Here is a 1,136,457-nt window from a genome sequence, read left to right on the forward strand (position 1 = left end):
ATGTGCTAATCATTAGCATATGATAACTCCATTAGCATGCCTTAGTATAAGGACCCCTTAATTTAATAATTGGTGTTAATGAGCAATAACAGGCTACAATTGATCACAAATTGGTGGTAATTGGCACCAATTAGCAATTATGTGCATAACTGCCTTTAGGATTTTATAAGTTGCACTCTCAAATTCCAGAGCCCTTAACTTTGAGGGGGCATGGACCTGGGAAGGGTTTGGGAAGATTAGAAGATTGTCAGGCAGTTGCATGGGCTATAGCAGGGGTAGGGAACTCCAGTCCTCGAGAGCCGTATTCCAGTCGGGTTTTCAGAATTTCCCCAATGAATATGCATGCAATCTGTTTGCATGCACTGCTTTCAATGCATATTCATTGGGGAAATCCTGAAAACCCGACTGGAATACGGCTCTCGAGGACCGGAGTTCCCTACCCCTGGGCTATAGATTACTAGCATTTACGCACCTAACAGCCTACTGCCATCTTTGGACACCCACAAACATTGAGGAGCATTACAGTAAACATGGTATCAAGCAAAGTACTAATGCATAGTTACAGTAATGCCTGGTACTAATGACTGAGGATTCTCTACTTCAGTGAATCGCAAACTGTGTGCGGTGGCGAGATCCAAGGTATGCCGCAGCAAGCCCTCCCCCCTCACCTTGTGATGGAAGAATTTCCAAAACCCAGCAGCTTGTTCTGTTTTGGAAGGCACCCGAGCTCAGGGTCGTGTCTGGAGGGCCTCTGAGCATGCGTCGATGTCACTGTGATGATGTCACACACATGCATGTGATGTCACTGGTTGACAAAATCCAAGAAAAAGAGCAGAGCATGCCTGGTCTTCAAACCCCTCTTTGTTGATTTGGTTTTATTGTTTGGGTTTGTCATTCATTTAGAGTAATATGTGATTTTTGTATGTTGTGATATCCATGTTATGTGGCATTTTACACTATTGTATGTTTCAGAACTCCTGATGTATGCCATAAGTCTGTGTGACTGATTAAGACTACTGTACTTTGCATGTGGATTTGCATATGGATTTGTTTCTAATAAAGAGGGGTTTGAAGACCAGGTACGCTCTGCTCTTTTTCTTGGATTTTTCTGCTCTGTGTGCAGAGGTGACTGCCTCCTTTGTGGCCATTGGTCGACATCCATGCAACACTCAGAGGCCCTGTAGACGCGATCCCAAGTTTAGTGTGCCACCGCGGAAAAATGTTGTGACACACTGCTCTAATTCCAAACATTCTGTGCTCTTAGATAGTAACATAGTAACATAGTAGATGACGGCATCCAGTCTGCCCAACCTGATTCAATTTAAATTTTTCTGTTTTTTTTTTTTCTTCTTAGCTATTTCTGGGCAATATTTTAAGGTGTGATTCAGTGGGTCATATGTTGTTTATTTCAGAGAGATTTTGTATGGTATACAGTTAGGCATGAGCATTTACACCAACCATTGAGCTAGAATTAAATGCTTGCATCTAAAGTTCGGCGCATCAGTACAAACTTATGCTAGTATTCTATAACATGAATTGCATGCATGACTGCTGTTACTGAATTTGCACTAAGTGCACATCTTCCCAGCACCTAAATTTAGCCAACGTCTTAATAGTATATAAACTGGCATTTTGTTGAAAACAACTCTCCATTCCTGATAAATACAGCAAAGCTGCTTTTACAGGGCCTCCCATAAAGACTGAATTCAACAGACACTTATTAAGAAGCAGGAAGATATGGAAATTCATTTGGTGCAAGAAATAAGAGTGAAGAACTAAAATGCAATGCATTCTCTTATACCAGAGGCAAATAGGGCTCCCTGATTGTAAGAAGTAAGCACTCCCAGAGCACCTTGCAATTAATTCCCAGGGACTTTTCTACTGCAACTTAGGTTGTTTTCAATGTAAGCTCTCAGGTTTAGTCAGAATAGGCAACTGATTTCTGTTAAAATGTTTTTTTATTATTATTATTATTTCGACTCCATCCGCGGCAGAGTCGCCAAAAATTCCATTTGCAATTTAACTAGTAAAAAAAAATGGTTTAATTTAGACTGTGCTCTGGAGTGCTAGTGTCTCCCAGAACAGCACCCATGTAACTTCTCAGATTCAAACAGAACTGGGTTTTCAGGCCTGTAGGCAGGAGAACCATTTTGGTGAGACCTATCTTACCTAAGGTGACCATACGTCCCATTTTGAACAGGACAGTCCCGTTTTCAGACCCCCTGTCCTGTTGTCCCCCCACACAGCTTCAGGCTGCCAAAATGTCCCGTTTTCGGGGACAGTGTCCCAAAGCTGTGCGCAGGGACAACGGGACAGGCGATCGCTTCCTGTCCCTCCCTACCGCACCAAAAAAAAAGCCTCCCTCCAGGCCCGATTTAAACCTCCCCCCGGCCCACCACCGCTGCTCCTCTGCTTACCTCCCTGCTGCTAATGGCGCCCAGAAGCCTTCTTCCCGACGTCAGTTCTGACGTCGGAGAGGACGTTCCGGGCCAGCCAATCGCTGGGGAATAGAAAGGGACAATTGTTGGGCCTGAGTGCAGAAAGAAAGGATGCACAGTCAGAAGGAAACGTAACTAGAGACTCATGAAATCACCAGACAGCAAAGGTAGGAAAAATGATTTTATTTTCAATTTAGTGATCAAAATGTGTCAGTTTTGAGACTTTATATCTGCTATCTATATTTGTCTATATTTCTATAGCTACTGAGGTGACATCTTTGAAACCCCCCAAATATAAATGATAATTAACATTTTCTCTGCGTATAGGGTGCCTTGTTTTTTTTTTAAAAAAAAATTTATGGTTTACCATTATGAAATAATAAGATATTGTGTGTACATGAAAAATGAATGGAAGAAATTGGGGGTGGGGCTAGGGGGGGCTAGGATGGGATTGGGACTGAATATTAATAGATGTCCCGTTTTGTTGAAAAAATTAATGGTCACCTTAATCTTACCGCAAAGGACGACAGTGTAGGAGGGGGATGCTGAAAAGTTCATTTGCAGAGACGAAATTCTATGTTTTCTGACATTGCTTCCAAATCATTGATTGCACCTTTATCCACGTCATTCTCTTCTTGGCTGGGTTGAGAACTTTTCAGCACCCCTTGGTATTGAAAGGGTATCGGACAGCTCCCAGGAACCCAGCTGCTTTGAATCTGGCGTTATTTTCTAGCTGTACCAGTAGCCACCTTCAGTCACCGCTGACATGGGAGGGGGAAAAAAAAAGAAACGTGCTGAAACCTCCCTTTCCAGGTTCTGGGTGGTAACACTCTCAGGGCTGATCTGCAGTGACTGTAATTCTTGCATTAGCTTTCATTGCTGAGTCTCTGCTGGCAGGCAGCCACCGCCTGGGATTTTTACGCGGAATCAGCTCGAGTTTTTGCAAAGACCTGCCCTGCGATTTCCTTCTAAAACATTCATCTGATTCAGATTTAAGCCTTCTTTATTTATGCACTTTTGCAGACCTTGATGGTATTTTAATTTTTTTTTTTTTGCACTGCTTGCCTTTTACATTGGTAGTGTGAAGAAGCGGTGACGAAAAGAGATCAAGCCCGGGCCCTCCTCCCACCGTAAATCTCCCAGCCTTCCGCAGAAGGAGGGGGGAGGATCGCTCTTTCGATTTTGCAATAAGTAAAAAGGTTTCTGGGGAGGAGGGGGGTGGCAGGCAGGTGCTGTATATTGATGATCCTCCTCCGTCCCCGCGCTGTATGTTGGGCAAGATCATGTGGTCTCTGTGTGTGATCAAGAAACCGAGATCAGCAAGAAAGGATCCTTAGAACAAACGGGAACGACCCCCCCCCCCCCGGGAAAGGGGGAGGGGAGAATCGGGAGCTGCTTTCCACCAAGCAGGTAGGTGACAAATGCTCCCACAACCCCCTTTCGTGGTTTACTTTCAGAATGCAAGCCAGGGGGTTCCCTTATTTTGTTATTCCCCCCCCCAAAAAAAAAAAAAAAATCCCAAATTGCAGATTTTCCTTATTCGACATACTTATTTCTGGAGGAAGTTTTACATTCTGTGTTTTATTTCCTTCCTATATGTAGCATAATCTCCAGGGACATTGTGTTTAGGGTAGGGATAGGGTGCTTTCACATATAGAAAGCGAATTCTGTGGAGAACAGGAGGAGAAAAAACACCTTTTTCTTTTTCAAAAGCAAAGAAAAACAGCAATAGGATTATGGATAGTAGTTGCTGACATCCTAAAACGGGCATCTGCGACACATGCCTAAAGGGTTAAAAGATGTGCACGGCGCACAACTGATTAGTTCCAGTCAGTTTTGGGAGGAGATGTAGGCCTATCTCTCTCCGAGCACGTTTATGACCGAGCTCTAATTGTTGGCAGTACAGTGGATCTTCTAATGTTATTTTATGAAGGATCTGTATGTGTGTGAACAGTAAGAGGCACACTTTAGTCTCTAAGATACTGTTTGCTGGACTGACTCGCCTGAATGAGAAACTCCACAGAAGCTGTTCTGAAGGGAATAAATATGTGCGGGGTTTTTTCCCCCCTCATGTTCTTTGTTTATACACTGAACAGGGTGGATTATTTGAAGGGATAATGGAAAACCCACTTTTATTTTATGATATTGAATCAGTAGATTCCTCTTATTTCTTCAGGCTTCCATTACACAGAACTAGGGCTGCAATTTCGAACCTGTGAGTGGGGTGAGTCACATCATAGATTTGATATACCACCTTTTTATGGTTCATTTATTATATACAGGTGCTCTCTCTGTCCTTAGTGGACTCACAATCTAACCCCCCACCCCATTTTACTGAGCTGTGCTAGAGGTTTTTAGCACAGGCCAGCAAGGTAAGTGCTCCGACACTCATAGAAATTCTATGAGCGTTGGAACATATATCGCGCCAGCTTACATTAAAATCCTCTAGCGCAGCTTGATAAAGTTTTTTTTTGTTCCCGGGGTAATGGAGGCAGGTTAAGTGACTTGCCTAGAGTCATAAGAAGCTGTGGTGGGATTCAGTCCCAGTTTCCCAGGTTCTTAGGCTACTCCTATACTCTACTGCAGTGTTTTTCAACCTTTTTTGGGCAAAGGCACACTTGTTTCATGAAAAAAATCACGAGGCACACCACCATTAGAAAATGTTAAAAAATTTAACTCTGTGCCTATATTGACTATATATAAAGTAATTCTCTTGAATAGGAATCAAATAAACACTAAGAAAGTATTTTATAATTACTTTATTATGAAATATTAAGTAAACAGAATAGTGAAAAATTATAAAATACTTTATTCAGTGCGAAACCTGGGCCTGTTTGGCTGAACACAAAGCTGATATTCTGGCTGGAATCGAAGAAAGACACACACGTAGCTCTTCGTCAACAGCTCTCAGTCTCTCTCTGTATTTGATTTTTATAGCATACAAAAATAGACAAATATACCCTCCATCCTTTTTATTAAACCACAATAGCAGTTTTTAGCGCAGGGAGCTGCGCTGAATGCCCAGCGCTGCTCTTGACGCTCATAGACTCCCTGCGCTAAAAACCACTATTGCTGTTTAGTAAAAGGTGACCATATTGTAAAAAATAGACAGCAGATATAAATTCAGAACTGTGCATAGTAAGTGAAGGGAAGTTTTCATCTCTGGGAATTTACCCAGTTAACTATTAAGTTATTTGGGCAAATTCCTTTGAAAACTGTAGTAATACTGCCTCCACTTTGCTAAATTTAAAATAAAATCATTTTTCCTACCTTGTCTGGTGATTTCTGGTTGCACTTTCTTCTTCTGACTGTGCATCCAATCTTTCTTCCCTTCTATCAGCCTGTATGCTTTCTCTCCTCCACACCTCATTCCCTCCCCCAACTTTTTCTTCCTCTCTTCCTGACCTTTCTTTCTTTTTTTCTGTTTCTCTTCTTTCCTTCTGTTTCCCTGCCTGCCCCCTTTCTTTCTTTCTCCCTGCCGTTCCCCAAGCCACTGCCACTGCCGCTGCCATCGGGGAACAGGACCCACCAATGGATAACAGGCCCCAAAGCCGACGCCGACGCATGCTCTCCCTGACGTCAATTCTGCAATCGGAGAGGAAGTTCCGCCCAGCCAGGCAGCGATTGGCTGGCCCGAACTTCCTCTCCGACTGCAGAATTGACGTCGGGGAGAAGAAGACTTATCGGCTCGATAGATTAGATCACCAAGACAAAGTGAGTCCTGGGTGATCGACTCGCTTTGCCTTGGCGAGCTACTGGCGCCCCTGCCTCGGGGGCCTGTCAGCTCCGGGCCCCTGAATGCAGGACTGGTAGTACTGCCCTGATGGCGGCCCTGCGGCACACCAGGCAACATCTCGCGGCACACAAACACTGCTCTACTGGTGCTTTTGACAGACTAGTGTTTTACCCAGCACAACATGAGCGGCTAGCTACTTTGTGGCAGGGCTGGAGATTGGTTTGTTTTTGCATTTCCAACCAAAAAGGTCTGCCACTGCCCAAGGGCCAGCCTGGGAAGGGGTAAAACGCGGACCTGACGGACCTCGCGGATCTAAACCCGCACGTCCTTAAAAATCTGAGGTCCGTGCAGTTTGTAGTTAGTTTCTGGCTCTGACAGACCTCGGTGACAATTTAGTGCTGACGGATCCGTCTCAGCATAGGGAGGGAAAAGTATTAGGATCCGTCAGCGCTAAAATGTCACCGAGGTCTGTCGGAGCCAGAGACTAGTGCTGGAGCAGCTCTAAAATGAATCCTTTAAACCGGTTTCCTGCAGCCCCAGTAAATTAAAAAATCTGAGGTCTGCGGCTCTGACAGACCTCGATGACATTGTAGCGCTGACGGATCCTAATACTTTTCCCTCCCTATGCTGAGACGGATCCGTCAGCGCTAAATTGTCACCGAGGACTGTCAGAGCCAGAAACTTAACTACAAGCGGCATGGACCTCAGATTTTTAAGGACATGCGAGTTTAGATCCACGAGGTCCGTGAGGTCTGCATTTTACCCCTTCCCGCCAGCCCTCCCATTGAGCAATTGTGTTTAGCACTCATAAGCCTGCTTTTCAGCCCCACTGAATTATGTGGACAAGGTTCTGCAGTGAATTTTGTGCACATGACCTTCATCTTCCAGAGGTCACCCCATTTGCAATCTTATATCCCGTCGAATCCTCATTAATAAGAATTCTAGGTGGGTTACAAGCAGCATTTTGCTACATAGAATTCTGTATAGAGTTAAACGTGTTACATAGAACTATACATGCTATAAAAAATTATGGCCCCCTTTTATCAAACCGCGGTAGAGCTTTTTTACCACAGGCCAGTGAAGTAAATGCTTCTAAGCTCATAGGAATTGAATGAGCGCCAGAGCATTTACCATGCCAGCCTGTGGTAAGCTCTACCATGGTTTCATCAAAAGGGACCTATACTGTATATGGTACATAAAGTTACCAATTGTGCATATACAGTAGTCTACTACTGCTACTATTACTTATCACTTATATAGCGCTGAAAGGTGTACACAGCGCTGCACATTTTGACATCTATAGACGGTCCCTGCTTGGAAGAGCTTACAATCTAACTTGGCAGACAGACATGACATATAGGGTTGGGGATGCAGAACCCAAGGTGAGAAGAGTTAGGAGTCAAAAGCACTTTCAAAGAGGTGGGCTTTAACTGGGCCTTGAACATTGCCAGAGATGGAGCCCGCCCTAGGGATTCGGGTAGCTTGGTCCAAGCATATGGCGCAGCAAGGCAGAAGAGATGGAGTTGGCACCCGAAGAGAAGGGCACAGAAAGGAGGGACTTGCCAGCTAAGTAGAGCTCACGGAGGGGGGGGGGTGTCATAGGGGCAGATAACTGAAGAGAGATAGTGAGGGGCAGCTGAGTGAGTGCATTTGTAGGTAAGTAAGAGGAGTTTAAATTGTATTCAGAAATGGATGGGAATATATCAAAGATAGCAGCTGAGCATTAACATTTGCTAGTTCTGCTGCTTTAAGCAGTAGCTGGGGAGCAGGTTAAATCTTCTGGGTGTAGCCCTGTGGGTCCTGGCACTTCTTATGCACAGTTATGTAAGAAAAAGTGGAATTTGGCATGGTGCTGAAAACCTGAACTCCTTCCACCACACCCTTTCTCTCCAAACCACTTATTTCTCAATTATAATGGGGAGTGTTATGACTTTCCCTTTCAAGGACTTGTCCGGAGCCCTTGATCAGCTGTGCAAAACGGAACTATCAAGACGATACCTCAGAGACTGACTTCAAACAATACTGAGTCAGCGCAATTCGCTTTTCGACTTGGCAGCATCTCCTGCTCCTTCATGCTTTTTTCACAGTAATATTTCTGTTTATAGTATTTGATTAACCTTCGTAATCCATACCAGGCGGTGTGCAATACATTTATGTTGGAACCGGTGCTGGGATTGTGGAGCCATGAGCTTCCATTTGCAACTACTTAAGGATTTTTTCTCTTTATTTTATATTCTTCTTTCCCAAACAGACTAAGCCTGCTCAGGCAGGGGTCATGACCCAGAGCTCATTCTAGAACCATGCAATCTTGGGCCTTCAATCCAGGGCCACCCCACCTAAGGCAGCAGGCTTACAGAGAGTGGCAATGCAGCACTGGCACAGTGGGCAATGGCATCCCTTTAAAGCCAATGAAATGGAAGTAGAGAAGGACCAACAAAAAGTAAAACAAAGGAAACCTTGACTTCGAAAAATGACAAAGTTTTAATTATAATAAAAAAAGAATAATAAAAATAGGCCAGCAGGTCTCTTTATGAGCAGCATATATTGATTCACCCTTTGTCCTGTGTGTCTGTCATAAGTAGATTGTAAGCTCTTTCAAACAGGGATCATCACTTGCATGTTTAAACCTTTAATTAGCAGATGGTGAAACGGCTGCTTTACGTAACCTGATGCTGAATGAGAGCATCATTGCCAGATAACACACATTTAGACATGCAGATCTCCCATAAGAGCCATAGAAGACACATGTTGCTTCTGAGCAACAATGCCAAATGTACAGTGCTGCGTGCGTTTGGTAGTGCGTTTGCCTACACTCTCCTAACCTCATGCTTAGATTACTGCAATCTAATTCTAACTGGTCTCCTGCAGTGTCGCTTATCTCTCTTGCAATCTGTGCAAAACTCTGCTGCACGACTCATCTTCTACCAACCAGGCTATGCTCATGTTATCCCCTCTCCTTAAGTCACTTCACTGGCTCCCTATCCTCCTTCACATACTGTTCAAGCTTCTATTGCTGACCTATAAGTGTGTTCATTCTGCTGCCCCTCAATATCTCCTCTCTTCTCTCTCCTTATACACCTCCCTAAGAACTCCATTCTTCAGATAAGCCACTCTTAGCTTTACTCATCTCCTCCACTGCCAATTCCAGACTTTATTACTTTCATCTAGCTGTCCCCTGTGCCTGGAATAAATTATTTGAGTTTGTCCGCCAAGCCCCTTCCCTTACCTTGTTTAAAAGCAGACTGAAAACCTACCTTTTTGATATAACCTTCAATCTATAACTCCCCACTGTCCATCAACCTTGCTAGCAGATTAACTGTTCCCCTTAACTGTATCCATGACATCTTGTTTGTTTGTCTTGTCTGTTTAGATTGTAAGCTCTTTTGAGCAGGAACTTGTTTCTTCTTCTTTGTGACTCTGTACAGAGCTGCGTACGTCTGGTAGTGCTATAGAAATAATTAATAGTAGTAATAGTAGTACTATGTCTATGTCAAATATATTCCCCCCAAAAAACAGTAGGGGGGTCAGAAGGACTCGACACAGTGCTATGTTTAGATGCAGTCGCCTGCATTAGGAGACCCAACAATTTGAGTGGTTCTAAACACAAATGTCCATTGTTGAGGGTTAAATAATCCTCAGAAGGAAATTAGTATACTTGTGTTTTCCTTGCTAAAAGCTCCAAAGAAATTATTTAATCCCTAACAGCAGATGTTTGTGTTTAGAATCAGATTGTTGTGACTCCTGATGCAAACAGTTGTGCCAAAACACAGCACCGTGTCGAGTCCTTCTTCTGAACTCCTGCTGTTTTGGGGAGATTTATTTTACGTAGACCTGTTGACCTTTTTTATTATAATAAACTTTGTTTTTGTTATTCTTTGACTCCAAGTCCAAGGTTCCCTTTTTTTCACTTTTTGTTGGCCCTCTCCAACTTCCTTTTTTTCTGTATTTTTTCATAGGGGATTTTTTTTTCTCTTTCTTTTGATGTTTGATTCCTTGAAAGCTGCTGTCAGTGGTGGACTTTTCAGCATCCATGCATATGGATGACATATGGGATGATGGTTAACGGAGAATAGGGGAAGCCTTGATAAAGGCGAAACATGTTGGCTGCATATACTCCCGACGTATGAAACCACAAAGCTAAGTAACATAGAAAATAAGATGGAATAATAAATATAAAGTATAAAGTATTTTGAATTAACAAGTTAGAACGGTGAGGACAAATTTGTAATTTAATAAAGAAATGATGAAGAGTGGGCACGTGAAGCTTAAAGCTATGAAAAACTTGAGCTTTGAGTGGTGTCGCTGAGAGTTGGAAAATAAACTTGACAGTAGGGATAAATATCAAATATGCACTGTTAAAGAATACATTTGCATATTTACACTGAGGTGTGAATGAGATATCCTGAGTAAACTATATAGCCTAAGTTGAATAATTGAATTATGCTTATGGCTGGCCATGTTCTGTCTTCTCCATCAGGGATGTGAGACACAGCTGGCTATAAACACTTTGGAAAGGGTGAAGTATGGCCAGCCTTAAAGGCATACAGTAAGTGCAGTTGCTGAAAGGTCTACTGCTGCAGGCTAGGCTTCTAGTTCTTCTGCTCAGTAACAATGTTAGGGGAAGGAGAAGAGGATTGGGTGGTGGATACTTTGAGGGAAGGAAAAAGAAAGGAGATAGATGCTGGAATGGAGATGGGGAAGGGGATGGATGCTGGGCACCAGAAGAAGGTTAAGGGAAGTGAGATTCTGGGTTCTGGACAGTGCAGGGTAGCAGTGAATTGCTGCTGGTTCACTTAGTCACATATCCTTGGGCCGCCCCTACTTGAAGGGTGTTTATGAGCAACTTGAAAAACTGAAGGTGGACAAAGCGATGGGACCAGATGGGATCCATCCCAGGATACTAAGGGAGCTCAGAGAGGTTCTGGCGAGTCCTATTAAAGACTTGTTCAACAAATCTCTGGAGACGGGAGTGATTCCTGGGGATTGGAGGAGAGCGGATGTGGTCCCTATTCATAAAAGTGGTCACAGGGATGAAGCAGGAAACTACAGGCCGGTGAGCCTCACTTCAGTTGTTGGAAAAATAATGGAAGTGTTGCTGAAAGAAAGGATAGTGTATGATTTGTAACAGAGTAGACACCGAAGAGGGAGTGGAAAATATGAAAAAGGATCTGCAAAAGTTAGAGGAATGGTCTAATGCCTGGCAACTAAAATTCAATGCAAAGAAATGCAGAGTAATGCATTTGGGGATTAATAATAGGAAGGAACCGTATATGCTGGGAGGAGAGAAGCTGATATGCACGGACGGGGAGAGGGACCTTGGGGTGATAGTGTCCGAAGATCTAAAGGCGAAAAAACAGTGTGACAAGGCAGTGGCTGCTGCCAGAAGGATTCTGGGCTGTATAAAGAGAGGCGTAGTCAGTAGAAGGAAGAAGGTGTTGATGCCCCTGTACAGGTCATTGGTGAGGCCCCACTTGGAGTATTGTGTTCAGTTTTGGAGACCGTACCTGGCGAAAGACGTAAGAAGACTTAAGGCGGTCCAGAGGAGGGCGACGAAAATGATAGGAGGCTTGCGCCAGAAGACGTATGAGGAGAGACTGGAAGCCCTGAATATGTATACCCTAGAGGAAAGGAGAGACAGGGGAGATTTGATTCAGACGTTCAAATACTTAAAGGGTATTAACGTAGAACAAAATCTTTTCCAGAGAAAGGAAAATGGTAAAACCAGAGGACATAATTTGAGGTTGAGGGGTGGTAGATTCAGGGGCAATGTTAGGAAATTCTACTTTACGGAGAGGGTGGTGGATGCCTGGAATGCGCTCCCGAGAGAGGTGGTGGAGAGTAAAACTGTGACTGTGACTGGAGAGTAAAACTGTGACTGTGGTGAGGTGGTGGAGAGTAAAACTGTGACTGTGACTGTGACTGAGCGTGGGATGAACACAGAAGATTTAGAATCAGAAAATAATATTAAAGATTGAACTAGGCCAGTTACTGGGCAGACTTGTACGGTCTGCGTCTATGTATGGCCGTTTGGAGGAGGATGGGCAGGGGAGGGCTTCAATGGCTGGGAGGGTGTAGATGGGCTGGAGTAAGTCTTAACAGAGATTTCGGCAGTTGGAACCCAAGCACAGTACCGGGTAAAGCTTTGGATTCTCGCCCAGAAATAGCTAAGAAGAAAAAAAAAAAAAAAATTTAAATTGAATCAGGTTGGGCAGACTGGATGGACCATTCGGGTCTTTATCTGATGTCATCTACTATGTTACTATGAATCTGTGCACCAGGTTTCCTTCTTAAGCAGTGACCATGATATCTTCCCCCTCTGATGGACTCTAATTCTGTCTCTACAGAAAACCTTACTTAGATTGTACTGGTGCCTTATTTCCTAATGTAAATTGAGTCAATGTAATGGAACAGCACTTTGGACAGAGACTTACCAGTGCACAGCTGGAACTCATGTCCAATAAAATGAGTCTTAAAGGCGATCCTTCATGAACAAAATAAGATGAATAGGAAAATGTGTTCTTTATAGAGTGCTGTAGAAAGTCAGTTGTTTTTAGTTTAGTCCAGTGGTCTCAAACTCATGGCCCAGGGGCCACATGTGGCCCGCCAGGTACTATTTTGAGGCTCTCGGTATGTTTATCATAATCACAAAAGTAAAATAAAACAGTTTCTTGATCATATGTCTCTTTAGCTATAAATGACAATATTATTATTAAGACTTAGCCAAAAGGAAAGATTTATAAACTATAAAGAGTTTTAGCTCATGCAAAATTGTCATTTCTTTACTAAGACATCAACTATTTTTTCCGAAGCCCTCCAAGTACCTACAAGTCCAAAATGTGGCCCTGCAAAGGGTTTGAGTTTGAGACCACTGGTTTAGTCCTACATAGATTAAGTCCTATATTTTTAATGCTGACTATTCATGTTATTGCTATTTATACAGTATACAGAATATAGACACTTGAATGAACATAACGTGAAGGGCGATGAATAAGACTCAACTTTTTAGGGTATACTCTCCACCCCCATTATGTAATGCTTTTTCTGACTTCTGCATTCCTCCAGTACCCCCAGATCAAATAAGGGAAGGGGGGATGTGTAGAACAGTTTCTTTTAATATATAGGCCAGATGAAGACTGCAGTAGAATTTTTTTGACTAACGATTGGAGAAGCTCCTATATATAAAATATATTCAGTCTTATGAAGTTGGAACTCGGAGCAAGGTATCCAAGGTCTTTTCCCTCCAATATTTGAAACTTGTGCAGTCTCTATTGATATAATTTCTAATGTGCTTAGCCTGTTTTCTGGTTCTCACATATTTTTTAGGCTTTACTAGTAAGATTATATAGTTTATTCCTCTTTATAACTTTTATGTGATATTAATATACCATAATTGCTTGTAAATTATTTATGGATCAATAGTAAACATATTTTCAAAGAAATAAACCATACAATCACTGAATTTGGCTGACTGCAGAATAGTGTATGTTAATTGAGAGGCAATGTGAGCTGCAGTTTTGTCTTGGTATGCTAGTCTAAAGTATCAGGATTCACATTTCACAGCATTTCTAAGACATGTGAATGCATAACTATTAAGACATTCTCATTTTGTGGCTTTTCTTTTGTATAAAATATATTTGGCTGACTTTGGGGTAGGTATTTGATTCTATCTTTTAGCACTGAGCTTAATATTTTTCCCCCCGTTCATCTCTTGAATTCCACAAAATGAAGGCATAAAATCACAAATTTCATACTTCTTTCTCTGGATGTCAACCCCATCTATCAAAGCTGTATGTAATATAATATGCCAGCCATTATGCAGCCCTGTTACCAGTAGGCCATTGATTTTATAGTGATCTGTTAAATATTTACTAAGGCTATCAGATTTAGGTTTCAAATGAAGACTGTTTTAAATTTTTAAGTTACCTGGTCAGGTTCCTAGATAGAGCAGTACTAATAAATATGTAAGCTGTGCACATTAGGCATAGTTATTGCTTATATATTTGCATACAGACATTTGAGTAAATGTACTAAGCAGTTTTCCTGTTGGCAGAGAATGGAAGAACCTGAAAGAACATTTGCCCAAATTGCAACCTGTCTATTATATAACAGTAATAATAAAAACACCTGAAGCCTCAGTAGTGGGTTATGATGCCCAGCACTTTGCTAAGTATCCATTTCTTCTTGCTCATTGGGCTTCTGACCCAGTTGGAGTTCGCCTCTTTGGGTTAGAGCAGCGCTTCTCAACACCTTGCCAGTTGGATTTTCCAGATTACTACAACGAATATGCATGGGAGAGATTTCCACGCAACAGCAGGTATCAAATATTTGCAAATTATCTCATGCATGTTCATTCATTGTGGTAATGCTGAAAACCTGACTGTCTAAGTGAGCCCCCAGGCAAGTGTTGAAAAGCATTTGGCTGTGGTGCCCGGAGCCCTTAATTCACAACTGTCTGGGATGTTTCCCTACCCCCCCCCCTTATATCCTCCCCTTCCTACTCAATTGCTGTGATGGTCCTGGTCCTTTCTCAGCTGTTAGACACCATGGCTCCTCCCCGAGAATCAGGGGATTGGCGGTCCCTGCATGATATGACTCTCCTTTTTCCCAAGCCCCAGATGGCTGGGGATGCAGCACAACCATGAGCTACTGGGCCGGTCCCTACTATGTCTCTTGACTGACACATACCCATTAGATTTCAGATGACTGCATCTGAGTATTGAAGAAATATAATTCAGGGTAGCAGTAAAAATGTCTACCAACCAACTACTTGCCCTACAGGGTTCAGTGCCTCACAGAGAAATTATCTAAAATAAATTAGATGCAGAACAAAAGAAGATGCCCAGTAATGAGCTCCGGAGAGGAAACAACATGGCCATGAAATTGACAAGTTGACATTTTGAACATTTAACCGCTCCTGCTGCTATAAGGCCCATAAATTACATCTTCTGCGGTAACAACTCAATGAATTAGAGAAATAAAAGATAGCTAGAAAAAGAGAAAAGCATTTAGATTTTATGTGGTTAGCTACAGGAGGAAAATGTATTGCTTTGTGGTGGAATATTGAAAGTGGTTTGTGCATATAGTTCTGTAAACCTGTTACATGGTTTAGAGCTGGGCTGAATGGGTCAAGAAAATAAGTGTTTACATTTGAAATCAAATCACTGAATAACTTTATATAGTCTACTATTTCGGCATAATACTCTTAATTGCACTTATAGTCAAAACTGTTATTACCAAAATACATGCAATTATTCTCAGTTCGTTTTACTACTATTCAAGGATCATCGGAGTCCAATGCAGTAATCCTTCATTCATTTAAAAATGAATGAAGGATTACTGCATTGGACTTTGATGATCCTTAAACAGTAGTAAAACAAACTGAGAACAATGGTGACTCATCATTACCGTGTGGGACAAACGTGCGCCGACAATGGCGTGTAGGACTTATGCGTGCCAGATTACAACAGTTACTGTAAGCGCTCTGAGGAGAGGTGTGGGAGGGAACCCTCCCACTAAACTTAGAAGTGTTCGCGCTCCTGTTGGGGGATGTGTGTGTGTGGGACCCCCTCCATTACAGGGGAAACTGCCGATTACCCCCCAAAATGTAAAACGGTGGCTTCCTCTGTAATGGGCGGGTTCACCCCTCCATCTCCCCAAAGGGAGTGCAAACATTTCTCAGTTTAATGGGAGGGTTCCCCCTCACACCCCCCTCGGAGCGCTTACTGTAACTGTTTTAATCCGGCACGCCATTGTCTGCGCGCATTTGTCCTGGGTGTTTTAGTTAGCGTACCGAGGACAATTGCATGTATTTTGGTAATAATCGTTTAAACTTTATATACTAACATAATGGGAGATGATTGTAGATAACGACCTGTACGGTCCATCCAGTCTGCCCAACAAGATAAACCCTTAAGGTATGTGATTTATCCTTGCCATTTGCAGGGCACAAATGGTAGAGGTCTGCCCAGCTCTAGCCTCGTCCTCAAACCACTGAAGCTGTCATTGAAACCTAATCCAGCCCTTCCAAATCCCTCCAACCACAATCATAAGAACATAAGAAGTTGCCTCCACTGGGTCAGACCGAGGTCCATCTCGCCCAGCGGTCCGCTCCCGCGGCGGCCCATCAGGTCTGCGACCTGTGAAGTGGTTTCTGACCACTTCTATAACCTACCTCAAGTTCTATCTGTACCCCTCTATCCCTTTATCCTCCAGGAACCTATCCAAACCCTTCAGGGTACAGACTGTAGAAGTCTTCCCAGCACTGTCCTTGTTCTCAAACTACTGAAGCTGAATCTGTTCAGTCATGATCAGAGCACAGACCATAGAAGTCAACCCAGCACAAAACTTAAACGCCAGCCAAACATTTCTAGGAGACGAAGGCATTGTTTTTTTTACATTTTGTTGCTTCTTTTTTCCTTAATTTTCTTTTCCTATTCTTCTTCTCTCCATTCCCTACTTCCAAGCACTCTTCACCTTCCTTCTAGCTTCTCCCCTCCAAGGCTTTTCATCTCCCTTCCTTACAGTCATTCTACGTTTGATTCAAGAAAGGGCGCCAAAAGTTAGGCAGTAAAAAATTGAGCACTAAGCAAGCATTATAAAATGGCAAAGTTGGACACTAAGGGCTAGATTCACTAAACTTTGCGAGCCTTCTCTGACCAGTTTACGAGCCTTCTTCGACTCCGACCCGATTCACTAACCTTCTGCCCGATCCGATCCACACTCGATCCGATCTGCACATGCAAATGAGGGGAAATGGCACGTAAAGTATGAAGGCAGCGATTCACTAAACTGAAGAAGGAACACCAATTGGGCTGGCCGATACAAAAAGAAGCGACTGCTGAGGACCAGTCGCTACTGTCCTTGCCGACTCTCCTGCTCTTTGCTGCCCTGAAATTTCATGCTTTTGTTGGGGGGGAGGCGTTTTTTTGACAGATCTGCCTGTCTTTTCTTTTTTTTTTTTTTTCCACGGCACAGATATTTTGCGTGTGTTACACATGCAAAATATCTGCCCCATAAAAAAATCAGGACCTTAAGCTCCTCCCCGTGCATCACATGATGCACCGGGGCAGGGCCTAAGGCCCACATTTTGCTTTGTGTCAGGATGAGGAGCAGGAGGACTTTGCTGTTCCTCCTGCTCCCGAAGACTGCGCTGGAGACCTAAGGAGCAGGATGAACTGAGCACCCCTCCTGCTCCCAACTTATAGGTATGGGGTGTGTCGGGTCGGTCTGGTCAGTTGCTGGCAGGAGGGAGTCGGCATCCCTCCTGCCATTTTCATGCGTGTGAGGGGTTTTATTGCACGGGGGCGCTTTGTTGGGTGGGGGAGGCCTTTTTTTTCATTTTTTTATAGGCCTGATATTTTTCAGCCCATTTAAAAAAATGGGAAGACAAAAAAAAAAAAAAAAAAAAGCAGAAGTCCTGACTGCAGTGACAGGAGGCTGCTTCTCCTATCACCACTGTCAGGGCTCTCCCGACTCAATTGCTCAATCAGCGATCCGTGCAGTCTGTTGAGGGTGTGATTCCGATCGCCCTCATTTGCATGAGGACATGTCGTGAATCGGGTGGCCGGCAACCTCACGGATCAGATCGCTGATGGATCGGATCCGTGAGGTTAATGAATCTAGCCCTAAAACCACTATAGAATACTAGCTTAAGTTGGTTTTTGAGCGCCAGACTTTAGGCACAAGCATTTGCACCATATGAAAGGCTGGTGTCAACGATTGCACCTAAATACTATCAGTAGTGTGCATAACTGACTGTATTCTGTAAACTTAGTACATAAGTTCCTTATACACTCCTGACCTGCCCATGTCTCTCCGATCTCAATACCCCCTTTGCAGTTATGAGCTATAGAACTTAGGTGCTTAATTTATAGAATAGCACCTAAGTACAGTTATGTGTGTAACTGCAAATTGGTGACCATTAATTTTAGATTGTGTTAGTTCGGTTTTATGTGTTTTTTGAATAGAAGGGTTTTTATTTCTTTTTGAAGGTTTTGCAGTCTGTGGTCGATGTCAATTGATTGTAGAGTTGGGGGTCTAGTGTTGCAGCTCGAATGGCTAAGAGGTTGTCGAACAGTTTTTTCCTTTTGACGTTTTTGGTTGGAGGGTGTGTGAATGGTGCGTATGTCTGGTTGAGGTGGATTGAATTATTTAGCTGAAGAAATTAGTTACCCCCCCCATTCCACACACATTAATTCTCTTCCATTTGTGTTCCCATTATAAAAAACACTGATAAGTTCTCAGAAAAAAAATACATTAAAATAAGAAGTGAAAACAAAGGCCCCTACATAAGTTCTCCTATGTCTGTTTGAAGTGGATTGAATTATTTAGCTGAAGAAATTAGTTACCCCCTCATCCCACACACATTAATTCTCTTCCATTTTTGTTCCCATTATAAAAAACACTGATAAGTTCCCAGAAAAAAAATACATTAAAATAAGAAGTGAAAACAAAGGCCCCTACAGATGAGAACATAACATAAGAATAGCCTAACTGGGTCAGACCAATGGTCCATCATGCCCAGTAGCCCATTCTCATGGTAGCCAATCCAGGACACTAATACCTGGTCAAAACCCAAAGAGTAGCAACATTCCATGCTACTGATCCAGGGCAAGCAGACACTTCCCCCATGTCTTAATAACAGATTATGGACTTTTCCTCCAGGAATTTGTCCAAATCTTTCTTAAAACCAGCTACACTATCTGCTTTTACCATAACTTCTGGCCACTTCATTTTTAAGTTTAGATCTTTCCTTTCAAACAGAGACCTTGCTAGATATCAAATACAGCACAAGGTAACTTCACATGGACTTAGCTGTGCAGGAAATGTGAATCTCCTCATACACCCACCATATAGTGCAAAAATGTGCAAAGGTCTGTTTTTTTCTTTCGATAACTACATAGCCTAATGCCACACAAGCAGCGCTGTTACAAACATATTCTGTAGGTCAATGCTAAGGATAACAAAGTTTCCTTCCTTGGACCAGAAGGAGATAAACCACTGGAAGAGATCCCAAAACAACACCCAAAGACCCACTCAGTGTGTGAACCAGTTGAGTGGAGTGGACTAACTGGGGGGTGGAAATGGGCCCGGAGTTTGCTCAGCAGAATTTCCCAGACCACCTCTTCCTCTCAACACATTGACACGCTGCCACCATCACCACTAGGAACACCTCACTGGGTAGGCCAGCTATGCTATAAACTTTATAAAACACATTATTATATTTTCTTATAAAGCACATATTTTAACTGAACTCTCTGACATCCTCAGCCTTTCCATTCACAAAAATAGAAGGAAGAATACTTCCCATTTCCTGCTGTCTCATGTCCCCGGCCTATACAATATTTTTTTTCTGCAGACCCTTCAAAAGTCTGACCAAATCCTCGTTTCACTTGCATTATAAAGTACTGAGGATGCCATCTCTCCCCAATCCCAGGTCCTAAAGTCTAAGACAGTAGCGCAAACTAATGCTGCCAGATACAGGAAAAAATTTTTTGATTCGATTCAGCCCTATTGAATTGGTTTTTCAATTCGATTTTCCTGCCCAGTTGGGTGATTTTTTTCAAAACTCCTGGTGGGTTTTATAGCTTTTTCACTCCCTTTGGCTTCTCCTAACCACACTGGCGCTGTGGTGTAAATAAAATAAAGAAACAAAAAGGACTTTTCCTCTCTCTGTTAAATCCTAGCTCACGTTTGCAGTCCAACACCAGCTCTGGCAGGATACACATTTCAAATCTGACATAATCACAAAACAGAAAATAAAATTAATTTTTCTACCTTTTGTTGTCTGGTTATATTTCAAATCTTGTTGGTCCAAGGCTCTGGTTTTCTTCTGATAACTTGCTTGCCAGGGTCTCCTTCTTTCTGCATGCTAACCATCCATCTGCCAACTCTGTCCTCCCTTTCCATTTCCCTTCCCTTCCCAGGAAGTCTGGTATCTTTCATTTTTTTCATCTCCCTCCACAGATCCACCTTTTCTTAAATATCCTTTCATCCGGCATCTCTCCCTCCTTCCCCACCACCCCAGAGTCCACCATCTCTCCCTTTCTTTTCCTAATTACCCTCCTATCCAGTATCTCTATCCCTCCTCCACACCATCCCTTGTGTCCAATTTCTCTCCCTTTCTGTTCCTTTCCTCCCTAAATCATATGGTCCATCATCTCTCTCCCTCTCCTCTATTTTCAGACCCATTATTTCTTCCCCCCCCAAAGTTTGGCATATGCACGTCTCTTTGAACACTCCCTTCCCTCCGTGTACTTCTAAATCATGGTCCCCCCCCAAAGGCCTGTCCCCCCTTAAAGGTCTGCCTGTCCCCCCTTGAAGGCCTGCACCCCCCCGAAGGCCTGTCCCCCACTTGAAGGCCTGTCCCACCCCCTTGTAGCTTCTCCCCCCCTTGTAGGCCTGTCCCCCCTTGAAGGCCTGCCTGCCTTTCCCCCCCTTGAAGGCCTGTCCCCCCTTGAAGGCCTGCACCCCCTTAAAGGCCTGCACCCCCCCCGAAGGCCTGCACTCCCTTGAAGGTCTGCACCCCCCGAAGGCCTGTCCCCCCTTGAAGGCATGTCCCACCCCCTTGTAGGCCTGTCCCCCCCTTGTAGGCCTGTCCCCCCCTTGAAGGCCTGCCTGCCTTTCCCCCCTTGAAGGCCTGTCCCTCCCCCTTGAAGGCCTGCACCCCCTTGAAGGTCTGCACCCCCCCGAAAGCCTGCACCCCCCCTGAAGGCCTGCCTGCCCCCCCTTGAAGGCCTGCACCCCTTGAAGGTCTGCACCCCCCCCGAAGGCCTGTCCCCCCTTGAAGGCCTGCCTGCCTGCCTGTCACCCCCTCCCCCTTGAAAGCCTGCCTGCCTGCCCGCCCGCCCCACCCTGAAGGCCTGATGCCCCGACCCACCCCGAAGGACCGCTCGCCCCCCTGGCCTCCCCGCACCACCTATGAAGCAGCCGCAGCAGGATCGCGAAGTCAGCGTCAGCGATCCCTGCGCTGCTTCCTGCGCCACGGTCCCGCCCCTCCTCTGACGTCAGAGGAGGGGCGAGATCGCGGCGCAGGAAGCAGCGCCTAAGCAGCGCAGGGATCGCTGACGCTGACTTCGCGATCCTGCTGCGGGCTGCTTCACAGGTGGTGCAGGAAGGTCAGTGGGGCGAGCGGTCCTTCGGGGGTGGGGGGGACTGAACGGCAAGGCCGGGAGCACCCCCTTAGGGCTGGCACCCGGGGCGCATCGCCCCCCCTTGGTACGCCACTGGCTGGGTCAGACCTGAGGTCCATCCTGCCCAGCAGTCCGCTCACACGGCGGCCCAACAGGTCCAGGACCTGAGCAGTAATCCTCTATTTATACCCTTCTATTCCCTTTTCCAGCAGAAAAATGTCCAATCCTCTCTTAAATCCCAGTACTGTATTCTGCCCTATAACGTCCTCTGGAAGCGCATTCCAATTATTGCCAAACTTGATTATTGCTAGACTTTATTATTGTAACTCATTACTAATAAATATTACACAAAAGGAAAAGAAACGATTACAAATCATCCAAAACACTGCCGTTAAACTTATTCATAATAAATAAGTAAAAAATATGATCACGTTACTCCTTTTCTGATCAAATCTCACTTTTCATTAACCACCACATTACTTTCAAAATTCTATTATTAGTATTCAAAACCCTTGATACTAATGAACCCCAATTTATCAATAATGCACTTATTTCGTATAGTACGTCGCGTTCCCTTCGATCCACCAACCTAAAACTCTTAGTGGTTCCTTCCCTGAAAATTATTGGAACTCATCGACAAGATATGTTTTCGGTAATAGTACCACAAATTTGGAACACTTTACCTCTGCAATTGAGAGAGGAAAACAACCTAACTCATTTTAAAAGTAATTTAAAAAGCTTTCTTTTTAAAGATGCTTTTAATTTATAAATTATATTTAAAAGATTTTACTTCACCCTTTACATCTTTGCCTTCCCCCTCCTAATGTTTTTCTCCTCGTTTATGGTTCTTTTCTATACCCTGGAAAATACTGAATTGTAGTTTTGCCCTTTTTTTGCCTAGTGTTTCGGTTGGTCTGTATGTCTGTCGGTTCTAACTACTGTTTTAAAAATAATTTTTTTTATTTTTTAAAAAACATTATGTTTAAATAAATGTTATCTTTTTATGCTGTAACTCGCTTAGTAATAATTAAGTTAAGCGATTCATCAAATTAAAATAAAGCCAATTAGCGCCCACTTTAAGGGGGGAAATTCCTCAAGGGGTGTTATTGTTTTAGTGCATGCTAACAATTAGCATGCACTAAATGCTAGACACCCATTATATTCCTATGGGCGTCTTTAGCATTTAGCAGCTAATTGTTAGCGCATACTAACACAATTTGCACACACTAACATGATAGCACCTCTTGATGAATTCCCCCCCAAATCAGGTGCTATTCTATAACTTGCACATGCAGTTTTGTGTGCTAGTCGCAAAATTGTGTACCCACGGTTATAGAATTAGAGGGGCTGCTGCAAAACTTTTGTCTCCAACTCAAGCCTGCTGTAGTGTTTTTTCCAGAGTGCCAGGCACAAAATTTTTACTCTTCTGTTCCCTATATCAGAGGAAGGATACTAAAATGGTATGTGGTCTTTATGATAAGGCATATGGGTACTTAAAGATCTCAATCTGTATACTTTGGAGGAAAGGCGGGAGAGGGGAGATATGATAGAGATGTTTAAATAACTACGTAATATAAATGTGCATAAATTGAGTCTCTTTCATTTGAAAGGATACTCTGCAATGAGAGGGCATCGGATAAAGTTTAGAGGTGATAGGCTCCGGAGTAATCTGAGGAAATACTTTTTTACGGAAAGGGTGGTAGATGCGTGGAACAGTCTCCTGGAAGAGGTGGTGGAAACAGAGACTGTGTCTGAATTCAAGAGGGCCTTGGATAGGCACGTGGGATCTCTCAGAGAGAGAAAGAGATAATGGTTACTGTGGATGAGCAGACTAGATGAGCCATTTGGCCTTTATTTGCCGTCATGTTTCTATTTTTCTAGTCTGCGTTATGTATGCAAAAATGCTGTTAAAATTCTTCTTGATCCAGCAGTTTTATTCTCCTCTTGTGGGTTTCTGACTCACTAAGAGCTAGGTCTGGGATCTAGTACCATATGCCTTCATTTACCCCAACTTCCCAGCCTGCCCATGCACCTGAACTGGCCATTAGGTGTTGCCTTTGTTGCCCTAATGCCATAAACAATCTCTCCCCTTCCCAGTATCGCCATGCAACCCAGGGTGTAGAAGGCCTGACTTATGGATCAAACTTGAGTCCTTTCACATGTGGCTTGCTATCATTGAGCTGGCCCTGATATGAATTCTAATGAATTTGGAATAGTAAAATGAAGTGTTTATCAAAATAGATTGATATGATCGTTATTATAATGAATGATGTACCATAAATCAGATTGATTGGGCATTTAAACTAATTCAATACAATTGAGTGAAACAATACACCAAGAAATGCATTCTAGCATGCTTTGTGTTAAAAGCAACAGTGCTAACTAGAGTTCTGAAAATATGAATTTGTGCATCACTCAGGTTTATACTTTTCTTTTTGGTTGTTCTTAATAGTCATAAGAACATTAGAATAGCCTTACTGGGCCAGACTAATGGTCCATCTAGCCCAGTAGCCCATCCTCACGGTTGCTAATCCATATCATTAGTACCTGGCAAAAATCCAAAGGGTGCATGTCTCAAGCAATTGGTGTTGGAGCCCACCAGGGACCAGGCGTTACTAGACCTAGTCCTCACCAACGGAGATAGCGTCACGGAAGTCTCAGTAGGAGACACACTGGCCTCCAGCGACCATAATATGGTATGGCTCAACCTCAAGAAAGGTTTCCCTAAGACAAACACAGCAACAAGGGTTCTCAACTTTAGAGGTACAGACTTCAACCGCATGGGAGATTTTGTCCATCAGGAGCTACATAAACAAGCAAAATCTGACAATGTGGAGGATATGTGGTCGTCTCTGAAATCCATACTACACGAAGCAATAGACCGATACATAAAGACAGTAAGTAAACGCAGGAGAAACAAAAGACCCCAATGGTTCAGTAAAGAAATTTCAGACCTAGTTAAACAGAAAAAAGACACATTTATCACTTACAAACATTTAGGCAGAGAGGGGGCAAAAGAGAACTATCTAGACAGATCTAAAGCTGTCAAAACAGCAGTCAGAGAGGCCAAACTCCGAATGGAGGAAGAGTTAGCACGGAAAATTAAGAAAGGGGATAAATCTTTCTTCAGCTATATTAGTGACAGGAAAAGAAACAAAGATGGGATAGTACACCTGAAGCAATCGGACGGTAACTTTGCGGAATCAGATTCTGAGAAGGCAGAACTACTAAACCAATACTTCTGTTCAGTATTCACCCGAGAAGCGCCGGGAGTTGGTCCACAGCTGCAGACAGGAGATAACCAGAAAGACCTGTTTCAAGATTTTGAATTTACGCCCAGTAGCGTCTATGACGAACTATCAAGATTCAAAGTAAACAAAGCCATGGGACCAGATAACCTACATCCCAGAATGCTCAGGGAGTTAAGGGAAGTCCTGGCAGAACCATTATCTGTTCTTTTCAATCTTTTCCTAAGCACAGGAAGGGTCCCCTTGGACTGGAAAACCGCCAACGTAATCCCACTCCACAAAAAGGGCTGCAGGACAGAGACAGCAAACTACAGACCAGTGAGTCTCACGTCTATAGTGTGTAAACTCATGGAAACACTGATCAAACAGAATATTGACACAATCCTAGACGAAGAAAAACTGTGTGATCCACACCAACACGGGTTCATCCAGGGTAGATCCTGCCAATCTAATCTGATTAGCTTTTTTGACTGGGTTACTAGACAACTGGACGCCGGAGAGTCACTGGATGTAATGTATTTGGACTTCAGTAAAGCATTTGATAGCGTCCCTCATCGAAGATTACTGAACAAGCTGAAATCGATAGGATTAGGAGACACTCTAACTACATGGGTTGGGGATTGGCTGAGCGGCAGACATCAGAGGGTGGTGGTGAACGGTACCCCATCCGAAGCATCGGACGTGATAAGTGGAGTGCCGCAGGGCTCGGTCCTGGGTCCGATTCTATTCAACTTATTCATAAGAGATATGACGCAAGGACTTAGAGGAAGGGTATCACTGTTCGCCGACGACGCCAAACTTTGCAAAATAGTAGGCAGAAGCTTATTACCTGATAATATGACACACGATCTACTGCTGCTGGAACAATGGTCAACTACTTGGCAGTTAGGCTTCAATGCTAAAAAATGCAAGATAATGCACCTGGGAAAGAGAAACCCGCGTAGAACTTATGTACTAAATGGTGAGACCTTGGTTAGGACCACAGCGGAACGCGATCTAGGAGTGATCATTAGCGAGGACATGAAGGTTGCCAATCAAGTGGAGAAGGCTTCCTCCAGGGCAAGACAAATGATGGGGTTATCCGCAGAGGTTTCATCAGCAGGAGACCTGAAGTTATTATGCCGTTGTACAGAGCCATGGTGAGGCCTCACTTAGAGTACTGCGTTCAGTTTTGGAGACCACACTACCGAAAGGACGTGCTGAGGATCGAGTCGGTACAGCGAACGGCCACCAGGATGGTCTTGGGGCTCAAGGATCTCACGTATGAAGAAAGACTAAAGAAATTGCGGCTGTACTCACTTGAGGAAAGAAGAGAACGGGGAGATATGATTGAAACGTATAAGTATATCATGGGACGCATCGAGTCAGAAGATGATATCTTCCGGCTCATGGGACCCTCGACCACCAGAGGGCATCCGCTGAAAATCAGGGGAGGGAAGTTTCATGGTGACTTCAGGAAGTATTTCTTCACCGAGAGAGTTGTGGATCATTGGAACAGACTCCCACTCCAGGTGATAAAGGCCAGCAGCGTGACGGATTTTAAGAGAAAATGGGATACTCACGTGGGATCTTTAAGGGAGTAAACTCAGGGGGGGGGGGATACTTGGAATGGGTAGACTTGGTGGGCTATAGCCCTTTTCTGCCGCTTTTTTCTATGTTTCTATGTTTCTAGCAACATTCCATGCTACTGATCCAGGGCAAGCAGTGGCTTCCCCCATGTCTTTCTCAATAACAGACTATGGACTTTTCCTCCAGGAAAATGTCCAAACGTTTCTTAAAAACAGCTACACTATCCACTCTTACCACAACCTCTGGCGATGCATTCCAGAGCTTAACTATTCTCTGAGTGAAAAATATTTCCTCCTATTGGTTTTAAAAGTATTTCCCTGTAACTTCATCGAGTGTCCCCTAGTTTTTGTAATTTCTGATAGAGTGAAAAATTGATCCACTTGTACCTGTTCTACTCCACGCATGATTTTGTAGACTTCAATTATATCTCCCCTCAACCATTTTTTTTCCAAACTGAAGAGCCCTAACCTTTTTAGTCTTTTCTCATACGAGAGGAGTTCCATTCTCTTTATCATCTTGGTCACTCTTCTTTGAACCTTTTCCAGTGCCACTATATCTTTCTTGAGATAAGAAAACTAGAATTGAATACAGGTTAGGTCAGACCAAAGTCAATCAGGGTCATCATACTATCTCCAATATTAACCAGTCTGTTTCCAAATGTAGATTGCCCATCCTTGGAAATGAGCTACAGTATAAGAAATAGATGGATTTCTCAAGTTTACAAGGGTTGTAAGTTTACGGACTTTCGCTTCAAGAACTTATTCAAACCTCTTTTGAATCTTGCTATCTTATATATCCAGACCACATACTTTGACAACAGATTGTACCTCTTAATTGTGTACTGCATGAAATAATACTTTCTTGGTTTGTAAACAATATTGTGGAAGGGCCATCTGGTACAGTCACCTCTTTTTGGATGATACCAAACTCTGTAATAGGGTAGGCATCCCTGATGGACCGTGGTCTGATTTATCACAGTTTATGGGATAGGCATAGGGAATACCTAAACAGAAAACTGATGGTAACACAACATGGCTGTTGAGGTGTTACCATGGTCAAGAGTAGTGAGAACTGAGGCCAATGCTGGAAAGTCTTCTATGGTCTGTGTCTTGCAAAACACTGAAAGAAGATTAGCCAAATTCAACATGGGGAAATTGAGCCAAACCTGGACAGACTTCTATGGTCTGTATCCCACAAATTGCAAAAGACTGGTGAAGCTTCAACTCCAGTGTTGTAGATCATTTTGTTGCTACATACTGCTAGTGGGGATGCTGTGCAGTAGAGAATGACACGGGGAAAAATTTGCTCCCTTCACTGCCCCGTCCCCGCGACCATCGTCCCTATCGTTGCCCCGTCCCCGTGACCACTGTCCCTGCCCCGTCCCCGCAACCACTGTCCCCGCAGCATCCATACAAGCCTCAGTACTGCAATATTTAGTTTATTCCTTCCTTATAAATCAAAGTTCTGGCTGCAGAACTAGAGAAAGAGATGTTCAGCTGGCAGGGCTTTATTTATAAATTTTTATCAACACAACTAATATACTACTTTATCCTAAAGAAAAAAAAAAAAAATACATTTTTTTTCTACCTTTGATGTCTGGTTTCTGCTTTCCTCATCTTCTCATTCAGTTCCTTCCATCCACTGTCTGCCTTCTCTCTGCGTTTTCCATTTGCTCTGTTACTGTGACTCTCCCTTCCATCTCTCCCTTCACACACACACCCCCAATTGGTCTGGCACCCTTCTTCCTTCCTCTCCCCCCATAGTCTGGCATCTCTGTCTTCTTCCCTTACAGCATCTTCTCCCAACTGTCTGTTCTCCATTTCCCTTTAGCGTCTTCTCCCCACTCTCTCTTCCCCATTTCCCTTCAGTGTCTTCTCCCCACTCTATCTTCCATATTTCTCTTCAGCGTCTTCTCCTCACTCTCTCTTCCACATTTCCCTTTAGCGTCTTCTCCCCACTCTCTGTTCCCCATTTCCCTTCAGTGTCTTCTCCTCACTTTCTCTTCCATATTTCCCTTCAGCATCTTCTCCCCACTCTCTGTTCCTCATTTCCCTTTAGCGTCTTCTCCCCACTCTGTCTTCCTCATTTCCCTTCAGCATCTGTTCCTCTCCACCTCTCTTCAGCATCTGTTCCATTCATTTCCACCACCACCCTTCTCTCTCACCACCCCCTTCAGTATCTGTTCCTTTCTACCATCCTTCAGCACCCCTTGCGCGGTCCGACCATATCCCTCCCTCTATGTTACCTTCATGTCATGTTACAGTGTAATTTGTTCAAGCTGCCGGAGCCTGCCTGAAGTTGCGTGCATCTGTGGGCGGAAGCTTCTCCTCTGATGCAACTTCCACACTATATTTGCCTTACTACGTCTGCCATGCTACAATCTCTCATACCATGTTTACTCCATATCTCCCATGCCATGTTTCATCATGTACAGTTGCCTTACATTTTTGCCAAATCGTGTCATACTATGTCAAACTTTTTTGCAGCTTCGCCACACCCACTTGACACTAAAACATCACTGTGCATCAATAAACTTAGTTATCCCATTCAACCCACTATGAAGGTATTGGGTGTAACATTGGACCAGAGTCTAACCATGAAAGACCAGGTGGATTCTTTAGTTAGAAAGGGTTTTTTTTTACTCTCTGGAAGCTTCGGTCCATTAGAGCATATTTTGATGGGCCATAACAGTCTTTATTTACTTTCATTTTTCAGATTCTTTGATTTGTTTTTAATTTGCTAGTTGTTAGTTGTTGTGGTTTTATTTATTTTTTTTTTTTGAGAAGTTAAACGATTGTGTCTATTTAGCTGTTCTAGCCCAATTGTGATTTGATAGACTTCCATCATACCCCTCACAGTTGTTGGCCTTTTTCATAAAGGGAATGTTCCATCCCCTTTATTTTTGTTCTCTGAACCTTTCCTTTTTTTGAAATGGGATGACTGGAATTGCTGAAAATACTCTAGGTGCTGTCACACCCTGGAACTTTACAGGAGCATAATGATATTCTCAGTTTTGTTCTATTTTCCTTTATGAAGATTTCCTAGCATTTTTTTGTATCGTTTTTGGCAACTGCAGCACATCATTGGAAACTTGAATCTTATTACCTCAGTAATGCCAAGATCCCTTTCTTAAGTTGTGACAGAACCCAGCATTTTCAACCTGTAACTGAGATTTATTTTTCTGTATATGCATCATTTTCCATTTGTCTATATTAAACTTCATTGGCCATTTAGATACCCAATTTTGTAGTCTCACAAGCAGTGGTGTAGTAAGGGGGCGGGGTGGGGGGTCAGACCGCCCCAGGCGCCGGCACCTTCTCCTCTCCGCCTACCCTTCTCCTTCTCCTTCCCACCCCCTCCCCCACCACATGCACGCCTTCCCATCTCCCTCCCATGCCTCTAGTTCTGCCTGCGCCAGCAACAGCTCCAGTCTGCTGTTGCTGCCAGCCTCAACCCTTCCTCTGACATGACTTCCTGGTAATGGGATCAGGAAGTGACATTAGAGGGAGAGACAAGGCCGGCACGGGCAGCAAGTTGGAGATGTTGCCTATAACTAGTCGGTTTTACAAAAAAACAAGTCATAGAAAAAAAAACATACAACACATGTTATACAAACAATAAATACAGCAATTCCTTCATATCAGCCATAAATAAATGGGGTAAATATTCATCTGGCAGCAGTCAGGATCTTTTTTTGGTGACCACCAGGGTTATACACAGATGCTGCAGTGATGTCCAAGCACTGACATTGATGACCTGGTTACAGTATTTGTGGTCGGCTATCTGCGGTGCAATTAAGTTCAATATTTAGCCTGTAGCCACCTAAGTGAAATCAGAGTAAGTTAAGACTGATTTTTTTTGTTTGTGGTCTGATTAACTTAGGCAGCTAAGTGCTGAATAACTTAGGCAGCAAAGTGAGTTATATTCAGGCACACTAGGAATTTTCCTGTCCCTGGTTTGCTTACTATTTCAGCTTGTACCTGAGGCAAAGAAGGCTTGCCCAAGATCACAAGGAACAGCAGTGGGATTTAAACCACGCTTCCCTTATTGTTAGGCTGGCACTCTAACAACTAAGCTATTCCACAATACAGTAGAACTGTGGCTTAAGTGATTCCCTCTCTTGCCAACTCCCCCCCCCACCCCACCCCACACACACTGATAATCACATCAATAGGAGGAGAGTAGCTGCAAGAAGGACACATTCTTCTCTTCCATCTTGGCCTAACTTTGAACCATGTGGCATACCATACAAAATACCACTAGGACATAAGAATTGCCATACTCGGTCAGATTAAAACTTCATCCATCCTAGTATCCTAGACAAAACCCCTTCGATAACTGAACTAGATATAAAAACCACCAAATATCCTATACAGACCACTCTCAAACTCCTTGGAGTAACAGTAGATAGATGCTGCACTCTTCAGGTGCAAATCAACAAAATCACACAAAAAGCATTCTTTACCATGCGCAACCTTCGCAAAATTAGAAAATTCTTCGGCAAAGAACAATACAGACTCATAGTTCAATCCCTAGTCCTAAGTCTACTGGACTATTGCAATATCCTCTACCTTCCTTGTCCCACCTACCTAATAAAACAACTACAGACTGTCCAGAACACTGCCCTCAGACTGATCTATTCCCTTCGAAAATTTGACCACATCACCAACGCCTTCCTAGATTCACACTGGCTTCCAATACAAGCCCGCATCCAATTTAAGCTATATTGCATATTATTCAAAACATTAAACGGAACGGCACCCTCTCACTTAAACAACCGCCTAAATAGGAACCTCTATTCCAGACAAAGGAGAACCCAGTCCCCTTTCTCCTACCCCCCTTATAAAGGAACTAAGCGCAAAAAGATGTACGACAACCTACTAGCAACACATGCAGCTAAATTGGACCCCTCCATCACCAACCTACTGACAGCTTCAACTGACCTCAAAGCTTTTCGAAAAGAAATCAAAACCATACTATTCAAGAAATTTATCCCAATTTCCTAACCCCACTCTTCTCCCCTCTCTCCCCTTCTTAGGATCCTCCCTTCAAAATGTGATTTAGACCTAACGCCTTTAACTGTATTCCTCTTCCTGAAAACGTCCAGCTATCGTTTAGATGTATTAGGCCCAACGCCGTTAATTGTATTCCTATTCCTGGAAATGTCCAGTTATCTTTTTGTTGTAATCCGCTTAGAACTGCAAGGTACAGGCGGAATAGAAGTCATTAATGTAATGTAATGTAATATCCTGGTTCTAAGAGTCGCCAATCCAGGTCACAAGTAGCCTGTAGGAACCCAAAAGATTAACACGAAAAACTGCAGAACGGAATGTACAAGGTGCAGGAATCTTTATTGAAAGTCTGTACAAAATTGTGATCCATAAAAATAGTTCTCATGTGCGTTAGCCCAGAAGGAGAATTTCTTGCCTCCGAATCAAAAATTTTGATTATTTTATATCACAACGTTGTTCTCCGCATGACTCTCTATACATCGGACATCCCGGACCCCTGAGGAAGGAATGTTACTCTGAAACACGGACTGTGTTGGGTCCGAACTCCACATATATGAGAGCCATTTTTATGGATTACAATTTTGTATAGACTTTCAATAAAGATTCCTGCACCTTGTACATTCCGCTCTGCAGTTTTTTCCTTGTTTTTGGTGTTTGCCTTTTACTGCAGACCTGTTGGATTTTTCTTTGTTTTGCTTTGGTGAATTCAAAAGGTTACAAAACTCCATGCAGTGGTTTTCCTCTAGTCCACCTTAATAGTCTTTATAGTTGTTTCCTCCAGGAATGTATCCAAACCTTCATTAAACCTAACTACGCTCATAGCTGCTCTTACCACATCTTCCAGCAACGAATTCCAGAGTTTAGGAGTGATACTTTTCTGGGGAAAGCTCCATCAAAAGAGCTGCAGGAGCTGTATCATCTCGTAACTTGATTTTGCCTCCAAACAGGCTGTCTTGTGCTTTAGGCACCGAAGCACTAGATTTCAGTTTGTAAATGTGAAACGATAAGTGAATCTAGCCAAAGAGCACCTTTTAATATGACGGCTATTATTTTGACTGTTTTCTGCCTTGAAGCAGAATACTTAGGACCAAAATGACTCCCATTGGGTTTGTGTGTGTTTTGCTTCCTTTCTGCAGTAAAGACACTTTCTGCTGTAGTGAGATGTAATTTATTTTTTCTACTTATTGCAACTAAACTGTGGACTTCAATGATGAAAGCTGATGCTTTGAAAAGTTGTTTTTGGAAAGTTGTTTTTTTTGGGTTTTTTTAAAAATCATTTTTATTTGAAATCTACATGTCCAGAAAAAATATACAAAACAGTTTAAACTTTTGGCCATACACCCTATTTTCTTTACATTTTATATTTTTTTTACTGCTTTCAGCATGTCTAATTGTGGTTGTTCAGTCTGTCTATCTTTCCAAGAAGTACAACTTTTGCTACATCAAATCAACCTGGTTCACACTTTACATGAATTTCAGCTGTGGTTCTGGAATTTATTCTCTTGAAATTTACCAGAACCTAATGCACAAAAAAGTTAAAATTGCCACAAAAGCCAAGTAAAGACATCAACAAACTGCATGGAAGCCAGCCAGTATTAAGAACATAAGAAGTTGCCCCTGCTGAGTCAGACCAGAGGTCCATCTTGCTCAGCGGTCCGCTCCCGCGGCGGCCCATCAGGCCTAGTGCCTGAACAGTGGTCCCTGATTAATTTTGTAACTTACCTCTAATCCCATCCCTATAATCTACCCCTCAATCCCTTTGTCTTCCAAGTACCTATCCAAAGCTTCTTTGAACCTCTGTCTTCAGCATTTCTCTCCAAGGCCCCATCCTTCATTGACAGACTTCTGATACTCTATACTCCTATTCGAATGCTCAGATCAATTGATCAACATTTATTAACAGTCCCCTCTCTTAAAATCATTAACAAGACGGCAATATATTTTTTTCAGTTACTGCATCTCAAACATGGAACTCCCTTCCCAATTATTTAAGAGAGGAACGTTTTCTTGATAGGTTTAAGAGCAATCTAAAATGTTTTCTTTTTAAGGATGCATTTGGTCTTTGACTCTTTAAGTTAGGATAAGCTTAAAACCCTTGATCTCTGATTCCTTAAGCAAGGATAAGTTTCCATCGAATCTTATCTCCATTCTATATAACCTTTTTCTTCTTCTTTTTTGTTTCTCCTCTTCTTTTCTCAAAACCCTACCTTATGTTTTTCCCATATTCATTTCTTTCCTATCTCATATTGTATTTATCACCTCCCTTCCCCATTGGCACTGTAAGTCTTGGATGTTGAATCCATGTCTTATATATTGTACCTCTCTGAATGTTTTAAACTTTTATTTTTTGTACATCACTTAGAAGTAAGATTAAGCGATTAATCAAATTTTAAATAAAACTTGAAATTTGAAAAACTTAGGGCTCCTTTTACAAAGGTGCGTTAAGCATTTTAGCGCGCACTAACCATGCACTAAACGCTAACATGTGCATGTTAGTCTGTGGACGTGTTAGCGGTTAGCGCGCGTGTATATTTAGCACACGCTAAAACGCATAGTGCACCTTCGTAAAACCTTGTACCAAGGAATTTCTAAGATTGGCTATGAGTTCTTTTCAGGAACAGGGCTGGGACAGAAAGTCTAACCCCCTCTTCTATGAACTGCGCTGCTCCCGACGCTCATAGGAACTCAATGAGCATCGGGAGCAGCACGGGCCATTCAGTGTGGCTCTATGAGCTAAAAAACGCTATCGCGGTTTTGTAGAAAAGGGGGTAAGATCCTCCTCCTCCACCCCTTTTGGCATAGGAAAGGTCTTGCTGTAAGTCTGACTACATAAAATTGTTTAAAAGCAAAAGAGGAAGGTGAAAACAATGTCAAAAGGGTGAAGAGTAGTTTGACTGTAAATGTAGCTCCTTTAGTTAGTTCACCAATGCTTATGCAGCCCTGGCTGTAGAGGTTGAAGATTTCAATTGTTAACTTAGTTTCAAGTGTCAGGTTTGTTATAGCAATGAGAAGCCTCTCAGAGTGGTTTACAATAATACAATTAGAAGCAAATAGAAAATGGAAAGGAAATGCTGATGTCTGAATCCATTCACCAAGTAGGTGGTGAAATGACAAGTCAAGAGCCATAGGCTGGCTAGAGCAGAGTTTCTCAACTTCTTCAAGCCAAGTACTCCCTAAGCCTAACAAATATCAACTGAGTACCCCCCCCCCCAAACGGAAAGCCTGAGAGTAGCAAGTTGCAGTAGTCTACACGTGAGGTAATGAGGGCGTGGATAAGTGTTATGGTAGTGTGCTCAAAGAGGAAAGGTTGGATTTTGGTAATATTATAGTGGAAGAAGCGGCAGGTTTTAGTGATATGTTGTATCTGGGAGATGAAGGATAGAGAGGAGTCAAAGATGATCCCAAGATTACGACAGACAAAGCAGGAAGGATGAAAGTGTTACTACATTTATTCATTTGCTTCAATGTATTTTTGGCATCTTGTATTTTTCCCTCTCTTCCTTTTTCTTAACTTTCCCCCCATCCTTTTTACAAAGCTGTTCTAGCGGCTGCCGCTGCAGTAACTGTCCCAAAGCCCATAGAGATTGAAAGGGCTTTGGGGCTTTTGACGTGTGGCTTTGTAAAAAGAGAGGGGTGGGGTGGATTTGATTGTACACCACATAGGCGATTGTTGTATTTGCAGTATATGTAGTAAACGCATTTGGACTTAATTGTAAGCGCTTATCAGATTAGTTCAGTTTTTCAGTGTGGCTGAACCATCACAATTCCTTTTTTATGTCTTTGTGCCTATTCTTAAGTGTGGGCACAGTGTGTGACTGATGTCTGGCTCTTAAGAGGACTATTAATCAAGTAAATACCAACAGGCACCAAGGTGCTTAAGGGTAGCTGCCTGAAGTGTTGCCTGCCCTTCCAGACTCTCGACTCCCCCACCTGTATTTTAGTCCTGTCTGTCCTGGGCTATCAAGTCCTCTTCCTTTCCTGGCTACAAAATTAGTGCTTTTGAAGACTACGAGAAGGGAAGCTAGAGATTAGCTGGAGAGAAAAGGCATGCTTGTTCAAGAGTCTGACTGTTAGCACTTGATGTTTTCCAGGATAGTCTAAAAATGACTGAATTGATTTAGTAAAAATTCTGTCACTCGTAACTCTCTTCTTTGTCAGTGACAAACACATCAAAAGTGCTGCTTTGTTAAAAAGATGCATTTCAAAATAAAGGGAAAATAAAGATAGTGGCCATCTTTTACGAAGCCATGGTAGAGGTTTATACCGTGGCCTGGGGCACAGTGGTTAAAACTACAGCCTCAGTACCCTGAGCTGGTGGGTTCAAACCCATACTGCTCCTTGTGACTCTAGGCAAGTCACTTAATCCCCCCATTGCCCCAGGTATATTAGATAGACTGTGAGGCCACAGGGAGAAATTCTTGAGTACCTGAATAAATTCATCTAAAACATTCTGAGCTCCCCTGGAAGAACAGTATAGAAAATTGAATAAATAAATAGGCGCTTCGACACTCATAGGAATTCCATGAATGTCGGAACATTTAGCGCTCCGGGCCGCAGTAGAAATCTCTACTGTGGTTTAGTAAAAAGGGGGAGGGGAGTTGTATTAGGTAGATTATTAAATACATCAAGTTGGCTGTTTGTCTCTAATCCATTCTTTCTTAAGTAGGTATGTTTACTTAAGGTTAGTGTATAGTAAAAACGTTAGCATGCTGAGTGCTCTAGTAACCTATTTTAATACCATGACCATGGTGACAGTTAGCATGCACTAAAATGTGTTACTGTGTGCTGATAGTACACATGCCTCTTTTTGGTCACATATTTTTCATGGTTTATTTTATTTTTCAAAGTATTTGTACTTTGGTTGAGAATGAGAGCACGCCTTCATTTTTTGTAAACTCTTTCTTAGTAAGCCCACTTTTTCTTCTTTGTGATTGAAGAGTAGACACACTGAAGTAGAGAATGACATGGGAACAAAGTTTGTCCCCACAGGCTCTATCCCTGTCCCCGTTGCATACTCTACACAGAGGATATTGATAGATAAAGACCACATGGGCTTCTATGCTCTCACAAGTTGTATTCCATCTCTGGTCTTTTCCCTTCATCTGCTCACTGTTGAGGTCCCCTTTTCTGTTCATCCCATGCGTATCTGAGATTTGTCACTATTTTGACTCCTACCACTATCTTAAGTTTTATGGGTCTTTTAAAAGTTTTTACCCCTGTTGGCAGGACTGAATTAACCCTTTGCCTAAGCAAACAAGTAGAGAATGACATGGGGACAAATTTATTCCCGTCCCCGCAGGAACTCAATTTCCCCATCCCATCCCCAGACATTTCCTCTTTCATGAGGACTTGCTGGGTGTCTGGATGGATTTTTTTTTAAATGGGGGAGACTGTCTTAGCTGGATATCCTGACTCCCCCCTCTAGAGAGCTGCAAGGGAACAGGGGGCAACAGGAATCACGCAGGGATCTCCTCCGGGTCCAGTCAGATCCTCTTCGCACTTGCTCTCCGGCAGCGTTCCTTCCCACATGCTGCCAGCGGCTGACCTGGAAGTCTTCCCTCTGACTCATTTTGTGTTTTATGTCAGAGGGAGGGCTTGCCTCTGATGCAAAATGCATCAGAGGAAAGGCTTTCGGGTCAGCTGCAAGTGGCCTGAAGAGAAATGCCTGCTATCAGGGCTGAGGGTGGGTGAGAAGGGAGGGAAAGTGATGCTGTATGGGCTAGGGGTATGTGGGAAGGGAGGGAAATAGATGCTGCACATCCTGGGAGGGTGTGGGAAATGAGGGAAAAAGATGCTGCCAGTAGGGGAGGGAAGAGAAAGGGAGATGGTTCACATGGGGAAAGGAAGAAAGAGAGAGAATTGTTGGACATGGTGTTGGAGACGAGGGAAGGAAGGAGAAATATTGGATGTTGTGGTTGAGAGTGAAGGGTGGGATAGATAGAAAGGGATGCAAGAGGGATGAATGTTGGGCATGGTGGTGGAGGGAATGGAGGAGGAAATGTGGCATGGTGCTGGAGAGGAGTGATAGAAAGAGAAATGTCGGGTATGGGGCTGGTAGGGAGAGCAAAATATACTGCACAGGGGCCGGGGGATGAGAGAGGGAGAAATGTTGGATGGGGCTGTAGAAAGGGTGAGTGAGATGCACCCTGGATCCCTCTCTCTCTCTTTTCTCACTCCCTTTGCAGCAAGGGAGGCAATAAGAGGGAGAGAGATGGTGGTCAGTGAGAGAGAGGGAGACATGTTGCACATGGGGGTGGAGGAGAGCAGAGAGGAAGAAATGCTGTGCAGGAGGGGGGAGGGGTAAAGAGGGAGATGGATTCAGGAGCAGAGGACAGTGAGGATGCTGTACAGCGGGAGGGAAGGAAGAGAGAAGGAGAAATGCTGGGTCATGGTAGGAGGAACCAATGGATAGCAACAGATTGAAGAAGAATTTGCAGAAGGCAGGAAACCAGAAAAAAGAGAAACTGGAACCAACGTGATGGAAAAATAAATCTCAGACAACAAAGGTAAATAAGGAATTTATTGACTGAAATACTTTAGCTTTGGGGTTGGGATCGGGGTGTGGGTGGGTAGGTGGGTGAGGCTGGGGTCATGTGTCCTCTTTTTTGTTCTCACAAATATGGTAATCCTATCTGTTAGCACATGCTAAGCTGTAATAAAAGGCCCCTTAAGTATGTATGTGAGACAATGGACAGTTCAGTGACTTTCTCAAACCCACAAGGAGTATCACCAGGATTTTAACCCTGGCTTCCCTAGTTCTCAGCCCACAGCTAAAACCATTAGGCCAGTGGTTCCCAAATCAAGTCCTGGAAGCACCCAAGCCAGTCACGTTTTTAGGATATACACAGTGAATATTCATGAGAGATATTTTGCATACACTACCACCTCTACTTGCAAATTTTTCTACTACTACTACTACTAATCATTTCTATAGTGCTGCCATGCCTCTCATGAATATAATTCAGTGTTCCCGCTAAGCTGCGCTGGCCTGCGCTCGCGCACAAAATAATACATCGCAGCGCACAAGTTTCTCTTCACAGCGCACACACGCGTCGCAAAGGTAAGGGGAGGTAAGGTAAGGGGACGCATTGGGGGGATTGCACTTCCCCACAATTGCCATGCTTCGGTTCCTCTTCTTCCTTCCTTCCTCCCCCCCCGCGGGACCCTGCGGCACCATCAACTCTTACTCCCTCTAATGTCGGCCCTGCAGCTCCAGACTTCCTCGCACCTTCTCCCCTCCCCCTTTGGATCGCTATTATTTTAAATGTTATAGCCGCGGAGCTGTATCCATCAGTGAAGATGTCTAACCTCGGCCTGCCCCGGAACTCTTACTGCAACAGTGACTTCCTGTTCCTGCCTAGACGGGCGGCTGCTGCAGTAAGAGTTCCGGGGCAGGCCGAGGTTAGACATCTCCACTGATGGATACAGCTCCGCGGCTATAACAGCTCCTGCAGCTCTGCACTTCCCCACAATTGCCATGCTTCGGTTCCTCTTCTTCCTTCCTTCCTCCCCCCCCCCCCGCGGGACCCTGCGGCACCATCAACTCTTACTCCCTCTAATGTCGGCCCTGCAGCTCCAGACTTCCTCGCACCTTCTCCCCTCCCCCTTTGGATCGCTATTATTTTAAATGTTATAGCCGCGGAGCTGTATCCATCAGTGGAGATGTCTAACCTCGGCCTGCCCCGGAACTCTTACTGCAGCAGCCGCCCGTCTAGGCAGGAACAGGAAGTCACTGTTGCAGTAAGAGTTCCGGGGCAGGCCGAGGTTAGACATCTCCACTGATGGATACAGCTCCGCGGCTATAACATTTAAAATAATAGCGATCCAAAGGGGGAGGGGAGAAGGTGCGAGGAAGTCTGGAGCTGCAGGGCCGACATTAGAGGGAGTAAGAGTTGATGGTGCCGCAGGGTCCCGCGGGGGGGGGGGGGAGGAAGGAAGGAAGAAGAGGAACCGAAGCATGGCAATTGTGGGGAAGTGCAGAGCTGCAGGGAAGAGTGTTGCGGTACCCAGCTGGAGGGAGAAGGAAGATGAGGGAGGGAATTAAAGGAGATGCCAGGGCTTGGAGCGTAGGAGGAAGGTATGCCAGTCTAAGGGAAAAGGAAGGGGGAGATGTGAGAGCATGGAGGGGGAGCGAAAGATGGAAGAAAAGGAAAGGAGAGAGATGCCAGAGAATCAGGGAAGGGGAGATACCAGACTATGAGGAGAGGTGTGGGAGAGGGAAGGCGAGGAGAGAGATGCCAGACCAATGGGGTGAAAGGAGAGATGGAAGGGGGAGGCATACAGTTTCTGGAAGGGGCATAGAAGGAGAGAAGATGCCATATAGGGGAAGAGAGACGGCAGACAGTGGATGGAAGGAAGAGAGTTACAAGAAGATGAGGAAAGGAGAAACCACAGAAGACAAAGGTAGAAAAAAATTTCTATTTATTTATTGCTTTAGGAGACATGTGTCACTGTTTCTGTGAAGCATTGTATGCAGAGTCCAGCTTCTTGCTGGTTCAATTTAACCTTTGTCTATGTATTTTTATTTTATCCCCCCTTTTACAAAACTGTGAAGCGTTTTTAGCACCAGCCTTGGTGGTAGCAGCTCTGATGCTCAGAATTTTATGAGCATCAGAGCTGTTACCTCCGTAGCTAAAATCCACACTACAGTTTTGTAAAAGAGGGAGGGGTTAGTTTGTGATTACATATTCCTTACTAGGCGAAGGTGTTTTCTGTGTTCTGTGTGTTTTCTGTTAGGATTGACGGTGTAGGATTGATCTGTGCTGGTCTGGCTTGTTTAGTTTTACAATGGGTGTATTGATGTACTGCTCACTGCAATATGTAAGATGCTGCCTTTTCCTAGGTACTCATGTGTGACGTGTGGTTTGTTACTAAAAATCATGTTTTTCTTACAGATGGGGGGGGTGCCAAAAAATGATGGGCCCCGGATGTTACATATGCTAGGTACGCCACTGTATGTAAAGATACCAGAAAGCTGGCGTAGCAAAAACTTCTAAGTTTTGAGTATTTAACCCTCCCACAATCTCACGGGCACTCGTTTCAAGTTTATTGAGATTTTGATTTAAACGCAATATCAAATATTTTCAATGCGTATAACAAAAATAAATTTGGGGAAATAAATAAAACCATTTGAACCAGTGTTCCCGCTAAGCTGCGCTGGCGCACAAAATATTACATCGCAGCGCACACGTTTCTCGTCACAGCGCACAATCGGAAGAGGCGTACGGCAAATGGCAGGGCGGCGAGAGGAGAATCGGGCGAGTTGGCTCATAACTTGCTGGCGCCCGATATTTTTGGCTCACGGTGAAAAAAGTTTGCTCACAACACCCGCCCGCTTAGAGGGAACACTGATTGGGAACCACAGCATTTGGCTGAACCACTCTTGCATGGCTCATGTCTGACTCCTTCCTACCTGACTCACATCAGAAATTCACTGTTCTGTAATGTCAGCCTAGAAAATATTTTTTCTTGATTGCACTTTAGGGAGGCTTATGGAAAATCTATCAAAAAGACCTAATATTCATAAAGCCGCTTCAAAATCTATAGCTTGGCTTGTGATCAGCTCTGCTCTTCATTTTATATTTTATGACTTGCCAACAGTGTACGTTCTAACAAGGAAATCTACACTTTGCACAGAGTAATCCTGCTTTAGCACCTTCCCGCTGGTCTATCAGTCTCTTCAGACAGAAGATGCTAATAGCTGTACAGTATATCAGGAATCCTAAGAATTAAAGAGCAGTCCTCTGTCATCTTTTACTGTATTCACAATGGTGGGGGCAGGAGCCTGGGGTGGAGCATCATCCTTCAGGCAGTGGGAAGGTGTGTGGATTGGTCACGGGATTGCGAGCTGCCTGCATGCGGCCGTCGGCTCTGCTGGTCCCCTGCCCCAGAACAGGAAGTTGACGTCAGAGGGGGTGGGGCCGGCGGAACTGATGGCTGTGAGTAGGTGAACCGCAGACAAGCAACTGCCCCCTTCACCCGTGGTATGCCACTGTGTATTCATGCTTTACAGCAATGTTCTTCAACTGCCGGTCCGCGGTAACAGTCCGCAGAAATTTCCTGCTTGTCCACAGGGCAATGTTATCTTCGGGACGGCTCCCTCTTCTTCACTGCTGCAGTGCACAAAGCCATGAGCAGCGGCTCCTGTGGGCATCCTGCCCCTGAACCAGAAGCTCTTCTCTCTGATGTCGCAACGTTAGAGGGAAGGCATCCAAATCAGGCGCGGGACCGCATGTCCCGCACCTCATCTGGAAGCCTTCCCTCTGATGTTGCAACGTCAGAGAGAAGAGCTTCTGGCTTTGTGCCCTGCAGCTTTGTGCACTGCAGCAGTAAAAAAGAGGGAGCCGGCCCGAAGATAACACCGGGGGCGGCATAAAACGGCCAGGCGGGAGCAGGCCAGAAGGTAAGTCACAGCATGGAGGGAGGGAGACAACAAATTTCCCTAGTATACACATCATAAAGTAGGTGCTCGTACAAGGCTGTGCCTATTTTTTTGTAATACTTGTATACAGTACAGAGACGCATATTCTAAAGTGATCTAAATTTGTGCCAAACTGAATTTAGAAGCTTAAAAGTTATCCTCATAAACTGAGACCTAACATCCATTTGTCTAGATTTATGAATTTAGTGATTGAATTGTGTCAGTTTTGAGAATTTATATCTGCTGTCTGTATTTTGTACTGTTCAGGAAGAAATGCGTTTGCTTCTATTTCTCTGGGGTTGTACTTCATGTAGAGTCTTGCATCTTAGGGTTTGTTTTTATATATTTAGTATTTTTAGGGCTCCTTCTACCAAGGCGCGCTATGGGGGTTAGCACGTCAGACATTTTATCACGCGCTAACCCCTGTGGCAAGCCTAAAAACTAACGCCTCGTCAATGGAGGCATTAGCGACTAGCGTAGCAGGAGGTTGAAAGCGCAGTATTCCGCGCATTAACCGCCTACCGCACCTTGATAAAAGGAGCCCTTAGTTTTTGGTCCCATATTTGCATAGGGGTTATCTGTGTTTTGGTAGGAATGAATGTTGAGAAGCATACGTACAGTGTGCTTTGTGTAGTTTAATTTTGTGGTTAACCATTATGTGTTGTTAATAAGATTATATTGTGTGTATATATGAAATTGAATGGAAAAAATAGTGTTACAATTAGTACTATTATGGGGGCAGGGTCTGGCCCACGACTTAGTCCAGTGTTCTTCAACCACTGGTCCACGAACCGGTGCCGGTCTACAAAATAATTATTTTATTTCCGCCGGTCCATAGGTGTAAAAAGGTTGAAGAGCACTGCTTTACAGCATTCGGCGAAGCACCTTTTAAGGCTAATTCATTCAGTGATCACACTGATATCTATAATAACTACTTCAGTGTGTGTGTGATCGTGAGAAACACTTTACAGTTTCCTATTTTATTACTTTGGATCATCAGAAGTAACGCAGTAACCCTTCATAATCTTTCCTATAGAAGAACTGCTTAAATCGTCATTGATCTTTTGTTGTTGGGTTGTTTTTTTTTTGCTTTATTATTTACTTTATTTATTTATTTAACTTAGTTATTAAAAACTACTTTGCTTTAAGCACTTATCTTTCTTTATCTGGAACTCTGTTGGCTGGGGACTCCTGCTGACATGTTTCGCCTCTTCGGCTGTATCAAGGCTGTCCCTTATATATAAAAGAGTATCGTTATTTTTCTTACCTATCAGGCTGTGACTAAACTTTACTTCTTATACAAAAGCGGAGTATTGTTACTGTGTTCCCCTCATAAAAATCACCAATAATGTTATGGTTATTAAAAAAAAAAAGTTATTATTCAAAAATGTTTCACTTACCATTTAGTACCGCAATTCACCATCCAGTCAGTAATGTTCTTTTCACAAGATGGCGGTGGCGTTTTTTTTGCGTAATTTATTACAACTCCCTAGTGACATCAGATTGTTCTTGCTACCTAATTGGTTCTTAGATTTTTTTTTCAAATCCTGCTTTATTTTTTTAGTTTATAATATTCCTCATTTTCTGTGGAACTGACCTACAGCTACCTCACATTACGCTCATTTATGTATTCTGCTGTATATAGGCTTTGTTGTCTTGTCAAATGAACTATTTCAGTGCATGTCGCCATGAAGTATTCTGTTTAATGCATCTCTAGAAAATTTACAGTGGGTTTAAAACATTGCTCTTAGCTGCCTTTCTCCCAAAGAATGATTTCAACTGATTAATTCTAAAGATTCTGCGTTTGCTGTGTTAACTTGTTCTTCTGTAGGCTCTGGCACATGGTCCAAATTAAAATAACTGCTAGCTTCTTTTGTTGTTGTCAGTTTAAGATATTGGTATAGAAAATTGATGTCTTCTTTATCTGTCAGAATAATTTATATAAATGCATATAAGTGCCTATATTGTCTAACTATTCTAGATGTATTATTGTGAAATATACTTAGAAATGGAGAAAACGATGGCAGGAAAAGACTATATGGCTGAACCATACCACCAGCCAGTCTCCCTCTGAGAATCTTGACTTGCCCCATAATTTCCTGAATTCTGATCCTTTCCTTGCCTCCACTTGCTACACTGGAAAGCTGCTCCTTTACAGAAAAGGTACTGGATGCATGAAATATTGCCTTAGATTACTCCTGAGCCATTTGCATCTGCTTGTGCCACTCAAGGCTCAAATTGATGGTCATGAACTCTAGCAATAGCTTTCAGGAGGAGGTGAATGTGCTTGGTGGCTCTTGGAAGGGGATTTTCTTCGGAGAGCGGAGGAGGGGGGGTGTTTGGGTATGGATGCTCAATGCATCCCAGCATCCTGTGGTGGTAGGTGTTTAAAGAATAGCACACCACCATGAACTACATGCATTAATGCGTTAATTTTTTAAACATCGTTAACGTCCATGCACTAATTGCATGCATTAATCAACAGCATTACTTTTTATATATGGCGTTAAATATTAGTTGCCTTACTAAGTTTCACTTGGTCCTTCCTGATGCTTTCTACACCTCTCAGATTTTAGTATCCTCCACAAAAATTCACTCTTTTCCTGGCAGCCCCCTCTGCAATGTAACAACAGCAACAAAAAGTATTGAAAATGACTAGATTAAGGACCATGGCCTAGATTAATTAAACTCACTGATCTGGAGGATCCGTGGGCGATTCGTGGCTGAGTCTTGCCGGGCGACCGGATCACTAAAGAGTCCCCATGCAAATTATCTGATCGGATGCATGCCCCATGCACACCCCACGGATCGCTGCACATAGACCATCCTGGTTGGCTCTAGATGCAATTCGCGCATGTGTTTGCTCTTCGAAGTCAAAACAAAGGGGGAAGGGTGGCTGCAGTATTACGGAGCACCAATACTGAAAGCATAATAGAGAACAGAGCAGGGAAAGCGGCCAGACTGGAACAGAACATGCCGTAGTACAGCCCCGCTTTAAACCCGTGGGTTAAAACTGCGGGCTCGCAAAGAGGCAGGACAGCAGAGAGTATGGAGGCAGAGAGCAGGGCACTTTTTACACAAAGGAGATGTTTTATTTCAGGGCTGCAGGGCTGAGTTTTCAGGGTGGCAGAGAGCAGGACAGTCGGAAAGGACGTGAACGACTGGTTCTCAGCAGTCGCTTCTTTTTGGATCGGCCAGCCCAATCGGTGTTCCTTCTTCTATTTAGCGAATCGCAGGCAATTTCCCCTCATTTGCATGTGCGGATCGGATCAGAGATTGATCGCACAGCTGTTTAGTGAATCGGGGCAGGGAACAAACGGGTCGGGAAACGCTTGAAAACTATCGGTACACCAACGGTAAGTTTTGTGAATCTAACCCCAAGTCTTGTGGCATAGTACTGGTAACGCCCCTTTTCTTTAACTCCAACAGTTTGCAGATCAAGGAGAGATATCTACAGTATCTTCCTGACTGACAGAGTTGAAAGATTCATCCTTTGAAGAAAAAACAGGGCTCTTCAAATACCCAGCCTAGGGGGAGGATCATTGTTATTGCACTACAATCATGCTAGGGTACTAATCATAATTATTAACCTCCAAGATGCAGTAGCCTCTTTATTGGGAACCTGCCTCAAAACCTAACAAGCTGCAGAACCTCTTTCACGGAGTACAGGTATAGAGACTCTGGGTCAGAGTCTCAAAACTAAAATCTGCCTTTAATGTGCTCGCTAAACTGGTTCCAGCCAGTTTAGCGTGCATGTATTTTAGCAACAGATTATCAAAACGGCTTACTGAGGTCTTTTACGAGTTTTCTAGCAGTCTCCGATACTGTCATGCAAATGTAGTACAACGAGGTCATTAATATTAAAATGATCACTCCGAGCGATTCTGTATAATCGCCAAGTATTCCTCTAACCTCATTGTGCAACATTTGCGGCCAAAATTTGCCGACAGCTATGAGCTGTTGTTGCCTTACTTTCTGATCAGTGCCTGAGCGCTGATTGGCTCAAGCACTGACAGGAAAGTAAAGCTTGACAGCTCAGCCCCCCCCACGCAAAGTAAATTATAATAATAAAAAAATTGAAGATCGTCAGGAGGGATGTCCACTCTCTCCTGCTGCGTTGCACAATTACCCGACACTGCTAACTTCTCCCCCCACCCTTAAAGCAGCAGGAGAGATGCCACTCCCTCCTGCAGCCAATATCAAGCCTCCCCTCCTCGGCAGAAAGAGAGATGCCCACTCCCTCTCGCTGCTGAAGACGTCCAAAAAGTCACATAAAGTAGCACTTAGATATTTTAATCACCAAAACGTCCAAGTGTCGATTTTCGAAAGTGACTTTTTAGACATCTTGCAGCTTCAGTGGCAAAATAATGTTCAGAATTTAGGAAGTTGGTTGGTTGGGTTGAGAACTTTTCAGCTCCCCCTCATATATATGTAATTTATAGACGACTATAAGCTATGCACATATCTCCCTAAGCTAGGCATGACCATTTATGCCATCTCTATGGCTGGTGTTAAGTGCTTGCATCTAAAAAAATATGCAGTGTTGTGTTAGTTACTGTTCAAAAGTAATTACTTAGCTACTATTTACTTCTCAGCTTAAAGTAATTAGTTACAGTAATTAAGGGCCCCTTTATAAAGCCGTTGTAGCGAGTTCCAATGCAGCAAATGCAACATAGCCCATAGGAATTGAATGGATTGTGTTGCATTTGCCTTGAGGGAATTGTTACCACAGCTTTGTAAGAGGAGCCCTAAATTACTCATTTAGGAAAGTAATTGATTACTGCTTACAGTTACCTGCTTAGAGTAATTAATTGCATTTCCTTTACCGATTCAACATCCAAAAATACATATGATAAAAGCCTTATGGCACCTGATGAAGTAAAATATCCATCTTGTACACCAGTTGGTCCTGGAGCACCCCCTTGCCAGTCAGGTTTGCAGGATACTACAATGAATATACAAGAAAGAGATTTGTATATAATGGAGGCAGTGTATGCAAATCAAGCTCATGCATATTCATTGTGGATATCCTAGTAACCTGACTGGCAAAGAGGTACTTCAGCACGGACTTTGGGAAATACTGCTATAAATGACACCAGTATGAATATTTCATAACTTCATCTCAATGCTTATTTCAAGGAGGTCTGACCAACTCATGCCAACCACATCCTCTGTCATGTCAGTGTCATATTGTGCTAGTTACACTCTAAAAGTAATTAATTGCAGTTACTCGGATAGGGAGAAAGTAGTTAACTACTCTATTGAATTGCTGCAAGAAAGTAATTAACTACAGTGACTAATTGCTAGTAACTCAATGTCTCACAATACTGCAAATATGTGCGTATATATCTGATTATACTACTTTGCAATAAAGGAATGTAGGCACTTACTTGGCTTAGCTGTTTATCCTTTTCACTGTGAATATACATATGCTATTTTTAACCATATTTTTAAATTACCTTGCCACTAAGTTGTGTTAGAGGTTTCTACCGTGGCTCAGGACGCTAAATGCTCTGACACTGCTCCGACGCGCATAGGAATTCTGTGAGCATCAGAGCAGCATTAAAGCATTTAGCACTCCGGGCCGCGGTAGAAACCTCTACCATGGCTTAGTAAAAGGGATGGGGGTGTAATTTTTTATTAATTTCTCAGCATACGGTAAGTAACTGTGCTATCCAGTCAGATAACTGTAATACAATAAAGTGGAGAAACAAGAACCAAAGTAGCAAATAGAACTGACTCCTGGCCAGTGAAATTACTTGTTCAGGGTTGGCCGCTGATATTCAGCGGCACTTAACTGGTTAAGACTGTGCACACGTCTCGCTGTAACATCGATCGACGTGTGTACGCAGTATATCCTTGTTGGTTTTGAATCACATATCGCATGCGCTAGCTCTTTAAGACTTCACTGCGTAGAAATGGGGCGGGGTTTAATCGTGGACGTAATTGGCGGGCTCTGAATGCGCCTACCACAAAGCATTGTTGTCGTAAAAAATGCAATATAAGAACTATTTTTTTACCAACCGCTGTTTTTCTTAAGTGCTGTTGCAAGCTGTATAAGCTGTGACCGTAGCTTTTTGAAAAATTTGTTGGAGAGATTTAAGGAGAAATAGCATTGGAGGTTTGTGAGCGAGCTGTGGAATTCTTCGAGTTCATCCTTTTTTTACAGATCGATCTCAAAGTTTATTGCGCCCTTCCAAACAGCTTAACATTTCTCTCAGGAAAAGAACTGTTAAGTTGCTAGACAACAGTTAACAGCAGTTAAATGTGCTAGGATCATGCGCTGTTATATACAGCCTACGAATCCCAGGAGGCTGTGCGGCTCTTTCTGCCGTGAAGCACGAAGCAACCAAAGGTGACCCCGTGACGTCAGATGCATGGAACAATCTAGCTGGAAGGAAGGGGGGGGGAGGGATAGCTGGCCCTTAAAAGTTATTTTTGATTTTTTTTTAAATTTGGCACGGGGTTAATCTGGCACGGGGTTAATCTGTGATTTTCTCGCCATGCGCATTACAAATCCGAAATTCACTCCTGCGCTCGCTATGCGCATTCCAAAAAAAATATTTCTAATGCTTATGTGCATGAAAGTTTACATATATTTAAAGTTTAGATATATTTTGAATTTTTTGCGGGATAGATATATATTTTTTATGGGGTTCTTAACATGCATGCGGCAGTTGCTAGGCAGGAATAGTCGGCAAGGATGTAAAGCGACTGGTCCTCAGCAGTCAAAACTTTTTGGAACAGAAAAGTCCGTCGGTTTGGATGAAATAGTTTCATGAATACAGGCCTTAAGAAATTTACATGCCTTTTTACTCATTTGGATGCGCAGATCGGATAGGGTGCGGATGGGGTCTGGAGGAAGGTTAGTGAATCGAGCCGTAGTAAGAAAGTGAGCGCAAAATGAGCGGTCGGTTTGCTTAGTGAATTTAGCCCTTTATGCGCTGGCGTTTAAATGCTGAATATCACACTTAACCGCATAAAAGATAGCCAGCAGCATAAACATGGATATTCAATGCTGGTGACGGCTAAAATAAATACTCACCACAGCCGGCTGAATACTGACCTCTAAATGCATGCAGAAGTGGAAGTTGTTAATTAGGGAAATGTTAATTATAGCATAGCAGTTAATCACATTATTGCATTCAGAGCTCTATGCAGTGATGGAATTTAACGAGATGCATCTGTAGAACCATGGTAACTAGCATGCCAGTACATAGCTCCATTAAAAAACTCAAGTAGGCTGATTAATACAAACTGCACATTGTTTTGGTGTACCTAAAATCAAAAAATGTGTGCTTTGTTGTGTGTCAAGCCGAGAGGGTATCTATCTAGGTCACAATGTGGATGTTTGAAAGTTTCACTGTGGAAAACTGATAGAACTTTCATTCCTGAGATATTTCATTAAGCTCTTTTCAAAGGGCTGATCTAATTAACTGTGCAAATTGATTGATTTGCATTTGATTGTGCTTATGCTAATTTAGCTGGCAAGGGATTTTCTGGGACACAGCTCTCAGGGGACACCCCTAAGCACTTTCATTACTTTCTTTAAAAGACTCCAGATCAGATTTTACTGGTTTGTCAACGACATAAAGAAATCTTAAAGGGGTGCTGTGTCTATCTGCAATCCAGAGCAATGGGAAGGAACTAGTATAATTCGAAAGAACAGTTCTGCTGAAAGAGAGAGCAGGTTGGATAGAAACAGAGAAGCATGACAGGCGATAAAGGCGAAATGGACTATCCAGTCTGCAGCACCCATTATCTCCTCCTCTCCCTGAGAGATTCCACACGCCTTTCCCAAGCTTTCTTGAATTCAGACACAGTCTTTGTCTTCACTGCCTCTACAGAGAAACTATCGATACATCTAGTAGTACCCTTTCTGTAAAAAAGTATTTCTTAGATTACTCCTGAGCCTATCACCTCTTAACATCGTTCCATGCCCTCTCACTCTGGAGTTTCCTTTCAATTGAAAGAGACTAGCCTCATGTGTATTTATGTATGCCAAATAGGTATTTGAACATCTCTATCATATATTCCTTCTCCCACCTTTCCTCCAAAGTAGAGAATGACACGGTGACAAAATTAATCACCGCCCCCGCCCCCGCGGATAACCGTGGGAAACCATCTTCATGTCATTCTTTAAGGAGAGAGGGAAGAATCAGAGTATGAATGGCCACAACCACTGACCCGCAAGCTTTGCTTTGAAGAATGCTGGTGTAGAAGGACTGAGGTTGAGATAGACACTACAGAATGACAGTCTCTGGTATCCAGAGCAGATATTGTGATGCCATAATGCATCATTCCACCAGTGCCTAAGAACCAATCACATCAGTGATATCACAATGGCTTCATTATCCTTGGCTCACATAATCAGAGTATGAATGGCCACAACCACTGACCCGCAAGCTTTGCTTTGAAGAATGCTGGTGTAGAAGGACTGAGGTTGAAATAGACACTAGAAAATGACATGGGATTATTTCCCACGGTTATCCGCGGGGATGGGAACGGTGATGAATTTTGTCACCGTGTCATTCTCTACTCCAAAGCATACGTATTGAAACCTTTAAGTCTGTCCCTGTACGCCTTATGTCGTAGACCACCAACCATTTTAGTAGCCTTCCTCTGGACCGACTCCACAGTAAGGAGTATTTGCTGAGGTCTGTGCCTCTCTGTGAACTTTTTTGTGTTATGCGATGAGACCTTGTCAATAGTACAACTAGCATTTCATTAAAAATTTGAATGGGCTTCCAAAGGTATTATTTTATTTTTATTTTCAATTTTTCTATACCGCTCTCCCAGGGGAGTTCAGAACGGTTTACATGAATTTATTCAGGTACTCAATCATTTTTCCCTGTCTGTCCCGGCGGGCTCACAATCTACCTAATGTACCTGGGGCAATGGGGGGATTAAGTGTCTTGCCCAGGGTCACAAGGAGCAGCGTGGGTTTGAACCCACAACCCCAGGGTGCTGAGGCTGTAGCTTTAATCACTGCGCCACACACTCCCCCCTGCATGCTAGTCCAATCTGGGGAAAAATTTGTGAAAACTTGGGGTAAAAAGTGGTAAAAAGTGGCCTTAGCACTCCCTTAAGTGGGTCTTTTCCACACGCAAAGGCCATTTTTACTACTGGGGGTAAAATGGCCTATTTTCTGAATCTTTCAATAATAGCCACATACTAATATTCACATTAGTGATTAGTCATTAGCACGTGAGCCCCTACCGCCACTTATTTTGTAGGCAATAGGGACTCATTAACGTGCAGCGACTCAGCGTGTAGCAGTGTAGAAGCGCTAACCAATTATCGCAGAGGATAAGGTCCTGCCCCCCAAAATAAAAAAATAATTTTAGCGGCTAGGTTGTGTGCCCCGTAGAACGTCATTTTATACTGTGATTGGCACATGTTAGTGCACACCGTAGCTTTGCAAAATTGCCCCTTTGTTTTCTTTAAAGGCTTTTTTGGCTCATTTTTATGAGTCACCAACATAGATGTGATTTTCATTCAACATTTCTTATCATCTCTAGCTATAAGATACTGTATGAAAATTGTTTTGTAAAAGTGGTCTTGTTGTGATAGATTATCCTGCTTACAGAATATTGGTTACAAGCATAAGAACATAAGAATTTCCATACAGGGACATACTGAAGGTCCATCGAGCCCAGTATCCTGTTTCCAACAGTGGCCAACCCAAGTTGAGGAGGGATGGGATTGTATTTTGAATGTGAAAATTGATGACACATTTAAAGTGTAATTTGTCTTGAGGGTAATGTCTCCAAATGTGTTATTTTTTCGCATACCGTGAAACACTCCTAAGGCAGACTATGTGGAGTATGATCTTAGGCTCTCAAATTTACCATTAATGCTCGTCTTGGTACTTGCATTGTGCAAAAGAGAGCTTCCTTCTTGAGTTCATAAGATATAACATGTATAGGCCATATACAGGGTGTCCACAAAGTCTCTTTACAATTTCAAGATTTTGTTAAAAAAAAAACAAATGAATAGACAAATCTGTGGAAATTATTACAAAATGAGGAGTAGATATTGAAGGGGTTTTTTTTGCCTCATTTAATACACCTCTATACGGATGGATTTTGAAGGAGAATGAGCAAAGGATTGTCTTACAAGATAGACGTTTTCCTCCGATATTCTTTGTCGTCCACTCCTTTCTTTATCCAATACTGTCTCTGTCTCCATAAATTTCTTGTGCCATGCACGAATTGATGAATTTGACGGTGGATGTTTTCCATACTTAGTCCTGTAGTTTTGCTAAGTCTGCATATCTAATTTTGTTTCAATAAACCATAATACACATTGTGCCTTTTCTTGAGGAGTAGCCATTTTTTTAGGGGTTTATTCAACAACCTCTCTTTCATCAACAGGGTACCTGTAATACCCAAATGCAATCTGATTACAAACTTTGATAACGACTAAGTACATAGGACAAATTTTATTAACATATCTCATCAATTACCTTTTTAGTAATTTTTTGAAATTGTAAAGAGACTTTGTAGACACCCTGTATATGCTGTCAATAGTACTAATTCACTGGCGACCTTGAGCAAACTTCAAGCTTTATCTTTTTTTCTCTTTTCTACTGAAATGTGAATAATTCATGCAAGTTGTGTCCATGCTGTCTTGGAACCACAGCAGCACAATGGGATTTGGTTTGTATGCAAAAATGCTTTCTGCAATGAAGCAACTCTTCTCAGCTCTTCCATTGTTGATATGCAAATGACCATTCTCTTCCTCTTGGAATCTGTTACTCAGAAGTAGACTCCAGTTTTCTTTACTTTCATTGTTAAGAATGTAGAGTGATATGTGTTGAATGAAAGATCAGGTCACATGGTCAGGATAAATATTTGGGGCTGGATTCAGTAAATGGCATTCAAAATTTGGCGCTGAAATAAAACTGACACTGAAAGGGCAGTCCGGGATGGGCACCGTTTGTACTGTAGAACAAAGCATAGCAAACAACAAAAAGGACTGCAGAGTAAAATGTACAAGTCGCAGGAATTTTACTAAAAGTCAATAAAATATAATCCAAAGAATGGCTGCCATATGCATGGGGACCGGACCCAACATGGTCTGCGTTTCAGAGAAACACTCCTTCCTCAGGGGTCCGGGTAATACTATGGTGCACTATTTGAGAACCTTGACTTCTGCAGACTCATTGGATTTTCCTTTGTTTTTGCTTGAACAGAGCATAGCGCCAGGATCTGTGCTCAACTTTAGGTATGAGGATTTACACCAACTTATACCAGGTTTAAATCCTGGTATGCAAAATGGGTGCAGAGCCACACTATTTTATAATACTGCACACATATTAAGGGAATGCTCTGACCTGCCCATTCCCTCCCGTCATTATGCCCTCTTTGCAGATCTGCATGAAAATACTTAGACACTGTTCTATAAATGGGTGTGTAAGTGTGTTTTTGCACGGATCTGCCATTTCTGCCTTGTATATGTTAAAACCCTTTTCTGTGCCAAATTTATAGAATTTCAGGGTTGATGTAGGTTTTTGTTAGAGAGCATTGTGCCCACCTTCCCACAGTTTATTGGAATAGAGAATGCATTTAGGTGCTACTGCAGTTCCTTTTCTAAATATTTTTCTGTAGTGTAATAATGTTCTGGGCGCTAGGTGCAATTCTATAAATGGTGCTTAGCGTATGATTGACAATTGTACTCCTCAGTGCCTAGAAGTTAGGCGCCATTTATAGAATCAGGACCCTAATGCATTTTATAATACAGTGGGAGGGGGACGGTCCGCCCCGGATATTGTCTTCCTAAGGGGGCAACACCCTCCTCCTCTCTACTCCCCCCCACTCCTCTCCTTGCTGTGCTCATGTGCCCCATGCCTTCCCCCATATATTTTTTTAGTTCCCTAGTGCAAGGTTGCTGCCTGTGTCAGCATCAGAGCTCTCTCTGATGTCACTTCCAGGACCCATGTCTAGGAAGTGATGTCAAAGGGCAAGCGGACACTGACGTGGGCAAGCTGCTCATGCTGGAAAAGTTAAAACGATACAAGGAAATGGAAGGGGTTGCATTCACGGCAAGCAGGGGGGGTAGAGAGGGTGAGATGGGGGTGCCACCACCCCGGATGCCGCTTACCCTTACTATGCCAATGACAGAATTCAAGCACAAGCCTGCAATTAGGCGCCACTACTTAAGCTTCATCTATGACAGGTGTAAATGGGTGTGTCTTAATGCAGTAGTTATTTATTTATTCTATTTATTATCCACTTAAATAAAAAAAGCCTAAGCACCTTGCAATAAAACATAAATAAAATTCACATACAAATTGACAAACTTCAAAATTGCCTATCGGTTTTGATCCTCCTATCGCTGTCTATAAATCCAGTTCTAACAACATATCCTATCGTACTTCCTTAGAAAACACATTCTTATATAACAGGGGTAGGGAACTCTGGTTCTCGAGAGCCATATTCCAGTCGGGTTTTCAGGATTTCCCCAATGAATATGCATTGAAAGCAATGCATGCAAATAGATCTCATGCATATTGGGGAAATCCTGAAAACCCGACTGGAATATGGCTCTCAAGGACTGGAGTTCCCTATCCCTGTTATATAATATTACATATAACTCATGAAAGCTTGTACAAAAAAAATGAGTTTTCAACAGCTTTCTAAATTGCAACATATTTTCGCACAAACGTATTGATCCTGGATTCCATAATCCAGGCCCAATAGCAGAAAAAGCAGCTTTTACAGTATTTATGTATCTCAGTGGTTCCCAACCTTGTCCTGGAGGACCACCAGGCCAGTCGGGTTTTTGGGATAGCCCTAATGAATATGCATGGGGCAGATTTGCATGTCTGTCACCTCCATTATATGTAAATCTCTCTCATGCATATTCATTAGGACTATCCCAAAAACCCGACTGGCCTGGTGGTCCTCCAGGACAGGGTTGGGAACCACTGATGTATCTAATTTCCCACTACTACTATTAATTATTTCTATAGTGATACCAGATGTACGCAGTGCTGTACAGAGTTACAAAGAAGACAGTCCCTGCTCGAAAGAGCTTACAATCTAAACAGACAAAACAGCCAAACAAGATGTCATGGATACAGAGAGAGAAAGAGATAATGGTTACTGTGGATGGGCAGACTAGATGGGCCATTTGGCCTTTAGCTGCTGTCATATTTCTATGTTTCTAAGTATCACTTGCATGGGGGATGGTACAGACTGGGAAAAATGTGACCTTTTAAATCCCCACAGTTTGTAGAACAGGGGAGTTCTGATTTGCTTTAAAAAATACTCTAGGAATTATTTAAGATGATTTACATACCCTTTGCACATAAAACTGTAGAAGTTGGCAAAGGATGGGATGAGACCTTTATATTTTGCCAGTGGTTCCTACTTACATATTACAGAATCTCACATCTTACTTACTCTCTGGTTTTACCCTCATTTTGCTGTGCTATTTTTCTGAATTGTGCTAACATTATTAGGAGTTCAGAGAGAGTTAACATCACTTTATCAAAAGCTAATATGTGTTGATAATTGTGGTTTTTGGGCTGGCAAAGCAACAGACGAGAGGCATCGGACAGCAGCATATCTGTTAACCTTTCTGCTAAAAAAACCTGCTCCTTCGTTCCATTAAAAACTCTCCTGGTTTCCTTAAGCTAGTTACTACTGGTACAAGATCCTTTAAGCAAAACTCCGAAAACCGAAAAGCTCAGAAAACTGAAATTTAACACTTTATTTATGTTTGAAGGTATTGTTCCAGTCTCATAGTTTGGAACATGTTTGTGTTTGAAGTACTTGAAGTTTTGAAGTGATTGAAGTGTTTAATGTTTGCCTTATTTTGAAATTTAAAAAAAAGTCTGGTATTATAACTATGGCAAATCCAACCTATAAACTTATCTGTGTGTCAATTAAGATAAATCTTGTACTGGAAAACTTGTACTGTAGGAATAACCTGGGTAAATTATAACCGGTAAACTGTATATTATTTAAATTGGTATTAGACCCTAAATATGTGTCTAGCTAGGAAAAACTTGTATCAGAAACTTGTACTGAAATGATGGCAAATCTAGGGGTCCTTTTACTAAGGCGTGCTAGCCGTTTTAGCGTGCGCTAAACGCTAACATGTCCATTATATTCTGTGGACGCGTTAGCATTTAGCTGTGCTAAATCGGCTACGGAGCCTTAGTAAAAGGACCCCCTGGTGTAAATTGTAACCTGTTAACCATATACTATGGGGCTCATAATCGAAAGAGAAAAAAGTCCAAAAACTGGCCTAAGTCGGGCACTTGGATGATCATAAGTCAAAAAACGTCCAAGTACTGATAATAAAACCGGGTTTTGGACATATTTAAAAATGATCTAGGCCTTCACAGTGCCACTGAACGACCATAGCTAAACAGGGAGTTTCAGGAGGAGTGTCGAGGGCGGGATTTGGGCAGGACGTGGACAGGCTTAGACTTAGTTGTACTGCATGTATAACATAAGAACATAAGAAGTTGCCTCCGCTGGGTCAGACCAGAGGTCCATCGCGCCCAGCAGTCCGCACCCGTGGCGGCCCATCAGGTCCATGATCTGTCAGTGGTCCCTGAACTCATCCTATAACCTATCACTACTTCTATCTTATCACTACCCCTTAATCCCCTTCTCCTTCAGGAATTTATCCAAACCCACTTTGAATCCCTGTATTGTGTTCTGTTCGATCACAGCTTCCGGGAGTGCGTTCCATGTGTCCACCACTCTCTGGGTGAAGAAGAACTTCCTGGCATTGGTTTTAAACCTGTCCCCTTTCAGTTTCTCCGAGTGCCCCCTTGTACTTGTTGTTCCCCACAGTCTGAAGAATCTATCCCTATCAGCCTTATCTATGCCTTTCTGTCCGACTCCTTCGGCGGCTTTCTTTACCTCCCCTCCGGTCCTCTGAGCCTCTCCTGCTCTCCTAGAACCAAAAGTTATACAGCACAGCATAGACGGAACTTGAACATTGTGACTTAGACCATTTAAAAGATGGTCTAAGTCACAAAAATCCACCTAAAGTCACCAGATAAACACTGCAGATACAAACTACAGACCCCCACACACTACCCCAGTGATCACCGACCCCCCTCCCAACCCCATAAAAATCATAATAACACCTTTAAAATTCAGCCTTCAGACCATCATCACCTGGCAGCCTGGCATAGGAAAGCCTAGTCGACCTGGACAGAGGCGGCTTAAGTCATCTTGAGGGTGGGTTAGGGACCCATGGAGAGGCGGACCCATGCCCATAAACCACTGTAATCACTGCATTGCTGGTTAAACATGTGTACTCCCCTAAAAAAAAAACCAAACCCTTTTGTACTGCCCTATAAGTGGCTTCTGCAGCCATAAGGGCTATTAGGGTGCTAGATAGGTGGGTATAGGGGATTTTGGAGGTGGTTTGGGGGGCTCACCATTATCTATAAGGGAGCTGTAGTGAGATGAAGACATGGCACCCTTTTTGTGAAGTTCACAGCAATGCCCTGTAAGGTACCCCACTGGTTGGCCAGTCCATCACTTTGTAGACCCCTCCCACATCCAAAAGGTCTGTTTGTAGGCGTTTTTGCCTTGGACAAAAAGTTGGACGAAAATGTGTTATAAAGATGGATGATTTAGCAGCTTGGACGATCAGATCGGCAGGACGTATAGTTAGACGATTTTCGAAACTGAAAATAATTTGGACGTATTTTTTGAAAATGTGTCCTAAGCTGTTTTTTTACTTTGGACGACTTGCGACTTGGATGAAAACAGACTTAGACGTTCCTTTCGATTATGCCCCGCCACGTATGTTTAACCTGTAACCCGTTCTGAGTTCTTTGGGGACAACAGGATAGAAATCAAAATAAATAAATAAATTTTATCGTCTGTCTCTTTCTAACTTAACATTACCATTTCATAGTTTGAAAAGGTCCAAAAACCGAAAGTATTTTAGATAAAAGATCTTGCACCTGTATATTTTTTCTTCTTTCAGGGCTTCCCAGCGACCCCTTTGATTTAGAAATAGTGTGTATTTGGTAATTTCATTTGCCAGCTATTCACAAATAAAGTAGCTTGCAATCTCAAGTAGAAAACAGTCTGTCACTAAGGCAGGTTGCTTTTCAAGTTATAAATGTTGAAGGGTTGTTTTTTTTGTCTGTGCTTCTAAAATAATGGGCCGAAAAAAAAAGACAGTTTAATATTGTTTTGACAGTATATTTAACCCACTGAAATGTGATGCAAGCCTAAATAAAGAGCCTATTTTCTGTCTTTTTAGGTCTGGCAAGGCTTCATATGGAGCAGGTAGGGGGGACGACGACACATTTTTGCTTGTCTGCCTTGGAAAGGTACAAAGAGAGCATGCAAGTCAGAACAGTGAAAGAATGCATTCTCTTCATTTTATTCTCTGTGCTGCTTAGATGGCCTGTCTGGGGGCAGGAAAATGCCTGTTTCTACCTGGGTAGCATTCCAAGGCTTGGTTCTCAGGGTTTTTAACTATTTTATTCCCCCCCAAAAGTCATATAGCATAAGAAAGGAGGAGGGGAACTTGCCACAAAAGAAAGACTTATTGCGGGGCACATTCAGGTGTTCCGTGGTAATTTTGGGATCAAAACATGCTAGCCCCACACAGGCTAAAAACTGTGCATGCATATGTGTGTGTGTGTCTGGAGAGTGGATGTGTTCTGCGCTAATGGGTTAGTACCACTACATTGCTGTGTGCTAACTGATTAGTGTGTGGTTGTCACATGAGCCCTTATTACATACAAAATAGATGGCGTCACCATGCTGATATGCTGCGGGGTGCTCTTACATTTTCAGCTTGACCCTCTCAGGTTAAGGCTCCTTGCAAGCAAGGGCCAGTGGATCAGTTCTTTTTTATCTTGCCCAACTTCTGTGACTTTGGAGGCAATCTGGGAGGTGATTGTTGAATTAAGGAAGGCTCTTGTGTCCTGGGTGCTATCTTGGTGGGGGCGCTAGCACTTCTCCTCCTCTCCAAACCCCCCTCCCTGCTCCTTCCCCATCACACACACGCCTTCAGTTTCCCCTCACTGTACTTCTAGCTCTTCGGGGGACGCGAGCAGCAGCTTTAACCTGCTCCTCGCACTGGCCTTGGCGCTTCCCTCTGATGTCACTTCTGGGTTCCACGACTAGGAAGTGACATCAGAAAGAGGCACAGGCAGCAAAGCTAAACAGATACAGGGCATGACTGGTCAGAACAAAAAGGTGGGGGGGTTGGGTGGGGAAGGGGTATTTGGGGGGGAGGTGCAGAGAAGAAGGCGAGGTGGGGCACCTCCTACCCTCGCTGTGCCACTGCATGTAAGCATGTGTGTTAACTACATTCTCTATTAGTGTGAGGGAATGAGTGGTTTCCCTTGGAATACTCCCTCACTGAGGTTGCAGTTTAGCCACCTTTTGGCAGATGGCGCTAGCCTGCAATGTCAGCGGCTGAGTCAGAAGGCAGGGCTCAGGTCAAGAGATGGTTAAATGTCCTGGAGCATAGTGTTTCAGAAAAGCTCCCAGGGAAGATCTCTAGGAGGAGTCCAGAGAAAGGATCCTCCCAAGGAGTTCTGGCTTGGCTTCAGTACCTGAGGTAAGTTCTAAGGTAAAGGAGTGGCCATAGCTTGGTCCTTTGCATTACTGTGTGATAAGAAGTCTTTTAAGGCTATGCTTCCAGGGATTCTATGGTTATATAATGACAAGTGAGGTAACTTAAGACTGGCAAGGCAGGCTAATTATCCCTTGGCTATTGGAACTGTAGTTATGATAAAGGAAGTTATTGCATATTGAAGAGTGCAGCCAAGCCTGCACCAGTACTTATGCATGTGTGCCACATTTGTGTGAAGTCCTGCAGCTAGCTGTGAGCAATACTATCACAGTTAGATTATTTGTCTTAAAGTCTTTGTTATTCAGATTAAATATTTTTTTAGGAAGGCTGACAATCTAGGTTATATTTTTTAGGAAGGCTGACAATCTAGGATAGGTGGGGATGTCGAGATTTCTACAATGAATATACATGAGATCTATATATGCGTATTTAACCCTGGTCTCACTCACATGGCCTTCGGGCTCCAGCTAGCTCTTTGGATCAGGTACCCTTCCTGTGTTCCCGCTAAGGTGCGCTGGCCTGCGCTCGCGCACAAAATATTACATCGCAGCGCAAAGTTTCTCTTCACAGCGCACACACGCGTCGCAAAGGTAAGGGGAGGTAAGGTAAGGGGACGCATTGGGGGGATTGCACTTCCCCACAATTGCCATGCTTCAGTTCCTCTTCTTCCTTCCTTCCTCCCCCCCCCCCCCCGCGGGACCCTGCGGCACCATCAACTCTTACTCCCTCTAATGTCGGCCCTGCAGCTCCAGACTTCCTCGCACCTTCTCCCCTCCCCCTTTGGATCGCTATTATTTTAAATGTTATAGCCGCGGAGCTGTATCCATCAGTGGAGATGTCTAACCTCGGCCTGCCCCGGAACTCTTACTGCAACAGTGACTTCCTGTTCCTGCCTAGACGGGCGGCTGCTGCAGTAAGAGTTCCGGGGCAGGCCGAGGTTAGACATCTCCACTGATGGATACAGCTCCGCGGCTATAACATTTAAAATAATAGCGATCCAAAGGGGGAGGGGAGAAGGTGCGAGGAAGTCTGGAGCTGCAGGGCCGACATTAGAGGGAGTAAGAGTTGATGGTGCCGCAGGGTCCCGCGGGGGGGGGGGAGGAAGGAAGGAAGAAGAGGAACCGAAGCATGGCAATTGTGGGGAAGTGCAGAGCTGCAGGGAAGAGTGTTGCGGTACCCAGCTGGAGGGAGAAGGAAGATGAGGGAGGGAATTAAAGGAGATGCCAGGGCTTGGAGCATAGGAGGAAGGTATGCCAGTCTAAGGGAAAAGGAAGGGGGAGATGTGAGAGCATGGAGGGGGAGCGAAAGATGGAAGAAAAGGAAAGGAGAGAGATGCCAGAGAATCAGGGAAGGGGAGATACCAGACTATGAGGAGAGGTGTGGGAGAGGGAAGGCGAGGAGAGAGATGCCAGACCAATGGGGTGAAAGGAGAGAAGGAAGGGGGAGGCATACAGTTTCTGGAAGGGGCATAGAAGGAGAGAAGATGCCATATAGGGGAAGAGAGACGGCAGACAGTGAATGGAAGGAAGAGAGTTACAAGAAGATGAGGAAAGGAGAAACCACAGAAGACAAAGGTAGAAAAAAATTTCTATTTATTTATTGCTTTAGGAGACATGTGTCACTGTTTCTGTGAAGCATTGTATGCAGAGTCCAGCTTCTTGCTGGTTCAATTTAACCTTTGTCTATGTATTTTTATTTTATCCCCCCTTTTACAAAACTGTGAAGCGTTTTTAGCACCAGCCTTGGTGGTAGCAGCTCTGATGCTCAGAATTTTATGAGCATCAGAGCTGTTACCTCCGTAGCTAAAATCCACACTACAGTTTTGTAAAAGAGGGAGGGGTTAGTTTGTGATTACATATTCCTTACTAGGCGAAGGTGTTTTCTGTGTTCTGTGTGTTCGAAAGACATGGTTTTCTGTTAGGATTGACGGTGTAGGATTGATCTGTGCTGGTCTGGCTTGTTTAGTTTTACAATGGGTGTATTGATGTACTGCTCACTGCAATATGTAAGATGCTGCCTTTTCCTAGGTACTCATGTGTGACGTGTGGTTTGTTACTAAAAATCATGTTTTTCTTACAGATGGGGGGGGGTGCCAAAAAATGATGGGCCCCGGATGTTACATATGCTAGGTACGCCACTGTATGTAAAGATACCAGAAAGCTGGCGTAGCAAAAACTTCTAAGTTTTGAGTATTTAACCCTCCCACAATCTCACGGGCACTCGTTTCAAGTTTATTGAGATTTTGATTTAAACGCAATATCAAATATTTTCAATGCGTATAACAAAAATAAATTTGGGGAAATAAATAAAACCATTTGAACCAGTGTTCCCGCTAAGCTGCGCTGGCGTGCGCTGGCGCACAAAATATTACATCGCAGCGCACACGTTTCTCGTCACAGCGCACGATCGGAAGAGGCGTACGGCAGATGGCAGGGCGGCGAGAGGAGAATCGGGCGAGTTGGCTCATAACTTGCTGGCGCCCGATATTTTTGGCTCACGGTGAAAAAAGTTTGCTCACAACACCCGCCCGCTTAGAGGGAACACTGCCCTTGACCAGGATCTACATAACAAGTCTGTCTTTTCCAGCTGGGTGTAGGCTGGGGCTGGGCTTTCTTCAGTAAACCAAAGGGTGCTCTAGCCTAGCCATACTTTTTTTTTTTAACTTTCAGCATATAAACAGTCTGCAGTCTCAGTGATTAACTTCAACTTGCTTTATTGAACAGGAACTCAACAAACACAGTTCATTAGTAACTTGATATTTACAGTTCTAGTGCAATATGTCTAGTGGTCCTGAATGCTAGGGTCTTGTATCAGAACTAACAAATTGCTTGCAAAAAACTGTCAGTCATGTTTTCAAATCCATTTCCCTCCAATGGTGTTGTAAGTGGGGGGGGGGAGGGGCAGTCTTCTTTGGGGCGCTGGCACCCCTCCTGATCTCTGCCCCCTACCCACGCTGCGTGCACCCCCCCTTCCCTTCCACCACTCTGACGTCAGAGGAGGGGCGGGAACGCGGCGAAGGAAGCAGCGCCTAAGCAGCGCAGGGATAGCTGACGTCGCGACCCTGCTGCGGCTGCTTCATAGGTGGTGTAGGAAGGTCAGTGGGGCGAGCGGTCCTTCGGGGGTGGTGGTGGTGGTGGGGACTGAACGGCAAGGCCGGGAGCATAGGTAGTGCTGCTTCATAGGTGGTGCGGGGAGGCCAGGGGGGCGAGCGATCCTTCGGGGTGGGGCGGGTGGGCAGGCAGGCATTCAAGGGGGAGGGGGGTGACGGGCAGGCAGGCCTTCAAGGGTGGGGGACAGGCCTTCGGGGGGGGTGCAGACCTTCAAGGGGAAGGGACAGGCCTTCAAGGGGGGGGCAGGCAGGCCTTCAAGGGGGGACAGGTCTACAAGGGGGGACAGGTCTACAAGGGGGTGGGACAGGCCTTCAGGGGGGGTGCAGGCCTTCAAGGGAGGGACAGGCAGGCAGGCCTTCAAGGGGGGACAGGCCTACAAGGGGGGGGACAGGCCTACAAGGGGGTGGGACAGGCCTTCAGGGGGGTGCAGACCTTCAAGGGGGGGACAAGCCTTCAAGGGGGGGACAGGCAAGCAGGTCTTCAAGGTGGGGAGGGACAGGCCTTCAAGGGGGGGACAGGCTTACAAGGGGGGACAGGCAGACCTTTAAGGGGGGACAGGCCTTTGGGGGGGACCCTGGTTTAGAAGTACACAGAGGGAAGGGGGTGTTCAAAGAGACGTGCATATGCCAAACTTTGGGGGGGGGATGAAGAAATAATGGGTCTGAAAATAGAGGAGAGGGAGAGAAATGATGGACCATGGGATTTAGGGAGGGAAGGAACTGAAAGGGAGAGAAATTGGACACAAGGGATGGTGTGGAGGAGGGATAGAGATACTGGATAGGAGGGTAATTGGGAAAAGAAAGGGAGAGATGATGGACTCTGGGGTGGTGGGGAAGGAGGGAGAGATGCCGGATGAAAGGGTAGTTAAGAAAAGGTGGATCTGTGGAGGGAGATGAAAAAAAGGAAAGATACCAGACTTCCTGGGGAGGGAAGGGAAATGGAAAGGGAGGACAGAGTTGGCAGATGGATGGTTAGCACGCAGAAAGAAGAAAGAAGGAGACCCTGGCAAGCAAGTTATCAGAAGAAAACCAGAGCCTTGGACCAACAAGATTTGAAATATAACCAGACAACAAAAGGTAGAAAAATTAATTTTATTTTCTGTTTTGTGATTATATGTCAGATTTGAAATGTGTATCCTGACAGAGCTGGTGTTGGACTGCAAACGTGAGCTAGGATTTAACAGAGAGAGGAAAAGTCCTTTTTGTTTCTTTATTTTATTTACACCACAGCGCCAGTGTGGTTAGGAGAAGCGAAAGGGGGTGAAAAAGCTATAAAACCCACCAGGAGTTTTGAAAAAAAATCACCCAACTGGGCAGGAAAATCGAATTGAAAAACCAATTCAATAGGCTGAATCGAATCGAAATTTTTTTTCCTGAATCTGGCAGCATTAATTTGCGCTACTGTCTTAGACTTTAGGACCTGGGATTGGGGAGAGATGGCATCCTCAGTACTTTATAATGCAAGTGAAACGAGGATTTGGTCAGACTTTTGAAGGGTCTGCAGAAAAAAAATATTGTATAGGCCGGGGACATGAAACAGCAGGAAATGGGAACTTTTCTTCCTTCTATTTTTGTGAATGGAAAGGCTGAGGATGTCAGAGAGTTCAGTTAAAATATGTGCTTTATAAGAAAATATAATAATGTGTTTTATAAAGTTTATGGCATAGCTGGCCTACCCAGTGAGGTGTTTCTAGTGGTGGTGGTGGCAGCGTGTCAATGTGTTAAGAGGAAGAGGTGGTCTGGGAAATTCTGCTGAGCAAACTTCGGGCCCATTTCCACCCCCCAGTTAGTCCACTCCACTCAACTGGTTCACACACTGAGTGGGTCTTTGGGTGTTGTGTTGGGATCTCTTCCAGTGGTTTATCAGTATCTCCTTCTGGTCCAAGGAAGGAAACTTTGTTATCCTTAGCATTGACCTACAGAATATGTTTGTAACAGCGCTGCTTGTGTGGCATTAGGCTATGTAGTGATCGAAAGAAAAAAACAGACCTTTGCACATTTTTGTACTATATGGTGGGTGTATGAGGAGATTCACATTTCCTGCACAGCTAAGTCCATGTGAAGTTACCTTGTGCTGTATTTGACATCTAGCAAGGTCTCTGTTTGAAAGGAAAGATCTAAACTTAAAAATGAAGTGGCCAGAAGTTATGGTAAAAGCAGATAGTGTAGCTGGTTTTAAGAAAGATTTGGACAAATTCCTGGAGGAAAAGTCCATAATCTGTTATTAAGACATGGGGGAAGTGTCTGCTTGCCCTGGATCGGTAGCATGGAATGTTGCTACTCTTTGGGTTTTGACCAGGTATTAGTGTCCTGGATTGGCTACCATGAGAATGGGCTACTGGGCATGATGGACCATTGGTCTGACCCAGTTAGGCTATTCTTATGTTATGTTCTCATCTGTAGGGGCCTTTGTTTTCACTTCTTATTTTAATGTATTTTTTTTCTGGGAACTTATCAGTGTTTTTTATAATGGGAACAAAAATGGAAGAGAATTAATGTGTGTGGGATGAGGGGGTAACTAATTTCTTCAGCTAAATAATTCAATCCACTTCAAACAGACATAGGAGAACTCATGCACCATTCACACACCCTCCAACCAAAAACGTCAAAAGAAAAAAACTGTTCGACAACCTCCTAGCCATTCGAGCTGCAACACTCGACCCCCAACTCTACAACCAATTGACATCGACCACATACTGCAAAACCTTCAAAAAGAAATAAAAACCCTTCTATTCAAAAAACACATAAAACCGAACTAACACAATCAGAACTGTCCCAAGCATCACCTGCAACTACTCCATATGTACTTCTGATGTCATGACAATTCAGACATAATTTATGTTATGTTATGTTTGGAATATAAGAAAATTTTCACTGCCTGTTTCTATTCTGACCATTTATTCCGTTTTATGGTCATTACAAAAAAATATTTTTTTACATGGGGGGGGTGTCAAAAAATGATGGGCCCCGGGTGCCACATACCCTAGGTACGCCACTGGTTACATGTTCTATCCTTCGTACCTTTACCAGGTTCTATAGGGTGGATGTAGCAGTCAGGAAAGACACTGCTTTTGGGTCTTCCGTTTAGAAGGCAGGCTCAGTGGGACAGGGGATTTTCCACTTACACAATGAAAGTCCTGACAGAAGTGAGGCATTCCTGCTCCCACTTCTCCTACCTGGGGTGTCTTTTTCCCCCCAAGTTTTCCTTCTTGTTCCTAAGCTGGGAAAACTCCACAGGCACCTGCTGCCATGTGGCAGGGGCTTCAGACACCATGCGTGCACATTTTTCCTGTCTTCCAGGACTTCTCGCTCAGTGCTAGGGTCTCTGAGGATGAGCAACAAAAGACCATGTGCTTACAAACACAGTCCCTTTTATTACTTTCTGGCATTGCCCACATGGGCTGGCTCATTTGAAAACCACCCATAAGGCTGAACATCTCAGCCTTCCTTGCTTAGTGACTGCCCTGAAAATCCTTTTCCTCATCACTCATGGCAGGGACATTTTCAGGGGGTCACACATAAAATGGAAGCAGTAAATGCAAATCAGTCTCATGCATATTCATTGTGGAAATCTTGAAAACCTGACTGGGTTGTGCCCTCCCCCCAAAAAACTAGGGTAAATGAAATCCCTGTATTCTACTTTTTTCAAGATTCCTACAAGCGAAAGAGGCCTAGTGCTTTAAAGGAGGAAATTCTGGTAGCATTTTCATCTACCACTGGCATACAAGGCCTGGAAAGTGAAAAGAGAATAGAAGGGAGAGGGAGGGTTAAGAAGGAGGCAAATGCTAGGAAACTTGCCTATATGTAAGACCTGTAGCATGCTCGCTTCAACAAGTGCGCAACAAGGATTGATTTTTTGGTATCCTTCTGGGTATTTTTGACATGGATTGACCACTTTTGGACACAGGATTCTAGGCTTGATGGCTCTTTGGTATGACACAGTGCAACATTTATAACTTGTTCTACTTGGCGTTTGGTCTGTTTAGCTCATTTACTGCAAAATGCTTGATTGCTTTTCAAGAAAGTCCCCAGGGTAATGATCATAATTTGCTATTTCATTTTGCTCTACAGATAGCAGGAAAATTTTCCATGACTGGAAGCAGCAGCGGTACATCTCAACTTGGCAAACAGCTACAACTATCCATATATTGCTTTTGAATTATGGCCCCAATATAATTTGTCCTTTTTTTTACCTCTCATTGACATTCATTTATGCCACATCTGGGTCCACAGGGAAAGCTTCTACTACCTGTAATTTATCATAGGCATTTGAGGCTCTGGAAACTCAATTGGTCATATTTCTGATCCAGAGCCATTGCTTGTTTAAAATGCTTTGTCAGATGTAATTTTGGGCAAATCACTTAACCCTTCATTTTCTCAGGTACAGACTTTATATAAGGCCTCCTGGGCCAGGGAAAAACCTGCTGTACCTGAATTTACCCTGAACCACTGCTGAAAAGATGTGAGCTCAATCCCAAATAAGTGAATGAGATTTCCAAAACTTATTTGGTCACTTGTACACCTGTAATCAAAGCCTGACTAATTAAAGCACACTGGCTCCCTATCGAACACAGAATCACTTATCAAATTATTTTACTTACATTCAAAACTAGAACTTGTAACCAGCAGGAATTCATAAACAGACTTCTAATACCCTATACCCCCCGCTCTGCTACACAACATCTTCTTAATATCCCCTCTCTGACAAATATCAACACCATGCGCTTAAACATCTTTTCGGTCACTGCACCCTCCCTCTGGAACTCTATACCCAATCACATAAGAGGGGAAACAAACTTAAACCAGGTTAAATCCAAATTAAAAACCTTCTTATTGAAAGACGCCTTTGAGTAGCCCCTACTCTTTTAAAGATGCTGTTTAATAGCAACTGCCCTTCTAAGGACAATCTAAGGACAATTTGAGTTCCTTTGTTTCAGCCTTTCCCCCTACCTTTTGTTCTCTCCTTCAGTGTTTCTTTCCTATAACATTGTAGTTCGACCCCTTCTTTCCTTTTGTACAATTCTGTCTGTTTAGTTAATTGTCCCCCCCAAATATGTTTGTTAACTTGAATGTTTTTACTGATTAATGTACACCACCTAGAAGCCTGATTAAGTGGTATAACAAATTTTTAAATAAACTTGAAACTTGGTTAGTGTACTGAATATTTCTGCTAACAAAGTAACCTGTCTCAGTCCAGACTCTGCATCATACCGCCACACCATTACTTAGATATGATTTTCAGCTGCACTGTCTAGGTAAATGTCACTGAAAATCCAAGAATCCTGGTAAGTGGGAATTATCTAAGTCCTGCTGAATATTGGGCCTTATACAGGGTCGGCCATGGAAAAGTAGCTCGCCTCTAATACCGGTGCCATAAAGATGGTGTTCTCCCTGGAACAGCGAATAATGATTGTGGAAGGTTATGTGTAAAGCGTTTTAATTTAAAAAATGCAAAGGGCATTTGCAAACAAGTACCTAGGAATAAAACCACCAGCTAAACATTGTATTTAGATTTTGGTTCGGAAATGGTGTCAAATCGTCTCTGTCGCAAACATGAAGAAATCGAGGCCTCCTTCAGTCCGGACGCCCGAAGTCGTCCATGACATTCAACAGTGGATTGCAATTAGCTCCCGAAAATCAGCTCGAAGACTCTCTCAGCAAGTTGGTGTTGCTCGTTCATCTTATCATACTTTTCCGTGGCCTACCCTGTATATGGTATGTGTATACAGTATACATAATCCCTCAAATTCTATAAATGGAATCTAAAGTTAGGCGCATAACTGGGCATAAAAGGGGGTGCTGAAAAGTTCTCAGCCCAACCGACTTCCAAAATTCTGAGCATTATTTTGCCACTGTAGCTGAAAGAGTGTGATTTTATTTTGCAAAGTTCCAATTTGCAGAATCGTAATGCTATGTTTTGACATTGTTTCAGATCATTGATTGAACCATATCAATGAAAAGTATGGAATAGAGGTCTGCACGGGAACGGGGATCGCGGTAATCCCGCGAGTCCTGCGGGGGGGGGTCCTGCGGGAATCCCCCCTAACCCACGGGACTCCCACGGGGACCCTCTTCTGGCCAATGGGACTCCCACGGGGATGGAAGGCTTTGGAAGCAGGGTTCATCCATATAATATAATGGACACGTCAGCCTTAGTAAAAGAGGGGGTTTATAAGTTAATTACCTGAACAGAAAACAAAAAAAGGGTTCCACCAAAGAGATTCCACAAGGAAAACAGCAGTGCAAACACAAAAGAAACTGGAATTGATGATCCTGTCGGAAGTAATTGCTGCTTTTTATGGGGACGAGCGGAGATGGAGGTAATTCCTTGCTGAGATGGGTGGGGACGGAGAGGATCCTGACGGGGACGGAGAGGATCCTGGAGGGGACGGGCGGGTATGGGTGGGATTTCTGTCCCCGTGCAACTCTCTAGTATGGAATTTTCAAGTGTGGAACTCTGAGCTGACATGAAGGTCCTATTCCTGCAGAAGAAAACTCCAAAGGAAATCCATGAATGGTATGATGCAAACATTGAGTGACAAATGCCCATCATACTCCACAGTGAAGAAGTAGTATGCAAACATTTAGCATTGAGATTTTGAGACTGAAGATGCAGCAAGGTCTGGGAGACCTCAAACAGTGGCAACTCCTGAAACTGTTGACGGTGTCCATGACCTGATTTGGGCAGATTGTCGAATATCGGCTGAAACAATTGCTGAGACACTACAGATATCCAGAATCCCTTCGTAAGCTGGAGTGCAGAAAGCAATCTTAACTAATCAGCTCTTTTTAGTGCAGATTAGTAAAAAGGCCCCGTAAAATAGGCCCCGTAAAATCAGATTCTTTGAATTAACATTTTTTTTAAAAAATTAAAGGTTGAAAGGATCAGAAGGAGCGTCTGAAAACTAGGTAAAAAAGCGGTGTGAAAACCAACCCAAAATATTTTCCGTGCCCATCCCTGTGATCTATTGAGTAAAGAGGATCCTGATTTGAGGCCAAGCAAAGCTGGAGCACAGATCATCAAAACAATGCACTTAATCTTCAGCTGTCAGGAAAATAATGGTACAGAGTGAATAGGATTGTTCTTGCAGGAGAGTCGAGACTATCATAGAGGTGCAGAGAGGTGAGGGATATACCAAATGATGGCCAACATTTTGTGAGAATTGTGTTACGAGCATTGCATACAGCCGGCCCCCATTGTGCATGTGGCTGTTTTTGATATAAGTACTCGAGGGCACGGTTATTAATTTCTGCAGTGCAGGAAAAGAATGACGCTGATGGCTGTTGATGGTGCTTTTATAGCATAGGAGAAAAGAATGTGCTGAGGGATGACACAGTAGCATATGAAAAACTGTTAAATAAGAGCCTGTTTGATAGAATAATTTGTTGTGGTGCTACTGGATGTTATTAATTTGACATTTCGGGAAGGTAATGTTAGCTATGACTCTATATGAATTATGTTGCATGAGGCTATAGGGAATGGTGGTGTTGTATTAAATTAACAACTATTGTGGCGGGATCAGTAGTTGTAAGATTCGTCTCAAATCTTCATGAATTTTAATTCCGCAGCTTCCCAGGGACTGGATTTATAGGAACTGGAGTTGAAAATACTCCAAATGAAAGCAAGTTGATGATTATGTATATGGCCGTATGGGAGAGGATGGGCTGGGGGAGGGCTTCAATGGCTGGGAGGGTGTAGATGGGCTGGAGTAGGTTTTAATGGAGATTTCGGCAGTTGGAACCCAAGCACAGTACCGGGTAGAACTTTGGATTCTTGCCCAGAAATAGCTAAGAAGAAAAAAATTTAAATTGAATCAGGTTGGGCAGACTGGATGGACCATTCGGGTCTTTATCTGCCATCATCTACTATGTTACTGTATGTTACTATGTTAGCTTACATGATCATAATCATTCCTCATCCATGTATATCTAAGGAAAGAACTTTAATATTCCAAATTTTGAAGAGTTAAGATAACTTAAAAAAAAAAAAAAAATCACAGAGAAATTCAGACTTCAACCCTGAGGTTGTGAGTTCAATCCCAGCCTGCTCCCTGTGACTCTGGGCGAGTCACTTAACCCTCAATTGCCCAGGTACCACAGCCAGATTGTGAGCCTGCCAGGACAGATATGGCAAATACTTGAGAGTACATGATTATGATTACTATTCAATGTATTGTAAACTGCTTTGGGTGAATCTGCATTTAATATGGCATTGAAATCCTTTATTTTTAAAGGAAATTATTATTTCAGTTAACCGTATTACATCAGAAGCCTTTAATGGAAGGTCACAAGGTCTAGTGTTGACTGCAGCAGACCTTGCTTACCACACAATGACTGGAGCTGACATCAGCTGCAGGCACCTTTTCTGACTCCATGTGTAATTTTTCTTTGTTAGCCAGTCTTATTTTCTAACTTTAATTACTCTATCTTACCTATTTATTCTCCACCTTTTATGAAGCCACATTAGGCTTTTTTATCACCGGCTGCGGTGGTATTAGCTCTGACGCTCATAGAATTCATATGAGCGTTGGAGCTAATACTGCCATGACTAACAAATATCTTGTTAAAATAACTTTTTTTGTAACCCACCAGCCAGCTGGCCCGCCTCTTCCAAAATGGGCCTTCCCCTCCCTGGTGCATCCGGGGATGCACTGGGGAGGGGCCTGGGGCTCTGATTGGCCCATGTTGTTAAAGCCCCTCCCATGGGCCAATCAGAGCCTCAGGCCCCTCCCCAGTGCATCCCAGGATGCACCGGGAAGGAGAAAGCCCATTTTGGAAGAGGCAGGCCAGCTGATCGGAGGAAGTAGGCATCCCTCCAGTCAGCCATCTAATTAATGGCACAGGAAGAGGGGTTGGAAGCAGGGTGTGTGTGTGATGCAGTGGGAGAGAATGGGCATCTCTTCCATTGCTGGGGGGGGGGGGGGTTGCTTGTCAGTGGGAGAGAGTTGTCATCTCTTCTGCTGCGGGAGAGGGGTGTCGCTTGGCAGTGGGAGAGACTGGGCATCTCTTGCTGCTGGGGGGGTTGCTTATCAGCGGGAGAGAGTGGGCATCTCTCCCCCTGCAGGGGGGGTGTCGCTTGTCATCAGCAATGCGGCAGAAGAACAGCCAGGCGATAGAAGGCTGTGAAGCAGCCTGTCTGGATTGCTGCCGACGCTTCTGGTTTGTTATAAGGTATTTATTTCTGTCTCGCAGTTCGGATGGGAGGGAGAGATGGGTTGGCGGAGGGAGGGAGGGGGTGAGGGGGTACGCAGCGGTGGCGGGGGGATAGAAAGATGCTACACAGGGGGATGGGAGGAAGGGAGGGATAGAAAGATACTTCATAAGGGGATGGGTGAGAAGGGAGGAAAGATGCTGCACATCTGGGGGAGAGAAAGGAAATAGGAAGAATTGGGGTGGAGGAAAGGAAGGGAGAAATGATCATTGTATATGAAAAAAATAAGACATCCCCGAAAATAAGACACTGTCATATTAATTTTGAGCCCGAAAAAGGCACTAGGTCTTATTTTTGGGGAAACACAGTAGAAAAGAATGTCTATCATTTTATGCTTGCTTTTAGTCCCACTAGTGATTTATGACACAGTCATCATTAAGTAAGCCAACAGGATTTTCTGCCTTTCGTTGATCTGTTTTATGTCTTCCTGAATTTATTGACATTTACTTGTTTTAGTCTGCTTTGTTTTACTTGCCCCCAACCCCCTTTTAAAAACCGTAGCATAGTTTTTAGCGCCGGCTGCAGTGGTAATGGCTCCAACGCTCATAGAATTCCTATGAGTTTTGGAGCTGTTACCGCCGTGGCCGGTGCTAAAAAACACTTGCTCCAGTTTTGTAAAAGGGGGGGTTGGTCTTGATGTTTCTTTGTGCCTTGTGTAGGATGAAATGGAAAAAGGGTGGGTATGAAGAAGTAAGGGGACCTACAGAGATCAAGTGAAATTAATGTACTGCACGAGCAATAAAATTTGGCAGACCAAATGAGTCTTTTAATCTACCATGTAAATTAGCCAAAATTACAGATCCTTTTGCAAGCAGTAGTTTTCACCTAAAAGATAGTCTATTAATGAGATTTTAATGCATAGAAGGAAAATTGCTTTTCTGTATACACAGGCCTTTGTTTTCATGGTGTTCTGCCCCTGCATCAGGTTGATGCTTTAAAGTTGTCTGCCTAATTTAGCAAAATTGTTTTTCCCATTCAGTGTCTAGAGGGGCAGACTTTAGCTCTATCAAGCCTTACATCTAGATTTACTCTCATCACTCTGTGCTTAATGTACCAGGGGTGAGGAAGGAAGTGCTATTGTAAATTTTTTGCTGTTTGTTTTTTTTAATGGAGTGAAACTAGTTTAATGCAGTAACACAGCGATTTGCCTGGATAAGATATTTTTTATTCTTTAACTTTTTTAAATTATTACAGAGCAAATGGCATTATCTGTACGCAGTGCCAAATGTATCAAAGGATTTTTTCCCACTTTGTGTCTGTGGATGAAAAACAGGGTATATCTGTTCCCCCGTTTTTGTAGTGTGAATGTTATAGTGGAATTGGAACGTGAACCTGCAATGAGTATTAAAGCAAATGGGGAAAGCATGCAGAGCCAGGTTGTGGAATTATTTCCAACCCTGTGCTTTACCTGGACTGGAGGAGAAAGAGGAGGGGTGGCTTGAATGGAGTGATACCCAAAGATTCTGTTGGTTGACAAACAATAAACTAATGAAATAACATGTCTGAATGACTAAAAGGCAGCTTGTCTGAGAATAACTGATGAAAAGACACGTTAGCACTGAAAATGGGCTGGATAAGACTGGAGATTCCAGTGAAATAAGCTCCTCCCAAAAATGGCCCAATTTCTTTCTTGTACAAAATGCTTATTGAATAATTCCAAATTACTTAATGGAAGATGTCAAATATCCAAAAAATGGCCAACAAAGGTGAATCGATGACGGATATGACAAAAATGCTTGCGATTGTATATCTGCCGCTAAGCCTACTGGGGAGAAACATAGTAACATAGTAGTAGAGACCTCAAACGTCCAAGTGTTTGAACACTTAACTGGGGCTTTGAACATCACCTACAATAATGTGCATTTAATACCTATATTTTATATGATCGATTGTTGACAGATTCCAGGGTGTTCTATTTTACATACTTTTCGGTTTTTTTTTTCTTTTTTAAGTATAACCTGTAACATATTGCATTTAAGAATCAATTGGTCAACGTAAATAGCACTTAGCTTGTTCCAGACAGAACCTTGGGCTGTCCGTTTCACTGTTAAACGGCTTCTTCAGAGGGATATAGCACTATCCCTGAAGAAGTCGTTTAACAGTGAAACACCCTGGAAACTGCCAACAATCGATCATATAAAATATAGGTATTAAATGCACATTATTGTAGGTGATGTTGAAAGCCCCATTTAAGTGTTTTTGCTTTTAGCACTTTCAAACACTTGGGCGTTTGAGGTCTCCCCCCAGTAGGCTTAGCGGTAGATATACAATCGCAAGTATTAGTAACACATTTTTGTCATATCCGTCATTGATTCACCTTTCTTGTACAAAAGCAATCAAGTAGTATAACAAGAAGGATGTAAACAGGGGAAAAATCGCCAACACCCCAGGGCCCCTCCCCTGTCCTCCGCCATGCGCCAGCCCAATTCCCTTGCCTCTTACCTTTTTAACTTCTCTGGCGTGAGCAGCATGTCCACGTCAGTGTCAGATGCCCTTTGACGTCACTTCCCAGGTGCGGGTCCCGGAAGTGACGGCACAGAGAGCGCTGATGCCGATGTGGGCTTTATGCGGGTGAAATAAAAAAGGTACAGGGAAGGTAAGGGGCATGCGCTCGGCGGCAAGGAGAGGAGCAGGGGGTGGGGGCAGAGAGAAGGAGGGGTGCCGCGCCCTTAGGAAGACCGGACCCAGGCCTGATTTAAACCAACTGAAATCTTTCTATCTGTAATAGCCTAGCTTCAGGAGCCCAAAAATATTATACCCTGTGGATTTTGAAATCATTAGTATATAATTGATTTAATAAGCACATGATTTATAGCAGTGGGCACTTGACGGAAGACATGTGTCTCTGGGAGCTGATTTTACTTTGTGCTTTTAACCTTTATATTGATCAATATTTTACATCTTTATTTAATCTGGAGCTCCTTTAAATGGAAACCTTCGGCAATCAAGATTGACAACCAGTCATGAATTATTTTAAATGGAAGGAATTTAATTTGTATATACAGTGTGCGGTGTCATTCATGACATATTAGATATAATGGGGTCAATGCTAGAACAGCTAAAAGGCATCTATATGGCACCTATTCTATAAAGGAAAGTACCTGTGCCTACTTTCCTTTATAGAAAACTAATGTGATAGGTGAAATACATGCCTGTAATTTAGGTGTGTGCACTGGTCCGTCTAAGCTGTATGGGAGTCCTCCATCTGGATTGCTGCTAGTAGGAACTGGCAGCTTCAATATTGTACTTCAGTATTGCCCGATTCAGGGAAAAAATTTTCAGTTCGATGCGATTCACTTTTCCTGCCCAATTGAGTGTTTTTTTTTCAAATGCCCTGGCGGGTTTATCTTGTAGCCTCTTCACCCACCCCACCCCACCCTTTGCCCTTTCTGACCCCATGCCGGCGCTGTGGTGTAAACAAATTAAAAAAGACTTTTCCTTTCTCTGTTAGGTCCCAGTTCACACTCGCTGTCTAACACCAGCTCTGGCACGACACACATTTCAAATATGACATACTGTAATTACAAAATAGAAAATAAAATAATTTTTTCTACCTTTGTTGCCTGGTCATTTTATTATTCAAATTATATTGGTCCCTGGCTCTGGTTTCTTTGTGTCTTCTGTTAACTCACTTGTCTGGCTCACCTACCAATTTGATGTTTCCTTCTTTCTCCATTCTCACCATCCATCTACCATCTCTGTACCTTCCCTTCCACTGCCATATCCAAAATGTCTGTTTCTTTCCAACTATCTACCATCTCTGTCTATCTCCCTGCCTTGTGCCCTGGGTCAAACCTCTCTATTCCCCTCCATGCAACACCACACTCTCGTCCTCCCCGCTATTATCATGTGCAACATTTCTTTCTCTCCCCAAGCACCATCTCTCCCTGTCTTCCACCCTATGTCCAACATTTCTCCCTCTCTCTTCACCATGCATGTCTCCCTCCCCTCCCCTTTCTATCTTTTTGTTGCTTATCTCCCTTCCTCTCCTCCACCCCATGTCTAATAATTCTTCCTCTCCTCCTATGCACAGTAGCTTTCTATCCCTCCCATCCCCCTGTGTAGCAGCTTTCCATCCATCTCTCCCATCCTCCTGTGCAGTAGCTTTCCATCCCTCCCTCCTATCCCCCTGTGCATCACCTCCTCACTGACCCCCTCCACCAAGAGATCTGACATATGAGCTTCCTAAAGCAGCAGAAGCAGCAGTGGAAGTGGCCAAAGGCAAGAGGCAGCACTCTGAACAGGCTGCATCTGGACTGCCCCACCAAGGCTTTCCTCTGCTGTGTCATCTGTGATGTCATCAGTGACATGGCAGAGGGAAGGCCCTGGCAGGGCAGACTAGGATCAGCCTGTTCCAAGCACTGCCTCTTTCTGCTAGCCACCAGCACTCTTCTGCTGCTTTAGGAGACCCAGAGGTGTCAGGACTCAGTGAAATGGTGAGTCTGATTTTTTTTTTTTTTTAGAAAGCAAATCAATTCGAATTGGTGAATCGGGCAGCACTACTAGAGACAAGCAGGTTGCCTGAAATTGGAAGAGCTTGCCAGTTGCTAGTCCATCACTATTGAAAATGTGATAGAAAAACAGCACCCCCTACTGGCTGGGCTGTAGGTGGCGATATACACATAGATATACACATTCTGTAAACGGTGCTCAAAAATACATGCCGAAAAAAATTGGCACACAATGCTTTTCCATAATGGGCACTCAAGAGATGAATGTCCATTTTAAAATTTATCATTGAGTGCCAATTTCGGTAGCCAAATCTGGGCGTCAAAACTTGCATCTGCTGAAGCAAGGCATAATTCCCAGCACCAAATTTGGCCTCATATCCCTGGTATTCTATAACAATGCACACACATTTTAGGAATGTCCCTGTTCCTCTCATGAGCTCACAAATCCTTCTGAGTTGTACATCATGGAATTTGGTCACACATTGTCGTAGAAGAGCACATAGCAAGATGTATGCGCAAATCCAAATCGGTGCCAATCAATACCAATTGGCATAAAATTATTGGCATTAATTGGCCCCTAAGTCAATTTAGTTGGGTGCACATCTTGGATTATCACCCAAATATTGGTGCCCAATTTTTGGGCACAATATATACTCGTAGAATCTGGGAAATAACTTAATAGTATTCTATAGGTTAAATGTTTTAATGTGTATCTCATCTATTTGTACAATCTACGGTGCTATGTAAGATTTGTGCGCATTTACAGAATAGTGATTAGGATGAATTTTGGTATTTACGTGTGTATCTGCATACCTGTGTATATGCCGTTATTCTAATCATCTATGCACATATTTGGAGGATAATTGTTAGCACCCACTTTATATCTCCGAAAGGGTATAAGATGAGGTTCAAAAGGCTTAGACTCAGGAACAGCATTACAAAGTGGCATTTGCATAGAGTAACAAGTTTCAAGACCTAAGATAAGGCCAAAGGATCTTTAAGAGCTTTATTTGATTGAGGCTTAAAAAGTAATTATAGTCTAAAGAAAAATAATATTCAGATTAAGGAAATACCAGTATAGAGTAAATATCATAGAAGAAGAATCTGTGATTTTTTTTTCCCAAATGTTTTTCTTTAAAATAAAGAGATGCATGAGGACATAAATTTCACCCATCCTCTCATCCCCACTGGAATCTAATCCATTCCCACCTGTACCCGCTAAGATCCATTTCATCTCTACCCATCCCCATAATTAATCTGCTCCATCCCTATCATATCCGCAGGTACTTCCTTTAATAACCAACCCTAACTTTCCTTCCTTTACTTACTTGCAGGTGTTCATTTCCTCCTGACCAATAAGTGTTCCAATTGGAAAACTAGAAAATAATGAATGCTGTCCAAATTTGATTTTCGTCTTGCATATTCCTAGAGAAGGTGGGAGGAACTGGGAGAAAATGAATGACACTAGCTCATTGAGGGGGGTGGGGGAGGTAAGTTGAAGTATGCAATTCAGAAATAGGAAGATGCCGGTCATCTGGGCAAAAGACATGAGATGTGCATTTGTGGCACAAACCCATCTCTCCAACATGGGTGGGGATAAGTTAGAGATGAAGAGGTGAAAGGATGAGAATAGGCAAAATGGTGAAAAATGAAGAATTATTGGAGCAGAAAAGTAGAGAAGAAAAAAGAAAAAATGATGCGAGTTGAGAGAGAGAGAGAGGAATGTTGCCAAGTAATCTGAAAAGAAAAGGGTGGGGTGGAAGGAAAATTGGCAAAAGGAGAAGATGCACAAAGACAAATCAAAAATGGATGGAAGATTAGAAAAAGAACAAATAGGGCAGCAAGAGAAAAGATTGCAAGCATGCTGATTAAAGAAATCCCTGCCAAAGCAAAAGAAGAAAACCAAGTCGATGAAGCAGTCTGTGTAATGTGCGACGACGGCGAAAAGGGCAAACAGAATGCTAGGAATGATTAAGAAGGGGATCACGAACAGATCGGAGAAGGTTATCATGCCGCAGTACCGGGCCATGGTGCGCCCTCACCTGGAGTATTGCGTCCAGCACTGGTCACCATACATGAAGAAGGACACGGTACTACTCGAGAGGGTCCAGAGAAGAGCGACTAAAATGGTTAAGGGACTGGAGGAGTTGCCGTACAGTGAGAGATTAGAGAAACTGGGCCTCTTCTCCCTTGAAAAGAGGAGACTGAGAGGGGACATGATCAAAACATTCAAAATACTGAAGGGAATAGACTTAGCAGATAAAGACAGATTGTTCACCCTCTCCAAGATAGGAAGAATGAGAGGGCACTCTCTAAAGTTAAAAGGAGATAAATTCCGTACAAACGTAAGGAAGTTCTTCACCCAGAGAGTGGTAGAAAACTGGAACACTCTTCCGGAGGCTGTCATAGGGGAAAACACCCTCCAGTGATTCAAGACAAAGTTGGACAAGCCAATAGGAAATGGCTGCTGTAAGTTTCCGTAGTCTCTCAAGACTACGGCGGGAGCTCACGGCAGCCATTTCCTATTGGCGATCTACATGGGGCAGGAGCGTAGGAAGATCGCTCCTGCCCCGAAAGCCTGCTAGACTACCAGGTGAGTCTAGGAAGCTGGGGGGAAGGCTAAACTATGGGGGGGGGGTTGCTTTTTTTCCCCCTCCCCACAAAAATTTCATATATGTGAAATCGCGTTTCCAAAACTGCGAATGGGGAGGGGGAAGTGTAACATCTTACCTAATTTTTGAGAAGGTCCCTGACCTGCTCAAGCCCAAATTTAGGTGCACATGTTATAGAGTAGGACACAGGGCGTATCCGCATGTAACTTCTAATTACTGACAATTTAAATGCTTGTTAATCCATGAATTGTTAGCATCCAAATGACTAATTAGTTTACGTATGGATCTGGGATCTGCACTCGGATTTGAGGGACATATGCAGGTGAATGCATTTCAGGTCTTTATTTTTCCTCTGTTGCCTGTGTATTTTTGAGGATCCCTGGGTTTCCAGTTTTCAGCATCATTTCATAGTCAAGATACCCAAACGGGGTTGGGAGAAAAATAAGCACTGAAGGAGGGACAGGGTTATCGGACATCTGGATTTACCCAGACATCCTCTTTTTAGAGGACTGCCCAGGTGTCCGGACAGCTTGCTAACTTATAGAGGAGTTTGTCCAGGAATGGCTCAGCTATCCCTCAGCTACCTCCTCTGCTGAAATTTTTGGCCTCTCCTGGAAGCTTTCATTCTGCAGTTGTCCCGCCTAAGTGGGAAAAGGAAGTCGCTAAAGAATGGAGCAGGCTGACGGCAGCAGGCTTACCTCACTGACGCTGCTGGCCTGCCCGAAGATTAAAAAATTCAGCAGAGGTGGTAGGTGGGGGGACAGAGGAGAGCTGTGGCTGGAGTGAGAGAGTGCCATAGATCCTGCTGGTGAAGAGGGGTTGGAGGGGGGTTGAGAGAAAAGCACCCATGGGAGGGGGTATTGGAGGGAGGGAAGGGAGAGAGAGAGAAGCACCTGTGGGGGAAGGGGTTTGGAGAGAGAAACAGAACATTAAAAGGGTACAGACTACAGAGGGTGGGAAGGGGGACTAAGGAAATGGATGAAGAATGGGGGTGGGTGGGGGGTGGAATGGGGCAAGTGTTAGACTGGTGGGAGGGAGAGGTGGGGCCTGGGACAGGGCAGGGGCAAGATTGTTGGGAGGCGGGTGTGGTGGGGCCATGTGTCCTCTCTTTTGACTTCTTAAATATGGTAACCCTAAGTAGTAGACCCACTCCCCAGGACTGCCCAATTTCACCCATCCCTGCGCTGTTACACCCCAGCTCTGCCCTCAGCTCCGCCTCCCGCTGCCTGTTCTTCGGTCAGGAAGGCATGCGCTGATGCCCCCTCCCGACACAAATTCTTTTCAAAACCCAGACAAAATGCCAGGTTTTGAAAAGCCAGCCGGACCCCTGGACATGTCCTCAAAAGGATGACATGTCTGGGGAAATCCCGATGTCTGATAACCATAACCCTAAGGAGGGAGGATGTTAATTTTAGGCAATTAGGCAATAGCTATTTACCAGGACATCCAAAGACAGCTAATACTAGTTGTATGTGTTCTTTTGTGTAGGGCACATTCACAAGAACACTGACAGCAGCTAGAGCAGACTTATTTCGTGGGTTCTATTTTTGCTGTGTTGCTTAGCAACATGACGCTGTATGTGGGAAAGCATTTGCTGCTGCTGCTTCATTTGTAAGCCCTAAGAATGATTTTCAACTTGTGAAATGGTCATTAATGCCTTCCCGAGGTGTGTTCTCTAGTAAATTGATTTGAACCTAAAAATGCTTTCTGGTCCTTTCACTAAGCTGTGCTAAAAAGTGGCCAGAGTGTGGGGCTTTCCTGCATGCTAAGGTCACTTTTAGCACAGCAGTAAAATGGCCCCATTTTCCCTATTAATGGCCACAGGCTAATTCCTCCATTAGCATGTGGCTATTAATGCATGAGCACCTATTTTCTAGGCGGTAAGGAGTCACAAGTAGAGAGTTGCACGGGGACAGAAATCCCATCCATCCCCGCCCGTCCCCGCCAGGATCCTCTCCGTCCCCACCCATCCCCGTCAGGATCCTCTCCGTCCCCACTCATCCCCGCAAGGAATTACCTCCATCCCCGCCCGTCCCCATAAAAAGCAGCAATTACTTCTGACAGGATCATCAATTCCACAGTTTCTTTTGTGTTGCGCTGCTGTTTTCCTTGTGGAATCTCTTTGGTGGAACCCTTTTTTTGTTTTCTGTTCAGGTAATTAACTTATAAACCCCCTCTTTTACTAAGGCTGACGTGTCCTTTATATTATATGGACAAACCCTGTTTCCAAAGCCTTCCATCCCTGTGGGAGTCCCGTTGGCTAGAGGGGGTTCCCCATGGGAGTCCCGTGGGTTAGGGGGGGATTCCCGCGATCCCCGTTCCCTTGCAGACCTCTAGTCACAAGGTAATCGATTATTACACAGCGATGTAGCTGCACTAACTGATTAGCATAATATATGCCTTCTCTTTGCCGATCCTGAAACTACTGTAGGATGTCTGAGTGTACCCTGCAGTCATGTTTTATACTCTTCAGTAAGCACATGTTAGTGCATACTGGAGCTTAGTAAAAGGGCCCCTTAATTTGATGATTTTACACTTTCTTTGGTGCATTCTGAAGGTCACTTTCTTATTTCTTTATCTTATCAATATATAGGAATATGTTTTCCTAGGCATCGCACTTCACCAGAACCTACTAGTTGGAGTAAATGATGGTAGATATGAAGCCCAGTTCTTTTATGTGTTTTCCAGGCCAGAAAAGAGTCATCCACAAGTTGTTTTAAATATGTGCTGTATTCTACAAAAGGCTTGCTTAATGTAGAATTTTGGGAAAAATACAGATATAGTGCGTTCTCGATATCCACGCATTCTGTATTCATGAATTCACTTATTTGCGCAAAATGAAATGTAACCCTTTTCGCTATTCACGGGGCATTTTTGCTTATTCGCACAAAAAAGAGTAACCCATTTTCACTTAATCTCGGCCATCCAGAGTGTGTTCCCATGAGGATGAAGCTATTCATAGAGCTGTGCGTGAGTATTGTTACACCAAAATACTGTTTTTACAAACAAAAAGTGTATATAAAATACGCTAAAATTAAATGGGATTACTTATCCCATTATTCTGGAAGTATACATAAAATACTGTTGTAAAATGTGGAATAAATGTGTACTTTTAAGGTCCTCCCAAACCACGTCTTTAAATCTGTTTGTTCTATGGGCATATCAGCAATTTTAAAGAAAATCTGATATTACTTACACATTTATGCGTAGTTACACAAGCAAATCAGCTTTTTAAACATGCAAAACTGTTTCCCAACCTTTCTAAGTCGTCACGTAATACCATTAGGCCTATATTACATTATAAATTTAATTTAATAGCCTGATGTAACCATGACAGTTCTATGCAGTACATAAAAGAGAAAACTGAGCATACTCAGAAATTAATTAACAAATAAAATCATCATAAAATCAATGATCACATAATTATGGTAACTCAGATCACACAAATTTCTGAAATGAAAAATGTTTTCAAGGATTTGTGGAGCTGTCTGTAATTGGTCATACGTGTCAAAGTTCTTGGTGGTAGATTCCATAATGTAACTGGCTGGAAATAAAGGGGTTCTCATTAAGATGCGCCAACTGATTTAATGCGTGCTAAAGATTAGTGTGCACTAAGGGCTCCTTTTACTAAACTGCGATAGCGTTTTTAGTGCGTGCAGAATTGCCATGCGTGCTAAACCCGTGCTAAGCGGCTATTACTAATGCCAGCTTAATGCTGGCGTTAGCGTCTAGCATGCATGACAATTAAGCACGCGCTAAAACCGCTATCGCAGCTTAGTAAAAGGAGCCCTAAATGCTAAGGTGCCCATAGAATATAATGGATGCCTTAGCATGTAACGCGCGCAAATCTTTTGCGCGTGCTAAGTTGGTTATCGCGCCTTAATAAAAGGACCCCAAAAATTGTTAAAAAAAATCTTCTTATATCTAACTTTGGACACACTTAGATATAGTGAGGAGATATAAAATGTTTGGAGGAAGGATTACAATTTTTTTAAAATAAAATTTTAATGAAATTTATCATATATGTCGGAACCTGACCATACAATATCAGGCTTACCTAAGTTATGTAGAAGTGTAGAAAGAATATTTTTATATTTCTTTTTTATTTTTCACTTACTTTTTATTAAGAGATCTTTTTTTTATGTGGGGTGGGGACTTGGTGTATGTAGCTAAGGTTTGCAAACATGTTATTGAAGAGCCTGGAAACACAAGGCCAATTGAAAGGGGCTGGTTTGTGGCACACAACTCTGAGAGGCTGCTCTTGCTGGTGCATTCATTAGTCTTGAGAAGAACTTCAAGTAAGTAACTGAGTGTTCTTTCTTTTAATGCCAACTGTAGTTTGTGCGCTCTGAGCACAAACCCCTGCTTTCTCAGCTCATCCTGTTCCTTCCCTAATTTTGTGAGAGGTCACCATTGAGCGTGAGAAAAAATAAGTTCATTGAAATGCAAACCAGCATGAGTGCCCTAAATGACAGACTCAAGAGAAAACATGCATACTTAATGATTGTGTGCAATGGCCTGCAAATTTTAAATAGATTACCACAGTAGTTCATTTGGCAAGACTAATATTGTAGTACCTTCAAAAAGAGTAACAAAAAAGCCTAACATTAGGAAATGTCTCTTGTGTCGCACAAAAAAGCTTAACTTTCTCTCTGTACCCAAGTTGTCGTTCCCAGAAGACAGTGGAGACCCTGTTTTAGAGGGGCAACTCTGAAACACATTTGTGCTGTAAAATGCGATGGGGGTTCTTTTTACTAAGCTGTGGAACTTGAAGCTACAACTCTGGCAGTGTTCAAATCCCAGGCTAAAATCCCACTTTTTCGAGGCTGCTTTTAACTCCTAACTCTGACCCACTTGTAAATTACCCGTGTCCATTTTGTCACTCCCTCTGTATTTCCCTACCCCAATTGTCCTGTTGGTCTGTCTGTTTAGATTGTAAGCTCTGTCGAGCAGGGATTGTCTCTTGCATGGTTAATGCAGTGTAGAGCACTGCCTGCATCTGGCAGTGCTATAGAAATAAGTAGTATTAAGTGCTAGTGCGTACTTAGCTTAAATGGGCTTACCGCAGGACTTGCTGAGGCATTTCATAATAATTTTGCAGTGTGTATGCCCAAACCATATGTTAAAAAATTATCTTAAAACACTGGAAGAATGTATTGAGGGTTGAATATATAACCTGGTGGAATACTGTGTGCATAACTGCTAAGTGTGAGCATGTTGCTGCTAAAAGATTGTATGCGTTAAAAAAGTTTAATAAAGTTTGGGAGCCTTTGGATTATTATAATTTTGCACCTGCTAAAATGTGAGGATTTGTTTTGCGAGATGTACATCCACACAGTCTTTACTCTAGTATTCATTTTTTAAATTTTTAAATTTTAATTTATTCAATTTTCTATACTGTTCTCCCAGGGGAGCTCAGAACGGTTTACATGCATTTATTTATTCAGTTTTCCCTCTCTGTCCCGGCGGGCTCACAATCTATCTGACGTACCTGGGGCAATGGGGGGATTAAGTGACTTGCCCAGGGTCACAAGGAACAGTGTGGGTTTGAACCCACAACCTCAGGATGCTGAGGCTGTAGCTTTAACCACTGCGCCACACTCTCCCCCTGACAGTATTAATACTATCTTTATTATCTTTTTTGTATTTACATAAGAAATTTAAGTTTTGATGCATCGTATTGTATTTTATGGAAATTTTAATAAAAATTATTGAACTAAAAAATTTTATTTTATTTTTTCAAAGGAGGTATGTATGGGAGGATGGAGAGTGTGTGTTTGTGTGCTAATCAGCGCAGCCACATAACTACACATTTAACTGATTGACACAGGATTAGTGAGTGAGGCCTAGATGTACTAAACCACGTGCACAGTGAACAGTAGATCCTGTTGGGAAAATAGGGTTAAGTTCCTACATGGGACAGCGCTTGAAATACCTGCAATTCACTTCACGTTTGAGGGCCATATCTGGAAGCAAAGCTGGTCCGCAAATACACGAAGACAGCAGCGCGAATGGGGAATATAAGTTGTAATAGGTTCAACCATGGATAGGGAAAATTGTACATCGTGAGTGCATGAATAACGAGAACAGACTATAATAGAGACTGAGCGGTTTCTTGCCTGCTCTGTTTTGTAGCTGTGAATCTGTGATTTCAAATTTCTATGAAAAGAGGTTGTTAGGCTCATAGGCGTCAGAACGGGGGGGGGGGAACCACAGGGGCCGTGGCCTCCCCAAACATTGCCACTTTCATCATCCCTGGTGGTCCAGAGGTGCAGCGGGCAGGAGCGAGCTTTCTGGCTCCTGTCCCACTGCTAACCCGGCCGGTCGTGGCTGGTTTCTTCTGCCACTGAGCTGCAATGAGCGGGAGCACGCTTTGACGCTCTTGCTCGGCGCTGTGACCACCACTGGGGTCCGCACGGGACTCCCCAGCACCTCTAGTGGTCACAAGAAAAATTGCACTAGCGTGTGACCCGACCTGGAGTCACCCTGCAGGCCTGGATTGACACCTGAAACATCAAAACAACACAATCCTTCCAAAAGGTAATAAATGCAAATGCTTCACTTTTATTCTTGGGGTAAAGCATAAAAGTCAGGTAATTATAGGTCCAAGCAAATCAGGAAAGTTGATCACAAAGTTTAAACAGTCCAAACTCAAAAGAAAAAAAACAAACAGTGCAATATAAAGTCCACACTGTTTTTCTTCCTCTTTCTTCTCCCCTGAAGATTGGGGCTCACCTCAGAGCTTAAATCAGCCTGCTCCTGAGCAGGATATTTAGTTCAAAAAAAACAAAACAAAACACAAGTTTCAAGTTTATTAGGATTTTATATACCGCCTATCAAGGTTATCTAAGCGGTTTTTACAATCAGGTACTCAAGCATTTCCCCTCTCTGTCCCGGTGGGCTCACAATCTATCTAACGTACCTAGGATTTTTTGCAATGGCCATTATGGTTAGGCAATTGGGGGTACTGTTGCAGAAAACTAGATTCTGACTGAATTGTCCTGTTGCCCACTGACAGATTTCACAGTGCAGTTATGAATTTTAACCAAAAAAGTAAGCGTGACTTTTGTAGACCACCCCCAAAGTGGTCATGAATATGTTTTAGTTTTAGTTCTGGAAACCCTTTCAATGAAATGCTTCTATGCTGTTTATGAGCTGTTACTGCATTCAGTCCAATTGAGAATTCCAGTCACTATGATTACCCTGTCATGATGTTGCAAATGCAGGGAGATATTTACTAAGGACTGGATTCTCAAACGGAGCTGTTCGTAAGGCAATTAATGGCGCAGTAATTGACTGCGGCATTAAAAACTCATTAGGAAAAAAAATTAGGCGCTGTGAGGTGCCTACTAAAAAAAGTGCCTGAATTACATTTACGCAGGTGCTTACCAGCGCTGAATGTCAAAAGAGGTGTGCTTAATGGCAGGATCAAAGTTCGACACCACTATGTATGATTCTGCGTCAGAGATAGGCACCAGAAATGTAAGCTTGTAAAACCTTGGCTTACATTTCTGGCACCTATCTTCGATGCAGATTGCGTTTCTCAAAACGGCGCCGTAGTTTGAGTAACATGTGACCAGTGCCATTTTTTCAGGCGACGTCCGATTCCGGCACTGTTTTGAGAATCCAGGCCTAAATGCTTTCTTCCATTGCATGCCTATATAATAATGCTTGGCAGGTGTAGTGCATGTTTTAATGTTTCAGAATTGCTGGTGTATTAAAACAAACCAGTTTCCTCAAATTTTGCTGGGTCAGCCCAATCTGTGAAAAGAAGTCATTTTATTTAGAACCTAAATCGGTGCATTGTCTTAGCCTTCTGCATCCCAAATTTGTTGTTTTAGGTAACAATGAGGGTGTAATTTGAATTTTAAATCAGCGTGAAGGCAATTTGTTTAGGTTGTTCAGTTCCTTGCATGTGCAACTGAACACTTGTAAACTATATTATCTGTTGCTCTTGTAATTAAGGTTGCTGGCTGCATTCAGATTCCATGATCTGAGGGTGGTGTGAGGTTAGCCCTAGAAGAACAAAGGGCTAGATTCACTAAGCCCACTGATTCACTAAGTCCCAACCACTTAGCGACCCCAATCCGATTCACTAACCTTACTCCAGATCCGATACGCGCTCGATGTGATCCGCACATGCAAATGAGGGGGAGCAGCATGCAAATATAGGCAGGTAGCGATTCACTAAAAAAAAATGAGGGACACAGACTGGACTGGCCGATAAAAAAATAAGCGACTGTTGAGGACCAGTCGCTCAGACCCTTTCCGACTGCCCTGCTCTCTACCCCGACTGTCCTTTCCTGCTCTCTGCCGCCCTGAAATCCTGCCTCTGCCTCTCCCCAGAGTCTGTCTCCCTTGTAGGATACTTCTAAAGTTTAATGTCCTTTTCTGAAATGTTCTTCTGCCCCGATAGCCACTCTGCTTCTGCCCCAACTCTCTTTGCCTTCTCCGCAGTGCGTGCCCGTGGTTTTAACCTTCGGGTTTAAACCATGGGCTTTTTAAAAAGTAAAAAACAACTCGTGAAAAAATGTAAAAAAAAAAAAAAAAAAAGGAAAATGTTTTCTTTCCAGCAGCTCTGCCGGGCATGGAGGGCCAGCACATGCGCAGACCATCAACAGATGGAGAGCGATCCGTGCGGTCGGTTGGAGGCGTGAGGGCAATTTGTGAATCAGACCCCCCCAGCCACAGATCGGATTGGATCGCTCACGGATCGGATTCGATCTGTGGCGTTAGTGAATCTAACCCAAAGTGTCTCTAGCTCATAGGATCCAGCTCTCTGGGTGTTTGAGTACCTCCCTTCCCAATTTTGAGCAAATGTTTTAGCTGTGTCCAGGGAGGGGTTATTTCCATTGTGTTTAGCACCCCCAATCGCTCTTACCCTGGTCTTCTTCAGTATGCCTTGTTTAATGTCATTTGTTTTCATCTGTATCTGCCTCACACCGGTTATCTCCTGAAATACTTTTTTGCTTGCACATGGAAGCATAAAGATTTACGTAAAGCCTGCGTAGCATAAACAATTGTTTTCCAAGGACTAGGTTGCAGATACCAAATGCATTCCATTTCAGATCCAAGACTAGATAGTTTCCAGGAGTGAATATGCTTGCAGTATGCTGATCACAAGAAAAATGTTTTGCTCTATAATTTGGGATCTTTTAATCAATTTACCTTTCTATTTCTTAGCCTTCAAGCACCAGAAAAGCTATGAAGAGCGGGCAGTATTGACAATACAATCAAACCTGGGTGAGTGCCAACATATTTAATAGGGCAGCTTAGTTTTATTGTCCCTGCTGCATCAACACTGACTAAACTAATAAGTTTATTTATGATGCTTCTAAACATTTCCTGCAGAGCACCATGAAGTCTTTATTATAATGCAGATAAAGTAGGTAGTATGAAAACTGATGTAGGTAGACAATTTATAAAACCACGTCACAAAAAGTCATACTTAATAATTCCTTTAGTGTTTTCCAAGAAGTTGGCTGTTTTAAAAGCTAGATTGCTAACAGTTGGTTATAAGTGGGTTTTTAAAAAAAAATTCTTTATTGATTTTTAAATAATAACAGTGCACTACAATGAATTATCAAGAGCAAATCTCTTTACACATACAAACATTTTAAAACAAATCATTTTCTCCCCCCTTCCCTTAACTAGCAGTAATTAGAAATATATACTTATAACCAGTGGTCTCAAACTCAAACCCTATGCGGGGCCACATTTTGGATTTGTAGGTACTTGGAGGGCCGCAGAAAAAATAGTTAATGTCTTATTAAATAAATGACAATTTTGCATGAGGTAAAACTCTTTATAGTTTATAAAACTTTCCTTTAACAGTTTTATCTTATTCAAAATTGTCATTTCTTTAATAAGACATTAACTATTTTTTCTGCGGCCCTCCAAGTACTCAATTTTTTCTGCAGCACTCACATTTAAAGTTTAATATCTTTTCTTTCTCAAAACTGGCACATTTCAATCACTATATTGAAAATAAAATCATTTTCCCTACCTTTGTTGTCTGGTGACTTTATTTTTCTGTGCTTTCAACTATGTTTCCAGGGCCTTATTGTCCTTTGACTGTTTTTCTCTCCGTCTTCACTTTCTGCCTTGCATCCATCTTTGGTATTAACTTAATGTTCAATTTTTCTGCTTTCTTTTCAAAATCTATGTTTCCATGTCTTACCTTCCCTTCCTATCTCTCTCTTCTTCTGTCCTATTTCCATGGTCTGGCATCTCTTTCCTTCCTTTCTCTCCCTCCCTCCTTCCTTCCTTTCCCCTGGTCTGGCATCTGTCTCCTTCCCTTCCCCCATGCCCTGGCATCTCTCCCTCCCCCTCCATGGTCTGATATCTCCTTTCCTTCCCTCCCTCCCATGAACTTGGCTTCTTCTCTTGTTCCTCTCCTCTCCCTTCTCCTTCCTTCCCTCTCTTTCCCCAATTGAGTGCAGCAGCAACAGAAGCAGCATTCCCCCCCACCCCACTTTCCTGTACAGCAGCAGCATTCCCTCCCCCTCCATTTCCCTGTGCAGCAGCATTTCCCTCCCCCCACCCCACTTCCCTGTGCAGCAGCATCACCATTTCCCCCCAATTCCCCCTTCCCTTCACGCGGTCTGACACAGAAAAATAAAAAAAAAACAACCAACAACCATCAAGGGAATTTAAAAAAAAAAATACCCCATACCTTTTAAAATCTCTCCTGTCCCCGCTAGACAGCTCTCATACTCAGATTAGGAGTATGGATGCTAGGAGAAAGCGACGGACCGAAGCAGGAGCGCATAAGCTTGCTCCTCACATCTTCGCTCCTGACCTGAGCGAGAGCCTTCTAGCGAGGGAGGGATACCGCTGGACCACCAGTCTTTTTTTTTTAAAAAGTACCAATGATTTTTCATTCAGGGTGAAGTTTGTGTGCCTTGCTCCTGAGCAGGGGTTACTATTTATTTTGCTTGAGGGAGAATGCATTTTTGAAGTGCAAAGGAGGGCTGTGCAAGAGAGAAAGGAGAGGGGAAGAGATCTGTGTCTTTCTCACGATTTCCAGATGATGTTGCTGGATTTCCTTCAGTGGTTTAAATTTGTCGCGGCGGCTGCTATCTTGATCCCCGCCTTCGTAAACTTCGGCCGTGTTTAAAAAAAGTACCAACGATGGCAGCAGTGTTGAGGGGAGGATTTAGAAAGGTGCATTTCTCTTTCCCCTCCCCTTCTCTTCCTTTTGGAGCAGCAGCGTGTCTGGCCGGCCTGTTCCGTTCAAAGCCGCGGGTGGCGGTTCCTTGTGAGATCTGCGCCTGCGTCTGAAGCCTCTCTGATGTTGTGACGTCAGAGAGGCTTCCGATGCAGGAGTGGATAGCGTGAGGAGCTGCCAACCCGCGGCTTTGAATGGAACGAGCCGGCCAGACATGCTGCTGCTCCAAAAGGAAGAGAATAATCGCGTCCAGACTGCGGGCGGCAAATAAAACTTGGAGAGCCACATACGGCCCGCGGGCCGCGTGTTTGAGATCGCTGCTTATAACTATAGTTTCCATAAACTATATACCATACATAATATTACTATCCTCCCTCCCTCCCACCCTGGATGTGCAAGGAAGTAATCTAATAAGAAAAAGTACATGTCAGCCACTAAGGGCTCCTTTAACAAAGGCGCGCTAGCAGTTTTAGCATGTGCTAAAATGCCACTCGCGCTAGCTGCTACCGCCTCCTTTTAAGCAGGCGGTAGTTTTTCGGCTAGTGTGCGCTAATCTTGTGTGTGTGCTAAAAATGCCAATGCACCTTAGTAAAAGGAGCCCTAAATGTGATTCTGTAAACTGCGCCATGCGGTTGATTGACCACTGCACGGAGCAGCACCTACAATGTAGTAGTGCTTAGACGCTGGTCCTTATTTTATGGAAATTCATTGTATCTCATAGAAAACCACACCAAGCAAGTGAACTTTGGGTTAGGAAACTGAACTGGAATCAGATGGTTAGTAGACAAGAAAATATACAGCTTTATCCCAGGACAAGCAGGCATGATATTCTCACATGTGGGTGACGTCATCTACGGAGCCCCGATGCGGAAGCATTTTCAAGCAAACTTGATTGAAGATTTAAGTTTGCTCTGCTGCTCCACGCATGCGTGCCTTCCTGCTCCACTAGGGGGTGCATCCCCTCGTGGTCTCCAGTTCAAAATTTTCCGCGAGCCTAGAAGCCGTGTTTTTCAGGCTCTGCCCCAACTGCCTTCTAGCACCGCAATTTTTTCTTGTTTTTTAACGATTAAGTCGCTGTGCGCGAATTCCTTACCTTTTTACTTGATTCCTGCTTCGTTTTCAACGACCCGGAGGCTTCCGGGTCCCCGTGGCCGCGTGGCTAATCGAGCCGCGGCTACTTTCGATTTAATGTCCCGGCCTTTGACCGGCTTTAAAAAGTGCACCCGGTGCAAGCGGCTTCTTTCTCTCACAGATCCGCATCGCCGGTGCATCCTCTGTCTGGGGGCGGCTCATCCAACCGACTCCTGCCCCCAGTGCGCTATTTTCCAAAACCGGGCCCTCCGCCGAAGAAAAGCCCGCATGGCGGATCTCTTCACCCCGGACCAACCCTCCACCTCGGCCTCGAGGTCGGCCCCGGCCTCGGCCCTGGCCTTGACCTCGGCCCCGGACACCTCGGCATCGCCTCGAGACTCGACCCCGAAGTCCTCGGGACAACAGAAAGCCTCGGCTCCGGGTAAGTCCCCTCTTCCCTCTTCAGGTTCTGTAACAGCGAAGAAGCCAGCCTCAGGGACAACGGCGACGCATGGCGGAAGCCCCATGCTTACAGCCCCGTCTAAGCCCTCCAAGCCTTCGGGCCGTGCCTCCACCACACGGGAATACTCTAATACGAGGTCGCCCCCGGTGGAGCGCACCGAGGCAGTGGACATGCCTTCGATGCTGTCCGTGCCCGTCTTCCAGGACCTACTCCGAGCGATGATCACGTCGGAGCTGTCCACTGCAATGGCCCAGTTTCAATCGGCCTCGACCTCGAATGTGCCAGACCAGCCTGAGCCTCACACCGAACAACCTCGAGGAAAGGTGCGCAATCCTCGCCGCATCCCATCCTCCTCGGACTCCTCGCCGAGACGCCCGAGACGTTCCCCCTCCGCAGACCGCCGAGGGGCAAAATGTCGGGCTAGAACGACAGAAACCTCGAACCGCCGTACCTCCAAGAGGGCACGAGGTTCACCAACTCTACGAGGCCGTTCTCCCACACCTCGTACGGGACCACTAAGGGTGGCTGAGTTATCACTCTCCAACCCGCGCATCCTCCGAACTCCCCCTCGGACGTATTCTCCGAGGGAGTCCGGATCGAGGTCACCAATCCGACATCGATCGGTACCCCTAACCCCGGCATCGTCTCCGAGGGGCTCCTCGAGACGCCGAAGATCGACAACCCCGGAACACTCTCACAGTGCTTCCCCAGTCTCGGAGCATGGATCAGAGCATGAACCTCGATACTCGAGGGAAGCCTCCTTATCCTTCTCCACCCGACGAAGGTCTCGTTCCCCAACCCCGCACGGGGCCCCGGGGACATCTCGCCCATCCTTCACTCGCTTTGTCCAAGACATGGGCCACGCATTGGACTTAGACCTCCAGTCCAACTCCAGATACTCTAAGGAGTACCTGGCGGAGCTGGATATGCCATCACTGCCCAGAGAGTCCCTTCGCTTACCACCTAACCCGGTACTCCAACAGGCCTTCTTCAGGAACCTGGAGACCCCCTACATGGTCACGGCCGTACCCTCCAAAATGGAGGCCAAGTACCGCACAGTACCTTACCCGGGATTCGAACAACCACAGCTCTCCCACCAATCGCTGCTAGTGGAATCCTCCTTGAAAAAGGCTCACCCGTCCCGGGTCTCAGCAGCGGTCCCCCCAGGCCGAGAAGGCCGAACCCTGGACAAGTTCGGCAGGAGACTATACCAAAACGCAATGATGGCCTCTAGGGTGCAAAGCTACACTTTCACCTTCACATCATACCTCAAACACCTCATTGGACTATTGAGAGCCTTTGAGACTGACTTACCGGCCTCCCGGCAGGGAACGTTCGGCCTGCTTTTAGAGTCCCTCTCCAACCTGCGCCTTCATCTATTCCACGCGGCCTACGATGGCTTCGAACTCTCCTCCAGAGAAGCAGCCTTCGCTATCGCCATGCGCCAACTAGCTTGGCTGCGCCTGGTCGACATGGACCCCAACTTACAGGACCGGTTGGCTAACCTCCCCTGCGTGGGAAAGGAATTGTTCGATGACACTATCGAGGCGGCGACAAAACGCCTCTCCGAGCACGAACGCTCGTTTGCCTCCCTTGTCCGGCAAAAGCCCAAACTGCCAGCGTCCAGGCCATACAGGGCCCCTCCGCGCCGCTACCCACAAAAGTCCACCCCTGCTTTCTCGCGGCCCCCACCCAGACGTCCGCAAGCCCACCACAGGGCCATGCCCAAGTCTCAACCGCCCGCGACCACCAAACCATCCCCGTCCTTTTGACGGGACACGCGGAAGGGGGCGGGCCCCCTCCGCCATAGTCCCAGGCCGCCTTCCCATCGGGGGTCGACTCAAAGCCTTTTACCCTCGCTGGGAACAACTCACGTCGGACGCATGGGTCCTTGGCGTGATCTCATCAGGGTACTCTCTCAACTTTCGGGCCATTCCCCCGAACAATCCCCCAAGGAATTGCCCTCCCAACCGGACTCAGCTACCCCTACTCCTCTCCGAAGCTCGAGACCTGCTTCGCCTGAGAGCAGTGGAGAAGGTCCCCCCCGACCAACGGGGGAAGGGCTTCTACTCCCCTTACTTCCTGGTACCGAAAAAAACGGGAGACCTACGCCCAATACTAGACTTGAGACGCCTCAACAAATTCCTGGTACGGGAAAAGTTTCGGATGCTCTCACTACCAACACTCTACCCCCTGATCGACGAGGGCGACTGGCTCTGCTCCCTCGATCTCAAGGAGGCGTACACACACGTCCCAGTGCACCCCACTCACCGCAAGTTTTTGCGTTTCCAAGTAGGGGACTGGCACCTACAATACCGAGTCCTCCCCTTCGGACTAGCATCATCACCTCGGGTCTTCACCAAGTGCCTCGTGGTGGTAGCAGCAACCTTACGTTCCCAGGGCCTCCAGGTATTCCCCTACCTGGACGACTGGCTAATCAAAGCCCCGTCCAAGGAAGGGGTTATCTCAGCGACCCAACAGACTATTACCTACCTACAAAGTCTGGGGTTCGAAATAAACTTCCCAAAATCTCAACTACGCCCCTCGCAGTCCCTACAGTTCATCGGGGCCACGCTGGACACGGTTCGCCTCCGTTCCTTCCTCCCCCCTCCGCGCCTGGAGGCGTTAGTAAGTCTGAGCCGAAGGATCTTTCTGCTGACCACAGTATCAGCTCGACAGATGATGACCCTCCTGGGCCACATGGCCTCCACCGTCCATGTCACACCCTTCGCCCGCCTCCATCTGAGAATCCCTCAATGGACCCTGGCATCTCAATGGCGTCAAGACCGGGACTCGATCGACCACTCCGTGACAGTGACTCCTTCATTGCAACGATCGCTCCGCTGGTGGGCCGACTCTTCAAATCTTTCCAAAGGTTTGCTCTTCCTCACCCCACCCCACAGCAAGGTACTCACCACGGACTCGTCGGAGTACGCTTGGGGAGCCCATCTGGACGGCCTACGCACCCAAGGAATGTGGTCAGCACAAGACTGTCGCTGCCACATCAACGTGCTAGAACTTCGGGCCATCTACCTCGCAGCTGTAGCCTTCCAACATCTGCTCCGCGACCGAGTGGTTCTCATCCGAACCGACAACCAGGTAGCGATGTACTACGTAAACAAACAAGGGGGCACAGGGTCTTGACCCCTTTGTCGGGAAGCCCTGCGCCTCTGGAAATGGGCAATCTCCAACAACACCTTCCTTCGGGCGGTGTACATACAAGGAGAACAAAACTGCCTGGCAGACAGACTCAGCCGCCTCCTCCAGCCACACGAGTGGTCACTACACTCTCAGATCCTACGAGGAGTGTTCGAACGGTGGGGGACGCCTCAAATAGACCTGTTCGCGTCCCCTCACAATCACAAGCTGCCTCTCTTCTGCTCCCGGATATACTCCCCGGACCGGCTCGAGGCCGACGCCTTCCTCCTCAACTGGGAGGGAAGGTTCTTGTATGCGTTCCCGCCGTTCCCTCTGATACTGCGGACGCTCGTCCACCTGAAAACAGTACAAGCCACCCTGATCCTGATTGCCCCTCGCTGGCCACGCCAGCCGTGGTTTTCCCTGCTACTTCAACTCAGTGTCAGAGATCCACTGCCTCTGTTTCCCTCTCTACTGTCACAGGGTCAGGGTTCACTGTTACATACCAATCTTCAGTCTCTTCATCTGAATGCTTGGTTTCTCTCCCCCTGACTGCTCTCCCCGTGTCTCAATCAGTCAAGGAGATATTGGAGGCCTCTAGAAATACCTCGACGAGAACCTGCTACTCACAAAAGTGGACCAGATTCTCAACCTGGTGCTCCTCCCACAGCCAGGACCCGGTGTCGGTCCCCGTCCCCCTGGTCCTTGACTATCTACTTCAACTATCTCATTCCGGCCTAAAGACCAACTCCATTCGAGTACACCTCAGTGCAATTGCGGCCTTTCATCAGCCCCTGGAAGGGAAAGCCCTCTCGCTCCATCCCTTAGTCACTCGCTTCATGAAGGGTCTGCTAAACGTCCACCCCCCTCTCAAACCTCCCCGGGTGGTTTGGGACCTTAACGTGGTTCTGGCTCAATTAATGAAACCTCCTTTTGAGCCACTAGACAAATGCCATCCAAAATTCCTCACTTGGAAGGTAATTTTCTTACTCGCGCTCACGTCCGCACGGCGGGTTAGTGAGCTGCAAGCGCTGGTAGCGGACCCACCCTTCACGGTATTCCATCACGACAAGGTGGTACTCCGCACCCATCCAAAGTTCCTTCCTAAAGTAGTGTCTGATTTCCATCTAAATCAGTCCATCGTCTTACCCGTGTTTTTTCCCAAGCCCCACTCTCACCCCGGAGAAGTGGCGCTCCACACTCTTGACTGCAAAAGAGCGTTGGCCTTCTACCTCCAACGCACTCAGCCACACCGGAAAGTCCCACAACTGTTTCTGTCCTTCGACCCAAACCGTTTAGGCCACCCAGTTTCCAAACGCACCTTGTCCAACTGGTTGGCCGACTGCATCTCCTTTTGCTACGCTCAGGCTGGTCTCGCGCTGCATGGTCGAATAACGGGACACAAAGTCCGAGCGATGGCAGCCTCCGTAGCGTTCCTCAGGTCCACACCTATTGAGGAAATCTGCAAGGCTGCCACGTGGTCTTCGGTTCATATCTTCACCTCCCACTACTGTCTGGACTCCCTGTCCAGAAGCGATGGCCGGTTCGGCCAATCGGTATTGCGAAATCTATTTGCTTAAATTGCCAACTTCCCTCCATCCCTCTTCAGTAAGCTTGGAGGTCACCCACATGTGAGAATATCATGCCTGCTTGTCCTGGGATAAAGCACAGTTACTTACCGTAACAGGTGTTATCCAGGGACAGCAGGCATATATTCTCACAACCCGCCCACCTCCCCGAGGTTGGCTTCTTGGCTAGTTAAGTGAACTGGAGACCACGAGGGGATGCACCCCCTAGTGGAGCAGGAAGGCACGCATGCGTGGAGCAGCAGAGCAAACTTAAATCTTCAATCAAGTTTGCTTGAAAATGCTTCCGCATCGGGGCTCCGTAGATGACGTCACCCACATGTGAGAATATATGCCTTCTGTCCCTGGATAACACCTGTTACGGTAAGTAACTGTGCTTTATTGACAGACTACATTTGTTTAACTTGCCCAAAATTTTCCTTGATGACTTTTTGGTCATTTTCCCAGAAAGTCTGTGTCTGTCTGATTCATGCATGGCAACCCTAAAAGATTTATGACCTCAGCAATGACCTTGTGAAGACCCTTGTTTTCACTATCTCCTGACTCCCATAGAGGAGTACTGGCAGGACACAAATCATACATCTTCTTGGAGTTTTTATACACTATTTCTTTGTCTTCCTTGATTTGCGATGGTTTGAATGGAACATGTAGGGAGATCTCTGTACCCTACAACTGGACGATCCCTCCTAATTTGCATGTGTGGAGCGAGGAAGTTTATTCTCTAGGGATCACATGTCTCCAAAGTATATCAAAGACCATTTTAGTAGCCTTCCCAGCCAATTGAAAGGAAACTCTAGAGTGAGAGGGCATAGAATGAGGTTAAGCGGTGATAGGCTGAGGAGTAATCTAAGAAAATATTTTTTTACAGAAAGGCTGGTAGATGCGTGGAATGGTTTCTCAGTAAGAACATAAGAACATAAGAAGTTGCCTCCACTGGGTCAGACCGAGGTCCATCTCGCCCAGCGGTCCGCTCCCGCGGCGGCCCATCAGGTCTGCGACCTGTGAAGTGGTTTCTGACCACTTTTATAACCTACCTCAAGTTCTATCTGTACCCCTCTATCCCTTTATCCTCCAGGAACCTATCCAAACCCTTCTTGAACCCCTGTACAGAGTTTTGGCCTATCACTTCCTCCGGAAGCGCGTTCCATGTGTCCACCACCCTCTGCGTAAAAAAGAATTTTCTAGCATTTGTTCTAAACCTGTCCCCTTTCAATTTCTCCGAGTGACCCCTAGTGCTTGTGGCTCCCCTCAGTTTGAAGAATCTGTCCTTATTTACTCTCTCTATGCCCTTAAGGATTTTGAAGGTTTCTATCATGTCCCCTCTAAGTCTCCTCTTCTCCAGGGAGAACAGCCCCAGCATTTTTAACCTGTCAGCGTATGAAAAATTTTCCATACCATTTATTAGTTTAGTCGCCCTCCTCTGCACTCCCTCGAGTACCGCCATGTCCTTCTTGAGGTACGGTGACCAGTATTGAACACAGTACTCCAGGTGCGGGCGCACCATTGCGCGATACAGCGGCATGATGACTTCCTTCGTCCTGGTTGTAATACCTTTTTTGATGATGCCCAGCATTCTGTTTGCTTTCTTTGAGGCTGTCGCACATTGCGCCGATGGTTTCAGTGATGTGTCGACCATCACCCCCAGGTCCCTTTCAAGGTTACTCACCCCTAGCAGTGTTCCCCCCATTTTGTAGCTGAACATCGGGTTCTTTTTCCCTACATGCATGACCTTGCATTTTTCTACGTTAAAACTCATTTGCCACTTTTTTGCCCAGTCTTCCAGTTTCGTTAGGTCCCTTTGCAGGTCTTCACAGTCTTCCGTGTTTCTAACCCTGCTGCAGAGTTTGGTGTCGTCAGCAAATTTGATAACCTCACATTTTGTCCCTGCCTCCAGATCGTTAATAAATATATTGAACAGTAGAGGTCCCAGCACTGACCCCTGAGGAACTCCGCTCGTGACCCATTGCCAGTCTGAGTATTGGCCTTTTACTCCAACCCTCTGCTTCCTGCCCGCCAACCAGTGTTTGATCCATCGGTAGATATCCCCTTGTACCCCGTGGTACCACAGCTTTTTAAGTAGCCGTTCGTGAGGTACCTTGTCGAAGGCTTTTTGGAAGTCAAGGTAAATGATGTCTATGGATTCCCCCTTATCCATCTGGCTGTTTATTCCCTCAAAGAAGTACAGCAAGTTCGTGAGGCACGACCTTCCCTTGCAGAAGCCATGTTGGCTCGCCTTCAGTTGTCCATTGTTTTCTATGTATTCGCATATTGCGTCCTTTACCATTGCTTCCATCATCTTCCCTGGAACCGAGGTCAAGCTCACAGGCCTGTAGTTTCCCGGGTTACCCCTTGATCCCTTCTTAAAGATAGGCGTGACATTCGCTATTTTCCAGTCCTCTGGGATCTCCCCTGTTTTTAGGGAGAGGTTACATATTTGGTGAAGTGTCTCTGCTATTTCATTTCTCAGTTCTTTTAGTACCCTTGGGTGGATGCCGTCCGGGCCTGGTGATTTGTCGCTCTTTAGTCTGTCTATCTGCCTGAGGACTTCCTCTTTGCTCACCTCTAGTTTTACCAGCCTTTCATCTTGTTCTCCGTTTATAATCTCCTCGGGTTCTGGAATATTGGTTGTGTCCTCTCTGGTGAAGACTGACGAGAAGAATTTGTTTAACCTGTCAGCTATCTCTTTTTCCTCCTTTATCGCTCCTTTCCTATCTCCGTCATCCAGTGGTCCCACTTCCTCTCTGGCTGGTTGTTTCCCTTTCACATACCTGAAGAAGGGTTTGAAGTTTCTTGCTTCTCCTGCCAGTCTTTCCTCATATTCTCTCTTTGCTTTCCTGACCTCTCGATGACATTCTTTCTGGTGTCTTTTGTGCTCTTCCTGGTAGAGGTGGTGGAGACAAAGACTGTGTCTGAATTCAAGAAAGCATGGGACAGGCACGTGTGATCTCATAGGGAGAGGAGGAAATAGTGGAAGCTGTGGATGGGTAGACTGGATGGGCCATTTGGTCTTTATCTGCCATCATGTTTCTACGTTTCTATAATATTCTGTCACATTTGCTATATACACACCAGCCTAAAATAATAATACATACCATCTGATATTCAGGCTGAAGGTGATAGCTGGCTTTCTCCTGCAGTCTGTGTCAAACCTGGAATTTCAGTTGGTTTTTTAAAAAAATACACTTTACTGGCGTTGGAAGAACGCAAACAGTAACATTACACACTTCGTCTACAAGAACCAGGCTGTCAGCATCAAAGAATCGGGATACGAAATACTGGTGCTGTATCTGGTAACCGTCATTGAATTTCCAAATTATTTTTGGCTAGCCAAGACATAGCCTGCTAAGGCAATATTCATCAACTGGCCAGCTAAATCATAGCTGCCAAAGATAGACCTACTTTTAACGCAGGTCTTAACTGGCTGCTGAACTTAGCTGGCCAGCCACTGAATATTGGCTATCTGCCAAATGGGATATGGAGTGGGAGATAGCCGGTGATCTCCTGCTGAATATTGGTGGATAGCCAACTGGGAAAGGATAAATAACGCTAAATTATCAGGCCCATAATTTATTTTATTTAAAAAAATATTTATTCCACTTATCCCTAAGCAGATTACAGATAAAACAAACATATCAAAAGTTCCCAATATTAAACAATATTAACAAACTGTTAGCTGCAGTTATCTTACTTTAGCAAGATACATGATTCATCACACCCATTACAAGCTGTTAGCTGCTAAACCTCAATTCAATCTTTAAAAGCATTTCACTAAAAGCCTTAAAAGCGACTAATAAAAGTCTTTGACAAATAAGTAGGTCTTCGGCAATTTTTTAAATGTCGTCTTACTGTTAACACAACCTCAAAGAACCTGGCAAGGTGGTCTATATCTGTGGACCGGCTATAGAAATAGCCACAAACCATGTTTTCAAGTGACTTATCCAACTTACCGATTCCAGGGATAATCTCATTACTGACTTTGACCGTAAGGTTCGTGTTGGAATATATTTCTTCAAAACTTGTACCAAATACCATGGTGCTTCCCCATAGACCACCTGGTGGATTATAATCCAAAATTTATATTCAGTATGTTGTGATACTGGTGACTAATGTAATTGTTTCAACACAGGAGAAATTCGTTCATACTGCGATATTCCTCCAATCAATCTCGCTGCTGTATCCTATGTTTTGCAATGCCTTACAACAATGCATTGTAAAAATCTATTCTTCAAATCAAAAGACTCTGTACTACTGTTCGAAAATCAGGGCCAGATAGCATAGATTTTATCCGTGTTAGGGTCTGTAATTGAAAAAAAGGTTCCCTTAACCTGAAGCAGATGCTCTTGCATAGTAAGATGAGAGTCAAGAAAGACTCCCAAAAATCTCATACTCGTGTGTGTCAAAACCGAAAGTTTCACATTAAGCAACTTCACCTCCTGGGCTTATAATAACAGATACTTATTTTGTACCTGGGGCAATGAAGTGTTGGCTTGCCCAGAGTCATAAGGAGCTTCACTGGGAATCAAACTCATAATTTCAGGGGGCTGAGGCAGCTGCTCTAACTACTAGGCTACTCCTCCACTCATTTATTTCTCCTACACAGATCATATTACAATATACATTCCTTTCTACAAGAAAGAAATTCAGTGCCACTAAATAGCATAATTTTGCTGCTCCGATTGCCGTGGTGGTCTGGAGAATGGAGTAGGGGCAGAGCTGAAAGTTCTTTAGGCATCGCTGATAATTTGGTGCAGATGCCTGGATAACCACGGGGTTGAAGACCTAACTTGCCTGGGTAGCTTTCTGGGTACCGACACTGAATATCAAATATTCAGACCCTGAAAACTTCCAGCACCTGCAAGAGCCCCGGATATACAGTACTAGTATCCAAATTAGACTAGCACTGAATATCGGGAATCAGCTCAGTGCGTAGCATAGAGAGTTGCGTGGGGACAGAAATCCCACCCATCCCCGCCAGGATCCTCTCCGTCCCCGCCAGTATCCTCTCCGTTCCCAACCGTCCCCGTCAGGATCCTCTCCGTCCCTACCCATCCCTTCAAGAAATCCCCTCCATCCCTGCCCGTCCCCATAAAAAGCTGCAATTACTTCTGACAGGATCATCAATTCCACAGTTTCTTTTCTGGTTGCATTGCTGTTTTCCTTGTGGAATCTCTTTGGTGGAACCCTTTTTTTGTTTTCTGTTCAGGTAATTAACTTATAAATTCCCTCTTTTACTAAGGCTGACGTATCCATTATATTATATGGACGAACCCTGATTCCAAAGCCTTCCATCCCCGTGGGAGTCCCGTTGGCCAGAGGGGGTCCCCGTGGGAGTCCCGTGGGCCAGAGGAGGGTCCCCGTGGGAGTCCCGTGGGTTAGGGGGGGATTCCCGTGGGACCCCCATGGGACCTGCAGGATTCCTGTGATCCCCGTTCCTGTGCAGACCTCTAGCACAACGCTCAATACTATAAAAACGCTGAATATTGCTCCCTCAGTTATCAGAATATTCAATGGGTGGTTCTTTATGTTGGACCCCATATATAAAGTGTGATTGAGGAAGATGACACAAATTAATAATGAAGCTAAGAGCATAGCACATTAGGAATATATTTTTTTTGTGTTTGTGTGTGTGTGTATGTATGTGTTGCATGTATAAAGGAAAGGAGGAATGATCTGAAGAACCCTTGCTGTAATGTTGTGAACTTTGCTTGATTACTTTAAACAAAATCACTGGAACCGATCCAAATGTTTTGATTCTTGGTAGTTTATTGATACTACTTTCCCTATGGGCCAACAGAGGATAATTTGATGACCTTTCAAACACGGTGGCCCTGTGGGGGGTATATAAGAATTTCAAAAATAAACAAATTGAAAAGAACATTTAAAACTGATAACATTCTATGGCAAGTCCTTGCCATAGTGCTTCACTAACCCATTTTTTCCTGGGCGATCCGTGGCCGATCCTAGCAGGCCCGACAAATTCACAAATGAGAAAAATTCAAATGAGGGCGTTCGGAGGCATGCGTCAAGACCCCTCCGAGATGCGACTTTTAAAAAAATTAGTTTTACTTTTTTGTGGCCCAGCGAGCCCGTGGTTTTAACCTGCTTTAAGCCCATGGGTTAAAACTACGGGCTTGCAGTGCAGGGAAGTGCAGGAGAGATTCAGGGTGGCATGGAGGAGAAAACTGGGAATGAGCAGGGCGGCGATTCAGGGCAGAGCAGGCAGGAGAGATGGGGATGAGCATCGGGGCAGCAGAGAGCAGGGCTTCTATGGAGCTGGAGAGTTGGAAAGACATGTTCGACTGGTCCCCAGCAGTCACTTCTTGGGTTGATCGGCCAGCCCAGTCGGTTTAAAAAATTTGGTTGGTGAATCGCGTCCTTGTCTACTTTGCATGCGTTTCTCCTCATTTGCATGCACGGATTCAAAGCGGATCTCAGGAGAGGTTAGTGAATAATGCAGGAGGGAAATCTGGTCGCAAAGGGGGCGCAAACCGATCGGTGCTTTGTGAATCTAGCCCATAGTGCTGTTCTTGCCAAATGACCTTTTAGTATAGTCCACAGCACTGTTTGGGGAATGTTACCGCCTTTGAAGATCAATGCTTTATTGTTATTTGGTAGCTGTTATACACGTAGATTCTCTTTCTAATTTGCTTTGCAACATTCTAGAATACTAGTTCTCTTTGCCATGCAAAATTCGTAGACACCTATTCAAAAGCCCTTGAACATTATCTAACTTATACTAGGAAACTTTTCTTTGAAGCAGTCATTAGCTGAAAGGCACGTAGTTAAGATTTGACATCTGATTGACAGTTGATCTGAATGAGGGTTTTTTTTTTTTTAGATTGGCATTTCAATTTAGTGAATACCTTTTGTATTTTAAACTCCTTGAAACTCTTTTTTTATCATTAAAGCATGCCTGTAATTTCCATCCTCCAGTAAAACCACATCTGTTGTCCTGTGTATACAGATCTTGTGTTGGTGTGTTGTATTGCCCTCTGCAGGTTGTATTAAATATTAGCACTTTGCTTGTCGTACCAATTTCCAGGTCATTTATAAATATGTTGAAGAGCAAGAAAGTCCTCGATCCTTCTGTAACACAGTTCAGAGACAGTTCTAGTTCTTCTTGTCTTCATCTCATCTTCCATCAGGATCTACAGTATTTCAAGAAATGTTTTGGAGTTTGAGAATCAGCCTGTTTTTGTGTGTGAAGATGAATGAGAATTTTTAGCACTCGGTCCCATGACAAGGACAGAATATCCATAATTGCACTTGAAGGTACTTGGTGTGCCGTTAAAGACATTAAATATTCCATTGGAGTCTTGCAGTCAATGGGGTTCTGTTCTGTGCAGTCATGTGTACGGTAACCTGCTGACATGAATGGTGCCTTCCGAACTGAAAGTCTCATTTGACAGGACAGTCATAACTGTACATTGGTAAAAAGAAAAGAATGTCCTTGCAGTGAAGCACTTTATGTCTGATATGTGGTTGGTTTTGTACCTCTTGAATCTCACAAGATAGAGCAGTGTTTGACTTCTGTAATAAGGTTCTTGTGAGGGATTTGGATTGAGCTCATGCGTTCTTGGTGGTAGCTCAAGGTTAGTAAGATCCAGATATGGCAGGTATCTACAGTCTTAATAGGTTGTGGCTGTAAGGTTTGCCAAGAAGTCTGAGAAGGTAGGTTCGGGGCTGGATCAACCATTAGGCAGATGAAGAGGTTGTCTAGAAGGGCACTTTCTCAGGGATGGGGTGGCAAAGAGAAACTGCAGTCAATGCAAAACAATGAGCCTTAAAGAACCATCTTCAAGGAGGGTGTGCTGCTTTCAAATAGCTCATTTATCTGGATAAATGTCTTTTGAAAATTTCTGGTGTTATTGAGAGAGAGAGAGTTTAGAAACATAGAACATGACGGCAGAAAAGGGCCACGGCCCATCTAGTCTGCCACACTAATGGCCCACCCCCTAACTACCTCCATGAAGAAATCCTACATGTCAATCCCATCTTTTCTTAAAATCTGGCACGCTGCTTGCCTCAATTACCTGTTATGGAAGATTATTCCAGCGATCAACCACCCTTTCGGTGAAGAAATATTTTCTGGTGTCGCCATGAAATTTCCAACCCCTGATTTTGAACGGATGTCCTCTTGTTGCCGTGGGTCCTTTAAGGAAAAAGAGATCCTCGTCCACCTCGATACGGCCTGTGACATATTTGAACTTATCCCAGGACAAGCAGGCAGGTATTCTCACTAGTGGGTGATGTCATCAGACAGAGCCCCGGTACGGACGTCTCACAAGCACGTGTTGCTTGTAGAAACTTAAAGTTTCTAGATGCCCGCACCGCGCATGCGCCGGTGCCTTCCCGCCCGGAGATCCGGGCGTGTCTCCTCAGTTCTTTCTTTTCCGCGGAGCTGAGAAGTTCAACTTCATCATGCGCTAGCTGAATTCAGTTAAATTTGCCTTCCTTGTCCGCGTTTTCGCTTTCTTTTAATTACAGTTAACAGTACTTTTCTATTTCAGTAAAAAAAAAAAAAAAAAAGAAGATTATTTCCTCCGGCGGGTCGAACGGGCCGGCCACGTGGCTCAGGCCCACTGGCTTCGACCTCGCGGCGGAGATTTTCCGGCCTATGTCCCGGCCAATCACCGGGTTTAAAAAGTGCAGCAAGTGCCAACGCGCGATTTCACTCACGGACCCTCACCGGCGCTGTTTGCAGTGTTTGGGCCCTGACCACATCCCGAAATCGTGCAGGCCTTGCTCTACCCTTACGGCACGCTCATTCAAGCGGCGTTGCCTATTGTGGGAATCGATGTTCAAGATGGACGCAGCTAAGGATCCCTCAGCCTCCACTTCATCTGATACCTCCCCGGTTCGGGCGAAACCGGTATCGACCCCTCCTGCATCGAGTGTGGTGAAACCGGCATCGTTCATCCCGACACCATCCACGAGCTCGATGTCGGTGCCTGCCCCGGTCTCCTCGGTTCAGGTACCTCTTCCTTCCACAGTGCCACCAGTGGTCATCAAAGTGCCGAAAGCTACTAAGCAGAAGCACTCGGCCTCGAAGGAGCGCGATGACCGTGCAGGAGGACCCCCTTTCGGTGCGGATCCCTCCTTATCGGCTTCGCTACGGTCCGTGCTGGAAGCTCAATTCGTTGAGCTCATGCAGACCATCGGACCCGGGCTCATCGCTGCCATACAGGGTGACCTCCCGGTACCGGTCCAAAGGGGCGGTCCGCCCCCTCCCCCTCCTCCCCGTTCGACCTCGAAAACCGACGAGGACGAACGGGGGAGGGCGGCGATGCCCACGCGGCAAGCCTCGCTTACCGATATGCCGCCATTAGAACCCATTACGCCTCCGCGCCAACATGGGACCAGACCTCCGATCGATACTCAAAGCCCTGGGCATAGTCAGGAAGAGTTCTTCCGTACTCCTTACCAGACTTGGGTAGCATCGCAAGAACCCGCATCGCAACCCCAGTTGCGATCCACCGCTTCCAGCCCTATCCACCACTTGGGGGCCTCGGGAGACCATGCGATGCACAGACGATCCCGATCCCCGTCCCGCCACCGAGACGGGCACCGATCGAGACACTCATCCTGGCACTCTTCACGCCATTCGGAGGTGTCACCGCAGAAAAAACTGCAACGTAGGGGATACTCCTCATCAGAGGTGTCCCCTCCGGGGGGCCCGGAGTTCGAGGAGACACCGGTGCCCGATTCTCCTTGCCACTCCCCGATGTCCATGGACCTGGAGGCCTCCTCCTCCTCCAGCCCGTCCCACAGGCCGACGCTGGCGGATCAATTGTCCTTCTCATCATTCCTCCGATAAATGGCGGATGATCTGGATGTGACCCTTGACACGGGCTCCCGATACTCCAAAGAGTATCTGGACACCATGCATTTACCTAACCCTCCAACGGAGTCGCTTCGGCTCCCCCTGCATAAATTGCTGGATCAGACCTTCATGCAGTGTTTCGAAACACCGTACTCCATACCGGCGATCCCCAGCAAACTCGATGCTTGATACCGCATCGTGCACCATAAAGGGTTTGAGGGCCCTCAACTCTCCCACCAATCCCTACTGGTCGAGTCCTCTCTTAAACGCTCTCATCCCTCCCAGGTCTACGCCTCTGTACCGCCGGGCCGAGAGGGGAGAACGATGGACAAATTTGGTAGAAAATTCTATCAAAACTCCATGATGGCGTCACGGGTGCTGAACTACAATTTCTTTTTCTCTTCCTATCTGGAGTTCTTCTTGCCGGTGCTCCGCAAGTTCACTCCGTTCATAGACAACCAAGCTCGATTCGAGTTCGAGGAAGTGGTAGCCTCCCTCTCCCAATTACGCCTCCAGCTGATGCAATCCTCCTTCGATGCATTCGAACTCTCGGCACGTGCTGCCGCAAGCGCGGTAGCCATGCGTCGCCTGGCATGGCTCCGTACAATCGATATGGATCCCAACCTCCAGGACAGACTCGCCAACGTACCATGTGCTGGAGCTGACCTGTTCGATGAGTCTATCGAAACTGTTACCAAGAAGCTGTCGGATCATGAAAAATCTTTTCAATCCATCCTGCGGCCCAAACCCAAACCTCAACAGTCTCGACCCTCCAGGCCACCCCTGATTTACCAGCGGCGTTACATGCCCAGACAAACGCCTGCTGCGAGACAACCTGCGAAGAGACAACCTCCCCAGAAGTCTCTCAGCAAAAACCTCAGCCACCGGCTGCACCTAAGGCTCCCCAGCCCTTTTGACTCCCCTCCCGGGAGCATAACCGACACCGTTCTGCACTCAGCCTCTCCCATAGGGGGCCGCCTCCATCTTTTTTACCATCGATGGGAGGCCATAACCACGGACCTATGGGTCCTTACCATCATAAGAGAAGGATACTCTCTTCAATTCCATCGGGTCCCCCCGGACCATCCTCCAAGAGAGTATCCTTCAAGCTCGACGCAGACCGCCCTTCTTCTTCAGGAAGTCCAAACCTTACTTCAGCTTCGGGCTGTCGAGCCGGTCCCGTCAGACCAATTGAACCGAGGGTTTTACTCCCGGTACTTCCTCGTCCCGAAGAAAACGGGCGACCTGCGACCCATTTTAGACCTTCGGGCCCTCAACAAGTTTCTGGTCAAAGAGAAGTTTCGCATGTTGACTTTGGCTTCTCTATACCCCCTCCTCGAGCAGAACGACTGGTTATGCTCCCTGGATCTCAAGGAGGCCTACACTCACATCCCCATTCACCCGGCCTCCCGAAAGTTCCTCAGATTTCGGGTGGGAAATCTGCACCTACAGTATCGAGTGCTACCATTCGGCCTATCTTCATCCCCCAGAGTCTTCACAAAGTGCCTGGTGGTAGTGGCCACAGCACTCCGGGACAGGGGTCTACAGGTGTTCCCATACCTCGACGACTGGCTCATCAAGGCCCCGTCAGCCCCAGAGGTCACTTCGGCGGCCTTGGCTACAACCTACTTCCTCCAAAATTTGGGCTTCGAGATCAACTTTTCCAAGTCTCATCTACAACCCACCCAGTCCCTCCCCTTCATCGGAGCGGTCCTGGACACCACCCGACTCCGAGCATTCCTGCCTCTGCAACGCATGGAGTCTCTTCTTCATCTCTGCCAGTCGGTGTCTACTCGCCAAACCCTACCGGCGAGACAACTGATGGTGCTCCTGGGCCATATGGCCTCCACAGTACATGTGACACCCTTTGCCAGACTCCACCTCAGGATCCCCCAGTGGACCCTGGCATCACAGTGGAATCAGACGTCCGATCCACTATCCAAACACATCTTAGTCACACCTGCTCTTCGGCAGTCTCTACTTTGGTGGATGACCTCTTCGAATCTATCCAGAGGTTTGCTGATGCACTCTCCCCCCCATCAGAAAGTTCTCACAACCGATTCGTCGAATTATGCATGGGGGGCCCACCTGGATGGTCTCCGCACCCAAGGATTCTGGACCAGTGCGGAAAGACTACACCAAATCAATCTACTGGAACTCAGAGCCATCTTCAATGCGCTCCAAGCTTTCCAACACCTACTTCACGACATGGTAATCCTCATTCGCACAGACAATCAGGCCGCCATGTATTATATCAACAAGCAAGGAGGCACGGGCTCGGCCCTCCTTTGCCAGGAAGCTCTACGAGTCTGGGACTGGGCGGTGCGCCACAACGCCCTACTCAGAGCAGTCTACATTCAGGGGGAGAACAACGTCTTAGCAGACAAACTAAGCCGTCTGCTACAACCGCACGAATGGACTCTCCATTCCAGCCCCCTTCACCAAATCTTCACGCAATGGGGGACGCCTCAGATAGACCTCTTTGCGGCTCCCCACAACTCCAAACTGCCTCAGTTTTGCTCCAGGATCTACACTCCTCATCGCCTCGAGGCAGATGCCTTTCTACTGAACTGGGGGAAACGATTTCTATATGCGTTCCCTCCATTCCCGCTGATCCAGAAGACTCTGGTCAAGCTGAAACTCGAACGGGCTACCATGATTCTAATAGCCCCTCGGTGGCCCAGACAACCTTGGTTCTCCCTCCTACTTCAACTCAGCAGCAGGGAACCAGTACCACTTCCAGTGTTTCCTTCACTACTTACTCAACATCAAGGATCACTGCTTCATCCCAACCTGCAGTCTCTCCACCTGACAGCTTGGTTCCTCTCAACGTAACCCCTCACCAATTCTCACAAGAAGTGAGGGAGGTCTTGGAAGCTTCCAGGAAGCCCGCCACTCGACAATGCTACTCCCAGAAATGGACCAGATTCTCCTCATGGTGTGTTTCTAAATCAAAGGAACCTCAGCGAGCTTCCTTATCCTCCGTGCTGGACTATCTCCTACACCTATCTCAATCTGGGCTCAAGTCCACATCCATACGAGTCCACCTGAGCGCTATTGCGGCGTTCCACCAGCCCCTACAAGGGAAACCCCTCTCGGCCCATCCGGTGGTCGCCAGATTTATGAAAGGACTCTTCCATGTTAACCCTCCTCTCAAACCACCCCCAGTAGTTTGGGACCTCAACGTAGTCCTTTCCCGTCTCATGAAGCCCCCGTTTGAACCACTCAACAGGGCCCCTCTTAAGTATCTCACCTGGAAAGTGCTTTTTCTTGTAGCCCTTACGTCCGCTCGCAGAGTCAGCGAACTCCAGGCATTGATGGCGGATCCACCATTCACAGTATTCCATCATGACAAGGTGGTCCTCCGCACTCACCCGAAATTCCTGCCTAAGGTGGTCTCCGAATTTCATCTCAACCAATCCATTGTACTTCCAGTATTCTTCCCTAAGCCCCATTCTCACCACGGAGAATCGGCCCTTCACACTCTAGACTGTAAACGTGCCTTGGCTTTCTACCTGGATCGCACCAAGCCACACAGAACCACTCCTCAACTTTTTGTCTCCTTCGATCCTAACAAGTTGGGAAGACCCGTATCAAAGCGCACCATCTCTAATTGGATGGCGGCTTGTATCTCTTTCTGCTATGCCCAGGCTGGATTATCACTTCCTTGTAAGGTCACAGCCCATAAGGTCAGAGCAATGGCAGCCTCAGTAGCATTCCTCAGATCAACACCAATCGAGGAAATTTGTAAGGCTGCCACCTGGTCCTCGGTTCACACATTCACCTCACATTATTGTCTGGATACTCTCTCCAGACGGGATGGACAGTTTGGCCAAACAGTATTGAAAAATTTATTCTCTTAAGTCGCCAACTCCCCCTCCATCCCACTGAGGTTAGCTTGGAGGTCACCCACTAGTGAGAATACCTGCCTGCTTGTCCTGGGATAATGTTACTTACCGTAACAGTTGTTATCCAGGGACAGCAGGCAGCTATTCTCACGTCCCACCCACCTCCCCTGGGTTGGCTTCTCAGGCTAGCTATCTGAACTGAGGAGACACGCCCGGATCTCCGGGCGGGAAGGCACCGGCGCATGCGCGGTGCGGGCATCTAGAAACTTTAAGTTTCTACAAGCAACACGTGCTTGTGAGACGTCCGTACCGGGGCTCTGTCTGATGACATCACCCACTAGTGAGAATAGCTGCCTGCTGTCCCTGGATAACAACTGTTACGGTAAGTAACATTGCTATCTTGATCATGTCTCCCCTTTTTCTGCGTTCCTGAGAGAGGGGAGACTTGATCGAGACGTTCAAATATGTTACAGGCTGTATCGAGGTGGAAGTTTGGTGTAAGCACTGGCGTAGCAAGGGTGGGAGGTGCCTGGGACAAGGGATCTCCCTGCTGCAATAAGTTTAGCGGCAACCTGTCCCCACCTCCTGTGAAGACCAGCAGGAGGGATGCCCAATCGCTCCTGCCGGGACCCCCCACCCCTCCAAACATTGCGTGGCAGGAGGGATGCCTAATCCCTCCTGCTGACATCCGCCGTGAACCCCCCCTACCCGAATGATCATGGCAGGAGGGATGCCCAGTCCCTCCTGCCCAGCACTCCCGAACACACCCCAATATTCCTTGGTAGGAGAGATGCGCAATCTCTCCTGCTGGAACACCCCCACCCCCAGCCCGAATGATCATGGCAGGAGGAATGCCCAGTCCCTCCTGCTGACACTCCTGCCCCCCATACATTGCTGGCAGGAGGGATGCCCAATCTCTCCTGCCAGATCCCTCCACCCCCACCAGGACCTCCCCTAGCCCCACCTGGACCCCCCAACCTTGAATCGATGGCCGGCACGGTGGGGGTCCTGGTTGGGGGGTCCTGGGGGGGAATAAAACCTTTCATGGAGGGTGGGGTCTGGAAGGAGGGAATGGGCATTCCTCCTGCTACGATCATTTGGGGGAGGGGGGAGGGGGTTCCCAGCAGGAGAGATTGGGGGGGTTCCCAGCAGGAGAGATTGGGCCTGCCAGGGAACATTGGGGTGAGTTCGGGGGTGTCGAGCAGGAATTACTGGGCATCCCTCCTGCTACGATCATTCAGGGGAGGGGTGTTGTTGACGGTGTTTGCAGGAGGGACTGTGCATCCCTCCTGCTGTGATCGTTCGAGGGGGGAGGGGGGTTCACGGAGGGTTTCGACAGGAGGGACTGGGTATCCCTCTTACTGTGATTGGATGTGGGAGAGTTTTGGCAGGATGGATTGAGCTTCCCTCCTGCTGGCGATGTATTGGGGGGAGGAGCAGCCAGGGGCCGCAACTGCTTATAGTGTAGGTCAGCATTTTGATGGCCTACATTGTACACATCTACCGCTGGCCTAGGGAGACACGTATAGCTGCCTAGGTCCTCCTACGGCTACTGCTGGGCCAAGCCACGCCCACACCTAACCTTAGGCTTGCTTAGGCGGGCTTGCATGCCTTCCTATGCTCCCAGAGGCACCTCCAATGTAGGCGGCCTGCCTCAGGAGGTTTTTTTTTAAGAAAACGTGCATCCTAATTGGCTGGTTAGGCATCAGTTGGCCGCCTACAATCAAGATGCCATTTATAGAATCTGGGCCTGAATGTGCACTTTTTCTAACAACATTGTAAACATATGTGCCTGATAGATTTATTTTTAAATTGCATAAATTTCCTAGCAGTTTGTGTGTGAATATTTGTTTCTCTGATTGTCCTTTGCATACAACAAATACTGCAGAGAAGTAGAATGATACAGGTACAAGAACCTTTATTTGAAATTCCAAAAACTGAAAAGCTTCAAATCAAAATTTGACATAAACCAGAAGTAGTAAATTTCCTTGACATGACACACACTAAAACCAATGCAGGTGCATGCGTTTCGCCTGATTTTTGTGTAATTCAAGTTTCAAATTTATTTAAAATTTCTTATACCGCCCAATCAGCCTTCTAGGCGGTGTTCAAATTCATGAAAACAGAAAACAAACTTTAACTAAAATACAAGTTTAAGCTGACATTACGTCACCAAACTGTAACTTTTAATAACGTTTAAAAACTTTTAAAAACAAAGACAAACGGGAACAAAAGGTAAAAGGCAAGAACTACAATAGTCAAAGTCAAAGAGAACAATTAAGGAAAAAACAATAGGAGGGGCTGCTATAAATAATGTTAAACTCAATAGTATTTTTGCTCAATTGACCTTAAAAGGACAGTTAGGTCTCAAAGGCATCAAGGAAGAGAAATGTCTTTAGCTTCGTCTTAAAGTTATTAAGAATTGATTCTTCGCGTAAATAATTTGGAATACTATTCCAAAGAGAGGGGGCAGTGGCAGAGAAGATAGTAGACCTCATTGTATATATAGAGAAAAGGTTATTAGCTGTTGATCTTAGGGTAAGAAGATTATTAATAAAATTACATTACATTACATTACATTAGGGATTTCTATTCCGCCATTACCTTGCGGTTCAAGGCGGATTACAAAAGGTTAATTTAAAAAGACAGAATTACAATGATTAGCTAGAGAGGTAAGTTGTAGATCTTAAGAGCATTTAGAGGTCGTGTTGTTATTGCTGTTTCAGGAATTTCTTGAAAAGTGTGGTCGATTGTTTTGTCTGGTCTTAAATGTTAACAGAATAATTTTGTAAGTGATTCTGTATTCCACTGGCAACCAGTGGGCTTCTTGCAAAAGGGGGGGGGGGTAACATGGTTGGATTTCTTTGCATTGAGGTCAGAGGTCAGAGGGCTGGAAAGTGGAGAGCTTTAAATTCCAGGGTGGCAGAGAGAAGCAGAAATTGTTGGAAGGCTAGAAAGGGTCCTACATGAAAATCTGAGGCAGGGACATATCAGCCGAGGCAGGCAAGTTTGTGTTTGAAGTGTTTGTTTGCCTTATTTTGAAATAAGGAAGTTTGGTGGCAATTTTATGGTCTCGTGGTCTGTCTTTTTCTGACTTAACATTATCATTCTGAAAACCGAAAAATTCCAAAAAATGAAATATGCCTGGTCCCAAGGATTTGGGATAAAGGATCTTGTACCTGTATATGAAAAGCAAGTCCAGAATTTGAAATGAAACCTCTAAAACAGTTGGACAAAGGGCTCCTTTTATCAAGGCGTGCTATGTGGGTTAGTGCGTCGGACATTTCATCACGCGCTAACCTCTGCGGCAGCCTAAAATCCTAATGCCTTGTCAGTGGAGGCGTTGGGTACTAGCGCGGCAGGCGGTTTAACGCGCGGTATTCTGCGCATTAAACCGCTACCGCGCCTTTGTAAAAGGACCCCAAAGAGTTTGCTATTATGCCAGTGATATACTTATCTAAGTGCATTACCTGCCTGAATGATGTGGGATCAGTGATCACAAGCCTCAGTTTCTATCTGCGTCTGGCAACTTTTTATGTTGATATTTCCGTCCTTCAAGTTCCTTTTCAAAAGATCCTTAAAATGCACATTGTCGCCTTTTCTCTGATGTTTCCTCCCTCCTTTTCTTCACCTTTGGGAGCTTATTCTCGGGTATACAAACAAAATGACCTGTCCATTTCAGCTGTGCAGCTGTTACAAGTATAAGTACCTCAAAACTGGATATGCCAGCTCTTCTCATACTTCAGTGTTTGGAACTTGCTCTTACCCAGGGGTCTCAAAGTCCCTCCTTGAGGGCCGCAATCCAGTCAGGTTTTCAGGATTTCCTCAATGAATATGCAGGAAATCTATGCGCATGCACTGCTTTCAATGCATATTCATTGGGGAAATCCTGAAAACCCAACTGGATTGCGGCCCTCAAGGAGGGACTTTGAGATCCCTGCTCTTACCACTTGGGGGTCCTTTTATTAAGGTGTGCTAAGCGATTTAGTACGTGCTAAATGGTACGGCATCCATTATATCCTATGGGCACCTTAGCAATTAGCACGCTGATCTTTAACAGACGCTAAATCGGTTAGCACTCCTTAATAAAAGGACCCCTTAATTCAGGGGTGTCCAACCTGCGGCCCAGTGAAGTATTTTGTGCGGCCCCGGTCGAGGGCGATGCAGTGTTTTCTTCTACTGCCCCCAGATGTTTACCATCTTGCCGGCTCCCTCCTCTGTCTTGTTGCAGCATTTGCGCATTTGTGCGGCCCCAGAAACATTTTTTTCGGCCAATGCGGCCCAGGGAAGCCAAAAGGTTGGACACCCCTGCCTTAATTAAAAAAAAAAAAAAAAAAAAGCTTCCAAAGGTATCTGAGTACTGTTCCACAGAAACATTAAAAAGCTTGCAAAAATACAGTCAGACCCACAGTTTCCTAGACCTTTCTCAGTTGCTGTATTGATGTTTGTGATACTAGAACTATTTTGATCAGCTAATAAATACTTTGGATACTGATTGAATGCAATTTATACCCTCTGCATTAGAAGTGTTATGAATAAACCTTTGCTTCTCAAATGTTTGAAATATTGACACTTCAGAGATGCTCTGCACCCCCAAAACTGCAAATTTGCCTATTAAAGGCTAATAAATATGTCCCAAACAAATATTTACCATTTAATATTAATATATTTAATGTTTAATATTTAACATTTGAGGGAGAGTGTGGCACAGTGGTTAAAGCTACAGCCTCAGCACACTGAGGTTGTGGGTTCAAACCCATGCTGCTCTTTGTTGAGTGACTTTTCATTGGTTCTGATATGAATATAATTTCCTAAACCAAGGTTTCATGACAGTGCAGGAAGAACAGCTAAGAACACGAAAAAAGTATGAGAGCAAGGACCATGGCCTTGTCTCACTTCGTAAACTATGTCAAATGAGTCAATAACACTTTCTGCTGTTGACCAGTCTTCCCATCATAAAATTCTTGTATTACTTTGACAGATTGCTATGGACAGCCATAAAGTTTGAGTAGCATTCATGTCTTGACTATCCAGTGTATCAAAGGCTTTAAAAAAGTCAACAGACACTAGAGAGAAGTTGTGAAGATAAATGGCTTTTTCTTGCAATTGCCTCATAGAAAAACAGTAATACGGTAATGTGCTGATCTCACAACTTATATCCATGCATTGTTTAAACCAGTGGTCCCCAACCCTATCCTGGAGGACCACCAGGCCAATCGGGTTTTCAGGCTAGCCCTAATGAATATGCATGAAGCAGATTTGCATGCCTGTCACTTCCATTATATGCAAATCATACATATTCATTAGGGCTAGCCTGAAAACCCGATTGGCCTAGTGGTCCTCCAGGACAGGATTGGGGACCACTGGTTTAAACAGCCAGCTAAACCTAGTCGATATCCAAAGGAAGACTTGCTTTCTTAATTTTCAACTATTTATTGCAAGTAAGTGAACAAATAACTTAATGCTTGCAGATAATTGAAAAATAAGAGTTTAGCCACGGCAGGAAGAGTCCTTGAAAACCGGATGCTGATTAGTTGGATGACAGACTGCCAGAGTGAAGGAGTGGATGTCGAGTGACTGGAGGGAGAGATTCTGAATTATTGCAGAGGTGGAAGATAAACTTTAATGGAGAAGGGATGTCTGCCTTTTGACTAGATAGATGCAGGGTCCAATGCAGAAAGGTACTAAGCTTGTAAAAATATATGTTCGTCTTTGGTGAGACTGAGCTCTTGAGCTCAGGATGGAGAATTCTGCTCAGCATGGAGGGGTGCAGAGAATACCATAAAACCAGGGGGCTGAGGGAATGACCAATAGGATCAGAGTTTATGCTTGAGGAAATGAAGCAAGAACCTGGCAGGTTTCTTAGTTGCTGGAGGAAATATGCAAATGGTGACCTATGAAAACAGAGATTTCAGGTGCAATCAGGAAGTCAATGCTAGCTTGATTTATAATACATGAATGCAATAAATGGTAACATACACACACAACTGTGGGGATAGAACTGTTAAGTTGATCTTTTTGCACAAAAATCATATTGGATTTCTGGGACTCGAATTGTCCCTTCTTCAGGGACCCATTGCCAATCAGAGAAGTAAAAATCAAAAACGCCGCTGCTAAAGGCAGGCAGTTAACATCACGGAGCAGGCTGAGGGGGGCGGAGCTACTCGAATGAAGCGCAGGAAGATGACGTCAAACAGAAAAGTTAACCAACCAGAAGCAGCTCAGATTCAAAACCAGAGGGGCAGGGGACGGCTGGGGGTTTCTTTCAGCGGGACTTCCTGCTTTACCTTTTATGAATAGCAATCCAAAAAATCCAATCAGAAAAGATGAAAGTTTATGACCAAAAAGTAATCTTTTCCTTTTTGTAGTTCTAAATAGAGCAGCAGCAGGAAGGCCCACCGTTTCTAACAATATAAACAAAAATAATTTGTAAAGGGAGGGTCATCAGTCTTCACAACTCGTAACCTGGGGAAGAGGAAAAACCACCCTCCGAAAAGAGTTGTCACTCTAACAAACCCACAAGGGTAAGTGCTTGTGAAACATCCCCGGATCACTCCTGTAGTGAAATAAATCAAAAGTGCATGAATTCTTAGTGCCAAAGTGAAGTGTTTTCAACAAATCAGAGTGGGGCTAAACTGTTGCTGTTCTAGAATAGACCAATACTGTAGCGTCCACAATCTGAAGGCATAATAATTACAGTCACAAGAATGCCGGAACAAATCGAAAATCAACATAAATTCACATAGACATTTTCACTGGCTTTTACAAAGCTGCGGTAGAGGTTTTGACCACTGGCCGGAAAGGTAAATGCTCTGATGCTCATAGAATTCCTATGTTCCAACTGAAACTGGTTTGAATATTACCTTAGACCAATCAATGCTCAATATGTAAATAAATGGTTTCTAAGGTGCTCAGTGAACGTCTTATGTCACCTTAATAAATGTTTTCAATAATTTTATAGTCTGTTTAAAAGACCTCAGAACCACCACTCCTACGTCCCACCGAAGTGTAATCACGGGGAGATGCAAGTGGTGCACTCCTCTCCGGTCTATTTAATTTAAATTTTATATCATTCCTCCAATTCTTATGCTTAAATTTACTTATCTTAGTAATGGCGAACTATCAGTTCTCACGGTAGACTGGCGGTAAGACCCGACATGTTTCACAATTGTTTCTTCAGGGGTCTGTCAAATGCCGCCGCCATCCAACTCTAATCAATCTTTGTTTGATCTTACAAACAATTGTGAAACATGTCGGGTCTTACCGCCAGTCTACCGTGAGAACTGATAGTTCGCCATTACTAAGATAAGTAAATTTAAGCATAAGAATTGGAGGAATGATATAAAATTTAAATTAAATAGACCGGAGAGGAGTGCACCACTTGCATCTCCCCGTGATTACACATCGGTGGGACGGAGGAGTGGTGGTTCTGAGGTCTATTAAACAGACTATAAAATTATTGAAAACATTTATTAAGGTGACATAAGACGTTTACTGAGCACCTTAGAAACCATTTATTTACATATTGAGCATAGAATTCCTATGAGCATCGGAGCATTTACCTCGCCAGCCCACGGAATAAACCTCTACCGCAGCATTTTCAAAAGAGCCCTTTATTAGCTGCAATGTAGTATTTATGGCAATCTAAAATTCTAGTGACGGGACTAAAGTGCTGGATAATTGCACGCCAATAAACCCACTAAGACAAATGCGCACAGGACGTTAGCACGCCGGATTAAAAGGTAAGTTTAAAGTGCTCCAAGGGGTGTTACCGCTGCTGTTGGGGGGGACCCACTTGCAGAAGAAACTAATTTTTCACTAAAACAGTGGGAAAAATTACACTTTCCTCTGTAATGGGGGAGGGGCAAACCCCCCAAAGACAACGGCAAACCCCTCCCTCAGAGCGCTTTAAACTTACCTTTTAATCCGGCGTGCTGATGTCTTGTGCGCATTTGTCTTAGCGGGTTTGTCTGTGCGTTTTCATCTATCAACCCAAATTCAAAGACTGAATAACCAGCAGACAAACTAGGCAAAAAAAAAAAAATTATCTGAAATCAACTTTTTTGATGAACTCTTTCTAATGTGTGGCTTATTTTTAAGGAGCAGCGCGGGCCATTCAGCACGACTCACTGCGCTAAAAGTTGCTAATGGACGTGTTGGCGTTTATTAGCGTGCACTAAATCGGCCACTGCACCTTAGAAAAAGAACTAGTAAGTAAATAGCCTTCGAAAGAGCGCCACGAGCGGGGGGATGGTGGATCACATGAAGGGGGGGGGCAACATGAGCGGGGAGGATGGCGGATCACGCGGGGGGGCCTTCATGAGCGGGGGGGAGCAATGCCGGTTCTTGGGGGGGGGGGTAGAGCAGCGCCTCTGGCCTCCGGGGGGGGAGGGTGGGAACAAATCAAGCGAGTTTCTCTTAGTTCCTATGGGGAAACTCACTTTGATATATGAGTATTTTGGTTTACGAGCATGCCAAGGTTCCACTGTACTTTCAAACAAATGTATTTATTTATATACGAGGGTAAATCAAGCCTCTAACACTTTAAAATCATAAGTTGCAACATTCTAGAGCTCAGATTGTGATGTCATAATGCCTCATTCCACCAATGCCTAAGCTCCATCCTCATCTACACAAGCCTCTAACACTTTAAAATCATAAGTAGCAACATTCTAGAGCTCAGATTGTGATGTCATAATGCCTCATTCCACCAATGCCTAAGCTCCATCCTCATCTACACAAGCCTCTAACACTTTAAAATCATAAGTAGCAACATTCTAGAGCTCAGATTGTGATGTCATAATGCCTCATTCCACCAATGCCTAAGCTCCATCCTCATCTACACAAGCCTCTAACACTTTAAAATCATAAGTAGCAACATTCTAGAGCTCAAATTGTGATGTCATAATGCCTCATTCCACCAATGCCTAAGCTCTGTCCTCATCTGCACAAGCCTCAAACATTTTAAAATCATGTGTCCAAAGCTTGTGCGGTTAAGGCAGAGCTTACAGGAAAGGGATAGGGACAGCGACAAAAGTCACGTGGACGGGGAAATTGAGTTCCTGTGGAGACGGGGACAAAGTTATCCCCATGTCATTCTCTAATTGTAACCACAGAAAACAAATCCTATCCTTTCCCCTTCTACTTAAAGCTGGGAGCCGAAGTTAGCCCTTTCTCCTTGATATTTTATGACTGCAATATTCTTGCTGGACTGGTAGTATCCAAAAGTTTGTTTTGAGGTTGCCTTGGGACATACAGAGGACAGTGGTAAAGCAAGGCAAGGAGGTCTCTGGTGAGATTGGTTGGATATTTTTAGGAGGTTGTGAATGAGAGGCAAAAGGGATGAAGAGGGATGGAAATTTGTGATTGTTAGCACACTGGCAGTTTTCATCTTTTTAATTTTGTAATGCAATCAACACTTATTAATTTTAAAAGACATGAAATATGTTGTTATACAGAACACGTTACTTGAGCACATGTTTTAGGCAGAAGGTGGTTGAGTCAGTTGATTATATCTATGATTTAGTGACAAGTTGATGAATACAAGGTCAATTCTATATTAAACCCAGTAATTATTTTGTAGTTACTGCGGAAATTGTAATTGGGATATTCAAATAGATCATGTAATTGTTATGTAATTACATGGTATAATTTTCAAGTACAATCTGAGGCCTTGCCATGTATGGAGATTAAGTAGTGATACTTTGTTGCTGGTCAAACTAAAGAGTTTCAGATGAGAGTGAAAGAAGGTTCTTTATGGTTTCTAGGGTGTGAACTCCATTTGGTTACTTTGGAAGGACCATTGTGGTATGAAGGTAGAATTGTCAAAATAAGATTTTAGGTTGGACTCTGATTTTAGGTCTTCCATGAGGGCACAATAGAAGGTCAAATTGGAAGAACTGGGATAGGTTAAATTACACTTTCTGGTGGGAATCCCTTTGTTATAATTTTAAAATGGAACGTCTGATGGCTATACAGCAGGGAAGCTACAGGAAATTTATGGATGTTTGGGAGCCGTTGACTAAATTTTATAAGGAATGATAACTGACTTTATTTTACTGATCTTTAAACATACACATCCAGGGTGGGAGGAAGGGGGGAGGTGTTTGTGTTGGAATTGTTTTGGGGAATTTTTAGATAGTTTCTTGCGAGTATTTATTTTCTTGATTAATAAGTGGGAGGGTGGGGGAAAATAATTGCTTATTACTATATGTAAGTTTATTGTGCTTTTCTTGTAATATTATATGTACATGAATTATTTGTATGCACAAAAGAAACATAGAAAATGACTGCAGAAAAGGGCCACGGCCCATCTAGTCTGCCCACACTAATACCCACCCCCTAACTTCCTCGATGAAGAGATCCCACATGCCAATCCCATCTTTTCTTAAAATCTGGCACGCTGCTAGCCTCAATTACCAGCGATCAACCACCCTTTTGGTGAAGAAATATTTTCTGGTGTCGCCATGAAATTTCCCTCCCTTGATTTTCAACGGATGCCCTTTTGTTGCCGTGGGTCCTTTAAGAAAAAAGAGATCTTCTTCCACCTCGATACGGCCCGTGACATATTTGAACGTCTCTATCATGTCTCCCCTCTCTCTGCGTTCCTCGAGTGAGTATAGCTGCAACTTACCCAGCCGTTCCTCATACGGGAGATCCTTGAGTCCTGAGACCATCCTGGTGGCCATTCGCTGAACCGACAACTCTCAGCACGTCTTTTAGATAATGTGGCCTCCAGAATTGTACACAATATTTCAGATGGGGTCTCACCATGGATCTGTACAACGGCATTATGACCTTGGACTTACGGCTGACGAAGCTTCTACGAATACAACCCATGATTTGTCTGGCCTTGGATGAAGCTTTCTCCACTTGATTGGCAGTCTTCATGTCTTCACTAATGATCACCCCAAAGTCACGTTCTGCTACAGTCCTTGCTAGGATCTCACCATTTAGGGTGTAAGTCCTGCATGGATTTTTGCCGCCAAGGTGCATGACCTTGCATTTTTTGGCAATTGTAGTTGGAAAATTTAATAAATATATATATAGATATAGATATATAGATAGATATATAGATATATAGTTATAAATATCTTTATTAAATTTTCCAACTACAATTGCGTTGCCCGGATATTTATTTATCCCAAAATGTCCAACCCCCTACATGTCCCACCCCCCACGTTACCCCCCCACATGTCCCATATGACCCACCCCCATGTCCCAACCCCCTACCCTCCACATGTCCCAAAGGAATGTCCCTCTCTATGGGGCTGAACTTAGACTTAAACGGCATCGGGAGTGTCGGTATTCATCTCTGCGAGCCCGAAAACTATGGGTTGGACATTAATATCTGTCGCTTTTGATAATTTTAACATATCACCCCCTTCCCACCCCCACAGTATTTTACCCCGTCCCACCTGCACAATATTTTTCCCCAGATAGTAAGTCATATGTGTACCAAGTTTGGTTGAAATCTCGGGCCGCGAGACCCCCAGAACATATCACCCCAGGTAGTGAGGGATCTGCATACCAAGTTTCGTTCAAATCGGTAAAGCCGTTTTTGAATTACTGTGAGAATGGCAGCTTTTTACATTTTTTCCATTGACATGAATGGGTGAAATCTGATATTCTGTTTGTAGCTCCACCCACGTGTGCAGGTGGGCCGCGATACCCTCAGAACATATCACCCCAGGTAGTGAGAGATCTGCATACCAAGTTTCGTTCAAATCGGTTAAGCCGTTTTTGAATTACTGTGAGAATGGCAGCTTTTTAAATTTTTTCCATTGACATGAATGGGTGAAATCTGATTTTCTGTTTGTAGCTCCGCCCACGTGTGCAGGAGGGCCGCGAGACCCCCAGAACATATCACCCCAGGTATTGAGGGATCTGCATACCAAGTTTAGTTCAAATCGGTCAAGCCGTTTTTGAATTACTGTGAGAATGGCAGCTTTTTACATTTTTTCCATTGACATGAATGGGTGAAATCTGATTTTCTGTTTGTAGCTCCGCCCATGTGTGCAGGTGGGCCGCAAGACCCCCAGAACATATCACCCCAGGTAGTGAGGGATCTGCATACCAAGTTTAAGAAGAAAAAAAAACAAAAATTTAAATTGAATCAGGTTGGGCAGACTGGATGGACCATTCGGGTCTTTATCTGCCGTCATCTACTATGTTACTATGTTTCGTTCAAATCGGTCAAGCCGTTTTTGCGTGATCGCGGTACATACATACACACATACATACATACACACATACATACCTCCGATTTTATATATATAGATATATATATAAGTCAAATTAACTATACATATATATATAAATATATATATATATATATATATTTATATATTTAGATCATATTAAAGCCTCATTAAAGTAGGAGGGGATCCACTGAAAAAAATATGGGATTGATTATAAGTAGGAGTTCACCCCTTTTCCTAGACCCCTTGTACTATAGGAAATTCTTTGATGGAATTTACAGCACTGTAGGCCATATTTGCTTTATCCTTTGCTCAGTTGGTTCTTGCATTTATTGGTATCAATGGATATCATCTTATGAAATTGATACAGCAAAGAACTTCTCTTGAGGTTTTGTTTTCACTTTATTGCATTAAGAAGGAAATTCATAAATTAACCAGATATTACCCAAACTCATAGGCCTATTGTTATAGAGAAATCCTTCATTGTTTTCTAAATGAAAACTGTTGGAAACTTTGCAGTGAAATTTTAAAACTTAAAAACTGGGAGAATATGAAAAATGTATTTTTGAACTCACTGCACAAGTGAACATAGCCAAAAGCGTACATTTTTCAGGTTTGATATTTTAAGAACATAAGAATAGCCATACTGTGTCGGATCGATGGTCCATCTAGCCCAATATCCTGCTTCCAACGGTGGCCAGTCTAGGTCACAAGAACCTGGCAGAAGCCTAAATAGTAGTAACATTCCACACTACTGATCCCAGGGTAATCGGTGGCTTCCCCTGTCTCAATAGCAGACTATAAACTTTCACTCCAGAAAACTTATCTAGATCTTTTTTTAAACCCAGCTATGCTAACTGCTGTTATCACATCCTCTGACGAGTTCATTTTCCTTAATATAACTAGCTCTGGGCATAGATAGCTATCATCAGTTCTACATGTGGAGGGGCATAATCAAAAGAAACGTCTAAGTCTGTTTTTGGCCTAAGTTGCTAGTCGCCCAAAGTCGGCTAAAGAAAATGTCCATTCCCGAAAAATTCGTCCAAAATATTTCCCCCCCCTAAAAAATCATTTAGTTGAACAACTAGCCGTTTGATAATCCAGACCGCTAAGTCGTCTATCGTTATAACCCATTCTCGTCCAAAAATTCATCCGTCAAAAACGCCCAGAACAAGACCTTTTGGACGTGAGTGGGGTCAGTAAAGTGATGGACTAGACACCCAAACATTGCACCAGATTAATGGGGTACCTTACAAGGCACTGCTGTGAACTTCACAAAAAGCGTACCACATAAACATCTCACCACAACTCCCTTATAGGTCATGGTGAGCCCCCCAAAACATCCCCAGAACCTACTAGACCCATCTGTCTACTACCCCAATAGCCCTAATGGCTGCAGGTGCCACTTATATGGCAGTAAAAAAAGTTGTTGTTTTTTTATTGGGGGGGGTTGAGGGATGCACGTGTTTCACCGTGAATGCAGTGATTAGAGTAGCTTATGGGCCTGGGTCTTTCTCTCCAAGACCACTTAAACCACCTCTGTGCAGCTCTACTAGGCTTTCCTATGCCAGGCTGCCAGTTGCTGATGTTTTGGAGGCAGATATGTATGTTTTTATTATGATTTTTATGTTGTTGTGGGGTGGGGGCAGTGATCACTGGGGCAGTGTGTGGGGGTCTGTACTTTGTGTCTGTAGTGCTTATCTGGTCACTTTGGATACCTTTTTGCCACTTAGACCTGTTTTTACATGACCTAAGTCACAACGTACAACTTCCGTCCAGGCAGAATCGATAAAGTTTCGGTTATACTTGCAGTACGACTACGTTTAGGCCATTTGGCCATCATGTTTCTATGTTTTATAAATACTGTACAGTTTTCTTTTAGGCTAATAAATTGTTACATTTTGGTGGACCTGGTGGTTTTCTCTTGCTCCTGCTGAGTTGGAACCAGGGCTGAGCTCTGTCACTGTGGGCTTTGATTTGATGTTACCTGGGAATTTGTTCCCTAACATAGAAACATAGAAAAAGCGGCAGAAAAGGGCTATAGCCCACCAAGTCTGCCCATTCCAAGTATCCCTCCCCTGAATTTACTCCCTTAAAGATCCCACGTGAGTATCCCATTTTTTCTTAAAATCCGTTACGCTGCTGGCCTTTATCACCTGGGGTGGGAGTCTGTTCCAATGATCCACCACTCTTTCGGTGAAGAAGTACTTCCTGGGATCGCCATGAAACTTCCCTCCCCTGATTTTCAGTGGATGCCCTCTAGTGGTTGAGGGTCCCATGAGCCAGAAGATATCATCTTCTGACTCGATGCGTCCCGTGATGTACTTATACGTTTCAATCATATCTCCCCGTTCTCTTCTTTCCTCAAGTGAGTACAGCCGCAACTTCTTTAGTCTTTCTTCATACGTGAGATCCTTGAGCCCCATGACCAGCCTGGTGGCCGTTCGCTGAACCGACTCGATCCTCAGCACGTCCTTTCGGTAGTGTGGGCTCCAAAACTGAACACAGAACTCCAAGTGAGGCCTCACCATGGCTTTGTACAACGGCATCATAACCTCAGGTCTCCTGCTGACGAAACCTCTACGGATACACCCCATCATTTGTCTTGCCCTGGAGGAAGCCTTCTCCACTTGATTGGCAACCTTCATATCCTCGCTAATGATTACTCCTAGATCGCGTTCCGCCGTAGTTCTAACCAAGGTCTCACCATTTAGTACATATGTTCTCCGTGGGTTTCTCCTGCCCAAGTGCATTATCTTGCATTTTTTAGCATTGAAGCCTAGCTGCCAAGTTTTTGACCATTGTTCCAGCAGCAGTAGGTCGTGTGTCATATTATCAGGTGATAAGCCACTGCCTACTATGTTACAAAGTTTGGCATCGTTGGCGAACAGTGATACCCTTTCTCTAAGTCCTTGCGTCATATCTCTTATGAATAAGTTAAATAGAATCGGGCCCAGGACAGAGCCCTGCGGCACTCCACTGATCACGTCTGATGCTTTGGATGGGGTACCGTTTACCACCACCTTCTGAAGTCTACCGCTCAGCCAATCCCCAACCCATGTAGTTAGAATGTCTCCTAATCCCATCGATTTCAGCTTGTTCAGTAATCTTCGATGAGGGACGCTATCAAATGCTTTACTGAAGTCCAAGTATACCACGTCCAGTGACTCTCCGGCGTCCAGTTGTCTGGTAACCCAGTCAAAAAAGCCAATCAGATTAGATTGGCAGGATCTACCCCGGGTGAACCCGTGTTGGTGTGGATCACGCAGTTTTTCTTTGTCTAGGATTGTGTCAATATTCTGTTTGATCAGTGTTTCCATGAGTTTACATACTATAGACGTGAGACTCACTGGTCTGTAGTTTGCTGTCTCTGTCCTGCAGCCCTTTTTGTGGAGTGGGATTACGTTGGCTGTTTTCCAGTCTAAGGGGACCCTTCCTGTGCTTAGGGAAAGATTGAAAAGAACAGATAATGGTTCTGCCAGGACTTCCCTTAACTCCCTGAGCATTCTGGGGTGTAAGTTATCCAGCCCCATGGCTTTGTTTACTTTGAGTCTTGAAAGTTCGCCGTAGACACTACTGGGCGTAAATTCGAAATCTTGAAACGGGTCTATTCGGTTATCTGCCGTCTGCAGCTGTGGACCAGCTCCCGGCGCTTCGCGGGTGAACACTGAACAGAAGTATTGGTTTAATAATTCTGCCTTCACAGAGTCTGATTCTGCAAAGTTACCGTCCGATTGCTTCAGGCGTACTATCCCATCTTTGTTTCTTTTCCTGTCACTAATATAGCTGAAGAAAGATTTATCCCCTTTCTTAATTTTCCGTGCTAGCTCTTCCTCCATACGGAGTTTGGCCTCTCTGACTGCTGTTTTGACAGCTTTGGATATGTATAGATAGTCCTCTTTCGCCCCCTCTCTGCCTAAATGTTTGCAGGCGATAAAAGCATCTCTTTTCTGTTTAACTAGGTCTGAAATTTCTTTACTGAACCATTGGGGTCTTTTGTTTCTCCTGTGTTTACTTACTGTCTTTATGTATCGGTCTGTTGCTACGTGTAGTATGGACTTCAGAGACGACCACATATCCTCTACATTGTCAGTTTTTGCTTGTTTATGTAGCTCTTGATGGACGAAATCTCCCATGCGGTTGAAGTCTGTGCCTCTAAAGTTGAGAACCCTTGTTGCTGTGTTTGTTTTTGGGAAACCTTTCTTGAGGTTGAGCCAAACCATATTATGGACGCTGGAGGCCAGTGTGTCTCCTACTGAGACTTCCGTGACGCTATCTCCGTTGTTGAGAATCAGGTCTAGTAACGCCTGGTCCCTGGTGGGCTCCAATACCAATTGCTTGAGACGTGCACCCTTTATGGAGTTTAATATTCTGGTGCTACTCGTAGTCGCGGAGAGTGTGTTCCAATCTGCATCTGGCATATTGAAGTCTCCTAGTATTACTGAGTCCCCGCGCAGTGTGATGTTCTCTATGTCCTCGATTAATTCCATGTCTTTGTCCTCCTGTTGCCTGGGAGGTCTATATATGACACCAAGGTATAGGCATTTTTCATTCCCTCTGGCCAGGTTCACCCAGAGGGATTCCCCAGTGTATCTAACATCTGTGATTCTGGTGGTTTTGATGCTTTCCTTAGTGTATAGCGCTACTCCTCCTCCCAATTTACCCACTCGGTCACAACGAAGTAGGTTGTACCCTGGTATAACCATATCCCACCCATGCGATTCCGTGAACCAGGTTTCGGATATCGCTATCACGTCAAGATCGGCGTTTGTTATCTCAGTCTCTAATTCTAGAATTTTATTGCCCAAACTGTGTGCATTAAAATACATGGCCCTCCATATCTGTGAAGAGTTTACTTTATGAGTTAATGTGGCTCCTAAATTATCAGTGATATTTCTCCCTGAATTATTGTGGATAGCATTGGTACTTACCTTAGACTTGGTAGTGCGACTTGCCTCCTCAGGGTGGTTTCTTACTGCTCTGGAATATAAGTATGTACCCTCCCCCAACTTACCTAGTTTAAAGCCCTATGGAGTAGGTGGGCCAATCGATGTCCAAATACGTTTCTACCTCTTCTGGTTAGGTGGAGTCCGTCTGGTCCTTGTAGTCCCTGGAGCGTCTCGCCGTGGTTTAGGAATCCAAAGTTCATTTCCATGCACCATTCTCGGAGCCATTCGTTAGTCCGTTGAATACGCTCTTCTCTAGCTCTGCCTTTGTTTCTTACTGGAAGGATTGACGAAAAGACCACCTGTGCTCCTATCTGCTTCAGCTTCTTTCCCAGTGCTCCAAAATCTCTGGAGATGTTCTCTGTGGCATTCCTAGCAGTGTCGTGTATAATCCCTCTGACATACCTGATCTGGCTACTTTAGGAATGGTCATGGCCCCATAAAGGAGTGGAGGAGGGGTCTGAAAACCTGGTGAACTGGGTTCAGGTCCCATTGAGGCTCTGGGCAAGCCAGTTAACCCTTCATTGCCCCAGATACAAAATAGTTACCTGTAATATGGAATCTATTTTGACTGTAACCCCTGTAAGGCAGTATATCAAATCCCATCCTTTCTACCTCTACACTAGTCCTATTCTGACTTCAAGATTGAACCAGGGACTTTCTGTATATACACTGCCAGTGAACCACCACGAAAGCTTACATTAATGCTGGCTTTTGATAGTGTTTGACAGAGACACATCTTTCATCTGGAAATGGAGGTGCATGATACACAGATCCTCTGAGAGGTGAGCTCTAAATCAATATGTCTGTGGGTCTCTTATCTGAATTGATTTGATGTTCCTTGGGGAAAAGAGAAACGGATATGATTAGTTTTTTCTGTGGGCAACTGTGATCTGGAAATTTAATTTGATACCTATGAAAAGTTTCTCGCTGCTAGTCTCCAGGAAGTCCTTTTGGTGTCAGATCATTACCGCTGACAGCCCTTAGTAGGGCACTTTCAGTGTCTGGCATTAATGGTACTGCTTCACTGGTGAGTGGCTGCTATGGTAACAGATGAGAGATGAAATGAATGGCACAGGCATAAAAAATAGTAACATAGTAAATGACGGCAGATAAAGACCTGAACGGTCCATCCAGTTTGCCCATTAGTTATTCTTATTAAAAATACATAATTAAATTAACTTGTCTCTTCTTTGATATTTCTGGGCCATAGACTAAAGTCCATCTGGTATTGTTCTAGGTTCTAGTGCTGAAGTTGCCATCTAAGCTCATTCCAGTTTATCCAACCATCCCGTGGTTTGCAGGATATCTACTGCAAAGTCTGTCCAGTAACGTCTTCATGTTCCAAGTTAGTGGAGTTCCCACTGATGCCCTCCCCAGACCATCCTACACAGAACCACCAAATATGGACACAAACCGTACAAGTCTGTCCAATACCGGACTTAGGGCTCCTTTTACGAAGCCACGTTAGCGGTGTAATGCGCATAATAGTGCGCGCTAATTTGCCGGCTGCGCTAGTCGCTACCGCCTCCTCTTGAGCAGGCGGTAGTTTTTCGGCTAGCGCGCGCTAAAAAGGTGCGTGTGATAAAGCCGCTAATGCAACTTTGTAAAGGGGGCCCTTAGTTATTTAATTAATTCATTCATTAAATGTGCTTAGTCACTTAATTTTATCATCATCCTTCTCTTTTCCACGCTGTTTCTGTGTAGAGTTGTCCGGCAACCAGTGAACAGAGAATGCTTGGACTGGGGCATTTTCTTGATTCAGTGCTGGTGAAAAATATGAGGCTGAAATGTGAACTGTACGCTGGACATCACAGGTGGAGCAGACCAGTCTGCTAAGGGGTTATTGGCCCTTTTCTGAAAGCTTCTCAAGCACTCCAGCAATCAAAGGGAAAAGGATGAATGCATTAAAATAAATACTTTCAAATGAATATACGAGGCAGAATCAAAAATTAAAAGCAATTGTTAAATTTTGAGGTGATGAAACATGGGTACATCACTGCAACCCGGAAAGCAAAAGACAAAGCGTGTTGCATTAAAGGAAGCAGTACTCACCTGGCTTTGGAAGCAGCCGAAAAACTTCTTCTCTGCAGAAATGCAGAAGCTAGTTGAACGATACAAGTGCATCATCTTGCTTGGAGACTATGTGGAAAAGTGATATGTTCAGTTGCTCACAGATACTTCTATTAAAGCTGTTAAATGTATTTTGCCTTTACTTTTGATTTACCCTCGTATATAAATAAATACATTTGTTTGAAAGTACAGTGGAACCTTGGTTTACGAGCATAATTCGTTCCATAAGCATGCTCGTAAACCAAAATACTCATATATCAAAGTGAGTTTCCCCATAGGAACTAAGAGAAACTCGCTTGATTTGTTCCCCCCCTCCCCCCCCGGAGGCCAGAGGCGCTGCTCTACCCCCCCCAAGAACCGGCATTGCTCCCCCCCGCTCATGAAGGCCCCCCCGCGTGATCCGCCATCCTCCCCGCTCATGTTGCCCCCCCTTCATGTGATCCACCATCCCCCCGCTCGTGGCGCTCCCCCCGTGATCCAGCCCCTCTCCCCCCGCGTCATACCCCCCCCCCCCCGCCGTGATCCGGCATCCCCCAGGCACCCACCCACCCACCCACCCGATCACATTCCTTACCCCCATTTGGCACCGGCACCGGCACCAACGCACAAAATATGCCGGTGCCCAAAGATCTGCCTTCTTCTTTGTGCTGGGAGAGAATGGGAACCCGAAGGCCTTGAGCATGCGCAGATGCTCAAGGCCCAGCACAAAGAAGAAGGCAGATCTTCAGGCACCGGCACCGGCATGTCCTGTGTGTTGGTCCCGGTGCCAAATAGGGGTAAGGAATGTGATCGGGTGGGTGGGTGGGTGCCTGGGGGATGCCGGATCGCGGCGGGGGGGGGGGGGTGACGCAAGTGGAGGGTGCCAGATTGTGGGGGTGCTCATAAATCGAGGCACGCTCGGTTTCTGAGGCGCTGATTTTGCGAATGTTTTGCTTGTCTTGTAAGACACTCGCAAACTGGTGCACTCGTAAACCGAGGTACCACTGTATTTATTTTAATGTATTCATTTAATGTATGTTATTTTTATGTTACAGTCCCTGATGAAGGCACTTTCCTAAACATAGTCATGTTGAGTCATCAGTAAATTATTAACTTGAGTGTGGCCATCTCTGCTTTTTACCTCTCCTGTTTCTGTGGAATGTTGATGTTCTTCTGTTTTGTTTTTATAACCTTGCAAGCATACCCCCCTGTACAAAGCTTGGACGCTCATAAGAATTCTCTGAGTGTTGGAGCTGTTATCACAATGGTCGGCGCTAAAAACGCTAGCGCGGCTTTGTAAAGGAGAAGGATAATGTTGCTTTTGTTTTATTTGTGTGTAAAAAGTATAGGATTATATTGTCTCCAGTATTTTGATAGGAAATTGTTTGCATATTTTGTTGGAATTTCCTTTATGTATCAAATTTATAAACTTTCAATAATTGCAGGCATTCAATTACAAAGCAAAAAAGCAAGAGGCAGGATGGAAGAGTAGCCTAGTAGTTAGAGCAACTAACTGATAATGAGGGAAGCCAGGGTTCAAACACCACTGATTCTCTTTGTTTCCTTGGCCAAGTCATGGAACCCTCTACTGAGTCAGATATAATAGAGGAGAAGCTAAAGAGGTTAGAGCTCTTCAGCTTGGAGCACAAATGTCTATGATAGAGAAGTGGGATAGGTGAAAAGTTCAAAGATTAGGGGACATATCATGAAGATATTAAGTAGTACATTTTTAAAACAAACCACAGAAAATTGTTTTTTTTCCACTCACTAAGCTCTGGAATTTGTTGCCACAGGATATGGTAAAAGCGGTTATCATAGCTGTGTTTAAAAATGGTTTGGACAGGTTCCTGGAGGAAAAGCTTCTGCATTTTTATTGAGGTAACCCTGGGGATAAGCAGCATGGAATCTTACTTCATTTTGGGACACTGTCAGGTATTTGTGACCTGGCTTGGTCACTGTTGGAAACAAGATACTAGGTTTGATGGACCTTCGGTCTGACTCAGTATAGCAGTTCTTATATTCAAACACAAGTCCCATACCTGTGAACACCCAGTGGGAGAGTACACTTTCTACATATTAACCAAGTACAGTATTACTAAACTCTTTTATTAATGTTATAGCTGCAGAATAGGAAGAAAGTGTTAGTACATCAGGAACTGTATTTGCAAACATTTGCATGGCTATACACTGAGCCATCAAGGAACCTAAGGCCATTTATATAATGCAGGAAATAGTTAGAAGCAGTTGGAGATAGTGCCATCAGTCCTCGTGGCAGTACTACTTGGGTGTCTGAAAACATACAGGCAGACTTTATAAGCATGAATTCCTTAGATCTAGCAGTTATGCTTGGAATAAAGCACTTTGTTCTCCCCTCTGGATGATTCCTTCAGACCCCCAACCTCCCCTGGAGGGACCTTAAACTGTTCTTCAGTGTTGGGGTGAGGGTTCATCTTTTGAGCCTCTAAAACAGGCTTCCATGAAGGATCTTACCCTGAAGACTGTGCTCCTGGATGCTGCAGCAGATTCTCAAAACTACAGGCCTTATCCTGCAAGAGACCCCTACCTGTCATTTCTGCTGCATGAGGCCTCAGTCAAAATGGTTTTGTTCTTTATCCCATTTGGACCAGGTGATTATTCTTCCCACCTTTGCAGGGCGAGATTTTGAGCTGTCTAGGATCTACAAGTTGGATGTCAGGCGGGTACTCTTACATTAACTTGAAGGTTACAAACTCATTCACAAATCTGATAGGATTGTTCTGTTTTAGTGGCTGCACAAGGATGAGGCAACTTCTAGGACTTTGATTGCGAGCTAGATCAAGTTGACCATTAAGATGGCTTGCATTAACTGGAGAAAGTTTTTCTGAGAGCGACTGCATGCTTGAGCAATCTTGCAGGAGGATTTCTGTGAACTGATCATCACTGCATTCATTTGTTGAACACTATGAAACTGACATTTGTGCTAAAGCCAATTCTACCTTCAACACAGCGATTATTCAGGAGGCCTTATCTTCCCTTTCCTTTAAGGCACAGCTTTTATACATCCTTTTGGTCTGGACTGTTAAGTTCCTTACCTTAAAGTTCTACTTAACCAATCCAGTGCCAGCCTTGGAAGACTGCAGTGACATGTTGTTCTTGGATTCAGTATGGCTCCCAGGTTCCTAATAATGGGCATAGTCTGTTCCCTCAGAATTAAGAAAAAAAACCAACCACCAAACACCCACAAAGATATTTTAAGCTTTGAATTGGTTATATAATGAAGAGGGTTGTACCTGTTATGCTTTGGCATTTGCAGTCTGAAGACTTCAGCCTGCAGCAGTCCTTATACCAGAAATGTCATTGGAACACCGAATACATAATACAATTTAAAATCTTAACTTTGACTAAGGATCTTCACACTGGCTTATCAGCCTATTTGGCCAGGCTCACAATCCCTTACTCTCCTTCCTGGTTGTTAAAGTCAATAAGCAAACATAGACTTCCTGGTCCCTCCCAAGCATACCAAGAATCTACTAGGTATACCTTGAATCTACTAGAGGGAGTGTTTTAAAAAAATTTTTGTGGAACAAGCTACCCCTTTACTGAGATCTGAAAGGTCATTCATCAATTTTAAATGTAGTTTAAAGACTTATATGTTCTCCTTAGTCTTAGACTGACACTGTCAGCATTTGGAGATAATTGTTTAACTTATCTTCTCTCTCTGAATCAAAAAAATTAAAGGCAATTGTTACACAATAACCAGAATAGAGCTAGAGAAATGCAAATATGTACTTGTACATTTCAGGTTGGATAGTTCATCCATGAACAGTGCAGCGCTCAGCCTTTAGTCATGTGGCAGCCATGAGGTCAGAAACTTGGATGCTCCAATGCAAGATTGCACCATTGAAGAACAACGTGCAGTAGTGCGCTTTCTTTGGGCAGAGGGAGTGAAACCTGTGAAAATTCACCTTCGGATATTGACTCAGTATGAATGTAGCACCATGAATCAATGAAAGGTTTATGAGTGGGTAAAAAGGTTTAAAGTGGGAGGAACAGGTGTAACTTACAAAGGTTATTCTGGTCACCCATCAACAATGCATTCTCTTAAAGGGTGAAGGGGCAGGACGGCATGAGTAAAGTTTGTGTCTCGTGCTCCTAGAAATCCTGGTTTTACCTTGTTCCTTCTACTGTACCGTTTGTGCGCAAGACCTGGAATGGTAGCGAGAGAAAGAGAGAAAATCTAAGTCGGCGGTAGCTACAAAAGCACGGGCACGCTATCACTTTCAGCTTATTAACCAACAATCGCGGAGTCCGTTTTGAGTCTATCCGGGTCTCGGGAGCTCTTCCCGTTTCTAAGCTCATCCCCACTTTCTCACCTTGTTGGTCCCCCTTCACCACCACCATTGAGTATCTTACGACGTTCATTGGCAAGAGCGGCTACTTGCCACGCGGTACAGCCAGACTATGGGGCGGGTTCCGCAAAGTCCACTTCAGGATCTGCTACAGGAGAGCGCCCTGCACGGTGCAGATGCGGCTAAAAAAGCATTCACAGTTCTGCAGCTCTTTCTGTCCCCAGGGGTTAAAGGTGGTGGTGGTCATACGCTCGCTCTAGCGCTTCTGCGATAGCTAGTTTCCATGCTGTCTGTGCTGTAGAGTGGGAGGACAGGGGAGAAGACGCTGCAGCACTTCCCGATTGACCCTCCCCCTCACCCCCTAAAGCAGCAGCGGCCGGCCAGCAAGAGGCAGTGCTGCCACTTCTGCTTTAGGGGCCGAGGGGGGAGGTTCAATCACTGAATTGGGAAACCGATTTTTTTAAATTTTTTTATTAAACGAATCGATTCAAATCGATTCACCCGAAGTGAATCGATGAATCGATTCGAATCGGAAATCGGGCAGCACTAGTATGTACTATTTGTAGGGGCGTAGTTTTAAGATAGGTGATGATATTGGTTGTGTGTTTTTACAAGGGAAAAGCATTGTTTTTGATTTAGATGTATTAAGTGACAGCATATTATCATTTAGCCAATTGCTGATTTGTTGAAGGTTTTAGTTTACCATATATATTTTAATCTGAACCTGTTCTATTAAAATACAGGATACCACAAGGATCCATTCTTTCTCCTCTCCTCTTCAATCTTTTCATAGCCCCATTATTAACCTTAGGACAATTCATCGGTTTCACAATCTACGCCTATGCAGATGATATACAGATCCTACATCCCATTGATCCGAAAGATGCAAATGTAAAGTTTTGTCTATTGTTATCTTAGATGTACGTTAGGAGAAATATGAGGTGAACCAGTCTAGGGCTAGATCTTTTACGCCTATGGATTTGTCTTGCATGAAGACTATGTGGGAAAGTAATATGTTCAATTGTTCACAGTTACTTCTATTAAAGCCTTTAAGGGCTCCTTTTACTAAGGTGTGCTAGCATTTTTAGCACACGCAGGAAATTACTACGTGCTACACGGCGCACTACGCTTCTAGAACTAATGCCAGCTCAATTAAGGTCTAGCGCGTGTGACAATGTAGTGCTTGCTATTCCGCGTGTTAAAGCCCTAGTGCACCTTAATAAAAGGAGCCCTACTCAGGGGTATCCAACCTTTTGGCTTCCCTGGGCCGCATTGTCCGAAAAAAATGTTTCTGGGGCCGCACAAATGCACAAACACTGCAGCAAGACAGAGGAGGAAGCTGGCAAGACGGTAAACACCCGGGGCAGCAGAGGAAAACACTGCATTGCCCTCGACCAGGACCGCACAAAATACTTCACGGGACCGTATGCGGCCCTTGGGCCGCAGGTTGGACACCCGTGCCCTAAATGTATTTTGCCTTTACTTTTTTTGATTTACCCTTATATGATTGTTGATCTCTGTCCTATATTTCACGGAGTTCCTTTTCAAGTTTAATTTTTTAAATTTGTTCATTGTTTGAGTTATCTTGTAAAAGTGGTGATTTTATCAAATCTAATAAGAAGTCTCCATTTCTCTACCTCCATCTGCTGGTTGAGAAGGGACACAACCAGTTGTTGTGGAAGGTTTGGAATTCAAGGAAAGGAAATGAATAGGTGTGAATAAATTCCACTACTTAAAAAGTAAATATTAACTAAACATTGGGAAAACACTGCGTCTCTGGTGCTCTCTTTCCCTTCCACTAACTTGTCTAGTATCCTCCATACTATTTTACTGTGCGACTTCTAAATGACACAAACATAAATATTCGACTCCACTGGGAAAAGTGCCGATTAATAGTATCTATGGCAGGAAAACACTAACAAACATCAAATAACCCCTAATTAGCTGGCAAATAAACACCTACATTTGTGATTTATAAACATAAAGCCCTTATACATAATTTGCAGGACCAAACCAACTTAATATCTTCATGATTCTGCTTGTCAAAATCCCCTTCCCAGCTCTTTCCACTGTGTTCATGGAAAAAATACAGCGGCCACAAATCTGAAATTATACTTCAGCATTTGGTAGATGGCAATGACTAACTAGGAACATTGCGCAGAAACATTAAACACCAAGGGGTCCTTTTACAAAACCATAGTGTGATTTTTAGCGCCAGCTGTGGCGGTAACAGCTCCAATACTCATAGAATTCCTATGAGCGTTGGAACTGTTACCACCATGACCGGTGCTAAAAAAAAACATGCTACAGTTTTGTAAAGGGGGGGAGGGGGTTAATGTGCGCTAACGAATTAGTGTACTTTAAGTGCCATACAGCTCAAAGATATATTTATCACATTCTTTTAAGGCTTGAATGTGCCTCTAGATGTGCATATTCTTGCTCTCTGGTTTTTCTGTGGAATAGTATTTCTTCATAAATTAGGAAAACTGATAATCTCCTAAATTTTGTAGATGTATTAAAATTTTCTTGTTTAGTTTTAGATAGACTGTTTTATGTATGGGATTTGATTATATCTTATGATTTATGTATTATTTTGTTTGTATCTTTTGAGATTTTATTATTTTATGTTTTATTTCATTTGTATGGTTATTGATTTTGTATTATATTGATATTATGTATGTAACTTTTGTAAACCGTTCAGGGCATTATTAGTCGAGTGGGCTGAATATATGACTAATTAACTAACTAACTACAGTAGAATCTCAGTTATCTGGCATCCATGGGGATTGGTGGATGCCGGATAACTGTTTTTCTGGTTGATTGAGTGTGTTAGAAAGTTTGTCTAACCCAGATCTCAATTACCCCCTCTCCCTCCCACTCCGAAGCATCAGCACGACAGTGGTCCTGAGCCTCAAAGCCCTCCTCCCTCCCTCAAATCCTGAAGCACTTGAGCCGCAAAGTCCCCCCTCTCTCCGTCCCTCAAGTTCCGAAGCAGCAGAAGCAGGTGGAGAGCTCGAGCCATGAACACCCTCCCTCCCTTCCTTCCTTACCTGAAGTGGCAGCCAGTCAGCAGGAGGCAGCGCTCAAAACAGGCTGCTCGCAGCTAGCTAGCCCCATTGGAATGATGCATCAGAGGAAAGGTCCTGCCGGGGCTGGCAGCAAGCAGCCTGTTTTGAGCGCTGTCTCCTGCTGACCAGCTGCCACTTCAGGTAAGGAAGGGAGGAAGAGAGCAAGGGGCTTCACAGCTCAGGACTGCCACCTGCTTCTGCTGCTTTGGGGCTTCAGGGAGGAGGGAAGGGGGCTTTGAGTCTCAGCACCACTGTCGCACTGTTGCTTCAGAGTGGAAGAGAGTGGGGTTCGCATCTCAGCTTCTTTGGGGCTTGGGAGCTTAAGGGAGTAGGGGGGGATTTGTAGCTCAGGACCGCTGCTGTGCTGGTACTTCAGGTCAGGAGGGAGGTGGGGTTCGTGGTTCAGGACTGCCGCCGCTTTTAGTGCTTTGGAGCTTGAGGGAGGGAGAGGGGTTTGCAGTTTAGGAATGCTGGTGCTTTGGAGGACTGTTTTTTTTCCTGGTGATTTTTTGCCAGTCGGGTGAGAGTGCCAGTTAACTGAGGGCCAGTTAACTGAGATTCTACTGTATATTATAACTCATTTTAAAGGCCTCGCCTAAAGCGATTTCTACCTCTTCCTGGGGACAAATATAGCAGCTACACCACATTCAAAACTGTAGTTGAGAGAACTCTGCACATTCATTTTTTATACTCTTATAATGAAATATACGACAACTTGCTTTAAGGGATCGTTATAGGCTTAAGTGAATTTTGACTGGCAGTTTCCCACGCAGACTTGGAAAGAAAAACAATTTTGTAGGCTCTGAAAACATGTTTGAATTGTTACGCTACAATAATAAAATTCTATTGAGATTTGGGAAAGAACGACCATCTGGGTGTGCTGAAAGTATCAGTCAAATGGTAGCTGAAAGAAATTTTTCTGGAATTAGGATTCTGCAACGCTTGTTTATTTAAAATCAGGGGGGGAGTCAAAAAGCCCTGTTGAAAGCATTACCACCCTTTGAAAACTGAGGAATGTTTAATAATTTAGGTGCCCCACTTGTCTCCAAACTGGGATCTCTTATTATTGAGAATGTTGTCGGACATGAATCAGTGATGTACAACTTTTAGGACGGGTTGAAAATTTCTAAGAAATATGCTGAATGCTAAACTTGGGGAGTAAATATAAGAACAGGAAATAAACTAGTACCGTATTTTTCGCTCTATAAGACACACTTTTTCCATCCCCTAAAAGGAGCGAATACACCTTCCCCCCCTCAATGAGAACTGACCTCAGCCAATCACTGAGCGGCACAGGACCAGGCAAGAAGCGCAAAGGTCGCGCTCCTGTGTCACGCCACTCTGCTAACAAAGCTAGTCATCCAGCAGGAGAGCGCACTGGACCACCACAATTTTAAAAAGGTACCGGGGAGCTGCAAGTGGCTTTGGGCTGTGGGCTGCTTTGGGCTTCCAAGCACCAGACTACCAGAGGAGGAAATATTTTTTCCTTGGTTTTTCCTCCTCTACAGGGGGGTGCATCTTATGGACAGGTGCGTCTTATAAACGAAAAATACGGTACATTTTATAGTTTTTCCTATGTCCGATTCTTATGTACATTTCTACTGTGGCACTGTGTCTTCTTTCTTCTGATGGCTTTAATGTCTGAAATGTACACTGAAAGGCTTCCCACAGGAAGGATATTTAAGTGTGATTCTTTCAAATGAAGCTGTATACAGAAGTCCAGTAGAATTCAGCTACCTTGTCTTGTGTGCATGGGAATATGTTTGACCTTGATGAATGGCAAATCCAGCTTCATTACGTTCCTGCTTTCCTTAATTTCTCTAAGATTCCAAGGATCTGAAATATATTTCCATTTTTTAAAATTGTAAATGGTGGATGAGAGCATTCTTGTTATGCCTCTTTCAAAAGTGAATTTAAATGAAGTGCACCTGGAATATGATTTCTGTATACATGAAGTAAGTAGACGGAAACAATCAAGCTGTTTGTTCATGGAGGCAGTCTGGCAGCAGTAGAAGACAAGCCTGAAACTTATGAGAAACGTTCTAGCTGGATACACTTTATTTTTTATTGCACAATGAAACGTGTCAGTACATGCACTCAGTGTTAAAAATACCTTGCAGTCTCTTTTCTGACTACTGAAATGTATTCTGAGACTTCAGAGTTTAATTCATTAACCTCCTCCTTTACTAACGTGTAGCATGGAATTCTATGAGCATCAGAGCATTTACCACCGCTGCCGGCGCTAAAACCCGCACCACGTGTTAGTAATGGAGGGGGTAAGGAATTAATGTACAAAGATCAATACAGTTAAAATCTTCTTTTAATATCATAACTGTAATTTAAAATTCCCTCTCTTTCCCCCTCCCCCCATTAAAATCTGTCCCACTAAAAGAAGAGGGAGGCAGAATGATGGAAAGACTTAGCAATAGATATCAGAGGAAGACTATAAGAGGTGGAGTGATGGGAGCTGATGAAAGCTGACTACAGGGTATGTGAACTAGTGCTGCCCGATTCAGAAAAAAAAATTTCGATTCGATTCAGCCTATTGAATTGGTTTTCGATTTGATTTTCCTGCCCAATTGGGTGTTTTTTTCAAACATCTTGGTGGTTTATTTTATAGCCTCTTCACCCCCTTTGCCTTCTCCTAACCACACTGGCGCTGTGGTGTAAACAAAATAAACAAAAAAGACTTCCTCTCTCTGTTAAATCCTAACTCATGTTTGCAGTCTAACATCAGCTCTGGCAGGATACACGTTTCAAATCTGACATATTGTAATCACAAAACAGAAAATATAATTAGTTTTTTTACCTTTGTTCTCTGATCATTATTCAAATCTTGTTGGTCCCAGGCTCTGGTTGTCTTCCGATAACTTGCTTGCCAAGGTCTCCTTCTTTCTTCTTTCTCCGTGCTACTCATATATCTGCCATCTCCGTCCTCCCCTTCCGTTTCCCTTCCCTCCTCCGGAGGTCTGACATCTTTCTTTTTTTTCGTCTCCATCCAAAGATCCACCTTTTCTTAACTACCCTTTTATCCAGCATCTCTCCCTCCTTCTCCACCACCCCAGGGTCCACCATCTTTCCCTTTCTTTTCCCAACTACCTTCCTTTCCAGTATCTCTATCCCCCCTCCACACCATCCCTTGTGTCCAACTTCTCTCCCTTTCTGTTCCTTCCCTCCCTAAATCCCATTGTCCATCATCTCTCTCCCTCTCCTCTATTTTTAGACCCATTATTTCTTCCCCCCCAAAGTCCGGCATATGCACGTCTCTTTGAAACCCCCTTCCCTCCCTCCCTCCGTGTACTTCTACACCATGGCCCCCCTCCCACGAAGGTCTGTCCCCTCCGAAGGCCTGCACCCCACCCCTGAAGGCCTGTCCCCCCCTTGAAGGCCTGTCCCCCCTTGAAGGCTTGTCCCCCCCCTTAAAGGCTTGTCCCCCCTGAAGTCTTATGCCACCATCCCTGGCCTGTCCCCCCTTTGAAGGTATATCCCCCCCTTAAAGGCCTGTCGCCCCCCCCTTGAAGGTCTGTCCTCCCCTTGAAGGCTTGTCCCCCCCTTAAAGGCTTGTCCCCCCCCGAAGGCCTGCCTGTCCCCCCTGAAGGCCTATACCACCATCCCTAGCCTGTCCCCCCCCTTAAAGGCCTGTCCCCCCTTGAAGGCCTGCAGCCCCTAAGGCCTGTCCCCCGAAGGCCTGTCCTACCCCAAAGGACTGCGCACCCACCCCCCACCACCAGGAAGGCTTCCGTGTTCCCCCTGGCCTCGCTACTCCGTTTACCTTATAGGTGAAGCCAGCAGAGCAGATTGCGGTACTAGCGTCTTTGCAAACTGCTTCAAGGCTGTTTCCTCTGCTGCGGTCCCACCCCTCCTCTGACATCAGAGGCAGGATTGCAGCAGAGGAAACAGCCTCGAAGCAGTTTGCAAAGGCGCTAGTACCACGGTCTGCTCTGCAGGCTTCACCTATAAGGTAAACGGTGCGGGGAGGCCAGGGGGGAAGCCGGACACCAGGATGGGAAATTGGACACCGGGGGGGGCGGGGAATTGGACACCGGGGGGGGAACCGGACACCAGGGGGGGGAAGCCGACAGCAGTACTTCCCGACTGACCCTCCCTCCTCGCAGGTGTGGCAGTGGCCGGCCAGCAAGAGCAGCACTGCCGTTCCTGCTTTAGGGGGCGAGGGGGGAGTGTCCGAATCGGGAAGCTGATTTTTTGGTGTTTTAAATCGATTCGAATTGATTCACCCGAAGTGAATCGGTGAACCAATTCGAATCGTGAATCGGGCAGCACTAGTGTGAACTGACCATGGTGGAAGAAATTGGGAGGGGGGAGGTGCTTATCGGGGGATTTTGTTTAATTTCAAACACAATTTGGGCAAGGCAATGAATAGTGTTTAAAAAATATATTTGCTAGGTTCAACAATATAGGTATAACTGAAAAAAGAACCCATTACAAAAATTTCCCTATTGATTTATATAATCACACTTTGGCATATCCTTACTATGTAAGGCAAAATAGAGGGCAGAGGTTTTGTTAGCTCATAAATCATTATGGGAACAACAGCCTTTTTATCTGAGCGAATGGACAGTTTTATATACACCAGTTAGGTGCCTGAGATCTTTGCAAGATTTTAGGCTGTCAACGCCCCATTTGTCTAAGGTGCACTGTGCAGCCACAAGGGATAGGATATTTTTCTGCAACAACCTACCCCAAGAGGTCTAGGGCATTGCTGAAAATGCATCTCTTCAGGCCCTCAGATAGTCTACGACACGACTCGCAAAACAATCTTCTCAGTAATAGCACCCATATTGTGGAACTCCCTTCCTTTGAATATGCAACAAGAAACTAACACTGCAAAATTTAAAGCAAGCCTCAAAGCCTTTCTTTACAAAGACACCTTTGGGGGTATAATTCTGGATCTTGTTTTCAGCTCTCTCGCACCCCTTTTGTTTTTTCCTTTCCCCATCCATTTTTAATTTTTTTTTAATTTTATGAATTGATGTAACCCTTGTTGTTTTCCCTTCATATTCTATGTTGTTTCCCCTTGTTATTTTTAATGTCCATATTAGTTCTCCATGTTTTGGATTAATTTTTAGACTGTATTTTTATGTAATCGCTTAGGATTGGTTTTAAGTGGTATATCAAATCGAAATAAAACTTCAAACTTGAATGTGTGATTATCAGTATACAGAGAGGTCTATCTGTCCTTCTAGATAAATATCTTACCCCCCCTTCTTTTTATAAAGCTTCGTTAGACTTTTTATCACCAGCCGTGGTGGTATTAGCTCCAACCCTCATAGAATTCCTATGAGTGTCGGAGCTAATACTGCCGCGGCTGGTGATAAAAAAGCCTAACTTGGCTTCATAAAAGGAGGGAGGGAGGATTAGAATGTGTGTTCGAGTGGATGTGACCTTGGGCTGGATGAATAGGTCTTTCCTCTTTTTTGGATGGAGTTCTTTTCTGTTTTAAAAATTATTGGATATTTTAGAACTGTACAGCAGACCCTCAATATTCACGGGGGTTGGGGGCAGAGACAGCCTGCAAATAGGGAAAATCGTGAATTATTTTTTTGGGCTGGCCCTGACCCACCCTTGCCTCCCTCCTGAGTCCTTGACCTAACCTGGTGGTCTAGCGGCGACGTGGGGCAGGAGCGATCTTCGTACGCTCCTGCCCTGTGCAGAGCCGTAATCAAAATGACTGCTGTGAGTTCCCGTTGTAGTCTCGAGACTACAACAGGAACTCACGGCAGCCATTTTGATGATGGCTGTGCATGGGGCAGGAGCGTAGGAAGATCGCTCCTGCCCCTCGTCGCCGCTAGATCATCAGGTAAAGTCTGGGGGGATGTCCGGGGCAGCATTTCTCAATTAAAAATCAAGGAGTAAAAAAATTGCGAGCGAATCGGGAGGGGTAGCTGTTTGGCCTGATAAAGATGAGCGGTATATCAAGTTTTAAATAAAACATAAAACTTCACACTTATGTACAACATGATTTTTACTTGTAGAAAAGGACTCATAACACAAGACTACCTCTACTTCAGGAAGCAAATAATTTTCAGGTAAGCGCCTAACTCTGTAGGTGTCCTACCTGCACCTATCTGAAAAGCAAGCATGGTTAGGGACGGAGTTTGGTAGGTGCTGGTAAAATAGGTTAAGAAAACCCTGGCCTAATATACCAATTCCTAACATTATGACACTTACTAGCACCTAAGTTGAGTTAAGTGCCGCTAGATGCAATTCTACAAACAGTGCCTATCAGTTGATTGACAACCGTGGCGAGTGGCGCCTAGCTGCTAAGCGCTGTTTATGGAATCAGGCCGTCTGTGTAAATCCAGTTGCACTATAAAAATAAGCAGCAGTATGACATTTTAGGTGCCATTGACTCGTGTTCGAGTCCTATTAACTTGATTAACATAATCAAGTTTTCGCAACAAAATATTCCATTACATTAGTGATTTTTATTCCACCATTACCTTGCGGTTCAAGGCGGCTTATACAAGAGGATTTCTGGACATGTCCAGAGGTGTTACAGAGTAGAGCGGGTTGCTTAAAAGGATTGAAATGTTTCATACGGTGTTAGCTAGTCTTCATGGATTTCTTGAATAGCAGGGTTTTTATTTCTTTTCTGAAAGTTTTGTACTCTGGGCTCGTGATTAGTAGATTGGAGAGTTGGTGGTCTAGTTTTGCTGCCTGTGTGGCTAGAAGGCCATTGTACAGTTTTTTCCGTTTGACGTCTCTGATTGGAGGGTATGTGAATGGTGTCTGGGATCTTTTGTGTCTGGTTGTGGTAGTTTGGATTAGGCGATTGTTCAAATAGGCTGGGCTGTCACCATTTATGGATTTAAATAATAGACAGTAGAATTTAAATAGTATTCTTGCTTGAATTGGGAGCCAGTGTGAGTCGAGGTATGCCTCGGTGATGTAGTCGTGTTTTCTTAGTGAATAGATTAGTCTCGGGGCTGTGTTTTGTACTGTTTGTAGTTGTTTTATCATTGTTGCGGGACAGGGGAGATAGAGAATGTTGCAGTAGTCAAGGAGACCTAGGACTAGGTACTGGACCATGAGCTGAAATTGTTTTCTGTCGTAGAATTTTTGAACTTGCCTTAGGTTTCTCATGACCGCAAATGATTTCTGTATTGTTTTGTTGATTTGTGGTTGCATGGTGCAGCATTTGTCTATCATCATTCCCAGAAGTTTTAGAGTGGGCTGAATGGGATATGTGATTGAGTTTATTACTAGGTTTGTTATGGTTGGGGTTTTATTTTTTTGAGAAGTATGAATTTTGTTTTGTCTGGGTTCAGTTTTAGTTTATGGTCTTTCATCCATGTTGCCACTGTTTCTAGAGTTCTGTGTAGTGTCCGAGGCGGCCATGGCCCCCGTGGGAGAGAGCCCGAAGCCCACGTAGCCCCGAGTCTGCACCTCCAGCAGGAAGGCGATGCCGTCCTCCCGGGGGCCCCAGCGCAGCCGGTACCTGCCGCCGCCGTCCAGGAGGGCGTCGTGCGGGTAGTGCCGCTCCAGGGGGCCGGCGGCCAGGCTGAGCCCCGCGGCCAGCGAAAGCACGAGCAGCGCCCTGCACATCCTGCCCGGGCACCAGGAGCTCTAGGCTGCGGCTTTCAAAGGATCCGCCAAGCCAGCTCTCTCCACCCTCCTCCCCCTCCCGAGGAGAGGGGGGGGGGCGAGGCGGGTCCCAACCCTGCAGCTGCTCGCCGATGCCTGCCACCCCGTCCCCGCCAAATGGCTTGATTGCATTATTTGCACCATTCAGTAAGAAGGGTTGTGCAATCTCCGGTTGCTGCGACTGTTGATCCTTCTTATGCCCTTCTTGTCGGATTTGTTTTGTAAAGAAAAGCGACTTGAAGGGAATGGAGAACCTTCCTAACTTTAGAAAAGCTGTAAAAAAAAAAAAACTACCTTTTTGCCTAGTCACTCCCTCAACCCTTCACTGGCATCAGTAAGTAATCCTATATGAAGATAGACCACCGAGACCAGCAGCAGTATCGGGAGCCCCTCTCCAGCAAGGCACCTGATCAGTTACACCCCTCCCCCGATCCAGCAGGGAAGAACACTTTAAATATATATTTTTATTTCTCTTGATACTTATTTTTTATCTCTATTTTTTAATTTATTTTACTTATTTATTTTTAATTCTATCTTCAAATTTATTTATTCATTACTTGGTGGAATATTCATTTCTATCTCTATCTTTATATTTTATCTTTATTTTTCATAAATTGTCTCTTCAGGTACTTTAGTTAGATTGTGAGCCTTTGGGACAGTTAGGGAATTTCTAAGTACCTATCTTATTTATTTTTATTTATTGTATTTTTTAAAGCATTCATTTTTGTAAACCGCTTAGAAACCTCACGGTTATTAGCGTTATATAAGAATTAAAAATTAGTGTGTCTGTCATGGTAGGCATTGGGTGATCAAAAGGAAGGAGAATGGTGATGTTGTCTGCATAGCTATAAGAGGTTAAGCCTATATTGTCTAGGCAGGTGCCAAGGGATGCAATGGAGAGATTGAAGAGTGTTGGGGATAATGGTGATCCTTGGGGTATGCCATAGGGGTTGGACCATGGTTCTGAGAATACAGGAGTAGATTGCCGGGCCCTTCTGTGCAGTATAAATTCAATGTTGTCACCATTGTCACATCAAATGCGATCCTCTGCCTCCAATACTGCCCATCTGCTGCTGTCCGGATGAGTGGTACATTGTTAGTCTTACATCTCTGCTGAAACCTGTCTGCCGATGGTAGTGAAACTACCGATGGCATAGCTTTCAGCTTCTCAGATGCGCACAAGCCCCAGTAGTTTGACAAGCCCATGTACCATGACACAGGTACTCTCATAAAATTAGGAAGTAGAAAGGAGTGACCTAATGGTTAGCGCTAAAGCCTCAGCACCCTGAGGTTGTGGGTTCAAATTCTGCGCTTGTCCTTGTGAACCTAGGCAAGTCACTCAATCTTCCATTGCCCCAGGTATACTAGATAGATTGTGAGCCCACTGGGATAGATAGGGAATGTCCTTGAGTACCTGATTATAAACTGCTTAGATAACCTTGATTGGCAGTATATAAATACCTAAAATAAATAAATACAGTGGAACCTCGGTTTGCGAGTGTTTTGCAAGACGAGCAGAACACTCGGCAAACTTTCGTCTCGCAAAACGAGTGTTGATTCACTACATGAGCTCTCACTATGGTGGCCCAGGGGTGGGTACCTGCCCGTGGGTGCTGCAGCCCTTGTAGCATGGTGGCTTCCTTTCCCAGGCGTCCCCGTGCGGCTCTCCTCCCTCTTCAGCCGATGCCTCCGCTGTTCACCAGCGCCTCCCGGCTTCCGATTCAAGCCGGCCATCCTCCGGACGCATGCGCAGGACCTCAGAACTCCCCCTTCAAGCCGGCGCTGCTCCAACAACACGCGCACCACGTACAAGCACGCAGGACGTCCTGCGTGTTTGTATGTGGTGCGCGTGTTGTTGGAGCGGTGCCAGCTTGACGGGGGAGTTCACAGGTCCTGCGCATGGGATGGCGGCCGGCTTGAATCAGAAGCCGGGAGGCGCTGGTGAATGGAAAAGGCATCGGCCGAAGAGGGAGGAGAGCCGCACAGGGACCCCGGGGAAAGGAAGTCACCACGCTACAAGGGCTGCAGGACCCACAGGCAGGTACCCACCCCTGGGCCACCATAGTAAACCTTGATTGTGGAACAAATTGTTTCAGTTTACATTGTGGCCCATGGGGACATGTACTTTGATATACGAGTACTTTGAATTATGAGCATGCTTCTGGAACGAATTATGCTCGTAAACCAAGGTACCACTGTACTAGTTAGAGAAGGGCATGTATATAAGACAGATAATGCCACGATTTCTTCCTGTATTAGAGTAAAAGGCATACATTGTGATGTAAAGCAGTGACCTTCCTCTAGATCAGGGGTGTCCAACCTGCGGCCCGAGGGCCACCTGCGGCCCCGTGAAGTATTTTGTGCAGCCCTGGTCAAGGGCGATGCAGTGTTTTCCTCCGGGGGTTTACTATCTTGCCGGCTCTCTCCTGTGTCTTGCTGCAGCGTTTGAAAGTTTGTGCGGCCCCAGAAACATTTTTTTGGGCCAATGCGGCCCAGTGAAGCCAAACGGTGACAAGTCTGTGAGCTATACCGATAGAAAGTCAACTTTATATTCTGTTGCCTGTGTAAGTGATTCTGTGAACATCTACCACTATGACCCTTCATTTCTACTGTCTTAAAAAACATTTTATAAGTGGTTACAAATTGATTCATTTAGGATCTCTAACAGAAGGTTAGCTTACTGTTTGTCCCAAGGGATGGTCGCAGGCATGGAAAAAGGGCTTTAATAATTAATAACTTCTATCAATTATATATTGCGCAGATGACTGTTACAGAGTAGCTCATTTCTTTACTCAGACATGAGAAATGATGCAGGCATGGTACTGTAAGGCAAACGTGATAGAATTAATCAAGTGAGCGGAAAAGTAGCCTAATGGTTAATGATCCTGGTAAGCTGGGTTTGATTCTTTAGGCAGATCGCTTACTCCCCCTTTTACAAAACCGTAGCACATTTTTTTTTTAGCGCTGGTTGCGGCAGTAACAGCTCCGACGCTCCTAGGAATTCTATGAGCGTCGGAGCTGTTACCGCTGTGGTCGGTGCTGAAAACCGTGCTATGGTTTTGTAAAAAGGGGGGGAGAGGTTAATCCTCCATTGCCAAGATATTAAAAAAAAAGCTTAGATTGGGCACCCACTAGGGGCGGATACCTGTATGGGGAAAAATTGTATAAAAGGAACCTAAATAAATAGGCACCCAACTTAATTAGTAAATTAGCTTTAATAATGAGCTTTAACAAGCTCATAATTGAAAAAATAAAATTTCATTGGGAGATAGGCACATCTTCTTAGGCACGATCCTACAAAAGATAGGTGCATGGTGCAAAGCAGCACCTAACACAAAAGTAGGCGTGTTTAGAAGTGGAGAAAGACTTAGGCGCCGCTAGGTGGGATTCTCTGAAGGTCTTAGGCACCTATTTTGTAGGTCTTTAAAACCCTGGCCTACATTAGAGATTTTAAGTTAGGTGCCACTAAGCATGATTCTGTAATGGAGCTTAAGTGTGATTAACATTCACCAATTTAGGTGCCAATTACAGAATCTGGCCCATGATGTGTATAGCACTGCATATGTCTAGTAGCACTAAGGAAATGAGGAGTACGGTGTATCTTAATCTGTGTGCTCCCTCTCCTCCTCTCTGCTCCCCCCCCCCCAGCAATAGAGGTTTTCCTAAACCTAGCAGTTTGTCTGGGTTTTGGAAGGCCCCCAAGCTCAGGGCCGCATCTACAAGGCCTCTGAGCATGTGCGAACGTCAGTGTGATGATGTCACACATGTGCATGTGATGTCACTGGTCAACGCCCACAGATGCTCAGAGGCCCTGTAGACATGGCCCCAAGTTTAGTGTGTCACAACAGAAAATGTTTATGAGACACTGGAGTAGTAGAATGTATATCCAAATCTGTATGCAATCGGTGGCTACTTCTTAGGCGGTTGCTGAGATCAGCCTCCTTTAGAGAATCAGGCCCTAAATGTGCATTTGCTGTTTTTGAAGGGGAATAGTACATTTGTGTCCAAGAAGGTTGACGTTGGGATGGCTAGGTTTCAGGAAAGTGCTAGTATTAATCAGTGTTCCACTGGAGAGGTTGGAGAAGTTGCCTCTTTATATCCCTAGTGCCTGATGTCCCCCCACCCCTATCCCACCAAAAATGAAAATGGCAAGGTATACCAGGCTCTGTGACAGCTTCAGAAGAAATATACATCTATATTTCTAAACTGGCCTTCTTGGGTGTTCCAGCACATTGAATGTTTATGTGTCCATGTTGACCAATACATATTTCATATTTTAATGATTCTAAAATGGATGCTGTTCCCACACATAACTGGTGCATTATTGTCCCTTTCATCATGTATGTTAGAATAGGCTGTATGTCAGCAGATCCTGTTCCAAAATATTGGCAGAACCTGAGATGTCGTTATGTGAATCTCTTGATTCCAGTTTATATGTCCTTTATAAAATGCCGCTCTGTATTCATACTGAAATCCAAAATACGTGATCCTAAACGCTCAGAGCTATGCACCATCAATAAAACATTTATACAAATAGGATGTGAAAAGGATTTAGGTCCCAATTCCTGCCCCATACTTTCTCTGTCTCGGTCATTTGGAAGTCAGGTACCTGGGGACATATCTTAAAGACCAGAAATCATCTTCCAAAACATGTCCAAATTTTATTATGAGTTTCACATCTTTATATGAATCAGGTTTGTCAGCATGTGACGTAAACACAAACCATATATGGACACAGGTCACATGAAACTTTAAAGACATCAGCATTTTTTCTATCTGGAGACTGAAGTCCACAGAGGGTCAAAAAAAGCCTTAACCAGCAGAGCTTCTAATCTAAATCTGTCTGTAAATACGGCTTAACAAAACAATTGAATTCACTTCACAACATCTCTGTTTAAACATACATGTCCTTGTAGTATTTTCAAAAAGGGAAAGACAAACAGGGCCTGGCTTTTACAGCTTGAAAACAAGGCCTAAGGACTTGATACGTGTCCCTTCAATCCCCTCTTACGTCATGAAAATGACATCATAAATACACAGCATGAGCTGGAAGGGAGTGATACTCTAGATATGTCTCTCGAGGAGGGGTTTTTTAGGAGCTGTAATACGAATAACACAGTACATGAGCAGTCAAGACAAGAGTGCAAATAATAAGAGATTATAACAATAAAAAGGTCTTTTACCCAACCCTGCATTCAACTAAAGTGCTGATCCCAAGAATTAGATAGATCAGAGTTACATTTGAACTCAGCAAAGAGGTCTGCTAATTTCTGAATGTCCATAGGAGGACCTATATTGCCAGAAAGAAAAGTACAACAGCTTAAAGTACTGAGGAGAATTTAACAGAATTCTCAGCTAGAATCATATCTAGGGCCATATGATTTTGAGAACCATCTGAGAAGTGGAGCCTAATTGATCAGTAATACCTTGCAAGGCGTCCCTAGAATAATTCACAAAGCGTTGCTGATTATAATAATTTTAATTAATCCGATCAACATTCTTATTAATAGTAATAAAGGGAATAAGGAACTCAAACCCAGCCTTAACCTGAGCTCGGGCCTTAAATTCATCTGGGACCCCTCTTGGGACCCCTATGGCATCTATGTATACATGTGATCAGATTTATATCAAGACAGAAAAGAGGAAAAATCATGTGAAGGATGCCTTTCAGAAAGAATATGCAGAAGCATAGTAACCTTAACTAAAGTGCACTGGCCTATCCACTGGCTGGGTAGCTTAACACAGAGCCAAAAGTCTCCATAAAGCCAGTAAATATCAAATCTGATGCAGCAACAATGGGGCATACCTATGAGCCAAGACAGAACAATAACCTGGGGGTAAATTACCTACAAAACTACCCTGTGTCAGATTAGAAACATGACATGTGTAATTGCCCTTATAGATGGTAACGGCAATATCAAGCTTTTGCTGTCCTGCAACAAAGGGTATTTAGAACACTACAGTGCACAAAGGGGATAGGTAAAATTAGAGGAGGTAGATAGATCCCATGAGAAAACTGATGGGTCGGATAGCTAGACCCACCCTTAAACCACATGTCCATAATGTACATACCTTCATCAGTAGGTCTAGGGTTGTCAATAGTAAGAGAAAGCTTAATAATTTGTGCAGGAACACTTTTCCTATAACAGTGTCCAACCTTATGAAGGGTCATACAAGTAAGCAGTGATTTACCATTTTGGTCCACTGTTTTTCAGAATATTTTCTAGTTTATAAACCCAGTCAGTATCAATATTCCACCCTACCGTTCCCCAGAATGCACACTTATCCCCCCAACGTGAGTCAGTAACATATATATATATATGTCCTTAGTTTTAGGAATTTCTGAGGACCAATGGCACAGCCTTGGGATATCAATTGATGAACAGTCCACAATGTCAAAGGAGAAGGTGGCAACTTGCACACTGCTGGAATTATACCAAAGGGTAGCATACTATCGGTCTTTTCTGGATTCCAATTGAAGGACAGCCTTTGCGAGGGAGTAGTCCAGCCTGACATCGTGTTCGCAAAGAGGTGTCGGGGGTGCTGTTTACAGCAGGAGTGTCATTTACAGATGGGTATGGGCAGAAAGTGTCGTGGACCCAGAACACATCATCCCTGTAGACCCAGTTAGAAATGATCCATACAGGGAGAAAAACTAGCAGCAGCGGTGCCAGTAAGAGAATGATAAAGTTGGTAGAATGCTGTAATGAGATCATCATGTTGTTCCACTGGAGGAGGTGAAATCTGCGCAGGGAAGACTTGCTTCTGGGGTTTTAGGTTAACCCTCTTCAAGCGACTTGCGTGGATCCAAACAGGAAACTCCTCAGTGAGTGCAGCGGGCCTGGTCACAGCGATCACAGTAGTGGGAAGGCCAAAGGGGAAATCAGTCTGCTTCCGATCCTTGGAAAGCTGCTGGATAATCACCAGGCTGGAAAAAATGGGTAGGAATCTGTGGAGAGAAAGGAGAAGTGCAAGACACGTTTCTTTGAACAAGCCCTAATATTTCAATTAGCTTTTGGACGTATTCCTCCTGTATCAAGGGAAAATCACTACTCAACTATTGAGGGTTTTTCCACCCATGGGGCGGGGAAAGGTCATCCCGTGAGAATCTCAAAGGGAGAGCAGCCAGATGTCTGTGCATACAGAAAGAGATACTTGAAAAGAGATGCTTGAAAAGCATTCCAAATATCATTCAGCAGCTGTACTCCAATGTGATCCAAATAAGAGATAGAAAACGAGAAAGAAACCATGTTGCCTGTACTGAATGTGGCAACATGTAACAATACCAATTCATTTACTTAGCATAGCTATGGCAAAAGAGAGACAATACTCAGTTACTTAAGGTTCTTAATTGAACAATCCAAAAAGATATGTTTTTATCGTGCTGCATATAACTATTATGCACCTCAGAGAGACCATACTGATGTACTGAATGTATTCAGAAATGTATACTGAATGGATCATATGTAGAGAACACCACGAAATAAACGCTGTATAAAGTAAAACTTTTTTCTTAAACATATAACCCTTAACTAAACTATATTCAGAATATAAAAGCTATAAGTAAAAGAACATTGCGCAGTTAGGCTAGTAAGAAGTGGAAAAAGAGCTCTAGAAGTGGCCAATATTATGTATCCTGGGGTACCCACTAAACTAAAACAAGTAGACATGACACAGACAAAACATAAAGTTTTAAGCGTGGAGCTATTACTCCATCTGTCAAGTGTGCAGGGCTGAATTTAACTCTGCAAATAAACACATTGATATAAAAAAACCAAAACAACAAATAATGTATATCATAACCATCTCATATTTAGAAAAAGGGCATAAAGCTAATGTCTCTTTGGAGCGTCTCTATCTCTGCAGTGATAAAGAGGACCCGTGGAAAACATTAGAAATATCTGTGCCAAAACGGATCTGGGATGGCTATGTATAAATCCAGAAAAAACATTTTAAATTAGCAACATCCTAATTTCAGCTAAAACAATAGAAAGGAATTGTATTTTCTAATTTATTTTCAATTCACAATCGTGCCAGCTGTAATTATCGAACTATATATCTCTGTATCAAGGAGCAAAAGGTCAATAATGAAAATATCACTAGCAAGAAGTTAAAATGTCGAGCGAGCACTACGATAACCAATACCATGATATTGGGCAATGAATAAGGGAGAGCTAGCAGCTGGTATCCAGGGTTTCCCCTCTTTGCACCAAAGTCCGTCCAAAAGGGCGGCTTTGGGCACCTGCCAAACGCCAGGCATCAAATTCAGAGGGGGGGGGGGGGGTAACAAAGGACTGAAGCTGTGAAAAAAGAGAGGAAGAGAATCCTGTTCACCTGTGAGACCCAGAAGCCCATTTAAAAGAAGGGCTTGTACATCGTGAAAAGTATGAAGGGTAATGGGGTGACCTAGGGTCAGAAGAGTAACCATCTCTACCACCATAGCACATGCAGCCAGGGAACTTGAACAGGAGTGACTATAAAAAAAAGGCAACAGAGCGTAACTTACCGCCATGTTCTCCCTTCATGGTGTTACAATAGTCCCAAACAAAAAGGTAAAACATGTGGGCATAAGCAGGAGAACCCAAACTTGAGCTAGAAACCAAAGCACATCTTAAATGTCAAACATTTCATAAGTCCATCTGATAAGAGCAGTCATTTCAGAAACCAGGGTCTGTCTCAAAATCTGGTCATAGAAGGAACAAGCAGAGATCCATTGGCGGCAGTGACCAATCATAGCAAGAAAAGTAAGCATGTCTTTCTTGGTAGCTGGGTGGGGCAGACCCAGAACAGCAGCAATGCAGAAAGTGCAGATTTTCCTCTAACCATGAGACAGGACAAAACCCAGGTATTTCACTTCAGATGTACACCAGTGCAGTTTATTTCGTGACACCTTGTGACCACACACAGACAACCATTATAAAAGGTGCAAACTATCAGCCTCCTGAATTATGGAACACAAAAAGTTGTACAAAATGAGAATAAGACCATGAGGGGCAGTGCATGACTGTAGAATAGCCCGAAGGACATTCCACACTAGGTATACTGTTGCTTAAAGGTGAAGGCAAAAAAAAAGAGAGCTGAAAAGCCTTACCAACAGGGACTAAAATAAAACATTCTTTAGGACAATGACAGAAAAAAAAATCATTGGCTGCCGGTGGAATGGTGGAAGAAACATAAGTGCAATGAGAATTACCAAAACATTATCAGCCCTAAAATCTAGGACGAAACGGGGAATGCCATCAGCTTTGACAACAAGAGCGATGGGCGTATTATAAGAAGAGATGGTGGTTTTGATAATGCCGGAGAAAAGTCAAGAGACAAGCAGTGGAATCTCACCTTACTGCTTGATAAAAACAAGAATGAATAACTTCAAAGAAACACTATAGGGGGTCAGTGGAAGCCCAAACAGAGAAGTCTGGGGGAAGGAGCAAAAGCATTCATACACGGATCCTGATAATGAAAGCTGCTTGTATACAAGCTGCGAAGGAAAGATCTTAGACTGATTCAAACAGCGCTTTCACTTCATTCCACATAACAGCATGTCCTACCTCATTATTAAACATAGGTGACACAGAAAGATGTGAGCTGAAGGAAAAGATGTCATACACACACAGCCATACAAGTCTTATTTGTCTAGGAGAATCCTAAGTGCCTTTATGACTCATTACAAAACCAATATAACAATGCAAAAATATTCGCTTATCTTACCTTATAAGCGAGGTACAGTAATAAGAGACAATAAAATCTTATACTCTATAAAAGTTTTAACCTTACAAATGACAGAGTGGGCAGGGGGGTTCTATAAATAATTTCATTCTTCCCGAAAGAATGGCAGCTGCTTATATTCACGAGGGGCGCTTACCGAAAGTACCCCGAGATTTTTCCCAAAAAAACCTCCATAATAGAACCCAAAGCTTGAACTTAAAATAAAGGGTGGGTACAGGTCACCACTACCTGGTGAGTATTAAAGAACAGAAAAAATTCAGAAATACTCACAAAATATTGGTGATATCATCTGCCCATCCCGGACGAGCCCCCAACTGAAAAGGATTTAGGTCCCAATTCCTGCCCCATACTTTCTCTGTCTCGGTCATTTGGAAGTCAGGTACCTGGGGACATATCTTAAAGACCAGAAATCATCTTCCAAAACATGTCCAAATTTTATTATGAGTTTCACATCTTTATATGAATCAGGTTTGTCAGCATGTGTCAGCATGTGACGTAAGCACAAACCATATATGGACACAGGTCACATGAAACTTTAAAGACATCAGCATTTTTTCTATCTGGAGACTGAAGTCCACAGAGGGTCAAAAAAAGCCTTAACCAGCAGAGCTTCTAATCTAAATCTGTCTGTAAATACGGCTTAACAAAACAATTGAATTCACTTCACAACATCTCTGTTTAAACATACATGTCTTTGTAGTATTTTCAAAAAGGGAAAGACAAACAGGGCCTGGCTTTTACAGCTTGAAAACAAGGCCTAAGGACTTGATACGTGTCCCTTCAGGATGGTACAGTCTTTACAAAAATTGAATAGGACCATCAGATGGCATGAAGTAGAACAAGATCCAGTCACAATGAACATTGGGTCAAATTTGCATCGGCATCGATCCCAAGCCATTTTTTATATAAACATTTTTTTTTTCAAAACACCTTCAGTGCACTCTTTTCTTTTCATATACAGGCAGTCCCCGAGTTACAGACGCCCAATTTAAGTACAACTCGTACTTAGGAACACGGTTGTGCCTCCATTTGATTTCACTGAGCAGTATTTCCAGTGGCAAAGACTCCCAAACTTTTCCTGTAACAGATTCAGGAATGATAAATGGCCACATTAAGAACAGTGTGTGGTTGTGCATGCTGTACCTTAGAGGGAACACTGGTAGGGACATTTGGCTTTTTTGTCAGCTGGGAGCAGAGGTAAGCAGCAAGAATCTTAACAGCAAATTTGCAACCTATCCCTGAAAACAGGCATGATCCCAGAGGATTGGAAGATAGCCAACGTCACGCCCATCTTTAAAAAGGGATCAAGAGGTGACTCGGGAAACTGACCTCGGTTCTGGGGAAAATGGCGGAAGCACTGATAAAAGAAAACATCGATGAACATTTTGAAAGAAACGAACTTCTGGTCTCCATACCTTAAGAAGGATAAAATTCTGCTGGAGAGGGTGCAGAGGCGAGCCACGAAACTGGTCAAAGGCATGGAGAATTTAAGCTACAAGGAACGCCTCGGGAAACTGGGACTGTTCACCCTTGAAAAGAGAAGATTGCGTGGGGATCTGATAGAGACTTTTAAAATATTAAAAAGATTTGACCAAATTGACCAGGAAGCAGCATTACTGACATTTTCAGATGTGACAAGGACAAGAGGTCATAGCCTGAAACTGAGTGGTAGCAGGTTCAGGACAAATGTCAGGAAGTTCTGTTTCACACAACGAGTGGTGGGCACTTGGAATGCTCTCCCGGAGGAGGTGGTGGCAGAGGCTACTGTTCTGGGTTTCAAACGCAAGTTGGATGCACACCTTCTTGCAAAACATATTAAGGGATACGGGAAATCCGGGTCTCCAACAAGGATCACCTAAATGGGCCTCCGCGTGTGCGGATCGCCGGACTAGATGGACCTCGGTCTGTTCCGGTGAAGGCGTTTCTTATGTTCTTATGTTCTTAACCAGCCAACATGGTTTCTGCAGGGGGAGATCGTGCCTTACTAACTTATTGCACTTCTTTGAAGGAATTAACAAACGGATGGACAGAGGAGACCCCATAGACATCATATACCTTGATTTCCAAAAAACCTTTGATAAGGTGCCTCACGAGCGTCTACTCCGGAAACTGAAGAACCATGGGGTGGATCCATGGGGTAGATCAGAAACTGGTTGGCGGGTAGGAAACAGAGGGTAGGGGTGAAGGGCCACTACTCGGACTGGAAGAGGGTCACGAGTGGTGTTCCGCAGGGTTCGGTACTCGGGCTGCTGCTATTTAATATATTCATAAATGATATAGAAACAGGGACGAAGTGTGAGATAATAAAATTTGCGGACGACACCAAACTATTTAGTGGAGCTCGGACTAAAGAGGACTGCAAAGAATTGCAAAGGGACTTGAACAAACTAGGGGAATAGGCGACGAGATGGCAGATGAAGTTCAACGTTGAGAAATGTAAAGTATTGCATGTGAGAAGCAAAAACCCGAGGTACAACTATACGATGGGAGGGATGTTATTGAATGAGAGTACCCAAGAAAGGGACTTGAGGGTAATGGTGGACATGACAATGAAGCCAATGGCACAGTGCGCAGCGGCCGCTAAGAGAGCGAATAGAATGCTAGGTGTAATCAAGAAGGTTATTACAACCAGGACGAAAGAAGTTATCCTGCCGTTGTATCGGGCGATAGTGCGCCCGCATCTGGAATACTGCGTCCAATATTGGTCGCCGTACCTTAAGAAGGATATGGCGTTACTCGAGAGGATTCAGAGGGATAAAAGGGATGGAAAACCTTTCATACGCTGAGAGATTGGAGAAACTGGGTCTCTTTTCCATGGAGAAGAGGAGACTTAGAGGGGATATGATAGAGACTTATAAGATCATGAGGGGCATAGAGAGAGTAGAGAGGGACAGATTCTTCAAACTTTCAAAAAATAAAAGAACAAGAGGGCATTCGGAAAAGTTGAAAGGGAACAGATTCAAAACAAATGCTAGAAGTTCTTCTTTACCCAACGTGTGGTGGACACCTGGAATGTGCTTCCAGAGGACGTAATAGGGCAGAGTATGGTTTTAGAAAGGATTTTTTGGGGTTAAAGAAAGGATTGGACAATTTCCTGCTGGAAAAGGGGATAGAAGGGTATAAATAGAGGATTACTGTACAGGTCCTGTGAAAAGGATTCAGGTCCCAATTCCTGCCCCATACTTTCTCTGTCTCTGTCATTTGTAAGTCAGGTACCTGGGGACACATCTTAAAGACCAGAAACCATCTTTCAAATATGTCCGTCTTTTATTATGAGTTTCACATATTTATACGAATCAGGTTTGCCAGCATGTGTCAGCATGTGACGTAAATGCAAACCATATATGGACACAGGTCACATGAAACTTTAAACACATCAGCATTTTTCCTATCTAGAGATTGAAGTCCACAGAGGGTCAGAAAAAGCCTTGACCAGCAGAGCTTCTTAACTAAAGCTGTCTGTAAATACGGCTTAACAAAACAATTGAATTCACTTCACATTATCTCTGTTTAAACATTATCTGTCCTTGTATTCTCTTCAAGGAAGGGAAAGATAAACAGGGCCTACCTTTGCATCTTTAAACAACATATGCCTAAGGACACTTACTAAAGTTCTGATACGTGTCCCTTCAAATCCCCTCTTACGTCATGTAAATGACGTCACAAATACACAGCATGAGCTGGAAGGGAGTGATACTCTAGGTATGTCTCTCAAGGAGGGGTCTTTTTAGGAGCTGTAATACGAATAACACAGTACATGAGCAGTCAAGACAAGAGTGCAAATAATAAGAGATTATGCATTCAACTAAAGTGCTGATCCCAAGAATTAGATAAATCAGAGTTACATTTGAACTCAGCAAAGAGGTCTGCTAATTTCTGAATGTCCATAGTAGGACCTATATTGTCAGAAAGAAAAGTACAACAGCATAAAATACTGAGGAGAATTTAACAGAATTCTCAGCTAGAATCATATCTAGGGCCATATGATTTTGAGAACCATCTGAGAAGTGGAGCCTAATTAATCAGTAATACCTTGCAAGGCGTCCCTAGAATAGTTCACAAAGCGTTGCTGATTATAATAATTTTAACTAATCCGATCAACATTCTTATTAATAGTAATAAAGGGAATAAGGAACTCAAACCCAGCCTTAACCTGAGCTCGGGCCTTAAATTCATCTGGGACCCCTCTTGGGACCCCTATAGCATCTTATGTATACATGCGATCAGATTTATATCAAGACAAATAAAAGGAAAAACCATGTGAATAGGAAGGATGCCTTTCAGAAAGAATATGCAGGAGCATGGTAACCTTAACTAAAGTGCACTGGCCTATCCACTGGCTGGGTAGCTTAACAGGGAGCCAAAAGTCTCCATAAAGCCAGTAAATATCAAATCTGATGCAGCAACAATGGGGCATACCTATGAGCCAAGACAGAACAATAACCTGGGGGTAAATTACCTACAAAACTACCCTGTGTCAGATTAGAAACATGACATATGTAATTGCCCTTATAGATGGTAATGGCAATATCAAGCTTTTGCTGTCCTGGCAACAAAGGGTATTTAGAACACTGCAGTGCACAAAGAGGATAGGTAAATAACCCAAAAAGGCATGGTTGGATACCAGGAGGGAGGTCCAGATGTACGGTTCCTAGATGGGGTCTAGCTTGAGCACATATGTAACAATTACTCTTATTATGTTGATCAGCAGTGAATTTCATCCATTCTAACCAAAGGTTACGTTCTGAAAACCCTACCTCAACAGCCACAATATCTTCAAAAGTGGGATTGGCAATAGCCATCATGTCAGTAAGTTTATTGAATGTAGGGGCCAGTGAGTTAGTATTTTTTGGGGCCCCCATAAAATGGCGGGAGAAGATGAGTGGAGGTAGATAGATCCCGTAAGAAAACTGATGATAGCTAGACCCACCCTTAAACCACATGTCCATAATGTACATACCTTCATCAGTAGGTCTAGGGTTGTCAATAGTAAGAGAAAGCTTAATAATTTGTGCAGGAACACTTTTCCTATAACAGTGTCCAACCTTATGAAGGGTCATACAAGTAAGCAGTGATTTACCATTTTGGTCCACTGTTTTTCAGGGTATTTTCTAGTTTATAAGCCCAGTCAGTATTAATATTCCACCCTACCACTCCCCAGAATGCACACTTAACCCCCCAACGTGAGTCAGTAACATATATATATATGTCCTTAGTTTTAGGAATCTCTGAGGACCAATAGCACAGCCTTGGGATATCAATTGATGAACAGTCCACAATGTCACAATACTCAAAGGAGAAGGTGGCAACTTGCACACTGCTGGAATTATACCAAAGGGTAGCATACTATCGGTCTTTTCTGGATTCCAATTGAAGGACAGCCTTTGCGAGGGAGTAGTCCAGCTTGACGTCGTGTTCGCAAAGAGGTGTCGGGGGTGCTGTTTACAGCAGGAATGTCATTTACAGATGGGTATGGGCAGAAAGTGTCGTGAACCCAGAACACATCATCCCTGTAGACCCAGTTAGAAATGATCCATACAGGGAGAAAAACTAGCAGCAGCAGTGCCAGTAAGAGAATGATAAAGTTGGTAGAATGCTGCAATGAGATCATCATGTTGTTCTACTGGAGGAGGTGAAATCTGCGCAGGGAAGACTTGCTTCTGGGGTTTTAGGTTAACCCTCTTCAAGCGACTTGCGTGGATCCAAACAGGAAACTCCTCAGTGAGTGCAGCGGGCCTGGTCACAGCGATCACAGTAGTGGGAAGGCCAAAGGGGAAATCCGTCTGCTTCCGATCCTTGGAAAGCTGCTGGATAATCACCAGGCTGGAAAAAATGGGTAGGAATCTGTGGAGAGAAAGGAGAAGTGCAAGACACGTTTCTTTGAACAAGCCCTAATATTTCAATTAGCTTTTAGACGTATTCCTCCTGTATCAAGGGAAAATCTACCCATGGGGCGGGGAAAGGTCATCCTGTGAGAATCTCAAAGGGAGAGCAGCCAGATGTCTGTGCATACAGAAAGAGATACTTGAAAAGAAATGCTTGAAAAGCATTCCAAATATCATTCAGCAGCTGTACTCCAATGTGATCCAGATAAGAGATAGAAAACAAGAGAAACCATGTTGCCTGCACTGAACGTGGCAACATGCAACAATACCAATTCATTCACTTAGCATAGCCATGGCAAAAGAGCGACAATACTCACTTACTTAAGGTTCTTAATTGAACAATCCAAAAGGATATGTTTTTGTGTGCTACATATAACTATTATGCACTTCAGAGAGACCATACTGATGTACTGAATGTATTCAGAAATGTATATTGAATGGATCATATGTAGGGAACACCACGAAATAAACGCTGCATAAAGTAAAACTTTTTCTTATAACCCCTAACTAAACTATATTCAGAATATAAAAGCTATAGGTAAAAGAACATTGCGCAGTTAGGCTAGTAAGAAGTGGAAAAAGAGCTCTAGAAATGGCCAATATTATGTATCCTGGGGTACCCACTAAACTAAAACAAGTAGACATGACACAGACAAAACATAAAGTTTTTAAACGTGGAGCTATTTCTCCATCTGTCAAGTGTGCAGGGCTGAATTTAACTCTGCAAATAAACACATTGATATATAAAAAAAACCAAAACAACAAATAATGTATAACCATCTCATATTTGAAAAAAGGCATAAAGCTAATGTCTCTTTGGAGCGTCTCTATCTCTGCAGTGATAAAGAGGACCCGTGGAAAACATTAGAAATATCTGTGCCAAAATGGATCTGGGATGGCTATGTATAAATCCGGAAAAAACATTTTAAATTAGCAACATCCTAATTTCAGCTAAAACAATAGAAAGGAATTGTATTTTCCAATTTATTTTCAATTCACAACCGTGCCAGCTGTAATTATTGAGCTATATATCTGTATCAAGGAGCAAAAGGTCAAGAATGAAAATATCACTAGCAAGAAGTTAAAATGTCGAGCGAGCACTACGATAACCAATACCATGATATTGGGCAATGAATAAGGGAGAGCTAGCAGCTGGTATCCAGGGTTTCCCCTCTTTGCACCAAAGTCCGTCCAAAAGGGCGGCTTTGGGCACCTGCCAAACGCCAGGCATCAAATTCAGAGGAAGCTGTGAAAAAAGAGAGGAAGAGAATCCTGTTCACCCTTGAGACCCAGAAGCCTATTTAAAAGAAGGGCTTGGACATCGTGAAGAGTTTGAAGGGTAATGAGGTGACCTAGGGTCAGAGAAGTAACCATCTCTACCACCATAGCACAAGCAGCCAGGGCTTTCTTGAACAGGAGTGACTATAAAAAAAGGCAACAGAGCGTAATTTACCGCCATGTTCTCCCTTCATGGTGTTACAATAGTCCCAAACAAAGAGATAAAACATGTGGGCATAAGCAGGAAAACCCAAACTTGAGCTAGAAACCAAAGCACATCTTAAATGTCCAACATTTCATAAGTCCATCTGATAAGAGCAGTCATTTCAGAAACCAGGGTCTGTCTCAGAATCTGGTCATAGAAGGAACAAGCAGAGATCCATTGGCGGCAGTGACCAATCATAGCAAGAAAAGTAAGCATGCCTTTCTTGGTAGCTGGGCGGAGCAGACCCAGAATAGCAGCAATGCAGAAAGTGCAGATTTTCCTCTGACCATGAGACAAGACAAAACCCAGGTATTTCACTTCAGATGTACACCAGTGCAGTTTATTTCATGACACCTTGTGACCACACACAGACAATCATTATAAAAGGTACAAACTATCAGCCTGACAGGTCTCCTGAATTATGGAACACAAAAAGTTGTACAAAATGAGAATATGACCATGAAGGGCAGTGCATGACTTTGTAGAATAGCCTGAAGGGCAATTCTACACTAGGTATACTGTTGCTTAAAGGTGAAGGCAGAAAAAAGAGCTGAAAAGCCTCACCAAAGGGACTAAAAATAAAACATTCTTTAGGAAAATGACAGAAAAAAATCATTGGCTGCCGGTGGAATGGTGGAAGAAACATAAGGGCAATGAGAATTACCAAAACTCTAACAGCCCTAATAATGCCATCAGCTTTGGCAACAAGAGCGATGGGCGTATTATAAGAAGAGATGGTGGTTTTGATAATGCCGGAGAAAAGTCAAGAGACGAGCAGTGGAATCTCACCTTACTGCTTGATAAAACCAAGAATGAGTAACTTCAAAGAAGCACTATAGGGGGGTCAGTGGAAGCCCAAACAGAGAAGTCTGGGGGAAGGGACAAAAACATTCATGCACAGACCCTGATAATGAAAGCAAAGAACAGATTAGCTTTGCTCTGCACAAGAAAGAAAACCTTTAAAACGGAATTTTTTCTTTTTCTTGTTTCTTTTTTTAACTACAAGGGAAAGATCTTAGACTGATTCAAACAGCGCATTCAATTCATTCCACATAACAGCATGTCCTACCTCAGTAGTAAACATTGGTGACACAGAAAGATGGGAGCTGAAGGAAAAATGTCATACACACACACAGCCGTACAAGTCTCATTTGTCTAGGAGTAAGTGCCTTTATGACTCATTACAAAACCCATATAACAATGCAAAAATATTCGCTTATCTTACCTTATAAGCGAGGTACAGTAATAAGAGACAATAAAATCTTATACTCTATAAAAGTTTTTTAACCTTACAAATGACAGAGTGGGCAGGGGGGTTCTATAAATAATTTCATTCTTTCCGAAAGAATGGCAGCTGCTTATATATATGAGGGGTGCTTACCGAAAGTACCCCGAGATTTTTCCCAAAAAAACTCCATAAGAGAACCCAAAGCTTGAACTTAAAATAAAGGGTTGGGTACAGGTCACCACTACCCAGTGAGTATTAAAGAACAGAAAAAATTCAGAAATACTCACAAAATACCGGTGATATCATCTGCCCATCGCGGACAAGCCCCCAACTGAAAAGGATTCAGGTCCCAATTCCTGCCCCATACTTTCTCTGTCTCTGTCATTTGTAAGTCAGGTACCTGGGGACACATCTTAAAGACCAGAAACCATCTTTCAAATATGTCCGTCTTTTATTATGAGTTTCACATATTTATACGAATCAGGTTTGCCAGCATGTGTCAGCATGTGACGTAAATGCAAACCATATATGGACACAGGTCACATGAAACTTTAAACACATCAGCATTTTTCCTATCTAGAGATTGAAGTCCACAGAGGGTCAGAAAAAGCCTTGACCAGCAGAGCTTCTTAACTAAAGCTGTCTGTAAATACGGCTTAACAAAACAATTGAATTCACTTCACATTATCTCTGTTTAAACATTATCTGTCCTTGTATTCTCTTCAAGGAAGGGAAAGATAAACAGGGCCTACCTTTGCATCTTTAAACAACATATGCCTAAGGACACTTACTAAAGTTCTGATACGTGTCCCTTCAGTCCTGGACCTGTTGGGCTTCCGCGTGAGCACGATGGACCTCAGGTCTGACCCAACAGAGGCATTGCTTATGTTCTTATGTAGCATGTACAAGTTCTGGGTTACATAAAAACCTGACTTAAGAACAGCTTTAAAGATACAACTCGTTTTTAATCCGGGGACCTCCTGTATTCAGAAATTAACCCATTTCAAGCATACACTTCAGTCTTCTTGTCAAAGTTTGACATAACGTTATGTTTCGCCATCTAGACCTGCATTAGGGAAGCCAGTTATTTCACATGTATGCAAATCAAAACCAGGGCCAAAGATGAGAACCTAGACATCATAGCAATCACGGAAACATGGTGGAACGAGGACAACAAATGGGACACAGCACTACCAGGGTACAAGCTCTACCGAAGAGACAGGACACATCAGAAAGGAGGAGGAATAGCACTTTATGTAACGGATACAATTCAATCGATCGGAGTGGACACACCAACAATTAATGACCAACTGGAATCAATATGGGTTAAAATACCAGGAAGAAAGGGAACCGAGATAAAGATGGGGCTGTACTACCGCCCGCCCGGACAAACAGAAGCAATAGATGAAGAACTGAGAGCTGAGTTGAGGCGAGAATGTAAAAACGCTAACACCATAGTTATGGGAGATTTCAACTACCCAGGGATAGACTGGAGCCATGGAGTTTCCAATTGTTCAAAGGAATTGGAGTTCCTAGAGGCTGTAGGGGACTGTTACTTGGAACAGCTCGTCAAAGAACCAACGAGAGGGGCAGCTATTCTGGATTTAATCCTTAATGGGCTGAGAGGACCTGCCCAAGAAGTGGAAGTAGCAGGACCTTTAGGGAACAGTGACCACAACACGATCCAATTCAAAGTGGAACTAAGTATGCCAAAGGGGAGGAGAACCACTGTAACAATGTTCAACTTCAAGAAAGGGAACTATGATGCCATGAGACACATGGTAAAGAGAAAACTCAAGAACAGCACCAGAAAGGCACTGACGGTGGACCAAGCCTGGACCCTTTTTAAGGACACAGTGAACGAGGCGCAAAGCTGATATATACCCAGATTTAGAAAAGGGGGCAGAAAGAATCAAGCAAAGGACCCAGCATGGTTAACAAGAGAAGTTAAGAAGGTGGTAGGAGATAAGAAAAAATCCTTCAGGACATGGAAAAAGGATAAAACTGAGGAAAATTGGAAAAAGCACAGGAAGCACCAAAAAGAATGCCACCGCGTAGTCAGAACAGCAAAGAGAGAATATGAAGAGAAACTTGCAAAGGAGGCACGGAACTTTAAACCTTTCTTTCGATATGTGAAAGGGAAACAGCCGGCGAGGGAGGAAGTGGGACCCCTGGATGAGGGGGATAGGAAAGGAGTGGTAAAGGAGGAAAAGGAAGTGGCGGACAGATTAAACACGTTCTTCTCGTCGGTCTTCACAAAAGAGGACACATCCAATGTTCCGGAACCGGAAAAATTCTTCAAGGGGGACCAAGAGGAAAAATTATCGTGCATGGAGGTAAGCCTCGAAGACGTACTCAAACAGATAGATAGGCTAAAAACTGACAAATCGCCAGGCCCGGACGGAATTCACCCAAGAATACTAAGAGAACTTAGAAACGAAATAGCGGAGTTACTGCAACAGATTTGTAACCTATCCCTGAAAACAGGGGTAATACCTGAAGACTGGATGATAGCAAATGTTACACCTATCTTCAAGAAAGGAACCAGAGGCGACCCGGGGAATTATAGACCGGTCAGCTTGACCTCAGTTCCGGGGAAGATGGCCGAATCATTGATCAAGAACAGTATCAGTGAGCACATAGAAAAAAATAAGCTGATGAGAACAAGCCAGCATGGTTTCTGTACGGGAAGATCCTGCCAAACAAACCTACTGCACTTCTTCGAGGGGATAAGCGGACATTTGGACAAAGGTGACCCCATAGATATAGTATACCTAGACTTCCAGAAAGCCTTCGACAAGGTACCTCATGAGCGCCTTCTAAGGAAACTGTGGAACCACGGGGTGGAAGGGGACATACACAGATGGATCAAAAACTGGTTGGCAAACAGGAAACAGAGGGTAGGAGTAAAGGGACACTATTCTGACTGGAAAGGGGTCACAAGTGGCGTCCCACAAGGGTCAGTGCTGGGACCGCTGCTATTCAATATATTTATTAATGACTTGGAAACAGGGACAAAGTGTGAAGTTATAAAATTTGCGGATGACACAAAACTCTCCGGTAAGGTTAGATCTGTAGAGGAATGTAAAAAACTCCAAAGGGATCTGGACAAACTGAGTGAGTGGGCAGATAAATGGCAGATGAGTTTTAATGTGGAGAAATGTAAAGTTATGCACATAGGGAAAGGGAACCTGATGTACAACTACATGATGGGGGGGATGACATTGGGAAAAGGCAACCTAGAAAAGGACTTGGGGGTTTTGGTGGATAAAACAATGAAACCGGCAGCACAATGTGCAGCGGCCTCAAAAAAGGCGAACAGAATGTTGGGCATTATCAAAAAAGGTATCACTACCAGAACCAAGGAAGTTATCCTCCCGCTGTACAGGGCAATGGTGCGACCGCATCTGGAGTACTGCGTCCAGTACTGGTCGTCGTACCTAAAGAAAGATATGGCGATACTCGAGAGGGTCCAGAGAAGAGCGACAAAAATGATAAAGGGCATGGAAAACCTCTCGTATGCTGAGAGGCTGGAGAAGTTGGGGCTCTTTTCCCTAGAAAAGAGGAGACTTAGAGGGGATATGATAGAAACTTATAAGATCATGAAGGGTATAGTGAAGGTAGAGAGAGACAGATTCTTCAGAGTGGCGGGGGCAACAAGAACTAGAGGACACTCAAAAAAATTGAAGGGAGATAGTTTTAGAACAAATGCTAGGAAGTTCTTCTTTACCCAGAGGGTGGTGGACACCTGGAATGCGCTTCCAGAGGGGGTGGTTGAGCAGAGTACGGTTTTGGGTTTCAAAAAGGGATTGGACGAATTCCTGAGGGGTAAGGGAATCCAGGGGTACAATTAGAGGGTTACTATACAAGACAAAATGCTCTTGAGTAATAGATCACTACAGGTCATTGACCTGGGGGGCCGCCGCGGGAGCGGACTGCTGGGCATGATGGACCTATGGTCTGACTCGGCAGAGGCCATGCTTATGTGCTTATGTTGTTTAAAATGGCAGTAGTTTTGATTTACTGTGTGATACTGAAGTGCTGATTAGCAGGGGTTTATTTCTTGTTGCTTTCCCCTGCAGTCGCTACCCCTGACGCAGCCTGTGGGCGAAACATGGCCATGTTGGGTTATTGATATCAATAAATCAGACTTTATGTTATTTGGACTGATTTACTACTGTTATTAGGAATTATCTGCTTTTTTTGGTTTGGCGTATCAGTGTATTGCCTGCATGAAGTTGGTGAAGATCAGTACAGTGGTCAGAAATCAGCAGCTTTCAGGAAACGTTGATCATTTATGTAAAGGAATTTTGTATCCATGTATGTGGTGAAATATCCTAACAATTTTGTCCTGCTTCTTATGGATTTCTTTTTGGATCTGGTACGACACCATGAACCTCCATCCAGAGTATTGGTTGTGTAGAAATATTTATAAAGTAGCTGCAAAACTCAATTTCTGTTTTTCTAATATCTTAATGCAGAAATACTGTATGAATAATGAGGATTTTAAGTATTTTAATGCTTCCTTTTCTGTACCTGAATATTTCTTTCTTTTAAAGTGTGTTTTTTCTATGGAAAATGGTTTATGTAAACATTTTAGATTTCTGAACTTTTTGGTTATTTTGGCTTCGAGGCATTAGCTGGAAAAATCCGTTTTCCATTCTGGATTACTAAACTTCTATATAGCAAAACCCGTTGTCATATTCCAGCATCTTTTACAGTTGATTTAGATGTTTTCACATTATAATGTCATCGAGAAAAGGCGGCCAAGATTTCTAGTTTTCTTAGGCTACAATTGCTAATTCATCTACCTCAAACCTGTGCACCTTTCTAGGGGGGGGTATAACTTGTATGTCCATAGGTACCAGCATTTCCAAATAATTGTGGATGCCAAACACAAGTTGCCCCCTCCCTGAACACAGTGAAGGAACTTGTTCAATATTGGGAGTGCCTCATGAATGCTATTTATATGTAGCATCAAATTTATGGATTTCTCTTCCTGTTGAATTAAGACGTGAATCAAATTATATGCACTTCTGTAAACTGTTGAAAACGTATTTATTTCAAAGGCATTTGTGTTGTTGTTAATACTTGTAGCTTGTTAATTCCTGAAATGTGTACTCTGACATGTGTATTTATTATTTTTAAAATTTGTTTGTTATTTGGTCTTTGAGTCAATGGCCCTGTTTTACTAAGGTGCGCTAACCGATTAGCGTGTGCTAAACACTAACGCATTAGCGTTTAGCGCGTGCTAATTCGATTAGCGTGCGCTAATTGGTTAGTGCACCTTAGTAAAACAGGGGGTGTATTTTATTGTAAACCATCTTGAGCTTTTGGTGTTTGATAGCGAATCTTGGAAAAACTGGGAATACAGTTTTTTGTGGGGGAGACTGGAGAGGGCAGCGGGAGAGGAGGAAGAGAGCAGCCGTAGTGCTGGCGACTGAAGGAAATCACTCGCTGTATGCGCCGACCGCCTCTTCCTGTACTAAAGTCGGGCCTTACCAATCAGGAGCTGCGTGTCAGAGTATGCTATATGTTAATATAGTATTTAAAGATTGCTAGAGTGATCTTGAGAGCGGTGTAAGGGACATCCGAGTGCTATGATGGTCCCTATACACAACCAGCGCTAGTACTCACAATTGTACTTTAAAGCACATTTTGGTTGGTGATCTGAGCACTTTATAAGCACTTGTTGCACTTTATTTTTATATTTGTATATTTTTAATGCATATTTAATTGTGGAGTATTTTCTATTTATGATATCATAACACAAGTATTATATTGGGTAACTCCTTACCCCCTCTTTTACAAAGATGCGTTAAGCAAATGGCTGGAGAACAGAAAACAGAGAGTGGGCATAAATGGGAAGTTCTCCGACTGGGAGAAAGTGACTAGTGGTGTACCCCAGGGCTTGGTACTTGGGCCGATCTTATTTAATATTTATATCAATGACCTAGAAGAAGGAACATCCAGTGAGATCATCAAGTTTGCAGACGACACAAAGCTATGCCGGGTGATCAGAAGGATCAGATCGCAGAAGGATAGCGATGAACTCCAGAGCGACTTGTGTCAGAGAAATGGGCAAAGAAATGGCAGATGAAGTTTAATGTGGAGAAATGCAAAGTAATGCATTTAGGCAGAAAAAATAAGGAATATGAGTATAGAATGTCAGGTGTAACTCTGGGTAAGAGCGAACAAGAAAAGGACATGGGTATACTGATAGAAAGGACCCTGAAACCATCAGCACAATGTGCGGTAGCAGCAAAGAAAGCAAATAGAATGTTGGGCATGATAAAGAAGGGAATCACGAGTAGATCGGAGAGGGTCATAATGCCGCTTAATAGAGCAATGGTCAGACCCCACTTGGAATACTGCGTTTAACATTGGTCCCCCAACCTAAAGAAGGATATAAAACTGCTGGAGAGGGTGCAGAGACGAGCAACAAAGCTAATAAAAGGTATGGAGAAACTGGAATACGAGGATCGACTTAAGAAACTGGGATTGTTCTCCCTTGAGAAGAGGAGACTGCGAGGAGATATGATCGAGACCTTCAAAATACTGAAAGGAATCGACAAAATAGAGCAGAAATAATTATTTACATTGTCCAATTCGGCACGGACAAGAGGAATGAAGCTAAGGGGGGACAAGTTCAGGACAAATATCAGGAAGTTCTGCTTTACGCAGAGTGGTTGACACCTGGAATGCTCTCCCAGAGGAGGTTATTGCTGAATCGACCGTCCTAGGTTTCAAAAGCAAACTAGATGCACATCTACGAGAGGCATAGAAGGATATGGGTGGCTAATAATTACGCCAGGTGTACAGTTGGCGGGGCCTCCGCGTGTGCGGATCGCCAGACTTGATGGACCGAGGGTTTGATCCGGAGATGGTGCTTCTTATGTTCTTATGTGCGCTAAATATTAGCAAGCGCTAAACATGCGCTAAACGCTAACGCGTGCATGTTATCCTATGGATGCATTAGCGGTTATCACCCGCGTTGATTTTGTGCGCTTTGGCCGAATTCTTCAACAATAAAATCAATAATTTGAGATCCAAACTAACGGGCTCCAAAACCAACATTTCAAACTACCCAGTTGCCCAATACAAAGATGAACCTAGGGTAGATATGTCCTGGAACAATTTTACCACTCCATCCTGGCAACAATTCTGTAAACTCTATATGAAATACGTGGATTCCTATTGCAGATTAGACAGCTGCCCACCAAACATTATGAAAGTCTGCCCCAGTCACCTTCAAAGCCAACCTATACAATTGGCTTTCCTCCCTATTACTAATCGGCACATTCCCTGAGGATCTAGGCCAGATTCTGATCACACAGATTGTAAAAAATCCTAAGGAATCTATCAAGCTAACATCAAATTACAGACCTATTGTGAGTACCCCCTTATTCGTCAAGCTGATGGAAGGCTTGGTCAACCAAGAATTAGTAATGTATTTGGACAAATTTAGCATACTACAAGACAATCAGTCAGGTTTTCGATCTGGGTTTAGCACTGACATGGTCATTGCATCACTGCTAGATTTCCTTCATACCTTATTCAGTCAAGGCACAAGTGCACTAGTTCTGCAATTAGACTTAAGTAGTGCCTTCGATTTGGTCGATCATGCTATTCTGATTGACTGTCTGGAGTCAATTGGTCTTTCAGGCAATGAGTTGAAATGGTTCCAGGGTTTTTTGAGTAAAAGATCATATCAAGTCAATATCGACAACAAAGATTCCTGCAGCTAGGTAAACTCTTGCGGAGTCCCACAGGGCTCTCCTCTATCCCCTACATTGTTCAACATTTACCTTACCTCATTGGGGAACTTACTGCAAAACTTAAAAGTTAAATTCTATATCTATGCAGACGATATCACGATAGTTATTCCCCTTACTACCCTGACTTCTGAGACAATGAATCAACTATCATCTATTCTAAAGCAAATCGAATTATGGATGACCGAATTCAAATTGAAACTCAACTCAGACAAAACCATATTTTTCCTGGCAACCCCAAACGATAAAATTAAAGAAACATCAATCTTCTTGAATGGTCAGGTCTTCCCTATTGACCATTCCATAAAAATTCTGGGAGTGACTCTGGACCGCCACCTCACTCTTAAACGTTCACACAGATTTACTGGTTAGAAAATGCTTCTCGATACTATGGAAACTCAGAACCATCAGAAAATACTTTGATCCAGCATCGTTCCGCCTATTGGTTCAATCTTACATCTTGAGCATGCTCGATTATTGCAACATCATTTACTTAGGATCCTTCAAAAAAACCATTCTAAGACTCAGAGTTATTCAGAATTCAGCAGTTCGATTGATTTTTGGACTGAAGAAATGGGAACACATAAGTCCCTATTATCAAAAACTTCATTGGCTGCCCCTGGAAGCAAGAATTCTGTTTAAATTTTTCTGTCTTTGCTACAAATCAATATTTGGTCTGGCCCCCATGTACCTGGTTTCCCAATTTAATCTGGATAGTTCTATTAGGCTCACACGTAGAATTCATCTGCTCACCTATCTGACAATAAAGGCCTGCCACAACAAAAGACTCCTAGATAGAACGCTCGCCTTCCAGACAGGCAAATAGAATGATTGGCTGGGTAAAATTATCACGCATTCCTCATCCTACCTCAATTTTAGAAAATCTGTAAAAACGAATCTGTTTAATCGAATTGTAACCTAAGAACTTTTATAAACTTTCCTTTTCTTCCTTTCTGTAAGCTTGTATGCGATACCTTTGTATTGTGACCACTTCGCTGTTTGTCCAGCGCCTTTCGCTGTAAACTGCCTCGATTCATCATGGCTTATATTTGATAACATTATAGTGTAAAATCTTCACTGATTGTCCAGCACATCTTGTTGTATTCAATGACTTTGTATTGTGACCACTTCGCTGTTTGTCCAGCTCCTTTCGTTGTAAACTGCCTTGAATCATCATGGCTTATATTTGATAACAATGTAATGTAAACTCTTCGCTGAATGTCCAGCGAACTTTCATGGCTTTGGCGATATATAAGAATAAAATTATTATTATTAAATCCACTCTAAAATGCTTAACACGCCTTTGTAAAAGAGGGCCTTAGTGTATTGAGTGTTTATTTTGTAGCCTCTTCACCCACCACCCCCTTCTGCCCTCTTCAGCCCCATGCTGGTGCTGTGGTATAAACAAAACAAAAACGTCTTTTCCTCTCTTTGTTAGGTCCTAGCTCATTTTAGCTGTCTAATACCAGCTTTGGCAGGATATACATTTCAAATCTGACATCGCAGACAATCACAGAATAGAAAATAAAATTATTTTTTTCTGCCTTTTGTTGTCTAGTCATTTTGTTATTCAAATCATGTTGGTTCCAGGTTCTAGTTTTTGTATGTTTTCTGTTAACTCGCTTGCCAGGGACTCCTGCCCATTTGACATTTTCATCTTTCTCCTTTCTCCTATGAGCGTCAGAGCTTTTACCACAGCGTCCGGCAATTTAAAAAAAAACCCTAATGTGACTTGATAAAAGGGAGTCTAAATTTTTGGGAAGAGCTGGGCTAAAATGTCACCAATATTGAGCTGATGTTTGGTTTTCTGTGCGCAATGCAGAACCCAGCATGCCTCACAAGTTGTACTTTTACTGATGTTCTTTCACTCAAAATAAAATTTAGAACCTCCTCCCACATACACACTATAGGCTTAAAATATTTTATTTGCAATGCCATAGGCCCATAAAATTGCATAAAATCATCTTTCTGTTTTCAACGGGGAAACCCATGGAAGAAAATTAAGGCTGCGGGAACGGTGATAAAAACTGTGCTTCACTGTGGGGACGGTGAGGGGACGGGAACAAATTTTAGTCCCCGCATCACTCTCTAGTTGTTGACATGGGTTTTACTGGATTGGGGATATACACATGGCTAGCACTGGCCATACTAGTGGAAGTAGAAGAGCACCCTAGTATGAGATTATATACTGGACTGGTAGAGAGGAGATGGAGTGGGAGAAATGGATTGGTGTGGCAGAGGAAAGGACAGGGAGGCTAACTTGGAATAATGTCAGTGGTTGGTGACAGCATAAGAACTAACTGATGTACTGAGGCATGTGTTTTTAAGGACGAGAGACCACTTCATCAGGCGTGCATGTCACTGAGGCGATGTCTGTAAATATACATGCTGGGAAAATGGCATGAAGAGGATGAAGACCCCCCCCCCATGTGTACTCATGCTCCCTCAGCTCTTCTCAGATATATGATTTGACTCTACATATAATCCCTGTGAGCAGAATAAGCTTTAGTGAACTGAGGTTTTCACCTTGGCATCTCAGCTTGAGTCAATTTGGGTGGACAGTTTACATAGCTTTTTCCAAGGCACTCATGTCTCTGTGGTTTCCTCTCCAGACAGCCAACTCTGTTTTGCCTTTTTATCTACCTTGGAGGCAAAGTGAAAATGTAACTTTATCCACAGAATTTTTAATATTTTAGTTCAGCTGTTGTACTTGAGGAGATGGGATTTGATAAACCATTTTTCTGTGGCTACAAAGTGGTTTACTTATTATTTATATTTATTTATGTTATCGATTTCTATTCCACCTAAAAACTCAGTGGATAACAGTAAAAACATACATAAAATAAATATCAAACCACATGCAACAAAACAAATAAAGCAGTGTACTTTAAAGTCTAACACCACTGTGCTTATTTTGTACCTGGGGCAATGGAGGGTTCCGTGACATGCCTAGGTTCACAAGGAACTGTGATGAAACTTGAACCTGGTACTCCCTGGTTCTCAGGTCACCATCCTAACCATTAGGCCACTGTTCCTTAATTCAGTCCTGGAGTACCCCCTTGCCAGTCAGGTTTTCAAGATGTCCACAATGAATACGCATGAAAAAAATTTGCATAGAATGGAGGCAGTGTATGCAAATCAAGTTTATGCAAATTCAATGTGGATATCCTAAAAACCTGACTGGCGAGGGGGTACTCCAGGACCGAGTTGACAAACACTACATTAGGCTACTCCACCACTCCTACTTGGAGTAAAAGCGTGTGTGATGGGGGAGGGGGAAGGAATGTTTTTTTTTATCTGCATTGGCTGTTTGAATATGTAACCATTATAGAAGTTTATCCCAGGACAAGCAGGCAGCATATTCTCACATGTGGGTGACGTCATCTACGGAGCCCCAACGCGGACAGCTTTTCAAGCAAACTTGATTGAAGTTTCAAGCTTGCTATGCTGCACCACGCATGTGCATGCCTTCCACTAGAGGGCGCATCCCCACATCGTGGTCCTCAGTTCTGTTTCTTCCCCGCCGGGGAGCCAGAAGCCCTGTTGAGTTTTTGCTCCGTGCTATATTGCCTTCTGTCACCGCGGCTGGGTTGTTTTTCTTAGTCGCTGTGCTTTTTTTTGTTTTTCCTTTGATCGCGTAGTTGAAATCCGTCGAAAAAAAAATAAAAAAAATTTTCGTTCCAGGCTCCGGGGGCTCCCGGTAGTCGCAGCCGCGGGACCTCGTTCGTTCGCGGCCTTGTTTTTCGTTCATGTCCCGACCCTTGTCGGGCTTTAAAAAATGCACCCAGTGCGATCGGTTGCTTTCCATCACCGATCCCCACCGGTGGTGCCCTGTCTGCCTGGGTGCGGATCACCCGATGGACTCTTGCACTAGGTGCTCCACTTTTCAGCCTCGAGCGCTCCGCCATCGGCGCGCCCGCATGGCGGAGCTCTTCATTGTCGAACCCGCAGCGGGGAAGGCCTCGACGTCGGCCTTGGCCCCGGCCTTGACCTCGGCCTCGGCACCCTCGACCTCGCCGCAGATGTCTTCATCCTCGAAGCCTGCATCCTCGACGCCGAAGTCGGCCCCGGGTAAGTCCCCGCTTCCTTCCTTTGCTCCAGGGTCCTCTAAGACAGTGGTTCCCAACCCTGTCCTGGAGGAACACCAGGCCAATTGGGTTTTCAGGCTAGCCCTAATGAATATGCATGAAGCAAATTTGCATGCCTATCACTTCCATCATATGCAAATCTCTCTCATGCATATTCATTAGGGCTAGCCTGAAAACCCGATTGGCCTGGTGTTCCTCCAGGACAGGGTTGGGAATCACTGTTCTAAGAAGCCGTCCTCGGGCTCCTCGACGGGGGCGGGTGGGTCATCCTCGGCCCCGCCCCGGGCGTCGAAGTCGGGTGCTCCGTGGGAATACTCATTGCCGAGGTCGCCCTCGAGGGAGCACCCGCCGGCACCGGACATGCCGTCCATGATGGCCATTCCCGTGTTCCAGGACATGCTCCGAGCGCTTATCTCCTCGGAGCTGTCCTGTGCCCTGGCCCACCTGCGGCTGTCCTCGGCCCCGGCCTCGGCCCCGGTGGTTGTTCCTGCCTCGGCCCCGGCCTTGGCCTCGGTCTCGGCTATTGACCAGCCTGTACGGAGCGTGCGACCTCGGGACAAGGTGCGCCGGGTTCGCAGGATTTCTTCTTCCGAGTCCTCGACTGGGTCCTCTCGCGGGTCCTCGCCCTCAGGTCAACCTCGAGCGAAGCGCCGGTCCCAGAAGTCCAAGCGCCCTCGTGGGTCGCCTCGGAGATGCGGTCGTTCCTCGCCGACCCGGGAGGTGGAGGCTCTGAAAGTTTCGGAGCTCAGCCTTACTAATCCGCGGCTGTTCCATTCCCCTGCGGGGAAGGGATCGAGGGATTCCTCCCCGAGGAGGAGGAAGGCTTCGGTGCCCCGTACACCGGGGACTTCCCCGAGGGGCTCCTCGGGACTTCGGAGGTCTCCGACCCCGATGCGGTCCCTCGGGGGGGCTTCCTGGGGGTCGGAGGCTGGCACGGGTCGTGAGCCCAGATACTCACGCGAGGCTTCTCCGTCCTTCTTGGCGGCGTGGGCCTCTCGCTCCCCTTCCCCTCCCTCGAGGCCCTCCTCGTTTTCGAGGTTTGTGGTGGATATGGGGAAGGCTTTGGACCTGGACCTTTTGACGGGGTCACAGTATTCCAAAGAATTTTTGGAGGAGCAGGATTTGCCCTCCCCTCTGCGGGAGTCTCCACGCCTGCCCTTAAACAAGGTCCTGCAACAGACCTTCTTGCGGAATTTGGATTCCCCTTATGCGGTGCGGTGTCCCCTCAAAGATGGAATCGAATACTGCACGGTCCCCTGTAAGGGTTTCGAGAAGGCTCAGTTGTCCCACCAGTCTTTGCTGGTGGAGTCGTCGCTGAAGAAATCCCAGCCTTCTCGGGTGTCCGCAGTGGTTCCGCCCGGGCGTGAGGGGCGTACCCTGGATAACTTTGGGCGCCGCCTCTACCAAAATTCCATGATGGCGAATAGGGTACTTAACTACGCATTTACATTCACTTCGTACCTACGCCATCTGGTCAAGTCCATGCCCCGTTATCACGGGGTCATGGCCCGACTCTCATAAGGGGGACTTTGGCAAGCTCATGGATTCTCTGTCCCAGCTGCGCCTTTTCCTTTTCCATGCCACCTACGACACCTTTGAATTGACATCAAGGGTCTCCGCGTTCGCGGTGGCGATGCGCCGCTTAGCGTGGTTGCGCATTGTAGATATGGACCCCAATCTGCAGGAGCACCTGGCAAATTTGCCCTGCGTGGGCTCGGAGCTCTTCGATGAGTCCCCTGGAGGCGGCTACTAAACGCCTTTCCGAACATGAGCGCTCCTTCGCCTCCCTGGTCCGCCCCAAGGCGAAGACGTCGGCTCCAAAGCCATACCGTCCTCCACCGCGGCGCTATCCGCAGAAGTCTACGCCGGCTTTCTCCAGGCCTCCGCCCAGGCGGCCCCCTCAGCAGGCCAGGGCTCAACAACAGAAGCCTCAGGCGCAAGGGGCGTCCAAGCCGGCGCCGTCTTTTTGACGCTCTGAGCGGATGGGGTGGGCCCCCTCCGCGCTGTCTTCGACCCCGCTACCCATTGGGGGTCGGTTGAGGGCATTTCATCCTGCCTGGACTCTCATCACCTCCGATGCTTGGGTGCTCCGAGTCGTCTCGGAGGGTTACTCCCTCAACTTCAGGGAAATCCCGCCGGACAGTCCACCCGGCGCGTGTCCTTCCAACAGGTCGCAGCTCCCCCTGCTCCTTTCGGAGGCCAGGGCCTTGTTGGGTCTCCGGGCTGAGGAGCGGGTGCCCCCCGACCAGCGGGGGAAGGGTTTTTACTCCTGCTATTTTCTGGTCCCGAAAAAGACGGGGACTTACGCCCCATTTTGGACCTCCGGAGGCTCAACAAGTTCCTTGTCCGGGAGAAGTTCCGTATGCTATCTCTACCGGTCCTATACCCGCTGTTGGAAGACGGGGACTGGATGTGCTCCCTAGACCTGAAGGAAGCTTATACCCATGTTCCGGTGCATCCCGCCTTCCGCAAGTTTCTACGGTTCCAGGTGTGGGAGTTGCACCTTCAATACCGGGTCCTCCCCTTTGGCTTGGCTTCGTCCCCTCGAGTCTTCACGAAGTGTATGGTGTTGGTCGCGGCGGCCCTGCAGTCCCAGGGCCTGCAGGTCTTTCCCTACCTGGACGATTGGCTGATCAAGGCTCCGTCCAGGGAGGGGGTTATCTTAGCGACCCGACAGACTATCATCTTCCTTCAGCGTCTGGGGTTCGAAGTGAACTTTCCCAAGTCTCAATTGTGCCCTGCTCAATCCCTTCAGTTCATCGGGGCTGTGCTGGACATGGTTCGCCTCCGTTCGTTCCTCCCTCCTCCGCGGTTGGAGGCCCTTCTCCGCCTCAGTCGCCAGGTATCGCTGCTGCCCTCTGTATCGGCACAGCACCTGATGATTCTGCTGGGCCACATGGCCTCTACAGTTCATGTCACGCCGTTTGCCCGCTTGCACCTGAGGCTTCCTCAGTGGACGTTGGCCTCACAATGTCGTCAAGAGCGGGACCCGGTCTCCTCCCTTGTGACAGTGACTCCCTCCTTGAGATGCTCGCTCAGTTGGTGGACCAACTCTTCCAATCTTTCTGGGGGTTTGCTCTTTCTCGACCCTCCGCATCGCAAGGTCCTGACCACGGACTCCTCGGAGTACGCTTGGGGGGCTCATCTCGATGGTCTGCGGACTCAAGGCTTGTGGTCGGCGGAGGACCGTCTTTGTCACATCAATGTCTTGGAGCTTCGCGCCATTTTTCTGGCTGCTTGAGCTTTCTGCCACCTGTTACACGATCAGGTAGTCCTAGTGCGGATGGACAACCAGGTGGCAATGTACTATGTGAACAAGCAAGGGGGGACCGGCTCTTGGTCTCTGTGCCAGGAGGCCCTTCGCCTCTGGGAGTGGGCGGTTTCTCAGAACATCTTCCTTCGGGCGGTTTATATTCAGGGAGAGCGGAACTGTCTGGCGGACAAACTCAGTTGCCTCCTACAGCCGCACGAATGGTCGCTCAATTCACAGGTCCTGCACGAGATCTTCGACCGTTGGAGGACTCCTCAGGTGGATCTGTTTGCCTCTCCGGAGACTCACAAGCTCCCTCTCTATTGTTCTCGGATGTACTCCCCGGATCGTCTCGAGGCCGATGCCTTTCTTCTCGACTGGGGAGGGAGGTTCCTTTATGCGTTTCCTCCTTTCCCTCTGATCTTGAGAACGTTGGTACATCTCAAATCGACCAGAGCCACTATGATTCTTGTTGCGCCTCGTTGGCCTCGTCAACCCTGGTTTTCCCTACTTCTTCAACTCAGTGTCAGGGAGCCTCTGCTTCTGCCTGTGTTTCCCTCTCTGCTGTCTCAGAGTCGAGGTTCGCTGTTGCATCCCAATCTTCAGTCCTTACATCTGACGGCTTGGTTCCTTTCCCCCTGACTTCGGTTCCTATTTCTCAGTCTGTCAGGGAGGTTTTGGATGCTTCGCGCAAGGTCTCAACTTGGCTTTGCTATTCTCAGAAGTGGACCAGATTTTCATCCTGGTGTTCCTCGCATCGTCTGGATCCGAGCTCGGTTCCAGTGGCTTCGGTACTGGAATATTTGCTTCATTTATCTCAGTCTGGTCTGAAGACGACATCCATTCGGGTGCATCTTAGTGCTATTGCTGCTTTCCATCGGCACCTCGAGGGTAGGTCTCTCTCCCTTCATCCTCTGGTTACTCGTTTCATGAGGGGTCTTTTGAACGTTCATCCTCCTCTAAAGCCTCCTCCTGTGGTTTGGGATCTTAACGTGGTTCTGGCTCAACTGATGAAGCCTCCGTTTGAGCCTATTGATAAATCTCATCTCAAGTTCCTCACTTGGAAGGTGATCTTTCTGCTTGCGCTCACTTCCGCTCGACGGATTAGTGAGCTACAGGCTTTGGTTGCGGATCCTCCTTTTACTGTGTTTCATCATGACAAGGTGGTTCTCTGCACTCAACTGAAATTTTTGCCTAAGGTTGTGTCTGATTTCCATCTCAATCAGTCCATTGTTCTCCTGGTGTTTTTTCCGAAGCCCCACTCTCATCCTGGCGAGGTGGCGCTTCATACGCTTGACTGTAAGAGGGCGTTGGCTTTTTATCTTCAATGCACTCAGTCTCATCGGAGGGTTCCTCAATTGTTTTTGTCCTTCGACCCTAATCGGTTGGTACGTCCTGTTTCCAAGCGCACCTTGTCCAATTGGTTAGCTGCTTGTATCTCTTTTTGCTATGCTCAGGCTGGTCTCACGCTCCATGGTCGAGTCACGGGGCATAAGGTCCGGGCTATGGCAGCTTCTGTTGCTTTCCTCTGGTCTACACCTGTTGAGGACATCTGTAAGGCTGCCACTTGGTCTTCGGTTCATACTTTCACCTCCCACTACTGTCTGGATACTTTGTTCAGGAGCGACGGCCGGTTTGGCCAGTCGGTTTTGCGTAACCTGTTTTCCTAAATTGCCATCCTCCCACCTGCCCTTTTTTGGTTGGCTTGGAGGTCACCCACATGTGAGAATATGCTGCCTGCTTGTCCTGGGATAAAGCACAGTTACTTACCATAACAGGTGTTATCCAGGGACAGCAGGCAGATATTCTCACAACCCGCCCTCCTCCCCGGGGATGGCTTCTTTGCTGGATATGGAACTGAGGACCACGAGGTGGGGATGTGCCCTCTAGTGGAGGGAGAAGGCATGCACATGCGTGGTGCAGCATAGCAAGCTTGAAACTTCAATCAAGTTTGCTTGAAAAGCTGTCCGCGTTGGAGCTCCGTAGATGACGTCACCCACATGTGAGAATATCTGCCTGCTGTCCCTGGATAACACCTGTTACGGTTAGTAACTGTGCTTTATGGTATATCATTGTAGAGTTGCTGTCACAGTAGTCTGTTGTGGCTGTATCAGTTTCAGGAGAGATTGTGGCCAAGTGCAATAGTAGTCAGTCAGAAAGTGAAGAAAGACCACAGCTTCTACATGTTATTTAAGAATCCAGTTGTGTGGCTTGAAAAATGTTTTTAATTTTTTTACACAAATCAAACAAATTGGAAGCAAATCCCAGAGGGATAAACAACTAAACCTTTAAGAGTACGGACAAGTCCAAAAATGATTCAACCCGGAGTGTGTAAATGATGCAATGAACAATGTAATCTTCAAAGAAGTTTTTAATGACTTAAAATCAAGGACCCAACATGGTCTGTGTTTCGGCCCACGCAGGGGCCTGTCTGAGGGGTCACGGCAAAACACAATATCGTGAGAAGTAACTTCACTAGTGCTGAGCAGAATCGATTTTGTTAATACTGCAAATCAGCTGATGGCTGTGCTTGCCCTTGTGACAAGCTTTGACATTGAATATCTGATAAACAAAATCGCTTCTGATCATAACTAGTGAAGCTACTTCTAATGATATATGTGTTTTGCTGTGATGCCTGAGGCAGGCCTCTATACTACTTATATGTGGGCCGAAACAAGGACCATGTTGGGTCCTTGATTTTAAGTTATTGAAGACTACATTGTTCATCGCATCATTTGCACACCTGGGTTGATTTGTTTTTGGACTTGTCCCCACTCTTTGGCTTAGTCTTTTTGGTTTTTTTTGCATAAAGTACCCCAGTGGGGTAAGGGCACCATAATGCTTTTAGTATTCAGCAGGAGCAACCATCTTCAAGAGTGGTATTGAAAAAGTTACATGCTTGAGCTTCTGGGGTTTGGCCTGTTGCATTGAAAATTGCTTGTTCTAATAGAATTCATTAAAACCTTTTTTTGTTTCTGGTGACTTTAATCACCTTTTCCCAGAGTTGATCACAAAAGATACCTGTGTTTTTATTCTTATAATGCAGGTCTTATAATACAGATCGCTTATGATCAAACCACAGATTAATGCAGTAATTCAGTCTGCCTTTTTTGGCTATTAAGTAGATTAAAGCTTATTATATAGGCATTTGAGGATTTTGGAACAGTGTTACAAAGTTTGGTATAGTCCAGACTGGACTATTGAAATTTCCTTTATTTGGAGCTTTCACGAACCAATAGTAAGACCTTCCGCAGTATAGAATGCGGCAGCGAGACTGTTCAAGGGGCCTCTTCATTTCATCGTGTTTAACCTTGAGGCATTGCATTGGTTCCTGTTTTGTATAGGTTCAAATTTAAAACCTTACTTTTGATCCACGAGGCCTTATAAAGATGCCCCTTTTTATTTCACATCCGCTTTGAAGATTTATGGCCCAAATCAGCCCCTTTTTCTGAAGATATGCAACTGCTGTCTATATATCATCCATCCAGAGGGTGTGTTTCTTAGAGACTAGAAACTGTTCTTTTTCCAATGCTACACCCGGTGGAGTGGAATAAATTACCTAATCGGCTGAGACTAATGATGGGCATGGCAGTGTTTATGAAGCAGTTGAAAGCTATTTTATTCTCTCAGGCATTTGCATGAATTTTTGCACTGGTTACTCTAGCTTGGAGGCCAGACTTGAATGAGTTCCATGCAGTCCTCTGTTTTGTATTCAGGTCTTTCTGGCATAATTGTTTTAGGCTTTTAGTGGTATGCTTGTTTTTCACCCTTATTGATTTTTGTATTGATGTTGATGATCTTTATATTTGTTTTTGATTGTAATCTGCTTACATTTAACAGCGGGATATGTATTGGCCCGCTCACCCTCTATCACCCGCACACCTACCCCCTACCAATAACCAAACCACACTCTGCTTTTGGATAAATAGCCGCAGCTCTGTTTATTAACAAACAATTAATTTAACACACTCACATAACAAAAAACAGTTTCCCGAGCTACACCTTAAACATTACCAATAATATTCGGCCCCCGACCCTGCCATGCCAGCAAGGGTCTGGGGGGTGGCATGTCCCAACATGCCCCTTTAACCAGAGACACCAGAACCTGGGCACGGCTCCCTGCCGGCCCCCCGCTCATCTCCTGATAAGCTCCACCATACAGTAGCCCAGGATAACCGCCAACCCAAACTCAGCAACCTACCGCACCAGAAAAAAGGGGGTGTGAGGGTGGGCAGGAAAAGCCGCCTCGGAGGACCCAGGAAGTCGCTGGGTCCTCCGTGGTCCCGGCTTTATAGGCTAAGCTGCCTCCTGCCTTCCTAAGCCCGCCCACTCGCGCAGCGCGCTCGCCTCCATGGAAGGCAACGCGGGCCCTCCATCACCGCGTTACAGCCGCCCATTGAGACGAGGGCTCTCGGGCTCTCCTTTATAAAATGTAGATTCAAAATGTGCTAAATAAATTGCATAACCCAAACTAGATTTTCTAGTGTTTAACTTTCTAGAATGAACAGACAAATAATAAACAATCCCCACCTCATTCATACCGTTCATATTACTGTGTATACTCCTCACAGTTGTCACGCATTTTAATTTTTTCTTTCTATTTCTCTTAATCCAATGGGCTATGGTTAATTATTCTTGCAGTGATTGGTAACTGGTTGATGAATTTGTCCCACATAGAAATAAAAAATTCAGGGGTCCTTTTACTAAGGCGTGCTAGCCGATTTAGCGTGCGCTAAAAATTAGCGAGGGCTAAATGCTTAACACATTCATTATATCCTATGGACGCGTTAGTGCCACGTTAGCAATGTAGTGCGCGATAAATCGGCTACCACGCTTTAGTAAAAGGACTACTCAGTCTTTGATGCTTTGCTGTGTTAGAGGTTGGTCCTATTCATTTCTATCAATTTACTTGAATTATTTATTTTTTTTAAAAAAAATTATATTCCGCTCTATGAACATTTTTAGGTGGATTCCAACAAACATACATCATTTATAACAGACAAATGTATTAAAATAGCAATTACTAATAAACTTCAAAACACTTAGGGCCTGTTTTACAAAGCCGCGTTAGCGGCTGCTGCCCGGTAACGGCCCCGAAGCCCACAGAGATTTAAAGGGCTTCGGGGCTGTTGCCGCGTGGCTTTGTAAAACAGGCCCTTAAATTTAAAAAAAAAAGGAAAAAAATAAATCTAGAAATTCAGCACTGATATACCTCCCTAAACAAAAACATTTTCAACAAAATCTTGACATAGCCAACATCACCAGGCCCTTGCAGTTGCTCGGGTAATTGGCACCAAGCACGTAGAATATAGATGTCTTGTATTCTTTGCGGTGAATTTCGTGAACAGATGGGACCACCAAGGGCATTACTGTTCAAGGAATGTAAGTTCCATGTTGGCCGATAAATACAAAAGGAGTCTCACAAAACTGGAGATTTCCTGCCAGCCAATGTTTTAAAAACAAGTAGCAATGGTTTATAACAAATACGATACTCAATTGGCAACCAGTGCAATTCTTTAAGAACAGACGTGATGTGTTCAAATCCAGAAGGTCCAGTAATTAACCCTGCCACATAGTTCTGAGCAGCCTGTTAAGAGCTCAAATATTTCTTAGAAATACCTATTAGCAAGGAATTACAATATTGGTCAAAATGTGGAAAAAAACAGACTTTGAATAACCAGATGAAAATTAGAACTAGTTAAAATGGACTTCAAAATGTGCAAAAGCTTCAGCTTAAAAATGAATTTTTTAACAATATAAGAAACACGCACTTTCATCTTCAAAAAAGTATCCAAATATACTCCTAAAGTTTTAAGTGTACTTACAAATGAAATTGTCACTTCTTTAAATGTAACCAGTTTTGGAAAATCATGAATAACGTGATTTGAAAGCAAAATGATTTTCGTCTTTTTCACATTTAATTTGAGATGATTATCATACAGGCAATTACTGATCTTATCTAAAGAAAAATTCCAGAAATCCAACGTTTCAGTATGACTTGGCAAAATCTTAACTACAAACTGAATATCGTCAGCATAAAGACGATATTCAACTCCCAAAGATTTCAACACTGTGCAAAGTGGCAGGAGAAAAATATTAAATAATGATGCAGAAAGAGATGAACCCTGAGGAACACCATGTTTCATTAAAAAATACTCTTTAAATAATTTTTCCCATCTGACACACAAAAATAATGACCGTCCATAAAAGATTGAAACCAATTGAACACTGTACCAGAAATCCCAATTTTGCTCAGTCTATGCAATAAAATATCATGATTAACTGTATCAAATGCAGATGATACATCTAAGGACACTAAAACCAAACTATTACCGTACTTCTATCATACCCAGTACATAGAGACAAGTAATGATTCTGTGTCATGATCGTCCCTGAAGCCAAATTGGAATTTATCCAGAATCCGATTTTCAGTCAGAAATTCAGTTAACTGAAGAAGAACACTTCTCAACAATCTTAGCCAAAAAAGGTAGATTGGAGATGGGATGGTAATTGTTCACATTTGACATATTCAGAATTAGACTCTTTATTAAGCAAGTAACCACTTCTTTTGTCAATGCCTGTGGCATAAATCTTTTTACAAAGATCTTATTCACAATCTCACAAATCACATTTAAAGTGACATCCTTTAAACTCTTTACCAATGAAGGATGACACACATTGAGTGGACAATATGAATTACTCACACTTTTTAATAAGGAAGACGCTTGTTCATAATTCAAAACACTGAACTCAGGCCAAGTAATATATGTGGTGGGTACCAGTTGTGTGTTTGATGGAGAAAACACCCCCTCAAAATGAGACATAATTTTCTCAACTAAACCCATAGCCATATTGTGCACAGTCAACAAACTCTCAGCACTCTTATTTAAGATGTCCTTGGTAGTTAATTTGGCTACAGTCTTAAACAACCCCTTTGTTTGAGAAGGAGATTCCTCAAATCTCTTATATTTATTTAATTTTCTATACCATTCTCCCAGGGGAGTTCAGAATGGTTTACATTAATTTATTCAGGTACTCAAACATTTCTCCCTGTCTGCCCCAGTGGACTCACAATTTATTTAATATACCTGGGGGAATGGGGGGATTAAGTGACTTGCCCAGGGTCACAAGGAGCAGCATGGGTTTGAACCCACAACCCCAGGGTACTAAAGCTGTAACTTTAACCACTGTACCACAAACTCTTTTTTTGTCTCTAAAACTTTAAAACAATAAGTTTGCTGACACACTTTACAAGCATCCAAATTCGGTAGACAGGGCGTTCTACTCCGCTCTCTTTCTGCCTTCCTAACTACCCGTTTATTCATCGTTATACCAAGGTGCAAAATTATTTCTAAACAGAATCACATATTTCTTTGGAGCTATAAAGAAGTTTCCAAATTTCAATTGCTTCATCAGGGGTTTTACCAGAAAACTTGAGATTCTTATCTCTAAGGATAGTTTCTAAAGCCCCTATCTCAAACTGGGAATGTCTTTCAATCACCAGCATTTCCTTTCAGAACAACTCCAACTGAACAATATAAAAAAATGATCTGTCCAGGGTAAAGTATCTTCTATCGACAGAAAATAAGACATTCATATTAGCTGCATCCACAAAAAATAGATCCAACCCAACATGTCCAAAATATTTTTTAAAAATCCATCACTTAAGCATCTGCCCTATCTATATGCAGATTAAAATCACCAAGAATAACTTTTATTTGGGGGAAACTCAAACGTTCAAAATTACATGAATTATTAATTAAAGACTAACATCTAGTGGTTTTCTCTATTTACTTTTGCTTCCTGCCACATTGATGCATAGCTAAATTATTTTTTTTATAATGTTTTTCACAATGTACTGTATTGTGTTGTTTGATAATACTACTAATAAGTGTTTCATTAAATTGTACATGGATACTGATAATATACAATATTACTAAATGTAAGGAGTTCCAGCTGCCCTTTGCAGAATTCCCCAAAGCTGGTGCAGTACTTGAAATTCAGATTGGTCACTGTCAGCCAACTGGATTGATGAACCTTGGTTTGGCTTAGCAAGGCTTTTAATAGTTCACTAGTCATTAAGCCCGTTACATTAACGGGTGCTAGAATACTGTTCACCCTCTATGTTGCCCCTTCCATTCACTGCCCTCTCTTCTCTTTCCATCCAGTGCCCTCTCTCTCTCTGTCCCATATGGCCTCTCTCCATCTCCTCCTTCCTTTTGCCTTGGTCTGGCATACCTTCCTCCTTCCCTCCAAGCCATTCTCTCCCCCTCTGCTCCCTTTCCTCATTTAACTACTTCATTGGTCAGCAGCAGCATTCACAATTCATTGCTGTTGCTGGCTTCAGGTCTTTCTCTCTGGCAGGTCTTGTCTTCATGAAAACAGGAAGTAGGCAGGACCGGCCAGAGAGGAAGTCCTGAAGCCAGCAACAGCAGTGAATTGTAAACACTGCTGCTGCCTGAAGCACCCGAGGCAGACGCTTCTCTCCCCTCTCAGCCCAACCCCCGCTGACTCTGCGACCCCCCCAGCAAGATGACTTTAATATCAAACCTCCCTCCAGCGTTGGCAGCCGCAGCACGCTAAACAGGCTGCTTCGGCTTTCTTCTGCCGTTGAGTCTCTCTGTCGCGTCATTGATGAAGTCATCAGTGACGCGGCAGAGGGACTCAACTGCAGGAGAAAGTCGCGAAGCAGCCTGTTTAACGTGCAGCGACTGCCAACGCTGGAGGGATGTTTGTACCGGTGCAGAAGCGATATGTCTCTCCCCCTCCAGTACCTGTGCAGCACTTTGCTGCGGCGCATCCTCCCATCCTGAGTCGGCCACAGCGCTCGAGTCTGTTTCTCCCGCTTTGTCTAGCCGCCGCATACGCACTCTGGCCACGGACCTACAGATCACGGATCAGGGATTACAGATCACGCAGGTCTGAGTGCGCATGCGCGGCTAGCGTTTTATTATATAGGATTTACAGTAGACTAGGAAGAGATTTCATGCTTTGCCTAGGATTTAGAGAAGTAGGTATCTGAGGTAAGATTTCAAAATGCCAAGTGCCCTAGTCATCTTGTTTCCTTAATTATATCTCATTTCAGCTGGGTTCTCTGGATGGACAATGAGGGTCATCAGCCATGTCCTAGAAAGCTAGCCTTTGCCACCTGCAATGGAGAGAGAAAACAATACATGAGTGCCAATATCCCTAGCGTTATTGGGATTGACATATCACAGCATTAATGATCCCAGAGCTTCGCAGGGCTGTTTGTTTCATGTAGAGGGAGTCATCTGAGGAGAGTAAAAAAGCAGATTAGTGACTAAGGTTGTGGGTAGGTGAAGTGAACTCACCTAGCAGCCATTTTTTTGTGATCTTGCCACTCTCAAAGCAATCGTGTATGTCAGATTGTGAGAGGAAGCTGGGTAGCAGGCATACACATCAGTCGTGGTGGAGGCATTACTGATCACCTGCATATTGAGGGAATGGTAAGACTTGTGATAGTCTGATGGTAATCAGTATGCAGTAAGGGCTAAATTCTGTAAAGGACGTCTGAAAGTTAGATGTCGTTTAGATGTCCAGCAGGAGAATGCTGAGCGCGATTGTATAATGCATAGACATACTATAGAAAATCGCGCTCAGTGCCGCTCAGCAAGTCTAGACGTGTCTAAAAAGTTAGATGTGCTTTACAGAATCGCCTTATAGGCATCACATAGATATCTTCACAATGCCTATAATGTTATTGCTTCTCATTATTATGACATCATTAAATGGTGATTTTATGCTGTTTTTCATTAAAATTGTATGCAAATTGCTTTCACCTGTATTATATTTTATTTATCATTTAATCATTTTTTTAAATTTTGCTTCTGGCACAGGGAGCAGAGTGGGATTGAACCAACAACATCAGGGTGCTAAGGCTGTAGCTCTAACCATTATTGCACCATACACACTTAGGTAGTAAACTGCATGTCAAAGCCAAGCTTATATCCTCTTGATTTACAAGCAATCATTTCTCTAGGATATAAATATCAAACATGTACCGTCAACACTTGTTCAGTTCTTCTTTTGGCCTCTATGTTCCTCAAAGTTCATGAGAAAAAAAAAATATATATGTATTGAATATGAAATCCTCTATTTTTTTGTAAGAGGACTGCTTGCAAAAGCAGATCTACTTTTGAGTGTGTGTTGGGCACTAGATAGGCTTCAGTTAGATGGACGTGACTTGAGGCATCCGCATATAGGTGAATGGGGCTTTTATTTTTTTGATGTTTAATAATGCATTACTTAAGCAAAGCACATGAAAAAAAAATATATTGCATACTAAAGCTTCTATTTTTGGGGCTAAAGAGGACTCCAGGTTGATATTAAGGTCAAAATATGTTTAATAATGCATTACTCAAGCAAAGCACATAAAAAAAAATTATATTGCATGCTAAACCTCATTTCCAAAAGGTTAAGAAAAGAAAAAGAGAGACACTACTCACAATGGCTTTGTTTCAGAAAAAGTGGGTGTGTTTGAAGCACATTAATATGTACCGAGATGGATTTGAACCCATGACATTTGAAAGATAGCAGCAGTGCCTTGAGCTACAGGTGCTTTCTTTTAGGCATGGATTCCTACATTGTGAGATGGTACCTTAGGACAGTGTATCTCAAACTGTGTGCCCCCTGAGATTCCAAGTGTGCTGCAGCACACTGAGGAGGAAGAGAGGTGCCTGCCAGCTGACTTCCCTACGCAGTACTGCGCCAGCACTGCCTGATTCGCTGAAGGCTTGCATGTTTCCCCCTTCTCTCTAGCTTCCTCCGGCTTCCCAAGGCCTCCTGGTCTTACCTTTAAAGCTAATTACAACAGCCTGCAGAGGATCACCAGTAGGTAAAATGATTTTATTTTCAATATAGTGATTGAAATGTGTCAGTTTTGAGAATTTATATCTGGTGTGTATATTGTGTGTAAATGAAAAATGAATGGAAAAAATTGCATTACAATTAGTAAAGGGGATGGGATCTGGGGCAGAGCTTGGGCGGGCCTAAGGAGGTTTGTAGTTGAGGTATTCAGTTGATATTTGTTAGACTTAGGGGGTACTTAGCTTGAAGTAGTTGAGAACCACTGCTATAGGCAATCAGCTGGCGCCAGTGCCTCTCCTTCTCTCCGGCCCTCTTCCCTGCTGGCTCCCCCTACTGGCATCTCAGGGCCCATTTAGAAGGCCTCTGCACATGCGTGGACATCGATGTGATGATGTCACGTATAGGCGTGATGTCATCATGGCGACGTCCGTGCACTTCTGGGTGCCTCAAGCCATGCCACTATCTTTAGTGTGTCCCGGCTCAAGAAAGTTCGAGGCACTGCCTTAGGACATCATAAACCATCTCAGGGTAAAAATAAGTTTCCCTCTGGACGCTGGAAAGGGCAGAGTGCAAATATAAATGACAAAGTCCACAATCTATACTTTCTTATGAGACCAAAAAGAAGCTGTTAAGGTACTAGTAGGGGGTGGAGGGATTTGAACCCATGACCTATGGAAGGAGTGGCTTTAACCAATGAGCCACAGGAGCTTTTGTTTAGGGAGGGGTTCCTATTATTTTTTAGTGGCATTCTGCCATCTAGGTGCATATTGATGATATCAAGATTGTGCATCAGACACATCCACTTCTTCTGAAGCACAGCCATTGTGAGTAGTGTCTCTTTTTCTTTTCTTAACCTTTTGGAAATGAGGTTTAGTATGCAATATATATATATATATATATATATATATATATATATATATATATATATATATACTAGTCTTTAAGCCCGTTACATTAATGGGTGCTAGAATAGATGTGTCTGTCTGTCTGTGTTTCTTTCTCTCTCTCTCTCCTTGGCCGCTGTCTGTATCCTTCTGTCTCCCCCCCCTGAGCAAAGCTATCTGCCCCCAGGACACACCTCCCCCCCAAAGCAGGCTCCTTCCCTCTCCCTAACTGTCTCTCCATGGCCCTCTTCTGTCTCCTCCCCCCCCCCCCGAGCAAAGCTGTCTGTCCCCAGCACACCTCCCCCCAAAGCAGCCCCCTTTCCCTCTCCCTATCTCTCCATGGCCCCTTCTGTCTCCCCCCAGCACACCCCTCCCCCCAAAGCAGCCCCCTTTCCCTCTCCCTATCCATGGCCCTTTCTGTCTTCCCCCAGCACACCCCTCCCCCCAAAGCAGTCCCCTTTCCCTTTCCCCCTGGCTCCCGGTATTGATTCCCTTCTTACCCTCCCAACATCCAGGCGTCTTCCAGCCTGCTCCTCTTCACCAAAGCAGCCTGCGATCGTGGTGGCCGGCTTTAGCGAACCTCGCAGGCTGCTCTCCAACTCGGTAGCACGTTCCCTCTGACGCGATCCTGTGCGTCAGAGGGAGCGTGCTACTGAAGCTGGAGAGCGGCCTGCGAGGTTCTTTAAAGCCAGCCACGATCGCAGGCTGCTCTGAAGAGGAGGATCAGCGGCGGCAGCGGCGAGTGAGGGCGGGAGGTGACACGGCGACTCCTTCTTCTGCACAGAGGTGGAGAGCGGCTTGCGAGGTTCGCTACAGCGGCTGGCGAACCTCAGCAGGCCGCTTTGAAGAGGAGCGGGAAGGAGGAGTCGCTGGTGTCTTCTGCACAGTCACGCGTAGGCGCCGTGAGGACTGGCACAGAAGCACACCTAACGGCGCCACCGCTCATGAATTTTCAAGAGCGCATGCGCCTCTAGCATTTTATTATTATTGATTTTTTTTTTCCATGTGCTTTGCTTAAGTAATGCGTTATTAAACATATTTTAAGCTTAATCAACCTGGAGTCCTCTATACCTCCAAAATAAAAGCGCCGTTCATCTATAAACGGACACCTACGGTACGCCTAAGTGACGCCTGTCACGTCCACCTAACTGTGTCTCACTAGCGCCCAACTCGCGCTCAAAAGTAGACCTGGTTTTACAATGCCTACATTTTAGGCGTTAGGTAGACACGTTCGGGTGTTGATCGTCATGCAATTCTGTAAATAGGCATCCAAATTGAAGGCACTCACATGCCATGCTATGCCTAGTTTTTCCAATAGATGTCCACGAAATTGTGGACGTCTATTTTGAGAATTGCGTCCATCGTTTGGATGTCTAAGTTCCAATTAATGCTTGTTAAAGTCATTACAGTACTCCCCCGAAATTGGCGGGGGTTCCATTCCAAGAACATCCGGGAATTTTGAAAAACCGCAAATACGGTTTTTCAGCTGATCAAAGGCAGGAGAGGGCAGCTGGGGTGCCGACGGGTGCTTAAATTATACTTATGAAGCTGGGCATATTTTCTGACTGCCTGTTCCTGGTACTAAAGTCATGGTTACACTAATCAGGTGCTGCTTTGGTTCGCCAGATAGTGTGTCAAAGCAGCTCCTGATTGGTGTAACCATGACTTTAGTATCAGGAACAGGCAGTCAGAAAATACAGCAAATTACTGAGTCCGCGATTTGTGAACTGCAAATTCGCAGAGGTTTACTGTAATTGGATTTATTATCCACTTTATTTGGATGCCTAAGTTGATGGATGTTCAAATTGTGGGTGCCTAAAGTCAGATGTCCTTTACAGAATCTGGCCCTAAGTGTCATCTAGCACCAAGGGGATGCGTGCCAGCTCATAGCATTCTGTCTTAGTTTGCTGTTACCACTGTTCTTGTTCAGGGAAGAGAATGTATTGAGTGCCTGTCTGAGAAAGGCCTATAGAAATTGAGGTGGCAAAAAAATGTGTTAATTAAGGTTTCCATATGTCTGGATTTACCCAGACATGTCCTCTTTTTAGGTGACCAGATGGTTTTCTAAAACCCAGCAGATCACCCTAAATTGTTTGGTTTTTTTTTAACCTTTGGATGGGTAACAGAGGTCACCTGTGGTGGGAGCCACATCAATCACGGTCCTGCTGCAGGTACCAGTGGTCCAGGGATATGAGCTCTTGATGTGAGCCGCTGGAGGCTCATTTGGTGCTGTCTGGAGGTAGCAGGAAAGGCCCTAGCTCTACCTGAGCTTGGGGCTGCGTCTGGAGGATGTCCATTCATGCATGTGATGTCGTTGCGTTCGTGCATGTTTGGAAGGCTTCCAGACATAGCTCTGAGCTCAGGCAGAGCCGAGGCCTTTCCTGCTACTTCCAGGCAGCATCAAACAAGCCTCCAGCACCAAACAAGCCTCCAGAAGCTCACAACAGGAGTTCCTACCCTTGGATGACTGGTACCCACGGTGGGACTGCTATTGACACAACTCCCACCCATGGGTGACCCCCCTCCCTACTGCCATCGGAGAGGTACCCACCCCATGGGGGAGGGAGGGAAAGAGAGGAAACGAGGTATGTTTGGGGGTGGAGCTGGGATGGGGTGGGGTGGGGCTGGAAAAGAGGCCAAGTGTCCTCTTTTTTTGTTTAAGAAATATGGTAACCCTGCTGTTTATAGAAAATGTCCTAACTGCATAGTTGCTGGTACCACCCCCCACTCTTTGCCCCAAACACACCCCTTTTCACATGACTTACTGCACATGCGTTTGCCTATTTTCCTGTTCTAAAATATGGTTGAACATTTTTCCAACGTTTTTGGGTGGCGAGATGTAATTTTCGGGTTTGCAAATAGGCTATCTTAGTGATGGGCGGGCAGCTTGAATTGACTTGTGGTCATATTAGATTCATCTAACATCAAGAATTTGTTTGAAAAACTGTCTTTTAAAAGAGACCCTGGGGAATATGAAAAAAAAAAAAAAAGTAGTGATGAGAAGGCATATATTTAGAGTTTGCTGGATAGCTCACGGAGATTTTGAAATTGTCATAGTAACTGGAACTGCAGTACTGGATGTGAGCCAAGGCTTAGAGTGACTCAGAGCTAAAAATGTGGGTGTCAGAGAGGGGAATATGTTTGCTGTGTTTTTCTTTGAAGATGTATCATGACTATAGCTTACCTTTTTTTTAAAAAAAAAAATTCAAGATGTGTCAGACCTCTTATGAATGTACTTTGCTTCCTTAAAAAAAAGTAAAAAAGAGATTCAGTAATACTGACTAATTATTTTTTCAAATTTAGTTAGAATTTTAATAGTGAATGAAATTCTTGGACTCAAAGCCTAGCTTGGAGAGCTTATGTAGGTGACACATCATACAGGGCATTCGACCAATGTTTCCCATTCAGAGCAATAATATCTACACTGCTTATGGTGCCTCATAGGCGTAATTGAATTGCTTTGAAGGGGTGCTAAGATTTTGGGCTAGGTGCTTGCAGTTTTTCTTCTTCTAGCTTTGCAGCTGTGTGTTTGAATTTTGTTTGCAACAGCAAGATCCTAAAAATTGAAATGTCAGGAATGGGAGTGGGCAATCAAGGTAGTTTATGCTATAATGTAGATCCTTTTAACACTGACATTTGACATTCGACATCAGATTGGAAGGTTTGCAACTGATTTTCAAAACGATGTAAACAGCCAGGAGAAGCTGCTGGTTGTTTAAATCGCCTGTCTGAGACTAACCAGGCATTTTCAGCTGAACTTAACCAGAAAGAGCCTGATTTTATAAAGGGCGCTTCCCTCCTAGGTACCACTCGGCACGGTTGTCAAACAACCGCTAGGTATCATTTTACAGAATCACGCCTACTGGCACCTAACAACTTAGGCATCGCTAGGCATCCTAATGGCAGGTGCAGGTACACTAAGCCAGAGTTTTAATGGCCTAATTTATCAGTGCCTACCTTAAATACCTAATGGATGCCTAAGTTGTACCACACCTATGTGCTTCCCCTAACTACTTTTCAGGTAGGCATTGTTAGGTTCCGGTAGGTACCTAGACTTGGGTGTCAGGTGCCATGCTGAATTCCATTTGCAACTTCAATTAATAATAATAACTTTATTCTTCTATACCGCCATAGTCAGATGACTTCTAGGCGGTTCACATCGAAGAGGGCTGGACAGTCAGTGAATTACAGAATACAAAAAGTGAGGGTACAACTTATTACACAAGAAATAGATGAGAGGAAAATATGGATCTCAAGTATGCAACCCAGAAAATATGGATCTCAAGTATGCAACCCAGAAAATATGGATCTCAAGTATGCAAAAAGTGAGGAACAACATGTTACTCAAGAAATAGACAGAAGGGAAATATAAATTTATAAGTTTAGTGAGGCTTTTATGGCATTTTTAATTAAGATGCCAATTAAAGTCAATTTACTAATTTGGAGTTGCATGCGGGATTTGGCTAGATGCTGCTAGACATCTCCATTTAGGGTGTCTAGAAGCGCCTAACTTAAATGCTGTTTATAGAATTTCCATGAAATTGTGGAGGTGCCTATAAAGTGACAACCACATCCTTTGGATGTCCATGTGCCAATTATTGCTCATTAAGACCTTTAAGTGGCTCATTAACCACTTAGTTTGGACGCCTAAGTCCCGCTCAGCCTTAGGCGGAACTTTGGAATCAGGGCCTAAATAGGCAGGCTTGCCTGCCTTCGGGACTTTATAGACCAGCAGGAGAAATGCCATTAACCAACTTTTGTTGCTTTTTTTTCTGTGCCCTCCTAGGTGTACTGTCTTTTTATTTCAGATGTGGTGCCCAGATTGGCGCATGGTATTCTGTGTGGACCACTCTGGATTTATTCAGTAACATAAATGTACTGCTTTCTGTTTGCTTGTGAATTCTTTCTGTTTTCCTAATATCCTGCATTCCACTACTCCACTAGCACCCCATAATGTTTCAATTAAACTGTATATACATTGAGAAGAGAGGGTTACCATGGGGTGAAAATATATAGCCCACTTGTGACAGATGTGACAAACTGAGTTCTTAGTCATCATTAGATGATATCATCACCCAATCAGCATGGGCAAGTGTAGGAGGAAATGGTTTACGTCTTTTTTTTTCGTATTGTACCTGTCGTGCTATTTATTTCACTTCACAGTATACAAGCATATCTTAATTCCAGATTTTTATGTTTTTCTTCTCTCATTCAGCACTGCCAGGGTGTATATGGGGTTGAAATAGGCGATTAAAGTTAGAGGTAAGAAAACTTCTTAATTTTTGGGATAATAGTCTTAACTTGTTCTGATATCGTGATGCATACCTAAATGAATAGTTCTTGAAAATATATGTCACCAAATAGCAGGACAATTCTTGTCCTGATCAGCCCCTGCAATACTTGACCACCCAATTGCATTGACTCCTGGATCTTCTCAGATGTGCAGCCTTACTATGAAAGTCCACAAGTGACAATTTTGTGAAGGTCCTCCAGTTTGAGCATATACCACTAGTTTTGTGATACAGCTTCAGAGAAGCCAGTACTGTCAGGCCATCAGCTTATTTTTTAGGAGTGTTGGTTTTGCATTCTATGTACAAAAGGAAGGTTTTTAAAATGCCAGAATGGTTAACAAATTTTTTAAATCAGAGTTGTAAGGAATATAAACATTTCAAGGGTCTGACACTAATAGACATTAAATTGGCATTCTTTTAATGTAAGGTTGGCATAAAATTAAAGGCCCTTTAATTTGTGGTATCTGTGAATTTAAAAAAAAAAAAAAATGGTGTTTTATGTTTAATGAAGATCTGACTAGTAGTGTAAGAAGACACAATGTCCTTGTAGCTACTGTGTGCTGATGAATTTCAGATTTACAATTTACCTAAAATGTGCTTATTTAATAGCTTGACACTCTAATGGTAGTTCCTCAGGGATATTTGAATTCAAAACAAAATGGGGAAGGAGCAAATAGGAATTATTCCTGTCCCAGTCATCAGGAAATCCCTGCAGTAAGTCCCAGGCGGCGAAGGTAGAGAGTCCAGAGACCTTGAGGGAATCTATGGTCTTTTCTAGGAGTTTGCAGGATGTTAGGGGAGGTCCGGTAGTCTGTTCGAATGGGAGGAAGGAGGTCCACACTTCAATAATCACCAGTTCCTTTAAGATAAACACCAGGGGCCTGATTCTGTATAGGATGCCGATATCGGCGGCCGCTTATCACGTGTCAATCACGCATCGGCATCCTATTCAGAATCAAATTTTTTTAAAAAGTAAACACCCATACTAAAAATCAAAAATCATAGGCACTGGAAAAATAAAACCATCCTATATGAGGCTTTGAAACAGCATAATTATGAAAGCAACACATTAGAAATGTGCACTCAAGTGTTTTTCCATTTCACTTTTTTTGGTTTTCGTGTTTTGTTTCATTTTGATTCTTTAAAATGAGAGAAAAACAGAAGAAAACATAATATTAAATTCCTTTCCCACCATCAAATTTTTTTAAAACAACCTCGTCTCACTACAAATGCAGTCTCCAGTGGGCAGGAGTAATCCCCTGCTGCTTCTGCCCCACTACTGCTAGTTTTGAAGTTGACACTGACCTAGAGTTGGCCGTCACATTTTGGCAGCTAGCAATGACAGGGCAGGTGCATTGGGGGATCACCCCTGCTTATAAAAGACCTTTGGACCACAGCACAGTTGGGGGGGTGGAGGGACCCATGAGTGCTTCCAAATTATTTTTTTTTCCTTTTTAATGGAAGCCTCATGAAATGAAACAAAATATGAAATGTAGTTTTATTTCAAAAATTAAACAGCAGCACATCCCCATGTGAAATCTCTTTTTTGTCTGGGGTGAAAGAGGGGTTTTTTTTTTTTTCTCTCTCAGAAAAGTGTACTTCTCAAAATGCAAACAGGCAAAAGTAGAGGCAAAATCCAACTTAGAAATGCAGACAGAACAAAGAACTCGATATCAGTTACAGGAAACAGCAGCATGGTAATAATATCTTTACTGGGCTCCTGTTACTTCAAGTGAATACACTCCAGTAAAGAGATTATTAACATACTGTGTGGTTAGTGCTGCTGAATATACAAGGATTTCTCAATCAGCAAGGTTTTCAGTGAGGAGAAGCCTTTTCTACCCATCTAATCCCTGTTGAATATCTGCCCTATAATTGAAAGCTTCTTGGTGCCTAACCATTTCTTGTGAAAAGAGACAGTTAGACTGAGCTGTATTTTTGTTAAAGTTCTTCAAACCTTCTTATAATTTAGGCAGCAACTGACCTCCATTACTTATAGGGCATTTTGTCATGTTCCTAAGAAACGTTAACCAACACAAGTCCAGTTCAAAGTGAAAGACTTATAACCTGCCTTTTTGTAATTTTACAACCACACTCAAAGCGCTTTACATACATGTACTTCAAGCATTTTCCCTAGCTACTGCCTCAGCATCCTGAGGTTATGGGTTCAAATCCCACACTGCTCCTTGTGACCCTAGGCAAGTCACTTAATCCTCCACTGCCCCAGGTACATTAGATAGTGGTCCAGTTCAAATATTCTTGCATTTCTCTAAGCTGGACTTGTTAAGATTCTTTCCTCTAGCCCAGGGGTAGGCAGTTCTGGTCCTTGAGAGCCACAGGCAGGTCAGGTTTTCAGGATATCCACAGTGACTATGTTTGAGATGGATTTGCATGCACTGCCTCCTTGAGAAACAAATTTATCTCATGCATATTTATTGTGGATATCCTGAAAACCTGACCTGCCTGTAGCTTTCAAGGACCGGAATTGCCTACCCCTGCTCTAGCCCACAGCGCGTTGTACATGGAGTCTTCTACTCCTGGATTCAGGGCCTGGTGTTAATCAGGGTCCAAGGGTGGAAGCCTGGGAGGGGGCCCCAAAGCCCACCTGCAGGCTGTGTGCTTTTAGCTTGAGGCAGGCTTGGTGTTCCTTGTGAAATTGTGGATCAGTGCAGTTGTCTCATTTGCTATGTCTTAATTCTGGTCCTGTGTGCATTGGCTAATATGATGTTTGGTTATGGATTAACAAGTCTGTTTTAATTGTTCTTTATGTCCCTGTGCAGAATGTGGAATAATAGCCATTTGTGTATACTAGTGCTGCCCGATTCAGGAAAAAAAATTTTGATTCGATTCAGCCTATTGAATTGGTTTTTCAATTCGATTCGATTTTCCTGCCCAATTGGGTGTTTTTTTCAAACATCCTGGTGGGTTTATTTTATAGCCTCTTTACCCCTTTTGCCTTCTCCTAACCACACTGGCGCTGTGGTGTAAACAAAATAAACAAACAAAAAAGACTTTTCCTCTCTCTGTTAAATCCTAGCTCACGTTTGCGGTCTAACACCAGCTCTGGCAGTATACACATTTTAAATCTGACATATTGTAATCACAAAACAGAAAATGGAATTAGTTTTTCTACCTTTTGTTGTTTGGTCATTATTCAAATCTTGTTGGTCCCAGGCTCTGGTTGTCTTCTGATAACTTGCTTGCCAAGGTCTCCTTCTTTCTTCTTTCTCTGTGCTAACCATCCATCTGCCATCTCTGTCCTCTCCTTCGTTTCCCTTCCCTCCCCCGGAGGTCTGGCATCTTTCTTTTTTTTCGTCTCCCTCCCCAGATCCACCTTTTCTTAACTACCCTTTCATCCAGCATCTCTCCCTCCTTCTCTACCACCCCAGGGTCCATCATCTCTCCCTTTCTTTTCCCAACTACCCTCCTATCCAGTATCTCTATCCTCCCCTCCACAGTACACCATCCCTTGTGTCCAACTTCTCTCCCTTTCTGTTCCTTCCCTCCCTAAAACCCATTATCCATCATCTATCTCCCTCTCCTCTATTTTTAGACCCATTATTTCTTCCCCCCCCCAAAGTCCAGCATATGCACGTCTCCCTCCCTCCGTGTACTTCTACACCAAGGCCCTCCTCCCCTGAAGGTCTGTCCCCTCTGAAGGCCTGCACCCCACCCCTGAAAGCCTGTCCCCCTCATCCCTGAAGGCCTGTCCCCCCATCCCTGAATGCCTGTCCCCCCCCCTTGAAGGCTTGTCCATCCCCTTTAAGGTCTGTCCCCCCCGAAGGCCTGCCTGTCCCCCCCTGAAGGCCTGCCTGTCACCCCCTGAAGGCTTATGCCACCATCTCTGGCCTGTCCCCCCTTTGAAGACCTCTCCCCCCTTGAAGGCTTGTCCTCCCCTTGAAAGCCTGTCCCCCCTGAAGGCCTGCCTGTCCCTCCTGAAGGCCTGTGCCACCATCCGTGGCCTGTCCCCCCCTTGAAGGCGTGTTCCCCACCCCTTTGAAGGCCTGTTCCTCCCTTAAAAGGCCTGCACCCCCCTTGAAGGCATGCACCCCCCCAAGGCCTGTCCCCTTGAAGGCCTGTCCCATCCCCCACTCCGAAGGACTGCGCACCCCCCCTCCCCGGGAAGATCTCCATGTTCCCTCTGGCCTCCCCGCACCGTTTACCTTATAGGTGCATCCTGCAGAGAAGATCGCAGTTATAACGTCTTTGCAAACTGCTTTGAGCTGTTTCCTCTGCTGCGGTCCCGCCCCTCCTCTGACATCAGAGGCAGGATCGCAGCGGAGGAAACAGCTCAAAGCAGTTTGCAAAGACACTATAACCGCAATCTTCTCTGCAGGCTGCACCTATAAGGTAAACGGTGTGGGGAGGCCAGGAGGGGAAACCAGAGCCAGGGGGGGAAGCCGGACAGCAGCATAGCAGCACTTCCCAACTGACCCTCCCTCCTCACCCTCGAAAGCAGGTGCGGCAGCGGCCAGCCAGCAAGAGCAGCGCTGCCGTTCTTTCTTTAGGGGTTGAGGGGGGAGGGTCTGAATCGGGAAGCCAATTTTTTTTTGTTTGTTTGTTTGTTTTAAATCAATTTGAATCGATTCACCCGAAGTGAATCGGTGAACCAATTCGAATCGTGAATCGGGCAGCACTAGTGTATACTGTTACTTCTAGAGTTGACGCAAACTCCATTTACACATTTTAATTCAGCATTATTACTTGAACCAATATATGTTTAGTAGTAATTTATGCTCAGCCACAGTGGCTTTGATAAATGCAGGTTCAGGCAAGTATTGCATAAAAAATACTAAATTAGTGGCCTGATTTGGTGTTTCCTGATTTGGTGTGATGGCTTGGTGGCCAAAATTGTTGCAGATCTACCCACAAGATTAATAAAAAAGAAATACTGTACAGGAATTCAGGAAAAAAATAGATCCAATGCTATTTGGAAATAGTTAAATTTTGATACTAATGCAAATCCTATTATTTTTATGGAACAATGGCATTTTAGTTCATCAAATATATTAGATAGAATGGCTCCAGTTCAAAGTAGGAATAAGAAAATGGGAAATCAATATAATAGTGTTAAGTGGTTTTCAACAGAATTATTAGCCTTAAAAAGAGAATGCAGGAAATTCAGAAAAAAGATAGGAAAAAACCCATCAAACTGAAGACCTAAAAACATTGTGGAGAAAAAAAGATTTCCTTCTACAAAAGGTTAATAAATGTTACAAGAAAGGATTATTATTCTAAACTTACTGGGACAGATGTCTGTGACACAAAAAGGTTATTCAAACTAATGAAGGAACTAACAAACACTACTAATGTAATTAATATTCCCATGGATAAACCACCATCAGCTCAACAACTAGCATGTTATTAAAAAAATAAAAATAAAAAGCTACAAGATATAAAAATCAGTTTCCTCTATTATGTGACCTTAGTCGTGTTCTATGACAAAGATCAAAAAATAATCTGAAGAGACCTTTATTGGACTGTATTTGATGACTTTATTAAACTTTATGATAAATATATTAAGGGCTCTTTTTACTAAGCTGCGCTAGCGGTTTTAGCGCGCGCTTAGTGCGTGCTACAATGCCGCGTGTGCTAGACGCTAATACCTCCATTGAGCAGGCGTTAGTTTTTTCGCGTAGCGCAGGGGTTAGCATGCGCTAATCTGCAGCACGCGCTAAAAACGCTACCGCAGCTTAGTAAAAGAAGCCCTAATATTTATTGTTATTTAGATAAATGTCAAACATATATCTTACAATATGCACCGTTATCATTTAAAATGATTCTTCTAGATTGGCTAAACAAAATGCTTCAGAAAGGATCCTTCCCCAACTATTGGAAACAAATTTGACTTACTTCATTATTAAAAGATACCAAGGTAAACATACAAACATCTAACTATAGCCAGTAGCATCAATTCCATTTTTTGTAAAAATTATGGAAGGATTAGTAAATACTAAATTAAATTCTTACATAGAAAAATTTGACATACTTCATCCTACACAATCAGGTATCCATAAGGGACAAAAATAGATGAAACAATCCAAGACTGTGACCCCAAGGACTTCATCTCACAGTGGAACAATCTGACTACCAACATCCTTGATGAACTAGCCCTACTACAAACCAAAACTAGAATCAGCAGAAGATCAGATCAATGGCTTGACAATGCAGACGACTAGAAAGAAAATGGAGAAAAAACAATCTAGATCACACGAAAACCGCCTGGAAAAAAACTAACAAACAATACAAAATACTACTAAAGGACAAGAGAAAAACACATTACAGTAATCTAATAGGCACAGAAACCCAAGATACCAAAAAACTATTCCAAATATTAAAAGACCTAACAGACACCAAACCCTACATGATCACTAACAATACCCCACCCCCCCAGCCACCCTCTTAGCAGAACACTTCAAGAACAAAATTACAAATGCCAGAGCCACCCTCAATTGTACCCCATCCCACCTAAACGAACTCACAATTCTTCCCACAGATAAAGAATCAACTGCAGCTGATAGAACATGGTCTCAATTCCCCAACATAAAATGGTCTGAATTCAATAAATTCTACAAAAAGTACAGCCACGCATCCTGTGACCTTAACCACTGCCCATCACATCTCCTTACAACCTCCAGCACAAAATTCCGTACTCTACTTCTGCAATGGATACAAACCATGCTCACTGACGGCCTTTTCCCAACTGACCTCAGTGAAATCATTATCACCACAATACAAAAAGATCCAAAAGGACCAACAGACCAACCATCCAACTACAGACTCATTGCCTCAATAACTCTATATGTCAAACTGACAGAAGGACTAGTAGCCAAACACCTCACCAACTATCTAGATGACCATAATATACTTCACCCCATGCAATCTGGCTTCAGATCCAACTTCAGCACAGAGACATTACTAGGCTCCCTCATTGACACAGCCAGACAATACCTCAGCACAGGAAAAAAAAATGTTTCTCATACAACTAGACCTTATTGCAGCATTTGACCTGGTAGACCATAACATCCTACTGCAAATTTTGGATGCAATAGGCATCTCAGATAAAGTATACTCTTGGCTTGAAGACTTCCTAAAATCCAGAACATAGAGTAAAATCAGATAAAGAAAAATCTGAACCTTGGTCCAACCCTTGTGGCGTACCAAAAGGATCCCCACTATCCCCTACTCTCTTCAACCTATACACTGCATCTCTCGGAACATATCTAGATAATCTAGGCATCACCACCTACAGTTATGCAGATGACATTACCATTCTCATACCTTTTGATCAACCAAAGACCGCCATGACAAACACACTACACCGAACACTAGAAACAGTAGCAACCTAGATGAAAGATCACAAACTGATACTCAACACAGACAAAACTAAATTCATCCTCCTCAAAAACGACAAAGTTCCAACCATAACCAATATAGAAATTAACACAATCAACTATCCCATTCAAACTACCATAAAACTACTAGGAATGACTAAAGACCGATGCTGCACCATGCAACCACAAATAAATAAAACAATACAGAAATCCTTCGCAGTGATGAGAAACCTAAGACAAGTCAGGAAATTCTTTGAAAAAAACACAATTCCAGCTTATAGTACAGTCCCTAATCCTAAATCTACTAGATTACTGCAACATCCTCTACCTCCCCTGCCCTGCTACAATGACTAAACAACTACAAACAATCCAAAATACAGCTTTGAGACTCATCTACTCATTGAGAAAACACGACCATGTTACAGAAGCATACATCAACTCACATTGGCTACCAATCCAAGAAAGAATACTATTTAAATTCTACTGTATGTTATTTAAAGCCTTAAACGGAGACAGCCCAACCTACCTGAACAACCGCCTCATCCAAACCACCTCAATCAGACATAGAAAAACACACACCCCATTCACACACCCCTCGATCAAAGAAGTAAAATGGAAAAAACTATATGATGGCCTCCTAGCCACTCAAGTAGCTAAACTAGATAACCAAATCTCCAGTCTACTGATAACGACGCCAGACTACAAGACGTTCAGAAAAGAAATAAAAACTACATTCTTCAAGAAATTCCTGAAATAGCCCTAACTTCAAACCTCCCTCTTCCCGCCACACAGAAACTACATAACCTACTCTTTACCTCTCTAGAAAGGACAAATATTCTTCCATTGTAACCCTCTGTTTTTTTATTTCTTTTGTAACCCGCCTTGAACTGCGGAATAGAAATCTCTAATGTAATGTAATTATATTGAATCCATTCTGGGATCTCTTTTGGATATTGTTAGAAGTAACATTTCAAAGGGTCATAAAGTATTTTGAGTGCCTATATTTGTGAACATCCCGACCTGGGCATCATCAAATTAGTGTTCTTTGTAAACTGGGCCTGTTTCTATGTGTAGAAACTATGGGGTTCATAATAGTAAGTTAAATAAGTCTAAAAACCTGCCCAAATCATCACTTGGAGAATCTAAAAGACAGGTCGACCAAGTGCTAATAATCAAAATGGGTTTTTAGACGTATCCAGAGATGTTTTAGGCCTCTGAATCCCGCTGTGCGTCCAGAACTGAAAGGGGCGTTTTTGGAGGAGTGGTAGGGGTGGGATGTGGGAGGGACGTGGGCTGACCTAGACTTATAATGAAAAACAGAACTAAATACTGCAAATACCTAGCAGTGCACGGTAGTATTAATAGTCCAGAAAGTTGAAAGGACTATGGCCTCAGAATCGGAGCCAACGCATAACAGTCACAGACTGGAAGTGATCTGCGCGGTGTATTTGCTCCTGCTCCAATCATCGGCCCACACACCTGCAATTTTTTAAAGATTTTTTTCAAGCATTTAAAAAAAATTGACCACTAGGGCTACTCCAGGACCCTGCTTGCTATTCTACTAGGCCATAATGTAGAAACTGTGAAGGACTGCTTCATGGAGCAACTAGTCAAAGAACCGACGCGAGGGGGTACTACTCTTGACCTCATCCTAAACGGATTAGGGGTGCCTGCTAGAGGGATAGAAGTGGGAGGACCACTAGGCAATAGTGATCACAACACGATCAGATTCACATTAGAAAGAGAGACACCCATAGTAAGGAGGACCGCAACAACTGCACTGAATTTCAAGAAAGGGAACTATGTTGCTATGAGAGAAATGGTGGGGAGGAAGCTCAGAAACATCTTTAGGATGGAGACTGTGGGAAGCGCCTGGACCCTATTCAGGGACACCCTGCAGGAAGCACAGAGAATGTACGTCCCCAGTTTCAGGAAAGGCTGCAAGAACAAGCGATCAAAGGACCCAGTTTGGATGTCAACAGAAGTAAAGAGGGCGATAAAGGACAAAAAGGTATCCTTCCGGAGATGGAAAAAGGACCCAACGGAGGAAAATCACCAGACGCACAGGAAATGCCAAAAGGAATGCCACCGGGAGGTTAGAAAAGCAAAGGGGAAATACGAAGAGGGGCTGGCCAGAGAGGCGAAAAACTTCAAGGCATTCTTCAGTTACGTTAAGGGAAAGCGACCAGCGAGAGAGGAGGTGGGGCCGTTGGACGATGGGGATAGGAAGGGAGTGATTAAGGAGGATAAAGAGGTAGCTGAGAGGTTGAACACGTTCTTCTCATCGGTTTTCACGAGTGAAGACACATCTAATATACCGGACTCAGAGGAGCTCATGAGTGGGGAACAGGCTGAAAAATTGGATCACATAGAGGTAAGTAAGGAGGATGTCCTCAAACAGATAGACAGGCTAAAATGCGGCAAATCACCGGGCCCGGACGGGATCCACCCAAGGGTTCTGAAGGAACTAAGACAAGAAATAGCGGGCACAATCCAGCATGTTTGCAACCTATCCTTGAAAACTGGTGAGGTACCAGAGGACTGGAAATTGGCGAATGTCACACCTATCTTCAAGAAGGGATCGAGGGGTGACCCCGGGAACTACAGGCCGGTGAGCCTGACTTCAATTATAGGGAAGATGGTGGAAGCTATGATCAAGGACGGCATTTGCGAGCACATCGAGAAAAATGACCTATTGAGAACAAGCCAGCACGGATTCTGTAAGGGAAGGTCGTGCCTAACGAACCTTCTGTACTTCTTTGAGGGAATAAGCAGTCGGGTGGACAATGGGGAACCCATAGACATCATTTACCTCGATTTTCAAAAGGCTTTCGACAAGGTGCCACATGAAAGGCTGCTTAAGAAGCTGTGGAACCACGGGGTGGGAGGGGATGTGCACAGATGGATCAAGCACTGGTTGTCGGGCAGACTGCAGAGGGTCGGAGTAAAGGGTCAATATTCTGACTGGCGGGGAGTCACGAGTGGTGTACCACAGGGGTCGGTGCTGGGGCCATTACTCTTTAACATATTTATCAATGACCTGGAAAAGGAGGCAAAGTGCGAGGTTATAAAATTTGCAGACGATACCAAACTGTGCGGCAGAGTTAGGACCAGGGAGGAGTGTGAGGATCTACAAAGAGACCTGGACAAGCTAGAAGACTGGGCAAACAAATGGCAAATGCGCTTTAACGTGGACAAATGCAAGGTCATGCATATAGGGAAAAAGAACCCGTTGTTCAACTACAAATTGGGGGGGGGTATTGTTGGGAGACAGCAGACTTGAGAGAGACTTGGGTGTGCTGGTGGATGCATCACTGAAGCCATCTGCACAGTGCGCAGCAGCCTCGAAAAAAGCCAACAGGATGCTTGGCATCATAAAGAAGGGCATAACAACCAGAACACGGGAAGTCATCATGCCATTGTATTGAGCGATGGTGCGTCCACATCTGGAATACTGCGTTCAGTATTGGTCGCCGCACCTCAAGAAGGACATGGCGGTACTTGAGAGAGTCCAAAGGAGAGCAACGAAAATGGTAAAAGGGCTGGAACACTGCCCATAAGCCGAGAGGTTGGATAGGCTGGGGCTCTTCTCTCTGGAAAAGAGGAGGCTCAGGGGAGATATGATAGAGACCTTCAAGATCATGAGGGGCATAGAGAGGGTGGATAGGGACAGATTCTTCAGACTGAAGGGGACAACAGGTACGAGGGGGCATTCGGAGAAACTGAAGGGAGATAGGTTCAGAACAAACGCAAGGAAGTTTTTTTTCACCCAAAGGGTCGTGGACACTTGGAATGCGCTACCGGAGGAAGTGATCAGGCAGAATACGGTACAGGGATTCAAACAGGGATTGGACGGATTCCTGAAGGATAAAGGGATCGTGGGATACTGAGGGAGGAGCTGGGATGTAACACAAGTATAGAAAGCTAACCAGGTAATGAGTATAGAAACCAAACCAGGTCGTGCATGTGCAAGACCGGAGGGTTAGGACCTCGATAGGAAGACAGGACTTAAATGAGAAACCAAGGTGGCAAGGGAGCCCCTTCTGGTGATACAGACAGGTCGTGACCTGTTTGGGCTGCCGCGGGAGCGGACTGCTGGGCGGGATGGACCTGTGGTCTGACCCGGCAGAGGCACTGCTTATGTTCTTATGTTCTTATGTTCTTAAGCCTTGATTTTTCTGAATGTCCTGGTGGCCCTGACGCAGCGGACGACTTAAATCAGTAAAGTTCCGCGAAACGCTGGCCGCGTCGGCATATGAACACTAGTGACGGTTCTTCTCTGTACAATTAATTATAAAGCTAAGTTGCTTTTTGGTCTTTTATATATATATCCTGGCTTGCACTTATCTACATACAACCCCATAGGGGTGGTAATTTTTTTTAAATGCTTGAAAAAAATCTTTAAAAAATTGCAGGTGTGTGGGCCGATGATTGGAGCAGGAGCAAATACACCGCGCAGATCACTTCCAGTCTGTGACTGTTATGCGTGGGCTCCGATTCTGAGGCCATAGTCCTTTCAACTTTCTGGACTATTAATACTACCGTGCACTGCTAGGTATTTGCAGTATTTAGTTCTGTTTTTCATTATATATTTATATACTGCTGGGTGATTAGTTTTAGGTTATATACTAGTACCCTGACCTAGACTTAGTCATACTGTAGGGATAATCTAAAGTTTGACGAGGCTGCTTAGACAGAACTTATACGTTGTGACTCAGGCGATCTAAAACCAGGTATAAATGTCCAAATGTTATCCAGTGACCAGATCCTCCCCACACACATACCATTACTTTGTCCCTGCAGTAGTTATCTCTACTAGGCTTTCCCTGCAGTAGTTATCTCTACTAGGCTTTCCTATGCCAAGTGTTGATGTTCCAGAGGCAGGTATGTACGTTTTTATTCTGAACTTTGTGGGGGTGTAACGAGATCAGTGAACACACATACCTTGTGTTCACTGACCCTGTTACACCCCCACAAAGTTCATAATAAAAATGTACATACCTGCCTCCGGAACATCAACACTAGGCATAGGAAAGCCTAGTAGAGCTGCACAGAGGTGGCTTAAGTAGTCTGGGGGTGGGGGAGGGGGGCTAGTGAACCATAGAGTGGAGGACCCAGGCCCATAAGCCAGTCTAATCACTACATTCATGGTGGAAAATGTGTGCTCACCAAGCCCCCCAAAACCCTACTGTACTGCTATATAGATGCCACCTGCAGCCATAAGGGCTATTGCTGTTGTAGATGGGTATAGTGGGTTTTGGGGGTGTTTTGGGGGGCTCACCATGACCTGCAGAGGAGTTCTGGTGAGATCTTTTATCTTTTTATCTCATCGTTTAATCTATTACTTCAAAGTTGAAATGTAATTCTTGTTTTAGTTTGGATGTAATCCGCCTTGAATCGCAAGGTAATGGCAGAATAGAAATCACTAATGTAATGTAATCTTTATTTGGCACCCTTTTTGTGAAGTTCACAGCAGTGCCCTGTAAGGTGCCCCATTGCTGTTTTGCCATGTCTGGGTAGCCAGTCCATCACTTTGCTGGCCCCTCCCACGTCCAAAAGGTCTTTATCTAGACGTTTGGGACTTGGATGATTTTTTTGCACGAAAATGTGGTATAAAGATACATGTACTAGTGATCTAGATCAGTGTTCTTCAACCTTTTTGCACCTATGGACTGGCGGAAAAAAAAATTATTTTGTGGACCGGCAAACTACTAGGACTGAAATTTAAAAAACCCCTTTCCGCCCCGTCTCCGCGAGCTCGGTCCTCGCAAACCATCTGATCCCATCTGCACAAGCCTCAGTTATGATTTTATACTGAATGCATTTTATTAAAGTATAAAAAGAAACAATATTCTGTACAATTGTCATTTTATAAATACAAATAATACAGAGCAAGGATCAACAAAACCCTTGTCTCCCCTCCCCTTCACATATATCCCCTCTACTATCAAGAAAACTGAATAAGCCAAATTATTACAGAATGCTACACAGAAATATCATGCTAACAGAATACCGCAGTCACACATAGCAGGAATAGGGTTAGAGGAGTGCAACTAGGGCAACTGCCCCCCTGGTCAGAGAGAGCCCTAAGCCACTGCCTGGACTTTGCAGTCCCCAGTTATGTCTAACACCAGCTCTAGCAGGATATATATTTCAAATCTGATATATTCTAATCACAAAATAGAAATAAAATTATTTGTTTCTACCTTTTGTTGTCTCTGGTTTCTGCTTTCATCTTCTTTTCACTCTCTTCCTTCTAGCATCTGCCTTCTCTGTCTCTTCAGTCCAGCATCTGCCCCTTCCATCTACTGTCTGACTTCTCCCCCTTCTATATGGTATTTGTCTTCTTTCTATGCCCCTCTCCCCTTTCCATCCAGCCTATGCCCCTCTCTCCTTTTTACATGATTAATTCCAGATTCACTGCTCTCTTCATTTTTATCTCTTCTACACCAGATCTAACATCTTTGTCCCTCTCAATTTCTCTGCTGACCTTCCCTTCCCATCTCATTCCTGTCTCTTCCCTTCCCCTCCTCTAATCTCCCTGCCAGCTGTTTCCTTCCTTTTTTCTTCTCCCTTCCCTCCTCCCCCTGTCCAGCAGTAACTCTCTTCCCTTCCCTTTCCCTCCTCCCCTCCCAGCAGCATCTCTCCTTATCCCTCTCCAGGCCCAGTAGCAGCTGTCCCTTTTTCCCCTTGCCCAGCAGCTTCCCAGCCTCTAACAGTGGCTTTCTCCCCTCCCAGCAACTCTCCTTACTTGCCAGTGCAGCGATTCAGGAAGGCAGCCTCCGGTCCTTTGTTGGGTCGCACCGCCTCTCAGGAAAGTGGAAGTTGCATCATCAGAGGTGGCTGCGACTCAGCAAAAGCCCCAAGGGTTCCTTCCTGAATCGCTGCGCTTGTAAGTAAGGAGAGCCGCTGGGAGGGGAGAGAGCACACTGTCGAGGCTCCCCATTATCTCTCCGGCCCTGCGCGAACTACAGGTCGTCGATCTTGTCGGTCCTGCGCGGACCGGCAGGAAATTGGAGAGGTTGATCTCGCCGGTCCTGTGTGGACCGGCAGGAATTTTCTGTGGACCGGTATCGGTCCGCGGACCGGCAGTTGAAGAACTGTGATCTAGATGATCAAACGGCTGGACATAGAAGTAGACGATTTTTGGGAAAAAATATTTTGGATGTACTTTCGAGAATGGACATTTTACCGCTGCCGATTTTAGGCGTCGAGTGCACCTACGTCCAAATCGGACTTAAACGTTTCTTTTGATTATGCCCCTCTATGGGAACAGTGTTAAGAGGTTTAAGAAAGAGAAATTAATGGAACTTTAAAAAGAGACATTGAAAAGCTTTTAGAAGCGACACAGTCCTTGAAGAAGATATTGAAACAGGGTCCCTCACTGGATAAAGTGACTTGGCAGTTGGTGACATTGGTCAGGAAGGCATGGCACTTTTTAGTATTTTTGAAACATCCAGCCTTACTGAGTTTGAGCAGATAAGTCTCTTGATTTGTATCTCTCTTTTCACAGATTACAATATGGCATTTGACAGTGACAGTGAACAGAGTGATATAAATTTCTACATAGCTGATCTTATTACTAGACTGTGATCAGATTGAATCAGTTTGGACAGTTTTAGCGATTACTATAACTATGACAAATTGCTACCTGTAAATTGTTATGTACTGTATATGTGTCATGTTAGGATAAAAACTTGTACCGAAACCCCTCCCTCCCAACTTGTACTATGACTAAAGCAAATTGCAACCTGTTAACTGTATATTATATATGTTAACCTGTAACCCGTTCTGAACTCTTTGGGAATGATGGGATAGAAAATGAATTAAATAAATATTATTTTGTAGTAGATAGCAGAGTGGAATTCTATTCAAATTTTTTCAATGCAATAATCTATATATATAAAATCGGAGGTATGTATGTGTGTATGTATGTGTGTATGTGCTGCGATCACGCAAAAACGGCTTGACCGATTTGAACGAAACTTGGTATGCAGATCCCTCACTACCTGGGATGATATGTTCTGGGGGACTCGCGACCCACCTGCACACGTGGGCGGAGCTACAAACATAAAATCAGATTTCACCCATTTATGTCAATGGAAAAAATGTAAAAAGCTGCCATTCTCACATTAATTCAAAAACGGCTTGACCGATTTGAACGAACCTTGGTATGCAGATCCCTCACTACCTGGGGTGATATGTTCTGGGGGTCTCGCGGCCCACCTGCACATGTGGGCGGAGCTACAAACAGAAAATCAGATTTCACCCATTCATGTCAATGGAAAAAATGTAAAAAGCTGCCATTCTCACAGTAATTCCAACTACGTGGGGTGATATGTTCTGGGGGTCTCTCGGCCCACCTGCACACGTGGGCGGAGCTACAAACAGAACATCAGATTTCACCCATTCATGTCAATGGAAAAAAAGTAAAAAGCTGCCATTCTCACAGTACTTCAAAAACGGCTTGACCGATTTGAACGAAACTTGGTATGCAGATCCCTCACTACCTGGGGTGATATGTTCTGGGGGTCTCGCGGCCCACCTGCACACGTGGGCGGAGCTACAAACAACATCAGATTTCACCCATTCATGTCAATGGAAAAAAAGTAAAAAGCTGCCATTCTCACAGTAATTCAAAAACGGCTTGACCGATTTGAACGAACCTTGGTATGCAGATCCCTCACTACCTGGGGTGATATGTTCTGGGGGTCTCGCGGCCCACCTGCACACGTGGGCGGAGCTACAAACAACATCAGATTTCACCCATTCATGTCAATGGAAAAAAAGTAAAAAGCTGCCATTCTCTCAGTAATTCAAAAACGGCTTGACCGCTTTGAACGAAACTTGGTATGCAGATCCCTCACTACCTGGGGTGATATGTTCTGGGGGTCTCGCGGCCCACCTACACACGTGGGCGGAGCTACAAACAGAAAATCAGATTTCAGCCATTCATGTCAATGGAAAAAAAAGTAAAAAGCTGCCATTCTCACAGTACTTCAAAAACGGCTTGACCGATTTGAACGAAACTTGGTATGCAGATCCCTCACTACCTGGGGTGATATGTTCTGGGGGTCTCGCGGCCCACCTGCACACGTGGGCGGAGCTACAAACATAACATCAGATTTCAACCATTCATGTCAATGGAAAAAAAGTAAAAAGCTGCCATTCTCACAGTAATTCAAAAACGGCTTGACCGATTTGAACGAACCTTGGTATGCAGATCCCTCACTACCTGGGGTGATATGTTCTGGGGGTCTCGCGGCCCACCTGCACACGTGGGCGGAGCTACAAACAACATCAGATTTCACCCATTCATGTCAATGGAAAAAAAGTAAAAAGCTGCCATTCTCTCAGTAATTCAAAAACGGCTTGACCGATTTGAACGAAACTTGGTATGCAGATCCCTCACTACCTGGGGTGATATGTTCTGGGGGTCTCGCGGCCCACCTGCACACGTGGGCGGAGCTACAAACATAACATCAGATTTCAACCATTCATGTCAATGGAAAAAATGTAAAAAGCTGCCATTCTCACAGTAATTCAAAAACGGCTTGACCGATTTGAACGAACCTTGGTATGCAGATCCCTCACTACCTGGGGTGATATGTTCTGGGGGTCTCGCGGCCCACCTGCACACGTGGGCGGAGCTACAAACAACATCAGATTTCACCCATTCATGTCAATGGAAAAAAAGTAAAAAGCTGCCATTCTCTCAGTAATTCAAAAACGGCTTGACCGCTTTGAACGAAACTTGGTATGCAGATCCCTCACTACCTGGGGTGATATGTTCTGGGGGTCTCGCGGCCCACCTACACACGTGGGCGGAGCTACAAACAGAAAATCAGATTTCAGCCATTCATGTCAATGCAAAAAATGTAAACAGCTGCCATTCTCACAGTACATCAAAAACGGCTTGACCGATTTGAACAAAACTTGGTATGCAGATCCCTCACTACCTGGGGTGCTATGTTCTGGGGGTCTCTTCACCCAAGAATTTATATGTTCTTGCTCCTGGAGGTGAAACTAAAAATGTTGTTTCTAATCAAGTTTTGTGTTAGTTGTATTGTATTCATTTTGTCAAATATTTCACATTATAATTTGAATATTGTACTTTTTATAAAGCTGTAAAAATATAATTTCATTCACCACTATAAAGTATCTTTATTTGAATCCATTTACTGTGTTATTGCTATAATTAAATACCCGTGCAACGCCGGGGCATCAGCTAGTATAAATTAAAAATGAAATGAGGATCAGAATGATGTGTGACAAGTAGATCTTGTTCTCACAATTTGTCATCGTAAGAGGGTGCGGGTTTGCAACACATTCACTGATAACTCCTCATATACATAAAAAATAATATTTGATAGGTTTTTCTTGATTTAGATTTCCCTTTTGATGTCTCTTTGAAGAGCATTTTTATTGTCTGGCTTTTTTCTGTGTGGCTTCATCTTTAACATATTTTTCTTCAGCCATCAATAGAGGAAGAACAGTAAGTAAAAACAGCATTTTGAATTGGGGGTTCTTTAAATACTGCTGATTACTGTTGCAGTACAGTCTATTAATGAAATGCTACACACAGACGTATTTAATTTATTTAGAAAACCATGTGGGAGTTGCAGTGTGAAATGCTGTAATCAAACCAAACCTGTTCTTGCTTGCTTAAGAATAATTCATGAACTCTGCACGTAAACTGCATTACATGCATGGGATATTCATGGAGAACAGGATGAAGTATATATAGGTGTGGTGGGCCATGTTCTACCTGCTTTTCTTAGCCTGAGGCATCCTGGAAGATCTTTCTGCTCACTGGTTGGTGACCTCAGTCCAAAGATAACAATCTCTCTAGATGAAATTCTAGCTATCAGATGCTTTTAGCAATCTTCAACTTTGAGTTAGTCACATTTTAACAAATGTATTCAGCTATAATGTGTAGATGAAAGCCAGATGGAGCTGGTCAAATTATGGGTATTTAGAGATATGGAGATAGCAAAATCTGTTGCAGGATGTTGTGGCATTTGAAGTCTTCTCATTTATCAAAATGCTTATTTCACTTGAATGCTGGGACATTTAAGAATATAAAAAAGGCCATCATAGATCATACTAATGACTCATCACATGTAACATCTTGTGTGACCAGTCTGGGTCCTTGGAAGCAGTGCTTGACATCCAGTTTGAAGTAATCCAATCCTAAATTGAGGGATGGTATTGAAAGGAAAGCAGAGAGATGAAGAGGGTAGCCATATTGGATAAGAACATAATAATAGCCTTACTGGGTCAAACCAATGGTCCATCAAGCCCAGTAGCCCATTCTCACAGTAGCTAATCCAGGTCCCTAGTACCTTGCCAAAACCCAAGGAGTAGATACATTCCGTACTACTGATCAGGGGGAAATTCTAGAAACAGCATCTATGTTTAGGCGCTGGTAAGCGCCCTACTAGTGCCTAGGATAAATAACAAACACCATTTAAAACAGCAAAAAAATGGCACCGTTAAAGAGCCTATCGACAACCCCATGATATCCTGTACCTTCCCCAACATCTCCCACCCCCCCCACATCCCTACAACATTCCTGGGCCCCTTCCCACATCCTCAATCACCCCCCCCCTCCGTAACTTTGGAAGAGTAAATGACATGAGGGAAGCTTACTCCTCCTGCCTACAGGGCTGCATGCTGCAATGACCAGGGATTCCCTTTCCCACTGCATCTTGGGATGCAGTGGGAGGGGGGGCCAAAGGCCCATATTGGCTCAAAATGGCGACTAGCCCAGTATCCTGTTTCCAACAGTGGCCAATCCAGGTCAAAAGTACCTGGCAGAAACCCAACTAGTAGCAACATTTGATGATACTGATCCCAGGGCAAGCAGTGGCTTCCCCCATGTCTGTCTCAATAGGAGACTATGGGCTTTTTCTCCAGGAATTTGTCCCATTGGATTCCAAAAACATCATTATTTTCTGTTGTAAAAGCATTTCTATTAATTTACTTACCACAAAAGTCATACTTACCAGGCTGTGGTTCCCAGCTCTTCATTACTTCCACTTTGTAAAGAGGGACCACATCTTCCCTTCTCCAGTCCTCTGTTATCACTCTCAACTCTAGAAAAGCATTGAAAAGTTCAGCCAGCGGAGCTTCCAGAACTTCCCTAAGTTCTTCCGTACCTTCGGATATACAGCATCCAGCTCCATTGCAATTCAGCCTTATTTTTATCAGCTTTTACATATTTCCCCCTTCACCTTTGAGTCTCACAATGCCACTTTTGCACTTCCTCCAATCACTAACATATCTAAAAAAATGTATTGTCCCCCGTTTTACCATGTTGGCTATTTTTTTTATTCCATTTGCATCTCTGCTTTCCTGACTATTTTACCAGCTTTTCTTAACTTTTCTAGATTTCTGGAGTTTCTCTTCCAATTCCAGCCCCTTCCCCCTCCCCAGATAGTCTTGAATTTTTTTCAGTCCCTTCAAGAACTTTTTTAGTTGTGTCTGCTTAAATGTTGGTTACGCAGTCAATTAATTTTAGGCATTTCTAGATCAATTTCATAGTTTTCCAAGTATGAGACATGCATTTGTATGAAAAATTCTGGACAGATTGTTGTAGAGGAATCCTTGTTGCGTACAATTTGAAAATTATAGCTACTGAAAGAGACACCAGTCAGATTTTATGGTCTGATGCCCATCCCCTGTGAATTTCCTGCTTCCTGATATAGACTTGTTTTCTGTGAGGGGAGCTTGTATATCTATCTCATTTTCTGGGTCAGATATGTGTTTAGCCTGTTAAAACTAAATATTCTCATTTTCTGGGTCAGATATGTGTTTAGCCTGTTAAAACTAAATATGTTTACATTTAATCTTCCAACTGTTCTAATGCTTATTATTCTTTTGCCTATTAATTTTCTGCCATAAACTGAATGTTACAAATATTTTTATATGTGGGATAAATCTTCCAGCTTGTACTTGCTTGTGTAATGCTAATGAATTGCATGGTTGCATGGTTCTCCCCTTTACAATGAGTAAAACGAAGAGAACAGGTAGAGGAAACAGAAAAAGCAGCTTTTTATCTAGCCTGTCCATTTCTGGATTGGAATTCTTGTTCTTGTACTCAAGCCGTTCCCGTCTGACTTTTGAGCTTTACACTGCTGAGATCATTATACCACATGAAAATTATTGCTGGTTTTAATATACCCTTAGCTGTACACCTGTGGCTTAATACTGCTCTTCAGCAATAACAGCTCAAGCCTACACTCCGGCTGTGTATAATTGACGTCACCAGTCCCACTGAGGAGCAGGCGCAATGATGGAGGATGCTCTGTGCACTGCACAGCTGCTCATATTGATCAGCTATGTGTGAAATGATTTGCCATGTACTTGCAAAGGATGTGCTCTAGAGAGAAAACATGTATGAGGTGTTTTAGTTAGTTTTGCTTTCTGGAGGTAATTAATCTGTATATCATATTTTTTTCTATTGTCAAGGTCAAAATCAAAAGAAGACAAATCCATAAAACAATAATCTCTTTATATTTTGGTGCTTGCATTCACAAAGGGTACAGATGTTGAGTGGCAGTGAACTGTCAGTGATTATCTGTGGTTGGGGCTCTGTTCTCTTTAGTTCCTGAACCATGCCACTGGCCAAAGAACTGGAAACAACTTTTATTGTTGGACTCCTTTTTATCTTCATAAACTGTTAGACATTATTAACTAACTAGTGTTTAAGCCCGTTACATTAACGTGTGCTAGAATAGATGTGTAAACTTTTAGCACAATGGGGGCACTGAGGCCTTTCTTTCTTTCTCTTTTTTCTTTGCTTCCTGCTCCCCCTGTCCAGCAGTAGCCCTTCTCCCTTCCTTTTACCTCCCCCTGTCCAGCAGTACCCCTTTCCTGCTCCCCCTGTCCAGCAGCAGCCCTTCTCCCTTCCTTTTACTTCCCCCTGTCCAATAGTACCCCTTCTCCCTTCTCTGCTCCCCCTGTCCAGCATCTGCTAGCCCGGGCAGCCTCGGGGCTTTTGCTAGGCCAGCTCATCTCGCATTATCGAAGTGGCCCGGCCTAGCAAAAAGCCCCTTGGCTGCTTGATGAAACTGCGGCTGCTGCTGCTGGTCCAGGGGTGAGAAGAAGAGGCATCCCGGCAGCGTAGGCAGAAGACAGGAGGTCAGCCAACGTCGGAGATCAGGGCAGAAGGCAGGAAATCAGCTGAGGCAGGCACGAGTGATCGGTGGCAGGCAAATTATTGTACTGTGCATGCGCGGCACAGTAGCACAAAGCACGGAGATTAAAGTGTGCATGCGCGCTAAGGGTTTTATTATGATAGATAGGTGGTATATCAACTTAAGTATGACATATGACCTATTTGGGGGCTGACTTGAGGAAGGATTGGTTGTCTTTGTGTTGACTCAATAGTATCCTGTGGAAAAAGAGACCAACTGAATTCCACAACAAAATTCAAATTTCTGACCAAACTTTCCCGCCAAAATTCAAATTGGTGGAATGCTCTGTTCCCAATCAAGTCAGTGAACCCTATTTACAAAGACAAACTGCAGACCTCAGAGCATACCCTGAAGAAAGCCACAGCATGGTGGCTGAAACGTCGGTTTCTACCTGATAAGATGCAGCGAGACCCGGAAACCTGCAACAAGCACAATGCCAGCTGTGGAAACCCTGAGAGAACAATAATATCCTCTTGTAACTTCAGGCTTCCTGCTTAGTAAAACACTGATTGAATTTTTCATTCATTTTCTTCTGGTTTTCTGATCCTCCTATCCGCTCCCCTGTTTTTTCTAATCCCATCTATTGCAACAGTAGTTGCTGACTAGGGGCCACAAACTGTGGCTTAATCCTGAACCCAGCTAACATGGCTGCTAATTCCAACCACTGGATTTTGTTGTTGAGCAATGATTGAGATTTCCCTCCCCAAGGTGGACTTTGAATGTTGCCTTTGCAGCATTCCTGGCCACTCCAAGGAACAGACTCCTGGTCTGGGCATTGAAATCAAGGCCCTCTGTGCAGTAGTTCAGAGTACATGCCACTATACCCCTGGCCCCAAATTACCGTATTTTCACGTAGATAACGCGCACCGTGTAAAACGCGCACATGGGTATAGCGCGCGAAAAACACAAAATTATGTACAGAAATTTTTATATACCGCGCACACCCGTATACCGCGCATGCCGCCCCGACTCTCCCGTCGCCGCCCGACTCTCCTTTCGCCTGCCCCGAGTCTCCTCTGGTCCCGACTGCTCGTTTCCTGCCCTGTCCCAGTCTCCTCTGGTCCCGACTGCTCGTTTCCTGCCCTGCCCCAGTCTCCTCTGGTCCCGCCTGCTCGTTTCCAGCCCTGCCCCGAGTCTCCTCTGGTCCCGAATGCTCGTTTCCAGCCCTGCCCCAGTCTCCTCTGGTCCTGCCTGCTCGTTTCCAGCCCTGCCCCGAGTCTCCTCTGGTCCCGCCTGCTCATTTCCAGCCCTGCCCCGAGTCTCCTCTGGTCCCGCCTGCTCGTTTCCAGCCCTGCCCCGAGTCTCCTCTGGTCCCGAATGCTCATTTCCAGCCCTGCCCCAGTCTCCTCTGGTCCCACCTGCTCGTTTCCAGCCCTGCCCCAAGTCTCCTCTGGTCCCGCCTGCTCATTTCCAGCCCTGCCCCGAGTCTCCTCTGGTCCCGCCTGCTCGTTTCCAGCCCTGCCCCGAGTCTCCTCTGGTCCCGCCTGCTCGTTTCCAGCCCTGCCCCGAGTCTCCTCTGGTTCCGCCTGCTCGTTTCGCCGCCCTGTCCTGCTTGCCGCTCTGTAAGCATGCGCAAACCATCTACAGACAAAGAAGATGGTCTGAGCATGCTTGCCGCTCAGTTTTCTGCGCCGGGTTGTCGGTGCGCGCTTTTGATCTGTCACCAAGGCGGGCCTTTGTCACGGTGTGCTTTTGACAATGTGGCTTTGTCCCCCCCTCTATCTGGCCTTGTAATTTGCCCAGTAAATACCATTTTGCCTTTACAACAGCATCTCAGCCTTTGGGTAAGCCTATAAAAGATTAATGCTGCATGTAGAGCCCACATTTCAGTAATTTGATCTCTTCAGATTGGTATTCTGCATTTATCTACCCGGTAGTAGAGTTTATCAATTAAATTTAAATTTACCGCCATAATGGAAGGAATGAGACGAAAGTCATATACAGCGGACTTTAAGCTTAAAATCGTTGCGAAAGCTGAGGAAATAAGCAACCGGGCCGCAGCGAGAGAGTTAAATGTTGGAGAAACATCGGTGCGTGAATAGAGAAAAGATAAGAAGGAACTGGAGAAATGCAATCCGCGAAAACGGGCACATCGTGGGGCCAAACCAAAATGGCCTCAGCTGGAGGATGACTAGAAGCAGTGGATTCTGGAGAGAAGGGAGCAAAATCAATCAGTCTCTACTGTTGCGATTCAGATGAAGGCAAAACTACTTGCAAATAGAAGAGGAATACCCGACTTCAAAGCTGGCTTCACATGGATCTCAAAATTTATGAAAAGGAACGGACTATCAGTTCGAATGAGAACAACTGTTGGCCAGCGACTTCCGGATGACTGGCAGCAAAAATTGATTGATTTCCGTGACTTTGTCGCCAAAGAAATATCTGAACTTGGCATCACTGCAAAGGACGTCATCAACATGGATGAAATTCCAATGGCATTCGACATTCCAGCGACAAGAACCGTAGCCTCCACAGGTACTAAATCTGTTGCCATCACCACAACTGGGCATGAAAGAACGTGTTTTACAGTAGTTCTTGGTTGCTCAGCTAGCGGGGGTTAAGTTAAAGCCCATGCTCATTTTCAAAAGGGTCACTATGCCCAGTGAAAAGCTGCCCACCAGTGTAGTTGTGCACTGCAACAAGAAGGGATGGATGGACTGCGACGTAATGAGATTGTGGGTAGATAAATGCTTTAGGGCAAGACAGGGTGGATTCTTTGCAAAAAAATCCTTGTTAATTTTTGATGCCATGGCTGCCCACAAAGAAAAAAATGTTCAGGCCTACATTAATTCTACTCGTGCCCACATCGCTGTGATACCTGGAGGCCTGACGTGTAAGCTGTAGACACTTGACATCGCAGTGAATCATCCATTCAAGACTTTTGTTAGAAAGGAGTGGGAGCAGTGGATGCAGAGCGGCACGCACGAGTACACACCTGCGGGGCGGCTGAAGCGGGCAACTTTCAGAGAAGTCTGCAAGTGGGTGGCTTCAGCATGGGACAAAATAACACCAGATACCATTCGAAACGGATTTAGAAAAGCGGGCATTGTTTATGAAACCAATGACACTACGGCTACTACCAGTTCAGCGGAAGGAGGCAACAACACGGATATCAGCGATGATGACGACGACGATGACAATATCACTTCAGAAATAAACAAGGATCGTCTGCAGGCTGTGCTCACTTTATTTAATGATGATGATGACAATTCAGATTTTGATGGATTCAAGGATTCAGATGACTGTGATGATGATGACTGAATAAACCTGTAAACTTTGTTTATTTACCATACAACTTTACCGTAACTACGGTAACTGTATTTAGATTATTTTGTCCTCGATACTTCGTTTGATCTACCGGTTAATGTTATAGTTTATAAGAATGAACATGTGATTTCTGTTCTTGTTGCTGAATTCATACTCACTAACTCTAGATTAAAAGTTATACGGTTGTTTATAAGAATGAACAGTTTTTTTCTTTTGACGTTTTTGGTTGGAGGGTGTGTGAATGGTGTGTGAGTTCTCCTATGTCCATTTTTGTTCCCATTCTAAAAAACACTGATAAGTTCCCAGAAAAAGATACATTAAAATAAGAAGTGAAAACAAAGGCCTCTACAGATGAGAACATAAGAATAGTCTAACTGGGTCAGTCCAATGGTCCATCATGCCCAGTAGCCCATTCTCATGGTAGCCAATCCAGGTCACTAAATACCTGGTCAAAACCCAAAGAATAACAACATTCCATGCTACCGATCCAGGGCAAGCAGACGCTTCCCCCATGTCTTAATAACAGACTATGGACTTTTCCTCCAGGAATTTGTCCAAACCTTTTTAAAACCAGCAACGCTATCTGCTTTTACCATAACATAAATCTTTCATTCCAAACAGAGACCTTGCTAGATGTCAAATACAGAAAGAACAAGGTACCGTAACTTCACAAGGACTTAGCTGTGCAGGAATACCTATACCTATATACCTATACCATATACCTAGTGCAAAAATGTGCAAAGGTCTGTTTTTTTCTTTCCATCACTACATAGCCTACGGTAATGCCACACAAGCAGCGCTGTTACAAATATATTCTGAAGGTCAATGCTACCCAAAGACCCACTCAGTGTGTGAACCAGTTGAGTGGAATGGACTAGGGTAACTGGGGGGTGGAAATGGACCCGGAGTTTTCTCAGCAGAATTTCCCAGACCACCTCTTCCTCTCAACACATTGACACGCTAGTGGGTTTATTTTATAGCTTTTTCACCCCCTTCGGTCTGCCTGTCCCCCTTGAAGGTCTGCCTGTCCCCCCTTGAAGGTCTGCCTGTCCCCCTTTAAGTCCTGTCCCCCCTTGAAGTCCTGTCCCCCCTTGAAGGTCTGCCTGTCCCCCCTTGAAGGTCTGCCTGTCCCCCTTGAAGTCCTGTCCCCCTTGAAGTCCTGTCCCCCCTTGAAGTCCTGTCCCCCCTTGAAGGTCTGCCTGTCCCCCTTGAAGTCCTGTCCCCCCTTTAAGTCCTGTCCCCCTTGAAGTCCTGTCCCCCCTTGAAGTCCTGTCCCCCTTGAAGTCCTGTCCCCTCTTGAAGGTCTGCCTGTCCCCCTTGAAGTGCTGTCCCCCCTTGAAGTCCTGTCTCCCTTGAAGTCCTGTCCCCCCTTGAAGTCCTGTCCCCCCTTTAAGTCCTGTCCCCATCCTGAAAGCCTGATGCCCCCCCCCCCCGAAGCCCGATTCATCACCCGGAAGGAACGCTCGCACCCTCACCCGAAGGACCGCTCGCACCCCCACCCGAAGGACCGCTCGCACCCCCACAGCCTCCCCCCTCCCCCATGGAGAAGCTGTCTACCTTCTTTTCGGATGCCAGCGAGCTCAGCTGTTTCCTCTGCCGGCGGTCCCGCCCCTTCTCTGAGCCCTGCTGCGCTGCTTCCTCTTCCGGCGGTCCCGCCCTTTCTCTGATGTCAGAGAAAGGGCGGGACCACCGGAAGAGAAAGCAGCGCAGCACAGGGCTCTGAGAAGGGGCAGGACCGCCGGCAGAGGAAGCAGCTGGACTGGCATCCGGAAACAAGGTAGACAGCTTCTCCATGGGGGAGGGGTGGAGGCTGTGGGGGTGCGAGAGGTCCTTCGGGTGGGGGTGCGAGCGGTCCTTTGGGGTGGGAGTGCGAGCGCTCCTTCCGGTTGATGAATCGGGCGTCGGGGGGGGGGAACTATGTAAAAAAATTTTTGTACAACGCGCTCACGCGTATAACATGCAAGGGTATGCGCGGTTCGTAAAAACCACGTATAACGCCCGCGTTATATGCGAGAAAATACGGTAAATTATCTTTGACTGTAGAAGTGTTCTTTCAGTAGGTAGTGTTGTTGATTCTCTTCCCCAACACTGTGCATCCTACCTCCATAGCATCCCTAGGCCCCGTTTATAAAATCTGACTCTTTCGGTGTTCAGGTTTATCTCAAATCTGTTGTGGATATTCTGGAAGCCAGAGTGTACGGATAGGTTGCAAGCACAGGTCTAGGACCTTCAGATTTACTCAGCTTTCCAGTGAACAGTGGAAACATTTAGTATTATAAGTGGCTATCATGTTTCTGGTGTTATCAGCATTGTACAGTGGTACTAAGTATTCAAGTGCACCATGTCCCTACCTTAAACAGCTTATAGTCTAGGTGGGTACCTGAAGCAATATATATATTCCACGTATCAACAAGGGATCAAAGAGGAAAAAGAATAAAGAACCGGCGTGGCTCACTGTAGAGGTTAAGGAAGCGATCTAAGACAAATAAACCTCGTTTAAGGAATGGAAAAGATAAAAAACGGATGAAAACTGGAATAAGCACAAATAACATCAACGCAGGTGCCATAAAGCGGTAAAAGTGGCAAAAAGAGACTACGAGGAAAAAATAGCCAAGGAGGCGAAAACCTTCAAGCCGTTCTTTCGATATGTTAAAGGGAAACGACCCGCGAAGGAAGCGGTGAGACTGTTGGATGACCAAGGAATAAAGGGAGTGCTAAAGGAGGACAAAGCAATCGCCAATAGACTGAACACATTTTTTGCGTCTGTATTTACCAAAGAGGATATACACAGCATACCGGAACCCATCAGGCTATATGCTGGAAGTGAAAATGGGAAACTGACAGGGTTTACAGTCAGTCTAGAAGAAGTATACAGGCAGATCGATAGGCTTAAGAGCGATAAATCCCCGGGACCGTATGGCATCCATCCGAGGGTCAAGGAACTGAAAGGGACCATAGCTGAACTGTTTCAACTAATAACCAATCTGTTACTCAAAACAGGAAAGATTCCAGAGGACTAGAAGGTGGTGAATGTTACACCGATCTTCAAAAAAGGTTTGAGGGGAGACTCAGGAAACTACAGACCAGTAAGTCTGACCTTGGTACTGGGAAAGATGGTAGAGGCGCTGAAAAAGGATCGCATCATTGATCACCTTGACGGACATGGTCTGATGAGAACCAGCCAGCATGGTTTCAGCAAAGGCAGATCTTGTTTGACGAACTTGCTACACTTCTTCGAGGGAGTAAACATACAGATAGACAAGGGCAACCCGATCGACATTGTATATCTGGACTTTCAGAAGGTGTTCGACATGAATGAGTACTTCGGAAAATTGCGAGCCATGGAATCAAAGGAGAAATACTCACGTGGATAAAAAACTGGGGGTAAATGGGCAATACTCGGACTGGATGAGCGTCACCAGTGGAGTGCTGCAGGGCTCGGTGCTTGGACCTGTACTTTTCAACATCTTTATAAACGATCTGGACATAGGTACGACGAGCGAGGTGATTAAATTTGCAGAGGACACAAAGTTATTCAGAGTAGTGAAGATGCACGGGGATTGCGAAGATCTACAATGTGACATAATCAGGCTCGAGGAATGGGCATCGACATGGCAGATGAGGTTCAACGTGGTTAAGTATAAAGTGATGCATGTCGGTAACAAAAATCTCAAGCACGAGTACAGGATGTCCGGGGCAGTACTTGGAGAGACCTCCTAGGAAAGGGACTTGGGAGTTCTGATCAACAAGTCAATGAAGCCGTCTACGCAATGTGCGGCGGCGGCGAAAAGGGCGAACAGAATGCTAGGAATGATAAAGAAAGGGATCATGAACAGATCAGAGAAGGTTATCATGCCGCTGTACCGGGCCATGATATGCCCTCACCTAAAGTACAGCATACAGCACTGGTCGCCGTACATGAAGAAGGACACGGTACTTCTCGAGAGGGTCCAGAGAAGAGCGACTAAGAAGGTTAAGGGGTTGGAGGAGCTGCCTTACAGCGAAAGATTAGAGAAACTGGCCTTTTCTCCCTCGAACAGAGGAGATTGAGAGGGGACATGATCGAAACATTCAAGGTACTGAAGGGGATAGACTTAGTAGATGTTCACCTTCTCCAAGGTAGGGAGAATGAGAGGGCACTCTTTAAAGTTGAAAGGGGATAGATTCCGTACAAACGTAAGGAAATTCTTCTTCACCCAGAGAGTGGTGGCAAACTGAAATGCTCTCCCGGAGGCTGTCATAGGGGAAAACACCCTCCAGGGATTCGAGACAAAGTTAGACAAGTTCCTACTGAACAAGGACGTACACTGGTAGGGCTAGTCTCAGTTAGGGCGCTGGTCTTTGATTAGTGTGAGCGGAATGCTGGGCATGATGGACCACTGGTCTGACCCAGCAGTGGCACTTCTTATGTTCTTAATAGGAGATAAATGACTTGCCTAAAGTCACAAAGTGTCATTGAAAGAAACAGCAATTAATATAAGTAACACAGTACCAGTCAACAGCTGAAGACCAGCGTGGTCAAGTTTCAAGTTTATTTAAAATTTATTATACCGCCCACTCGAGCCTTCTAGGTGGTGTACAAAAGTACCATAACAATATACCAATTAAAATGTAATTTAATCTAAAACAAACCAAGGGAAAAAAACGATTGGACATAGCTAGAGTCATACCTACAGCTCTGTGCCAGTGGTGTCCCTCCCCCGCCCTCTTCTCCATCCCCCCAATCCTTTCCCAACCTCCCCTGCCACACATGCGTACCCCTTCCTTTCCCCCGTACCTATTTAATTTTCCCAGCGTGAGCAGCATCACAAACTTATCAAATTTTAATAAACTTGAACTCGCTGCCCGTGTTGGTGTTGGCTCTCCCTCTGACGTCACTTCCTAGGCACGGGACCTGGAAGTGACATCAGGGTGAGAGCTGACACTTACGCAGGCAGCAAGTTTGTGATGCTGCTCGTGCCGGGAAAAATAAATAGGTATGGGGGAAAGGATGAGGTGACGTGCGCGGCAGGGGGTGTCGGGAAGGAGCGGGGGAGGGAGGGCGGAGAGGAGGACAGGTGCCGGCGTCCCCACCAAGACGGCATCTAGCCCCTTACTACACTGTACTGTGCAGAACATGAGGGTTACCTCCTCAATGCCTTTGTTTATGATTGTATCTGCTGCTCCATGTATCTTATACCTCTCTTTGTCATTTGATTTTCTTTGATCCTCTTGGTAGATAGGGATCTTCTGTATTTAGCCCACACCTTTTAAAATTGCTTCAGTCCCAACCACCTCCACTGGGAGGTTATTCCAGGCATCCACCATACTTTTGGTGAAAAAGTGTTTACTGATTCTGTTTTTAAGTTTACCTCCTTGCAGGTTTAACTCAAGTCATCTAGTTCTATAACTTGATGGTCTTTCACAAAGATGTGTTTGCTCATTAAAACCTGTCGGACATTTAAATGTCTGCATCATAAATATTTAAACTTCTGGCTTCCAGGATTCTCAGGCCATTGTTCTAATCTCCAAGCCACTTCCTCACAAATATTGTTTGTACTATAGGACAGATAGTCACACGTAGGATTGTTATTGAATGTGAGTGTTGTACTTATTGGAGCTTCGGCAACAGAAGTTATTTACACGACACTTCAGATAACTGTTCTTAGGTTCTCAGAATGAACTAATCTGAGGAGATGTCAAAACTGAATATGATATGCCTTTGTGCAGATTTATCCAGTCCTAATTGTGCCACATTTCTAACAAATCTGTACATGCAGCAGGAATCAACCCAGGACTGTTAGCTATAAATCTAACGTGACAATTATTGGACGCATTTCTGGTATTTTTAAAATTCAGGTCATAAATCAATGTGCCCATTAGTGTGCAGTACCAGCTCACAGTGAATATGGAAGTAATTAACATAAGAATGGCCTTACTGGATCAGACCAATGATCCATCTAGCCCAGTATCCTGTCTTCACAGAGGCCAATCCAAGTCAGAAGTACCTGGTGAAAACACAAATAGTAGCAGCACTAATCCAGGGCAAGCAGTGGCTTCTTCCATGTCTGTCTCAACAGCAGTTTATGGACTTTTCCTTCAGGAACCTATCCAAACATTTTCTAAAACCAGCTACATTAACCGCTCTTACATCCTCTGGTAACACATTCTCTGAGTGAAAAAATATTTCCTTCTATTGGTTTTAAAAGTATTACTCTAACTTCATTGAGTGTCCCCTAGTCTTTGTAAATCTTGTTGCAGTAAAAAATCTATCCACTTGTACCCATTCTACTCCACTCAGAATTTTGTAGACTTCAATCATTTCGCCCCTCAGCCGCCTCTTTTCCAAGCTGAAGAGCCCTAACCTTTTTAGTCTTTACTCGTATGAGAGGAGTTCCATCCTCTGTATCATCTTGGCCGCCCTTCTTTGAACCTTTTCTAGTGCCGCTATATCATTTTTTGAGCTAAGGAGACCAGAATTGAACATAATACTCAAGGTGAGGTCGCACCATGGAGCGATACAGAAGCATTATAACATTCTTAGTCTTGTTTACCATCCTTTTTCTATTAATTCCTAGCATCTTGTTTGCTTTCTTGGCCGCACATTGGGCGGAAGGTTTCAGGTTTCATTGTCCACAATGACACCCAGATCTTTTTCTTGAATGCTGACCCCCAAGATGGACCCTAGCATACAGTAACTATGATTTGGATTATTCTTCCCGTGTGCATCATTTTGCATTTGTCTACATTAAATTTCATCTGCTCACAGTTAATATGGAAGTACTTACTGCTGCTAGATGCCCTTATCGTGGACATAACCTAAATCTGCACGTAACTTAACTTTTTAAATTGACCACGCCATTAAAAACCAATTTTTTAAAAAAACATTTTAATTGATAATTAGAGTTACACGCAGATATCTGTGTGCCATCTAGCGATACATAGGTTGAGGTGCCCTCTAACAACACCAACCTGAAAAATTGTTGTGGATAGGGGCAGAGAATAGGCATAGTAAATTTAGGCATTGCTAGGTGTGCAAGAGAGTCACCAGTAAATTAGACCAGGTAAAACCTAGTCATACCTAAATCCACTTAGGCGCCACTAGGTGTGATTCTATAAAGGATGTCTAGCAGTTGACAATCACGTTGACCGGTGCCTAAAATTTAGGCGCAGTTTGGCGCCATGTATAGAATCAGGCCCTAAGGCCTGGATTCTGTAAATGGCACCATTATTGGTGGCTGCCTTAAAAATGGATGCCGATCACATGTCAATCACGGAATGGCGCAGTTTACAGAATTGCAGCTAAATGAAAGGTAGGCACCAGAATTTCAGGCCTGGGTTTTAATGGCCTACATTTATGGTGCCTAGCTTTCACAAGAATCGCGCCTATGATGCCTCAAGCCCCTCAAGACAAAGTTAGACAAGTTCCTGCTGAACCAGAATGTATGCAGGTAAGGCTAGACTTAGTTAGGGCACTGGTCTTTGACCTAAGGGCCGCCGTGTGAGCAGACTGCTGGGCATGATGGATCACTGGTCTGACCCAGCAGCAGCAGCAATTCTTATGTTCTTAGCCACACCTACAGTGGCATTAGGTGTTATAAGGCACCTCCATAGGCAGAATAACGGCAGCCTTTTTGTAAGTGCCTCAATTTTTTTAAAATGGATTTTTAATTAATTTTTAATTGGCATAGCCAATTGGTGCGTTGATTAAACCTTTTAAACTCAATTAAGTTAAGCGGCAGTAGAGCACCTACTACCGCCTAACTTCAGGTGCTGTTTTTAGAATTGGACCTTAACTGCCTTAAAAGGGCCCTTAGTTAGCTGTAATTTAACTGCAGCCTTTATTTCATCCTCAGTCTTATATTGGGAAACCCACAGCAATTAGGGCTCCTTTTACAAAGGCATTAGGGCCTTAACGCACGGAATAGCGTGCACTAAAATGCTGCGCACGCTAGCCGCTACCGCCTCCTCTTGAGCAGGCGGTAGTTTTTCAGCTAGCGCATGCTATAGCACGCGCTAATCTGGAGCATGTGCTAAAAACACTAGCGCACCTTTGTAAAAGGAGCACTTAATTTCTGCATACTTTGAACAGATATTAGGGGTGCTCACAGCTCAAATTTTTTTGTTTTCTTTTCTATTAATTCGTTTTTTCCCCCTGATGGCTGTGTGTTTTTTGGTTTGATTCCCAATAACAAATTTAAAAAAATGTTTTTTAGTGCATGCAAATTGGTTTGTTCGTGTGTTAAATTTGTAGGTTAGTGCGTATTAAATTGATTTTGCTTGCACTAAAATTTTTAAGGCATATTATTGAACCGAATGTATGCTAATGAATGGAATGTTGCTGCTCCTTGGGTTTTTGCCAGGTACAGGTGATCTGGATTGGCCACTGTGAGGACGGGCTACTGGGCTTGATGGACCATTGGTCTGACCCAATAAGGCTTGGAAAAGAGATGGCTGAAGGGAGATATGATTGAAGTATACAAAATCCTGAGTGGAGAAGAATAGGTACAAGTGGATTGATTTTTCATTCTGTAAAAATTACAAAGACTAGGGGACACTCGACAAAGTTACAGGGAAATACTTTTAAAACCAATAGGAGGGAATTTTTTTCACTCAGAGAATAATTAAGCTCTGGAACGCATTGCCAGAGGTTGTGATAAGAGTGGATAGCGTAGCTGGTTTTACGAAAGATTTGAACAATTTCCTGGAGGAAATGTCCATAGTCTGTTATTGAGAAAGACGTGGGGGAAGCCACTGCTTGCCCTGGATCGGTAGCATGGAATGTTGCTACTCCTTGGGTTTTGGCCAGCTGCTAGTGACCTGGATTGGCCACCGTAAGGATGAGCCACTGGGCTTGATGGACCATTGGTCTGACCTACTAAGGCTATTCTTATGTTCTTATGTTAAGGAAGGTCAGTAAATGTTGGAGGCTTATCATTCTACCTTGAGCTTACCTTCTTCTTCATGCTTTACAAGGGAAAGCGTTTTGGAAAGCCTGGTTTCATCTGATTGTGTAAGGATTAGAGCTGTACTAAATGTTCACATTTGATTTGATTCAGCCCTAAATAGTGCCCCAATTACATTATTTCTATTTGGCTGAATAGTGATTTCAATTTAAATACAATTAATCCAGGGCTCTAATGTGCTAAATCCTACGGAAATAAACACTTGATCTCTGATTTCACGTTGCTTCTTTTATTATTTGTTATGTTAAAGCTCAGTGTCCGTTTCTCGTATTTGTATTTGGCCAAACAGTATTTTTCATTACTCATATTTGGCTGTATAGCAAAATATGCTTTTCATCGCAGCTCTAATTTCTACAAGCTTAGGCTTCGTTTGTTCTCAGTACCTACTGCAGTGTTGCAGCTGTTACCATCTGTTTATGAGGAAAGCCAGCATCTAGGCAGAACGGAGTGCTTTTCTTATTTGTTATGGCAAGTTATTGGTTTAGCTGCAGGTTCAAGGTAGACTGTAGGCTGCAGAAAATTTGCCAGAGGGCAGGTTGCAGGGCATTTCTTTTTTCTTTCCTAAAGATTAGCAGCAATTTTGTATTTGACTAGTAAATGTTCTCTTTAGATGCTGGAAAATTTAATAAAGAAAAAGATGCGAGACATAATGTAAGACCAATGTCTGCTAGTAAATATTTTATTAGAAATTAAGGGGTCAGTAATCAAAAGCTGTTATCCGGGTAATAGCACCTGCTACCCAGATACATGCTGCTGAGGAAAATATTCAGAGGCACTATGGGGCAGATGCTGCAGCAGGCACCTACAAAACGGCAACCTGCCACGTCTCAATTACTGGCAGGCACCGCTTCCAGAATTGTAGCTTGACAGGACCCTAGGTGCCGGAAATGTAGGCCAAGGTTTTACAGGATGTGGTCGCTCTACACAAAAGTGGAAGTAAGGAAGAAGTAGGGAATTACAGGCCGGTAAGTCTGACTTCTGTATTATTGTTCGCTTTGTAGTTTTTAGAAAGTATGTATTAACTGTAATATTGTTTGTTTAAAGGAAAATTTTTTTTACTCTGTACAACGCTTTGTAGAATCGATAAAGCGTTTAATCAAATAACTAAATAAACAATAAACAATGGAAACCCTTTTAAAACAGAGAACGGTCAAGTTTTGGGAATCCAGTGCATTACAGGACCGGAGGCAGCATGGATTCACAAGAGTTAGGTCTTGTCAGACAAATCTGATCAATTTCTTTGACTGGGTGACGAGAGAATTGGATAGAGGGAGTGCGCTAGATGTGGTGGCTTTAGATTTTAGCAAAGCCTTTGACAGTGTTCCACACAGACATTTAATAAATAAAATGGGTACCCTTGGGATGGGCCCCAAAGTGAAGGGCTGGGTCAGGAACAGGTTGAGTAGAAGATGACAGAGGGTAGTGGTTAATGGAAATCGCTCTGAGAAAACAGATGTTACCAGTGGTGTGCCTCAAGGTTCTGTTCTTGGACCTGTTCTTTTTAACATTTTTATAAGTGATATTGCTGAAGGGCTGTCAGGTAAGATTTGCCTCTTTGCAGATGATACCAAAACCTGCAATAGAAAGACCTAGCGAAGCTAAAATTTAATGCTAAGAGATGCCAGGTCATGCATTTGGGCTGCAAAAACCCAAAGGAACTGTACAGTTTAGGGGGTGAAGAACTTATGTGAATGACAGAACAGCGGGACTTGGGTGTGATTGTATGTGATGATCTTAAGGTGACAAAACAGGTTGAAAAGGTTACAGCGAAAGCTAAAAGGATGCTAGGGTGCATAGGGAGAGGTATGGCCAGTAAGAAAAAGGAGGCATTGATGCCCCTGTATAAGACCTCATTTAGAATAAGGAAATACTTTTTTTACAAAAAGGGTGATAGATGTGTGGAGACAGAAAGGGGTGGAAGAAGTGGTGGAGACAGAGACCTCAAGAAGGACATGGAGGTACTTGAGAGAGTTCAAAGAAGAGCAACTAAGCTAATAAAGGGTATGGAGGACCTCTCATATACTGACAGACTGAAAAGGCTAGGGCTTTTCTCCCTGGAAAAGCGGAGACTTAGAGGAGACATGATAGAAACCTTCAAGATCATGAAGGGCATAGAAAAAATAGACAGGGACAGATTTTTCAAATTAAGGGGATCAACAAGTACAAGGGGGCACTCAGAGAAATTGAAAGGGGAGAAGTTTAGAACAAACGCTAGGAAGTTCTTTTTCACACAGAGGGTGGTGGATACATGGAACGCGCTACCGGAGGATGTGATAAACAGGAGCACGCTACAGGGGTTCAAAGAAGCTTTGGATAGGTACTTGGAAGACAAAGGGATTGAGGGGTACAGATAAGAATAGAGGTAGATTATAGGGATGGGATTAGAGGTAAGTTATAAAATTAATCAGGGATCACTGTTCAGGGACTAGGCCTGATGGGCCGCCGCGGGAGCGGACCGCTGAGCAAGATGGACTTCTGGTCTGACTCAGCGGGGGCAACTTCTTATGTTCTTATGTTTAATTCAAGAAGGCATGGGAGGGCACATGGGATCTCTTAAGAGAGGAAGAGATAATGGTTACTGTGGATGGGCAGACTGGATGGGCCTTTTGGCCTTTATCTGCCATCATGTTTCTATGTTTCTAAATCCAGTGGCTAGAATCCCATCAGAATTGTGGTCAGCGGCACATAGTGATGCCGAAGTCCGGTGCCACCCATAATCACACTCATTTCAGGGCTTCAGCGTCACTATGCACTGCTAGCTGCCAGTCTTGCCTTTTTCCTGTTAATTACTTTTTAATTGGTTTTAAATGATGCGGTCAATTATCGCATCGTTTAGCACCAATTAAAACAATTAAGTTAGGTGGTGGTAGGACGCCAACTGCCGCCTATCTTTCGTCAGGCATCCTGATGAGAATCTGGGCCTATATGGAGAGTACCATGGGATATATTTACAGACTGCTGTGCCACTAGCCACATAGAACTGCTGAATGTCTAGTCAACCATGGCAGTATATGGATAATAACCTTAAATGTCTTTACAGCTTACCATGATGCTATCCAGATAGTACAACTCTCTTTACAGACTACCATCCAGATAGTAACTCTCATGTGGCACTAGCCTCACAGTACTGCTGAATGTCTTTATAGACTGCCGTGGCATTATATCAGTGGTGTTTGCTAATTTTTATGTCAGGGACACTTTGAATCCAAATGAGCTGAAGGAGAGCCACAAAATATCTTCCCAAGTGGGGCTATGTCAATGACATCCACTTGCACCAGCTCACCTTCAAACTTTTATTGGGTATATTATCAAGGAGATGGGCATTTTCAAATACATTCTTTTTGCCTATTGAGAAATACCTTGTCCTTTAAGCATGCGGCTCTTCTTCCCATCCATTTCCCCTTTTCTGTCATGAGCTTGGGACAGAGTATAGTAGAAAAAAAGCCATAATGATGAGGAGGGCTACCCCAGAGGTCTTCGGGGGATGCCTTTGCTCCTGGGCCTTACATTGAAGGACACTGCACTACAGACTACCATGGCATTATCTAGATCAGGGGTGAGCCTTTTGGGCTTGCGACTACTTTTAAAATGACCAAGCCCAAAGGGCCACAAGAGTACGGGCCTTTGGCATTCGGGAGACCTTTTAGTCGTTTTTGTCTATTTCTGGAGGGGGAGACCCTGGAAAGGAAGTTGCACTGTGGGGTGGGGGGGGGGTTGGGTAGGGTGGGGGGTTGTTTGCTTCTTGGACTGTTTCTGAAAATTGTGTATTGTTGGATGTTGATTCCTTTGTTCTTGTTATATTTCTTGCTCTTTGTTCTTTTCACGTTCACAATAAAACAGATTTGAACCTAAAATGACCAAGTCAAAATGATCTACCAACAATAAAATTAAAAAAACCCACAAAGCACACTGTACGCAGAGAAAATGTTAATTATCATTTATATTCCATGGGTTTTCAAAGAGGTCAAGGCAGATGACTTTATGCAATGTCACCTCAGGAACAACTATACAAAAATAGACAAATATACCCCCTCCCTTTTTACTAAACCACGATAGTGGTTTATAGCGCAGGGAGCTGCGCTGAATGCCCTGTGCTGCTCTTGATGCTCATAGGCTCCCTGCGCTAAAAACCGCTATTGTGGTTTAGTAAAAGGGGGCCATAGTGCAAAATATAGACAGCAGATATAAATTCTCAAATTGGACACTTGGATCACTAAATTGAAAATAAAATCATTTTTCCTACCTTTGTTGTCTGGTGATTTTATGAGTCTCTGGTTGCACTTTATTCTTCTGACTGCATCCAATATTTCTTTCCTTCTTTCAGCCTGCTGTATGCTTCCAGACCTCATTCCCTCCGTCAACTTTTTCTTCCTCTCTCCCTGCCCCCCTCCCCTTTCTTTCTTTCTGTCTCCCTGCCCCTCTTTCTTTCTTTGTCTTTCTCTCTCCATGCCCCCTTTCTTTCTGTCCCCCTTTCTTTTTCTCTTCTTTCTTTCTGTCTCCCTACTCCCCCTTCTTTCTGTCTCCCTGCCTGCTCCCAAGCCACTGCCACCGCCATCAGGGAACAGGCCTCCAAACCACCACCGCCCCAAGCTCTCCCTGCTTCCCCACACAGAAGCGTCGGGTCGACCAGATTTCCTCTCCCTGATGTCATTTCTGAAGTCGGAGAGTAAGTTCCAGGACAGCCAGGCAGCGATTGGCTGGCAAGGAACTTCCTCTCCGACGTCAGAATTGACGTTGGGTGGGGGAGTTGGTCGGCTCAGCACTTCTGAGTTGGGAAGCAAGTAGAACGCGAAGGCAACGCAATCGACTCGAGTTGCCTTCGCGATCTACTGATCGATCGCGATCAACATTTTGGGCACCCCTGATCTAGATAGTATTGTTAAGTGTCTTTATAGACTGCTGTGGCACTAGCTGCATGGTACTACTAAATACCTTTACAACTGCTGTGATTCTAGCTGCATAGTATTACTAAATATCTTTGAAGACTGCCTTGGCATTATCTAGATAGTATTGTTAAATGTATTTACAGGCTACAATGCCTATATGGATGTCACTGAATATCTCTACAGACTGCTGTGTCACTATCCAGATTGTGCTGGGGTAAAGACCAAAGTATCTGAGTAGCAGCAATTTTCAGCCCTGATACCTAGATAACTATCTGGAAAAAGCTGTTCTGTCTCCAGATAATCTGATGGTAGCTGAATATCATCGCTACTAAAAGAGTTTTGGGCACTCACTGCAGTGTTCTGATATACCAACCACTATCCCGATTCTGCTGCTGGTGGAGGGGTGAATAGATTCCAGATAAATAATACAGTTTCTCAGCTAGATTAAGCAACAGTAAATTGGTCCAAAGCTTCCTTCCTTACAGTGCTAAAAGAGGAGAAATAAAGCAAGGAAAACAAAAATCTTGCTGTATAGAAACGTCAGCAGGAGTGTAAATGTGTGGACTCGGAAAAGCCTGATTTTGCAAAAGTAACAGTGAAAGAAATGTGCAGGGCATGAAATGAATTTGTTTTGCTCTCCCCCTCCTCTTGATTGACAGTGACTGAGGCAGCTAGCAGAAGAGGATGGGAGAAAAGCTTGCATGTGAATTATTTTTCAAATCTATATACAGTAGAAAGAAAACTTAGTACTAGCTGAGTGGGTGGAGATGAAGTTCTAAGTTTCCAAGAACCTGTTGCTATACTGAATTATATTACAAATGGTCCTTTCTTCCTTCCTCTTCCTGTGTGTATAGTACAAAATGGCCAGTAATTCACAAGCAGACCATGGATATTTGGAAAATGTGGCCAGAATGTTATTGGCAACGCTGCCATGTCATTTAAAGAGCCAGAGCTATATCCCCAGGTCTTCTTCCTCTTTTAAATGATTCGCTTATTTCTGGACAGGAAAGGAACAGAAACAGGAATGGGCAATAAATGCAGATAGGAAGAAAACATTTACAGGAGAGGAGTATAATAGTCTTTCGCCTGTGTGAATATAAATAATCCATAGCAAGGGGGTTGCATTTGGAGAGTAAAGTTGATTGGCCTAACTGCAAGATTAGCTACTGTAGAATTTGAGAGAGATTAAAGAGCTTTGTCTGACAAGTTCAGCCATCTCCATGGCAAGCATGAAAAATGCACAGCAGTCTTTTTTACTAATAGAAAAATGGGTGTCACTGTTCAATGTGCAGCTCTCTTGCCTCTTGTTACTTAACTGCCAAATGTTCTGTGGCTTTTCCCATGTGCTGAACTGACTTTGTGGCCAATTTAGATTCTCTGGTAATCCAGGGCCAATTAAAAAGCTAAGATTAATTGGATGGCCATGCAGTGTCCGAGATTCCTTGCTCCTGGCAGAGATGTTAAATTGAAGGAGCTCTATCATAGTTGCCAGATTTTAGAATGGCGGTAGTTGTGGGTTGTGATGTGGTTACGTAGTTTGTTTCAGCACTGCATATCATTTCGAGACTTCAGTGGTAATCCTGTTTATGTGATGCACCTCATGTGGATTTTTTTTTAAGTGACCTGTTTTTACAGTTGTTATCACAGCCCTCTCTGCTGTAGAAATCAACATCTTCCTCCTATCTCAGGAGAATGACAGCCTAAACACTGGTTGATAAAATGACATGTTTTTAAGAATTGGGCAGCTGGAGATATTTAAATAGGTGGTTTTAATCAAGAGACTGAAAATTAGTCATATTTTCTCTCAGTTTACTTTGGTGGATCTGCAAAATAAATATTAATTTATTGTGTGTTTATGCATAATACAGTCGAACCTTGGATAGCGAGTAACGTGGTGTATGAGTGTTTTGCAAGGCGAATAAAACATTTTCTTAAATTTTAACTCGATAAATGAGCATTGTCTTGCAGTACAAGCACATATACGTGCATGACGTCAAATACGCACAATATATGCATGTTGCATCACTGATCGCGTCTGAACATAACACATGCACCCACAGTTCAAGCGTGCACAACATACACACTTCTCAAGCTAAGTGCAGCTGACTGTAATAAAAGCATCACACCCAATTGACTCGCAGGGTAGTGACTGTTCAAAACGAGTGAGATCTTGCAATACAAGTACGTACAGTACTGTATTTTCTATTAAAGTTTTTGGGATGTGGAATGAATTGTCTGCATTTCTTTTATTTCCTATGGGGAAATTCACTTTGATATACAAGCGCTTTGGATTATGAGCATGCTTCTGGAATTAATTATGCTTGCAAACCAAGGTACCACTGTACATTCATTTATGCAAGAAAACATAGGACTTTCCTTGGTTTGCATATACGTATGGGTTGGGTGCTGATACTACTGACTGCTAATTGTGAAAAATTTTCGCATGCCCAGGATTTTAGGAGTCTGAAATAAACTTCAAAGGTTAGTTACATGTATAACTTTAAGAATGAGATGGTCTGTACTGTTTATAGGCAGCTAAATATTTCTGTAATGAATCTTCATTAAAAAAAAAATAATAATTGAAAAATCTCTATCATCATTTATTACTTTTATAGCTTAAGCATGCAAAACCACCCTGTAACATGGATCTTATTTTGTGGGCATATGGTCTAAGAAGCATGTAGGGTGATGTAGAATACTTTTAACATAAAATTTTATTTGTATACTGTAAAATACACTGTGAAGTTCGACGCGGTTAACAAGAATTAAGCTTTAAAAATAGAGACTGAGCCACTTGGCTGCTATACACTATATACTGCCATATGGAGGACATGGATTTTATGCCTGGACTGGGACTTGGGTCTTTATGCTAGGCAGAACTTGAAATGCTGAGTAGGGAAGCCTTTACAACTTTTAGTACACCTGCTGAGCAGATTCTGTGGATGTGCATATAAGTGGACTTCAAAGGGAACCCTAGTGCTTGATTCCTCAGTACTAAGCTAAGGACTGGGGCAGGAGATGCATACAACAGGAAAATGATATCTTTAATACATATAAGAGCTCATATAGGTCAACTTCCCAGGACCTCAGCGATACCACTCAGGGCCTGAATATTCTCATGGCCCTAGAGCTTTAAGTATCTGATCGTCACTGGACTTCAACAAATCTCTGGAGACGGGAGTGGTTCTTGGAGATTGGAGAAGAGCGGATGTGGTCCCTATTCACAAAAGTGGTCACAGAGAATGAAGCAGGAAACTACAGGCTGGTAAGCCACACTTCGGTTGTTGGAAAAATAATGGAAGTATTGCTGAAAGAAAGGATAGTAAACTTCCTAGAATCTAATGAGTTACAGGTTCCGAGGCAACATGGCTTTACTAAAGGTAAATTGTGTCAAATAAATCTGATTGAATTTTTTGATTGGGTGACCAGAGAACTGGATCGAGGACATATGCTAGATGCAATTTACTTAGATTTCAGCAAAGCCTTTGATACAGTTCCTCATAGGAGGCTCTTGAACAAACTTGAAGGGCTTTTATTTTGATCAAAATGTGTCAGTTTTGAGAATTTATATCTGCTGTCTATATTTTGCACTATATTTGTCTATTTTTCTATAGTTGTTACTGAGGTGACATTGACATCTTTTAAAAAAAACCAAATATCAAGTTTAAGTTTCAAGTTTATTGTGTATTTGATTAATCGCTTACTCAAATTTCTAAGCGATGAACAAATCTTTCAAATTACAAATTAAAACTGGGGTTATTAAAAACAAGTAGACACTGGGGTTATTAAAAACCAGTAGACATTAAACAAACATAACAGATTAGTAACTAATAATATAAACAACAACAGAGGAAACAAAAGGAATGAATGGGAAAGGAAATACAATATTGCTAATAGAAAGAGGAACAATTATGGTAGAAAACAATAGGAGGGGAATAAGATAGTAACCTTGTAAGAGTTTATAACGGAAGGTTCAGACTCCTAAGCATCATAGGCATGTTTAAAAAGAAAGCTCTTAAGTTTACATTTAAATTTATCCAAGTTATTTTCTTCTCTTAAATAAATAGGAAGGGAGTTCCAGGTTTGAGGAGCTGTAACAGAAAAAATAAAATGCCGCCGTGTGTTGATAACTTTGAGTGAGGGTGTAACTAATAAATGTTGGTCGATAGATAAATGATAATTAACATTTTCTCTGCATATAGTGTGCTTTGTGTTTTTTTTTTTTAATTTTGTTGTTACCATTATGTATTAATAAGATTATATTTTGTGTATATGAAAAATGGATGGAAGAAATTGCATTACAATTAGTATTATTATGGGGGTGGAGTCAGGGGAGGAGTTTGGGTGAGACTGGGGTGGAGTTTGGCCGGGGGTACTCGGTTGGTATTTGTTAGGCTTAGGGGGTACTTGGCTTGAAAAGGTTGAGAAACACTGCTCTAGGGTATACATATTCAGGGCTTCTAGTTTCTCCTCATACATCTTTTGTATGTAATGTATTGACGTCAGTGGACTAGAAATTTTCTGGCCAATATTCAGCTGGCGGCAGTTAGAATTTTTTTTTTGACTGCCACTGGCTTTATTTGCAGATTTTCAATGCTGCACCATGTTCGAGCACCAGCAATGATTATCCAGCCATTTGTAGCCAGATAAAACTTATGCAGTTATCTTATGTAAACATACACACACTCGCACTCACATTCACACTCACTCTTTCGCATTAGTTTTGGAATAGCCCTTGTACTGGACTTCCAACCATGCTTCTCAAATGTCTTCAATCTGTACAAAATTTGCTCTTTTATGCCATGCTCATAAGCCTGATCATATCTCCCCACTACCGTACCAGCATTTCTAGCTCTCAGTCTTAGTTTATATTCAGATTAAGAAACTTACTCACAAAGCCATCTATACTGGTAATCTGGCCTACTTGACCTCAAGTATTATGCCTTACTTTCTTTATCTTCTACATATTTCAAATACCCTATGGCTGCATTGCCTTCTGCTTTCTTTGGGGTGTCTAGATACCACCAGACATTCAACTTTCTGTAGTTTTTTTTTTTTTTATTCTGGCAACTACTCTGTGGCATCTTCTACTGCATACAGTCCAACTTGAGTCCTCATTCTCTAAATTTTAAGGCAACCCTAAAACCCAACCTTTTTAGTGAGACTTTTCTTTAAGTGAAGACACTTTGGAGGGATCAGGCAAGTGATTACATTCCTTTCCTCCACCACGATCCCTCAGCTGCGCTCCCGCCCCTCCTCTGACGTGACATCCTGTTTTGGTCTGTGATGGACCACGGCAGAAGGAACGTATGGCAGAGGTTGACGGCAGCCTGCTAGAATCACTGTAGCACCAGCGATCTATCTTCAGGCCACAATTAGTTTTTAAAGTGAGACCGGGAGGCCAGGGGGAAGCCAGATGACAGTGGAGAGAAGGGGAAATGCCGGCCTTCGGGAGCCCTCTAAAGCTGTGGGGCTGAGGGTAATGTGTTACGAGAGGTCCCCAAAATATTGGGGGTGCTCGGGCACCCACAGTGCTGGCACCTATGCCCCTGTGCAGCACTTCCTAACTGACCCCCCACCTCCCACCATGAGCTCTGACATCAGGCCTCCTAAAGCAGGAGCAGCAGCAGCAGTGGATGGCCAGCAAGAGGCAGCACTTAGGAGGTTTTTTGCTGCCAGAGCGCTGCTGCTTCTGCTTGAGGAGGCCCCCAGGTATGAGGGGAGGATGGTTGGTCACTTAACCAGCAAGCCTGATTTTTTAAGAAAATGAATCGATTCACCAAAGTAAATCGATTTGAATCGGGCAGTACTACTGTCCACCAGGTTACTCCAAAGAACTGCTTGCAGCTCTCCTAGGATTGGCCATAGTATTTGCCATGTTTTCATCCTTCCACTGGTCATCTGGTCAATTTGAATACCTGTTTGACCCTTATTCGTTTTAAAAACAGATCTAGCCCAAAACGTCCAAACTGTGCCCTGGACATTTTGTAAAATATTTGATTATTGCTGTAAAGTGTCCAAGTGCTAAGCTCTAATCCAGCCCAAAACATGCCTCTAACACACACACCCTTATGATTAAGATATACTGGAGATAAAACAACCAGAAAGATGTCTAAAAAGCCAGTTTCGAAAATACCCACTTGGCGGTTTTGACTAGTAAGACATCCAAATGCTGGTTTATGTCGTGTTTTGGATGTCTGTCTTTTTTTGAAAATGAGCCCCTTGCTCTGTAGTTCCATTTTAACCCATTCTGAAGTCCACCTTATAACATCCTCCTCCTCCTTTTCTCTCTCTTCTCAGCAAAAAAAGACTGACAGTCCTCCTTCGTGGTCTATATGTGCCATATGTACATCCTTTCCTAGTTCTTGCTACCACTTGGAAGCTTAGGGTTCTGGCACCGATTATTCCTGTCATGTCACAGTGTACTGCTACTAATCAACCTGTCAGGCTTAAATAGTAAATTGCATCAGTAAACTGAGCAACTGTAGACAATACACAAAAAGCAGCAAAAGCGGCTTGATGGCTTGATGAGTCAACTATGAGCACTGTAGGGAGACAGTTCTTGGGGGAGAAATTCTTAAACCTAGTAAGTCATGTTGATAGGTGTGCCTGTGAGATACTCACATGCCCAATGTGGTACAAAGCAAGGCTTGTTCTTTGCTGACTTGTGAAAACGCAGTTTCCAACAGCGCGTCTCTACCCAAAGCCATGAGGCTGTGCTGCTTGGAATGCTCTTACATGGCCCCTGCTTTCGCCCAGAATAGATCCAGTTCTTTTGGTTTCCAAATCCAGTAAAACATTGCATGCAGTCTCAAAATGTTAAAGGCTTTCATGGATGTCAACTGATTTCAACAGCAAGGTTGGAAACTGTTTAGGATGAGCAGTTGATAGTTCTGTCAGGTTACATATATTTACATAAGTGATTAGAAGAGCAAAGTTTACTCTAGAGGTAATCCTGACAGCTGTAGACTCTGGTGTGCAGGCTTTCTGGGCAGGTATGTTACACATTAACTTTTTATAAAAGTTTTTTCTTCTTTCACCTAGGGTTGGTTCAGCAGTTACTGAGGCTTCATTTCCTCCATGTTGCTGAAAGTTTTACAAACTGCAGAATTTGCTTAAGATGTTTGCTTTTGAATTAGAGATGACAAATCAAATCAAATGAGCTAAATATGACTCATTTCATGTTATTCCTATCTGCCTCATGAATGCTGAGAGGTTTATCCACTGCCAGTCATTGTCCAGTCTACACATAGGCTTTCCGGATGACAACGTGTGACCCATAAACCAATTACCTAGCCACTTTGGTGGTGCACTCACAAAAGTCCAATTGCAGGAGAATGCGGTGTTTCTCTTTGTGCAGTGGCTATGGAGGAGGGTGGGTAGTGCATCATGCTTAACTGCCGTGCCCTTGCCTCCTCTTGAGAGGTTCTCTGGTTGTGTGGGTGTGTAGGGGAGGAGAAGATAAATGCTTTTAGGATCAGTAGGTTTAAGGCCCATCCCTGCCTGGTAGAGGTCTTCGGGGGCTGCCTTTGCTCCTGGGCCTTACATTGAAGGACACCGCACTACAGACTGCCATGGCATTATCTAGATCAGGGGTGGCCACACTTTTTGGGCTTGCGAGCTACTTTTAAAATGACCAAGCCCAAGGGCCACAAGAGTACGGGCCTTTGATATTCGGGAGACCTTTTGGTCGTTTTTGTCTATTTCTGGAGGGGGACCCCAGAGATGAAGTTACACTGTGGGGGGGGGGGGGGAAAGGGGGTTGGTGGTTGGGTGGGGTTGGATAGGGTGGTGGTGGGTTAGGTTTGCTTCTTGGACTGTTTCTGAAAATTGTGTATTGTTGGATGTTGATTCCTTTGTTCTTGTTATATTTCTTGCTCTTTGTTCTTTTCACGTTCACAATAAAACAGATTTGAACCTAAAATGACCAGGTCAAAATGATCTACCAACAATAAAATTTAAAAAACCCACAAAGCACACTGTACACAGAGAAAATGTTAATTATCATTTATATTCCGCGGGTTTTCAAAGAGGTCAAGGCAGATGACTTTATGCAATGTCACCTCAGGAACAACTATACAAAAATAGACAAATATACCCCCTCCCTTTTTACTAAACCGCAATAGTGGTTTATAGCGCAGGGAGCTGCGCTGAATGCCCTGTGCTGCTCTCGATGCTCATAGGCTCCCTGCGCTAAAAAACGCTATTGCGGTTTAGTAAAAGGGGGCCATAGTGCAAAATATAGACAGCAGATATAAATTCTCAAAATGGACACTCTCTGTGCAATATAGTATTTTTCATTCAGAGAACAGGACTGAGAACCAAAAAGGGGCGTGGAGGGACAAGGAATGAAGAGAATGCAGTGAGCATTAAGAAAGAAGGCTAGGAGAGGGGATAAGGAAGGAGAGATCAAAGAGGAAAAGAAAGGTGGAAAGGATAGATTAGCTGAGGAGAGGTGGTAGATAGATTGTAAGCTCTTTCGAGCAGGGACTGTTTCTTCTTCTTTGTGACTCTGTGCAGTGCTGCGTGCATCTGGTAATGCTATAGAAATAATTAATAGTAGTAGTAGCAGATAGTATTGCTGGTGGAAGAAGGGTCATGATATTGTGTTAGTCCTGGAAAGAAAGCCATGGTTCTACGTCTACACAGAGGAATGAGGAAGATGTATGCTAGAAGATTTGAGGAAGATAAGAGAAGTTGCAAAAATGAGAGAGAAAAAAAAGGGGAGATAGAGGAGGGGGAGGGAATGAGGAGGAAGGTGGGAACAGTGCTATAGCAAAGGGAGGATAAACAGGATGACTTCCTTGAGCCTGAGAGCGCGGAAAGGAAGAGGATTTAAAAAAAACAACCTTGCTTGGTGTGCTGTTTAATCCAGTGGCTGCCTGTGGTAATAACACCAAGAAGATGGCATAGTAACTTTTTCATATACATAATGGGGCCAGTTTTCAAAAGGTTTATCTAACTTCAAAGGTTAGTTGGTTAAAATCTAATTTGAAGAGGGGGCTAAGATGGCATTGAGCTAAACTCATTTGTCATTGGTTTTATTTTATTTTTTTTACTCCTTAGAGCAGCAGCTATGGGGAGGAGGAAGATAAATACTTTCTCTCATCTCTCAGAGCTTAGCATAACTTTGCAGAGGGACCAAGCAGCACTCAGAAGTTTTGGAGCATTAGCATGATGGGTAGGAACAGCTAACAACAGCACTAATTTGGTTTCTTTGAGCCCAAAATAGAGAATGACTCCATGACCTGGAAGTGATATATATGGTGGGTGGCTGCAGTTACTGTGAGAGGGTTGACTGGAACAGCTGGTGTGAGAAGATAACCCAATATGTCCTCTCTCTTCAAAGCTGATCAAAGAGAGAGAAGTCTATTACAATATCAAGAGACTGTAGAGATGGTGGACCAAAATGTGGAGGTGATTTTTGGAGTTTATAGAGGTTTGACCTGCCCAGCAGTAGTCACTTTGAAATCTTTATGGGATTCCATTGCTATGATGAATCATTTCCTTAATGCTAAGAGTTTGAAATTAGATGCTGGCTCTGATGGTCTGGTTTCTTGGAACAACATATGTAGCATGAAATAATTTTATAATTCTGCTTGGTTAAAATATGTAAGACAAAAAATGGAACCCTAAATGGAGGAGGTACAACAACAAGCTAAAAAATGAAAGAACCTCCCTCACCCCAAGAAGTCTACAAAGATTAGGGAAAAGAGATGAAGTCCAACTCCAAACCGAGCAAAAATGAAAATAATTCTATAATTTAAGAGTATTAACCGAACAAGCCCTCAGTCACACAGCAACCTCTGGAAACTCCAGGGAAAAGCTGTCGCGGATTTACACCCAGAAAGGTGTTAACTGCGAAACATCCCCGGGCTTGCTCCAGATAATATTTATAGTGCTTAACTAGTGCAAAATGTGCAATGTGTGAAAAAACTCAAATGAAAAAAACACACTTTATCAAAATAAAGAAGGAATTCATCTCTTACCCCTAAGCTGGGGGCCAAACTGGAAAGTTAGTGTCCAAATCCAACCAAGCTCAAAAATACACAGCCTGTAAGAACTTAGCTTCTCCGTGTGTAGTGGAAATGGTGATCCATAAGCAGTAAATGAAGTAAACGTCCAACGGACTCCGTTTCGGGGGTGAACACCCCCTTCCTCAGGAACCGCACTGCTCGATGACTCTCAAGTTCATAAATGAAGCAGGAAAGAAGTGGCACTGGTTTGGAGAGGACGCCCTCTTTTTAACTCGCAGAAACAGAAACAGGTGAAATGAAAAAGTCAGGTGATCAAGCACCTGACCAAAGCAGCTTGCAAAGGAACCTGAAACAAATCCTTTAAAGAAACATTCACACTTAGTAAGTATGTTGCCACTCTATATAGTCATTCAAACCATTAGGGGTTAAAGATTGAAGCTCAAATATCCAAAATTGTTCTCTGTATTGAAGTCGAGTTAGTCTGTCTCCCTGGAAATCCTCAAAAACTTGCTCCATAACAAACCACCTGAGATCTTGAAAAGAGTGGTCGGCTAGTATGCAATGAGGGACCATGGGAGCAGTCATGGACCCCGTGTGTATACGTGACCTGTGTTCTATAAGACGGGTCCTGATCGGTCTCTGAGTGCGCCCAACATATAGCATGTCACAAGGACACAGAATGACATATATCACCCAGTTAGACCTGCATGTTGTTGATGATTTGAAATTGTAGCACTTTTTAGTTCTCGGGTGCTGCCAACTCTTTCCTTCTAAAGTAGAAGTACAGATGTCACAAGTTGCACTGCATTTAATGTGTTGAGCTATCGCCGTGTCGATGTTTCTTGTGGTGTTACTGGAATAACTGGAGTGGACCAAATGGTCCGCCAAATTTCTGGCTCGGGAATAAGCAATCCTAGGAAGATCTTGAAAAGTGGAATGCAGTTGGAGAACGTGCCAGTGTCTGCGGATGCTCCGTGCAACCCTGTTGGCATGGTTAGAGAATCTCAAGACGCAAGTGATCCCAGACTCCTCTTGTGAGGAACCCGTGGGGGATAATAATAATTCTCTATTGGCATACAGAGCCCGATGATAGGCCCTCTGTAAAACCGAATAAGGATAACCCCTTTCCTGAAATCTGGTAAACAGTTCACGTGCTTGTCTGCGAAATTCTGTTGTATCAGTGCACAGCCGTCTAACCCGTAGAAACTGGCTGATAGGAAGAGATTGTTTCAACCTGGTCGGATGGCAACTCGTATAGTCCAAGTAGTTGTTAACCTCAACAGACTTTCTGTACAAAGTGGTCACTAAGGTGTGTTGGGACTTAATAACTGTCACATCTAAAAATGATATTTGACTGGCATTAGACTCCATGGTGAATCTCAGGTTACAATCTAAAGAGTTGAGCCAGTTGAGAAAATGCGGCAGTAATTCAGTTGGACCCGTCCAGACACAAAAGACGTCGTCAATAAAGCGGTGCCACATCTTAACATAAGTGAACCAGATGGAGTCGTACAGATAGCGTTCCTCAAAACTAGAGACATACAGGTTTGCAATGCTGGGGGCAACGGCAGTGCCCATCGCTACACCATGTTTCTGTAGGTAAAACTGGTGATCAAACTGGAAATAATTGTGATTAAGTACCAGTTGGGCTAGTTGTATAAGAAAATCAGCCCTCACCCGATCATGTTGAACATCCTGCATGAAAATCCTGGAAATCAGTTCCAATGCTGCTGACTGGGGTATGTTTGAATAAAGTGATTCCAGGTCCATAGTGACTAGGATATGAGAGTCCTGTACATCTGTCAGTTGGTCTATGCTGGTCAAAAAATGAGTGGTGTCTTTAAGGTAGGACCTAGCACTGCTTACTTGAGGTTTAAGGAACCAGTCAAGGAACTTGGACAAAGGCTCCAGCACAGTGCCCCTAAGGGACACAATAGGCCTGCCTGGGGGAGGTTTTGCCATTTTATGGATCTTGGGCAAGATATGAAAAGTGGGACGTCTCGGTGAAGTAGATTTAAGGAATTTGGCTTCAGCTTTGGTTAACTGGCCCTCATCATAGGCCCTGTCTACTATGGTCGCTATGGTAGAAATCAAGGTCTCAGTGGGGTCCCCTGCGAGGGGAGAATACACACGGGTATCAGATAAATGATGTTCAACCTCGGTAAGATATTGCTGAGTGCTGAGAATGACAATAGAGCCGCCCTTGTCAGCCGGTTTCACGACACAAGAAGTGTCCTTACTCAACCTGGCAAGAGCGGCTTTTTCTTTGGTGGTCAAATTGGAATACCTACGAGCATGAGTGTTCTCAAAACCCTCCAGTCCCTCCAGGTCTTTAAGAACGAGTTCACGAAATGTGTGGATAGCTGGATCCAGTGGACCTGGAGGGACCCATTTAGAAGGCGCCCTGAAAATAGAGGGATCCAAGTTCTGAGGTTGTTGATGAGGTCAGGTGGTTTGTTATGGAGCAAGTTTTTGAGGATTTCCAGGGAGACAGACTAACTCGACTTCAATACAGAGAACAATTTTGGATATTTGAGTTTCAATCTTTAACCCCTAATGGTTTGAATGACTATATAGAGTGGCAACATACTTACTAAGTGTGAATGTTTCTTTAAAGGATTTGTTTCAGGTTCCTTTGCAAGCTGCTTTGGTCAGGTGCTTGATCACCTGACTTTTTCATTTCACCTGTTTCTGTTTCTGCGAGTTAAAAAGAGGGCGTCCTCTCCAAACCAGTGCCACTTCTTTCCTGCTTCATTTACGAACTTGAGAGTCATCGAGCAGTGCGGTTCCTGAGGAAGGGGGTGTTCACCCCCGAAACGGAGTCCGTTGGACGTTTACTTCATTTACTGCTTATGGATCACCATTTCCACTACACACGGAGAAGCTAAGTTCTTACAGGCTGTGTATTTTTGAGCTTGGTTGGATTTGGACACTAACTTTCCAGTTTGGCCCCCAGCTTAGGGGTAAGAGATGAATTCCTTTTTTATTTTGATAAAGTGTGTTTTTTTCATTTGAGTTTTTTCACACATTGCACATTTTGCACTAGTTAAGCACTATAAATATTATCTGGAGCAAGCCCGGGGATGTTTCGCAGTTAACACCTTTCTGGGTGTAAATCCGCGACAGCTTTTCCCTGGAGTTTCCAGAGGTTGCTGTGTGACTGAGGGCTTGTTCGGTTAATACTCTTAAATTATAGAATTATTTTCATTTTTGCTCGGTTTGGAGTTGGACTTCATCTCTTTTCCCTAATCTTTGTAGACTTCTTGGGGTGAGGGAGGTTCTTTCATTTTTTAGCTTTTGGTTAAAATATGTAGCATTATATAGTTAATGTTATTGAAGTTATGAATTTTGAATTTGAATTATTGCCTGACCCAATAGATCATTTATTCTGAGGGACTTAAGTTCTGAACGTGAACTCGCAGGCCTTGAGCATGCTCAGATGCTCAAGGCCCAGCAGAGGAGGAAGCCGATTTTCAAGAGTGCCCTGATGAGGGTAAGAAGCAGTGGGGGGGGTGCCCAATTGTGTCGGGGGGATGTCGGATCGTGTCGGGGGGGGTACCCAATCGTGTCGGGGGGGTCGGATCGTGGCAGGGGGGTGCCGGTTTGAGGCAGGGGGGTGCCGGATCGCAGGGGGGGTGCCTGATCGCGAGGGGGGGCCTTCGAGGGGAGCAATGCCGGTTCTCGGGGGGGGGGGGGAACGCATCAAAGCGAGTTTCCATTATTTCCTATGGGGAAACTCGTTTTGATAAACGAGCATTTTGGATTACGAGCATGCTCCTGGAACGGACTATGCTCGTAATCCAAGGTACCACTGTATATTAATTTGATGGATTTAAAAGTGAATTTCTGATGTGGCCTTTGAGCTAGTACAGCTATCTGTTCAGAAAGGTGTTAAATGCTCCATTCAAAAGAGCACATAATAAAAGACTGAGCCATCACCTTCGGAAAGTGTTAAGTACACCTATTCAGATAAGATAAAAGACATGGCCAGGGTTAAGCAGAACTTTAACAGGATGCAGATCAAACAGAAGCTCTTCACACCAAATTCATCTCTGGACTACAAGATCAAACAGAAGCCCTGCACACCAAAATTCATCTCTGGACTACTCCAATCAGAAAGAACAATAGAAGCTCATTACACAATTTTAAACCACTCAGACATATATTCACACCACATTCAGCAAGGACAAGTAAGAATACTCTGTATTGGGACACCATTTTAAGCCAGTGTAATTCAATCTTGACATCACCTAGAAACAGAGAGAATTGAAAGACTGCTCTATGATTGGATGCGATGCCCTGTCAGCCTCAGGGATGGGCCAACTGCTATGCATCAAGGGTCTAGAGACCTAAGATCCAGTTTTTAGAACAGGTCTGAACCCTATAAATATTAAATGGAATCCTTTTTCAGGAGGGAAGGCTCTCTCTCTTCCTCTGGAACCAGCCTAGATCAAGCTACAACTCTTCTTCTCCCTGAATCACCATGCTGCTTCACTAGGCCATGTGGCCTCTGCTCCATTTTTAAGGACTATTCACATTGTGAGTAACTTTTTGAATCCATATAAATTAATCACTCTGCTTTAGCAACATTTTACTTGTGCAATCCTATTGTCTTTGCTCAAAAGGTCCCATCTGTAACAGCTTCACCTGCTTGATTAATGCTTTTAAATAAATTTTCAGTTTGCTTATAAATGTTCTGAGTTTTAGTTCTTGATATTTAATTATTACAGAGCTAAGTTTTAATCAAGCAAGCTAACTTTCCCCAAATTAATAGTTCTTTATAATATATCTCTCTTTAAGCCAGAGAGGGATATATATTATTGGCGGAGTTACCTTCATTTAATAATAATTTTTATAACATACATGAAGAGTTGGAACTTCGAGCAGCAGATAATTTTTTTTTTTTTAAGTGTAATGCTGCCCTGTTTCTTGATACGTAGAGTATATGAAGAACCAGTTTAAGAGGTTTCTTAAACTTTCAAGCTCTCACTAAAAATGTATCTGCAAGAGATCTTGAGAGTGCCCATTCAGGTTCCAGTTCCTATGTCTCTTGTGATTTATATATATATATATATATATACATATATATATATATATATATATATATATATATATATATATATATATATAATCTGTGGGTTCAAAAGGAAGAATGAGAACAGTAACAAGGGGGGAAATCCCTGCAGTCTTAATCTATCAAGACTCTTGGAAAGCTCAGAAGAGATGATGATGAAAGGCGTGGCATTTGTTACTTTTGAATTACAACTGCTGTACTGCATTCACACTTAGCAAATTAGTTGTTTTTAGGGTCTCTTGTTAAGAGTTTTTTCTAATTTATCTACAGCTATGCAGCAAAGGTGTAGAAAATTTGACCAAAGGCTCTAGCTCTGAGTGCAAGGTCTGTTCTTAGATCTTTATAAACGTTTTGGAGGAAATTCTGTAAGTGGGTGCCTTTATTTAGGCACCGCAATGCCACAAGGGAGAAAGTCTATTCTATAATGGCATTGGGGTGCCCAGATACCATTATAGAATACTATACTATACTATTCTTATTGAAGCTATTCTCTGAAACACTTCAATTGATATTTTAATCAACAGACTGTAATTATAATTTTTTCTTTTTTAATATCTTATTTTACTTTTAATTAATGCTTCATAATAATTCTAATCGCCATAAATTATCATGAATAACTCCCCCGTGAACCTTCTCCTATCACTCATACTATTCATACTAACTGTTCATACCCCCTCATTTTCTATTACACCTTCCATTCTTTCTTTATAACTTAATAACAAATAACTGCTAAACAGCAAAACTCACAAAGTTCAAGAGAAAAAAGGGATTTTGCTTATCCAATGTCCACAATACTGAAATGTTGAAATGTTGGAACAGCCATACGCTGATTCCACTCCAGATCATCCGGATAATCTTCTTTTCTCGCATCTCCAAATCCTTTGTATTCCAAATCACGCTAGCTACAGCCCAACACAGGACTGTGTTTCGTCGATTGGCGTCCTCAGAAGCTGTATCAACAAGGTTCACCACTTCATTCTCACTTCCTTTAAACCAAGCTTGTAAAAAGGCAAGAACTCAGGGTTCATCATAACACAGATCCTACCAGCAACTGAATTATACACAACTTGGCATGAGAAAGGCACAAGATTAGAATTATTATGAAGCATTAATTAAAAGTAAAATAAGATATTAAAAAAGTAAAAAAGAAAAATTATAATTACAATCTGTTGATTAAAATATTAATTGAAGTGTTTCAGAGAATAGCTTTAATAGGCTTCTTTTACTAAGCCGAGTTAGGGCTTTAATGTGTGGAATAGCGCACGCTAAATTGCTGTGTGCGGTAGACCTTAATGCCAGCATTGAGCTGGCGTTAGTTCTAGCTGCATAGCATGGGTTTAGCCCACGCTAAAATGCGTGCGCTAAAAATGCTAACGCAGCTTAATAAAAGGAGCCCTTAGAGTATAAGTCCCGAGGCTATTGATTATAGAATACTAGTGTAACCCAGTACTGGGGCACCCAAAATCTAGGGTGGCGATGATCGGCTTTTTGCTAACTGCCACTGGTGTTCAATCCAGAAATTCAATGCTGGGTCATGTCCAGGCACCAGTATTGGATTTCTGGATTCAGCTAACATATAATATAGCCAGTAAAGTGTCATATTCAACACTTAGGGGGTCTTTTACTAAGGCGCTCTAGCTGATTTAGCGCGCGCTAAATGCTAACGTGTCCATAGGTTTCAAGGTTTATTAAATATTTCTTATACTACTTAGTCTTACATCTGTCTCTGGAAAGATGGTTGAAGCACTGATTAAAGATAGCATAGTCCGGCACTTGGATACACACGACCTGATGAGAGGCAGTCAACACGGCTTCAGGAAAGGGAAATCATGTTTGACAAATTTACTTTAATTTTTTGAGACCGTGAACAAACAAATTGACAGTGGAGAACCGGTGGACATAATATACTTGGACGTCCAGAAAGCGTTTGACAAGGTTCCACTTGAAAGACTTCTCAGTAAACTACAAAGCCATGGAATAGAGGGAGATATTCTAAGATGGATAGGCAAATGGCTGAAGAACAGAAAGCAGAGAGTGGGCATAAATGGAAAGTTCTCAGACTGGGAGAATGACTAGCGGTGTGCCCCAGGGTTCGGTACTTGGGCCCATCTTATTTAATATTTCATCAATGACCTAGAAGAAGAAACATCAAGTTTGCAGACGACACAAAGCTATGCTGGACAATCAGATCGTAGAAGGATAGCGAGGAACTCCAGAGCGACTTGTGTCAGTTAGAGAAATGGGCAGAGCAATGGCAGATGAAGTTTAATGTGGAAAAGTGCAAAGTAATGCATTTAGGCAGAAAGAACAAGGAACACGAGTATAGAATGTCAGGTGCAACTCTGGGTAAAAGCGAACAAGAAAAGGACCTGGGTGTACTGATAAATAGGACCCTGAAACCGTCGGCACAATGCGCGGCAGCGGCAAAGAAAGAAAATAGAATGTTAGGCATGATAAAGAAAGGAATCACGAGTGGATCGGAGAAAGTTATAATGCTGCTTTATAGGGCAATGGTCAGACCACACTTGGAATACTGTGTCCAACATTGGTCTCCCAACCTAAAGAAGGATATAAAATTGATGGAGAGGGTACAGAGACAAGCAACGAAGCTAATAAATGGTATGGAGAACTTGGAATACGAGGAACGACTTAAGAGACTGGGCTTGTTCTCCCTTGAGAAAAGGAGAATGTGAGGGGGTATGATCGAGACTTTCAAAATACTGAAAGGAATCGACAAAATAGAGCAGGAAAAAAAAAAATTATTTACAATGTCCAATGTGACATGGACAAGAGGACATGGACTGAAGCTAAGGGGGACAAGTCCAGGACAAATATCAGGAAGTTCTGCTTCACGCAACGAGTGGTGGATACCTGGAATGCTCTCCCAGAGGAGGTTATTGCGGAATCCACCATTCTAGGATTTAAAAGCAAACTAGATGCACATCTCCTTACGAGAGGCATAGAGGGATATGGGTGACTAAAATTATGCTAGGTGTACACCTGGCTGGGCCTCTGCGTGTGCGGATTGCCAGACTTGATGGATCAAAGGTCTGATCCGGAGATGGCAGTTCTTATGTTCTTAGTCCAAAATTCAAAGCGGTGTACAATAAAATATATAATCAGCGTACAATAATACAAAAACAAAGAATTAAAAACAAAGTACATATCGTTACTGGGGATTGATTGGTGAAAACGAAAAAACATGTACAACAGACATACAAAAGTAAAATAAGAGGGAAAAAAGGGAAGAACTACAATATGTAAAGGAAAGAACAATGGGGAAAAAGGTTAAACTGAAAACAACGGTGAAATTTTGCCTTTACAAGGGCAGTTATGTTTCAAAAGTGTCTAAAGAATATGAAAGTTTTCAACTTTGCCTTAAAAGGACCTAGTGAAGTTTCTTCCCTTATGGAATTGGGAATGGAGTTCCAAAGGGAAGGTGCAATCACTGAAAAATTATTAGATCTCAGTGTATTGATATGCTGCTCAGGTTAGGATAACTACTGCATAAAAAAATAAAAATAAATTCTTGCTGTTTTTAGGATCCAATCACATCAAAGAATGATGCTTATCTGGGTGGTAGACACTCATAGCACTGACTGAATCTTGCATATGTGGCATACATAATGTATACTTATGAGAGAATTTTACTTTATTTTTAAAAATTGCCGGGGCACACAGTTTTGAGAGACACTGAGCTATAGGTTACCATGTAACGATTGGACTGACTTTTATGTGGTCCTGTTTAAGCGCTGAATATCGGCCAAGTATCGACTGTGCCCCCAGAACACTCCCAAAACAGCTGATTTTCAGTTTGGTGCTAACTGTTTATTTTCAGCAGCACTAATTGGTTCCGTTGAAAAGTAGTGATTAGCTCCGAACAGGCAATTTCACCAGCCAAGCTAAATCACTTTGAATATCGACCCCTAGGTGTTCAGTTGTACCAGCAATAGACCTCATGTAACTGGCCCACCCAGGTCCCAAGTACCTGGCAAGATCCCAAGTATTGAAACAGGTTTTATGCTGCTTATCCTAGGAATAAGTATTGAATTTCCCCAAGCTAAACCTTTTTCAAACCCTGCTAAACTAACCCCCCCCCCATTTTAAATAAACCACGATAGCGGTTATTAGTGCAGGGAGCTGCGCTACTCCCAACGGTCATAGGAATTCTATGAGTGTCGAGAGTAGCGCAGAGCATTCAGTGCGGCTTCCTGCGCTAAAAAAAAACGCTATTGCAGTTTAGTAAAAAAAGGGGGGGGGGAAGAGGGGGGCAGGGTAACTGATTTCACTACATTCTCCAGCAAAGAATTCCAGAGTTTAATTATATGTTGGGTGAAGAAATAATTTTTCTTCGGTTTGTTTTAAATCTACTACTTAGTAGCTTCATTATATGCCCCCTAGTCCTGGTATTTTTGGAAAGAGTAAACAAGTGATTCACATTAGAGAATGACACGGGGAAAAAATCTGTCCCCGTCACTGCACCGTCCCCGGCCCACCATCCTCTGCACCGCCCCGTCACTGCCGTTCCCTTCACCGCCCCGTCACCGTCACCGCCATCCCTTTCACCGCCCCGTCACCGCCACTGCCATCCCATTCACCGCCCCGTCACTGTCCCTGTCTAGCACCCATCTTCTTCCCTCCGCTCCCCCATAGTCTGGCATCTGTCTTCTTCCCTTCCAGCGTCTTCTCCCCACATTTCCACATTTCCTTCCACATTTCCTTCCACATTTCCTTTCAGGGTCTGTTCCTCTCTACCCTCTTTCAATGTCTGTTCTATTCCTTTCCACCACCACCCTTCCCTCCCTCCTTTACCATCTGTTCCTTTCTACCACCCTTCTTTCATATCTTCTATCAGTCCCCCCACCATCACTAGCAGTCTCTCTTCTTCCTTACCATGAGCAAATAGAACTTCTGAAAATTGTATTGCTGAGGCATTATTTCTAGTACGCCTTTTTTTCCAGATGGATAATGATATCAATTTTATAATTCTTACTGTCTGCTCTGATTTCATTCACAATTTGGTTTGTGTTTTGTACCTGAGGATTTCATGAGGCATTTAACCTTTTCCTGTCTCTTCTGTGATTTCAAGTTGATTCCTTCAATAATGGAGTCTCAAGGCAGTAGCAGTTTTCTATTTTGGGCTCTTTTGACATTGTTTAAGGGATTTCTTGTACATTTGGTGCTGGTCTTCTTTGTTGAGGTCACTTCAGAATCTATTTCCAAGGAAGAGAAACTTTTTCCCTTTTACCCCCCTCCTTCCTTGTGTGAGCCAGAACATGCGGTCCCCGCAAGCAAGTAATTTTATATCATTTTCATTCTATTCATTCATAGAAATTAAAGTCTAGATAATGCCAGTCACATAACAAAACATGATTTTACAAAAATAATTCCCTGCACAGTCAAGCCTGCAAGGATTACTAGATGTCTTTCAGCAGCTCCCCTCCCTCCCTCCCCCTTACCTTTGTGGCCAAGTCAAAATGATCTACCAACAATAAAATTTAAAAAACACAAAGCACGCTGTACGCAGAGAAAATGTTAATTATCATTTATATTCCGCGGGTTTTCAAAGAGGTCAAGGCAGATGACTTTATGCAATGTCACCTCAGTAACAACTATACAAAAATAGACAAATATTCCCCCTCCCTTATTACTAAACTGCGATAGCGGTTTTTAGCGCAGGGAGCTGCGCTGAATGCCCCACGCTGCTCTCGACGCTCATAGGCTCCCTGCGCTAAAAACCTCTATTGAGTTTTAGTAAAAGGGGGCCATAGTGCAAAATATAGACAGCAGATATAAATTCTCAAAACGGACACATTTTGATCACTAAGTTGAAAATAAAATCATTTTTCCTACCTTTTTGTCTGGTGATTTCATGAATCTCTGGTCCTTCTGATCCTTCTTCTTTCTTCTCCTGCCCCCCCTCTTTCTTTCTCTCTCCCCCTGGCTCCCCTCTTTATTTCTGCCTTTCTTTCTCTCTCCCCCTGGCCCCCCTCTTTATTTCTGCCTTTCTTTCTCTCTCCCCCTGGCTCCCCTCTTTATTTCTGCCTTTCTTTCTCTCTCCCCCTGGCCCCCCTCTTTATTTCTGCCTTTCTTTCTCTCTCCCCCTGGCTCCCCTCTTTATTTCTGCCTTTCTTTCTCTCTCCCCCTGGGCCCCCTCTTTATTTCTGCCTTTCTTTCTCTCTCCCCCCTGGCCTCCCTCTTTATTTCTCTCTCCCCCTGGCCCTCCTCTTTCTTTCTGCCTTTCTTTCTCTCCCCCTTGACCCCCTCTTTATTTCTGCCTTTCTTTCTCTCTCCCTCTGGCCCCCCTCTTTATTTCTGCCTTTCTTTCTCTCTTCCATTGGCCTCCCTCTTTATTTCTCTCTCCCCCTGGCCCTCCTCTTTCTTTCTGCCTTTCTTTCTCTCCCTCTTGACCCCCTCTTTATTTCTGCCTTTCTTTCTCTCTCCCCCTGGCCCCCTCTTTATTTTTTTCCTTTCTTTCTCTCTCCCCCTAGCCCTCACAAAGCCATCGTGCCAATTTCTCCACTTTCACGATTCTTTCCCTACCCTCACCCCCAAGCCAGCAGCCGATTTCTCCCTGCTCCTTCCCTGATGTCCTGAACTTCATCGGGCAGCAGCAGCATTCACAATTCACTGCTGTTGCCCGCTTCAGGCCTTCCTCTCTGTCGGGTCCTGTCTTCATGAAAACAGGAAGTAGGCAGGACCCGGCAGAGAACAAGGCCTGAAGCCGGCAACAGCAGCGAATTGTAAACGCTGCTGCTGCCCGAAGAAGGTAATGGAGCACCGAGGCAGACCGCTTCGCCCCCCCTCCCAGCCGAACCCTCACTGACCCTCCTATCTCCCCCCCGTGAACCTTTCCGACCCTCCCAGCGAGAGCAGCTAACCTCCTTCGCAGCTTTCTCCTCCCTCTGCCGCGTCACTGATGACATCATCAGTGATGCGACAGAGGGAGGAGAAAGCCAACACTACTGGAGGGAGGTTTGCTGCTTTCGCTGGGAGGGTCAGAAAGGTTCACTTGGGGGGGGAGATAGGAGGGTCAGCGGGGGTTCGGCTGGGAGGGGGAGAAACGGTCTGCCTCGGTGCTCCAAGGCCTGGCGCCATTACCTTTTTTTCGCCCCTTCCGCCCCCCCCCCTTGGTACGCTACTGCTCTCCAGCTCTCCTTAGTTTGCCGGTTTTCTTTTTCGGCGACCGGCACGCTTTCAAAGAGCCGCGCACGCGCGGCTGCTCAAAGTTCAATCTTCTGCTCTGCTGCAACTTCCTGTTTCCGGTTGGGTCAGAGCAGAAGATTGAATACTGATCAGCTGCGCGTGCGCGGCTCTTTTGAAAGCGTTCCGGTCGCCGAAAAAGAAAGCCGGCAAACTAAGGTGAGGTGGAGAGAGGAACCTGGTTAAACGATCGAGCCGACGTGCGGGTGGGCGCTGCGGGGACCGCACGATCCTTTATGCCTCACTGCGGTGACAAGACCATTCACCGCTCCACGGGGCGGTGATGGCCTTGTCCCCATCCCCGCAGAGGCTGCTAATTTTCATTCCCCGTTTTTGGCGGGTTACCCGCAGCTAAACGCAGTAGCCGCGGGTAAACAGTTCCCTCTAAGCTGAGCAGGTGTCCTCCAGCTGCATTGCTACCACTAGGGGGTGGAATATTTTCAGTCGCTAAGGACAGGTATGTTCCCTGGAGTCCTGCAGAACTTGCCTGTCCCTCACAATTGAAAAATGTGACAGTAAAACAGCACCCTCTATTGGTGAGACTGTGGGTGGAGGACTCCTGCTCAGCTTAGAGGGAACAGTGACCGCCACCGTGTCATTCTCTAATTCACATCTACCCTTTCCACTCCACTCAATATTTTATAGACCCCTGAGCCGTCTCTTCTCCAAGCTGAAGAGCCCTAGCCGCTTTAGTCTTTCCTTATAAGGAAGTCATCCCATCCCTTTTATCATATTTGTCGCTCCTCTCTGTACCTTTTCTAATTCCAGTATGTCTTTTTTGAGACACGGCGACCAGAATTGCAGACAGTATTCGAGGTGCAGCCGTAACGTACAGTGATACAAGGACATTATAACTTTTTATCTTTGTTTTCCATTCCATTTTCCCAATAGGTTCTGCATGTGCAGTGGTTTGTGCATGCATCCTGGGGGCAAAGAGTGCGCGCTCTGTGCAAAGAGGGAACACACAATGTGCACCCTTTAAGAAGGGAGTGCACAGTTACTGGGGGGATGACATTCATTTCAAGCTTCAGCCCATGCTTACGTTCTTGCATTCCTCTCCTGCCTAGGTCTTTCACCTCCTCCAGTTCCTTGTTCCCCTGCTGTAGAATATGAGACACTGTAAACCTTGGCGAGGAAAAGATGTCAAAGAGCTTAAATTTAAACATTGCTGACTTTATCCCAGGACAAGCAGGCAGCATATTCTTGACTGATGGGTGACGGCACCGACGGAGCCCCGGTACGGACAATTTTAGAGTGATTGCACTCTAAGAACTTGGAAAGTTCTAGCAGGCCGCACCGCGCACGCGCGAGTGCCTTCCCGCCCGATGGAGGCGCGCGGTCCCCAGTTTCTTAGTTTCCGCGGAGCTAAGAAGACGCGTTCTTTTCAACGGCCGTTGAAAAGCCCTTTTTTCGCCTTCCCGCTCGCGCAAATCTTGGGAGGAAGTAAATCTTCTTTCTTTTATATTTTATTTCATTGTTTTCTTTTTCAAAAAAAAAAAAAAAACTTTATTTTTTTCTTTCGGGTTCGCCCCGGCGGGGCCTGTTGCCATCATCGAGGCCTCAGCCTTCGATTTGGCAGAAGCCGTTTTTACTTTCATGCCCCCTCAGCCAGGGTTCAAGAAGTGCCAACGGTGTGCACGGCCCATTTCTTTGACCGACCCACACAACTGGTGTTTACAGTGCCTGGGTCCGGATCATAGGGCTTCCACCTGCACCTGTTGTGCCACATTGAAAAAGATAACGTTGAAAAACCGTCAAATTCAACAGAAATTACTTTTCGGTGCCGAGATGGCTGACTCTGCGGCATCGACACCGGCATCGGCTCCTTCGCAATCGGCACCCACTTCTTCGACGCCGCGTGACACTGCGCTGGCGTCGCTCCAGTCAGGTAAGCCGGCTAAGAAGCCTTCCCCGCTGGAGCGCCCTCCGGTCTCTGTGGCAGCGAGTCCAGTCCTGCCGACCATGAGGCGCCCGCGAAAACGCTCCGCCCCCATAGAGGTGAGTCCCTCGTCCTCGGGTTCCTCATCCTCTGGGCGTCGAGCGGCACCACAGGTACCGCAGAAAAAGAAAGCGGTACCGGTGCCTTCACTGGATGAGCGAATTGCAGCTGTCCTTCAGGTGCAATTTAAAGAGCAGTTGCAGCAGCTCCTTCCTGCTCTATTGGCACCGAACCTTCCAGTCCTGGTCCGGTCTGAGCCACCGGTACCGATAGTGGGGCAGCCTCTCTTGTCTGCTTCCACTCTATCGGTACCGATCCATTCAGCTTCCTCGGTCTCCATGCCGGTTTTGGCACCAGAACCGAGAGCACTGTACCAGGCTGTTCAAACTTCGGCACCGATACAGCCTTTAACTTCTCCCGGTGCCGCTTCTTTGAGGTCGGGTAAGTCGGTACGTAAAACCCGACACCTTGAACCCTCCACACCGGAGTCTCGGGATCGCAGTTCCCAAATTAGGGATCCTGATTTGTGGGGTGACTCCGAAGAGCCTCTTCTCTCTGAGGGTGAGTGTTCATCGGGTGAAGAGGATCCTTCTGTTCAAGATCCATCCTCTAAACCAGATACTGCCTCTTTCACCCTTTCTTGAAAGAGATGTGTGAATCTCTCTCTATTCCCTTGGAGGCTGAGTCCAAGAAATCCAAGGCGTTCCTTGATGCACTGGACTTCGACCAGCCTCCAAGGGAATTTCTCAAATTACCCCTCCATGATATTTTGAGAGAAACCTTTTATAAAAATCTTGAGACTCCTTTGACCATACCAAGAGCTCCTCGTAAATTGGACTCTTTATATAAAGTCATCCCTATACCTGGCTTTGATAAACTGCAGCTTCCACACGAGTCTCTATTGGTGGAATCTACTCTAAAGAAGTCTGCGGGAGCTAGTGTGTACGCCTCAGTCCCTCCTGGCAGAGAAGGGAAGGCCATGGACAAATTTGGTAAGAGGTTATACCAAAATGCTATGTTGGCTAACCGGTCATGGAATTATGCTTTTCATTTTTCTTTTTATCTAAAGCATCTCATTCAGAATTTGGCTTCTTTTGAGAAATACCTACCTGACCGCAAGAGACCTGCTTTTCGCCAATGTTCGACCTCTCTTCTCCAGCTTCGAAAGTTCATGGTCCGTTCGATCTATGATACATTCGAACTTACCTCTAGAGCCACGGCCATGTCTGTTGCCATGCATCGTCTAGCCTGGCTCAGGGTATCGGAGCTTGATGTCAACCATCAAGATCGCCTGGCTAATGCCCCATGCCTAGGGGATGAGCTTTTCGGTGACTCCATGGACTCCACCACACAAAAGTTGTCCGCACATGAGACTCGCTGGGACACTCTTCTTAAGACCAAAAAGAAGACTCCACCTGTCCGGCCCTTTCGTCAGCAATCAGCTTACCAACGCCATTATGTGGCCCGACCCTTACCACAGGTTCATCAGCAGCCTAGATGGCAGCGTCAGCAACAAAGGCAACCTCCTCGGACACAACAGCAACAGCAGGTGAAACCTCCTCCTCAGCAAAAGTCCACACAACCCTTTTGACTTCGTTCTCCAGGGCATAGCCAGTGTTTTACCATCTGCCCATCTTCCTCAACCCATAGGAGGACATCTTTCTCTGTACCTCAGCCGTTGGGAGATAATCACCTCGGACCAGTGGGTCCTCAACATCATCCGCCACGGCTACTCTCTCAACTTTCAGACTCTTCCTACCCAAAGTCTGCCAAGAGAGTCTGCTTTGAATACTCCTCAGTCCTCCCTTCTTCTACAAGAAGTTCAAACCCTCCTTCTTCTGAACGCCATAGAGTAAGTTCCTCTAGATCAGAAGGGGCAAGGATTCTACTCCCGTTACTTTCTGGTCCCCAAAAAAACAGGAGATCTCAGACCCATTTTAGATCTTCGCGATCTCAACAAATGCTTGATCAAAGAAAAATTCAGAATGCTTTCTCTGGCCACTCTTTACCCTCTTCTCTCTCAAGGCTACTGGCTATGCTCCCTCGATCTCAAAGAGGCATACACTCACATACCGGTCAATCTGGCCTCCAGACAGTACCTCCGCTTCATGATCAATCACTGTCATTACCAGTACAAGGTGTTACCCTTCGGCCTGGCCTCCTCTCCCAGAGTGTTCACCAAATGTCTCATTGTGGTGGCTGCTTTCCTACGCTCTCATCATCTTCAGGTCTTCCCTTACCTGGACGACTGGTTAATCAAAGCCACTTCCTCTCAGGCAGTGCTCCTTGCCACCAACCAGACCATCCTTTTTCTACAACTTCTGGGGTTCGAGATCAATCTACCCAAATCACATCTCATCCCTACTCGGAGACTTCAGTTCATAGGAGCGGTCCTGGACACAGTCCTCATGAGAGCATTCCTGCCGTCCAACCGTCTTCAGACTCTTCAATCTCTATGCTAGCAGGTGCTTCCACAACACTCCATCTCTGCCAAGCAAATGATGATACTTTTGGGTCACATGGCCTCTACAGTTCATGTCACCCCCTTCGCACGTCTTCACCTGCGCACTCCTCAATGGACCCTAGCTACCCAGTGGTCCCAAGCAACGGATCCTTACTCACGACACATATTTGTGACATCATCTCTTCGTCAATCTCTACAATGGTGGTTGATATCTTCAAATCTCTCCAGAGGTCTTCTGTTCCATCTACCTCCTCATCAACTAATCATCACCACAGACACCTCCCCTTATGCCTGGGGGGCTCACTTGAACGAGTTTCAAACTCAGGGCCTTTGGACGGCTCCAGAGAGGAAACATCACATCAATTTCCTGGAACTCCGGGCGATGTTTTATGCCCTCAAGGCTTTCCAACATCTTCTCTTTCCTCAAGTCCTGCTACTTTGCACAGACAATCAAGTTGCAATGTACTACATCAACAAACAGGGTGGGACTGGCTCTCGCCTTTTGTGTCAAGAAGCCCAAAAGATTTGGTCTTGGGCGACAGCTCACCACTTATTCCTGAAAGCTGTCTACATTCAGGGAGAGCAGAATTCCTTAGCGGACAATCTCAGCAGAATTCTCCAGCCCCACGAATGGACTCTCGATCCTTTGACTCTCCAGTCCATTTTCGCTCAATGGGGCACTCCTCAGATAGACCTCTTTGCAGCTCCTCACAATCATCAGCTGTCCCACTTCTGCTCCAGACTCTACTCTCCTCACCGTCTGGCAGCGGATGCATTTCTTCTGGATTGGTCCAATCTGTTCCTGTATGCTTTCCCTCCTCTGCCTCTCATGTTACGAACCTTGTTCAAGCTCAAGAGGGAACAAGCCACCATGATTCTCATTGCTCCACGGTGGCCCAGGCAACATTGGTTCTCCCTTCTACTTCAACTCAGTTCCAGGGAGCCTATTCTTCTTCCTCTGTCTCCTTCTCTGCTTACGCAGCATCAGGAGACCCTTCTGCATCCCAACCTCCAGTCTCTGCACCTGACAGCTTGGTATCTCTCGGGCTGACTTCAACTGATCCTCTTCTGTCTCAGCCCGTTCGTTCTATTCTGGATGCTTCCAGGAAACCAGCCACTCTGCAATGTTACCATTAGAAGTGGACCCGGTTTTCTTCTTGGTGTCTTCTTCATCATCATGATCCCACTTCCCTTGCAGTGGAGACCTTGTTAGATTATCTTCTTTCTTTGTCTGACTCTGGTCTCAAGTCTACTCCCATCAGAGTCCACCTCAGTGCTATTTCTGCTTTTCATGAGCCAGTTCATGGGAAACTTCTCTCAGCTCATCCTTTGGTTTCCAGATTCATGCGGGGTCTTTTCAATGTGAAACCACCTCTTAAGCCCCCTCCTGTAGTCTGGGATCTCAATCTGGTTCTTTCCGCCTTAATGAAGCCTCCGTTTGAACCTTTGGCTATAGCTCCTTTCAAGTTTCTCACTTGGAAAGTGGTCTTCCTTATTGCTCTTACCTCTGCCAGGAGGGTCAGTGAGCTGCATGCACTAGTTGCTGATCCACCTTTTACAGTCTTTCATCACGACAAGGTGGTTCTGCGTACACATCCAAAGTTTCTCCCTAAGGTTGTCTCTGAATTTCATCTCAACCAATCGATTGTTCTGCCTGTATTCTTTCCGAAACCTCATTCTCACTCTGGAGAACAGGCTTTGCATACTTTGGACTGTAAACGGGCTTTGGCTTTCTATTTAGACCGTACTAAGCCCCACAGATCAACTCCACAACTCTTTCTGTCCTTTGATCCGAATAAATTGGGATGCCCCGTTTCTAAATGTATGTTGTTCAATTGGCTTGCAGCGTGCATTTCATTCTGTTATGCTCAGTCCGGACTGACACTGGAAGGTTCTGTCACGGCCCATAAAGTTCGAGCTATGGCAGCATCTGTAGCTTTCCTCCGTTCAACTCCTATTGAGGAAATCTGCAAGGCTGCTACTTGGTCCTCAGTTCATACTTTTACATCTCATTATTGTCTGGATGCTTTTTCCAGACGGGATGGACACTTCGGCCAATCTGTATTGCAAAATTTGTTTTCCTAATGGCCAACTTTCCCTCCATCCCTCTTTTTGTTAGCTTGGAGGTCACCCATCAGTCAAGAATATGCTGCCTGCTTGTCCTGGGATAAAGCACAGTTACTTACCGTAACAGGTGTTATCCAGGGACAGCAGGCAGATATTCTTGCGTCCCACCCACCTCCTCGGGTTGGCTTCTTAGCTGGCTTATCCTAAATGGGGACCACGCGCCTCCGTCGGGCGGGAAGGCACTCGCGCGTGTGCGGTGCGGCCTGCTAGAACTTTCCAAGTTCTTAGAGTGCAATCACTCTAAAATTGTCCGTACCGGGGCTCCGTCGGTGCCGTCACCCATCAGTCAAGAATATCTGCCTGCTGTCCCTGGATAACACCTGTTACGGTAAGTAACTGTGCTTTCTCTCCTGTTGGTTCACACTCTTTACTCACACACTACTTTTCTTTTCCCCACTACTTGCCTTCTATTGCAACAACACTTATCCCTTTCTTGCCTCCTCCCCTAACTGCCAGCATTTATTTCTTTTGTGCCTTCCTGAGCCAAAATCCACCCCTTCTTTATCTAATCTGCTTTCAGCATTTAAACTGTCATATTCCCTCTGTTATCACAGCTTGCCTGGTGGCTCCTTCCCTCTCCTTCTCATGTCCATAGCCAGTGATAAAGTGAGTTTGAGCTGCTGCTTCTGTCCTCCTTCAGCCCTACCTCTTTTTGTCTCCATGGTAACAAAGAGCCGGCTATATCAGTGCAGGGAAAGGAGAGGAGGCCAGGCAAATTGGCAACATTGTGTAAAGTGCTTCCTCCCATAGAGCAGCTATATTCATGGTGCTCGATTGCTCCTTATTCCATGTTTGATTAATAGACCCTGGGGACATTTTGCTAGGCTCACGGTGCCCCCTGCACTCGGACACTCAGTTGCACCAGCTCTGGGAAGAGAAGACATGATAGCTTGATACAATGAAATCTATACAACCTATCAACATTTCACCCACTCGACCGTAGTTTAAAAAATTGTTCCTGTAAAATCTTAACCCGCTGTTCCTGGAATCTATGCAGTTTGTTCAGGATTGCAGGTGTTGATTGTTGACGTGGACAAGGAACAAGTAGTCAAAATGTGGGTGTGTAGAATTTTGTTTTGTACTATTACCATAACCATTACCTATTTGTTTTCACTGTACTTTCTTTTGTTGTGAAACACAACTCGGGGAAGTTACCACACCTTCGAGAGGAGGTGGTGGCATAATTCTTAGGGCCAGAAGTGAATATGTAAAAATCAGCAGCTGCTAGAGCTTGTGTAACAAATCATTAATGGTGGTGGAAATAAAGACTGTCTGAATTCAAGAAAACTTGGGACAGGCACGTGGGATTTCTTAGGGAGAGGAGGAGATAGTGGATGGGCCATTTGGCCCATCCACACCATCATATTTCTTTTTTTCTGTGTTTCTAATTAGAATGAAATGGTAGGTGGTCCATACTCCTGTGCTGGAGTGATTATTTTTATTACAATTCTTGATATACTGCAACATATCCACTATGAGGCATCTTCTGCAGTTTACAACTGAAGGTACCTTTTAGGATAAGGCCCTCCTTTAGTAGTGCAGAGACTTGAGCCAGAGACTGAAGAGATTTAAAAAGGCTTTTATTAAACAAGCATATATGCTGGACTTCTGGGCAGAACTGGCTGCATAAACAGAAGACCCTGAGGATCTCGGGCACAAAAGTTATATAGTGTCCTAACCAGTTCAAACCAGTTCTAACCAGCTCTGACCAAAAGGTAACAGCAGAGAGAAAAACAAAACCATAAATCCATCCTATAATCTATACATCAATGGCTAGCTAACATCTACATTCCTTTGCCTCCTGGCTGTACCAGGCACTAAGACAGATACATAGAACAGGCCTGCATGCATACGTGATTTCTCAGAGCAGTAAAATGGAGTCACAGGTTGCTGTTTTTGGTTTTACTACCCACTGATCTAAGATGGAGTTTTTCATATACACCGTGACCCAGCTATGTCAGCTAGCTAGGGATCCTTCATTCCCAACTTTTCTTCTGTAGGCTAGCTGACTAGCTGGGTTACGGGAGGTCAGGGCCATCTGTATCAGAGGTGGGGACTGGGTGATAGGAGGAAAGGGCCAGGACTAGAGCGGTGGTACTTTTGTCAATCGTAGTCCTAATAGTACGGTTAAGGGTTTTCAATAAACATGGTAACAGGCAAGGAAGAACACAAAGTATGACAGAGAATACCAGGAAAATTATGGTGAGGGCTTTAAAGAGTCCCGGTTTGGAGGCCCAATCAGTCAGTGAGTTGAGTCCAAACATATCAGCAGAAAAACCCTTCCAAGTCTGGACAGGAACGTGAGCTAATCTGGTAATTTTATCTATGACCTCTTCAACCACAAATCCTTCATCATCTAGTTGTAGACAGCAGTTGGAGAGATTGAATTTGCCACATACCCCTCCTTTAGCGGCCAATAGATAGTCTAAGGCCAGTCGGTTCTGATAGATGGCGGTACGCATCATAGTGTTCGCTTTGGCCAGGGCTCCCAGGGCCCTAGCTGTTTCATTGGTGATAACTTCTAAAACCGCCTGCAGTCGTATGAGGCGGTTAAGCATGTAGATTGGGGTCCGGTACCCAAACATACCATCATCAGCCCAAGTAGCAGGACCGTAGACAGCAATGATGCGCTCCGGGGGCCAAGTGTCTTCCCATTTACCAATTTCCAGGCTTCTTTCAGAACGGGCCCGTTGATCGAATACTGGGACAGCCAGATGTTCTCCTTCGGATAACGGGAGGAGGAAGAAGGCTGGTTTGATAGTGCCCAGAACACAAGTGCCAGTCCAATTTGAGGGTAGAGTGGGGTATGCCATTTTCCCACAGATCCAGTAGTATCCTTCCGGTGCAGCCCAAGGGGCAGAAGCAGGCAGGTTGAGGTAGACATTTAATGTGGTAGCATTGCCAGTAGTATTCCATCGTCTGGGTATTTTTAACTTAGGATCTCCGGTCCAATAAGTCCAACCGGGCTGAGAGGTGCTGTATGCAGTGTTTTGCCAGAATGGAGTTTTTCAGAGGCCAGCTGGGTGCCCCTGCAGACATAACAGTTTGTCAGATTTAAGGTGGCTCCTATGGTTTCAGCGAACTGTATGAAAAGGTTGCGGGTGGTGGCAGAGGGCACAAAGTCTTGTTGGTCAAGTTTCATATGTTCATAAAAGTCGGGAAACACAATGCTGTGTTGTTCAGGGATCCGGTGTCTCTCAACGAGTTTGATGTGTAAGACAGTACCAGGGTCTGTGCCCTTACCATATATCTGTAGGCCCACAAGATAGCGAGCTTTCCGGAAGCTATCGTCGAGGTTCCATTTAAACGGCTGTAGAATAGTGAAGTTAAGTGGGTTACAGTTCTGGAGGCCACAGTCAGAGGTAGTCACCCCTTTGGATAATATGGCTCAGGTGGTAGGCAGTCGGGTCATACCCCAAGTAGCCCAGGATACACATCTCCAGTAGTTACAGTAGTAGTGTTCGGAAGAACCTTCACAGTGGGACGGCTTCTGTCCCGCCAGGCACATGTATTTATCATTGTGCATATATTCCCTCCTCCATGCTAGGGCACCACAACGTCCAAGGAAGGTGGGGTTCTTGTCCATGGCATGGCAAGCATCAAAGAGGACTGAGGCCGGGACATGGGGATTAGTGACCAGGGTTTGTTGAATCAGGGGGCCCTGATCCCAGACTGACCTGACCTCTATCCAAGTATCCCTATTAGTTGCTCTGGGGTCGAAACAGATCTGTGAATCTCCATTATTACATATAGAATATTCAACCTTGTTATATATATATACAGGGGTCACTAGTTGACCCTTACACTCATAATTAGTTTGAAATCTAATAACATTTTCCGTTTTGCCCCCATTGTCCACTAGTGCCACACAAGGGGCACACCCAGGCGTGGGAGGGGTAGGGGACATGGACAATGTTGGCAAGACGTAAATCACAAGCAGTAAATATACAACAGAGTTCATATTAAATATCTTGTCAGATCTCCGGATCAGACGTGCGTGATTACTCTTCCAGAGTGTGGGGTAGCCGCGTGATTTTCAGTTGAAGGTCAGTAGGCCCTTTTTCACAAATATACTCAGCAGCGGGCTTCACACGGCTGTAGTGAATCCAAGACTCGTGGCGGGACAATTTGACAGCTGTGGGAGAAGCAAGTAAGACAGTGAAAGGCCCTGTCCAAAGGGGTTTCAGCGGTTCTTTCTTCCATACTTTCAGCCACACTTGATCCCCAGGTTTGTAGAGGTGGACAGGGGTTGTAATTGGCAGCGGGGCTCTAGAAATGACCCAGTTCTGTAATTTCATAATGGTCTTTCCTAGCTGCTTTATCTCTGCGTCTGTGATAGCGTTCCCTATCTGTTCAAGAGACTCAGGGTCTGGGCTGACTATCGGCGGGGGTCGGCCATACATGAGCTCAAATGGGGACAACCGATTGCGTTTACCTGGGGTACAGCGGATGCAAAATAGAACAGAAGGAATCAGTTTGGGCCATGGCAGGCGGCTTTCCTCTGCCGCTTTTCCGAGGAGGGTTTTAATAGTTCTGTTAATGCGTTCAACTTGGCCAGAGCTCTGGGGTGATAGGCCGCATATAATTTCCAGGTGATTTGCAGAGCCCGAGAGACAGCTTGTGTGACTTGTGATATGTAGGCGGGGCCATTATCGCTGCCAATCACTAGGGGCAGGCCATAGCGAGGGATGATGTCATGGAGTAAAACCTTTACTATTTCCCTACTTTTCTCTGTGCACACTGGGTAGGCCTCTGGCCACCCAGTGTGGGAATCAATGAAAACCAGGAGGTAACGGAACCCATGGGAGGGGGGCAAGTGGGTAAAAGCTGTAGAAAGGACTTGCAGGGGTGTGAACCGATAGGCTGGTGACCAGGAACGGGGGATCTGACAGAAGAGGGGTGTGTCGGAGGCAAATGACACAGCGGAGCAGAACATGGGAGATGAGTTGAGAGAGATTCGGGATATAGAAATTCTGTCGGAGAAGAGTGCGGAGAGCTGGGTTACCGGCATGAGAAAAATCGTGTGCACGTTGGACAACAGTGAGGGCCAGGAGTTGTGGAACATACAGGAGGGTATAGTAATCCATCCGGATGGGAGGGTGCAATGGCCAGGTTGCTGCGTGGCCCACTTGCGCTCGGGGTCAGTGTACTGGGGGGAAAGGGAATGAAGGAAAGGTTGAGGGGAGGAAAGGGATAACAGAAGAGGGGGTGTGGGCGGACCTTGGAGGGCCGCCTGGCGAGCCAAGCGGTCAGCCAAGGCATTACCGCGGCTGATGAAATCATGGAGGCGACGGTGGGCCCGGCAGTGCATGATAGAAACTTTGGAGGGTAGCAGGATAGCATCCAAAAGGTCCAGGATGAGTTGGTGGTGTTGGATAGGGGATCCAGAGGAGGTGAGGAAGGAACGCTGGCGCCAGAGGACAGCGTGGGCGTGAACAGCTAGAAAGGCAATTTAGATAGGAAAAAAAACAAAAATGCAAAAAGGGAGAGAAAAATCTCCAAAAATGGCCAATGGTATAGTTAGTTTCCCCGGGGTACCCCACAAACCAAACAGATAGACAACACAAAGATTACAGGGCATAAACAAACATAGAAAACACAAAAGGCGTGGAACTTTTCTTCCAGCTGGCAAGGATTCAGAGCTGAACTTAGATCTGCAGAGAAATGCACAGTGATACAAAAACAAACATCCATCATAGCACGAATCATAATTGGGTGCACACAGTGGCAAAGTAAAGTGTGATATAGCACATGGCATAATAATCACATAATCATAAAAGGCATCTAATTGGTTACTGGAACGTCCGAAAGAGAAAACGTAAGAATGTGATCACTCTGGCTTGGTGCCCTGCCAATTACATTCATAAGGCAGACAGGGACGCAACTGCTAGGGTGTGCTTCAATCTTGAAAAATAAGCAAAACTTACTAGGTAAAGTAAGATACAGTGTACAATGTTAAATATAGAGGTATTCTGAAGTATGGCAATGTCAATTCAAAGGGAAAAAAAAAGAAACATGTTAAATGTTAAGTGCAAGGTCATTTCAAGGTTACTGAAAGCAGAACATTGTCCTCCTTCTCTGGGTAGAAAAAGGCTCATTGTAACAGGTCCAGAACAGCTCTGTATGTATGACTGCGAAGGAAAAGAAGAGACATTTTAACGTGACACCACCCCTGAGGTCACTTAGCCATGTTCCCTGCAGGCAGACCTGGAACTCTTGTCTGCCATCTGGGTCCCACTACACTCTGAGGAGTGGGCACTGCTGCAGACTAGATGTAGCTACTTTACTCTGCACTGTCCTTACATAATAACTACCCCCTTCCTCTGGAGTTTGAGCTACCAAGTTTATTTTAAAGGTATTTCTGTTTCCAATTGTATTTAGAATCAGATTGATAATAACACTTTATACAAACATGCATGGGAAGAAAGAATTCATAAAGAACACCAGGATAAAGACACAATACGGGAAAGCAAGGGAGACTGTTAGCACAAAAGAAGTAATCTCAATCCATCCGTTATCAATAAAACTCATTCATAAAGGAAAAAAAAAATTGACCACATTACACCGCTATTGATTAAGTCCCATTGGTTACCTATTAGCCACCAAATTACTTTTAAGATATTATTCTTGGTTTTTAAAGTTCTAGCTTTCAATGAGCCTCAATTCATGTCTAGAATGATCATTCTTTATTATGCCCCTCGTTCTCTACGATCATCATCACAAGACTTATTAACTGTCCCTTCCTTAAAAATTGTGGGTACAAGAAGAAATGACATGTTTTCTGTTACAGCGCCACAAACGTGGAATGCACTGCTACTGTACATCAGAAAAGAAAAAGATCTTATCTCTTTTAAAAAACTCTTAAAAACTTTGTTATTTAACTTTGTACTTGTGTCTTAAAATTGTTTGTCCTCTAAAATGTTTTTTTTTTTTTTTTGTTCAGCGCTTAGAATGTTTGTATAGGCGATTCATCAAATAATAATAAAACTTGAAACTTGAACTTGAATTATCAAGCCCATGTTTAGCAAATATTTCAATTTTCAGAAAAATATGGATACTTAACCTCTATCATTGTTAGTCTTGTACTTTAAATCCCCCAACACTGGGATACAAAGGCAGGGATGTGCCAAACACAAATCCCACATGTCTGACAAACGGTTGCTTTTTTTTTTCTTTTTTTATTACCAGCAGACACCACTTTGACAACTGCGAGAACACGTAAACTATCTGGCTCAACTTTCTTTAAATTACTCACTGTCTGTAACAAATCCACTGCACGCAACATATATCTAAAATCACAGTCCTTATTCTCGTTCATCAGTGCGAACTCACATTCTTAATTCTGTCTTGATCCACATGCATTTTACCCTGTTAAGCAACTTACACTATCCTGTCTGCAACTTTCGGCAAAACAATCATGCTGGCTTGCTTTACCAACCTTTCCCAGGTTTCCAACCTAAATGCTATTTCCATCTCCCTGGGTAATTTCTCAACATCACCAATTTCTTGTTCTCTGTGTCTTGTCAGGTGTCCCCAGAGCTTTTGTTTTATTAATTTGACAAGTATGACAAAAAGTTGATTAAATTCCAAATACTAAGCCTCGGACAACAATAAAAATAAGGGTGAAGAAAACAGTAAAGAATTACAAAATTACAAAAAAACCTCTACAAACCCAGAATTAAACGTATAAGAAACAATGAAAGAAAAAAAAAGAACTTCAAGGAGGAAAGGAAAGAGGACATAGATGGGGGTGTTTGTTTTGTTGCTTTGAATTGATCTAAATGGTGCTAAACCATAAGATGAGGAGAGTTAATCCAGTCCAAGCATGACTGTGTAAAAGCCTGAACCAATTCAGAACTAATGAGCATACCTTAGTTTATTTATCATAGGCAAAATACATTGCAATCCCTAAAGCCAAACACTAGTGTTTGTTGTTTTTAGTGAGGGTAGACTTTGCCATCTTAGGGTCACCATAATCGCCAGAAAAGGCGGTTGTAAAATGTTTAAGCATGATCTGAAGGGGCTCGATGGTGTTCTGACCCATATTATACAATCTATATATGCACCCAACAAAAGTTCCAATTTCCAGAAACCAGAATCCTATATACCTCTCTGTGCTTCACAACAGATTAAGAAGTTACTAGACAGAAGAGATAGAGACAGGATAGAGAAGGAATCAACTTCTCACTTACCAAGACAGGTCCGGTACCGGCACAACAAAACCAGGAGCCAGAAATCTCCACCGATTCGTTCCTTCTCGAGGTGCAATCCGTTGTCTTCGACGAGAAAACCGTTCCTGGTCAACCACCAGGTTAATGCCGGCTATTACGGGTCTCGTAGGAGGCAAGGTTTGAAATCCTCCGAGGGAGACGATCGTGCCAAACAGGCTCAAGTCTGTAGATCAAGTCCCTGTTCGGGCGCCAAATGAAGGTACCTTTTAGGATAAGGCCCTCCTTTAGTAGTGCAGAGACTTGAGCCAGAGACTGAAGAGATTTAAAAAGGCTTTTATTAAACAAGCATATATGCTGGACTTCTGGGCAGAACTGGCTGCATAAACAGAAGACCCTGAGGATCTCGGGCACAAAAGTTATATAGTGTCCTAACCAGTTCAAACCAGTTCTAACCAGCTCTGACCAAAAGGTAACAGCAGAGAGAAAAACAAAACCATAAATCCATCCTATAATCTATACATCAATGGCTAGCTAACATCTACATTCCTTTGCCTCCTGGCTGTACCAGGCACTAAGACAGATACATAGAACAGGCCTGCATGCATACGTGATTTCTCAGAGCAGTAAAATGGAGTCACAGGTTGCTGTTTTTGGTTTTACTACCCACTGATCTAAGATGGAGTTTTTCATATACACCGTGACCCAGCTATGTCAGCTAGCTAGGGATCCTTCAACAACTAGGCACTTTTATCAGGTGCTCTAAGTATTTTTCTCTATCTGTTCCAGCAGACTCAAAATCTAGCAATGATACCTGGTGCAATAGAGCAGTGTTCTTCAACCACCGGTCCGTGGACCAGTGCCGGTCCACAGAAATTTCCTGCCGGTCCACAGGGCCAGCACGTGCATCAGGCCCAAAACAGTGTTCTTCAACCGCCGGTCCACAGTGCAATCAATGCGGCGTTATCTTCGAGCCAGCTCCCTCTTCCTAATTGATTCAGTGCACAAAGCCACGGGCAGTGGCTCCTACGGGCATCCTGCGCCTGAACCGGAAGCCACCTCTCTGACGTTGCAACGTCAGAGGGAAGGCTTCCAGATGAGGCACGGGACGTGCAAGGTGCAATTAGTACTATCGAGATTGGGTAGAGATGAGAGGGGTCTGGCCTACGACTTAGCCCAGTGTTCTTCAACCGCCGGTCCACGGACCGATGCCGGTCCACAGAATAATTCTTTTATTTCTGCCGGTCTATAGGTGTAAAAAGGTTGTAAAACACTGCAATAGAGGATTACGTGACTTGCCCAGGGTCACAACGAGTGGCACTGGGATTAAACCCACAACCTCAGGGTGCTGAGGCAGCAGCTCTAACCACTCTGAAGGGTTTGCAATCACTTACAGCAGTGTGTCGCAAACCTTTTGAAGCCGCGGCACACTAAACCCGGGGCTGTGGCTAGAGGGCTTCCAGACGTGCGGATGTCAACATGATAATGTCACACGCATGTGCGGAGGACCTCCGGCCGTGGCCTTGAGCTTGCTAACCCTGGGAGGAGAGGTGCAAAGAAGAGAAGAGGCGCTGGTGAGGAGGAAAAGCGCCGGCGCCAGCTGACTGCCTACAGGATATGCCTCGTGTTGCGTGAAGCACGTCCTGTAGGTAGACAACCGGTGTGGGCATCTCTCCTCCTCACTGGCGTCTCATGGCACACCTTTTAATTATGTTTTAAATTATGCTGTGTGCCTATGTTCTCAAATTGTGCAACTGACCTCCATTATATAGCAAAATTCATGGAGAGTGATCAAAATGATGTTATAAAATTCCTCAGAGATATGGAACTCTGTAAGGAAGGCTTGAAAACCTCCCTTGGGTGAAGAGTTCACCTTCTAGTCATAGTTGTTTTATAGAAAACCTTGATCACTGCTCCACAGAATATTGCTTAAATTTGGTTCAATAAACTTTTATATTTGAAAAGACTTAGATGCATTAAAAAGTCACTGTATAGGATGGTATATACAAATTGGCACTTAGCTTAAGCAGGATTTGGGGGTCCCAACATGGCCCCGTTTCGTTCCCTGCCTCAGGGGACCCGAATAGTGTAGTTCAAACAGGTTCCTGGAGAAATGCAGTTGGTAAAAATGTACTCGTGAGTGAAGTGAGTGCCACTGTTCCCTCTAAGCTGAGCAGGAGTCCTCCACCCACAGTCTCACCAATAGAGGGTGCTGTTTTACTGTCACATTTTTCAATTGTGAGGGACAGGCAAGTTCTGCAGGACTCCAGGGAACATACCTGTCCTTAGCGACTGAAAATATTCCACCCCCTAGTGGTAGCAATGCAGCTGGAGGACACCTGCTCAGCTTAGAGGGAACACGGCGGTGACTAAGAGATTGATTCAGTGCTGAGAAACGGTTTGTTAATGCTTGAAAATTCAAAAACCGCCAGCTGGATGAAGCTTTCTCCACTTGATTGGCAGTCTTCATGTCTTCGCTAATAATCACCCCCAAGTCACGTTCTGCTACAGTCCTTGCTAGGATCTCACCATTTAGGGTGTAAGGCCTGCATGGATTTTTGCCGCCAAATGACTTTGCATTTTTTTACATTGAAACTTAGTTGCCAAGTCTTTGACCAGTGCTCCAGCAGGAGTAGGTCATGCATCATACTGTTGGGCATTGAGCTTTTGTCGGGCACTGTGCTTTCATCTGTTGTGCGGTTGCCTACTATGTTGCATAGTTTGGCATCATCGGCGAATAATGTAATTTTACCTCGAAGCCCCTCAGCCAAGTTTCTTACGAAGATGTTAAATAGGATCGGGCCCAAGACCGAGCCTTGCTGCACTCCGCTGATCACCTCCGTCGCATCGGAGAGGGTACTGTTTACCACTACCCTCTGAAGTCTACCTCTAAGCCAGTCCCTTACCCATGCGGTTAATGTTTCACCCAGTCCCATCGAACCCATCTTGCTCAATAACCTGCGGTGTGCGACGCTATCAAATGCTTTGCTGAAGTCCAAGTACACAATGTCCAGGGACTCCCCTATATCCAGATTTCTTGTTACCCAGTCAAAGAAGCTGATCAGATTTGATTGGCAGGACCTTCCCTTCGTAAAACCATGTTGATGGGGATCTCGTAGATTCTCCTCGTTCAGGATCGTATCCAATTGGCGTTTGATTAGTGTTTCCATAAGTTTACTCACTATCGATGTGAGACTCACCGGTCTATAATTCTCAGCCTCCGTCCTGCATTCCTTTTTGTGGAGTGGAATGACGTTAGCCATTTTCCAATCCAACTGAACTCTTCCTGTACTTAGGGAAAGATTGAAAAGCGCGGATAACGGTTCCGCCAGGACGTCACTCAACTCCCTGAGCACCCTGGGGTGTAGTTTGTCCGGTCCCATAGCTTTGTTCACCTTGAGTCTTGATAGCTCCTCGTAGACACTGCTGGGCGTAAACTCAAAATTTTGAAACGGATCTTCCGAGTTTTCCCTCGTAGGCAACTGAGGGCCGGATCCCGGTGCCTCGCAAGTATTCATTTAAAAGTTTGGTTTTGTCGGAGTCCAATTCTACATAGTTCCCAACGGGTTTCCTAAGGCGTACTATCCCATCTATGTTTCTTTTTCTGTCACTAATATACCGGAAGAAGGATTTATTTCCCTTCTTGATGTTCTTCGCAAGGTTCTCCTCCATTCGGAATTTGGCCTCCCTGACTGCCGTTTTGACCGCTTTTAACTTGGCCAGATAGTCTTCCTTGGATTCTCGCTTCCCTGATAGTTTGTAGAGGATGAACGCTCTTTTCTTTTTTTTTTTAATGAGGTCTGAGATCTCCTCAGAGAACCACTGTGGTCTATTGTTTCTACGCCGTTTACTTACTGATTTGACGTAGCGGTTGGTTGCTTCGTGTAAGGTTGATTTCAGAGTTGACCACATTACCTCTACATTATCTGTTTTGGCATGGTTTTGCAGTGCCCAATGGACGAAATCTCCCATGCTTTCGAAGTTTGTGCCCTTAAAGTTGAGGACCTTGGTTGATGTGCTTGACTTAGTGAAACCATTCCTGAGGTTGAACCATATCATGTTGTGGTCACTGGAGGCCCATGTATCGCCTACCGAGACCTCTGTGACACTTTCTTCGTTGGTGAGTATTAGGTCTAGTATCGCCCGATCCCTAGTAGGCTCTAATACCATTTGTCTGAGTCTCGCTCCCTTTATAGAGGTTAATAGCTTCCTGCTGCCGCTGGACGCAGCGGAAAGTTTGTTCCAATCCACATCAGGCATATTGAAGTCTCCTAACAATACTGTGTCTCCACGCAAAGTGATATTCTCAATGTCTTTGACTAATTCTATATCCATTTCCTCCTGTTGTCTTGGAGGTCTGTATACTACACCAAGATACAGGCATTTGTCCTTCCCCCTAGCCAAATTCACCCAGAGGGATCCCCAATGTACTTGACACCTGCGATTTTGGTAACTTTGATGTCCTCTTTAGTGTATAGTGCTACCCCTCCTCCCATTTTGCCCTCTCTGTCCCGCCGAAGTAAGTTGTATCCCGGTATAGCCATATCCCACCCATGGGAGTCCGTGAGCCAAGTCTCGGATATCACCACCACATCTAGGTCGGCGTTCCTCATTTCAGTCTCTAATTACAGAATCTTATTGCCCAAACTGTGGGCATTAACGTACATAGCCCTCCATACCTTATGTTTGCTATGTCTCTGTGTAGATATTCCTGCTTGAGCTAATTGGACTCCTATAATGCTGTTTGCAATGTGTGTACTTACCTCAGACTCAGAAATGGATTGGCAACTTATCTCGCCAAGTTGGTTACTTGCGCCAGCACGTGAGTGGGTACCCTCCCCCAACTTACCTATTTTAAAGCCCTACGAAGTAGGCGGGCTAGTCGATGTCCAAAGACGTTCTTTTCCCTTTCCCCCTGGATTGGTAGCAAGGAATGTTGTTACTATTTGTTTTTTTGCCAGGTACTAATGACCTAAATTGGCCACTATGAGGACGGGCTACTAAGCTAGATGGACCATTGGTCTGACCCAGTAAGGCTAGTCTTATGTTTTTATATGGAAATGGAATTGCTCCTAAGTGGTATCCTCCAGACTGTGTATAGGCATCCCACAGTTAGGCACACAAATTTAGGTGCAGATTACCAATCTGCATACTAAGTAATTGTCTAAATTGGTGCTATCAATTAATAATAGATGCTAGCAAGCATTTACCTCCCTTCCTCTTTTATAAAACCATAGTGCGTTTTTTAGCGCTGGCTGTGGCGGTATCAGCTCCAGTGTTCATAGGAATTCTGTGAACGTCGAAGCTGTTACCGCCTCAACCGGTGCTAAAAACTGCGCTACGGTTTAGTAGAAGGGGGGAGGAGGTTAATCGGTAGTGTAAGGAGTTATCCTTGGATCTGCCCTTTGCTCTGTTCTATAACATATGAGCCTATTTTTCATAGCTTAAATTTTCCATGAGCCTTAGTGTTGGGCACAAAATGTGTGGTGACATGGTCAAGTCTCCCTAAACAACAGTTCTTCAACCGCCGGTCCGCAAAAAAATCTTGCCAGACCGCGAAGGATTCAGTCCCCGCCGCAACGAAAGGCCGGCGTCAGCTGACTTGCAACTTCCTGTTGCAGTCGCTCTGCCGGGACTCCTGCCTTCCACCACGTTTGCCTCCTGCCTTGGCTCCGTACCTCCAGACCATCAGCGGCAGCTCTGTGTATTTTTAACTTCGGCACAGAGCTGCCCCTAAGCAGTAGTTTAGCGCGGTTTCATGAGGCAGCCTCGGGGCCTTTGCTAGGCCGGCCCACATCGCATCATCGAAGTGGGCCGGCCTAGCAAAGGCCCCGAGGCTGCCTCATGAAACCGCGCTAAACTACTGCTTAGGGGCAGCTCTGTGCCGAAGTTAAAAGTACATAGAGCTGCTGCTGTTAGTCTGGACTCTTGGGCCGCTGAAGGAGGGCAAAGAGCAGCTGTCCTGGAGGTTTCTCTTCCTCTCGCCTTTGCAGGTCATTTTTTTTTCCTTCAAACGGCAACGGGCCCCAGCATCGACATCAATCAAGTAAGTTCCACTGTTCCTTGCAAGCGGTTCTGCTCAGCCAAAGCTTCCCCTCTGACATGAGCCACCCTCAGGGGAAAGAAAGTGACCCGCAAAGGTGAGGGGAAGGGGGGCAGATGATGGAAGTTGGGGGGGGGGGGAGAAGGGGCAGATGATGGAATGGAGGAGATGAGAGAGAGAGAAGGGGACAGATGATGGAAGTGAGAAGAAGGGAGAGAGAGCAGAAGGCAGATGGATATCAGTTGAGAGGGCAGAGCAGATGCTGAATGAAAATGGGGAAAGAACACATACTGGATGGAAGGAGGAGATAAATAAAGGGGGAAGAAAATAGTAAGATAATGGAGGGGTGAGGGAAAGGGGTGACAAGCTGTGGATAGACACAGTGAAAAGAGGGAAACAGGACTAAATAGTAAGAAAGAATTTAATTTAGATGGAGGCAGAAAATAGAGAAAGAAGACCAGAGAAGAAAAGGGAAGAGAGAGCAGAGAATGATATCAGATCTGAGTGGAGGAAATGAGAAGAGAGAGATGCTAAAAACCACAGGGGGGAGGGAAGGACAGAGATGCCAGACCATGAGGAGAACAGAAGGAAGATGATGGATGCCAGACCAAATTGAGGGGGGGGGGGGGCAGGAGGACTGTAATCTGCTGAGCACTGCACTACTGAATCAGCAAAGAAATATTTTTTTCCTTTCAATCATAATTTTATATTTCATTTTTCTTACCGTGATGATCCCTCTTTATAAGAAAGAGTTTGAAGTTCAAATAACACTCTTAATATATCATTGACACAAATGATATAGTACTCTAGGCAGCTTCCTTTATTGCCAAGCAGCCGGAAGAGACTTGAAGGGGCATAATCAAAAATGTGCCTAAGTCTGAGGTTGAACGTTTTGTACAAAACGTCCACAAACCCAGTGAGAAAAATGTCCATTTTCAAAGCTGCCAAACGTCTATCTTTTATTTTTGAAAATGAGCAAGGTATAAGTTTTGGTCCTAATGACATCTACCTTTTTTGCTGGACTGAAGAGACAGAGATGCTGGACTGAAGAGACAGAGAAGGTTATCATGCCGCTGTACTGGGCCATGGTACGCCCTTACCTGGAGTACTGCTCCAGCACTGGTCACCGTACATGAAGAAGGACACGGTACTACTCGAAAGGGTCCAGAGAAGAGCAACTAAAATGGTTAAGGGGCTGGAGGAGTTGCTGTACAGCGAAATTTTAGAGAAACTGGGCCTCTTCTCCCTTGAGCAGAGGAGATTGAGAGGGGACATGATAGAAACATTCAAGGTACTGAAGGGAATAGACTTAGTAGCTAAGGACAGGTTGTTCACCCTCTGCAAGGCAGGGAAAACGAGAGGGCACTCTCTAAAGTTGAAAGGGGATAGATTCCGTACAAACGTAAGGAAGTTCTGTGGTAGAAAGCTGGAACACTCTTCCAGAGGCTGTTATAGGGGAAAACACCCTCCAAGGATTCAAGACAAAGTTAGACAAGTTCCTGCTGAACAAGAACGTGCGCTGGTAGGGCTAATCTCAGTTAGGGTGCTGGTCTTAGACCAGAGGGTTGCCGCGTGAGCGGACTGCTGGTCATGATGGACCTCTGGTCTGACCCAGCAGTGGCAATTCTTATGTTCTTAGGGCAGACACTGGCTGGAAGAGAATGAAAAGGCAATGAAAGCAGAAACCAGAGACGACAAAAGGTAGAAAAAAATAATTTTATTTCTATCTTGTGATTCAAATATATCAGATATGTATCTTGCTAGACATAACTGGGGAGTGAAAAGCCCAGGCAGTGCTTCTTTAGCTTCCAGCTGGCTTAGGGCTCTCTCTGACCAGGGGGCAATTGCCCTAGTTCCACTCCCCTAACACCATTCCTGTCATGTGTGACTGTGGTATTCTGTTACATGATATTTGTGTAACATTCTGTAATAATTTGGCTTATTCAATTTTCTTGATAGTAGAGGGGATATATGTAAAGGGGAGGGGAGACAGGGGTTTTGTTGATCTTTGCCCTGTATTATTTGTATTTATAAAATGACAATTGTATAGAATATTGTTTCTTTTTATACTTTAATAAAATATGTTCAATATAAAATCATAACTATTTGAGGCTTGTGCGGATGGGATCAGATGGTTTGTGGGACGGGGCGGCGATGGTTTTTTTTTTTTTTAAATTTCAGTCTTAGTAGTTTGCCGGTCCACAAAATAATTATTTTATTTCCGCCGGTCCATCGGTGTAAAAAGGTTGAAGAACACTGCCCTAAACAATGCTACTAAATAACCGATTCATTCTGCAGCATTGTAATCCTTCAAGATATAGGGAATTACCATCATCAGGCTTGCCAATTACCAGTGCCTAAACTAGCCTCTACAGCTTTATTTGAGCTACATATAGTATGATTTTAACTGGTGAATCATTCTTCCTAAATCCAGGCCTGCCTAGCTGAGATATCTTGGAAGCCTTTTAAAGTTAACCGCTGACTTAAGATACCTTTCTCATTTCTTAATTTAATTGCGGGACACACTTTGGCTGGTAGTTACTAACAAGCCGTGCTCTGACAAATATTCCCCCTCAACTTAAGGTGAAGTGCTGAGAGAGCAGTTTTTCCCCTATTATGAAATGGCTCTGAGATTAAAATAAGTTTAGACATTTTCAGCTGTTTTAAAATGCTGCTGAAGTCCTTACGGAATTAGGTAAATCCCCTACTCTGAGACTTCGGCCCGTCTGAATACAGAGGTGTAGCTTTGCAGGATAACTTTGTTTTATGAAAATTTCCATAGCAGTAGCCATGTTAGGTGGGTGGAGCAAAAATGAGAAACTTTAAACCTGTTCTTGAAAGCTAAAGCTTTAATAAATTAGTCTATGACAGCAGCACCCATGATTTTTCAGCAGTGGGCTTGTATGTTGTGCAGTGGCGAAGTAAGGGGGAAGGAGGGGCGATCCGCCCTGGGCACAGCCTTTTTGAGGGCACAGGCACCCGTCCTCCTCTCCACCCCCCTACTCCTGCCGTGTGTGCGCGCCACTTCCCTTGGCAACCTAGGAAGTGTCATCAAAGGAAGAGCTAACACTGCCGTGACAGCAGATTGGAGGTTTCTGCTCACGCCAAGAATGTTAGAGGTATGGGGGAAGGGAAGTGGCACATTGATGACAGGAGGGGGTGGGGAAGAAGCCTGTGGAGGTGGGGGGGGGGCACCTCTCACCCTTACTACGCCAATGATGTGATACCTTGGGGTGTCACCAGTGCTACCAGGAGGAGCTGGGTGCAACTCTTCCTGGTTAAACTCCAAGTTTGGGCATTGCCAGCTTAAAGAGAAGTTGCCCTGGGAAGCTGGATTGCCTATCTGACAGTTGGGGTAGGGAGGGGAAAAGGAAAAAGAGTTGTCTCTCACTCTAACTTGAACCTAAGAGATCATGAAGGCGAAGATAGGTGGCAGGCTAGTCAAGGAGCTGATTGCGGTAGTGAAGATAATGGAAATTAAAGAAATATCAACCCACCTTAGCACTTTTAAAAGGGTAAAATAAAAGTTTTATTGACAGGCACTACAGGTCTCAAAATGTCTTTGGCTCTGCAGCTCAGTATGGAGAGACTTAAGGAGGGGCTGATTGACTAGCAATCCTGTCTAGCTGTGGCTAATTAACACAGCAAGGTGAACAGGCAGTGAGAGACTGTTTAAGCAAGGGCTTTGCTGATGAGAGAATCAGAGAGAAGGAGAAGCAGAGAAGGGGAGAAGCCTTGCATGTGGAGGTACAGGAGAGCCAAGCTGATCTGGCCCTGCAAGCTGAGAGCCCTAAAGGAAGCTGTGCAGGAGAGGGAAGCTGACCTGACACTGCAAATGAGGACCACTTAATGGAAAGCTCAGAGGAGCTATGCTGATCTAGCCCCTACTGAGGACTGAAACAGACAGGAGTCTTTAAGCCAGCCAACCTAATTAAAGGTAGTATGGAGAAAGGTTTTGCCCTGAGTTAACTATTTAAGGGACTTTCCCTGCCAAGTGTTTGAATCTGACTTACATTACTTAAACCGATTGCAAGAGCTAGACTTTAGCCCTGCTCCTGTTTCGGAATGAGGACCTGTTTGAAGGAAAGTACTGATTGAAGATCTTGTTTGCTGAGGCTGTTTTCCCTAGAGCGAGAAGGGCAGCAATAAGCAGCCACATCTTACCTGAACTGTGTTTGGGTTACAAAATGAAAAGGGGAAAATTTATTAAAGAACTTGTCTGTTTGAACCTTGTTTTGAACTTGAAAGGGGAAAGAGGGAAAAGTTAAGAGGGGTTAAAAAAAAGGTTTTTCCTTTGTTTTGGGATTTCCAATAGAGCAGAGCTCAGTACTAAGGTACTGCTTGTTTAAAGAAGTGAGGGGAGGGGGGGGGAGGAACAACCCGGACAAACCCCCCCCCCCCACACTTGTGATGTGGGTGTCTAGTGTAACTTCAAGTTATGAAACCTCAGCATGCAATAAATAAGAATATTGCAGAAAACAAGTTGTTCTCAAAGCCCTGGAATAAGCTGCCTTTGAAACGAGTGCTTCTCAGCTTGGAGAATGGGGTTCATATCAGTAACAATTTAGCTGTCTATTGAGAATTCCTTTAAATGTAAGCAGCTTCACTATCTTGGATGCTTAGATTAAACGCATCAGGGAATTTGTCTGAAGCCTCCAGACTGCATTTAAGGGCACTAACTCTTCTCGCCCAAGGCATCTAGACTCCATTTGCTCTTGCTGACTAGTCATTTCATCTGCAACCCTTGGCCTATACCTCAAGCCAATAGCTCATCTCTGCCTAATTTAGCAAGGAAGTGCCCTCTATAACACATTTGTATTATTGTACTCACAGCTGCTCAACCTTTCCTTAAGTCCTTACTTTATAAGGCCCCAATGCTTAAAGCTCTGGCAACCCGGTAAAAAATACTGTTAGGAGCACTTTTTCTTTAGGAGGTCATACTTGGCACAAATAGCACGTAAATCATATGCACACTATTTGTGCTGAGTAGCAGTAAAAGAGGGAAGGAAATGTGCATGGCGCCTGCTCAGAAGAGCTAAGCGGTAGGCACAGCTTTTCTGAGCAAGCCCAGTGGTTCCTATTTCTGGACTGTCAGCTCAGGCTCCTCTACAGTGCCCTTTACTGCCGCTCCTTCCTTCTGCTGGCAGAACTCACAGGAGCTGCGATCAGCTAATCGTGCTCTCCCTCGTCAGCTCAGCTGCTCGCGGCTCTGGTGAGTCCTGCCGACTTAGCTGCTCGTGGCTCTTGCCAGCAGTGCGGCTCAGCTGATCGTGACTCCTGACTGCAGATCTGTGTCTTTTTGTTTGTTTGTTTTAAGGCTAGATAGGCACAACTGTTAAGTGTGTGTTGTGTTCTCAGGACATACATTCACACAACACATGCACAAATGGCTACCGGCAGCTCCAGACCTGCTAGTAAATTTTACTCAGTAAGAGGTAGGCGTTCCCATTTGAGCATTACAGGTACAAGGAGTGCTCATTTAAATACTAATGAGCTCCTTGTAATACATTTGCATAGAGTTCTCGGTGGCTGCTGCCATGATTGGTGAAAGCCTCTGAGAACCTGTTTGAACATCAGGGGCTGAGCTGCCTTGCAAGTAGAACTGTCTACAACCAGTCTTACTTGTACAGCAAGCTTTTCAGCATCTGTAAGTGTCACACAAGGAGGGCAGGGGGGGAAGAGAGATGGTCGTTTTGCAGTGTTGCATGCGTTGCTGTCTGCATGTGGGAGAATGGATGGACACTCACTCTGACTAGAGGTAAAGCTCATTGTTCTTTACCCTTGAATGCAAGATTCTCCTTTGGTGATGGTAGTTGACCTGTGCTCAGAGAATATGAGCTTTAACCTCGCTATACTGAACAGACACCAGTGCCAATCAGCACTGTGTTGTTCTTTTGAGTAGCATGTTAGCAAGACCTGAATTAGAAGAAGGTTGGACTGGATGAATTTCTTCCAACCTTAATGAAAAATGCAATTATTACTTTGCTTTTTCCCAAAACACACAGTTCCTGTGCAACTTTATAAACTGTGACGTTTACAGGGATTTCAATGTGCAAAATGTATACAGATAAGGATTCTAGCCTGGAGAATTCTACAGCTCAGTAGGAGGGAGTTCTATAGAACTGGAAGTTCAAAGAAGCAGGAGGAAAACTCCTTGGCCAAAAGTAAAAATAAAATATTTATTAAGTGCAGGTAGCCATTAGTAGCATCTTCTGCCATTAGTTTACAATTCAGAAACTAAGTGGTGCTAAGTCAGCAGGCTTGATGGATCACCCAGATTGGAGAGGTCAGGAAAAGGCTTTTTTTCACTTTTAATATACGAGTGCAAGGTCTGTATGATTATTTCCCCTTCCTTTTAAATTGATATGCATAATTAATAGTTTCTAAAATGGAATTAAATTGATGAGGGCTGAACTTAATGGAATGAACTTCAGTCTTAAACTGCTATATTATATGGTGTTTCAAGATAACACGGTACAGGTCTCTTTCCCAACCTCATATGACTTGAATTGACCCAACACATCCTGCTAGTGAAGGTCAGACATAATAGTTTTGTGGTCCTACTTAGAATTATAACTAAGGCACCCTTTTATCAAGCCGTGTTACGGTTTTCTATCGCCAGCGGCTGGTAATTTTAAAAAACCCAAAATAAAACCCTAATGTGGCTTGATAAAAGCTCAGTCCAATATAGGCCTATCGTGAAGACTCTAAATTCTTGACATATCCCCCCTAACTTTGATTTATGAATGGGCAACATGTATATTCAAAAACACTATACCATGCATAAATTTGTAATCAATATATTTTTATCTGTAGTAAACAGGAAACTAGAAAAGGACTAGTTTTATGAAACATTTCCTTCTACCTCCTTGTGCTTCTGTACTGTCTGGATCAGAGATTCCCAAACCTGACGGAGTTGGATTGGGATGGGAGGCACCAGCCAAGTAGATTTAAAATATATCCACAGTGAATATTCATGTGTGTGAGAGAGAGATGCTTGCATTCAATGAAGGCACTTCAAGCACATTTATCCTGAAAACCAAATGGCTGGGGGTTTTGGTTTAGAACAGATCCTTTTAAAAAGGTAACTTCTCCAAATCCAAATCGGAGATTTTCTGTTCAGCGTGGCAGGATGTAAAATGATGGCTCTTAGCAGAGGCAAGTGGGTGTTCTACAAACTGATACATGCTAATCTTGTTAAGTCATCCGTTTTCTGTGATGGGTGTAGATGCTGTTTTTTTGAGAGTGGATATAGTTTCATCAAAACTAGGAAAAGATTTCTTTCAGTTTGTGTATGCGTATCCTGCAAATTGATTACTAAATAAACTGCCTGGATCCTTACATTTTTAATCATGTTTTGTATGTACCGTATTTTCACGCATATAACGCGCGCGTTATACGTGTTTTACAAACCGTGCATAACCTTGCGCGGTATACGCGTGAGCGCGGTATATAAAAATTTTTTTACATAGTTCCCACCCCGCCCGACGCCCGATTCATCATCCGGAAGGACCGCTCGCACCCCCACCGCTCGCACTCCCACCCCGATGGACCGCTCGCACTCCCACCCGAAGAACTGCTCGCACCCCCACAGTCTCCCCCCCCTCCCCCATGGAGAAGCTGTCTACCTTGTTTCCGGATGCCAGTGAGCCCAGCTGTTTCCTCTGCCGGCGGTCCTGCCCCTTCTCTGAGCCCTGCTGCGCTGCTTCCTCTTCCGGCGGTCCCACCCTTTCTCTGATATCAGAGAAAGGGCGGGACCGCCGGAAGAGGAAGCAGCGTAGCGCAGGGCTCAGAGAAGGGGCAGGACCGCCGGCAGAGGAAACAGCTGGGCTCACTGGCATCCGGAAACAAGGTAGACAGCTTCTCCATGGGGGAGGGGGGGAGGCATTGGGGGTGCAAGCGGTCCATCGGGGTGGGAGTGCGAACGGTCCATCGGGGTGGGAGTTCGAGCGGTGGGGGTGCGAGTGGTCCTTCCGGATGATGAATCGGGCGTCGGGGGGGGGGGGCATAAGGCTTTCAGGATGGGAACAGGACTTCAAGAGGGGACAGGACTTCAAGGGGGGCCAGGCAGACCTTCAAGGGGAGACAGGCAGACCTTCAAGGGGGGACAGGACTTCAAGGAGGGACAGGCAGGACTTCAAGGGGGGACAGGACTTCAAGGGGGGACAGGCAGGACTTCAAGGGGGGACAGGACTTCAAGGGGGGACAGGCAGACCGAAGGGAGTGAAAAAGCTATAAAATAAACCCACCAGCATGTCAATGTGTTGAGAGGAAGAGATGTTCTGGGAAATTCTGCTGAGAAAACTCCGGGTCCATTTCCACCCCCCAGTTACCGTAGTCCATTCCACTGAACTGGTTCACACACTGAGTGGTGTTGTGCCTGCGCAGTTGTTTTGGGATCTCTTCTAGTAGTTTGTCAGTATCTCCTTGTGGTCCAAGGAAGGAAACTTTGTTAACCTTAGCATTGACCTTCAGAATATATTTGTGTGGCATTAGGCTATGTAGTGATCGAAAGAAAAAAACAGACCTTTGCACATTTTTGCACTATATGGTGGGTGTATGAGGAGATTCACATTTCCTGCACAGCTAAGTCCTTGTGAAGTTACCTTGTTCTTTCTGTATTTGACATCTAGCAAGGTCTCTGTTTGGAAGGAAAGATTTAAGTTATGGTAAAAGCAGATAGCGTTGCTGGTTTTAAAAAGGTTTGGACAAATTCCTGGAGGAAAAGTCCATAGTCTGTTATTAAGACATGGGGGAAGCGTCTGCTTGCCCTGGATCCGTAGCATGGAATGTTTGCTATTCTTTGGGTTTTGACCAGGTATTAGTGACTTGGATTGGCTACCATGAGAATGGGCTACTGGGCATGATGGACCATTGAACTGACCCAGTTAGGCTATTCTTATGTTATGTTCTCATCTGTAGGGGCCTTTGTTTTCACTTCTTATTTTAATGTATTTTTTTCTGGAAACTTATCAGTGTTTTTTATAATGGGAACAAAAATGGAAGAGAATTACCGTAATGTGTGTGGAATGGGGGGGGGGGGGTGTTTAACTACCATAATTTCTTCAGCTAAATACCGGTAATTCAATCCACCTCAACCAGACATAGGAGAACTCACGCACCATTCACACACCCTCCAACCAAACACGTGAAAAGAAAAAAACTGTTCATTCTTATAAACAACCATATAACTTTTAATCTAGAGTTAGTGAGTATGAATTCAGCAACAAGAACAGAAATTACATGTTCATTCTTATAAACTATAACATTAACCGGTAGATCAAACGAAGTATCGAGGACAAAATAATCTAAATACAGTTACCGTAGTTACGGTAAAGTTGTAAACAAACAAAGTTTACAGGTTTATTCAGTCATCATCATCACAGTCATCTGAATCCTTGAATCCATCAAAATCCGAATTGTCATCATCGTCATTAAATAAAGTGAGCACGGCCTGCAGACGATCCTCGTTTATTTCCGAAGTGATATCGTCATCATCATCGCTGATATCCATGTTGTTGCCTCCTTCCGCTGCACTGGTAGTACCCGTAGTGTCATTGGTTTCATAAACAATGCCCGCTTTTCTAAATCCGTTTCGAATGGTATCTGGTGTTATTTTGTCCCATGCTGAAGCCACCCACTTGCAGACTTCTGTGAAAGTTGCCCGCTTCAGCCGCCCAGCGGGTGTGTACTCGTGCATGCCGCTCTGCATCCACTCCTCCCACTCCTTTCTAATAAAAGACTTGAATGGATGATTCACTGCGATGTCAAGTGGTTGCAGCTTACACGTCAGGCCTCCAGGTATCACAGCGATGTGGGCACGAGTAGAATTAATGTAGGCCTGAACATTTTTTTCTTTGTGGGCAGCCATGGCATCAAAAATTAACAAGGATTTTTTTGCAAAGAATCCACCCTGTCTTGCCCTAAAGCATTTATCTACCCACAATCTCATTACGTCGCAGTCCATCCATCCCTTCTTGTTGCAGTGCACAACCACACTGGTGGACAGCTTTTCACGGGGCATAGTGACCCTTTTGAAAATGAGCATGGGCTTTAACTTAACACCGCTAGCTGAGTAACCAAGAATGACTGTAAAACACGTTCTTTCATGCCCAGTTGTGGTGATGGCAACAGATTTAGTACCTGTGGGGGCTACGGTTCTTGTCGCTGGAATGTCGAATGCCATTGGAATTTCATCCATGTTGATGACGTCCTTTGCAGTGATGCCAAGTTCAGATATTTCTTTGGCAACAAAGTCACGGAAATCAATCAATTTTTGTGGGTAGATAAATGCTTTAGGGCAAGACAGGGTGGATTCTTTTCAAAAATATCCTTAATTTTTTTTGCCATGGCTGCCTACGAAGAAAAAAATGTTCAGGCCTACATTAATTCTACTGGTGCCCACATCGCTGTGATACCTGGAGGCCTGACGTGTAAGCTGCAGCCACTTGACATTGCAATGAATCATCCATTCAAAACTTTTGTTAGAAAGGAGTGGGAGGAGTGGATGCAGAGCGGCACGCAAGAGTACACACTCATGGGGCGGCTGAAATGGGCAACTTTCACAGAAGTCTGCATGTGGGTGGCTTCAGCATGGGATAAAATAACACCAGATACTATTCGAAACGGATTTAGAAAAGCGGGCATTGTTTATGAAACCAATGACACTACTACCGGTAATCATGCAGTGGAAGGAGGCAACAACACTGATATCAGCGATGATGATGACGACGATGACGATATCACTTCGGAAATAACGAGGATCGTCTGCAGGCCGTGCTCACTTTATTTAATGACGATGATGACAATTCGGATTTTGAAGGATTCAAGGATTCAGATGACTGTGATGATGATGACTGAATAAACCAGTAAACTTTGTTTGTTTACAACTTTACCGTAATTACGGTAACTTTATTTAGATTATTTTGTCTTCGATACTTCGTTTGATCTAGATTACCAGTAAATGTTATAGTTTATAAGAATGAACATGTGATTTCTGTTCTTGTTGCTGAATTCATACTCACTAACTCTAGATTAAAAGTTATACGGTAGTTTATAAGAATGAACAGTTTTTTTCTTTTGACGTTTTTGGTTGGAGGGTGTGTGAATGGTGCGTGAGTTCTCCTATGTCTGGTTGAGGTGGATTGAATTATTTAGCTGAAGAAATTATGGTAGTTAACCCCCCCCCACCATTCCACACACATTACGGTAATTCTCTTCCATTTTTGTTCCCATTATAAAAAACACTGATAAGTTCCCAGAAAAAAATACATTAAAATAAGAAGTGAAAACAAAGGCCCCTACAGATGAGAACATAAGAAAAGTCTAACTGGGGCAGACCAATGGTCCATCATGCCCAGTAGCCCATTCTCATGGTAGTCTATCCAGGTCACTAGTACCTGGTGAAAACCCAAAGAATAGCAACATTCCATGCTACCGATCCAGGGCAAGCAGACGCTTCCCCCATGTCTTTAATAACAGACTATGGACTTTTCCTCTAGGAATTTGTCCAAACCTTTTTAAAACCAGCAACGCTATCTGCTTTTACCATAACTTAGATCTTTCCTTCCAAACTGAGACCTTGCTAGATGTCAAATACAGAAAGAACAAGGTAACTTCACAAGGACTTAGCTGTGCAGGAAATGTGAATCTCCTCAACACCCACCATATACCTAGTGCAAAAATGTGAAAGGTCTGTTTTTTTTCTTTCGATCACTACATAACCTAATGCCACACAAGCAGCGCTGTTACAAATATATTCTGAAGGTCAATGCTAACAAAGTTTCCTTCCTTGGACCACAAGGAGATACTGACAAACCACTAGAAGAGATCCCAAAACAACTACCCAAGCACAACACCCAAAGACCCACTCAGTGTGTGAACCAGTTGAGTGGAGTGGACTATGGTAATTGGGGGGTGGAAATGGACCCGGAGTTTTCTCAGCAGAATTTCCCAGACCACCTCTTCCTCTCAACACATTGACACGCTAGTGGGTTTATTTTATAGCTTTTTCACCCCCTTCGGCTTCTCCTAACCACACTGCCCCCCCCCCTTGAAGTCCTTTCCCCCTTTGAAGGTCTGCATGTCCCCCTTGAAGTCTTGTCCCCCCTTGAAGTCTTGTCCCCCCTTGAAGTCCTGTCCCCCCTTGAAGGACTGCCTGTCCCCCTTGAAGTCTTGTCCCCCCTTGAAGTCCTGTCCCCCCTTGAAGGACTGCCTGTTCCCCCTTGAAGTCTTGTCCCCCCTTGAAGTCCTGTCCCCTCTTGAAGGTCTGCCTGTCCCCCCTTGAATGTCTACCTGTCCCCCTTGAAGTCTTGTCCCCCCTTGAAGTCCTGTCCCCCCTTGAGGGTCTGCCTGTCCCCCCTTGAAGTCCTGTCCCCCCTTGAAGGTCTGCCTGTCCCCTTTGAAGTCTTGTCCCCCCTTGAAGTCCTGTCCCCACCCTGAAAGCATGATGCCCCCCGACATCCGATTCATCACCCAGAAGGACCGCTCGCACCCCCACCCCGAAGGACCGCTCGCACCCCCCCAGCCTTCCCCCCGCACGGAGAAGCTGCCTACCATTGTTTCCCGATGCCAGTGAGCCCTGCTGCTTCCTCTGCTGGCGGTCTCGCCCCTTCTCTAAGCCCTGCGCTGCGCTGCTTCCTCTGCTGCGGTACCGCCCCTTGTCTGACGTCAGAGAAAGGGCGGGACTGCCGGCAGAGGAAGCAGTGCAGCGCAGGGCTCAGAGAAGGGGAGGGACCGCCGGAAGAGGAAGCAGAAGGGCTCACTGGCATTGGGAAACAACATTAGGGGCAGCTTCTCCATGCGGGGGGGGGAGGCTGGGGGGGTGCGAGCGGTCCTTCGGGGTGGGGGTGCGAGTGGTCCTTCGGGGTGGGGATGCGAGCGGTCCTTCGGGGTGATGAATCGGACGTCGGGGGGGAACTATGTAAAAAAAATTTGTACAACGCGCTCACACATATAACGCGCATGGTTATACTCGGTTTGTAAAATCGTGTATAACGCGCGCATTATATGCGTGAAAATACGATATGGGGGTAATAATAAAAAAAAAAGTCTAAAAAGTGTCCTAAATGGCTACTTGGATGATCAAAAAGCCTGATCGTCCAAGTACCCATAACCAAAGCTGTTTTTTAGACTTATCTAAAACTCCCTCTTGCCCCGATATTGTCGGGAGGGGGGTGTCGCGGTTTGACATGGCAGGAGAGCTTGGGCACCCTCCTGCCTGGATCGTTGTTGGGGGGGGGAGGATTCTGTAACCGGTGTTGTTTTTGACAGACACCGGTTACAGAATCCAGCTTTTAGGCGAAGGACTGGCTCCTCCTTCGCCTAAAAGCTCTTCTGTTGGACGTTTTTGGCTTAGGCGTGGTTTTTTTTTCATTATGGTTAAAAAGTGTAGACGTGCTGTGGGGGTACTTTTAGACGTAGTGGAGATTGGGCGTTTAGGCAGAGGAAGGCCATAATCAAAACATGGACGTATGTTTTGGTTATGGACATTTTCCCTGCTTCTGGGTTGAACGTTTAGGGATTTAGGCCAAAAGGGGACAGATGTTTTTTTTTAATTTTGACCCTCCACATATATATATTTTTTTCATGTGCTTTGATTGAGGAACACAAAGGCCAAAAGAGGGTTTTTTAAAAAAAATATCAAAGAAAACGGACAAGTGTTGAAGGTTGTCACCAACTAGGCCTCTGGTCAGGACAGTAGACAGTGCTAATTGTGATCTTTGTTGGACTCTAGGCGTGTTCCCCTGGAAATGAGGTAAACCTTTCAGGAAAAACCCTGGCCTAAGCACCAGCCTAGGGTCACCAGACACCCTGGTCAGTGAAATGAATATAAGAACATAAGAATTGCCGTTGCTGGGTCAGACCAGTGGTTCATCTTGCCCAGCAGTCGGCTCGTGTGGTGGCCCTCTGGTCAAAGACCAGCGCCCTAACTGGGAAATATGATAAAGTAGCCAAATGTTAAAACCACTTAGGATATAAGTGGTATATAAATAATTAAAAGATAAATAAATAAAATATAATAGTGGTGCTTATTGGGGAGGAAGAGCCTGACCAGAAGTCTGGAGCCCCCTTCTATAAAACAGGGACCTGTCATATCCGACATGTTTCGCCGACAGGCTGCTTCAAGAAAAGGTCCCCCCTTCACAACTTATTCTGCACCATCCCGATCCACATAGAAATTTTACATAGAAATTTTTTGGGATATCCAAAACAATTTCTATGTAGATCGGGATGGTGCAGAATAAGTTGTGAAGGGGGGACCTTTTCTTGAAGTAGCCTGTCGGCAAAACATGTTGGATATGACAGGTCTCTTTCCCGATGAGATAAGATCATCAAGAAAAAGAATATAATAAGATAAGTTTTAACCAGTTTTTATAACGGTTAAGTTATTGACATTAAGCACTTTAATAAGTTTGAGATATAATGAAGCACTTAAAAAATAACCAAAAAATTGTGAAACATATTGAGTAGGGGCTAGTGAAGAAGCCATAGCCAGTGAGAAGAATTTTGGCAACCAAGCAAACACAAAAAATTGTGTGGTGACCAAATGGCATGTCTGAAGCCCTGATAGTTTGACTAAAGCAATTTATTAAGAAGAGAGAGCGGCATTGAGAGATATAGTTGTGGTATTATGAGTGAAGAACGGGCATGAAAGCATTATTGAGCCATAGTGTTCTGATTATATACGAGGGGCTGCTATAAAGTTCTCAGCCCAATCAACAAAGTTGGGGCAGTCTCTATCGAGGGCTATACACTTTGTCCACTTTTTTCATTTTGTATTTTTCCGATGGAGTGAAAAAGTAAAAAATCTCTGGACTAACACCCCCCTCCCTTTTTATTAAGCTGCATTAGAGGTGTTTAGCCTGAAGGGCTAAATGCTCTGACACTCAGAATTCCCATGAGTGTTGGAGCAGCGTCAGAGCATGTAACGCCTCAGACTGCAGTATAAACCTTTACCATGACTCAGTAAAAGAGTGCCTAAGTGTCCAGCCCTTGATGGAGACTTCCCCACCTTTGTTGGTTGGGCTGAGAACTTTACAGCAGCCCCTCGTATATATGATAATAAGTTATAAAATAAAATATACAAAAAGTTAAGTACAAAGAAGGTTACATGCAGGTATATGAGTTATTTCCCTACCCAAATGAGCTCATAAGTTGTACTTAAGGAGTGGATGTAAAGTGAGCATGGAGCATGGACATGGAGCATGGAGAGGAATTCAACCGCGAGTGAAAAAGCTTTGCATACAAAGCCTTTGAGACAACACCCTGTTTAAAAACGTTTAAACATAACTGTCGGTTCCCTGAAGCAGTAGTCGAAACGTGGCACGTCGGAACCAGAGACATTCTTAAAAGCTAAGTCTCTCAAATTCGAAATACATTCTTAAGTCTTAAAATACAAGTAGTAGCTTAAGTATTAATAATCAGCAACTGTCTTGATCTATATTGAACACTGCGATGATTGGGTGGTGAGGCGATGATAACTGCCTTCATGTCTCTGAGCAGAGTTCAATTAGGAGTGGATAAGAATTCTATATAGGCTATTGCATAACTATTGTATAGAATGACTATTTTCAAAAACTGCATTGACTATTTTTAGCCACTCAATATACAAGTATTGTTTAGTTCATTGGCCCCTGAGTATTTTTTTCTCTCTGATTTTATGGCTTTTGTTAAATCAGCCATATTTTATTGTGGCATCTTCTTTTAATTACTTTCATCCTCGCCTCATTTCACTGGTGACTACTCTTTCTTCGCCAGTTCCAGAAACACCCACATTCCTATTCGGAAACAAATGTAATCAAGCCTAAAATTTGAGATACTGTCAAAAGCATAAACTAAATTAAATAACATGGTATTGACTACAACTTTTTTTTAACCTTTATTTCTATTATAGAAGATTTTCTCCTATTTGACCAAAAGCTATTTTTTAAAATATGTCCTTAAAAATCCTTCCATTGTGACCAAACAGTACATAAAAAAGTGGACTAGGAATAAAATGGAACACACTAGCTATATGCAAGGTTAATGAATGGAAGAAATCAATTTAACATAAAGAAACGGTGCCAAAGGTCAAATTATCACTGGGGAAAATAAAGCCTGAGGGTATATAATAAAAAAAATTTCCTTCCTTCCTTTAAAATAAATATCCATAGCCTCTTGTATACTGTAATGTTTCAGAATTATTACTAGGTCAGTTTTCAGTACTTGAGGCATAGGAAAGGTAAACAAGCTGACTAGTGAGAGGAAGGGTGTCTTGTAACAGAGGGTGGAAGGGTGGTTTGTATTGCAACTCCCACTAATGTTGCTTCTCCCAGAAGCTAAGAGGGGACCAGGAGAGGGAAAAACTTAAAAGAATGTCAAAGATTCCAACTTAACGGTAAAATCTGTGGTAGAGTATGTACTTTCTTTCAATAAACTGAGTGATTAAAATGGTTTTAAGCCTAAAATCGGTGTGATCCCTCTTGCTGTAAAGCAAGATTTTAACTTGGGGGTTTTCCAATTAAATTGTAACCAGGAAAACCAAGGGATGAAAAACCTGTCTAAAAGACTATTATGCAGCAAGGAAAAGAGGAAATGCAAACGCATAATTATAAATCAATTAGTGGTAGAATAACAGCTGGAGGTTTCATGGGCTGCTTTTCCTTTTAGCAGAACCTGTTGTGGAAAATATTAGCTTTAATTATATTCAGCATCAAAGTTTTTTCATTTTTGTTGTTCCTGTTACTTTGTTGGTGAGCAGTTAATGATGTCCTTTCTCTCTTCCTCATTCGTTTTTTCTTTTCTAAATTTCCATGCCATTGATTCATTGCTTCATCTCCATTCCCTCTATTTCTCTCTCGGACATGGCGGAAAAACAAATGTGTTGCTCAACAAAGGGGAAAGAGGGCAGGACCTTTACTTGGCATTGTCATTAATTGGAAGGGGAAGGATAACTCCTCTCCTGGCCATGGAAATGTAGTAATTTTTTAAAAAATTTCTTGGATCTATTTCTTAAATTTAGTTTCTACTAAATGAGTAGTTAAATCACTTAGGCTGATTTCCAGCTTCCATAATAGTAACATCATACATGATGGCAGATAAAAACCTCAGTTCCATATGGTAATTTATGTATGCATCTACCAAACACCAGTTTCCTTTCACCCATGTCTTCCTATCATCTCAACACTTTTCCTCTATTTCTGTTCCAAGCATGCCCAATATGGCTTCTACCACCTCTGCTAATAGGCTAGTTCAGGCTATGTTATCTTCAGCATTACTCCGGGGGGGAATTCTGCATAAAAAAACCCTTTAAAATTCTGTGCAACATTTTTTTTTAAATTCTGCATACAATACTTTACAGATAAACTATGTTGAATTTTGTAGATTGTTAGTGTTTTTAATTGTAGCAGTTTCACGGGTCTCGTCGCATCAGGGTAGGTAGAACTGACATTTCAGCTGTGGCTTTCTTCAGGGTACACTGTGAGGTCTGCAGTGTGTCTTTGTATATAGTGGGTCCATGGACCTGATTGAGAACAGGGGAGTATGTAGGTGGTGAAATTTGAATTTTGTGGGGGTTTCCTCAGAATTCCCCCATCAACAAGCTTGAAATCCCCTCCTGCTTTTAGCGTCCTTAAGCTCCAGCCTCCCCAGTTTCTCTTTCTCTCTCTCTCTCAGAAAGACTACAAGGATTTCTCTTGCATGCAATACCTCCCCCATTCATTCTTCCTTCCCCCAGGCATACATGGCCCACCTCTCATTCTTTCTGCCCCTTACCAGTTATTCTGTCTATCCCCACATCTTCCCACACAGCTAGATACCCCTATCCATGCTAGTGGTACTGTCTCAACTTGTTCTGGCCCTACCCCTATGACATAATCTCAGCTTTCTCTGCCATATCACACATTTTAGCTTTCTCTGCCTCCTCCCATCCCCACGGTAAATTCACCTTATTCTGCCCCCATCTCCATGACATATATAGCTTGCTTTGTCCCTCCTCAAATCTATGACACATTCATCTTACTCTGTCTCCATCCCTATGACATACAGCTTGCTCTGCCCTTCCCCAGAGCTCCATGACACATTCATCTTACTTTGCCTCCCATCCCCACAGCACATTCTCACCTTGCTAGCTTCTCTGGTTTGCTGTTCCTTGGTGACAAATATTATTTACTGGTCTGCTGTTTGTTGCTAGCAAGTACATAATTCTGTGCATTCTATGGCGGTAAGGAATTCTGCACAAATTTGGAGTTGTACAGTTTCCTCCAGGAGTACTTATTAGAGAGCTGCACGGGGACGACGGGAATCCTGCGAGATCCACGGGGATCCCATGGGTTCCCCCTTTGGGTCACGGGGATCCTGTGGGGATGCCCCCCTGAGTCACGGAGATCCCGTGGGGACGCCCCTCGTGGTCTTGGGGATCCCATGGGGTTCGATGCAACTCGAGCCGCGGAGGCTCATCTTCTTTTCCTACCTGCCCTGCAGCAGCACACATAGCCAACCGGAAGTCTTCTCCAATGTCAGCACTGACGTTGGAGGGAGGGCTTAAGCAAAGTCCTCCCTCCCTCCGACGTCAGCGCTGACAACAGGGAAGACTTCCGGTCGGCTATGTGTGCTGTGCAGGGCAGGCAGGAAATAGAAGACGAGCCTCGCGGCTCCAGCTACCTCCCAGAGCTCCATTTGGATGAGAAAGTTTCTGGCAGATGAGGGCTGGACACAAACGTGGGAGGCAAATGCAGGACACAGAAAGGGTCGAATGTGGGAGGCAAATGAGGGACAGAAGGAGGTCGAACATGGGAGGAAAATGCGGAATACAAAAGGGGGAAGGGAGTACGTTTTTGGACACAAGGCATGAACTTGGGAGAGAGGATGGAGGAAGGGAGGGAAAGAGATGCTGAGGTGGGGGAGGGAATGCGTTTTTGGACACAGAAGGCATGAACTTGGGAGAGAGGAAGGGAGGGAAAGATGCTGAGGTGGGGGAGGAAATAGAAAGGGAGAATTAGGCGTGGGTGTGTCAGTGAGAAGGAAAGAGATGATTGTGTACAAAGGGGAATGGAAGAAAGTTGAATTTTTGGTCATAAGCAGGGAGTGAGGAACAGATGAGAGGGAGAAATATTGTGGTGGAAAGAGACAGATAGCATTGCAGTAATCTAGCCGGAGAGGAATGCAACAATTCAGCAATTTTAGTAACCCTCTTCCTTTGGCGAGGACAGTATGAAGAAAAAATGACAGTATCAGAATATATATAATTAAAATGTGAAAGCATTTCAATGACCACTCTCAAAAGTGGAAAGGTAGGGATGGGGGAAGGAAAGAGAAAGAACAGAGAAAGATTAATAGATGATGAAAAGTGACAAAGCAGTAAAATTTGACAGTATATAATGTGATAGAAAATCTAAGTTATTTCTTGTTAGTTGTAATGTATTTTATGATTTTTAATTTAAAAAAGCTTATTGTGTTAGAATTTCTTCTTAGTATTCTAACCATAATGTCCTGATGGTAGTGCATTGGTCCTGAAAAATGCTGTTCCAGAGAGGTGTCACCTTGGTTTGCTTTGTGACTTCTGTTCTTATGTGTGTGTAAACAGTTTCCTGTATTAAACATTTTACCTGTCTCTTAAACTTCTTCACATTTTCTGAGTTGAATGATACAAGGGTGAATCAAGGCGATAACCGGAACAGAGCTAGCAAAATGCAACCAATGTACTTGTGAATTGTCTGTTGTATAGTTCATCCACGCACAGTGCAGTGCTCAGTCTTTAGTCGTGTGGCAGCCAAGATGTTAGAAACATGGACGCTCCATTGCAAGATTGCACCATCGAAGAACAATGTGCAGTAGTGTGCTTTCTTTGGGCAAAGGGAGTAAAAACTGTGGAGTTTCATCGTTGGATATTGACTCAGTATGGACATAACACTATGAATCAATTAAAAATTTACGAGTGGGTAAAAAGGTTTAAAAGCGGGAAGAACAGGTGTAACCGATGAAGGTCGTTCTGGTCGCCCATCAACATTGCTCACACGAGCACATTGACAGGGTGGATGCCTTGATTTGAATTGACCGACGGTTAATGGTGTCTCAATTGGCTGCAAATTTGGATATCAGCTATGGATCTGCATGATGACTTGGGATACAGGAAAGTCTGCACATGATGGGTTCCCTAACAGCTTACTGATCTGCTGAAGCAACAGCGTGTGGAGGTTGCGACCCATTTCCTGAGAGAGTATGAAGAAGATCTGAGAACTCTGGAGAGAACTATTACCGACGATGAGACATGGGTGTATCACTGTGACCTGGAGAGCAAAAGACTAAGCTTGATGAAGTAAAGGAAGCAATGGTTTATTGAGATTTGATTGTTTTAATTAGACTTGCTATTAGAATTATTATTATGGAGCTGTTGATTGCTTAGAATTTTAGAAAAAAAGAATTAACTTTTGCTTTTACTCTTTTCTATCCTATTTTTAAATGAAGTTCCTTTCTTGATGGATGTGTATTATATATTGTACACCGCTTGGATCATTTTTTAGGCTGTTATGCGGTATAGAAAGTTTTTAATGAACATAAACATAAGCAATGCTCACCTGGCTTTGGGAGCAGCCAAAAAAATGTCTTCTCTGCAGGAATGCAGAAGTTAGTTGAATGATACAACAAATGCATTGTCTCGCATGGAGACTATATGGAGTGACCTGTTCAATTGCTTACAGTTACTTCTATTAAACTATTAAATGTATTTTGCTTTTACTTTTTGACCTTTACTTAATTTGCCTAAGTTTTATGTTTCCTGTCCCCCTTCCGCTCCTTCCTCCCACCCTAACCATTTCCCCCTTCCTTGCCTCAAGTCGCCTAGAGCCTGTTAAGGTATGTGCGACACACAAATTCTAGATTAGATTAGATTTACTACATTAGAGGAAGTTCACAAGAGAGATCCCCATAAGTTGAATGTTTTTAAAGGCAATGTCTCCAAATGAATTAGTTTTGCACATACCATAACAGTAATGAATCTTACTCCTTATCCAGGGAATGTGGAGTATGCTTTCTTTATCAGATTTACTAGTCATGCCAACAAGAGCTCCTTTCTAGCATGTACAGTATAGGCAATATATCAAGGTGTGCTTGAAAAAATTACTTTTCTTCAAGCCAGAGGTAAATATTTCTGTATCTTTGTGCTATATTTTCTTGATTTCCAACTGTATTTCTTAAAATCTACCGCCTGCTTAAAAGGAGGCGGTAGCAGCAAGCGCGTACAACAATTTAGCGCGCGCTAATCCATGCGTTAAGGCCCTAACGCACCTTCGTTAAAGGAGTCCTGAGGTTTTTACATTTTAATTTTTTAATGGGGGTATTTTTGTTTAATCTTGTTCTGTGCTGTGTTTTTTTTGTGTTTTTAAAAAATCTTTTAGTTCCTTTTCTTTGAGTTTAAAATTGTAAACCGCTCTGTTATTACAAAGGGTGGTATATAAGTACTGATAAACATAAACATGTATTTAGGCGGTAAGGGCCCAAGTACTAAGCATGTGCTAATCAGTTAGTGACAGTGTAGCTGCGCTAATCAGTTAGCACGGAACATGCCCACTCTCTGCCCCCAGACCTGCCCCAGCTCTGAAAAAGAAACAATGTTTTGTAGTGCAAGGGAAGCGCACTCACATCCCAAAATTACTGCAAAGTGCCTCAGTGAACAGGAAGTTACACCCTATGGTAAGCCTTTTTTTTTTTTTTTTTTTTGCACCGGTAAGCACAAGTTAGTGCTTACTGCATCTTTGTAAAAGGGCTCTTTTGCATTTCCCAAAGTATACATGCATTTATTTATTTAAAAAAATTCTTTTCTGCCTACAACCTAGGCAGATTACAATAAAACAAACATAATATTTCACATAATCTTCCTAACAAAACAAACTACAACAAATAATCCTACTACATCATTCCCTCTTCTAAAATTTCAGATATGAAATCTCACAAAGACATTTTGATCAAAAAGGAATGTTTCACAACATTTCGCTCTAAAAAAAAACAAACCTCATTGAAATAAGTAAGTTTTCAATTCCTTTTTAAAGGTGGAGCTGGAGGCATATGCATAGTTAATGGGAAAATAGCTGGTGTGTTTTGTGGCACTTGTCATTTGTTTTTCCTTGTTTGCTGAACTAATTCTTTGAAAAAAAAATGTTTTTCTCTCTTTTGAAAATTCTGTTACTTCTTTGTTTATACCAGTGGATTCTCACCCTTTTATTCTCACCAGAATGCTTTTCTAAGTTTAATGATGAAGATGGATTCTGGATTGGAGGGGGGGGGGAGGAGTGTGGTGTAGTGGTTAAAGCTACAGCCTCAGCACCCTGGGGTTGTGGGTTCAAACCCACACTGCTCCTTGTGACCTTGGGCTAGTCACTTAATCCTCCCATTGCCCCAGGTACATTAGATAGATTGTGAGCCCATCACGATAGACAGAGAAAAATGCTTGAGTACCTGAATAAACTCATGTAAACCATTCTGAGCTTTCCTGGGAGAACAGTTTAGAAAATGGAATAAATAATAAAATAAAAATATTTAAACAACTTGGATCTGATAACGCAGTTATATAGACCTGGATGCCTGTGATGCTAGCTCTTTAATTACAATGTGATTCTATGAAGCTCTTTCCTCCAACTCGGGGAATGGTACATGGGTCTGGAGGAGTTGTTTTTGTTTGTCCATCCAGTTTTGCAAGATCTTTAACAGACAAGTCCTCCAATTCCAAGACTATATGAGAGTATTGGAATTGGCAGCTGATTAATGGCTTAAATATTATTCTGTGGTGTTAAATCACTTTTCAATATCAATTTTAATCTCTGTAAATTCTTTACTGATCTTTTTTTCTCATTAGAGTATGCATGATTGTCACTCCTCCTTCTGCTCCTAGATATATATAATAAACCTTCCTGTTCACAACCATCAGTCAGAGAGTTAATTTGAGTTCTGCTCAATTTTCTTCTAAGGAAGCTTGCCTTAGCACATTTGTCGAGGCAAAAGTAATCTTGATATCATCTGAGAAGCTTTTTACTAGATGGAGTTATTCTGCTAATTGCTGATCACTGGAACGGTGGAGCTTCATGTCATCTATAGATAGTGGGGCTCGCTTTCGAAAAGAAAGATGTTCAAAAGACAACATAAACCGGCACTTGGACGACCTAATCATCTGGGCGACCTATTCACCAGGATGTCCGGGTGTTGATTTTTTAAACCATCTTTCTAGATGTCTCATAAGAACATAAGAACATAAGCAATGCCTCTGCCGGGTCAGACCCGAGGTCCATCGCGCCCAGCAGTCCGCTCACGCGGCGGCCCAACAGGTCCAGGACCTGTGCAGCAATCCTCTATCTATACCCCTCTATCCCCTTTTTCAACAGAAAATTGTCCAATCCTTTCTTAAACCCCATTACCGTACTCTGCCCTATTACGTCCTCTGGAAGCGCATTCCAGGTATCCACCACCCGCTGAGTAAAGAAAAACTTCCTAGCATTTGTTTTGAATCTATCCCCTTCCAATTTTTCCGAATGCCCTCTTGTTCTTTTATGTTTTGAAAATTTGAAGAATCTATCTCTCTCTACTTTCTCTATGCCCTTCATGATCTTGTAGGTTTCTATCATGTCTCCCCTGAGTCTCCGCTTTTCCAAGGAGAAGAGCTCTAGCCTCTCCAGTCTTTCAGTGTATGAAAGGTTTTCCATGCCCTTAATCATTCGTGTCGCTCTTCTCTGGACCCTCTCAAGTATTGCCATATCCTTCTTGAGGTACGGTGACCAATACTGAACACAGTACTCCAGGTGCGGGCGCACCATTGCCCGATACAACGGCAGGATGACTTCTTTTGTTCTGGTCATAATACCATTTTTAATAATACCCAACATTCTGTTTGCCTTCTTCGCGGCTGCTGCGCATTGCGCCGTTGACTTCATTGTTGTATCCACCAATACACCCAAATCTCTTTCAAGGTTACTTCCCTCTAATACTAATCCCCCCATTTGGTAGCTGAACATCAGGTTTTTTCTCCCTATATGCATGACCTTGCATTTCCCTACATTGAATTTCATCTGCCATTTATTCGCCCACTCCTCCAGTTTGTTTAGGTCCCTTTGTAGGTCCTCACACTCTTCCGTAGTTCTAACCCTTCTACAGAGTTTAGTGTCGTCCGCAAATTTTATAACTTCACATTTCGTCCCCGTTTCCAGGTCATTTATAAATATATTGAACAGCAGCGGTCCAAGTACAGACCCCTGCGGAACTCCGCTCGTGACTTTCCTCCAGCCCGAGTAGTGACCCTTTACTCCAACCCTCTGTCTCCTGCCTGCCAACCAGTGTTTAATCCATCTGTATACGTTCCCTTCCACCCCGTGGTTCCATAGCTTCCTAAGCAGCCGCTCATGGGGTACTTTGTCAAAGGCCTTTTGGAAGTCAAGGTAAATGATGTCTACAGGTTCCCCTTTGTCCAACTGGCTGTTTACCCCCTCAAAGAAGTGCAGTAAGTTTGTTTGGCACGATCTTCCCTTGCAGAAGCCATGTTGGCTCGCTTTCATCAGCCCATTTTTTTCGATGTGCTCACAGATGCTATCCTTTATCAGTGCTTCTACCATCTTGCCTGGAACCGATGTCAAACTTACCGGCCTATAGTTTCCCGGGTCTCCTCTTGACCCCTTTTTAAAGATAGGTGTAACATTTGCTATCTTCCAGTCCTCCGGAATCTCTCCAGTTTTCAGGGATAGGTTGCAAACTATTTGGAGTATTTCCGCTATCTCATTTCTTAGTTCTTTTAGTACCCTAGGGTGGATTCCGTCCGGGCCTGGTGATTTGTCACTTTTCAATCTATCTATCTGTTGGAGGACATCCTCATGGCTCACCTCTATTGCTGACAGTTTTTCTTCTTGGTCACCATGGAAGATCACGTCGGGTTCCGGTACACTGGATGTGTCCTCGCTTGTGAAGACTGACGAGAAGAATTTGTTTAACCTGTCGGCTACCTCTTTTTGCTCCTTTATCACTCCCTTTTCGTCTCCATCATCCAACGGTCCTACTTCCTCCCTCGCTGGTTTCTTCCCCTTAACATATCTGAAGAATGATTTGAAGTTTTTTGCCTCCCTGGCCAGTTTCTCTTCGTATTCTCTTTTCGCTCTCCTAACCACTTGATGACATTCTCTTTGGTGTTTCCTGTGTTCATTCCAGTTTTCCCCAGTTTGGTCCTTTTTCCATTTCCGGAATGATTTTTTCTTGTCTCCTATCGCTTTCTTCACCTCGTCGTTTATCCATGCGGGGTTTTTTGTTCGGTTTTTTTTGCACCCTTTTCTAAATCTGGGGATGTACATATGTTGTGCTTCTTGCACTGTGCCCTTGAATAGAGACCAGGCTTGCTCTACAGTTTCTGTTTTCCTTGAGCTGTTTCTAAGTTTTTTTTTAACCATTGCTCTCATAGCATCATAGTTTCCTTTCTTGAAGTTGAACGTTGTCACTGTGGTTCTCTTCCCTTTTGCTGTACTTACTCCTAATTTGTACTGGATCATGTTGTGATCGCTGTTTCCTAGTGGTCCTACTACTTCCACTTCTTTTGCAGGTCCCCCTATTCCGTTTAGGATTAGGTCAAGAGTGGCATATCCTCTTGTTGGTTCCTTGACAAGCTGCTCCATAAAGCAGTCCCTCACACAGAATTCTGTTTCCCTCGCACAGTTTGAGTTTCCAATATTCCAGTTTATCCCGGGGTAGTTAAAGTCTCCCATTACTGTCACATTCCTGTTGTTGCCTTCCCGCCTCAGTTCTGCTGCCAGATCTTTGTCGTTTGCTTCCGTTTGTCCAGGTGGACGATAGTATAGACCCAATCTTATGTCAAGGCCACTTTTTCCTGGTAATTTTACCCATAATGACTCCAGTCCTTCCGCCTTTGGTTCTATATCCACTCTGGACGAGGGAATGGTGTCTTTTATGTATAGTGCTATTCCTCCACCCTTCTTGTGGGTCCTGTCTCTTCTATAGAGTTTGTACCCTGGCAGCACTACGTCCCACTGGTTATCTTCATTCCACCATGTTTCCGTGATTCCAATGATGTCTAGGTTTTCTTTGTTGGCTATGGCTTCTAATTCTCCCATTTTGGTCTTTAGGCTCCTTGCATTAGCGTACAAGCAATTTAAGTCCTGGTCTTTTCTTTTCTCTGCTGGTTTTACATGTGTTTTGCTCCTCTTACCATCCCCTAGTTGGGCTGCCAGTCCCTCATTTCTGTTCCTTTCTTCCTCATTTTTTGGTGTATCTTTTCTGATCTTTTCTTCCTCATGTTTTGGTGTATCTTTATTGTCTGCAACCTGATTTCCTGATCTCTCCTGTTCCTCTAATTTTATCTGTTTGCCCTTTTTGTTGGTCAACAGCTTCTGTTGTTCGTCTCTTGCCTGTTCCCAGCATTTTTCCCGCTCAGTATCTTCTTTGGATACTCTTGTCCGAACCGTCGACGTCAGGTCGATTATCGGCTTTCCCCTTCTTCTCAGTTTAAAGCCTGCTCAATTCCTCTCTTGACGTTGTTTGCTAGCAGTCTCGTTCCTGCCTTGCTCAGGTGTAGTCCGTCCCTCCTGAAGAGCTTGTTCTTCCCCCAAAAAGTTGTCCAGTTTCTTACAAAAAGGAATCCTTCTTCTTCGCACCATCTCCTCAACCAAGCGTTTATTGCTTGTAGCTCGGTCTGCCTCTTCACGTCTGCCCTCGGTACTGGCAGAATCTCTGAGAATGCTATCTTCTGTGTCCTCAGCTTCAGTTTCCTTCCTAGGATCTTGAACTGTTCAATTAGCGTAGTCCTGCTGTAATTTCTCCTGTTGACATCATTTGTTCCCACGTGGATTATCACTGCTGTCTCTTCTGTTTCCGCGCCATCCAGGATCCTCTCGATTTTGTCGGAGATGTCCTTCGTTCTTGCTCCTGGGAGACAGGTCACTAGCCGATCCTCTCTCCCTCCTGCTACGTGACTGTCCACTTCTCTCAGGATTGAGTCTCCCACGACGACTGCAGATTTCTCCTTCTTCAGCTTCCTCACTGGTCTCAAATCTGTATCCTCGGCGTGGTTTAGTCCTTCTCTTTCAGGGTACCCGCCAGTCTTTGCCCTCTCTGCTTGCACGAATCTTCCATGTGATACTTCATTCTCGGCGTCCGTTGGCCCCTGTCTTCCATCTGTTGGCCCATGTCCTCCATCTTGTGTAGCCGTAGCTTCCTCGCTCCAGCGCTGCTGATGCTCCTGCTCTTCTGCCTGCCTGTAGGCCTCCTCGATGAATCTTTCGAGCTCCCTTACTTGCTCCTTGATGTGGCTTTCTCCTGCAGGGTCTTCAGTTGTCTCGAAAGGTGCTTCTGAGATGTGGAGTCCCTCCAGCTCTTGAACCCTGCACTGCAGTCGACCAACTTCCTTCAGGCTTTCCAGTTCCTGACACCGACTGCATATGTATGCCTGCCTTCCCGAGGGAAGGTAGTCATACATATGACACTCTGTGCAGTACACTGGGAAGCTCCTCCGGGTTCTTGCTGCTTCCATTTCTCTTTCTTCGGAGTCCACTAGATGTCCTCTCCCTTGTCTTATGTCTTTATTGTGCGGCGCTGTGCACTCTCCTGTGCTTGGTTCTTTCCTGTCTACTTCTTCTGCCGCTTTTGTCTTGGTGGGTCTGTTGTCCTCCCTTGGGCCTCTTTCTTGTCCCCGAAGCCTGCTGCTTCTTTATCCTTTCCTGTTTTGTGTGTGTCTTATTGTGTGTTTTCTTCTTGTGCGTGCGCTCTCCCTACTTGCGTGCTCGCTTCTTCCTTACCTGTGTGTTTTGGAGTCCTTGGCTGTCTTTACTTGACCCTTCTCAAGGCCCTTTGCAAAGGCGCTCTCGCTAAGGCGAGCGCCTTTGCCGCTCGCCTTCGCCGCGCGCCGAATGGCCGCGCGCCGTTGGCTCCCTTCCTGTTAAGGGGGAGTCGGGGCAATGACGCTGATGACGTGGGTGGGTGGGCGGAGCTCCCTCTCGCCGCTACCCGCTCCTCTCTGCGCCGCTGACCCTGTTTGGAAAGAAAAAAGAAACAAAAATTTCTCCGGCTTCTCTCTCCTGCCTCCGCTGCTCACCACGCGGCCGTGCAGTGGTCTCTCGTGCCGTTGGCTCCCTTCCTGTTAAGGGGGAGTCGGGGCGATGACGCTGATGACGTGGGCGGGTGGGCGGAGCTCCCTCTCGCCGCTACCCGCTCCTCTCTGCGCCGCTGACCCTGTTTGGAAAGAAAAAAGAAACAAAAATTTTTCCGGCTTCTCTCTCCTGCCTCCGCTGCCTCCGCTGCTCACCACGCGGCCGTGCAGTGATCTCTCGTGCCGTTGGCTCCCTTCCTGTTAAGGGGGAGTCGGGGCGATGACGCTGATGACGTGGGCGGGTGGGCGGAGCTCCCTCTCGCCGCTACCCGCTCCTCTCTGCGCCGCTGACCCTGTTTGGAAAGAAAAAAGAAACAAAAATTTCTCCGGCTTCTCTCTCCTGCCTCCGCTGCCTCCGCTGCTCACCACGCGGCCGTGCAGTGGTCTCTCGCGCCGTTGGCTCCCTTCCTGTTAAGGGGGAGTCGTGGCGATGACGCTGATGACGTGGGCGGGTGGGCGGAGCTCCCTCTCGCCGCTACCCGCTCCTCTCTGCGCCGCTGACCCTGTTTGGAAAGAAAAAAGAAACAAAAATTTCTCCGGCTTCTCTCTCCTGCCTCCGCTGCTCACCACGCGGCCGTGCAGTCTCACTAGACTTTTTGCCTGCTATGCGTCCAAAGTTCAAGGGGGCGAGTTATGGGTGGGCTTAATACTTAGATGTCTTGCACTGATAATCAAAATTTTCCCAAGACACCTTGGATAGAACTTTGATATCCAGCGTTAGAGACCTGTTTTAAAAGCATCTAAGTGAGGTAATGAAACCCAAACTACTGGAGGGATAAAGTAATGACACCCCCCTTTCCCCAGTGGTCACTGCCCCCTTCCATTTTACAAAGATCTGAATGAATCTGTCTCTAGAACAGCAGCAGCTGATATGGAAAAGCCTAGTAGAACAGTACACAGATGTCTTAAAAAGCATGGTGGGTGGGCTAGTGAACCATAGAGAGCAGACTTCCAGAAAGCGTTCGACAAAGTTCCACACGAAAGACTTCTCAGGAAACTACAAAGCCATGGCATAGAGGGAGATATACAAAGATGGATAGGCAAATGGCTGGAAAACCAAAAGCAGAGAGTGGGCATAAATGGGAAGTTCTCCGACTGGGAGAAAGTGACTAGTGGTGTACCCCAGGGCTCGGTACTTGGGCCGATCCTTTTTAATATTTATATCAATGACCTGGAGGAAGGAACATCCAGTGAGATCATCAAGTTTGCAGACGATACAAAACTATGCTGGGCAATCAGATCGCAGGAGGATAGAGAGAAACTCCAGAGCGACTTGTGTCGGTTAGAAACATGGGCGGAGAAATGGCAGATGAAGTTCAATGTGGAGAAATGCAAGGTAATGCATTTAGGCAATAAAAATAAGGAATACGAGTATACAATGTCAGGTGCAACTCTGGGGAAGAGTGAACAAGAAAGGGACCTGGGTGTACTGATAGATAGGACCCTGAAGCCGTCGGCACAATGCGCGGCAGCGGCAAAGAAGGCAAATAGAATGTTGGGCATGATAAAGAAAGGAATCTCGAGTAGATCGGAGAAAGTTATAATGCCGCTTTATAGGGCAATGGTCAGACCACACTTGGAATACTGCGTCCAACATTGGTCTCCCTACCTAAAGAAGGATATAAAACTGCTGGAGAGGGTGCAGAGACGAGCAACAAAACTGGTGAAGGGTATGGAGAGACTGGAATATGAGGATAGACTTATAACACTAGGATTGTTCTCCCTTGAGAAAAGGAGAATGCGTGGGGATATGATCGAGACCTTCAAAATACTGAAAGGAATCGACAAAATAGAGCAGAGAAGATTATTTACACTGTCCAATTTGACACGGACTAGAGGACATGTAATGAAGCTAAGGGGGGACAGGTTCAGGACTAATGTCAGGAAGTTCTGCTTCACTCAGAGAGTGGTTGACACCTGGAATGCCCTCCCAGAGGAGATTATTGCGGAATCGACCGTCCTAGGCTTCAAGAGCAAACTAGATGCATATCTCCTTAAGAGAGGCATATAAAGATATGGTGGACTATAAATTACGCCAGGTGTACACCTGGCGGGGCCTCCGCGTGTGCGGATCGCCGGACTTGATGGACCGAAGGTCTGATCTGGAGATGGCAGTTCTTATGTTCTTATGTTCTTAACCCAAGCCCATGAACTACTCTAAACACTGCATTTATGGTGTAAAGTGTAAGCCCATGAAAACCCACTAAATCCTACTATACTGCCATATAGGTGTCATCTGCAGCCATAAGGGCTATTGGGAGACAGGTGTATATAATAGGTTTGGGGGCAGTTTTGGAGGGATCAAGATAAATTATAAAGGGACTAGTGTTTAAGCCCATTACATTAACAGGTGCTAGAATAGATGACTGGTTTTTTTTTTTTCTTTATCTCTCTCCCTCCTTGGATGCTGTCTGTCTATCTGTCATTCTTTATGTCTGTGTCTCTCCCTAGCTCCCTGTCTGTTTGTCTTTCTTTCTGTCTGTCATTCTTTCTTTCTCTCTCTCTCCTTGTCCGCTGTTTATCTGTTTTGTTTTTTTCTTTCTGTCTCTCTCTCTCTCCTTGGATGCTGGCTGTCTGTCTGTCTCTCTGGCCCTCTGTCTGTCTGTCATTCTTTTTTTCTCTCTCTCTCCTTGGCTACTGTCTGTCTATCTGTCTTTCTTTCTGTCATTCTTTCTTTCTCTCTCGTCTGCTATCTGTTTTTTTTTCCTTTTTCTCCTTGGACGCTGGCTGACTGTATGTCTTTTTTTCTTTGTCTCTCTCTCCTTGGCTGCTGTCTGTCTGTCTTTCTTTCTGTCTGTCTCTCTCCCTGGCCCCCTATCTGCCTGCCTGACTGACTGTCTCTCCTTGGTCCCCTTCTGTATTTCCCCCCCAGAGCAAAACTGTCTGCCCCCCAGCACACCCCTCCCCCCATAGCAGCTCCCTTTCCCTCTCTCTGACTGTCTCTCCGTGGCCCCTTCTGTCTTTCCCCCCAGAGCACCTTTTCTGTCGGTCTGTCAATGTCCCGTCTGTTTGGCTCCCTGTCCTTCTGTGTCTTTCAATGCCACCTTTTCTGTTTGGCCCCTGTCCGTATGTGTGGAGATGTAAGGGGGATAGTGTTTAAGCCCGTTACATTAACGGGTGCTAGAATAGATGTCTGTTTTTTTTTTTCTTTGTCTCTCTCTCCTTGGATGCTGTCTGTCTGTCTGTCATTCTTTATGTCTGTGTCTCTCCCTGGCCCCCTGTCTGTTTGTCTTTCTTTCTGTCTGTCATTCTTTCTTTCTTTCTCTCTCTCTCTCCTTGGCCGCTGTTTGTCTGTTTTGTTTTTTTCTTTCTGTCTCTGTCTCTCTCTCTCTCCTTGGCTACTGTCTGTCTGTATTTCTTTCTCTCTCTCTCCTTGTCCACTATCTGGTTTTTTTTTTTCCTTTTTCTCTCTCTCCTTGGACACTGGCTGACTGTATGTCTTTTTTTCTTTGTCTCTCTCTCCTTGGCTGCTGTCTGTCTGTCTTTCTTTCTGTCTGTCTCTCTCCCTGGCCCCCTGTCTGCCTGCCTGCCTGACTGTCTCTCCTTGCTCCCCTTCTGTATTTCCCCCCCCAGAGCAAAACTGTCTGCCCCCATCACACCCCTCCCCCCATAGCAACCCCCTTTCCCTGTCTTTCTTTCTGTCTGTCTCTCTCCCTGGCCCCCTGTCTGCCTGCCTGCCTGACTGTCTCTCCTTGGTCCCCTTCTGTATTCCCCCCAGAACAAAACTGTCTGCCCCCCAGCACACACCCCCCATAGCAGCCCCCTTTCCTTCTCTCTGACTGTATCTCCATTGCCCCCTTCTGTCTTCCCCCCCCAGAGCACCTTTTCTGTTAGTCTGTCAATGTCCCGTCTGTTTGGCTCCCTGTCCTGTGTCTTTCACTGCCACCTTTTCTGTCAGTCCCGTCTGTTTGGCCCCTGTCCGTGTGTGTGGAGATGTCAGGGGGATGTCGGTGGAGGTCGGGGATGTCGGGGGAATATTAGGGATCTTACGGGGATTGCGCGCCTTCTCCCACCTACCTTTTTTTTTTAATTAAACGGCAACCGGCACATAATATCCGCTGCTGGGAGAAGAAAATGGAACGCGCGTGCCTCGCACGTTGTAAGAGTCGTGCACGCGCTCGTGCACACTTTACCAACTTTTTTTTCAACTATAATTTCTCTGCCGACCACGGAGCTATGAATGCATGGAGCCACCAGGTTAGAAGTGCGCATGTGCACTAAGGGAATTATTATTATTGATTATGGTGAGATGTACATTTGGCACCCTTTATGTGAAGTTCACAGCAGTGCTCTCTAAGATTCCCTACTGCTCTGTTGCCATATCTTGAGTGGCCTGTCCCTTAAAATGCTGGCCCCTTCCATGTTCAAATGGTCTGAATTTGAACATTTTGAACTTGGGACATTTTTGTGGTTGAAAATGGCAAAGTTAGATGTCCTAAAGTTGGACATTCTGGCGGTCAAGACCTCTAAATAGTCAATTTTTTGGGGGAAAAAATTGGACATCAAGCGGTTTTGCTGGTTTCAAAAATGGTCATTTCTCTACTTCTGACTTTGGACATCTTGTTTAATACATTTTTGAGTCCATTATTTTCCCTTATACAAGCTCATAACATTGGTGTTTATTGCTACACCAATGACATTTTCTTGTTGACCAAAGTATCTCTTCAGACTTCTGGATGATGTTTGTTTGGTCTTGAATATTGATAAGTCAACCGCTTGTTGACTAAATGGGCAATTAGAAAGGCCTGCATTGGTTCTAATGATATCTGGTAAATTAGTTACTACTGTAGATGAGTTTTGATACTTGATGTGATGGCTCAATGTCCTATGGTCACTCCAATTCCTCCAACTCCTCTGAACACTCTAGAGGCTGTGGTAATTTTGGCTTAACAGACCTGCTTTGCCTTTCAGCAAGTTTTTGCCCTGGAGTCTTATTGGCAATCCCCTAAATTAGTTAAAGTGAAGATCCCCCTCCCCCCCATCACCAGGCCAGTTGTCCCTTAGTAGTTAATTGAGAATCTTCCAAATCCTAAGATAAGAGCCATTGTTCCTTCAAACCAATCACTTTCCACTGTATTTAAATAAGTATGCAAATGAGTGTCAATTAGTCCTCCAGTGGATTAGTCTTAGTTAGCCCTACAGTGGAACCCACAGGCATTCTTGGTACGAGTTGTACCAAGTTAGCCCTGTCTCTTTAGTTTAGCATCCCTTCCTGATTCCTTTATCTCCGGTGACAGGACATACACTGTCACACTTGAGTATTGAGCTTGTCTTCTGTCTTTTGAGAGTCAGCATGTTACATCTGCTATGTGCTACTAATTTTCCCTTGATGAGGTTAGTTTGTATACATTAATCTGTACATTACGTCTTGTTTAGGACATGGCAATTTGCTTTATGTGAGCATGTTGACAACAGGTTTGAAGTGGTTGCAGAATGCAGCTATCCATTTGTTCAGTAATGCTGTATGTATGATCATATTTTGTGCATTTATTTCGGGGTCATGTTCAAGATGTTAGTTGTAACCTATAGGGTATTTTAGGAAAATACACTTTCTTATTTGGGCCCACTAGTTAGTCCATATGTTCTGGCTAAAGAATTGAAATCAGTGTCTCATCATAGGATGATTCTACTATATTAGAGATTCTACTACAACTACAAACAGTACAAAACACAGCCCTGAGACTAATCTATTCATTAAGAAAACACAACCACATCACCGAGGCATACCTCGACTCACACTGGCTCCCAATTCAAGCAAGAATACTATTTAATTTCTGCTGTCTATTATTTAAATCCATAAATGGTGACAGCCCAGCCTACTTGAACAACTGCCTAATCCAAACTACCACAACCAGACACAGGAGAACCCAGACACCATTCACATACCCTCCAATCAGAGACATCAAATGGAAAAAAACTGAACGTTGACCTTCTAGTCACACAGGCAGCAAAACTAGACCACCAACTCTCCAATTTACTAATCGCGATCCCAGACTACAAAACTTTCAGAAAAGAAATAAAAACCTTGCTATTCAAGAAATCCATGAAGACTAACACCGTATGAAACATTTCAATCCTCTGAAGCAACCTGTCCTACACTGTCCTACATGTCCAGAAATTCTCTTCTGTAATCCGCCATGAACCGCAAGGTAATGGCAGAATAAAAATCACTAATGTAATGTAAATATTTCTAGAGGGCTACCAGAGTCACAATGGAGACAGCTCCTGCTCAAATGAGCTTACAATCTAAACAATCAAGACAGATAAATAGGATGCCAGGAAATGGGGATGGTTAGAGGGGATGGTTAAAATGCTGGCTAGGATGATGAGTGGAGGAGAATAGGGTTATGAGTTGAAGGCTGTCTCAAAAAGGTGGGTTTCTGCCTACTTTTTGAACAAGGGAAGGGAAGAGGCATGGTGGACGGACTCAGGTAGTTTATTCCAGGCATATGGGACAGCGAGCTCCAAGGAACAAAGTTTGAAATTAGAAGTGAAGGGAGTTGGAAGTTTAGTTTCCAAGTTTATTAAAATTTTGATAAAATGCCAATCATGAATTCTAAGAGTTGTACAATAAAATTAAATAAGGAAATAATCAAGAGGCTAATTTAAAAAATAATACAGATATAACTCACAAAAATAACAATATATACTTACATAATGTACGCTAAAAATAAGAGGAGAATAAGGAGAACTACAATATTTAAAGGAAAGTAAACATATAAGGTAAAAACCAAGAGGAAGAAGGGGAACGGACAGAAATCTGAATAGAGATGAGCAATTAGAGGTCAGGAGCAGCTTTCGCAATCAGGGAGCTGGGTCAGCTTACATAGGCATATTTGAAGAGAAAGCATTTTAAACTTCCCTTGAATTTATCTAGATCAGTGGTCTCAAACTCGCGGCCCGGGGGCCACATGCGGCCTGCAGGTACTATTTTGAGGCCCTCAGTATATTTATCATAATCACAAAAGTAAAATAAAAGTTTCTTGGTCATATGTCTCTTTAGCTATAAATTACAAGATTTATAAAATATGAAGAGTTTTACCTCATACAAAATTGTCATTTCTTTAATAAGATGTTAACTATCTTTTTCTGAGGCCCTCCCATACCTACAAATCCAAAATGTGGCCCTGCAAAGGGTTTGAGTTTGAGACTACTGATCTAGATTGTTTCTGCCCTTAATTGGATTGGAAGAGAATTCCAGATTGAAGGAGCAGTAACAGCAAAAGATGTATCCTGGTAAGTACTGATAATCCTTCTTTGGTTGGCACCCTCCTTATGGAATCAGCTCACATAGGGGATGCTTACAGAGATTACAAAGTTGTTGAAGACATTTCTTTATACAAGTGCTTGGGGTAGCAGTTCATGTGGTTAATGGGGTCCTGCACAATTCACAGCTTGATATATTACAGGGGCATGTGCCAATCTCTTCTTTTTAAGCTTCTGTTGGTATCTTACTTTTTATTAAATTTTGCTTCACACTATATGGTTGTTGGAAGGCCAGCATTTGAGGAGCAGGACATTTTTCAGTAATTCATCCTCCTGGAGTTGTAGTCTCTTATGATTTTTCCCACTCAAAATTTGTCACTATAAAGGAGACTCTTTGTGAGTTTTTCTTTTCTTTATATTGCAATAGGTTTCTTCCTGGGGGTTTTATTTGAAGAGATAATTTTGGGGTTGTGTGGTTCAGGGGTTAGAGCTACAGCCTCAGCACCATGAGGCTGGGGGGTTCAAATCCCTTGCTGCTCCTTGTGACCCTGGGCAAGTCACTTAATCCCCTCATTGCCCAAGTACACTAAATAGAGTTTGAGCCCATTGGGACAGATAGGGAAAGATAAAGTACCTGAATGTAAACCACTTAGGATGTAAGTGGTATATAAATAAATAAATAAAAAATAAAATTTGAATGATTCAGTCAGGATTTTGAGGTGTTTTTCCTCATTTCCAGTCAGAGCATGTACAATGTTATAATGTTGCTTGGCTGTGTATTTTTATGTGAATGGTGGAAAGTGGAATTGTGGGAGTAGCTGCATCTGTCAGTTGGCTTCCTCTATAAAGGGAATTATGAAGAGATAAGACGCATGGTGGGGAAGAAGATTAAGAAGAGGATAAACACTAAAGACGCTAGAGCAAGCTTGGTCTCTTTTTAAGGATACGGTCACCGAGGCGCAAAATCTATATATACTGCGTATCAACAAGGGATCAAAGAGGAAAAATAATAAAGAACTGGCGTGGCTCACTGTAGAGGTTAAGGAAGCAATCAGAGACAAAAAAAAAAAACTCATTTAAGGAATGGGAAAGATAAAAAACGAATGAAAACTGGAATAAGCACAAACAACATCAACACAGGTACCATAAGGCAGTAAAAGGGGCCAAAAGAGACTAAGAGGAAAAAATAGCTAAGGAGGCAAAAACCTTCAAGCCATTCTTTCAATATATTAAAGGGAAACGATCTGCGAAGGAAGCGGTGGGACCGTTGGATGACCAAGGAATAAAGGGAGCGCTAAAGGAGGACAAAGCAATCGCCGATAGACTGAACACGTTTTTTGCATCTGCTGGAAGTGAAAACGGGAAACTAACAGGGTTAACGGTCAGTCTAGAAGAGGTATGCAGGCAGATTGATAGGCTTAAGAGTGATAAATCCCTGTGACCGGATGGCATCCATCCGAGGGTCATCAAGGAACTGAAAGGGACCATAGCTGAACTGCTTCAACTAATAATCAATCTGTCGATCAAAACGGGAAATATTCCGGAGGACTGGAAGGTGGCGAATGTTACACCGATCTTCAAAAAAGGTTTGAGGGGAGATCCGGGAAACTACAGACCAGTGAGTCTGACCTCGGTACCAGGAAAGATGGTAGAGGCGCTGATAAAGGACCGCATCATTGATCACCTTGATGGACACGGTCTGATGAGGACCAGCCAGCACGGTTTCAGCAAAGGCAGATCTTGTTTGACAAACTTGCTGCACTTCTTCGAGGGAGTAAACAGGCTGATAGACAAGGGCGACCCGATCAACATTTTTTATCTGGACTTTCAAAAGGTGTTTGACATGGTTCCGCAATGACTACTTCGGAAAATTGCGAGCCATGGAATCGAGGGTGAAACACTCACTTGGATTAAAAATTGGCTGGAGCATAGGAAACAGAGAGTGGGGGTAAATGGACAATACTCGGACTGGAAAAGCGTCACGAGTGGAGTGCCTCAGGGTTCGGTGCTTGGATCCGTGCTCTTCAACATATTTATAAACGACATGGAAATTGGTATGACGAGCGAGGTGATTAAATTTGTGGACGATACGAAGTTATTCAGAGTAGTGAAGACGCAGGAGGATCGTGAAGATCTGCAACGTGACATAAACATGCTCGAGAAATGGGCCATGACATGGCAAATAAGGTTTAACGTGGATAAGTGTAAGGTGATGCATGTCAGTAACAAAAATCTTAAGTATATGAATGTCATAAATCAATGTAGGCAGTGCTGCTTTAGTTCCAGGAGATGTGTGTTTCAAAAAACGGAGGAAAAAGCCTCAGGCAAATGCCCTCCCACCACCACAATGGTGGAAAAAGGTGGTAGGGTGGTAATCTTCATTGGCAGAAAACCTCCATTGCACTCCCTGTTAAATAAACTGTAAGCAGTTTTTCGATGGCTAGTAGCTCCCGCAAATGTTGATCGGATTTTTGCACCCTGAGGCAGCAAGTTGGTGAAACGCTGGCCATCGTCGGTGTACCGATCAGAGATAAGTTGAATAATTTTTTCATCTATCGACTGCATAGACAGCCCTGCTTACAGTTTATTTAACAGGGAGTGCAATGGAGGTTTTCTGCCAATGAAGATTACCACCCTACCACCTTTTTCCACCATTGTGGTGGTGGGAGGGCATTTGCCTGAGGCTTTTTCCTCCGTTTTTTGAAACACACATCTCCTGGAACTAAAGCAGCACTGCCTACATTGATTTATGACATTCATATACTTTTGTGAAAGTGTAACAGATTAGAATATTATTGTATTTCACACATCCGAGTTTCTATTACTAGTAACAAAAATCTTATACATAAATACAGGATGTCCGGTGCAGTACTTGAAGAGACCCCCCAGGAAAGAGACTTGGGAGTACTGGTCGATAAGTGAATGAAGCCATCCACGCAATGTGAGGCAGCGGCGAAAAGGGTAAACAGAATGCTAGGAATGATTAAGAAGGGGGATCATGAACAGATCGGAGAAGGTTATCATACCACTCTACCGGACTTGGAATACTGCGTCCAGCACTGGTCGTCATACATGAAGAAAAACACTACTACTCGAAAGGGTCCAGAGAAGAGCGACTAAAATGGTTAAGGGGCATAAAGATTCCCACCAGAAATTATAATTTACCCGATCCCAGTTTTTCCAGTTCTTCAAAGTAAGTTGTATGGCAACTCCTGTCATGATAAAGAGAAGTTTGTTGTTATGGGAAGTTATTGGGATTATAGCCATCAATACCGTGACAAATAGCACCGCATTAGACCTCTTAAATGGCAGGATAAAAAAATCTCAGTCCTGCCTGATTTTGCCAAGAAGACAGCTGCAGTAAGGAAGGAGTTCCTCCTTTTATGTCCACAGCTTCAACAGATGAAGGCAAAGTATGGTCTCTTTTATCCTACGATTATGCGGGTAACTATGAATAATAAGACTATTAATTACAAAGTTGACATTTTAAATTTTATTCAATTTTTAAAATTTTTTACCCTACCTATTGTTTTTGCCCTAATTGTTTCTTTTCTGATCAATATTGTAGTTCTCCCTGTTTACCCAACTTTTTCCAGTAAGTCATTTGTTGTGTTTATTGTTATTAAATGTTTGACTTTATTGTATGACTACATGCTAATTTTAATTGTAAACCGCCTTGAAACAATGGGCTCCTTCTGCGTTAGCGGTTTAACGTGTGTAATAGCGCACGCTAATTTGCTGGCCGCGCTAGCCGCTACCACCTCCTCTTCAACAGGCTGTATTTTTTCGGCTAGCACGGGGGTTACTGCACTCTAAAAATGTGCATGTGATAAAGCTGCTAATGCGGCTTCGGAAAAGGAGCCCTATGTATAGGCGATATATCAAGTTTAAATAAACTTTGAAACTTTGATAAGGGCTATTGTGGTGGGAGACGGGTGGGTATAGTAGGTTTTGAGGTAATTTTGAAGGGATCACCATACATTAGAAGAGGCTTATAGTGAAATATGTACCTGACACCCTTTTTGTGAACTTCACAACAGTGCCCTCTAATGGGGCCCCACTGCTCTATTGGGATGTGTATGTGGCCAATCCATTACAATGCTGGCTTTTCCCACATCTAAATAGTCTAGATTTGGCCATTTACAACTTGGATGTTTCTGTGGCTTCACACTATTCATCATAAATATAGTGGTTAGTGTCTTATGGGCCTGGGTCCTCCTCTCTATGGCTTATTAGCCCATTCACCAGATTACTTAAGATACCTGCGTGATGCTCTACTAACCTTTCCCATACCAGATTCTGCTGTTCTATGGACAGGTATGTACTGTTTTATTCATGTTTTTAGGGGGTGGGAGGAGGTTAGTGATCACTGGGAGAGAGTGTGTGTGTGTGGGAGGGATCATTATGTAATACCTCCAGTATTCATGTGGTAAGTTTGGGTACCTTTTTTGGCACTTGGATGTTTCTAAAACAGGTCTAGCTTGAAACATCTAAATTCCATCTAGAACGTCCTGCAAAAGGTTCAATTATCGCTTCAAAATTCCCAAATCTAACATCTAAATCTCGCCCAAAATATGCCTCTAACACGCTCCTTTCTGAGTTTGACTTTTTGGAGGGCCAACATTCTGCAAAACATCTAAGTTCTTTGTTTTGATTAACACTTGGACGTTTTGCAGAGAAAAACGTGCAAGTGCTGATTTTTGTACATTTTTTTTTTTTTTTAAATACCCCTGTAAGCATATTCTATAAAGTGGTGTGTGTAAATTCTACTGCACAGGTCTCAAATGGGGGCATGGTCAGAGGAGGGGCATGGGTGGATCATGGGTGTTTCTATAATTTACAAGCACCATTACAGAATATGCCCGATCAGTACCTAAGTAAGGAACAAACATTTACACCAGATTTTAGTTTGTGTAAATGACCGTGCCTATATTTTATTAGTGGGAATAGGTGTGACGCGTATTCTGTAAACTGCCTAATGAGGCATGATTTACAGAATCGTGCTAAGTGCGATTTTCTTCAGTGCAGATTTTTTGCGCCCTATTCAGAATTAGATCCTATGGGGCTCATAATCGAAAGAGAAAAAAGTCCAAAAACCGGCCTAAGTAGGCACTTGGACGAACATTTCTCAAAAACGTCCAAGTGCCGAAAATAAAAACAGGTTTTAGACATATTTCTAAATGACCTAGGCCTTCATAATGCCATTCAATGTCCAAAGCTAAATGGGGCATTTCAGGAGGCGTGTCGAGGGCAGGAGTTGGGTGGGACGTGGGCCGGCTTAGACTTAGTCGTACAGCATGTATAACTGAAAGTTATACAGCCCAGGATCGACAGAACTTGGACGTTGTGATTTAGACCACAGTTCTTCAACTGCTGGTCCGCGGACCGTGTCAGTCCGCAAAAAAATCTTGCCGGTCCGCGAAGGATTCGGGTCCCCGCCGCAACGAAAGGTGCCTGCATCAGCTGACTTGCAACTTCCTGTTGCCGTCGCTGTGCCAGGACTCCTGCCTTCGCCGGGACTCCTGCAGCGTATGCTTCCTGCCTTCTCTCCGCACCTCCCGACCAGCAGCGGCAGCTCTGTGTGCTTTTAACTTTGGTACAGAGCTGCCCCTAAGCAGTAGTTTAGCGCGGTTTCATGAGGCAGCTCGGGGCCTTTGCTAGGCCGGCCCGCTTCGATGCGATGTGGGCCGGCCTAGCAAAGGCCCCGAGGCTGCCTCATGAAACCGCGCTAAACTACTGCTTAGGGGCAGCTCTGTGCCAAAGTTAAAAGCACACAGAGCTGCCGCTTGCCTAAAGACTCTTGGGCCGCTGAAGGAGGGCAAAGAGCAGCTGTTCTGGAGGTTTCCCTTCCTCTCAACTTTGCAGGTCCCTTTTTTCCACCTTTTTTTTTTTTTTCTTCAAACGGCAATGGGCCCCAGCATCGACATCAAGTAAGTTCCACTGTTCCTTGCAAGCGGTTCTGCTCAGCCAAAGCTTCCCCTCTGACATGAGCCACCCTCAGGGGAAAGAAAGTGACCCGCAAAGGTGAGGGAAAGAGGGGCAGATGATGGAAGTTGGGGGGAGAGAGAAGGGGCAGATGATGGAATGGAGGAGATGAGAGAGAGAGAAGGGGACAGATGATGGAAGTGAGAAGAAGGGAGAGAGAGCAGAAGGCAGATGGATGTCAGTTGAGAGGGGAGAGCAGATCCTGAATGTAAGTGGGGAAAGAACACATACTGGATGGAAGAAGGAGATAAATAAAGGGGGAAGAAAATAGTAAGATAATGGAGGGGTGAGGGAAAGCGGTGACAAGCTGTGGGTAGATACAGTGAAAAGAGGGAAACAGGACTAAATAGTAAGAAATAATTTAATTTAGATGGAGGCAGAAAATAGAGAAGGAAGACCAGAGAAGAAAAGGGAAGAGAGAGCAAAGAACGATATCTGAGTGGAGGAAATGAGAAGAGAGAGATGCTAAAAACCACAGGAGGGAGGGAAGGACAGAGATGCCAGACCATGAGGAGAACAGAAGGAAGATGATGGATGCCAGACCAAATTGGGGGGGGGGTGAGGGGGTGGCGGCAGGAGGAGAGATAGCAGGGAAAGACAGACAGTGAATGGAAGGGGCAGATGCTGGACTGAAGAGACAGAGAAGGTTATCATGCCGCTGTACCAGACCATGGTATGCCCTCACCTGGCGTACTACGTCCAGCACTGGTGACCGTACATGAAGAAGGACACGGTACCACTCGAAAGGGTCCAGAGAAGAGCGACTAAGATGGTTAAGGGGTTGGAGGAGCTGCCGTACAGCTAAAGATTAGAGAAACTGGGCCTCTTCTCCCTCAAACAGAGGAGATTAAGAGGGGACATGATCTAAACATTCAAGATACTGAAGGGAATAGACTTAGTAGAGAAAGACACTATTCACCCTCTCCAAGGTAGGGAGAACGAGAGGGCACTCTCTAAAGTTGAAAGGGGATAGATTCCATACAAACGTAAGGAATTTTTTCTTCACCCAGAGAGTGGTAGAAAGCTGGAACGCTCTTCCAGAGGCTGTTATAGGGGAAAACACCCTCCAAGGATTTAAGACAAAGTTAGACAAGTTCCTGCTGAACAAGAACGTGCACTGGTAGGGCTAGTCTCAGTTAGGGTGATGGTCTTAGACCAGAGGGCCGCCGCGTGAGCGGACTGCTGGGCATGATGGACCACTGGTCTGATCCAGCAGTGGCAATTCTTATGTTCTTAGGGCAGACGCTGGATGGAAGAGAGTGAAAAGGCAATGAAAGTAGAAACCAGAGATGACAAAAGGTAGAAAAAAATAATTTTATTTCTATCTTGTGATTGAAATATATCAGATTTGAAATATGTATCTTGCTAGACATAACTGGGGAGTGCAAAGCCCAAGCAGTGCTTCTTTAGCTTCCAGATGGCTTAGGGCTCTCTCTAACCAGGGGACAGTTGCCCTAGTTCCACTCCCCTAACACCATTCCTGTCATGTGTGACTGTGGTATTCTGTTACATGATATTTGTGTAGCATTCTGTAATAATTTGGCTTATTCAGTTTTCTTGATAGTAGAGGGGATATATGTGAAGGGGAGGGGAGACAGGGGTTTTGTTGATCTTTGCCCTGTATTATTTGTATTTATAAAATGACAATTATATAGAATATTGTTTCTTTTTATACTTTAATAAAATATGTTCAATATAAAATCATAACTATTTGAGGCTTGTGCGGATGGGATCAGATGGTTTGTGGGACCGAGCTCGCGGGGAAAGGGCAGCGATGGTTTTTAAAAAAAATTTCAGTCTTAGTAGTTTGCCGGTCCACAAAATAATTATTTTATTTCAGCCGGTCCATAGGTGTAAAAAGATTGAAGAACACTGACTTAGACCATGTAAAACATGGTCTAAATCACAAAAAAACACCTAAACTCATCAGATAAGCACTGCAAACACATAACACAGACCCCCACATACTACCTCAGTGATCACCAAGCCCCCACCTCCATAAAAAGTTTATTCACAACTTTAAATTTCAGCCTCCAGACCATCATCACCTGGCAGCCGGGCATAGGAAAGCCTAGTCGTCCAGCACAGAGGCAGCTTAAGCCGTCTTGGGGGTGGGTTAGGGACCCATAGAGAGGAGGACTCATGCCCATAAGCCCCTGTTATCACTGCATTGATACTGAAACATGTGCACTGCCCTATACACCCCCAAAACCCTTTTGTACTGGCATATAAGTGGCTCCTGCAGCCATAAGGGCTATTGGGGTGGTAAATAAGTGGGTCTAGGGGATTCTGGAGGTGATTTGGGGGGGCTCACCGTGACCTATAAAGGAGCTGTAGTGAGGAGATGCCATGGCATCCTTTTTGTGAAGTTCACAGCAGTGCCCTGTAAGATACCCCACTATTTAGGTGGCATGTCTGGGTGTGCAGTCCATCACTTTGCAGACCCCTCCCACGTCAACAGGGCTTCTTCTAGGCATTTTGGACTTGGACGGAAAGTTGGACGGAGATATGGTATAAAGATAAGACGATTTAGTGGCTTGGGTGAACAGATCGGCAGGACGTATAATTAGACGATTTTCGAAAGTAAAAAAAAGTTGGATGTCTCTTTTGAAAATGTGTCTTAGGCTCTTTTTAACTTTGGACGACTTGTGAGATGGATGTATACGGACTTAGACGTTCCTTTTGATTATGCCCCTCCACATAGCTAAAAAAAATACTTGTTTTTGATTGATTGACTTAAGAAGCAAATAATGCACTGGGGATAATTTTCTTAAGCTTTTTCCACACAAGGATAACCTGTTTTATGCACAGCAAAGAGCTTTCAGAAAATAGTGCAACTGCATTGACATGTAGAAAGTTGGCATGTGGAAAGAATATGGGGCTCATAATCGAAAGAGAAAGATGTCCAAAAAACGGCCTAAGTCGGCACTTGGACGATCATAAGTCAAAAATGTCCAAGTGCCGATAATAAAACTGGGTTTTGGACGTATTTAAAAACGACCTTGGCCTTCATAGTGCCACTGAACGACCAAAGCTAAACGGGGCATTTCAGGAGGAGTGTCGAGGGCGGGACGTGGGCCGGCTTAGACTTAGTCGTACAACAGAGCCTAGACGGAACTTGGACGCTGTGACTTAGACCATGTAAAGCATGGTCTAAGTCACAAAAACCCACCTAAAGTCACCAGATAAGCACTGCAAACACATAAAATAGACCCCCGCACACTACCCCAGTGATCACCGACCCCCCCAACCTCATAAAAATTGTAATCACACCTTTAAAATTCAGCTTCCAGACCATCATCACCTGGCAGCCTGGCATAGGAAAGCCTAGTCGTCCAGCACAGAGGCGGCTTAAGCTGTCTTGGGGGTGGGTTAGGGGCTCATGGAGAGGAGGACCCATGCCCATAAGCCCCTGTAATCACTGCATTGATACTTAAACATGTGCACTCCTCTATACACACCAAAACCCTTTTTTACTGGCATATAAGTGGCTTTTGCAGCCATAAGGACTATTAGGGTGGTAGATAAGTGGGTCTAGGGGATTCTAGAGGTGGTGTGGGGGGCTCACCGTGACCTATATGGGAGCTGTAGTGAGATGATGACATGGCACCCTTTTTGTGAAGTTCACAGCAGTGCCCTGTAAGGTACCCCACTATATAGGTGGCATGTCTGGGTGTTCAGTTCATCACTTTGCAGACCCCTCCCACGTCCAAAAGGGCTTGTTCTAGGCGTTTTTGACTTGGCCGAAAAGTTGGATGAAAATGTGGTATAAAGATGGATGATTTAGCGACTTGGAAGATCAGATCGGCAGGACATATAGTTAGACGATTTTCGAAACAAAAAAAATTTTGGACGTATTTTTCGAAAATGTGTCCTAGGCTGTTTTTTACTTTGGACGACTTGCGACTTAGACGAAAGCGGACTTAGACGTTCCTTTCGATTATACTCCTTCACATGTGTGTGGTCTGTGCATAGTTTGGGCAGAGTGGAGGCAAAGGCATATATGACGGGACAGGTCTGTGTGTTTGGTTTGTTTGTTTTTTAATCTTTATTTATTTTTGAAATCCAATAAGAAGTGCAACAGGTTAACAAGCAAATATAATAGACAGCACTCCATACAATCAAATGATATATAAGTACTGAACACCCCCCCAGCCCACCCACCTGGATGTGCACAGCCCTCTTTTCATGAATCAAAGGGAAATAATAATATTACTTAATATGAATCAATGGCACCATATAATAATAAAGCTTAATAATTAATTCTTACAAAAATTTGTTAATGGACCCCAAATCTCCTTAAATTTACTATGATGTCCCAATTGTAACGAATTCATATGCTAAAATTTATATATTTGACATAAGGTTTCCCACCACAAACTGTAATTTAAATTATCCCAAGATTTCCAGTTTTTCATAATAAGTTGCATAGCAACTCCTGTCATAATAAGAAGTAATTTGTTCTGATTTGCCTTGATCGATATATATATAACGGGACAGGTCTGTGTATTTGAATATGTACACTCTTACAGCTGCTTCTGAGTGTCTATTCTGTAAAAATACATTGATACTTTTATAGATCTCTTACATAGGTGGCCTGATATGAAAGTACCCCCATATTGTGTGACAGAAAAGGAAAAGGAGAACTCTACCTCAGATCAGGCTCTGTGTCTGGTGCTAGTTTCTAGCTCTTTTGATATGTTTCCTATTTTCTTTCTGTTGCCCTTCTCCCTCTCTTACACTTTTTTTCAGTCTTCTGCTTTCTTCCTCTCACTTATTCTCCTCACCCACGCTTCCTTTTGCTTCCTCCCACTCTCCCTCTCTCTCTCTTTTCCTCCCACTCTCCCCTTTTCTTCTCCTGGTGTGCTCAGTCTCTTTCTCTCTTTCTCTCTGGTGCATGTTTTCTTCCTCACCTCCCCCCTAACACACACATACTCTCTCACCCCCTGTTTCTCTCTCTCTCTCTCGCTCTCTCTCTACCTTTCTAGCAAGCTTCTTTTGCAGTGACTGTGCAACATGGAGGGAGGGACAGCAGCTGCTGCATCTCTTCCCTGTATCTACAGAGCAGCTTCTGCTGCACAAGCCATGGGAACCGGGAGCACGCCTGATGAATCGGAGAGGTCAGTGCTGTCGGTACATCACGCTAAGAGAATATGCAGCTGAGCTTTTACTTCCTTATACCAAAGAATATTGTACAAATGCTTTTGCAAGCTAGAGGAAACATGAATGTTGCAAGCTCAGCCAGCAGTATTTGTTAAACCCTTAAAGTCGGAGGATCTTCAGAGACCAAGCTTATCATTCTGAAGAGGCTAATGCAAAAAAAAGTATCGAACTGAAATCGGACATGCTAATATATCTCGAGCTTTTCTGGGCAAATGACATGTTGTCTGCCATTATTGGGGCTTAACAGCAAATCGTGGTGGCATTGGAGAAAGTAGGCAGAACGCAACCCTGCTTTCTTTCTCCTTTCACACACTCATTCCAGCAAATTCTGTGTGGGATGTAAAAGGTCTGATGATTCAGAAGTACTGTTAATTTACAAGGAAGAAAGACAGCAACCTGGATTTTTTAAGTGATCCTGCAAAGAGAGAAAATATTTTGTAACAATGTGCTGCGTCTGTATGTTTATTGCTTTGGGTCACTTAAAATCTGTTCTGTTTGTGCTGTTTCAACAACCTGATTATTCTGTAGAGAACTTAAAAATAAGTTTAAAATGATTCTTTTTATTGCAGGGAGGGAGGAAAATCCAGCACAGGGCACCCTAAAAAACCATTAGCTCCATACCTCTCCTCAATTAACTTTCAGGCCCTTAGCTTATCTCCTTCCCCCCTCCCCCAGATTTGCTAATTAAATTCAATAATCACAATTCAGTAAAAATGTATAATTTACATCAATCATGATTTTTAAATATAAAGTGAGGGCCGTTTCCAAATATTCTAGGTAAATTGAATATTTAAAAACTACCCCTCTCTCACTCCCTGCAGGTAGAAGTGTGAACTGATGGCTGATCTGAGTTTCAATGGCTGTGAGAACCTACTATTTTGCTCCGATTGCAGCTGCTCCTTGCTACCCACAAGAAGATGCACCCAAGGCCACATCCTAGTCTTGGCTAATGGTTTTGCTGGCTCGGGAGAGGGGGGAAGGGGGGGGGAGAAAAGGGAGAGGGACTATTCTCTTGCCTGTAGTTAAAATTTTCTAGTGGACAATAGAGAGTGCAGTAAGAACGTTAAAATGTTTTTCAATACTACTTGACTGTACTGTCACATATTTAACATCAGGGCAATATTTCTTTACTGAGAAATGAAAGGTTGTATATATACTATTGGGGGGGGGAAGAAAAACTAATAACTTTCTTGTTCTTTATGATTTCTTTCTCCTCGGTTTTATTTTGTCTTGGCCAGCTGCTTAGCTGAAACAGATTTTGCAAGTTGTCGGTGGCATGAGATGACGGTTCCTCTCGTGTAATGCGGATTCATGCTAATTAACTGGCAAGCTCATTTGGTATGTGTCTGCACCACCTCCTTTTGGCACATGTACCATGGAGAGTATAGTGAATGCCTCCTAACACTGTGCTGCACCCTGATTGTGTTTCAGAGCTGCCAAGTTATCTAGTTTCAGGAGAGAAATGTTTTGGTATATGGAGTATCTAATTCTACCTATTGAAACTGGTGCTTCAAGTCCCATAATGCACCAGAATTAGGTAGGCAGAAACCCAGGACTAATCTAAAAATTTCCCTCCTGGAGCTCTAGTATTTGTACTTTTATTGTGATTCAGGGCAGTAATATTGTGGGTCGACTGGTTCCAGTTCAAGTTAGGCCACGCTTGATTTTACCTTCTGCATGCAGACACTTGCAGTTCTACTTTTGCTTTTAAAAGGGGAACCGAAGCAACAGGCCATTGCATAAAGAGGGATATAACCAGGATCAGCATGTCTGGAAAAATGAAGCTGGCAGTTACACCTCCAATTTGTATCTGAAAAGACCAAATTAAATCCAGCTACCATATCTTCTTTGGTAGGGTTACCATTTGGCTCCAGAAAAAGGAGGATAGATTGAAACATCTGGGTTTTACTTCCATTGACAGCAATGGAAATAAAACCCAGATGTCTCAATCCATCCTCCTTTTTATGGAGCAATATGGTAACCATATCTTTGTGTGCATGCATACAAACATGTGCATGAACATTATGTATTCAACTTTACAGTGCAAGGTATCTGGCTCATATAGTTGTTCTGATGCTATATTAAAAATTTTAATTTTTTTTTCTATTTTTATGAAATGTGGGCATTGCTGCTTATTTTCAAGATCTTAGTCAGTGTAGCATTGTTTTTTTCTTTATCAAATGTGCATAAATGTTGTAGGTGACTAATTATTACCTTGCGCTAATGAAATGTACAGTGCATATATTGAAATTTAGATTTTAGATTGATACTTGCCTTTCCATGCTCAGGGTGTGATACTATCAGGTACAGTTGGTGAGTTCCTTTCCTAGAGGACTTACAATGTAAATTGGTATCTGGAGTGTTAACAGCTTAAGAGATTTGGCCAAGGTCGCAAGAAACGTCAGTGGATGAAGCCTGATTTGAGCCCTGGCTTCCCGATTCTTTGATCTCTAAGAAATACGGTAAGGTACTCTTCAAAGCAGTATTTAAAGAAAAGTGAGCAGCCATGGTACCTCCCATCAGTTGCAGTGAATCTGTTTTAGGCATCCTACTTCTTGCTACCCTAGTGTTCTCATTGCATGCCTGAAATTCTTTGAGTGGCCCTCAGCTCCCTCGCACCCCACTAATTTCCAATGATGTAGGTGCCAATTTCATGGCTGCAGGAGGTGTTTGAGCAGTCCTAATATTGAGCAAACTTGTTTACTATGTCTAGGGAAGGGCAATCTGTGTTGCATTTAGCACCCTCCGTTGGTTTGAAAAGTTGACTCCTTTGGCTGTCATGATACTGAAGCCAAAATTAAGACACTATTGACCATTTTTCTTGTTTGGCCAGGTGTCTGTTGCAAATACTATATGTAACTTGTGTTAAGTGGTAAACTGGCATTGATATATCACTTGGTTGCATCATTGGATGGGGGGAATGGGGACTTGTGCCTTTCTGTTGCTTTGGCACTTCAAAGCGGTGGGACCTGGAGGATTAAGTGACTTGCCCATGGTCGCAAGGAGCAGCACTGGGATTTGATCTCCCAACCTCTGGTTGCAGAGCAACAGCTCAACCAGTGAGCCAAAGCCCTTACTGGTACTATGGTGAGGTCTTATGCATTCAGCTCTTCTGTGTGTTGGCATTTGCTGTAGGTTGGCTTTTCTTTCCTCTTAACTGTCCTAAAGTATATGCATTGACTGGTTGACTGGCATTTCTGTTCAGCAGGATCTTGAATTGGAAAACGCTTCTGTGCTACACATATTCTTAGCAGGCTGCCCTGAGAAATAAACAATTCTAGCAATTTTTCATTGGTCTTTTGGATGTAATATGCCATGATTGACCCTGACCACTGCATTTAATTATCAATGTAACCTTCAGAAACAAAATTTGCAGGTGTGCAAACTAGAAACACACATCAGAGGAGTCCTCTGCTCTTGTGTGCATTTCTATCTATGGTGGTTGTCTCTGTTTGGGGGGAGGGGGGGTTTGCCCCAAAAGTCTTGTGAGTTTACAATATATAATCTCCATACTTGCCATCTTGAGGTTAATGTTGGACTACATTAAGCAGTCTTTTTCATGAGGCTACCTCTGATAGGTGTTCTGTGAAGTACTGCTGAGCCCTGCATTCTGGGATATAATAGGTTTCTGCCCCAGAGATATTGCTGATTACCAAAAATGTCATGTCAAAGATTGACCCAGGATCTAGGATAATCTCTCAGAAATGTCATTCCCTGTGAAGATTCCCAGCAGGTAAGGGGGGCAGTTGCAGTTAGTTGCAGAAGGAGGAGAATTGAGAACAGTTGCAGTGCACCTTAAGGTCTGGTACACTACTGACCTGTTTACATAGGCACCAACATTTCAAAATGATTAAGGGTACCAAACATAATACATATAATCCCCCATAGCAGAGAAATAGTGCATGAACATACTAGACACACTGGGTTTTTTTTCAGTACAAGGATCAGACCTATGGAACTCGCTGCCTCTTCATCTTAGAACCCAGCTTCCCTTGATCGATTTAAGCAAGGCCTTAAGATGTTAATCTTTAAGAGTGCTTACAATCTACGTTAAATTACATCCACTCCTTAACTGCTCCTTTGACTGCAATGCTGGTAGCAAGTGCTTGGATAAGCATATTTATTTAGTTAGTTAGTTAGTCTTCTATACCGTTCTCCCAGGGGAGCTCATGAATTTATTTAGATACTCGGTATGCAAACCTTTCATGTTCCCCTCCCTCCTCTTACTTTCCTACTAATATTGTAGTTCCACCCCCTAGGCCACATTATCTTGTACAGTGAGAATACACTTCTTTACTCCCTATCTTAGACTGTAAGCCACCTAGATGGTTGTCCAGTTGGTGGGATAGAAAAACTCAGTAATCTTGAACTTGAAACTTTAATCTCTTCCTGCACACAATGAAGGAGCTTACTCGATGATGGTGGTGCTCAGCACCCACAGTGCTTGCTCCTGTGCCTGCATGTCTTATTCTCATACTTGAGCTTTCAGCTACCATCTACCACCTGATCAGCCAAATTTGGCACAAAGACATCATTTCCTGAAAGGGAAGGAAGGCTGCAGGTGAGCCACTGCAGATGAGATAGCCCATGTGGAGGTAAAAGCCGATACACACAAACAGGAGATTCTACCTCCTCAAGGTAGAACAAAGAGAAGCAAAAGAGGCGACCTTGGTGCTCAGTCTTTTTATTCATTCAAGACCCGACATGTATGTGTTTCGGCCGTATGGCCTGCCTCAGGAGTCTTCTCCTCAATGAGAAGCACTTTGGGCCAGATTCACTAAAGATAGCAATTCAGTCGCTGTTGGCTGATTCTCTGGCCGATTTTGAAACAGTGATTGATTCACTATCTTGTTTGCATCTGTCAAAAGTACTGATATTCTAGTGTCATATGTCTTTATTCACAAATACCAGGGGTTCCTCTTCCCCTGATATTGTTTCAGGCTTCCCATCCACTGTTCCTATTCATTACTCGAAAGGGTCTAGAGAAGAGCGATTAAGATGGTTAAGGGGATGGAGGAGTTGCTGTACAGTGAAAGATTAGAGAAACTGGGTTTCTTCTCCCTCGAATAGAGGAGATTGAGAGGGGACATGATTGAAACATTCAAGGTACTGAAGGGAATAGACTTAGTAGATAAGGACAGGTTGTTCACCCTCTCCAAGGTAGGGAGAACGAGAGGGCACTCTCTAAAATTGAAAGGGGATAGATTCCGTACAAATATAGGGAAGTTCTTCTTCACCTAGAGAGTGGTAGAAAACTGAAACGCTCTTCTGGAGTCTGTCATAGGGGAAAACACCCTCTAGGGATTCAAGACAAACTTAGACAATTTCCTGCTGAACTGGAATGTATGCAGGTAGGGCTAGTCTCAGGGCGCTGGTCTTTGACTAGAAGGCCGCTGTGTGAGCGGACTGCTGGGCACGATGGACCACTGGTCTGACCCAGTGGCATTTCTTATGTTCTTATGCAGCAATAGTCTTGAGGTCAGAAATCATATACCATAGATCCTTCTGGAGCCTTTATTCAGGGCTTAAAATTTGGTGAACAACTGCTCTTTTGATTATAATTCTTGCTCATTAAACACTCAGAATGCTTCTGCCCAGCATCCTCAGCTCTGACTGATTCAATCTGGGTACCATCAAATGGTAGTGTATGATATTTCCAGAGTCACCAGGCCAATCCAAACATGTCCTTTTACTCCCAAATAAACAAACAAACAAAAAAAACCCAAAAAAATTCAAAACGGCAAGGAGCTTGGTGTGATATAGCGCAGGGGTGTCAAAGTCCCTTCTCAAGGGCCGCAATCCAGTCGGGTTTTCAGGATTTCCCCAATCAATATGCATGAGATCTATTTGCATGCACTGCATTCATTGTATGCTAATAGACTGGATTGCAGCCCTCAAGGAGGGACTTGACACCCCTGATATAGAGGAAAGAAGGGATTTCTTTGGAAAAGGAAGCAGGAAGAAAATTGCTCTAAGCGAAAGCATATTTTTTTTACCCTATATGGAATGGTGTATAGGACAATTTAAGGAAAGTGTCCAAATAAATTTGTTTTGAATGAGATACACATGTGACCCATTGAAGTGTAAAGGATAGTCTTGGACTTGATATACCACTTTCTGTTGTTAGAATCAAAGCAGTTTACATATACTATATGCAGGTGCTTTTTTTGTCCCTAGTGGGCCCACACTAAGTTCTGTACCTGGGGCAATGAAGGGTTAAGTGACTTGCCCAGGGTCACAAGGAGCTGTAGTGGAAATTGAACCTAGTTTCCCAAATTCTCAGTCCAATGCATGAATCATTAGGCCACTCCTCCATTGCCACAAGTTGGGGTGAAGAAATGCAAATCATTGATCAGAAAGTAGGCACTTAATCACATAATTGCATTCCTAACAGCTGAATTTTTATTGGTTGCTGTTATTCTTCAGTGAAGAGTTATGGCAGAGGGAAGTTTTCCTCTTTATTTCCAAGCTTTATCACTTAACATTTAGTTGTTTTCAGCATAAGACAACTTTGCAGACACTGCCTCCTTAGTATGCAAATATATCTCGTACATATTCATTGTGGATAACCTGAAAAACCTGACTGCCTAAAGTTGCCCCAGGGCAGGTTTGAAAATCATTATTTAGAATAGATAATCACCTACTGCTTATATCACTTCAGGTTCTCAACCCAGCCCTTGGGACTCACCCAGCCAGTCAGGTTTTCATGGTATCCACAATGAAAATGCATGAGAGAAATGTGCATACAATAGAGGCAGTGCAGGCAGATTTCTCTCATATATATTCATCGTGGATATCACAAAAACCAGACTGACTTGGTGGGTCCTGAGGACTGGGTTGAGAACCTGAAGTGATATAAGCAGTAGGTGATTATCTATTAACTTTAGGAGTTAGAAAGCTAAAGTTATGCCTTTGAAAATTTACTATGTCTGAGTAGTAAAACTTAGGTGCTGAAAAAGAGGGTGGTCCCAGACCTGGTTGAGATCAGGAGTAAAAAGAAGGTTATCCCTGATTTGCAGTGCTAGCTTCCTAACTTGGCTGATCAAGTGTAACTCCAGGGATAATTTGCTCAAATCTAGCTATTCTCCTTGTACCCAGTGCCAGCCACCTCCCTTCTTCACCCTTCTGATTTCAAAAGATAGCTGCATGCCAATTTTAATGCCACTTGCATTCTGAATACCAATTCTGTAATGGGACCTTGGTGTCAATAAATAATTAAAATACAACTAAAAATAAACAGTAGGAGTGTGGATTAATTTTATAAAGCTTTTTTTTTCTGCTGCAAAGCCTGGCTTACAGACAGGAAAGGGTAGGGTTACCATATGAGTCCATGGTGCTTAATGATGTTAGTGCCTGAAAGTGGACATATTTAGGGGTGGTGCCAAACTTTGGCATCACTAGACGTCGCTGGCTGTGATTCTGCAAGAGCTTTAAATATTTTACCTGTAGTAAATTAGATTATCAAGTACTGGAGGATGTAATAATAGGGTAATAAAGAGGAAAAAGGAATGATGTATTTAAAAATGATCAACATCTGGAAATGGGTACAGGCTCTTTTTTATTTAACCCCCCTTTTATGAATGATTTTTTATCACCACCCGTGACGGTAAAAGCTCCAACATTCATAGAATTCCTATGAGCGTTGGAGCTTTTACTACCATAGCCGGCGATAAAAAAAAAAAATGCTAGTGCAGCTTCATGAAAGGGTGTAATTGACTTACAATATTTGCTAACCGTTTATATTGAAGGCAGTACTTTGATTGTGATAAACTAAGTTTCAAATGAACATGATCTCTCTTCTTATAACTTGTTAGAAATTTCTGTTAGGTGCCCTTGTTGTGGCACTGGATGCCTGCCTTAGGTTACAGATGTTTTTCTACTGATAGAGGCTTCTATCACACAGGAAAATAATTTGAACCGTGGTGCCATATACTTGCTTGAAATTGTTGAAAAGCGATTCTGATGTCTCTTCTATTCCCCTTGCTCAATAGATGCACTCAGTCCCAAGATTTTTTTAAAAGTCCTTTAATAATTTAAAGGATTCATTTTAGCAATTACTCTATAAATCAGAACTACTAAAACCTGTTCTGGGAACCTCACAGTCAGTCAAGTTTTCAGAATATCCACAATAAGCAGGCATGTGGTAAATATAGGTATACAAGTTTGTCTGTGTTTGCAAATTTACCCCATGCATATTCAGTATGGGTGTTCTTTAAACTAAATCCCTCATTGGCTGTGGCGTCCCTAGGTGAAATCAGTGAAACCTTACTATTATAGATAATGTGATTATGAAATATCTTCTGGATTCAGGCTCTTTTCCTATAGATTTGACCTGTGCTAAATGAAAACACATAGCTAAAGAAGGAGCCTGGATGGTATCCAAAGCTGATGTGCATCGGTTGTTTTAAATGATTCTTTTATATTGGTTCAAAAAGTTTCATAATATATAAAAAAAAACCCTAGTATAGAAATCCAAATAATCGATTTGTGATAGGGGCAGGGAATGCCTGGTGATCTTAAGGCAGCAAAACAATATGCATTGCCAGAGGTTGTGGTAAGAGCGGATAGCGTAGCTGGTTTTAAGAAAGGTTTGGACAAGTTCCTGGAGGAAAAGTAGAGAGTAAAACTGTGACTGAGTTCAAAGAAGCGTGGGATGAACACAGAGGTTCTAGAATCAGAAAATAATATTAAAAATTGAACTAAGGCCAGTAATGGGTAGACTTGCACGGTCTGTGTCTGTATATGGTGGAGGATGGGCTGGGGAGGGCTTCAATGGCTGGGAGGGTGTAGATGGGCTGGAGTAGGTTTTAACGGCAATTTTGGCAGTAGGAACCCAAGCACAGTTCTGGGTAGAGCTTTGGATTCTTGCCCAGAAATAGCTAAGAAGAAAAAATTTAAAAATTTAAATTGAATCGGGTTGGGCAGACTGGATGGACCATTCGGGTCTTTATCTGCTGTCATCTACTATGTTACTATGTTATGTTAAAAGTCCATAGTCTGTTATTGAGAAAGACATGCGGGAAGCCACTGCTTGCCCAAAATCGGTAACATGGAATATTGCTGCTCCTTGGGTTATGACCAGATACTAGTGACCTGGATTGGCCACCATGAGAACGGTTACTGGGCTTGATGGACCATTGGTCTGATCCAGTAAGGCTATTCTTATGTTCTTATGACAGGGTAGCGGCCAGAGCCACAAGGATACTAGGCTCCTTAGAGATGCAGAGCCACTGCCCTGGTCTGCTGTGATGTCATGTTCAAGAGAAGTTGCAAAATCCAGGGCTTTCTGTAGAATTGCTGCAAGGGATAAAAGACTAGGTAGATCATCAGGTTAGTGCATTTAAAATCCATCATTCTTCCCACACTTCCAGTGACAAGAGAGGGGAAGCTGCACTGTGTTGAGTCATGTCCTACTCTACTGTGGCCCTAGGTGAAGCCAAAAGTAATGATGGGATCCCAAATTTTTTAGCCTGTCCTCCCAAAGAAGATCAGGACAGGTTACATATCAGGTACTCAAGCATTGTCCCTGGTAGACTCACAGTGCTCCTTTTACGAAGGTGCGCTAGCGGTTTTAGCGCAAGCACCGGATTAGCGCGCGCTAGCCAAAAATCTACTGCCTGCTCAAGAGGAGGCAAGCAAATTTGAAAATTATTCTCACTTCTACAGGAAGCCAGTGCAGCTTTTGATAATAAAGTATTACATGTTCTGATTTTTTTTAGGTTGAAAACCCGAACGTGTCCTCTTTTTAGGGACTTTCCAGAATCCGGCATTTGCCCGGGTTTTGGAAAGCCCCAACGAGCTCTGGCTGCATCTAGAGGACCTCTGAACATGTGTGGATGATGTCGCACATGCTCTAGGCTCTGCTCTTCCGAAAGAAGAGATGAGGTGGAACAGGGCGGGGTCATGTGTCTGGGATTTTCCGGAGAAAAATATGGTAACCCTAACAAGGAACAGCAAGGAGTTTTAAGCCCATAACCTCAGGGTGCTGTGGCTGTAGCTCTAACCATTAGGCCACACTCTCTGTTCTGGCTTCTGATCATACACAGAGGGTTCTTAAAAGCACTTCAGTTGAAAATAGCTGTGCCATGATTGAGAAAGCACTAGGGGTGGGGGTGAGGTAACAATTTCTAGATTCTAGGTGCATTGAGTGGTAGCTGTATAAGATAGTTCACAGCATAAAAGAAACAATACAACCCTAAATGAGGGATTTAGTTTAAAGAACACCCATACTGAATATGCATGGGGTAAATTTGCAAACACAGACAAACTCGTATACCTATATTTACCACATGCCCGCTTATTGTGGATATTCTGAAAACTTGACTGACTGTGAGGTTCCCAGAACAGGTTTTAGTAGTTCTGATTTATAGAGTAATTGCTAAAATGAAGGCGTGTGGGGGGGGGGGAGGGAGTAGCCTGCAGGGAGCAATAACTACAACCTAGGCCAGGGGTAGGCAATTCTGGTCCTCGAGAGCCGGAGCCAGGTCAGGTTTTCAGGATATCCATAATGTATTTATAAATGATCTAGAAACAGGGACGAAGTGCGAAGTAATAAAATTCATAGACAACACCAAACTATTTAATGGGGCTAGGACTAAAGAGGACTGCGAAGATTTAGAAAGGGACCTGAACAAACTAGGGAAGTGGGCGACGAGATGGCAGATGAAGTTCAATGTAGAGAAATGTAAAGTCTTGCACGTAGGAAACAGAAACCCGAGGTACAACTACATGATGGGAGGGCTGGTAATGGGTGAAAGTAGCCTAGAAAAGGACTTAGGGGTACTGGTAGACAAGATAATAAAACCGTCAACCCAGTGCGCAGCGGCCTCTAAGAAGGCGAACAGAATGCTAGGTATCATCAAGAAAGGTATTACAACCAGAACGAAGGAAGTTATTTTGCCGTTGTATCGGGCGATGGTGCGCCCACATCTGGAGTACTGCGTTCAATACTGGTCACCGTACCTTAAGAAGGACATGGCGATACTCGAGAGGGTTCAGAAAAGAGTGACGAGATTGATAAAAGGTATGGAAAATCTTTCCTATACTGAAAGATTGGAGAAACTGGGGCTCTTTTCCCTGGAAAAGCAGAGGCTTAGAGGGGACATGATAGAGACTTACAAGATCATGAAGGGCATAGAGAAAGTAGAGAGGGACAGATTCTTCAAACCTTCGAAGACTACAAGAACGAGAGGGCATTTGGATAAATTAAAAAGAGACAGATTCAGAACCAATGCTAGGAAGTTCTTCTTCACCCAGAGGGTGGTGGACACCTGGAATGCGCTTCCAGAGGGTGTGGTAGGACAGAGTACGTTATTGGGTTTCAAGAAAGGATTAGATGTTTTCCTGAAGGAAAAGGGGATTGAAGGGTATAGATAGAGGATTAATATGCAGGTCCTGGACCTGATGGGCCGCCGCATGAGTGGGCTGCCGGGCATGATGGATCTCTGGTCTGACCCAGCAGAGGCACTGCTTATGTTCTTATGAGATGGATTTGCCTGCACTGCCTCCTTAAGATGTAAATCTATCTCATGTATATTTATTGTGACTATCCTGAAAACCTGACCTGGCTCCTGCTCTCGAGAACCGGAATTGCCTACCCCTGACCACCTTAGAGGGCAGACTGGACTGGGTGTTTCTGATTTTAGCTGTCATCATCTACCATGTTAGTTTTGAGTGAATGTAACTGAATTAGCAAAACCAGTGTTCCCTGTCTCCTGAGATAATGTTTCTTTGCTTGTGACTACTCACTTCGTATCCTTTACAACAGGGGTGTCAAAGTCGATCCTCGAGGGCCGCAATCCAGTCGGGTTTTCAAGATTTCCCCAATGAATATGCATGAGATCTATGTGCATGCACTGCTTTCAATGCATATTCATTGGGGAAATTCTGAAAACCCGACTGGATTGCGGCCCTCGAGGACCGACTTCGACACCTGTGCTTTACAATATTCCATGCCCCTGAGTAAAAACATCTTGAAGCATTAGCAGATAATAGCACATTACTGATTGCAGAACTGTATATTTAGAAGCAGATTTAATTCATATGTCCACCGAGGATTGGAAATCTCTTTCCAATCTGATATAAAGATGATGAATTGAGGCTCTTAATTGTGGTGCTTCTTAATCACACAAGAAGAAATAGGCCTAGCTAGGGATAAAATGAAAAACTGATTCTAAGGCTGTCTTATCATTTAGATTTAGCTCATGCCTTTTCAGTCGCAGTTCAAGGTGAGTTATATTCAGGGTGAAAAGCTGTGATTCTATGCTAAGCTTGGCAGGGACATCCAGACTATTGGTGGATTGGGAAGTATAAGTTCAAGAGTATTTATTTTTTCTTCCTTCCTTTGGCAAGGGTGATGCCCAAAAGGACATCAAGCCGTAGTAATGTGACCTTTGGCATAGGTTGGTTTTAGTTGTCTGACTTTTAGAAAAGCTGTCATTGAAGAAAAACTCTGTAGTAAAAGCACCCGTCTAAAGCGTAAGAGACCTTTGGTGCTTCAACTCTTTTTGAGCTCCTTTGTCGGGTTCCCTGAAGCAGCCCGCAAAACATGGTCCATGTCGGGACCCAAGCACATGCATGAGATAAGTTTTTTTTTGGTTTTTTTTTTTTTTTAATTCTTTATTTTCATTTTATAGTATTGACATAATATTAGTCAAAACAAGAAAATAATACAACTCAGTACATACATTAAAATGAGACAATAGGTAATAATAAAAATATACAATTGAAATACAAAAATAGAAACAAAACAAAATTTTTCTTTCTCATACGGCAAAGTCATTAAACCCAAATGTGAATTATTACTGGTTTGTATCTTTAGACCTCAATTAAGGGGGGAGAAAGCTTTACAATGGCTGAAATCTTTATCAAATAATACAATAAATTAAAGATGGTAGCAGGAGAGAACAAAAACCAAAAAGCTTGTGCTTGAGCAGGTTGAAACTGAACTTCTCTCAGGAGTTTTAAGTTTGCTCTTTAGCAGAAATAAATTTTGTCAACTGCTGAGGTTCAAAGAAAATAAATCTATTCCCTTGATAGGTCATTACACATTTACAGGGGAATCTGAGTACAAACGTCGCACCTAATTGCAGAACCCTTGGTCTCAAAATTAGAAATTGTTTTCTTCTCTTTTGGGTTATTCGTGACACGTCTGGATACATTCTCACTATTTTAGTCATAAATGGTACATCTTTAAACTTAAAAAACATTTTAAGCATCCATTCCCTGTCAGCATCTATAGCAAATTGTACAAGTAGCGTAGCAGTTGCCGGTATCTCTTCACCTGACCTCTCAAGGAAATTTGTCAAATCCAAACTATCAGCAGACAAATTCTGCTGGTTTGGTTTTTGAACAGATGTTCTAGTTGGTAAATAATATATTTTAGTGAGAGGCGGATAGGAGGTTTCGGGAACTTTCAAAACTTCTTTCAAATACTTTTTAAATGTATCCTGCGCTGAGATAAGTGGTGATTTTGGAAAATTAATAATCCGAAGATTACTTCTTCTAGTCATATTTTCCAACATTTCTACCTTAAAATTAAGGTTTCCACTATCTCTTACCCAGACTGAAGCCTGGGACTCCACTGTTTTAATTCTAGTTTCATGTCCATCCACTTTATTTTCAACGCTGGATATCCTATTTTTCATTTCCAAATTTTCAGACACAACAGAGGTATAACGTGTGGTAAGTTGCTGCATTTGGGTTCCCAAAGAGATTTGCAAACTAGATATTGCTTCCCAAATTGTCTCCATATTGAAAACCTTGGGCCTCTGCAATGGTATCAGTTCAGCACCCAGATCCTCTGATGAAAAAGTACCTGGATCTACAGCAGGCGATGAAGTCAGTGTCAGGAAATCCTGAGGCAGTTTCTGTTCCAGCTCCTCCGAATGCACAGATGGTTGATTTGGCTTCACCCCTCCTCTTGCTGGGCCGATTCCCGATCTCAGCAGGTCTGGAGAGTAAACACCCCGGGGCATTTCCTCCACCTTCGCCTGGTCAAACGCCCCCGAACAACTCGGAGGACTTAGTTCTTCCATCGACCGGTCAAACGCCCCCGGGCGACTCGGAGGACTCCGCTCTTCCAGGGTTATGGATGTTGCCTCGAGGGAGAGCTGTAACGCTTCAGCCAGCGTGTCTCTCCCAGCCGAGAAAGCCTCCGGCTGCGTTGGCGTCCCTAGCTGAAGAAAGGCGTCCATCGGGCCCGTTGCTGTTGGTAAAGATTCGTCGGGAAAAACCCGAAGTTTGGACTTTCGTTTCACCATTACAAGGTAACAGCAGTCCGGGAACATCCGTGGCGTCTAGCTCCAGCCACCCGCGGCCATCTTCCTTAAGCCACTCCGAGATAAGTTTTTTGTTTTTTTTTTTCAAATTAATATGATATGGTCACATGAGATTTGCAATATTAATATTATCTTATAGCCAGTATGCAACGATTGGATAGTAAGACCTAGCACTTTCAATAATCGTGTGAAACCACCAGCACCAGAGTTACTGTCTGCAGTGCTTGTACATCTACATTCATGTACCATCCTCAAATTATAGAATGCTTTTTTTGTCACCAACCAAATCTGATCTGCCATATCCCACCTTTCAGAAAACATCACCCTAAATTCCTTATTTCTCTTGCATATCCACTACTTCATCTACTACTATTCCTACCTCTTATTGCTAGTCCCCAGTCTATCCTACTCACTAGAGAATGATACAGTGCCCGTTTCTCGTTGTTAACCCACAGCAACTACAGGAATGGGCAAAAACTTGCTATATTTACTACTGTTGTGGGAACAAAACTTTCGGTAAAAGGCTTTGATCCCACTGGGAAATCCCCCCCCCATACAGCTCCTCAGCTAATGGCTCCATCCCTCTCCCCTCGTGGGTCTGGTGGCTCCAGCCCATCCCCCTCCTTGCTCATGGATCCAGCTGGTCCAGCTGGCTTCCCTCCCTCCCTGCTGCTGACATATACCTTGAAGAAGATAAAGCTGATCAATGGTGCTCATGGACACAGCCTTCCCTCTGCCGGGCTCCTCCTTATGAGCAACTTCCTGTCTTTGTGGAAAAAGAAAGTTGCGTCATAAGGAGGCGCTCAACAGGGGAAAGACAACAAGCACCGTCAATCAGCTCGCTCTTTGAAGTATATGCCAGCAGCAGGGAGGGAGGGAAGCTGGCTGGACCCACCAGACCCGCGAGGGAGAGGAGGCTGGACCTGCTGGAGCCATTGGCAAGACAGTTACTCGGGTAGGAGGAAAGGACATAGATGAAGGGCTGGAGCAGAAGAAAGGGGAACAGGAGAGGGAGCTGGGTCTTGAGGAAAAGGCACAGGAGGGATTTTTTTTTGTTTATTATATGTCTTAAGTGTAGACGTAGTGGTAGTCTGGGTATTTAAACAGCTGAACGTAGACCCTCCTTTTGGACTTTTTTTTTTGAGAATGGACATTTTCCCTGCTTCTACTTTCAACGTTTAGGGCCTTAGGCCAAAAGGGGACTTAGACTTTTTTTTATTATTCCCCTCCACGCATCTAAACACTGATGAACTCTCCAGGCTGCCTCAGAGGGTGGATTTGATTTAAATCCAATCAATTTAAATCACTGATCAGACAGACTTAATTTAAATCTGTGATAATATCTTCTAAATAGAAAAATTGTCTGTGACATTATGAATGGATTAATGGAATTAATTTACCCCAAAATTTAAATGAATATATAGCCTCATATTTCTATCTTAAATAGAAAACTATCTTTAGATAGATTTTTCCTCAAAAGTTTTAAAAAATCCAATTTAAATTAGATTTAAATAAAAAAATCTGATTTAAATCAAAAATTCTAATTTTTTAAAATAATTGATTTTTTTAAATCCTTCAAACAATTATTTCTTATGTCTTTCTCATTTCTGGAATGTAGAAAGTATTTGAAGACTAAGGCCTCGTTTTATTAAACTACGATAGCAGTTTTTAGCACGGGGAGCAACACTGAATAGCCCATACTCCTCCCGAGATCCTATAAGCGTTGGGAGCAGCCCGGGCCATTCAGCGCAGCTCCCCATGCTAAAAACTGCTATTGCAGTTTTGTAAAAGGGGGGGGGGTACTTATTCTCTAAATTTTGGGGTAATTAAATTCCGTGAGAATCACTTAGTTGTAAATTGATGTAATATTTTGTAAACCATATAGATCTGCAAGGTTATGCAGTCTAGAAGTTGATTTTTATATTTATGTTATGACTGGGGACTGAATTATCATCCCCACCAGAACCATAATTTTTCTGAAATTTGACTTTCCAGCATCCAAGTTCAGATGATCCTTTATATAATCTGATCATTAGACCTAGCTTATTTACTCCATAAAAATAAATATCTGGTTGGCTATTGGTCTGTAACTCTCACATTGCATCCTATTCAGCTGCCCACCATTAAAATAGGTTTTATGAATGATCATTTACTTTGGTACCACCCCAATGTTAGGAAAACATGAATAAAAATCCATTGAGACCTCCAATAAAATCCCTGTACATTTTTATCATCACTGGGTGACAAACATCCAAACTACTTGGGGATTTACCTCAAAATGCTCTCCGCTTGCTCACAACCCAGTTCAAATCTCACTGTTGCTCCTTGTGATGTTGGGCAAGTATTGCCTCAGGTACAAACTTCGATTATAAATTCTCTGGAGACAGGGAAATAGGTCATGTCCTGAATGAAACTTACCATGAGCTACGCTGACTTTTTTTTAGACTTTGATCACATAAACTGACACTTTCTGTATTGGATTTGCTATAGCAGTGGTCTCAAACTCAAACCCTTTGCAGGGCCACATTTTGGATTTGTAGGTACTTGGAGGGGCTCAGAAAAAAAAGTTAATGTCTTATTAAAGAAATTACAGTTTTGCATGAGGCAAAACTCTTTATAGTTTATAAATCTTTTCTTTTGGCTAAGTCTTATATGCACTTGTGTATGTTTTAAAATTACATTACATTACAGATTTCTATTCCGCCATTACCTTTCGGTTCAAAGCGGATTACAAAAAGAGTTATGGAAGAAGGGTTACAACGTTAGATCAGAGAAGGTTTCCAAGAGAGGGAAAAGTAGGATCTGGGGTTAGGAAGGGGATGATAAGAGGGAGGGGGGGTAAGTTTTATCATGGTATTAAGCTTTATTAAGGGATTTCTTGAAGAGTATAGTTTTTATTTCCTTTCTGAACATCTTGTAGTCTGGGGTTGTTGTCAATAGGTTGGAGACTTAGTTGTCTATCTTCTCTGCCTGAGTGGCCAGTAGTCCGTTTTTTCCTTTTTACTTCTTTGATTGGGGGGTAAGTGAATGGGGTGTGTGTTTTTCTATGCCTGGTAGAGTTGGTTTGGATGAGGCGGTCATTTAGGTAGGTTGGGCTGTCTCCATTTATAGTTTTAAATAGTATTCAGTAGAATTTAAATTGTATTCTTTCCTGGATTGGAAGCCAATGAGAATTGATGAATGCCTCAGTAATGTGATCATGTTTTTTCAATGAATAGACGAGTCTCAGAGCTGTATTCTGAATTGTCTGTAGTTGTTTAATCATTATTGCAGGGCAGGGGAGGTAGAGGATGTTGCAATAGTCTAGGATACTTAGGATTAGAGATTGTACTAGGAGCTGAAATTGTGCTTTTTTGAAGAATTTTCGGACTTGTCTAAGGTTTCTCGTAACTGCGAAAGATTTCTGTATTGTTTTGTTAATTTGTGGTTGCATGGTGCAGCCTTTGTCAATAGTCATACCTAGAAGTTTTAGGGTGGTTTGCAAAGGGTAGTTGATAGAGTTGATTTCTAAGTTGGTTATGGTTGGGATTTTGTTATTTTCTAGGAGGATGAATTTAGTTTTGTCTGGGTTGAGTTTCAGTTTGTGGTCTTCCATCCAAGTCGTAACTGTAGCTAGAGTTCTGTGTAGTGTGTCTGACATTAAGAGCATTGGTTGGTCGAAAGGAATGAGGATGGTGATGTCATCAGCATAGCTATAAGAGGATAGGCCTTGTTTGTTCAGGTAAACGCCAAGAGAGGCCGTATATAGGTTGAAGAGAGTAGGGGACAGTGGGGACCCTTGTGGAACACCGCAGGGGTTGGACCAAGGTTTGGATTTTTCTTTGTCTGATTTTACTTTGTATGTTCTGGATTTTAAAAAACCTTCAAACCATGAGTATACTTTATCTGAGATGCCTATTGAGTCCAAGATTTGCAGTAGGATGTTATGGTCTACCAGGTCAAATGCCGCCGTCAGGTCCAACTGTATGAGCAGCATTTTTTTTCCAATGCTGAGGTGTTGTCTTGCTGTGTCGATAAAGTTTCAAGTTTCAAGTTTATTATAATATTTGATTAAACGCTTTTCATATTACAAAGCGTTTTACAAAGAAATAAAATTCAATTAAAAAAAAAAAATCACAAATACATTAAAATTAAAAATGACTACTTTAAAAAGTAAAAAACAAACTGGGGTGACATACCACATGAAACGGTAGGAAAGAAGGAAAAAATACAATTTTAAAATAAAATAACCAAAATAGGGTAGTACATTAGGAAGGTGAGGGGAAAAAATTTAGAACAGAGGCAAAGTCAAAAGGGAAGGGAATGAGGATCTTAATTTGATGAAGGATGATGAAAATGGGAATTAACCAGAAAAAAAAACCATCAACAAAAAAAAACAACTTTTAGTTAAAGGCTTCTTTAAAAAGAAGACACTTTAAGCTATTCTTAAATTTTTGCAAGTCTGGTTCAAGTCTTAAATAAAGAGGGAGTGAGTTCCAAATTGTTGGAGCAGTAACCGAAAAGATCAAGTCACGGCGAGTACCAATGATTTTTAAAGAGGGAACGTATAGGGTAGATTGTGAGGATGATCTGAGAACTCTAGGCGAACTGTATGGAATCAGAAGTCTATCTATAAATGCTGGAGTATTATTTTTTAATGTCTTAAAGACTAACAGAGCTATTTTATATGTTATCCTATATGAAATAGGAAGCCAATGGGCTTGTTGGAGTAGAGGCGTGACGTGGTCAAATTTTTTAGAACCTGAGATTACCTTTATTGCAGTGTTTTGTATAATTTGGAGGCGCCTTATATCCTTATGATAAGCCCCCTTTAATAAGGAGTTACAATAGTCTAATTTTGAGATCACTAGGGAGTGAATTAGAGTATTGAGAGAAGGAGAATCAAGAAGGGGGACCAGCGAACGAATCATTCTTAGTCTATAGAAACAATTTTTAACCAAAGAGCTAATGTGTGGTCGAAAGGTGAGATTATTGTCTATTATGACACCCAATATTTTTGTATTAGTAGTGTGATTAAGGGGTTTGTTATCGATTATGATTGGATTAATGAGTTGAACGCCTTCTTTCCCTGAGAAAAGCACGGTTGTGGATTTATTGATACTTAAAGAAAGTTGATTAATATTCAACCACTTATGGATTTTTGCCAGTTTATGGTTAATTTCGAATATGTCCTGGGAACTAGAGGGATCAATGGGGTGCAAAAGTTGGAAATCATCAGCATAGGCGTACACAGTAAATCCTATGGATTGACATAGGGTTAAAAGAGGGACCAAATAGATGTTAAACAGTAGAGGTGACAATAAGGACCCTTGAGGTATTCCATAATTAGTATGATATGTTTTCGAGATAGAGTTGTTAAAATACACAGAAGAAGATCTATCTGTAAAATAAGAACGAAACCAGTCTAATACTTGATCTTTTATACCAATGGAAGAAAGGCGGTGGAGTAATAAATGATGATCAATTATGTCAAAGGCTGCCGCTAAATCTAAGGAAATGAGAACAACAGGTTTATGTTGATCCAGAAAGTAGTGGATAGTTGTGACAAGACCTAATAAGGAATGTTCTGTTGAATGATTCTTACGAAATCCTGCCTGGTTGGGATGTAAGACCTGAGTTTTATCTACGAAATCTGATAACTGTTGAAATACTATCTTTTCAGTAATTTTTGCTAGAAATGGAAGACTCGCTATTGGACGATAATTTGCACAATCACAAAGACTAGTTTTGGAATCCTTGATAATTGGTAGAAGAACAGAGTGTTTCCAATCTGTTGGAATTGATGATGTGGACAGACTTTTGTGAATAATTTGAAGAATGACTGGACCGAAAATTGAAAAATAGCGTTTAAGAAGAAAAGGAGGAAATGTGTCAGTTTTAGAACCTTTAAGTTTTATAGCTTGGAATAACTGTTTTAATTCAGTTAGAGTTGGAAGGATAAAGCTAGAACAAGTAGCTTGTAATGATGTGTAGTTAATTTGATCTTCATCTGAGTTAGTAGAAGAGTTGTTAGATATATTTGCACTGATTGATGTAATTTTTGTGTAGAAAAAATTTGCTAAACAGTTGGCAGTAGGAGAGTCTTCTGTAGCAATATCTGGTTTATGTTTAAAGATAGTTAATTGTTTTAACATTTTGAAAAGAGATGAGGAATTCTTAGTCATAGAAATTTTTTTATTATAATATTTCTTTTTAGTATTGTTGATCATTTGGCGATAATATTGAGAATGTTTTTTGTAATTGTCCAGATTGTATGGTGTAGGTTTGGAGCGCCATTTACGTTCAGCCGATCGTAACTGTCGTTTTAGTAAAGCAAGAGAAGAGTTAAACCAGGGTTTTTTTTGTTTTTTCGGAGAAATTATTTGAGTTGTTATTGGAGCTATTTTGTCTAAAAGAGATTGACAAGTGTTATTCCAGGTCAATAGTTGGTCATTTATAGATAGAGATTTAAAGTTTTCAAGATCAAGTAATGGTGAAAGGATAAGCGAGTCATCAATATTTTGGAAGTCTCTTACTTTAATGACTTTGGGAGACCTAAGTGGATCTTGAGAAGGTTGAATTTCTACAGTTGATTGAATAAGACTGTGATCAGACCAGGGAACTTTGGAAATTTCGGGATCGGAAAAGTTAGCAAGTATATCCCCTGAGACAAAAATCATATCTAGAGTATGTCCTTTTATATGTGTTGGGGCAATTTTTAATGGTATAAGATTGAGATCATTTGCGTGAACAAGAAATTCGGAGGTATAAGGGTTAGATTTATCATCAAAGTGGAGATTAAAGTCTCCAAGAAGTATAGGAAAAGGAGAAGTTGTGACAAAGTTTGAAACAATTGATAATAACTGAGAGAATGTAGACGGATTAATTGGTGGAGGGTTGTATAATAGAAGTAACTTAATGTTTGGCTTTGAATTAAGTATTAATTGAATGTATTCAATGGTACCTATGACTTGGGCGCTTTCAACTATTAAGGATAGATCGGATTTATAAATGATAGCAAGGCCTCCACCCTTTTTACCTATGCGATGATTAAAACAAAAATTGTAATTAGGGAGCCTAGCAGTGTCTCTGTGCTGAAGGTAGTTCTGAAGCCGGATTGCGTGGGATGGAGTAAGTTATGGTCCTCGAGATAGTTGGTGAGGAATTTGGCTACTAATCCTTCTGTTAGTTTGATATATAGAGGTATTGAGGCTATTGGTCTGTAGTTGGATGAGGTCTGTTGGTTCTTTTGGGTCTTTTAAGATTGGGGTGATGATGATTTTGCTGAGGTCATTCGGGAAAATGCCATCTGTGAGCATGGTTTGTATCCAGTGTAGGAGTAAGGTACGGAAAATGAATAAAGATTTATTTAAAAAAAAAAAAAAATAATAATAATAATATTGTATTTTATAGCTAAAGAGACATATGATCAAGAAACTGTTTTATTTTACTTTTGTGATTATGATAAGCATACCGAGGACCTCAAAATAGTACCTAGCAGGCTACATGTGACCCCTGGGCTGCAGGTTTGAGACCATTGTGTTATAGGTTACTTTGTTTGTAATCTATGTTCACTCAGGGTTTGCAATAAGGTTTATGTTGGCTCCTGACGCAGGCTATCTAACCAAAACATGGCCATTTTGAGTCCTCCTTATTTATTGTCCTTGTGAATAAAGACTGTTTTTACATTCACTTTATCATCCCTGACTGGTGGTCTTTTGAACTTTCATACCTCCCTTTTTGGTTCTGTTATGTAATAAATAATAACTTGCCACATAACACTCTTCTATCCAAATGGTGTCTAGCTGACTGAACACTGCAGGAGCTACTTCTATCTCTAATACGTTTCCCTTGCATTTTTTTTTTTTCTTTAATGATGGGGAAGTGGAAAGGGGAAACTCGGATTTATCCTTCTGCACCAAGTGGAGTCTCAATTTGCAAATGCAAAAGACCTTGGATGCTTTCATTTGGCAAATTGCAGAGTCTCAAAGCTCTGGGATCACCGTTGGAGACTTGTTTGCTTCTGTTGAGTTGAACCCTGAAACATTGTTCAGCCCTGAATAGCACAGACAGGATATATACAATCCGAAGACAGAGTCCAGGGTGTACTTGTTCTTTGTCAGAAAAGGAAGCTGTGTTGCTGACCCAGGCTGATGGAGCAGGCACTGGACACTGTCTCCCACAAATAAAGATCCATTAGTGGAGGTAAGAGTCCCTGCCTCCATTAATGTTAAACCAGAAGTTGTCACTTTAAGCTCCCTGTGGCTAGTATTCAGTGCTATATGATATGGAGAAGTCTCTTTCAACCATTATTGATTAGGTTTTGGCTGTAACCCAGGATTTGAAAGAAGAACACGAGCAGGGGATGCGTTTAGCTATGCAAGAATCTAAAGTGGAGAAACGGTCTGGCAGAGAAATAGGCCTTGGCTATGGTTAAAGATCAGTTGAGAATTCACAGAAAAATTGAGATTTTGGATAAATCAAAGCAGCAGATTTAATTTATGAATATAAGAACATAACCCAGGTCACAAGTACCTGGCAATAACCCAAATAGTAAACACTATAAGAAAGAGGGAGGAAACATTTTTAACAAACCTTGTTTCCAAAAAATCATACTCAAAACCCCTTTTTGAAATTGTGCAGTTAAATATAATGCCCTAGCTACATAATCTTCAGGGGGGAAGGATATCAGACTGTCTTAAAGGTAATAAGTAGAAATAAAACAAAAACATAAAGGAAAAATACCTTTTTTATTGGACTAACTTAATGTAGTTTACGATTGGCTTTCAAAGTTAACCCCCTTCTTCCTCAGATCTTAAAAAAATCCATGCTACCATCTTAAGCAACAAGGCCATTGGATCTAACATCCAGTTATTCCAGATCCCAATCTCATTTCATAATTTGTAATCACTTATCCTTCCTCCTCACACATAATTTTCACAATAAATGTGTCCACAAAAACCAAAACTTCAAGACATTCACATATCTGTCTCACCCAGACTCCAGCGCTGGTCAGAATCACTTTCTCCCGACATTGTACATTACAAGCAAAGACCATTTCAGTCAGCTTGACCTGCCTTGAAGGATTCCCCGCTGGAACACTAACTCTTTCACACTGACAAAAGGGCTTATAGTATCAACCTTCCATGCTACTGATCCAGTGCAAGCAGTGACTTCCCCATGTCTATCTCTCTAGCAGACTATGGACTTTTCCTCCAGGTACTTGTCAATTTTTTTTTTTTAAACCAGTTATGTTAACCGCTCTTGCCACATCCTCTGGCAATGAATTCCAGAGCTTAACTATTCTCTGAATGAAAAAAAAAAAGTCCTCCTATTGGTAACTTTCTCAATTTTCTTATGTCTTTTGTGATTGCTCCTGAATTACTATTAAAGAAATATCTGCATTAAATATGTGACTTGTGATGAGGATTTACTATTTGAGGAGCAGTAGAAAATTTTTGAGGAAGGAAGAGGAGCCTAGAGAGGACTTGTCAGGAGAAGAAGTAGCCTAATGGTTGGTGAAGCAGGCTGAGATCCTGGGGAACTGGGTTCAGTTCCCACTGGAGCCCCTTGTGATCCTTTGCCCCAGGTACAAAAACATTAGATTGTGAGTCTAGCTGACTGCACACTGAAGGAACTACTTTTACCTCTTTACATTACCCTTGTATTTTTAGTCTAATGATGGAGAAGTGTATAAAGCAAACAAAGGTGAGAAAGAACCAACAAAGTCTGCAGTGAGGGATGAAGAGCCAAAACAAAGAAAAACTGCAGAAACACGTACAATGATGCAGGCTAAATTTATTGTATCAAATAATTGAGTGCGGTTAATAATACCACCTTAAAAACAAACCAAGGGACCTGACACGGTCCATGTTTCGGTTAACACGCCTTCATCAGGGGTCCCAGGTCAATGGAGGATCGAATAAAACCGCAAACAAAAAACTATAGCCTGTGCTGAAACGAACACCGTGTCGGGTCCCTTGGTTTGTTTTTAAGGTGGTATTATTAACCGCACTCAATTATTTGATACAATAAATTTAGCCTGCATCATTGTACGTGTTTCTGCAGTTTTTCTTTGTTTTGGAGAAGTGTATAATGCATACTAGTGCTGCTCGATTCAGGGGGAAAAAAAATTCAATTTGATTTACTTTTCCACGTTTATTTTATTTCTTTTTAAACATCTTGGTGGGTTTATTTTGTACCCTTTCCACCTACTCCACTACTGATGCTGTCCCTTTCCTAAAACTTTCCTATTTTGCCTCTTTGCTGACCTTCTTCTTCTCTCTTAAGCTCTACATTTTAAAAAAATCTTTATTATTACTTTTTTAAATATATCTTTATTCATTTTAAAGCCAAAAATAAGTGCAACATATTTTACAGACATTTTACACTTTAACAACACTTAAATTCTATCAAATTATATTTATGACAAATACATATATAATCCCCCGTTATCCAACAGTTGCACTCTAATTAAAAGTATCTCCCCACCCACCCTGGACGTGTATGATCAAAGGGCAAAATCAACAATCACTCCTTACAGAATTCTGACAATGGCTCCCAAACATCCATAAATTTCTTATAATGTCCCTGTTGTATGGCCATCATACGCTCCATTTTAAAAATTATTGATTTTCAATACTTATAAAAAGTGCAAACAATTATACATTCAGAAATATCAAATAACAGAACTTATATTCTTGCAAACAACTGAATCAAATTACCCTGTCTCCTCCCCCCCCCTTTTTCCCTCCGTCCCTACGTGGATGTGTGTAGAAATCTAAGTAAATCCTGGAACTAAGGATTTAATCATTCTGTTTCTTGACAAATGCCTCCAATGGACTCCAAATTTCTTTGAACCTCTTACTATTTCCAGATTGTTCTGCTCTCATCATATCTATAGTATAAACAAAGGGTTCCTTTTACAAAGGCGCGCTAAGCGTTTTAGCGCGTGCTACAATATCACACGTGCTAAACGCTAACGCCTTCATAGAGCTTGCGTTAGTATTTTTTCATTTAGCATGTGATTAGCGTGTGCTAATCTTTAGCATGTGCTAAAAACACTAGCACAGCTTAGTAAAAGGAGCCCAAAGTGTTTCCCATCAAAAATAAAAATTCAACCTATCCCAATTTTTCCAATTTCTAGTTATTAATTGCATGGCCACTCCAGTCATAATAATAAGAAGTCTATTTTGATATTTGTCAATTGGACTATTTAAGTTTCAACAATGTCCCAAATAAAAACATAATTTTACCCCAAATTGACTTCCAAAAATTGAGTATCCACAGACAAAAAAATAAAAGATGATCCAGTGTCCCTACTTCAAGTTGACAGTGCCAGCATCTATTAGACTTTGAATTATCCAACTTTTGTAAACAAACTGGGTTCCAAAATATTCTATGTAACAAAAAGAAGTTTGTCTCATAGATGCTAATTCTCCAAGTCTAAATCCGTGGCCATTGCATAGCTTTGTTTCTATACTCCAAGGGGTAAATTCTCTATTAGTACATCTAACTTAGGCGTGCTTTAGACGTCCGGGAAACGCAAGTGCCAATTAAATGGTACTTAGGCGTGCGGTAGACGTCCCTACAACCTCTTCACGCAAAATAGACACAGGTTTCTGAAACGTCATTAAGACGTCTCCAATGGACCCGTGATAGACGTGGGTACGTTTTTTTTTTAAATTATACTTTATTTATACTCTTTATTATCCCAGGACAAGCAGGCAGGTATTCTCACTAGTGGGTGATGTCATCAGACAGAGCCCCGGTACGGACGTCTCACAAGCACGTGTTGCTTGTAGAAACTTAAAGTTTCTAGATGCCCGCACCGCGCATGCGCCGGTGCCTTCCTACCCGGAGATCCGGGCGTGTCTCCTCAGTTCTTTCTTTTCCGCGGAGCTGAGAAGTTCAACTTCATCATGCGCTAGCTGAATTCAGTTAAATTTGCCTTCCTTGTCCGCGTTTTCGCTTTCTTTTAATTACAGTTAACAGTTCTTTTCTTTTCGGTAAAAAAAAAAAAAAAAAAAGAAGATTATTTCCTCCGGCGGGTCGAACGGGCCGGCCACGTGGCTCAGGCCCACTGGCTTCGACCTCGCGGCGGAGATTTTCCGGCCTATGTCCCGGCCAATCACCGGGTTTAAAAAGTGCAGCAAGTGCCAACGCGCGATTTCACTCACGGACCCTCACTGGCGCTGTTTGCAGTGTTTGGGCCCTGACCACATTCCGAAATCGTGCAGGCCTTGCTCTACCCTTACGGCACGCTCATTCAAGCGGCGTTGCCTATTGTGGGAATCGATGTTCAAGATGGACGCAGCTAAGGATCCCTCAGCCTCCACTTCATCCGATACCTCCCCGGTTCGGGCAAAACCGGCATCGACCCCTCCTGCATCGAGCGTGGTGAAACCGGCATCGCTCGCCCCGACACCATCCACGAGCTCGACGTCGGTGCCTGCCCCGGTCTCCTCGGTTCAGGTACCTCTTCCTTCCACAGTGCCACCAATGGTCATCAAAGTGCCGAAAGCTACTAAGCAGAAGCACTCGGCCTCGAAGGAGCGCGATGTCCGTGCAGGAGGACCCCCTTTCGGTGCGGATCCCTCCTTATCGGCTTCGCTACGGTCCGTGCTGGAAGCTCAATTCGTTGAGCTCATGCAGACCATCGGACCCGGGCTCATCGCTGCCATACAGGGTGACCTCCCGGTACCGATCCAAAGGGGCGGTCCGCCCCCTCCCCCTCCCCCACACCGTTCGACCTCGACAACCGACGAGGACGAACGGGGGAGGGCGGCGATGCCCAGGCGGCAAGCCTCGCTTACCGATATGCCGCCATTAGAACCCATTACGCCTCCGCGCCAACATGGGACCAGACCTCCGATCGATACTCGAAGCCCTGGGCATAGTCAGGAAGAGTTCTTCCGTACTCCTTACCAGACTTGGGTAGCATCGCAAGAACCCGCATCGCAAACCCAGTTACGATCCACCGCTTCCAGCCCTATCCACTTGGGGGCCTCGGGAGACCATGCGATGCACAGACGATCCCGATCCCCGTCCCGCCACCGAGACGGGCACCGATCGAGACACTCATCCTGGCACTCCTCACGCCATTCGGAGGTGTCACCGCAGAAAAAACTGCAACGTAGGGGATACTCCTCATCAGAGGTGTCCCCTCCGAGGGGCCCGGAGTACGAGGAGACACCGGTGCCCGATTCTCCTTGTCACTCCCCGATGTCCACGGACCTGGAGGCCTCATCCTCCTCCAGCCCGTCCCACAGACCGACGCTGGCGGAACAATTGTCCTTCTCATCATTCCTCCGACAAATGGCGGATGATCTGGATGTGACCCTTGACACGGGCTCCAGATACTCCAAAGAGTATCTGGACACCATGCATTTACCTAACCCTCCAACGGAGTCGCTTCGGCTCCCCTTGCATAAATTACTGGACCAGACCTTCATGCAGTGCTTCGAAACGCCGTATTCCATACCGGCGATCCCCAGCAAACTCGATGCTCGATACCGCATCGTGCACCATAAAGGGTTCGAGAGCCCTCAACTCTCCCACCAATCCCTACTGGTCGAGTCCTCCCTTAAACGCTCTCATCCCTCCCAGGTCTACGCCTCTGTACCGCCGGGCCGAGAGGGGAGAACGATGGACAAATTTGGTAGAAAATTCTACCAAAACTCCATGATGGCGTCACGGGTGCTAAACTACAACTTCTTTTTCTCTTCCTATCTGGAGTTCTTCTTGCCGGTGCTCCGCAAGTTCACTCCGTTCATAGACAACCAAGCTCGATTCGAGTTCGAGGAAGTGGTAGCCTCCCTCTCCCAATTACGCCTCCAGCTGATGCAATCCTCCTTCGATGCATTCGAACTCTCGGCACGCGCCGCCGCAAGCGCGGTAGCTATGCGTCGCCTGGCATGGCTCCGTACTATCGATATGGATCCCAACCTACAGGACAGACTCGCCAACGTACCATGCGCTGGAGCTGACCTGTTCGATGAGTCTATCGAAACTGTTACCAAGAAGCTGTCGGATCATGAAAAATCCTTTCAATCCATCCTACGGCCCAAACCCAAACCTCAACAGTCTCGACCTTCCAGGCCACCCCTGATTTACCAGCGGCGTTACATGCCCAGACAAACGCCTGCTGCGAGACAGCCTGCGAAGAGACAACCTCCCCAGAAGTCTCAGCAAAAACTTCAGCCACCGGCTGTACCTAAGGCTCCCCAGCCCTTTTGACGCCCCTCCCGGGAGCATAACCTCGGCCTCTCCCATAGGGGGCCGCCTCCATCTTTTTTACCACCGATGGGAGGCCATAACCACGGACCTATGGGTCCTCTCCATCATAAGAGAAGGATACTCTCTCCAATTCCACCGGGTCCCCCCGGACCATCCTCCAAGAGAGTATCCTTCAAGCTCGACGCAGACCGCCCTTCTTCTTCAGGAAGTCCAAACCTTACTTCAGCTTCGGGCTGTCGAGCCGGTCCCGTCAGACCAATTGAACCGAGGGTTTTACTCCCGGTACTTCCTCGTCCCGAAGAAAACGGGCGACCTGCGACCCATTTTAGACCTTCGGGCCCTCAACAAGTTCCTGGTCAAAGAGAAGTTTCGCATGTTGACTTTGGCTTCTCTATACCCCCTCCTCGAGCAGAACGACTGGTTATGCTCCCTGGATCTCAAGGAGGCCTACACTCACATCCCCATTCACCCGGCCTCCCGAAAGTTCCTCAGATTTCGGGTGGGAAATCTGCACCTACAGTATCGAGTGCTACCATTCGGCCTATCTTCGTCCCCCAGAGTCTTCACAAAGTGCCTGGTGGTAGTGGCCGCAGCACTCCGGGACAGGGGTCTACAGGTGTTTCCATACCTCGACGACTGGCTCATCAAGGCCCCATCAGCCCCAGAGGTCACTTCGGCGGCCTTGGCTACAACCTACTTCCTCCAGAATTTGGGCTTCGAGATCAACTTCTCCAAGTCTCATCTACAACCCACCCAGTCCCTCCCCTTCATCGGAGCGGTCCTGGACACCACCCGACTCCGAGCATTCCTGCCCCGGCAACGCATGGAGTCTCTTCTTCATCTCTGCCAGTCGGTGGCTACTCGCCAAACCCTGCCGGCGAGACAACTGATGGTGCTCCTGGGCCATATGGCCTCCACAGTACACGTGACACCCTTTGCCAGACTCCACCTCAGGATCCCCCAGTGGACCCTGGCATCACAGTGGAATCAGACATCCGATCCACTGTCCAAACGCATCGTAGTCACACCTGCTCTTCGGCAGTCTCTACTTTGGTGGATGACCTCTTCGAATCTATCCAGAGGTTTGCTGATGCACTCTCCCCCCCATCAGAAAGTTCTCACAACCGATTCGTCGAATTACGCATGGGGGGCCCACCTGGAGGGTCTCCGCACCCAAGGATTCTGGACCAGTGCGGAAAGACTACACCAAATCAATCTATTGGAACTCAGAGCCATCTTCAATGCGCTCCAAGCTTTCCAACACCGACTCCACGACATGGTAATCCTCATTCGCACAGACAATCAGGCCGCCATGTATTATATCAACAAGCAAGGAGGCACGGGCTCGGCCCTCCTTTGCCAGGAAGCTCTACGAGTCTGGGACTGGGCGGTGCGCCACAACGCCCTACTCAGAGCAGTATACATCCAGGGGGAGAACAACGTCTTAGCAGACAAACTAAGCCGTCTGCTACAACCGCACGAATGGACTCTCCATTCCAACCCCCTTCACCAAATCTTCACGCAATGGGGGACGCCTCAGATAGACCTCTTTGCGGCTCCCCACAACGCCAAACTGCCTCAGTTTTGCTCCAGGATCTACACTCCTCATCGCCTCGAGGCAGATGCTTTTCTACTGAACTGGGGGAAACGATTTCTATATGCGTTCCCACCATTCCCGCTGATCCAGAAGACTCTGGTCAAGCTGAAACTCGAACGGGCCACCATGATTCTAATAGCTCCTCGGTGGCCCAGACAACCTTGGTTCTCCCTCCTACTTCAACTCAGCAGCAGGGAACCAGTACCACTTCCAGTGTTTCCTTCACTACTTACTCAACATCAAGGATCACTACTTCATCCCAACCTGCAGTCTCTCCACCTGACAGCTTGGTTCCTCTCAACGTAACCCCTCACCAATTCTCACAAGAAGTGAGGGAGGTCTTGGAAGCTTCCAGGAAGCCCGCCACTCGACAATGCTACTCCCAGAAATGGACCAGATTCTCCTCATGGTGTGTTTCTAAGTCAAAGGAACCTCAGCGAGCTTCCTTATCCTCCGTGCTGGACTATCTCCTACACCTATCTCAATCTGGGCTCAAGTCCACATCCATACGAGTCCACCTGAGCGCTATTGCGGCGTTCCACCAGCCTCTACAAGGGAAACCCCTCTCGGCCCATCCGGTGGTCGCCAGATTTATGAAAGGACTCTTCCATGTTAACCCTCCTCTCAAACCACCCCCAGTAGTTTGGGACCTCAATGTAGTCCTTTCCCACCTCATGAAGCCCCCGTTTGAACCACTCAACAGGGCCCCTCTGAAGTATCTCACCTGGAAAGTGCTTTTCCTTGTAGCCCTTACGTCCGCTCGCAGAGTCAGCGAACTCCAGGCATTGATGGCGGACCCACCATTCACAGTATTCCACCATGACAAGGTGGTCCTCCGCACTCACCCGAAATTCCTGCCTAAGGTGGTCTCCGAATTTCATCTCAACCAATCCATTGTACTTCCAGTATTCTTCCCTAAGCCTCATTCTCACCACGGAGAATCGGCCCTTCACACTCTAGACTGCAAACGTGCCTTGGCTTTCTACCTGGATCGCACCAAGCCACACAGAACCACTCCTCAACTTTTTGTCTCCTTCGATCCTAACAAGTTGGGAAGACCCGTATCAAAGCGCACCATCTCTAATTGGATGGCGGCTTGTATCTCTTTCTGCTATGCCCAGGCTGGATTATCACTTCCTTGTAAGGTCACAGCCCATAAGGTCAGAGCAATGGCAGCCTCAGTAGCATTCCTCAGATCAACACCAATCGAGGAAATTTGCAAGGCTGCCACCTGGTCCTCGGTTCACACATTCACCTCACATTATTGTCTGGATACCCTCTCCAGACGGGATGGACAGTTTGGCCAAACAGTATTGAAAAATTTATTCTCTTAAGTCGCCAACTCCCCCTCCATCCCACTGAGGTTAGCTTGGAGGTCACCCACTAGTGAGAATACCTGCCTGCTTGTCCTGGGATAAAGCAATGTTACTTACCGTAACAGTTGTTATCCAGGGACAGCAGGCAGCTATTCTCACGTCCCACCCACCTCCCCTGGGTTGGCTTCTCAGGCTAGCTACCTGAACTGAGGAGACACGCCCGGATCTCCGGGTAGGAAGGCACCGGCGCATGCGCGGTGCGGGCATCTAGAAACTTTAAGTTTCTACAAGCAACACGTGCTTGTGAGACGTCCGTACCGGGGCTCTGTCTGATGACATCACCCACTAGTGAGAATAGCTGCCTGCTGTCCCTGGATAACAACTGTTACGGTAAGTAACATTGCTTTATCACTCATTCAGCAAACACAGTATACCATTTTGTAAACTATATATTAGTTAATCTAGCAATATCAGTGAGGTAGGGAATGGCAGACAGAGAACACTTCTGTGTTGTATCTTTTTCCTCTAGGATATCAGAATTGTACAGTTTACCATTAATACAAGGAAAAAAAATATGTTATGTTTCAAAGGAGAACTAGAAGATGAAACGTACCGAGTGGGTGTTGAACTTACATTATCAGTATGGAAGGTGGGAACCGGTAGATGTATGCTACACAGAAAGCTGTACAGAAATGTCATACTCACCTCTTATTAGAAGTGGAAAGGATAGGACTTTGAACACCATATAAACTTCGTTTAAGTTCCACAAAGACTGGCAGGAAAGGCACCCTAAGTCATCCAATAAGCTTTCTCTCGATTTCCCAGAGACATTATTTCAGAGAAGATAGTTTAGAAGTGATATCTTGCTCGAAAGAACACTCTCCTGGTCTTAAAACATTGCAACAATCAGCTCATTCTTCAGAACAAAGGTAAATCCCATAACTTACACTGGCCCAACTTAGAAACAGAATCAAAACACAGATTAGACCTGAATGTGGCTTCCAGTTCACAGGAAGAGGAAGTAGCAAGCACCACAATGCTGATCTCATTGTGACATCATCAAGGTGCACCTGGAAGGTAGATATGCCACAAGTAAAAGACAAGCCAGGAGTTGAACTCACAACCTACAGATGATCGATATAGTGCTTTTACTCACTGACCTACACCTGTGTCTCTGGTTCCCCTGTCATAGCATACCTTAGTGATGTGCCAAAGTATACTCTACTTAGCTATCATATCACAGTCAGTTGAGGCAAAAGACTGGTAGCTCAATGGTGTAAAGCACCGTTGTCACGGATGCAACACCCATATTCTTAAGTATGGTTCAATAAATGTAATACAGAGTCAAAATTATGCTGTTTACTTTATCAAACCCAAGCTCAACTTTGTAATGTATTGTGTATAGTCTCGCTAATGTGTTTGTGATGAAAATGAGATGCGATAGGTGTATATCCTATATAATAAAACCCTAGCCGCGCATGCGCACATACCTGCGTGCTTCTGTGATCTCTGCTCTGTGATCAGTAGGTCTGTGGCCTGCAGGAGTGCAGATGCAGCAGCCAGGCGACTCCCCCCTCCCGCCCTCACTCACCACCAAAACCACCACCGCCAAAGCCTCCTCCTTCTGCCCAGCCGGGAGGAGGGCTCCGAGTCGCTGAAGACTGTCCCAGATCAGCTTACACGGTCCCTAAAAAATGAACCTTTTCATCTGAGGCGCGAGGCTGCGGTGACCTCCCTCCCCCGGATCACTAAGGTTTCGTCTTAAGAAATTCAAATGCGTTGTTGAAAACGCAAGTGACTGTTCTCTGTCATCCTAGACACCCCTGCAACACCCCAACAACACACTCCTGCAGCATAAACCCCTCATGTTATAATCAAGTAAAAGACAAGCCAGGAGTTGAACTCACAACCTATGGATGATTGGTACAGCGCGTTTTACTCACTGAGCTACTGAGCTACTTAACTCTAGCCCTAACCCTAACCATAAAGTAGCGTCTGACGTCATACACGCCGTTAGAATTTTGAAATCGTTTTGGACGTTCATTGGGTGCTCTCAGATCAAATACACCTGTAGATACTTGCAATGATTACCCCTTGTCAAAGCTTGTACGTAAAGCCATTTCTGGAGACTCCCATTCCCAAATCCCCAACATAGCTCAGTGCTTAAAAGCACTGCATGTATCTTCCAAAGGTCAGGGGTTCAAGTCCTGACTAAGGTTACCAAAGACATAATATTCTTTTTTTTTCCACCCACCCAAACATGCATAGCTAAGCTAAACTTGTCATTGTGTTTGGGGGAGGTGAAGTTTCATTAGGTTTACATGGTAAGCTTCTAAGCGTTCTGCTATACTTTTTTGTATAACAGCGATATCGGCGTGGTTTAGGATGTAATCAACAGTGTTGCTGTAGCACGGATTGGCTGCTGCAAGCACGCCCAAGCGGCACAAAAACGTCATCGCGTTTTTTTGCGTTGTGACGTCATAGAATCACCCGTTCTTCATACGTAGTTATTTCTCCTAAAATGGCTGCCAGGAGACAGCCAAACTTTTCTACAGCTGACACCAGACTCTTGGCCAGGCTGTTTCTCCCCCGGGAGCATCACTACTTCGTGATTCCTGGCCACCGCAGGTCATACCTGCAGTATAGAGAGTCCTGGACCCGCCTGACCCGGCGGTACAATCGAAGAGCCTCATGTACCAGGGAAGTAAGTATTCCAAGTCAGGCTCTCACAAATAATCATGTCAAATGTAATGATGATGGAAACCTGTCTCAATCAAATTGTCATGTTTTTGTGGGTAAATCTTGATTCCTTTTAAAAACTACAATTGTGCATAATAAATCTTTTACATTGAATACTGAAATTAAAGCACATCCCAAAGGAGCAGTAGTAGGATTTCAAATGACAAATTCAGCTCCTAGAAGGCATCTATTCCATTCACAACATGCACACAACTAATTTTTGGGTCACAAGCTTCGCATTTGTAATAGAAACATCTTGAAATTAACTTTGCCAAAGGAAAACAAATACCTTCACCTTTGCTGTATCAATCTGCTGGTCTAGGGAGATAGTGGCATGATGTTTAAAGTGACAGCGTCAGTACCCTGACGTCAGGGGTTTCAAGCCACGCTGCTCCTTCTGACCAAACTATTTTATTGCCCCTGCTGCATGATTGTAAGCTCACCAGGTCATGCTGTAATGTGGGGCAGTGCTGATAGGCTACAGCCTCAGCACCCTGGGGTTGTGAGTTCAATCCCACACTCCTCCTTGTGATGCTGGCCATGTCACCTCACACACACACACCCCCCCCCACTGTCCCAGGTACAGTAGAGAGATAGCGATGCCTCCAGCACAGAAAGGGGAAAATGCTGGAGTACGTGAATACATTCATGTAAAACATGTGGCAGAAGGGGGTGGAGGCAGGCAGCAAAGCGGATAGGGGCTTTTGGAGGGCAGCGTACTCCATTTTTATGTGCTTATAGAGGTCAATACTTAAGTAAACATGTTATGCCACAGTGCTAGATGGCACTCATCATATCCCTCCCTCTCTATTCTTTCTCTCTCTCTCTATTATCCAGGTTGAGGATCTCAGGAAAAGGGGGCGGCTGCTGAGGCGCCAGGAGCGGGCCTTCCTTGAGGGGGTGAGGGAGGAATTGCGCGCTGAAGCCGGTGAGTAATGAGTCCAGTGTGTGTTTCTTTGTGATCAGCCTACCAGAATAAATAGATGAAAATGCTTGAGTAGCTGTAAACCATTCTTAATCATAAAATCTGCAGTAAAGCTGCTATTGTGATATCATGTCACAATGGCGTTATGATGTTCTACTTGCCTCACTTTCTTACGCTACATTTTGATGTTTACAGTGGAGTAGGTGCTTTGCATCCTGTTATTAGCATTTGAAGAAAGTAACGTAGTAAAGAATGTCATGTTCAAAAGTGTTGTGGACATATCTGACTGTATCCTATTTCTCTCTTGTCAAGCAGCAGCGCAGGCACCCCCTCAGGAGGCCCCGCAAATAATGGAGGGAGCCCCACCCTGGTCCTCAGCGGAGGAGATGATGGAGGAGGAGGAGGAGGAGGAGGAGGAAGAGGCCTGGCAGCCCTCAGGACCACCCACACCGCCTGCCCCACCACTGCCCCCTGGACCTCCACCACTGCCCCCTGGACCTCCACCGCCTGCCCCACTACTGCCCCCTAGACTGCCTGCCCCACCACTGCCCCCTGGACCCCAACCACCTGCCCCACCACTACCTCCAGGATCACCACCACCATCCCCTGTTGAACCTTCCCCTTCCCCCACCCATAGCCCTTCCCCTCACTCTCCTGCCCTTCCTGTTCCCATCCCACCCCCTTTCCTTGCTGTTCCCTCCCAGGAGCAGCCCGACCAGCCTCAGGAGGGGGTGGTCAGGGAGATAGAGCCCTACTCTGCCCTCTTGGAAGAGGTGCAGGTATTGAGAGGATGGAACATGCCCTCTTGCGGCTGGTAGCCGAAAGAGGGCATGGTGCAAGCAGCCATACACCCTCTCAATAACTGCACCTCTTCCGCCCCCCTCGCCTGAGGTAGCTCAAGCTGCTCTTGGGGGGCACCCACCCTCTTTCCCTGCGTTATGTGTTATGTAAATAGTTATTTTTTTCTAAAGTTTACATTTTAAAAAAAGTTTTCTATTGGAATAAAAAAAATTTTTATAGTTAAACTTTCCTGTGTGGTTTTAACCTTGTAGCATCAGCAGTTTAGTGGACAGAGTCCAAGGTAGATAGGGGTTCAGGAGGGACTGCTGAATGGGCCCTTTTCAAAATAACAAGGTGACATATAGAAAGTTTGACAATCTTTATTGGGGTCTGTCATTCATTCTATTACCTGCTAGCCACTCTGATGTCAAATCATTGCAGAATCTAGGAAAGAAGCAAGTGAATGCAAGGGTATATGCAACTGTAGATAGATGACGATATCTCAGCTATGATGTGCAAAGTAAGCCAGTTCCTGTTCCAAAGTAAATGGCTACATAAGAAAGAGAATCTAAGTCACTGTGGTAGATTTGTTGTTGAGGAATAGGGTTACTGCTAGTAAGAGTTGGCTGCACACCAGGAGAATCCAAATGAGACATGTGGGTTTTTCTTCCTTTCACGGAAGGTGATGGAAGTAAAGGCCACATACCTCAATCTATCCTCCTGGTTCTTGAGCTGCACTATTTTGGTTAAGCAGGTGTGGAAACCACAACGATGCTCACAGCTGCACTGCTCTCAGTAATACAAAACTTCATCTGACAATACTGCAGTTGCCTGTCTAAGACACCTGAAAACAGAAAAGAGGAGAAGCTGGTTTACACAAGGTTCACAAACAGGGGGTTCAACACCCAAGGTCCATATCTGTCCTCCCTTCCCTGAAGCAATGTGTTAACCTCATTTATGTTGAGCTGCTTAGATGTCACCGTGGTAGAGTTGTTAAAGCAATAGCCTTAACTCGCTGATGGTGTGGGTTAATATCACCTGTAATCCTCCACTGCTACTGTTTAGAACTCATGTGAGGGAATAGACTAACTGAAAACAAAAAGTTTGTGTGCATATAACAGCAGGAATGCGTGCCATGGTGTTCTATGAGGCCAACATTATCAATTTACTATTGTTCCTGAAAGTCAAGGATACCTGTGTGAAGAGAACAATAGAAGTGTGAAACATTTATTTCACTCATCAGAAGAGTGACTCAAGTGAAGAATAGTAGAGTAAGCAAATAAAGGTTACCATATATCATTCTCACCTACAACTGTTTGGCTAGGTGCAAGCTGGTGTGCTGAGCTGCTCGTCTGGTCTCTCTCTGGCAAACACATAGGTGATGAGCAGAGTTAACCTGAAATGAGGAATAGAGAGAAACTGTTAACAAAGACCTATGTCTCCAAATTTAACACTGAAGTTGTGGCAGAACACACACCTAGAAGTAACAGAGCTCCTTATTAAAAATGGCAGCCATTAGCCACTCATTAGGAGTTTTCCACCTGAACCATGTCCACTGATTGGATGTCCACTGAATGGCAGTGTTTCCCCCCCCCCCCAACACACCCAACCTATTATCAATGAGTTAGTACACAGAACCATTCCTCACCTGATTTTAACTTGCCTGTAATTTGATTCTACAAAGAATTAACTTTAGCTCTATGAGTAAACCCTCTCAGATGTATGAACACATCCATTTTACTTACATATCCATATTTCTACCAGCAAAATATCTACCAGCATGGTCTTTATCAGTCTTCTCAGTCATTTTTGTCAGCCCTGTGGAATGGAGAGTAAGAGATATCAGAAATAAAATAACTATTATAAACAATAGCACACAATGAAAGCCCATAAAGAGAAGTCAGTTTTTGCTGGTTGGTTTCTTTAGTTCTATCATAAGGACACCTAAGTAGCTTACAAAATATCATTCTCACCTGGACTTACTATCTGAGCTGCTTCTAGAAAAGATAAAACAACATATTAGAATGACATGTAGCTTGTTAATGGCTCTGTGGAATAGAGAGAAATGGGAGGCAGAGATAGGAAAAAAAATGTAAAAGACTAAGACAGAGTAAAGTCTCAAACATCTGCATAAGCAATAGGACAGAATAGAAAGGAAACACTGCTCACCTGGACCTTCTTATACCCATGCACGCCTATGTAGCGTCTGACGTCAGTAGGGCGGGAAAACTTTCTCAATGCCTATTGGGCGCCGTTCGGGTGCGGTTCCTTGGCCCGCTTCCTAGGCACGCCCATCACACCTCATTGGCTGTCCTATGGGGGTGTGTTTGAACGTGTTCTACAAGTAGCCTAAAAAGATGTCTTCACCTTACAGCATGGCTCCAAAACGGAAATCGAATTTCTTGCATGGAGAGTTGCAGATATGGAAAATGGAGGTGGGGCAGACCATGACATTATGAAAGCAGGGAGAGTGGTGGGTGTGGGCATCTGTGTGTAACCTGACCTGGCCCCTTCTTTTCCCTAACAATTGATTCCCCTCCACACTTAACACAAAACCTAAGTCCTCAACAATCCCTCACACCAACACCCAGAAAAATCCATAAACTAAAGAAATACAGATAATGGGGGTGGGGAGGAGTGTCAAAGGCAGAAGGGAGTATAAAGGAGAACAGCCAAGTCATAGCACAAAGTTTCATCATTGAGGAAACGGAACACCACAAACACCAACTCACATGAGGGGGGTCTTACATAGGAAAAATGGCTGTGCCAAAGCTTTCTATATACTAAAGCACGCCTAATTAGCGTCTGACGTCATAGGAACCGTTAAGATTCAAATCTAATTGGATGTGCATTGGATGTCGTTTTGCAATATACAGCTGTAGTGACTTTGTAGTCATTTCCTTCACATCTCTAAGCTTTGATACGAAGCTCTATGTTCTAAACAAAGTTACCTCTATAGCTCTATGCCTTAAGGCATTGCTTTTCATCTTCCATACATCAGGGGGTTCAAGTCTTGAGTAAGGTTAGCAAATAGGTTATATTCATTTCTCAGCCAGGACACCTGGTAACTCTTTAGCCTTGCCTTTACATATCAATATTTTGCTTCAGCTTTTATTATGTGCAGCCCATTGTCTAATATTTAATGCAACCTGTTCTCTCTCATGCTGAACACCCTCCCCCACCAAAAACATCCCCCCCTAACTGGATCATTCTTCAACACCTGTCCAAGCCCTCTGAAGTTTGATTTAACTCATAGCTGTTGGCCAATGCCTATATTGCATCAAAAGAAACACATTCCTACTAGAATGGCTTGTAGTTAGGAGTAAATGAAAGTATTTCATGCACCTGTGGCTGCAGAATGCTGAGGAGAAACAGCAAATTCCACCACTTCTGAGAACTGTTAGGATGCAAGGAAACAAAAGTGAACAACAAACAGCACTGCAATTGGCTCTCTTTTGAAAGCAAAGAAAAACAAGCACACATTATCAGCACTTAAAAAGAGAATAAACAGATACACACCTTAACATTCAAGCTTCCCTCATTGCAAAATGGAGGTCTTCAGTTGCACAAAACTGACCTCATTGTGACCTCATCAATCTGCACCTTCAAAGTAGTATGCCACAATTAAAAGATGTGCTGGGTGTAGAACCCACAACCTCTGGATGTTAGGAGCACAGGCTGGCTCCTAACCCATAGAGCTACAGCTGCTTGACTGAGCTGTCTATGCTTCTTTAGGTATCATATCAGGATGAACTCAAATAAGTTTAAGCAAAGGAATGCCTAAAGATTTGGAAAGTTTTCAAGTAGAAAACAAATATCAAATATGTATTAAAGAATTGCAGCACAAATAACGCCTAAACGGAACAGATTACTTACAGTCATATATGCATTAGTACAGTGCTTAGAATGAAGATTAGCGTGTGAGAAAAACGGAGCTCCACCTTACATGCATTCAAGCACACTTGGGAATATGGGTTTGGGGCTCAGTGAAAGCAGCGCTTTTAACCATTGAGCTACCACTCTTTTGTCTCAGCCTACTATGACATTATAGCTAAACTCCTTTTCCCTTAGCATTTCACTAAGATATGATATGACAAGGGAGCCAGAGGCATTGGAGCTGTAGGTCAGTGAGGAAAGGCACTCTCTACCAATCTTCCGGCCTTTGAGGGTTCAAATCCCAGCCTGTATTTTACTTGTGGCATATCTACCTTCCAGGTGCACTTTGATGATGCTTTCCACTTCTTATAAGTTGAATATAACATTACTGTACAACTTTGCTGTGTAGCAGAAAAATAAACTTTTCCCCCTTCCATGCTAAGAATTTGAGTTCAACTCATCTTATATTTCTCCTTTTAAACATGGCATACTTTGTTAGTTTATATCATGGTAAAGTATACATTTCTGAAATGGTGAAGAAACAATAATATTCAACTGCAGTGTTTTGTCTCACCAAACTGCTATACGCACAAGAAAGCATTTGTAGCTCAACACGGTAATGCTCCTGTTCTGAGCTTTGACCTCTGAAACTCCCCGGTTCGACTCCCACCTTTGCTCATTTTAATAAGGTCCTAGTTTTTTCCTATTAGCTCTTATAACAGGGTCTACATGGTGGACTTTGCCATTTGTAAGGTGCACATTTCCCTTTGCAGGCAAACCTATTTTCAACTTACCATGGCTCGGACATCCTAAGCAGTGATGAGAGGAAACCTTTCCTCTGACAGCAAGATGACATTTGTGGATCGCCTGGTTAATGTGCTCTCATCACTGCTTAGGATGTCCGAGCCATGGTAAGTTGAAAATAGGTTTGCCTGCAAAGGGAAATGTGCACCTTACAAATGGCAAAGTCCACCATGTAGACCCTGTTATAAGAGCTAATAGGAAAAAACTAGGACCTTATTAAAATGAGCAAAGGTGGGAGTCGAACCAGGGAGTTTCAGAGGTCAAAGTTTGGAAGAGGAGCATTACCATGTTGAGCTACAAATGTTTTCTTGTGCTTATAGCAGTTTGGTGAGACAAAACACTGCAGTTGTATATTATTGTTTCTTCACCATTTCAGAAATGTATACTTTACCATGATATAAACTAACAAAGTATGCCATGTTTAAAAGGAGAAATATAAGATGAGTTGAACTCAAATTCTTAGCATGGAAGGGGGAAAAGTTTATTTTTCTGCTACACAGCAAAGTTGTACAGTAATGTTATATTCAACTCCTATAAGAAGTGGAAAGCATCATCAAAGTGCACCTGGAAGGTAGATATGCCACAAGTAAAATACAGGCTGGGATTTGAACCCTCATAGGCCGGAAGATTGGTAGAGAGTGCCTTTCCTCACTTGACCTACAGCTCCAATGCCTCTGGCTCCCTTGTCATATCATATCTTAGTGAAGTGCTAAGGGAAAAGGAGTTTAGCTATAATGTCATAGTAGGCTGAGACAAAAGAGTGGTAGCCTCGCGTGTAACAAAGAGCCGCAATTACGATAGTTGAAACGGCATTGAAATCCAAGTTAGACCAGGGTTTCTTACGTCTACATAATACTCGATATTTAGACGCAGTTGCTCGCTCAGGTAGCGCTCAGGTAGCGTCCCCATTTGGCACGCCCACGGAACGCCCACGTCCAGAGCTGGAGACGGGACTATGCTTTCTGTGGACGTCAGTTCATCAAGTACCTCATAGGGACGTCTATGTGTCGTTAATTACCCAATTAACATTAATTAAGACCCTTAACTCCGTAATTATTCACTTGCATCGGACGTCCAAAGCACGCCTAAGTTAAACGCAGTAATAGAGAATTTACCCCCAAATGTCTCTTAAGCTTGTTAGGTTTTTTTTCGCCAAATATTCAGACATTAATTTATATACCACTTGGTGGTCTGATGCCCTTGAAAATCTATCTGGAAACATAGGCCCGGCAAGCTATACTGATTTTTAAATTTCACCAGTCAGGGAACCCTTTCTGAATGGCCTGCTTCAACTGCAACTATTTATAGCCTTCAGATTTTGGAAATATCAAATGATTGTTGTAAATCTACCATTTTCACATTCAAAATTACATCATTTAAAATACAAATGCCTGCTTGCAAACAATGTTTCCAGAGGATTTTATACTCACCAATTTGTATCTTGGAGTCCAACCATAGGGACTGACATTTGGTTTGCTCTATCGGAATAGGCGTTAAAGCATTATAATTACATATTATAATGTAGTCCAAGTTGAATGAAAAATAATGTCCTTATATATTCTAGGAAGCTTGATACTAAATATATGGCTAAGATGAAGTGGGCAAATAGCACAATAGTTTAAGTTAAATTTTCTGTGAGAGTATAACCCAAACTTCAGATTGGAAGGGTGTATATTCTCTTACCCCTCCTAACTCTCTTCACAGTAAGTAATACAACATTTATAGATCCTCATAAGAACCACCTAGCACTCATACAAATTCATTGTGTCAGGCTTTATGTACTACTTCCTCACCGGATCTTCCATACTTAGCTATTAAATTTATAAATACTTTTTTCCACCTTAGTATATAAATAGTTTAAATACTTAGCTTAAAACTTGTGGTCATGCTTTCAGGGATTTATACCGCCAACATGTTTCACCCGAAGGGGTTTTATCAGGGCACCATATACCTTTCTATAGATTAACACCGCTGTAACTAACCACTGAATAGTTAATTCAAAAAGATGAAGTGGGGCCATAAGATGACTTTCCAGAATCAACCAGTCAGGCAGATTCTCCATGAGTTCAGGAAGTATCCAATACATACCCTGACACAAAATAAAAGCTTGATGATATCTGTAAAAATTTGGAAAATTTACCCCTCCCATCGATTGAGATTTTTGCAAAGCTACTAAAGCTATTCTAGAAGTTATGCCAAGCCAAAGAAATTTTATAAGAATCCCATTTAATTTTTTATAAAAAGACCTCTGAAAATAAACTGGTAACATACTCATTTGGTAACAAACTGCAGACAAAATCATCATTTTGATGGTTTGGACTCTTCCCCCAGCAAGAAAAATATAATGGATTCCAATGCTCATACATTTCTTTAACTTTCAACAATAAGGATTTTTCATTTACTGTAATTGTATCTTCCAATGTCTTTTGAATCATTATACCTAAGTATTTTATTCCCTCTTCCTTCCAAAGGAATGGGAATGGATCAAATATACCTTTTTATACAATGTACATTCAATGGAAGAACCTCTGATTTACTCCAATTTATTTTATAACCCGAAAATTTACCAAAATGATCAATCAATTCCAGTAAATGCGGGATGGTTGATTTAGGATTTTTCAAATGAAGCAATATATCATCTGCATAAGCCAAAACTTTATAATCTTGACCTGCATATGGAATTCCCAATGTCAAAAAGCAAAGGAAATAAGGGACATCCTTGTCTAAGTCCCCTCTTCAGACAAAAATGCTCCGAGAATAAATTATTAATATATTATCTAGCTTAGGGAGAACTATACAAGGTTTGAATCATTTGAATAAATCCGAACCCTATCCCAAACCAATCTATTGCTTGGTACATAAAAGTCCATTCTACTCGATCAAAGGCCTTCTTTGCATTCAGAACTCCAGTCAGAATTGAAGTCTCTTACAGCAGGATCCACTTTGGGTAGTGATGGATATACTGTGGAGTTTTTCAAATCCTTTCAAAGTATACTGTTACCTCATCTTTTTCAATTGTATCAATCACAACTGACGAATGGTCAGATATCAGGTACTACAGCAGAAGCTTTACCAATTGTTTTGCCAAAGCCAAACAGAGATCCCATGTTGGTTTCAAACTCTAGGCCTATTTCTGTAATTAATGTGGATGGGAAAAATTTGGCTAAACTATTGGCTCTGAAATTAGGTAAGGCTCTCCCTCATGTTATTGGAATGCACCAAACGGGTTTTGTTGCTCAAATATATTCTGCAAATAATACTAGATTGGCACTTCATTTGCTAAATTTAGCAAAAACAATAGACGATCTGGCCTTCTCTGTTTCCTTGGATGAATAGAAGGCCTTTGATCGAGTAGAATGGACTTTTAAGCTCTGCATTTTGAACATGACATAATTTAAAAATAAATTTTGTTCATGTCTTTTCAAGAGTACCTCAAGACGAGTTGCATTCAGGTACATCAGATATTTTTTTCTGTCTAATTTTGTACCCCAAACCCCTTAGAATTTAGAGTCTGTTGTAGCTGTTAGAACAGACTTTGCATTTTAATGGTTGAAGTTGCAGGACTTCAGTGTCAAAAGATGTTCAAAACAAGTCTAACTCTGAAAGTCTAAATGACGCCCTGGACGTCTTAAAAAGCTTTGATTATCCCTGAAGATGTCCAAGTTCTAAGCCCTCCCACCCAAATCACGCCTCATAATATTTAGACATCCTGGAGAGTGAATGCCATGCAATATATTTAAATAATTAGTTTTGAAAATTGGCACATGGACGTTTTGGCGATTAAAACATCCAAGTGCCGGTTTATGCCATTTGGACATTTTTCTCTTTTGAAAATGAGCCCCATAGGCTTTAGATGCAGCATAGTAAATTGGAATTGATTGCTTTAGGGGTACACAGGAAGTGGTCTGAATCACATTTGGCTAGATGAAAAAAATACTTCCTCTCTCTTGAAAAAGAACATTAGGAATGAACAGTGGCAAGTTGACCAGCAAGTAGAGGCTTTTATAGCTGGGAGGAGTATTGCAAGTTGTCTCATAAGCAAGAAGGGTCCATGCCTGCTCTTTTACAGACTGATATGGCAACTTATGAAGTGAATTCAGAGTAGATTGCAGCATATTTTTTAGGGTAAAGCTTGCACAGCTAATTGTTCCATTGCACTGGAAAAAGCAAGTAACTTTTTGAAGAATTTTCACCTTTTTTTAATTTGAAAAAGTTGCTAGTTCCCCTTTGTAGGGGTCTGCTTAATTGTAATTAATATTAATTTTTGAAAAATAATTTCTCTGCTATTTTCTGACTTCAATAGGTCCAAAAGCAAGTTTCCCAGAACTTATATCTGCTGCAAGTGTATTGTGTTGTGAAGACTGATGTTTACTGATGCAAATGGATTTGTATCAAGGAGGTTATCCATAACTTTGGAACAATATAGAACATCTACAACTTGAGACAATGAACGGACCCAACATGGTCCTTGTTTTGACCTAAGTTTCTTCCTCAGGAGTCCCGATGAGGTCTCTTCAGAGATGTGTGAATATAATAACTTACGCCTGAGGACTTTAGCGGCAATGCTGTAGGAGATTATTTACCCACGCTTGGGCATAGGTTATTATATCCACACACCACTGAAGAGACCTCTTTGGGATCCCTGAGGAAGACACTTAGGTCGAAACACGGACTGTGTTGGGTCCGCTTCATTGTCTCAAGTTGCGGATGTTCTATATTGTTCCAAAGTTGTGGATAACCTTGATACAAATAAATTTGGAGGTTGGAACCTGGCGGTTGGAAATTTATTGGACCTTCAGAAGTTACTTTTTCAACCACCCAGCAGCGATGTGATTGCTTGTCACGAAGCTTACCAGGATCGTTTTGAACAAGCTCTCAGGACTGTTTTTGAAACATGCACTAGTCGGGTCTCCTGAGGCAGGCAACGAAACGCTTTTCTAATCTATTTATGCAGTGACTTTTCGCATGTTTGACATAAGAAGAAAGGAAAACTACCATCATATTTTGAAATTGTGTAAAGTTCTTCAAATTTTATGAAATTTATGAGCGTGATCAATTTATGAGCGTCTATGAGCGTGATCAAAAAACGTATATAGTAGCAATGACTGGAAGATAAATCTTTACACAGGGAGGTTTTTCAGCCTTCCCTCCAGAGTTCCATATCTCTGAGCTTTTATAAAAGTTTTTTTTGATCACCCTCTTCAGACAGAATACTCTTAGGGTCAGTTGTTTTGATTATATAGCAAGCTTTTTCTGACCTTGGTTTTTCTCAGTATATTTCCCTGATATTTCTTAAGGAGATTTCAAGTGAGCCATAAGATACAGGAGAGGAAAAGAGACATCAGCGCCGGCTGACTGCTTCAGGATGTGCTGCTTGCGGCGAGAGGCACATCCTATAGGCAGTTAGTCGCTGCCAGCATCTCTCTTCCTCTCCGCGCCACTTCTTTTGTAGCATTCCCTACTGGCAGCTCAGGGCCCTGTGTGGGGGGCCTCCACGCATGCACGGACATCCACACCATTGCACTTCTGGGTGCCATCGAGCCGCGGCTGCTGGTTTAGTGTGCCACGGTTTGCAAAGTTTGCAAGACACTGCTCTAGAGGTTGTAGCAGCCAATTTGAGGCTGCAGCTGGCATGTGCAGGAGCAGCTGGGAATTGTTCTTGCCTGAAGATCACATTTAACCAACAGGGAAAGTAGGATAGGCCGGTGGGGGTGTTTGGGAAGAAGGAGACCTATTTCTCTTCAGAACATGAGCCAGTTAGAAAGGAAGATTATGTGCTCATTCAGTCCACTAAGTGCAAGTTATGCAGATGTCGGACAGTATTCTGTGCCAGTATCTTCATCACTAACCAGGCAAAGTCAGGACCACTATTATGTGGTTCTACATTCCATGTCACCTACGTTGACACTAGCATTGTAAATTGCCAGCATCCACAAACCCCTGCTGCTCTCCAACTCTGCCCTTAGAGTAGGGATGTCAAAAGTCCCTCCTCGAGGGCCACAATCCAGTCGGGTTTTCAGGATTTCCCTAATGAATATGCATGAGATCTGTTACCATAAAACGAAAGCAGTGCATGCAAATAGATCTCGTGCATATTTATTGGGGAAATCCTGAAAACCCGACTGGATTGTGGCCCTCGAGGAGGGACTTTTGACACCCTTGCCTTAGAACATCCCACTCCTGCCTACTTTGAAAATGATCTGTTAGTGCTATTCAGCAGCATTACCTGATTAAGTGCCGCTGAATGTCAGTGGCTGACGTGCTCGGTGCGATTTAAGCAGGCAGGAGTTTGTATCACACCATGTCAGGGTGCTTCATATTTAAAGAGAATAAAACACGTGTAATAAGTTGAATAGTTTATCAGCATTTGCAAAAGAACAAATTATGAGAGAAAGCAAGATGGAATATGAGTTCTTTAGTTGCAGAGAGAAAGGGGAGGTGGCATCTTGGACATGAAGGGAAATTTTATTCTCTAGAGAGATCCTTACCCATGTCTGTTTTAATCATTCCCAACCTAAGCAATTCTGTAACTCCTATTTGTCCTGTTTGTTTTGATTAAATTGTAAGCTGTGTCATGCAGAGATTGCCTCTTACATGCTTAATGTACAGCGCTGAGTACATCTAGCAGCACTATAAAAATTATTAGTAGTAGACCTTGAACATTAAGGGGCAAATTCTGTAAAGGATGTCTAAAAGTTAGGCGTCATTTAGATGTCCAGCAGCACAATGCTAAACGCGATTCTATTAAGCATAGACGCACAATAGAGAATCGTACATAGTGGCGCTCACCAAATTTAAGTGCATCTATATAGTTAGGTATGCTTTATAGAATCGCCTTTTATGTATCGCATAGACATCTTCACAATGTCTATAACGTTATCGCGTTTTAGCGTTATGATGTCATTAGAATGGCAGTTTTAAATTTGTATGCAGTAAAATGGCAGCTCAGTTTTACAGAAGCACTACTATTATATTTTATTTATTTTTCTTTCAATTATTTATATTCGGCTACTTTATCATATTCCCCTTCTGTCCTGGTGGGCTCAAGGGGATTAAGTGACTTGCCCAGGGTCACAAGGAGCAGTAAAGGGTTTGAACCTACAACCTCTGGGTATTTAGGCTGTGGCTCTAACCACTGCACCACACATGCTCAAATAGTAAGCCACATATCAATGCAAAAGCCAAGCTTATATTCTCTTGATTCATAAGCAGTCATTTCTCTAGGATAAATATCAAAGATGTACCTTCAACATTTATCCAGTTCCTCTTTTGGCTGTGGTTCAGAGCAAGTAGACATGTTTGACGCACAATCTTGACATTATTGTGGCCTTAACCACTGAGCTACAGGAGCTTCCTTTTAGACAGGGGTGACATTCTGCCATTTAGGTATCTCCTGGCTCCTTCTGACTTCACCCCTGGGCCATCCCAGCACTAAACGGATACTGCTGTGGCAATCAGACAGGATTCTCGGTAGCATTATCTGGTTATGTGTTGCTGAATATTCGGTGGGGACCTGGTGGGTACAAGTTAACTGAGTAAAAGCATCTCCCAGCTGGTGAACTAGTGCTGAATATTTGTACAATAAAAATATATAAATTGCTAATTTGATTAATTGAATGTGCTTCTACTTTACCACATGCTCTGATTAGCATAGGATTACCATGTGATTTATTTATTTAATTTTCTATACTGCTCTCCCAGGGGAGCTCAGAATGGTTTAGAACTGCAAAGTTGAGGCGGAATAGAAATCAGTAATGTAATGTACATGAATTTATTCAGGTACTCAAGCATTTTTCCCTATCTGTCCTGGTGGGCTCACAATCTATCTAATGTACCTGGGGCAATGGGGGGGACCCTGGGGGATTGCCCAGGGTCACAAGGAGCAGCATTGGTTTGAACCTACAACCTCAGGGTGCTGAGGCTGTAGCTTTAACCACTGCACCACACTCTTCCCCCTTACTTCCTACAAAATGGGTGGGCAGCAAGTGCTCACACAGCTATTGTTTTTAATGGTCGTGAGCTAAAAATCAGCCATTTCACTGCTGTGGTAAACATTTATTTAATTGGTTTTCTATCCCATCCTCCCCAAAGAGCCCAGGACATCATATACAATATACAGGTCATCATATACAATATAGCCTTAGCATGCATGAAAAACCTGTGTAAGGGTGCACTAAGAACACTTTCTACTGCAGCTTTGGTAAAGTTCACCTAAATAGGCAAAAATAGATATCTTCCTGTTGTGTTAACTTTGACACCCACCTGAGGTACTCTTTTCATAGTCAAGTAGCAGGTTTATGAGCAAAAGTGAACTTTTTTAAAAAATTGGGCTCACTTACTGCATGTTTTGTGTTCTGTTTGAGCAAAACTGATTTATATTCCCTTCTGGTGTACCAAGACATTTCTTAAGTTCAAGTAAGCATAAAATAACTGCATGTGATGCAATGGTCTAGCCACTGGTGGGCTCGGATGGACAGGGATCCGCCTACTGGGCCTCAGACCCACCCAGCAGCGGTACACCCTTACTGTAGCTGGCCCTGCTTGGACAAGGAGGGAAGAAACATATCAGATCACACAGGCTTATTATATAAAAGAATATAGCCTTGTCATCAGGCAACTAACGTTTTATGATTCCCCCTCCCCCCAAGAGAGTAGAAACTCTAATAGCTTTGTCAGATTGGCTAATGGACTGCGTAGCACACTGCTGCAGGCTGGCAGGACTGCACTTAATGGATACTGTAAAAGCAAGGCAGATCAGAACCATGGCAACCTCATATTAAGGTTAAGGAGACCTGTAGGACTATAACAGTCTCCCATTCACACCTTTATATCTTACTATCTTCTGGAAACTGTGCCTGAAAGTCACAGTACAGTTTTGCAAAATCTATTCAGTTGACAGTCATCTCCGTATGATATACTATGGTCACTCTAGAAAAGCCAAAACAAATAATGCCTAGTGGGACTTGCAGCTATTGGATTTCCCATTAGTGTGACTGATTTCATCCTGTTTGTCAGTAGAGAACCCACAATTAGTTACTCGGAACAGGGATTCTCTGTAGACTGCAGGAAAAATTGGCCATAAGGTCTAAACTTCTTGTCTTCCCATGGAGTTACCATTTAAGCTTTGTACATAGACCAAAGGAACTAGTGAAGTGGAAGCTGCATAAGAACTCTGGCCCGGATTCTGTAAACAGCACCATTATTGGCGGCTGCCTTTAAAAATGGCTGCCAATCGCGTGTCAATCATGCAACGTCGCCGTTTACAGAAAAATGGCTATGTGAAAGATATTTATTTATTTATTCAATTTTCTATACCGTTCTCCTAGGGGAGCTCAGAACAGTTTACATGAATTTATCCAGGCACTCAAGCATGTTTCCCTGTCTGTCCCGGTGGGCTCACAATCTAATGTACCTGGGGCAATTGGGGGGGGGGATTAGGTGACTTGCCCAGGGTTACAAGGAGCAGTGTGCACAACCTCAGGGTGCTGAGGCTGTAGCTTTAACCACTGCACCAGGGTTTTAAAGGTCTATATTTCTGGTGCCTACAGAAGCACCTTACGACACCTAATGTCACTTCCGGTGTTAACCTTGCCTACAGTGGTATTAGGCGTCTTAAGGCGCCTCCATAGGTGGGATAATGGCAGCCTTTTTGGAGGTGCTCTGTTGTTTTTTTAAAAAATTGAGTTTTAATTGGTTTTTAATCGGCACAACCAATTAATGCGCCAATTAAACCAATTAAGCCCAAACCTGGTGTTGCAGCTCTGGGGGCAACTTTTTACCTGTCACCCATGCAAATGTGTAATACATTATCGACAGCAAAAATTTGTCTTCTTTGAGCCCTTCCAACTGTCAACGTTCCTGTCAGCGTCACGCTTGAAGAAAGATGAGATCTGAGTGCAATGTTAAAATGATAGGATGCCTTAGGGCTCCTTTTACAAAGTCGCGTTAGGGCTTTAACGCGCGGAATAGCGCGCGCTACATTGCCTCGCGCGCTAGACCTTAATGCCTGCATTGAGCTGGTGTTAGTTCTAGAAGCGTAGCATGTGGTAATTTCCTGTGTGCGCTAAAAACGCTAGCACACCTTAGTAAAAGGAGCCCTTAGTCTCAACCAACTAGCTTGTTAGTTTTTGTTACTTTATATAATTTTTTTTTAATACTCGCTTATTACCCATATTGGATCCTTTTTGAGGATTTGAGTTGAAATTTAAGCTCACATTTGATTTCTTCTAGTATGTAATTCTTATTTTCTTCTTTGCGTCAATTTCCTTTCTGTACAAGTTAGTGCTTGATTCATAATGAAAATTAATAAATATTTTTTTTTTTAAAACCCAAACCCCCCAATAATTAAGCCCAATTAAGTTAGGCGGCAGTAAGGTGTCTACCACTTCCTAACTTTGGGCACTGCTTTTTTTTCAGAATCTGGTCCTTTATTCATATTCAGAAAAATCTTTTTGGTTTTGTCTGAGCTTTTAGAGAACCGTCGTACTGTGTTGATACATTTGAAGGTCATCACCTATTTGTGCGTCTGATTATATAATTATTTGCTGTTACAAGTTAGCAACTGTGCTTTCCTAATATAGCTTCAGTTTGCATCTTTATTTAGACTAGTGATATTGCGTGGACAGGAAATTCTGCCAATTTAGAAAAAGTGACATTATTTCTGAATCTTAGGAAAAGTATTTCACAGACTTTGCTTATTCTGTTTCAGGGTTATTGTTTCATGTCTAAGAAAAATAGAATGAGGGGATAGGAGAGACAGAATACCATTTAGTTATAGCAATCTTGCATTGCCATGATCATCCATATTTTTTTGAGAACTTCACTGATGATTCTTACAAGCAGGTCTGGGTGTCATTTTAAGATGTGAACTTGTACCTGGACATATATGTTTTCTATTGGTCTATGTATATTTCTATTGTCAATTTAATTAAGAAAGAAATCTATTCAGTCAGTGTTACTGTTGAATAACTTCTAGTACAGACTGAGATATTGGATATTGGAGGTAAACACTAAGGGCTCCTCCAAAACGGCTGCCGTTCTCCCATCTACAGAGGCGCTTTATGACGCCTAACACCATTGTAGGCATGGCTAATGCCGGAAGTGGCATTATGCATCATAAAGCACCTTCGTAGCCGCGATTCTCGCAAAAGGGTTGCGCCAGAAATGTAGGTTTTTAAAACTCTGGCCTATTTTTCCTGCACCTACCTTTTCATGAAGCTGCGATTCTAGAAATGGTGCCTTTGTATGATGGACACACAATCGGCGGCCATTTTGTAGGCCATTGCCGACAACGGTGCTGTCTACAGAATCCTGTCCTAAATACTGAGACCATTTTATATCTATGGGCTTCTTAGCATTTAACTTGCACTTCTAAATGTTAGTAAATGGGCCCTTCAGAGTAGCATTTTTCCATATCTAATTAAAAACAGTGGGGTAGACGGGGTGGTCAGTGCTTTTTTAGCCAGCAGTGGTGCTATCTCCAAATATTCAGTGCAGGGCCATGTCCAGGCTCTAGCAATGAATATCCATTTTGTGTCGCCGGCATAAGATTCCAAATTTCTTAATCTTGAGACAAAGTTTCATTTTAGGAAACATGACCATGATAAATATCACTACATGGGAAAGATATTTTATATTATCATATAACGTAGGGAGTAATCAAACTATTATCTGTGATATTCTCAATAACACTCTATTAAATCATAATTAAATCTATTAATTAGTGTAACTTGTAAAGATAGTGCTCAGACCCACAACCCTGTATTTGTTCAAGTGAAAAGAACTGAACATGGGCTGCCCTCAGACCATCATTGCACTATTGTTGTCTTACCGCCTAGATCATTTAAACAAAGCAGACAAACAGTAATACTTATCTGCTCGTTATGGCGGGTGCAGTGCTGGTCACGTAACAGGCAGGCCCAAGTATAAAAATAACCGTGTCAAAAACCCATGTTTTAAATCCTATAGCAGAGAAGCCATGAAACTAAAGTCTTCCCCTCGACTCGAGTTTCGCACACCAATGTTTCCTCAGGAGGAAAATTTTCTACAACATAAAACAATTTCCCATTACCACACTTATCATATACCTCACTCAAACCTTAAATATATATCTTTTATAAACTCAATCGCATATAAATTATCATTCTTAAAGCTTTTTACGGCTTTAATCTCTAGCATGTTCCAAAACCAGCCAGACAACGCTGACTGACTAACTGAATAGGAAACGTCAGGTCCCTCCCACCCTAATATACTGTAGGGACCAGACGTCACCCTCTCACGGAACTATGATTGGTCACGTACTGGTTAAACTTCATGTCATCCACTCTCCCCATTCATAGCTGGAACCAATCTATCTCATTATTTAAAACCTTCAGGACACAAAATATGCCAACTGTATATAAATCGATGCTCTTTTTCTAACAGAAACTGAGTTAAATCCCCGGAATATTTGTCTGCATGCAGCAACACCATGTACCACATATCTTCTATCACTTGACCTGCCTCCCTTCAATGCAAGACCAGCGGGGCGGACTCCAGATTACAACGGATATTACTTAAATGTTCCGCTATTCTAATTTTCACGCTCCGTTTAATGTGGCTGATGTAAAACTTATTATACGGACACACTATGCAATATACCAGAACTACTGAGGAACAATCGGTGTTAGTATGTAAATAAAATTTTTTCCCCTTCGACTTCGGGATAACTAAGTTGGTACTCTGCAGTACATATTGACAGTAAACACAATGACTGCATTCTATATGGCTCCTCCCCCTGTTAGTCATGCATGGGGAATCTCTGTGATGTAATAATTCTCCCATATTACATCCCCTTAAGAATGCAAATTTTGGAAACTCGTAATCCCGGATGAATCTGTAACACTGACCAATGTTTCCTGACAATTTGGATACCTTGTGACTATTGGTAGAAAAAGGTAAAATACATACAGTGGGGTTATCGATAGTGCGATGATGGTCTGAGGGCAGCCCATGTTCAGTTCTTTTCACTTTACAAGTTACACTAATTAAAAGATGTTTTACAGACATGCCCTACAGTGCCAAAGAAAGTTTACAGTGTTTCTTTTATTCTGCATTGACTATTCTCCTAACTTGAGTGAAATGGTGTGGCGGCCATGTTAATCCACGCTTCAAGGTAATATGTAGAAATAAAACAAAAACATAAAGGAAAAAAATATCACTTTTTTATTGGACTAACTTAATTTAGTTTATGATTAGTTTTTGAAGGTAACACCTTCTAATCTGAAGAAGGGTTTACTTTCGAGAGCTAATCATAAACCACATTAAGTTAGTCCAATAAAAAAGGTATTTTTCTCCTTTATGTTTTTGTTTTATTTCTACAAATTACCTAGTCTCCTAAGACAGTAACATTTTATTTGGAAAAGGTATGTAGTTGACCTTTAACCTGCCTCATGTGCTAGGGTTACTACCATTGAAAAGAGAAAAAGATGGTAATGCAAGCAAAATGTAACGGTAGGCCATAAATTGAAATTAAGAGGCTCACCTTGGATGCATCTGTGAAACATCTCTGCACATATCCCATAAAATTGACAGAGGCAGGTGGCTTCATAGAGACTAACCAATTTATTGAGGCATGGCCTTTCAAGTATTACTTTTTGTCTAGTTTTCCCTGGCTGGCCTAGAGTTAAAGAATCCCAGGAAAACTGCACAGATAGGATAAGATAATCTTCTTGTTTGGATTGGTGTCTCCAGATGGGTATTTTTTAATGAATAATCCAATATAAAAGGCAACAAAAACCATAACACTATAGCTATACTTAAATTGTTACCAAACCAACAACTTGCAGACATGAAGATAGTTTTGGCTGCAACTTAATTTCCCAATTGTTCATCGGGAAAAAGAATTGGATGTCATCAGCATAGAAATGATAGCTCACTTGCACATTTTGAATTATTTCCCCTAAGGACACCATGTAGAAGTTAAACATTAATTCCGAAAGTGCAGAGCCCCGAGGGACCCCTTTACCAACTGGTACAACTTCAGACATTTGCCCATTGCTTTGAACTCTAATTGAACGTCCATGAAAATAAGAAACAAACCAATCATACACTGTTCCACCTAAGCCCATCGCCCTCAATTTGGCCAGCATAATAGTATTATCTACTGCAGGGGTGTCAAAGTCCCTCCTTGAGGGCTGCAATCCAGTCAGATTTTCAGGATTTCCCCAATGAATATGCATGAGATCTATTTGCATGCACAGCTTTCATTGTATGCTAATAGATCTCATGCATATTCATTGCGAAAATCCTGAAAACCCGACTGGATTGCGGCCCTCAAGGAGGGCCTTTGACACCCCTGATCTACTGTGTCAAAAACAGGATTTAAACCCAATGGCCACATTGTATTAAAAAAATTAATTTCTGTTCTAGCTGATGTAGTCTCTTCTTAATATTGCCTTGATGTGGAAATGATACACAACAGTCAAACACGGTGCAATTAAATTCTTGAAAGAATGATTTTTATTAATGCAATGTCATGTAAGAGGATCTACTTCCCTTCTATGCTCAATGTTACAGTGATGTTCAAAGAGCCATGTTTTCAGCAGTCTCGAAGTGTGAGCCACATAACAAAGTTGACAGGGACACACTAATAGACAAACTACGTTTGAGGAAGTACGTGTAGTAAAGAATTTTAAATGCATAGGCCATCTACCAGAAATACGTACTTCAGTCCCTTCTTGCATAATATCACAGGTTGCTCATCTGCCACAACAAAAATGTCCCACTCGCCCTTGTTCCCTTGCAGTCCAAACATCCGATTTACAGAGATCAGCACTTCTATAAGAAATCACACAATCGGTGTCCTGAAAACATTGCTGTATTTGTAACATATTCCAATATTGTTTAATCTTCTTGCCTAATGCATTTGCAACCACAGAAAACCTCAAATTAATAAGGGATCATGGATTGATTCAGACCTTTAGCTTTATATCCTAATAATTGATCACGAGGATTACATAAAGCGCTGTTTTATGCTTTGGACACAACTGAAGGATGATATCCCCTTTTTTTGAGATATGGAGCATGTTCTCTGTAGAGTGTCCTTATATCAGTGATAAGATTTATGCTGCCGCTACTTAAATTTGAAGCTTTTTTCTCGACACGTTTGTCATTACTAGGTAACAGTTTAAGTACAGTTGTGGTATTATGGTTTAAGCACACTATGGCAGGAGTTAAAATCAATCTATAGGCAGGTACTACTTAGTGTGGTCTTAAAGGCCTGGATTCTGAAATCAGCACCTAGATCAGACATGGGCAACTCCGGTCCTCAAGGGCCGGAATCCAATCGAGTTTTCAAGATTTCCCCAATGAATATGCATGAGATCTATTTGCATGCACTGCTTTCAAAGCATATTCTTTGGGGGAAATCCTGAAAATCTGATTGGATTCTGGCCCTCGAGGACCGTAGTTGCCCATGTCTGACCTAGATCATGCCTACTGATGCCTAACTTAATTGCTTTAATTGGCTTTAGTTTAAAACATTTTATTTAAGGAATTAAATATATATACAATAATACAATAAATATTCATTACAATTAAATTCAAAATTCAAATATATCATAAATAATTTTCATTCCTCCAAAATATATTTTCCAAGTTACCTATTCATAATTCTATACAAGTTAATTGGCTTTAATCAGCATGGCAATTGACCGCACCATTTAAAATCAATTAAAAACTTGTTTAAAAAAATTAGGCACCAGGAGGCACCTACCAGGGTAGATGCCGGAATCACACCTACGGTATGGTGTCTAGTGGCACCTAAGTTCAATGTAGGCGTGGTTGGGGCAGAGATGACCTTAGGGTGGTGCCATTTTGCATGATTCTACTTAAAAGTTAGGTGCTGGAAATGTAGGCTTTTAAAACCGCGGCCTACATTACCGGCACCTATGTTTTTCTTAGGTGCTAGTAGCTGTGATTCTGTCAACGTCACCTAAGCATGATTGATACGCGGCTGGTACCATTTTGGTAGCTGCCGGTCGATTTGGGAACTGTTTACACTACTCCAGGTCAAAATTCTCATACTTGTTGCAGGTGTTCCCTTAGATCAGGGGTAGGCAATTCCTTGAGAGCCGGAGCCAGGTCAGGTTTTCAGGATATCCACAATGAATATGTATAAGATGGATCTGCATGCACTGCCTTCTTGAGATGCAAATATATCTCATGCATATTTATTGTGGATATCCTGAAAACCTGACCTGGCTCTGGCTCTCGAGAACCGGAATTGCCTTCCCCTGCTTTAGATAAATGCATTCATTGAGGGCACTTCTGTAAAGTGCACCAAACGTTAGGCACCAAAATCCTGGGTGCCGAATGTGAATTCTATAATGAGATCTGGGTGTCTGGATCGGAAGACTAGCCAGGTTATGACATCAGGGGGGGTCATACCATTTTTGGCTGTCTCCCCCTGTGGCAGTGCATGTACTGCCATTATTTCCCTCACTCCCACACCCTGTGCAGCAGTGTCTCCTTTCCCTCCTCCCTGTGGTCCAGGGTCTCTTTCAAATTCCCCTTACCCCTAGTCCACAAGCTGCTGCTACAGTTCTCTGGTGTTGGCTCTTTCAGGGCAGCCTCACCTCTTGCTGACCCGGAAGCTCTCTCTCTGCACAGTTTAAGGGAGTTTTATTAGTCCGTGGTGGTAAGTGGTTTGTAAGCTGCCAGCTGAAGAAACTCTGAATATTCTTTGCCAGGGCATGTGTTGCTTCCGGCATTGACATGGTATGTGTGCAAATGCAGTAATTAATTGGGCACTGGCTGATGTTCAGACTGGAGCCCAGTTAATTTGGCGTATAAAGTTAGGACAGCTGTTTTGCTGTCCCAACTTAATGTGATTACTTAACTGGCAAGCAGAGCAAATATCAACACCAATCAGCTAAGCTGTAGTTCTGCACAAACTCCACCTCCAGACTGCCCCTAATCTATTATAAGATGGCAAGGAAATGGTCGGTTAGTGGTGATATTCAGTGGCACTTCCTGGTTAAATTTCACTGAACATTAGCAGCCAGCCAACTCTGGGTTTAACTGGGCAGAAAAGCTTTTTTGAATATTAAGTCCATATGTTCATGGTGCACTGCTGGTTTGTAAAGTTTATTTTTAGTGAAGCAATAGATTTGGATGTTTCTAACTGAAGGAAAGGGGAATCCAATTTGGTGCTTATAGGAAAAATCCCTTTATAAATTTTGTTTTTACCCATAACGGCAGAAGGAGTGTTCTAGACAAAGAGGTTTCAGTTTTCTATGCAATATTGCTGCGAAGTAGATGTGTGTAAATGCTTCTATACCTCTGTGATAACATGAACCTTCTCTTTTTTTTCTCTAAATAGAATAATGAAGTCTTCACTACACATTGAAGAAGATGATTTTGTGCCTGAGCTTCAGAGGAGCATTCATCCCCGTGAGAGGCCTGACTGGGAAGAGACCATCAGTGCCATGGTATGCCCACAGCATGACTTGTATATAGGTATTTGTGGCTTTTTATCCAGTATTTAATAGTTACCTGACTTTGGCATTCTTTTTGTCTGTTAGTGAAAGACCATTGAAAGCTGTCAGTTATTGTCTGGAGGCCTGTGTGCCAGAAAGTAAAGGCAAATATTGTTTGAATATTTTACCGTAAGGCTCAGGAGTAAGCATAGGTACGGAGATCAAGTGTCTGTTGGCTATTTAGTATTCCATTCTGTTGCACCATGGTAAGGTAATGTCACTGGAGTTGTGAAACACAGACCAAGGAATATCTGTACTTTTTCTGGTTTATGGTGGAGCCAAGACGTGGGCATTGAACGTGAGTGGTGGGCATTGAACAATCTGCCTCATGTGCTTGATACTGGAAAGCCTAACAGTTGTGATGGGAACCGGGATGGCCCAGACAGAATAGGTATCCGCCTAGGGAAGCAGTATTTGAGGGATTGCAGGAAAGCAGTATCTCCTCTCCACTCCTCCCACCTCCCCCCCTCCCCCACCCAAGATGTTGACCAAATTTCAGGTTCAATTTCTATTTGGCACCAAAATCTGTTCAAAACTCTAGTTTGAGGGGCATCATTTTGAATCTGTGCGGGTCTGTCTACTCGCAGGGGCACTGGTTTATGTCTTCATCTTCACCCCTGACGCAGCTTTCTATTAACAAAATGGGGACTCTCTTGGGTTTTGGAGGAGACTGGCCGCACAAAACTTAAGGAGATACATAGCCAGTAGCAGTACCACTGGATCCTGAATGCAAGCCTAAGTACCTCTCTTTTTTGACTTTGAAATATACAGTGCTGGTGCCTAGATATGCTTGTACTGACAGCACATTTTTTGTGAATGATTTCAGTCTGCCACGCTCTGATCTTTATTGAAGTATTAATTACTGGACTGCGATATAGCAGAATTTGAGCGGTTTGGAGTTGCAGCACCAAATTGGAGGGTTTTCTTGGGTCCCATGAAACCCTTTAACTGAGGTTCCTTTTTTCTCCAATATATACTGTATATTGGTGCTCCTCTATTTGTATGATATGGGTTTCTAGAATTGAGTCAGCTGGAATCAAGTGTCTAGCGCAGACATGGGCAAACTACAGCCCGCGGGCCATATCCGCCTGTTTAGTTTTTTAAACCAGCCCATGGCGTCAGAGGCAGCCGTAGTTTGTCCATGTCTGCAGCCCTTTCTCTTACCGCTGAACAAAGCACCTACTGTAAACTTTTAGCTGTCGCGCAAGCAGGGCCGGCATTAGGGGCTATCTGCACTGGTCTGATGCTGTCCTTACCGTCCGTCGCTGACAAATCCATTTTTGCTGCAGGTCTCCAGCCGTGTCAGCCAATCTGAACAGCTGCCTATGGCTCACTTCCCTGCTTTCTTTTGCCCTGGCCTTCCAGGTGGAAACTGGAAGTTACATCATTGGGGATGGACCATGGCAGAAGGAAAGCAGGGAGGGAAGCTGTAAGCAGCGCTTCAGATTGGCTGCCGCGGCTAAAAGTCCCCTGCAGCAAAAATGGATTTTTCCACGATGGAAGGTAACAAAGGCAGAAATTGCTGTTTCCTCCTGCAGCATCAGACCCACTGTCACCCCCCGTTGCCCCTCCCCCTGCTGCTCCTCCCGCCCCTCCCTGGTCGCCTGCCCCTCTGTCAAATTTAAGATCCCATTGTGGCCCACGAGTCAAAAAGTTTGCCCACCCCTGGACTAGCGTATATTATTTCTGTTCCTTATACAGTATATGATTAAATAACTTTCCCAAAATCACAAAGAACAGAGTGAGATTTGAACCAGGATTCCTTGGTTGTCAGCCTGGTGCTTTAAACACTAGGCTCTGTCTTTGCTCCTTTTTTTCCCATATTAACTTTCTATTCAAGTACTTAAATCAAATATAAAAAGATTAATACCAGGAAGGAGAATAGTAACAGCTTTGATATAAAATACATATTATCTTCAGCAAGACCCAACAGGGACCAGCTCATTTCATCACAGCAAGGTCCATTGTCTGATCTAGTAATTCATTGGAGGCTGGGATTGCATGTTCATTTTGATATTGCTGAATTTGTTCTATGTTTTTCCAGTCTGTAGAAATCTTCCAATTTCAAGCCAGCCTCGTATTGCAAAAAAAAAAAATAAATAAAAATAAAAAGGCTAATACAGGGTTCTTCTTATTGTTGACGAGTAGATAAACATCCTGAGATTAGTTTGTGCTTCAAATTCTCACTTTGCTGGAGCCTGTGTGGATCTGGAAGTCAAACTTAATCCTTCCCATCTTGAGAAGGGGTTGGTGCTTTGTGCAGGAATTAATATTTTCTCCTGCTGGGTTCTTATTGTTCGTAAAATGTGCAGCCTAAGGCACTGGCTGAGCCAGGACAGACACTCTATTTGTAGGATTGTATCAGAAATATGACTGGAATGTAGGTTTGGTGGTGTTAGTTTGCTGGTTTAAATCATTTTATTGACTGATTCTTATTCTGTGTAAGTTTGGAGGAAAGGTGGTAGAGGGGAAATATGATACAGACGTTTAAATACCTATCCTATATAATAAAACCCTAGAGCGCGCATGTGCTCTTGAAATTTCGTGATCCCTACCGCTGTGATTTCTGATCCGTGGCAGCCAATCCGGCGGCAGGGAACATTTGGCCACTCCCCTCCTCCCGCCCTCACTCGCCATGGAAGCCAGGCAAGCTCTCTCCCTGCGCGTCCTCAGCAGGGAACACACCTCCCGCCCTAACTCGTCGCTGCCGCCGACGCCGCTGCTGATCCTCCTCTAAAGAGCAGCCTGCGATAGTGTCCGGCTTTAGCGAACCTCGCAGGCCGCTCTCCACCCTCGGTAGCACGTTGCCTCTGACGCACGGGATCGCGTCAGAGGGAACGTGCTACCGAGTTGGAGAGCGGCCTGTGAGGTTCGCTAAAGCCGGACACCATCGCAGGCTGCTCTTTAGAGGAGGATCAGCCACCACGGGGATCGTGAGAAGAGCTGCCGGTACTTTGGAAACTTGCAGGCCAGCCTGCGGGAAGGGAAGGGGGAGGGGCCGAACGGAGCAGGACAGCTCACGGTAAGAGAAGGGAATGGAGGGTGGGGGAAATTGCTGCTATTACTTCACAGGGACCTGGAGGGGAAGGGAAATACCGCTGCTGCTTCTGCAAAGGAAAGTGGGGGGGGGGGGAGAGAGACAGAAAGAAATACAGACAGACAAAGGGTGCCAGGGAGAGAGAGAGAAAAATAGCAGGAGGGAGAGAGACAGAAAGAAAGGAAGAAAGAGACAGGAGCAGGGAGAAAGACATAAAGAAAGAAAGACAGACAGACAGGCATATATTCTAGCACCCGTTAATGTAATGGGCTTAAACACTAGTGTGGTATAAATGCACATGAGGCGAGTCTTTTTCGTTTGAAAGGAAATTCTGGAATGAGAGGGCATAGGATGAAGTTAAGAGGTGATAGGCTCAAGAGTAATCTAAGGAAATACTTTTTTACAGAAAGGGTGGTAGATGCATGGAACAGTCTCCCGATAGAAGTGGTGGAGACAAAGAATGTGTCTGAATTCAAGAAAGCCTGGGATAGGCAAGTGGGATCCCATAAGGAGAAGAGGAGAAAGTGGATGCTGCGGATGAACCATTTGGCCTTTATCTGCCATCATGTTTCTGTTCAAGTTTCAGTTTGTCTGTAATCTAACACATAGGTGCCAACATATCAAACTGGTTGATTGGGGGTACCAAACACAAAACAAATTACCCCTCCCTGCTCTAAAATGAAGGAGCTTGCTCTATATTGAGGGTGCTTAGCACAGGAGTATAGCCAGAAGTTCATTTTGGAGGGTCCCAAATGTGGGCTGAGGGGGCCAGGCACTCTCTCCCCCATCCCCTTCACCCCACTGCCCCCTCAAGACGTTAAAGTATACATTTGCTGGGGCTGGGGTTTTGGCCTACACGAGTTCTGCCTGTGCTGTCCGAGCAGCATTTAAGTCAGTATGTGTACTTCGGATGTTGATTCTAGCATTCCCATATATGCTCATTTCAGTCGCTTACTCTGTTCTGCAAAGCCCCCAAAATAGCTGACTTTGATTTAGGCACTAACTGTGATATTCAATAGCACTTAACAGGTTAAGTGCCCCAGAATATTAGTGGCTAGCCCTGACCAAGTGATTTAACTGGTTAGCAGCCAGCTAAGTCGCTTTGAATATTGGGCCTGTAGTTTTTTTCAAAATCTTGTCCTGAACTACTGGACCTCTTCCTTCTTACTGCCACATTCTGTCTTCTTCCCTAGTGGAAGAGTCTCTCTGTTGACCTGTTATATCCTGCTTTTTCACCAGTCTACTGGATATCCCCTCTTTTTGCTTTGATCTCCCTCCCTCTTGACGTCTTGTACATCTACTTCTCTGTTGCTATCTTTTGTCAGTGTTGAGTCTGTTAAAATAGCTTTTTTACCACTTCGATGCTTGGGATATAGGTGGTTTACCAAGTTCTATAAACAAATAATAAATTAATAATAATTAATTGCCATACGACTTTCATTCGGTGGTACAGGCATTGATTTTGACATGCCTATATTACTGTAATATGCTTTATTTGGGAATAACTAAAATTAGATATAAAACATTACAGCAATTGATGAATTTTACTGCAAGGTTAATCTTGGGAATCTCACGCACAGAACATATTACCCCTGTGCTAAAACAGTTGCACTGGCTTCCAGTGCTGCAAAGGGTTTGTTAACCAGATCCCTGGATTACTTGTTTGTTTGTGGGAAGCCTGATGGCGATTCTGCCTTTTATCTGCTACTGTATGAGGATAGAGATGTTGGGTAGGGGGTGGGGAGTTAGGAATTATTACAGTTAAAAATTGTTTTCTATCAACTGCCTGTAGTTTCATTATTTTTCTTTTTTTGTATGTTGAACTTTCTGTGATACTCCTTTGTCATCAATAAAATTGTTTGAAATACAAATTGTTGTCGGTGATACATCAGAGTTTGTATGGATCTGTTCCTTTGAATTTTCAGTCTTTGTGGGAGGTGTATCAGCCGTGGAGGAACTTAAGGTCTTTGGGTACTATGAGATTAACCTCTGAAACGGAGAATACTGTCCAGTATGCAATGTTCTCTCCAGACATTTTTTCCAGCCGGGTGGCATGAAAAAGTAGTCAGGGGGGGGGGGGCAGGACGGGGAAATTTGGTGGTGGGGAAAATTAAATGTGTACTATTTTTATTAGTTAATTATTATAAACTAGTGTTTAAGCCCGTTACATTAACGGGTGCTAGAATAGATGTGTACACTTAGCCCACAAAATCAGCCCCTCCCCAATGAGAGAGCAGATGCCGCCCCATCCTAGGCAACCACCAGCAGCAATCAACCATGCCTTCGCTGGTCCTGCCTCCAGCAACAATCTCCCCGCAGCGATCTCCAGTCACCACACGCAGGTAGGAAGGGCCTCTGCTGAAAATGAACCGTTCTAGGCCTTTAGGTTAGTAGACAGTTATGCTGTGATTCTATAACTGTCAAACTCCTCCTATCTAAGATGTTTTCTGACTCGTCCGAGTGAAAATTAAAAGAAAAAAGTACAGAACCCTGTAAAACTATGAATAAGGTAGATGAAAGAAACAAAATAAAGTAGAAACCAACAAAATAAAACTTAAAAATATAAGAGAGAGACACTGAAGCCCAGATCTTACTCAGGCAACATTCTAGAACAGAATAATCGCGGAAACAGAAAGTAGGCAGGACCCAGCAGCAAGGAAGGCCCTAAGCAAGCAAGAGCAGCAAGTTGTAAGCTTCCCTCCCTCGCTGACCTGTCTCCCGCCTTAGCCTGTAGCAAACTCATGCTCCAGGGCTCTAACGGTAACACTGTGCATACCGGCTTCACTTCTCTTCCTTCCCCTCCCCCCGGGACGTAACTTCCAGTTTCGAAGAGAAGGGAAGCCGGCACGTACAGTGTTACCGTTAGAGCCCCCGAGCATGGGTTCAAGTCGCTTGCTGGCATTAAAAAAAAAAAAAAAAGTCAGGCAGGAGTCAAACACTGAATGTTCGGTGGCTCTTCAGTCTGTGCCAAGTCAGCCCGGGAAATCCCCAAGCTGGTGAGAGGATTTTTAAAAAATGTTGAGCAGCGGCGGCAGCAGGATTCGTGACCGAGATGACAGCCGGGCGGTCATCTAAATTAGCCGGCGGAGCGCCCGGCTAAAAGGCGCTAGGGAGAACACTAGGTACGGTATGTTAAATCCAGAGTGGCAATGTTGTCTGTAGCAGGGGTCAAATTTTGAAATTTCCTCCTTGGTATCCTGAGGACCTGTTCCGAACGCTTACAGTTTAGAAAGAAACAACTGTTTGTGGAGGCTTTTTTTTTTTAACTATTTGGTAGATTTATTTTTGGAATTTTAAGCTGTGGTTATTGCACTTTATATATAGTGCTGGCTAATGTGTAAGTTTTTTGAGGTCTCGAAACTACTTTTAGGGGATGAATTTGCTATGTAATTGCAATGTTATTTGAATGCACTTTGTAAATGTATTGTGTGTGAATTATTAACCGCTTAGTTTTAGATGGTCTAGAAATATTAGAAATAAATAATAAATAAATGTGACATTGCTCTTAGAAGTTAGAATTCTGTGCCAGTAAATATTTATTGTTTATTAAATTCTTGATATACTTGGGTGCTCATTTGCAAAGTACCTAGACACACAAAACACCATAGGTTACTATGGTTAGAGTTACAATATGGCTCCAGAAAAAGGAGGATGGATTGAGACTTTCGGGTTTTACTTCCATTGCTTTCAATGGAAGTAAAACCAGGATGTTTCTCAATCCGCCCTCCTTTTTCTGGAGCCGTATTGTAACCCTACTATGGTACTTTGTGTGTCTAAGTGCTTTGAAAACGAGCTCCGTAGCATGTTTAATTCTTTTTTGGACTGGAGGCAGCAGTTTAACCTCACCTAATCTTATGGGGCTGGATTCACTAAGCCCACTGATCGTGTTTACGATTGTGTACCAACCCGATTTTTCTCCGACCCAATTCACCACCTTGTGGCCAATCATCCTCCAATCTGATCTGCACATGCAAATGAGGGGAAATATCATACAAATTAGGAAGGCAGCAATTCACTAAACCAAATCAGGAACACCGACTGGGCTGGCCGATCAAAAAATAAGCGACTGCTGAGGACCAGTCGCTCACGTCTCTGCCGCCCTGCCTGCCTCTCTGCCCTGACAGCGCACCCTTACTCCGAAATAGAAGCAAACCTGCTCCCTGCCACCCTTCGAGCCTGTGGTTTTAACCCTCGGGTTTAAAGCAGGGCTGCATTGCGGCGTGTTCTGCTCTGTTCCAGTTGTTACATAGAAACATAGAAACATAGAAGATGACGGCAGAAAAGGGCTACAGCCCATCAAGTCTGCCCACTCTGCTTACCCACCCCCTGTCTATGCCCTAATGACCCAATTTCCTTATCTTGACTCTCATAGGGATCCCACATGGGTATCCCATTTATTCTTAAAGTCTGGCACGCTGTCTGCCTCTATCACCTGCACTGGAAGCTTGTTCCAATGATCAACCACTCTCTCTGTGAAGAAATACTTTCTGGTGTCGCCATGAAATTTTCCACCCCTGAGTTTGAGTGGGTGCCCTCTTGTGGCCGAGGGTCCCTTGAGAAAGAAAATATCATCTTCCACTTCGACACGTCCCGTGAGGTACTTAAATGTTTCAATCATGTCTCCCCTCTCCCTACGTTCCTCAAGAGTGTAGAGCTGCAATTTGTTCAGTCTCTTTTGGTTTTCTTATTTATAATTATTAAAAATCTTTGTGCATTTCATCAAACAGATATTTATTTAAAATCCACGTGCTAGAAACTATATACTTTTATAATATTTCATAAGTGTTCAGTTCCCAATCTCCTGCATTGGAGCCACAGTGAGATTATTTTGGGACCATCATGATACTTATGGGTCCCTTAAGCTGATATCTTCAATCTCTTGCTTATCCCCATGGCTGGAGCTCCTGATATACCTATGTACTCAATACTATTGTAATAGCACTTATATTGTCCTCTCCAGCTTGGGTGGTTTTGTCTTGTGGCTCCGCAGGAATCCTCCACCAAATGTGCAAAATATGTGAATAATTCTCTCTACAACTCAGAACACACCGCAGTGCAGTCCCGCTTTAAACCTGCGGGTTAAAACTAAGGGCTAATGAGAAAGTCAAAAGTAAAGCCTCCTACTTTCAAAAAATCGATGTGAATAAAAAAAAAAAGAGAGAAGACCTATGTGACCAGCATTGGTGCTGATCGTATAACTCCTGCTGCATTATTTAACACAACAACGGTTTCCGGCCACTATACAGCAATTGCTCGTGCCAATAATCTCTCTGCCGGGGTTTACGCTAGAAGGTTCACACTAAATTGCTCGAGCCATTGATCTCTCTTCCGGGGCTTACGGTAGAAGGCAATGCATGTTCACGGAGGGCCAACGCATGCGCAGACCATCCACAGGCAAAGCAGATGGTCTGTGCATGCGTCGGGATCGCTCTGCAGCAATTCTTGTGGTCGGTGTGTGGCGTGCCTCCGATCGCCCCCATTTGCATGAGGACGCATTGTGGATCAGTCGGCTGGCCAAAGAGCAGATCGGATCGCTCATGGAGCAGGAAGGTTAGTGAATCTAGCCCATGGTCTTTTTACCTCTAAATTTGCACCCATATTTTGTCTTGCATACAGTACATACTGGAAGGTTTCCCCTGTACAGGTTTGGGGTTGAATTTGTGGTTTCTGTTGTGGTTTTTTTGTGTTGATAATAAAAATATTAATAACCAGAAAAAGCATGGCTGGATTTGAGGGTAAAGAATGAAAAATTTTGTAAATACAAAAGCTGTAATGATCAAGTAAAAAAACCTTGACAAAAGTTATAAAAATCATTTTTAACCAAAGTTCCTTTTTCAAAGCCATGATGTCAAAATAAAGGTTTTGAGTCCTATTTAGTTAACAAAATGTCAAATATTGGCCGCTTTGAGTTTTGTACCATCTTTTATTTTGATTGTAATATGTTTTCTAACATAAGGGCACCATAAATAGAGGGTGTTCAGCTCTAATGCATGCTTAGCACATAGAAAAACGCTTACCACAAAATGTGATAATTTTACATTTCCTAACTACTAAGCATGTGTTAATGAATTTCTTCAAATATTTTTTTAAAAGGGTATGTCATGGGTGGGGAATGAACATGTCTGCGGTAAATCAGGCAGTATGTTTTCATTAATACACACAAATTGGTCAATAAAGAATGTAGGAGTACATAGTGACTCCTAAATAGGAGGCAGTAAGGGCCTGGTTCTATAAATGGCGCCTAAAACTTAGGCCCGGAGCACTGTGGCACTTAAGCACAATTAGGGGCACTTTATAGAATCGTACCTACTGGTGCCTAAAATGGGCTTAGGTGTCGATAAGCGTCCTAACGTTAGACACACCCTATTTATGCCTGGATTTTCTTGGCCTAAATGAGTGCACCTAAGTCCAAAACAGGTGCCTACATGAAAAACACACCTATGAACTGCCCCCCCCAGCCATCCTTGGACTAGGCACCTACCTCAAAGTGCATAGCGTGGGTTTTAGCGCCGGCAACGGCGGTAACTGCTCCAACACTTATATGAGCATCGGAGCTATTACCATTGCTGCCGGCGCTAAAACCCACCCTATGCTTTCGTAAAAGAGGGGGAGTATTAGGCATCTACAAAGTTAGGTGACTACCATCCAATTAAGTACAGTTTACTTCATGATGAATAAATTATGGGGCCCTTTTATTATCTACAATGAATATGCATGAGAGAGATTTGCATGCACGCCTCCTTGCTATGCACATTTCTCTCATGCATATGCATTGTAGATATCGTGAAAATGTGCGTGTGGACCTCATTGACCGAAACTGAGTACCCTATTTTATAGATTCAGAATAATAAGAAAGTGAATATGGCATGTGCAAATGTTTGGACTTCTTTTCAGTTGATGCTTTAACTTTTTTTTTTTTTTTAAAGCTGTTAAAGTCTCAAAAGTTGATCAACCCAGTAGGCCTTTCAGGTGGAGTATTCCATGGTTGAACAAAATACTCTGACCAGTGGCGTACCAAGGGGGAAGCGGGGGGGGAGGTCCGCCCTGGATGCAGCCTTAGGGGGGGCGCACAGCTGGACAGGTCCTGAAAATTCCTGGGCTGCGACGGCACTCAGCAGCATCGGCGCCCCCCTGCCCCGCAACAGCACTCAAGTTCGGACTCCTTCTCCCGGCATCAGCAGAACTTCATATCGGCAACAGGTGCTCAGTCAAAAGCTTTCCCTGACTCAGCTTCCTGTTTCTGCCCAGGCAGTTCAGTCAGGGGAAGCTTTTGACTGAGCAGCTGTTGCCGATCTGAAGTTCTGCTGATGCCGGGAGAAGGAGGCCGAACTTGAGTGCTGTCGCGGGGCAGGGGGGGCGCCGATGCCACTGAGTGCTGTCACGGAGAGGGGGGGCGCCAATGCTGCTGAGTGCCGTTGCAGAGGGGAGAGGGGCGCCGATGCCGCTGAGTGCCGTCGCGGGGGGGGGGGGGGGGGCTTGCCGATCTTGTTGGCAAAATCAGAATGGTGAGAAAGGGAGAAAGATGGGCCTGTGGTGGATGGAGAGATTGAGAGAAGAGGGCAGATGATGGACGTGGGGGGAAGAGAGAAAAGGGGCAGATGATGGAAGTGGAAAGAAGGGGGAGAGAGAAGAGGGCAGATGATGGAAGTGGGGGATAGAGAGAGAAGGGGCAGATGATAGAAGTGGAGAGAAGGGGGAGAGAGAAAAGGGCAGATGATGGAAGTGGGGGGAGGAAGAGAGAGAAGGGGCAGATGATGGAAGTGGAGAGAAGGGGAGAGAGAAGAGGGCAGATGTTGGAAGTTGGGTGAAGAGAGAGAAGGGGCAGATGATGGAAGTGGGGAGAGAGAAGAGGGCAGATGATGGAAGGAGGGGGGAAAGAGAGAGAAGGGGCAGATGATGGAAGTGGAGAGAAGGGAGAGAGAGAAGAGGGCAGAGGATGGAAGGAGGGGATAAATAAAAGGAGGGCACATGATGGGGGAAAAGGATTGAGTTAGGGAAATACTGGAGGGGGTGAAGGAAAGAGGTGGCGAGCTGTAGGTAGACAGTAAAAAAGGAAATTGATGAGAGGGTAGTAAGAACGTAATCTAGATGGATGCAGAAAATAAATTGAAAAGGAAAATGAGGGAAGAAAGGGATTGCAGAAGAGAGGTGTGGGAGAGGGAAGGAGAGGAGAGAGATGCCAGACCAATGGGGGTGAAGGAGAGATGGAAGGGGGAGGCATACAGTTTCTGGAAGGGGCATAGAAGGAGAGAAGATGCCATATAGGGGCAGAGAGTGGCAGACAGTGGATGGAAGGAAGAGAGTAACAAGATGAGGAAAGCAGAAACCAGAGAAGACAAAGGCAGAACAAAAATTTTCTATTTATTTGTTGCTTTAGGAGACATGTGTCACTGTTTCTGTGGTGTTGCATTGTATGCAGAGTCCAGCTTCAATTTAACCTTTGTCTATGTATTTCTATTTTATCCCCCCTTTTACAAAACTGTGGAGCGTTTTTTAGTGCCAGCCGTGGTGGTAGCAGCTCTGATGCTCAGAATTCTATGAGTGTCAGAGCTGTTACCACCATGGCTAAAATCCACACTACAGTTTTGTAAAAGAGGGAGGGGTTAGTTTGTGATGACATATTCCATACTAGACGAAGGTATTTTCTGTGTTCTGTGTGTTCGAAAGACATGGTTTTCTGTTAGGATTGATCTGTACTAGTCTGGTTTATTTAGTTTTACAATGGGTGTATTGATGTACTACTCACTGCATATGTAAGATGCTGCCTTTTCCTAGGTACTCATGTGTGACGTGTGGCTTGTTACTAAAAATCATGTTTTTCGTACAGATGTGTGTGGGAGGGGTTCCAAAAAATGATGGGCCCCGGGTGTCACATATGCTAGGTACGTAAATCTTGGATGGAAGCCATCTTTTTGACTCAGTTGAAGCGGTTGTTTTCGCTCTTCTAAGACTGATCGGTCGGGTCACACCCTGATGCAGCTAGTCGGTGAAACGCTGGCCTCCGTCGGTGTGCCGATTAGTTGAAGATAAGTGGTTTTTTCCTCTATCCACAATTGTATATATGTGAAGCATAAGTTTCTTTGCTAAAATCACTCATTTTAATGAAGGTTTTGCCTGTGAGGTTACCGTCTAACCACCTTGATATCCACCTTTGTGGCGGTGGGAGGGCCTTTTTTCTGAGGCTTTTGTCCTTCTTTTTGAGTGAAATTAGAGTTGGCACCTGTTTCACATAGTTTCTGCAAAACGATACTATTTCATTGTCCTATAACCACAGCAGTCGCCAATTGAAAGTGTTGTTTTACATACATTGGTTCTTCAATATATCTGTGTTTCTATAGCACATATGCTAGGTACGCCACTGACTCTGACCTTTCTAATCTCTAGGGCAGGGGGAGGCAATTCCGGTCCTCAAGAGCCATAGGCAGGTCAGGTTTTCAGGATATCCACAATAAATATGCATAAGAGAGATTTGCATCTCAAGGAGGCAGTGCATGCAAATCTATCTCATACATATTCATTGTGGATATCCCGAAAACCTGACCTGCCTGTGGCTCTCAAGGACTGGAATTGTCCACCCCCTGCTCTAGGGCTATGATTATTGTTGAGCGTGTGTGAATGCTCAAGGCTCCATGCTGGATGCACTGACTTTGTTTAGTGGTGAGGTCTGCCAAGCTGATGCTTCCCTCCTGCCTTCCAAATTATACCACCCTAGGCATATGCCTAGGCCATATGGAGACCATGCATTCTCTGTGTAATGAGCTTCTCTGGTTAATGGAGCTTTAGATGAATTGTGCTTTGCTGAAGTAAAATGAGACCCTAATGAAAAGCTTAAATTAAATCTGGGACCAATGTCTGCTCCTGAGGCCAAGGAGGATAAGCTTAGATATAAAATAAGGTTGTGTTGTCTGTCTACTCTAGATTGTACAAAACATCAACACAAAAGGTACAACCAAGGTGTATTACACACAAGATGCATGCAATACATTCCCTCTACAAATGGTAGAAACTGGAAGGAAGAGAGGTTCTAAGGTCAAAAAGTAGGACAAAAAAAAAGTGTTGGAAGATATTTATACAAAACAAAATTTCAGTTAAGTCCCAGTATAACTGTGATGTACTTGTTCGTGTTGGCTGTTATTTATGGCATGAACACGGGGTTGTTTTTATGATTGCCTTGAGCCTTTCACTTAAGCATCTTGTTTTAATGAGCTTTTCAAACCTTAGCATTCTCACAGTTAATTCACATATAATAATCTATCCTCTAGGTAACACTTACTTTCCTTTATAGAAATTAGCGGTTTAAGTAGCTGTAACAAACCATTGTCGTTGGTAGGTCTGAAGATGACAATTCAAGGTTTGTCCTCCCTCCTTCCCCACCTCGCCGTGCTAATTTTCTTATTATTATGGAGATAGATGAGATGCACCACTGTAACCAGATTGAAAGTGTAGGAACCTTGATTTATAAACACAAGTGTCAGTCTTCTGAAGACTTCGTATAATCTATAAAATGAGAACTGGTTGCAGAAGACTTAGAAGCATCTGAAGTTTTTTTTAACTGATGTATCATATAGATCTCATAGTTTATATTCAGATTGATGAACACTGCTAACCGTTTACTCTTCCAAAGGATTCCATTCCTTTCATTCCTTGTCTGTCCTGGTCAACACAGAGAGAGGTGCAGCTTTGTTCATGTGTTATTTTTATTAAATCTTTTCTCCCTTTCTAGTGGAAAAGCACAAACAAAACATGCAAATTCCATAGTTTCAAAAGCCCTTGAACATTTACCGTAACTTGTTTCAGCAGATATTTATTTACTTGATTTATGAGTTCTTAAATCGTTTTTAAGTACAGGCAGTCCCCAAGTTACAGACATCCAACTTAAGAACGACTCGTACTTAAGAACGCAGTTGTGGCTTGATTTGATTTCACTGAGCAGTATTTCTAGTGGCATAGACTCCTACTCTTCTGCAGCAGATTCAGGAATGATGCATGGCCACCTTAAGAACAACATGTGGTTTGTCATGCTGTACCTTAGAAAGAACACTGGTAGGGACAGTTGGCTCTTTTGTCAGCTGGGAGCAAAGGGAAGCAGCAAGAATCTTAAAATCTACAAGTTCCGAGTTACATGCAAAACCAATTTAAGAACAGCTTTAAAAACGTAACTTGTTCTTAACCCGGGGACTGCCTGTAGTAGCTAGAAAGGAGTTACATTCAGATACTCTAGATCAGGGGTGCCCAACACGTCGATCGCGATCTACCTGTTGATCACAAAGGCAACACGAGTCGATCTCAGAGCCCTGCTTACCATGTTTCCCCTAAAATAAGGCCTACCCTGAAAATAAGCCCTAGCATGATTTTCAGGGTAGGCCTTAATATAAGGCCTACCCCAAAAAGTAAGCCCTAGTCCCTGAAGAGCTACATCTTTTTTTCTCACCATCATATACAATCTTTGGTACTGTATTTTTTCCCCTAAACATATGTAAAACGCTGGTGTTTTTTATTCTGGCCAAACCCTTACAGTGCTAGTCTCAATACCCCTCTCTCCAACTGAATGGCAAGTCTCTCGCGTTTAACTTCAGGCCAGGAGTGCTAGCCACCAGGCTGTCAGACTGGCCCTGGCTCTTTTATGAGCAAATGGTATATAAGGGGTCAACATGGGGAAGTCACATGACATGAAGCACCATCAAAAAAAAAAAAATATATATATATAAATGTATATATATAATGCCATGATAAAGAAATAAAATGGAAGTCAAAAGTTCTGCATTCTGACACCTTCAACCCCACCCCCGAACAGCACTGCACTTACCGGCACTGAAAAAGCTGCCAGCGATCCTCTGTGTTGTGCTGATGCAGGGCCTTGAGCATTTGCACCTGCTCAAGGGCCTGCTGGCTCCCGCCCTTTCCGAGAATCTCCGATCAAGGCACTTAACTTTAGACCTCGTATAGAATTGGGTCCTAAGTGTTACTCTATAAATGGTGGACGGCTCAGAGCACTTATATAATTGTGCGTCGTGTTTATTATCTTTGGTGGCATTTTTTTTCAGCACCATTTATGGAATCTAGTCATATTACATTACATTGTGCTTGTTAACCGCATAACCACAAGTTCAACGCGGTTTATAAAAGACTATTAACAGTAAACGTAATACAAAAGAGTAAGTTAGTTAAACAAATACTTGGCGAAAAGATAGGTCTTCAGCTGTGTTCTGAAATGTTTATATGAATCGGCTGTAAGCAATAATGCTCGAAATTCTTTGTCATGGGAAGCTGCTTGGTAGGCTAAAGTGTGATCAAAACATTTTTTGCTTCTACAGCCCTGAACAGAAGGAAAATTAAACAAAGGATGAGTTTTTCTGCTATGTTCATATGAAGCTAAAAAGAATCTATTGACCAAGTAAGGAGGAGCTGATCAGCTTAAACAAAACCCGAGCCTCCATGGGTAGCCAATACAATCTGCGATAGTAAGGTGTGACATGGTCATGTTGCTTCAGGCCATATATCACTTGGATACACAAAGTCAGAGGCGTGAAGAAAGTACAAGAGTTTTTTATTCACAGCATGCCGGGACTCTAGTGCAGTTAATAGCCTGCCTACTAGAGTGTCAGAAACAGGAAATACACGGACTTTTATGCCCTTTTCGCAAACTAATATATGCAAAAACTACAATTTTCATTTGTTACTTCTATAACTTTCTACAATTATTATTGGTCCTAAGCCAGCACTTATGATAGGCTCAGGGATACAACTTATAGTCCTATAGGAAACTAGCTCATTTCTCTGCTTATCTAAATCTTACAGGTCTAAAGGCTACATGTACAGAAGGGCAGGGCACATCATGGCTCAAACTCTTATCTATTCAGCTTACAATGTGGTAGGGCAAGGACATACATTTCAGGCAGATGCAGTCAATAGATTAAACACTGTTTTCAGCTATGTAGGCCAGAGCAATATTTTAAACAACAGTTAACTATTTCATGACCCTACATTCCCCCCTTTCAGGCTGGCGTACCTAAGGAGCCAAGCCTGACAAAATAAAGTTAGGGGTCAGGAAAGTCGGGGTCCCCAGTGGGTAAGGGACGATACTGGGAGAGGGCCAATGCAGCAGTGGAACGTTTGACAGCAGAGTCCATAGTTCAGTGGAGCAGCTTTATGGCTATGGGGACCACACAGGGCAGGCAGCAAAGGAGCAGAGAAGACAGGGCGGCAACCAGCAAGATGATATTCAGTGCTGAACCAGAGGGCAACCAGGAGCTGAAGGTACCAGAGATCCAGTCTGCAGTAAGGTCACGCCAGGTCTGGTCAGGAACATGAGCCAGTTTGGTGATACGATCCACATCGTTCTCAATCACTTTACTCAAGTTCAAGGCAGCAGTTGGAGAGGTTGAATTTATCACAGGCACAGCAGCTAGTAAATAGTCCAAAGCTAGACGATTCTGATAAATAGCAGTGCGCATTTTAGCATTCGCTCTGCCAATGGTACTCAAAGCTCGGGAGGTCTCATTGGTTATCAGTTCGAGTACAGCTTGTAGATAAATAATGCAGTTCAGCATATAGATTGGGGTCCGATAGCCCCAGGTGTCATCCTCGGTCCATGTGGCAGGTCCATAAGCAGCAATGATCCGTTCTGCAGGCCAGTCATCACCCCATTCACCTATTTTAAGGGAATTGGTGGAAGTAGACTGCTTTTGGCGACCTCTGGTGTTGAATACAGGGGCTCCCAGGTGTTCACCATCGGGAAGAAGCTGGGACGAATCATGCGAAGCACACGTACCAGTCTAGTTAGCAGGCAATCAAGAGTAGGCAAACAGATCACAGAGCCAGTATCAACTATCAGGAGCTGACCATCATTCATAGGAAGTTCCATTAAGCAGTGTCTGAAGGGCTGAAGACAGTGGGAAGCAACAATGGAGGTTCACAAGGCCCATCGTGAAGGTCGTGGACCTAACGTAAAAGTGAGGGTCTGTGAAGTCAGGTTTAACATGTCCAGCTGCTTTGCCTCCCATAGCCACTGTTCTCCCATACCAGTCCCTCCTCATACAAAATAATTGCTAACATTAAGAGTCTGACCTATAGTTTCAGCAAACTATATAAACAGATTTCTAGTGATTACAGGATATTAGTATCTACTTTCATAATTTCATAAAACTGGGGAAACACCACAGAGTGATAGACAGGAGCACATGAGTGGGATACAATTCGGACATATACATCAGTACCTGGGTCTCACCTTTTACCATCAATATACAATGCCATGCAGTCTCTGGCCTTCTGGACTTGGACATTGGCATTCCAGTTATATGGGTCAGTGATAGTGAAAACCATGGGATTACAGTAGCCTGTAGTACACAAGGGGCCGGAGCTAGGACCTATAGTAAGGGAGGCAGACGGGGTATTCTTTCTCATAAAGGACAGGCTCCACCATTAGTGAAGGTTTCCTCATAGGGGCAGTTCTTAAAGGCATCAGGTTATACAGACCTATATACTTAGCACATTTGGTATAATAACGCTGTCAATCTAGGGAGCCACACAAAACTGAATTAGGGGTAGTACCATAACCTTGAGAAACATCAAATAGCACACATGTATCACAATACAAAGACACCGGGCGAGTGGGGTCTACAATAAGAGTCTAGTTGATAAGTGGACCCTCAACATCATCAATGCAGATTTCCGCCCACTTTTAAACTTCATCACCAGTAGGTTGGAAACAGAAAATACCCTCAAATGTTTGACATTTTCTGTACTTAACTCCTTCATGCAAACAAACATCAGGCAAAGGGGCTGCACTTGTTAAGTACAAAATACAGAAGAAAGAAACATAAGTGAGGGCAACACAAATATCATATCTATATATACTAACATAGGAAGCTCATTTTTCTTTCAGGCACAACTTAGAGAACTTCAAACAGTTATACTCAAGACACTTGCTAAAGGCAGTGTGAACCACAGGCAGTCAATTAAACTCAAACACTTATAAAGAATTATATTCAGAACACCTGCTAAGTACAGTGGTAAATATTCAGAACTTTTGAGGTCTTAGAAAGCTTCAGCTGAAGATCCGTGTTGTAGTGGAACCAAGTTTCATGTCCGGACACCTTGACAACTGTAAGAGAAGAAATTATTACAGTAAAAGGACCTATCCACCTAAGTTTCAGGGGATCTGACTTCCAAGTTTTAGCCATACTGTATTTACAGGGACATACCCATGGACTTGTGTAGCTATCGATAGTGGGGCCCTTTCCAGGACCCATTTGTGGAGCTCTTAAAGGGCTTTAGCTAAAGACTGGACCTGACTCTGGAGGATATCTGATCCCAGAGTAGCAAAGGAACCAGGATCTGGGTTCACAATGGGTGGTGGCCGGCCGGACATGAGCTCAAATGGGGCTTAGATGGGATGCATCTAATCTGAAAAAGAACAGAAGGCAGCAGGACAGGCCAGGACAGATTAGTTTCTTCAATTCATTTTGTGAGAAGGGTCTTAAGAGTTCTGTTTATTCTTTCGACCTGACCAGAGCTCTCAGGATGGTAAGCAGCATATAATTTCTATTCAATTTGGAGGGCCTGAGCAATTTGTTGGACAACATCGGCAATGAAAGCAGGGCCATTGTCACTACCTATAAAAACAGGGAGACCAAAGCACGGAATTATTCAGGAGGTGTTTGGTTACGTCTCTGGCGCGTTCAGTGCAAGTAAGGAAGGCTTTGACCCATCTAGTCAGGGTGTCTGTGAAGACTAGGAAGTGACTGAGGGAACGGGAAATGGGCATGTGGGTAAAATCTACAGACAGAACCTGCATCGGATTTGTTCCAATAGGTTGGTATCCAAGAGGTGGCAGTCATCTGATTGGGAATTTTATTCTAGAACCGACAACACACTGTCGGACCATATTCCGGACTAGCTGATCAAGGTGATTGATAAAGAAATGTCTCTTGAGAGTCAATTTTCATAGCGGGTTCTCCAGAGTGTGCCAGATCATGGCATCTTTTGACAATCGTGAGGGCCAGGTGTTGAGGAATGAATATGAGGGTACCCGCTGTGCTTGCGTTTGAAGTATCAGTGTGTGGGTCTGGATTGGCACTTGAATTGGCGCATTTTGTATCCACCCCCCTTTCAGGACAGACTGGCCCAAAATAATGCATGCCCAAGTCTGTTCCTGAGAAGCGTACTGGGGTGTAAGGGAATCCAGAAAAGGAATGATTGTATACAGAGGAGCCGAAAGAGGGGGCAGAGACTGGCAGCTCGGGCTGTGCGGTCGGCAAGGGCATTGCCACGAGAGACAAGGTCCATCACGTGTCTGTAAGCATGGCAGTGCATAACAGAAACACGTGAGGGTAGTTGTACGGCTTCAAGAAGGTCAAGAATGAGGGGAGCATGTTGGATCAGGCGGCCGGAGGCTATAATGAAACCTCGATGTTTCCAGATGGCCCTATGGGAATGCAAGTTAAGGAAAGCATATTTGGAGTCAGTATATATATATTGCAAGACTGAGAGGCAGAGTGGCGCAGGGCAAAAGTGAGAGCATAAAGCTCAGCTTCTTGGGCAGAAGGGCCAGAAGGCAGGGGCCTGAGTCAGAAGTTTTTGGAGGCAGCGAAAAGACCGCTCCTGAAGTTGGGTCCAGACAAAAGGGGCTGAGTCAGCGCCTTTGGTGGAATCATACAGAGGACGAGCACAGATGGGACAGTATCCTGCAATACTGAGAAAGGTGCTCAGAGCCTTGCAGTTATCAGGGACAGGGAGACTACAGACAGCCTAGACCTCGGTGTAGGAAGGGACCTGGTACCCTTGGAGATTTGAAATCCAAGGTAGGTGACACGAGGAAGGCATACTTGAAATCAATGTAAATATGGCCACAGGAAAATTTAAAAGTCAGACCCACTATCTGAAAGACTCGGATAAATAATAATAACAGTTTATATACCGCAATACCGTGAAGAGCTATGTGGTTTACAAAAGATTAGAGAAGGTACAAAATAATTGAACTTAAGATGTGTACTAACACATAAGAATTGTTCTCAATCCCTATTCTATATCAGGTTCCTAACCCAAAGAGCTGACTTATAAAATTAAGCTAAATGCAGTTCTGGATCCACCCACTAAGCAGGGCAGTCTGACACAAGCGCTCTCTAAAGCAGCAGTCCCTTCACTATCAGCTGACTGGCAAAAATATTTACTTCAATACAAAAGCATTCCTAAAAATTACATTGTTATACCTAAACTTACATTTTTTATATACAGAAATACAAAACAAAGATTGGAATATACAGTAAAACTTTGGATTGCAAATAACTTGGTTTGCAAGTGTTCTATAAGACAAGCAATGATTAAATTTTAACTTGCTATACCAGCAACGTCTTGCAATACACATACATACAGTATAGAAACATCACATTTTCACAACTGAGCCAATGGTTCCTCTTTATATGACGCTGCAGGAATGCAGTGACTGTTCCAAACGAGCAAGGGCTTGCAATACAAGTATGTATATTTTTGTACACTAGTGCCCTGGAATACAAGCATACTTCTGGAACAAATTATGCTCCCAAACCAAAGTTTTACTGTACTCACAAGTTTAAACATTGTTCATTTTTATTTTTTTTTACAATCAACATGGGTCTCAGTAGAGACTTACTCCCCCTTCCTACAGAATTTCACAAAGGAGAGAGAGTTGCTTAAAGATCAAAGAGATCAAATTACAGATGTAGTCCTTTTCAGAACTTTTAAATTTAGACAAATAACTACTAAATTTGGACAAAGAACTTCTTTTTAGCATGGAATATAAGTTCCAGAAATCATATTTTTCGTTTATATGCATTTCTGAATATGCATATACATTTTATAACATAGCCAAAAACTTCAAATGCAAAACCACTTATCTGTTTCAGGAGAAACCACATTGGAAGTGCTACACACTTCATGGCCCTTATCAGCACAAAAGGAAAAGTACTCTCCTCTCATGCTGTGAACAACTGACAGTTTAAACTTCACTGATACATTTGAACAGACAGAAGTCATAAAGAACCCGGGATACTGCAGGACTTGGGAATCAGATGAAGGGAAGAATTTGGCAAGGTCTGAAGCAAGGGCAGTGCTGAATAGAGAGGGGCTAATTTTAAAGCCCTGGGGTAGACGGGTCCAGGTTACTTAGGAGGTTTGTCCAGTGGAAGGGTTTTCCCATTGGAATGCAAAAATTGGCTGACTGGAAGAGGAACTGACAGCAAACGAATGCATAAAAACCTGACGAGTTATGTCCTCTTCCAGGGAGCCAGAGGGGGCCAGCCCACACCAAATATCGGCCATTCTAACTGGCACAGACAAATAAGGGTTGATTTGTTAAGTATAATCAAAGACAAATTCCTTTTTTAAAATTAGCTAACATATCAAGGGATCCCCACAGGTAGACAGACATCCCCCCATTGTGCAATGGAGGACAAAAACACTTCCCTGAATTCCTGGCCCCGCCCGTCTCCGGACTAGGGAAACGCAGTACTAACAGGTCCACACTCGCTTCGTCCTCAAGGACGTCTCAGACACTCTCAAACACACAAAACACAACAGATTTCAGTTCAGTTACTCAACCAGAAAATAACAGTTCCTAGAATCCCTTTCCCACAACTTTTCAGCGACAGATCACGTGGCTTACTAGGCAGGAGACGAGAGACAGGATAGGGATGATCAATCCCCACTTACCAGATAGTGGCCACTCCAGGTACAGATACAGATTCTTGTACTTTAAACTGAGACTAGATAAGTCAGTTGAAGCGGTCCAACGTCCTGAGGTCTGCCAACCCCCCAAAAGGAAGGCAGCCGGCTAAGCAGACATATCAGCCGTAGGACCAGAAACAAGTGACCAATCGAGTAACCAGTGGTCAAGAGACCTTCAAGTCCCTGTTCGGGCGCCAAATGAAAGGTCACTTGGATACACAAAGTCAGAGGCGTGAAGAAAGTACAAGAGTTTTTTATTCACAGCATGCCGGGACTCTAGTGCAGTTAATAGCCTGCCTACTAGAGTGTCAGAAACAGGAAATACACGGACTTTTATGCCCTTTTCGCAAACTAATATATGCAAAAACTACAATTTTCATTTGTTACTTCTATAACTTTCTACAATTATTATTGGTCCTAAGCCAGCACTTATGATAGGCTCAGGGATACAACTTATAGTCCTATAGGAAACTAGCTCATTTCTCTGCTTATCTAAATCTTACAGGTCTAAAGGCTACATGTACAGAAGGGCAGGGCACATCATGGCTCAAACTCTTATCTATTCAGCTTACAATGTGGTAGGGCAAGGACATACATTTCAGGCAGATGCAGTCAATAGATTAAACACTGTTTTCAGCTATGTAGGCCAGAGCAATATTTTAAACAACAGTTAACTATTTCATGACCCTACAGTATCAGTCTTCTTAGTTCTTATTTAGTAATTGTCAAATAGACAATATTGCAATAATCAAGAAGACTTAGTAGTTCTTGAAGCTGGGACATTAGATAATTTACTATTCTATTGCCCATTGATACTTCGCTTTTGGAATTCCATTTGGGGTCAAATGAACAATTTACTGTAAAATCCGGTGGCATTATTGTATGATACTGTGTTATTTGGTACATCAATGAGAGCTAAGAGCCAAATATCTTCTAATAATAATAATAAACTTTTGCTCATGATGACAGGGGTTGCCGTACAGCAAATTATGAAAAACTAGAAAAATTGGAATCGGCTGAATTATAATTTTTGGTGGAATTTGTTATGCCAAATCTTTAAAATGGAGCGGATAATAGCCATACAGCAGGGGCATTTTAAGAAATTTAGGGATGTTTGGGAGCCATTAACAAAATATTGTACAGAATGAATATACTTTTTTCCTTTTGTTCATGCACGCCCATGGTGGGGAGGGGGGATGGGGATAATTTATGTTTTCTTATGCTTAAGAACAATTGTTGGGTATAAGGGGGGGGAGAGATATTTGATGTGAATTAGATTTTGATGGAATATTAAGGGCTCCTTTTACGAAGCCACATTAGCGATTTAACGTGCGTAATAGCGCGTGCTAATTTGCCGGACGTGCTAGCCGCTACCGCCTCCTCTTGAGCAGGTGATAGTTTTTCAGCTAGCGCGGGGGTTATTGTGCGCTAAAAAGTTGCGTGCGATAAAGTCACTAAAGCGGCTTTGTAAAAGGAGCCCTAAGTGATGTTAAAGTGTAACGTGATTGTATCTTATGTTGCACTTATTGAAAGTTTTAAAAATGAATAAAGAATTTTTTTAAAAAAGAAGATTTAGTAGTAGTGATTGTACTAATAGTCGGAAATCAGCAAATTCAAAGTAAAATTTAATTGTTCGTAACCTCCATAAGGTAAAATGACTTTTGTGTACTACTGCATCTATCTGTGTCTTCATAGTGAGTTGCTGATCTAAAACAACTCCTAATATTTTAATTGTTGGGTGGATTGTATATGAAGTTGGTTGTATATGAAGTTGAATTTATACTAATGGAGGGTGCAGAAATAATTTTATTAGGAGACGCCACAAAAAACTTTGTTTTGTCAGGATTGAGTTTAAGTTTAAATTGCTGCATCCAAGTGGACATCTGTTTCATTATAGTCTCAATTTTGGTGGTAATCTGAGAGACAAAACTGCTAGTAATATTTCTTCTGAACCTTCTATTAGTATAAATTCAACACAGTATATAATTCATCCAACGATTAAAATTTTTGAGAGTTATTTTAGACCAGCGTCTTACAATGCATGCTCAGATAGATGCTGAAGTGCGTAAATGCCGCTTCACGTTACGGAAATTGCGAACAATTAGATCTTATTTTGGAATATACTGCTTTTAGATTACTGGTTCAATCGTTACTACTGAGTCTTCTCGATTATTGTAATATTATCTATCTGACAATCACCAAGAAAGAATTAGCAAGACTTACAGTAATACAGAATACAGCGGTCAGAATGATTTGTGGCCTGAGGAAATTTGATCATGTTACACCCTTTTATCGCGAATTGCATTGGCTGCCAATGGGAGGCCTGGGCATTGTTTAAACCAGGCTGTTTCTGGTACAGCTCCTTCTTACTTAGTCAATAGATTTTCTTTAGCATCAGACAGACATAGTAGAAGAACTCATCCTTTGTTTAATTTTCCATCTGTCCAGGGTTGCAGGAGTAAGAAATTTCTAAATCATACTTTTGGCATCTCAGGCAACGAATTCCAAATATTGTTGCTTACTATTCCTTCCTATGGCCATTTTAGAAAACAATTGAAGACCTATCTTTTTTTCTAAATATTTGACAGTTTAATGAATCATCTTATGTCATGTCACATGTTTACTTTTATAACTTTTTGTAAACCACGTTGAACTTCTGGTTACGCGGTCAATAAGCACAATGTTATGTTATGTATGTCATCAGCAGAGCTAAACATATAAAGGGGCCTATATTCAGGATCCAGGGAAGCAAGAAAGTTAACGTTGTATCTTTATCCAGTTAACATGACCTGTATACCCGGTTAACTTTAGAGAAACGTCTGATAGCAACCAGGATTGTCCAGCTAACTATAGCTAGACTGCGTTGAATGCCAGTGCTGTTGAGCCATCGCAGTTGCTAGTTAATTTTAATGCTACATATTTACACTTCTTCCTCCATATTCGCTGTGATAGGGGATTAACAGAACCGCAAATACAGAAAAACCGCAAATAACTTTTTCATATGTTATTCGCTGTTTTTAATTAAAAACCATCATAAATAGCGTGAAACCGCAAACAACATGGTGGAAGACATGGCCAGTTCCTGAAGGAGAGGCAAAACACGGTAAAGAAAACGCTGGGAATTGGCAATTTTCTCTGTAAACGCTTGGAATCAGGGATTTCTCTATGCAAGCTGATGTAATTTGGGGGGAGGAGCCAGCAAGCTAAAAACCGTGAATAATTGAAACTGCGATTGCTGAAACTGTGAATACAGAGGGAGAAATGTAGTGCTCTCCAATTTAAAAATTGAATCAACAAACAAAAGAGAATCTGTCCTTGAAATGTCTCCTGCTCTGCCTTTTTGATCTGTCAGTGGGTGAGGGTATTCTTCTCTGGGTAACGCCCAAATGCTTCTCTGGGTAACACCCAAAGTCACCTGAACAAATCTTTGAACATTGAGCTCCTGGCCCTTCAGTTTTGCTGTGAAATATTCCAGTTTTATGTTTGACTAGTTGGCCTGTGGCTGATTTATGGAAATGCAAGCCCCTCTGGATGTTTGACAAACTTTTCACGAGAGAGAGCTTTCATCTGTGACAGATAAACGAGTTGAGATAAATGTTGAGTGGTTGATCTCGAAAGGTAAGGAGCACGAAATACAGGGCTCTGATTTTGTTTTCCCTCTCTTCTACTTTTCCCTTTACTTTTCCACATAACACCTTCTTCTTTCACCTCTCCCACCCCCCCTTTACATCAAATCATATGTATAGCGTACATAGCCTCCATGCAGCTGTCAAGGCAATGATATCTAATGTTTCATAAATAATATGTATTGTCTAGGTTGTGTTATGCAGTGCATGGAATTCTGAACATTAAGTGGCACTTTTGGGTCTGAATTTTGCTCTGGTTGCTATGGTAAGGATTTATCATAGTATTGAACAGTTTGATGGCAAGACACGCACCAGAAGAGTACATGTCTATTCTATTGCTGAAATTAAAAGAAAAATGTACTGGCAACTAAGAAATGGAAGTTCATGCATTTTGGGCTACAAAAAACCCAAAGGAATAGTACTGTTTAGGGCAGTGGTCTTCAACACAAAGCCCATGAGCTAATGGCAGCGGTGGCATAGTAATGCCAGGGTGGTGGCACCCCCTCCCCCACCCTCGCCCCCTACTCCTTCCCCGATCCTACCTGCTGCCCTTCCCTTCCCCGTACCTCTAGTTAAAGTTGCTGCTCATGGCGGTCAACAATGTGTTCCTCTAGACCTCATTGGCTCTCCCTCTGACATCACTTCCTATGCACAGCACCCGTATGTGACGTCAGCGGGAGAGCCAACGGGGTCGCGAAGAGCACATTGTTGACTGCCGTGAACAGCAACTTCAATTAGAGGCATGTGGGAAGGGAAGGGGGGGCACATGGGTGGAGGGGTGGAATGAGAAAAGGCGGGGGCAGAGAGGAGGAGGGGATCCAGTGCCCCCACTAACATGGCACATGGGGCGGACCGCCCCCTCGCCTCCCCTTAAACCACTGAGTGGCAGCCTTTAGAGATCTTCTGGGTAGCCTGCACATTTATCTGGAATACCCCTCCCCGGTGAGATCTGGTGCTTGCTCACCATTCTTGTTCCCAGCAGCGCTGCTCTTACTCTACTACTAGTACTACTACTACTGTTTATTATTTCTAAAGTGCTGAAAGGCGTATGCAGTGCTGTACATTTTAACATACAATAGATGGTCCCTGCTCAGAGGAGCTTACAATCTAATTTAGACAGGAAATTTTGGGGTTGGGGAGATTATGGTAGAGGAAATGATACAGTGGGTCTAGATATCTGACAGCAGTGAGTGGGAGTTAGGAGTTTAAAAGATTTTAAAAAGTGGGCTTTTAGCTTAGATTTGAATGTTGCTAGGGAGGGAGCATGACGTATTGATTCAGGCAGCCTGTTCCAGGCATACGGTGTCGCAAGAAAGAAGGGACAGAGTCTAGAGTTGGCAGTGGAAAAGAAGGGTACAGATAAGAGGGGCTTGCTCAAAGAAATGGAGATCACGGGGAGGAACATAGGGGGAGATAAATGAAGAGAGATATTGGGGGGGTGCTTAGAGCAAAGTCAGCAAGAGGAGTTTAAACTGTATTCGGAGATGGACGGGGAGCCACTGAAGCGACTTGAGGAGAGGGGTATTGTGAGAATAGCGGCTCTCAAGGAATACGAGTCGTGCAGCAGCATTTTGAACAGATTGAAGAGGTGAGAGGTGGGCATGTGGGAGGCCCGAGAGAAGTACGTTGCAGTAGTCTAAGCGTGAAGTGACCTGTGAGTTGCCATTAACATGATTGAAGTAAACATGCTACTGCTTCCTGTCCCCATATAGGTAAGAAGCAGTAACAGAGAGAAAGCTTCCGGGCTGCCAAAGTCAGCATGTTTACTTCACTCACGCCTGAAGAGTAAGAGCAATGCTGCTGGGAACAACAATGGTAGAAAAATGGAAGAAAGTTGAATGTTTAAAGTTAATGTCAAAGATGGATGTTGAGCAGAAAGTGAAGGAGATAAAAGCAGCAAATGGATAAGGTGGCCATCAAAACAGAGTTAAGAGCACAGACAGAAAGAAGAGTGGGAAAATATGGTAGACAGTGGGAAAGAAACAAATGTTGGATATGACAGTGAAAGGTAGAAAAAAATAATTTTATTTTGTGATTACAAATGTCAGATTTGAAATGTTTTTCCTGCCAGAGCTGGTATTAGACAGCGAGTGTGAGCTACGACCTAACAGAGAGAGAAAAAGTGCCAGCATGGGATTGGAGAGGGCAAAGAGGGGTGGGTGGGAAGACTACAAAATAAACCTGCCAGGATGTTTGCAAAATATGCCCAATTGAAAGAATTTTCCCTGAATCAGGCACCACTACTAGATAGGCCATATTAGGGTCCAGAAAAAGGAGGACGGATTGAGACATCTGGATGTTTCTCTTTTGTGAACTGGCTTGTTTATGAAAACCAATCATATGCTATCTAGATGGACCATAGTACGATGCAGTGTCTTATTTTATAATACCAATGCCATTCAGTAGGTATAGGGCCCTCGTTCAACTCTCTGGGGCAGTGAAACGCCACAGAACTGGCTGAGCAAGATGAAAACAGAGCCAATTGGGCTGCTTGAAGTTTGAGGACGAACAGAAGCGATGTCCATGTCATGCTTTGTTTAGAAGTCTGCCGATTTCTCATTTGATTCTGTGAAGTCACAGTGACTTTTCATACATTTAGTTCATTATTAACGCGCACAGTCTTGGGTCTTTTGTTTTGCTTCATGCTGCTTTCCTCCATTTCCTCTGCATGTCCAACCCTAAACCATTGCTGTGTCAATATTTTTTAGACCAGAGAAAACAAAATGTGAGGGCCAATAAGGACCCAGGGGAATACATTAGCATTTATTTTAGAGAGGCAGTAATCTACCCTGGAATTGCTGTAAAACACCTCTGTTAATCAAATCTTTTTGCACAGCTGTGGTGGTTAACTTTTTTCAATTTCATGAACTGTGGATCACTCTCGATGAAGCCTTTGCGTTTGGCAATGTCTACATGCGTAGAGGTCAGTTTGTAAAAACACTTGTCAGTGATTCTGTAAACATAGCACTTCCTTCACTGACCAAGTTTGTTTTATGTTTATTAAAATATTTATATGCCGCCACTCTGAAATCATCGGTGCGGTTTACAGTAAAATTAAAAATGGAAAAAGAACTAGAGTTTAAGGCCCAGATTCTGTACAGTGCGCCAATATTGGTGGCCACCTAAAAAGCAGCTGCCAATCCTGTGTCATAAGAACATAAGAATAGCCTTACTGGGTCAGACCAATGGACCATCAGGCCCAGTAGCCCGTTCTCACGGTGGCCAATCCAGGTCACTAGTACCTGGCCAAAACCCAAGGTGTAGCAATATTCCATGCTGCCGATACAAGGCAAGCAGTGGCTTCCCCCGTTTCTTTCTCAATAACAGACTATGGACTTTTCCTCCAGGAACTTGTCCAAACCTTTCTTAAAACCAGCTACACTATCTGCTCTTACCACATCCTCTGGCAACGCTCGTTCCAGAGCTTAACTATTCTCTGAGTGAAAAAAATTTCCTCCAATTGGTTTTAAAAGTATTTCCCTGTAACTTCATCGAGTGTCCCCTAGTCTTTGTAATTTCTGACGGAGTGAAAAATCAATCCACTTGTACCTGTTCTACTCCACTCAGAATTTTGTAGACTTCAGCCATATCTCCCCTCAGCCGCTTCTTTTCCAAGCTGAAGAGCCCTAACAGTTTTAGTCTTTCCTCATTTGAGAGGAGTTCCTTCCCCTTTACCATCTTGGTTTCTCTTCTTTGAACCTTTTCTAGCGCCACTATATCTTTCTTGAAATAAGGAGACCAGAATTGAATGCAATACTCCAGATGAGATCGCACCATGGAGCGATACAGGGGCATTATAACACTCAGTCTTGTAAATCATCCCTTTTTTAAAATAATTCCTAGCATCCTATTAGCTTTTTTGGCCACCTCCGCACATTGGGAGGAAGATTTCATTGTATTGTCTATGATGACACCCAGATCCTTTTCTTGGGCACTAATCGCCAAGGTGGACCCTAGCATCCAGTAACTGTGATTCAGGTTATTCTTCCCAATGTGCATCACTTTGCATTTGTCCACATTAAATTTCATCTGCCATTTGGATGCCCAGTCTTCCAGTTTCCTAAGATCCGCCTGCAATTTTTCACAATCCACATGCGTTTCAACATCTTTGAACCGTTTATTGTCATCTGCAAATTTAATCACCTCACTCGTCGTTCCAATTTCCAGATCATTTATAAATAAGTTAAATAGCACCAGTCCTAGTACAGATACCTGCGGCACTCCACTGTTTATTCTCCTCCATTGAGAAAAATTACCATTTAACCCTACACCCTGTTTTCTATCCGATAACCAATTCCTAATCCACAACTGAACTTTGCCACCTATTCCATGACACTTTAATTTTCTCAGGAGAAACTTTATCAAACGCTTTCTGAAAATCTAGATATACTATATCAACCGGCTCACCTTTATCCACATGTTTATTCACTCCTTAAAAAAAGTCAAGCAAATTTGTGAGGCAAGATCTCTATCGGCTGAATCCATGCTGTTTCCGTCTCATTAAATCATGCTTGTCTACGCACTGGTACTGCAGTTCGACCTGAGCAGTGCCTTCAACCTCGCTGATCATGACCTCCTGCTTAGGTGCCTTGATTCCATCGGCATTTCTGGACAGGTACTAAATTGGTTCATGGGTTTCCTAAAAAAACGTACATACCAGGTCTACAGCGAAGGAACCTACTCTCAAGCTTGGTCCAATCCCTGCGGAGTGTCACAGGACTCCTCACTCTCCCCCTCACTTTTCAATATCTACATGGCTTCACTGGGAAATATGTTATCCGATTTAAACCTGAAATCATACATATACGCGGATGATATAACAATTATTATTCCCATAACCTCATTGACCCAAGAGACAGAACAATTCATCTCATCTGTTCTTACCAAGGTAGAACATTGGACTATGCACTCCAAACTAAAACTTAATCCCAAAAAACCCAAGATTTTCCTGGCAAGTCCCAATAACAAGATCGTGAACACCTCCTTGAGACTAAATGGATCAAACTACACAATTAATCCCACAACCAAAATCCTTGGCGTCACCCTGGACCGAAGCCTGATGTTTGAAAATCACACTAATACTCAAGTCAAAAAATGCTTTCTCACTCTATGGAAACTTTGTACTATTAAACAATACTTCGATTTATTTTCCTTTCGACTGCTGGTTCAATCCCTGATCTTAAGTACCTTAGACTACTGCAATATTATATACTTGGGATCTCTCAAAAAAACCCATCAAATGACTGAGATTTGTCCAAAATGCTGCAGTCCGTCTCATTTATGGCCTCAAGAAATCAGACCATGTAAGCCCATATTACAAAAAACTACACTGGCTGCCTGTGGAAGCAAGGGTAATTTTTTAAGTTTGCTTGCCTTTGCTTCAAAACCATGACAGGTTTAGCCCCATCCTCTCTATCTTAGCAATTCAAATTCCCAGGCACAACTAATACACGCAGTACCTACTTGTTTGCTTTTCCATCCCTAAAGGGCTGCACCTACAAGAGATATCTCGATAGAACTCTATCATTCCAAGCAGGCAAATGGAACAAATATTTAACCAACTTCATCTCAAATGCACTTTCGTACTAAACGTTTAGGAAGTCAATAAAAACTTATCTCTTTGTCAAATTTCTCTGACCCCACTTCAACCTGATGTACCCCAGCCTGATGCACTTCCAAAACACTTCCAGATAAACCTGACTAAACTTAACATGCCAATGTAATTTCAAAAATTCTCTTTAATGTCACTGTCTGTATGCAGTCTCTTCCCTTGTAAACCGCTTAGAACTGTTTGTGGTATGGCAGTATATAAAAATAAAGTTATTATTATTACATGTTCCCCAGTTTTATTTTTTATAATCGTTTCTACCATTTTGCCCGGTTCCGAAGTGAGGCTTACCGGTCTGTAATTTCCCAGATATCCCCTGGAGCCCTTTTTAAAAATCGGTGTAACATTGGCCACCCTCCAATCTTCAGGTACTACAGACAATTTTAGCAACAGGTTACAGATCACTAACAGGGTATGGAGGTCATGGTGTGCAGAATTGCACTTCCATGAAAGATAGGCCACGGTTTTCTGGGCTTACATTTCCAGTGCCTTTGTTGTGAATTGCACCTACATACCGTATATACTCGAATATAAGTTGATCTGAATATAAGTCGAGACCCCCATTTTCCCCCAAAAGGAGGAAAAAAATGGTTGACTTGAATATAAGTCGGAGGCTTAATATTCAATTGCCATGCCCTGCCAGGATCTGCACCCAGTGTCCCCTCTGTCACGCCCTCCCCTGTAAGGTTCTTCACTCAGCCCCCCTCCCTCCCTGCCCTGCACTCAGTCCCATTCCCTACCAGGCTGTGAACTAAGCCCCCCTTCCCTGCCAGGCTCTGAACACTGTCCCACCTTCCTTCCCTGTACCCTCTGCCCCCTAAAAAGAGCCAACCTCATCAGTGATGTCACAATGGCTTGATTGTCCCGTACTTCCCTCTGTCCTCTAACCCAGCCAGCAGATTAACCGTTCCCCTTAACTTAAACTACCTAGTGGTAGGCTGGGACAGGAGGGATCTTTCCCGTCTCCTGCCCTGGCCAACACTAATAATAATAATAATAATTTATTTCTTATATACCGCTATACCGTGAAGTTCAAAGCGGTTTACAATAAAGATACATTTGACAGTACATGGGATAGAAACGGTTTACAATAAAGATACCTTTAGTCAGTACATGGGATGCAAGTGGTTTACATTAAAGATTCATTTTGTCAGTACATGGGATACAAGTGGGTTACAGTAAAGATATATTTTGTCAGTACATGGGATGCAAGTGGGTTACAATACAAGTGGTTTACTATCAAGGTGCATTTTGTCAGTGTAAGGGATACAGGTGGGTTACCATAAAGATACATTTAGTCAGTACATGGGTTACAATAAAGATACGTTTTGTCAGTACATGGGGTGCAGGTGGGTTACAATAAAGATACATTATGTCAGTACATGAGATTCAAGGTGGAAAGTATAATTAGTTTCGGGCCTTGGAATTAGGGGGAGAGGTGGAAGGGTCATGGCGAGGAAGAGTTGGGTATAGGAATTTAGAATTTGTTAAATAGTCGAGTTTTCAGGGATTTTCTAAAGTCCGTGTATGTAGTGGCCTCAAGTATGGGCTTTCCAAGCCATGTGTTCAGCCTAGCTGCCTGGAATGATAACATTCTATCTAGAAACTTTTTGTATTGGTAAGATTTCAAGGAGGGGTAATTAAATAGGTTTGTTCTGCGAGTGCTCTTGTTGGACTCGTTGGGGGAGAACTGGGAGATTAGGTAAGCTGGAAGAATCCCAAAGACAGCTTTGTAGCAAAAACAAGCAAATTTGAAGAGGACTCTGGATTCTGCGGATAACCAGTGGAGTTTCTGATAATAAAGGGAAATATGTTCCCATTTTTTTAAACCGTGGATTAGTTGGATCGCGGTGTTCTGAATTAATCTCAGCTTGTTGAGGTTCTTTTTATAAGCTCCTAGGTATATGATGCTACAATAATCTAGGGTGCTTAAGATGGATAATTGTATTAGTAAACGGAAGGACTTTTCATCAAAAAATTTTTTAATAGTACGAAGTTTCTAGAGGACCGAAATACATTTTTTAAACAGTAGGTTTGTGTGGTTTTCCAGGGTTAGGTGTTTGTCAAGTGTTACCCCCAGAATCTTTATGGTTTAGTCAATTTTGTATTCTCGGCTTTGTAGATGAATTGAATTTTCTTTTATCTTTTCGTTGGGTGATGCCAGGAAGAATTTGTTTTTTTCTGTGTTGAGTTTCAGTTTGAAGGCCACCATCCAGCGCTCTATTTGATTTAGGATGTTGGTTAAGGAACTGGAGAATTGTGACGTTAGGGCGGTTAGCGGAATCACTACAATAATGTCATCTGCGTAGATGTAGAAGGTGAGCCCTAGGCTTTGTAGCAGGTTTCCTAATGAGCTGAGGAAGATATTAAAGAGTGTTGGGGATAGGGGGGAACCCTGAGGTAATCCGCAGTTGTTATTCCAGCTATGGGAAAGTTTGTCATCTTTGAATACCTGGTAGGATCTGTTCCTGAGGAATCCCTGGAACCAATTGTGAGCGTAGCCTGTGATGCCTGTGGTTTCTAGGCAGTTCAAAAGAATGGTGTGATCTACTAGGTCAAAGGCGGTACTTAGGTCCAGTTGTAGGATCATGGCGCTGGTACCTTGGGTGAGGAGGGCGTAAAGGTGGTTAAATAGTGAGGCCAAACAATTACCATCCTCCCTCCTTCCCTCCCTTGCGTACCTGTTTGTTCCCTGGTGGTCCAGCATATATCCTGCGCTGAAATCCTCCAGAAGATTGTAAAGGAAAGTAGCCAGCGGCACACCTAGGCCGGCATACAGCAGAGAGCTTTTCGTGCTGCTGGCCGGCCCTGCACTGCTCCTTGATAGGCTGCCATAAGAACCACGAATCCAGCGAGAATTTGCAGCAGCCTATCAAGGAGCGGTGCAGGGCCGGCCGGCAAAAGCTTGCTGCGTCGCTGGCTACTTAGCTTTACAATCTTCTGGAGGATTTCAGCGGGGGATACATGCTGGACCACCAGGGAACCAACAGGTACGCGAGGGAGGGAAGGAGGGAGGGTGGTAATTGTTAGTGTCGGCCGGAGCAGGGGATGGGAGGGATCCCGGCCTAAGGCAGGCCTGCAAGAAGTCCGGAAGGGTTTTGGGTGGTCACTGGGGGATGACCCGAATATAAACTGGGACCCCCATTTTTGGGCCAATTTTTTGGCCCAAAAATCCCGGTTTATATTCGAGTATATACGGTAAGCACTTTAAGCCACCTAGCGCTATGTCTGCCATAAGCCATGTCCATAGTGGCATTTGGTGGCCTAAAGCACCTATGCAGGTGTGATTCCACCATATATTATTTAGGCGCCAGTAGGCACTTTAATGGTGCTGTTTTTACCATTTGAAATGGTGTTTGATATTTAGGTGACGTTCCCCCTAAATTCTTTACAATCCCAGTTTATTTATCTTATCATTTGTTTTCTGCTCTATCTTTATTATTCTAGGTGGATTTCAAAAAAATGCATGCATAATCATAAGACATACAATAGAATCAACACATTTGTGCATACATTTACAGATATCATCTATCATCTACCACCTGTATCATGCCCGTCAATAAACATAAATAAACAAATAGGTGCCGATTCATTATCCCAGCCATTTCCTAGCCAATCAGGTTTCGAGCTCTGCCATGCTGTTTCTTCAGGGCAGGAGTGAAGGGGGGGATTGAGAGTGTGTTAGACAAGGTTTCTAACACACTCTCAATTAACCAGAAAACCAGTTATCTGGTATCCACCAGTCCCCATGGGTGCCGGATAACAGATTCTACTGTAAAAAGAAAACAAGAATACCTCTGTATATTTTATAATCCCTCAATTAGACCTTCACTCTTGCAAGTATTTCCAGAAATATGAGGAAGATGGAATTCTTTTTTAAATTGCTCATTCTTCCTACCCTTTGTTTCTCTTACATTTAGTAAGGTCTGTAGAGCTGGGGCTTTCCACCCCAGCTGCTGTTCCCACGCATATTGTATTTCTTAGGATTTTTTTTTTTCCTTTGCTGAAAAATACATTCCTTTTGTGAATATCCCATGATGGTGACCTCTGTACATCTCTCCTTGCACTACGCTGTACTCAATTTTTTTTTTCTTGTTTGTGCTGTTGCATTGCTGAATCCCCTCTCTCAGTATGATCAAAGTTGTTCTCATGCTACATTGTATTCTAATTGCTTGAATTAGTCTTTCTGGGAGTGCTTAATGCATTCTGACAGCATCCATTAATTGAGATCTTGCTTTTGTGTTGACGTGCATCCTCAACATTTCTCTAATACTTGTTTTTCTCGCTTGTTTTTTTGATGAAAGCAGCAGACCAATTCTCACTGGGTAAAATTAATCTTTGTGTGGCTCACAGGTAGAGCTGCTGCCTCTGCACCCAGAAGTTGTGAGATCAAATCCCAATGCTGCTCCTTGTGACCCTGGTCAAGTCACTTAATCCTCCAGTGCCCACTGCTCTGAATGTCAGCTTTGAATGCCAAAGCCACAAAAAAGGCGATATACAAGTCCGCTTTCACTTTTTATCTAGGTATAACAAGGCACCCACTTGGTTTTATTCATAACCCACTTAAGAAATTATTTATTTGAAATTGAGCACTGTGGCCTGCTGCAGAGGGTATACAGGCAGTGTCTGGCTTAAGAACGAGTTACGTTTTTAAAGCTGTTCTTAAGTCGGATTTGTATATAACTTGGAACATGCAGATTTGAAGATTCTTGCTGCTTACCTCTGCTCCCAGCTGACAAAAAGGCCAACTCTCCATAACAGTGTTCTCTCTAAGGTACATTTGCAACCACCCACTGTCCTTCATGTGGCCATGCATCATTCCTGAATCTGCTGCAGAAGTATAGGAGTCTATGCCACTGGAAATACCGCTCAGTGAAATCAAGTGAAGCTGCAAATGCGTTCTTAAGTACTAGTCGTACTTAAGTCTGGTGTCTGTAACTTGGGGACAGCCTATAGTTGGTCTGCCTGCCTTTTGGAGGTTAGGGTGGGTGGTTAGAGCAAGGAAGTCAAACTACAATCTATGGGTATGATCTTTTATCAGGGTATTGAATCACTGGGTTGATTGAGCCTGTTTCTTGTTGCTTTTTCCAAAATGGCTCTAGTCGCCATAAGTTGTATGCCCCTTATTTTATTTATTCTGGTCTCCATATCTCAAAAAAGTTATAGCAGAATTAGAAAAGGTTCAAAGAATAATAATAATAATAACTTTATTCTTCTATACCGCCACAATCTTGCGACTTCTAGGCGGTTTACAATCAAGAGTGCTGGACATTCAGCAAAATACAATAAGTAGATATTCAGAGGAAATACAGAGATCAGAGACCTCAGGAGGCAATAGTATAGAAATACAATTTGATGAGCGAAAATGTAATATGTACATTTTAGTAGGTAATGTCCGACAGGACCTGTTGGGGATAAAAAGCAACGTAAAGTTACGATAAGATGAAGATAGCAGATTATATTTATAACAGTGCTGTAAGTTCAGGTGGAATAGGGAGGGGGGAGGGACCAAAATGATAAAAAGGGGATGGAATTCCTCTCGTATGAGGAAAGACTAAAGAGGTTAGGGCTCTTCAGATTGGAAAAGAGATAGCTGAGGAAAGATATGATTGCGGAGGAAAGGGATTTGGAAGGAGAGAGGGGGTTGAAAGGAGAGAGAAAAGAGACGCACCCTCGGGGGAGGAAGGTTTGAGGAAGGGAAAGCAAGAAAGAGAAGCACTAAAAGGGTACAGAGGATGGGAAGGGGTACCAAGGAAATGGATGGAATGTGGGTGCAGCTGTGAGTAGAGTATGGGCGGGGTCATATATCCTCTTTTTTTTTTGTCTTCACAAATATGGTAACCCTAGTTTTGTGAGCCTTCATTTGCAAATACCCAGCTATTTTTCAACAGTTGTATGTTCCCTCTAAGTTTGCTTTATTTCAACCACTGTGGCCAGAGTCCTATGCCAGTGTTCTTGCTGGAACCCTGTAATGTGGAGCTCCCTTCCCCACATCCCTCTTTTAAGTGCTATGAACACTGCCACTGCAGCTTCACCGGCATCCTGAGGAATGGAAGACCCAAGCTGGAATTCAGTTCCAGGTCTCTCAACCCGGCGCTGCCACTTTCCCATTGAACTGGCCGAGGTTGGGATATTTTTAATGAGGTTCATAGAAATGGAGGCATTAAGGAAAATTCTTTCTGCTAGTGTTTCTACTTTTTTAGAACACTTTTATTTTCAAAAGGGCATTCATCTTCACAGGCCTGTATTATCGAGGCATGACTGTGCACTGTCGCATGCAAAGTCCCCAGTTTAATCTTCCTGTTCGGTTTTCCACTCCTTGGGTTGGCTGGGGCCAAAGACACTGCAGAGACAACATTTGCCTTCTTTTAGTGGAGGGGGTAGGAGAAGCCATATTTAGAATCATAGCTTTAGGGTTCTAGAAAGGAGTTCTGATAAGGTCCAGACTAGATGCATCGGATGACATTGGTGGATGGTGCGGGAGAGGGGAGGGAGAGAGAAAATGGTGCAAAAATCATTGAGTAGTTGTGAATGAAAGGCCTTGATGCTGGGATCCTTCCTCTGGTTCCAACTGAGCTGAAAAAAGTTGAAACTATTTGTCTTTATTTTATTTATTTATTAGGATTTATTTACTGTCTTTCTAAAGAATTTCCCCCAGGGTGGTGTATACAGCATGAATAAGGCAATAGACAATTCACTAAACACATTTTATCAAGGTTTTCTACTTTCCATATCAACAAAATACACATTAAAACATCTTACTAGCTTAGGGTGTAAGTGGTGGTAGGACATATAGTATCAAATATCAATTTATTTTTGAGATACTGAAAAATAAGAAAATTCATCTACTTGGTTAACAAATCCAAAATGAGGGGGATGGGGAGGCTGCATGAAGACAATTAAAATTACAGACTGGGATATAACAGAAATGATAAAACAAAAAGGAAACCTAAGAAGGAGAAGAATCTAATTACAATGCAATAACAACATAGATAGGTTAGTGTTAGGGGAAAGAACACTTGGACCCCCTTTTATCAAGCCGAGTTAGGGTTTTTTTTAAAAATCGTCAGCTGCTGCGGTAAAAGCTCTGATGCTGTTAGAATTCCTATGAGAGTTGGAGCTTTTATCGCAGTGGCTGGCAATAAAAAAAACTAACACGGATTGATGAAAAGGGACACTGGTTAGGATAACAGTAATTGTAGTGTAGCTGCAGCTGACTAACACTAGATGGCGACAAAATAAAGGGGTATACTAATGGGAAGGCCAGTTAAAAGAAGTACAAATTTCAGGGCACTTTGGGGAGGAGAGGGCTGTGCTTGTAGGAAGGCCTGTTTAAAAAGGAAAGTTTTCAGGGTATCTTTAAAATCTCAAATAGGAGAAATTAAAAAACTAAGGCCGGTATTGAACAGACGTGCATGGTCTGTGTCCCATATATGGGTGATTTGGTGTGGATTGGGCTGGGGAAGGCATCAATGTGAACTCCACTGATATGGAACATAAGGATGTTACTGGCCAGACTTTACGGTAGATATCCTGCAAACAACGGGATGGTTGGATAAGCTGGAGTGAGCTTGGACAGTAACTTCAGCATTTGGAACCTAGGACAATATCAGACTTTACAGTCTATGGCCCAGAAATATCAAAGAAGAGACAAGTTAATTTAATCATGTATTTTTTAAATGGGTATAACTTATGGGCAGACTGGATGGACCGTTCAGGTCTTTATCTGCCATCATTTACTATGTTACTATGTAGATAAGATAGAGCAGGGATCTCAAAGTCCCTCCTTGAGGGCCGCAATCCAGTCGAGTTTTTAGGATTTCCCCAATGAATATGCATTGAAAGCCGTGCATGCACATAGATCTCATGCATATTCATTGGGGAAATCCTGAAAACCCGACTGGATTGCGGCCCTCAAGGAGGGACTTTGAGATCCCTGAGATAGAGGAACAGGACTTTGATAGAAAGCAAGGGTGACTAACTAAAGGAAAAATTGTAGTGTACATGAAACGAAAAGGTGCTGGCAAATGATCTCAGAGTTGGAGTGGGTAAGTAAGTCCTGCTGCAGTATTCATCCTTGGAGTTAGTCCTTGTGTGTGTGTACTGCTACTGTTGAAAACCTTATGGGTATATATGCCTGCTTTGTATTGAACAAATCTACATGGATAGAAGCTGTAGGTTTTGTTGTTTTTTTTTTCCTTCTTCTTTTCTGTCCTATTGATTATTTGGAGCTCTTTTCAATTCTATGGCATTGATCTTAACTACTACTACTACCACTGTTTATCATTTCTATAGCGCTGAAAAGCATATGCAGCACTGTAAATATAATATTCAATAGACAGCCCCTGCTCAGGAGAGCTTACAATCTAATTAGACAGACTTGGGAAGTTTCTTGCAAGGAGAATGATAGGATGGATATAGGTAATTTTATCGTGGAAGTTATGAGTTGAAGGTGGCATAAAAAAGTGGGATTTTAGCTTGGAGTTGAATACTACCAGGGACATTACTTGACATAATGACTCAGGCAGTTTGTTCCATGCATACAGTGCAGCAAGATAGACGGGACGGAGGTGGCAGTGGAGGAGAAGGGTACAAATAAGAGGGACTTGCCCAATGAATGGAGTTCACGGTGGGATCATAGGGGGAGAGAAATGTGGAGAGATATTGAGAGGCTGCAGAGTGAATGCACTAATAGGTCAGTAAGAGGAGTTTGAGCTGTGTTCAGAAATGGATGGGAAGGCAATGAAGTGACTTGAGGAGAGGGGTAATGTGAGCTTGGCGACTCTCGCGCAATATGAGGGACCTTCAAAACGTTTCTGCATTTTTATTTTTTTAAACACTATTTATTAAATATCTCAAAAGCAAATTACATCACTAATTTCAAGGTGAGCCAGCTTGCCTGACTGACTAGTCACATGACGTTCTATGACACACCCTCTTACCACTTCTCCTGCCCCAATCATTTCCTGTGAAAATATGAAAGTGCAGAAACTTTTTGAAGAACCCTCTTATAAGTCAAGTGGCAGAATTTAGCATGGATTGACTAAACCACCCTGATTTATTATTGAAAGGTGGTATATCAAGTTTTTTAAAAAAAATAAAAGCTAAATTTGTTGGAGGCTTTAGTGTACCAAGGACAGGGCGGTGGAGGTAGAGTACCCCGGGTGCAGGAATTGGGGAGATGCTTGGAGTAGTCGCGAGGCCCCTGTCCATATGCACGCAGCCATCTGCTCCACCAGCCTTCGCCTCTTCTCATGTCAATTTCCTGTTCCAGGACAGGGGACCGGCAGAGTCGATGGCCGCTCGCATGTGGACTGTGTCCCCGTGACCGCTCCACGCATCCCCTTACTGCCTATGTGTGTGTGGAGGGAGGTGCTCTTGCCAGAGGAGCGGTGATTGCATCTTGAGTTGCCACCAGACCAGGTATACCACTGGTTGGAGGAGGAGCCTATTGGTTAGAACAGTGGGCTAAGAACCAGGGAAGCCAGATTCAAATCCCACTGCTGCTCCTTGTGGTCTTGGGTAAGTCACTCAACCCTCCTTCATAAGTATACACTAGAATAGATCACGTACGCAACAGTCTGTCAATGTTAGGAGATTTGTATGTGTAGGAATACAACCGCCCAGAACAAGCATCATTCCTTTGACCTGATTGGTCCTTGAAAACTTAACAGCAAGTAATTTTACTTTCATTTTTCATGCAGTAGTTATCCTAACTTAAATAACAAAACAATCAAAAGCTTTATTACCGTTTGGATCTTCTTATCTTTGCAAACTTAGATTTTCAGCTCTGACAGAAATTAAATCGATAAAAAGAGAATGACTGCAGATGGTAGATGATGAAATGTGTGTTTGCTTGTTGACTATTGAGCTGCATTTTGAAAGGAGCAGAGTGTGGCACAGTGGTTAGAGCTACAGTCTCAGCACCCTGAGGTTATGGGTTGAAACCTTGCACCACTTCCTCCAGGTGCATTAGATAGACTGTGAGCCCACTGGGACAGATAGGGAAAATGCTTCAAGTATCTGTATGTAAAGGTGTCAGGTCAAAAGCGCGCTGGGACAAAGGCGCACACAGACAATTGAGCGCAGCGCGGAGGCGCGCGCCACAGAAAATTACAGTTTTTACGGCTCCGACAGGGGGGGAACCCCCTCACTTTCCTTAATAGAGATTGTGCCGCATTGTGGGGGCGTTGTGGGGGGTGTGGGGGGTTGTAACCCCCACATTTTACTGAAAACTTCACCTTTTCCCTGTTTTTAGGGAAAAAGTTAAGTTTACAGTAAAATGTGGAGGGTTACAACCCCCCAAACCCCCCACAACGCCGGCGCGATCTCTATTAAGTAAACTGGGGGGGCTCCCCAACAAAACCCCCCGTCGGAGCCCCTAAAAACTGTAATTTTCTTCGGCGCGCACCTCCATCTTGCACTCAGTTGTCGGCGCGCGCCTTTGTCTTTTGCGGGGTTGTCTATGAACCGTATGTAAATCACTTTGTGTGGGTGTTTTAACTACAAAAAAGTGGTATATAACATTTTGAAAAATGCCACAAATGGGCGTGACACTAAACAAGATCTGACTGGGTCTTCTAATGTCTGCGGGGCCTTTTGTCTGTGTGCTCCAGTCAGATTCTGTGTGGGTGAGGTACTTTTCCAGTATGGCCTGTTGGATTGCTGTGTTAGGGGTTTAGCCTATGCCTTTTCATTGATAGCTCAAGGCAAGTTACTAAGCTCGGTTAATGCGATTTAATTGATGTGAAATAGCACAAGTCCTGTTGTTCTCTGTGGTGTCTCTTTACTATAGTAACACAGATTAGTGAGGGCCTAGTTTTGTACCTGAGGCAACAAAGGGGAAAGTAACTTGTATAAGTTTATGAGGAGCATTAACAGAGTTTTTAACTAGAGTTCCCTCGTTCCCAGCCTGCTGCTGTAACCACTAAGCTACTCCTCCTTAGCTTCCAAGAAATTGTATAATAATGTTTTATATAAAACCAGGTATTAATAGATCATATGTACACAGTTGTACAAGGGATAGTGAGGTTAATATTCAAAGCAATTAAATCAGCCAGAAACAGCTCCTGGCCAGTTAAATCCCTTGCTTGGGGCTAAATGCTCATATTCAGTGGCACTTAACCGGATAGTGCTGCTAAAAATATCCAATTAGCACCCAGCTCAAAACTGGCTATTTTGAAAGCGTTCTGGGGGCAGAGTCATAGCATTTTGCTGGTTACACGCCGATATTCAGCACTTAATCGGCCAAGGTAACTGCATAGATAGGACCACATAAGTCAACTAAATATTTATTATTTTAGATTTATTAACCGCCTTTTCATGAAGCGATTCACCCAAAGTGGTTTACTGCGACTTATCATTTCTATAGCACTGCTAGATGCACACAGCGCTGTACATTAGAACATCCAAGACAGTCCCTTCTCTGAAGAGCTTACCGTCTAGTCAACAGACAACAGGACAAGTAGGGGGTTAGGAAGCTGCTCAGGCTTGGGTGCTTGTATGCGAGTGGGGGTTAGGAGGTAAAAGCAACCTCAAATAAGTGGGCCTTTAGCAAGGATTTGAATACTGCCATGGACAGAGCTTGACGTAATGACTCGGGCAGTTTGTTCCAGGTGTATGGTGCAGCAAGAAATGAAGGAACAGAATGTGGAGTTGACATTAGAGGAGAAGGGTACAGGGAAGAGAGATTTGCCCAATGAACAGAATTTCCAGGGAGGAGAATAGGGAGAGATAGAGGAGCTGAAGAGTGAATACATTTGTATGTTAATAAGAGGAGTTTGGATTGTATGCGGAAATGGATAGGGAGCCAATGAAGTGATGAGGGGAGGGGGCGATGTGGGTATAGCAACTGGCAGAATATAAGTTGTGCAGCAGAATTTTGAATGGATTGAAGGGGAGAGAGGTGGTTACAAAGAAGACCTGTGAGAAGCAGGTTGCCGTCGTGTAGGCGAGAGGTGATAAGGGTGTGTGGATAAGGGTTTTGGTAGAGTGCTCGGGGAGGAAGGTTTGGGTTTTGGTGATATTATAGATAAATAAGCCACAGGTTTACAATTCGTTGAATAGTAATCAGGTACTCTTAAGTATTTTCTCTATCTGTCCCAGCAGGTTCACAATCTCAGTGCAATGGAGGGTTAAGTGTCTCAAGTAACAGGCTGGGATTGAGCTCATAACCTCAGGCCGCAGCTCTAACCCCTAGGCCACTCCTCTACTCCACACTATAATCCAGTGTGGCACAAACTGTGTGCCGCGGTACACCAGTGTGCCTCCTGAGATTTCAGGTGTGCCGCAACACACTGGCGAGGAGGAGAGTCATCCACGCCGGCGCAGATGATTCTCCTCCTGGCCGGCGCCACTCCTCCTCTCTCCGCACCTCCCAGATCCCTCCACCGAAGCGGGCAGATGGGCCTCCGCGCATGCGTGTGACGTCATCGCGTCAATGTTCGTGTCCGGGTGCCTTCCAGCCGGGGCACTGGATTTAATGTGCCGCCGGCAGGAACGTTTGCGAGACACTGCTATAATCGATCATTTAGGCTAATTGGCAGTAATTTGATTTTCATGTAACTATGCGCTGTTCCATAACCCTGGACACCCAAATCTCATCGTGTACAGCCCAAAAGTGAGCATTGCTATGAAAGGAATATGGGCAGGTCAGGTTAGTTCTGTGAAAATCGGTGCAGTGTTATGGAATAAGGGGTCTCTGTACTGGCTGCCAGGAATTATACCGCATTAGCAGAAGAAAGTCTGGCACTCAGTTGGGTGCAGAATTTGGCATTATTCTTTTTCGGCACCCAGATTTATGCACCATTTTTATAGAATCCAGCCCTAACTTCTCATTTCGCTTTTGTAAAACAGCCCCTAAGATCTCTGGCGACATCCCTCACTGTCTCCCTGTTGTGCTCCATGCATTCTTGAATTCTGCCTCTAGTTGGACTCCTGTCACTTCTGGGTGTTTGTTCCAGGTGTCCTCCACAAAAAAAGTAAATGTCTTTATTATTCATAGCACAATTGCCTTGGCTTAGATGAAAACAGAGCAAAGCGCTTCAAGCATAGAAGGTGGTATTTTTATGAACTACTGCTGCCCTCTGCTGTCTGATCTTGGATAGTAATTATTTCAATCAGTTCATTCATAAATCCTTGCAAGAATTCCATTGATTTCCTTCTGCTTTAGTTAAGTCAACCTTTTTTCTCTCTGCTGTTCTTAAATGTAACATCCTTTGAACGCAGTTTTGTTCCAGGATACCTAATGGATTAGATTCAGTAATTGGCGTCCCAAGCACTGTTCTATAAGAACATAAGAATAGCCTTACAGACCAGTGGTCCATCTAGACCAGCATTCTGTCTTCATAGTGACCAATCCAAATAACAAGTGCCTGGCAAAAACCCAAATAGTATCAGCATTCCATGCCACTGATCCAGGTCAAACAGTGGCTTCTCCCATGTCTGTTCCATGGACTTTTCCTCTAGGGAACTTGTCCAAACCTTTTTTAAAACCAGCTACATTATCCGCTCTTACCACATCCTCTGGCAACACATTCCAGAGCTTAACTATTCTATAAGTCAGGGGTAAGGAACTCCGGTCCTCGAGAGCCGTATTCCAGTCGGGTTTTCAGGATTTCTCCAATGAATATGCATGAGATCTATTTGCATGCACTGCTTTCAATGCATATTCATTGGGGAAATCCTGAAAACCCGATTGGAATACGGCTCTCAAGGACCGGAGTTCCCAACCCCTGCTATAAGTGAAAAAAAATATTTCCTCCTATTGGTTTTAAAAGTATTACTCTGTAATAGAGAATGACATGGGGACAAATTTTTCCCTATCCCCATGGAAAATTATTTTCCTGTCCTGTTAAAATCATAAGTGTTTGAGGCTTCAGCTGTTAAGGCAGAGCTTGCAGGAATGGGACAGGGACAGCAGCAAAACTCGCAGGGACAGGATGGGGAAATTGAGTTCCTGTGGGGATGGAGATAAATCATTCTCTGTAACTTTGTGTGTCCCCTATAGAGGTCTGCAAGGGAACGGGGATCGCGGAAATCCCGCGGGTCCCGTGGGAATCCCCCCTAACCCACGGGACTCCCACGGGGACCCCCCTTCTAGCCAACGGGACTCCCACGGGGATGGAAGGCTTTGGAAACAGGGTTCATCCATATAATATAATGGACACGTCAGTCTTAGTAAAAGAGGGGGTTTATAAGTTAATTACCTGAACAGAAAGCAAAAAAAGGGTTCCACCAAAGAGATTCCAACGCAAACACAAAAGAAACTGTGGAATTGATGATCCTGTCAGAAGTAATTGCTGCTTTTTATGGGGACGGGCGGGGATGGAGGTAATTTCTTGTGGGGACGGAGAGGATCCTGACGGGGATGGGTGGGGACGGAGAGGATCCTGGCGAGGATGGGTGGGATTTCTGTCCCCGCACAATTCTCTAGTCCCCTAGTCTTTGTAAATCTTGATGCAGTAAAAAATTGATCCACTTGTACCTGTTCTATACCACTCAGGATTTTGTAGACTTTGAACATATCTCCCCTAACCTTTTTAGTCTTTCCTCATGGCTTCATAAAAATATGCTGTCACTCAGCATACCAAAAACTAAATGTCTTTTCTTTCCATGGAAAGACAACATTCAGCTTGTTCACCCTGTTACAATAAATGATATCCCTATCTTGTCAGTATCTTCTATAATAAATCTTAGGTGTTATAATAGATAATAAACAGAATTATCGTTCACAAATCAGTGTTGCAATAAAGAATTGTTTTATTAGATTAAGAATGATCCGATAACTCACGAAAATCCTGAATCCTACATCTCTTAATGTCCTAATCCATTCTCTTATTATATTGAAACTCGACTACTGTAATGCACTGTACAAGGGTATATGTCAAAAAGATATCCGTCGGTTACAAATGATTCAAAACACCGCCATAAAAATTATTGCAAATCTGATCACGTCACCCCTCTGTTAAAATCTGCTCACTGGTTACCAATTCCATATTGCATTACTTATAAAATAGCACTTCTTTCCTTTAAATCTCTAGATTCCAAAGAACCGGCCTTTATTCATAAATTCCTTATCCCGCATGAGCCAACTCGAGTCTTAAGATCCTCATCATAACACGTTCTCCGTATACCATCATTGAAAATTATTGGCTCACGTCGGGCTACCTCTTTCACAGTTCTTGCTCCTACGATATGGAACTCTTAACCTCAGCGGAAAATAACTTAACCAAATTTAAGGGAAATTTAAAGACTTATCTATTTCAAGATGTTGTCACACCTGCCCAGCTCCTGTTCACGGCAGCGAGCTGGAACACTGTGACTGTTCCTGTCCATAAGTGTACCCTTTAACCAGGGTACCCTTCAGGCCTTCTTAGGCGTCTGCCTAAGGTATAATATCAGATTCCCTGACATTACCAAAAGAAAACAAGCAAGGGAAAAGAAACTCACACACCTCAAAATCCAGTATAGTAGAATAATCAAACAAAGGTTTTATTATGTTCACTGGTTGCATTGAACAAAAGGAAAAAATGCTTCAGCTTAGCAGACCTCAAAACAAGCACTCAAAACTATGAGGCAAAACACAAGCTGTTCAAACAGAGCATAACTTTTAAAGAAATCCAGTGTCCAGGTTTTTGGGTGTGTCCCATCTTAACCTACAGTTCCACAGCCTCTGGACTTTGTTAGCACACCTATAAACAGTCCTGTTCACCAGAGCAGTTTGGATTTAGAAACTTTCACTGAGCTGCTTCAGCTCCAGCAGCTGTGTCATTTCACAGGCATGAAACATTCAGAACAGAAACAAACTTTAACCCAAAAATTGTGCAACAAAAACCTGGCCAGCATGTCACCTGGTTTTCACAGCCTAACGTGGCTTATCACATACTGTAGTTCTGTAAAACATATTCTCTTCTTTAGCACATAATTCACAAGGTCCGTGCAGGCTCTCAGCACAGCTCCCTGCTGTGACTTGCAAGTAATTAATTATGCACAGCTGTGAGGAAGAACACTCTCGGCTCAGCTTGGCTGCTAGCAGAGAGAACAAAAAAAATGCCAGCACATTTGCTAGCTTTATAACTAAAGCTTTCAAGCAGCAATTCACAGTTCCTTATCAGCAGGGAGAGACATACCACCCCCCTTCAAACTATCACTGGCATAACTGGTAGCTTCACTACTGTGGACACAGTCAATACCCTTACTGTCCATGGGTATTGGGCACTGCAATGTCCATGGACACCTCCTCCGGTCCTACCAGACTCTCCTGGATTTCCATGGGTTCCCCTGGGGTTCCTTCCTCACTCCCTGGGTCAGCAGTAAGCTCTTCTGTGTTCAACATTTGCCAGTCTCCAGCCTCCTCAGCATTCCGTTGAGGAGGAGAGGGTTCTCCACCGAGCACACCCTGAAGCCTCCTCGGCTCCTCCTCCTCCTCACTCTCTCTCAGCTGCTCTGTTTTAACCCCCTCTAATTCGCCCCTCCCTGCTGCAGAGTGAGAAGGGAGAGAAAACTCTCTGCAGCTGTGCCTGTCTCAGTCACAGCTTTCTGTGCTGAGACTGGCCTTCTGGGAGCTGTAGTTTCTTAGCTCCTGGGATAGTCCAAGTGAAGTCAGCTTTTCATATTCTGCAGGGCCAACCTGACCAGCTCTCCTGCCTCGGGGACTACCTACCTTCTTCACCACTGTGTCAAAGCTAGGGATAGCGCTAGATTTGTCACAATGTATATGACTCTTAATCTGACTTTAAACATAGCTACAACAGCTCGCTACTGCTAACTATCTCCCCTCCTATTGTGTACTCCTCTTTTTTGTATTTTTTTACTTTCAATTGTAGTTCTCTCAACTGTTCTTGTTAGTCATATATTGTTAAGTGGATATTTGTCAATCTCGTTTCCCTACTTTTAAATAATTTTGTAAAACGCTTAGAAATCTTGATTTGCGTTTAATCAAAAATTTAATAAACTTGAAACTTGATCCCCTTTATCATCTTGGTCGCTCTTTGAACCTTTTCTAGTCCCGCTATATGTTTTTTGAGATAAGGAGAACAGAACTGAACACAATACTCAAGTTGAGGTTGCACCATTGAACGATACAGAGGCATTATTACATTCTTAGTCTTGTTTACCATTCCTTTTCTAATAATTCCTAGTATCTTGTCTGCTGACTTGGTCACCGCCACACATTGGGTGGAAGGTTTTAGCGTATTGTCCACAATGACACTCAGATCTTTTTCCTGAGCTCTGACCCCCAAGGTGGACCCTAGCATCTGGTAACAATGATTTACAAATGTGCATCACTTTGCATTTGCTCTGAGTTGGGCTCAGTTTACAGAACAGCGCATATCACCGTGATCCATGTCCAACATTAGGCATGAGGATTTTCACCAAGTGAAACCTGGTGTAAGTCCTCATGGGTAAATTAGGTGTGAGTCCCCTGCATTCTGTAATACTGCGCACATCTTTAGTGAATACCCCGACCATGCCCTCAAATAGCCATGCCCCATGTTCAATTACACACTAAAATATTTTTGTACACATCTTTATAGAATAGTACATAGCAAGATGCATGCGCAAATCCAAATTGTTGCCAATTAATCCCAATAATTGTTAGTGCTGAATTATTAGTCCTAATTGGTTCGTTACTCAAACAGGGCATGCACCCAAATTTGTACGAACAACTGTGGGCACAATATATAGAATCCGGAAAAATGTGTGCATCAAATAGGCACATTATGTTTCTATAGAGGCTAAGCTCCGAACAGAAGAAGATCTAGCACGGAACATTAAAAAAGGGGATAAATCCTTCTTCAGGTACATTAGCAACAGGAAGAGAAACAAAGATGGGATAGAACGCCTTAGGCAATCAGACGGAAACTTCGCAGAATCTGATTCTACCAAGGCAGAACTACTAAATGAATACTTCTGCTCAGTATTCACCTGTGAAGCGCCGGGAGCTGGTCCACAACTACAGACAAGAGACAGCCAAAATGACCTGTTTCAGGATTTCGAGTTTACGCCCAGTAGCGTCTACTACGAACTTTCAAGACTCAAAGTAGACAAAGCCATGGGACCAGACAATCTACACCCCAGGGTGCTCAGAGAGCTGTGTGAAGTTCTGGCTGAATCACTATCCATGCTCTTCAATCTTTCCATGCGCACTGGAAGAGTACCCCTGGACTGGAAAACAGCTAACGTAATTCCACTCTACAAAAAGGGCTGCAGAACAAAAACAGAAAATTACAGACCGGTGAGTCTCACATCCATAGTGTACAAACTCATGGAAACACTGATCAAACAGAAACTCGACAAAATTCTAGACAAAGAAAATCTACGTGATCCCCACCAACACGGATTTACCAGGGGAAGGTCCTACCAATCAAATCTGATTGACTTCTTTGACTGGGTGACTAGTCATCTGGATGCCGGGGAGTCCCTGGAAGTGATATATTTGGACTTCAGCAAAGCTTTTGATAGCGTCCCACACCGCAGGCTGTTGAACAAACTAAAATCGATGGGATTAGGGGATACACTCACTACATGGGTTAAGGATTGGCTAAGCAGTAGGCTTCAAAGGGTGATGGTAAACGGTACCCCCTCCAAAACGTCAGCCGTGACGAGTGGAGTACCACAAGGCTCTGTCTTAGGGCCGATTCTATTCAATTTATTCATAGGAGATATGACCCAAGGGCTTAGAGGAAAAGTATCACTGTTTGCCGACGACGCCAAACTATGCAACATAGTAGGTGAAAGCAGTGTGCCTGACAGTATGACACAGGACCTACGACAGCTGGAACAGTGGTCGTCAACTTGGCAGCTAAGCTTCAATGCTAAAAAATGTAAAGTGATACACCTAGGTAAAAAAAATCCACACAGAACTTACACACTTAATGGTGAAACCTTGACCAGGACCATGGTGGAACGTGATCTAGGGGTGATCATCAGTGATGATATGAAGGCTGCCAATCAAGTGGAGAAGGCTTCGTCCAAGGCAAGACAAATGATGGGCTGCATCCGTAGGGGTTTTGTCAGCAGAAAACCTGAAGTCATAATTCCGCTGTACAGATCCATGGTAAGACCTCATCTGGAGTATTGTGTTCAATTCTGGAGACCACACTACCGGAAAGATGTGCTGAGAATTGAGTCTGTTCAGCGAATGGCTACCAGGATGGTCTTGGGGCTCAGGGATCTCACGTATGAAGAAAGGCTAAAAAAACTGTGGATGTACTCACTGGAGGAACGAAGAGAGAGGGGAGACATGATTGAGACCTTTAAGTATATTATGGGACGTATAGAGGTGAAAGATGATATCTTCTGTCTTACAGGGCCCTCGGTCACCAGAGGGCACTCGCTGAAAGTCAAGGGAGGGAAATTTCATGGTGATGCCAGGAAGTACTTCTTCACCGAAAGGGTGGTCAATTATTGGAATGAGCTACCTCAGCAAGTGATTGAGGCCAACAACGTGTCAGATTTTAAGAGAAAATGGGATATTCACGTGGGATCTCTAGGGGAGTAAAAGTCAGGGAGTGGGTCATTGGTATGGGCAGACTTGATGGGCCATGGCCCTTTTCTGCCGTTAATTTCTATGTTTCTATGTTTCCATTAACTATACCAGTTTTCGCTAGGTAAGCAGGTGCATGTATTCCCTATGAAAATCATTTCTTCCTGAGCATATTTACCCTACTTTACTATGCATAGAGGCCCTGATTCTATAAACAGCATCTAACTCCTAGGCACAATCCAGCACGGTTGTATATCGTCCACTAGACACTGTTTATAGAATCAAACAGTGGTACCTAAGCATTCTTAGATGCCAGTAAGCATTGAATTCTTAGGTGCACTACCATTTAGGCCAGGGTTTTCTTGGCCTAAATGAGAACACCTAAGGCAGGTGCCTACTTGCGTCTAATTCAATCCACATCCAAACTCCACCCCAAATCTGCCTCTAACTATGCCTACTTGCCAGAAAGCTTTGTGAAGTGGTAGGTGTCTACCAAGTTAGGCACCTATCGGCTAATAAATTTTTTAAAATTGTTTTTTAATGATGACAATTCGGCCAATTAAAAAAATTATGCACCTAAATTTTGTAGGCTGCCCAGTCCCTCCTGCCAGACCCCCCCCCCCCGAAGGCATGCCCCCCTCCAAGCCCACTCGGACCCCACCAGTACCTTTTTTTTGTTGACCAGCCAGAGGGGTGCTTGCTCTCTCTGGCCAACAGACCAATCAGAATCTTAGGCCACTCTCAATGCATCCCAGAATGCACTGGGAGAGAGGCCTAAGATTCTGGTTGGTCCAGGTGCCTAAGACCCCTCCTATGTGAGAGGCCTTAGGCCCCTCCCCAGGGCATCCCACAATGCACCGGGAAGGGGAGGCCCTCCATTCTGTGGAGGCTGGCCTGCCGGCCAGAGAGAGTAAGCATCTCCGAATGGCCAACGAAAAATAGGTACTGTTAGGGTCGGGGTGGGGACATGCCTTCGGGGGGGGGGGGTGCTGGCAGGAGTGGACTGGGCATCTTTCTTGCCAATGATCTTTGGGGGGGGGTTCCAGCAGGAGATAGTGGGCATCCCTCCTGCCAGTGGATTCTCGGGGGGGGGGGGTGTTCTGGAGAGTTTGGACATACCTCCTGCCCTCCTGCCTGGGGATGTCTTGGGGTGGTGGTGGCAGGAGGAATTTGGCACTCCTGTCACAGACATTCAGGAGTGGGGGCTTTCAGGAGTTCCAACAGGAACAGGTTCCCTGCTGTGGCCACTAAACTGATCTCGGCAGGGGGATTCCCTTGCTGCAATCAGCTCAGCGGCAGCACAATTCTCTAACTGGTGCCTGTGACATGGACACCAGTTAGAGAATTGGGGTGGTTAGGCGTCGGTCCGTCAGGACAAATGCAATTCTATGTAGGACACCTGTGTGCGATTCTCAAAAGCTGCTTAGGCGGCTGCTGAGACCGGATGGCCTATACAGAATCTGACCCTTTGTCTCCAGCACATCTAAATCTTAAGTGTATGTGTTGGATGTGGGTTTTGGGTAGGCTTAGGACTTGAACGTTCTGCAAGGATAAATCAAAATTTTAGCAAAATGTCTAGGGTACCATTTAGACGTTTGGAGCTAGACCTGTTTTAAAAATGAATAAGGATCAAAAAGATGCCCAAACAGACCAGATGACCACTGCAGGGATTAAGGTATGACTCTTCCTTATTCCCCTAATGGTCACTGACCCCCCTCCCACCACCCAAATATCTGGAACAAAAAGTACTTTCCAACTCGTCTTACAGATTCACATGGCTCATATCTCCACAGCAGAGCTAAGGGGGAATCTGAAAGTTACTGCAGTGAATGTCGCATTAAAATTCCCAGGTCAGATGTCACTATAACGTGCTTATATTGTATGTTAGCCCTCCAAAACCTACTATACCTACATAAAAATGACACCTGCAGGCATAAGAGCTATTGTGGTGTACAGGTGGGTACAGTAAGTTTTGGGTGGGTTTTGGAGGGCTCACCATGCAATATAAGCAGATTATAGTAAGATGCATACCTTGGACTTTTTATGTGCCCCTTGCTGTGCTCAGCTGTCTGTGAACAGTTTTCTAAGAATGCTGGCTGCTTGGACATCCAAAAAGCTTGCTTTTGTGCATTTTTCACATGGACATCTTTATATTCAAGAATGGCCATAAAAGATAGACCTACTAAGGACCAACATATCTATTTAAGTCATTTTCAAAAGAAAAAGATATACATGTCTTGCATTTTGAAAATGAACATTTTCTCTACTGGATTTCTGGACGTCTTTCTCAAAATGTCCAAACTCAGACTTAGATGTCCTATTGAAATTACCCCTCCATGAGTTAAATGCAATTTTATGTTTTTTTTTGTTTTAAGAAAATTACGTGAATGAAGCAACACCACTAAGTTTTTAATGGAAAAAGAAGACAATCGATAAGAAATTGAATTGCTAATAAAATAAATGTCTCTAACATCAACCACATAATAGAAAGAAACCAATAAGGAAATTAATAAAATATATGTAACCCTTTTCTTGCCTAGGTGATTCTTAGCAGTGATATTTACATTAATACATTGTTGGTTGGTAGAATTTGGGATCATGATTGCTGTGGGGCGGTGCATTGACGAAAGCAATCCATGTTCTCCATTGGAACACAATGACTGAAACAAGGCTGCCCTGTGAACTTCTAAAAGCTAAGTTACTCAGCATTTCATATTCTGCTCTTTTCACTGGTTTTCAGCATTATATCTGCTTAATTTCTCTTCTCCCTGTTTCTTACTAAAAAAAATATAAAAAAGCACAAAAAAATAAATCCTTCTCTTTCCTCTGTTAAATCTTATTTCCTCTTCCTGCATTTTTGTTTAAAATACTGTGATTTAGGTGGTATAGAGCCTAGATTTCTGGTGCCTGTGGCTCAGGGTGACTAAATAGGGAAAATCCTGTGTTTTAGGGTAGCACTGAAAGAACCTGCATTTTTGTTTAAAATACTGTGTTTTAGGTGGTATAGAGCCTATATTTCTGCCTTACTAGTAGTCTTACTTATAGTCCCACCAACCCCAGGGACCACTATTCATATATAGAGACCCATATAATCAGGACTTCACAACCAATCAAGTTGACCTTTATTCTATGCAATCACTGTGGTGCTTTAATTCCAAGACATACTATTTGGAGGCTTAAGGCTTGCCCCATCTGTCTTTAACTTGCCAGTATTAAGGAGGAGCTAGGCAAACTTAAACAGGAATTGAATACAATTAAAGCAGCTTCCATCACTCCACAAAATCATACCAACTTACCACCTCTACCTCAAAGAATAAAACAGCCCAGGAATAAATGGGTCACAGTAGGCTCAGGAAGACTGCGACATGTAACACAGAAACATCCACCTTCACTAATATTACCACTACAGAATTCCTTCGCTCCACTAGTGCACTGCGATACTCAGGAAAACAGAAGGGAGGTGGGACTGGAACCAATGAAGGTAACTCAAGAGAACAAGCGCACCCTAAGTACAAATAAAAAAGCCAAAAACAGAAAACTATTACTGTTGGGGGATTCCATCATCAGAGGCATTAACCTTGGAACACAGGGCGAGGAGACCGAAATAGTGAAATGTCTTCCAGGATCCTCAGCTACCAGGAGTTCCAGGCAAATACTGACTATAATTAAGGAAGAAACTAAGGATTTTAACACTGATGTTGCTATCCATCTGGGAACAAATGACCTGGCCAACAACTCCACACTTGCAGCACAGAAAGCTTTTCGGGAGCTTGGTGAGGGCGTGAAACCTTTTGTAAAGACTTTAGCTTTTTCTGAAATACTGCCTGCATATGGTAAAGGAGAGCAAAGAGTGAAAAACACAGAGGACTTTAATAGATGGCTCAGAGCCTGGTGTCATCAAGAAAGCTTCAGGTACATAGGAGGATGGGGAAATACATGGAAGGACAAGAAGCTATATTGCACTGATGGACTACATATTACTACAGCAGGAAAAAGAAACCTTGCAGAGAAATTTAGACAATATTTTTCTAGGCATTTAAACTAGAAGGTGGGGGTGGTGTATGTACGAAGGACAATTATAGAGACCACCCCCGGCAAAAGAAAAGATGTGATAGTAGTAAAGGCTGCAACATAAGCAATATCAGCAACTCATTTCTTAGTATTGCAACGGAAAGTGAAACGACACAAAAATCCATACGAAAAAGGAGATTATCGCTGAAAAATAGCTGGAAAGCGATGACCACAAATGCTCGCAGTCTAAGCAACAAAGTTCATGATCTGCAAGCCCTGATAATAGAGGCAGATCTAGATATTGTTGCTATCACAGAGACATGGTTCAGTGAATCACATGGATGGGATGCAAACATACCGGGATATAATCTTTTTAGGAAGGACAGAGATGGTCATAAAGGTGGAGGAGTAGCTCTCTATGTAAAGATCAATATCCAAGCGACCGAAATGCAAGGGACCTGGGGAGAGGAAGAAGCGATATGGATTGCTCTGAAAAGAGAAGATGGAACTTCTATCTACGTGGGTGTAGTCTACAGACCTCCGACTCAATCACAGCAAATTGATAAGGATCTGATTGTGGATATCCAAAAGTTTGGAAGGAAAGAGGAGGTTCTGCTGTTGGGAGATTTCAACCTGCCGGATGCGGACTGGAATGTTCCGTCTGCGGAATCGGAAAGAAGTAGGGAGATTGTGGATGCCTTTCAAGAGGCTCTGCTCAGACAAATGGTGACGGAACCCACAAGGGAAAAAGCGATATTGGATCTGGTCTTCAGAAATGGAGAGAGTATCTCTAATGTTCGAGTGGGCGATCATCAAACGGTTTAGTTTGATATAACGGCTAAAGTGGAGAGCGGCCGCACGATACTTAAAGTCCTAGATTTCAAACGTACGGACTTTAATGCAATGGGAAAGTACCTGAAGAAAGAGCTGTTAGGATGGGAGGACATAAGAGAAGTGGAAAGACAGTGGTCTAAGCTGAAAGGAGCGATAAAAATGGCTACGGACCTTTATGTGAAGAAAATCAATAAAAACAAGAGAAAAAGGAAGCCGATATGGTTCTCCAACCTAGTGGCTGAGAAAATAAAGGCAAAAGAGTTGGCGTTCATGAAATATAAAAAAAACCAAGAAGAGGAGAGCAGAAAGGACTACAGGGTGAAACTGAAAGAAGCCAAGAGAGAGATACGTTTGGCGAAGGCACAGGCAGAAGAACAAATGGCTAAAAATGTAAAAAAGGGAGATAAAATTTTTTTCAGATATATTAGTGAAAGGAGGAAGATAAAAAATGGAATTGCTAGGCTAAAAGATGCTGGGAACAAATATGTGGAGAGTGATGAGGAGAAAGCAAATGTGCTAAACAAATACTTCTGTTCTGTGTTCACAGAAGAAAATCCTGGAGAAGGACCGAGATTGTCTGGCAAAGTTACACGAGAAAATGGAGTAGATTCTGCGCCGTTCACGGAGGAGGGTGTTTATGAGCAACTTGAAAAACTGAAGGTGGACAAAGCGATGGGACCAGACGGGATCCATCCCAGGATACTAAGGGAGCTCAGAGAGGTTCTGGCGAGTCCTATTAAAGACTTGTTCAACAAATCTCTGGAGACGGGAGTGATTCCTGGGGATTGGAGGAGAGCGGATGTGGTCCCTATTCATAAAAGTGGTCACAGGGATGAAGCAGGAAACTACAGGCCGGTGAGCCTCACTTCAGTTATTGGAAAAATAATGGAAGTGTTGCTGAAAGAAAGGATAGTGTATTTCCTTGAATCTAATGGGTTACAGGATCCGAGGCAACATGGCTTTACAAAAGGTAAATCGTGCCAAACGAACCTGATTGAATTTTTTGATTGGGTGACCAGAGAGCTGGATCGAGGACATATGCTAGATGTAATTTACTTGGATTTCAGCAAAGCCTTTGATACAGTTCCTCATAGGAGGCTGTTGAACAAACTTGAAGGGCTGAAGTTAGGACCCAAAGTGGTGAACTGGGTCAGAAACTGGCTGTCGGACAGACGCCAGAGGGTGGTGGTTAATGGAAGTCGCTCGAAGGAAGGAAAGGTGACTAGTGGAGTCCCTCAGGGTTCGGTGCTGGGGCCAATCCTGTTCAATATGTATGTAAGTGACATTGCTGAAGGGTTAGAAGGAAAAGTGTGCCTTTTTGCAGATGATACCAAGATTTGTAACAGAAGAGGGAGTGGAAAATATGAAAAAGGATCTGCAAAAGTTAGAGGAATGGTCTAATGCCTGGCAACTAAAATTCAATGCAAAGAAATGCAGAGTAATGCATTTGGGGATTAATAATAGGAAGGAACCGTATATGCTGGGAGGAGAGAAGCTGATATGCACGGACGGGGAGAGGGACCTTGGGGTGATAGTGTCCGAAGATCTAAAGGCGAAAAAACAGTGTGACAAGGCAGTGGCTGCTGCCAGAAGGATTCTGGGCTGAATAAAGAGAGGCGTAGTCAGTAGAAGGAAGAAGGTGTTGATGCCCCTGTACAGGTCATTGGTGAGGCCCCACTTGGAGTATTGTGTTCAGTTTTGGAGTCCGTATCTGGCGAAAGACGTAAGAAGACTTGAGGCGGTCCAGAGGAGGGCGACGAAAATGATAGGAGGCTTGTGCCAGAAGACGTATGAGGAGAGACTGGAAGCCCTGAATATGTATACCCTAGAGGAAAGGAGAGACAGGGGAGATATGATTCAGACGTTCAAATACTTAAAGGGTATTAACGTATAACAAAATCTTTTCCAGAGAAAGGAAAATGGTAAAACCAGAGGACATAATTTGAGGTTGAGGGGTGGTAGATTCAGGGGCAATGTTAGGAAGTTCTACTTTACGGAGAGGGTGGTGGATGCCTGGAATGCGCTCCCGAGAGAGGTGGTGGAGAGTAAAACTGTGACTGAGTTCAAAGAAGCGTGGGATGAACACAGAAGATTTAGAATCAGAAAATAATATTAAATATTGAACTAGGCCAGTTACTGGGCAGACTTGTACGGTCTGTGTCTGTGTATGGCCGTTTGGTGGAGGATGGGCAGGGGAGGGCTTCAATGGCTGGGAGGGTGTAGATGGGCTGGAGTAAGTATTAACAGAGATTTCGGCAGTTGGAACCCAAGCATAGTACCGGGTAAAGCTTTGGATTCTCGCCCAGAAATAGCTAAGAAGAAAAAAAAAAAAAAAAAAAAAAATTAAATTGAATCAGGTTGGGCAGACTGGATGGACCATTTGGGTCTTTATCTGCTGTCATCTACTATGTTACTATGTTACTATGACTCAGTCCAGGTACAATCTGGGATTTTGGACCAAAAGGTTTACACAACATTAAGTTAATACAGAGTGCTGAAATAAGAGCAAACACAGGGACTTTTTCACTAAACTGGTAGAGGTAGTCGAGACTAAAATAATGATAGAATTAAAAAATACTGGTTATAAACACAGAAGACCCCTATATAAAAAGACGATGGACTCAAAAACCAATTTAGTGGTAGTCAAACTAGAGAATGACATGGGGACAAATTTGTCCATGTCCCCGCAGGAACTCAATTTCACCGTTCCATCCCCATGAGTTTTGTTGCTGTTGTTGTCCCTGTCCCATTCCTGTAAGCTCTGCCTTAACCACACAAGCCTCGAACATTTATGATTTTAAAGAGTTTGAGGCTTGTGCAGATGAGGACAGAGCTTAGGCATTGGTGGATTGAGGCATTATGATATCACAATCTGAGCTCTAGAATGTTGCTACTTATGATTTAAAGTGTTTGAGGCTTGTACAGATGAGGATGGAGCTTGCAGGAATCGGGCAGGGACAGGAAAAGAACTTGCGGGGATGGGACGGAAAAATGAGTTCCCGTGGCAAAATATGTCCCTATGTCATTCTCTAACTGAAACACAATCTCCAGTAGCCAGGCAGACTTCTACAGTTAAGGCAAAATTTTATAAATGATGCCAATCTGTCCAGAATTCGGCTGCACGACTCATATTCCGGGAGAGCCGCTATACTCACGTTACCTCTCTCCTAAAGTCACTTCATTGGCTTCCCATCTGTTTCCGAATACAATTCAAACTTCTCCTACTGACCTAAAAATGCACTCATTCAGTTGCCCCTCACTATCTCTTTTCACTTATCTGCCTTTATGCTCCCCCCCCAAGCTCCACTCAGTTGGTAAATCCCTCCTATCTGTGCCCTTCTCTTCCTCCACCAGCTCCAAACTTCATCCCTTCTACCTTGCTGCGCCGTAAGTTTGGAACAAGCTGCCTGAATCCCTACGGCGGGCTCTGTCTCTGGCAGTTTTTCAAGGCCCAGTTAAAAGCCACACCTCTCACCTTGGGTTCTGCATCCCCAGCCCTATATGCCATGTCTGTCTGTCCAACTTAGATTTTAAGCTCTTCCGAGAAGGGACTATTAAATGTCAAAATATACAGCACTGCATACGCCTTTCAGCACTATATAAGTGATAAATAGCAGTAGTAGTAAAGATAGGCGCAAATTCCATGCCTAAATGTTGGCACGGAAAATTTTCCAGCAAATGAAAGGCTCTGAAACAGGACTGAAACAGCCGATCTGTACTGAAATACGCTTATGTGCCCAGTTATAGATAGCGGTAAGTGTTTTGGCACACAACTATAAATGGCACATTCCCAGGGGAGGGGATTGGGCTGTTCAGGAACATTCCAGAAAATTGTGCGCATTATTATAGTATACCATGGATACTTGCCCTACCGCTGATGCTGTGGTCATTCTTTTCCAAGACTGCATTATATATCTAATATAATAAAGAACTAGCCGCGCATGCGCACTCCTATTTGCGTGTTCTGTGCGCTTTAGGTCTGTGGCCGAAGGAGTGCGCATGCGCGCTAATACATCACCAGCCTATCGCCTCCACAAGCCGGACCGCAGCCAGACGACATTCTCCTTTCCTCCTGCCGCCGCCGCCGATCTCCGTTTCTCCTTTGCCGCCCACCCCCTTCTCTTCCCGCGTACCCGAATGGCGATTCCAGCAACGTGTGCATCAGTCTTCACACGCTGCTTCGGGCCCTTCTACTGCCCTGATTTGCTCTGCCGCGTCTCTGATGATGTCATCAGGGACGTGCCAGAGTAAATCAGGGAAGTAGAAGGGCCCGAAGCAGCGTGTGGAGACTGATGCAAGCGCTGCTGGAATCACCACCTTTGTAGTCTGGACCGCGGGAAGGGAAAGGGGGGGGTAGAGGAAACGCTAATGCTGCTGCACAGGGAACTGGTGGGGGGGAGGGAAATGGAGGGGAAGGGAATGCTGCTTTGGACAGACAGACAGAGAGGAAGGGAAACACAAAGAAAATAAGAAAGACACAGGGGCAGGTGCACAGGGAACTGGTGTGGGGGGAGGGAAATGGAGGGGGATGGAATGCTGCTTTGGATAGACAGACAGAGGGAGGAAGGGAGACAGAAAGGAAAGAAGAAAGACACAGGGTCAGGGAGATACACAGAAAGACAGACAGGCAAAGGGGGCCAGGGACAAAGACAGACAGAAAGGACAGCGGGAGCCGCGTCAGGAGGTGTGCGGGATGCGGCAGTGGGAACTTTTCCAATGGGTACAACTGGGCAGCTGTCGGGAACCTCTGATCAGGGGCAGAGCAAGGTAAGAGTATCATAGGGATAAGAAGGAGGAGGGAGGATAAAAAAGGAAGGGATGCCTACTGCTGGACAGGGGGAGAAGGAAAGAGGTGCTGCTGGACGGGGGGGAGGTAAAACAAAGGGAGAAGAGCTGCTGCTGCATAAGGAGAGCAGTGAAGGGGTGGTGGTGGACACAGTGGAGGTAAAAGGAAGGGAAAATGGACAGGGGGAGCAGGCAAGGGGTGGTGATAGACAGCCAAGGAAAAAGAAAGGCAGAAAGAAAGAAAGCGGCTAAGGAGAGAGAGAGAAAGAAAGACAGACACACACACATATGTTCTAGCACCCGTTAATGTAACGGGCTTAAAGACTAGTATATATATATATATATCTATGTATGGTTGGCAGGTAGCAAATTACTGGCTGCCCTGTTTGTGATGCCTGTGTATAACTTGAATGGAGTGACAAGTGCCGCTTTGGCCATCTTCCTGGGAAGACTGGATGAACCATACAGGTTATCTGTTACCATCTCCTGTGAACTGCCATGCTATTTGAAAACATCTGTCAGGAGAGGGCAGCAGCATTAACACATCTCCATGTGATCTTTATTCTATGCAAAATGTTTCACATCTATTTAAATTTTATGATTTGTTTTTGGATGATATATAATTGAACTCTTGTCTTGGGCCAAAAAAAAAATATTTAGTCTTCTCCAAAACTGTAAGGCAAGCAACATGTTAAGCACTGAATGAACCTCTGTTGAACTGAACCTGAGCCATCACAAAAAAAAAGAACGCCAGAACAGAATAAGTCCAGATAATGGGCCATTGTATAGGATTTGGGCAAAAAGCCGGCAAGTCTACTCAAAACAGTGTTCTCATAGCAGGTCTCTTCCCCCCCCTCCCACAGCCTTACCCCCCATGGCTGCCATTTCCTCCAGCTTTGGACAGGAGAAAAATCACAACACAAAAAGTGTGTGAAAAGCAGTCCAGGGAGCTTTCTTTCAGAAGGACCAGATTAGAGAATAAAGCAAAAATTGCACATTGATTTTTTTTTTTTTTGGACAAGTTTTATTTGCTTGTGTGGACAATTTCTCCTCGGCCAGAATCTGCAGAATGTAAAGCCTATGGGCAAAATGATGCACTTTTCAAAAAATGTGAAAGCAAAGTGACTTGTGAGTTTTATGCCTCTTTCTTTCTCCACCCCCCCCCCCCCAAGCTTCCATTTTTTAGCCCAAAACTTAAATCTTTCTTTTGATGGTTTTAGCTTTTGCAAGAAGTTGGAAAAAAATAGGACTTAGTGAAATTTCAACTCTATCAAGAGTTCTTTCAACTGGAAGTCACTAAAACGGGGTTGGGGTGTGTTTTTGTGAAAGACATGAACATTATTTTGAATTCAGTTTAGCATAGATCAATCAATATTTTGGAATGCAAGAATAATTAATGTGTTGGTGGATAAATCATATGAGGAGTAAAGGCTATTTATAAAGTACTGATGGTGTAAAAATACAATATCATGACATGATAGTGTGTACTTTGCCATTTAGGTGTATACGGAACGGGGGGGCAGAGTCTGGACAGAGTTCACAACCACTTCTATTTTAGGAAGCAGGTGAAAGCCTGTCTTTTTTATCCAAGCCTTTAATACAGTGTCTTGCAAACTTTGTCAAGCCACAACACACTAAACATAGTTGCCGCGGCTCGAGGCAACCGGAAGTGCATAGACGTCAACGCGATGATGTCACATGCACGCATGATATCATCATATCAATGTCTGCTCATTCACGAAGTTCCTCCAGATGGACCCTGAGACGCCAGTGTGGTGGTGGGGGGGGGGGGGCAGTGCAAGGAGGGAAGATGCATATAGAGGAGAGGTGCTGGCACCAGCTGATTGCCTACAGGATGTGCCTGTCACCTCAAGAGGCACGTCCTGTAGGCAGCCAGCACCTCTCCTCCTCACCAGCATCTTGCGGCACACCTCAAATCTCAGGAGATACAGTTTGCGATACACTGCTTTAATACATAGGGTGATTGACTATACATTCATTCTGCACCTGGCCTAGTTTGCTACACACACTAACTAAATCAGTTTCTTATATATTTTGTTTAACTGTATAACAACTTGTCTCAAATTTAGTCTTTCATCTGTTTACCCCAACAGACTCTGTATCACCTATCTTGTGTCCCCCCTCCCCCATCTAATATCTGTACTTGTCCCCTCGGCTATATGATAAGCTATATTGTAGAAAAGCATTAGCAGCATATCTATGTTATTTAAATTTTCTGATGTGTGTTTATTAGGAGTTTCATTAGTATGCTGACATTGAGGGGCATTTTCGATACGACATCTAAGACCGACTTTGGACTTTTTCTGCAATATGCCCAAAGTTGGGGGAGCGAAACGAACATTTTCAAAACCGGAGAGACCGCTAGACGTCCAATTTTATTTTTTTTTTATTGCCTAGTTGGACTTCTTGGCCATCAGGATGTCCAACCTTAGGAGGTTTTAACTTTTTGGACCATTTTTGACCACAAAAATGTGAAAGTTCAAAACATCAAAATCCAGATCATTTGGATGTGAGAAGGCCAGCATTGTAATGCACTGGCCACAAAGACATGCCGACAAAGCAGTGGGGCACCTTAGAGGGAACTGCTGTGAACTTCACGTAAATGGTGCCAGTTGTACATCTTACTATAACCCACTTACAATTTATACTGAGCCCTCCAATACTATACAATACTGGTAAAGATGATTCTTGTGTGAGTTCATGGAGCATCACATTCCATAATGTTAGGGCTATAATGGAGAAGATTGGTTTACGAGTTGTATCATAGAAGATTTCATGAATATGGGGGGATTACTAGAAGATTTTGAGAGCTGGCTCTTAGCATTCTTGAAGAGGAGTAAAGAAGAATAAGTTGATCAATGAAAGCAGGGGAGTTTGTGAGGGATAAGAGTAAAGGTAGATTATAGGGATGGGATTAGAGGTAAGTTACAAAATTAATCAGGGACACTGTTCAGGCACTAGGCCTGATGGGCCGCCGCGGGAGCGGACCGCTGAGCAAGATGGACCTCTGGTCTGACTCAGCGGGGGCAACTTCTTATGTTCTTATACCTATCTCCCACGGTATTGTGGTTCAAGAAAGGATTGGACAATTTCCTGCTGGAAAAGGGGATAGAGGGTTACTGCACAGGTCCTGGACTTGTTGAGCCGCCGCGTGAGCGGACTTCTGGGCACGATGGACCTCAGGTCTAACCCAGCGGAGGCATTGCTTATGTTCTTATGTTCACCCCAATAGCCTTTATGGATGCAGGTGGCACCTATATGGTAGTATAGTAGTATGTAACAAGAAAAACCATGTTTGCCTCATGGCTATTGTGACGCAGCAATATACTGCTTTATCTCAATGCTCCATATGTCTCTAAAACTAGATTTTGTTTTTTTATTCAAGAATTCAGATATTCATTTATACTATCGGGCAGCCTGATGTCCTAAAAAACCTGTCTGGAAGGATAGGACCTTCAAGCTATAATGATTTTTTTTAGATTTTGCCAATCAGAGAACCCCTTCTGAATGGCTTACTTTAACTGCAGTGAACAACTACTGTAGAGCTGAAATGGATTAGAACCTCTTTAATGTAGAAAACAAGTCAAAAATATACAGGTTCCACACGCAATTGGATTAATGTTAAACAAGAGGAAAAGACTTCAGAAGCCTGCACCATGAAGAATATTCAATTCTGACAATGGTTTCTCAGCAGGACAGGTTCTCTATCATTGGTCTCAAAAACCTCTCGTAACCGATTAACAAAAACTTTTTAATTGTGTATTCAACACATCACTTTTTAATCGGTAATATAAACGGTAATATAATGCACTTATCTGGATTAGTGATAAGAGCCCGACAAATGTTTGTTGCAGTTGTGAAAAATCAAGCATTTTCCCATCTGATGTAACATCATCAACTAGAAGAAAGGATGTAGAAACAAAGACTCAGAGACAATCTACCAAAAAGATCATATGGTCATTACCAGACTAAGGGCTGCTTTTAAAAAGGCGTGCTAGCGGTTTTAGCGTGCGCTTAGCGTGCGTTAAAATGCCGCGCATGCTAGCCGCTACGGCCTCCTTTTAAGCAAGCAGTAATTTTTTGGCTAGCGTGCGCTAATCTTGTGCGTACGCTAAAAATGCTAGCGTACCTTAGTAAAAGGAGCCCTAAGTGCTATTCTATAAATATGGACATCGGCAGAGATACTCAGGATTGCCAAAATTAAGCATCCTGTTGGGATTTACACTCCCCACTCTTCATTGGTCTCAAATCTTGACTTTAATCTTAATTTTAACAACTATTATTTATTCAAAAATATTTAAACCATATATTAATTCCAACTTATCTTTTAGCATAATACATGTCTCTCGGGAGGACTTCTTCCGACATGTTTCGCCATCAGGCTTTTTCAAGGAAATTGCCCCCTTAATCTTATACCCCATCTTTGTGGGAAGGGCTATGGCTCATTGGTTGAGCTGCTGCCTCTGTACCCAGAGGTTGTAAGATCAAATCCTAATGCTGCTCCTTATGACCCTGGGCAAGTCACTTAGGGGTCCTTTTACTAAGGCATGCTAGCCGCTAACGTGTCTATTATAGTCCATGGATGCGTTAGATAAAATGGCTAGTGCTCCTTAATAAAAGGAACCCTTAACCTTCCAGTGCCCCCTACTTTGAATGTCAGCTTTGAAATGCCAAAGCAACAAAAAGGCCATATACAAGTCCCCATTCCCTTTCCCTTTTGACCGCATACTTTAGCTCTCAAAACTTTAATCTATGCCAGTGTTTGGATAGTGAGTCATTCCATAAATATGTGCATATCTTCCATACCATATATTTACAAGGGAGGATGTACATGTGGACTCATGCATAACTTACAGAATGCTATAAGTTACTCCTAGATTCTATATATGATACCCAAAGTTGTGCAACCAACATTGGGCATGTTTCCAAGAAGCCTGCACAGAAAACTTGGATGAACTCTGAACCATCAATAATTAGGAGCTAACAAACAGATTATTGATGTTAATCAGCACTCATTAAAATTTGCCCATGACTCCGGATGTGTTCTATTCTATAAGGCACAGTGCCTAACTTCCATGGCATACATGTATCTCAAAAAAGGACCCGGCCCAGGGCATTCCGAAAAGTTGCATGTGGAATTACAGAATACTACCTAACTCACGCCTACCTTGGGTGCTGGCATTTACACCAGTTTTTAGCAGGTATAAGCCCAGTACCCAAAAGTTAGGTGCGGGATCTACACTACTACTATTTATCATTTCTATAGCGCTCAAAGGCATACGCAATGCTGTACATTTAACAGTCAATAGATGGTCCCTGCTCAAAAGAGCTTACAATCTAATTTGGACAGACAGGACATTTGAGGTTTGGGAGTTCTGGCACATTACTAATTTTCAGGTTAAAATGTTGACACGCTAAAAATTCTATTATGTATATACTGGGAGATTTGTATTCCTTAGTATGCATTTGGTTCAATTACTGTACCTTAAAAAAATTTAGTACAACCTAAAATGATTATTGATTTAATGTGTGCTAATCTGCAAATTAACACATAAGTCGTTTAGCACATATTAAAGCTTTAGGGGCATAACTATCAACATGGGTTGTCGTTAAGACATATTATTTTGCCACTAACTCATTCTGTTTAGCACAGGTATATATTGAAACCTAGTTAATAATAACTGGGATTAATGGTAAAATAACCTGACTCAAAGGTAGCCAATATTGATAACGTCCAGGGCAGGATTAACCAATAGGCCAAGTAGGCACGTGCCTAGTGCCAAAATGGTTAGGGGGGCCCGATAAAGGAGGGCATCAACATTGTTTTTTCCACGGCGATGGGCCCCTCCAGCATCGATTGGCAACGCGAGTCCCCCCCGATCAGCAACACGGGCCCCACCCTGATCAGCAACGCGGCCCCCCCCCCATCAACAGAAAATAAGACAAGCATGCAACATGGGTAAGAAAGGCAACAGGAACTGTAATTTTGCAAGCGGTGCTGCTTGCCCAAAGCTTCCCTCGGATGCAACTTCCTGTTTCCGCCTGGGCGCATGGTGGGGTGGGGGGCCCAGTGTACTTGTGTGCCTAGGGGCCCTTGATGAATTAATCCTGCCCTGATATGCCCTGATTGATCCTCCCACTAATATGCCTAAAAAATTTTAATGCACAATAATTTTTTTTTTTTTTAAATGAATGTCTGAATGAACTTAAAAAAAAAAATTGAAAAAAGTGCAAGCAAACCAAAAAGGTGAACATCCCTTTTGTACATTGGATTTATAGCTCTGCCTATACATGCTGTGAAAAAGTTACCTTAGTAAATACACATATTTGTAATGTTTGTTTTCTCTCTTCTCTGTAGGCACGAGGTGGGGATTTTCCTGAGCTCCAGGGTCCAGGGGAGCTTCCTCTTCGGTCCTGCAGCAACACAGCAAGCATGAAAATGAAAAATGTAAAAAAGTAAGAGCAATTATCATGTTTTTTTTCACTGGGGGTGTCTTCCTGTTTTCTCTCTTTTTATTTGGTAAAATGTATGGGCCTAGAGCTGTTCTGCTGATAAATCCATAGGAAGAAAAAGTCCCAGAAGCCTTTTCCAGAGCCTGTTTTTCATTAAAAAGGCAATCTTATCTCAAACTTCCTTTATTTCACTGTACTGCAGGCTTCCAGTTAAGACCCTGCATCTTGATACCTAACCTGAAATATACCATTTGCTTACAGCTCTCATGGATGCATGATTCAGAAATAGGGATTATAGCAGTAACAGCAGCTAGCTCAAGGGATGGGAGATGGGGGTCATGACAAGTAACAGTTTGATTTGTGTCTCACTAAGACGCACACTCATCTGAGGAAGGGGACATCAATGGTTGTGTATGCTTGTGTGTTAACCACACCTTGAGAGAATTCTTGAACTTGTTTGTTGAATGACCAAACAAACATCCAGTACCTTGGAAAATAAATTGAGGCGTTTATTCCTAATTATCATCATTTGTTATCATTTTCTTTATTCCACAAGGATTATGTGCTCTACTGTGCAGTACAGTAGAGCAGAATTTTAAGAAAGACATCCAGCTCAGAATATGGCCATCTAAGTCTGTGCATTAGACATGAACATTCATTTCTCATGTATTTAGATCAGGATCTGCTGACATAGTCTGTTCTAAAATACATGAGAAGCGGGCATCTGATTTCTGACTACGACCAGCATTTTGCAAACTGATATGTCTAAACCAGTGGTCTCAAACTCGCGGCCCGGGGGCCACATGCGGCCTGCCAGGCACTATTTTGAGGCCCTCGGTATGTTTATCATAATCACAAAAGTAAAAGAAAACCATTTCTTGATCATATGACTCTTTAGCTATAAATGACAATATTATTATTAAGACTTAGCCAAAAGGAAAGATTTATAAACTATAAAGAGCAAAATTGTCATTTCTTTAATAAGACATTCACTATTTTTTTTCTGAGGCCCTCCAAGTACCGACAAATCCAAAATGTAGCCCTGCAAAGGGTTTGAGGTTGAGACCACTGCTCTAAACTATGAATGGGACAAAAGAAGGGATATGGACCTTTTTGGAAGCCATGGAAATGTCCACTGCATTTTGCTTTCTTCATGTTATAGAATGACCACATAAACATGCACCTGGAGGAGTAGCTTAATGGTTCCAGCAGCCAGCTGAGAAACATGCCAGAGAACCAGAGGATGCTGTAGTTGTTTGTAATTTTCTTTTTTTAATGTATGCATTTAATTAATTAATTCATTCATTCATTCTGAGCCTTCCAGGAACAGAAAAATGCCTCCTGTGACTTCCCTTACTGCTCAACTGGAGCACCTTTCTGTGACCTGGATGTGCCAGCTATTGGGTCTAAATATGGATATCTAAAATAACCACCTTAGTAAAACTGCACTTTGCTGACCTGCGCAAAGGCTGATTGGTCCATCCGCATGTCAACATTGGTGGCCCACTTTGCTTTATTTGTGATCGTTTCCCATTTCCTACTTGCTTCAGGTTATCTTTTACGAAGGGACACTTCCCTAAGCTGGCTGAATGTGCCCATTTCCATTATGAAAATGTTGACTTTGGAAGCATTCAGGTAAGTGCCTTTATGCCTTGGGTGGCCTTCCCTCTGTCCTTATGCTTGGTGAAAGAAAATGGTGCAGGGCTAATGATGCCACCTTTGGAGCTTTATGTCTGGCCTGCTGCTGGATATTATCAACGCTTTGCTCTGATGAAGACGCTGGTTTGCTGTTATTCACAGAGCTTCCGTTTGTTACTAGCTGTGTGTTTTGTTAACAAGAGGCTCTATATTGTAAGAAGGCAGAGGTTTACCTTTGCAGGTGGATGCCCCTGATGGGACATAAGTGTGGGTTATCCAAGGACTACCTTGTCTCCAGGATATGTTATTAATTGCCGTTTGAAGATCCAACTTGCCAAACCAAAAGAAAATCAGTCTGTTACTTGTGGTCAGTGGCATAGCAAGGGTGAGAGGTATCTGGGGTTGTGGCGTCCTGCCCCCTGCTCCTTCCCCGACTCCCCTATCCTTCCCCTGTAACTCTATTTTTCACTGCCATGAGCAACAACTTCATTGTACTCCGCACGACTGCGTTGTCTTTCCCTCTGATGTCACTTCCTATGCACGGCTCCCAGAAATGATCTCGGAGAGCCGTGCATAGAGTCGCGAGGAGTACGTTGAAGTTGTTGCTCACAGCGGTGAACAACTAGAGGTGTGGGGGAAGGGAAGGAGGGTGCATGGGAAGAGGGGAAGAGGGGTGCCGGTGCTCCCACCAAGATAGCACCCAGGATGGACTCCCTTCTTTACTATATCACTGCATGTGGTGGTAAGTGTTATGTGATTCACGCTATGGTCATAATCTTCTCATACCTTTTATTATGAGACCTGTTGCCACAGTTAGCAGATGGGACAAGGAAGGAAGAAGCAACTTCTCTTGTCAGGATAGCAAGTGGCAGCCTTTGGGAGAGGCAGAGCCATGTGCAGAGACTCCTTGTGGGGCCTTAAGTACATAAATATTTGCATAATTCAGCAGGGCCTGAAAAATGAAGTCAAGTGCAAAAGAACACATAGCTATTCATCTGTAGGTCCAGCTCTGAAGATAGCCTCAAAGACAATTCTGTACTCCAAAAAGGGAGACATTCCATCTAGAGAACGACACGGGGACAAATTTTTCCCTATCCCTGTAGGAACTCATTTTCCCGTCCTTGCGAGTTCTTTTCCTGTCCCTGTCCCATTCCTGAAACCTCTGTCCTCATCTGCACAAGCCTCAAATGCTTTAAAATCATGTGTTCAAGGCTTGTGCGGTTAAAGGAGAGCTTATAGGGACAGGGACAGGAACAGCAACAAAACTCGTGGGGATGGGACAGGGAAATGTTTGTCCTCTTGCTGCCCATTTCTCATATTCACTGAAAGAACAGTACTCATTTCTTACATTATGTGCAGCAAGTTTTGCCCTCATCTTTGAAAGTTTTAGCCCCCGTTTCCGCATTCAGTGTAAAATCTTGATGTGTCTTCATCAGATTGTGTACAAGCAATCACCACCACATCTGTCACTGTATTGACCAATTGAAGGAACTAAGCCCAGTACTGGGCAGGCTTGCACAGCCTGTGTCCCATATATGGACATTCAGTTGAGGATGGGCTGGGGAGGGTTTTGATGACTGGGGTGGTTAAGATGGGCTGGAGTGAGCTTTGATGGAGACTCCAGTAGATGGAACCTAAGTACACTACTGGGCAGGGCTCTGGCTGTCTGGCCCAGAAATATCTAAGAAAAAGGACCTTTTAAATTAAAGGTGCAATTTGAGGTCTGAGTTGGGGATGCATTTCCCTGTAGAAAAGTTTGTCAATGCATTATGCTGAGATAAGAGCAATGGCCTTTTCCATTGCTGGCCCCATGCTGTGGAACAAGTTGCCTGGTGGTGTGTGTGTAAGCCAAAGCTGTGCTCTCAGATGCCTGCACCGGAGAATCACTAAAGAATTCTATAAGGTTTTTAGCAGGGAATGGTATCTTTCATCGAGCACTGCTTTTTTTAGTATAAGAATAAATATGCTTATAGTACTGACTTCTTCTCAATTTGTGAGATATATGGTACAAAATAATTCAATTAGGTGACAGTAAAAAACCAGCACTTATCTTAAAGCTGTTTATGCGCCGGTCATTAACTGCTGACACCAGAAATAGCCCAACGGGAGCCCCGTTTCACCTAGTTAAGACTTCATCAGGGGTTTGTGGCATTGTGTGCAGCGCCATTTTTGATTCAAAGTTGAATCTAGCTGCACACAATGCCACAAACCCCCGATGAAGCCTTAACTAGGTGAAACGGGGCTCCCGTTGGGCTATTTCTGGTGTCAGCAGTTAATGACCGGCGCATAAACAGCTTTAAGATAAGTGCTGGTTTTTTACTGTCACCTAATTGAATTATTTTGTACCATATATCTCACAAATTGAGAAGAAGTCAGTACTATAAGCATATTTATTCTTATACTAAAAAAAGCAGTGCTCGATGAAAGATACCTTATAGAAAGATACCTTATATACCTTATAGAAAGATACCTTATATACCTGCTAAAAACCTTATAGAATTCTTTAGTGATTCTCTGGTGCAGGCATCTGAGAGCACAGCTTTGGTTTCACTTGATAATCTTTTTCATAAGTCTTTATTCATATTTGATTGTGCAATCAGTTTCGACTTGTTTCCATTGTAATACCTTTGGTGTGTGTGTAAGTGCAATACAGTGGAGCAGTTTAAGAAATTGCTGGAAAACAACATTTACTTGCATGGCAGTTTGACACTGTTGTGTCCAGGGGGAAGGGGAGGAATGTGAAGAAAGAGGGTTATTTTTTTCTTCTTGTGTGTGATATGCAATAGTTTTAGTTATTAGTTTGTTGTACATGTATGATTTTTATTGTATGTGTTTTATTATTTATTTATTTTAGTGTTTAGAGAGGAAGAGATAATGGTTTCTGTGAATGGGCAGTGGCCTTTATCTGCCGTCATGTTTCTATGCTTCTATTATGACCTAAGAGGTTTACATTCAGGTACTCAAGTATTTCTCCCTATCTGTCCTGGTGGGCTCACAGTCTGACTAACGTACCAAGGTCACAGGGAGCAGCACAGGCTTAAACCTGCAACTTCAGAGTGCCGAGGTTGCAGCCCTAACTACTAGGCCACTCTTCCACTTTAAAATTGGAACCCACTTAGGTTGGATTTTCTTTAGAAGAATATACACATATTTCTGCTTGGAAAGTTACCCAGGGAAACTGTGCTTACATGTATGCTGTACATGCTATTTAGTATGCATCATTTTCAGGATTTATTTATTTATTGAATGCTCTTATGCTTAAATTTTCCAAGTTATGGGCATAAGTGCAAATCCCTCTCCAGTTCTCCACCTTCGCTCAGTATACGGAAACTTGCATATTCAAGCTACATGCATGGATGCTTATCTATATATTGAATGTGCAGTTTTATAAAAGCTCGTTTTCATGGGTAAATCTCTACTTTACTTGAAAAGTGCTTTTGAAAATTGCCCTCCTAGTGATTTAAATACTGCCCACATCCGTAGCACTGAAAACTGAGCACTGGGGAAAATCAGCGGGCGCTCACAGATGAGTGTTCTTTCTAAAATAGTACTTGGCTCCGGTTTCCGCACCCAACTTTGATCATGAGGATTTATGTTATCTGAAATCTGACCCCTGTTTCTATAACACTGCACACTGTTGGTACACCCATGCCCCTCCCATAGGCATGCACCTAAAACTTAGACACTGAGTAGTGTGGACGTCTGGTAACCCTATTTCTAGCAAAACAATAAAAAGATTGTAGAACAGAAGATCGAATGTACCAGTTTGTAGTTTAATAAGCATCCATATAACTTAAAAAAAAAAATCTTAAAAACAATCCACAAAGGGTATATACAGTCACAAGTGACCCACAAGATAAAAACCAAATAATGTATAATACAAATGACCCAACACGGGCCATGTTTCGGCAAAATAAAAATGCGTTCCTCAGGGGTCTTCTGGGGTCCCTTCGAGTTTCTTTATTTTTGATATACCGTCTATCAAAATAAGTGTCTAAACGTTGTTCAATATAGAAAATTGCAAAAAATAATTAAAATAAATAGTTAAAAGCAATATTTTATCAAATATTAAAAAGATTCCTAGACGAATTTAGGTTAACGTACATGAAACAGAAGGAAAGTAGGGGAGGGAAAGATTGTTTAAAATACATCGAAGTAAAATTAATAAAAAAGGACGGTAAATGGGGAGTGGTAAAAACATTAGGATGGGAATCACTGTCTTAAATATAAAACACAAAAAAGTCACAAAAAAATCCAAGTAAAGAGGCTACAAACAGCAAAGCACACAAGCTTCTAACATAGGCTGGTGTCATGCCTTCCAAAACACGGACAAACTAGTGGGTTTTGGAAATCTCTCCGGGCACCCAGACAGTCCTTTAAAAAGAAGACATGTCCGGATTTTCCTGGATGACTAGTAACCCTATTCCTAGCTCAGGATTATTAGTGTGAAGAAGAGAATGACACGGTGACAAAATTCATCACCATTCCCGTCCCCGCGGATAACCGCAGGAAACCATCTTCATGTCATTCTTTAAGGAAAGAGGGAAGAATCATAGTATGAATGGCCACAACCACTGACCCACAAGCTTTGCTTTGAATAATGCTGGTGTAGAAGGACAGAGGATGAAATAGACACTAGAAAATGACATGGGTTTATTTCCCGCGGTTATCCGCGGGGACGGGAATGGTGATGAATTTTGTCACCATGTCATTCTCTAGTGTGAAGGATGGGCTAACTGGTGGAGTGGATTTATTTATTTATTTTTTTTTATAAAGGGAGGTCATTGTTTTAAATCACTGGTACATTCTGTTTCAACTTAAACTTCTTGGGGTCAATATTCAGCCAGTGGTGGTGAACATTTTATTAACGACTGCCAGCATTATTTCTAGGTATTCAGCTCCAGTCCAAGTCTGGGCATCAGCATTGAACATCCAGATATATGCAGCCAGCTCTTATATGGTTAAGTTCAATATTCAGTATTTATCCACCTGAATGTAGAGAATGACTTGGGGACAAATTTGTCCCCCATCCCCACAGGAACTCAATTTCCCTGTCCCATCTCTGCAGGTTTTGTCATTGTCCGTGTCCCTGCCCCATTCCTCTAAGCTCTGCCTTAACCTTATGATTTTAAAGTGTTTGAAGCTTGTGCAGATGAGGACGGAGCTTGCAGGAATGGGGCAGGGACAGGAAAAGAACTTGCAGGGACGGGAAAATGAGTTCCTGTTGGGGTGGGGAAAAATTTGTCCCCGTGTCATTCTCTACCTGAATGACACTGCATAAAGATAAGACTGACTTTTATGCAGTCCAATTTAACCACTAAATTTAGGCGGTTAAGTGATGAATATCAACACTTAACTGCATCAGTGCTGAATCTATCCCCAGACTCTCGACAAAATAGCTGGCTTTGAGTTTAACGGTTTCTGATGATATTCAGTGGCACTAACAGGTAAATTCTACTCAATGTCAACAGATACAAGCGATTTAAACTGTCCAGGAGCCATTTCTGACCAATTAAATCACAGAATATTGACTCCTTTAGTTCCATATTGGACTGCCTCCTTTTTTACCATGTCTCTCGCAGACTTCTATCATGTTTCATCCTATAATGGGCCGCCTTAGCCTATTCCTGCCACTACTGTTTCTCTTGTTGGGCTAAAATGCGCTATAATACAAATGTCTTATATTTGGGCCAATATGCTAATGAAAGATAAAATATGTCTGACCCAGGGTCTCCCAAGTCTAGTCTAATTTCAAGCTTTTGTGGTCCTCTTGTCTGCTAAGTAATGGATTTTCTCATTTTGGTGCTGATGTTGCCTTCTGTAGAGCTTCACAGTGGAAGATGATGGCACAGCAGAGAATTTTGTTTATAAACAGTTTTTTAGTGTAATGCAATGAGGTGGAAAAAATAAAGGCCTCTAAATAGACATGTCAGTACGATAAAGCAATACAGAGTTGAGATTGAAGTTGCTTTAAGCTGCCTCGGGGGCCGGCTCTATTTGAGACACCCTGTTGGGATGCACATTTCTATTTCGTAATGGAATCCTGTTCTGAACCTCTCACTGCAGAAATTTTGGTCAGTTTATTGAGAAAATAAATAATGTTTATGGCCTCGTTGATGCTTCTTGCAGTCTGCATCATTGCCTTTTTTAATTTCTGCTGAAAGGTCAGACTTTTTTCCTGCTGCATCCTTGCTATCAACTATGTGGAAGAAAGGGGAGCCGAGAAAAGCATACACAGTGACCCCATTGTTAGCATCCCTGAAAGAGTCATGCTGATAAGTTGTACAAGTGATTAGAAGCTGTTTTCTTAAAGGTCTAGCATGGTTAAGTGGGGAAAGAAACTCAAGAATGGAGGGAGGGAAAGAGATGCTGAGGTGGAGGAGGAAATAGAAAGGAACAATTGTTGGGCATGGGTGTGTGAGTGAGAGGGAAAGAGAGATGGTACACATGGGGAAAGGAAGAGAATTGTTGGGCATAGGGATGGAGAGAATTGTTTGACATGGTGGAAGAGGAGTGAGGAAGAGATGCATGGGGAAGAGAGAGATGAGAAGGAGAAATGTTGGATGTGATGTTGGAGAGGGAACAGTGGGACATATGGAAAGGGAAGCAAGAGGGAGGAATGCTGGACCTGGTGGTAGAGGGAATGGAGGAAGAGATGTGGCATGGTGCTGAAGAGGAGTGATAGAAGGAGAAATGTTGGGCATGGGGCTGATGGGCAGGGGCGAAAGATGCTGCACACAGTCCGGGGATGAGAGAGGGAGACATATTGGATGTGGCAGTAAAAGGGGTGGCAGATTTGTACCCTGGATCCCTCTCTCTCTCTTTCCTCACTCCCTTTGCAGCAAGGGAGGGAATGAGAAAAAGAGAGATGGTGGACAGTGAAAGAGATGGAGACATGTTGCACATGGGGTTGAAGGAGAGAAGGGGAAAATGCTGTGCAGGGGTGGGGAGGGGAAAAAGTGTTCTTTGTATAGTTTAATTTTTTAGTTGCCATTATGTATTGTTAATACAATTATATTGTGTGTATATGAAAAAATGAATGGAAGAAATGGCATTACAATTAGTACTATTATTATGGGGACGAAGTCTGGGGCAAAGCTTGAGTGGGTCTGGGGCGGAGCTTGGGCAAGATCTAGGGTGGTGCTTTAGCTTGCACCCCCCAAAAAAAAAAAAAGTGTTCCGCTGCCTATGGTCCATAGTAGGAATCAGAGTTTGTCAGAAAGTATTAAAATAGAGGAGTCAGAGTTGAAAGCTTGGTGTACCGACTCCACAGTGTTGGAGACACATATTAATACTCAGTGCAATTCTTCAGGGCCATAAAGAAATTCCAGATGACTGGTGTCTAAAATTTAATATCTGGGCCAGGACAGCACCTGGGCAAGAAAAGAGCAGTTGCTGCTGGGACTGTCCTCTGCTGTTTAAGATGTTGAAGGGAAGGACACCCAAAAATGGGAAGTAGTTCATTCTTGTTATTTTTCAATGCTGTGATGCCTTTAATAGGTGAGAGTTAAAATAATGCCAGTTTAAAATACAAACGTATAAAGAATTCCACCATCTTTAAAGTTTCAAATTTAGAAGGCCTAATTTTTTAAAATAATCTTTGACACCACAAAAAATAAATATGTGGGTCAATTGAAAAGTTTCTGGCCTGACCAAGAAAGAACAAGATTAGCATCACAAAAGCTGTCCAACAGATGGCATTGACATACATCTACAGCTAGATTTTTAAGTCAGTCTGTTGTCTAGTTTTGTTATGTTGACCAAAAAAAGTGAACAACTGCTCCATCATGATTCGATGAACTTCATCATCCATTTTGTTGTTGCTGTTTTAGGACATACAGAGAGTATTTTTAGATAAAATTGAATATCATGCCGTAATAAAATTCCTTGATTTGAAGGGAAAATTGCCTACCAAAATTAAATCTTAGTTAGATGCAGTGTATGGTGATGCATCTCCTAAAATATTGTGTAGAAATCTGGAGACCACACCTTCAAAAAGATATAAACAGGATGGAGTTGGTCCCGAGGAAGGCTACTAAAATGGATGATAGTCTTCATCATATGGCAAATGGGGACGGACTTAAAGATCTCAATATGTATACTTTGGAGGAAAGGCGGGAGAGGGGAGATATGATAGAGAAATTTAAATACCTACATGGCATAAATACATACAAGATGAGTCTTTAATTTGAAAGGAAGCTCTAAAACGAGAGGGCATCGGATGAAGTTAAGGGGTGATAGACTCAGGAGTAATCTAAGGAAATACTTTGTTACAGAAAAGGTGGTAGATGCGTGGAATAGTCTCCCAATAGTGGTGGTGGAGACTATGACTGTGTATGAAATCAAGAAACTATTGGACAGGCACATGGGATCTCTTGGGTAGAGGAGGAGATGATGGATGCTGCGGATGAGCACACTGGATGTACCATTTGGCCTTTTTCTACCATTATGTTTCTAAGAATTCTCTTTACATCCAAAAACAGCAGCAACCAACAAAATGGTTGATGAAATTCACTGAAATCGTGGTGAAAGATTACAAATTGACCCTAACTGAAAGAACAGAGGCTGCTGGCATTTGATCAAAATGTATACACACCATCCTACATTAATATGTAGGCATGAGGAAGTTGAGTGTGTGACTGTGGCAGCCAATCAGCTAGTGGCTCTGCACAGGCAGGAATTAAGGAAGGTCGCTCCTGCCGTGATTCACTGCTGGGAACTGTGCCCAAGTTAGTACCAAGATTTACGCCAGGTTTCTGCTGGTGTAAGTCCTTGTGCCCAGAATTGTGTCAAATTTGGCTCCCAGAGTTGAGCAACAAATTTGGCATTGAAAGTTGAGTCAGCAACATACATGCTTAAAAAAAGAAGGGGCAAAGGAAGAAGTAGCCTTTGATGGGGCCTCGCTTTGTCCACAAGTGCCCTGACCATGAGCTTTCATTTAGTTACCTAGGAGGAGGCTTTCTCTGCCTTTCAAGTCCTTTCCCCATCTAGCCTAATCATTATAGGTAGGATGCTCTGGCTGAAAGACACAGACTGCTGCTCCATGTGAAGCTGTGGCACAGGGATATCCTGAAAAACAGATTGATTTGTAGTACCTCAGGATTGTAGTGTGACATCTCTGGCATAGAGTCTCAGTACTTTAGAGTCCAGTGGTTGTATTCGGTAGATAAGGTCTTATGTTCTTTTAAACAGATGCTTTATTGCAGAATTTGTTAGACTTGAAATAATTTCTAGGTCATTTATCCTCTCACTAACCAAGAGGCTGGGATAATGAGCTTATGAACAATATATTTTTTTAATGCTTTGAATGGGGCCTTTAGGCATTCTCTGTCACGTTCATTAGAGCAATATCTTTCCCCTTAAACTCTCCCCCTTGAGAAGAGCAAACAAACAGCCAAAAGGAAGAAGCATGAAGGTATTTCCCAGCAGCAGTAGCAGGAAGACCACCTAACAGCACTGACAATCTGTTTTGCATGCTCTCTGGGCACTTAATCAGCAATAGAGGAAGTGTTTTCACGTGAATATACATCCTGTTCCCAAATACAGCAGCTGCCACTGAGGGAGAATATACATTGCAAGGCCAGCTGTATTGTTCTAATACAGAAAGCCATTAGATAGCTAAGATGTTCCTGCCTAAAGGTCTCACTAGCCATGTAAAAGGCATGCCCAAGGTTTACAAAGCATTTTCTCCATCTTAAGTTGCAAGTTGAAGACTAAGGATGGTGAAGTATTCATGCTCCTTTTCTACACTAATAGGTCAATGTTCAACTAGAAGCGGTGAGTGTTTTTTGTTGGTTTTTTTAATGCTGACAGTCATTGGAAAAGTTAGGCCCAGATATTGAATGCTGGGCCTTGTCTGGGCACCAGCATTATGCAAAACTTATGTGGGTACAGCCACTGTTCCCTCTAAGCTGAGCGGGTGTCTTCCAACTGCATTGCTACCAGTAGGGGGGTGATACATTAATATTGTGTTTTCAATCACTTGGAAAAGGCAGGTTCCCTGGAATCCTACAGAACTTGTCTGACTCTCACTACTGAAAATGTGATGTTTAAACAGCACCCCTCACTGACAGGACTGTAAGTGGAGGAAGCCCCCCCTCCCCCCGTTCAGCTTAGAGGGACTAGTGGGTAAGGCCAATATTTAATCAGTTCTACTTGCCCATTAAGCTCAGTACAAAATATTGCCAGTTCTCACATAACTTCCTGGATTACCTTGACAATCAGAGGGGATATTCAGGGGCTCTGCCCAGTAGAGAATGACATGGAGACATAATTTGTCCTCGTCCCTGCAATTAACCGTGGGGAAACCATCTTTGTATCATTCTTTTTTTAACTTGAAAATCTTTATTAAAAGTTTTATATTATACATGCAAAATATGGATATCAAGGCTCAAGCACTCCATAGTATGTAACCGAAGACAACAGACTCAGAAATCACAATAAAGCAAGAAGAGAACATCATTGCCAAACAGATATCCCCTGCAATGAATCACAAATCCCCCCACCCCTCCCAAGTAAACTGAAATATACAAAGTGGACACCTCCCTGTTGTTCCTTCAGGCAGTTATCCCCACAGCAACAATCCCCCCAAATCCCCCAGCTCCAGTAAACTTAGACCAAAGTATCAATCTTGTCCATAATAACAGTCCAAGTTCGAAGAGATGAAAAATAGTGCCCAAGTCGTTTAGCAATGGAAAGTTCCATGGTACACAATTGATGAAATTTCAGAGACCATTCTAACATAACAGGTGCCTCAGATCTTTTCCAGTGATTAGCAATTAAACATTTAGCTGCAGCCAATCCCCACCTTCGGAGTTTAGTTTGCCAAGTGTGTTCACACACATTATGGAAGCCCAGCAAACATTCTACTGGCACCAATGGGAGCACCAATTGTAACAATTGGGATAAACAGCCAACAACATGTTTCCAAAAGATTTATAAAGGAAGACAATCCCACCAAATATGCAAAAAGGTGCCCACAGCCCCCCCACACCTCCAACACATTGCAGAAGATCCCGGAAACATTTTATGTAACCTAGCGGGGGTATAATACCACCTGGTAAACACCTTGTAGGCATTCTCCTGTATAAGAACACAAGAGGATGCCTTTCCCACCTCAAGACAAAGTTGGGTCCACTCCCTCTCCGAAAAAGAACATACCAAAGACTTTTGTATTTAGGGTGAAAGACAACCGAGCCCCTAAAATATTGATAGAGAACTGAAATGGGTTTGGGCAGGTTATGAAGTGTAAGCCATAGATGTTCCAAGGGAGCTCTCGTCCTGATCGATTCCCCAGTCCAGCCCTGTGATTGAATAAAATGTCGGGTTTGGGAGTAAGCTAAAAAATCTCCCTTAGGCAAAGCTGCACTCTTCTGAAAAGCCTCAAAGGACACCAGGATCCCCTTATGTAGGACATCCGAAAATGTCCGGAGCCCTTGACGCTCCCAGCGTTGAAAAACCGAGCTCTCCCTACCCGCCGGGAAAAAAGGTTCATCACCCAACGCCCCCAACAGCGAAGGCACCATCCCTGCTCCCCATTTCTTCCGCGTCTCACACCATATCCGCAAAAGGTGAGTCAAAATAGGGTTCTTCAAAGTTCTGAAAACCACCCGATCCGATAAAGAAGACCAAAGCAAGGATCTTAAAACCCAGTTACCCATTAATTGCTGTTCCAATTGTACTACACATTTTTGTTCAGCTATATCCCAATCCAACAAAAGTCTCAACTGCGCCGCCCTATAATACCAGAACAAATTGGGAAGTGCTCGCCCCCCAGACCCACGAGGCAACCACAGACACTGACGAGATATCCGAGGCGGCTTCCCCTTCCAAATAAACCGAAAGAAGAGAGCGTGAAGTTCTTTTAACACCCCAGACGGGGGCGGAATAGGCAATGTTTGAAAAAGAAATAATAACCGAGGCAAAATATTCATTTTAATAACCGCTATCCATCCCCACCAAGACAGCCACAGCCCAGACCACCGCTGTAAATCCGCCTTAATCTGCCTAATAATGGGGGTATAATTTAAAGTGTAGAGTTGAGAAAGATCCCGAGAGATAGTAATCCCCAAATATTTCAGCGCCCCAGAAGCCCAACGGAACGGAAATCTCCCCGTCAATCCCCTTTCATCAGCAGCAGTCAAAGTGAGTCCCAACAATTCCGACTTTTCCGGATTGACAGTAAAACCGGACACCAGACCAAATTCAGCAAAGATGTCAAACAAGATAGGAAGGGAAAATTCAGGGTCTCGCGCATATAACAAAACGTCGTCAGCAAACAACGCAAGCCGATGCTCCTGAGCCCCAATCCATACTCCTCTCAAATCTGGATGCTCACGTATGCGGATAGCTAAGGGCTCAATCGACAACGCAAACAAGAGCGGAGAGAGAGGGCACCCCTGACGTGTACCCCGGTCAATTGAAAAAAACTCCTTGTAGCCCCCATTCACCTTAATAGTCGCCCTCGGAGATCGGTAGAACGCTCGCACCCAAGCTAGAAAGAAATCCCCACATCCCGTCCGCTCCATGACCTGCCATAAAAAATCCCAACCCACCTGATCAAAAGCTTTCTTCGCATCAACTGCTAAAAGAGCTACTTTATCCAAAGTTTGCTGTGCCTCCCAGATGAGATGTAATGTTCTCCGAATATTATCACTAACCTGACGTCGTTGAATAAACCCCGATTGATCCATATGAATCAGGCTAGGCAAGCACTTCCCCAGCCGGAGGGCCAAAACTTTTGCCAAAATTTTTGCATCGGTGTTCAATAGTGAAATGGGCCGATACGCCCCACAACTAGCAGGGTCTCTCCCCGGTTTAAGCAATATAGAAATACCCGCGTCTCCCATCGATGGCGGCAACGTATTACCTCTCCTCACCCCATTAATAACCCGCACCAATAAGGGAGCTAAAATGTCCCTATACTGTTTGTAAAAACTATTGGTGTACCCATCTAAACCCGGGGACTTTCCCAATTTCAATCTAGCAATAACTCCCAGTACCTCCCCCAAGGAGACAGGACTATTAAGATATGCTATATCAGAATCGCCCAGGTGTGGCAACGTCATTTTATCTAAATACGCCTTGATAGAGTCCAACTGAACCCCCTCCACTTTCCCATATAATTTGGTGTAAAAGGAAAGAAAAACCTTCTTAATAGCCCCGTCAGTACACTGCAGCCTCCCCTCCATATCCCTAATCCGTGTAATAGCGGTTCGTGCTTGTTTCAATTTAATGTATCGAGCGAGTCGCGAGCCAGCTTTATTACTATATTCATATATCGTCTGACGCAGTCTTAGTCTATAAAAATCAATCTCCTCCATCTGTAGAAGAGAAAGCTCATGACGCGCTCTCAAAAGCTGTGCAAACACTTCCGGATCAGGAGAACACTGGTGTTGCCTCCCCAGAGAAATCAAAGTCTCCCGAAGGGATATAGCTCTGCGCTCCCGCTGTCGCTTTAGGCGTGCCCCCCATTTAATAAAGACTCCACGGATCACAGCCTTAAGAGCATCCCACAATATGGAGTCCCCAACCATGCCATTATCATTGTCGTGTAGATAATTAGTAATAGCCTCCCCCACTTCCCTATTCGCCTCCGTATGCTTTAACAGTGATTCATTAAGCCTCCAAAAGGCCCGATGATGCCCCACATCCCAATAGCCTTCACAAGCTATCCAGACAGGCGCATGATCAGAAATATGTATAGCTTCAATTTCAGCAGCTCTGACTCCCCCCCACTGGTTACGATGAGTCCAAATACTATCAATCCTGGCATAAGAACAATGAACAGAAGAATAATGTGTATACGTCCTCTGAGAAGGTTGATTCAAGCGCCAACTGTCAATCAAGCCCAAGGAGGACATCAGGGCAAGAAAAGCCTTGCGAGCAGCTCGAGTAGATGGTCGAAGTCCTCCCTGAGAATGATCAAGTCGTGCATCCGGAGTGACATTAAAGTCCCCCCCAAATATACGGATCCCCCAACAAAGTTGACTAAATCTTCTTTGAGAGAGCCGTAAAAGGCCGCCTGACCCCCGTTGGGACCATAGATATTAATCACAGTAATAAGACGGCCCTGTAGTGTACCCTGCAGTGCCAGACACCTTCCCCCAGAATCTCTATATACCTTCAGAACTGTAAAACCCAAGCCCTTGCGAATAAGAATTGCCAGTCCTCCCACCTTTTTAGCAGACTGAACACTGTGATGCGTCCATACATGCACAAACTGAGAGGACCGCAAGACCCCCACATGTCTGGGTCTCAAATGGGTTTCCTGAAGCATACAAATATCCCATTTTAATCTATTCAATTCACAATATACTATACTACGTTTACCCGGGCTGTTCAAACCGTTTACATTCCATGATCCAATAGTTAGAAGCTTACTCTTACTCCCTCCCAAACCCCCCCACCCTCCCCCATACCTGAAGCTGACCCTCTTAGCGAAGGTCTAGCCAGTCCTTAGAAAGTGAAAAATACCCCAGGTGACTAGCCCAAGCAGCTTCCCATGACAGCAACACAGAACCAAAAACTGCAGCAAAACAAGCCGCCAGTAAAGCTAAAGATAAACATCAGAGAGTGCAGAGTCTCTTTCCAAGAGCCAGACCGGAGATAGCACACCACTCAGTACCTCTCCCAGTCCATGCCAATCGAGATGGCCTTGGGAAAGAATAGTCAAGATAATAAGTCGTCTTCTTCATCAGGTCCCCTGTTTAGCCGCTCGCTTGCCAGAGCGCAGAACTGTAGACCAAGAGCCGGGTACTCCCGAAGTGCTAGCTGTAGCAGGCGCTGGCACCGTCTCTGGAATATTTACGCATCCCAGCTCTTTCATAGCTAACCAGGCTTCCGTGACCGTAGCCACCTTTCGAGACCTCCCATTGATAGTAAGCCAGACCCCAAAGGGGAACAGCCATCGGTACTTGTGACCTCCATCCCTCAACACTTGCGTGACCTCCTTGAACGCCCTGCGCTTCTGTAGTGTAGACCAAGCCAGGTCCTGATAGACGCCCACTTCCAACTCATTCCAGCGAAATCGGGGGTGGCGCCGTGCCAGCTGTAAAATCTTCTCTTTAAGGGAATAATCCGCAAAACAGGCGATGATATCTTTAAAGCCAGGACCTCTCACAGGACCCAAGCTCCGATGCGCTCTCTGCAATTTAATCTCCTCAGGCATCTCAACTCCATCCACACCGAGTAGGCTCCGGCAGAACTCTTGCACCACACTCCTGCAATCACGATATGCCTCCCCTTCCGGGATTCCCTTAAAGCGCAGGTTACACCGGCGGGACCTATTCTCAAGATCTTCCACCTGCGCCTGTAACTCCTGCAGCTCAGATGATAAGTGGGCAGTGGATTCCTTAACCCCAGTAACAGTAGCAGACAATGCCTCCACGTGCTCTTCAGAGGCTGACACTCGGGTTCCCAGCTCCCCCACATCCGCACGGAGCTCCGCCAGAGCAGCTTTCACATCCACTCTCACCCCTACCATTTCATTTTTCAGGTCCTGGAACCACGTGTGGAAGGATTTGTGCGCCGTCTCGTTGAGCTCCCCCGAGAGCGCCACAGTCCCTTCCTCATGCAACTCCGCCGGCTCCAACGGCCCCGCGGCCATTTTGAGCGCGTCTCCTGCACTCCCCTGCGGCTCACTCACTGCTTTCTCCCCTCCGTCGCCGAAATATTTGAATTTGTCCAACTTTTTCCGCGTCGCCATGGTTTCACCCGCTACAGCGATCCGAGGAATAAGCGCGGTTTAGCGCTAGAAGCGTGAAAAGCACTTTTTCACAGTAGCCCCTACGGAGCTCCCGATTCAGGCAGCCATGCACTGGGATGACGTCACTTCCCTTCTTTTTGTATCATTCTTTAAGGAGAGAGCCACTGTCCCTCAGGCCTTGCATTGAAGAATGCTGATGGAGAAGGACTGAGGTTGAGATTGACACTAAAGAATGACACAGGTTGGTTTCCCGCAGTTATCCACGGGGACTGGGACAAATTCTGTTCCCATATTATTCTCTACATACCCGGTTACATGCTACTGAATATCCCCTTTTGAGGAACTTGACGTGATCTGAGCTGGAGCCTCTCCTTTCTGGTTAAAGCCTTTTGAATATCAAGCCCTAAGTATTCAGATAATGTGGCCCTGATTCCATTAACGGCACCTAACCCGTAAGCAATATTAGGCACAATTGTCAATCATCCTATAGAATTGTGCGGTATAAGGTGCAGTGCCATTTAGGCCAGGGATTTCTTGGCCTAAGGTAGGCGCCTACTGGTGCCTAAGTCAAACCATGCCCAATATCTGCCCCTAACTATGCCTACTTTCTGATAGGCGCCTTGGTGTATATGCCTACCGAGTTAGGTGCCTACCGGCTAATCAATTTTTTAATGGACTTTTAATTGTTTTTAATGGTTCTTTCAATTATTAGCACCAATTAAGAAAATTAAGATGGGCGCCTAGATCTGATAGAGTTGGGTTTAGGCACCTAACTTTAGGCATCTTTTATACAATCTGGGCCTGTATGCCTAACAATATCTATTTGCAATTGCTAGAATAACTTCAATTTGAATTGACAAAAATTCTTATATGTACAGAAGAGTCTCAGTTAACTGGGACTCTCACACAACTGGCAAAAAAACTTGCCTGTGTACAAAAAAAGTCCCCTTGCAAATCATACGATCATGTAACTCCACTCTTAAGAAATGCTCACTGGTTGCCAATCCCTCATCACATATCCTATAAAATTGCTCTCTTAACATTTAAGATCCATCAAACTCACTCTCCTATCTTTTTAGACAGATTGTTAATTCTCTATTCCACCACTAGATCACTACATTCAAATGCTCATAATCTTCTCTTAGTACCTTCTTTAAAAATCATCAGCACTAGGCGTAACAAGATCATTTCTATCACCGCGCCCCAGCTTTGGGACTTGCTCCCAAATCATCTTAGAGAGGAACCCATACTAGGAAAATTTAAGAGTTCCTTGAAAACTTTTCTTTTTAAGGATGAGTTTGATTCGTAAATTTACTTACCTCAGCATAGCTAAACAACTGATCAGTTAATCATTCCATTTACTCTATTTTCTTAAAGACTTTTCCAGTCATGTCCCCTTCCCTTCGTCTTCTCCCTAATTGTTAACTTTTCTTTATACCATTGTAGTGCTTCCCCTCTATTCCTTTTGTTCCTGTAAATTGTTGTCCATTGTTTGTCTTGTATGTATTTCTCAATGTTTTGTTCCCCATTTTTATTAAGTACTGCACTTAGAAAGTTTTATAAGCGTTTTTATCAAATTTTAAGTAAACTGTAAACCTAGTTCCCCAGGTTCTCAAGCTGCTGCATTAACCAGTGGGACTATGTAAAAAAAAATTTTTATAACTTTGCTGTTTTTCAGGTTCTACAGACTAAGAACTACAAGTATCTACCATGTGCAATGTGATTTCTGGGGTTAATTACTTGGCACCTCTTTAAAACTTAATTGTGACTGGGCTTAGGATTAGGCAGGAGGACTGGAGGCCCTGTGTGCTCGCTGTCCATCAGGTAGCAACAGCCATATAAAAAAAGGATGCTGATGAGAGCTAGGAATGATATATGACCCTGCCTATGTTTAACACCAGAAGTCCTGCATGATTTCGCTTACTCATTTTACTCTGAGGACTGGACAGGAATTGGATTTGTCACAGCATGTGGAAAGCCAATGCACTGTTCATTTATCTTCCCTTTGGTCCAGTTTTTCCCCTCCTCATTTGACATTAAAAAAAAAAGAAAAAAGAGAGAAAAAAATTGTCCCCTGAGGGGAAATACTAATTTTCAATTCCTGCTTCTGTATGGTATTGGTTTTTTAAATGGAACTGAAGATAAATGACTGTATTCCTTTTGGTATCGGACATAGGTCTGCCTGCCTGGTTAATGTCTACAGGCATACTGGAAAGGCCTATTTCTAGAGCTGTACCAAACAGCAAATTTTACGATTCGGTCAAGTACGGTACATATATTGAAAAATATTATTCAACTGAATACAAATAATGGACATGTGAAATCGGAGATAGTGTTTATTTTGGTAGGATTTAGCACAGTAGATCCCCAGATTATTTGTATTCAAATATAAATCACTATTTGGCCGAATACAATTAATATATTTAGGGCCGAATCAAATATGAATATTCTGTACCGCCCTATCTGTTTCTGTATCATATTAAAAGTATCTTTCTTTTAGGAGACACAAATACCACCCTATCACTGCTGCTGATGCCAATTTGTCATTGAAGTCATTTAGATGAATATTTAAGTCACTTGGAATAAGAAGAGGAAGTTGAGAGCATGGAAAGTGATAAGATCATATAATGCCAAACGTGAAGCATGAGTTAGTGGTGAAGGATTGTTGGTCAGTAGGGACCCTTATGCCCCTCCCTGCACTGGGCCCCCCCCTAGTGCATCCAAGGATACACTGGGAAGGCCCTGCCATTATGAAGGAGGGAGCTGCTAGTGGGTTGGAGTGGGCATCCTTCCCACCGGATTGTCTTCAAAGATATGGGGTTATGGGGGGTGCCGGGGTTGGGTGCGGGTGTTGCGGTTTATTGATAGAGGTTCAGAGGGTGCTACGGTTTGGTGCTAGGGGTTCAGGGGGGTGCTGCAGTTTGGGGTGGGGTGTCAGAGTTCAATGGGGCCCAGCGGCAGGAAGGAGTGGGCATCCATCCTATCAATTATTCTGAGTAAATGTACAGGGGGATGTTGGGGGGGTGTAGGGCGGGGGTCTCTGTGTAGGGGACTGGGGGATCAGTGAGTGTGAGGGAGGGAAGACGGGAGAGAGGAATTGGATCTCCCTGCCAGTTCAGCTGATCCTGACAGGGTAATCCCCCATGAACTGAGCTGGCAGGACTCCCTGAAACTGGCTCAGCTGATTGGGATTCCCCTGCTGCGATCAGACAAGGTAGTTGGGTACGTCTGCAAAACTTGCTCTTGTGCATTTTTCATGTAAATGTTTTTATTTTTGAAAATTGCCAAAAAAGATAGACATCACTAATGACCAAAATGTCTGCATAGGTAATTTTTTAAAATAAAATATAGGCGACTGGCTGTTTTGAAAATGGACATTTTCTGTACTGGATCTCTGGACGTCTTTTCTAAAACGTCCAAATTAGACTTAGATGTACTATTAAAAATGCCCCTCTATGTGTATTCTTTATTGAGGAACTTCCATAAGACTCAACACAGCTGTGTTTCAGCCTCTAGGACTGCATCAGGAGTCTTAAGCAAAAGGTTGTGTGTGGATTATCAGTTCTATACAAGCAGATAATTGCAAAATAACCCTCTGAGAGTATTTTATGCAGATGATAGAACTGCTCTGAGTCTGCCAGTGTGTAAGCAATACACAATGCAAACCAAAGTGAAAGCTTTAATCCTTTGACGCTCATTATGCAGTTATCTCAATAAAGTAAACTTGGAGCAAGGCAAATTATGTATATTTTTATACAACAAAGTTTCCTAATTAAAAGTGTTCATTTTCTAGGACTGTTCTGGGAAGAATGCTGTTGGGATGATCATTATTGCTGAGCTTAATTATCAGGTTTTTGACGGCATTATAGGAATTTAAAAGCTTAATTAAGAGAGGATGTCAGGCTAAAAGTTCACCCTTGCATCAGACCTGATTGGCAGGCCCTGTTCATCATTTCTGAATATTTTAATTTCTAGAATTTATATTTCACCTTTCCAGAACCAAATGAGCAGAGTACATTATTAAACATAAAAGCAACTAGAATATAAAAATAAATCCCCTGGATGTGTGCACAAATTAATTAGTTAATGAGCTCTTAACCATCAGGTAAGGCTAGACTCATGGCACTGGTCTTTGACCTGAGGGCCACTGCGTGAGCGGACTGCTGGGCACGATGGACTACTGGTTTGACCCAGCAGCGGCAATTCTTATGTTCTTATTAATTGTCACTTACGTGCCATCACGTGCATAATTTGTATGTGCATCTAATCGGACACTGTTCTATAAGGCAGTGCACCTAACACCTATAGCATGTGTCCTAAAAGGGGACTTGTTTATGGGAGGGGCATGGGTGTGGCGGGGGAGTTCCAGAAAGTTATTATTTTTAAGGATTGTTTGAGCATTATCGGACCCTGTTGAGCCCAATGTTCAAATCTGCCTTCTGTACATCCTAGCATTGCCTATTATGGGTAGATAATAATAATAATAATAATTTTATTTCTTATATACCGCCAAAGCCATAGTAGTTCGAGGCGGTTTACAACGAAGAAGGGCTGGACAATCAGCGAAAATGGTACAATATTACAATCAGAGAAAATAGGTGGCAGAGAAAAAAATGGTACAAACAGAGAGAAAAAATGGAATAATCAGCGAACAGTGGTAATAATCGGCGAAGGATGGTACAGTCAGCAAAGATGGGTACAATTATGGCAATGAAAAAAAAAATGGTACAAGGAAGAAGGTCAAGACAATCTGCTTAAAGGATATGGTGAGATAGAAGGGGCCAGGGTGGGCATAGGGGTCTTAGGGTATGAATCGGGTGAAAAGATTAGTTTTTAGTAGTTTCCTGAAGTTTAAATAGGATGAAGTGCGTGAGATGATGTGGGCCAGCCAATTATTGTGCTGACCTGCTGGTTCTATTTAGATAATGAGAATAATGGGCTTGAATCTTGGTGTTTACGGAAGTTTCTCTATGACCGTCTAGCCGGTTTAATTAACAGATACTTTTTCAAAGCAGAGAATAAGTCAACTGATTTTGCATGGATTACATAGGCCAAATTCAGATTGCCAGCTGAGTTCTTTTCAAATGTCAGATCACAGAATTCTGCAGTTTGAAACATGTAGTCTCATACAATTCTCAGATGAGAGGCAACATTATATGCTTTTAGATCAGTAAACCCATGCCACCCTCTCTATGGGACAACTGCAATAGTTATAATGAAGCCCTTAGTTTTTTTAGATTCCCACAATAATTTTGAAATGATGTTGTTCCATTGCCTCAAATCCTCTGGCCACAGAATCACTGGGGGGAGTGTGTGGTGTAGTGGTTAGAGCTACAGCCTCAGCACCCTGATGTTGTGGGTTCAAATCTCACACTGCTTCTGGTGACCCTGGGCAAGTCACTTAATTCCCCCTTTGCCCCAGGTACATTAGATAAGAGTGTGAGCCCACCGGGACAGACAGGGAAAAATGCTTGAGCACCTGAATGTAAACCACTTAGGTTATAAGTGGTATATAAATACTTAAATAAATAAACTTAAGGTCCTTGTTTGTTGCAATAAAGTATGGATGTTACTGACCTTCAAAGCAGAGAGATTTCATGGTATATGAAAGCCTAAATGTTTCGGTATAGGTCCCACTCACCAAAGGGGAAAAAACACCCTGCCAAATAGAGGTTAGATTCTCAATAAGACTCGGAGCTTCAGACTTATCTGCGTTTATCCAAAGTCCCGAAATCTGACCAAAATCTCTCAAGATACCCAAGGCTCTTGGCAGCAACTTCTGTGCTGCCAATAGATCATCAGCAAAGAGCGCCACCATGAAAGTCATTGGGGATAGCTTTTGGGCCAGAGGTTCCATGCACAATATGAAAAGAGACGGGGATAAGGACACCCCTGCCTTGCACCTCACTGCATATTGAAGGGCTGATAGAAAGCATTATTTATTGAGACTTGTGCCCACGAGTAACAATACAGCAGTTTTATCATGGAGAGCACATGACACCTAAATACAAATCATTCTAACATGCACTACATATAGTGCCATGGGACCATGTCAAATGCTTTCTCTATGTCAAAGTTAATAATAAGTGAGTCTAATTGTTTATTATGTGCATAATCTATGGCACTCAGCACTTTTGCAAATATTAGTAATTGAATTCCTGTCCTTAACAAAACCCACCTGATGATTGATGTCTAACAAATGCATAGCCAGGATTTTTGCAAAGATCTTTACTTCTACATTTAAGAGGGATATAAGCCTTTAGGAACTAGTTACCCCTAGGGTTACCAGATTTTTCCGATGGAAAATCCGGACCCATGGCCATGCTCCCAGGCTCGCCCAGTTCCGCCCCACAACCCTTAACCTGTTTATGCATCAGGACAGCATCCGCGCATGCACGGATGCGGCGTGATGACGCCACGTTGCATCTGCGCATTTGCGAATGGATGCCTTCCCAACGTCGGAAGCTTTTCAAAATCCGGACAAAACATGCCCAGGGAAATCCAGATGACTGGTATCCCGAGTTACCCCCGCATCATGGCCTGGCGTATGGATTGGTTATGATGGCTGCTCCTTGCATTGGTTTTGGCAATGCTCCCAATCCTAATGCCAGAAAGAGTAGGGGTCAAGATGATGTCCTAATATTTTGAAAAACTCTAGCGGAAGACCATTCTGGAAAGTTATGCTTATAGTTGTAACATACTGCCTTAGAACACCTGACTTGAGTGCCAGAATTATACCAGGTTTCAGCAGACATAAGTCTGGCGTCCAAGGTTAGGCATAGGAATCAGCGCTACACACTTTTCTATAAAAGGCATGTGCTATTGAAAGTTATGCTACTTTCAAGTACAGAGTCAAAATTGGACGTCAGACATTCCAAAACCCATTCAGAATTCCAAAATAATCCTAAACTACTATAACCCCCCTTTAGATCCCTAGCTGACTCTCTTCCAATCCCAAATGAACCATCCTCGAACTCTAAATCCCAGTGTTCCGTCTCAGTACAGAGTATCTAATGATTCTGTATTTCACTTTTAAATAAGAAGTTAGTCAGCCCTCGGCATTAAAACCACTTTATTCTGTCCTCCTTCCCCTCCAGGACAGCCAATGATTAGAACAGAATGGAACAGTGTCTACGTAAATGTGCACTTTTCTTGCTCATATGCAACCTCTATTATTTGAGTATTCCCATGACTCTGTGCTTCTTGAGCTCAGTCTGTGGACACCCACGCTTTCCTTTTTTTTTTTTTTTTTCATCTAACAAGCATTCTTCCTTTTATTTCTGGCTTTCCTAACATGAGTCAAAGCAGCTGGGATGCTCATTCAACAGAAGGAGTATCTTTCAATAGTCTCGTTCTGTCCCCCTGCCCCCAGGTTCCTTCCCTGCTATGAATCTAAAATCCTGTGTTAAATGAGCTTGTCACATTTCCCTCCGCTGCTGTAATGAAATGCCTGCTCAAGTCATTAGTGTCACCCATGCAAGAAGAAATAATCCATAGCCAGCTATTTAAAAAACAAACAAAAAAAAACAACCTGAGGAGTTGACGTTCAGCTGCACTTTTCTGGGTAAAAGTAGTTCCTACCTGGATAAGTTGTGCTTACTAGGGCCATACCCTGTTTTTCAGCAGCTTTATCTGTATGATAAGAACATAAGAACATAAGCAGTGCCTCCGCTGGGTCAGACCACAGGTCCATCCTGCCCAGCAGTCCGCTCCCGCGGCGGCCCGAACAGGTCACGGCCTGTCTGAGACACCAGAAGGGGCCCCCTTGCCACCTTGGTTTCCCATTGAGTTTTATCTTCCCATCGAAGTCCTAACCCTCCGGTCTTGCACATGCACGACCTGGTTGGATTTCTATACTTATTACTTGGTTTGCTTTCTATACCTGTGTTACATCCCAGCACCTCTCTCAGTATCCCACGATCCCCCTATCCCTCAGGAATCCGTCCAATCCCTGTTTGAAACCCTGTACCGTACTCTGCCTGATCACTTCCTCCGGTAGCGCATTCCAAGTGTCCACGACCCTTTGGGTGAAGAAAAACTTCCTTGCATTTGTTCTGAACCTATCTCCCTTCAGTTTCTCCGAATGCCCCCTCGTGCCTGTTGACCCCTTCAGCCTGAAGAATCTGTCCCTATCCACCCTCTCTATGCCCCTCATGATCTTGAAGGTCTCTATCATATCTCCCCTGAGCCTCCTTTTTTCCAGAGATAAGAGCCCCAGCCTATCCAACCTCTCGGCATATGGGCAGTGTTCCAGCCCTCTTACCAGTTTCGTTGCTCTCCTTTGGACTCTCTCAAGCACTGCCATGTCCTTCTTGAGGTACGGCGACCAATATTGAACGCAGTATTCCAGATGTGGACGCACCATAGCTCTATACAATGGCATGATGACTTCCCGCGTCCTGGTTGTTATGCTCCTCTTTATGATGCCCAGCATTCTGTTGGCTTTTTTCGAGGCTGCTGCGCACTGTGCAGATGGCTTCAGTGATGCATCTACCAGCACACCCAAGTCTCTCTCAAGACTGCTGTCTCCCAGTAATGCCCCCCCCAATTTGTATTTGAACAACGGGTTCTTTTTACCTATATGCATGACCTTGCATTTTTCCACGTTAAAGCTCATTTGCCATTTGTTTGCCCAGTCTTCCAGCTTGTCCAGGTCCCTTTGCAGGTCCTCACACTCCTCCCTAGACCTAACTCTGCCGCACAGTTTGGTATCGTCTGCAAATTTTATAACCTCGCACTTTGCCTCTTTTTCCAGGTCATTGATAAATATGTTGAAGAGTAACGGCCCCAGCACCGATCCCTGTGGCACACCGCTTGTGACTCCCCGCCAGTCAGAGTATTTTCCCTTTACTCCGACCCTCTGCAGTCTACCCGACAACCAGTGCTCGATCCATCTGTGCACATCCCCTCCCACCCCGTGGTTCCACAGTTTCCTAAGCAGCCTTTCATGTGGCACCTTGTCGAAAGCCTTTTGAAAATCAAGGTAAATGATGTCTATAGGTTCCCCATTGTCCACCCGACTGCTTATTCCCTCAAAGAAGTGCAGAAGGTTCGTTAAGCATGACCTTCCCTTACAGAATCCATGCTGGCTTGTTCTCAGTAGGCCATATCTCTCGATATGCTCGCAAATACCATCCTTGATCATAGCTTCCACCATCTTCCCTATAATTGAAGTCAGGCTCACCGGCCTGTAGTTTCCGGGGTCACCCCTTGATCCCTTCTTGAAGATAGGTGTGACATTCGCCAATTTCCAGTCCTCTGGTACCTCTCCAGTTTTCAAGGATAGGTTGCAAACATGCTGGATTGTGCCCGCTATTTCTTGTCTTAGTTCTTTCAGAACCCTTGGGTGGATCCCGTCCGGGCCCGGCGATTTGCCGCATTTTAACCTGTCTATCTGCTTGAGGACATCCTCCTTATTTACCTCTATGTGTTCTAATTTTTCAGCCTGTTCCCCACTCATGAGCTCCTCTGAGTCCGGTATATTAGATGTGTCTTCTCTCGTGAAAACCGACGAGAAGAACGTGTTCAACCTCTCAGCTACCTCTTTATCCTCCTTGATCACTCCCTTCCTATCCCCATCGTCCAACGGCCCCACCTCCTCTCTCGCTGGTCGCTTCCCCTTTACGTAACTGAAGAATGCCTTGAAGTTTTTCGCCTCCCTGGCCAGCCCCTCTTCATATTTCCCTTTTGCTTTTCTAACCTCTCGGTGGCATTCCTTTTGGCATTTCCTGTGCGCCTGGTGATTTTCCTCCGTTGGGTCCTTTTTCCATCTCCGGAAGGACACTTTCTTGTCGTTTATTGCCCTCTTTACTTCTGTTGAGATCCAAACCGGGTCCTTTGACCGCTTGTTCTTTCCGCCTTTCCTGAAACTTGGGATGTACATTCTTTGTGCTTCCTGCAGGGTGTCCCTGAATAGGGTCCAGGCGCTTCCTACAGTCTCCATCTTAAGGACGTTTTTGAGCTTCCTCCCCACCATTTCCCTCATAGCAACATAGTTCCCTTTCCTGAAGTTGAGCGCAGTTGTTGCGGTCCTCTTTACTGTGGGTGTCCCCCTTTCTAATGTGAATCGGATCGCGTTGTGGTCACTGTTGCCTAGTGGTCCTCCCACTTCTACCCCTCTTGCAGGCCCCCCTAATCCGTTTAAGATGAGGTCAAGAGTAGCACTCCCTCGCGTTGGTTCCTTGACTAGTTGCTCCATGAAGCAGTCCCTCACAGCTTCTACAAATCCTGTTTCCTTAGTGCAGTTGGAGTGACCCGTACTTCCATGATGCCATGGAAAATCCAGAATGACTACTTGGGCAGTATCTAGGTCAGGGGTGTCAAATGCCGGTCCTCAAGGGCCGCAATCCAGTCAGGTTTTCAGGATTTCCCCAGTGAATATGCATGAGATCTATTAGCATACAATGAAAGCAGTGCATGCAAATAGATCTCATGCATATTCAGTGGGGAAATCCTGAAAACTTGACTGGATTGCGGCCCTCGAGGACCGACATTTGATGCCCCTGATCTAGGTAGTCGCTAATTCACTATGGGCACTGACATCTCTAATTAAATATCTTTCTGACAACATCCTGTGAAAAGAGTGCTGTTTGGGACCGTTGCCTGATCAATCATTATATTTTTCTTCAGTGGAGAAAAAGAATACAGTAGAACCTTGGATTGCGAGTAACTTGGTGTGCGAGTATTTTGAAAGACAAGCAAACGTTTTATAATTTTTTTATTAGATATATTTTTATTGAAAGTGAAAAAGGTCACAACCAGCAAATTTTAACTTGATCAACGAGCGTTGTCTTAGAATATGAGTGTGTTGACGTGCGCCACATACAAGTATGCACAACAACCGCGCATGGCATCTCTGAGTGCATCGCTGAGTGCAGCTGAATGCAGCACAAGCATCACAACTGAGCACAATATAAGCGTGACACAAGCACGCACAACATACACGGGTCGCATCATTGAACGCAGCTGAACGTAACACAAGCATCGCAACTGTGAACAATATAAGCGTGACACAAGCATACACAACAGCCGAGAGAGGCACGTGTGCACTGCGCTGCCCCTCCCCCGAACCAGCGGGGTTTGCTTCTTGATCGTCGCGTCAACGGCGCGCAGCTGTTCGGCGCGCGGCTAAGGCACACGGCAAAGGTGCATGCGCCTTAGTACGCGCCTTTGTGAAGCGTCCTAGTGAAGCTTCCCGTTCTACCAACCAGGAGAGGTGACTTTTCCGTCGAGACTTTTCCAACCCACACCACCAAAGAGAGTGAGAGACACCATCGGACCTGCTTACAGGGACCCACTAAGGACAGATCCCAAGCTCTTGGTCTCTAACTCGTAAGGGCCAAATAACCTATCCCTTGCCTCTTACTAGTGGCCACTCAGATCAGAGCACCCTCTTCTAAAACTCATAGACTTATTATTGTTAAATGCTCAGGACTCCTACCTGTTCCTACCTTTTATACCATTTTAGCCTAAGACCCACACTATACAACTGCTCATGCCTTTAATCTTGATTGCCTAGACCTACATTCCATCTCTCAGAACTGTTCATTGTCTTTTAAAACACCGCCTATATTCCTAGCTCATAATCCTAACCTGTTCATCTGCCTACAGACCATCTTGCTTTACTGCTCACAAATAACCTTACTTGCCCGGAATATTTCATTTTTACAACCCCTACTTAAGCATCTGTCTCGCCCCCTACCCCGCACCTCCAGTCTGCCCTTCCCCTTCTTCTTGTCCATCCTCCCCTAGCCACTTCACCTATCAACAAACATGTCAAGCCCTACCCACAAGCTCACTGCCTTTCTCCTTCTCTACCTGCTTACCACAAGAGGATGGCTCTCTAAAGCTTTAGCCTTCGAACCCATATCCACCTACATCGCATGGACTAGAATCCCGGGACACGACAAACTCCTCCGACCCCACTGACTCATTCAGAACGTCACAGAAATAGGTCCTTTCCCCATCCCGGTGATCCACACTACCCGCCACCCACCTAGACCAACACAAAACAGAAAGCGATCCCTAAAAAATTTACAATGCACGGAACCCTCGCCTCCCCTAGAACAATCCATTCTTCCTGGCGCCTACCTGAACATTCGCTTGGTTAGAAATAAAGCCCAACTCTTCAAAGATTGGCTTGAAGAAACTCATCTAGACTTTGTACTCCTAACAGAAACATGGCTCATTTCCGACCAGGATGCCATCATAGCAGACATTCTCCCACCACATTACAAAATAATCCCCCTCTCAAGAAACTCCAAAAGGGGAGATGGCCTGGCCATCATACTACGTGACCACTTTCACTTCCAAATCCTAGATTCCAAATCAACGAACGATCTAGAAATCCTCACCTGCAAAATCTCTAAACCTGACCTCAATGATAACCTCAACGTCACACTATTCTACATCCCCCCTAATAAATGGAACCTTGCAAAAGAAGACTACTTTGAATTCCTTCTCACAAACTCGGCAGCTGGCACCCACAACCTCCTAGCAGGAGACATCAACCTCCATCTTGAGCAAGAAGAAAACCCAATGTTGCAGACCTATACTCCTTCCTCACATCACTAGGCTTCGCCAAGCCCTCTCCTACCACAACACACAACAAAGGACACCAGCTTGACATGGTCACCTTCCTTTCCAACTCCCCCACTACTCCAAACTTAAGTCTCATAAAACAAGATTGGTCTAACACCCCTTGGTCCGACCATCTCCTATGTCATTTTGAACTATCCTGGTTAAAAAAACAACCAGACAGGAAATACACACCCAACCAAACAAAGACGATGACCTGGACAAGAGAAAAAAATTAATCCTGTAGATTTCTGGTCCCATTACACCCTCATCTCCAACTCCGACCCCAACCCCAACTTCCACCTTGACTGGAAACACTTCAGCGACCAAATCCTTAATACCATCGCCCTCCCAAGACTCCGCAAAAAAAAAACCCCAACCCTCAAACAAATGGTTTGACGCGGATCTCTTAGCCATAAAACGCGAAGTAAGGAAACTAGAACGAACATGGCGCAAATCAGGGACCGACAATGACAGACTAAACTGGCGAAAAAAGTCAGCGAATACAAAAAACTGATAATTGAAAAACGCAGTAAATATTACTCCCAACTCATCAACACCCCTTCTCTAAACAGTAAAGCACTTTTCAGATTAGTCAACTCCCTTCTAGACACCGATTCTCACAAACTCTCTAGCTCAGAACTCCCACCCCCTGCAATAATCCTAGCCGACCACTTTGCCAACAAAATCCAAACCTTAAAATCGTCACTTACAACTCCCAACACTGAGACAATATTCAACCTTTCAGCAGTAGACACAACAGGTTCAAGGGCCGACATGACCTGGAGCTCATTCGATAGCCCAGACTGGAACCTTTTCCTCAAACTCTTCTCAAAATACGCCAACTCCAACTGCCTATTAGACAACTGCCCATCCACCATTATTAAATCCGCCGCCCCCAATTTAAAGCCGAACTCTTCAATTGGATCTCACTATGCCTGTCCACTGGCCTCTTCCCGACTGAACTCGGCCACATTCTCGTATCCCCTCGCCTTAAAAACAACAAAGAATCCATCTCCTCCGTCATCAACTATAGACCCATCGCCAACATCCCACTCTTCCAAAAACTCATGGAAGGCCTCATTAACCATGACCTCATGAACTACCTAGAAAAGTTCAACATCCTTCACGATTCCCAATCCGGCTTCCGCTTAAATCACAGCACGGAAACGGTCTTAGCCGCCCTAACCAATTACCTCCTCCAATTATTCTCACTAGGCAAAAGCGCCCTAGTACTCCAATTCGACCTAAGCAGCGCTTTCGATCAGGTCGACCACGATATCATGCTCCACTGCCTGGACTCCATCGGCATCTCCGGCCAAGTACTACACTGGTTCTCATGCTTCCTAACTAACCGTACTTATCAGGTTCACAGCAATGGAACCTTCTCCCATCAATGGCGTAATTCCTGCGGAGTCCCACAAGGCTCCCCACTATCCCCCTCCCTCTTTAACATCTACTTGGCACCTCTTGCACGGACACTAGCTGACTTAAACCTCAAATCATTCATTTACGCCGATGACATCACCATCATCATCCCCCTAACTTCATTCACCCAACAGACGGAACAACTCACATCCTCCATCCTCACCAAGTTAGAACTATGGACCTCACAATTTAAATTAAAATTAAACATTGAAAAAACCAAAATCTTCCTGGCAAGCCCTACCCAAAAAATAACAAACACCTCCATAAAACTGAACGGCCTAGATTATCCTATCAACCCCTCCATAAAAATACTCGGAGTCATCCTAGACAGATGCTTAACCTTAGAAGACTACACCAGTGCCCAGTTCAAAAAATGCTTCTGCACCCTCTGGAAACTTCGCACCATCAAACACCACTTCGACCACCTCTCCTTCCGTTTACTGGTCCAATCATTAATCCTAAGCATACTGGACTACTGTAATATCATATACCTAGGAACCTATAAAAACACCATCAAACGTCTAAGAATAGTACAAAATGCCGCCGTCCGCCTCATCTTCGGCCTCAAAAAATACGACCACGTTAGCCCCTATTACGCCAAACTCCACTGGCTGCCGGTGGAGGCAAGAATCACCTTCAAATTTGCTTGCCTCTGCTTCAAAACCTTAGCAGGTTCTTCACCAATCTACCTATCCGAGCACCTTGAAATTACTGGCCCCTCTCGTACTCGAAATACATACCTGTTCTCTTTTCCCTCCCTGAAGGGCTGCCTGTACAAAAAATTCCTTGACCGATCCCTAGCATTCCAAGCGGGCAAATGGAACAAATGCCTCTCCACTCTCATCTCCAATTCCCCCCCCCCCCTATCAAACATTCAGGAAGTTAATCAAAACCTACCTTTTTGACAAATTCCTCTGATCTATCCACCCTCTTCCTTGCCTCCCCCTCCGACCTCGACTCACCCCCAGACCCTTCTCCACCGTATGTAACACTGCTATTTTTAACACCGCTGTATGTAACTTACAACAAAAGTAACTACTCAGTATATGTCAACCTAGCTGAAAAAACAACTTCACCGTAAATTTATCGTCTAAATGTAAATGTAACTTCACTGACAATGTATCGTCTATAATGTAAATGTAACATTATTGAAATTGTAACTTCGCTGTAAATGTACACTCTCTTCATTTGTTAACCGCATAGAACTTCCATGGTAATGCGGTATACAAGAATAAAGTTATTATTATTATTATTATTACAGTATTTTGTATTAAAGTTTTTGGGTTGTGGAACGAATCGTCTGAGTTTCCATTATTTCTTATGGGGAAATTCGCTTTGATATGCGAGGGCTTTGGATTACAAGCATGCTTCCGGAACGAATTATGCTCGCAAATCAAGGTTTTACTGTACCTCAATAACGTAGCTCCCAGATCACATTTCAGTCATATGGAGCTCTTATCATTGCTCATTAAAAAAACAAAAAAACAACTCCACTCGCAAAATCCACAGGACACTTTTCTGCTGTATATATGTAGTAAAAAACCAGGCAATTGTTCACAGTTTATCACTTCTAAAGTATTTCATATGCATTTTTTCTTAGCCTATCTTTGTTCTAAGAGGTGGATAGTCCTATTTGATATGCATTCCTTTAAAAGAAAACTCGGGGCCTAATATTCATTTTTGCTTACTGCCACTGGCATTAAACCCAGAAATTCATTGCCAGGCCATATCCAGGCAGTGGCATTGGTTTTCCGGGTATCTGAAGCCAGTTAACGCATAACCAGTTAAGTGTAATATTCAGCATATTCTCATGAAGAGATTCACCCAAAGTGGTTTACAATATACTGTATAGCAATCAGGTACTTTTTCCTCTCTATCCAAGCAGGCTCACAGTCTAACACTGGTATTTGGGGCAATGGAGGGATTAAGGGGAAGAGTCTCAGAGAGCGGACAAATATGGAAGCGGAAGGAACCCGAAGGATGAGCTTCCCAGTGTACTGCACGGACTGCCACATGTATGACTACCTCCCCTCCGGGCAGCAGTCATATGTGTGTGGACGATGCCAGGAACTGGTAAGCTTGAAGAGCGAAGTCAGTCGACTGAAGCTCAGGATCCAGGAGCTGGAGGGACTCTACATCTCCGAAGCCCCCTTCCAGACAGCCGAAGACCCCATGCAAGATGAGTGCAACGAGGAACAAGTCAGGGAGCTCGAGAGGTTCATTGATGATGCCTACAGGAGAGTGGAAGAACAGGAGCACGGAAATGAGGAAGACACACAGAGCAGAGGACAAGGAACATCTGACACCAAGGTAGAGGATACCCGCGGAGGAACCTTGCTGGAAGAAACAAAGAACACCAAGGATACAGACCTGCGGCCGACACGGAGGCTGAAAGAAGGGAAATCTGCAATCCTGGTGGGAGACTCAATCCTGAGGCACGTTGACAGTCACATAGCAGGAGGGAGAGAGGATCGGCTAGTGACCTGTCTCCCAGGAGCGAGAACAAAGGACATCGTTGACAAGATTGAGAGAATCTTGGAAGGAGCAGAGACGGAAGAGACAGCAGTGATAGTCCACGTCGGGACGAACGATGTCACCAGGAGGGACTACAGCAAGAATGCACTGACTGAACAATTCAAAATCTTAGGAAGGAAACTGAAGATGAGGACCCAGAGGATAGCCTTCTCAGAGATCCTGCCAGTACCGAGGGCAGAAACGAAGAGGCAGACGGAGCTACAATCAATTAACGCATGGATGAGAAAATGGTGTGAGGAAGAGGGATTTCTCTTCGTGAGGAACTGGACAACGTTCTGGGGAAAGAACAAGCTTTTCAAGAAGGATGGTCTACACCTGAGCAAGGCGGGAACCAGACAACTAGCAAATAACGTCAGAAGTGCGATAGAGCAAGCTTTAAACTAAGAAGAGGGGGAAAGCCGACAGTCGACCTAGTATCGACGGTTCGGGAAACAGTACCCAATGAGGGTACTGAGGGGAAAGATTTTGGGGATGACACAAGTGGCAAGCAACAGACTATGAAGAAACAAGGGAGTCAGATGAAGCGAGAGGGGGCCAGGATGAACATACTGGAAGGGGAAGTCAAAACGGGATTGGATGTTGAGAGAGAACAAGAGGAGGACAATAGGAACATGCCACAAGGGGAAGGCAATAGGAATCTACCACAAAGAAAGGCCAAAAGAGACAATACTCAGGAGTTGGCAGGCCAGGAAGGGGACAAAATGAAGAATGAAATGCAAGGTGAAATAGAAAGGAAGAGAAAATGCCAGGACTTGAACTGCATGTATACAAATGCAAGGAGCCTAAAGAACAAAATGGGGGAACTAGAGGTCATGGCCAATAATGAGAAACTAGACATCATAGGGATCACGGAAACATGGTGGAACGAGGAAAACAAATGGGACATAGTACTGCCAGGATACAAACTCTACCGAAAAGACAGGACTTACCAGAAGGGGGGAGGAATAGCACTATACATAAGGGATACAATTCACTCAACCACTGTGGACACAGCAGAGACAAATGCCCAACTGGAGGCATTGTGGATCAAAGTACCAGGAAGCAACGGAGCCGAGATAAAGATGGGACTGTTCTACCGTCCACCTGGGCAAACTGAAGCTGAAGATACAGAAATGGTAGCCGAGCTGAGAAGGGAATGCAAGAACCCAAACACCATAGTTATGGGAGATTTCAACTATCCTGGGATAGACTGGTGTCTCGGAAACTCAAAATGTGCAAGGGAAACGGAGTTCCTGGAAGCAGTACAGGACTGCTTCATGGAACAACTAGTCGAGGCACCAACGAGAGGATCAGCGACTCTGGATCTGATCCTCAATGGGCTGAAAGGCCCCGCGAAGGATGTGGAGATCATAGGACCACTAGGAACCAGTGACCATAACATGATTCAGTTCAAAGTGCAAGTAGGACTACCTATGGGAAAGAGAACCAAGGCAACAACATTTAACTTCAAGAAAGGGAACTATGATGCCATGAGACAAATGGTGAGAAAAAAGCTCAGAAACAGCTCCAAGGAAACGCGGACTGTGGAGCAAGCCTGGTCCCTATTCAAGGACACAGTAAATAAGGCACAAAACCTATATATACCAAGATTTAGGAAAGGTTCCAAGAAAAATCAGACAAAGGACCCTGCATGGATAACCAGTGAAGTAAAGAAAGTGATAGGAGACAAGAAAAAATCATTTCAGAAGTGGAAAAAGGACAAAACTGAAGGAAACTGGAGAGAGCACAGGAAGCAACAAAAAGAATGTCACCGAGTAGTCAGGAAAGCCAAGAAAGAGTATGAGGAGAGACTAGCCAAGGAAGCAAAAAATTTCAAACCATTTTTCCGATATGTGAAAGGGAAACAGCCAGCGAGGGAGGAGGTGGGGCCCCTGGACGAGGGTGACCGGAAGGGAGTGGTGAAAGAGGAAAAAGAGGTGGCTGGTAGGCTAAACAAGTTCTTCTCGTCGGTCTTTACAATAGAGGACACATCCAGTGTGCCAGAACCGGAAAAAATCTTCAGGGGAGATCAGGAGGGGAAACTATCATGCATGGAGGTAAGCCTCGAAGACGTTCTCAGGCTGATAGATAGATTAAGAACGGACAAAGCTCCGGGCCCAGACGGGATCCACCCGAGAATACTAAAAGAGCTTAGAGACGAAACAGCAGAATTACTGCAGCATATTTGCAACCTGTCCTTGAGAACAGGGGTAATCCCGGAGGACTGGAGGATAGCGAATGTTACACCGATCTTCAAAAAAGGATCGAGAGGCGACCCGGGAAACTACAGACCGGTGAGTTTAACCTCTGTTCCGGGGAAGATGGTCGAATCAATGATCAGGGAAGGTATCAACGAGCATATAGAAAAAAATAATCTGATGAGATCGAGTCAGCATGGTTTCTGTAAAGGCCGATCATGCCAGACAAATCTACTGCATTTCTTTGAGGGGATAAGTAAGCAATTGGACCAAGGTGACCCAGTAGACATTATATATCTGGATTTCCAAAAAGCCTTTGACAAGGTGCCCCATGAACGCTTACTGAAGAAGCTGTGGAGTCACGGGGTGGAAGGAAACGTGTACAGATGGATCAAAAATTGGCTGGCGGACAGGAAACAGAGGGTAGGAGTAAAGGGGCACTACTCTGACTGGATAGGGGTCACAAGTGGTGTTCCGCAAGGGTCAGTGCTGGGACCATTGCTGTTCAATATATTTATTAATGATCTAGAAACGGGGACAAAGTGCGAAGTTATCAAATTCGCGGATGACACAAAACTCTCCAGCAGGGCCGGAACTGTTGAAGAATGCAAAGAACTGCAGAGCGACCTGAACAAACTGAGTGAGTGGGCAAAAAAAATGGCAGATGAGCTTCAATGTGGAGAAATGTAAGGTCTTGCACATAGGGAAGGGGAACTACATGTACAGCTATACGATGGGAGGGAGGGTACTCGGGGAAGGAAGCCAAGAAAAAGATCTGGGGGTATTGGTGGATAACACAATGAAGCAGGCGGCGCAATGTGCAGCGGCCTCAAAAAAAGCGAACAGAATGCTGGGCATTATCAAAAAAGGTATCACTACCAGAACAAAAGAAGTTATCCTGCCACTGTATCGAGCAATGGTGCGCCCACATCTGGAATACTGCGTCCAATACTGGTCGCCATACCTCAAGAAGGACATGGCAATACTCGAGAGGGTCCAGAGGAGGGCAACGAGGATGATAAAGGGTATGGAGAACCTTTCATATGCCGAACGGTTGGACAGGCTGGGGCTCTTTACCCTGGAGAAGCGGAGACTGAGAGGGGACATGATAGAAACCTATAAAATCATGAAAGGCATAGAGAAGGTGGAGAGGGACAGATTTTTTAGACTAGCAGGGACAACTAAAACAAGAGGTCATTCAGAAAAACTGAGAGGAGACAGATTCATAACAAATGCAAGGAGGTTCTTCTTCACTCAGAGGGTGGTGGACACCTGGAACGCGCTTCCCGGAGAGGTGATAGGACAGAGTACAATTCTGGGGTTCAAAAAGGGACTGGATGACTTCCTGGAAGCGAAAGGGATAACAGGGTACAGATAGAGATTTACCTTACAGGACATTGAGTGAACAGGGTATGGGTATTTTAAGTTAGGTAGGGAACACTTTCAGGTCATGGACCTGGGGGGCCGCCGCGGGAGCGGACTGCCGGGCACGATGGACCCCTGGTCTGACCCGGCAGAGGCAACGCTTATGTTCTTATGTTCTTATGTTCATGATAAAATTCAAAGGGCCGCTCTCGCATTTGCTACCAGGGAGGGGCCTAAGGCTTTGATTGGCCCAGTAGAAAGCATGAATGCTATAGAATCTCTAGGGCACCAGAGTGGAGCGATGCCGGGAGATCATAGGGTGTGAAGGAAATGGGAGGAAGTATGGTGAAGATTGATCAGGGGAAGGATGTGAGTGTTGCATTCAAGCTGGGGTTTCCACTGGTGTGGGTAGGGTATGGCATATACTTAGAATGAAGTAGATGTGACCTGACTAGGGAAGGGGCCAATTTCTAAAGATTAGAGAAATGGAACCCATCCTTTGGTGGATTTAACCAGGTGACAGTTAGCCTTTGCATATGAACTTTTTTTTTTTTTTAAGGTTGGGGAGTGTGCTGTCACTTGTGAATGAAGAGTAAAGTGGGGGGGTGAAGTCAGCCATTTGAGAGCTGATATGCAGAGCTTTACTGGCCAGGTTAGCTTTATGCTGAATATCACACTTAACTTGCTATACTTTAGCTGGCTCCACAAACCTGGAAATTCAGTGCTGGTGCCCAGACATGACCCGGCATTGAATTTCCAGATTTAACACTTGCAGTGATCAGCAAAATCTCTGATTGTTGCCGGCTGATCAGATCCAATAAACGTTAAACATGCAGATTGCCCTGTCATTCCAACTGATTCTAGAGTACTAGGTCAGAATGTGGAACTGATAAATTGGTAGCTCCTGTTTACCTTTGCACTGTCTGCACATTGTATGTTCTTCAGTTCTATGCAGTTTTGGGGAAAGATAGCTGGAGAGCTGCTGATGATGATTGTGCTAGAAACTTTATTGTAATGCTGCAATAGAGTGTTAGAGGCCATATTGGCTCAGCATAAAACAGAAGCCTCTCTCTACAGGATGTGAAACCTTTCACTGGCCCTGCAAAAGATGGTTAGGACCAGCATTAGGTGGATACAAACAGGGCAGTTATTCTGGGCCCCCATGCTACTGGGGGACCTAAGTTTACCTAAATCTAAAAGACTTGAAGCTTGCCCCCTTTCTAAATTTTTGCTATGGGTTCCAATGTGTTGAACGCCAGCCCTGAATATGCTGATGTGATTCAACTTTCAAAGCTTCAGTGGCACCTGTTTCAGATTGGACAAATACTAATACATTTGACATCAAAATATAAACTATGTAGAGCAGTGTCTCTCAAACTTTCTCGAGCTGGGGCACACTAAAGGTAATGGCCATGGCCTGAGGCACCCAGAAGTGCGTGGATGTCACCGTGATGACATAATGTATATGCGTGACATCATCACATCAACGTCCCCACATGTGCAGAGAACCTCCAGATGGGCCCTGAGATGCCAGTAGGGGGTGCCAGCAGGGAAGAGGGCCAGAGAGAAGGAGAGGCAGTGGCGCCAGCTGATTGCCTACAGCAGTGTTTCTCAACTACTTCAAGCTAAGTACCGCCTAAGTCTAGCAAATATCAACTGAGTACCCCAACCACAGACCTCCCTAGTCCCACCCAAGCTTTACCCCAGATCCCATCCCCTTTACTAATTGTAATGCAATTTTTTCCATTCATTTTTCATACACACAATATACACAGCAGATATAAATTCTCAAAACTGACACATTTCAATCACTATATTGAAAATAAAATCATTTTACCTACCGGCGATCCTGGGAGGCCAGGGGGGAAGCCGGAGGACACTAGAGAGAAAGGGGAAACATGCAGGCCTTCAGCGAATCAGGCAGCGCTGGCACTGTACCACATAGGGAAGTCAGCTGACAGACGCTTCTCTTCCTCTCAAGTGTGCCGCGGCACACTTGGAATCTCAGAAGGCACACTAGTTTGAGATACACTGATGTAGAGGATATGATAGACAAAGCACAGATAGCTAGACTTATCAGGAAGTTAGTATTTCTAAGATGAACACGAACATGATACAGATACTAAGCGTGCAAAGAAATAGGAGTTGTATGAACACAGTACACAATACTAATATATGTGTACATATAAGCAGGTAAATTGATTTATGGTATATATAGGTGCAAATAAGTAGGTTGATAATTTTCAATGCAGACATAATTAAACCATAATCAATCTCAGAAAACGCTAACTCTGTATTGTAACATCTTTACAGAAGCTCATACATTGATTATGGTTTAATTAAGTCAGTATTGGCATTGGCTGCTGATGGAGGCACGTGTGAAGTTTAAATTCGGCTGCTTTTGCTTTAAGGTACTATTCGGACTAGCCCCCAAATACATAACCGACCTATTCTCCTTTTCAACCAATAGAAGCTCAAACTTGAATTTTGTTTCCCCCCCAGTTAGAGAATGTAAATTCAAAAGACATTACCAACATCTTCTCTCTTATCAAGCAGCATTATGGGGCAATGATCTGAAACAACTGCTTACGCTTGCTAGTACATATGGGGAATTTAGGAGACAACTGAAAACATATCTGTTCTTAAAGTACATAGGAAATTGATTCGCACAATCTCTCCCACAATAACTGATCTCTAGAGCTGTTAATCAATAGATATTAACTATGTCAATTCTACTCAATCTGTAACATTTATAATCATTGAAAACCGCATAGAACTTCACGGTCCTGCGGTATATAAACCTTTATTATTATTATTATTAGTAGTAGTAGTATTGAAAACCTTCCCAGAAAACACTAACTTGGTATTGTAACACCATCACAGAAGCTCATGTAAACCACTCTGAATGAAGAGTCATTAGTAGAGGTATAGAAGCTTTCAATAAACTAGATATTGCAAAATGATCTAATGATATGAGTACCTATTACCATGCTGACTTTGGTAAAGTTCTAGAGCTGGGATAAAATTTGTTCACTGTGAGTAATGGAATTCTGCCTTCATAAACTGAGGCATACTCTGAAATAATTAGTCCCTCTTCATGCACACTTAACAGTAGGATCTTGCTTTACTGACCGTACTTCTACTATAAAATCATGATTTTGTTGTGATAGGTTAACAGATGTGATTGTCAAGGGCCATTTAGAAAAGGGCATTTTTGCAACAATGATCCATTCCTGATAAAGCCTAGTCACTCCCGTTGGTGCTAGTAAGATTCACTGCGGCCTTGAAAGTATTCCTCTGCTGTACAAAGTAGACCAACACTAGCTTCCTCAAGAAATATAGCAGTCCTAATGCCATGAATTTCCTGCTGTTTTAACTTTGATGATCTCTGATCAATTCTCTGTAGTATTGCAAAATGCTAAAACAAATAGCTTAAAAAGAATTTGCAGAGCCAGGCATAAAGCATTATTACATTTATTTGAAGAATCGGCACAGCTTCAATTGAAATCAACTTTCCATGCAGTAAACAGAATGGATGGAATACTAACCGAATGTGAAAACGTTTTCCTTATGCTAAGAGAGCAATTTTAGTAGTTTATTTCAAAATTTTATGTTTGCCTTCACTATTTATTTTCCTCATCAAAAACAGCCCATAGTGAATTCAAGTTTTAACAATTTAAGGGGTCCTTTTATTAAGCTGCGGTAAGCACTGATGTGTTCTTACTGCAGGAAAAAAGGGCTTATGTAGGACCTGCTCAAGCGTCTTGCGATGATTTTTGCATGTGCGTATGCCACTCACGCATTTAAAAAATTAAAAAAATATATTTTTAGCATCGAAGCAGGCCTGAGGGCGGAGAGTGGGCATGTTATGTGCTAATTGGTTAGCGCAATTACATTGCCACATAGTAATTGATTACCCCTATGGAAAAATAGCCTTAATGTGCGGGAATGACTCATGTAAGGATGTACTAAGGCTGTTTTTTACAGCAGTTTGGTAAAAGGATCCTGTGAATTTACACAAGAATTAACTCTTAATAACATTCCATACCTAAAAATCAATCTTGCTTAATCTTTTCCTAAAGGGTACATCCTATAAAACCATGCTTTTAAACATTTTTATTGAATCTGACAAAGGTCTAAAGGTAGAGTGCTATACATTTTTGAACCATTCATTCCAAAAGATCTTTTGGAAGTAATTTACGATTTAACACTGCTTGGTACTTCAAGAAAACCTTGCTGAGATGACCTAAGTTGTCAAATAGGCTTCTAAATCAGGGGTCTCAAAGTCCCTCCTTGAGGGCCATAATCCAGTCGGGTTTTCAAGATTTCCCCAATGAATGTGCATGAGTTCTATGTGCATGCACTACTTTCAATGCATATTCATTGGGGAAATCCTGAAAACCCGACTGGATTGCGGCCCTCAAGGATGGACTTTGAGATCCCTAAATCTTTAATAATTCCTGGAAGTATAAAGTGCTGCATATCTAAAATATCATCTTACCTCTTATCAACCCATTTGTCTTCTTTAAATTACCTTTGGACACTCATTTCTCTAAGCTAAGGGGGAGTCCTCCAACTGCATGTCTTCCGGGTGGGTGTGTGTGTGTGTGTGGGGGGGGGGTGCTTCAATATTGTGTTTTCAGTTGTTAGAGACTAGAGAATGACATGGTGACTGTTACCCGTGGATAGCTGCGGGTAACCCACAGGAACAGGAGGAAAAAAGTCTGGTTGCCATGGGTATGGGGACAAGGTCATTGAAGATAATTGAAACACTGATTAAAGACAACATTGTACAACATTTGGAGGATTACAACCTAATAAGGGCTAGTCAACACGGATTCAGGAAAGGGAAGTCATGTTTGACAAATTTACTACAATTCTTTGAGAAAGTGAACAAACAAGTGGATAGTGGAGATTCAGTGGACATAGTTTACTTGGACTTCCAGAAAGCGTTTGACAAGGTTCCGCATGCAAGGCTTATGAAGAAACTACTAAGCCCTGGAGTAGGAGGAGAATTGCACAGATGGATTGGCAAGTGGTTGGAGAACAGAAAGCAGAGGGTTAACATAAATGGGAAATTCTCGGACTGGGAAAGGGTGACTAGCGGAGTGCCCCAGGGCTCGGTTCTAGGGCCTATCTTGTTCAATATTTTTATAAACGACCTGGAGGAGGAAACAACTTGCAATATAATAAAGTTTGCAGACGATACAAAATTATGTCGGGCTGTTGACTCTCAAAGTGACTGCGAGGAACTCCAGAAGGATCTGAACAAGCTAGAAGCATGAGCAACAAAGTGGCAGATGAATTTTAACATAAACAAATGCAAGGTGATGCATCTAGGAAAAAAAAACCAAAGAACACAAGTATAAGATGTTGGGGGTGACATTAGCAAATTGTGAACAAAAAAGGGATTTGGGGGTACTGATTGACTGAACCCTAAAGCCTTTGGCACAATGCGCGGCGGTGGCGAAGAAAGCAAACAGGATGTTGGGCATGATTAAGAAGGGGATCACGAGTAGATCGGAAGATGTACAGTATTTTCACGCATATAACGCGCGCGTTATACACGATTTTTACAAACCGCGCAGAACCTTGTGCTTTATATGCGTGAGCGCGTTGTACAAAATTTTTTTTACATAGTTCCCCCCGACGTCCGATTCACCCCCCCCCGCAGGACCGCTCGCACCCCCCACCCCGAAGGACCGCTCGCACGCACCCGCATCCCGAAGGACCGCTCGCACGCACTCCCAGCCACACCCGTACCCACAGCCTGAAGGACCGCTCGCACCCCCACAGCCTCCGGACCACCCCCCATCATGTAGAAGCTCCAACCGGTGTCCTGCTGCTTCCTCTTGGTGGTCCCGGCCATTCTGTGAGCCCTGCGCCTGCGCTGCTTCCTCTTCCGGCGGTCCCACCCTTTTTCTGACGTCAAGCCCTCTTGCCCCGCCGTCTCCCCGACACGATCGGGGCAAGAGGGAGCTCAAGCCCTCTTGCCCCCCCCGACTCCCCGACACGATTGGGGCAAAAGGGAGCCCAAGCCCTCTTGCCCTGCCGACTCCCCAACTCCCCGACAATATCGGGCCAGGAGGGAGCCCAAGACCTCCTGGCTCTGGCGACCCCCCCCCCACTAGTTGTTCGGGCCAGGAGGGAGCCCAAACCCTCCTGGCCACGGCGACCCCCTACCCCACCCCGCACTACATTAAGGGCAGGAGGGATTCCAGGCCCTCCTTCCCTCGACGCAAACCCCATCCCCCCAACGACCGCCCCCCCCAAGAACCTCCAACCGCCCCCCCAGCCGACCCGCGACCCCCCTGGCCGACCCCCACGACTCCCCCACCCCCCTTCCCCGTACCTTTTATGTAGTTGGCCGGACAGACGAGAGCCAAACCCGCCTGTCCGGCAGGCAGCCAACGACGGAATGAGGCCGGATTGGCCCATCCGTCCCAAAGCTCTGCCTACTGGTGGGGCCTAAGGCGCCTGGGCCAATCAGAATAGGCCCGGGAGCCTTAGGTCCCTCCTGAGGGCGGGGCCTTGGGCACATGGTCGGGTTGGCTCAGGCGCCTTAGGCCCCACCAGTAGGCGGAGCTTTGGGACGGATGGGCCAATCCGGCCTCATTCCGTCGTTGGCTGCCTGCCGGACAGGCGGGTTTGGCTCCCGTCTGTCCGGCCAAATACACAAAGGTACGGGGAAGGGGGGGGGGAGTGTCGTGGGGGTCGGCCAGGGGGGTCGCGGGTCAGCTGGGGGGGGCGGTCGGAGGTTCTTGGGGGGGGCGGTCATTGGGGGGAGGGGGGTTTGCGTCGAGGGCAGGAGGGCCTGGGATCCCTCCTGCCCGTAATGTAGTACGGGGTGGGGGTAGGGGGTCGCCGTGGCCAGGAGGGTTTGGGCTCCCTCCTGGCCCGAACAACTAGCGGGGGGGTGTCGCCAGGGCCAGGAGGACTTGGGCTCCCTCCTGACCCGAACAACTAGTGGGGGGGGGGGGGGGTTCGCCAGAGCCAGGAGGGCTTGGCTCCCTCCTGGCCCGATATTGTCAGGGAGTTGGAGAGTCGGCGGGGCAAGAGGCTTGGGCTCCCTTTTGGCCCGATCGTGTCGGGGGGGGGCAAGAGGGCTTGAGCTCCCTCTTGCCCCGATCGTGTCAGGGGTGCCGCGGTTGGCTGGGGCAAGAGGGCTTGAGCTCCCTCTTGCCCCGATCATGTCGGGGGTACCGCGGTTGGCTGGGGCAAGAGGGCTTGAGCTCCCTCTTGCCCCGATCATGTCGGGGAGTCGGCGGGGCAAGAGGGCTTAACGTCAGAGAAAGGGCGGGACCGCCAAGAGGAAGCAGCAGGACACCGGTAGGAGTTTCCAGGGCCGCCATCAGGGCAGTACTACCAGTCCTGCATTCAGGGGCCCGGAGGTGACAGGGGGCCCGGGCTCCCCCAGGGTCCTAGCCGGCAGTGTTCCCTCTAAGGCAGCGGTCTCAAACACGCGGCCCGCGTGTGGCTCTCCAGGTTTTATTTGTGGCCCGCGGTCTGGAGGCGATCATTCTCTTCCTTTTGGAGCAGCAGCCGGCTCGTTCGTTCAAAGCCGCAGGTTGGCGGCTCCTTGTGCTATCCACTCCTGCATCGGAAGCCGCTTCAGATGCAGGCGCGGATCTCGCAAGAAGCCGCCACCCGCGGCTTTGAACGAATGAGCCGGCCAGACATGCTGCTGCTCCAGTGGCGTACCAAGGGGGGGCGGTCAACTGTTCTCCTTAGAGTGCGGCTCGCGGCTCGTCTAGAGCAGTGGTGCCCGACCTGCTTCCCTTCCCTTCTCATTGCTGCCATCGGGGATCAGGCCGGCACCGTGTCTTTGATCTCCCTGCTTCTCTTCCCTGCTGGCCCGACCAACTCTCGAGAGGACGTTCTGGCTAGCCAATCGCTGCCTAGCTGCCCGGAACGTCCTTTCCGACGTTAGAATTGACGTCGGGTGGCGAGAGTTGATCGACCCCGTGCAGAAGAGAAGCAGGGAGATTTCGGCCTGTTGCCGATTGCGGCAGCGGTAGCAGCAGCAGCCTATTCCGCGGCGGTGGTGGCATGGGGGAGGCAGGAAGGAAGAAAGAAAGAAGGGTTGTGTGTGTGTGGGGGGGGGGGGACGGGGACAGGGAGCCAGAAAAAAAAGCAAAAAATGGGACACGAAGGAAGGAGGGAAGAAAGAAGGGGGGGGGGTGACAGGGAACCAGAAACAAAGCAAAAAAATGGGGCACAGAAAGACAGACATAGAGAAAGACAGACATAGAGAAAGAAAGAAAAAGTTGGGGGAGGGAATGAGGTCTGGAGGAGAGGAAGCATACAGGAGGCTGAAAGAAGGGAAGAAGTATTGGATGCACAGTCAGAAGAATAAAGTGCAACCAGATGAAATTACCAAACAAAGGTAGGAAAATGATTATGGCCTCCTTTTACTAAATCACAATAGTGTTTTTTAGTGCAGGGAGCCTATGAGCATCGAGAGCAGCGCTGGGCATTTAGCGCAGTAAAAACTGCTATTGTGGTTTAATAAAAAGGATGGGGGGTATATTTGTCTATTTTTGTATGGTTGTTACTGAGGTGACAATGCATAGAGTCATCTGCCTTGACCTCTTTGAAAAAACCCAGAATAGGAATGATAATTAACATTTTCTCAGCGTATAGTGTGCTTTGTGTTTTTTAATTTTATTTTTGGTAGATCATTTTGACTTGGTCATTTTAAAGTAGCTCGCAAGCCCAAAAAGTTTGGGCATCTCTCAGCTAGAGCATTAAAACTGTGTATTTCTATTTTTCCCCCCTTTTACAAAACTGTGGAGCGTTTTTTAGCGCCAGCCGTGGTAGTAGCAGCTCTGATGCTCAGAATTCTATGAGCGTCAGGGCTGTTACCACCGTGGCTAAAATCCACACTACAGTTTTGTAAAAGGGGGAGGGGTTCGTTTGTGATGACATATTCCATACTAGGCGAAGGTGTTTTCTGTGTTCTGTGTGTTTGAAAGACATGGTTTTCTGTTAGGATTGACGGTGTAGGATTGATCTGTGCTGGTCTGGCTTGTTTAGTTTTACAATGGGTGTATTGATGTACTGCTCACTGCAATATGTAAGATGCTGCCTTTTCCTAGGTACTCATGTGTGACGTGTGGTTTGTTACTAAAAATCATGTTTTTCTTACAGATGGGGGGGTGCCAAAAAATGATGGGCCCCGGGTGTTACATATGCTAGGTACGCCACTGTATGTAAAGATACCAGAAAGCTGGCGTAGCAAAAACTTTAAGTAAATTGTTATTCTTCTAAATTTTGAGTATTTAACCCTCCCACAATCTCACGGGCACTCGTTTCAAGTTTCAAGTTTATTGAGATTTTGATTTAAATGCAATATCAAATATTTTCAATGTGTATAACAAAAATAAATTTGGGGAAATAAATAAAACCATTTGAACAATAAACATACAAACATATCCATAGATGATTAAAAATACATAAGGAGTACAAGGATAAACTACATTTGTTTAAAAATGCGTCCTCCGTGCCTGCTCATAAATTTGTGGAGTGTGTAACTTGTCGCTCATGCATATTTTTTTTTGCACACACCTCATCAATCCTTAGAGGAAACATTGGTCCTAGGCCACCATAGCACAAATTCCTGTATTATGCTTCTGCTGTGCACAACAATAAACACTGCTGTCATACTTTTTTTTGTCCCCTGTCGATTTCCTGATAGCACCCCCCCGGACAAAAGGGGGGGGAAGGGGTGTGTGGGGGGGCCCAATAGGATTGCTCAGTAAGGGGCCCAGAAATTTCTGATGGCGGCCCTGGGAGTTTCTACATGATGGGGGGGGTCGGGAGGCTGTGGGGGTGCGAGCGGTCGTTCAGGGTGGGGGTGCGGGTGCGTGCGAGCGGTCCTTCGGGGTGGGGGTGTGAGTGGTCCTGCAGGGGGGGGTGAATCGGACGTCGGGGGGGGGCATCAGGCTTTCAAGGTGGGGACAGGACTTCAAGGGGGAGAGGAGAGTCGGGGCGGGTGAAAGGAGAGTCGGGGTGGCCAGAGGAGAGTCGGGGCGGGCGAAAGGAGAGTCGGGCGACGACGGGGGAGTCGGGCAGCATGTGCGGTATACGGGTGTGCGCGGTATACAAAATTTTTTTACATATATTGCGGTTTCCCGCGCACTATACCCGTGTGTGCGTTTTACACGGGTGCGTGTTATCTACGTGAAAATACGGTAATAATGCCACTTTATAGAGCAATGGTCAGACCGCAATTGGAATACTGTGTCCAACACTGGTCTCCATACCTCAAGAAAGATATAATTCTGCTGGAAAGGGTACAGAGGAGAGCCACGAAACTTGTCAAGGGATTGGAGAATTTGAGCTACAAAGAGCTCCTTAGGAAATTGGGATTGTTTACCCTCGAGCAGAGAAGACTGAGAGGGGATTTAATAGAGACTTTTAAAATAATAAAGGGATTTGATAAAATCGACCAAGAAGAAGCATTGCTAACTTTTTCGGATGTGACACGGACAAGAGGTCACAGACTGAAACTGAGTGGCAGCAGGTTCAGGACGAATGTCAGGAAGTTCTTTTTTACACAGCGCGTGCTGGGAATTTGGAATGCTCTCCCGGAGGATGTGGTGACAGAGATTACTGTTCTGGGAATCAAGCGCAAGTTGGATGCACACCTTCTTGCAAATTGTATTGAGGGCTATGGTATAACTGGGTCTCCAATCAGGAGTACCTAAATGGGCCGCCGCGTGTGCGGATCACCGGACTGGATGGACCTCGGTCTGATCCGGTGAGGGCTTTTCTTATGTTCTTATGTTATGTTACCATGGAGCGGTGAATGGCCTTGTCATCGCAGTAAAGTATCTGCCGCAAGTTGCCTCCCTTTCCACCCCTCCTTGCAATCACGTGGTCCAGCAGCCTCCCTCCCGATCGCCAGCGATAAAAACCCCCCAAACAACCTTCTTCCTGCCAAGTCAAGGAGGACTCAGCGCAAGAAGGTTCCAGTCGGAGCAGCCCTGCCTGCAGGAAGCTTGGGAGGCCCACCCTGGGAAGCACGAAGGGGCCAACCCAGGCAGGGCCAGTATTAGGGGAGGGCAGACAGGACAGCTGACCTCGGCCCTGCAGTTTGAGCATCTCTTCCCTGTATTGGGTTTTTTAGTTTGCTGATTATAGTGTGCATTCTTTGCAGAGAGTACCGTATGTACTCGTGTATAAGTCAATCTCGTATGGTACCTTTGTGTTACTCCTCTCCCTGCAGCACTTTTCCTTCTCTGGCTTCTCACAAAGCTAGTAGTTTTTTTTCCTTGGTTCTCCTTTTCTCCCTTCTCGTCCCCCACTAAACACCCTTCAACACCCTCTTCCATAGAACAGGGATAGTACAGCAATATAACTTGACTGCCTGTAGTCTGCTCTGGAGTGCTCCTTCTGACTCAACTTCCTGTTTACCTATGGGCAGGACAGATCAGAAGGAAGGCTCAGAGGCAGACCACAGGTCTGTGCGGAAGAAAGGTTTAAAGGTACATGGGGGGGGAGGGGATTGAGACGTTGAACTATGGGCTGGTACAGGGAGAGATTCTGGATCATGCAACCGACAGGTGAAGGGAAGGATTCATTTTCTTTGCACTATGGTGAGTTATTCAAACATAAAATGATACTACTTTTTTTCGGATGCATTTTAGAGCACAAATTTCTTGACTGAGAGATGAGTATATGCATAAAAATGGACACATTGGACCATCAAGCCCAATATCCTGTTTCCAGCAGTTGTCAATCCAGTTCACAAGTACCTGGCAGAAACCCAAATAGGAGCAACATTCCATGTTACTGTTCTTAGGGCAAGCAGTGGCTTCTCTCATGTCTCTCTCAATAGTAGACTATGGACTTTTCCTCCAGGGACTTGTTCAAACCTTTTTTTTACACCCAGATTCACTAATTGCTGTACTCACATCCCATGGCAATGAGTTCCAGAACTTAACTATTTGTTAAGTGAAAAATATTACCTCTTTTTTGTTTTTAAAAGTATTACCATATAACTTCATCAAGGGGCTCATTTTCACAAGAGAAGAACATCCAAAAAATGGAATAAAGTGGCATTTCAACATTTTGTTTGCTAAAAGGTCTAAATTGTCATTTTCAAAACACTTTTTTTAGATGGTTTTCTATGCTGTTTTTCTATAGTGCATCTAAATCTCAAGGGGGTATGTTGGAGGTGTGTTTTGGACGGGATTAGGGCAGACTTATGAATTGGCCGTTTTTGTGCAATAATGGAACATTGCAGAAAACAACCAGGGCAAAACTTGGATGTTTGAAGCCAGACTTGTTTCAATAATGAATAAGTGCCAGAAAGGCAGCCAAACTGGCTAGATCAGTGGTTCCCAACCCTGTCCTGGAGGACCCCCAGGCCAGTCGGGTTTTCAGGATAGCCCTAATGAATATGCATGGAGCAGATTAGCATGCTTGGCACCTACTACTGCTACTATGAATTATTTCTATAGCGCTACCAGACATACGCAGCACTGCACAGAGTCATTAAGAAGAAGAAAACAGTCCCAGCTCGAAAGAGCTTACACCTCCATTATATGCAGATCTCTCTCATGCATATTCATTAGGGCTATCCTGAAAACCTGACTGGCCTGGGGGTCCTCCAGGACAGGATTGGGAACCATTGGGCTAGATGACCACTGGAGGCAGCATGAAGGCCTCCAGTGATCACTGACCCTCTCCCACCCCCCAAATATGTGAATGAAACAGTGCATATCAGCCTGTTTGCCAGCTTTGGTATTATGACCAGTTCTATTAGAGCAGCAAGCAGGTCTCTTGAGTAACCTAATGGTTGGTGCAATGCACTATACAGAAGAGGACCCAGGTCCATATCCCACTCTAAGTAGTACACTTGTGGTGAAAAGTGTAAGCCCTCCAAATCCACTCAAAACCTACTATACCAATATGTAGGAGACACCTGCAGGCATAAAGGCTATTGGAATGGTATACAGTTGGGTACAGTAGGTTTTGGATGAGTTTTGGAGGGCTATCCCTATTGTGGGTCTTCTAGAAGTAGGCAGATCCTGGATTCTCTACAAGGAGAACTGTGATAATATGTGAAGATCTAAAAGTGGTCAATCAGGTTGAAAAGACGATGGTGAAAACTTAGAAGGATGCTAAGGGTATAACCAGTAGGGAAAAGGATGTATTGATGCCCCTATAGAAGACTCTGGTGAGACCTCATTTAGAATATAGTGTACAGTTCTGGAGACCGCATCTTCAAAAAGATAAACAGGATGGAGTTTGTCCAGAGGAAAGCTACTAAAATGGTTTGTGGTCTTTATCATAAGGCATATGAGGACAGACTTAAAGATCTCAATATGTATACTTTGGAGGAAATGTGGGAGAGGGGAAATATGATAGAGACATTTAAAGACCTACATGGCATAAATGAGCATGAGGCAAATCTTTCATTTGAAAGGATGTTCCAGAATTAGAGGGCATAGGATGAAGTTAAGAGGTGATAGACTCAGGAGTAATCTAAGGAAATACTTTTTTACAAAAAGGGTGGTACATGCATGGACCAGTCTTCTGGAAGAGGTGGTGGAGACAAAGACTGTATCTGAATTCAAGAAAGTGTGGGACAGGCATGTGGGATCCCTTAGGGAGAGGAAAAGATAGTGGATGGGCATACTGGATGGGCCATTTTGCCTTTATCTTCTATCATGTTTTTATGTTTCTAATGTACAAGGGTTATGGTGAGATGTGTTCCAAGGTCCTTGTTTGTGAATTTCACTGTAGTGCCCCCTAGGAGGTGCCCCACTGCTTTGTTGAGATGTCTGTGTGACCAGTCTGCTAAGAATGTTGGCCCCTCCTACATCCCAATAGCTGGTTTTGTGCATTTTTTATTTGGAAGCTTTCTGGGGGGGGGGGTTGGGTTGGGTTTTTTTTTTAATTACTTGAAAAGATAAACTCACAGAGGACAAACACATCTAGGAAATGGCCATTTTCAAAACAAAATGTTTTTCTGTAGTGCATCTAAATCTCAAGGGGGTAATGTTGGAGGTGTGTTTTGAAGGGGATTAAGTTTGAAGTTTTCTTTGCTGGATTTTGGATATTTATCCAACAATGTCCAAAATCGGATTTAGACATCATATTGAAAATCCCCTCCACGTGTCTCCTAATTTTAGTGGAGTGCACATTCCCCTCCTTTTATGAAGCTTTTTTAGCGTTTTTTATCGCTGGCCGTGGTGGTAAAGGTTCTGATGTTCATAGGAATTCTATGAGCATCAAAGTTTTTACCGCCACAGCCGGTGATAAAAAATGCTAATGTGGCTTCATAAAAAAAGTGTGTGTGGGGGGGGGAATTATTTGGAAAGAGGGCACACTATTACGGAGCAAAGACTGTACACACCCTTTAGGAAGACTAGACAATCTTGACATTGATACCAAAATGGAAAAGAAAAAAATCTCAAACCCCTGGAATGTCCCCCCAACATTCCCATATGCAACATGGGAAGGGAAATGACAAGACAAGGAAATTTTCCATCTGCCCATCCTACAAAGAATATCAAGTATTTCACAAGAAAAGAAATTGTCACTTCTTTACCAGAGAGCATAGTTTGTGTGAGTGACATACTGAGCTCCAAGAACTTAAAAGTTGCATTTTAATGTTTGTGTGTTGCATTATAGTTCTAACAGAACAGTTTTGTGCCATCTGACACCTCTGCTCCCTCTATCCCAGGGGTGTCCAACCTGCGGCCCCATGAAGTATTTTGTGTGGCCCCGGTCGAGGGCGATGCAGTGTTTTCCTCTGCTGCCCCCTGGTTACCGTCTTGCCGGCTCCCTCCTCTGTCTTGCTGCAGCGTTTGCACTGAATTTAATTTAAGGTAGCATTTATATTCTGTTTAAGTGAAACCAGCACAAACTGGATTACATAAATAGAAATTCATCCAAAACTAATCTGATAAGGGACAGCTACAGATTAGTTGCCCTATACAGTTTACAATAAAAAACAAATACCCAAATCCCAAGAGACTTGATAATAATAATAATAAAAATCTGTCTCTGATACAGGAGATTGTTTTATAAGCCTCGCAAGGCATTTACTTTACTTTTAATTTTATAAGTTTCAAATAAGTACATTCATACAGAAAGCTACAGAAATTATCACATGCTATTAGAAAAACTCCATAATAATAAAGAAACCAGTGCTCATAGCAATTGAATGAGCATCAGAGCATTTACATCACCAGCCCACAGTAAGAAGCTCTTCCACGGTTTAGTAAAAGGAGTCCCAAGTAAATAATTACAGCCCAAGTCCTCCAATGTGTAAGGATAAGACAAATATCTTTAAAAAAAATAAATAAATAACAAATATGACAGATTGACACAACTACGATTTTTCACAATGGAGTTTAAGATAATATAAGAATATCAACATTGCCTTGCTGGCACAACAAGCTCGGTATCCAATCTAGGTATGCTTCCGTTTCCTACTATTCCTCAGATTCATACTGGCTGAAGATTTGTCTGCCGCCTCCTGCTCCCTAGGTGGTATTGCCAGACTAGAGAATGTACTTGCCCTAGCTATGCCCACACTCCTCCTACCCTGTTGTGGCATTGATATAAGCTGTTTGCTTTTTGTAGGGGGGTATATGTGTACAGCTCCATTTAAAATACTGTTTAAATCAGAAAAAGGAAGCACATGACTCATAAAAGGTGTGTACTTGAAGATGTGCAAATATTCCTGTGGTGATACATTTGTTGGTGTTCCTTCCATAATGCACAAAACAGAAAATGCACAGCTTCTAATGGACAAGGGCATGTGTGTGTGTTAGTTTTCTTTAACCATACTCTGTGGTAGAGTGCCACCTAGTGCATGAATTGGAGAATTCTTGGGATGTGTGCTTGATTATCTTTGCTCTTATTATTTATTTGTTCATTCAATTTTCTATACTGTTCTCCCAGGGGTGTTTAGAACGGTTTACATGAATTTATTCAGATACTCAAGCATTTTTCCCTGTCTGTCCCAGTGGACTCACAATCTATCTAATGGGTGGGGGGGGGGGGGGGGGAGATTAGGTGACTTGGCCATGATCACAAAGAGCAAGATAGGTTTGAAGCCACAACCTCAGGGTGCTGAGACTGTAAATTTCTTCCTTCTTTTTAAAAAATAACTGCATGTTGCAGTATGAATGAACTCCTAATCTAATAAATTGAAGCTTTTTAAATAAAAATAAAATAATGAAATGGTTGAACAATATGGGGATAATTCTATAAATATTGCTGAAATCTAGGTGCTGAAATGATCAATGCTCACCCTGTATTCTATAAAGGATGCTCTGCTTTATAGAATACCAGTATAGTGTACAAATTGTGCTTAACTTTGGGTGCCAGACTTACACCTCATAGAAACAGGTGTAAGTCTAGCGCCCAAAGTTAGACTTTCATTGGCCAAATTCTAGAACTTGGCACTTGACCTTTTGAAGAATGAAGCAATCTGATTTGCTGAAAGAAAGTCATAATATACAATTAATACTATCATTATTATGGGGGTGGGGTCAAGAGTGGAGCTTGGGTGGAGTCTGGGTGGAGATTTTGGGCCCCCCCAACAAAAAAAGTGTTCCGCTGCTTATGTGTTGTATAGTTAACCTCATGTTGAATGAGACAGGAATGGATATGAGAACACGATTTGAAGGGAACATTGATGCCGAAATTGGTCATTGTTGTGGGCTAAACAAGCAAATGTGTCATGGTTGGTAGCAGTGACCAAATTGATGAATTTTTTAATAAACTGAGTGGGGAATTATCAACATTGGCTACTGTTAAAATGTTATATTACTGCTAACCCCGCTTATTAGTAACAAAAGGATCCTTTTACTAAAGAGTGCTAAGGCCTTAACAAGTGGTTAGCATGTGCCAAGAGGCTATCACAAAATACATTGAAGTGTTCTGTGATATTTTGCCTGTTAGCATGCAGTAACCTGCTTATTAGCTATTTTTAAATAATATTTTTGGAGGGGGCATGTCATGGACAGAGAGTGAGCATGGAAGCTTAATCAAGATAGCATGTTAGAATTAGCACACACTAACTGGATAATGCTGGCATCCCGCAGGATTGGGTTACCGGATGTCCGGATTTCTCTGGACATAGCCGGGACTCCAGACGGCTTTTCAAAACCTGGCACTTTGTCGGGTTTTGAAAAGCTTCCTCAGAACCGCGTTGGGCAGGAGGTGCCACTTGATGATGTTGGGTGGGGCTGGGACGGGGATGGGTGGAACTGGGTGGGCCTGGGGGTGCAGGTCTTGGGGTCTGGATTTTACTAAGGTAAAATCTGGTAACCCTACCGCAGGAGCCCTTAGTACCTCCTAGATGGTAGGTGGTAAATGCTGCCAAATCCCAGAGGGTTGCTGCAAAATAACAATGACAAAACTAGAATTGTAAAATATGTCTCATGAACGGTCAATTGCTAGTGACCCCAGAACACTTTAACGTGGAGAAAAAAGCCTCAAAACTCGATCGGCAGCACATTACATCAAGTAAAACAAGGCTGCCTAATTATTATGACAGGCAAAAAAACCTCAAAAGGTCACAAAGCAAAATTTGTAAAAGAAGTAGATAATTGATGTTGGCTGTACTACTACTATTTATTATTTCTGTAGCGCTGAAAGGCGTAAGCAGCGCTGTACATTTTAACATACAATAGACTGCCCCAGCTCAGAAGAGCTTACAATCTAAATTTGACAGGACATTTCAGGGTTGGGGAGGTTATAATGGCTATAGGTATCTAACAGCAGTGAAGGGGGGTTGAAAGCAGTTTTAAAAAAGTGGGCTCCGTGAAAGGGAAGTAGGTACCCTTCCTCATGAATTACATTTTTTGAGAGGTAGTTCAGTACTTTTGGGCAAAGGATATGCCTTATTGTATGTATTCAAATACCATTATCCTGTAGTCATTTGGAAATCTCTGGGGTCACAAAAGGGCTCCTTTTACAAAGCCACACTAGGGCCTTAACACGCAAAATAGCACGCGCTAAATTGCTACGCACGCTAGCCGCTACTGCCTCCTTTTGAGCAGGGGGTAGATTTTTGGCTAGTGCGCGCTATAGCTTGCGCTAATCCGGTGCATGCGCTAAAACGCTTAGTGCACCTTCGTAAAAGGAGCCCTAAGTGCCACAAATGCTCATCTTTTGGCTTTTATATTCACCGTGCCTCTTAAAATTATAGTTGGCAATTGAAAACACCACACACATGGAAATCAACGTTTGGTGGACTTTGCTTATACAGGAAATATGAACGGATAGTAGATTCGATTTCATTTATTAATTTGATATACCACTTAACACAAAAAAAGTAATAATGAACCGATATATACTGTACAGTTCTGCATAGCCCGTGACCCTGTGACCTCATCTTGTTCCATAGACCAACAGAATGATGATCTTTTTCTGCCCAAAACTTCGCTAGAAATACAATAGCTAGATTGCAGTTTAGGTATCCTTTGAACATAAGCATTTATAATATTGCATGTATTTTTAATCTTAAAATACTGGTTCTCTTCCGCCACATACAATTAGTCAGTGACTGGGGGTGGTTTCTTATGGAGTCAGCATGTGGTTGTTTTCTGGTTGCTGAGGCAGCAAGCCTGAGTGGAAAAATGAAACAGACAGAAATGTGAGTGTGTTCTGTAGCCCCCACAACCTTGTCTTTTTCATCGATTATTAAATAAGCTGCTGTAATGAATTTAAAGGTGGGAAGGAAATGGCTGCATCTGGTATCTTTCCTGTGGGCTTTCTTGGAAACAACAACAAAAGAACAGAAGAAACCTTGCCTTAAAACGTAAAAGTGCTACAAAGTCAAGTCAAGTGAGATGTCTGTACCACCCGATGATCAAATTTATTGTACAAAAAACATAAAAATAAATAGCCCTTCAATAGGAACACAATACATGCATCAAAAGTTCTGAACTGGTGAGATCAAATTAGTCCATTGAACAGACGTCCCGACTAGGATCCCAGTTTCTTACTGGATGCATGGAGGCTTGGTAAGTCCTAATATCAAAACCAGCCAGCTCCCACATTCGCGACACCCACGGGGTGAGAGGCGGTGGCTCTTCAGATATCCAATAGGTCGATTAATTTTTTGAGGAGTACAACAAGCACTGTTGGCTCAATTCCTTGACAGCATGGTGTGATGAGATGGGATCAGGGGTTCTCTTCTCACTTCAATCAATGTCCATATTTTCTTGGGGGGAGGAGGGATTGGGGGTATGTATGTATGAGGGGGCTGTGAGTGTGGTTGAGAGCGTGGAGGGGGGCAGTAAGTGGAGTGTGGGTGATGGCTAGGCCCTTGGAGAGCTTGACTTTTGTTCTGAGGTGGGCTAGCATGTTTGTTGGGGTGTGCATGGGGAGGACGCAATGCACATTGGTTGCAGTTTTTCTACTTAGTTCAGTTGAGATTTGTTATTCCTCAGTTGTTTGTCATGCCACTTCTTTTGTATTAGCAATTGTGTATGTGTTCTCTGAGCCACTTTCAATAAAGACTTTAAAAAAAAATAAAAGGATCCCAGTTTCAGCATTGTGCGATGCCTTCTTCAGGGGGCACTGAGAATAGATGCTACAAAAAGCACAATAGTGTTTATATAATAGCAGTAATAACAGCAAACATAGCCTTGTCAATGTCTGATCTCATCGAAAGTGCTAGAGGAGGCTTTCTTGGAGTGCTATTAGAATATACCAGTGTTTCTCAGCCCAGTCTTCACGACACACCTAGCCATTCAGGTTTTCAGTATACCTCCTAATGAATATGCATGAGATAGATTTGCATCCACTGGAGCTGGTGCATGCAAATTTATCTCATACATATTCATTGTGAATATCCTAAAAACTTGTCTGACTGGGTAAAGGTTCAGAACCACTGGTATATACCATAGGTCTTGCAAGACAAAACATGGTTGTAGCTCACTGAGCAGAGAGGTTCACATTATGTCCTAGTTTCTGAAAGACCGAGCTGAGGAACACCTGAGCTACACTTGGACCTTTGAACATAGAACAAAACCAAGAGTTGTTGTGAGGAATTTAGCAGTGGTAAAAGATACTGTAGGGAGGGTGGGTGGTGGGCTTTGATTGCTCTAAGTCACAGTTCTTCAACTGCCGGTCCGCGGACTGATGCCGGTCCGCAGGAAATTTTTGCCGGTCCACGCAGGGCCGACAAGATTGACTCCCTTCAATTTCCTGCCGGTCCGCGCAGGGCCAGCAAGATCAACAGCTGAAGTCTGCGCTGGGCCGGAGAGATCTTGGGGAGCCTCCGACAGTGGCTTTCTCCCCTCTCTGCAGCTCTCCTTTACTTCCCAGCACAGCGATTCACGAAGGCAGCCTCGGGGCTTTTGCTGAGTCGCAGCTGCCTCTGATGATGCAACTTCCTCTTTCCTCAGAGGCGGCGCGACCCAACAAAGGACCTGAGACTGTCTTCCTGAATCGCTGCGCTGGGAAGTAAGGAGAGCTGCTGGGAGGGGAGAAAGCCACTATTGGAGTCTGGGAAGCTGCTGGGCAAGGAGAAACAGGGATAGCTGCTACTGGAGAGGGAGAAGAAAAGATGCTGCTGGGAGGGGAGGAGGGAAAGGAGTCTGGGAAGCTGCTGGGCAAGGGAAAAAAAGGGACAGCTGTTACTGGACCTGGAGGGAAGGAGAAGGAGAGATGCTGCTGGGAGGGGAGGAGGGAAAGGAGTCTGGGAAGCTGCTGGGCAAGGGAAAAAAAGGGACAGCTGCTACTGTACCTGGAGGGAAGCTTGTGGACAAGGGAAAAAAAAGGGACAGCTGCTACTGGAGAGGGAGAAGGAGAGATGCTGCTGGGAGGGGAGGAAGGGAAGAGAGTTACTGCTGGACAGGAGGAGGAGGGAAGGGAGAATGAAAAAAAGAACGAAACACCTGGCAGAGAGATTAGAAAAGGAGAAGGGGAGACACAGGCATGAGAAAGTAGAGAGATTGATGATAGGAAGGGATCAGCAGAAAAATAAGCAGAGAGGGACAACGATGATAGATCTGGTGTAGGAGAGATAAAAATGAAGAGAGCAGTGAAGCTGGAATGAATCATGTAAAAAGGAGAGAGGGGGCACAAGATGGATGGAAAGGGAAGAGGGACATAGAAAGAAGACAGATACTATATGGAAGGGGGAGAGGACAGACAGTGGTTGGAAGGGGCAGATGCTGGATTGAAGAGACAGAGCGGGCAGGCGCTGGAAGGAAGAGAGTGAAAAGAAGATTGAAAGCAGAAACCAGAGACGACAAAAGGTAGAAAAAAATAATTTTATTTCTATTTTGTGATTAGAATATAGAAACATAGAAATAGACGACAGATAAGGGCCCACGGCCCATCTAGTCTGCCCATATATCAGATTTGAAATATATATCCTGCTAGAGCTGGTGTTAGACATAACTGGGGACTGCAAAACCCAGGCAGTGCTTCTTTAGCTTCCAGCTGGCTTAGGGCGCTCTCTGACCAGGGGGCAGTTGCCCTAGTTGCACTCCCCTAAAACTATTCCTGTCATGTGTGACTGCAGTATTCTGTTAGCATGATATTTCTGTGTAGCATTCTGTAATAATTTGGCTTGTTCAGTTTTCTCGATAGTAGAGGGGATATATGTGAAGGGGAGGGGAGACAGGGGTTTTGTTGATCCTTGCTCTGAATTATTTGTATTTATAAAATGACAATTGTACAGAATATTGTTTCTTTTTATACTTTAATAAAATACATTCAATATAAAATCATAACTGAGGCTTGTGTGGATGGGATCAGATGATTTGTGGGGACCGAGCTCGCAGAGATGGGGCGGAAACGGGGTTTTTAAATTTTAGTCCTAGTAATTTGCCGGTCCATAAAATAATTCTTTTTTTTCTGCCGGTCCACGGGTGTAAAAAGATTGAAGAACACTGCTCTAAGTAAGAAAGAACAGAAGGGCTTCTATAATTCATAGGTGATAAAATCACTCATTAGGTGCAGGAGCCTCTCTCCTGTCGAGTGAGATTTGGAGGTAAACCCTACCTCTGCTGGAAAATCAATACAGGTTTTATTTATAACATAAGAAAAATAAATCCTTTGGTTGAGAAATAGGCTGTCTTTGGAAAGTGATAATATCTTTGGCTCATTCATTTCAGGCCTTTGCATTCTCATTAATAAAAATTGGTCCATGCACTATTCCATCTTTTTAAAGAATTTTTAAACACACTCTAAACCAGTGGTCTCAGACCCGCGGCCCGGGGGCCACATGCAGCCCGCCAGGTCCTATTTTGAGGCCCTCGGTACGTTTATCATAATCACAGAAGTAAAATAAAACAGTTTCTTGAACATTTGTCTCTTTAGCTATAAATGACAATATTATTATTAAGACTTAGCCAAAAGGAAAGATTTATAAATTATAAAGAGTTTTACTTCATGCAAAATTATCATTTCTTTAATAAGACATTAAAGGGCAAATTCTATAAGAAGCGCCCAAAAGTTAGGTGCCTACTTAGGCACTGTTTAGCACGATTCAAGTAAAATTGGGTGCTGTTCAACAAATCATGCTGAGCGGAACCTGTTTTGGAGGCACCCAAGAAATAATAATAATAATAATAACTTTATTCTTGTATATCGCAATACCATGGAAGTTCAATGCGGTTAACAATAGAAGATGGTACATATTACAGTGTTGTTACATTTACAGAGATGTTACATAAATAGCAGTAATAAAAAGGCATATACTAAAGAAGAGACTGTACGTATACAGCGATGTTACATGTTATAGCGGTGATACATTTACAGTGATGTTAAATGTGAGGCAATGAAAAGGCAGGGCAATTAGATAAAACAGAGATTGAGAAAGAGAGGCCATAGTGGCTTGGGAGGGGGGCGTAGTCAGAGGGAATGGAGGCATGTCGAGGTCAGGAGGGTGCAGGGAAGGAGGGAAGGCAGCGTTAGCGGAATTTGTCGAAGAGGTAGGTTTTTAGTGACTTCCTGAACAGGTGGTAGGGCGGGGAGTTGGAGATGAGGGCGGTAAGGCAATTGTTCCATTTGCCCGCTTGGAATGCTAGGGTTCTATCAATGAATCTCTTGTAGAGGCAGCCTTTTAGGGAGGGAAAGGTGAATAGGTGGGCGTTTCGTGTGCGAGAGGGGCCTGCTATTTCAAGGTGCTCAGACAAGTAGATTGGGGAAGATCCTGTTAGAGTTTTGAAACAGAGGCAGGCGAACTTAAAGATGATCCTTGCCTCTACTGGAAGCCAATGGAGTTTGGTGTAGTAGAGGCTAACATGGTCGTATTTTTTGAGATCATAGATGAGGCGGACGGCCGCATTTTGGACTGTTCTAAGACGTTTGATGGTATTTTTGTAGGATCCCAGGTAAATAATGTTGCAGTAGTCTAATATGCTTAATACCAGAGATTGAATGAGTAGACGGAAGGCTTGGTGGTCGAAGTAGCGTTTGATGGTGCGCAGTTTCCAGAGGGTACAGAAACATTTTTTCACCTGGGCACTGGTATGTTCATCGAAGGTTAGGGTGCGGTCCAGGATGACTCCAAGGATTTTTATGGTGGGTAAGATAGGGTAATCTAGCCCATTCAATCTGAGGGAAGTGTTTGTTAATTTGTGGTTGGGACTCGCTAGGAAGATTTTGTTTTTTTCAGAGTTCAATTTTAATTTGAGTTTTGAGGTCCACAGTTCTAACTTGGTGAGGATAGATGCGATGAGTTTTTCCGTTTCTAGAGTGAGTGAGGTAATGGGAACAATGATGGTGATGTCATCTGCATATATGAACGATTTTAGGTTAGAGTTTGCTAGGCTTCGTGCCAGAGGGGTCAAGTAAATATTGAATAGGGAGGGGGATAGGGGAGAGCCTTGTGGGACTCCACAAGGGTTACGCCAGTGGTGGGAGAAGGCTCCATTACTGTGGACCTGGTAGGTACGGTTGGTTAGGAAGCCTGTGAACCAATCTATTACCTGTCCGTTGATGCCGATGGAGTCAAGGCAGTTGAGCATAATGTCGTGGTCGACCAGGTCGAAGGCACTACTCAGATCGAATTGAAGTATCAGGGTGCTTTTATCCAGTGAGAACAGGTGGAGGAGGTAATTTGTCAGGGCAGCTAGGACGGTTTCGGTGCTATGATTTGGGCGGAAACCGGACTGGGAGTCATGAAGAATATTGAACTTGTCGAGGTAATTCATAAGGTTGTTGTTGACAAGACCTTCCATGAGTTTTTGGAAGAGTGGTATGTTGGCGATGGGTCTGAAGTTGGTGATGGAAGAGATTGGCTCCTTGGGTTGTTTAGGGATAGGGGAAATGAGGATGTGGCCAAGTTCGGACGGGAAGTGTCCAGTGGACAGGCATAGAGATACCCAATTGAAGAGTTCTGCTTTGAATGATGGGGGGGGGGCGCATTTCATGATGGTGGGAGGACAAGTGACTAATAGGCAGTTGGAATTGGCGTATTTAGAATAAAGTTCGAGGAATAGATTCCAGTCAGGATTTACAAAGGAGGTCCAGGACATGTCGGCTATTGAACCTTCTGTATCTGCTGCGCGTAGGTTGAGTGGGGGATCGGGGCTGTGAGCTGAAAGAGACAGTTTTAGAGTGTGGATTTTGTTCGCGAAGTGGTCGGCTAGAGTGATTGCGGAGGGAGGTCGGTCGGAGGTGGGGCGTTTGTGAGAGTCTATGTTGAATAGGGAGTTAACTAGTCTAAAAAGTGCTTTGCTGTTTAGAGAAGGGGAGTTTATTAATTGGGAGTAGTGTTTACTGCGCTTATCGATGATCTGTTTTTTGTATTCTTTGACTTTCAGTCGCCAGGTAAGTCTGTCTAAATCAGTCCCTGATTTACGCCAGATTCTTTCAAGTTTCCGGACTTCTCGTTTTATGGTCAGGAGGTCTGCGTCAAACCAGCTGTTTGAGGGGGCGAAGAGTTTTCGAGCGAAGTTTAAGAGGGACAGTGGTGTTAAGAACCTGGTCGCTAAATTTTTCCCAATTTAGGTGGAAGTTGGGGTCTACGGCGGAGTCGGAGATGAGAGTGTAGTGTGACCAGAAGTCTGTTGGATTAAGATGTTCTCTTGTCCAGATGAATTGCTTTGTATGGATGGGGTTAGGCTTTTTGTCAGGTTGTTTTTTGTGCCAGGCTAGTTCAAAATTGCACAGGAGGTGGTCAGACCAGGGGGTATTTGACCAGGTTTGGTCTAAGAGACTTATATTGGGAGTGGTGTTGGTATTGGAGAGAAAGGTGATGAGGTTGAGGTGGTGGCCTTTGTTATGGGTTGTGGTTTGGGGGGGATTGGAGAAGCCTAGTGTCGTGAGGAAGGAGAGAAGGTCTGCGACATTTGAGTTCTCTTTCTGTTCTTGGTGTAGGTTGATGTCTCCTGCTAAGAGATTGTAGGTGCCTGCTGACGAGTTCGCAAGAAGGTGCTCGTAGAAATCATCTTTTGCTTGATTCCATTTATTAGGGGGTATATAGAATAGCGTGACGATTAGGTTATCTAAACAGTCTGTTTTGGAAATTTTGCAGGTGAGGATTTCTAGGTCCTTGGTTGATTTAGAGTCTAGGACATGGAAGTGAAGGTGATTATGGAGAATGATAGCGAGGCCACCTCCTCTTTTTGAGTTTCTTGAGAGAGTGATAATTTTGTAGTGTGGAGGGAGAATGTCCCCTATGATGGAGTCCTGGTCGGAAATGAGCCATGTTTCGGTTAGGAGGACAATGTCTAACGAGTTTCTTCCAGCCAGTCTTTAATGAGCTGGGCCTTATTTCTAGCTGAGCGGATGTTCAAGTAGGCACAAGGAAGAATGGATTGTTGTGGGGGGCAGGAGGGTATCGTACGTTGCAGATATTTTAGAGATCGTTTCTTTTAGGAGTTGGTCTAGGAAGGTGGCGGGTGGTATTGATCACAGGAATTGGGAAAGGACCTGCTTCTGTGCAATCGTGTATAAGTCGATGAGGGCGGAGGAATTTGTCAGGACCGGGGATTCTAGTCCAAGTGGTGTAGCTTGAAATAGGTTCAAATGCTAGAACATTTGTAATCCAGCCTCTTGTGCTAAGCAAATAGAGGAGGAGAAAGGCGGGGAGATTATGAGTGATGCTGGTCATGTTGGAAATGTTGGCCTGGTCGGGAGGGGGGAGAAAGATTCAGAGGGGGGGGAGCAATCTGAGAGGCTAGTGTGAAGGGGAGGCCAAAACTGGGTTCGCAAGGGGGAGATTGAGGGGTGTTGGGGGAAGAGGAGGGCTAGGGGAGAGGCTTAGAGAGGGGTAGCTAGGTAGAAGCAGCAGGCCTGGGAAGTGGAAGAAAGAAGAGAATAAAGGGTAAAGTGGGTAGGCTAAGGGCGGATACAAACACGGGGTATGTAAGCTAGAGTGCATAGGGGAGGCTTATGAATGAATACAAATTCAGGGCATGTAAGCTGGAGAGATTGTGGAAAAGGTAAGTCTATGAGCAGAGGGAAATATAGACTAAATTCAGAAGGAAATGTTGAGGTCCTGGCTTTGGTTTTGAAGTAGCAAAACTCGTCCCCTGCTGGTTCGGGGGAAGGGCGGGGCGTAGGTCTGTGAACCAAAGTTCAAAATGAGGTTAGAAGCATTTAAGATGAGATGGACTATGAGCAGATCTGTACTAAGTGAGAACGATGTGTAGGTATAAGAGACTATGAACAGGTCATAAGATGGAATTAAAGGTAAAAATATGTAACAGGTATGAAATAGGAGTCGTGGGTAGATACAAAGAATAAATCTGTGAACTTGAGAGAAGATGATCAGATCAGGGAGGCCGCAAGTGAGAGTCAAGGAATATAGTACGTGGCCCTCGGGAGTTAGTGACACTGAGTTAGGTGTCGGTCTTTGGCGGCTGAGCCCTTAAGAGGGCTGGGAAGGCAGGCCAGGTGCCGAAGTGGCTGCTGGGGGCGGGGCAAACCGCCGAACGCGATGCTCCTCCGGTGCAGTGAAGGGGGACGACTCGATCTCCCTTCCCCTTCACTGTGCTGGGGCAAGAAAAGGCCCGGTCTGCAAAGCCCTTAAGAGGGCTGGGAAGGCAGGCCAGGTGCCGAAGTGGCTGCTGGGGGCGGGGCAAACCGCCGAACGCGATGCTCCTCCGGTGCAGTGAAGGGGGACGACTCGATCTCCCTTCCCCTTCACTGTGCTGGGGCAAGCCTTCTCTTCACTCCTCACAGGTCCGGTATCGCTTCTTCTCCTTTCACCTAAATTGGGAAAAAAACTTCCACTTAAATTGGGAAAAATTTAGCGACCAGGTTCTTAACACCACTGTCCCTCTTAAACTTCGCTTGAAAACTCTTCGCCCCTCAAACAGCTGGTTTGACGTGGACCTCCTGACCATAAAACGAGAAGTCTGGAAACTTGAAAGAATCTGGCGTAAATCAGGGACTGATTTAGACAGACTTACCTGGCGACTGAAAGTCAAAGAAATAGGCCAGCTCTAGGCACAACTAAAAGTTAGGCGCCTAGCTAAGCGCTTAAGCATGCTTAAGAACAGCAATTCTGCAACAAGGCACTTAACATGTAGCCACGCCCATGCCTAACGTGAATAGCGCCTACTTTTTTGAAGGTTGCCTAAATTTTTAGAGGCGCCTTGTTTCAGAATAGCTCTTTCTTCATAGACGCCTAAGTTTCAATTATTGCTGATTGAAAAGCTTAATTGAGCTTGTTAATTGAGTTAGATAGGCGCCTATCTAGATGGGCGCCTCTGAAATAGGTGTCTAACATTAGGCACTGGTTAGAGAATTGGAGCCTAACTAATTTTTCTGCGGCCCTCTAAGTACCTACAAATCCAAAATGTGGCCCTGCAAAGAGTTTGAGTTTGAGACCACTGTTCTAAACCATTTTGTCTAATATGCAGATGAAAGAGATTGGTCTCTTGGCTATAGGAAAAACAGTGGAATGGAAGAATAACAAAATGCAGACTGTATCTCTCTTTCACACACTAGATAAAATGGATTTATGTGTTTAGCAAATTCTTTTAAAATTTGAACTAGTGCATGGACTGATTAAGAATGAGACTGTGGAGGCTTGAAATTGATGATCCAAAGACAATCACAGTTATAAAGGTCCTAATTTAATGCTTATAAGGATATTACTGATTTTCCAGAGACAATCCATTTCTCAACAGGATTTATTTATGACATTTTTTGTTAATTGTAAATGCCTACAACCTGGTTTATTTAAACATTTTCCCAATAGACACAGAATAGAAAAGAAACCAAGTTTAAGGATGTTATTTTGCGTAACTAAACCCATAAAAATACTTTCTTGATGCCATCAAGCATAAAAAAATCAGTAACAAGTAAGTGTCTAGCCTGAAACAGTTCTTTAAATGATTGCATCCCAATTTAAGATCCCTATTTTCAAGTCTTGAAAATGAGTAGCTGGGCAATGTCCCTTGATACTTCTGTGAAGGATTTACATAATGGTTATTATTCAACTGTAGTAATATGCAAATTCCTAATACATTGTTTAGAAAACAGCTTTTACATTTATGATAAAGGTTAAAGAAAGACTAGTTTGTACCTCAGTAAATAATTGTCTTGATACAACAGGGGTTCTCAACCCAGTCCTTGAGACACAGTTAGCCATGTCTGGTTTTCAGGATATCGACAGTGAATATAGACAAGATAGATTTGCATCTACTGCTTCTATTGAATGCAAATCTTTCTCATTCATATTCACTGCGGATATCCTGAGAACGAGATGTGGATAAGTGTGTCTCAAGGACTGGGTTCAGAATCTTTGTGATAGAATTATTATAGTCCCCTTAAAAACTAGAAAAATAGGTTTTGGGGAGAAGAAAAATATATATTTGCCATTGAGAAGGAAGGTTTTATTCTCTTGATTTTAAAAGGTCATCATGCAGTAGGCTACTAAACAATTCATAGCCACCATTTTGGAAAAGAGCAATGCTCCCACTTTTTGATTTTCTACTGAACAGAATTATCTGAAAGTTTGAATACGTGAAGGTCAGTAGGACACTCAAGAGCAGCTCCTGGAACTGCTTTTTAATTTTATCTGGGAAGAGCAGTGAAATGAGCCATATGAGAGCTATTATCAATCAGGTATAAAGCAGATGGGGGGGGGGGAGGGGAATGCACAAGCTCCCTGCTCAGAGGGCAATAACTATAAATCAAGGGAAAAGATCATGGGCACTGTTTAAATTTGAAGTGAAATTATTTTCTTTGTATTTAATTGTTATTATCCAATAACAAAACGGTTAGGACTCTTCAGCTTTGAAAAGAGACAACTGAAGGGAAATATGGTTGGTCCAATTCCGGTTGGCCCAGGTGCCTATGTCCCCTCCTGTGGGCGGGGCTTGAGGCGCCTGGGCCAATCAGGCCCTATGGCCTGCTATTCTGAGGATGACAGGCCTGCCGGACGGATGGGCTTGGGACCTGTCCGTCCGGACAACGTTCTTAAAGTGTGTGTGTGTGAGGGGTCATGGGGTTGGCGGGGGGTCTCGCACATCAGCGGGTGGGGGCTGTTCTGAGGGGCCGATCGGGTTGTGGGGGGCCAGACGTCCCGGTCGTGTCGGGGTGGGGGGGGGGGCGGTGATCACGGCAGGAGAGATTGGCTATCTCTCCTGCCGCAATAGCGATCCAAAGTGCTGTGGTTGGCAGCACGTCATGATCGTTATCGTGACAGGGAAGATGAGACATCTCTCCTGCCGCGATCCTTGCTTGGGGGGGGGCTGTGGATTCTGTAACCGGTGTTCTTTTTGACAGACACCAGTTACAGAATTCAGCTTTTAGGCGAAGGATTGGCTCCTCCTTCGCTTAGAAGGTCTGGTGTAGGGCGTTTGAGACTTAGGCTTTTTTTGGATTCATTATTCTGTTGTAAGTGTAGATGTAGTGGTGGTCTGGGTGTTTAAACAACTGAACGTAGAGGCAGGCCATTATTTTTTTAAAAACCTCCTTTTGGCCTTTTTTTTTTTTGAGAATGGACATTTTCCCTGCTTCTACTTTCAGCGTTTAGGGCAGGGGTCCCCAAAGTCCCTCCTTGAGGGCCGAATCCAGTCGGGTTTTCAGGATTTCCCCAATGAATATGTATGAGATCTATGTGCATGCACTGCTTTCAATGCATATTCATTGGGGAAATCCTGAAAACCCAACTGGATTTGGCCTCAAGGAGGGACTTTGGGGACCCCTGATTTAGGGCCTAGGCCAAAAGGGGACTTAGACTTTTTTTTTTAACTTTATTATGCCCCTCCATGGCAAAAGGCAACAATTATAAAATCAGGGACAATATATATATGAGCAATACATAAATCTGGTACACAGCAAAATAGGGAAGAAAAATTACAAGCAACATAATTTCTTGAAAAGCCATATGTTTAGAGCAGATTTAAATCGAATATAAAAAGGATCAGAGCATAGTGAGATGGGCAGTTGATTTCAAAGTTTAGACCCACACAAAGACAGCTAGAATTAAGAGACATATGTACTTGTACTATAGGGCTGATATTCATCCACCGCTTGATGCCAGACTCGACCTAGATATTCAATTATGGACCATTTCCAAAGATCAGCATTAGATAGCTGCTGTTATTTTCTACCACAGCAACATAACCAGTTATGGTGATATTCAGCGCTACCAGTTTAAGTGCTTAGCGGCTAAAGATGGTCTGTTTTACTGCTAAGCATAGCCAGTTAGATACTGAATATCAGCACTTAGCTGGCTGTGTTGTACTATATGAAACACTCATGTGTTCGACTGTGGGCGCATTAACTTGGCCGAGCACACATAAGGTGACTCGGAAGGTGGAGGGTTGGGGGTCAGCAAGGGTTAACAGTTGGGTGATAGAGTTAGTAAGGAAGAAGGGAGAACGCTGATTGATCTGCACGGGAGAAGGGAGGAACTAGGAATAAGTGTTGGAACGGGGATTTTTGGCAGGCTGAGTTTGTGAGGGAAGGTGTGGGAGGAAGCAGTGGTACAGTAAGGGTAGGAGGTGCCCAGGGCAGTGGGCCCCCACTTTTTCCATGCCCCTTTCCTTTTCGCCCTCCATTCCACACCTGTGCTCTCCCTCTCCACCCACACTTATCTCTAAATTTTCGCTAGCACGAGTGGCTTTGACAGTTGGATTTCCCTCTGATGTCACTTCCTGACCCCGTGACCCAGAAATGATTCAGAGGGGAACCAGGCTAGTGCAAGCAAAAGGCAGAAGTTGCTTGTGCTAGCTAAGATAATACAGAGGTATGGGGTGGGGGGAGGGATGGCATGAGTGTGGCGTGGCGGAGAGGAGCCAGCACCCCCATTGACTCGGCACCTGAGGGCGGTCCACACCTCCCTTACTATGCCACTAGGAGGAAAGGTTGGTGAAAACTGTTCCACCCAGCCCTCCCTGACTTTGCGGGTGGATGGGAGGTAGAGCTGACATTATGCTTTAGTCACAGCTGTTTCTTTCAGAAATCTCAGGGGTATTACTAGTTAGAATACAGTGGAAGTCAGAAAAATGCTTAGATCCAAAAATATATAGACTGACCTCTCATTCAGACAGGTAACCCAAACATGGATTGTGGCCAACAAATTGTAAGTCACTCAGAGACGTGAAACTCTACAAGGAGGGAACGCTCCCCCCTGAAGATGAACCAGAGTTTACCTTCCAGTCATTGCAACTGTTTCAATACTGGTCACACTCCATGTTAGATTCCAGCTGTGGCAGAAATGGAAATGTGTTTGGAGGTTGTGGGTCAGTCAGTTTTGATAATCAAAGGGTATGTTTTTTTGTAGTGTATCATCACCTTGAGCTAGTTGGGTTTTGGGCTCTGTGCAGGGCTGGCATTAGGGGGAGCAAAGAGGGCAGCTGTCCCAGGCCCCCTGGCTCTAGGGGGCCCCCGTGAGCTGGCATATCCCTTGAAGGACCTGCACCTTAGCGCGGCTGCTGGACCACCCCGTTCGACGTACTTATTCGGGAGCAGAGTCAGCATTACATTACATTACATTAGTGATTTCTATTCCGCTTGTGCCTTGCGTTTCTAAGCGGATTACAAATAAGAAGATATCTGGACATTACCTAGAGAATTATATAACAGTGATTCATGTACATTCCATGATACAGTTGAGAATTACAAATCAGAAGATATCTGAATTTATCCAATGGAATTACATAGTAAAGATTCGAGTACTTACAGGGTACAGTGAAGATTAACAGTATATTCGGGTAACAGAAGAAGATTACCTAACATTGAAGGAAGAAGTTTATTGGATACATGTGGTAGATGCTTATTTAGGAATCTGGATATTTTTTGGTAGGTATGGTTCGAGGGATTGACTTATGTGTTACTCACGGGGAAGAAGGCATGTACGAGTGGGAGGAGATTAGTAAGTAAGGACGTGTTTTTTGAATAGAACTGTTTTGATTTCTTTTCGAAACACTTTGATGTCTGTTGTTTTGATCATCAGTTTGGTGATGGTGGGGTCAATTTTCGCTGCATGTGTCTCTAGTAGGCTGTCGTAAAGTTTCTTCCGTCGGGTACCATTATGAGGGGGGAAGGTGAATAGGTTCTGAGTTCTCCTTGATCTGGGTGAGCGGTAGCGGTATAGGCAGTTATTTAGGTAGCTGGGGGCAGTACCATGGGTTACTTTGAATAGTAGACAATAGAATTTGAATTGAGATCTTGCTTTTATCGGAAGCCAGTGAGAGTCTACATAGGCGGGAGTGATGTGGTCAAATTTGCTAAGAGAGTAGATGAGTCTGATGGCTGTGTTTTGAACGGTCTGTAGTTGTTTTATCATGTTGTTTGGGCATGGTAGGTAGAGGCTGTTGCAGTAATCTAAGGTACTAAGTGTGAGGGATTGCACAATGATCTTGTGTTCTTTGGTAAAGAATTTTCTTATTTTTCTTAGGTTTTGCATGGTGAAGAATGCTTTTTGTATGATTTTGTGGATTTGTGTCTGCATTGTGCAGCATCTGTCTAATTGTATTCCCAGAATTTTGAGATTGCTCTGTAATGGATATTTGATTACGTTTACTTCCAGTTCTGTTAGGGATGGTTTTTGTGCCTTCTCTAGTAATAGGAATTTGGTTTTCTCTGCATTCAGTTTCAGCTTATGGTTCTTCATCCATTTTTCTACAGTTTCCAGTGTTGTTTTCAGACGTCCGTTGGAAATTGGATCTTGGATGTCGAAGGGGAGGAGGATGGTTATGTCATCCGCGTAGCTGAAAGATGTTATATTTAGGGCGTCTAGGGCGGTGCCTAAGGAAGCTATGAAGAGGTTGAAAAGTATGAGCGAAAGAGGGGATCCTTGTGGTACTCCGCATGGGTTTGTCCAGGGGTCGGATAGAAGATCTTTTGACTTAACTCTGTACGATCTTGTTTTAAGGAATCCTTGGAACCAGTTGTGAACTTTACCTGATATTCCTATGGCATCTAGTATCTGGAGTAGTATTGGATGGTCAACTAGGTCGAATGCTGCTGAAAGATCGAGTTGGATGATTAGTAACTTGTTTCCTTTGCTGAGGTGCTGTCGGGCTATATCTAGTAAAGATACCAGTAGTGTTTCTGTGCTGTGATTAGCTCTGAAACCAGATTGAGTTGGATGCAGAATGTGGTGGTCTTCTAGGTATTTGGTGAGATATTGTGCTACTGTACCCTCTATGAGTTTGACATAAAGTGGGATAGAGGCGATTGGTCTATAATTTGTTGGGTTGTCTATTGGGCCTTTGGGGTCTTTTAGTATGGGAGTGATTATGATTTCGTCAAGATCCTTCCCTGAGGGTGGTTTGCAGCCATAGCGTGAGACAAGCTATGAATTTAGTGGACGCTGTAGCTAGTAGATAAGGAGGACAGTTGTTCAGATCACAAGAAGATTTGCTGTATTTTTTGTACAGCCGGTCAAGGTCTGACCATTGTGTCATTGGGAAGTTGTTCCAGATCCTATCTGCTGAGATGGCTTCGTCTATTGTGGGATTTATTAATATCTCCTCTATGAGGTTTTGAGAGTTGTTGAATGTGGATCTGATTGTGGTGAATTTATTTTTGAAGTGGTCTGCTAGTTGAGAAGCTGTTGGAGTCTGGGTTCCTTGGGTGGCGAGGAAAGGTTTGGTATCAGTGAGGTTTTTTACGATGCTGAAAAGTTTTTTGGTGTCCGGTTTTTCGGTGCCAATGAGTTTGGAGTAGTAGTCTTTACGTTTATCCTTCAGTTTGATTTTGTATTGTTTGATTTGGGATCTCCATTCTGTTTTATTGTGGTCTTGTTTCTGTTTTTTCCATGTCCTTTCTAATTGTCTGCATTGCCTTTTTAGGTGTAGGAGTTCGGCGTCAAACCATTTGTCTGATGGTCTGCATATTTTGTTTTTTGTTTTTAGTGGTGCTAGTTTGTTCAAATTGGATTCACTTGTGGAGCGCCAGGTGTTTATGAATTCTTTAGGGTTGTTTAAGTCTATTGCTGGATCTACTGTGTCCCAGAATGTATTAGGTTCGATTTTCTGCCTGGATTTGAAGCTTGTTATGGTGGAGTAGGCTTGATGTTATTATGCTCCCAGTTGATGGTGAAGGTGTACTTGTAGTGGTCAGACCATAAGGTAAAGGTTGGTGATGTGGATGTTTTGTGTGTTGAGGTTGGGAGATGTGTAAGCGGCAATATCAAATTGATGGCCCTTTTCATGCGTGGGTTCGGGGTTGAGTATTTGGTAAGATAGGGTGTTGAGGAATGCAAGAATATCCACTACTTGTTTGGAGGTGTTGTCTTCTAAGTGGAGATTAATGTCTCCTAGGATCAGGTTGTGTGTGGAAGAGAGGGAATTCTGGAAGATAAATTCTTCAAGATCTTGTTTAGAGGTGTTCCATTTTCCTGGTGTAACATAGCATAGAAGGCAGTTCAGAGTTCCTGTGAGAGTGTTGTTAGAGAGTTGGCAGGCTAGAAGGTCTATGTGAGGGGTGGAGTGCTTGGTAAGGACTTTAATGTTGAGGTTGTTTTTTACAATGATTGCTTAGACCTCCACCTCTTCTGTTTTCTCTGCATACTAGCTCTAGTTTGTAACCGTTTGGGCAGAATTCTGTAATGCGAGGGTCTGAGTTGGAAGTGAGCCAGGTTTCGGCTAGGAAGAGGCAGCTTAGGTTATCTTTGATCAGCCAGTCTTTGATTAGTTCTGTTTTTGGGCTGATAGATCGTATATTCATATATGCGCATGCTATTGATGTGAATTTAGTGGGAGATTGAGTGGTGAGTGTATTGATAAGTGTTCTAGATGGTGTATGAAGTTTTTGTGAGCTTGCCTTAGTTTTTGTTGGTGGTCTTTTTCCCCAGATTGTGGGTATGTTTTCTTGATTGGATGAAGGGCAAGGTATCAGGGTTCTGGGGGTTTGGAGTTTCCTATTGGGTTGAACCAGTCTGTGTGTTGTTGTGAGGATAGGTATAGAATGTGTGTGGTATCCTGCAGTTTTCCATTTATCTATGAGAAGGGAGAGCAGTAGTAGGACTAGGATGAGTTTAGATGTGCGTGTTGCCATTATTTTTTTTTTTTTGTATGCCTCCCCTTCCATCTCTCTCTTCATCCCCATTGGTCTGGCATCCATCTTCTTCAGCAGCCGTGCTAAAGTGCAGGATTGTCCCACAATGACTGCATATGCTGGCTCTGCTCCAGAAAAAGTAAGTGACGTTGGAGGGGGTGGACTGGCAACCATAGTCATCGCGGGACCTTCTCGCAACTCCCTGCATCTGCCGGTCCACCTCCTCCGATGTCACTTACTTCTTCCTGAGCAGAGCCGGCAGCTGCAGTCATTGCAAAACCTTGCTACACAGCATTGGTTTGGAGGGTGAGAGAAAGAAGCATAGAAGGATGGTAGAGGGAGACAAAGTGGACAGGGTGGTATGGAAGGGTGGTGGAAGGAGAGAAAGGGGCAGATGCTGATGGAATTGGTGTGCAGGTAAAGAGGAAAACGACATAAGGGGGAAGGATACTGGATGGAGTTGGGATGGAGGGAAAGAAAGGGAGCAGATGCTGATGGAAGTGGGGGGAAGGAAGAGGAGAGAGTGAAATGCCAGACCATGGGGGTGTGGGAGAGGGAAGGGAAAGAGAGGAGAGAGATGCCAGATCATTGGAGGAGGGAAGGGAAGAAGATGGATGCCAGACCAATGGGGATGAAGAGAGAGATGGAAGGGGAGGCATACAGTTTCTGGAAGGGGCATAGAAGGAGTAAAAATGCCATATAGAAGGTCAGACAATGGATGAAAGGAAGAGAGTGACAAGAAGATAAGGAAAGCAGAAATCAGAGAAGACAAAGGTAGAAAAAATATATATATTTATTTTTTTTTTTTTGCTCTAGGGGACATGCATCGCTGTTTCTGTGGTGTTGCATTGTATGCAGAGTCAAGTTTCTTGGTGGTTCAATTTAACCTTTGTCTATGTATTTCTATTTTATCCCCTTTTTACAAAAATGTAGAGCATTTTTTTAGCGCCAGCCTTGGTGGTAACAGTTCTGATGCTCAGAATTCTATGCGCATCTGAGCTGTTAACACTGAGGCTAAAAACCACACTACAGTTTTTTAAAAAGGGGAGGGGTTAGTTTGTGATTACATATTCCATACTAAGCAAAGGTGTTTTCTGTGTTCTGTGTGTTCGAAAAGACATGGTTTTCTGTTAGGATTAACTGTGCAGGATTGATCTGTACTAGTCTGGTTTGTTTAGTTTTACAATGGGTTTATTGATGTACTGTTCACTGCAGTATGTAAGATGCTGCCTTTTCCTAGGTACACTCTTGTGTGACATGTGGATTGTTACTAAAAATCATGTTTTTCATACAGATGAGGAGGGGTCAAAAAATGATGGGCCCCAAGTGTCACATATATGTGTGAAGAAGTCATTTAAAATTGTTTTATACGTATATGGTAGTAATGGTGGGTATGGAAATTGGGAGAGGGGCCCCCTCCTTAATTTCTGCCCTGGACCCCAGCATGTCTAAAACCAGCCCTGGTTCTGTGGTACCACAGGCCTGTGAGGAGTAGCTGTCACTAACAGCTAGAACGTCACCATCTAGCTGGGTAAGAAAAGTGATATGGCATTGTTTATATAGGTTAACAGGGAAATTCTATAACCTACGCCTAAACTTAGGCATCGGTAGGCACCCTGCCGATGCCTAAGTTAATTGAAAAATGCCATCAGAAATGGCAAAAAAAATGGCAGTGCTGAAGTACCTATTGATGCCTAAAGAAAAGGCGGCTAGCATCACATCTAGGTAGCTGCTTTAGTCCGCAGAACACCAAAATAGGTGTGGCCAGTGCCGGAAGAGGCATTAGGCGGGCTAAAGCGGATATCTAGCTGCAATTCATGGCGAGATAGACTGCTGAAATGCAAGACCAGAAACCCCTGTCATAGAAACATAGAACATGACGGCAGAAAAGGGCCACGGCCCATCTAGTCTGCCCACATTAATGGCCCACCCCCTAACTACCTCCATGAAGAGATCCCACATGCCAATCCCATCTTTTCTTAAAATCTTGCTTGCCTCAATTACCTGTTGTGGAAGATTATTCCAGCGAATAACCACCCTTTCGGTGAAGAAATATTTTCTGGTGTCGCCATGAAATTTCCCACCCCTGATTTTCAGCGGATGCCCTCTTGTTGTTGTGGGTCCTTTAAGGAAAAAGAGATCCTCTTCCACCTTGATACGGCCTGTGACATATTTGAACGTCTCGATCATGTCTCCCCTCTCTCTGCATTTCTCGAGTGAGTACAGCTGCAATTTACCCAGTCGTTCCTCATACGGGAGATCCTTGAGTCCTGAGACCATCCTGGTGGCCATTCGCTGAACCGACTCAACTCTCTGCACATCTTTTTGATAATGCGGCCTCTAGAATTGTACACAGTATTCCAGATGGGGTCTCACCATGGATCTGTACAACAGGTCAGCCTCCTATCTATGCCACTAAGGGATTCTAAAGTCAGGCTGCAGCAGCCATAAGCTGATCGCGGCAGGGGAAGTTATCCCCCATCAGCTGAGCCAGCAGTAGTCCCCAAAGCCACAATTGGGGGGGGGGTGCTTTGGGGGTTAAGGCAGGAGGGAGTGGGCATCCCTCCTGCCAATGTCAAGGAGACTCCTACCGCAGCCTCTCAGCTGATCGCAGCAGGGGTATTGTCCTCCCAATCAGCTGAGCTGGTGGGACTCCCTGAAGTCATGGTTTGGGGAGCAGTGCTGGTTCAGCTGATCGGGGAAAACTTCCCCAGCCACAATCGGCTTATGGCTGCTGCGGTCTGACTTTAGGATCCCTTAGTGGCATAGATAGGAGGCTGACCTGTAGGTTAGGGGTTTCTGGACCTGCATTTCAGCCACCTGAATTTAAGTGTGATTCTATAACCGGCGCTCTCGAGTGATTGACACACGATCAGCGGCCACTTTTAAGGCGGCCACCGACCTAAGCGCCGGTAATAGAATCCGATCCTAAGTGATTACAGTAATTGTTATTTATTTATATGCTCTGTTGGAATGTTTTAAGTCTTATAAAGCTGTGGTCATGTTCCTGCCACTATGAAGTGTAAAGAGTGTTTATGAATATGAGTATGTGTGAGTGCCCAAGTTAAATTGATTAGCAGGTAGACACTAACCACAAATATTCAGCAGGAAATAGCTGACTCTCTCCTGCTGAATATCCTGGTTGAGCAGTTTTGAATGTCGGGGTGGGGGTGGAATAGAAGAATTTTGCACTGAATTCTGCTAGCCACTGGGAGCCAGTGTTGCTCAATCAATAATGGAGTAACATGTTCATACTGATTAACTTCATAAAGTAACCTTACTGCTGTATTTTGGAGAAGTTGAATCCCTCTAGCCTTCAGCTGAGGAAGAAGGATGCTGCGTCTCTGTTCCTGATTCAAGCTCTTGTACATGGGATGGTGCTTCAGTATAGGCTGATCTTTTTCTATCCTATTTCTATTAACTTTTTTTGACAGCTCAAAATGTAACCTGCACCAGTGAGATCTTAAAATAACATCAACATAAAGTTATTGTTCACAGTCTAGTGATTTTTCCATATATTTTCTCTGCTGTCTCCCCTGAGCTAGTCAGGTGCTGCTGAGCCTTCTGGGATAAAAACACATACAGTATATAAATTGTATCAACAGAGCCCCCGAAGGCAAAAAGAAAACCCTCACCCGATAGGATATACATATCATTGCATCAAATTACATTTCATAAAGCATCAGTCAAGCATGACAAAAACCATACACCTACTTAATTCACGTTTTACCTAGTTCCCAGCCAACCCAAAGCTTTCCTGCGCCTTTCTTTACTTCCCTTGTTAATTCCTCCAGTAATCATGGAAACATAACATAACATCGTACTTATAAACCGTGTAAGAACATAAAAATTGCCGCTGCTGGGTCAGACCAATGGTCCATCCTGCCCAGCAGTCCGCTCACGTGGCGGCCCCAAGGTCAAGACCAGTTCTCCAAACCGTAAGTTCAACGCGGTTAACAAAAGATTAATAATAAAATATATAGCTTAATTCTCCAGATACTTTGAGAAGAGGTTAGTTTTCAATTGAGATCTAAAATGTTTATAAGAACAAGCACTATGCAACAATGGTTGAAATTCCCTATCATAGAAAGCAGCCTGGAATGCTAATTTATGTTCCAAAGATTTCTTACAACTTTGAGCAGATGGAAAAATAAAGCGTGTGATCCTCTTCTGTGTTTATAAGATGCTATAAGGAATCTATCAGTCATATAGATTGGAGCGATACCATACACAACTTTATAGCAAAGACAACCCAATTTAAACAAAACGTGAGCTTCCACCAGTGCAACTCGCGGTAGAAGGGTGTCACATGATCATATTTCTTCAAGCCATAAATCAATTTCACCACCCTATTCTGAATTAATCCAAGCCTAGCCATCTCTTTCTTAGTGCATGTTAAATAGACTATATTGCAAAAGTCAAGAAGAACATGTTTTTACTATTCTTTCTGAATGCCAAATAATAATTTTTCAACTATCTCACCTCCAATGACAACTTATTTCACAATATTTGGGCTCTACTTAACCCCCCCCCCCACCCCAGTATATTTCATTTCCCTTATTGTAGTCTACTTAACTGGGACCCCTGTGAAGAAAGCAGCTCTTACTCTGGTTCATTCCACCACAGCTTATTCTTCAAAACACAATGGAGCTCATTTTCAAAAAAGAAAAATGTCCAAAATGTGGCACATAGGGGCAGATGGTGGGTTTTCTCACCAAATTCTTGCAAGTTGCTATTTTTGAACCCTATTTTCTAGACGGATTTCTAAAGGGCCTAAAAAAGATAGGTGCCTAAAGTTAATCATCCAGGGCCTGATTCTGTAAAGGATTCACGGTTTCAGCATTTGAGAATCGCACATGGGTGTCCTATACAGAATCGCGTCTGTCCTAATCCTGCCTAACCACCCCAATTCTTGAAATGTTGTCCATATCACAGGCATTGCCACTGAGCTGATCGCAGCAAAGGAATCTCCCTGCCACGATAAGCTGAGTGGCAGTGGCAGGGAACCCTCAAACCCCCCCTCCCTCCTGCAAGTTGGCCGGCAGGAGTTATACCCACTCCCAAAGATATGAATGAAACAGTAGATACCTGTCTGTGTGATAGTGTCAAATATTATGACCAGTCCTAGTAGAGTAGCAAGCAGGTTCCTGGAGTAGCTTGGTGGGTGTTGTAGTGAATCATAGAGATGAGGACTCGGGCCCACACTCCACTCTGGATTGCGGCCCTCAAGGAGGGACTTTGAGGTCCCTGATCTAGAGATAGTGATTGCCTGTCAGTTGTCCTTCACAGAGCAGGTTTTTTGTGCTAGGAAATGGGTTTTTATTTTCTCCATCAACTGCATTCTCTCCCCCGTTTTACTAAACCACGATAGCGGTTATTAGTGCAGGGAGCCGCACTGAATGCTTTGCGCTGCTCTCGACGCTCATAGGAACTCTATGAGTGTTGGGAGCAATGTGGAGCATTCAGCGCAGCTCTCTGCGCTAATAACCGCTATCGCAGTTTAGTAAAAGGGGGGTTCTATTAGGTATTTATTTGATTTTGCTTCTTTGCATAGTGTTTCACTGTTAATTTATTTCATAGATTGCTATAATGTAGTGTACACAGGGATTTCTTCTATTAATCTTAAACATTTTCAGACTGTTCAGAATGCTGCTATTAGGGTGCTCTGTAAAGGCAATTGGTTTGATCATGTCACTTCTCTTTTAATACAGTGCCACTGGCTTCTGATCTTTGCAGGACTGATTCTTACTTCAGTATATCAAGTTTCAAGTTTTCAAGTATTTATTAAAATTTGATAAAACACATATCCAATTCCTAAGTGATGTACAATGAATACAAATAGGGAAATATAATATTGACAAAACACACATAGAAACATAGAGTATGACGGCAGAAGAGGGCCGGCGACCCAACAAGTCTGCCCACTCAAGAACCCTCCCTCCCTGGAGTACCCATCTTTTATGCATAACTCTGTAGCGCCCCCCACCTGTTTGTCCCATCGACTTTTGAAGTCGAGCACGCTACTAGCCTCTACCACCTGGCGTGGAAGTTTATTCCATCGATTAATCACCCATTCGGTGAAGAATATTTCCTGGTGTCACCATGAAATCTTTCCCCCTTAAGTTTTAGCGGTTGCCCTCTTGTTGCCGTGGGACCTGTAAAAAAAAATATTTCTTCCAGGTCCTACGGCAACAAGAGGGCATCCGCTAAAACTTACACAGACAAAAATAAAACGGACTATAAGAACCGAGAGGAAAGGGAGGAGAAATACTCTCTATGGCATGCTCTGTATGGAATTACTACTCCTTATTTCACCTCGTATAACTCCCTATGTACTGGGTAGGCCACCGAGATCCCTTTTCTGCTCAATGTACAGTTTTGCTTACCCCCGCGTTGGCTTGTCTTACTTCTACCTGGAGCAGTGCCTTCTTTTGACTTAATCCTGTAAATTGGAACAAGTTACCTGGCTCCTTGCAAGCAGAGCAATGATCTATTAAAATTTTTAAAATATTATTGAAGACAAATCTTTTCCAGGTTTCATTTGGTGTTTCCCAAGTCAATCTTGGAGTACCACCCTTGCCAGTCAGGTTTTCAGGATATCCATAAATGACTATGCATGAAAGAGATTTGCATACAATGGAGGCAGCATATGTAAATCAATTCCATGCATATTCATTGTAGATATCCTGAAGACCTGACTGGTAAGAGGGTACTCCAGAATCAACGGGATCCAGTGGAGTGTGACCTTACCTGGAGTATTGCATTCAATTCTTATTAATCCTTATCTCAAGAAAGATATAGGGGCACTAGAAAAGGCTCAAAGAAGAGCAACCAAGATGATAAAGGGGATGGAGCTCCTCTCGTATGAGGAAAGACTAAAGAGGCTAGAGCCTTTCAGCTTGGAAAAGAGACAGCTGAGGGGAGATACGATTGAAGTCTACAAAATTCTGAGTGGAGTAGAACAGGTACAAGTGGATTGATTTTTTAGTCTGTCAAAAAGTACAAGGACTAGGGGATACTCAATGAAGTTACAGGAAAATACTTTTAAAACTAGGAGGAAATATTTTTTCACACAGAGAATAGTTAAGCTTTGGAACACATTGCCAGAGATTGTGGTAAGAGTGGATAGCGTAGCTGGTTTTACAAAAGGTTTGGACAAATTCCTGGAGGAAAAGTCCATAGTCCGTTATTGAAAAAGGCATAAGGGAAGCCATTGCTTGCCCTGGGATCAGTAGCATGGAATGTTGCTACTCTTTGGGGGGTTTTTTTTGCCAGATACTAGTGACCTGGATTGGCCACCGTGAGGACAGGATATTGGGCTTGATGGACCATTGGTTTTACCCAGCAAGGCTATTCTTATGTTTTTATGTTCTTATATAGACATAGACATGATACTCAAGTATATTTACAGTTTGAGTGGGAATGTGCTTTTGTATGATAGATGTTCTGTACTTTTGACTGTGGAATTCCTTTCTTACTATGCTTATATATGCTTGTATGTTATAATTTGTATTATTTTTATGATTGTGCATAATTTGTAAGCAGCAATGAATTTTTTAATAAAAAGGAGCATAAGAAATTTCATATAAGGGGGAAATTCAATAAAGGGCGTTAAGCACATTAGCATGCACTAAGGCATTTCCTCACGCTAACTGCTAAAGATGCCCATTATATCCTATGGGCATCTTTGGCAGTTAGCATGCAAATGCATTAGCACACACTAATGCGATTGCACGCACTTAGCACCCTTTGTTGAATCCCTCCTTAAACCCCATAAATTAATGTACCAAGGGCTAGATTCACTAAGCAATCCGATCGTGTACCAATCGGTTTGCGAGCCCTTTGCGACCCGATTTCCCTCTGACCCGATCCACTAACCTGTGTACCGATCCGATCCCGATCTGTGCATGCAAATGAGGGGAATTGGCATACTAAGCAGGAAGGACGCGATTCACTAAAATAAAAAAGCAACACCGATTGAACTGGCCGATCCAAAATAAGCAACTGCTGAGGACCAGTTGCTGAGGTCCTTTCTGACTGCCCTGCCTTCTGCCACCCTGCTCTCTACTCTGATCTCCTCCTGTCTGCCCCGATCTGCTGCTTTGGTCGCCCTTCTCTTGCCCCAAATCTCTCCTGTCTGCCGCCCCGACTGGCCGCCCTGCTCTCGGCCTGAATCTCTCCTGCCTGCCACCATGACTGGCCACCCTGCTCTCGGTCTGAATTTCTCCTGCCTGCCGCCCTGACTGGCCGCCCTGCTCTCGGCCCGATTCTCTCCTGCCGCCCGACTCTCCTGCCCTTCCCCGCACTGTGAACCTGTGGTTTTAACCCTCGGGTTTAAAGCGGGCTAGTAAAAGTTTTTTTAAAAAAGTTGTGGCTCTTAGGCGCTTGCGCAGACCATCTACAGATGGTCTGCACATGCATCAGGATCGCACACTAGCGATCCGTGCGGTCCAAGGGGGGACATTCCTCTGATCACCCTCATTTTAATTTTTTTCTTATGTGAATTGGTCGGGCCTGCACGGATCGGCCACGGAAAGGAGGTTAGTGAATCTAGCCCCTACTAATTAAAAAAGGAATTGGGTCAGACAAATTTTAGGTTACTCCTAATTCAAGAAAATTTGGTGACTTGGATCCACTGAGTAACAAATCAATTTCTGTCAGTAATACAAAGTAAGGAAGTTCTGCCTTTACATTTATAGGTGATTCATGTTTCCTTTTAGCATAGTCACTTATCAGGGGCCCAAGTGTGTTCCTGTTGAATATATCCTAAGCCAACATTCCAAATAAGATTGGTCCAGAAAATTACTTTGAGAGAAATTTGTCAGTGTGAGGTGACCACTAGAGAGTTCTTGTGCATTCTTCAGAGCTGACTAATATTTCCCAGTGTATACTATATGTATGTTTGCTGTGTCTGATGCCCCACATCTGGGCTCAGTTTCATACAAATGAATGGCTTACCATTGAATTCCTTAAGTGGCTTCAGCTAGACCACTGTTAGACTCTTTGCAGTAACTAGGAGATTTGATCATATTTCTCCTTTGTTGGCTGTGCAGCATTGGCCTCAGATTAAACATTTTGATATCTTTGCATAATGTACTTAATGTATGTAACTCTTGTTTACCTGTTAGAACTCTTTATTTTAGAGCAAAACAAAAGGAAAAAGAACCTTCAAGTCAGATTTCCAATTTATTGATGGGCCCAGTATGGGCTGTGTTTCGGCATACCCACCTGCGTCAGAGGTCTACATAAAATAATAGAAACACATAGAATGAAGTCTCAATGGTAGTTGAGAGCACTAAGGGCCAAATTCTATAAATGGCGTCCTGTTTGTAGGCGGTGGTAGGCCGCCTACCACTGTCTACCCAGCCTACCACTGTCTAAACAGCACGTTTTCTAAAAAAAAAAAAACCAACTCGAGGCAGGCCGCCTACACTGTAGGTGTCAGCCACGGGTGCAGGGAGGCGCCTAAGGATGCATAAGTTCCCCCAAGGCTGGGAGTGGGTGTGGTTTTGCCCAGAAGTGACCTTAGGCAAGCATTAATGGCCCTAGGCATCTCCCTAGGGCTGCAATAGGTGCCTGAAATGTAGGCCATTAAAATGCTGGCATACATTTCAAATAGATGCGGCCGCTAAACTGATCATGACAAGGAAATCTCCCTGCCGCGATCAGCTGAACAGCCGCAGCAAGGAACCCCTAACCCTACCACAAGCCGGAAGACAGGAGGGATGCCCACTTCCCCCTACCGCCACCCCCAAACACCCCCATACTATCTGCAGCAGGAGGGATGCCCACTCCCTCCTGCCGCAAACCACAAAACAATCCTCAGCAGGAAAGATGCCCAATCTCTCCTGCCGCAAACCATGAAACAATCTCTAGCAGGGGCCTCTTGGGTGTGGCCTTAGGGATCTGACCATTCGGAGTCTTAGACCACTTAGTGCACCCCAGAATGCACTGGGAAGGAGGCTGAAGACTCCGGTTAGCCCAAGTGCCTAAAGCCAGCACCAGAGCCTCTTCTCTCCACACATCTTCCCTGACGGCACCCCTACCTCCCCCCCCCCCACCACTGGTGGCTCAGGGCCTGTCTGGAGGGCCTTTACGCATGTGCAGACTTTGATGTGATGTCTCGCATGTGCGTGACATCATCCCGTTGATGTCCACACATTTCCGGATGCCTCAAGCTATGTTTAATGTGTCACGGCTAGACAAAGTTTGTGAGACACTGGCATAGGCCCTATTACATTGAACATCAATTTCCAGAACATATGAGATAAAATGTTCTTTAGATTGCAAGCCCTCTGGCGTAGAGAGATTAGTACCTACGTACTGTAGTAACATAGCAGATGATGACAGATAAAGACTTGTATGGTCCATCTAGTCGGCCCAACAAGATAAAACTCATAGCATAATGTATAATGTAAAACGACATATGCGTACTTGATCTTGATTTGTCCTTGCCAATTTCAGGGCACAGACTATAGAAGTCTGGCCGGCACTGGCTTTGTTCTCCAACTTCTGAAACTGTCATTGAAGCCCTACTCCAGCCCATTGAAATCTGTCCAGCCATGATCAAAGCGCAGATTGTAGAAGTCTGCACGACACTGGCTTTACTTCCCAATTACTGGAGATGCTATCTAATCACCATGAAGTTTGTTTGGTTCCATTCCTTCTATACAGGATTCACTTATCCTATGCATTTTTGAATCTGTTATCATTTTCATCCCCATCACCTCCCATAGGAGGGCATTCCAGGCATCTACCACCCTCTTCATGAAAAAGTACTTCCTGATGTTATTCCTTAGTTGGCCCCCTTGCAACCTAAATTCATATCCTAGTTCTATGTTTTCCCACCTGCAGAAAAGTTTGTTTGTACAGTGTATTAATACCTTTCAAATATTTGAAAGTCAGGTACTTGTGACTTGGATTGGCCTCCGTGAAGACTGGATATTGGGCTAGATCAGGGGTCCCCAAAGTCCCTCCTTGAGGGCCGAATCCAGTCGGGTTTTCAGGATTTCCCCAATGAATATGCATTGAAAGCAGTGCATGCACATAGTTGTCATGCATATTCATTGGGGAAATCCTGAAAACCCAACTGGATTCGGCCCTCAAGGAGGGGCTTTGGGGACCCCCGGGCTAGATGAACCATTGATCTGACCCGGTAAGGCTATTCTATTCTTATGTTCTTATATCATATTACCACTGTCTCTTTTTTGCTCCATGGTACCTGATTGTAACTTGCCTTGAATTTAAATTTTGAAGGCAAAATATTAATCCAAAAATAATTCAAACACCTTTGCAACTAAGGATTTTTTTGTGCTTTTTTGAATTCTGTTCTCTATATTTTTTTCTTCTCTGGAAACTTTGTTCATGTAGCATTGGAGAATTGTGCTGGTCTCTAGTGACTGACTTATTCCCACTGTGTATTTATATAGCTAGTGTATTTAGTCAATTGGCTGAACTAGTGTCTGTTACTTTAATAACAGAGACAGACTTTGTATGTAGAAGTGATGAAAAAACAAGTTCAAAAGTCTAATAGTCTTGCTGCTTAGACTGAATATTAAAGGAGGCATAGAATGTTCTCTTCCAGCTCCTTTGTGACTCTGATATATACTGCGGGAAAATCGAACGCTAGTGAAGCAAATTTGGGTGGTTTGTACTTAGATTTATAGTTAATTTCACAGGATTTTTCAGAGTTGGGGGCGTTTGGCTGCATTTTCCTGTGTCCTGGGGGGCTGTGTACGTCCTGGGGTCTGTGCGTATATCTGATTGAGACTCCCTTTCCTGATGTCTTGACTAGATAATCTGTTGCCGCTGAAAGTATTTAGATCAGAGATAGAAATTGCCTTCCTGTTGAATCCGCAAAATGTTGGCATTTAAATTCCAAAAGGCATGCAGCACTTAAACAAAGAGAAAACTCAAGATATGGATGGGGTAGCTGGGAGATCTTTTGTGTTCTGTGAAAGGATAAACCTTTGCTGGTATTAAGCTGCTGTCAGCAGTTTAATGTAAAATTCCTTTGAGAATATTTTGCAGTCCACACCGGCTTCTGGTTGCCTGATTGATATTTTATCGCCATATTTTTGTATTATTTTCATGCCTGCTTTTATCTGTATGGTCCCCTTTCTGGTGGTAGAGATAAACCCAGTTTATGAAGTATATACAGTATACATCAGTAGATAGATAGATGCAGGTTAGCAGAAAGCGATCTGGGGGACATGACAGCCAAAACTGGTCAGGCCCTACAGACATGAGTGAAGGGAAGAGGAAAGAGAAAACTGGTGCTTTATGCTTGATTGGTAGGTAACTCATTGATTCAACTGCAATCACCGTGAGCCTCATCTGGGGCAGCCTACTTGGAGCGGCTGGGACACGGGCAGTGTGTCTGGGAAGGAATACATGGATAGGAGACCATCGCAGGGGAGAAGACATAGGCATCTTGGGACTGTCAGCCCTTTTTCTGGAAACGTTATCCCTCCTCCTAAACTTACTTGCTCCACTTCATCAATGACGCTGAAACCATGGATTGAAGACAAAGTTTTATTTTTATTTTTCTTTCCAGCTTATGATCTATCTTTAATCTTATCTATTGTTTTGCCTTTTGTCTTTGTTTTGTTCTATTTCTATCATTTAAATTTCTCCAGAATTCTACTGTTCAACGGTTCTCCCTTCTGCATCTATTCCTTTCTCTCCTCTCTTCTACCTTCCAAAGTATCTAGATCAATGCTGTCTTGTTAAAATGTTTATTTTTATTTTACTTTTCCTCTATCTCTACTTTTCACTTCTCTATTACCCTCCAGGTACTTTAGTTAGATTGTGAGCCTTCGGGACAGTAAGGGAATTTTTCAAGTACCTTTCTTATTTTAATCTTAATGTATATTTTAGAACCTAACGGATGTAGCGGTATATAAGAAATAAATTACATTACATTACATTTTTATGAACTTGTAGTTATGGATATAGAATGTTTGTAATTCTATTCAATTAAAAACAAAAGAACTTAAGAATTGCCATACTGGGACAGACCGAAGGTCCATCAAGCCTAGTATCCAGTTTCCAACAGTGGCCAACTCAGGTCCTAAATACCTACTAGATCCCAAGTAATAAAACAGATATTATGTTGCTTATCCTAAGAATAAGCAGTGGATTTCCCCAAACCATCTCAATAATGATCTATGTACTTCCCTTTTAGGAATTTATCCTTTTTTAAACCCCACTAAGCTAACTTGATTTCACCACATTCTCCATCAACAAATTCAAGTTTAATTACATGTGTGAAGAAATATTTTCTCCAGTTTGTTTTAAATCTACTACTTAGTAGCTTCATCACATGCCTCCTAGTCCTGTTTTTAAATAGGAGATGTATTATTTTGAAGAGGATAACATTTGATAATAAAAAAAAATACTACCTTGAATTTCTTAAGTAAGATAGCAAATTGTTTACATAAGAGGAGTAAAGAATCTCTGCTAAGTCCTAGTGGTTTCAGCTGATCAGGAGGCTCTGCTTAGATCAGTGTATCGCAAACCAGTGTACCTCCTGAGATTTCTGGTGTGCTGCGACACACTGGCGAGGAGAAGAGTCATCCATGCCGGCTGCCTGCCTACAGGATGTGCCTCTCACCTCCTCTCCACGCCCCTCCTGGATTCCTCAACTGGTGGGTCGTGGCCAGATGGGTCTCCACGCATGTGCGGCCATTGACGCGATGACATCACACATGCGCATGATGTAATCGCGTCGACGTCTGCGCACTTCTGGGTGCCTTCCAGCCAGGGCACTGGATTTAGTATGCCACTGGCCGGAAAGTTTGCGAGACACTGGCTTAGATGTATGCTTATGTAAATCACTCCTCCTATAGGAAGAAGCCATTAGTGGGAGTAGAAGACATAAACTCCTTATATGGGGCATCTTTATCCATTTTTTCGCCACCTTTGAGAGTAGCGGCAGTGCAGGAGAGTGTGGTCCCTAGAGAACTGTATTCTGGGGAGTGCGGTCCTTGGACCATGAGACCTGAGGTTTGGATTAAGGTGATGACAACATTCTGTTGCTTTAAGGTTGCCCCATGCATTCAGGTGGTCCAAGAAGTCTGGACGGCAGTGGAGTGATTTAGTGAAGAGCAGGAACCTGCTGATGGAAAAGCCATAACTAGATGTTAGCAGCACTGGAACACTGAACTGTCACCAAACTCAGGACCCCATTCAGCCTGTGAATCACAACTGTCTGCCTTCACCTGCACCAAAGAACTGTATTTTGACTTTTGTCTGTTCATTGCTGTTAAGTTTTTCAGGATTAATTGATCCTGTTCTTTTGTTTTACTGTATAAGAACCCAGGCCCAGACACTGGACTTACTAGTAATTGCTGGAGTTGGGATTTTGATATCATTTGATATCATTGTGTCGAATTCACACATGCTCAGAGGCCCTCCTAGAAACAGCCGCGAGCTTAAGAGGAGGTTTGTGTGGGGGTAGGGCTGGAGCGGAGTGGGGCGTTGCTGAGGGCAAGGCCACATGCCCGGGTTTTTACTTCGGGAAATCTGGTAACCCCAAGTGAAGGCCAAGCACTAATGGGAAAATTAGCGCGGGGCTATTAATGAGGAATATAAAAAATTGGCCATTTTACCCCATTAGTAAAAATGACAGTGCACAGAAAAGACCTGTATAAGGACGTACCAAGGCAACTTTTTACCATAGCTTGGTAAAAGGGCCTCTTACTGCATTAACATGTTAAAATACATATTAAATAATGCAAACTTAATTATTATCCATGTGGCCTATTTACTAATAGTGCACGTGATTCTAACTAATACATGTTAATTCAGGGAGGGGAAATATCTATTGAATCTGAGCTATGAAAGGGCATGTCATAAATTAAAAAAGATAATTCATAAGCGAGTATTAGCAAGTGCAAGGTAATTTAAAGTAGCATATATATATATATTTTTGTACAGTTCTTTTTTCAGCTTCATGCCAGTACAAAACTTTCCCAAGAAAGCAGTTCCCCTGTCACACTCTGCATTGTGCAGTAACATACTTCAGGCAGAAGTGAGCACAAGCCTTGCTAGCACGCCTACTGTGTTTCTCTTGGCTCTGTTAAACTCCACATCTTGTCCTGTGGGACCCTTCCGAAGAAAGGGCGAGTGAACGAAGGAGCACTACTGCCTTCACCACTCTGCAAACCGAGCATGAAATGTCTAGTGCAGAAACAGCTGACAGGACGAAGAAGGCAGAAGGCACTTGAATGCTGTGCTCCGGGCGCTTTTGCTTCAGTAGCGGCAGCACTGGGTCCAAGCAGTGGAGAAGTGTGTATGTGTGGAGGCTTTCATTTGATGCTGCTGGCCTAGAGTTCTCTTTGGCTCTGATGTCTGGAAAGGTTTTGCAGTTGCCTGGTGTATAGAAAGCAGAGGAGCCCTTGGAAGCTTAATAGGGCCTGTGCTGGGGTTCCCAGCGGTGGAAAGAATGGATTCATGCAACAGGGGGTAAGTGGGATATAGAGGCGCATGTTGTAACCTTTGCATGCAACATTTTTTTTGTTGGTGTTATATTTTAAGTTGCAGCATCTCAAAGTCTGAAATCCGTCAGCAGCTGGCAAACCTTCAGTGAGCAGAGGAGCCACCGTGAAGATGCTTATGGAAAAGCAGCAGAGGAGGGTTAAGAAACAAAGACCGTTGTTCAAGGTAGAAAGAGTGTGTACGGAAAACCGGCTTCTGTTCCATAGGATTTTCCAATGTGGGTAACATGACTCCTAGGGAATGTGCACTTTCTAGCACTAGTAGGGGAAAGTCTTGGTCTGCCGTCAAAGTCTGTTTCTTTATAAAAGAGAAATCCTCCCCACGCAGAGGCATAGCTTCAGGTTAGATGGCAGTGTTAAACTACTGATGAAAAGCAGCTCGCTTTTAACAGAGCCCCTGCAGTGTGAGCCCACAGCTGTGCAAATGCTTTGCTTCCTACCTGGAGGAATTTGAGAGCTTACATGCAATGGCGTATTTCATTTTTCTGCCAAGTCTCTTCTAGGGTTACTTACGTGGAATGGCAAATGTATTTCTTTTCTGCAATGGTAGAGTCCTGTGGTGAGACGGCAGCAGAAGCAATAGCAGTTGTTTTGAGGAGCAGTCTCAATATGCTATGAGAAGATCTGGCAGAAAATATTTGTATTTATTACAGTAGCAGTCAATAGTGCTTCTCTGGCACTTTATCGCCTCCGATTATGATTGTCGCTCTTTGTCAGGGTGGAGAGCAAACTGTAAAGGCTGCTTGAAAGGGATGAGTCGTGCCCTTGTAGGCAAAAGTAATTTAAGTAGCATAAGAGATGTATGCATTATTCTAAGGTAATTGTGCTGGATGCAGGTAAGACTTTGGAAAGTGTTTAGATGTTTGCTACAATGACTGTGGGCTCCTTTTACTAAGGTACGCTGGCGTTTTTAGCGCACGCAGGAAATTACCGCACGCTACACTTCTAGAACTAATGCCAGCTCAATGCTGGCGTTAAGGTCTAGCGCACGCGGCAATGTAGCGCACGCTATTCCACGCACCTTAGTAAAAGGAGCCCTGTATGTATTACATTTAAATACATAAACCTATGCTGCGTAAATATGTACAATAGTGTACATCTTCCTCTGTATTTTGCACATACAACTTTATTTATTTAATACATTTATTATACCGCCTTAAGTCTAGGCAGTTTCCAGTATCAAAACAATCATAAAATTCCATAAAATAGACAGACATAACAATCACACTTGTGTAGTCACAAAAAAGTGAACGTATTTATTCACAAATAAAAATTCTGTTGTGCACAGTGGGTTATTTACAAAGTTGGCATTAGATTTATTCTTTTCTTAATCCTGATATAAATGAAAGAATCCGGACATCAATATTTCCGTTGCTGAGTATGATAAAGCAAGGGGAATTTCTGATCTTCCCAAGTCTTTATCAGCTAAGACAGTTTGAGTAGTTACTGTAGAAAATGCTTGTGAAATATACCGGATCCCCTTAAGAGTTAGGATGCATCTGAGTGAGAGAGAAGGCTGGCTCCCGCTGCTCGATGAGTGATGATGATAGCTGTACTCTACCGGCAATAATGCTTCTAGGCTCTCGTGTTCAAATTCATGTGTAATTAACATGGTCAGTGCGCTGGAGGCTTTTTTTGTTACATGCCTGCTGAGTGGTGGTGTTGAGCAATGTTGGAATCAGTTCCTGTGCAAATCTGTTTCAGTCTACATAGGTGTTTTTGTTTCTTTTTTAAATTTTAGGACTAAATATAGTGTAGTAATATTAAAATGGAGGAACATTTCCAAGCAAAGGGCGAACGAAAATGTCAATAAACTGACTTTTATGTCCAATGGGTCTTTGATCATCCTTATTTTAAAACCAGATGTTTGTTATTTTTCAAAATGATTGACAAAATGAAACTTAACCACATAGGACAATTCAGCGTAGCAGCAGTAGAACTGAGGCTATATATGTAATCTATTTAATGTAATCAATAGAATAATACAGTAATAGTACATGGAAGTGCATGCTGTTTGTTGCCATTGTATACAGTATGTACATGCACCCCCACCCCCTCTTCTTTACCATGAGCATATACTACTCTGGAAAATCTAGAAGACAGTTGGGCCCACCGTAGCTGTCCACTTTAAAAGGGGAAGCTAAAGACCAATGGAATTAGAAAAGGTGCAGAGAAGGGCAACAAAAATGATACAAAGGATGGTCGACTTCCCTATGAGGAAAGGCTAAAGCGACTTGGGCTCTTCAGCTTGGCGAAGAGTCGGCTCAGGGGTGATATGATATCTGGAAAAACATAACCTACTCCACCCCTCACAATCAGGATTCCGAACTAACCATAGTACAGAAACACTACTTGTCACATTACTAGATACAGCCCGACAACACATCAGTAAAGGAAAAAAAATGATATTAATACAATTAGACCTCTCCGCAGCATTTGACCTAGTTGACCACACCTTATTACTACAAATTCTCGACGCCATAGGAATCTCAGGCAAGGTCTACAAATGGTTTCAGGGGTTCCTCAAATCTAGAACCTACAGGGTAAAATACAATGATATCAAATCAGAACCATGGATAAATCCCTGCGGAGTTCCACAAGGATCACCTCTCTCACCTACGCTCTTCAACCTCTTTATCTCCTCCCTAGGAGCCACTTTAGATACCCTAGATGTCACATCTTTCAGCTATGCTGATGACATCACCATAATCCTCCCATTTGACCCATCAGAGACCACCACCACAACAAAGCTAGAAACAACCTTAGACACAGTAGAAAAAATGGATGATGGATCACAAACTAAAACTAAATTCTGAAAAAACAAAATTCCTTTTGCTCGAAAAAGCCCAAACTCCTACCATCACTGAACTGAAAATCAAAAATACCAAATACCCAATACAACCCGAACTAAAACTCCTAGGAGTTACGATAGACAGATGTTGCACAATGCAGCCCCAGATCAACAAAACAACCCAGAAAGCTTTTCTAACCATGAGAAATCTCCGTAAAATCAGAAAATTCTTTGACCAAGCACAATTTAGACTAATCGTCCAATCCCTAATCTTAGGTCTGCTGGATTATTGCAACTCCCTATATCTTCCTTGTCCAGCCACTATGATAAAACAACTCCAGACCATACAAAACACCGCCCTCAGATTGATCTACTCACTCAAAAAATATGATCACATAACAACTGCCTTCTTAGACTCTCACTGGCTACCCATACAAGCACGAATCCAATTCAAATTCTACTGCCTGATATTCAAAGCATTACACGGCTCTTTCCCCTCCTATCTAAATAACCGCTTAAACCAAATCTCCACCTCAAGACACAGAAGAACCTCGAACCCTTTCGCCTTCCCCCCACGCAAAGGCACACAACGCAAGAAAATGTTTGACAACCTTCTAGCAACACAAGCAGCAAAAATCAACCATTCCATCTCCAATCTTATGACAATATCAGACAACTTCAAAACATTCAGAAAAGAAATCAAAACCCTGCTTTTCAAAAAATTCATCCAAATATCTTAACCCCTCCTCTTTTACCTCCAGAAGATTCACCTACCTTCAGATAACCTTCCCCCAAATTACCCACCTTAACACCTTCCAATTAAACAAATACCATAAATAGATTGTAACCTACCCTCTCTAACTGCATTCCATATGTATTTTTCATATATTCTTCACAGTCAGTTTAATTTCCATCCTATAAATTCACATAGAATTTTTCTTTTTTCAACCATCTTTATTTTCTCTTCTTTATTAATTTCCAGGTACTTTAGTTAGATTGTGAGCCTTCGGGACAGTAAGGGAATTTTTTAAGTACCTTCTTACTTCTCATTTATAATCTTAATGTATATTTTCTTCAAATCGCTTAGAACCTAACGGATGTAGCGGTATATAAGAAATAAATTACATTACATTACATTACATATGATAGAGGTCTATAATATTGAGTGGAGTGGAAAGGGTAGATGTGAAACGCTTGTTCACTGTTTCCAAAACTACTAGGATTAGGAGGCATGTGATGAAGCTACTAAGTAGTAGATTTAAAACAAACTGGAGAAAATATTTCTTCACACAATCTGTAATTAAACTCTGGAATTTGTTGCCATAGAATGTGGTGGAATCAGTTAGCTTATTGGGGTTTATCAACTTGCCATTTTACCAAGCATTTTGAACCACTCGTATATCAGCAGAAGGAAACTGTTCACTATCTCTGCCTTAAAATACTGCAAAGGAGTAAGGGTAGTGTCATCTTTGTTCCTAGAAATTTCTAAGGACGGCAGCTCTTGTCAACCCTATGCACATGTAGGTGAATAAATTATTTAAATACTAGTTTTTTATCCTGTTACATTAACAGGTGCTAGAAGCCCTTCTCCCTTCCTTTTACCTCCCCCCTGTCCGGCAGCACACCTTCCCCGCTCCCCCTGTCCAGCAGTAGCCCTTCTCCCTTCCTTTTACCTCCCCTCTGTGCAACAGCAGTATTTCTCCCCCTCCCCCCGATATTACAGTGATTTAAATTTGCAACATAAAGGAAGTTTCAGAGCTGAATGAGGCCAAGACCAATGATTAAGAAAACATATTTTAAACAGGCAGCACTGGCACCATACTATCAAAGAAATAGCACTACCTGTACACTTATCCTTAATACTGAGGCCTCAAATCCTTCCAAGAGTTGACATTTTTAAAAACTGGCGAGACTCCATGTTTGTTTATTTTGGTCAAGATAGTACCTGGGGGCCCCCATGCGGTCCGTGGGCCACGAGTTTGAGACCAATGTGTTAGACGGAGTTAAGGCGGGAGGGGGGAGGCGTCGCCATTTTCGCAGACTCCGTATGTCCATGCTTAAATTTCCTCCGCATGCGTCGCCAAGGGAGGCCGATGAAGAAACAGCCGCTGGCTCCTTCTGTTGCGCATGCGCGGCACGGCACCACGGATCACGGACCCACCAGGTTTGAAGAGCACATGCGCGCTAAGGGTTTTATTATTATTGATGCATAATTAACTCAGATGGATGTCTTAAAAGCAGTGGTAGCGAAGTAATTATGTCTGTTGAGGTAAGGACTGTGGTATGGAGATTTTTACACTGTGGTGGAGTAAATCTTGTGTACATAATCTTCCTGTAATAATTAGCCATTCTGCATTTGGCTTGAGGTGTGTGGCAGCACTGTTTGGTCAAAGTTTCCAACCTGTGAATGTTGTTTTTGTTCATTTCATTACAAGTAGATTAAAAAAAAAAAAAAAGTTTTAAAGATTAAATCAGAAAAGCATCACCTGTTTAAAATGATGGTGTCACACGCCCAGCGTAAAGTTTGCTTATCTAGCTTCTGGATTTCCAGACCTTTGCATTGATGACCCTGAGTATACAGGCCATGTTTGTGCATAACCAATATGGACATTGAAAACCAGGCATATGGTGTCAGGCTGCATCAGTAGGTTGGGGATCTTGATCTTGAGATGCTCAACTAATTCAGATAAATGTAACGAGAAATGCAATACAGAAATAGACATACCAGACAAGTAAAATGCATGTCACTGTAGTCTAAATGGCACTGTGAGTTTTAGAATAATTCTGCATTTCTGTCCTCCACTTTTAGGGCTCCTTTTACTAAGCTGCAATAGCGGTTTTCGCGCATGCTAAATTGCCCTGTGCGCTAGACGCTAACGCCAGCATTGAGTTGGTGTTAGTTCTAGCCATGTAGCGTGGGTTTAGCGCAAGCGGCAATTCTGTGCGTGCTAAAAACGCTATTGAAGCTTAGTAAAAGGAGCCCTTAGTGTCGACTCGCACCCCTTTTTTTCTAAATTTTAACTTGAAGTTTGGTTTTGATGAGAACCCATTCTGCTCAGAATTTCAGAGGTGTGCGTGTCTCTGTCAGATGACGTTTGCAATTTTAATCCTTTATTTTTCAAATTCTTTGAAGCCTTGTATTCCTGGTGGTAGAGGTTCATAAAATTTAGCTCATGATTCAGTAGGATATGCCTCGTGCCACATGAGATCTACATGTGATATCACTACCAATAATTTTCCACTTTACCTGTCCCTGGATGTGTTCTGGGATGCTAAGAAATTGCAGAGAAAAAAGAAAAAAAAATTAAAATCAATTTCTCAAAAATTCAGGTAATCAGAACTACTGTAAGATGAGCACACTTGGAACAGAGGGAATAATTTTATTTTAAGTTAAAGGATGAATGAATGTTTCTTTTTAAAATTGTCTAGTAGATGTTTCACATTTTCCATTCCCCCCCACCCTTTAATTGGGGTAGTTGTAGGAATCAAATTCAGTTGTGTTCATGTAGGAATGCTTGAGCTGGATGCTGATAGCTTTATTGGCTGGATGAGCCATGATGGATAAGTTATTTCTTGTATACCAGCCTGTTTATGCTTACAAACTTAACAGATGCATGTAGCCTCAAAATGGAATGGAGGAGTAGCCTAGTGGTTAGAGCACTGGGTTGACAACCAGGGAAGCATGGTTCAAATCCTGCTATTGCTGCTCCTTCTGATTTTGTACAAGTCCCTCCATTGCTTCAGATACAAATGTAGAGGGCCCTTTTACTGAAGTTTAGTGTACTAAGACATTAGCTTGTGCTAAGTGCCACATGGCTCATAGATATAAAAATAGGATGTGCAGCATTTAGGGGCTGATTCTATAAATGCATCCCAATTGTAGGCGGCGGTAGTCGTCCTACCACAGTCTTGCCTACATTTCAAATAGATGCAGCCGCTGGGCTGCTCGCTGCAAGGCAATCCTCCTGCTGCGATCAGCTGAGTGGCTGTGGCAGAGAACCCAGTCCCTGCACAGTACGCCGGGCAAGAGGGATGGCCGCTCCCTTCTACCGCCAAACTCGTTCCGAAGTACACCAGGCAGAAAGGATGCCCACTCCCTCCTGCCACCCTCTCCCAGCCTCCTCCCAATAAGTCTCCCAGCTGGAGGGATGCATATTCCCTCCTGCCGCCACCCCCTCCCTGGAACCACCAATACCCCCCCCCCCCGGAACCTCCACTATTAGAAGGGCCTTAGTCATCTGAGTCAATCAGAGCTTTAGACCCCCCTACCTGGGGAATCCAAGAATGCACCAGGAAGGGGAAGGCCTGCCATTTTCGAGTGGCAAGCCTGCCAGCCAGAAGATGTGAGCATCCCTTCAGTTGGACTTTCTTCATACAGGTACGGGGGTTGGGGTGAGGGGGAAGGTTGTTGGGGTAGACGGGTGTATTCGGGGGGGGGGGGTCCATTTAGGCAGTGTTAGGAGAGTTCCGGGGGCATTTCGGCTGTTCCTGAGGGTGGTAGCAGAAGGGAATGGGAAACCCTCCTACTGGGGGACTTCTTGGGAGGAGGGGGGCAGGGGTGACAGAGGGCATCCCTCCTGCCGGGGAACTTCATGAGGGGTGCTTCAGGGGTGGCAGCAGGAGGGAGTGGGCATCCCTTCTGCCCATTGTACTTCAGAAGAGGTTCAGGGGCAGGAGGGAGTAGGCATCCTTCCTGCTCTTTGTACTTTGGGAAGAGTTCGACGACAGGAGGGAGTGGGCATCCCTCTTCCGCAGCATACTTCAGGAGGGGTTCAGGAGCAGGAGGGAGTGGGCATCCCTCCTGCCCGGCGTACTTTGAGGGAGGTTCGTGGACAAGAGGGAGTGGGCATTCCTCCTGCCCAGCGTATTTTGTGGGTGTGCTTCCCTGCTGCAGCCGCTCAGCTGATTGTGGCAGGGGGACTTCCTTGCTACAATTAACTGTTGACAATAAGATTCTCTAACCGGTGCCTGTGACATGGGCGCCAGTGAGAGAATCGGGCCAGTTAGGCAAGACTACTGCTAGGGCACCATTTTGGATACAGGAGCAATCAGGCATAGTTTCTTCTTGAAGACCTCTGCAGACACTGCCCTGGACTACCAGTGATGTTAAGGCAGCCCTTTAAGGGGTAGGAGCTATTTTTGAGGTGGGAGTAAAGAAAAGTAGGCAGAGCTTGGAAGCCTGGGGGTACCCTTCTCTGGCATCCCAGAAACATTGGGACACAAATTTGCAGTCCCATTCTCCCAGATAGTGAAATAACCCCAGCAAAATGTGGGATAATTTACCTTGATTTTGGGGCACTATTGCCACAAATCATGTTAGAGTATTTGGATAGTAACAAAATGCAAATTTACATAGCACTTAACCCGTGGTGACGTAAATATTACTACAGTTTTTTTAATCAAGAGACAGGACTGTTTAAGTCGCGTAAATAATGTGACTTAAGGCCCTAACACTGCTTGATGAATTCACCCCTTAATAAGAACATATGAACATAAGAAGTTGCCTCCGCTGAGTCAGACCAGAGGTCCATCTTGCCCAGCGGTCCGCTCCCGTGGCGGCCCATCAGGCCTAATTGCCTGATCAGTGTCCCTGAGTAATTTTGTAACTGCCTCTAATCCTCTAATCCTCTCCCTATAACCTACCTATCTGTACCCCTCAATCCCTTTGTCTTCCAGGTACCTATCCAAACCTTCTTTGAAGCCCTTTAGCGTGCTCCTGCTTATCACATCCTCCGGTAGCGCGTTCCATGTATCCACCACCCTCTGGGTGAAAAAGAACTTCCTGGTGTTTGTTCTAAACCTTCCCCCTTTCAATTTCTGTGAGTGCCCCCTTGTACTTGTGGTTCCCCATAATTTGAAAAATCTGTCCCTGTCTACTCTTTCTATGCCCTTCATGATCTTGAAGGTTTCTATCATGTCTCCAAGTCTCCGCTTTTCCAGGGAGAAAAGCCCCAGCTTTTTCAGTCTGTCAGTATATGAGAGGTCCTCCATACCCTTTATTAGCTTAGTTGCTCTTCTCTGGACTCTCTCGAGTACTGCCATGTCCTTCTTGAGGTACGGCGAACAGTACTGGACACATTACTCCAGGTGCGGGCACACCATTGCACGATACAGTGGCAGGATGACTTCCTTCGTCCTGGTCGTGATACCCTTCTTAATGATGCCCAACATTTTGTTTGCCTTCCTTGAGGCTGTGGCGCACTGGGCCGACGCCTTCAATGATGTGTCTACCATCACTCCCAGGTCTCTTTCAAGGTTACTCACCCCTAGCGGTGATCCCCCCATTTTGTATGTGAACATCGGATTCTTTTTCCCTACATGCATGATCTTTTTTACAATGTCATTGTAAAAAACTGACAAACAATAAGTGAAATTCTGTTGATTTGCCAGAGGAGACCAGGGGTCAGGATTTGAATGTCAGAATTACTGGGCTGGAGAAGGGGGATCTCACACGTAGAGGAGGAGATTTGAGAAGATGTTTATCAGTTAGAATCTACAATCAGAAACTTTGCTTATGTACTGCTTCCTGATTCCTTGGTTTAAGGAACGTGGAGGGGCATAATCAAAAGAAATGGCTAAGTCGGTTTTGGCCTAAGTCGCAAGTCGCCAAAATCGGACACTGGAAAAGGTCCATTTTTGAAAAATACATCCAGCATATTCTTTTTTGTTTTTTTTCAAAAATCGTCCAATTGTACGTCCAGCCATCTGATCGGCCAGACCGCTAAGTCGTGCATCTTTATACCACATTTTCATTCAAAAATTTATCCAAGTCACAAACGCCTAGAAAAATACCTTTTGGGCACGGGAGGGGCCAGAAAAGTGATGGACTGGACATTCAGACATGGCACCAGAGTATTGGGGTACCTTACAGAGCACTGCTGTGAACGTCACAAAAAGAGTCCCACATAAACATCTAACTACAGATCCCTTATAGGTCATAGTGAGCCCCCCAAAACACCCCCACAATCTACTAGACCCACCTATCTACCACCCCAATAGCCCTTATGGCTGAAGGAGCCACTTATTTGGCAGTACAAAAGGGGTTTGGGGGTTTTTGGAGGGTGGACATTTTTCACCATGAATGCAATGATTAGAGTGGCTTATGGGCCTGGGTCCTCCGCTCCATGGTTCACTATCCCACCCCCAAGACCATGTAAGCCACCTCTGTGCAGCTCTACTAGGCTTTCCTATGCCAGGCTGCCAGGTGCTGATGTTCTGCAGGTAAATATGTAAAGTTGTTATTACAATTTTTATAGGGGTGGGGATGGGGGCTGTGATGACTGGGGCAGTGTGTGGGGGTCTGTACTATGTGTCTGCAGTAGTACTGCCTGATTCAGATTTGAACAGCCTATTGAATCGATTTTTCCATTTGATTCGATTTGATTTGATTTGATTTGATTTTTGTGCCCAATTGGGTGTTTTTTTCAAATATCCTGGTGGGTTTATTTTATAGCCTCTTCACCCATTTTATAGCTTCTTCACCCCCTTTGCCTTCTCCTAACCACACTGGCGCTGTGGTGTAAACAAAATAAACAAACAAAAAAAGACTTTTCCTCTCTCTGTTAAATCCTGGCTCATGTTTGCGGTCTAACACTAGCTCTGGCAGGATACACGTTTCAAATCTGACATATTGTAATCACAAAACAGAAAATAAAATTATTTTTTCTACCTTTTATTGTCTGGTCATTATTTGAATCTTGTTGGTCCCAGGCTCTGGTTGTCTTCTGATAACTTGCTTGCCAGTGTCTCCTTCTTTATTCTTTCTCCGTGCTAACCATCCATCTTCTATCTCTGTCCTCCCCTTCCCTCCCCCGGAGGTCTGGCATCGTTCCTTTTTTTGCCTCCATCCACAGATCCACCTTTTCTCAATTACCCTTTCATCCCTCCTTTCCCACCACCCCAGGGTCCACCATCTCTCCCTTTCTTTTCCCAATTACCCTCCTATCCAGTATCTCTATCCCCCCTCCACACCATCCCTCACCACTTCTCTCCCTTTCTGTTCCTTCCCTCCCCAAATCCCATTGTCCACCATCTCTTTCCCTCTCCTGTTTCTAGACCCATTATTTATTCCCCCCAAATTCCGGCATATGCACTTCTCTTGGACTCCCCCTTCCCTCCCTCCATCTGTGTACTTCTACACCAGGACCCCTCTACCCTGAAGGTCTGTCCCCCCATGAAGGCCTGCACTACTCCCCCTGAAGGCCTGCCTGTCCCCCTGAAAGCCTGTGCCACCATCCCTGAAGGCCTGTGTCACCACCCCTGAAGGCCTGTCCCCTCTGAAGGCCTTCACCCCCCCAAAGGCCTGTCCCTCCTGAAGGCCTGTACCAGCACCCCCAAAGGACTGTACCTCCCCAAAGGACTGCACACATCCCCCAATGTAAGGCCTGCGTGTTCCCCTGACCTCCCGCACATCCATTTACCTCATTTCAGCAGCCTGCAGAGAGGATCGCTTGTGCTAGCAATCTCTGCAAGATGCTATATGCCTTGGGAGCTGTTTTCTCTCTGCCGTGGTCTCGCCCCTCCTCTGACGTCAGAGGCAGGATCGCGGCAGAGGAAACAGCTCCAAAGGCCTATAGCAGCTTGCAGAAATCGCTAGCACAAGTGATCCTCTCTGCAGGCTGCTGGAATGAGGTAAATGAATGCGCGGGAAGCCTAGGGGGAAGCCAGACACCAGCACTTCCCAACTGACCCTCCTCCCTCACCCTCTAAAGCAGGAGCGGCAGCGGCCGGCCAGCAAGAGGCAGCGCTGCCGCTCCTGCTTTAGAGGGCGAGGGGGAGGGTCAATTACTGAATTGGGAGGCCGATTTTTTTGTTTGTTTGTTTGTTTTAAATCGATTTGAATCGATTCACCCAAAGTGAATCAGTGAAACGATGTGAATCGGGCAGCACTAGTCTACAGTGCTTATCTGGTCACTTTGGATACCTTTTATGGACATAGACCTGGTTTTAGATGGCCTAAGTCACAACATCCAAGTTCAATCTTTGCATTGTTGTAAAACTTTTGGTTATACATGCACTACAATTAAGTCTACGGCCCTTGTCCAGCCCTAATCCCACCCTCCTCCTGACACGCCCCTTTTAGCTCTGATCATTCAGCAGCACTGTGAAGGCTTAGGTTGTTTTTAAATATGTCTAAAATCCGGTTCGATTATCATCACTTGGACGACTTGTCTTTTAGATCGTCCAAGTGCCGATTTAGGCTGGTTTTTAGACGTTTTTCTGCTTTGATTATGAGCCCTGTTCTGGTTGACAAATATAAATCATAAGTAGCCACGCTGTAGGAAAAAAACAAGGAAAATATTCTGTGAGTAGATAGAAATCACTTTTAAAAATAACGCTAGGTTTTGCTAAGCTACGGTGCCTGGCAAGGTAACTGCTCCAACATTCATAGAATTTCTATGAGCATCGGAGCAATTAACTCACAAGACCACGGTAGAAGCCTCTAAGCGGCTTTAAAAAAGGAGCTCTAAACCTGGAAACAGCTGTGCAACCTTATCTGAACCTTATCTGTCTATATCTATATACAAAATATATATTTTACTGCTTCAAACAACATTTTTATTTGGGGGGTTTCTATTTTTTGTTTATGCTTTTTATTAAAAATTATTCATTTTGTCATCAATTTTTTCTTAATTAAAAAACAAGAAATTTTGGAATTCTCCGTAGTGCTGATGAGTAAAACCAGCTCTGTGATCTCCACAGTGATGCCCATGTGTCACAGAACGAGGGAACGACAAGGAAGCAGTAGCATTTCCTGAATTATGACATGCCTAGTTTAGCTCATTGCTTGCTGACCTGATCGTTTTGTTTCTCTTCTTCTCCCTTCCCCCTTCCCTCATGTCTTCCTTCACTATAGCTTTCACTCCCAGAGGAGCAGAATGAAGTGACAAGAAATGGCTTTGATTCCAGGGAGCTTGTCTACCTCGTACAGATCTCTTGCCAAGTAAGTCTAGCTGGATGGGTTTATTTTTATTTTCTGTTCTATTTAGCTACATATTCCGCCGACGTGGTGCTCCACATCAGGTTTATCTATGCCGGCATCCTATAGCCAGCACAATTTTTTCACCAAATAAATTACTCTCCCTTGGAGAATCTGACTGTGCCTTTTGCTTTTGGATGTTTAATTCTGTGGTGAAAGGAGTGTTGTGCTGTTAACTATTAAGCAGCTGAACAATTTTCTATTGCAAAATGAAAACTATTTATATACACACACACGTAAATGTGCATACTCATTAGACTGCTATCCTAATGCGCACTTGTATAATTATCTACAAATTCAGAGCTTTTGTTTGCTTGCAAATACATCTTTGTTCTATATTTTTGTATCCATATCATGCATTGTATAAATCCATCTTGCTAAAGCTATGCCACACACTAAACACAAGAAAGGGCTATGGTTTGGTGTTCTAAGAAAAGAAGAGGAATATGGAATGTTGTGATTTCCCCTCCCCCTACACACATACCGTGGCTTTTGCTGAATTTTCTTGCTAGTACGGTAGTCTGCAATCATGTATAGCATTTATCTATGAATGATGACATGCGTTGCTTTGTTGCTAATGCAAATATGAGGAAACCCACCATAAATACAAATATAGCAATAGGTGCTGTTAACTATGGCATTGCCAGTCCTATGATTAAAAAAAAATCCAGGTAGATGTTTCTGCAGCCACTTTAATTAGGCCTTGTGTTTGATCCTGAGCCTTTGCATGACGAGAATCAAATGAAGAACACCATACCTGCATTTAAGTTTATACTTGGCAGGTCTTCTGTTTAATAGAGCATGACCCTATTGCCAGTATCATAAACCTCTTAATTTTGGTGACTGAAGGCATGAGAATCTCTAGTTTCATGTGCACATACGGTATTATAGAAACATGATGGCAGATAAAGGCCAAATGGCTCACCCAGTCTGCCCATCTGCAGTAATCATCTCTCCCTCTCTCTGAGATCCCATATGCCTATCTCACACTTTCTTGAATTCAGACACAGTCTCTGTCTCCATCACTTCTTCCAGGAGACCGTTCCATGCATCTACCATCCTTTCTGTTAAAAAAGTATTTCATTAGATTATTCCTGAGCCTATCGCCTCTTAACTTCATCTTATACCCTCTCATTCCAAAACTCCCTTTCAAATGAAAGAGACTCAACTCATGCACATTTACGCCACATAGGTATTTAAACGTCTCTATCATATCTCCTCTCTCCCTTCTTTCCTCCAAAGAATACATATTGAGATCTTTAAGCCTGTCCCCATACCCCTTATGATGAAGACCAAGCACCATTTTAGTAGCCTTTCTCTGGACCACCTCCATGTACAAATTTGTTGTACAAATTTCCTTCACTTAAACTTATTATATAAATTTCCTGAAGCAGTCCTCAGGACATACCTAGGAAGTCAGATATTAAGGATACCCTCAATGATTAAGCATGAGAGAGCTTTGCTTTCACTTGAAGTAGTGCACACAAATGTGTCTCAGATGTATTCATTATATCCAAAAACTTGAATGGTTAGGTATGTCCTGAGGGCTGGGATCATGGTGATGACGATGATATTAGCAGGCTCATAGAGATTAATTATTTGATTTTTTTTTTTTTTTTTTGTAATTCTTTATTAATTTTCAAATCAAATACAAAGTGCAAAGAATATGCAATCAATTAATGCATTAAACAGCACTTACATTCAAACAAATAATGATACACAGTATATTCCCCCCTCCCTCCCGCCCTTCCTGGATATGTGTAAAGGTCAATTAGGAATCCGGATCCTATTCCAAACCAATCCATTGCTTGGTACATAAAAGTCCATTCTACACGATCAAAGGCCTTCTCTGCATCCAAAGAGACAGAGAAGACCGGATCATCCATTGTTTTTGCTAAATTTAGAATATGAAATGCCAGTCTGATATTATTTGAAGAATGTCTTTGAGCAACGAAACTCTTTTGGTGCTCCAGTAATGTAAGGAAGAGCCTTAGCTAACCTTAGAGTCAATAGTTTAGCTAGAATTTTTCCATCTACATTGATTAAAGAAATAGGCCTGTAGTTTGACACTAACATAGGATCTTTGTTTGGCTTTGGCAAAACTATTGTTAAAGTTTCTGCCATAGTACCTAATATCTGACCTTTCGTCAGTTGTGACTGATATAATTTAAAAAGATGAGGTAACAGTATGGTTTGAAAAGATTTGAAAGACTCCACTGTGAATCCATCACTACCCGGAGCGGTTCCAGCTCTGAGAGACTTCAATGCTGACTGGAGTTCTGTAAATGATATAGGCGCAATGGCGTACCAAGGGGGGGGGCGGGGGGTGCGGTCCGCCCCGGGTGCCAGCCCTAAGGGGGTGCTCCCGGCCTTGCTGTTCAGTCCCCCCCAGCCCCGAAGGACCACTTGCCCCACTGACCTTCCTGCACCACCTATGAAGCAGCCCGCAACAGGATCGTGGCCTCAGCGATCCCTGAGCTGCTTGGGCGCTGCTTCCTGCGCCGCGGTCCCGCCCCTCATCTGACGTCAGAGGAGGTGCGGGACCGCGGCGCAGGAAGCAGCGCCTAAGCAGCGCAGGGATCGCTGACGTCGCGATCCTGCTGCGGCTGCTTCATAGGTGGTGCGGGGAGGCCAGGGGGGCGAGCGATCCTTCGGGGTGGGTCGGGGCATCAGGCCTTCAGGGTGGGGCGGGCGGGCAGGCAAGCAGGCAGGCTTTCAAGGGGGAGGGGGGTGATAGGCAGGCAGGCAGGCCTTGAAGGGGGGAGGCAGGCCTTCAAGGGGGGGGACAGGCAGGCCTTGAAGGGGGGAGGCAGGCCTTCAAGGGGAGGGACAGGCCTTCGGGGGGGTGCAGACATTCAAGGGGTGCAGGCCTTCAAGGGGGGGGGGCAGGCAGGCCTTCAAGGGGGGACAGGCCTACAAGGGGGTGGGTCAGGCCTACAAGGGGGTGGGACAGGCCTTCGGGGGGGGGGGTGCAGGCCTTCGGGGGGGTGCAGACCTTCAAGGGGGTGCAGGCCTTCAAGGGGGGGACAGGCCCTCAAGGGGGGGACAGGCAGGCAGGCCTTCAAGGGGGGGGGACAGGCCTACAAGGGGGTGGGACAGGCCTACAAGGGGGTGGGACAGGCCTTCGGGGAGGACAGGCCTTCGGGGGGGGGTGCAGGCCTTCAAGGGGGGGACAGGCAGGCAAGCCTTCAAGGGGGGGACAGGCCTACAAGGGGGGCAGGCCTACAAGGGGGTGGGACAGGCCTACAAGGGGGTGGGACAGGCCTTCAAGGGGGGGACAGGCCTTCGGGGGGGTGCAGACCTTCAAGGGGGTGCAGAACTTCAAGGGGGGGGACACACCTTCAAGGGGGGACAGACAGGCAGGCCTTCAAGGGGGGGACAGGCCTTCAAGGGGGGACAGGCAGACCTTTAAGGGGGGACAAGGGGGGACCCTGGTTTAGAAGTACACGGAGGGAAGGGGATGTTCAAAGAGACGTGCATATGCCAAACTTTGGGGGGGGGAAGAAATAATGGGTCTGAAAATAGAGGAGAGGGAGAGAGATGATGGACCATGGGATTTAGGGAGGGAGGGAAGGAACAGAAAGGGAGAGAAATTGGACACAAGGGATGGTGTGGAGGAGTGATAGAGATACTGCATAGGAGGGTAATTGGGAAAAGAAAGGGAGAGATGGTGGACTCTGGGGTGGTGGGGAAGGAGGGAAAGATGCCGGATGAAAGGGTAGTTAAGAAAAGGTGGATCTGTGGAGGGAGATGAAAAAAAGGAAAGATACCAGACTTCCTGGGGAGGGAAGGGAAATGGAAAGGGAGGACAGAGTTGGCAGATGGATGGTTAGCATGCAGAAAGAAGAAAGGAGACCCTGGCAAGCAAGTTATCAAAAGAAAACCAGAGCCTTGGACCAACAAGATTTGAAATATAACCAGACAACAAAAGGTAGAAAAATTAATTTTATTTTCTGTTTTGTGATTACACTATGTCAGATTTGAAATGTGTATCCTGCCAGAGCTGGTGTTGGACTGCAAAGGTGAGCTAGGATTTAACAGAGAGAGGAAAAGTCCTTTTTGTTTCTTTATTTTATTTACACCACAGCGCCAGTGTGGTTAGGAGAAGCCAAAGGGGGTGAAAAAGCTATAAAACCCACCAGGAGTTTTGAAAAAAATCACCCAACTGGGCAGGAAAATCGAATTGAAAAACCAATTCAATAGGCTGAATCGAATCAAAATTTTTTTTCCTGAATCTGGCAGCATTAGTTTGCGCTACTGTCTTAGACTTTAGGACCTGGGATTGGGGAGAGATGGCATCCTCAGTACTTTATAATGCAAGTGAAACGAGGATTTGGTCAGACTTTTGAAGGGTCTGCAGAAAAAAATATTGTATAGGCCGGGGACATGAGACAGCAGGAAATGGGAACTTTTCTTCCTTCTATTTTTGTGAATGGAAAGGCTGAGGATGTCAGAGAGTTCAGTTAAAATATGTGCTTTATAAGAAAATATAATATGTTTTATAAAGTTTATAGCATAGCTGGCCTACCCAGTGAGGTTTTTCTAGTGGTGGTGGTGGCAGCGTGTCAGTGTGTTGAGAGAAAAGGTGGTCTGGGAAATTCTGCTGAGCAAATTCTGCTGAGTTAGTCTACTCCATTCCACTCAACTGGTTCACACACTGAGTGGGTCTTTGGGTGTTGTTTTGGGATATCTTCCAGTGGTTTATCAGTATCTCCTTCTGGTCCAAGGAAGGAAACTTTGTTATCCTTAGCATTGACCTACAGAATATGTTTGTAACAGCGCTGCTTGTGTGGCATTAGGCTATGTAGTGATCGAAAGAAAAAAAAGACCTTTGCACATTTTTGCACCATATGGTGGGTGTATGAGGAGATTCACATTTCCTGCACAACTAAGTCCATGTGAAGTTACCTTGTGCTGTATTTGACATCTAGCAAGGTCTCTGTTTGAAAGGAAAGATCTAAACTTAAAAATGAAGTGGCCAGAAGTTATGGTAAAAGCAGATAGTGTAGCTGGTTTTAGGAAAGATTTGGACAAATTCCTGGAGGAAAAGTCCATAATCTGTTATTAAGACATGGGGGAAGTGTCTGCCCTGGATCGGTAGCATGGAATGTTGCTACTCTTTGGGTTTTGACCAGGTATTAGTGTCCTGGATTGGCTACCATGAGAATGGGCTACTGGGCATGATGGACCATTGGTCTGACCCAGTTAGGCTATTCTTATGTTATGTTCTCATCTGTAGGGGTCTTTGTTTTCACTTCTTATTTTAATGTATTTTTTTTCTGAGAACTTATCAGTGTTTTTTATAATGGGAACAAAAATGGAAGAGAATTAATGTGTGTGGGATGAGGGGGTAACTAATTTCTTCAGCTAAATAATTCCATCCACCTCAACCAGACATAGGAGAACTCACGCACCAGTCACACACCCTCCAACCAAAAACGTCAAAAGAAAAAAACAGTTCGACAACCTCCTAGCCATTCGAGCTGCAACACTCGACCCCCAGCTCTACAACCTGTTGACCTCGATCACAAACTACAAAACCTTCAAAAAAGAAATAAAAACCCTTCTATTCAAAAAACACATAAAACCGAACTAACACAATCAGAACTGTCCCAAGCATCACCTGCAACTACTCCATATGCACTTCTGATGTCATGACAATTCAGACATAATTTATATTATGTTATGTTTGGAATATAAGAAAATTTTCACTGCCTGTTTCTATTCTGACCATTTATTCCGTTTCATGGTCATTACATGTATTTTTCATGGTACATGTTTCATGGTCATTTCATGTATTTTTTTACATGGGAGGGTGTCAAAAAATGATGGGCCCCTGGTGCCACATACCCTAGGTACGCCATTGTATAGGCGCCTCAAGTTTTTCCTTTATATACTCTGGAATTTTTGGCCCATTAATTAAATTAAATTAAAAAATTATTATTATTAATTATTCAGTAACCAATGTAACCAAGATGGGGCTTTTACCCCAGCCTCTGCTGTCTTGTTTTGTTGCATGCATATGCACATGCTTGTTTTTTTTAGTTTTTGCTATTTTGAGGGGGGTGTTGTTTTTGTTTTAGAAAAATAAATTTAAATTTTAAATCTATGGTCCCTTTTACAAAGCTGTGGCAAAAAGTGGCCATGGCATGGCCTTATATGAGTCTTTTCTACGCTCTAAGGCAGGGATCTCAAAGTCCCTCCTCGAGGGCCGGAATCCAATTGGGTTTTCAAGATTTCCCCATTGAATATGCATTAAAAGTAGTACATTCACATAGATCTCATGCATATTCATTGGGGAAATCCTGAAAACCCAATTGGATTCCAGCCCTCTAGGAGGGACTTTGAGCTCCCTGCTCTAAGGCCACTTTTTGCCATTGCTGAAAAATGGCTAATTTTCTATTTGCCATTTTAATGGCTAATCTTATTCCTTTGTCTTTGATGCAATATCAATGGGAGGCATTCAATATACTGCATATGATGTCATGGTGCTGGTTATGCACGCGCAAAGGCTTCCAGACATGCCTTCTGAGCTCAGGACTTCCAAATCACGGACTTCCAAAACTTCTGGGTTTTGGAAATCGCTCCGGACACCCGCACAGTCCTCTAAAAAGAGGATATGTCCGGGTTTTACCATACGTCTGGTAACCCTAGTCATTGTGATTGTGAATATCACTCTTGAGATGAGTCACCATTTGAGATGGGTCACCCTTTTCAAACTGTTGTGGTACACCAGCCTCTTTTGGTTCGACCAAAACTTGTGTCAGCTTTTCCTTTCTACTATCTGCCAGGTCTGGTACCACTAAATCAGCTGCAGAGTAGGGAGCTCCTTTCTTCACTCTAGCTGCTCTGGCTGATGGCACCACACAGCTGCTAAAATCAGAGAGAATCTACTTCCTGTTCCATATGCAATACAGGAAGTATTCATTTTGTACTTCCAACTTCTGCACTAGAGTGGCTTGAGTGAAGAAAGAAGCTCCCTTCTCTGCAGCGGATTTAGTGGTACTGGGCAAATATGAGAAGGGGGCTGATGAGACCAGTCTGATGCTGGGAATGGGTAAAGAGACCTGGGGGCTAACAAGAGGGAAGTGGGAGATGGGATGGGAGGATACATCATGGTATAGGGGATGACAGGAAGGCATTAGTGGTGGTAAAAGGACAAATATTGCTGGAGGGGGAAGAAATGTACATATGCAGGGAAGGTGAAGATGTCACAAAAATAGATGTTATGGTTAAGGTAGAAGAAAGATAGGTAGCGGATGCTATAGAAGTGGAGAAAGAACTATGAGAGAAGAGGAAGGGGCAGTAGTTGCTGGGGGAAAGAGGGCTACAAAGAGTGTTTGAGGGATAAATGAAGGTGACATAGGTGAGAGAGGGTGGAAATAGGGGAGGCAAATGGGAACCTGAATAAGGGGGTATAGTGTAAGAAAGGGACTAGTGGTGCAGAGGAGATAAGAGGCAGAGATTGATGAGGCCTGGGAGGTGAATCAGGCGATGAATACAGAGGCTGGAAATGGGGGAGTAGATGGTAAGTGAAATTCAGGGAATTAAAAGCTGGGGAAGGAATGAGAGAGGGGTGGGGATAGCAGAAGAAGGGAGGAAAGTGTAGGAAGTGAAAAGATAAGTTGATGAAAGAGAAGACTGAAGGTTGTGAGGAGAAGAGGGATGAAATCTAGTAACAGGTTCTTAGAAAGGAAGATGAGAGGAATGGAGCCAATGAAACAGAAAGATCCGTGATAGAGTCAGGCATTAGGAATAAGTCAGGACAGTGAAGAAACTCTTGAGATGTAATAGAGGTTATCAACCTCGAAGGTTTCCACTTTAGAATAATGTAATATCTCCCTCAAGTACATTCTCAAGAGTTCCATTGGAGACAAATAATGTGTAATAGGAAAATTTAATAAACAAAGGTTTTTAGCCCTTATAGAATTCTCCATTTTCTCTAATTTAGCATGAGTCATCATACTATCCTTAATATTAGAAGTAGCATTAACTTGTAAAGTACTTACTGCCTAATCAAATTTTTCAAACTTTTTTGCTGTTTCTCCAAATTTAACATCATGCTCATTAATTTTCACTGTTATATCAGATGAAAATTGATATAAATTCAAAACTTTTTTTGTAATGATGACTCTATTCTGTTAATACTTAGCCAAACATCATTTAGAGTGATCACTTTATCCTTAGGGAGAACATCCGAACCTTGCCTAGTAATCATCTGCACTGGTGTTAGCTCTTTAGCTCGCCCCATGGATTGTCCTGAAACCTCCAGTCCAGATAATAAGGATAATTGTATGGGAAAAGCTACTCCCTCCTTCAAAGGGAGGGATTCTTCTGACCCTAAAGAATATGATGGTTGAGGAGGAGGTGAAGGTTCCCCAGAGGATAATGAGGCAGCTTGAGTATCTAAAGTTACCTGCTCTCCAACATGTGGACGGGGACCATAAGATGATGATCCATCGGCCCCGACATCACAGCAGGTTGAATTACTTTGGCCTTCTTCTTGCCCATATTGGAGGAATTCGATAACCCTGCTCCCTACTCCTCTTGGGCTCCAAAGGGACTAAAAAGGGGCAAGCCCCTGTAGCCATGCCCCTTCAGCTCGCGACCCGAGTCTCACGACCGCGGGCCGCGTACCGCAGCTGGCCGATGTTATAAGGATTCCCAAACAGGACCCTCTCAGCTGGCTGGGTTGGTTAGCTGTGGGACTGCCTGTCCCGATGGAAAGTGCTTCAGCAGCACTAGCAACAGGCTCCCTCCGTGGCTGGCTGATGTTATAAGGATTCCCAAACAGGAACCTCTCAGCTGGCTGGGTTGGTTAGCTGCAGGACTGCCTGTCCCGATGGAAAGTGCTTCAGCAGCACTAAAGACGCATCTGCCTTTATTGTTGCCGGAAAGAAACTCCCTATTTCTGTAAAGGCCCATTCTATTATAGGCTTTTCCTGATCGTGGGCAGAATCATCAGCAATTTCTCTTTTACGAAGTTTTACAGGATTGATGTGGCAGCCAAGCAGGATGCTGCTTTTGGTTCCTCTATTTTGGCAGCAGGCTCATCATTCCCACCCTGGCTCTAAGGGACTGCTCTATTACATCACACTTGTCCAGGAATAGAGTGGGATTGTACAAGAATGAAAGATTTGGTTTTTACCTTTGCTAATCTTCTTTCTTGTAAATCAACACTCTATTCCTGGAACCTGCCCTAGGAGTTGCTGATTTGCTGATTGTCTGACTTAATAAGTACAAATAAACTGGACATGGTTTCTTGACCAGCCTTTCTAAGAGTACCATCCGATTTACCTTGGGGGTCCCTAGCTTTAGTGCCCTCCTCTGTTAGTGCAGGCTTTGCCCCCTTTAGCACAGTTTCTTTCAGGTTTATACTGTTTAATAACCTCTTTCAATTGTTTATGATAAGACTTTTCATGTTATAAGCAGATTAGACTTATTTGTCGGGGAGTTTCTCCGTACCCCTCCCTTATGTCTATGTCCTCTACAGGTGTGACTGTCTTTCTGTTTTTGCACAAACTGGTGACCAGAGGGCAGTCCTGAGGTAAGAGGGGAAGGTCAGAAAAATGTTGTGAATGAGGCTTCCTACAAGTTGTCTCGTGATCATGATTAATTTTTATGCCCATTCTTATCATCATTATTTTTATGTTCAAGTTTATTTCATAATGCTGATTTTACCTCCCATTTGTTTTTAGCTTTTTGTTATTAATCCACGAGTATTTAAATCAGGATCTTTAGGGTATGTACATTTCTGTTTATCAAGTTTTGTCTGTCACTGATTACACTCTAGATCTTCTTTCTAATGGCTTACTATTATTTATGTCATTTAATCATGGTTCTTGGTTATGCATTTCACTCTATCTTTAATTTTCAATGTTGAGTTTTCCATCTGGATACCCCTTTCACCATGGTTGGCATACTATCCCACACATTCACATGCCACGTAGCACTTATCAATATTAACATTCATATATTTCTACACATTGTTTGTCGATATCATACCTTTCACAATAGTCACTTTATATACTTAGTATATATCCACTACCCTTGTAAGTACAGGAATGAGTCCATTAGACATAAGAAAATAAGAATTGCCACTGCTGGATCAGACCAGTGGTCCATTGTGCCCAGCAGTCTGCTCACACTGTGGCCCCCAGGTCAAAGACCAGTGCTTTAAATGAGTCCAGCCTCACCTGCGTACATTCCAGTTTATCAGGAACTTGTCCAACTTTGTCTTGAATCCCTGGAGAGTGTTTTCCCCTATAACAGACTCCGGAAGAGCGTTCCAGTTTTCTACCACCTCTGGGTGAGGAAGAACTTCCTTACATTTGTATGGAATCTATCCCCTTTCAACTTTAGAGAGTGCCCTCTCGTTCTCCCTACCTTGGAGAGGGTGAACAATCTGTCTTTATCTTCTAAGTCTATTCCCTTCAGTATTTTGAATATTTCAATCATGTCCCCTCTCAGTCTCCTCTCAGTCTCCTCTTTTCAAGGGAGAAGAGGCCCAGTTTCTCCAAACTCTCACTGTATGGCAACTCCTCCAGCCCCTTAACCATTTTAGTCACTCTTCTCTGGACCCTTTCGAGTAGTACCGTGTCCTTCTTCATGTATGGCGACCAGTGCTTGACAAAGTACTCAATGTGAGAGCACACCATGGCCGTTACAGCGGCATGATAACCTTCTCCGATCTGTTCGTGATCCACCTTCTTATCATTCCTAGCATTCTGTTCGCCCTTTTTGCCGACACCGACACACATTGCGCGGATGGCTTCATCGACTTGTTGATCAGAACTCCCAAGTCTTCCTGGGAGGTCTCTCTAAGTACCGTCCAGACATCCTGTATTCGTGCATGAGATTTTTGTTACCAACATGCATCACTTTGCACTTATCCACGTTGAACCTCATTTGCCATGTCGATGCCCATTTCTCGAGCTTGATTATGTCACGTTGCAGATCTTCGCAATCCACCTGTGTCTTCACTACTCTGAATAACTTTGTATCGTCCTCAAATTTAATCACCTCACTCGTCGTACCAACTTCCAGATCGTTTATAAAGATGTTGAAGAGCATGAATCCAAACACCAAGCCCTGCGGCACACCACAGGTGACCCTCTTCCAGTCCAAGTATTGTCCATTTAGCCCCTATTCTCTGTTGCCTATGCTCCAGACAGTTTTTAATCCATGTGAGTATTTCACCCTCAATTCCATGGCTCACAATTTTTGAAAATAGTCATTTGTGTGGAATCTTGTCGAATGTTTTCTGAAAATCCAGCTATACAATGTCCACCGGGTCACCCTTGTCTATCTGCCTGTTTACTCCCTCGAAGAAGTGCAGCAAGTTCATCAAATGAGATCTGCCTTTGCTGAAACCATGCTGGCTGGTCCTCATCAGACTATGTCTGTCAAGGTGATCAATGATGTGGTCCTTTATCAGTGCCTCTACCATCTTTCCCGGATCTCCTCTCAAACCTTTTTTGAAGATTGGCGTAACATTCGCCACCTTCCAGTCTTCTGGAATCTTTCCCGATTTGATTGACAGATTGTCTATTAGTTGAAACAGTTCAGCTATAGCTCCTTTCAGTTCCTTGATGATCCTTGGATGGATGCCATCCGATCCCGGGGATTTATCGCTCTTAAGCCTATCAATCTGCCTGCATACTTCTTCTAGACTTACTGTCAACCCTGTCAGTTTCCCATCTTCATTTCCAGCATATAGTCTGATGGGTTCCGGTATGCTGTGTATATCCTCTTCAGTAAATACAGACGCAAAAAATGTGTTCAGTTTGTTGGCGATTGCTTTGTCCTCCTTTAGCACTCCCTTTATTCCATGGTCATCCAGCAGTCCCACCGTTTCCTTCACGGGTCGTTTCCCCTTAATATATCGAAAGAACGGCTTGAAGTTTTTTGCCTCCTTGGCTATTTTTTCCTCGTAGTCTCTTTTGGCCCCTTTTACCACCTTATGGCACCTGCGTTGATGTTGTTTGTGCTTATTCCAGTTTTTGTCGGTTCTTGACCTTTTCCATTCCTTAAATGAAATTTTCTTGTCTCTGATTGCTTCCTTCACCTCTACAGTGAGCCACACCGGTTCCTTGCTCTTTTTCCTCTTGGATCCCTTGTATGATTATATTCATTAAATTATCATTTATTGGACCCCTGAGGAAGACAGCATTGTTGAAACACGGACCGTGTTGGGTCCATAGCTCCCAACGTTTTGGGTTCTAGATATATTTTATGTGGATTATTAAATTGTACTTGAACATCACTATCTCCACAGAGTTTTTGGGGTGTTTTGTTGTTTTTTGTTTGCTGGATATGCTTTTTCTGTGGAATTAAGGGTCAATTTTTTGCTTGTGTTCCTGAGATACACTGTTATACAGGAACACTTAGAAATATTGTAAATAGTGTTCTTCTGTAAGATAGGGCAAGATGAGCCTTCAAACTGGGAAAAAGTCAGTACACTGGCTGTAGCCATATTTATAGCACAGTTTAAATACTATTTTCATACATCTCTTTATGTTGCTGATGACTGGCCTGGTGGATTATGCAGCCAGAGTGGTAAAAGACCTGAGCACATATCATTCAGTCTTGCCAAACCTTAGCACATGTGCTGATTTAAGATGTTTTCTTTGCAGCTTGACATACACCTTTAACTGGGGATTTGCTGTGAAGGGCACTTTGGAAGACAAGAGATATCACCCTGGATAGGAGAAGCTTTAAATGCACTCAGGCATACTGTGAATCTTTTCCCTGAAGGTGCTAAATTTTAACGGGCAGTGGTGAGGCAAGGAAGCCCCATAGTGCTCTGTGCACAGGTTTTGAATCTATGCCATTTTCTTTTTCTAGAATATGCAATAAATTGAATATTTGTACATACGGGACTAGATTCAGTAAATGGAACCCAAATTTGAGCACCGAAGAAATGAGCACAGATTGCTTTTCTTTAAACAGCTCTTTGAGTTGGCCACTGTCTTTAGAATAGCACTTAGCGCTGGAATCTGGGCGTGAGGGTTTATATCATCTGAATCCTGGTGTAAGGGAAAGGGGATATGACTTGATATACCGCCTTTCTGTGGTTGCAATCAAAGCAGTTTGCGTATTAGGTACAGTTTTATCAAGTTCTTTGTAGTCAATATAAGCTTCAATAACCGTAACATTCACATTAAATTGGGTCTGCATGCCCTGAAGTAGCAATTTAAAGATCACAAAACTCTGGCCATTGTTGGAGAACCTAAGACAGATAATATATGTAAGTTTAAAAACTGTATAAGTTTTTAGAGTATTGGTAATAATTTATACTTTCCAAAGATGTTTTTATGCCTAGGTTTGGAACAGATGCAGTAAACTATACAGAACAGTGAATGCTTACAATTCCTCTGAGTCTTTTTCCTCTTTCAATAAAAATTCTTTAACTTCCTTTTCAAGATTTAAAAGGGATTTAAGTCAGCTGTTTTATGGAGGGAATTAAAATTATTTATAGTTCTATAAAAGAACACATAACTGCAAGGGAGTGGGCAGATCATGGAAGGGGCAAGGGCATGTCCTCAAGTTACATGCATAATTTATAGAGTACTATAATTTAAGCACAGATCAGGGCACATCAACATCTGCCATTGACCTGGTATAACTGTTTGCGCCAACATGCTAGTATTCAATAATGACATCTTGGCACACAGATGCCATCATATCATTGGTACGCATATCATGAGGCACCTAGGTATAAAATTGCACACACACCCACACCCTTAACGTTCTCCATCTCCATCCACCACACCATTGAGGAAACTTATCTATGGAGCAGGCCCAATTTAAATGTGAAACAAAGCAACATATCTCTCCTTTTGTTATGTGCAAGAGGCTCTTAAAGTTGGAAGTGCTGTACCCAGGAGTCTGTGTCTTGGACCCAGAAAAAAGCTGTTACAATGGTAGCCACAATATAAAAAAAAAAAGAAAAAACAACCCCACGTGGAGTGCGGTAGTTTGCAGTGTTTCTTTGTTCGGAACCACGTGTATCGAAAGCATTCCTTTTTGGTATTTTAGCCTGTACTTTGGCGACATCTACTGGGCTTCAGTCACATACCCCTGAGGAAGGCTATTCAAACTGAAACACAGACCGTGTTGGGGTCCAATACAAAAAGGATTAAAGGACTCTCTGTTAGGCTTGCTATATATTTCTGTATATGTTATATATGTTTTAGCCTTATATTTTCAATAAATTGGTTATCCTTGAAGTTGGTTGATCGTGTCCCTTCCCCACTCCTTTTTTATTTATACCTTGTTGTTACCTCTATGCTGAATGGGAATCCTCTACGTATAGTCCTGCTAGTGGGGGGGGTGGGGGGTTTGCTGTCATGTTTTCAATATTAATAGATGGGCAAGCTCTGTAGGATACCAGGGAACCTGCCAGTCTAGTGATTGAAAACACAATATTGAAGCACCACCCCCTACTGGCAGCAATGTAGTTGAAGGACTTTCACTCAGCTTAGAGGGAACAATGCCCAATAAATAGTCGCAGTGGATTCATCTATTGCTGCAAACCTATCCTGTAAATGTCAGAGGAAATGGGAAGAAAAAGCACCTCAGCCTTGGACCCAGTAGGTTCACAGTTACATTACATTACATTACATTAGAGATTTCTATTCCGCTTGTACCTTGCGGTTCTAAGCGGATTACATTAGAAGATGGCTGGTCATTTCCAGGCGATGACAATACAATACTTTACATTACTTTACAAACTTTGCATACCTTACTTTACATAACTTTTCATACATAACTTTACATAGCTTTATGTAGGTTTACTTTGCATTACTTTACATTACCTTACAGTACTTACATAACTTTACATTACATTATTTTACATAGCATAACTTTACATTACAGAAGGCTCGATTCTGTTTATAAGTAGAGGTATCGGACGTTTTGAGATATTTAGTGGTTACAATTTTTCCGGGTATATATTGACGTATCGTCATAGCGACTTGATTAGATGTTGCCTGAGGGGAGGAATTGCAAGGAAGGTGCGGAGGGGATAGGAAATGAGGGGAGATTATGTTGTTGGGATGTGTTTTTTGAATAGTATGGTTTTGATAGCTTTTCGAAACGCTTTATAGTCAGTAGTTGTGGTCAGCAGCTTGGAGATGGTAGGGTCAATTTTCGCCGCCTGTGTAGCAAGTAGGTTGTCATATAGTTTCTTGCGATTAGTGCCTTTGAGTGGGGGGTAGGTGAACGGGATCTGGGTTCTCCTTATTCTGGGTGAAAGGTTTCGGTGTAGGCGGCTGTTTAGGTAGATAGGTGCAGTTCCGTTTAGTACTTTGAATAATAGACAGTATAGTTTGAATTGGGTTCTTGCTCGTATTAGTAGCCAGTGAGAGTCTAGATAGGCATTGGTGATGTGATCATATTTTCCTAGCTAATAGATGAGTCTGAGAGCTGTGTTCTGTACTGTCTGTAGTTATTTAATCATGTTAGTGGGACATGGTAGATAAAGGATGTTGCAGTAGTCTACAAGTCCTAGCACAAGTGATTGGACTATGATCCTGTATTGTACTTTGTCAAAGAATGTATGTGTCTCTTAACTGCCTGGGTATCCTGTTAGAAACCTTTATATCTGGCCCCTATCTGGGAAAAAAGAACTCCTTGGAGACCCAAATCAAAGATGATTCTCGGATATAGGTGTTAGGTGCAGATGGCAAAGCAGGAGAAGCATCAACAGATTTATGTTCCAGCATGTAATGCCGAGTGTTGCAAGAACCACCACTGCAGGAAAGAGGATATCTTTTTTTTTTTTTTTTAAATATGAGATCCTGAAAGCAATATACAGAGCATATAAAATGTGCACAGTGTTAGGCAAGCTATTTGCTTCCTTCTTCAGTGTTTTTCTGGCTGAACTTCTCCTTCAATTTCTTCCAGAGTCCCTTCTTGGCCTCTTCCATTTGCGTCAAGCTGTCTGTGGCTAGAACCATCCGGCACTCTTCCACAGTTACTTCAGTGAAACTTGTGTCCCTCAGGTGTGGATACTTATACCTGTAGAAGTTGCTATTGATCCTGGCTAAGCTGTCATATATCTGGTCACATGTTTCTGGGTCAGAAATCTGTGTGCTCTCTCCTTCTCGGAAAGCCTGTGCCACCCGCTCCCTCAGGAAGGCGCCCAGATCCCGGCCCCATTTGGTGTTGTCCAGTGGCCATTCCTCACACAACTTCAGGAAGCGGCGGTAGCGTGAGGCTGCCATGTCCACAGTGGCTGTTTTGGTCCTCAACTATTATGGAACTGAAGTAACTCTACAGACGCCATCACCACTCCCGCAGCTTTTCTCTCAGACCCTTCCCCTCTGGACACAAAATCTCTCCACCTTGGATTCAACCCGCCTTTATGATCTGACTATAGGATGAGCTTGGTATAACTTTGTGGTTGACACATGACAATTTTTATTTTATTGATATTTTGAAACATAATTTGGTCTTCTATTCTTGAATTTGGAGAGCGCTTGATTACTGTTTTTGCATTTTTATAACCTAAAATATCATTTTACTGTTTAAAGAAGAATTGATATTTTAATTACTATTCCTTCTTAGCACATTATGTAAAAGTAAGAGACTAAAATTCCATAAAAGTCCCAGCATTCTAGGCGGTATCTGCGTGTCTCCTTTGTGTTATACTGCAAAGACAGGGCAGACACTAAGGACTTCTTTTACAAAGGTGCACTAGCGTTTTTAGCGCAAGCACCAGATTAGCGTGCGCTACCCGAAAAACTACCGCCTGCTCAAGAGGAGGTGGTAGCGGCTAGTGCACGCACTAAAACCACTAGGGCACCTTTGTAAAAGGAGCCCTAAGGCCCATATTCTATAAACAGCTTAGGTTGAAAACACTATGTAAAAAAATAATAATGCATTTTAAATCAAAATATGTAGGTACCTACCAACGCCTTAAAAAACGACACCTGCATCATGCCTTCAGAGACACTTTACGACGCTAATGCTGGAAGTGATGTTAGGCATTGTAAAGCGCCTCCGTAGGTGTGATTCACATGAAATGTAACAGGCAATGGAAAAGTAGGCCTTGAAAACTGTGGCCTACATTTCTGGCACCTACCTTTCCTGAAACAGCGCCATAATATGAATGATATGCAATCACCATCCATTTTTAAGGCAGCCTTTGCCAATGACGCCGTTTATAGAATCCAGGCCTAAAGGCAAGAATCAACTCAGAGGCATCACATCAAACACCACAAAGCTTTTTTTCCAGGCCTTGACATGACATCAATGATTTTTTTGTTAGAATACTAAGAAACAACTTTAAATATCAATGTTCATGGATTGTTTTTAAAGTCAAGATGATGAAATAGATTGACACCAATCTCATAGGACTTAAGATCTGGTTTTCCTTTCACATGATAATGGTAATGCTCATGTCTCTTTTATGAGTGCATTTCAGATTTTTGAAAAGTACTGTTAATTTTGATGTGACCATGTGGCTGTTTCTTTGTTCACAACAAGCAGAAGGTTAGTCATTGTGGACGTCATAATTGAACTTCCATTGCACAAGAACTACAGCTGATTGATCTTATCTGTTCCATCTGCAGGGTAGGAGCTGGATTGTGAAGCGAAGTTATGAAGATTTCAGAGTACTTGATAAGCACTTGCACCTATGTATATATGACCGGCGCTTCTCCCAGCTCTCTGAGCTGCCCCGTTCCGAAGCTTTCAAGGATAATCCAGAGGTAAAGCCTTCCTCCTTTCCTAACTATCAAAGGCTTTTAGAAAACCATTAATTCAGGCTAGTACTAAGAAGGCAGTTCCTGAGAGAGCCTGAATCAGGAGTCTGCTCTGTTCTTTATCCTCAGCATGATTAATTCCTTGATTTCTCTTTGCTAGTAGGAGGAAAATAGGAACTCTTTTCTACACTAGTCTCCCCCTCCACTGGCTTCAGTCTGAAGTGCATGGTTTGAGGATTCTGGTGATCCTGCATATACAGACTTCTCTTAGCTTCAGTAGAGGCAAATATGAATAAGAAGCACTGCTTTCCTGTTGGTGGAAAGAGGGGGTTAAACATTATATTAACAAGAGGAGGATAGAGCTATTGGAGGAGTGGGAGAAATATAAATTCATGTGTGTTAGTTTTGGCGTGATGGGGATACAGGAAGGCAAGTATGGGTTTATAGAAGAGGGAAGCGTGAGGAACCTATGGGTGGAAGGATGGCAGCTGAAATAGGAACTCTGTATTGGGATGATTTGTCCCATGCCCTGAGGATTTCCCAGGCTTAGTCCTTGGGAACCTCAGTCTTGGGGCAAAGGTCTTAGGTGCCCCAGACGAAATTTCAACCATATGCCGCTCTCAGTTAACTTCAAGGCCCCTAGACATCACCCTTAGAGTTTGGTAAACTCAACAATCATGATCACTTCAATACCATAGCTCCCAGAACAAATCCTATAAAAATGCATAATTGGTTGTCATAAATTTAAATATTAAACTTTATGTAGTACATAACTCAAGAGGGAAATTTCCAAAAGCCACTTACGTGGGTCAGTGGGCTATTCAGAAATTATCATGCTCTTTCTGTGTGAAAGTACAAATTGATGGGTTTTTTGAGTATGTGTGGTTGTCAGGACTTATTGTTTTGCTTTGATTGCACTTCTTGAAGCTATTGCCCCAGGTAGCCACCTAGTCTTGCCTAATGCTTGGGCTGGCCTTTCCCTCAATGAAGGCTTAGGTTTCAAAATACCCCATATTTGTCATGTAACCTGGTTCTGACAAGTAGATGTGATCTTACTTTAACATTTTAGATGTTCAGTCAGCTTGAAACACTGGCCAGTTGGAAAACAGATCAAACTATGGCCTGTGAGACCCCCAGCATCCTCTAACTTCTCTCTGTCCCCATTTGTAGGTTGTCACCCAGATGCTGATGGCTTACCTGTCACGGCTTTCAGCCATCGCAGGCAACAAGATAAACTGTGGACCTGCCCTCACGTGGATGGAGGTACTGTGAAAGGATCCAGAGAAAATCCAGCTTCCTAACAGAATAAACCATTACATGTACGCAGTACACAGAGGAACTGCAATTGCTCTGTTGGTGCTCCCCTAACACTGGCCCAAACTCTCTTAAGTGCATTTTATATGTATATTATTTGGTATTCACTTGGTATGTAAATTTAATATAGTCTCTTAAACCAAACATACTTGTAATCCATTAATGATTGTAAGATACAGAAGAGGGGGGATGTGATGTAAAAATGGCGGGGTAAATATTCAGTCAGTGATGGTGAGTGTTTTGCTGTCTGCTACCAGTGCTATTCCTGGATATTCAATGCCAGGCTATGTCCGGACTTTGACATTTAATATGCAGTTTTAGCAGAGCTGGTTAAGTTGACATTCAGTAACATAGTAACATAGTAGATGACGGCAGATAAAGACCCAAATGGTCCATCCAGTCTGCCCAACCTGATTCAATTTAAAATTTTTTTTTTTTCTTCTTAGCTATTTCTGGGCAAGAATCCAAAGCTTTACCCGGTACTATGCTTGGGTTCCACCTGCCGAAATCTCTGTTAAGACTTACTCCAGCCCATCTACACCCTCCCAGCCATTGAAGCCCTCCCCTGCCCATCCTCTACCAAACGGCCATACACAGACACAGACCGTGCAAGTCTGCCCAGTAACTGGCCTTAGTTCAATATTTAATATTATTTTCTGATTCTAAATCTTCTGTGTTCATCCCACGCTTCTTTGAACTCAGTCACAGTTTTACTCTCCACCACCTCTCTCGGGAGCGCATTCCAGGCATCCACTACCCTCTCCGTAAAGTAGAATTTCCTAACATTGCCCCTGAATCTACCACCCCTCAACCTCAAATTATGTCCTCTGGTTTTACCATTTTCCTTTCTCTGGAAAAGATTTTGTTCTACGTTAATACCCTTTAAGTATTTGAACGTCTGAATCATATCTCCCCTGTCTCTCCTTTCCTCTAGGGTATACATATTCAGGGCTTCCAGTCTCTCCTCATACGTCTTCTGGCGCAAGCCTTCTATCATTTTCGTCGCCCTCCTCTGGACTGCCTCAAGTCTTCTTACGTCTTTCGCCAGATACGGTCTCCAAAACTGAACACAATACTCCAAGTGGGGCCTCACCAATGACCTGTACAGGGGCATCAACACCTTCTTCCTTCTACTGACTACGCCTCTCTTTATACAGCCCAGAATCCTTCTGGCAGCAGCCACTGCCTTGTCACACTGTTTTTTTCGCCTTTAGATCTTCGGACACTATCACCCCAAGGTCCCTCTCCCCGTCCGTGCATATCAGCTTCTCTCCTCCCAGCATATACGGTTCTTTCCTATTATTAATCCCCAAATGCATTACTCTGCATTTCTTTGCATTGAATTTTAGTTGCCAGGCATTAGACCATTCCTCTAACTTTTGCAGATCCTTTTTCATATTCTCCACTCCCTCTTCGGTGTCTACTCTGTTACAAATCTTGGTATCATCTGCAAAAAGGCACACTTTTCCTTCTAACCCTTCAGCAATGTCACTTACATACATATTGAACAGGATTGGCCCCAGCACCGAACCCTGAGGGACTCCACTAGTCACCTTTCCTTCCTTCGAGCAACTTCCATTAACCACCACCCTCTGGCGTCTGTCCGACAGCCAGTTTCTGACCCAGTTCACCACTTTGGGTCCTAATTTCAGCCCTTCAAGTTTGTTCAACAGCCTCCTATGAGGAACTGTATCAAAGGCTTTGCTGAAATCCAAGTAAATTACATCTAGCATATGTCCTCGATCCAGCTCTCTGGTTACCCAATCAAAAAATTCAATCAGGTTCGTTAGGCACGATTTACCTTTTGTAAAGCCATGTTGCCTCGGATCCTGTAACCCATTAGATTCAAGGAAATACACTATCCTTTCTTTCAGCAACACTTCCATTATTTTTCCAACAACTGAAGTGAGGCTCACCGGCCTGTAGTTTCCTGCTTCATCCCTGTGACCACTTTTATGAATAGGGACCACATCCGCTCTCCTCCAATCCCCAGGAATCACTCCTCTCTCCAGAGATTTGTTGAACAAGTCTTTAATAGGACTCGCCAGAACCTCTCTGAGCTCCCTTAGTATCCTGGGATGGATCCCGTCTGGTCCCATTGCTTTGTCCACCTTCAGTTTTTCAAGTTGCTCATAAACACCCTCCTCCGTGAACGGCGCAGAATCTACTCCATTTCCTCGTGTAACTTTGCCAGACAATCTCGGTCCTTCTCCAAGATTTTCTTCTGTGAACACAGAACAGAAGTATTTGTTTAGCACATTTGCTTTCTCCTCATCACTCTCCACATATTTGTTCCCAGCATCTTTTAGCCTAGCAATTCCATTTTTTATCTTCCTCCTTTCACTAATATATCTGAAAAAAATTTTATCTCCCTTTTTTACATTTTTAGCCATTTGTTCTTCCGCCTGTGCCTTCGCCAAACGTATCTCTCTCTTGGCTTCTTTCAGTTTCACCCTGTAGTCCTTTCTGCTCTCCTCTTCTTGGGTTTTTTTATATTTCATGAACGCCAACTCTTTCGCCTTTATTTTCTCAGCCACTAGGTTGGAGAACCATATCGGCTTCCTTTTTCTCTTGTTTTTATTGATTTTCTTCACATAAAGGTCCGTAGCCATTTTTATCGCTCCTTTCAGCTTAGACCACTGTCTTTCCACTTCTCTTATGTCCTCCCATCCTAACAGCTCTTTCTTCAGGTACTTTCCCATTGCATTAAAGTCCGTACGTTTGAAATCTAGGACTTTAAGTATCGTGCGGCCGCTCTCCACTTTAGCCGTTATATCAAACCAAACCGTTTGATGATCGCTACTACCCAGGTGAGCACCCACTCGAACATTAGAGATACTCTCTCCATTTGTGAGGACCAGATCAAATATCGCTTTTTCCCTTGTGGGTTCCATCACCATTTGTCTGAGCAGAGCCTTAAGTGGCTGTGGGTTACCACATAAAGATAAGACTGACTTTTGTGTGGTTCTATTTATGCATTTAACCTGGTTAGTTAAATACTGAATATCAGCACTTAAGCAGCCAAGTGCTGACTCTAGCCCGGAAAGCCTCCAAAATAGCCAGTTTTCACTTAGGTGCTGACCGCTAATTTTCAGCAGCAATAATCAGCTAAGTGCTACTGAAAATTAGCAAATAGCCCCCAAACAAGTGATTTAACCAGTCAGTGGTCGTTTCTAGCCAGTTAAATCACTTTGAATGTCGATATGGATATGTTAACATAAGAATAGCCATACTGGGTCAGACCAGTGGTCCATCTAGCCCAGTTTCACAGTGGCCAATCCAGGTCACAAGTATCTTTGTGTTTAAATGGTACTATTATCCTTGAGCAATTGTCAGTATTTAACCGTTGGAAAGTTGTTTATGATCAATTCTGTGCTGTATTTTGGATCGCATCTGCTTAAGTTTATCAAAGCTGTAAGAGAGCTTATAGTCTCCCTTAACTCTGTTTCCATTTTCAACGGTGCCCGTCAGTGTCAGATCTTGCAGTAAATAAGCACTGGCCTTCTTGTTTTCTAGATTGATAACAAGGGGAATCATCTACTTGTCCACGAAGAGTCCTCCATCAACGTGCCTGCCATTGCTGCTGCCCACGTCATTAAGCGATATAATGCCCAGGCAGCAGATGAACTGTCCTTTGAGGTAACGGCAAAAAAAAAAAGAGCTTGCTCTGCTAAAAGATGTCGATGATGCTGTTTCTCCATGTGGTCCGTGACCAGAGCTAGAACCCCCTCCCCCCCCCCCCCAGGAATACAGCCAAACACACAGGGGTTGCAAATAAAACAATAGTTTATTAAGTTCAAAATAAGTATTTCTCAAGTCGGTTCGCTCCACATACTCGACACTCAAATCATGAAAGAGATTTGCATGTAGTGGAGGCCAAGTATGCACATCTATTTCATGGATTCTGAAATTGGGGAGGATGGAATATTATAAAACTAACCAAATAAATAAATAAATACATAATATTCATTGTAGATATCCTGAAAACCTGACTTGCTGACAAGACCAGTTTTGGGAACCACTGCTGTACATACACTTCCCCCTCTCCATTCGCAGTTTCGGCAATCGCAATTTCACATATTCGTGATTTTTGGGGAGGGGGTAAAAAAGAAAAAAAACCCACAGTTTAGCCTTCCCCCTGGCCTTACCTGGTGGTCTAGCGGGCTTTCGGGGCAGGAGCGATCTTTCTACACTCCTGCCCCGTGTAGATCGCCAATAGGAAATGGCTGTGGGGAGTTCCCGTCATAGTCTCGAGAGACTACAGGAACTCACGGCAGCTATTTCCTATTGGCGATCTGCACGGGGCAGGAGCCTAGGAAGATCACTGCTGCCCCAAAAGCCCACTAGACCACCAGGTAAGGCCGGGATGCCGGGGGGAAGGCAGGAGGGAGGCGGGGGTGGATCAGAGCCGGACCAGAAGATTTGCAGTATTTCACCATTCGCGGTCCGGCTCTGCCCCTATCCCCCGCGAATCCGGAGGGAGAAGTGTATTCCTTTTGCTTTTAAGCACTAACACACCAGCTCTGTGGCAAGCATAAAATGATCACACCTAAAAGTTAGACACATTAATATTCAGCTGTGCCAGGATAGAATAGACTCCTACAAGGTGTACCCTAATTATGGGATGTTGCTTGTGCTTTAAAGAAAGAGACTGCCCTTGTAGGGGGAGACTTTAATTTTTCCTACATTCTGCTGACTGCTAATGTGCTGAGAAGGCATGTGATCCCCATCCATGGACAGCTGAATTTTCATTTGCCTACATCAGCCTGGTGATCTGCAGATAGCACAGAAACGGAGGGGGAGGTAAAATCCACAAAATAAGATAAAAGTTAAAAGTACCTGGGTGACCAAAGGAAGGGCAGAAAAAAAAAATGCTTATAGTAAAATCGTCAAAACTAGGGGCTCCTTTTACGAAGCTGTATTAGCCGGTTTAACGCGCGTAATCTCGCGCGCTAATATGCCGGCCGCGCTAGCCATTACCGCCTCCTTTTGAGCAGGCAGTAGTTTTTCAGCTAGCACGGGGGTTAGTGCGTGCAATAAAGCCGCTAACGCAGCTTTATAAAAGGAGCCCTAGGTCTCTCTGCATTCTGAGAATTCAGTGTTATTAAAAACAAATGCTAATCCAAAATATGCTGAGACCAGTAAAATGGTCTTTTGCTGTGCGGGGGTCAAACTGTGGAACTCACTTGTCAGTCAATTATAAAAATGTTATGACAAGGGTAATTTCAGAAAACTATTAAAAAAGCAGTTATTTGTTAATGAATTTTTCTAGGAACTGATCTTTGCGATTGTTCTTTTGATGGGCACTATACATGATTTTCCGATGATTATATGTTTATGTTTGTTTGATTTTGTTTGTCTTACTGATTTATGTATGCAACAATTTGTAAACTGTTTAGGTATAAACGGTGCAAGGTAAAGGTGGAATACAAATCACTAATGTAATGTAATATATACATTTTTAACATATAAATAAATAAATAATTAAAATTAATTAATTAAATAAAATAATAAAAAAAAATATCAAAGAATGAGCTAACACGGTCTGCATTTTGGCAGTATGCTTTCCTGAGGAGTCCTGAAAAGTTAAAAAAAAAACATGAATAAGATTTCGAAATACAAATGAAATAATTATTAATTAAATGAAGGAGACAGCCACACCGAATCTAAAATGAGTGCAAAAGAAATGATGTGAAATGATGAAAGTAGTGTTATGAAAGGAAGTATAAACCTATCTTAATAATTAAAAGATGTGTGGTGACATGCACATATGGAGATATCGGGAGACTGTAAAAGCTTGCTAGATAAGAAAGACGCAGAATCACTTTTGTACAATAGTAATATAGAGATATGTGGGACCATGCAAATTTGATAGAAAAACGAAGAACTTCTTTTACGAAGATGCGCTAGCGTTTTTAGCGCACGCACCGGATTAGCGCATGCTATAGCATGCGCTAACTGAAAAACTACCGCCTGCTCAAGAGGAAACATAGAAACATAGAAATAGATGGCAGATAAGGGCCATGGCCCATCCAGTCTGCCCACCCCAAAGACCCTCCCCTACCTTTCTCTGTGAATAGATCCCACGTGTCTGTCCCATTTGGCCTTAAAATCAGGCACGCTGCTGGCCTCAATAACCTGAAGTGGAAGACTATTCCAGCGATCAACCACCCTTTCAGTGAAAAAAAATTTCCTGGTGTCCCCGTGCAGTTTCCCGCCCCTGATTTTCCATGGATGCCCCCTTGTTGCCGCTGGACCTTTGAAAAAGAAAATATCTTCTTCCATCTCGATGCGGCCCATGAGATACTTGAATGTCTCGATCATGTCACCCCTCTCTCTGCGTTCCTCGAGTGAGTATAGCTTTAATTTATCCAGCCGTTTCTCGTACAGGAGATCCTTGAGTGGTAGCGGCTAGCGCGTGCAGCATTTTTGCACGTTATGGCCCTAACGCGCCTTCGTAAAAGGAGCCCTAAGACTGAATAAACCCAAATAAAAGTCTAAGAAGCATATAAATAAATAGAAAACATATAAATAAATAATAGAAAGCATATAAATAAATAGAAAACAAGGACATACCAACTTGATTACTATACAAAAATATAGTGAGAACCAAAACAACTGTAAATTTAAAATTCCATTAAAAAAAACCTGTTAAAAACTCAAAATTTAAAACATACTGATATACAAAACATAATGTAAATGAGGAAATAGTAAATAAAAAGACATTGGGCCTGTTTTACGAAGCTGCGCTAGTAGCTACGCAGCGGTAGCGGCCCCAAATCCCATAGAGATTTAAAGGGCTTCAGGGCTGTCGCCGCACGGCAGCCGCTAGTGCAGTTCGTAAAACAGGGGGATTGTGTCACTAAAAACATTGCATCACTAAAAAACATTACATAGCAATAAAGTATTAGGCCTAAGCACAAAAACACATTGGGCTCCTTTTACTAAGGTGCGCAGGAAATTACCGCGCGTTATGCTACTAGAACTAACGCCAGCTCAATGCTGGCATTAAGGTCTAGCGCACGGGCAATATAGCGCGCGCTATTCTGCGCATTAAAGCCCTAGCGCACCTTAGTAAAGGAGCCCATTGTATAATAAAAACAAATAGATCAATGACAGACTTATATTTAAGATAGAGCAGTACAATCTTGATGTCAGTTTGGAAAAAAACAATATTGAGTACAGAACTCTTGTTTATTTATTTAAAAAAAAAAAATTCATTTGAATATTTAAAAAATATATATATTAGAAAATGTATGGACATATATGAATGACATTTTGATTTAAATATATGAGCCAGATCACAAATAAAACAAATATAACTCAATACCTGAATATGAAAAAAATTCTAAGGAACTCAGATAGCACCAGTGTTCTGTACCCTCTCAGAAGTAGCACTGCCTCCTATGTAGTAAAGATAAATGGAAATCCTTCTTGAAAGGTTTTTCTGTAAGTAATTGCTTCAAATGATTTTGCTGGTATTAGACAACAAAAGTTAATGAGGGCAGAATCTATTCCACTTTAATAATATCAGTAGCTTTGTGTATAATTTATTTATTGAGATTTATTAACCACCTTTTTCATGAAGAGATTCACCCAAAGCGGTTTACATACATTGAACAGTAATCAGTTATTTTCCCTAATTCTAATTAAGTAATTAATTAAGTAATTTTTCCCCTAATTGTCCCGGCAGCTCACAATCTAACTGTGGTACCAGGGGCAATGGAGGGATTAAGTCACCTGCCCAGAAGCAGGCTGGGATCAAACTCACAACCTCAGGATGCTGAGGCAGCAGTTCTAACCACTAGGCCACACTTCCATAGCCTAGTTACACTGAAAACAGCTTGGCTTATGGAAACTCACACCAAATCAGCCAGTATGTGCTATAGGCTCTTTCTAAATTTGCATTTGGCATCTTTCCTATGTTCTGGGGAGTAACACTTGAGCTGTCCCTCTGTCTTTTTAGATCAAGATGACTCTTCTATATGCTTTTTTGTTTTCAAGGTGGGAGATATTGTTTCTGTGATTGACATGCCTCCAAAAGAGCTTACCACATGGTGGAGGGGAAAGCACGGCTTTCAGGTATGGAAATAGTTATTGGTTACAAATAGTTCAATCAATATGAAATGTACAGGGGAGACTGGGACAAAGGTGGACAGGATAGAAACTAGATACATATGTAGCATTCAAGGAGGTTAAAAGTACAGGTGTCACAATCACCTAGATTCTATCTGCATGCAAAATAATTAGTTAAAGAGCTCCAATGATTTAATTATTGGCATTAACAAGCATTTAATTGGCAATAATTAAGATTTGCACACGGGTATGGCTGCACGCTATTCTGTAACAATGAGCACCTAAAATGGAATGCATGCAACTCAAAAGGGGGCGTGGCCATGGGTGGTTCAGGAGTGTTCACAAGAGTTAGGTGCAGTGTTGTAGAATAATGGAGATCTGCACCCAACTTCCATGCCAGGAATTATACCAGTCTTTGCGCCCAAATTTGGACATGGAAGTCTGTGATAAGCGCCATTCAATGAAGAATGCTTCTCCTGGAGCAGCTTTTATTGAATAGTGCTGAGCATGGATTTTTCCCGGCACCTAATTTCCAGTGCCACTTATAGAATCTAGTCCAATGGGCCAGATTCTATAAAGGGCGCCTAACTACACCTAACTTGTAGGCACCAGTCCGCACAGATGTCAATCAACTGCTAGGGGTTTTTGTAGAATCACTTAAGCGTCACTAGGCATCCTAGAGGTAGGCGCTTGTATATTAGGTCAGGTTTTACCTGCGCCTATCTTGGACACCTAGTGATGTCTAAGTTTACCATACCTACTTTTCAGGTAGGCATTGTTAGGTGTCAGAGGGCACCTCGACTTAGGCGTCGCTAGGCACCACTTCAGAATTCCATGCACATCTTTTAATTGATTGTTTTTACATTTTTGCTAGATGAATTTGAGTTGTGCACGGAATTTACCTCCCATTTACAAAACCATAGTGCAGTTTATAGTGCCGGCCACAGAATTTCTATGAGCGTCGAAGCTGTTACTGCTGTGACCAATGCTAAAAAAACCACATTACAATTTATAAAAGGAGGGGTTAGTTAGGTGTCGCTAGGCATCCGCGATTAGAGCACCTAGCCTGAGCTAAGCATCATTTATAGAATATGGCCCAATGTGTGTAAATGTTCAAAACAGTGAGCTATACAAGTATATTTTTCACTACGTAGTGCTTTGGAGGTAAAGCTAGTAAATATAATTTTTTTCTGGTTCCCTCCCCTCCCCCCCTTTTTTAATCTGCCTCTATAGGATGATTGCATTATGGTATGGCTTGTTTACAATAGGCGTTGAAGCTGGGTAATTTATGCTAATTTCCCTGGCAAAGCTTTTTGCAAAACAGGGAGCCCTGTTGAAAATTGTAGTGATAGTGTGCAGGTGGTGGAGATTGAGTAGCCGCTCTGCACTTTGCTTATGCTCCACTTTGCGGGTTTTTCCTGCTTTTGATGCCCAGCACTACAAAGACTACTTTTTCAGATAAGTGTGATGATGATATGATATTTTCATGTAATAGTTGAAATAAGAAAAGTATTTTTCCACTTATCTTGGAGTTTTTGACCGAGGATGTGTCTTCCTGCCTCAATGCTTGGATATTAAGGCAGGTTTGTCTAAGTGGGAGCTGTATTCTTTAAGGATACTCCTATTAGACACTGAAGTCTTTTCTCCATTTTGAATAACATTGGGGTTTGACTGTATCATTATATGTAATGCTGGGTAGATTATTTGGATGTATAGTGTTGAAGATATTATATAGACATCCTTTCTTGTTTTTTGACTTTTTGGTTACTAAGAGAATCATCTTGGCCACTGGATATTTGAAGGACAAAAATTTCTCCCTAGCTGACATCAAATGAGATAATCTTGCCCGTCTGGTACAGCTTCATGTCCCAAGTGTTATATCAGAGCACCCTCTGGTGAAGGGGTTCCTTTGTTACCCAAGCTACCCAGGTCCAGGCTGGAGATGTAGGAACTGTCCTGGATTTCTGACCATCCTGTTGCATCATGGGAATTAAAGCATTGATTTCAATGGGCAGCATCAGGTACTGCAAATCCCATACTGCTCTAGGATGTAAGTTCAAAACCATGACTAGCCAAAAAGTCTCCAGCCTGGAGCTTGGCATCGCTGTGATCCTACAGCTAAAATAGAACTGGAGGACTATATGACCATGTGGGACCTGCTTTAGTATAAGAGAAATCTTCAGCCTGGTAGCTGAAATATTCTACAGAGTGAAGTGAGTAGGCTGCAGGACTTTCCTCACCCTGCCTTAAAAGCTGAAAACTGACATTCCTGCTTTCTTGTTGTTCGTATCAAAGTTTGAATTTTGACGATGCTCTGCACTTTTCTCCTGGCTGAAGTCCTGTTCTGTATAATGAATTGGGTTCTTATTTGCCAGCCTCGTTACATACTATTTGAGGGACGATATAAATATGTACTGTATTTTGGAATGTTTTAAAAATTGAATATGGGCAAGTCTTTTCTGTATAACAGCAAATAATCTAATGCCTAGTAGCCATGGAGCAATGTGTTCTTGGGTTGAAGGGGGGAGACTGATTTGGTATTTGCTGTGAAAGGGAAGAGGGACTGATGGGGAACTGACTGAAAGGATGACTTCAGATGGAAGAAATGGATGGAAGGGTGTGAGATGGTGGAAAAGGAGGGAGACTGATTTGGTACTTGCTATGGAAGGGAAGAGGGACTGATGGGGAACTGGCTGAAGGGGTGACTTCAAATGGAAGAAATGGATGGAAGGCTATGAGATGGTGGAAAGGAGATATCAAAGAGTGAGGCAGGGGTTGAGGGAAGAGATTTGAGAACTGAGTGGTCAGAGTAAATGAAGGGAAAGAGACCATTGGTAAGCATTTTTGTGTAGTGGAGAGGCAGGAGAGTAAATGTAGAGAGAAGTAATTTGGAAGCAAGAAAAAGGGATGCTAGCAGTAGAAGAGAGAATTTGATTGGGGAGAAGGGGTAAAACATTCTTTGAAAAGAAAGACAGGGTGGGGGGTTAGAGTGAGATATAAAAGATCTGATGAAGGATACAGAGGAAATAGAAAAGTGAGTACACGTAATGAACGGAAGAGAGGATTAGAGGAAAAGAAGAATCAAGTTGGGAAGATGGTGAGGAGAGATAAATGAAGAAAGGAGGAAAGAAATCCTGGGAAGAAGAATCAGAAAACGATCAATAAGATGAAAATAAGAGAAAACATACATAGGTAGAAAAATATTTTTTATTTATATCAGTTTGTGATTTTTGTTCTTGACTGAGGTTCATTGGATATCAATATTTTTATAGCTTTCTCAACTACTGAGATATCTCTGTTCTATTCATGGTTGTTCACTCTGTTCTGCTCTTTAACAAATGCTTTTGTTGGCTTCATAGAGGAGGCTGTGGGTATACTGTAGCATTCTGTCTCAGCTAACAGCCAAAATTTGTACTGGTTATATTTTTCTAGTGTTGCACCACAGGCAGGATTGGCTTCTTGAGGTTTCTATGTCCTTTTTTATCTGCATATTTCTGTTTCTAATTTGTGGTTACTTATTCTGTTTTTGGTGAGTGACTGAGTGCTTCATATGAGGGTTTCTTCAACTAGCGTTTAATTTCTGTTTAGGAATCTGTAGTATTCCTTTTTTTTCCTTGTATTTCTCAAAAGGAGGTGCACTGATATTCTACAACCCGGTGCTACATTTGAAGTGTGAATGTGTTTGCGTGTAGGGCGGTGGTCTCAAACTCAAACCCTTTGCAGGGCCACATTTTGGATTTGTAGTACTTGGAGGGCCTCAGAAAAAAATAGTTTGTCTTATTAAAGAAATTACAGTTTTGCATGAGGTAAAACTCCTTATAGTTTATAAATCTTTCCTTTTGGCTCAGTCTTAATAATAATATTGTAATTTATAGCTAAAGAGACATATGATCAAGAAACTGTTTTATTTTACTTTTGTGATTATGATAAACATACCGAGGGCCTCAAAATAGTACCTGGTGGGCCGCAAGTTTGAGACCACTGGTGTAGGGGGTGTCATGCACTTACCTCCCAGAATACAGCTCCTTTCTTCTGTCTTATTCTCTACACAGCTTTCCATTTTTCCCATCTTTCACCTACTCTACAGCCAATTTCCACACACTTTCCACCTCCACACAAATCCCTTCCCAGCCCCTACAGGTCATTTCTACTGTCTCTCCACAGCTGCCCACCTTTTGTACACATTTGTATCCCTACCCCCACCCTATTTATCTAACACATCTATTCACCCCCCCCCCAGTGACCAAATTCTTGCTCAGTGTGTGAGAAGCCACTCTCACTTTAGCCCCAGTGCTCTATGGTCGATGTTAAAATCCTATGGGTTGCTTTAGTGGTGGTAAATTTTCTGATTTTAAAATAGCAAGTGATGTTCAAAGAATCCCCCATGCAAATGAGGTTTGCGGAGGTCCATGGAAATCCCATCTGATTAGTCATTGGAGAAGGCAATTGACACATATTCAGAATAGTTCATGGTAAGAGGCATAAATGTGTGCATGCGCCAGGCACGTATGAGCGTGAATCAGAGGCATGCCTTATTGTAGCTTGTCAAAGGCACACATGATAAGTGTCCATCGATCCTATTGGAGGGAGGGAGAGGAGGGGGGCGGAGAACTACCTACAAATCTATATATGATGATATGATCTGCGCATGCAAATATGAGCATGTGCCCAATTTGGCCCAGATTCTATAAACGGCGCTCAGTGTGGTTGTCAGCCAACCACTAGGTGCCGTTTATAGAATCGCCACGAGCAGCACCTAGGTGGAATTAGATGTCGCTAGGCATCCTAGACATAGGCACTGCTCAATTAGACCAGCTTTTCACTTGTCTAATTTGGCAGTGCCTGTGTCAGAGGCCTAACGATGCGTAACTCAACCACGCCTATTATCTGCCTCTAACCATGCCTACGTTTTTAGATAGGTGTTGTTAGGTGGTTTTAGGTGTGGGATGGTATCTCCACTTAGGCGTCGCTAGGTGTCCTAAGAGTTTGGTGCTAAATTCTTAAATTGTTTAATTAATCTTTTTTTTTTTTTTGATTGGCAGAAAACTGTTGTGATAAATTACCACACAGATTAAGCCAATTAAAAAAAATGTAGGTACAGATCTGGAACCTAGGCTGCCACAATTAGGGCGCCTAGCGATGCCTAATATAAGTGGCCTTTCTCCGGCTCGATTCACTAACCTCTCCCGCGATCCACTTCCAATCCGTGCATGCAAATGAGGGGAAACGAATGCGATTCACCAACAAAATTTTTTAAACCGACTGGGCTGGCCGATCAACCCAAGAAGCGACTGCTGGGGACCAGTCAAAAATGTCTTACCGACTCTCCAGCTGCATTGAAGCCCTGCTCTCTGCTGCTCCGAATCTCTTCTGCTCCGAATCTCTTCTGCCTGCCGCCCTGATGCTCTACCCCAGATCTCTCCTGCCTGCTCTGCCCCGAATTGCCGTCCTGCTCGTCCCCATCTCTCCTGCCTGCTCTGCCCTGAATCGCCGCCCTGCCCTGCCCTGCACTGCGAGCCCGTGGCTTTAATCTCCGGGTTTAAAGCAGGTTAAAACCATGGGCTCGCTGGGCTAGAAAAAAGTTTAAAAATGTAAAAAATTTTTTTTTTTAAAGTCACGGCTCAGAGGGGTCTTGACGCTTGTGCGGGATCGCACACTAGCGATCCGTGTCAGCCAGATGAGGGCATTCCTCCGATCGCCCTAATTTGAATTTTTCCCATTTGAGAATTTGTCGGGCCTGCTAGGATCAGCCACGGATCACAGAAGAAAAACGGGTTAGTGAATCTAGCCCTATGTGTGCAATTTACCGTATTTTCACGTAGATAACACGCACCCGTGTAAAACGCGCACACGGGTATAGCGCGCGGGAAACACAAATTTATGTAAAAAAAATTTAATATAACACGCACATGTGTATACCGTGCATGCTAAAACCTCCTCCCGCCTACTCCGAACCGGCATCCTCCCCCCCCCGCTTGCTTACCCGCGTTTTACAACTTTTTTTTTTCAATCCAATCCGGCATCCCCCCTGCGAACCGGCATCCTTCCCCCCCGCTCACGTCACCCCCCCTCCCCCGCGATCCTACATCCCCCCAGCACCAAACATCTCTTACCCGATTGGGCACCGGCACCAGCACCAATGCACCAATGCGCAAATGCTCAAAGCCTAGTCCAGCCCGGCACAGGAAGAAGGAGGATCTCTCCTGCACCGCACCGCCCAGCCCAGCCCAGCCCAAACCAACGAGGGAGGATCTTCGGGCACTGGCACTGGCACGTCCTGTGCATTGGTGCTGGTGCCGGTGCCCAATCGGGTAAGAGATGTTTGGTGCTGGGAGGATGTAGGATCGCGGGGGAGGGGGGGTGATGCAAGCGGGGGGGGGGAGGATGCCGGTTCGCAGGGGGGATGCCGATCGGATTGAAAAAAAAAAGTTGTAAAACGCGCTCACGCGTATAACGCGCAAGGTTATGCACGGTTTGTAAAATCGTGTATAACGCGCGCGTTATATGCGTGAAAATACTGTAATTGAATAATGAGCCAATTAGTGCTGATCATTTATTTATTTAATTTGTTTTCTAGTCCGTTGTCCCCAAAGAGCTTAGAACGGGTTACAGGTTTAACATACCTAATTTCTGTACAAGTTTACAATACAAGTTTTTATCCTAATTAGGCCCTAACAATCAATTATTTGTGCTAATTATCTTCAATTAAATTTTAGGCATATAAATTTAGGCACCAGGACCTGCGCACAAAGGGGTTTGCAGTCATGGGAGGGTCATGGGCGGATCAGGGACGTTCCTCTAATTTATGCATGCTGTTATAATGGGGATCCATGCTGAGGTCTGTGCACTCACAATTCTCATGTCATATCTCTTCAAGTAATCCCATCCACTGGAACAGCTGTATATTCAACTTGCCCTTCACTAAATGCCATTTTCTGTATTACGAAGTTGTTGTTTTTTTCCCAGATGCTTTTGTACTCTGAACATTCCATGATATCTGTGAAATCTATGAAGTCTGTGTTTTTACTTGGGGCATGGATGCACAAGGATTAAATTATATGGGGAGGGGTGCCGGAATTACCATTCCAATGTAGTTCAACAGAAAGCTTTTGGCTGAACACTGTTTTGTGTAATCAGTGAAATAGAGGGTTTTTTTTGTAAGATCATTTGTTTTTGCAAGTGGAAGATGTCAGATTGACAGTAGTGGAAACAGAAGGCCTTATTATAACGTGCATGGCGTGTATACACAGCAGGAGCAGCTGCTTTTCATGCCAGGGGCATAGCCAAAGGTAGAACTGGGTGGACCAAGCCCCCCTTTTATTTGGAATCAAGCCCACCCAGTTAGTAGCACTGGAGGTAGTGCCCACCCATGTTATCCATCCTAGCTATGTCACTGATGCATCCTGCTGCAGTTTACTCTCAAACTTTGATAAAGTAACCCTTAGCCACTCACTGTTTCTTGCCTCTGTTTAAACTGACCTCTATAGTACTGGCAGTGATTTTTACCTGTTTGGTATGACAGAGCATTAGCAATGTACTACACTTCCCCCTCTGCATTTGCGGTTTCACCAATCGCGGTTTTGGTTATTCGCGGTTTTGCATTTGCAGACTCTGCCCCCCAAATTACATCAGACAAAATTGCTGGGAGCAGCGTTGCACAGAGAATATCACTGGGAGCAGTGTTGTACGGAGAAAATAGCTGTGCTCAGCGTTATATCGAGAAAATCGCTGCACTTTCTTCACAGGAACAGATCAGTTATTCGCAGTTTTATCATATTCTCCAGGGTTTTGTAACAGAAAACTGCGAATAACAAGCAAAAAGTTATTTGTGGTTTTTATGTATTCGCTGACTTGTTATTCCCTTATCACCCCGAATACGGAAGGAGAAGTGTATTTTGTCCTTTCAGATTTGCGATTTAAGGCTTTCAAGTTGGTATCACTCAGTTTTCATGTACAAAGGGAGTAATTTTATTTTATAAGGGATTTGACCTTGAACAGCATTTTACCTATTTAAATGGTGACGAATCAAAACCTCTCGAAACAATCATGCGCTGACAATGCCGGGCAGACATTCGCATGCAGGATATCAGCTTGCTGGATTAAAACACAATTTTAAAGTGCTCCGAGGAGGTGTGTGTGGGGGAACCCCTCCACTTTACTTAGAACTGTTGGCGCTTCTGTTGGAGGGAGCAGGGTGGGGGAACCCGCTCATTACAGAGGAAAGAGGGAAAAAGGCTGTTTCCTCTATAATGAGGGGTTCCCCCCAACACCCCCCAGAACGGGAGCATCAAGTGTTCTAAGTAAGGCAAGGAGGGGGATTCTCCCCACACACACTTCCAGTGTGCTGACGTCCTGTGCACGATTGTCTTCCCGGCAGTGTTCACGCGTGATTGTCTCGCACGGTTTAGTCTATGTACCATTTAAATAGGTTTTTACAAGATTGCCCAATATATACTAATGTTAAAAAAAGGCACCTTTTACTTAAAATAAGTTTCTGAATTTTACAAAATACACATAAATGTGCTAATTCTTCTGGGAACCAATATGTACATAGTTGCACCTGTTTTGGAGCAGTCTAAATGTGTGCATCAGCTGTCCTTGTGTTAATGTAGAAAGGTACATAAATGCCAAATGTGTTCTATGGGCCATATTCTATAAATGGTGTCTCGACTGTAGTTTGCAGTAGGCATCATGCCGCTGTCTAACCAGCCAATCGGGATGCATATTTGCTAAAAAAAAACAAAAACAAACCCCAACAACTCGCAGTAGGCAGTCAACTCTGTATGCGTCTGTTATGGTTGAGGGAGACACATAGGGATGCTTAAATTTGCCTAAGGCTTGGCGTGGGCGTGGTTTTGCCTGGACATGGCCTTAGATGAGTTTAAGCAGCTTAAGGCAGAAGTTCCAGAAGTTCCAGCAACCTCTGGGCCCCAAGACTTCGACTGAACACTTAGAAAAAACATACCCGAAAACAATAAAACCACAGAGCCGAGCAGAAACACTTCTGAGCAACTTGCTTGCAGAAAAAAAAAAAAATCCTGAGGTGGCAGGAGCAGCTCCCTGGGAAGGAGGCAGAATTCAAAAAAATGATTGACAGCATTCTGCAAGCAACTTGTGGGTTTAGATGCAAAACCCTAGTGTTCAGGACCATTAGACACATTGCACTAAAATTAGCCTTATTGAAGTATAATAGAGGAGTCCAAATTCTTCCAACTTCCATCCAGTCAGCATTATAATTCATCATCATGGAAGGCCAAAGAAAAAAATATGTTTTCAATTTTAAAGTCTCTAAAATTAATTTCTGCTGCAAAGTTCCAAGTGGGTCACAATAAGCGATAATACACTATCATAATAATTTATAAACAATATAAACAGTATCTTAAAATATATTCATAATATCCACCCTGTTTAGTCAGAGACTTCTGGAATAACCATGTTTTTATTGCCTTCCTATAAAGCCCAATATTAGATATAACCTCCAACCTCTAACCCAGATTCAGACTCCTTCTTGGTGGATTCTTGGACTAATATGAGTACACAGATACTAAACGAAATGGCCCCCATCAAACTAAGAAAAGTGAGAAATAAGAATTTGGAAGGCTGGTATGATGCTGAGTTAGGAAACGTGAAACGGGAGTTACGGAAACTCAAAAGACAATGGTTGAAATCAGGAGATAGTGAAAGGAGATTGAATTGAAGACTAAAACTAAAAGAATACAAAAAACTAATAATAAAGAAACGTACTAATTTCTACACCCAAAAAATAGGCTCACCTAACACTAATAGTAGAAACCTCTTCAAATTAGTCAACAATCTTTATGATACTCAGGCCTCCTCCTGCTCTACCTTAGTCTCCCCACCATCTGCAGACGCTCTGGCCAAGTTTTTTAACAACAAAATAAAAAACTTAAGATCCGAACTAACGGTCCCCACTACCAACCTCAGGACCTACCTAGTTGCTCAATACAAAGATGGACTTAGGGTAGACATGTCCTAGAATAACTTTACTACTCCGTCCTGGCAACAATTCTGCAAAGCTTACATGAAATACGCTGATTCCTACTGCAGACTAGACTGCTGCCCACCAAATATTATGAAAGTAGCTGCAGTCACCTTCAAAGCCAAGCTATACAATTGGCTTTCCTCTCTACTACTGACCAGTACATTTCTCGAGGATCTAGGTCAGATTTTGATTACTCCAATTGTAAAAGAAACCCTAAAGAATTCACAAAGCTGACATCAAATTACAGACCTATTGCAAGCACTCCCTTATTTGTAAAGCTGATGGAAGGTTTGGTTAACCAGGACCTAGTAATGTACTTAGACAAATTCAACACGACAATTACACGACAACCAATCAGGCTTTCGATCGGGGTTTAGTACAGAAACAGTCATTGCATCATTGCTAGATTTCCTTCATAGCCTATTTAGTAAAGGTAAAAGTGCTCTAGTTCTGCAATTAGTCTTAAGCAGTGCCTTCGATTTGGTCAATCATGCCTGAGAGTGACTCTGGACTGCCACCTTACCCTAAATATACACACGGATTTACTGGTTAGGAAATGCTTCTCGATATTATGGAAACTCAGAACCATCAGAAAATATTTTGACGCAGTCTCATTCCGCTTACTGGTTCAATCTTCCATTCTTCGCATACTTGACTACTGTAACATCATTTATTTGGAAATCTTCAAAAAAAAAAACTCCAAAGACTCTGAATCATTCAAAATTCGGCAGTTCGACTGATTTTTGGGTTGAGAAAATGGGAACACATTAGCACCTACTACCAAAAACTTCACTGGCTGCCCCTGGAAGCACGAGTTTTATTAAAATTTTTTTGCCTTTGTTATAAATCAACTTTTGGCCTGGCCCCTATATACCTGGCTTCTCAATTTAATCTGGACAGTTCTATTAGGCCCACACGCAGAATTCACATGTTCACCTTCCCATCCTTAAAGGACTGCCGCTACAAAAGATTCCTGGACAGAACTCTTGCCTCCCAGGCAGGTAAATGGAACGACTGGCTGGGTAACATTATCATGTATTCCTCATCCTACTTCAATTTTAGAAAAGCAATTAAAACAAATTTGTTCAATCGATTGTAACCTAAGAATCTTATAATGTATCACTACTCCCAACCTGTACCTTATATACGATGACTTTGTATTGTTCCACTTCGCTGATTGTCCAGCACCTCTTATTGTAAACCGCCTCGAACTATCATGGCTTTGGTGGTATATAAAAAAATAAATTATTTATTATTATTATTATATATATTTCACTGAGTAATAAATTCCGAAGCTTAATTTAAATGATATAGACAGTAAAATTCTTGAAAGAGTAAGGAATAAACTCCTTTTACGGACGCGTTAGCATTTAGCGCACGCTAAATCGGTTAGTGCACCTTAGTAAAAGAAGGGGAAGATAACCATTTCCAAAAATGAAGAGGAAGACTATAGAACTAGAGGACATGAAATGAAGTTGTAAGGAAGCAAACTTAAAAGCAACATCAAGAAATAACTTTCTCCCCAGGACAAAATGAGCACACAGATGAAGAAATGTTTTCAGAGATTAGGAAAGCTGGAGAATTGGGCAATAGTATAATAATGAGTGATTTCAATTCCCACAATATATATTGGAGAAAGAGTAAGTTTCTCAAATTACCAATAACTTCCAGTATCTTACTCAAATCACAAAATAAGGGTTCACTTCCTAACACCTTCAAACTACCATATATACTCAAATATAAGTCGATCAAAATATAAGTTGAGACCCATATTTTTCCCCCCAAAAGGAGGAAAAATGGTTGACTCGAATATAAGTCCTGCTAGGTTCTGCACTCAGCCCCTCTCCCTGCCAAGTTCTGCACCCAGCCCCCTTCCCTCCCTGTCCCGCTGCGGAACCAGGGCTCCCTCCAACTATTCCGAAAACAACTGAAAACCTGGCTTTTCTCTAGCATATAACATCTCTCCTCCGGATTACATCCCCTCTTTTTATGCTTTGTAAACTCTTTCTCTTCTCTCTTCCTATATTTTTAAGCTTTGTAAACCGTGTCGAGCTCCACTTCCGTGGAGAAGATGCGGTATATAAACTTAAGGCTTAGTTTAGTTTAGTCCTGCACTCAGTCCCATTCCCTACGAGGCTGTGAACCAAGCCCCCCTCCCTGCCAGGCTCTGAACACTGTCCCACCTTCCTTCCCTGTACCCTCTTCCCCCTAAAAAGAGCCAACCTCATCAGTGATGTCACAATGGCTTGATTATCCTGTACTCAACCTCTGCCCTCTAACCCAGCCAGAAGATTAACACTTCCCCTTAACTTAAACTACCTAATGGTAGACCGGGACAGGAGGGATCCCTCCCGTCTCCTGCCCCGGCCGACACTAATAATTACCACCCTCCCTCCTTCCCTCTCTCACATATCTGTTCCCTGGTGTATCCCACGCTGAAATCCTCCTTTGTAAAGGTATTAACCAGTGGCACACCCTGGCCGGCCCGCAGCAGTGAGCTTTTCATGCTGCCGGCTGGCCCTGCATCGCTCCTTGATAGGCTGCCATGAGAACCGCGAATCCCGTGAGAACTTGCAGCAGCCTATCAAGTAGCAGTGCAGAGCCGGCCGGAAGCACGAAAAGCTCGCTGCTGCGTGCCGGCCCGGGTGCGCCATTGGCTACTACATTTACAATCTTCGGGAGGATTTCAGCATGGGATACACGCTGGACCACCAAGGAACAGGTAAGCAAGGGAGGGAGGGTGGTAATTATTAGAGACGGGAGGGATCCCCTCCTGTCCCAGCCCTATGTTAGGAGAAAAAAAGGCCGCAGTTGAGCTTCATAGGCTGCTAATTTTAGTCATATAATTTTAGAAATGATTCTTCAATTGATATCAAACATTCTTCAGTAGCCTCAGAAAAAATGCAGGCGTATGTCCCCAAACATTCAGCATAGTATAGCAGTGGAAAAATATCAAAATCAAATTAGCTTGCTTAAATTCACAGCCATGCGCCTTCAAACCCTCATCAACTGGCAAATGAGGTTTAACGTGGATAAATGTAAGGTGGCGCATGTCGGTAATAAAAATCTTATACACGAATACAGGATGTCCGGTGTGATAATTGGAGGGACCCCCCAGGAAAGAGACTTGGGAGTACTGGTCGACAAGTCGATGAAGCGGTCCACGCAATGTGCGGCGGCGGTGAAAAGTGTGAGCAGAATGTTAGGAATGATTAAGAAGGGGATCACAAATAGATCAGAGAGGGTTATCATGTCACTGTACCGGGCCATGGTATGCCCTCACCTGGAGCACTGCGTCCAGCACTGGTCGCCGTACATGAAGAAGGACACAGTGCTACTCGAAAGGGTCCAGAGAAGAGCGACCAAAATGGTTAAGGGGCTGGAGGAGTTGCTGTACAGTGAGAGGTTAGAGAAACTGGGCCTCTTCTCCCTTGAAAAGAGGAGACTGAGAGGGGACATGATCGAAACGTTCAACATAATGAAGGGAATAGACTTAGTAGATAAAGACAAGTTGTTCACCCTCTCCAAAGTAGAGAGAACGAGAGGGCACTCTCTAAAGTTAAAAGGGGATAGATTTCGTACAAACGTAAGGAAGTTCTTCTTCACCCAGAGAGTGGTAGTAAACTGGAACGCTCATCTGGAGGCTGTTATAGGGGAAAACACCCTCCAGGGATTCAAGACAAAGTTAGACAAGTTCCTGCTGAACCTGAACGTACGCAGGTAGGGCTGGTCTCAGTTAGAGCACTGGTCTTTGATCTAGGGGCCGCCACGGGAGCGGACTGCTGGGCACGATGGACCACTGGTCTGACCCAGCAGCGGCAATTCTTATGTTCTTATGTTCACAGTAAAACTTAACTTTATAGTTAGAAAGTTTAAAAATGAAACATAGAAAGTAGTAGGTCAGCACTGTTAGTTACAATCCTATAGATGAAGGGGGGTGTAACCCGCAAATAGTCACAGGTACACCCCTGAACATCTTTCTGAGTAGAATGGATAGGTCGTGCTAGTCTGCTGTTATTTACTATGTAACTATATTATCTTGCCATCCAAAGCTCATGATGAAAATATGCTCTGGTTGTTGCTTCAGCATTCCTTTTGGTCATTCTTCTCATCTATGTGCTTTCTTTTCCTTTTGCAGGTGGGGTTCTTTCCTAGTGAATGTGTTGAACTAATTAATGACAAAGTCCCTCAATCTATGAGCAACTGTGTACCAAAACCAGGTACGTGGCATTAATGAGCATTTAGTAGGGTTACCAGATGTCCGGGAAAACCCAGACATGTCCTCTTTTTAGAGGACTGTCTGGGTGCCCGAACAGACTTCCCAAAACCTAGTAGTTTGTCTGGGTTTTGGAAAGCCCCAACCTCCCGGCCACGTCTGAAGGACCTCTGAGCATGCAGGGATGACATCACATGCTTCCACGCATGCTCGGAGACCCTCCAGTCGTAGCCCGGAGGTTGGAAAACAAAGATGAGGCTATGCGTGGAGCGGGGATAAAGGCAGAACAGGGGACGGGACTGGGCTAGGGGTGGAGTGGGGCAGGGTCATGTGTTTGGGTTTATCCGGATCAAAATCTGGTAACCCTAGCATTTAGGTAAGTTCTGTGAGGACTGAGATTGCACTGTTCTAACACATGTGTATGTCACTGTTCCATATTATGTTCTATGTTTTTTGATGCATGTATACATCATCATGCATTCAGTTGCTTTTTCTCATGCCATCTCATTTTTCCATTTAGCTGACTAATGTGCTTTCATTAGCAGATGTCAAACCTCTTTAAAGTTAACTTTTTCTGCAGTGTTATGGCACCTTGGGAAAAAGTAGACCTTTCATTTGAATGGGTTGACTGTTATACCTTTCAGCTTATATTTGCTTACCTCCTTAGTTTATAGAAACTGCATTTGGAGTTCTTTTTTTATTTTAAATCTTTATTGATTTTCCAAACTATCAAAGTGCAATAAACAATTGTACATATAATAATTTTGTTAGAAAAAGCACATTCATCATTCAGAAATACACGAACAATCATTTTTACTCCCTCCCACCCACCCACCCAAATGACTAATCAAGAAAAACATAAGTAAATAGGTTCCTTCAATAACCTTTCCTACATTAATCTCTGTAAAAATCCAACCCCCAACCCTCCCACCCACCCCTTGGATGTGTAAGTTATAATCAGAAGTGAATTAATGAACCAGTCAATTATTATTATTATTATTATTACTAAAAACAGTTAACGGACCCCACGTTAGTTGAAATACCTTAGTATTACCCTTTTGATCATTTATCATTTTTTTCCAGCCTGTAACAAAGACATAATGAGTGCCACCAAAAACTAAAATTCAAGCGATCAAAGGTTTTTCCAATTTTTTGTGACCATTTGGATGGCTATCCCAGTCATAATTCCTAACAGTCTGTTTTTATGCCTGTCTATTGGTGGCTTAGGGGATAATGTCCCACAGATAACTGTGTCATAAGATAATGGAATCATGGTTTCTAAAATCAAATTATGTCCCGAAATAGACTTCCAGAAGTTAAGTATCAAAGGACAATAGAATTGCAGATGATCCAGTGTTCCTATGTCTAGATGTCTGGAGTTCTTACTGCTGAGCAGCGCCAGTAGCTCTGCTCTGTGAGAGCCTGAACTTGTCAGATTTCAGAAGCTAGGCAGGGTTTAGACTATCTAATACATGAATGGGTATTGTAGGCTGGTGCTCTGGACGTTTGGCAATCTAAAGTATTAGATGCCCTATTAGCTATATCTTTACAGATGATGCTCTCACATTGGAAGTCTGCACATCTATTAAATACCACTTTTTGGTGGGCCGCCGTAATGATGATTCGCAATCTTCTAGAGTGTAAAGCTTAATCCAATATGAATAAAGGTTACAAATCGATAAAAATGTGGTCCCCTCTGGGTAGCTTTTCCTCAATTCCTTGAAATTCCTCTATATTCTAGCTGTCTCCTTCTCGATATTATCTCTCCATATCCAGTTACCTGTTTATCATCTCATGTTGATTACATTGGATATAAGATCCATGGGTCTCCTATTGAACTTACTATTACTGTTTTATGGCTTCATATAGTTGTTACTGTTTATTCAAATATACAGAGGAGCTTGTTGCTCCCTATTTGATTCTATTTTCTTGTTTGTATTATATTTTCCTGTAGCTATTGTGGTTTAGTAGCTTCTAACCTTGTTAATTCCAATTAATTTGTAACATCTTTTAACCATTGTAAACCGCATAGAACTTCACGGTCCTGCGGTATATAAACTGTTAATATTATTATTATTATAAGACATTTTTTTTGCTATTATACAAAAACTTAGGGCTCCTTTTAATAAGCTGCAATAGCGGCTTTAGCACGCGCTTAGCGCACGCAGAATTGCCGCACACACTACACACTAATGCCAGCATTGAGCTGGCATTAGTTTTAGCCATGTAGCGCAGATTTAGCGCGCGTTAAAATTCTGCTCATGCTAAAAACGCTATTGCAGCTTAGTAAAAGGAACCCTTAATGTTCCACATGTTTAGAATTTATAAATGGAATTGATACTGGGCCAGCTTAGTACTGCTTATAAAAGCTTCTTTTTTTTTTTTAAGTAAGCATGTTTACTTTTGCAAATAACTGTATGAGAGTTTGGTTTTGTTTTGCCAATTTTTTTAAACATGTTTCATTCCAGTATTAAAATTATAAGATTTAATGTAAAATTGCTTGTGTGAGTACATAATCTGGGTTTTTATGCTGAAGCTCCCCCCCCCCCAGTAAAGGATTATAATAGGGCAAAGCAAACAGCAAACCTTTTATGCTCATTTTGTGAAAAGCAGGGTTAAACCAACCATGGAAATCCATGTCCATGGTTGCTCTAGCCTGCAGTGACGACATCTCGTCCACCAGTCTGCAGAACGAAGTGAAATCAACATGACTCAGACTCTGAGAGAAAATATTCTGTCTGAAAGTGACCCACCATTAGGCAAGGGCCATCAATGCAGCCCTCAGGTAAAAAGATTTGCTAACCCTTGGTATAGAATCATTGAAAAATAGGGCTAGAAGTAACCTCAATGGCTCATTCCCCCTGCCTTCAGACACTGTTCCCCTATGTACTTTGTGATTCTTAATAATATGATCCTAAGAATCTGGGGTTATCCCAGGACAAGCAGGCAGCATATTCCCACACATGGGTGACGTCACCGACGGAGCCCCGCAGCGGACAGCCTCGAAAGCAAACTTGCTTGAAGATCTCGAACTTTCGAGTGCTGCACCGCGCCTGCGCGCGTGCCTTCCCGCCCGAACTAGGGGGCGCATCTCCTGAGAGGATCCTCAGTTCGTTTATTTCCGCGGAGACAAGAAGACACGTTTTCTTTCTCTGCAGCATTGCCTTCTCATCACCGCGGCTGTTTCTTTAATTTTAAGTCGGTCGCTGTGTACATTTATTCTTTTTATTTTCTTTTTACTTATAAAAAAAAAAAAAAAAAAAAAAGTTATTCTTTTTTCCTTTCAGTTCGGCCGTCGAGCTTTGGGCCTAGGCCTAGGCTCCTTCGTTCGACACGGACTTTATTTTTTCCATGTCCCGGCCTCTTACCGGGTTTAAACGCTGTCGACAGTGTAATCGGGTGATTTCGGTCACCGATCCCCACTGCCGTTGTTTACAGTGCCTGGGTTCCTCTCATTCCCCAGAAGATTGTCATCGCTGCTTTACCCTCACTCCACGAGCTTTTCGGCGGCGTTGTGCTCAATTTTTCCAACTTTTTGGTATGGAGCAATCTTCGGAGCCGGCCTCGACCGGGGCGGCTGCACCGGTCTCGAAGGCCTCGACTCCGACGACTTCGACGCCTGTGGTCTCGAAGGCCTCGACCCAGACTCCGGCTGGAGTTTCGGTCTCGAAGGCCTCGACCTCTTCTCCTTCGTTGACTTCGAAGACGACGACTTCCACGAAGCCTTCTACGGGGGGTAAGTCTCCGAGTTCTCTTTCAGGTGCCGTATCCAAGAAGCCACCAGAGTCCTCGGCGCGACCACTTTCAAAGCGTACCTCCAAGATAAGGGAATACTCACCTTCGAGGTCGCCCTCTTCGGAGCGTACTGCTGCACATACGAGGTCAGAACCTTCTGTCTCGGTGCCGATGCTGGAGGACATGTTAAAATCTATCCTCACCTCTCAAATTACTTCTTTAGTGGCTCAACTGGTCCCGTCCTCGACCTTGCCTCGAGTTGACCAGCCTGTGACTCAACCGGAGCTTCCAGTCTCTCGAAGCCGATCCCGGACACCGAAAAACATTTCTTCATCGGAGTCGTCTCCGGGCTCACCTCCTCCGAAGCATCGGTCGAAACATTCGAGACATGGGACCTCCAAGCTTCGGAGGGAATCTTCGCCGTTGGATACCGAGGCTTCTTTGTCTCGTTCTTCGAAGACGAAGCAGGGTTCTCGACATCGAGCCTCCACTCGAAGCCCTTCTCGATCCAGAACCCCATCGAAGCCAGTCCGTCGGGACAGTTCTCCACATACCTCGACTCAGTCTGTGCCTCGTACACCGGGTACTTCTCCATCCAGGGGTCTGAAGAGAAAACATTCTCTTACTCCACTTCACAGTACAGCTTCTTCTCCCACTGTGCGTATGGAATCAGACATTTCCACATACTCTAGAGAGGATTCTCCATCCTACTCAGTACAACACAAATCTCGCAGTGGCTCTCCTGAAGAATCATCTGACCCAAAATCAGTTTCTTTTGCCAAATTTATCTTTGATATGGGCCAGGCCCTCAAGCTGGACCTTCATTCAGACTCTAAATATACTCCTGAGTACTTGGCGGACATGGAGCTTCCCCATCCTCCTAAAGAGTCACTCAGATTGCCTATGACTCCTGTTCTCCAGCAGACCTTCACTCGCAATATGGAGACTCCTTATTCTATCACTGCCATCCCATCTAAATTGGAATCTCGTTACAGGACGGTTCCATCTAAAGGCTATGAAAAGTCTCAACTCTCTCATCAATCTCTGGTAGTAGAGTCATCATTGAAAAAAGCACATCCCTCCAAAATTTATGCTTCTGTCCCTCCTGGTAGGGAAGGCCGTACCATGGATAAATTTGGGCGACGTTTATACCAAAATTCTATGATGGCAAACAGAGTTTTGAATTATAATTACATTTTTACGTCCTATTTCAATCACTTTTTAAAGATTTTGTCTTCCTTTTACCCAGACATCTCTACTAATCGTCTTTCAGAATTTAAAAATATCCTTAAGACTCTTTCACAATTGAGACTTTTCATGCTACAAGCCTCCTATGATGCCTTTGAACTCTCGTCTAGAGTCTCAGCATTTGCAGTAGCCATGCGTAGATTAGCATGGTTGAGGATAGTGGACATGGATCCTAACCTTCAGGATAGATTGGCTAATCTTCCTTGTCAAGGGAATGAATTATTCGATGACTCTATTGAGGCAGCTACAAAGCGTCTTTCAGAACATGAGCGCTCTTTTGCTTCCCTCATCCGTCCAAAACCTAAACCTGCACCAACTAGAGGTTTCAAACAAACTCCACGTCGCTATCCACTAAAAACAACTCCTGCTTTTTCTAGACCTCCTGCTCGTCGTCCTCCTCCTCAACAACGACAACAAAAATCTCAGACTCCTGCTAACACTAAGCCTGCTCAGTCTTTTTGACAATCTCAACTTGAGCATTCAAATTTCTCTATTTCCAAATTCTCCCCTCCCCATAGGGGGTCGCCTGTCCACATTTTATCACCAATGGGAGCTCATAACATCAGATCTCTGGGTCCTTACCATCATACGAGAGGGATACTCTCTTCGACTCCTTCAGGTGCCTCCAGATCGCCATCCAAGAGAGTGTCTTTCAAACCAGTCGCATCTTCCTCTTCTTCTCCAGGAAGCTCGAGCTCTTCTTTCTCTTCGAGCAGTAGAGGAAGTCCCTCTCTCCCAAAGGAACTCGGGATTCTACTCCCGTTATTTTCTAGTTCCCAAAAAGACGGGGGATTTGCGACCGATTTTGGATCTCAGAGCTCTCAACAAATTTCTAGTCAAAGAGAAATTTCGAATGCTCACTCTGCCAACTCTGTATTCTTTGATGGATCAAGGGGATTGGATGTGCTCCCTCGATCTCAAAGAGGCCTATACTCATATCCCTATTCATCCAACATTTCGCAAGTACCTCAGATTCCAAGTGGGAAATCTTCATCTTCAATACAGAGTTCTCCCCTTCGGACTGGCTTCTTCCCCCAGGGTTTTCACAAAATGCCTTGTGGTTGTAGCTGCAGCTCTTCGCAACCAGGGTCTCCAAGTATTCCCATACCTAGACGACTGGCTCATCAAAGCTCCCTCTCTTACAGGGGTTATTGCAGCGACCCAACAGACTATTCTTTTTCTACAAAGTCTGGGATTTCACATCAATTTTCCCAAATCTCAGCTGACTCCTTCTCAGTCTCTCCAGTTCATAGGAGCAACTCTGGACACTATCAATCTGAGAGCATACCTTCCGCAACCACGTCAGGATGCACTCATTCAAATTTCTCAACAATTTTTCCAACTTCCCACTGTTCCAGCAAGAAAAATGATGATTCTGCTCGGTCACATGGCCTCTACAGTTCATGTGGTTCCTTTTGCCAGGCTTCATCTTCGCATTCCTCAATGGACACTGGCATCGCAATGGCAACAATCAGTGGATCCACCAACTCGACTGATTTCCATCACTCCTTCTTTAAAGAAGTCTCTCCGTTGGTGGATGCTCTCTTTGAATCTTTCAAAAGGTTTACTGTTTTACCCTCTTCCTCATCAAAAGGTCCTCACAACCGACTCGTCAATGTACGCATGGGGAGCCCATGTGGACGGTCTTTGCACTCAGGGGCTCTGGAACCAAGCAGACCGGAGGTGTTCTATAAATCTGTTGGAACTCAGAGCGATATTCTATGCTCTCAAAGCTTTTCAACATCTACTTCACGACATGGTGATTCTAGTACGTACGGACAATCAAGTAGCCATGTATTATGTAAACAAACAGGGAGGGACAGGATCTCATTCCCTTTGTCAAGAGGCTCTGAAATTGTGGCAGTGGGCGATTCCCCGCAACATCTTCCTCAGAGCAGTTTACATTCAAGGTCAACACAACTGTTTGGCGGACAAATTGAGTCGTCTTCTACAACCTCACGAATGGACACTCAATTCTCCTACTCTTCGCCAAATCTTTGCCCGTTGGGGTACTCCGCAGATAGACCTGTTTGCGTCACCTCTCAACTTCAAACTGCCTCAATTTTGCTCCCGCATCTACACTCCTCAACGTCTCGAAGCGGATGCGTTTCTCCTGGACTGGAGGAATCAGTTCCTTTATGCTTTTCCTCCGTTTCCTCTAATTCTCAAGACTCTGGTCAAGTTGAAATCAGACCATGCCACCATGATTCTGATAGCTCCTCGGTGGCCCAGGCAACCTTGGTTCTCCCTTCTACTTCAACTCAGCACCAGGGAGCCTCTACTTCTACCAATTTTTCCTTCTCTTCTCACGCAGAATCAAGGAGCTTTGCTTCATCCCAATCTACAGTCTCTACATTTGACAGCTTGGTACCTTTCTCTTTAACAGACTTTTCTCAATTCTCTCCGTCTGTTCAAGAGATTTTACTTGCTTCCAGAAAACCATCCACTAGACAATGTTATGGTCAAAAGTGGACAAGATTCTCTGCTTGGTGTTCTACTCATAATCTACCTCCCAAAGCTGCTTCATTGACATCAGTTCTGGACTACTTACTTCATTTATCACAATCTGGACTTCAGACTACATCTATCCGAGTCCACCTTAGTGCTATTGCTGCTTTTCATCAGCCTTTGGATGGAATATCCCTTTCTGCACATCCTATGATTTCTCGTTTTATGAAAGGCCTTCTCAATATCCATCCTCCTCGTAAACCACCTCCTGTGGTTTGGGATCTCAACGTTGTTTTAGCTCAACTTATGAAACCTCCTTTTGAACCACTTGACAAAGCTCATCTTAAGTATCTCACTTGGAAAGCTGTGTTCCTCATCGCTCTCACTTCTGCTCGTCGTGTCAGTGAGTTACAAGCGCTAGTAGCTGATCCACCTTTCACAGTTTTTCACCATGACAAGGTTGTTCTACGTACTCATCCTAAATTCTTGCCTAAAGTCGTTTCAGAATTTCACATCAATCAGTCCATTGTTCTACCTGTATTTTTTCCAAAGCCTCATTCTCACCCAGGAGAGGCGGCTCTTCATACCTTGGACTGTAAACGTGCTTTGGCCTTCTACCTGCAACGCACTCAACTTCACAGAACATCTCCTCAACTTTTCATATCCTTTGATCCAAACAGGTTGGGTCGTCCTATATCGAAGCGTACCATCTCCAACTGGATGGCTGCGTGTATTTCTTTTTGTTATGCTCAGGCTGGTCTTCCTCTTCGAGGTCGAGTGACGGGCCATAAAGTTAGAGCTATGGCGGCATCTGTAGCTTTCCTCCGATCAACTCCTATTGAGGAAATCTGCAAGGCTGCCACTTGGTCCTCGGTTCATACTTTCACCTCTCATTATTGTCTGGATACTTTATCCAGGAGGGATGGCCAATTTGGCCAATCTGTTTTGCAAAATCTTTTTTCGTAAATTGCCAACTCCCTCCTTCCCCTTTTCCTTAGCTTGGAGGTCACCCATGTGTGGGAATATGCTGCCTGCTTGTCCTGGGATAAAGCACAGTTACTTACCGTAACAGTTGTTATCCAGGGACAGCAGGCAGATATTCCCACAACCCTCCCACCTCCCCTGGTTGGCTTCTTGGCTAGGTATCTGAACTGAGGATCCTCTCAGGAGATGCGCCCCCTAGTTCGGGCGGGAAGGCACGCGCGCAGGCGCGGTGCAGCACTCGAAAGTTCGAGATCTTCAAGCAAGTTTGCTTTCGAGGCTGTCCGCTGCGGGGCTCCGTCGGTGACGTCACCCATGTGTGGGAATATCTGCCTGCTGTCCCTGGATAACAACTGTTACGGTAAGTAACTGTGCTTTCTTGGCATACTTTCTGTGCATAGTTCTCAAGGGACAAGCTTTGCCTCTAGCTTTTGCAATTTATAATGTAGGCAAGATAGTTGTTCTCAACTTGGATACTTTTTTTCTTTTTACTTCATTTTTAAAAATAAATTTTCACTAAATTTTGTGTGTAAAAGTAGCAATGTAAGCATCATATGGAGGCCCTCTGTGCATTTCAGAACTGAAATCCATTACGTAGTCTTGGAAGGATACAATGGAGCCATGCATATGCTCTTTCAGGTCTTGATCTCTATGGGCTTGGTTGATGAATGTGATTCTAGTTGAGGCAGGTGTGGACAGCTGTCCGGTTGGAATTGGTGTATATTTTTAATAGATTTTCGCTTGATGTAATGTTTCCATGAACTAACATCCCAAGTGAAAGATTAGGCACCTCGGCCAAATGGGAAAAGGCTCGTAAAGGTGCCAAGTTGGACCAGACATTTCGTAAGCATGATAAGACAGGTTTTCTACGCCTCTCAGGTAGAATGTGCACAGGACATTGTTTAATGATGGCTGTATTGAACAATGGCTTCTGCACTGCTATGGAAGCATTTGAACATTTATTCCTAGAATGGAAGTATTGAGAGTTCAGGAAGAACAATGTGTACCTGGGAGTCAAAAGGCAGCCCTTTCGTATACAGTGGTTAGCAAATACAAGCTTGATTGTAGGAAGCGATAGCTTCTCGCTTTGGCAGGATTAAGGATTCTGATGACAAGCAGATGGAAAGCTCAGAATTTCCTGTCCCGCTTCTTATTTATTCTTAAGTACAATGGAGCGTTGGAGCAGATTAACCAAAGTGACTGGAACCATTTTTTATGTAATTATACAATAAGTGGCTTGGTACTGAACTGGACTGTAAGTAGATGGTGTAGACCAAGTCGGAAAAGAAAGAAAGACAGTATAAATGTTCGAGAGCAGCTGGATTTGTGAGTGTCTGGTGGGTAGTATTTGGCACTGGCTGCAACTCATTTTAACTTTTGCAGCATGGACACTATGGCCCTGATTCTGTATAGGACGCCCAGGAGAGGTGTCCTATACAGAATCGGTCCTACACTAAACCCCGATTCTGTAACCGGCGTCCATGGTACAGACGCCAGTTAGAGAATCGGGTTAAATTAGACGCGGCCGCTATACTTATGGCAGCAAGGGATCTCCATGCTGCAATAGGTATAGCGGCCGCGGTTGCGGCCGCCTGTTCCATCGCCAACAGGAGGATGCCCAGTCCTCCTGCCAGAACCCCCCTGGACCCCCCTCCCCCCCCAAACTGGTAATCGCGGGCAGGAGGATGCCCAGTCCTCCTGCCGGAACCCCCCTCCCCCCCAAACTGGTAATCGCGGGAGGAGGATGCCCAGTCCTCCTGCCGGAAAGCCCGACAACCCCCCCCCCCGTCCAGCCGACACGCCCGCCTCGTGGAAATGAGATGGGCCCGCCCCTTCCCGGCCCATCCCCGCTAAATCTAAGGCCTGATTGGCCCAGGCTCTAGAAGCCTGGATCAATCAGGCCTTAGGCATAGCGGGTCCGCCCATCCCCACTAATCCTAAGACCTGACGCCTACAGCTGCTTAAAATCGGGACGCACTTTGGAGAATCAGGCCCTATGGGCCTAATTCTATAAACAGTCCCACTTGGTGCAGTTCTCAATCAACCGCTAGGCGCAGTTTATAGAGTCATGCTTAGTGGCACCTAGGCGTACTTAGGTAGGTACTGGTATATTAAGCCAGGGGTTTCCTTGCTTAATTTACCCATGCCTAACTCAACCTAAGTCTATTCCCAAGTCAGTCATACCTATTCCCTACACCTAACTACGCCTAATTTTCAGGAAGGCATTGTTTGGCATCTCCACTTAGGCATCACTGGGTGCCATGTGGAAATCCACATTTAACTTTTTTTTTTTTTTGTAATTCTTTATTCATTTTAAAACTTTCAACAAGTGATTAAAAGAAATACATTTCTCTGCACTGTAATATCACTTATTATTCAAACATATATTAATTTCTCCCTCCCTCCCTCCCTTCTTCCGTATAACTTCTTAAATTCATATAATCTTAAAAACTCAAACCTACCCTCCCCACCCTATACTTCAATAATCAAAAGGGGAAAAATAAATTATTAGTTATAATCAATCATTATAATACTTTGTTAATGGCTCCCAAACATCATTGAACTTTTTATTCTGTCCCTGATGAATAGCTAAAATTCTTTCCATTTTAAAGATGTGGCACAATGAATTCCATCAAAAATTATAATTTAGTCTATCATAATTCTTCCAATTGCCATGCGCTAGCCGTCAAAGGCACCCATTATATTACTCTGGGCATCTTTAGTGGTTAGCGCTCTTAACGTCCTTTCATGAATTCCCCCTCTAAGTACGATATTCAGCATTTAACTAGCTAAGCAAAACTGGATAAAGATAGTACTGAGTTTTATCTGAGATTTATACTGAGTAGTGAGATTTGTCCACCGATCTTAGGTGGCTAAGTGATGAATATCAGCACTTAACCACATAATTGCTGGCTTTGCTCCCAGACCGCCCATAAAATACCCAGTTTTCATTTTGTTGGGTGGCACTGCTATTCAGTGGCATTAACCAGTTAAATGTCACTGAACGACGTCCCTACTCCACTTCATACCAACCCACTGGAATCAACTGCTCCCACAGATTAGATCCCTTGAAGGACTCCTCAACTCTAGGAAAGCATTAGAAACATACCTTGTCCCCTAACTCCCCTGCCCAGGACCAATAGATTACAAAGAAATGTTTATTGATACAAGGATTAAAAAAAACTTCTGTTAAAAAAATCTTGCACTGTAACTATGACAAACTGTATATTATGGGCTCCTTCGTCTAAGGTGCGCTAGTGTTTATAGTGCACACTGCATTGCCCCGCGCGCTAATCCCACGCTACGCACCAAGAACTAACGCCAGCTCAATGCTGGCCTTAGTGTCTAGCACACGTGGCAAAACCGCTAGCGCAGCTTAGTAAAAGGAGCCTTAAGTATATTGGTTTTAGATCCCTAATTTGTGTCGAGTTAGGACAAAAACTTGTATTGAAAAACCATGCACGGTAAGTATGGTAAATGGCGACATGTGAACTGTATATTATGTATGTTAATCTATAACCCGTTCTGAGCTCTTTGGGGAGGATAGAAAGCAAAATAAATAAATATTAGTGGATAGCCCCTAGATCTGCCAGCTGGTTAAGTCAGTATAGCAAATAAACATAAACCCCACCCCTTTTACAAAAGCACAGAAGAGGTTTTTAGCGCCAGCCAGCTTGCTGAATGCTCTGTGCTGCGCCGACTGTCATAGAGTTCCTATGAGTATCGGAGCAGCACACAGCATTCAGCACGCCGGCCGGCACTAAAAACGTCTTCTGCGCTTTTTAAAAATGAGGAGGGGAGGGATAAATAAATATGTGATTTAACCAATGGGAGCTTCCTTTACCTGCTTAAATCACACTGAATGACCTGTGAGTATCCTGTCGTTTTCTCATGCTAGGATTTTTCATCCTCACTCTTTCCATCACCATAGTTTCTTTCCTTCTCTTTTCACCAACATCTCTTGAATTTATAGTCAAACCTCGGTTTACGAGTAACGCGGTTTGCAAGTGTTTTGCAAGACGAGCAAAACACTCGAGCAAACTGTAACTCGCAAACCGAGCATTGACTCAATTTGCAAGCCCCCACCCGACCTGACCGCGGGAACCAGCAGTATTGCTCCCCCCGAGACCACTGGGGCTGCTCCCTCCCTTCACTATCGTCTCCTCCCCATCTATTGACCGGCCCTGTTCTTACCCTTGTGCCACCGGAGATTGAAAAGGTCTGTTGCTGAGCCTTGAGCATCTGCGCATGCTCAAGGCCTTCTGGATCTCACTCAAGATCTCATGAGACTCTTGGAGAGGGTAAGATCCAGAAGGCCTTAGCATGCGCAGATGCTCAAGGCTCAGTAGCAGACCGGTGGCAGGCATTTTCTATCACCGGCGGTGCAGGGGTAAGGACAGGGCCAGTTGGGGAGAGGGGGGGTGAGGCGATAGCGCCGGTGGCCTCAGGTGGAGCATGGGAGTCGGGGTGAGTCGGGCAGGAGTGAGCCAGCACCTGAGAGTCCCGGCAGAGGGGGTAGTGGCGTCCGGGGGGGTGGGGGGGAGGAGCGGCGTCCGGGAGCAGCAGAGCCAACGGTGCCTAGTCAGGCTCTGTGGCAGTGGCGGTGGTTTGCTTACAGCCAGCACCACCTGCACAACCCGCAGTGAGAGGCAGCGAATAGCAGCAGAGGAGGAGAACTGGAGGAGCCGCGTGGATAGGTCTGTGGCAGAGGCAGCAGTGGAGGCGTCACTAATGGTAATTAAATTTTTGGGGATGTGGAACAAATTGTTTTAGTTTACACTAACTCTTATGGGAAAAGTTGCTTTGATATACGAGTGTTTTGGTTTACGAGCGTGCTTCTGGAACGAATTATGCTCGTAAACCAAGCTGTATTTGTGATTTTCTTCTGACTCGCTTTGGACAGGCCCCTAACTTCTTCCATCACCAAGTGTCTTGGCTTCTCCACCCCACAGAAATTATCTCCCTGTGGTGGTATCAGCAAACGGCTCTTGCTGCGTTGACAGAGCCAGAGAAAAGCTAGGTTTGCCAGACTCTCTGAGCTGAATCGCTAAAGTCAGACTGGGGCTGCTGTTATCAACCTATGCGTGATTTTCTTTCCATGCTCCTCTGTTCTCTTCCAACCGTTGCCTGTCTCTCCTCCTTTCCATCCTTCCCAATAATCCTTTGTCTTTCTTTTCATATCACTTTGAGAGTAGGTGCCAGGTTTGTGACTGTAAGGTGTTCCTGAGCAGCATCCCATCATACACCCTATAGAACAAGGGTAAGGAACTCCGGTCCTCGAGAGCTGTATTCCAGTCGGTTTTTCAGGATTTCCCCAATGAATATGCATTGAAAGCAGTGCATGCAAATAGATATAATGCATATTCATTGGGGAAATCCTGAAAACCTGACTGGAATACGGCTCTCGAGGACCAGAGTTCACTACCCCTGCTATAGAAGGTGTTAAAATGTTTGAGCTCCTACATCACAGATTGGTTAAGTGCCAATATGCTATCTCTTAGGGCTCCTTTTACTAAGCTGCACTAGCGGTTTTAGTGCACGCTACACGCTAACGCCTTCATAGAGCTGGCATTAGTATTTTCCATGTAGCATGGGGCTTAGCGCGCGCTAAAAACACTAGCGCAGCTTAGTAAAAGGAGCCCTTAGTATCTCAAAAACCAACAGTGTTCTTTCCCATGGAAAGATAATCTTCAACTATCAGCTCCATTATCCATCCATAATACCTCAGTCGAGTTAGTTTCCTCTGTTAAAATCCTAGGTATCATCATTGACAACAGACTTACGTCCACAAATCAGTGCTCTTGTTAAGAACTGTTTTTACAAACTCAAAATGATAAGGTCTGTAGTCCCTCTCCTAGATACTCATTGCCTCAGTATTCTGATCCATTCCCTTATTATTTCAAAAATCGATTATTGCAATTTGCTGTATAAAGGGTTATGTCAAAAGGATATTAGACGTCTTCAAATGATCCAAAACACAGCCATCAAAATCATTACGAATTCTAAAAAATATGATCATGTCAAGCAAACTTTTTTCACTGTGAGCTAAAAATATCGGGCGCCAGCAAGTTATGAGCCAAATAAATATGTTGTCAAGGCATCAGGCCAGCTTAAGTTCCAGGCCAGTTATGGAACTGAATTTAAGATTTGTAGGTTCATGGGGACATACTCTAGTCCGTATAGTGTAACAGGAAAATTTACAAAGGGAAACTCTCTAAGGCAGTGTTCTTCAACCTTTTTACACCTATGGACCGGCGGAAATAAAATAATTATTTCGTGGACCGGCAAACTACTAAGACTGAAATTTTTTTTTAAAAAACCATCGCCGCCCCGTCAGCTCGGTCCCAAAAACCATCTGATCCCATCCGCACAAGCCTCAAATAGTTATAATTTTATATTGAACATATTTTATTAAAGTATAAAAAGAAACAATATTCTATACAATTGTCATTTTATAAATACAAATAATACAGGGCAAAATCAACAAAACCCCTGTCTCCCCTCCCCTTCACATATATCCCCTCTACTATCAAGAAAACTGAATAAGCCAAATTATTACAGAATGCTACACAAATATCAAGTAACAGAATATCACAGTCACACATGACAGGAATGGTGTTAGGGGAGTGGAACTAGGGCAACTGCCCCCTGGTCAGAGAGAGCCCTAAGCCAGCTGGAAGCTAAAGAAGCACTGCCATCTCTCCTCCTGCCCCCCCCCCCACCCCCCAATTTGGTCTAGCATCCATCATCTTCCTTCTGTTCCCCTCATGGTCTGGCATCTCTATCCTTCCCTCCCCCCTGTGGTTTTTAGCATATCTCTCTTCTCATTTCCTCCACTCAGATCTGATCATTCTCTACTCTCTCTTCCCTTTTCTTCTCTGGTCTTCCTTCTCTATTTTCTGCCTCCATCTAAATTAAATTCTTTCTTACTATTTAGTCCCGTTTCCCTCTTTTCACTGTGTCTACACACAGCTTGTCACCCCTTTCCCTCACCCCTCCATTATCTTACTATTTTCTTCCCCCTTTATTTATCTCCTCCTTCCATCCAGTATGTGTTCTTTCCCCACTTCCATTCAGCATCTGCTCTCCCTTCTCAACTGACATCCATCTGCCTTCTGCTCTCTCTCCCTTCTTCTCACTTCCATCATCTGCCCCTTCTCTCTCTCTCTCTCTCTCCCCCCCCCCAACTTCCATCATCTGCCCCCCTTCCCCTCACCTTTGTGGGTCACTTTCTTTCCCCTGAGGGTGGCTCATGTCACAGGGGAAGCTTTGGCCGAGCAGAACCGCTTGATTGACAGTGGAACTTACTTGATTGATGTCGATGCTGGGGCCCGTTGCCGTTTGAAGGAAAAAAAAAAAGGTGGAAAAAAGGAACCTGTAAAGGCGAGAGGAAGGGAAACCTCCAGGACAGCTGCTTTTTGCCCTCCTTCAGCGGCCCAAGAGTTCAGACCAGCAGCGGCAGCTCTGTATGCTTTTAACTTCGGCACAGAGCTGCCCCTAATCAATAGTTTAGCGCGGTTTCATGAGGCAGCCTCGGGGCCTTTGATAGCCGGCCCGCTTCGATGATGCGATGTGGGCCGGCCTAGCAAAGGCCCCGAGGCTGCCTTATGAAACCGCGCTAAACTATTGATTAGGGGCAGCTCTGTGCCGAAGTTAAAAGCATACACAGCTGCCGCTGCTGGTCTGGAGGTGCGGAGACAAGGCAGGAGGCAAACGCGGTGGAAGGCAGGAGTCCCGGCGAAGGCAGGAGTCCTGGCACAGCGACTGCAACAGGAAGTTGCAAGTCAGCTGACGCCGGCCTTTCGTTGCGGCGGGGACCGAATCCTTCACGGACCGGCAAGATTTTGTTTGCGGACCGGCACCGGTCCGCCGGTTGAAGAACTGTGCTCTACACTGTGTGCGCTGTGACGAGAAACTTGTGCGCTGCGAGGTAATATTTTGTGCGCAAGCGCACGCCAGCGCAGCTTAGCGGGAACACTGCTTTAGTCACTCCCCTATTAATGAAGGCTCATTGGCTTCCCATCCACCACCGGATTACGTACAAAATTGCTCTCTTAACTTTCAAATCCCAAAAGACCAATGAGCCTGCATTTATTAATAGGCTCCTGATTCCATATGAGCCCCCTAGAACTCTAAGATCTGCATCGCAACATACTCTATGTCCCTTCGTTAAAAATTATTGGTATCCGCCATGCCTCTATTTTTTTCTGTCAAAGCTCTTATTATCTGGAATTCCCTCCCATCACATATTAGAGCAGAACAAAATCTAGATAAATTTAAGGGCAGTTTAAAATGTTTTCTGTTGGGTCAGACCAGTAGTCCATCGTGCCCAGCAGTCCACTCACGCGGCGGCCCTTACTCAAAGACCAGCGCCCTAACTGAGACTAGCCCTACCTGCGTACGTTCTGGTTCAGCAAAGATGCCTATGAGTAATTTACCTTTCTTGATATTTTACTGTTTTTACCTTACCCCTTCCCTTCCCTGATGTTTTTTTTCCCCTTTTTTTGTTCTCTTTTTTTCTTCAAAAAATGTAGTTCTCCCTCCTCTCCTCCTGTTTTACTATCCTACCCTATGTTAAGTCACGTTTGTTTTTTGATGTTAATTCCCCCTTTTTAATTGTCACGTAGTTTTTTAATGTACACTGCTTTGAATTTTATGTTTAGTGTTTAATCAAATTTTAATAAACTATGTAATTATTTGCACACTAGTCAGTTTGGTTATCACATGACGCGTTCTGTTTTCTTGAAATGGGCAGTCTTAAAAGTACTTGCTTACTTTGTCTAGTCTACTACACTACGTGGGTGTATTCCTATTTTACGTACAACTTTGAGCCATCCTGATCTCGGAGGTGACCTGCGGCTATTGGTGATGTTTGCATACCCTCTTGTGCATGCCCTCTTTGCTCTGCTGCTTTTGTTCATCATGTTACATCGTGTCCATTGTAAAGCATCACCAGTCCCCTGTACCAATCATCCTTCAGTGTAACATTGTTGTGCTGGTCAAAGTTCATCTGGCAGTGGTCAGTTTTTTAAATACTGCCTACCCCTGTCTGCATTCCAGCATTGACTATTTGGGTACTACAGCTTGCCAACAGTTACCCAGGTACTGCAACTATTCAGTGGTGGTTCTTAGATGGCTACCTAGTTAACTTAGGACTAATGTTCCCTCTAAGGTGTGTGGGAGTCCTCCAACTACTTTCCTGCTAGAAATGGTTTTTCAAACACCAGGGACAGACAGGTACTTTGGAGTCCTGCAGAACTTGCCTGTCCCTCGCTATTGAAAATATAATTTTGAAACGGCTCTGCCAGGGGCAGAATTAGAAAAAAACTTTATTCTAACTGATGTCAGTCAATTTCTATACAGGACTCGACGTGGACCGTGTTTCGGCACAGATGCCTGCATCAAGAGTCCAAACAAGCCTGCAACAGCTATAATCTGATAGCTAATCACACTGTCCCAAAGAAAATTAGGACAGATATTATGCAATTGAAGCATAAAATTGCAAAAACTTCTGATTTAATGATTGACATTTTAGCATTGTATCAAAAGATTTTGCACACAATATCTGTCCTAATTTTCTTTGGGATAGTAAATATTGAAGAACTAAGGCAGACTTTCACGGTCTGTGTCTGTATATGGCTGTATATTGCCTTTTGGTTGAGAGCTTCAATGTTCGTGATGGTGTAGATGGGCTGGAGTGTACTTTAACGGAGACTTCAGTAGTTGGAACCTAAGCATAGTACCGGGCAGAGCTTTGGATTCTTGCCCAGAAATAGCTAAGAAAAAAAAAAAATTTAGATTGAATCAGGTTGGGCAGACTGGATGGACCATTCGGGTCTTTAACTGCCGTCATCTTCTATGTTACTATGTTACTACTAGCTATCTGATTATAGCTTTTGCAGACTCTTATGGACTCCTAAAGCAGGCATTTATGCCGAAACACAGTCCATGTCGAGTTCTGTATAGAAATTGGCTAACGTTGGTTGGAATAAAGTTCTTTTTAAGAACCTTGGCCTACCATTTTTTTTGTCACTTTGGCAGATATTTTTTTTATCTCCACTGTTTGGTGTTCTTATATTCTCTGTGAAGATTTTTTCCTTTTTGGGCATTCTTGCAGAATTAGAAAAAGTACAGAGAAGTGTGATGAAAATGATAAAGGGGATAGAATAACTTTTTTATGAGGAAATGCTAAAGAGACTAGGGCTCTTCAGCTTGGAGAAGAAGCAGCTTTGGAGGGAGGGGGGTTATGACAGAGGTCTATAAAATACTGAGTGGAGTAGAAATAGTAAATGTGAATTACTTTATTACACTTTCCAAAAATACAAGGACCAGGCTACATATGAAGCTTTTAAGTATTACATTTAGCGTAAACCAGAGAGAATATTTATTTGCACAACATGTATTTAAACTCTGAAACATGTTGCCAGAGAATGTGATAAAAGCAGTTAGTTTAGCAGGATTTAAAAAAAAAAAAGGTTTGGACACATTCCTAAGAGAAAAGTCCATAAGTCATTATTAAGATGGACTTAGGAAAACTCAGTGTTTCTTTTTTTCAAAGATAAACAGCATAACATCTGTTTTACTCTTTTGGTGTATATTGCCAGGAACTTGTGACCGTGTTAGGGTTTTTTATCACCGGGTGGTAAAAGCTCCGATGCTCATAAAATTTCTATGAGCGTCAGAACTTTTACCAGCGCACCAGTGATAACGAACGCAGCTTCATAAAAGGGGGAAAATTTGAGTCTAATCTGCAATTAAAAATGTAAAAAAAAAAAAGTTAACTGTTACTTCATTTTTGAGCTGCTTAACTGCAGGGTAATGTGTGCATGTAAGATCCTCTTAGCTCTATGAAAGGGGGAGGGATGATTGTAATACTGGATTGGTTCCTGCCTCTATCACACTTATAAGAGAGATAGATGCATATTTTCAGAGCTCATTATTGCTGTTCAGTTTTTCGTATGTATTACTTTTGAGTGATAATGACAGATGGTCATCTTTAAATTGATATCTAATGCATATTTAACCTTTTTTTTTTTCTTTTTAATCAAACTTTCACAGTCTCCCATGCCCATGGATCTCGTCCAGCCTCCTGGAGCTACTTCCCCCCTTGTACGTTTTTGTTTCATTCATTTTTCTTTTTTTAATCTTATGTAGGATGTTGTGGGGAACATTACAGTATCTATTTGGAATGGCCAGTGCAGGCATCTAGAAATAGGTGTTAGAAGAAGTGTTACTCAGACTGCAGTGCCTGATACCACAGAATAGCTATTGCAGCTATTCTGTGGAAATGGAAAGGGTAGCTTCATCAAAAATCTGTCTGGATTTGACAGCCTTCCTGCTGATTATACATAGGGATCTAGATGGATTGCCATTTTGGAATGGGGTTTTTTTTTTAAATCTTTATTGATTTTTAATCTAAAACAGTGTCATACAAATGAACAAACAGTAGGTATTAAATACATTACACTAATATCTGTACAGGTAACATATATATCATTCAAGATTTTCAGTTATCCTACATATAATAATAACATAATATATAGTATAAATAAAGAATAAAGTTACCCAAATGTCCCCATCAATATTTATTCCCCTCCCACCAATCCCCCACCCCTCATGGATGTGTAAAGGTAAATTTTGGAAAGGTTCTAATTCACTGACACATGAGGAATGTCACTGCTAGGAGACTGGCCTAGAAGCGATTATCAAGGATGCTCTGAGAGGGTTCCGCCAAGTCCCGCATCACTATGGACTTAAAATTCTTGCCTCACTCAGAAAAAAACAGGTGCTAAAGTCCTTGGATTCCGCACGACAAAAAAAAAAGCCATGGCTGACCTGGGTCACAGAGGAAACAGGTTGTGCCAGTTCTTAGTCACCTATAAACTGGAAGCCATATTTGAGTTTGTGCCCATTCCAGAACAGCAGGAATGGTTTGTGCCCATTCCAGAACAGCAGGAATGAAACAACAAGGGATGAGGAAGGGGAGAAGTAAATATAGAAACAATAGGTAAGCAGTTTTTCTACCCTCTTTATAGTATTAATAAGCAAATTTAATTTCTCTGCTGCTGAAAGCAGAATATTTGTAAAGACAGTGGGACCTAAATGAAAAGTCCCACTGGAGGTATAATAAGCTATTGCTTGTTTATTGTATATTAGAGACTTACTGTACTACCTTTAATATTGCCATAACAAAGTGGTTTAGAAACTAATCGGAAATGGAAAAAGAAAGCTGCAATTGAGTAGGAAAGTAAAGAGAAACAAGAACAAGAATAGTTACTGAGCTCATTAGCAGAATCCTGCCTTGGTTTATTTTAACTTTACAAACAGAGGAGCCCTTAAAGCCCTGTTTTATAACAGGGTAGGTATAATTAAGATAAACTATGAGACAGTCCCACTCTTTGCCCCAGACGCTCAAAGTCCTCTAGGACCACACCTTGCTGATAACAGCCCCTTCCGTCAGACACTCCTGTAGAAACAACAGCCTACAAAGGGCTGAGGTAGATGAAAACAGATGGAAATGTATCGCCTGTCCAGCTTCCATCATCGATGGCACTAACTGCCTGCCACACCTCCTTCACATCTTCTGATAGGTGGGGTTTCTTGCCCCAAAACACACTGATATACACAATAAAGATGGTAAGTGAGACCCACTGGAACAACTCCAAAATAACAGAAAGATCCCACTGTTCAAAGCATAAGGTGTAAAAAAAAAAAAAAAAAAGGGGGAGGAAAAGGATTTCAGAAACCTGCTTGGTGGCAGGGAATAAACCTCAGCCAAGTCTGACAAGGTTCCACGTTTCATTCATTGATCCTGAAAAACCTCTCCCTTCCTTTTTTATTCTATTTCTATTCTATTTATTATGATTCTTTCTTCCTTTTAATATTAATTTTTATAAAATCTTCTCCACTGAGTCTTCTCTTAAAACTCTATTTTGAATTGCTGTTCAGTGCGTCTTCAAAATTTACTTCTCTCAAATGTTGAAGGCAGCCACAGTCCCTTCAACATTTGAGATGAGTGGGATCTTTTTGTTATTTTGGAGTTTCTTGCCTAAATACAGAGAGTGTGAGGGGTGAGCAGCTGCACTGCTCTTGCAGTACCCATGCTTAGATCATGTATTACTACTGTTAAAGTAGTTACATGGCACCTTTCCTTTGACTCTGCTCTTTTAGGCAATTGCTTAGTATCGCCAATGCCTCGATGCAAACATTCCACTGTAGAACATGTAGCCACATAAGATAATGAATATCAGTGGTGGTGCTGGGGAACTTGCATAAAGAGCTATACCAAGAACCATTTCATCTAAGCCCACTAAGCACTAATATTCAACGTGAGATGGCTATGTCGTGAAATTTAAAGTACTAGCCAGCGATGTTTAGTGGCAAAATCAGGCTACAATTGGTCTGTCTTTGGCCACTATAAAGTTAGCCGGCCAGTGCTGAATATTGACTTAGCCAGCTAAATATACCAGATATTCAGTGCTGATTACTGGAAACTGCACGGCATTGAACGTCTGGACTCAGTGCTGACCAGGGGGAGTCAGCCCGTCTAACTCCCACGATCTAAATATCAGCCTCATTATTTGTTCTAAAAGATGAAAGCATTTTTGAGATGGGGCCACTGACGCTTCCACAAAATGCAGAACATCCACTGATCTAAGCCATACCTAACGCTGTGACATTTTGTAAACAGCTCTTCTTTGCCTCCCCTTCTGGGCGGTCAGGTCAGCTGCAGTGGCAGTAGCTCACACCATGGAAACATAAGTAGGCACACTTTGCCAGTCTCTGCAGTGGATCACCATTCCTCTCTTGTGCTTTCTGAGTAAAGTGTGCAGCCTGTGGAGGAGGAACAGCTGGAACAGAGAAGCACATACTAAATCCACCCCACCCCACCCCCTCCTCGCTGATGATCTGCAGTGGCTCTGCCCACAGAGGATTCTGGGGGCATGGGAAAAGGCAGCATTGGTGAGGAACCAAAGCAAGTGAAAGGAAACACGGAAAAAATTCAGGGAGAGAGGGATCTAAGATAGAGGGAGATGGAGAGTAAAGAGGAGCCGGCTTGGTGAAGGAGGAAGTAGGAAATTGGGAGCAGGGTAACGGGGAAGATGGAGAGAAACTTGGGAGAAGGAATAGGTAGAAATAGCACATGGGATACCTGAAGGAAAGGAAGTAAATTCGAACAACCGCATAAGAGATAAAAAGAAATTGGAAGGGTTGAAGATAGATGGAGGGAACCTCAATGAAACAGAGGGGAGTAAGAAAAGAAGCAGAAAAAGAGGCAGAGAGGAGCCTATAACCAGTTCCATTTTTGAAATATCTGAAGAATGAATATGCATGAGATAAATTTATGCATACTGGGTCACCAGTATATATAAATAATGGGGTTGATATTGAAAGCGATTTAACTGGCCAGATAAATCACTTGTTCAGTTAGGGTTGCAGAGTATCATTACAAACCACTAAACACAAAGCGGGCTTTTTTGTGGGTGGTAAAGGTAGAGTTGGCATTTATGTGGTTAACTGCCTAAATTTTGTGGTTACATTGGACTGCATGAAAATAAAATGTTTCTTTATGTGATTTTGCTTAGGTGGTTAAGTGCTGAATATCTCATTTAACCACGTAAATGCATAAACCTGGATATTCAATGCCTTGGCCTAGACATAGCCCAGCATTGAATATCTGGGAGTAACGCCGGCAGCGGTTAAAAATGCTCGCTGCTGCCTGCTGAATATTGAACCTAATGTATATATTCTTTGTGGATATCCCGGAAACAAGACTGTTGGTGAGGGATCACTAGGAAAGGACAAGGAGGCTCTGTGCTAATTCAGAGCAAGGGGGAAGAGGATTGGGAATGAGAGGCAGGAAGAGGAGATGTGTTTTAAATGACACAGAGAGTCATTATGAGTGTTCAGACTGCAAAGCTTGACAGCCTTTATGAATTGTGTGTAATATTTTATAGGCAAAGTTGCAGTATGTGCACACGTGTATAGCTTGTAGCAGATGACTCATTTTATTAAAAGTGCCAAATATCTCATAGTGGATTAATTGTTTTTTGTTAGTTTCTGGAGATGTGCACGTTGTTAATAAAATGCCATTGTCTGACCATAGATGTTCAGCAGGTAATTGCATCCATATGCATTCTGATACATGTAAACTAAACTAAACTAAATCTTAGGTTTGTATACCGCATCATCTCCACATTCGTAGAGCTCGGCACAGTTTACAGGAGATGGGATAGAAAGGAACTACAATGAAAGGTAGAGGTTTACAGGAGATGGGATAGAAAGGAACTACAATGAAGGGTTAGAGTTCCAAGTATGAAGAGTTTTTAGAGGGCTTAGAATGCCAGAGATGGAATAAGTATCAGATGTAATAATCTCCTACATTTTTTAATAGGTGATAAAGACCCAGAGTCCAGCCTCTTTCAGAGAGGAAAAGCTGTGTAGCACAGTGAACATAATTCCTTACTGAACCCCCAAGTATGGCAATCAGATCCTTTTTTAGAGGCCGATATCAACATCAAATTCACTGTTCCCTTTATCATCCAAAAGTTTTTTGAGACATTACATAAGGACAGATATTTAGAGCGATTAAAGCAGGCCGATATTTGGCAGCAGTAAGCCGGGCAGTTCCGATGAATACTGATTCTGACCACCAAGGGGCGGTGCTGAGGAAGAGCTGACGCTTATGCAGTTCTGGCAATATTCAACTGAGGCGCACATAATCTAAGCAGCTGAATTTAGGACAGCTCAAAAGCTTACCTTTATGTGGTCCCTGGCTGAATATTAGATTCGAGCCCGCATAAGCATTTAAAATTTTAAATTTACGTTCAAACTATTATTGAAAAACAACAACAGTGGCAGTAATAGGTCACAATGAAAAAGAAATACAAATAAACATAATTCCTACCAAAGAGCAATCCAGATAACCAATTAATTACATAATTATCCCTGGATCCACCATTCCAACCCCTTTCCCTATCTCCTCTTCCCAGTTTTTTTTCCATCCCAGAAGAGTAATGCACTAAGAATCCAAATCTAAGGTATATCCCAGGGCTTGGGCTCTTATGGCCCTAAGGGCACAGTAACCAACAGCCTCCCCTCTGTTATGTATTCCCCCCCCCTTTAAATCACCTGACTATCAGGGGGGAGGCTTTTTTGGGGAGTGCTAGATGACAAAATATTTCATAGTTTTAGTGCCAGTAGTGGCAAAATGTATGTTCTCTTCGGTTGAGAGAATGTAAGCTTGTGTTGGTTGTTGCTTTATGGATAGCCAGGTCTCTTGCAAAGTGTCTTATATTATTACATAGTAACATAGTACACTTCTCCCTCCGGATTCGCGGGAGATAGGGGCAGAGCTGGACTGCGAATGGCGAAAAACCGCGAATATCTGGCTCTGACCCACCCCCACCTCCCTCCCGCCTTCCCAGCCTTAACTGGTGGTCTAACGGGCTTTCAGGGCAGGAGCGATCTTTCTACACTCCTGCCCTATGCAGATCGCCATTAGGAAATGGCTGCTGTGAGTTCCCGTAGTCTCTCGAGACTATGACGGGAACTCCCTACAGCTATTTCCTAATGGCGATCTGCACGGGGCAGGAGCGTAGGAAGATCGATCCTGCCTCGAAAGCCCGCTAGACCACCAGGTAAGGCCGGGATGCCGGGGGGAAGACTTAACAATGTTTTTTTTTTTTTTCTTTTTCCCCCTCCCCCAAAAATCGCGAATATGTGAAATTGCGATTACCGAAACCGCGAATGGGGAGGGGGAAGTGTAGATGATGGCAGATAAAGGCCTGTATGATCTATTCATTATCCCAGGACAAGCAGGCAGCATATTCTTAACGTATGGGTGACGTCACCGACGGAGCCCCGGTACGGACCTTTTTAACTAGAAAGTTCTAGTTGGCCGCACCGCGCATGCGCGAGTGCCTTCCCGCCCGACGGAGGAGTGCGTGGTCTCCAGTTTCTTCGTTTCCACGGAGCGAAGAAGACGCATGTGGTTTCAACGGCCGTTGAACACTTCTTTTTTGCCTTCCCGCTCGCGTTATTTCTGATTTTTTTCTACTTTTTCCCTTCGGGTTTCTGTTTTCTTTCTAATTGGTAAAAAAAAAAAAAAAAAAACTTTGTTTTTTCCTTTATTTTTCAACCGGCCCCGGCGGGGCCTGTTGCCATCATACAAGCCTCCGGCTTTGATTTCGCGGAGGCCGTATTTCCCTTCATGCCCCCCCAGCCGGGTTTTAAGAAGTGCCAGCGGTGTGCACGCCCGATTTCCCTTTCGGACCCACACAACTGGTGCCTACAGTGCTTGGGTCCGGAACATCGGGCTGACACCTGCACCCGCTGCGCGACTCTCCAAAAACGCACACTTAAAAATAGACAAATCCAGCAGAATCTCCTCTTCGGCACCGGTTCTGCTATGGATCCGACCCCGACGTCGACGGCACCGCCGAAATCGGCACCGTCAACATCGACACCACCTGATCCTTCTGCGGGGTCGATAGCGCCAGGTAAGCCGGCTAAGAAGCCTTCCACTTCCCTCGAGCGCCCTCCAGCCACGGCGGTGACACCGATCCTTCCGACGTCCCGCAAGTCCCGTAAGCGCTCCGCTCCGATAACGGTGAGTGCCTCTTCATCGGCCTCCTCATCGCCGGAGCGTAGAGCAGCACCTATGGTACCGAAGAAAAGTAAAACGGTACCGGTGCCCCCATTGGAGGACCGTATCTCGGCCATCCTCCAGAACAAATTGCAGGAGCAGCTACAGCACCAGCTTCAGGAACTGCTTCCGACCCTGCTGGCACCACTCCTTCCGGTACCGGTCCGGCCCGAGCCTCGCACCACTCCGCCAGTGGCCACCCCCTCGGTACCGATGAACACTTCCATGCCGGTCTTATCTGCCCAGCCTACACTTCAGACTTGCGCGGCGGAGGACCCCTCCCGGCCCCAGGATCGACATCGATCGTCTCGGGACCGGGATCGGCACCACTCCTCCCGGGACAGAGATCGGCACCGGTCTTCATCTCCCGGCACCGTATCCATGAGATTTGGCAAGTCCCTTTCTAAAACCCGCCATACTGAGCCGGCCATCAGGGACCCAGACTTATGGGAGCAATCCCCACTCGGTACCGAGGAGGATGCCTCTTCCACTGATGAGGAACCCTCCATGGCTGAATCCACCTCCAAACCCGAGCAGTCCTCATTTACGAAATTCCTTCGGGAGATGTCTGCGGCTCTCTCCATCCCACTTGAGTCCGACTCAAAGAAGTCCCAGGCCTTTCTAGAAGCCTTGGACTTCGATCAACCCCCCAAGGAGTTTCTCAAACTACCCGTCCATGATATTCTACGGGAAACATTTTATAAAAATTTGGAGAATCCCCTTACTGTTCCAGGTGCCCCTAAGAAACTGGACAGTTTATACCGGGTCATCCCTATCCCGAGATTTGATAAACCCCAATTGCCACATGAGAGCCTCCTGGTAGAATCCACTCTCAAAAAATCTCATGGTTCCAGTGTCTATGCCTCTACCCCTCCTGGCAGAGAAGGTAAAACAATGGACAAATTTGGAAAGCGCCTGTACCAGAATGCCATGCTGGCTAGCAGAGCCAACAATTACTCATTTCATTTTTCTTTTTACATGAAATATCTGGTACAACAACTTTCTGCTCTGCAAAAGTATATCCCTGAACGCAAGGTTCCATTATTTCAGCAACAAATTTCCACCCTCCTTCAGCTTAGGAAATTCATGGTACGCTCAATCTATGACTCTTTCGAGCTCTCCTCCCGAGCCTCTGCTCTGGCAGTGGCCATGCGACGCCTTGCCTGGCTGAGGGTATCTGACCCTGATGTGAACCACCAAGACCGCCTTGCCAACGCGCCCTGTCTTGGTGATGAACTTTTTGGGGAGTCTCTGGATACCACGACACAAAAACTTTCGGCTCATGAGACGAGATGGGACACCCTCATTAAGCCTAAAAAGAAGACTCCGCCAACACGACCATACAGACCTCAGTCCTCTTACCAACGTCGTTTTTCTGCTAGGCCACTTAATCCTCCTCAACAGCAATCTCGTCGGCCTCACCAACAACAACAACAACACTCTCAGGCTCGCTCGCAATCTCACCAGACGGCCAAGCCTCTCCCTCAAACTAAGCCTCCTCAGCCCTTTTGACTCCTTTCTCCAGGGCATAGCCAGTCTCCAACCCTCGCTGCCTCTGCCTCAACCTATCGGGGGCCGCCTCACCATCTTTCTACGACGCTGGGAGGCCATCACATCAGACCTGTGGGTTCTAAACATCATCCGTCACGGATACTCACTAAGGTTCCAGACTCTTCCTGCAGACCATCCTCCCGTAGAGTCTGCTTCTCACTCCTCCCAAACTCCACTCCTCCTCAGGGAGGTCCAATCCCTCCTCCTTCTCAATGCCATCGAAGAAGTTCCACCAGACCAAAGAGGTCAGGGATTTTACTCCCGCTACTTCTTGGTACCCAAGAAAACAGGGGATCTTCGTCCTATCCTCGACCTCAGGAACCTCAACAAGTGTTTGGTCAAGGAAAAGTTCAGGATGCTCTCCCTTGCCACACTTTATCCTCTTCTGTCTCAACACGACTGGCTATGTTCCCTGGACCTCAAGGAGGCCTACACTCACATCCCAATCCATCAGGCTTCACGTCGCTACCTCCGATTCCAGATACTGAATCACCACTATCAGTACAAAGTGCTACCCTTTGGTCTCGCATCATCACCCAGGGTGTTCACCAAGTGCCTGATTGTGGTAGCGGCCTGTCTCAGGTCCCACAACCTACAAGTGTTCCCCTACTTGGACGATTGGTTGGTGAAAGCAACAACCTCTCCACTTGTGCTGCAATCAACTCACCACACCATCTCTTTCCTCCATCTCTTGGGGTTCGAGATCAATTATCCCAAGTCGCATCTGCTTCCCACGCAGCGCCTTCAGTTCATCGGAGCACTTCTCGATACCAACTTCATGAGAGCGTTCCTTCCTGCCGACCGGCACTGGACACTGCTTCACCTCTGTCGACAGGTGCTCCTCCAACCATCCATCCCTGCTCGCCAGATGATGATTCTTCTGGGTCACATGGCCTCGACAGTCCATGTGGTTCCTCTGGCGCGACTCCATCTGAGGATACCGCAATGGACCCTCGCCAACCAATGGTCACAGACCAGGGATCCTCTTTCTCATCCCATCTCTGTGACATCGTCTCTTCAGCGATCTCTTCAATGGTGGTTGAACTCCTCAAATCTTTCCAGGGGCCTCCTTTTTCATCCACCCCCTCATTCCATGATCATCACCACAGATGCCTCCCCCTATGCATGGGGAGCTCACATAGGGGATCTACGCACCCAGGGACTCTGGACCCCTCAGGAGCGTCAACATCACATCAATTTCCTGGAACTCAGAGCCATGTTTTATGCTCTCAAGGCCTTCCAGCACCTTCTCTATCCTCAGGTTCTTCTCCTGTGCACGGACAACCAGGTCGCCATGTACTACATCAACAAGCAAGGCGGCACCGGATCTCGTCTCCTTTGTCAGGAGGCCCTCCGAATTTGGACCTGGGCCACAGCCCACAATCTTTATCTCAAAGCGGTCTATATCCAGGGCGAACAGAACTCCCTGGCCGACCAGCTCAGCCGCATCCTTCAACCTCACGAGTGGACCCTGGATCCTCCCACTCTCCACTCCATCTTTGCTCGCTGGGGCACTCCGCAGGTGGACCTCTTTGCAGCTCCTCACAACCATCAGCTGCCCCAGTTCTGTTCCAGACTCTTCTCTCCACATCGTCTGGCCCCGGAGGCATTCCTACTCGACTGGACGGATCGGTTCCTCTATGCCTTCCCTCCACTTCCTCTGATGTTGCGGACCCTGTTCAAACTCCGCAAGGACAGGGCCACCATGATTCTCATCGCCCCTCGGTGGCCCAGACAACACTGGTTCTCCCTCCTGCTTCAACTCAGCTCCAGGGAGCCCATTCCTCTTCCTGTATTTCCTTCTCTGCTTACGCAGCAACATCAGTCTCTGCTACATCCCAATCTGTCTTCCCTCCACCTGACAGCTTGGTTTCTCTCGGGCTGACCTCTCCAGAAAACCTGTCTCAGCCTGTCCGTCGCATTTTGGATGCCTCCAGGAAACCCTCCACACTCCAATGTTACCATCAGAAATGGACCCGGTTCTCCTCTTGGTGCCTCCTGCATCATCACAATCCCACCTCATTGGCGGTGGAAACCGTACTGGACTATTTGCTCTCTCTGTCTAACGCTGGTCTCAAGTCTACCTCGATCAGAGTCCACCTCAGTGCCATCACTGCTTTTCACGAGCCTATCCTCGGAAAACCCCTCACGGCTCATCCACTGGTTTCCCGGTTCATGAGAGGCCTCTTCAATATCAAACCACCTCTTCAGCCTCCCCCGGTCGTCTGGGACCTCAATGTGGTTTTGTCAGCCCTCATGAAACCTCCTTTTGAGCCTCTTGCTACTACCTCGCTCAAACTTCTCACATGGAAGGTGCTTTTCCTCATTGCCATCACCTCTGCCAGGAGGGTTAGTGAGCTACATGCACTGGTCGCCGATCCACCGTTCACTGTTTTTCACCATGACAAGGTGGTTCTGCGTACCCATCCTAAATTCCTTCCTAAGGTGGTTTCAGCCTTTCACCTCAACCAGTCCATCGTGCTACCTGTCTTCTTCCCAAAACCCCATTCTCATCCTGGGGAACAGGCTCTTCACACGCTGGATTGTAAGCGTGCCCTGGCGTACTACCTTGACCGTACCAGGGCTCACCGCTCCTCTCCTCAACTCTTTCTGACCTTCGATCCTAACCGTCTGGGTCACCCTGTATCTAAACGAACGCTGTCCAATTGGCTTGCTGCCTGTATTGCGTTCTGTTATGCTCGGGCCGGCCTGTCACTGGAAGGAGCTGTCACGGCCCATAAAGTCAGGGCTATGGCTGCTTCTGTGGCTTTCCTCCGTTCCACGCCTATTGAGGAAATCTGCAAGGCGGCCACTTGGTCTTCAGTTCACACATTCACTACTCACTACTGTCTGGATGCCTTCTCCAGACGGGATGGACACTTTGGTCAATCTGTGTTACAAAATTTATTTTCCTAATGGCCAACCATCCCTCCTCCCTCTCTGTTAGCTTAGAGGTCACCCATACGTTAAGAATATGCTGCCTGCTTGTCCTGGGATAAAGCACAGTTACTTACCGTAACAGGTGTTATCCAGGGACAGCAGGCAGATATTCTTACGACCCACCCACCTCCCCGGGTTGGCTTCTTAGCTGGCTTATCCTAACTGGAGACCACGCACTCCTCCGTCGGGCGGGAAGGCACTCGCGCATGTGCGGTGCGGCCAACTAGAACTTTCTAGTTAAAAAGGTCCGTACCGGGGCTCTGTCGGTGACGTCACCCATACGTTAAGAATATCTGCCTGCTGTCCCTGGATAACACCTGTTACGGTAAGTAACTGTGCTGTCTGCCCAACAAGATAAACTCATAGCATAAGTATGATGTGATACTTGATCTTGATTTGCCCTTGCCATTTTCAGGGCACAGACCGTAGACATCTGCCCAGCTCTAGTCTATATCTCCAACTACTGAAGCTGTCATTGAAGCCCCATTCCAGCTCTTCCAAATTTCTCCAACCACGATCAGGTCACAGACTATAGAAATCTGCCTGGCAGCTATAGTTTGACTAAATCCTTCTACCCACCACCAGCCTTTACGTTAAGAAAATTATAGCCTCAAACCTTCAGCTTAGATAACCCTTCAGCTTAGATAGTCCTTCAGCTTAGTTAACCCTTGTGCCCTAATACATAGAATGAGCAACATTACAAGTATTAGAATGCATTGGGATGATTGCTAGTAAAGTGCACAAAAATAATCACTTCTTGGATGCTAGTTAAAAGCTTGTCGTCAATGTCAATAAGTTTGATGCCACGAAAGCCTCCCAGCTGCTTAGTTATGATTTCAAGAACACATTTTTGCTTATTCAATTTGATATTCTGCCATATCATAACATCCCAAGACAGAGTTCCTATAAATTAAAAAGAAAAAATATTTAATAAAAATATGCAACGAATGACCTTCTATACTTTGTGAAACTGTCACCATTAGAACCCATGAACACTGTGATAAGATGTGCTGATGATATTAGCTCCTTGGTACAGTAGTTATATCATAGGGCTTATGTTCAACCTCTGTCATCCTTAGATTGCACAATGTCATTTGAACCAAAGATAGCAGCATGGAAACATGTACCGAAAGGCAGGCAAACGTACAACAGCGTGGCTGCATTTTCAAACTGTTTCTGAGAGGGGCTGTGTTTTCTCTATCCTGTTCCTCATTTCATCTTTGCTTATTCAGGTTCCTAGTTTTGCAGAACAGGCTGTATTTTTAGTCCTGATATCTTAAGTTATGTTCCAGACAGCTAGGATAAGAGGCTTTAGATGAGAAGGATGTTGCCGTTAATTATGGCCCTTTAGCTGGTCTTTCTGCAGCTTGTTCCATGACCTTTTTATGTAATTAAACTTCTGTGTCCTCTCTCTTGCCTTTGTGCTTTCTCTTCTCAAACTGCATGTAGATTTGGAGATGGATAGAGTAAAGCAAGGTTCTGCATGCATTACAGAGGCTCTGAACCGGTCCCGACTGAGCACAGGTAGACCCTGTTCTTAGTGTGTGCTAGTCTCTGAACGTATGTCCCTAACTGTATGTCTAGTGCTGTTTGTCATATTGAGCATCGTGTGCTAACAATTTAGAGGGACCACCAAGACTGAGCTCACCAGGAACTTTTTCAGCTTCTAGAAGCTTCCAGCTGAATTAGAACTGGCCTCGGTTGGACTCTGATGTCATGTGCCTTATTGTTACTAATAATCATTTCTTTAGTGCTACTAGATATATGCAGCGCTGTACACATTATATGCAGGTACTGTCTCTGTCCCTAATGGGCTCACAATCTAAGCTTCTGTAGCTGGGGCAGTGGAGGGTTAAGTGACTTGCCCAAAGTCAAAATGAGCTGCAGTAGAAATTGAAGCCAGTTCCTCAGGATCTCGTCTGACTACATTAACCACTAGGCTACTCCTCCACTTGCAACAATCTAGCTTTATTTTCCCTGTTTTGTACTGTATGTCTTCTGCCCACCCAACACCTGAATCAGTTAGCCATCTCTGGAACCCAACTAATGTGGACCCTATGTCTGGCCACTAGATGTTGTTGTTGCTCATTGTACTGGGATATCCTCCCTACCACTCCTTTCTAGGAGCTGCTCATGGAGCAGAAGACCTGGTCCACAAATTAAACTCGGGTCTCCATATGGCAGCATTGCCACAGAGTCATTAGGCTAGCCCAGAGGTAGGCAATTCCGGTCCTCAAGAGCCGGAGCCAGATCAGGTTTTCAGGATATCCACAATAAATAGATAGATTTGCATCTCAAGGAGGCAGTGCATGCAAATCCATCTCATACATATTCATTGTGGATATCCTGAAAACCTGACCTGGCTCCGGTTCTTGAGGACCGGAATTGCCTACCCCTGGGCTAGCCCATCTCCACCTTTATGGAAAAATAAATTCCTAGAATTTTGGGACTGTGTTTACAATATTTGCCTATTGATGCTTGGATCAATATGGGCTAGAATCAAGTGGCTAACTCAGCAATAATCGTAGGCTTAGCTCTGGAAGGTAAATATAGTTAAAATATGATGTGTTTACTCCAAGGACTGTGTCAACAACAAAGGCAATAAAAGGTCACAATGATAAAGAAATACCAAGGAATTTTTAGGTCTCTGCTTTTCTTAACTCTGGTCATCTTTGGACATGAAAATGGTATAGAAGAACTGGAAAATAAACAACGATCACCAAACACGTTGCAGGTGATACCTTTTTATTGTACTAACAGCCTTGGGGCTGGATTCTGTATATTGCAGCCAAAGTTGCACACGCAGATCTGTGTACTGCTGATCTACATGTGCAGCTTAACAAGCTAATCAACGCTGAAGATTGCCAGTTAAGCAATTCTAGGTACTAATTAGAATTTATGCATACAGCTTTCTAAGTATACCTGTATATTTCATGTAAATTCTAGGGTATGGATCTCAAAAGAGGGCGTGTCCAGGGAAGGAGCATGGGCAGGTTGTGGGTGTTCCTAAAAGTTAGGCGTACTGTTATAGAATACACCTGATCCATGTCCAACTTGGCACAAACATTTAGGCATGGTTTTCATTGGAACAAAGGCTTGTACCTAAATGTTAGTCGTATGAACAAGCACTATGCACTAGTCTGTAAATTGTACCTAACTCCAGAGGTTTATAGAAGTTCTGACCTTTTCAGCATCAAATTTTTAGGCAACATATATAGAATTTACCCCTTTGTGACTAGATTTCAAGGGCTATTCTTGCTTCATCAGGTCAGTGTGGAATGGCATAAAGGACCTGGCTTTGAATATATGGAAATAATGTCATCGGTGGTGAGCAAAATACTCACCGCCTGATGGCTTAATATTGACCCCATGTATGTGCTACCAAGTAATTTGTAAAGGGGGCAATTTTGCATACCATTTATGTGGGTGAAACATTTTCCCCCCTTTTTATGAAGCTGAATTAGGTTTTTTTATTATTGCTGGCCACAGCAGTATTAGCAGTATTAGCTTCGACGCTCATAGGAATTCTATGAACATCGGAGCTAATACCACTATGGCTGGCGATAAAATAGCCTAACACAACTTCATAAAAGGTGGGGGGGGGGAGGTAGGGATTTTGGCGTGTATGGTAGTAGTTTGGCAGATATGTATCTTGGTGTCTTGTGGAAGTTCTTATAGGTCAGTATAAGGCCCTGGAAGAGACAGCGCTTGCTGATGGGCAGCCAGTGGGCTGAGCATAGTGCTGGTAAAGTGGGGTCATGGATGCCAAGAGATGTATTTCTGCATTTTTGCACCCACTGCAGGTGATTTAGGTTTTGTGCCATGAGACCGTTAAATAGCGAGTTGCAATAGTCCATATGGGACTATTACATGTGGGATAGTATGAAGGCTTAGAGGAGCTGTGTGAAGTCTGGTTCTGAGAGGTAGATTTGAATTTTCCACAGCTGGCATAGATTAGTAAAATGAGGTGGAGACGATCTGCAATATGTGGCAGGTGAGTGAAAATTAGCCATCTGGTAATACTCCGAGGCTGTGGACCTGATCCTTTGCAGTTAGTGCAGTTGATTCCAAGGAGAGAGATGGGCGGGTGTAGCTCAAGTTGTCTTCCCAGATCCAGAGGAGTTCTGTTTTGGAAGCATTGAGTTGGAGCTTGTTACAAGTCATCCAGCTTTTGATGTAAGTAAGACAGTTCTGTAGATTTGAGAGTTGGGTGGCCCAGTTCCTGCCTAGAAGCAGTTGGATGTCATCTGCAAATGAGTGAATTTTGATGTTGTGTTTGTGAGCAATGTCGATAACTGGCCTCATGTATAGGTTGAAGAGTAGCAGAGGTAGCAGTGCGCCATGGGGAACCCCTTATTTGATTAGCTTTGGCTGCAATTTGTCTGATCCAAGTAGTGCGACTTGATCATACCCCCTTATGGGTTATGCACAGGAAAAGTCAGGCACAATGCCATAGTATAACACACAGGAGATTCAGGTGCAAATCAAATTAATTGCTGGTTAACACCAGTTAAGTGCCTAATTGATATTTGTTATCACCCATTAATCAAAGAAGTTGTGTGCGTATCTTGATTCTGTGTACAGATTCCAGCGCCCAGCTTTGAGCTCCCTTGGGAGAACGGTATAGAAAAATAAATAAATAAAATAAATAATGCAGACAGCACTGAAATTTATAATCAGATTAATCATTAGTTCTAGAGGAATCATGTTTTTTGTTCTTTCATAGTCCTTTTATCCAGCAGATGTTTTACACCCATAGAGAAGCGGATGTGAAATTTTTTTGGCACTGCCATGAAAGAATTAAAGCCTTCCTTATGTCTTGGTGTTTCTCCAGTAACAAACAGTGAGCATTGTTAAATCTAGATACAAATACCATCTGTAACTTTTAGTGATTTAGCTGAAGTGGGAGAGAATGCTTTAAAAAAAGAAAGAAAAGAAAAACATGCCTCTTTGAAATGCTAAAGTGCACAAGTTTTGGTACCGCCAAATCAATAGCAGAGCTCTGGAAGTGAGATGCAAAATCTGGCTTTCAAATTCTCAGTAAATTTTTGGACAGTCACTTAAAAAGTGAAAGCAGATTTAACTAGTTGGGTGTTAACCAAAAAGAATTTTCAGAACTGTACTGTATGCCTCCTCGATGAACTTCTCTAACTTCCGGACTTCTTCCTCAATGGTTTCCTCTATCATGGATTTTTCTGCCTCTCTGTCCCACTGCTCGAAGTGCTTCTAGTTCCTGTATTCTGCCTTCCAGGAGTTTAACTTGTTTCTTCAGGCTCTCCAGTTCCCTGCATTGAGTGCATACATAAGACCGCCTCCCAGAGGGGAGGTAGTCATACATATGGCAAACAGTGCAGAAAACTGAGTAGCTCAACATCCTGCTTCTGTCTGCTACTTTCATCACCATCTGCTTGCTGGACACCCCACAAACTAACCTTAAGTTTGGCCGGCCGGATGGGTCCCCGGTCCATCCATCCAGCAGGCATGTCATCCTTGGAATGGCGGGCCTGCCCCTTCCCGGTGCATTGTGAGATGCACCGGGGAGGGGCCTAGAGCTGACTGGCCCAGGTGCCTAAGGCCTGCCCATAGGCGGGGCCTTAGGCAACTGAGCCAACCGGAATTGGCCCAATTGCCTTAGGCCCCTCCTATGGGTGGGGCCTCATGTCGTTCGGGGGTCGGGTGCCGCCATTTTCGGCAGGAGGGCTTGGGTTCCCTCCTGCCAGTATTCGGGGGTGGTTGGGGTGCCGGCAGGAGGGCTTGGGAACCCTCCTACTGGTAGTCGCAAGAGAGGGGGCTGCGCCGCGCCTTAGGCAGGAGAGATTGGGCATCTCTTCTGCCAGTATTGGGTTTGTTGGGTGGGATGCTTGCAGGAGAAATTGGCCATCTCTCATGCCGCGATCTTTGCCGGGGTGGGGGGTGGGGATTCTGTAACTGGTGTTGTTTTTGAGAGACATTGGTTACAGCGTCCAGCTTTTAGGCCCCTCCTTCGCCTAAGAGGTCTAAGTTTGGGCATTTGGGACTTGGATGATTTTTTAGTTGGGAATGTGGTGTAGGGATAGACGTAGTAGCAATCTGGGCTAGTAGATTTCTGAACACGCAGGTAGGCCATTCACAAAAAACCCTCAATTTGGACTTTTTTTGAGAATGGACATTTCCCTGCTGCCAACTTCAGCGTCTTCTGATTTGGCCAAAAGGGGACTTAGATGTTTCTTTTTATTTTGCCCCTCTAAGTGGTTTACATTTAAGTAGTATTTCTCCCTATCTGTCCTGGTGGGCTCACAATCTAACTAATGTACACCTGGGGCAGTGGAGTGTTAGATGACAAGCCCAGGGTCACAAGGAGCAGAGCTGGGCTTGAACCTGCAACCTTAGGGTGCTGAGGCTGCAGCCCTAACCACTAGGTCACTCCTCCACTCCAAACATAACAATAAAGAATTAGCAGCCACTTTATTGAGATTCATAAAGAGTTTACTTACTATTCTCTATGTCACATGCTAAAAAAATAATGTGAATGACATTGAACGTATAAATCTCTGTTATGGCATATAATTAGCTCATATATGTGCAAAAAATTGCCATGAAAGAGCGGCTTCCTGAATGGCTGTGGCGAGTCTTGTGAGAATTTGCGGAAACCATTCAGGAAGCCACTCAACGCTGATCAGCAGCGCCAAAATGCGCTCCTGCTCGTTACAGCTGAAGCCACAACTTGCGGCAGTGAGTTTGCAGAGACGGGGTGGGAAATAAGAGACAGGTTTTGTCCCTGTGTCATTCTCTAGGAGAGAGACTAAACCGTGTGTGTGGGGGGAGGGGGAGGGAAGTGATGCTGGACTAATAGAGAGAGGGAGAGAGATATGCTGGACCATGTGAGAGATAAGGGGTTGGGTAGGATGCCAGAGGAAGGGAAGAAATAAGGGAGATGATAGACATGAAGTGGGACAGTGTCACAGAGAAGAGATGCTGGACATTGAGGGAGAGTAGGGACAGGGACACAGAGGGATAATGTTGAATACAAGGGAAAGGATAGGGATATAGGGGGATGCTGGACAGAGTAAATAAGGCACAAAAAAGAGAAATTCTGAATATGGAGGGAAGATAGTGATGCTGAGAGAACAGATAGGGGAAGGATAAGGATAGGTATATGGAAGAAAGATGCTAAGACAGGATGGCTAGGAGTGCAGAAGAATAATGGATGTTGGTCATACAGAGAGAAGAAATGCCTAACGGAAAAGAGACCCTGGGATGACATTTAAGAAAAAAAAAAAAAGAGAGAGAAAAGTAGAAAAGATACACTGGGATCAAAGCAAAGCCCATGCAATAAAAGTAGAAGAAAAGGTTTTGGGTTTTTTGGTTTTGGGTTTTTTCTGATCAAATCTAACATGTCAACTTTGAGAAATGTGCATCTATGATATCTTGCATTTCTATTTCTATTTCTTTTATAATGACAGGTTTTCTATATAGGTCTGTAATATGTTTGCTTTTTATACGATTTGTTTACTGGCACTCTGAAGAGAGGTCTCCTCTTTCCTCCCATTCCTATTACCCGGGGAGAGATGCTCTTATAGAGGGCCCATCTTAATTTTTCTACCCAGGGCCCATTTGGTCCAGCTATGTGCCATTGCATGTTATCACTGACCTACAAAGTACGAGTGCATAGCCAGAAGATGGTTGGTTTGCACATAATGACCAGAATACTGGCTTTTACAATGCATTCTTGCTGTCTAAAACTCAGTGGCTCCTGTTTTTTTTATGTGCATATACCCCCAAGTAATATTATAAGTATCAGCTTGAGTGTGTAAAATAATAATCTATACACTTACTTCTTTCGTGTAAAATCAGCTCCTTAATACACAGGTTCTAATTGTCTAATTGTATGAAGTCCATTGACCTATTTTTTTCTGTCCCAGTTGATATCACTGAGTTGACTTCTACAACATATTTATCTATTTACTAACTACATTCCTTCTACAACGTATTAACTCACACCCAATGCCAGGCTTGAGCAGCTTCTGATAGCTTGCCAAATAAAATTAGAAGTACGTGACATCAGAAAACTGTAGCATAATTATAAATGGACATCAGTAGTAAACAACTGTTAAAAATATGGTGTGGTCACAAGATCCAGGCGTTCCTTTACATGAAAATGGTAAAAGTAGTAAAATACCTGTTGCACTTGCAATTCAGATGGTCATACAAGGAAGCGCTTTAGAGAGAATCTATTAGACGCACAGGACTAGATTCAATAAATGGCATACAAAGTTAATTTTCTTTATTGAATCACAGCTCTTTTTTAAGCTATCAAGCTTACACATTAAAAGCAAACGCTTATCATTCACAGCAATATATTGATTCAGTTTCCAATAACGCTGAAACAATTCATGTGATTAGATGATAAAACACATTGTCTTCTTCAAGTTCCAGCCATCTACGACAAAAATGGCGGAACAAATGTAAAAGTCAATAGCAGCGTTAATGGACTGTGCAACTAGTGCAAATAGTGCAAAAAATTGTATAATGTGCTGAAGTGCTATTAAAGTGCTGTTTAAAGTGCCATGTGCTTTTTACTTCAATGCCTGGCCCCCCGACCCAGGTTTCGTGTTCTTCGTCAGGAGGGGTCTAGGTTAAAGCAAACTAACATTAAAAACATATCAAAAATAAAACAAATGCATACTCAATCCTGTAACTGAATCTCACCAATCTTATATCAAATGTCAAACTTCTCTTCTATCAATATAAAGTTAATAAACATACCTTCTCAGGCAAGCTAAATCGGGGAACGACACCGGAAGAGGAACTGGCTGAAGTTACCTAAGCTCCCGGATTTAAATGCATACGCACTCACTAACACACCCGTCTGGCCAAAATTCTGCAATTAGAACAGCGGAAATGACGTTATACCCGAGGACACCACACATATACCTATACATTTAACCACTCGATTTCTGAATTTAAACCTTTAGGGGATAATGTATTCCAATTATAGATAAATCATTGTACTTTCTGCAATAAAAGTTTACAGATATCTCCTTCGTATTGATTAATATGTATAAGCACTGTGTATCTGAGATCTTGCAACGAGTGATCCTCCCTCAACCAGTGATCCACCAGGGGGGCGGATTCTCTGCCCCTGCGGATATTGCTGAGATGTTCAACAATACGTGTTTTAATTTTTCTACTGGTTTGGCCAATGTACACGAAACACGAAGAACACGAAACCTGGGTCGGGGGGCCAGGCATTGAAGTAAAAAGCACATGGCACTTTAACCAGCACTTTAATAGCACTCCTGCACATTATACAATTTTTTGCACTATTTGCACTATTTGCACAATCCATTAACGCTGCTATTGACTTTTACATTTGGTCCGCCATTTTTGTCGTAGATGGCTGGAATTTGAAGAAGACAATGTGTTTTATCATCTAATCACATGAATTGTTTCAGCGTTATTGGAAACTGAATCAATATATTGCTGTGAATGATAAGCGTTTGCTTTTAATGTGTAAGCTTGATAGCTTAAAAAAGAGCTGTGATTCAATAAAGAATATTATTATTTTCATCACAGAATTCTAGTGATTTTCTCCCTACTAGTAAATTCATACAAAGTTAATTATCATGATAATCTACCGTCCTAGACTTACCCCCTCTTCTACGAAACTGTGCTAGCAGTTTCTAGCGCCGGGAGCCGTGCTGAATGGCCCGTGCTGCTCCCGACACTCATAGAGTTCCTACGAGTGTTGGGAGCAGCGCGGGCCATTCAGCACGGCTCTCTATGCTAGAAACTGCTAGCGCAGTTTCGTAGAAGAGAGGGTTAGTCATCCTGCAGGGATAATCAAATGTTTAACTGTCTAGGCAAAACTTAAACGTTGTGAGTTAGACAATGTAAAGATAGGTAGAAGTGCCAAAAAGGTATCGAAAGTGACCAGATAACTACTGCAGAGACTAAAGTAAAGATCCCCACACACTCCCCCTGTGTTCACTGACCCCATTGCATTCCCACAAAGTTCAGAATAAAAACGTATATACCTGCCTCCGGAACATCAGCACTTGGCATAGAAAAGCCTAGTAGAGCTGCACAGAGGTAGCTTAAGTAGTCTGAGGGGGGGAGGGGCTAGTGAACCATTGAAAAGAAGACCCAGGCCCATAAGCCACTCTAACCACTACATTCATGGTGGAAAATGTGAGCCCATGAAAAAACAAACAAACCCCACTGCTGCCATATAGGTGGCATCTGCAGCCATAAGGGCTGTTGGGTTGTAGACAGGTAGGTTTAGTGGGTTTTTGGGGGCTCATCATAATCTATAAGGGAGTTCTGGTGAGATGTTTATCTGGCACCCTTTTTGTGAAGTTCACAGCAGTGCCCTGTAAGGTGCCCCAATTCTCTGTTGCCAAGTCTGGGTGATCAGTCCATTACAATGCTGGCCCTTCCCACATCCAAAAGGTTTTTGTTCTGGGCATTTAGGACTTGGACAAATTTTTGATTGAGAATGTGGTATAAAGATAGATGTAGTGGAGGTCTGGACGATCAAACGCCTGGACGTCCAAATAGACAATTTTTTTTAAAAAAAATTTAGACGTACTTTTTGAGAATGGACATTTCCTGCTGCCGACTTTGGGCAACTAGTGCCCTACATCCAAATTTGACTTAGACGTTCTTATGATTATGGCCCTCCAGGTCAACCAACTCCTTTATCCACATGTTTATTCACACTTTCAAAGAAATGCAGCAGATTGGTGAGGCAAGACCTCCCTTGGCTGAACCCATGCTGACTTTGCTCCATTAAACCATATTTGTCAACATGTTCCATAATTTTGTTTTTTATAATAGTTTCCACTGTTTTGCCCGGCACTCAAGCCAGGCTTGCCTGTTTGTAATTTCCCACATCACCCCTGGAATCCTTTATAAAAATCAGCATAACATTGGCCACCCTCCAATCTTCAGGTACTACAGACATTTTTGTTTAAAATACTGTGTTTTAGGTGGTATAGAGCCTATATTTCTGTCTTACTAGTATTCAGCCATTGTTTTCTGCTGATTAGGTGGAGAAGGGAGGGGCTCTGTTTTACTTCTAAGGTTAATTGCATTATCTTTGGGACATCGCTGTGAATAAGGCTGCCTTGGAACTTCATTCAATAAGATAAGTTGCTCTGCATTTCATATTCTGCTCTATTCACTGGTTTTCAGCATGATATCTGCTTAATTTCTCTTCTCATCCCTGTTTCTTACTAAAAAAAAAAAAAAAAAAAAAGCACAAAAAAAAAATAAACCCTTCTCTTTCCTCTGTTAAATATTATTTCCTCTTTCCCTTTCCCTTCATAGGAATAAGGGTAAGACTTATAGTCCCACCAACCCCAGGGACCACTATTCATATATAGAGACCCATATAATCAGGACTTCACAACCAATCAAGATGACCTTTATTCTATGCAATCACTTTGGTGCTTTAATTCCAAGACATACTATTTGGAGGCTTAAGGCTTGCCCCATCTGTCTTCAACTTGCAAGTATTAAGGAAGAGCTCTGCAAACTTAAACAGGAATTGAATATAATTAAAGCAGCTTCCATCACTCCACAAAATCATACCAACTTACCACCTCTACCTCAAAGAATAAAACAGCCCAGGAATAAATGGGTCACAGTAGGCTCAGGAAGACTGCAACATGTAACACAGAAACATCCACCTTCACTAATATTACCTCTACAGAATTCCTTCGCTCCACTAGTGCACTGCGATACTCAAGAAAACAGAAGGCAGGTGGGACTGGAACCAATGAAGGTAACTCAAGAGAACAAGCGCACCCTAAGTACAAATAAAAAAGCCAAAAACAGAAAACTATTACTGTTGGGGGATTCCATCATCAGAGGCATTAACCTTGGAACACAGGGCGAGGAGACCGAAATAGTGAAATGTCTTCCAGGATCCTCAGCTACCAGGAGTTCCAGGCAAATACTGACTATAATTAAGGAAGAAACTAAGGATTTTAACACTGATGTTGTTATTCATCTGGGAACAAATGACCTGGCCAACAACTCCACACTTGCAGCACAGAAAGCTTTTCGGGAGCTTGGTGAGGGCGTGAAACCTTTTGTAAAGACTTTAGCTTTTTCTGAAATACTGCCTGCATATGGAAAGGGAGAGCAAAGAGTGAAAAACACAGAGGACTTTAATAGATGGCTCAGAGCCTGGTGTCATCAAGAAGGCTTCAGGTACATAGGAGGATGGTGGAATACATGGAAGGACAAGAAGCTATATTGCACTGATGGGCTACATATTACTACAGCAGGAAAAAGAAACCTTGCAGAGAAATTTACACAATATTTTTCTTGGCATTTAAACTAGAAGGTGGGGGTGGTGTATGTACGAAGGACAATTATAGAGACCACCCCCGGCAAAAGAAAAGATGTGATAGTAGTAAAGGCTGCAACATAAGCAATATCAGCAACTCATTTCTTAGTATTGCAACGGAAAGTGAAACAACAGAAAAATCCATACGAAAAAGGAGATTATCACTGAAAAATAGCTGGAAAGCGATGACCACAAATGCTCGCAGTCTAAGCAACAAAGTTCATGATCTGCAAGCCCTGATGTTAGAGGCAGATCTAGATATTGTTGCTATCACAGAGACATGGTTCAGTGAATCACATGGATGGGATGCAAACATACCGGGATATAATCTTTTTAGGAAGGACAGAGATGGTCATAAAGGTGGAGGAGTAGCTCTCTATGTAAAGATCAATATCCAAGCGACCGAAATGCAAGGGACCTGGGGAGAGGAAGAAGCGATATGGATTGATCTGAAAAGAGAAGATGGAACTTCTATCTACATGGGTGTAGTCTACAGAACTCCGACTCAATCGCAGCAAATTGATAAGGATCTGATTGTGGATATCCAAAAGTTTGGAAGGAAAGAGGAGGTTCTGCTGTTGGGAGATTTCAACCTGCCGGATGCGGACTGGAATGTTCCGTCTGCGGAATCGGAAAGAAGCAGGGAGATTGTGGATGCCTTTCAAGAGGCTCTGCTCAGACAAATGGTGACGGAACCCACAAGGGAAAAAGCGATATTGGATCTGGTCCTCACAAATGGAGAGAGTATCTCTAATGTTTGAGTGGGTGCTCACCTGGGAAGTAGCGATCATCAAACGGTTTGGTTTGATATAACGGCTAAAGTGGAGAGCGGCCGCACGATACTTAAAGTCCTAGATTTCAAACGTACGGACTTTAATGCAATGGGAAAGTACCTGAAGAAAGAGCTGTTAGGATGGGAGGACATAAGAGAAGTGGAAAGACAGTGGTCTAAGCTGAAAGGAGCGATAAAAATGGCTACGGACCTTTATGTGAAGAAAATCAATAAAAACAAGAGAAAAAGGAAGCCGATATGGTTCTCCAACCTAGTGGCTGAGAAAATAAAGGCGAAAGAGTTGGCGTTCATGAAATATAAAAAAAAACCAAGAAGAGGAGAGCAGAAAGGACTACAGGGTGAAACTGAAAGAAGCCAAGAGAGAGATACGTTTGGCGAAGGCACAGGCGGAAGAACAAATGGCTAAAAATGTAAAAAAGGGAGATAAAAAATTTTTCAGATATATTAGTGAAAGGAGGAAGATTAAAAATGGAATTGCTAGGCTAAAAGATGCTGGGAACAAATATGTGGAGAGTGATGAGGAGAAAGCAAATGTGCTAAACAAATACTTCTGTTCTGTGTTTACTAAGGTGCGCTATGCTTTTTAGTGCGCACTAAATATTAAGAACATAAGAACATAAGAACATAAGAAGTTGCCTCCGCTGAGGCAGACCATAGGTCCATCCTGCTCAGCGGTCCGCTCCCGCGGCGGCCCATCAGGCCCATTGACTGAGCAATGGTCTATACCTATCTATACCCCCCAATCCCTTTTTCTTCTAGGAATCTATCCAAACCTTCTTTGAAACCATTTAGTGTTTTCTTGTCTACAACAGCCTCTGGGAGCGCGTTCCATGTATCCACCACCCTCTGAGTGAAAAAGTACTTCCTAGCGTTTGTTCTAAACCTGTCCCCTTTCAATTTCCCCCAATGCCCCCTTGTGCTTGTGGTGCCCCTTAATTTGAAAAATCTGTCCCTGTCTACTTTTTCTATGCCCTTCAGGATCTTGAAGGTTTCTATCATGTCTCCTCTAAGTCTTCGCTTCTCCAGGGAGAAAAGTCCCAACTGCTTCAATCTGTCGGTATATGGGAGATTTTCCATTAGCGTGCGTTAACTATGCACTAAACGCTAACATGTGCATGTTAGTCTATGGACGCGTTAGCAGTTAGCGTGCACGAAACACGCGCTAAAATGCTTAGTGCACCTTAGAAAAAGAGGGGGTAAGGAGCCCTTTTGCTAAAGCGTAGCATGTACTGGCACACAAAATCTTTTTTTTTATCCCTAAAAGCCAATAGAACTAATACCTTTACAAAGTACTTTTAAATTTCATTCAACTGTGCTTAAATTAGTATTTATTTTATTTATTTAAAATTATTTGTTACCTTCCTAAAACCTAGGCAGTTTACAAAAAGGGCATCCATAATCATTTACACAAACATATAATAACACCCCCAAAATCGCCTGTAGCCTCACACATTCTAATATAAACCATATCATGTTCATAGATCTTTTTCATAAATACATATTAGAGGGCTCAGGGGGGCGCTAGAGAGCCCGATCAAGATGGAGGCTTGAGTCACGAGCTCCCGCCGCTAACTCCGCTATTTTAAACATATCACTATACTTATCGGCATAAAAGTCGTTTTTCTGCACGTCAGCGATGCCTCTTCCCTAGCAGGGTAAGATTGAGGCTGTCTTTGCCGGCACTTCAGGAGCCAAACGACAAAAACAGGATCCCCCGACGCCCACGAAAGGCGAGTCGAACAGGCCACGTGAGGACTCAGAACAAACAATTTCCGATCAACTGCAGCAGATCTCCAACATGATGTCAGAAAGTAAGGATGACATCAAAGATATTAAATATGAGATTATGAACCTAACCGAAAAAATTTCGGCAATGGATGCTAAAATGATTGTGCTGGAGCGCAAAACTCAATTAATTGATGAAATCGCCACGAATCAAAAGACGGACCGAAGAGCTATACATGCCTTGGAAGCCCAACTGGAAGATCTGGGAAACCGAGGGCGTCGTCAGAACTTACGTATAAGTGGCCTAAATGAGGGTACTGAGGGCTCAGATACCTGTAAGTTCCTTGAAGAATGGCTTCCCAAAGTGCTTTCCCTTACGTTCACCAGGCCTTTAGAGGTTGAGAGAGCACATACGGTACCGACGAAATCACAATCCGGTTCTCAAAGAGCGAGATCGATAGTGCTGAAGCTGCTCCGCTTCCCCCACGTGGCAGCGATTCTGGAAAGAATGCGAACGCTTCACAAGATTGAGTGGCAAGGCCAGACCATCTACATTTCAGCCGATTTTACAAAAGCTACATCCGACAAGCGGCGAAGATTTCTTGCTCTACGCCCTCGTCTTAGAGCTTTAGAAGCCCAATTTGGTCTCCTATCGCCGGCCCGCTTCAAAATAACTTTTCAAAACAAAACCAAAACCTACATCGAGCCGGACGAGGTGGAGAAATTTCTCAAGGAGCAAGAAGCGCTACTTCGTATGGAAACGTGACTATATTTTTCTGCTCACTCCCTTAAAGGGGTGGTTAATAATGCTACTATACTCTTACATTGAATTTGAGTGATATGTTTTCTGTCACAAGATTTGTATTTCAATAATGTTCTTTCTGCGGGGTTGGTGGGGGAGGGAGTTGACTCGAGGCCTCCATGTTGTTGTGCCTCTCCCCCTCCATAGGCCCTAGGGGCGCCAGTTGGGCGGGTTGATTGCAAGGCTACTGTCTTGCGGGATGGGGGAGTTTGGATGCTTGTGGGGAGGGTGGGGGGATGTATGCAAGTGTGTATGTGTGGGGTTTGTTTCTTTTTCATGCAGAGCGAGGCAATTTTGATCTGGTTTTATATTTACAGTACTGACTGCAATGTATACTTGAGAAGCTTCATTTATTCTTCAGTCACTGCTTCCTTGTTAATCCCTGATGGCTAAGTGTAATGTGTTAACTTTGAATATCAGAGGTCTAAATCACCCTATCAAACGAAAAAGGGCACTTCTGTATTGTAAACATCATTCAGCACAGATAGTCTTTCTGCAAGAAACTAAATTGAATTCCATAGAATCAGCTAAACTAAAACGTGACTGGGTCTCTCAGTGCTTCTTCTCTCCCTCAGTGAATACTAAAGGAGGGGTGGCTATATTACTGTCCAAACATCTTAATTACACTATTGTACACTCTTCCCATGACTCGCAGGGTCGGTGGGTCACAGTTACAATAGAAATCAATGCTGTCCGATACACTTTATTTACACTTTATGGCCCCAATGTTCCCGACACTGCATTTTTTAATACATTAAGTAAGGAGTTAGCTGCTATAACCACTGATTATTACATCATGGGAGGGGATTGGAATGTAGTTATTGATGCACATCTTGATCGCAGATCTCAATCTCCCTATCGCCCTCCTCCAACACTACCAATATTAACTCACCTTATTCATTCGTATGGACTGATTGATGTCTGGCGTCTTTACCACCCGAAAGATCTTGAATATACATTTTGGTCCGCACCTCATGCTTCTGCCATGCAATTGGATTATTTTCTTATATCTCAATCTCTCCTGCCATCTGTACGTTCCACTTCTATTATCTCTTGCCCTCTCACTGACCACTCAGCAGTTTTTGTCTCTTTTTCACTGTCTGCTCCTCCGTCACCTACGCCTACCTGGCGTCTTAATACTGCTTTACTAGCGGACAAAAACTTTATACATCTAGTTGAAGAATGGACGGAAGAATACTTTACACAAAATGATACTCAGGAATTGGCATTTCAAATTGTCTGGGATGCCTATAAAGCTTATTTGAGGGGAAGAATCATAGCTTTCTCGGCCCATCTAAATAAGAAAAGAAAAAGTGAGCTCAATGAACTAGAAACTCAAATAAAATTGTTAGAGACAGAGTATCATTTGTCCCCAACCACTCCAGTTTTGATCCAGCTACGTAAGCTTAAATTTAAGTATAACACCATCCTTTCTGAACGTGCTGGGGTCTTATTGTTATAAGAAGGGGCACTTTATTATGAGCACCTTAACAAGGCGGGAACGATGTTGGCCAATTACCTCAAACAGAAGAAGAGAGCTGGACACATTAAAGCTCTTAAATCGGCTGGATCTCTTATCACAGATCCCACAGAAATAACCAATCATTTTAAAACTTTTTATGAGCACTTATACACCTCGGGGGTAGATCCGACTGAAGCAGACTTTGATGATTTCTTTAAAGGTATGACCCCTCCTATATTGCCATCTAAATTGCTGGATAACCTTAACAAACCCATTTCTGAAGTTGAAATAGGTGAGGCCATTGATGGTCTGAAACCTGGTAAGGCGCCGGGGGGATGGCCTATCCCTAGGGTTCTATAAGGTCTTTCGGAAAACTATTCTCCCCAAATTATTTACATTATACTCAGATTTCTTGACTATTGCTACTAGCGGAGGCACCTTTGCTGAAGCTGATATAGTAGTATTTCCTAAGCCTGGTCATGATCCTTTGCTCCCGAAAAACTATAGACCCATATCCTTACTCAATTATGATTGTAAAATTTATGCGAAACTTCTTGCAGATAGACTTGCTAAAGTTTTCCCTTTACTGATACATCCTACTCATTGTGGTTTTGTAAAAGGCCGACTGACGGCGGATAATTCTAGAGTTTTCTGTCATGTTCTGCAGGCGGCTTGTGATATTTCCACTCCGACATGCGTGATGTCATTAGACGCAGAAAAAGCAACAGTGGGCTCAGGTGTGGGATCATTGCAACAGACCCTTGCACTCAGCGTCTCTCAGACAATCATTGTTCTTTGTTCTTCATCATCCAATAGTTGCTGGAGGTGTGAAACTCATTTGGGAACTTTCCAACACATGCTCTTCGATTGTCCTCTTGTATCCGCATTCTGGACTGAGGTGGGAGACCTAACAGGTCAGATTTTCTCTTCATCGAAGACCCTTTCTTACCGTCAGGTCATACTACGTTCAGCCATACTGGATCCTCCACTCTCGCGGTCATATTCTATTCTTTATGACATTCTACTGGGACTAGCGATAAAGACTGTTCTTCTCCATTGGAAATGTAAATCCCCAGTACTTACGACTCACTGGTGGAATATGGTACTTCTATGCTATAAGTATGAATTCCGCTCGGCAGAGTGTAGAGGCTCCCAAGGTTCTTTCCATGGTATTTGGTCTCCTTTGAAGCATTATTGTGATAGTGATACTTGACATGTATGCATTCATATGTCTTACACATATTTGTACTGTTATGATGTGTATCAGTTTTTGGATGCTTTGCTCTGCTGTTGTTTTTGTTTCTTTATGTTTGCTCTTATGTTGTCTTATATTTTTCAATAAAAATGATTTGACTTAAAAAAAAAAAATACATATTAGATACTATGCTTCCCTACATTATCAGATCAGGCAAATATGAGCATGTTTCTCCTCCTATCTAGACAAAAGCTGAAATGGGCTGTTAGCAAAGATTTTCCTCTCGTCCTCAATTAAATGCCTCGGAGTAAAAAAAAAAACATTTTCAACAGTTTCTTAAACTGCAATACATTTCTACAAAGCTGTAGGTTCCTGGACATATTGTTCCATGTCACTGGACCAGCAATTGCAAAGGAGGATTTTTCTGTATCAGCATAATGAATTTGTGTAAAAGATGCTCTGCATAAAGTGCCCTTTATAGAATAGTGCTTAGAACGGATTTCCATGCCCAACTTTGGGCACTAGCATTTGCATCTGATGAAACCCAGTTGAAATGCTGGCACCTAATTTTGGGCAGATGGGTGCACAAATCACAGTATTCTATAATATCATACCTCACTTCTTGGGATACCCCTTGATCTGACAAATTCTCGAGATGGTATCAGATAAACATTATAACATCCAATAATGATGAAATCTGATTGATATAAAGTCCACTTTAATGAAGGAATAGACCTCGGAGACCTACCGTGAGGAAATCCACAAAGATTCTTCTTCACTCACTCACATTGATCTATCTGCCCTTACTCCTTCCATGATCCTGCCCCTTTTGAGTTGCGCCCTAGAAAATTTAGGTGCCGGTGTTATACTCGTAGAATATGACTAGGGCAGATGCACGTGAAAACTACTGACAATAAAAACAAATTATTGATTGTTAACGTGTTAACTAATTAATTTGCAAATTATCTGCCCTGCATGCACAAATTTTGATACTCAACCTTTGACAACCTATATAGAATCTGGGATAGTCATGTAAAAGTATCGGCATGTGTCTTCTTGGCACATATTTTATATATGTAACCCTTAGAATAGTTTTATAAATGCCCTTTTAGGCACGTAATGATCTACCTGTACTAGCAACCCTATTCAATGTCCTTGTTAAACTGTCCATTGTAACTTCCTGGGTAACTGACCCAACCTTTTATAATGTAATCTGACCTTGAACTGAATAGGTAAAGGCGGAATAGAAAACCTGATTAACATAACATGAAAGGATCATTAATGTAAAAACATTATTTCTTCCCCCTTAAAAGTCTGGTAAGAAAAATTACTTTGTAAAAGTGAGATCTTCTGGTGACCAGTCTGGGTCATCTTTATAGCATAATTCCTTTACAGCATAATTCTGTCCATCTTACTGGATACAGTGACTTTTGTTTTGGCCGGTTGAGTGATTTCCCAAATCACAGTTACCAGATGCTAGGGTCCACCTTGGGGATTAGCGCCCAAGAAAAGGATCTGGGTGTCATTGTAGACAATACGATGAAACCTTCCATCCATGTGGTGGCGGCCAAAAAATCAAACAACATGCTAGGAATTATTAAAAAAGGGATGGTTAACAAGACTAAGAATGTTATACTGCCTCTGTATTGTTTCATGGTGTGACCTCACCTTGAGTATTGCATTCAGTTCTGGTCTCGCAAAAAAAGATATAGGGGCACTAGAAAAGGTTTGAAGAAGAGCGACCAAGATAATAAAGGAGATGGACCTTTTCTTAAATAAGGAAAGGCTAAAGAGGTTAGGGCTCTTCAGCTTGGAAAAGAGATGGCTGAGGGGATATATGATTGAAGTCTACAAAATCCTGAGTTGAATAGAACAGGTACAAGTGGATCGATTTTTCACTCCGTCAGAAATTATAAAGACTAGGGGACGCTCAATGAAATTATAGGGAAATACTTTTAAAACTAATAGGAGGACATTATTTTTCACTCAGAATAACTAAGCTCTGGAATGTGTTGCCAGAGGATGTGATAAGAGCGGATAGTGTAGCTGGTTTTAAGAAAGGTTTGGACATTTGGAGAAAAAAAATCCATAGTCTGTTATTGAGAAAAATATAGAGGAAGCCATTGCTTGCCCTGGATTGGTAGCATGAAATGTTGCTGCTCTTTGGGTTTTTGCCAGGTACTAGTGACCTGGTTGGCCACCGTGAGAACGGGCTACTGGGCTTGATGGACCATTGGTCTGACCCAGTAAGGCTATTCTCATGTTCTTATGTTTCATTGAGAGACTAGAACATACCTTTCTGGGCAGCTTCAACTAAGCTGCAGGAATTTTTATTGCCGAGGCTGGCTCTGATAATTTTCTGAATATGTGCCCAAGTTTAAAAGAAGAAAGACAACATTCTTAGGCTTGAAATCATGTGAATTGTAAATGGCAACATCAACACTCCTCTATCATCTAACTAAAAATATTTTCTAGTACATTTAGGATTCACTGCACTCCATTCGTATAAAGGGTGTCTCAGTGTGTTTATAACTGTTTTATTTTTTGTGTATGTATGTATGTGTTTATGTTGTGTTTATTGTTTAGTCAGGGTACAATAAAACAGACGGGTTAAAAAATGGTTCAGTAAATAAATTCTAGCTCATACGGCAACAGCCATTTGATGTGTGGTAGTGGTGATGGTGGGTTTTTTTTAGGTTAATTGACTTAATTATTGTCTTGCCCTCTACAGAATAACTTTTCACTTATGTTGTTTCTTTAAAGCCATAAGTTTATTATTTATTTATTTATTTATTTATTTATTCGATTTTTTAGCCCGTCCTCCCAAAAGCGCCCAGAACGGGTTACAATGAATATATTGGTGCATTAAAATTATAAGTAAGATAGGTACTTAGAAATTCCCTTACTGTCCCGAAGGCTCACAATCTAACTAAAGTACCAGGAAAAATGACAATTAGAAGAGTAATAAAGAAAGAAAATAGAGATAGAGGAGAAAAATAAGAAAATAAACATACTAATAAGATTACAATGATCTAAAGGAATTTGAAAGGTTAAAAAGAGGGGAGATAAGAATAGATGCAGAGGGAGAACCGTTGAAGCAATAGAATTCTAGAGAAATTTAAATGAAATTTGAATGATAAAATAAAACAAAATAAGTGGTAAAACAATAAGTGAGATTAAAAAATATATCATAAACTAAAAAGAAGTGAAAATAAAATCAAAACAGTCAAAACTGAAGTCTAGCTTGAACGGGCCCCCGAGCCAACCGTTGGTCCGATGGCCGGACTGCAGCCCTCCTCTGTCGGCTCTCCCCTGCTGGAATGGGGGAGGAGCGAAGACAGTGTCGGGTGTCCTGCTGGAACGGGCCCCCGAGCCGACTGTTGGTCCAATGGCCGGACTGCAGCCCTCCTCCGTCGGCTCTCCCCTGCTGGAATGGGGGAGGAGCGAAGACAGTGTCGGGTGCCCCGCTGGAACGGGCCCCCGAGCCGACCGTTGGTCCGATGGCCGGACTGCAGCCCTCCTCCGTCGGCTCTCCCCTGCTGGAATGGGGGAGGAGCGAAGACAGTGTCGGGTGCCCCGCTGGAACGGGCCCCCGAGCCGACCGTTGGTCCGATGGCCGGACTGCAGCCCTCCTCCGTCGGCTCTCCCCTGCTGGAATGGGGGAGGAGTGAAGACAGTGTCGGGTGCCCCGCTGGAACGGGCTCCCGAGCCGACCGTTGGTCCGATGTATTGCAGTGTAGTAGTGTGTGCAAGTGGCAGGCTTAGGGCCTGTGATAAGGTTTGTGGACACAACTGAGGATCAAAGCAACAGAAAAAATATCAATTGAGGATCAAAGCAACAGGAAAAATATTTGTTTCCATCAGCAGAAACCTTGCTTGACTTACCGTGGAAGCTCAAAACAGGTTTGCAACCAAGTTTTCTATACTTTTGCAGGCTCCTAGCATTCCTGGGACCTTTTTTCAGTCTGAACCCTCTTCTTCCCTCCTGGGCCTGAGCTTTTTAAGTCCTTTTTAGGGCTCTTGCCTCTGAGCCCCGCAGCTGTAGCCCTGTTAAGGTGGACTAGGTTTAAGGAAGAGTGAGAATTTCTTCTGAACAATCCTCATACAGTTATGAACAATAGTAAGAAATTACCCCTCCCCCCTTTTACGAAGCCATGTTAGGCTTTTTTATTGCGTACTGTAGAGGTATTGGCTCCGATGCGCATAGAATTTCTATGAGTGTCAGAGCTAATACTGCCATAGCCAGTGTTAAAAAAGCTTAACATGGCTTCATAAAGGGGGGAGGGGTGTTTAAATTATGTTCTTTTCAGGGGCACTGATATGGATAGGGGCTAAGCATATGTAATTTGTAACACCACTTTTAATGTTGTGAAATTGTGCTGTGCACTTTGGAGAACAGAAAATACTTTTGATTACTTGTTTACATTGATTTTGACTCCCAGGTTGTACCTGTTTACAAGCTGATTAGATGCAGATTTCTTTAAATGAGAACTGTAAAATTGTGTTTGGGATCAGATTGATTCCTGTGATACGGATGACACCTTAGCTTATATAGGTCAGTGTACTGTAAAGTGGAATGTTCTTCTAGATGTGACAGATTTCATAATTTGTTTTTTTCAAGTTTTATTAAAATTTGATATAGTTGCCTAATAAAAATTTTTGTGGCGAAATACAAAATTAAAAATTTTTAAATGTTAAAAACTCATAGACATAATGCCAAGCCAACTAGACATACTGGAACATGGAGAGAAGAAGAGGAGGAACTACATTTGTTATAGGATAGTTGCACAATTAAGGTAAAAACATATTGTAAGGGAAAAATTGAGGAGAATTTTAATTAGGGACAGGTTTTTTTTTAAATTAGAGCTATAATGAGAAGGCATCTTTAAAGCTATAATGAGGATGCATTTTAAATCTATAATGAGAAGACATCTTTAAACAAGTGGCTTTTCAGTTTCCCTTTAAAATGGTCAATTTATCCTCCCTTAATTCTAAGGGTAGGACATTCCACAGCTGAGAAGCTGTGACGGAGAAAATTTCTAAGCGCCTCATTGATAAACAAGAATGGATCTTCCCATTAGCATAGTAACATAGTAGATGATGGCAAATAAAGACCTGAATGGTTGATCCAGTCTGCCCAGAATTCACAGTAGTCATCAATTCATGGTTAAACCAACAATAAATGTGCTATAAAATACTTGATCCTGGTCTTTGCTATTTCTGGGACAAAGATCATAGAAGTCCACCTGGCACTGTCCTCCCATTACAACTACTGGAGTTGCCATCAAAGCCCTCTCTAACCTATCCTAAATTGCCTTTTCATGTACAGGACCCAGATGTGTGCCCTGCACAGGTTTTATTTTTTTAACAGCCAGAGTCGCCATTTAAGCATCACTCAACATATTGTCACATGCAGTCATACAATCCATTTTCTAATTAGGAATTAGAGAATGACACGGTGACAAAATTCATCACTGTTCCCGTTCCTGCAGGAAACCATCTTCATGTCATTCTTTAAGGAAAGAGGGAAGAATCAGAGTATGAATGGCCACAACCGCTGACCCGCAAGCTTTGCTTTGAATAATGCTGGTGTAGAAGGACAGAGGATGAAATAGACACTAGAAAATGACATGGGATTATTTCCCACGGTTATCCGCGGGGACGGGAACGGTGATGAATTTTGCCACCGTGTCATTCTCTATTAGGAATCATCTGTGTTCATCCTACACCTTTTGAAATCTGTCACCATTTTTGTCTTCACCACCTTTCTCGGGAAGACATTCCAGGCATCAACCACCCTCGCTATAAAAAAAAATAATTTCCTGACATTACTCCTAAGTCTACCACCCCACAACCTCAATTCATTTCCTCTAGTTTTACAATTTTCACTTCTCTGGAAAAGATTTGTTTCTATATTAATCCATTTCAGGTATTTAAGCATCTGTATCATATCATCCCTATCCTTCCTGTCCTCTAGGTTGGGTATTTCCTCCAAGTAAACCAAATCAGTCACTATCAGAGAAAAGTTGCTGGTTATGATGAGCCCAGTAATATAGCTAGGACTGAATGAACCCCAGGTGGAAAAATTAAGATGAGAGCCCCCTAATACTCTCTCTCTCAAGGTAGTGGGGACCGAGGGAAAGGGAGCAGATCCTTTCACAGCTCCTGTAATCAAACTCTGCAAAACCCACACACATTCCACACCTATATAGAAAACCTATCCAATAAAGAGCACCACTGCCCAGAACTCATAGCAACAACCCTACTTGTAAAAGGTTGGCACCCTTTTACAAATCCCTACACAGAAACTAAACAGTAGCAGAATACCTCACTTCTAGCAGCCCTGCAGAATACAGAGAATCCTTCTCACCCCCTTCTTCCATGCTTTTCCCTTTTTACACACCCTTTCCTCCATTCTCATCACTTTCTCTCCTCTTCCTTTTTTCTGCCATGTACCTCCTCCTTTGATGGCAACTGCCTGTGGTTATGAAGGCCAAATATGAAGAACGGGGCAATTTTGAAATAATTCAATAGGAAGAGTGATAAGGATAAATGTTGCAACAAAAAAACACTCTAGATCAGGGGTGCCCAATACGTCGATCGCGAACGACAGGTCACTCGCTCAGGCGACCCCAGTCGATCGCAGAGCTGGGTTCCCTTTTCCCCTTCTCTTTTTTCCCCTTCTGACTGGCCCGCCTCTTGAAGAACGCCAGCCAATCAGAGTGCTGGCAGGGCGGGGTGAACGTCGGTGGCGTACCAATGGGGGGGCGGTCCGCCCCGGGTGCACAGCCAATCAGGTCCGGGTCCTCCTGCCCTTCCTTTCCCCCAGTGCGCGCTCGGGGCTCGCGCCTGCCTGGTCCTGTACTGCCGCCCAAATGGTGCTGTTGGTTCTCGTGAGACTCGCAGGAGTTGACTGCACCATTCGAGCAGCGGAGCGGGACCAGGCAGACGCGCTCCAAACTCGCGTCTGGATTTCACTTCCGGCGCAGAAGGGGGAGCCAGCCGAGCTGACACCATTCGGGCAGCACAAGACCAGGCAGGCGCGCTTGGGGCTCTCACCTGCCTATTACCGCTGCGGCAGATGGGGACTTGGGTGGCTGTCCAGCAGGGAAGGCTGCCGATGCAGCGCTGGACCGCCAGGATTGCATCAAGGTACCGGGGGGTGAGGGGATGTTTAAAATATCAGGATAGCCATCTAGGGAGGGAGGGATTTTAAAAGGTATTGAGGGTGGGGAGATGTTTAAAATACCAGGTTAGCCGTCTAGGGAGGGAAGGAGGGATTTTAAAAAGTACAGGGGGTATGATTAAAAAAGGTACTGGGGTACGTAGGGAGATGATTTAAGGTACTGGGGGCAAGGGGGATGGTTTAGGGTACGAGAGGGGTATGGGGCCTGCCTGTCACTAGGCCTGCCTGCCTGCCCTGTCCCTGCCTAGTGGCAGTGGTTTGGGGGAGGGCAGGGAGACAGAAGGAAAGAAGGGAAACAGAAAAAAAGAAAGGGGGCATGAAGAGAGAAAAAAAGAAAGGGAAGGAAGTAAGGAAGAAAAAGTTGGGGGAGGGAATGAGGTCTGGAGGAGAGGAAGCATACAGGCTGAAAGAAGGGAAGAAAGATTGGATGCACAGTCAGAAGAAGAAAGTGCAATCAGAGACTCATGAACACCAGACAAGGTAGGAAAAATTATTTTATTTTAAATTTAGTGATCAAAATGTGTCTGAATTTATATCTGCTGTCTATATTTTGCACTATGGCCCCCTATTACTAAACCGCAATAGCGTTTTTTAGTGCAGGGAGCCTATGAGTGTTGAGAGCAGCGCTGGGCATTCAGTGCAGCTCCCTGCGCTAAAAACTTCTATTGTGGTTTAATAAAAAGGGGGGGGGTATATTTGTCTATTTTTGTATGGTTGTTACTGAGGTGACAGTGCATAGAGTCATCTGCTTTGACCTCTTTGAAAAAACCCCGGAATAGGAATGATAATTAACATTTTCTCAGCGTACAGTGTGCTTTGTGGTTTTTTAAAAAATGTATTGTTGGTAGATCATTTTGACTTGGTCATTTTAAAAGTAGCTCACAAGCCCAAAAAGTGTGGGCACCCCTGCTCTAGATGATACTTATAAATGATACACTAAAGCTAATATAAATTAGGTTTATGAAAAATTTTTATGCTCAGAATCATGGGGAAAACCCCAGAAAAAAACCACCTCACCGCCCAATCATCGCATGTGTAAGAATAGACAGCAGGTTATATCAAGTCTTTTGAAGATGTAAATCGTAAGAAGCCCTAAAAGGGCTAAAACGTTCTCTTAAGCAACATGCATAGAATGATTTAAAAGAACTCAGCAAACTTATCTTTTAGCTTGCAGGTTCTGACGTGCACGTTTCGCTCCTGCCTCAGGGAACCATCGATAGTATATAGAAAAATGCTCATGCGATGGGCATCAAAGATTCAAACATAGCGTCTGTCTTACTTGAAAAACGGAGAACTTTCACACAGCTTGTTTCTTTAGAGCACGATTCTGAGCATAAAAATTTTTCGTAAACCTAATTCATATTAGCTTTAGTGTATCATTTATAAGTATCATCTAGAGTGGTTTTTTTGTGGTTATGAAGGCGGCAGAAGAAAGAGCTCTGATCCAGCTGGAGGAAGCCTGTCTTCATTGTTGGTGCTGCTAGCAACACACAGGAAATTTGGACGACCACTGTGGACTGGGGTTTGGGAGGGAAAAGGAGAGAGAAAGAGAAGCTTGTCTGCAAGGAGGGAGGGGGTATGAGCAAGGAGCCAGTATGTGAGAGGCACTAGAAAAGGTTCAAAGTAGAGTGACCAAGATGATAAAGGGAATGGAACTCCTCTCATATGAGGAAAGACTAAAAAGATTAGGGCTCTTCAGCTTAGAAAAGAGATGGCTGAGGGAAGATATGATTGAAGTCTACAAAATCCTGAGTGGAGTAGAACAGGTACAAGTGGATCGATTTTTCACTCCGTCAAAAATTACAAAGACTAGGGGACACTCGTTGAAACTGCAGGGAAATACTTTTAAAACCAATAGAAGGACATATTTTTTCACTCAGAGAATCGTTAAGATCTGGAACGCATTGTGGCAAAAGCGGATAGCGTAGCTGGTTTTAAGAAAGGTTTGAACAAATTCCTGGAGGAAAAGTCCATAGTCTGTTGTTAAGACATGGGGGAATCAATTGCTTGCCCTGGATCGGTAGCATGGAATGTTGCTACTCTTTGGGTTTTGGCCAGGTACTAGTGACCTGGATTGGCCATCGTGAGAACGGCTACTGGGCTTGATGGACCATTGGTTTGACCCAGTAAGGCTATTCTTATGTCTTACTTTGATTCAGCAGCAGATAGTCTCTACTAGAGGGCAATGTCAAGCTTTTTGCTCAGTGGTATCTAATCTAATCTAATCTAATCTAAACCTTAAGTTTATATACCGCATCATCTCCCTGAGAATGGAGCTCGACACGGTTTACAAGAACTTAAAATAGTGGGTAGAGAAGAAGAAAAAGGATTACATGAACTTATGTGTAGAAGGGGGGAGAGAAAGGGGGGAAGGATAGAGCTACAATTTGCTGAAAAGCCAGGTTTTCAGTTGTTTGCGGAATAACTGAAGGGAGCTCAGGTTCCGCAACGGGGTGGTGAGGTCGTTCCAAAGACCTGTGATTTTGAAGAGAAGGGATTTTCCCAGTTTGCCTGAATAGTGGATGCCGCGTGGAGAGTATCTATGCTACTGGATGGGTCATTGATCTACTCGTAACTCAGCATGACATTTCTTACGCTATAATGGAGCTAATGATTTCTAAAGCATCAGCTTATCTGTGATGTAACTTCTTGATATAAAGGAAGTGTTAGTTACTATCAACATGTACTTTGAAATATTGCAAAGTACATGATATGCTCAGTTTTCTTTTAATATCCTGGATCATTTGGAAATGATTCATGATAGTCCTATTCATTCCCACCCTACAGAATTGTTCTGGTGAGCGTAAGCACAGGAATTGCATTGACTTCTGGCCCGAGGTGTAAATTAGTGAAGAATTAGGTCAGGCTGAATTACCTCACTTTCCCTCATTCATTGTGATTGATTGTGGTAGTATTTCAGAGAACAGTAAGGCATGCTTGGTTTGGAAGTTTCCATACAAAATATGACCGCTTGTTTTGGATACATGGTAGTGCTTCCAAAAAAGAGATGAATTAGCCCAGGTTTGAAAATGGGAGTAATAGCATGTATCATTAAGGATTCAATCTTAATTGTCATCATTCATAAACATACGTATGTATGTTGCACTGTTACCCCGTTTTTTTGTTGCTGCTGTTTCTCCTGCATAGTCCAGTAACCCATAGTAACATTTCCTGGGTCTATTGAGGCCATCATCCTTACTGACAGGCGCACACCTGAGTCACTTAGAAGCACCTGGTAGATCACAAAAGAGTAGTCAGCTCCATATTGCTCACTTTCAAAGATGAGAGTTAGAGATGCTCAAATTATTTATAGGCTTTTCCTCAGAAACTTGTCCAAACTTTTCTGTTATGCATCTCTATCAAAGTGGATATTGGAAATAAATTATGCATGTGGGACTGATAATGTCTGTCCATCTGGAGGTCATGAACTCTCCAAATATTTTGAGGAACAGAATCAAATCTAGTGTAGATGGAAAAAGCAGTGAAAAAGATAGGTGTTCAAAATGGGATAGATCAGACTGGGATCTCCAGTGAAATAAAATCTCCTCAGAGATAAGGCAGTATATTTCTGTGAGAGAAGTTCCAGCTTCTGTAACATAGAAATATTGATACACTAAAACAGGGATCTCAAAGTCCCTCCTTGAGGGCCGCAATCCAGTCGGGTTTTCAGGATTTCCCCAATGAATATGCATTGAAAGCAGTGCATGCACATAGATCTCATGCATATTCATTGGGGAAATCCTGAAAATCCGACTGGATTGCGGCCCTCAAGGAGGGACTTTGAGACCCCTGCACTAAAACATAGCAGTTAAGGAATTTCTCCTTTCAAACTATCTCTCCCCTCTTCTCTGCTCTACCAGTACAGACACACATATACCCTCAAAGATATGACACACACACACAAGCACATAGGGCCAGATTCTATAAATGGTGCCTCTGTTAGGCGCTGCTATGTACCTACATTGAGGACGCCTAACAAAAATCTGTATGCAACTCAAGTTGTGTTAATTAGCTTAAATGGCATGGTAATTGACCATGCCATTGAAGTTAATTGAAAAACATTGTTAAAAATGAATCAGTTAAGAGTTCTGTGTGGAGCTCAGAGCAGTGCCTAGTAGTGCTGCCCAATTCAGTGAAAAATATTTCGATTCGATTCGATTCACCCTGTTGAATCGATTTTTTGATTCGATTCATTTTCAGTGACACAGCTTTTTAAATTTAAACATTTTATTTAAATAAGGCAATATCAAGGAAATCGAGCAGCACTACCATATTCTCCCTCCCCAGCCCCCATCCCCGATTCTCAGCTGCCCCAGAGCATCCCCAAAGAAAGGACCCCATGTTCCCCTCACCAGCTACCCTGATTCTCAGCTTCCCCAGGTCCAGAGTACCCCCAAAGAAGTAGGCCCCATATTCACCCTCCCCAGCCCCCTCCCCGATTCTCAGCTTCCCCAGAGCAGCCCCAAAGAAAGGACTCCATATTCCCCCTCCCCAGCTCCCCCGATTCTCAGCTTACCCAGGCCCAGAGCATCACCAAAGAAATAGGCCCCATATTCCCCCTCTCCAGCCCCCTCCCCAATTCTCAGCTTCCCCAGAGCATCCCCAAAGAAAGGACCCCATATTCCCCCTCTCCAACCTACAGAGATGCTTCTCAGCTTCCCCAGAGCATCCCCAAAGAAATAGGCCCCATATTCCTCCTCCCCAACCCCCCTCCCTGATTCTCAGCTTCCCTAAAGAAAGGTCCTCAGCTTCCCCATTCCACCCCCCACCCCCCAATTCCATGGCCTCAGGAAAAGAAGAGAGCACTGCAGCAGAGAGATCCTTTACTTACGCTGAAAGTTAGATGCGGGGACTCGAGAGGAGAAATGCTTTTGGGAACAAGCCAGCCAAGAGCCAATAACTACCAAAAAATCAATGTGCTTGCAAGTTTCCGTCGCTGCCACCGCCACGGATCGCACACTCGCTTTTCTTTCTCCTATGCTTATTGGCTGTGAGCGCCTCCGCCTCCCCCATCTATTTCCCCAGCCCGCTGCCCGGGAAGATGGGCTGTGGTACTCCATGGCCGCCACCGGCGCCTACAGGGGAGTTAAGTCAAGGGATCACTCACTTCCTGGAGAGAACCCACCCCTTACTCCCCCCCCAACCCTGATCGGCAGCTCCCGGGTTTGCCTTTCATGTTGCCTCCGGCTCTATCGCTTTGACATGTCTGCATTAGATGAAGGACTCCGGCGACCTTGGCAGAGGGAAAGCCTGAACACGAGCAGGTCTCAAGGGGGCCGACCTTTGAATCGGCGAGTTTGACTTTTTGTGCAAATGAATCGATTCGAACCGATTCACCCAAAGTGAATCGGTGAATCAATTTGAATCGCGAATCGGGCAGCACTAGTGCCTAGCAACACCTAAGTCCAGGCATCCTCCAACACTAAACAACGCTTACCTGAAAAGTAGATGTGGTTAGGAGCAGAGAATAGGTATGGTAGACATAGGCATCGCTAGGCGTCTGAGTTAAGTGCTGGTAAATTAGGACTACTTCTGGAATGCCTAGCGCCATATAAGTCCACTTAGGCACTGCTAGCCATGATTCTATAGGTGCATGATTCTATAGGCACTGCTAGGCATGATTCTGTAGGTGCTTAAGTGTCATTTATAGAATCTGCCCCATAATAAACATAGGAATTGGAAATAATATTATGAATCACGCACTGCTGCAACATGCCTATCCCCTTTGGATTGGCTGTTATCAATTCAGATGTGTACTTCAGTTTCTTTGTTGTAAATCCTCTATAATAATCCTCTAAGCGCGCATGTGCCTTAGGAGGCTGTGCTACCTGACATCGTGCTGTGTCCTTCTGTGGCCGGATTCTATCTGTGGCGCGTGTGGCGGCTTCAGATGGCTGGCGGCGGGCAAAGGCTTCAGGTGGCGGGCAGCGGGTTCAGGCTTCTGGGAGGGGGGAAAGAAGGGTGCTACAGAGCAGGCAGGCATGGCACAACATGGGGCCCGGGGGAGAGGGAAAGGGGGCTGCTTTGGGGGGGAGGGGTGTGCTGGGGACAGACAGCAATCATGCTTTGCTCTGGGAGGGAGGGAACAGTAGGGGGCCATGGAGCAGGCAGGCATGGCACAACAGGGGGCCAGGGAGAGAGGGAAAGGGGGCTGCTTTAGGGGGAGGGGTGTGCTAAAAAAAAGACAGGCAGATAGAGGCCAAGGAGAGAGAGAGAGAAAGAAAGAAAGACAGACACACACATCTATTCTAGCACCCGTTAATGTTCTACTCTAAATCTTAGTGAATAAGCTGTATATATCTTTCTTAATGTTTGATATGCATGGTGACACCTGATGACTGAATTGTGTAGTTTGTGGTTGGTTGCTATGTGTGCAACATCCTTTGAAATCTGACAGTGAAATCTAATGGTTTGATATATTATCATACTTGGTTTCATTTTATTATTCTTTCCAAGCGAGCTAGCAGAATTTTTCAGAACACTTTTTCCCCCTTTGCCATATCAGATTCCCCTCCCCTCCCCCTACAAACACATACACACTTGCATGGATTGGAAAGAATTCTTCATATATATAGCTTGTTCCATTGGGTGGGGTTTTTTTTCCATACATCTCCTCTTCTTTTTCTAGGTAAAAATAATTGTGTTCATAGTAGTACCTAATATTTATTCTATTGACTCTAGAGGCTATGTCAGAGATGCTCACTGTCACTAATGTACCGTGCTGCTGAACATTGCTGTTCACCTGAACAACGAACTAAGGTGCCCAGGCTGTCTAGGAGCCATGTGTTAAAGTGCCTGCATATATTATCCAGAATATTACAAATACTATTCAGTTTAACATGTATTAAACCAGTGGTCTCAAACTCGCGGCCCGCCAGGTACTATTTTGAGGCCCTCGGTATGTTTATCAAGTTTCAAGTTTATTAATTTTGATATAAATGCAATATCAAATATTTTCAATGCTTATAACAATAAAAAAATTTAGGGGGAGGACAAAATAAAACAATTTAAACAGGTAAACATACAATAGATGTACACAATTAATTAGTGATACTTAGGGAAAAAGGAGTGAACTACAATTGTTAAAGAAAGTAAGAGAATATTTAAGGAAAAACAACATCAGGAGGGTAATTGAAAATGTTTTACAAATAAAGCAAGGTCTAAAAGTGAAAGGGAGAAGTTGTGACCTATAAAACCGTTTCTTGATCATCTGTCTCTTTAACTATAAATAACAATATTATTATTAAGGCTTAGCCAAAAGGAAAGATTTAGAAACTATAAAGAGTTTTACCTCATGCAAAATTGTCATTTTTCTGAGGCCCTCCAAGTACCTACAAATCCAAAATGTGGCCCGGCAAAGGGTTCGAGTTTGAGACCACTGTATTAAACTAAACTAAAACTTAGGGCCTCCACTATTAAACTATGCTAGCAGTTTCTAGCGCGGGGAGCTGCACTGAATGGCCCGCACTGCTCCCGACGTTCATAGGAACTCTCTGAGCATCGGGAGCAGCGCGGGCCATTCAGCGCGGCTCTCTGTGTTCTCTCTGCACTAAAACTGGTAGCGCGGTTTCGTAGAAGAGGGGGTTAGTTTTATAAACCAGGTCATCAGCCAGTTTGGAGCTCGACGCGGTTAACATTAAAAAAAGGAAAAATACAAAAGAACTAAACAAAAAAAAGAACTAAGACAAGAGAGGTAGAAGTAATTAATTTCCAAAGTGCTTGGCGAACAGAATTGTCTTCAAAGCCTTCCTGAATGATAAGAAGGGGCGTTAAGCTTCTTAACGAGAGCGTCAAGTTATTCCAGAGCTCTGTCACTTTGAAGGAGAAAGAATGACTAAATTGCTTAATAGATTTATTTTTATAATTATTTTGGTGTGCACAATTTTAAGATTTTTGGCATATAATTCCGCGAGTCTATTCAGTGTGCATAGTTCCATAATGTAACTCCTCCCTCTTTGACTTTCAATTCCCACTCTCTTAACCTTTACTCTTAGGTTACCTAACAAGATAAAGTAAGAATTATAACAAAAAGAGGGAAAAGTTAACATCAAATATAAAATTACCCTAAATAAAAAATACAAGGAATAAGAGTTTTTGTTGGTTTATTGTTACAACTCTAACAAAAGGTATATATCTAAATAACTTTAGAATAAGATTCCTAATGAAGTTTTCCTCAAAGAATTTAGTCCTTTCAAATAATTTTATCCTCACAGAGTTCAGATGTAAATTTTTCTCACAAGGTTCCGTTGTTTTATTTACACAGCCGTTGGGTACCAGCGCTTCTTCTTTCCTCTATGGAGATTCAGCTTCAATCAATAGCGTACCTACTTCCTAACTAAAAAAAAATCAAAGGAAGCAAAACCCTATCATCCTGAAAATTATATTTGTTTCTTTACTTTTTGACTAACTACCCATAGAAAAGAATGGATAATTGAAATTCCCTAAACTTTTTCCACCCACAATATATCTTCAACTATTCTCAAGCAACCCCAAACCAACCTGTCTTCAAGACTGATCACTACCCAACTGCTCTCTCTGGCAGTTTTAGAATCCTGACCAGCACTGCTCACTTCTACATGAGATCAACAGACCTGATGCAGACATCAGCATTCCAGAATTCTTACTGTCAGTCAGGCAAATACAGCATTAATTTTGCTGGCTAACAACAAAAAAACATTTCACTTTAAAATATTAGAGAAAAAAAAACTTCTATCAGGTCTTCTGCCCTGGGTAAACTATAACATATTTCAAATTTATTTTGTAACCCATGGTACTAGGGCAAAGCATCTGGTGCCTTTGCATCAGAGGCCCAGAAAAGTGTTGAAAGTGCCCCAGTTGTCCCTTTCCTACTGAAATAGGTATTGTTTTTATGGGTTTTTAAGGGTTTTTAACTTGCTCTGGAGCACCCATCCCATCCCACCCTGCCCTTGCTCTGCTTTGCCCCACTTTAACCTCCCCAAACATCTATGTCATCGACCACCCATTTTGGAAGCAAAGCATCTGAGGGAAAGACTGAGGAGGAGGTTGAAAAAGAGAGACCAGGTCCAGATCAAAGAGAAAATGAATGAGATGAGGAGAGAAACTGCTGAGGATGTGGGGGTATATGAGAGATAGCAAATGCCGGAGAGATGGGGGATTGAAAGAGAGAAAGTGACTTGCAGGGATCAATTGATTTATTTAAAACATTTCAGTATGGTTTATGGTTTAGTCAACTTTATATGCCACCTTTCCTTGGAAAATAACAAGGCGGTGTATATAACAAATCAAGAAAAAAGAAAGGAGCACTATTTATGTTTAATTAACATTTGATATACCGCTTAAACATATTACAGATCTAAGCGGTTTACAATAAAGTACAGGTACTTCCCTATTTGTCCCGAAGGCTCACAATCTAGCTAAAGTACCCGAGTAAACAATTATTAAAATAGAAAAGATATAACAAAATTCCAAGAATGGTGAGGGAAAGGTACAATTCAAATAATAATAATAATAAAAAAAAAAAAGATTAAAGAAATAAAAAGAATAAAACCAGAAAGACATGTAGAAAATAAAACATAGATATCAGAACCTGTATGCTGATCCATAGTGCCTTCCTAGCCCCAAATGAAAGCTCAAAAGAATTTTACAACATCACAAACAAAACTGAATTAAAAAAAAAAATCAGCGCAATTGACTTGAAGACTAAGGGGGAAAAATTCTTACTCCCCAAATAACAGGTGCAAAAACATCCAACCCCTACTCTAGCAATCTGCTATACCACAGTCCATCTCTCTTAGGGTTGCCATATTTGTGAAGATAAAAAAGAGGACACATGACCCCCACCCATACCCCACCCATTTCCTTGGTCCCCATACCAGTGTCTCGCAAACTTTTTCGAGCCGGGACACACTAAACCTAGTGTCCCTGGCTCGAGACACCTGGAAGTGAGCTGGCGTCGGCATGATGGCATCATTTGCATGCGTGGCGTCAGTGCGCCGCCGTCAGCACATGCGCAAAGGGCCTTCAAATGGGCCTTGCACCGACAGAAAGACCCGCGCTGGAGAGAATGGCCTGCAGAGAGAAGAGGGGCTGGTATCGGGAGATTGCTTACAGGACGTGCCTCTATTTGCAAGAGGCACGTCCTGTAGACAGTCATCCAGTGCTAGCACCTCTCCTCTTCCCCAGTGTACCACGGCACACCAGAAATTTCAGGAGGCACACAGTTTGCGATACACTGCTCTATACCCTTTTAATAATAATAATAATCATTTTATTTTTTGTATACCACCCAACCAATAGTTCTGGGCAGTTCACATCAGAACTGTTACATTTCAGAAAAAGTACAAAAACAAAGAATCCTATATAATAAAACCCTAAGCGCGCAGGGTTTGGTGTTCCCTGCCGCTGTGGTGTGTGATCTGTGGCCGTGTTCCATTTTAGAACCCGGCGGCAGGGAACATTCTGGCCACTCCCCTCCTCCCACCCTCACTCACCATTTGGAAGCCAGGCAAGCTCTCTCCCTGCCCGCGTCCTCGGCAGGGAACACACTTCCCACCCTCACTTGCCGCTGCTGCTGCCACCACCGCTGATCCTCCTCTTCACAGCAGCCTGTCCCGCCCTCACTTGCCGCTGCCGCTGCTGCCGCCGCCACTGCTGCCGCTGATCCTTCTCTTAGCAGCTTCGATGGTGGCCAGCTTTAAAGAACCTCACAGGCCGCTCTCCAACCTCAGTAGCACGTTCCCTCTGACGCACGGGATCGCGTCAGAGGGAACGTGCTACCGAGTTAGAGAGCGGCCTGCGAGGTTCGCTAAAGCCGGCCACCACGATCGCAGGCTGCTTTTAAGAGGAGCAGGCCAGAAGACGCCGGGATGGAGGGAGGGTAAGAAGCGGATCAATACCGGGGGCCAGGGGGAGAGGGAGCTGCTTTGGGGGGAGGAGTGTGCTGGGAGGAGACAGAAGGAGCCATGGAGAGATAGGGAGAGGGAAAGGGGGCTGCTCTGTGGGGGGAGGTGTGCTGGGGACAGACAGCTTTGCTCTAGGGGGAAGACAGAAGGGGCCATGGAGAGACAAGGAGAGGGAAAGGGGGCTGCTTTGGGGGAGGGGTGTGCTTGGGGCAAACAGCTTTGCTCTGGGGGGAAGACAGAAGGGGCCATGGAGAGACAGGGAGAGGGAAAGGGGGCTGATTTGGGGGGAGGGGTGGGAGGGGTGTGCTGGGGGCAGACAGCTTTGCTCGCGGGGGGGGGGGGGGAGACAGAAGGACATAGACAGCAGCTAAGGAGAGAGAGAGATAAAGAAACACAGACAGACAGACACATCTATTCTAGCACCCGTTAATGTAACGGTCTTAAAGACTAGTACAACAATAAAATTATCGTACAAATCTTTCAAATAGGTAAGTTTTCATCGACTTTCTAAATACAAATAATAGTTTTAGTGCTTCTCTTTTTCCCGTCCTCCCCCATGGGTGCTTCTCTCTCTCTTTCTCTCTCCTGTGGAGGCTTTTTTTCTCTCTTTCTTTCTAGCACCCTCCCCCCCTCTCCTTCCAACTTCCTCTCCTGCTGTTTCTATATCTCTCATCCAGCACTACCCTATTCCATGCTCTTTTCTCCAGCATTCTCTCCTTTCCATAATGCTTATTCAGCTCTCCATTCCTCCATCTGTGCTGTTTCTGCAGCCTTCCATGCTTTTTCTCCAGCCCCCTCACCTCCCTCCTCTGACACTGCTTCCCCTCTCTAGCTCCCTCCTCCTCCATCTATTTCCTCCCCAGATCGTCCGATGTAATTTAGTGCTTCTTTTATAAAGGTGCGCTAGCGTTTTTAGCGCACGCACCAGATTAGCACACGCTAGCCGAAAAATTACCGCCTGCTTAAAAGGAGGCAGTAGCCGCTAGCGCACCTTTGTAAAAGAAGCCCTTAATGTTTGGGCAGCCGTCAGTAGGAGTAGTGACTTGAGCCTACTGCCACCCGCCTGCTCCAGAAGCCACCCTCTACAGATACTGCCTACACAGGAACAAGAAGTTGCTGCAGAGAGGTGGCTTCTGGGGTAGGCCGGTGGCAGCAGATTCACCTCATTGCTGTTGCCAGCTGCCCGAAGATTAAATTACAGCGGCCCAGGGAGAAGATAATTGGGGGAGTCGGGAGAGCCAGCTAAACCTGGACAGACTAACCCATTTAAAAAAAACATCATCTGGGCACATGGAAAGTTCTCTAAAAAAAGGGACATGTCTGAGTTTTTCTGGATGTCTGTAATCAAAAAAAGTTTCCTGAATCTCAAGAGGGAGCACATTCCTTAGCTACCAAACTGCTATAGAGAAACCTGTGCTATAATGCATGTGTCAAAGTGTGTAGCAAACAGCCTTGGAATGAGGGAGGCTTCCTCAGTAGTGTAAACAGAAGGCCATTTTTGGGTGGACCTACCAGCAGAATAAGTGGGTACAACATTTATTCTCTGTCCCTGCCCTTTCCTGCTCTCCCACTTCCCAAATATAACTACAACTGCTGGGGATCTCCAAGCCCCTCCAGCTGATGACCTCCTGCAGTGGCCAGGATATTTAAGAGTACTCGTTTTCAGTGTATTGTAAACTGCTTTGGATGAATCTCTTCATTAAAAGGCAGTTAATAAATTCAAATAATAAATAAGTAAAACTTAGAAGTCAGTGGCAGCTTCGCTCAGCCACATATGCAGGGTGGTGGCATTGGCAGTTTTAAGGATGCTACCACTAGGGAGTTCTGGCCACCAGAGCTCGTACTCAGCTGGAGGAAGCTCTCTCGGCTATAGCAAGAGTGTGCCACTGCTAGCTAATCCTGAGCCCAAAGTATGACTATGGTTTATGGTTTATTAAACTTGTTATATCGCTCGTTCATTTTACTGGTCCAAGCAGTATACAAAATATAATAAAAATAAAATGAAAATATATATTTATTTATTTGTTTATTTTTATAGCCCGTCCTCCCCAGAAGCCCAGAACGGGTTACAATAAAATAAAAAAATAAATAAAAATTAGGTACTTGAAAGGTCCCTAACTGTCCCGAAAGCTCACAATCTATCTAAAGTACCTGAGAAAACAATTATTAAATAGTAAAGATATAGTAATTCAAATAATAAAAAATAGAAGGATTAAAACTAAAGTAAATCAAAACTTCAAAGACCCAAAGCAATCCAAGCAAGACAGAGTAGATTGCAGATGGATAGGAGAAGGCAGATCACAGATCACAGCTGATAATGAAGTCCACCGTCAAAATTTAACAATTGAATATTGAAAGGAAATCCATTAAACATATTCAGATAGAAAAGATCGAGATAGAAATAAAACAAATATAAAAAAGAACTCCATTATTAGATAGTATAGAACTAATCCATATAAACAGCGGGCATACTAAGGAACATTCACTCTTACAAAAAACATTCACCCCTTATCTATTCATATACTGTAATTCGCTGATTATACAGCTATTCTTCATTGTGAACCGCCTAGAAGTCGCAAGATTATGGCGGTATAGAAAAATAAAGTTATTATTATTATTATTATTATTATATAACTACCATTAAGCTTTAAATTTTCCCAAGACTGCTAAATGAAGATCTAGAACATTCAGAAGATATGAGTAATATCAGATTGATTTAAATCTAGTCCAAATGCTTCTTTAAAAAATACTGTTTTTAACATAATTTTGAAAGATTTCAGATTTGCTTCTAGTCTCAGCTCTCTTGGCATATGATTCCATAAATTTGGAGCTGCAAAATGGAATGCTTTATTTTGAGTAGACTCCCACCTAGCTCTATGAACAAAGGGTATTACCATTCTATTTTCCTGAATAGATCTCAAAGTTCTTAATGGTGAATAAGGAATCAAATATGAATGTAGATAAGCAGGCTGCAGAGAGTAAAAAACTCTATGCATAAGAAATAAAGCTTTAAATTGGATTCTATAACGAATGGGTAGCCAATGATATTGCAAATAAAGGGGCGTTACCTTATCAAATTTTTTCTTAAAGTCTAAGGGCTCCTTTTACTAAGGTGCATTAGCATTTTTAGCGCATGCAGGAAATTACCGTGTGCTACACCGCGCGCTAAAGCCCTAGCGCACCTTAGTAAAAGGAGTCCTAAAACTTTTATTGCAGTATTCTGTAGGGTTTGTAATCTTTTCAGATTCCTATTTGAGGTCCCCAGGTATACAATATTGCAATAATCCAATTTTGAAAGTATTAAAGCATGAAAAAAGGTGTGTAAATATTTCTCATGGAATATTCTTCTTATGATTCTCAAGGCCCTTAATGTATAGAATCCTCTTTTTATACTTGTTTTTCAAAGATCAGTTGATAATCAACCCAAATTCTCAGATATCTAAAACTTTTTACCAATGAGATGTTCTTTCCAAAAATTTCAACTTTCAAATTCGGTTGTATGTAATGTCCTGTAATCCAACAAGACACACATTTCTCAATACTCGGGACTAGTTTATGGTCAGCTAACCATTGGGCAATTACTATGAGTCCTTCTTTCAGAGTGTTCAGATCTAAATGAATTGGATCAATTTTAGCAACCAATAAAATATCATCAGCATAACAATATACTCTAAAGCCCATCTCCTGAATCAAAGAAATAAGTGGCACTAAAAAGATATTAAATAATATAGGAGACCCTTGGGGGACTCTTCACTGATCCCCCTCTCCTCCTCCCTCAAATATACTAAACCAGGAAGTACTGCAAATAAATATGGAAGGACAGACAGTAAATAAATGCTGAGGATATGGGGACGAGGTCTAGGAAAGGGGAAGAATTTAAGAGTGTGATTTGGGGATGGGAGTATATTTATTTATTCAATTTTCTATAACATTCTCCCAAGAGAGCCCAGAACAGTTTACAAGAATTTATTCAGGTACTCAAGCATTTTTCCCAGTCTGTCCCAGCGGTCTCACAATCTGTCTAATGTACTTGGGGCAATGGGGGGATTAAGTGACTTGCCCAGGGTCACAAGGAGCAGCATGGGTTTGAACCCACAACCCAGGGTGCTGAAGCTGTAGCTTTAACCACTGTGCCACACACTCTCCTTACTTTATGACTTACTTTATAAAGACCTTTTCTTGAAACTTGCTCACTTTAATAACACCGTTGGAGACTTTAAAAAAAAAAAAAATTGTTGTATTGTTTTAAAAAACTGCATGTATCTTGTGAACCGCTTAGGTTTAATCAGAGTATAAGTTTTTAAATAAATAAATAAGGAAGAAACAATGTATCCGAGTGTTTGGATTTTCAATCAAGTTGTGACTCTCAAAATATTTTGGGCAAAGAAAACGAATAACAGGAAATGGCTGTTCTGTTTTGAAAGGTTGCAGAACTTTGCCCTAATGCCTTTTTTTTTTTAATCCTGGAAAGAAATAGGAGAAGGAGCAGGGAATAAGAAGTAAAGAAAGAACAGAAGCTGTGAGCACTGACATGTAAATCAGTCACCGGTAGAGAAAAGCTATTCCCAAGAATAAAATCACCTGAGCATGGAGTCAGGGCAGGAGGCGGAGCCTGACCTGCAGAGCTGGTTTCACAAGGGACAGCCACTTGGGAGGGAGGAGTATTTCTCTGAGAGACAGAGGATGTGTGTGTGTGTTTGTATATGTATTCATTCTGAAAAGAGAGCCACTGAGGTGCAGAGCTCACACAGGGGGCATTTCTGTAACCACAACATGAAAATCCAGATCATGTGAAAGCAGTCCCAGCAGGAAGACGGGTCTGACGCTGCGCTGGACAGGAGCCAGTGAGTCTGGAGTACTTGGCGTTGAATCAGCTCTCACATTTAATCCTCCCTGGAGTACAGAACTGACTCAGCAATGCTGAAAACTCTCTTTAAGAAGCATTAGTAGAGAAGGCTGCGTGAAATCAGAGTAGACTGAGCCTCCAGTGTACACCACCAGCAGAACTAGGTAAGGGCTCTGTTTACATCATAAAAGATTTCTGTCCCCGTCAGTGCCACTGTGTTACATAGATTCCATGGTTGTATGTGTGAGAAATTAAATGTGGAATGTTCTCCAAGACACGGCTGTACCCACCGTTTAAAATCTGCAGTTGTTCACATCTCCACCCCATTGCCTCATTTTCTTGTGCTCATCTCTGAGATCAGTCTTTTTTATGTTGAGCTGTGGGCCCTTTATCTAATAGCAATGCAAGCGATGAAAATCTGATTTGTAACCTATTAATGACCCCAGCATTTTCAGAAACCTCTCCCCAAACAAAGGCCTCTAGGTTGGAACTGAGCGTTAGAAGTGTTGTAAAAGGGTTTTAGAGTGTGCTTTCTTATTGGTGGTGCTGGTTTACTTAACTGCAGTTTATATGTGAGTCAAACAACCATTCAGATGGTTGGCTTGGGTGACCATTAAATATTTTAGGCATTCTCTTGTGTAGTAATTGATTGCCTTATGGAAAGACGGTGTCAGTGTGGGGGGCTTGTGCTTCAGTGTGATTTAAGAGTTTGGTATGCTTTGTGCTAGTTGGTTTGGTAACTCTGTAATTACTAGAACGCCACGCCCCACAATTGAATATATGGCTTGTGCTCGTTTCTTCCCAAATGCTGCTTGTCCTGTTTGTTTTCATGAGTTATAGAGGCTGACATGTCAAGGGAATGGTTGGGACCAGCACTGTAGGAAGGATTGTGGAAGGGTGCAAAAATTGCTCCCAGTCCACCATCCTTCTCACCGATGGTGGCAAAGTGAAATGGTGGTGGGGGGGGGGGAATAGTGTTATGGTTGGCAACTGGCTCCAGATTCATCTAAGTCCAGAAAATGGAGAAAAAATTATAACCAACCGGGGATATATCTCTCTTCTGATAAATTTATATTAATAGAAAACTGCAGTTTTGGATTAATAGCAGTTATTCAGAATACAACCCCCTAGCAGTAATTGTGCCATTTGCAGGTTAGATCTTGCCTAAAGAACCCCCAGGCCACGCCTTGAACCCAGGATGACCCCCCTCCACAATGAATTCCCCCTAGAGCACCAATATCCATTTAAGGTAGCCATTAGGGGAGGGGACTTGGGAGGGGCACCCAAAGCTTGGGGGGATAGACCCAGAGCTGAAGATAATTTGCATAGTAATGTAATGCAAAACATGCATTTGTACTTTTTGCACCAACTTAAACACTATTCTTAGAAAAGCAGCATTAAAGCTGCTTAAGTCGTGTTAAGGACAAATTAATACGACTTAAAGCCCTGATGCCACTTGATGATCCCCCCCTCCATTAAGGTTTTAAACAAAGACTATAGCTAGCTATATGCTTTGTGTTATTTCAAGAATACACTTTGCTGTGCTCTCAAATGAAAACAATGAGAGGTGGCCCTTTGGCCTACGTCATGAGAGGTATGCTCTGCAATTGTAGGAAGTCTCCAGTTTCATCTTGAGCTTTGATCTCCCATTCAGCAGAAAGTTGATATAGTGTATCTAGATTTTCAGAAAGCTCCCAGCATTGGTCGCCGTACATGAAGAAGGACACGGTACTACTTGAAAGGGTCCAGAGCAGAGCGACTAAAATGGTTAAGGGGCTCAAGGAGTTGCTGTACAGTGAAAGATTAGAGAAACTGGGCCTCTTCTCCCTTGAAAAGAGGAGACTGAGAGGGGACATGATCGAAACATTCAAGATAATGAAGATAATGACAGGCTGTTCACCCTCTCCAAGGTAGAGAGAACGAGAGGGCACTCTCTAAAGTTAAAAGGGGATCGATTCCGTACAAACGTAAGGAAGTTCTTCTTCACCCAGAGAGTGGTGGAAAACTGGAACGTTTTTCTGGAGGCTGTTATAGGAGAAAATACCCTCCAGGGATTCAAGATAAAGTTAGACAAGTTTCTGCTGAACCTGAACGTACGCAGGTAAAGCTAGTCTCAGCTAGGACACTGGTCTTTGACCAAAGGGCCGCTGCGTGAGCGGACTGCTGGACACGATGGACCACTGGTCTGACCCACCAGCGGCAATTCTTATGTTCTTTTGACAAAGTTCCTCATGAGAGGCCCCTGAGAAAATTAAAAAGTCATGGGATAGGTGGCAAAGTTCAGTTGTGGATTAGAAATTGGTTATCGGTTAAATGGTCATTTTTCTCAATGGAAGAGAGTAAACATTGGAGTGCCACAGGTATCTGTACTGGGACCGGTGGTATTTAACTTATTTATAAATGATCTGGAAATTGGAACAACGAGTGAGGTGATTAAATTTGCAGATGATACTAAACTGTTCAAAGTTGTTAAAACACATGCAGATTGTGAAAAATTGCAGGTAGACCTTAGGAAATTGGAATACTGGGCATCCATGTGGCGGATGAAATTTAATGTGGACAAATTCAAAGTGATGCATATTGGGAAGAATAACTCAAATCACAGTTACCAGATGCTAGGGTCCACCTTGGGGGTTAGTGCCTAAGGAAAAGATCTGGATGTTATTGTAGACAGTACGATGAAACCTTCCGCCCAATGTGTAGCAGTGGCCAAAAAAGCAAACAAGATATTAGGAATTATTTAAAAAGGGAAGATTAACATAACTAAGAATGTATCACTCCATGGTGCGACCTCACCTGTGTTCAATTCTGGTCTCCTTATCTCAAGAAAGAAATAGCAGCATTAGAAAAGGTTCAAAGAAGAGCAACCAAGATGATAAAGGGGATGGAATTCCTGTCATATGAGGAAAGACTAAAAAGGTTAGTGCTCTTCAGCTTGGAAAAGAGATGGCTGAAGGGAGATATAATTAAAGTCAAGACTTCGCTCGTTTAGAACAGTCACTATACTCCCGCAGCATCAGAGAGAGAAGAACCATCAGCTCGGTTGTCATGCGCGTATACTGTACATACGCGTATTGCAAGACCTTGCTCGTTTATCAAGTTAAAATTTAATAAAACATTTTGCTGGTTTTGCAAAACACTTGCAATCCAAGGTTTTACTGTATTTGAAAAAAAAAAAAATAGATTCCTGAAGAAATATGATGAACACATGTCTCAGATAAGTGAGGAGTGTGAATGGTTGCCACCTCTGATTGGTCCAAAATGGTTAAAATTGTGCTGTTGTTAATTATTGTGGATAACAGATTTATACTGTAAGCACTTGATTTAAGATCCTTTGACCGATGAATGCTCTGAGATTTACATGATTCACTATGGACTTTTCCTCCAAAAATAGGAATTTTGGACTGATTTAAGAAGTACTCTGATTCACACCATGTGTACAATACCACTTGTGACATCACAACCAACAGAAGCTGATTTCTGTAGCAGTTTTTCCAACCACAGCTGCTGTGAGAGCACCAGCATCGAAAAATAAGGAAAAAAAACCACCCCATAATCATTTCTCAGACTAAATACTGCTTTGGCTAAATCTTTTTCAAACAGGCAGTTTATAAATCTATTGTACAGTGAAAAGTGGATATAAATTTTCTTACAGAGTTATTAGTGAATTCATAATCCTGCTTGATTTTACTTTATAGTAAAATCAGGCAGTGTGTGGCGCGGTGGTTGAAGCTACAGCCTCAGCACCCTGGGGTTGTGGGTTCAAACCCCGCGCTGCTCCTTGTGGCCCTGGGCAAGACACTTAATCCTCCAGAGCCCCAGGTACGTTAGATAGATTGTGAGCCCACAGGGACAGATATGGAAAATGCTTGAGTACCTGATTGTAAAACCGCTTAGATAACCTTGATAGGCGGTATATAAAATCCTAATAAAACTTGAAATTATGTTATATTTTATTACATTTCTTGACCTAGAGCATGTCTAGTGGTATTTTTTAAAATTGCACTTTGATAGTAGTTGAACCAGGGAAGGAGTGTGACCAGAGAATGAAGTAATTTGTCTGCCATTAAGGCCCTCTTTTACAAAGGCGTGCTAAGCGTTTTAGCGTGGATTTAGCACACACTAAATCAACGCATGCGCTAACTGCTAACGCGTCCATAGGATAACATGCACGTGTCAGCATTTAGTGCATGTTTAGTGCGCGCTAAAAAGCTTAACGCACCTTTGTAAAAGAGGGGGTAAGTTGTAGATGGCTACTAATCAGCAAACTGGATGAATCTAAGTTGACGTTGGCTGCAAAACATATTTAAAAGCTTCTATTTATATATCTTTCTAGTATAGTTTAACTGTACAAAAAAATATAAATCCAGCAATTAAAATCCAGTATAAGTTGCAAATATAAGCAAGGACAAAGGCCTAAATTCTGTAACCGGCGCCTAATGTTAGGCATCTGTTTTGGAGGCGCCCACCTAGATAAGCGCCAATCTAAATGGAATAACAAGCTTTTTAATCAGCAATAATTTAAACTTTAGCGCTTATCAAGAAATAGCTATTCTATAACAAGGCGCCTCTAAAAATTTAGGCGGCCTTCAAAAAAATAGGCGCTAAGCATGATAGGTGTGGGCATGGCATCATGTTAGGCCCCTTGTTACAGCATCGCTCTCTCTTCCTAACTGATTCAGTGCACAAAGCCACGGGCAGTGGCTCCTACGGGCATCCTGCGCCTGAACCGGAAGCTATCTCTCTGACGTTGCAACGTCAGAGGGAAGGCTTCCAGATGAGACACGGGAAGTGCAAGGTGCAATTAAAACTATTATGGGGGCGGGGTCTGGGGTGGAGATTGGGTAGAGATGGGCTGAGTCTGGCCCATGACTTAGCCCAGTGTTCTTCAACTGCCGGTCCACAGAATAATTTTTTTATTTCTGCCAGTCCATAGGTGTAAAAAGGTTGAAAAACACTGATCTAGCCAGCGTATTAAATCTAGGTTTAGTAAATGGGACAATCCAGCATCACAGTACGCTAAGACCAGATTGTAGCATACTTTAATAAAAAAAGGGCCTCTAATTTTGCTAAGGCCTCCTGAATCTAATCTAATCTAAAACTTGGGTTTATATACTGGGTCATCCCCTAAAAGGAGCTTGACTCGGTTAACAAAGTAGCTGTAACATAAAGGAATCATGAAAAGTAAAATAAAAACTCAGATTAAAAGTATAACCAATCTGAAAAAAGAACGATTAATACATGGACAACCTAGACTGGAGGTCCAGATATTGTTGGAATAATAATGTTTTCGTAGATTTGCAAAATAGTTGAAAAGAGTGTATTGTTCACAATGTTTTCCATTTAAATATAAGTGATGGTTTCAGTGTAAAATTTTGTCACCTTCAGTGTTGGTTGTGTAGACATAAATCTGCAGGGTTTATTACACTCCAGTCCTTTCTTTTCCTAGAGGAACCCATAAAGTACATTTCTACTAGAAGGAAATGAGTGTTGCCAGTGGTCCAGAACTGATCATCTGGGGCAGCTTTATTGTTACGCTGATTGTGCCTGCCATGAAAATCTCTGTGAGTTGTTTGTGCTTTGCACTGATGACAGATCTTGAGTCATAAGGTAGAGGAAAGCTAGTGAGGCATTCATGAACCTTGCGCTGACAGCAATTAAAATCTGAAACACATTTACAGTCTGAAAATTATTTCAAATGATCTTCTGCTTAATGTGAATATGAAATCCATGCAATTCCAGAAAAAGCTGCAAGTTCCTTCCACCCAACATATTTTAAACTAAACTAAACCTTAAGGGGCTCATAATCGACAGAGAAAAAGTCCAAAAACCGGCCTAAGTCGGCACTTGGACGAGCATTTCCCAAATACGTCCAAGTGCCGATAATAAAAACGGGTTTTGGATGTATGTCTAAACGACCTAGGCCTTCATAGTGCCGCTGAACGACCAAAGCTAAACGGGGCGTTTCGGGAGGAGTGTCGAGGGCGTGAGTTGGGCGGGATGTGGGCCGGCTTAGACTTAGTCATACAGCATGTATAACCGAAAGTTATACAGGCCAGGATCGACGGAACTTGGACGTTGTGACTTAGACCATGTAAAACATGGTCTAAGTAAAAAAAATCCACCTAAAGTCACCAGATAAGCACTGCAAACGCATAAAACAGACCCCTACACACTACCCCAGTGATCACTGCCCCCCCCCATAAAAATATTAATCACACCTTTAAAATTCAGCCTCCAGACCATCATCACCAGGCCGCCTGGCATAGGAAAGCCTAGTCGTCCAGCACAGAGGCAGCTTAAGTCATCTTGGGGGGACCCATGCCCAAAAGCCCCTGTAATCACTGCATTGATACTTAAACATGTGCACTGCCCTATACACTCCCACAACCCTTTTTTTACTGGCATATAAGTGACTCGTGCAACCATAAGGGCTATTGGGGTGGTAGATAAGTGGGTCGAGGGAATTCTGGAGGTGGTTTGAGGGGCTCACCATGACCTATAAGGGAGCTGTAGTGAGGAGAAGACATGGCACCCTTTTTGTAAAGTTCACAGCAGTGCCCTGTAAGGTACCCCACAATTTAGGTGGCATGTCTGGGTGTTCAGTTCATCACTTTGCAGACCCCTCCCACATCCAACAGGGCTTGTTCTAGGAGTTTTTGACTTGGACAAAAATGTGGTATAAAGATGGACAATTTAGCGACTTGGACGATCAGATCAGCAGGACGTATAGTTAGACGATTTTCAAAACAAAAAAAATTTTGGATGTATTTTTCGAAAATGTGTCCTAGGCTGTTTTACTTTGGACGACTTGTGACTTAGACGAAAACGGACTTAGACGTCCCTTTCGATTATGCCCCTCCACACTTATATACTGCATCTTTTCTATAAGAATAGAGCTCGACACGGTTTACAGAAAATTAAAGAAAAAATACAATAGGGATAGGGATAATATAGAAGGAAACAAAGATCACAATTTTGAAAAAAGCCAAGTTTTCTGATGTTTACGGAATAATTGAAGAGAGCCCAGATCATGCAACTGGACAGGAAAATTATTCCAGAGCTCAGTAATTTTGAAAAGAAGAGATTTCCCTAGTTTTCCAGTATAGATGATGCCTTTTAGCGTAGGAAAGGATAATTTAAGTTTTTGAGTGAGTCTGGTAGTCTCAGATCTTGTAGAATTCCAAAATAGAGGAAGGAAGGAAAAATGTCATACAAGATCTTAAATGTAAAACAAGCACATTTGATATAGACTCTAGAAATAATTGGAAGCCAGTGAAGTTTTAACAAAAGCGGAGAAACATGGTCGAATTTAGTTTTTGCAAAGATCAGCCTAGCCGCAGTATTCTGGATTAACTGAAGTTTTTGAAAACTTTTCTTAGACAAGCTTAAAAATACTACATTACAATAATCCAACCTCGAAAGAATAATTGATTGTACAAGAACAGAAAAATGTTGTTCATGGAAGCAGGATCTCACTTTCCTCAACATATGGAAACTAAAAAAACATTTTTTTCACCAGAGAATTGAGATGGTTATTGAAAGAAAGCTTTGAGTCTAAAATGACAACCAAGATTTTACTTGAGAATTCAATCGGTAATGAAGATCCTGAAGGCAGTAGAATAGACAAAGGTAGCTGATCTAATTTTGGGCCTAGTTTTGTTTTAGACTCGTTCAACTTCATTTGTACCGTAAGGGTCCATGACTTCCCTTTCTATATGTTGACCTTGGGACTTGCAGTTCTTGAGCTACTAATATTTTTAACTCTTTACTGGGGTCCATATAGCTATAGGTGTGGTGATCTTGGATTGTTATGTGTTAGTGTATGTGTACTTTTATGTTTTTATGTATGTAATCTTGGAAACCGCTGAGAGTTTTTGGCAGTATAGAAACTTTTTAAATAAATAAATAAATATTTGAGATTAAGAGAATCTAGCTATCATCTTAAACTGCTGGAATTAAATGATTATTTTATACCAAAATGTAAGACAAAGTTCCACTTCGTTGACGTCCTGTACATGTAGTTGAACAAGTACAGGTTCACAAGCCATTAAAAGATGGATCAGCAAAAATGACTATTAAATTAATTGTATTACATATTCAGGAGCTGTGTTTGCTTTAGATTTTTATTTGTATTTGTACTATCTGTTCACATGATGTTAGTTTGTTTTTTTACACAGCTATAATTATACAAGAACAAATGCCTCCTCGGGTGTTTTATGTCCTGAGCGGGCACAGGAGTTGGGAATGCTTTTTATTTGTGCTGTCATTTCATGAGCATAAGATATTACTCCCTTACTTGTCGCTTCTTTAATGGCTTTTAATTAGAAAATAGCCTGCCTTTTGAAACTTGGTTTGCCTTTCTTTCTAGATCAGTGTTTTTCAACCTTTTTTGGGCAAAGGCACACTTGTTTCATGAAAAAAATCACGAGGCACACCACCATTAGAAAAAGTTAAAAAATTTAACTGTGCCTATATTGACTATATATAAATATATAGGAATCAAATAAACACAAAGAAAGTATTTTATAATGCTGCCACCGCCACTGGGGAATAGGCTGCCACTGCCGCCATCGGGAACAGGCCGGCACCGAGTTCTCCCTGCTTCTCTTCCCCGCAGGGCCGACCAACTCTCGCCACCCGTCGTCAATTCTAACGTCGGAGAGGACGTTCTAGGCCAGCCAGGCAGCGATTGGCTGGCCCAGAACGTCCTCTCCGACGTCAGAATTGACGCGAGTGGCGAGAGTTGGCCGGCCCCACAGGGAAAAGCAGGGAGAACTTGGCGCCGGCCTGTTCCCGATGGCGGCGGTGGCACTCAAGTGGCTAAAGAGCCGCAGTTTGCCGGCCTAGGGACAACACTGGAGGGTGGCCAGCTGTGCACCCCCTTGGGACTTAAACCCGGGGTGGGGCAGACCGCCCCCCCCCCACCCTGGTATGCCACTATCTGTACCTCACTCCCTCCCTATGACCAAAAATTCTCCTTTCTTCTATTCCCCGTGTACACAACCATCTCTTTCCCTCCCTTCCTCTCTCCAAAGTCCATGCCTTCTGTGTCCAAACACTCATTCCCTCCCCCACCTCAGCATCTCTTTCCCTCCCTTCCTCTCTCCCAAGTCCATTTCTTCTGTGTCCAAACACGCATTCCCTCCCCCACCTCAGCATCTCTTTCCCTCCCTTCCTCTCTCCCAAGTCCATTTCTTCTGTGTCCAAACACGCATTCCCTCCCCCACCTCAGCATCTCTTTCCCTCCCTTCCTCTCTCCCAAGGCCATTTCTTCTGTGTCCAAAAACGCATTCCCTCCCCCACCTCAGCATCTCTTTCCCTCCCTTCCTCTCTCCCAAGTCCATGCCTTCTGTGTCCAAAAACCCATTCCCTCCCCCACCTCAGCATCTCTTTCCCTCCCTTCCTCTCTCCCAAGTCCATTTCTTCTGTGTCCAAACACGCATTCCCTCCCCCACCTCAGCATCTCTTTCCCTCCCTTCCTCTCTCCCAAGTCCATTTCTTCTGTGTCCAAACACGCATTCCCTCCCCCACCTCAGCATCTCTTTCCCTCCCTTCCTCTCTCCCAAGGCCATTTCTTCTGTGTCCAAAAACGCATTCCCTCCCCCACCTCAGCATCTCTTTCCCTCCCTTCCTCTCTCCCAAGTCCATGCCTTCTGTGTCCAAAAACACATTCCCTCCCCCACCTCAGCATCTCTTTCCCTCCCTTCCTCTCTCCCAAGTTCATGCCTTGTGTCCAAAACGCACTCCCTCCCCCCTTTTGTGTTCCGTGTTTGCCTCCCAGCCCATCTTTGCAACTTTCTCAGCAAAACGAAGCTCAAGCCGCGAGGCTTGTCTTCTGCTTCCTGCCTGCCCTGCCGCGCACAAATAGCCGAACGGAAGTATTCTCCGACGTCAGCGCTGACGTCGGAGGGCAGGCTTTGCTTAAGCCCTCCCTCCGACGTCAGCGCTGACATCGGGGAACGCTTGCGATCGGCAGGCAGGAACAGAAGACGAGCCTCGCGGCTCGAGATGTATTGAACTCCGCGGGTCCCCCGTCCAGCTCTCTCCTGTCCACGTGGGGCGAACCGCCCCTCTCCCTAGACTGGTGGTACTGCCCTGATGGCGGCCCTGACCTTACGGCACACCAGGCAACATCTCGCGGCACACTAGTGTGCCGCGGAACAGCGGTTGAAAAACACTGTTCTAGATGATCTTCTAGCAGAGTATCACAATTCTGCTTAAGAAATAAGACTCCAGATAGTACAGAATGCTGCAGTAAAAATCATATTTAACCCATCCCCTCCCCCTTCCCTTCCCACCCTCCGGAACCAGACTTAAAGCAGAATATTCAGTGCAGTAGACTTAGCCTCAGATAGTCCACTGCCAAGGAAAGAAATCACAAGCTCCACATTCCCCACAAACCACAGACCAGAAAAGAAGAACAAGAAAAGAATAAAAAATAAATAAATAATGGGACTAGGTTGGAAAGTAAAATGAAAAAAAAGAAATTGGTCTCTCAAGCACCCAGGACCCACGCCCACTGCTCACCCGTGCACCTGCTTGTATCGAGGTTAGAAGGAGTTCAAAATGTCACTTAGGACTCTCGGGGACAAAGACTGAATATAGGGATCCCAGATTTGGAGAAACTGCCTCTTTTGACGAAGACTATGACAGGCCGCCCTCCGTTCCATCAGCAGCAGAGCATGCAGTTGGTTTCTCCAAGCCCAAAAGGAGGGTAAGGTAGCACTGATCCAAACCGAGAGAATTACTTTCTTCCACAAGACTCCCACCCTCCTCGTGAACTGCCGCTGACCACTACGAAGCAAATGGGAAGCCTCATACTTATCCAGCAAGAGGCATATGATCACATTACTCCTCTCTTATACAAAGCACACTGGTTACCGGTAGAACATAGGATCACCTATAAAATCCTTCTGTTAACATTCAAAATTCAACAAAGTAATCAGCCAGAATTCATTAATAATCATCTTATCCCATACAGCCCTTCTAAGACTCTGCAATCATCTGCTCAGAATCTCCTTTCTATTCTGTCATTAAAACAATGAGGTCTTCAATTTATTTTCCGTGTATGCTCCCTCTCTATGGAATAGTATCCCAGCTTATTTATGAGACAAATCTATCCTTAATCAATTTAAGACAAAGTTTAAGACTTTTCTATTTCGTGACGCTTTTGAGACCTAACTGCCCTTGTAAGGGCAACCTAGAATGATTATACCTTCAGTATCTCCCCCTGTTATCTTTCCCCTAAATGTTATCTTTTATCTTGAATATTGTAGTTTTTATCTTTTTTACCTTCTGCTCCCATTTGTCATGGTTTAAATGTCTTTGATTATTGTTGTCATTCTTAGAGATGTCTTGTCATTTTAAATCTGTATTTTAGTCAATGTATGTTTTTATGATTTTGTGCACCACCTAGAAGTCTGATTAGACGATATGAGAAATTTTAAATAAACTTGAAACTTAAGGACATTGGAAAGCCAAAGTGTTGTGGTTCTTCCTTCATGGCCACCAGGGGGTTTCTTTCTACTAATTAGACTCCATTGTCATAGGCAACCCCATGAAGGACAGTTACTATCAGAACCTTGTATATATGCACTTTGAATCCCTTCCATAAATGTAGCTGTTGTACCGATGGCTGAACTTCCCTCTTTTACCAGCCTTTTCACCTCCCTAAAATCTTCTCTGGTTATCAGATGCAGGTCTTCTAGCCAAAGGCATTACTAACCATTTCCAAAATTAGGGTCTCTGAAACATTTGAGAATGCACCTTCTACCACTTTCATATACAAGATGATAATGACTCTTTGGATCTGTATCTTTAAGGTGCATGTATTTGAGGACCAGTGAAGTGGAGCCAGCCAGAATATTTTATATATCTTTCATGAAAATAGTTTGTACAGAGCCAAAGGAATGTGACACCTACGCACACTCTCATCAGACAATAGACTAGTCATTGTCTGATGATACAGTCAGTAGGAAAGGGAACAGAGGCCAAAGATGAACAATCTGACCTCACAGAGCAGTAATTGAGAATGTAACATCATTCCAGGCAGAAAACTGATGGCATACAGTAAAGTTTCAGAAACTGGCATTTATATCACTGTCTTTCATTCAGAAGGCAAACCTGCAATAATGCAAAGTTGTCTTTGCATTACAGTGCCTAGAAAACATTTGTAAACAAAAACAAAGAAAAAGATCAACGCACTGTGCACATCTAGGAAATGGCCATTTTTGAAACAAAAAGATAGATGTTTTCCTCTTTTGAAAATAGTCATGTTCGCTACTGGATTCTTGGGCATGTTCCACAAAACATCCAAAATCGGTTTTAAATGTCATATAAAAAATGCCCCTCCACGTATATTTAATGTGAAAAAGTTTGTGAACCCTTGATCAGTGGCATAGCAAGGGTGAGAGGCGCCCTTCCCCCCTTCTCTGCCCCCCTACCTCTATACACTCCTTCCCCACCCTCTCCTGCCGCATACACACCTCTTCCCTTCTCCCCGTACCTCTGTAACATTCCTGGCATGAGCAGCAACCCGCCAAGCTGCTGTCGCGCCAGATTCAACTCGTCCTCTGAAGTCACTTCCCAGACGCGGGTCCAGTGGGGGTGCTGCTGGTGCCAGGAATGTTACAGAGGTACGGGGGAAGGGAAGCAGCGTACATGCGTGGCAACAGGGTGGCAGAGCGGTGGACGGGTACCTGTGCCCTCACCAAGACGGCACCTGGGGCAGATTGCTCCCCTTATCCCCTCTCACTATGCCACTGTCCTTCATTCAATAACTTGTGACACATTTTTGAGCGCAAAAGCTTCAACAAAATGTTTCCTGTAGCTCAGTGTCCCACAAACTTTCTCGAGCCATGTCTTTTTACTAAGGTGCACTAACCGATTAGCGCACGCTAAACACTAATGCATGTTAGTCTATGGACGCGTTAGCATTTAGCGCGCACTAATTCGATTAGCGCACCATAGTAAAAAGAGGGGGTAAATGTAGTGGCCACGGCTCGAGGCATCCAGAAGTGTGTGGAGAGCTGCACACGCGCGAAGGCCCTCCAGATGGGTCCAGAAGGGGGTACCAGCAGGGAAGGGGGCCAGAGAGAAGGAAAAGCGCTGTTGCCAGCTGATTGTCTACAGGACATGCCTCTTACCATGAGAGGCACGTCTTGTAGGCAGTCAGCCGTCGCCTCTCCTTCCCATTGTGCCGCAGCACACCTGAAATCTCAGGAAGCACACATTTTGCAATATACTCCTGTAACTATTCATCAGTCTCTCACATTGCACTTGAGGAATTTTAGAGAATGCTGGCAAACTGTTGAGAAATATAAAAAATGCCGATAAGTTTTAAACTCTAAAATGTCCAGACATGTTGATCATCCTTTTAGCTTCTAAACATGAATATAAAAATCAGTAGAGTCCTGAATAATGCCAGGCAGTTGTGAATTCGAATCACCTAAGAACATAAGCAGTGCCTCTGCTGGGTCAGACCAGGGGTCCATCATGCCTAGCAGTCCGCTCACGCGGCGGCCCATCAGGTCCAGGACCTGTATAGTAATCCTCTATCTATACCCTTCTATCCCCTTTTCCTTCAGGAAATTATCTAATCCCTTCTTGAACCCCAATACCGTACTCTGTCCTGTCACACCCTCCGGAAGCGCATTCCAGGTGTCCACCACCCTTTGGATGAAGAAGAACTTCCTGAGCATATGTGACAGGACCCCCTTAAACATTTGAACCCCAAGAATATACAGTTTGCCAGTGCCTTAATCTGGCTCTGCCTATAGCAACGGATAATAGTTGGCAGTGCACATGGCAACCAATAAGAAAGCAGTGCAATTCAATCAAAAAGTTTCACCACAGAAATAACAAAAAGAATGACAAAATTATTTATTTAATTCATTTTCTATCCCGTTGTCCCCAAAGAGCTCATCCAATCTTTAACTGCCCCCTTTTCCAAATTTGTTCTCATTCTGTTAAATTTATGGAAAATTATTTTGCTCCCAGATACTGTATACAGATTCCCAACCCTTTGGTATAATTTCTTTCTGGCATTCATTGGGTTGGAATGAATAGAAACATTTCTTTGGTTATATTAGTACAGGTACAAGATCCTTTATGCAAGATCCTTGGAACCAGGTATATTTCGATTTGGAGAATTTTTTGGATTTTGGAATGGTAATGTCAAAGTCAGAAAAAGACAGATCATAAAATCGCCACCAAACCTTTCAGTCAGCCATTGTACAGAATCTATACATCATAAACAAACTTCTTCAATACCTCAACTTCATGTGATATTGACAGAGATAAATGCTTCTCACTGTCACCCTGAGTGGACTCTGCAGCTCTCTTTGCTATTTTTACAGCCCTCCAAGTTGAGTTGCACAGAGAACAGGAGAAACGCATGCACCTGCGTTAGTTTCAGCATATGTTACATCAGGAAAATTGATGACTTTCAGTTTTCGGAGCTTTTCGGTTTTTGGAATTTCAGATAAAGGATCTTGAACTTTCAGGCACTCTGTGGTTGTAATCTTATACGTAAAAGGCGCTTTAAAATCATATACTCAAATAAATGCTTAGAAAATTGCCCAGGCAGTATACACAGAAAAGGCAATCAGAAAACATATCATCTTCTGTATTTCCATCAGTTTCAGGAGCAGAAGATGACATGTTCTAATGTAGTATCCCGCAAACGTTTTGACGCCGTGGCACATTAAACTCGGGGCCTCAGCTGGAGGGTATCCGGAAGTGCACAGACATTGATGCAATGACGTCATACACATGTGTGATGTCATTACACTGACACCCACCTATATGCAAAGGCCCTCCAACTGCACCCTGAGCCTATTTCTACGCCGGTAGGGGTTACTGACTGAGGAGAGATGCCGGTGAGGAGGAAAGGTGCCAGCGCTGGCTGACAGCCTACCAGGACATGCCTCTTGCCGCAAGAGGCACATCCTGTAAGCAGTCAGCCGGCACAGGCACCTCTCCGCTTCGCCAGTGTTTCGCAGCACACCCGGAATCTGCCATGGCACACTAGTGTGTCGCACACACTGTTCCAATGGAAAGCAATTATTTCCTTGAAGTGCATTGTCTTGCACTGATGATCCCTCAAGGTGAGCAGAACTATATTAATCCAGGAAGCTGCCTTACCATTGATAATAATAATTCTACAAAAAATTAACACTGGTTTAGTTTTATGTCTGTTCTATAAATTTGTTGTTAGGGGGCATCGACTCATGCACGAGTCCTAGCGACTTGATGAATTGCGGATCTAAAAAGAAGTTGGTTTTGTGCTAGTCCAGAAAGGTCCTCCAGCATCATCCCCATGGTTGTTTTCAACATGTCCCGCCATCTGATTGCAGGTCACCCTCTTTTCCTGGTTCCTTCGATCTTCCCAAACATGATGTCCTTCTCCAGTGATCTCTCTCTTCTGATGGTGTGACCAAAATAAGACAGTCGTAACTTCATCATTTGGGCTTTGAGTGAGAAGCTGGTTTGATCTCTTTCAGAATTGATTTGTTAGTTCTTCTGGTGGTCCACGGCACGCCTAAAATCCTTCGCCAGCACCAAAGCTCAAATGAGTCAAACTTTCTGTCTTGTTTCAGTAGTGTCCAACTTTCGCATCCGTAACTGAGCATTGAGAAAATGAGTGCATGGACAAGTCTGATCTTCAATTGGAGTGTTACCTCCTTGTCTTTGAATACTTTGTGTCGAGAACCTTCATTGAAAAGCGACCAAGTACTATTCTGCGGAGTATTTCCTCCCTGCTAGTTGCTTCTTTGTTTACAAAAGAGCAAGGAGATATGTAAACAAAGAAGCTATACTTATAGGGTCCCTTTTATGTTAGAGGTCTTTAGCGCGAGCTGGCAGGGTAAATGCTTTGATGCTCATAGAATTCCTATGAACATCGGAGCACTTACCTCGCTGGCCCAGCACAGCTTGATAAAAGGATGAGTGTGGGGGTGGTGGGTGAGTGTGGTCATTGATTCCTTAGAAGCTTCAAAATATTTTACTTAATCAGGCACTAATAGTTCTGTACAACCAGGTAACGAACAGCTATTTTTTTCACCACAGGAAACAGCAGAAGCATTCCAATCCCTCGGAACCTTTGCTGGCACATTCATTGAATTTTTGCTTTATCTCTTAATCTGCATGGGAATACAATTTCTTGGATTGCTGACAGTTACTGCATGGAAAAGCGAGGATTTGCAGAGGCATGTTTAATAGGAAAGCTAGAAGAGCATGATTAGTTCTTAAATAACTGTTAGGTTACAATTCTTTGTCTTCCAAAATATCTATTTGCTGTAGATGCAAAGGCACAAAGACCAGGGTTTCTCTCAATATTCTCAGTATGTTGGCATTATAAAGAAGAGCAACATAATTATATATTGACTGATAAAAATTCTGGCCTAAGAGATATAATTTCAGTTCTAATCTCTTGTATAATTTTATTAATATTTTGTTAACCGAGCTGAATCCTCCTTTTGGGATGAATTGGTATTAAAAAATCAAAGATTAGATTAGATATGACCATCTCAAAAGGCTGAAATGGACGCCCATGTGCTAGAAACATCCAAATCCCTATTTTGGGAAGGCAGGATAGGGACTTCTATCATTGCAGTACATCCAGATATCAAGGTGGCATGTTTTAAGTGGAGCTAGGGAAAGCCTGAAATCTGGATGTCCAAGAGCGATTACCAAAGGGGAAGAAACATCCATGTCTTTAAATAGAAGGACGTCTTTCTTTAGATCTGTTTCCGGAATGTCCACATTCCAGAAAGGTGCTGTGATGGAGCATCTGTCCACTGGAGGGATTATGGCATTAACACCTTCTTAATCCCTCAGTGGTTGGTTCCCCTCCCTCTCCCCTGAAAGCAAAATTGGAAAAAAGATACCAGGCTGTATGGCAGTTTTGGGTATTATGGGCATCCTAAAGAGAGTAGAAGGCAGGTCTGAAGAATAGCCTAATGGGTAGTACAGTGGACTATAAACCAAGGGATTCAGGTTCAAGTCCCACTTTAACTCTTTATTAAATTGTGAGCCCTCTAGAAATAGAAAAATACCAACTATACTTAAATATATGACACCTACAAACCTGATGGCTATTGGAGTTCCTAGAAGGCTCAAAATTACCCAGAAACAAGTTAAAGTTGAACCTGGGTTTCTTAGTTTAATGTCTACCGTTCTTGACCACTAGGCTGCCCCTATGCTCTTCATGGACCTCTGTATGGCTCTTTTCTAATTATGCTGCTATACACAGATGTCCATTAATAAGGTCTGAAATATGAAATAACAAAATTATAGGATTATCAGTAAAGGCCGAAGCAGCTTCAGCAGCAACTGTGTGTTACTGATTATAACACCACAGTAAAATGGGTAAATTTTAGCAATATCACTTCTCCAGCTGTTCTTTTGACTGTTTGTTAGGGAAGCCCAGCCAATCACCATTTGTGTGTTAAATGGAATGCAGGAACTTTGCCAGGGTATCCTGTGACCCCTGCTGTGTCTGTAATAGCATGTAGCTTTTAAGGCTTCTAAGTTTCAGTTTTCTTTGATATACCACCTATAAGTTATCTAGGTGTTTTACATAATAATAGTAATAAAAAAGGAATAAAATTGGTTTAGTTTGAGGGTTGTTGTTTTTTTTAACAATGATAGAACTTGAGTGAAAAGTGGTTACAATTATAATAGGAAAAACACATGAGAGAATCAAAATGTAAAAAATAGATAAAATAAATACGTATATTCTATTAAATAACTAACTCCCCCAAACAAAACTGTAGAGTGTTTTATAACGCCAGCTGCAGCACTAACGGCTCCAACGCTCATAGAATTCCTATTAGCGTCTGAGCTGTTACCATCACGGCTAAAAACTGTGCTACAGTTTTGTAAAAGGGGGAGTAAAACATCACTGCTGTGTCTCCCAAAGCCTGTCATTTCACAGGCTCCTCTCCTGTGTATGAAACGATAATCTATACTTCAAAGGTTTTCTCAAAAAAGAGTGTTTTCCAACTATGTGATGGATTAAATGAATGTGAATCTGTAATAATTTTAATGTTTGTTTGTTTTTTTAATTTTAGATCAGGTTGTAGAGATTTCCTTCCCCCCCATTTAATTTTTTTTTTTTTTAATTTTGGTATCTTTTATTTCACTTCTGAAGGTTTATTAAATAAAAATAAATCTCAGAAGATGGAAATGTGCATTGTGAGATAAAACATTGTTATGGAAATTAAGGGTTCCTTTTACAAAGCTTTTTTATTGCCAGTCACGGTCGCATTAGCTCCGATGCTCATAGAATTCTTATGAGCATCGGAGCTAATGCTACCGCGGCCGGAAGCCTAAAGTGGCTTTGTAAAAGTGGTGGAGGGGGTGGTAAGTATCTAAAAAGAGAGAGAGAAGAGTCAGGTTACTCTGTTGATTTTGGTCATGCCCCCTTTAAGAACTGAGTACTGGTTTTTACAATAGTAAACTAAAAATTAAAAATAACATTTATGGATTAAGAATGATTAGATACAATGGCCAGTTTTTAGAGCTGCTGAGCATCCAAAAGAAATAAAGGGCTCAGAACCTGCTGTAGAGAAGAATTAAAGGATTTTATGATGTCACCAAACTGGGTCCAGCCATTATACTGCACTGTATGGGCAGAACCTCCTATGGTCCTAAGAAGACTCCAGCAGGTGCCATTTACTGATATGGTGATGCTTTAAGACTAACCAGGTAAAAGCAACCTTAGCAAGAAACTATATTACCCATGGAAGCTAGCCAACATCTGATACTACCTTTGTTGTTTTTACATAGCTTTAATACTGCTGCATCAGATGGCTCATTTCCTTGTTCTCTTAGGTTTCTGTGGCTTGTTTTACTTTTTTTTAAAAATGCTTGCTGATGTACTGCTTCATTTTAGAATGGTCATGGAAGTAAGAATTGAGATGTGCAGGTCAGTGCATCTCAAGTTTCACCGGTATTTGAGTGCAGAATCAGCTGAAGTAGAACCTGTTGTAAAATACAGGAGAAATGGATGTGTTTGTGTCAGGGGGGTGCAGCATAATCTAATCTAAGATTCATTTTATATACCGGATCATTTTCCGAAGGAGCTCGACTTGGTTTACAATTCTTTAAAATAGAAGTGACAAAATGGTAGACCATAAATAAAACTTAGAAACATAGAAGATGACGGCAGATAAGGGCCATAGCCCATCAGGTCTGCCCACTCTACTGACCCACCCCCAAGTCTACTATCCTAGGGATCCCACTCCTGGTGACAGGATACTGATAAAGTAAAAATTCCTAAGACAGTACTATTAATTAAAATTGAACTGGAATAAAATGCACTTATTATAGTTTGTCAGTTAATAATATTGATAACTATTGTGTAAACCAAGTTTTTTAATCTTTCTGAAATTGCCATAACTGACCTAGCAATCTTAAAGAGTCTGGGAGTTTGTTCCAAACTCTTAATTTAATGAAAAATAAAGGGTGATTACTACTGAAGGGCTCAAAACAGAACATAGCCAGTTATTTTTGTGATTTTTTAGAGTCCTAAGCGAGTATTATTCAGATGCTGTTAGAGTGACCAGTTTTCCTCGCCAATTTGGCAAGATCCTCAAATTTAAATGAACCGGGCGGGCATCCAACACTGGGAATAGTCTCCCATGATATATTCGGAATGAATTATTAAATGTAAATCTTTTGTTAAAACTTTTTTGTTCCAAAAGGCCTACGAGGGACTCTGTGAAGGACTGTGGTCTTCCTTGAAATTGTGACTGTTGCTATATTTGTTTTGGAATATTACTCTGGAATTGTACTGAGTAGCTTATGTTTTGTTGTCTGTTGTGATGCATTCCCCCACACCCAGCTTTCCTCTAGAAAAATAGAGTTCCTTTCAAGTTTTTGTTTTAGTCTGTACACTGCTTTGTCCTGTTTGTTCAGTTAAAGCAGTTAATCTCTTCAGTGGAGTGCTGCTCAATAACGGCTGTTTACCATATCCTAAATGAGGTTGGTAGCAGGTGTAACTCTTAATGTCGATCTTTTAGGACATAGACATGTACCCCCCCCCCCCCAATTCTATAAAGGTTACCCAAACCTGGGTACAGATCCCATATTGGCACCCAAATAATTACAGACACCCGACTTAAGTATGACTCATACTTAAGAATGCGGTTGCAGCTTCATATGATTTCATTGAGCATTATTTCTCACACTTCTCCTGCAGCAGATTCAGGAATGATGCATGGCCACATTAAGAACAGTGTATGGTTATGAATGCTGTACCTTAGAGGGAACACTGGGACAGCTGGGAGCAGAGGGAAGCAGCAAAATCCTTAAAATCTACAAGTTCTGAGTTACATATAAATCCGACTTACGAACAGCTTTAAAAACATAACTCGTTCTTAACTTGGGAACTGCCTGTATAGGAATAATCAAGGCACTGATGAATTTGGCTCGTAGGCATTGGTGGAATGTGGCCATTATGACATCACAATATCAGCTCTAGAATGTTGCTACTCCTTGGGATCTTGCCAGGCAGTTGTGACCTGGATTGACCTCTGTTGGAAACAGGATACTGGGCATGAGGGACCTTCTGTCTGTCCTAGTATGGCAACTCTTATGTTCTTATGTGAGTCATATAAAGGCAGTCCCTGAATTACAGACCCCCAACTTAGTATAACTCATACTTAAGAACGTAGTTGTGGCTTCATATGAATTCACTGAGCAGTATTTCCAGTGGCTTAGACTCCTACACTACTCCTGTAGCAAGAATGATTCATGGCCACATTAATAACAGTGTGTGGTTGTACATGCTGTACCTTAGAGGGAACACTGGTAGGGACAGTGGCCCTTTTGTCAGCTGGGAGCAGAGGTAAGCAGTAAGGCTCTTAAAATCAAGTTCTGAGTTACATACAAATCCGACTTAAGAACAGCTTTAAAAACATAACTCGTTCATAACCTGGGGACTGCCTGTAATTAATGGGCTCCTTTTACTAAACAGCGATAGAGGTTTCTACTGTGGGCCGATGAGTTAAATGCTCCTACGCTCATAGGAATTCTATGTGCATCAGATCATTTAACTCACCGGCCCGCAGTAGAAACTTCTAACACCGTTACCCAGTGTTAATTATTTAAGCTAACAAGTACTTAACTGATACTCATTATGATTTGGACATCGTAGGCTATGCGCTGTTCTGTAAAAATGGTTACATGATCAAGCACAGGGGTCTCAAAGTCCCTCCTTGAGGGCCACAATCCAGTTGGGTTTTCAGGATTTCCCCAATGAATATGTACGAGATCTATGTGCATGCACTGCTTTCAATGCATATTCATTGGGGAAATCCTGAAAACCCGACTGGATTGCGGCCCTCAAGGAGGGACTTTGAGATCCCTGATCAAGCACAACTCAAAAGGGGCATGGCCATGGTTGAGGCATGGGTGGGTCAAGGGAGTTTACAAAAAATACACGCAGTTTTTAAAAATAGCGGGAATCTGTGCCCAATTTGCATGCAAAGATTTACATCAAGTTTCAGCTGATTTAAATCCTTTCACCCAAAATTGAGGTCCAAATTCAGAGCTCAACAATATTCTGTAAACAGCACTCAACATGGAACACTCTTTGTATAACAACATTGAGTGCCAAATTTAATCAGCACTACATTTTCAGCACTATTTGTAAAACCTAGCCTTTAGTCTCTTCAAGTGAGGAATAAATATCTATGAATTTGTCATGCCCTTGCCTGCTCAGTTTGTGCCCCCTTACTACCGTATATACTCAAATATACGCCAAGAGTTTTGGGCCAAAAAAGGCCCAAAATTGAGGGTCTCAGTTTATATTTGGGTAAGCATCCTCCTGCCCCCTCTTCTGGACCTGTTGCAGGCCTCCTCCGAGCCTATTGCAAGACATGGTAGTCCCAACGGTGGTCCAGGACAGGAGGGATACCTCCCGTCTCACGTCCCAGCTGATTCTGACAACTTTCACCTGCCTCCCATGTGTATCTTTCAAATCCCTGGTGGTCCAGCAGTAAACCAGGCAGGAATAATCTTCCTACAAATTCATTTGAAAGATACAACAGGGAGGCAGGAGGGAGGTGAAAGTTGTCAGTCAGCCAGGACTGGAGACAGGAGGGATCCCTCCTTTCCCAGCCCACCGCTGGTCTTAATGGCAGGCCCAGTGGAGGCCTGCAAGGCATCGGGAGGGAGGGAGGGAGGACAGGCTACAAAGCCTGGCAGGGCACTGAGGGTACTTGAATATAACACCCCCCTACCCCGTTTATATTCGAGTCAACCTTTTTTCTTCCTTTTTAGCGGGAAAAAGGTTACCTCAGTTTATATTTGGGTCGATTTATATTCAAGTAAATATGGTATTTGCAAATTTGGGTTTCATAAGTGCATATCAGACTTTGCAAAGTGGGGCCTTAAATATTTATCTTGCATGAATGTTAAGTGCCAGTTTATGTACATATCAAATGTGAATAGGGCTTGTAAAATTAGGGCCTAAGGATGCTGAATTATTTGCTTAGCTCCACTCTTAGAGAGAGAGAGTTATTCCCTGGGTTATGAGAATCTGTTCTCTGCATTTTGCAGCAAACTTGCACACTTGTAATGATGGCAGGCTGATCTTTATCTTAATCTCGAGTATTTATAGCCTACCTTCTCACAAACAGGTTCAGAGCAGATTACATAAATAAAGCCAGCAAATTCAATGGGAAATTGCAACAATTTAAAATACAAAACAGTTAAACTAGCCATTATCTGCAGAAGAAAAAGTAAGATTACAATCTAATGTGTAGTAGAAGGCCATTCCGGATTCTGACAATATGATAAGAAAATGATCTTTCTAATACCCATTTAAAGTGAATACCCCTTACTGAGGGAATATTAAGTGAAGATCAGACAGATGAGATATTCTGCACACTACTGGAACAGTTATTGAGAAAACCAAATATTCTGGTGCATGACCTTGTAGAATTTTAAAGACCATGCAAGCCACGTTAAATAATATGCCTTGACTGCCAGCCAGTAGACTTTTACCAGCAGGGAGGTAACCATAATCTTATGTTCTAGGCCTGAAGGTCATTTTTGCTGCTGTATGCTGCAAGAATTGGAGTTTTCTATGAAGTTTGCAGAAACTCCAAAATACAACATATTACAGTATAAGAACATAAGAACTGCCATCTCCGGATCAGACCTTCGGTCCATCAAGTCCAGCGATCCGCACACGCGGAGGCCCTGCCAGGTGTACACCTGGCGTAATTTATAGTCCACCATATCTTTATATGCCTCTCTTAAGGAGATATGCATCTAGTTTGCTCTTGAAGCCTAGGACGGTCGATTCCGCAATAATCTCCTCTGGGAAGGCATTCCAGGTGTCAACCACTCTCTGAGTGAAGCAGAACTTCCTGACATTAGTCCTGAACCTGTCCCCCCTTAGCTTCATTACATGTCCTCTAGTCCGTGTCAAATTGGACAATGTAAATAATCTTCTCTGCTCTATTTTGTCGATTCCTTTCAGTATTTGAAGGTCTCGATCATATCCCCACGCAGTCTCCTTTTCTCAAGGGAGAACAATCCTAGTGTTATAAGTCTATCCTCGTATTCCAGTTTCTCCATACCCTTCACCAGTTTTGTTGCTCGTCTCTGCACCCTCTCCAGCAGTTTTATATCCTTCTTTAGGTAGGGAGACCAATGTTGGACGCAGTATTCCAAGTGTGGTCTGACCATTGCCCTATAAAGCGGCATTATAACTTTCTCCGATCTACTCGAGATTCCTTTCTTTATCATGCCCAACATTCTATTTGCCTTCTTTGCCGCTGCCGCGCATTGTGCCGACGGCTTCAGGGTCCTATCTATCAGTATACCCAGGTCCTTTTCTTGTTCACTCTTCCCCAGAGTTGCACCTGACATTGTATACTCGTATTCCTTATTCTTATTGCCTAAATGCATTACCTTGCATTTCTCCACATTGAACTTCATCTGCCATTTCTCCGCCCATGTTTCTAACCGACACAAGTCGCTCTGGAGTTCCTCTCTATCCTCCTGCGATCTGATTGCCTGGCATAGTTTTGTATCGTCTGCAAACTTGATGATCTCACTGGATGTTCCTTCCTCCAGGTCATTGATATAAATATTAAAAAGGATCGGCCCAAGTACCGAGCCCTGGGGTACACCACTAGTCACTTTCTCCCAGTCGGAGAACTTCCCATTTATGCCCACTCTCTGCTTTCGGTTTTCCAGCCATTTGCCTATCCATCTTTGTATATCTCCCTCTATGCCATGGCTTTGTAGTTTCCTGAGAAGCTTTCGTGTGGAACTTTGTCGAACGCTTTCTGGAAGTCCAAGTATATTATGTCCACCGGCTTCCCACTATCAATTTGCTCGTTCACGGTCTCAAAAAATTGGAGTAAATTCGTCAAACATGATTTCCCTTTCCTGAATCCATGTTGACTGGGTTTCATCAAGTCGTGTGCGTCCAAGTGCCGGACTATGCTATCCTTGATCAGTGCTTCAACCATCTTGCCGGGGACAGATGTAAGACTCACAGGCCTATAGTTGCCCGGTTCCCCTCTCGATCCTTTTTTGAAAATTGGCGTGACGTTCGCTATCCTCCAGTCGTCCGGTATCTGTCCAGTTCTGATTGTCAGGTTTGCAAGTTTTTGCAATAACTCTCCGATTTCAACCTTCATTTCCTTTAAGACTCTCGGGTGAATTCCATCCGGTCCAGGAGATTTGTCACTTTTAAGTTTGTCGATCTGATAGTATATCTGGTCTAAGTCCACTTCAACTGTGGTGAGGCTGTCTTCTATTTCTCCTGCAAACACTTTCTCCGCTTCAGGTATTGTTGAGGTGTCCTCCTTCGTAAAGACGGACGCAAAGAAGGAATTTAGTTTGTCTGCGATTTGTTTATCTTCCTTGATGTACCCTTTTCTTCCCTGGTCGTCCAGGGGTCCCACTGCCTCTTTTGCAGGTTTTTTCTCTTTCACGTATCTAAAGAAGGGCTTGAAGTTTTTGGCCTCCTGTGCTATTTTTTCCTCATATTCCTGTTTGGCATCCCTCACCGCCTTGTGACATTTCTTCTGATCATCTTTATGTTTGTTCCAGGCTTCGGTTGTCTTTATGCATTTCCATTTTTTGAAAGAGTCCTTCTTTTCTTTTATGGCTTCCTTCACCTGTATGGTAAGCCATGCCGGTTCTCTTTTGCTCTTTGTTCTCCGATCTTTGGAAATCCTCGGAATGTAGAGATCTTGTGCTTCTGTGATAGTATTTTTCAGTAGGGACCATGCTTGATCTACTGTTTCAAGTTTGTCCACCATCTTCTCGAGTCGTTTTTCTACCATGGCTCTCATGCGATCGTATTTACCCTTTTTAAAGTTTAAGGTGGTGGTTAAGGTTTTGGCATGTTTCCCTTTCCCGATGTCAAGTTTAAAGTTGATTACATTGTGATCACTCGTTCCCAGTGGAACCATGACTTCCACTTCTGTTATCGGTCCCGTGAGGCCATTTAGGACCAAGTCCAAGGTGGCGTTGCCTCTTGTCGGCTCTTTTACCATTTGTTCCAGGAAGCAATCTCCTAGCACCTTCAGGAACTTGGCCTCTTTGCCGCAGTATGAAAATATCAGACCTTGTACCAGTAAACTCAAAATAATCTTCATGAAAATAAGATCTAAACCCTAATGTGTTGGGAAAGACTGTGACGGCGAGGGGTCGCTGCTTCCTTCAGATGCCTCTTTGGGGTAGGAGATCTCCACTCTTCCCTGACACTGGTCAAGGCATCGGGCCCTGCCCTTAAATGTTGAGCGGGGTCTACTTCGGCGTTATCCTGTTCCAGTGCTGATGCTGAGGTGTTGTTGGAAAAGGGCCTGTGGTCAACGTTATGCCTTGCCATGAGGACCCTGACCCTGGACGCTTGCAAGGAGTAGAACTGGTCATGGCCCTATTTGCCCTGGAGAAATTTTTTTTTTTTTTTCTCACTGACTGAAACTATATTTTATTTCAACTTTTTTATGACTTCATTCTAATTTGGTAAGTTATACTGCACCATTGTGTTACTCTCTTCATGTGTAAATTTGACTTGTAACTGTACCTACATTGTACAGTGTATTTCAAATATTATATAACATATTACCCCTTTCCTTTCAGGCATTTACTCTTGTGCCTTTTTTGGTGCAGGCGGTGATCTGAGATGCTTCCCTCCTGTTTTATTTATACTTTGTATCATTCACTTCATAGGCAAATCAATTGTAATCCCTATTTGGGACAGAAAGGGAATCCTATGTGCCTTAATACTACATACAAGTGGTTTTAATAATTTTCGATGTTAATATTTTTCTTCTTTGTTGTTGTATCTATTTTCTGTAACTGCATTGAACCGAAAGACATATTGCAGTATATAAATAAAGTATTAAGTTATGTTAAGGGGGTTGTAAAGGATGGCCAGGAATCACACTTGCCAATTACCTTCAACCTTATTGCGCTAGTAGATTTACAAGAAATTACATTACTTCAGAGATTTCTATTCCGCCATTACCTTGCAGTTCAAGGCGGATTACTGGTCAAACACATGAAATGCTCCAGCCCAGAACCTGGTTCGGATTCAGTGCTTCATCTGAACAGATGAGGCAAGACTTAGCAAAGTCAGAACTTCTCATCCCTGCACTCCGTCTCCTCTCAATCACAAAGCATTACTGTTATGTTTTTTTTCCCCCTATACTGTTCAGTATTGGTGTATGGAGGAATGTGAATAAATAAAGGGATTTTGATGAGAAAGAAGTATCAATCAGTATCTGGAGGGAAAAAGAAGAGGGTAATACAAGGTGAAGGGAATAAAAGGTGGACATGTGGGTGGTGAAGAAGAAAGAAATGGGAGAGAGTAAGAAGTGTAGAAATGAAGATTATTATGAGGGGGAGAGAGACAGTGGCGTACCAAGGGGGGGCGGGAGGGGCGGTCCGCCCCGGGTGCCAGCCCTGAAGGGGTGCTCCCGGCCTTGCCGTTCAGTCCCCCCACACCCCCGAAGGACCGCTCGCCCCACTGACCTTCCTGCACCACCTGTGAAGCAGCAAGCAGCAGGATCGCGAGGTCAGCTATCCCTGAGCTGCTTGGGCGCTGCTTCCTGCGCCACGGTCCCGCCCCTCCTCTGACATCAGTGTTTTTTATAATGGGAACAAAAATGGAAGAGAATTAATGTGTGTGGGATGAGGGGTAAGTAATTTCTTCAGCTAAATAATTCAATCCACTTCAAACAGACATGGGAGAACTCACGCACCATTCACACACCCTCCAACCAAAAACGTCAAAAGAAAAAAACTGTTCGACTACCTCCTAGCCATTCGAGCTGCAACACTCGACCCCCAACCCTACAACCAATTGACATCGACCACATACTGCAAAACCTTCAAAAAGAAATAAAAACCCTTCTATTCAAAAAACACATAAAACCGAACTAACACAATCAGAACTGTCCCAAGCATCACCTGCAACTACTCCATATGTACTTCTGATGTCATGACAATTCAGACATAATTTATGTTATGTTTGGAATATAAGAAAATTTTCACTGCCTGTTTCTATTCTGACCATTTATTCCGTTTCATGGTCATTACAAAAAATATTTTTTTACATGGGGGGGGGGTGTCAAAAAATGATGGGCCCCGGGTGCCACATACCCTAGGTACGCCACTGGAGAGAGATATACTGTATAGGTGGAATAAGGGGTAAGAAATGGTCAAGAGGTATGGAAGATATAAGAGGAGGAGATTTAGGGAGGAGGAGAAAAGTGGAGCTGGAAGGGTGGAAAAGGCAAATAGGAAAGAATGGGAGTGAAACAAGAAAGAAGGTGGACAGGTAAGAAAGGGTAATGGAGAGGTGAGGAAGGAAGGATGGTTTGTAGTGACAGGTTAGGATTCAAAAATCTTATTAGTGACTCAGCAAGCCAAGCTGGGTTCTGAAGAGGGAGGAATTGGAGAGATAGGCTGGAGCAGAGAGGGGGGGAAGAAAAAGAGGTTGAGGAAATAAAAGGAAGACAGGGAAATGAGAAACAACGGATGAGAAGGAAAAGGGAAAATTGAGATGAAAGCGATGAGAAAATAAGGCAATAAACGAGGAGGTTAAAATGGAATCATTTTTAAAGTTATGGTTAAAACAGTGATTTTATTTTCTGTATTAATTAAATTAGCCTAGTAGACACATTTGGCTTTTATAGCTAAGCTAGATTTCATAGCTTGGCTGTCTGTCAATTTGGGGGGTTGGCCCACTTTAAAATTTATTGAGGCTGTATGTAGGGCATTTGGTCAGCCAAGCTTGAAAAACTAGAGTAGCTTAGGCACTCTCCTGATTTCTTGCTTAGCAGGTTGCTTAGGTGTGTGTGGGATCTGGGAAGTTTTATAGCACTAGGCTTGGATAGGGGATTGTGTCATGCAATTTTATGATGACTGTTTTCATGGTAGATTTATTAATAATGCTCTAATGTGGCACACCCTGTGACACTCCTATATGAATTTGAAGAGAATATATATATATATATATATATATATATATATAGTTTTTTGGTATACCTCATCCCTCAAATTCTATAAAGTGTACCTAATGCTAGGTAGTTAAAAGCAGCAGTTAGGATCTGCGTACCGATAGCCTGGATTTGGTGCCTATGCCCTGAAGCAGTGGTTACCGGCTACGAAACGATCGTTGGCCTGGCCTGTTTGTGTTCAGTGGTTTTTACCGTTAATCATTTTCGTCTATTTTTTTGCTCCCACCTGCTATCTTTAAACTTGTGCGAAAGTTTTTTGCCTATGATGCTTGGGTAGAAGAGTGTGGGTACACCTGTCTGAGGCTTTTCTTTCGCTTTAGTAATAAGCTAGTTTTCTTGGCTTGTGTGGTGCTTTTGTCTTGGAGTGATATTTTGGGATTTTTGTATTACACTTCCCTCCATTCCTCCCTGTATTTTTGTAATGCTAGGTGCCTACATACTACTACTAATCATTTCTCTCGTGCTAGATATACACAGCGCTGTACATTAACATGTAAGAGACCATCCCTGCTCATTAGAGCTTACAATCTAATTAAAACAAACAGGAAAAAATAGGAGATAGCTTCAGATCTGTGAGAAATTCCCTATCATACAGGAGGTATATACTGTTTCATTTACATCTTTAGGGGGGGAGTCAGTGACCACGGGGGGAGTGTAGGGGAGCATGCCTTATCTAAATTGAGTAATAGGCTAAATCGGTAGTCCATAGTATGTTTTTTTATGTGACAAATTTTAATGTACAGTGGTGCCTCGCATAACGGACGCCTCGCACAGCGAACGCTGCGCACAACGAACTTTATGTCTTGATTCGTACAACGAACTTCGTTTCACACAACGAAGTCGCCCGAGCTGCATCCTTCCGCGCAGGCACTGCGCTTAACTGCCCTCTCTCCGCCTGGCTCCCTCTTGCCCCCCCCCCCCCCGACTCCCCGACACGATCGGGGCAAGAGGGAGCCCAAGCCCTCTTGCCCCCCCGACTCCCCGACACGATCGGGGCAAGAGGGAGCCCAAGCCCTCTTGCCCCCCCCGACTCCCCGACACGATCGGGGCAAGAGGGAGCCCAAGCCCTCTTGCCCCCCCGACTCCCCGACACGATCGGGGCAAGAGGGAGCTCAAGCCCTCTTGCCCCCCCCGACTCCCCGACACGATCGGGGCAAGAGGGAGCCCAAGCCCTCTTGCCCCCCCGACTCCCCGACACGATCGGGCCAGGAGGGAGCCCAAGTCCTCCTGGCCACGGCGACCCCCTAACCCCACCCTGCACTACATTACGGGCAGGAGGGATCCCAGGCCCTCCTGCCCTCGACGCAAACCCCCCCTCCCCCCAACGACCGCCCCCCCAAGAACCTCCGACCGCCCCCCAGCCGACCCGCGACCCCCCTGGCCGACCCCCACGACACCCCCAACCCCCTTCCCCGTACCTTTCTGTAGTTGGCCGGACAGACGGGAGCCAAACCCGCCTGTCCGGCAGGCAGCGAACGACGGAATGAGGCCGGATGGGCCCATCCGTCCCAAAGCTCCGCCTGCTGGTGGGGCCTAAGGCGCCTGGGCCAATCAGAATAGGCCCGGGAGCCTTAGGTCCCTCCTGGGGGCGGGGCCTGAGGCACATGGGCCCAACCCGACCATGTGCCTCAGGCCCTGCCCCCAGGAGGGACCTAAGGCTCCGGGCCTATTCTGATTGGCCCAGGCGCCTTAGGCCCCACCAGTAGGCGGAGCTTTGGGACGGATGGGCCAATCCGGCCTCATTCCGTCGTTCGCTGCCTGCCGGACAGGCGGGGCTGGCTCCCGTCTGTCCGGCCAACTACAGAAAGGTACGGGGAAGGGGGTTGGGGGTGTCGTGGGGGTCGGCCAGGGGGGTCGCGGGTCGGCTGGGGGGGCGATCGGAGGTTCTTGGGGGGGGCGGTCGTTGGGGGGAGGGGGGGGTTTGCGTCGAGGGCAGGAGGGCCTGGGATCCCTCCTGCCCGTAATGTAGTGCAGGGTGGGGTTAGGGGGTCGCCGTGGCCAGGAGGACTTGGGCTCCCTCCTGGCCCGATATTGTCGGGGAGTTGGGGAATCGGCGGGGCAAGAGGGCTTGGGCTCCCTCTTGCCCCGATCGTGTCGGGGAGTCGGGGGGGCAAGAGGGCTTGGGCTCCCTCTTGCCCCGATCGTGTCGGGGAGTCGGGGGGCAAGAGGGCTTGGGCTCCCTCTTGCCCCGATCGTGTCGGGGAGTCGGGGGGGCAAGAGGGCTTGAGCTCCCTCTTGCCCCGATCGTGTCGGGGGTGCCAAGGACCACACGGAGTCACCCACCGTACCACCCGATTCGGGTAAGCGCAGGTATCGGTGGGTGGCTTATTTGCGGGGGGGTGCCTTATTTTACATTTTTTTCTAAAAAGGGGGGGCTGTCTTATTTGATGGCCCTGCCTTATCATCGGGGAAACACGGTAGAAAAAAAAAAAATGAACAGTTAAGTCCCAGTTTTTGCCGCTGAGACTCTGCCCTCTCACTGTAAAATTAGACTCTACTTAGTCTGTCTTTAAATTTAAAAAATGTGTGTTGTTTTAAAAAACAATTATGTTTTTAGATGTATCTAAATAAAAATAATAACCAAAAATTTATCTTTTTTTATGTCATCTTAGCATATTTTATGCTGCAGAACGAATTATTTTTTTTTACATGTATTCCTATGGGAAAACGCGTTTCACATAACGAACGTTTCACATAACAAACTTGCTCCTGGAACCAATTAAGTTCGTTGTGTGAGGCACCACTGTACATCGCTTTGAATTTATTACAGAAGCGTTTTATCAAATTTTAATAAAAACTTGGAACTCTTAATTGGCACAAAGGTTAGTTAATTGAAAGTTAGGCGCCTAGTGCAAAGGCGCTGATTGTGCAGGGGCTGATTGTGGACATATTTTTGTGTTAGGCTCCTGGTTTTGAGTTAAGGAGCCATTAGAAGCCTAATTTAGGCACAGGCATTTATGCAAAGAAAACCCTGGCGTAAATAGGGTGCGCCTAAAAGTTAGAACACTTAGCACCGCCTAAGCACACTTAGGCAGTAATAAGCATGATTCTATAATGGGCACCTAATTTTTATAGAATTGCGCTTAGCGCCGCACTAGTTGATGCTGATTTTTTTATAGGAGACATGTATAGAATCAGGCCCTATAGGCATAAATTTGTATTGACATGCTTTGTTAGCATTCCAAAGAGGCAGCATAGATGTCAATGTGCCTTTATGGCATAAGCACCCAGAACTAAAATAGGCACCCTCTTGGGCTTCCACTTAGGAACCCTTTTATAAAACTATCCCCCCATACGTCTGCTTGTAAAGCATAAACCACACCCTTGTTTCTCGCCATATGGTTTCAGTTTGCTTGACTGTGGAAAAGAAAGCAGCCTTATGAATAAATTGCTCAGGGATAGCATGGCAACATATGTCTTGTTGGGGCTGATATTCAAAACAATTTAAGCGGGCTACAGTAGCTTTGGCCTGTTTAAATAGCCTTTTGCCAGCCAAATTCAGCAGCACTAAGCTGGGCAGTGCCAATGAATATCAGCTCTGACCAGCTCTCCAAAAAGTAGGTCTTCAGGGGCAAGCTAGTGGGAGGAGCCAGGGCTTAGCAGGCCCCAGCGATATTCAGCCAAGGCCTGCATAAGCTAAGCGGGTGAATTTAGAATCTTTTTTCTAAACAAAAATAAAAGAGCTCCCCTCTCCCCCTCTTCTCTGCCAGAGGCAACCCCACCCCTTGGAAGGTCCCGCACCCATTTACCAGGGTTTAGTAGGTCTTCTTGTCCTACTTCTGTACCTTATGGTTCAGGGGTGGTGGTTGGAGCAAGTTCACAGTTTCTTTGCACCTGTCCCTTGAGGTAGCAGCCATTTTGTGCAGCCATCACAAGGGGCAGGAGTGAGGTGATTGTACTCCTGCCCCAACTAATCCCCCGCTGGATCACCAGGCTCAACAGTAGGCCTTCGGGTGTGTTGCTGCAGACAGAGGGAGGGGGAAAGAGGGGGCATGGTGGTGTGGGATATGGTGGGGAAAAGAAGGGGCTAGTGAGGACCTTTTTCTTAAAAATTTTAAAAAGATACACAGGCCCAATATACTACTGGGACCACATAACTCTTATACAGCCCCAGCTGGATATTGCCCAGGCTCGCATAAGCTCCAGGAGGCCAGGCCATCTGGAATTATCTCCAGTGTTTAGTGCCATTGACTGGACATGGCCCAGCATTGAATATCAGTGGATAATTTAGCTGATGATGATCAACGTTTAAAAAAATTGCTCACCACCGCCGACTGAATATCAGGGAGACCATGTGATATGATCAGATCTAATGAATTATAAAAGATGGGAGGTTTGAATGGAGCTTTCCTTCACAGTGCACTTTCAACCACAGAGAGATGATCTGCCCACATTGAAGGCCAATGGAACCTCTTTTGTCTTAATTTTCAAGCCTATTCTTTCACTCTAGAATCTAAATAATAGACCACCTCCTTGAAAACGAGAGTTTATGCTCTTTTAAATCCCATCAAAAGACAAACATTAATTGTTGCTGAATGGGAGTTCAGAGATCTCATAAGCTAAATATACAGGCCTTGTTATTGTGCAGCTAGAATAATGATGTATCTTCTTTTTTTATGCAGTGTCCAAAAAGCACGGTAAGCTCATTACCTTCCTGAGAACATTCATGAAGTCTCGCCCAACAAAGCAAAAATTGAAGCAGCGTGGGATTCTGAAAGAAAGGGTGTTTGGGTGTGACCTTGGAGAACATCTGCTCAATTCCGGCCATGATGGTAAGAAATGCAAGTTTCTTAATGCACTATTGATTGAAAGATGATAAACACTGAATGGATTCAGATCTAATGACTGCATTTACCGTATATATTCAAATATAAACTGACCCGAATATAAACTGGGTTAATATTTTTCCCCCCAAAAGGAGGAAAAAAAGGTTGATTTGAATATAAACCAGGGGGTTTATATTCAAGTGCCTTGACTTGAACCCAGCCCTCCTTTCCTTCCTTCCCTTCCTACCCATCCCCTGATGCCCACTACAGGCCTGCCTGAAGCCCTGGTGGTCCAGTGATGAGCCTGGACAGGAGTGATCCTTCCTGCTTCCTCTCCCGACCGACTCTAAACCACCCTGCTTCCACATCTCCGACCCTGTAATCCTTACCTTTATAGTCCTAGTGGTCTAGCGGTGAAGCGGGGCAGGAGCAATCTTCCTATGCTCCTGCCTCTTGAGAGCCGCACTCAAAAATACCTGCTGCAAGTTCCTGTGGTCGTGCAAGACTGCAGTGGTAAGTTGCGGCAGGCATTTTTCATTGTGGCTCTCACGGGGCAAGAGCATAGGAAGATCACTCCTGCTCCATTTCACTGCTAGACCACCAGGGCTGTACAGGTAAGGTCTACAGGGGTCAGGGAGGCAGAAGGGAGGTGGGGTGGTTTAGAGTTGGCTGGAACAGGACATAGGAAGGATTGCTCCTGTCCTGGCTCACTGCTGGACCACCAGAGCTTCAGGCAGGCCCACTGGAGGCCTGCAAACAGGTCCGAGCAGGGGTGGAGGGGAGCACAGACCAAAGGACTCAAATATAAACCCCATTTTGGGGGTCATTTTTTTGGTCCCAAAATCTCGGTTTATATTTGAATATATGTGGTATATATAGTGAATTTGTCAGAGAAAAAGACATGACTACAAATACCAGAAGAGTACCATTCAATCTCTTTAAAAAAATATTCCTAAAGTAATACCTACAAGCCAGCTAAATAATAATCCTGGAAGCTGCCTTGTATAAGAAGTTTGCAAAATCTGTAGGCTTTTGAAGGTTGAGAGAAGTAGTAAATACGTACAATATAAGAAAAGGAGATGTGCAGAAAGGTTGCAGTATATGAAAGGAAGTCACCACACCCAGTTCTTAGAATTGGGCATTCTAAACCAGAAAGGATATGTTCTGAGATCTACCCATCTGGAATTATGGTATATGGGTCTGCTGTGACTGGTGGTGGTGGTACTGCAGATGTGGCTTTTCTAAGATCGCCACAAAGCTGGAGTAATTCCAAAAGACAGAACGTCCCAGAGCTGTGTAAGTGTCAGGATAACTAGCTTCTGGCTGTATTATTTTTGGCTGCTTGTATTTCAGTTTACATAACATAACTTTATTCTTCTATACCGCCATAATCAAACAATTTCTAGACAGTTTGCACAGAAGAAGGCTTGACAATCAACGAAATACAGTTAATTGAAATACAACAAATTTCCTAAAATATTCAATATAAGAGCATAAGTGGCAGGTCCTTCAAAACTAGCACCTGTATCGAATAAATGCCAATCCTTGTCACTAGGAAGTACAGTGGTACCTCGGTTTACAAGTGCACCGGTTTGCGAGTGTTTTGCAAGACGAGCAAAACATTTGCAAAATCGGTGCCTCGGAAACCGAGCGTGACTCAATTTACAAGCGCCCCCCCCCCCCCCCGCGATTCGGCACCCTCTCCCCCGCGATCCGTTACCCTCCCCCCGCGATCCGGCACCCTCTCTGCCGCGATTGGGCACCCCCCCTGCCGCTATTGGGCACCCTCCGCCGCTTCTTACCATCTTCTGGGCCTGGGCACCGGCAGCAGCATGTCCTGTGAATTGGTGCCAGTGCCTGAAGATCTGCCTCCTCTTCTTGCTGGGCCTTGAGCATCTGCGCATGCTCAAGGCCTGTGAGTTCACGTTCTTTCCGACGTGAATTCGCAGGCCTTGAGCATGCGCAGATGCTCAAGGTCCAGCAAGAAGAGGAGGCAGATCTTCAGGCACCGGCACCAACGCACAGGACATGCCGGTGCCGGTGCCCAGGCCCTGATAACGGTAAGAAGCGGCGGGGGGTGCCCAATGGTGGCGGGGGGGGGGGAAATTGCGGGGGGGGGGGCGCATCGCAGGGGTGGCCTTCGGGGGGAGCAATGCCGGTTCTCGTGGAGGGGAGGAATGTATCAAAGCGAGTTTCCATTATTTCCTATGGGGAAACTCGCTTTGATAAATGGATTACGAGCATGCTCCTAGAACGGACTATGCTCGTAATCCAAGGTACCACTGTATCTTGTAGATGCCAAAGAAGAGATCCCTTTCTTGCACTTTCCTCCTTGGGATGAGCAGTGGTATTCTACATGGCTAGAAATTATTTATGAATTTCTACTCCAGAAATTTGTCCAAACTCCTTTTAAATCCAACTGAGGTAGATTTTTTTTTTTTACCACCTCCTCTATTAGCAAGTTCCCACAGTTTGGTTGTTTGTTGAGTGAAAAAGGAAAATCTGTTCTCTGCTTGTTTTAAATCTGATACCTGTTAGTTTCATAATGTATCCTTTAGCTCTGGTAAAGTTTGAAGGAATGCATAACCTTATTTACCTGTTCCACTCTGCCCACCTCTATCATATCCTTTCTATCACCTCGCCTTAAAGCTTAAGATCCCTAATCTGTTCCATCCACTTTCACATTTTTTGTCATGCTTATTTCTATTTTCTTTCTTGTGGCTTTTCAGGGTTGGACCCAAATATATATGAGAGCATGTTGCATGTCAGAGTCTATCCCAGTGTCATGTCTGAGTTAGGGAGGGGAAGAGTTGTTTTCTGAGAAGCCCCACTCATTCTCTTTCACCTTACATTTCTTTTAAGTAATTGATTCTCAACTTCAGCATTTGAGGTTCCCACCTTCGGATTCACCTAGTTCATGGACCAAATACATGCAGACTTATAAGTAATCATTTGTTGACATAGTGGGTGGGGTGGGTGGGAGGTTGATTGTGAAGATTTCAGAAATAGGCTTGCCAGTTGACTTTATCTAGTAAGACACAGGCTAATTCAGGCCTGTATTTATCCTGCTGCATGCATAGGCTTGTAATTCTAATTTTTCCATTAATTCAGGCATTGGATTAACCTGTACCTGTATGCATTTTAGCTATATATACACACAGGATGGGAAAAGGCTTTTTATGTTGCTGATTGCTGTGTATGTGTATCTGTATACATACATATAGTATAGTATAGCATATACAGTATGGACAATGTTCTCGCTAAGCAACCTCAAGCTATGCAGCATTCCTGTCATCGGAGAGGGAGGCAAGGCACACAACATTACTGAATTTTCATTCATGAAGGACAGGCAGATTCGTCATAACTTGCCTATCCCTCCTTGTTTGTCCCTTTTGAAATGCTTATACTGTAACAGAGATATGTTAGAAGACTATATACAGCAATGGTCCCCAACCCTGACCTGGAGGACCACCGGGCCAATCGGGTTTTCAGGGTAGCCCTAATGAATATGCATGGAGCAGATTTGCATGCCTGTCACTTCCATTATATGCAAATCTCTCTCATACATATTCATTAGGGCTAGTATAGAGGCAAGTTGTTCCATCCTATCTTCCCAGCATTCATCAAGCCGAAAAGATGCACATTGTTGTGAGACATGCATTACTGTAGTTGATTAAAAAAGAGAGAACAGTTTTTTCATCTATTACAAGAGAGTAAAGTTCTGTCTAGTACTGGCATATAAAAAAGACCAGTTATAGGTAGAATGAGTAGAAATTTCTGAAAGTGGAGGAAGAGGAACATGTTGTGCTGAGTGAAGTCCCTAATTCTTCTTGGGAATTGTTTCTGGTTATATTCTGCTATTCTTGTAGTTAACTCTTGTAAACACCCCACACCCCAGAACATGATAGAGGCAGCTGCTATATGCAATGACAGGTGCTTTGTTAGAAGAGTTGAGACTTTTTTAATTGTGATTTGTACCATGACACGTCAAGTGGTGAAATTTCATAAGTTTAACCTTGGAGAGAGACTCTTACATCTATGTTATTGTGACATCTTTTTTTTCTTTTTTCTTTTAATATATTACGGCCTACTGAGGCTCCAGGAGAAATATGGCTGCTATAATGCCATTGATCATTAAAAAAGAAAACATTATTCCCCCCTTTTACAAAACCGCGGAAGCAGAACAGAGCATTCAGTGCACCAGCCTGAGCTAAAAACTGCTTTTACAGTTTTGTAAAAGGGGGAGGTGTATAATTATATTTTGTTTATTTATTAAAAAATGTATTATCTGCAGCATACAACAATTCTGCACATGGTACAATATAAATAATAACGATAAAACTGACAAACAGACTCTAAAATTCATAAAAACAAAAAGACTCAAAAATACTCTCTCAAATAACGTGGAGGGGCATAATCAAAAGAAACGTCTAAGTCCATTTTGGGCCTAAGTTGCAAGTCGCCCAAAGTCAGATATGGGAAAAGGTCCATTTTCGAAAAATACATCCAACATTTTTTTTCCCGAAAATCATCTAACCGTACATCCAGCCATCTGATCATTCAGACCACTAAGTCGTCCATCTTTATACCCCATTTTTGACCCAAAATTTGTCAAAGTCAAAAACTTGTACTAAAGCACGCTAATCAATTTTGCACGCACTAAATGCTAAGGCGCCTATAGAATACAATAGGTCCCTTAGCATTTAGCGCGCGCTAAATCGGTTAGCGCGCCTTAGTAAAAGGACCTCTAAGTCTATATCAGGGTCATAGGAGCCAGCTCTGTGGGTACTATGCGTGCTTGAGCACTTCCATTATTGACTAAACTCCCTGAGTGTGTCCAGGGAGGGATAAATTCTGTTGGGTTTAGCATCCCCAATTATTTTGAAAAGTTGGCTCCTATGAACAAGGTACGAAAAAGTAGATGCATCTAATCTAATCTAGATCTTTGACTTACATACCGAGTCATCCCTGATGCACAGGGCTCGTCTCGGTTAATAATAATGCATACTTTTCTTTACAAAACACTAGCGCAAGTGGCAGATGCTTACATTTTAGGTTATGCCTAGATAGCCAAAATGAGCCGGATTCTATATATTTTGCCTTATAAAAATTGGTATCTTCTAGAATGGTGCTTAGTGTGATTCTACAAGGTCACATATATTTTATAGAATCGTGCTAAGTGCCACTGTGCGACGCATAATTTACGCTCAGCTAAAATCAGGCCTAAATGCCTCTGCCTAAGTTATGCGTGCATCGAGTGTATTCTATAACAACGTGTCTGACTTTTAGGAATGCCCCTGATCTGCCCACGGCCATACCCCCTTTTCAAATTCACCCAGTGCAACTGGCACATACTTTTTACAGAATTGCATTTCTAAGTTGTATGTATGATTTTTAATTAATTAGTCACAATTAGCATCAGTTACAAAGTATTAATTGTCAATTATTTTATTGATTTATTTATTTAAAAGATTTCTAACCAATATACAAATAAGTAAATAAACATATCTAAAACATCTTCAATCAAGATCCTAGGTCAATTTCAGGTTTCAGGTTTATATAAAATTAGATATACCGCCTTATCAAATATCAAAACAGTTTTACATAGTATATATATAAAAAAACAAGAAATTATAAAAACATACATTAAAAACCAATTTCAAAATGGTTGATTATGAACATATGAAAGTTAAATGTACTTTTATTGTATCATTATACATTGAATTTGTTGTATTGCCCTGTTGAAGCTTTAAAAATCAATAAAGAATTATAAAAAAAAATACCTACAAAAATCCCCCAATTTCAATACAATAACATTTAGGGCTCCTTGTACTAAGGTGCGCTAGCGTTTTTAGCGCAAGCAGGAAATTACCGCGCACTATATCGCACGCTATGCTTCTACAACTAACGCCAGCTCGATGCTGGCGTTAAGGTCTAGCATGCGTGGCAATGTTGCGCGCGCTATTCTGTGCGTTAAAGCCCTAATGCGGCTTAGTAAAAAGAGCCCTAACAGTCTGACGCACTGACAAACAATGACATACCGACTTGAGAGGCAACTGGGCAGAAGTACAATATTTAAATAAAAAGATGGGAAAAGGGTAAAAACAAGAGGAAGGGAAACACAGGCAAATGATCTAAAATACGAGTCTAATGGCAGGGAACGAACTACCGTTTACGTCTTTAAAAGGACTATCATACATCATATGCATCTTTAAACAGAAAGGCCTTTAAGCTACTTTTAAATTTATCGAGGGATGTAATTTCCCTTATGTGATTTGGTGCTGAATTCCAGATAGTAGGGGTTGTAACTGAAAAAATGCTAGTACGCATGGTGTTAATGTATCATAGTGAAGGGATAGATAGTAAATTTTGATTTGAGGTGCGTAAAGTACGATGGGTGGTGGGAGGGATCAAAAGCCTGTTGATGAATTCTGGTTGGCTGGCAATGTTTGCTTTAAAGGTCAGTAACATTATTTTGTAAGTGATTCTGTGCTCAATGGGGAGCCAGTGAGCTTTGATCAGAAGGGGTGTGACATGATCGTATTTACGTGCTTTTGAAATAATTTTTATAGTGGTGTTCTGGATGATTTGAAGACGTCTTATTTCTTTCTTTGTGATTCCTTTATCTAATGAATTGCTGTAGTCCAAACATGAAATAACTAAAGAATGGATGAGGATATTTAATGACGATTGATCTAGCAATGTGGCGAGGGATCTTATCATACGGAGACAATAAAAACATTTTCTAACTACTGAGCTTATTTGTTCATGAAATGTGAATTTTCCGTCTAAGATAACACCAAGAAGCTTAATGGATGTGACTGTCTGAATAGAAACATATTTTAGAGATATGGGGCAGGGTAGAATAAGGCCTTCCGTAACCGGAAAGATCATAACTTTAGTTTTACTAATATTGAGAGCAAGCATATTTGAGCTTAGCCAGTCACTGATTTGCTCCAATTTCTAATTAATGGATAAGATATCGGTAGTATTGTCAAGATTGACAGGGTGAGTAAGTTGGATATCGTTGTAAGCAAAAATTGCAAACCCAATGGATTGTCCTAATGTGATAAGTGATGCAAGGAAAATATTGAACAGCATAGGGGAAAGAATGGAACCTTGAGGGATCCCAAAATCATTACAGAAAGCATTAGAAGAATTACCGTTAAACAGAACTTTTGAGGAGCGATCTTTAAAATATGATTTAAACCAGTCTAAAACTTGATCAGTGGTCCCTATATCCTGAAGCCCGTGAACAATTGATGGTAGTATTGAAGGCTGACGATAAATCCAATGAAATAAGAGAATGCCTCCACAAACAAAGTTGTTTTCAATAGTTTCTTAAAAATTTGAATATCGGAAAACAACCTCAGCTGGCCTCTTCGATTATTAGATAATAAAGCACCTTCAACTGATATTATAGATGTTCTCATATTAGTGGCGCCAGTGAGGCCAAGTAATTAATTTGAGCGCACACATCAGCTACATCAGGGGTCTCAAAGTCCCTCCTTGAGGGCTGCAATCCAGTCGGGTTTTCAGGATTTCCCCAATGAATATGCATGAGATTTATTTGCATGCACTGCTTTCAATGCATATTCATTGGGGAAATCCTGAAAACCCGACTGGATTGCGGTCCTCAAGGAGGGACTTTGAGATCCCTGAGCGACATGCACCGATGTACGTGCATAATTTTAGGCGCCATTTATAGAATTTAAGGGAATGCACATAAATGAGAGAATACTAAAATGTGTGACCTCTGCCTTTGTGCACATCCACCAGCAAAGCACACTTTTCTGCTAGTGGTATTGTGTAAAAGGTCATTTATGTGCACAAGAGGCTAGAATACCAGTTTATGCACATCTTTGCCACCTAAAACTGGGTAGTTCCATAAATAATTGTTCCCTGTGTGGTTTATTGTAGTTATTGTGGTTAGATTTTAATTTTATATCTTTTATATGACTGGTTACTGTTTGTATTTACCTGCTGTAATGAATTGCTGTAGTGCACACTGAACTCTGTTGGGTTAAGCAGAATGGAAAGGGTGAAATTAAATTGTATTAAACATTTTTTTTCAGTAGCAGGATGCAGCATTGTTTGTGAAACGTCATGCCTGGGAAATCAAGTGAGATGTTTGCAAAAGGAATTCAACTTTGTATTTTGTTTCTAATCTTAAATAGGGTATAGGCATTTGGGAAATGCTTAACTAAGGTGACCATATGTCCTTTTTTCAATGGGACTGTCCCGTTATTGGACTAACCATCCCGTTGTCCCGAGTCACCGCTTTGGGATGCCGAAATATCCCGTTTTCAGGGACAGCGTCCCGAAGCTGTGCGCGGGGACAAGAGGACCGTCGGTCCAGCGCCAAACCCCTGCAGTGTTCTCTGCGCCTGCTTGCCGCCATGTTCTCTGCACCCTAATCCTGCTGCTGCCACTGATGTTCCTTCCCGGGCTGACTCCAGCATTCAAATTGAACCCACGCTCTAGGGCTCTAACGTGTGCATGCCGGCTTCCCTTCGCTTTCCTCCGAAACCAGAAGTTACATCCCGGGGGGGAGGAGAAGAGAAGGGAAGCCGGCACGCACACGTTCGAGCCTCGGAGCAGGAGTTCACTATGGGCAGTGACGGAGGGAAGCCAAGGGAGACACGGAGGGAAACTTACAACTTGCTTCGGGCCTCCCTCACTGCCGGTCCGACTCCTGCCTACTTTCTGTTTCCGCAAAGACAGGACCCGGCAACAAGGAAGGCCCGAAGCAAGGAAGAGCAACAAGTTATAAGCTTCCCTCCGTCGCTGACCTATGGAAGATAGGTCAGTGATGGAGGGAAGCTTGCGACTCTGCCGATGGGAGGGATGGGAAGAGAAATGATGCTGCTGCACCCAAGGAGAGGGGGAATAGAAAAGCTGCTATTGCACCAAAGGGGGGGAGGGGAAATAGAAAAGCTGCTGCTACTGCACCCAAGGGGGGAGGGGGAATAGAAAAGCTGCTGCTGCACCCATTTGGGGAGGGTATAGGGGAAGAGAAGTGCTGCTGCTGCACCCAATTGGGGAGGGGATAGGGCAGGGGTAGGGAACTCCGGTCCTTGAGAGCTGTATTCCAGTCGGGTTTTCAGGATATCCCCAATGAATATGCATGAGATCTATTTGCATGCACTGCTTTCAATGCATATTCATTGGGGAAATCCTGAAAACCCGACTGGAATACGGCTCTCGAGGACCGGAGTTCCCCACCCCTGGGATAGGGGAAGAGAAGTGCTGCTGCTGCACCCCCAATTGGGGAGAGAGGAAAAGGAAGACCAAGGAAGGGAGAGGAGAGGAAAGAGATGCCAAGACCATGGGAGGGAGGGAAAGGAAAGGAGCTACCAAACCATGGAGGTGGGGAGAGATGTCAGGGTATATGGGGGGAGAGGGAGGAGACAGATGCCAGACCAGGAGGAAGGAAGGAAGGAGATATGGGAAGAAGAGATGCCAGATAATTGAGTGGGAGGGGGAGATGGAAGGAGAGGAGAGAGATGGAAAGGAGATAGAGATGACAGACCATGGGGTGGAGTGGGAAGGAAGGAAGGAAAGGAGAAGAGAGAGATGCCAGAGCATAGGGGAGGGGGTGGAGACAAAGGCTGGAAGGCAGTGAGGGGGACATAGGAAGGAGGCACCAAGGACACTAAGGATATAGGAAGGGGCACTAAGGACATAAGAAGGAGGCACTGGGGGCACTAAGGACACAGGAAGGGGTACTAAGGACATAGGAAGGAGGCACTGAGGACATAGGAAGGAAGGAGGGAGGGAATAGAAAGGGACAATTTTGGGTCTGAGTGCAGAAAGAAAGAAAGGATGCGCAGTCAGAAGGAAACGCAACAAGAGACTCATGGAAATTACCAGACAGTAAAGGTAGGAAAAATGATTTTATTTTCAATTTAGTTATCAAAATGTGTCTGTTTTGGGAATTTATATCTGTACTATATTTGTCTATTTTTCTATAGTTACTGAGGTAACATTGCATATTTTAAAGTCATCTGCCTTGACATCTTTGAAAATCCCCCAAATATAAATGATAATTAACATTTTATCTGCATATAGTACGCTTTGTGGTTTTTAAAAATTTTTATGGTTACCATTATGAATTAATAAGATGTTATGTGTACATGAAAAATGAATGGAATAAATTGGGGGTGGAGCTAGAGCGGGGCTAGGGCAGGATTGGGGGCGTGGCTAGGGCGGGGTTGGAGGCGGGACTGAATAATGTCCCGTTTTGATGAAAAAAAATAAATGGTTACGTTATGCTTAACCATACTAAGAAGTTGTTTTGCTTCCTGGCAGGAAGACATTCCAAACTTGAGCTACACTCCTCCGTTATTCGCGGGGGTTAGGGGCAGAGCCATCCCACCAATATGGAAAATTTGCATGTAACTTTTGGGCCGACTCTGACCCACCTCTGCCTCCCTCCTGCATCCCAGAAATTACCTGGTGGGCTAGCAGTGATGCGGGGCAAGAGCGATTTTTCTACACTCCTGCCCTGTGCAGAGCCGTCATCGAAAATGGCTACTGTGAGTTCCCGTGGTCTCACGAGACTACAACAGGAACTCACGGCAGCAATTTTCGATGACGGCTCTACACGGGACAGGAGTATAGGAAGATCTCTCCTGCCCCACATCACCGCTAGACCACCAGGTAAGGTCTATTCACTAGGGGGGGGCAGGTCCAGGCACCAAAAACCGTGAATAGTCAGGTGCCAAAACCGCGAATAAGGAGGCAGGAGTGTACTTAGGTCTTCCTTGCTCACCTTCAATCACTGGTATTTTAAATTTAAGTATCGAAAATCTTGGACCAGTGATTTTTTTCTATTTTTGAAATGGGGGCTCCTTTGAGGTGAGTGGGGCTGCAGTGGGAGAGGCAAGACCATTTAAGGAAAAAGTGGGCATCACCCTGGGTGAGGGCAGCTCTTTTCCAGTGACAAGGTTAGTGTAATAAATCATACTTTTCCCCTTCACCTCAGATCACACACACTGTGCCTCCTTAGCTCCTCCCCCCAATACACTTGCTTAAACCCAATCCAGCCCTTCTCAGTTTGCACTTGTCTGAGGCTCTGACGTTCAAAGTTCTGACTCTACATTATAAAATACCGTTGTTTCAGCAATTTTTCTTCATCAGGTGATGCTCAGCACAATAGCATACAAATTCATATATGCATTGTGCAGAGCAACCCCAGTAAAAGGGAGAGGAGCTGTGTCTGGCGCTTCCTCAGCTCTGATACTCGTCTACTCATTGAAGAAACATGGCCACATTACAGAGGCGAGCCTCCTATCTCCTTCCCCAAGGTCCAGAGGACCTCTGTGCATGTGTGGATGTTAACGCGATGATCTCATGCGCATGCATGCATTTCTATGACATCATCGTGTCGATGTCCACGCATATGCAGAGGGCCTCCAGATGAAGCCCCGAGCTCGGGGACTTCCAAAACCTTGACAAACTGCCAGGTTTTGGAAATCTCTCTAGGCACCTGGGCAGTCCTCTAAAAAGAGGTCTGGTAACCTTAGCCCTATGCCATATTCTCTAGCATGCAGGCCTAAGTTTCATAGCATGCAACTCAAAAGGGGGCATAGTCTTGGGAGGGGAATGGGTTGGTCAGGGGTGTTACCAGAAATTAAGTCTGACACCTCCCAGTTTTCAGCTACTCAGGCTTGCCCTCCACCTACCCAACAGTTTCATTGTCACCCAGTTTGAATCCTTCTTTAAGCTTGATTTTCCTGTTCTTCCTCCACTCCCTCCACCAGCAGCTTCAACCCAAGTATCTCTGACCCCCAGCAAGATTGCTTAGGTGTCACTCCATCCCTCTTTTTTTAGCAACCTTCTATTCCATGAAACACACCTCAACACAATCTCTCTCTCAGCTGCCTTTTCTATGCTCACAGCCATCACTCTTTTCACAGACCCCCAGCATACATAACCCCAACCCCATAGCACCATCTCCAAACCTTACCTGGCACATATACATCCCCACATCATCCCAACATATCTCTCTCTCAACCCCTCAGCACTCATCCCACCATCACTGTCTCAAGCCCCCCTGCACAATCACCCCTATAATTCTCTCTTGTAACTCCCCCAGACTAGGGTTACCATATTTTGAGCCGCAAAATCCTGGATATGTGGTCCTAATCCTCCCTGTTCCGCCTGAAGCCTGCCCCATTCCGCTCCAGCCCTGCCCCCACAAAGCCTCCTCTCTTTTTCCCCGACAAGCTCCAGCCATGTTTGGAGGGCCTGGAGCATGCACGGATGTGTGTGACATCACCCATGCATGCTCAGAGGTCCTCCAGATGCGACTGGAGCTTGTTGGGGCTTTCCAAAACCCGGACAAACTGCTGGGTTTTGGAAAGTCCATCCGGGCTCCTGGACAGTCCTCTAAAAAGAGGCCATGTCTGGGTTTTCCCAGATTTCTGGTAACCCTACCCCAATTCTTCACTCCCTTCCTCTAAGTTCATTCTCTCCCTCTCCACACAATCCTGTCCCACATATATACTGAGCTTGATCACCTCCACCAACCACCCACCTCTGGGCACTATACTCTCCACCACACATACCTTGAATTTGGCCTCTCTCACTTCCATCTAGTGCAAATTTTGAAATCACTCCCTTGTTCCTACTTACTGCCTTCCAGAGTCTAATCTGCACAAGTGGAGGAGGAAGGCAGCTGCATATAACTCTATCATCATATACCACCTCTCGGGTCCAACTACAGAATTTGAGTTGTAGATCTCTTCAGTTTCCTATGTGGTTCAAACGCATTTAGCCCTGAGCAGCAAAGGAGGAGGAGGAGGAGGAGGATGTGGCCTGACATGCAGCCATTTCTCTCCTCCCGTTGTGCAGATGGGTCTCAGGAGAATAGGGCTGAGCAGAAGATATTGCAAGCTGAATCTGACTTGTAGGGGTGGAGGTGCTGAGGGGGAGGAGGGTGGCTGTCAGGGTATTTGTGAGGAGGGAGGTTGCAGTTAAGTAGGGGATGGTCCAGGATGTCAACACTAGTTTTTTATATTGCCTCCTGATTTCTATACAAATTATATGCAGCAAGTCCAGAATTCTGTTCTAATTCTGCAATGGTGCAGGAGTTATTTACTTTTGATATGTCATTGCATCAGCAACATATTGGGGGAAAACAGAAAGCCACGTGATACTTTCAAGCTTTTTGTTTGCTTGTTACCAGCACAGAATAAACCAGAGTACTTCTCAAAGTACACATACAGCTTAGATCATGACTGTATAATTTGTTACAGAGTAAGCTTGTTCTAACATACTCAAAAGCAGGATGCAGCAGGAATCTGATAAAGGACTTTATTATACAGGGCTTCTCCTCTTGTCACAACTTGAGACACGGATGGGGACAATGCAGGAAGTGCAAACAGATCTGTGCAGTTTGCATAATATCTGCGTTCAACTTTCTGATGCTAGATGCAGAAAGGCTTTGTGGAGAAGTGTTTGACACCAGCATAGAGCATACTAAAGAGGGGATTATTAGGTATTCTGGGGAAGGGGTAAAACGCGGACCTTGCAGATCTGGCGGATCTCAACCGCAGGAGCTTAAATATCTTAATTTGACAGCTGAGGTTTCAGATTTTATGCTTGCAGGTCCGCGTTTTAGCCCCTCATTCCACTGCTGTAACTGCTGCTGTTTGTGACCCCAAAGATCTTAATAATAAATAATAATTAATTTGAGGAAACTCTTCAGCCAAGGGAGGTCTACATTTTACTCCAGAGCTGCGGCAGGAAAATGTATTTTCACTTGGTTCAAGGCGGTCTTGAACCTAGATCAGTAGGGCCTAAGACAACTGCCCTAACCTCTAAGCTGCTTTAGTAGCTTGTAAAATGATAACGTTTTGCTACTTTTAGTCTCTGCATAGGTCATGGTTCTGACAGACTTCCATGACACTTTAGCTCTGACAGATCCTAATGCTTCTCCCTCCTTATGCTGAGAATAAAAGTGGCAAAACTTTTGCCCTGAGGTCTGTGCCTCTTATAGTCTCCGCATAGGGAGGGAAAAATATTAGGATCTGTCAGAGCTAAAGTGTCATGGAAGTCTGTCAGAGCCATGACCTATGCAGAGACTACAAGTAGCAAAACGTTATCATTTTACAAGCTACTAAAGCAGCCTAGAGGTTAAGGCAGTTGTCTTAGGCCCTGCTATTCTGGGTTCAAGACCGCCTTGAACCAAGTGAAAATACATTTTCCTGCCGCAGCTCTGGGGTAAAACATAGACCTCCCTTGGCTGAAGAGTTTCCTCAAATTAATTATTATTTGTTATTAAGATCCGTGGGGTCAGAAACAGCAGCAGTTACAGCGGTGGAATGAGGGGCTAAAACGCGGACCTGCAGACATGAAATCTGAAACCTCAGCTGTTATATAAGATATTTAATGACTTGCGGTTGAGGTCCGTGAGGTCCGCATTTTACCCCTTCCCGGTATTCTTCTATGATGCAGAGAACTGCTGCAGAAGACTTTACAGTAAGTACAATGCAGGAACCTGAATGATAGAACTGAGGAGGCATAGAATGGCTAGCTTGTTCTTCCACAGTTATATTGGGGTAAAACAACTAAAAGTCTCCCCTGTGTACCCCAACACCTCCTCCTCCCTAATATCTCTTGTGTATAGTAGATCCAGTATTTCCCAGTCTCCCCCAGAAAAATATTCCTGGTGTATAGTGGACTTCCCCCCCCCCCCCAGCCCCCTGACTCTTCTCCTGTGTACCTTGAAGAAGATGCAGGAACAATACCCACTCACTCCTGCCTCTGTACCACCATCTTCCAAAATAGCAATGCTTAGGAACAGAAAAATTCCCTTATTTGACAGATTGGCCCTACACATTTTGTCCCAGGATCTACCACACAAATCAGGCACTACCATTTTGGAGGATGGCGTCTTGGGGGCAGCAGCGAATGGACATTGTTTGTGCTTCCATTTCCAGGTACATGGCACTGGGGGGGGGGACACTAGACAACAATAATTTTATTTTTGGGGGGGGGGGAGTCAGAAAGATCACAGAATCGTGGAAGGGGAAAGATGACCCCTAATGCAGCAACTGGCTTTTTAGAAAATGTCTCCCTTGTCAATGCATAAGCCAATCACCACTGTGCTGTTTTTTCCCTAACAGCACACACTATTTAATGCAATGGTAATTTGCATGCTGTTAGTTTACTGCATTAGAGAGGAAAACATTCACATTAGCTTTACATTAGAAGCTGTGTGCTCAGTCGCTGACATACAGCTCTAGTATGTGGCTTTTTGTATCAGTCCCAAAATGAGTAGAAACTATTCTGGGAAAAAACAACAAACTCAATACAGTGCAAAGGAAAGGGACACAAGAACATTTTCCCCTGTATACTAGAACCCCTAAAAATAGAACATTGCTATCTCCTGGGGGTACAATAGACCAGTGTTTCTCAACTTCTTCAAGCCAAGTACCACCTAAGTCTAACAAATATCAACTGAGTACCCCTATTGACAACATGTCTACCTCTCTCACTGTCCATCTGTCTTGAGAAATCCAGGCATCTCTCCCACCCCCTCTACTGCCACATCCAACATTTCACCCTCTCTCATCCCCCGGATCATGTGCAGCATTTTTCACCTCTACCCACCCAGCCCCATGCCCATTTCTCCTTCTGTCACCTCTCTCCAGCACAATTCCACATCTCTCCCTCCATCACTATGTCCAACATTCCTCCCCCTTGCATCCCCTTCAATCTGTCCCACTGTTCCCTCTCCACCACCATATCCAACATTTCTCCCTCTTATCCTTCTATTCCCCATGCATCTCTACCTCACTCCTCTCTCTTTCTCTCTATGCCCAATTTTCCTCTTTCTTCCTTTCACCGTGTGCACTATCTCTTTGCCTTTCACTTACACACTCATGCCCTACAATTCTCCCTTTCTATTCCCTCCCTGCTATGTCCCAAGTTAGTGCCCCCTTCCTTCTGTGTCCCATGTTCATGCCCCCTCCCTTCTTTCTGTGTCCTGAGTTCATGCCCCCCTCCCTGCCTTCCAGCCTTTGTCCCAAAATCATGTTCCTTCCATGTCCCAATGTGCTCCTCCCCCCTCCTTTCTCCCTTTGTCCCAGATCATGCCCCCTTTCTCTCTTGCTTGCTCAAGCTGCACTTGCTCCTTCTGCCTTCAGCAGCTCTCATTGCAGGGACACGCAGGCTGCAGTTCACATGTATGTAGCTGACCTGGAAACCTCTCTGACATCATCCTTGCAATGAGAGCCACTTAAGGTAGAAGGAAGTACCTGAGACACCCCCCGCCTGACCTGGAAAGCTTTCCTCTGATGTCAGCTCTGACATCGGAGGAAGCACTCTGGGTCAGCTTTGGTGGAGGGGGTTGGGCAGGAAAGAGGGATCCCCAGCCACGGCTTCCATGAAGGGAGGCTTCCACTGGGTGGCTTTGACGGAGGGTGAAGGGCAGGAAGGAGGGATCTCCGGTATCTTGGGCGGGCAAACAATATCCTTGGTGACGGCCAGTACCGCATACCCCTAACAAGTGGCTCACGTACCCTTAAGGGTATGCGTACCGGGTGTTGAGAAACACTGCAATAGACTGCATGAAGTGTACCACAGGCTTATGACTGTTATATCTTGACATGTTCTGTCCCATGGAGAACTCCAGGACTGAAGAACATAAGTAGCTTTGTTTGCCTGACAGGACCAGCCAGTAGAAGCCAATGACAGCCAAATAATGTTAATTTGAAGGGCATGACAACTTCAGAAATGTATGTAGGTACTCACTCTAAAGACATTCTCTGGTAGTTGGTTGCATTCTTCTGGCTCATGTTATGAAAATATTTGTTGCTTGAAAACCCTGTATGCCGGCATACTCACATGAATCACCACGGAGATAGTTAAGAAAGATAACTGACTGCACTGTAGACAGATGTGATCGCGATAAGCTTTTGGCACAGAACTTGTCTTTCATTGTACACCCTTTCCAGGCGAGCTGGAATTTGTTTGGCTGATCTGCCAGGACAAGTCCTGAATGCTTGGTATGCAGTACTGTCTAAGCTCAAGTTACAGATGAAAGAGGATGAAGCACACTTCCAATGAGCGGTCACGAAGAGTGTGTGTGTATGTTTGGGGGGGGGGGGGATGAATTGGCCCATTTGATTGTAAACTAAACATTTTTAGCAGATCCCTAAAAAAGGACTTTTTCAAATATTTTTTTATTTGCAATTCATGTGCTTAGGTTCTTACCCCTCCTCTTATGAATGCCTAGCGAGGGTTGTAGTGCCGGCAGCGGCGGTGCAGTTGCCGCCACTGTCAGCGCTAAAACCCACGCTATGCGTTCGTAAAAGGAGGGATGCGTATGCTGCAATTCAAAATAATTAATGCAACAATCCCAGGATTTTCAATGTCGGAGTCTCGATTTGCTACTTTTGTATTTACAGTGGCATGTTTAGCAATAGCTACTTACTGGAAGAAGCCTAGTGGCTTATTTACATCTTATGTTTAAACTTACTGCCCTTTGTCACAAGAATATGAGGGCATATCAAAAAATTTGGATTAAATCTTATGATCATAGCTTACTCGGATGTTTTCTTTACTGATTCTGTTACTGGGTACCACTTTGCATCATGGTGAGGGAGGGGTATTTGATGGGGAGGGGAAAATGAGGAGTTTGCTGTTTGAAAATTAGGGTACTGCTGTATTACTTATAAAGGCTTTGCAGCTATTTGATAGATCTGTGCCTGTTTACACATTTGTGATTTTAGGATATTGTTGTGCTTGTATCAATTTTCATGTTGTACCCCTTTAATAAAGAAATAAAAAATAATAATTAATGCAGGAGCATTTACCACTAAGTACTCCCATGCTAACCAGTTAGCATATGGTAATGTGGGCACGCAAGCTGGATAAAACTTCTTCTCCCATTCTCCACCCGCTCTCTGCCTATAACATACTCCTCTCCTCCCTCCCCCCCAAAAAAAATAGCACATATAAACAAGAAAACTGCTGGAAGATGTCTTGCGGTAAGCCTTTTTTTGGCACAATAAGCCCACATTAAAGCTTTGTGCACTTTTATAAAAGGACCTCAAAATGTATTGGGACATTTCTTGCAAGAGGGAGGTGGTGAAGAGGAAAACGGTGATGGAAGTAAAAAAAAAAAAAAAAAGCATGGGATAAACAGAGGTGATCTCTAATTAGAAAACAAATGGTATAAATTAAAGAACTGTGGCCAGTATTGGACAGACTTATACGGTTTGTGTCCCTTATATGGTGATTTGGTGTAGGATGGGCTGGGGAGGGCATCAGTGGGAACTCCACTAACTTGGAACATGAGGACCTTACTGGCCAGACTTTACAGTAGATATCCTGTAAACATCGAGATGGTTGGATAGGCTGGAGTGAGCTTAGATGGCAACTTCAGCAGTTGGAACCTAGGACAGTACCAGGAGGACTTTAGTCTATGGCCCAGAAATATCAAAGAAGAGACGAGTTAGTTTAATCATGCATTTTTAATGAGAATAACTAATGGGCAGACTGGAGGGACCGTTCAAATCTTTATCTGCCGTCATTTACTATGTTAAGTTACTATGTTACATCTCTTCTCAATCAAAGGATGCATTGCAAACCTACCCAGGCATGTTGTGTTTTCTCTTACTTGAAGATTCTGTAACACTAGCAGCAGCAGAGCTTATGTGGCAGCATGCCAAGGTTTGTGTGTTAACCCCCCCAAAAAAAACCCTAAGCTTTGCAATGGCATCTGACTGTAAAAAGGAGCTCGATAATGTTGCTCTGAGGAAGTGATAAGTTGGGTCTTAACCTCAAATGAACAGTATCCATACTGTTCATTTGAGGTTGTCTTTCTTTCTTTCTCTCTCTTTCTTGTTTTGATAGTATTCTAAATAATGATGTGATAGTAATCTAAATAATGATGTGAGATTTGCAAATGTAGAGTATTTTAAGCATAAAGCTTTATTCTGTATTATTCCTTAAGTATAACTTGAACAGTTGAACTCTTATAAGGGCTGAAAGCAAAGACTTTGCACATACTGGTGTTTTGTTTTGGGGTCACACGCATCCATATGTTTTGCTCTTTTACCCTTATCTGTTTACTCTGAATTTAAAAACTGATAAGAATCCCAAGCTTATCAATATTTGAGCAGATTTGAGGACCTTGAAGCAATTCTTAGCCAAAGGGCTTCCCAGTTCCTCCAAAAGATCTGTTCAGTAGATGAATGCATTTTAATTCAAATAATATTGCCACTCTTACCACAAAAGCAGTGCTGAAAAGCAGACTGTTTTTTTTTTTCCTCATTCCCAGCTGGAGATGAAATTACAAACCAAGCCATCTAGGAGCAGCTGCAGGGTTTGCCCATTCCTCAGAAAGCTGTGTCACAGCTCCTTTCTGATTGATTGGTCAGCATTATTTGCTTGTTGAAGATCCAGAAAAAAAAAATTTGTAAATTTGATTTCTATAGCAATATTAAAGCAGAAAGGTTTGGAAATTATATTTCAGGGAATACCTTCTTCTTGAACTAATCTAATACATTTGCAACTGTGCTGGCTCAGCTGATCACAGCTCTTTCCCCCCCCCCCCAAACACACCTTGCAGGCTCAGGTGATCACAGCTTAGGTACTGGCTCAGCTGATCATGGCTCCAGTGCTAGCTCAGCTGATCATGGGCTGGGGGAGAGCAGCAGCAGTGCCTTGCAACGGAAGGAAGAAATCAGGAGGTTTGAAAGGAACAGGGGAGCCAGGGAACTACTAGATCTGCTCAGAAGACCTGTGCCTATGTGCTTAACTCTTCTGAGCAGGCACCAAGCACAGTTCCTCCCCCTTTTTACCAGGCAAATCTGTACAAATATCAACAGGTTGCTGGAGCTTTGAGCATTGGGGCTTTAATTTTGTAGTCTGGCCTTTCAAAGGACCCCTACCAGAGTCAGTAAGGTCATTTGCAAGTTTATTTGTGGTGATGCTGAAATTACCTCATGATATGCTGTCATTTGTTGTCCTGTTGATGTTACTGCACTTGAAATATACAGTTGGCCCTAACTAAGCTAATTTTGTGTGCTGGCATTTAACTCTCAATTGAGCTTTTTCCTTCCCAGCTGTCTCCAGGCTCCCTGTTTTATGACCATCTTGCTGGCTGTTATTCTCATTATTATATTGGCAGGTGTGGAGGGAGCTTCAGACGTTGCACAATAACAGCATAGGAGTGTTGTTCAGTAGTGCTTAGGGTTACCAGCCATCCAGGAAAACCCGGATATGTCCACTTTTTAGAGGGTGCCTGGACAGATTTCTGGGTGTTCGGGTACCTGGATGGATTTCCAAAACCCATCAGTTTGTCCGGGTTTTGGAAGTCCCTGACCTCAGGGGCATGTCTGAAGGGCATCTGCGCATGCACAAATGTCGATATGATGACATCATATGCATGTGTGCATGCTTGGGATATCATTGCGCCGATGTCCACGCATGCGCAGATGCGGTCCCGCACTCGGATAATTTTACGTGGAGGCGGGATGGGGCAGAATTGGACAGGGGTGGGACGGGGTGGACCATAGTGGAAATCTGGCAACCCTACTAGTATTGGATATTAAAACCATGTTAATTTGGTAACAGGGAAATTGCAAGAAGTGATACTCTGAAAAAGTTGTACCAAATCAAGTTTCGTTCATGGTATTTTTTAGCATAAACTCTTTAAAAAAATAAGTGTGTGTAAAGGGTCTGTGACTTGGTGTTAGCATGACAGTCTGTCATGCAGAAGACCTTGGTTTAGCTTGACTCTACTTCTCAGGTCTGACATAGGGTTGGTATGCTGCAGTGGTGAATCTCAAAACATCTGGCTAGGATGGAATTGACTACTGTTGAGGGGAGGGGTGCTTAACAATGGCATAGACGGGAATGAAAATTTGGGGCTAAGGTTAAGTGCCTCCAGTTCTGTCATTGGCCTATGAAATAAAACAGCACAAAGGACCTCCAGATGATGGTGATCAACATATATTTTAAAGACCTGACACCCACCGTGTTTCAGCATATCCTCCTACATCAGAGGTCTAAATGCAATTATATCAAAAACAAACAAGCACAATTAACTGTAAGCTGATGGCACTTATAATTCAAGTAGGGCTTACAATTCAAAATGCTATCTTCCTGTCTCCCAAGCCAAAGCTGAAAGAGAAGACACCAGGAAACATGCCAAAAATTGCATACTACACATGTGTGATTTTTGGTGCATTTCGTGGCATCTTCCCTTTCAGCTTTGGCTTGGGAGACAAGAAGATAGTGTTTTGAGTTGTATGCCCTACTTGAGTTATAAGTGACATCAGCTTACAATTGTGCCTTTTGTTTGTTTTTGATATAATTGCATACAGACACCTGACGCAGGTGGATATGCCAAAACATGGCCCATGTTGGGTCTTTCTCAATAAAATATACGTTGATCACCTGGAGGCCCTTTGCGCTGTTTGATTTGCTTCTCCTTTGTCATTTTGTGATTGGCCTGTGATGTTGCAGACTGGGTGAGCCTGACTCCAAATTATTGGAGCCACTTCCCATCCTTGAGCCATAGATTCTGCTCTCTAGCCAAGAAGTGTCAATACAGTGAATGTGCTAGAAAGGAGAAATTTAAAATGGGGGAACATTCCCATGTAGTTGTGAGTGAAAATCTGAGCCCTAGAAAGGCCAGTTCTGATTGAGCAAGAAGTGCTGAGGAGACTAAGGGAGAGAAGTACCAAAGAGTTTTTCTCCCTATTCTGTGTGCATGTGCTAGTATACTCTTTTATCCCATGGTGTGTCTTTATTCTTGGATCTTTGTGTTGGGAAAAGCTAAAATTTTGAAATTATCTTCATGTGTAGGGATGTGAATTCATTTAAATAATATGGGAAATGTCAGCGATGGATAATAATATGAAATTTCATGTTTGGTGATCGTGCACACTCTTAATTTTTTTTATTGTTATACTATTTTAGTGAACTAATCCTCCAAAAGAGTATGAACAATTCATGAAGAATATGGACTATTTAGCAAAGATGGTGCAGTCTTTCCCAATAGTGCAGAGACACAAATAGTGCATGCACACACTCATAGGAAAGGGAGTGCAACCTCTACACATTATGCAATATTTGCTCCCTTAACAAAAAAAATATCAATATCAATTCCCCCCCAAGTTCCCCCCCCCAAAAAAAAAAACAACAACAACCCAAATATTCTTTGTTAACAACTCAAGAAACAACAGGTCATGAAAATTTTGGCCGGCATACCTCTAATAATTGGCTTCTCATGTCTTTCCGCCTCCAAGATTACTTTATCTGAATGTAATTGATTTTTAGATATACGAGGGGCCACTGAAAACTTCTCAGCCCAGCAAAGAAGAGCATAGTGTGGAGTCATGAAACTTACATGTTATTCCACACTTTTCTTGACACTCTTCATTTCAGTGGTATGAAATTAAACAAAAAGTATCAAGAAAAGTGTGGGATAACTCGTAAGTTTCATGGCTCCACATCATTCTCCTCTTGGTTGGGCTGAGAACTTTTCAGCGACCCCTCGTACGTAACTTGAAAGATTCTTTCTAAGTTGCTTGTAATGGACAAGTCCTTGCGTAAACTTTTATGGCACGCTTAGCTGTGTGTGGAATTTGACCCGACAGCTGAATCTGTGTGCGACACGGCCCATTGCACAGCTGGAATGGCTCAGGCATTGCAGTGCTGATTCCTTATTGCTGTAGTACTGTGCCATAGAGCACCAGCTTGACAAGACTTTGGGTTTCCTTCCAATAGTGCATGGGAAAGAAAAGGAACTTTGAGTTTAATAAGGCACATTCCATTCATTTTTAAATGGCTGATTCTAAATAGTTCTGAAAGGGAGGTGTAGGGGGAGAAGGCTCTCTGATTGGATTTCACAGAGAAGAGGTATCTAGGCAATGGGAGCAATAATTCAGCACCCTTGTTCATGCTTGAGAAGGTTTATGTTTCTCCAAATAGTCTGACCTGAAAATGACTCTCTAGTGAAATTCCTTATTTAAAAGAAAGACCGCCTTATTTCCCCTCGCCAAAGAAGCAGGCAATATGGACCTTCTTACTGTGACATAACACTTTAAGGAAACAATAGATCAGTACTGAAATGTTGCCTTGGATACTCATTTACAAGTATAAGCTCTCTAGAGAAGGAGCTTATTGAACCTGAAGTCTGTTCTGCTCTATGATTTGGAAGGGTGAGCTAAAAATCCAATTTTAGTTTTAAGTATAATTTAGAGTTGTGGCACCATGAGATTTGCTAAATGATTTGGGAATGATTATGAGCCAGATCAAGAGCAATCATTTAAAATATTCTAAACACTAGAACCTTGGACAGTGAACATTGGACCCCATGTTACATCCTATCATGATAACATTAATCCTGGGAACTAGACATATGTGTGGAGTGGAACGAGTAGATGTGAATCGCTTGTTTATTTTTTCCAAAAATACTAGGTCTAGGGGGCTTGTGAAGCTACTAAGTAGTAGATTTAAAACAAACTGGTGAAAATATTTTTCAGTCAGCTAAACTCTGGAATTTGTTTCCAGGGAATGTGCTGAAAACAGTTAGCTTAGCAGGGTTTAAAAAAAGGTTTGGATACTTTCCTAAAAGAGAAATCCATAAGTCATTATTAAGATGACTTGGGAAAATCCACTGCTTATTCCTAAAATAAGTAACATTAAATCTGTTTTACTACTTGGGATCTAGCTAGATACTTGTGACTTGGATTGGCCACTGTTGGAAACAAGCTACTGGGCTTGATGGACCTTTGGTCTATCCCAGTTTGGCAACTCTTATGTTGTAAAGATTGTGTCCTTATTCAGCCACTGCTATTGCAGCTACCAGTATTTCTTAGCCACATGTGGGTAATGTCATCCATGGAGCCCCGGTATGGATAGTCAAAAAGTGTACTGTCACTTTAAGTCTTTTGAAGACCGCCAAAACCATGCACGTGCCAGTGCCTTTCTGCCTGTCATTGGTCTGTGTGACAATAAATTCTCTGTTTTCTGCGGAGAAGAGAAGCTGTTTCTTAGAGTATCTCTAAGCTCATCAAAATTTTTGATAATTTGTGCCTTCCCGTTCCAGTTTATTCCCTTTTTTAGGGGGTAGAAATAAGAGTGCGTCTTAAGGAGCGAATAAAACTATACTTTTTTTTTTCCGATCCTGGCGGTCCAGCGTGCTTTCCGTGCTCCTGCCTCGGTTCCCCTATTCTCTTCCAATCTACTTCTCTCTCCTCCGACTCTCTAACATCGAGGAAGTTGATTAATTGGCTTCTCCCCCTCCCTCTGGCCCTCCGATTGATCCATTTATCCTGTCTCTTCCCCACACCCATGGTGGCCTAGCATCAGCGCTGCAGCCAGCAGGGAGGCAAGAAAGGGAGCTGGGGTTGGGGGTGGAATTTGCACTGGTAGCAATTCCTGGTCCGCCGCGGAAGCCGCACGCAAAAGCCCCTCCACAGGTCTGGCAAGCGGAGCACCATGTCAATGCGCACCTTGCCACTGCTCTTCATTAACCTGGATGGGGAGATGCTGTACATCCTGGACCAGTGGCTTCTGGCCCAGAACATCCCTTGCAATAAGGCCAAGAAAGGTGATGGGGTGGGGCCTTTTTTTGATCTTGCATGCCTCTGGGGTGCAGGGTGGGCACTGACATTACACGAGTGCTGCGGAGCCTCTGGTTTTCCTGTTTAAAAGCCTTGTGGGCGGGTACTTTTTGTTTCAAATATTTATTAAATGTTAAGTGTTTGCATTACCAAAAGATTCATAAACAGAGAGAGATAACAGCGCATATGAGCCAGCGCTATGGGTGCTTGAGCACTCCCTACTATTGAACAAATTATTTGACTGTGTCCAGGGATGGAAAATTTGTATTGAGTTTGGCTTAGGGCTGATTGGCTCCCATGGGGCTAGCTGGCTGATTGGCTTGGAGTTGGCTGGCTGGCTTCCACTACATGTGCCTACCATTAGACGTGCTTACCACTAGACGTGACCTGTACCCTGTCCCGGCCTACCACTAGACCACCAGAGGAGGTACAGGGCACATCATTTGGTTCAGATTTTTTTTCTTGGTTTTTCCTCCTCTACAGATGGGTGTTTCTTATGGTCAGGTGCATCTTATAGAGCGAAAAATACGGTATGTATGCATCCAGCTTGCAGGGCCAAGAGCTGAAATAAAGAAAAATGGCCCTAATCCCACCACTAGGCTATGTCAACTTCAGCTTCAGGCAGGCTTGGGAACTCTCTGGCATGTGTGCCCAGGGCAATTAACTTGGCTGCATCTCTGTCCAATGTGAGAGTCATCTACTAGCATTCCTGCCAATGAAGGCGAGTGGAGAACGAGATGGCAGATGAAGTTCAGTGTAGAAAAATGTAAAATCTTACACGTAGGAAACAGAAACCCGAGGTACAGCTACACGATGGGAGGGCTGTTATTGAGCAAGAGTACCCAAGAAAGGGACTTGGGTGTAATAGTGGACATGACAATAAAGCTGTCGGCACAATGCGCAGCAGCCGCTAAGAAAGTGAATAGAATGCTGGGAATAATCAAGAAGGGTATTACAAGCAGAACGAAAGAAGTTATCCTGCCGTTGTATCGGGCGATGGTGCGCCCGCATCTGGAGTACTGTGTCCAATATTGGTCACCGTACCTAAAGAAGGATATGGCGATACTCGAGAGGGTTCAGAAGAGAGCGACACGTTTGATAAAAGGTATGGAAAACCTTTCATACGCTGAAAGAGTAGAGAGACTGGGGCTATTTTTGCTGGAGAAGCGGAGACTTAGAGGCCCTGATTCTCAAAGTGCATCCCGATTTTAGGCAGCTGTAGGCGTCCTACAGCTGTCTAATCAGCCAATCGGGATGCACGTTTTTTTTAAAAAAATGCTTCCCAGGCAGGCCTGAAGGCGCCTCCGGGAGCCTAGGGAGACCCGCAAGATGCCTAAGCTCGTCTAAGGGCCTTAGGCGGGCCTTAGGCTGAACCTAGGCAGCCCTACGCTTCTCCCTAGTAGATGAGAAGCTTAAAATGTAGGCCAGCAAAATGCTGGTCTACATTATAAGTAGACGCGGCCGCTATACTTATCGTGGCAAGGGATCTCTCTGCCGCTATAAGTATAGCGGGCCACGGCCTGTCCGATCGCTGGGAAGAGGGTGCCCAATCCCTCCTGCCCGAAGACGCACCCTCCCGACACTACCGACCGCCCCACCCCCGACACTACCGACCGCCCCCCCCGACATTACCGATCTCCCCCCCCCCGACAATATCGGTCGCTGGCAGGAGGGTGCCCAATCCCTCCTGCCCGAAGACGCACCCCCCCCGGCGCTAACAACCCCCACTCTACCAAACCTGTTCTTACAGATGGGTCTTGCACGTCGAGCAAGCAGGCACGCCTTGTCGAAATGAGGCGGGCCCGCCCCTTCCCGGCCCATCCCGCCGAAGCCTAAGGCCTGATTGGCCCAGGCTCTAGAAGCCTGGACCAATCAGGCCTTAGGCATAGCGGGTCCGCCCATCCCTACTAAGTCTAAGGGCTCAGACCTTAGACTTAGTAGGGATGGGCAGACCCGCTATGCCTAAGGCCTGATTGGTCCAGGCTTCTAGAGCCTGGGCCAATCAGGCCTTAGGCTTCGGCTGGATGGGCCAGGAAGGGGTGGGCCCACCTCATTTCGACGAGGCGTGCCTGCTTGCTCGACGTGCAAGACCCATCTGTAAGAACAGGTTTGGTGGAGTGGGGGTTGCTAGCGCCGGGGGGGTGCGTCTTCGGGCAGGAGGGATTGGGCACCCTCCTGCCAGCGACCGATATTGTCGGGGGGGGGAGATCGGTAAAGTCGGGGGGGGCGGTAGGTAGTGTCGGGGGTGGGGCGGTCGGTAGTGTCGGGAGGGTGCGTCTTCGGGCAGGAGGGATTGGGCACCCTCCTGCCAGCGATCGATATTGTCGGAGGGGGGGGAGATCGGTAATGTCGGGGGGGGGGGCGGTCGGTAGTGTCGGGGGGGGGGCGGTCGGTAGTGTCGGGGAGGGGGGTGCGTCTTCGGGCAGGAGGGTTTGGGCACCCTCCTGCCAGCGATCGGTCAGGGGGCCACGGCCCGCTATACTTATAGCGGCAGAGAGATCCCTTGACGCGATAAGTGTAGCGGGCCGTGTCTAATCTAACCCGATTCTCTAACCCGCGTCTGTAACATGGACGCTGGTTACAGAATCGGGGTTTAGTTTAGGCCGATTCTGAATAGGACGCCTCTCCCGGGTGTCCTATACAGAATCAGGGCCTAGGTGTCTTGCGGGCCTCGCCTTCAATATAGGCGGCCTGCCTGGGGAGCATTTTTTTAAAAAAAACGTGCATCCCGATTGGCTGATTAGACAGCTGTAGGACGCCTACAGCTGCCTAAAATCGGGACGCACTTTTAGAGAATCAGGCCCAGAGTGCATATGTAGAGACTTACAAGATCACGAAGGGCATAGAGAAAGTGGAGAGGGACAGATTTTTCAAACTTTTGACAACTACAAGAACAAGAGGGCATTTGGAAAAATTAAGAGGGGACAGATTTAGAACCAATGCTAGGAAGTTCTTCACCCAAAGGATGGTGGATACCAGGAATGCGCTTCCAGAGGGTGTGATAGGACAGGGTACGGTATTGGAGTTCAAGAAGGGATTGGACAATTTTCTGAAGGAAAAGGGGATAGAAGGGTATAGATAGAGGGTTACTATACAAGTCCTGGACCTGATGGGCCACCGCGTGAGCAGACTGCTGGGCATGATGGACCTCTGGGCTGACCCAGTAGACCTGCCTGTCCCTCACAATTGGAAGTGTAGTAATGTAACACCATCACCATCCCACACCAGAGAATTCCCATTCAACTCGAAGCTGCTTAGCAGAAGCATTGACTGTAATTTTTCAAAATCTGTTACTTGCATATGTAAATGGAAGTTCTGACAGGTATGGTAGCAAATTCTGCTGTTTATGCATGCAAATACCAGTTCTTACATGAACAAAGCAAAATGTTACCTTGTTATGTGCTTTATTTTTTTAATTGATTTTTCCTACTGTGTGTGTTTGACCAAATACACATATATTGCTGAATACATTTTCCCTGAGGCCTTATACAGTGGTACCTTGGATTAAGAGCATATTCCGTTCCAGGAGCATGCTCGTAATCCAAAATGCTCGTTTATCAAAGCAAAGTTCCCCATAGAAAATAGTGGCAACAGCAACGATTCGTTCCAGAACCCGGGGTCTGTATCTGTCGGGTGCCGGGTGCTGCAGCGCCGTCTCCTCCGTCCGCCTCCTCCATCCGTCATCCAAAGAAGAACCCCACAGTACTGCTTCGGGGGGGATGCCTCTAATGTCTGCCAGCCGCCGGAGAACCCCGCAGTGCCGCTTCAGAGGGATGCCTCCTCCATCCGCTTGCCAACCCTCCACATCGGATGCCCCTCGCATGCTGGAGAGCCCCCACCCGAGCCCACGCAGCCAAGCGCCGCCCCACCCGCAAGCTGCGCACGACACGTACAATGCCGATGATTGACGCTGTGCGCGTCACATGCAACACGCAGGCGGGACGACACCCGGCCACGCAGACCCAGACAGAGGTCCTCCAACCTGCGGACGGCACCCGACGTGGAAGGCTGGCTGGAAGATGGAAGAGGAATCCCCCGAAGCGGCGCTTCCTGGACTGTAAGTGCTCGTTTATCGGGGCAATGCTCGGTTTGCGAGTCAAAAGTTTGCTGAGTGTTTTGCTTGTCTTGCAAAACACTCGCAAACCGAGGTTCCACTGTATATATAATCTACAAAAAGTTTCATGTTCAGTAAAATATAGGGCTCCTTTTACTAAGGTGCGTTAGAGCCTTAATGCGCGGAATAGCGGTGCGCTAAATTGCCGCGTGCGCGCTAGACCTTAATGCCAGTATTGAGCTGGTGTTATTCTAGAAGCTTTCTGCGCAGTTTAGCGCACGGTAATTTCATGCATGCTCTAAAAACACTAGCGCACCTTAGTAAAAGGAGCCCTTAATATCTTAGTTTAGAATCATTATCTTACACATGACCAGACTTACTGCATTGAAGCAAATTAAATAGCTTGTTGTAAATGTAATTTATTTTTTTATATTCTGCATATCCTACAATTCTATGTGAATTACAAATTATTCAGGTACTCAAGCATTTTTCCCTAACTGTCCCGGTGGGCTCCCACTCTATCTAATGTTCCTGGGGCAATGGGGATGAAGTGACTTGCCCCAAAAAATCTCAGGAAGGACATACAAAACTCCTAAAACTGGAATAGGGCATAATTCATTAGTTTTAGGGATTAAGTGACTTGCCCAGGGTCACAAGGAGCAGTGCAGGATTTAAACCCACAACTTCAGGGAGCCAAGGCTATAGCTCTAACCACTGCACCACTCCCTGCTGCACTGTACACCAATCATGTAATTTCTATAACTTTCTTTCTGCATTAACAAAACACAGCATAATGTTGCTTTACAATGGAATCAGTTTTCCTGCTAGTTTCATACATTATTTGTTCATGTGTTTGGATTTTAGCTCACACTTTTTCAGTAGTAGCAATGGTAACTCACAAGATGTTGCATTCAGGTACATTAATAATAATTTGAATGTTTAGTGCTATGGGTGACATTCATCTTTCTTTTCTGTTCTTCTCCTTATCCGTCAAAGTCCCCCAGGTCCTCAAGAGTTGTACAGAGTTCATTGAGAAACATGGCATTGTGGATGGGATATACCGTCTGTCTGGAATTGCATCCAACATCCAGAAACTGCGGTAAGGCTTCTTTATTAATCAGCATTTTTGCTTCTTTTGAATATGTCGGTCTGGCTAACCATCTTGCCCACATTCCAAAATACCTCTCTTAATGAAGAGGTTTGGTGAGAAGATCCAGCACTGATGCCTTAAGATCCAACTGAAACAGACCAACAAAATAAATTTACTGTGAGGAGAGTAGGCAATGGGTAATTGGAGATTCTGCAGGAAGAGTTTGCCAGGTAAGAGAGAGGGAGAGCTGACAGTTTATTGGTTGGTCAGATTAACTGGAGTTAAGGTTTTAAAAATAATTTTTAGTAGTTTGAAAAACAGTATAAAAATATGGGTTGGCTCTTCTAATTTATACAGATGTTCCTGTATCCCCTTTGAAATTTAGATTTAACTCGGTTACTGTGCAGAAAAACGAATCTAAAAGCATGCTGGGTAATGGAATGCAATAAACTTTTACATTATCCCTTTTATAATGTAAAATCTAATTTTTGGGACATTCACTGCAATCTAAAATTAACTTTTGAGACTATTGAGGCTTTCATGAAGTAAATATTACAGAGTGTTCCCAATAAAAGCTAAAAAAAAAGTGTGTTTCTGATTTTTTTATGTATTTTGACAAGAAAACAACAAAACATTATACTACTTTAAAAAAATTGCCTTGTAGGCCTGTTTTTCGTGCTTGGATTCTGTAAGATATTGTTGAAATATCATAAGCTGTCATTTACAAAAGAGTAGGCTTGCTACTCCTATAGTTTGTTCCATTCAGCGAGGCTCCATTTGGGGTCCTTTCATTAAGGCCTCCTTTTACAAAGACATGCAAGCAATGCAGCACACGGAAATGCTCCAACATCCATTCAATTTTTATGGGCATCGGAGCATTTACCGTGCTGTCAGGCTTTGTAAAAGGAGGCCTAAGCTGCAGTAGAAAGTGGCCTTAGCACACCCTTACATGTGTCTGCACGCTAAGGCCATTTTTAATTTAGCTGGAAAATAGGACAATTTTCTGTTTTTTCTATTAATGGTCATGCATTAATATTGTCATTAGTGCATTACCATTAAAAAAAAAGTGGTGCATGAGCACTTACCAACACCTTTTTTGTATTCGCTGTAATAAAACCCTTAGCGTGCATGTGCACTTCAAACTTTGTGAGTCTGTGATCTGTGGCACCATGCCCATGCAAGCGCAGTGCCTGCCTCAGCTGATTTCCTGCCCCAATCTCCGATGGCGGTTCACTTCCTGCCTTCTGACTAGCTGCCGCTGCTGAGACGCATCTTCTTCTCACCCCTGGACCAGCAGCGGCAGCTGCTAGGAAGGCCCACTTTGATAATTCGATCCGAGCCGGCCTAGCAAAAGCCCCAAGGCTGCCCAGCCTAGTGGATGCTGGACAGAGGGAGCAGGAAAGGGAGAATGGGTACTACTGGACAGGGGGAAGGTAAAAGTAAGGGACAAAGGCTACTGCTGGTCAGGGGAGCAGGGAAGGGGTGCTGCTGGATGGGGGGAGGTAAAAGGAAGGTAGAAGGGCTACTGCTGGACAGTGGGAGCAGGGAAGGGGTGCTAATGTACAGGGGGAAGTAAAAGGTAGGGAGAAGGGCTACTGCAGGATAGGAGGAGCAGGGAAGGAGTGCTGCTGGATAGGGGAGGTAAAAGGAAGAGAGAAGGGCTACTGCTGGACAGGGGGAGCAGGGAAGGGGTGATGCTGGAGAGGGGGTGGTAAAAGGAAGGGAGAAGGGCTACTGCTGGACAGGGGAGCAGGGAAGGGGTGCTGCTGAACAGGGGGAAGTTAAAAGGAAGGGAGAAGGGGTGCTGCTGGACAGGGGGGAGGTAAAAGGAAGGGAGAAGGGCTACTGATGGACAGGGGGAAGTTAAAAGGAAGGGGTAAGGGGTTCTGCTGGACAGGGGGAGGTAAAAGGAAGAGAGAAGGGCTACTACAGCAAAGGGGTGTTACTGGAGAGGGGGGAAAGACAGAAAGAAAGAAAGACAGACAGACAGGGGGCCAGGGAGAGAAACAGAAAGAAAGACAGACATAAAGAAAGAAAGGGAACAGGGACAGAGAAAGAAAGACAGACATACAGAAAGAAAGAAAAATAAATAAAGAAATGCCTACGTCTATACATCTATTCTAGCACCCGTTAATGTAAAGGGCTAAAAAAAACTAGTACGGTATAATAGCTTACATGCTAATCCTGTACTAACCAGTTAGTACATAGTAATATAGCCTCGCTGAGTATCTCAAGAATGTCTACTCTCCACCCTATATATGCTCCCGTCCAACAAAAGTGCAAAAATATTTTTTAGTCTGCTGTTAGCATGTACTTGGAACTTACTGCAGGAGGCTTAAGCTTGTCCTTTGCTAACCCATTTTAAGCTGCAGTTAGTGCCTCGGTAAAAGAGTCATTTTTATTGTGGCTATTTGATCAAACCAGCTTTAATTCATGTAATAATGTAGGATAATTTTGCCTGAAACACACCATAATAGTAAATGGTTATGTAAGCACTCAAATATTTAATTTTTTGGGCCACCCATTTTGCTGAAGAGCCTGTTAAAGAGCACTATCCAAATTAAAATTAAATGTTTCAGACTTGTTCATGTTAACTTTGATTCTAGTGCAATGTGTCTAGTGGTCCTGAATGCTAGGGTCTTATATCTGAACCAGCAAGTTGCTTAGAGAAAACTGTCAATCATATTTTCCAACTTCCCCTCCTTCCCAGGGAGGTACTCTTGCCCCCTCAATTTGTTTTCTGCAAGCAAGTTGCTCTGAAGTGTTTTTTTTATCTGCCCTGTGGTCTTTCCTGTTTACTCAGAAGCAAGGAGTTTGATGTGTTAGTCCAGCGGTCTCAAACACGCGGCCCGCGGGCCACATGTGGCTCTCCAAGTTTTATTTGCGGCCCGCGGTCTGGACTGGATAATTCCTTCCTTTTGGAGCAGCAGCGGGTTTGGCCGGTTCGCTCTGTTCAAAGCCGCGGGTTGGCTGCTCCTTGCGCTATTTGCTCCTGCATCGGAAACCTCTCTGATATCACAACATCAGAGAGGCTTCAGACGCAGGCGCGGATCTCGCAAGGAGCCGCCACCCGCGGCTTTGAATGGAATGAGCCGGCCAGACACGCTGCTGCTCCAGTGGCGTACCAAGGGGGGGGCGGTCCGCACAGCTGATCACTGTTCTTCCTAGAGTGCAGCTCGCGGATCGTCTACTTCCCTTCCCTTCTCACTGCTGCCATCGGGGAACAGGCCGGCACCGTGTCTTTGATCTCCCTGCTTCTCTCGCCGCCCGACGTCAATTCTGACGTCGAGAGGACGTTCGGGCTAGCCAATCGCTGCCTGGCTGCCTGGAACGTCCTTTCCGACGTTAGAATTGACGTCGGGCAGCGAGAGTTGGTCGGCCCCGTGGAGATCTCGGCCTGTTCCCGATGGCACCAGCAGCAGCAGCCTATTCCCCGGCGGCGGTGGCATGGGGGAGGGCAGGAAGGAAGGAAGAAAGAAAGAAGGGGGGGCAGGGAGCCAGAAGGAAAAATGAAAGAGGGGGGGGACAGGGAGCCAGAAGGAAAAAAGAAAGAAGGGGGGGACAAGGAGCCAGAAACAAAGCAAAAAATGGGGCACGGAATCAGAGAAAGACAGACAGAGAAAGAAAGAAAAAGTTGGGGGAGGGAATGAGGTCTGGAGGAGAGGAAGTATACAGGAGGCTGAAAGAAGAGAAGAAATATTGGATGCACAGTCAGAAGAATAAAGTGCAACCAGAGACTGATGAAATTACCAAACAAAGGTAGGAAAATGATTTTATTTTCAATTTAGTAATAGAAATGTGCCAGTTTTGAGAAAGAAAAGATATTAAACTTTAAATGTGAGTGCTGCAGAAAAAATAGAGTACTTGGAGGGCCGCAGAAAAAATAGTTAATGTCTTATTAAAGAAATGACAATTTTGCATAAGGTAAAACTGTTAAAGGAAAGTTTTATAAACTATAAAGAGTTTAACCTCATGCAAAATTGTCATTTCTTTAATAAGACATTAACTATTTTTTTTCTGCGGCCCTCCAAGTACCTACAAATCCAAAATGTGGCCCCGCAAAGGGTTTGAGTTTGAGACCACTGTGTTAGTCCAACTGTGGCCAGAGAACGAGCTCTTGTATGTGTTTCCTGGTTGGCCCAGGCTTGGTCGTGTCATTCACAGGATTGCGATCCATCAATGGCACTAAACTGTTCAAAGTTGTTAAAATGCATGCAGATTATGAAAAATTGCAGGTGAACCTTAGGAAATTGGAAGACTGGGCATCCAAATGAGAGATGAAATTGATGCACATTGGGAAGAATAACCTGAATCACAGTTACCGGATGCTAGGGTCCACCTTCGGGATTAACGCCCAGAAAAAGGATCTGAGTATCATCGTAGACAATACGATGAAACCTTCTGCCCAATGTGCAGCGGCAGCCAAAAAAGCAAACAGGATGCTAGGAGTTATTAAAAAAGGGATGGTTAACAAGACTAAGAATGTTATAATGCCCCTATATTGCTCCATGGTGTGACCTCATCTGGAGTATTGCGTTCAATTCTGGTCTCCTTATCTCAAGAAAGATATAATGGCACTAGAAAAGGTTCAAAGAAGAGCGACCAAGATGGTAAAGGGATGGAACTCCTCTTGTATGAGGAAAGACTAAAACGGTTAGGGCTCTTCAGCTTGGAAAATATATGGCTGATGGGGAATATGATGGAAGTCTACAAAATCCTGAGTGGAGTAGGACAGGTACAAGTGGATTGATTTTTCTCTCTGTCAAAAATTACAAAGACTAGGGTACACTCGATGATATTACAGGGAAATACTTTAAAACCAATCGGAGGAATTTTTTTTTCACTCAGAGGATAGTTAAGCTCTGGAATGTGTTGCCAGAGGATGTGGTAAGAGCGGATAGTGTGTCTGGTTTTAAGAAAGGTTTGGACAAGTTCCTGGAGGAAAAGTCCATAGTCTTTTATTGAGAAAAACCTGGGGGAAGCCACTGCTTGCCCTGTGTCGATAGCTTGGAATATTGCTACTCCTTGGGTTTTGGCCAGGTACTAGTGACCTGGATTGGCCACCGTGAGAACGGGCTACTGGGCTTGATAAACCATTTGTCTGACCCAGTAAGGTTATTCTTATTTTCTTATCCCAGCTTGGTAGTCCTAGTGGCAACAGATTGGCCTCGCAGACCATGGTATGTGGACCTAGTTCATCTACAGAGGGACAAAGGCCTCAGACTTCCGATTCAAGGGATCTCACTCAGGGACTGGTCCCTATCAAGAATCCGGGACACTTTGGGCTTACGGCATGGTTCTTGAGCAGGCGGCCCTGACAAGCAAGCGTTATTCAGATGTGATCATTACCACATTGCTCAGAGCAAAGAAGCCAACCACGGTGGCAGCTTATGCTAAGTCCTGAAAGTCCTTTCAGCACTGGTGTTCAGTGAAAAATGCAGAGCCCTGACGAGCTCTGATTTCAGTAGTCCTTGACTTTTTGCAGGAGGGACTTCAGAAGGGATTCTCAGTAGGCTCTCTGAAGAGGTCTTTCCTGTTTCCAAGCTCGAGGGGAACGAGGCTCCTTGCCCGGTACATCAAAGGGGCACTGCAGTTGCAGCCGCCAGTATATTCCCCTTTCCCTTCCTGGAACCTTAACAGTACTGCTTCATATGAACTCTTACTGGAGGCTTCCCTCTTGGATCTTGCAATCAAGACAGTGTTCCTGGTGGTGATTATGTCAAAAAGATGGGTTTCTGAGTTACAAGCTCTTTCCTTAGGTTCATGGAAGCAGGGTTCTCCTTACACACGGTTATGTCTTTCTTACCAAAGGTAGTCTCAGCCTCCACGTCAATCAGGAAGTCCATTTGCCCGCTTTTCGCCATACAGGGTCTAAGAAAAAGGATAAAGCACAACATTTGCTGGATATCAAAGATGCATTCGATATGTGAGAATCAGCTCCTCTTTTGAGACTAACTTTTTGTTTTCGCTCTCTCATTATCCCCCTTACCTCATGTGTTCCCCCTCCTCCTTTTTTGATATTTATTTCATTGCCCTTTTCCTCCTGGTGTCATGTCAGTTACTTGCGTATTGTTTATGAATCCCTTTTAATATTCATTTTATATACTGTTTTTATTTATGTACAGCATTTTGTTGTAAACCGTTTAGATATATTTGATAGACGGTATATCAAGAAACCAATGAACTTGAGAAACTTGAGTAACATCCTTCTTCGGTACCTCTAAGTTACCAACGAGTTTCTACTTTTGGTTCACCTTTTTGGTCTCACAAGTCATGCCAACAAATGTAGGCCAGTGTCTAAAGCCTCAATTTCCAGCTGGATTAAAATGGCCATTTCTTATACGTATGTCAGCTATAGTAAACAACCACCAATCGCTTTGCAGCGAGAGGCACATCCTGTAAACAATCGGCCGACAACCGCGCCTCTCCTTCTCTCTGCATATCTTCCCTGCTGGCACCTGCCACTGGCAGCCCAGGGCCCTACTGGAGGGCCTTCACACATGCATGGATGTCGACGCCCATGCACTTCCGGATGCCTCGAGCCACGGTCACTATGTTTAGTGTGCCGCAGCTCGACAAAGTTTGTGGAACACTTGTGTTAGACAAACTGGATAGACCAAGTAGGTCTTTGTTAGTGTGAAAGCTTCAGCTTGTATATACTAGTTGTTATATACCACAGAGGTACAGCAACAGTAGTCTAGAATGGAAGAATTTTGTATGTCTGCTCAAATAAGGCGAGTCTATGATATCTTGTAAAATGGAGAAGTTTATTCCTCTTTATGTACAGTATAAAACTTGGTAATTACCTTTCCCTTGGTTGTTGTAAAAAAACCTTACTAGAGAGAACATTTCATCCTGTCTCTCGGGTGAAATTTCGAATCCCATCTCCTTTCTCCTTCCCATTTTCTTTTAATTGTTGTGTTGGCAGAGCATGAGACCAGAAAAATATAGCACTGTTGAACTGAGACATGAAAGAAAAAATGTTTTAGGGCTTGAAGGATAGGACTAGGAGCAGAAGACACAGCCTAGAACCCTACTCTGCCAATTGTCCCTTAGAGAGAGATGTATCAACTACCTGCAGCCGCTATTATCAGCTGTCTGAACAAATTTGAAATGGCCCAGAATCTCACAGCTGCAATTACTAGCGAACAGCAAAGCCAACACACAGTTGTGATCCTTTTTCTCCAGCTGACATTTATTTGAACTCTGCCTGCACCTCCAGATACCAAACTATAACCCAAGAAGTAGAATGATAGAGCCGAAAAGAACCTTTGGAGATAATCCTGCATGAAGGATCTCAGGCAAATCCATGTCTAATCTGTTCATAAAAACTTTCACTGACAGAGACAGATACCGTCAGCTTTCTCAAGTAACATTTTCCAGAGCTAAACTACCCTCAGTCAGGAAACATTTCCTGTTGTGTTGTAATTTATCCTAGAGTGACTTGAGCCCATTACTAATCACCCTTCCCTCAACAGACAGAGAAAAAAATGTCTCGCCATTCTCACTATATTGCCCCTTGTATTTAAAAAGGACAATCGAGTCACTCAAATTACATAGCACCTGTTAAGCTGCATTTTTTTTTTTCCTTAGCTATAACCCTATGGAATGCTTTGCCACAGCAGAAATTAATTTTAGACACTTTAAAATTGAAAACATTATATTTTTTTCCTGTGGCCTTCCATGATGAATTATAATGCTGACTGGATGGGTTTGTGGATTTGGAAAGTTGTGCTGTAAGTTGGAAGAATCGAACTCCTCTATTTTACTTCTATAATTCTAATTCTAATGCAATGTGTCTAGTGGTCCTGAACGCTAAGTTTTTGCATCTGAACCCACAAATTGCTTGCAAAATGCTGTCAATCATCTTTTGAACTCTGCCTTCTTCCCAGGGAGCTGCTCCTGCCACTTCAAAGTTTTTTTTCTGCAAGCAAGTTGCTCAGAAGTGTTTCTGCTCGGCTCTGTGGTTTTATTGTTTTTGGGTATGTTTTTTCTAAGTGTTCAGTCAAAGGCTTGGTGCCCAGAGGTTCCCACTTGCTGGAACTTCTGCCTGGGGGATGATGCAGACTTGTGATGTGGAAGTTTTCTGAGAGCATGATCAGTCCTCAGGAGCACCTAGTGGCAGCCACTAGCATGGCTTTGTAAAAGGGAGTTGGGGGGGATGTTAAATTGTAGAATATGCTGCCAAATGAATTGTGAGATAACTATGACAGAATATAAAGATCTGTTTATTCACACAGGCATATAATTTAGAGTCTTGTAGCACTAAGAGGATGAATTTACCTTGATTTGTATGCTCTGTCTAAATTTTATTCATTGGATCACAAAGCTAATGCCGTTTTGTATCTCATGTTTGTTGTACGTCTGCTTGAACCATGGAAATTAGGGGAGTTATAAAATCAGTTAAAATAAATGAATACATGTGCAGAACTGAAAATGCACAAAACTATGGAGTCAGAAGAAATCCATCCCAGGATAATGAAGGAGCTTAGATTGTTTTTGGTTGGTTTTTTTGTGTGTGTGGGTCCTAGTCTAAGGGATATGTTTAATAGATCCTTGGAAATAGGTTCTTTAGGTTTGGAGGACTGATGTCCTTCTTCACCTATTTTTGCAGCCATGTTTTTGGAGGGCCATATAGATTTCCTTTACCTCTTGCTTTTATTTACTTTCGTTACTTAAAGTTCTGTTCCTTTCAATTTTTCCCACTGTCCTTTTACTGTCTTTATCTCCTTGCACCCTGCTGGCTCATCCTTCAAATACCTTTCCATTTTGCTGAAGTCTGCATGTTTGAAATCCAGGACTTTTGAGTTTGATGTGACAGGATTCCACTTTGGCTCTCATCCAACTATACTGGTGGTTTGCTTACATGCACATTAGACGCGTTCTCTCAATTCATCAGTATTAAATTCGGCAATGATGCTTCCCTAGCGGGTTTGTCCTTTTAGCGTATTTACTGTTTTTCTATTTCTTTACAGATTTGCAGATGAGATCCTACTCTTTACTGACCTCACTTCAGGTTTTATTTCTGAGCATTCACATTTATCAGGAGCCTCCTTTAGGCATGTGGGTGTTTCAGTAATCCATTTATTTCTGGCTTGATTGTTTTTAGAAGTGGCAGTGGATCAGTTTCTTAGCACTGGTTGCCGTACATGAAGAAGGACACAGTACTACTCAAAAGGGTCCAGAGAAAAGTGACTAAAATGGTTAAGGGGCTGAAGGAGTTGCCGTACAGCGAGAGATTAGAGAAACTGGGCCTCTTCTCCCTTGAAAAGAGAGGACATGATCGAAACATTCAAGATACTGAATGGAATAGACTTAGTAGATAAAGACAGGTTGTTCACCCTCTCCAAGGAAGGGAGAACGAGAAGGCACTCTCTGAAGTTAAAAGGAGATAGATTCTGTACAAATGTAAGGAAGTTCTTCTTCACCCAGAGAGTGGTAGAAAACTAGAACGCTCTTCCGGAGGCTGTTATAGGGGAAAATACCCTCCAGGGATTCAAGACAAAGTTAGATAAGTTCCTGCTGAACTGGAACATACACAGGTAGGGCTGGTCTCAGGGCACTGGTCTTTGACCTAGGGGCCACTGTGGGAGCAGACTGCTGGGCACGATGGACCACTGGTCTGACCCAGCAGCAGCAATTCTTATTGAATCTTGGAGGAGTCTCGTTTTAGGACAGCTAGTTTTCCCTCAGCTGAATCAACTTAAAAAAAAAAAAAGCAGAGAACCGGAGGCATATTGGGCAATCTTTAAGGCCCCTTTTTACAAAGTCACAGTAGAGGTTACTACTGCGGGCCAACGAGGTAAATGCTCTGATGCTCATATGAGCGTCGGAGCATTTACCTCGCAAACCCGCAGTAGAAACTTCTACTGCAGCTTTGTAAAAGCCAGCATAAATTTCCAAATCAATTTCCTTAGTATTAAGGCTTGCAGCTATTGTATTGAATAATGTACAGTACATGTTGATTGTTTGAATGGATATACAGAAGAGCAGTCATATAATAATGAGAAAATTAGAAAGACACTTAATTGAATGAATTAGGCGGACTATATCGGAAAAGATACCCTGGGGTGGATGGTTTGAAAGACGTGGTGTGTGTGTGTGTGTGTTTTGTTTCTTAGTGTCCAGGACTTGTAGACTGTGTATAGACTCATTATTATTATTACTCATTATTATTATTACTTATTACAAGTCAGTAGGGAAAATAGAGAAGCCAAAGACTTCAATATGTAAAATATAGCGTTTTATCAATAGGACAGAGTAGAGGAGAACAAAGAAAGGACTAGATCCCAGCTCTTTTTTGTAAGAACATGTAGAGCAAAATCACAGTAAAAAAGCAATACCGGTAGCATAATACAGGGTGCCCACAAAAACACTCCTTGATATATATATTTTTTTTTTAGTTAAAAAATGTTTTATTAAATTTTCAAAACCGTAACAAACAAACTGAAATATTCTTTCACCTTTGAGGCTACAGTTTCATCAATTCGTAAAGTTTCATATGGTATCTGTTGATTACATATTCTCGATGTGCGCCCCACCTTTTACTCGCCAAACATCGATGTGATAATCGAGCTCGGACCAGACTCTCCAAAGCATATCCAGCGTGATCGCGTTTATAGCTTCAGTGATGCATTCCTGCAGATCATCCATAGTTATGGGTAGTGGAAGTAAGTACACTCTGTTTTTCACGTACCCCTAAAGGAAAAAGTCACAAACAGTAATGTCCGGTGATCTTGGGGGGCCACTCGAGGAATGCCTGGTCATTTTGTCGCGTTGCATTGTCTGAAGGTTGTAACTTCTATACCAATTGCAGCTTATAAGGGAGAAAGTGCAAGCGATTGTGTAAGATCTGCTAACCGCGCTTTATGGGACTTGAATTTGCTGTCATCTAATTTATAAACACATTCCAATAAGTTTTGATTTTGTAACCATTTTAAAATGAAGGAGTGTTTTGTGGGCACCTTGTATCGCTAAACAAAACCAAAATTAGAGGACTACTGTATATATGACTGTCTCTGGGGAAAAGTGACCAACGTTTTATCCAAAATGCTGAGAATGGCAACTGAGTCACAGCGTCAGTAGTGGAAATCTTAAGTAAGGAAAATAGGCTGCTGATGTAACCGTCCTGATGCAGCGGTAGTTAAGCTACCGTGAAACGCGGGCCGCGTCGGGATTTAAGAAGCAGCTTTGAGAGATTGAACTACCGGGATGCTAAGAGGAACAGATTTTATGGCGTTTGAGAGATTACTGAATGTGGACCAGGAAGACTGAATACATGTGAGCTAGTGATACAAGCTCAAGATTGAGATAAATAGAAATTTTAAACATTAATGGAAATGTTCATTCACTACTGACTCTAGTAGCTATGTAGTTGATAATTGTGTTTTCAGGTTTGTTTGTTTTTTAAAAATAGGAGGGAGGCAAGAAAGAAAGGAAAAAGGAAGAAATATAAAATAATGAATAAAGGAAGTGTGGGGGGGGGGAGTTTATGCCAGGTAGCAGAACAGGGTTGCAAGTGTGATCCTGCTCACGCTAAATCATATCACCAACAAGTTCTTAAGAGCAGGATGTAGTCAAACAGCTGATAATCACTTCTTCACAAATTCGAATGAAACTTAAATCCAGACTCAAATTGCTGAAAGACATTTATAGCAGCTCAGAGATCTAACTTATTAATCAAAGCAAGTAGGTATATCATAGTGCATTAGTTACTCAGATCATAGGATCTCTTATAACATAATGTTACCTCCTGCCATCCCTAGTTTTCAAAAAAAAATCTCAAAAAATTCCCCTCAATGTGTTAACATCAGTTCCAAAATACTTTTTTGTGTATTCCCTACTTCCTCCAACTAATAATAAATGCAAACAATAAATTGCAGAATTTTCATAGGAATCACAAATAGTTTTCACAATTGGCAACACTTGTCTTGACTGGACTAAACCAGTTCCAGTGCTGACAGGGCTTTAGGCTCCCGATGCTCACTAATGTTCACTATGGTCTTAGCGTTTCAATCTAAATGATCTTCTTCAAAGGGATGTCTATCATTGTTGCCACATTGAAAAATATATATAATACAGTGGTACCTTGGAATCCGAACTTAATCCGTTCCAGAGCCCTGTTCGAGTTCCAAAACGTTTGAATTCCAAGACAATTTTTCCCATTGAAAATAATAGAAACTGGATTACCGTATTTTCGCGGATATAACGCGCACCATTGTAAAACGCGCACAGGGGTATAGCGCGCAGAAATCACGATGATATGTACAAAAACTTTTCTATACCGCGCTCAGGCATATAACGCGCATGCTGCCCGACTCTCCTCTGGCCACCCCGACTCTCCTTTCGCTCTCCCCGACTCTCCTCTGGCCACCCCGACTCTCCTTTCGCCCTCCCCGACTCTCATCTGGTTGCCCCGACTCACCCTGACTTTCGGTGCACTGCCCCGACTCTCCTCTGGTTGCCCCGACTCACCCTGACTTTCGGTGCACTGCCCCGACTCTCCTCTGGTTGCCCCGACTCACCGTTCACCCGCCCTGACTTTCGGTGCACTGCCCCGCCTCTCTGTGCCTGTCCCCCTTGAAGTCCTGTCCCCCCTTGAAGGTCTGCCTGTCCCCCCTTGAAGGTCTGCCTGTCCCCCCTTGAAGTCCTGTCCCCCTTGAAGGTCTGCCTGTCCCCCTTGAAGATCTGCCTGTCCCCCCTTGAAGTCCTGTCCCCATCCTGAAAGCCTGATGCCCCCCCTCGACGTCCGATTCTTCTCCCCCCTCGGCAGGACCACTCGCACCCCCACCCCGAAGGACCGCCGACTCCCCGACAATATTGGGCCAGGAGGGAGCCCAAATCCTCCTGGCCACGGCGACCCCCTAACCCCACCCCGCACTACATTACGGGCAGGAGGGATCCCAGGCCCTCCTGCCCTCGACGCAAACCCCCCTCCCCCCCAGCCGACCCGCGACCCCCCTGGCCGACCCCCACGACCCCCCCACCCCCCTTCCCCGTACCTTTGGAAGTTGGCCGGACAGACGGGAGCCAAACCCGCCTGTCCGGCAGGCAGCCAACGAAGGAATGAGGCCGGATTGGCCCATCCGTCCTAAAGCTCCGCCTACTGGTGGGGCCTAAGGCGCGTGGGCCAATCAGAATAGGCCCTGGAGCCTTAGGTCCCACCTGGGGGCGCGGCCTGAGACACATGGTCGGGTTTGGCCCATGTGCCTCAGGCCGCGCCCCCAGGTGGGACCTAAGGCTCCAGGGCCTATTCTGATTGGCCCACGCGCCTTAGGCCCCACCAGTAGGCGGAGCTTTAGGACGGATGGGCCAATCCGGCCTCATTCCTTCGTTGGCTGCCTGCCGGACAGGCGGGTTTGGCTCCCGTCTGTCCGGCCAACTTCCAAAGGTACGGGGAAGGGGGGTGGGGGGGTCGTGGGGGTCGGCCAGGGGGGTCGCGGGTCGGCTGGGGGGGAGGGGGGTTTGCGTCGAGGGCAGGAGGGCCTGGGATCCCTCCTGCCCGTAATGTAGTGCGGGGTGGGGTTAGGGGGTCGCCGTGGCCAGGAGGGTTTGGGCTCCCTTCTGGCCCAACTACACAAAGTACGGGGAAGGCGGGTGGGGGTGTCGTGGGGGTCGGCCAGGGGGGTCGCGGGTCGGCTGGGGGACGGGCGGAGGTTCTTGGGGGGGGGGCGGTCGGTGGGGGGAGGGGGTTTGCGTCGAGGGCAGGAGGGCCTGGGATCCCTCCTGCCCGTAATGTAGTGCGGGGGGGGGTTAGGGGGTCGCCGTGGCCAGGAGGGTTTGGGCTCCCTCCTGGCCCGATATTGTTGGGGAGTCGGCGGTCCTTCGGGGTGAGGGTGCGAGTGGTCCTGCCGGGGGGGGGGATGTATCGGACGTCGGGGAGTCGGCCGGGCAAGAGGGCTTGGGCTCCCTCTTGCTCCGATCGTGGATGCGGGTGCGGGTGGGAGCGCGTGCGAGCGGTCGTTCGGGGTGGGGGTGCGAGCGGTCCTGCTGGGGGGGTGAGTCGGGCGGGGTGGGAACTATGTTTAAAAACTTTTGTATACCGCGCTCAGGCATATAACGCGCGAGGGGTATGCGCGGTACGTAAAATCACGTATAACGCGCGCGTTATATCCGCGAAAATACGGTAATCCATTCCTTGGTCCCACAAACTCAGATTTTCCAATAAATTTAACAGTAAGCACACTGGCAGAGACAGCAAGATCGGGTCCACCTGGCATAGACAACAAGATTGGGCTCCCCACCAGCATAGACAGCAAGATCAGGGCCCTGCAGGTATAGGCAGCAAGATCGGCAACTGGAAGCTGTGCTCAGCCCAAAGCTTCCCTCCCAGGTGGAAACAGGAAGCTGCGTCAGAGGGGAAGCTTGCAGTTCCCGTACGTTCGGATTCCAAAGCAGCGTTCAGATTCCGGGGCAAAATTTAATTTAAAAAAAGTTCGGATTCCAAGTTGTTCGAGTTTTGGGGCGTTCGGATTCCGAGGTACTTTTATTACAAGAATTTTATTACAAGAATGTTACAAACTTGCTAGCTTGTTGTTAATATTGTTGCATTGCTCAAAGCGGCAACTACAGTGTTGATTTAATTCTAAGCATCCCAGCTGGGGAATAAGCCCCAGCTTATAATATACCTACCTGCTTTGATTAATAAGATAGATCTGCGAGCTGCTATAAATGTCTTTGATGCAATCTGAGTCTGGAGTTAAGTTTCATTTGAATTTGTGAAGTGATTATCAGCTATTTGGCTACATCCTGTTTGTAGGAACTTTTTGGTGAAATGATTGGAGCAGGAGCATGAAAATGTCTCTTATTTGAGGAAATATATAGATCCCAGATTCTGAGGCTTTTCCTACCCTATAATACAGTAAGAGATACCGCAGGCTACTATGTTTATTTATTTATTTATTACATTTTCTATAATGTTCTCTCAGGGGAGCTCTGAATAGTTTACATGAATTTATTCAGGTACTCAAGTATTTTTCCCTATCTGTCCCGGTGAGCTCACAATCTATCTGATGTACTTGGGGCAATGGGAGGATTAAGTGACTGCCCAGGGTCACAAGGAGCAGCATAGGTTTGAACCCACAACCCCAGGTGCTGAGGCTATAGCTTTAACATTAAAGAAAAGAAAAATTAAGACATAGCAATAGCCAAAGAAATTAAATATAGAAAACATTCCACTCAATATTTCTACAGCCCACATTATCAGCTGAGGGGGGAAGGTAGATAATATCATACATAGATCGTAATATTTTATAAAGAAAATGTTAAACACCCTCTGGCATTTTTCAGTGTTAATTCAATACTTTCAAACCTAGGGGCCCTTTTACCAACTGCAGTAAAAAGTGGTCTTAGCGTGTCCTTACTAGGATTATTTCCAAATACTAAGGCCATATTTCTGCATGGGTAAAATAGTTGCTTTTCCAGATTTATTTTTTAAATTAATTCTCACACACTAATTTTTACATTAGCACATGAGTAGGGTTACCTTATGGTTCCAAAGCATGTGGCCGTAGGGGCTCATGCATAGGATTACCATATGGCTCCAGAAAAAGGAGGACAGATAGAGACATCTGGGTTTTACTTCCATTGAAAGTAAAACCCGGATGTCTTAATCCATCCTCCTTTCTCTGGATCCATATGGTAATCATATGCTTGAGCCCCTACGGCCACATGCTTTATAGCTAGTAAGGGCTCATGTGCTCATCAGGCACTACTTTCTCAGAATACACTTAAGCTCTGCCCCTTGACCTTCCGCCCTTACTAAATAAAATCTATTGCTATTTATAGCACATGGGAGGTACACACCAATCACAAAATTATCGTGGGATGCTTAAGGCCTTTTTTTTTTTTTTTTACTATGTACTTACTCAACTTAGTAAAATGACTCCCTAGTTACTAAGAAAAGGAAATATATTATTAAGAAGATGTTTTTGATACAAGAAACGACTGCTGTCCTAATGTGCCTAGGGGCACTGAGATGTGGAGGATGACTTTTTTACAGCATAAGCCTCGAGTTTTGGCACTAGGTGGCACATTTTCCTCCGCTTTTCATGTAAGTGCCTTATGGGCTATCAAGAGGCTAGATATTCTCTTGAAGAAAGTGTTGTGGTTTTTTGGGGTTTGTGGTGTTACTGTTACGTGGTAGTATTTTCTTGTGGAGCTCACCAGGAGTGCATTAATAATGAACAGGAAAGAGAGATTTTACTAAATAATTGCTGCTTCAGGAAGCCATGAGTATTGTGTGTTGAAGCTTCACGTGTTTGGATGTATTGTTTAGAACAAGGGTGCCCAATACGTCGATCGCGATCGACCGGTAGATCGGGAAGGCAGCGTGAGTCGATTGTGGAGCCCATCCCGGGCTCCATGATAAACTTGTGTTGCCATCCCGATCTACCGGGCCGATCAGCCTTCCTCTCCCTGATGTCCCCCACTGCTGCCCCAAGCTCTCCCTGCAGAAGCGTTGGACCAACCAGCAGTCCTCTCCCCGACATCAATTCTGACGTCGGAAAGGAAGTTCTGGGCCAGCCAATCGCTGCCTGGCTGTCCCAGAACTTCCTCTTTGACGTCAGAATTGACGTCAGGGAGCGGAATGCTGGTCAGTGTGACACTTCTGCAGGGAGAGCTTAGAGCGGCGGTGGCTTGGGGGCCTGCTCCCTGATGGCGGTGGCAAGCCTAGTGGCTTGGGGGCCTGTTCCCTGATGGCAGAGGCAACAAACCTAGTGGCTTGGGGGAGGGCAGGGAGAAAGAAAGAAGGGGCAGGCAGGGAGACAAAGAAAGAAGGGAAACAGAAAGAAAGGGGGAACAAGGAGACAGAAAGAAAGGGGGCATGAAGAGAGAAAGAAAGAAAGGGAGGCAGGGAGACAGAAAGAAAGAAAAAGTTGGGGGACAAAATGAGGTCTGGAGGAGAGGAAGCATACAGGAGGCTTAAAGAAGGGAAGAAATATTGGATGCACAGTCAGAAGAAGAAAGTGTAACTAGAGAGAGGCTCATGAAATCACCAGACAACAAAGGTAGGAAAAATGATTTTATTTTCAATTTAGTGATCAAAATGTGTCCGTTTTGAGAATTTATATTTGCTATCTATATTTTGCACTATGGCTCACTTTTACTAAACCGCAATAGCGTTTTTTAGCACAGGGAGCCTATAAGCATTGAGAGCAGCGCGGGGCATTCAGCACAGCTCCCTGCGCTAAAAACTGCTATTGCGGTTTAGTAAATAGGAAGGGGATAAATTTGTTTATTTTTGTATGGTTGTTACTGAGGTGACATTGCATAGAGTCATCTGCCTTGACCTCTTTGAAAAAAACCCGGAATATGAATGATAACATTTTCTCTGCCTTTCAGTGTGCTTTGTGTTTGTTTGTTTTTTTAATTTTATTGTTGGTAGATCATTTTGACTTGGTGATTTTAAAAGTAGCTCGCAAGCCCAAAAAGTGTGGGCACCCCCGATTTAGAACAATGCTTCTTTAGTCTTTCAGTACTCCCTAGCTACTACTTCAGTGCTCCCTAGCCAATACGGTTTTCAGGATATCCACAGTGAATACGCATGAGGGAGGCTTGCACACCCATGCTTCTTGTACAATCTTTGTAGTTATCCAGAAATCAAACTTGCTGTGGGGTACTTGAGAATAGTTGCAGAGAACGGATTGAAGTAGAAATAGTTCCTACAAAGCCATGGCGGCCCACACATCGTTCCCTTGTGGTGGTCTTGCTGTGGAACAAAAGTCTAATTCTGTGTGAGTCACATCAGCTTTCAAGTGATTTAAGTGCTGGGAAAGGCACAGTTAAGTGCTGAGAGATTGTGGTTTTGTTCATTGAATGAATCTATAATTACCGGGCGATCCAACCCAACATGTTTTCTGCATCTTAAGCCAAGCTTGAGTCCTTGAATCTGCTCAGCTGTTAAATTTAGGGTCCTTCTGTAAATAGTTTGTATAAGAAGAGAAGAATTATGATTATTTTATTTTTTTCTGTATTAGTAGATTTTTGCCACCTGGCATTGTTTTATTACTTTTGCAGTGATACTTTTTACTCTTATTTTTGGATCCTGGTAGTAATCCTGCTAGCTGAGAGTCCTTGCAGTGTTGTAGGAATAGAAAAATAACCCAATGGTTAGAGCAGTTGGCTAAAAACCAGGGAAGCCAAGGTTCAAATCCTGTTACCATTTCTTGGGATCTTGGGTGTCACCTAATCTTCCATTGCCTCTGGCACAAACAGAATTTACAGGAAAATAACTACTATTCCTGAATATAACCTTTTTTTTAAATTCTTTATTCATTTTAAATATTTTCAATAAGTGCAATACAAATTAAATACATTTTACATTTAAGACATCACTTAATACTCTTTCAAGAAACAAATCAATCTATATCCTCCCCCCACCCTATCCCATAACTATTATAAATTTTTAATTTAATAATCAAATCTTCAAAAAGCTCATTATGATATACATTTCATATCCATAAGAGATAATAAGCACTAATAAATAAACCAATACATTAATTTTACAAGAATTCAGAGAATCATTTAAAAATAAATCCACCATCCCTCCCTCCCCCTGAATATAACCTTGAGTTACTTTGGAAAAAGACATGAACTAAACCACAAATCCCTTTCCCTCTTCCTTATGTAGGGTCATTAGCATAGAGGAAGACATTGAGTAGATGGTTGGGGGTAGGGTTGCCAGATTTCCGTCCCAGCCCCACTCTGTTCCGCCTCCAGCTCCGCCCCGTTGTGACCCCAGCCCTGCCCCACATGAACCACCTCGAGCTTGGGGCCATGTCTGGAGGGCCTCTGCACATGCGTGGACGTCCACATGATGACATCATATGCATGTGGCATTACGTCAATGTTGGCGCATGCACAGAGGCCCTCCAGATGTGGCCCAAAGCTTGGGGATTTCCAAAACCCGGGCAAACTGAGGGGTTTTGGAAATCCCTCCAGGCACCCAGTCAGTCCTCTAAAAAGGGGATATGTCCAGGAGTTCCCAAATGTCTGGTAACACTAGTTGGGGGAGTAATTGTAGTTTTAACCATTGGGATATGGATCCTTACACCTCTGGCATTTTGGTGCTATGCAGTTGGGCGTAGGATACCCTCTCATATGTTAGACCCACCCATTCATTTCTTACTTGTGTTGACTCATACAGCTTGTCAGCACGGTCCAGGCCACTTAATTTGAAGCAGCATTTTCCATCTGCACATACCAGTGGAGAGCAAGTGCTGCCAGCCCTGGCAATTCAGAAGGCAGCTTTTGTTACATAAACATTTGCACTTAGGGTTTTCCTCTCTAGGGAGAGCAAAGAAATATGTGCTGTGGGGTTTTTTTTAATGTGGTTGCTGACGGACTTCCTTACGACCAGGAGATACTTGCTGAGCTGTGTGTATTTCATATCTAAGGAGCTTCTGCAGAGCAGATGCAGAGCAACTGGTGGTGACTCTGGTATTAAATTTGCTTAGGCCTATGCAGCCCGGTCCCCAAGTGAAAAGGACCGTCCTGTGTCTAAGGCCTAGTTCCAGATCTAATTGTTCAATTGCAAAGGAGTATGATATTTAGAACATAAGAATAGCCTTACTGGGTCAGACCAAAGGTCCATCAAGGCCAGTAGCCCATTCTCATGGTGGCCAATCCAGGTCACTAGTACCTGGCCAAAACCCAAGGAGTCTTTCCCTTCATTCTTCATCCCAAATCATGTTTCCACTCTGGAAAGTGACAGTGGAGTGTGGATAAATCAAATTCTTATATTTGAGGTTTGTTGCACAGACTTCTGTAAAGGGATATTGATACTGTATCTAGCCAGGCAAGCAATCCTGGGTTCATAGACAACGGCGCAAAAGACAAAGGCGCGCCCGGACAATTGAGCGCAGCGCGGAGGTGCGCACCGCTCAAAATTACTGTTTTTAGGGGCTCCGACGGGGGGGTTTGTTGGGGAACCCCCCCACTTTACTTAATAGACATCGCGCCGGTATTATGGGGGGTTTGGGGGGTTGTTACCCTCCACATTTTACTGTAAACTTAACTTTTTCCATAAAAACAGGGAAAAAGTGAGGTTTTCAGTAAAATGTGGGGGGTTACAACCCCCCAAACCCCCTACAACGCCCCCACAACGCGGCGCGATGTCTATTAAGTAAAGTGGGGGGGTTTCCCCCCCACGCCCCCCCGTCGGAGCCCTAAAAACAGTAATTTTGAGCGGCGTGCACCTCCGCGCTGCGCTCAGTTGTCTGGGCGCGCCTTTGTCCCGGCGTGCTTTTGACCTGACACCGCAACCCTGCCTTCGTTAAAACAGGAAACCCATTAATTCTCAGTCATAGAAACATAGAAACATGATGGCAGATAAAGGCCAAATAGCTCATCTAGTCTGTCCACTGCAGTAACCATTATCTCTTTCTCTCTCCAAGAGATCCCACATACCTATCCCAGGTCCTCTTGAATTCAGACACAGTCTCTATCTCCACCACCTCTTCTGGGAGACTGTTCCATGCATCTACCACCCTTTCTGTAAAAAAATATTTCCTTTGATTACCCCGGAGCCTATCACCTCTTAACTTCATCCTATACCCACTCATTGCATAGTTTCCTTTCAAATGAAAGAGACTCGACTCGTACATTTACATAGGTATTTAAATGTCTATCATATCTCCCTTCTCCCACCTTTCCTTCAAAGTATACATATTGAGATCTTTAAATCTGTCCCCATATGCCTTATGGCGAAGACCACTCACCATTTTAGTAGCCTTCCTTTGGACCGACTCTATCCTTTTTATATCTTTTTGAAGGAGCAGCCTCCAGAATTGTGCACAATATTCTAAATGAGGTCTCACCAGGGGCATCAATACCTCCTTTTCCCTACTGGTCATGCCTCTTCCTATGCAACTCTAGCATCCTTCTTGTTAAGTCTCTTGTTAAGTAGCAGCTGTGGTGTCGAATGACTGCACTTGTCATATTGTAAATAGAAGGATGTATCAGCAAATAAGTTAAATTTAAGCATAGCATCAAAACACCTTTCCTACTATTGTCCCTCTTAATTTCAGCCAGTGCAAATCTAAGGTCCCTTTGCCCAGGACTGCAGTATTCTCTGAAGTTGGCATCATCAAGCATTTGTAGCTAAATAAAATTGTAAATAGGCGGAAACTCTGCTCATTAGATAAGTCCCTCCTCTGTGTACCCTTCTCCTCTACAACCAGTCCCCGTCTCTGTCTCTGGTGGTATTCAAAGCCAAACTAAAAGCCCACTTATTTGAAGCTGCATTTAAACATTGACCCAACCAACATATATTGTCTGTCATACCCTTAATAATCCCCTCTTTGTGTCTGTCATAATGAGATTGTAAGCTAACTGCCATCAATTGGATGCAATAACAAAAAAGGCAGACCTAGTCACATCAAGGTTCATTGAGGGGACGCTCGGGAACACAGGCTATGCACACAACACAAACCACATATAATCTAATGTGAATAATAACAAGATGAAGGGTGCTCTCAGTGTGAACCACCAGCGATAGGAGTCCAGCTCCAACGCTTCACTTCTGGGTAGAGGTGATAAATCCCCACCCGCACACCATCATAGAGCACCCTAAGTGTGCTGAAAATCAAAATGAAAATATCCACCAATTAAACCAATAAATCAACAGTTTTTTGATTTCTCATTTTGCAGATAAGTACTTGATTTTTGTTTTGTATGGTGTATTTTGATTTTTTGGTTTTATTTTTCGGGGGGTTCAGCTGGCAGGGTTCATTCAGGGGTCGCTCAGGTTATATTGGTTTACTCACCTGTTGATTTATTGGTTTAATTGGTGGATATTTTCACTTTGATTTTCAGCACACTTAGGGTGCTCTATGATGGTGTGCGGGTGTGCAGACCTAGTCCCCTCAATGAACCTTGATGTGACTAGGTCTGCCTTTTTTGTTATTGCTAGTGTAGGTTTTGGGCAGTGTTGGAGTGTATCTTTTGCGATCAATTGGATGCAAGCATTTGCACCAGATTTTGGCAAGCATAAGTTCTTGGGCAAAGTTAGGCCCAAGAAGTGCACCAAGCTAACATTCTGTAAAAGATGCAGTACAGATCAGAACTGTGCCTAACTTTGGGCATTGTTTACTGAACCTAGTTCTTTGTGTCTATGAGAGAAATGCTTATTTTATGTGGAAAAATGCATGCTGATTATTTGGGGCTAGGATCTGGTAAACTGTTTTAAGTTGTTTGTTTGTTTTGTTTTAATGTATGAGACTTCAACTAAATCCAAGTCATAAAAACACCAAGGAAGGATCATGAATGTCAATAAACTTTTCTGTTTCTCTCCTCTTCATGTCTACAATGCTGGTCCTTTAAGACTACTTGTCTTAAGCGTCATCTGTTTTGTAAGATGAAGTATGATATGAATTGACAATTTTGATGTTTTTTTGACTTGTTTGTTCATTTTTTAATTGTGTATATTTGGTTGTAATCCGCCTAATTTAAAGGCAGAATATAAAGAATAAACTATAACTGCCTGTGTTTTATGGCAAACCTTGGATATTTGCAACCTCACTCATTTTGCAATTAAATGGCCAGATTTGCAAAAATCTGCAGCCTGGTCACATTTTGCTGGCTGCTTTAAAGGCCTCATACTGTATTTGGCTACTGTTCTTGATATATGTAATAGCAGTTTCAAAAGAGACCCTGAAAATTACATGTATGCTTCTAGTTATACCACACCTAGAAGAGAAGTGACACGAGATGTGATTTTGACTTAATTTTTTTCTACCTTCCAGAAGTAAAACTTGATGGAGCTGTTGGAGGAAAACTTGTATGGCAATATTCTGGAACTAGGAATATTTTAATCTTTCCGCAACACAAGTATCATATTGCATAAAGAAACAAAATGCAAACTTTATCTTTGATATATAGTTTATTTCCTTATCCATTGTAGGCATGAATTTGACTCGGAACAGATCCCCGACCTGACGAAAGATGTTTATATTCAGGACATTCACTGCGTGGGTTCCCTCTGTAAGCTTTACTTCCGAGAGCTTCCCAACCCCTTGTTGACCTATCAGCTGTATGAAAAATTTTCTGTAAGTCTTCACAAACATTTCATGTAGAAATCTCCCATCTGGAGTTGTCAGCTGTGTTGTCATTTAGGAGGGAAATTATGAAGCTACGTTAGGGCCTTCATTCATGTTTGTTTATTTATTATTTATTTTAAACATTTTGATTCCACTTATAGCCTAAGCTATCGCAAACTGTGTGCCTCTTGAGACGCCAGGTGTGCCGCGAGACGCTGGGGAGGAGGAGAGGTGCCAGCGCCGGCTGGCTGCTTACAGGATTTCAGATCTTTACATAGCCTCAATGAGCCATTCAAAGCATTCCATAGCCGAGGCCCAGTAACACAATTTAAAGAGCTCTAAAGTAGCTTGTCTTGCCCTGCTTCAATGATGTAAAGCAGTTCATTACTTTATAAAAAAAACACAAAACATGACTTTTGGTGTGCACTGGGATTATTTTATTGTGTTGGGAGCATGGGGCCTCAAAGCAATGGCCCAATGCTCCCAGGTCGGAACCTGTAGGCCTGTGCCATTCTCCTCAGCCCCTAATCACTTCCCTCATCCCATCTCCATAATGGTACATCTAGCAGTAATCTAGTACAACTACTTCTAGGGAGCACCATTTTGCATATAGTACCAGTCGGGACAGAAGCAATTGGCTTGAGTAGTTGCTGGCCAAGAGGTATGGGGGCAGGGAAGGGAGGATGTGAGGAAGGGGTGGGGGGCAGAGAGGTGCTGTGCCCCCACCAAAGGGCACCCAGGGTGGTTCGCCCCACATCCCTTTTACTACACCACTGGGTCTGTGAAATCCTGTTTGGAATTTATTTAGCAGTGTACAGATCAGTAGTCCATTCACCTTAAACTGGACTTTAGGAGATGGTCATCATAACAACAATATTGCCTATTGTGTTCACCTCACTGGTGATTAGAGATGTGAAGGCCCATAATAAAAATGGACAAAATCTGAGGTGGGGAAACATATCTTTCTCCTTTTCTTCTGAGCAGAGCAAAATTTTCATCTTCCAGCCTCATGAACAAAAAGGAAAAAAAATCTTATTTTTCTGTATCTTTCCAGTCCTGCACAACAGTACAGCTTGTGACAGAAACACACTGAGAAAAGAAAAATACATTTTGGATGCGGACAGCTTCTTAGGGTTAATTGACATAATTCCGTAGACAACCAGAGGATTATTTTATAAACCATTTCTGTATGTAAAACATTGACTTATGCACATAAATAGCCTCCTTTAAATGACAACCAGCGTAAAAGTGCATAAGATTAGGACACGCTGACCCCATGACTATGCATTTTGAATGTTGCTTGCAGGCTGGCTGCAATGAAGGGGAGGAAGAGTGACAAGTAAGTTGTGGTCAGTGGGACAGGCACAAAGCTAATTTGCCTAAAGTACTGAACACCCTTGAATCAGCCCTGACTGTGATGAGAAAGAGTTTAAATTCCTTCTCCTGAGAAACCTACAGACCAAAGAAGGGAGGAAACAGGTGGTAGAAAAGAAATCTGAAGAAATATTAGCCGATGGAAAGACAAACATGCTAGATGAGGAACCATTTTTTGGGTGATTGTGTAACATATATTCAGCATTCTCATTTCTTTTGTTTTGTGACAGGATGCTGTCTCTGCTGCTACAGATGAAGAGCGATTGGTGAAAATCCATGATGTCATTCAGCAACTGCCACCGCCTCATTACAGGTCAGTGCTCATTTATCCCCTTCCTGCGATACACGACGGTTGCCCACAGATGAGGACCTCGTGGCTCTTTTGTCACTGCCTACAAGGTTACTTCAGACCCTTAGAAACTGCCAATTGCCTTCCTTCTTCTCCAACTCTTGCCTGGTAGATGTTTAGGGGCATCTACTGCAGCGCTCCCCAAACTATTGGTCGGAATCGTAAATGGGTCACGTCGACAGTGGATGGGGTCACATTAACAGGGCTGCTTCTGGAGTAGCCTAGTGGTTAATGCAGCAGCCTAAGAAATTGGGCTTGACTCCCACTACAGCTCCATATGACTCTGAGCAAGTCACTTAACCCTCCATTGTCCCAGATACAAAAGAAAAGAAGTACTATATATTCTCAAAAATAAGCCAAACTGAGTCAACAACTTTTCCTCAAAAAAAGGGAGGAAAACTGTTAATTTGAGTATAAGCCGGGGACTTTGTATTCAAGTCCACCACTCAAGTATACCATTTTTATTTTGCCGGAACACGGCCCATGTCGAGTCATTTGTATTTTATACATTACAGTAAAACCTTGGTTTACAAGCATAATTTGTTCCGAAAACATGCTTGTAACCCAAAACACTCGTATATCAAAGTGAATTTCCCCATAAGAAATAACGGAAACTCAGACGACTCGTTCCACAACTCAAAAATTTTAATGCAAAATACTATACGTACTTGTATTGCAAGACCTCACTCATTTAGGGGATGGAAGCTGAGAATCAGCATGGGGGCACTAGGAATTAGACACTGTGCCTTATAGAATAGTGCGCTGACAGATGCATTAATTTTAACGAGAGCCAATTAACATAAATAATTGGTGGTTAGCTCCCAGTGTTTGATCGTTCAGAGCTTATCATCCAACTTATTACCATGCACGTCTCGTAAGCATGCCCAAAGTTGTACACACAACTTTGGGCGCTCTATATAGAATCCCAGGGATTTGTGTTTATGGAGAAATGTTCAACACTGAGCGCAGTCTGCACCATTGTATCATGTGCTGAAAAGAGAAGATATTGATTGTGATAATTGTAATATGCAGGATATAAAGGGAGCCCCATAACCAATATATATTAGATACAATTTTAGTTAAGACCTTAAAAGATAGTAATATTTGGACCACCTTTGAGCGCGTATCTGAATCCCTGGTCCTCAATCTCTGCCTCAAACTGAAATCCTGTAATTGCTCCTTGGACCCATTCCCCTCCTACCTATACGAGAACATTCCCGCTCAGGCTATTTCTTCTATCACCATTCTCATAAACTCCGCCCTTCAGTCGGGCCATTTCTCCCCAGAAATGGGTCACATCGCCTTGACCCCACTACTGAAAAAATCTGACCTTGACCCTTCCATATCATCCAGCTATCGCCCAATTGCAAATATCCCTCTCCTAACCAAGATGCTAGAGTCCATCATTTCTTCCCAACTCTCATCATACTTAGAGAGATTCTCTATTCTTTTACCCTATCAATATGGCTTTCGTCCTAACTTCAGCACCGAATCCCTACTGTCTTCCCTGACAAATCCCCAGGTCCCGACGGAATACATCCAAGGGTTCTGAAGGAATTAAAGGAGGAGATAGCGGAACTACTACAGCAAATTTGCAACCTATCCCTAAAAACAGGAGTGATCCCAGAGGATTAGAAGATAGCCAACGTTACGCCCATCTTTAAAAAGGGATCAAGAGATGACCCTGGAAACTACAGACTAGTGAGTCTGACCTCGGTTCCGGGAAAAATGGAGGAAGCTCTGATAAAAGAAAGCATCGATGAACATTTCGAAAGGAACGAACTTCTGATAACCAGCCAACATGGTTTCTGCAAGGGGAGATCGTGCCTAACGAACTTATTGCACTTCTTCGAGGGAGTTAACAAACAAATGAACAGAGGAGACCCCATAGACATCATATATCTAGATTTCCAAAAAGCCTTTGATAAGGTGCCCCATGAACGTCTACTCCGGAAACTGAAGAACCATGGGGTGGAAGGAGATGTACATAGATGGATCAGAAACTGGTTGGAAGGTAGAAAGCAAAGGGTAGGAGTGAAAGGCCACTACTCGGACTGGAGGAGGGTCACGAGTGGTGTACCGCAGGGCTCGGTGCTTGGGCCGCTGCTATTTAATATATTCATAAATGATCTAGAAACAGGGACAAAGTGTGAGATAATAAAATTTGCAGATGACACCAAACTATTTAGTGGTGCTCGGACTACAGAGGACTGCGAAGAATTGCAAAGGGACTTGAACAAGCTAGGGGAATGGGCGACGAGGTGGCAGATGAAGTTCAACGTTGAGAAATGCAAAGTATTACATATGGGAAGCAGAAACTTGAGGTACAACTATACGATGGGAGGGATATTATTGAATGAGAGTACACAGGAAAGGGACTTGGGGGTAATGGTGGACATGACAATGAAGCCGATGGCACAGTGCGCAGCGGCCGCTAAGAGAGCGAATAGAATGCTTGGTATAATCAAGAAGGGCATTGCGACCAGAACGAAAGAAGTTATTCTGCCGTTGTATCGGGCGATGGTGCATCCGCATCTGGAGTACTGCGTCCAATTTTGGTCGCCGTATCTTAAGAAGGATATGGCGTTACTCGAAAGGGTCCAGAGGAGAGCGACACGTCTGATAAAAGGTATGGAAAACCTTTCATACGCTGAGAGATTGGAGAAATTGGGTCTCTTTTCTCTGGAGAAGAGGAGACTTAGAGGGGATATGATAGAGACTTACAAGATCATGAAGGGCATAGAGAGGGTGGAGAGAGACAGATTCTTCAAACTTTCAAAAAATAAAAGAACAAGAGGGCACTCGGAAAAGTTGAAAGGGGACAGATTCAAAACGAATGCTAGGAAGTTCTTCTTTACCCAACGTGTGGTGGACACCAGGAATGCGCTTCCGGAGGACGTAATAGGGCAGAGTACGGTAATGGGGTTTAAGAAAAGATTGGATAATTACCTACTGGAAAAGGGGATAGAGGGGTATAGATAGAGGATTACTGCACAGGTCCTGGACCTGTTGGGCCGCCGCGAGAGCGGACTGCTGGGCACGATGGACCTCAGGTCTGACCCAGCAGAGGCATTGCTTATGTTCTTATGATTTCAAGTGTTCAACAACTTCACTCTCGAAACAAGTTCGCCGTCCTCCTACAATTTGACCTTTCCTCTGCTTTTGATGTTGTTCACCATGATATTCTTGTTTACCAACTCTCTGAGATAGGTATCAACTCCACAGTCCTAGGTTGGTTCTCTAAATTCCTCCGCTCTCGTTCTTACATTGTTAACATGAATGGCACCTCATCCTCTCCCTGGAAACCGAATTGTGGAGTCCCGCAATGCTCTCCACTATCCCCTATCCTTTTCAATATCTATATGTCCTCCCTAAAACTCCTCCACCTATCCCCCCTTGAAACAATTTACACTTATGCAGACGACATCCTCATCCTCCTCGAGACCGATTCGAACCTCACCGACCTGTCTAAGAACATATCCTCTTGTATAATGAACCTACAATCCTGGGCCCACACTGTGCAAATGAAATTGAATGAGTCCAAAACAAGACTTCTTTGGCTCGGTCCAAAACTAGATTACCTACCCACCTCCATCCCACTACCCTCTGACTCCTCTCTGCAGCTTGAGTTTTCGAGCAAGGTCTTGGGCATCATCATTGATTCCACATTGTCCTTCAATGACCACCTCCAATCCTTGGTAAAAAAATGCTTTTTCAGCCTTCACATGCTGAGGAAAGTTAGATCCTGCTTCCATCAAAAACATTTTACCCTCCTTGTCCAATCCATCATCCTCTCCAGATTGGACTATTGCAACTCTATCTACTTAAGCCTAACTAAGAAAAACCTCCACAGACTCCAACGGATTCAGAATGCCGCAGCCAAGCTCATCTTCACTAAAAGTAAATTTGACCATGTCTCCCCGCTCCTGGCCAAGCTCCACTGGCTTCCGATAATCGCCAGGGTCCACTATAAATGCGCCTGTTTAACTTTCAAAATCCTATATCGTATCCTCCCTCCCTTTATCCCTCTTTCTTGGAATTCCTCAAACCCTAATACCACCAGATCCTCCCACAAATTAAAACTATCCTTCCCCTCGCTAAAAGGCATTTCCCACACAGGAAAGCTAGGGATCTCCCTCCACTTCAAAATCACTGAGCTCTGGAACAACCTTACCTCCCCTCTTCGGAACTTGAGCTCTCTCCAAGTTTTCCGCAAACATCTGAAAACCTGGCTTTTCTCAAAAAATGTAAGTCTCCCTCCAACTTAGGAATCAAGGAAACTCTTATATCTTGGCATCCCAAGTCCTCTAAATTTTCTTCACACCTAACCCTCTGTTGTAGTTCCTTCCTATTTCTCCTACTGTAAACCGCGTCAAGCTCTACGAACGTGGAGATGATGCGGTATACAAACCTAAGGATTAGATTAGATTAGATATAAAGATATAGCTGAATAATAGAAATAATTCAGAGATTGTGACACAGCATAGTATAGACAACACAGCACGCAAAGTACATATTTTGCTGTTGTAGAACAATATTTAACTACACTTTTGTGTTAGATTTCTTTTCTCGATCTCTTCTGAGATAGAATTAAGAGCTGGGGGGAAGCCTGTCCACCTAGTTATTTTGACCAAACAATATCATTTGCTGTTTAATTCATGTAGATCATAGACTGAGTAAAGACATCTTCAGGTTGATCTGAGCAATGTGTTTCTCTTATTCATTTATATCTTCACACGACCATGAATCTAGTAAGAATGAATATTCTACTAAGAAATAAAAATTACAAAATCCAAATTATGGGCCGAATGTGAAGGAAGAAAATGAATTGAGCTTCTCCAGGGAATTTAGTGTTGTGTATCAACTTAAAATGAAATATAGCATTAAAGAATGCAACAGCTCATAAATCTTCATGCCAGGACATGACTGCAGACAGTCTAGCAAGAGGGTATGCAATCAGTGTTCTTTGTAGCATCAGACATGAAAGATTAGTTGTGTGTTAGCTCCAAGCTTACATCTTTTATCAGTGCGAGTGGAATGAGTGCAGGATTGAAGATGAGAACCATGAAAAGAGTTTGCCACCCAAACTGTTTTATGTACTGAAGAATTAAGCACCATAGTTTCTCGTTCATAAGTTGTTCTCATGTATATGTCACATCCCCACTTTCCCCCTGAAGTACTGTGAAAATGTGGTGATTACCTATTAGTCACTCTGATCCCATCTATCCTTTCCTACGCATCCATGTTGGGTCCAGCATCTCCCCTTCTCCCATCTTTCCCAGGATCCAGCATCAAAAACCCGGCGTGGATAACAAATGCAGTGAAAAAGGCGATAAGTGACAAGAAAACATCATTCAGAAAATGGAAAAAGGACCAAACAAAGGACAACCAGAAGGAGCACAAAAGGCACCAAAAAGACTGTCACCGAGTGGTTAGGCAAGCAAAAAGAGAATATGAGGAGAGACTGGCGGGGGAAGCAAGAAACTTCAAACCATTCTTCAGGTATGTGAAGGGGAAACAACCAGCCAGGGAGCAAGTGGGACCATTAGACGATGGAGACAGGAAGGGAGTAATAAAGGAGGAAAAAGAGATAGCTGACAGGTTAAACAAGTTCTTCTCGTCAGTCTTCACGAGAAAGGACACATCCAATATCCCAGAACCCGAGGAGACCACAAACAAGGACCATGATGAAAAATTGGTCCAACTAGAGGTAAGCAAAGAGGATGTCCTCAGACAGATAGACAGACTGAAGAGCGACAAATCACCAGGCCCGGACGGCATCCACCCAAGGGTACTAAAAGAACTGAGAAACGAAATAGCGGAAACACTTCATCAAATATGTAACCTATCCTTAAAAACTGGGGAGATCCCAGAGGACTGGAAAATAGCAAACGTCACGCCCATCTTTAAGAAGGGATCAAGGGGTGACCCAGGAAACTACAGGCCAGTGAGCTTGACCTCAGTTCGAGGGAAGATGATTGAAGCACTGGTTAAGGACACAATCTGCGAACACATAGAAAACAATGGACAACTGAAGGCGAGCCAGCACGGCTTCTGCAAAGGAAGGTCGTGCCTCACAAACTTGCTGAACTTCTTTGAGGGAATAAACAGCCAGTTGGATAAAGGGGAATCCATAGACATCATTTACCTTGACTTCCAAAAAGCCTTCGACAAGGTACCACACGAACGACTGCTTAAGAAGCTGTGGTGCCACGCGTTGCAGGGGGATGTCCACCGATGGATCAAACACTGGCTGGCAGGCAGGAAACAGAGAGTTGGAGTAAAGGGCCATTACTCAGACTGGCAATGGGTCACAAGCGGAGTTCCACAGGGGTCGGTGCTGGGACCGCTCCTGTTCAATATATTTATTAACGACCTGGAGACGGGGACGAAATGTGAGGTTATTAAATTTGCTGATGACACCAAACTCTGCAGCAGAGTTAGAACCACGGAAGACTGTGAAGACCTGCAAAGGGACCTAACGAGACTGGAAGAGTGGGCAAAAAAGTGGCAAATGAGTTTTAACATAGAGAAATGCAAGGTTATGCATGTAGGGAAAAAGAACCCGATGTTCAGCTACAAAATGGGGGGATCATTGCTAGGGGTGAGCAACCTTGAAAGGGACCTGGGGGTGATGGTGGACGCAACACTGAAAGCATCAGCACAGTGTGCAACAGCCTCAAAGAAAGCAAACAGAATGCTGGGTATCATTAAAAAGGGTATCACAACCAGGACGAAGGAAGTCATCATGCCGCTGTATCGTGCAATGGTGCGTCCACATCTGGAGTACTGTGTCCAGTACTGGTCGCCGTACCTCAAGAAGGACATAGCAGTACTTGAGGGGGTCCAGAGAAGAGCGACTAAACTGATAAAAGGTATGGAAAACTTCTCATAGGCTGACAGGTTGAAAATGCTGGGGCTGTTCTCCCTAGAAAAGCGGAGACTTAGAGGAGACATGATAGAAACCTTCAAAATCCTGAGGGGCATAGAGAAGGTAGACAGGGACAGATTCTTCAGACTGTGGGGAACCACAAGTACAAGGGGTCACTCGGAGAAACTGAGAGGGGACAGGTTTAGAACACATGCTAGGAAGTTCTTTTTTACCCAGAGGGTGGTTGACACATGGAACGCACTTCCGGAGGTTGTGATAGGCCAGAGCACATTACAGGGATTCAAGGAAGGTTTAGATAGGTTCCTAAAGGAGAAGGGGATTGAGGGGTACAGATAGAAGTAGAGGTAGGTTATAGAAATGGTCAGGAACCACTTCACAGGTCATAGACCTGATGGGCCGCCACGGGAGTGGACCGCTGGGCACGATGGACCTCTGGTCTGACCCAGTGGAGGCAACTTCTTATGTTCTTATGTTCTCACCTGTGCTTATCTTTTTTTTTTTTCTTTTTTTTTGGGGGGGAGCTGCAAATATGTTGTGTGCCAGCACAGGTCCTTTCTGTTCAGGTCTGCATCAACATTGTGTCCTCGTTCTGACAGAAAATGAATGATAGGAGTTCTTCAGAAAGAGCGTACATGAGCACAGGCCTTATGAAAAGGCCCCACCCCAGTATACATTGGACCCTAGAGGGATGGTGGGGAGGAGAAGTGGGGAGATGCTATACCTGGCATGGGTAGGTAGGAAAGAGGAAGGTAAATGTTGGACCTGTGGATAGACTCACATAAGAACATAAGAATTGCCGCTGCTGGGTCAGACCAGTGGTCTATCATGCCCAGCAGTCCGCTCACGCGGTGCCCCTTAGATCAAAGACTAGTGCCCTAACTGAGACTAGCCTTACCTGTATACGTTTTGGTTCAGCAGGAACTTGTCTAACTTTGTCTTGAATCCTAATTTTGGCCTTTAAATTCATCATAAATTTTGCAACCTATGTTAAAATATATGGCAGTTAATTTTCCTAGGGATGTACAGTATTGCATATTCCTTTGGATTTTTCTTGTATCTTTTTCAGTGTTAGCTGATGGAGAGTCACATGTAGAGAATGACATGGGGACAAGGCTTGTCCCTGTCCCTGTCCCTGCGAGCTCTATTCCCATCCTCTCAAACTCAGTCTGATCCCATCCGCCCATTCTCATAGTTATGATTTCATATTTAAATAATCATATTAAAGTATAAAAAGAAACAATATTCTGTGCAACTGTCATTTTATAAATCACAAATACAGAACAAAGATCAACAAAGCCTGTCTTACTTCACAAATAATCCCCTCCACTATCAGGAAAACTGAATGCTACATAGAAAATTTATGCTAATAGAATACCTTGGTCACATACACAGAACATAAATGCCAAATACATAATAGCTGACCAAAAATGATAAACATAAATTAAAAATCAAAATCCCAAGAAGCTACACCTTCCATCTACTATAATACCAAAGAAATAGAAAGATCCATTTCTTCTCATACTATTCAAAATATAAAGACCATACATGCCAGGGATGGTGTTAGGCCAAGGAGTGCAATTAGGGCAACTGCTCCATGGCTAGAGAGCCCTAAGCCTGCTTGAAGCTGAAGATGGCATGGGCTAATAGTGAACTTTGGGGTTCCCCTTTCAAATTTCTGCCCTGGGTCCTAGCCATGCCTAAACCAGCACTAGTAGGATAAATATTTCAGTTCTCATATATTCTAATCACAAAGTAGAAAATAAATTATTTTTTTCTACCTTTTGTTGTCTGGTCATTTTATTTTTCAAGTCATGTTGATCCCAGGCTCTGGTTTCTGTTTCCCTCTGTCTTCTCTTAACTCACTTGCCAGGGTCTCCTGCTTACTTGACATTTCTTCTCTCCATCTTCTATCTTTGTGTACCTATCTTTCCCTTCTCTGTGTCCCCTATACTTCCCTGTCCAGCTTCTCCACTTTGTCCATCTCCTTGTATTTATCAACATTATACTATGGGCTCCTTTTACCAAGGTGCGCTATGCTTTTTAGCACACGCTAAACGCTAACTCGTGCATGTTAGTCTATGGACGCATTAGTGGTTAGCGTGCGCATAGATTTTTAGCACGCGCTAAAACACTTAGTGCATCTTAGTAAAACAGGAGGTATGTCTTGCATTACTTACCTACCTTCTGTGTTCCTATTCTCTTCCATATCTAGCACTTTCCTTCTGTGGCCATATATCCCCTCCCATGTCTGGCATTGCCCCTCTGTGTCCGTGTACCATTCCCATGCAGCATCTACCTTTCTGTCCCTCTCCCTATTTTCCTCTCCATGCCCATTATAACCCCTCTATTTTCTGTATACCTCCCCGTGTCTCTCCCTCTCTCTTCCCTTTCTTCCTACCAGTTCTTTGGATGCATTTTATATAGCTTATGTATTTGTTTTTAGATTTTTTGTTACTTTAATAAATTCCTGTAGCCTGTACATTTTCCTGCAGTTTTGTTTTGCTTTCTTGTTGTGCATCTTCACTGCAGGTCTTGTTGGTTCTCGTTTTGTTTTGCTTTCAGTATTTCATCCCTTCATCCCCTTAATATGTGCAAAATTTGGGATGACAGTTATTCTCCACCTATCTTACTCTTCTGACTTGGCCCCTTCTGACTTCTTGTTTCCTAAACTTAAATCCACACTGAAAGGAAAGCAATTTGACACCATTGAAAACATAAAGCAACTTTTGGCGATTCCTGAAGAAGTGTTTAAGCACTGTTTCCAGAAGTGGAAACGGTGTTGGGAAAAGTGTATATGTAGGGAAGGGGAGTACTTTGAAGGGGACCCAATAATAATAATTTATTTTTAAATACCACCTAACCAGCAGTTTATAGCGGTTTACACAATAGGTACTCAGCATACAATATAATAATAACATCATACATAATAAAATTCTAAGTAACTAATACAAGCTTTAAAACTAATAAATAAAAAAACACAATATAAACAAAAATAAGTATAGATTAAAAGTACATTATAACTACGTGATAATATGAAAATCAGTAATGTATATTATATTATTTAAATAAGTGGGTTTTAAGATCTTTTCGAAACTGATAGCAAGTAAGAAATGGAGAAACGAGAAGATTCAAACATGAATTCATTAATCCTGCTTGGATGCTAAGGTCCCATCCATAAATTTTTTGTAACGACATGCATTTGCTGAAGGAAAATAAAACTAACCAGATCTACGAATATTTTGTAAGACAAGTTGTAAGATTGTTTAATAAATTTTTATAAAATCAGTGCTGGAACTTTTTGAACAGATCTCGTATTAGGTTACTGTGGAATAATTGCACTATATCGTAATTGTACAGATAAAATGGTTAAAATATACATTAGGGAGATAATTATATAAACCTTTTTTGTGTGTAAATGAGCTGTTATAAGTTAATTAATGCCAGAAAGTACACACGTCCCCAGCTAGGCATGTGCCTGTACAAAAGGCGTGAACAAGGAAGGAGTTTAGGTATCAATAAGGTTTTATATTGCATTAATGATAACTCTGGAGTATTTCCCCTCTGTGTTTTCTAAGTAACAAAGGAGAAATGTTCTTTGTTGAAAGAAAAATGTACTGATGCCTAGAGCAATTCCCTCTAGTGGTTTATAGACTATCTTTTCTTATTGTTCTTTCTTGTAAAGTGTTAGGAGACTCATTTTCAAAGCACTTAGACACACAAATTACCATAGTAACCGTGCTGTGATCTGTGATACTTTGTGCGTCTAAGTGCTTTGAAAATGAGCCCCTTGGTTTAATAAGATGGAACTTGCTTATATTGAAGGAGTAACATTAGAAAATTCCTATAGAACCATGGTGGGTGTATGGAATAGCCTCACAGTGGAGACTGGATTTTAAGAGTCACAGGATTCTACAAAGTTTGGGACAAGCACAGCGAACCTCAACTGTGAAGGATAAAGGAAAAGCCTGAGATAAGCTGGAGTCTCTGGCATTGTCATTTGGGCAAACATTTTGGGCCTTTGGGTCCCTTTCTTCTGCCATATTCCATGTTTCTGTAGTATATGATCAAAAGCTATGGGTGATTCATTTGAGCCATGCTCTATATGTGCATGCCCTAAGGGAGCACCAGTCCTGTTCTTAGTTTTGGTGATCTCCAAAGAGTTCTGTTTCTCTGTGAGGAGGAACAAAATTGCAAAGCAGACTTTTTAGATTTGAAATTCTGTTTAATTGAGGTTCTGTTCAACAGACAGTGATGCAAACCAGCGACTGCTGCTGCTCTGAAGGAGCCGCTGCCTCATATCCTTCCCTTCATGCTTCACCTTCTCCCTAGTAGCGTGGTCTCAGATTGGCCACGCTACTAGGCCACGTGGACCTCCGTTGTTCTTGCAACCCTGCTAGATGTGTAATACTCTGAAGACAGGGCAGAGCTGAGGATAGTTTGTGGCTTAGTCTCTTCTCCTTGTGATGATTGGTTTCCCAACCTGTCGCCTTACACAGTTTTCATTGCTTGTCATTTGTCAGGACGTTGGAGTACCTCATGAGACATTTGTCACATCTGGCTACTTACTGTGCCGTCACAAACATGCACACTAAGAACATCGCCATCGTCTGGGCACCAAACCTTCTCAGGTAATATCCGAGTTCTTTGATTTTACTTGTTCAAATTGCCCATGTGCATTTTTATTTAAATTACCAAAAAAAGGGAACAAGCCTGAGAATTGTGTTTTGGTTTTTTAAAAAAATAATGTACTTATGACCTAATATATGTGCTAGATTAATACTTTGGCGATAGTGGGAGGCAAAGAGGGATGTTAGCTAACAGTAAACGGTTCTATTTAGCACAGTTTCATTTGGTTTTGAATTCTAAATGGATAAAAAAAAAATCATCTCTAAGGTAGCATTGTATGCGATTTAATGATTGATTCATTTCTGGTTTCTTTCTTGTCGTTTAGATCAAAGCAGATAGAATCAGCCTGCTTTAGTGGAACTGCTGCTTTCATGGAAGTGCGAATACAGTCAGTGGTGGTGGAATTCATTCTCAATCATGTGGACATGCTCTTCAGTCCCAAGCTCAGCTCCGTCATTCGTGATGGTGCAGGTATGCTCTATGGTAATTCCCATTTTTTTCCTAATTTGATGGGGCTAGGAGCTGTACAGCAGTTTTCAGGATGAAGGATTTAAATGTTTTTGTTTGGGGTTTTTTTTTTAACTCAAATGTCCTGCTTCACCATCTAAACTGGGTATGCATGAGAGAGAGTTGCATATAATGGAGGTGTCAGGCATGCAAATCTGTCTCATGAGAATGAAACTTTACTTTAAAAATAGACTGACCAAGTTATGTGTTAATGAAACTTTACTTTAAAAATAGACTGACCAAGTTCTGTGGGGACTTGGTCAGTATGTTTCCTGATGTCTCAAGAGCTACCCAGTTTAGAAGAAAAGAATTTCTGAAATTGAGAGCAAGAGTACTGGCACTTGAGGCATCATTTTATCTGAAGTTTCCTTGTAAATGTATAGTTAAGATACAAGATACTGAATTCGTTTTGTGGGATCCCATTCAATTGCAACAATTTTTGGTAGCACGTGAACAGAAGTGATGTTCTTTATTTTTCTTTTCCTTTTTTCATTTATTGATGAGGAATCAGGGTAGGAATGTTTAAATGTCCTAATTCAGTTGGGAATGATTTGGGTTCATTGGAACTCAACCCATTTCCTTTTCTTTTCCTTAAAACTTAGTTGATATAAGCAATATGTTTCCCCTCTAGTGGGCTTGTAAAGGATTGTTTTTGTAATTATTTGTTGTATTGAAAATTTGTATGAAAACCCTTTTTTTCCTTGATATCTTAATGATATTGTAAATGCATTAAATTTAAAAAAAAAAAAAAATCTGTCTCATGAGAATTCATTAAAGGTATCCTGAAAATCTGACTGGTTGGTGGTCCCCTAGGACAGGTTTGAAAACCACTGATCTAGTGGATACCTTTTGTTGTTCCTCCGTTGCCCTCCTCACAGTGGCACCATCACCACCACAACCACCCATATCCCTTAAAATCAGGGGAAACACCTCTGTAGCCCTTTCATATCCTAACATCTTTGTGTTTCTCTTGGCATGGCTAAACTAGTATTCCTACTGTACTACTGAAAAAAGGCCTGAGCCAAATTTAAATTAATTAAGACTGTTAGATTTTTGGTAACTTCTCTTTTGCACATTATGAATCTGTTAGTAGTAAGTGCCTAATGACAATTTGGAAATCAGTGAACTAGATAGAAGGGAGTTCAGGGCTGAGGAGGGAGTCTGAGATGTCATTTCAAGCAATGGGACCTGGTAGAAGGAATCAAAATGTGTAACAGGGAGATCTGGATGGCCAGGAAGGGTTGAAAAGCCGTCTTAGCCATGTTTAGATCTGCTGGCTGGCCAAGCTTAGCAATTAGCACTGAAAATCAGTGCCAGCTTCCTAACTTTCTCATCCATTCCATCCTTGCGCCCCCCCCCCAATTCTGCCCAGAACTTGGTTGGCTAAAGTTTAATGCCTAGTGAAATTTAGGTGACTAAAGGGTGACTAAAGGGACAGAGAGGGTAGGAAGGGAGGGGGTGTAGCATTATATACTAAAGATGACATTAAAGTCACGAGAATCTCAGATGTCCAGTATACTGGGGAATCCCTTTGGGTTAATTTGGCCAGAGGGAAGGACAAATGCTTGTATCTTGGCGTAATTTACAGACCCCCAAGACAACAAGATGACCTGGATATGGAAATAATCGAAGATATAGAAAATATCACCTTGCGTGGGGACACAGTATTGCTAGGTGACTTCAACATGCCTGATGTGGATTGGGTTACACTTACCTCTGCTTCCGGCAGCAGCAGGAGGCTATTAAACTCTATGAAAGGAGCAAGCCTCAGGCAACTGGTGTTGGAACCGACAAGGGATCAGGCAATACTGGACCTGATACTTACCAATGGAGAGAGTGTCACAGAGGTCTCGGTGGGCGACACATTGGCCTCCAGTGACCACAACATGGTATGGTTCAATATCAGGAAAGGTTTCACTAAATCTACTACACTAACCAAAGTCCTCAAATTCAAGGACACAAATTTCAAAGAAATGGGAGACTTCGTTCACCAGGCGCTACAAAGCCAAGAAGAAACCGATAACGTGGAAGACATGTGGTCGACTTTGAAAGCAACCATACAAGAAGCAACAAACCGCTATGTAAAATCAGTAAGTAAACGGCGAAGGAACAATAAGCCACAGTGGTTTACTGTGGAGATCTCAGACCTGATCAAGGAGAAGAAAAAAGCATTCATCTCTTACAAACAATCAGGGAAGCAGGACTCTAGAGCAGACTACCTGGCCAAATCAAAAGCCATCAAAACAGCAGTCAGGGAGGCTAAATTCCTCATGGAGGAGTCTCTAGCAAAGAACATCCAGAAGGGAGATAAATCCTTCTTCAGGTATATCAGTGATAGAAGAAAAAACTCAGGCGGGATTGTACGTCTTAGGAAACCAGATGGAGACTATGTGGAAAAGGATTCGGAAAAAGCCCAACTATTAAATGAATACTTCTGCTCAGTCTTCACCCGAGAAGCGCCAGGGCTCGGCCCAAAGCTACAGACAAGGGTTGGCTCAGTTGACCCGTTTAGTAACTTTGAGTTTACGCCCAGCAGTGTCTACGGTGAGCTGTCAAAGCTCAAGGTTAACAAAGCAATGGGGCCGGACAACCTCCACCCCAGGGTGCTTAGGGAGCTGAGTGATGTCTTGGCGGAGCCACTGTCCGCGCTCTTCAACCTCTCCCTTAGTACAGGCAGCGTCCCGTTGGACTGGAGGACGGCTAACGTCATTCCACTCCACAAGAAAGGCTCAAAGATGGAGACAGCAAACTACAGACCAGTGAGTCTAACATCGATAGTGAGCAAACTAATGGAAACTCTAATCAAACACCAATTAGATAAGATCCTGGATGAGGAGAATCTACGGGATCCCCGACAACATGGATTTACTAAGGGGAGATCCTGCCAATCCAACCTGATCAGCTTCTTTGACTGGGTAACGGGGAAGCTGGATATAGGGGAGTCCCTGGACATCGTGTACCTGGACTTTAGCAAAGCATTCGATAGCGTACCACACCGCAGGTTACTGAGCAAGATGAGTTCTATAGGATTAGGTAACACATTGACGAAATGGGTTGGGAGCTGGCTTGGAGGTAGGCTCCAAAGGGTGGTGGTGAACGGCACCCCCTCCGAAATGACGGAGGTGATTAGTGGAGTACCACAGGGCTCAGTCTTGGGCCCAATCCTATTCAACATCTTTATAAGAGACTTGGCAGAAGGGCTTCGAGGTAAAATAACATTATTCGCCGATGACGCCAAACTGAGTAATGTAGTGGGCAAATGCACAACAGACGAAGATTCAGTGCCCGACAACATGATGCACGACCTACTCCTACTGGAGCGATGGTCTAGGACATGGCAACTCAACTTCAATGCCAAAAAATGCAAAGTTATGCACCTGGGCAGCCAGAATCCATGCAAGTCTTATACCCTTAATGGCGAGATTCTAGCAAAAACGGTAGCAGAACGAGACTTGGGGGTAATCGTCAGTGAGGACATGAAGTCTGCCAATCAAGTGGAGCAGGCTTCGTCCAAGGCAAGACAAATCATGGGCTGCATACGAAGGGGTTTCGTCAGTCGTAAGGCGGAAGTCATTATGCCATTGTATAGATCCATGGTGAGGCCCCACCTGGAATACTGTGTACAATTCTGGAGGCCGCATTATCGCAAGGATGTGCTGAGACTGGAGTCGGTGCAAAGAATGGCCACCCGGATGGTCTCGGGACTCAAGGATCTACCATACGAAAAACGGCTTGACAAATTACAGCTATACTCGCTCGAGGAGCGCAGAGAGAGGGGGGACATGATCGAGACGTTCAAGTATCTTACGGGCCGCATCGAGGCGGAGGAAGATATCTTCTTTTTCAAGGGTCCCACGACAACAAGAGGGCATCCGTTGAAAATCAGGGGCGGGAAACTACGAGGTGACACCAGGAAATTCTTTTTCACTGAAAGAGTGGTTGATCGCTGGAATAGTCTTCCACTACAGGTGATTGAGGCCAGCAGCGTGCCTGATTTTAAGGCCAAATGGGATCGGCACATGGGATCTATTCACAGGGCAAAAGTAGGGGAGGGACATTAAGGTGGGCAGACTAGATGGGCCGTGGGCCCTTATCTGCCGTCTATTTCTATGTTTCTATGTTTCTATGTTTTACTAAGCTGTGGTAAGCCCTAATGGTGCTTACAACTGCGAAAAAAAAGACCTTGCCGTGGGGGAGCTCTAGGGCTTTCTACAGTAATTTTATGACTGACACCCACTTCCCACATGCTAAAAAATGAATTCGATTTTTTACTTCTGGGGACAGGTTGAGCGTGTTCTATGTTAATTGGTTAGTGCCACTTGCTAACTGATTAGCGCATGATTAGTGTGTGAGGCCTTATCACCTACAAAATAGGTGGCAGCAGAGGCTCTTGCGCTAATGGCCACATAGTAAATGACGGCAGATAAAGACCTGAATGGTCCATCCAGTCTGCCCAACCATACATGCTCCATAAAGTAATCATTTAATTGAAAGGGTCCCTTCTCTTAGATATTTCTGGGCCAGAAAGACCAGAGCCCTGCCTGGTAGTGTGCTTCGGTTCTGTCTACTGGAGTCTCCATCAAAGCTCACTCCAGCCCATCTTAACCATCCCAGTCATCGAAGCCCTCCCCAGCCCGTCCTCCACTGAATGTCCATATACATGCTCATGGGAAAATTGGTGTGTGCCATTAATTTAAACAATGCAAAAAGCAACCATTTTACTCATGCGTGAAAAAAATTGGCTTAGCATGCTAAGGCGCCATTTTACTGCAGTTTCATAAAAGGGCCCCTAAATTTTAACTGTTCAGCCCAGTAAAAATGATTTAAAAAGATTTGCATATGCCTTTCAAAATTGACTTATACCATCACAGTAAACATTCTCTGTGTTACTCATTAACTTAGTACAGTACTTTATTTTTACAGTATATTCCCCTTTTCCTAATTTAGCTCAAAATGGATCACAACAAAGTATAAGTAACATTTAATCTGGAGAATTTGCCTTCTCAGGTCATGGTTCCTTGGTGAGACCAAAGTCCTTGTTGGTGTCCTCCCCATCAACCAAGCTGCTGACGTTAGAAGAGGCTCGTGCACGAACCCAGGCCCAGATTAGCTCCCCTGTGGTGGCAGACAGCAAATATATCGAAGTGGGAGAAGGACCCGCTGCACTGCAAGGAAAGTTTCATACCGTCATTGATTTTCCATCTGAAAGGTAAATGTACTCAAGAGAGGACAAGCCCCCCCCCCCTTTTTTTGAAGTTTACAGAACAGATATAGTTGTAGATAAACAATACCTTGTTTGCCATGATATCTACCATTTTTATTCATCCCATTGTTGATGAAAGTGTTTAGGGATAGATTCTGTAAAGGACGCCCAAATGTCGGCATCCAGAAACTAAGTGCTCAGTGCTAATTCTATAATGACAGTTATATGCATAAGTTACACATGCAAATTTAACCATCACCACATGCCAGCAGAAAGACTGATGTAAATACAGGTACCTCATATGCATCTATGAATGCAACTGCTACATTAGTCTGTAAACTGCAAGGAGTAATCCTGGGTATGCTTCTGACCCACCCAGGCAGCCTCCCACATCAACGTTTCCTCTGCAGATGTGAACCCTGAAATTAGCACGAGCAGTTAAGAGAATAGCGACTAATGGAAGTTGAATGTGCAATTGCAAATTGGTCCCAAATAACACAAATTACAGCCAATAATTGGCAGCTAAGTCCAAATAATAGCCAGTTATTGAATTAAATTGCACATGTGGTCTTAATCACTTCCCCAGCCCACTAATCACATCATATAGTCATAGTGCTCTTTCAAAGTTCACCATCCAATATATAATGTATTCCTGTGGGTCCCCCCCCAACCTCCATAGTGACCACCCCTCCATTACTGAATTTTTACATGTCTCGCCAGCTTTCTGTATTTTCCACCTGCACATTCCTTCCCAGTTCTTGCAACCCAGCACACAGAGACTCAGAATTCTTCCCTTCTGCTGTATTCCTCCCCACTCTGGCGCGCACACTCATGTCTCTCTTTCTCTCCTCACCCTCAATGCACAGACACTCAGCTCTCGACGCCCCACCCCCACCGTGTCCATCCTTTGGCACACAGATACCCAACTCTCTCTTCCTCTTCCCCCTGCAGTCCTCGTCTAGTGAAGATCATCTAGTCTCATCTAGTGAAGATCTGATTGGAAGGAAAGCAGAGCAGCTGCACATTGGGGTGCATCTTTCTCTTCTGCTGCTTTGGCACTCAATGCAAAATCTGAACTATGCAATTCAAATTTACATTTGGTACTGGGCAGCAGAGGAAGAGTCTATGGCCTGATGTGCAGCCATTCTCCATTTCTTACATTTGTGATTAATGCCAGGCCAGGGACCGGGGGAAGGGAGGTAGAGGTGAGAGTGTGTGTGTGTGTTTGTGTGTCGGAGGTGTTGCAGTTAGGTGGGGGGAGGGAAGAGTTAAGATCCTGCTGCTGATGCTTTCTGCTTTCCAAAGCCACAACAGAGTTGCATGTATATTCATGTTGCAAAACCTAGATGCCAGGTCTGATGTTTCAAGTTGTATTAAAATTTATTATACCACCTATAATAATAACTTCTAGGTGGTTTACAATAATAAAATTATAAAAAATGGAAAACGAACTTTAAGACTGACAGGACGGACTACAGACAGAACATTTGATTACAAGAGGTTGAGGGGGAGAACTACAATTCTGAATAGGAGAGGAAGACATTTAAAGTTAATACACTAGGGAAAGAGAAGATTACGTTTTTATTGAAGAGATGAAGATAAAATGTTGCCTATAATCAAGCGCATCCTTGAATAGAAAAGGTCTTCAGATTCAATTTAAATCTGTCCATAGAGGATTCTTCACGGAGATGGGAAGGCATGGAGTTCCATAATTGAGGGGCTATGACTGAAAATATAGAGGAACGTGTAGTATCATAAATTATTTGTTGTGGTGAGGGTGTTAGTTTTTTATTTGACTACCCAGGGCTCAAACAATCACTTACACTATGTTTGACTCTCATCTCTACAATCTTCTTGCATAGATACCCTGTGATGGCATTTTAGTGGAAAGGGCAAAGTTGTTGTGTGAGAAACCTGATGCCTTTTTCGTTGAGTCCTTTTTCAGGATGAACATAAAGTAAAGTGAATGATGATATATAAGATTTGTTCTAGGGGCTACTCAATTTTCAGGATTTCCCCAATGAATATGCATGAGATCTATTTGTATACACTACCTCCGTTGTACGCAAATAGATCTCTTGCATATATTCGTTGTGGAAATCTAGAAAACCTGACTGGGTTGCAGCCCTCAAGAACTGACATTGAGCATCCCTGGATTCTATAAAGGGGTGCTTATTTTTAGCCGCCAAGAACATACCTATTTAGAGCCTATTCTCTAAAGAAAAGTAAATCCTTACCTTTTTTTTTAATAGAATACTAGCATAATAGGTAATACACACGCCTTTATTTTAGTAATAATCACACCAGCCACAGAGCATGCATGCATTTTAATATTTTATCATGTAAATGAGCTCCACCTGTATCCCCTGTATCAACCTGTTTGATTGCTTACCTGCAAAGTGCACACCATCAAATATTGACATGTACATACAGAATAACGCATAGCCTGCAAATGGTCATCAATGTGACTTGAATACTGGCATCTACACATGTTCTTGGTGCCTAATTCTAGGCAGACCTTTAAAGAATTACCCCTATATGCTAACTGGATGGTATGTTAGCTTAACTGGAGAACATTTGACATCCTTCTGCTCTATAGAAAAAGACCTCCTAATAAGGCCAAGAAATCTCCTGTTGGCAATTGGCGCTCCTTCTTCAACTTGGGCAAGTCCTCATCGTCATCATCCGTCTCAAAGCGGAAGCTGCAGCGCAACCCAAGTGAACCCTCTGAGATGAAATCCTTGGCATTGGCAGGTTAGTAAAACCTCTTTATTGTCAGAAAAAAAATAAAGAAAGAAAAAATATATATTTGTCCAAGTGTGTGAAGAAACTCACTGAGACTTAAATGTGAAAGGTCTGGCAGTGTTGCTGTCTTCTCCACTTAATTCCGTTTTAGTTGTGCCAGCACTCATAATTTCAGTATACTGTAAAGTTTTTGTTGCTGTTTTGTGAGAATATTTATAGTGCTGAATGTTTGCAGCTGTATACAAAAATCCAGCTTCTTACCTCAAGTCTCATGCTTGCTTGCGACAACCTGAAAAGATACATATAAGATACACAGATAATACAAACAAGTGGCTTCAGGAATTGTAAAAATGTACAGCGTGGCCAAAAAAGCAAACAAGATGCTAGGAATGATTAAAATAGGGATGGTTAACAAGACTAAGGGGTCCTTTTATCAAGCCGCGCTAGCGGGGTTAGCGCGTCGGACATTTCATCACACGCTAACCCACGCGGCCGGCTAAAAAACTAACAGTATTACGAGCGTTAAACCCCTACCACAGCTTGATAAAAGGACCCCTAAGAATATTATAATTCCTCTGTATTACTCCATGACATGACCTCACCTTGAGTATCACATTCAATTCTGGTTGCCTTATCTCTAAAAAAGATTTAGCAGAACTAGAAAAGGTTCAAAGAAGAGTGACTAAGATAATAAAGGAGATGGAACTCCTCTCGTATGAGGAAAGACTAAAGAGCTTAGGGCTATTCAGCTTGGAAAAAAGATGGCTGAGAGAAGATTTGACTGAAGTCTACAAAATCCTGAGTGGTGTAGAACAGGTACAAGTGGATCAATTTTTTACACAGTCAAAAAGACTAGGGGATACTCAATGAAGTTACAGGGAAATACATTTAAAACCAATAGGAGGAAATATTTTTTCACTCAGAGAACTAAGCTAAAATAAAACTTAGCTTTATATACCGGGTCATTAACCAGAGGAAGCTCGACTCGGTTAACAATAATTAAAAACAATGCTAAAATTGCAAGGAAATTAATTTTCGAATGTTTAGCAAATAAAAAAGTTTTTAATGATTTGCGGAAGAATTGGAAAGGACGAGGAGGGCATCTCAAAGTTAAAGGGAGTTCATTCCATAATTGAAAAAATTTAAAAGCCAAAGAAAGGCTGAAGTTCTTGGCTCCTTTAATATCTTTCCTAGAAGGAAGGGAAAGTTTAAATTGTTGAATGCCTCTAGCATAGGAAAATCTATAAATGTTAAGGTCTGGAAAGCATTGCCAGAGGTTGTGGTAAGAGCGGGTAGTGTAGCTGGTTTTAAGAAAGGTTTGGACAATTTACAGGATGAAATGTCCATAGTCTGTTAGTCAGAAAGAGATAAAGGAAGGCACTGTGTGCCCTGGGATCAGTAGCTAGTATTTGGGGTTTTGCCAGGCATTAGTGACCTGGAGTTATCTTTCCAGTGTTGTATTATTAATTTCAATGCTATAGAAATTAAAAAATTGAATAAGGAAGCATCCTCTATTTCTGGCAGAATTAATTTGTACAGAATTCCTCACCCTCCTCAGGACACACAGAATTCTGTACATGCTGTGCAGACATGGACAGCAGAGAAGGAAGTGAACTGCTGCACTGCAGGGTCACTTCCTCTTCCTGTGCCGGCTTAGACCCAACTTTTTGTGAACCACTATCTCGCATGCACAGAATTCTGCCAGAAGTAATCTCATCTGAGAGAGATACAGACAGAGAATGAGATTTCTAAATATCCTTAAAAGATAACTCTTCTTTTAAACTCCAGTATTGCTGAAATTTTGGACCAAATGTCTAACCAGAAAGAATAAACATTACAGTGTTTGTGTCCCTTTATGATAGTTACATGATCAAAAGAGATCATTGTCAGAAATTCTACTTTTAAGAGATTTAATTGGGGGGTCCAATGAGATCTATCTTGGATAAAGAAGAGTGATTGAGTGATAGAAGATAACAAAGATGTAGTACCATATAATCAAAAGAGGGACCATTTATTTACTAGAAGTGTTTTACCAATATAATTTTTCCAAGCTTTTTGAGAAGTTAAACAGTTTTTGCTTTGTGTTTTGGAAAAGTTTATAAAACAAGGAAACAGAGAGCTGAGATCAATGATGGGAAACTAGAAGGGACTTAAAGTGAAGATTGGCTGATAAATTTAAGACATGTTTTTGAGGCAGGATTTGAAGATAGACAGAAGGAGTGTGACATACCAATTCGCTTAACTATCCATTGTATCAGGCACTAAATTGTTTTTTCTTGGTTGGGGATATCTCTACATCTACAGGTGGCAGAGGAGATACTGGAACCCTACGCTCGGCTAAAAGTGAAGAGTCTCTTACATCCCTTCATGCCATAGATGGTAAGAACAAGGCTTTGGCCTTTTCCTGTTTTGGGAAAATAAACTGTGCACACTTCTCCCTCCGTATTCGCTGTGATAGGGCATTAACAAACCCGCAAATAAAGAAAAACTGCGAATAACTTTTTCATATGTTATTTGCGGTTTTCTATTAAAAACCATCATGAATATGGTGAAACCGCGAATAACATGGTAGGAGTTCTGGCCTGTTCCTGAAGGAGAGGCAAAACATGGTGAAGAAAGTGCTGGGAATCAGCAATTTTCTCTGTAAACGCTTGGAATCAACGATTTCATTATGCAAGCTGATGTAATTTTGGGGGAGGAGCCAGCAAGCTAAAAACCGTTAATAATCGAAACCGCAATTGCTGAAACCACGAATACAGAGGGAGAAGTATAAAACATAACAGAGTGTATGGGAATGCTGCAGTACTGAGAGGTATAAGAAATAGTCAGCCAATCACTTAAATGCTGGCTAGGAAATAGGTTATACCATTGCATAAGTAATCGTTTATGTTACTTATTTTCTAGGCATTTGGTCTTTTTATTTTTATTGTAGTTCTTTTCTGTTTTCTTTTAAGCTATGTGATTATTGTAAACTGCCTTGTGAAATCCTAAGCAAAGGAAAACTGACTCTTCTGTTGCAGTTCAGTACCTCAGCCATGTTTGATGCAGTTAAACACTCTCTACTACTACTGTAACCCACTTAGGTAATAAGCGGGGAAGAAATTTTAAAAATAAATAAAATACAATACTAAAGCTGAGTGAACATGGATTATATGGAATGGTACTAAAATGTATACAGAATTCCAGGGATTAGGACATACTGTATAAAAAAATCCCAATACAGTGTTCCCCTGTGAGTTCGCGAATTGTGGACTCGTTCATTCGCAGTCTGCTCCAACCGCCTCTTCCTGTAGTAAAGTCGGGCTACACCAATCAGGAGCTGCATGTCAAAGCAGCTCCTGATTGGTGTAGCCCGACTTTACTACAGGAATAGGCAATCAGAGCAGACCGCGTGTGATTTTCTTCACCCACTGGTGCTTCACCTCTCCTGCCTCCCCTGCCTTTTGACAGGCGAAAAACCGCATTTGCGGTTTTTCCAAAATTTGCGGGGGTTCCTGGAACGCAACCCCTGTGAATTTTGGGGGGGTACTGAATTGAAATGCCTTCTGCGGAGTACCTTAAGGATCACCGCTCTCCCCTTCACTGTTTATCATGTAATTAAAAGCCTTGGGTAAGAGATTTACCATTTCCCAAGTTCATACATTTTCCTATGCAGATGATATTTTCCTCCTTCTGTCTAGCCAAAGAATCTTTTGAATATACAATATAGTATTTAACAATGATTATCGAAGACTTGAGTAAATGAATGCGGACAAACTTTCTCAAACTTAATAAACTGAAGACCCCAAGCTATTTTGGTTTGGTGATTACAACTCAACGCCACATACAGACTTAGGGGTCCTTTTACTAAGGCACACTAGACGTTTTAGCTTGTGCTAAATGATAACGTGTCTTTTATATCTTATGGACGCGTGCTAAAATGGCTAATGTGCCTCAGTAAAAGGACCCCTTTGTGTTACTTACAGGAGAAAAATTTAAGATTGAAAATACATCAAAAGTTCTGGGAGTCATTCTGGACTCTTCTTACCTGACCTTTGAAACTCAGATTGATTCCTTGGTTAAAAAACAAAAAATTGTTCTTCAGACTAAGGCAGTTAAGAACATATAGACCTGTTTTAAGCCAGAGTAGTTTTAGGATAATTGTTCAGGCTGTTCTACTCCCTTATTTAGACTACTGCAATTCTTTGTATTCTGGTATCACAGAGGCAGAGTATAAGAGATTACAACTGCTCCGGAATACAGTGGCTAGATTAATTTTTCGATTGTCACTTTGAGAGGGCAAGTCCACTACTGAGAGAGCTACACTGGTTGCCAATGAAAAGTAGAACTCAGTTTAAGATCACTTGCATGGTCCATAAGGCCATATATGGAGAGAATTCACAAGGACTTATAACTAATATTAAGGTTTACATGTTCATTCTATAACTCCAAAACAACATAGCGCTTCAATCTACCCTTTCTCACTCCTCAACAAGTTCAATGGAAAAAGTTATTCGATTTCACCTTTGAATTTCAAGGTCCAAAAATATGGAATAACCTATCATTATGTCTGTGTTAGACATACTTCTCTTTATAACTTGCATGATCAGCATTCAGTTGTACTCAAGAAATCCTACTGTATCTGAACGTTAAATCTTAGGAATCTTATTGTAAGCCACAATGAATCCTTGGTCAAAATTTCCGTGATGTAATAAATTGTATGGTATATCAAGATTTCAATAAACTACATAGATAATTATTTTAGATTAAATTACTGTTTTAATTGCTAATGTGCACTCTCCCCTAGTCATTTTTGGTGTAGGATGAATGAACAGGCATCACCTTATAAGTAGTTATTCATAAAAGACATGCCCACATTCGGTTTTGTGAAAAATAAACTGCACACCTTAGCTTTTTTTTTTTTGATGGCTGAAGACTTTTGCAATGACAGGGGGGGGTTCTTGAAGTTTACTTACTAGAGGATGAGACAGACAGGATGGCAGAGAGCTTTATCTTTTTATTGAGGAGCAATTGACAAGCCAGGTTTAGGTATGTTATGATAATGCCTAGATATGCCTACCCCTACCCCCACCCCACAAAATTAGTCAACCTGCATTATAGAAGTGGATGCTTTTCTTTCTTTTGCGTAATTGTTACTATTTTATGTTTTGTTGTTACCTGTCAAGAACAAGCTGTTAGATTGGCAGACCACAAATTTTATTAAATAAATTAGCACTGGCCATCTAAATTTCTACTCCTCACCCAGCCATATTATTGAAAATTTGACTGACCAATTTTAGCCATCTAGTTACACTTTGGAAGTTAAATGTAGTAGTTAGCCTGACCAGTTTTCAAATGCTTTGGCCAGATCAACCTAAATAACATTGAACATTGAAATTTTAAATTTGACTCACGTCTCTGGGATGTTTCTAGTCTGAAAATGTAAATAAACAACTGTTAGTATGTACTCAGATTTTTATAATAAAGTTAAATAGAAGGATAATTGATGTATATTTTATACTAGGTGAATCTAAATTGTTCCGTCCCCGAAGACCCCGATCCAGTAGTGATGCACTCTCTACTTCTTTTAACGGAGACTTCCTGGAGGATATGAACCACTTCAATTCCTATGATAACTTGCCCCATGACAATGAAAGTGATGGAGATGAAGGACTGGTTCACATCCCTGCCCTGATGCCCCCCAAGTTACCAGAAGAGGTTGACCTTAGCCCACCGGACATTGGTGTGGCCAGCCTGGACTTTGACCCCATGTCCTTTCAATGCAGCCCACCTCAGATGGAGTCTGAAGGTCCTGATAGTAGTGTTTCCCAGCTGGACTCCGTTGGTAGTGGCAGTTTTAAAGAGAAACAGACCCCTGTCAGAAAGGATCTGGAATCTGGAAGCCACTATCAGACTGCTGGTAGTGCCACAAGCTCCGAGTCAGTCTCCCCCTTTCAAGAGAGGCTAACAAGTCCTTTCTTTTCCATAGACATGAGCCCCTCTGAGGATAAAGCCTTCAAACCATCCTCCTTTGCAGAGAAAGTTGTCCATGCTTTCTCACCCAAGATAGGAAGGAAGTCAACTAAGTCTCCGCCAATGAACATTTCAGAGCCCATCACTATTTCATTACCTGATCGGGTGTCAGAAATGATTGGAGGGTTGGGCACTGCTTCAGGCAACACCTCACCTCCCAACTGGAGCAAGGTAACCAGTGCAAATGAAACACCCAATAGGTCATCACCCCAGATGATGTCCCTGCTCCTGAAAACTAGTGAAGTGGGGACAAGTGAAGGCCAGCAACAGGAAACCCAGGAGCGGAGTATCAGTGGTGTGTCCGAGGTTCAGGGAGATGCTGCAGAGCCATCCAGGTTGAACGGTCAACATATGGTGGCATCTTCTGTTCAGATCCCAACAGGTAAGGTTGCATAGGTTGAAAGAGGTCCAGCAAGTCCATCATCTTCATTTCCCTGTGAACTTTCTCTAATAACTATGGTAGGTGTATGTACACTTGAGTTTGGATTTGGTAATGGCATGTAACTAATCTAAAAAAAAAAAAATTAAACCTGGGGCAACATGCTTACTGTGCGTTTACAGCCAGTTCTTCAGTGGTAGAAAAAAAATTACTGCTGTAACAGAGCAAGTCATCAAATCAGCATATTTCTTATCATTATCATCCAGTCAATATCTTTTGCCCCTAATACTTTTCCATTTTTCTTATGAAGTTAAGTGGTGCAATTATGAATTGGCAAAAGTACTATAATTTCACCATTCTTTACATGTAAAATCTGAAAAGCTACACATCAACTATAAAGCTTATCTTGACCACGTTTCTATAAAGGTGATGAAGTCTGTTTGCTGTTCTTCAGTGAAAAAATCATATATGAGATCCTTGTAGGGTCCATTAGGGTCGATTGATAGAATTACGTTCTTTCTAATATATTGACCTCAATTTGGACATTCTTTCAACCTATGTAAGCTCTTTTGTTAGCTATATTTGTGTAGTGTCCCCTCTTTATGTTTTTATCTTTTGAATATAATTTTTAGGACAAGTGATCTTAGCACTGAACCCCATGTTTTCACTTTCCCCCTAGCCCATATAGTGCATGCCTACGTTATACATGCAAATTTACCTTGTCAGTGTGTGAAAGTTCTTGTGTAGGTGCATTGCCCCAACACTTGTCTCTTTGAAATCACACGTGCCCATTACAGATCCCAGTAGCCCCATTCTCAGTATCTCCCCATCTCTAGGCCTCTCTCCCTCTCCTGCTAGTGGTGGATCATTGTGACTGTACTTTACTGGTTGACAATTGTTCTGCCACCATTCCCCATTTTGTCTTATCTTCTCGTCCTGTGGTTACAGTGATCTCTCCCCTGCAGTTGTTAATTGTTCTGGTGATGTCATGATTATATGTCGATTGCAATATACCAAATGCCAAGAAATAAATATGGGGCAATTCTATAAACGTGCCTATCAAACGTTTGTCTATCAAAGTCATCCTTCATTGAAAGTTAGGGCCTATGTGCCCTAGGCGCCATTCTATAAGTTAATATTTAACTGCTACAGCAACTAAATGCAAAGGAGGTATCCATGTGGGCAGAGCAAGGGCAGGCATTGCATGTATCTCCAAGTTACACACGTAGGTTACAAAATACTATAATTTATGCATATCACTTGATGCTCTAGGCTTGCAAATGTATGCCTGCCATTGATGTGGCGTAAGAAGGCATGGCTAAACATGGGCACACCAATGCCAGCTTACCTTAGAATTCTATAACGGAATCTTGGTACCAAGATGCTGTTATAGAAATGGTGCTAAGTGTGTGGCATTGGGGCACCTACATTGAGGCGTCAGTTATATAATTGCCTCCATAGCATTTTTCTTAGTACTTGCATTGTGCTAAACAGCTTCCTTCTGGAACCCAAATAGTGCGATATATATATATATATATATATATATATATATATTAAGTGGGGCAGAATACCACAGTATCAGGATGAACACACAGAACTTTTTTGTAGGAACAAATCTTGATTGTAGTAAGTACAAGAAAGCTGTCATATGTGGATGGTGGTAGGGATGTGAAATAGACCCAACACAGTCTCTGTTTCAACAGTAGATGCCTTTCTCAGGAATCTAATTGATACACTATTCAATTAAACACATTTGCGGTAATGTATTCTCCCTCGGAAGAGAATTGCTGAGAACTTGGAGGAAGAGCTTGATTGATTTTCTTGCCCTTTCCCCAATCAAGAAGGCATTCTACAGCCCTGACTCTAAATAATGAACATTTTATCCCTTTCTTCCTCTTGCTCCAGTTAGTGTCTATGTTGTCCTGTTTTGTGAAGGCAACAAATGCACTGATACGAATTGTCTTCCCAAAAGCTGATGCAGAAGGTTACACTTGCCCCAAGCAAGAAGTAACTTTGTGCATGTATATGCTGGTAGAAATTGGTACATATATGAATATTGTATAACATGCATGCACATGTGCTAATCCCACCCTCACTCTACCTGTTTTCTCACTTTCCCCGGGAATGCCTAAATGTATGTTGCATTAATAGAGGCACTGCTTTCATGCATGTATACCACCAGGACAATGTTATAAGTAACTTATAGAATGAAAGAGTATTTGTGCTGAAATAACTTTAGCACCTAAATGCATGCATCATTTATATACTAAAATTATTAAATACTAATGCTTATGTGGGTTAGTGGACATTTGAATATAGGTAAACTGAGTGTATTTTTGGCACAATTTGCTTAAGGGTAAATTCTCTATATATCACTAAAAAAAATTGGTGCTGAAAAGGTTGGAGCTTACAGTGATTCTATAAACTACCTCCAGAGTTAGGTGTGGTTTATAGAATCACGCATACCACCCATCCTTGCAACTAACATTTAGGCGCAGAGAAAAGACCTAAATGCCTGCACCTAAGTTGTGTACGGATCGGATATCTTCTATAACAGTGCACCTAACGTTTAGGAATGCCTATGACCCAACTACACTCCTCCCCTGGCCACGGCCCCTTTTGAGATTTGTGTACTAGAATTTACACACACCACTTTATAGAATATGCTTAGAAAGTTATGCAAGTAAATTCTAATTAGTGCAAATAATTGCTTGTTAATTAGCAATTATTGGCACTGATTGGGCTTGTTAAAACAATGAAGTTGCCCGTGCAAATTGGCAATGTGTACAGATTTGCACGTGCAACTTTGGCCATGGTTTACAGAATCCGGCCCTTAGTGTGTAAATGATAGAGGGTGTACAGATGGGCGGAGCATGGTCAAGGCATAAGTATGGCTCCAATTTACCCATGTTACTTGCAGAATATTGTAAGTTAAATGCCAAAATGCTGCATTTAGGCATGTGCATTTAGAGAATGACACGAGGACAAATTTTTCCCCGTCCCAGCGGGAACTCATTTTCCTGTCTCATCCTGGTGAGTTGTTTTCTTGTTCCTGTCCTATTCCTACAAGCTCTGCCCTCATCTGCACAAGCCTCAAACACTTTGGAAATCATAAGTGTTTGAGGCTTGTGTGGTTAAGGCAGAGCTTATACAAATGGGGCAGGGACAGCGACAAAACTCACGGGGACGGGGAAATTGAGTTCCTGTGGGGACGGGGGAAAATTTGTCCCCATGTCATTCTCTACATGCATTTATTCCTGCTGCTAATATAGGACCAGATTCAGTAAATGGCACCCGAATTTGGGCACTGAAAAAAAAATAACGCTAAATGCAATTCTGTAAATGGCATTCTTGAGTTGAGTGCTGTTTATAGGAGAATCCATTCTTCACTCAGATGGTCCCAAACTTTTAATGAATTATAACTTGAAGGTATCCAATAAATATTACAAATTCAAAAACTTCTCTTACTTTGAACATTGAGGGAGAGTCGGATAACGTTAGTGGCACTGGGGGATCCTTGAAAAAGCAAACGTGCGAAACATGTCAGATCCAAATTCTCCCAGGTCGTAATTAAAATGAAGAAGAGTTTTGAGATAAGTATATATTCATTTATATTTTTTAAAAAACAGTATACCTTAAGAAGTATTATTAAAACATATAAGTGAAAACAAATCTAAGGCCAGTGAAGAACTTTTGCACATAAATCCCCGCTAGATAAAATATTCAGTGAGCGGCAGAGAAGGTGTAACTGAGGCCTTGCAATAAGATTTAAGAAATATCTTTGGATTTTTTTTACAAATCTCTAAGCCTTTTGTATTACGATAAGCTGAATACTCTAATATAAACTCGGAGAAGTTTTTAAATTTGTAATGTTTATAGTAGAATAGCACTTAAAACCAGGATCTGTTCCCAGTTTTGGGCCTGAAGATTTATACCAACTGAAACCTGGTATACAGTAAACCCCCACAAATTCGTGGTTCGCAAATCGCGGACTCAGTAATTCGTGGTATTTTCTGACTGCAAATATGGTTTTTCAGCTGATTGAAGGCAGGAGAGGACAGCTGGTGCGCCGGCGGGTGCTTAAATTCTACTTACGAAGCCAGGCAATTTTTTCAACTGCCTCTTCCTGGTACTAAAGTCATGGCTACACCAATCAGAAGCTGTTTAGATAAGCCAGATAGCGTGTCAAAGCAGCTCCTGATCGTGTGTAACCATGACTTTAGTACCAGGAAGAGGCAGTCGAAAAATGTGCCTGGCTTCGTAAGTACAATTTAAGCACCCGCTGGCGCCCCAGCTGTCCTCTCCTGCCTTCAATCAGCTGAAAAACCGTATTCGTAGTTTTTCAAAATTCGTGAGTGTTCCTGGAACGGAACCCCCGTGAATTTCGGGGGAGTACTGTAAATTCTCACATCTAAATCAGGCACGGATGCCCCATAATCTATACTACTGTGTGAATTTTGAATAAATGCCCCTGGTCCGCTCATGCCTTTCCCATGACCATGCCTCCTTTTAACTTTCATGGAATAGTATCTAGCAAGATACACACATAAATTCAGATTGTTTCCAATTAGTACCAGTAGTTGTTAGCACTGAGTTATTGATGCTGATTGATTCATTATTCAATTAAATTGTGTTCTTAAATTGAACACGCACCCAAATTTGTGCATGCAGTTTTGAATACCATTTGGGGGCTAGTGTGGGCTTGCCTTATTGTAGGCACTTAGATGTAATTTTATGCACTATTCTATAATGTAATCTTGGCACCGAGATGCTGTTATAGACATCATGCTCAGCGTGCTGTATCTAGGCACCCACATATAGAAATGCCCTCCCCCCCCCCCGCAAATGCTATTCTGTAAGATCAGGTCATTTTTAAAATTATCCCCATGTTGTGGGTGGGGGAAAAATTCCTAGCACATCTGCTTTAATCCTGCTAAACTCTGGGAGTTATTTTTTGCAAAGATTTTTCTTCTTACGCTATATGGAAAACCTGTGATCTTTAGTGTATCCCACAACAAAAAGGAAACACAAAACCCCACGTGTAATAATACAAACCAAAAAAAGGAGTGGGGAAGGGACACGGTCAACCAATTTCAAGGACAATCCCTGAGGAAGGCTTTTCAAGCCGAAACATGGACCATGTTGGGGTCCAGTACAAAAAGAATTAAAAGACTTTCTGTTAGGCTTGCATCATTTCTTGTATATGTTTTTAGCTATTTATATATTTTCAATAAATTGATTGTCCCTGAAGTTGGTTGACCGTGTCCCTTCCCCACTCCTTATTTTGGTTTATCTTTTAATGTGTGCCAACATGGGATTCAGTTAATACATTACTCTTTTGTTCTAGTGTTGATGAAAATATATCTACTGTATTAGTGGACTTGCTGTATGCGATTTTTATGGTCAAATAATCCTTGTATTATATCTCTCTCACACTTTAATATTTCCTCAGGAACATCTTCTCTAGACTCTCCCCAGGAACCCCTTCCAGTTAGTACAGTTTCTCTGATCCCGCCTCCCCCTCCTCCCAAGAATGCTGCACGCATGTTGGCTTTGGCATTGGTTGAGTCCGCACAGCAAGCGTCTGCCCAGTCTCAGAAGAGGCCAGTAAATGCCTATGCTTCCTGTCCAAATACCCCGGAGAATGCCCCTGAAGAGAAGCCCCAGCCTCAGTCTGGGACGCCAACAGAGAGGACCGCCACTGTGACCTTTGCCCACATTACAGCTACACCAACCAGTGCAGAATTCATGGGGCATCCACCCATGGGCATCTATGGATCATCCACCCAAGTGTCCCCTGCCATGACCTCTTCTAGCACAGCGTTCAAAGTGGTAGCACCAGCCATTCAGCGCAGTCCTACAAGTAACCAGCCGGCTCAGCAACAATTAGCAATGGGACAGATTCCAGCAGGAACTGCTATAATATCAGGTCCTCCTAACCAGGTGAGGTTCTAGCGCAGGCATTAGAACTGTGAAATTATTGAAAATTTTGAAATGATGGTAGTAAAAACTTTTTTTTTTCTTCTGTTTTTCTTTTTCCAGTAAAAAAGGGAAATTTGGGGAAATATTCAACTAACAGTCAGGCTCATTTTGTATGTTTAATTTTGCTGGGTTTGGGTGAAATGGAGCAAACTCCGTAGGGAATAAAGATAAGTGCTGTACTGTTATATTTTGCAATTTTCTGGTGACACCTGATTTTTGGAGGTTTTTTGGCAAATGATAGAGTTGTATTCCTGGGGGCCCGCTATAAGTATTGTCTTGGCGGTCCTCCATTCGTGCTGAGGTCTTTTTCCTCCTTATAAACAAAAAAAATTACATAGTTCTATTAAGACACAGGATTCATTAAGGGCTCCTTTTACAAAGGCTAGCTAGTGGTTTTAGCTCGCGCTTAGCACACGCTAAAATGCCCCACACGCTAGCTGCTACTGCCTCCTTTTAAGCAGACAGTAATTTTTCGGCTAGCACGCACTAATCTTGTGCGTGCGCTAAAAACGCTAGCACACCTTAGTAAAAGGAGCCCTAAGTTTAAATTGGTTCCACTTTGTATTGTTGTATAATAATATAATTTTACTGTATTTAAGACAAAAGGAGAGGAGGAATTAATTATTTTATTTATTTATATACCACTTATAGCTTAAGTTGTTTACATTCAGGTACTCAAGAATTTTTCCCTATCTGTCCCAGTGGGCTCACACTCTATCTAATGGGGGGATTAAGTGACTTGCCCAGGGTCACAAAGAGCAGCATGGGATTTGAACCCACAACCTCAGGGTGCTGAGGCTGTAGCTAACCACTGCGCCACACACTCCCTAAAAAAGAGGGTGCCAGCATTTATGTGCCTTGAGTACCTGTAGATGACCAAAATACAATACAAGCATTTCTATAACTGCAGCAACCAAATATTTTTAGTTCAGTGTGGATTTAGAAAAAATATAAACCAGCCATTTTTTGGAATTTACAATGATTACTAAGGAGATAGATAATTTCCTTTTCACTGAATAATTGTATAACTTACAAGAAAGCTAGCAGAGGGTTTACCAACTTTAAAAGTTAGCATAACAGATACTTAAGATTTTTCTAATTAAAGAAATGTTTTCAACTTAAGAACATAAGCAATGCCTCTGCTGGGTCAGACCTGAGGTCCATCATGCCCAGCAGTCCGCTCACGCGGCGGCCCAACAGGTCCAGGACCTGTGCAGTAATCCTCTATCTATACCCCTCTATCCCCTTTTCCAGCAGGAAATTGTCCAATCCTTTCTTGAACCCCAGTACCATACTCTGCCCTATTACGCTCTCTGGAAGCGCATTCCAGGTGTCCACCACACGTTGGGTAAAGAACTTCCTAGCATTCGTTTTGAATCTATCCCCTTTCAACTTTTCTGAATGCTCTCTTGTTCTTTTATTATTCGAAAGTTTGAAGAATCTGTCCCTCTCTGCTCTCTCTATGCCCTTCATGATCTTGTAAGTCTCTATCATATCCCCTCTAAGTCTCCTCTTCTCCAGGGAAAAGAGACCCAGTTTCTCCAATCTCTCAGCATATGATAAAAAGACAAATAGTTCATCTCAGTTCTAAGAGAAGAAGGCCATTCATTTAATAACTTGGTAGATAAAGGTGGATGGAAAAAGATACTTATATTGTAGGGTTTTTACAGATGGAAAATTCAGGCAATTTTGATTGCTAGGTTTTATGCTTGTACAGTTAGAACGGTTAATAAGCTGGTTCATATATAAAGGTGTGGTTCCAAATTAAATGCAATATGAATTCTTATTGACAAGCAGTATAAACTGGATAACAAAAGTGAAACATGACTGAATATTCTAGCTGAGTAAATTCAACCTAGCAGTGGTTTGGGGTCTCTTTTTACAAAGCCGCAGTAGTGATTCTTCTGTGGCAAATGCAGTAAAGCCCATAGGAATTGAATGGGCTTTGGTGCATTTGCCCTGGGGAAATCACTACTGTTGCTTCGTAAAAGGAGCCCTTAATTTGATACTGGAGCAACCGGAATATAACACATTACAATAATAATCTAACTGGAAGAATCATTGCCTAAGTTGCTAGCCTAAAATTGTCCTGGCAAAAAAAAATTTTGTCTTAAAGAATGAAGCTTCCAAAAATCATTTTGTGTGAATATATTAACCTGACGTTCAAAAGATTAAAAAGTATCCAAAGTAATACTTAAAACCTTTAAAAATAGTTATACTTACATAATTTTGGGCTCCTTTTACTAAATGGCAGAAGAACTTCTTACCGTGGGCCGGCAGGGTAAATGCTCCAACGCTCATTCTATTCCTGTGAGCATACAGAGTCAACCTTAAAGAATAAAACCAAAAACATTTGGCCTTACCTATATTTAATTTGAGCAGATAATGTGATACCCAATTTTCTGTGCATGTAATAAAAACTTGAAGCACAGTACTAAAGTTCCCCTAATTAGAATAAATTGTAATAAGGTACTTTAGCTATATTGTGAGCCTTCGGGACAGATAGGATAGTTTTTCTCAAGTGTGTGGCGCGGTGGTTGAAACTACAGCCTCAACACCCTGGGGTTGTGGGTTCAAATCCCGCACTGCTCCTTGTGACCCTGGGCAAGTCACTTAATCCTCCATAGCCCCAGGCACGTTAGATAGATTGTGAGCCCACCGGGACAGACAGGGAAAATGCTTGAGTACCTGATTGTAAAACCGCTTAGATAACCTTGATAAGCGGTATATAAAATCCTAATAAACTTGAAACTTGAAAACTTGATACATTGTAAACTGCTTAGGTCAGTAAAATGCAGGAGCAATATATCAGATCTTAAATAAGCATAAACATAAGAATGGTTACACTATCAGCATATGTGTAGTACATGATTGAAAGTACTTGTAGGGCCTTACTTAGAGTACTCATTAGTATATTAAATATAGTCGGAGACCTCTGTGGCACACCACTACTTTAAAAGATCAGGTTCTGATAATAGAAGGTTAGCGCCAAACTGGAAACTGGGAGCAAAGGCCAATATTCAGCACTTAACTGGCCAAGATAACTGCATAAATAGGACCACATAAAAGTCAGTCCCATCTTTATGAAGTATCCCAAAGCTGGTTAAGTGCTGAACATTGTACTTATGAATTGGCTGGCTCAGCTATGAATTGGCTGGCTCTGGAAACCCAGAAATTCAGTGCTATAATACTATAATTTGTGTGGGTTGTTTGGTTTTTTTTAGCAGTTTAAGTGCAAGCATTTACACTAGCTCTGTGGTTTGTCACCTAAAGTATCTAGACCATAGGAGGACCTAGTGGCTAGAGCTACAGCCTCCGCACCCTGAGGTTGTGGGTTCAAGTCCTTGTGACCCTGGGCAAGTCACTTAATCCTCCATTGCTTCAGGTACATTAGACATATTTTGAGGCCACCAAGACAGATAGAGAAAAATTCAGGAGTACCTAAATATAAACTACATAGATAACCTCCCTTGATAGGTGGTATATAAATAAGTAAATATTTGACCTGTTATGCTAGTATGTTATAACAAACTATCCTTTATAAAATTGGATCCAAATAAGTGCCCATTTCTAGAATTACTCTCCAAGAGCATAATGTTATAAAGCTGTTTCCACATTAAAACCCTTTTACCCTTAGAAAATGGGGTTTTTTAAAATAAAATTGTGCATCCTCATACACACAGAGTTGGTCCTGCCACAAGGTGGACTGGTCAACCACCCACGGCAGCAGCATTTGTGTGGTGGCAAGCAAACACCTCCTTTCCCCATGATTGTTGACTTTGCCCGGGTCTTGCCACGTTCTACCGACCGAGAAGTGGCGAGACCCGGACAACAGCAACAATTATGAAGCCTAAGAACATCTCCTTTCCACCCCTTCATTCTATGTCCAGCATTTCCTTCTTATGCCCTGCCACCGCTGAGTACCTCTTCCCTGACCTGTGTCGCAAATGGATGCAATGGTGGCACGGGACCTTTAGACAGAGGCCCACACTTAAGCACTGCCACTGTCTCTCTCTGTAGTTTGGGTAGAGTTGTGATGTAATAATAATAATAACTTTATTCTTCTATACCGCCATAGTCAGATGACTTCTAGATGGTTCACATCGAAGAGGGCTGGACAATCAGCGAATTACAGAATGCAAAAAGTGAGGGTACAACATATTACACAAGAAATAGACAGAAGGAAAATATAAGTTTATAAATTTAGTGTGGCTTCTGTTTAGGAGATGAATCTGTCAAACAGTATGGTTTTAATTACTCTCTGAAAGGTGCCGTAGATCAGCCTGGCTCCATTGATGTAGTTACCCAGTCAGGACTGCTGTTTGCTTGCTTGAAACATGAAAGACGAGTGAATTCATTTGCAGTACTCACACTAATTTATACCTTTTTTGTGGTGGTGAACCTTTGTATATTGGCATTTGTGTGAGATAGGGGCTGGATTGGGGAACCTGTTTTCTATCAGCACATAGGAACCTATGTTGCACTTATAAAATGGGGCCATCTTTAGAGATCAGGAGATGTTTAGGTATGGCTCTCTATATGAGTACAAAAGTTATTTCTAAAACCTTGTTTTCACCCAGTACTGCAATCCGTCTCCGTTACACTTCAGTTGTACCCAGGTTTGGGAATTGACATCATGAATGTACTATGTACAACTACTCAAGTACAGTCAAACCTCGGTTTGCGAGTAATCCGGTTTGCGAGTGTTTTGCAAGACGAGCCTGCGTGCCGGTGCCAGACCGGGGCGGGGGTAAGTTTAAGTAGTTCGGGTGGGGGGACCGGTTCACAGGGGGGGGGTACCGGTTCGCGCGGAGGGGAGGTCTTTGCGAGCAGGGATGGGGAGCAGCGCTGCTGGCCTCAGGGAGGAGTAGGGGGGGAACGTATCAAAGCGAGTTTCCATTATTTCCTATGGGGAAACTCGCTTTGATAAACGAGCATTTTGGATTACGAGCATGCTCCTGGAACGGATTATGCTCGTAATCCAAGGTACCACTGTATTTTGTTTTCACCTTGGAAATCACCTACTTACCTTTCAGATGTCTGCCCCACCCGGACTCCCAAATGCACTCGATCTGGCCATTACAGTTGTAGTCTTCAGCCAGGAGTCGTGTTCCTGGACTTCTGGAACCCTGCAAACCACCATCACCTTTTTTTTTTTTTGGGGGGGGGGCTGTGAATTCTACCTCTATAGCATCCCCAGCTCCCCTTTCTTCATGAGGAGCAAAGAGGTTCCGTGTGGGAATTGAACTAGGGAACTTATGCATGGCAGTGCACAGCACTTGTCACCCAAGCTTCTAATCTGGCCTTCTAAAACAGAGACTTTTGAAAATAAAAATAGCATCCTGAAAGGGGGGGGGTGGACGCGTGTACCTGTCAAATACATCCATTGCTAGTAAAGTTATCACATTTTATAATTTTATATTATTTTTGATAATGTTGAACCAACAAATGTCTCATCCCCAAACGGATTAGTAATCTATTTTGTTATATGGCTGCATTCAGTAGGGTACAAACTTCTCTAGGCAGTAGGCTGAGATGGAAGCCAGGCTCAAATCCTGCTGCTGCTGCTTCTTGTGACTTTGGGAAGTTTCTTAATCTTCTATTGCTTCAGGTACCAGCTTAAACTGTAAGCTCTTAGAGACAGGAAAATACCTACTGTATCTGAATGCAACTCACCTTGAGCCTGTATTCAAAAAGGCATGGACTAAATTCAGATTTTCTTCAAAGAGCTGGAAGTGGATGTCAAGATCCCAAGAGTGTCCCAGTAATATTGGAATGCTGACTCCCAGCACAGGACCCTGAAAGGATAACTTGTCCAGTATAATCTTTTCCGGTATAAGGTGCCATGATTTACAGAGGGCAATTCCAGGCAACTTTTGTTGCAGTGACAAAACTGAAGTCTTTCAGTCTCAGACACCTAGATTTTCATCTTCTATTTCTATGCTATACAACAGAGTATAGTACATTGTATATACCTGTAGCTTACTTTTACCTAAAGTGAAAATGAGTCTACAGGTATCCTGTAGTCCCAAGAACAGAGATATTTGAATAATTCAATGCTGATCTCAGTAAGGCTAGAAGCAGACAACATTCTCAGATTTTCACGAGATCTTTCTGGTGGATGTGGAAAAAAAAAGAGAGAATTGGATTTGCAGAATTAATTTTGACTTTTGTAAGTACTCTAATCCTGAAAAAAGTGAGGTACTAAGAAGGGCTTCTTTCCCTCCCCCTCATTTCTCCCCTGCTTCTCTAATGATTTGCTTTGTCCTTAATACAGCACTACCTTAAGAACATCAGATGTTCAAGTAAACTGCACTGCTTGTGTCTTTGTCTGTACTTAATAATCTTTCACACAAAGATGTGTCTGCTATTTTGAAGAACTTTGATGTCAATGCTATGCAGAACAGTTTGCCTGTTACACTTCAAACCAAAGGCCTTGACCTTGAGCAAGAGCACTGTATCCTAGTTACTGACAGACCTTGGACATGACTATGTATTTCTCTACTAATTTTTTCTTTCTGTCTTTTTATTTTTGGAACAGGTACAAATGGGAACATCTTCGCAAGCACTGGAGAAACCACCGCAGCTGCCTGAGCCTAAAATTGCTGATCCTGCCCCAGTATTTATCACGGATACGAGTTCTGCTGTGCCCCCTGCTACAGTCACCCCAACAGCTCTACCAGGGCTCCCTGAAAAGCCTAAAGAGAGTGGCCGGGCTCCTTTCCTGCACGTGCGCTCTGAATCCTTCCCCACACACTCATCTTACGCTTTTATGCCACCAGCTCCTCCTGTCCGCTCATTGGAGAGCAAGATTGCTGCAGCCATGCATTCAAGTAATGTTGATGCTGTTAACACCTCTAATTATCATTCCTTCTTGTCCTCGGCGATGATGCCATCATCAGTAGAAGATGCCTTACCACCACCCCTACCACCACCACCACCACCACCAAAACATGTTTCCTTGCAGTCGGCATATCTTTCACATTCTAAAGCAGATAGTACACCAGAACCCATTGTACCTGAAACCTACACCCATCATAAACCACCCGCCATCCCTCAGCCCATGTACAGGCCAGAGGGTGCACCCCCTCCCCATCTCTCCTACCACAGCAGTAAAGCTGATCATCATCAAATGTACAGCTCTAGGGCAGATACTTCCTCCACTCTAGCTACCCATTATAACACTTACATGAGCCACGGTAAAAATGCCACAATACACCACTCCAAACCACGCAGTAGGTTTGAATACTTGGCGTCCATGAGCCCCTCTCTACGGTTTTCAGGCTACTCTGACGATGTACCACCGTACCCAACAATCCGAAGGGTACAGTCGCTGCATGCCCCTCCCCCACTCCCTCTTGTTCGGTCTTCTCCTATATCTCGAACAGAAGTCCCCCCAGATGATGAGCCAGTATATTGCCCAAGACCCTTATATCAGTATAAGCCATATCAACCATTCATGCCCCATTCGGACTATCACGTGACTCAGCTGCAGCCGTATTTTGAGAACGGCCGTGTGCACTACAGGTACAGCCCTTACTCTGGCTCATCAGGTGCCACTTATTATTCCTCTGATGGTACGTTCTATGACCTGGATCCATATAGCACCGTACGGCTTCGCCAGCAGTACTCCTTACACAATCGAGACTTTACGTCCTACACAAGCAGGCTACCTGGGAAGAATCTCTATCGTTCTCCCAATATGACTCCATACCCTCGAGGGAGCATTATGGGGCAGCTAGCAGGCAAGGAGCACAGCTTTATCAGCCGTGATGTGCCACCTGCTCCAGAAGCCAAACACATGCATGTCTCCTGGGACCTGGAAGACTTAGAGAAGTACCGGATGCAATCCATCCGGAGAGAGAGCCGTGCACGTCAGAAAGTAAAAGGGCCTGTCATGTCCCAGTATGATAATGTGGCTCCGGTAGTACAGGATGAGGTGAGTGGAATTGATATTATCCACCTCCGCAGTCGCTCAGATCCAGGGAAAACCGGCCTTCTGTCTGTAGCTGAAGGAAAAGATGGCAAGCACCCTATCAAGGTGTTTCCATCCAAGGGGGATGAAACTTACTACTCGCATCACCCAGAAACTGGTGGAGACCGAATCCATTATCATGGAGTCTATGGAAATGGGCAGGCAGAGAAACCTTCACTTCCCCAAAAACAAGGTAGCGTGAGGAACCGAAAACTGCATGACCCTATCTGTAATGCTCCAGAACAAACAACACATCTGCATCAGGATGCAAGCCATAGGCAATCATCAGAAGCTAACAATGGTCCACCATATCCAGCAGGAATCAGCCTGCAGTTAGAGTATAACTCTAAAAGCTTGCAAGAACCCCCAGAATCAGTAGGCTACCATCTTTCCAGTGGGAAGTACATCTCTGGTCAGGATCCTTTAAGACTGAATCAGGCTAGGTTATCAGAGGAGAGACCAGATATGGACCGCCCCCGACCCAAGCAACCTATTGGAGCAGAAAAGCACCCAAGAGACCTGTTTAAGGAAGAGGAAAAGATATTTCAGCCAGTGGCACCACCTCCAAAACCAGAAAGGAGCCAGAGCCTTCGACTCCGCCACCCTGAAACTTTAGAGAGAGACCCAAGCCTGCTGTACCAGTACCATTCAACATTGGGCAAACGCCAAAGCACCATGACTGTAGTATCCCAGTACGATAATTTGGAGGATTATCATGCCGTAGCTCCACACCAAAGAAGCGGCATTGTGCCCCCTGGCTTTTCTAACGCACACAATAGGACCTACACTTCTGCTCTAGCCCAGGGGGCCTTCCTTCCATCTGAACAGTCCTTGCAAAGGCTGGAAACTGAAATTCATGCAGAGTGAGCCACAGTTACCAGGAACAGAGTCTGAGCAGCCTCTGCGGGACAGTGGACTGTTTTATTTTTTCTAAAGACCAAAAACAAACTAACAAAAAAAAAATAAATCAACAATTCAGCCCATACTGTTTTTATGCAGTAAATGTTTAGGGCTTTATGTGTGCAGTTGAAAAGGTTATGTAAGTTGTTGGTAGATGAGAAGAAAAAGTAGTCAAAGGCTAAGATGAGATTTTATTAATAATAAAAGGTGCAAATGAACTTCTTAGAAAGAAGACTGGGTGTACATGCAGGTCTAGTTCAAAGATATGGTATTTCTTTTAATTGTCCTCTAGTCAGTGCTCATAATCCCCAAGTGCTAGGATGATGCCCACCTTGCCTACCACAGCTTATCATTCTGTTTGATGTTCTTCTTAAGCTTATGCCAGGTGCACCATCTCACTGGAATATAGCTGAAAAACAAAAAGTATACAGGCAAGGATTTTGCCAGTTGGTATTCAGCCTGTGACAATCAATTTTTTATTTTATAAGCGCTGGTTTTTGCTGGCTGAATTAGACTTGGATATTGAGCGTTGGCCCCTATCAAGGGACTGAAAATCTGGGTCTTTCACGGTTGATGGAAGTTATCTGGTTACAGTGGATATTCAATGTTGGTACTTGGTTAACTATATGACCTTTTACTAAGCCACAGCAAAACTGGCCTTAGCACACCCTTGCACAGGATTTTCCCATGTGGTAAGGCCAGGCCATTTTTGCCACAGCCACACAATGGCCGATTTATATCTATCTATATGAGCCCCTTTTTAAAAAGTTTTCACGAGTGCACTTGCTACCACCTATGTGATAATCCTGTACTAACCAGTTAGCTTGCAATAATATAGCTGTACTAACTGACTAGCACAAAACCAATTTCTTTTTAGATCTGTAACTCATCAAGTTGCTAAGACTCGAGCACGCGTCAATGGCATCTAAAGAAGAAGAACTGATTAGTGCAAAAATGCCCCCTCCCCCCAAAATAGAAAAAAGTTTTCCACGTGGATTAGCATGTGTTAAACTGACACTTGCTGCAGGACATCTGAGCGCATCTCATAGTACGCCATTTTAAACTGTGTTAGCGTCTAACTCAGCTTAGTAGAAGAGCCCTTAGTTAAAAGTACTGTCATGGGGGCCTGCTTGCCCGGATAATTATCCAGGCACTAGCACTGAAAATAGAAATGCCCAGTTAACTCCCCTCTCTGCCTCTGGACCACCCTGGAGCTAACCAAAGAGTGCTGCAGTGGTCTGTATTGACATTCAGCAGTGCTATGCAGTTAAGTGTCACTGAAGGGAAATTCATCAACCAGCATTAGGTCTTAACGCAGCTTTAATGCATGTTAAGAGAATTAGCTTGTGCTAAATTCTAAAGCACATGTTATGCCTATGGGCTTCTAGGCCCAAATTCTCTAAACTGCACCGTAAGTTAGGTAGAATTGTTTTAATTGGTGTTATTCGGCACATTAATTGACCATGTCATTAAAAACCAATTAAAAAGTGATTTTTTAAAAAAATGTAGGTGCCCGTTGGCGCCTTCCAAAAAATAGGGCCCCATAGTAGCACTTAAGGTTAAAGTAGGTGTGGGTTACGCCAGAAATAATCTCAGATGCGATTCTTGTCAAAGGTAGGCACTAGAAATGTAGGCCTACAAAATCCTGGCCTATATTCCCAGCACCTGCCTTTGACCTTAGCCACGATTATACAAGCAATGCCCTAGCATGATTGACACGTGTTGGCGGAGTCTTTTTAGGCGGCTGTTTGCAGAAGATGGCCCTTGATGGGCGCTAATTCCCTTAATGCACGTTAAGATGCGTCAAAGCCTAACGCTGCTTGGTGAATTCCTCCCTGAGTGTCAGCACAGGAGCCAATCAGTGAGATTGAACTGGGTAGAAAGACTACTATCCAGCTAAAACCTTCTGAAGAGTGACCCCTTTACTCAGATTTTAAAAATATGTTCACAATGTCAAACACTTGCTGTACAATTTGGCTAGTAAGATGATTGGGTCTTTGAAAGCTGTCTCCTGAGCGTTAACTGTTTGCCGATATCACAAACATATCCCTATTGCCAGGCCAGCTTGTGGCATTTGAAGAACCAGTACTGGCATAATTGTGATGAGAAGGGGGAAGATACTCTGTAGACTTGGCTGTTTGGCCTTTGGAAAAAGTGTGGCAACTTATAAGACTGAATATCCCGGTCATTGTAAAGTGGTGTAATGACTGGTTCTAGGGTGCAGGATGGAAAAGATTTTTTTCAACATTTGTTTTAAAGTTTTGAGTTCTATTGCTAAATTTCTCATCAGCCAACAAGACTATGATCTTCATTCATCAGTGTCCACGCATTTTAGGGTGCGGTACTAGAAACCCTTTTGTAACTGGAACAAACTAACCTTTTTTTTAAGTTATTCCTTTCCAGTAAGGAACCAGCCTAGCACTGGCAGTCACTACTTCAGAGAAGGCATTCAGACCCTCTTGTACGAAGTCATTTAGCACGGGGGACTGCGGTAACAGGCCTGAAGCCCATAGGGATTTAAAGAGCTTTGGGGCCATTGACATGCAGCAGCCTCTAGCATGGCTTTGTAAAAGAGGTGGGTGGGGGGTTTGACTAAGTAAATAAGTATTTATTGCACTAAAATGGCCTGGCTGAAAATGTCCCTCCTCAAATTTGGCTAAATGTGCACATAGGTTGCTTACCCCATGTAAGAACATAAGAAAAGCCCTCACCGGATCAGACCGAGGTCCATCCAGTCCGGTGATCCGCACACGCGGCGGCTCATTTAGGTACTCCTGATTGGAGACCCAGATATACCATAGCCCTCAATACAATTTGCAAGAAGGTGTGCATCCAACTTGCGCTTGAATCCCAGAACAGTAATCTCTGTCACAACATCCTCCGGGAGAGCATTCCAAATTCCCAGCACGCGCTGCGTAAAAAAGAACTTCCTGACATTCGTCCTGAACCTGCTGCCGCTCATTATTCAAAATGCAACAGTCCAATTTATCTTTAATTTGAAAATTTTGATAATATCACTCCTTTTCTTTGTGAACTATATTGGCTGCCGGTAGAAGCCCATGTGAAGTTTAAGTTCAGTTGTATATGCTCCAAGGTGTTATCTGGCATTATACCTTGCTATCTATTGCAATCGTTTACATTCATATCATTCTAGACGCTCAGACACTTTCTTCGCTTTCCTATCTGTTAAAGGCTGCAAATTTTTAAAATACCATCAACGCCTTTTGTCCTACCAGGCAGCATCCTGGGAAAAGGATTAGAATTCTTTAATTGCGACTGCTAGCAGGTATCAACAATATTTAGAAAACATTTAAAAACCTCCGTGTTCACTAGATTTCTAGGTAATTGAAATATTTCCTCTAACTGTTATTTATTTATTTTGTAAATCGTCTAGAACTTCATGGTAATGGGGTATAGAAGTAAGTTGTTATGTTATGAATGTGTTTATGCCAGGATGAGGGGTGAAGAGAGCACGTACGTTTGAGTTTCATAATATAGATGAATATTTTGTCCACACCTTCCTCTGCTGCCTGCACAGATGGTAGATACATGCCATGCATGTAGTTTAGTTTTCAAAAAGAAACAATGTGGGTATTTTCTCTTTGAGAATCTACCTATACTATGGGCTTCTGCGCACTAAAATGCCGCGCGCGCTAGCCGCTACCACCTCCTTTTAAGCAGGCGGTAATTTTTTGGCTAGCGCGTACTATAGCGTGCGCTAATCTTGTGCGTGCGCTAAAAACACTAGCACACCTTAGTAAAAGGAGCCTTATATGTGTTAAAAGCACCCACATAGCTTGGAACTCCCTTGGTGCACCTATAATTTAAATGAAATAATTATTTTTTACTGAAAATGGAAAAAAAAGGTACAGGACCAAAGCTTTAAAAAGCATTGTGATTGTGTAGATGAGGTCAGGGCTGGCCCCTGGAAACCACATTGGAGAGTGTATCTCTGGCTCTGTCCAGACCTGAAAAACAGATGCCGGTTTGCCCAAATTGTGCTGCTACTGCCGTGCGGCTGCATGGAGTGACGAGATATCACATACCCACCCATTCTCCGTCAAAAGTAAATAAATTCCCTGCAATTATTATTTTGCTTTGCTGATTTTTTTTTTTTTTTTGTGAATGAACGCTTTTTGTACTTCAGAACACAGGGACAAGATACTTCAGGGCAGAGGAAGTCTAAAAAGTGGCTAGAGATAGGGGTATAGAGGAAAGAATGTATTCTATATGCTTAAAAAAGAAAGCCATAACTGCTTTATGGGCCCTTGTGAAGCAGGTGACGCCAGCTCTGAACAACCGGGCAGCAGTCCAAATGTTAGGATTAAATATGAATATATGTGCTAGGTTCTCTCTTAGATTTATCCCTTCCCGTTATTACCACCCTTCGGCTCTTGGAAATATATGGCACTATGATGTTGAGGTTAAGAAATAGTAATGGTATGTCACCATATGCCAGTCTCTAAAGGAAAATATGTTGGGCCCAATATTGAAAACAAGACTGATCTTCTAAATTTGTGCCCTATTTTCAGTCAGATTTAGGTGCTAAATTTTCAGCTTAAAATTCATCTTAAATTTAGAAGTTATGAGGCTCATAATCAAAACTTGAACACATCCAAAAACCTGCCTAAGTCAGCACTTGGACATCCTAATAGCAGGGACGTCCAGGTGCCGATAATCAAAACCAAATTTCTGGACGTGCAGCAGCCCTTCTAAGCTGCTGTGCATCCAGAGAGCAAAGGGGCGTGTTATGGGTGCGAATCAGGCGGGCTTCAACCTGGATGTACCCCAGTCATAATCAAAGCTTTCCTAGAGGGAACTTAGACGCCGGCAGTTAGACCTGTTTCAGTTGTGTCTTACATTCCACAAAGATGCCCAAACTGACAAGAAGACCACTGGAGAATTTAAGGCATAACCGCCCCTGTACTCCCCCAGTGGTCACGACCCCCTCCCACCACGCAAAGAGCAAAAAAACCTCCCAAAACCCATAGGCTTCCCATTAGCTGATCGCAGCAGAGGAATCCCCATCAGCTGAGCCAGTTTCGGGGATTCCTGGTGGCTCAGATGTTGGGGATTCCCCCTACCAGGATCAGCTGAGCCCAGAGTCCTACACCCCTCCCCCTGAAATCCCTGACATCCCCCTGAAATCCCCCCTATCATTCCCTTTCTCTGTCCCTTCCCTACCCACCCCCAACATTCCTGGGCCCCCCTCCCACATCCCTGGATCACCCCATACTTTGTGTGAGAAAACGGCAGGAGTGAAGCTCACTCCCTCCTTCCTACAGGGCCGCGTGCTGCAAATGATGGAGCTTCCCTTTCCCTAGATGCAGTGGGAGGAGTCAAAGGCCCTGATTGGCTCAAAATAGTGATTTTGAGCCAATCATGGCCTTCAGCCCCTCCCACTGCATCCAAAGATGTATTGGGAGGGGGAAACCCCATCATTTGCAGCATGCGGCCCTATAGGCAGGAGGGAGTAAGCTTCCCTCCTGCCGTTTTCTCAAATGAAGGTACGGGGGGAGGGATCTGGCAATGTGGGAGGCACGCCCAGGAATGTTGGGGGGATGTGGGAGAGGGGACAGAGATGACAGGGGGATATCGGAGATTTCAGGAGGATTGGGTGAAGGGCTCTGCGGCTCAACTGATACCGGCAGGGGGAATCCCAATCAGCTGAGCCACAAAACCGGCTCAGTTGATGGGGATTCCTTCTGCCGCGATCAGACAAGGTAGTTGGTGGGTACGTCTAGAAAACTTGCTTTTGTACGTTTTTCACGTTGACGTTTTTATTTTTGAAAATGGGCAAAAAAGGTAGATGTCCTAAGGACCAAAACTTATATCTGGCTCATTTTCAAAAATAAAAGTTAGATGTTTGGCAGCTTTGAAAATGGACATTTTTCCTACTGGGTTTGTGGACATCTTGCACAAAGCATCCAACCTCAGTCTTAGGCACACTTTTGATTATGCCCTTCCACGCATAAATGTAGGTCTATCATTCATTTTCATAGATCTATAAGCCTAGTGCTGAATATCAGTGCTAAGCTCTTAACTTTTCCCCCGCCCTAAATTTGTCCTTATTGTCACCCACTTTTATGCTGCAAAATTTAGGAGCTTAGTAAAATCTGGGGCCTGATATTTAGCCAGCGGTGATCAGTCATGCCCAGAAATTGAGTACCGGGTCATGTCTGGGCTTGGGCATTGAATTTCCAAGTTTATGGGGCCGCAAAAACATAGCCAGTTAAGTGCAATATTCAGCACTTAACTGGCTATTGTGAATCACAAAAAGACAGTCTGACTTTCTGAGGTTACCTTTGGCTTGTTCAGTGCTGAATATTGGCACTTAACTGGCCAAGTGCTGACTCCACCCCATGGAACACTCCCAAACTAGTTAGTTTTGAGTTGGGCGCTGACCAGACATTTTCAGCATTACTATCCTTTTAAGTGCCACTGAATTTGACCGGTTAGACCTGAACAAGCGATTTAACCAGCAAGGAGTCACTTCTAGCCGCTTAAATTGCTTCGAATATTGACCCTTTTGAGTATAAAGTTATGCACAAAGCCCTAGTAAATTTTCAAAGAAGCCAATTTATGAACATAACTCTCAAATATAGGAGCATAAATCCTATGTACATCGAGCTCTTTGTATAGTAGACGGCATAGATGGCTATATAGGGCAAAAAAGGGACAGGTTTGATATGGACTGGTTGCACTCCTGGGTGCATTGCACAGACAATAGAAGTAAATCCAAGCCTTACTTAGCCTGACTCTTTTTGGCAAAGTGCTGCATAGCCATCCCTGAAGCACATCTTTTAAGGAATCAGTTATTCCATTCCAATATTTAAAGCTGAGTTTTTGTACTGATATGCAAATTAAACATCTTTGGTGCACAGCTTACATTAACATTAGCATTCACATTCCTGTCACCTGCAACTGAAAGCTAATCACCATCAATCAATAATCACACAACTCAGTTTTATTGGAATAAATATTTGGCCCCAGCTTTATTATGTGTCTGAATATTATCTCCACTTACAATACAATCTGTGTCCAAAAACCAACAAACCCCCAATGCATATTTCACACACCCCCAGGGAACTATTCGGTATTGAAACTAGCTCCCGTTAAGTCTTTAAATTTATAACATTCCCCCAAACATGACCCACGGTGACACAAGGCCATGCTTCCCCTCCCCCCAAACATGATCCATGGTGACGCAAGGCCATGCTTCCCCTCGCAACGGTATCGCATACAAGTGTTACATTTATTTATTAACTGCTCATCTCCCAGATCCAACTGGGCCAAACCCCATTTTCCGCCCCACCCAAAGCTGCAACCACCTCCCCCCAACTCCATAAGCTCTACCAAACCCACCTAAGTCGACATATAACATGTACACCCCCCACCCCACCCCACCCACAACACTGACACAAAACATGACACCAGCACAAATGGGAGGGAAGGTGGGAGGGATAATCTTTTCCTGAAGAGACTACTCTACTGTTCCCCTTTCCTCACAGAATTCACTCCAGACTGCCACAACATCCAACCAATCACGTGACTGCTCCACCCCATCACCTTAGAAACCTCCCTAATCATTTTTCTTTCTTTCAAGCTCTATTAACCCTTTCTTACCTCCTCTTATAAGCTTGTCAATCCTTATTCTACAGACCCTTGACAACACCTCATATATTCCCCTCACCCTCTGCCCCCCCCCCATTTTACCCACACCATCATTCAATAAATATTACCAGCCGGTGACATCAGCTCAGCTAATGTTATATCACACCAGATGAATCTGGTGTTCTTCTTATATTTACATGTATATGTTCAGTGTTTGGAGTGCCTGTTTTTCTGCATCTTAGGAACAGGGTTAGCTGTGTAAAGTATACACAACCCAAGGCTTAATGGGTCAGAAGCTTTTTCCATAGGCTAATTCGGACCTAAAATTGAATAGAATTTGCATTGCAACATATAGCAAAAGATCAAAGGTCAAGTGCCTTCAGTACCCAGGAAGTGCCTTGAAATGATTTTACACCTACAGTGAACAGTTTCATTGCACTTGTAAAAATGCCCTGGGTCCAAAAAGCCCTCCTCCCTTGCCCCTTTAAAGTTTAATTCAAAAGTAAATCAAGTTATATGTTGATTTTAATTATTTCCCAAACACCCACACTTCCACTCTTACTTCCACCCAGGTCTAGATTTAGGCAGAGAACATAAAGATAATTGTACCCAGCACCAGTCCTTGAATATCTAATCCATTTTGCATACCAGGGAATTGCAATTTACTATTCCAGCCCTTCCCCTTAGGACCTGCAGAGAAGAAGAGTGGAAAGGCTGGAGAAGAGAACAAAGCAATTGTTTATTTTATCTAATGTTCCCACTCTATCTTCACCCCCCAGACCACAGCATGTGTGTTTAAAGGCAGGGTAGGGCTTTGTGTAGGGTTACCAGTTGACTTCAGTTTTGTGACAGTGATGATCCAGTCCTGAGTTTACTCCATGGCATGCAGTGACTTGTACTATAGGGAAGTATTGGCTTTCTAAGGGAGTGCATTTGAGAAATGAGCCTTGTAAAGCACTGCATACTGTGGTGGTAAACCAAGATTGGTTCAAACCTGTTGACTGAGCTAATCTGGAACCAGTTGGACATGTGTTTTGTGTGACAGGAGAGTGGGAAAGGAAAAGTAGAAATCAGAGAGCTTATATGACTGATTAATGCAGAGATGTCAAGTTTCAGTTCAGTTACGTACCATATCAGTGTGGTATTTTGTAGTTGTAGATTGTGTTTACTGAAATCAGTTCTGTGAGTCTCATCAGGGAAGAAACATCAGAAATACAGGAGTGGCATAAAATATCTCTCTTGACCTGGCAAAAACTTACAAAGGGTAGCCGTGTTGGTTTGATGAAGCAAAATGACAGAGGCAGGTGTCAAAGACTAATATTCAACAGAGATAGCCAGCTATCTTCTACTGAATATTAGCGCCAAATGCTACTTAACTGGCCAGGAGCTATTCCTGTCTGTTTAAATAGCTCTGAATATTGGGTGGATTGTAAATCTCATTTTTCCTACTGGGGACAGTCTTTCTTTGGCAGTGGAGGGTAAAAATTTATGACCATCAAGCTTCACAGTTCTCAGCCTATTGGTCTAACTACTACGTTTCTCCAATTGAGGCTTGTGCTTGGCAATATGTATACTTTGGAGGAAAGGTGGGAGAAGGGAGATATGATAGAGACGTTTAAATAGCTATGTGATGTAAATGTGCATGAGCTGAGTCTCTTTCATATGAAAGGAAGTTCTGGAATGAGAGGTCATAAGATGAAGTTAAGAGGTGAAAGGCTCAGGAGTAATCTAAGGAAATAGTTTTTTTACAGAAAGGGTGGCAGATGTGTGGAACAGTCTCCTGGAAGAGGTGGTGGAGACAGAGACTGTGTCTGAATTCAAGAAAGCGTGGGATAGGCAAGTGGGATCTATTAGAGAGAGGAAGAGAAGGGCAGACTGGAAGGGCCATTTTGCCTTTATTTGCCATCATGTTTCTATAATCATAAAGCTCTATGACCTCACTAAAGCAGGTGTAAAGGGCCTTAGCCTATAGGGAGAGGAAATAGTGGATGCTACAGATGGGCACACTGACTTGGCCATTTGGCATTTTTCTGCCATCAAGTTTCTATGTTTCATTCATATCCTGCTACTGCCACAACACTTACAATTAGGCCTTACAGTTTTCCCCATTCTGCTTAGGGAACGGCCATGAACGAAGATCCTGCAGGATGAGGAGGGTGATTTTAAAAAAGCAAATGTTTATTTGTGTTTATTATTGTTTCTTGATATACCGCCTAATCCAACAAAGTGGTTTACATATATTAAAAAGAAGGAAATAGTCTGGAAAAGGACTCCAATAAAAAAACTGGAAAGCACACATTCACACCAAGAGAGGTCATACTAAATACAAATTAAAGTTACAATAGGTTTAAAGTTAAAACAAAATTAACAGTAATATTATAACTTGTGAGTCTTCTGATCTCTCAAGGCTGAAAACTAGAATCAGAAGATAAACGGGAAGAAAAGCCCTGAATATTATTTAAAATGAATTAAGGTCGAAAGCTTGCTTGAAAAGGAATGACTCAATAGAGACTTAAAATTAAGAAAGTTAGACTCCAGTTGGATTGAAGAAGGAAGGCCATCCCAAGATTTAAGTGCTAGAAAGAAAAGAGCAGATTTTCTTGTAGATGCAAAAAGAGCTTGCCTGGGAGTGGAAGAACCAACTTGGAGAGTGAAAGAGCCAATTTGTGTCAATAGATCTCAAAAGGTAATAAGGAGTGTGTGAAACCAACTAAACTGTGGTTGACCTGAGTGTAGTGATTTGTGAGTTAAACACAAGATTTTGAAAATGCTGTGGTATTGAACAGGTAACTAGTGTAAACGTAGGAATAATGGGGTTAGCTTGTCAAAATGTCGTACCAACCCAGACAGGGTGAGACCCAGACAACAGCAACAATCATGATGTCAGCCATGGAAACCTAAGAGTACTATAGTTATATGTTTTCCTTGGGCCTTATCTTGGGAAAGAAGTATGTAGGTGAAAGATAAAATGGCTTAATGAGAAGAGTAGATCATGAAGAGGTTGAGAACACACTTATGCATTCTTCCCGTGCTCCTTCCAAACTTCTTAGCAAGATTGTCAGGGTGACCTTTGCTTAAAAAGTTTCCCAGGTATCCAGGCCCATCTGTAGAGCTCAAAGTGTGTTAGCAAAGATGGTCTTCCCCTCTCTTTTTCTCCAGCTTTACCTGAGGCAATAATGAAAAGGAGTTAACGTGAAGCCTATGAGCAGGTACATGCTCACAGGTCTTTCTTGTAGGCTGAAAGGCACCTTCCTTCCTTTTCTGGCTTGGCGAAGAAGAGAAGATGAGGGGAACATTAGATCAAGATGGAGTGGGAACATTAGATCATAAGAGCAGCACCCAAGTAGGGGCACCTAGTGGACTCACTGCAACTGTCTAAGGGTTTCCACCTCAGTGCCTGTAGGGAGTGTCTATGGGTGTTGAAATTCCCAAACCAGCCCTGCCATCATCTTCATATCTGTATGTTTGGCTATTTTACTGAATTGTAAATTGTGGTGTGATAGCAATGTACAATAGTAAACATTGATCTATGATAGAAATAATCTCTTCTGACTTTTGATTGATGGCAAAGCAAGTACTTCAAATGCAATATTATTTCTTTCTGTTCAGTAGTAAAACATTTGGAGAATACAGATATCAATAACAAGTAAATAAAACCCTTATAGAATGAAGGTAACCATTTGAAAAAAATTGCGGGAAAGATTCTAGGTTGGCGAGTTCAGTATTGGCACATAGTTAAGTAGAAAACTCATTATCAAGAAGCTGAAGATATAGGAAAATTAAGCAATTTCTGAGATATTTACTGCTGTAGTTGGTCCATGACAAAGTATTCTCTTGAATTCATTATGAATGTTGCTTGTGAATCAAATAATTTCAAAGCCAGGTTTTCAGTAGTTGTTTTTGCTCTTCTGTTTTCTGAAGGATTTAGCCACATTGCAAGATAAAAAAGCCAAGGTTCAGCTATCTTTGGCATTCATATAGGAAGCATATAAGCATTATAGAAATCCTTTAATAAATACATCAAAGTTTTCTGTCTAATATATAGGATATATATTCCCTTAATTTACTTTCAAAGCCAGTTTTATCTATTTTGCATAGCAGCCTTAGAGAGGAGAACATCATGACATCAAGCATTTAGATATGTCTTGCCAAAAGATAGCCCAGCACACACTGGGGCTATTAATGTTGTATGTATCACCATGGATAATGAAATACAATGTATTGAACAGAAAACAATCCCTAATACATAACTAGTAGCTACAATGTATCCTGTTAGTGCTCAAAAAAAGGCTTTGAGAGACCAGACTAGAGTGTTGCCCCAACAGCAGAAATCTCTCCCTTTTCAATCACAGCACTTTAAATGTTCATCTTTGACAGCAACTTTTTCTGCATCCCAAAAAATATATTTAGAAATCAGCTTATCTGAGCGGGTGCAAAGCAGGTTGTAAATGGGTTTTGATGCATTTCACATCTTGCTGCTTCAGAAAACCCGGCACTGATTTTTCAAAATGCTAGTCTTATTCTTTTTAGTAACATAGTAGATGACAGCAGATAAAGACCCAAATGGCCCATCTAGTCTGCCCAACCTGATTCAATCTAAAAATTTGTTGTTGTTTTTTCTTCTTCTCCTTAGCTATTTCTGGCCAAGAATCTAAAGCTTTGCCCGATACTGTTCGTAGGTTCCAACTACTGAAGTCTCCGTCAAAGCTCACTCCAGTCCATCTACACCCTCCCAGCCATTTAAACCCTCCTCAGCCCATCCTCCCCCAAATAGCCATATACAGACACAGACCGTGCAAGTCTGCCCAGTCCTGGCCTTAGTTCTTCAATATTTACTATTATTTTCTGATTTTAGATCCTCTGTGTTCATCCCATGCTTTTTTGAACTCCGTCACCATTTTCCTCTCTACCACCTCTCTCAGGAGCGCTTTCCAGGCATCCACCATCCTCTCCATAAAGAAGAATTTCCTTACATTGCTCTTGAGTCTCCCACCCCTCAACCTCAAATTATGTCCTCTGGTTTTATCATTTTCCTTTCGCTGGAAAAGATTTTGTTCTACATTAATACCTTTCAAGTATTTGAACGACTGAATCATATCTCCCCTGTCCCTCCTTTCCTCTAAGGTATACGTATTTAGGGCTTCCAGTCTCTCCTCATACGTCTTTTGTCGCAAACCTATCATTTTCGTTGCCCTCCTCTGGACAGCTTCAAGCCTTTTTGTGTCCTTCGCCAGATAGGGTCTCCAAAACTGAACACAATACTCCAAGTAGGGCTTTACCAACGACCTGTACAGGGGCATCAATACCTTCGTTCTTCTACTGGTTACACCTCTCTTTGTATAGTCCACCATCCTTCTGGCAGCAGCCACCGCCTTGTCACACTATTTTTTCACCTTTAGATCTTCGGACACTATCACCCCAAGGTCCCTCTCCCCATCCGTGCATATCAGCCTCTCCCCTCCCAGCATAAATGGCTCCTTCTGATTATTAATCCCCAAATGCATTACTCTGCATTTCTTCACATTGAATTTTAGTTGCCAGACATTAGACCATTCCTCTAACTTTTGCAGATCCTTTTTCATATTTTCCACTCCCTCTTCAGTGTCTACTGTTACAAATCTTGGTATCATCTGCAAAAAGGCAAACTTTTCCTTCTAACCCTTCAGCAATGTCACTCACAAATGTATTGAACAGGATTGGCCCCAGCACCGATCCCTGAGGAACTCCACTACTCACCTTTCCTTCCTCCAAGCGACTTCCATTAACCACCACCCTCTGGCGTTTGTCCGTCAACCAGTTTCTAATCCAGTTCTCCACTTTGGGTCTTAGCTTCACCCCTTCAAGTTTGTTCAAGAGCCTCCTATGAGGAACCGTGTCAAAGGCCTTGCTCAAATCTAAGTAAATTACACCTAGCATATGTCCTCAATCCAGTTCTCTGGTCACCCAATCAAAAAATTCAATCAGGTTCATTTGGCACGATTTACCTTCAAAAAAGAAACAAAAACTCTACTCTTCAAAAAATACATAAAACCTATAGAACGCAACCAGATCAGTCTCAAGCTTCACCTACAATTACTATCTACTCCTTAGCAAATCAAAAATGTTCAAACTAATGTATTTCCTAATATCATGACAATTCTTAAATAATTCGCCTTATGTCTTTCTCAACATCATGACAATTCTTTGTAATCCGCCTTGAACTGCAAGGTAATAGCGGAATAGAAATCACTAATGTAATGTAATGTAGTAAAGCCATGTTGCCTCGGATCCTGTAAACCCATTAGATTCTAGGAAACTCACTATTCTTTCTGTCAGCAACCCGTTATTTTTCCAACAACCGAAGTTTCCCGCTTCATCCCTGGGACCACTTATGCGAATAGGGACCACATCCACTCTTCTCCAGTCCCCAGGAACCACTCCCATCTTTATGTCTTCTTTAACCATTCTTAGGCATAAAGAAGACATAAACAGTGAGACCAGTGAGACGATCACATTACCCCTCTCTTAAGGCTCCTTTTACTATGGCACGCTAACTGATTTAGCGCATACTAAATTCTAAGGCACCCATTATATTCTACGGGTGCCTTAGCATTTACCACACGCTAAATCGGTTAGTGCGCCTTCGTAAAAGCACCCCTAATTAAGGCACACTGGTTAACCATATCACATTGCCTGACTTATAAAATTCTACTAACATTTAAAACTAAAATGACACAAACCCCGGGATTCATCAATAGATAACAACATAACTTTATCTATACCGCCACAATCAGACGATTTCTAGGCAGTTTACACTGAAGAGAGCTGGACAATCAGCGAATTACAAAATACAAATAGTAAAAGTACAACATATTTCTCAAGAATAGTCAGAATACAATTATTAAATTTAGTATGACTTCTGTTTAGGAAATAGATCTGTTAAACAAATGTGCCATAGGTCAACCTGGCTCCATTGGTGTTTACTTGCTTGAAACATGAAAGTTCTATCCAAAAATGACCTGTATTTACAACCGGTGATCCTTGGATAGGCAAATAAATTACAATTTCTGGTTATCCTTGTAGGGCTATATAGCACAAAATTAAGTAAGAGATAGGTAGGAGCTATTCACCAAACCAACTTAAAGCAAATGCAAGAGAACTTAAACATTATTTGTGCCTCCATTGGCAACCAGTGCAGCAATCTATAGTAGGGACTAAGATGATCGCTTTTCATCTGTCCAAATATTAAATGGACAGCCGTGTAGACTTAGTAGGTAAAGACAGACTGTTCATCCTTTCCAAGGTAGGGAGAATGAGAGGGCACTCTCTAAAGTTGAAAGGGGTTAGATTTCATACAAATATACGGAAATTCTTCTTCACCCAAAGAGTGGTGTAAAACCGGAATGCTCTTCCGGAATCTGTTATAGGGGAAAACACCTCCAGAGTTTCAAGACAAAGTTGAACAAGTTCCTGCTAAACTGAAATGTACGAAGGTGAGGCTGGACTCATTTAGAGCACTGGTCTTTAACCTGAGGGCCACCACGTGAGCGGACTGCTGGGCAGGATGGACCACTGGTCTGATCCAGCAGCGGCAATTCTTATGTTCTGTACTATTCTTAATTGTCTCACAGTTTTTTTAAGTACACCCAAGTAAACGATATTGCAATAGTCCAATATAGATAGAACCAAAGACTGCACCAATAATCTAAAAGATAAAGGGTCAAAATATTTTTTAATGGTCTTTAATTTCCATAGTGCAAAAAAGCACTTCTTCACCACTAAATTTGTGTGTTCAGCCATGGACAAATGGATATCTAATGTTACTCCTAATATTTTTATAGTTTTACAAATCGGGTAATCATGACCATTTAGGTGTAACGATGTTCTAGTAATTTTATCGTTTGGGCTCCATCTCGATCCCTGTGTTCCTGTAACCAAAACTTATTAGAAATCCCTTCAACCCATCACATAAGTTTATGATTTGGCTAGGAAATCAATTTTCAGTGTCACTGCTCCAACGTTATGGAACAATATGCCATCCTATCTCAACGAAGACTCTTCCCTCTCTAAATTTAAATCAAACCTGAAAGCATTTCTTTTTAAGGATGCCTTCGATTGTTAATAACGTCATACATATTACCTTCCTGGCAGGTCTCTAAACCCCTCTCCTTTTGTATCTCCCCTTAAATGTTTTTCTTTCCTATCACACGAATAAACAAAACTATGGAAATCCAAAGTTCTTGACGCTTCTTTTATTCAGTTAATCCTTTTAAAATACAATGTCCACATTTGTCATGGAGAACCCAACACAGGCCGTGTTCGGCAAAACACGTCTTCCTCGGGGATCCAAGAGATTGAATATATAACCTTTACAAATGTGGGATGACATAAATGTCTTGACAAACCAAACTAGAACCCGCCAGTGAGGCACAAAACCTGAGCACTGCAGAGACAAATTGTATTTCCACTCCCACCTCTCCTCAACTTCGCTTGTATGTCCTGTTTTTGTGATACCCCAATCGATTTTATATTTTAGACTTTTTAATTAAGTACAACACTTAGATAATATGTAAGCGGTATAGCACATTTTAATAAACTTGAAACTTGTTTACAATCTGCTTTCCTCCAGCTCAGATAAGTTGATTTCTAAATATTTTTTGATGCAGAAAAAGTTGCTGTCAAAGATGATACATTTAAAGTGCTGTGATTTGAAAAAGGAGAGATTTCTGCTGTTGGGGGCAACGCTCTAGTCTGGTCTCTCAAAGCCTTTTTTTCTGAGCTCTAACAAACAGGATACATTGTAGCTACCAGTTATGTACCAGGGATTGTTTTCTGTTCAATACATTAACAAAAAAAAATGTACTGCAGACAGGTGTACAAAGATGAAGGCCTTATACTGCTTTAGTTTTCTTCAGCGCTACATTATCATCCCAAAATTACACAGCATACAGATCAGGCACATTTGTTGCGTGTCCTTTGTCACCACCATTTTATGGGACCCCTGAAGAAGACGTGTTGTTCGAAACTCGGACTGTGTTGGGCCCCATATTTTGTATAAAGTGGTCTATCTGTACGCAACAATCTGTGTTTAAAATAAACTTTGCCTGCGTCTTTGTACACCTGTCTGCAGTACCTTTCTTTGGTGGTCCTTTTACTAAGGCGCTCATTAAATAGGGCACGCTAAATACTAACACATCCATAGACTCCAATGGACGTGTCAGCATTTAACATGCACTAATATTTAGTGCGTGCTCAAATGGCTAGCGTGCCTTAGTAAAACGGCCTCTTTGTTTTTGGTTCACCGCATCTTTAATGCAGATTTGTTGGATTTTCTTTTTTGGCCTTGTTCTACCTGTTGAATAGATTGCCATTAGATAGTGTACTATGGCCAAAGGATCTGAAAAAAGTGAGGGGCAAATCACAGTTCAAGATATTTTTTTTCTTTTTTTTAATAGGACTTATTGAATGACAGAAATGCAGGATGCATATGACTGTATTCCGCCAATGACTCGTTGCTCATCAGGCTGGAGAATGAAAAATACTGTGATCTCAATTACCTCAGGTCTAGCTAGTCCCATCTACCCTGAAAATAGAGACTTAACTTTATAATCTAGAACTCAAATATATATAATTTATTTTAATTATAGAAACATAGCATTATTAAGTAGCTGATAATCATTACAAAAAAAACAGCCTTATTAAAAGCGATCCTTTATTCCTAAATATTAGCCATACTTCACAAAACGAGGTGTCTGGCCACTGCTCTTCATCCATGCCATAAATAGTGCAGCATTATGAACTGAATATTTTAAACTCAGTTATTCCATACTTATATATTGTATTGGTCCTCTAGATCTACTAATTACTTTACAAAAAAAAAAATTATATTTCTTTTATCTGTGAGTTGCTGCTCTTAGACTTTCAACTAACAAAGATTTAGACTTTTCTGCTTTCCCTATGACTCCCAAGATCATTTACTGCACAGTTTCAATACTATCTGATGTTTTCCAGAAATATATCAGAAAATCTGTCAGTTGTTATCTAATAACATGATGGGGACCAGAACAAAACAAGAGTGATTTTTCTGTATCTTAAGTCTGTATTGATAAGGAGTATTTAATAAAATGTAAGTGCGAGTCAGTACCCTGAATGTACCCTGCTGGTCAATCATGCAACAGCATTATATAGCAAAGATCTCAGTTTAACAAAAGTAATATTAGGATAGATCTTCAAAAAATTAGATGCCTAACTTAAGGAATTAAGTGCATAAATTTCCATTTATACATATTTCCCTTTGCTGAGTGCCTACATTTAAGAATCTATAATTACTGAGAGCCTAAAAAAGGGGGGAGGGCGATCTGCCCCAGGCACCATGTTGGTGGGGGCATTGCCACCCCTTCTCCTCTCCACCTCTGCTTCTTTCCACTCCTCCCCTCACTACTTGCATGCCCCCCCCTTCCCTCTAGTTGTTCACCACCACGAGCAACAACTTGCCTCTCCTGCTGATGTCATTTCCAAGTGCCACGCAAAGGAAGTGACATCAGTGGGAGAGACAGCAGGATCACAAGGAGCTTGTTGCTTTCAGTGGTTAATAACTAGAGGTATGAGGGAAGAGCGTGCGGCAGGGGGGGATCGGGAAAGGAGTGGGGAGGACATCACCGCCCCAGGCACCTCTCACCCTCACTATGCCACTGCAGGTTTTCAGCCTAAAACGTAATGAATTGAGATTCAAAAGATCTTACCTGGTTACCAGGACCTGCTACTGGCTACGACCTGGTGAGTATGATATGCAGCAGCACTGTCTGGATAGTGCTGCCGAATATTTCCTCTACCTGCTACAGCTCTATTCAATGGAGATGGGATCTGATATACTGCCTTCTGTAGTTTTCAATCAAAATGGTTTACGTGTTATATACAGGTACAGTAGACTCTCTGTTAACTGGAACACAAGCAACCAGAACTCCTAAGCAACCAACTAAAAAAAAAAAATCAAAGAAATACTGTAATACTTTAAATAAAAATGAAAATAAAATCAATTTCTGGGGGAAATTTTAGTGTAAACTTGGCATGCCACACCTCAGTACACTCAAGCTTTGCCTACCATATGTCTGGTAGTTTATCTGGAACAAGTTTATGGTATGGCATAGTTTGGGGTATAGTATTTTTAATAGCCTCTTTTTAATAGCAACTCTCAAGCAACCAGAAACTACATTTATCTGGCATCTAACAATCCCATGGGTGCCAGTTAACTGAGAGTCTACTGTACTTATTTTGTATCTGGGGCGGTTCCAGGACAGTCTTTGAGTAGGTCAGAAAAATCAATTGTCCTTTGTATGTAGATTTGCTATCCAGATAGTGGCAATGTTTTGCAGCTGTATGGATAGCAAAGGCGCTAACTGCAAAATCTAGATAGTGGTGTTGAGCATTTATGCATATCTGGATCCTGACTATCTGTTTTCTAGAGGTGTAAAAATGGAAAATACTCATAGCTGTAGTGGAATGGAGAAAACTGAGTTCTTTGCTAGTTGCAGTATATGATGGATCAGCATTGGATGATGATGTATGGAAGCATATGAAATCACATCGCAGGTCTGAAGAAAGGAAACAGGCCATATGATCCTAAAGCTCACAGTGACATGTCTAAACCACGGATAACAACAGCACACCGACAATACCACGCCAACATTTGCGTGCAGGAAAAATGTGTGCCACCGCTTTGAGGCCTTCCCTCCTTATGCCCCAACTACACTGAAAACTCCCAAAGACCAAAAACGGGAAGGAAAATGGGAGTTTTCACTGTACGGGGTGGGGGGGTCCCCCGGTCCCCCAAACCAAAGCTCACATACCACTCCATCTGAGGCTGAGAACTTTTGTTACACCTCTGTATAGTTGGGATGTTGATCAGGCAGCTGTAGATTAGCCACTGCAAGATGGTAAAGCCCTCTTGAGATATTTTGTTTTCTTTAACCTGAAGGAAAAGACCAACACTATAAGTTCACTCCAGTTCTAGGCCGGCAAAGTATTTCCTGAAACATCTGTGTTGCACACTTTTTTGTAGACCAAAATACAAGACGAAGGCTGTGTTTTAATATGTCTTTTGAAAGTTGGAAACTTATACTTAAGTGTACATCCCAGAGGACTGTGGAGCTGTAAAGGCATGAACTTGTATGCACAAAAATGCACACGTGTATAAGACATCATTTGCCCGTTGCCTCTTCTTTCTTTCGTGATTCTCACTTACAAAATCTGGTTTGTACATTTTGTGGTGATAGACTCTGTGGTTTTTACTGTTCACAGTTTCCACTGCAGGAGAAAAAAAAAAAATTGCATATCTTACACCATGACCTGCATGTGACAAGCATACCAGAAATCCCCAGCAAAGTCTTGTATTACTTGAGCATTCATGTATATTTAATTTATACCAATGTCTTAATTTTATGTTTTTTTCCTTGTGAACTGCTGTAAAATGTATATGTTGAGACACCTGTATTTTTCTGTAAATATTTGTGATTTTTCTGTAAATATCTAGATTCTCATTTTTTTTCTTTTACGCTTGTATGATGGTGACTATTTTTTTTTTAATTATTTTTATTTGTACTGTAATGCAATGACTCAGACTGAGGTGTCATGTGGTTTATAAATCACCAGTTCCACCAAACTCAAAACACAAGATGTACAACTCAAAATTACATTAATCAACATCTCGTTCAAACAAATCTACCTAGGGGTGTGTGTTTATTTGTGTTTCCCGTTTCTGTGATTATGAATATAAAAGAAGTCGAGTGGAAGAAAATATGGTCTACAGCTGTATGTAGACTACTGGATTATGACCACAAACTTAAGGGCCCTTTTACAAAGATGAGGTAAGCATTAGCACTTGCTTACCACAGGTTAAAATATACTACCACAGGGTGCACTTGGGTATCCCATGGTAGTTTTTGCATGTGTTCATGGTACCCAATAGCATGAGCATTGCTGCACACTGATTAGCACGTGAGCTTTTAGGCCCAGATTCTATAAATGGTGTCTAAACTTAGGCGACTAGATCGGCACACCTAGGTGTCTTATTTAAAAGACTTAATTGGCACAGATAATTGGCAATTAACTCATAATTGATCTTAATTGTACTTAAATGGATGGTAGGTGCCTAACTTGGTAGGAGTCTACCATATTGAAGTAGGCGCCTAGTCCAAGGTACCTACATGGTTAGGGGATGGATCATGGATATGGTTTTTTTTAAGGTAGGTGCCTGTCCTAGGCGCATTCAATTAAGCCAAGAAAACCTTGGCATAAATAGGTTACGCCTAAGGTTAGGACACCTTCCGGTTCCTAAGTTCATTTTAGGTGCCACTTAGCATGATTCTGTAAAGCGCGCCTAAGTTTAATAGAATCACCCTTAGTGCCACATTACTCGGCAATTTTAGGTGCCGTTTATAGAACTGGATGAAAACAGGAGGGTCAAATCCAGAAAACGATAACCAATAACCAGTGGAAATGTCCAAGAAAACCAAGGTGCTCATTTCAAACTTCTGCTTTTATTAATATGATGGCTTGACACGTGTTTCGGCCACTTCGGCCTGCCTCAGAAGCCTCATAAACAATGCTATATTTTGGTTGCGGAGTATACTGTGTGACAATCAAATCATTTTAGAGATGCTGTAAATCTATGTGCGGGAAAAGACAAGTAAACAGCATACAGCTGTCGATCCCACTCTCATAAGTGGTGCGATTGTACATCTTGATGTCGGCGCTGCATTTTCAGCTCTCTGTTGAAAGACGCACATTGGGTAGTGAGTGGGAGGGACAGCTGTATGCTGTTTACTTGTCTTTTCATGCACATAGGGGTCCTTTTACAAAGGCGCAATAGCGGTTTAACACGCGGAATACCGTGCATTAAACCGCCTGCCACGCTAGAACCTAACGCCTCCATTGATGCAATGTCCGACGCGCTAACCCCTGTAGCGCGCCTTGATAAAAGGAGCCCATAGATTCACTGCATCTCTAAGATGATTTGATTGTCACACAGTATATGTGTTGTTGTTTATGAGGCTCCTGAGGCAGGCCAAAGTGGCCGAAACACACGTTGAGCCATCATATTAATAAAAGCAGAAGTTTGAAATGAGCACCTTGGTTTTCTTGGCCATTTCCACTGGTTGTTTGTTATTTATAGAACTGGGCCATTACTGTCTACAAAATAGGTGCCAGTAAATGCTCACATACTAATGGCTGTGCGCTACTGGGAACATTAAGAAAAATTGATCTTTGCCAGCAGCACTACAAATGGCCTTACCACGTGGGAAAGACCCATGCTGGAGATAGTTGGAAGGGCTGTAGCTGCAATAGAATATACACTATAAAAGAACATTAAAAAAATATTTATTAGATGCAATAGATAGGATCAATGAAGAATGGTGCCAAGTTAAGCTATTTACTTTAATGGCAATCTGAGGATCCTCAACAAACACAATTATAATATATATATATAGATGTGCACTTTAGATACTCTCAATTGATCTTAAAGTAATTATATTATAGATGATTTGGATATAAAGACTGCACAGGCCACTTTTTAGCACTGCTTAATAAAAGGGGCCCCAAATCTTATGGGCTCTATTTGGTCAGTGGCAGTCGACAATTTTTAAAGCACTGAGTACTGCAGGCTGAATTTGACCCAGATTTTCAGTGCCAGACCTGGGCACCAGCACTGAATATCTGTATCTAGCATGGCTACGGGAAGTTATCTAGGTAATGGCTGCTATCTGGATAACTGGGCAAGTTAGGGAGTACTGTTTGTGGTCTTGCCTTCCTAGATAGTTATCAGGGCCCCAGCACTGAATATTAGTGTTTCAGCACTAAATTCCTGTTCCTCCCCAACTCTGCCCTTGGACTGTCCTGGCATTTAGTCAAATTGGATATTCAGCAGTATTCTTTGGTTAAATACCTCTGAATATATGCTGTTAGGCCAGTCAGCATGATTCAACTGGGCAAGAGCCTCTCCCAGTTAAATGCCCTTTATGTAACACTGTTTAGGAGGTATTCAAGAGGCCAATGGCCAAACCTGGTCGAAGTGTGCATGTGAAAACAATATCCAGAACACCCTACAAATCAGGCCTGTAGTAGGGAAGCCATTACTCAAGAAGGCCCAACTTGAATCTCACTTCAGTTCTGCAAATGAACACTTAGGACATACTGTAGCCATGTGACAAAAGTTGGTTTTATGAATGAGTGTAAATTACGTTATATGGCCTGAATATAAAATGTTGCTTTTGGCACAAACCCAGCACATCACCCAGAGAACACTGTTCCTACTGTGGAGCAGGGTGGTGTTGGCATCATATTATGGGATGGTTGTTCATTGGCAGGAACTGGGATACCTGTCAGGATAGACGAAGTGATGAATGGAGAAAATGGCGAAAAAAATCCTTGAAGAAAACTTGTTCCTTCTGCAAGAAAGCTGAAAGTAAGACGGAAGGTCGCCTTTTCTCAGGGCAACAATCTGAAGCATATGGCCAATGTTACTGTAGAGTGGCTAAGGAGCAGAAAATATATATATTCTCAAAACACTAAGCTCAGTCCAGTTGCAAATTTTGGGCACGAACAAATGATTTTTTAGAACTTAGCAGAGCAGTTATTGAATTGCCTTAGTATTTGTTTTGTTTTTAAAAGGAAGTTAGGACAATATTCAAACCACGATAGCCAGGCTGAGTCCTGCAGTCAGCGATGAACATTTCCAGTGACTAGTGTTGAATATCCAGTCTATTTTTAGCCACTAAAAAGTTAGCTGGCCATGTTGATATTCGGCACGAGCCCGCTAAGTTTATAGCGGCCAAAGATGAAGCTGGCCTGCCAGCTAAGTTGCTTGATATAGCCCGATATCTGTTGCTAATAGCCTCCATCTTGTGCAGAATATTACCACTTAGGTGTCTATGTGCTATTTAGCTGGCCAGGAGCCATTCCTGGGTGGCTAAAAAACTCTGAATATTGAGCTGTTAGAGCATAGCTTAATGGTTTTAAAAATAGTCTCTATTAATACAAATAAAAGTCAAGATAGGGTCATATTTATTGTGTATACATAAATTTGTTTTGTTTTTTTAATAGAAATTACCCTTTAAAGGTAACATTCTTGGAAGGGGTCTTCCTGTGAGGAAGTAAGAAAAATTAACTGCAATAACTGATACTGTTTTTTAATTAGTAGTGACAAATCAATGAGAAAATTAAAAGTGTCCCTCTGGCAAGCTGATTGCAGTATAAATCAACAAAGAACTGATAGCCTTATCAAGTAAACCAGAGCTCAGTTACTCTCAGGCCTGGAAGAGGTGCTGTGATGGGGACCTTGCTGTTGCAGAATGGAAAACTGCACTGATGAGGTATTATCTGTTGGGAAACTGTGTTCACTCTTAGGATGAGGTGGAATTAGTGCCAAATAGGTAATTCTGAACTGGTCTGGCAGGACAAAAATATTAACAGGTAAAGCATAGTTTCTCCATTATAGAGACTAGCACATACAGTATATCACACAGTTGGTGAAAGTGACTAAGGATACATTAATATCATTCAAAATAATAAACATTATCTGGGGCCGCATAACTTAAAGTTGTAGAGAAGATCTTCAATTTCAACAGGGGCCCCTGTTTCACCAACATGCTGTCTCAGGAGAATGTTCATCTTTTTCAGGGCCTTCTGGACTGATCTGGTAAGGATGCTAAAGTTACTTATAACTTAATTTTTTATATATATATACTAGTCTTTAAGCCTGTTACATTAACGGCTGCTAGAATAGATGTGTCTGTCTGTCTTTCTTTCTTTCTGTCTCCTTAGCCACTGTCTGTCTGTCTCTCTCCTTGGACGCTTTCTTTCTGTCTGTCTCTCTCTCCTTGACTGCTGTCTGTCTGTCTGTTTTTTTTTCTTTATCTCTCTCTCTCTCTCTGGCTGCTGGCTGTCTGTCTTTCTGTCTGTCTCTCTGGCCCCCCTGTCTGTAATTCTGTCTGTGTGTCTCTACCTAGCCCCCTGTCTGTCTGTCTCTTTCTCGCTCCTTGGCCCGCTGGCTGTCTGTTTGTCTCTATGGCCCCCTGTCTGTTTGTAATTCTGTCTGTGTCTCTCCCTGGCCCCTTGTCTGTCTGTCTTTCTTTCTTGCTCCTTGGCCACTGTCTGTCTGACTCTAGGGCTCCTGTCTGTTTGTCATTCTTTCTGTCTGTGTCTCTCCCTGGCCCCCTGTCTGTATTTCTTTCTCATTCTTGGCCATTGTCTGTCTGTCTGTCTGGCCCCCTGTCTGTTTGTCATTCTGTCTTTGTCTCTCCCTGGCCTCTTGTCTGTCTTTTTTTCTGTCTGTCTCTCTCCCTGGCCCCCTGCCTATCTCTCTCTGGCCCCCTGAGCAAACCAAGATTGCTGCCTGCCCCCCAGCATACCCCTCCCCCCAAAGCAGCCTCTTTTCCCTCTCTCCCTCCACTTCTCTGTGCAGAGGCAGCCGGACAACCTCCTGCCATTGCTCTCACCACCACACATGCCACAAGCTGCCGCATGCCACAAATCGAACACGGTCACAGTCACAAATCACACTGTCAGGGATCACAGCATTGCAAGTGCACATGCGCGCTTAGGGTTTTATTATAGAGGATTAAGTAAAGCTTGAATTATTTGTTGTAAGAGGCTTTTTTTTCTTTTATAACTGTGAGAGAGATAGAAATATAAAACTAGATTCAGTAAATGGTGCCCAAATTTGAGCACTGAAAACATCCACTTGCAGTGCTATTCTATAAACAGTGCTCCAAGGATATCATCAGTGGCGTGTGCTGAGGGCTTTCAGGGGATTCAGTTAATTTCCAGCTCTACAGTCCTGCTATTTTTTTTTTGTTTACTTTTTGCTTGATACAGTTTGATATGTTGACACATCGAGCGTTATTTCAACTACAACCATCATATCTTTCTAACTTGGTGATATTATATACACCGAGGCGTCTATTACGATCTTTGAATGATAATAGGGTAACCATTCCCCATATCTTGAAGGCCCATCTTGCCTCAACTAGAGATTATGCTTTTTTTAATTTAGTTCCACAGTTATGGAATAATTTGCCTTTAGACTTGCGAAAAGAGAAATAAACTTTAAAAGACATTTAAAAGCACACTTTTTTCAACTGGCTTTTTCAAATTGAAGAAATGAGTTTGGGATTGCAATCTATGTAGTTATAGATTTTTTAAAGAATTATTTCAATTAGTTAATTTGTATTATTGTTATTTGATTGTCATAGAATTTTAGGTATTTGAGAAAAAAAAAATCTTTTTTATCTTTCATTTTCTATTCTTGAATGGAGTTCTTTTCTAAATTGTTTTGTAATATATATTGTAAACCGCTTGGATCCTTTTAAGGGCTATTATGCGGTATATAAAGTTTTTTTAAATAAATGTAAAACATAAGCATATGTTGAGTATGCAGCCTGCTCAATCAGTCAAATTGCATCAAACAAAAAGTACCCCCCCCAAAAAAAAAAAAAAAAAAAAGCAAGGCTCTTGGGCTGGGGATTCTCTGAACCTACCACTCACACTTACAATATCATAAAGAAAGAAAAATATGTGTGCACTGCTAGCACTAGTTTGGGTAAGCTTATCACATTAGCATTGTGCCAAATACTCATTTAAACCCATCTACCCCTCACATAGGTGAAAGGACAAATTTAAATGTGGAGAAAATGATCTCAGTTCGGCTTCAGGGATCTTAAAAATAAACTCCACACATTTATATCGGTTCTTCCATAGATCTTCAGGACTTTGGTTCACAACTAGAATTCACAGCTTCACCCAAACTTCACGGGGAAAAATTGTTATCGCAGTTCCACCACTTTAATTGAGCATGCAGAAACCTCTGCTGCAATAAGTCCTGATCCAGCACCGCATGCAGAAACGGCCACACCAGATGTTCTTCACCAGAGACTCTCGACTCCTTCCGCCTTGGGGTCCACAGCACTGCCGTTCCAACTGCAGTTAGGTTACTGGGACCCAGCCTGTCTTCACCCAACAAAAAAATCTCTTTTTCGCAATTCTGCTGCATCACGGGTGGCACATACTGAACTGCAGTCGCTCACAGTGGAAAACTAAATGAAGCATATAAACTTCCCTGAAGCAATGGCTAAACTATGGACACCATAGAACAGTGAATTAAATGTAGTAACCCCACCTTCCAGGCAGACTTAGCACCAATCAGAAGACAATGATGTCACAAATGGGAGGAGAAAAATTCAGCAAGGGGAGCTAACTCCCCAGGAAGTTCAAACAAGCAACAGACCCAAGGCATAAAAGCATATCGAAACCAGTGCCCATCAGAAAAATGCAGACTATTCATTACGGGTGTTTAAGCCATCAGGAGTTACAGTGTCTAATTCAAACACCCAAAGTTGTTCTCTGAACCCCCATGAAGGCCCTGATAGTACTGATCTGAATTTGATTGGCTGAGCAGCATCTGCCTGTTGCCTGCTCTGACCAATAAAATTCAGAGCAGTGCCCTCTGGTCCTTTAGGGAATGGGGCGAATCCCATGAAGGCCTTAACCACATGCCACTGGATAGCATGTAGCACAAGGATCTGTGGCCAATTTGGCATGAGGATTTACACCAAGTGAAACCTGGTATAAATCCTGGTGCGTAAGTTAGATGCAGATCCCCTGAATTCTATAATACTGTGCACATCTATAGCAAACATCCCTGACCCTCCTATGCCTCTCCCATGACCATATCCCCTTTCCCCTTTGCATACTAAAAGATTGGTGTATGGATTTTTATAGCATAGCATAACATTTTCAATAGTGTGTCCAAGTCAGACTTTGGACATTTCCCCCAAGATGTCCAAAGTCAGGGGTGGAGAAATGGCCATTTATGAAACCTTTTTTTTGAAAATTGTCTATTTGCACATCTTGTCTGCCAGGAAGTCCAACATTAGGATGCCTAACTTCATTTGCCATTGTCGGCCATAAAAATGTCCAAGTTGAAAATGTCTAAATCCTGACCATTTGGATATGGGAGGGGCCAGGATTGTAATGGACTGGCCACACAGAGATGTCACTTAGAGGGCACTGCTGTTAACTTCACATAAAGGGTGCCAGAAAGACATCTCATCATAACCCCCATATAATGAATGGTGAGCCCTCAAAAATTCCCCAAAACCTTCCATGCCCACCTGCCTACCACCCCAATAGCCCATATGGCTGAAGGTGGCACCTATATGGCATATAGTAAGCTTTTGGTGGGCTCATACTTTCCATTATAAATGTAGTGGATAGAGTGGCTTATGGGCCTGGGTCCTCCTCTCTATGGCTCATTAGCCCACTCGCCAGGCTATTTAAGATGCCTGTGTGATGCTCTATTAGGATTTGTGTCCAAAGCAAAACAAGGAGAGTTCACCAAAGGTTCTACAGTCAGGAAACAACCACAAGCAAAACAGAACTGTGGAAGCGATGATCTCAGAAAACCAGTTTATTGTAAACAGTTAAACGTCTTCACAAATAAAAGTAAAGCAAATACTTGACAAATTCAAGTAATACACAGTATTAAGTCTGTGCCATGGACCCGACACGGTCCGAGTTTCGGTATAAAACAAGCTTATTCAGGGGTCCATTCTGGTTGAGCCACAAGAACTAGAAATGCTGAAATGCATCCCAAAATACTGTGTGATAAAAACAGAACGCAGCCAACATAGGAAGTCTAGCAATAGAAACATAGAAAGTGATGGCAGATAAGGGCCAAGGCCCATCAAGTCTGCCCACACCAATGACCCTCCCTTACCTCCCTCTGTGAAGAGATCCCACCTGTCGATCACATTTAGTTTTAAAATCAGGCACACTGCTGGCCTCAATTACCTGTATCGGAAGACCATTCCATCGATCCACCACCCTCTCGGTGAAGAAGTATTTCCTGGTGTCGCTATGCAATGTCCCTCCCCTGATTTTCCACAGATGCCCTCGTGTTGACGTGGGTTCCTTGAAGAAGAAGATATCCTCCCCCACCTCGATACGGCGCGTGAGGTATTTGAATGTTTTGATCATGTCTCCCCTCTTCCTGCGTTCCTCTAGTGAGTAGAGCTGCAATTTATTCAGCTGTTCCTCATACGGGGGATCACTGAGCCCTGTGACCATCCGTGTGGCCATTCGCTGGACCGATTCAAGTCTCAGCACATCTTTGCAGTAATGTGGTCTCCAGAATTGCACACAGTATTCCAGAGGGGGGTCTCACCATGGACCTATATAATGGCATTATGACTTCGGGCTTACGGCTAACGAAACTCCTTAGTATGCAACCTATGATTTGTCTGGCCTTAGATGAAGCTTTCTCCACTTGAGTAGCAGTCTTCATGTCCTCACTGATGATTACCCCTAAGTCTTCTTCCGCTACAGTTCTCTCTAGGATCTCACCATTAAAAGTGTAAGTCTTGCATGGATTTTTGTTGCCAAGATGCATGACCTTGCATTTTTTGGCGTTGAAACTTAGTTGCCAGGTCCTGGACCAATGCTCCAGTAGGAGGAGGTTGTGCATCATACTGTCGGTCATGGATTTAATGTCAGGCCCTGTTGTGCTCTTGCCTACTATATTGCATAGTTTGGCGTCATCGGCGAATAACGTTAATTTACCCTGAAGCCCCTCAGCCAAGTCCCTTATGAAGATGTTGAATAAGATTGGGCCCAAGACCGAGCCCTGCGGTACTCCACTGATCACCTCTGTTGTTTCGGAGGGGGAGCCAAGAATCAGTGACCACCGGGAGTGTGTGGGGGGTGGAGGTGGGGGTGGGGGGTCACTATTTAATCTCTCCAGTGGTCATTTGGTCAGTTTGAGTACCTTTGTGGCACTTGGACACATCTAAAACAGGTCTAGTTTAGAACATCTAAGGTCTGGGAAAGGTTTATCACCATAAAATGTCCAAGTCTAAACCTGTCCAAGTCTAAGCCTCCAACACCCCCCTCCCCCCTTTACTCTTAGATGCACAGTGGGTAGAACACTTCACGAGATGTCCAAAAAGACAGTTTCAAAAATCTGCACTCAGACATATCAACAATTAGGACGTTCATGTGCTGGTTTATGTTGGGGTTTTTTTGTTGTTGTGGAGGGTGGAGGGGGGTAATATATGTTTTTCTAAAATGAGCCCCATAGCGCTTAGCAAATGTGCATGCAAATCCTAATTGGAACCAATTAACTGCAATTGACTGCTAGTGCCCAATTATTGCGATTTATTGACTCATTACTCAACATGCAATATGAGTTCCATATATAGAATCCGGGGGGTATTACAGTTTATTTGCTAGCTTTCTTTTTCCGCTGAGGTTTCTCTGCACTTTTTTGTGTGGATTGCATAGAATCCCCCTGATTGCGCTTTCACACAGAATTATGAGCAAGCTGTGATCTGATTTTTTCTAGTAGATTTGCTCATTCTCTCTTTAATCAGTGGGTCAAGTGATCTCAATTATCCCAATATTGACCTGATAAATATAATATCAGAGCGTGCTAGGGAGGTAAAGTTTCTGGGTTATATAAAGGACTGCTTTGTGGAGCAGCTACTTCAGGAAGTAACAAGAGGAGGAGCAATTTGTACATTTAGAGCTAGATTCACTAAGCAAACCGATCATGTACCAATCAGTTTGCAAGCCCTTTGTGACCCGATTTCCCTCCGACCCGATTCACTAACCTGTGTACTGATCCTATCCCAATCCATGCATGTAAATGAGGGGAATTGGCATGTAAAGCAGAAAGGACATGATTCACACAACTTCTTCTGGCACACCAACTGGCTGTCCGATCAAAAAACTAGCGACTGGTGAGGACCAGTTGCTTATGCTAAAACCCTGCTCTCTGCTCCGATTCTCCTGCTCTGGCCGACCTGTTTCCTGCCTCGACTCTCTTGCCCTGCTCAGCCCCGACTCGCATGACCTTCCCCGCAATGCGAGCCTGTAGTTTTAACTCACTTTAAACCCGCGGGTTAAAACCACGGGCTCGCATTGCAGGGAAGGACGGAAGAGAGCAGGTGAGTTGGGTCACGATCGGGCAGGTTAGTGAATCTAGCGATTACTGTTGTCAAATAGTCCCAGCATCATTACTTCTTGCACCAGATCATGTGATCCACTGCTTTCATTATATGCTAATAGATCTCAAGCATATAATGCTCGACTGGATTGCGGCCCTCGAGGAGGGACTTTGACACCCCTGCCCTAGTCCTTTAGTGGATCACATGATCTGGTGCAAGAAGTAATGATGCTGGGACTATTTGACAACAGTAATCGTAACATTATCAATTATGATTTAATTACTGGAGTAAATACATGAAATCTAGGGCTCCTTTTATTACGGTGTGCTAATCGATGTAGAATGCACTAAATGCTAAGGCATCCATTATATTCTATGGGCGCCGTAGCATTCAGTGCATGCTAATCTTTAGCCCATGCTAAATTGTTTACTGCACCTTAATAAAAGGACCATGTAGTACATTAGCATTTAATATTCAAAAAGGAAATCTTTTAAAATGACATGGTTAAAAATTGAGATGAAAGAGGCTATTAGAACTAAAAGAACATCCTTCAGAAAATGGAAGAAAGATTCAACCGAAGATAATAAGACACAGTAAATGGAATGGCAAAGCCATATGCATAGAGCTAATAGGGCAAAGAGTGACTTGCTTCAGAGACAAAAATATATAATAAAAGCCTTTTTAGGTACATTCAAAGCAGGAAGCCCATAAAAGAATCAGTTGGTCCAATTTAGTTGATCAAGAGTTTAAAGGGGCACTCAGAGAGGACAGGGCCATAGTGGAAAGACTAAGAGGGAAGTTATCAACATGGGCTGATATTAAAATAGGTTTTTTTCCACATCATGCTATTTCAGTTTTGTTTTTAATGCATTCAGGTCATATGCTGTGACTCAACAAAATGCAAAAATGTTTAAGGGAGTCTAGTCTTGACAACTCTGATGAAAGCTAAGTTGATTGGTTAGCTTGCCAATTCTTAGAGCATAAATTCCAGGCTATTGGAAAACAAAATAGTTATTTTAAGGTTTGAGCTAGGCTTGTATAATATATTGTATTGCATTGATCATTTCAATGCATAGGCTTGTATAATACATTGCAATGCATATCATTTCAATGCATTGCAATATATTATACACACGCAATTCAAACTTTAAAGGAATGTTTTCTCTTCCAATAGCCTGGAGCTGATGCTAAATCTGCAGATCTTGTGCTTGACCACCGGAGGGCACCATTGACCTGCATTTCTTCAAATAGGAATTCCATAGCTGCAAATCTCCACTTTTCTACAGTATAATACAACAACAACCCCTGCCCTTCCCAACAACAACAACAACACACACACAGAAAGGGCAGGTAAAAGTAACGCTCTCCTTTTCATAAATATTGCAATCAATATTCAAAGGCATTTATCTGGCCAGAAATAGCTGCTGGTTGGTTAAATCACATTGAACTCCTTCTGGGGTATATTAGTGATCCATAACTATTGAATGTAATGTAAATCCCTTGTGCAGGGCTGTTTGCTGATATTCAGCATTACTTAACCAGCTAGTGCAACTGAATATCATCATAGACCACTAAAGTAAAAGCTATTTTGTGTATGTGTTGGGGGGGTGGGGGCAGATATTCAACACTTCATCGTCTAACTTAAAAGTCAGTCCTATTTTTATGCAGTATCACTTAGGTGGTTACGTGCTGAATATCACTCTTAATTGCATAAGAGATAGCTGGCCCTATATACCTAGATATTCAGTGCTTGTACCTGGACGTGACCCAGCATTGAATATTCAGGAATAATGCTAGCCACAGCTAAAAAATAAAATGTTCACTGCCACCAGCTGAATATTGACCCCTCTTTTGTAATTATCATAAATGTTAACATGACACAATTTTCTTCCTTCTTCTTGTCTTAAGCTGCCTATCAAAGAGAACGAAATTAATTGCTATTAGAACTTAACTGCAGCAGGGAGAGCAGGGAGGTGGGAGGAGAGCACTGGTTTGCAGAAAACTGCAGCTTCTACAACAGTATGGACAAAGATGGATTATTTTAAAGTGTCAGAACTATTTGCTTAAATTGCTGCTTTTTTTTTTTTTAACTGGCAATTATGGTTTATGGTTTGTTTATTTATAATCCACCTTTTACAAGGCGAAGTACGATCAGCATCTCGAACTTTCTACCTGTGATGGTGTTGGCTCTCCCTCTGATGTCACCTCCTAGTCGCAGGTCCTGGAAGTAACCTCAGAGGGCAGTGCCAAGGCCGACACAAACAGCAGGTTGAAGCTGCTGCTCATGCCAGCAAAGAGCCAGAGGTACGGTGGGGAGGGAGGAACAGGAAATGAAGGCACGCATGTGGCGGAGAGGGGGAGAGTGCTGACGCCCGGGGCAGTCTGCCCCCCTGACTCCCTCCCCACCGTACCTCTGGCTCTAATGAAGGTATAGTCTTATGCGAAAACTTGGATCCTTGTTGGGACATTAAGCTTTTAATCTATAAAGTGACATTTGTTTTTTTTAGGACATTTCCCTTTCCTTTTTTTTGTTGGTTTGGTCACAATTTTTCTAGAACCAAAGCTGAGTAAAAAAATTAAAAACATTCATTGTTGCTTAGAGCAGTGTTCTTCAACCACCAGTCCGTGGACTGGTGCTGGTCCGGAGAAATTTCCTGATGGGCAACAGGGCCGGCATGTGCATCGGGCCCGAGACAGTATTCTTCAGCTGCCGGTCCACGGTGCAATTGATGCGGTGCTATCATCGGGCAGCCTTCTCTATGACAAACTTCACAGGGAAGGCTTCCAGATGAGGTGCAGGATGTGCAAGGAGCCACTGCCCGCGGCTTTGTGCACTGCGCCAGTGAGGAAGAGGGAGCCGGCCCGAAGATAACACCGGTGGCGGCATAAAACGGCCAGGCAGGAGCAGGTCAGAAGTTAATGCACAGCATGGAGGGAGGGAGACAACAAAGATAGGGGGAATGATTTTAGTTTTGAATTTAGTGATTGATTTACATCAGCTGTCTGTATTTTGCACTGTTCAGGAAGAAATGTATTTGTATCTTTTTCTCTGGGGTTGTACTGCATGCATAGTCTTGCATCTTAGGGTTTCGTTTGTACATATTAGTACTTTTAGTTTTTGGTCCTGTATTTGCATGGGGTTTTCTGTTTTCTGGTAGGAATGTATGTTGAGAAGCATACATTTGTGTAGTTTAATTTTGTGGTTAACCATTATGTGTTGTTAATAAGATTATATTGTGTGTGTATGTGTATGTGTGTATGAAAAATGAATGGAAAAAATGGTGTTGCAATTAGTACTATTATGGGGCAGAGATGTACAGGTTCTGTACCACAACTTAGCCCAGTGTTCTTCAACCACTGTTCCGCAAAATAATTATTTTATTTCCGCCGGTCCTTAGGTGTCAGAAGGTTGAAGAACACTGGCTTAGAGGACACAATGTGAAGGGTATATGTGCTTCACCAAGATGGAACACAGAAAATAATAGATGATTCTCAATAGGGACAGTTTTCCCTCTGCCCAGAGGCTTATTTACTACCTACAGTATGGTGTTGAACCTAATGCACATTAGAAGCCAAATTTAAGATGCTCTGTTACTAAAAATTATTAAATGGATGGAATTCCACCAATAATACACATCTCTCTCTGGCTTAGAGAAATATGTATTATAAAGAACTATTAATTTGGGGAAAGATAGCTCACTTGATTAAAATTTAGCTCATTAAATATCAATAACTAAGATTCAGAACATTTATAAGCAAACTGAGAGTTTATTTAAAAGCATTAAAAACCAAGTCGGTAGAGCCGTAGTTACAGATAGGATCTTTAAGCAAAGAATTAATAGAAATACACAGACAAAATTTCTTTAAGATTAAAGGTTCAAAGTTACTCACAATGTGAACAGTCCTTAAAATGGAGCAGAGGCCACATGGCCTAGAGAAGCAGCATGGTGATCCAGGGAGAAGAAAAATTGTAGCTTGATCAAGGCTGGTTCCAGAGGGAGAGAGAGCATCTTCCCCCTGAGAAAGAATTTTGCTTCATATTTATAGGGTTGAGACCTGTTCTAAAAATATAATCCATTCTCTGTTCCTAGGTGGATGATGATTGAATTACAATGGCTTAACATGGTGTCCCAATACAGAGTATTGTTACTGTCCTTGCTGGATGAGGTGTGAATTTATGTCTGAGTGTTTTAAAATGGAGGATATGCAGATGAATTTGGTGTGAAGGGCTTCTTGTTTGATCTTGTAGTCCAGATATGAATTTGGTGTGAAGAGTTTCTGTTTGATCTACATCCTGTTAAAGTTCTGTTTAGCTCTGGTATCTACCCTGGTCATGTCTTTTGTCTTATCTGAATAGGTGTACTTAACACTTTCTGAAGGTGATGGCTCAGTCCTTTCTTTTGTGCTCTATTGAATGGGCCATTTAACACCTTTCTGAACAGATGGCAGTGCTGGCTCAAAGACCACATCAGAAATTCACTTTTAAATCCATCAAATTAATATACTTTTAACTCCATGCAGAATTGTAAAACCATATCATTTTTACTTTAAGTCCCTCAGAACAAATGATCTATTGGGTCAGGCAATAATTCAAATTCAAAATTCATAACTTCAGTAACATTAACTATATCAGGCTACATATTTTAACTCCAAGCAGAATTATAAAATCATTTCATGCTACAGCTCCAGGTGCAAAATCTCTGAGTTAGCTATTGAGAGCTTCCCCAGCATTTGGGAAAAGCGGCTGTGAATTTAATTCAGGGCAATGATCATTACTGTACATTAATCGCATGGACGTTAATGCAATCAACTACACCGCTGAACTGCATTTAGCTCCACTGTGTTATCTGTCATGTTAGCAGTTAACATGCGATAATTACCTTTACAATAACCACAAGACATAGTCCCCACCCATACCATATCACCTAATAGGGACTTCCATATTAGGTGTTTAACACAGCAATTAGGACACTACTACTATTAATTATTTCTATAGCGCCACCAGATGTACGTAGCTCTGTACAGAGTCATGAAGAAGACAATCTCTGCTTGAAAGAGTTTACAATCTAAACAGACAAGACAGATAAACAGGATATCATGGGTACAGTTAAGAGGAACACAAGAGTTAATGCACTGTACAGTGCTGTGTATGCCTAGTAGTGTTATATAAATGATAAGCATTAATCCTCATAGTACTGGATCTTGCTCAAGATCACTGAAAATGTGAGTGGCAGAGCTGGCATTAAAACCAAAGATAAGAGGAGACTAAAGAGATCTAATCAAGCTGTAAAGAAAGACAATTGATGGAGTGGAAACTTTAATTCATGTCTTGGGAGATCTCTGGACTCAGCTCAGAGTTCATAATCAATGAACACAGCTCTTCACTAGCACAAAACTAAATTTACACATGAAAGCACACAGAATATTATTACTGTATTATAAAAATGTTAACAGAAAATGTATTGCTTTATGGTGGCAATTTTCTAAACCTTTCTCTTGCATAAAAATACAGACTTGCATGCATAAAAAGCCTCATAAAATTAGGTCATGCCAAAACATTTGCACAATTGAAGTAGGCGCCTACTTGAAGAGTAGGTGTTTTCAGGGGTGGAGGTTGGGCAGAGCATGGACAAAGTTGCAAATCACATGCATATTTTATATGCTAATATATGCACCTGCTCCCAAGCAGCCATAAATGCCAGGGCTTACACTCTAGGTGTTATTGGTACAGAATTTGTGCTAGTATTTTATAAAAATATGAAGGCAACTATGTATCTTTCTATAATAGACTAAAAATAGCTATGCTTTGGAAAACTAAGCTTGTTCACTCTTGAGAAGAGAAGACAGAGGGGATATGATAGAGACTTTTAAAATACTAAAAGGTTTCGACAAAATAGAGCAAGAAGCATCATTATTGACGTTGTCAAATGTGACTCGGATGAGAGGTCATAGACTGAAATTGAGGGGCGACAGGCGAGTGGTGGACGCTTGGAATGCTCTCCCGGAGGGGGTAGTGTCGGAAACCTCCATTATGGGATTCAAGTGCAAGTTGGATACACACCTCCTTGCAAATCACATTGAGGGATACGGGAAAATAAGGTCTTCATCAGGGAACACCTAGGTCGTAAACAGGGAACACCTGGATTGGCCTCCGCGTGTGCGGGTCACCGGACTAGATGGACCAAAGGTCTGATTCGGTGAAGGCATTTCTTATGTTCTTATGTTCCTGTTATACAATTGCCCTTAATGAGAATAATTATATAGAGGGCACCCTCGTTTAGATATCTACTTTTTGTTACAGTATGCCAGTTAATATGCCAAGAATACAGCCTCATTCTAGGTATAACCATTTAAATTATCCCTAGAACTTGTGTAAATGATTACACCTAGATTGCTGATATTGAGCTTGTGTCACTGGCTATATTAGCCTAGCTAATTGAATTTGTGGTGACCATTGGATTCTATGCCTATTCTCCCTCCCCCCACCTCAGAAGCACTCAGATCTTGCAATCTGCTCTCTGAAGCACACAAAGATCATCCCTCCCATGCTTCCTAGAAGCGCACAGCCCTTACAATCACCCTCCCCCCCCTACTCCCCACTCAGGAAAGGTCTCCATCCAGTCTTCCTGAAGTCCCTGACAGTTCTGTGAGAGCAATGGGGGCAGGAGGTAAACCCTCTCACTCCTGCCTTAGTGGCTGCCTTTAGAAAATGGCTGCTGTGACCATGAGGCTGCAGTGAGAGGCAGCTGCTAAGGTAAGGAACAAGTGAAGTTTGTTCCTGCCCCTATCACCCCCCCCCTGGACCACCAGGGACTTTATCTAGGCCCGGGGTACCTATTCTGAGGGGTGGAGGTGAAGGTATAAACCTGAGAGGTCTTACCCTGTTAATGGTGGGAGGGAGGGATGCAGATTGGAGAGGATGTATGCTTTGGGGGGTAGGGAGGGAAATTGGAAGGGCTGTGTCCTTCATATTCTTTGGGGGATTACTGGAAGGCTCTTCATGATGGCAGATAAAGGCCAAATGGCTCATTCAGTCTGCTCATCTGCAGTAACCTTATATATGACCCTTATGTGGGTTGAGTGCTGATACCCGTATAGCTAGATCATCTTAACTTCACTCGCTTAGCTGTGTGAGTGCTGGAACTCGTATAACTGTTGGCTTCTCCCTGACTCTTTCGTGCCAATTTTCAGCAGCAGTGCCTGTTTAGGTGTTGCTTAATATCATTGGAAGGGTCACAGAGAGAACATAAGAACATAAGCAATGCCTCCGCTGGGTCAGACCTGAGGTCCATCGTGCCCAGCAGTCCGCTCATGCGGCGGCCCAACAGGTCCAGGACCTGTGCAGTAATCCTCTATCTATATCCCTCTATCCCCTTTTCCAGCAGGAAATTGTCCAATCCCTTTTTGAAACCCAATATCATATTCTGTCCTATCACCTCTTCTGGAAGCGCATTCCAGGTGTCCACCATACATTGGGTGAAGAAGAACTTCCTAGCATTCGTTTTAAATCTGTCTCTTTTCAACTTTTCCGAATGCCCTCTGGCTCTTTTATTTTTTGAAAGTTTGAAGAATCTGTCCCTCTCTACTCTCTCTATGCCCTTCATGATCTTGTAAGTCTCTATCATATCCCCTCTAAGTCTCCTCTTCTCCAGGGAAAAGAGACCCAGTTTCTCCAATCTCTCAGCGTATGAAAGGTTTTCCATCCCTTTTATGAGACGTGTCGCTCTCCTCTGAACCCTCTCGAGTAACGCCATGTCCTTCTTAAGGTACGGCGACCAATATTGGACGCAGTACTCCAGATGTGGACGCACCATCGCCCGATACAACGGCAGGATAACTTATTTCGTTCTGGTAGAGTGATGTAACTGAGCAGGAACCTGCATGTAGATTATAGCATTTTAATCAATGACACACGTAAATGTGCATCCTGCCAAAAGTTTCCTATGCGAATGCCCTTCTGCATTTATGTGACATTTTGAATTGTGTGTAGCCCTGATATTGACATTTGCATGGGTTTGTGTATATACATAAATGTGTAAAGGCTGGCATTTACCTCCTTTATGCCAATTTGATATCAGCTGTAACAGTAAATTGCTGAAATGGGTCATATTGACTTTCAATATACTCGGTTCTCATGGTTATTTGTATTTCATCTTGAAACAAATAACACTTTCAGCATTCTCCAGGGAAACCAAGCATTTTCTTCTTTGTGTGCTGTTCCACCTTGTTGTTTTGGTTAAGTAAGAGTGAAGGTGACAGAGCAGAGGATTTATGAAAGTTGTGGTCTCATCATACTCTTGCAATGAATTAAATTTTGCAGAACCTTTCCATCCCAGTGGCTTTGCAATAAACTCTTTCCTCTGCAGTGATTAGCCACATCTGTTTACAGCTTGTGCAGGGCTTGACTACTGTCACCAGAACAGAATATTTTTCAGTACAGGAGGGGGAGGAGGGAAATTTAGTGTCACTGCTCCAAAGGAAAAGAAAAGTCACCTGCTATTACTGCCATGTAATAATGGTACTGATGTGTTGATATCTATTTGTTTGTGAAATAACATAAAACCCAGCCGTCCTTGCACCAACCATATACAGTGGTGCCTCACACAACGAACTTAATTGGTTCCAGGAGCAAGTTTGTTATGCGAAAAATTCGTTATGTGAAACGCGTTTTCCCATAATAATACATGTTAAAAAAAATAATTCGTTCTGTAGCATAAAATATGCTAAGATGACATAAAAAAAGATAAATTTTTTGTTATTATTTTTATTTAGATACATCTAAAAACAAATTTTTTAAATTTAAAGACAGACTAAGTAGAGTCTAATTTTACAGTGAGAGAGGGCAGAGTCTCAGCGGCAAAAACTGGGACTTAACTGTTCATTTTTTTTTTTTCTAGCATCGGGGAAGCGGCGAGAGTAGCTCCGCCCCCCCAACGCATCAGCAGTAGGCGCCGGGCCCCTGCGAGCCGACGGTCCGCCACTGCACAGGGAGCCAGGCGGAGAGAGGGCAGTTAAGCGCAGTGCCTGCGCGGAAGGATGCAGCTCGGGCGACTTCGTTGTGTGAAACGAAGTTCGTTGTAGGAAGCAAGACATGAAGTTCGTTGTGCGCAGCGTTCGCTGTGCGAGGCGTTCGTTATGCGAGGCACCACTGTAGTTAAGAACATAAGAATTTCCATACTCGGTCAGACCAAAGGTCATAGAAACATAGAAAAAAGCAGCAGAAAAGGGCTATAGCCCACCAAGTCTGCCCATTCCAAGTATCCCCTCCCCTGAATTTACTCCCTTAAAGATCCCACGTGAGTATCCCATTTTCTCTTAAAATCCGTCACGCTGCTGGCCTTTATCACCTGGAGTGGGAGTCTGTTCCAATGATCCACTACTCTTTCGGTGAAGAAATACTTCCTGGAGTTGCCATGAAACTTCCCTCCCCTGATCTTCAGCGGATGACCTCTGGTGGTCGAGGGTCCCATGAGCCAGAAGATATCATCTTCTGACTCGATGCGTCCCGTGATATACTTATATATTTCAATCATATCTCCCCGTTCTCTTCTTTCCTCAAGTGAGTACAGCCGCAATTTTTTAAATCTTTCTTCATACGTGAGATCCTTGAGCCCCAAGACCATCCTGGTGGTCGTTCGCTGAACCGACTCGATCCTCAGCACGTCCTTTCGGTAGTGTGGTCTCCAAAACTGAACACAGTACTCCAAGTGAGGTCTCACCATGGCTCTGTACAACGGCATCATAATTTCAGGTCTCCTGCTGACGAAACCTCTGCGGATACACCCCATCATTTTGTCTTGCCCTGGAGGAAGCCTTCTCCACTTGATTGGCAACCTTCATGTCCTCACTAATGATCACCCCTAGGTCGCGTTCCGCCGTGGTCCTAACCAAGGTCTCACCATTTAGTACATAAGTTCTACGCGGGTTTCTCTTACCCAGATGCATTATCTTGCATTTTTTAGCATTGAAGCCTAGCTGCCAAGTAGTTGACCATTGTTCCAGCAACAATAGGTCGTGTGTCATATTATCAGGTAATAAGCTTTTGCCTACTATGTTGCAAAGTTTGGCATCGTCGGCGAACAGTGATACCCTTCCTCTAAGTCCTTGCGTCATATCTCTTATGAATAAGTTAAATAGAATCGGGCCCAGGACCGAGCCCTGCGGCACTCCACTGATCACGTCCGATGCTTCGGATGGGGTACCGTTCAGCACCACCTTCTGAAGTCTACCGCTCAGCCAATCCCCAACCCATGTAGTTAGAGTGTCTCCTAATCCTATCGATTTCAGCTTGTTCAGTAATCTTCGATGAGGGACGCTATCAAATGCTTTACTGAAGTCCAAATATACCACGTCCAGTGACTCTCCGGCGTCCAGTTGTCTAGTAACCCAGTCAAAAAAGCTAATCAGATTAGATTGGCAGGATCTGCCCTGGGTGAACCCGTGTTGGTGTGGATCACGCAGTTTTTCTTCGTCTAGGATTGTGTCAAGATTCTGTTTGATCAGTGTTTCCATGAGTTTACACACTATAGACGTGAGACTCACTGGTCTGTAGTTTGCTGTCTCTGTCCTGCAGCCCTTTTTGTGGAGTGGGATTACGATGGCGGTTTTCCAGTCCAAGGGGACCCTTCCTGAGCATTCTGGGGTGTAGGTTATCCGGTCCCATGGCTTTGTTTCTAAAGTGGTCAACCCAGGTCCCAAGTACCTAGCAAGATCCCAAGTATTAAAACAGATTTTATGCTGCTTATCCTAGGACTAAGCAGTGGATTTCCCCAAGCCATTTCAATAATGTTTCAAATGTTTTCTTAAACATACAACAATGTAGCATAAGAACATAAGAATTGCCGCTGCTGAGTCAGACCAGTGGTCCATCGTGCCCAACAGTCCGCTCATGTGGCGGCCTCCAGGTCAAAGACCAGTGCTCTAAATGATTCCAGCCTTACCTGTGTACGTTCCAGTTTAGCAAGAACTTGTCCAACTTTGTCTTGAATCCCTGGAGGGTGTTTTCCCCTATAACAGAGAAGTTGATGTAACTTGTGAGACCATGAGACCAATCTGGGCCAAAAGCCCGCTGGTCAATTGCTCAATTCTCAATCATTGCACTTCCAGTAACAAATCTCTTATAAATGCAAAAAAAAAAAAATTATGTACTGTATATGTATATATTCTGATATTTTGCTCTTTATAATAGTTTCTACCATTATGCCCGACACCAATGTCAAACTCACCGGTCTATAATTTTGTGGATCACCTCTGAAACCCTTTTAAAAAAATAGGTGTCACGTTGGCCACCCTCTAGTCTTCCAGTACTATGCTGGATTTTAAAGAAAAATTACAAACTGCTAACAATAGTTCAGCAAGATCATTTTTGAATTTCATCAGCACTCTGAGATGTATACCATATGGTCCAGGTGATCTGCTACTGTTCTATCAGTAAAGAATCTTTCCTCTGTGACATGTGTCCTACAGTAAATGCAGAGATCAGTTGATCCAGCTGTGTGATTGCCTAAAAATCATTCAGGAGACAATACTATAAAGGCACTAAAAGTTAGCCACTCAGAGGATGATATTCAGACCTCAGAAGTTAGCTGGGTTGACTCCTGCAGTTAGCAGAACACCCAGAGAGTCAGTGCTGGGTCATATCTGGCAACCGACATTGAATTTCTGGTCTATTTATAGCTGTGTTTGACATAGAAGAAAACCAAAACTGGAGAAGAAAAGATGATAGGAAACAACACAAAGGAAGAACAACAATAGGGAGAAGAGGTAAAGGTGAAGGAAGAATAGCAACACAGGAAAAGCATGCAAGTAAAGATGTTAGGTCAAAATTCAGATGACTTGCAAATATCCAGTGCTTTGCTAGTTAAGGACGATACATCATGGTGGAAATATTAGTGAATCAGGCTGGATGCCTACTCATCGAATTTGTAACATTTCTTTAAATCTCCCAATATTTCAGCAGGGCAGATGTTGAAGTACCTCTTAAAGATCAATCATCAACAATTTCATTTATTGCCTGCTTTGCCATTAAAAATGCTCAGAAACTCAGTAAAATCACAAGTAGGAAAGAAGTTAACATGTTTTTTGTTTATTATTTCATTTTAAAATTAAGTATAGTTAATAACTATAGGGCAATGATAAAAATAAAATCAAAATATGCTACATAGAGAGTCAGGTGGGGGCTAGAATTGAAAGGGGGATATTGCTGTAGTTGGAGGGGTTAAGATTGGGGTGGGGGGATTAAGATTAAAAGGGGATTGATGCTGAGGGGCTGTATCTGGAAAGAGGTGATACTGGAAGCCTCAGTGTGCGGGGTGTTGGGGAGTTGAGAAGGGCTTGGGACTGAAAGGGGATTGGGGCTGAAATTGGAATAGGGCAGGACTATCTATCTATCAACATGAAATAAAGAACTCCATTATTCTATTTTGTGAGGCCCTTGGTGGGTTTTTTTTTTGCTTTGCAATACAGAGAATCATCAAATTCCTCTGGTTACCACTACTCATGCGTTTCTGGTTACCACTACTCATGCGTTATACATTATCCTTAACACTTCCCTGTTATCTAACCTACAAAATTTCGCTGTGATTAAATGTTCCTTTTATAAGCTTTGTCTAATCAGCTCCATACGTCCTTAAACATTTTGATTCATTCCCTAATCAGTCAAATTGACTACTGCAATGCATTCGACAGAGACATTGAAATGAAAAAAATAAATGCCTACAGCTCACTAAAGCTGATAACTAGACACCACAAGTACAACCATATAACAACCATGTTAAAAGAGGCTCACTGGCTTCTTATCACTCACCGCATTACATTCAAAATTCTGTTCCTTGTTTTTAAAGTCCATATTTCTGGAGAACCGCCCTATCTTTCTCATTATATAACCTTATATTGCCCATCCAGAACCCTTAGATCCTCCAAGCAGAACTTATTAATCATCCCTTCTTTTCATAAATTGGTATCAGATATAAAACACAGTAAAATTTTCTCAGGTCAGGGATCAGAATTATGGAATAAATTCTCCCAGCATCTCAGGCTTCAGACCTCATTACAAACATTTATGGTGGACCTTAAAACCTTCTTGTTTTAGGATACATACGCCTAATCACCCTTTGGCGAATCAAAATTGGAATTCCATCACAGCCCACTCCTAGTCTATTGTTCTCCCCCCTCTTTGCTATACAATATTGTATTTCATGCCCTCCCTTTCTTATTCTCCCTGACTTGTCTGATAGGAGCTCACCTTCAATTTTAGTCTGTAAGCTGCCTAGACATACCTTTGATGGGGGATTAGTACATTTTTTAACAAACTTGGAAACTTGGATGACAGATTGCATTCATTATCTGCTACAAAACACAGTGCTCACAGGCCAGCAGAGCTTTTAAAAAATGGTGACCTGTCAAAAGCGCACTGGCCATTGGCGCGCCAACAATCCCGCGGTGACATTTGCATGCAGGACTAATGCGCACCGCAGTTTGCAGTCTGAGGGTATGTGTGTGTGTGTGTGTGTGGAAACCCCTCGACTACACTTAGAAGTCCTGGCGCTCCCGTTGGGGGGGGAACCCCCCCCCCACTACACTGAAAACTTCCTGAAAACTCCTGGGGGGCTTTAGTTATGGTACCTTAAAAAACAGTAGAAAGAGAGAGAGAAAGGATGTTTCAGACTGACTTTGCTGTTTGGTGTCTTCACTGCCAGATCTGGAAGGTGTTTCCTTTAGTATAAAGGGAGAAAAAAAAAAAAAGAACCAATAAATCCAACTCAATAAGACAACACAAGATCCTGGAGAGGTGTTCAACCTCGCAGAAATATGAAGAATCGAAAGGACAAGGAGGAATTATTTATGTACTTTAGCATTTATATACTACTTATAACCTAAGTGGTTTACATACATGTACTTCAAGCATATTCCCTATCTGTCCTGGTGGGCTCACACTCCAATGACCTGAGAGATTACAGGCAAAGAAAAATGATCATATAGCCTTCAAGAAAAATAGGTCAGAAGGGAAACCACAAGGTAAAGGAGGGCAAAATATGTTAGAAGTACTGCCAGATTAATGGAACAATAATTAAGCAATTAACGTGACAACATTATGTGAGGGTTAGAGGAAAATTAGGTGATTAATACAGACCACTAGCTAGTAAGTGGTAATTCATGATCATTCGTGTGTCAGTTCATTGACAAATTCAGAATGGAGCTGGTCGATAAAGTATTGTAATCAAATCCTAGTGTATTAGATCATTAAATATATGGACATGTGAGGGAGTCTATAGGACATTACTATTCCCCTGCTGGATATTCCCTCACAGTGTCAGAGCCACTCTAATCTATGTAGCTCCTCCCTAGGGGGAAGTGACATGGGAGGGATGAAGCTAGGAAAGCAGCTACCAGGAAATATAGGAGACAGGATCAGAGTTGGGATAAAGAGGCCTAGGGGAAAAGAATTCTTTGTGCTAAATACATGTGGCTGGGATCAGACATAGCTACCTGACTTGAGAAAGATTTTTTCAGACTGTGTTTGGGGCATGGCAGTCACAGGTCATGGATGGTGTTTTGGGGGCCCTGTCAGCCACAGGCCCATCTCAAGACCTTTTGCTTTTGAATTAAAAGACTGTACCTTTTTGTGCTTGGTCCTATGAAGGACTTGTGGTTCTGAGTTAACAAAGAGTTCTTTTTTGTGTATCTTCCATGATTGTGTCTGGTTCTGTTTGCACAGGTTCACCCCAACCCTCACTTGTTACATGTGCTGTCAGAATTGGGATCCCACTCAACCTGCCAGAAGAAACAGACCCCGCAAACTCCAAGGTTCTGGACCTGGGATCTATATCCAACAATATTTTGAGGCTGAGAAGACTAGCTTCACCACCAGAGAGGGACCTGAAACAGTACAATTAGATCCGGAGAGGTAGGTCTTTTTTGTTTACTGAGTGTATACTAAGGCTGTCAGCAAAACATAGAGAAACTAATCCAGATGTAACAACGACAGCAGTAGGAGCAGTTTATGCAGGCACACTTACAGCAGATGTGGCAACAGCATCAACTATAGCATTAACTTCTACGGAAACTGATAGAACAACAACAGGGCTCTCGTGCCCAGACATCTCCAGTACTAGGGTCAAGTTTCAAGTTTGTTTATTTTTGATATACTATCTATCAAAACCAATGTCTAAACGGTGTACAATATAAAAAGAATTGTAGAAAACTATTAAAATGGGTAAATAAAAACAATATTTTGTCATATATTAAAATACTAGACAAATTCACATTAACGTACATGAAACAAAAGGGAAGTTGGGAAAGGAGAAGTTGTTTAAAATACATCGAAGTTAAATTAATAAAAAAAGGGGAGGTAAAAGTTTGAGAAGCGGAAGCTGGCCTACAAGATCCTACATGGCATCCTTCCTGACGTTATCCCTCTATCCTGGAACTCCCCAACCCCTACTTCCTCCAGATCCTCCCAAATTTTTAAACTATCCTTCCCTTCCATAAAAGGTATTTCCCATGTAGGCAAACTTGGGTCATCCCTCCCCTTTAGAATCACTGAGATCTGGAATAACTTCACCTCCCCTCTCCGACCCTCAAGCTCCCTCCAACTCTTCCGCAAACACCTAAAAACCTGGCTATTCTCAAAACTGTAACACTTCCCCCCTCTTAGGCCTCTCACCTTCCCCCTTTACACCTAACTCTTTAATCTCTCCACTGTAGTTCCTCTCTCATCTTTCTTCCTGTAAACCGTGCCGAGCTCCGCATTCGTGGAGATGGTGCGGTATATAAACCCAAGGTTTAGTTTAGTTTAGTTTAGTAATAAAGAGTAAAGACATCTTTAAAGAGAAAAGTTTTGAGCTTGGTTTTAAATTTTCCAAGCGAGTTCTCTATTCGAACATCTAATGGGAGGGCATTTCACAAAGAAGGGGCAGTAACTGAAAAAATGGATTTACGAGTAGTATCATAAAACAGTTCGCATATTGATGGTATGGAAAGTAGGTTTTGATTGTTAGATCGGAGGGTCCTGGTTGATGAGTGTGGGATCAAAAGTTTATTTATAAATGCTGGTTGGTTAGAGTTTTTTGTTTTAAAGAAAAGGAGGAGTATTTTATAAGTGAGACGATGGTAGCCAATGTGCTTTACGGCGGAGAGGAATTACATGATCAAATTTTTTTCCATGATAGATTAATTTGACAGCAGTGTTTTGCAATAGTTGTAGACGGCGGAGTTCTTTCTGGGTTATACCTTGATAAAGAGCATTACAATAATCAATGGTTGAAATTACAAGAGAGTGAATTAAAATATTGGGGGAGGGGGGATCAAGAAAAGAAGAAATAGAGAGGATGAGCCATCTTGGAGTGGGCGGGCCATACCCCAGAATCATACAGGAAATGGTTCAGGAAAAGTACTCTTCCTAAAAAGAGAACCCTTCACAGTTTTTTTTCTACAGGCTGAAAGACATCGCATGGAGGTGGTTGCAACCAGAGAAAAAGTCTGGTATGGGAACAGCAAATATGGTTCTTCTGGAGCAGTTCCTAGATGGTCTACTTCAGTCTATGAGATATTGGTTGAGGCAACACCCCAAACTAATGCTAGCGCACCTTAGTAAAATAGGGGGATAATGTGTACAGTGATGTATATGTCTAGTAGCACTATAGATAGTAATAGTATGGAGAGAAACAGTTGCCCAGCTGCGAGTAAATTATGAACAGACTGTGGTAGTACCATGTGTGCATGGAGATCAGGTGTCACTCTACACTTGAGTTGGGCATGCCCAGCTAGAAGGAGTGGTTTTGCCTTGGTTTCCCTACCCAATTGTCTTGTGTCAGGATTTCCCCAAAACTACATTGGATTGGTGGATCTCTGAACAAACAGTGGTCTATTTGGGATGGTGATACTATGAGTTAGATTCAGTAAATGGCATCCAAATTTGGGCACTGAAAAAAAAAAAAGAACTGATTGCTTTCTATAACTAGTTCTCTGAATTGAGTACTGTTTATAGAATAATACGTAGCACCAGGATCCATACTGAAGTTTGGGCATGAGGATTTACAGCAACTGAACTCTGGTGTAAATTTCCATGCTTGAATTAGGTATGGATACCCTGGATTCCATAACAGTGTATGCATCTTTAGAGAACACTCAAACAGGCCCATGCCCCTCCCACAGTGCCTTCTTTTCAGGTGTGCACTAAAAGATTTGGTGATCTGTCAAATGAGTGTAGGACAATTGCGCTCCGACAAATGTGACCCAACAATTTCATGCACAGACAACTGCGTGTACCGACAATTGTGCGCATGGACAAGTGTGGTGGTGGATACTATTTTGTCTACACTTTAAAGAATCCTAATCATGATATAAACCTTACCCTAACATGAAGGCCCTGATTTGCTGACACTTCTTAGGCACCTCAAGCCCCTCCCAAGGGACAGGGCCTGAGGAGTATCAGTAAATCAGGGCCTTCCACTTATGGGCTGCAATTGTCCTGCGTGCACTTGTTCATGCGCACAATTGTCAGGGCGCATTTGTCCCAACGCAATGGTCCTGCGTGGATTTGTCGGTGTACCAGAGATTTACACATGCTTTTTTATGGAATTCCACCTAGCAAGACCTACATGTAAATTCAAATTGTCAATTAGAATCAATAATTATTTGTGTTCAATTATTGGTGTTAATTGGCTCATTATTCATTAAACTGCATGCTCAAATTGGGCATGTACCCAAGTTTAGATGTACAATTTTGAGTGCCATTTATAGAATTTGAGGGTATAGGTCTTGCTAAGATTTTAAAAGTTCATGACTATTTAAAATGATTGTTCAATCATGCTATCATGATTTATGGAAGCGGGCGTTGAATGTCTGTTCCAGCTCGGAGCCGGAGGACTCGGGCACCCTTCCTTGATTCTTCTTTTTGGTGGGGCTGGTGCTTGAGTTCTTTCTTTTGTTTCCTCACTGGGTGGTTGCACTAGTGAGTGTGAGTGTGTGTGCATTTGGGTGTTTGGTTGATTAGGGGTGTGAATGTGGAGTGTTTGCTGTCTGCTTGTTGCGGTTTGAGGCCGAGAACTTGGGGTTTGAGTGCGTTTGATTGGGGGGTTTTGTACTTCAATAATTTTTCAATTGGACTATTGTAATATTCTTTATGTAGGGCTACCATAGAGACTTAAGTCCTGAGGCTAAGTATTGCATAGTACTGCAGTTAAGGTCATCTCAAGGGGCAGTGAATATGAGAATACAACACAATTTTTTGTTAAGCTTTGGTGACTCACAACCTACACTACAATCAATTTCAGATTCTTGTTTTTTGTTTATAAAACAAGTCAGGATCTTGTGGCCAACTTACATTGGGGAAATGCTAGAATTTGGGGGATGGGTGAGATAAGTTCTTATGTTTGGCTTATCCTTCTAAAAACTACAAATATATGAATATCTTAGATAAGCTGTTTAGTTTTTGGGCAACTCTGTCTAGGCAATATATGACAATCTCAACTCAATGTACGTTGTAAATAGTTAAAGCAGGGGTTCATTCACTCAAAACATCACAAAAACAGGACAGTTGACAAAATCATAAATAAACGGAGAAAAATAAACCTCAATTGTGGGTCGCCAGGACTACACAAGTACCAAAGCTCACCACCTCATCACGGGTTTATGAAAAAAACTCCGTACAATTATAAATTACTTTCACACTTCAGCATCACTTTAGAAGAATATTTATCAAAAGATTCTCAAAGGATTTGAAATCAAACGTCCTGTAATTTTCTATAAATCAGAGAGACAGCCCCAAACTAACTAAATGTATGGCAATCAGCTACAGCTGTAGATAAATTCTAAGCAACGTTTAGTAGCGTGGCTAAACAATTATGTATCTTAGCATGTATAAGAGAGTCAAGCACTCATCTGAAGAAACATCTTCGTCCCGATAGATAAGATCTTCTATTTCGCCTGCGAACAGGCTACTTCAGGGGATTATTTAACACTGTAGTCTCCACGCTGTCAGCTGTATAACGGGCGGCCAGGCTCTCTCAAAATGGCCCTCAGACCGAGATACGCGCCCGACTCGTTTAAAAACTGAATCGAGTCGGGCGTCATGACATCATCGCAAAAACGCGAAGGGTCATAGGTCAATCCTCACTGCTCCACATATACTCTTCAATCCAGACCGAGCAAATGAACCTTGCATTCATAAAAAAGGCTGCCACTCATATTCGGAATTTAAACCTAGTGGTTCTATAGTATGGAGGCGATTTATCCATTGTTGTTCTTTTTGCCATAAAAGATTTCTTATGTCACCTCGTCTCATTGAAGGGATCACTTTCTCCACCACCCAACATCTAAGGCTTTCAAACTTGTGTTTTAACTTTATACAGTGAGCCACTATTGGAGCTGTCATTTTACATGTGTTTAAGCAACTTTTATGTTCAGTTATTCTTGTAGTTAAATTGCGTGATGTTTGGCCCACATAGAATAATTCGCATGGGCATTGTATTATATAGATCACGTTAGCTGTTTGACAGGTGGAGGTATGTTTGAGAATGTAATTTTTCCCATCAGTAGGATTTATAAAATTCGAGAGAGTGGTCATGATTTTACAATTAATGCAGTGTCCACATGGGCTATGTCCAAGAGTAGATTCTAAACTCTCTTCTGTAAATTTTTCTTTAGATGTATGACACAGCCTGTTTTTGTGATGTTTTGAGTGAATGAACCCCTGCTTTAACTATTTACAACGTACATTGAGTTGAGATTGTTCTGTACAGAATACGATTGTACCTTTATTACATTAGGCAATATATGAGACAGTCACCTGGACTTTGATTTCATCTGGTTGGCTTGTTATTCCGTTGAAGTTGTTTAGGGCTCTTGAAGATTATACAGTCTATGCTATTTCCGTGAATTTAGCTGACTTTTGTACTGATTGATTAGTTTATTTAATCTGTTCATTAATGTTATATTTGAGCTGACTACACTCTTTAGCTAATTGCTGTAATCTGCTCTGAACTTATGCTGGTAATAGCGAGCTAGAAATGCTAAATTAAATTAAATTCCCCATGAAAGTTGTGAAGTGGAAGTTTTATGTAAAATGTCTCTCTCATTAGGAATGTGGGAGAGAATATGTAGAATTGTTGGTAAGGTCTTTTACAGGACATAAAAAACCCTGTTAGGAGGAACTTTATCAAATCTTTACTAGATCAGCAAATATGGCAAAAGAGTGTCAGTTGCTCAGGACTGGGGTCCCTTGAGTTCTGGAAATTAGGTCCTAAGTGCCATACTAGAGGAAAGAGGTTGTCTTTCTCTTCCTTCCCTGTAAGCTGTTGGAGATCATGCTGTAAGAAGGTGTACCTACAGTTCAGAAGGCCTAACATTTAAATGAAAGCTGATGGTGTGAGGACATTTTACTACTTCTGAAAACCTTCCTGTGAAGGGTCAGGGGCTCAGAAGAGTAGTACCTGGATTTCTGGGGACAGGGTTCTTAGATATAATGTGGCCTAAGGACTGAAGAAGACGAGTGTTTGGATTTTGGAGTACAGTATGTCTTTAGGGAAACTAGTCAAAACACACAGATCTCTATGAAGAAGTTGGAGAATGTATTTAATGTGGATGCTGTCTTTACACTCCCCTTATTGACCTACAAGTGTATTCACTCTTTAGCTCCCCAATCTCTCTCCTCTCTTGTCTCTCCCTATGCTCCGCCATGAGAACTCTATTCATCAGGCAAATCTCTCTTATCTGTACCCTTCTCTTCTACTGCCAACTCCAGACTGCACCCTTTCTCTCTTGCTACACCTTACGCTTCAAACAAACTGCCTGAGTCATTATGTTGCTCCATCCCTGGAACTATTCAAATCCAGAATAAAAGCTCACCTCTTTGAAAATGCATTGAACTCATAACACCCTCACCCTAAGCACCCCGAGAAACTCCCTAAGCCCCTACTTGTTCTGTTGTCTGTTAATTTAGACTGTAAACTCTACTGAGCAGGGACCGTCTCTTAAATATGTTGTTATATAGCCTATCAGCACTTTAGAAATGCGAAATAGGAGGAGGAGCTTAAGATATGAGGAAAGAACTCTGGGAGATCAGAAGGAGAGAAAGGAAAACAGTCTACTTTAGAAGGAGATCATTGTTACAGCAACAAATGAAAGGATAATAGTCTGCTTCAAGGAAAAAGACCATACAATCTGTTTCGGTTTGCACCTACTGAGTATAATGTATGCAAATAATGAGATGAGATCATAAAAACATGTAAGCAGTGGTAAGAGGGACTCTGTGTAATATGTGCAATAAGAATTTGCTCCTATGATACTTTATATATTTATATATGTTATATTGCATCATATGCTATAATGAATTTATCTTATTGGGCAGACTAGATGGAGCATGATGGTTTTTATCTGCCATTATCTACTATATGTCATGTGGCAGGGCATTTTTTAAAAGATGTCTAAGTCTGCATTTTTGTATGAAAAAATGTTTATAAAATTATACTCTGTCAGGATGACAGTAGATGGGCTAATTGATGGTGATTTAATTGGGCAGAAGAGTCATCTAGTGTCCCAGCTGCCATTATTGAGCAACATTTAACTGGGCAGTGCTGCCAAATATCAGGTCTGGCACTGCACAGTTAGTCCAAGGACGATCCAGTGGCAGAATCAAGGAGGAGCTAACAGTCCTACCTTGGCCCACTTAGCTATGTGGATGCCAGCACTTGGGTAACTTCCAGGTTGATGGTTGACCCCAGATATTCAGTGCTGGTAGCCAAATATGGCCTGGGATTGAATATCTGGACTTAATTCTGCCTGTGTTAGTCAACAGGTTAAAATCCATTTACTGCCGTGGCCTAAATATTGGCCCCAATATTTTCTATAACATTTAAGAGATATTGCTGAATATTGGTACTATTTGATTCGTATTAAGCCACACTCCCAGAAATGCATAAATGTACATAACATTTCTGAATATCCTGCAGTAACCCCTCCCATAAAAGCTCTTGGAGCATAAGTGATGAAAATTAACCTGTTCTGGATTATCCTCCATGAAAATGTTGAGACATGGTATGGGAGAAAGTGGACAGAAATTTTTGCCAGTCACCCTGATTGATTAACAGAAACATTTAAAGGGTGTGTTATTTCAGAGAGCTTTTGATATAAATTCAGCGGCTACTTGAAACAAGATAAATTTTACTGCTTGGTAAGATGGTCGATGTTTTTTAAAGCCTTTATTTGGTTTCATTCCAAGGATTTTGCCTTTTAATATCCTAAGCTTTGTGTTAATAGTGTTATGAGCAATTTGTTTAATATGTTTATCCTACTTTTTTGTATGTTACTATATAAAATTTCAATAAAATTTTGAAACTGAAAAAAAAAAAAGAAACATGATGGCAGATAATGGCCAAACGGCCCATCCAGTCTGCCCCTCTCAGCATCCACTATTTCCTTTTCTCCCTAAGAGATCCCATGTGCCTGTTCCACGCTTTCTTGAATTCAAACACAGTCTTTGTCTTCACCACCTCTACTGAGAGACTATTCCATGCATCTACCGCCCTTTCTGTAAAAAAGTATTTCCTTAGAAGGACTTCTTTCTTCCAAGGTTCCTCTGAATTTCCCCATTTGTAAGGCTGAACTATCCTTGCTCTCAGTGCATGAGATATTCAGCATACAAAATTGGCACTCGGTACTCGTTGCCTCCCACCCAACTCTTAATACCCTGCAAGTACTACACAGACACGCTGTTCTTCGACAATACGGCCGCAGCCGTAAATGCCCTACTACAACATCTACAAACAACAATTACCAACATACCCAAACTTTAACCATGCATAATTTAATATATATACACCATAGGTACAACATCATATTGCTTCATCTCAGTCCTTACACCCATCAACTAATCCGTGTCCTGCCCAGCATCTCTGGCTGGGCTACTGTTCTCGTGGGAGAGCCGTTCAAGCTGCCTCGCCTTCTCCCCATCCCGTTCAAGGAGGGGCCATCCACCTGTTGGTTGTTGAAGTCATGTCACACAGCCTCCCTGCCGTCCAAGCAGGGAGACATTCAAGCCTCTGAGTGCTTACCTCACTTGCCAAAGCAAGGCTATATGTCGCCACATCTTTTGCTATCAACAACTGTAACGCAGTGTTCTTTCTTATCTGTATGCTATGCCTATGACCCCACTATGATTTTTTCCACCATTGTTGCATCTATGGCTGTGACTGGTTTCCCTTGGGACGGGAGGGAGGGAAATGCTGCAACACTTCCATGGCGAAGGCCAAACTGCAGCTTCCGCTTCAGTTCAGGTCACCTCACCCTCGCTCGCCCCGCCCCCTGTGCCTACGTCCCTGTCCCTAATTGGCCCCTCCTGAACCTATTTCTCTCTGCCCCTGATTCCCCTCCCCCTCTCCACCTCCCTTTCCCTTCCCCTCCAGACAATCACCGTTGCCCCTTATAGGTGGTGCGCTTGTCCTTTCTCAGCAGGTCATGGTACAATTTCTTCATGCATGGATAGGTAGAATCATCATGTTTCTTCACTTAAACACAGTTCTATACAACACGATGGAGCGTCGTGCAGATCTTATTATACACATTTGTTTTATTCAATATAATTGCTAAGTGCACAATAAACTTGTTATAGCACTTCAGGTGCGTTCAGATATCATATGACCCACTATAAAACAATTGTAAGTCCAACTCAGCCCCCACTGTTGAGGAATATAAGGTCTATAGATGCAAAGTATAAAAGTTTGGGAAAGGCTAAGACATCCCATAAACTGGGCTGGAAGGCTGAAGAAATAGCTGGACCAACTATTTATACTAAAAAGTAAGCAAGCGTTAAGACCATGAGTGAGGCAGGAGCACAGAGGAAGTTCCATGCTCACTGCAGCTGCTAATTCTCCACCTGTTCCCTCTGATTGGTCCCTGCCAGCAGAATAAGCCAATCAATCGGAGGTGAGTAAATTCACCATCTCCTGCAGTGATGGGACTCAGGCAGAGAAGACAGTGCAAAGGAGTGTTGTATGGCGGGGAGCAGTAAGAGATGAGAACATGTGAATGATAATGAGGACACAGCAAAACCTGAAAGGCTGTAAGTAGTATAATGGGTACACCTCATGTCAAAATGATTGACAGCTGTCAGAGATAAGGATCGACCAATCAGTGTTCACTTCCGGGTTAAGCCCTGCCCATTGTCCCGCCTTAGTCTCCGCCCATGCCCCGCCCCTCCCATAGGAATGAATGGTGGTAGCCCCTCCCATGGCCCCACCCCCACCCATGACCCCACCCCTCAAGCCCCACCCCTCCCATTGCCCCGCCCCCCTCATGTCCCGTCCCGGAAATGCACTTTTTGATGACATCGCCGGAAATGGGGGCATGTTTAACCCCGGAAATATGCTTTCTGATGACATCACCGGAAATGGGAGTGCCTGCCCCTACCGGAAATGCGCTTTTCTGATGACATAGGCGGAAATAGGGTAAATGAAGCGACGGAAATGCGCTTTTCTGGCCACGTAGGCGGAAATAGGGTAAATGACGCGGCGGAAATGCGCTTTTCTGACCACGTAGGTGGAAATAGGGGAAACAGACTTAGTCAAAACCCCCCACCTGGAAATGATGTGGCCAGAAAAGAAGCGTCTTTATTTTAACAGTTTTTAGTTAAAAGACAGGGTTTAAGTGCTCACGGATAGAGCAGATCACAAAACAAAAGGCATTCACAAAATCTTTCCTGCTTTTAAAACAGAGCAGGGGCAGAAACAAACGAGAAAAGGTTGCATTTGCTTTTAACACACTTTTCAGTAGGAATTCTGAGCTAATGGTTAATGGGCCAGCTCCCCTATTGTCATGGTAACAGCTGATAAGCCCCTTGCAGCACCCCTCCCCTGATAAAGCCAAGGGGGAGAGAGGTGGAGGTGTGTTTAAACATGTCTGAACTTGTCCCGGCCCCCTACTGTTGTCTTAACAATCTGAAAAAAAAAAAAACAAAAGCAGCTGTCACCTAACAGGGCTCTGTTAAAAAGGCAGAGCTATGAAGGAATCTTTATTGAAGCAAATTTATTATGATCCATACACGGCAGGAAGCTATGGAGGCATTAACCCTCTTCTTCATGCGGCTAAAAAGAGTGATATAACAGTCCGGAGAAAAGATGTGGTGGATTGGATCACTGGTCAAAACGCATACAATTTACACAGACCGGCTAGAATCCATTTTAAAAGAAATAAAACAATTGTGTCGGAAGTTGACAGACAGTGGCAAAGTGACTTAGTCGACATGTCAGCCTTTGCCCGTTATAACAACGGTTACAAATACATCTTAACGGTAATAGATATCCTGTCAAAATATGCATGGGTCGTTTCTTTAAAAACAAAAACCGGTCATGAAGCCACCGAAGCCTTTGAAACAATATTTAATTTAGGACGTACACCTGAAAAACTTCAAACAGACAAGGGTAAAGAATTTTTAAATAAGTCTCTGAAGAATTTATTAAAACAAAAAGGTGTTAGCCATTTTGTGACCCATAATGATGTTAAAGCAGCTGTAGTGGAAAGATTTAACAGGACTTTAAAATCCAAAATGTGGAGATATTTTACAGCCCATAATACCTTTACTTATCAAGACATCCTACAGGCTATAGTGCACAGCTATAATTATAGTTTTCACAGAACGATACAGGCGAGGCCTGTAGATGTGACACCCTCAAACTCTTTGCAGATTTGGAAAACAGTCTACGGCAGTAATATCAAATGCGATCCCACCAAGGATCTCTTAATGAAAGGAGACCATGTAAGGCTATCAAAACTTAAAGGAAGATTTCAGAAAGGTTACGAACAAACATGGACGGATGAAATATTTATAATAAAAGATGTTTTAAACAGGGGTCAGAGAACAATATACAAGATACAGGATTACGATATCGAAGCTATACAAGGTTCTTTTTATCCTGAAGAATTACTAAAAGTCAAGCCTCTAGAGGACATAATATACCATATCGAAAAGGTTCTAAAAGTAAAAGGAGGGGGTAAGAACAAAATTTGTCTCGTGAAATGGAAGGAGTGGCCTGATAAATTTAACAGTTGGGTGAAGGTCTCAGAGATTCAAGACATCTGATTTTGTCTTTTGAAGCAGCACAGAGAGAGAAAAAAAACAAAATGAATGACGGTGGCTTTTATATCACATTGCCTAGCAATGCTTCGGCAGCTATGTTTCCCCATAATACCAGCTCTAATTTCACCATACAAATAGCTAGGCCTTTGGACTTACAGGGTCCGTGGGAAGCGGGGCTGGTGGAAATACAATACCCACATACTTGGGAAAATATTAAGGAAGACATAAAGTACGTTGTCACCTCTGCAGAAGGAAATGTACGCCAATTTACAATCCAGAGAGGATATTATGCGACCATGGGGAGGTTATTGGATACCATGAATCATGACATTAGAAGCGCCTATGAGTCTGAGAGACCGCCGAGAATCATATATGACCCCAATACGCGAAGAATTCATGTAAAATCAGAGGATAAGTCTGTTATTTCTGCAAGGGGTGATTTGGCAACCATTTTGGGGGTAAAGGCTAACGTTAATACAAGGCTTTCTCATTTCCCAGCAAATATCGAGGCCGGCTTTAATACCCTCTACGTGTACACCGATATTGTAGAGCACCAGTTAGTAGGTGACCATTTTGTACAACTGTTGCGCTGTGTTCCAGCTCTAGGGTCAGCGGATAAGTTTATCACCCTCACGTACGATAAACCGCACTATGTACTTGTGAACAAGCAGCACATCGATACCATCACATTTGAAATAAAGACGGATCAGAACAGGAACGTCTCATTTCGTTACGGGAAGGTGATCCTTAAGCTTCACCTGCGGCCCAGGAAGACTGTTGTGTTTTAAAATGTTGGTGTCTAAAGATTACGGAGACCCCAAAGCATACAAAAATTATTACACAGCACAAGCCGGTTATGGACTTTCAGGATATCACGGAGCCCCTGTCATGTACGGTGCCAGTGTAGGTGGCGTATTTCGTAGTCTCTTTAGAAAAGCAATACCGCTTTTGAGAAGGGGTTTTGAAATTATTAAACCACATGTGAAAGTAGCCGCAAAAAACATAGCTAAAGATGTCATGGGCCATGTCGCAACAACCGTTCTAAATAAAATAAACCATTCCGCAGAGCAGGCGGGGTCGGGACTGGCTGTGGTTAGACGGGCTGTTAAAAGAAAGAGGACCCACCCTCAAGAGATTCTGCAAGGACCTCCAAAACCTTTTAAAAGAAAGAAACCTCAAGGTAACAAATCACAGAAGCTATCCAGCGGATCCAAGAAGAGAAGGACCTGTTCTACGAAACGTGATATATTCTAAAATACCAGGGCTTTTGTACACAACGGCTCTGAAGAATGCGTTAAATCAGAACTAGATCTGTTTGAGCTATCCCCAACCCAAACCAGTATCGAAAAAAGCATCTATGTGGAAATACCACCATTATCAGCTTTATCGGAAACAGCACCTTTGGACTTCTACATAGCGGGGCACGGTGAAGACTACATTGATTTAAACAACACTCTCCTGCATCTGACCTGTAAAATTGTGAAAGAAGACGGTTCAGACATTGATGCAGCTGCCAAAGTAGCCCTGGTAAACTACCCGATTGCAACTATTTTTAGCCAATTGGATGTTACCCTGGGAGACCAGCTGATTAGTCAGAGTAATAACTGTTACCTCTACAGAGCCACAAGCGGCCTGTTTTATAAGGATACAGCTGAACATCACGACGTTAGAGATATAGGTGCACGTAATGTGGGTTTTACCGAAAGGGCTCACTTTACAGCATCTAGCCACAAGGTGGAACTGTTGGGACATTTACACAGCGATCTATTTTTTCAAGAAAAGCTACTTATCAATGGCGTAGATCTTAAAATAAAACTGTCACGTAACAAAAACTCTTTCTGTTTAATGAGCGGTGATGCTGACCAAAATTATAAACTCCTTATCTTAAACGCTGCCCTCTTTGTAAAGAGAGTTAAAGTGGCCCCTGGAGTGCGCTTGGGACATGCTGAAGCTCTACTGAAAGCTAACGCCAAGTATGCGATAGACCGTGTGGGGTTGAAGGTGTTTAGCATACCGGCCGGCGCCCATGTGACTAATCAGGAAAATCTCTTTTTGGGGCAGTTACCAAAGCTCATCGTGTTGGGCTTTGTGGATAACGACGCTTTCAGTGGTAATTACGCTAAAAACCCTTTCAATTTTAAACATTACGATATTAATTTTGCAGCTCTGTATGTAGATGGTGAACAAGTACCCGGAAAACCTCTACAACCTGACTTTGAAAATGGAAATTGTGTGAGAGAATATATGCAGCTTATTCAAGCGACCGGTAAACACCTGAAAGACAACGCCCTCCTGGTTGATCGTCAGGAGTTTTACAAAGGTTATATGCTGCTAGCCTTTGACCTATCGCCGGACCAGGAGTGCGCTGACCACTACTCGCTGATCAAAACCGGTAACCTGCGGGCTGAAATACGTTTTGCCAGAGCTTTACCTCACACTGTGAACATGATTATGTATGGGGTTTTCGACAACGTGATAGAAGTTAATCATAGAAGGAATGTTCTTTTTGACCATTCTTGAACATGAACACCGTACAGATCTTCCGTGTTTTAAAGAAGGACTCCTGTGTTGCAGAATCTTTTTTAGATGTACTGCCCAGTGACTGGTTAACAGGATTAGAAATACCAAGGAGACCTGTGGGAATTGTCGTGAACACACACCCACACAACCTACCAGGTGAACACTGGTTGGCCCTATATGTGACCGGGGACGGGACAGGAGAATTTTTTGATTCTTACGGACAACCACCGGATAGTTTATTCTTTCCTAACAGCATTATGAACTTTTTCAATAAACACTGTAAAGCTGTATTATATCATAATAGACAGTTACAGCACCCGCTGTCTGAGGCCTGTGTGTGTTTTTTTACATCATCGCTGTAAAGGGCGACCTTTTGAAAATATTTTAAAAATGTATTCTGAAGATTTAATGCAAAATGATGAAATGGTACTGAAATTTGTAAAAAATAAAAAACAAGTCTTGTGTAGACCTTTTCAAAACCCATTTCATACACCCCAGGGCTGTGTTTCCTACCATGAATGTCATGCTGTTTCTAAATTAAAAAAAAAAGTAAACCTTAAAATCAAAATGTCTGCAGTCTTTTATTTTCATTTTTAAAAAACATTATTTTATTGAAGATATGTTTTTATACACTCAACCACCGGTAACTGGGTAATAATTTATGTCTTTTATGAGGAAGGAGTTCTTTGGTCTTGGCAGGTTTTGTATATAGTTCAGGAACCTTCATAGCTGGGCTCTCCTTGAGGCGTAACAGTACCTCTCTGTTGGCTGCGTTACCTACAACCGAGGAAGGCATATTTAATTGAGCTAAGGTTTGTATGAACTCACCCCAGCCTAGGGGCCTTCTTTGCTCTGAAAGAGCATGGGTCTGCGTAACACTGCGAACGAGGTCGAGCAGGTTAGAACCACTGATAGGTGTTCCTTGGTATACAAATGTACCATCTCCCACCCAGGATGCAACACTTTTGTTTTTTGACAGTTTGTTAAGCAGGACTTCGGCATTTTTCCTATAGTGCGTATTGATGCTGTTTCACACTTCTTGAACCACAGAGTCGGGTGGTATACTATTTTCTGGAGCGGAGGTTGTTGAAGCATCAACCGGTCCCTGTAGATACACATTTAGCTTTTCTTTTTCCATATCCCTTTGTCTGTTCAACACGAGATAACGTTGTAACACTTCTGAATAACGTTTAACTTTTTCATGGTCGGACATACCAGGGCTCTGCAGTATGTTTTTCATTTCCTCGTCTAACCTAAGTATGGTTGAGGTTCTAATATTTTCTTCCCGGTCTACGGGGTTTCTCAAGCGCTCAAGTTGTTGACTAGGGACCAGGTACATTTTTTCAGCGTGATGCATCAGCGGTTTGTCAGAAGACCCGTTATCAACGGTATAGCAAAACTTAACAAGGGCCCTATAAATCCGCCCGATTGTTTCACCAACTGCTTCTTTTTTTTCTTAAGGGTTAATCTTTTATCACACAGTCTTTTTATGGTGTGACGCTTCCCTTTTAAAACCTTTATCTGGTTTTGTGAAAGCTGGATGTTACATTTTAGGGTGTTGAGAGCGATTTCAGCTATAGCAGCCACCAAATCATCAGAGGCTGTATTCAGGATGGCTTTACTGTGCTGCGACGAGGCTTGGACTAAAAGTTTTAAAAGGGGCAGGTTTCTCTTTACGCGGCTAGACATGTTACCTGAGACACACCCCAACGTATAAGAAGGGATCTGGTTATGTATTCACAGCCTTTTACGGGTTGATTGTGGTTTTACACAATATACCGTTGTCCAGTCTGGCGGGAAAATATCCGTTCTCAATCTGTAAGCCTCAGGCGTTGTGGTATTTAAGTCCACACAGAGATAGCTGTACGGCTTTCTGGTGGCATCCTCGAAGGCTTCTAAAAAGAATTGTGATTTTCCAGGGTACATCTGCCTAGCTAGAATGGCTACCTGTAACTTATCTCTAGGATTCTTAAAGAGAACCATGTATTTGGTGTTTAAAGTTATAGTCCGGCTTGTTTTACCCTGGCAGAAAACATTCTGAACTATATATATGATGCTCAGGTTTCTGTGATGTACGTACTTAGTAAAGGCATTCTCTATTTCACCGCTTTTACAGGCAGAATCCATTAGATCATCTATAATAACCAAGTTTACTTTATGGGTTGGAAACATTCGGTCATCGTTAAAAGTATCAGGCAAAATGTCCATAAAAGTAATAAAAGGATATTTATTTAACATTTCTTTATACAAAGGCTGCCAACAACTATAACACCAAACAATATTGTCCGGCATGACAGACAATACACGGCCAGCGTGTTCTAACAGCAGTGGCGTACCTAGGGTATGTGGCACCCGGGGCCCATCATTTTTTGACACCCCCTCCCCCATGTAAAAAAATATTTTTTTGTAATGACCATGAAACGGAATAAATGGTCAGAATAGAAACAGGCAGTGAAAATTTTCTTATATTCCAAACATAACATAACATAAATTATGTCTGAATTGTCATGACATCAGAAGTGCATATGGAGTAGTTGCAGGTGATGCTTGGGACAGTTCTGATTGTGTTAGTTCGGTTTTATGTGTTTTTTGAATAGAAGGGTTTTTATTTCTTTTTGAAGGTTTTGCAGTCTGTGGTCGATGTCAATTGGTTGTAGAGTTGGGGGTCGAGTGTTGCAGCTCGAATGGCTAGGAGGTTGTCGAACAGTTTTTTTTCTTTTGACGTTTTTGGTTGGAGGGTGTGTGAATGGTGCGTGAGTTCTCCTATGTCTGGTTGAGGTGGATTGAATTATTTAGATGAAGAAATTAGTTACCCCCTCATCCCACACACATTAATTCTCTTCCATTTTTGTTCCCATTATAAAAAACACTGATAAGTTCCCAGAAAAAAAATACATTAAAATAAGAAGTGAAAACAAAGGCCCCTACAGATGAGAACATAACATAAGAATAGCCTAACTGGGTCAGACCAATGGTCCATCATGCCCAGTAGCCCATTCTCATGGTAGCCAATCCAGAACACTAATACCTGGTCAAAACCCAAAGAGTAGCAACATTCCATGCTACAGATCCAGGGCAAGCAGACACTTCCCCCATGTCTTAATAACAGATTATGGACTTTTCCTCCAGGAATTTGTCCAAATCTTTCTTAAAACCAGCTACACTATCTGCTTTTACCATAACTTCTGGCCACTTCATTTTTAAGTTTAGATCTTTCCTTTCAAACAGAGACCTTGCTAGATGTCAAATACAGCACAAGGTAACTTCACATGGACTTAGCTGTGCAGGAAATGTGAATCTCCTCATACACCCACCATATAGTGCAAAAATGTGCAAAGGTCTGTTTTTTTCTTTCGATCACTACATAGCCTAATGCCACACAAGCAGCGCTGTTACAAACATATTCTGTAGGTCAATGCTAAGGATAACAAAGTTTCCTTCCTTGGACCAGAAGGAGATACTGATAAACCACTGGAAGAGATCCCAAAACAACACCCAAAGACCCACTCAGTGTGTGAACCAGTTGAGTGGAGTGGACTAACAGGGGGGTGGAAATGGGCCCGGAGTTTGCTCATCAGAATTTCCCAGACCACCTCTTCCTCTCAACACATTGACACGCTGCCACCACCACCACTAGGAACACCTCACTGGGTAGGCCAGCTAAGCTATAAACTTTATAAAACACATTATTATATTTTCTTATAAAGCACATATTTTAACTGAACTCTCTGACATCCTCAGCCTTTCCATTCACAAAAATAGAAGGAAGAAAAGTTCCCATTTCCTGCTGTCTCATGTCTCCGGCCTATACAATATTTTTTTTCTGCAGACCCTTCAAAAGTCTGACCAAATCCTCGTTTCACTTGCATTATAAAGTACTGAGGATGCCATCTCTCCCCAATCCCAGGTCCTAAAGTCTAAGACAGTAGCGCAAACTAATGCTGCCAGATTCAGGAAAAAAATTTTTGATTCGATTCAGCCTATTGAATTGGTTTTTCAATTCGATTTTCCTGCCCAGTTGGGTGATTTTTTTCAAAACTCCTGGTGGGTTTTATAGCTTTTTCACCCCCTTTGGCTTCTCCTAATCACACTGGCGCTGTGGTGTAAATAAAATAAAGAAACAAATAGGACTTTTCCTCTCTCTGTTAAATCCTAGCTCACGTTTGCAGTCCAACACCAGCTCTGGCAGGATACACATTTCAAATCTGACATATTATAATCACAAAATAGAAAATAAAATTAATTTTTCTACCTTTTGTTGTCTGGTTATATTTCAAATCTTGTTGGTCCAAGGCTCTGGTTTTCTTCTGATAACTTGGGGTCTCCTTCTTTCTTCTTTCTGCATGCTAACCATCCATCTGCCAACTCTGTCCTCCCTTTCCATTTCCCTTCCCTCCCCAGGAAGTCTGGTATCTTTCCTTTTTTTCATCTCCCTCCACAGATCCACCTTTTCTTAACTACCCTTTCATCCGGCATCTCTCCCTCCTTCCCCACCACCCGAGTCCACCATCTCTCCCTTTCTTTTCCCAATTACCCTCCTATCCAGTATCTCTATCTCTCCTCCACACCATCCCTTGTGTCCAATTTCTCTCCCTTTCTGTTCCTTCCCTCCCTAAATCCCATGGTCCATCATCTCTCTCCCTCTCCTCTATTTTCAGACCCATTATTTCTTCCTCCCCCCCAAAGTTTGGCATATGCACGTCTCTTTGAACACCCCCTTCCCTCCGTGTACTTCTAAACCAGGGTCCCCCCCAAAGGCCTGTCCCCCCTTAAAGGTCTGCCTGTCCCCCCTTGAAGGCCTGCACCCCCCTTGTAGGCCTGTCCCACCCTTGAAGGCCTGCCTGCCTGTCCCCCCCTTGAAGGCCTGTCCCCCCCTTGAAGGTCTGCACCCCCCGAAGGCCTGTTCTCCCCCCCTTGTAGGCCTGTCCCCCCCTTGTAGGCCTGCCTTCCTGTCCCCCCCTTGAAGGCCTGTCCCCCCCCCTTGAAGGTCTGCACCCCCCCCCCCGAAGGCCTGCACCCCCCTGAAGGCCTGTCCCCCCTTGAAGGCCTGCACCCCCCTTGAAGGTCTGCACCCCCCCGAAGGCCTGAACCCCCCGAAGGCCTGCACCCCCTTTGAAGGCTTGTCCCCCCCTTGTAGGCCTGTCCCCCCCTTGAAGTCCTGTCCCCCCCTTGAAGGCCTGCACCCCCCCGAAGGCCTGCACCCCCCCAAGGCCTGTTCCCCCCTTGAAGGCCTGTCCCACCCCCTTGTAGGCCTGTCCCACCCCCTTGTAGACCTGTCCCCCCCTTGAAGGCCTGCCTGCCCCCCCTTGAAGGCCTGTCCCTCCCCCTTGAAGGTCTGCACACACCCCCAAAGGCCTGTCCCCCCCCTTGAAGGCCTGTCCCCCCTTGAAGGCCTTCCTGCCTGTCTGTCACACCCTCCTCCTTGAATGCCTGCCTGCCTGCCCGCCCGCCCCACCCCGAAGGACCACTCGCCCCCTGGCCTCCCCGCACCACTATGAAGCAGCACTACCTATGCTCCCGGCCTTGCCGTTCAGTCCCCCCCCACCACCCCCGAAGGACCGCTCGCCCCACTGACCTTCCTGCACCACCTATGAAGCAGCCGCAGCAGGATCCCGACGTCAGCGATCTCTGCGCTGCTTATGCGCTGCTTCCTGCGCCGCGTTCCCGCCCCTCCTCTGATGTCAGAGGAGGGGCGGGACCGCGGCGCAGGAAGCAGCGCCCAAGCAGCTCAGGTATCGCTGAAGTCGCGATCCTGCTGCGGGCTGCTTCACAGGTGGTGCAGGAAGGTCAGTGGGGCGAGCGGTCCTTCGGGGGTGGCGGGGGGGGAATGAACGGCAAGGCTGGGAACACCCCCTCATGGCTGGCACCCGGGGCGGACCGCCCCTCCTGCCCCCCCCCCTTAGTACGCCACTGTCTAACAGTTTTTTAACAAAGAAGCTCTTGCCTGAATTGGACGGTCCTGCTAATATACAAGAGAAAGGGTGCGACCAGCGGGCATCCACCGTTCTAGTATCCGTAGGGTAGTGTGCTGAACCCATCCTCCTCCTTCACTCTTTTGTCATACACAACTTGCTGTGTTTTTTTAATCACACCGGTCTCTATAGCCCACCTCTTTTTGTTTCTTATAATACCGGTTTGTTGCACCCCTATCTTTTTCTGGGGTAAACCCTCTGCACCCGGTTTGTAGTCAAAAACTAGATCTTTTAAACTAGTAAAATTGATTTTCTGGCTGTTTTCTACATTTAACGTTATCCCTTTCACTTTCATACGGGTCTTTCCACTTGTCAGTTTGTAACCGTATGTTTTAGGCCCCGCTGATACATACTCAGTTATATGTTCATCGGCAGGTATCTCACTGGTGAGCTCCCCTAAATAATCGCCCAGAGGGGGGTTCCAGTCACCTTCGCGGCTCACAAATATCACAGAATCTGTATCGTGGTACAGACAACGTTCTTGTAGATTGTTTAGAAGTTTGTACAACTCTAAACGCGCATAGGCTGTTGTAAAACAGGCTATGAAAACATTAGTGTTACCGGGCAAAGTAGTGCGGTCTTTTGAGTGCTTCCAAGACACGCAGGCTGTTTCATCATCGATAAAGTCACACGATGAAACCTCAAATTCAGGGGAAAACAGATATTTAAAGAGATCATCAGGCTCTCTGACAATGCTAACGGTAGGCAGGTTTGTCCTTTGACCAAATTTCCCCCACAGAGAATTTAAGAAAAGTTTTGCTATTTGGCGTTTAGCAGGGTTTAACTGAATATGGTCTCCCCGCAAAAGTACACCTTCTTTTCTATAGAAATCAGAGATGTACATGTTTTGTTTTTCTGTATCATTGCACCACCGGGGGTAGTCAGAAGCCTCTTGTTTTTGACGGAGGTGTATTTTGATGTATTCAGAAAAGAGACTGTCAGATTTTTGCTCGAAATGCCAGATTTCATAGATTTCAACAACCACATAACCTTTTGCAATGGCAACATCCATCTCCACAGTGCACCAAGTCCCCACGAAAGCTCTCTCCTCATCCGTATGGGCACACGTTTCTGGTTGCCGTGCGTCGGCACACGTACGGCACAAAGGAAACATAAGCTTACCCCCCACCCTGACAGGTAACACCGGGAAAAAGAGCTTTCTTGGAGGATATACTTTTGCTTTTATAAAACCAAAGTAATTTGTGGGTGGACCAAAGTTGTCATAAATGATTTGCGGATGGCCTGTTGGATATTCCTTTGTTTTATTGACAAATGGTTATAGGCTGGTAAAATCGTAATAGTGTATTTTTTTCCCAGGTTTTGTTTTGTAGTATAGAGAAACAGCATTTGTTCTACCCCCAAAAAGGGCATCTCGTGGGGCCAAGGGTTGTGGTAATGCAGCGCTAGCCAGGAAGTCTGCACAGCCCCTATCATTTTCTTTGACCATCCGCTTCCACTCATGCTCCCACAGACTTACGACCTTGAAGCCCAGGCTTTCCAGGTAGGCTGTCTTTAGCTGCTTTTTGTAATAAAGAGAGCCATAGGTCGTGGCTGCTACAGGATTCTGGTCTTTATCATTATAGCAGACCGGACAGCCGTGATAAAAGCAACTATTAAATTCAAAAGCTGTTTCTACCCCATCAATGACAGCGTAACCGTCAAGAAAATAAGACCCCACCTTTCTTTCACCCCCGTTCAGAGCATGCATGATCTGTATATTTTGTGCAGCCTCTTGATATAGCAACCATTGAATAGAGGGGGATGAATATCTCTTTTTGTGTCTGTGATAGTTATCCGGGGGGATGAGCGCCACGGTCTTGGGTTCTAAAAACATAAATCTGAACATGGCCATACATACAGAGGCTAGGGTTATATATTGGAAAGGGTCTAAACAATTCATTAGAATTTCTGAAGTACAGACGTTCTACAGCCACATCTTTCTGTGTCATTTTCATGATTTCTGCTCTGTAGAGAACACATGCCTGTTGCAAAATAGCAACATCCTGTTGACAGTAATAAGCCAACTCTTTTTGCAAATCAAACATCTTGTGCTGGTTGTCCTTGTACCATTTTAAAAATTCCTCTTTTTCTTCAGGCATAATGTTTCTCACACCATAATGCTCCTTATCCGGCATACACCCCACATAGTTTTGATTTTCCTGAGTATTAAAAAAATGCGGGAAATAACCCTTACAGCTTGGAAAACCTAAGGCCTTTGGAAGTTTGCTAAGTTTCATAGGTAGGAAATTTAGAGAGTCTATGAAACGAATAGCTAAAGGTTCTACTGTGATTTGTAAAAGCTTACCACCTTGAACCAACAGATCTGTGTCCATCTTTTCCTTTAACAGTTGGCTAAGAACAAAATACCCGTCATAGCCTTTGGCATTATGGGCTATGAAGGTATAGTCTTTAAATTTTTTGTCACAAAAAACCTGTATAAAAGCAAAAATACACTCAAGACCCTTGAATTCCCATTTTCTTGTTTCGTACAAGTCCTCGGCATATATGTAATTAGGAATGTGCCAGCCCGTTTCCTGCATACATTCACAATCGTAAATAATATACTTTTCAGATGTTTTGAGTTTATCGATGGGTGTCATAAAACATAAGTGTATGTCATCACCGTTTAAGGGTTCACAGCATAGCTTACACATCCTACCCTTACAATTATGTTTTTCGTTCACATAGGACTCACATTTCAGACACAGTGTTTTAGATAAACACTCCACTTCTTTTTTCTGCGCCAGCTGCATATGTCTATCTAAACAGTCTTTAGAGCGACAACACATCTTGCAATTAGGACACCTCTGCTGTATACCGTCATTGTTCAAACATGTCTGTGTCGAACAAAGACGGCACCATAATGTACAGGAGTGGTCGTGACTATAGGGCTTCTGGCAAAAAGTACAGAAATTACGCTCCCCATAGAATTTTTTGACATCGGTTATGCCGTAGAAATGATCGTCATGTAGCAATAAGAAAACCGTTTTTGGATAAATGGGCTGGTCTGATGTTTTAAAGCAACACCACGAGTTTGTATAAAACACAACTCTTATATTTATCTTTAAATGTTGTTCTATGGTTGCTACATCATCGAGCATGACTTTTTTATGTACCGACCACCCCAAATCATTATGTAGCTTTTCAGCACCTATTAACAGTTCAGCATCTGTGAGTTTTACGGGGGATATAAGGGCTGTAAGGCTACCGGCAAAACACAGGTTATTGCCTGTGTTATTCAAATCTATTAAATACATCCTTTTTTTCTGCAAAATCTGGCTAAACAGTATAGATTTTAACACCCTACGACCCCCACCACCCTTGTTTCTATTACAAGTACAACAACACGGAATAAATCACAGACCTGTATTTCTCTGTGACTTTGAAGGAGTTTAGCAACCTGGTCTAAGAAATCATCAGCATCTAGCGATTCGGGATTTAATTTACCAGAAAACAAGGAGTTGTGAAAAAGTGACGAATGTAGGTGCACTTGTACGTAGTGTCACACCCCTAGCCATAAAGCTCGGTTTGTGTCAGGTAAGGGTTTGGCTAAACCTAGCCCAGTCATCAGAAGGGCTAACCAATGTGATAAGCTAGAGACAAAGAATAGGGAAAATTCTGTATTCCCCTTTAAATCTCAGTTAGCTGATCTCCGGGGAGTGGAAGACTATGAAGATAATAGCCTGGAACAGCCACAGTTCCCTTCCACCCCCCCCTGCTAACTCCCAGCTGCAGGAACTGATTACAAGTCCTAGGAAAGCTAGGCAGAAGCTGCATGCTGCCCCTCCCCCTCAGAGAACAGGGCGTGTCTGCCTCAATGCATTAGAGGCTGCTCTGAGGAGAAGGCAGGCAGTCTGCCCTGAGCCAGCTCAGGAAGGAGGTGTTCAGGACTGTACTCCTGAGCCTCACTGCTCTTCAGACATTGAGATGGTGGATTCAGACACTGACCCTGTTGCTAACCAGCCAGCAGAACTAGAACTCATGGATTGCCTTGAAACTGCTAGCATTCCTGAAGTTATTCCTATGGAAGACAATTAAGTTTCATGACTGGGAGATTTTTGTCTACATGCTCAGGTTAGCAACTGTTTAGACTTCTTCTCAGCAACTGCTTGTACTTTGAGTGAAGAATGAGAGGAGTTCACTCCTGTTTTGAGGCCTGAAAGTAAAAACGTTTTTTTTTTGTTGTGTGAAGCTGAAATGAGCTGGACTGTTTAAGTTTATATTTTTGGTTTTTGAATGCTGAGGGTGAGGAAGTAGTTTATGGGGAAGAATCCACTTATCATCCTTGGTTGGGATTGCGGGGCCATTTGTGGCATTCTGTGGTAACAGAATTAATTTGTGGATTCGGCTACTCCCCTCCCCCCGCCAGCTACTTTTAAACTGGCTGGGGCCAAGCCTTCCTTAACCTAGGCTTGGACACCACACTGGTTTTGTGCTGGAAAAGAAGTAGTCTAGTGGTGGCTGCCTCTTGTCAAAGGCAGAACTTTGAGGATTGTTTGCTTCTACTGACCTGGAATACCTGCATTAAGGTGTGAGCTGTAGGATACTGTTTTCAGCTCATTTTTTGTTCAGGTTGTACCTTTTTGTTTAAGATTACACAGAAGACTGTTTCAGGGTCATTACCCAATAAACTAAGACTTGAGTTATTTTTGAAATTAACTCTTTTGAATCTTGTTTCCTTTTATTGAACTTTGAGACCAGCAGGACTTCCAGCTTCTCCTGGAAGCACGTCGGATGAGGGCTATTTTGAGCGCTGTCTGGAGCCAAACCTATCCACGGGCACCGGCAGTGCCACAGTAGTCACCGGGCAATACTCTGTTGCTAACATCGTCCAGGATATGTTGAATGCCTTGGCGTATAGCATTTTGAGCATCACTTAATGATGTTATCTTGTCTAAATTAATGAAACGAAATTCTTCTGAATAAAGCACACCATGAAACTTGTCCAGTTTACGATCCCATCTTTTCACAAGTTGGACATAGTTGATTGGTTCTGAATCTTCAGAAGGACCTAATGCACCCTTATTTGAACCATCCTCTGACACTTTGCTGCTATCAGAATAATTATCAACTTCATAACATTCTCCTTCTTCTGTGCTGTCCGGCTGTGCTTCTGTGCTGTTAAACTTTTCTGTCGGCTTCACGGTATCTGCTTGTGACTTTCTAACATTTTCCCGATCTACAATTTATAACATAGCATAACCGTTAATACTTTTTCCCCATCAACCATTATAAAAGTAATAACATTTTCTTTTACACTAGTCTCCTTACAAAATCAGAATACTTACTATTTCGTTTATCTTTTGGTTTCCTGTAAGCAGCTTTGGACTCTGGTTCCCCGTGTAAGAAGCTTTTACTATGCGATCTTTTCCTGTTATACTTTTCCGTCAGGTTCATGGTATCTGCTTGCGACTTTCGAACATTTTCCCGATCTACAATTTATAACATAGCATAACCGTTAATACTTTTTCCCCACCCTTGAGGATCTGACTGCCTAATATTTTCTTGATCAACCATTATAAAAGTAATGACATTTTCTTTTAACCCTAGTCTCCTTACAAAACCAGGATACCTACTATTTCGTTTATCTTTTGGCTTCCGGTAAGGAACCGGTTGTTGGTTAGAACTTGTCGATGTAGAAGGTGTCGGCTCTCCAGCCGTTTCTTGGTCTAATCATAACGAAAAAAAGAATGTTTTGTAGATGCTGTTTTTAAAAACCAACATATGTGCCAGATAATACATTTGTCACTTACTGTTTAATATCTGTTGTCTTTTTCTGGTAAGAGATAGTTTATTTCTACCATCAGATCCCCGTTCCTGTTTTTAAATGCAATGATAGATTCAGAGAAAGAAAAAATGATGTCCCTAAAACCAAAATAAAGGCCCCTTTTCTACTCACCATGTTAGCAGTTGATGTATCCAGGGTCTGGTGTAGCACCCACAAAAACCAGAATGCTTGCTGGTCTTCTCATAGTTTATTTTATACACTTACACCCCCCTCTATAGAGGTTATCCATTCACAAAGGCTTTATTGTATGTCTAAGGCCTCTGCTAGAGCTTGTTTGTCTTGGTTAGTCATTTTAGATACCAAAACGACCCCTACGTGTCTAGAGCCTAGTTCCTTATAACCTGTCACACCTTCTATTGTTTTAGTTTGGGCTGATAATACATTTCTAAAACACACCACACATTTTATAATTTTTTTAAGAAAATCTTTATTTTACAACAATAAAATGTTTAAACTTTTATACAAACAAACATACCGTTACACACTGTATTTCCCACAATCCCGAGAATAAAAAAACAAAACATGTTTTAAAAAGCATTTCTTTTGAAGAATGATTTATAATCGGTGTCACGGATTAAATCATTTACAATCTCTACATATGCACCATCCTCTCATGAAATTGACCAATCTATTGAGTAGTCGTGGCCCGTTTATAGAGGTCTTAATATCTCTGATTAAATAAAGATTATATTAATGCTTTCATTACAAAGCATCAATATTTTCATTTTTATAGCCTACAAAAGTGACTACATTTACCACACGTCCTAGGCATAGCATGTCACAAGTTTTTTTGAGTTTCTGCTGTATTTCCTTATGTCCCCATATCAAGCAATCGTGGTGTTTTTGCCCACCAGCACGTATTAAGCAGGCTCCACAATCTTCATCCTTCACGCCTTGCAGACATTTATTTAGAATGCAGTATACAGCCACCTTTATAACTGATTTAAGTTCTGTTGGTGTTTTGGAAAGGCCTATGCCGGTCCACAGTCCATAAATCACAAGAATCTTCAGGTTTACGCTCATTCACCGCTGGTTCTCTTTGAAACGAGCAGAAAAAAACACAAACATGATAGATTTATCATCGGCATGTACACCATGTCCACAGGTTACTGTGATCGTGAAGATCCGCCACTTCCCTACAAAAAAAACAAACAAACATACAGAAATAAATTTTCCTTTTTAAAACACATGAACACATTCAGCTTCATAAACCCTTCAACTGTAGGGTCATGAAATAGTTAACTGTTGTTTAAAATATTGCTCTGGCCTACATAGCTGAAAACAGTGTATAATCTATTGACTGCATCTGCCTAAAATGTATGTCCCTACCTTACCACATTGTAAGCTGAATAGATAAGAGTTTGAGCCATGATGTACCCTGCCCTTCTGTACATTTACCTGCAAGAGTTAGATAAGTGTCCTGCTAGTGACCTGCTAGTGTGAGCTTAGAACCAATGAGTGTTAAGAAAAGTAACACGTGAAAAGCTTTTTCTAGAATTCAGTTGTATAGCCAGAAAAATGAATAAATATCTCTGTAACTTCCTGGTTTCGGCACTTCTGAGCCAGCTTGGAGCTCAGGGGTCCAGCATGCATGCTGTGAATAAAACTTGTATTTTCTTCACGCCTCTGACTTTGTGTGTCCAAGTGACCTTTCATTTGGCGCCCGAACAGGGACTTGAAGGTCTCTTGACCACTGGTTACTCGATTGGTCACTTGTTTCTGGTCCTACGGCTGATATGTCTGCTTAGCCGGCTGCCTTCCTTTTGGGGGGTTGGCAGACCTCAGGACGTTGGACCGCTTCAACTGACTTATCTAGTCTCAGTTTAAAGTACAAGAATCTGTATCTGTATCTGTACCTGGAGTGGCCACTATCTGGTAAGTGGGGATTGATCATCCCTATCCTGTCTCTCGTCTCCTGCCTAGTAAGCCACGTGATCTGTCGCTGAAAAGTTGTGGGAAAGGGATTCTAGGAACTGTTATTTTCTGGTTGAGTAACTGAACTGAAAATCTGTTGTGTTTTGTGTGTTTGAGAGTGTCTGAGACGTCCTTGAGGACGAAGCGAGTGTGGACCTGTGAGTACTGCGTTTCCCTAGCCCGGAGACGGGCGGGGCCAGGAATACAGGGAAGTGTTTTTGTCCTCCATTGCACAATGGGGGGATGTCTGTCTACCTGTGGGGATCCCTTGATATGTTAGCTAATTTAAAAAAGGAATTTGTCTTTGATTATACTTAACAAATCAACCCTTATTTGTCTGTGCCAGTTAGAATGGCCGATATTTGGTGTGGGCTGGCCCCCTCTGGCTTCCTGGAAGAGGACATAACTCGTCAGGTTTTTATGCATTCGTATTGCTATGTCAGTTCCTCTTCCAGTCAGCCAATTTTTGCATTCCAATGGGAAAACCCTTCCACTGGACAAACCTCCTAAGTAACCTGGACCCGTCTACCCCAGGGCTTTAAAATTAGCCCCTCTCTATTCAGCACTGCCCATTGCTTCAGACCTTGCCAAATTCTTCCCTTCATCTGATTCCCAAGTCCTGCAAATATCCCGGGTTCTTTATGACTTCTGTCTGTTCAAATGTTTCAGTGAAGTTTAAACTGTCAGTTGTTCACAGCATGAGAGGAGAGTAACTTTTCCTTTTGTGCTGATAAGGGCCATGAAGTGTGTAGCACTTCCAATGTGGTTTTCTCCTGAAACAGATAAGTGGTTTTGCATTTGAAGTTTTTGGCTATGTTATAAAATGTATATGCATATTTAGAAATGCATATAAACGAAAAATATGATTTCTGGAACTTATATTCCATGCTAAAAAGAAGTTCTTTGTCCAAATTTAGTAGTTATTTGTCTAAATTTAAAAGTTCTGAAAAGGACTACATCTGTAATTTGATCTCTTTGATCTTTAAGCAACTCTCTCTCCTTTGTGAAATTCTGTAGGAAGGGGGAGTAAGTCTCTACTGAGACCCATGTTAATTGTAAAAAAAATAAAAATGAACAATGTTTAAACTTGTGAGTACAGTAAAACTTTGGTTTGGGAGCATAATTTGTTCCAGAAGTATGCTTGTATTCCAGGGCACTAGTGTACAAAAATATACATACTTGTATTGCAAGCCCTTGCTCGTTTGGAACAGTCACTGCATTCCTGCAGCGTCATATAGAGAGGACCCATTGGCTCACTTGTGAAAATGTGATGCTTCTATACTGTATGTACGTGTATTGCAAGACGTTGCTGGTATAGCAAGTTAAAATTTAATCATTGCTTGTCTTATAGAACACTTGCAAACCAAGTTATTTGCAATCCAAAGTTTTACTGTATATTCCAATCTTTGTTTTGTATTTCTGTATATAAAAAATGTAAGTTTAGGTATAACAATGTAATTTTTAGGAATGCTTTTGTATTGAAGTAAATATTTTTGCCAGTCAGCTGATAGTGAAGGGACTGCTGCTTTAGAGAGCGCTTGTGTCAGACTACCTTGCTTAGTGGGTGGATCCAGAACTGCATTTTAGCTTAATTTTATAAGTCAGCTCTTTGGGGTAGGAACCTGATATAGAATAGGGATTGAGAACAATTCTTATGTGTTAGTGCACATCTTAAGTTCAATTATTTTGTACCTTCTCTAATCTTTTGTAAACCACATAGCTCTTCACGGTATTGCGGTATATAAACTGTTATATTATTATTTATCTGAGTCTTTCAGATAGTGGGTCTGCCTTTTAAATTTTCCTGTGGCCATATTTACATTGATTTCAAGTATGCCTTCCTCGTGTCACCTACCTTGGCTTTCAAATCTCCAAGGGTACCAGGTCCCTTCCTACACCGAGGTCTAGGCTGTCTGTAGTCTCTCCCTGTCCCTGATAACTGCAAGGCTCTGAGCACCTTTCTCAGTATTGCAGGATACTGTCCCATCTGGATCCCTGATTTCTCTACTATTGCTCGGTCCTCTGTATGATTCCACCAAAGGCGCTGACTCAGCCCCTATTTGTCTGGACCCAACTTCAGGAGCGTCTTTTCGCTGCCTCCAAAAACTTCTGACTCAGGCCCCTGCCTTCTGGCCCTTCTGCCCAAGAAGCTGAGCTTTATGCCCTCACTTTTGCCCTGCGCCACTCTGCCTCTCAGTCTTGCAATATATATACTGACTCCAAATATGCTTTCCTTAACTTGCATTCCCATAGGGCCATCTGGAAATATCGAGGTTTCATTACAGCCTCCGGCAGCCTGATTCCACGTACAACTACCCTCATGTGTTTCTGTTATGCACTGCCATGCTTACAGACGCGTGATGGACCTTGTCTCTCGTAGTAATTGCCCTTGCCAACCGCAACAGCCCGAGCTGCCAGTCTCTGCCCCCGTCTTTCGGCTCCTCTGTATACAATCATTCCTTTTCTTGGATTCCACTTACAACCCCAGTACGCTTCTCAGGAAACAGACTTGGGCATGCATTATTTTGGGCCAAGTCTGTCCTGAAAGGGGGGTGGATACAAAATGCGCCAATTCAAGTGCCAATCCAGACCCACACACTGATACTTCAAACGCAAGCACAGCGGGTACCCTCATATTCATTCCTCAACACCTGGCCCTCACGATTTGTCAAAAGATGCCAATGATTTGGCACACTCTGGAGAAACCCCGCTATGAAAATTGACTCAAGAGACATTTCTTTATCAATCACACTTGATCAGCTAGTCCGGAATATGGTCCGACGAGTGTGTTGTCGGTTCTAGAATAAAATTCCCAATCAGATGACTGCCACCTCTTGGATACCAACCTATTGGAACATATCCGATGCAGGTTCTGTCTGTAGATTTTATCCACATGCCCATTCCCGTTCCCTCAGTCACTTCCTAGTCTTCACAGACACCCTGACTAGATGGGTCAAAGCCTTCCTTACTTGCACTGAACGCGCCAGAGACGTAACCAAACACCTCCTGAATAATTCCGTTGCCTTGATCTCCTTGTTTTTATAGGCAGTGACAATGGCCCTGCTTTCATTGCCGATGTTGTCCAACAAATTGCTCAGGCCCTCCAAATTGAATAGAAATTATATGCTGCTTACTATCCTGAGAGCTCTGGTCAGGTCGAAAGAATAAACAGAACTCTTAAGACCCTTCTCACAAAATGAATTGAAGAAACTAATCTGTCCTGGCCTGTCCTGCTGCCTTCTGTTCTTTTCAGATTAGATTGCATCCCATCTAAGCCCCATTGAGCTCATGTCCGGCCGGCCACCACCCATTGTGAACCCAGATCCTGGTTCCTTTGCTACTCTGGGATCAGAATATCCTCCAGAGTCAGGTCCAGTCTTTAGCTAAAGCCCTTTAAGAGCTCCACAAATGGGTCCTGGAAAGGGCCCCACTATCGATAGCTACACAAGTTCATGGGTATGTCCCTGGAAATACAGTATGGGCTAAAACTTGGAAGTCAGACCCCCTGAAACCTAGGTGGATAGGTCCTTTTACTGTCCTAAATTTCTTCTCTTACAGTTGTCAAGGTGTCCGGACATGAAACTTGGTTCCACTACAACACGGATCTTCAGCTGAAGCTTTCTAAGACCTCAAAAGTTCTGAATATTTACCACTGTACTTATCAGGTGTTCTGAATATAATTCTTTATAAAGTGTTTGAGTTTACTTGACTGCCTGTGGTTCACCACTGCTTTTAGCAAGTGTCTTGAGTATAACTGTTTGAAGTTTTCTAAGTTGTGCCTGAAAGAAAAATGAGCTTCCTATGCTAGTATATATAGATATGATATTTGTGTTGCCCTCACTTATGTTTCTTTCTTCTGTATTTTGTACTTAACAAGGTGCAGCCCCTTTGCCTGATGTTTGTTATGCATGAAGGAGTTAAGTACAGAAAGTGTCAAACATCAGAGAGTATTTTCTGTTTCCAACCTACTGTGATGAAGTTTAAAAGTGGGCGGAAATCTGCATTTATAATGTTGAGGGTCCACTTATCAACTAGACTCTTATTGTAGACCCCACTCGCCCGGTGTCTTTGTATTGTGATACATGTGTGCTATTTGATGTTTCTCAAGGTCATGGTACTACCCCTAATTCAGTTTTGTGTGGCTCCCTAGATTGACAGCGTTATTATACCAAATGTGCTAAGTATATAGGTCTGTATAACCTGATGCCTTTAAGAACTGCCCCTATGAGGAAACCTTCACTAATGGTGGAGCCTGTCCTTTATGAGAAAGAATACCCCGTCTGCCTCCCTTACTATAGGTCCTAGCTCCGGCCCCTTGTGTACTACAGGCTACTGTAATCCCATGGTTTTCACTATCACTGACCCATATAACTGGAATGCCAATGTCCAAGTCCAGAAGGCCAGAGACTGCATGGCATTGTATATTGATGGTAAAAGGTGAGACTCAGGTACTGATGTATATGTCCGAATTGTATCCCACTCATGTGCTCCTGTCTATCACTCTGTGGTGTTTTCCCCCAGTTTTATGAAATTATGAAAGTAGATACTAATATCCTGTAATCACTAGAAATCTGTTTATATAGTTTGCTGAAACTATAGGTCAGACTCTTAATGTTAGCAATTATTTTGTATGAGGAGGGACTGGTATGGGAGAACAGTGGCTATGGGAGGCAATGCAGCTGGACATGTTAAACCTGACTTCACAGACCCTCACTTTTACGTCAGGTCCACGACCTTCACGATAGGCCTTGTGAACCTCCATTGTTGCTTCCCACTGTCTTCAGGCCCTTCAGGACACTGCTTAATGGAACTTCCTATGAATGATGGTCAGCTCCTGATAGTTGATATTGGCTCTGTGATCTGTTTGCCTACTCTTGGTTGCCTGCTAACTAGACTGGTACATGTGTGCTTTGCATGATTCGTCCCAGCTTCTTCCCGATGGTGAACACCTGGGAGCCCCTGTATTCAACACCAGAGGTCGCCAAAAGCGGTCTACTTCCACCAATTCCCTTAAAATAGGTGAATGGGGTGATGACTGGCCTGCAGAACGGATCATTGCTGCTTATGGACCTGCCACATGGACCGAGGATGACACCTGGGGCTATCGGACCCCAATCTATATGCTGAACTGCATTATTTGTCTACAAGCTATATTCAAACTGATAACTAATGAGACCACCTGAGCTTCGAATGCTAAAATGCACACTGCTATTTATCAGAATCGTCTAGCTTTGGGCTATTTACTAGCTGCTGTGCCTGTGATAAATTCAACCTCTCCAACTGCTGCCTTGAACTTGAGTAAAATGATCGAGGACGTTGTGGATCGTATCACCAAACTGGCTCATGTTCCCTGACGTGACCTTACTGCAGACTGGATCTCTGGTACCTTCAGCTCCTGGTTGCCCTCTGGTTCAGCACTGAATATCATCTTGCTGGTTGCCGCCCTGTCTTCTCTGCTCCTTTGCTGCCTGCCCTGTGTGGTCCCCATAGCCATAAAGCTGCTCCACTGAACTATGGACTCTGTTGTCAAACGTTCCACTGCTGCATTGGCCCTCTCCCAGTATCGTCCCTTACCCACTGGGGACCCCGACTTTCCTGACCCCTAACTTTATTTTGTCAGGCTTGGCTCCTTAGGTATGCCAGCCTGAAAGGGGGGAATGTAGGGTCATGAAATAGTTAACTGTTGTTTAAAATATTGCTCTGGCCTACATAGCTGAAAACAGTGTATAATCTATTGACTGCATCTGCCTAAAATGTATGTCCCTACCTTACCACATTGTAAGCTGAATAGATAAGAGTTTGAGCCATGATGTACCCTGCCCTTCTGTACATTTACCTGCAAGAGTTAGATAAGTGTCCTGCTAGTGACCTGCTAGTGTGAGCTTAGAACCAATGAGTGTTAAGAAAAGTAACACGTGAAAAGCTTTTTCTAGAATTCAGTTGTATAGCCAGAAAAATGAATAAATATCTCTGTAACTTCCTGGTTTCGGCACTTCTGAGCCAGCTTGGAGCTCAGGGGTCCAGCATGCATGCTGTGAATAAAACTTGTATTTTCTTCACGCCTCTGACTTTGTGTGTCCAAGTGACCTTTCATAACGACCCCTGGTAATACAAAGTGCGTGTGTGTCTCTCTCTCTTACCGTGGAAGATCCTGGCTTTTCCAACATGTCTGTTGCTTCGGCTTCAGCAGCGGCTTCATAAAATTCAATATCTGAAGTATTATCCTCTGGTTGTTCATAGCCTACATCTTCATTTTCTGTGTCTGAATCATATAGCTTTTGAGCATCTGGAAACTCTTGTATTTCAGAATCTGTTAATTCGTGCGTATGCTCCCCGGTATCTGCCGTCACGTCAATCGGTTTTTCAGCCGGTGAGTAACCCTCTTTCTCCGCATTACAGTCTTTAAGAAAGTTACGAGGCCTCTTGGTAGGCCTTTTTTCAGTTACCTGCATGTTAAAGGGATCCATATTTTCTTTGTCTGATTCGTACAGTTTTTCGGTCTTTGGGTAACCCTCTTTTTCTACATCACGATCTTTAAGAAAGTAACTCAATCTACGAGCCTTCGTGACAGTCATTTTGCTTGACGGCTTGAGAACCTTTATTTCTGTTGCTAACAGCTGTGAGAACTTTTTATTTCTGATGTTAACAGCTGTTAAAGATCTAAGACATACGTCATTATGACAATACCAGGGGGACCGGGACAGGTATAAACACACCTCCTCCCTCTCCCCCCTTGACTTTATCAAGAAGGATGAACCAATGAGCTGTAAGTCCTGTTAAATCTTTCCACTACAGCTGCTTTAACAGGATTGTAAAATATCTCCACATTTTGGATTTTAAAGTCCTGTTAAATCTTTCCACTACAGCTGCTTTAACATCATTATGGGTCACAAAATGGCTAACACCTTTTTGTTTTAATAAATTCTTCAGAGACTTATTTAAAAATTCTTTACCCTTGTCTGTTTGAAGTTTTTCAGGTGTACGTCCTAAATTAAATATTGTTTCAAAGGCTTCGGTGACTTCATGACCGGTTTTTGTTTTTAAAGAAACGACCCATGCATATTTTGACAGGATATCTATTACCGTTAAGATGTATTTGTAACCGTTGTTATAACGGGCAAAGGCTGACATGTCGACTAAGTCACTTTGCCACTGTCTGTCAACTTCCGACACAATTGTTTTATTTCTTTTAAAATGGATTCTAGCCGGTCTGTGTAAATTGTATGCGTTTTGACCGGTGATCCAATCCACCACATCTTTTCTCCGGACTGTTATATCACTCTTTTTAGCCGCTTGAAGTAGAGGGTTAATGCCTCCATAGCTTCCTGCCGTGTATGGATCATAATAAATTTGCTTCAATAAAGATTCCTTCATAGCTCTGCCTTTTTAACAGAGCCCTGTTAGGTGACAGCTGCTTTTGGTTTTTTTTTTTTTCAGATTGTTAAGACAACAGTAGGGGGCCGGGACAAGTTCAGACATGTTTAAACACACCTCCACCTCTCTCCCCCTTGGCTTTATCAGGGGAGGGGTGCTGCAAGGGGCTTATCAGCTGTTACCATGACAATAGGGGAGCTGGCCCATTAACCATTAGCTCAGAATTCCTACTGAAAAGTGTGTTAAAAGCAAATGCAACCTTTTCTCGTTTGTTTCTGCCCCTGCTCTGTTTTAAAAGCAGGAAAGATTTTGTGAATGCCTTTTGTTTTGTGATCTGCTCTAGAGAATGACACGGGGAAAAAATCTGTCCCCGTCACCGCCCCGTCACCGGCCCACCATCCTCTGCACCGCCCCGTCACCGCCGTTCCCTTCACCGCCCCATCACCGTCACCGCCATCCCTTTCACCGCCCCGTCACCGCCACTGCCATCCCATTCACCGCCCCGTCACCGTCCCCGCTGCATCCATATAAGCCTTAGTACTGTAATATTTAGCTTATTCCTTTCTTATAAATCAAAGTTCCTGCTGCTGAACTAGAGATAGAGATGTTCAGCTGGCAGGGCTTTGTTTATAAATTTTTATCAACACAACTAATATACTATTTTATCCTAAAGCAAAAAATAAATAAATAAATATAATTTTTTTTTCTACCTTTGTTGTCTGGTTTCTGCTTTCCACATCTTCTCATTGAATTCCTTCCATCCACTGTGTGTCTTCTCTCTGCGTCTTCCATTTGCTGTTACTGTGCCTCTCCCTTAACCCCCCACCCCAATTGGTCTAGCACCCATCTTCTTCCCTCCGCTCCCGCATAGTCTGGCATCTGTCTTCTTCCCACTCTGTCTTCCACATTTCCCTTCGGGGTCTGTTCCTCTCCACCCTCCTTCAATGTCTGTCCTATTCCTTTCCACCACCACCCTTCCCTCCCTCCTTTACCATCTGTTCCTTTCTACTACCGTTCAGCTCCTCTCGCGTGGCCTATCTACCTTCCTTCCTCTTATTTTCATGGCACGTTACAATGTAATTTGTGCAAGCCACTGGAGCCTGCGATCTCGGTCCCTGTCCCATCCCCACAAACCATCTCGCTTCTGTGCTCCTATTTTCTCCATTTCTAATATCTCCCCTATGTATCTGTCATTGCCCCCCCTGTGTCCATATACCATCCCCATGGCATGTCCCCTTTATGTCTCTGTCCCTATGCCCCATGCACATAATTTCCCCTCTTTCTGTTACCTTCCTGTGTCCAGATTTCCCCTATCTTCTTCTTCCATACCAGTGTGTCTCTTCTTTTCAACCCCATCTAGCTTTTTTCCCTCTTTCTTCCCCCCCCCCCCCTGCTTCTAGCATCTGGCTCACCTGCCAGTCCTTCCCTTTCTTTCCTGCTGTGGGTTTTTCTTTCCCCTTGGCCCAGAATCCTTGGCCCAGAATCCTTTTCCCTTTCACTCCCTCCTTCCAATTTGAGCCGGGAACACTAGCGATCGCACGGTCCCCGCAGCCACTACCTGCCTGCCCAATCGATCCTAGTGTTTAGCCAGCTCTCTCCCTTCTCCTCCCCTTAGTTTGTAGATTTTCTTTTTCGGCGACCCGCACGCTATCAGAGAGCCGCGCACGCGCGGCTGCTCAGTGTTCAATCTTTCTGCTCTGCTGCAACTTCCTGTTTCCGGTTGCGTCAGAGCAGAAGATTGAACACTGAGCAGCCGCGCGTGCGCGGCTCTCTGATAGCGTGCTGGTCGCCGAAAAAGAAAATCTACAAACTAAGGTGAGGAGAAGGGAGAGAGCTGGCTAAACACTAGAATCGATTGGGCAGGCGGGTGTGAGCTGCGGGGACCGCGCGATCCTTCATGCCTCACTGCGGGGACAACACCATTCACCGCCCCGCGGGCGGTGAATGGCATTGTCCCCGTCGCCGCAGCGACTGCTAGTTTTCTTCCCCATTTTCGGCGGGTGACCCGCGGCTAAAATGCGGTGGCCGCGGGTAAACCGCCACCGTGTCATTCTCTAATCTGCTCTATCCGTGAGCTCTTAAACCCTGTCTTTTAACTAAAAACTGTTAAAATAAAGACGCTTCTTTTCTGGCCACATTATTTCCAGGTGGGGGTTTTTGACTAAGTCTGTTTCCCCTATTTCCGCCTACGTGGTCAGAAAAGCGCATTTCCGCCGCGTCATTTACCCTATTTCCGCCTACGTGGCCAGAAAAGCGCATTTCCGTCGCTTCATTTACCCTATTTCCGCCTATGTCATCAGAAAAGCGCATTTCCGGTAGATGCAGGCACTCCCATTTCCGTTGATGTCATCAGAAAGCGTATTTCCGGCGATGTCATCAAAAAGTACATTTATGGGGCGGGACATGAGGGGGTGGGGCAATGGGAGGGGTGGGGCTTGAGGGGTAGGGTCATGGATGGGGGGTGGGGCCATGGGCGGGTCTACCACCATTCATTCCTATGGGAGGGGCGGGACTTAGGTGATGAGTGGGGCGGAGCCATGGGCGGGGGCGGGGCCATGGGCAGGGCTACCACCATTCATTCCTATGGGAGGGGCGGGGCATGGGTGGAGACTAAGGTGGGACTATGGGCGGGGCTTAACCCGGAAGTGAACACTGATTGGTCGATCCTTATCTCTGACAGCTGTCAATCATTTTGACATGAGGTGTACCCATTATACTACTGCTGTATGTATATGAGGGGAGAGATTAAAAGTTGAGGGCTTAAGAGTATGTGAGGATGCTCAAGGAAAACAAAGTGTTTGTGGGGTGGGGGTCAATGAGAAGAGTGTGTGTGTTAGAGAGAGAAAGGGAAGAACAAGAATTTGGGGGTGAAGGAGAGAGAAACTGCAGATCAAAATAGGGGCAAGCAAAGGGAGGAAGCTGTATTGGAGCCAGGTTGACTTATGGCGCATTTCGGAAAGAAATTAAGACTTTGATAGATTTATCTCCTAAACAGAAATCATTAATAATTCTATATTGATTATTCTTGAGAAACTTGTTATACTTTTACTATTTGTATTCTGTAATTTGCTGATTGTCCAGTTCTCTTCAGTGTAAACCGCCTAGAAGTCGTAAGATTGTGGCGGTATAGAAAAATAAAGTTATTATTAACATAGGAGGGATGGAGATTCAGCGAGGGAGTGGGACAGAAGGCAAGGAAAGGTGAGATGGAGAGAGAAAGAGGACTAGAAATGGGAGGCGACCCTAGTTTGGGTGAGGAAAGATCCAGGGGAAAAAGGAATCCATAATGAAGGTGGGGGAGAAAGAGGTGGAGTAAGTAATACGAAGGGGAGAAGAAAAAAGAAGAAGGGGACAGAAAAAAAGAAAATAATATGCTAAAGTATTTGCTGCTAAAGAAAATGAAGAAGAGTTGAAAAGAACACAAATAGAAAATAAAAGGAAGGAAGGAAAATATCAGAAACAGAAAACATGGAACAGAGAACAAAACCAGAGAATAAGAGAAAAGATGTTGAATAAGAAAATTTAGCTAGATACACCAAAGCTTAGGGCTCCTTTTACTAAGGTGCGTTAGGAATAGCGTGCCAGACCTTAACGCCAGCATTGAACTGGCATTCTAGCCGCGTAGCATGCGGTATAACGCATGGTAATATCCTGCGTGCACTAAAAACACTAGCGCACCTTAGTAAAAGGAGCCTTTAGACACTACTGTTATTACCTGAAAGAGAATATCAGTTAAGTAGAAAGTAACTCCCTAAAGAGGATGTGAAGGAAGAGAGAAAATCTGAATAGACTGGGGCTTCCCCTCCCCTCCTACTCTTCCCATCAACCTCCCTAAACAGTGAGTCACCTGCTGATTTTCATAAGCCGCATCTTATTTGAACCACTGAATGGAGAAACAGATGGATAGGCCCTCTCCAAACCATCTATTACATAAGTGAAACACATTTACTGTATAAGTAAATGGTGTTATTGAACAATCAAAGATACATTCAACCATGCAACACTTAAGTTGTTCAATGTTTTTTACAATAGCATTCTCTCCTTGCAAAATCCCTCCCCCACCCCAGTCCATTCCAAAAACAGCATAAACAGTGTGACTAATAAAGAAAATATACCGGCTAAGAGACGGGCATAGTTCCATCAACCATTTACAAACCTAAACCAGAACGAAGTAAGTGAAATACATTTTAAAAAGACAGGTTAGATTGGGAGCAGGGATTTGAGAGCATCTGTCTTTGTGAATTCAAGAGGGCATACCGATGTCCTGCTCTGCATTTATCAGAGGAAACTTTCTGTCTAGAGCTCGACCAGTCAAGGGAACACAAATCACTTAAACTCAAGAATTGGGTAGGAGTGGAAAAGAAGAATTAAAAACCAGATCAGTTCTTCACAGGAATACGTGCTAGCATCAGGACCTATAATGAGAAGCTACAGTACCAGTAGGAAAAGTGGTTATTTTTCAACTCCAAGGAGCTGCGGTACAAAAAGGTCAATCACTAAAAAAAATGGCTAAGCGCCCAGGAGAGAAAAATAATGGATTCTGCTCTCTAGTGCAGACTTTTGTTTCCTCTGCACTGCTGTCTCACGGTCGTGCCTATCTTAAATGCAAATTTCCTAAAGAAAAAACAAAAGACACCATTTTTCATTCAATGAAGACAAAAGTCTGATCCCCCTTAATCGGTCTTTCAGTGGTGCACGCCTGCCTGAGAGCAAGCAAGTGAGTTCACAGGTGAAGTGCTGAAACCCATCAGTATCCAAGGAAACCCATCAAGACTAGCTGACATCACTAAATCTGGAAAATTGGACCAGGCAGGAATGAAAAGGCACCTCTGAGAGACATTGTGAAAATAGCTAAAAGAAAAGGAGCATCTTCCTTTTAACTGGACAAAATGCTTTCAGGCGCTTCAGAAGCAGGTTTTAGTTTTAAAGGAGAAGAACATAAGAATAGACCAATGGCCTATCTAGCCCAGTATCCTGTTTCCAACAGTGGCTAATCCAGGTCACAAGTTCTTGGCAGAAACCCAGATAGGGGAAAGTGTCTCTAATGTTCAAGTGGGTGCCCACCTGGACAATAGTGATCACTAAAGTGGAAGGCGGCCACAAAAAAACTCAAAGTCCTGGATTTCAAATGTGTGGACTTTAGTAAAATGGAGGGTTATTTAAAGAAAGAGCTAATGGGATGGGACGACATAAGAGAAGTGGAACAACAGTGGTCCAAGCTGAAAGGAGCAATAACAATGGTTATTTACCATTATGTGAAGAAAATAAATAAAAATAAGAGAAAAAGGAAACCAATATGGTTCTCCAAACTTATGGCAGGTAAAATAAAGGCAAAAGAGTTGGCAAATTATCACTGGATTATATTTAGTAGCCTCTGACCAGTGCTTAATGAATAGATGTCTCTACTATTAAAACAAGTTTCATAAGTAACCAGAATCTGCAGCCCATCAAAACATTAAACCCACTGAGAGTCGTTCAGGTCTTTATCTACTGTCATTTACTATTCCTTGCTACCATTCCCAGGTCAAACAAAGGTCAAAGCAGACTACGGACTTTTTCTCCAGGAACTTGCCTAAATCTTTTTAAACCAAGCTACACTGTTACTGCATCTTCTAGCAAGGAGTTCCAGAGCTTGACTATTTGTTGAGTGAAAAAAATATTTTCTTCTATTTGTTTTAAAGATATTTTTATGTATCGTCATTGAGTATCCCCAAGTCTTTGTATTTTTTGGAGGAATAAACAATCAATTCACTTTTAGCTTGCTCTACACCACTTAGGATTTTGTAGGATTTAGGTAGGGGACAATAGCTTAGCAGAATGACATCGGACAATCATCTGGAAAAGGGATACAGGTCAGACGTAACCTAAGTTAGTACAGAGCAAAGTCATTATCATTGGATTATAATTCAGTAGCCTGTGACCAGTGCTTAATGAATAGATGTCTCTACTATTAAGACCAGCTTCATAAATAACCAGAAGCTGCAGTCCTAGCAGAGAGACCAGGCTCTGAATAGCTATGGGAAAATAAAACAATTAATTCTAGAAGCGGGTATGGAGGAAAACTGAAGGACTCCTATTTCCAAACTTAGAATTTGATAAGGGAAAATATTAATCTGATATCTGTTAGGGGCATTCAAATCATTAAGACATTTATTTTATTGAAAATGTTTTTAATCCGCCTTTATCCAAGGTGGCTCACAATATTACTTACATGTTTCAGGACTTGCACAACACAAAGATCCCCTATATCACCAAAAATCATAAGATTATACCATCTCAACCCATAAATTACATCTCAATCGCTCATCCGCTACATCACTTCAATCAAGCAGCACAAATCCAATAACCTGCAAAAAAGATGTTAATTCAGAAAGTAAAATATTAACTCAAGAAGCAGAATATTAGCTTAGAAAAAGTTGAACAATCAAATGGGTATTGAGCAACTTTCTAACTTGGCACTTTGACATCCTAATTGCCAGCATGCCCAAGTGCCGATTCTCAAAACTATATTTCTGGACGTCTTGTAAGTCATTCTACCCGCTGTACATCCAGAACTAAGGGCATATTGGAGGCATTTCAAGGGTGTAGGGTTACCAGATGTCTTCTTGAAAATAAAGAGGGCATGAGACCCCCAGCCCTGGCCAATTCTGGCCCCAGCCCTGCTCCTACATAAACCTCGTCATATCTTTCCTGAGTCCGAGTCGCGTCTGGAGAGCCTCTGACCATGCGAGGATATGATGGTTTTGCAGCTTGCACTGGTCTCGGCTCTCCTTATCATGTCCCTTCCTGGTCATGGGACCAGGAAGTGATATCAGAGGGAGAACAGAAACAGCCGTTTTGGCTCTTGAATGGCTTTAAGCCTATAATAGGAATTAATTTAGCTTAACAAGAAAGAAGAGCCCAAAAGAGTGGAATTGTTTTGGCTGTTCATGCACTCTCAGCTCAAGGATGTCATCTGTCTGTGATTGTACCTACTGTATGTGTGACTTGAAAATAACTTCATGCAGTGGCGCACCAAAGGGGAGGCGGGGGGGGGGGGGGCAGTGCGCCCCGGGTGCCAGCCCTAAGGGGGTGCTCCCGCCTTGCCGTTCAGTCCCCCCCACCCCCGAAGGACCGCTCGCCCCACTGACCTTCCTGCACCACCTATGAAGCAGCCCGCAGCAGGATCGCGAAGTCAGTGTCAGCGATCCCTGTGCTGCTTAGGCGCTGACGCTGACTTCGCGATCCTGCTGCGGCTGCTTCATAGGTGGTGCGGGGAGGCCAGGGGGGCGAGCGGTCCTTCGGGGTGGGTCGGGGCATCAGGCCTTCAGGGTGGGGCAGGCGGACAGGCAGGCAGGCTTTCAAGGGGGAGGGGGTGACAGGCAGGCAGGCAGGCCTTCAAGGGGAGACAGGCCTTCGGTGGGGGTGCAGACCTTCAAGGGGTGCAGGCCTTCAAGGGGGGGCAGGCAGGCCTTCAGGGGGGTGCAGGCCTTCGGGGGGGTGTAGGCCTTTGGGGGGGTGCAGACCTTCAAGGGGGTGCAGGCCTTCAAGGGGGGGACAGGCCTTCAAGGGGGGAAAGGCAGGCAGGCCTTCAAGGGGGGGACAGGCCTACAAGGGGGGATAGGCCTACAAGGGGGTGGGACAGGCCTTCAAGGGGGGGACAGGCCTTCAAGGGGGTGCAGACCTTCAAGGGAGTGCAGGCCTTCAAGGGGGGGAAAGGCAGGCAGGCAGGCCTTCAAGGGGGACAGGCCTACAAGGGGGGGACAGGCCTACAAGGGGGTGGGACAGGCCTTCAAGGGGGGGGACAGGCCTTCGGGGGGGTGCAGACCTTCAAGGGAGTGCAGGCCTTCGGGGGGGGTGCAGGCCTTCAAGGGGGTGCAGGCCTTCAAGGGGGGACAGGCCTTCAAGGGGGGGAAAGGCAGGCAGGCCTTCAAGGGGGGACAGGCCTACAAGGGGGGGGAGAAGCTACAAGGGGTGGGACAGGCCTTCAAGTGGGAGACAGGCCTTCGGGGGGGTGCAGGCCTTCGGGGGGTCAGACCTTCAAGGGGGGGACAGGCAGGCAGGCCTTCAAGGGGGGGACAGGCCTACAAGGGGATGGGACAGGCCTTCAAGGGGGGACAGGCAGACCTTTAAGGGGGGACAGGCCTTTGGGGGGGACCATGATTTAGAAGTACACGGAGGGAAGGGGGTGTTCAAAGAGACGTGCATATGCCAAACTTTGGGGGGGGGAAAGAAATAATGGGTCTGAAAATAGAGGAGAGGGAGAGAGATGATGGACCATGGGATTTAGGGAGGGAAGGAACAGAAAGGGAGAGAAATTGGACACAAGGGATGGTGTGGAGGAGGGATAGAGATACTGGATAGGAGGGTAATTAGGAAAAGAAAGGGAGAGATGGTGGACTCTGGGGTGGTGGGGAAGGAGGGAGAGATGCCGGATGAAAGGATATTTAAGAAAAGGTGGATCTGTGGAGGGAGATGAAAAAAAGGAAAGATACCAGACTTCCTGGGAAGGGAAGGGAAATGGAAAGGGAGGACAGAGTTGGCAGATGGATGGTTAGCATGCAGAAAGAAGGAGACCCTGGCAAGCAAGTTATCAGAAGAAAACCAGAGCCTTGGACCAACAAGATTTGAAATATAACCAGACAACAAAAGGTAGAAAAATTAATTTTATTTTCTGTTTTGTGATTATAATATGTCAGATTTGAAATGTGTATCCTGCCAGAGCTGGTGTTGGACTGCAAACGTGAGCTAGGATTTAACAGAGAGAGGAAAAGTCCTTTTTGTTTCTTTATTTTATTTACACCACAGCGCCAGTGTGGCTAGGAGAAGCCAAAGGGGGTGAAAAAGCTATAAAACCCACCAGGAGTTTTGAAAAAAATCACCCAACTGGGCAGGAAAATCGAATTGAAAAACCAATCAAAAATTTTTTTCCTGTATCTGGCAGCATTAGTTTGCGCTACTGTCTTAGACTTTAGGACCTGGGATTGGGGAGAGATGGCATGCTCAGTACTTTATAATTGGTCAGACTTTTGAAGGGTCTGCAGAAAAAAAATATTGTATAGGCCGGGGACATGAGACAGCAGGAAATGGGAACTATTCTTCCTTCTATTTTTGTGAATGGAAAGGCTGAGGATGTCAGAGAGTTCAGTTAAAATATGTGCTTTATAAGAAAATATAATAATGTGTTTTATAAAGTTTATAGCATAGCTGGCCTACCCAGTGAGGTGTTCCTAGTGGTGATGGTGGCAGCGTGTCAATGTGTTGAGAGGAAGAGGTGGTCTGGGAAATTCTGCTGAGCAAACTCCGGGCCCATTTCCACCCCCTAGTTAGTCCACTCCACTCAACTGGTTCACACTCTGAGTTGGTCTTTGGGTGTTGTTTTGGGATCTCTTCCAGTGGTTTATCTCCTTCTGGTCCAAGGAAGGAAACTTTGTTATCCTTAGCATTGACCTACAGAATATGTTTGTAACAGCGCTGCTTGTGTGGCATTAGGCTATGTAGTGATCGAAAGAATAAAACAGACCTTTGCACATTTTTGCACTATATGGTGGGTGTATGAGGAGATTCACATTTCCTGCACAGCTAAGTCCATGTGAAGTTACCTTGTGCTGTATTTGACATCTAGCAAGGTCTCTGTTTGAAAGGAAAGATCTAAACTTAAAAATGAAGTGGCCAGAAGTTATGGTAAAAGCAGATAGTGTAGCTGGTTTTAAGAAAGATTTGGACAAATTCCTGGAGGAAAAGTCCATAATCTGTTATTAAGACATGGGGGAAGTGTCTGCTTGCCCTGGATCGGTAGCATGGAATGTTGCTACTCTTTGGGTTTTGACCAGGTATTAGTGTCCTGGATTGGCTACCATGAGAATGGGCTACTGGGCATGATGGACCATTGGTCTGACCCAGTTAGGCTATTCTTATGTTATGTTCTCATCTGTAGGGGCCTTTGTTTTCACTTCTTATTTTAATGTATTTTTTTTCTGGGAACTTATCAGTGTTTTTTATAATGGGAACAAAAATGGAAGAGAATTAATGTGTGTGGGATGAGGGGGTAACTAATTTCTTCAGCTAAATAATTCAATCCACTTCAAACAGACATAGGAGAACTCACGCACCATTCACACACCCTCCAACCAAAAACGTCAAAAGAAAAAAACTGTTCGACAACCTCCTAGCCATTCGAGCTGCAACACTCGACCCCCAACTCTACAACCAATTGACATCGACCACAGACTGCAACACCTTCAAAAAGAAATAAAAACCCTTCTATTCAAAAAACACATAAAACCGAACTAACACAATCAGAACTGTCCCAAGCATCACCTGCAACTACTCCATATGCACTTCTGATGTCATGACAATTCAGACATAATTTATGTTATGTTATGTTTGGAATATAAGAAAATTTTCACTGCCTGTTTCTATTCTGACCATTTATTCTGTTTCATGGTCATTACAAAAAATATTTTTTTACATAGGGGGGGGGGGGGTGTCAAAAAATGATGGGCCCCGGGTGCCACATACCCTAGGTACGCCACTGACTTCATGTAAATAAAGAGATTTGATTTTGGAACCAAACTGTGATCTTGTTGCATCAGTTCTCAATATGCTTAACAAAGATGGAAGTGATATTTCTAGTTTATTCCTAATCTGTAAAATCCAGAGAGGTATTCCCTGTCCACAGAGGGTCAACCCTTCCAATAATAGTTTCACACCATCTTATCAGGCCTATTAAAGATTCATAACAGCCTCTGTCCTAGGCAGGGGTTGTATAATAAGACCCAGAGGGTGTTTTGTTGGTCTTGTAAAATCGGAATTGGAACTTTAGAACATATGTTATTTAAATGTCCATATGTTGCATCATATTGGAGTAAGATTTGGTTAACAGTGTCAAATTTACTATCGATAACAGAACCATTAGCTTATTGAATAATTATTATGGGAGAATTTTTTCTTAAATCATCTATTAAAAAAAATTTAATACTGATTGCAATTTTATCTAATTGGAAAGACTTTTCTAAATTGTAATACATTTGTGGAATATGGTATGTTTATATAGCAAATATGAGAAAAAGTATGCAATTAAGGGCCTCTTCTACTAAACCACGCTAGCGGTTTTAGTGCTGGGAGCTGCGCTAAATGACCCGTACTGCTCCCGATGCTCTTAAGAACTCTATGAGCATCGGGAGCAGTGCGGGCCATTCAGTGTGGCGCCCTGCGCTAAAACCGCTAGTGCGGTTTAGTAGAAGAGGGGGTAAGTGTGGCACAATATGAAAAAATTTAAAAAGATTTGGAACTGTTTATTGAATATGTAATTTTTCTGTTTCATTGTGTTATGACAACCCTGATACTTAACTTACGGTGTGTGTGTATATATATATATATATACTAGTCTTATAGCCCGTTACATTAACGGGTGCTAGAATATATGAGTGTATGTCTGTCTTTATTTCTTTCTCTCTCTCTCCTTAGCCGCTTTCTGTATTTCTGTCTTTCTTTTTCCTTGGCTGTCCACTACCATCCCGCACCCCTCCTGACCCGACTCCCGCTGTCTTTCTTTCTGTCTGTCTCTGTCCCTGGTCCCCTTTGTCTGTTTGTCTTTCTGTATATGTCCCTGCCCATGTGTCTTTCTTCTTGTCTTTCTGTTTCCCTTCCTCCCTCTGTCTGTGCAAAGCAGCATTCCCTCCCCCTCCCCCTTCCATTTCCCTCCCCCCACACCAGTTCCCTGTACAGCAGCATTAGCGTTTCCTCTACCCTCTTTACCTTCCCACAGTGGCGACTACAAACGCGGGTCCGAGTCATTTGCCGCCCCCCCTTCCGTTCCTGCGGGCCCGACTGGCGATTTAAGCAGCGTGTGCATCAGTGTTCACACGCTGCTTCGGGTCCTTCTACTGCCCTGATTTACTCAGGCACATCTGGAGCAAATCAGGGCAGTAGAAGGGCCCGAAGCAGCGTGTGAAGACTGATGCATACGCTGCTTAAATCGCCAGTCGTGCCCGCGGGAACGGAAGGGGGGGCGGCGGCGGCAAATGACTCGGGTCCCGGGCAGCGGAATGTTGCTGGGCTCCGCAGGCCTCCCCACCCCACCATCCTAACGTCAAACTGAAACCTGAGGCCGGCCACCACCACCACCACTTCCGCAGCTCGCTCGCGCTTCGGCCGGTAGGTGGAGAGCAGGGAAGCTTTTGTGATGCGCGAACACGCAGCAGCAGGACGGACCAGAAGCCGCGCATGCGCACTTCCTATGTGTCGCTACAGCTCACGGAAAAGCGGCACACACTTAGGAACTGCGCATGCGCGGCCTAGCATTTTATTATATTAGATATATATATATATATTTTTTTTTTTTAATTAGTTAGATTGTATTAGTATTTTTTTGTTATCATTCTATGATTCAATTGTATTGATTTACTTAGATTATAATAAAATATTTTTGGAAAAAAAAATCAGTTTTGTAAGAAGCAAAGTTGAATATGGAAAGGCCTGAAATGGCCTTCTAGCAAAGATGGAAGAGGACACTAAGATACAGGTTCTTGAAGATAGGAAAGTGAGGTAACAAGAACAACTCCAAAGAAAGCAAGTCCTCACTCAACAGGAAAATGATGCAAAATAGAAGAACAGACCAACTTGTATCTTTCTTCTTATTTCTTTATTAAGATTTCTTCATATTTCTTTATTCCAAACATTCTTGCTCCAAGCTATACTGCCCGACGGGACCCGTTTCGCCAACAATGGCTTTTTCAAGGGTTCCAGCAGGGAGCACTATACAATATAGAATAAACATATTACAATATAGCTTGGAGTAAGAATGTTTGGAATAAAGAAATATGAAGAAATCTTAATAAAGAAATAAGAAGAAAGATACAAGTTGGTCTGTTCTTCTGAGAAATACTGTATTTTAACTTTATTAATATTTAAAAAACACATATTTAATCTGTATTATTCATATATATATATATGTGATAAATATTAAATTAATAAATTATTAATACTTATCCTTTAAATTCATCATGACTCAATAAATACCTTCAATGTTAATAGCCATCTAAATAATTACATGTTATATAATATATCATATGGTAAATAATATAGAATAATCAATTCATTTATAAGGAACATAATTGCATATCGAATGGTGTAAAATACATTAATCATTCATAAATTCATACATATATTTTTTGGGTTGAATATTCATATCATATTTAATTTAGCATTCACTATTTAACATATAGATATAGTTTTTTAAAAAAATTTTAAAAAAATTTTTAAATATTTTTCAATGTGTTTATTATTATCTATGTACAAATGTGTGGATTTTCAATAGTTCATCTTTGTCTGTGATTTGAAAGGTATCTATTTACTATTTATGAATGATTAATGTATTTTACACCATTCGATATGCAATTATGTTCCTTATAAATGAATTGATTATTCTATATTATTTACCATATGATATATTATATAACATGTAATTATTTAGATGGATATTAACATTGAAGGTATTTATTGAGTCATGATGAATTTAAAGGTTAAGTATTAATAATTTATTAAGAACATAAGAACATAAGCAGTGCCTCTGCCGGGTCAGACCACAGGTCCATCCTGCCCAGCAGTCCGCTCCCGCATCAGCCCAAACAGGTCACGACCTGTCTGTATCACCAGAAGGGGCTCCCTTGCCACCTTGGTTTCTCATTTAAGTCCTGTCTTCCTATCGAAGTCCTAACCCTCCGGTCTTGCACATGCACGACCTGGTTTGGTTTCTATACTCATTACCTGGTTAGCTTTCTATACTTGTGTTACATCCCAGCTCCTCCCTCAGTATCCCATGATCCCTTTATCCTTCAGGAATCCGTCCAATCCCTGTTTGAATCCCTGTACCGTACTCTGCCTGATCACTTCCTCCGGTAGCGCATTCCAAGTGTCCACGACCCTTTGGGTGAAAAAAAACTTCCTTGCGTTTGTTTTGAACCTATCTCCCTTCAGTTTCTCCGAATGCCCCCTCGTACCTGTTGTCCCCTTCAGTCTGAAGAATCTGTCCCTATCCACCCTCTCTATGCCCCTCATGATCTTGAAGGTCTCTATCATATCTCCCCTGAGCCTCCTCTTTTCCAGAGAGAAGAGCCCCAGCCTATCCAACCTCTCGGTGTATGGGCAGTTTTCCAGCCCTTTTACCATTTTCGTTGCTCTCCTTTGGACTCTCTCAAGTACCGCCATGTCCTTCTTGAGGTGCGGCGACCAATACTGAACGCAGTATTCCAGATGTGGACGCACCATCGCTCGATACAATGGCATGATGACTTCCCGTGTTCTGGTTGTTATGCCCTTCTTTATGATGCCAAGCATCCTGTTGGCTTTTTTCGAGGCTGCTGCGCACTGTGCAGATGGCTTCAGTGATGCATCCACCAGCACACCCAAGTCTCTCTCAAGTCTGCTGTCTCCCAACAATACCCCCCCCCAATTTGTAGTTGAACAACAGGTTCTTTTTCCCTATATGCATGACCTTGCATTTGTCCACGTTAAAGTGCATTTGCCATTTGTTTGCCCAGTCTTCTAGCTTGTCCAGGTCTCTTTGTAGGTCCTCACACTCCTCCCTGGTCCTAACTCTGCTGCACAGTTTGGTATCGTCTGCAAATTTTATAACCTCGCACTTTGCCTCCTTTTCCAGGTCATTGATAAATATGTTAAAGAGTAACGGCCCCAGCACCGACCCCTGTGGTACACCGCTTGTGACTCCCCGCCAGTCAGAATATTGACCCTTAACTCCGACCCTCTGCAGTCTGCCCGACAACCAGTGCTTGATCCATCTGTGCACATCCCCTCCCACCCCGTGGTTCCACAGCTTCTTAAGCAGCCTTTCATGTGGCACCTTGTCGAAAGCCTTTTGAAAATCGAGGTAAATGATGTCTATGGGTTCCCCATTGTCCACCCGACTGCTTATTCCCTCAAAGAAGTACAGAAGGTTCGTTAGGCACGACCTTCCCTTACAGAATCCGTGCTGGCTTGTTCTCAATAGGTCATTCTTCTCGATGTGCTCGCAAATGCCGTCCTTGATCATAGCTTCCACCATCTTCCCTATAATTGAAGTCAGGCTCACCGGCCTGTAGTTCCCGGGGTCACCCCTCGATCCCTTCTTGAAGATAGGTGTGACATTCACCAATTTCCAGTCCTCTGGTACCTCACCAGTTTTCAAGGATAGGTTGCAAACATGCTGGATTGTACCCGCTATTTCTTGTCTTAGTTCCTTCAGAACCCTTGGGTGGATCCCGTCCGGGCCCGGTGATTTGCCGCATTTTAGCCTGTCTATCTGTTTGAGGACATCCTCCTTACTTACCTCTATGTGATCCAATTTTTCAGCCTGTTCCCCACTCATGAGCTCCTCTGAGTCCGGTATATTAGATGTGTCTTCGCTCGTGAAAACCGACGAAAAGAACGTGTTCAACCTCTCAGCTACCTCTTTATCCTCCTTAATCACTCCCTTCCTATCCCCATCGTCCAACGGCCCCACCTCCTCTCTCGCTGGTCGCTTTCCCTTAACGTATATATATATATATATATATATATAACGTGTATATATATGAATAATACAGATTAAATATGTGTTTTTTAAATATTAATAAAGTTAAAATACAGTATTTCTCAGGAGGTTATGTATCAAGGTATAACAATATGTTTATTCTATATTGTAATATGTTTATTCTATATTGTATAGTGCTCCCTGCTGGAACTCTTGAAAAAGCCATTGTTGGCGAAACGGGTCCCGTCGGGCAGTATAGCTTGGAGTAAGAATGTTTGGAATAAAGAAATATGAAGAAATCTTAATAAAGAAATAAGAAGAAAGATACAAGTTGGTCTGTTCTTCTATTTTGCATCATTTTCCTGTTGAGTGAGGACTTGCTTTGTATGGAAGAGGACACCCCTGTGGCATATTTTGGGCATGACATGGTAGACAGAGGTGGGAAAGGATGGCAAGGAGAGGAATCTTAACTGATCTTTAGCTGCTACCGTGTTTCCCCAAAAATAAGACAGTCTTATATTAATTTTGGTTCAAAAAAAACTTACTAGGGCTTATTTTGGGGATGTTTATTTTTTTTTCATGTACAACAATCATCTTTCCCCTTCCTCTCTTCCACCCCAATTCTTTCTCTTTCCTTTCTCCCCTCCCCCATGTGCAGCATCTTACCTCCCCTCTCACCCATCCCCCTGTGCAGCAGAACTCCATCGACCCTGTCACCCATCCCCATCAGTGATGCAGCAGAGGGAAGGCCCCAGTGGGAAAGGCCGCGAAGCAGCCCATTCAGAGTGCTGTTGTCACTGCTGTTTTTGGAGGCCTCAAAAGTACAGTATGTCAGTCTCACAGTTGGAGAGTCAGCAGGGTTTTGTTGCACAAGGGGATAGAGCAGGCTCGGGGATGGAACAGGGCGTGGCCATGCATCCTCATTTTCTAGATGCAAAATCTGGTAACCCTAGCAATAACACATGGAGAAACAAACTCAGGTCAGTCAGAACACAGCTTAAGTGCATAACAAAAGAGATGATTCCCCATTGGCTAAAGCAATGCTTTGCTCGCAGTCAATAATAATGCAAAATGAGCTGGTCATTGCCTCTTCATGCTCAAATTCAGTCTTTAGAAACCTAATCAACAAGTCTGTTTTTCAGGATATCCATAATAAATATTCTTTAAATTCATTCTAATAGCCAAGTTGATTTGGATATTTTGGTTACTGTGAAAACCAGATCCATTGGGCATTCTTGAAAATCTGTATTTATAAATCATTGATTTATAGAGGCCCCAAGACTCTTTCTTGCCTGCTGCAGTCTATTTCAATTTTCCAGGCAATACAAGTCACTTCTGTCCCAAAGGGCACAAGGTAATAAGGCGTGGAAGTACTCACAAGGCACAATGAAGCTTGTCACAATTAACATTAGAGGACAATATGCTCCTTTTCAGCTCATATTGTTCTAACTGCTATTTGTCGAGTGATTGGACAGAAGTCGCATTCCTCCCGAGATGGTTATACTTGAATTTCATGCCCAGAGGTCTTTGCTTGAAAAATTAGAACAGTGAAATAATGTGACTCCTTTTTCACTGGCAAAATCCAGCATAATAATTTAGAAAAAAGAATTCCCCTGTTAACACTATGAAAGAAATGAACAAAACTTTACAGCCAGGCCATTAGCATAGGTCCAGCACTACTTACTGCCAGGCAAGAGGAATGAAATTTAATACTCACAAAGCTACGCTAGCGGCTGCCGCATGGCAATTGCCCCGAAGCTCTTTGAGGGCTCCTTTTACTAAGCTGCGCTAGTGGTTTTAGGCATGCGCGCTAGACACTAACACCACCATTGAGCATGGCTTTAGTTCATGAACGTAGCATGGGGGCAGCGCACGCTATAAAATGCTACTGCAGCTTAGTAAAAAGAGCCCTAAATCTCTATAGGGCTTCAGGGCCGTTACTGCGCGGCTTTGTAAAAGGGGAATATTCAAGTGTTATTGATTTAGTTAATCACATAGTTGGCTACATGAGTTTTCTTAAAAACCGTTCTCAAATCAAATTATATCTTCCAACTTGTAGTGTTCTTCAAGCTTCATCGCTATCACTTATTTTATTTAGCATACTACTAATGGCCCTATTGGGTTTTAAACTGAATTCTTTGGGCTTCAATCCATTTATATATGCAGATGATACCATGTTTTATATACTGTTTTATATTGTCCAAGGAACTTTCAGAATTTGCAAGGGATTATCAATAATGCAGAACTGGTCATGTCAATTTAAAATAAAATTTAATAGGGGAAAAAATCTAACCCCACTATTTACAAAGCCATGCTAGCAAATGTTGCGTGACAAAAGCCCTTTAAATCCCGATGGGCTTTGAGGCAGTTACTTCAGCGGCAGCCGCCTATGTGCAGCGTTGTAAAAGGTGTGTGTGGGGGGGGAGCAGGGGAGATAAATTTATGGTGATAAGTAGAAATTTCAGCCAACTAAGGAACACATTATTAAAGGTATAGTATTTCCTATAAATTAGAAAATGAATTTAAAATCCTAGGAGGTACATGTAGAGGATCTTGCAGGTTCTTCATTCAAAACAATCTGGCTTTTGGGCAAAGCATATTACAGAGACTATACAGACATTGTTTCTCAGTGAAATACACAGCAGTCATGATAAGGACAAATTTTCTCTTTTGGTGTCTCTAGACTTGACTGCGGCTTTTGACCTTATAAATCACTCCCTCTTCCTAAAAAGACTGGCTTCAATTGGTGTTTCAGGAACCATCTGAACTGGGCTTCTTTTATTTCCCAGATTTCATCTATCCTCTTTGCACCACAATATTCTATCTTCTCACTTTTGTTCAACATTTTCTTAAGTCTTTTGATAGCTTTTATTCAGTCTCACAACATATCATTTTACTGTTATGTTGATGTTATTCTCTTAGCTTAGCATACAAACACTGTATGGTTAAAGGGTTGGAGGAGCTGCCGTACAGTGAGAGATTAGCGGAGACTGAGAGGGGACATGATCGAAACATTCAAGATAATGAAGGGAATAGACTTGGGGCCTGTTTTACAAAGCTGCGCAGCAACAGCCCCGAAGCCCTTTAAATCTCTATGGGCTTCGGGGCCGTTACCGCGCTGCAGCCGCTAGCACAGCTTTGTAAAACAAGCCCTTAGTTGATAGAGACAGGTTGTTCACCCTCTCCAAGGTAGAGAGAACGAGAGGGCACTCTCTAAAGTTAAAAGGGGATAAATTCAGTACAAACGTAAGGAATTTTTTCTTCATCCAGAGAATGGTGGAAAACTGGAATACTCTTCCAGAGGCTGTTAGAGGAGAAAACACCCTCCAGGGGTTCAAGATAGTTAGACAAGTTCCTGCTGAATCAGAAAGTACGCAGGTAAAGCTAGGCTCGGTTAGGGTACTGGTCTTTAAACCAAGGGCCGCTGCGTATGCGGACTGCTGGGCACGATGGACCTCTGGTCTGACCCAGTAGCGGCGATTCTTATGTTCTTATGATATTAATTTAGCTCCACTCCAGTCCTGCTCGGACACTGCTGTTCACTGGCTAGAGGATTTTTGTCTAATTCACAATACTGAGAAGACAGTCACTTGTTGGATAACTGTACAACTGTCCTCCCCTTCTTCTGTCCATGTATTGCCAAATAAGCAATTGCCATCAGTCCATTCCTTTTAATACCTTGGTCACCCTGGATTCCTGGATGTTTTTCATGGGAGAGATTTCTAAAGTTCTTTGCTCTGGCTTCAAGGCTTTATGGCAACTTTATTCCATTTGTGATTATTTGGACACTGAAACTTTGTCTACCCTGTATCATGCTTATGTGACCTCAAGACTGGATTATTATAACATCATGTATGAAGGCATTTCTAAAGGAGTGTTAAAAGGCTTCAACCCTTATAAAATATAACAAGCACAATTTCTCCGCAGAGGCAAACGTCGTGATCATTTTGTGCCTCCATTTCAGAAATTACATTGGCTTCCTATCCCTTTGCAGATTCAATTCAAGGTTCTTATGTTAACTTTCAAGGCCCTTCTGGATGGTACCCCTAATTATTTTTCTTCTCTAACTATCCCTACGCACTTTTTCAGATGCTTCGATCTTTTAAATGGCTATTGTTTAATCCTGCATTTTCCAAATCCTGCCCATTTCTTGTACCTTTTAGGGGAGTGGGTGGGGGGTGGGAGGGGTCAGTGACCACTGGAGGATTAAAAGGGTAATGGCTTAATACCCAATGTCCAAACTTTTTCTAACTCACTTATATTATAAACTTATCCAATCACCCAAATGCTCAAATTCAGCCTTAAAAAGCTATATGGAAGTACAGATTCCACAATTTCATTCGAAAATTGTAAGCCGTGGTATTCTTCATTATTTTATAGCTTACTGCTATTTATTTCATATTTATTATTATCTATTATTTTCAAAAGCTAAGTGATATTGAAATAATAAGTTATTTTTAAATAATAAGTTTAGATAAAAATAAGAACTAAAATTGAAAAAATAGATAATAAATAAATATGAAATAAATAGCAGTAAAGCTATAAAGGGAATAATGAAGAATACCACGGCTTACAAATTTCGAATGAAATTGTGGAATCTGAACTACCCAAATAGCTATTTTAAGGCTGAATTATGAGTGTTTGGTGATTTAATACCCAACGGTCATCACGTCATTTAGGGAACCTTTTTGTAACTTAGTTGTGTTTGAATCAGCTGTAGACAAAAATGTCTCAATTTTTGCCAGAGATGTTTTGCTTTTGTTCCTTTATGGCACAAAAATGTCCAACTTTTGGAAATGCCCAAGCCCAGCCCAAAACATACCCCTAACATGCCCACTTGAAATTTGAATGAACCGTGGAGAAGATCCGAGCCTCAAATCCAAGTTTCAAAAATTGCAACTTAGATATTTTTTTTGTGAGAAAAACGTTCTTCTGTCACTTTTTGATGCTTTTTAGACATTTTCCTCTTTTGAAAATGAGCCCTACAGTAGGCTCTTTATCGCATTTTAAAGAGCTGGTTTGGCTCTTTATCGCATTTTATTTATCTACACATTGAATAAAGCTTCAGCCTTGATTTATTCCACCTAATTACAGTGTATGTGCTTGTAATGATGAGAGGCTGGGAAAGCACAGGGGTGTTTTTGCCTGCCTCAGTTATCATTAATATTTGTAGAATGTCTTCCCTTCAAACAGGAATTCAAGTCAATATGCAGTGACAGTGTTTCAGAAAGTCTGCATGCAGCCATCTCTGGTTCACCTGATGTTTTATTTGTGTTACATAGAATGTATTTCAGCTTCCAGTGAAGCATGAGGAAAAGAATAATGTTATTACTAAGGCATTTCAGCATTTTCCAATTGTACTCACAGGTACCTCAGAGCACTGTCTCCAATAACCCTTATTTAGTGAGTCTGGGAATTGCATTCAAAATGAGCTTTAAACTGCAGCAAGATTGGGCTTCCAATATCACAGAATGCATTCAAAACTGACTTGAATATTATTTCAAGCACATCTCCAGAGAGCTGGGAACTGGGAAACCATAACGAATAAGTACAGCATATACAAGAGGCATCGCAGAGTAGGGGATAACGCCAACACCTGCCACTGTAACCTGATGCCTTCCATCCCTGTCTTATTCATAGGATTCACACCACAGCACTTCTGAGGGAGAGGAGAGAACGCTGTAAACGAAATATCAAACCCATACTCTCTAAGGAAATCATAACAATGGCACTCACACTGCTTCAGCTTCTGTATATCATTTATTCCCATCCCCAATAATGCACAGACACCAGTCTTCATGGAAAATTATTTGGCCGCAGCTTTATTAATAATTTTCATAATCATATAACAATAATAATCATAATAAATAAATATCCTCCAAACCCATCTTCCAGGCCAGCCACTTAATACAGCCAACCTAGCTGATTCCAAAACCCCAACATTGTATTCATGCAACATCCACATTATTTCACTTCCCATCCCCCCCTAAGAGACCTGCGGTGTCGCCTGGCCTCACTCCTATTTGTAGCGGTATCGCATACAAGTAATCACCAACAATTCCATTTACCAAAAAACCTCAACCACTTCACAAAAACTGCTTGGCTGTGGAAGATCCTCCATTCCGCAGCTGCGACTCCCTCCCTTCCCGCATCCCCATCCAATGAAAACATTCCCCAATCCACCCCAACCCCAACACAACCAGGGCGGGCAGGGTGGGAAGATACCTTCTTCCACACTTCCCCCCTCAAGCACAACAATCTCAGTGTTCTCCACTAACCACCACCCGTCCTACCTAACTTGCACAAACTAAACTCCTTCACCTCAAACTCACTTCCCACTTAAAATTTCAACCAATCCCTAACCATCTGTCCCCTCCAATCCACAACCCCCATACCCTAGCAACATCTGCTTTTCCTCCAAACCTTGTAAACCCCTTTTTTAAACAAAACCCTACCTTCTCCCTTTCCCAGGCTCATTCCCCCCATCCCACTTTACCTTCCCCTATAAACTATTCCGCGGCTCCTCCATTGTTATTAGCCCACCACTAAAAATGACGGGCTTTCCGTAGAAAGTCCCACAAACAAGTCTAAGTTATGCTGGGCAGCAGTCTGGTTCTCCAGATAATTTCTATTTCTTATGTCCCCAAAGGCTGATGTTTCAGCAGGAGTCTAAGGGCTGAAGCATTGACCTTTAGGAGATTGTAAATCTGAATGTATGTTCACTCCTAAATACAAAAAACCCCAATACTAATACTCGCTGTTTGAAGTCTATGCTATGATTTTCACATGCGACCATCTATGAAAATGGACTTTACTATTTTGATATGGTGAAATGCGAATAAGAAGACTGAAAAATGTTTTTCCCCTGAGGTAGCCCTCTTTTTTTGGTGGCAAAACAGGTGGTTCCCCCTGTTGGGAAGTTGTGCAATTGACTGCAAGATTCAGGCCTGCCTTGGACAACAGATATAATAAGTGGTTACTTTGTTGTTTTCTGAGACAGTGTTGATATACTGTGTTTTTGGGAGCCACTTTTTCTTTTTGGCAAATCTGCCTCCTACAAGATTCTTGTTATTGATTTTTCATGTTTTATATCATCCACAGTAGAGCACAGAATTGAAAGCAGTGAAAGTATGATGTCTAAGTGGAGGTTTTTTTTTCAGTACCTGTGATGATAGTGACTCGTTTTGCACTTTTTTAGTGTCTTTGAGCCAAAAGATTGAGGTCTGTTTTTCTCCACTTGTCTTTGTGCAATTTGAGTGTTCCCTGTGGATGCATGTGAAAATCATAACGTAGACTTCAAATGGCGTGTATTAGTTTTTGGCTTTTTTTGATAGTTTTACGGCTGTGCCTTGTTGAACAAGTGGTCACTCCTAAATACAGATAGACAGAAAGAAAGAGACTTTTCATGTTGTTGATAAATAAAAATCATTCCTCTGTCTCTCTGTTTCTCTGATCCCAAGAGACAGGTGGATCTTTAAGCCACAATTGATGCATGCCAACTTCTTTTCTCTACGATACTTCATTTAAATGTTGAAACAAGCAAGACTGGGGCCGTCAATAAAGTTCAATCAAGAATATGGGAAAGGAGCCTGCAGACAGCAAGACTTCCTGATTGCTCAATTCTTCTTCCTTTTCGGATTAGAAGGCTTCTTGTGTTTTGAGAGACTTAATTAGAAATATTAAAATGGGTCATGTCTCTGTAATGTGGTGTCAGGAGAGAGAAGTTTTTACTTTTGCTATTTTGGCATTTATATGCTACTGTAACCTAGGGAAGTTTGTGGGAAATGACTGTACATACAGACACATCTCTGCCTCAGAACCTAGGAACCCTGGGCTATAAAAGAAAAAGTGACCTGCCCAGAGTTATAAATATTGGTGGTAAAAGGGGGATTTTGAATCTAGGTCTCCTGGTTCCCAGTTCATTTTTCCAACCATTAAACTTCTGTATGACTCTCAATGTCACTCTTGGGAATGACATATTAATAGAAGGGTAAAGAAAGATCTTAATGATTATGCTTGTTGTAATCAACCAGTCAGACTGAAAGTGTCTGCTAGGTCCACACTTAGGGGACAGGGACGCATGGGCTTGTTCTGTAATCCTGTTGAAAATGGCCTCAGTATCTTACAGGTGAAGTCATTTTACAACAGGATCAAATTTGGAAAGTGCTAGAAATTTCATTCCTAAGGATGGTTCTGCCCTCCTTTAACCCTTTATTTGGCATTGTTGCTCTGAAGCAACATGTGTTTCTGTGGTTCTTATGGGAGATCTGCATCTCCAAATGCCTGTGACTTGGCACTGTTGCTCTCGTTCAACATCAAGTTACGAAAAGCAGCTATTTTCACCATCTGCCAACTAAAGGGTTAAATGGGAGTATATCTTGTTGTCTGTATATAACAGATTATATTGTCTATCTAATATAATAAAATGGTAGGACGCGCATGAGCACTAAAAAAAGCGTGTTCCCTGATCCCGTCGTGGAAACACGATTGCGCATGCGCGGCCCCGGCGACGGCTTTCAAATTAAAAAAAAAATTTCCATAGCTGCGGCGGCCTTCCTCACCCCCGGCTCCTCTCTCGAACTGGACGGTCCCCACGTCTGCCTACCCTTCCCCCCAACACAGCGAATTCCCCCCCCCAACGAATCAATAAATCGAGCCAGGCCGCCCTCCGCAACAGACCAGAGGAGTTCTTTGCCGCTCACCCCCCTTCCCTTGCCGCTGACCCGAATACCTACCCGGCGATTCAAGAAGCCTGTGCAGCAGTCTTCACACGCTGCTTCAGGCCCTTCTACTGCCCTGATTTGCTCTGCCGCGTCTCTGATGATGTCATCAGAGACACGGCAGAGCAAATAAGCGCAGTAGAAGGACCTGAAGCAGCGTGTGAAGACTGCTGCACAGGCTGCTTGAATCGCCGACTTACAAGGGAAGGGAAGGGGGGGGCCCAAGGACTCTATCCGAGTCTGCGGCGGCGGCTTTCAAATAAAAAAAAAACAGGTACACAACTGCGGCGGCCTTCCTCACCCCTGGCTCCTCTCTCGAACGTAGGCAGCACTATAAACACACTGCTTCACACCCTTCTCTGCCGGGTCTCTTATGACATAATCGGAGACAGACGCGGCAGAGGAAATCGCCAGTTGAAGGCCGCTAAGCAGCGTGTTTAAAGTGCTGCCTACGCGGCTGGAGTCCCGAGGTTTGTCGGCGGTGGGAGGGTCAGGAGCAGGCCGGATCGACAACGGCAGTAAAAGAAGGGGGAGGGGTCGAACGGAGCAGGGAAGAGAAGGTAAGAAAAGGGAAAGGGGGAGTGGCGGAAAATCCTGCTACTGCTTCTACACAGGAAAGGGGGGGATAGGAGGGAAATGCTATTGCTGCTGCATAGGGAAGTGGGATGGAAATGCTGCTGCACAGGGAAATGGGGAAAATGACAGGGGCAGGGAGAGGGACAGAAAGACAGACAGAGAAAGGGGGCCAGAGAGAGAGAGTCAGCGGGAGAGGGAAAGGGGGCTGCTTTGGGGGGAGGGGTGTGCTTGGGGCAAACAGCCATGGAGAGACAGGGAGAGGGATATGGGGCTACTTTGGGGGGAGGGGTGTGCTGGGGGGAGACAGAAGGGGCCATGGAGAGATAGGGAAAGGGGACAGACAGCTTTGCTCTGGGGGGGAAGACAGAAGAGAGCCATGGAGAGACATTTGGGGGGGAGGTGGGTGACAGAAAGATACAGACAGCGGCCAAGGAGAGATAAAGAAACACAGACAGACACATCTATTCTAGCACCCGTTAATGTAATGGGCTTGACATAAATGCTGCATAGGGGGCAGAAAGAGAGACAAATAGAAAGGAAGACAAATAATAGGAGGGAGGGAGACAGAAAGAAAAGAAGAAAGACACAAGGGCAGGGAGTGAGACAGAAAGAAAGAAAGACAGACATACATATATTCTAGCACCCGTTAATGTAATGGGCTTAAAGACTAGTATGTATATATAAGTATTAAGCTGTGTATAATGAACTGCCTAGAGATTGTAGTCCTTAGGTGGCTGGCCTTTCTGAGTACCTGAGCTTTTGGGTTGCTTGGCTGCCCTATGCATGCTGGGAGGAGCAGATGCTACTTCCTCTCTCATTATATCTTTTTATATTAATTAAGTGCCTGCCCAAACATGAGTATTGTCCCAGCATTGTGGATCTAAGCTCGTACTGCAACATAGTAGGGAAAATAAGCAGACGAGAAGGTCTAATATGACTTTATTTGTTTCTGTGTGTCTATACACACCACCACCCTTCTGATAAAGCTGTGCAGGATAAAGCAGCCACAAAGCAAAGGCTTAGAGGTGAGAGGTTATGGTGTGATTATAAAGAAGAAAAGTCAATTGCTTTACATGGGTTCCTTTCGACTTCCCATATCCACTGTGAGGGAAAGGGCACAGTGCTGCTCTCGGTTTAAGAGGTTTTATTACCAAGGAAAGGAAATCATTTGTTATGAAGACCAAGGATACATGTTTATTTGTGTTTGTTTATTTGCTTCTTGGTATACCACCTTTCAGGATAACCACTTGTTTTGCTACATGACTTGTCTCATGAGTTTTGGAAGTGGACTCCATCAGAGAAAAGAATACCTTGGGCGCTTTCTCTCTCACTGATCTTGCCCTAGGGATATATTCGTCAAACCTGTCTTATCCTTTTCAATCAGTGGCCTTGGAACTTCTTTCTAGCACATTCTGTCCTGCTTCTGTTTCCACAGCAACTATGACACCAGAGCCATGAAGTCATATTTGTTCCAGAATTGGAAATATAGATGAGGATAGAAAACAGCTTCAGAGGTAACAATGAAACGGAACGATACTAGACAATTCCAAGAGCTCAGGCAAAAACACTGATTATTATCTTACTTAAAATAATCAGCTGAGTTTTAGGATGAACTATTTGTTGGAGCAGAAGATATTGTTTGCACTATAGAAATTCTATAGTGTGTGGTGCAGTGGTTAGAGCTACAACCCCAGCACGCTGAGGTTGTGGGTTCAAATCTTACACTGCTCCCTGTCAAGTCACTTAATCCCCCATTGCCCCTAGTACATTAGAAGAAACATAGAAGATGACGGCAGAAAAGGGCTAGAGTGTGATTCCACCAGGACAGATAGATAAAAATGCTTGAGTTCCTGAATGTAAACCACTTAGGCTATAAGAGCTCTACAAATAAATAGATTAAATTAGTCACCCTGATTGAAATCACTGGGTGGTGTCAGAGGATCTGTTTAACAGTACCCTTCTCCCCAGTTACCAACGTTCTTGTACATAAATAAGAATTATACTAAAGCAGAGCTTCTTGACCCATTGGGAAGACACCCAGCCCACTGAAGTTGCCCCCCTTCTCTATACTATGTAAATCTATTTCATGCATGTTCATAGTGAGTATCCTAAAAACCGGACTGGCTAGGTGCCTCCTGAGGACTGAATTGAGAACCACTGTACTAAAGGAATCATTCTTTTAAATGGTAAAGAAAGCAAAGTTACTTATCTGTAACAGGTGTTATCCAAGGACAGCAGGCAGATATTCTCACAACCCTTCCACTTCCCCTAGTTGGCTTCTTAGCTTTGTTACTAAACTGAAGGAGCTGTGAGTCAGCATTGGGTGGGAAGGCACTTGCGAGTGCGCGATACAGGTAAGTCTTCAGCCTTTGAATTTTTAAAAAAGTGACAGTGCACTTTTAGACTGTCCATACCGGGCTCTGTAGAGGACATCACCCACATGTGAGAATATCTGCCTGCTGTCCTTAAATAACACCTGTTACAGGTAAGTAACTTTGCTTTACCCCAGGACAAGCAGGCAGCATATTCTCACCCTCTGAGAAGAGGGTTATTGACAACTAACATGAGCCTGGCAAATTTTATTAGAGAATTAATTAGAAATATTAAAATGGGTCACGATGTTAAGATCCCAAGGAGGAGGTTTGATAGATGGCCTGGTATGGTACAGGACTTTTATGAATCTGGAAACCAAAGGATATACAGACAATAGCTTCTTTTCCAAAATGGATGCCTGCTGTGTGTCAATTACTGAGAGGCGCTGCTTTCAGAATCGCGGCTTGACAGGACTCTAGGCACTGGAAATGTCGGCCAGGGTTTCACAGTTCTGTCAGACTTGCAGCCAGTGACACACAGTAATGCTGAAGTCTAGCTACGCCCCTAATCATGCCCACTTCTGCGCTTTGGTGTTACTACCTCTCCCATTGCACCTTTAGTGTATGTGTTAGTGGGTCTTCTTCTGCTGCTACCCTGCAGTTGGCATACCCAATGGCGTACCAAGGAGGTGCGGTCCGCCCCAGGTGCACGCTCCAAGGGGGTGCACAGCCGGCCGGGTCCGGAAGCTCCCGTGCTGCTGAAAATGGCACCTCAGCGTGGCTGCTGACTCTGTTCTGGAATAAATATGGCAACTGCGCTGAAGTGCACGAAGGTCCCGCGATGACTACTTCTGCTGCCTCTGTTCTGGAAGAGGTAAGTGATGTTGGAGGGGGGTGGACCACAGCCGCAGTCATCACAAGACCTTGCCGCAACTCCCTGCGTCTGCTGGCCGAGCCTCCCTCCGACGTCACTTATCTCTTCCGGAGCAGAGGCAGCAGAAGTAGTCATCACGGGACCTTGCTGATTTCGATGGAGAGAGAAAGCAGCATAGCAGGGTGGTGGAAGGAGAAAAAGGGGGTCAGAGTGGTATGGAAGGGTGAGAAAGAGGGTGGTATGTAAGCATGGTGAAGGGTGAGAAAGGGTGTCAGGGTGGTATGGTAGTGTGGTGAAGGGTGAAAAATGGGGTCAGGGTGGTATAGAAGGGTGGTGAAGGGAGAGAAAGGGGGTCAGGGTGGTAAGGAAGGGTGTGGAGAGTGAGAAAGGGGGTCAGAGTGGTATGGAAGTGTGGTAAAGGGTGAGAAAGGGGTCAGGGTGGTATGGAAGTATGGTGAAGGGTGAGAAAGGGGGCAGATGCTGATGGAAGTGGGAGGAAAGGAGAGGAAAGAGTGAAATGCCAGACCATGTGGGTGTGGGAGAGATGGAAGGGGGAGGCATAAAGTTTCTGGAAAATGAATGGAAGGAGAGAAGATGCCATATAGAAGGGGCAGAGACAGGGTAGACAGTGGATTAAAGGAAGAGAGTGACAAGAAGATGAGGAAAGCAGAAACCAGAGAAGACAAGGTAGAAAAAAATTTTTTTTTTTTTTTTTGCTTTAGGGGAGATGCATTGCTGTTTCTGTGGTGTTGCATTGTATGCAGAGTACAGCTTCTTGATGCTTCAGTTTAATCTTTGTCTATGTATTTTTATTCTATCTCCCCATTTACAAAACTGTAGAACGTTTTTTAGCGTTGGCATCTGAGCTAAAAACCACACTACAGTTTTATAAAAGGGGAAGGGGTTAGTTTATGATTACATACTAGGCGAAGGTGTTTTCTGTGTTCTGTGTGTTCGAAAAGACAAGGTTTCCTGTTTGGATTGATTGTGTAGGACTGATCTGTACTAGTCTGGCTTTTTAATTTTACAATGAGTTTATTGACATACTGCTCACTTCAGTATGTAAGATGCTGCCTTTTTCTAGGTACACTCTTGTGTGACGTGTGGATTGTTACTAAAAATCATGTTTTTCATACAGATGGGGGGGAGGGGTTGTCCAAAAAATGATGGGCCCCGGATGCCACATATGCTAGGTACACCACTGGGCATACCCCAGGGTTCTATCTTAGGACTCCTTCTCTTCTTTCTCTATACCTTTTCCCTCAGTGCCCTGATCTCCTCACATGATTTCCAGTATCACCTATGCACTTCTCCCTCCGTATCCACGGTGGCTAGGGGCAGAGCTGGCCCACGAATATTAAAAAAACCACAAATAATATTCGGGCCAGTTCTGCCCCTAACATCCGCTTCCCCCCAGCTATTTTAAGCCCTGTAAGCCCACCCTTAAGCCTTACCTTGTTGTCTAGTGGATTTTCAGGCAGGAGTGATCTTCCCACGCTCCTGCCCCATGCAGATCGCTCACAGGAAATGGCTGCCTTGAGCTCCGGTCGTCTCTTGAGACTACGACGGGAGCTCAAGGCAGCCATTTCCTGTGAGCGATCTGCACGGGGCAGGAGCGTGAGAAGATTACTCCTGCCCGAAAACCTAGGTGAGGCTTAAGGGGGGGCTCACTTGGATTAAAATAGCCCGGAAAATGAAAATGATTTTTTTGGCATAAAATCGTGAATAATCGAAACCATAGATATGGAAACCATGAATACGGAGGGGAAGTGTATGCTGATGATTCCCAGATCTACTTCTCTACAGCTGAAAATCCACCTAAAGTTCAAGAAAAAGTCTCTGTTTGGTTGACATTGCTGCCTGGATGTCCTGCCATCATCTGAAATTAAACATGTCCAAGACTGAGCTGCTCCTCTTTCCTCCATTTTCCATCTCGGTATATAATACTGTCATCATTCCAGTCTCCTCTGCTTGCAACCTTGGAGTCGTCTTTGATTCCGACCTCTCATTTTCTACAAACATCCATCAAACTGCTAAGGCCTGTTGCTTCTATCTCTACAACATCACCAAAATTAGCCCCTTCCTCTCTGAGCATACTACCCAGATCCTTGTCCACACTCTTGTAACCTCATTCTTAGATTACTGCAATCTACTTCTAACTGGTCTGCAGTGCCGCCTCTCCCCCCTGCAATCTGTGTAAAACTCTGCTGCATGACTCATCCACTACCAACCTTGTTACACTCATGTAACCCCCTCTCCTTAAATCACTTCACTGGCTCCCTATCCACCTTCACATACTGTTCAAGCTCCTATTGCTGACCTACAAGTGTGTGCATTCTGCTGCCCCTCAATATCTCTCCTCTCTTCTCTCTCCTTATACACCTCCCAGAGAACTCCATTCCTCAGATAAGCCGCTTTTAGCTTTACCCTTCTCCTCCACTGTGTGATACGTATGGGATATGATATGAGAGTTGTTTTTAGTAACAATGGCTGTTTAAGAAACCATCTGCCATGCAAAAAGGGATCTTAATACGGAATAACAACTTTCTTTTTTTAAAAGGGGAACTAGAGTTCAGAAAGATAACTTGCACCTGGTGAGCCAGATTTAGTCAAAACAGGATATGGATGACTCAATCGAGAAAGGGGGAAAAGCAGGAACCGGATCCTGACCATAATACTTTGAGTAAAAAAGTGCCTAACCGGATCCTGACCATAATTTGAGCATAAAAAGACAGGCAGAACTCAGTGGAATCGGGACTTCTCGGGACTTCTCCACTGCTGAAGAGCCGTGTGATGCTGATATGAGATGAATGCGCTGCCTCCGATGTTTCGCTAGTCCCCCGATATCGGAGTGATGATGCAATATATGGTAATAAATTATTGATTCCTTACTGCATGATTTCATTATTATAAAATTGTATGAATAAACCTATATTATGCTTTCAGTCATCTGTGTATGCTATTAATTTTCCCAGTCAGGGAGCTGGTGAGGGGAAGGGAAAGTGGGATATAGCATTACCCTAAGAATAATAGCAGTACATTAATTGGCGTAGTCGGCAGGATCTCCCTAAATAAGACCGAACAATGTTCCGGCGTAAGGAGAAATCTAAAAAAGAACCTGCAGGGATACCTGGCTGGACCGGGGACCCGTATGAAATAATAGCGGCAGAAATGGCCAATCATGGATTGGTGGAATCATGGAATAAGGAGTTAAGGGAATTTGAACCAAAGAATGTGGTACAAGTACTTGTAAATTCAACTCCTCCCCTTTTGTTTTTGCCTTTCCCCCTCTTTTTTATTATATTGTAGTTCATTCCCCTTTTCCCTGGTTTCTCTTGTATTGTTGAATGTAACATAACCTAGCACTATTGCAAGGTAATGTTTGTATTGTTGTCTTTCTCTTTTGTTTTTGAAATTATATTTTAAATATCCTTGTACATCGCTTTGAAATATGACTTAGCGATTAATCAAAATTTTTAATAAACTTGAAACTTGAAACTTGAAACAATCCCTGTAAAAACAGGTGAAGCAGTTACCCTGGCTCGAAGGAGTTGGGTGTTGGCCTCTGCATACCGTGGGGTGCACAAACGGTTGCAGACGGCACTTAAACCAAAGAATGGTGTACAAGTACTTGAAACAATCCCTGTGAAAACAGGTGAAGCAGTTACCCTGGCTCGAAGGAGTTGGGTGTTGGCCTCTGCATACCGTGGGGTGCACAAGCGGTTGCAGACGGCACTTAATGAGAAAGGGAGAGTAGAACAGAGTAGGTTAGAATTAGAGGGACGGTGTCTGGTGCTGGAATGTAATAGTAAATTATTAAAGGATAAACTGGAACATTATCAGGATGTAGCAGAAAGAGCAGCTGTAAAAGTGGCACAATATAAGTATAAAAAAAAAAAGGCTTCTGTACGCTAAGATCAGCGTAGTGAGAGATCAGAGTTTGCATAGCTAAGGGATTCTTGCTGTGTTGAGAACAATAGAGATAACTTTTTTTTAGTGTTTAGACGACCATGTGGGTTTGCATCCCAGTAAGAATAAAGAGTGAATTTTTCAAACACAGGTATCGATTTATGCTGTTGTAAATATTAGCTAGCAGAGGGATTTCAAATGTAGTAACTTGCAATTACCTTGTTAGCAGCAGGAGGATTTTTAGATTTTTAGAATGAAAACTTTACGAGCACACATAGGGAAGAGTTTTGGCAGTGTAGATCTGTTATGTTAAGAATAATTAAGGTATTTTAGTAGTTTAGGAGCTGTTTGTCTGAAAGTTCTGTACGAGAATGTAGCCTGAATTTTTCCCTTATTTATTAGAATGTTGAAAGAAAGGTAATGCAAAGTATGTTAGAATAAGGAATGTGATTTGAGACAAATAATTTTGTCAAGCCAGATAGTTACGTGTTCTGGCAGTTGTAAGAGTGCCTGCTGGTTTATACAGCACATTTGTTTGAAGGTAAGGTATGTGAAAGCCGGATCTCAGGCATGTTACAGTAAAAGAATACTTTTCTGAAAAGAAGAAAGATTTATTCTAGCAATAGATGCCATGCTTAAAAGAAATATTGTGTTTGTGACGGTGTGCAAAAGAAAAAAAAGTTTCTTTGCCTTTATCTCAGTGTTTCAAATTAGTTTTGAATATGAATTTTTGTGCCCCTGCATGGTTTATAAAGTATTTTTAAACTTGTGCATTGCCCGGAATGTATGATTAGGGAGTAATTAAATTTAAATGCATTTTAAAATTAAACTTGGGAAGTTTAAAAATAAAATGATTAACAAAAGTAGAGGTTAAGTACCTATACAATTAAAATAAATGTGAAACAAAAGGCTTGTTAACCTTGTTACCAGAAAAGAATAATTATAATAAACTTTTATGTAATGGATGAATTCGGAATTGAAATTTTGCTTACTTTTTACAAGTAAGCTCTTCAGGATAGGAACCTAATATTGAGAATAATTCCCTGATGTTAGGAAAAAGACAGTCTAATTTTACCATGTAGAGAATGTGTCTGCCTGTTTAAATTTTCCTGTGGCCATATTTGGTGCCACAGGACCCTGAAATAAGTCTATTTAATCTGTGTGTTTTGTATTTCAGGAAAAAAAACCCTTTTTTGAATCTTTTCAACAATTCAACACAGAGACTGACTCTGTGATACAAGAATTAGTCATGTTTGCAGAGGGGAAAACGTGCCATGTGTTTCTTTTCTTTGTTCTTTTATTAATGAACATGTGCTTTCCTTCCAGGATTTACACTACCAGCAGTACCACATTCCACCACTAGAGCTGTGGAGAACACAGAGAAAAATTCCGAAAGAACATTATGGGCAATTGGTAACCAGATCCAGTTATGCCTCAAAAGGAATAACTGTCTTGGGAGGGGTAATTGATGCTGACTATCAAGGGGAGGTTAGGGTAATACTAATTAACTTAGGTGCGGAGGATGTAATAATAGCACAGGGAGAAAGAATTGCACAACTGTTGCTAATTCCTATATATATAGCTCCGGTGAGAGAAACCACAGCCCCTACAGAATTGACGGTTAGGGGGGCAAAAGGGTTTGGATCCACAAATACTGTAAATGTTGGGGCCAAAATATGGATTAGCAACCGAAATGGTCCCCCTTCTCCTGCTGAGGTGATAGCAGTGGGACAAGACCGTACGCTATTGATAATGAGGCCTGGTGTAGAAAAATGGGAATATGTCCCACAGGAGAAATGTTACCTACGGGAGTAATATTGTGTTTAATCTTACAGGAAACCCTAATCGTCCTAGGCGTATTCACAGTCCTTGGTATTGTATCTTTGGGTCACGTAGAAGGATGGACTCCGGCTAGGCGTCTGGTTTTGGATGACAATGCTCGATTTCAATGGGGATGGAGAAGTGCTACCAGCAGACGACAACAGGAAAAGTTTAGTTGTGAAAAAGGACAGAGATGTACAATAGCTAACATCACAACTAATGTGGACATATGGAAAGGCCCTCACAATGACAGAAGAGGATATATCTTTTATGCCCTATATCAGAGTCAAGTAGTGGTAAATGTCACTGCCCATGTGTCACTTCTATGTTGCTTAAAGACTGTGTTCCCAGAATTAAATACAAAACAGAAATGGCAGGCAATACAAAATTGTAGCACCTGGAATGGAACTGTGTTGCATCTGACATTAGAAGACCCCAAATATTTTGTATGTACTATATTATCTTTGTAAATATAGATTCTGCAAAAATTGATCCAGGGCAGGTTAAACGATTACCGTCAACATGTGAAATGGTGGGTCAGCATGCGGAACAAACACGTGTACAATTTAAAATTACCTTTCCTCCCTCTAGTCGATGTAGATATAGGAGAGCCTGGTATGATACTATTTTGGGAGGATTTGGAACTATTACCGGGACAATAAACAGTTATGATATAGAATCTTTAGCAAATAGGCTGCATAACGCTGGAAGTAAAATTAATGATGCTTTAATGCTAGTAATTCTCTAACCTTCCTTATAGATACTAATATTACTCACATAATCAATTGGACTATATGTTCTTTGCAAACATTACAGCAGCAACAACAGAAAAATGTCTTTCAAACACAACTTTTGACAGCAAATGAACAAGTGTGGAGGACCGTTTTTTCTGATGTAATCCGTGCAGGCCATTGGCTACAAATACCTAGTTCGGGGATAAGGTGTGAGGAAACCCTATGTCAGGGATATTTTACCATTTACAATGTAACCAAACAGAGTATAATGTGTAAATACATAGTGATGCCTTTACTAATTGGGTCAGCTCCTAATCAACACTTTTGGACCCCCACCTTTTATGGACAGGTGATAGATATGTATAATCGTACCCATGATTTAACTTTTTGTGATAACACTTTAAATGGAAAAGTTTGTAAATTACAATCTGCTGTATATGAACCATGTTTATTGCAAAATACTGTAAACAAATGTGAATGGACTATTATGCCAATAACCTATAGGTATATGGTCGAAATAGCACCACAAGTAGTATGTGTAGTAACTGATCAACCAGTGATACCAGGAATGGCAGTGCCTTTTTCGGGATGTATTCATAACATTTCAGTATTACACTGGGAAAATGACACATTCATATTAACTTCCGATGTAGATAAGGATGTGGCTATCATTTGGAATAGCACTAAATGGGATGTTCCAAATTGGGATTTAAATTTGACCAGATTTAAGCAAATATTAACTCAATCAAACAAAATACAGAGTGCCATCCGATACCTAAATCAAAGTATTATGGCTCATCAGCTTACCACCACTATTGCAGCAGACTCGATAGTGACAATAGGGTCAGGAATAGCTGATGCTACTTCACATCATTGGTGGGATATATTTTTAGGATACTCACCTTCAGCCAAAACGACTCTGGATTGGATCATCCATCCTCTGTTAATAGTTGTTATTCTGGTAATAATTTTATCTATCTGGAATTGTTATGTGGCATATGGCATTTGTTGTAAACAACAAAAAGTGATGATGGTTACATACAACACTCATTGTTAAGGACCGAATGTGATACGTATGGGATATGATATGAGAGTTGTTTTTAGTAACAATGGCTGTTTAAGAAACCATCTGCCATGCAAAAAGGGATCTTAATACGGAATAACAACTTTCTTTTTTTAAAAGGGGAACTAGAGTTCAGAAAGATAACTTGCACCTGGTGAGCCAGATTTAGTCAAAACAGGATATGGATGACTCAATCGAGAAAGGGGGAAAAGCAGGAACCGGATCCTGACCATAATACTTTGAGTAAAAAAGTGCCTAACCGGATCCTGACCATAATTTGAGCATAAAAAAACAGGCAGAACTCAGTGGAATCGGGACTTCTCGGGACTTCTCCACTGCTGAAGAGCCGTGTGATGCTGATATGAGATGAATGCGCTGCCTCCGATGTTTCGCTAGTCCCCCGATATCGGAGTGATGATGCAATATATGGTAATAAATTATTGATTCCTTACTGCATGATTTCATTATTATAAAATTGTATGAATAAACCTATATTATGCTTTCAGTCATCTGTGTATGCTATTAATTTTCCCAGTCAGGGAGCTGGTGAGGGGAAGGGAAAGTGGGATATAGCATTACCCTAAGAATAATAGCAGTACACACTGCCAATTCCAGAATTTGTTCCTTTCATTTAGCTGCCCCCTATGCTTGGAATAAATTACCCGAGTTTGTCCGTCAAGACCCGCCCCTTCCCTTGTTTGAAAGCAGACTGAAAACCCACCTTTTTGATATACACTTCTCCCTCCTTATTCGCGGGGGATACAGGCAGAGCCGGACCGCAAATGGTGAAAAACCGTGAATATCCGGCTCTGACCCACCCCCTCCTCCCTTCCGCCTTCCCCCGGCACCCCTGCCTTACCTGGTGGTCTAGCTGGTTTTCGGGGCAGGAGCGATTTTCCTACGCTCCTGCCCCATGCAGATAGCCATTAGGAAATGGCTGTGGGGAGTTCCCGTAGTCTCTCGAGAGACTACGGGAACTCCCCACAGCCATTTCCTAATGGCTATCTGCATGGGGCAGGAGCTTAGGAAGATCGCTCCTGCCCTGAATACCAGCACTCCCAACCGGCAAAGCGCACTATCCCGCAGGCTGGAATTCAGCTCCTGCGCACTACTACAGACAGGCGCACGTCCGATGCCCGAACTCAAACAGCCAGAAAACAATTGCTCCCTCGTTCCCTGTGCCGCCAATGCCTCTGTTTCTACAGTGGAGCGACTGTCCCGAACAACGAGGCCTACACAAAATGGAACACAAAGCCCAAATGACTCACCCAGCTATCCTGCACGACACAGCCAGGTAAGGCCGGGATGCTGGGGGGAAGACAAAAATATGTTTGTTTTTTTTCCTTCTCCTCCCATCTCCCCCCCAAAAAAATTGCGATTATGTGAAATCGCGAGTAGGGAAACCGCGAATGGGGAGGGGGAAGTGTACCCTTCAATCCATAACCCTACTCCCTACTTCCCTCCAACCCAGCCAGCAGATTAACCATTCCCCTTAACTGTATCCATGACATCCTGTTTATCTATCTTGTCTGTGTAAGTTGTAAGCTCTTTCGAGCAGGGACTCTCTTCTTTGTGACTCTGTACAACATTGCATACGCCTGATAGTGCTATAGAATTAATAGTAGTAATAGTATGCACCGCTAGCCGCCAGGGACCTAGGCACCGATCCCAGAAGCCGCATAGCGGCATCTTTTTTTGTAAGTACTTTCTAATTGGTTTTAAACGATGTGGTCGATTACTTAATCATTTAGCACCAATTAAAACAACTTTTGGCATCCTGTTGAGAATCCGGGCCTTAGTGCACATTGATCACTGAAGAAGCCAATCCGGCAAAACGGGTCCCGTCGGATTTAGTTGTTGTCGCCATATGATCATGATGTTATGATGCTATGCATTTTCATTGAGCTGAGTACTTTTTGAGGGTGCTACTGCTTCTCCCCTGATCAGCTGAACAGGTTGGTTCTGGCCCCTCTTTGTCCCACTGCACACAGGGTTTTGAAGGTTTGTAGCTTTGTTTTTACCTGCGACTTCACTAATATAATCAGAACTTTATCACTATGGGCTAGATTCACTAAGGCCATGGATTGGATCTGATCCGTGAGCGATCCAATCCGATCCATGGCTGGGGGGCTGATTCACGAAGTGCCTTAATGCAAATGAGGGTATTTGGAATCACACCCCCAACCGACAGCCCGGATCATTCTCCAGCTATCCCAACGCATGCGCAGACCATCTGCCTGGCAGAACTTTTTTTTTAAAACCTTTTTCGCGAACCCGTTGTTTTAACACGCTTTAAACCCGTGGGTTAAAACTACAGGCTCACACTGCAGGGAAGGCGATTGGGGCAGAGTGCTGGAAAGTCGGGGGGAGAGAACAGGAGAGTTGGAGCAGAAGCAGGCCGGCGATCAGGACAGACAGAGCTGGAAAGTTGGGGTAGATAGAACTGGAAAGTCGGGGGAGAGAGCAGGAGAGTCGGGTCAGAGAGCAGGAGATGCAGACGGAAAGATGTGAGTGACTGGTCCCCAGCAATCGCTTGTTTTGGAATCGTCCAGCCCAGTCGGTGTGCCTCATTTTTTGTAGTGAATCACTGCCTGCCTATATTTGCATACCATTCCCCCTCATTTGCATGCATGGATCGGAGGATGATTGGGACAGAGTTAGTGAATCAGGTCGGAGGAAATCAGATTGCAAAGGGGTCGCTAAGTGGTCGGGACTTGATCGGTGGGCTTAGTGAATCTAGTCCTATGAATGCAAAGGGATAATAAGATAAAACCAGAAATTCATCAGCTTGTTTAGGAGACCTAAACCCAGTTCTGAATGCTACCACAAACTCTGGCCTTTTCAGTGCAAACACTAGATAAAGGGCTAGATTCACTAACCTGCCCGATTGTGACCAATCCGTGTCCAATCCGGGCAGGTCCGATGGATTCACAAACTGGTAATATTCAAATGGGGGCGATCGGAGGAATGCCCCCATCTGCTGACACGGATCGCTAGTGTGCGATCTCGACGCATGCGCAGACCATCTGTAGATGGTGTGCGCATGCGTCTAAGACCTGTCTGAGCCGCAACTTTTTTTTAAAACTTTAACTTAACTTTTTTGTAGCCCAGCGAGCCCGTGGTTTTAGCCCGCTGTAAACCCGTGGATTAAAACCATGGGGAAGGGCAGGAGAGATTTGAATGGCAGGCAGGAGAGATTCGGGGAAGAGCAAGGCGGCGATTTGGGAGAGAGCAGGGCGGTGATTCGGGGCGGCAGGCAGGAAAGATTCGGGGCAGAGCAGGGTGGTGATTTGGGGTGGCAGGCAGGACAGATTCGGGGCAGAGCATTGGGGTGGTAGACAGGAGAGATTCAGGGCAGCAGAGAGCAGGGCGGCAATGGAGCTAGAGAGTCGGAAAGGGCGTTTGTGACTGGTCCCCTGCAGTCGCTTCTTGGGTTGATCGGTCAGCCCAGTCGGATCACGAAATCTGTTTTGTGAATCGCATTCCTGCCTACTTTGCATGCCATTCCCCTCATTTGCATGCGCGGATTGGAATCGGATTGGCAGAGAGGTAAGTGAATCGGGCCGGAGTAAAATCGGGTCGCAAACCAATCGGTACATGATTGGTTTGCTTAGTGAATCTAGCCCAAAGACTTGCATTGAAAATGTTTTTTTAATAGGTATTTTTCTCTCTGGGCTAACATATCTCTAGGCTTGGGTGCTTATTTTTACCACCAGCAATTATCACTTCATTTCCAGCATGCATGTCCACTTCAAACATTGTTCTCACATAATTTACTCTTAACACCTCTTAATAGCTTTTCAGATAGGCTTGACAGCCAGGTTTAATTTAGGTTTAGACATGTTTCCATAAAGAAGAGGATTGAAATTGGAAAGGGTCTTAAAAATAACACCATCAGCACTTCAGCCTGTGTAGATTACAGATTTCTGGAGAAGAGTGGTACTTTGAAGGTCCTGAAATTGAAAAAAAAAAGCCCACTATGTTATGGAGCTTACTACAGCTTTCCCAGGAGATGAGACAGTGGGAATATGTGTGATTATAACTCTATCAACTGGATAAAACAGCTTTCCTCATAGCTATACTCCATTACTACAATGTGTATTGTTAAATAATTTTGAAAGCTTCTGACAGCAAGCTAATTTTGTTTGTTATTACGGTACATGTGAACGCAATTCAAACTTTTCACTGATCTGCAGTATGTATTGACCATGGGAAAGGACATGCATAGACTTTTAGGGCTCACTGATTTGGGTTTGCTAGTTTGGTCTTTTCCACCTCATATGGCAGACACATCGCTAGGCAAAAAGTCTTTATGATGTATGCATAGATAGATGTCAAATCTACTGTTCTAAGCAAAATGTATGCAACTCCGTACTACTCTGGATTCTGAACTCTAAGAAATCCAGTTAGCTTGCCAGTCTAGAAGGTGACATTCCTAGCACAAAGCTCTAGGACTTAGTACTTCCTATAAATAAATGCTTGCTTTTCCATTATTATTTTTTTTTTGCCCTTGCCTTCTGTTGTGTGTGCATGTTCACGTCAGCACTTCGGCCAGTACTGAACATCTGAATGCCATTCCCTGGCACTAGAAGAAAGAAGTTAAATATAGAACTGTGTTTTGGCCTTGGTATATATGGATAAGATCAGAGATATTAGGGTAAGAATTCTCTAAATGAAATGCTTTTTGATAGCAACACTGCTTTATTAAATAGAATAATAAGAGAACAATTAAGACCTGCAGTAAGGAGAGGCTGTACAAGAACAATGAATGTGAGCAAATGTTGGGGGTGGAATAATGCAGTCATCTTTATGTGCAAATGTGAATTGGTTCTGAATAACCTTCAGACTGTGACAGCAATAGCTGCCTATGTTTTAAAACGATGACGCTTAGGAATTTTTCTTTCTTAGGTCTGAAATCTGTATCTAGTAGCTTAGCTCTAAAGAAACACGGGTGGCAGAACCTCACCCCATTTTTTTTTGACCTGGCAGATTCCTCCTGTTCATTTACACCTTTCAGTTCAATGAGAGCCAGCTTTGTTTGAGCTATGGAAGGATGGGTGTCCATTTGTAACTACCCATTCCCTTCCCTTCATGTCACTCCATCTCTTAGAGAGGAACATCAGCTATCAATCTAAGATTTCTTTTAACATTTTAAACATAGTACACAGTTTAAAATTTTGGTATACTAGATTTTGGTTGATCCCTGGGGGGGGGGGGGGAGGGGGCAAGAGAGAGAAAGTAAGCCTGAAGATTTGATTTTCAAATATGTGTGGACTCTGCACACAGGTAAAACAAGTACAAAGGATGAAATTCTATATATGGCATAAAATGTTAGGCACTAACCCAGTGCGGGGGTGGGGGTAGACCATATTGGTGGGAGTGCCGACACCTCTCCTAAACTAAACTAAACCTTAAGTTTGTATACCGCATAGAAACATAGAAACATAGAATATGACAGCAGAAAAGGGCCTACGGCCCAACAAGTCTGCCCACTCAAATAACCCTCCCCTCTAAGTTCCTCTTTGAAGTGAGCCCACATGTTGATCCCATTTGATCTTAAAATCAGTCACGTTACTGGCCTCAACTACCTGAAGTGGAAGATTATTCCAACGGTCGACCACTCTTTCGGTGAAGAAGTACTTCCTAGTGTCACCATGGAATCTCCCGCCCCTGATTTTCAGCGGATGCCCCCTTGTCGCCGTAGGGCCTGTAAGGAAGAAGATATCTTCTTCCACCTCAATGCGGCCAGTAACGTATTTGAACGTCTCTATCATGTCACCCCTCTCTCTGCATTCCTCGAGAGAGTAAAGGTGCAACTTAGGTACCTAGTCGTTCTTCATAAGGGACATCCTTGAGCTCTGAGACCATCTTGGTGGCCAATCGTTGAACCGATTCCATTCTTAGCACATCCTTCCGATAGTGTGGCCTCCAAAATTGTACACAGTACTCCAGATGTGGTCTCACCATGGACCTGTACAGCGGCATCACCACCTCGGGCCTTCGGCTGACAAAGCTTCTCCGGATGCAACCCAGCATTTGTCTAGCTTTAGATGAGGCTTTCTCCACATGATTGGCTGCCTTCATATCATCACTAATGATTACTCCCAGGTCTCGTTCTGCCACAGTTCTGGTCAAGGTCTCACCATTCAGAGTGTAGGTTCTGCATGGGTTTCTGCCACCAAGGTGCATTATCTTACACTTTTTGGCATTGAAATTCAGCTGCCAAAGAGTAGACCAGTGTTCCAGAACAAGTATGTCCTGTGTCATAGCGTCGGGCATGGTATCTCCGCTCACTATGTTGCACAATTTAGCATCATCGGCAAATAATGCAATTTTCCCCCGAAGTCCCTGAGGCAGATCTTGTATGAAGATATTAAATAGGATTGGGCCCAGGACCGAGCCCTGCGGTACTCCACTGTGCACTTCCGACTTTTCAGAGGGGGTACCGTTTACCACCACCCTCTGATGTCTACCACTGAGCCAGTCTTTAACCCATGCAGTTAATATTCCTCCTAGCCCCAATGAAATCATCCTATGGTGTGGGACGCTGTCAAAAGCCTTGCTGAAGTCCAGATACAACACATCCAGGGACTCTCCTTTATCCAGTTCTTTTGTTACCCCGTCGAAGAAGCTGATCAAGTTGGATTGGCAGGATCTCCCCTTAGTAAATCCATGCTGGTGTGGATCCCTCAGTCTCTCGTCATCCATAACCGTGTCTAATTTGTGTTTAATCAATGTTTCCATAAGCTTGCACACTATTGACGTGAGACTTACCGGTCTGTAATTTGCAGTGTCTAACCTGCATCCCTTTTTGTGGAGCGGAATGACGTAAGCTGTTTTCCAGTCTAGTGGAACTTTTCCCGTGCCCAGGGAAAGATTGAAGAGCGCGGCTAATGGTTCTGCCAGGACATCTCTCAATTCCCTAAGCACTCTGGGGTGCAAATTATCTGGTCCCATGGCTTTATACACTTTGAGCCTTGCCAATTCTTGGTAGATGCTGCTGGTGGAAAATTCAAAATTCCTGAACGGGTCTTCTGAGCTCTCTCTTGTTTGCAGCTGTGGGCCGGATCCTGGTGCCTCACAGGTAAATATTGAGCAGAAGTATTTGTTCAATAGGTCGGCTTTATCGGGGTCCGATTCTGCAAAGTTGCCGTCAGGTTTCCTTAGGCACACTATCCCGTCTGTATTCCTCTTTCTATCACTAACATACCTGAAGAAGGATTTATCCCCTTTTTTAATATTCGTAGCTAAATCTTCTTCCATCCTGAGTTTGGCGTATCTGACCGCCGTTTTGACAGTTCTAGATTTTTCTAGATAAGCTTTTTTGTCTTCTGGTCGATGTGATAGTTTGTGGGATACAAATGCTCTTTTCTTCTGTTTTATGAGTTCTGAGATCTCTGCAGAGAACCATTGGGGTTTGTTATTTCTCCGCCGTTTACTCACAGACCTTATAAAAAGGTTGGTTGCTTCCTGTAGGGTAGATTTCAAAGCTAACCACATGACCTCCACATCATCTGTTGTGTCTTGGGTTTGCAGCGCCTCATAGACAAAATTTCCCATGCTCTCGAAGTCAGTGCCCTTAAAGTTAAGAACCTTCGTTGACGTGTTCAACCTCATGGATCCCTTCCTGAGGTGAAACCACACCATTTTGTGGTCGCTGGAGGCCAACGTCTCGCCTACCGAAACCTCTGTGACGCTATCTCCATTGGTGAGTATCAGGTCGAGAATCGTCTGATCCCTGGTGGGTTCCAGAACCATCTGTTTGAGTCTTGCCCCCCGTATAGATGTTAGCAGCTTTCTGCTGCTGCTGGTTGTGGCTGAAACCTTGTTCCAGTTTACATCTGGCATGTTGAAATCTCCTAACAGTACAGTATCTCCACGCAGAGTGAAGGTTTCAATTAGAGAATGACATGGGGAAAAAATCTGTCCCCGTCACCGCCCCGTCCCCGGCCCACCATCCTCTGCACCGCCCCGTCACCACCATTCCTTTCACCGCCCCGTCACCGTCGCCGCCATCCCTTTCACCGCCCCGTCACCGCCACTGCCATCCCATTCACCGCCTCGTCACCGTCCCTGCAGCATCCATATAAGCCATAGTACTGTAATTAGCTTATTCCTTTCTTATAAATCAAAGTTCTGGCTGCTGAACTAGAGAAAGAGTTGTTCAGCTGGCAGGGCTTTGTTTATAAATTTTTATCAACACAACTAATATATTACTTTATCGTAAAGCAAAAAATAAATAAATAAATATAATTTTTTTTTCTACCTTTGTTGTCTGGTTTCTGCTTTCCACATCTTCTCATTCAATTCCTTCCATCCACTGTGTGTCTTCTCTCTGTGTCTTCCATTTGCTGTTACTGTGCCTCTCCCTTCACCCCCCCCAATTGGTCTAGCACCCATCTTCTTCCCTCCGCTCCCTCATAGTCTGGCATCTGTCTTCTTCCCTTCCAGCATCTTCTCCTCACTCTGTCTTCCACATTTCCCTTCACCCTCCTTCAATGTCTGTTCTATTCATTTCCACCACCACCCTTCCCTCCCTCCTTTACCATCTGTCCCTTTCTACCACCCTTCAGCTCCTCTCGCGTGGCCTATCTACCTTCCTCACCTTGAACCTTCTTTGGTATTAGTGGGATAAATAAATTGAAGGAGATATCATCCACAGCTAAGACCAGGGCTAGCTGATGAGGAGCAGATAGGGAGAAAGCACCCGGGGTGGTTGTGAACGAAGGCTTAGGATGCCATTGTCTAAAGAAGTTTACTTGCAAAGGAACCCTCTACTTCCTGTGCCAGCATTTCCTTCACCAGCCCAAGCTCAAAGGAGTTTTCACCCATTGAAACCCCAACATTTCCCCCACTCTCTACTTCCTAGCACTGATTTTTCATGCTTAGACTTGCAAGCACAGGGGCCAAAGGCCTCACCTTGAATCGGACTGGAGAGCAAGGAAGCGGGGCGAGGCTGCTCCTTGGCCAACCTGCCCTCTTTCTCGGCGCTCTTTCTTCTCGGTTGCACTTTGCTGTCCTCCTCTTCGTCTGCGCAACTGAACACGACTCTGCTGCCCGAAGCATCGACGACAATGAGCAGCCCGGCTTTCCTCGACTTGTCCTCTCCTCTCCTTTTGGCCGGCACAGGGCCTTTGCTGGGGGCCGCGTCCGGCTCCTCCTTCGGGGCGCCCTCGTGCAAGTGCATTATGTCGGCAATGTGTTTCAAGAAGAACCTGAAGCGGGGGCTGTAGTGCTGCTGCACGAGCCGGGCGTAAGCATTCTTCTGGGGAGGGGGGGGGCCGGATCCATGGGGGGAGGGGCGCCCGTCACTCTCACACCAACGAGGCCATTTTCCTCGGGGCGCTTGACCTGATCCCGTCGGCCTCCCGGGCCAGAACCTGCCCGTCGCTGGCTGCTCACTGTTCAATTTTCTGCTCTGCTGCAACTTCCTGTTTCCGGTTGCGTCAGAGCAGAAGATTGAACACTGAGCAGCCCTGTGAGCGCGGCTCTTTGAAAGCATGCAGGTCGCCGAAAAGAAAAACCTGCAAACTAAGGTGAGGTGAAGGGAGGGAGCCGGCTAAGATCCATCGGGCGGGCAGGAGCTGCGGGGACCGCGCGATCCTTGATGCCTCACTGCAGAGACAAGATCATTCACCGCTCCACGGGGCGGTAGCCGCGGGTAAACCACCACCGTGTCATTCTCTAGTTTCAATGTCTTCAATTAATTCTTTGTCTATGTCATCCTGTTGTCTAGGAGGCCTGTATACAATGCCCAGATATAGGCATTTGCCACTTCCCCTGGCAAGGTTCACCCAGAGGGACTCCCCTGTATACCTGACACCTGTGATTCTGGTAACTTTGATTTCTTCCTTGATATATAGTGCCACTCCTCCTCCGTTTTTACCTTCTCTGTCTCTGCGGAGTAAACTATAACCTGGTATAGCCATATCCCATCCATGGGAATCTGTGAACCAAGTTTCAGATATTGCCACCACATCTAGGTCAGCACTCCTCATTTCCGTCTCCAATTCCAATATTTTATTGCCTAAACTGCGGGCATTGATGTACATAACCTTCGTGTATGCCCGGTCTGTGCGAAGATTTTCCCGATTGACTCAGTATTCCCTTTAATTCCCTGTTTGAGGTAGTTCGTCCCTTCTGAGTAGCTGTGTCCCCTGCGGTAGTGACTGTGGAGTAAGTACTTACCTCAAACTCAGTAATGGAGTATTTACTTACCATACCAGGATGATTACTTACCTTACCAGGATGAGAAAGGGTTCCCTCCCCCAACTCACCATCTCCATAAAGATAGAGCTCGGCACGATTTACAGGTAATTCAGTAAATGAGGGAAGGACATAATAAGAAATTAGAGGTTATGAAGAGGATAGCTAGCTTTACATTTTGGAGAAAAGCCAGGTTTTCAGATGCTTTCGGAATAATTGGAATGAGCCTAGGTTCCGCAGCGGGGCAGAGAGGTTATTCCAAAGCTCAGTGAATTTGAAGAAAAGGGATTTCCCTAATTTACCTGCATACATGACACCTTTTAACGAGGGGAAAGATAGTTTGAATATGTGGATTGATCTGGTAGTGTCAGGTCTCTAAGAATTCCAGGATAGTGGGATTAGGGGAGGAAGAATGCCATGGAGGATCTTGAATATTAGGCAGGTACATTTAAAATGAATCCTAGAAATCACCAGAAGCCAGTGAAGTTTTGACAGAAGCGGAGAAACATGATCAAATTCGCTTTTTGCGAAGATCAACCTAGCCGGAGTGTTCTGGATCTGCTGAAGTCTTTGAAGATTTTTCTTGGTTAGATTTCTCTCCTCTCCACCCCCTGCTCCTACTAGAGGTGGGTTGTAGGGTCTGAGCTTTTCACATAAGAAAATATATATAGTTATTGATATTTTATGATTAAAAAATATATATTATATGTGGTAACCCTATATTGTAACCATTTCTGACCTCTTTGGGGAGGACAGGATATAAATCTAAATAAGTACATTTATAGAATAGTGCATGTTTCCGGGTGGATCTGTAAAGGGGGCATGACCATTAGAGAGGCTCAGGTAGAGAATGACACAGGGACAAATTTTTCCCCATCTCGGCAAATTCTTTTCCTGTCCCTGCCCTGTTCCTGCAAGCTCTGTTCTCATCTACATGAGCCTCAAACACTTTAAAACTATAAGTGTTGGAGGCTTGTGGGTTAAGACAGAGCTTACAGGAATGGGGCAAGGACAGGGACAGTGACCAAACTCACTGGGATGGGATAAGGAAATTGAGTTCCTGCGGGGACGGGGAAAAATTTGCCTCCGTGTCATTCTCATGCAGTATTCAGGAGATCTGTGCCTGATATAATTCCTCACACCCAAAGTTGAACACGGATACCTGTGCTACTCGCTATTCTATAATGGGTGCTGATCCCAGAATACCCATTATAGCATATCATTCAGTGCTGAATTTTTAGGGCAATTTATATAATTACCCTATAGTGTATGGATAGTTTCCATGAACTCTCAAACAGCCGGTCAAGCTGAAAATGATCTCTAAAGCTGTGAAATCACAGACCTTGGGTCAATCCTACTATCCTCCTACTATAAGCAGAGAGTGCAGGATGCTCTGAACCATCCTAGGGAATTTTTTTGGGTTTGCCAATAACCTGGTGCAACCAGAGAATCCTAGAGATAGTAAAGGGACAGGATTTTGAATCTTATGTCTAAATTTAGGAATTTTGCTGAACATCAGCCTTCTGTTATTTTTAGTCCGGAGGGGTGGGAGGTATTCCATGAGGTAGATGAGAGGGTACTTCAGACCAATTTGTGTGCATGTTAGCCAATAGGTTTATGTTTTATTAAAGCAGCTTGATCTTACAACAGGTTCAAGCAGTTTACAAATGCAAATAACATTATGCAAAAAAAACTACATTAAAAAAATAGGACAGACTTAAAAATACAAACAAAGGTACTGCACACCCACACACATATACGAATATTTCACTACCATCTCTAATCTTCATAATTCCCTTTCCCTAATTGAACTGATAAACCCATTTTCCATCAGATTTAATATACTGTATATGAGTTATATCTGTCAAGATGGAATTTTCCACGAATGCATCTTGAAAGAAGAAAGTCTTTAACAAAGTCTTGAAGACCTTAAAATTCACATCAAGCCTCATTTCCCATGGGAGTTGGTTCCATAATTGCAGTACTAAGAAATAAAAAGCTTTATTTCTAGCTGATTCCCATCTTGCACTCTTAGCTGAAGGAAGAACTAATCTATTACCTTGAAGTGATCTGAGAATTCTGGCCAGTGTGTACAGATTGGTAAACACACGTAAATAGCTTGGTTGTTGAAGAAAGAAGACTCTATGAGCTCCTTTTACTAAGGTGTGCTAGGGCTTTAACATGCGCTACCTTGCCACACGCGCTAGATCCCTCCTGCCATTTTGCCACAGGGGCGGGGCCAGTTGGAATGGCAGGAGGGAGTGGGCATCCCTCCTGCCATTTTTTGGGATCAGGGGGGTCGGTGGCTCGGGGGTGCTTGACTGGGGGGATTTTTTTTTTCTTTTTTTTTAATGGGACAGATTGTCGGAGGATCCAGGGTAGGTGGAGGGAGGAACAAGCAGTGCCAGCAAGGGGTGACCCTCCCACTTTCTCCTTCCCAGCAGTCTGGGTGTCCTCAGGGAATTCCCACCACAAGGGCCAAAGTACACACAATATATTGGGATGCCTAATGCTGCTTCTGGGGAGGAGAGAATGGGAGGTGTGCCATGGATTTAAACTCAGCCCACGAACCAGCACCATATTTTTCGCCCCTGGCCAGAGGAACACCCACCCATCCCCCACAGTTTGCCTGCATTCAATTAATACTGTCAAATTTTCTGAATTTTAAATCTCATTGTTAATTAGTTTCCAAGTTTTAATAAAATTTTCTATCCCGCACCAAGGGTCATAGACTTCTGGGTGGCTTACAGTCTAAAAACCAACTAAGTAATTTACATAGTCTAAAAAAGAAAAAAAAATGACTCTGAAGTTACTTTGTCACAGCTGGATAGAGCATCTGAATCATGAGGGTTTAGCAAATGACCTAAGGGTGCAATGACAAATTAGGGGCAAGGTAGTACTGGATAAGGGCAAACATACTATGAGAATCCGTGCTGGCTTGTTCTCAGTAGGCCATTTCTCTCGATGTGCTCGCAAATACCATCCTTGATCATAGCTTCCACCATCTTCCCTATAATTGAAGTCAGGCTCACCAGCCTGTAGTTCCCGGGGTCACCCCTCGATCCTTTCTTGAAGATAGGTGTGACATTCGCCAGTTTCCAGTCCTCTGGTACCTCTCCAGTTTTCAACCTTTTGACAAGGTGCCACATGAAAGGCTGCTTAGGAAGCTGTGGAACCACGGGGTGGGAGGGGATGTGCACAGTTGGATCAAGCACTGGTTGTCGGGTAGACTGCAGAGGGTCGGAGTAAAGGGACAATATTCTGACTGGCGGGGAGTCACGAGCGGTGTGCCACAGGGATCGGTGCTGGGGCCGTTACTCTTCAACATATTTATCAATGACCTGGATAAGGAGGCAAAGTGCGAGGTTATAAAATTTGCAGACGATACCAAACTGTGCGGCAGAGTTAGATCCAGGAAGGAGTGTGAGGACCTGCAAAGGGACCTGGACAAGCTGGAAGACTGGGCAAACAAATGGCAAATGCGCTTTAACGTGGAAAAATGCAAGGTCATGCATAAAGGGAAAAAGAACCCGTTGTTCAACTACAAATGGGGGGGGGATTGCTGGGAAATAGCAGTCTAGAGAGAGACTTGGGTGTGCTGGTGGATGCATCACTGAAGCCATCTGCGCAGTGTGCAGCAGCCTCGAAAAAAGCCAACAGGATGCTGGGCATCATAAAGAGGGGCATAACAACCAGGATGCGGGAAGTCATCATGCCATTGTATCGAGCGATGGTGCGTCCACATCTGGAATACTGCGTTCAATATTGGTCACCGTACCTCAAGAAGGACATGGCGGTACTTGAGAGAGTCCAAAGGAGAGCAACGAAACTGGTAAGAGGGCTGGAACACTGCCCATACGCCGAGAGGTTGGATAGGCTGGGGCTCTTCTCTCTGGAAAAAAGGAGGCTCAGGGGAGATATGATAGAGACCTTCAGGATCATGAGGGGCATAGAGAGGGTGGATAGGGACAGATTCTTCAGGCTGAAAGGGACAACAGGTACGAGGGGGCATTCAGAGAAACTGAAGGGAGATAGGTTCAAAACAAATGCAAGGAAGTTTTTTTTCACCCAAAGGGTCGTGGACACCTGGAATGCGCTACCGGAGGAAGTGATCAGGCAGAGTACGGTACAGGGATTCAAACAGGGATTGGACGGATTCCTGAGGGATAAGGGGATCGTGGGATACTGAGAGAGGTGCTGGGATGTAACATAGGTATAGAAAGCTAACCAGGTAATAAGTATAGAAACCCAACCAGCTCGTGCATGTGCAAGACCGAAGGGTTAGGACTTCGATGGGAAGATAGGACTCAATGGGAAACCAAGGTGGCAAGGGGGCCCCTTCTAGTGATTCAGACAGGTCGTGACCTGTTTGGGCCGCCGCGGGAGCGGACTGCTGGGCAGGATGGACCTATGGTCTGACCCGGCGGAGGCACTGCTTATGTTCTTATGTTCTTATGAGACCGGCTGATTATATAGCAGGCTCACTGCCTGGGAAGAGCTAGGAACCATTGTGAAATGGGTATGGGGCTTAGCTGGAATCACAGGGATACCCATATGGTGAAAATGGCATATACTCCTAGCTTAGATAGTGAGAACTTCAGAACATAAGAATAGCCTTACTGGGTCAGACCAATGGTCCATCAAGCCCAGTAGCCCAATCTCATGGTGGCCAATTCTGGTACCTGGTCAAAACCCAAAGAGCAGCAACATTCCATGCTACTGATCCAGGGGCAAGCAGTGGCTTGCCCCGTGTCTTTCTCAATAACAGATTATGGACTTTTCCACCAGGAATTTGTTCAAACCCTCCTTAAAACCAGCTATGCTATCCACTCTTACCACAACCTCTGGCAATGTGTTCCGGAGCTTAACTATTCTCTGAGTGACAAAGTATTTCCTCCTATTGGTTTTAAAAGTATTTCCCTGTAACTTCATCATGTGTCCCCTAGTCTTTGTAAAACTTGATGCAGTAAAAAAATCAATCCACTTGTACTTGCTCTACACCACTCAGGATGTCGTAGACTTTGATCATATCTCCCCTCAGATGTCTCTTTGCCAAGCTGAAGAGCCCTAACCATTTTAGTCTTTCCTCATATGAGAGGAGTTCCATCCCCTTTATCATCTTGGTCACTCTTCTTTGAACCTTTTCTAGTGCCGCTACATCTTTCTTGAGATAAGGAGACCAGAGTTGAACACAATACTACAGGTCTCAAAAGACTCGACGTCTCTGATTTAGTTACCATAATGGAATCATTAATAAAGCTGCGGCCATATGTTAATTCCAAAATATATGTCTCCATGTGTCTTCATTGCTTGACAACCCAATAACTTAGATATACAGTTGCAAGGCTACAGGTCAGGCATTCCTGACTGCCTATGTTATGGCTCCGATGGCAGATCCTAATGACACCTAATTCACAAAAAGGTGCTTAACTTGAAAACACACCCATGATCTATGCCTAACCACACCCACTTTAGTGTAGGTACTTTGGGCTAGATGCCTACTTTTTATAGAATTGAGTTTTTCGAGTTAAGTGCCTAACTTTCAATTAAGTCCAATTAAAATCAATTGTGAGATGTTGAATGAATAGGCACTGATTAAGCCTATTGATCAATTAAGTTATATTTATAATAATTTTAAATGGGGAAATATGTTGATCTTATTATATATTCTAAGGATTTTAAGTGATGTATAAAGTATAAAATGTATCTTTTTTCTTGTATTCACTTAATGAAAGTATTAAAAATGAATAAAGATTAAAAAAAAAAAAAAAAGTTAGGTGCTGGTGTCAGCGTCTAACTTTAGACAGACTTTATAGAATCAGGGCCTAAGTGTTGACTGAACCTGTCTCTCTGTATGGCTGTATATGTCCTTTTATACATTTGCAGTTCTTTTCTGTTTCTTAATATTAGATTGTACACTGCCCTGTTGCATGTCAGTATGAGTGGTAGAGAAAGTTTAATCAACTGTAACTGTAAACAGGATAAGCTTACTGTATGTCCCACCCATATTTTGCCTATGTATAAACCCACCTTGCATTTTTGCTCTATTTCACTAATGCATGTTGTTACAGAATAGTGCTTAGGTCCCTGATAAGCCTTATGTGGACATATGTGCACATACCCGTGTAAGTGGTAGTATTTGAAACATTTACATGCACAAAACACATGTCAATATGGGTACCAAGTTTATAGAACTGTCCTTCACACCTACCATAATTCACTATGGGTTTGATTTTATGACAGCATACCAGTATGGAATGTCAAAAAATTGCTTATGTTGTTTCATGCAAGAGATCTGGCTGGATGCTTTTTGGAAATATGATAACTAATGGTGCTATTAAGTATATAAATAGTCTAAATTTGCCAATCGGAATTCATGCAAGAGATCTGGCTGGATGCTGTTTGGAAATATGATAATTAATGATGCTATTAAGTATATAAATAGTCTAAATTTGCCAACAAGAATTTGTTGTAACATCATTCAGTCAACATAGAAACATGATGGCAGCTAAAGGCCAAATGGTCCATCCAGTCTGCCCATCTGCAGCATCCACTATCTTCTCCTCTCCCCAAGAAATCCTAAGTATCTGTCCCACACTTTCTTGAATTCAGACACAGACTTTGGGCTCCTTTTACGAAGCCGCATTAGCAGTTTTAGCATACGCAGTTTTATAGCGCACACTAAACCCGCGCTACGTGGCTAGAACTAACGCCAGCTCAATGCTGGCATTAGCATCTAGCAAGGCTGGCAGTTTAGTGCGCGCTATTACATGCGTTAAACCGCTAATGCGGCTTCGTAAAAGGAACCCTCTGTCTCTATCACCTCTACCAGGAGACTATTTCACACATCTAATACCCTTTCTGTATAAAAGTGTTTCCTTAGATTCCTTAACTTCATCCTATGCCCTCTCACTCTGGAACATAAGAATTGCCATCTCCGGATCAGACCCTGGGTCCATCAAGTCCGGTGATCCGCACACGCGGAGGCCCCGCCAGGTGTACCCTGGCATAGTTTTAGTCCCTATATCACTGTATGCTTCTCAAGGGAGATGTGCATCTAGTTTACCCTTATATCCTAGAATGGTGGATTCTGCAATTACTTCCTCTGGGAGAGCATTCCAGGTGTCCACCACTCACTGCGTGAAACAGAACTTCCTGATATTCGTACTGGACCTGTGCCCCCTCAGCTTCAGTCTATGTCCTCTTGTCCGTGTCACATTGGACATTGTAAATAACTGCCAGTTTGCCACCTAGGTATCTAAATATCTCTATCATATCTTTCCTTTCCTGCCTTTTCTCCAACGTATACATATTGAGATCTTTAAATCTGTCCCCGTATGCCTTATGAAGTAGATCCTCAAACTTCAATGGAAAAACCAAAAATATATATGTATATATAAATAGCAAACTGTGAGTCCCAATACTATAATCAGAGGCAGGAAAAAGGAGAGTATCAATTATCTTGTGAAGAGGAAAAGACCTCAAGAGCTCAGTGAAACAGAACTGCGAAGCTGCAAAGCATTCATGTACTGCTCACATACTTGGAGCTATCATTGGTCAGAAAAACCTCATCCATATTTATATTGAAAACTCTTTTTCAACTTGCTTCAAATAAATAAATATTTTCAAAGAGCTTTTTTTAATCATTTTTTTGGTCTTCCTTTTTCTTTTTATAAATATTTTAAATATCCTCCATGCAGGAACAACCCCACAAAAAAAACTGATTATGTTCCCCCCAACAGTAGAAATTCACTTAGCTGCAAGATGTAGAAAATGCTCAGTCCAACAAATACACAATCAAGAACAATCCTCTGGACCAACTGATGATAGTTTGGTTTGTACCTTCTCTTATTCCACTGGTACACTATAACTTAGGGCTCCTTTTACAAAGGTGCGCTAAGCATTTTAGCATGTGCTATATTAGCATGCGCTAACCACACGCTAAACGCTAATGTTTGCATGTTAGACAAGTTCCTGCTGAACCAGAACGGACGCAGGGCTAGTCTCAGATAGGGCTCTGGTCTTTGACCTAAGGGCTACCGCGGGAGCGGACTGCTGGGCACGATGGACCACTGGTCTGACCCAGCAGAGGCAATTCTTATGTCTATGGACGCGTTAGTTTACGTGATTTTCCATCATTGGCTCTATATTTCCTCTTTTTTTCCTGAACATTCAATTATTGCTTACCAACATAGTGTGAACATTGAAGATCTTATTCTTAGAAACATATTCATGAAGATGATGCCAAGACCATTTATGAAATCTTTAGTCACTTTCTTTGATGTTTTGGATTTTGCACTCTTATAAGCTTCTTTGTTTTTGTTTTTTATACTATCATAAGGTTCTTTGTTTTTTGAAGTTATAATAAGTTCTTAAAGTGACATGGCGGTAACAGAGTTTTTTGTGTGTCTTGGAACAGCTGGCATTGTTGTTATTTTTGTTGAAGTTTTTCATCACTATGGGCTCCTTTTGCTAAGCTGCGATAGCGGTTTTAGCACGCACTTAGTCTGCGCTGAATTGCCACATGTGCTAGCTAATATTTGTTCTTGTATTACCAGATTGTTACAGTGGTCAATTGTGACCATGATGAAATTAAACCCTGTGAAGACTAAGGGCTCCTTTTACGAAGGTGCGCTAGCGATTTTAGCGTGCACGCTTAGTGCGCACTACAATGCCATGCACGCTAGATGCTAACGCCTCCATAGAGCTTGTCTCAGTATTTTTCATTTAGCGTGTGGTTTGCGCGTGCTAATCTTCATCGTGCGCTAAAAACGCTTGTGCGCCTTAGTAAAAGGAGTCCAAAATTATTGTGGTTGGGACCTGATTATCCAAAACTTCCTAATAATATTGTTTTTAGACTCTGGAGAAGCCTTGTCTATTGAAAAATCATCAAGAATATTGAGTATTACATTAGATTCTACTGTATGTTGTCTTTTCGCCAACAGATAAATAATCTAGTTAGAAAATGTTTTCTACGTTTACATCACCTGAAGTTGGTATGAGCCCTATTTTATCAATACCATTTTGCCATGATTGTTTGCCATGAGTATTAGCTCAGTTGGATTATTGTAATTCAGTTTATTGTAGTATTACACTGCACAACAAAGTTTTTGCTTCCTGAACACTGCTGGGTGTTTCTTATAGAATTTTGGGTGCTGATCATGAATATTACATCAAAAATTACCCATCACGTACCATTTCAGAGAAATCTTCAATTTTGTCGTGATTTTTTCTTATATTTGGATGCAAACAATTTTTTCTCCCATAAGTGTCTTATCAACAACGGTTTGTGCCGCCTGGGTATGTCCATGCATAAAATCTAGCCAGGTTGGAAGCTGTTTTATGGAAGATGACATCCTGGGCATGTCTGGACAGGTCTGAACGAGCTTGCGCTGTCTCACCATGCTATAATGGTGGCTTCCATACACCGATCCTGCTCATTTGGTTAATATAGATAGTCCGTGTGTGTATATAGTATCAGTATAGTAAAGTATAGTAGTATAGTAGCTGTAGCAATATAACAGTAAGTAAGCTTGATGCTATAGACGTTTTGGTGTCGGGCAATATGTCTCGTCGGTGTCGTAACAGCCGCGACACATTCTGCTATATCTGTGGGGAATATACACTTACGCCTCAGAGACGTTCGATGACTGCCCTTGTAAAGAAAGCCTATCATCTGTATTTTGGCTGCAAAATAGGTGATCAAGACAAGCAATGGGCGCCTCACATTTGCTGTGCGACATGTGCTGTTAGTCTGAGAGCCTGGCTCAGAGGTACTCGAAAGACGATGCCATTTGCTGTTCCGATGATATGGCGAGAACAGAAAGACCATGTGACGGACTGTTATTTCTGTTTGACTAATGTGTCTGGTTTCTCTGCCAAAAACAAGAAGTCAATTGAATATCCTAATCTGCCTTCAGCAATGAGACCCATGCCACATGATGACAGTCTTCCAGTTCCGAAACCACCAGAGGATTGGACCTTAGACGAACCAGATGAAGAAACTGCAGTGCAGGGTTCTAACAGTGACATTGACCCGGATTTTGAACCATCCTCATCAGGCGATCCACATCTGATAACACAGTCCGAATTGAACGATTTGGTCAGAGATTTGGGTCTGTCAAAAGCAAAAGCTGAGCTGCTAGGTTCGAGACTGCAGGAATGGTGTTTGCTATCACCAGGTACGAAAATTTCTGTGTTTCGAGACCGGCATCATGATATAACCAAATTTTTTGCACAAGTCGACAGTCTCTGTTTCTGTTGTGACATTGAAGGATTGTTCTCGGTCTTTGGTTGTGATCACAACCCGGAAGAGTGGCGTCTTTTCATTGATTCGTCAATGTTAAGCCTGAAAGCTGTTCTGTTGCACAATGGCAACGTTTATCCTTCAGTACCTGTTGGCTATGCAGCACATATGAAAGAAACATATGAGAATATGGAAATGTTACTAAAGTATGTCCAGTATACCAGGTATAACTGGAATATCTGTGGAGACCTCAAAGTCGTTGCTCTGTTACTAGGACTGCAGCTTGGCTATACAAAGTACTGCTGTTTCATCTGCGAATGGGACAGCCGAGACAGAGAGTCGCACTATTCTAGAAAGAACTGGCCACTCCGTAAAAAGTTAGTTCCAGGACAGAAAAATGTAGCACATGAATCGCTTGTTGACCCGACAAAGATATTTTTGCCTCCTCTTCACATTAAACTGGGACTCATGAAGAATTTTGTGAAAGCAATGAACAAGGAAGGGGAAGGTTTTCGTTATTTAAGACAGATGTTCCCAAGAATAACTGATGCCAAGATCAAAGAGGGTATTTTTGTTGGCCCCCAGATCAGACATGTTATGAGTGACAAGCGATTTGAAGATCTGTTAGTTGGGCCGGAAAAAATTGGCTGGAAAGCCTTGAAAGACGTTGTTGACAATTTTCTGGGCAATTACAGAGCCCCAAACTACATTCAGCTGGTAGACAAACTTCTCAAAGCATACAAGAGAATGAAGTGCAATATGTCACTCAAGATTCATTTCCTCCATTCACACTTGGACTTCTTCCCCGCAAATCTCGGTGCTGTGAGTGACGAGCACGGTGAAAGGTTTCATCAAGACATAGCTACGATGGAGAAACGATACCAGGGCAATTGGAATCCGTCAATGCTTGCCGACTATTGTTGGATGTTACAACGTGATGCACCAGACACTGAATATAAAAGAAACTCGGGAGCAAAACACTTTTAATTCTGTTTCATTTAGTCGCTTGTGCGAAACGTAAACTTGACTATATATTTTATTGTCAGTAAACATAAAAATGTCTATTTCTCATAGTTCTTACGTGATGCAGTAAAACCAAAACCATATTTGAGCATACCAAGTTGGTACCTGTCATAATCACCAAAAACTTTTCAGGAATCAAGACTTAACCAAAAAATTGTTGTGCAGTGTTATTAAAGGTAATTTAAAACGTCTACAGCTGAAACAGAATACTGCAGCTCAGCAGATTTTTAGCAAAAATAAATTCAAACATGTCGCGCCCCTCTTGAGATCACTATGTTGGCTTTCTATTCAGTCAAGAGTCAAGTTGAAATGTGCCTGTCTAGTTTTCTAAATATTTTACGGACAGTTAGGGCTCCTTTTACTAAGCCGTGTGACTTTTCATCATGCGCTAACCCCCGCGCTAGCCGAAAAACTATTGCCTGCTCAAGGGGAGGCAGTAGCGGCTAGTGCGGCCGGCGATATAGTGTATGCTATTATGCACGTTAAACCACTAAGGTGCCTTCGTAAAAGGATCCCTTAGATTACTCATTTCTGCCATTGCCTTTAGGTTTGCCACAATAAAGTGGCTACAGATCTTCTGCTGCTTATAATCTGTCTTTTCCTTTGTTTAAAGGTGTTGAGTCAAGGAAGCAAGTCTTCTGTCCTTGTTTTTTTCTATATGCTACTTTATGGAATGAATTATCCATCAGTCTGTGGTCATTCACTACCTATCAAATCTATTGAAAAATATTATTTATTAAAAAAATGAATAAACTGCTTAAAATCGAAGCGGTGCACATAAAAGAACATACATAATATTAAAAGAGGCAAGAAAATCCCAAAAAAGATCTAAAGCTAATAGTACTACATCAAAAATACAACTTCTGACATGTTAAACATCTCTCAATCCTAAGGGACATAGCATAGCTTCAAACAGGACAATGACCTCCCTTCAAACATCACATGAAGGCATCCACAAAAAGTTGTGTTTTTAGCTGTTTCTTAAACCTCATACGACCTTTGCATAAATTAAATACTTTATTGTTTTCTGCTATTTAAGATTAGGGTTTTTAAAAATTAATATACCCCCCTTTTACTAAACCAACCACGATAGTGTTTTTTAGCGCAGGGAGCCACGCTGATGCTCCGCGTTGCTCCCGACGCTCACAGAACCACACACATACACTTGCAGAGAGATTGGAAAGAATACTATGAACTATGCTCTGCATGCTTTCCCTACTTGTTGTAGTATTCATAAAACAACTGTGGTTATAAAACTATGGCTATCAATGGGAAATATTAAAGCTTTCAATGGGAAGTCTTTGTGGCAGGGGTTGTCTTCCCCTGATCTCATGAACCACAAATGGGTCTCGTTTTCAGGGTAATTGAGCTATACAGAATAGCCTTCTCTTTGAATAACCTTCTCTTACCTATAAGTAAACATATTTTTGAACAGGGGATTTAATTCTCCTCCTTTAGTGGGTGTTATACTATTATGTCCCCAGTGGGGTTGGACTACATCCTTTAGCACAGACTCCTGTGTTATTCTACTCTTGATCTAGAAAGACAAGAAATGGTCACAAGTATATCTAAAAAATCAGACCTGTCTGTACTGTAGCTGAAAGCGCCTGCCTGATTTATGAAAAGGTGTAGTTTGACTCAGAACTGTCCATGGTGCTGAAATTTATTAGGCTTGAACAATGCGGATTTATTTATTTATTTTACAACATGGTTGTACACGCCTGTTGGCACAATCCCAACATCCTGTTCCTTTCATCTACCATGAATCCCTCTGGTAAGGCACACTGAGTAAACAATGTTCTACATGAGAGCTCTAAAACAAATTTTAAATTAAAACAGTGATTTTAAACCTTTATTTTAATTTAAAAACTCCAGGAAGAGTTCTACAACAATAATAATCTTTAGGGTTTGGCATTTCCAGGTGTTAATATCCTGGTGGGTTAAGGGCCCTCATCTTTAAGCTTTCAATGCCTCCTACTAGGAAATTAATTGCAGGCAGTGCCCTCCTCATCACTTATTATTATTTAAATAGAACACAGTTTTTGGCCAACACAAGACTGTCATTAAATATCAGCCATAAACAGTATTATGTAATTTACAACTTCCTATATAGCATTCCAAAAGAGTTATCATTCGAAACCTTCAGAAAGTCACAATTTTTTTTTCATATCATTAAACTAAATGCTGTTTTTACATCTTGTTCTCAGGCAGCAGAATGTCAAGTTATCTTACTATATTTTCAGCATAGCTCAATTTTTTTTAAAAAATGTCATTATTGCTACAATTTTCAGGGAGCATTCTTATGTTCTTTTTCAATTACACTTGATGCCAGAAGTGCTTTGAAAAATCATCACAGCTATAGACTGATCACAGAAAATTCAGTGCTTCAATTCTGCCTAACAGCTTCAAAAAGTAGAGAATGGTCTTAGTTGTTGCTGTCTAATCAAGGCAGGCTACAGGAACAGACAAATAAGTGGTTTAGCGGAAATTTTATCAGTTTGGGCTACTGTTAATATGGGTTATTTTACCACTAACGTGCTTTTTTAGAACAGGTTCTATTATATACAATAAGACCTAGGCCCTCTTTTACTAAGGTGTGCTAACCAATTAGCACGCTCTAAATGCTAACATGTGCATGTAAGTCTATGGACACATTAGCGTTTAGCGTGCACTAATTTGATTAGCATGTGCTAATCAGTTAGCGTACCTTAGTAAAAGAGGAGGCTAGTTAATAACCAGATTAAACAATAAAATAATGTTAATAATTTTTTCCCAGAATACATTTCATGAGGGCATTCCCTTTCTCTCTCTTTTTTTTTTTTTTTCAGTATGTGTGTATAGAAAACCTTTCTGGGAGTGATATTCAACCATGGCACTTTCAATTTTAAAACAATGAGGTTATTTTTGAAGCTTTTACACATGTGCATAATGGTGTTTATTATTATTTAATATAGTTATAACCTACATTTATCCAAGGTGGGTTACATCTCAACATAAACAATAAAACCAGTTGAGCAAAAAACTGTAATATACATACAGTGTTAATCCTGCATAGATAATCACATAGAAAAATAAAATGTGTAAATGCCCAATGTACATAAATTGCTATTTTTGAAAGCATCTGTTTATATTTATAAGTTCACAGCATGCCCAATCCAAGAATAATGTGAGCACTTGGATGGGTCAAAGAAGTATGCATCTACTTCCACAATTTTGCAACACCAACACACATATGTAAAGAAATTGGATAGAATGCAGAGCATGGTTTATGGACATTTTTTTTTTTGTTTATGTGCATCTGTGTGTATCCTTGACATGGGGGAGAGATGGGAGAAGGAAGTGTACCCAAATATTTAGTTGGTTTGGAAAGAATCTTAAAATAATACACAATGTCCCATTTTAGATAGGACAAAGAGAGGAGAACCGAAATGTCCAGGTGAGGACCTGTTCAGTTTCTCCTTTATAGTGTTAAAAAATATATTAAAAAAATGAATAAACTGCTTAAAATCGAAGCGGTACACATAAAAGAACATACATAATATTAAAAGAGGCAAGAAAATCCCAAAAAAGATCTAAAGCTAATAGTACTACATCAAAAATACAACTTCTGACATGTTAAACATCTCTCAATCCTAAGGGACATAGCATAGCTTCAAACAGGACAATGACCTCCCTTCAAACATCACATGAAGGCATCCACAAAAAGTGGACTCCGCCGACTCCCCGACTCCCCGACACGATCGGGGCAAGAGGGAGCTCAAGCCCTCTTGCCCCCCCGACACGATCGGGGCAAAAGGAAGCCCAAGCCCTCTTGCCCCGCCGACTCCCCAACTCCCCGACAATATCAGGCCAGGAGGGAGCCCAAACCCTCCTGGCCACGGCGACCCCCTACCCCCACCCTGCACTACATTACGGGCAGGAGGGATCCCAGGCCCTCCTGCCCTCGACGCACTCCCCCCTCCCCCCAACGACCCCCCCCCCAAGAACCTCCAACCGCCCCCCCAGCTGACCCACGACCCCCCTGGCCGACCCCCACGACACCCCCACCTCCTTCCCCGTACCTTTGTGTAGTTGGCCGGACAGACGGGAGCCAAACCTGCCTGTCCGACAGGCAGCCAACGACGGAATGAGGCCAGATTGGCCCATCCGTCCCAAAGCTCTGCCTACTGGTGGGGCCTAAGGCACCTGGGCCAATCAGAATAGGCCCTGGAGCCTTAGGTCCCTCCTGGGGGCGGGGCCTGAGGCACATGGGCCCAACCCGACCATGTGCCCAAGGCCCCACCCCCAGGAGGGACCTAAGACTCCCGGGCCTATTCTGATTGGCCCAGGCGCCTTAGGCCCCACCAGTAGGCGGAGCTTTGGGACGGATGGGCCAATCCGGCCTCATTCCGTCGGCTGCCTGCCGGACAGGCGGGTTTGGCTCCCGTCTGTCCGGCCAACTACACAAAGATACGGGGAAGGGGAGTGGGGGTGTCGTGGGGGTCAGCCAGGGGGGTCGAGGGTCAGCTGGGGGGGGCGGTCGGAGGTTCTTGGAGGGGGCGATCGTTGGGGGGAGGGGGTTTGCGTCGAGGGCAGGAGGGCCTGGGATCCCTCCTGCCCGTAATGTAGTGTGGGGTGGGGGTAGGGGGTCGCCGTGGCCAGGAGGGTTTGGGCTCCCTCCTGGCCCGATATTGTCGGGGAGTTGGGGAGTCGGCGGGGCAAGAGGGCTTGGGTTCCCTTTTGCCCCGATTGTGTCGGGGGGGCAAGAGGGCTTTTGCTCCCTCTTGCCCCGATCGTGTCGGGGGTGCCGCGGTTGGCTGGGGCAAGAGGGCTTGAGCTCCCTCTTGCCCCGATCGTGTCGGGGGTGCCGCGGTTGGCTGGGGCAAGAGGGCGGGAGTGCGTGCGAGAGGTCCTTCAGGGTGGGGGTGCGGGTGCGGGTGGGACTGCGTGCGAGTGGTCCTTCATGGTGGGGGTGCGGGTGGGAGCGCGTGCGAGCGGTCCTTCGGGGTGGGGGTGCGGGTGCGGGTGCGTGCGAGCGGTCCTTCGGGGTGGGGGTGCGAGCAGTCCTGCGGGGGGGGGGTGAATTGGATGTCGGGGGGGGAACTATGTAAAAAAATTTTGTACAACGCGCTCACGCGTATACCGCGCAAGGTTATGCACGGTTTGTAAAAACACGTATAATGCGCGCATTATATGCGTGAAAATACGGTATTTCCCTTACAGGCTATTAATCCTGCCTACTTCCCACTACTACATGGAAAACTTTTATGACTTGTACACAGGGACACTGCCTAACATGGTCTGTGTGGGAGAGAGATTTCTGGGGCAACAGGAATGCTGCAGGTATTTGGAAGGAAGCTTGGCACCAGAACAGCTGTAGTCTGGGTTTGGCACACTCTCGAGACTTGTGTCACACACTCGAAGAGTAGAAGCTCAGGCATAGCATAGCCAGCAGGATCAGGAACCAGCAGCATGCCCCCTTTTTAGAGAGTGATAGCCAGGAACTGCCAACATGGGGGTCCTTAAGAAAATGGTTGCCAGGAACCATGGGCCTTCTTAGGAGTTCATTTTTATAGTCTTTTGGAAGAAGTTCCTATCTGGGAAGAAGATGCTTTCCAAGCCTACTGTTCTGACTTCTTCACCTGGGCATCTCCAGAAATACACTTTAGACATTACTTTAGGGAAAGTCCAGGAACCATGGCTCCTCTGAATTGTTGTCCCCCCCAAATGTTTGTGCATCAAGTTGTCTAAAATGGCCAACATGCCCCATATAAGACTTCAAGCTGGAACACATGATGATGACAAGTTCCAGGTTTTTTGTGTTTTTTTACTATACACTATAGTGTATCACTGATAAGACACTGAAGGAACAGAAGTAGGCCAGAGGTTTGTCCTGATTCAGGCACCATCTCTGAACTAGCAGGTGAAAGGTATTCAGCTGGTGTAAAAATCTATGTGCAGGCCTAACTCTTACACTGCCCTACCACAAGATAATAGAATTATTGATTGAGATCTACAAAACGCAACCTTAGAATTACATGGTTCTAACTGTACCGAAAGTCATTCTCAGGAATCTGAAGTGGAGGTTTGTGGGGCAATTTGGTTTTCAATGACATGTGCGGATTTATTTATTAATTTAACACCAGAACAGAGTTTCTCCAAATACTACATGATGATAATATAAAGATAATGTCAGATAGAACCCGGAAGTCATCGGAGTTAAAAATACTGAAAATTGTCACTTAGAACCCTGTAATTCTAAGGTCGCGAAAAGTCTGAGTGCTGTAGAATGGGTAAGAGTGAATCGATTTTTCACCCTTTCAAAAAGTACAAATATCAGGGGACACTCAAGGAAATTACACGAGAATACTTTTAAAACAAATAGGAGGAAATATATTTTTACTCGAAGAATAGTTAAGCTCTGGAACTCGTTGCCTGAGGAAGTTATAGCCATTAGCATAGCTGTGTTTAAGAACATAAGAAATGCTGCAGCTGGGTCAGACCAGTGGTCCATCATGCACAGCAGTCTGCTCCTACGGCGGTCCTTAGGTGAAAGACCAGTGCCCTAACTGAGTCCAGCCCTACCTGCGTACGTTCTGGTTTAGGAAGATCTTGTCTAACTTTGTCTTGAAACCCTGGAAGGTGTTTTCCCCTATAACAGCTTCCGGAAGAGCATTCCAGTTTTCCAACACCCTCTGGGTGAAAAAAAACGTCCTTACGTTTGTACGGAATCTATACCCTTTTAACTTTAGAGAGTGTCCTTTCGTTCTCCCTACCTTGGAGAGGGTGAACAACCTGTCTTTATCCACTAAGTCTATTCCCTTCATTATCTTGAATGTTTCAATCATGTCCCCTCTCAGTCTCCTCTTTTCAAGGGAGAAGAGGCCCAGTTTTTCTAATCTCTCACTGTATGACAACTCCTCTAGCCCCTTAACCATTTTAGTCGCTCTTCTCTGGACCCTTTCAAATAGTACCATGTCCTTTTTTAAGTATGGCGACTAGTGCTGGATGCAGTATTCCAGGTAGGGTTGCACCATGGCCCGGTAAAGCGGCATGATGACCTTCTCCGATCTGTTCATGATCCCCTTCTTAATCATTCCTAGCATTCTGTTTGTCCTCTTTGCCGCCGCAGCGCATTGCGCAGATGGCTTCATCGACTTGTCAACCAGTACTCCCAGGTTTCTTTCCTGGGGGGTCTCTCCGAGTACTGCACCAGACATCCTGTATTCATGTACAAGAGTTTTGTTATCTACATGCATCACCTTGCATTTATCCACGTTAAACCTCATTTGCCATGTCGCAGCCCATTCCTCGAACGTGTTTATGTCTTGTTGCAGGTCTTCGCAATCCTTCTGTGTCTTCATTACTCTGAATAACTTTGTATCATCCACAAATTTAATCACCTCGCTCGTCATACCAATTTCCAGGTCGTTTATAAATATGTTGAAAAGCACGGGCCTGAGCACCAAACCCTGCTGCACTCCACTTGTGACGCTATTCCAGTCCGAGTATTGTCCATTTACCTCCACTCTCTGTTTTCTATCCGCCAACCAGTTTTTAATCCATATGAGTATTTTACCCTCAATTCCATGGCTCACAATTTTGCGAAGTAGTTGTTCATTCGGGACCTTGTCAAACGCCTTCTGAAAATCCAGATATACAATGTCGACTGGGTCACCCTTATCTATCTGCCTTTTTACTCCCTCGAAGAAGTACAGCAAGTTCATCAAGCAAGATCTTCCTTTGCTGAAGCCGTGCTGGCTGGTCCTCATCAGATTGTGTCCGTCAAGATGATCAACGATGCAGTCCTTTATCACTGCCTCTACCATCTTTCCCAGTACTGAGGTCAGATTCACGAATCTGTAGTTTCCCGGATCTCCACTAGAACCTTTCTTGAAGATCGGCGTAACATTTGCCACTTTCCAGTCTTCCGGAATCCTTCCCGATTTGATCAACAGATTAGCTATTAGTTGAAGCAGTTCATCTATAACCCCTTTCAGTTCCTTGATTACCTCGGATGGATGCCATCCGGTCCAGGGAATTTGTTTTTAAGCCTGTCAATCTGCCTGCATACCTCTTATAGACTGACCGTCAACCCAGTCAGTTTCCCGTCTTCGTTTCCTACATATAGTCTGTCAGCTTTCGGTATGTTGCGTATATCCTCTTTGGTAAACACAGATGCAAAAAATGTGTTCAGTTTGTCGGCGATGTCCTTGTCCTCCTTTAGCACTCCCTTTATTCCATGGTCATCCAACAGCCCCACCGCTTCCTTTGCAGGTCGTTTCCCCTTAATATATCAAAAGAACAGCTTGAAGTTTTTTGCTTCCTTGGCTATTTTTTCCTCATAGTCCCTTTTGGCCCCTCTTACCGCCTTATGGCACCTGCTTTGATGTTGCTTGTGCTTTTTCCAGTTTTCATCCATTTTTGACCTTTTCCATTCTTTAAATGAAGTCTTATTGTCTCTGATCGCTTCTTTCACTGCTACAATGAGCCACGCCAGTTCCTTGTTCTTTTTCCTTTTGGATCCCTTGTTGATACACGGTATATATAGATTTTGCACCTCGGTGACTGTATCCTTAAAAAGGGACCATGCTTGCTCTAGCGTTTTTACACCGCTTATCTTCTTCTTAATCTTATTCCCAACCATGAGTCTCATCCCTTTGTAATTCCCTTTTCGGAAGTTCAGTGCCATGGCCATCATTGTGGATCGTTGTTTTGCCCCCGTGTCCAGGTTGAAGTGGATCATATTGTGATCACTGCTTCCCAGAGTCCCTTCTATGTTTGGACAGGTTTCTGGAGTAAAAGTTAATCGTCTGCTATTGAGACAGACATGGAGGATCTATTACTTGTCCTGGATTGATATCATGGAATATTGCTACTATTTGGGTTTCTGCCATGTACGTGTGACCTGGATTGGCCACTGTTGGAAACAGGAAGCTGGGTTAGATGAATCATTGGTCTGACCCAGTTTGGCTGTTCTTATGTTCATGCCCCTGCCAATACCCATTTAGGCCAAGAAAAAACAGGACTAAATACCTGCACTTAAGTTGTACATGGACTGGACATATTCTATAACAGTGTCTTTAACTTTTTTAGGTGTGCCCATGATCTGTCCATGCTCCTTCCCAGGTAACACCCCTTTTTGAGATTCATACACTAGAACTGACACACACCACTTTATAGAACGTGCCTATCAAATTGTGCAGGTAACTTCTAATTGGTGCCAATTAGTATTCCTTATTAGGTATTAATTGCCAATTATTGGCACCAATTGGATTGTTAAATAATTAAGTTGTGCATGCATATTGGCTGCGCTCACTGATTTTTCACATGTAACTTACGGCATTATATATAGAATTTGGGGAAAAGTGCTTTACCAGAACAGAATTCTCAGAGTACTCAAAAGTGAGGCCAGTACTGGGCAGGTTTGCATGGCCTGTGTCCTGTATATGAACATTCAGTTGAGGACGGGCTGGGGAGGGCATAGATGGCTGGGATGGTTAAGATGGGCTGGAGTGAGCTTTGATGGAGACTCCAGTAGATGGAACCTTAGCACACTACCGGGCAGGACTTTGGGTTTCTGGCCCAGAAATATCTATGAAAAAGGACCATTTAAACTAAATAATTAATTAATGGAGCATGTACAGTTCGGCAGACTGGATGGACCATTTGGGTCTTTATCTGCCGTTGTTTCATTTACTATTATAATAATTGTGCAGCTTTTTGTTGCATGCTGAAAGTTTCTTCTTTCGTATAATGAGGATGATTATATAACAAACTGCCTAAGTTCTGGACAGATATGAGAAGCATGAGTTATATCAGCTTCAAAGGGAAAACACAGACACACATTTACACCTCTTTGGGGAATTTTATGTGTGTTAATTCTGCAAATAAATATTGATTTACCCATGGAAAGGCCTTTTAAAATTACCTCCTAATTGGCTGAGTAGTGGTTGTGTTTAAAATATGAGCAAATTTAGTTATCAGACAAGACTATATTCTTGAAGCCTACTGAATTCTTCAGTATGCTTGATTTATTCTTTTTATATTCTATTCTGAGTTCTCCATTTCATATTTTGCCTTAATATAATCTATTTCCCACATTTTCATCCTTTTGAAAATATTTCAAAGGTTGAAAAAAAGACACCATTAATTCCAATGTGGCTATTTGACCAACTGTCACATGACTTACAATTCTATAAATAGATTCCTTTAATTAGGTTTCCAGAGGGTACATGGTAGAAGTCTGCTCTATAACGGAAAGTAGGCACCAGAATATGTTTGGGTGGAGGAGTACTTGAGTGTAATCGATATCTATGTTTTAGCTCCTGTCTAGCTCAAGCATCAGCTGTATCACTCACTGGATCCGATGCAGGGACTGGCCCTGTTCAACAGGAAGAGGAGGAAGAGATAGAGGAGGAGAGCACAAGTAAACAGGGAGAGGAAGACAGTAAGGAGGAAGAAACATATCAACTTGCACATAGAAGTTGGTATTTCATATATGAACCCATACATTGAAGCCAGACTCCATTAAAACAAATAATAATACCCATTCATTTTGATTCAGTCATTGAGATGGTATTGAATGTGCTTCTTTCCTATCCTGCTAGAGCTCAAGGATACCCTGGTAAGCCCACTGGGGAAGGGGTCTGATGGGTGGGACCCATCTTCCAACTTTTGACTCTTGGGGTCAGAGGTTTGACAATGTGTTGGATGGTTGCCCACATATGAGCTGCTTTACTTCAGGATGCATGCAATTGAGATTCTGGCATCTGGGGAGCCAGAAAGAAAATGTCTGCTATCAGAGATGAGTCTGTCATCAGGGGGAGAGACACAGTGTCAGGTCAAAACCGCGGAAGACAAAGGCACGTGCTGAAGAAAATAACTGTTTTTAGGGGCTCCGAAGGGGGTGTGTGTGTGGGGAACCCCCCCGCACTTTACTTTATACAGATCGCGCCGCATTGTGGGGGCATTGTGAGGGGTTTGTGGGGTTGTAACCCCCCACATTTTACTGAAAACTTTACTTTTTCCCTAAAAAAAGGGAAAAAGTTAAGTTTACAGTATAATGAGGGGGGTTACAACCCCTCAAACCACCCACAAAGCCGCCGCGATCTGTATTAAGTAAAGTGGGGGGCCCCCCCCCAACAAAACCCCCCGTCGGAGACCCTAAAAACTGTCATTTTCTTCGGCACGCACCTCCGTCTTGCGCTCAGTTGTCGGCGCACGCCTTTGTCTTCCGCGGTTTTGTCAAGAGACACCATTGCTTGTTTTGGGACTTTTACAGAGGGCATAGTGATTTTAGAGAGCTGCTCTCATATCTATGTTGGGGGCAGTATCTATATATGTTTTCCCCATGTTCAACTTTCTAAAATTACTGCTTCCTCTGTACATGGGGGGACTTTGGCATTCAGTCCTGCACATATTTTACAAGAAGGAGCTCTACATTTGTCAAAAAATACTTGTAAAACAGCACCAAGCATCAAGCAAGCATCAAGCAAGTTTATGTCATCAGCTGTTCTTCTCCCAGTTCGGTGGCCATGACCCGGAAGTGCTCCCGGAAGTAGAATGTTCATATCCCTTTTAAGCAACGGCTGTTTCTTGTGCCGGCGTGCACTAAACGGGAGCAAAGTTTTCGGCTGATATTTATTCCTTGAGGAAGCCCCTTGTGTGGCGAAACAAGGCACTTATTGGAATCTGGGACATGGTCTTTGGTCTGTTCATCGTGTCAGTTCCGTTGTTTCAGCTTGTCTGGCCAGCTGTTTCCAGCTACAGCGTTTGGACCATGGATCCTAAGCTAAGTTAAACTTTTCAGTTTTTCTTTTCCTGTGCATAGTGATGGGTTTTTCACCCTTTTGATAAATACATTTAAGTGGTGGTGGAGTTTTTTGCCTATGATAGAAAATAAAGCGGATTTGAACGTATATCAATTTTGATGGTTGGCTGCTGATATCAATTTTGAGGCTTTTTCTCCACTTTTTTGATAAAATGTTTATCGGGGAGGTGTAGTCCATCTCAGGTGAGTGAGATATATATAATTGTAGATTTTCAGTTTATAGAATACCATATGTAGCAGCTGGCCCCGTGACTAAAATTTAGGCATGACCATTTATGCTAACTGAAACTTTAGCCCATGCCTAAATTCTGCAAAGATTGGGTTCATTCTATGACAGTGCACATCATTTATAGGAATGTTCACTGCTCAGTCCCGTCCCTCCCATGGTCATGTCCTCTTTTGAAATCCATCCATTAGAATTTGCATACATCACTTTAAAGAATATGCTTAAAAAGTTGCATGCGTAAATTCTAATTAGTGCTGATGATGGCTTGTTAGTGGACAATAATGGCAATGAGGAGCTTGTTAAACAAACTGCATGTGCAATTTGGCTTCACGGTCAAATTTGCACATACAACTTTAGTCACCATTTATAGAATCTGGAAGATTAGGGACATCTCTTTCTAAAACAGCCATTTACATATGGCTGTGAAAACCTTCCTCTTCACAAACCCAGCGTCTTAAGGACATGCACCCAGAAATGCCATTCAGAGTCAACACACCTACGCCACCTACTCTCACCAGAGCTGCTTAATGGATATATTTTTTGTCATGTCTATATTGAAAATTATGTACAGTACTCCTCCAATATTCGTGGGGGTTCTGTTCCAGCGAATGCTGAAAAACCGCAAATATGGTTTTTAGCGGGGGAGATAGGAGAGGGAAGCAGGAGAGGGCAACCGGAGCGCCAGCGAGTGAAGGAAATCACTCACGGTATGCTCCGACTGCCTCTTCCTGCACCTCACCAATCAGGAGCTGCTTTCACACGCAGCTCTCTCCTGCTCTCTCCTGCCGCTCCGGCTGCCCTCTCCTGCCTGGTCATTCACGGTCGGAAAATCTGTGAATGACTGGGACTGTGAACATCGAACCACGAATGACCGTGGGAACATTGTAATCTTTGTCCTGTCTCGATTATATTGTGGATGTACTTTGTAACCTGTCTGGGCTCCTTTGGGAGGATGGGCTAAATAACAGAGCAAATAAATAAGTAAATTAATTTTTTTAAAAGCCAGAATTTCCATGTGCAATGTTTGAAAAAGACTTTCCTCGTAGTCACCAGCTCTCATGCTTTAGCTCGATCCTTGGTCTATGCATATTGCTAAGGCATCACCTTTTTTAGAATCTCCATTCCTTAATCTATTTTTCAGCAGTTTGTGCACTTCATGTACTAATGAGATGCCTTTGTGCAGTTTTGATAAGGATCAGCATTGCAGTGCCTTCAATCACTAGAATATATAAAGGTTGGGAATAACAAATAGGGAGAGACTTGTAGCGGTATTTTCTGAGCAATGAAATCAAGATAAGAATAAATGAGTAGTCTGTTAATGATGATACTGTTTTAGGATACCAATTGAATTACCTTAGCCCCCCAAAAGGAAAAAATGCTATTACCAATGCTTAAAGTACCCAAGGAGTCATACTGTATGTATGTGTGAATCTGTCCTTCTCTTAACTTTTGTGATACCACAGAACTTAAAGCAAGTGAGCAGCAAATGCTAAGGTGAGTGAATCCTATATAATAAAACCCTAGCCGCGCATGCACACTTACCTGTGTGCTTCTGTGATCTCTGATCTGTGATCAGTAGGTCCGTGGCCAGCAGGAGTGCGGATGCGGCGGCCATAGCGGAGAAATACAGCACAGCCGGTGACTTCCCCCTCCCGCCCTCACTCACCGCCAAAACCACCACCACCAAAGCCTCCTCCTTCTCGCCGGCTCACCCGCGTTTCAATTAAGAGAAAAGCGCTACACCGCGCTAATGCTGGCCTCGCCATCTTCTGTCCACTGCGGCCCGTCCTCTCTGACTACTTCCTGTTTCAGCTAGGGTTGGCCGCAGTGGATAGAAGACGCCGAAGCCAGCGGTAGCACGGTGCAGCGCTTTTCTCTCAATTTCAATGCAGCGGCTGGGAAGGGGGCGGCGGGAAATGCTGCTGCTGCACAGGGAAGGCTGGGAAATGCTGCTGCTGCACAGGGAAGTGTGGGAAATGCTGCTGCTGCATAGGGAAGTGTGTGTGGAGAAATGCTGCTTCTGCACAGGGAAGGCCGGGAAATGCTGCTGCTGCACAGGGAAGTGGGGGGGGGGGGGGAAATGCTGCTTCTACACAGGGTAGGCAGGGAAATGCTACTGCTGTACAGGGAAGGGTGGTAAATGCTGCTGATGCACAGGGAAGTGTGTGTGTGTGGGGGGGAATGCTGCTTCTGCACAGGTAAGGCAGGGAAATACTGCTTCTGCACAGGGAAGGCCTGGAAATGCTGCTGCTGCATAGGGTGGTGTGTGTGGGGGGGGGGGAAATGCTGATTCTGAACAGCGAAGGGCGGGAAATGCTGCTGCTGCACAGGGAAGGGTGGGAGGGAAATGTTGCTGCTGCTGCACAGGGAAGTGGAGGGGACAGAGAGGGAAAGGGGGCCTGGGAGCAATCTTGGTTTGCTTTGGGGGAGGGGAGACAGAAGAGGGCCATGAAGAGACAGAAAGACAGGCAGGCAGTCCATTAGAACGAAAGACAGACACACAGAAAGACAGCCGGCAGGGAGAGAGACAGAAAGAAAGAAAGACAGACAGGATGCCAGAGAGAGAACCAGAAAGAAAGAAGGACAGACAGCGGGAGGGAGAAAGAAAGAAAGGAAGAGAGACAGGGGCAGGGAGAGACAAAGAAAGTAAGAAAGAAAAACAGACAGACATATATTCTAGCACCCGTTAATGTAACGGGCTTAAACACTAGTTCTCTATAATGCCTTAGCAGTGGAAAGAAAGTATAGGCAGTCCCTGAGTTACAGACACCTAACTTAAGTACAGCTCATACTTAAGAACGTAGTTGTGGCTTCATATGAATTCACTGAGCAGTATTTCCAGTGGCATAGACTCCTACACTTCTCCTGCAGCAGGAGAAGTGTAGGAGTCTTAACAGGCAGTTGTGACCTGGGTTGGAAACAGGATACTGGGCATGAGGGACCTTCTGTCTGTCCTAGTATGGCAACTCTTATGTTCTTATGTGAGTCATATACAGGCAGTCCCCAAGTTACAGACACCCAACTTAGTATAACTCATACTTAAGAACGTAGTTGTGGTTTCATATGAATTCACTGAGCAGTATTTCCAGTGGCATAGACTCCTACACTTCTCCTGCAGCAGATTTAGGAATGATGCATGGCCACATTAAGAACAGTGTGTGGTTGTACATGCTGTACCTTAGAGGGAACACTGGTTAGGGACAGTTGGCCCTTTTGTCAGCTGGGAGCAGAGAGAAGCAGCAAGAACCTTAAAATCTACAAATTCTGAGTTACATACAAATATGTCTTAAGAACAGCTTTAAAAACATAACTCGTTCTTAATCTGGGGACTACCTGTATTTCCATGTATGAACTTGCTGATAATGGGTGAGTAATGCACTGACTAAATATTTTCTCATAATAAAATACCAATTAGAATTTAAAAAGGATATTGTGTTTTAAATTTCAGCAGCATGCATAGAACTTTGTCCTCCTACAATAGAAGCAGGCAAATGATTAATGGCTCAGTCTTTTCAACCTGACTTGGAAAGGTGATAACCGTAGAATAGAAGTGATTGTCATCTATAGGAAGGGTTCACAAGTGAAGCAGGACTTTGGCTGTCAATGTTTTGCCACTGGCATTTCTGCACCGCTTTTATGGCACTGATCTTATGGCATTTAGCTGCAATAATTTTGGTCACTCTGGAAGTTTGGATGTGGCCAAAATTATTGCTCCTTTATGCCAGCACCAAAATAGCAACTCTACCTGGTCGATCTTTACAGCCTTACTCCCCCATATGTGGAGGTTCCCTTGGTAACAGCAATAAGCTGTGCATCCTGGGCAGTTCTCAGGAGCAGCTGTCGGCTCTGAGGAACCATTTTCATTTCCAAGGAAGGTGATTACTTGACGAGGTCCCATAGTTTTGCTCCAAGCGATGAGAACCCCAAATTCCTTGGCAACTGCCATGAAAGTGTTCAGGATTTCCGTGCAAACTTCGGAGATGTTTGGGCCCATGAAGAATAAAGAACCTAAGAATTGCCATATTGCATCAGACCAAAGGTCCATCAAGCCCAGTATCCTGTTTCCAACAGTGGCCAAACCAGGTCCCAAGTACCAAGTTAGATCTCAAGTAGTAAAGCAAATTTTATGCTGCTTATCCTAGAAATAAGCAGTGGATTCCATAAGTCATTTCAATAATGGCCTTTGGATTTCTCTTTTAGGAAATTATCCAAGCCTTTTTTAAACCCTGCTAAGCTAATTGATTTCACCACATTCTATGAAAATGAGTTCCAGAGTTTAATTACATGTTGTGTGAAGAAATATTTTTTCCAGTTTGTTTTAAATCTTTTACTTAGGAGCTTCATCACATTCCCCCTAGTCCTAGTATATTTGGAAAAAGTGAACAAGTGATTCACATCTACCCTTTCCACTTCACTCAGTATTTCACACCTGAGTTGTTTCTTCTCAAAGCAGAAGAGCCTAGCCACATAGGGAAGTCATCTCAAACCTTTTATCATTTTCATAAGCCTTTATTGTTCCTTTTCTAATTCCGCTGTATTTTTTTTGAGATATGGTGATCAGAATTGCACATGGTATTCAAGTTGCAGCCGAAACATAGAGTGATACAAGAGCATTATAACATTTCCATCTTTGTTTTCTATTCCTTTCCTGATAATTCTTAACATTCTATTTGCTTTCTTAGTTGCTGACACACATTCAGTTAAGGGTTTCAACGTATCTTCAACATTGACACCTAGATTCTTTTCCTGGGCAGTGACTCCTAACACAGAACCCAGCATCACATAGATATAGTTCAGGTTCCTCTTTCCTACATGCATCACTTTGCACTTGCTCACATTAAACATCATCTGCCATTTTCATGCTCAGTCTCCCATTCTCACAAGGCCCTCTTGCAATTTTTTACAATCCTCTTGCAATTTAACAACTTTGAACAACTTTGTGTCATCAGCAAATTTTTGTTATCTCACTAGTTATTCCCATCTCTAGATCTTTGATAAATATGTTAAAAAGCAGCGGTCCAGCACAGGCTCCTGGGGACCCCACTATTTTATCCTTCTCCATTGAGAATATTGACCATTTAAACCTACTCTCTGTCTTTCAACCAGTTCTTAATCCATAATAGGACATTATCTCCTATCCCATGACTTTCTAATTTCCTCAGAAGTCTTTCATGAGGTACTTTGTTAAATGCCTTTTGAAAATCCAAATACACAATATCAATTGGTTCACCTTTATCCACATGTTCATTCACCCCTTCAAAGAGGTGAGGCATGATTTTCCTTGTTGATTTTCATGTTGGGTTTCTCTCCTTAATCCATGCTTACATATACAGTATATTCTATCATTTTGTTCTTTATAATAGTCTCTACTATTTTGCCTGGCACCGATGTCAAACTCACCAGTCTATAATTTCCTGGATCACCTCTGGAACCCTTTAAAAAAATTGGCATCATGTTGGCCACCCTCCGGTCTTCTGGTACTGTGCTTGATTTTAAACAAAAAATTACTAACAATAGCTCTGCAAGTTCATTTTTCAATTCTATCAGCACTTTGGGATGTATACCATCTGGTCCAGATAATTTGCTACTGTTTAGTTTGTCAAATTGACCTACTACATCATCCAGTGTTATAGAGATTTGTACAGGTTTCTCTGATTCATCAGAATTGAATACCATTTCTGGCACCGGTAACTCTTCCACATCTTCCTCAGTGAAGAATGAAGACTGAAGTGTAGGGCCATTCCTGTGCTGCCGTTTAGGACAGTGGCATAACTTAGGCGAAGAACCATTTTCTTTTCCGCTTGCATCATCTTGGAGTTTTACAAGCTGTGTGTGCTCAGGCAAGACCATCTTTATAAGCACGAGGGCCCCTCACTTCCTGGGGAATGTGTGGAGGAGAGAGACTACAGCTGCAGAACTTGGCTTTTTTTCAAAATTGTGATCTTCAGGGGGGGCATGGCTGAGCCCGAGCGAGATGGCGGCTTGATTCTCGTGCTCCCGCGCTGCTTCTCACATCTACACAAGCAGGCTGCTTAAATCAAAATTTGAAGCGCAGCAGAGCGTGGCTACAGTCGCCGTAACCATAACATCCTTAGTTTTCACCTCTTTCGGTCTGCTATTTTCCCCGGATGTCCGACAAAAAGTCGGGAAGCGGCACAAGCCTGAGCCGCTTTCCCGTCGAAAACGCCGCTCCCTTCATCCACCGGCGACTCGAGCCGCAAAATTTTAGCAGAATTGAGAGAGCTAAAAGAACTAGCAATGGATACCAAGGCATGCACAGATGAAATTAATGAAAAAATAACGAGCCTGTCTGCAGACTTCACACAGCTTCAAGCACGTGTAAACACACTGGAAACCAAAATGGAGGCTAGCACACTGCAGGTGAATGATCTCAGGAAGCAGGCCACCCGCATTGCTACATTGGAGAGAGACCTGGAAGATAGTAACGACCTGTCTAGAAGATGTAATATCCGTATCCTGGGGCTTCCGGAGAATGGCCCGAGATGGTGAGCTTATTAAACACCTAGAGGCTTTATTCCTCAGCTCCTTGATCTTACTTTCCACCGGGAATTTGAAATTGAGCGAGCCCACAGGGTACCCTCCTCTTCAGCCGGAGATCGTTGCCCCAGACCGGTTGTACTCAAGCTACTTAGATACCAACACGTTTTGGAGATCATGCAGCGGGCAAAGATTAGAGCTCCAATCAAGCATGAGGGATCCACCATCTTATTTGTTCCTGACCTAAGTAAAACTACTGCACGCCGACGCAAGCTGCTGCTCTCCTACAGACCACAGTTGAAATCTTTAAATGCAAGATTTGGCTTACTTTACCCGGCTCGCATGAGAGTAACACTGAATAATACAACCAAGGACTTCATTAACCCGGAAGAGCTGGCTTCATTTATTGAACTGCATTCACCTACACCAATCTAATCAGGTTTGAATGTCTGACAATATGGTTTATCACATGTTGCTGTATTAGATGATGTTATTCTGTTTTACACTACACATTACAGCCTTTTACCATATTATATGAGATTAATGTGATGCTATTAGCTCTTGCCAGCACAATGTTATGCTGTTAACAACTGTTTGTATGTTGAATTCTGAAACTAATGAGGGCACGTTGGGATCTGTCTGCTATTATGGCTCCCTCAGCTACACTCACATGGTTATTACATAGTAGTGACTGTTTTGTCACTCTTCTCAGTTCAGGGTGCTTTTTACTGGTTTTGGTCTATTATTTTTTTATGAGTCATATACTGATGTGGTTCCTTTCTCACTCCTGGTCTCACATAATAAGCCTGTGTTGCTGGTCGCTTTTTACATCTGCTTATCAATATCTCATGCTCATATGTCTTTTTCATAATTGCAATGTCTCTTAAAATTATATCTTTAAATGCAAAGGGTCTTAACAAAATTAAGTTGAAAAAGTTTTAACATACCTTGATAATCTTAAACCTGATGTAATAATGTTACAGGAGTCCCATCTAGATGCCTTTGCTTCAGCTAAGGTTTCTCTCCCATGGGCCTTGCCCTCATATTATTCTCCTGCCATTGATAGAAAGGGTGGAGTTGTTACTTTGATTCAGAGATCAGTAATATTTCCATCATTTCCTCCTCAAATGATCTCAATGGTCGCTGGGTCAAAGTCACAATTAATAGCGCAGGTGAGATATATTGTTTATTTAATTTGTATGGTCCGAATCTGGATAAACCAGATTTTTTCCATTCTGTGTATGAATCTCTTCTGGATGAATCCACGGCCAATCTGATTGTCACTGGAGACTACAATCTGGTTTTGAATCCTAGTATAGATAGAAAATCAAACTGCATATATAAGAAAACCAATGCTTGGTTCGCCTTACAGGATCTCATAACTGATATTCACCTTTTGGATATATGGAGACACCTACATGCTGACACAGAGGCCTCACCTTCTTCTCTCCCCCCCCCCATTCCTCGTACTCGAGGATTGATTTATTTCTTGTGAGCGAATCTTTGTGTTCTTCATCACGGATGCATCTATTCTACCAATCACTATTTCAGATCATGCGGCCATTACAATTCAATTTAAAAGGCAATGTTTCTTCTCAGAAAACTCGGCAATGGCGTTTCAACAATGCTTTCTTACAAGATGAACAGTTTTGTGAGTTGATAGGTCTAAAACACAAGAATATTTCCAGCTTAATACTCCTGCACAAACTTCCTGGTCTTGCTGTTGGGATGCTTATAAAGCTTTCATCCGAGGTATCATAATAACCTATTCTGCCCATAAAAGTAAAAAATTGAAAGAAGATCAACTAAAACTGGAAGACAAAATTAGAAGCCTAGAATCTCAACACCAACAAACCACCTTGGGACATAGACCTCCTGCTAAGATTGAACAGAACACGCTTCCGCTACAACTCAATCTTAAGTAATAAGGCCTCACATGCGATATTTCAACAATCTGCATCTTACTTTGCTGAGAATAATAAATGTGGCCATTTATTGGCTAATCTTCTTAACGACGTGAGGCAAAATCTAACATTGCCTCCCATCAAAATGGAATCAGGAGTTGAAGTCACCGGACCTAAGGCCATCTCCCAAGTATTTATGACATTCTACAAATTCACTATACACTGCTGAATCAAGTAGCCCGCAACTGATTTCCGAGTTCCTAGCAAATATTCCTCACACCACCTTGGATGAGATTGATAATGAACAACTCAATGAGAGGATCTCACCGTCTGAAATATCCCTGGTTATTCAATCAATGGCTCTTAAGAAATCACCCGGACCAGATGGCCTGACGGTCGAGTTTTATAAGGCATTTCAAGAGATCTTGATCCCATTTTACCTTCCTTTTCTTGAACATCTCATTTCTTCAGGCGAGGTCACTGGTTCTTTCACCGAAGCTACCATAATTGTGCTGCCAAAACCGGGTAAAGATCCACGTCATCTTGCCAACTACAGACCACTATCGTTAATAAATGTGGATGCAAAAATATATGCTAAACTACTATCAAATCGATTGCAGCGAGTCATAACTAAATTAATACCATCAACTCAAAGTGGTTTTGTCAATGGCCGGTCATCTAGTGACAATACTCGAACATTCTCACATGTCATAGCTCAAGCACAATTACAGAAAAAAGAATTGCTAGCGGTTGGATTGGATGCAGAGGAAAGCCTTCGATCACATTGAATGGCCTTTTCTTTTCAACACCTTACTCTGGTTTGGCTTCTCGGAGGATTTCATTACTAAAATAAAAGTACTCTACTCAAACCCCACCACCAGAACATTTATTAATGGTACATTATCGGAGGCTTTCTATCCTAATAGGGGCACCAGGACAGGGATGTGTCCCTTTATCACCATTACTATTTAATCTTGCACTGGACCACTGATACAGACCTACGTAACAATCCTGACATTGTTGGTTTCAGGACTTCAAGAACATGAGCAAGATATTAAACTATCTGCATATGCAGATGTATTATTTACTATATATAACACTACATCTTTTCCGTTTCTACTATCGGACATAGCACGTTATGCGAAAGTCTCTGGATACAAACTCAACATGAGTAAAACCGAAGTGATGCCTCTTAATTGCCCGGCAGTGGAATCTGATATAATACTTGGGAGTACTGTTTGGCCCGAGTATTGAAGAAACCGTTCTTCTCAATGTGGAACACATCGTCAAATCCTCCACCTCCAAATGGTCCCCGCTCTACTGATGTGGTGGGGTAGAGTGGAAACGATCAAAATGATGATTGCTCCCAAGGTTAATTATATCTTATCTATGTTACCCTTTCATTTACCACTCACCTTCTACAAACAAGTGGATTCTCTGCTAACTAAATTCCTGTGGAAAAACAAGCAGCCGCGTAATGCTCTAGCTAAGTTAAAGCACCTCATATATTGGGTGGAGTGAACTTACCTAGTTTTCTACATTACCACCATGCCTTCATCCTGAAACAGTGGACATCAGGTTATCATAGGCCCCAATACCTGTGACCCTCCTGTGTGGTTCTCTGTTGAAAGCGCATTATATGGGGATAGATGCATTAGATACTTAGCTGGTATCACTCTCTCCAATCAGACAAGTTGGATAAGATACTGGTAGCTTATAAACTAGCGGTTGATAGCGCTGATTCTGCTTTCTCGTCTCGATGGTCGGATTCCACCATACTGCCTATATGGAACAATGATAGGTTAGGATAGCGGAGTCACCTATCTCATGGACGGACTGGCAGAAATGTGACATACACCTGGTGAAAGATTTGAGAACAAAAGATACATGGGCATCTTTTTCAGATCTGTCGACTGATTGCGGTCTACCTGGGTCTCAATATTTCCGGTGGCTTCAACTAATACACTGTGTGCAACACTCGGTTCAGAAAGACGGTTTACAGTCGGCGGACCCTGGTATGCTTCAATTTTTACGTTCTCTACCTGATGGTAATATCAAAGCTTCTACCTGGTATCATCTACTACAAGAGCTTCCTTTTCTGATCCCTTGGAATTGGAAGTGAAATGGTTGCAGCGACCTCAACTTACCTTCCGATGCAATAGATTGGGTGTCCCTATGGCTAATACTTTTCAAATCCATTCGCTCTGCCTCTCTATTACAATCCATATTTTTTCTTTTGCATAGAGCGGTTTGGACACCTATATTGTCACACAGAATAGATCACTCAATATCCACTTTATGTTGGTCCTGCTCTACCTCTGATGGTACTATGGAGCACCTACTTTTTTCATGCCCACTCCTAAAGGATTACTGGAATAAAGTGTGGAATATTATATGTGACATATTAGACATCAAAGAGTCTCTGACCTATCCTATGCTTATCATAATGTCACAAGCGATCACTGCACCCATGCATTCTGATAAGGCTTGTTTAATTACTATTATGTTATCTCTGGCTATACAGACTGTGTTGTTTTGCTGGAAAGATTTTACTAAAATAGATTACCATATGTGGTGGAATGCTCTCTGTCTTACAGGGAAATATGAAAAAGTATATGCGGAACGAACTAACTCCATGCCTAGATTCCTGGCTATATGGCAGCCTCTCCTTATGCATTGTAATGTATAACCCTTGCATTTTTACGCTTTTGTATACTTGCTTGCTTGATACATCAATAGTTATTCGCTTAGACAATGCACCTAGGGCATGAGTAATGTAATTGGGATCAGTGTGTGTTGATAAAGTATTAGAGTATTATCTTTTATTCATACAACCCTCAGTATATTCTGTTTATGGATGTGACTTGCACCATGAATTGTATTCACCTTTCATCTTTAATTTTGCTTTTTCTGTAATTTGAAAACTCAATAAACAGTTTGAACTCAAAAAAAATTGTGATCTTCATTTCCTTATATATTATCTCTATTCCTATTGTATTTTTTTCTTTTTCCTTAATTTTTTGTAAACCGTGTCGAGCTCTATTTTTATAGAGAAGATGCGGTATATAAGCTTAAGGTTTAGTTTAGTTTACCGTAGTTTAGTTTAGTTTGGACAATTTGTGCCTGGTACCTTATCTTTAGGGCATGATTTGTGGTTCCATCTGACACTGGCAAGCAGACTTCATCATTCTGCTATGTGACTGAAGAATGCCCCTGTAGGATGGGCACCAATTGATCCATGGAGGTACACCCATGGTTGAGGAAGAAGGAGAAGGGGGAACTTTTGGTCATACAAAGAGAAGTACTGGAGGAGTTTGGACCCTAAGATTTGGGTGACTTCATGTGCTGCCCCAGAAACAAGTGACCCACACCTTCACCTGAAATTTTACTGACAGGCTGACTTGTGGTAGCCTATATAAAGAGGAGTTAGTCATCCCTGTTTTGCGGCCAAAGAGTTTAAAACTAAAATCCCAAGACCTTGGGACTCATTAGGACTCAAGGCTGGCTTTAGATCGAATAGCACATTGGCTGGCCCCAAATCATCCTGAGCCCATGTGAAAACTAAGGTAATCTCTGACTGTATCTTCTTGCTTGAGAAATGTCATGAAAGACTTCAAAAAGAATGAAAGAATAGGCCAGAAAACGAAACCTTTCATAACAAACAGAAGATAAAAGTGTCTGCTATGGATAGTTGAAGGAGTACAGGAAAAATATGTCTGCAGGTAAAGTGTGTTCTTGGGAAACTAAGGAACATGTAAACTTTAAGCTATTTCCGCCTACCCACCCACCCCATCCCACTGTGGGACAGAAGGTGACAGAATGTAGAGAGTGTGGCGTAGTGGCTAGAGCTACAGCCTCAACACCCTGAGGTTGGGGGTTCATGGCCTTGTGCTGCTCCTTATGAGCCTGGACAAGTTACTTAATCCTCCCCGCCCCATGTACATTAGATAGACTGTGAGCCTGTGCTTGATTTGTAACCCATTGGGAGGATGGGCTAATAAATAAATAGATTTTCTGCCCCAAGGTCATGTGTGCTTTTGCTCACTCCACTTCCTGGTGAGCAATGACTTTTAGCTGATGGTGTCACTCATCATATGGTCCTACTCTACCCTAAACAGGCCCTGCTAGGACCTTTTTAACTGATACTCTCTGAATCAACCTAAAACCATAGAGATGGGCTAAGAATCCTTGAGAAAAAAGAAGGCAGCTGAGGCAGCAATTTTTGCTCAAGGACCCCCTTCTCCCCACCAAACAACACTTCAAAATCTGTTGTGGTTGGTGATTTCATCTCTTCTTGCACAGCCCATTAATTTCTCTGCATTAAGGAGGTAAGTATTCCCCAAACATCCAATGTAGAGAGAAGCACAAAGGAAAAACAAAGGGAAAAAATGGCACTTTCTGAAGTTTTTAAAAAATTCTAATGATAAAACAAAGGGAATATACTCCCCCTTTGTTGCTAACATATAGCTAGCAGCTTCTTCCTATGTTTATACTTCTTCTCTGTATATAATGTATATTAATTTGGACACGGTCAGACTGAAACACAGGGAAGATAACTTTGTGTAGACCATCTAGATGCAGAAGCAGATTTCCAAGGTCAACTGTTTATAAAATACTCAGTGACTGTAAGGTTTTTTTTTATAGAATATATTGCGCACAATGCACAACAACAACAAAAGAGTGGCATCACTAAGAGTAAAAGGTCATAGATTTGATATGCTGTCTTTCTATTAGTACAATCAAAGCAGTATATATGATACTATATGCAGGTGCTTTTTGTGTCCATAGTGAGCTCACAATCTATGTACCTGGGGCAATGGAGGATTGAGTGACTTGCCCAGGGACACAAGGAGCAGCACTGGATTTCCACCTACAACAGGGTGCTGAGACTGTAGCTTTAACCATTCCTTCCTCCTCTAAAATTTTTTTGTAATTTTTTGGGAGGGGATAAGGCAGGAGACAGACAGGGGGTGTTCCTGTGCTAACCAGTTAGCGCATCCACATTACCGTGTGTCAACATATAGCAGTTGGCACATAACCCTTGATATGTTATAATGTGTGCATAACCTTTAGGCACACCTCTGACTCATCCATGCTCCTCATATGGCCGCATTACCCTAGTGTGCAAAAGAAAATGATAATGCAGCTTCTAGAACAGCAGCTAAAGACAGTTGCATGCACATCTGCCAATTGGTGCCAATTGATAATAATTGGCTGTTTTCTAATTAACAGTCAATTGTTAAGTTGCACATGCAAACTGACCTTATTCTACAAATTGAGCTACCTTTGTTTATGAAGCTAGGGGGTATCTGTATAATCAAGCTTCAAAGCTATATGGATAGTGGTTCAATGGCACTTCTATCCAAATAGTTAATGACAGGCAGCAGCATGTTGCTGACTATACACGTGGAGGGCAATCTGTAATTGGGTGCCTATAGTTAAGTACATTCAAGGTACCTTTTTTAGAGCTTATTTTATAAAGTAGGGGGATGCTTTCTTTTATAGAATACTACTCTGAAATATACACCTATAGAGCTGACACAGTAAATGCTTGTGCCCAATCTGAGGATAAATATACATGTGCACCTAGGGTTACCAGATTTTATGTCAGTAAAATCCAGACCCCTAGAGCTGCCTCCAGGCCCGCCCAGTTCTACCCATCTCCCACCCTGTTACGCCCCAGCCCCCGCCCTCAGCTCTGCCCCAGCCCCGCCTCCTGTTGTCTGTTTGCCAGGCAGAAAGGCATCCGTTGCATGGGTGGATGCGGTGTGATGTCACTGCATCGCATCTGCGGAAGCGCTAATACCCCCCCCCCTCCCGACGTAATTTCTTTTCCAACCATGGACAAAGTGCCAGGTTTCGAAAAAGCCGTCCAGATCCCTGGACATGTCCTCAAAAGGTCTCCATCAGTGTGTTCATTTACAAAGTGTGCATACTTGCAGAATAGCACTTTAGCCGGATAATTGTTATAGACATGTACTGTATATGTGTTCATATTTAAATGAGTAGAATGCTGCCGTTTTACATGGCTCCTTATAGAATTACCTTCACAGTGGTGCTGAAAACACATGGGAATCAATATTCAAAATGGCTAGAAATGATTCCTGGCTGATTATAAATTGGCTGTTCGATGCTTATTGGTCATTTTCAGGGGCACTTAACCTGTTACTGCTGCTGAAAATGTCCAGTTAGTGTTTAAAGCAAAACTGACTATTTCGGGGGTGTTCTGGGGCGGAGATGGCACTTGATTTTCCAGGGGTGATATCCTGTATTTAACCAGCCAAGGTCACTGCATAAATAAGACCACATAAGAGTCAGTCCTATCTTTATGCGGTGCCCCATAGCTGGCTAAGTGCTGAATATTGCACTTAACCGCCTAGAGTGTAGCCAGCTCAGGAACCTGGAAATTCAATGCTAGGGCCCAGACATGGCATGGCATTAAATTTTTCAGGCATAACTCTGGCAGCGGTCAGCAAAGCACTAAGCACCACTGGCTGAATATAGATTCCATGACTCTGTGGCTGCTGGATTTTTTGGGCCTCATATAATCCAAAGCATTACCATAGAAATACCATTCTCACACAACAAGAATGCTGTTTTAAACTGAGCCCAGACTACTGTAGAGAATGACATGGGGACAAATTTTTCCCCGTCCCCGCAGGAACTCAATTTCCCCCGTCCCGTCCCCGCGAGTTTTGTCCCATTCCTGTAAGTTCTGCCTTAACCGCACAAGCCTTTGAACACTTATGATTTTTAAAGTGTTTGAGGCTTGTGCAGATGAGGACAAAGCTAGCAGGAATGAGGCAGGGGCAGGAAAAGAACTTGCCGGGATAGGAAATGAGTTCCCGCTCGATACGGGGAAAAATTTTGTCCCCGTGTCATTCTCTAGCCCAGACCACTGCAGTGAGATATCTTATTTTTATTGGACTGTGAGTGTGATGAGTATTCAGACTTCTGTCAAACCTGCTCCTATAGGAGAATATTGAAATATCCTAATAATAGAAGTATGTGTTCTAAACCCCATTTTTGCCAATTGCTTGTTCAACAGTGGACAACCAAGTAACTTTTTTTTACCTTATTGGGGGTCACAACACTATCGGTGGCTGTATGTATATTAGAAGAGCTCCACTTGTAAAGGTGCAAGAAAAAGACTATTTCATGTATGCAAACTAGACAGTTGAATAATGTCTAAGTGAATGCAGAGTCCGTGAGTTTCTCACATCAGAACAAGGATTACTATTAAAGTAAATCAAAGCATAATGCGCTTAAACGAAAATGAAATGCATCCAGACTGTACCTATTACCAAGCCTAGAGCCCCTAAGAAGATAATAAGATTCAGAAGAAACAGCAGCATTAGACTTGTGACTGTCTGTTAAACCTTAAACTCTGTGCTCCGAGGCCTCTAACAATCTCAGTAAAACAAAGATTCTTGACTATGGGCTATATTCACTAAGCAAACCGATTGTGTACTGATTGGTCTGTAACCCCTTTGCGACCTGATTTTCCTCCGACTTGATTCACTAAACTCTGTCCCGATCATCCTCTGATCCGTGCATGCAAATGAGGGGGAATGTCATTCAAATGTAGGCAGACAGTGATTCACTAACCAAAAACTGCAACACCGACTGGGTTTGCCGATCAGAAAACAAGCGACTGCTGGAGACCAGTCATTCACTGCTTTCCGACTGCATCTCTGTGCCCCGACTTTTCTGCTATCTGCCCCAACTTTCCAGCTCTCTTCTCCTGCTCTCTCTGCCCTGAGCGCCGCCCCGCTTCTGTCCTGACTCTCCTGCTCTCTCTGCCCCGAGCACCACCCGCTTCTGTCCCGACTCTCCTGCTCTATCTGCCCTGACTTTCCAGCTCTCTGCCCCGACTCTCCTGCTCTATCTACCCCGAGTGATGTCCTGCTTCTGCTGCAATTCTCCTGCGCTCTCTGTCCCCGACTGTCCTACTCTCTCTGCCCCGAGCGCTGCCCTGCTCTCTCTTCCCCGAGCACTGCCCTGCTTATGCCCTGAGCACTGCCCTGCTTCTGTCCTGGCCTTTCCCCGCAGTGGTTTTAACCTGCGGGTTTAAAGTGGGTTAAAACCGCGGGCTCGCTGGGCTCGCTAAAAAGTTAAAGTTAAGAGTAAAAAAAAGGTCGCTGCTCTTTAAGCATGCGCAGACCATCTACAGATGGCCTGCGCAAGTGTCGGGATCGCTATAGTGATCCGGGAGCTTGGTTGAGGGCGTGATTCCGATCGCCCTCATTTGCATGAAGGCAATTCATGAATCAGCTCCCTGGACATGGATTGGATCCCTCATGGATCGGATCGTATCCGAGCCCTTAGTGAATCTGGGCCTATGTGAAAATAATGGTTCCAGAGCCATTTGTATCAGTATCATTTTTGTACTGCCTTTGCCAGGATAGATTTTGTTTCTGACTTGCTGCAAGCTTGGTCCTAGTGGAACCCGTGACCAATACTACAATGTTAGTAGACCTGTGGAGGTGGCAAGTTCTCATAGATCCTCAAGATGTTGTATGAATACATTTTCACTAACTTCTTCAGAAAATCTGTGGAAGTGTGCTAGTAGAAACTATAGCTAGTAATAATAGTAATTAAAAGTAGTTACTCTATGACTGCAATTTCTTTCTGGGTCAACAAGAAAGTCCTGTCATCAATGTGTCAGTTTAAAGAAAAAGAATGGAAGGCAGGATCTTTTTCTTCTTTATATGACTAGAAGAGCCATGAGGGGATGTAGGGAAAAAGATGAGTTCACAGAAGCAGATAGACTACGTACTATGATTATATATACTATATCTTAAATATGGCCTTTCCACTACTAAGGTACTAACATAACACGGTGATGGGACCAAAAGCGCGCCGACTTTACAGAGCAGACAATTTGAGCGAAAACTCCAGCGCGCCACCCTAAAAGTTTATTTTAAAGATGCTCCGAGGGGGTGTGTGTGGAGGGAACCCCCCATTTTACTAAATAGTGTTTACGCTACCGTTGGGGGTGTGTGTGTAGGGGGGGAGGGTGTAACCCCCCACATTATACAGGAAAAATACAGAAAAAAATAGGGAAAAAGTTAAGTTTCCTCTATAATGGGGGGTTCCAACCCCCCAAACCCCCCATCGTCAGCGTGAACACTATTAAGTAAACTGGGGGGGGGGGTCCCCCCTCACACACCCCCTCGGAGCTCTTTAAAATAAACTTTTAGGGTGGTGCGCTGGAGTCTTGTGATCAATTGTCTGCTCTGTAATGTCCCGAGTGAACCCATAACAGACATCGGCGCTGGACTAATTTTAATGGTAACCACACTAGAAAGGGATCTTCAGAATGCCACCCCAGCAGTTTAGCCTGTGGTGGCAGCACTCCTCATTGATCCTGCAACTATAGTGTGATCCCACACCTAACCTCTTTTTTTTCATCTTCTATTATTTCTTTATTACTATTATTTCGTTTTCTGTTATCTTTTAGCGTTATTAGCTCAATTCAAAGAGCATTATTTCTAATATTTATATTTTATATAATAACATTGCAAAGCGTTCTGACTTAGCTTTTGATAGCTGTTGCTGTACCAGCCCCGCCAAAGAGTTTCAATCTTCTCTCAGGGTCGGGGACTATGCCGGAGCCAGCTTAACAGAAGCATGAGCTTAACCTGAGCTCATTAAAAAAGTAGCTTTGCTTCCACCATTAAGAACATAAGAATACCCTTACTGGATCAGACCAACGGTCCATATAGTCCAGTGTTCTGTCTTCACGGAGGCCAATCCAGGTCACAAGTACCTGGCAAAAACCCAAATAGTTGCAGCATTCCAAGCCACTGATCCAGGGCAAGCAGTAGATGCTCCAATGTCTGTTTCAACGGTGACGGGTCAAAAGCACGCGAGGACAAAGGCGCGCTGACAACCGAGCACAGACAACTGAGCACAGGGCTTAATCGCGCCAAAGAAAAACCCGTATTTTAAAGGGCTCTGACGGGGTGTGGGGTGTGGGAGGGAACCCCCCACTCTACTTAATAGGAATCGCGCTGCCTCACGCTGCCATGTTGGGGGTGTGTGTGGAGTGTAACCCCCTACATTATACAGAAAACTTAACTTTTTCCCTAAAAAACGGACTATTGAGCGATACAGAGGCATTATAACATTCTTAGTCTTGTTACCATCCCTTTTCTAATACACTTCCCCCTCAGTATTCGCAGGGGTTAGGGGCAGAGCCGGCCCGCAAATATTTTAAAAAATGCCGAATAATATTCGAGCTGTTTCTGCCCCTAACCCCCGCTTACCCCGGCTATTTTAAGCCCTGAAAGCTCCCTCTTAAGCCTTACCTGGTGGGTCTAGCGGGTTTTCGGGGCAGGAGCGATCTTCCCACACTCCTGCCCCTTGCAGATCGCCTCACAGGAAATGGCTGCCTTGAGCTCCCGTAGTCTCTCGAGCCATTTCCTGTGAGCAATCTGCACAGGGCAGGAGCGTGGGAAGATCGCTCCTGCCCCGAAAACCCACTAGACCACCAGGTAAGGCTTAAGGGGGGGTTTACAGGGCTTAAAATAGCCCCCAAATAAAATGTATTTTTTGATATAAAACCGCGAATAAACGGATCCGTAGATAAGAAATTCACGAATACAGAGGGGGAAGTGTAATTCCTAGCATCTTGCATGCTTTCTTGGCTGCCACCACACATTGGGCGGATGGTTTCGCATATTGTCCACGATGACACCCAGACCTTTTTCTTGAGCGCTGGACCCTAGCGTCCGGTAACAATGATTTGGATTATTCTTCCCAATGTGCATCATTTGTGCTGCTTGTGATGGTTTATGTGTGTATGCATGGTCTTGCTCCTGCAAGTTTGGTGGGTATTATTCAGGCTTATGTCCCATTATCCAAGTTATGTTCTGTCCATAATGGCAGTGGCGTAACAAGGGGGGGCAGTCCGCCCCGGGTGCAGCCTTAGGGGGGGTGCACAGCCAGCCCGGTCCCTATCGCGCTCCTACCCTCCCAGCGAGAGCAGCTAAACCTAACCTCCAGTAGCGTCGGCTGCATCGCGGCTTTCTCCTCCCTCTGCCGCATCACTGATGACGTCATCAGCGATGCTGCACCGGCAGGAGAGAAGCGGTCTGCCTCGGGTGCTCCAAGGCCTGGTGCCATTATCTTCTTCGGGCAGCAGCAGCGTTTACAATTCGCTGCTGTTGCCGGCTTCAGACCTTCCTCTCTGCCGGGTCCTGCCTACTTCCTGTTTTCATGAAGACAGGGATCCCGACAGAGAGATAGGCCTGAAGCCAGGCAACAGCAGTGAATGCTGCTGCTGCCCAAAGAAGTTCAGGACACCTTGGGTGACAGAGGAAAGGGAGCAGAGGGGGAGAGAATTGGGGAGAGTGTTGCTCTACTCAACTGGAGGGAATGAAAGGAGATGCCAGGCTTAAAGGGAAGAAGAGACGCCAGGGCATGGAGGGAAGGAGGAAGGTATTGCCAGATCAAGGAACAGGAAGGGGGAAAGGAAGGAGGAGATGTCAGAGCATGGAGGGGGAGGGAGAGATAGAAGAAAAGGAAAGGGAGAGACATACCGGGAATCAGGGAAGGGATGATGCCAGACTGTGAGGTGGGAAGGAAAAAAAGGAGAAGAGAGAGATGCCAGAGCATAGGGGAGGGGGATGGTGACAGAGAGAGAAAAAATGGAGATGGTGACAGAGTTGAAATCAATCATGTACAAAGGATGAGAAGAGGCACGGGATAGATAGTTTATGGAAGGAGCATAGAAAGAGGGAAGATGCCATATGGGAAGAGAGAGAGAGAGAGAGAGAGAGGGGTGCACACTGGATAGAAAGATCACAGAGGGCAGTGAATGGAAGGGGCGAGATAGAGGGTAAACAGTAGATGGAAGGGGTAGAGAGAGGGAAACAGACACTGAATGGAAGTGTGGGGGAGAGGAAGGACAGCTGCTGAATGGAAGTGTGAGGGAAAGGGGTAGCAGATGCTGGAAGGGAAGTAGGGAGGAGAAAGAAAAAAAGGGGCACATGCAGGATTGAGGGAAGAGGATTGAGGACTGAATAGTAAAAAAGAATTTAGACAAAGGCAGAAAATAAATTGAGAATGAAGACCAGGGAAGAACAGGAGGAAGGGAGCGGAGAGAGAGATGCCAGAGCAAGGAGGAAGGAGAGGAGACAGATACCAGACCAATGGGGTGAAAGGAGAGATGGAAGGGGGAGGCATACAGTTTCTGGAAGGGGTATAGAAGGAGAGAAGATGCCATATAGGGGCAGAGAGATGGCAGACAGTGGATGGAAGGAAGAGAGTAACAAGAAGATGAGGAAAGCAGAAACCAGAGAAGACAAAGGTAGAACAAAAATTTTCTATTTATTTATTGCTTTAGGAGACATGTGTCACTGTTTCTGTGGTATTGCATTGTATGCAGAGTCCAGCTTCTTGCTGGTTCAATTTAACCTTTGTCTATGTATTTCTATTTTATCCCCTCTTTTACAAAACTGTAGAGCGTTTTTTAGCACCAGCCATGGTGGTAGCAGCTCTGATGCTCAGAATTCTATGAGCGTCAGAGCTGTTACCTCCGTAGCTAAAATCCACACTACAGTTTTGTAAAAGAGAGAGGGGTTAGTTTGTGATTACATATTCCATAATAGGCGAAGGTGTGTTCTGTGTTCTGTGTGTTCGAAAGACATAGTTTTCTGTGGATTGATCTGTGCTGGTCTGGCTTGTTTAGTTTTACAATGGGTGTATTGATGTACTGTTCACTGCAATATGTAAGATGCTGCCTTTTCCTAGATACTCATGTGTGGCGTGTGGCTTGTTACTAAAAATCATGTTTTTCGTACAGATGGGGGGGGGGGGTGCCAAAAAATGATGGGCCCCAGGTGTCACACATGCTAGGTACGCCACTGCATAATGGTGACTTGTTTGTGCCATCGGTAAAGGAATTGAGACTGAATATCTCACATGTAAGCATGTTTTCCTGCAGGGCCCCCCAGGAATTGAATCAGCTACCTTTGTACATTAGAAAGACACAGCAATTTCGATGCTTTTAAGAAGTTATTGAAGAGACATTCTATTCTGTAACATGAAATATGGGCATTAAGGCATTTGCAATTGTGTAAGTGCTGGTCGCTTATTTGTTTGTGTTTATATGTGTTTTATGTGTTTTTTTTATTGTGTATGTTTAAATTGTAAGCTGCCTTGGGAAAGGCGGGTTATGAATAAAAAAAACAAATAAACAAAACTTTGCATTTTTCCACATTAAACTTCATCTGCCATTTGGATGCCCAGTCTTCCAATTTCCTAATGTCTTCCTTCAGTTTTTCACAGTCTGTATGCATTTTAACAACATTTGAACATGTTTAGTGTCATCTGCAAATTTAATCACCTCACTCATAGTTCCAATTTCCAGATCATTTATAAATAAGTTAAATAGCACTGGTCCCAGTACAGATCCCCACAGCACACTACTATTTACCCTCCTCCATTGAGAAAAATGGCCATTTAACCTTACCCTTTGTTTTATGCCCGAAAACCAATTTTTTAATTCCTATCCCAAGAATCTTGTAATTTTCTCAGGAGCCCCTCATGAGGAACTTTGTTAAAAGCCTTCTGGAAATCTAGATACACTACATGTTTATTCACACCTTCAAAGAAGTCAAGCAAATTGGTGAGGCAAGATTTCCCTGCTGAACCTAAGCTGACTCTGTCTCATTAAATCATGTTTGTTTACATGTTCGACACTTTTATTTTTATTGTTTCTACTATTTTGTCTGGCACTGAGGTCAGGCTTACCAGTCTGTAATTCCCGGAACTCCACTGGAACCCTTTTTAAAAATTGGCGTAACATTGGCCACCCTCCAATCTTCAGTTACTACTAACCTTTTCTATAGTGCTACTATTTATTTATTTTATTCATTCAATTTTCTATACTGTTCTCTCAAGATAGCTCAGAATGGTTTACATAAATTTATTCAGGTACTCAAGCACTTTTCTCAGTCTGTCCTGGTGGGCTCATAATCTATCTAATATACCTGGGGCAATGGGGGAGGGGGGATTAAGTGACTTGCCTATGGTCACAAGGAGCAGCGTGGGTTTGAACCCACAACCTTGGAGTGCTGAGGCTATAGCTTTAACCACTGCACCACACTCTCCCCCCTACTATATATTGTATGCAAGGACTTTCTCTATCCCTAGTGGGTTTACAATCTAAGGTGTTTTTGTACCTGGGGCAATGGAGGGTTTAGTGACTTGCCCAGGGTCAGAAGGAGTTGCAGTGGGAACTGAACTTAATTCCTCAGAATCTCAGTCCACTGTATTATCCATTATGCTACTCCTCCACCCCACTGAAGTTTAATGTTGGAACATATCAACTTTGAGGGAACGAACGGTGATTAACGTAGAACTATATTGCCTAAAGCCTTTGCCTTCATGCTGTTAACTCTGAAAGCTCTAATGCTTTCCAAAGGGACTAATATTTTCTTGGTTGAAAAGAAATGTGACAGAACATTCTTTTATAGGATGAATATGAGCCAGACATTCTGGATTCCAAATTGACAATATATTTCATTGCATCAATATAGACCATTTCTGTACTTGAGAACAGCCTTGAAGATTGCAAACTTAGAATTAAAATGTTGGTTTGTATTGTTGGAACAATATTCAGGCATTTATAGATCTTTTTATCCTTATATATATATACACACACACCTATATCTCTCTATTTCTGTCTATCATAGTAATATAATAATATACCTAATGACAGTAGATAAATATCTGCATGGTCCATCCATTCTGCTCAACGGTCTTATTCATTATCAAATTGTTATTAAACCAGCTCGCACCATTTTATTTGCTAAGTTCCACTTTACAATGTCCTCCCACCTCCACTGAGATATACTGTAAAGGACATGCACTCATATGATATGAATGTGGTATAAAATAAGCATACTTACTCCTCATCCATTATTGCCATTTTCAGGACTCAGACTGTAAAAAAAAGTCTACCCTGGACTGGCTCTAGTTCCCTACTACTAGAATTGTCATCGAAACCCACTCCAGACCATCCTGATCTGTTTTGCCTTATATGGGACACAGACCACAGAAGTCCATCTGGCAATGGCCTAACTTTCCCACTGCTGGAGTTACTGTCAAAGCCTACTCCCTCTATCTATACCAGTGGTCTCAAACTCACGGCCCGGTGGCCACATGCGGCTCGCCAGGCACTATTTTGAGGACCTCGGTATGTTTATCATAGGTCTTCTTTTACAAAGGTGCGCTAGCGGTTTTAGCACGCGCTTAGCGTGTGCCAAAATGCCACGCGCACTAGCCGTTGCCATCTCCTCTTGAGCAGGTGGTAGTTTTTTGGGTAGTGCATGCTATAGTGTGCGCTAATCCGGTGCATGCGCCAAAAACGCTAGCGCACCTTTGTAAAAGGAGCCCATAATCACAAAAGTAAAATAACAGTTTCTTTATCATATGTCTCTTTAGCTATAAATGACAATATTATTATTAAGACTTAGCCAAAAGGAAAGATTTATAAACGATAAAGAGTTTTACCTCTGCAAAATTATCATTTCTTTAATAAGACTTTAACTATTTTTTTCTGAGACCCTCCAAGTAACTACAAATCCAAAATGTGGCCCTGCAAAGGGTTGGAGTTTGAGACCACTGATCTATACACACAACTTCTATCCCTCTCTAAACTCTCATGAAATCTGACTTGCTGTTTGTTTAACTAATCACACCCAACCAGAAAACTTACCCTCCAATTCTATATAATATGTCTAAAGATATGTGCTGATGTACACACAAAACTTAATTGATTAATGGACTGTCAACAGCAATTGGCAATTAACTTCCCATAATTGCCATTAATTGGAGTTAATTGAAAGTTAGGCACCTAACTTGGTAGGCGAATAGCACAAAGTTGTATGTGACTTTTTTCAATGTGCATAGCTAAAAATGGGTACGGTGAGTAGCAGAGCGGTGCATAGGCAGCGCTAAGCATGATTCTATACACTGATCATAACTTATATAGAATCAGACTCAGTATCCCACTAGTTGACCCTGATTCTATAGGTGACATATATAGAATCTGGCCCTAATTATATAAAGATCTAAATATTCCTATCAGAGAGTATCCTATGTGATCTAGAGAGGAAGGAAATATCTTCCAAAGAATTAATCAGAAATGGGTATCAAATATACAGTGGAACCTTGGTTTACGAGCATAATTTGTTCCAGAAGCATGCTCGTAAACCAAATTACTCGTATATCAAAGCAATTTTCCCAATAGGAAGTAAGGGAAACTGCTTTGATTGGTTCCACCTCCTTCCCCCCCCCCACGAGGCTACTGGCGCTGCTCCATTCTCCCCCCTCCTTGAGGAATCTGACGCTGTTCCAAACCCCTCCCCGCGATCCAGCTTCCCCCCCCTCCACTGCGATCCTACTTTCCCCCCTCCCGAGCAGTCAATGACACCCTTTACCCGACTTGGCACCAGTGCCAGTGCCCGAAGATCCTCCCTCTTCTGGCGTGGCTGGGCGATGCGTTGGAGATCCTCCTTCTTCTGGGCTGGGCTGGGCTGGACTGGCTTTGAGCATTTGCGCATGCTCAAAGCCTTCTGGTCTCGCTCTCTCCGAGATTGAGAGAGAGACCAGAAGGCTTTGAGCATGCGCAAATGGATCAACATGTGGGTTCACTTCAAAGAAGAACTTAGGGGGAGAGTTCTTTGAGTGGGCAGACTTGTTGGACCAAAGGCCTTTTTCTGCTGTAATATTCTATGTTTCTAAGCGTCTTAGCGCACGCTAAATACTAACGCGCCCATTACAGTCTATTGGTTAGCGTGCCTTTGTAAAAGAGGGGGTTAGTTCAATAAAAGGTATCACCTACAACATATTGATTGACATTACCTTCTAGGTATTCATGTTGACTAGCACAGCAGTCGGCTGATTTTAACAACCAAACTTTAAATACTAACAATCTATTTCTGTCAGTCTTTTAATATTACTATTATTATTTGCAAGCATACATTGATAGTCAGATCCCAACTTTCTCATCATTTGAAGCAGTAAGAAAAAGCAATGACACAACTGCCAATCATATTAGGTTCAGGAAAGCGGTAGGAGAGATTGGTTGGAATGGGCACAAGCGGGGGGGAATGCCGGATTGCTGGGAGGATGCCGGATTGCGGGAGGGGGGGGCTCGTACAGCGATACAAGCTCGGTTTACGAGGCACCAAGTTTGCGAATGTTTTGCTCGTCTTGCAAAACACTCGCAAACTGGTGCACTCGTAAACCGAGGTACCACTGTAAATGATAACCTCAGATTATATTGAGTTAAGTGCTCATACACACTGTTATGGATGGTTCAACTGAACATACTAAATATTTCTTAACTAATATTATACATTGCATGGTATCTTAACACCAACTTAGAAGTTCTTTAGAATTACTATATTTACTCCAGTTTCATTCCTTCTTTTTGCAAATTTCCTTAGTGCCCATTCCAACCAATCTCTCCTACCGCTTTCCTGAACCTAATATGATTGGCAGTTGTGTCATTGCTTTTTCTTACTGCTTCAAATGATGAGAAAGTTGGGATCTGACTATCAATGTATGCTTGCAAATAATAATAGTAATATTAAAAGACTGACAGAAATAGATTGTTAGTATTTAAAGTGCTGGAAACCAGTTTGGTTGTTAAAATCAGCCGACTGCTGTGCTAGTCAACATGAATACTTAGAAGGTAATGTCAATCAATATGTTGTAGGTGATACCTTTTATTGAACTAACCCCCTCTTTTACAAAGGCACGCTAACCAATAGACTGTAATGGGCGCGTTAGTATTTAGCGTGCGCTAAGACGCTTAGAAACATAGAAACATAGAATATTACAGCAGAAAAAAGGGCCTTTGGTCCAACAAGTCTGCCCACTCAAAGAACCCTCCCCCCTAAGTTCTTCTTTGAAGTGAACCCACATGTTGATCCCATTTGCGCATGCTCAAAGCCTTCTGGTCTCTCTCTCAATCTCGGAGAGAGCGAGACCAGAAGGCTTTGAGCATGCGCAAATGCTCAAAGCCAGTCCAGCCCAGCCCAGCCCAGAAGAAGGAGGATCTCCAACGCATCGCCCAGCCACGCCAGAAGAGGGAGGATCTTCGGGCACCGGCACTGGTGCCAAGTCGGGTAAAGGGTGTCATTGACTGCTCGGGAGGGGGGAAAGTAGGATCGCAGTGGAGGGGGGGGGGGGAAGCTGGATCGCGGGGAGGGGTTTGGAACAGCGTCAGATTCCTCAAGGAGGGGGGAGAATGGAGCAGCGCCAGTAGCCTCGTGGGGGGGGAAGGAGGTGGAACCAATCAAAGCAGTTTCCCTTACTTCCTATTGGGAAAATTGCTTTGATATACGAGTAATTTGGTTTACGAGCATGCTTCTGGAACAAATTATGCTCGTAAACCAAGGTTCCACTGTATATTTGATACCCATTTGATACCAGCAGAAAAAGGGCCTTTGGTCCAACAAGTCTGCCCACTCAAAGAACCCTCCCCCCTAAGTTCTTCTTTGAAGTGAACCCACATGTTGATCCCATTTGTTCTTAAAGTCAGTCACGTTATTGGCCTCAACTACCTGAAGTGGAAGATCATTCCAACGGTCAACCACCCTTTCGATGAAGAAGTACTTCCTAGTGTCACCATGAAATCTCCCACCCTGATTTTTAGCGGATGCCCTCTTGTCGCCGTAGGTCCTGTAAGGAAAAAGATATCTTCTTCCACCTCAATATGGCCAGTAACGTATTTGAACGTCTCTATCATGTCACCCCTCTCTCTGCGTTCCTCGAGAGAGTATAGCTGCAACTTACCTAGACGTTCTTCATATGGGAGATCCTTGAGTCCTGAGACCATCCTGGTGGCCAACCGTTGAACCAATTCTATTCTCAGCACATCCTTCTGATAATGTGGCCTCCAAAATTGTACACTGTATTCCAGATGTGAACCTGTATAGCAGCATTACCACTTCGGGCTTTCGGCTGACAAAACTTCTCTGGATGCAACCCAGCATTTGTCTAGCCTTATAAAAGAGGGGGTAAATTGATACATTGACAGTTATTCTGCAATGTTCTAATGAAACCAGCATAGTTGTCTAAAGTTAAGTCACAAATCAATTGCATTAGTCCAGTCAAAAAATACCACCTATAATTTCTTTGTAGATCTTTTATTTCTATATTTCTATAATGGATACGCGAAATCTACATAAGTGTTAGAGCTTCAGAGAAAGAAGTAAAATAAGCTTTAACTATTTAAGGAAATGCAAATTGATCAAGGGAGAAGGTCTTCCTGAATCTGGTCTGGAGCCATTCAGGGGAAGAGGTTTCCTTGTCTGGGTTAATGAGTGGAGTGGAATGCATCGATGTGACTTGCTTGTTTATTCTTTCCAAAAATACTAGAGCTAGGGGGCATGCGATGAAACTACTAAATAGTAGATTTAAAACAAACCGGAGAAAATATTTCTTCACACAACATGTAATTAAACTCTGAAATTTGTTGCAAGAGAATATGTTGAAAGCAGTCAGCTTAGCAAGGTTTAAAAAAAAGCTGTGGATAATTTCCTAAAAGAAAAGTTTGTAAGCCATTATTAATATACTTGGGAAAATTCATTGCTTACTCTTAGGATAAGCAGCATAAAATATACTTTACTCTTCAGGATCTTGTGTCCTGAGTTGGCCACTATTGGAAACAGGATACTGGGCTTGATGGACCTTCAGTCTGCCTCAGTATAGCAACTCTTGCTCTTCTGTTCTTATGTTAATGCCAAAGTGGTTCTCTCTGTCCCTGCTGTAAACCCAGTGCATTTCAATGGAGAAAGCAAAAGGGAAAAGCTCTGTCTACTACACACAATGAATTAGATTCAGTAAACGGTGCTGAAATAAACAGCATTGAAAAAAAAATCTGTAGAGTTCCATTCTATAAACAGCATTGTTTGTACAATAGCACTGAGAGCTGATTTCTGCACCAAACTTTGGGCATAAGGAGTTACACCATCTAAAACCTGGTGCAAATTTTGGCATGCAAGTTAGGCACATATCTCCGATATTCAGTATTACTGTGTGCATCTTTAGTGAATGCCCCTGATACTCCCATTCTCTTCCCATGGCCATGCCCTCTTTTGAGTTGCATGCTATAAGATTTGAGCACGGATCTTAGCATTTAGCAAGAAGTGTGTGCAAATCGAAAATGTTGCCAGTTAATACCAATACTTGATTGTTGGCACCCAGTTATTGGTGCTAATTGGCTTGTTAGCTAATTTAGTTGCATGTGCATCTCAGGATAGCGTGCAATTTTGAGCATTGAAATTTGTACACCATTTATAGGATCTGGTCAGATGGGGCAATTCTTTAACTTGGCATCTCCAGTTAAGCGCACTAATGTCACGCCCTGTGCACCAATTCTTTAACCACTTCTGTGTAATGGTGTAGTAAGGGGGGGTGAGAGGGTGATCCGCTCCGGGCACCATGTTGGTGGGGGTGCTAGCACCCCTCCTCCTCCCTGCCCCCCTGCCTCTTCCCATTCCTCTTCTCTGCACGCTCGCCCTCTACCCTTCTGCTATACCTCTAGTTGAAGTTGTTGTTCACAGCGGTCAAAAACATGCTCTTCACAACCCCTTAGGCTCTCCAGTTGATGCCACTTCTGGGTGCCACGAATAGGACATCAGAGGGAGAGCCGACAGGGTCGCAAGGAGCATGTTGTTGACCGCTGCAAGGAACAACTTCAACTAGAGGTACAAGGGAAGAGGGATGGGACACGTGACAGGCAAGATTGGGGAAGGAGCGGGGAGGGGCAGAAATGAGGGGGGAAAGGGTACCACCCCCCCAGGCACCTCTCACCCTCGCTACACCACTGCTTCTGTGCACTAAGACACTGTAAAAGAATACTAGTGTAAACCCAAACTGGTGAACCTAAGTTTAGGCATGACCATTTATGCCAGGTCAATGGCAATTCTATAAAACGGTGCCTAGAAGTCGGCAACATGTCAAAAGTGCTGAGCTCTAGGTACCACTTTATTGAATTGCCCTCTATGGGCTTTGCATGACTCAGTTAGATGCACTCAGTTGTGTCTGCCATTGTCTATACAGCTAGGTGTCGATGTGCAGCGAGGGTGAGAGGTGCCCAGGGCAGTGGTGCCCCTACCCTGCCCTTATCCCTGCCCCTCCGCTCCTTTCCCGCTCCCCCTTTCTTTCCCATGTACCTCTAGTTGAAGTTGTTGCTTGTGGTAGTCAACCACATGCTCCTTGCAACCCTGTCAGCTCTCCCGCTGACATCACTTCCTATGCGTGGCACCCAGAAGTGACGTCAGTGGGCAAGCTGATGGGGTCACGAGGAACACATGGTTGACCGCCACGAGCAACAACTTCAACTAGAGGTACAGGGGAAGGGGGCATGCAGGTGGTGAGTGGAAGAGTGGAAAGAAGTGGGGTGGGCGTAAAGAGGAGGAATGGTGCTGGCGTCTCTACCAACATGGCGCCCGGGATGGACCGTCCCCTCCCCCTATTACTACGCCACTGGATGCCATTCTATAAGGCAGCACCTAAGGCCCTGATTCTATAAATCCGCCTAAAGTCAGGTGCTGATATAGGTACCGATTCTATAACACTTAGGTGCCCATTATAGAATCACACTTAGCATTGCCTAAGTGTGCTTAGATGGTACTCCCAATTTATGCTGGCATTTTCTATGCCTAAAGTTAGGTGCCGATATTAGAACTTAATGGTACATAATTCACAAAGAAGTGTCCGACTCAAAAACATGCCCATGTTCTGCCTCTAATCACGCCCACTTTTAGTGTGGGCGCTTTGGGCTAGGTGCTTACTTTTTATAGAATCAAGTTCAATTAACTCCCAATTAAATCTCATTGTAAGGTGCTGAGTGCCAATATAGGCACTAATTAAGCCTATTGCTCAATTAATATTGGCGTCTAATATTAGCACCTAACTGCGAGAGGGTGTACACATGGGTGAACTGTGGGCATATCTTCCAGTCTAGAATGTAGTTTATAGAATTGCCTGTAATGGCTTTTTCTGTATCAGCTAAATGATTTTCTGTAATACACAGAAACTTGAAAGATAATTATAACTTGATGGTTTTGTCATGTTTTTATTATCTTACACTACATCGTTTTTCATTCCCAAGAAAAGTTGGCTCTCCATTGAGAAAAGCAAAATGTTGGCATTGAACTTTGAAGTGGCAGCCTTAGTTGCATTACAGTTCAAGGATTTTGGCAAAGTTAGTGGAAGAGGATTGCATTCCTGATTATTTGCATTCTCTAGATTGACTGCTATTATAATTACTGTAGCTACCAGGGTTCTACTAGAGCTGTTAATCCAGTGATCCATGAAGAGGGGTCAATCACTCTCAGACCCCAAATCATCTATTTCTATTAAGGTTAAGTACATCAGCTCCTCCTAAAGGACAGAACTTTTCTCCATTTTAACTACTGACAGACACACAGTCTCCAGTGGAAAAGTAGTTCCGTTATAGCAACTTTACCGGCTCAAAACAGGAGCATGTGAATGACTGAAGGATGCATTTCACAGAGGTCCTTATAAGGCAAAGATAATGACACATCAGCATCCCAATGGAAAAGATTTTGTTTTAAATCAGCATTATGGTATTCTCATCCACTCAGCTTGGAAAAAAAATTCACAGGAATTTGTACTGGAGAATTGAGTTATACATACATTCATCTGAAGCACAGCTGAAAAGATATTTATAGTTATAGGTGAAACAAAGAAGGCAATTACTCAATAGGTCTGTGTAATCAGCTTGGAATTATGCCCCCTACATGAGCCCACCACTTACAGAGGAGCCTTTTGCTGCAAGCAAGAGGCTGTAGAGAACTTTTTTTTTATGGTGGGGAGGGGGGTTCTGGGCTTTTGATGTGATTCAGTTGTTCTATGCAGAAACCTCCTCCTGCATTGTACTTGCTGTACCATTGGCTCCAGTTAATTCAGCCTCCTCCTCTACCACCCCGGCTTCTACGTCCATGTTGCTGCTTTGCAGGGTGGCACTGGAGAGGCGGCTGAGGAGGTCTCCTTCCTGAAACGATGCTGCTTGGTCTTTAGCACAGCAAGTCGGTGTGTTTGTTTCATAGGTATCATGGAAGCTGTTATAGTCTACTTCATAAAAGTCTTTTTCCAGTGTGAGAACAGGGGTGAAGCGGTAACCCCAAAGCACTTCTGTGTCCAGATAGGAACTCCGAGCCTGGCAGGTCATTCCTAGGTTGAAACAAGTATGTACATATTAAAAACAGACCAGCATATGACCAGAATGGTTCTTATCTCTAGACAGCTGTCAGGTTACCCAATGCCTTGATCTTTGATAACTCTATCCTGATGCTGTGTGGTACCTGCAATGATGATTTCAAATAGTAGAAATGAGAAGGACAAAAATAATAATGCATTGTGGTACAAGTTCAATAACCAAGAGTGTTCTAAAATTTCCCCTCCAGAAAGTGCCTCTGTCCTATCTCTGATTAAAGCATATTAGAAATTGATGCCAAGAAAAGGCTAGCCCCTGGATTCTTTATAAGTTGTCCAAATTTGGAACACAAATTTTGGACACGGAAACCAGATCTGTGCATAATTAGTCAATTAGGTGCTAAAAATTAACTACTGGAGTTAACAAGCACTTAACTGACAGTAATTAGGAGTTATGCTTGGATCTGTCCTATACCCTATCATGGGCGCCTAAATTTCATAGAGTGCAAACTTAAAAGGGGGTATGGCCAGGGGAGGGGCATGGGCAGGTGATGGTGTTCCCAGAAGTTAAGTGCGATGTTATAGAATACCTGTATTTGTTCCCCTATCCCTATCCATCAGTTGAATGTAAGCATTTACACTAGCCTTTGGCAAGGGTAAATGCTCTCGCCAAAAGTTAGGTGCAAAATGCATGCTAAGCTAGTATTCTATAAAGGATACTCTGTAATTTTGGGGGAGGAGCCAGCAAGCTAAAAACCGTGAATAATCGAAACCGTGAACACTGAAACCGCGAATACGGAGGGAGAAGTGTAAAATGAAATTAGGTACTTCTCCCTCCGTATTCGTGGTTTCAATATTCACGGTTTCGATTATTAACGTTTTTTAGCTTGCTGGCTCCTCCCCCCAAATTACATCAGGTACTTGAAATTAGGTACTTGAGAAAAACTACCCTATCTGTAGACCAGCATCCTGTTTCCAGAGTGGCCATTCCAGGTCACAAATACATGTCTGCCTCAATAGAAGACTATGGACTTTTCCTCCAGGAACCTGTCCAAAGCATTCTTAAACCTAGCTATACTAACTGCTGTTAATACATCCAAGCTTAGTGTGGATCATGCCAGCTCCTAACTTTGGGCTCTATTTATTGAATCAAACCTATGTGGTCTGTAACTAACTCAAGCTGTAACTTGATTAACAGAATGCCTCTTACCTGGATGCTCCTCCTATCTGGTACTATTTAATCTGATTAGCAAAGGGATGTCTATTTCCCAAGGCTATCCTCCACATACCCTGTTCCCACACTAAAGGGCCCTTTTACAATGCCATGCTAAAAAGTGGCCTCAGCACGAGGGAAACTCACGCATTAAAAATAGTGCAGGCCACTTTTTAGCATGGCTCTAAAGTGGCCACAGCTTGCTTTCCCTTGCAATGGCTGCATGCTAATTTAAAAATAAGCATATGGCCATTAGGACATGAGACCCTATTGCTATCATTTTGTTGGCGGTAAGGGCTCCCATGCTAATCTTGTTCTAATTGGTCAGTGCATACCAATGCTCGTGCGCTAACCGATTAGCATAGGGCACACCTGTTCTCCACCTCCAAGCATGCCCACATGTCAAAAAGAAAAAGTGTCTTTTAGTGCATGGTTGGTGCTCCCCAAGCCTGTAGTTAGTACAAGGCTTCTAAGTGCAGCCCTCTTTTGTGGATTTTAAGTTGTGATAAGCACGCATTAGTGCTTACTGTCACTTAGTAAAAGGATACCTAAGTTAGATCAAATCCTGTTTATATGTAAGGTGTGCTATGTGTGCTTCCGGGAATCGGCACATACGCACACTTTTTGTAAAGTAGGTGCATAAGTGCTCATCTTTCCATCACATTGCCTATGCTCCATCCCTGGAAACTTCTATTAATATATTGTATAACAGTAGGCCAAGTTGCCTAAGCTGAGCACGCAAACTAATTATCTGATCATCAATTATTGACATTACCAAAGAGTACCTATATAACTCCTGTGTTGAAGAAACTACATTGGTTACCTATGCAACAAAGAGTGCAGTTTAAGATTGTTGTGATTATACATCAGACATTGTATCATGCTTCCCCAAAGATCTTACAAGAATTCTTCGAGATCTATAAACCGAGAATAATAATAATAATAATAATAACAGCTTATATAACGCAATACCGTGAAGTTCTATGCGGTTTACAAAGATTATGCAAAGGTACAAATTGACTTTAAGAGGGGAGGAAGAAAGAGGGTTAATAGGACAGGAAATCCATTTTTGAGGAGAGAGTGATCAGTAGAACAAGTTAATTGTTATAAAGGGGAGAGAGAAGAGAGGATCAGTTGTCTAGATACTTTAGGAACAGGTGTGTTTTCAGACGTTTCCTAAATTCCTCATAAGTAGTGGGCGAAAGCAATTGTTCTAGGTCTTTACCCCATGATTCTGCTTGGTGCGAGAGAAGATGTTCATGGTGTTTTTTCAGTTTACAACCTCTCACTGGGGGGGAAACGAAGTTGGAATGTGAGCTTCTCTTGTGTCTGTTGGCTGAGAAGACGAAAGGTCAGTTATATATTTAGGGGCAAGTCCGCGTAGTGCTTTGAAGCAGAAGCAAGCAAATTTAAACTTTACGCGCGCCTCTATTGGCAGCCAATGCAGCTGCCAATGGTGTCACGTGGTCAAACTTCCTCAGCCCAAAGATCAGTTTGACCGCTGCATTTTGCATCAATTGTAAACGCTGCATGTTCTTTTGGGAGATTGCTAAATAGGCGATGTTACAGTAGTCAAGTAGACTCAGTACGAGGGATTGGACTAGGGTTCTGAATGCCGCTGTATCGAAATAAGCTTTAATGGATCTGAGTTTCCAGAGAAGAGAGCTTAGAGATGTAAATGGGATGAAATTAAGTTTGGAGGGTGGAATGTCGACTATGCATGCTAGGATCGGAGCATCAGTGATATCTGTGGCTGGCGTAGAACTATGGAATGCCTTGCCTGGTATCCTGCGGTTTTGTATGGGGAGGATGAATTTTAAGAAAATGCTGAAAACTCAATTATTTTCCAATGCCTTCTTTTTTTTTAAGTTCAATAAGTTTTATTACGTTTCCAATATGAATACAAACAAAAAGAACAATAAGAAAGAACAATATGAAAAAATGAACATAGAAGTGCAGCACAGACAAATACAGCAGCACAGTATCCAGTCATGAAGTAAAAATAACATAGTAATCAAACAATCAATCTGAAATAACCCAATGCAATGAAGAAATTGATAGGTTCAGAGTGGAGAGGGGAGAGAAATGTCCAATAGGAGCTGCCAATTACGTTCAAACGAGTGCAATGTTGTAGATTTTAAGGCAGAAGCCCTCTCATATTTCGCAGTAACACAGACCATGTTCCACCACATACTATACGTTACAGCAGAGACATTTTTCCAATTTTTTAGGACCAGTTTAATACCCAACTGCAATAACAAGTTAAAGAGTTTCGAGTCATTTTCCAACAGATCAGTATTAATAGCATGAGATCCCAGTATGACAATAGCAGGGGTGAGTGGAGTGTGAATGGAAAACGTCTCAGATATCGTTTTCCAAATTGATTGCCAAAAAGGGGATATCAAAGGGCAGTGAAAAAGTTGGTGGAGAAAAGTACCTTTATCCTTATTACATGACCAACAGGATCCAGACTCAGAGGATTTGAAATGAGATAGCTTATGTGGAGTCCAGACAGCCCTGTGTAAGACAAAATACATTGTTTGTTTCAACGAGGAGGAACAAGAGGAGCGCAGCAATGAGGTCCAAATACACTTCCAAGCGTCCTCAAGAGGAGAAATCTGTAAGTCAAATTCCCAAGTATGTTCAGTGCCAATCGGATGATGATGAATTCTTTCCTGTAGCCATTTGTACCACTTTGAGGCACAGCCTTTAACAGCATGAAATTGGCTGAGAACGGCCAAGATATCAGGAGTATCAGGAGCAAGAGTAGAAGTGCGCATGTGAGACGACAAGCAGTGAATCAATTGGATCCATTTAAAGTGCTGTGAACTGGCTAGATGATATCTTTGTTGTAGTTGGAGGAAAGACAACCAGAATACATCATCTCGTAGATCCCGAACAGTCCAAATTCCTGCATCTTGCCATCCCAACCAATGGATGGGTTGGTTAAGAATCTTGAAGTTGACATTATCCCAAATCGGAGTACTCAATGTGGATTTCCAAGGATGGGACAGATTGTGCTCAATGAGACCAACAGCCGATTTAGCACTATGGAACACAGGGTTAGCAGATTTGGGCAAGAGCTGGAATGGTAAAAGATGTAGTGGTTGGCCCACAAAGCAGGCTTGTTCCCAAGAGAGCCAAATAGGTGAATATGTATTGTTCGAAGGCATAAACCAGTAGGAAGTTTGCTGCATAATAAAAGCGGCATGATATGAGTGAAGATCCGGGAAGTTAACTCCACCCATTTCCTTGCTCGCTTTCAATTTAGCTAAAGCTATTCTCGGTGGTTTAGAGCACCAAAGGAATGTGACAAGCAATTTTTCAACAGCAGTGTAAAAGGTAGGCGGAAACATAATCGGAATCATGTTCAAGAAGTAAAGAACCTTGGGTGCGACCATCATCTTGATAGTGCTGAGATGGCCCCACCAGGTAAGTCGTAAGGGTGACCATCGAGACAGGAGAACTTTGACCATGGACATAATCTTATCGGTATTAAGCAGTAATGTGTCCTCAATAGTGGGTGCAAAGTAGATTCCCAAATATTTCAGGGTATTGTCAGACCAGGCAAAATCAAGAGGTTGCATAGAATGTTTGACCTCTGGATGGCTCAGAGGCATAATTTCGGACTTAGAACGGTTGAGCTTATAGCCAGAGACTTTAGAGTATTCATTGATCGTGGTAAGGACATGTGGAATAGAGTCAGGGGTGGTATACAACAAGATGTCATCTGCATATGCCGAATACTTGACAAGGGTGTTACCAGTTGATATACCATAGATTTTATTATTGAGTTTGATATGCAAAAGAAGTGGTTCAAGGGCTATGTTGAATAGCAGGGGGGACAAGGGACAGCCTTGACGAGTCCCACGACTGGGGTGAAAAAAATTTGATAACTGATTGTTGATTTGAATCCGAGTGGAGGGTGAAGAGTAGAGGACACCAATCATATCAATTGCAGAGTCGGTGAAGCAGAAAATAGGAAGGACCATTCAACTCTATCGAACGCTTTTTCAGCGTTGAGGCCAATGGCAAGATGGTGACTGTCCTGTTCCTCCACTCTCCTAAGGATGTTGAAGAAGAGTCTTGAGTTGTCATGAGAAAGACGTCCCTGCATAAAACCTGTCTGTTCAGGAACGATCAGTCGTGGGAGAAGTGTTTGTAAACGCCCCGCTAGTATTTTAGCATACAATTTAGCGTCCACATTTATCATAGACAGGGGTCTGTAACTTTGTACCAATTGTTTGTCTTTGCCAGCTTTCGGTAATACCACGATCACAGCCTCTGTAAAAGAGCCCTTAGCTTCCCTAGATTGAATTAGGTGCTCAAATAGTCCCTGGAATAATGGTAGAAAGAGAGATTGGAATGAAATATACAGTTCTACTGGAATGCCATCAGGGCCGGGTGTTTTCCTCTTAGCCATACCCTGCAAGGCTGAGGCAATTTCAGCTTCGGTGATGGGAGAACAGAAAATTTCGTTATCGTCCATGTTGAGGGTAGGACAATCCATTCGATCTAAAAAGGATTTGACATCTGCAGCCAGTGGAGCTTGTGAAGTGTATAATTCACTATAGTATTCATGAAAGCGAGCTAGTATATCTGGTCTAGAAGTAAGAAAGTCGCCTTCTTTGGATTTTATGGAAGTTATGAAGGACCGCTCCAATTGGGATTTTAAGTAGTTGGCTAACAGGTGTCCAGCGGTATCATGTTCCGCATAATATGTTGCCTCTTTCATGAACAAGGACTTTCCTGCGGTAGAAGCCAGGAGACAATTATATTGAAGTCGAAGCTGACGAAGTTGTTCAAAAAGGACCGTATCAGATGGATCGATACAGAAAAGCAATTCCAAAGATGCAATCCGGTTTTCTAGTTAAACACGACACTTAGTTGACTCTTTATTTTTCTTGGACTTGAAGGAGATGATGACCCCACGTAGGAACGCTTTGAGTGCATCCCAGAAGATAAACCAGTTGGTATGTTCCACAGTGTTGAATTGAAGAAATTCTTGCATGGACGACGTGAAACAAGTTATGAAGTCGGGGTCATCAAGCAAGGTGGAGTCAAACCTCCAGGACGGTGATACAGAGGAAGGATTCATTATTTGAAGGTCTATGCTAATCATAGCGTGGTCAGATACTAGAATAGAATAAATGTCCGCTTTAGAGACACTGGAGAGAAGGGATGGAGAGGTCAAAAAGTAATCAATTCTTGAAAAAGAAGAGTGGGGCGAAGAAAAAAAAGAAAATGTGCATGCATCTGGGTGTAAAATTCTCCAAGGGTCGCAAATATTCAGATGTTGAATGACGTCTTTCAAAGCCTGCCAGGCCCTGGAAGGTCTGTGCGGAGCCAAGGATTGTCTGTCCATTGTGGGATCTAGGGCAAGATTGAAGTCGCCTCCAAGGATAAATGGGATATTTCCCAAGGCGGTAATGGAGTTCGCCAAGTTGTGGAAAAACTCAGGGCAGTCCTTATTAGGGGCGTATATGTTGAATATAGCCATGGATGAATGGTGATGAGACAGAGTGATCCTCACCCATCTGCCCTCTGAGTCGCAGGACTGGTCTGTTACGATGAAGTCAGGATGTTTTCTAACTAGAATGATGACTCCATTCTTACTATCTACTGCAGGAGAGAAAATAGGGGGAAGGGCCCAATTACATGAAAATTTAGAAGCTTCCGCAGCACCTAGGTGCGTTTCTTGGAGAAGGGCCACATCTGGGTGGAATCGAGTTATATATTGCAGTATTTTAATCTGTTTCAAAGGGTTAAGTAAACCTTTCACATTAAGTGATATGCATTTGATAGGCACAGAGATAAAAAAAAATGACAAGAATATACACTGTGCAAAGGTTCAATATACAAACAACACTTCTATATTGCATCCACTCCTCATGCAGAAAAACAACATCTCTGCAAGGGGAGAAAAACATTGGGTCAGTAAACAATGAAAGAACAACAGGTATGAATGAGCAACAGCAAACAACTGCAAACAGTGCAGCATTCACGGGTTTACACAGAGAAAAAGTAAGAGATTTGTTAGCGTAGAAAAAGAAGGAGTAGAAGAAAAATGCAGGAATCAAAGAAAAGCAATAGAAAGTGTAGTATGTTGGTAAGCAAATCTGACACGAAGAGAACATAAGCTACTTATCAAGGGAAGGAAGAAAGAGGCAGGCAACAGCTCTGGTAGTAGAAAGTGATATCGATGAGAAGGGACTTAGCAGGGCAGTAGTAGGAGAAGAACAGGCAAGCTATCATGATGATACAAAAAGATGAGCAGAATAGCAGGCAAGGTGAAGGAAAAGGGAAAAGTTATCAGAATGAAAGCTTAGGTGATAGCAGAACAGCGCAGAAATCAAAAGAGCAAAAAAAAAGAGAAGCAGCCCTGAGCTCATTTAGATTTGTGGAGGAAAAGAAAGAGGATGAAAGTGGGAGAAGAAGAGGTAAGAAGGGAAAAAAGCAGTAGCATTATACACAGTCAGGCAGTATAATTCAGATCCACAAATGCTTAAGAAACAGTCAAGTAGCATCAATGGTGCTGGGTGAAATGGATTCCAAATAGTCTCCAAGTTGATTGGGATCGGTGAAATCCTTAGTGCGATTCTGAAGGGTGACTCGCAGGCGAGCAGGATAAAACATCCCGAAGCGGGCGTTGAGTGCTTTAAGACGAGGACGGTACTCGAGAAGCTGTTTCCTTAAACGAGTAGAGGTCTTGCTCAAGTCGGGGAGAAACATCAGGCTTTTACCCTTGTATTTGAGCGGCGCTTTCAGTTTGGCTTTTTGCATAATTTCAATAGTTTGATTGAAGCGGAGGAGACTTAGGATGATCGGCCTGGGAAAATTCTCACGTGGCACACGTTGTGAGTTGATACGGTGAGCAGCTTCGATTTCAAAGAGCTGAGAGAAGGTAATTTCTAGCAGAGCAGGGATGGTATCTTGCAGAAATTTAATTAAATTCTGACCCTCACGACCCTCTGGTATTCCAAGGATACGAATGTTCAGTTTACGAGCCCGATCGTTCGCCTCATCCAGATCTCTCTCGAGCTGTGTCACGCGCTTAAGATGGCGCTGGAGATCTTTAACATTGTCGTCGGTAGCACGTTGTTTTATTTCAAGAGATTCCACCCGAGTTCTAAAGTGTAACAGGTCAGTTTTCATGATGGAAACATCCTGCTTGATATCTTCAATATTGATATTTATTTCCGAAAGCATATCCTTCATAGCGCGCACTTCCTCGAGCAATAGTGACATCGGGGAATCCTCCGATTTAGAGGCCAGCGGCTTAGAGGGTGAAGGGGGGTCAATTTTCATGCATTTGCCGCTCTCAGTGGCAGACATGGCCCAATAAGGGAAATAATTAAGGACCCGAACTCACCGAAAGTCGAGAGATACTATGAGCCACCAAAGTGCAGGCAGAAAGCTGTGTAAAATAGATTTTAGTGCAGTGTGTCGCCGGAGCTCGAATTCAAGCTGCCATTCCCTCAGGTGCTCACTAGCGCCCCCCTGCCAATGCCTTCTTATGCAAGATATATTTCAGTTGTTAACTGCCTTTTAGAACTCTTTTGACAGCAATGTATAATTAAAAGTTTGATTGTATTTCTGAATTGATTGAATTTGTGCTCTATTCCTGTTTATAACAGGGACGATTAATGATGTTGTTTAGATATGTCTATATTATATGTAGTAATCGCAGGGAGACAAGATTTTATGTATGTGATATGGAAACCGCATAGTTATATGTGGTATATAAATTTTTAAAATAAATAAATTGGCACTAATTAGAAATTATGCACAGATCTGCCCTATGCCCAATTCTACATGTGTAACTAAATTTTATAGTCCCAAAAAAAGAGGAATGGAGGGATAGATAAACAAACAATAGAAATCATTCCATTGAAAACACTGTGTGCCCAGAATGATTGTATAAAGGGAAAGAAAAAGCCTCAGACTTTTGGAGGTGTACCCACACTCTTCCACCCAAGCATCATATGCAAAAAAACTTTCGCATAAGATTAATAGCATAAATAAATAGCCAAAATTAAACAAACTGGTTGTATGCAGTTGTTTTGACCTGCAAACAGATAAGCCTGGAGTTTGTCAAGGCCCTGAAGCAGTGGCGGTTTGCCACAAAACGATCATCGGCCTGGCTGTGCTTCTTTGCTAATAGTGTTTTTTCCACACTAGTATTTATTTGGGCTATTTTTATGCTCTTACCTGCTATAAATCTTATGCAAAAGTTTTATGCCTATGATGCTTGGGTGGAAGAGTGTAGGTACACCTCTCCGATAGTCTGAGGCTTTTTCTTTCACTTTATACGATCATTCTAGGCACACAGTTTTCACACTATTTTCAATGGAGTGATTTCTATTGTTTGTTTGACTAAATTTTATAGTGCACAACTCTAAAGGGGGCATGATTATAGGAGGGGCATGGACAAGCCAGAAGTTAGGCGAAAAGTTATAGAATACCTCCAATTGCACACCTAACTACCATCATTTGGTGCTTATGCTCAAAGTTACAACTTCTTAAGCATCAGTCCTGTACACTATGGATAGTCACACCCATTTCTCTCATTAGAAAATCAAACCTTTCGACACCATAACATCATAAATTTGGGGAGTAACTTCAGAGGCACATCTTCAGGGTAGCCTTCTGGCATATCCCACCAGCCAGGTTTGATTTTCTAATGTCTCAGGGACTTGAAATACCAGATTGGTGTAGGGTTACCAAATGGCTCCAGAAAATGGAGGACAGATTGAGATATCCGGGTTTTTCTTCCATTGCTTTCAATGGAGGTAAAACCCAAATGTCTCAGTCTATCCTCCTTACTTCCATTGCTTTCAATGGAAGCAAAACCTAGATGCCTCAATCCATCCTCCTTTTTCTGGAGCCATATGGTAGCCCTAAGATTGGTATATAAAATACCTTACACCAATACTGACAAAATGTTGATCTCCCTTACAAGTTCCAGCCTTCGGGTGAAACTTGGCCAAGTTAGGCAGGGTTTTTTAACCTCCTCTGCTTCTGCTAATCAAATAATGTGGACTTTTTTGGATTGCTTGTGTCTTTCTCCAGTCTTCTTTAAACATTCTGCCATAATGACCCTTGTGGACTGGTTGCCTGTTTGTTTCTTGGGACCATTAGTTCATGGCCATTTAAATAATTATCACAGGAGCACTTACCATCACATATTAAGAAAGCAGTGCAGCTACATTGTACCAAGTATCAGTTTATTTTTGATATACCGCCTATCATAAACACAGATAAGGGGTTACAAATGCAAATCACAATACCAATAGAGAAAAAAAAAGAGAAAGAGGAAGTTTATACATCAGAAAGGAAAAGAGAAGTGGTAGATCTGTGTGCCGTAATGCAAGATATCATAAAGAAGCTAGAGCATTAGGCCTATGTCAGGAACCTTGTAAAGTTTTTGCCTACCAGTTAGCGCTTAGTACTGTAGATGGGCTGATTAGAGTAGAAATGCCCATTCTCTTCCCCTGACATGCCCCCTCAAAAAAGGTCCTCCCCCCAAACTAGTGCATAGTTAACATGCACACATCTTAAACTTAACATGCATTAGCGCATCCTGCATTAAGGAAAAGGGCAGAGGATGGGATTTGATATACTGCCTTTCTATGGTTACAATCAAAGCATTTTACTTCGTACTTGGGACAATGGAAGGGTCAAGTGATTTGCCCAGAGTTAAGAGGAGCTGTGGAGAGAACTGAACCTGGTTCTCAAGCCACTGCACTAACCGTTAGGTTATTCCTCCACTCTTTGAGACTTTATTGTTGCATTACGCACACGTTAGCATCTAACACAGCTTGGTGTGCCCTTCAATTGCAAACTGCCAAACGACGTCCCTACTCCCACTTTATACCGAGCCACAAGAATCAACTGCTCCGCAGATCAGATCCCTTGAAGGATTCTTCAACTTTAGGAAAGCAATAAAAGCATACCTCTTCACTTAACTCCCCTGCTACGACCGATGGATTACAAAGAAATACATATTGGTACTAGATCCTCGGTATGTGTTGCATTAGGATAAAACTTGTATTGAAATACGTTGTGGAAGGGTTGTTGAGCTGCTGCCTCTGCATCCAGAGATTATGAGATCAAATCCCAGTGCTGCTCCTTGTGACCCTGTGCCCACCACTTTGAATGTAAGCTTTGGAAATGTCAAAGTCACAAAAAGGCGGTATACAAGTCCCAATTCCTTTTCCCTTGCCCTATAAACGCTATATTATATACATTGGTATTAGATTCCTAGTACGTGTTGAGTTAGAATAAAAACTTGTACTATAACTATGGCAAATTGTAACATGTTAACTGTATATCACGTATGTTAACCTGTAACCCGTTCTGAGCTCCTTGGGGGAAATGCGATCTAAAATAAAATAAATAAAAGGGCCCTTAAATCTGCAAGCACAACAATAAAAGTGGGCGTTTAGAGAGAAATTTTATAGCAAGACACTTACATCGCATCTATGTGTCTTTCCTAAAATACTAGTGGAAAGTTAGCATCAATAGCACCTACATTGATGAGGCAGATATAAAGCCATAGGTAGAGTACACACGTGTGCACATATTAGCACATTTTATAATCAACAGCTAGCATTGGGAATCTGAACATGCAGCACCTCTGGTATGTTTGCATTTTTCATAGTACAGGCGGAAAAAGATTTCTGTTTTTATTTCTCCAGGCAGCGTCCAACTTCTTGGAGTTTCCAGTTGTTGTTTTTTTGTTTGCACATTTCTAACCTATGGTAATTTATTCTGTAGTTGGTAGGACGGTATCCATATTTTGCATATGTGACACTGGTGATGTATTTTGTGAGCATGTGGATTTTTGTGTACACCTTTGTAGCAACCATTCGTGATCTCTTTTCCAAATAAGTGGTGAGTTATAAGGACGTTTCCTTTCCTTTTCACAGACTTTGTTGCTGGTTGCAGAGAGTGTGACTATTGTGGGGGTGGATTCTTCTGTAGTCATTCCACCCCTTAAAGACCTCCCTACAATTAATGGCGTAGTAAGGGGGGGCAGTCTGCCCCAGGCACCATCTTGGTGGCGCTGGCACTCATCCTCCTCTCCGCCCCCACTCCTTCCCAAACCCCCAAACACCCTTTCCCATCCCACGTAACTCTTTAATGTTCTCAGCGCGAGCAGCAACCCCAACTTGCTGCTTGCGCCAGTGTCAGCTCTTTCTCTGATGTCACTTCCTGGACTTGCGCCAAGGAAGTGACATCAAAGGAAGAGCCAACGCAGGTGCGAGCAGAAGGTTGGGGTTGCTTCTTGCACTGGGAACATTAAAGAGGTATGTGGGAAGGGGCATGTGGGAAGGAGCAGATGAGGGGAGGGCAGAAAAGAGGGTGGGGAAGGGGTGCCACTGCCCCAGGTGCCTCTCACCCTCAGTATGCCACAGCCTATAAATGATTGTTAGCATAATTTTTTGGTTAGAAATAAAACACTGATAAACCTCATATATCTTCAGAAGAATGAATTAATCATCCTCCTCCTTTATGGCACAAAAGTGCTTCAGCAATTAGAGGAAGGCTACTGAGATGGTCCAGGTGCAACAGTAGACACTCTAAACAGAGACACTTAAAGAATGTGTACTTTCTAAAAGAATGAAGAGCAAAGGAGGCATGTATTAGAAAATTTTGAATGCTCGGCAGAGGTTTGGACCTTGCCTCTCTAGTTTCAGGTTTAATAATACAATTTGATCAATCGCCTAGCCTAATTCTAGGAGATTGTACAAAATATAATAAAATCGGGGAATACTTATTTTTTTGTTTTTAATTTATTTATTCAATTTTTCTATACCGTTCTCCCAGGGGAGTTCAGAACGGTTTACATGAATTTATTCAGGTATTCAAGCATTTTTCCCTGTCTGTCCCGGCGGGCTCACAATCTGCCTAATGTACCTGGGGCAATGGGGGGATTAAGTGACTTGCCCAAGGTCACAAGGAGCAGCGTGGGTTTGAACCCACAACCCCATCAGCAAATAACTTTATTACAAAGGCAGAACAGACAAACGAGAGACAAAAGGGCGAGGGGTGAACTACAATAAGATCTAGAAAAGAGAACGGAAAAGGATAAAACAGTAAGAAGGGCAGGAGTTTCATTCAGGCTGCCTGTACAAAATCAAGAGAGGAAGTCTAAGAAAGAAAGCTAACATCAGTGCTCGAAAGCATCTCTATATAGGAAACTTTACAAGGCACCTTTAAATTTGTCTAAGCTTGGTTCTTCCCTAATGAAAGGGGGTAAAGAGTTCCAGTTAAGGGGAGCAGTGACTGCAAAGGAAGTTGAACAGCAAAATGTCTTAAGGGTGGGGATGAAGAGTAGATTTTGGGAAGATGATCTGAGGGTTCTAACAGATGCATGGGGGATAAGTAGTTTATCAATGAAGGCCGGTTGCCACTCCTCTTGAAGGTAGTGGTTTGATTTGATAGATCACAAAGAGAGGCGGGATAAAAGAGAAAACGGTGGCAGATTGGCCAGTCTGCCCAACCCTAACAACACTTCAATGCTTCCTCTCTTTTAGAGAGAGCCTCCGTGCTGCTCAGATGCCGTTTAACATGAATGGGATTCAAACTCATACGTATGGGGCCAGATTCTCCAAATAGCGCCTACATGGGTTGTCGCTTACAAAAGCTGTGCTGCATGCAGGTACATCATGCAAAGGCACTGTTTGGAGAATTGCGTCTATGTGAAAGATGGGCACTGGAAATGTAGGCCAGGGTTTTACTGGCCTACATTTCCGGTGCCTACCTTTCACAAGAATCACATCTTCAGAGGTGCCTAATAGCGCCTAAGGCCACTTCCGGCATTAGCTATGCTTATAGTGGCCATAGGCACCACAGGGTGCCTCCTTAGTTGTACCAAAGGCGACATTTTATGAGATATCTAAGGGTGCCTTCATTTTCTTAAACCGCATTTTAATTGGTTTTTTTTTTGATCGGCTGGAGGAGCTTAGACCTTGCGGAAGTACAATTTAAACATGGTTGTGTTAGGAGAGGCGGACTCACAATAGGTTGAAAAAAATAAGTGATTCTGAAGATATAATACAAGAATATAAAATATAACAGAAAAAGTAAAAAAAAAAAAAATATTGGGTGATCCTATGACAGAAATGGCATATGAAGAGCTCACGGGAGCTTAGGATCCATTAGTAATATATGAATGATAAGAGGGCAAAATAGCTGAAGTAAGATAGGATTGTGAAAAAGTTCCTCTGAGCTGATAGCCTATGGAAGATTTAAAAACATATTGACATAGAAACATGATGGCAGATAAAGGCCAAATGGTCTATCCAGTCTGCCCATCTGCAGATTCCACATGACTATCCCAGGCTTTTTTGAATTCAGACACAGTCTTTGTCTCCACCATCTCTACTAGGAGACTGTTCCACGCATCTACCACCCTTTTTTGTAAAAAAAGTATTTCCTTAGATTACTCCTGAGCCTATCACCTCTTAACTTCATCCTATGCCCTCTCATTCTAGAGCTTCCTTTCAAATGAAAGAGACTCGACTCATGCGCATTTACATTATGTAGATATTTAAACGTCTCTATCATATCTCCCCTCTCCCGCCTTTCCTCCAACATATACAGATTGCGATCTTTAAGTCTGTCCCCATACGTCTTATGACAAAGGCCACGCACCATTTTTGTAGCAGCATTTACATCAGGTTTCAGCTGGCATCAATGCTAGCACCCAAATTTGGGGGTGGGAATTGACGATACATACTGTTCTAAAAAAGGGTGTTGAGCCTGGAACAAACTTTCCAGAATTGCGCTTAGTGACAATTTTTGAGCGCCATTTACTGAATCTGGCTATAAGTGATCCTCCACTTCCTCAGTCTGCAATCACGTCCATTGAAGAAGGCATAGGGCTACCAGAAAAACTGGAGTAGATTAAATTATAATTTTTGGTGGAATTCCTTATGTCATATATATAAAATAGAGAGATTTCTGGCAATACAGCGGGGTAGTTTCAAGAAATTTCAAGATGTTTGGGAGCCATTAACAAGGTATTGTACTGATTAGATTAAATTTTCTTTTCCCTTAAATTTACAAGTTCAATTGTGAGGGAAGGGGGAGGGGGAATTTTATAGTTATGTATTGTATAAGTATTGATTATTTGATAGGTAAGGGGGGAAGGGTGGGAGTTAAGTATTTATCACTGTTACCATTGATGATTATTAAGTGGTATAGATATTGTTAATTTGGTTGGACATTTTATCACACTTATTGTAAGTTTGAAAATGAATAAAGAATTTAAAAAAAATGGCCCCTCCCCATTCCACTTTCAACCCCAGCCCCACACAAACCTCTTCGCATCTAGAGGGCATGTGTGCAAGGGTGGATGCGACGTGATTACAGCGCACACATGCACGCTCGTGTGTGACATCATCGTGTCACATCCGCGCATGCACTGATGCCCTCCAGACGAAGCCCCGAGCTCAATGGTTTTCAAAATCTGGACAAAGTGCCAGGTTTTAAAAACCCATCCGGATGCCTGGACAGTCCTCTAAAAAGAGGACATGTCTGGGTAAACCCGTACACCTGGTGACCCTAAGAAGACACCCTCTGACCTCAGCCCAAATGTGTATTCTCCATGTTTTAAGCTAGACCTGAATCTGCAATTCAACCGATGTGTTGTTGTTTTTCATGATTATGCATTGTCCCAGTACAATTTAAGCCCACTTAAATGTGCATTTAATGTACTTTCTACTAATGTGTGATTGAGGTGTACGGTGTTCATTACCGAAAGAAAGCTGTATGAGCAGGTGTGGAAGGCAGAATGCTGCTATTTTAATAAATATCTCCTAAAGGGAGAAATTATGCATGTTAATGGTATGACATCACTATTGAAACCAACAGTTCTCACCGCACTAGCTGATTTGAATAATATCACCCAATATAAAACTCCATAAGTGGAAAAAATTATTGTAAATTTGATCACAGATTTGTGCCATTATTGCTCTAGAACAGCTGAAAAATTAGTGCTGAAATCTCTCTTCAAGCCCAATACAATGGTTCACTCTGACCCTCTTTACACTCTTTTCTAAAAGAGAGGGAGAACGGACTCATGCTGAGCTCTCCCTTGTAAGTGCAGTAATAGCTTGACACAGCTTTATTCTCCTACTAATGCGATTACACGCTGTTCTTTCGAAGCCCTCAGGAAAGCGTCTCATTTGTGAAAATTTAATTTCCCTGCCTGGCTTTTAATTTGGGGTTTGTTATTGGTAATGACTTCCTGCAGCAGATCAGTATTGGTAACCGGATTTACACGGTCGTCTTTCATGTGTCTTTTTCCTCTTTTAAATTTCCAGTTGCTGTTTGCAGTCCTGAACTGGGGTCTGGTTCCAGTGTGCTACTGGTGACTGTTTAAGAGTGAAAGGGACTTGACTGTTACACAGCAGCCATGGCATTGAGGGTGACTTTTAAAAATGTCTGCGAAAGAAAAAACAACTAATTTCAAACATGCTTTGAAGGGCACTAGGAGACTTCCATGGAATTTTACTAGTTTGGACTATATTATGTTTTAGAAATGGGAAACCTAGTTATTCTTTATACCAGTGTCTCGCAAAATTTTCGGCCTGCGGTGCACTAATAATAATAATAATAGCAGTTTATATGCCGCAGGACCGTGAAGTTCTATGCGGTTTACAATGATTAAAAAGAATGCTACAATTGAGTAGAACTTATAGTTGGAGGTTAGTGACTAACAGAATATGAGAATGGTTGCTGTGCCCCTGCCGGAAGGCAGCTGGAGGTGCACAGACGTCGATGCGATGATGTCACATGCATTCATGATGTCATCGTGTCAACGTCTGCACATGTATGGAGGCCCATCTGGCTGTGACCCACCGGTAGAGGGTATCCAGGAGGTGCGGGGAGAGGAGGAGAGATGCCGGCCAGGAGAGTCATCCACACTGGCTGACTTCCTACAGGAAATGCCTCTCGCCATAAGAGGCACGTCCTGTAGGCAGGCAGCCAGCGTGGATGACTCTCCCCCTCACCAGTGTGTTGCAGCACATCAGAAATCTCAGGAGGCACACAGTTTGTGATTCACTGCTTTACACCATAGTGGGAGGAGTAAGTAATTTGTTTAATAGTGTGGAAGACTAGCCTTTTTGGCTGGCTAGCCTGGCTTGTCTAGAGAGATCAGTTTATATACAGCCAAGACATAATTGCAAATAAAGATAATTTTTATTTGTTATCATTTGCCTCACACAAAATAGAATTATTTGGCTTACCTCAGCCAAACTCGTACAGGCATCAGTCTGTTTTCCCAAGGCCTGCCTCTGCCCATGTCTAGGGCAAAGTTGAGAGTTCATCTTTCTCCCTCAGGGACCTCTCTAGAATAAACCCAGTCTGGGTAGAAATACTTCTCTCCTGTGAGTCCCGCCCCTGTGACTCAACACTGAGCTCCATAGCCCCTTGATTGCTGGGACTTGTAGTACATTTGATTAGTACTTCCTGCTGTCTGGGGGTATAATATTTGAATGAGGGAACCCCTTAATCTGTTACCAATAGGTGGTGTATAAAAGAAAAAAGAAAACTTAGCCCAGCATTTAAACTCTGTAGATGGCAATTATTCTGTGTCAGCTGATATCCAGATGCTGGCACTGAATATCCAGGCATAGAGTTGGCTGGTGATGATATACAGCATGCTATCAGAACAGATATAGAAATGAAAATTGGACACCCTTTTTGCTATCTTTGTTTGTCTAAATTAAATATCCAGATACTAGTGCTGGATTTTACTGGTCACGGGATAAATTCCAGCTCTGCCCAGGCTCCATCCTCAGACTGCCCTTGTGCTATATGAATAGTGGCATTATCAAGATAATGCTGACTAAAATCTAGGTTATGATACTAATTATTTGGCTAACAGCAACTGTGATCCAGATAAGGTCTCTAAGAACATAAGAATAGCCTTACTGGATCAGACTAATGGTCCATCTAGCTCAGTATCCTGTCTTCATGGAAGCCAATCCAAGTCACAAGTACCTGGCAAAATTCCAAATAGTAGCAGCATTCCATGCTACCATCCCATGTTTTTCTCAACAGCAGACTATGGACTTTTCCTCCAGGAATATGTCCAAACCTTTTTTTAAAACCAGCTACATTAACTGCTCTCACCACAAGGGGACACTTGATGAAGTTACAGGGAAATGCTTTTAAAACCAATAGGGGGAAATATTTTTTTACACAGAGAATAGTTAAGCTCTGGAACGAATTGCCAGAGGTTATGGTAAGAGTGGATAGCATAGCTGGTTTTAAGAAAGGTTTGGACAATTTCTTGGAGGAAAAGTCCATAGTCTGTTATTGAGAAAGACATGGGGAAGCCACTGTTTGCCCTGGATTGATAGCATGAAATGTTGCTACACCTTGGGTTTTGGCCAGGTACTAGTGACCTGGATTGGCCACCGTGAGAACAGGCTACTGGGCTTGATGGAACATTGGTCTGACCCAGTAAGGCTATTCTTATGTTCCTATGTTCTCTGGCAAAGCGTTCCAGAGCTTAAGAACATAAGAATAGCCTTACTGGTCCATCAAGCCCAGTAGCTCGTTCTCATGGTGGCCAATCCAGGTCACTAGCTTAACTATTCTCTGAGTGAAAAAAATATTTCCTCCTATTAGTTTTAAAAGTATTACTCTGTAACTTCATCGAGTGTCCCCTAGACTTTGTAAATCTTGATGCAGTAAAAAATAGATCCACTTGAACCCGTTCTACACCACTCAGGATTTTGTAGATTTCAATCATTTTTCCTCTTAGCTATCTCTTTTCCAAGCTGAAGAGCCCTAACCTTTTTAGTCTTTCCTCAAATGAGGAGTTCCATCCCCTTTATCATCTTGGTCGCTCTTCTTTGAACTTTTTCTAGTGCCACTATCCCCCTCTTCTACGAAACGGCACTAGTGTTTTTTAGCGCAGAGAGCCACGCTGAATGACCAGCGTTGCTTCCGACGCTCATTGAGTTCCTATGAGTGTTGGGAGCGACGTGTGCCATTCACTGTGACTCTCTGCGCTAAAAAAATGCTAGCGTGGTTTCGTAGAGGAGGGGGTATATCTTTTTTAAGATAAGGAGGCCAGAACTGAACGCAATACTCGAGGTGATGTCACACCATTGAGCAATACAGAGGTATTATAACATTCTTAGTCTTGTTAGCCATCCCTTTTCTAATAATTCCTAGCATTCTGTTTGCCTTCTTGGCCTCCGCCACACATTGGGCGGAAGGCTTCAGCGTACTGAATATCATGTTTGTTTGTTGGGGGGATTTTTTTTTGGGGGGGGGAGGTCATCCCAGAAACAGATCTCCAGCTTAGTCTATATGCTAGGTCTTCTGCTCCTTGAGTCAGCTAAGGCCAGAGGACATGTTCACAGCTCCCATGGAAGAGAGATTCACAGGTATTCTTTCATATGAAACCTAGGGGTGCCAGCTGGCTCCAAATTTGCCCAACAGAGTTGATCCATTCCATTGCATGCACGGATTTGCTTTCCCAACTATATTCCCTAAGAGGAGCAAGACTACAAATCCATACATACAATGGGGTAAACCTAGGGCAGTGGCCTCTAACACACGGCCCCTGAAGTTCTCCTTTGCAGCCATCAAACAATTGACTGAAATGCCATTCAAATCCTATAAATGCATTAATTTCAATCTTGCCCACGTGATATAGTAACTACAAACAATTTCTCATGTATGGAATTTTCTACTGTTGACAATCCAAAATAAAGTGAGTTTTTAAAATATATCCTTGAAATGTTGAAGGATCACTATCAGTATTAATTTTTAATGTTTCATGCCCAGTCTGAACAAGCAGGTCAAGGTGGTTTATAAACTTAGGGGTCCTTTTACTAAGGTGCGCTAGCCGATTTAGCGCACGCTAACTGATTTAGCGTGTGCTAAACGCTAACGTGTCATAGACCATAATGGACACGTTAGCGTTTAGCGTGCGCTAACCATTAGCCTGCGGTAAACCGATTAGCATGCACTAAAATCAGTTAACACATGCTAAATCGGCTGGCACACCTTAGTAAAAAGACCCCTTAGTAGTGTGTGTAAGCATGAAATTTTTGGGTGATCCTGAGAGCTTTCTCATATTCACAATGCCCTTGAGATTGGCAGCCCAAATATTTTTGTTTTGTGTCCTATGTCATTACAGCATTGTTCATTTTGTTTTAAGTCTTTTTTGTTGTTGCTTGTTTCAGAATTGGCAAACACCCCTTCCCCCCCTAAAAAAAAGTCATGCTTTTTTCTGCTTGTTTTCATTTGCTAATGACATTCAATAACATGGAATATTTCATTGAGATTTTCTAAGTGATTGCAAATGACAGTCCATCCCTAGTAAACCCATATTGGACAAATCTGGGTGAAACTTACTCCTTCTTTACTAACACATAGCGTGGGTTTTAGCGCTGGCAGTGGTGGTAACTGCTCTGACGCTCATGAGCATTGGAGCAGTTACTACTGCTGCCGGCGCTATAACCCGCATTAGTATAGGAGGGGGGCTAGTGTCCAGATTCAGGGATCATGATTGCAGGATTCCAGAGGAAGCTCTGGTGCCTAGCAAGACTGGGTAAATTGGAAGGGGATATAAAATAGGGAAAAATCCCATTTATGTGGCCAATGAAACACATTGTCTAGATACTTGCCACTCAAGGAGGCACATGAAAGGACTATAACTCACTGTCAACAATCATAAGAACATAAGAATATCCATACTGGGTCAGACCAATGGTCCATTTTACCTAGTATCCCATTATCTGGCAATGAGTTCCCGAGCTTAACTATTCCTTGAGAGAAAAAATATTTCCTCCTGTAATTTCATTGAGTGTCCTCTATCTTCTGGAGATTTACATTTTTCACTTTTTTTCTCTAAGAGTTTCAGTGTTTCTTACAAGAACAGGAGAATATCATTGGAAAAACAAATCATTTCTAGAAAAATATGAGTTTATTTTAGTGAAAAAAATACAAGCAATAAAATAGATGAAAACCTGCCAGTAAGACCCATAAAAAGCACTGGAGTTAAGAAACCAGGTGGGTTGATTTTCAAAGAGGTCTAGATAGAAATGCTGCAATCCTTCAAGCATAGTTTTTAAACCCTCCCCCTCACTGTTTTAATATTTTTGAGACCTCTAAGGCTCTACCAGTTTGGTTTGTAGAGACCTCTAGTGGTTCTATTAATTATTCATATGCAACCTTTTTATACCATCTAGTACTTTCCAATAGGAGAAGACCTCATTCTGGTGGGGAAAACTGAATGGTATAAATATCAAGTCCAAATGCAATACCTGTATTTGGCTGACTAAGCCATTATACCAGCACATGCCTAGTGACAGGATTGCTTAGGCTTCTACATTTCACAGTGCATGCTCCTAAGTTGACTACTAAGCCAACTTAGGTACACTGGAGCCAGGACTAGAGCAGGCCTCTGGAGGAAGAAAAATAAAAGGTTTTCTACAGATCCAGGACAACAAAGGCCAGGGGAAAGAAGAGCCAGCCACCACAAGTAGGGTAGAGGGAAAAGAGCAAGGTGAATTAAAATGTCTAATTACTTTTATGCACTGTTGCTTCCTATAGATTTTTGATAAATTTGTTCACAACACAGCCTGGGCTATGAATTTATGAAAATAGAAGAAAGTGGCAGAGTGAGTGATCCCAGAGGCCAATGGACTCACAGCCATAGCTCATCCTATCTCAGAGCCCTGAATGCCATATAGACAGTGGTACCATATGTTCCCTAGGTCTCCCTGCAAAAGTTATCCAGAGACTTAGATTTTCCCTAAAAAAAGACCAGAACCTATTTGAATTTAGATTTAGCTTGGTTTAGAAGCCCATCTGCTGTATAGTCCCGCTGTCCTTTGTTTTACTTGAGTACAGAAGAGCTCATTTTCTGGCCTATTTCCAAAGTTGTTTAGAAGCCAATCTGAAGGCCCATTCAATAACAGTAATAAGTGAAACAGTATGTAGTAGTTTTGTTTCTGGACTTTTGCTGAATCATAGAAGTAAATCTAAATAAAGCATGATGTCTGTTATATAACACAATTGTTTTTAGAGCTTACCTGTTGCCTCAACCATTCCTTCTAAGATGACAACAATTTCAAATTCCTCCTGTTCCATCTGAGAACGAGACATCTCCCAGAAGGGACTCTTCTCATTGATTTCATGTGAGATAATGAGTGGGGATACCAAGAAAAGCCGGTCATCTCCTGTATCAAAGCCTACATTGATGTCTATCTGGTTCAGTGGTATAAACTCCCCTTCTTTGGTTTGCTTTGATTTGATAAGCTTAGCCCTTATGGAAGCTTCAACAATATGAGAATTGCGCAAGTCCCCCACACGAAACATGAGACAGAGCTTCTCGTCCCTCATGGAAATGACTGCTTTGTTGGAGAACATGAGGGTCTCTGCCCTTTTTTTTGGTTGGCTGATTTTGACAAACATACATCCCACCATTAGAGCATTAACAATGGATCCCAGAATTGCTTGAACCAAAAGCAAAATGATACCTTCTGGACATTTCTCTGTAATGACTCTGTAGCCATACCCAATGGTGGTCTCTGTTTCAATAGAAAATAGAAATGCAGAGACAAATCCATTGAGATTGTTAACACAAGGTATCCAGTCCTTATCACCAATGTGCTCCAAATCACCCCGGATATAAGCTATAAGCCACCAAATAAACCCAAAGAACAGCCAGGTGACAGTATAGACCATAGTAAAGATGAGAAGACTGAAGCGCCATTCAAGATCTACCAGAGTAGTGAAGAGATCACTAAAGTAACGATAGGTTTCTTGTACATTTCCATGGTGTACATTGCATTTGCCATCTTTCTCCATATAACGTTGGCGTGGTTTCTTGGTTTCTGCCAGGAGACGAGTCCGATCAGTAGTGATAGGGGGATCATCCCGGGCTTGTTTGGGTATCTTCTTGGGTTCCCTTGGAGTGACTCCAATTTCCATGTCCTGGTTCATGTATACCCTTGAATCTCGAGCCATGCTGGGTTAAGTAAAAAATAAAGCCTTCATTAGTTAAAATATCTGAGGTTAGAAAGAAAACCATCCAAATAAGAGGAATAGCCTAATGGTTATTGCAGTGGACTGTAAACCTGTAAACCTTAATTAAGCAAAACATACAAGCGATAGGAAATTATCCACAGACAAATATAAACTCTCATAAATAATACTAATTTCGTAAATAAACTTAAGTCATTAAAGTCTAAACCCTCAGGGGAACAATTATTTCACAAGGAAAGAGCCTCAGATCCTTGTCTGATGCCAGAACAAATCTTGCATACATACTTGAAAGGGAAACAACCTCATCGGCTGAAAAACCTCCCTCCCTCCAACTATTCATAAATTACTTAAATTATATCTGCATTACTCGTGTTCTCAATGCATACTTGTCATAAAACAGTAGACTCTTACCACCACCCCCTGTTTTTACAAAACCTTAGTACAGTTTTTAGCAATATGACCTCTGATGCTCATAATATTCCTATGAGTGTAACAGCTGTTACTGCCGCGGCCGGTGGTAAAAACTACTCTACAGTTTTGTAAAAAAAAAGGGGAGGGGGTAATTATTTAAGCACTTATAATATTAATTATTTATCATGAAAAAAGTTCTTCCTTGCTGAAATTCAATATGCTGTGTTTTCATGGTCCGCCAAACCAGTATTTCGCTTAATACTGTGTCAGAGATTAGGACCAAATATTTGATTCCGGCACACTCCTCCATGCTCAAAACAGCAGCAACTGAGTTTAATTTCTGGGCAAGTCACTTAACTCTCCATTGCCCCTAACTTAGATTGTGAGCCTACTAGGGACAAAAGTACTTGCATATAATATATGTAAATCTCTTTGATTGTAACAACAGAAAGGCATTACGGTACTCCCCCGAAATTCACGGGGGTTCTGTTCTAGGAACCCCCGCAAATTTTGAAAAACCGCAAATGGGATTTTTTGCCTGTCAAAAGGCAGAGGAGGCAGGAGAGGACAGCTGGAGCGCCGGGGGGTGAAGAAAATCACTCAGTCTGCTCCGACCGCCTCTTCCTGTAGTAAAGTCGAGCTACACCAATCAGGAGCTGCTTTGGCACGCAGTTCCTGATTGGTGTAGCCCAACTTTACTACAGGAAGAGGCCATCAGAGCAGACCGTGAATGAGTGAGTCTGTGATCTGCGAACCGCGAATTTGCGGGGGAACACTGTATATCAAATCCTTTATCCTTTTAGGGAGTCTATTCCAACTTTCAGAATTGTACAGGCAGGTATTGAACAGGCAGTGCCGACAACCCTCCTCCTCTTTGGCCCCCCTGCTCCACCCCTGCCATGTGTGCACACCCCTTGCCTTCCCTTGTACTTTTTTTACTTCTCCAGCACAAGCAACATTGCTGCCTAGGAAGTGGTGTCAAAGGGCGAGTCGACACGGGTAAGCTGCTCGCATCAGAGAAGTTAAAAAGATATGGGGAATGAGAAGGGCAGGCGCACGCGCATGCGGCAAGGGGCTGAGGAAGAGGACAGGGGAGAGGTGCCACCGCCCCGGGCACCTCTCACTCTCGCTATACCACTGAGCACAAGCAACCGTTGTGCAAGCTTCCTTCAAACACATTGCCCACCATGGGAAAGGTGCTTTACAGGCAACAGAAATACAGTTTTCTCAGACACACATACCAAGTTTATCAAGTTTATTCAAATTATTTGATGAAACGCTTTTCAAATTACAAAGCGTTTTACAGAAATAAAAATGAGATTTTAAAGAAATCACTGATACATAATATTTATAACTAGACCAACAGGGGTAATTAAACTTGAGAAACAATAGGAATGGAGGGCAGAAATACAATTTTTCAAGAAAAGTACATAAAAGGGAAGTACATTGGGAGGGTAAGAGAAAGTAGAAAGTGGTTGTGAGAGATCGAAAGAGAAAAATACAGGTGAACTGGTTTCATGAATGAGAAAAATCATAAGATGTTGTCTCATGATATACTTAGTAAATTCAGTTGAAGGCTTCTTTGAAAAGAAGACACTTTAAACTACTCTTGAATTTCTGCAAATCTTGTTCAAGTCTCATGAACAAAGGGAGAGAATTCCAAATCGTTGGTGCTGTTACGGAAAAAATAGAGGCACGGCGTGTTCCGATAATTTTCAAGGAGGGAACGTTAAGGGTAGACTGAGAGGATGATCTAAGAACTCTCGATGAACTATATGGGATCAGGAGCCTATCAATAAAAGCCGGTGTATTGGTCTTAATTGTTTTAAAGACTAAAAGAGCTATTTTATATGTTATCCTATGTATTATTGGTAACCAGTGAGCTTCTTGTAATAAAGGTGAAACATGGTCAAATTTATTTGAACCTGAAATTATCTTTATTGCTGTGTTTTGAATCAATTGAAGTCGCTGTATGTCTTAAAAATGCCCCTTTTAATAAAGAATTACAATAGTCTAATTTTGATATAACTAAAGAGTGAACTAGTGTAATAAGGGAAAATTTGTCAAGGAGGGGGACGAGTGATCGAATCATCCTCAACCTATAGAAACAATTTCTGACCAGCGCACTGATGTGTGTACGAAATGTGAGTTTGTTATCTATTATAACTCCCAAAATTCTTGTATTATTGGTTTGAATTAGTGGCGTATTGTCAATTAAGATAGGGTTAATAAGTGGGGATCCTTGTCTCATTGTAGAAAATTTATAGTACAGCGGTATAATTCACACTATGCTATGTTCTGATCCAGCGGCGTGGCGAGAGTGAGAGGTGACCAGGGCAATGGTGCCCCTCCCCCACCCTCTTCTCTGCCCCACCCCCATCCACTATTTCCCCGCCCCCTCCTGCCACACACGTATGCCTCTTCACTTTCCCACAGCTCTTTAACATTCCCAGCATGAGCAGCAACCCCAAACCCGTGCTAGCATTGGTTTTTCCTCTTATATCACTTCCTAGGTGTGGGTCCAGGAAGTGACATCAGAGGAAGAGCCAACGCTGGTGCGAGCAGCTGCTTGTGGGTTGCTGCTTGCGCTGGGAAACCTTAAAGAGGTATTGGGGAAGTGAAGGGGTGCACATACATGATAGTGGGGGGCAGGGAAGAAGTGGGGGACAGAGGGGAGGACCAGTGCTGGCCACCTTATTATGCCACTGTTCTGATCCCACCATGAGAAATAAACCATACAGGTCACCCTCTTATTCTGTATTTTTGCTGTCTAGATCAGGGGTCTCAAAGTCCCTCCTTGAGGGCCACAATCCAGATGAGTTTTCAGGATTTCCCCAATGAATATGCTTGAGATCTATGTGCATGCACTGCTTTCAATGCATATTCATTGGGGAAATCCTGAAAACCCGACTGGATTACGGCCCTCAAGGAGGGACTTTGAGATCCCTGGTCTAGATGGAATGAACTGAAGAAGCAAAGGTCATAGCTCACAGGTAAGATCACTGGACTATCAGCAGTTATTGCTTTGGCCACATTTAAATAAATGAATACCAGCATTTACTGTCCTCCACTCTTTCTGTTTTGTGTACTACTAAACATCTAATCCATTTTCTATAATAAACAAGATCAGGTTCCATGGAAATGCCAGATAAATTCATCTAATGGGTCTTTTTAAAATCTCCATGCTTCAGTGTGTAACATCCAAGACCAATCAGTAATCACGATAACTTTGCACAAGACACCATTCTAAACTGGCAGTTTTCTGGTTGTTTGGTTTCTCAGTGACTTTTCTTGCGAAGGGAATTCTTTGGGGATTTTATGTTAATATATTGCACAGAGGTTATTTGGCAGAGCTGAAGGAACTGGCTCTGCCAGCAGGCATTTTTAATTGAGACTTGCAAAAAGATTAAAGAGAAATATTATGGACTGATTTTCAGCAACTGCAGCCACTGGACTTAGGGCTCTTTTTACTAAATGGTGGTAGAGGTTTCTACTGCAGGCCAGCAAGATAAATGTTCTCACACTCCTAGGGAATCTATGAGCGTCAGAGCATTCACCTCGCCGACCCGCGGTAGAAACCACCACTGTTTAGCAAAACCCAGCGTTAATTGTATATTCAGTATTATTGGCTATTTAAATACTACTGTTGAATATACTTATAAGCAGCAATTACATTGCTACCTCTATGCATAAATTAAGCCTGTTTTCTTTTTTTTCTGACTTTTTGCACTGGCCTAACTTATGAATAGAAGTCACACCCAGAAGGGTCGATATTCACAGTGATGTAACTGGCTGGAAATGGCTCTTGGCTGGTTAAATCACTTGTATGGGGTTATCCACTTATACTACACGCATTTAAGAACATAAGAAGTTGCCTCCGATGAGGCAGACCAGAGGTCCATCTCGCCCAGCAGTCTGCTCCCACGGCGGCCCATCAGGCCCATTTCCTGAGCAGTGGTCCCTGACTATCCCTATGTTTAAGTACAATAGGATGCCAATTATCTAGACTAACCTCGGCAGACAGCAGTCTGGCTAATGGAAAATCCGGATGAGTGGGCATTTTCTTTTGGTGTGTGGATATGAGGGTTAGGTAGTTCGTGAGTGTGGCTGGGGGATGATAGGTTGGCGGTATGCAGTTTGAATAAATGTGAAGGGGAGTAGAATGGTAAAAGGGGTTGACTGGTGAAGGCTGTTGTGAGGAGTTTTGGCAGGCTTGAAGCATTTAGGTGGTGTGAAAGGGTGCAGGGAGATAATAAGGTGTGGCTGGGATGGTTGAAAGCCAGTTATACTGTTACAGGGAAAAAGTAGCTTGGCTTTGGGGTTGCAAAACTTGGAACCTATGCCAGGGTGTAAGGTCAATGAGACTGCTCCGGTCTGGGAAGCTGCTTTTTTTTTTGGTTTCTTGGGTTTGCGGCAGTTTTCCTGTGAAGGAGCTTTGTTCCGGCATTTTTGTAGATTCTTCTTGTGTGACGTACATGCTTACCAGCACTGTCACGTCTGAGCAGGAGGTACTGCCTGGCCCCTAGTTCCTTAGGTATGGCCAAACTATTTGTGATTATGATACAAAAAATAAGCATGAAAGAACAGAGCAATCTGGATAATTGGGCATCCAGATAATCGGAGTCTGGAAGTGTCCTACTGAACAGAATATCACATATAACACCATAAGAAATAGCAAGCCATAACTCTTATGTTTCACTGTATCAAAATGTGTACGCTGCATGAAATGGAACTGCTTCGCCCATAGAAAGGCCCTGGACCATTAATTTCTCTGGGACCCCTTGTTTGATGTGGCCCATTTGTGAACCCAACATGTCATTTCAGCAGATATTCTCTATACTAAATTTGGTGCTGTTCTATTAACTTTTCAGAAAAGTATTTTGCTCTTCAGACAGCCAAGCCAGCTGCTCTCAACCTATTAGGTATAATTTCTTTATAGCTTCCTTTGGGATGGCTTAAAAAGAAAGAAAACCGTAGCATGTTCTTATAACTCAGCTACCACAAGTTATTTTTGACAGGAACAGAGAAAGACTGCCTTGTACCTGCGGCATTATAGCTGAGAATTTAAAGGAAGCTCAGATGTTACTAGGTTCCAGAATTTTGTATTCCTAGTTCAGAGACTTGGTAGAAGAGTTGAAAATGCTTATAACATAGGTAACATGCTCAAAGTTTCCAAATTTTGGGAAGAACTTTGTAGTAGAGTTGAATGTTTCTTTAAATTTAATCAATAACAGACTTAGGGTTTTTTTTCTCCTTATTGCCTGGTTTAGGAACCTGCCTGCCCTCTTCTCTGACATTACTTCCTAGGCATGGGTCTAGGAAATGGCATCAGAGGAAGAGCTGACACTGGCGTGAGAACCAGGTCGGGGATACTTCATGCGCCGCAAATGTTAAAGAGGTAAGAGGGAACGGGTGCATGTGCGTGGTAGTTGGGGGGGGGGGGCATGGAAGGAGCAGGGGGTGGAGAGGAGGACGGATGCCAATGCCACCACAAGATGGCACTCCCCTGCCCCCTTATTATGTCACTGACCTAGATATTCAGTGTCCATCCTGAACATGGTCCAACATTGAATATCTGGGAATAATGCTTACTGCCACTGACATCAAGTCCTGGTCCCACGATCATGAAGGGAGCCAAAGCCAGCACGAGCAGCAGGTGGAAGACGCTGCTTGTGCTGGCCAACATTCAAAGATGTATGTGGGGGGGGGGATGGGGTTTAGAGAGGAGGAGAGGCGCCAGCTCCAGCTACCCCTCTGAAGATGAAGCCTGGGGCCGTCTGCTCCTGCCCCCCTTTTCTAAACCACAGACTGTAGCTGAAAAGAGTGTTATTTCATTTTGCCAAGGGCCAATTTGCAGACTCAAAATGCTAGATTTTGACATTGTTTCAGATCATTGATTTTTGGGATCTAGCTAGACACTTGGGACCTCAGTTAGCCATTGTTGGAAACAGGCTACTGGGCTCAATGGATATGTGGTCTGTCCCAGTATGACAATTCTTATATTAAAAGCAGTGGTCCCAGCACAATCCCATTATTTATTCCTTCCAAAAAGCTGTGAAACCAATAGCAGGTTGGTGCATGCAATGGAAAGGAGGAAAAACCTTTCTCTAACTAAAGAGGGCAGATCACGTCATCGGCATAAAAACCTCTTTCCACACCAAAGTACAGCTCTTAACCATATACTGTTAACCACTCTGTTAGTAGCATTCAACTAGTTCAAAACCACAGTGTATGATGAACAGCCAGAAACACAGTTAGTGCGATGCAACCCTATGGTTATGGTTAAGAGGAAGTTTTTATGTCGATGATATAAACTGCCCTCTCTAGTTATGGGGTTCTGAGGCTTTTCCTCTTTTCCATCATGTGCACAAACCTACTACTGCTTTTTGTCACTATCGGTTTCACAGCTTTTTGGGGGGGAATTGTTAGATTTCAACTGTGTAGGAGTTATTCTGAGGCCTCCTTTTACGAAACTGCAATAGCAGTTTTTCTAGCGCGGAGAACTGCGCTGAATGGCCCATGCTGCTTCCATTGCTCATTGAGTTCCTATAAGCGTCAGGAGCAGCACAGGCCATTCAGCGTGGCTCCCTGCGCTAGAAACTGCTATCGCAGTTTTGTAAAAGAGGGGGGTAAGTGATTTTTGAACCCCACTATTTACCATTTAACCTTACTCTCTGTTTTCTATCTTTCAACCAGTTTTTAATTCATAAGAACATAAGCACCACAACAAATGCACCAAATCCCATTAAATTTCTTTGGGCTTCTTTGCATTCACCTGCAAAAGGGGCCCTTAAAGTTCAAATAGCCTTATTTATTTATTTTTTTTTCTTTTTCTTTTATTTTTGCAATTTCAAAACAATATTACAAGATACATTCCTGTTAAAGAAAGTGTGATATGATTAAATATCTCCTAGGAAATCACAATATATAAAGAAAAATAAAGTCCTCAACATGAGGGGATAGAGCAAAAAAGAAGTCCTATTAATAAAAGAAAAGGAAAAAAAAATAATGGTAGATTACCAATTACAGTAAAACCTTGGATTGCAAGTAACTTGGTTTGCAAGTGTTTTGCAAGACAAGCAAAACATTTGATTAAATTTTAATTTGATATACAAGCAATGTCTTGCAATACGAGTACATACAGTATACACGCATCACATCATCACAACTGAGCCGATGGTTCTTCTCTAGACACTGTGGGAGTCTAGTGACTGTTTTAAATGAGCAAAGTCTTGCAATAGGAGTACATACAGTATACACACATCACATCATCACTGCTGAGCCGATGGTTCTTCTTTCTCTGACACTGCGGGAGTGACTGTTCTAAATGAGCGAGGTCTTGCAATACAAGTATGTATAGAATTTTATATTAAAGTTTTTGGGTTGTCTGAGGTTCCATTATTTTCTATGGGGAAATTTGCTTTGATATACGAGTGCTTTGGATTACAAGCATGCTCCTGGAACGAATTATGCTCGCAAACCAAAGTTTGACTGTACTTAACTACTGAACAGCAGATCCTGAACATACCATGAGAAGAAACCCGGAGAGTAGATATGGCTACAGGGACCTTACCTGCAAGAAATAGAGACAATTGAGGACTATCAGAGAAAACATATTTCTATCCCTAGGTTTAATAATACATTTACAGGGATATCTAAGCAAGAATGCCGCAATCTGGAGGACACTAGGATGCATTATCAGAAATTGTTTCTTTCTCTGGGTAATGCGTGTAACATCAGGAAACATAAAAGCCACAAAAAGAGACTTCCAAATTGAGGAAAAAAGTCTCAATAATTGGTCCAGGGAAACGGTCACATTTAAGGTAGTTGGAGTTAGCCCCGTTTGTGAGGGATCAGGAATAGTTTCTAGAGTCAACAGACACTCCCATAACTGCAACTTTAGATTTTAAAAGCAAATAAAATGCTTTCGCCACGTGAGGTTAATTTAATTTTGATATTTTCAAAATTTCAAGCATATATTTCCTAAACATTTCCTTTGCTGATATATTAGGTACTTTTGGAAAATTAGTCATAAGTTCTTACTATGAACATAAGAACATAAGAACATAAGAACTGCCATCTCCGGATCAGACCTTTGGTCCATCAAGTCCGGCGATCCGCACACGCGGAGGCCCTGCCAGGTGTACACCTGGCATAATTTATAGTCCACCATATCTTTATATGCCTCTCTTAAGGAGATATGCATCTAGTTTGCTCTTGAAGCCTAGGACGGTAGATTCCGCAATAATCTCCCCTGGGAGGGCATTCCAGGTGTCAACCACTCTCTGAGTGAAGCAGAACTTCCTGACATTAGTCCTGAACCTGTCCCCCCTTAGCTTCTCCAAGTTCTCAACTCTGGCACAACTTGCAATTCTACATTTCAATGGGACAGATACATCACTGTAGACTTTTCTGCATTTAAAATTAGATGATTCTTAGCAAGCTATACACTTAGGGCTCCTTTTATCAAGGCGCGCTATGGGGGTTAGCGCGTCGGACATTTCTTCAGGGTCACCATCAGAAATTTCTGGGCCCCTTACTGAGCAATCCTATTGGGCCCCCCACGCACCCCTTCCCCCTCCCCGACCGCCCCCCCCTTCTTCCATGGGCCGAATACACACATACTTTTCTCTGTCGCCGCACTCTTTGACCAAAAGATTTGTAAGCCTGCAACCACGTCAAGGTAGACTCTTTCAGCAGGGCCCTAACCTAACCTAAACTAAACTAATCTATACCTATCTATTCTAAACTAACATATGTCTAATACTGAACTAATAACAAACTAACAAACATCTGCATAATAAATAACTAATAAATAATAGTGCTAGTAGCTATAATTCACTTTTGAATGAAAAATCTCAGTTAAGGATTTCTTTTGACCTTTGTAGGCCAGAAGTAGATCACAATTGCACAATATTTTTTGTAACAAGTATTAAATGTGTTTTTATAAATACTGTAAGCTTAATAAATATATCAGAAAAAACTACACATCTGAGCGCATATCTAAACATACACATCTGAGCGCATATCTGAACATACACATCTGTATGATCCCATCTTCCTCAGCTTGCCTATAGCTGCATCATGCATGTTAAAAATGTATGATATGTTGATATGTGCACCTTCCTTCCTTCCCATCCATCCTCCTCAGCCTGTCCTTACACATCCACAGCTGCATGTTAATGATGATGTATATGTTATGATGATAAATAAGTGCATATGAGCACATCATTAACATGCAGCTATGGATGAATATATAATGATGTTATGAGTGTGCACCTCTTCCTTCCCATCCTCCTCAGCATGTCACATACAGCATGTTACATTACACAGACTTTGTGTAATGTAACATGCTGTATGTGACATGCTAAGGAGGATGGGAAGGAAGAGGTGCACACTCATAACATCATTATATATTCATGAATCAATCTGATAATCATCACCACCAGGCTGTGTGTGTTATAGGATAGAGGAAGAAAGGTGCATGGGATGGAGGAAGAAAGGTGCATGTTTAAATTGCGTGGGGACAGAAATCCCACCTGTCCCTGCCAAAGTCTCACCCGTCCTCGTGAGGACTCCCCTCCGTCCCCACCCGTCCCCGCGAGGAATCCCCTCCGTCCCTGCCCGTCCCTATAAACTACAGAAATAGTTATTTCATTTAATTATGCTACTGAATTAAAGGCTCTGGTAGAAACCCATTTAAAAATAAGCAAAGAGACTTTATTAATTTGGAAATATTAATTGGGAAGAATACATACTTTGTAAACGGGTTTCTACCACAGCCTCTAATGTTTATAAATTTTTATCAACACAACTAATATACTACATTACCCTGAAGCAAAAAAAAAAAAAAGAAGTTTTTTCCTACCTTTGTTGCCTGGTTTCTGCTTTCCTCATGTTCTCATTTAATTCCTTACATCCACTGTCTCTCTTCTTTCTGCGTCTTCCATTTGCTCTGTTACTGTGCCTCTCCCTTTCTCCCCCCTCCCAAATTGGTCTGGCACCCATCTTCTTCCCTCTGCTCCCCCCATAGTCTGGCATCTCTATCTTCTTCCCTGCCAGCGTCTTCTCCCCACTCTCTCTTCCCCATTTCCTTTCAGTGTCCTTCTCCCCCCCATCTTCCCCATGTCCTTCTCAGCATCCTTCTCCCCCCTCTGTCTTCCACATTTGCTTTCAGTGTCCTTCTTCCCCCTGTCTTCCCCATGTCCTTTCAGCGTCCTTCTCCCCCTCTGTCTTCCCCATGTCCTTTCAGCATCCTTCTCCCCCCTTTGTCTTCCCCATGTGCTTTCAGCGTCCTTCTCCACCCCTTTGTCTTCCCCATGTCCTTACAGCGTCCTTCTCCACCCCTTTGTCTTCCCCAGTGCTTTCAGCGGCCTTCTCCCCCCTCAGTTTTACCCATTTCCCTTAAGCGTCTTTTCTTCTCCACTCCACCTTTCCTCCCTTTCTCCCTCCCTGCCCCTTACCTTTGTGGCCCTTCCCCACCCGACCGACAACAGAACAGGCCCGGTCGGACAAACCTCCCGGCCCTGTAGCCGCGAATCTAAATTACCTTCTTACAACAGCTGGAGTATTGAAGCTGCTGTAAGAAGGTAATTTAGATTCGCTGCTACAGGACAGGGAGGTTTGTCGGCCGGGCCTGTTGTCGGTCGGTCGGGGGAAGCCCACAAGGCTAAGGGGACCTGACCGGCTGTGCACACTCCCCCCCATGGCTGCACCGGGGCGGACCTCCCCCCCCCGGTAAACGACTGCCTTTTCCCTACCTGCAGCAGCCGACCGGAAGTCTTCCCGATGTCAGCACTGACGTCGGAGGAAGGGAGGGCTTTGCTTAAGCCCTCCCTCCGACGTCAGCGCTGACATCGGGAAGACTTCCGTTCGGCTGTGTGCTGCGGCAGGGCAGGTAAGGAGAAGGAGAGGAGACTATGCTTGCGACCCTGGGGAAGCCCGGGCCCTCTGTCAGCTCCGGGCCCCTGAATGCAGGACTGGTAGTACTGCCCTGATGGCGGCCCTGCATTTCATCACACGCTAACCCCCGCGGCAGGCTAATATCTTAACGCCTCGTCAATGGAGGCGTTAGGTACTAGCGCGGCAAGCGGTTTAACGTGTGGTATTTCGCACATTAAACCGCTATCGCGCCTTTGCTGTTTCAATTTTTCATTGAGTTCAGAGATCACAAGTTCATGATCATTGCCAACAAACCCAAGTAACTGAATATTGTCAGCAAAATTATGAAACTTGATATCCCAAGTTTCAAGCATTTTGGCAAATGTTACCAAATAAATATTAAAAAGAGTTCAAGACAATAATGACTTCTGGGGCAAATCTAACTGAACTGACCCCTTAGTTGACTGCTTGCTTTTCCAAAATACAGAGCAAGATTGATTTGTAAAATAAGAGCAAAACCATTTTAGTACCATAGAATTTAAATCCATCTTCTCAAGTCGCTGCAGCAATTTTAAATGAGAAACAGTGTTGAAAGCTTGTGTTAAGTCAAGCTGCATCAAAAATCATTTAAGTCTGACTCAGCCGTACACAGAATTTCATCAGCCAGATCTAATAACAGTGATTCCAAGTTGTGAAAACACCCTCCAGGGATTCAAGACAAAGTTAGACAAGTTTGTGCTGAACCAAAACGTACGCAGGTAGGGCTAGTTTCAGTTAGGACGCTGGTCTTAGACCAGAGGGTCGCCGCATAAGCGGACTGCTCGGCACGATGGAATACTGGTCTGACCCAGCAGAAGCAATTCTTATGTTCTTAAGATAATCAGAAAGCTGCCCCAGAACTATCTTCTCCACTGTCTTTGCTAATAATGACATATTAGAAATTGGTCTAGAGCAGGGGTGGGTAACGAGGGTCGCAATCCAATCGGGTTTTTAGGATTTCCCCAATGAAAATGCATGAGGTCAGTTTGCATACAATGGGAGGCACCAGATCCTCCCACAAATTAAAACTATCCTTCCCCTCGCTAAAAGGCATTTCCCACACAGGAAAGCTAGGGACCTCCCTTCGCTTCAAAATCACTGAGCTCTGGAACAACCTTCGGAACTTGAGCTCTCTCCAAGTTTTCCGCAAACATCTGAAAACCTGGCTTTTCTCAAAAAAATGTAAGTCTCCCTCCAACTTAGGAATCAAGGAAACTCTTATATCTTGGCATCCCAAGTCCTCTAAATTTTCTTCACACTTCTACCTCTAACCCTCTGTTGTAGTTCCTTCCTATTTCTCCTACTGTAAACCGCGTCGAGCTCTACGAACGTGGAGATGATGCAGTATACAAACCTAAGGATTAGATTAGATTAGATCTCATGCATATTTATTGGGGAAATCCTAAAATCCTGACTGGATTGTGGCCCTCATTGCCCACCCCTGGTCTAGAGCAGTCCTCACAATTAGATTTATTTTTCTTAAAAACAGGTGTAACCACAGCCTCCTTCAGACAATCTGGGACAATCCCCTGAACCTAAAGATTGATTAACTATCACTAGGTTTTAGTAAACGGTGCTAGAGATTTTTAGCGTGGGCCAGGGAGGTAAATGCTCTGATACTCATAGAAATTCTATGAGCGTTGGGGCATTTACCTTGCTGACTCTTGCTAATAACCTAAAGCATCATTTAGTAAAAGGAGCCCTATATGACTTACAAAGGGGGCTAAAATCTTTCTAGAACTTTATTAAGAAGTGTAGATGAAGAAGAATTGATCAAACATTATTTTCTCAACCTCAGTAGCAGAAACCTTCTTGAACTGATCCCGCTGACAATCAATGACATAAATATAAGACTAAAAGATTTGAATTGGTTGCTACACAAAAATAAGACTTTATTCTCAAATTATTCAGAACTAAAACCTGCTGCCGTTAAGACATTGTCTATGCCTATGGATCTCTTAGAATAAAAATTTGATAAATCATAGACAATTTTAAATAAATTGTGAGGATTATTTCCAATTTCTTATAACTTCTTCTTAACATAAACCTTTTTTACTTTTCAAAATCTCTGCGTAATAAAATTTATTTTGCATCTTACACCTGGATCATAAGTTCTCTGTTGGATTTTTTTCTCCAGCTATGTTCCAAATGATGCAGCTGCTTCCTCAGATGGTATAAATCCAGATGAAACCATTTATTTCATGATTTGTCAGATACAGAAATACACTTCTGGTTCAGGGTTTTATCAGTTATCTCTGATTAGATTAGATAGATTAGATTAGAACTGAACATAAACAAGATGAAGATCATGAACACGAAAAATGAAGATTTTGAGCTTGAAGGCGATAGAATAGAAGTTGTAAAGGATTTCAATCTCCTAGGCTCTTTTGCAAACAAAGAAGCAACTAGCAGGGAAAAAATATTCTGCAGAATAGCACTTAGTCACTCTTCAATGAAGGCTGTCAACAAAGGCAAGGAAATAACACCAAACGAAAATCAGACTTGTCCATGCACTCATTTTCTCAGTGGTCAATTATGGCTGCAAAAGCTGGACACTATAGAAAGAAGATTGACTCATTTGTGCTTTGGTGCTGGAGAATGATTTTATGCATGTCATGGACTGCCAGAAGAACTAACAAATCGATTCTGGAAAAGATCAAACCGGCTATGCCACTCATAAGAACATAACATAAGAAATGCCTGCACTGGATCAGACCTTGGGTCCATCTAGTCTGGCGATCTGCACACGCGGAGGCCCAGCCAGGCCTACCCTGGCGAATACCTTAGTTACTCGTATCCCTCAATGTGTCTTTCAAGAAGATGTGCATCCAACTTGCCCTTAAATCCTTGATTGGTGGTTTCCTCCACAACCTCTTCAGGGAGAGCATACCAGGCATTCACTACTCGCTGTGTGAAGCAGAACTTTCTGACATTTGTCCTGGCCCTGTCCCCCCACAGCTTCAGTCCATGACCTCTTGTCCGAGTCACCTTTGACAATGTGAATAAAGTTGTTTCCTGCTCTATTTTGTCAAATCCTTTCAGTATTTTAAAAGTCTCTATCAGATCTCCTCGCAGTCTCCTCTTCTCGAGGGTGAATAATCCTAGTTTTCTGAGGTGATCTTTGTAGCTCAAGTTCGCCATACCTTTTACAAGCTTCGTCGCTCGCCTCTGCACCCTCTCCAGTAATATTATATCCTTCTTTAGTTAGGGAAACCAATGTTGGACACAGTATTCCAGCTTCATCTGACGCTTTTCCTATTTTCTCTACCTATCTGGTACAATCTTCTCAAAACTTTATTATGAACCAGCTCCTTAATTGTATAATGTAACCAGCTCCTTAATTGTAACTTTTTCCTGGAAATGTCCAGTTCTCTTAATTGTAACTTTTGTTCCTGGAAATGTCCAGTCATCTTCTGATGTAATCCGCTTGCAACTGCAAGAACTGCGAAATAGAAGTCAATAATGTAATGTAATGTAATGTAATGTGTGGTCTTACCATCGCTCTGTAAAGCGACATTATGACATCCTCAGATCTACTCATGATACCCTTCTTTATCATGCACAACATCCTGTTTGCTTTCTTTGCCGCCACTGCGCATTGAGCCGACGGCTTTAGGGTCCTGTCTATCATTACCCCCAGGTCCTTTTCTTGTTCGCTTTTGCCCAAAGTTACATCAAACAAGGTATACTGGTGCTCCTTGATTTTCCTGCCCAGGTGCATCACTTTGCATTTTTCTACATTAAACTTCATTTGCCACTTCTCTGCCCATTTCTCTGGTTGTCTCAAATCTCTCTGGAATTCTTCGCTGTCCGTCTGTGACCTGATTGCCCGACACAGCTTTGTGTCATCAGCAAACTTGATGATTTCACTGGTCTTTTCTTCTTCCAGGTCATTTATGAAAATATTGAATAAGATAGGCCCAAGAACCGAACCCTGAGGCACTCCGCTAGTTACTTTTTCCCAGTCCGAGAACTTCTCATTTACGCTCACCCTCTGTCTTCTGTCTTCCAGCCATTTTCCTATCCATCTTAGTATGTCCCCTTCTATTCCATGACTTTGTAGTTTTCTGAGAAGTCTCTCATGTGGAACTTTTTCGAACGCCTTCTGGAAGTCCAAGTATATTATATCTACTGGTTCTCCGCTATCAACATGTTTGTTCACAGTCTCAAAAAACTGAAGTAAATTCGTCAAACATGACTTCCCCTTCCTGAAGCCATGTTGACTAGCTCTCATTAGGTCATGGGTATCCAGATGTTGGACTATGCTATCCTTAATCAATGCTTCAACCATCTTCCCAGGGACCGACGTGAGACTCACAGGTCTATAGTTTCCCGGTTCTCCTCTTGATCCTTTTTTGAAGATTGGGATGACGTTCGCTATCTTCCAGTCTTCTGGTATCTTTCCGGTTCTAATTGACATGTTAGTGAGGGATTGCAGTAGTTCTCCGATTTCTACCTTTAGCTCCTTTAATATTCTCGGGTGAATTCTATCCAGGCCAGGGGATTTGTCGCTTTTTAGTTTGTTGATCTGATAGTAAATCTGGTCCAGATCCACATTTACTGTGCTGAGGCTCTCCTCTATTACTCCCTTGAATACTTTCATTGTTTCGGGTACAGATGTGGTGTCCTCTTTGGTAAAGACCGACGCAAAGAAGGAATTTAATCTTTCTGCAATCTGTTTGTCTTCTTTGATGTATCCTTTTCTTCCTTGATCGTCGAGAGGGCCCACTGCCTCCTTGGCAGGTTTCTTCCCTTTTACGTATCTAAAGAAAGGTTTGAAGTTTTTGGCCTCCCGTGCTATCCTTTCCTCATAGTTCCTTTTGGCATCTCTCACTACCTTGTGACACTTCTTCTGGTCTTCCTTGTGGCTGTTCTTCTTTTCCCTTATTGCATTCTTCACCTCTTTGGTTAGCCAAGCTGGTTCTCCTTTGCCTTTATTTTTCCTTCTCTTGGCTATCTGCGGAATATATAAATTCTGCGCTTCGGTGATAGTATATTTTAGTAGGGACCATGCCTGCTCTACTGTTTCGATTTCGGCTATCCTTTTCTTGAGCTGTTTTCTTACCATGGTTCTCATGTTATCGTATCTTCCTTTTTTAAAGTTAAAAGCTGTGGATTCTGTCTTGATTCGCTTTCCTTTCACAATGTCCAGTTTAAAGTTGATCATGCTGTGATCGCTCGTCCCTAGCGGGACCGTGAATATTACATCTTTTGTCTGTCGAGTTATGCCGTTCAAGACCAAGTCCTATGTGGCGTTCCCTCTTGTCGGTTCCCCTACCATTTGCTCAAGGAAGCAGTCTCCTATCATTTCCAAGAATTTTGTTTCTTTGCCATAGCTTGTGGTTCCTAGGTTCCAGTCAAAGCCCAAATGATAAAGTTATGACTGTCTTATTTCAGTCACACTGTCAGAAGAGAGAGATCACTGGAGAAGAACATCATGTTTGAGAAGATCAAAGGAACTAGGCAAAGAGGGCAACCTGCAATCAGATGGCTGGACATATTGAAAACAACCATGGGGATAATGCTGGAGGACCTTACCGGATTAGCACAAATCTGATTTCTTTTTAGATCTGTAATTCATCAAGTTGCTAGGACTCAAACCAGAGTTGATGGCACCTAATATCAACTGACTTCTTAACAAGCAATTATTAGTATAAGTTGAATTTAATTTAAATGCACGTGTGTAAATTTATATGTGGTCCAAAACTAACTACAATCAAGAGAAAAAAAATATCTAAAGAAACAAAAATATAACTCAATTCTCAAAAATATATACTCACAAAACAAGAGAATTCAAGTAAATTAAAAAAAACATGCAATAAAAAAAATCTAGCAAAATAAATTAAATGTATGCTCAGTGAAATCAACATCAAATATGCCATAGATGGACTGAAAAGATGTTAAATTTATACATAATGGCACACGTCCTCCCTACCTCCAAAATATAAATAAGCAGAGTAAAAAGATAAGAAAAATACTTAACTGTTTCTCCAATGTCCTCTCCTGATCAGGAAAGCAATGATTAGTGTGCTATGGCGCCCTGTCTTATCTGGCAAACAAGACCTTGTGTTCCCCTGTCCCCAAAAACTCTTCAGTAAAAAATCAAATCATAGTCAAAATAAAATTCAAAACTGCATCAAAAAATAGTCCATACACACTCCACATCTATAGCGATGAAATCCAAACAGATATGAAACTCCCCTCTACTTCCTCGACACAGATCATATTTCAACTGTTCTTTTTCAAGAGGAAGAATCCAACGTGAGTGAGGAAGAACATGCCACCAACTTCCAAACTCAGTGGGACCACACCCGCCAGGCAAACTTATATGTGGTGCCAAAAAGGGCAAGGAAACATCATGGGTAGATTGGGAGTGTTCCTCAAAGTTATGCACGCAATTATAAAGTAAGGGGCATCTGCACCTAACTTTAGGTGTGAGGTTTTGCACCATGTTTCCGTTGGTACAAATGGTCACATGGCTCTTGTATATAAGTGCTGTCCTATAAATGGTACTTAACTTCTGGCACCATTTATAGAATAATGCTTAGGCATTTTTTTTGGTGTTGATATTTTAGGTGCAATACATAGAATTCAGTCCTTAACCACATAAGTAACAACGCATAAAGATAGCACTGACTTTTATGTGGCCCAATTTGCCCTCTAAACCTAAGCAGTTAAATGTTAAATATTATCACATAACTGTATAAGTGCTAACTACCTATGGACCACCCACAAAATAGTTGGCTTTGAGCTTAGCGATCTGTGGTGATGTTCAGCTGCATTAACCAGTTAAATAACATTGAATATCGATGGATAGCTTTAAACAAGCAATTTAATTGGCCAGGAGTCATTTCTGGCTGGTTAAATCACTTTGAATATCGACCTCCATATTTTTAACAATTTCCTAAAAGGCAAATATTCCTCGATATTTCTTAATTTCAGTTGATTGTTAATTCCATATAGTCAGAGCAGCTGCAAAAAACAAATACAAAGTTGATCAAAAGGTCAGTGACTAAATATTATACTTTTTGATTAGAAAACGGGCTTACGATATATTGGGAGAGGGTTTGGAACACCATTTCCTCTATATGAAAGATCCAAGCACCGTTAATGTTCAAAATTATTGTTTTAGGACAACAGGGTTTCATACAACCCTTCTCAGAGGCCAATGCTGAATATCCTACTGTTTCTAGCTATCAAAAATATTTTGCATTGCTGGAAGAATCTATCCAAAGTAGAATTCATGGTATGGTGGAACACAGTATGCATTACCATCAAATTTGAAAGTGTAATTATAGAAAAACATCATTCCACCAGGACATTTCTTAAAATCTGGAGCCCGGTCCAATCATATTGCACTTTAGACCTTTGACAAATAATATTTTAGAATATACTGTATAAAGATTATACTGATCAAACTCCTACTTTATAAAAGTCTCTGACTAACTACTTATCAAATAGTAGATGGACTATGCTTGAGAGTATTTTTCCTAGTGAATGTTAATATGAAGAGGGGGACAAGTTACAATCAATGTAACAAGAGTGAAAAGGTGCATGTATTGAAAAGAAAAAGAAAAAATCACTCTATGGACCTGTTCAAAGAGTAAAGTTGATGATATATCTCAGTTCACAAAAACTTGCTCAGAATCAAGGAGGGGAAAACTGGGGCAAGCCCCAGAAAAACCACCTCACAGCCCAATCATCGCATGGAGAGTAAACAGAAACGTTATATCATTCCATATATGCTTTTTGTGTTATAAAAAATGTTGACGTTCAGCACTATATTAACTAGGTTTTTTAGTCAAAGAACTGAGCAAACTTAACTTGCAGCTTGTGGGTTCCTGACGTGCACGTTTCGATCCTGCCTCAGGGAACACACAGGAATAGATGAAAAAATTCATGCGATAGGTACAGAGATTCTGAAAAAACAAAATTAAATGAATCAATGCTTTATTCAAAAATAAGTTTAAAAAGTTTAGCACATAAAAATTGAAGCAATTTAAACTTAGCTTTCGGCTAAACAGAACCCGCAAGCTGCAAGTTAAGTTTGCTCAGTTCTTTGACTAAAAAACCTAGTTAATATAGTGCTGAACGTCAACATTTTTTATAACACAAAAAGCATATATGGAATGATATAACGTTTCTGTTTACTCTCCATGCGATGATTGGGCTGTGAGGTGGTTTTTCTGGGGCTTGCCCCAGTTTTCCCCTCCTTGATTCTGAGCAAGTTTTTGTGAACTGAGTTATATCATCAACTTTACTCTTTGAACAGGTCCATAGAGTGATTAGTGAATATTAATGTCATAAATTCATCATTCAACAACCATTTTGGCATATCCTTTGATGTTGGAGAAGGGTTACTCAAGTGCCTGTGGCTATTTTTGACTTTAGAACTAGTCTTGTCAATATAGCCTTAATGCAAGCTATCATTGGTCCCTTTAAATTCTCCTTCCTTATTAATTTATGTTATATATATATTATTTTGCTTATAAATACCATATTTCCAATATATTAATGTTAGCAGACAGTGTTAAAACAATATATATATGCACTTTCAATTTAACATTTGCACTTAGCTTTGTTTTCTTGACTGCAATTATAGGTGGCTGATGGTATAATCTTCTAGTTGGATTAGACAAAAGCCTTAAAGTGCTCAAGTGTTGACTTGAAAGTGCTTGAGTGTTCTTTAAAGTGCTCAAGTGCTCAACGGAGCGTCTCCTTTTCAATATGTATAGAGCTTCTTCAGGAGAATTGTAACTGCTGACTTAAACGATCCCAAAGCAGTATGGGATTTGTAGTCCTAGAATCTGGCATCAGTGCTGTGGGTCCCATAATATACTGAGGGTGGGGTGATGGAAATCTTTCTTCTGGCAGCTCTGATACTGCTTCCCTGAGTTTGTTGCCATGAGTGAAAGCAGCAGACTTCAACCATTGAGAACCAGAAAGCAACAGTCTACCTCATGGTCTTGTTATATACATCTGTCATATACAATTTGGGGACCAAATTGTTTGTCCGTTATCTGCAAAATTCCGTTATATGTGAGTCCATTATATGCGATGCTTTTCTGCATGTTTGTAAAAGCACATGGCCGGGACCAGCGGACCTCGTCCGCTATAGACGATATTCCGTTATAAGCGAGTCTGTTATAACGAGATTATACTATATAAGGTTTTGGTTTACTTCATAATATGCCTGATGCTGGAGAGGGTTTATGTTGCTGTTAGAGATGAAACCAGAATAATTTTTTTGTTTCTAAAATGAGTTCTACGGAAAAGGGTCCTAGTTCTGTTCTAAACCCATAATTGGTTGAGGGGGAACTTCTGTGGATACAGAATATACATGTAATACCAAGATAGTCCGGTGTGCTGGATCAGGAGTAAGCATTTTGTATATCAGAGTCCTTGGCTGTTTTAAATTAAGTACTACAATTTTTGCTGATGCTCTATTTTGCAACACTTTGGGCCTCTTTTACTAAACCGCGCTAGCGGTTTTAGCACAGGGTGCTCCGCTGAATGGTCCGCGCTGCTTCCAACGAAGCTTCCAACGCGCTGCTTCCAACATAAGAATTGCCACTGCTGGGTCAGACCAGTAGTCCATCGCGCACAGCAGTCCGCTCCCGTGGCGTCCCCAAGGTCAAAGACCAATGCCTTAACTGAAACCAGCCCTACCTGTGTATGCTCCGGTTCAGCAGGAACTTGTCTAACTTTGTCTTGAATCGCTGGAGGGTGCTTTCCCCTATAACAGCCTCCGGAAGAGCGTTCCAGTTTTCTACCACTTTCTGGGTGAAGAAGAACTTCCTTACATTTGTACGGAATCTATCCCCTTTTAACTTTAGTGAGTGTCCTCTCGTTCTCCCTACCTTGGAGAGGGTGAACAACCTGTCTTTATCTACTAAGTCTATTCCCTTCAGTATCTTAAAAGTTTCTATCATGTCCCCACTCAGTCTCCTCTTTTCAAGGGAGAAGACGCCCCGTTTCTCTAATCCTCTAGCCCCTTTACCATTGTAGTTGCTCTTCTCTGGACCCTTTTGAGTAGTACCATGTCCTTCTTCATGTACGGCAACCAGTGCTGGATGCAGTACTATGGCCCAGTTCTATGGGCGTACTATGGCCCAGTTCAGCCTTCTCCAATCTGTTCGTGATCCCCTTCTTAATCATTCCTAGCATTCTGTTCACCCTTTTCGCCACCACCGCACATTATGCGGACGGCTTCATCGACTTGTCGACCAGTACTCCCACGTCTCTCTCTGGGTGGATCTCTCCAAGTACTATCCCGGACATTCTGTATTCGTGTATAAGCTTTTTGTTACCGACATGCAACACCTTACACTTATCCACGTTGAACCTCATTTGCCATGTCGCGGCCCATTTCTCGAGCGTGTTTATGTCACATTGCAGATCTTCACAGTCCTTCTGCGTCTTTACTACTCTGGATAACTTTGTATCGTCCGCAAATTTAATCACCTCACTCGTCGTACCAGTTTCCAGATCATTTATAAATATGTTGAAGAGCACGGGTCCAAGCACTCCACTGGTGATGCTTTTCCAGTCCAAGTATTGTCCATTTACCCCCAGTCTCTTTCCTATTCGCCAGCCAGTTTTTAATCCACGTGAGTACTTCACCCTCAATTCCATGGCTTGCAATTTTTTGAAGTAGTCGTTCATGCGGAACCTTGTTGAACGCTTTCTGAAAGTCCAGTTATACAATGTCGACCAGGTCACCCTTGTCTATCCGCCTGTTTACTCCCTCAAAAAAGTGCAGCAAGTTCTCCAAGCTGCTCAATGATGCGGTCCTAAATCAGCGCCTCTACCATCTTTTCCGGTACCGAGGTCAGACTCACCGGTCTGTAGTTTCCCGGATCACCTCTTGAATCTTTCTTGAACATCAGCGTAACATTTGCCACCTTCCAGTCTTCCAGAATCTTCCCCGATTTGATCAACAGATTGGCTATTAGTTGAAGCAGTTCAGCTATAACCCCTTTCAGTTCCTTGATTACCGTCAGATGGATGCCATCTGGTCCAGGGTATTTATCATTTTTAAGCCTATCAATCTGCCTGCATACCTCTTCTAGACTGACCGTTAACCCTATCAGTTTCCCATCTTCATTTCCCGTGTATAGCCTGTCGACTTCTGGTATGTTGTGTATATCCTCTGGTATGTTGTGTATATCCACAGACGCAAAAAAATGTGTTTAGTTTGTAAGCGATAACTTTGTCCTTTAGCACTCCCTTTATTCCATGGTCATCCAATGGCCCCACCACTTCCTTCGCAGGTCATTTCCCCTTAATATATCAAAAGAACGACTTGAAGTTTTTTGCCTCCTTGGCTATTTTTTCCTTGTAGTCTCTTTTGGCCCCTCTTACCACCTTATGGCAATGATGATGTTTGTGCTTTTTCCAGTTTTCGTCCATTTTTGACCTTTTCCATTCCTTACACAAAGTTTTCTTGCCTCTGATCACTTCCTTCACCGCTACAGTGAGCCACGCCGGTTCCTTGTTCTTTTTCCTTTTGGATCCTTTGTTGATACGTGGTATATACAGATTTTGCAGCTCTGTGACCGTGTCCTTAAAAAAGGGATCATGCTTGCTCTAGCGTCTTTACAGTGTTTATTTTCTTCTTAATCTTCTTCCCAACATGACACATGAGTCTCATCCCTTCGTAATTCCCTTTTTGGAAGTTCAGCGCCGTGGCCGTCGTTCTGGATCGATGTTTTGCCCTTGTGTTCAGGTCGAAGCGGATCATATTGTGATCACTGGCTCCCAGCGTCCCCTCTACTTCTACACCTTGCGCTGGTCCTCGTAGTCCATTTAGAATCAAGTCCAGAATTGCATTTCCTCTCGTATTTTCCTTGACGAGTTGTTCCAGGAAGCAATCGCTTACAGCATCCAGGAACTTGGTCTCTCTACCACAGCCAGAGGTGCCTAGGTTCCAGTCTATCCCCTGATAATATGAGTGTCAGGAGCAGTGCAGGTCATTCAGCGTGGCTCCCAGCGCTAAAACAGCTAGCGCGGTTTAGTAAGGGGGGGAGGGCGGTATTATCTTGCCATGTCTTTGTTTTATGTTTGTTTTATTAACATTTGATATACTGCTTAAGTATATTACAGATCTAAACGGTTTACAATAAAAATACACTAGGAAAGGAACTCCATTAGAGATAGGAAAGCTAGAGATAAGATAAAGAGATAGGATATATATATTATCATATTATCTCAGTTGCAACAGGGAAAACAATGTTGCTTCTTCCCCCCCCCCCCTTGTTGCAAGCTTCCCCACTGCATGTTGCAGTGAAAATCTTTGTTAACGGAGGGATGCTGTGGTTTGGGGATAATGCAATTTTATTTTCAAAACTACAGCTGCTACTATCATATAGGGGGGAATGAGCAAGCAAATCTACTGGAAGCAAGAGACATATATGCTAGATTTTAAAGCCAAGATCTGCAGCTGCTCCCCCATTTCTATTCACATTAAAAATGAATGTGGATTAAGTCAGCACACTGTGCGCTACATGGATTCACGCTGTATTTTATTTTATCACTTCATGCACTTTAAAAAATATGTTATATTCAACCATGCTGATGTCATATTGATTTAAGAAGACCTATTGAAAAATGCAAGCATGATATGGAGAAGTAAGAGGCAGGCACTTCAATTCCCAGTATATTAAAAATATCCTTCGCTTAACCTTGAAGGTATGTGTGCTGTGAGGAGAAGATAATTGTACCTCTGAGATATAACTAAGCAGGATGACATGGGGTGGGAGATAGTCATGAAGCAGGAGCAGGGGGAATGTGTAAGGCTGCCAACTGGATCCAGATTCACAGGACAGGGTTGATTCAGCCCTGGGATTGTCCCAGTCTTGCTGTTCTTAGGGAATGCAACAGGAAAGTCAGAACTGCAAATTGCACGCAACAGGGTAAACCCAGGACTGGATCAACCCTGTCCTGTGAATCTGGATCCAATTGCAAGCTTAGGGATGTCCAGAAGCAAAAGTCCAAAGAAGAAACCCCATGATGGGAAGATCAATAAAGAAGTAGGGCTGAACAAGGGCCTTCTGAAGAACCAGGAGAATGCTCAGGGTAACATTGTAGTTTATTATATAATTCCAAACATGTGCAGTTCCCAATATGTACAGGATTAGAGGTAAATTATAAAATTAGTCAGAGACCACTGTTCAGGCAGTGGGCCTGATGGGCCACCGCGGGAGCGGACCACTGGGCGAGATGGACCTCTGGTCTGCCTAGGCGGAGGCAACTTCTTATGTTCTTAGAAATATGCCCTAGTGTGTCTTAGGGGTCAAACCAGATTACTTGGAGAGCAAAAAGAGTAGTAGAGGTAGTGAATGCAAATCTCTCTCATTAATATTTATTGTGGATAACCTGAAAACCTGATTGGCTGGGGTGCCTCCCGGACCAGGTTTGGGAACCACTGCCCTAAGCCTTTAAAATATATACCATAGGTATTGGATATTTTAAATATCTTTGGGGGAGCCCTATTACCAAACTGCAGTAAGCACTAATGTATGTGTGCTACCCACATACTAAAAAATCTTTTTTTTTATTTTTTAGCTGAGGGGCATGTCTTGGGATAAAGAGTGGGTGTTTCTATACTAATCAGCGCGTTGGCATTGCCACATGCTGATTAGCACAGAATTAGTGCATGGGCCCTTGCTGCCTACAAAATAGGTGGTGGTAAGGGCTCGTATGCTAATTTTTGTTAATGGCCATGTGCTAATGGCAGCATTAGTACATGGCCATTAAATTAAAAAAAGAAAAGGAAAATCAGCCATTTTCTGGCCAAAGTAAAAGGTGTACAACCAAAAGTAGATCTATTCACTTTCTTTTTTTTAAATTTATTTATAATTTTTCAATTAACATATCAAGTATAAACTTATACAGAAAGGTAAAGTTAAGCAGAAAATAAAATACAATGCAAAATACAATACAAAACAAAACAGAATATTATCTGCTATCATAACACAAATATATATATACATATACATACACATATATATAGCTTAACTTTAACTCAAGTCCTCATTAAACCAAGATGTAGAATTGGCGAAAATTATAATAAGGAATTACAAATTAGAAATCTATAAGATTGAAGATTGTATAGGCTGAGTTAGAAGGTCAAACAATCAAAGAGTACTCATATCTCCCCTCCTTTTTTCAGGCGAGCCATTGACAAGAAGGTTGTAAGTTGGCTAGGTTCAAAGAATACATATTTTTGCATTTGATGCAATATCACACATTTACATGGGTGAGGAAGAAAAAAGGTCACCCCTAGAGCTATAACACCTGGTTTTATCAACAGAAAGTCACGTCGACGTTTTTGTGTATCTCGTGACAGAATTTGTATCTTATACCCAAGAAATTCTTTTTGTTTGTTTTTAAAGATGAGTCTCAATAACCAGTTCTTATCAGGTGCTAAGGCAACTGTAAGAAGAAGAGTTGCTGACATTGCTATTTCCCTATCCGAAAGTTCCAAAACTTGTTAGCGTTTGTTGTTGTTTAGCGTTTGTTGATCATCTTCCTTCAATTTTTCTTCCCTTTTAATAGGTAAATAGTACACTTGGGTGAATAGCGGTAATAGTTCTTTAGTAATTTCTAAGACTTCCTTCAAGTAACATTTCAACATGTCTCTAGGAGTCACTTTCGCAACCCTGGGAAAATTAATTAGCCTAAGATTGTTGTTACGGGAAAAGTTTTCTAGAGACTCCAATTTTCTCCTTAAATTAATGTTGTGTCTCACCAGTGTTTCAGTAACTTGTTTAGTTAATTTCATTTCCTGGGAAGAAATCAGTGTTGAATTTTTTAAATCTTGCAAGTCAACTTTTATATTCTTAATTTCATTTTCTTGGATATAAACCTTACTCTCCAACTGAGACAATTGGGGTTTAATGGATTTAGCTAGATCCGCCACGAGATCCCAAATTGCCTCAAGAGTTTCTTCAAATTGCCTCTTGGGGTTTCTTTAATGTAATAAGAGGTTCTTTAAAGATAAAACTCTCACCAACCAATATGCCCTCCTAGCTGTGGCTCTCCTGCTCTCGAACAGAGCGAGGCAATGACAAATCCTCAGGTCCCAATAGGTTGCCCTGTGAAGACAGGGGATCCAACTCCATGCTCCCCTCCCAACAGCCTCCGGGAGGAGTCCCTCACTGCCTTCCGGTGGTTCCTCCAACCGCGGGAAGCTGGCGATCTGAGGAGGAAGAGGAGGCACTCTGGCGTCGGTGCTCAAGGTAGTCTCTAGGCCCATGGAGAATGCTTCCGTTTCGCCTTGGTGCATCTCTTGCGGGCATGGCGACGCAGCTGTGACATCCTGCATTCGGTGCAAAAGTTGATCTATGCTGGCGAGGCCGGCTGGGGTAGAATGCTGCGAGGCTCCAACAGTGCTACGGCCCCTCTGCTTCGGCATTACCACAGGTTAGTATACAGGAAAAGAGCAACAGTGCATGATAACTCTGCAGCGAAGCACTCAGCCGAACAGTCCATCCACCATCTTGGTCCCCCCCTCTAGGGCCCCATCTATTCACTTTCAAAAAAATTATATATATATAAAAAAATAATAATAAATCAATTATGTTAAATCAGCCCTAAAGATTTAGGAGGAAAGATCTCAGACAAGTTGCTAATACATACAGCTGGAGTAGCTGTTCAGACAGAGCAATCATATCCTAATCATTGATCTTCCACCACCTCCATAAAGCTTTAAACATGCAAAATTGCAAATCTATACTGAAGAAATATTCAATGTACAACATTGATTAGATAGTCCAATAAACAATTTTTTCATAAATAATTTTTCTATATGCTTTTTCGGAAATTATATCTTTTTAAACCACGCTCAAGTAATGGGCAGCGACATGGCAAATGAGGTTCAACGTGGATACATGTAAGGTAATGCATGTCGGTATCAAAAATCCCATACACGAATACAAAATATCCAGGGCGGTACTTGGAGAGACCCCCCCAGGAAAGAGACTTGGAAGTACTGGTCGACAAGTCAATGAAGCCGTCTGCGCAATGCGTGGCGGTGGTGAAAAGGGCGAACAGAATGCTAGGAATGATTAAAAAGGGGATCATGAACAGATCGGAGAAGATTATCATGCCACTGTACCAGGCCATGGTACGCCCTCACCTGGAATACTGCATCCAGCACTGGTCACCGTACATGAAGAAGGACACGGTACTACTCGAAAGGGTCCAGCAAAGAGCAACTAAAATGGTTAAGGGGCTTGAGGAGTTGCCGTACAGTGAGAGATTAGAGAAACTGCGACTCTTCTCCCTTGAAAAGAGGAGGCCCAGAGGGGCCATGATCGAAACATTCAAGATAATGAAGGCTTAGTAGATAGAGACAGGTTGTTCACCCTCTCCAAGGTAGAGAGAACAAGAGTGCACTCTCTAAAGTTAAAAGGGGATAGATTCTGTACAAACGTAAGACAGTTCTTCTTCACCCAGAGAGTGGTAGAAAACTGGAATGCTCTTCCGGAGTCTGTTATAAGGAAAAACACCCTCTAGGGATTCAAGACAAGATTGGACAAGTTCCTGCTGAACCAGAACGAACGAAGGTAGGGCTGGTCTCGGTTAGGGCACTGGTCTTTGACCTGGGGGCCGTCGCATGAGCGGACTGCTGGGCGCGATGGACCACTGGTCTGACCCAGCAGTGGCTGTTCTTATGTTTGTTCTTATTGGTAAAAGGTGGCCTTAGTTTGCAAGAAAGACCCGTGTAAGGGTGCGGAAAGGCCACTTTTTGCCACAGCTTTGTAAAAGGGCTCCTTGGTCTGTTTTCTAGCTTTGATCAACATATGAGTAGTTCAGAGGCACTGCACTTGAGCAGTGGTTTAAAATAAAACTGGCAAAATTTTCCATTGCAATAGGCCAACAGGCTTTAAAATATCTTGGTTTGTGTATCTTAAACATATTAAAATCATAAATTCCATTTAGCACTCTCCCCCACTTTTATGAAGCCGCATTAGGTTTTTTTATCATTGGCCATAATGGTAAAAGTTCCTTCGCTCATAGAATTCCTCTGAACGTTGGAGTTAATACCGCTGCGGCTGGCGATAAAAAAGCCTAATGTGACTTCATAAAAGGGGGTCTTAGTTTCATTAATTAAAGTTATAGGGAAAAGTTTAAACAGTTGAATTAATCTTCCTTTGTCATTGTTTAGGAAAATATAGTTATAAAAAAAACAATTTTGCCAAAATTGTTTTCTATTTATCTATCTGCTTAACTATCTCTATTACTGTAACAAAATATATTTACAGTATATATTAAATATATACTGTAGGGTATTTAGCCACTTTGGCCCCCTTTTATGAAGCCGCATTAGACTTTTTTATTGTAGTCTGCAGCAGTATTACTGTGTTTCCTCAAAAATAAGACGTATTTTCGGGGATGTCTTATTTTTTTCATGTACAAAAATCACCTCTCCCTTCCTCTCCTCTACCCCAATTCTTCTTCTTTCTTTCTCCACCCCCCCCCTGTGTACAGCATCAATCCTCCCCTCTCACCCATCCCCTTGTGCAGCAGAACCCCACCAGTCCTCCCACCGTGAGAGTGACATACCTCCGCTCCGAGGCCTCCTAAAGCAGCAGGGATGGGGGTTGCTGAATTGACAAGTACGATTTTTTCAGCAAATCAGGCAGCACTAGTGTCAGGAACATTTGGGGGAGGAGGGGGCTTCAGGGGTCAATCTTAACTAGGGCTTATTTTTGGGGTAGGGCTTATATTAAGAGCATCTTTAAAAATCATGCTAGGGCTTATTTTCGGGATGCGGGATAGATCTTATTTTCAGGGAAACAGGGTAGCTCTGACGCTCATAGGAATTATCATGGCTGGTGATAATAAAGCCTAACGCAGCTTCATAAAAGGGGAAGGGGGTGTTATTTTTCAAGGTAAAAGATCTAGAACTTAAGTTGAGAAATCCATGAGAAGAGAAAGATGTTCTGAGGGGGGGGAGAGAGAGAGTGGAAGGAGAAAGAAAGAGAGAGAGAGAGAGAGAGGAAGGAGAACAAGCTGGTATATAAATAAATAAATATAAAAATTAGAAATGCTTGGAAACACCAATATACAGTGTTGGGTATCCACTATCTCTAAATCTCAACTTCAGTCTCTATGTGCACTTACACTGTAATTGAATCATTTGCTTAGTAAAAAACATTTTTCAAAAGATGTCTTGATATGATTACCATACTGAAAAAATAACTTCCTAAAAGTGGAAATAAAGTGGACACTTGTGTTTTGAGAGATTGCTCTAGATTATCTAAAATAGCAAAAATATGCAAATATTGGATGTGTTGCCTGTGTAAGGCTGTTTTCCCGAATCTCATCTGCAATCTATTGGTGCAATTTGCAATTTGAGATAGAGTATCTTGCTGCAGATAACTCTCTGGTTGAGCTGCTGCCTCTGCACCCAAAGGTTGTGAGATCAAATCCCGGTGCTGCTCTTTGTGACCCTGGGCAACTCACGTAATCCACCAGTGCCCACCAATTGGAATGTCAGCTTTGAAATGCCAAAGCGGCAAAAAGGCAGTATACAAACCCCCATTCCCTTTCCCTTTAAACAATCTAACCTCTTCCCCCTCCCCCCGCACACATACATACACTTTTGATTTTGGAATATAACAAAAACACTTCAAAGATTTAAAGTGCAATTAGTATTTTACACAATGAGAAATAATTAGAGCTTCTTCTCTTCTTTTATGCAAGCTACAATGCTCAGATATCCTTAAAGTAAATTGTTGAGGTTTCCCAACATATACATTATTACATGTGTACTTACCTCCAGATTATATAAATGGCACTGAAAATTGCAAGTGCCAACTTAATTGAATAAGCCAATTAGCACTGATAACTGGCTGCTAACAATAAATTATTGGTGCTAATTGGCAATAATTTGCTTCTTTGCATGCATCTTCCTAGTCACGGGCAGGTCCGATGAATTCGCAAAACAACAATATGCAGATGGTGGCGATCAGAGGAATGCCCCCATCTGCCTGCCCAGATCACTCTGTAGATCTGTAGATGGTTTGCGCATGTGTTGGACCTCAGGGCCAGCAGAGATTTCTTTTTTCTTTTTTTAACTGGGCTCGTGGTTTTAACCCGCTTAAGCCCGCGGGTTAAAACCATGCGAGACTTTTAAAATTTCTGGCGGCGTCATTAGCCGTTCTAACATCAGAGGAAGCTGTGTGAATCATTTTGTGAGATTTAGTCCATCGTTTGAATCATGCTCGCCCACTATCAGACATTTGTTGCAAATCATCATTGATTCCCTGAAGCAGGAATGAAACGTGGCATGTCGGAACCTGCAAGCTATGAGATAAGTTTGCAGTTATTTTTTTCAATTAGACGTACACAAGTTTAGCCTCAGTGGCATGTTATAAGTATATACATTTGAAATCTTTGTTCAATTTGATATATGCGATGATTGGGCGGTGAGGTTTTGGTATCGGGGGTTTTTCTCCTCCATGATTCTGAGCGTAAATGATTCTGCCTCCATGATTCTGCCATGATTCTGCCTCCATGATTCTGCCTCCATGATCATGCCTCCATGATTCTGCCTCCATGATTCTGAGCGTAAATTTAGTAACAAGTTGTGAAACATCAATACAGCAGGTTTAAAAGTAATACAAGAGTGATTTTTTTGTATTTTGTGCTGTAGAGTATGGCAGGTCCACAACTAATTTAGGTGCAAGGGATTTAGGTTCAAACAATTTATATTGATGCAAACACAGCAAATACAACACCAGCGCACCCCAAAGGTGCACAGTACAAATAATAATGCATCATATACAATAATAGAACAAGCATATACAATAAAAGAGTAACATCAACCAAACTCCCTCCCCTTCCTTTTCTACATAGGGCAAGTGAGATTAATGAGGGTGGAAAGGTACTCCAAAGCACTGTACTCTTATGAACCCCAAAAATGTCACACCACCCCTTCCCCCCACCTGAGCCACTTATCCTATCTATGACTAGTTGCCAGAACCTTCAATACACCCCATTTCCCCTCCTCAAACCCTCCTCCTCTCCCCCCAATGATACTCTTCACCCCGCCCCACCAGTACTCACCATTACTCTCCCAACCCAACTATTACCCAACCATTACTCTCCCAACCCATCTTAAAACCGCACTGCGACCCTTAGGATGTAAGATTTGCAGATAAGGCTCCCATATATTCAAAAACAACATCTTAAATTTTGCACCCAATTTTTGACATGGATCCCAGCACTATTTTATGAATGGTGCTCAAATCAAAACGCCATATACAGAATAATACTTACCGCTAATATTTTTATGGCATCTAAATTTGGGCGCCATTTACTGAATTCATTAGTCCTTAATAATGAATACAGCAAAATCAGTTGCGCAAGAGAACATGTAGAGGGGCATTTTCGATATGAAGTCCAAATCCAAGTTTGGATGATTTATGAAACATGTGCAAAAATAACTGGATTTGGTACCATCAAACAATATCAATCAGATTGCTTCAGTGATATTGGCGATCGAGAATTGGATGCTATCTTTTAAGTTAAAACTCAACTTCCAAAAAACTAAGGGCTCCTTTTACAAAGGTGCGCTAGCGGTTTTAGCATAAGAACATAAGAAACGCCTTCACCGGATCAGACCTTGTCCGGCGATCCGCACACACGGAGGCCCAGTTAGGTGCTCCTTGTTGGAGACCCGGGTTTCCCTATCCCCGGCTATGATTTGCAAGAAGGTGTGCATCCAACTTGCGCTTGAAACCCAGAACACTAGTCTCCTCCACAAGCTCCTCTGGGAGAGCATTCCAAGCGCTCACCACTCGCTGTGTGAAAAAGAACTTCCTGACATTTGTCTTGAACCTGCTGCCACACAGTTTCAGGCTGTGACCTCTTGTCCATGTCACGTCTAAAAAAGTCAGTAATACTTCTTTCTGGTCTATTATGTCAAATCCTTTTAATATTTTAAAAGTCTCTATCAAATCCCCTCTCAATCTTCTCTTTTCGAGGGTGAACAGTCCCAGTTTTCTGAGGCATTCCTAGTAGCTCAAATTCTCCATACCTTTGACTAGTTTCATGGCTCGCCTCTGCACCCTCTCCAGCAGAGTTATATCTTTCTTGAGGTATGGAGACCAGTACTGGACACAGTATTCTAAGTGTGGTCTGACCATTGCTCTGTAAAGTGGCATTATGACGTCCTCCGACCTACTCGTGATCCCCTTTTTAATCATACCCAACATCCTGTTAGCTTTCTTTGCTGCAGCCGCGCATTGAGCCGATGGTTTTAGGGTTCTGTCTATCAGGACTCCAAAGTCCCTTTCTTGTTCGCATTCGGTTAATGTCACTCCCAATAATCTATATTCATGTTCTTTGTTCTTCTTTCCCAGATGCATCACCTTGCATTTGTCTATATTGAAATTCATTTGCCACTTTATCGCCCATTTTTCCAGCTGATTCAGATCCTTCTGAAGATCCTCGCAGTCCCTTGGAGAGCCAACCCCCCGACATAGCTTTGTATCATCTGCAAACTTGATTATATTGCACGTCGTTCCCTCCTCAAGGTCATTTATAAAAATGTTGAACAAGATGGGCCCAAGAACCGAGCCCTGGGGCACGCCACTAGTCACCTTCTCCCAATCCGAGAATTTCCCATTTATGATCACCCTCTGTTTTCTGTTCTCTAGCGATTTGCCAATCCATCTGTGCACTTCTCCTCCTATTCCATGACTTAGTAATTTACTCATAAGCCTTGTGTGCGGGACCTTGTCAAACGCCTTCTAGAAGTCCAAGTAAATTATGTCCACCGGGTCTCCACTGTCGATTTGCTTGTTCACCTTGTCAAAAAAAAATGTGCGCTAAAATGCCGTACGCGCTAGCCACTACCGCCTCCTTTTAAGTAGGCGGTAAATTTTTGGCTAGCGTGCTATAATGCACTCTAATCCTGTGTGTGCGCTAAAAACACTAGTGCACCTTTGTAAAAGGAGCCCTAAATTTTGCTTTGCAACTCCATCTAAACTTACTCGAGAATGTCTCCATTTGAATGGTACGGTATACAGGTATACTATAAATCCTGTGTTGAAACTTTGGGGGTATTTTTAAATTGAAATCTTAATGCAAGATCAAGTGAACGCTGTGGTTCATAAATGCTTTTATACTCTACTAGTTGTTTAGCCCGTTACATTAACGGGTGCTAGCAGCCCTTCTCCCTTACTTTTACCTCCTCCCTGTCCAGCAGCACCACCACCCATTCCCTGCTCCCCCTATATAGCAGTAGCCCTTCTCCTTTTATCTCCCCCTGTTCAGCACCACCCCATTTCCAGCTCCCCATATCCAGCAGTAGCTCTTCTCCATTGCAGGAGCCCTTCTCCCTTCCTTTTACCTCCCCCCCCCCCGTCTAGCAGCACCTCTTCCCTGCTTCCCCTATCCAGCAGTAGGCCTCCCTTCCTGTTACCTCCCTCCCTGTCCAGAATCACCTCTTCCCTACTCCTCCTGTACTGCAGCACCCCCTTACCTGTTCCCCCTGTCCAGTCCGGTGATCTCCAGCCATCAGGCTGGCTCCTGCAGGGAGTCTAGTTCCTGTCCAGTCCCCGCCAGGCATGCGAGCCTGCTCCGCCCCCTCCCGACCTTCCGGGAGTATTTGAATTAGACCCGACGGTTCCTTTTGAGGGTAGCACTCCTCACCGGACTCAGCGGTGAACTCCAGCCATCGGGCCGACATCCGCCTTGTTTTGTTTTTTTTTTTAGTTGAAAGACGCGGCGGTGGCTCCTCTCATGATCCCCGCCTGCGTCGGAAGTCCGATCGTGAGAGTAGCCACCGCCGCGTCTTTCAAAGAATCATAAGCCGCGCATGCGCACTTCCTATGTGTCGCTACAGCTCACGGAAAACCGGCACACACTTAGGAAGTGCGCATGCGCGGCTTACCATTTTATTATATTAGATGGAACTTACATTCCATTCAGAGTTGTTTTGATAGAACAGCTTTTCAACTTTTGGTGCAGTCTTTGGTATTGTCCGCACTTGACTATTGTAATATAGTCTATCTAAAAGGCTCACTTTGATTCAGAACATAGCTGTTCGCTTAGTCCCAGATTATAGTAATGGTGTCCCAAAGTTAGGCAGCGTTAGGCGTCCTACTGCCATCTAACTAACCAATCAGGATGCACATTATTAAAAAAAAAAAAAAAAATAGATGCAGCAAAAGGCGCCTACATTGAAGGTGCCATTTACACGCCTACTGAAACATCTAGGCACACCTAAGGATGTCTGAGTCTATATATCGAAAGTGGCCTCAGGTGTCCATAAGCGACCCTAGGCACTTCCGTAGGTGCAAGACAGGTGCCTTAAATGTAGGCCTGTAAAATACTGGCCTACATTTAAAGTGTGTGTTTTACAAACAGCCACAATTCTATAAATGGAACCGATGCAAAACTGACATGCATTCGGAGGCCATTTTTAGGCAGCCGCCAATACAGGCACTGTTCATAGAATCCAGGCCTTAATTTTGGCAGAATTATTTTATTTATTTATTTAAAAAATTTATAGACTGTTTAAAACTAAATGGTTTACTTAATTTACATGCACAATATTGAACGTGTAACACCATACCTCCGTGAATTACACTGGCTCTCAGTGGAAGTGCAGTGTATTTTAAAATTTGTTGTTTTTTTTTTTTAACAAAGTGTTGTATGATTTGCTACCAAATTATCTAATGGATCATTTTTATTTTTGTTACTCCTGTACGTTCACAACATAATTTGGTCTTTTTTACATTTCCTTCGCCCAAAGGCTGTGTTTTACAAGACATCATGGGCGATTACTTTCTTATCAGGCCGCTAGCTGGGAATCTGAGTTTTGCCCATTAATTCTTACCTCTGTTTCATATTTTAATTTTGGAAAGTTACTGAAGACTTATTTGTTTCAAAAATTTCTTGGGACGTGATGATAACTGGTTGATATGTTTTGCTATATTGATTACGATTTTGTAGCTCACTGTGTTTGTGCAGTTTTTATATTATGTTGTCCGCATAGAACTGGAAGGTTTTGCAGAATAAGAATAAAGTGTTATGCTATGTAGTGAACATGACCATTTTTTAAACAGAAAAAATGACTGTTTCCAAAATGACCATTTCTCAGATTTGCTTGTCCTCAGTGCACCTATTTTTTTTTTAACCATTTACAAAAAAAAAAAAACCACACACATCCAAAAGAAAACACACAAAATGAGCTAATGGTATATAGGAGGGACCAACATTTTTAGTAAGGTACACATCTCACCATAACTCCCATATATTGTATGGTGAACCCTCCAAAATCCACCCAAAACCTACTAGATCCAACTGCATAATGCACCAATAGCCCTTATGCCTGCAGGTGTCACTATGTAAATAAAGTGGGATTTGGGTGGGTTTTGGAAGGCTCACATATTCTACCATAAGTGTAGTAGTTAGAGTTGGAGTATAGACCTGAGTCCCCATCTCTACAATTCACTACACCACCCACTAGGCTATTTCAGTAATCTTCTTGCTGCTCTATTGGGACTGGCTGTAACACTGGAAACTATTATACAGGCAAGGGTTTCATTCACATCTTTGGGGGTGGGGGTGGGAGGAGATCAATGACCACTGGGAAAGTGTGTGTGTATGTGGATGGGGGGGGCCTGGCCTTTATCCCTCCAGTGGTCTTCTGGTCAGTCTGGGTACCTTTTTGGCACTTATTCATACCTATACCCACGGTATCATTTCCTCTACCATAATCTCCCCAACCCTGAGATGTCCTGTCTGTCAAATTAGATTGATAGCTCTTCCGAGCAGGGACTTTCTATTGTATATTCAATGTACAGCACTGCGTACACCTTTCAGTACTATAGAAATGATAAATAGTAGTAGTATTAAAACAGGTATAGCCCCAAATGTCCAAATTGTGCCCTGGATGTTTTCTAAAATGTTTGATTATCGCAGAAAAACACCAAAATCATAACCCCCTAGTCCTGCCCAAACCACACCTCCAAAACACCCCCTTCAGATTTAGATGCATTGGAGACAACCACCATAGAAATCCATCTACAAAATACGTTTCTATTTTTGAAAATGAGCCCCATAGACCCACCTGGATTAATAATTCCTTTTAACTGCAGAAAAACCTTGCAAGTTAAATCATGTCCTCATTTGTAATGTCCAGTAATGGGGGGCATCAATCATTCTGTTTCTGAAAACAGGCATTACAACTTGCCGTTTCTGATGGCATAATGGGTTTCTAAATTTCAATCAGTTCCGTCCCTAGGGCTGAATACACGTGCTGAATCTTTTATGATCTGATTTGAAAGTTTCAGTTGAATTTGCTGACAACTGCCTGTCAAGCTAGAAAATAAATGTTTTCATGTGTTTTTGTCTTGTAGGGAAGAAGCACTCTTACAGTGATTACACTCATAAATTTTAGGGGAAACAACAAAACTGTTTACATCCTGGATGTGCTTTGATTGGCTGATATATTTTTATAGCATTTGGTCACCATTTTTTTAGCAAGTAGAGAATGTGACAACAAAGGGGCCCTTTTACTAAACAGTGTAAGCGCAAATCTAATACGCCAGCTATTGAGGGCCTGCCAGCACATACATTTGTTGTTCCCATGTTTAAGTGATTATATGTTGTGGTTAGTGTCACCACTTTTGTACAAACCAGGGGACCTGGCAGGGTCCGTGCTTCGGTTAACATGCTTTCAATCAGGGGTCCATCAATAGCTCCAGCAAAACCCTCCATGGAGACACTGTTGCAGTAATTAATTTTCGTTTTACATAGGCTCATGTTTCTTTGTTGCGGTTGTACTTGGATCCCTTTCAAATTAGGGACCCATGCTGAAGGCGTGTTAAACAAAGCACGGACCCGTGTTGGGTCCCATGGGTTTGTCCAAAGGTAGTGACACTAACTGCAACATATAATTTTTACTATTAGAATTGTTATTGCTAGAGATGTTTGCTATGATATTTATGAAATAAAAAAAATGTAACTTTTGCTCTTAAATCTTTCCTTTTCTATTTTTAATGGTGTTCTTTTCTTAATGAATATGAACGATGTATTGTAAACCGCTTGGATCCTATTAGGCTGTTATGCGGTATATAAAGTTTTTAATAAACATACTTTGCTCTGCAGTTTTTCTTTATTTGTTCCGATCGCTTTTTACTGCAGACCAGTTGGATTGTTTCTTTTGTTTTTGTTTGACCCATGTTTAAGGGCTCCTTTTATTAAAGTGCGCTAGCGTTTTTAGCGTGCGCATAAGATTAGTGCACGCAAACCATGCACTATGCGAAAATAATACAAACGCAAAGCTCTATGGAAGGTGTCATCGTTTTTAGCGCACCTTAGTAAAAGGAGCCCTAAGTGTCCGGTAGTGTAACTGGACTGGTCACAATTAGTGCGGATGCATTCAGGGCTAAATTCAGTAAATGGCACCCAAAAAATGGACACCAAAAAGTGAGTATTAACCGCCGGATTCTCTAAACGACGCCGTTGTCAGCGGCCACCTTAAAAGTGATGGAGCTGTTTAGAGAATCACACCTCCGGCAAAGATAGGCGCTGGAAATGTAGATCAGGTTTTTTTCCAGGCCTACATTTCTGACATCTACCTTTGATGTGAACTGTCTCTGGAGGGGCCTAGCAGTGCCCAATGTCACTTCTGCCATAATAATAATAATAGCTTTATTTATATCCCGTCATACCTTTCAGTTCAAGACGGTTTACAACAGGAGTGTCCAACCTTTTGGTTTCTCTGGGCCTCATTGGCCGAAAAAAATGTTTCTGGGCCGCACAATGCACAAACGCTGTAGCAAGACAGAGGAGGGAGCCGGCAAGATGGTAAACACCCGGGGCAGCAGAGGAAAACACTGCATCGCCCTCGACCGGGGCCACCACAAATACTTCACGGGCCACGCCTGCAGCGGAAATTATGTCAGTAGCATGAAGTACAGAGCATACAAGCAGTCATGCAACAAAATTACATTCTACTCCAATAGTGGCGTTAGACGCCAGTAAGCACCTCCAGAGGCGTGATTCATGGTGCCGTTTTGTTTAGGTCAAGCAAAACGAAGAGAACAACTTGCCTTAAATGTAGTAGAAACAAACAACAGCAACAAAAAGATGTCCTAATAACCAAATTAAATCTGTTTATTATTTAAAAACGTAATGCCCAAAGAGGATCCAAGTTTCGGCACAACGAAATGCCTTTATCAGGGGACACTCCTCCGTTTGTTTAGGCACCGTAGGGTACATTGAATTTGTACTTAAATACCATTTAAAATAGTGTTTTCTGTTAACTTAGGTGCCGTTAGGGCGCCGTATATATAATTTTTCCCCTTATGCGTTATTCTATAAACTGTGCTCTGAGTGAAGCACCATTTATAGAAATAGTGCATAGCACTGGGATCTGAGACCAATTTTGGATGTGAGGATTTACACTGACCTAAACCAGGTGTAAATCGGCATGGATCTGCTCTTTTCTCATGTGCTGCAGAATGGCTAGAGGTAGAAACAGCAAATTCCCACCACTTCTGAGAACTGTTAGGATGCAAGGAAACAAAAAGTGAGGTGCCTTAGAATGAAGATTAGCGTGTGAGCATGGTCTGGGTTGGACATTAGAAAAAATGTGGATAACAAACCACATTTTCTGCCCAAACAATAATATAATTACACATGGCTTTTACAACCCCCTTTTTCTTCTCAACAAACAGCACTGCAATCGGCTCTCTTTTGAAGCAAAGAAAAAACAGCACACATTATCAGCACTTAAAAAAGAGAATAAATAGATACACACCTTAACATTCAGCTTCCCTACATTGCAAAATGGAGGTCTTCAGTTGCAAAAAAACTGACCTCATTGTGACCTCAATCAATCTGCACCTTCAAAGTAGTATGCCACAATTAAAAGAATGTGCTGGGTGTAGAACTCACAACCTCTGGATGTTTAGGAACACAGGCTGGCTCCTAACACATAGAGCTACAGCTGCTTCTACTTAGGTCCATCTCACCACCTTTTCATATCATACTTGATTGAGCTGTCTATGCTCATTAGGCTATCATATCAGGGATGAACTCAAATAAGTTATAAGCAAAGGAATGCCTAAAGATTTGGAAGGTTTTCAAGTAGAAAACAAATATCAAATATGTATTAAAGAATTGCAGCACAAATGCAGCACAAATTGCAGCAAAAAAAACACCACTTTTCCGGGTATGACGCCTAAACGGAACAGATTACTTGCAGTCATATATCCATTAGTACAGTGCTTAGAATGAAGATTAGCGTGTGAGAAAAATGGAGCTCCACCTCACATGCATTCAAGCACACTTGGGAATATGGGTTTGGGGGCTCAGTGAAAGCAGCGCTTTTAAACCATTGAGCTACCACTCTTTTGTCTCAGCCTACTATGACATTATAGCTAAACTCCCTTTCCCTTAGCACTTCACTAAGATATGATATGACAAGGGAGCCAGAGACATTGGAGCAATAGGTGCGTAGCTCAGTGAGGAAAGGCACTCTACCAATCTTCTGGGCTTTGAGGGTTCAAATCCCAGCCTGTATTTTACTTGTTTGCTGAAATACTTTCAGGGATATGAAATTTATAGACTCAAAGCCAGAAAAAGCTATCAATATACACCGAAAAACTGGCCTTGTAAATAATAAACCAGTGAAGGGTGATTGAAACAAAATTTTAAAGAAAGCTCAGAGATTTGAAACTCTGAAGGGAAGGTTTTGAGGCCTCCCTTAGGGAAAGAGTTTTACCTTCCAGTCATAGTCCTCTTATGAAAAATGTTTAATCACTACCTCCAAAGGTATTATATGAAAAACCACTTCAAAATACTTCAAAAAAACTTGTGTATTTTACTTGTGGCATATCTACCTTCCAGGTGCACCTTGATGATGCTTTCCACTTCTTATAGGAGTTGAATATAACATTACTGTACAACTTTGCTGTATAGCAGAAAAATAAACTTTTCCCCCTTCCATGCTAAGAATTTGAGTTCAACTCATCTTATATTTCTCCTTTTAAACATGGCATACTTTGTTAGTTTTTATCATGGTAAAGTATACATTTCTGAAATCGTGAAGAAACAATAATATACAACTGCAGTGTTTTGTCTCCTAGCAGAATTAACTGCCTATAAGAAGCGGTATAAGCAAATCAAAACTGCTATAAGTACAAGAAAGCATTTCTAGCTTAACATGGTAATGCTCCTGTTCTGAGCTCTGACCTCTGAAACTCCCCGGTTCGAATCCCACCTTTGCTCATTTTAATAAGGTCCTAGTTTTTTCCTATTAGCTCTTATAACAGGGTCTACATGGTGGACTTTGCCATTTGTAAGGTGCACATTTCCTTTTCCAGGCAAACCTATTTTCAACTTACCATGGGCTCGGACATCCTAAGCAGTGATGAAAGGAAACCTCGTATAGAGCACATTAACCAGGCGATCCACAAATGTCATCTTGCTGTCAGAGGAAAGGGTTCCTCTCATCACTGCTTAGGATGTCCGAGCCATGGTAAGTTGAGAAATAGGTTTGCCTGGAAAGGGAAATGTGCACCTTACAAATGGCAAAGTCCTCCATGTAGACCCTGTTATAAGAGCTAATAAGAAAAAACTAAGACCTTATTAAAATGAGCAAAGGTGGGATTCAAACCAGGGAGTTTCAGAGGTCAGATGCTCAGAACAGGAACATTACCGTGTTAAGCTAGAAATGCTTTCTTGTGCTTATAGCAGTTTTGATTTGCTTATACCGCTTCTTATAGGCAGTTAATTCTTGCTAGGAGACAAAACACTGCAGTTGTATATTATTGTTTCTTCACGATTTCAGAAATGTATACTTTACCATGATAAAAACTAACAAAGTATGCCATGTTTAAAAGGAGAAATATAAGATGAGTTGAACTCAAATTCTTAGCATGGAAGGGGGGAGAAAGTTTATTTTTCTGCTATACAGCCAAAGATTGTACAGTAATGTTATATTCAACTCCTATAAGAAGTGGAAAGCATCATCAAGGTGTACCTGGAAGGTAGATATGCCACAAGTAAAATACAGGCTGGGATTTGAACCCTCAAAGCCCAGAAGATTGGTAGAGTGCCTTTCCTCACTGAGCTACAGCACCTATTGCTCCAATGTCTCTGGCTCCCTTGTCATATCATATCTTAGTGAAGTGCTAAGGGAAAGGGAGTTTTAGCTATAATGTCATAGTAGGCCTGAGACCAAAGAGTGGTAGCTCAATGGTTAAAAGCGCTGCTTTCACTGAGCCCCCAAACCCATATTCCCAAGTGTGCTTGAATGCATGTGAGGTGGAGCTCCATTTTTTCTCACACGCTAATCTTCATTCTAAGCACTGTACTAATGGATATATGACTGCAAGTAATCTGTTCCGTTTAGGCGTCATACCCGGAAAAGTGGTGTTTTTTTTGCCCTTACCGATCAGCGTCATTTGTGCTGCATATTATTTAATACATATTTGATATTTGTTTTCTACTTGAAAACCTTCCAAATCTTTAGGCATTCCTTTGCTTAAACTTATTTGAGTTTCATCCTGATATGATAGCTAATGAGCATAGACAGCTCAGTCAAGTATGATATGAAAGGGTGGTGAGATGGAACTAGTAGAAACAGCTGTAGCTCTATGTGTTAGGAGCCAGCCTGTGCTCCTAACATCCAGAGGTTGTGAGTTCTACACCCAGCACTTCTTTTAATTGTGGCATACATACTTTGAAGGTGCAGATTGATGAGGTCACAATGAGGTCAGTTTTGTGCAACTGAAGACCTCCATTTTGCAATGAGGGAAGCTGAATGTTAAGGTGTGTATCTGTTTATTCTCTTTTTAAGTGCTGATAATGTGTGCTGATTTTTCTTTGCTTTCAAAAGAGAGCCAATTGCAGTGCTGTTTGTTGAGAAAAAAAGGGGGTTGTTAAAGCCATGTGTAAATTATATTATTGTTTGGGCAGAAATGTGGTTTGTTATCCATGCAATATAATGTGTTCCATTGACATTATATTTATTAGGACAGAGAAAAGATGAAAATTACCTATTCAAACTCACTATTGGAATTATTGATGAAAAAACACAGTGAACGTCTGCCTCGCGTCTAACAAAGAGCCGCAATTACGAAAGTTGAAACAGCATTGAAATCCAAGTTAGACCAGGGTTTCTTACGTCTACATAATACACGATATTTAGACGCAGGTGTTCGCTCAGGTAGCGCCTATCTAGCGTCCCCATTTGGCACGCCCACGGAACGCCCATGCCCAGAGCTGGAGACGGGACTATGCTTTCTATAAACGTCAGTCCGTCAACTACCTCTTAGGGACGTCTATGTGTCTTTTATTTCCCAATTAACATTAATTAAGACCCTTAACTCCGTAATTATTCACTTACTTCAGACGTCCAAAGCACGCCTAAGGTAAACGCAGTAATAGAGAATTTACCCCTGAGTGCTTTTGAAAGAAGTGCCATTTTTTTCCACAATCGTTGAAATGTTAGCTCATATTGATTAATGTGCAATAATTGTGCTTTTGTAACTTGCAAATGCCTTTAAAAGAAAGCTTGGCTTGAAGTGCATTTTATTCAAGCTGGGAGTTTTGAATGCTTTCAGAGGATAAACTGGACTCTAGACTTAACACAGCATTTTTTAATATACATATTTGAATGGTTTTCCATGGCGAACAGCATTGTATTTGACACCGCAAGATATTTTAGATTTTAAGAATAGTTACAATGTTGATTTTTCTGCTAATATTAGTCCCAGAGCTAGAGGCATGAGTGCCTCCAAGTGCATTTGTTGTACCTTTAGGAGGTATTTTAGAGACCATTGGTTATATTAAGAAGTCCTTTAAAAATATATTTGATTAATGATTGATTCTAAAGGTGTGGATCATGGGATATTCACAGGCAAATAAAAGCTATTTGGGACCAAGTAAATAATATATTAGAAAATCCAGTGGTTTTATCTTATGATACTATTTTATTTGGTACTCTTATGAGAGCTAAAAGTCAACTATCTGCGAGTAATAACACGCTTTTATTAGTAACGACAGGGGTTGCCATGCAGCTTATTTTGAGAAACTGGAAAAACTGGGATAGGTTAAGTTATTCATTTTGGTGGGAAACCCTATGTTTTTACTTATAAAATGGAATCGATGCTTGGCCATACAACAGGGATGATTTAAGAATTTTATGGATGTTTGGGAGCCATTGGCTAAATATTGTAAAGAAGAATAATTTTTCATTTTGTGGACATGTAAACATACACATCCTGGGGGGGGGGGGAATGGGAATGGAAATGGTATTGATATAGGAATTATGAATAGTTTCATGAAGATTTTAATATATTTGTGTTGGGTGGGAGGGAGGGGATAAAAATAATAGAGCATTAAGAAACATAAGAACATAAGAAGTTGCCTCCACTGGGTCAGACCGAGGTCCATCTCGCCCAGCGGTCCGCTCCCGCGGCGGCCCATCAGGTCCGTGACCTGTGAAGTGGTTTCTGCCTATTTCTAATAAACGAACCTCTAGTTATATCTGTACCCCTTATCCTCCAGGAACCTATCCAAAACCCTCCTTGAACCCCTGTACAGAGTTCCTGGCCTATCACATTCTCTGGAAGCGCGTTCCATGTGTCCACCACCCTCTGGGTAATAAAGAACTTCCTAGCATTTGTTTTAAAACTTGTCCCCTTTCAGTTTCTCTGAGTGACCCCCTAGTGCTTGTGGCTCCCCACAGTTTGAAAAATCTGTCCTTATTCACTTTCTCTATGCCCTTAAGGATTTTGAAGGTTTCTATCATGTCCCCTCTAAGTCTCCTCTTCTCCAGGGAAAACAGCCCCAGCATTTTTAACCTGTCAGCGTATGAAAAATTTTCCATACCATTTATTAGTTAGTCGCCCTCCTCTGCACTCCCTCGAGTATCGCCATGTCCTTCTTGAGGTACGGTGACCAGTATTGAACACAGTACTCCAGGTGCGGGCGCACCATTGCGCGATACAGCGGCATGATGACTTCCTTCGTCCTGGTTGTAATACCTTTTTTGATGATGCCCAGCATTCTGTTTGCTTTCTTTGAGGCTGTCGCACATTGCGCCGATGGTTTCAGTGATGTGTCGACACATCACTCCCCAGGTCCCTTTCAAGGTTACTCACCCCTAGCAGTGTTCCCCCCATTTTGTAGCTGAACATCGGGTTCTTTTTCCCTACATGCATGACCTTGCATTTTTACTACGTTTAAAACTCATTTGCCACTTTTTTTGCCCAGTCTTCCAGTTTCGTTAGGTCCCTTTGCAGGTCTTCACAGTCTTCCGTTTTTTCTAACCCTGCTGCAGAGTTTGGTGTCATCAGCAAATTTGATAACCTCACATTTTGTCCCTGCCTCCAGATCATTAATAAATATGTTGAAACAGTAGAGGTCCCAGCACTGACCCCTGTGGAACTCCGCTCGTGACCCATTGCCAGTCAGAGTATTGGCCTTTTACTCCAACCTCTGCTTCCTGCCAGCCAACCAGTGTTTGATCCATCGGTAGATATCCCCTTGCACCCCGTGGTACCACAGCTTTTTAAGTAGCCGTTCATGAGGTACCTTGTCGAAGGCTTTTTGGAAGTCAAGGTAAATGATGTCTATGGATTCCCCCTTATCCATCTGGCTGTTTATTCCCTCAAAGAAGTACAGCAAGTTCGTGAGGCATGACCTTCCCTTGCAGAAGCCATGTTGGCTCGCCTTCAGTTGTCCATGGTTTTCTATGTATTCGCATATTGTGTCCTTTACCATTGCTTCCATCATCTTCCCTGGAACCGAGGTCAAGCTCACAGGCCTGTAGTTTCCCGGGTTACCCCTTGATCCCTTCTTAAAGATGGGCGTGACATTCGCTATTTTCCAGTCCTCTGGGATCTCCCCTGTTTTTAGGGAGAGGTTACATATTTGGCGAAGTGTCTCTGCTATTTCATTTCTCAGTTGTTTTAGTACCCTTGGGTGGATGCCGTCCGGGCCTGGTGATTTGTCGCTCTTTAGTCTGTCTATCTGTCTGAGGACATCCTCTTTGCTCACCTCTAGTTTTACCAACCTTTCATCTTGTTCTCCGTTTATAATCTCCTCGGGTTCCGGAATATTGGTTGTGTCCTCTCTGGTGAAGACTGACGAGAAGAATTTGTTTAACCTGTCAGCTATCTCTTTTTCCTCCTGTATCGCTCCTTTCCTGTCTCCGTCATCCAGTGGTCCCACTTCCTCTCTGGCTGGTTGTCTCCCTTTCACATACCTGAAGAAGGGTTTGAAGTTTCTTGCTTCTCCTGCCAGTCTTTCCTCATATTCTCTCTTTGCTTTCCTGACCTCTCGATGACATTCTTTCTGGTGTCTTTTGTGCTCTTCCTGGTTTTCCCTTGTTGGTTCCTTTTTCCATTTCTTGAAGGATGATTTCTTGTCGCTTATAGCCTTTTTAACTGCAGTTGTTATCCATGCTGGGTTTTTAGTTCGATTTTTTTTGCACCCTTTCCTAAACTTTGGGACGTACAGGTCTTGTGCCTCGAGCACTGTGCATTTAAGCAGTGTCCAGGCTTCCTTTACGGTGTTCACCTTCCCTGAGCTGTTGCTGAGCTTTTTTCCTACCATTTTCCTCATGTCCTTGTAGTTTCCTTTTCTGAAGTTGAGTGCTGTCGTTGTGGTTCTTTTCACCTTGGTTGTTCCCATGTTTAATTTGTACTGGATCATGTTGTGATCGCTATTCCCTAACGGTGCTAGTACCACCACTTCCTTTGCGGGTCCCTCTAGCCCGTTGAGGATTAGGTCTAGAGTGGCATCCCCTCTCGTTGGTTCCGTGACCAGCTGCTCCATGAAACAGTCCCTTATTGCCTCTAGGAATTTAGTTTCTCTCGTGCAGTTTGAGTGCCCAATGTCCCAGTCTATTCCCGGATAGTTGAAGTCCCCCATAACCACCACTTTTTCACTTTTGCACACCTGTCTCAGTTCGGCCTCCAGGTCCAGGTCGTTTGTTTCTGGTTGTCCTGATGGGCGATAGTACAGTCCCAATTTGATGTCAGCTCCTTCCCCTCCTGTCAGCTTAACCCATAGTGACTCCAGACTGTCTGCCCTTATTGTTGTTTCAATTCTGGATGAAGCAATGGAGTCCTTTATATACAGTGCTATTCCTCCCCCCTTCTTGTGTGCCCTGTCCTTCCTGTAGAGTTTGTACCCTGGCAGGGCCACAACCCATTTGTTGTCCTCTGTCCACCATGTTTCTGTGATTCCTATTATGTCTATGTCCTTATTTCTGGCTATAACTTCTAGCTCCCCCATTTTAGTTCTTAGGCTTCTAGCATTTGTATATAGGCAATTTAAGTCCCAGTTTGTTACCTTTTCTTTTGGATCTACTCTTGATTTGTTGCTCCTGCTGGTCTCCTCGCGTGTTGCCTCCTGCGGTGTGTCTATTTCGTCCTCTGCCCGCTTCTTTGTTCTTTGATAGCCCTCTGGTTCCGGCTGTTTCCTCCTTGTTTTGCTCTTTAGCTCTAAATGCCCCTCGGTTCCCTGTGCTGCATCTTTGGGTTTGTGTCCATGTGGTGTCCATTTTGTCTCTAGTCCACTGTTGCCAGTTCCTGTCTCAGTATCTTTGCTCGATACTGTGGTCCGATGTGTCGAGGTCAGATCGACTATCGGCTTTCCCCTTGTTATCAGTTTAAAGTCATGTCTATGCAGGTCTGGATGTTACGTGCCAGCATCCTCGTCCCAGCCGTGCTCAAATGCAGACCATCTCTCCTGTAGAGCTTGTTTTTCCCCAGGAAGGTTGACCAGTTCCGTACAAAGAGGAAGCCCTCCTCGTCACACCATCGCCTCAGCCATCCATTTGTTGCTTGCAGCTCGGTCTGCCTCCTCGCATCTGCCCTAGGTACTGGCAGGATCTCTGAAAAGGCTATCTTCCCTGTCCTCAGCTTCAGCTTCCTCCCCAGGATCTTAAACTGTTCGGTCAGTGTAGTCATGTTGAAATTCCTTCTGCTGACGTCATTTGTTCCGACATGGATTATCACTGCTGTGTCCTCTGTCTCAGCTCCCTCCATGATTCTCTCGATTTTGTCGGAGATGTCCTTTGTCCTCGCCCCTGGGAGACATGTCACTAGGCGATCCGCTCTGCCTCCTGCTATGTGACTGTCCACCTCTCTCAGGATTGAATCTCCCACCACGATAGCAGATTTACCTCTCCTCAGCTTCCTCCTAGGTCTCAGGTCTGTGTCGGTGATGATTGGGTCCTCCAGTCCTTCCTTCTCCTGGTTGGTTCCTCCGCAAGGTTCCTCTCCCCTCGGCTCCTGGTGGGTCCTGGTGGGTCCTGGCGGGTCCTGGCGGGTCCTGTCCTCCATCCGTTTGTTCCCTTCTGAAGAGCGGGTGATCCTGTGTCTCTACCATGCTGCAGGCCTCCTCGATGAATCTTTCGAGCTCTTTGACCTGTTCATTGAAGTGGTTTTCTCTGGTGGTGTCCTCAGTTGGTTCAAATTCCTCTGGTTCCTCTATGGAGCGGAGTCCCTCTAGCTCCTGTACTTTGATATGCAGTCTCCCGACCTCCTTCTTGAGGCTAGCCAGTTCCTGACATCGACTGCATATGTAGGCCTGCCTCCCGGAAGGGAGGTAGACATACATGTGACAGTCGATGCAGTATACTGGAAAGCTTCGCTGACCTTCTGCTGCTTCCATTATTCCTTCCTTGTGACTAAAGTTGGCGCGCTGGAATTTGCCCGACGTGTATCTGAAGTCCCTTGGTGTGTAGGAGTGGTACCCGGTGTGCAGCTAGTAGAAAAATAGATAGAGAAGAGAAGAATGAGAAGAGTAGAAAATTTTTTTTTTTTTTTTTAGTTAGAGTTAGAGTTTGAGTTAGAGTTTGCTGCTGGGCTGCCTGTGCTTCTGGCTCCTTCTCTAGGCTCCTTCTCAAAGGCTCTCGCTAAGGCGAGCGCCTTTGCCACTCGCCTTCGCCGCGTGCCGAACGGCCGCGAGCCGTTGGCTCCCTTGCTTTTAAGGGGGAGCCCGGGCTCCGAGACGACCTCCGACGCTGTGGGGGTGGGCGGAGCTTTCTCTCGCCGCTACCCAATCAGCCTTCTTCCCCTCCTCGCCGGCTTCCGCCCCTCTCTGTCTCTCCTCCGCTTTGCCCGGCTGCCTGCCTGTATCCCCTCAGCTTCCCAGTCCGCGCTGCAGGACAGAAAATAGAAAGCAAAGTAAAAGTAAAGGTACTCTCGAGCCGCCGCCGAGTTCTGCCTCGTGCTCGGGCTCCCTTGCTTTTAATGTTATAAATTTGTTGTTCTTGGTTTGTAATACCCATATTTGTGATTCATTTGTTGCACAATTGTAGCTTGACAAATCAATAAAGATTTATATTAAAAAAAAGGCTACTGTGGCAGATTTGCGTAGCCTGCCATGAGGATGCACTCCTACAGCTAGAACACAGTCAGAGGTGCACCCAAACAGGGTAAAAAAAATTATCTTCTGGTTGAGAGCCTTTTACCTCATAGACGTAAAATACAGTCTTGGTTTACCCCAACCTCCAGGGAAAGTGAAACAAAACCCCTATATCTGGCACCAGCATGCCTTAAGTGCAGTACTTGCCTCAGAGTTGTCAGAAGTTCTTTAAAACACAGGTTCAGCTTTCTAGGCAGGCCCAAGAGTAAAAGTTCTCCACATTAAAGTTTCTCTTTTGTTGTCTTCAGCCGACTCTGAAAGGGAACAGTCAGGGTTGCAGTCAGCACTAGAGAATGACACGGGGACAAATTTTTCCCCATCCCCACAGGAACTCATTTTCCCGCCCCGGCAAGTTCTTTTCCTGTCCCTTCCACATTCCCACAAGCTCCGTCCTCATCTGCACAAGCCTCAAACACTTTAAAATCATAAGTGTTCGAGGCTTGAACGGCTAAGGCAGAGCTTACAGGAATGGGGAAGGAATAGGGACAGCGACAAAACTCATGGAAATGGGAAGGCGAAATTGAATTCCTGCGGAGATGGGGAAAAATTTGTCCCTGTGTCATTCTCTAGTCAGCACACACTGCAATCTCCTCCCCTTTCTCTTGCTCTGCCCTTTTTGTTCTTGAGGGCTGTTTCCTGTTCTCCTCCTTTTCTTCCCCTCCCCCCTTCTTAGCTTAATAGCCCACTCCTGTGCTGTGCTCTGTTCTTGTGAGGAATTCTCTTGCAGGGGAAATTAGCCCGTTCTTTAATCCTCATGTAGAACGATCTTGTAGAGCAAGTGGTAGGATTCTATCCAGTGGTGTAACGAGAGAAATTGGTACCCGGGGCAGTAGCACCCTGCATTGCCACACCATGCGCCCCCCCTCCCCAATCTTTACCACTGCTTATGTGTCCCCCCCCCCTCCCCATCCTTTCTTGAAGTGTTCGCCTGCATGAGAAGATTCTTCCACTTACTGCTCACGTTGACCTCGGCTTCCTTCTGACATCACATCCTGGTTCCATGACCAGGATGTGACAGCAGTAGGGAGCCGAGGCTGGCACAAGCAGCAAGTGAAAGATGCTGCTTATGCTGGCAAGTATTTCAAGAGGTATGCAGTGGGTGGAGAGGAGAAAAGGCGCTGACACCCCCAGCTTAGATGATGCCAGGGGCAGTTCATCCCCTTCCCTCCCCCTCCCCCCCTCTTCTATGCCACTGGTTCTATCACATTGCACTAATCTTCTAGCTTCAAATCCAGGCAGTCACAATAGGGCAATACCAAAGGTGCTCAGTTTATTTGTATGTCACCTCTGTGGCACTGTGTCAAAAGCCTTGATGAAATCCAAGCATGTTAATCGTAGCATTCTTTCACATTTATTGATTCCATATGTACTTGTTAGGATATTGCGATCTGCACATCGTGACTATTAGTTTTCTCCTCCATTTGTGTCATTTTTCTTGATACTCTACTTAGTAGAATCTTTATTGAAACAGGCCGTTCCCTTTGGAAATCACTTTCTACAACACTGGCCCCGGAACCTACCCTTTCATGCTTTAAGCAGAACTTCTGACCTTTCTTTTAAATGATGCTTTCTATGTTTGACTATTTTATTTCATATTTTATTCTCCTTACTGCCTTCGACCCTTCAGAGGGAGGGGGAGACCAGCTCAGCACAGGAATGGATTTAGAATTTTAATATTTTTCTACCTGCTTTGTCACTTATAAAGTTGCATTTTATTTGTGTGTCTATGGAGTTTTTATATAAATGAATTTTGGTGTAAACCCGCCTAGGTAGTCCTCTAATAGGCGTAACATCCAATGCTAAATAAACTTGAAGCTCTCTGGTCACCCAGTCAAAGAAACTCATCAGATTTGTTTGATATAGCCTGCCTCTGGGCAAAACCATGCTGCCTCGGATCCTGTAATTCACGTGATTCCAGAAATTGCACAATTCACCATTTTAGCAGAGTTATAATATACTGTGTTACCTCAGTACATTGGCGACTAGATTTTGATTTTTTGGAGGCAGAAAAAAAAACTGGCACACCTTTTTTTTGAATAAAATTGATATGTAGCAGGACATCATCATCTTCTTTCTAATGTTCAGACTGTGGAAGATTCTGGAGTCCCTGTTCCTCTTTTTCATCGGTCTCCCGGTAGAGATCCTTATTTGGATAAATATTTCTGGCACCTTGGTCGGATAAACCTTTTTTTTTCATCTTCATTTAGCAGTTCCATCTTTGACTTTTATTGTAAAAGTCTTCATTTGGTCACATTTTGGCATCATAACACTGTATAGATTTTTTTTATTTGGTTATACCGTAGCATTCTGGTTGGCTATTCATTTCCACTTGTCACACAGCACCTGCCCACACTTTTATTCACCTATGTTCTGTTATCATTATTCACACATTCCTCATTACTTTGCACCAGTCACTTTATCACTTTATTAATTCATTATACTCACTTCACTTGCAAATATAGAAATATGCACATTGAATACTGTAAGATCACACTTTTTAATTTGTCATCTATAGGACCCCTGAGGAAGACAGCATTGTCGAAACACGGACCGTGTTGGGAACCTCTCTATATCCTAGATATATTTTATGTGCATTATTCAATTGTACATTTTTAAATAAAGCCTGTATCTTGAACATCACTATCTCCACAGATCTTTTCGTTTTCCCTAAACTGACCACAGCAGTAAAAGTGGCAAAAGTGGCCTTAGCTCATCCATTACATGAGCCTTTCCCATATACTAAGGTTGCTTGTGCTGTGCCTGGAGTTCTTATTTCTGGAATTAATGACCATGCACTAATTGCCCAATTAGGGCCTGATTCTACAAATGGAGCCTGAATTGGTAGATAAATGGCATCAATGCATATCATTCAAAGTTTATTTATTTATTTAGGGGTCCTTTTACTAAGGCGCGCTAACCGATTTAGTGCGCTAAATACTAAGGCATCCATTATATTCTATGGGCGCCTTAGCATTTAGCACACGCTAAAATGAGTTAGTTAGTTTTATAGCCCATCCTCCCCAGAATGGGTTACAGAGTAACATTCAAAATATTTTGGGTACATTCACAGCATATGGGTTACAGAGATACGTTCACGATATTCTGGAGACGTGACTTTGGATGTATTCACAACACACTGGGGAAATTGATTAAGGGTTACCGAGGTGGATCTACAATTTGACTAGAGACGTTAGACTAGTGGTAGGCGTTAGGGGCCATTTGTAGAATTGTGCTTAGTGGTGCCTATTTCAAATTAACCTCCCCTTTTACAAAACCATAGCGTGGTTTTTAGTGCCAGCTCTACGGAGCATCGGAGCTATTATCACCATGGCTGGCGCTATAAAATAATGCTACGGTTTTGTAAAAGGGGGGAGGGGGGATAAGCACTGGTAGGCATCAAAAATTTAGGCGGTGGTATATTAGGCCAATGTTTTCTTTGCGTAAAATATTGGTGCCTAACTCAATCCTTGCCCAAACTCCTTCCCTAACCACAATTATTTTTCGGGTAGGTGCCTCGGTGTAGGCGTCTGACGACAAATTCATTTTTTTTAATTGTTTTAAAATTATTTTTTAATGGCACTTTCAATTATCAGTGCCAACTAATCAATTTTTAAAAAAAGTTAGGCGCCCACGGTAAACACCATTTATAGAATCAGGGCCTTAGTGTGCAGCCATTGAAAATATTATCGTTACCTTTACCGTAACCCATCTTGTAGGCGGTAAGGGCCCATGCACTAATCCTGCACGAATTGTTAGTGTGCGGCAATGCCCCATGCACTGAGTAGCGCTATCATGCCCAATCTCCACCCTCAAACACACCTGCTTCTATAAAAATACAAAATATTTATTTAGAAGTTTCTAAGTTTATTTACATTTTAATATACCGACCATCATTGTGTATCTGACCGGTTTACAAAGCTAAATAAAGTATTAATATAAAATTAAAAGTGGGAATAAAACTAAAAGGTTGTACATGGAATAGATGAAAACAAGGATGTACACAAGTTTGGGAGAAAAGAGGGAGGGAAGGTTGTAATTATATCATTAAATAGAAATAATAAAGAGAAGGAGGAGGAAGGAAAAGACACCGGGGGGAGCGGGATCACTTCTTAAAAGCGGTTCCTTTTTGTATGCTGAAGTGCTGTTCAAGACGCTATAGTATGCGTCTTGAAATAAGAAAGTTTTTGGTTTAGTTTTAAATTTATCAAGAGAATTTTCCTGGCGAAGGTGAGATGGCATAGCATTCCAGAGGGTTGGGGCTATAACAGAAAAATTTCTGTTTCTAGTATATTGGAGTTCCTTGATTGGGGTGACTGTTAGTAAGTTCTGGTCAGCCGATCTGAGGGTCCGTGGAGAAGAGTAGGGAATGATAAGTTTGTCAAGAAAAGCCGGTGAGTGCGTATGGTTGATTTTAAAAGCCAGCAGAAGGGTTTTGAAAGTGGGTGAAATGGGTAGCCCGTGCGCTTCTTGCAGAAGAGGAATGACGTGATCGTATTTTCCTGCCTCATATATGAGTTTGATTGCCGTGTTTTCAATGAGCTGCAGATGATGAGATTCCTTTTGGGTGATTCCGACATATAGAGAGTGGTGTGCATGTGCAAATTGGCAAATCTACCGGTAAGCGTCTATAGCGAATAGTAAGCACATGTTAGTGCTTACTGCAGTTTAGTAAAAGGACCCCAGAGAGAGACAAAGGGCTCCTTTTACGAAGGTGCGCTAGGGCCTTAATGCACGGAATAGCGAACGCTAAATTGCTGCGTGCGCTAGCCACTACCGCCTCCTTTTGAGCAGGAGGTAGATTTTCAGCTAGTGTGCACTATAGCGTGCACTATTCTGGTGCGTGCGCTAAAACTGCTAGCGCACCTTCATAAAAGGAGCCCAAAGTTCTACACATATTGGAAAAAAAAATTAGAGAGAAGAACGAGGTAGTAAACAAAGAAATAAACACAATAAATAAATATGTTCAATCAATAACATAGAACATGATACACACTAATAATATTCACAAACATAAAAACAACCCAGATGATTAAAATCCAACATGGTTGTTCTTCAAGTTTTGCCTGCATTAGGTTAAGTATACACCTTAAAATAAAGCATAATTTATTTTATACAGCTCTCATTAAGAAAGGACATCATTTGCATTGTATGAATGAGGACCCCGAGTTGCAGACATTGTGGTACTTGCAACAGTTATACCACATACACAGAGACTATAATACAGGCAGTCTCCAGGTTAAGAACAAGTTACGTTTTTAAAGCTGTTCTTAAGTCGAATTTGTATGTAACTCAGAACTTGTATATTCTAAGATTCTTGCTGCTTACCTCTGCTCCCAGCTGACAAAAGGGCCAATTGTCTCTTGCAGTGCTCTCTCTAAGGTACAGCATGCACAACCACATACTATTGTTCTTAATGTGGCCATGCATTATTCCTGAATCTGTTACAGGAGAAGTGTAGGAGTCTTTGCCACTGGAAATACTGCTCAGAGAAATCAAATGAAGCTGCAACCACGTTCTTAAGTACAAGTCGTACTTAAGTCAGGCATCTTTAATTTGGGGACTGCCTGTATCAGTGGCGTACCAAGGGGGGGGGGGCGGGGGGGGGAGGTCCGCCCCGGGTACCAAGCCCTGAGGGGGTGCTCCCGGTCCGGTCCAGTTACCCCCCCTGCGCCGGGTGTCGCGTCTGGAAACAGCCTGCAGCAAGATCGCGATGCCAGAGATCTTTGCCTGCTTCGACTGTTTCCTCCGCCACGGTCCTGCCCCTCCTCTGATGTCAGAGGAGGGGCGGGACCGCGGCGGAGGAAACAGCCGAAGCAGGCAAAGATCTCTGGCATCGCGCGATCTTGTTGCAGGCTGTTTCCCCAGGGCAGTAGCGTACCAAGGGGGGCGAGGGGGAGGTCCATCCCGGGTGCCGCCTTAGGGGGGGGGTGCACAGCTGGCCCGGTCCCTATCGCGCTCCTACCCTCCCAGGGAAAGCAGCATCGGCGCCATTATCGAAAAAGGTAATGGCGCCAGGCCTTGGAGCACCAAGGCAGACCGCTTCTCCCCCCTCCCAGCCGAAACCCCGCTGACCATCCTATCTCTCTCCCCCCCCAAGTGAACCTTTCTGACCCTCCCAGCGAAAGCAGCAAACCTCCTTCCAGTAGCGTCGGCTTTATCCTCCCTCTGCCGCATCACTGATGACGTCATCAGTAACGCGGCAGAGGGAGGAGAAAGCCGCGAAGGAGGTTTGCTGCTCTCGCTGGGAAGGTCGGAAAGGTTCACGGGGGGGGGGGGAGATAGGAGGGTCAGCGGGGGTTCGGCTGGGACGGGGGAGAAGCGGACTGCCTCGGTGCTCCATTACCTTCTTCGGGCAGCAGCAGCGTTTACAATTCGCTGCTGTTGCCGGCTTCAGGCCTTGTTCTCTGCCGGGTCCTGCCTACTTCCAGTTTTCATGAAGACAGGACCCGACAGAGAGGAAGGCCTGAAGCGGGCAACATCAGTGAATTGTGAATGCTGCTGCTGCCCGATGAAGTTCAGGACATCGGGGAAGGAGCAGGGAGAAATCGGCTGCTGGCTTGGGGGTGAGGGTAGGGAAAGAATCGTGGAAGTGGAGAAATCGGCACGATGGCTTTGTGCAGGCTAGGGGGAGAGAGAAAGAAAGGAAAAAATAAAGAGGGGGGGCCAGGGGGAGAGAGAAAGAAAGGCAGAAAGAAAGAGGAGGACCAAGGGGAGAGAAAGAAAGGAAGAAATAAAGAGGGGGACCAAGGGGAGAGAAAGAAAGGCAGAAATAAAGAGGGGGTCAAGGGGGAGAGAAAGAAAGGCAGAAAGAAAGAGGAGGGCCAGGGGGAGAGAGAAAGAAAGGCAGAAAGAAAGAGGGGGACCAAGGGGAGAGAAAGAAAGGCAGAAATAAAGAGGGGGGTCAAGGGGGAGAGAAAGAAAGGCAGAAAGAAAGAGGGGGGCCAGGAGGAGAGAGAAAGAAAGGCAGAAATAAAGAGGGGAGCCAGGGGGAGAGAGAAAGAAGAAGGATCAGAAGAAGGACCAGAGACTCATGAAATCACCAGACAAAAAAGTAGGAAAAATGATTTTATTTTCAACTTAGTGATCAAAATGTGTCCGTTTTGAAAATTTATATCTGCTGTCTATATTTTGCACTATGGCCCCCTTTTACTAAACCGCAATAGAGTTTTTTAGCGCAGGGAGCCTATGAGCGTCGAGAGCAGCGTGGGGCATTCAGCGCAGCTCCCTACGCTAAAAACCGCTATCGCAGTTTAGTAAAAAGGAGGGGGAATATTTGTCTATTTTTGTATAGTTGTTACTGAGGTGACATTGCATAAAGTCATCTGCCTTGACCTCTTTGAAAACCCGCGGAATATAAATGATAATTAACATTTTCTCTGCGTACAGCGTGCTTTGTGTTTTTAAAATTTTATTGTTGGTAGATCATTTTGACTTGGCCACAAAGGTAAGGGGGAGGGAGGGAGGGGAACTGCTGAAAGACATCTAATAATCCTTGCAGGCTTGACTGCAGGGAATTATTTTTGTAAAATCATGTTTTGTTATGTGACTGGCATTATCTAGACTTTAATTTCTATGAATGAATAGAATGAAAATGATATAAAATTACTTGCTTGTTTTTATGTGCGTGCGCTGAAGGAAAGTGGAGAGAGAGTGGGCTGAGGATGCTGAAGGGAAATGGGGAAGAGAGTGGGGAGAAGACGCTGATTTATAAATTGACAATTGTACAGAATATTGTTTCTTTTTATACTTTAATATAAACAATTCAAGGCTTGTGTGGATGGAATCAGGTGGTTTGCGGGGATGGGGACCGAGCTTACGGGGATTAGTCCAATAAAATTGTATTTTTTTATATCTCATTATTTGTTTTATTTTTATTTGTTAATTTATAAAGTGGTGATTGTTATGTATCAGTTTTTTCAAATTTACATCTACTGTCTTTATATTTTGCACTGTATTAGAGGACATGTGTTACTGTTTTTTGTGGTGTTGCATTGTATCCAGGGTCTGGTTTCTTGGCGGATCAGTTTAACTTTTGTCTACATATTTCTATTTTTAGTTTGTGATTATTCCATTTTGGGCGAGGGTGTATCTCTGTTCTGTGTGTATGAAAAAGACATAGTTTTCAGTTGGCATTGACTACAGGACCAATTGACTGTGCGGGATCTGGCTTGTTTAGTTTTACAATGTATGTGTTGGTGTTCTAGTGCTCACTGCAGTGTTTAAGATGCAGCCTTTTCCTAGGTACACTCTTGTGGTGCGTTATGTAGATTGGTACTAAAAATCATATTTTTCATATAGATGGGGGGGGTGTCAAAAAATGATGGGCCCTGGGTGCCACATACCCTAAGTACGCCACTGCCTGCAACTACTCCATATGTACTTCTAATGTCATGACAATTTAGACATAATTTATGTTTTGTTATGTTTGGAATAATGGTTACATATATGAGGTTCAATAAAAGAAAATTTTCACTGCCTGTTTCTATTCTGACCATTTATTCCATTTCATGGTTATTGCAAAAAAAAAAAAAAAAAAAATTTTTACATGGGGGGGGGGTGTCAAAAAATGATGGGCCCCGGGTGCCACATACCCTAGGTACGCCACTGGCCTGTATACATGTGGATGAATTCCAATATTCTATGAACATAAGAATAGCCAAACTGGGTCAGATCAATCATTTTCATAAGAACATAAGAAATGCCTCTGCTGGGTCAGACTCGAGGTCCATCGTGCCCAGCAGTCCGCTCACGCGGCGGCCCAACAGGTCCAGGACCTGTGCAGTAATCTTCTATCTATACCCCTCTATCCCCATTTCCAGTAGGAATTTGTCCAATCCTTTCTTGAACCCCAGTACCGTACTCTGCCTTATAACGTCCTCTGGAAGCGCATTCCAGGTGTCCACCACACGTTGGGTAAAGAAGAACTTCCTAGCATTTGTTTTGAATCTGTCCTCTTTCAACTTTTCCGAATGCCCTCTTGTTCTCTTATTTTTCGAAAGTTCGAAGAATCTGTCCCTCTCTACTCTCTCTATGCCCTTCATGATCTTGTAAGTCTCTATCATATCCCCTCTAAGTCTCCTCTTCTCCAGGGAAAAGAGACCCAGCTTCTCCAATCTCTCAGAATATGACAGGTTTTCCATACCTATTATCAGACGTGTTGCTCTCCTTTGAACCCTCTCGACTAATGCCATATCCTTCTTAAGATACGGCGACCAATATTGGACGCAGTACTCCAAATGCGGGCGCACCATCGCCCGATACAACGGCAGGATAACTTCTTTCGTTCTGGCTGTAATACCCTTTTTGATTATACCAAGCATTCTATTCGCTCTCTTAGCGGCCGCTGCACACTGTGCCGACGGCTTCATTGTCATGTCCACCATTACCCCCAAGTCCCTTTCCTGGGTACTCTTATTCAATAACATCCCTCCCATTGTATAGTTGTACCTCGAGTTTCTGCTCCCCACATGTAATACTTTACATTTTTCAATGTTGAACTTCATCTGCCATTTCGCCGCCCATTCTTCTAATTTGTTCAAGTCCCTTTGCAACTTTTCGCAGTCCTCTGTAGTCCGAGCTCCATTAAATAGTTTGGTGTCGTCCGCAAATTTTATTATCTCGCACTTCGTTCCTGTTTCTAGATCATTTATGAAGATATTAAATAGCAGCGGCCCGAGCACCGAGCCCTGCGGGACACCACTCGTGACCCTCCTCCAGTCGGAGTAGTGACCCTTCACTCCTACCCTTTGTTTTCTACCCTCCAACCAGTTTCTGATCCATCTATGTACGTCTCCTTCCACCCCATGGTTCTTCAGTTTCCGGAGTAGACGTTCATGGGGCACCTTGTCAAAGGCTTTTTGGAAATCTAGATATATGATGTCTATGGGGTCTCCTTTGTCCATCCGTTTGTTGATCCCTTCGAAGAAGTGCAATAAGTTCGTTAGGCACGATCTTCCCTTGCAGAAACCATGCTGGCTGGTTATCAGAAGTTCATTTTTTTCAAAATGTTGATCGATGTTTTCTTTTATCAGTGCTTCTGCCATTTTCCCTGGAACCGAAGTCAGGCTCACCGACCTGTAGTTTCCCGGGTCACCTCTTGATCCCTTTTTAAAGATGGGCGTAACGTTGGCTATCTTCCAATCTTCCGGGATCTCGCCTGTTTTCAGGGATAAGTTGCAAATTTGCTGCAGTAGTTCCGCTATCTCCTCCTTTAATTCCTTCAGAACCCTTGGATGTATGCCATCCGGACCCGGGGATTTGTCAGTTTTTAGTTTTTCTATCTGCCTACGAACGTCCTCAAGGCTCACTTCTATGGATGTTAATTTTTCTGCCTGACTTCCGTTGAAGAATTGCTCAGGTTCCGGTATGTTGGACGTGTTTTCGTTTGTAAATACAGACGAGAAGAACATGTTAAGCCTTTCTGCCACTACCTTCTCCTCCTTCACCACTCCCTTCCTGTCTCCGTCGTCCAGCGGTCCCACTTCCTCTCTAGCCAGCTGCTTCCCTTTAACATATCTGAAGAATGGTTTGAAATTTCTTGCTTCCCTGGCTAGCCTCTCTTCATACTCTCTTTTGGCTTTCCGAACCTCACGGTGACATTCTTTTTGATGCTTCTTGTGCTCTTTCCAGTTCCCCTCAGTTTTGTCCTTTTTCCATTTCTTGAATGATTTTTTCTTATTGCCTATCGCTTCCTTCACTGTTTTGGTTATCCACGCCGGGTCTTTTGTTCGATTCTTTTTACACCCCTTCCTGAATCTGGGGATATACAGATTTTGCGCCTCGCTCACCATGTCCCTGAAGAAGGACCAGGCATGATTTACCGTTAGCCATGTTTTGGAAGTGTTCCTAAGTTTCTTCTTTACCAATTCCCTCATTGCTTCGTAGTTTCCTTTCCTGAAGTTAAAAGTTGTCGCAATGGATCTCTTGCCTTTTGACACTCCTACCTCAACCTTGAACTTGATCATATTATGATCGCTGTTTCCCAACGGTCCCACTACTTCTACTTCCTTTGCAGGTCCCCTTAACCCATTTAGGATTAGATCCAGAGTGGCATTTCCTCTCGTCGGTTCTCTAACAAGCTGTTCCATGAAACAATCCTGTGTAGCTTCCAGGAATTTTGTCTCCCTAGCGCATTTCGAGCTTCCAAGCCTCCAGTCTATCCCAGGGTAGTTGAAGTCTCCCATAATAACCGTGTTGCCGCTTTTGCATTCACGCTTCATCTCGGCTTCCATTTCCTCATCGATATCTCTGGTTTGCCCCGGTGGGCGATAAAACAGGCCCATCTTTATTTCAGGCCCTTTCCTTCCCGGTATTTTAACCCATAGAGATTCCGGCTTGCTGGCCGTCTCTGCTGTGTCCATTTGTGTGGATTGTATGCCTTCCTTTATGTATAGGGCTATTCCACCTCCTTTTTGTCCTGTTCTGTCCTGGCGATAGAGCTTGTATCCCGGTAGTGCTGTATCCCATTTGCTTTCCTCATTCCACCATGTTTTAGAGATTCCAATGATGTCGATGTCTTCTGCGTTGGCCAAGGCTTCTAGTTCCCCCATTTTGTTTCTTAGGCTCCTTGCATTAGCATATATGCACTTTAGATCCTGGTATTTTGCTGTCCTCCTTTCCTTTCCCTGTGCTTCGGTCCATATTTTCTTCTCTTTTGCTGCAGACATTGTAACCACTTCTTCTGGGTTAGTCGACTCCTGTAGTTTGTCCCTTGTTCCTTCCCAGCCATTTTTCCCCTCGGTATCTTCACAGGATACCGTCTTCTGAATCGTCGACCCTTTGTCAACTGTCGGCTTTCCCCTTCTTCTTAGTTTAAAGCCTGTTCTATTCCTCTCTTGACGTTGTTTGCTAGGAGTCTAGTTCCTGCTGCGCTCAGTGGCCAGTCCAGTTCACAAGTACCTAGCAGAAGCCCAAAAAGTAGCAACAGTCCATGCTACTGATCCCAGCAAGCAGGGGCTTCCTTGATGTCTGACTCAATTGTAGACTATGGACTTTTCCTCCTAGAACTTGTCCAAACCTTTTAAATCCCAGCGACACTAACTGCTGTTACCATATCCTCTGGCATCTTTATATTGTCCAACCTTTGGTGCTTTTCATATTCATTCCTGTTCTTTTATTTTATCCATTCTCTGTTTCACACCTGTCTGCCTGATTTTTTCCCCTGGTAGCTCTCCTTTCCTTCCCTTTTATTTTCCATATCTGTTTATTTTTTGTCTCTTCAATGAATTCTTCATTCTATTCTCCCTCTTTTCCTGATACTTACTCTGTTTCATGTTCTTTCATTCTTCCAATTTCTCCTTCTCCCTTCTTTCCAGCTCTTCCCCTTTTGTAACAGGAATGGAAAAGGCAGCAGTAGCAACTTCAGGAAGGAATGAGAGGAAAGAAGCAAGCTGCGGCAGGAAGGAGAAGGGAAGAGTGTGAGTAAAGGGGCAGCACTGGAAGGGAAGGTAGGGGCAGAACTGAAGAAAGAGAGAGTGAAACATGAGGGAAGCATTATCAAGCAGGAGAAAGAGAAGGGGAAACTTTGAAGAGGGAAGAGTAAAGAAATGGGGCAATATTGGAAAGAAGAGAGCACAGCAACTTTAGGAAGGCAAAGAGGATGGAGTGAACAGAAATGTCTAGCAGGGAAGAAAGGAAGACAGGCACACAAGAGGGAAAGGGGACAGTACTAAGAGATAAAGTAGAGAGGGCACAGTATGGGTTGAATGGGTGCAAGATCGCAGAATTCAGCAGGAGAAAGTGTCAGCCTTGAGGCAGCAACTTGAGTTAAATGGACAGGAGAAAGCAACATGAAACTTCAACGTCCCCTCTTACTCCTTTTTCATCCTTCCTATTCCCCCATCACTCACTCTTTTACCAGTCCTTCCCCAATCTTCAACCCCCTTCTCATCATCTCCTACCTTGGTATAGTACCGTCAGTCTCATCTCTCACTTCTTGCTTAGACCCCATATGCAACCCTTGAATCCCTGTGCTCTTGAATTCACAGTGTCTCCTCAGAGAGAGAAAGATATAATGGCTACTGTGGATGGGCAGACTAGATGGGCCATTTGGCCTTTATCTGCCGTCATGTTTCTATGTTTCCTCTCTCCCTGAGTCTTTGCTACTCAAGCCACCATTTTTTTCTGTTCTTTGAACCAATCCTTGAGTTATCATTTTCTTCTTCCAACTCCATGAGTCCCTATAGTACTCTTTTGTCTTGTCTTTGAACTCCAACTCTCTCCCACTTCCTGACCTTACTCTACCCCACTCTCTAAGTTCTCAGTCCTATCACTCTTCAATCCTGTGGTGGAAGAAGCAGATGCATGACTGGCCTCGATGTCCTGTCTTCCAGGCTGCTCAGAGTAGGAAAGCAGCATCACAGCACACCATTTCTCGTTGACCACAGCTTGAAAGAAGGCAAAAGGTGTTTTTAATTTAGCCCCAGGTGGAAAAGAATCTCTTTCCTTCCAAACCATCAACAGGAGCTGTGCTTAATGGTGTATCAAATTCCTGTGTAATGCAGAATCAGTTTCATGGTACTGACTCTGCTCCATACAGGAAGCCAATGTGTCATTAAGTGCTGTTTTTGTTACTGGAAGAAGGGGAAAGATCCAGAAGACTTGATATGCTCCATTGACGAGGCATATGGGAGAAGAAAAAAGTCTTACAATTATCTGTCTTCATTTAATCAGGACAGGAAGTATTTGTAGTCTTCGCAGTCAGGTATACAGTATACTGTACAATAATCATTAAAAATTGAGACTGTTTGTAACCTTAGCTTCACAGACATGAAAAGAGAAAGATCCAAAAATACAGGAGATTATGAATTTTCTTGTTTGTTCTCTTTGCTCCATGGACTTCTCTTCCTCTCTGTGGAATCCTCTATCAAGATTATTCTTCTTTATCTTACCAACTCTTCTGTAGGAGGTCATTCCAGAACCCTGCAGAGACATCACTGAGTAACAGACTTTTTTTCTTCTTTGTGGTTCCTTGATCCCAGGGGTATTCTGGAGTGGCAGTCTTCCCAAAACACAGTTTATCGTCTACCCAATGTAATCCACCAACTCCTCAGCTTTCTTCACTTTAATTTCAACATTTATAATCTACTTTTTCAATCATAATTTGAAAGGATAATATGAGCTATAAAGATGCAAAAACATAGAAAACAGAAAATTCATACAATTAACAATAAATTAAAAATAAAGTAAGCTCAGAAAATAGTATAAAGCTAACTCTCCTCACCACCACCACCACCACCATTTCAATAGCAACACTGGCCTAGGGGATCACTTAAGCTATCTCATCTTCAGACCTTTCCTTATATGTCAAGATCAGATCTAACATTAGTAGACTTATTTTGATTTTTGATTCTGAGCTATCATTTGAAGGCCAACTGTCTGCTACAGTTAAAAACACATTTTACTCCCTATGATGGATTTGTTCCATTAAGCACTATCTGAATTTCTCAGCTCTATGGCCTTGATTCATGCATTTGTTACATCTAGGCTTGTCTACTGTATTATTGTCTATTGTGAATTCAGGGTTGCAGACTTTAGATTGTTTCAATCCATTCAGAACATAGCTATTAAGCTGTTAACCAACTTTCACAAATGTACCATGACATACCAGTTTAATGTCCTTTTACTTGTCTTCCTCTCTTACGCTTTATATTTTGTCTCATTCCCTTTGCTCCCAATGTGACATTTTCTTAGTATTTCATGCCAGACTAGAGTCCACAAAGCATTAGAGAGTGGGGTTTTTTTTTAATCCCTCCCTCCCTGTGGAACTCCTTTTGTCCTCGAGAAGTCTTCTGGTAATAAAACCATCTTGAAAATTAACTTCTTTAAATTGGTTTTGCTTCCATGGATTAGGCCTCATTTGCTTCCAGTTCATGGTAGGATTAGATGTTGTGTACTCATAGCCTGCAGTGCCTTGATTTTGGGATTCTTTTTCAGCTGTCCTATTTTACTTGGTGCTCCTTTCCTTTTGCTTGCCCATTTTATTGTGAATCACTTTGCTATAATTATCAACAGGCAATATAGCAAATACTGAAGAGCCAGTATTTTCAAAAGAAAACCAAAATACGAGAACTATGAACCATTTTGAGCATCCCTTTGTTAGGCAGTAGGAAAACAAAATGAAAATGATACAGAAAAACAAAGTATGAAATTCCCGGTTTGTAATCCTAAGCAGTTATTCACTTCTGTAGTACAACATACTTCAGGGCTTGATATTTAAAATCTCTTATGAATAAAGGAGGGAATTCTATAAATAGCACTTAAAAATGGGCATTAAAAAAATCAGCACTAAGGTCCTGATTCTTTAAATGGTGTCTAACTCCTAGGCGCTGTTTGGCGCTGTTTGTCAATCATCCACTAGGCGCTGTTTATAGAATCGTGTCTAGCGGTGCCTAAGAATTCTTAGGTACCGGTAGCACTGTTCCCTCTAAGCTGAATGGGAGTCCTCCATCTACTGTCTTGCCAGTGGGGGGTGCTGTTTCACTATCACATTTTCAATAGTGAGGAATAAGAAAGTTCTGCAGGACTTTAGACAGTGGCGTAGCAGGGGTGAGTGGCGCATGGGGTGGTGGCTCCCTTCTCCCACCCTCTTCCCCACCCTACCCTGCCTTGTTCTGCTCACATCAACTTTGGTGCTCTCGCTGATGTCAATTTCTAGGCGCGGGTCCTGGAAATGACATCAGAGAGAGTGCCGAAGCTGACGCAAGCATCCAGTTCGTGGCTGCTTGTGTCGAAGTTAAAAAGGAACGGGGAGAAAGGGAAGGGGGAGGAGTGGGAAGGGGGAACGGAGAGCAGAAGGGGTGCCAGTGCCCAGAGGAAGACCATGCCCATGGTGGACCGATCCCCTGCACCCCCTCCCCCTTACTATGCCACTGACTCTGGGGAACCTGCCTGCCTCAATAGATTGAAAACTTATTAATGAAGCACTACCCCCTACTGGTAGCAAAGCAGTTGGAGGATACCCGCTCAGCTTAGAGGGGACAGTGGTGGTAGGAGTTGAATTCTTAGGCGCCCTGCCATTTAGACCAGGGTTTTTTTAGCCTAAATGAATGTGCCTAAGTCACTCCACACCCAAACTGTGCCCTGAAACCATGCCTATTTACCAGTTGGTACCTTCTTGTAGCTGCCTACCTTGAAGTGGTAAGCGCCTACCGGCTAATTTTTTAATATTTTATAAATTGGTTTTTAATGGCAATTTGCATCGACACCTCTTTGATCCAGTCTGTTGACAAGATAAAAATTCTTGGCACAATCTTAGATAACAAACTAAACTACCACGATCAAATAAATTCAGTTGTTACAAGCTGTTTGCACAAGTTTCGCATGATTAGATCCTTGATCAATTTTTTAGATGCTCCTTCTTTTAATACATTCTCTGATAATATCTAAATTGGACTATTGTAACTCACTTTACAAAGGCATCATACAAAAGGAAATTAGAAGATTACAAATAATACAAAATACCACAATAAAAATTATCACAGGAAAAAGGAAATTTGATCACGTTACACCCTTATTAAAGAATGTGCATTGGCTCCCCATCAACCATAGAATTACTTACAAACTGGTACTAATTATATTTAAAGTCCTATTATCTAAAGCTCCACTATTCCTGGATAATAATAATAATAATAATAATTTTTTTAATATACCGCCAAAGCCATAATAGTTTGAGGCGATTTACAATAAGAGGTGCTGGACAATCAGCGAATTGGTCATCGAATATAAGGTACAGGATGGGAGTTGTGAAACACTGTAAGATTCTTGGGTTACAATTGATTAAACAAATTCGTTTTAATTGATTTTCTAAAATTGAAGTAGGATGAGGAATGCATGATAATGTTACCCAGCCAGTCATTCCATTTACCTGCCTGGGAGGCAAGAGTTCTGTCCAGGAATCTTTTGTAGCGTCAGTTCTTTAATGATGGATAGGTGAACATGTGAATTCTGCTTGTGGGCCTAATGGCACAGATAGAATCATTATCCCGTATAATCCTTTCCATACTTTATAATCAGAGGATAAAAATCTTCTTACAATCCCTTCTCTTCAAATTATAAACACTAGGCGAAATAAACTTTTATTCAGTTACTGCTCCTCAAATCTGGAACCTACTACCAGCTCTGGTAAGGGAAGAAAAAACCCTTGAAAACCTCAAATCAAAACTAAAAAGCTACCTATACAAGGACGCCTTTAATTAATCAGATTTTGGAGTCCATCTAACATCTCCACTCATATGTGTCGGAATGGGGGGACCACAGGGGCCGTGGCCTCCCCCAAAATTGCCACTTTCATCATCCCTGGTGGTCCAGAGTAGAGAAATGCGCGGGGACAGAAATCCCACCCATCCCCACCCGTCCCCACCAAAGTCCCACCCATTCCCATCCGTCCCCGTGAGGACTCCCACCCATCCCCGTGAGGAATCCCTCCATCCCCGCCCTTCCCCGTGAAGAATCCCCTATATCCCCGCCCGTCCCTATAAACTTCAGAAATAGTTATTTCAGTTAATTATGCTACTGAATTAAAGGCTCTAGTAGAAACCCATTTAAAAATAAGCAAAAAGACTTTATTAATTTGGAAATATTAATTGGGAAGAATACATACTTTGTAAATGGGTTTCTACCAGAGCCTCTAATGTTTATAAATTTTTATCAACACAACTAATATACTACTTTATCCTGGAGAAAAAAAAAATAATAATTTTTTTCCTACCTTTGTTGCCTGGTTTCTGCTTTCCTCATGTTCTTATTCAATTCCTTTCATCCACTGTCTCTCTTCTCTCTGCGTCTTCCATTTGCTCTGTTACTGTGCCTCTCCCTTTCTCCCCCCTCCCAAATTGGTCTGGCACCCATCTTCTTCCCTCTGCTCCCCCCATAGTCTGGCATCTCTATCTTCTTCCCTGCCAGCGTCTTCTCCCCACTCTCTCTTCCCCATTTCCTTTCAGCGTCCTTCTCCCCCCCATCTTCCCCATGTCCTGTCAGCATCCTTCTCCCCCCTCTGTCTTCCCCATGTCCTTTCATCATCCTTCTCCCCCCTCTGTCTTCCCCATGTCCTTTCAGCGTCCTTCTCCCCCCCCCATCTTCCCCAAGTCCTTTCAGCGTCCTTCTCCCCCCCCCCGTCTTCTCCATGTGCTTTCAGCGTCCTTCTCCACCCCTTTGTCTTCCCCATGTGCTTTCAGCATCCTTCTCCCCCCTCTGTCTTCCCCATGTGTTTTCAGCATCCTTCTCCCCCCTCCCGTCTTCCCCATGTCCTTTCAGTGTCCTTCTCCACCCCTTTGTCTTCCCCAGTGCTTTCAGCGTCCTTCTCCCCCCTCAGTTTTACCCATTTCCCTTAAGCGTCTTTTCTTCTCCACTCCACCTTTCCTCCCTTTCTCCCTCCCTGCCCCTTACCTTTGTGATGCTTCCTCACCCGACCGACAACAGAACAGGCCCAGTCCGACAAACCTCCCTGCCCTGTAGCCGCGAATCTAAATTACCTTCTTACAGCAGCTGGAGTATTGAAGCTGCTGTAAGAAGGTAATTTAGATTCATGGCTACAGGGCAGGGAGGTTTGTCGGCCGGGCCTGTTGTCGGTCGGTCGGGGGAAGCACCACAAAGGTAAGGGGACCTGACCGACTGTTCACACTCCCCCCCCCCCCATGGCTGCACCTGGGGTGGATGTCCCCCCCCTTGGGTACGCCACTGCCTTTTCCCTACCTGTCCTGCCGCACACAGCCGACCGGAAGTCTTCCCGATTTCAGCGCTGACGTCGGAGGAAGGGAGGGCTTTGCTTAAGCCCTCCCTCCGATATCAGCGCTGACATCGGGGAAGACTTCCGATTGGCTATGTGTGCTGCAGCAGGGCAGGCAGGAAATGGAAGACGAGCCTCGCAGCAGAGCAGATAGGAAAATCAGATGAGCCTCGCGGCATTGAACTCCGCGGGTTTCCCGAGAGCATGAGGGGCATCCCCATGGGATCCCCATGACCCTAGGGGGCATCCCTACGGGATCCCTGTGACCCTAGGGGGTCCCCATGGGATCTCCATGACCCGAAGGGGGAACCCGCAGGATCCCCGCGGGTCCCACGGGATTCCCGTCATCCCCGTTCCTGTGCAGTTCTCTAGTCCAGAGGTGCAGTGGGCAGGAGCGAGCTTTCCGTCTCCTGTCCCGCTGCTAACCCGGCCAGTCGCAGCTGGTTTATTCTGCCACTGAGCGGCAATGAGCAGGAGCACGCTTTGATGCTCTTGCTCGGCGCTCAGTGGCTTCCTTGACTGGCTCTCATGAATTCTGGCGCATCAAAGCAGCTCCTGATTGGTGTAGCCTGACTTTAGTTCCCAGAAGAGGCAGTCAGAAAATACCATGAAAGACAGTGTGCGATTTGCAAATCGCATATTCGCGGGAATTTACTGTATTCTATAAATGAATGTGTAACTTTTCATACTGCCCCGACAGGCCTGTGCCATGGCCATTCCTCCTTTTGGAATATGTGCTGTGGAAGTTAGATGCCTTGTCTTATAGAATAGCATGCAGCCTGATATGCGGTAAATTTTAATGAATGCCAATTAACATCAGTAATTGGTTGTTGCACCCAATTATTGATGGGAGAGGGGAGGTATGATAGCAACGTTTAAATTCCTATGTGGCATAAATACACATGAGGAAAATCTCTTTCAATTGAAAGGAAACTAGAGTGAGAGGGCATAGAATGAGGTTAAGAGGTGATAGACTCAGGTGTAATCTAAGGGAATACATTTTTACAGAAACGGTGGTAAATGAGTGGAGTAGTCTCCCGGTAGAGACAAAAAATTGAAATTGTAAAAAAATTGAAGACATTCGGAAAAAATTTGTACATACTCTATCTGGAAATTCTTTTGATTGCTTAAACAATGGTCATTTACTTCTTGCCAAATGCTCCATCTTTAATCTTCCCTCATTAGCTGACGTTGAACATTTCTTTCAAAGAGACAATTTAAAAGGTTCCCGTTCAGAAATCATTCCCCCACTCATCTTGAAAATTTTTTTTGACTGTTTTGGCCCATTTATCCATGCTCTCATCCTAAAATGCCTTAACACTGGCTCAGTACCATTAACATGGAAAACAGCTACTATCTTTCCAATAATAAAGGACCATGAATCCAGTCCTGAGGAAGCTTCAAATTATCGTCCCATCACCAACATTCCATTCTTAGCCAAACTAACTGAAAAATTAGTATTTGATCAGCTATCAGATTATGCCGAATAAACCAACGTTCTTCATCCAAACCAGACAGGGTTTAGAAAAAACCACAACACAGAATACTCATTGATTGGTCTTACCACAAATATACTTTACCACTTGGACCATCAAAACTCTGTCATCCTTTTTTCATTAGATTTATCAGCAGCATTTGACACTATAGACCAGTGGTTCCCAAACCTGTCCTGGGGGACTCCCAGCCAGTCAGGTTTTCAAGATATCCCTAATGAATATGCATGAGAGAGATTTGCATATAATGGAAGTGACAGGTATGCAAATCTCTCTCATGCATATTCATTAGGGATATCTTGAAAACCTGACTGGCTGGGGATCCCCCAGGACAGGTTTGGGAACCACTGCTATAGACCACACATTACTTCTTGATAGACTAAAATCCATAGGAGTCTGCGACCAAATTCTAGAATGGGTCATCTCCTCTCTAACTGACCGATCATCCATAGTTAGTTTCAAAAATACGTTGTCAAAGCCTTATTCTCTTAAATATGGTATTCCCCAAGGGTCCATTTTATCCCCATTACTATTTAATATTTTTTTATCACCTTTATTAAGTCTGTGTCAATCGATAGGATTTACCGCTTTCACATATGCTGATGACATTCAACTCACACATCCTTTAAACCCAGAAAACATAGAGGAAATACTCGAGATCAATAAAAAACTTGAAACAATCAAAGACTGGCTTAATTCCAACATGCTTGCACTAAATTTACAAAAACCAAAAGTTCTACTTTTACCATGGAAAAAAGGAATAAGCTTGAGTACCCCTTTCCCTCTTGATAACATTCACCTAGACTTAGTAACATCTCTAAAAATATTGGGCGTCATCATAGATGATAAATTCTCCTATCATGAACATATAAGCAACACAGTCAAATTCTGTTTCCATCGATTACGCATGATTCGTTCCATCTCTAAGTTCCTCGAACCAAAATCACTTCTAATCCTAATCCTATGTTCTAATCCTAATTCATTCCCTAATAATCGCGAAATTAGATTACTGCAACTCATTATTAATAAATATCACACAAAAAGAAAAGAAGCGCCTCCAAATAATACAAAATACAGCTGTTAAACTCATTCATGGAGGTAAGAAATATGATCATGTGACTCCCCTCTTGATCAAATCACATTGGCTCCCAATCAATCACCGCATCACATTTTAAAATCCCCTGGATAGGGAGAGGAAGAGACAGTGGATGCTGCGGATGGGCAGAATGGATGGGCCATTTGGCCTTAATCTACCGTCATGTTTCTAGGTTTAATAGCTCATCAAACAATTTATTTGCATGCACATCTCTTCAGCGTGCAGAAATGTCACCATAAATAAAATCTGGTGGGGAAACATGCTTAAAAATGTAGTGATGGATCTACAGTATGTACAACTTTTATTGTATAACCCACAACTGAGGGTAGTACACAGAAAAGTATACGTACAGGGAAGTAAGCAAGGCTGGATTCTGGCTGGAGTCCAATAAAAATACTTCACAGAGAGAAGCAAAATTCAGCCGCTATCTATGTAACTTCAATGGATAAATTAGGCCACAGGAATAGCAGGTCTGTCTTATGTGTATAAATGATGATGTGGTCTCTACTTAATATACATTGCTTATGTAAAAAAAATTTTCAAGTAAAATCACATTGATAGAAGCAATTTTTGTAGGACTTCAGGAGTAACACTTATTGAATAGAAGGTAGCTGAAACGCTGTTACACAGTGTCTTAACATTAGTCCATTTTTTAACATTTTAAAACATAGAAACGTAGAGTGTGACGGCAGAAAAGGGCCGGTGGCCCAACAAATCTGCCCACTCAAGAACCCTCCCTCCTCGAGAATCCATTTTTTTAAGCATTCCTCTGGAGCGACCCCACCAGACGGTCCCATCGTCCCTTGAAGTCGAGCGTGGTACTGGCGTGGAAGACCATTCCATCGATCAATGATCCTTTCGGTGAAGATGTATTTCCTGGTGTCCCCATGAAATCTTCCCCCCCCCCCCCTGAGCTTTAGCGGGTGCCCTCTTGTCGCCGTGGGACCCATAGGATAAAAGATTTCTTCCTCCACCTCAATGCGGCCCGTGACGTATTTGAATGTTTCTATCATGTCCCCCCTTTCTCTGTGCTCTTCTAGAGAATATAAGTGCAGCCTGTTCAGATGTTCTTCATATGGGAGATCCTTGAATGCTGAAACTATCCTGGGGGGTGGGGGTTGGAGGGAGGGGAATAAATATTGATTGTGATATTTGGGTAACTTTATTCTTTATTTGTATTGTATATTAGGATATATTATGATATTATTATAAGCAGGAAAATGAAATTATTGAATGATATTTATGTTACCTGTATAGATAATAGTGTAATATGTGGAATATCTTTTGTTCTTTCATTTGTATGACACTGGTTTTGATTAAAAATCAATAAAGAATAAAAAAAAAAAAACATTTTAAAGTGCAAAAACGTGCTCAAAGCATATAATAGTGATAATAATCTTCAGAGTATTAAATTATCTTCTTATTCAAGTTATTCTAATAAAGCAAAGATAATATAAGCTAGTAATCACGTCGGGGAGGGAATAGAAAAGCCGACACGACCATGTTTTGCCACTAGGGCTGTCTCAAGGCAAACTCCCCCCTTTTTTTCTTTCTTCTGCATGTTAAAGGCTCTTAAGCAATGTATATTTAGTTCTAATTTTTTTGTGCTTATCTAGAATTTTTCAAAAATTTACCTAGTGCCTTTAGCTCTATATAGTGTTCTCTACTTATACATATATTTTTGAAGAGCAAGCACCACAAATATGCAACCAAAAGGTAAGTGTCAGAATTTAATGATTTCTGAGACATATCAATTCTCACCTTCCTGGACACTGCTCAGATGAGATTCCTAAATAAAGATGACTAGAGAGACACCATCTCTCAAAAAGTTTCCTCTTTTCCCCTCTTTTGGAGCACCTAAATGCATGACACACTTAGCTGCCTTCCACTGTTTGCTACCATTGACAACACCTCCTGGACATACCAACTGAGTCCCCTCTCTTAATCCTCTATCACATCCTTCAAATTTACATCACTACCTCTGAACCCTCCTAGACCTGGAGAATTCAAAAATATTTTTGTGGAGCTGTAAAAATATGAACAGAAAGATTCAACTAACAAGGAAGACAGAATACCCTAACTATAACACTCAGTTGAGGTTTAGCCAGGGCTGCTGAAATCATAAAGTCACTCTTTCTACATTGAGTAGCTTGTTAGCTTGTGTGTTTGTGTTGGGAGGAGGGGGTGGGTCAGAGAAAGGAAGATCCTGACACCTACCACAGAAGGAAATGTGACACTATGTTATCGGGTCTGAAAAGAGGTCCTTATCACTCTGACCTGCTGCATCTCAGTTCTCACTCCTATCCCAGACAGGACATGGGGTGTTGCTGGAACAGAGAAAGCTTCTGTCTGCTTTGGCCACCATTAGAAAATAACGCTATATTTCCAGAGCCCAATGACTGCTGCCTCCGCAGAGACATCAAACTACATTGTGCCAAAAACTTTGGCTGTCCTCCACCTGGCTGACAGGATTACTTTCCCTTTTATCCTGCATAGAAGCTGCTGCCTTGAAGTCAAATATATGCAGGCAGATTCACACACAGCTGCAGAGTTTCCAGTGGATGTACATAGACTGCATACAGAAACCTGCATCTCCTTAGAGAGCCCTGTATGGAGATAGAGTACTACCCCAAATTTGCGGGGGTTCTGTTCCAGGAACACCTGTAAATTTTGAAAAACCACAAATTCGGTTTTGAGTCTGTAAAAGGCAGGAGAGGGCAGCTGGGGCGCTGGCGGGTGCAGTAAATCATACCCGGTATCTTCCGGGAGGGAGAAGAGGAGGAATCAGCTGTGCAGAAGGTTGATTTGAGGACTCATTCCCTGTATTTTTTGACCAGAAGAGGCAGTTGGAAAATACCATAAATAATTGAGTCCGCGAATCACAAATTCGTGGGAGAACACTGTATAGAGAGCATATGCCCATCCAGTCAGTACCCCAACAGAAACAGACTTTGTCTAACTGAGTTTATGGCAGATGGACCACTTCCCAAAAGTGATCTTAATTCATTCTCTCATAATATCTAAAATTGACTACTGTAATTCATTATGTAAAGGTTTATACCAAAAGGACATTAGATGCCTTCAACTTGTACAAAACACAGCAATAAAAATTATCCCTAATTCAAAAAAATCTGATCACTTTACTCCTCTGTTGAAGAATGCTCACTGGCTTCCCATTCAGCATCGGATCATTTATAAAATCCTTACTTTTAAGACTCGACAGACTAATGCACCAGCATTTATTGACAGACTTCTTATTCCATATGATCCCCCTAGAATCTTAAGATCCTCATCACAATTTACCGTTAATGTTCCCTCTCTAAATGTAATCGGCACTTATCACTCATACATTTTTTCTTTAACAGCACCCTCTATTTGGAACTCACTACCATTACATCTAAGATTAGAACAAAATTTGGTTAAGTTTAAGCACAGCTTAAAATGCTTTTTAAGGATACATATGATTAATGTATCCTATCTAATCTTGATATATCCTATATCATCTTAATACATCCTTATTTTTTCTCAATTTTAAAACTCTTCCCAATCCTTTCCTTTTTCTCCTCTGTTTTTATTTAAGAATTGTAATTTTTCCCATTCTTCCCTTTTATTCTATTTCTTCCCTCCCCTTAGTATGTCTGTTCCTGTATTGTTTTTATTCATTATTTATTTTTGATTATAAACGTATAATGCTTTGAAATGTAATGTAAAGCATTTTATCAAATTTTTAATAAACTATAAACTTCTGTACCTAGTACCAGATTTCTGGGCCCTTTTACTGAGTTGTACTAAAAGGTGACCTGTGCTATTGGAGCATAGGTTTCTCACCCGCTGAGGCCACTTTTCCATAAAATGGTTGAATTTTCTGAATTAATGGCAAAAAAGCTCATTTCCAAACATAGGGTGTGGCTATTAGTGTGTCAGTCCCTACCACCTCTTATTTACTGGGCAGTCAATCCAGTGTCCATGTCCACATGCCAATCCAGTGTCTCGCAAACCTTTTTCAGCCGCAACACACTAAACTTGAGGGCATGTCTAGAAGGCCTCCGAGCAGACGCAGATGTCGACCGATGATGTCACATGCATGTGCACAACATCATCATGTCGACGTAAGCGCATGCTCAGAGGCCCTCCAGGCACAGCCCTGAGTTTGGGCTATGCAATTCCTTCCATCTGGTAGACCAGGGGTGTCAAAGTCCCTCCTCGAGGGCTGCAATCCAGTCAGGTTTTCAGGATTTCCCCAATGAATATGCATGAGATCTATTTGCATGCACTGCTTTCTTTGTATGCTAATAGATCTCATGCATATTCATTGGGGAAATCCTGAAAACCCGACTGGATTGCGTGCCTCCAGGAGGGACTTTGACACCCCTGTGGTAGACCCTAAAATTCTGGTAAGCTGGGGGACAGAGAGCAGGAGAGGTGTTGGTGCCGCTACCAGCAGTGACAGATGCGTAAATGACCTATCTCTCACGGCACATTATTGTGTCACGTCACACAGTTTGTGATACACTGTGCAAATTGATTAGTGCACAGCGATGTAGCCATGCTGATTAATGTAGTGTAGTGTACTGTCTACCTCTAACCACGCCCCCAAGAGCACGCCAGTTCCAAAACTACTGTGCCTTTTTAACCTGAGATGCAGCTTAGCTTCATTTTGCTTCTTTTAGTTTTCATATGGCAGTCTTACTCAGGTGTTTCTTAACATAACAGCATTTATATGGTTATTTAAGAAATCAAAGATTTAGAATGCTAAGGGGGTACGGAAGTCCAGGCTTTACTGAGCTGCCAATTCGCTGACCTTTTGGCCAATTATGGGTTTTGAACTTAAATTCCAATGAACTGTGGAATTTGTAGACCCTGATTTTACCCATACTCAAAGATTAGATCATAAACCCCCTGGTTAAAATCCTTGTGTGCGCTGACAGGAGGACATCAACCAATATTAATGTGTTGAGAAGCTCATTTGTAGACTCTTAATAGGAATGAGAGATAAAACCTACACCTGTCATGCCACTGGAACAGTTAAAGCTGTAATATATGCAATGTAATCTCTTTACTACCAAGTATAATCTGTGGGGAAATATCACCATATTCAGACTGTGGTGAAGGGGGAGGGGAGACAGCTGGAGAAAAGAGAAAATGCTATAAATCATGAACAATGCAGAAGATTTGAGATGCATTAGAGTTCCAAGTTGCCCCGGTCCTTGAAGGAGACTTCAGGCCAGTCTTGGATTTATGGCAATGTTATGTCAAGGCAAGGGTGCCTTAGTTCTCTTATTAAATGTCTGTGCTTCCCCACAGGAAAGAGCAAAGATCATAGACATGTAAGAGCGATTAGGATGTGGTCTGAACCACTAATAGGATGTTTCTCCTCCAAGTCAAGTGTTCCTGGCATATACGAAGAGTCCACATGAACTTTCTTGGATGTATCTGTATGCAGACTGTAGTTTCAACTAAATATCTCGGAAGAAAGGAGCAAAGAAAGAATGAACTTTTCCTGAGTTGGTTTTACATTACATTACATTACATTAGGGATTTCTATTCCGCCATTACCTTGCAGTTCAAGGCGGATTACAAAAGAATTATCCAAGATGTATTACAACAAGAACTTACAAAAAAAAAAAAAAATTGGTAATTTTCAAAAAGAGTGAGAAATGGGTAAGGTTATTTGTTTGGGATAGTTGGCTTTAGTGAGAGGTGGAGTTTGAGACTTGCGGTATTATTTCTTTTTTCAGAGTATGGTCTTTATTTCTTTTCTAAAAGTCTTGTAGTCGAGTACATCTAAAGAGAAGGCTTGGGAAGTAGAAAGCCTACTAGTAAAGTTACCAAATATTTGAAGAGGAATTCTATAAATGGTGCTAAAAGTTAGGCATCAAAAAACTGAGTGCCCACTCCCTCCTTCATCTGGTGGCAGGAGGGAGTGGGCATCCCTCCTGCCTTTTATTTTTTGGGGGAGGGTAGAGGATGGTTTGGAGTGGGGGTCTCCATTGGCAGGAGGGAGTGGGCATACCTCCTGCTAATTTTCTCTCATGGGGGGGGGGGGGGACGGCAGAGCAGAAGGGAGTGGGCATCCTTCCTGCCAATTTTTTCTTGTAGGGAGGGGAGATTCCTGGTGCTGCGTTCATCGGGGGTCATTGGGAGGGCTGTTATTGGTGGTGGGGGATTTTTTTTTTCTTTCTTTTTAATGGGACACATGCAAAATATCTATGCCATTGAAAAAAAACATTCCCTTATAAATGGTTCAGGGTTATGAACTATCAAACAAAAAGAAACCAGAAAGAATAATGAATATTATGAACGAACTGGTTCCAATAATAATCAAGTCTATAAAGTAAAAAAGCTCAGAGATATGAAACTCTGAAGGGAAGGCTATTAAACCTCCCTGAAAAAGAGTTCACCTTCCAGTCATAGCACCTTAACAAGTCCGTGGTCACACTTGAAGACTCAAAAGGTTGTTATCTTTAAAGAATAAAAGTTCTTAGAATCTTTTTATAATATGAAGTTAAATGTCTTCTCTTATTTAACACGAAGGAACTGCCACCACTGTGTTCATTTAGCTCTAGATGTAACTTTAGGGGTCCCAACGCGGCCCCATTTCGATCTCTGCCTCAGGAGTCCCGATGTTAGTAGTTTTCAAAACATAAAGAGTGTGAGCATGGTGTGATTCTGCAATTCTTCATTAGTTATAAATCTGCAATTCTCTTCAGGTCTCCTGAAATTATTTTAGTTTGAGTATTAGTCTAATTGCCATATTTTGAATCATCTATAATTTGTTCAGGAGAGTAGAGTTTATATCTGCATAGAAGGATTTGCACTAATCCAGCTGGAACAGTATAAGCATTTGCGTTAGTATGGCAAAATGGCACTCTTGAAAGAAAGGTCTAATATGTCTTAGTCTTCTTTTATTGTAGAAGGTTTTCTTTCTTAAATTGGATACTTGAGAATCGAACAATAAGGTTGACCACCTCAACTCCTTGGCAAAATCATGCTTTTTCAGCCTTCACATGCTGAGGAAAGCTAGATCCTACTTCAGCCAACAACACTTTGCCATCCTTGTCCAATCCATCATCCTCTCCAAACTAGATTACTGCAATGCCATCTACTTAAATCTATCAAAAAAAAGTATTCTAAGACTCCAGCTAATCCAGAATACTGCAGCCAAACTGATCTTCTCAAAACGCAAGTCTGACCATGCCCCCCCCACTCTTTGCCAAACTTCATTGGCTCCCAATAATCTCCAGAATCCATTTCAAATGTTCCTGCCTGGCTTTCAAGATCATTCACGGAATCCTGCCTCCTCTTATCCCACTGTCTTTCAACTCCTCCAGTCCTGACTCCTCCAGAACTGCCCAAAGGCTTAAACTAGCCTTCCCCTCTCCACGCAGCATCCACTATTCAGGCAAACTGGGAAAATCCCTTCTCTTCAAAATCACAGGTCTTTGGAATGACCTCACCACCCCGCTGCGGAACTTGAGCTCCCTTCAGTTATTCCGCAAACAACTGAAAACCTGGCTTTTCAGCAAATTGTAGCTCTATCCTTCCCCCCTTTCTTTCCCCCCTTCTACACATAAGTTCATGTAATCCTTTTTCTTCTTCTCTACCCACTATTTTAAGTTCTTGTAAACCGTGTCGAGCTCCATTCTCATGGAGATGATGCAGTATATAAACTTAAGGTTTAGATTAGATTAGATTAGATTAGACTTGAGTATGACTTTGACGACCTTGAATGTCTTGTTGATATGCAGTGTGGATCCTGAGACTGTGTGTAAAGCTATGAAATCAAATAATTTGGTTTTGTCTGTGTTTAGCTTGAGTTTGTTGGATGTGGCCCAGGTCTGTATTTTGTCTATTCTTTTTTATATTAACAGCGTTGTATCGATAGAAGTCACGATTAATTGGGATGAATAGAAGAATGTCATATGTGTATGAGAATACACATTTGTTGTTGTTGAATTTTATACTGCCTAGTGAACTCATGAAGAGGTTATAGAGGATTGGTGATAACTATGATCCTTACCCAGAGTTCCACCACCCGATTTGAGGAACTGATGAGTCAGAAATTGAAATCAGAATGAGGGCTCAGGTTGTGACACACCAGCGCTACAAATCTTATTTAAGCATTAGCAGGACAGAGTTGGCCCAGCTTTGAGAATTTGCTCCAAAGAGAACACATCACCCACTGGTTCATATGGACAGACAGTTTTCAGCTTAATTTGAAACATGCTGTCATGTTTTGGCCTGACTCATGGTAGAATGCTCTTTCTCTCAGCTGCTTCACTATTCACTTTATAAGCAGCTTGTATGTATTGATTCTCTGTATCTCTGTCACTAGGAGAGTAGAAAGGAGGGGAGACCCAATTTGAAAGAAATAATTCCATAACTGTTATGTTTCACTGTATGTGTACGCTGCATGAAATGGAACTGCTTTGCCCATAGAAAGGCCCTGGACCATTAATTTCTCTGGGACCCCCTGTTTGATCTGGCCCATTTGTGAACCCAACATGTCATTTCAACATGCAGATATTCTCTATACCAAATTTGGTGCTGTTCTATTAACTTTTCAGAAAGGTATTTTGCTCTTCAGACAGCCAAGCCAGCTGCTCTCAACCCATTAGATATAATTTCTTTATAGCTTCCTTTGGGATGGCTTAAAAAGAAAGAAAAATGTAGCATGTTCTTATAATTTAGCTACCACAAGTTATTTTTGACAGGAACAGAGAAAGACTGCCTTGTACCTGCGGCATTATAGCTGAGAATTTAAAGAAAGCTCAGATGTTACTAGGTTCCAGAATTTTGTATTCCTATTTCATATTATAGCAAAGACTTGGTAGAAGAGTTGAAAATGCTTATAACATAGGTAACATGGTCAAAGTTGCCAAATTTTAGGAGGAACTTTGTAGTAGAGTTGAATGTTTCTTTAAATTTAATCAATAACAGCCTTAGGGGTTTTTCTCCTTATTGCCTGGTTTAGGAATCTGCCTGCCCACCTCTTTGAGCAGCAGAAGCAATTAATGTCTCTTATGAATCAAGAGAAAATGACTTTCTCTTGACTTATTCAATTTTCTATACTGTTTTCCCTCAGAATGATTTACTGAATTTATTGTCTGGTTGTGTGGGCTCACAATCTAGCTAATGTACCTGGGACAATGGGGGCATTAAGGCCCAAATTCTGTAACCAACGCCTAAAGTTAGGCAACTATTTTGGAGGCGCCCAACTAGATATGCACCTATCTAAATTGAATCAATTAAGCTCAATTAAGCTTTTTAATCAGCAATGATTAAAACATAGGCACCTATTAAGAAAGCACGATTCTGTAACAAGGCGCCTCTAAAAATTTAGGTGGCCTTCATAAAAATAGGCACTATGCATGTTAAGCATCTTCTTACAGAATTACTTCTCTTAAGTGTGCTTAAGCGCTTGCATGGGTGCCTAACTTTTAGTTGTGCCTAGAGCTGGCCTATTTAATGGGTGCCTCCAAAATAGGTGCCACTCAGCGTGATTCAGTAAACAGAACCCAATTTTTCTTGAATCGTGCTGAACAGTGCCTATATCGGTGCCTAACTTTCGGCTGCTTCTTATAGAATTTGCCCTCAAGTGATTTGCCCAGGGTCACAAGGAACAGTGTGGGTTTGAACTCACAACTGCAAGGTACTGCAGCTGTAGCTTTATCCACTGCACCACCCTCTCCCCTTCACTTAGCAGCTGATCTGTCTCTTAGAAGTAATAAATATAAAGAGGAGGTCTTAAGACACTTCTTGGCTAATCTTCAGGAAGCTTCTTTGGGACAAGTCAGTTGGTGTGTCAAAGGAAGAGTGATTTACATTAAACCCCTAGGGCCTCCAAAGAACTCAGATCTGGACACAAGCTCCTTGGTGGCTTGAAAAGTCAGGAGCTTAAGTGTTGCTAGATACCCAATTCTGCTGCAGAAAACTGAAAACAGTCATTGATCTTCTAATTTTGCATTTTCGAATCCCTATACTGCAGTATCACCAATTACCCTAGATTTGATTCCTTATAATTAAATGCATGGTCTTCTGAAATTTACACTTCATTCTCTATCCATTTTGTTCTCTTATGTGTATGACAGTCATGTCTATTGTAACTGAAAGTGTTCATAGCTTCCAAACTCAGCTAACGGTGTCATTATGGATTAAGGTTGCAACCTTTGCCAAGACAACCCAATGATCCAGGCAGTTTGTAAACAAGTAATTGCAGTCAAAAGTTTCTTAATTAGAATAATTTAATCAGGGGGATAAATAGCACGGCTCTCTCCCTCCACCAACTTAAAACTATTGCACACCCCCTATCAAATTTAAGACAGTGGCTTGATCCAACAGGATGACACACTCTTTCTTTATGCTGGTTACACATCTTGGCATTGCTGCTAGTATCTTTGATGTCAGAGTAATGCTTGATTGAGGAACTAGCAGGAAGAAAAAATTGAGACCTGCTAGATCTCATTAGGTCAGTTCGCTAAGGGGTAAAGATGGAGAGGGGGGATCAGGGTATAATATTTTTCAGAGTGCAGAAGGAGGGGGATCTTGAAGGGGTCTATATGCTTCTCCCATTTTTTTAAATGTTATGGAAAGGAGGAACAATACCAGGTGTGCTATCATCTCTTCCCTCCAGTTTAAATTATAAGAGTCATAGGAGTGGATGTTAGGAATGATGTCACGCACCACACCACCCCTTGCATGAGTTTATAAAAACAGCAGGAGGGAGGAAGGGTAGATGGGGATTGTGAGCTGGCTGCTGGCTTAAGTTTAAAAAGAAAATGGAAGTAGGGATATTGATGTGCCATCAATAAACTTTTATCATTTCAAAGTTGCAAGAGAGAAGTGGAATCTGGATTGTCAGATATAGGTCTGCTCTGGAAATACCTAGATGTGGTTAGCCAAATTACAGATAAAGACCATATGGCCTAAATAGTATGCATATTAATGATATCTACTCCCTTCCTTTCTCTTAAAGATCCAATATACTTATCTCAAGCTTCCTTGAATTCAGATAATATTTTTTGTTTCCACCACCTCCACTGAGAGATTATGTCATACATTCACTACACTTTTGCTGAAAATGCTAGGTATGATTTCAAATCAAGTACATTGAAATGACAATTTTATATAATTTTTTTATTTTAACTTTAAATCACTTTTTCACCCTGATTTTGATTTTGGCTTTGAAATCACATATTCAAGTGATTTTGTATCTTTTTTGATTATTAAAATCAAAAAATAATTTGCTGCTGGATGTTGATTTAAACTTAGAATTTATGAACTTATTACTGTGATGGTCAGTAACACCAGTGAAGTCTAAACTTGAGCTTAAGCTACCAAAGTCCATAAACCCTATTTATATATTAATTCATGCCATAAATGAATTTGTAATTCGCACTTCCATGGTTATCAATATTGATGGATTAATCTTTAATGCTGACCAGTGACCAATTACATTTAATAACAGTTCTTTGCTCTGTCAATTTTTCATTTGAAATCATTTGTTGACTGATTTCTGTTTTGAAATTACAACTGGCACACTGATTTTGATTTCAAATTCATTTTGAACAGTGATTTTGATTTGAAATCTGTCAAACTAAATTGAATAACAAGCTTGAGCTTTTTAATCAGCAATGATTAGATACTAGTCCTCAGGCAGGCCTGGGAGTAGCCATGATTGAAAGAGTGGGCAGACTAGATGGGCCATTCGGCCTTTATCTGCCGTCATGTTTCTGTTTCTAAATATCAGAAACATACTGCCACTATCAGTACTTTACACAGACAGGTGTGTTCCTGGTGTTTCTGCCATTTCTGCTACTGCTTATTCAAGATATTGTAGGCGGTGCTTGTTACACTTTTTGTATATCTTTATGAACAGTTTCATCGAAACTGACTCTGATTCCTGAGGAGATGCTTTGTGCTGGAATGCAGTTCTGCGTCAAGTCTTTTTTAGTGGATGCATAATAAACATTACCTTTGTGTTGGAATCACAGTGGTTCCCATTCCATTTTTTTTATTTTACTTTATTTCTGGCACTTAAACACAGCCACCCCCAAAGGGAGACATTGCAGGAAGCAAATTACAGGATTCATTACAGACTTTCCTGAAACATCAACAGAAAACAGTGATATAGAGCATGTCCCTTGGTTCTGGGTTTCCCTTTTGTCATCCTGTCCCATTCTTAAATCTTCTTATTGCTTATTTCTGCAGACCCTTTAAAACTCGCCTTCCCCCCGAGTCATTCTTCAGCTCTGTGAGCTGCAGTCATGTTTTACTCGTAGGCGTGTGATGCTTATAGACTGTTTCAATGAAGATCAACTCTTAAGCCGTCTGTGTTGTGTTCATACATATGTACAATGCCCGCGAGTTGTTTGGATAAGCCTCTGCCCGTCAGTTTCTTGCTTTGTTTGGATTGCTGTGATACTTCCAAAGGGCTCTAATGAGTCTCTCAGAAGTTCACCAGTTCATTAACATAGGTAAGTGAGGGAACTTTCTAAATTTTAAACATTAATACTTCCACAGTTATGATGGAAAATTCAGAGGCAAAATATGATAGTCATTTGTAGAATATTTTAGTTTAAAGTGAAAGCTTTATAATTTAGCACTTCTGCTTTGGCAAATATAAAAATACATAAAAAATAGGAAATTGTCTAAGCTTCTCTGGTTTCAGAACATCAAACTATCTCTTCTTGCAGATGTACCATACAGATTCTCCCAGAACTGCAGGGATGTTTCAGCTCAGGCCCAGTTTTGCAGTTCCCCTTAGATTCCAGTCTTCTCTGAACTGTCAACAGAGCACGAAGGACCAGAGAGAGCCAAAGAACCAGAGTTGAATCTTAACCTGGCTGTAACATTGATCAAAGCATGCCAATGCTTCTTAGCTTTCAGGAAGAATCCGATCTTCCATCTGTATGCAAAGTCTAGAAATCTCAGGAGATTACTAGGGCTGCCAACAAAGTCTACATCTTAAGGAAAGGCTTAATCAAGTGCTGGTTTTACCCTGTCTATAGCATGCAAAAACTAATTTGCACAATGAATAACTTTTTTTTCGGGGAGGGGGAGAGGGGTGTGTGCTGTATCTACCTGCTTCTTTCAGGTTCTATCCCAATCAGAACTAGTCTCTATTTGACTCTGGTTCTGCCATCCTTCATTTGGAAAAAAAAAAAACAGGATTTTTTTTGTCCCATTTGCTTCATCTCAGTGACAGTTCTTGGCCACAGTGACAGTGACAGTTCTTGGCCATGACACCTTTCAGAGCTTTCCTAATGTGGGTCCTAGGTCTGGATGCTAGGTATTACCATTAAGTAATAGCTAAGATTTCTTCCCTAGCTGATGGAGACTCTTAGGGGGCAATTCAACAAAGATGGTGCTAGCATTTACATGACAATTGCATAGGTAAATTATTTGCATACATATATGTAAATATTTTAATATTTGCCTAAGCAGTATTCTATAAGGACACTCATATCTTACATAGCATGCATTTGACAGGTGGGAATACACATGGACGGATCGTGGGTAGGTGGATCATGGGTAGGTGGGAATACACAAGGTGGATCGTGGGTAGGTCTCACACTTATATGCATACTATATATAGAATACTATAAGTTATGTATGTATTGCCAGCATTTAGGCATGTGCTTAACTGCAAATAAAAACACATACACAATAGATAGAGAGCTTAGAGACGTAAATGGGATGAAATTAAGTTTGGAGGGTAGAATGTCGAGTATGCATGCTAGGATCGGAGCATCAATGATATCTGTGGCTGGCGTAGAACTATGGAATGCCTCGCCTGGTTTCTTGCAGTTTTGTATGGGGAGGATGAATTTTAAGAAAATGCTGCAAACTCAATTGTTTGCCAATGCCTTCTTATGTTAAGGTATATTTTCAGTTGATAATCGCCTTTTAGAATTTTTCTGACACCAATGTATGATTTAAAGCTTGCTTGTATTTCTGAATTGATTGAATTTGTGCTCTATCCCTATTATAACAGGGACGATTAATGATGTTGTTTAGACATGTCTATGTTATATGTGATAATCAGAGGGAAACAAGATTTTTATGTATGTGATATGGAAACCGCATAGTTGTATGCGGTATATAAATTTTTTATTAAATAAATAAATACATACATACAGTAGCTAGTACAGTGTGTGTGTGTGGTTACACTCGTATTCTATAAAGGAAAGTAGTCTGGCAACTCTATAAATTGGCACTTTATTTAGGCACCATAATGGGATGCATATAGCACCAATTCTATAATGAATTAAAGGTGTGGCTGTGGTTATAGAACACTAGAGCAAAGCTACATTGGCACGCTATGAGTTAGGCACGCGGTCAATGCTTGGCATTAGTGGGAGTGCCTAAGTGCTCCATGCAATGCCCACAAATGATAGTGTTCTCTCAAGCTATCCCCTCATGTGCACTCCCCTGACAGTTATTGGCTATGGCCTAGATTCACGAACCTGCGGGCCCGATTGGGGCAGGTCCGACGAATTCACAAAATAGAAACATTCAAATGAGGGTGCTTAGAGGAACGTCCTTATCTGGCCTATACAGATTGCTATTGTGCGATCCCGCACATGCACAGACCAACTGTAGATGGTCTGCGCATGCGTCAAGACCCCTGTGAGCCACGAGTTTTTAAAAAATTTTTATTTAACATTTTTAAAACTTTTGTAGCCCAGTGAGCCCATGGTTTTAAAACCACGGGCTCGTAATGCGGGGCAGAGCAGGGTGACATTTGGGGCGAGCAGGCAGGAGATATATGTGGCAGAGCAAGGTGGCATTCAAGGCAAGCAGGCAGGAGACAGATGGGGCAGAGCAGGGCGTGCAGAGAGCAGGAGAGTCAGAAAGATGTTTTCGACCGGTCCCCAGCAGTCGCTTCTTGCGTTGATTGGCCAGCACAAAATTTCTTTGGTGAATCGCGTTCCTGTCTACTTTGCATGCGTTTCCCCTCATTTGCATGCACGGATTGGAAGCGGATCGCAGGAGAGGGAAGTGAATCAGGCTGGAGGGAAATTTGGTCATCAAGGGGTCGCAAACTGATCGGTACATGATCGGTTTGCTTTCTGAATCTAGCCCTAAGTGATCTAATCGACTGTCCTGGATTTTATAAAGGTTGCCAAATTTGGGCGTGGATCCCAGATCCGTGTGCCTACTAATTAGTTAAGGAGCTGTTAAACCATCAATTATTGACATTAATTGGAGTGTAGAAGTAGCCAAAAGGTTAGTGCAGTGACCTGAGAACCAGGGAACCTGGGTTCAGTTCTCACAAATCTTGTGAGTCACTTAACTGTCCATCGCCCCAGGTACAAAATAAGCACCTATGTATAATATGTAAATTGCTTTGATTGCAATCACAGAAAGGTGGTATATCACTTCCCATCCCAATTTGGACTTAAGCACAGATTTGCCTTTGCACTGTTTTATAACAATGCATGCCTAAACTGTCTCACATGCAATTCAAAAGGGGGCATGGGTAGGCCAAGGCACAGTGTTCTATAGAACAGGGTCATTTATGCACCAAACTGCCATTAGCTACATGCAAAGCTTTACAAGCCCAAATTTGGGTGTGGAGATGAACACTGAGCACTAATTTTATAAAGGTTGCTTAGTGCTTAGTGTGGATCTTCCCATGTCTAACTTTGGGCACCATTTACTGACTTCTACCCACTAGTTATAAGAATAGCACGTAGCACTTTTGCATTTCACTGCCAATTATTGGTGTTTATCACATCTGCAATGCTTTTATTCTATAAACATAGGGCCCGATATTGTTTATTGGAAGCTTCTATACTGCTACTAATGACTGGGGAGTCAATTCTGAGCAGTCTGCATGAACTTCAGTAAAAGTGTTATAATACATGAGCTCTAGTAATGATGCTACAATACATGAGCTAAATACCTATTTATATCATCTATATACATATACTATAATCATTATTTCTGCATTGTCATATACTCATCTTTCTTTGTGTTATTTAAAGCAATTTAGCTAGCTGCTGACCAGCTAAATCTCTTGGCCAGAGTGGGTGCTAATATTTGCGGCACTTAACCAGCTAAGTGCTGTCAAATATTGCCGTTAGTGCCAGACTCAAAGCAGCCTATGTTTGCGGCGTTCCAGGGACGAAGTCAGCACTTGGCTAGGTTTACCACATAAATGGGACAACATAAACATCTGTTCTATTCTTTGGTGGTAATTCATGACCCAATAAGCGATGAATATCAACTTTAAGCGGCTATGTCTTAACCAGTCAAAAAAATAACCGGATATTCAAAGCCAAAGCTCGCACAGGTCCTAGCTTTGAATATCTGCAAATAACACCGTCAGTAATCAGCAAAATACTCACTACCCGGTGCCTTAATATTGACCCTAAAATGTAGGCGGTAGCTTACAGATTTGCTTGTCATGTGCCTATTTTCCTTTATTGACTGTGCTGCTTTCAGGTACCCTCTAGAGGGCTGATTCTAAATAACTCCTAGGCACCATTTGACGTGGTTGTCAATCAACTGCTAGGCACCATTTACAGAATCATGCCTACTAGCGCCTAACTCAACGTAGATACTGGTAGGCATTATGTTAGGTGCCAATATATTAGGCCAGAGCTTTCCTGTTTTAATTTACTGGCGTCTAACACCTACCAGCACCTGAGTCAGCACCTACCAGTACCTACCAGCACCTGAGTCATACCATGCCTATTCTTCACCCCAAAGCAGGTGTTACTAGGGACTGGTAGGCACCTCAACTTATGCATTGGTAGGTGCCACACTGAATTCCACGTGCAACTTCAATTAAAGTTAAATTAATTGTTTTTAATTGACTTTTAATGGCATTTTCAATTAAAATGCTAATTTTTTTAAATAAAATTGGAATTCCATGTGAAATTCGGCTTTGTGCCGCTAAGTTTCACCGATGTAGGCACCTAGCGACACCCAACCTAGGAGCCATTTATAGAGTCAGCCCCTAGGTGTCTATAAATAGGCACACTGTTATAATATTGTCCTTTTAATGCTGCCTCCACTGAATCTCAACTATGGCAAACCAGAGAAGCAGAAACCTGATCCAAGAATTAAACCCAGCTTCTCCACATGGATGTACACAGTTAAAAGGGGATAGATTCCGTACAAACGTAAGGAAGTTCTTCTTCACCCAGAGAGTGGTAGAAATCTGGAACGCTCTTCTAGAGGCTGTTATAGGGGAAAACACCCTCCAGGGATTCAAGAAAAGATTAGATAAGTTCCTGCTGAACCAGAACGTATGTAGGTAAGGCTAGACTCAAATAGGGCACTGGTCTTTGACCTAAAGGCCGCTGGGTGAGCGGACTGCTGGGCACGATGGACCACTAGCTTGACCCAGCAGTGGCAAATCTTATGTTCTTATGCCAACAGTCTTCTAAACTGGCCTGACCCTTGTTTTCCATGGCGAAATGAAAGCTTCAAGTCCGTGGGCACCCTAGGATAAAACCAGGACTGGATTAGCCCATCCCCTATGACGGATTAGCCCATCCCCTATGACAACTCTACAGAGTACTGCTGTGCTACTAAGTAAACTAAACAGTTAGAGTTTCTCCCCTATCTAGGTCAGTTCTAGATAGGGGCCACTATAAGAACATAAGAGTTGCCCAACTGAGTCAGACCAAAAGTCTATCTAGCCTAGTATGCTGCTCTTGGTGGCCAGTTCAAGTACCTAGCAGAGTTCCATAAAGTGGCAATATTCCATGCTATAAGCAGTGGCTTTCCCCAGATCTATCTTAATAATGGTTTATAGACTTTTCCTCCAAGAATTATCCAACCCTTTATATCTGGGCCCAATATTCAAAGCTTTTTAAACATCCCTCTTGTCCATTTATATGGCATCCTGGAGGTCAATGTATATTCCTGCTAAAAAGGGATCCCCTATCCTGCTAGTTTAGGGGTGCACCAGGCTTGCACCTGCAGAAACTATCCCATACCCGTCCACCTCAAGGTCACTGCTTCCCTCACAGTCTTCCAGCCTGTCTGAGCCGCCAACACAAGCCTCAACTGGCCCACTGTCTCTAACGGCCTCACCCAGTTCCTCCAAATCTTCCTCAACCACACGCTGGACTACATCCCCAAGTTAGATATCCACGAACCAGACTCTAAGATTAACAGGGAGTAAAGTAAAAAGGATGAGGGAAGGTGAGATGGGGCGGGAGGGAAGGGCAACACAAGAATGTTGGCATGGGACTTGGCTTGTATATTTCTGATGCTTGAGAGAATAAGAACCCCATATGCAGTTCTGAGTAGAATGTGCACAGCTGTGCCCAGGATTCCCTGGAGACCTTTGGTATGGAGGAGGAGAGTGGACCCCATCCCAACAAACTTCAGCAATTCTGAGCCATCAGCGAGTGGAAAGAAAGAAAGATGAAGGGAAAACATAACTTACTTGCCCAGACATATGGCTTCTGAGTTTCATTTATAGAGAGAGTTTTGTCCTGGCATGAGGCGAGTTGCTGTACCTCCTTTGGATTTCCATTCCTTGCTTTATTCTGTGAATGCTGAAGCCTACATTGTGTCCCCAAGGGCATCTTTCCTCAAACCCTCTCCTTGCATTCCTGTCTGTCTGTTTCCAGGCTCCGTTGACTTCAATACAGCTTCCATTCGGTCTTCACAGCCCCATGGCTGCAGCTAGTGCCAGCCAAGACTCACCTTCCATTCCTGATCTGTCTGTGCTCTTTCACTCTCTCTCTCTCTCTCTCTCTGTGTAGTACAAATGAAATCCGTGTTATAAATCTTTTTAAAGGGGTGGGGAAAGACTGAGCGAGAGAGAGGAGAGAATGATGCCATGTGACCAGTGGCATTATCTGTTCTGAATGAACAGGAGCTCCAGAGGGGGAGAGACAGTGTGTGTGTCTATGTGTGTGTGTGAGAGCAAAAGAAAGAGAAAAAGATGGCACAACAGAAAGTCATTGGGGGAAGGATATATTTGCAATTTTCCTTCTGGACTGCCACAGAATCAGACTGACATCCCTTACCTTGAGAGACAGCAGAACAAGAGATGGCAAAGTCTCTCCCACTCAAGGTACAGACTGCGACAGTGTTACTGCTTCCAGCTTCAGATCCTGCAGAGACAGGAGGAAGAAGGGCTGATTCTGAAAGTAATTTCGGATTCTCTTGTCACTTACTGGTAATTTCTCACCCTGTGGGTACATTTGAGTGACTTATTACATTTGTGTCACATTGATAGTCTCAGTCTACATCTGAATCCTTGTGGGTGTACATGTGAGTATGTGTGAATTATCACATTTGTGTCAAATTGACAGTCTCAGTCTGTGACTTATTAAATTTACATATGAGAATGTGTGAATTATTACATTTATGTCACATTGACAGTCTCAGTCTGCATGTGAATCCTTGTGGGTGTACATGTGAGTGTGTGTAAGTTATTACATTTGTGTCACATTGACAGTCTCAGTCTGCATGTGAATCCTTGTGGGTGTACATGTGAGTGTGTGTGAATTATTACATTTGTGTCAAATTGACAGTCTCAGTCTGTGGGCGCACATGAATATGTATGACATTAAATTTACATATGAGTATGTGTGATTTATTACTTTTGTGTCACATTGACAGTCTCAGTCTGCATGTGAATCCATGTGGGTGTACATGTGAGTGTGTGTAAGTTATTACATTTGTGTCACATTGACAGTCTCAGTCTGCATGTGAATCCTTGTGGGTGTACATGTGAGTGTGTGTAAGTTATTACATTTGTGTCACATTGACAGTCTCAGTCTGCATGTGAATCCTTGTGGGTGTACATGTGAGTGTGTGTGAATTATTACATTTGTGTCAAATTGACAGTCTCAGTCTGTGGGTGCACATGAGTATGTATGACTTATTAAATTTACATATGAGTATGTGTGACTTATTACATTTGTGTCACATTGATAGTCTCAGTCTACATCTGAATCCTTGTGGGTGTACATGTGAGTATGTGTGAATTATCACATTTGTGTCAAATTGACAGTCTCAGTCTGTGACTTATTAAATTTACATATGAGAATGTGTGAATTATTACATTTATGTCACATTGACAGTCTCAGTCTGCATGTGAATCCTTGTGGGTGTACATGTGAGTGTGTGTAAGTTATTACATTTGTGTCACATTGACAGTCTCAGTCTGCATGTGAATCCTTGTGGGTGTACATGTGAGTGTGTGTGAATTATTACATTTGTGTCAAATTGACAGTCTCAGTCTGTGGGCGCACATGAATATGTATGACATTAAATTTACATATGAGTATGTGTGATTTATTACTTTTGTGTCACATTGACAGTCTCAGTCTGCATGTGAATCCATGTGGGTGTACATGTGAGTGTGTGTAAGTTATTACATTTGTGTCACATTGACAGTCTCAGTCTGCATGTAAATCATTGTGGGTGTACATGTGAGTGTGTGTAAGTTATTACATTTGTGTCACATTGACAGTCTCAGTCTGCATGTGAATCCTTGTGGGTGTACATGTGAGTGTGTGTGAATTATTACATTTGTGTCAAATTGACAGTCTCAGTCTGTGGGTGCACATGAGTATGTATGACTTATTAAATTTACATATGAGTATGTGTGATTTATTACTTTTGTGTCACATTGACAGTCTCAGTCTGCATGTGAATCCTTGTGGGTGTACACGTGAGTGTGTGTAAGTTATTACATTTGTGTCACATTGACAGTCTCAGTCTGCATGTGAATCCTTGTGGGTGTACATGTGAGTGTGTGTGAATTATTACATTTGTGTCAAATTGACAGTCTCAGTCTGTGGGTGCACATGAGTATGTATGACTTATTAAATTTACATATGAGTATGTGTGATTTATTACTTTTGTAAAGTAATAATTGGAGAGGCTCTAAAGTCTCTTAACCCACTGACCTCAGAAATGCCTAGGGGTATGTTCATAAATCTTCAAAGAACATACAGACCTATAGCGGCACCCATAATCGTCATAGGTCACTAAATTCTTTTTATTTCTTCAATAATGTATATAAATATTTCTTTTGTTATTTAAAGTATCAAAACAGTACTCATCTTTTGCTTTGTTTTCATCTACGCGGGTGGGGGTAGGCACTCCGACATAGACTATGTTTCGCCCCTACGGGCTGTATCAAGGAATCCCCCTGCGGTAATAACAATTTAATTAAGTAATTTAACTTTTATAGTGATTTTAAACCAATATAGTTTAAATAACAAACATTCTACAATACCTTAAATCCAGCGACTCATGCTTCCCGCTGTAGAGTTTTATATCAGGAAAACATGGCCGCGGCGTTTAAAGCTATAAATAGCTATACTCTAGCGTCATGACGTATCTCTAGCGTCAGACACACCTCCCAGCTGATTTCCCCATTGTATTCTATTGCAATATCACAACCTCATTCAAATTAAAGAGAACCACTCAATTTCAGCGTTTAATCCTAAAGGTATCACTGTATTTAATCTGTAGATCCATTTCTGTTCTTTAAAATTTAATTTATCTTTAATATTTCCACCCTCCCACCCACTAGAAACCTGGTCAATAACCCTCCATTTCATATCTATAATTTTATGTTTTTTCTCCCTCCAATGTTGGACAAGGGGAGCCTCTATATTTCCTGTATTTATTCTAGATTTATGCTCGTTTAGGCGGATATTAATTTTCCTGCTTGTCCGTCCAATATAGAGCAATTGGCATGGGCATCGGATCATATAGATGACAGAGGAACTCTGACAAGATGTATTCGAATAGGCTTGATAAGTGATGTTAGTCCCCGGATCATTCCAAGTGGGGCCTTCCAGTGTTAGATCGCACCATTGGCACTGAGAACAGGCTTGATGGGAAAATACAGTCATGTCATCTCTTCTTTTAATTTCATAGCGATGCCTGGATAGAAATTCCCCCACAGTCTTCCCCCGCTTATAGGAGACTATAGGGTAGTCTTGAAATTGAGCACTCAATTGAAGTGTCCGCCAGTGATTCTTAATTATTGCAAAAAAAGAGGTACTTAGAGGTGTATATGGAAGTACCATTATTAACTGTTCATCTGAAGGTTCTATATTTTTCTCCCTAAGGAGAAGAGATCGCTGAGCAAACTTCGCCCTAAGGTAACCTCGTTTAACTGACTTGCGAGAGTAACCCCTCTCATAGAACCGGTCGCTCAGCAACTTTGCTTGTATTTCAAAGTCTTCCTCAGAAGAACAGAGTTTCCTAATCCGTAGGAATTGGCTCACCGGGATATTAAACTTCAGAAAAAAAGGGTGAAAACTGAAAAAATGGAGGAAATGATTTCTATCCACCTCTTTCCGGAATAAAGTTGTTCTGATTTGTTGGTTCTCATCTTTTATCAGGAGAATATCAAGAAAAGAGATATGATTTTCATGGTAGGTCATAGTGAACAACAGGTGAGGGTTGAGAGTGTTTAGCCATGTTAGAAAGTCCTTCAGTTCGGATTCGGATCCGTCCCAAAAAATCAGGATATCATCCAGATATCTTTTCCAGAGGATAATATGTTGGAAATTGGGAGCAGAAAATACCTTAGATTGTTCAAACTGGGCAACATATAAACTTGCTACAGATGGGGCCAAAGTGGCCCCCATTGCTACACCCTGAGTTTGTTTGTAAAAATCCCCATTGTACCAGAAGTAATTCTCTGTTATTACTAACTTTGCTAATGCCAGAACCCATTCATATTTAAATCTGCCTAGATCTATCTGCATAAGAGTCTCTTTTATAACTTCCAGAGCAGCCTCTTGGGGTATTTTCGTATATAGAGACGTTATGTCTAAAGTCACAAAATAGGTGATGTCATCACAATTATTATTTTCTTCTAATATACGTAATAAGTGGGCTGAATCTTTTACATAGGATGAAATTTTTGGGACCTCAGGTTTTAAAAAATAGTCCACAAATTTAGACAGTGGTTCTAGTATAGATCTTCTAGTAGATACAATGGGTCTCCCCGGGGGGTTTTGAAGTCTTTTATGTACCTTAGGCAACATATAAATTTTCGGGGTAGATGGTCCCACTTCTAGAAGGAAGTCCGCTTCCTTCTGAGTCAAAAATTTTCTTTGCATCCCCTCTTCAATAAGTTTTTCAATTTCCAGTTTTAACATCTCCATGGGATCTTTGTCCAGCCTATTATAGGCTAAAGCATCCGACAATTGTCGATTAACTTCTATATTATATGTTTTTCGGTCTTGTATTGTAATGGCGCCCCCTTTATCAGCTCTCATTATTATCAATTCCGGATTATCTCGAAGTTCCTTTAGAGCAAGCTCTAGTTTTTTTGAGAGATTATACATCTTAGTATCTCCATAATGCTTTTGTTCTAGCTCAATAAGATCCTTCAATACTAAATCTCTAAAGGTAAGTAGAAAGGGTTTGATAAACCCAGGAGGGCACCATTTAGATGGTCTTTTCATAATTGAAGTATCAAGTCTTGGAGGATTTTCTTCAAAAAATATCTTCAGTTGAAGTTTCCTAAAAAACCGAAAAAACGCGATCCTCATTAGGAATGAATCATATTTTACTGTGGGCACGAATCCTAAGCCGAGCTGAAGAACTTGGATCTGTAGTTCTGAAAGAGTGGTTGAAGAGAGGTTGATAATCAGTGTTTCTGATATTGCTTTGAGCGCAGGCTCGGACCGGTTTGATCTCGAGGTTTCTGTATAAACTTCCCTCGTCCTTTGGATGGTTCGTGTTGTTTTAGAGACGACGACGTCGAGCTTTCTTCCGTAGTTGATTGTAGACTGGAATTGTCAGTAGTATCACCACTACTTCCATCTGAAGTCCCAGAGGAGCCATCAAAGGCCACCTTCTTGTTAGTATTGTAAGGCCCTTTTGAATTTCCTCTTGGTTTATTTATCATAGATTTTTTCATCCATGTATATACCCGATCGTATTGGTAATCGCGTTCATCACGCTTGAATTTCTTAATCTTATTCAGACGTAAGGAATCTTTAAAGGCAGCAATTGTATCATCCAAATATTTCCTCTTTGTGGCAATATCTTCTTTATCAGTTTGTTGTTCTGATTGCATAGTATGTTCAATATTTTTAATCTGTTCACGTAGTTCCAATTCTACATTGGAAGTAGTCTCGACCAATAATATCATTAAATCTCTACTGCATTTATTTAGAATAGCCGTCCACTTATCCATGAACGTCTTGTCCATGGTAAATGTCTTCGGCTCCTTAAGGATTCGGAGGCCTCGAGGAATCATGCTCTTTCTTAGATATTGAACTAAAGTGCTTTCATGCAACTCGGCTCGAGTCAGCCTCTTCCAAACGTTTTCTAGATCTTCCCAGGAGCTAGTTGTGCCTGTATCGCCTCCTTCATCCAGCAAACATGGTCTCAATAAGATTTGCTGGAATTGTTCTTCCGTATAGCCTTCAAAAGTATTTTTGTATTGAGCCATATTGTTTTGTCAATACAAATCTATTATAGCAGGCTCTTATATTTGACACCCCTCAAAGAGTTCAAACAGTAAAGTAATAATTGGAGAGGCTCTAAAGTCTCTTAACCCACTGACCTCAGAAATGCCTAGGGGTATGTTCATAAATCTTCAAAGAACATACAGACCTATAGCGGCACCCATAATCGTCATAGGTCACTAAATTCTTTTTATTTCTTCAATAATGTATATAAATATTTCTTTTGTTATTTAAAGTATCAAAACAGTACTCATCTTTTGCTTTGTTTTCATCTACGCGGGTGGGGGTAGGCACTCCGACATAGACTATGTTTCGCCCCTACGGGCTGTATCAAGGAATCCCCCTGCGGTAATAACAATTTAATTAAGTAATTTAACTTTTATAGTGATTTTAAACCAATATAGTTTAAATAACAAACATTCTACAATACCTTAAATCCAGCGACTCATGCTTCCCGCTGTAGAGTTTTATATCAGGAAAACATGGCCGCGGCGTTTAAAGCTATAAATAGCTATACTCTAGCGTCATGACGTATCTCTAGCGTCAGACACACCTCCCAGCTGATTTCCCCATTGTATTCTAGATATTAAAGATAAATTAAATTTTAAAGAACAGAAATGGATCTACAGATTAAATACAGTGATACCTTTAGGATTAAACGCTGAAATTGAGTGGTTCTCTTTAATTTGAATGAGGTTGTGATATTGCAATAGAATACAATGGGGAAATCAGCTGGGAGGTGTGTCTGACGCTAGAGATACGTCATGACGCTAGAGTATAGCTATTTATAGCTTTAAACGCCGCGGCCATGTTTTCCTGATATAAAACTCTACAGCGGGAAGCATGAGTCGCTGGATTTAAGGTATTGTAGAATGTTTGTTATTTAAACTATATTGGTTTAAAATCACTATAAAAGTTAAATTACTTAATTAAATTGTTATTACCGCAGGGGGATTCCTTGATACAGCCCGTAGGGGCGAAACATAGTCTATGTCGGAGTGCCTACCCCCACCCGCGTAGATGAAAACAAAGCAAAAGATGAGTACTGTTTTGATACTTTAAATAACAAAAGAAATATTTATATACATTATTGAAGAAATAAAAAGAATTTAGTGACCTATGACGATTATGGGTGCCGCTATAGGTCTGTATGTTCTTTGAAGATTTATGAACATACCCCTAGGCATTTCTGAGGTCAGTGGGTTAAGAGACTTTAGAGCCTCTCCAATTATTACTTTACTGTTTGAACTCTTTGAGGGGTGTCAAATATAAGAGCCTGCTATAATAGATTTGTATTGACAAAACAATATGGCTCAATACAAAAATACTTTTGAAGGCTATACGGAAGAACAATTCCAGCAAATCTTATTGAGACCATGTTTGCTGGATGAAGGAGGCGATACAGGCACAACTAGCTCCTGGGAAGATCTAGAAAACGTTTGGAAGAGGCTGACTCGAGCCGAGTTGCATGAAAGCACTTTAGTTCAATATCTAAGAAAGAGCATGATTCCTCGAGGCCTCCGAATCCTTAAGGAGCCGAAGACATTTACCATGGACAAGACGTTCATGGATAAGTGGACGGCTATTCTAAATAAATGCAGTAGAGATTTAATGATATTATTGGTCGAGACTACTTCCAATGTAGAATTGGAACTACGTGAACAGATTAAAAATATTGAACATACTATGCAATCAGAACAACAAACTGATAAAGAAGATATTGCCACAAAGAGGAAATATTTGGATGATACAATTGCTGCCTTTAAAGATTCCTTACGTCTGAATAAGATTAAGAAATTCAAGCGTGATGAACGCGATTACCAATACGATCGGGTATATACATGGATGAAAAAATCTATGATAAATAAACCAAGAGGAAATTCAAAAGGGCCTTACAATACTAACAAGAAGGTGGCCTTTGATGGCTCCTCTGGGACTTCAGATGGAAGTAGTGGTGATACTACTGACAATTCCAGTCTACAATCAACTACGGAAGAAAGCTCGACGTCGTCGTCTCTAAAACAACACGAACCATCCAAAGGACGAGGGAAGTTTATACAGAAACCTCGAGATCAAACCGGTCCGAGCCTGCGCTCAAAGCAATATCAGAAACACTGATTATCAACCTCTCTTCAACCACTCTTTCAGAACTACAGATCCAAGTTCTTCAGCTCGGCTTAGGATTCGTGCCCACAGTAAAATATGATTCATTCCTAATGAGGATCGCGTTTTTTTGGTTTTTTAGGAAACTTCAACTGAAGATATTTTTTGAAGAAAATCCTCCAAGACTTGATACTTCAATTATGAAAAGACCATCTAAATGGTGCCCTCCTGGGTTTATCAAACCCTTTCTACTTACCTTTAGAGATTTAGTATTGAAGGATCTTATTGAGCTAGAACAAAAGCATTATGGAGATACTAAGATGTATAATCTCTCAAAAAAACTAGAGCTTGCTCTAAAGGAACTTCGAGATAATCCGGAATTGATAATAATGAGAGCTGATAAAGGGGGCGCCATTACAATACAAGACCGAAAAACATATAATATAGAAGTTAATCGACAATTGTCGGATGCTTTAGCCTATAATAGGCTGGACAAAGATCCCATGGAGATGTTAAAACTGGAAATTGAAAAACTTATTGAAGAGGGGATGCAAAGAAAATTTTTGACTCAGAAGGAAGCGGACTTCCTTCTAGAAGTGGGACCATCTACTCCGAAAATTTATATGTTGCCTAAGGTACATAAAAGACTTCAAAACCCCCCGGGGAGACCCATTGTATCTACTAGAAGATCTATACTAGAACCACTGTCTAAATTTGTGGACTATTTTTTAAAACCTGAGGTCCCAAAAATTTCATCCTATGTAAAAGATTCAGCCCACTTATTACGTATATTAGAAGAAAATAATAATTGTGATGACATCACCTATTTTGTGACTTTAGACATAACGTCTCTATATACGAAAATACCCCAAGAGGCTGCTCTGGAAGTTATAAAAGAGACTCTTATGCAGATAGATCTAGGCAGATTTAAATATGAATGGGTTCTGGCATTAGCAAAGTTAGTAATAACAGAGAATTACTTCTGGTACAATGGGGATTTTTACAAACAAACTCAGGGTGTAGCAATGGGGGCCACTTTGGCCCCATCTGTAGCAAGTTTATATGTTGCCCAGTTTGAACAATCTAAGGTATTTTCTGCTCCCAATTTCCAACATATTATCCTCTGGAAAAGATATCTGGATGATATCCTGATTTTTTGGGACGGATCCGAATCCGAACTGAAGGACTTTCTAACATGGCTAAACACTCTCAACCCTCACCTGTTGTTCACTATGACCTACCATGAAAATCATATCTCTTTTCTTGATATTCTCCTGATAAAAGATGAGAACCAACAAATCAGAACAACTTTATTCCGGAAAGAGGTGGATAGAAATCATTTCCTCCATTTTTTCAGTTTTCACCCTTTTTTTCTGAAGTTTAATATCCCGGTGAGCCAATTCCTACGGATTAGGAAACTCTGTTCTTCTGAGGAAGACTTTGAAATACAAGCAAAGTTGCTGAGCGACCGGTTCTATGAGAGGGGTTACTCTCGCAAGTCAGTTTAACGAGGTTACCTTAGGGCGAAGTTTGCTCAGCGATCTCTTCTCCTTAGGGAGAAAAATATAGAACCTTCAGATGAACAGTTAATAATGGTACTTCCATATACACCTCTAAGTACCTCTTTTTTTGCAATAATTAAGAATCACTGGCGGACACTTCAATTGAGTGCTCAATTTCAAGACTACCCTATAGTCTCCTATAAGCGGGGGAAGACTGTGGGGGAATTTCTATCCAGGCATCGCTATGAAATTAAAAGAAGAGATGACATGACTGTATTTTCCCATCAAGCCTGTTCTCAGTGCCAATGGTGCGATCTAACACTGGAAGGCCCCACTTGGAATGATCCGGGGACTAACATCACTTATCAAGCCTATTCGAATACATCTTGTCAGAGTTCCTCTGTCATCTATATGATCCGATGCCCATGCCAATTGCTCTATATTGGACGGACAAGCAGGAAAATTAATATCCGCCTAAACGAGCATAAATCTAGAATAAATACAGGAAATATAGAGGCTCCCCTTGTCCAACATTGGAGGGAGAAAAAACATAAAATTATAGATATGAAATGGAGGGTTATTGACCAGGTTTCTAGTGGGTGGGAGGGTGGAAATATTAAAGATAAATTAAATTTTAAAGAACAGAAATGGATCTACAGATTAAATACAGTGATACCTTTAGGATTAAACGCTGAAATTGAGTGGTTCTCTTTAATTTGAATGAGGTTGTGATATTGCAATAGAATACAATGGGGAAATCAGCTGGGAGGTGTGTCTGACGCTAGAGATACGTCATGACGCTAGAGTATAGCTATTTATAGCTTTAAACGCCGCGGCCATGTTTTCCTGATATAAAACTCTACAGCGGGAAGCATGAGTCGCTGGATTTAAGGTATTGTAGAATGTTTGTTATTTAAACTATATTGGTTTAAAATCACTATAAAAGTTAAATTACTTAATTAAATTGTTATTACCGCAGGGGGATTCCTTGATACAGCCCGTAGGGGCGAAACATAGTCTATGTCGGAGTGCCTACCCCCACCCGCGTAGATGAAAACAAAGCAAAAGATGAGTACTGTTTTGATACTTTAAATAACAAAAGAAATATTTATATACATTATTGAAGAAATAAAAAGAATTTAGTGACCTATGACGATTATGGGTGCCGCTATAGGTCTGTATGTTCTTTGAAGATTTATGAACATACCCCTAGGCATTTCTGAGGTCAGTGGGTTAAGAGACTTTAGAGCCTCTCCAATTATTACTTTACTGTTTGAACTCTTTGAGGGGTGTCAAATATAAGAGCCTGCTATAATAGATTTGTTATTACTTTTGTGTCACATTGACAGTCTCAGTCTGCATGTGAATCCTTGTGGGTGTACACGTGAGTGTGTGTAAGTTATTACATTTGTGTCACATTGACAGTCTCAGTCTGCATGTAAATCCTTGTGGGTGTACATGTGAGTGTGTGTAAGTTATTACATTTGTGTCACATTGACAGTCTCAGTCTGCATGTGAATCCTTATGGGTGTACATGTGAGTGTGTGTGAATTGTTACATTTGTGTCAAATTGACAGAGGCTCAGCTTGTGTGTGAATCCTTATGGGTACACATGTGAATGTTCTTGAATTATTTTATTTGTGTCTTACTGACAGAGACTTAGCCTATATTTGAATCCTTGTGGGTGCATATGTGAATGCTTGTAAATTACATATTAGTTACAATGATAGTCTCAGCCTGCATTTGAATCATTGTGAATGCAAATGTGAGTGTGCATGAATTATTACATTTGTGTTACAATGAACAGAGTCCCATCTGTATGTGAAGATTTGTGGGTGCACATATGAGTGTGTGCAAATTATTACATTTGTGATATACTGACACATTTTCACAAATGTGTGAATCTACATAGGTGCACATGCAAATTTGTACATATTATTACATTAGTGCATGTGTGTGAGTATATGTGTTAACCTCCTGGTCAATATATAATCAAAAGTCACTTGTGTGGACTGCACGATGCCAGAAAACAGTTAAATTTTGGGCAAGCATCCCAATGTATCCATTTATGAAAAAAGAGCATTTTGTTGGCAAGGTTAACATTTTTGCAGATACCAGTTGTATTCAGCCATTTTACAAATAAAGCTATCCATTGAGGTAGACCACACAAATGGTAGTCGTGACTTTAAAAGGGGAAGAGCCACTAAATATCAGGCATAAAGATAAATGGATAAATTATTTGTTTATCTTTATATGGTAGCTGTTTCTTTAAACATTAACCTATCATTGTGCATACATATATCAATGTTTGTACCTGTGTAACAGAAGCATCACTAGATACTTCAAGGATTCAAAATAATACAGGAAATGATGGCAAAATTAGTCATATGGGTCTATCCATTCAGATTCTTTCACTTTGGCTAGTTAAATATGTGGAGGGACATAATCGAAAGGGACATCTAAGTCCGTTTACGTCCATCTCGCAAGTCATCCAAAGTTGAAAACTTTTTTTTCGTTTCGAAAATCGTCTAATTATATGTCCTGCCGATCTGATCGTCCAAGCCGCTAAATCATCCATCTTTATACCAGATTTTCGTCCAAATTTCCTTCCAAGTCCAAAATGCCTAGAACAAGCCCTATTGGACATGGGAGGGGTCTGCAAAGTGATGGACTGCACACCTAGACATGTCACCTAAATAGTAGGGTACCTTACAGGGCACTGCTGTGAACTTCACAAAAAGGGTGCCATGTCTTCTCCTCCCTATAGCTCCCTTATAGGTTAGGTTTTCAGTGCTTATCTGGTGAGTTTATGTGGGTTTTTGTGACTTAGACCATGTTTTAGATGGTCTAAATCACAACGTCCAAGTTCAGTTGATCGTGAGCTGTATAACTTTCGGATATTCATGCTGTACAACTAAGTCTAAGATGGCCCACGCCCCGCCCAACTCCCGCCCTCGACACTCCTCCAGAAACGCCCCATTTAGCTTTGGTCATTCAGCGGCACTATGAAGGCCTAGGTCGTTTAGAAATATGTCCAAAACCCGTTTTTAGTATAGGCACTTGGACGTTTTTTGAGAAATGTTCATCCAAGTGCCGACTTGGGCTGGTTTTTGGACGTATTTCTCTTTCGATTATGAGCCCCTTAATACACATATGCAGTCCATTATCAATCCACCACCACCATTCCCCTCCCATATCATTTTTTTTTTAACCATGGGTTATGCAAGAGGAATTTTTATTCTTTTCTGTTTCTTTGGGTCTTTCTTATTGTAGCTTGCACTAATATGAAAACATGAAATAGCGAGCCAGATTCAGTACATTCAAATGGCAAACTTTATAGAATAATTCATAGAACAGATTCCCATGCCCAACTTTGGGTGTGAGGACTTATGCCTACTGAAACTTGGTGTGAAATGGTGTGGTGGCCCTGTTAGTTCCCTCTTCAAGGTAATATGTAGAAATAAAAACATAAAGGAAAAAAATACCTTTTTTATTGGACTTTATGATTAGCTTTCGAAGGTAACCCTTCAAGGAGTGTGCGGGGAGTGTGTGGTGCAGTGGTTAGAGCTACAGCTCCAGCATCCTGGGGTTGTGGGTTCAAATCCCGCACTGCTCCTTGTGACCCTGTGCAAGTCACTTAATCCCCCAGTGCCCCAGGTACATTAGATAGAGTGTGAGCCCGCCAGGACAGATAGGGAAAAATGCTTGAGTACCTGAATAATTTATAATCTTTATAGAATTGTAGGATATGTAGAATATAAATAAATAGAAAAAACCTTCTTCATCAGATCAGTGAGCTAGTAAGAATGTGGAAAGCAACTCATCTAATCTCATGGACAAGCAGAGATTGACTATTATAAGTTTCTGACATAGAAATACACTAGTTCCTTCCTGTGTCTGTGTGATTAAAGTGGTGTTCTCTTCTGTAATATTTCTTTAGCCAGCACTCTGTCCAAGCAGCCTTCTAAGCCAATAAGATTTTCAAGTTGCCTGCCAAAACAGAGTATCAGAAATGCCTCATTTAGATTAGAGAGTAAGCCACCTGTCAGTTATTACACATATAGGCCCTCTTTTATCAAACTGCATTAGAGTTTTTTATCGCCGGTTGCTGTAGTAAAAGCTCCGACGCTCATAGGAATTCTATGAGCGTTGGAGCTTTTACCGCATCAGCTGGCAATAAAAAACCCTAACTCCGCTTGATAACAGGGAGCCATAATTCTAAATAGTTCCAAATTATCTCAAAAAAAATTATTTGGTATATTTAGTAAAAACAAAAACGATATATCTTTGCTCTCCAAAGTCCAGTTTCCATCATGAGGCATGGCAGTCTTTCCTTTCGATTGCTTTTGAAGTTCTTTTTCTTGCGTTCTTTGCATTTACTATTTTTTCTTCTTTTTCTCAGTTTACTGTTCTTTGTCTCTATTTTTTTGTTCTAATGTCTCATCTCCCTTTATTGCCCATATTTTGTTTTCCACCAATATCCTTCTATCTTCTTATTTCCTACCCTTTCTCTTCTTTCTTTTCTCAGCCTCTTGCTTGCCTTTCCAAATTTCCTGTGGTTCTCAGTTGTATTCTTTTTTCAGTTCTTCCCTACTATCCTCTATTACTCTTTCTCTGCACTTCTTCTTCATCTCCCTCACAAGAGCTCACTTATCCAACCCCTGTAATTTTCTTTCCACATGTAACAGGAAGGAAAAAATAATAATTTAAAGCAGAGAAATTGATGAGGAAATGTTGAGGGCTATTCGGGAAATAGGCCCATGCACAAAGTTTATGAGTTGTAGGGAGATCAGAGAGATGAGGGACAGAGATTCTGCTTAGGGAGCTTAAAGAAAGCTGCACATAATAGCAGCTCTACCATTAAGAGACCCAAAATCGTTACTGTGAGCTACAGCAAAGCAGAGAGCTTAAGGCAGCACAAGTTATTGCTGAGGAAATGGTTGGTAGCTGCTGGGTGTGTTTCTATGTCAGCTCTGGAATTTGTGTGTGTGTGTGTGTGTAAGGAGTGCATATTTTTGAAATAATATTTCCTATAAATGTTGGGTTTCATGAGAAATGCTGAAAATTAAACCTGTATGAGCTGTTGAGCTGAGGTGTGTAATGAGAAGTCTGTGAAGGAGATTTCTAAATTAAATTTGGTGTTATATTTCAAAAGAAAATTGATAAGAACTTTTAAAGTGTGTTTTAGAGTTTAAACTGGATTTTTGTGACTCCTGTTACTGAAGTGTTAAGTACTGGGAAATAGAGAATTTTAATCCCTTTACTGTGTAAGACCACTGATTCGACTCAGATTGCCCAATATTATTGGTGTTTAAGGTGTTAAGGTTTTATATTTAATTTGGTATTCAGCTGTTTACTGCTGCAGTGTTGGAGTGCATTCCTACAGACTTTTCTGTTTGCTAATCTGCTAAGTCCACGACTAATGTACACTAATGTGAAGTTTGGAGCATCTGAAACTGTATTTTTGAAAGCTAAATGTTTTTTTGAAAACTGAAGATCTAAAGTCTTAAGAGTGATCTCTTTCTTGTCTTGGAGTTCTAGGAAGTTCTGTAGTGCAGAGCTATTTCTATTCAGTATTCTTGATATACTGTATGCTGGAAGACTCGGTGTGAGGAAGCTATGAGACTGTGAGGTAATTACTGAGGAGTTTCATTATTTCTGAATCAAAGATACTTGGATATTCAGATAAAACTGAGGTGGCTCAGATATTGTGTGAATGTGTATGTTGAAACTCTGTGAACAGATTTTATATCAGAAGCATTTTTATGGATTTTTCTGGTAGGGTCAGCTTAGGAATAAAATAATTATCTGTTCTTTTGGAACATGTAGTTAGAAAACATGACTTTAGCCTAAGAAGACACTAACTTTAGCCTGTATTCATCCAGGGAGGTTAGGGTTTTGCATCCTTTCATTTATTTACAGATAGGCTAATGGCAAACCTCTGGATCTTCAGAAGAGCTGCTGGGTCTAGACAGGTGACAGGATAACAACTCAGTGGTACCCAGCATAAGAAAACAGCAATACCAGTGAAAACAGTTTTTTTTAATACCTTATTTTTGTGTGCACACAGATATACACGTTTTGTATTATATTGAACGTTGTGACTGAGAAACACTCTCTGGCTTGAATTCTAGTAACAAATTAATCAATCAGGATGCATATTTTTTTTTTAATTGATGCGGTGAATGGCGCCTACATTGAAGATATCATTCACATATCTACAGAAGTGTCTAGGCATGGCTAAGGACCCCTGAGGCTGGCGTGGGTGTGGTTTATGCAAGAAGTGGCCTTAGACATCCCTAGCTGACCATAGGTGGTCCCATAGGCATAAGACAGGCATCTTAAATGTAGGCTTGTAAAATGCTGTTCTACATTTAAGGCGCCTGTTGTAAAAACAGCTGTGATTCTATCAATGGCACCAATGCGTGATTGACATTTGATCAGCGGCTATTAGGCAGCCACCGATACAGACCTCTGGTTTTAAAAGAGTCACCTAGTCAAATACGTACCTGTGGTTTTGGATATTCTAGAACAAAGTTGGTATTAAACTGATAAGAATGACATGTTTGTTTGAGGTTTTAATATTATCACTAGCTATAATGGTATAATCAATATGATTTTGATCACACGTGAATGGTAAATTGGCCTTGCTATTCATTTATATTTAAATTTAATCTATCTTGTTTAAACAACATCTGATATCAATTATGGGACATACTTATATAGTTTTCTTTCACCCTCAATTGTTATTAGAGTTTTTTTTTTATTATTTAGCTGAAACAAATAAATACAAATATTTAAATGCTTCTCATTTAATTGTAATAATTAAATTGTAACGTGATTGCATCACATCACCGCTAGGTTTTGTTTTTTTTACAGACAGTATCATTCAATTTAGAACTGTGGACCAAGTGGAATATACTGTACATTTTTTAAATAAATAATGTCCATTCCAGCTTCACTCATACTGCTCAGCAATCCCTGTTCCTACTGCTGTCCCTCCTTACCCTGAGCAAGCTAATCTTTCTCTGAGGTCTCCTCAATTTTCATAATCCTCCCCATTTAACCCAGTATAAAACTCAACTTCACTCCACCTGAACAACTTGCCCCCAATACTGAAGTACCCAGAAGTGTAGGTAGGGCTGAATGAGCCTGGTAGAAAAATTGAGATGGACTCCCTTTAACACCATCACTCCCAGGGTAGTGGGGATGGTGTGTGTGTATGGGGGGTAGGGGGAGGGAGGAGTAGGAAAAGGCCCATTTCACAAAGCTTACTAGTTAAATCACAGATAGCTGGTTGTCCCCAAGTATTCAATGGAAGATAACCAGTTGTTTTTACTAAATATCCACGATTGGCATGTAACTGCAAGCCTGCTATCTTGGGAGCATTCCCGGGGTGTTTTAGGGGTAGGTCAAAGTTATACCCTAATATTCAGCGCTACTGGGCAAGGTTAGTAGATAGGACCACACAAATAACTGTCCTATATTTATGTGCTAGCCAGTCAGCAAAAACCTGGATATTCAATGTTGAATGGAAATGGCCCAGCACTGATATTTGGGGTCAGCGCTGGCAGCACTTGATCATCACACTGCCTGCTGCCGACTGATAATCGCCTGGATAACGCCTAGATTTTTCCAGCACTTTAGCAAAAGGCCTCCTTAATTTATTTCTTTATTATTCTGAATGTTAAGCTTATTTATCTATTTATTATAGATTTACAATGCCACTTTTAGCTGTTGTTGCAAGACAAAGCAGTGTACATTCTAAAAAAAATCCATAAAAAAAGGAACTGAGAAATCAATAGGAAAGAAACCATTCAAACCACTATTGCAAAGTAGAAGAGTTAAAACAATAAACATATTAACAGACAGATTAAGGAATTTCTTATACTGTGTGATTGTATTTTTGGCTGGGCACAATTCCGATGCGCAAGTTGCTGATACAGGGGGCCTCCAGCACCATTCCGGCAACTCATGAGTTATTTTTACAAGCTGGCACATGCCAGACATTAGATCTCCCTGGAGGTTGAGGAAGGATTAGCACAATCTCAGTCTAACACTTTGGAGATAACAAAGCATCAATTCTAACACCAGCTGACAGTAAAAACTTTCAGCGTCCATCCATCAGCTGCCTACAGCATCCCTGTGCTCGGCTGATTAAATGTAACAAGACAACATCACGTATATATTCGAACAGACTGATTTATATACTGTGTAAACTTTCTAGCAAACAAACTGGCATCAATATCTTACGATTTCTTGCTTAACAAGCTCATAAAAGTTTCCAGATCACTAGGACTTTGTTGAGTGACTTAGCCAAAGCAATAGACAGAAAAACAATAAAGTCATAAAAGTTATTGAACATCTAAGGAGGAAAAGGTGAGTTAGTTAGTTTGTTTCATTTCTGTCCACTTTGGATAGAGACAGGGTATTGAAACTATTTATTAAGGGGCCTTTTTCTAGTCTGCACTAGAATTAGAGGTCTGCATGTGAATAGGGACAGCGGGAATCCCGCAGGTCCTGTGGGGATCCCACAGGGATCTCCCCCAGAACTACAAGATTCCCATGGGGATACCCCAGGTCTAAGGGACTCCCATGGGGATCCACCCAGCTCACGGGACTCCCACGTGGATGGAACCGGGGTTCCCGAGGCCTGGAAAGAGAATTAGTAGAAGATAGACAAAATGATGGAAAAACAAAATGTCCACCAGCTATAGCAAGGGAGATGTTCATTTTGAGGCGGGCTAAGTTCAAAGTGGGAGGCCCAACCCCCTCTCATGGTTATGCCACCAATTGTGTTTGGTACAAAATGAAGTACTTGCTGAGTTTGTTTTGGGGTTTCCAGTTCAGTTTTGGCACATTTTCCTTATGCAACCATTGCCCTGAAAAGTGCCTCTCTCAGTTCTGCTTTAAATGATTTTGATGCTGTATTGTTTGATTCTTTACTCATTGCTGCATTAAAAATCATTTGTGAATCTTGGAAGCACCTCTACAAGTTATCTGTGCCAGATGGTGGAACCAGATTTGTTTGCTCTACAGATATGAGCTTTATATTGCCAAAAAATCAAAATCTTTTATTTCTTTTAATAAGAAATGGTCAAACCTACAGTCACAATACATCTCTTATTTCTGTTCACTGTTATTTGTTTATATTGTATTTTATTGTTTGTTTAAATAAACTAAGACAAAAAAAATCAAAACTGTCAGAAATAATTGCTGCTTTTTATGGGGACAGGTAACTTTTATGGGGGGATGGACATGGACAGAGGAGATTTCTCGTGGGGACGGGTGGTGACAGAGGGAATTCCTTACAGGGATGGGCGGGGACGGAGGAGATTCTGGCGGGGATGGGTGGGAACAGGTAGATTCTGGTGGCGAAGGGCGGGATTTCTGTTCCTGTGCAACTCTCTAACTAGAAAGCACAGTTACTTACCGTAACAGGTGTTATCCAGGGACAGCAGGCATATATTCTCACATGTGGGTGACGTCATCTACGGAGCCCCGATGCGGAAGCATTTTCAAGCAAACTTGATTGAAGATTTAAGTTTGCTCTGCTGCTCCACGCATGCGTGCCTTCCTGCTCCACTAGGGGGTGCATCCCCTCGTGGTCTCCAGTTCACTTAACTAGCCAAGAAGCCAACCTCGGGGAGGTGGGCGGGTTGTGAGAATATATGCCTGCTGTCCCTGGATAACACCTGTTACGGTAAGTAACTGTGCTTTATCCCAGGACAAGCAGGCATGATATTCTCACATGTGGGTGACCTCCAAGCTTACTGAAGAGGGATGGAGGGAAGTTGGCAATTTAAGCAAATAGATTTCGCAATACCGATTGGCCGAACCGGCCATCGCTTCTGGACAGGGAGTCCAGACAGTAGTGGGAGGTGAAGGTATGAACCGAAGACCATGTGGCAGCCTTGCAGATTTCCTCAATGGGTGTGGACCTGAGGAACGCTACGGAGGCTGCCATCGCTCGGACTTTGTGTCCCGTTACTCGACCGTGTAGTGCGAGACCAGTCTGAGCGTAGCAAAAGGAGATGCAATCGGCCAACCAGTTGGACAAGGTGCGTTTGGAAACTGGGTGGCCTAACCGGTTTGGGTCGAAGGACAGAAACAGTTGTGGGACTTTCCGGTGTGGCTGAGTGCGTTGGAGGTAAAAGGCCAACGCTCTTTTGCAGTCAAGAGTGTGGAGCGCCACTTCTCCGGGGTGAGAGTGGGGCTTGGGGAAAAACACAGGTAAGACAATGGACTGATTGAGATGGAAATCAGACACTAGGAACTTTGGATGGGTGCGGAGTACCACCTTGTCGTGATGGAATACCGTGAAGGGTGGGTCCGCTACCAGCGCTTGCAGCTCACTAACCCGCCGTGCGGACGTGAGCGCGAGTAAGAAGATTACCTTCCAAGTGAGGAATTTTGGATGGCATTTGTCTAGTGGCTCAAATGGAGGTTTCATTAGTTGAGCCAGAACCACGTTAAGGTCCCAAACCACCGGGGGAGGTTTGAGAGGGGGGTGGACGTTCAGCAGACCCTTCATGAAGCGAGTGACTAAGGGATGGAGCGAGAGGGCTTTCCCTTCCAGGGGCTGATGAAAGGCCGCAATCGCACTGAGGTGTACTCGAATGGAGTTGGTCTTTAGGCCGGAATGAGATAGTTGAGGTAGATAGTCAAGGATCAGGGGGACGGGGACCGACACCGGGTCCTGGCTGTGGGAGGAGCACCAGGTTGAGAATCTGGTCCACTTTTGGGAGTAGCAGGTTCTCGTCGAGGTTTTTCTGGAGGCCTCCAATATCTCCTTGACTGATTGAGACACGGGGAGAGCAGTCAGGGGGAGAGAAACCAAGCATTCAGATGAAGAGACTGAAGATTGGGATGTAACAGTGAACCCTGACCCTGTGACAGTAGAGAGGGAAACAGAGGCAGAGGCAGTGGATCTCTGACACTGAGTTGAAGTAGCAGGGAAAACCACGGCTGGCGTGGCCAGCGGGGGGCAATCAGGATCAGGGTGGCTTGTACTGTTTTCAGGTGGACAAGCGTCCGCAGTATCAGAGGAAACGGCGGAAACGCGTATAGGAACCTTCCCTCCCAGTCGAGGAAGAAGGCGTCGGCCTCGAGTCGGTCCGGGGAGTTTATCCGGGAGCAGAAGAGAGGCAGCTTGTGATTGTGAGGGGACGCGAACAGGTCTATTTGAGGTGTCCCCCACCGTTCGAACACTCCTCGCAGGGTCTGAGAGTGTAGTGACCACTCGTGTGGCTGGAGGAGACGGCTGAGTCTGTCCGCCAGGCAGTTTTGTTCTCCTTGTATGTACACCGCTCGAAGGAAGGTGTTGTTGGAGATTGCCCATTTCCAGAGGCGCAGGGCTTCCCGACAAAGGGGCCAAGACCCTGTCCCCCCTTGTTTGTTTACGTAGTACATCGCTACCTGGTTGTCGGTTCGGATGAGAACCACTCGGTCGTGGAGCAGATGTTGGAAGGCTACAGCTGCGAGATAGATGGCCTGAAGTTCTAGCACGTTGATGTGGCAGCGACAGTCTTGTGCTGACCACATTCCTTGGGTGCGTAGGCCGTCCAGATGGGCTCCCCAAGCGTACTCCGACGAGTCCGTGGTGAGTACCTTGCTGTGGGGTGGGGTGAGGAAGAGCAAACCTTTGGAAAGATTTGAAGAGTCGGCCCACCAGCGGAGCGATCGTTGCAATGAAGGAGTCACTGTCACTGAGTGGTCGATCGGGTCCCGGTCTTGACGCCATTGAGACGCCAGGGTCCATTGAGGGATTCTCAGATGGAGGCGGGCGAAGGGTGTGACATGGACGGTGGAGGCCATGTGGCCCAGAAGAGTCATCATCTGTCGAGCTGATACTGAGGTCAGCAGGGAGATCCTTCGGCTCAGACTTACTAACGCCTCCAGGCGCGGAGGGGGGAGGAAGGAACGGAGGCGAACCGTGTCCAGCGTGGCCCCGATGAACTGTAGGGTCTGCGAGGGGCGTAGTTGAGATTTTGGGAAGTTTATTTCGAACCCCAGACTTTGTAGGTAGGTAATAGTCTGTTGGGTCGCTGAGATAACCCCTTCCCTGGACGGGGCTTTGATTAGCCAGTCGTCCAGGTAGGGGAATACCTGGAGGCCCTGGGAACGTAAGGTTGCTGCTACCACCACGAGGCACTTGGTGAAGACCCGAGGTGATGATGCTAGTCCGAAGGGGAGGACTCGGTATTGTAGGTGCCAGTCCCCTACTTGGAAGCGCAAGAACTTGCGGTGAGCGGGGTGCACTGGGACATGTGTGTACGCCTCCTTGAGATCGAGGGAGCAGAGCCAGTCGCCCTCGTCGATCAGGGGGTAAAGTGTTGGTAGTGAGAGCATCCGAAACTTTTCCCGTACCAGGAATTTGTTGAGGCGTCTCAAGTCTAGTATTGGGCGTAGGTCTCCCGTTTTTTTCGGTACCAGGAAGTAGCGGGAGTAGAAGCCCTTCCCCCGTTGGTCGGGGGGAACCTTCTCCACTGCTCTCAGGCGAAGCAGGTCTCGAGCTTCGGAGAGGAGTAGGGGTAGCTGAGTCCGGTTGGGAGGGCAATTCCTTGGGGGGTTGTCCGGAGGAATGGCCCGAAAGTTGAGAGAGTACCCTGATGAGATCACGCCAAGGACCCATGCGTCCGACGTGATTTGTTCCCAGTGAGGGTAAAAAGCTTTGAGTCGACCCCCGATGGGAAGGTGTCCTGGGACTATGGCGGAGGGGGCCCGCCCCCTTCCGCGTGTCCCGTCAAAAGGACGGGGATGGTTTGGTGGTCGCGGGCGGTTGGGACTTGGGCATGGTCCTGTGGTGGGCTTGCGGACGTCTGGGTGGGGGCCGCGAGGAAGCAGGGGTGGACTTTTGTGGGTAGCGGCGCGGAGGGGCCCTGTATGGCCTGGACGCTGGCGGTTTGGGCTTTTGCCGGACAAGGGAGGCAAACGAGCGTTCATGTTCGGAGAGGCGTTTTGTCGCCGCCTCGATAGTGTCATCGAACAATTCCTTTCCCACGCAGGGGAGGTTAGCCAACCGGTCTTGTAAGTTGGGGTCCATGTCGACCAGGCGCAGCCAGGCTAGTCGGCGCATGGCGATAGCGAAGGCTGCTTCTCTTGAGGAGAGTTCGAAGCCATCGTAGGCCGCGTGGAATAGATGAAGGCGCAGGTTGGAGAGGGACTCTAAAAGCAGGCCGAACGTTCCTTGCCGGGAGGCCGGTAGGTCAGTCTCAAAGGCTCTCAATAGTCCAATGAGATGTTTGAGGTATGATGTGAAGGTGAAAGTGTAGCTTTGCACCCTAGAGGCCATCATTGCGTTTTGGTATAGTCTCCTGCCGAACTTATCCAGGGTTCGGCCTTCTCGGCCTGGGGGGACCGCTGCTGAGACCCGGGACGGGTGAGCCTTTTTCAAGGAGGATTCTACTAGCAGCGATTGGTGGGAGAGCTGTGGTTGCTCGAATCCCGGGTAAGGTACTGTGCGGTACTTGGCCTCCATTTTGGAGGGTACGGCCGTGACCATGTAGGGGGTCTCCAGGTTCCTGAAGAAGGCCTGTTGGAGTACCGGGTTGGGTGGTAAGCGAAGGGACTCTCTGGGCAGTGATGGCATATCCAGCTCCGCCAGGTACTCCTTAGAGTATCTGGAGTCGGACTGGAGGTCTAAGTCCAATGCGTGGCCCATGTCTTGGACAAAGCGAGTGAAGGATGGGCGAGATGTCCCCGGGGCCCCGTGCGGGGTCGGGGAACGAGACCGTCGGGTGGAGAAGGATAGGGAGGCTTCCCTCGAGTATCGAGGTTCATGCTCTGATCCATGCTCCGAGACTGGGGAAGCACTGTGAGAGTGTTCCGGGGTTGTCGATCTTCGGCGTCTCGAGGAGCCCCTCGGGGACGATGCCGGGGTTAGGGGTACCGATCGATGTCGGATCGGTGACCTCGATCCGGACTCCCTCGGATAATACGTCCGAGGGGGAGTTCGGAGGATGCGCGGGTTGGAGAGTGATAACTCCGCCACCCTGAGCGGTCCCGTACGAGGTGTGGGGGAACGGCCTCGTAGAGTTGGTGAACCTCGGGCCTTCTTGGAGGTACGGCGGTTCGAGGTTTCTGTCGTTCTAGCCCGACGTTTTGCCCCTCGGCGGTCTGCGGAGGGGGAACGTCTCGGGTGCCTCGGCGAGGAGTCCGAGGAGGATGGGATGCGGCGAGGATTGCGCACCCTTCCTCGAGGTTGTTCGGTGCGAGGCTCAGGCTGGTCTGGCACATTCGAGGTCGAGGCCGATTGAAACTGGGCCATTGCAGCGGACAGCTCCGACGTGATCATCGCTCGGAGTAGGTCCTGGAAGACGGGCACGGACAGCATCGAAGGCATGTCCACTGCCTCGGTGCGCTCCACCGGGGGCGCCCTCGTATCAGAGTATTCCCGTGTGGTGGAGGCACGGCCCGGAGGCTTGGAGGGCTTAGACGGGGCTGTAAGCATGGGGCTTCCGCCATGCGTCGCCATTGTCCCCGAGGCTGGCTTCTTCGCTGTTACAGAACCTGAAGAGGGAAGAGGGGACTTACCCGGAGCCGAGGCTTTCTGTTGTCCCGAGGACTTCGGGGTCGAGTCTCGAGGCGATGCCGAGGTATCCGGGTCCGAGGTCAAGGCCGGGGCCGAGGCCGGGGCCGACCTCGAGGCCGAGGTGGAGGGTTGGTCCGGGGTGAAGAGGTCCGCCATGCGGGCTTTTCTTCGGCGGAGGGCCCTGTTTTGGAAAGTAGCGCACTGGGGGCAGGAGTCGGTTGGATGAGCCGCCCCCAGACAGAGGATGCACCGGCGATGCTGATCTGTGAGAGAAAGAAGCCGCTCGCACCGGGTGCACTTTTTAAAGCCGGTCAGAGGCCGGGACATTAAATCGAAAGTAGCCGTGGCTCGATTAGCCACGCGGCCACGGGGACCCGGAAGCCTCCGGGTCGTTGAAAACGAAGCAGGAATCAAGTAAGAAAGGTAAAGAATTCGCGCACAGCGACTTAATCGTGAAAAAACAAGAAAAAAATCGCGGTGCTAGAAGGCAGTTGGGGCAGAGCCTGAAAAACACGGCTTCTAGGCTCGCGGAAAAATTTGAACTGGAGACCACGAGGGGATGCACCCCCTAGTGGAGCAGGAAGGCACGCATGCGTGGAGCAGCAGAGCAAACTTAAATCTTCAATCAAGTTTGCTTGAAAATGCTTCCGCATCGGGGCTCCGTAGATGACGTCACCCACATGTGAGAATATCATGCCTGCTTGTCCTGGGATAATCTGAGCTTAACATGTGATAATGAGGGATTTTATCACACACTAAGCCCAGATTTAACACAGTAGTTTTGAAAGAGGGGAGGTAGATCAAATATTGCAGATCATACACTAACTTTGTCATGTGGAACCTGTAAAGCAGGGGTGCCTTTGCGATCTTGTTCTTCCTGTCTCCCTGAGCCAGGCCACAAGCCTTCACCTCCGATGTCAATTCTGACATTGGAGTGGAAGTTCTGGAACAGCCAATCGCTGACTGGGGTGGGGGGAGGGGGGAAGGCTTATAGGCCCGGTGCTTGTACACGCCAGGCCTGGCTCGGGGAAGCAGGGAGAAATCGGCGTGGTAGCTTGGGGAGGCAGGGAAAGAGAAAGAATCAAGGAAGTGGAGAAATTGGCACGATGGCTTGGGGGGCACAGGGGGAGAGAGAAAGAAAGACAGGCAGGCAGGAGGAGAGAGAAAGACAGAAAGAAAGAGGGGGCAGTGAGATAAAGAAAGAAAGAGAGACAGAAAAAAAGAAAGGCAGAAAGAAATATTGGATTTACAGAAGAAGGAAGTGCAACCAGAGACTCATGAAATCACCAGACAAAAAGGTAGGAAAAATGATTTTATTTTCAATTTAGTCATCAAAATATGTCCGTTTTAAGAATTTATATCTGCTGTCTATATTTTGCACTATGGTCTCCTTTTACTAAACTGCGATAGTGGTTTTTAGTGCAGGGAGCATATGAGCGTCAGGTGCTGTGAGGGGCATTCAGCGCAGCTCCCTGCACTAAAAACCGCTATCGTGGTTTAGTAAAAGGGGAGGGGGTATATTTGTCTATTTTTGTATAGTAGTTACCGAGGTGACATTGCATATTTTAAAGTCATCTGCCTTGACCTCTGAAAAAAAAACAAACCTGAATACAAATGATAATTAACATTTTCTCTGCGTACAGTGTGCTTTGTGTTTTTATAAAATTTTATTGTTGGTAGATCATTTTGACTTGGTCATTTTAAAAGTAGCTTGCAAGCCAAAAAAGTGTGGGCACCCCTGCTGTAAAGGGTTAATGTGAGAAAACGTACTGCCTCCTAAATAGGCTTAGACCTAACTTCAGCATGCAGATCATACTAGTAAGCCTAGTGGACCAACTTATTATGCATGAATTGGGGAAGGCAGCCCTGTTAGGATTTCCTGACCTCTCTGCAGCATTTGACACTAGGAAGTACTAATTATCCCCTAAAGAATACAGGTTTCACAGGCCTGGTTCAAAATATCCTTCTTCCAGAATTACTTTCAGATTGTATTGCTGCAACATCTTCATAACCCTGTGCTCTTGCTCTGCCGAGTGTTGCAGGAATAAAATCCTGATATTGACAGCTCTTGGTCTGTACCTTAACACATTGATTGCCAACCTGAATGAATGAATGAACAGGATTTCTGACTGTCTGTGCCAAACTAAAGGCTCCTTTTAAAAAGGTGCGCTATGGGATTTACCGCACGCACCGGATTAGCGCGCGCTAGCCAAAAATCTACCGCCTGCTCAAAAGGAGGTGGTAGCGGCATATTAGTGCGCGCTTTTCCTCGCGTTAAGGCCCAAGCACGCCTTTGTAAAAGGAGCCCTATATTTAAGCTTACTATACTCATAGGGTTACCATATGACTCCAGATAAAGGAGGATGGATTGAGACATCTGGGTTTTACTTCTACTGAAAGCAATGGAAGTAAGGAGGACAGATAGAGACATCTGGGCTTTACTTCTATTGAAAGCAATGGAAGTAAAACCCAGATGTCTCAATCCATCCAACTTTTTATGGAGCCATATGGTAACCCTAACTGCACAGGAACAGAAATACTATACTTCAGGTGGATCTGGAGAAAAGGATCGTGCCACACTACTTATTAAGAGAATTAATGTGATACCAGACCAGCCATCTGAACGTGCCTTAAGGCTTCCAGCCAGTTCAAAAATCAATGCTTGCTCTATAACCATCTTTGGAACAGGAGAGACATTGAAAGCCATTACAATGACTGCCAACAGTGGATTTGTTAGAGCAGCAGCCAACCAGGGAATCAAATTTAGTGCATTTATTCATCAGCCCAGAGCACTTACTGAGAGCAAAGAGTCTATTGCCATCCCTTTACCACAGAGCCATGATGGTGCTGATACATTGTGACTGTCATTATCTGCAAAATTAAGGACCCTTTGTAACTGTTTAATAGAAATGGCTACTGATGATATCTATTAAAAAAAAAATATATGTATAAATGCAAAAAAAGAAAGAAAGAAATACTGTGGATATACATAAATGACCTTGGCTGCTTAACTTCCAGGGCAGTCACTGAAAGGATAGTTCTGCCCTTCAGCTGCCAAGTTTATAGAATGGATTTTCTATGAACTCTAAAGCTATTATGGAAATTCAAGTTCTAGCAGTACTTAAATCAACATCCTTTTAACTTAAGATAACTATGGGCTCCTTTTACAAAGGTGCGTTAGGACCTTAACGCGCGGAATAGTGTGCGCTAAAATGCCGCGTGCGCTAGCCGTTACCGCCTCCTCTAGAGCAGGCAGTAGTTTTTCAGGTAGCGCGTGCTATAGCACACGCTAATCTGGTGCGTGCACTAAAAACGCTTGCGCACCTTTGTAAAAGGAGCCCATGTCTTCATCCCTTCTTTGAAAGCCCTGGCTCTGTCACAGTCACCCAAAGTTGAATATTTTCCTGCCTGGATATCTGCAACTCACTTCATAGCAAAAATCTCAAGATGCTTACAATTAATGTATATCTTGCAGATAGAATAGTACCAAGATTGAAAAACATTTGAAAGGATCTCCCTAAAAAAAACCCTCTGCATTTATTCCTATTATTCTATTGAGCCAAGTTCAGAGTCCTTGTACTGGCCTTTAAGGACCTCGAGAATCTTGTACCATTTCCCCTAAGTTTTTGGCTCACTTCCCACATGCCTTTGCTAGTCTCTGGATGCTTTGCCCTGCGCTTACCCATAAGTCTCAATAATTAAGGAGCTGAGCCTGAGACACCAGAAAGAAACAGTGTTTTCAGGATTAGTTCAAACCTTGTGAAGCTGCTTGCTAGTTAACATCAGACTAACTCCAACCCTGCTAACATTCAGACAAAGAAAAAAAACCCAGAAAAAGAAAACACAACTTTTGGAAGCATCTTTCAGAGCAGAAGATGAAATGAGGCCTAATTCTCAAGCTGTTTTCCCCAATCTTTAACATTATTGTTTTGATATGCCGCACAAAATATCAAAGTCACTGGTTCTAAATTCAATTATTCAAAATATTCCTTTACTTGTTTTCATGTATAAATAAATTTACTTATGTATATATGTGTATATATGTGCTCAGTGCCCAATCTCCTGCATCGGCAAGACGAGGTTCCTGTTGATGAGCATTTTATTAAAGCTCTGTTGACACCCTTCCTGAAGAAGCCCCAGTGGCGAAACTCAGGACTGAGTTGGGGAGATGCAAGAGCGATTATACTGTGTTTCCCCGAAAACAAGACACTGTCACATATTAATTTTAGGCCAAAAAAAGGCACTAGGTCTTATTTTTTTCATGTACAATGATCATCTCTCCCTTCCTCTCCTCCACCCCAATTCTTCCTATTTCCTTTCTCTCCTCCACATGTGCAGCATCTTTTATCCCCTCCCTCCCATCCCTTGCAGCAGAACCCTTGCAGCTTGTTTCACTCCCTCCCATCCCTTGAAGCTTCTACCCTCCCTTCCTCCCATCCCCTCGTGTAGCATTTTCTATCCTCCCCCCGCCGCTGTGCATCCCCCCATCATACACCGCCCCTCCCACTGACCCATCTCTTCCTCTGACCGCAAGACAGAAAGAAATGTACCTTATAACAAACCGGCAGCGTCAGTAGCATGCTAGAGGCTCCTTCACAGCCTGGGCCATTCCTCTGCCACATTGCTGATGATGTCATCAGTGATGCAGCAGAGGAACGGCCCAGGCCGCGAAGGAGCCTGTCTAGTTTGCTGCCGACGCTGCCGGTTTGTTATAACGTACATTTCTTTCTGTCTCACGGTCGGAGAGAGAGATGGGTCGGCCAGGGGGAGGGGAGGGGGTAGTTGCTGCTGCTAGGGCTTATTTTCAGGGTAGGTCTTATTTTGGGGGAAACACGGTACTTATTCATTGTATTAACACAAGGTGGTGGAATCCTGCGGAGCCACATTTGAAATTCGCACCAGTGCTGGAAGTAAAAAGATAAGTGTTTCTTTCAATATTAATATGGGGTGGTGACAGAGAAAAATGGAGAGGTGGCAGAGCTGGCTGGCTTTGGGGGTGGGCAAAATCTGGAAGGCAGTGGGGGGACATAAGAAGGAGGCACTGGGGGCACAAAGGACACAGGAAGGAGGCACCGGGGGCACTATGGACACGGGAAGGAGGCACTGGGGGCACTAAGGACATGGGAAGGAAGGAGGGAGGGAATAGAATGGGACAATTGTTGGGCCTGAGTGCAGAAAGAAAGAAAGGATACACAGTCAATTAATAGATGTCCCCTTTTGATGAAAAAAATAAATGGTCACGTTACCACTGACTTACTTTCTCTTCAGCAGAGTCAGCATCCGCACTGAGGTGCAGGAAGGTCCCGTGATGACTCGTCTGCTGGCTCTGCTCTGGATGAAGTAAGTTACGTTGGAGGGGGTGGACCCGGCAGACGCAGTCATTGCGGGACATTGCCGTAACTCCCTGCGTCTGCCGGGTCCACCCCCCTCCAATGTAACTAACTTCTTCCAGAGCAGAGCCAGCAGACAAGTCATCGCGGGCCCTTCCAGCATGCGGCTGCTGAGTCCGCTCTAGAGCAAATACGTCGGAGTGGGGTGGATTGGCAGCAGGCAACTACAATCATCGCGGGACCTTGCTGCATGAAGGGAGAGAAAGGAGCAGGACTGCTGGAATGGAAGAGTGGTGGAGGGAAAGAAAGGGGGCAGGGTGGTATGGAAGGGTGGTGCTGATGGAATTGATGTACAGAGAAAGGGGAGAGACATAAGGGGGAAGGATATTGGAGGGAAAGAAAGGGGGAAGATGCTGATTGAAGAGGGGTGGATGGAGGGAGAAAGGGCAGACATTGGATGGTAGTGGGGAGCCTATGCTGGATGGAAGTGCAGATGGGAGAGATAAGGGAGCAAATGTCAGAAGGAAATGGGAGGAGAGAAAGAGGGGAGCAGATGCTGGATGATAAGTGGACAGAGAGAGGAGAAGGTACTAGATGGAAGGGTTGGAGAAAGAGGGTACATGATGGAAGGAGGGGATAAATAAAAGGAGGGCACATGATGGGGAGAAAAGGATTGAGTTAGGGAAACACTGGAGGGGTGAGGGAAAGAGGTGGCAAGCTTTAGGTAGACAGTAAAAAAGGACATTGATGAGAGGGTAGTAAGAACATAATCTAGACAGATGCAGAAAATAAATTGAAAAGGGAAATGAGGGAAAAAAGGGAAAGGGATTGCAGAGGAGAGGTGTGGGAGAGGGAAGGAGAGGAGAGAGATGCCAGACCAATGGGGGTGAAAGGAGAGATGAAAGGGGGAGGCATACAGTTTCTGGAAGGGGCATAGAAGGAGAGAAGATGCCATATAGGGGAAGAGAGACGGCAGACAGTGGACGGAAGGAAGAGAGTTACAAGAAGATGAGGAAAGCAGAAAGCACAGAAGACAAAGGTAGAAAAAAAATTTCTATTTATTTATTGCTTTAGGAGACATGTGTCACTGTTTCTGTGAAGCATTGTATGCAGAGTCCAACTTCTTGCTGGTTCAATTTAACCTTTGTCTATGTATTTTTATTTTATCCCCCCTTTTACAAAACTGAAGCGTTTTTTAGCACCAGCCGTGGTGGTAGCAGCTCTGATGCTCAGAATTTTATGAGCATCAGAGCTGTTACCTCCGTAGCTAAAATCCACACTACAGTTTTGTAAAAGAGAGAGGGGTTAGTTTGTGATTACATATTCCATAATAGGCGAAGGTGTGTTCTGTGTTCTGTGTGTTCGAAAGACATAGTTTTCTGTTAGGATTGACGGTGTAGGATTGATCTGTGCTGGTCTGGCTTGTTTAGTTTTACAATGGGTGTATTGATGTACTGTTCACTGCAATATGTAAGATGCTGCCTTTTCCTAGATACTCATGTGTGACGTGTGGCTTGTTACTAAAAATCATGTTTTTCGTACAGATGGGGGGAGGGGGTGCCAAAAAATGATGGGCCCCGGGTGTTACATATGCTAGGTACGCCACTGCATTATGTAAAGATACCAGAAAGCTGGCGAAGCAAAAACTTTAAGTAAATTGTTATTCTTCTAAGTTTTGAGTATTTAACCCTTCCACAATCTCATGGGCACTTGTTTCAAGTTTCAAGTTTATTGAGATTTTGATTTAAATGCAATATCAAATATTTTCAATGTGTATAACAAAAATAAATTTTGGGAAATAAATAAAACCATTTGAACAATAAACATACAAACATATCCATAGATGATTAAAAATACATAAGGAGTACAAGGATAAACTACATTTGTTTAAAAATGCGTCCTCCGTGCCTGCTCATAAATTTGTGGAATATGTAACTTGTCGCTCATGCATATTTTATTTTGCACACACCTCATCAATCCTTAGAGGGAACATTGGTCTGGGAAGCTGCTGGGCAGGGGAAAAAAGGGACAGCTGCTACTGGAGAGGGAGAAGGAGAGATGCTGCTGGGAGGGGAGGAGGGAAATGAATCTGGGAAGCTGCTGGGCAAGGAAAAAAAGGGATAGCTGCTACTGGAGAGGGAGAAGGAGAGATGATGCTGGGAGGAGAGGAGGGAAATGAATCTGGGAAGCTGCTGGGCAAGGAAAAAAAGGGACAGCTGCTACTGGAGAGGGAGAAGGAGAGATGCTTCTGGTAGGGGAGGAGGGAAAGGAATCTGGGAAGCTGCTGGGCAAGGAAGAAAGGGACAGCTGCTACTGGAGAGGGAGAAGGAGAGATGCTGCTGGGAGGGGAGGGAAGAGAATTACTGCTGGACAGGAGGAGGAGGGAAGGGAGAATGAAAAAAGGAAGGAAACAGCTGGCAGATAGATTAGAGTAGGGGAAGGGGAGACACAGGCATGAGAAAGTAGAGAGATTGATAATAGGAAGGGGTCAGCAGAAAAATAAGCAGAGAGGGACAACGATGATAGATCTGGTGTAGGAGAGATAAAAATGAAGAGAGCAGTGAAGCTGGAATGAATCATGTAAAAAGGAGAGAGTGGGCACAAGCTGGATGGAAAGGGGAGAGGGGCATAGAAAGAAGACAGATACCATATGGAAGGGGAAGAGGACAGACAGTGGATGGAAGGGGCAGATGCTGGATTGAAGAGACAGAGAGGGCAGACGCTGGAAGGAAGAGAGTGAAAAGAAGATTGAAAGCAGAAACTAGAGATGACAAAAGGTAGAAAAAAATAATTTTATTTCTATTTTGTGATTAGAATATATCAGATTTGAAATATATATCCTGCTAGAGCTGGTGTTAGACATAACTGGGGACTGCAAAGCCCAGGCAGTGCTTCTTTAGCTTCCAGCTGGCTTAGGGCACTCTCTGACCAGGGGGCAGTTGCCCTAGTTGCACTCCCCTAAAACTATTCCTGTCATGTGTGACTGCAGTATTCTGTTAGCATGATATTTCTGTGTAGCATTCTGTAATAATTTGGCTTGTTCAGTTTTCTTGATAGTAGAGGGGATATATGTGAAGGGGAGGGGAGACAGGGGTTTTGTTGATCCTGCTCTGAATTATTTGTATTTGTAAAATGACAATTGTACAGAATATTGTTTCTTTTTATACTTTAATAAAATACATTCAATATAAAATCATAACTGAGGCTTGTGTGGATGGGATCAGATGATTTGTGGTGACCGACTCGCGGAGATGGGGCGGAAACGGGGTTTTTAAATTTTAGTCCTAGTAGTTTGCCGGTCCACAAAATAATTCTTTTTTTTCTGCCGGTCCACGGTGTAAAAAGGTTGAAGAACACTGACATAGACGGTTTGATCTCTTCCAGAGTTGATTTGTTAGTTCTTCTGGCAATCCATGGCATGCCTAAAATCCTTATCCAGCACCAAAGCTCAAATGAGTCAATCTTCTTTCTGTCTTGTTTCTGCAGTGTCCAGCTTTCACATCCATAACTGACTATTGAGAAAATGAGTGCATAGACAAGTCTGATCTTCATTTGGAGTGTTACCTCCTTGCCTTTGAATAGTTTCTCGAGAGCCTTCATTGAAAAATGACCAAGTGCTAATCTGCAGAGTATTTTTTCCTTGCAGGTTGCTTGTTTGCTTACAAAAGAGCCCAGGAGATTGAAATCCATTGCAACTTCTATTGCCTTGAAGCTCAAAATCTTCATCATTTTCCATGTCCATGATCTTTGTCTTGTTTATGTTCAGTTCTAATCCCATGTTATGACTTTCAGCTCAGAAGAGAGAGATCACTGGAGAAGGACATCATGTTTGGGACGATCGAAGGAACCAGGCGAAAAGGGCAACCTACAATCAAATGGCTGGACACATTGAAAACAACCATGCGGATGATGCAGGAGGACCTTTCCAGCCTAACACAAACCAATTTCTTTTTAGATCCGCAATTCATCAAGTTGCTAGGACACAAGCATGAGTCGATGGCACCTAACAACAGTGCTGATCTCCATGACCACAGATGTCCATTCCCATCCTGAATGGTGGGGTTCACATGTATTGTTTTGCCCCACCCTAGTCCGGTCCAAACTTGGCCTAAACCACACCCCTTGGAATTTACATGTGCAAATTCTGGCTTTTACATTTTACGTATATATTTATGTGTTATTTGCATATATAAATCATGAATAGGCCTTCTGAAAAAAGGATCAAAATGCACCTGTGTTGTCTGTCACTAATAGGAGAGAATGCACACATTAGCATGCATACATACTGTCAGCCTAGCTGTCGCTACCATTCAGCATTTTAGTTGGCATTACTTATGTCAGCGAGGCTTATGGGAAATTATATCAATCTGACTCTGGCATGGGAATGCAGATAGACCCTGAGTGCAGGGAAACTGTTTTAAGTATCCCTGATATGGTTTTAAGTTTCCCTGATTGAATCATGACTAGCTAAAAGGTGTTAATGTCTGATTAAGAGGGTGCTTAGGACAATGGCCTGCTTGAATGGGACAAAGAAGCCAGAGGCTAATCCCATCACCATGCTTGCAGGTATCTCACCCTCCTTAGCAATTAAATTAACCATTGTTTCAAACAGTTTACAAATTCTAAACAGAAAGATACTGGGGCATACAGGTTTCTATATTGAGCCAAGGTATAAAAGCCTGCTCTCTGCAACACACATGTATCTCTCTTTCTATCTAGCTATCTCTTGGCTCTTTGCTTGGCACTCTGGTTCTGTCTTGGCTCTCCCTCTCTCTGTCTATCCTTCCCTTTATCTATGGAACACGAAGCTTAGACCATCCCCCTTTTCTCTCTCTCTGGCTCTTCCTAGAACTGCAAGCTTCTATGTCCCTCTTTGCCTCTGAACTCTGTAAGGCAGGGAAACTGCTATGCTCTCTATTTAATTGTAATGCTTAATTGTAATGATTATAAATATTGCTTTTCTGTAAGACTATTTCTATAATATATTCTTTATGCAAACACCTCTGGCTATGCCTTCTTTATTCTACTTTCTGGTGAGTCATCTGTGAGGGAACTGAACCTGGGACCTGGCGTTGGTCAGTGCGCATTTCACTTAACCCCTACCACCATACATTAAGAGGGGACACCGAACTGAAACTGACACATACCTCCCAAAGAAATTTAAAAAATAATAATTACTGTGTGCTTACAACGAGCAAAAAACAAAACTAATGTAGAACGCTTTAGTGCATCCTATGTTATGCCATTTTTCTTGCATTAAGTGCATTCTAGTGCTTAACACAGCTTAGTAAAAGGGTCTCTTAGATTGTAATCTCTCTGGGAATAGAAAAATATGAAAACCTCCAAATTCTATAAATGGCGCTTTGAATTGTTGTGCACAAATTTGGGCACGTGTCCAGTTTGTGTGCACAACTTAATTAATTAACAAGCCAGTTAGGCCCAAATTCTGTAACCGGCACCTATTTTGGAGGTGCCCAACTAGATAAGCGCCTATGTAAATTGAATAACAAGCTCAATTAAGCTTTTTAATCAGCAATAATTGAAACTTAGGCACCTATCAAGAAAGAGCGATTTTCTAACAAGGCGCCTGTAAAAATTTAGGTGGCTTTCAAAAAAATAGGCATGGAGGGGCATGGAGAAGGTAGACAAGGATAGATTCTTCAAACTACGGGGAACCACAGGCACAAGAGGGCACTCGGAGAAACTGGAAGGGGACAAGTTTAGAACCAATGCCAGGAGGTTCTTCTTCACAAAGAGTGTTGTGGACACATGTTTCAAGTTTCAAGTTTATTGGTTTTTAATATACCGACCATTAGCAAGTATCTGGCCGGTGTACAATAAAAGTAATATAAGAAAATTGAATAAATATGTAGTTTAAGAACATTCTTAGTGCACACTGAGGACGTAACTAGACTAACTTGAAAGTGAGGCAAAATGGGGAGGGTGGGGGAAAGTTACATGTTAAAAGAAGAAGAAGGGAGAAAGAGGGAAGAGGGGAAAAACAAATGGGATGGGATCGCTTTATAAAAGCGGTTGGTGAAATATAGAAGAAGAAAGAAAAAAAAGGTAAGGAGAGGAGGAGAAAAAAAAAATTTATATGTGTTTAAGGTGAAATCTAAACACAGGAATAAGCATCGCTAAATAGGAAGGTCTTCAAGTTTATTTTAAATTTGTCGAGTTGATTTTCAAATCGGAGTAAGTGTGGTAGAGCATTCCACAAGGTGGGAGCTATGACTGCAAAGTTTGTTTTCCTGGTGTAGAAACAATCTTTTAAAGAAGGGATTGATAAGAGTTTCTGATCTGTTGACCGAAGGAGGCGTATTGAGCTTTGAGGAATGAGTAGATTATCTAGGTATAAGGGCAGATGATAATGGAACGCGATCCCGGAGGAAGTGGTCGGGCAGAGTACGCTACGGGGATTCAAAGAGGGATTGGATCGATTCCTGAAGGATAGGGGGATTAAGGGATACAGATAAGGGTAGATAAGAGTATGGAAAGAGTAAAGATAAAAACAAGGAGGCTCTAGGGCTAAATCAAGTAAACATGACAGGTCATGGACCTGATGGGCCGCCGCGGGTGCGGACTGCTGGGCGCGATGGACCTCTGGTCTGACCCAGCGGAGGCAAATTCTTATATTCTTATGTTCATGTTAGGCATGGGCGTGGCTTCGGGTTAGGCGCCTTATTACAGAATCGCTGTTCTTAAGCATGATTAAGCACTTGCATGGCCACCTAACTTTTAGTTGTGCCTAGAGCTGGCCTATTTATTGGGCGCCTCCAAAATAGGTGCTGCTCAACGTGATTTACTAAACAGCACCCAATTTTACTTCAATCGTGCTGAACGGTGCCTATTTCAGTGCCTGTGTAGGCGCTTCTTATAGAATTTGACCCTTAGTGCTGATAATTGGTTTCTTAGCAAGTGATATTAGCATTAATTTGTGCTAATTTAAATTTTGGTATGTAAATTTAGGTATGGGATCCATGACTAAAATTTGTGCATGGCGCTAAAAAGGGGGCATAAAAATTGAAGGGTCATGGGTGGAGCATTTCTCAATTTTACATGCGTAATTATAGAATAAGGGGCATCCAAGCCTAACTATAGGCACCATTTATAGAGTAGTACTTAGGCTTTTTTTTTTTGCTGATTTTTTTAGGTGCAATATATAGAATTTAGTCCATAGTACCTTAATGTAATTCAGCTTGAACGACGGAGAAAGGTGTGAGCTGAGGCCAGTCCCTTTACAATCCCTCAAGCACATGGGGCTAGAGGAACTTACCAAAAATCAAAGAGCCACTACTATAAGCCTCAGCTCAGATTCTAAAGGCAGGATATCTTTCAAAGTACAGCTAGTCAAGCTCCCTAAGCCCAGCAGTGCCATCTGCTGCTAGCAAGGCGTACCCAGCTTTGCTTTGGCTCAACAATATTCGCAGTGGCCTGCAAAGCTGGTGAAGAACCACTTCGGCAAAAGAAAGCATGGCTTTCAGGAATATTATACCGCTGATGCTGTTCTCTTAGCTAAAGTGCTAAACAGAGCTCTTGACTGCTCTGGGTCTTAAAGCTCCCAAGGCATTTGGCAAGAATGGAGATCTTTAAACCCCTGCTTCAGTCACATTTCGGGCGTCAGCGTTATCTGACATCATCCATCGCCATCGTGACATCTGTACAAAAGTAGTGAGCACCAGTGACTTTTTGGAAGAGGTTACTCAGTCCCCCCCATCTCCCCCCAGGAGTGAGATTGGGATATTCGGCGGCATCAGCGTCTGATGTCATCTGCCACCACTGACATATCTATAGAAAAGGAGTGAGCACCAGTGGCATGCAGTCACTGGATGCACAGCCACGGGGCATGCCCTATGGAGAGTGCCACAAGAGGCATACCAGGCTTCTTTGAAGCCCCTTAGGAGCCCGGAAGGAGCCAAAATGTTGGTCTTTTTTCTTCACCTTGAGATGCTGCCCTTTTTTTCAGTTCTAAATAATGGTTAACTGTAAGGGAAAGGTTAAGAGCACAAGTAACCCAAAGCTGGCAGGGCCTATGGACAAGCATGTCCACATGAAGTTGCCTTCTTGTAATGTAATGTAATTTATTTCTTATATACCGCTAATCCGTTAGGTTCTAAGCGGTTTACAGAAAATATACTTTAGGGTGCATTAAAATTATAAGTAAGATAGGTACTTAGAAATTCCCTTACTGTCCCGAAGGCTCACAATCTAACTAAAGTACCTGGATAATAATAAAGAAGTGAAAAATAGAGATAGAGGAAAAGATAAGAAAATAAACATTCTGACAAGACTACATTGATCTAAAGGACTTTGGAAGGTTGAAGAGAGGAGAGATAAGAATAGATACAAAAGGGAGGAACCGTTGAACAATAGAATTCTGGGGAAATTTAAATGATAAAAATAAAACAAAATAAGTGGCAAAACAATGAATGAGATTAAAATAATTCATAAACTGGAAAGAAAATGAAAAATAAAATCAAAACATTGTCTTCAATCCACGGTTTCAGCGTCTGTGATGGAGTGGAGCAAGTAAGTTTTTGGAGGAGCGATGACATTCCCAGAAAAAGGGCTTCTTCAGGGGAGAGATTTGGTTGATAGTCCCAGGGATGCCCATGTTTCCTGCTCTGCAATGGTCTCTTCCATGTATTCCTCCCAACGACATATTGCCTGTGTTCCAGCCGCTACCCTGATTGCTGCTCAAGGAGACTGCTTCAGAAGAGGTTGATGGTGATTGTAGGGATTTCTTTGCTGCAGAAAAGCTGCCTGGTGCTGGTGTTGGTTCTGCTGGAGCTGGGGGCTGACAGGGGACCCCTGCTTTGCTGCTGCTGCTGAGGCAACGAGATCCGAGTCGAAAAGGGGCCACCTAAGCCGGGCACGTCCACCGCAGCGCATGGCCCGCGCAACACCGGTGAGAAGCCCCGGAAAAAAGCCGGGCCAATGGACGACAGGATCTCAGGGCAGAAGCCCCCAGTCTCCGGGCTGGGCAAAGTGCCGATCTGGCCGCCGCCATCGGGGCCAGGCGCGCCGGAGACAGGCAGAGGCGGCAAAGATGTCCGCACCAACCACGGGGCGCCGAAGTCGGACACAGGGGGGCGAGGCGGAGCCTCTCAGGGCCGGGGGACCGGCCATCTCTTGTCTCGGCAGTCCGCTGAAGCCTGCGCTTCCTAAGCCCCCGCCGCCATATCTCAGCAGGTGATTCCCGGGGGGCTTCAGAGCGATCTTGGCTGTGACCTGCAGATAGGCAGTGGCGGTGGACGACGACGGCGGCGCTGCCACAATGGCCGGAGAGCTCGTCGGCCATGTGCGACAGTATCTTGTCGGGGCTGTTCAGCCTCAGCTCGCCGTTGTGTTCGGGTTTGGGCGACAGGTATTGCGGGTTCAAGTGACTGAAGTCCCTCGGCTGCCGCTGCTGCTACGGAGATGGCTTGCCGCTAAATCTCAGTCGCTGCCGACCTCCGACCTCGACCACTGGAGAAGGCCACTAAGACCGTTGCATGCGGGCCAAACCGCCAAAAAAAGACAGTAGGCTCCAAATTCAAAATAATAAGATCAACAAAAAATGAAAAAAAATTACAGGAGTGTAAATAATAATGTAGATAATAAAACCAAATTAAATAAGAAAAGAAACAAAAGAAACAAAAAAACATAAACAAAGAAAATGGCGGGAGGAACTATAACAGCAACCTAACCCGGCGCCATCTTGAAAAAAAACATGTGTTCCAGATGTATTATCTATTTCTGGTGCTTCTTTGAGTAAGGAGGATGATCCACCCCTTCCCTTCCTTTTACTCCTGCTGGTCCCACAGGGACATCTTCCCAAGATAATGTTGTCCCTATGGGCAAGAAACTAATATTAACCAGCAATCTTATGTTCTTATGTTTCAAAAAAGACCTAAAGACATATCTATTTCATGAATTTGTTACTAATAATTCCTATATATTGTAACACTAGTTTAATCTGTAACACCATAATTACTTATGTAAACTGCTGTGAACTTAATGGAGGTATTGATGGTATACAAATAAAAAGTGTCTTATACTGTATGGACTTATATACACTGTCTTCATTGCAACCACATGCTGTTTGCAATGTTCCAAAAGCAGTGGTTTGTGCTAACCCGATGAAAACAATTGATCAACCTCAGGATACTACTTTGAAAAATATCTGGCAAGTGGTGGTTAGGACTGGAGAGTTTATAAAAACTGCTATTCCACTACTTTGTAGTTTTTCTCAGCAGACGTTTGACAAGTTTCATGATATGGATTCAAAAATTGGCTTGATGGACACTAAACTGTCACAAATTTCTTCATCTATGGTTAATTGGAATCAGCTTCTACAGTTTTCGTTAAGGACAGTTTATTGATCCACAGGCAATTGGAATTTTTAGAAAACCGTATTTGTTACGTATCATGAGTTTTCCTATATGCTATCTTTTGTCTCCTGATTGTTCTGTATTTGAAGGAGATATTGAAGTTAGAAAAAGTGGAGGAATTGATTATTTCTGAATATCAATATGTTTTTGTTCCTTAATCTGGGGTGGTCAATGAAGGGGCAAATGAGGAAGCCAATTTAGAATCATTCAATTTGACCAATTTCCTCGAATCCTCTTAGAAGGATATTACTGCAAAGGTTACCATCTTGACCAAAACAGGAAAACATTAATATATCGAAGCTGTAGTTTTGGAAAAAAAGATGTTCAGTTTTGTGGCTGACCAGTCTGGATTTTTCTGGATGTGGCTAGGACCACACAGCTACAGCAAGAAGAGTTCTTAGCATTGAAAAACAGGGTAACAGCGTTAGGAGGAGTGTTTTTCCTTCATTTTCCCTGTAAATATGTAATAGCTGTGAATTCCATAAGATATATTTACTTTGATCCTACCCATTTTAAAAGATTACTAACTGAAAAGAAGCATCTGTTGGGTAAATGTGAATGGACATAAGCTAAAATTTAGAGAATTTTGAAATTTCATGTATAATATTTCAGTAGCTTCTTCCAATTGATGTGGACTATGATTTCTCTGTATTTCATATGTGTAAATTTGTACATTATAAATGCATATTAAAAAAAAAATTGTGCTTGTCATATTAACATAAAAACCCCATTGGTCCCTGTTACATAAACTGTTGAATACTTTAAATAAAAATGGAAGACGCAGAGAGAAGACAGACAGTGGATGGAAGGAATTGAATGAGAAGATGAGGAAAGCAGAAACCAGACAACAAAGGTAGAAAAAAAATTATTTATTTCCTTTTTTTTTTTCCTTTAGGATATAGTATATTAGTTGTGTTGATAAAAATTTATAAAGAAAACCCTGCCAGCTGAACATCTCTTTGTCTAGTTCAGCAGCCAGAACTTTTATTTATAAGGAAGGAATAAGCTAAATATTGCAGTACAAACTGTGTAACATAGTAAGTGAAAGCAACCTCAAGGACAGTATGATGCAGGATCTGATCACAGTTGGAAAACTGGTCCTCGACATGGCAGCTGGGCTTCAACGCTAAAAAATGTAAGGTCATGCATCTCGGCAGCAGAAATCCATGTAGAACATACTCCTTGAATGGAGAAACGCTAGCTAGGACTTCAGAGGAACGAGACTTGGGGGTAATCATCAGTGCAGACATGAAAGCTGCTAAACAAGTGGAGAAGGCCTCATCTAAGGCAAGGCAAATGATGGGATGTATCAATCGAAGCTTCGTCAGCCGCAAACCTGAAGTCATAATGCCACTCTACAGAACCATGGTGAGACCTCATCTGGAATACTGTGTGCAATTCTGGAGGCCACATTACCGGAAAGATGTGCTTCGAGCTGAATCAGTCCAGCGGATGGCCACTAGGATGGTCGCCGGACTCAAGGGTCTCTCATACGAAGAAAGACTGGGCAAACTGCAGCTCTATACCCTGGAGGAGCACAGAGAACGGGGTGACATGATTGAGACATTTAAGTACGTCACTGGTCGCGTCGAGATGGAAAACGATATATTCTTTCCCAAGGGACCCTCGGTCACAAGGGGGCACCCCCTCAAACTCAGAGGGGGGGAAATTTAGTGGTGACACGAGGAAGTATTTCTTCACGGAAAGGGTGGTAGATCACTGGAACAAACTTCCGGTGCAGGTGATCAAGGCCACCAGCGTGCTCGATTTTAAGAATAAATGGGACTTCCACGTGGGATCCCTACGAGGGTCAAGTTAAGGAACTAGGTCACTAGCACTCAATGGGGTGGGTCAATGGAGTGGGCAGACTTGATGGGCTGTGGCCCTTTTCTGCCGTCGTCTTTCTATGTTTCTATGTTTCTACTTAGGCTTGTATGGATGCTGCAGGGATAGTAGTCACAGGGACAGGGGCAGGGTGGGAACAGTGGTCGCGGGGATGGGGATGGGGTGGGGACAGTGGTCATGGGGCAGTGACAGGTACAGTGGTCGCGGGGTGGTGACAATTTTTTTTCCCTGTGTCATTCTTTAAGTGACTTGCCTGGGGTCATGGGGAGAAGTGGGTTTGAACCCACACCCTCAGGGTGCTGAGGCTGTAGCTTTAACCACTGCGCCACACTCTCCAACTGACGCATGCAATACTGAGTCCTGAAGTTCTGGCAGCGATACATTGCCTTCTTGTGCCAGTCTATTGAGCCATCTAAGTTCATTTTCATTGACTAAACTAAACTAAACTAAATCTTGGGTTTATATACCGCATCATCTCCGCAGATGGAGCTCGACACGGTTTACAAGGTTAGGGAAGGAACGGAACTCCAATGTAATAATATAAGTAAGAGAGAAGAGAGGTTAGGTGTGAGAGTGCCAGGAGGGGGACGGGGTTACGTTTTGGAGAAGAGCCAGGTCTTCAGAAGCTTACGGAATGGTAGAAAGGGGCTCAGATTGCGGAGAGGGGAAGGGAGACTGTTCCAGAGCTGAGTGATTCTGAAAGGGAGGGAAGAGCCAAGTTTACCAACCAGGGAGATGCCTTTTAAGGAGGGGTAGGATAGTTTTAATTTTTGTGTGGATCTAGTGGATGTTGGATTTGAGGAATTCCAGGATAGAGGGATAAAAGGAGGAAGGATACCATGGAGGATCTTGAAGGTTAGGCAGGCACATTTGAAGTGGACCCTGGAAATAACGGGCAACCAGTGGAGTTTGGATAGGAGCGGTGAGACATTGACACTGCCTTTCACAGTTTCCTGCTCTCAGCCTCTCTCTGCTGTACATGATTGTTGAAAACTAATGCAATTACAGAGAGAGAATTTCTGTACATTTCAAAAAGAAGTAATCTAATAATAATTTCATGTTGTTTCAAGGGCACTACATTACTGCCAGAATTTGCTGTTTGCCTTCTGGAGTGTGCACATGCAGCTGAAGTGAATAATTGACATAGGGAACAAATATGTTGCCATATTTAACCCTTCACATGCACATATTTACTGTAAAGATATTGAAGAAAGGGCTTCCTTTATTGTTCCAGTGCTGAGTTTGCACACAGAGCTTCGCCAGTGCACCTTACCTGAAACTTATTACTGCGTTCACAGCTGTGCTAGTGCACCTGAACCTACAGCTCTCTGTTCTAATGATGGCTGTGCCAGTAACAGCCTAACCTTCATCTTTCTTTATCCCACACACAGCTATGCCAGTGCCCTTGACCATCATCTTTATTTATGCCACAAACAGCTGTACCAGTGTATCTGACCTGCAGCTTTTTTGTGTACCACACACAGCTATGCCAGTGCCCTTGACCTTCATCTTTATTTATTCCATGTACAGTCAAGCCAAAGCACCTGACTTGCAGCTTTCCTTATCCCACACACAGATCGGCCACTGCACCTCACTCCTGCTCTTCAGCATCCTCTATCATTTCTAAATTTGACTCGTGCACATAGCTCTGCCAGTGGTCCTTATTCCATTCTCACCTTCCACATCCGTTGCCAATGTACTAGTTTTTCTTTGAAATACCCCCTGCAATTTTACTACTAAACCCACACACAGCTCTGCCAATGTACCTCAGCCCTTAGTTTAGTTTAGTTCAATTTGACATACTGCCCTTCAGGCAAAATCAGAGCAGTGTACAATATAACAAATAAAATTCTAACTCCAGCATCTACAGTTGTTGCTTTTAATCTACTGAGACTCCTTTGCTATTCTAACAATGAACCTCAGTTCTGACCTTCAAATTTCCATGTTATTGCACCTCATTCATGCCCTGCAATGCCTTTAAATTGATATAGATTTTTTCTTTTTTAGAATTCTGCTCACAATCAGCACAGTCACTCATGAACGCACTGTCCGAAAATAAAAAAAGGATATTTAATATGCATTTTTGTTCAAGATAGGCACAAAAAAAAAAAATCAAGGCTAATTAGTTCTTGTAATGCAGAACAGAACTTTGGACTCTCTGAGTCCCTTTCCACTCTTCCCAGCTATGCAACTGGAGTGGAGGAGTCTGGTGGTTAGAATACCAAGCTGGCAATGAGAGAAATCCAGCTGCTGCACCTTTTGATCCATTGCTTCAGGTATAAAATTAGATTGTAAGCTCTCCAGGGATAGGGAAATACTTGCTGTACCTGAATGCAAATCAATTTGAGCTGTACTGAAAAAAAAGGTGTTATCCTCTTTAATAAAACCCTAAGCGTGCATGCGCACTTAGGAGGCCGTGATCCCTGACAGCGTGGTGTCTGCTTCCGTGACCATATTCTATTTGTGGCGCATGCGCCGGCTTCCGGCACGTGCAGCAATTTCAGCGGCGGTGGTGGTTTGACTCCTGTGCTACCGCTGGTAGGATTCCTCTTCTCACCCCTGGACCAGCAAACGTAGCAGCCGCGGGGCATTTGCTAGGCCGGCCCACTTTGATAATGCAAGGTGGGCCGGCCTAGCAAAAGCCCCGAGGTTGCCCGGGCTAGTGGATGCTGGACAGGGTGATCAGGGAAAGGAGAAGGGGTACTACTAGACAGGGGGATCAGGTAAGGGGTGCTGCTGGCCATGGGGGAAGGTAAAACAAAGGGAGAAGGCCTACTGCTGGACAGGGGGAGCAGGGAAGAGATGCTGCTGGACAGGGTGGAGGTAAAATGAAGGGAGAAGGTATGCTGCTGGACAGGGGGAGCAGGCAAGAGGTGCTGCTGGACACAGGGGAGGTAAAAGGAAGGGAGAAGGGCTACTGCTGGACAGGGGGAAGAGGTGCTGCTGGACAGGGGGGAGGTAAAGCGAAGGGATGAGGTCTGCTGCTGGACTGGGGGAGCAGGGAAGGGATGCTGCTGGACACGGGGGAGGTAAAAGGAAGGGAGAAGGGCTACTGCTGGACAGGGGGAGCAGGCAGGGGGTGGTGGTGGACAGCCGAGAAAAGAGAGAGACAGAAAGAAAGACAGACAGGCAGAAAGTGGCCAAGGAGAGAGAGAAAAAGAAAGACAGACATCTATTCTAGCACCCGTTAATGTAACAGGCTTAAAGACTAGTAAACTATAATTCAAATAAATGTATCTTCCTTTCTGACTAATCAGCCTCCTTTTCCAGTGCCATTGTTCTCTTATTGATCCCTGAAGTCTCTTCTCTTTTTCTAGGTTCTTGGCACCTCATCTGACTCATGGAACCTTTCAGGTATCCTAAGAACATAAGAATAGCCTTACTGGGTCAGACCAATGGTCCATCAAGCTCAGCAGCCCATTCTCACAGTGGCCAATCCAGGTCACTAGTACCTAGCCCAAACCCAAGGAATAGCAATATTCCATGTTAACGATTCAGGGCAAGCAGTGACTTCCCTCATGTCTTTCTCAATAACAGACTTTTCCTCCATGAAATTCTCCAAACCTCTCTTAAAACCAGCTATGCTATCCGCTCTTACCACAACCTCTGGCAATGCTTAACTATTCTCTGAGTGGGATGCATTGCTAGATCCTCAATCCAACGCTCTAAATTCATTGAATTCCTCTAACTCTAAGTTCATGGAACCTCTAAGAATCTGTGAAGACACCCTTTAGTCAATATTCAGTGGTGAAAGTGGCAAGCATTGGTTTTTCAGAACCACTAAACAGATAGATGACTGCAATGAATTTATGAAGATAGTGGTTACTGTCAATAATTATACACTTTCAAAACATGGATTTCCCAAAATGCCCAAATGGACATCCGTATGCTTGAAACATCCAAACCGCAATTTGCAAAGGCAGAAAAGGGGCATCCAACAGGGCAGTGCATCCAAGAGTATGTTGTGGGCATGTTTTGTGTGGGACTAGGGAGGGCCAGAAATCAGGATGTCCAACAGCGATAACTAAATGGGAAGAAATGTCCAAATCTAAAAAGAAAAACGTCTTAAGTTAGACCTATTTCAGTCATGTCCAGAGTATAAAACAGTGAACTGATTTAGCGGCTGACCACTGGAGGGATTAAGGCATGACACCTTCAGAGGTTGCTGACCCCCTCCCTCTCCCCTGAAAGTGAAGCTGGAAATGAATACCAGGCTCTGAGACACCTTTCGGTATTATAAGCATTCTGAACAAAGTACCTAGTAGTAGTAGTTATGTCCAAGGAGTAGCCCAGTGGACTGTAAACTAAGGGACCTGCTTTAATTCTCTCTTCTTTTTTTTTCTGTTCCTGTTCCTCCAGGAGCAGAAAAATACCTACTGTACCTAAATATACAAGCTATCTGAAAGCCAGAAGGCTATTCTAGTGGTATATATTCAGGTACAGTAGGTATGTTTCTGTTCCCAGAGGGCTCAAAATTACAAAAAAAGGGGGAGAGGAGGGATTGAATCTAGGTCCCTTGATTTACAGTCTATTGAACTAACTAACCACTAGGCTACTCTGCTGCTCTGCTGCGATACCTAAGTGGTTATTTTCTAAGAATGCTGTCTTACAGATGTCCAGATCTCTTTTTTCACCCCATCCCCCAAAACCATTCAAAACCACTCTACTTGGATGCCTCCAGCACATAGATGTCATCTCACATATTTTTGAACAGGAAATGGTGGTGCATTTCCTGTTTGAAAATACATGTGAAATGGGGTATCAGGTCAAAACCGCGGAAAACAAAGGCGCGCGCCGACAACTGAGCGCAGCACGGAGGCGCACGCCAAAGAAAATAACTGTTTTTAGGGGCTCTGACGGGGGTGGGTGTGTGGGGGAACCCCCCCCCACTTTACTTTATACAGATCGTGCCGCGTTGTGGAAGGTTTGGGGGGTTGTAACCCCCCACATTTTACTGAAAACTTCACTTTTTCCCTAAAAACAGGGAAAAAGTTAAGTTTACAGTATAATGAGGGTGGTTACAACCCCCCAAACCACCCACAACGCCGCCGCGATCTGTATTAAGTAAAGTGGGGGGGCTCCCCAACAAAACTCCCCATCGGAGCCCCTAAAAACTGTAATTTTCTTCGGCGCGCGCCTCCGTCTTGCGCTCAGTTGTCGGCGCGCATCTCTGTCTTCCGTGGTTTTGTCTATGAACCGTGAAATGGACATCTGTTTGGGACATTTTGAATTAGGATCCTTATTACGATCTGGATGTCCTTTTGAAAATGCCTTTCCACAAGTGGCATTAAAAAAAACCACACAACCCCCCCCCCCCCCCCCAACCAGGCAGTACTGCTAGAAGGTAGAAGTACTAGAATTCAAAATGGAAAGCAAAGGCACCATCTTTGATCCTGGAGACATCCCAGGCAGCACTGGAGGGGGACCAGTGCAGCCTAGGATGAATGTAATCAACAATCTACATCCTGGTCCCAGGTGGATGAACATAAGGCTTGGAATTGCCCTGCCTCTTTCGTCTGTGGCAGATTTTATGTAGGCGGATCATGATTCAGTTGAGGAGGGGGTGAGTGGGGGATCAGAAATGGGGTGGGGCATCCATCCTGCCGCTGAACATTGGGGGCTCACAGGGTGTTGGCAGGAAGGCTTGGGCATCCCTCCTCCCGGGGAGCATTGGGGGGGGATTCATGGAGTGTCGGCAGGAGGGATTGGGCATTCCTCCTGCTTCCATTCTGGTTCTGGGTTGGGTTGTCAGGGGGTCATTTGTGAGAGCCATCATCGGAGGAGGGAGGTGGCACAGTATTTTTAAAAATGGGGTTGATATTGTTTGTGTGTAACACACGCACATTGTGCCATTAAAAGAAAAGTAGAAAGCCCCAACAGCTGAATGGCATGAGGCTGTTTTGGGGCTTCTCCTGATGCTCAGCTGTTTGGGCTTCCCCAAACTGGCTCTGTGCCCAAGTCGCTCTGGTCGACAGGATTATGGTGAACCTCCGTGCAAATCATTTGCATGGACACTTATTGGAACATCAATTGCTTTTCCACAATTGGCCTACAAATCGGCTAACAGTGACTCGCAAAGTCTTAGCAACTGTGTTTAGTGCATCTAGCCCTGAGTCAGACCAAAGGTTCATCAAGCCCATAATCTTGTTTCCAACACTGGCCAGTCTAGGTCACAAGTAGTTGGCAAGATCCCAAGGAGAAAACAAATTTTATACTGCTTATCTTAGGAATAAGCAGTGGTTTTCCCAAGCCATCTTAATAATGGTTTATGGATTTCTCTTTTAGGAAATTATCAAAACCTTTTTAAAATTCTGCTAAGCTAACCACTTTCACCACATTCCTGGCAACAAATTCCAGAGTTTAATTACACATTCAGGCAGAGTAGATATTTTTCAGTCCCTGAAGGGCCCACAATGTAAGATTAAAAAACAAAAGAAAAAAACACACAACACATAAGGGCTGAAGTGGAATTTGAAATTAGGTCCCTTGGATTTTCACCTACTGCACTAACCATTAGGGAATGAGAGGGGACAGAAACCACTGGAGATGTAATCCCTCCAGGGGACAGCTGCTCAGAGCACCCCTCTGTAACGTGGGCATGTCAGGTATCAGTTCTAAACAACAACATCCATCATTTTGGACATAGACCGCCCTTCTCCTGAAATTGAAGTTGGATTTCCATACTTTGGCTCCTTCCTAGTCCCATGCAGAACACACCCAAACCACACACCCTTGCCATATGGACATACAGCAGTTTTAGATGTCCAACATCTGTTAAGTATTAGCAGGAAATGCTGCCATTCATTGATTGTCTCAATTTGCATTATCTATATATGCAAAATAATCTTTAGAAGCACCAAAAGCTCTGTTTAGGTTCTCATGTGTTCTATGGGGCAATCAGAAGTCCAGGTCCCCATCTCTGTGACATACAAAGATAGCCCCCCCCCCCCCACTAATGTTTAATATGAAAAGTATACACCAGTTACAGTAATAAAGCCAGAAACAATACATTGATAAATAATCTTCTCAAATCTTGAATTGCCCATGAAATGCCAAGAAGCATTATGTACAAAACCCAATGGATTCCTGTGAAGAGAAACATTGGATTACTGACATTTTGTATTCTTTGATCCTTTAAGAACGTAATAAAAAGGAGATTTATTCAGCATTTAATAAATGCCTGTAATTCATTCCAAGCCACTTGCCTGTGTTTCTTTGAAATTGCACCGTGACTTCCCTTAATCATTAATATTGGTCTGTCCACAGCCAGAAATGCAGAGCTGTGAAAACCGTGACCTTGTCAGTTCTGAAAAGTGCTACCTTTCCTTTGCCTAAGGGCAATGTAGTTGGGAGGTGGGGGTGGGAGGGAGAAGTTATTTCATGACTATGCATGGTCTATATATGCTTGTGATGTATTCTTGATGTTTTTCTGCTTATCCTCCTGCTCTGCTTCCTTTTGTGGCACAACCAAGGGCTTATAAACTCAAAAAAAAGCTAGAGGAGTGACGTTCTATATTCTCATTAATACAAAAACACTTCACGAAAAAATGTGTCAAGAATCTACACTGGGATGTGTGTAGGTGCTGCTGAACACCTCAGAAAAAGAAGTCTGGCTATGCCATGGTGCATAAAAGAGTATTCGTCGTCATTTGCCCTGCTGCCTATATACCTGAATATAAACCGTGATTTTGGGGCCAAAAAATTGGCCCAAAAATGAAGGTCCCAGTTTATATTCGAGCCAATATACCCCCTTCCAAAATTATTGCAGGCCGCCGCAGCTGCCAGGGTCTGCACCCTGCCGCCCTCCCTGTCCTAGCCTCATACTTCTACTGCCGATCGTTGGTGGAGGTGCAGCAGACAGGAGAGAACTTTCCAAGTTCCTGCCCTGCTGTTAACTGGCTGCCGTGAGTGTCTTCGGCCGCTGAGAAGCACGAGCAGGCGCGTGATTTGGTGCTGCTGCTCAGTGCTGAGTGACTTCCTTAATGGTTCCCAGGAGCCATTAAGGAAGCTGCTCAGCACTGAGCAGCAGCGCCAAAACACGCATCAGCTCGTGTTTCTCAGCAGCTGAAGACACTCATGGCAGCCAGTTAACAGCGGGGCAGGAACTTGGAAAGTTCGCTCCTGCCCGCTGCACCTCCACTGGCAATCAGCAGTAAAGGTATGAGGCTAGGACAGGGAGGGCAGCAAGGTGCAGAGCCTGGGAGGGAGGGCGGGTGCAGAGTCTGACAGGGATGGAAGGAAGGGTGCTGGGTGCACAGTCTAACAGGGAAGGGAGGGAAGGAAGGAAGGAAAGGGGCTGGGTGCAATGCCTGACAGGGGAGGAAGGGAAGGGTGCTGGGTACATTACCTGGCAGAAAGGGAGCTGGGTACAGAGCCTGACACTTGAATATTAAGCCACTTGACTTATATTTGAGTCAACCATTTTTCCTCCTTTTTAGGGGGAAAAAGGGGTCTTGACTTATATTCTGATCGACTTATATTCGAGTATATAAGGTATTGTATATGTGTTTTAGTTCCTGAAATTATGGTGCTTACCTATCCCATTCTACTCTGTTATAGCACCACTGTGAGCTTAACCCTACCCCCTGGGATGGATTCAGATTATATTGAGCATCTAAGAAAAGAAAGCTATCTGCACTTGCACTGCAGACACTTGGAGGGGCATTTTCAAAACATATGTCTAAGTCTGATTTGGACGTATGGTGCTAGACGTCCAAAGTCGGAAGTAAGAAAATGCCTATTTTCGAAAGGCAAACCACCATATTCTAGAAATAATTTTTTTTTTTAATCTGGACATCCATGCTATTGGGATGCCCAGACCGCCAGGATGTCTATCTTTATACCACATTTTCAACCCAAATTTTGTCCATGTCCCAAACGCCCAGAACAAGACCATTTGGAGGTGGGAGGGGCCAGTCTTGTAATGGACTGGCATCCATATATAGCAACAGAGCAGTGGGGCACCTTAGAGGGCACTGCTGTGAACTTCACATAAAGAGTGCCAGATAAACATCTCACCAGAACTCCTTTATAGATTATGGTGAGCCCCCCCAAAACACTCCCAAAACCCACTATATCCACCTGTCCACAACCCCAATAGCCCTTAAGGCTGCACATGGTATCTATCTGGCAGTAGAGTTTTAAGGCATTTTGGTGGGCTTATGGGACTTGCTATTCCTCTCTGTGGTTTACTGGCCCACCCACCAGGCTACTTAAGACGCCTGTGTGCAGCTCTACTAGGCTTTCTTATACCAAGTGCGGATGTTCTGGAGACAGGTATGAACGTTTGTATTTTAATCTTTGTGGGTATAAGGGTGTCCATGAGCACTGGGAGAGGGTGGGGGTATATTATCTTGATGCATGCAGTAATCATCTGGTCAATTTGTGGCACTTAGACCCTTCTAAAACAGGTCTAGTTCCAAACATATAAGATCTGTCCAGAACATCTTGCAAAATGTTTGATTATAGCAGCAAGACGTCCATGTCTAACCCACCCTTGAGACCACCGAAAGCCCCCCCATAACACGCCTCCACCATGCCCATCTCGCGCTCTGAATGTGCAGAGGCTGGAACACCTCGCTAGACGTACAGAAAGGCGGTTTTGATTATCGGCACTTGGATGTCCTGGCAATTAGGACGTCCAAGTGCTGATTTAGGACGCTTTTTGGATGTCTCTGTCTTTTGATGATGGGTAAACAAAGAAAAACTGCAGACAAGAGTACAAGATGCGGTCTAGGTTTATTGAAACAATTATTTGTTGCGGTTAGTGTCGCCACCTATGTGCAAACCAGGGGACCCTGGTTTGTATATAGGTGTTGGCACTAACCGCAACAAATAATTGTTTCAATAAACCTAGACCGCATCTTGTACTCTTGTCTGCAGTTTTTCTTTGTTTGCTCTGATTGGTTTTCACTGCAGACCACCTGGATTGTGCTTTTGTTTTCTTTTGATTATGGGCCCCATAATCAAAAGAACATTCCTTAATGCAGCAATTCCTTAATGCAGCACTTCATGCAAATATTATGCACACTACTGTTTATCTATAGCCTCTGCATTTTCTTGTTAAACACTTGCTGGACATTGCCTTGTGTTGCCCTTTTACATTAGGAACCTTTCACTAATGACAGAGTGACCTTGGATCCATTGATGGCCCTTCTGCTGAGCAAACTCAGCTTCTTTACGTTAGTTCAGTTCATTTAAACACCTGCACCCTCTTTCTCCTTCCTTTTGTAAGGCAGTTTCTGACCTCTTGCTTTTGGGAGAGGTAGGCATGCTTAATGACTCGTACAAACCCTTAAGTCTATGGCTATAGCTATGAACAGGGTGCTGGCTATACCTCTCTCCTAGTTTAAGCATGTCCTTCTTGCCTTTGAACTAAAAATTCCTTCACATGTCCCAGAGCTTTTTCAGCTTGGCTTGTTGAGAGCAGGCGTCAGAAAGAGAAGTCTGAGGCCAGCTGCCAATTTTACAAAGCCAGAGCTTGTACCATTAGTCAGCAATTAATTTGTGGGGTCCAGATGTCTTCCTTTAGCCTTGACTGCCTACCAGCAGGACTCCTCAGAAGATTTCTGTCTCCTCTCCCAAATGAACCCTGGCTATTGCAGAGTCCAGGTACACCCTGAGTACCTGGCTGCCGCTCAGTAGGTTAAAGAAGGAAAAGGAGACTTCTCCTAATATAAGCAGGATGAGTCAGCCACAAACGGATGATGTCCCTGACACCTCCAATTGACCAGATAAGCTCTCCAATAGCTCAGAGATATTTTTTTCTCTCTCTAAGCTTGTTGGTTGCTGGGACCCCCTTGGGCATGCCCAGGCAGATCCCCCCCTTATGTCCCTCCTTTTCTCATCTTCCTCAGTCTACAGTTACAACCGTTCCCAACGATCAGATCTTCTACAGCTCCACCTAAGAACCAACTTATTTCCGAAGATGCCAGAATCCTCAAAGAACTGCCCCGGCTGCAAGAAGATGATGAGTACGCTGGATCCTCATGATTTTTGCATCCATTGCTTGGGCACAGTGCATGAGGACCAGCTCTATTTGCACTGTGCCCACATATCTCTGTGCGCATGCAAGCTCAGGAAGCGGGCCCTGACGTACTTCTTGAAGAGGAGAGAAACCAAGGAAACCTCTGGTGCACACCAGGAGCCCCCATCTCCAACTACTGCTGGGACAAATCCAGTAAGTTTCTGTTGGAAACCCATGAAAACCCGTGCAGTCACAAGGGCCCTGCCACACCCATGACCTGATCCAGGGAGCCTGAGTACCTGGCTGTCACTCCGTAGGTTAAAAGGAGACATCTAACCCTTCTTTTCTAACATATATATATTACTCCATTACATCATCTACGGCAGTGGTTCCCAACCCTGTCCTGGAGGACCACCAGGCCAGTCGGGTTTTCAGGATAGCCCTAATGAATATGCATGAGAGAGATCTGCATATAATGGAGGTGCCAGGCATACAAATCTGCTCCATGCATATTCATTAGGGCTATCCTGAAAACCCGACTGGCCTGGTGGTCCTCCAGGACAGGGTTGGGAACCACTGATCTAGGGCACATTTCCTGAAACTGTGTTACACAAAATACTCCCAACATGCAGATCCATTGGAGGAACACATACCACTCAGAGGTACACAGACTGCAATCAATCATACAAGAGCTTGAGCTAATACACCAGATAGAAAACCATTGGATGGGGGGAAGGGAAAGGCAACTCCCCTACAAATAGAATTACCTGATTTAACTCCTGTAAAATCCGGACCCATAGCCCTGTCCCCAGGCCCACCCAGTCACACCCAGCCCCCCCCTGTTATGCCCATGCCCCAGCCCCGCCTCACTCAACTTGTTCTCATTCTCGGGACCACGTTGGATGGGCATCCGCGCATGCGCGGATGCAACGCAATGATGTCACATGCATGCGCACATGAGCGCGTCATCACCGCGTTGCATCCGCTCATGCGCAGATGCCCTCCCGACGCAGTCCCGAGGTGGAAGTTTTTCAAAACACGGATAAAAGTGC

The 1,136,457-nt window shown here is 43.4% G+C and overlaps 3 protein-coding genes across 12 annotated transcripts; 1 reads left to right on the forward strand and 2 right to left on the reverse strand.

Annotated features, from left to right (window-relative positions):
• The first annotated feature begins 3,363 nt into the window (after positions 1–3,363).
• On the forward strand, positions 3,364–790,237 carry ARHGAP32 (Rho GTPase activating protein 32). Of its 9 annotated transcripts, XM_033918046.1 has the most exons (25): positions 3,364–3,848; positions 57,806–57,831; positions 87,701–87,760; positions 194,177–194,223; positions 380,232–380,340; positions 446,860–446,957; positions 448,505–448,589; positions 547,936–548,022; positions 565,638–565,775; positions 566,940–567,032; positions 570,600–570,722; positions 575,088–575,165; positions 589,301–589,382; positions 694,288–694,437; positions 724,078–724,180; positions 747,075–747,219; positions 748,815–748,897; positions 760,346–760,453; positions 760,777–760,934; positions 765,966–766,167; positions 768,761–768,915; positions 771,211–771,285; positions 774,410–775,300; positions 780,750–781,240; positions 787,821–790,237. In XM_033918046.1, exons 5-25 carry the CDS (start codon positions 380,236–380,238, stop codon positions 790,119–790,121), a joined length of 5,751 nt encoding a protein of 1,916 aa, XP_033773937.1. In that variant the 5' UTR covers positions 3,364–3,848; positions 57,806–57,831; positions 87,701–87,760; positions 194,177–194,223; positions 380,232–380,235; the 3' UTR covers positions 790,122–790,237. The 9 variants fall into 9 exon arrangements, with proteins under 9 accessions (XP_033773937.1, XP_033773934.1, XP_033773939.1 ...); XM_033918043.1 differs by lacking the exon at positions 57,806–57,831; XM_033918048.1 differs by lacking the exon at positions 57,806–57,831 and having other exon boundaries at positions 3,368–3,848; positions 380,232–380,368.
• LOC117347300 (ubiquinol-cytochrome-c reductase complex assembly factor 2-like) lies at positions 563,851–564,420 on the reverse strand. Its single transcript, XM_033918051.1, has one exon. The coding sequence runs from the start codon at positions 564,285–564,287 to the stop codon at positions 563,910–563,912; it is 378 nt and encodes a 125-aa protein (XP_033773942.1). The 5' UTR covers positions 564,288–564,420; the 3' UTR covers positions 563,851–563,909.
• Positions 790,238–970,427: 180,190 nt separating the features above from the next.
• Positions 970,428–1,083,040, reverse strand: KCNJ5 (potassium inwardly rectifying channel subfamily J member 5). Of its 2 annotated transcripts, XM_033919210.1 has the most exons (4): positions 1,082,735–1,083,040; positions 1,002,193–1,002,237; positions 993,299–994,236; positions 970,428–971,026 (listed from the first exon to the last, which is right to left on the reverse strand). In XM_033919210.1, exons 3-4 carry the CDS (start codon positions 994,233–994,235, stop codon positions 970,704–970,706), a joined length of 1,260 nt encoding a protein of 419 aa, XP_033775101.1. In that variant the 5' UTR covers position 994,236; positions 1,002,193–1,002,237; positions 1,082,735–1,083,040; the 3' UTR covers positions 970,428–970,703. The 2 variants fall into 2 exon arrangements, with proteins under 2 accessions (XP_033775101.1, XP_033775100.1); XM_033919209.1 differs by lacking the exon at positions 1,002,193–1,002,237.
• Positions 1,083,041–1,136,457: the final 53,417 nt, after the last annotated feature.

Source organism: Geotrypetes seraphini, chromosome 13, assembly GCF_902459505.1.
Source record: "Geotrypetes seraphini chromosome 13, aGeoSer1.1, whole genome shotgun sequence".
Lineage (NCBI taxonomy): Eukaryota > Metazoa > Chordata > Amphibia > Gymnophiona > Dermophiidae > Geotrypetes > Geotrypetes seraphini.

What these genes read in the sequence shown, in the direction of transcription:
- LOC117347300 (XM_033918051.1), bottom strand. Translation starts at nt 564,287, where the DNA reads ATGGCAGCCTCACGCTACCGCCGCTTCCTGAAGTTGTGTGAGGAATGG.
- KCNJ5 (XM_033919209.1), bottom strand. Translation starts at nt 994,235, where the DNA reads ATGGCTCGAGATTCAAGGGTATACATGAACCAGGACATGGAAATTGGA. An exon ending in AGGAATGGTTGAGGCAACAG is followed by an intron (nt 971,027 to 993,298) that starts GTAAGCTCTAAA and finishes GTTTCAACCTAG; the next exon opens with GAATGACCTGCCAGGCTCGG.
- ARHGAP32 (XM_033918041.1), top strand. Translation starts at nt 322,259, where the DNA reads ATGGGAACCGGGAGCACGCCTGATGAATCGGAGAG. An exon ending in CTTTCAAGGATAATCCAGAG is followed by an intron (nt 565,776 to 566,939) that starts GTAAAGCCTTCC and finishes CCCCATTTGTAG; the next exon opens with GTTGTCACCCAGATGCTGAT. An exon ending in TCCAACATCCAGAAACTGCG is followed by an intron (nt 724,181 to 747,074) that starts GTAAGGCTTCTT and finishes TATCCATTGTAG; the next exon opens with GCATGAATTTGACTCGGAAC.